The 1,153,433-nt window shown below is 36.4% G+C and overlaps 5 protein-coding genes, 2 non-coding genes and 1 pseudogene across 21 annotated transcripts; 6 read left to right on the forward strand and 2 right to left on the reverse strand.

Annotated features, from left to right (window-relative positions):
* The first annotated feature begins 13,541 nt into the window (after positions 1-13,541).
* Positions 13,542-70,906, forward strand: Sel1l (SEL1L adaptor subunit of SYVN1 ubiquitin ligase). Its single transcript, XM_046440722.2, has 21 exons — positions 13,542-13,715; positions 19,288-19,325; positions 20,495-20,726; positions 38,642-38,809; positions 40,244-40,349; positions 41,154-41,316; positions 43,853-43,906; positions 44,000-44,059; positions 45,794-45,875; positions 46,203-46,357; positions 48,143-48,199; positions 49,762-49,830; positions 51,575-51,652; positions 52,910-52,972; positions 56,616-56,703; positions 57,275-57,423; positions 58,140-58,305; positions 59,239-59,313; positions 60,054-60,226; positions 64,428-64,556; positions 66,629-70,906. The coding sequence occupies exons 1-21, from the start codon at positions 13,646-13,648 to the stop codon at positions 66,836-66,838; spliced, it is 2,385 nt and encodes a 794-aa protein (XP_046296678.1). The 5' UTR covers positions 13,542-13,645; the 3' UTR covers positions 66,839-70,906.
* Positions 70,907-92,019: 21,113 nt separating this feature from the next.
* On the forward strand, positions 92,020-222,991 carry Ston2 (stonin 2). Of its 8 annotated transcripts, none has more exons than XM_058577860.1 (9): positions 92,020-92,375; positions 121,897-122,160; positions 124,527-124,802; positions 125,985-126,140; positions 141,499-141,696; positions 166,397-166,558; positions 206,980-208,857; positions 214,017-214,219; positions 215,860-222,991. In XM_058577860.1, the coding sequence occupies exons 2-9, from the start codon at positions 122,073-122,075 to the stop codon at positions 215,941-215,943; spliced, it is 3,045 nt and encodes a 1,014-aa protein (XP_058433843.1). In that variant the 5' UTR covers positions 92,020-92,375; positions 121,897-122,072; the 3' UTR covers positions 215,944-222,991. The 8 variants fall into 8 exon arrangements, with proteins under 8 accessions (XP_058433843.1, XP_058433842.1, XP_058433844.1 ...); XM_058577859.1 differs by having other exon boundaries at positions 92,021-92,180; XM_046440724.2 differs by having other exon boundaries at positions 92,022-92,180; positions 207,022-208,857.
* A 46,144-nt stretch (positions 222,992-269,135) lies between these two features.
* On the forward strand, positions 269,136-307,010 carry Gtf2a1 (general transcription factor IIA subunit 1). 2 transcript variants are annotated; one of them, XM_058577690.1, is made up of 9 exons: positions 269,136-269,271; positions 273,642-273,743; positions 283,927-284,131; positions 285,750-285,814; positions 289,783-289,858; positions 291,310-291,443; positions 291,845-292,165; positions 298,580-298,669; positions 302,887-307,010. In XM_058577690.1, the coding sequence occupies exons 2-9, from the start codon at positions 273,729-273,731 to the stop codon at positions 302,992-302,994; spliced, it is 1,014 nt and encodes a 337-aa protein (XP_058433673.1). In that variant the 5' UTR covers positions 269,136-269,271; positions 273,642-273,728; the 3' UTR covers positions 302,995-307,010. The 2 variants fall into 2 exon arrangements, with proteins under 2 accessions (XP_058433673.1, XP_046296686.1); XM_046440730.2 differs by lacking the exon at positions 269,136-269,271 and adding an exon at positions 269,515-269,931.
* Positions 285,046-285,191, forward strand: LOC124090493 (small nucleolar RNA SNORA79). The gene has a single exon (XR_006851104.1). It is a non-coding gene; the product is annotated as a small nucleolar RNA SNORA79 (small nucleolar RNA).
* A 33,543-nt stretch (positions 307,011-340,553) lies between the features above and the next one.
* Positions 340,554-485,704, reverse strand: Tshr (thyroid stimulating hormone receptor). 4 transcript variants are annotated; one of them, XM_046440731.2, is made up of 10 exons: positions 485,298-485,701; positions 410,824-410,895; positions 406,360-406,434; positions 393,572-393,646; positions 391,134-391,208; positions 389,605-389,682; positions 386,419-386,487; positions 365,584-365,661; positions 345,369-345,557; positions 340,554-343,736 (listed from the first exon to the last, which is right to left on the reverse strand). In XM_046440731.2, the coding sequence occupies exons 1-10, from the start codon at positions 485,465-485,467 to the stop codon at positions 342,332-342,334; spliced, it is 2,286 nt and encodes a 761-aa protein (XP_046296687.1). In that variant the 5' UTR covers positions 485,468-485,701; the 3' UTR covers positions 340,554-342,331. The 4 variants fall into 4 exon arrangements, with proteins under 4 accessions (XP_046296687.1, XP_058433749.1, XP_058433750.1 ...); XM_058577766.1 differs by lacking the exon at positions 410,824-410,895 and having other exon boundaries at positions 485,298-485,704; XM_046440732.2 differs by lacking the exons at positions 340,554-343,736; positions 345,369-345,557 and adding an exon at positions 350,168-352,210.
* Positions 485,705-494,317: 8,613 nt separating this feature from the next.
* Positions 494,318-905,168, forward strand: Cep128 (centrosomal protein 128). Of its 4 annotated transcripts, none has more exons than XM_046440733.2 (27): positions 494,318-494,474; positions 496,320-496,474; positions 515,559-515,705; positions 525,713-525,868; positions 527,752-527,838; positions 541,301-541,427; positions 542,458-542,573; positions 545,317-545,408; positions 548,100-548,172; positions 562,107-562,223; positions 588,425-588,511; positions 590,557-590,631; positions 592,479-592,611; positions 597,805-597,956; positions 621,793-622,143; positions 632,312-632,962; positions 639,872-640,036; positions 665,793-665,969; positions 669,674-669,733; positions 682,232-682,424; positions 826,239-826,288; positions 838,331-838,420; positions 844,341-844,364; positions 877,771-877,848; positions 880,465-880,578; positions 895,019-895,127; positions 904,067-905,168. In XM_046440733.2, the coding sequence occupies exons 4-27, from the start codon at positions 525,728-525,730 to the stop codon at positions 904,192-904,194; spliced, it is 3,390 nt and encodes a 1,129-aa protein (XP_046296689.1). In that variant the 5' UTR covers positions 494,318-494,474; positions 496,320-496,474; positions 515,559-515,705; positions 525,713-525,727; the 3' UTR covers positions 904,195-905,168. The 4 variants fall into 4 exon arrangements, with proteins under 4 accessions (XP_046296689.1, XP_046296690.1, XP_046296691.1 ...); XM_046440734.2 differs by having other exon boundaries at positions 515,559-515,686; XM_046440735.2 differs by lacking the exon at positions 838,331-838,420.
* Positions 860,639-860,764, reverse strand: LOC124090494 (U6atac minor spliceosomal RNA). The gene has a single exon (XR_006851105.1). It is a non-coding gene; the product is annotated as a U6atac minor spliceosomal RNA (small nuclear RNA).
* A 156,917-nt stretch (positions 905,169-1,062,085) lies between the features above and the next one.
* Positions 1,062,086-1,063,050, forward strand: LOC124090471 (small ribosomal subunit protein uS2B-like; annotated as a pseudogene).
* The last annotated feature ends 90,383 nt before the right edge of the window (positions 1,063,051-1,153,433 follow it).

Here is a 1,153,433-nt window from a genome sequence, read left to right on the forward strand (position 1 = left end):
ATGTATGACTGACCCAAACATGATCAACTCATAGAGAAAACACCTACAGGATGTACAATGACAATCACATTCAATTGTCTGGGATATGTGCCAATTTTCAGTTATGTAAGACTATAAATTTGAACATTTTTTGTGAAGGTGTTTTTGTTTTGGCAGGAAGATAGAATATGATTTAACAGTTTGTTTACTTAGTTTATAAATTTTAATTAATCAGAACCACGGTATGTAGAACTCCAATTTTACTCATGCCCTGGGCTCTGCCAGGTGTGTAAGCCAGATGTGTTCCTTGGTTGGGGGAGCACAGGTACTCAGCATCACTAAGGAAAGCTTCCTTTCCTAATACAGTACTTTGTATATAGTTTTATGGTTTCGTACAAGTATATGTTCTTCTCTTTGTAAACAATATCTTTCAGAGAACATTTATTCCTGAAATAGTACAGATGTTTCTTTCAAATGTGACTTCTACCACCACTAATAAACTGATAACAAAATTACTAGAAGATTCAACAGCTGAAGACAGAGGAGTCTGAGAGATTCAAAAGTGGTGGACAAAGTTGTCTATAGTGACTTTCTTCCCAAAAGTACAGTTCAGAAAGGGGGAACAAAAGAGGACATAGACAGATGTTCCTCGGGCAGGTGATCAAAGGTCAATTCCAACAGAGATGCATCATGTTGATGGTGAGTCTCCTTGATATGATGGATACACATATGACACATGGTTTCTGTGGTCTTTCTCACAAAACCTGTAATCCCAGTCCAATGAGAAAATTATCAGATCAATCCCAACTGAGGGACATTGTACAAAACATCCTACCAGTATCCCTCAAAACTGTCCATGTCTTCACAAACAAGGAACGCCTGAGAGTAACCGAGAGGATCCTAAGAAGACAAAATTATCTATCTGTGCTATCCTGGATGGGATCCTGGAACAGAAAAAGGACATTAGGCAAAAATTAGGGAAGGCCAAATAGAGTAAGGACTTTGGTTAGTAATAATTTGTCAATATTAGTTCATTCATTGTGACAAATGTACCATCCTAACTCTAAGATGTTACCAATAGGGGAAACAGTGTGGAGTTTATGGGAACTCTGTACTATGTTTGTAGCTTTTCTGTAAATATCTAACTATTATGAGATTTTAAAAGTTATATATTTTTTAATTTCAACAAAGCATGCACAAAGGACAAAATGGCCTCAAATGCAGCCTCTTAGCAGAAAAAGGGAATGGAATTTCCTAAAAAGACTCACTACAGGATGGGCAGAGGCTGGATTTGTGACCAAAGATCATTCTAGATCTCAAGACTGTAATGGGGGAGGCCTGGTCTGGATACAGAAGAGCAATGATTCTGGAACAGTCCTACATCAGCCATCTTGACAGCATGGACATGCTTTGTAGAAAATGGCCATGTGTCTGTCACCAAGACCCAAATCCTCAGAGCCCCAGGCCAATTTCCCTCCTTGCCTCTCCTTGAAGTGGATGTTGGGAAAGCACTTCCCCCTCCCACCCTGAGCCGGGGCAATATCCAGTGATGGCCACAAGGGGACATAAGAGGCCATCAAGAGCTTCAGGCAGCAATGGTCAGACCTGCTCCCCTGGAAGGTAACAGGCAACTGAAACCAAACCACAGGTCTGACCTTCAAGTCTTTCTAAGCTGACTCCACCATGACTGAGGATGTGCCAAGCACGCGTTTCCCCAGTCACAGTAGTGCACAAAACACATTACAATTGATTTTCACTTCTGAACTTGGTGCCAGTATCCTCACTAATGGCAGACAACTTATTCTGGTCTGATAAAAGTCACGTTTTCCTTGGTCTAATAAAATAAATGGTTTTTGTTGTTTTGGTTTTGTCACCTCCACTTTAAAATGGAATCAGTGCAAGATCTATTCACACACACACACGCGCGCGCACACACGCACACACACACACACACATACCCTCCCCATCTTAAGGTCCATCTTGCATGGAGAAAGTCTGAGTTATACATGGTTTGGCGGGGGAGGGGGGGCAGAAGCAGTTCTGTGTCCACTGAAGCGCTCTTCTGGTATAATCCATTGTCTATTCTCTTAACATTGGCAATTCCCGTGACCTTCCTGTGCTGATCTGGTTCACAGCCCCATGCTGTGACCTGAAGATTCTGCAAGACCTCAGCCATGTACTTTTATTATAAATGATTTGGATGGCCCACCCTCCCAGTTCCCAGAAACCAGATTGCTGGCTTTCGTGCCCCATGTCCTCTCTCCCCAGCTATATAAAAATATTCAGATCCCTTCACACCCCAAACCACACTCTAGACACTCTTATATCTATATTTCCCATGTCCGCATTTTCACAGTTTCTCTGTGCCTTGTGGTATAAGGAGGAACTGTGGGACTAAGGTTTCAAAAATCCCAGGCAGAAAGCAAGACACTATGTGGGAGGAATTCTCCTTCTGTGCAGACCATTCCTCATGACTGTTAGAAGCACACAGGCAAACACACCCACAGAGACATATGGCAGATCTGTGTGGGGAAGAACAGTGGGGTTGTGAAGAATGCTTTTCCTCTTCTTTTCACTGCATTTCATCAATTTTTCTCTTGCATCTTCAGGCTCTTTTAATCTATCTAAGCTAGCCTGGCTGGGCTGCCATACATGAAGTCATGTAGATGGGGTTCCAACCTGATAGAAGGCTGGTGGCCTTATAAAGAAGATAAGAGAGAGGAGGGATCTTTCTCCCCACTCCTACACACTGAGGAAAGGCCATGTAGCCCACAGCAAGAAGGCAACATCAGTCTTCAGGCCAAGAAGAGGGCTCTCACCAGAACCTAATCAAGCAGACACCTTGATCTTAGACTTCCAACTCCATAACTGTAAGACAATAAATTTCCATGTTTAAGTCATACAATCCATGGTGTTTTGTTACTTCATCCTTTGCCTAATGACATGGGTACTGTGCCTTTTTTTTTCTTTATAATGGATTCTTATAGAATTAAAGATGAATTTAAGTAGCCCATTGGCGGGGTTGTTGACACCTCTTCCTAATAAAGAGATTTGCTTTATGATAGCATTTATTCTGCAGTTCAAGCACTTGCCTCATTACAACCTAAGTACAGTTTTGAGGGAAAAAACGTATAGCAAAATATTTAAGACCAAATACATACTAATTAAAATAACACAAATAACATTCTGGAAAAGGGAAAGAGTCCAACAACAACAAAAACTTCTTAAGAAATGTTTTTAGAAGACTTTAGAGTTGGGTTTTGTAAAGGAAGATTATCAGAAAATGAGTCATCCAGCTAAAGGAAATATATAGGATGGTCCAGGATAGTACAAATAGGTTAAGCTCACATCTGAAGCAGCATAGATGTATTCAAGGAAAAGGGAAAATATGATTAGATATACAGAGGAAGAGAGGGAGAAAAGACACTGGATATTCAAGCAGGGGAATTTGAATTCTTTGCACAAATTATAGGAAAAACCTTGTAACTTCTTGGACAAGAGAGTTTGAGGAAATGCATCTGATGACTCTGTCAGCAAGTTTATGTAACATGAAGTAATGAGGGCTATCATTGGGATGGATATCATGGAAATAGAAAAACAGAAGAATTTTCAAAAAACATCAAAGGACAAGAATTGCCAAGACTTCGAGATGGATTTAATTGTTGCTAAATAGTAGTTGTCAGTTCTTAGGCTTGACAAATGGGACATTCTGACAAGGGAAATGGTGCAGACCTGATCAACTCACATGGAGGAACTTGGCCCTCTTACTGAGAGCACCTGTCCCACGTGTTCCATAACTGGACACCCAAATATTGTGGAGAATCCATAAATTGAAATTGCTTTGAGAATACCTTTAGTTAGGCTACTTGAGGATAGAATACTCAGATTAACTTATTCCTAAGTTGCTAACTGCCAAAAATGTTTAAAATGCTCACTGTTTCTTGACAATTGGCAGGGGTTTTTCCTCTCCCAGCCTCCTCTCTTGTGAATCCTGTTTTGCCTTTGGAGATACATATACATATATGCACTTCAAAGATATATATATGAGATATATATATGCACTTTATAACCTTTGCACATATACTCATGTACAAAATATATAAATGTCTCTAAATTATTCTGATACAGAATGGATTCATCTTTCAACTTCCTATCCAAAGTCAGGCTGTTGGGCTGAAATTCTGCCACCCACAGTCTGAGCTGTAGAATAGGCAGAGGTGCTGAATGTTTGACCATGCCTTGGTTTCTCTAACTGACAAATAGGAATAACTATGATAGTCTTCTAGAGTTTGCTAACACAAGGTTCACCTGACATAAAATATGTGAAGTGCCTACCACAGTGCTAGGCACATGGTGAGTGCACAATAAACCTTAGAGATTATGGACTAGAAATAATACCACCCAGAATAGTAGCAGAAATGGAAGAGACAAAAATGGGCAGCAACGCGTCAAAAATGAACAGGAAGCCGGGCGCAATGACACATGCCTGTAATCCCAGCAACTCAGAAGGCTGAGACAGGAGGATCACAAATTCAAGGCCAACCTCAGCAATTTAGCAAGATTCTAAGCAATTTGGTGAGATTTTTTGTCTCAAAATTTAAAAAAAACAAGAAGGGCTGAGGCTGAAGGTCAATGGTAAAGCACCTCTGGGTTCAATCACCAGTATAAAAACAATACAAAACCAAAGAACAGGAACATATTTCTATGATTCTTATGAGTCAAACTATTTCAAAGCAAAAAGTTATTTTTAGAAAATTAATAGAAACTCCTTGAAAAAAATTCTCCTTATGATCTCCCAGGGCATGCCCCTGGTGACTATTCTCCAAGTAGGCTCCATCTTGTACAGTTTCCACCACCCACAACAGTCTATTCAACTATGAACCCTTCCATGCATTGATCATTTGATGATATAAAAGCCCTTGTAATCCAATCACTTCCCAGAAGCCCCACTCCTAAACATTGCTGCACTGAGGACAAGCCTTTAACCAATAAGCCTTTGAGGGACATTTCAGAACTAAACTATAAAAAAAAATAGCACACACACACACACACACACACACACACCACACTCACACATACACTTCCCAGCTCTGTCTGCTAAGAGATTTTAGAAGCAATAACACCCCAGTAGTAAGGAGTCTCCTAGAATGTAAATATCATTTTTCAGTGAAAGGGAGCAGGATTCCTTGGAGAAATGGCTGATTCCAGGGCTAAGCCAAGGAAGGTATAAAAAAATGTAAATAATATAAAACAGTAAGGATGAGCTCAAAAAATGATGGGGTCATGTCACAAAGATATAGATGTCGCTTTGAAGGAGCATCCACTAACCAATTCTGAGATAATCTTACAATAATTATAATCAAAGATTATAACCTATTGAGTAAACAATCTGACTACACCAATATAAATTAATTGATTAGATGAATAAGTAAGAAAACTCTGCCTCCACTAGAAAGTCAACAATAAACACTAGAAGAAATGATGAAATTAGAAATTCACCATTTGGCAACTATTACAAAAATAATTCCATCAGGCAAGAATCCTGAATGTATACATGATAAAATTTGGAGGAGAATTAAGAATCATGTAATATCTACTTAGTCTTACTGTATGCCCTACAAAATACATATTAATTTCAAAAGGTAAATTAATGTCATCACTGAAGTGATTTGCATTTACAGTAATATTATTTCCTTTATTTGATCAAGATCATCTTTGCCAGGGACTCACCAATAGCATTTGCCTGCTCATCTGGGGCACTGGGGAAAATTCAGCATCACTTCACACTCAGTGCAACACCTAAATCTGATCATGACACAAACTGAAATTAGAACACATTCTACAAAATAACTGGCTTTTTTTCATTTTAAAAACTCAGTGTCAAAAGATTCAGGAAAACACAAACACACAAACTACAGGAAATGATCCAGATAAAGGGATATTAACCACAAACTGGATACACCTCCATCTCTTGGATGTACTGTTGTTAGAAAGGAAATAATTAAAGAAAATTGGTGCAATCTGAATAAATTCTGTGGTTGGTATTGAATCAGTTATTAAATGCCTGACTGATAATAGTGCTGTGGTTATATAAGAGAAATTTCTTTCAGGAAATACACACTAACATACTTAGGAGAAAAATAGCAGTGTATCTGCAACTTAACTCTCAATTCTTATGCTGCTTGTTCTAATTACATATAAATGTGTGTTTACATAAACATAGTTTTCATGTGTATTTGAAACATATATTTACACATTTTAGTATAAGTATAATATGCATATTTCTTTTTGCCAATGCAGCCCTTTGATCTAAAATTACTATCAGCCATCACCAAAGTGATTTGCATTTACAGTAATAGTATTTCCCTTATTTGAAGATCTTTCTCTTAAAATGGCCATTTTGCACTTATCCATCTCAACTCCTAACCAATAGGTGAACTTCTCTGAATCAGACTTTCTTCTTTTGGTGCTGGTGATGAAACTCAGGACCTTACATGTGCTAGTTTTGTTAGTCAGCTTTTTGTGGCTGCAACAGAGAATTGTCAGGAACAATTTAGAAGAGAAAAGAGTTATTTTAGGCTCACAGTTTCAGAGGTTCAGTCCATGGTCTGTTGACTGCATTGCCCTGGACCTGAGATGAGGCAGCACATCATGATAAGAGGGTGGGGTGCAGAGGAAAGCTGCTTAGCTATTGGCAGTTGGGAAGTGCAGAAGGAGAGCAAGAGCATGCAGAGCAAGGGACAAGATTTAATTCCCAAGGGCACCCTTCCTCCCCATGACCTAGTTTATTCAGCCCTGCGTCAACTGCTTACAGTTATCACTCAATAGTCTATTCAATTTTTTTTTTTTGGTACTTAGGATTGAACCCAGGGGTGCTTAACCCCTAAGCCACATCCCCAGCCCTTTATAATATTTTATTTAGAGACAGGGTCTCACTGAGTTGCTAAGGCCTCACAAAGTTGCTGAGGCTGGCTTTGAACTCACAATCCTCCTGCCTCAGCCTTCCCGAGCCGCTGGGATAATAGGAGTGCGCCTCCACATCCAGCCCATTCAAATTATTAATCCATCAAATGAATTAATCCACTGAAGAGGTTACAGCTCTAATAATCCCATCATTTCAACTCTGAACATTCTGGCATTGCCTAATATGAGTTTTTCAGGGAACATCTTATATCTAAACCATATCACTAGACAGGTGCTCTACTGCTGAACTGCATTTGGAGGTGATTGTCATTACCTCTTTCTCCTCCTTTTCCTCCTCCTCCTTTTTCTTCTTCTAACAGGGACAGGGTCTCCTAAATTTCTCAGGCTGCTCTCAAATTTGAAATCCTCCAGTAGCTGGGATAACAGGCATGCATAGCCATGCCCGGCTGAATTAAACTTGTGATACAATTGTTCGATTGTTTTTAATTGGTTCCTTTAGCATTATATACAAACAAATACTAGTTTGTGTAATAAATTTTATCATTCCTCTGTAAGAGAGAGAAGATCTCTAGACCTCTATCCAAGCCTCAAGTCCAGATAATCAGTCTCAATGCCATCAAAAGTAGCATTCCACTAATCTGTAACGACAAATCCTACCATTACATACAACTATAATGCACCAATAAAAAAGAGAAAAAAAGTAGCATTCTGTTTGCCCCTTAATATTGGCCGAATATCCCAAAACATCTGGTCCCAATCACTTCTCTGATCTCGTACTGTGCTTCTCCCTCCCTCCCCTTCTTCTGTAACCATAGAGTTCCTAGTTGTCCTTAGCACAGAGCAGACAAGCTCTCGCCTTTACACAACCTTCTCTCTATTCCTGGAAAGCTCTTCACTGGGTATCTTCACAGCTCATTCCCTCATAATCTTTCAGTCTTTACTCAACCCCAGCTTTATGGGGGAAGCCTGCCCTGGTCTTCCCCATTTTGAATTTAAATGGACTCCTCCCTCAGCCTCCTTCTTCCCCTTCCCGCTTTATTTTTCCCCCATAGCACTTATCACTTTCTAATATATTACAGTTTACTTGCTTATTTTATTCTTATTCTCTCCCTATTTAGAATATAAACTCCAGGTTTTGTCTATTTTATTTACAGCAGTGTTTCATATAATACATACTAAGAAAGAAAAACAAAGCTGATCCTGACATTCAGCAGTGGACCTGGCACTGACCACCAGGTTCTGTGATTCTCCAATTAGACATAAGCGATCTCATGGAATCTCAAGCTCAGGCAGAATGTGATGAGACACATAATTTTATCTAAGCATATACAAAGACAAGTTCGCTGTGCCACCCACAGAATACCAAGTACTTCCTCTTTTAAGCCAGAATGAATGACTGCTACTTGTTTACCAAATATAGTTCTATCCTCATTCTAATCTCCCCTCTCTTAATATTTGTTGATTTATTCTACCAAGTCAAAGGAAACATAGGCACTTCTAAAAGCATCCGATCCAGAGCAAATCTAACTTCCCTGGACCCTCCACAAATCACCAAACAAAAGTCCAAATTCTATAATAGCTTCTTCAAAATATCATCTTTATAGGAGACAGATAGACATGAGCAGGGGTAACATGAGGTTCTATAAACTTGGACGACTGTACTGACCACCACATGCTTTCACTTTTAAAAAGCAATTTACCTGGGTCTGGGGTTGTGGCTCAGCGGTAGAGTGCTTGTCTAGCACTTGTGAGGCCCTGGGTTCAATCCTCAGCACCACATAAAATTAAATAAATAAAGAGATGTGTCCAACTACAACTAAAAAATAAATAAATGAAAAGCAATTTACCTGCAGCCCTGCCTGGCTTAAGTCTACAGGGTATGTTGCATTCCTCTGCAAATTATATGCTATTGCAGGCACAAAATAATATCAAGAGGAATGCAAGCTACCCTGAAGAGGGGAACTTCTGTGATCCTTACACAAACTAGATCCCACAACTTAGGGAGATAAGGATAATTCCCCCTAAACATAAAACTTGTAAGAACAGTCCAAGCAGAACTGATCAACATGGGCCAAAATGACCTAGAGTTTTCACTGCAGTGGGGACTTGAAAGTCTGATGACATCATGCTGTCAGTCAAAAATCAAGAAGTGGACCTGGGTGAGACTCTCTTGAAACTTCTCTGGGACCCCCCCCCCCCAATAAAATAGAAGGGCAGGAGAAACACACCATTTTTTTTTTCCTAAGAGGATCCATGTTCTCCCTTAGGAGTTTCCCTCCTTTCCCCTTTCCTATTCTTCTAAAAAGACTCATGCCTGTTACTCTGAATGACACGTCTGAATCATTCTGAACTGATTGCAAGAATTGGAGTTTGAAGCAGGGTAGGTGGAGTCTTTGCACTACCTCAGTTTCTTGGCAGACTCCCGCCCTATAACACTCTGAGATATCCCATGGTGTGTGTTCCTCCACAGTGCAATGAGTAACAGAGTTACTGTTACTGTGCTCAACTGCAGATGTGTTCCTGGTGGTCTTTGGCCAGAGGACATTGAAGGTGCTCAAAAAATACTGTGGAAGGAAGGGGGAAAAGGGAAGACAAAATTCTTTCACTAATTAAACACACTATCACCTACTGAAGGGTTAAGTATTCTGAATTTAATGGGAGCTCCAAGCTGTTTATCTCTACCCTATAAAATTCACCCAATTAGGGCAGGGGTTGTAGCTCAGTGGTAGAGCATGTGCCTCACATGTGTGAGACACTGGGTTCGATTCTCAGCACTGCGTAGAAATAAATGAATAAAATAAAGGTTCATCAACAACTAAAAAAAATGTTTAACATAAATAAATAAAGTTCATCCAATTAAAGTTCTCATTGAAATTTAGTTTTAATCCAGTCTCTGTTCAGAAGTAGAAGTTAACAATTCTATAAAAATTGTACCAAAAGAACCCTGTCCAGTTATTCAGGGTATTAAAGTATACTGGATTTTTCTCTATCTAACTCAATACTGCTTAGTAATAATAGATCCCACAAAGGAAATGTCACTTTGATAAACCATCTTTCTCTTTCTATCAGCTTCAAAGCTTAGATTTAATGAAAATAATCCTCTGTAATCTGTTATCTACACTTTGAACTTTAGGACCTTTAATTGTAATCATGGAATGCGACATGAACATCCAAAGGTTATTTATTTTGATTACTTATTATCTACACTATACACTATCCTGAAGTTATAATGGATACAATGAGGTGTAAAGCCATTGTTTATTTACTTCAAGAGCTCTGAAAGCAAAAGAAGACTCGTCTTTGCATCTCACCATATAATTTCAGGATTTGTACTTCATTTGTGCATAAAAAAAGAAACACAAGAAAAATTGCTTTAATTCACCTCACCCCTATCAAAAAAAAAGAAAACAGTCTTCTCTAAGCCCTAAGGGAAATATCCTGCTTCTCTCTCCTTAATTCTGCCCTGGCAGATACCTTTGATACAAATGCTGGCAGCCTATACACATAACCAATCAGATAAATCCCGAAGAATGGCCCAGGAGAGTTAGTGATAATCACTCCATTTTCAGGAGGTGAGACAAAATTAAAAAGAAGCTGCGTTTTAACTATGCAGACTATTCTCAGGAAGGGTCTCTGAAAATTGTCTTGTCATCCTGGAGTGATAAGCAAGAAGGGTTTGTGTCCTCAACACTTTCAGGGGGTTCTCAACATTTGCTGATTGCCTAGTTCATCCCAATGAAATGAGAATCATATCAATATTATCTACACCAAACAGGACCTATTACCTCTTTCCATTAGAGCCTATGCTATGTTGTAATGAAAAGTAAATAGTTTTCTGCAATTTGGAAATCTATGACAATGACCCAGAACACTTTTATAGGGACAGGCAGAATAGAGCACAGCTGAGCAAATATAAAAGAAGTCTATGAATTAATAAACAATAACATTAACATTTTGTACCAGTAGAGTGAGTACATAATCTTAAAGGGGAATGTTGGCAGAGACCTTGGGGGTGTATGCTCAGCCTGGATAAGGCTGTGGAGAATTTGCAAACTTTTTTTTAAAATTAAACAGCATGCAGCGTAGCCGACTGACCAAATAAATCCGACTTTCCCACACCATCACTTGAACCTGCTTTGGAGATTCGGAATTTCCCCTGGAAGTCAAGGTCTTATGGAGCATTTGCAGAATGTATTAGTTATTCTGCTGGTTAATGGCAAAAGCTCTAGTAGTTCTAAACCCTTTCAAATTAAAGGAATAAAACTAATTTCCATCCTTATAAGCAGTTAATAAGAAATATTATCTATAGAGCACTCCACGGTGTAGTAAGTGCATTTTTCCTGAATCTCTCTTTTGAAATTCACAACAGACAGGGAAGTTGTATCTATCAATCAACCATAATAATCTAGTGCTAGTATGTGGCAAGTTCAGTGTTCTATTACTATATATAGGATCATGTGATTGTCACTGACCTCAGCAAGTTTACAATACAGGTAAGAGGGAGGGTTGTAAATGTTTGATAGATACTTGGAGAAGTGAAGATGAAGGAGGTATCAGGACCAGTTGGAGAAATCTCAACCAAGAAAAAATATAATTAAAACTGGGAAGGGGCTGGGGATGTGGCTTAAGCGGTAGCGCGCTCGCCTGGCATGCGTGCGGCCCGGGTTTGATCCTCAGCACCACATACAAAGATGTTGTGTCCGCCAAAAACTAATAAATAAATATTTAAAAAAAAAAAAACTGGGAAGGATACTAGGGCTGCAGCAAAGAAGTAAGGGCAGATGAGAGGTGGGTAGGGAAGCCCATAGCAAGGCAAGATTATGTTAATGTGGAAAATTATAAAGCAGTTTTTAAAAAGTTAAAGAACCCAGCACAGGGCCTTAACAATAAGAATTCCTAAAGACAAAAATTACAAAGAAGCTGGGCCTTAACTATGCAGAGAACCTTCCCCAATCTTATGATCAGATAGTTAACACTTCTTTTGTGGATGGCAGAAGTTTCTTCCCCAGTACTTCACCAAAAGAGGACTGTCAGCACATTCTCCTAATCTGTGAATTGACAAATTTCTAATGTTCTTTAGTCTATGAAAAAAGAGGCCATTGAAAAATTTTAAATAGGCATATGAAAGTAGTGTTTAAGGAAAATTAGTATGGTTCTAGTATGTGACTTAGAGTGATGGGAGAATGATCTGAAAATATAACTACTAGACCTTGGGTGCATCATCCAGGTAAGGGAAATGTGACCCATTCAGGAAGTTTCCAGTAAGAAGGAGAAAAAAAATGTAAATTGATACAAAAGTAAATTTTAAAATAAGAGGGATACGATTATATGAAAAATGGGAAGAAAATTATTTTACTCTATGATTTAAAAACAGACAAAGGATGAGAAAACATGTTAGTGACATAAATGGAGGTAAGAGCCAAGGAGGTTAAGTAGAAAAAAGAACTTTTTGTCAGATAATATCTTTCATCTCCTCTAAGGTGAAGAACAGCAGTTAGTTTTTTAGACTGTTACTGGGGAAAGAAGGAAAAAAAAAAATGATTTCCTCTCAAAGAAGAAAGATGCCCAGATTGGCAAATGCCTTGATTGCAGATAGGTACTAAGGAAATCAGAATGACGCAATTTGATGAAAGAAGGGGTGGGGGCATGAAGCTACCGCCCTGCTACAGAAGGAACATTCCTGAATCCCTAAGTGTTATATTAAGTATTTCTGTTTACACAACGCTGTGGCTATTACCTCCATCTCCACACTCACAAATATAGCCTCTTTTCTGGTCAAGGAAGAAGAAAACACTGCAATTCACAGATCAGAGATATGAGGACACGTGTTTGAAAGGGTTTTACAAAAGCTTTTGGCACGTTTTCCAGATGATTATTATCTAGTGGCCCTAGTAAAAATTGATAGTAGCATTGATATAATATGTACTGCATATGATTTCCTTTTGTCAGGAAGAGGATAAACAGTAGTTAGTTGCACCCTGATTTTCATATACCACGGTACTCTTTTATGTAAATATTTTAAAAAGTAAATTTATTAAAAATCTAAAATTAAAAAAAAAAAAAACTAAAGCTTTAAAAAAAAAAAAGTTGCATTGTTCTCAATGCTCCCGTCACTATGTTCAATTCGAATTTTCTGAATAAAATAGAGATGGTTAACAGATAACATGTCTTAACCTCATGTGTTCCTTGATATTTACTTTGGCCCCAAAGCAAAACATAAAAGTGGATTCACAGCCTTGTGTTAATATCTAGCTCAAGCGTTCTTAAATTCTCCTAACTTCCACAGCCACCTGCACTAGAGCTTGCCCCAGGATGGACTACGCTTCCCAAGAGCACACGCCCGTCAATCACACGAAGTGTATTGTGGTAATTGCAGTACTGGGAAAATTTTTCTCCCAGCCTTTGACTCACTCTCTGATTTAAGAGCTACCAATTAGCTGGGGCCATGTCGGTGAGGCCGTGGTCCAACCAGGAAAGCTGGTGTGGGAGCTTCGGACAATGATTGGCCAATAGATGACCTCGGGGCGGGAGCAATGAGGAAGGCGGGGCGAACACAGCGATTGGGCGAGAAATCCGCGACCGCGATCAGGGATTGGCTGCGCTCAGGGTCAGGGAAGCCTGGGAAGGGGCGGAGAAAGAAAGCTAGAGCAGGAAGAACAGTGGCGAGGCGGCGGCCGCTGAGTCCGTGGTGGCAGAGGTGAAGGCGACAGCTGCAGGGGGTGGCAGCGGTCGCGAGAACAGGATGCAGGTCCGGGTCGGGCTGACGCTACTGCTCTGTGCGGTGCTACTGGGCTCGGCCTTGGCGTCCTCGGGTCAGTATATTTCCCCGCGGCCTGAAGGCCGGAGCCGCCGCCCCCCGGCCTCGGTCGGTGATCAGGGCCGTGGGGGCTCAGGGACCGGGACTCCGCTGTCTCTAATCACACTCGTACAGGGCTGTCACTCGCTCTAACCTTGGGCTTCGGTTAGCCTGGGTATTGTGGGTGTTTAGGGAGCCGGAGGAGGGGAGAAAAGGAAGGGGCGGTTACACTGCCCACACCTCTTTCTCAACGTAACAAACTTTACGTGGCTTCTCACGGATAAGGAATTGACTCTATGGGAATGAATCCCCACAGCTGGCTTAGACCCCCAACATGACCCGGCTGGGGGTTCCTCGAGCCTGGAACCCTCCGTTTAGGTTTTGTAATTGACACACCTGGAGCTGTCACTTTGGGCAGAGCAGGGTCCAACAGCACTGGGTAGGGGTTGACAGTGATTTGGTGCGTTTGCCTAACACCTGAGGTGGTCCTTAGTCTATATCTTTTTTAAAACAGAGACTTAACGATGTAACTGTAGCCACTCTCCAACCCACTTTTTGAAACCTTCCTGAGAAAGTGGTGACCTCTGTCACAGTGTCTCCGAGTTGCCCCATGTTTGTTGACAGCGATTTTTATCACTTTGGGGGAAGACTTGAGCCTCATAAACTGAACAACAAATAGTTGCACCCTTTTATATAGATACAGAAATTCATGGACTTTTGAATTTATTTTCAATTATCTAATTTATGCTCTGGTTTTGAAAATTGTTTCCTTTTTGATGTTTTGGTTTGCTTACATCAGAAAACTTCTCTTGTGGGAATGTTGATTTTAAAAAACATAATATTCTAAGTGTTGACAAACAATTAGTATAGGAAAGCTGGAATTTTAATCAGTGTCAGTGAACGAGATAGCTGTTCTGTGGCTTTAAATTTTTTTGAAACAAGACAGAATATAAATGTCAACTCCCATTAATTCAAAGAAAATTTCCCAGCTGGTTATTCAAATCCCCAAATTATCTGCCCTAGTTGTAAATCAATGCCATAACATCATCCTGCTTCTAAAATAAGAGACCTAAACCAAAATTCTATCTGTGATGTGATTTGAGATACCATTTTAAAAGTAAGAACCATATGCACACTACTTCACTGCCAGCATACTTTGAGGTCGATTCTACTCCAGTTGTAGTAATGGCCTGTGTTCATACCAAGTCTTTTAAGACTATATAGTACATAATTCTTGAAGCACCTCTAGCAGTTGTTTGATCAAAAAAAGTAAGAAATTAAGCCGTTGAGTTTAATGGGTAAAGTAACTGATGGACCACTTTCAACAGAATTTCTCTTAGGTTTTGTTAAGAATTTGGTTTTAGTTCTGGAATAGGTCAAGGATTTGTACAGAAATATGGTCTGTAAGTGATTCTTCACACTAAAGTTTGAGAACTGCACTAATTAAAAACATACATCTCTCTGAATTCAGTTTGCAGAGTTTAAAGAAAATTAAAGCATTCAAATTTCCCTATGTTTTCTTTTGACTTTGTTTCATATGCACAGAGCTCCATGTCAGTGGAGATGATATTTGAAGATCAACAGTTGGGTCTCTGAGAATGTTATAATAAAACACTGTTGACACTGAAGTGTTAACTTTATGTGTATTGGTGTAAGTAAAGGTTCAGGAAATGTCTATGTTTGGGCTGGGGATGTAGCTCAATTGGTAGAGTGTTTGCCTCACATGCACAAAGCCCTGGGTTCAATTCACAGCACTGCAAAAAAAGAAATGTCTGTTTTGATTTCCATCGTTGTGAAAGCTGTGCCAAAACATTTCCCTGGTAAAGGCAAAATCTTAGCTGAGACTAAAATAATATAGATAACCATGTAAAAGTTAATAAAGACCAGTTGGCCCTTCCTATCAACAAATTCCAGCAGATTTAGCCAACTAAAGATGGAAAATATTTGGGGGAAAGTGTTTGTATTGAGCATGTACAAGCTTTTTTTCCTTGTCATTGTCTTCTAAACAATGTAACAACTACTTACCTAGCATTTCCATTCTACTAGGTATTATAAGTAAGAAAGGGTGTAAGTTATATACAAATACTACGTACTTTTATATAAGGGACTTTTAGCATCCTCAGCTTTTGTTGTCCCGGGGTTTGTGGGTGGAGAATCCTGGAATGAGTCCTCCATATAAAACAAGAGACAACTGGGTTGTACTAATTAGTGTAAGTATCATAAAACATGTGATATAAAGTTTTATAAATTAAGTGCTTAGATTTTTCAATTGACTTTTTCATTCATTAAAGTGCTTGTTTTATACAGAATTTCAGCGTAGTTGTAAGAGTTTAGAATTAAAGCTTTGCTCCTGTATTAAAACCAGTTTTGGGGTAGTAACTTTAACGTAAATGTGAATTGTTACCCAGGAAGAGTTGCATTTATAACCAGGTAAAATATAGTTAGCCAACAAAGAAGATCTTGATCCTATTAATAAAGACGTAGAAATATGATACTTACATTAGAAATGCTTCCTTTCCCTGTGAATAAATAACGAGGATTTAAAAGTTTTTTCTCAAGATATAAGTGAAAAGGTATAATGTTTCTCATTTAGAAATACATGCTTTCTTGGGGCTAGAGGTATAGTTCAGTGGCAGAGGATGTGCTTAGCATGCAGGAGCCCTGGGTTCAGTCCCTAGCGTGGCACGCACATACACACACACCAAAAAAAAAAAAAAAAAACTTTATTTTTTGCGGAAAGATGCAAACACTATTTACTTTATTTATGATGTACAGTGTTACAGAGTCTTTTAAATTAGATCCACTGCCAGGTATTTCAGATAATAGTTATATTAATACCATAAATTCAGAGAGTAAATTTTAAGAAGGATATTGAATTTCATGGCTTTCATTTCTTAGAACATTGCAAATGAACAGGACAGATGGTGTCATCCATTCCCTTTTGACAGATTGAGAAAATGGAGGCTGAGCAAACTTTTGACACTCAACCATGTCTGTCCAAATTAACTAAGTGATGAAGCCAGTGTCATACTTAGCTTTTAAGAGGCCTCAGCTTTGGGGGAATTCAGAATCAAGAATATCCCAGATGGGGGCTGGAGATGTGGCTCAAGTGGTAGCACGCTCGCCTGGCATGCGTGCGGCCCAGGTTCGATCCTCAGCACCACGTACAAAAAATAAAGATGTTGTGTTCGCCAATAAATAAATAAAAATATTTAAAAAAAAAAAAAAAGAATATCCCAGAATGTGTACAGATCCTAAGCAAAGTGACAGAGCAGAAGACAAGGGTATCTGGTCTCTTTTCACTAAACTTTGTATAATTGCTTTTCCTTAAAAAGTATCCTGATACTTTGTGGCTTTGTTAGCTGGTATAATGAATATTGATCTTTTTTAAAGGAAAATGTACAGTTAATGAAATAGTGTGAACAATTGTATTTTGGATATGATACTGGTAAATGAGAAATCCACAGCTCTTTATTGAATCCTTTCACATTTTGTTACTTGATGTCTGTATTCTGATTAAAAAAAAAATGTACTATTTACTTTTTGTTTATAGATTACTCCAGTGTTTTTCATCTTTAGCTGCTTGTTACATATGGGAGTGCTTAGGGCATAAACAGCTCTTTAAAAAATATATTATGTGAATGTAAATATCAGTTTAAAAGAGAAAATAGCTTATGCTTTTAGATGGCTACCTGAAGTAGGCTTTCCTAGTTTAGTAACTGAGAAAGTTCTTTTATTTATCAGCAATCTTAGTGTGTATTCCTAGTTTGTAAAGAGAGAGGAAAAGAGAAGCATGATGCAATTCACATGAAATAACCCTGATGTCACGGTCATGTCTCTTAGAGTTCAGAAACACATTTTGCTCTTGTAATGCCTAAAAGTTTGTAGTTCTACAAATGTGTATGTCCTTAAATTTACTTATAGGTGTCTACATTACTTACCTATTGGCTACCTTTTTGACCTGTTGTGACAAGGTACTAGATTCAGTAATTAGTAGAGTTCCGTCTAATCCAGGTTTCAGTCTTTGGGATGTATCATACACATTTGCACACCTAATGACTTCTCTTGATACATTAACTACGTAATACATCTATGCTTAACTACATCTACACATACAACTCTGATATAATTAATAATAGAGATGAATTTTTCATTTATCTAAAGATTTGCTGAGAATGGAACTTGAGCCATCTGTTAGAACTTGGCTTAAGGTTATGTTTGGAAAGAAGTTAGCAGGAAGGATGATTGTTAATTGACATCACTACCTAAATGTTAAGTGCACTGTGGGACCAACATGCCATACCTTTCTCCCACCTGCCAAAATCCAAACATATGAGGAAAGTAAAGTAAGTGAATATGAATACTAGCTATAATTTAAATGTCTTTGGATTTGAGACATTTTCATAGTCAGAAGTAGACTGGTTTTCTCAGATATTCAAAACAAATGAGTAATTGTAAAATAGAGTTGTAAATTTTTGCATGAGTTGATTATATTTCTTTAAGTTAGCTTTAATGACAATACAGTTCAAAACATGTTTTTGTTATAGTTGTAACTTACAAATAATCTTTAAAATAGAACTATTTGAAGTAAAGATAACAACTAAATTTTCCAGTAAAAATCAAATGGTCTTAGAGAATCTATTGGTTAATTCCTCCTATCTTATGGAGCAGAAAATACTGAATCTTACTTCTACATAAAATCAGATAATCTTAAGAACAAGAAGGAAAACCTAGAGATCATCTGACAGTTTTGTGTTTTTGTTTTTTTTTAACTGCCAGTGAATGCAAAGATCAAATATTTGCTTCTGGATATTGAGTTATTTCATGTGTTTATATAAGACCAGGAAAAAGAATAACAAGCAGCCAGAATAACAATAGAGCTGGGAAACACAGAAAGAATAAAAGGAAAATTATGTAATCTGACATAACCAAAGCAGTGTGGATGAATTTGGAAGAAAGGTGTAATTGGTGTCTGGATTCATTATTTATTTAGTATAAGCTGTCAAGTTTCTTAATAAATAGCTCTCATGTGGGTGAGTATACAAATAATACGATACTACTTTTTATATCTATCTGGTTATCTCTTCAGTGAAGTAAAACAAATTTTAACATATTTGGCAACTGTACTGATGATGATGATGATGAGGACGACGACGACTACGATTTGCCATTCTTGGCAGTATTAGCAAACAGTTAAATGCTGATTAGCACTAAAATAAGCCAATGTAACTCCAGATCCTGAGCAGAGAACAGAATAAGTAGAAGACTAGAATATGAAATTGGATATTTATTTTTATGAACTGAATAACTCATTCTCAGTAACAGACTATTTACAGAAATTGGATGGAAGGTAAAGTATCTGTGGTTTGTTCATTTTGACTGGATACAGTTGGTTTTCCTACCTAGAGAAAGAAAGAAGTTACCCCCTCAACCTGTTTTTTTCTTTTCACTCAATATTTTGAGACCAGATGCTGAATACAACCAATTTTAAAATAATTGTTTATTTGTTTTATCAAATATTTTATTTTAATAATATTTGTAATTTCCCAACAGAAAAGATGACCAATTGTATTAAAATTTCTTTACAGATGAAGAAGGCAGCCAGGAAGAATCTTTGGATTCCAAGGTGTGTACTAAAATTTGCACAGGCCACTATTTGCTGCCCAATTTAGAAGCATGGAATTTTGTACTTTACTGAGGATATGAAATCTGTGTCTTTTGAGTAAAAAGAAAAGAAAAAGATAGGCAACATCAATATTAGTTATAACTCTTCTAGGGTAAAAAAAAAAAAAATCACTGACCTACAAGAGAGTATAGTTGATACTTTCATTAAGAATTTAGCTATGGGGCTGGGGTTGTGGCTCAGCAGAGAGCTTGTCTTAGCACACGCAAGGGCCTTGGTTCGATCCTCAGCACCATATAAAAATAAATAAAATAAAGGTATTGTGTCCAACTACAACTAAAAAATAAATATTAAAAAAAAAAAGAATGTTGTCTAGCCAGGTGTGGTGGTGCACACCTGTAATCCCAGAGGCTCAGGGGGGCTGAGACAGGAGGATTATGAGTTCAAAGCCAGCCTCAGGAGTGGCAAGGCACTAAGCAACTCAGTGAGATCCTGTCTGTAAATAAAATACAAAATAGGGCTGGGGATGTGGCTCAGTGGCTGAATGCCCCAGTTCAATTTCCAGTACCAAAAAAAGAATGTTGGCTATTAACTTTAATTTCTACTTGAACATTTGGTGTGTATATCTGAGAAGCTTAAGGGGGTAATATTTTTGTTGCCTGATTAGAAATTGGTTTTAGTCCGTGTGTGTGTGGGGGGGGGGGGGGGTTCTTTGAGTTTTGAGGACTGAACTTCTGCCATTTGTTTCCATTTACATAACTTTTCAAAGAAAAATGAGTTTATGCTCTTATTGATTGTTTAAATGAGTAAGACTGATTCTTACATATCCAAGGAGGACACTGTATGAGCTCTAATCTCTAGAAGAAATGTAGATAAAAACAGGAAATTTTAATACAATGTTATCATAGAGTAAGTATAATATATGATGAGAACATGTAGAGGGATAACCTAAGCCGGACTTTTGGAATTAAGAAAAGCTTCCTGGGAAAAGTAGCATCTGAGTTGAAATTCAAAAAAAAGAATGAGTCAAGCAAGTGATGAAGGCATGTCATGAACACCAGCCAGAGCCTATAGGGATGAACTGAAGGAGACATAGCTGGGTTTGCAAAAGTGAAGGAAGGCTAGAGGGAGTCTTGGTTCTGTTGATAACTAAAAATATTTTATATTCTCAGAATTCTTTGCCATCAGATGAGTCAGTAAAGGACCATACCACCACGGGCAGAGTAGTTGCTGGTCAGATATTTCTTGATTCAGAAGAATCAGAATTGGAATCCCATATTCAAGAAGAGGAAGACAGCCTCAAGAACCAGGAGGGGGAAAGTGTCACAGAAGAAATCAGCTTTCTAGAATCTCCAAATCCAGAAAACAAGGACCATGAAGAGCCAAAGAAAGTACGGAAACCAGGTAGTCGGGATGTTTTTATTGCTTTTGCTTGATTTCGGAAAGAGATAACTGAAGTTTTAAAATTAGTGAGTGTAGAAAAATGCTGAAGAAGTCTGATTTTGTTAATTATTAACCGCATATGAAAGTATAGTTTTATGGCATTTTCTAGATTTTAATATATTAGTTATTCACTTAACAGATTTGACCTATGTTACGTGAACTGAATTCAATAGAGGAAATTCCATATGATTTATATTTATATTCTAAAATTTCTTTTTGTATACCAAAAATAATAATTTAAAATTATCGGGGTGGAACACAAAATAGAATAGAGAACTGTCTATCATGCTACATCAGCTTTTTTCAGAATTGTTAGAATAACTAGGTAATTTGTATTAGATATTTATAACTCTCCAGTTGAAGCTTTTATAAACATGTAAACTATAATCTGCTTTTTTCTCCTTTTTGACACTTCCTTTAAATTTAAAATTTTCTTTGTGTGAGCTAAATGCCTGTTCTTCTAAAAAAAATTTTCTGCTTTGCCTTATCCTTCCAGCCTTCTGTCATTTAGTTTATTATTTCAGAAATCACCACCATAGCCATTTATTATTTCATTGTTAACCACTCTCGGGAACTGATCTAGATTTGAACTTTTAAAAATTTAAATTCATTTTTTATCTAGAAATGTACCTACTCATGAATAGAAAAACCATCTTTAAAAAAATTTAAAATATTTTAATTCCATCAACTAGAAATAACAGCTATTAACATTTTGAAGCATACACTTATGGGTTGTTTTTTATAGTTATATGAATACTTCTTCAGAAAACTAAATTTGGGGCTTGGGTCGTAGTTCAGTGGTAGAGCGTTCACCTAGCAAATGGGAAACCATGGGTTCAAACCTCAGCACCACATAAAAATAAATAAAATGAAAGATATTGTGTCCATCTACAACTAAAAAAAGAAAACTAAATTTGGCTAAAATGTATATACTATTTTATGGCCTTCAATTTGTACTTAACTGCTTGCCATGAACATTTTCCCATGTTATTAGCCATTTACAATTGGATGGTTAATAGCTATAAAAAAATATATAAATTTACCATAGCTTAGAAATAGGTTGTGTACTGTGAGATCATTTTAAATTTATCTTTGTGCATATCATATTCTTAGAATCTTTTTTTTTTTTTTTTGTACTGAGGATTGAACCCAGGGTTGCCCCACCATTGAACTATATCACCAGTCCTTTTATTTTGAGACAGGGTCTCACTAAATTGCCCAGGCTGGCCTTAAACTTGGAATTTTCCTGCCTCAGCCTCCTGAATAGCTGGGATTTAGGTGTGTGCTACCACACTAGGCTTTCTTAGAATTCTTAAAAATAAATTTTGCTGGGTTAAATGTAAATCAAGAAAATATATATGATACATAATTATTAAATTACTTTTCAAAAAAAGAATCCTGTTCACTTCCTTTGAGACTAACATTTTTCCTCATACCTCAACCAAATATGAATTACTATTTTAAACTTTTGCCAAGTATTAGTTTAATTCATTTCTTTTTATTTTTTATTAGGAAGATTTTTAAATACGCACAGAAGTGGAGGGTATAATGACACCCTCATACCTATTTGTCGCCCAGCTTCAGCGTCTGTCAACATTCTGCTGCTCTAGTTTCATCTTTTCACCCCATATACCCCTGCATTTTTTTTCTTTTCTAGAGAATTTTAAAGCAGATTCCACATGTTCTTTTACTGTTGTATGTATCTCTAAAAGTAAGATTTTTTTTCTAACAAAACCATAAAATTAGTTTTTATCCTTTATCACCTAATACCCAGACTGTTCAATTTTCCCACTTGTTTCAGATGTTTTCTTATAATTGATTTGTTTGAATCAGTATCCAGTCTAAGAGCTTAAGTTTCTCATAATCTGTAACAGTCTCCTGCCCTTCTTTTTAAGTGTCATTTTATTTGTTAAAAAAATAGTGTCTTTTATGCTATATAATTTCCCATATTATGGATCTAGCATGTTGTATCCTTGTATTGTTATTTTAGTTTATTCTACTATTTGCTATATATTCTAAAAACTGCAAGTTAGCTCTAGAGGCTTGGATGTGTTTGGTTCTGCTTTTTATTACAGGTATACTGCATTACATTGGGAGGCATATAATAGTATCTAATTATTCCACTTTTAGTGATATTAAGTTTCATCAGTGAGATCAGTTGGCATTAGCTTGATCTAGCCATACCACATTTTCTCTTTGACCTTTTGCCTAGAAGGCCACTGTTTGTGTTTGTTTTCTGGATCCTGTCTTTCATTTTGGGTTACAAAGCAGTGATACTCTCTACCATTCCTTCTGGATTTGTTACTTGGGATTCTTTTATAGAGAACTTTCCCTTTTCAGATAATTGGGGCCAGCAGGATAAATTGTTGATTGTTGATTATTTTTCCCTTGAAATGTTTTCAAGTAATAATTTGATTCCCTCCAACAGAGACCAAAGATGTGTGGGTTTTTTTTTTTTTCTTTTTGTTTCATTTTTATATTGTTTGTTGCTTTGCTTTGTTTTTGAGCATTGTCGGGGACATAGGGGAAAACAGATAATAAAAAACAAAGTGTGTTTTTCTATACTCATTAAACACTTCTCATACCAGATATGTGGGAATATTTCTGCACATATCAAGCAGGCATTTGACAGCAAACTTCCCATTGGACACCATCTGGGTGTCCTCTCGTTTAACTCAGTCTGCCTGGAGCTAGCATCAGATCCCACAGATTGAGAGCTGAGTCCATAAGAGTATTTCCCTCCTCCCACTTCACATGCCAGTTGCAAGCCTTAAGTTGTTATGCCTGAGCTGATTAGCAGTCTTAAACTGGAATTCCCATGATCTCCTCTTTGGGTTCAGGTAATTTACTAGAGCAGCTGAAAGAATGCAGAAAAACACATTTACCCATTTATCATAAAGGATCTTATAAAGGATATGGATGAAGAGCACAAATAGACATGATGCAAAAAGTGAGTTATAAAAGAAAACACAGCTTTCCTACCCTCTCTAGGTGTGCTCTCCACTAGGAACTTACGTGTGTTCAACAATCCAGAAGCTTTCAGAACTCAGTCTTTTGAGGTTTTTGTGGAAGATTCATTATGTAAGCATGGGTGATAACTCATTTTCCACTCATTTATGTATAGCTCAATCTTCAGCCCCTCTGAAGGGTGGGACTTAAAATTCTAACCCTCTAATCACATGGTTCCCCTGGCAATAAGCTCTCATAACTGTCCAGGAGCCCCCAAGCCTCTGTATGCTATCTCTTTAGCATACAGAAGATACTTTATCAATCCAGAGATTCTGAGGGTTTTAGGAACTGTGTGAGGAAACTGAGAGGATTGCCAAACATACATTTCAAAATATCACGAGGATCATTACAAATTCATAGATTTTTATGTATTTATGTTTCACCATATTATAGTCATTCTTTTTGTTGCTCAAATCATCCCATGTTTGGCCTTTGGGAATCCTTTTAAATTTATTCCTTTGTTCTTTTGACTTTCATAACTTTTTTCACAACTTTTTAACTTTCTTAACTTTTTTATATTCCACAGTTTAGGCCTCAAAAGATGTGTATGACCACTAAGTTTTGGTAGATACTGTTAGGAAATATTCACACTAATACTTCCAATTCAAATTAAACATTATTGGTGAGATGATGCAAAGGGTTGGGTTGACAAATTGAACTGAGAATAGTAAGAGCTCTTATCTTTGAATATTTTCAAAAAAGATAATTGTCACAAGACAGTCAAAGCAAAGAAAAGTTCATGACTGCCAGAGCTGTGCCCATGTGCTTTCTTGCCTTGATTTAGGATGAGCTGTGGCCCAGGTTTTAACATATAAGACCTCTAAGTGATGCATGTGGAATATCATTTCTACAAAAGGGCTATTTTAATCATGAGACATCTGTAGTATGTTCTTGATAATTGTGTAATTTTTTACATTTTCTGGGTAGTCATGCCTGTAGTATACCTCCCAGGTTTATGCATAATAAGCAATCTAGATAGACCAAATCTATCCTGCTAAAGCATTCAGTAAGTAAGCATTGTTCCTGTAGTACTTTTAATGTGCTTGCCAGAATGTCTCTCATTAGCATGTTTCTAAGGTAATTTGATCAAGTCATCTCTATTTCTTGAGCCAGTAAGAGGACAGAACAGATTGCAGAACTACCACTAGCTTTTCTGTCATTCCAGACCTCTATTTGTTTCCTTTTATGTTAGTGTTAGTTTTTGTTGATGCTGGAATTCTTAGTACCTGATGACATTAATGTTATATTGCTTTGTCCTAATCTATATGTATGTATAGTTTCAAAATAACAGCAACAACCTTACCACTGACCATGGGGCCACTGAAAGCAGTCTGATATTTCTTTATATTTTTTTGTCCTTAGTACATGTTTTAGTAGGGATTTATAAGTGTTTTAAAATCACTTGAGTAATTCTCTGTTATACCAACAACTTGACAAATGTTTAGATGTGTTTTCATTTGTTTTAGTCTTCATTAATGACAGATTCATTTTTAATTTCTTCTTAGTATATGAAAAGGCTTATATTCTTTTTTAAAAAAAAATTTTTTTTTAGTTGTAGTTGAACACAATACCTTTATTTATTTATTTTTATGTGGTGCTGAGGATTGAACCCAGTGTCTTGCACATGCTAGGCGAGTGCTCTACCACTGAGCCACAACCCCAGCCCAAGGCTTTTATTCTTATACATATATAATAGATTATTTATGCATGGCTTTGTGTGTATGCAATTCAGAATGCTTTAGAATTGGGTTATATGACAATTACTTCTAAACTTGCTGTTTTTGTCAGCCCCTCATTTATGTTGCTGCCATTATTAAGCTTCCTGAAACCCAAGTTTGACCCTTTACAATCAGTCATAACCTCTCCATCTGCCTTATGAGATGAAGTGCAACTCCTTAGCATGATTCACAGAGTCTTCAAAGTCTGACATATCAGCTGCCTTCTCTAACCTCATCTGCAGCTCTTTCCCCAAGCATCCTTTCTCAACGGGACTAAACCCCTCACTGTTCCTTACCTACACCCTTCAGTTTATGCCTTGGGCCTTTGTTCAGGTTCTCTCCCCTGTGCTTAAAATGCCTTCCTCATTCCTTAAACAAATCCATCTACCAAATTTCTGCTCATCCTTAAAGATAAAACTTATATTTCTCCTTTCTAAAATAGTTCCTGAACTACCAAGGGATGATTGAAGAGTTTCTGGATATGAGAGCTTCCTGTCTGGCCACCCTGCTTTCACTCTTTCAGATCCCTGACTGCAGCTGCACTGATCCTTCTTTCTGCTCAAAAACCTCCCGTGGCTTCCTGTCATACGCAGAATCCAAACTTACCTTTACTACCTTTACATGATAAGACCCTTCCTCTGTCCAGCTTTACTTGCATGACTCCAGCCACACTTGCCTTTTTACTGTTTCTTGAACATCTTACTCTTATTTTCAACTGTATTAGAGATCCCTAAGACCATAGCCCCAGACTCAGTAATTCACAATAAAGACTCAAAGCACTCAGTGTGTAGTTGTAGTCACAGCTGTGATTTGATACAGGAAAAGAAACAAAATCAGCCAAGGAAAAGGTGCATAGGGTGAAGTCTGGGGAAAACTGGATGCAAGCTTTCAAGAGCCCTCTCCCAGTAGAATTACACAGGATGTGCTTAATTTCCCCAGCAAAAGTTGCAGTAACACATGTTAGATATTTTCTATCAGGGAAGCTCATTGGAGATCCAGTACCTGGAGTTTTTCTTGAGGACAAGTTAAATTGGCACCCTCTACCTGGCATATGCCAAAAATTTCGGACTCTCAGAAGGAAAGCAGGTGTTCAGCATAAGCCTTACTGTTTGTACAGTTTGGGTGAGCCACTCTTATCAATTAGAATGGTGGGAACTCAACAGAATTCTAATTTCACAGATTAGAAAGGCAACCCTTATAAGCAGGCCTTTTCAAGGATAGAAGTTTAGACCTGGTACTTTAACTCTTCTCTGCCTGGTCTGCCCCTTGGTCATTGACCAAGGTGTCTTTACAGCAAACTTATTCTCAGTAAGTCCCAGGCAGTAGTGAGGCCAACCTTCTGTATTGATTTCAGTTATGCCCTTTAGTCCTCTACTTAATTGGCTAAGTCCTATACTTAGCCAGTTGAAACAAATCCTATTAATTGTAATATGTCTATCTTAGAAAGCCAGATGGCTTCCTCCTCAAGTTTCTGTATTAATCCTTCTTTAACCTGTCCCAGAGCATCAGTTCAGGCACAGCATGACTGGTAGCCAGTGAGGTGAGGCTGACCTGAAAGCCTTCTAAGACTGAGGCAGTGTTACGAGTTCAGTCCCACAGGGTACCTGTGTTAACCCTGGAAACAATGAGTTTACAATTGTTGGGCATCTCAAGCAAGACATACATTAGGCTACAATGTGGCTTCCCACCATGGGCAGCTTATCCTAGGCTTCCTACTCCAGCCCAAATAATTAGTCCAGTCCCTGGTTTCACAGGGACTGCCAGTAGATTCCACTTGTTTTGCTGTGACCTAATTTATCTAACTCATGAGTCTCAACCACAGCTGCATATTTTCTGCATGAAAAGTGCAAGGGCTGGGCCACCTTCTATTTTTCATAGTCAGCCCTGTCAGGTATAATCATAGATTCCACAGTGTGAATTCAGTCACTTTCCCAACAGCTTGGAAAGACACAAAGAGTTTTCCTTTAGGAAGCAGTAGAAACTTCCGGAATAGTTTGAAAAACAAAAATCACTAATGCTATCTTACCTCCTTCTTGCTTCCCCAGATCAGGGGTTTCAGTTTGTATTCCTCAGTTGTTACTAAATCAGTGTTTCTATTAAGAGATCATAATTTACATTTTTTCAGTCTTCCCCTAATCTCATCCATAACTTTTGTCAGAGAAGCAGGTGTACTAGAGGGACAAAAACATCTTCAGAGAAAAGCATTTTTATACAATGTCGCCAGAAAGTTGATGTTCAGAAATTTTTCAAAGCAAAATTTTGAATTTTCAAAACATTCAGAATGGGTTTACATCATATCCTCACACCCCTTTCATCCTTATCATTTATCCAAGGAGCAGCCTAGAAAAGAACAGTTCCTTTCAAAGGACAACCATACTTATAAATCAGATTTCATGGAAGTGTGTGGAGCAGGAAGGAGTGAGGGAAGCCGTGTTGGGTGTTAGTCCATTTTTGTAACTTCAGCTAATAAGGAAAGCAAATACAAGAGTCAGCAACAGTGAGACATGCTTTGAGAGAGAGTCAGATTGACCTCTTCAGAGTAGATGATTTCTGTGATGGACATTCTCCCAACTTGGAACTTTTGGCAGTAATCACATGTTCAGAATGCCATCAGTCTCCGTATCAGAAATACCTAGCCAATCTGCAGCTGAATTTCAACTGTTCCCTTCAGAGAACAAGCTTTTTCTGTGGGCATTTTTATATGACTCAGACAGTCCCGCCAAGCAAAAAGAGAAGTGTCCTAAATGAACAGGGTTGCAGATTCTGAGTTCTGTTCATTGAGCCTATGCTTGCATTCAGCTCATCCTGAGGCTGATAGCTTACACCAGGCAGTTTAGGTCAGGTTTTAGATCTGGAAATTAAGGTCAATAAATTCAGGATTCAAAAAAAGCCAACTTTTCTTCAGTCGTAACAGAGGTGAAATGCTCCAGAGCCAGGAAGTTCAGTTGATAAGCAAGGCTTTTCTGGGCTCCTTTGTCTAGTCAATCTTTTTTTTTTTTAATATTTATTTTTTAGTTGGACACAATATCTTTATTTATTTATTTTTATGTGGTGCTGAGGATCAAACCCAGGGCCTCGCACATGCTAGGCGAATGCTCTACCACTGAGCCACACCCAGCCCCTGTCTAGTCAGTCTTAAAGAGTCCAAATTGTCCCACTCAAAAATATACTCATCAGGCTGGAAAATCATCAGCCTTTAAACATCATATCTCAACTCTCACCAGAATTCATCAGGAAATTAAAACCAGTTTTTGAAAACTCCAAAAGTATATCTTCATTTATAGAGCATCTCTTCTTCTTGTTATCTCCAGACACTTCAATAAGGAAAAATCCAAATTCCATAGCAGAATGATCAGCTACAGAGACTATTCTGTTTCTAGTACTCAGAGCTGAATAACACAGCCACTGATGGCAGAAAGCAAGGAATTATTGTCCCACTGACACATTTCTTTTTTGTCACTTCCCTTGAGGATTCCTCTAGTATTTATGAAATCATAAATGTTTAACATTTTAATTTTTATCTTATATCCAGATATATAAACCACTAAAAATATCCATTTTTTCCCTTCTTATACAGTTTACTCAACCTCTCAGTAGTCAGTTCAGCATTTGCTACCTTAACCTTATAGCTGCCAGAGACAGGCTGCAGTGCAGTGGAGGGAGGGAGGCTACAACAGCAGCAGCAGCAGCTAGGCTGGAAAAAGCTGCTGGAGTGTTTCCTCCTCCCACTTTCCCCAACCCCACCCCTGTTTAACTAAAATTTTGCTTGTACCCTGCACTTGATGTTGCTCCCCCTACTAAAAGAGAAGAATGCAAATTTTTACATTTAGGCCTACCCTGGGGAAATTTAGGGTCCTTTTTCCTCCATTGGAGGGAAGATAAAAACCAAAGACATCACACATCACCTGGGCTACTCTGCTTTTCCCCTCAGTTTAACTGTGGGGCCGTGGGGCCGTGGGGCCAACAGCAGCCAAAGCAAACCAACCTTTCTGAAGTTGGTTCTATCATTTTCAGATCCCACACGTACTTTTACCTCTGATGACAGCCAGCCATTCAGCTACGACCTCGTATCATAGTTGACTCTAGCCACCCGGACACTGGAGAATCATTATATGCCATCCTTTATCCTTCCTCTTTCAAAACATACTTTCACCATATTTCAGTGAGTCTGGGTCATGATCAAATCCCACTTCTGTTGGCAGCTGTGCCCTTGGGTACCCAAGACCATCCCAAGGTTTGATAATTTGCTAGAAGGAAATAGGATTTGATTATTATTGTTTTTTGTTGTTGTTATTCCATGTTATTTTTTATTTTTTTATTTGTTCTTTATAGATATACAAGATAGAAGAGTGTATTTTAACATATTACACATACATGTAATATAACTTCCCATTCTTGTGGTTGTACATGATGTGGAGTTAAACTGGTCATGTATTCACATAGGAAAGTTATGTCCAATTCGTTCTACTGTCTTTTGATTATGATTTATTATAGTAAAAGTATGCAAAGAAAAATCAGCATAGGAAAAAGATACATGAGGCAAAAACAGGTATTGAACATAAACTGCACATTTATACAAGCAATTTAGGCACAGTAAGTAACTTTCATAAGTTAGAATGGTAGGAACTCTCCCAAATGCTTAAATTCCCAGACACCATCCAAGGGCCTACCATATAAGCAGGCCTTTCAAAGGATAATAGACCTCTGTGTCAACTATTTTCATAACAATTAACATTTGTTGAAAATGAACGAATAGCCATCAAGAAAGGATTGATTACATTGTGGTATTCCCTGTTATAGAGTACTTGTAGCCATTTTAAAAAGAACATGGTTGGTTACAAATAAAGTTCATTAAACAGAGGCAGAAATCAAGGTTTATTTGGCTTGCAAAAACAAAGCTCCCTAAGTAGGCAATAGGTAGATGGTTAGGGGCTTTTGCCATCAGAAGGTCCAGCTCTTTCTTTCTCCCCTGTTCAGCTCCTTAGTAGATTGACTTCATCCCCATGTTTATTCCACATGGTCAGTCCTAATAGTAGCTTCACCTATAGGTCCTAGATCCTTAGGAATGCCTGAATTAGAAAAGCAAAAGCCCTGCAGAACCACTAGTAGAACTCTGCCATATCTGTCCTTTCGTCTCTGGAAGAATGTCAGTAATACAGTAAGTAAAAACATAATGTTGTAAAACAATTCCCTGCTATATTTGGACCTGGAATGTCCCACAAAAAGCAATGCAACAATATTCAGAGGTGAAAAGATTGGATTGTAAGGGCTCTGGCTTCATCAGTGAATTAATCCATTTGATGGATTAATCATTTGAATGGACTTACTGGGAAATGAAGAAAATGATAGGGAGGCGGGAGCAAGAAGTAGGTCACTCGGGTTTTGGCCTTAAGGACTGCATCAGTCTATAGTGTTCCCTGCCCCCACTTCGTAGCTGCCATGAACTGATACAGCTTTCCTCTCCCATGCTCTTTCGTCATGATGTTTCTTCAGTGAAGTTGGCACCATTAACTGGGACCTTTGACACTATAAGCCAAAATAAGTCTTACCTCCTCCAAGTTGTTCATGTCAGGTATTTTGGTCACAGCAGCAAAAAGCTGATAAACACATTCACTTAGTATGATCCTTTATTATTAGAGTTCTTTAGAGAAACAGAACCACAGGCAGTCTGCTAACAAATCTCTTATTCAGGAGAGGTTGGTCTTTGTTCTAATTAGTACTTATTGATTAGATAAGGTTGACACACATTACAGAGGTAATCTACTTTACTCAGAGTCCACCAATTTAAATATTTTCTCATTGAGCACAGGGTGCACACCTGTAATCCAGGGTCTTGGGGGCTGAGGCAGGACAAGTGCAAGTATGAAGACAACTTCAGCAGTTGAGCAAAGCCCTAAGCAACTTAGCAAGACTTTGTCTAAAAAAAAAAAAAAAGGCTGGGGATATAGTTCTATGGCAAAGTACCCCTGGATTAAATCCTTAGTACCACAAAGTATTAAAATGAAATAAATGTTAATCACACCCAAGTGTCACCTTCCAGAAACATTGAGAATAATATTTGACCAAATATCTGGGCATCATGATTTGATTCATTAAGACACAAAATAAAACATCACAGATCCTTTATATGAAAAAAGGCCCTTTTTTTGTGTGTTTACGCATGAAAACAGTCCAAAATTTCTTTTCTGTTAACTATCCTTACCTGTGGAGAAAAAGAATTTGAAATGGTAGATAAAGATGACTGATTTTTCTTTAATTTGTGCTATTTCTGCTATCCTTTAATAAAGGCTTCTACTCTCCACTCTACACTTTAATTTGGTACACATTTCTGTTTGGATTATCTCCTAAAATAAAAACATTATCCTTATAGTTTTAAAAACTAAAAAAAGAATAATTAAATAGAATAACCAGCATCATGAAATATTTCAGTGGCACAAAGGGAATTGAGTTTAAACTTAACTAAATCAGGTTCCAAAGGAAGCAAGTTGATTGAGTAACAGAATGGCATTGTTACCGCTGTTTACCGGGTGACAAGAAACAATAATGCTGGGAAAGGCAGCGGAGCACAACAGACACTAGTATGGCAATATGTAAATCAGTGGATGTGTAACTGATGTGATTCTGCAATCTGTGTATGGGGTGAAGGTGGGAGTTCATAACCCACTTGACTCAAAGTGTGGAATATGATATGTCAAGAAATTTGTAATGTTTTGAACAACCAACAATAAAAAATTAAAAAAAAAAAAAGAAAGAAACAATAATGCTGAAGTATAACACCAGAGAAGCACGCCAAGGCAAGTGTAGAGTGGAAAGTGGAAGCTTTATTAAAGGACAGCAGAAAAGACTTCCCTGGAGGAAGAAGGGGACCCAAAAGGCGGTAAATCCATGGAAGGGGGAGGTCTTCTCTTTTTTATAGCTAAGGTCTTCTTTTAGTCCTCCCACATTCCTGTCCTGTTTCCCTCAATCCTGCAGTGATTGAGGGAAGGCCAAAAGGTGGGAGATAGGTGGACTGGAGGAGTAATCTGTGCAGGAAGGGTCTGGGGTGATTTGATTAGTGTGTCTCTGTTTGCTGGGAGCTGCTACTTTCAGTTCCTTAGGATGGGTTTGGGCCTTGGGGACATTAACATTTCAATTTCCCCAATTGCTGTTCTGGTTTCCTGAACTCCATTCAATAATGGTCTCCATTTTCTTTATCTTACTGGATATTAGACCTGATTTACCTAACTACACTAACTACCTATCTTTAAATCTGGCTTCAGCATGTCTACCTTTTGCTTAGTAGGGATGGCAGGGAAAGAATGACCTTTCACCTAATAAGCAAAAAAAAAAAAGAAGAGAAGGGAAGCATAGGCTGGGCCTGCAGTGGGTCCAGGCTTTAATAGAAAAGACTTTGACTATTGTTTCTTTTGTTTGCTTTTATAAGAAATTATTTGTGCAAGAAAACTCTTTTAGAAAATCATTCTTAGGGAAAACCAAGGCATGCTCACTCCCACCAGGGCCTCTGAAGTTTAAATTCCCTGTCAAGCCATTGTGTAGAGAAACTCATTGTTCTTTTTTTTTTTTTTTTTTTTTTAATTGTTGGTTGTTCAAAACATTACAAATTTCTTGATATATCATCTTTCACACTTTGCTTCAAGTGGGTTATGAACTCCCATTTTTAGCCCATATACAGATTGCAGAATCACATCAATTACACATCCATTGATTTACATATTGCCATACTAGTGACTGTCATGTTCTGCTACCTTTCCTATCCTCTACTATCCCCCCTCCCCTCCCCTCCCCACTCCTCTTCTCTCTCTACCCCCTCTACTGATAAATAGCATTTTTCCGAACAAGTTTTACTCTACTGGCTTTGGGCTATGTTGTCACCTGATTGTTATGAAGTTTGTCACTTTGTACTGGGTATCGGGCCAGTACTTGTTTCTGTCTCCACTTTTAAATAATCAGTTTCTTTTCATACAGAGTTGAGGTTTTTATGAACTCTGATGTTTTGTTCATACTCCACATCATAGTTCATTTTTCTACTGAAAAATACATTTTCATCTATAAAGCAATGACTCCCTTAATGTAGCGTGTTTGTTTACAAATATAGTTTTTCAACTGTGTTTAGCAGTTCACAACTTTACAGGCAAAGTAATCTGCCTGTAACATTGGTATTTCCCCCTAAGTATTACTAGGACAGATTCCCAGGCAACAGTAATACTGCTTCATTTGGCCTAGACCATTTGCTTTATTTTCATTCATTCATTCATTTATTTTTAAATTTTTTACATTGACAGATAATATTGTATGCTTTGTTATGTATAACAATGTTTTGAAGTAGCCATAACATTGTGGAATGGTTAAATCTAGCTAATTTTTAACCAGGGCTTTGCCTCACATTGTCATTTTTATGGTAAGAGCACACATCCCTCAAACATTTTTCAAAATAATAATATATCATTGATCATAGTCTTCTTGATGTACTTTGTACATCATATGCAATAGATTTCTTGAAATTTATCCTCCTATCTAACTATAATTATATATCTTTTGACCTTCCCCCCACCACCCCAATCACAACCACCCTGGCCTCTTGCAGCCACCATTCATTCTCCTCTCTACTTAAGAGATCAGCATTTTAGATTCCACATGAGTGAGATCATGCTGCCCCATTTACTTTAAATCAAGTATGACAACTGTGATTTCCTTTAAATCATCTACACAGGTGTTTTGTTTCAGTACTCTGGGGATGTGTGTGTGTGTGTGTATGAGATGATCAGTTTGTTGATGAAGCTTTTATCTTGATGTTTTAATAAAATTGGTAAACACTTTTACAATTGTCTTGAGATTTGTAACTTTTAACACAAACTGTTTTTCAGTTATATTTGACTACAAATACATTTGAATTAGATGCTACTGACTACTATGTTTTTTAAAAATTATATATAATTTAAATATATACATATGTGTGTATGTATATACACACACACACACACACACGTATATATATATATATTAGTTGTGGGTGGACACAATACCTTTATTTTTATGTGGTGCTGAGGATTGAACCTCATGTATGCTAGGTAAGCGCTCTACTACTGAGCCACAACCACAGCCCCACTACTGTGTTTTAATGAACGAGATTGCCTCAAACAAGCAGCATGAATAATTCATTTTCTTCTATTTAACAGAACACTGATCTAAACTTATAGATACAATATCAATCTTTAATAACACTGTGAATGTTCTCAAAGTGGGAACTTTGCAAAGTAAATTTCTTGTGTTTATTCATATAGATCAAATTAACTTTTAGGGTTTTGCTTTGTTTTGATTTTACAATAAAAAATGAGGACAGGGTATGTTTATATTCCCCAGACATTTAATTCAATATATGTAACAGCAGTCTAGCCACATTTATATTTTTCTCTCAAAACTATTTCCTTCAGCATTCAAACATGGTATATTTTACATTAAAATAAAAAAACCTATACCCTTCCAGGTACCACCCTATTTCTCTACTCCCTTGATAGCATAATTTCTTGAGAGAGTGATCTGTAATCACTGATTTCACTTCCTGTATTCCTATTCTCTAACCCAGTTCTAAGAGGTGTTAGTCCCCTCCCAGACCACTAAATCATCCCTTCACCAGTCACGTTGTAATTGGTGGATTCCTAGTCATTTCTTGGTCCTTATCTTAGTAATGCCTCACCACTATTTGTTGCCATCTCTGAAGATGTTTTCTTTACTTAGCTGCTGATTCCTTTATCATGAGACTCGGGATTCAGCCTTCTGTCCTTTTACCTGTCTACACTACTCTCTAGTTATCTTTAATTCCCTCAGTGTTGATAATACCCACATTTCTATTTAGGGCTGTGCCAAAGTTGATGTCACCAATCTCCTCTATCAGTAGACCTTTGAGGTTTTTTTTTTTTTTTTTTTTTTTTAAGGTTGATTTTTTAAACTGAATTGATGACTCATTTAACAGTGGAGTTTTATGAATGCTTCTATGTTGTGGAATTTCTTTTCTTTTTATTTATTCTTTCTAGCCGCATGTGACAGTAGAGTATATTTTGACATACTACATATACATAGAATAAGAATAACTTGTTTCAATTAGAATCCCATTATTGTTGTATAAGATGTGGGGTTACATTGGTTGTGAATTCGTATATAAGGATAGGAAAAATTCTGTCTTTTCTGTTCTCATCCTCCCACCCTTCCCTTTATTTCCTTTTCTCTGGTTCAATGAACTTCTAATTTTCTATTCAGTCTTATATTTTTAAAATTACAATACTGTACAGATCTCTCTTACATATAATCTCTTTGAATACTTGTGGGAGCTTTCTGTAAGTAAGGATCCTAAAAGTAGGAAAACTGCATCTAAAGATGTGAATCTTTTAAATCCTAAAAAGTATGACTAACTGTCCCTTCTAGAGAGGTTGTGCTAATTTATGTACCTGCCAGCAGTGTGAAAAAACATATATATTCAGCTGGACAGCTGAGTGTTTCCAGTTTTGTTTTGTTTTTGTTTTTTGTTGTTATTGTTTTACTTTTTTAAGCTTGCTTGCTTTCTTTCTTTTGGTACCGGGGATTGAACCCTGGAGAACTTAACCACTGAAGCACATCCCTAACCCTTTTTTTTTTTTTTTTCAGTGATGAGACAGGGTGTCACTAAGTTGTTCAGGGCCTTACTAAGTTGTTGAGGCTGGCTTTGAACTTGCAATATCCTGTCTCAGTCTCCCAATTTCTGAGATTACAGGTGTGCACCACCATTCCTGTGCACAGGAATACCATCTTGAATAATTTTAATTGAATTTGCAAGAGCAGATTTCTACTAGTTTAAATATAAAGCAATACAATAATTTCTTATGTGCCACAAATTAAGGATCTTACTTTTTTTAAATATTTGATTTGTTTCTTATTATTGATTTTATTATTTTTAAAATACATGACAAAAGTGGAATGCATTATAATCCTTATTACAGATATAGAGCACAATTTTTTGTATCTCTGTATATAAAGTATGTTCACTTCAATTTATGCCATTATACATGTACTTTTTTTGTATTACAATTCTTAATACACATATATACCACAATTTTTCATATCTCTGTTTGTATATAAGGTATGTTGACACCCAATTCAAGTTTTCATACGTGTACTTTGTATAATGATGACCATCACATTCCACCATCCTTGCTAATCCCCTTCCCCCAGAATCTTACTCTTAATGTTAAATAGATTGTGATACTGTCATTATCATAGACCCAAAATATGATTTCTTATCTAGAAAATCTGAAGTTTTACACAAAACTACAGAACTTACTTAATGACATATTTTCCCCTTTCATTTTAAGTGTCAGATTTGGTTGCTAGCCATCACTATTTTAAATTGCATAGATAACCAACTTCGTCATACCAAAAGAGTGAATACCTTGTTTCTAAAACTGATAATTATTCTTGTACAGGTTTTTAAAAGAATAGCTTTGAAATCATTGCAGACTCTCTCCATGGAAAAAAATTAATAGTGAAATTAACACTATTGTGAGGAATTTTTACTTGAGATAAGTGATTTGAAATTAGGACATCCCAGTCAGTAACTTCAAAATTTTTAAGACAAGTTTAAAAAATTTTAAGCTGCATGTAGTAGCACATGCCTGTAATCCCAGCTACTTATGAGGCTGAAGCAGTAAGATCACACATTTAAGGTCAGCCTGGGCAACTTAGCAAGACCCTGTTTCAAAATAAAATTTTAAAAGGGCTTGTGATATTGTTCATTAGTAGGGTACCCCATAACCCTGGGTTCAATCCCCAGTACCACAAAAAAAAAAAAGTAGTAACAGTTTCCATATTGTAATTTTGCTTGGAGAATTAGGTTAGAGACTCAACATTGTCTTTCTAGTAATTTGCATTATTTTAACAACTTTCAGTTTTGATTATATTGAAGCAGGTGCATCCTGGAGGTTCTTCCTGCTTCAGCTAGTGATGAATCAGCAGTAGGCTAAAACCTATTGTTGCCAAAATCTTTTTGTCTAATTTTTGCTGTACAGTTTTATCACATGAAATAATTATTTCATACAAAAGTATAAGCTTGGTGAACTAGAATTTCTATAATAAGCTATTTGTTTTTTAAGACAAAATTTTCTATTATAGAAAAAAATAAATGTTCTTTTAAACCATCATATACTATTTGATTTGAAATTCAGTTTACAAGCTGCAGTTCTACAGATTCTGTCTTTCCAAAGCAGATTTGGATCTAGTAGCAATGCATAGGAATGCCCTTTTGAGAAATCTGTATTCAGAATGACTTCTCACAGATTGTTGCTAAAGGATAATTTGCCTATTCATTCCATTAGAGATAATTTCTTTAAAACATGGACAGATCAAAAGTGAAGAAGTAATTTGGCTCTGGTCAGTTATTACTAGGATGATGAATGACATCTGCATGGTGGTAAACCATTTGAAATTCATTTTATGTTTCATAACTTACTGAAAATATTTTTTAAATTACTATGTTAGGACATGCTCTTTTTTACACTAGAAAGGAAAGAGGGATGCTTTCCAACCTTTCAGAGCGAGAGTGCCAAGAATAACAATAGCAGCTGTGAGCTCTTGAATTCTTATTACCTTAAATGAGAGGCATCATGTAAAAAATTTAGTGGGAGCTAGATTATGGTTTAAAAAAAAAAAAAAACTATGAACATATGGTAAGTGCTCTACCAAAATGTTGTGGGATCACAGACGAGTATGTGAGTGATTAACTTGCATTCAGGAGCATTTTCCTTGTATACTTTTATATTATTAAAGAAATTTACAAGATACTCAGAAAAAAAAGGAGTTCTACTGAGCAGTGGAATTTTTTTCAGTTGTATTTTGCCTAATTTTTGCTCACTTGTTGGGCAAGAGTTTTATGGCACACTTTTCTAAGGTTTTATCTCAAAAGTTTAATATAGATCTAAATGTGAGTTGTCAGCTAATCATGCTCATTGTGTTGACTCAACCTCAGGTCCTAATCAAAATCAGCACTGGCCTGTTATGTTCCCCTTTACCATTCATATATCATGTATCTTCACCTTCAAATTCTAAGAACAGAAAGCAACAGTATTGAATCCATGAATACCAAAGTTGTAGTTCATGTTTTGATTTTATTTCTTTTCTTTCCAGCCTTGACTGCCATTGAAGGCACAGCACATGGGGAGCCTTGCCATTTCCCTTTTCTTTTCCTGGATAAAGAATATGAAGAATGTACATCAGATGGAAGGGAAGATGGCAGACTATGGTGTGCAACAACCTATGACTACAAGACAGATGAAAAGTGGGGCTTTTGTGAAAGTAAGTATTGCTCAACAGAAGGCATATGAACATTGCTTTATGTTTAGGGCAACATCTTGAAGGCCTGTCTGTAGCCATTCTTTTCCACCTTGGTCAGAAATGGCCAGCTGACCTGTTACAGCCTTAATGAATGGACTTCAGAACTAGAAGCATGTGCTGCCTTTATTTTCAGACTACCACTCAGAAAGCTTATTACAGTCATGTCTTATGAAAAGGTTTTTAGTTTGTGTGCACAGGTAGTTCCATAAATACTTCAGGTAGGTTGCTGCATTAATAAACACAAAACATTTTTGGCAATAAAGGAAATAGACTGTTATGATGACAATTAATAGTGATTAGAAGAAAACTAATGCCTTTTAAATATTTTGAGTGGAGTATTCTCTGCCAAGATAACATTTGACAAATACAGTATATTAATCATACTAAGTATAAATAAATGTTATTATAAAGGGGCCAACCTCTACAGGCAAGCTATGTTTTCAGAGGAAGTTTCTAACAGAAAATCTTGAGCAGAACCACTTTTAATACCAAGTAACATTTTTAGCATAATGATTCTGATATAATATTTGTGTATTCCTAGGAAACAACATCAAATATAGTGAATCTTTGGGTATAGACCAGTATGACTGGGAACTCCAGTTTAATACATTAGATTTTTCTATAGTACAAGAATTAATTTCTATTTGTTTAAATATCTTAATGAAGTATATGTCTTGATGATCTCTATTTTACAGTAGCAAAATAATTTTTGAAAATTGTAATTAAACAATTCTGTGATTTTCAGTGTTTTAGTAGAGAATATGAAAAAATTAAGGAACTTGAACATTAAATTTGGATCTGTATTTAATAAAAATCTAATTTTTCTTATGTAATTAAATACTTGTCTTTATAAAATATAGATTTCAGATAAGGCCTAAGGCCTATTATCCTTTGACTACAACAGCTTTTTTTTTTTTTTCAGTTGTAGATGGACACAAGACATAAGACCTTTATTTATTTTTATGTGGTACTAAGGATCCAACCAAATGCCTCATACATGCAGGGCAAGCACTCTGCCACTGAGCCATAATCCCAGCCCACAACAACAGCTTTTTTTTGACAAGTATTGCTATCTAGTATCTTTTTGTTTTTATTTTAGCTGGCCTTGGAATATAATCTGAAATCTTCGTTGAGTTATATATAAAATGTCAGCATTAATAACAGAATGTACACTTGAGAAGCAGCTTAGTAATGCTTTCTCTAAAAGAAAGTGATTTTTCAATGGATTTTGTAGTTTTTAAGTCATGTCAGTAAAGTCCACTCACACTTAAAACTAGTAAAAGATCATTTGTTGTGTTTGTATGACCTTCCCAAAGAAATAATAAATTCCTATATTTGATAAATAATTGGTATAGCATTAAAATCTATTTAAATGCATGTGACATTTTATTTTAGCTGAAGAAGAGGCTGCTAAGAGACGGCAAATGCAGGAAGCAGAAACGATGTATCTGACTGGAATGAAAATCCTGAACGGAAGCCATAAAAAAAGCCAAAAACGAGAGTAGGTAGCACTGTCAAGTCCATTTTTCTCCAGGAAAGCTGTAATTGAGAAAAGTAGCCAAGTGCTTTTTTATAAAAACTGTATTGCCAGAGACTGAGATTTCTTAAGTTCCCAGAAAATGACATGATTCATACACATTCATATTATGACTTTTATCAAAAAGATTTAAGTATTGATCAAAGGAATGAACAATGAGAAAAGTGGAAATAACTGACTAAGGTTGAAAATAGTTTCTAAGAACCAAGAGTGCATATAATATTCAGGGTTCAACATGACTTAAAAAACTAACAAAAGGAATTGTCATCAGGTATTTTGTTTGTTTTTTGGTTTTGCTTTGGAATTTTCAAATGCAGTTAAATAATTTGCATTTTGAAAGAATATAAAAGAAGTAATTACATGCTAACATTTTTGCTTTTCAGTTTTGCTGATTGTTGTAGCCTGTGCAGAGTCAAAAAGAAAATTGCAATAGCTATTATTGTATTGTTTATTGAACATTATCACATTACAATTCTTATTGCAAACTTTCGTAATAGATGTTTTAATAGATGTTTCTATAATTATTGTTAGTGTAATTAGACTATTCGAAGATACTCGGGTAATAAGGAGAACTGGTACCTTGTCAAAATATCCAGAAAGTTTTCTACATATATAAATAACATGATTTATTCGAAATAATATCAGGAAATTTTGTATCATAAAATGATGACATTATTTATACTTCCTTTTAATAGATTTTGTAAAAAAAACTTTTAATAGCAGTTCCAAAACACTGCTAATTTGTTTTTTACTTGCTTATATTTAAAGAGCATATAGGTATCTTCAAAAGGCAGCAAGTATGAACCATACCAAGGCCTTGGAGAGAGTGTCATATGCTCTTTTGTTTGGTGATCATATAACACAGAATATCCAGGCAGCTAGAGAAATGTTTGAAAAGCTGACTGAGGAAGGCTCTCCCAAAGGACAAACTGTGAGTGCACTTTCAATGAAGAATCTCTCTGCACACAGCACTTGTTAATTTTAACAATAATTTACCCTCTATACCCTGATGTATTTTAACAAGACTGAAAGATAACTTTAAATACAAGTTTTTTGGCAGATTATTTCACCTCTCTTATGTATTACTTTTCCTTAGAGTGAGAACACTTATGATCAGTAAAGGTGTTTTTGAGGTTACATCTTGCCACAATGACATTTGTAGTTTTTCCAAATTAGGTCTCAGAGAATGAAACATATAGGTTATTCTTTTCATCTGAAACTACTTACCCTTGCATTTTCACCAAAGTTACAAAACTAAGAAAGTAAACATTACTTATGTACCACCGAGACCTGAGCATACTGTGTTAGGAGTAGGGACAGTTTTATGCAGAATGTCCTACATCTGCATCTTAATAGTGTTCTTTTATTTCTGCATCCCCTATATTTCCTATAAATTGGGTATTATAGCTAAAGGCTGATTAATTCAAGTAAAATGTTTTTGGCTAAACTACATTGTAGAGGATGTTCTATATTCAGATTACATTACATCAGTTGATAATATAATATGTGTTAATGTTATCAATTAAAACATTAGTAATGCTAAGATTAACATCTGGGTTTAGAAGACCATCACAGTATTTAAACGTCTTTTTAACTCAGATTTATGCAACTGTGGGATTTGTCTAAAGATAAACCAAAATGTCTAATCACAGAATAAGTCTTATTTCAGACTATTTAAACAATAACAGGAAACGTAATCATTATTTTCTATATATCTTAATACCTAATGCATCTGTAGCTCTTTCTAATTCTCAGTTTGAGTTTAAAAAAGGTTATATTTTGATTTTTCCCCTTTGTTTCAAAGCTTTTTTCCCTTTATTAAACTAGTTTTTATAATATCATACATATATTACATATATTCTGTCTTTAGAGACATTCTGTTCTCAAGAATGGTTTTACTTATAAAGCAACATTTTACTCTAATAATTGAACCCTACAATGACATAACAGTTTATACATTGCAAAGCATTCTTTCCATGATAAATTCTAGGTGATGCAACTTGCAAAGCTCCAAAATCATAGTGGCTTGACACTATCAAGAGTTGTTTCTTGCTCACACCATGTTTGATAGAACTCCTACTTGCATCACTCTCTTCCAAATGATGACTCCTGGTCATAGGCTATTTCCATCCTGTAGTTTCACCATCAGGATCATGGGTTTCCAAGCCATCATGAAGGAGAAAGAGATGGGAGAATCTCTGGAATGCTTTTAAGGGCCAGTCCTAAAAATAGTTTCCATTCCTTCCTGCCATGTCCCAGGTCCTACCTAACTATACAAGAGTCTGGGAAATATAGAGAAGCTTATGGATTTTGATGAGCAGTAGCATTCCCTGCCGCACTTGCATTATAACTTTCATATCATGAAGGATGATCCATAGAAGGCAAAGAGTAGAACTTTACCAATGCATTGTGTTTGGTGGTTTTTCTTAGAAAACGGTAATATACTCTACCATTGCAGAGTGACCTTTCTCCATTGACCCTTTGCTGTCTTTTTATTCCTAGGATAGTTTTATCTTGGTAATCCCTTGTCCATGTTCATAGAATATCTCACTCCATAGAGAGAGATGTATGTTGATGTAACAACATGAACATTGTTTTGTCTTCATGATGGCTCTTCATGAAGATGAAGGAGAATCATATTTAACTGTGTTTGGCTTTGGTTTTCTAGTTAATATTTTATTAGATTGTCTTTAATATTCAGACTAAATTCTGACTTGTTTAAAGTTACATTGAATTGTGTCATTTAAAATCCTGAATACAAGCTGGACACAATGGTGCATGCCTGTAATCCCAGCATCTTGGGAGGCTGAGGCAGGAATGTTGTGAGTTCAAAGCCAGCTTCAGCAATAGCAAGGCACTAAGCAACTCAGTGAGACCCTGTCTCCAAGAAAAATACAAAATAGGGCTGGGGATGTGGCTAAGTGCCCCTGAGTTGAGTTCAATCTCCGGGGCACTCAGGAATGTCGCAAATTTAAAGCCAGCCTCAGCAATAGCAGGGCACTAAGCAACTCAGTGAGACCCTGTCTCCAAGTAAAATACAAAATAGGGCTGGGGATGTGGCTCAGGGGCACTCATCCTGTAGTTTCACCATTAGGATCATGGGTTTCCGAGCCATCCTGAAGGGGAAAGAGATGAGAAAAATCTCTGGAATGCTTTTAAGGGCCAGTCCTAAAAACATCCCCAGCCCTATTTTGTATTTTACTTGGAGACAGGGTCTCACTGAGTTGTTTACTGCCTTGCTATTGCTGAGGCTGGCTTTGAACTCGCAATATTCCTGCCTCATTTTTAACCAAAAAAAAATCCTGAATACGTATCTGAGGCTCTTTAATTTCATTTTTATGAATACTTGCATTCAGTTTGTTTAGCATTTAAAGACTCTTGCATCTTTTCATAGTGCATAGAATTGTGTCTGTCTTGGATAAGTTTTCACCAAAAAAAGAATTCTTATTTTCACCATTTTATTTCAGGCTCTTGGCTTTCTCTATGCCTCTGGACTTGGTGTTAATTCAAGTCAGGCAAAGGTAACACTATTTAAACTTTATTGTATATTATAATTTGAAGTGAATAAACATATGCCTATGTTCAGCCAAGTGTTATGTTTTGTTCTTTCATAGGCTCTTGTATATTATACATTCGGTGCTCTTGGCGGCAATCTAATAGCCCACATGGTTTTGGTAAGTAATGACTTCAGTAGAAGGCTAGTAGTGGTTTACAGTGGCCACAACTTTTCCATCCTTCAAGACTGAGATTTACTTACAACCGTATATTCTGTTAAACATCCTTCACTTTCTTGTTAATGAAGATAACAAATTTAATCTCCATATGGATGAAAATTTGTTTGAGTTGGAATTGTCAGAATAATTTTTAGATTGGTTTATTGTAGATTTTACATTTAATTTGACCAAGGATTTACTGTACAAAGAACAGTGTCCAATAAAAGACTTAAGAGTATCTCATTGTGTTACCAGAAAGCATTGGTCACTTAAATGACTTAGTGGTAAATATATAATCTTTACACCAAATTCTTTTTCTGCTAGGTGCTTAATCTGCCTTCAACTATAAACTGACTTTAAGTCATATGACTTCATTTTTTTTTTCTTTTTGTAGTTGTAGATGGACAGAATGCCTTTATTTTATTTGTATATGGTGCTAAGGATTGAACCCACTGCCTTAGGCAAGCGCTCTGACGCTGAGCTACACAGCCTCATCCCTCATATGACTTCTTACGCATGTTACTATGTTTCAAATGAATATCAGGTAACTCTTGCAGGAATGTAAAGGATTGAATTAGTGGAAATGAGATTGAAAGTAGGGAAAGGATCTAGAGACTTGGTCATTTATGGGATATGAGACTTAACAAAAAAGGAAAATGTAGTTTCCTAGCGAACTGGATAGATCCTAGATCATTTTACCTGTGTATTCAAAACTATTTTAACTGTTTATTGGGATTCCAAATATGAATAATGTATAGTGCTTACCCTGAACAAGCTTTTAATCTAAAAAGGGAGACATAAGGAGGCCATTACAGTACTCTACACTGAATGTGAGAGAACACTGGTATTGAAAGGGAACAGGATTTACAGAAATATTTCTGAGGAAAGAATCAAAGTGTTTTTGATTTTATGGATTTTTTTTTTTTTTTTTGGGTAACATTTGTATTAAATGAATGGAAGAAGCAAAAGGCCACCCATGCAGTGATGCAATAAGTACAGAGGGATAACAACCAGAGAAAAAGTGGTATTTGCAAGGGAATGTAAGCACATAAGCTGTGCAGGAAAATGGGAATCATATAAAAAGGCTCTAAGTATGTCTAGGAGCTTCTAGTTCTATTATAGACCTAAACTGCTAAAGGAAATAAAGTGGAAAACAAAGGTGTTGCTCTAACTTTCTGAAACATTTCTAATTTCTATCATTTTTTTTTCATTTGTGTAGTCTATAGTAACATTTATTTCTCTAACAGTAGTTGAAAAGTTCCTTTCTGGTGAATTTTCAAGAAACATGAAACTAAATTTTCTGTATAGCAAATATATGTTAAATATTATAGAAACATTTAAAACATTAACTATATACATGTTATTATACAGTAATGCCCTAAGGATAATATTAAATAAGATTAAATTAGTTCTAAGAAATTTTCTCTTATGATTTAAGTGCACACATAAAGTTCATGGCATTTATTTTGATTGCTGTAGGGACTTTATTGCATAGTTCCTAACTATAGTGTGCTTGTTGGAGTTGCTAAATAAAGGACCTTAGAACTTAAAACTGAGGATTAAATAAGATGGTAACGTACTTTGATCAAAAGACAGCAGAATTACACTCTGATTGTGCTTAGCTTTGTTTGTTCCAAGAAAAATGTCACTGAATCATTTGAAACTTCTGTCCTCTCACTTAAAGGTGTCTTTCAGGGTTACAGGTACTGGGCTGGCATTGGAGTCCTCCAGAGTTGTGAATCTGCACTGACCCATTATCGTCTTGTTGCAAATCATGGTAGCTATTTTTTTCCTTTCACCTTCCAGGAAAAAAAAATAAAATACATTTAAATACATTTATTTTTATTGTAGTATTTGAAATTTCATGAATGGCTGTCTTAAGTAAATTCATTCTTAAACCTAGTTGATTGAGAAATATTTCTTAAGAATGTTGCTTTGGCTTCCACTTTTTAAATATTTTGTGAGGGAAATAGGTCTGATTTATTAATCGATGACTATTTTGTAATGTGTAGACCGCTATAGAAACAGTTTCTTTAAAATCATGTTTGGCAACTGGAATCCTTCTGACTTTCCTTTCTGTTCTTACTTTGTCCTCCTATTTCAGTTGCTAGTGATATCTCACTAACAGGAGGCTCTGTGGTACAGAGAATACGGCTACCTGATGAAGTAGAAAACCCAGGAATGAACAGTGGAATGTTAGAAGAAGATTTGATTCAGTATTACCAGTTCCTAGCTGAAAAAGGTGATGTACAAGCACAGGTATGTGTTTATACATCTCATGGAATATCTGATTAATATTTTAATATGGGGAGGAGGGGCAAGCATTTACTTCTATAAGTAGCATTCTCATCACTCCGAGCAGTTACTTGCTACATATTTGAGTCACATAAGGAACATTAAAAGAAATACTAAGGGTCCCACACTATGAAAAGATTTCATTTGGGTTTATCTAGGATGGGGCCTAGGCATTGATAGGTTCCTAAAAGCTGGCCATATGACTTGCCCCATGCCCCACAGTGGGAAATCACTGCTTGAATGGAGCAGCATTGACCCTGATGATGAGACATTTATTGGAATCAATAAGAACAAACACTGTCAGTTTCCCTAAACAAGAAGTCTCCAGAAGCTCTATAGACCTATTTACTATTTGTTTATGCTTCATGGGGGTTTTATTTATTTATTTATTTGTCAGTGAACCTTTAATTTATTTATTTATATGTGGTGCTGAGAATTGAACCCAGTGCCTCACACATGCCAGGCAAGTGCTCTATCACTGAGCCACAACCAAGCCCTCATGGTTTATTTTGTTGATAGTAAAATAAAAAGAACTTCAACATCTATCTTTTATCTATTACAGTTGTAGTTATTTCTGATTTAGAACATATAGAAATAAGTAGTAGATGCTTATTAAGAATAATTAGTTAAGGCTAATGGAAGGAAGTCTTAAGTTGCTTAAGTTGTTAAAAAAAGAAAAAAAAAAAAACTATAGTGAAAAGTAGATCCAAATCTTAGTTCATGGAAATGTTATAAAATTATCTTGTCTGATTAAGCATCTTTCTTTAAAAATGATATATTTTAGCTTAAATTTTCTGTTATATTTACTTTATTTTCCATGTTTCCTTATGTCTGTTTTCTTTCCCTCTTGGTTTGAGTGTTGTTTGCTGTTGTATCTCTTCCCCTCCACTAGCATGGTAGTTGGACATCCTTTGGGCACTCTTCCAGTGGGTACCCAGAGATTGTAACTTGCATCCTGATAAGCACTTTTAACCATTGCTAGTACACCACCAAATCCTTATAGCACTCTGTGTTTATATTATATATATTTTTAAATTCACAAGGTATTGTTTTATACAGTTCATATCAATTTAAATGTATTCGTACATTTGCCTTTTCATTGTATTTTATTTATTATTGTATCTCTGCACTTCACAGATATTTGCTCTACTTAGCTGGAAATCATCCTTTATTGCCTTTATAGCATGTTCACTGGGGATAAAATTAAGTTTTAATCTGTCTGCAAATACCTTTATTTCACTCGCACTTCAGAAGGATACTTTGTAATTTAAAGAGTAACTTTTAGCTCTTAAGAAAATTTAGGTTGATAATTAATATTTAAATAGCAAATTAGATAATGATGTGAATTATTGGATAATTATATTTTTTATTAATTTTAGAGTAATATCAGGATTTAAGACTAAATGTGTAGTTTTTTGTTTTGTTTTCTTTTGGTTTTTTTGTACTAGGGATTGAACCCAGGGATGCTCTACCACTGAGCTACACCCTCAGTTCATATATTTATTTATTTATTTGTTTATTTTGAGGCAGGGTCTCAATAAATTGCCTTAAACTTGAAAATCATCCTGCCTCAGCCTCCCATTAGCTGGGATTACAGGTGTGCGCTGCTATGCCCAGCTTAAATGTCTAGTTTTTTGAGTTAGGAACAGAAGCTTTTTAATCACCAAATAGTTTCTGGTTGGTCTGATGTTGATAAATTATATGCTAGTTGCTACCACCTGCTTTTGCCTTGTTTTCACTGATTTTCAGGTTGGTCTGGGACAACTGCATCTGCATGGAGGGCGTGGAGTAGAACAAAATCATCAGGTAACTACCCTGTTCCTGTGGCTTTACACCTCACCTTGTAGCAAGAAATCATGCTCCAGAAGTATTTTTTGCTAGTCAGTGCCAATATCAAGCTTGTGTCATTTAAATACGTATCATAAATAAGCTTTCAGGATCTACCTAATCCCTGAGGAAGCAAAAGAATAAAAATGTAAATATGCCTCAGTAGCTATGGGAGTGGAGATAAGATTGCTTGTAGAGAATGTAAAATAAGAACGGAGTAAAAAATGAGCCCTGAAAAATTTAAATGTTTAAAAGGTCAACTGATAGGGGCTGGAGCTGGAGCTCAATGGCAGAGTACTTGCCTAGCACATCTGAGGCACTAGGTTCAATTCTTAGCATCACAAAAAAATAAATAAATGAAGTAAAATCATTCTGTCCATCTACAATTACAAAAAAAAATTTAAGTCAGCTGATAGAATAAAAATCAACAAAGAAGACTTAGATGGCACAGGTAGAGAGTTAGGAAGAAAACCAGGAGAGTGGCATCTTGTAAGCCAAGCTAAAAGAGTATTTCAAAACAGGAAGGAGAATGTGTGGACTATGTCAAATGCTACAAAAAGGTGGAATAAGATGAGGGGAAATTTTTATTGGTAATAATATGAAGATCATTGGTGGCTTGATAGGCTTTCTTTCTGAAGTACTATGGATGAAAGGCAATTAAAACTGATTGTAGAATGGATTAGAGTGCCTATAGACAGTTAATTTGAGAAGCTTGGCTATGAAGCAAAATGGCTACCAGGAGAAAAATTGGAGACCTGAAAGATGCATCTTATGTGTTTGGGGTTGATTTGAAGGGGAAAGGATCAGAAAGAGGGTTAGAGTAAATCAGCAAGAGAGAGAAGGAATAATCAGTGCTACAAGGTCCTTGACAAAGATGGACAGTATAGTTGACAGTGGTGATGAGGGATTTGTACGGATGCCAGTATGTTTAGTTATAATTTTAGGTAGAATCCGGAATTTTTCTCTAAATGGTACAAAAAGAAATTATATTTCTTTAAAGAACTATGAAAATACACTCCATACCTTGTAAAGACCTCTTAGTTTCCCTTTATTCCAGGTTACCAGTAGTGAGGTAGATAAATAAGTGAGCTTCAGTCAGGTGTTTTTAGGTAGGCTGTTTACAAACATTACCAGTAAATAACACAAGTCTTCTTGGGTCTGAAGTTTAAGGAACATAAGAAATTTCTTGTAGCTATAACTATTAAAGATAAATAGTACCCTTTTTTTTTTTAATTTTTTATTGTTGGTTGTTCAAAACATTACAAATTTCTTGACATATCATATTCCACACTTTGATTCAAGTGGGTTATGAACTCCCACCTTCACCCAAGATAAATAGTACCTTGATGTAGCTATCAGGTGAAATAAAACTTCTGGATGCACAGATTTTCATTTTGATATATTGAAAACTAGATGTTCTTGCTCTTAAAGCCACTGTGATATAACAAATTTTGTTTGTTTTACTGTTCCTGAAATAATATGCTTTGGCTAAAATAGATTCTATTAAAAACTAATTATTTTCATAAATTCTTATCTCACAGAGAGCATTTGACTACTTCAATTTAGCAGCTAATGCTGGCAATTCACATGCTATGGCCTTCTTGGGAAAGGTACTGTACATTCTGTGAATGTGTTATGTAACAGTAAGAGGTATTTGCATAGTAAACACATACTATATTCAGGAGCTACTATTTACCAAAAATAAATTGGAAATAAATTCTCCAATATAAATAAATAAACTGTCCAGTGCTGAGGGTATTGTATCTTAAGATATGTGCTATTCTGAGGCCTTTTCTTAGGCAGCTTAAACATCCTGTATCATTTGTTCATCAGTATGTTAATTCCATGTTGAAATTAGCTATCATTATCAGAGCACCTACTTTATGTTTCTTATGTGCAACAATAGGGAATTTATCCTTTATCCATACATTTTTGCTAAGACCATCACAGTTTCCTGTTGGCCTTCATGCTGAATAGAGACAGAGTTTGTTGGAATTTATCTGCAGGCCTTTTGATTATCTTAAGTATGACAGTCATGACCCACCTGTCAATTGAATTCTTTTTTTTCAGCAAGGCAACATTTTTATCTAAAGACGTAATAATTGATTCCATGTCATGAGCTGTCTCAAAACTTTTATTATTTTGAAAATTAACACACTATAAACTAATGGGTATTTTCAGTGGAACCAAATCTAAAGTAAGGAAGTTCAGATAGACTATATCACAAAGACTTTTACAGATAGGAAGATCTCAGCAGCCACATGATCACAACTAGTTAATTGAGGCCTGGAAAGTTTACATTTAAATATTCCAACATTGTAGCATAGAAATTGGTATTTCTCCAACTGTTTTTGTTAGGCATTTAAGAACTTGTCACTCTCTAGCCCTTTTGGCTCTTGCTCTGAATTACTAATTAACCCTTTCTCAAAAAAGGAAAAAAAAAATCCTTTATTTGTTATTTTCTTAATGTTTACATGGATAAAAAACATCCTTGGCCATTCTGTTTTCCTTTCTCTTGGCTTTTTATTCTGTTCCATATATGATTTTTAATGGTTAGTGTGTTAAAACTTTTTAAATAACCTTCTAGTTATTTCTTGAATGCTGAACAAAGACCCATCATTTAGTTTATCCACGGGAAAGCAATGGGTGAGGAAAGGGAGGAGTAGACACTATTGACAATCTCCTTGTCCTTGTTCAGTCACTCATCTTATCCCAAAGGTTCAGCTTCCCTGAGTAGAATGAGAAGGAAGATTCACCTAAACGTTAAAGATTTCTTATCTTGAGATGGATCTTTGAGCAGATGTTATATATTCATGTTCATAGATAAATCATAAATTTGATATGACACCAAATATACAAAAATATTAAAATGTTAGCACGTAAGAGTTTGCATTTAATTCTGATATCTTATAGGGGATTCTAAACTTTGTGAAGAGATTTTATGTGACCTAATAGAAACCAAAGTGAGATAAGAGAAAATTATAATTGAGAGAGGGTGTTTTAGTCAGCTTTTTCACCACTGTGACTAAAAGACCCACCAGAACAATTGTAGAGAAGGAAAGGTTTCAAAGCAGAGAGAGAGAGAGTCTTCATTCTCCAGATACAAAATATATGCCCCATAGCCAAGCCCCCAATGAACCACTTCCTCCAGCCACACCCCATCTGCCTCCAGTTACCATTCAAGTTAATCCCATTAGGGATTAGTTCACAGATTAGGTTAAGGCTATAACCCGATAATTTCTTCTCCAAACCTTCTTGCATTGTCTCACATGTGAGATTTTGGGGAGACACTTTACATACAAACCATAACAGAGGGTTATAGCTCTAAATAAAAACTGGGGTATGTTTTTCCAGATGTATTCAGAAGGAAGTGATATTGTACCTCAGAGTAATGAGACAGCTCTTCACTACTTTAAGAAAGCTGCTGACATGGTAAGATTTAATGATTTTTGTTTTAAAATGTGTGCTATATTGTTAATGTTTAATAAATAAGTTTATTATATTGAAGGATTAATCATAAATATTCATGCCATAAGTTGATTAAAAGTGCCTATGTCAGTATAATTCATGTGAATGTATTAACTAGACAAAGCCTTCCCAATAAGAAGTAATTTTTAATATTTTAAATTTAACTAGATTGTTAAATATTAATTCTATTTAAATTTCTTTGAGAAGTTTTCCTGATCAGGGAAATCTTGATTTTTCACAGTGGAATTGGGAATTATATAATCTACCTTATTTGTACTGCAACTTGAAGTTTAAAAACTTACATAATTGGATTCATTTGATAATCATAATACATAGATTAAGCTTTCTTTAACCCAAGGAAAATTGCACATGAATACCTGAGACCCTGGGTGCCTCTGGCATGCATATTTCCTTCTCTGTCAACTGCATGTCACTCTACTAGATGTCAATTGAGTGCTTCCCAGAGGAGCACTGTGACTCCTTTTTTAAGATGTCTTTTATTGCTGTAGGTTCTGGGTGGATTCCAGATTATTGTCCTTTGAGTCTCAAAATCATGATTAAGTTAGTTCCATGACATTCTACTGAATTTTGTCACCTGATAGTATTATTGTTATGATATGATATTCTTTCTTTTTGTGGTGCTGGGGATTGAATTCAGGGCCTTGTGTATACTAGGCAAGTGCTCTACCACTCAGCTACATCCCCAGTATTATATGACTGTTAACTCTACCCTATGACATCATCCTTCTTTATGGGATAAAAGGTTAGTGATGAAAAACTACCACAAACATGTGACCTTTTAGCTGGATGCAGTGGCACATGCCTATAATCCCAGTGGCTCATGAGGCTGAGATAGGAGGTTTGCGAGTTCAAAGCCAGCCTCAGCAGTGGTGAGGCACTAAGCAACACAGACCATGTCTCCAAATAAAATACAAAATAGTGCTGGAGATGTGACTCAGTGGTCGAGTGTCCCTGAGTTCAATCCCCAGTACCCAAAAAAAAAGTGACCTTTTAATTCTAAATGATTTTTTCCTTTGTAAGCAAATTATTAATAGTCCCCAAATATCTAAAAGTCTGATGAGAGGGAGAAAGATTGTTTCGAAATGAAAACTGTTAAGACATGTTTTGAATGCGCTTGAAAATAATTTATTTTGTAGTTATTTATTCTTGCCTATTTTTAGTGAATTCTTTTTGCTTTTGTCTGATTTCTCTTCTTTGCAGGGCAACCCAGTTGGACAGAGTGGTCTTGGAATGGCCTATCTCTATGGGAGAGGTGTTCAAGTTGTAAGTGTTCTATCTGGCATTCTGATTTTAATAAGCAGTCAGCTGATAAAGGAAGTATTTCTTAACTAGCCCAGTCAGCCCATGTGAGACTGTTCCATGGTAACCAGATATCAGCCTCCTTTTCTTTTTGTTGCTGAATTTGGCTCACACCTCAGCTTGACTATCTTCTGAGCATGGCTTCATCTCTGACACTGTCTTGAGGGGCGAAGTGTTTCATTCTTCATCTCTGCTCTCTACCCTACTCACTTTTCCCATTTCTGCAGGACTTAGGCCTCCCCCTTATCATTTTCTTTACTTAAATCTAAGAAAATGCTTAAGTCTCTTGTTTTGGAGAGGGAAAACTCCTCATTCTGCCTTTTGCTCCTTCTACCTACCACCTCTCCTCTGCAAATAATGAATTTTACTAAACTACTATCATTCACTCTTCAGTCTTTTTGATTTATTTCTGGTTTTTAATTTGAATTAGTTTCTCTATTGATTGACTATTCTTTTAGTGTAGTTCCTTCCTTTGCTGGTTTTCACTTTTATTTTTCATTTCTTCTTCATGAAATATCTTTATTGAGTATGTTTTGTAATGCAGACTTTCTAGTTGTGATTTCTTTTAACTTTTGTTCATCATAAAAGGTTTTTATTTCATCATCAATTCTGAAGTTTAATTTTGCTGGGTATAGTATTCTAGACTGGCATCCATTTTCTTTTAGAGCTTAGTATATATTATTCCAAGACCTCCTATCTTTGAGGGTCTGGGTTGAGAGATCAGCTGAGATCTGAATTGGTTTACTTCTAAACATTATGTGTTGTTTTTCTCTGGCAGCCTTTAAAATTCTATCCTTATTCAGTGTGTTAGGCATTTTCATAATAATGTGCCTTGGTGTGAGTCTGTTGTGATTTTGTATATTTGTGGTCCTAAGCCTCCTGTATTTGATTTTCTATTTCCTTCTTTAGGTTTGGGAAATTTTCTGATATTATTTCATTGAAGAGATTGTGCATTCCTTTCATTTACACCTCTGAGTCTTTATCCCAATAAATGTTAAATTTGGTCTTTTTAGTTTATCCTGTATTTCTTATAAGTTCTGTTCATGGTCTCTTAACATCTTTTCTCCATGATCAAATTTGTTTTCAACATTGTATATTTTGTCTTCATTGCCTGAAACTCTGTCTGTTGGTGAGATATCCAACTGAATTTTTTTTTTTTTTTTTTTTTTTTTTTTTTTTTGGTACTGGGAATTGAACTCGGGCACTCTACCACTGAGCCACATTCCCAGCCCTATTTTGTATTTTATTTAGAGCCAGGGTCTCACTGAGTTACTTAGTGCCTTGCTGCTTTGAACTCAAAATCCTCCTATCTCAGCCTCCTGAGCCACTGGGATTACAGGCATGTGCCACCGCACCCTGCTCAATTGAATCATTACATTACATTTATTGATTTCTCCCTTTTGAGGATTCTACTTGATTTTTTTGTTTTTCTTTTTTTTTTTTTTTTCAGAATCTCTCTTTACTGAAGTGATCTTTGACTTCCTATGTTTTCCCTCTGATTTCACTCTTTATACTGTATTTTACTTCACAAATCAGTTTAATTATGTACATTCTAAACTCATGCTCTGTCTTTTCTTCCACTGTGGTGTCTATGAATTCTATTATTGGAATATCTTGGTTTGTTTGAGGCAGTTTGTTCCCTTGCTTTTTCATGTTGTTCATGTGTCTACCCATCTAACAGTGTGGATCTGAGGCAGTCAGGTTTCTACCCTGTGGACTTACAGTGTACCTGAAGTTTTCCAGTACCTCAATGTTTAGGGGGAGACAAGTAATAACAACAACCAATGCAAACAATATACAACATTAAACCAAATAATTCCTAATATGACATCTACAATGTTAATTATCACAATAAATAGAAATGATATGATCAGTTTTATTACCTACAATAAAAACAGCAAGTTTGCAAAATGGTTTACAGTTTCAAATGGTGGACAAGAGAACAGAAGTGATATAGGATGTGATGATTATTAGGGAGGAAGAGAGAAGATAAAAGTGAAAAATAAAGGACAAGTGAAAGAGAACAATAGAGATTGGCTGTTAGTAGAAGAAAAGAGAGAATCAAGGGAAATAGGTAAGAAAATATATAAAGTAAAAATATTTTTAAAAATAAAAGAATACAACACTTAAATACACTAATCAAACATCCTAGTTCTCAAAGAACTAATCCATGGAAAACAACTGGCTTCACAAATGCTAGAAATGAGAAGAAAATCCAAATATGTATAAATGTCCATGTACCATAAATGTCACAAACAGATGAAAGAAAAAAGAAAAAAAATCTTGATGAAAAGTTAAGAATTCTTTCCACTGGAATTGAAAAGATTCTCACCTTTTCTTCTCAGCAGTTTTAGGTGGGGTCATCTGGACCGCCATGCTCCACCCTCTGGATTGCTGGAGTGAGAGGGGTAATCCCATAAGTAAAATTCCTGGAGGCAGGTTTTAGGTTTACATGGGCTTAAGGCTCTTTGCAGAGTGCCAGTTGGTCTGGAGATTTTTAAATCAACACACCTCCAACGCCCAGTACGTGCTGCTCCACACTGAAGACTGTACCCCAAGGAATCTCCCCTGGTTCCACTCATGTGGTGTGAGTGTGCGAACCCCACATTTTCAAACAGTCTATCCTGCCAAATAGATGAGTCTCTCCCAGCCTGTCCTACAAGCAGCAGAATGGAGGGGTAGGGGTAGAGGTGCGTGGGTTTCCACAGTCTGTTGTCCCCTGTGTAAACCTCTTTCCACATTTGATGTTCTCCTGTTCACTGAAGCACCCTTTATGATGTGCAGTGTGTTTACTGGGCCTGTATTTTGAGCCAAACTCAGGTTTGCCAGGTATTGGCTTACTTAGCTGCTGGCCCCCATGCCTCAGCTGCAAAATGTTTCCTTCCTTTATCCTCCACACACTGTCTGGAGAGATGGCGTCTTCTTTACCACCCAAGGATATTGTGCAACATACCTGTGGAGCGGTGTCCTTGATCTTTAAATGCTCCGTACCCAGACATGCCTCAGACCTCCCAAAAATGTAGGTTTCTTTAATTCTCTTATCCCTCCACTTTGCTCACAGTGGGACCACTCTGGCTGGTGTTTTTGGCCCAACCATGGCAGCAGCTCTGCTTCTGGAGATTTCTGTCTTATTTTATTATATCCAACATCTGCTTTGAACATCCAGTTTTCCAGTAAAGTACCTCCACCCCCTGCTTTTTTTTTTTTTTTTTTTTTGTTCACCCATCTTGCAGAGAAGCTGCCCATCTGCTTTATTGGTTTCACGTCACAGAGGAGCCAGGAAAGCAACCTCCTGTATCAAGAGTGATTATTTCTTACTTCCTGGTCTGGCATTCTTCTAGTATTCATGCTTTCTGAGAGCAAATATACAAATGTTTCACAAAAACTCTATTTGTTTCTCTTTACAGTCCTAAATCTTAATCCCTCTGTGACTTGAAGTATCTATTTATTATTTAAAAAAAAAAAATTAGAAGGTCTTCCTTTTAATGACTCTTCAAAGTTAGTTTTTTTTTTTTTATTTGCTCATTCCTTACAATAAATGAATCACCTATATTCTGAGTGTATCAGCCTTTTGAGCTTTTTTATAATTTGACATCTTTTTCTGCAGAATTATGATCTGGCACTGAAGTATTTCCAGAAAGCTGCTGAACAAGGCTGGGTGGATGGGCAACTGCAACTTGGTTCTATGTACTATAGTAAGTCGTAACATTGAAATTTATCATGAATACACCAAGATCTAAACTAACCTATTTTTCACTAGATGGCAGTATGATATGGAAATGGGAACTACACAATTCTGGCTAATTAATGTTCTCCCAATTTAATTATTTGTGCATTTTATTTTTCATTGTAAAATTATTTTAATCAATATTAATCTATATTAACCAGGTTCACATATTTATATTTAGAAAATATAAATATTTATAAATATAATAATAAGGTATATTAATAATATAATAAATATTTATATTTAGCAAATATGTGATTCTGGTTAATATAGATTAATATATATTAACATATGACCCTTTTTTTGGTACTGGGGGTTGAACCCAGGGGTGCTTATTAACCACTGAGCCACGTCCCCAGCCCCTTCCCCTTCTTGCTGAGTTGCTTAGTTTTCACTAAGTTGCTAAGGCTGTCTTTGAACCCATGATCTTCCTGAACATAGGACTTTCATTAGAGTTTATTCTTAATAGGGAAGGCTTCTCTGACACTTTAACTAAATCTTATTTAAGGGTCTTTCATGTGATTTTTTTTCTCTTACAGATGGCATTGGAGTCAAGAGGGATTATAAACAGGCCTTGAAATACTTTAATTTAGCTTCTCAAGGAGGCCACATCCTGGCTTTCTATAACCTAGCACAGATGCATGCCAGCGGCACAGGTGTAATGCGATCATGTCACACTGCAGTGGAGGTAAGGGATTTTCTAACAATTTGTATGGAGGAAATTATTGGCCCAATAGGAAGGCCTACCATTTTAGTTCTTGTTTCCCTTGCATGATTTTTTTTCTACAGTACAAAAAGACTCAGCCTATTAGCATTGATATACTGAGGGAAGACCCTGGGGATCCATGTGTAACTATTGTATCTATTTAGTTTGTCTGTTCTCATTAACATCAGTGTTTGTAAGAGCAGATGTTAGTGTGTGGTATCTCTCACCTCAAATATTATCTGATAGCATCAGAAAAAAGGAGTATTGTTGAATAAATACTCCAAAGGGGAATGCTAATATCTCTTAATTGGAAATTTTCCTCTTCAGCGCTCTGAAATGCTATGAAACTTCAGAGTGACATTGATAAATGCTTAGCAAAGTTTCTAAATCTTTCTGTGCTTTAGTGTCTTCACTTGTAAAAGAGGGCTTCTAAAAGGACTTACCTCATAGGATGGCCCTTCATCAACCTCTTAGGAGGAATAAGTATGTTAATATCCATAGTATATGTAAATCATTAGAACATCACCTGTTCAGAGTAATGGTATATAATGTTCTTATTGTTATAAGCCTGTTTTTCTCTTAAGGGTAGATGAAAGTGAGGTACTAGAGATTCAAAGAGCAAATTTAACAATCAGTTGTAGTCAGGGTACATCAGTTATTTTTTGGCATGTTATTTTTCTTCTTTCCTCTTCTCCTAGTTGTTTAAGAATGTATGTGAACGAGGCCGTTGGTCTGAGAGGCTTATGATTGCCTATAACAGCTATAAAGATGGTGACTACAATGCTGCAGTGGTCCAGTACCTCCTGCTGGCTGAACAAGGCTATGAAGTGGCACAAAGCAATGCAGCCTTCATTCTTGATCAGAGTAAGGTTAATTTTACTCCTGCCTCAGGCCTAACTGCATTCAATATCTTCTTAAAATAAAGCAAGTAATAAAACACTGGATTTTCCCAACATTAGATCCCCAGAACTGGCTCAGTAATTAATCTCATTACCTGTATTATAAAATAGAACATGTTTCAGGAAGTTTTGACATCCTGAATTCACTGGCTTATTTGAACTCAGTGTGTGTATTCCAATACTTATTTAATCTAGTACGTATTGTTGTGGGGAGGTTGCTCAGAAAACACACCAATTCCCAGTTTTGTTCAAATTGAAGAGTCTTAGCCAGCCGGCCGCCAACTGACCCCCACAGGACCTAATACTGTCTGTGTAAGGAACAGCCCTGAGCCTGAGCATTTTAGGATGTTTAAAGGCAAAAACCACATCCAGGTTTATGTAGGTGCAAGCAAGCAGGTACAGAAGCTGAATTATGCAGTTAGCGAGACAATGCAATGGGTACATTGATATTTCCCATGAGACTTTCCAGGTTGGCATAACAGCAAGCAAGCAAAAGGGAAGTGGGTCAAAATGACCCTAGTTCAGTACAAGTTAGAGAATGGTTACTAAAGTCTAGACAATCACAATCTCTGACAATCAATCTCTGGTACATTGCCCAAGAAAAATGGAAACCAAAGAGAACAATTTTACATTGTATAAGAATTGCTACTTTGTGTTGCCAAGTATGTTATGCTAGGTAACTCTCAATGGGTACAGAGGCGGGGCTTTCCCATTGGAGAAGCATTTCTTACATGATATGGACTCTCAGGATAAAATGGAGTCTGTTTGGTCATTGCCTATATAGCCTGGCTCATAACACTTATCATGCTCTGTGTATTCACCCTAGTTGCAAATGAAGCATGAACGTCTAGTGCCTTTCCTTAAATGCCTGATTCGTATTTCACTTCTTGTTCTGTAGGAGAGGCAACCATTGTTGGTGAGAATGAAACTTATCCCAGAGCTTTACTACACTGGAACAGGGCTGCCTCTCAAGGTAAGTGATAAATTCTAGGGCATATGTTTCACCCAGTGACTTCTCTATTGATTTTCATCTCCCATGAACATTAAATCAGGTCATTCATCACCTTAAAATTAAGCAGAGATACTAACTATGGCTTCACTTATTTGCATCATGATCAGTATTTATTCTCAATAGTAGTTCTAGTGCCAGGATTTGTAAATGGAATTGTAAAGTCTCTGTATTGGACATTTCCATCCTGTGGTTCACTTTTTGGTTTCTAATTTTAGGCTAGTTTATTGTATAAAATGAGATTTGAATAAAATTCATAATAGAATATCATCCTGAAACTCATAGAGACTCTAACTTTTCCCCACTCTTTTTCTTTTGAATATTTGTTTCTCACACATAAATCTGCTCAAAATTATCTGCCTATTTCTTCTCCAGGCCTAAACAATGGTCATGCTAAGCCATTTTTAGAATTTAAATGACAGGATAAAATAGGGCATGAAGATTTAAGAGGAGTATTAGTGAAATAGAATACTAGCCAACTTGTTTCACCTCTCCCTATTACAAAACATTGTACAGAAAAGCTGCACTTCTAGCTTAAATTTTTACTGACTTGATAGCTTGACTAAGGGCTTTGTTCCACAGTTTGTATACTACAAATTAAAATTCTTTGTCTTATATAAGCATGTTAATGAAGGAGAAATAAATTGATCTGTCTTAAAGATACTTTTATTTATTGGCAGTTTTACATTTAACTTTTGTTTAAGGATATACCGTGGCTAGAATTAAGCTTGGAGACTACCATTTCTATGGATTTGGCACGGATGTAGATTACGAGACTGCATTTATTCATTATCGTCTAGCTTCTGAGCAGCAACACAGTGCACAAGCTATGTTTAATCTGGGATATATGCATGAGAAAGGACTAGGCATTAAACAGGTGAGTGGCTTCAAAACATGTTTGAGTAATATAATTATGATAAGGGGAAACACCTGTATTTGTTGGACACTAGGCTTTCTGTGAAATTCCATCAGATTTTAGGCTAATAAGTTATGAGACCGATTTCTAATATTTCAGAAGACTGCCTTTGACACTCTCATCTTCCAGCATACACATATTAAGACCTATACTGTTATATTTAGAATATTAAATAAAAGGTGGATTCATGACACACAAATCAGTGCTGCCTGGGTTATCACTCCTTGTTCAAAAAACTCTGTCTTTAATCAAATTCTGTTGTTTCTAAATTATTTTGAAATGAATTAAAATTTTTCTTACTGGTAAAATTACTGCTGCTTCTTACACCTTTCTAGTGAAAGCTAACACTCTCTAGAACTATGGTATTAGCATTTTTGTCTATATCCTCTCAAAAGGACTTTGAAAAACTATACTTCTTATATGTTTTTTAAGTTTGCTTTTAAATGTTTCTTAAGTTTCAAAAGGGTATAAATTACAGCCATTTTAAATATTAAAATAAATACTCTTGAAATAAAATAAATTCTTGACTATCCAGTAGACTCTAAATTTCAGAATAGATACCCAGTGATCCCAGTGTTGATTTTTTTTAAAAAATATACAAGCAAGTTCTTTAATTACAAATTATATTTTTCTTATCTCCCTAAATGTATATTTTTAGTCCTTGCTTTCATATATAGAATTACATACTAATGTTATGTTTTTAGTGATTTGGTCTTTAACTGGTTACCTTGTCGTCATACATATCTGAAATAGTATATAAATTTATTTTTAATTTTATTTTGTATGATCTGGGTTAAGAAAATTTGTAAGATGTTACTAGTCACAGTTGACTAGTTAATAATCTGTTATTAATCAAATCAATAAAATAATTATAAAATTTTACTCTTTTGAGTGTTTTTTAAATCAGTTTACATATAATTGAGACTAGCACTAATTCTTTTTATTTTTCTAAATGATAATATTTTAAAGTTATCTTAATATTTACCTTGTTTACATAAATAAGTCTATAGGAATGGGAACCGTTTTATTACAACAGAGTCACTTAATTCTTTAAACTGCTTTCAAGTGGTATACCAAAAATCAGAGTGATCTCTGATTAAAAATTATTTTTTTGCTCTATCCATGACAACTTTGATTAGAAACCCCCTTCATTAATGTTGAAAGGAAAGAATTAGAAACCAGAGACTGGCAAAAAAGAATGTGTTTCCTGATCCCTGGAGCCATTCATTTTCTTGGTTTTTTAAAAGAGTACTGAAAAAGCTTTGCCAAGATTTATAAAATGATTTTATTATACCCTTACTCTGTCACATAGGGGTATTTTGTTGACCTAATGTCTTTAAGGATTGAGGGAAAGTTGTTAATTTCATTTTGCTAAGTTATCTTAATATTACAATTTAATTACTATTAAACATTTAAATGTAGTATTATCAGAACACTGGAGTGCAGACTCAGTGCTTTGTTTCCAGAAGATCTGTTCCATGCAACACATCAGAGAAGCCTCTCTGCCTTGTTAGCAGTCAACCTAGTCATACCTGGTTTTTATCAGAAAAACAGACTTAATTTTTTTAATTCAAATAAAGTTTGCTATGTGTTTAATGACTAATATAAAGATCACATATAAATCATGCTTTTGTGGGATATATTTAGCAATAATCTGTTTTTATAATAGATTATAAAACAGGAAAATTATCATACTCTTCTCAGTTAAATTTCTAATATGATATATAGCTAATATTATAAATTCATATGAATAAAGAATATATATTCTTGTTTGAGGCTGTAGCTCAGTGGTAGAGTGCTTGCCTGGCACCTGTGAGGCACTGAGTTGATCTATAACACCACATAAAAATAAATAAACAAATAAATAAAATAAATGTGAAAAAAAAAAAAAGGAATATATATCCCTTCAGTGAGAGTGAGGGAAGGGAACTTAGGTTCAGATTTTGATAATAACTAGCCTATACAAAACTCATAATAATTCCATTACTTTTTGTAACATCAAAATTATGTTTTCCTATTTTTTATCTTTTTTTAAAATGAAAGAAATATCCATATTGCTAAGTGTTAATCAGTCCAGCAAGTAGTATAGCTAGGAAAATGTTAAGTATTAAATAATGAATTAGCTACAGCTAGAAAAAAATAAAGTTTAAATTATTCTACTGAATCATCCTCAGAGTCTATGTTATTACATAAAGTTTGATCTGTTATCTTGAAAAATACAAGCAGTCTAAAAAAATTTTTCACGTTTTGTTTGGGTTTTGGAGATCCACCCCAGGGCCTCATGCAAGCTAAGCATGAGCTTTGCCTCAGAATTAGACCCCCACCCCTGAGTTCATTTTTTTTTTGTTGTTTTTGGGGGGATACCAGGGATTGAATTCAAGGGTACTCGATCACTGAGCCACATCCTAACCCTATTTTTGTATTTTATTTAGAAACAGGGTCTCACTGAGTTGCTTAGTGCCTCACTTTTACTAAGGCTGGCTTTGAACTTACGATCCTCCTGCCTCAGCCCTCTGAGCCACTAGGATTACAAGCGTGCACCACCGCGCCTGGCTAGTTACTATATATTTTTTTTAAATCAGAGGCACTAACCATAGTGTTACTATTATTTGAAGGTAGTGTTCTTTTTAACTAATGACACACCCCAGGACAAGAATAAGAACAGCTAAAGGTAAATGCTTATATTTAAATATATGAGAGGGGAATTATTTTTCATATATAGCCTTTCTTTCCTCCATCTCATGAAATTCTTTCCTAAGAGTTTGGTAGTTTTTGACAATAGTCAGGGTATGGAAAAGGTTAGATTTTTTTGAAGTGCAAAATATCACAACTCCCACTATCCCCTTTTCCTATATATCTAAATTCTCAACACTGCATCCTGGGTCAAAATTAATATTGATATGTTTTACCCTTCACAGAAATATGTCTAAAACAAGATGCCCTGCAATGGGTTCATAATTAGTCCATGTAGGAGCCTTCTCTAAAACCAGTATTTCAGGATTTCTCTTTATGTGGTGACCCTGAAGTTTTTATGCCACTGGGCAGAGCACATGAGAAAGAGGTGAGGTAGGAGAAGGGTGTGCCTTTCTTTGCAAAGTGGAGAGAGGTTGCCATACACACAGGCCAATTCCCAAGCATGTACTTGATCAGAGACAGCCCATATGTCAGTTCAGGAACTTAAAAAATAGAGGTCTTGGGGCTGGGGTTGTGGCTTAGCAGTAGAGCACTCTCCTAGCATGTGCAGGGCCCAGGGTTCGATCCTCAGCACCACATAAAAATAAATAAAATAAAGATATTGTGTCCAACTACAACTAAAAAAAAATAAATATTAAAAAAAAAAAAAACAGAGGTCTTTAACAGTGGGCATATATGGGGAGAGGAGGATGTTCTTCCCAACCTGGGTTCCCTACTATCTTCACATTGTTAACTCCATGCCTTCTCCAATAAAACAAGCCAATCAGGTGTGGCTTAAAAAAAAAAAATAGAGGGGCTAGGGATGTGGCGTGCTCGCCTGGCATGCACGGGGCGCTGGGTTCAATCCTCAGTACCACATAAAAATAAAGATGTGTCCACCGAAAACTAAAAAATAAATATTAAAAATAATTCTCTCTCTCTCTCTCTTAAAAAAAAAAAAAAAAAGAATGTCATTTATACCTTCTTTTAAAAAAAAAAAAAATAGAGAGACCTTTAACATTGCCCACACAAGTACCTCTTGGAAAATCTTGAGTGTGAACTGGAGATTTGAAATGAAACCAGAGTTGCTTACACCAAGTGAAGTTTTAAGTAGGAAAAAACATCTTGAAATCTAGAGGGTGTCCTTGGAATTCTCCAGGTTAACATATTTTGTTATTATATGTTATATAATATATGTTAACATATTATACACAGATACATGGCTATAGCCAGCATATCTTCATAGCAAATAGGATGTTACTTTGGTGGAAAATAAGCAAAGTTTTCTAAATTTTAATTAAGTTTTTCAATATGGTGCAGTTAGATAATTAAATTTTACCCAGTAAAGCTGGGTTTTGGGGTTTTTTTCCCCCTTTAGATAAGGGAAATTTGTTGAAGTAAAACAAATTTTCCTAATGTATAAACTAAATATAAACAGTTTCACTTATTTTAACAAGAAATAAGTTTGGGTTTGTTACCTGTATTATAGGATATTCACCTTGCAAAACGCTTTTATGACATGGCAGCCGAAGCCAGCCCTGATGCCCAAGTACCAGTCTTCTTAGCACTCTGCAAATTGGGCGTTGTCTATTTCTTGCAGTACATACGGGAAACAAATGTAAGTGGTTCGTGTCTCTTAATTAAAATATAAATGATATCACTTTCTTGGTCCTGGAGGTTTGTTAAAAAGTTGGGAGGCATAGGGAGGAGTATTCTATGTTGGATCTCATTTCCAGCTCTGCCTAGGTAAAAGTACCACGGGACCTCATCAGATGAGGATCAGATGTACACATGAGGCAGTAACAGTTTTCATGTAGCATTTCACAGGGGTTCCTAATGTTAAAACATTTTTCTTTGATATAGGTGTTTTCCAGTTTAGGGAAAAGAGACTTAATGGCAGTTTGAAACAGTAATTAAACTAAATTCAGTAAACATTAAATGAGATGACTTCCTGGAAAGGACTTGAACCATTTCCTTTAAAAAAATAAAGTGCCGGGTGGAGAAGAACCTAAGAATCTGTACAACCTCTTGTATCTCAGATTCTTCCAAAAGTGAAACATATGTTAAAAATGCCACCAAAATTTTTTCTCCCTAAAAATAGCTTGAATTATTTAAACAGGCTAGCAGTAGAACCTAAACAGAAGATGGGTTGCCTATTCTCTTCAAAGCTACCTACTTTAATTAATGATATTTGCATGTAGGTGCTTTTGGGTTCTGTCAGTTTTAAATTTTGCTCATAGTACCAATAGTTCCTAATAGCAAATTACAGAATTTAACTCTGAAACCCAAGATGTTGAGACTCCTTGTTTAAAACAAAGGCCATTTAACTTTAGTTCATTGAGTACCCTAAAAGAATGATGTTTCAACCTTCTGTTAATGTCTTTCAAAATAGTTTGATATAGCATTTTGGCCTCAGATTTAAGATCAGCTCTCTCCCCCCTCCCCCCCTCCCCCCCCCTTACGTAGATAGAAATGCAGTCCATGCTGCTCTAGCAGCAATAAAGAGAAATGGATTTCTCCCTTTTGCCACGCTGCTGAGGTCCTCCACACATAGGGCTCCAGAGCACTTGACATGTTAGATTCTATTCTCCAGGTCATTTAAATATGTGTAATATCAGTTGCTATAATTGCTTTGATGAACCAGAGTATGTCATATACTCTGCCAATTGAAATGATCTTTTTCCTTTAGTTGAAAAGCCCACTAATTCTCTCAGGACTAATTCAGACTCTTGTCTCCCACAGTTCTCATCCCCAAGTATGGTCTAGGATTTAATATTGCAGTATGCCCTAATCAGTATATTATATGTGCTGCTTTTAATATAGAAATACAAAGACAAGAAAATATCTCATAATGCTACCACCCAGATATCCCAACTTAAAAAAAAAAAAAAAAAAAAAAACGAGTAATCAGTGTTAAGGGACAAAGTCAAATAGGACAGAAAAGCACACAATCTTTATTTCAGGCCCCTCTTCAGTTGTTTCTTATAATTTTTTTCCAGAAAAATTTAGCACCTATACCTACAAATATGCATTATGGAGATCTTATAAATGTAATATTGTTAAAATAAAGAATAGATCCCATATTTAGTAGTTTGGGGGTTAGTAGTAGTCAGAAAATATCAGGAATAATTTCTCAAACATGACAACTAAATCTCATAGACTAAGAACAAAACTGTTAGTTCAAATTCATGGGTTAATATAGTATGAATTTTAGTTAAAGCCTAACCAGAAAGCATTATCCATTCAGCTATTAGGTATTGAATTCTTGTAGTCTTCAGATACATGAAAGGTAGTGGAAACAACTCAGCTGTCACTGGAACAACTCTTCAGCCGGAGTGCCAGCATCACAGAGAGGTTACAGACAACCAAGATGCTCATGTTTCCCCCTGTTCCTTTATTGTGCCACTGTTTCTTTCAACGTTTCCTGTGGAAGATAGTTGGAAATTGGTACATTAAATTACCAATAGAAAAAAATCCTCTTAGACATTGTACATAGCCAGCTCTTATAATATCCTAATTCCTGAGACATATTATTGTGAGCATCCATTGAAGGCTTTAAAACCTTTCTTTTTAAACACATTGAAAAAGCAGTTAATTTAATTCAGTATATATCTCTAATTTGTGGTGTAATTTTCATAGTTCCTTGCCTGACGTTGGAGTGATAATGATTTTTTCATTATTTTCATTAAGATTCGTGACATGTTCACCCAACTCGATATGGACCAGCTCTTGGGACCCGAGTGGGATCTTTACCTCATGACCATCATTGCATTGCTATTGGGAACAGTTATAGCTTACAGGCAGAGGCAGCACCAAGACATGCCTGTGCCCAGGGCTCCAGGGCCACGACCAGCTGCACCCCAGCAGGAGGGGCCACAAGAGCAGCAGCAACCACAGTAACAGCCGCCACATCCAGCCTTGACCAGTGAAAACTAAGGAACTTGTTTGCTGAGAACACTTACATTTGATATAGAACTTGGGATCAGTGGCCACTTCCTGGAAGAGGCACAAGGAAGCATTGAATTCCTAAAGCTGCTTAGAATCCGATGCCTTTATTTTCAGGGATAAGTAACTTAACTAAGTTGAATGTTTGTTTCAGTGCCATATGGAATAACAACTCAGTGGCTTTTCACTTTTATTTTCTTTTTTTCTGAAACATATGAGACACTCAGTAATTTCTGCTGCATTCAGCTGTTTATGTCTAATCCTTTAGGTCATTCTTTCAATGTGCATAAGTTCTTATATCAAACATCTTTGTCTTGTGCATTGACACTAAAAACTGATCAGTGTAAAAAGGAAAACTCATATATTTAAAAGTCTGAAAGTAAACTTACCTTTTAAGTAAGTTAAAAAAAAAAAGAAAAAAATGTCTTCAAAGTATTTTGGAACTACAATAACTGAGAAATTTTTACCACACCACATGCAAGTATACATATGCCTCATATTTTTTATTTTAAAAGGGAAGGTTGGGAAGTTTCGTATAGGTGATTGTCATAATTCATACCATGCTGTTGTCCTTCAAAAACTGAAAGGCTTTGTTAAAGAGTTCTATGTGAACATCAACTCTTTGTAATAGAATATATGTAAAACTCTGTGAACTGACTTATTGCACTAACGTGAATTTTCCCCACCTACTCAGTGTAATTTGCTTGCTTGTTTTGAGTGTACAGAGCCTTGACCCAGAAGCCAGAGGTTGGAGTAGCTGGGAGAAATTGGAAAGCAACATTAAAGAAATTTGGATCAGTACCAAGATCATAGACATACTTTCCCCAAAGTTGAAGTATTTGTTCCCAGGTTTTATTTTAAAATACTTTACATTTTTTACCGCTCAAAGAAGATATCAATATCTTGAATTCTTCAAATATGAAATAGCATTGTCAGGATATGGCATACAGTAACTGCCCTACACTCAGAGAACTGAAGATGGATTAAGCACAGTGACTGACAAAGCCAAGGCCTGTATGGACTACTGTGTATGTTCAGGTGGCTTTTATTTCTTACAGTTTTATGTTACGGTAAAAAGTTAACCATTTGCTTAGCTGTCATATTTACCACCCTCTTACTGTTAATGTTAGGAAATTCAAGGCTACTACACTTCATGGTTACCTAGTTAAATAGATGGGGAAAAACAAAAATAACAAAAAAGAAAATTGAGAACTTCGTGTAATCTCTCATGAAAGAATTAAACCAAATTTGAATTTTGTTTTATGGGTAAATGGTGGCATTTGCCATCCGTTATCTATTCTGAGCCTACATTAGTAAGTGAACAGTCCACTGATGTCAATCTTTATATATTAACCTTTGGACTGTTTTCCTATAATCCCCCATCTGCCAGAAAACTTGAAGAGTTTGTTTCTTGTTGAGTTATAATGCTTTGGTTTTTGAAGTTGGGATTGTATTTAGAATTAGATTTGATTAGTCTATAATGAACATGAAGGATTTAAATGTGAAGTTGTATACTTTTTTGTGTGCTTAGAATATTAAGGGAAACCTGGTAAGCAAGCTTTCCTCCCAGATATTTGCTTCCAAATTTGAAGAGGTGGTCACAGAGAGGACCATACATATAAAAGCATATCTGTAAGAGGTACAGAATGTTGCTCTCAAAAGTGTAATGTTGCTTTGGGCTGCTCTTATAAATATAGGGACCCACTTAGTCTCTTGCCCTTAGAAATTCGAGTGCAGATGGTACACTTTGTCAAGGTCTTCATTGCTCCCTCTGCCCCCACCCTTCAGAATAAGTGTAATCTATGTAGCAGCCACACACACTTCTTTAGGAGGCACTGTTTTAATTTAGAAGCTGAAGAAGCTGGGCATGAAGGTACATGCCTGTAGTCCCAGCTACTCTGAAGGCTGAAGCAACAGCCTGGGCAACATAGTAAGACCCCCGCTCAAAAGAAAAGAGTTGTTGAAAAACCCTGTAAGATAACTTACCAACTTCCAGTTTTTTCTTACGCTATCCGTCTAATTTTTTCTTGGATTGCATTTTTTTAAATCTGTCTTTACTTCCCTCCATTAGTACTTGGAGAAAACATTTCTTAAACAGCATGCGCTTGGGCTGGATGGGAAAGTGAAGTCTTATTCTTCATGTAATAATAGACTTCCTGTTAGTTTACTCCTTGCTGTGTCCTTTTTTATTATTAATACTGCAAATATCCTTTCCTTAGTTTGCTTCTTTCTCTTGTTTTACCCTGGGCCACTTGGTTTCAGAAATTTGAATGGTAAAATAACTCAGTTCTTATGGCTTCTTTTAAAGACTGTCTCAAAATACTTTGCTTCCTTTTTCTTTTTGTTCATGGGACATGGTACCTAAGCAAATAGGGGTTGGGTTTGGTTTTCTCCTAAAAATAATGCACAATACTTATGTAATCAAATGGCATCCATTTGAATAAAGTGACAATAACTAAAGCTAGTTAATGTCAGTGACATTAAACTAACTCCAGGATTCAGGAGTTTTAATGTTAGAATTTAGACTTACCAGATAGAGTGTGGCTTCATTTCTCCACGGTAGCCCACCTCTCCTGATACCTTTTGTAGTCTGTCTTTCAGCCTTCGAAGGTGATGACATTAGCGCTCTATTTAGCGTCGCTTCTCTTGTGCATATGCTTTGTTCGTTAGCCAATGGTTTCAAAGTCCATTCTATTTTATTTTGCAAAGGTGGCACTGGTGGTGGGGGGGGGGGTCCAAATTTTTCCTTTTTGTGTTTGAAGTTTTTTCTGTTTTCTGGGTGAGGCTTACTTTAGTTTTCATTAATAGTCAATGGCACAGAAAAAGTAAATCAGAATTCATTATTTAGTATTTAAATCAGATTAACTTTATGAATCATTAATCTTGATGTTCTTGAGGATTTGTTACCCTTTTGCATATAAGGTTAATTTCTGGGACTTTTACCACTAAACTGTTTTGTCTCTGTACCATTGGGAAGCTTTAGAAACTTCCACCAGTAATCTGGTGATGATCTGATAGTTGATTTATTTAAGGAGCCTCCAGGAAACCTGATTATTTTATATATAGAATTTCATTCATTTTTGCCTCTTTTCTCTGCTCTTCATGTTTGTTCTTCAAACCATCGTTTTGGAAGTATGCATGCTGGCCTGTAGATGAAAACCACAATTCTTCATGTGTATAGCATGTGTACTAATGTCTAACTACATCTGCAAAAACTTCCTCTACAGAGGTTTGGACTAACATTTCATATACACATTTCAAAGACAAGATGCTTCAGGTAAATCACCCATTTACCTACCAAGAAGACCAGGGCTATTTTTGCTCCAGTGACAGCTGGTATTTGTTTTGAAAGTGAACTAGTATATATTACACAATATTTGGAACAGAAGTATGCAAAAAATAATCAGAGCAAAAGAAAACTTCTATTTTTATGCAAACTTTTTCATTAGTCATTGCTCAAATATGAGTGAAAATATGCAATTAGTGAATGCCATATTTTCTGAGGCACTACCTGGTTTTTAAATGTGTAGTATTCATTGAAAAGAAGCTAAATTTATCCATCCACTTGGTCTTTTAAGAAAATTTAAAATGACCCCAAATAACAATATTTGTATCTTAAGATGACTGTTTGCACAAGTAAAAAGTCTGATTTTGTACACAAGAAGGATCCCTTGGTTATGTGCAGTGAGCCATCTCACATGTACTGTTTTTACGAATTTGGATTGACATACAAGATAACACTATTTCTCTTTCATTTAAAAAAAAAAAATGTTGATAGGATCCAAGTAACCACTATAAATATTTAGAAGAGGAAGTTTAAAAAGACCATGCTGGCATTGTGAAGGAATACCATGGTAGACTTTTTTGTGTGTGTGAATTTATTTTGTATTTAATGAAATGCAGTATAAAAACTGGTGACGTGTAATATAATTGTGTAAACAGAAACCCTGTTAATAGAGAGATGTACAGATTCGTTTTATACTGTATCTTGAAACTTGTGAAATAAAGATTCCACCTCTGGTTTTCCTGTATCCTGTAGTGTACCGCCACAAAGCACCTTTCCAGCCACTCCTCTTTTAACCTGAATGATCCAACTTTTTAAGGAAAGTTTTTAGAAATTTAGAAACTTCTGTAAAACATTTGGCGGGGGGGGGGGGTGCATTTTTAATCCGTTTTTCATTTTCAGCTCCTAAGAAGATCTGAGTAAAAAGGAAATGGAAAATAAAGCAATATTAAACTGGGAGTGAGCTTTGTACACAAAATCCAAGTCAGGGACTGGAATGTAACTCAGTAATAGAGTGTTTGCCCAGCATCCTGCATGAGGACCTGGCCTCAAATCCCAGCAGTACAAAAAAAAAAAGGAGGAAGGGATTAGGAATGGATTACAATTTTGGCCCTCACCTTCATAGCAGCCAACTCAAGTGGCCAAGGCAAATTGTGGCAAGTTGGATCTCAAATTTTCACTTCAAGGAGCACAGCCAGCCTGCCCCAGATGACCTGGGATAAAATGGAAGTGATGGGGATGCTGGACATGAGAGGTATACCGACAATTTGGCCGTTCAGCCTGCAGTTGGGTGTGATGCCTACTTACCACTTAGCTCTTTTCTGAAGAGTTGTTAAAAATGCAGTGCTCAATCTTCGTTGAAAGAAACTTGATGAGAAACAGTCTCTTTAACTTCCTTTGTACTACTCATGTAGATTACCTATACCAGCTTTGAGATTAGCTTATACTAAATTACAACATATACTTAAATGATGTAAAAGTAAAATTTTAGAAGGTAATTTCTGTAGTAGAAACTATGAAAAGCAGAAGAAGGAGTTTTTTTAGTTTCTGGATATTTTCCATGAATAAGCAAATGAAAATAAAATGAAGTTTACTCTCCAGTTTAAAAGTGTCGCAGTGTCAGGAATCTTTCACACTTATAGTGACTTCTGTCACTGCCTAAAAGCCATCAGATTGAACAAGTTTATAATTGGATACTGAAAATTCTAAGCCTGATTTTCCTTAGAGGCCAAATTCTTCTTTGAATTAACTTCTTTTAAACCTCAGCTAGTGTTAATTCTTAATTGTATACTCAATTGCATTTCTAAAAGCCCTACATGTTTTCTCTCATGTAAATTGAGTAGCTCGTCCTACTTTAGCTGACTTTCAGAACATTCATGTAAATATTTGTTGTTGCCCAATCCAGTCTCATTTTATCTTCTTGCTACGGCTAGAACTTTGTTGAAGTTAGCCTCTTTAGATTGGAAATGATTTTTCATGTGCCTTGTAAATCTCTCTAAGTAAGGGTTCTGACTTTGAAAATGAAGATTTCACTGAGTTTTACATGATTCAAGATTTAAATGTGAACAGAAACCTCCTTTCTTGGAAACCAGATTTATTTCAGGACGTGAAAAGCACAGCTGTGAGTTTCAGAGTTTATCCATACGTGTTTCCCCACTCTTCCCCCGAGGCCTTGCCCTTAGTATGCTTTTCTTTTAGGAACTTTTTTAAACAATTTATTGTTTATTCTAATTTGTTATATATGACAGCATAATCCATTACAATTCATTAGTATGCTTTTCTAAGGAAATTTTGATTAATCGAACTTTTTTTTTCCCCTAAATGAAATCTTAAATAAATAGGCTAGTCCTGATTATGTGTGTGCATGTACCCATGATGGTGAAGAGTGGAGGGAACTTTCTAGTTTTGTTCCCTTTATGCACTAGTGTAAAATTTACTTGAATTTTTCCAACCTACACATATATGTTCTTTTAACATCTTAAGTCATACATGGAAATTTATTGAAGGACCTAGAGAGGTAAGAACAGTACAGTATTTCCCTGTAGTACTTTGTTTTTCTTCCAGTGCTAGGGATTGAATCCATGGCCTTGCAGATGCTAGGTAGTCACTCCACTGTTGAGCTAAACCCTCAGCTAGCTTAGTAACCCCATTTTGATTGAAGTATGTGCTGTAAGTGGAATTGTCCCACCAGAACCGTTAAGAGCAGCCTTTATTTTTTCAAGAGCAGAGAAAAGGGTCATTAAAGACTTAAGTTTGTATAATTGGTATCTGTATTTGATCGCTCATTTCAGACTTAAAAGAAATTAAAGTCTCATAACAAAATTGATATTTTTTATGTACTCAGGTTAGCTAAAGCACAGAAGAATCAACTAGGTCTCACCAAACACAATATAAGAAGTTCTGAACAGGACATTGTCTTAGAGCAGTGAAATAGAGGAAATGCCTAGAACAGACTTGAAATCCTAACTTTAATGGCAGAAAAAGTAATTGCAACTCCTTTGCCTATTACCATTATTAGGGGTTTTTTAGTGTCACCATGCCAGGACAAGAGTCATGATAAATGGGTCAGATGTGTAAGACACAACCTCCACAGGCTACAGTGGAGTCCTGCATTTCCAGCTGCTGCTCCTCTGATGTTTGATCTTAAGAGATTGGTGATCACTCCTAACCCCATTTTGAACGGCCCACAAAAGTAAAGAAGGGAATCATAAGGGGAAAAAACGCCCTGGACTGAGTGATGTGGGTAGCTTAGGCAAACTGTTCACTTCACATGGTTCTCAGAGGCAGCATGAGACTGGGCACACAGGGTGGTCATTAAGGCACAGAAGGTCTTACGTGCTAGAAGTAATTGAATTGACTTTTTTCACTAACACCAGACTTACAGGCCTTTATGGTGGAAATAACATATTTGCTGTCCTAAAATCATTAACTCCAGACAATTTACAGGCCAAGTTGCCCTTCATGTGAAAAAGGTTGATCTTTAATTTATTACCTAAGGTTTTTTTCTTGCTCTTTATCAGCCTTTATTATACTCCAGACACTATGTTCGAGGCACTGAAATGTAAAGTGAATTTAAAGATGAGCATGGATGAAAGAATAAATTGAAAGAGGCTCTTATCCTCTGGGTCATCTTCACCACTGACTAAACACAACATCTAATGGGCACTAAGTGCTTTACATGCATTATTGAATTGAAAGCTACTCCTTGATGTCAGCACAGTTCATGTCATTCCCACTTAACAAATGAAGAAGCAAGTTCAGAGAGGCTAAGCAACTTGCACAAGATCACACAGCTAAGTGTTAGTCATAAAACTGAAATTTAAATAAAAGACTATCTTGGCTATAAATCCCACATTATTAACCTACGATGCTCTTCTATTGTCCTTAATACAGTGTGGTAAGGTTTCTAATGGAGGTGCAAACAATGCCATGGGGAAAGAGCAATAGTGAAACGTAAATGGGGCACATTTTGTGTCAACTTGTCCATGCTGGCAGGCTGTTCTACTTTTACCATGCACTTCTAAAGCAGTGTTTGCAGGTATTCTGCGCAGCTTTGCAATTTTAAAGGTAAAAATCCATCTGAAGCAAGTGAGATGCACCCTGACTAGCATGGGGTGGGGAGCCATGTGACCTGAACCTAAACCTGTTTTTCCAAAACATCTCCCACACTGAGGTGCCTGGGATGGGATGGGATAGCCAGAACAGCTGCAGACTGGCTGGCTGCTTTTTGTGCAGCTGTCTCAAGGCCAGTGAGATTGCCTCCAAACTAGCATCCCAAAAGTCCAGGTGGAGAACCCAGCCTCGGAAATCCCAAATATCATTTCCACTGCATCAGTCTGTCACTCAGACCAGCTCAGATTCAAAGGATGCCCTATGGGAGAGCAACAGACTCCATCTCCCTGTGGACGATCAGCCAAAGAGGACAAGGAGGAAGAATCTGGGAGATGAGGCTGCCACCATCACCAGTCCATTTTCCTCTGTGGCATCAGCAGCCTTGGTAGTTCATGACTTGGTCATGGAGATGTCAGTGTTCGACTTGCTTCGAGATAACTTCTCTGTATGTAACCCGTGCTATGAATTGTGGGCAGGCAAGAGTGCCACTGTGAATCGGACTTCAGCCCCGCCCTTGAGGACTTCCTAAACAGCGGCTTGGAGGAGCTTTTCAAGACCAAGGCTTTTTCCCTGATTTCAACATTTAGGAGTTTCTGATGTCACTTACCAACCCAGTTTCTCTACAGATTTAGAACTAGACCTCCCACATCCATTTTCCTGAAATAGCTGAGCTAGTGAAAAATAATTAATGGAGCTAATGGAGGGTGTGGTTTATGCAGTGTTGACCATACCTGTTTCGATTCTTCCAACTGCTCCTGCCCTAAGGCGTACCATGCCTCTTTTCCCCATATCTGCCCTCTGGCCTGGTTCACTCTCCTCCCCCAGGTCTCTGTTCAGACTTGCCTGTGCCTACAGTAAATCAGATCCATCTGTTATTCACCCTTCTGTTTTTTCTTTATAACCCTTCTTATCATTATTTACAATATTTGTTTAATCTTGGTCTCCCTGTTGGTAAATCCCAAGAGGACAGGCACCACCAATCTGTCCTATTCAGCAGTGTGTGTCCAGAGTTTGGCAGAACGCCCAGCACACAAATTAATTTGATTAATGTTTGAATTAGCAGATGGACTTTCCAGTAGAAATCACATTATGAAAGATGGTGAAGACTTCAGAGTCGGCTCTTGCGAAATCCTGCTAAATACAAATGTACTTCAAGTGTTTAGATAGTATTGTGTGACTTGGCCATTTAATGTAGGATCTTTCCACTCCCTGCCTGGTTCTCTGTACTGCAAGCAAGCAGGAGAAATCCTTTCTCAGAAAACAGCTCAAAGGAAGGAGAGGAAACCCAATGCATCTGGCAGGTGCTTTCACCCCTTCTGGGAGAAGGAGGAGCCTTGTTCCAGAAATAGGGGCAGAAGGGCACTACATTGAATTTGGCCATTGAAGTGCCAAAGACCTTTGCAAACTGAAAAGCGAGAAAAACACTGAGTACTTAAACCACCGTTGAAAAGAAACCAAGACAACCTCTGCCCTCTTAGCTACATGTGGCAATCTCCCTCAATACTGCCTAAATGCTTATTGCCCCCAAACATTTGTACCAGGAAGAAGGCCCTGGGGGGCTGCTGCATTAGTACTGGGTGTGCACACACTTACACAGGACATGAGCCTTCCTTCGCCCAGGAAGTGGATGCTGTCATGAGATCAAACCAAGAAAAAACTCAGGAGGAATAAGTTGGAGGATTTGCTTAGGTTTTCTAAAGTCTTACCCAGTAATGATATTCTGGCTAAAATACCATAAAAAAAAAAACCTGAAAATTAACAAGTGTTCAACATATTTTCATTACTGAAAGTGTCTCACTCCTATCTTAGGATTTTGTGATTGGAGAACTCTTTTCATTCTATTTTGTTCCCTCAACTGGTTTTGTTTATATAAGGCGAAGGGCAGAGTACAGAACTGAATCCACAACCCACGCAGTCTCCTCTTACTCTGTTTAGCATTATTTCAAACAAGGGTAAACAATAAATTGCCCTGGGTTCTAGTATAGATGCTCTACACTCGTGTGTGTGTGTGTGTGTGTGTGTGTGTGTGTGTGTGTTGACTTTCAGCCTCTTGGCTCACAGGGCTACTCAATTTAAATGTAAATGTGGCTCCTCTGAAAAGTGTGGCTGTAGTTTCCAGAATATCCGCAAGAGGGCACCAAAGGGCTACTGCTGAGAAAGGAGCTAGAAAAACTTTTCCAGAACTTTTTTTAGAAAGACTTTTTTCTGGGGATAGATGAAATCTGAGGGTCACGTGCTCCTAGCTTCCCACAACAAAACTAGACACATCATCTGGATCTCTATTTAACATCATTAATGCTTCCTCATTGCATCTCATGAGGTAGCCGAGGACCAATGCTGGCTGTCAGCAACCTGACAAGTCATTTTGTCAGCCCAATTGTGTGCAAGGACATGAGAAACAGATCCACAGGCTTCATAGCTGCTCCCACAGGAAGCTTCCCAGACCCCCTCGAGGTTCTCCCACATTCCAGTGTTGCTCCTTCCACACTCATGAGAGGGAGAGTTCAATGTGGAAAATGTCACCAAAAGAGTCTCCAGCTGAAAGTAACTCAGAGGTGGGTTCCTAGGGGCAGGAGGAGTGTCTCTTATGGGAAGTGACCCCATTCTCCCAGGAAGAATCTCTGAAGTGCTTGTGCTGTTGTAGTTCACTAGTGAGGTAACAATTTTCCCTGTATTAGAAGTCACGCATTTCTCTTTCTGCATGTTGTTAATCAGGTTTGCTCATTTTTCCTATTAGATTATTGCTCCTTGTTGATTTCTATGAACTTTTATACCTTCAGGAAATTGACCTCTTGCTTGAAATTAACTGCCAGTTTTTTTCCAATTTGCTTTTGGGGGAGGTAGGAGATATTGGGATTAAATTCGGGGGTGCTTAACCACTGAGCCACATCCCCAGCCCTTTTTTTGTATTTTAGAGACACGGTCTTACTGAGTTGCTTAGTGCCTTGCTAAGTTGCTGAGGCTGGCTTTGAACTCAAAGTCCTCCTGCCTCAGCCCCCCGAGCCGCTGGGATTACACATGCACCACTGTACCTGGCTGACATTTGCTTTTTCACTTTGATCATGCTGAGTTTTGTCTTGCATACTTTTTTGGTTTTGTTTTTGTTATATGATCATATGTCTCAATCTTTTCCTTTATGGCCTCTGGGACTTTTGTCTTTTTAAATGTATGTTTCCAAAAAAGGAAAAGATGGAAAATAGGAAGAAAAAAAGATAGAAAATAGGAATGTGGACTGGGGCTGGACATGGTGCCCTGGGAAGGCTAGTAAGAGACATTCGGAACTAATAATCTTTATTTATTTAAATGCATTTAGAAAACAGGGAGAAAGAGGACACAGGGCTCTCCTTCCTTAGGATGCCACTGACTCCTGAAGCAAGCTCCTTGGATAGGTGAGGAATCCTCTCTCCACCTTCCAGTCACATGCTGTTCCCTGAGAGGGCTCTTGTACATGCAGCTTTGTTCATCTGGTTGCATTTCAAAGATCATTTGGGCACTTTGCCGCCCAGGGATGGAGAGCTATTAAGACTAGAGCCTCACACAAAGTCTAGCACTGAGCCCTCATCTGACAGTCCCTGCCTCTCCTGCTCTGAGTCTGTCTTCTCTCTGACCTACTCTCTTCCTGATGAACAATAGAAACAGAAACTATCTTCAGTCAGACGCAGGAAGCTAGTTGAACCCCATGAAAGTTGGCAAGGTTTGGCAATGGTTTTGAAGGAAGAAAACAAGCTTAATGGATTGCTAAAGGAAACGGCTGGGTGTGGTGAGGGAAAGAGCTTCCTCGACTCCTCCTAAGAGCAGAGGACACGCCGAGCCATATGTGACCCCCACATATCTTCTGTAGATAAAATGTTTGGCATTAACCAGCCCTCAACTGGAGAAGGACACACAATGATTTTTAAATGACTCTGCTTTCATCGTTACCCCTTCATTCCTCTTTTTCTCAAAAGATATTAATTGTAATTACATATGAGAGAGGTGCAGAGTTATTCTAAAGTGTTATTGGTGTCAAATGAGTTCATAAGGGGTGATTAAGAAATAGACTTACTAAATGACAACACATGTGAGAATGTTTTTAAACTATTAAGAGAACACAATTCAAATGCTTCTGAGTAAGTTAAGAAAGAGGCAAGATGATCCTTGGAGCCATTCCTTGGAGGCTAAGCACAACTATTCATTCCATGTCCCACTTCGTACACAGAGCAGATTCTCAGAGCGGTTCTGAGTTCCCAAGCTTCTAGGAAGATGGCCTTTCCTGGCCCAGACCCCAGCAGTCTCAAGACTAGAAAATTCCAGGAGCTCTCCAACAGTCATTACAATTTCTGCTTGTTACAAGCCTCGCAGTTTTGCTTCCACATCCATGTGCACAGTTCTGGGGGACATGTCATACCAGTTCTAACCTATTCATAGCTCGGAATCCACCCCTGGGACACTGAGGACTGGACTAACGGAATGTTCTGTTCCTCTCTTTTCCTTTGTTCACATCCTAAAGGAACATTCTGTATGCTTTTCCCCTAATTCCAACTCCCTCCCCAGGAAATTTTAATACCACAGATATATCTGCTCATGCACTTTATGCATATCTGTGCATTATAAATAAAAAGATTTCTTTGCCCCCACCAAGAACTCGTTTTCACCCTTGGGGGAACAATATGGCCTCTGTTGAGCATGGTGCTGCTGCTGCAGTACCTTTTTTTTTTTTTTTTGGTACCAGAGATTGAATCCAAAGGCACTTAACCATTGGACCATATCCCCAACGCTTTTTTGTATTTTATTTAGAGACAAGGTCTCACCGAGTTGCTAAGTGCCTCACTAAGTTGCTCAGACTGACTTTGTACTCACGATCCTCCTGCCTCAGCCTTGAGAGCCTCTGGGATTACAGGCATGCACCACTGTGCCCAGCATCTACAGCCCTCTTGTAATAGCAAAAGATTAGAAATTATTTAAATGTCAATCAAAGGGACCAGTTTCATAAAGCATGCTACACACCCAAGGAATACAATGATGTGTAGACTCAAAAAGGAAGAACTCCTCCTATGCACTGAGATGATGAGATCAAAATATGCAAGAAAAAAGAACAATGTTTACAAAATGGTGTCCTTTTATAAACGGGCAAAGAAGAATGGTTACACTCATTTGCATGTGCCTAAATTATCACAGAAAAGACACATGTGGAATGAGTGACCTTGGTATGCTTACAGGAAAGAAAACTGGATAACAACAGGGCAGAGACAGAAGATAAAATTCTGACTGAGTCCTCTGAGCCATGGGTTTGTGTTAAAAGTTCAACATCTATATTTAAAGATAGCATTGATGCCTTTGGGTGTGTCTTATTAAAATGTTAGCCTTGCAAAATTAGTAGTGTTCCCCCTTGATATGGCCAATCAAAGGATTCTTTTGTTGGTTGGATTTAAGAATCTGGTAGTACATGTCTTTTGGCCTCTGTTATCCATTTCTACAATCTTGGAGTAGGGTCTTTGCACCTTGGGGAAATTTCCCTAACTCTCCATTTGTAATTTCTCTGCTCAAACACAAGAGTTAATTCCTACAGAGCCACATGTTTATTTTCCACACTATAGATTATATAATTTTCCACCCCTGCCACAGTAACTTTATCTTTGGGTAAGGAGTCATTGCCTGATTTGATGAACATTCTGAGGCCAAAATTTCCTCCAGATATTCCTGCCATTGATAACTCGTTTTTTAGACATGCAGAATCATAAGCCACTAAGGAGCTCTTTTTAAAAGAATATTTATTTATGTATGTATCTTTAGTCTTACGTGGATACATTAGTTCGTTTTTATGTGGTGCCAAGGATCGAGCCCAGTGCCTCATGCATGCTAGGCGAGCACTCTACCACTGAGCCACACCCCAGCCCCACTAAGGAGCTCTTTACACAGGGAATTTCTGTCATTAATGTTGTCACCCAGTTGGATGGTACTGTGCATTCTGCTGAAGGTTCAGGGAGGCTCCTATCTGAACTTAGTCATCAGTTTACCATGGGTGAGTATTGGCCAAGTGCGGACAATGGACTCGTGAACTGGGGTCTGGTACTATCACTGGCAACAAAACAAGGCTTAGTCTCAAGGCAATGGTCAGGACTTTTTGGTAATGATTAAATTGTAAATACTAATGGGCAAAAAAGGAAAGTCATTGATATTTTCTTCATAAGATGAAGATTCACTGTGGGTATGCTGTGCTGCAGCGATTGTTAATAGCTGAGTGGCTGAAATGCAGGAGGCAGGGTTTCTAGTTTTCTGGCTTGAACAAGTGCCAGTTTAAGCCTATTTCACTTCCTCAACAGGGTCTTTATCTAATAGCTTTTGCCAAAATCCTTAGAGATGATCAAATTGTAGTATAAAGGGTTTTATTTTAAGGGGGATTGGGGATTGAACCTAGTACAATAGTCTACCACTAAACTATACCCCCAACCCTTTATTTAAATTTTTATTTTATTTTGAGGCAAGGTCTCACTATGTTGCCCAGGCTGGCCTTGAACTTGCCATCCTCCTGTCTCTGCTTCCTGTGTAGCTGGGGCTATAGGCCTATGCCACTGTGCCCGACAGTTTAAGATATTTAAAAGACAATTTTTGTCAAATTATAGGGATGTGTCACTTAAAGTTGGAATATGTTCCAAAAAATGCATCATTAGGTGACTTTGTCATCATGCAAACATCATAGAGTACACTTTCACAAACCTGATAGCATCAGTCAATCACTCAACGTGGTCTCAGATGCCATCAAGAGACAATGAAAAACACAAGATTTACAAGGCTGAAGTTGGAATAATATGGCATATTGTTTTACAGTACATTTTTTCATAAGTAAAAGGAATACACACTTTAAAATAATGCTCAATAGTATAGTAAATGCATAAACCAGTAACAGCCCTTGCATTTTCATTAGCAAGTGCGATGTATACTGTACTTAACTCTGTGTGCTGTAGACTACCTGACGGGTAGCATAGTGAATTTGTTCATGCCTGCATCACCACAGACACATGAAGAATGTGTTTGGTACACTGTTAGAGGGCTACAGCATCACCAGGCAATAGAAATTTTCTGCTCCATAATATCTTCCAGGCCACAGTGATATACTCGGTTCACTGTTGGCCAAAATGTTACACAGTGCATGATGACTGTAGTTGATGGTCATTCCACTCTCTGTAAAAAAAGAAATCAGTTATACACTTGGCAATTGAAGTCTTCCATTCCTTTGGTGCTTATGAAAATGTGTTTAAAATTCCAAATTGGATCAGCATTCAGTAAAAAGGTAAAATGCTATCTTTTCAATTTATTCTGGATATGAGGAAAACAGTTTTTGTTTCTTTGTTTTGTTTTTTTCTCACGAGGATGGGGAGTTGGTGTTGGAATCACACAAAGAATTGTGGTTCAAGCAGACAGCTCCAGTGATCTAGCCAACCAACATCCCTAGCTCAGCTAATAGAGAGGAAGCTGCACGTCCTGTCACTATTTAAAATTCAAATCTTAGGCTCACTCTAAGCCAGGGCAGGGCAGGGAACTTGATTGACAGCCTCACTAAAACTGTGGGCATTGCAGGAGGAAAAGAGAATTAAGGAGCTGAAGCCCAAAGAAAGAGAAAGGGGATTCAAAGCAGTCAAAATTCATAGGTTCAGGCTGGGGATATAGCTCAATTGGTAGAGTGCTTGCCTTGCATGCACAAGGCCCTGGGTTCAATACACACACACACACACACACACACACACACACACACACACACTTCCATTACGAACACCATATCTATTTTGTGCTCTATCTTATACCCTTTTATTCCATCAGGGATACTCATTCAAGAACCCAGAAAGTCCAGAGCTATAAATGAGGGAGATCAAGTCTTTTCCTAGAGGAGCTGACTATCTAGCTGAAGACCAGATACACTAACAAACACACCAGCCTATAAACTTAAGAGACTGAGATCTAACCAAGTACAATCGAAAACACTTAGCAAAAAAAAAGGGGGGGGGGGCATAAGTGAATCCAAACCATGGGTCTCTTCTTGATTTCTCTGTCTGAGATAGAAGAATGTGTTGCATTTATTCTCAACTTTTCCAGTAGAGGATACTTTTTAAATTTCAGGAACCTCCATGTTACAGTTGTTACATTTTAATATGTTCGGTTAATGAACAAGGAAGGACCACAAAAGCATTTGCCATCCCCTCGCAATAACCTTAAAGTCCACCAGGGAGCGTCAGTGCAATATTTTTACCCTCTTGTCTAACTACCAGTTTGTGTATGGGACTGCTCATAATTCACCTAACTTGTTGATAGTTCTCCCTCAACCACTAGTGATGGAGGGATAGACTTTGAATAGCCATACTGGTGATATCTATGGGCTCAAAGATAAGTACCGACTTTGGAATCTGAAGATCTGGTTCCAGTTCTGCTTCTGTGTTTGGTGGCTGAGTGATGATAGTCGCTGATTTCAAGTTGTGATAATGGGCACAGTAATAACCATGCCCTGCCATTCTTTTGCTGCAACTCCCAAGCCTCTATGAGTGTCCATAAAGAAGCCATTTCACCTTCCCTGAGTCTTTGTCCAGAATTCCCCTCTCTGTACCCTCCCTACCTCCCAACTCATTCCTCCAGTGCCCCAGCTCTGCAGGCAGAGATCAGAGCCCCAATCTGGAACAATGGGAGGGACTCAGGGCATAATTCAAGGTGGGTAAAAAAGTTTCTTAGTGAGCAGTTAACAATAAGGATAAGTGCTCGGGCTGGGGATGTGGCTCAAGTGGTAGCACGCTCTTCTGGCATGCGTGCGGCCCGGGTTCGATCCTCAGTACCACATACAAACAAAGCTGTTGTGTCCGCCGAAAACTAAAAAAAAATAAATATTAAAAAAAAAAATTAAAAAAAAAAAAAAAGGATAAGTGCTCCTTTGGGAAGCAGACCACAGATGTCCCACAATTGTTTGTTTCTTGTTCCCTATAGATATCCTCCAAGTAAAATAAAAGGTCCAGATCTTCACTGTCTGCTATAAGAGTCACCCAGTCTATGTGGCTACTGAACACTTAAAATGTCACCAGTTCAAGTTGAGCATGCTGCAAGTGTAAAATTCATACCAGTTTTCAAGATTTAACATGAAAAACAGGTGTAGAATATTGTCTTCGTGTGTTCCGGCTGCTATAACAAAGTACCATCAACTGGGTGGCTTATAAACAATCGAAATTGATTTGTCTCAGTTCTGTAGGCTGGGAAGGACAAAATTGAAGCCCCAGCAGATTCTGAGCCTGGTGAAGGCCCACTTTTTGGTTCAGAGGTGGTGGCTTATCTCTGCATCCTCCTGTGATAAAAGGGATGAGAGAGATATGTCTCAGGCCTCTGTTACAATAGCACTAATCCTATTCATGAGGGCTCCGATCTCATGACCTAATCCCTGCCCCCTTCCAAAACCAATTGTGACCTTGGTGATTAAGTTTCAACATATGACTTTGGAGCCAGTGTCATGCCTGTAATCCCAGCAACTCAGGAGGCAGAAGCAAAAAGATCAAACATTTGAATCAGCCTCAACAATTTAGCAAGGTCCCATCTCAAAATTGAAGAAATTTTTAAAAGGAGGAGCTGGAGCTGGAGCTCAGTGCTACAGCACCCCTGGGTTCAATCTCCAGTATGGCAAAATACAAAAACAAAAACTTATGACTTTGTCAGGGTACAAATATTCAGACAATAGTAAATTATTTTTGGTATGCATGGTACTGGGATCTTAATTCACGGATGCCCAACCACTCTGCTATGCTTCTTTTTGACAAGGTCTCACTGAGTTGCTAAGGCTAGCCCTGAATTTGTAATCCTCCTGCTCAGTCTCCCATGTTGCTGGAATTATAGGCTTTGGCCACTGGATGCCAGGCAATATTTTTTATTAATAATTTTTATTTGATTATGTTGAAATAATATTTTTATATCAGATTAAGTAAAATATATTATTAAAATTAATATGGCTGCTGAACATTTCAAATGATGTATGTGGCTCATATTTTTATTGGATATTACAGGTCTTTACTATATAGGTTTTAAGTTTCTGTCTTGGAGCCAAGGCTGTAGCTCAGTGGTAGAGCATGCGCTTAGCATGTTCAAGTCCCCTGGGATCAATTCCCAGCACTACCACCACACACACAAAAAAGTTTGCATCTCTCTCTCCCTCTCTCTCTTTTCCTCTCTTATGAGAGATGAACAACCATTGAAAAGGCAAGGAATTTTCCCTAAGGATCACCTAAGATATTTATAAAAAGTGAAAAGATTTCTAATAACCCCTGCCCCCACTCCCACCCCCACATACACCTTGAGAAATTCTCATTCAGCAGATCTGAGGTGAGACTTGTCAATGTCTAAGTTTGCAAAATGCCCCTAAGATTCTGGTTTTCAGAGAAGTTTAAGAGATACTAAATAATTGAAAAAATATGTAACTACATGGAAATGATATCCAAGATAGCAACTGAAATAATATTCCGTGATAAGACATGATGACATAGGTATGTATGTATGTGTAGAAACACACATATGCATATTTGTGTAGAAAAAGTTCTGGAAGGATGCTAGCTCAGCTGCTCTTGCCTCTGGGAAGTCTAAGGGGAAGAAAAGGTGCACTTTCCATTTTTACTTGCATACTTAAGGGTTTGCTTACACATATTTGAGGGAGGATTTGTGATTTCGTCAGTTCTCAAGGGTTTGGGGGAGGGTGAGCAGGGCTGTCATTTTCACTCACAGCCAAGGCCACCAGCCCAGACGCAATACCTTAGTACAGGGCTGGAACCATGGTCCCTCTCAGGAGCCCCAGCCAGCATGCAGCCCCTCCCTCTACAGTCCCTGATGCAGGGGGAGCCCCGACTTGGGAAGAAAGCTTTCCAGATCATGGCTTGGCCAGCCACATAGCCAGAACTATGAGGTCACCCAGCACAGCTGCAAACTATTTCAAGGAAACAGGTGGTGTCTCTGACCTCTTTCAGACTGGGAGTTTGCTGGGAGAGGCCTCTTTCAATGGTGTCCTGTAAGGCCAGCCACAGAGGCCTCTGGGGCTGGGAAAGGGAAGCTCAGGGTAACAGGGTATCCTCAGGGGATGGTAGATAGTACTTGCTCCAAAACCCAAGTCTCAACCCTGGCTGCACATTCATTCACTGGGAAAGCCTTGGAAATGCTGGGCTGGAACTGTAACACCAGACGAATAGGATCACTTCTGAGCCCAGGCCCAGGCATCAACATTTTTGACAGCTCCCAAGAGATTCAAAAGTGCAGTCATAGTTAAGCCCTCCCATCTAACCTCTGCAACCTAAGTCTGGGGACCCTCAGCCTTACCTGGAAGCTTGTTGGAAATGCAAAATCTCAGGCTCCACCCTAGCCCTAGAGAATCAGGATCTGTGTTCCAACAAGATCCCCCGATTTTCCTGCGCTTTGGGAATTGAAAACACTGCTACTTTAGCCACTGGGGGTGGGGATGAACACACTGGCTCTGTGCTGGGGGCTTGCAGACCGGGTAAAATGCTAGCTAGATCCTTCACTTCTCTGAGATGCATTTGCCTTATTGATATAATGAAGATAATAAAACTTTCCTCTTAAATTATGGTTTGATGATGCCCCTGGAGCACTTAATCCTTAGCACTCAGTGAATGTGAGCTCCTATTTTGAGAGGATCATTACTGTGTGTAATCCTGAAACACAACCTGTTCAGTTGGCCAGCCTGGTATGAGCCTGTACTGGCCATGTTTCTCATCTGGGTCGCCCCCTACCCCATCTTGCCAGCTTCAAATGTCTTTTCTCTCCAGGGGCTTATACATGGGGATCAGAAAGTCCATGGCTGGATCCACACTGTCTCCAATTCAAAAGCTGTTTTTCCTGTTGAAATCATGTGATTACTCCATCATTAGGAAAAGAAAAACAATAAAAGGGTGTAGGTTCTCGTAATTGCTGTGGAAGCTGCAAATGTGGAGTGTTTCTGTGCCAGCTGGAGAGAAGGGCTTGTGGTTGGGATGTGCCAAGTCCCTGCCTCCCAGGCTTCTTGGTTGCAGTTCAATTCTGGATTGAGAGTCAGAGAAGCTGTGTAGGCGGCCTCGTGACAATTTGGGGATGGTCCACTGATAACGATGAGCAGCGGACAAGAGCTTTCTCCAACAATAGTACTTTTATAAAAAGCTCTTTTTTTATTTACTTAGCAAACATTAAGCATTTTCCAATCCTAAGCATTCCACTACTATCTTGATTCATCATCAAAGTAACCCTTCTGAGGCTAGAATGAGCTCATTTTGTAGGCAAGAAACAGGCTCAGAGATGTTTGAGTCCAGGGTTAAATAGCTGTGGAGTGACAGAATCGGGATTCATGCAGAGTCCACAGCCCATTCTGGACCATTCTATTGTATTGGACTGTTCTCAACCCAGGAATACCTGGCTTTAGAGGACCTTCCTAGTTAAATATTGAATTGTTTGTGCAATGTTGTGCTTTTTCCTCTTAGTGTTGAGAGGGGGACTATCTAAGTTACTCTCTGTTCCTTTGTCGCCTGAGAGAGAGGATATTAATCCACTACGAACTACTGTTTTGTATTTTATACACTATAATAGGTTAAAATCATCTCCCTTACTTCCTTCCACCTTTCCATTCAATAATCATTTACTGAGGACGCCAGAAATGGATGAGTAAAAAGGAGAGATGTATCTTGTTGTGAGGGACAGGAGTGTGTCAGAATGAATCCTGGCTGCAGGGGAGTGGAAAAATACTTTGTGGTTTTATAGAGCATAAAGGAATTTCAGGCAAAGGCACAAAGCTGGCTTTTATCTCCCTGCTCTTTTTTATTTGTTTATTTTCAATCACTAAAATACAGACTCCTCGAAATAAAATTTAATTGGGATTTTTCAGAATGGACTTGGTTTTAATATCATTACTATGGTTTTTGTTGTTATGGTGGTGCTGGGAATTGAATCCAGAGCCTTGCACATGCTGGCAAGTGCTATACATTTAACTACACCTGCAGGCCCCAAACTTGATTTTGAATTTCAAATGAGTTCAAAATAATGATTTTATAGCATCTAATAATTCTCATCACCACACACCAAGCACTGTCCTAAACACTTAATCAACTCACTCAGTGCTATTTTTGTGTCTCCTTACCATGTTTTAAGTTGCCCAGTGAATGTCTTCATTCCTTCTATCCACAGCACCCAGGACTGTTGTGGCACTAAGTAAGAGCTCAAGCAGAATTTACGTAACAAATGAATCCTGCCATGGGAATACCATGTTATGGAGAATACCTAGAAAATCATTGCATTCTATATTATATTAGTTTCAAGTTCAACAAAAGTTCACAGAAGGGAAATACCAACATGAGCCAAAGATGTATTGGAAGACTTAAGGATGTTACAAGTCTTGAGTTGGAAATAAGAAATCTAAATATGGATTCTTCAACACTACTTCAGCATCTTAGCAGAGAGATTTCCCACTTGGAAGAATAATGGGTGGTGGATGTTGGAGGGAAGGAATTAGGTCCTTGTAAGGGATTTCTTCTGTCCCATCTACCTCCTAACCTCAATACCAACCTTTTTGATTTGGGCTGACATTGTCTATAATCTTAGCATGTTCCACAAAGTGACTATGCCATAAATATTTGTGGAGTGACAGAACTTTGTCATAAAGACAAAACTAAACCCTGAATTATAGACTGACATTCATTAAGAATTCATAGAAAGGAGAAGGATGGGTGTGGTAACCTCTTACTGAAGGATTTCTAGTAGATACAGAGTTCGGCTGGGCTGTGGGACATAAAAACAGGTTCTCCCTCTCCCATGCCCCCTAATGTTTTTCCAAATTGCCAGTTAAAGTGGCCCTAGTCCTCTAGAACAGCTAACACTACAGTGCCATTATTGATGGCTATTCAAATTTTGATACAACTTTAAATTCCTTTTTTTTTCAAGTTTTGCAACTAACCATATTTCAATGTCCAATAGCCACACGTGTCTAGTAGCTGCCATATTGAATACCTCAGATGAAGAATATTTCCATCACCATAGACTGTTCAGTTGAACAACACAGATATAGGGAGTAAATCTACTCTGAACTGCTGAAGGTGCAAGTATGAGAGTGAAAGAGACATATTTAACTGCTTTTCACAGACTAAGCAAAATTCCTCCACCTTCTATACTTTTAGCTATCATACCTAAGTACTTAATTAGCACTTTCCCAGTAACAGTTCCTACACTCTCAGGTTGTAGGATGTGTACATTTTGTTTTTTCCAATCCAGTGGTTTTTAGTACATTCACAAATTTATGTAACTATAACCATTATCTCTACTTACAGAACATTTTCATCACCTCAAAAGGAAACCTTGTTTCCATTAAGCAGTTACTCTCCATTAAGCAGTTACTTTGCCTTTTCCTATCCCTAGCAAATCACTAACTGGCTTTCTGTCTTTATGGATTTACCTATTCTAGACATTTCAGATAAAAGGAATTATATACACATCGTGTCCTTTTGTTTCTGGCTTCTTTTACTTAGCGTAATGCTTTTAAGATTCATCTACGTGGTAGCATGTATCAATCAGAACTTAATTAGTTTTTATGACCGGCATGGTTTGGATGTGAGGTGTCCCCCAAAAGCTCATGTGTGAGGCAATGCAAGAAGGTTCAGAGGAGAAAGGATTGGGTTAAGAGTCTTAACCCAATCAATGATTTAATCCCCCGATGGGAATTAACTGAGTGGTAATTTAAGTGGTAGGGTGTGGCTGGAGGAGGTGGGAATGGAGGCGTGGCTCTGGTGTTTTGTATCTGGAAAGTACAATCTCTCTGTGTTTCTTGATCACCAATGATGTGAGCTGCTTCTCTCTGCCACACTCTCTGCTAGGATGTTCAGCCTCATCTCAGGCCCGGAGAAATGGAGCCAGCCTTTGATGGATTAAGACCTCTGAAACCGTGAGCCCTCAAATAAACTCTTTCTCCTCCACAGTTGTGCTGATCAGGTCCTTTAGTCACAGCAGTGAAAAAGCTGACTAAAACAATGACTGAGTAATATTCCACTATATCAGTCCATGGCTTTTTTTTCTTTGCATTTTTCAGCTATTATGAGTAATTATGTAATAAATATTCATGTACAAGTTTTTGAGTGGGCATATGTTTCCACTTCTCTTGGATATATACCTAGGAGTCAGAATTTCTGGGTTACATGATAACTCTAAGTTTAACTTTTTGAGGAACTGCCAAACAGTTTTGTGAATCAGCTATAGCACCTCATCTTGTGTACATATAAGAAAGATCTCATTTTTCTCTTTTCCTGAATGTGTTTTATATACAGGAACAACCTACTCATAGTATTCATAGTTGGATTGAATAGATGATCACCTACATCAAATGTCCATCTACTCTGGAACAGGTGGACGTCCTGTTGAAGACCAGGATAGGGGTGTAGGCCTAGTCTCCTTAATACCTGTCAGGTCACCTTATTAGTCTGCCAAGAATTTTAGTCTGTAATTCATGTTTACTGAGTACCTGCTGTGTTCCACTTACTAGCCAAGGTGTTGGGGATTCATTGCTAAGTGATACACAGTTCTGTAGTTGAAAAGATGGTCATATAAGAGCAGATCTCTAGAATGCTGTTGCTCAGTGCCTGGGATAGTTAGTGAAGGCCTGAGTTAGGGGTTATCAAAAGAAGAAATGTGATGCAGGAGGCAGAACTAAGAATTTTTTTTAGATAAGGCAGTGGATAGACCTAAATACATGCACCCACACGAACATTCCAGAGGTTTGTCTTGGGAATCCAGATTGTTCTTTCACTCATCATCCTTGGACTGAGCTTAGTGCAATGCAACTGAATTGAGCAGTGAGCCACATCGTTATGGGGCAGTCTCATTCTCTGGCTGAAACAAGCTGTCTGTTCTCCTTTGGAATGATGGCATGATCAATTCAAATGGAACTTCTGCTTTAGCAAAAGCCACAGCAATGAGTCCAGGAGCAATGGCATACACCTGTAATCCCAGCTACTTGGGAGGCTGAGGAAGGAGGATCCACAAGTCCAGGGCAGCCTGGACAACTTAGTAAGACCCTATCTCTAGTAAAAAATAAAAAAGGGCTGGGGATACAAATGTAGAGTGACCCTGGATTCAATCCCCAGTACCATAAAGAAAGAAAAAAAGAAAACCTCACAACTATGAAAAGTTAGCAACTAGAATTATGTATTCCTGGTTTGATGTCTTCTTGTGCTTCTGACACTGGAAGAGGGATGCATGTGGAAGGATTGTCCTCATATGGCCTCCACCTTGTTATTCTCTGGTGTTCCAACAAGGTGAGGCTCAACCCATTGCCTAGTTGGTTAATCTTTTCAATACAAATGAATCAATTGTTTGTTCATTGATATAAACTAGAGAAAATGGAACTCGAGGGTCTTGGGCTGCTCACAGTACATGACTTTTAAGCTCATCCTAAGGTAGAAGACAAGACTTTCAGACTAGGGCAAGCTGGTTTTCACTTGAGTCTTTAAGTGCTTGTCTACCAATCCAAAATTTCCACTGCAAGTTCTATTAGCATAGAATAGAACTAGGAAGAAATACCTGCAGAAAAATTATTTCTTATGCTATGTTATTTACTTCTACTTATTGCCTATAGGTGTTCAGAGGGGATGCCTTTCAGAGTGGCAGAACAAAGGCCTGGTGACATAGCAGTTGGATTTATTTTTTAGAAGGATTCAGTTCAAGTGGGTGAAAATCTTGGGAGGGCTAAAGAATTACAGGGGCAGAGACTGGAAGATGGGAACAATGATCATCCCTCACACTCCCTTTCTGGTCCAGTTGTGCCTCTCCAAACAGTATGGAGTGACTGTTGTCTTTCAGATGAAAATCTCTCTATGCTCATACCTAGAGTCACTTGAATACATGCCTCACAGTACATAAGGACGTCCTTAGAAAGCTGTTTCCTGTATTTCTTTATATATATATATATATATATATATTTTATATATATATATATATATATATATATATACACATACATACATACACACACACCTACATATATTATAATAATATACACTTGGAACGGTTCCTACCAAATAGTATGTACCACGAAAATGTTATAGGTAATTATGATAAATCAGCTTCATTTCTCTAGCTATTAAATTCCTTGTAAATGAAAATCTCACCATCTTGCTCTTTTACTTCTCCCCACAGGACCTATCAGTGTTCTTAATAATTTGTCGACATGGTTAGGACCTTGGACAAGTCGCTTCCCTTTTCCGAGCTCCAGTAGGAATACATAGAGATTGTGTGTAGATTTTAATCCAAGTCCACAAACACTATTTGGCGCCCACTGTTTACAAGCTACTGCCCTGAAACCTACGCCCTATGCACGGTAAAAATTATCAAAAATGAACATGAAGTCAAAGCCTCACGTGGGAATGAGGCCAGGGGACCAATAATACTGGAACCTTGGAAGTCCCCAATCCCCCAGCCTCCCGGGGGTGTGGGTGGTCCTCCAAGGCAATACCATTTGCCCTCCACTTCCATTTTATTCCAAACGACACTTTTCGGTATTTAGCCGCCCTGTTCGGCCCAAAGGGGATAAGAACCGATTTTCAGCGTCCGGACCCGGGCCCCGAGGCGCGGTAGGAAGGTGAGGCGGCAGCGCAGGAGGCTCGCGGAGCAGATCCCAGCGGTGCCGGGTGGGTCCCACCGCCCAGCTCCCGAACTGCCCAATCACGGCGCAGCTTGGGCGCGCGCCCCAACCAATCAGGAGCGGCGGGAGCGGCGCCGGGAGCCGGCGGGCGCCCAGCACGCCCGAGAGTCGGGAGCCGGCGGCTGCGCTGCGGCGAGGAGCAACTGTGGCGAGAGCCTTGCGGCCGGCTGGGTCCCTGGACCCCACTAGCTGGCTCTGCGGCGGCCGCCTGTCAGTCGACGTTCGAGACCCTGCGGACGGCGTCTCAGGTAACTGCCCCTCCCCGCGGCGGGGGCACCGGCGCTCTGGAGAAAGGGGCCCCCGCAGGTGGAGCGGGCAGGGGGCGGCCGGCCGCGAGGTCCTAGCGCCGCAGTGCTGCTCTGCACATCCCGAGTGCCTTCCGAGCCACCGCCAGGCGAGATACTTCCCCGAGGCGCGGGCGTCCGGGAGTGAGAGGGGCTTAGGTGAGTGGGCCTAAGGTGGGCGGGGGCGGGCGTAGGGGCAAGACCCCTGTGACCTCCGCAGCTACACAGCACTTGTTGCCAAGGTGCCTTCCCTGGAGACCCAGGTCGTCCAGGACAGCTTCACTGGCCAGAGTGGGGAGGCGGCAACAGGTGTCCCTGGGCCCGGTGCCTCTTCCCCCAAACCCCCCACCCCAGGCCTGGAATCCCAGCCTTGGCGTTCCGCCTCACCTTCGGGGTGTCGGGAGACAGGACCCCAGCCTGGCCCCTCAGGCACGCTGCCCGCTGGACAGCGCCTAGAGGCCTCCTGGACCCGGGGCTTTGGATGGAGTTTCCTGCGCGGGTTGCCAAGCAATTTGCCGGACACCGCCTCTGGCTGAGATGAAGAGAGTTGGAGATGAGACGTACGTGTGTGTGTGTGTGTGTGTGTGTGTGTGTGTGTGTACGCGCGCTCTGGTTCAACCCCTACTGAAAGGAGCTGCCTGAGGGCTATGAGTGAATCATTAACTATAGTGTTATGCAGCTGCTGGCCCCTGCCCACCTCTCTCTCTTCCTCCCTCTCCTTTTCACTCTTTCCCTCTCCCCTTTATGTCCTGTGTCTCTCGCTCCTAATTGATAAAGTGGCGATACCGATTAAACTTGCTTTGAGGATTATAGGAGCCAATGTCTGAAAAACAGAGCAGAGAGCCAGCACTTAGCATTTACTGAGTGCTTTATTGTATGAAGTGGATGGACGTTTAAAAAGTAAATCAGATGTGTCCAAACTGGCCCAACAACCATTTGGATCTCTGAATAGCTTTCTATACTTGAAAGGGAAAAAAAATTGTTATTATTAGTGTTACTGATGATATCATTTAAAGGTAATATATCCTTTGGAGGAGGATATTAAAAAAAAAAAAAAAACCCTCCTCCATTGTGATGTTGAGACAAATGGCCTCCAACTAGAAACCAAAGCTTTGTAACCCTTGAAAAAATTAGTATGAATATTATATGAAAAAAGAAATCCCTGTAGTTTGTTAAATGCTCATATTTCATTAGTATGGCTGATTAGGGGTGGGATATTTTTAGGTTTTTGTACTTCCTGATGTTCCCATGAACAAATAAGTAGAGTTAAAAAGAGTGAAAGAAAAACAAAAGAAAAGCACCACACAACAAAATGCCAGCATCTCCTAGAAACTTGAAATTGCAGTTGTTACTCTCAGGCATTTAATCCTGCATCTGACCTGGGGGGGGGGGGGGTCTAGTCCAGTCTTTTGCCATGGTTTCATTTTCCTTTCCTTGTTTAATCTGAAGATTAAACATTTGACCCCCTTCATTTTTTAAAAAGCCTAAAATATCAATATGTAGCAGACTTCCTTGGAGTTCTACCCTGTGACAAACCCATAAGGACCATCCTAAAGGTTCTTTAGGGTGGTGGCATTTGCGTCTGCCTGCCTTTTCACACTTTCCTAACCATGCAGCCTGGGACCTGGTTGTAGACAAAATGCTCCATTTCTTGTACAGTGTCATTTCTATGTGTCTTAGAATATATACATCAACTTAGAGAAAGAGAGGCCAGGAGATCAGAAACTCACTTCTAGAGAGATGCAAACTTATAAGTCTCAAATTAATGTAACAGGTTTTTTGTGTTTTTTTTTTTTTCAATTGTTTACTAAGGAGACTTTTACTCTGTTCTGAAAACTCACTGCTGGGGATGGAGAGAGGTATATGGCATAGGACAAGACTGCTAAGTTCAGAGCCAGACCCCACTTGTGAAAATTCAGGCTCTGACTGAGACTGGGAAACTTGAACAAAATGCTTCATTTCTTTGAGCCAAAATCTCCTTGCTCTGTCGAGTGAAGACTCACATTTATTCTTATTTTAGTGGATCCTAAGTATAGTGTTAATAGATGGGAAGCCTAGTTCTGGGGACATAGTTACTGATCTGTAGTATCTAAAGGAGGTCTTAAAAGTGAGAGTAATCAGTTACACCTAGGCAAGATAAAGTCCTGATTGAGAGGTACTGAGTGTCAAATGATGAGCAAGTCTTTTGTGAAACTAGGGCTGCAGTGGGATTGGAAAGGATAGAGTAGAAGAGAGAAGACATCCAGAAAGAGGAATGACCAAAATATCCATGGTCAGCTTAGGCTAAAGAACAAATAACCCCCAAGATCCGCATGTCCACAGTAGGTCAATTGTAGTTCTGTCCTCATCTATTTTTATTTAGGGACCCACTGAGCTTATAAAACAGCCTCTCTCTGGGACAATGCTAATCTCATTGTGGCAAAGTAAAAGAGAGAAAGTGACAGAACAAAACTATGACACTTCAAGTCTGCTCAGAAGTGGCAGCTGTCCCTTCAGCTCTCATGCTGTTGGCCAAGGTCAATCACATGGTCAAGCCCAATGTCAGAGGTATGAGGAAGTGTAAGCTTCCTGCAGATAGCAAAAATGTGACAGAGTATGTGGGAAGGTACAGAAGGAAACAAGGTCAGGGAAGTGGCCCAGCGGCAGATAATGAAGGACTTTGGGTTGTGTGCCAGGGCTTGGGCCTTTCTATGGGCAGGGAGCAGTGACTGAAGGGTTTTAAATTGGGATTTGATAGGGTCAGGTTTTCCCACTGAGCATACATCTCTAGTGGCAATATGGAGAGAAGATTGATATAGGTGAAATGAAAGGGAAGGGATGGTGAAAGTCTGAATGAATATAGTGGCCTTGAATCTCTCACTGTCTTTCTTTATGTTACAGGAAATTCTATTACTAGAAAATTTCCATTTTCACTTGAGTGGCTTATCTTCTTTATAAGTCCTCTCCTAAAAGGTACATGCTCTCAACCTTAAGTTATCTTGAAAATCATTTAAAGCAGCAGTTCTCAGATTTTAGTGTGCATCAGAATCAGGGAAAGTTTGAGAAAAAAAGATTGCTGATCCTGTCGTCTCATCACAGAGTTTCTTCACTGATCAGTTTGGGTGGAGCCTGAGAATTAGCATTTCTGACCAGTGCTTAGGTGATACTGATGCTGCTGGTCCAATGACCACACTTTGAAAACCACTGAAGGTAGAAAATAAGATGTGGTTGAGAGAAAGACCTAAATGGAAGGGTCCCAATGGAAGGAGGAAAAAGGCTGGAAGATTCTAGCATTCTCCCTGTAGCAATTTTGCTCAATGTTGGCTCTGTCCATTAGCAGTGGGGTCTGTAAAAGTGACTGAGTCTCTAGATTTATATTAAATTGCAAATGCAATTCTTCTAGTGAGGAAACAAATGGCAGCAATAACAAAAAAGCTCATATTCAGAGAAGTAAGCAGTATCCAAGTGCTGCTTTGTCCCCTCCCTCTGTAATTCTGCCCAACCTCTCCATCCTGTCATTGAGCACTCACCCTTTAGTCTGGCTCCAGACCTCTCACTCAAGCCTGTCCACATATCTCAATCCCAGTCCCTCATGCTTCTTGTCATCCCAGTCATAATTTCTTCTGGAACTGAGTTGCCCATTGGGTGGACACTTGGCTGACTTTTAATACAGTCCAACCAAGAAATTGCTTGTGTCACTTGAGGTAACCTTTATGAATAAACATCTGTCCTGTGTGGTCATGCAAATTGTAGTCCATCCCCTCCACTCCCTAGACAAATAACTCCCTGTGAACCCAAGATCAACCCATCCCAAATCATTTGGCTTATTCTAATAGGTGGAGCAAGCACAACAATTCTAACTGACTCATCACTCCTACAATGAAAGAGCATTTAAAAAATGGTTGTTAAGGAAGAAATAAGGGGTGTATATGATGCAGGAAATAAAATACAACAAGGGTTTCTTTTTTTTGTTGTTGTTATATTTTTTCTCAATGACGAAAGTTTGAATTCTACCTAGGGCCCAGATAGAAGTAGTGTGTCCATCCAAAAGACAGCATGTGGAGGCATTGAATACTTCCAGGGTCAACACTTAAGTGCTTGCTTGAGGGTTAGAATATTTGTTTCAAGGTGAGATGAGTACAAAATGGTCCATTGGAGTGTAGATAGAAAAACTAGACTCTATGCATATTCATTTTGTCTAAAATAATAAATATCATGGTAGGTTCAAAATGTAAAATGAAATGAGATTTGAGAAGACCCTTGTTCTAATTGAGATTTGACAGGTAAATCACACCTTGAAAGTGTTTTTTTGAAACAGGAGATTTTTCTGTCTCAGGAGGGTTCTGGGTATCTCCAGAGGTGGATGAGAAAGTTTAGAATCAGACTTCTGTCCTGGAGACCTAAGGCCAACTGTTTGCCTCTCCAGGTAATTCTGAAAAGCCATTATCTCTCCTCTTTCAGGCTTGGCCTCTGTAAGCTCTATAAAGAATTGTAGCAGGTTTTTAGAATACTTGGCTTAAAGTTTCAAAATATGCAACAAATAGAACCCTAGACCTAAAAAGAGTGAGAGCAATAAAAGAAACTAGACAAGCTGGGTACAATGGTGCATGCCTATAATCCCAATGATTCAGGAGGCCAAGACAGGAGGATTGCCAGTTTGAGGCCAGCCTCAGCAAATTAGAGAGGCCTTCTGTAACTTAGCAACATCCTGTCTCAAAAAAGAAAATTTAAGGGGCTGAGTCTGTGGCTCAGGGGTAGAACACTTGCCTGGCGTGCATGAGGCACTGGGTTTGATCCTTAGCACCACATAAAAATTAAGTTGTCCACCTACAACTAAAAAATACATATTTAAAAAAAATAAAATTTAAAAGAGGATTAGGGATGTAGCTCAGTGGTAAAGTACTCTTGGGTTAAATCCCTAGTACCCCTCCCCAGAGAGAGAGAGAGAGAGAGAGAGAGAGAGAGAGAGAAACTAGCCAGAAGGGCAGGAGGGTTGCAAGTTTGAGGCCAGCCTTAGCAACTTAAGGAGTCCCTAAGCAACTTTAGTAAGACCCTGTCTGCGAATATAAAATAAAACAACAAAAATGGCTGGTGATGTAGCTCAGTGGTAGAGCACCCCTGGGTTCAATCCCCAGTTTAAAAAAGAAAAAAGAAAAAGAAATTGTCACTGTCTCTAATTCAAAAGAAAGTATCACTGTCCCCCCATATATCACTGTATAACATTTATTCAGCAGTTTAGTATGTAAGAAATGTAAAAATAAGATCACTAGATAAATACTATCCTCTCTTTATGCTGTCTCTAGCAATAGCTCTTTGCTACTGGCCTGGTAAAACCTTTGGAAGGTAGTTCATGTGAATGGGCATTGACCATCTTCCGAGTGTGGGACCCTGAGGAACAAGTTCTGAGGAACTCAGAAGTGTAATGCTCAGTCTTCTGACATAGCCTCTGATCTGAGAGTGAAACAACATAATATTTGTGCAAAACCATTAATAGTTAAACAACAACAGTAGGCAAGTAATCAAAGAGAGTACCAAGTGCTATAAATTCAGACAGGGAATCATTTGGAGGTTGTGCTGGGCTGGGAAGGTCCATAAAGGTTGTACTGGGCTGAATGCAGAAATAGGATTTATAGCTAGGTGGAAGCACTAGTTTTGTAGGGAATAGATCTAAGTGAACTGAGGTTCTTTATTGGGGGGCAATCCTGTTTCAGGTTCACTGCAAGATAGTGTATCTGGAGTAAAAGAATCAATTAGGATAGGAGAAGGGAAGTTTGAGCTAATTACTTCTTAAAGTCTTCCCCCACTTGATTACCACTTGACCATGGAATCTGAATGTTCTTGCATATAACAGTTTGTATAACCTCCTAACACATTAAGATTATTCATTAGTAGATGAGTGATATTGGACTCTGATTTCCTCTTAACATGTTCATTTTATTAATAGGAAAGCACTTTGAAGATAAGGATGTCAAACCTGTTTATAAATAAAACTTAATCCTACCATAAACTGTGTCATACTGGCAGATGATCAGTCTCTCTACATTTCCAAAGTAACCCAGAAAGGTCAAGTGACTTGTTTAAAGTCATGCAGGAATCCTCTGGCGTTTCCATGTTAACTGATGCCATCTCCCTTGACATTTGGGTAGTGTCTAGTTTAAGTTGTTTTACAGATCTCCATAAAAAGGGTGAGAAGAACTTAGGACCCTGACATCTAGTTGGGATCTTTCCAGGTAGCATTATATTCCATGGAAAAACTATAACCCCAAAAGTTCTCATTAATTTTAAATTGAAAGATCATTACACTTTCTCTTTCAGGCTCAATTCTGGTGCTCACTAAAACAAGGTATGGTTTTAGTGCTGTGGGTCTGTGTACACACACCACCTGAATGAAATGACATTAAGTATTTTTCAGACCAAATGCCAACCAGTATAGCAGGCAGGCCTGTCAGTTACTTTGAATTTTGAAATGAGACACCAGTTTGATAGACCCCCTTTACCAGTTTGATTGAATCCTCTGTTGGCTGCCTTTTGAAGTTAGCTAATTGATTTTTAAAAATTAGATGCTTTAAATAAAAGTAGATTTTGTTTTACTGTTTGCTGTAGAAACTGAGTATATTTGTCTTTTTTTCTGACTTAAGCTTTTTTTTTTTTTTTTTTTTTTTGAGGTGGAGGGTACTGGGGTTTGAATTTAGAGATACTCAATTACTGAGTTGCTTAGCACCTCGCCGCCATTGCTGAAGCTGGCTTTGAACTCAAGATCCTCCTGCTGTAGCCTCCCTCCAGAGTCACTGGGATTATAGGCATCGTCACCGCTCCTGGCTCTGACTTAAGCTTTTAAAAGAGAAGAATCATAATATTGTGATTAAGTGGATAAGGCTGTGGTGATCCATAGACAGTGAATTTATTAGCATATATATTGCTTAAATGTTAAATTTCATTCTTTGTTTTGCATTTCCCTCCACTTCTAACTTTGAGTACTTGAAGAGTGTGGGAAATAGTTATCAAAATCACTATCAGTTGCTTCATTCATTGAGTATTACTAAGTGGTTAGGTCCTCTGCCACATCATCTCATGTTTTTTGCACCTCAGTTCACTAAGGTCAGATGAGACTATATCTGAGATTAAGTAATCTATCAGAGATGCTGTGCTTTGAATCCACCTCTGTTAATCTCTTAGGTTTGATCTCGGTCACTATAGTATTTGGAAACAAAAGGAGAAGTGCTCTAAAGAGGTAATGGTGGGGCTTGGGTTGTGGCTTAGTGGTAGAGTACTCGCCTAGCATGTGTGAGGCACAGGGTTTGATCCTCAGCACCACATAAAAAATAAATAAATATGGGGCTGGGTTTGTGGCTCAGTGGCAGAGTCCTTGCCTTGCACATGTGAGGCACTGAGTTTGATCCTCAGCACCACATAAAATGAATAAACAAAATAAAGATATTGTGTCCATGTGTAGCTAAAAAAATATTTAAAATAAATAAATAAAATAAAGGTATTGTGTCCATCTACAACTAAAAGAAAAAAAATAATTAATATTCCCAGTGGCTCTGGAGGCCAGGGCAGGAGGATTGAGAGTTCAAAGCCAGCCTCAGCAACACCATGATGCTAAGCAACTCTGTGAGATCCTTCTCTAAATAAAATACAAAAATAGGGCTGGGGATGTGGCTCAGTGGTTGAGTGCCCCTGAGTTCAATCCCCAGTATCAAAAAAAAGAAAGTTAATGGGGGCTACCTGTCCACTCTGTCTACACCCTTGGAGATTCCGTTGGAGGGAAACTGCCCTTATTTTGGGGCTGTTGGTTCAGGCAATCAGTAGGTTAGTAGAAGCACACTTCTTTCTCTTGTTTCCTCTTCCTTTATCATTTTTGTCATAGAGCAACCTTTTAAAAGAGAGATGAGAGAGCAGTGATCTATTTGAGTAAATGCCTTATGACTCTCAGTCACTCACCAACCTAACTAGCTTTGGGTGTGGTGCTGTCTACAACAGCCATGCTCTGTATTTGCTGACTTCTCCAGCTGTGCCATCCATCGGAATCAGGGATCCTGGAGTTCACATACTCTGCTGCTGGTTAATCCCTGAGCAGTCCTTGGGGATACAGTTCTGAAGAGTCAGAATTATTTGCTGTCATGTATCATATATGCTCTGTCTGGATCACAGCACAATGCTCATGGGAGCAGGGATTTTTTTTTTAATACTTTGTAGTTGTAGATGGACAGAATGACTTTATTTTATTTGCTTATGTGGTGCTAAGGATTGAACCCAGTACCTCACACATGCTAGGCAAGTGCTCTGCCACTGAGCTACAGCCCCAGCCCAGGAGCAGGGATTTTGGTCCCCTGTAATTTGGTTATCTTTTACCTATGAAAAAAGACCAGGCACTTTATAGGGATGGGTCCTAGCTATAAAAAAAAAAGTAGATAAAAGTGTAGGTTCATTTATGCATATATATCTCTACTTACAGGGGAAAAAATAGGGAAAAAATGTGTGTCTCATGGGTAGAGCATGGTGAAGTGGTTAAGAGAATAGACTTGGGAATCAGCTGTCCAAGTTTGGATGATGAAGTCTTGGGTAAGTTATTTAACCTCCCTCTCAGTTTTTTCTCTCTATAAAAGAAATAATAGAACCTGTTTCATAGACTTATTATAAAGACTACAGGAGTTATTTAACTAAATGAGTTGTAAAGGACTTTGACATAAGCATCTGGCAGCTAGGGAGTGTTACATAAGTGTATATCAAATAATACATGAAAATAAAGTGATAAGTGAATATCACAGTGTGTAGGTCAGACAACACCATAATAGATGCAGCCATATGAGTGCCTTTATAGGGGTACTCATGATGAATCATGTGCAAGTGAAATCCATGTGTACCAAGGCAATTAGCCGTTTTAAAGAATCACATCAGACATATGATTGTAAATTGCCTTTTTGTAAAATAAACCTGGGAGAAACCCTGCAAGAAGGGAGAGAGAAGGCAAGAGTGGTTTATTTGATGTTTTGGGCCAGGATTACTGGAAAGATAGAGCTGTCATCATCTTGGATAGGGAAGGCTTTTGCTGCAGTCATTTTGGGAGAGATAGTAGTTGGTCAATATTGGATATGTTAAGTTTGACAGGCTTCTTAGACATTTGCATGAAGATAGGCATCAGGCAGAGTCAGGTAAGAATTCAAGGCAAGAATTCATCTTTGGGGTGGACTTAGGCTTACAGACGGGACCTATAGCTGTGAAGGAATGAAAATAGTTGATTGAGGAGTGGCATTTGAGCTCCAGTGGAAAAGTCAAGCTGGCTTTAGTTCTCTAGTTGCCCTTTCTTTCACTTTGCCAGGATAAAATGCAATGTGGCCCTTTGGGATGTTGGCATTTTCTTAGTATAGTTATCTTTTGAACCCTATAATGCTGTGGTTAAATACATGGACTTTAAAGTTAATATAATAAGAATAGCTACCATTTGATGTCTTATTAGCTTTGTGCCTTTGGGCAGGTTACTTAGCCTTCAAGACTCAGTTTCCTTACCAGATGGGAACTGGTATTAAAAAACTTAGTGCATAGGTCTGAGGGCTCCCTAAGTGCTGCATTAAAGTGATGAATCTGATCTTCCTTTATTCATTATAAAATTCTCACTGTTCATGCCAACATGTTGGAATTAAGGAACAGTGACAACTTACACATTTTTAAAGCCCTTTGAATTTTCCCGGAGATGAAAACCATATTTTAATTTAACTCATACTGCTAAAAATAAAAAGGGGAGGTCAGGGAGATACTGCAATAAGTTCTGCACACAAGTCAGGCACTTAGGTTTCCTTCATATTTGAAACACTACATCCAAAGATCAAGTGTGGCCCATTTTTGTGGCAGTTGCTACATGAATCACAGCTACAGGAGCATTCAGAGATCTGAAAGCCAAAACATGGGTAGGAAAGGGATATCCCTGGTAATGACAGTGTTTTAATATTATATCCATTAACTTCATGCCTGCTCTCTGCCATCATGAGCCATGTAAGAAATTACTTTCTTCTAATTAATACACTAGCTGATTTTCCCTACAATTTTAAATTCAAGTTTTGTGGTTGATTGGAAAATGCATTTAAACCACTTTGTTTCAGAATAATATTATTTGGATTCTATTTTTTTAGAAAGTTTCCTTTTCTAATATGTAAATAAGAATTCAGGGATAGGGAGAATCACATTCTGAAGTCTTGTCTCTTTATTCCCTAATTATTGTGTCTGCTGTGTTTGCACTTATAGTTGATATACTTTGAATTTGTGGCTTTTCTGTTTTGCAAGAGTTACTGTCAGTGAGATGGCCACCAAAAGAAAAACTACTATTAGTGGTGGCAGGACCAAATTACATGTAATGGTGTGGTTTGTTTCTAAATCCTAACAGAGTTTCAGAGAGACTTTTTCCAGATGGGCATGGGTGATGTGAGGACTGAAAGAAGAAAACATTAGAAACATCAAAGTAGGAAAAAAAACTTAATAGGAAAAACCTTCTAGTGATTAAGTTTTTCTTTCTGGTCTTTCAGGTTGAGGAAGTAAAAGAATAGGCATCAATGATGGGAAATTTCCATCAACTTGGAAAGAACAATAGAATAAATAATTCTTTGCCACTAAGGTACAAGCTTAGGGAGTCACAAGGTCATTGGATCCTGCCCCATTTGTCTGTGGTGACAGCCTCTCCTGCCCCCACCAGGAACACCTTATCTTAAACAATGGAAGTGTCCCTGGGAAGTTGAAGTTCACACAAACGGAATTTTTACAAATTATATCATTTTAGAAGTATACCAGTGGTTGTGCTTTTCTATGTTTCCCAGATTTTTTTTAGTGAAATTGTATTCTTTTTACAAGAAAACTGTATAGAAATTAGAAAAATGAATAAGAAAAAGGAAAAAAAAAAACTATGAGTGTGGGGATGGGTGAGTCGTCACCATTTAAAGGTGCCCATTTGCTCACATTTCATAATGTGAGAGCTCTTTTGTCCCAATTGAGACATTTCTTAACATATCTACTCTCTAATTTACAATTTATTTTAAAAAGGATGGAATATTAATAGTGCATTTCATATATCAAAACCCAGGCCCTGCTCTTCTGGAGCCAGCCCTCAGTCAACAGATATTTATTCAGCTCTCACGTTGTGCCAAGCCCACCCAGTGTGTCCCAGTTCATCGCGCGTCTGTCCTTGGCAGTTGGAGACACTCACGTGCCCCTGCCTTCAGTCAGCAGACAAGAACTTGGGATGTGTCTTGTTTGTGAGAGGGCTGGTTCACGAGGATAACGTTGCAGTGAGCCCAGCCCATGCACAGCTGCAGCCCAGAAGGCCAACTGCTGCAGCCTGAGCTTTAGTGTTTTGGATGGGTTGTTTTGGTTCTATGACTGTGTGTCTGGTTTGTTGGGGGAAGAGGGAGGGGAAGGATTCTCAGAAAAGGAAAGGCGATATCCTCCACATTAATGAAAACGGAAATAAGGAATTATCAGTTCAGGGTCAGTAGAAGCCACAGTGCCTGGCTTCCTTCTATTCTCCTCTCGAATGCCTTTGGTTTTGAAAAGTCTGAAAGTGACTTGAGCTAGATAAATTGTTCTGGGGTGGGAGCTTTTAACAGGGAGTCCACAGATCCCTAGGGGGTTTTTGTATGGACTTTGAGAAGCACCTTAAATTGCAAATGATGTTACATGTATATCACTTTTCCAAATACAAGAGTCTGTGGCTGGGATGGGGTTGTGGCTCAGTGGTACATCACTCCCTCTCATGTGTGAGGCACTGGGTTCAATCCTCAGCACCACATAAGATAAATAAATAAAATGAAGATATTTGTCCATCTACAACTAAAAAAATACTTTAAAAAGGAGTCTGTGGCTTAAATTAAAACTCAAAGAGATGCAGCGAGCTATAATTAAAAAAAAAAAAAAAGGAAGGAAGGAGGGTAGAAAGGAAGGAAAGGAGGAAAACAATCAGTTCCAGGGAGAGGCCTTCAAGTTTACATTATTTATCTTAGTCTTGGTCCTAACTAGATCACTGTTCCTCGTGAGGGTCACATGCATGTAGTAGAAGTAGCAGTGCAGGTGTGTGAAGCACCTTGGCACACCCATAGAAACCTGTCCTATAGAAAGGTAAAGGAGGTGCACTTTTTCAAATGCTGGAAAGGCGGAGACACAGAAATCTCCAACCCCTGTGATCCTCATGCCTCCTGCTTACCCCTTTCTTAATTCAGTATTGTTCTTGTGCTCCCTTAATTCAGTATTACCTAAAGCTCAACCAGTTGGAGTGAACACAGATATCTCTTTTACCTGGTCTTCCTCTGAGTTGTAAGAGAACCATGTTTTTTCACCACAATGTTGAAGTTGAATTTGACCCAGGCCTCAAAAAAGATGATAAGAGAATTCCCAAGGAGTTGCTTATCCTGTGCCTGATACACAAATATTAACCTTCCCTAAGGTTCCAACCTTGATTTTTATTTTACTCATATTATTCTCTGAGTGACTTAATTGAAACTCCCTTTTTTCCTGTGACCTCCTACATTGAATTAGCAATGCTCATCTTTCTTCTGAGCTCTAGACCTGCCTATTTAACAGGACCCATAGACACCTCAATGACTGTTGTATAGGCCCATCAAACGCTCTGGATTTAACACTGAACTCATCCCATCACTACCACTCTTGAATTGTTCTTCCTTCTAAGTCCTTGTCATGATGAGTAGTACAAAATTGATCCAGTTTTCCAAGGGTCTTATTCATTCACCTACCATGTACTTACTTCTTCAATCTAAATGAGCCCCAAAGAGACTTTATCCTCATATCTTATTGATCTTACATCCTAAATAGTTGTAAAAACATTGCTCTATCCCTCATCTTGCAGTGCCTGATCACTATAATTACAAGCTCATTTTCCCACCTTCTAATCCATCTTCCTCATTGCTTCCAGAATGATCTCTAAATGTAAAGCAAATCATGTTTAGTTGATCTCTATTGCCAGTTCAGTTGTTTGCCTCTGTGATGAAACAACCTTCTTAGCCCAGCCTACAAGGCTCTGCTTGACCTGTCTCCTTCTGGTCTTTTCTGCCTCTTGCCTGATAGCTCTTCTTCTGGCTCATTGCTTCATCACACTGAATTACTTGTGGTTCAGAAAAATGACGAGCTTTCATTTGTCTCTTAGGCTCAGTGTGAGTCTATTAAATTTTAATGCAGCTGTTTTGAGTGGGGGCCTTATAAGAAACTATTACACTTCAGATTTCTAAGACATGTACAAAACAGATACCTTAGGCCATCTCTGTATCATCTATTCCTAACATTAAGGCTGAATCTTAGGGCTTCTATGAACTCCAGCCTCCTTTCTGAGCCTCAGCTTCCCTTCATACCATGTCTTACTCTTATCTACAGATAAGAGTAAGACATGGTATCTCATCCCTGATACATACTTCAGGGGTTGAAGTCAGTAGATGATGTTTTAATATGGGATTAGGCAGAAGGTCTGGAGATGGACCTAAGGATCGGGAATATCTGTTATATACGTTTGCATAGGAAACAGTGATTTTGCCTGTTATCATGACTGTTTAAATATGGCTAAGTAAAATGACACCTTTTTTAAGAAAAATATTTATTTAGTTGTAGATGAACATACGATATCTTTATTTATTTTTATGTGGTGCTGAGGATCGAACCCAGTGCCTCACACTTTCGAGGCAAGCACTTTACCACTGAGCTACAGCCCCAGCCCCCAAATCACACCTTTTAATTGATCATATTGTATTGTTATGTTTGTTCTTATGGATACCATACTGCCAGTTTGAAATGCTGGGTCTTAGACTCCTCTGTCCCTAGAATTTCACTAGATAATATCTATAGCAGGAGATATTAAACAAATGCTTATTCAATGAATGAAGAAATGAATGGGTGATGTTCTATCACAGTCAGAATTCTAATAACCTGTAGAAACTCTGTGAGCACAAATAATGGCAAGTCCAGCAAGACCTATTAGGTCATCTCTTCTATTTTCTGTGCATGTGAGATTGAATGCCTTTATGGATTTCTATTCATATATAAGCCCTCCTATATTGGCTGCCCCTTAGGCACCCTTTTTCAACCCTCTTAGCCCCACCAACTCTGCATTGACATGGTGACCAACTTTGCTGGTCTAAACCATTCAGCCACCTGAGACTACTGCTAAGGGACCTCCTACCATTTCTGGGTTCAGATGAAGCAACACACTGAAAGGTATGGAATCTGTCCTCCCTATCTAATCCAGCAGGAGCCAGAAGATGTACCCCAACATTGGGGAAGTTGGGTCACTATTTGGTGAACTCTGACCAAAGGGGAACAAAAACAGATGGGAGCTGCCAAATACATTTCCTCTCCTAGCACCAATGGAAGGTTTTGAGATGCAGAAGTCCCAATAGCCTTTCTTAGATGACCAGGCAACAAGCTATGTTTTATGTGAAGCCATGGCCAGCTAGTCCCACTCCATCTTGTATTTGCTTTCCGTACTTTGTTACTCTTTTCCCCTCACTCTGGCTTCCCTGGAATTGCTGTAAGGTACTGGCATTAGAAGCATGGCCTTAAGCTGTTTTCTAAGGAATCTGGCCTAAGACATATTCATCCCACCCCCATTTTCCTGGAAAAACAGGCTAGTGAAGGTAGAAGAAGAGGAAGGGACACCATTAATTAGGAAGTCTCTAGTGCTTGAATCCAGCGGGACTTAGATGGGAGTCAGATTTTACTCATTCGACTCCTGTCATTCCTTATTTTTGCAGCAGTGAGTGGCATTGGCCACCCTCATTTAGGTGAATTGGGCAGGTGGGTCCATTAGTATTAAAAGATCTTTAGGAACCTGTGAACTGCTCCCTTTGCAGATTGGCTACCTATTCCATGATTTCCTATTTTAAAATGTCTAATTTTAAATAAGTCAAATTTATTTAATTTTAAATGGGAGCGATCCAATGGAATATCATACAGCCACAAAAATGAGATCTATGATATTATCCTATAAATCTTAGCTCTTCTGCTTAGTCTTTGTGTGAGTTTGAGAAAATTGGCCCATCTAAACCTCAGTTACCTCACATGTAAGTTGAACATTAATTAGCATTTTATCTCATGGAGCTGTTATGAAATGCATGAGTGTTTTATCTCATTGAGCTGTTGTGAAGATTAGATAATGCATGTAAAGCCTTCAGCACTCAAAAGATATTAGTTTTAGTTATTAGTATCCTCTTTTTAAAGTACAGTTTGTGAATGATATGTTAATCCCTGTTTGTATAGAAAATAGATTTAGGGTGATTATTTTGTAGTCCTTAGAGGTTTTATATTGGGATATCAAAAAATATTTTCTTGGCCTGGAAACTTTTTCTAGGTAATGAAATTCATAGGCCCACTTTTAATCTTGCCAAAACAGGTGGGAAAGCATAATTTTAAAAAAGTTTCCATGGAAACAGTGTTTGCCTTTTAAGTATTTTAAGTCTATTTTCGATCTTCTGAATATTTTCAAGACCTTTGCAAGCAAGTTTATGTCAACCTAATAAATTTATAGAAACTAAAGCAGAAAGTTTTACAGTTTTGCTATGGATGCATTCAGAGAAGTATGACCTAGAAGATTTGAGGAATAGCCTCTTGCCCCTGGCCTCAGGCGAGTTTCAGTTATCTGAAAGTAGAAAAGTGCTTCCTCTGTAGAATCATGTAATGAGGTCAATGGGATGTATACTGGTAGTTTTTTTTTTTTTTTTTTTTAACTTTCTTTTACAAAGTTGTATTGAGTCATTAAACTTTAAACTATAATCGTGGTTTATTATTAACTCCTTGCAATCAAGCTTCCAGGTCAGCTGTTCAACTTTATTCCAGCCATGCTTGTTGCTCTTCTCTGCGTCACCAGCACTGAGCATTGCAAACATGACTAGGAAGGGCATGTTCCATCCCTCATGGAGCCAACACTCCTGTGACTCTAGAGTCACTAATGACCCTCTGAGCCCCTTTATGTCTCTCAGCAGTATATACTAGAGAAACCTACCTTCTGAAAACCTCTCTCTGCCTCCATGACTTTGGAAGCCTCTGGTTTTTCTATTTCTCTCACTGTCTGGCTGTCACTTGAGGCTCCCTTTTTTTCCAAGTCCCCTTCCATGTATAGGCATGCTCCCAGAATGAGTCAGCTTCTTTGTCTATCTTTTTACTTCCCACAATGATAACTTATTTATTCCCTTGGTTTCAAATACCATCTTTCATGGATGACTTTAAAAATCTTAACTTTTTACCCCTAATTTTTCTGTGGGTGCCAAATCTACACTTTTTCTAACTGCTTTTTTGTTTCACAAACCTTGAATCTCAATGTGTCCCAGATAAAACTCATTTCCCTCTTCACTTCCATTTAATTGTCTTTATGGGGCCACTCCTAATTTCTTTAGAATATGTACCGGGACATTCTCTGCCCTCAATTCAGCTGCTAATGGCACTATGTTCTTCTAATCACTCAAGCTTAATTGCAATTTCATATCATTGTTGTTCCTTTTGTTCTGTTGAACATAGAATAACCCAAGGATTCCTATAGATATAAGCATTTTGTGTATTTTCATCTTGTGCCCAAAGTTTTCTCTGCACATTCATCATTTTCCTGCTTTTTCCAACATGTGGATGTGATGTGCAGGGCTGCTGGCTTATACATCTCCAGTTTAGGTAAGGGAGTGCAGTTCACATTGGATCTGTCTGAATGGCGCCACCTGGAGTTGTACAATGAAGGATGGAGCGTTGGTGAGGGCATCTGTGATGCTGGATGCCTGAGTGGCAGGGAAAGCATGCAGGGGAGGTGGATCTACCCAGGAGGAAAGTTTCATATCTACAGAAGCAGGAAGGATGGAGGGATCATTTTTCTCTCTGTCATCTACCTGGAGGAATAAAGCTCTGTGTTTTTCTAGACAAATCCATGTTGAGATAACTTCACTGGAGAATAAGTCACCACACTTGGGATTTGTGGCCTGGAGCTATTTTCCTCTAACCCTTGTTATTCTAAAATGAAGGTCTGTGATCTTGCAGCTGTATGATAAATAAAGATAATTTCACACTCTCATGTCACAAATGGACTTCTTTGGACATGATTTCCATATACCCAAAGAAGTTGGTGATGCCTCTGGTCACACTGCTGTCCATTGTTGACTGAAATGGGTGGTTTGGGCATACTAGCAATGGGACACTTTGAGCACAACAGCAATGCCTGCTGTTCAGGGCCTGGGAAAAGCCATGTAGGCAGGCTGTCCCTTCAGCTGCATAGGCTGTATTGTACCTACCCAATGGCACTGCTTACAGAGATGTCCCTGTGAATGGGGCCTCAATATCGCCCACTGTGGTAGGACTGCCTCCCACACCTTCTCTCCCAGCTCATTTCCAGGCCGACAGTGCCTTGCGTCGGGCTGGCCTAGCTGTGTCCTGTCTCATTACTGTCTCTCACAACTACTTCCTTTTTCACCCAAATTTCTAAGGTCTCCCCTTTCCTTCCACTTTCACTTCCTGAATGCCATTACCACAGGAATGAAATCATCAAGTTCTTACTCTTTCTTTACCAAGCTAACTCCTATTCATCCTTTTCTAGTAGAAATTGCAATGGTAATGTCTACTATCAATTTAGCACTTGTTATTCACTATACCAAAGCTTTACATTGTAGCATCTTTTTTCATCCTACAGGAATCTCTGAGGTAGATACTAATATATAAAACTCAGGCTTAGAGAACTAAAGAATTATCACCAAGAATATTTTCTCCTATATTTACTGAGTTCTTCGGCAGCACTTTTATTTATTTATTCTCAACTCTGGGTTTCAAGGCATCTCGTGGAGAAAAGATCCCTTTCAAATGCTTCTGTTTCCATGGAACAGATATAGAGTGGTCTGGGACCTCATCTGGATATCCCCCTTCTTAAGGTCAACTGAGTGATACCCATGGTTACAGTTAACAGCCAGAGGACTTAGCCTGCATGCATGAAGAGCTTGTGCTCTGAATCAATGTGCTATGTGTCCTCCTAAGATCCAGTTTGATGCAGAGTCTTCCATGAGGCCCCCATGAGCTCCCCACACCTCAGACCTGAGACCTTTGGTCATCCTCTGAAATAAACTGCCTCTCAGAGGTGGAGAGAGCCCGATGTTCATTGCTTTTTCTGAGATTTGCAGCATATTATAAAAACTGAAGTTTCAAGACAAGATTAGAAAAATATTATGATCTGTTTTGGTATGTTTTCACTTAACCAAATTGAACCTTTAATGTATATTCACACATACAAAACCCACAATATAATGTAATTTTGTTAGACACAAGGTAACTACAAGAATTACAAAAGATAAACATTGAACTCTATGCAGAGTGGTCTGGTATTATGACATGAGTTAAGGTTGTAGGAGTCATATCTTCTTTCAGTCCTTCCAGTGTGATATTTGAAATCCTTCATGGTGTAAAGCTGTTGGCTAATCAGCCTTCCTGGAGTCTATATTTATTTCTGGATCCCTAACATCTAGTATAGGGTTAGAGCTTGGTACATTGGAGGCTCCTAATCTGTATTAGATGAATGAACGAGTTCAGGAATTGTCTGTGAATAGCCTTAGAAGTCAGGAAGATTTGGGTTGGAATCCCAGAACTATCATTTACTACTTTATGAACTTGAAAGTTCACAGCAAGTTTTTTAACATCTCTGACCTCAGCTTGTCATCTCTAAAATGGTGATATTATTAACAATAGTACCTACCTCCTAAAGTTGGTGAGAGGAACAAAAGAGATAACATATACCATTTTATGAGATTGCAAAAGTGAGCCTGCATATGAATAGTGCTTGGATCCAGGGTAGGGAATGGTGGGAGACAGGTCATGGGCATCATTGTCAACAAGATTTCCCTTCCTTGTGCCTCTGCCCACCTGATAGCCACAAAGAAGGAGGGCTCCAAAGCACTTGACTTTGTTTTTAGGGACAAAGCCCCTTTCTACATTCTGCCACTTGGTAGACAACAATGTGCAGTCCTTTCTTTTTAATAATATGCTGCATTCTGCTAAGCATTCTTACCCACATTATGTCATTTAATAATTACCAGAATTTAAAAATTGCCTGTAGTTTTAGGAAACTCCTGCTCTTGTTGTAACATGCCTGGCACCTGCCCATCTCCCAGTGGCACAGTTATTGCCAAGGGTATTTTCTCCTATTCACTGAGTTCTTTGGCAGCACTTGTATTTTTTTCAACTTTGGGATTAAAGACATCGCATGGAGAAAAGCCCCATTTCAGATACTTTTCTTTCCAAGTGGCCAGATACAGAGTGGTCTGGGACTTCACCTGGATAATCCCCCTTCTTAAGTCAACTGAGTGCTAACCTTAATTGCATCTGTAGAGTCCTTTTTGTCATACATATTCATAGGAGTAATACCAAGATGTGAAGATCATGGATCATCTTAGAATCTGCTTGCCATGATTTATCTCTCCCATTTTTTTTCCATTAGAGTTGTATCTAATTGCAGTAGCTTAAACAAACAACCAAAAATATATGTATGTATGTATGTATGTATGTATGTGTACACACACACACACACACACACACACTTTGCTAAGTTTCTTGTAAAGCTACACAGTTATGTGCAGGAAATATGGCTACCAATTACCAATAGAACCCTGTAGACTCATAGGAAACTGACAGTCTAATAATATTAGAATATCCACAGTGATAAACTCATGGCTCTAAAATATAGATGAGAAGAAATCCACATCAACTCGTTATCTTCATACAGATGAAATCTAGTATCCTTATTTCAAAAATATGAAACTGAGGTAAGCTAAGAGGAATTTGCCAAGATGGAGTAAGCCAGTACTTTGTTAAGAGTTCAAGAGACTAAAAGTGTTCTGCACATTTTAAAAGTCTGACCTCCTATCAGGGTCATTCACTGATGTGACAGTACACTGTTCAGGTGCCTGGGGATGTCATTCAAGGTCACTTCCTCAGGAATGCATCAAAGATCAGAGGCTATGCGTAACCTGTTTTTCAAGTGAAGTGTGACTTTTAACTGGGCCTTGGAATATGGGGCACTGGAATTGTTGGATAGCACAGCCATAAAGGTTGGTTATTTGAAGAAAAATTACACAATAGTGTATTTTGTAACTATAACATTGGGATGCACATGCACTTATTTATGTAGGTGTTATGTATATATGAATTTAGAAATAGAAAAGACACCTGTGGGTAGGGGACTATGATATATATGATTGAAAAAATAAGTGGGGATTTATTTCATAGACTCACGTGTAGTTACTCCCTACAGTTGATGTGTGCCATTTGTTCCATTTGGAGTTCTTCCTCAGATGTCTGTAATTTGAAGCTGAGATATTCATTTTTTCCTTCAATTTCTGTTGAAAATTGGAAGGAGAGCAGTCAATCTCCTTTTTTCCCCTCAAGAATGAAAGATTTAAATGAAAGAATGAAAGGAAAAAAAAGGTTGAAATATGAAAAGTAAACAACCAGTGTCAGCAAACTCTATTATATTTCTTTTAAGAGCATTAAGGTACCTGTCAATGAAAATATGTGTGTGTGTGTGTGTGTGTGTGTGTGTGTGTGTTTGTTCTCCAAGGAACTTTGTTTAGGTTTTATTAATGAAAAAATTCTATCATAAAGGAATATCCTTAATCTGATTCAGGTCTTTCTCATAGGGTCATGGGGCCTTCTAGCCTTCTGTTTATTCTAAGAACTTATGAAGGAGCAGTATGGTTACTTTAGCTTCCTGATTAAACTTTTATGGTTTTTGTAACCCACTATGACAGAGATCTCCAAGTATAAAACCATGCCTAATATCACTTTGTATTGTACTACTCATAATTTTGGTACACAGTAGATGCTCAATGAGTTAATAGAATATCTAGCTTTAGAAGAAAAGTCTAAAAATACACAGAATCCATGTGGTCTTATTCCTTCCTTCCTGGTTTACCTTTGGACCTTTAGATGTTTGTTCTTGACAAGGAAAAAATTGAGGCCTGACTTAGGGGTTTAGAATTGGTACTAATATGCAGTTTAAAATGTTTCTTAAATTGGGTAGTGTTTGCCAGTAGCCTCAAGTCCAACAAGTCAATACCAAGATTTTCAAAGAAGCTATCTAGTTAATTACATATGTAAAAATAGGGAAAGGGGAAGATGGCCAGAGATTTATATGACTTCTTTTGGATCACTAGCCAAGCAAGCATATTTTGTATTTCATAGTGTAGCTAACTTAATAAAGTGAAACATTGTCCCAACTCTGGAGGGACAGAGTTAATCCACATGGCTATATGAAACTCTCCTATTATTCTTGTGATTTATAAAAGTTTTGGAAAATGTTAGTTAATTTCTAGTACATTAATATAAAATTACCTTTACTTAGTTTATCAGGACTAGTCACTTTAAAAAATTGAACAGAAGTCAGGAATTATTGTTTTTTACGGGGGACTTCCAATTTTGGCTCTAACTGGCAACAAACTGGCCCTTGTGCAGTAAATAACCACAAAATGTCCGCATGTATGAGGCAGCTATTTTCAGGCATTCGTCAACAGGCGGTACAAGATTTACATCCTAAGGGAAGGAAAACTTATGAAGTGAGCCCCACCAACCATTACCTTGGCTCTCTTCCAGGGGAGAGTTTTCTGACTATGGTGTAATTAGCTGGAGTCTAAACTGAGTATAGCAGTCCTGTTGAGCTAAGGAAATAGAGATTCAGGTCTGGGGCCATTGAAGCAGCTGGAATCTGCAGAATAGTGTCTTTCTCTGGTGTTGCTCTAACAAAAGGCCTGATGCTAGGTAATGTATAAAGAAGAGTTTTTTTGGCTTACGATCTGGTGGCTGGAGGTTCTAAAAAGCATGGCACTGGTGTCCCGGCAAGGGTCCATGGCTGTGTTAAAACATGGCAGAGAAGAGAAAAGGAAACCATTGTGACCAGAGGGGATAATGACATATGGAAACCTTAATTTATAACAACCTGCTCATATGAGATGTATTAATCCATTCATGAGGGTGGAGCCTGGGACCTTATTACCTTCCACTAGGTTCCACCCCCTAAAGCTACCACCACCTCAGCACTGCCACTCTGGGGACCAGGCTTCTAGCACATGGGTAACAAAATGTTTCTAATCATATCGGGGTACTAAACAGAAGAGAGTTGCATGGGGAAGGAGAGAGGGAAGCAGAAGTGTGTCTGGGTATACTGGGAGAATCCTTGGCAGTGCTGGAGTGTGTACATCTATAGACAAAAACCATATAAAGCTTACTAAAGGAGGCGGCTCCAATACTGAGAAGATGACAGAGTACATAAAGTCAAAGTAGAAAGACCTTGTTAACACTTTATTAACATCCTGAGCATCCAGCCAAGATACAGAAAGTCTGTGTCTTAGGGAGAGGACCATGCTCTCAAGCAGGGCTTATAAATTTTTTTAATATAAAAAATCCAGTAGTAATAATAATAATAAATATCATTATTAATTATTCAGTAATTATTCTAGGCTCTGTGAGCCATACAATATTTGTCAAAAATACTCAGCCATGGAAAGTAAAAACATCCACAGATAATATTTAAGTTAATGTGTGTGACAGTGTGCCAATATAACTTTATTTACAAAAAAGGTAGAGGGCCAGACCTAGGCTGTGGCTGCAGTTTGTCAACCACTGCTCTGGAGTAAGACTTGTATTCAATCCACGTAACAAAGCCTAGAATCAAATCCTGCAGAGGATCTGATTGAGTTTGGAGGTTGAATCTTCTAGCAATTAGAGGGGCCTAGGAAACAAATTCATCCAACAAAGTGAAAGACCAAGCCTGTACAAGCTCAAGGTAAAAGCCAGTAGTCAGATTACATGCTAAAACAAAAATAGACAGTTTGCAGAGAAAAAAAAAATCAAATCCAGAATGTCATCAGTGTATCATTAAAAATTATTAGGTATACAAAGAAATAGGAAAATATTACCTGTAGTTAAGAAAGAAAATGTTCAATAGAAACTGATCCTAAATGGCTTAGTTGTTAGATTTAGAAAAGCCTTTAGAGCAACTATTTTAAATATGTTAAAAGAACTAAAGGAAAATATTGTCACAGAGAGTGAATTTCCAGGGCATCTCAGCAGAGAAGTAGAAACTGTAAAAGAATTAAATGAAAATTCTGGAATGGAAAAGTTGAGTAAGATGAAAAATTCACAGGTTGAACTTATGGGACAAAGGAAATGACAGAAGAGTCAGTGAATATGAGACCAAATCAATATAAGTGATGGAGATTTTCTGAGTGTCTGCTGTACTTCAATGAAAAGTTTAAAAATATTACCGAAGAAATGGGAAAAGGGAAAGAAACTCTTGTTTGAAGTAGTGACCCTTTTTGTCAAATGTAATGAAAAAAAATTGACATGATCCAAGAAATTGCACAGATTTATGATTTGTAAGAAAGCCACATCTAGATACACCATAGTCTATTGCTAAAAACTAAAGAGAAAATTTTGAGCACAATTAGAGAAAAAAAGATACATTGTATGCATGGAGAATTACAACCAGCTCCTCATTGAAAATATTCAGACTGAAAGATAAATCACTGAGGGAAAAATTCTGTCTAGTGAGACATAGCTTCAAAAATAGCTATGAAATAAAGAATGGATTGCTTTAGAGCAATGCTTTCCAACAAAATATAGTATAAGCCACAAACGTTTTATTTCAAAATTTTTAGTCATTTTACTTTTAAATGAAATTTTAACAGTGTATTTTATATAACTCAATACATCCAATATATCATTTTGACATGTAATCAACACAAAAATTATTAGACATTCTACACATTTTTATATTTCTTGGAATCTGATGTGCATTTTACCTTTTAAGAACAACTTAGTTTGGACTAGCCACATTCCAATAGTCCCTGTATTTAGTGGCTACTAAATTGGAATTGAATAGCATAATTTTAGATTTAAAAAAAGGGAAGTAAACATGTTGCCCTATATCCAGATTCTCTCCCAAACTATTTTATACCTAGTGTTGAAATAAATATTCCCAGGGGCCAGGGTTGTGTCTCAGTTGTAGAGTGCTTGCCTAACATGTGTGAGGTACTGGATTCAATCCCAGGCACCATGTGAAAATAAATAAAATAAAGGTATTTTTTTAAAAAATAAATAAATCTTCCTAAAATATTTTCTATTTCAGAAGACTCAGAGATGCCTTCTTGGTAAACAAGTTAATTAATTAATTAATTCAACCATTGATACTCAACAAGTATTTACTAAATTCCATTCCCTCTGTTTTAGGAGTTGGAGACAGCAAGAAAAAGGTACAGTCTCTTTCCTCACGGGCTAGTTAACATGTTAATCACATTAGCAGTTTTGTTTTAGTTTGGTATGTGAGTATAGGTTAAGATACTATCAGTATATAGAACAAGTGAGGAATTAGTGCAAGTTGAGGGCATTCTATATCACAGTTCTTGGTTCCAAACAACAGAAATCACCTTGGCTAATATAAGAAGGAAAGGAATCTATTGAAGGAATTGGAGAGCTCATTGGATTAGTGGACGACTGTGAAACTTGACTTGAAAAATAGGTACCAAAGAATCTTTCCAACAGTGGACAGAGTCAGAGTCACACCTCCAGGTCTGATTAGGATGTTGCACTTGGTACCATCATCACTGAATTGGATCGTGACTGCCTCTGGGCTTGCACCAAATGTCCATTGCCTGCACACTTGCTCTTGAATGAATGCAAGGCCTTTGCACCATTTAGTATTTCTTCAAGAGTCTAATAGCCGTTGAAATGAATAATTTGTCATGAGGGATGGAAGAGAGCATTTTTTTCCTCTTAAAAAAAGGAAGGCTTTTTTTTTTTTTTTTTTAATTTTGAGTGGCCAAAAAAATAGCTAACATGTCCACCATAAAGTCTTCACAGCAAAAGAATCTGTCTTCTCTTTCATTTAATTCAGTGATTTCCACTTGGTGTCAAAGCTTGTTGAACTAAACCCAAGACAACAAGTGAGCTAAGACTTGAAGGTGATTAGGAGCTCATGAAATAAAACTGGAGAGAACACTTAATAGCATATTTAATTGATAAATATATGAACACATGGTTGAATATATGAATACATAATGTATATGAAATAAAAGTCTTTGGAGAAAAATAATTGTTTATCAAAAATGCAGGGTTTACATGGGGAGGTAATGGCAGGAGATTAGAGATGTAGATAGGGAAGAATCACAGAGTGCCTGCATCAAAGGGCAGTATTTATTAGCCCCTAACGTGTCCCAGGTGCTCTGTTCAATGCTAAGGGTATATCCACAGACAAAGCTGGTGTGCCTCTCCTATCAGGAGCCTTTGTTTATTTCTCATATCACTTTATCCTGTGAGGAACCATCAAGGAGTTTTTAAGTAGACCATGGCATGCCCATTTTCAAGTTTTAAGAAGACCACTCAAGTGTAATAGGTGGATAACAGGATAGTGGGATGATACTGGGGGTAGGGAGACAGGTAAGAGACTGGTAACTGGATGAGAGACCAAGAGGGCTGTACCCAGGCATCAGCAGTGGTAATGGAAAGGGTAGTTTCTAGAACAAACTCACTTTGAGATCTAGAGCTGTCACTGTTCTAAGCTCTCTTTGTCCCACAAGCCTGATACCACTTTAACTTTTCAGATAAACAGAACATAACTCAGTTGGGTAGCCATGCCCTTCCTGTGCCCTTATTCTAAATGACGTTGCCCCTCTGCTTTCACTCAGAGCCCTCCTTTCCAGTTTAAGGTGCAGCTCAAGACCATCTACTGCTGAAGCCCTGAGGAGCCTCTGAATGCCCTTCCTCTCTACTGTTGCACTTTGATGGATAACCCATCTGAATAGGTCAGAAAGCAGGGGTTATTATTTTATGTCACTGTCACATTTCCCTGCAGTTGACTATAAGCTACCTAAAGGTGTATTGCTCTTCCTAGCACCCTTAGAATTTAGAGCAAGTCCAGAACAGAGTTCCCAGTACCTCTTCCTGATAATATCAGTCCCTGATTTTGTGGAACACACCAGAGGGACATTCCCAGCTGATAACATTCATCTCCAGGCTCTTACCCAGCAATGTTAATGTCCCCTACTCATTTTTCTTGAGTCAGTCTTTCTACTTCTAAACCTTGAGCCATCTCCTCATTTCCCATTGAATCTGTACCTCTGTTCCCATCATACTGACCCAGAAACAATCCTTACTGAGGTATGATGGTTAACTTTGACTCATGCTGATCCTCTTTCCCAAAGACATCCTTGCTCATCCTTTCTGGTGGTCTAAAACTAAGGACATCCTTCAAATCCAAGAAACCTGCTCAGCCTCTTACAATTCCAGTCCTCAAAGATTCCCTATGGCTAAACTGTCATAGAACTTGCAGTGTGTCCCTCAGTAGGCAGTTATTCCAAGACTTGGGTTTGCCATTGTGTTTCTTCACCTCCCAACTGGCTTGTGAGCTACTCAAGGGTCACCATTCTCCAAGGGCATCTGGTGCACGTCCATATATACAGGGGTCATGAATGTATTTTATAGGGTTGACATAACACAAATCTACTTTGATGACTTCAATCTTATCAGAAAATTTTATTGTCTATCCCCCAATTTTCAGTGGTAAGCAGTGCTGAGAAAGAAGTATCTCTTTGGAGTGGTAAGCTTAAAACTTCAGTGAAATTTCTAGTGTCTTTTCGATGGCATTGCTGCTGATTCTGAGTCACTATTCATTTGTGGTGACTCTAAGCCTCACATTATGATTCACATTCTAAAAATGGGGTGAGGTTTTTACTGAGAAACTAATCCTAGTCTGAATATAGCCTCACAATTATTGGGTTTCTCTGTGGATTTTGAGCTGCAAGCATAGCCCTTCTCAAGGTTTAATGTCTTAGGGTTTATTATACATTCCATGGTAAATGCCCAGAATCCACTTCATGGGATTATGCGCGGGATCCTGTAATAAAAGTCCTTCTTTCGACTACATATTATTTATAACTGCCCCATGTCTGACCTGTGACAACAAGTTAAGTAAGGGTAGATAGATCTTTGGGGCTCTTTTTCATTCATACCTTCTGTGATGTTCCCCAACCAGAATGTGTCTATAGCAATAAAGAAGAAGTTTCAGAATTGGCCTTCTGGGCCCTATAACTAAGCACTTGACTCCACTTGACATCTAGGGGAACTGCTTTTACAGTAACTGCACAGGGAAACCATTAAATGTGTAAGTGACAGAAATGAGGTGGTTTCCTTACACCTGCATTCTAGTCCTAAGACTTCCACTAAGGAGTTGTGCAGCCTTGGGTGATACGTTTAACAACAGCAGTGATAGTTATGGCTAACATTTACAAAGGGTTTGGAATAGGGCCTGGTGCAGAGTCTGCCCTCTGTAAGGACACATGCTGTTATTATCATTGTCATTGTTACAGAGGGCTTATTATACCCAGTAGCAAGTACTTGATATACATGATCTCACTTAATATTTAGAATTATGAAGTGAGTTTTATTATTCTTACTGTATAGGGGTGAACTGAAGCTTAAAGAGGTTGATTTATGAATTCAAGACTATGCAGGTCTCAAATCCAGACAGGCTCTCTTCCTATCCCATGTTCTCACAATCTCTGTGGTTATACCTAATTTCCTTGAACCTCAGTTTTTTCATCAGTAAAGCTTAGGAGCTGCACTATTGATCTTTAAGACCCCCAGATTTTAAAATTCCTAGGTATTTTCCCAGTACCTTTACCTTTTGCTTCTTTCTCCCTATCCCCTCCCCCACCTCACTCATCCATGGATTTTGCTATGTTCATCATCACGGGATCAGCAGGATGTTTTCCCCACTGAGTTATGACGCTGCATGTGTCAGCACATGGGCTTGTTTTGTGGCTTTCTTTTAGAGAGGGTGGGTGGGAGATGTGGTTTACATGCTGCTGCTGTTGTGGGGAGAGGAATCTGACTCTTCATATTTGCTGTCTTGTCTTGGCCTATATCCATAACCACATTGAGTGACACTAATGTTTTACAGGGCTCAAAAAAAAAACCTTTATAGGCAGAAGCTCATGGGTATCAGCTCTTTTGAGTGTGGGCTCTGCATTGCTCTCTGGTAAGATCTGGTTTAGGAGATGTGCACTCCCAAGGTAGTTTGAATATGTCCCGTCCTGTGACTGTTAAGGATCTCACAAAAGGAGTTGGACTGGAGATTTCTGGGTGTTCCATCCTCTGTATACCTTGGGTATTCTGGCGGATTTCCACATAAGGAGTTTCCCAGGCTATTCATTGTTACTGGTGTTTGTATTTTAGTGGGTGATAGTCTCTATACATTCTGTAGTACTTTTTTTTGTGGCTTATAACCCAAAGGTTCAAGTGTTTTGGCATCCAAAGACCAACCTGCATTAAAGGGTTATGCCCATCCCCTCATAGCTTGATGCTTATTGTGACTCCTACTTGATCATTCTTTATGTAGTATTTTATTATGGAGAAAAAGAGTTACTTAATCATTCTCCTGAGGTTCATGAATTCTTCCACTTAGAAGAAGCATCTTAGGAATCTTAGGACATCAAATAAGGGTTTGAGAACACTAAAAATGTTGAATAAATAACTTAATTTCTCTGACCAGATTTCTTCTTCTGTAAAAGAATTATAGTACCACCTGTCCTACTCAGCTGAAATGGCTATTAAATCAAATTAAGGATGGCCTGAAAATGTGTTTCTGAAAGTTATAAATTTTATAGAAAATTAATTGTTTTAGGATGTGTAAAACAAAACTGTGTTAATCATAAAAGGCAAAAGCTATTAAATGTTTCTATTTTGATTTTGCCCAGTGTAGGTTACTTGTTGAAGATAGTAATGTAAGATTTCCTCAGCTTGTTATTGTATGCCAGTGGGAAGGTTATGAGTTAAGTCTTTCTAGAAACTATCTGAATATTGTGAGTGTTCAGTTAGTAAGAACTGATTTTGCTCAATATAGTAGCTCTTTTGTGGAAGCACATTAATTTTGCATTAATTCCTATTTTATTAATTCATCATTAGATCAAGAGCTAGGTTCAAGTTGTTAAAAGACATTAACAGCATAAACAAAATTATAAGCCAATTAACTGTGCTTCTGTATACGTAGAACATAATTGCAGTGTAAATAAAGACTTGGCATTTATATGCTAATTCAAATTGGCCTAGCTTGAAACTGTGTTTCTTTAACTCATATTTTTCGCTAAAGCAAATATTCCCTATCCTCTTACTCTAAATGAATGAGATAATTCCATTTCTATTTTTCTTGATTGCTAAACCATACTTGGAGGTACCATCTGGAGATTGTTGGGTTTCTGCCAAAGATTTAAATCAGGCTTGCAAAAAGTTACCTGCCTAAGGCAAGAAACTGCACTGATTTAATAGAAAAGAACATGCTTTTATTTTACCATCTGGTAAAATAAAGTGAAAACACTTTAAAAAGTTTTAATATTTGCTTTACCATGATAGCACTATATTATAGATAATATTTCTGAAATATAAGGATTGCGGAAATTAGGGACCCTAGTTACCAAAATTTGATCAGTCAGATGATCAGAAGTCTGATATGACGGTTTATCAAGAGATCTTGATGCTAATGGCAGATTTTTCATCATAATAAAGGCAAGACAGGAGTAGAGAAAAATATGGCAAGTTATAAACTATCTCAGAATTTCTCATGGGCAGGGCTGAAAGTCCTAGGCCTGTGCGGATTTGGTAAAATGTGATGATTATCCTTTATAATTTGCTTTTTGTTTGTTTGTTTGTTTTACAGATATCTGCTTAGCAGATTAATCAAAGGCAAGAAAGGCTAATCTATGTTCTGAGTACTTCCCCCAGCAAGACCCCTGTTACAGACTGTAGGCCAAGTTGACCGTGCTGCCATATACCCCTCCACCCAGATATTATTCTAGGGTCCACCAGTGTGAAGATGACCAGTGCCTTCCTAGCATGACGACCTTGGACCACGTAATTGCTACGCATCAGTCAGAGTGGGTCTCCTTCAATGAAGAGCCACTTTTTTCTGTCCCTTCTGAGGGTAAGGAGTGCTTTCATTTCCTAATGTGACAAGATTGGTGAAGAACCATGCCTGCTTGTTATGTCTTCTATTTGGTCATTCTTTGAAAAGGATCTTAACAACGAAGAAAGTCTACTTTAGTCACCTTCCCAAGATGTGTGAATTTTTAAACTTAACATACATAAAGTGCTTAGAGTAGTGCCTGGCACATAGAAAGTCTAGAGATGCATCTTAGTAACCTTAGGGCCCTAGAAAAGAGCCTGGAAATACCAAAGGTATTGGTTCTTAAGGAACATAAACTTTATCTTTACAAAGTACTTCACTATCAGCCTTTTTGGCGCTTACTCCCACCAGCAGTTTGGGTTTTCTGAATTTTTAAAGTGAAGCTGTTAAAAGTGACTGGCTCTAGAGCCATATTGCTTGAGTTCAAATCCTGGCTTCATCATAGATAAGTGGTATGCCCTTAGGAAATTTATTTTTTTAACCTCTCTGTTCAGTTTCATTATCTGATTAAGAGGGTAATCGTGATATCTACTTGGGAAGGTTGAATGAGAATCAAACAAATTAACATACATAAAGTGCTTAGAGTAGTGCCTGGCACATAGAAAGAACTCAGCATGGCCATCTCTGGTCACGATAAAGGTGATTATAGTGTCTTTTAGGGAACTAATGCTCAGGGATGAAGGCCAAGGCAGGATCCAGGGAATATTAATAGAGCCATGCCAGTTGGTCCTGTACCACAGCTGCCATTGCCAGCTGAAATCACCGCATCATCCGACCTTCATTTATAACACCTGGAAAAATGAGTCTACAGTGCCACCCAAGGTGATATCCACATGGCTACTGAGTCCTTGAAATATGGCGAATCTGAATTGAAGTGTTCTGAAGGTAAAAAGTACATAGAGCTTGCATTTTGAACACCTAATTTTAAAAAAAGTGAAACATCTCATCAACAGTTTTTATATTGATTACATGGTGAAATTATATATTTACAATATACTGGGTTGAAAAGCATATTATTAAAAATGGTTTCTTGGGCCAGGCATGGTGGCATATGCCTATAATTCCAGTGGCTTGGGAGGCTGAGGCAGGAGGATTAATAGTTCAAAGCCAGCCTCAGCAACAGTAAGGTGCTAAGCAACTCATTGAGACCCTATTTTTAAATAAAATACAAAATAGGGGGTGGGAATGTGGCTCAGTGGTTGAGTGCCTCTGAATTCAATTCCTGGTACCCCACCACCTCAAAAAAAAAAAAAAAAAAGTTTCTTGGTCTAGGGATTTAGCTTAGTGGTAAAGATGTGCTTTGCATGAAAAAGACATTGGGTTCAATGGCTCATTTTTATTACTATGGCTCACCTCTTATTACTATTAGGTAGTTCTACTCTAAAGACTTTGGTTATATGCAGGTTGCCAATTTATTTGGCTAATGATATGAAAAAGGATTTTCATGTTAATTCTATGCTTTTTAAAAATTTTCATGTAAGTAGCTGGGTATGTGGTGCATACCTGTAATTCTAGTGACCCAAGATGCTGAGGCAATAAGATCGCAGGTTTGAGGCCAGAGTCAGCAAGTTAAAAGGCCCTAAGCAACTTAGTAAGACCCTGTCTTAAAATTTAAAAGTTTCAAAAAGGTCTGGGGATGTAGCTCTGTGGTAAAACACACCTGGGATCAATCTCCATTACAAAAAAAAAAAAAAAAATTCGTGTAGTAAAATTGGTGGGTTTTGGCATAAATCTGATGAATTTTCGCACATATGTAAATATATCCACCATCATATGCAGTATATGGTTCTTTTATTTTCAAAACAAAACAAAAATGCAAACATTCCAAGTGTATTACACATTCCAGGACCAATGAAGTGATACAAAGCTACAGGAAGAGCCTTTGTATCATATTCACATAGTCATTAGTGCAGAGTTTGCACCTGTTGCATGAAGATATGCATAGCTTGGACTACACAGTTTGAAATTTGTATTTAAATATTTTTGGTCTGAAGAAAAGTACTACTGTTCAGACACAGTCTCCAGAAGCTTCTGTTGCCTTTCATTTGTTCCATTTGACTTAGTTATATTTCTTATTTGACTTCTCTAAGTATTTTAATTTGTAATCCTCAAGCCCTGGAGTACATACTGAGATAAAAATAGTGAATAAGACTCCGCTTCTTAACCTGTATAGAAACTGACTGGGGACATGCTAATATAGTTTTTACAATTATTGGAGAAACAGTTATTTAGCATAGGGATGGATCAGAATGGCTGTTTCATCTTCCTACCCACTATAATGGTAAGTCCTATGGTCATCCTTTGCCCATCCTTAGTGTTTGCCTCTGTAAGACAGTTCTGATGACTGTACTTCCTCATCTGGCAGTATCTGGTATCTCTTTCAGGGGGCACTGAAGAACACCTCCCAGTACTGTCATCTTCTTCAGACCAGTCTGAGACTTCCTCTGGGGAGAACCATGTGGTGGATGGAGCCTCCCAGGACCTTTCCCACTCAGAGCAGGATGATTCCTCTGAAAAGATGGGTCTCATCTCTGAAGTGGCCTCTCCTCCCGAGAGCCCCGAGCAGCCCTCACTTGACCTGGCCTCAGCCATCAGCAACTGGGTTCAATTTGAAGATGACACACCCTGGGCCAGCACCTCACCATCTCCTAAAGAAACAGGTGGGGCAGGCAGGAAGAAAAGGTCTGCCTTGGTATGTGCTCAGTAGGATGCTTTTCTGTGGGAAGTATTTAGGGCTGCCAGGATTCTATTTTATTTGCTCCAGCATAGGAGAAAGCAGACAGAGATCTCATCTGGTTTAATTATATAGTGTTTTTTCCCCAATATTTTCCCAGTTTTAATGGACATAATGTCTTTATTTTATTTATTTATTTTCATGTGATGCTGAGGATCAAACCTAGTGCCCCACATGTGCAAGGCAGGGGCTCTACCACTGAGCTACAGCCCCATACACACAAAAGAATTTACATGTTCTGGGCATTTTCAGCCTTTTACCCTTGTCCTTGGCTGTTGACTTGTCTTTAGAAGAATACATGTATTTTTAAAACTATTAGGAATTGGAATTATTTACGTATCTAAATTGTTATTTCCTTATGCATACAAATGAATGTCTCTCAAAGAGTAGATCACTAACCATGTCTTGTAGAGTCCCCAGTGAGACTAGTTGAACATGGAGATTCTCATTTCTCAGACTACTGAATGGATTCCAAATTTTCAGGAGTGAAGATGGTTGTAACTGGTAAAGCACTGATTTTGTGGCATTTAAATGGCTAGAAGCTGTGCTGAGAAACTCAGAGAAGCCAGTTGTTAGTTCCCTTTCTGGCAGCCTGGCTATTTATTGTTGTGTCATGTACTGAAACATCAAAGGTGATTGGATAACTTTTGAGTCTATATTAGTTTCTACTTGCTGCTATAATAATGTATCACAAACATAGTAACTTAAACAACATGAGACTATATGATTTTACAATTCTGTGTCCTGGGTGTCCTGGGGTGTTCCTTTCTGAAGCTCTAAGGGCAAGACTGCATTCCTTTCTGAAGCTCTAAGGGCAAGTCTATAACTTGGCCCTTTACAGCTTCCAAAGGCTGCCTACATTTTTTGACATGTGACCACCCTCTTTGTCTCCAAATCCAGGCATGTAGCATCTCTCTGTCTTACAAAATGACATCTTTTTTAAAAAATATTTTTTAGTTGTTGATGTACCTTTATTTTTTACTTATTTATATGTGGTGCCGAGGATCGAACCTAGTGCCTCACATATGCTAGGCAAGCACTCTGCCACTGAGCCACAACCCCAGCTCACAAAATGACATCTTTTTTGCCTCTCTCTTCCATTCTGAAGGACCCTCTGAAAAGATGGGTCTCATCTCTGAAGTGGCCTCTCCTCCCGAGAGCCCCGAGCAGCCCTCACTTGACCTGGCCTCAGCCATCAGCAACTGGGTTCAATTTGAAGACGACACACCCTGGGCCAGCACCTCACCATCTCCTAAAGAAACAGGTGGGGCAGGCAGGAAGAAAAGTTCTATCTTGGTATTCTTTGTCCCACAAGAATAATTTCCTCATTTTTCTGTTTGTAAGGCAATGTTTTCTGGTTTAACTTTATACAAATTATTCGTTTTTCAAATATATTTTCAACACCAATAAAATGATTTTTAAGAAGATATAAAACATGGTTCAACCATATAATAAACATTTCAATTTTTACATAATAATTTGCACCTTTATGTATACTTTTCATATGTAAGTATGAGCTTTTCAGTGAATTATTGAGCTTCTCAAAGGAGCATGGATGATGTGACAGGTCCAACCGGCTTCCACTCTGGCTGGGGATGGTGGAAAAGACCCTTTTTGAATACCTAACATTGCTAAGGCACTGATCTAAGCATTTATACATGCAGTGGAAAGTTATTGAACTCTGGTACTATGGTTCGAATGTTTTGTCTCTCTAAATTTGTTGAAATCAAATCCCCAATATGTTGATATTAAAAGGAGGGAAGACTTTGGGAGGTGACTAGGTCACGAGGATGGAATCCTTGTGATTGGGAGTAGTGCCTTTATAAAAGATACTTGAAGGAGCTGTCCCCACATTTGACAACATAGTGTTTGTCCTTTGTGCTATGTGAGGGCACAGCTAAAATTAAGGAATGGGTCCTCACCAGACCCTGAATCTGTTAGTGCCTTGATCTCAGACTTAACAGTTTCTAGAATGGTGAGCAGTAAATTTCTATTGTTCATAAATTTCCCAGTCTAAGGCATTTTGTTATGGCAGCAGAAACAGACTAAGAAAATAGTAATGAATAAGTACAGAAGTATATATTTTTTAATTTTTAACAGGATACTTTTTTTCAGTACTGGAGATTAAACCTGAGAGCTTTGCATAAGCTAGGCAAGTGCCCTACCACTGAGCAACATCCCAGATCTTTTATTTTGTTACTGTTATTTTGAGACAGAGCCTCACTGAGTTGCCCAGGCTGAACTTAAACTCACAGTCCTTCTGCCTTGGCTTCCCAAGTAGCTAGGATTGCAGGCATGTGCCACCATGCCCAGCTAATAAGATATATTTATTGAATACTTACTCTCTTAGGCACCATGATAAATACTTTAACTCTGTCATCTCATATACTCTTTATAGTAATCATATGAAAAATAGAGCAAAAAATAGGTAATTCATTGTATGAATTACCCCTATACAGTTTTCCAGTACCTTAGCAATGGTCAATCAGATGGCTTTCAATGTTTTTTGTGGGGGAGATGGGGTGCTAGAAATGGAATCCAGGGACACATACATGCTATGCAAGTGCTCTACCACTGAGCCACACCCCCAGTCCCAGCTTTTATGAATTATATTCATAATATGAATTATATACATATTTGTATGAGGAGACTGAAATAGGTAGTGGTTTGGGAATGTGCTCAACGTTGTGCGCTAGGAAGCAGCAGAAGAGAGCTCCATTAACTGACCCCAGAATCTTGGAGCAGCATAGGGTGTGCTGTGTAATTTGTGCCTTTCTCTTCCTTTTGTTGCTGCTCTAGAGCCTTCTGCTCCTTTCTTACAGGGGAGGTGAGGCCAGGCATAGGAGGCGAAAGGTAGGTGGGATTGTGTTTCTCCACTTGCCCTAAAATAGCCATACCTTTAGGTCACTGATTATATTCATAGCATTCAGATTTTTTACATCTTTTTCATATCTTACCTTTAGCCTCATCAAAGATTTTGTGGTTGCTCAAAACTGTTTATATATCAGATGGATCAGTTTGCTTCTCTTCCCCATTTGTTATTGTAAAACTAATTTTGGGGTAAGTCTTAATTATGTTGCCCCCGTCTAAGGATTCTATCCTATTTACAATGGTTTTAATGTATTGGTAAAACTTTATTCTTTAAGGCTACAGTTGCCTATTGACCCCAGGGACTTGCCAAGGGGTCTGTATGGTCAAAATTATTTTCATAGTAATTCTAAGATGTTATTTGCCCTTTTTACTGCATTGGCATTTGCATTGATGGTACAGAAGTAATGATGAGTTAAATTTCTGGCCTTTATGTACTCATAATAAAGAAAACCCTTCAATTTCACTTAACAGTATACTTGATGAAGCAGTACAAAGTATTAATTTTATTGAATCTTGATTCTTCAGTATATCTTTTTTAATATCCTTTGTAATATATTGGGAAATAAACAAAACACTTTTGCTCCATAACAAAATGTAGTGGTTATTTGAAGGGTGCTTATCTTGTAAAAATTGGAGTATAAATTGTTTTTTAAAAATTTAATCATTTAAAAATGAGAATTATTTAAAATTATTTTTAAAAATTAAAACAATGCAAAAATATACTCAATGAAAACAATATCCATATTTTAAAGACAAGATCCAGTTAATACTTGCATGACTCTGATACACTAATCCTGGTTCATTCCAGTAAAACTTTATTTATAAAAATAGGTGATTAACCATTTGACTATAGTTTTCTGCTTTGATTTTTTTGAAATTATTACATTAGAGTATCAGTTTATAACTGAGTTTTTTGCATCCCCTTAAATTTTGTACCCAAGGCAAGTGTATCACTTGTTTTACCCTAATCCCAGCCCTGAAGTGTTCTAAAGATATGAGATTTATTAGTATTGCTAGAAAAAAAAAATCAAGAAATGACAACTTTCAAATGCATGAAAGCATAATTTTGGCTTGAAAATTGCTCAGACATTAATATCCCATCTTTTTCATGTATGAAAAGTTCACTCAACCTTGCCTTAGGAGGAGCCTGTAGGATGATTTGCCAGCAGATTTGATTCTTGATGAGTAGGCAAACAGCATGAATAAGCTTGGTGTAGGACTAGCCCTGCAAGCAGACACACACACACACACACACACACACACACACACTTTTTCTTACACACGCAGTGCTTCTAACCTGTAAGTCTAAGAACCACAGAGGATTCTGCAACAGAAGAGTAGTTTTTTAAAAAAAAAAAAAAAAAGAGGAAATAAATTAAGAGTCAAATCCTAAATCTCCTGCTAGTATCCAGTTTGACTCATTAGTGAACCTACTAAATAAAAGGCTGCAAAATACATTCCTTTTACTCAAACTCCCTAAGTTTCCTCCCTTAGGGTATGTTTAACAATAAGGAAGAGTGGTTGGTAGAACTGAAACCAAGTGATAAGCAGAAGAAGCTAGGCCTTTAGGCCACTCAGCATGGATAATGTGACATTGCTCAAGTTAGACAATTGTTCTATTCTGAAGGTTGTTAGGCAACTCAGACTTTAATTTGAATCTGAAACATCGGGATACATGTGCTGTGTCAATAATACCACATATATAACTATAGTCATTACACAGAAATAACCCTGATGTGCAGCAAATATCCTCTTGCTGATAGACATCTTGAGACTTCTTGCACACACTGCTATATGCCCTGTTCATTGGCTGTGTTTAATTTTGAGATATGATAGGCTGAATAACAGTACCAAAAGACATTAGGTCCTAGTTCCTGGAACCTAAAAATCTTATTTGGAAAAAGGGTCTTTGCAGATGTGATTAAGGATTCTGAGATGGGGAGATGATCCTGGGTTATCTGTGGGGTTGCTAAATACAAATATGTGCATTTTTATAAAAGAGTGCCAGAGGGAGCTTTTGCCCACACAGAGAAGACAATGTGAAGGTAGAACTTAAAGATTTGAAGATGTTGGTCTTAAAGATTAGAGTGATAAAGCCATAGTCAAGGAATACCAGGAGCTATCAGAAACTGGAAGAGGCAAGGAACAAATTTTCCCCTGAGCCTCTGGAGGGAATATGGATCTGCTGACATTTTGATTTTGGCAAAGGGGTTCTGATTTCAGACTTCTGGCCTTCAGAACCATGAGAAAATAAATTAGTTGTTGTAAGTTATCAAGGAAACTAATGCACTGTTTCTAAATTTTTTGTTGTTGTTGCTTTGGTGTGTGTGTGTGTGTGTGTGTGTGTGTGTTGGGGTTTGAACTCAGGAGTGCTTTACCATCCTCTGTCCTTTTTATTTCTTTATTTTGAGATAGGGTCTCACCAAGTTGCTGAGGCTGCAATCTTCCTGCCTTGGCATCCTGAATTGCTGGGATTACAGGCACAGGAACCCAACCTCTAGATTATTATTCTTTTTTTTTTTCCAATTCTAAATTCTTAAAGTGGAACCATTTGCACAAGGCTGAAAATAAGTCAGTGTGGGCCAGAGGGCATCTCTAATAGCACGGCCATTTGTTAAGTTCTATGCTTGCCACTATGCTTTATCTCCAAGCCTTACAACCCTTTATAATTTATTCATTGAATCACTGCATATTAAGTCCTTATTCTCTGCAGTTTTGCTTGGTGTGGGTATTCAAAGACATATTTACTGCTCAGAATATAACAAACATTGAGCTTCTTCCTGGGTCCTCTGGTAGGAAACAACCTGTGCCCTCATGATTTCCTCCATCTGCTTCTAGTTGATAGTCAACTGCATGTCTTTTCATGCATGTCTTTCTACCACAGCATGTCTTTTTGTTGTTAATGTTTTTCATTTCATGGTAGCTGAGAATTTGGAACTAGCACTGAAAAAGCAAAGGAAGAGGTAGGTGTTGAAAGAATTACTTGCCTGAGAGTTTCATTTTTATAGCCAGATCCATCTATTGTCTTTTCTTGTGAAAAATTAAATCAGAACTCAAAGTACTTTTCCTTGTTAGTTATCATTTACTTTTGGAGCTTCCTCAAAGCTCCTACTCAGATTTTCCCTAAACTAGTGGTGCCTACTTAGAAAATTCACAGAAAGGTGCCCAATTTACATAAGATGCGTGGCCATCTCGTGCTGTTTAGTCTAATCTGACAACAACAAAAAATGATTTGTGCATCAATTTCTGACTTACCTACTACCCCTATCAAATACTGTTCTTTATTCATTAATTTCCATAGGTTAGGTCCTGGATCTTTTTGGTGCCACAGTTGCATTTTTTGTGTATCAAGCAAACTTTTTTAGTATGGATAACTCAGAAGTGAAATGGAATTGGGACAAGAAAAATGTTAGACATGCTGTGTTTAAACATGAAAGTGATTTGAAATCTTCATTGTAAGTGTGGGCTATATAGGTTTGTCTCCATGCATGTAGGAGATGAAATTCAGCCAGAGAAAGTAATTCTTGGCCTCAGCTACCTTCCTAATCACACCAGTATCGCCACAGCAAGCTGATTCCTATAATAGATAATTGCAATTTTCAGTTTCTTCCATTCCCTTGTCTTATTTGCTTCTGTTAAGTAACCAGACTTTCAAATCAAATACTCTGGAGTCAGAAGAAAAGAAAGGGTTGTTTTTCCTGGTTCCGCGACATGCAGTATGCCTGTGGATTTCTACTTCTATGAGAAGGTTGAGATCTTGTCCTGAGGGAAATGTGAGAGGGAGGAAGAGAAGTGGGACTGATAGTACTGTTCTATCCTTGATTTGTGGAAGGAAAAGTTTAGCTAGCTATTTCATACCTGAATATCCTGATTTGCAAAGAGAGTTGGGTAACACAGGATATTACATACAAAGGAGTGGCCATGTGGAGAAATCATATCTGGGATACTTCTTTCCTTCCCTCACTTTTTTTCACTCTTTGAAGTTTGACAAATAAAGAGCAAAGAAAAAAAAAAAACCAACTAAACAAACAAACACAAAAGAATATATCTTTTAAGCTGTTCTACCTAAGAATAAAGCCAAGGGAGCATTGGATTTCAGCCTGGAATGGGAATGTACTATTTGTCCTAATTAAAATGCAAGGAGGCTGTAGGCACAGTGGAATCAGGGACAAAGAGACTGTCATTAGTGGCACAGCTTTTAGTTTTATGGCATTTAAATGGCCAGAAGTTGCACTGAGGAGTTTAGAGAAGCCAGGGAATTGTTAGTCCCCACCTTGGTGACCTGGCTACTTATTTTATTGTGCACTGACACATAATAAGGTTGATTGGATAACTAGGAGCAACCATTAGTGGGGAAAACAACTCCAGAAATACTTAAATCCATCAAAGGAACAACTTTCTTTTGGACTTTAACTAGGGCAGGATTTGGAGTGAATAAGTGCCATCGTGATTGGTCTAGGGAAAAGGAGGTACACGATGATATTTAGAAATATATGATTAAAATAAAGTGAGAGCAACAAAAATCTTTTTTATAACCACTATTATGGGAAGGAAAGCTGCATCAATTCTTTGGACTTGAGGATAGTGGGAATAAGGGGGCAAATAAAATTATGCTCTTTAAATTTGTTGTGAATATTGTTTACTCTAAATCCCTTAAATATGGCAGAGGACAAATATAGGGTACATCTCTTTGACTTAATAAGGCGATTTTGAGTTGGGCCATGTTCTCTTCAGAGGATTTTTATTTAGACTTTAAATATAAAATACTTAAACTTTCACACTTAAATTAGCCACCAGAACATTGTTCACATTTCAGTTTGAAAATGCCATACTATGCAGGGTAATACAGTGAAAAATATAAAAAAATTTGACTGAAAATTCCTTTGCTACACCCTGGGCTAGATGCAGAGATATTCTGCTAGATAATGTGTAGAATCAAAGAGTAAAACAAACAAGCAAACTCTGGCAAATCTGTTCAAATTCAGTTGAATCTTCTTACTGTTGTCTAAAGAAATATTTTTGAAAAAGTAACCTAAATTAACTTTTTTTTCCCCCCCACATTGGGTCCTTTAGAAATAGTGATCCTGACTTTTCCTAGAGGAAAACAAGTTTTATTAATTTATAGAAGGCCTCCTCTACCTCTAAAATGTCACCGTGCATCAGGAAGAATGTTGTGGTCGGCTTACCTGTAACCTAAAATGGTTATAAAGATTCTTGCTAGGCAAAGATTTAGGATATGCTTACAAATGCCTGCAGACAACTTGAAAGAGCAAAGTTCATCCTCGAAATCAAGAAGAAAAAAAAAAGGGCACTAAATTAAGGTTTCCTGTTCACTCATCTTGTTATGCACTGATCTTCTTCCACAGACATGGCAATTTTTCGGCAAGGCCAAGGCTGAATTGGACCCATTATGCAGATACTGCAGGATGTGCATAATTACAAATATAAAAAACCTTTCATTTCCAGAGTACTTGTCCCATAGCCCAAGCAAAACACTAGTATTCCCTTGTGCTTCAAACTTCTTCCTTAAAAGCTTGGGCTAAGGCTTTCCCATTGTGTCTGGGGAAGCTAATTATCTGGGCAAGAGAAAGAACCACTTGTTTGGAGGAGGATCAGAAATGACATCAGCCATGTGAGAGGAAGGCAAGGGTGACAACTGAGAGATTTCATCCCAAAGATTAGCCCACTGGTTCATTTCTATTATGTTGTTCATTCTGGCTACTGGGGGTGGGTGGTGGGTGGGGGGTGTCTTAAGATCCCAACCTTTGAGTGAATATGTAGACCAGGCCTTTTACATTTTGCATGCATATGTATTTCCCTCCTCAACAGAGGCAGTCTTATTTCTTTTAATACCTTGAATTGTTCTGTGCTTCTAAATGACATTTCTAAAGGATATACCCAGGAATAAATTTCAGCAGAGCCTTTCCTCTCTGCTGGTCTCCACTCTGCTCTTACCACTCTGCCTCTCTTATTGTTCCGGACAAGTTCATTGCTGCTCTTGCTGTTTTTTCTGCCCTGAGGATTCTTCCTTCACATTTTCATTCAGAATTTTGTGCAAGTGTTGCTTCCTCAAGGAGATCCAGAACATTCTATGCCCATTTGTCAGCTTTTTCATGCTTTAAATTTCTTTACAGCCTGTTCCTCTAACTGAATTTGGTCTTATATTAACTATTTTGCATACTCATTAGGAGGAACTTATTGAGGGAGGAACTTCATTTCTCTGATTTACTGTCTCTGTTAGAATATGGTGTGTGGAACATAGTATGTGCTTACTTAATATGTGTTGACTCAGTGAATGAAAAGATGAAAGGTGTATATAAAATCTATTGTAGTATACCTAAGTGACCCTCATTGGTAGTATAAATGACCATTAGGCAGACCTTGAGTTCCTCTGTGAAATCATTTTTTTTTAAGAGAATAGACAAGGAAACCAGGCCAGCCTCTTACTCGTCATGCCCTTTCTTATTAACTATTATTATCAGTTTATAATTTCCCATTGTTAAAGACTCAATACCTATATACAAATAAACACCCACATGCTATGCATATTGTTTTAGTTAGCTTTTTCATTGCTGTGACCCAAAGACCTGAAAAGACCAACATAAGAGGAGGAAAAGTTTATTTGAGGCCCACATTTTCAGAGGTCTTAGTGCATAGATGGCTGATTTCATTGTCCTGGGCTTATCACTTCATGGCGAAAGTGTGTGGAGGAGGAAAGTGGCTGGGGAAATGGCTATCTGAAAGCAGAGATGGCTATGCTTACCAGGGACAAAATATGTATAGCCCAAAGGCATGCTCCCCAGTGACCCACCTCCTCCAGCCACACTCTGCCTGCCTATGTCACCACCCAATTAATCCATTGAAGTGGAATTAATGTACTGATTAATTTATAGCTCTCATAACCCAATCATTTCACCTTTAAACTTTCTTGCATTGTCTCATATATGAGCATTGTGGAGACACCTCATACCTAAACCATAGCACATACATGTACCACATACATATACGTTAACATATATATTTAAACATATATAGCATATGCATATAACATACACACAGACATACATATCCAAATATTCACATAACATACATTTTTACCTGGGAGACTACATTTTTAAAAAGCACACTTAAAACGGTCTGCTATATTTTTGTTTTATTTAAAGGCACTATAATGCCGTGAGAGAGGGGAAGTGCTCTCAAAGTAAAATTTTCCAGTTTTCTAAGAGGAACCTTAAAATTTTAACTTCAGTATTTTCCTCTTCCAGGAAATGTTCCAGCTCACCCAGGGAGGCTTTGTGGCCTATCTTAATATGCAATGTGGAACATAAAACACAATAAACTACCCAAGCATGCATCAATTAACTAGGGCATTCATGCAAAAAATATTTAGGTGCTGGGAATACAATTATGGAAAAGCTGGACACAATTCCTGCTCTCCGTGTGTTGAGGTTACCTAAACAGTTGGGCAATCTGTTACTGATGAAGCCTTCTGGGAGTGAACAAGAGCTCCTCTGAACCAGTACTGGAGACAGCTGCTTCATATTGCCAACTATGAAATAGCAGGAGAGCCACAAATGAAGAATGGAATTAGATCTGTTTTGTATTCACTGATCGGGACCTTCATAGCACTGAAAAAAAAAAAAAGAAATCATCTAGTCTAGTGATTAGACAGCAAAATAAAAATAAAGGACATGACATCAAAACATATGTAAGTATTTAGCATTTTAATCTACCCAGGATCCCAAAGGAGAAAAAGAGAAAAATATTGTATTAGCTGACAATTTATAACCTTACTTATTTTACCAGTGTTGCACTGTGTGATAGTGCCTGTTCAAGTCACTGTGAGTACAGCTGAATTTTCTTGCCTCATGAAGCACACATTCTGCTGGGGGAGCCATGCCAGAAACACCATAAAGGTAGATGTAGAGTAAGTGTGGTAGGTAATGTGATGAGTGGAAAGGAGGGAAAAGTGAGGCAGAGGAACAGAATGTGGTGAGGAGGTTGTGATTTTTTTTTTTTTAATAAGGCAGGGATTTACTTCTCAAGAAGAAAATATGAGTGAAAAAACTGAGGGAAGAGAAGTGAGTGAACCTAGCAGAATTTAAGGAGGCACCTTTTTTTAAAAAAAAAAAATATATTTATTTATTTTTAAGTTTTCGGCAGGCACAACATCTTTGTTTGTATGTGGTGCTGAGGATCGAACCCGGGCCGCACGCATGCCAGGCAAGCGCGCTACCGCTTGAGCCACATCCCCAGCCCAAGGAGGCACCTTTTATACAGGTCCCTTTTAAGCAGGAACAGCAGGTGAAAAGCACCGAAGGTGGTTTTGTTTGTGATCTGTGACTGAAGCAGAGTGAATGGTGGGGTGGGGGAGGTGAGGCCTGAAGGTTAAGCAGCCTGAAGCGCCTGGGTCCTTGGAGGGCAGGTGGGGGCTTTGAGTTTTATTATGGCTAAAGTGGGAGCCATTGGAAGGTTTTCAACAAGGCATTCATGATCCAACTTCAGTTTGTTTGTTTGTCTTTGCAATAATGGGAATTAAACCCAGGGACCTCTGAGCTATAAAAAAAATTTTTTTTTAAATTGATAAGGCTGTACTCAAACTTGAAATCATCCTGAGTAGCTGGGATTATGGGCCTGAACCACTATGCCCAGCCCAACTTCAGTTGAACTTTATTAAGGCTGTGTTCCTTGCTGTAGTATAGTAGCTGAAAATGGCATGGTTAAGAATTGACTGAGAGGAAGATAGATGTGTAACCACGAAGGTCGAGGTAGGAAGCCAGTGCGTTGATCCAGGCTAGGGAAGATGGTTGCTTGGTTCAGGGTGGTAGCTTGGAGATAGCTGGACATGATTTGTAATCCAAATAAAATTTTTGAAAGTAGAAGTAACAGAACTTGTGGGTCAAATATGAAAAGAATTGAAGATGACATAATGGTTTCATTCTGATCGCTGAAAGGATAAAAGGACTGGTTTGGCAGGAATAATAGTAACTTAGTTTTGAATATGTGAAGTTAGAGATCTAAATGGAGATTTCAAATACATGAAGACATACGGCCAATCTGGAAATGATAACTACCACCATTTCACCCATTTTGAACAATTCTTTTGTCCCAAGCACTTTTACCAAGGGCTTTGTTAGTATTAACTTAATCTCCTAATGAAGTTTGTGCTCTTAGTCCCATTTTACAGGTGAGAAAATAGAGAAGCAGATTAATTAAGTAATTTGACCCCAGCTTCAGGTCGGAGTCCATCCTGTGAGCCTGGCAATCTCGATTTAGGGCCCTTTAAGTTTCATAGGAAAGGAGAAGAGGCAGATTTTGATCTTCCTTTCGCTTTATTCTTTGTTGGTTGGATGCAATTATAAAGCATAGTGATGGCAGCAACCCACTGCTGTCTGGCTCAGGCATCAAAGGTCTGGCCCCTGGGAGAAGAGCCAGATCCAGGCTCAATAAAGATACTTTTTCTCTCATTTCAACTAAGCTTATGGCCTAAGGACATTACTAAGAACCTAAAGAAAATAACTCATCCAAGATTTTGAAGCTATCAAGAAAGCGTATTAGACCAAAGGAGGACAGTTTATGAGCTATAGGAACTTTGCCTGTCCCCATCACATTATTCCTAGTTTCTCTTTGAAGAAGAACAAGTATGAAGAGCCAATGTGAAAATATGAATAATTAGAATAACTTCCTTTTTTGACTAATCAGTCTTTTTTTGATATGTGGTTTTAATGAGTTTCAGTCACTATTAAATATATACAAAAATATTTAAAATGTATATTAAATTATAAAGAACAACACCTAGTTTTTAGGATATTGTCATCACACAGAAGTCCCCCTGGATTGCATTCCTGTCTTCATCATACCCTTTTCCCTCTCCCCTGTATCACCACCTTCCTGAGCTTCATGATAACAACTACATTGCTTTTTTTTTTTTTTTTTTTGACAGCTTACTACCTACATGTGCATCAAGAATGATATAACTTAATTTAGGCTGGTGTTGAACTTTGAATAAATGGAATAATGCTGTAGTTATTATTTTGTGATTTGCTCCTTTAACACATTATTTGTGATCTTTGCCCATGTCATTACCTGGTGTTGTAATTCCTTTAGTTTTTATTGCTCTGTATCCTGCTACATTAATAAATTAATCATACACCTTGATTAATTTATCCATGTTGTTCTTTTATTGATGGACATTTGGGTTGATTCCACTTACTGACAGTTAAGAATATGCTTTAATGAAAATTTTTGTTTTGTTTCATTTTTCCCTGAGTGTTTTAACCTATATCCAATTGAGCATGTGCAAGTGTTTTTTCATATGAAAAAGTAGGAGGGGAATTGCTGCATCGTGGGATGTATTCATCATCAAGTTCATCAGATAATACCAAATCATTTTCAAAAGCAGTTCCTGTTCTCCTACTGACTATATCTGTGGTTCCATTTCCCTGCCTAGGTTTGGGACTGTGATGCTTCTTTTGTCAGAAGGAGGAAGAAAGGAAGGAGAAAGAATACATTTTCATGGATTTCTTTTCAGTTACTATGCTTGAGATACCTTGGGATTTCACATTTGACAAGTAAAATCTTTTACAAGTTCTGGGAAATTCTCAGCCAGCATTTTTTCAATTTTTGCCCCTCTCCTATTTTCTTTCTTTTAGGAGCTCAGATTAGATATCAATGAGAGAAGGTCAGTCTTCCCTCCATGTTTTTATTCCTCTCTCATATTTTCATTATTTTTTTTTATTATTCTTTCTTTTTCTCTCTCATATTTTCATCCTTGGTCTTTGTTGTCCATTCAGTTTTGTGATTATGGTAGCATAGTTTTTCTTCTCCGGAGATTCATTTTTTGAATTCTCCATGTTCCTTTTTCATATTCTTAATTTCTTATTTCCTGAAACTTCTTAAACATAGTTATATTTTCTGCTTAATAATTCTAGTGTCTGAATTATTTTCGAGTCTGATTCTGATTCTATCTATGCCCTGCTTCCAATACCTGGCTTGTCCCTTTTCATGGCAACTTTATTTCTTATGTATTTAGTGATTTATTATTTATATTTACTAGGTGCACATTACTTAGGGACATTCTGCCTGAGAAGCCTGGTTTAAAGATATCTTCCTCCAGAAAGGACTAATATATGCTTTTCTTGAGAAACTAAGGCCACTATTAACTGGAAATATTTCAGCTAAAGTCTCAGACTGGAGGATTTTCAGGCCACAAAAGCAGTTCTAAATGCAAAATCTTTGTGGGACAGGTGATAATATTTTTTTCTCTCTACCCTGGACCCAAACCTAAGGCAGATCATTTTTTTTTTTTTTTGCTATCTCCAGCAGGAGAGTACAAGTTATTCCTAATTTATTCATTCAGTCTATTGGGAATTCTCATTTATGCATCACATCATCTGTTAGATTTCTATCTTGTATTGGCCCTGGGTTTTTTCTCCTTCACCTTCTTCACATGAGACTTAAAATACTCAGATCTGGGGCTGGGGTTGTGACTTAGTGGTAGAGTGCTTGCCTGGCACATGTGAAGCACTGGGTTCAATTCTCAGCACCACATTAAAAAAATAAAGTATTGTGTCCATCTATAATTAAAAAATATTTTAAAAATACTCAGACTCAAGGGTCTCTGGTTTATTCACAATCTTCAGAGTGCATGTGAAAATCAGGTTGTATGCTCTGCTTATGTTTCTGTTTCCACCTTTCACTTAGCCTTTGTTAATTCTTTGCTCTCTTGCTAGCCCTGTGATATGTTTTAAATAATATTATTGCATTTTGCCTAATATTTAAATTTTTCCCTTGGGTATAGGTCATAGGTTTTGGGGGGTTTGTTTGTTTGGTTGGTTTTGGTTTTTTGGTACTGGGGGTTTTTTGGTACTAATTGTTGTTTTGGTTTTCTGGCTAGGAGAAGTGACTGCATCTCTTGGAAAGTTTCTTAACCTCTGAATTTTTTTTCCCTCTGTATGAAATAAGACTATTTCCTTCTTTTCAGAATTGATAGATGAAGCTACCAGGAGCACTGTACCACTAAGTTACACTTCCAGTCCTTTTTTATTTTTATCTTGAGACAGAGTCTTGCTAAATTGCAGAGTTTGGCCTCAATCTTATAATCTTCCTGCCTCAGCCTCCAGAGTTTGCTGTGATTAAGACATCTACCACTACCTAGTAATATAGACTATTATGGAATGATTTATAGTGCTTCTACAAACATGACCAACAAATATTGAGTGCCTGGTATTATTCTAGAAATGGGAGTATAGAAGTAAATAAACATCCCAGTTTCCTAAGGAGCTTGAGTTCAAGTATGGAAGGCATGTTGGTCAGTAATGACTCTAAGGGAAATAAAGCAGAGAAAGGGACCTTGCATCTTTGGAGACAACAGCTCAAGAATTTGAAAAGGAGGTGACGTTTTTTAAAGAAGATGTGAGCTATGAATCCTCCAGAGAAAAGATATGAATGTTTTATAAATGCCTAAGAAAATAATGAATGCAAATTCTTCCTTATGTTATACTATGTCAGAAATATTGCTGTTTGTTCTTCTTTTTTTTCTGGTAAATCATTATTTTTTCTTTGTGTTTCTTAATCTAATTGTTGTTTTGGTTTTCTGGCTAGGAGAAGTGACTGCATCTCTTGGAGAGTTTCTTAACCTCTGAATTTTTTTTTCCATCTGTATGAAATAAGACTATTTCCTGCTTCTCAGAATTGAGAGATGAAGCTACCTAAAATTTGTGAAAGGTCTGACCTTTGAATGGCTACTCAGTAAATGGTAGTTTCCTTCATTTTTGTTCCTTTCTGGTTCACATTCTTTTCAGCACTCTATGGTAAATTTGTAGTGATTATTCTTAAGCAGCACCATGGAGAAAGCATGTGGTAGGTAGTTAACTGAGGACAATTAAGAGAATTAGAAAGTTTGATATAAAGAGAAAGAAAACACACAAAACAGTTTTTGAAGTGGTTTTGAAAGGCTGACTTGGTATTCTGGGATAAGGAGATAAAGCCTAGTTCTATGCATTTTTCCCTTAAAGATATTTTTTGCTGTATCACAGCAGGCCCAGTAAATCTCCATTTTAATATTTAACAGTCTGCAGAGTCTTCAGTTATTGTCAAACTCAAACCAAGCATAGGCATATCACATACATGTACAAATATGGTTTCATATCTATTCTTTTTTAAAATTAATTTTTGTTTTTTAGTTGTTGATAGATCTTTATTTTATTTATTTATACACGGTGCTGAGATTCAAACCCAGTGCCTCACACATGCCAGGCAAGTGAACTACCACTGAGCCCCAGCCCCAGCCCCAGCCCCTCATATCTACTCTTATCCATTAACCCAAACTTGCTCTAATTTTCCAATGTCAATTGGTGAGTTTTTTTGAGATTATTGGTGTGCCACTAAAAATAAAGGAAATGTAAGGAAATGGTGAAACTATAAGACTTGTGTATATTGGGCTTAGATGAAGCTGAAATCTAAATTTAGAAATAAAATTAGATCCTAGAGTAACTCATACTCCTATGAGATTTTCTTTCATTCAAGTATCCGGAGACCTGAGTTTTAGTGCTGATTTTGATAGTGTCTCTTCATGGAGTCAAAGTCAGTTTTCCCTATCTGTATCATGAGAAATTCTTCCTGTATTTCTTACCTTGTATGGCTATTGAGATTTCAAAGGATCTAAGTGACATCAAAGCAAGACAAGCACTAATGATAAACAAAGGACAGCTATTCATATTGTATCCTCTTGGCTTTTGGTCTGTTTTCAGCCCTCCCAGTGACCATGCCCTGCTGGACATGTCCTTCTTTTGACTCCTTGAGGAGATGCCCTCTGACCTCCGAGAGCAGCTGGACAACCCACTCTGAAGACACTAGCAGTCCTAGCATTGGCCCTTCGCACACAGACCTGCAACTTGTCAATGCTGAGGAGCAGACAAGTGGCAGAGCTTCTGGGGCTGACTCAACTGGTAAGCTAGAGTTCCAATCACTTTGCAAATCATTTAACATTCCCAGGTCCTCTTTAAGGGCCTCTTTAATCTCTACAACCAGCCTTGTTTGCAGAATGAGTTCAGGGGTAGTCATCTAGTCAAAAAGCTAGCATCCAGAGTGGTTTGAAATTACACTAGGAAAATGTATAAACAGATTGACTGATTGGTTGGCTGATTATTCATTTTGGGAAACCATTTGACAGCATATCTTAATGTGTTATTTTCTTTCGGCTTGGTATAAGCACCATTTCTGTGGATTTATTTTCTCCTTGGATTACTAAAGTGTGTGATATGCACAGGGCTGAATCTTTCATCCTACCACCCACGCGTCTTGCTTCTTCAGCAGCAGGGAGGTGAATTTAAGTGAAGAGAAATGTTAAGCAGAATGAAGATCAGGACTCAGCCACTGTATTTAAGGATACACATCATTTTGCAGTTAAATGCTTATTCTGTTGTCTTATAATCGGGCTCTATGTTGGTCTGTGATGTCCCATGGGCTCATTTATTAAACTTTCCAGTAGGCATAAGATAAAATGCTGATTGTATTTGCATGTAGAATATGGACCTGCCAACAAGCATTGCATTATGGGTGAGACTTGGAATGGTATTGGAAAGATGTGTGTTCTTTGTTCTTGGTTATTTGCCCCAAAGGATTGTTTTCCTCTGAAAGTGATAAAGAGTTACTGCTAGTTTCTGTGTTGAAGAAGTTATACTTATGTCAACAAAATTTGTTTTTCCTTTTCAAAAATATTGTTTAGGAGTAGTTCTTCAGATCATTTTTTTAAATTTGCATAGCATTTGCCCTCATGCTGTGTACTCTTGGGTTCTAAAAATATTAAAAATGATCCTTCTTGTAGACTAAAGGGTTCAGACAGGATTTTTTTTTGGTATTTGATAAAATTACAGAGTATCCTAGTTCATCACAGGCTGTCTTCACAAACACAGTTCTTCACAGCATTTTGTCTTCATGGATACTTCTTCAATTCTTGTAAATCTGAAACATGATTTATAAGGATTATAAGCCCACAACCTCCTTTCTACTGTGGGGACCAGCTACTGGACTGGAAGGCCCTGGTACTGACTAAGACTGTTAGGAAGATGGGCTTAAGCATACATCTTTATTCTTGTTGCTCTTGTTACCCTCAGCCTCCTTTCCAAGGCTTCCTGGGGAGGAAGTATACATATTGGTTTAGAGTGTCTGATTCCAGAGTCAGACTCGGGTTTAAGTCCTGGTTCTGCAATCTACCAGCTGTGTGGCCTGGGGCAACTTCCTTACTCACCCCCCTACCCCTCACCCGCCGTCGTACTAGGCTGCATCCCTAGGTACAACCCCAGCCCAAGATCCTTACTATTTTTATGACTCAGTTTCCTCCTCTGAAAAATGGAGATAATAATAGTATGTACCTTACTGGAGTTGTTCTCAGCTCCAGTAAGACAATTTAATGCCTGACACAGAATTATAATGATGTCACTTCTTCCCTTTTCTGCTGCAGGGTTCTTATTGCTTTGGAAAAATGCAAAATGGACCCCTCACTGAGGAAAAAGTGAGAACATCTAAGTTCAGACTCCTTTTTTCATTGGCCTCTATACTTTCTCATTAGATGAAGTTTGCTTTAACTCTTGGAGGTTTAAGTGATAAAAATCAATGTCCTAGCCTCAATCTGATGACCATCTCCTTTTCCTCCTCCTTCTCATCATCATCAAACCCAGGATATGGGTTCATTTAACCACTGAGCTATAACCCAAACCTTGAACTGGACATTATTAATCTGTCTCCAAAGTTTTAAATTATTTTTAGCAACTCCCTTTTCTAAAGTCATCTTAAGTGTAACAGTTCACATCAAGAAAACCTCTTGCCTGGTCCCTGTTATTTTGGTCAGGGTCCTGGCAGGAAGCATATGGTGCCCTCAAAAGGGTTATTTGGAGAGGATTTAATGAAGAGAATGCTTACAGAGGAAGAAGAGTTGGAATCAACAAAGAGCCAACCTGGCCTCTCCCTGGCTACACAGTGTGTAAGGATAATGGCTAGGCAGATGCTTTGTGCATCATCTCTGTGTAGAAAGGCATTATGATGCCCCAGGTGAGCCTGTTTCCCTTGGCCTCTGTTGGTTGGTAGTGGGCTTCAGTGAACTGAGGTGCACCTTCTTCTCTGTCATCTGTGCAAGAGTTCTGCTGGGATTTGGCAGCTCTATAGGACATTCTGATGCCCAGCATGGTTGTGGAGGGAAAGACTCTGTGATCAGCCTACACTTTGTTCTCATTTTCTCACCAAGGGTATAATTAGAGGAGGAAGGTAAACAAATCCCCTCACTTTGGTTAGAGTGTGGTATGGAGCTGAAGAGTGGTGTGGATGTTTGCTCTGGGGTTCTGCTCCACAGGACAAACAAATGGCAGGAAAATAGGAATGGGTAAGATTCCCCAAAACACTCTCTTCTCTCTCACCCATCTCTGCAGTTCCCCTTGGCCTAGATGAGATAGGTACAACCCTGTCATCTTCATAAGTCACAGTAGCTATGTAATGCCACTGGGTTTACATGGGTTTATAAACAGTAAGAGGATCAAGGAAGTAAAAACAACCTCTGTCTTTGAAGTCCATTCGAACCAGGGAAGAAAAAAAACATATAAATATTTGCAATAGCACAAACTGCTGTTGAGTGCTAGGCTTTGGTTTGAGTTTTCTTTTACATATAAGAAAAGTGTAGATTTAAGTGTGGGATTAGATTGTGCAGATATATGCAAACTGAGGAGTGTCAAGACTGAATGAAGCACATAGCAGATGTTTTAATGATTGTTGAATGGATCCTTGAATGAACAGTAAGAGATTGCAGGTAGAAAGAGTCATCTGAATCCCAGACTTTTGTATCTCATTCAAATTTAAGAGTCTAGTATTCTCCAAAGTATATCCCATGAAGAGGCCCAAGAAAAACCAGGATGTTGGGGGGGGCCTATGTGTTAGGTCTTGCTGTGCTCCCTATGTTGGAGATAACATACTAATGTTATTAGTATTATTAGGGATTTTGAAAAAGTCCTGAAATGATTTTCATGAATTATGTATATAATTTACTTATGTATGTGTGTGTCTATATAGTTATATATTGTATATACTTGTGTGTATGTGTGTGTGTATTTAGTTTACTACTTGGTCAGATCTCAAAGTACAGAAACTCAAACACATAAATTGGTAAATTATACTTGGAATTATATGCCTTTGCTAAAGTGTTGGAAAACCAGAAAACTCGGGGGAAAAAAAATTTAAAGAGCATACCTGGGCTACTTAGCTTTATAAAGTTAGCTCCCACTTTGACCCATGCTCTGCTGAACCTCTCGGCCTCTTAATTTTTTTTTTTTAATTGTAGATCCCACAAACCTAAGACTACATTTTGCCAAACTTACTTTGTATGTAAAACCTCATGGACTTTAAAACAAATTTAGACCAGATGTTCTTGTTTCATTTTCATAGCTGATTGTGGAATTCTGCCAGAGCAGTAGGTTATCCCTAGAGATTTCAGACTCATGTTTTCCTCAGATATAAGCATTTATATCAGGTAGGGAGGTGTGGACTAAAACCCCTAGGTTTTGTGATAATGACTTGTTAGCTGCTCAGGAAATTTCTCTTTTCATTATTTGTTCACCCACCCTGAGGCAGGGCTGCCTGTATCTTTACAGCATGATCCTCTGTTGCCTGCTTTGTTCTAATCCTGGCAGAGCTTGAACTAGAATCAGCGGCCCAGATTCACAGGTAAATAGTGCTTATCATATTCATGATGGAATTACAGGGAACTTCTGTTGGCACATCTGCATTTTCTGATTTTTTTTTTAACTCTGAACATACTTTTCTTGGAAGAAAAGACAAATCAATAGTTTTTTAAAAAATTCTTCCCTCTAGCTGCAAATTTCTGAAATACTCATATTCTTTTTGAACAATATGGGAGAGCAGCATAATACATTTTTTAAAACAAAGTAGTAGATCTTTCATGAACAAATACAAATTTTGGCCTCATTTCTTTTCCTGTATATTCTTGTGTCCATTAGTTGTGCATTTTGGATTTTAATCAGGAATAAAAAACAAAAACATTCTAATGGTTGCTTTCTTTGAAAGTTTCTCCATAGAGGTTTGGAAGTTCCTCAGAATACAAATGTTTACTGAGTTCCTACCATATAATAGTCACTGAAAATGAGAAGAAAAGTAAGTTATGTGGTATTTTCCTATGAAGAACTGATTGCCAGTAAACAGATTATTTGCCATTAAAAGGATTTCTATATATAATTTTTTAAATTATGTCTAATAATACTATATCTATGTGCCAGGAACGTACTAAACACTTTATACATATATTATCTCAACCTTCACAATCTTGAAAAATTACTTTTCATTTTATGGATGCAGAAACAACAGCAAAGTCATAGCTAGAAAAAGGTAGAGTTGGGATTCAGTCAAAGTCTCCCTCAGCTCACCCTGCCCTGTGCCTGGTGTGCTGTGGACAGCTGGTATCTTCAGATACAGGGAGTTGTGGGAAGGAATCATTGCAGAGCCTTTCACAGGCCTGGTGCTGCTTCCTTGGCACTTCCCAGGAGCTACATGCAAACTTCCCTTTGTCCTTCCCTGAACCATGAAGGAACCATGTCCATTTTATATCCCCAGCACACTGCCTAGCAGAGTGAAATGACACAGTAGATCTTTGTGGGATAAATCAATTGTTCTGATATAGGGCTAGAGAGCCTTCATTCCCAAACCTGTCCTCCAAGTACGTAAACTTAAGTGTGTTTGCTCATTGAAAAGTAATTTTATGACTAGAAGAATGAAAAGAGAACAAGTAGGGATTAGTATGTTTTCAAGTATTAGACTTTTATCCAGGAATTCCCATTCATTTTGTTTTTCCTGATCTCAGTTGGACTTTAAGTTTTGTTTTGTTTTGCCTTAAAGATCAGTGTATGTGGATATGTATGGTGTGCAGTTGAAGGACTGCTGCCTAAGTTTGGATAACTCACACTCTTCCTCTCCTATACATTCTTTGACCAGAGTAGCTACATTTTACTTCCCTGTTTATTTACCTCAGAGAATGCAAAGAAAATGAGTTAGGGAAAGTTTACCATGATATTAAAATTGTTTCTTCGTATTGGGACCACATGTGTGGAGGAAAATCAAGAAAGAGCTTCAGAGTTTCAGATGCTGTCTTCCAAATGCATGGTCTAAGATACATATTTTGGACTCCCTTAATAAAATCCTTTGGTCCCTAACCAGGGGTTTTGTAAGTCACTTTTAGAATTGCTCATGCACTAATCTTGAAGAGGAGGTGACAACTGTAATACCTGTTTGATTACTACTGTGGTGTTCTTCTTGTTGCTGCAATCCTCCTTTATGGATGAAGACAACCGTTTTTCAAAGTCACACTAGTTAAGAAACAAAATAAAGATGGACACCCAGGCTCGTCGATATTGTGCAGCTCTGCCCCTCCTGCGTCTGGGCTCCCTGGAAGGACCTCTTCTCTGACCCAATTCTACAGGGCCACCTTTCAGATGCTGTGTCTTTCAGTTACAAGCAGGTGATCAAAACTAGGTATTTGGAACCACCTAGAATCCAGAGGGGCCATGAACTTGAATGATTGAGATGGTCATTGTTTCTAACGCTAAGAAAGTTAGTATATTGAGCAATTCCTTCAGTTATGGATATGGGCAATACACCATAGTAGAATTATCAGTGCCCTCCACTTAGTCACCAACAAAGATCACAGATATATCCATAATATATTTTAGTAGTGACAAATATCTCAAACTATCACTCATCTTTTATCATTGCTACTTTAAAATTATAGTAGTTATTGGCAATATTAATGGTTGTATAAGGGTAGTATTAGCACACTAGTACTAATGTGTTAATAAAGAAGTGCAGGTATTATTATATAAAAAATTCATGAAATTGTTTTTTAATGTTGGGAAAGTATTTTAGTATAAACAGTTTCTTTTTAAGTCCTATGTCCTCATTTATGCACTTAATACACTGTCTTGAGAAGGAGGCTGTGGGGCTTATTAGACTGACAAAGAGTCTGTAGCACAAAAATAGTTAAGAACTCCTGCTTTGATGACCCTCTGATACTCTCACAGTGAAGCACAGACTGTGATTTTACACTAATCGATTCACTCGTGATACAGATGAGGATCTACTTGGACCAACCACTGGTCTAGGACTGTGTAATGATGAACAAGATAGACATGACACTGGCCTTCAAACATCTTGCAGTCTCATGGGGGCTCTGAATGTATCTGAGGGTAGGTAAAGACAACTGGAGAATACTGACAGGTTCTTTGATAGGACGAGTTGAGTGAGTTGTATGATGTGCAGTTGGAGGATTGCTGCCCTAGTTTGGATAACTTACACTCTCCCCCTTGTATACATTCTTTGACCACAGAGTAGCTACATTAGGGTGGAATGTAGCTTTGCAGTGCATCTGGAAATGCAGACAAGTGCTCTACGCAAGGTTATAAATGTCAACAACAAACTAGCCCTTCTTAGTGGCAGCACTAGAATTTTGGTTGTTTTCTATGAATTTGTTGTTTGACTTTTCCTTAGTCGTACTTGGAATGCTATGTGTAGTATTTTTCCATGACTGCCATAGCAAAGTACTACGGCTTGGTGGCTTAAACAACAGAAAGGCATCTTCTCACAATTCTGTGCCTGGAAATCCAAGATCAGAGTGTTGGAAAGTTTGGTTTCTTCCAAGGCCTGGCTTCTTGGCTTGCAGCTGGCCATTCTTCCTGTGGTCTTCATATGGTCTTCCCTGTATGTCTGTGGCCTTATGTCCTCTCTGTAAAAAGGCAGTTATACTGGATTATGGGGGCACCATACTGACTTGATTTTAACACCTTTAAGTACTTTATCACCAGACATAGTTACATTTTGAGGTCTATTTACTTGGAGGGGTTAGTTAGGTTTCAACAGTTGAATTTGGGGGGATATAGTTCAATCCATAACACTATGTAAACAAAACTTAGAAGTCTCCTTCCATCCCTGCCAAAGATGGCCAGATTGGCACTGTAAGCCCATTCTGTATAGTATTTCTGCAGCATCAGAAGCAATACCCCTTGCCATAGAAATGGAATTTTGGATCTGATACTCCATTTATAGCCACTTCCCACAAATGCAGTAAGGAGAAAAAAGTTGTTGTTGACCAATGAATTCTTCAACCAGCCTTTTCACCCACTTATCTACAAAATGATTTGATGTTTCACCAAGGAGCTAGTTTATCCTGCTGGACTCTTTGGCTTACATGCCAATTCAAAACTAAATATGTTAGTTCACAAAAGAAAAAATTCTAAGAAGCCATATAAAATGATTAATCCCAATAATTAGGCAAGCAGATTAAACAGTAATGTCTATTGTCTTGGTAAAGTTGAATGATTGAAAATATTTAGTGTTGGTCCTGGAGAGATGTGAATTCACATGCAAGGATAATGGAAAAACATTTCTAGAGGGCATTCTAGAAATCTGTGTAAGTTTAAATGTCATATTGTAACTATTAGTTTATCCCAAGGAAATAATTAGACACGTGCTTATGTGTGCAGTGTAGCACTGTTGATATTAACAAAAGCAAAGAAAGCCCAGCTGTCAAACCAAATAGCAAAAAAATTATAATGCATTCTTATCATGGAATGCTATGTAGTCATGGAAGATATCCCAATTATATTGTTCATTGACAAGGAGGATTGTTGAATAGAATGTGTAATCGTTTTGCTATATTGGCTTTTGTATAGTTTTGCTGTTTTAGCATGTGTATGTGTGGGTGTCTCTAAAATATATAGAAAAAAGTTTGATAGGCTCAAAATTGCTAATAATGGTTATCTTGAGGATGTAATATAGAACTGTTATTCCTTAGTGCATTTATTTCTAAAGGATATGAATTATTTATAACCATAGATTAAAAATCAGAAAAAATAATAATCAGAAATTATTTAGAAATGAAATTAAATATGTTACTGAAGGTTATTTTACAATATCTTTTGTGATAAATGTGTTGGTGTATTTGGAGGCTGATCTATTTAATGGGAGGGTGGAGGCTGGCCTTTTTGCTCTTGGAATATTTCTCTTTTCTGTGTAAAAGAGCCATGTGCTTATGTTTAACTTTTCATTGGGACAATGCTAGTTCTTATTCTTTTCAGAAGCTGATATAACATAATGTAAAGCCATCATCTTCACAGTTTGACAAACCAGGGTTTAAAACCAGTTCTAAGCTGGGCACAATGATGTATGCCTATAATTCTAGCAACTCTGGAGGCTGAGGTAGGAGGATCACAAGTTCATGGCCAGCCAAGGCAACTTGGCTCAGTAACTTAGCAAGACCCTGGTCTCAGAAGTGCTAAAAATGTGGCTCAGTGATAAAGCACCTCTGGCTTCTTCTACCTCTTGTACCAAGTCATTTAACTTCAGTGACCTTTAGTTTCCTCAACTGTAGAATGAAAATAATAATAATAATAATATAATATAATATAATATAATAATAATAATAAGTATATAGATGTTTTTTAAGAATTTAGTAAGATCAGACTCATGAAATTCCTGGAACATAACAAGTAGTAGCTTTTATGAGGATAGCATTATAATGTGCTTTTCAGAATTCTTCATATTTTGAAGCCAGGACTTAGTGGAAAGAAATTTTTTGAAAGTTGCAGGAAAACAGCTAAATCTATCTAGAAAGTTTTCTTTTATGCCCTTGCCTAGTTTTTTTTATAAACCATCTTTACCAAAGGGTGGTTTCTTTTATTCTTTCAGTTCTCATGACTCAGGGTGGGTTCACCCAACATGCTTTGTGAAATAGCTGGTATCTCTGTCATTTTGCAGCAGAACTGGATCCAGAAGCTTTTCTGAGAAGAGTTGGAAGGAAGGGGAGGGCAGAGGAAGGAGGGCTAGGTGGAGAAGGGAGCACCCTAGGACTGCTTGCTTGTGTGGTCTTTCCTCCCCTCCTCAGGACTGATTTGTTTGCACAAATTTTGCCTCCAGCAACACATCAGTTTGAGCTGGAATGATCCCTAGAGACTTACCACCTTTTCTTTTGCCTCATTATTTTCCTCTTCCCACAGGATGTTGGAATTGAGGGGCATTTTCCACCTTGGAGAATTTCATTCCAGTTCCCTCACCTTTCATTGAGTGTTTGCCATGTGCAAGGCACTATGGCATTTTAATGCATTTCTAAAGCAATCAATTGCAATTTTTATTTTCAGCTCTTGGACTCTGTCCTTCTTAAAACCTCAGTCCTGGTTATTAAGCAATGAAGATTATATACTGGTAAAAATATTCTCAATCCCTCCCTGTGACATAGACCCCCCCTCTTAAAATAGAATGATATTCTTGCTCCATTGACATCAGGCTTTGCCATGTGACTTGCTTTGCAGTCACTGAAATGAAAGTGGAAGTGTCCCTCCCAGCACAAATATCCATGTGCTCCCTCTTTTATGTCAGAGCCATCCATTACTGCCCCACATATCTGCCACCCTCAGACCCCGGCTGGGACTCTTCTCTGGTGTCTTTCTGTTTTCACATGTCCTCATGCCCAATTTCTAGTACCCAGACCAGGAACCACTTTTCCTTGCACTATGATGTTTCTGGGTGAACTCCAAGGATTCTAAAGAATTCAGAATTCTATTCAGCCTCTGGGTTGTCAAGAATACATGTTGACCAAAGAGGATAGGACATTCTTCATTTAACAGTTTTTAGCTTAGTGTATAGCTTTACATACTTACACACATGTTCTGTGAACCTGCATCTGGACTCTTTTCAAAAGCTTCCTCAATTTGAGTGGTGGGTAGGAAGCAGGAATGCAGAAGTCAGGGCCTGACCACTCCTCATTGCCAGAAAGACTGGAAAATGTGGTATAGCTCTGTACCCTGAAAGAAAATGCAAATATTCATGAGAAATCTGTGTTACAGAAGTTATTCAAACTTGTAGTGCTTAATTCCCTGATTAGAGTCTCTTATTTAAGATCTATAGAAGTACTGTGTTTTTACACAGGTTTGAAACAATTTGATGAGTTTTGACACATGAGCTCATCTTTATATTCAAGATAATGAGCATAAACACACACACACACACACACACACACACACACACTCTCACACGAGTTGCTTTGTCTATTTGTGATCCTTTCCTCTTGTCGGTAATCCCTCCCCAAGTACCCACTGTCTGCTTTCTGTCACTACAAATTAGTTTACATTTTCAAGAATTTTATATAAATGGAATCATAAAGTAGGTTCTCTAATTTAATCTTTTTTTACTCAACACAATTATTGAGCATCTCATTGATGTTATTTTATCAATAATCCATTCCTTTCTATTGATGAGTAGAATTCCATCATATTGTTATGGCACAGTGTTTTATCTTATTTAAAGACAAAAACAAAAATGAAAGTAACTTTTCAATGTTTAAGTAATAGGTAAATCATTTCTTCTTGATACTTTGCTGTATAATCTGAAAAAGCTAAAAATAAAAATGTTCAAACTGTATTGGACAGGCCAGAAAGAACAGCCCAGAATATCTCCCACTTAACCCTATCGCCAAAAAAAAAAAAAAAAAAAATGGACTAGACTGAGCAGGAGCTGTGCTTTTCTTGGCTTTGAACTTTAAATTGGATAGACTATTAATCACGTACTGGCCACTTAATATAGACCAAGCTTTCTGTCCTGGGGGCTAGAGAATACAGGACAAACAAGGTGGTTCATTTGTGGTTGAGAGGTCTTCATTGCCTTTTGCTGGTCCCTGGCCCCTGAAGCTGCAATTTTCACTGTATGACAGGCTAATCCCAGCACAGCACATCTCTGGCCATATCCCTGCTATGTTGGTAAGCCTACAATGACTTCCTCTGCCTAAACTCTGATCTTCTTACTCTGACATTCATGTCTCACTCTGAGGTTTGACTTTTCCTAGCCTCAATTTCTCATCTGTAAAATGGAGTATTTAGGGATGACTATTTCTTAAGTGAGATAATATAAAATACCTAGGATAATGCCTGGTAGATATTCAGAAATTAGGGTTTTCTTTCCTTCTGCCCTTTTTCAACCACTTCCCACTGTCAAATGTGTTCTCCATTCAAACCAAACTCTTTTGTTTCCCATGCCCACATCCTCCCTTTGGACCTTGGTGTACAGTATTCCTTGCTGTGGGTCCAGATGTTGTCCCTCAGACAGGGTTCAGCTCAAAAACTATCACTCCAGGGAGCTGGCCTTGATTTCTTATCATGGCCCCATAAGGAATAGGAAAGACCAAGCAGCTTCTTATATTCTTGTTCTCAGTACATAATGCTTCACCTCTGGCCACCAGAATGCGTGGCTATTTATTCTCTACTTCTTTACTCGCCTTTGTTTTTTCTCCATTGCATTTAACCTCCTTGACATTGTTTATTTCTGATTGTCTGTCTTGGCCATGTGAACTCAATGTGCACGGAGACTTTCTGCTTCCATTGGCCTATCTCTAGTGCCTGACACATATAAGATGCTCAGTAATCATTTGGAAAATTAGTGAATATTCACTATCACATCATACTGTAATCTATGTGATATTCCTAGAGGAGAAAAACAGTATCAGTGTCTGATTTATTGTTCAGTTGCCTCAAACACATTGTTCATAATAATATACAGAAAATACTTGACTGGAAGACAGGTCAACCATGAAGAACAAATTTCCCATGGTTTATATAACTCAACTTTAGTTCCTAGTCACTTTAGATACTTTTGCAAACATTGTCTCTTCACAATTTAATATTCCAGTTATAACCTTGCAACTAGGACAGGAACTTTGGAAGGTTTTTACTATTTCTCCCACAGCCACCTTCTTTCCTGCCCTGCTATAGTCCCTACCCTTTTCTCAACCCATCTTCTCCCTCATTTTGTTGCTGGTCACTCATTTGCAGTAAAACCCCTTTGCTTTGGCTTGCATTCATTCACTCACTCCAGTCTGAACCACCTTGTATCTTTTAAACCCTGTTGACAATAGGCTTCACTCTCCCACTCAACAGCAGTCTGCCCTTGGGAAGTTACGCATCCCCTCCAAGCCTGTTTCTTCATCTGGAATGTGATGGTCAGTGATTCCACTCTGCCTAACTACATCACAGGTTTTATTGAGAAATTAAATGAGGTATGAAATGTCAAGGAAACTTATCAACCACGACCATTAACAGTTGCAGGTATTATTTGAAATTACCCTTTCTCTACTATTCTATAGTATGCTAAGCTTTGAGTCTCATTTTCACCTAGAATGTCTTTCTCAGTAATCTGTTTTTTTGGCGTCTGACTCAGCCTAGACCTGAAGGGCTTTTTCTCTTTCAGCACTTGTACCAATGGCCTTAGAATTTGATTCCTTGACCTACGGCCATACTCCTTTGTTCAGTTTTTAATCCTAACTACCAGACACTCATAACCTCTGGGCTGCTGGGCTCTACTCAAAAAACAAAAGATCTTAAATTAGTCCTATTGCCTGTTCAAGAACTTTGCTCCTTTCTTGAGAAGGTCTTAATTAAAGCTTATACTAAGACTTCTTCCCCTAACTTTTCTTTCTCTTCCCCCTCCCCCGCCCACTTCTTCCTTTTTTTCTCCCAAAGGCTTAGGCAGAGGGGTATTATTTAGGGAGAATGTAGGCAATCTCAAGAGTGAGAAGCAGTCCTGTCTTGGGCTGGGGAGTCCAATATTTAAAGAAAGGCTGCATCAGGGGCAGGACTGGAGCTAGAGTAGAACTGCATAATTCTTTGCCAGTTTTAGTTTTCCCTGTGCTTGCGTATTTCCCTCATTTTTCAAGGGCATGGGCCAAGGACATGTTGCTCAAGATTTACAACTGTGCTTTCTTCCATCTTAATGGCTTGTGGGCATTTCCTTTAAGATTCAGTATTTCTCGCTCTTTATTCTAAATCCCCATCTTATTCCCCGCCCCCCACCTGAGACTTTGATCCCTTAATCTTAAGGGTTGGTGAGGGGTGAAGATCCATCTTCTATGGCTGCTTCAGACTGGCAAGAGGCCATGACTTTGCCTAGTTAGGAATCAAAAGTCTTGTCCTTCTTTAAAAAGATACTGGTCTCAGTTGCAGGGATGGGTTGAAATGCTTATGTTGCCATCCTCTTAACATGCAATTGTTTTAAACAAAGTTGATGCCTCTGATGCACCATGGTGGGCTCCAAGAGATATCACATGAGAAGAGCTGTCTCCTGAGACGTTCCAAGAGTTCCCAGAGGAGAGCGGGGGCTCAGTTCTGGACCAGTGGAGTTCTTAGCATATGTGCTGAGAATTTCAGCACAAGCTGACAAAGGCATAGACAGGTTTATTTAGGAAGATAGGTACACATTCAGTGGAGAATGCAGGCTGTCTCTAGAGTGAGAAGCCCCCTACCTTTTCTTCTTTCTTGTTCTTTCTCTCTTCTTTTTCCTTTTCCCATGACTACACAGAGTGTCTTGAAGAATTTCTTGGTCAGTGTTTATACAGAGAATGGGTCACCATTTTTAATGTTGACCTTTGTAACTAGAACTGCCAGCAAGTCTTCAATTGAGAATAGCCAGCTCCCTGTGATGGACACCTGGCTACTGTAGAACATTTCTTGCCCACCCACCTTGCCATCTCCCGGGCTTCCTTCTGCCTTGTTTTTGCCTTAAGGCTGTCAGGGGTTCCTTGTTTATCTTAATTATAGAGGTAACTACAAGCAAAGTATTCAAGCCCCTATAAAAGGACACATTCCTTTTTTTCCCCCAGGTGCCCAGAATGGATGTTTTTGAGACAATTGGCTAAGAACTGGAAATAGAGAAAGAGGACAATGTGAAGCGCTTGCTTGGCCTCCAGAATATTGGGAGGAGGTTGTTGTCACTGTTTTAGAGATTTTAGAAGCTTAGCCAAGATATATTTTCTCTCTCTCTCTCTCTCTCTCTCTCTCTCTCTCTCTTTTTCAAACTGGGGATTGAACCCAGAGATACTTTAGCACTGAGCTACATTCCCATCCCTTTTTTATTTTAAGACAGTGTCTTGCTTAATTGCTGAGGCTAGCCTCCAACTTGTTATCCTCCTACCTCAGCCTCCTGAGTTGCTGGGATAACAGGCATGCACCATCACATCTGGAAGGATTATCATCTCTTAATGATTCAAGACTGGATGGCAAACTTTTAGTACATTATCTACTTCCTCTGTTTCGAAAACTTCATAGTGTATGGTGGGACTTAAATTGTGTCCTAATATTAAGTAAAGAAGAGGAAAAACCAGTTAAGAAAGACAAAATGAACAGTCTTTCAATCAGTCTAATATTTTACTTCTCCTTTATGGAGCTTCTTAGAGTCAGTACTTCAAGCAGAGAGGAAGAGGGTATTGGATTTGGCCAATTAATAAGGCCCTGCTAGTGAACAGGGACTAGAGAAGGCTGGTTGGAATCCCACTTGGCTTTTTAGTATGACAGTCACATCTGGCCTCATTGCCATGCTAAACCTTGACACCCATTTGAATTGGGGTTTGCTTAAGAATCATGTGAGCTGTGTGGTAATCATGTGTGGTATCTCTCTCACTCATGAGCTTCTTGGTTTTAGAAGAAAAACTTTGTAAAGACATTTATATCCCTCTGCTTCCAAGAAGGAAAGGGAAGCAGTTTTAGAACAGGTGTACAAACCTAAATCTTTACACAGAAATCTGAATATCACCTGTCATAACAGGTGATCCCTCCTCTGATTTTTGAATGGCTAAGGTGAAAAAATGTAGCTATAGAATGTGTTTAAAGCTAGAAAACCATGTTGATGCCAACCAAGTAGCTCATTACAATAGGGAAGGAACTCAGCATCATCAGGGCTACGATAGGTTTATGTCCCAGGTGAAGCTTGATGTTACATGATGTTACCATTCTCATCTCCTAACTTGACCACTACCTGCTTGAGTTGAACACTGGTTTCCCTCCCTACTAGATATCTGACTAAACTTAGCATAAAACTCTTAACTATTTTGAGCTTTAGTTTCTTCATCTACAAAATCATAACAGTAGGAATAATGATTTCTTGGGATTGTTGTAAAGATATAATAAAAATGTATTTAGAGCTTTTAGAATCATTATTGATATAATAAATGTATTTAATGGATATCAGTTCTTCCAATGAATTAACAATTATTGTAGTTATTATTATCATCCTTCTCTTGGATTCATAAAAAACAAATTCAGTCTTTTTTCCATATGATAATTATGTCTTCCCTCTTAGAAAACAGCTAAACATCCTCAGTCCCACAGTCTATTTATGAACTTCATTTTACAAAGAAAACAGGTTGTAGAAGATGATGAAATGTTCAAGAAACTTAGGGAGGTTTAATATAATCCAGGTGATTTAGAGAACTCAACAGTAAAATATTTTTAATATTGAAGTAATGATGAATACTCCCCAGAATCCCAATCTCCCAAAGAGAGTTTTTTAAGAGTATCAGTCTAACAAGAAAATGGTTAGTTTTTCTTTGCTGTATTCAAAAATATTACTTGTTTATGACTTACTTGAGGTAATTATATCTTTTAATATCATTTGTATGATAGAATCTTGGACATTTTAGAGTATGAATGTGACTTTTTTTTCAGAATTCTTCCAAACCTGCAAAGCATACTGGATACACTCATCATTATTAGGTGAATGTGCCTTTCACCCAGGCCAGGGAGAAGGACCTGACCTAATCAGGGAGCCATGACTTCCACAGACATTTCCATCCCTCCTCAGCGATGACATTGAGGACTTCCCTGAGCCTGGGAAAAACCCAGTTGTCTACTCTAGAAGGTTATAACCCAGTAAATATGTTTATGACCCATTTTATTGCCGTCTTCTGGCATTAAAGGAGGATCCACTCTCTTTAGAAATCAGTCCCTCTCAGTCAGCTGTGGAATTTGTTTCCTGGGAAGATGACAGGCCAGATCTTCATTAAACTGTAAAGGAATGGGGGAGGGGTGCACGTGCCCTTCCCACAGTGGCTGGCAGCAGTTAGGCCAGGATGTGTGGGCTCCTTGGAGCCTTTTGTTTGGTTTCTATGGCTCTAACCTCAATTAGCTGCTTTGCTTGGAGAGAAGAAAAAATGAAGCTTTTAACCACAGTTCAGCAGTTTCAGTGTAGTTCTCTTTTTTTCCCCCCTCTGTCCTTGATGGGATTTAAACATAGAAATCATCTTTGTGGAGTGATTTGAAGGTCTCTGGTTGAATTTCTTTGTTTATATTGGTGGACAGTAGATAAAGGTATGGGAAAATTGACAATTTTGCTTGATGCTTTCTGTGGCTTTCTCCTCTCCCTCTCAATAGTGTCAGGCTATGGTAATACAGAGAGGCCATGCTGGAGTCACCTTGACATGGGACCCAGTCTTGGTTATGTCTTTTCTAGGCAGTCTGCCAGCCAGTCAAGTACTATCTTGTAGGGCCCGAATGGAATAAATGAAAGAGCAAAGTCAAAGAACTTAGCACATAATACTCACATCCACATTTCCAAAGACTAATGGGACTGAAATCTCCTTGTTGCTAGCAGCAAGTACCCAAAACATCTGTGGCAGTTATGAAGCAAGTAGAATAAATTCTAGAAGCCACTGAGAAAGGCTGATTTTTAATCTCTGTGTATGAAAAGATTTAGTTGCTTTAGCCATGAGGTGTTGTCACATGCCAGTGCATACACACACACACCTGTGTTCTACGTGCTTTTGACTCACAGCTGGATTTCTTAGATCTGCCTGCATGCTTTGCCCTGTCTTGATAGCACCCTTGGAGAGGAACCAATAGGAAACGACTAAGCAGATTGCAAATGTTAAGAAGTCTTACCAGCCTCTTCCACTTCCTTCCTTGCCCTAACATAATCATTAGGCTGCTTGTTATGTCTAGTTTTCCAGAAGGGTGGAGAGAATTCTATTGCACAGTCCTATATGTAGAGCCAGCTAATCCTGGAGCATTGGTGGACTTTGGAGTAGGTATTAACAGATGGGTGAAAGGAGGTAATTCCTGTTCTGGGAGAGCTAAGCTGGGAAAATAAAACTAGCCATACTTTTAGCCACTAATTAAGTGCTGACTAAATCATGTGCTACTGACCCAGTGTTACAGTTCCTTGTTGGTGAGAGTATATTTGAATGTGGACTCTGACCCCCTCACTACCCAATGCTCTGTCTCACTGAATGATTGAGCAATGTTATAAAAAATATGTATTTTTAATGAATACATGGGCAGCTTTTCACACTTAAAAAATTATGTTTTAATTTTAAAACATTTCATTATAATTATAAAACCTTATTATAGCATTCAAAGACACTTTAAGAGGAAAAAGAGCAAGAGAAACCCAGTATCTCTAATCCCACAGTCCTAATATACATCATTTGTTAAAGACTGAAGCTCATTCCTAGTCTCTTCAGTGTTCAGCTCAGTGCCTGGCACACAAAAGGTATTCAGTGAATGTGAATGTCCACCACTACTACTTACTCTTGCACATATCCAGACAGTGGCTTTGTCAAAGGCGCCAATCCAGCACCACTCACATGCTAAATTCTTGACTGCATTATTGTGTTGAATGCTTCTCACAGTGCTGAGGGGGAGGTGATGTGCTGAAGCTCAGTGTAGTCAGTAAGTAACTAGGGGAGCACTTAGGAGCATCTCGCTTCACAGTCTGTAGATGTTTCCATTAGACCACAGAACCTTTCTGAGATACAATGAGGGCAGAGCAGAAGATGCCCAGGATAGAATGCTCCCCCCGCCAGGCCTGACAGTGTTAATGCTCCCCTTTCCTCACTTGAAAGAAGATGAAAGCTGCTTAACTCCACAGAAAGCCTTCTCATCCGCAAGGTGTCAGTGCCAACAAGTTCTGAGGCTTTTGCCCACCTGCTTTTCAGGTAGAACAGGCTTTCCTGTTGGTACTTGTACAGCTTTGAAGTTGATCGTGGGCCCAGGTGAGTAAGACAGATTAAAGCTGATTCAGGTCTCCCTGTCTAGGATTTCCCCCACCCCTTCTCTCTTTCCCACTTAACAGTTCAAACCACAGGTAGACTGATTGAGCCATACTTTTGGTCTAAGTTCACTGGATGTTTCCATTTCCTAGAGCTTTTTTAACAACGTACCACAAACTGCGTGACTTGAAACAACAGAAATTTATTCTCTCATAGTCCTAAAGACTCAATATCCAAAATCAACATTCAGTAAGATATCAGGTGGTTGTTGGCAATCCTTGGCACTCCTTGACTTATGGTGACATAACTCCATTCTCTGCTCCATCTTCACATGACCATCTTTCCTCAATGTCTTTATGTCTCTTATTGTAAAGGAAACCAGTGATTAGACTTAGGGCCCACTCTAATCCTGTATGACCTTAACTTGATTATATCAGTAAAGACCCTGTTTCCAAATAAAGTCACATTAACAGGTTCTGGGAGTTAGGACTTCAACCTGTCTTTTGGGGGACTCATTTCAATCTACTATACTAGGTGTGCTAGTCAGCTTTCAGTCACTATCATGAAATATCTGAGATAGTCAACTTATAAAGAGAAAAGGTTTATTTTGGCTCAGTTTTAGAATTTCCACTTCATGATAGTTGACCCTGTTGCTTTGAGCCTGTATAAGGTAGTACATGATGGTGGGAATGTGTGTCAGTGCAGAACAATTTTTCTCAGGGCCAGGAAGCAAAAAAGAAAAAAGAAGTGGGGCCCAGGGTCCCAAGATCTCAAGGGCATGCCTCAATGATTTAAAGACCTCCTATTAGATCCTACCACTGTACTACCTCCCAGTGGTGCCATTCTGGAGACCAAATCTTCAACACATGAACTTTTAGGTGTCATTTATCTAAGCAATGGCACACTAGGTGATTCCTTTATGCAACTCAGGCTAAGTCAGAGGTCATAGCAAATACTAATACATTTTTCTTTTAGAGAACATTGATGTCCTCTCAATCTCTAATGATACAGTTGAGTTGATCTTGCTCCGCCCTCTTGCCCTGGCCCCATGGGTTACCAACACTACGTATTTGCAAATTAGCCAGCTGCAGTAATTGAACCTGGGAGCAGATAATGTGCTTTTCTCTACATCCAATTAAATATAAATTCATTAATAGTGATGATGTTCAATTTTATATGCCCAGCATCTTGAAATATTAAAACCATCAATAGACCAGGCATGATGGCACACGCCTGTAATCTCAATGGGAGGGGAGGCTGAGGCAGGAGGATCACAAGTTCAAAGCCAGCCTCAGCAACAGCAAGGTGCTAAGCAACTCAGTGAGACCCTGTCTCTAAATAAAATACAAAATAGGGCTGGGGATGTGGCTCAGAGGTTGAGTACCCCTGAATTCAATCCCCAGTACCAAAACAAAACAAAAGAAACAAAAAAACCATCATTGGCTTGAAACAAGGTAAAACCAATGATCCCTTTACTTATTTGATAACATTTATTGAGCAACTGCTTTTGTGAAAATTCAATACCTTGGACTAGTAACTTCAGTTTATTGAGCATCTATTTTTTTTTTTGAGCCTGAAACATGCTCTTTACATATTTTTTTCTTGAATTTTCACAAAAGTTAAAAGGTAGGCATTATTACCCCCATTTTATGGATAAGAAAACTGAGAGTAAGATTAAAAGCCTTGACCAAAGTCATAGAGCTCACAAGTAGTAAAATCAGTGAACTTGAATGATGTGGCATGGACTAGTCCTTCTCCACCATTTGAAGGTTTCTATTATCTAATATCCATGTGAATTATATTTATACCAAAATGATGTATGTAGATAGAGCGAACAGTATAATAGATATTAATGATGTATGTAGATAGAGGGAACAACTTGTCATAGCCAAAATCAGAATTGGAAAATATCTTTCATTTTTAAATAGTAATAGTATCCCAGTTTACAAATGAGGAAGTAATGGAAGAAAATCACTGTTTTCCAACTCCTGTGAAGCACTACTGAACACTGATTCTCAGTGGTTGTTAAGCACACAAAACCCAGAGCTAATTAAGTATCGCTTGCTCCTGATGGCAGTATACAAGACTATCAACTAACTAGGCAATCCAAAAGTCAAATCTGAATTTGATAAATTCTCTAGAACTAATTATGAAGTGACAGGAAATATAGGGAACAAAGGAACATGTTAATCATGCCATCAGCAAAATGTGAATTTGGGGATAATCTATATGGCAAAGCAGCAGGTTCCTTAGCAAATAAATTGCAAGGGAAAAATAAAGATGGAAGAAGAAATCTCAGATTTAAAAAGACAATACCTGTCAACTAATTGCAGAATCTACTTGAAGTGCAAATAAATCTTGGAGACATTTAGAGGAATTTAATGCACATGGATATTCGATAATATAAAGTAGTTATAGTTCATTTTTAGATGTAATAATATTTTGATTCTGTTCAAAATTAGGATACATGTCTTTTAGAGAAACATGCAGAAATATTTGTGGATGAAATAAGAATAATACTGAGAAGTTGCTTCAAAATAATCCAAAATGAGTATGGATACAGGTAAAATAAGCTTTGAATAAATTAATAATCATTGATACTGGTGATATGTGAGGGTTTGCTGCACATTTTTCTCGACTTTTATGTACATTTGAAATTTTCCATAGCCAAAAGTTAAAAAAAAAAAAAGTTTTGTATGTATTCTAAAAGGAAGTAGTTCAGAAGTTCTGATAATATGAGAGGAATGGAGGAAAATGTCAGTGTTCACAGGAAAACAAACTGGTCCCATTTCCCAGTTGAATTGTGCTCACTAGCTAGTTAGTGTTCTGATAGACCTACTCTGGGAACATCAGCCAAGTAGAACATATGCTGTGGAGTCAAGAACAACAGAAGCAACTTGGTTCCTCTCTGGAAGCAACTATCATTTCCACTGTCATCATCAGAGCACCAGAAGCAGTGATGGTTAGGACCCAACATTTGAGCAGTATTCTGCAGTGTGCAAGATGTCTTACATGTCTTTCAGCTCACCTTCAATCAGAGCCTTATGAGTCAGATAATATTTTGCTCACCTGAGACCAGGAATCTGGAACTCCTCCATGTAACTTGACCAGAGCATAAGTAGCAGAACTGGAGTTCCAATGTTATCTTCATCTTCATTATATGTTTGCTGTTTTTTCCTCACTGCTGACTATAGAGCAGCCAAAACAAGCATTTATGTCTTTTAAATGTTGCCTATTTTAGCACAGGCTATACTATTTATTTCCACATGTAGATTTCTTTCAGGATAGACATTTAACCATCACATGTAATTGATAAGAAACAACTCATACCTTGTTAGTGGTGACCCCATTGAACATGAAGATTATTCAGATTTAGAGGAACAAATACCTAACTAGTCAACAAGTTTCTACACATTATTCTAGGCACTGTGCTGAAAGTATAATCTAATATTGTGTTGGGAGTCAAAGTGGGAGAAGAGAAGATATTAGTTTCTCTCTCTCTTTTTTTCAACTCTTAGAGCAAAATACATGGTGTCTTCTCACTTGTAATCATCTTAACCCATTTAGTCCCAAGATTTTAATTCTAAGAATATTTTAATAAAATTGACAGTGCATAGGGTAGAAATCATAGTCTAGAACTTATAGATATTATGTTAATATTATACTATACTATAGTTATATTCTTATGTGTGTGTATACATATATATGACATACTAAATATAAATATATATATATGTATGTATGTGTGTGTGTGTGTGTGTGTGTATATATATATATATATATATATATATATTATACTAAAGTTTTATAGGTGTTCCATATCTGAGATTATAGGACAAAATGGGTTAAAGCACTATAAGTTACCCTTCTTCCTCTGTGCTCCATGTTTGCCCTTCTGTAATTTACTACACTTGCAAGGCTTTCTTTACTTAGGAAGGTAGGTAGGGAGAAAAGAAAAAGAGAGAGAAAGAGGGAGAAATAGAATCCGGTAGAGGATCAGGTCAGTGCAATGTGCTGCAAAGCAAACTGAGGTCCTGAGTGCTCTCCCAAACCACTGGAGATGCTTACCTATCTATATTAGGGGGATGAAGTCTGGTAGGCTTATTTTGAAGTCCTCTGGTTTTTATAGGAAAATTCATTGAAAAAATAAGAAGGTATTGATTCATGTTATCCATGGACAGTTTTTCTGAGAAATGAATCAGTCAAATCATTTCTTTTAATGACCTTTTAAAATTCTGTGGAGACAGGCAGGAAAGCTATATCTAGTTAAATATGTATTTCTTGTTCTAACTTGTACATTAAAAATACTTCAAATTTGTGATATAATATGTTCTATGTATATGATAGGATGTGTGTTAGAATCCCTTATGTAATAAGGTGTCAAATGTATGCACATTTTAGAATTATTTCATTACTGACTTAGAGAAGACCCACATAATCTTAGATATTGTAATCTTGGATATTATTTCTTTCATCAGTAAAAAGGAAGGGTTGTACAAGCTTCTCCAAATCTCTGTTGTGAAATATCATTTTACTATTTCATATGATTATGAGAATTATTGTATCTGTTTTTAAAAGATTTTATTGATCCTGGCTACAATTTATAGGAATCCAAAGTGAGGTCTTAGAACAGAACCCCAATTACAACATTGTTTCTCAGGGAAAATGGGATCCACTGTATAGTGCTGCTTGGAGGACCACACTGTGGCAAAGATCAGGGTTGCTAGTGCTATGCTTACTTCATAAAAACAGCAACCTTTGGTGTGTACTGGATACATGCTTTTAAAAAATTCCCTCACTCTGTAAAATGGGGAAGAACAGCACCAGCTTCATTGAGTTGTTGAGGATCAGTAAGGTGTAATAGGTCAATACATAGAAAACATTACAAAAAGTCTCTGGCACAGAGTGCTCAGTAAGTGTTGGCTGAGATTGTGGCATTATTAACACCATTGCTACTGAGCTTCCCGATGACCCGTGAGGAGGCCATAGTGTCCTCTGCCTTCTGTATGTGAGCATTAAGTGCGGACATTCCACAACTAGAGCTGGAATGAGAGCCATGCATTTCCACCCTGAGTCATGAAACTTACAGTGACCCAAATAGGGGAACCTTTTATAAAGCAGTAACTCCATTATTTTAGGACTACCTTTTATTTTTCTTGGCTCTAACTTGCCAAAAGCAATTCTATATGCTGATATGGAAAATCTCAAATATGTCATTAAGTTTTCAAAAGTGCCAAATAGCATATCATGGGTATACTTTAATCCTGGGTATGTTATTTTAAAAAGGTTATTCACATATGCTTTATATGCATAAAAATGTCTGAATCAGATACAGAAGAAATCACTAACAGTGGGTTCCTCTGGGGAATGGGGACTGGTTCTTAGGGAAAATGGAGAGATTTTTACTTTTTATTTTATGCTCTTATATACTATTTGAATTTTTTATAAATAATTTTTATAAATTTAACTTTTTTTTTAAAGGGAAGAAAAATTTAATAACCCATCTCTATAACTCTATAATATACTATTATCCAAACTCTCAAAAGATGCCTTCCTGTCAAGCAAAAAAAAAAAGAAGAAGAAGAAGAAGAAAATAAACTTTGGAAAAAGATACATAGCATACTAAGTCCCAAGATTGGAGGATCAAAATATATTTTAGTTCATTAAAGGTTATGTTATGAATGGCTACAGAAGAGAATCTAGGTTTTTTTTTTTTTTTTTTTTACTTTTATTACACTTACTACTATCCCATGAAATTCTGTCATATGGCATTAACAGTTTTGGAAAAGCTATAGAAATTTCAGGAAAGGTGACCAGGCCTTAGGTCAACTGCAAGTGGAGGAAAGGTGCTGGTTTGTTTAGAAATGGTGGGAAATATTCCTGGTTCTTGAATTCAGGCAAACCTGGGTCCGAATCCCAGGTCTTCCATTCCCTGGGTCTCATAAGCCCAGTTGCCCGACTTCTGGGTGTCATTGTGCTCACAGGTGAAGAATAATACCTCCCTCATAAAGGCATTTTAGGATTAAATGAGGTAAGTGTCTGGTCTGTACAGGACACTAGTATTTGCTGCCTGCTCTTCATCCTCAGCTTCATCTACCTCATGTTACTGCTGCTGCCTGTGTTCATGAATACACATGCTTACCCAAGCAGGAAAATTACTAAAGCACCCCTCCATTTATGGAAGCCTTCGTTTCAGGTTTTATCTATGGCCAGGCTGTCAGGTAGCAAGTTCTAGCTTTTCCCATGTCCATTTCTGACATCTCCATTTACAGATTCCTTTTTCAAGAATGTGTCTTTGGTCCAAGGCAAAGTTCACAGACTCTGGGAGATTGTTGAGAATCCTATTTCTCTAAAGTTGAGTCTAAAAAAGTTAGACTCTAGAAATGCTTTCTGAAATGTCATCCAGGTTTGCTCCCTCCAGGCTTTTCCAGGCCTCCACCCCAGGGTAACCAATCACTCTCCTGTGAATGTCAGTGTTAATTCTCTAACACAGCAAAAACAGTTTTCAGGTTTAAATTTAAAGAGGTGTATGATAAAACATTACCTTTTCAAAGTAACTTTTGCATTATACAGTTGAAAATAATCACCCAAGTGTTACCTGCTTCCCTTCAGTGCCCCGGGCAGAGAGAGCTTAAAGTTCAGGAAGTAATAACAAAAGGAATCAGAAGCAGATCTCAGGCACAGCCTCTGAAGACTCTCCCTGTCTGCGCCTGGCCTCTCCCTCCTCCTGGGTGTGTCTGCCCGGGAAGGCCAGTGAGTAACCTGCACATTTTTTTTTCATCTTGGCCCTTCCCACCCAGACGAGAACACTGAGTGGCAGCCAGGCAGGCAGACGGCGGGGAGCCCTGTTCAAGCATGCAAGGAGCACACCTCCACCCGTACCCACGTCTTGGACCCCTGGCCACCACCCCACGCCAGGAGGAGCCCCGGAGAGGAATCTCCAGGGTCCTCTGCTCCCAATGGTAAGGGCTTCCAGCTGCAGGACTGCTTCATTCACTTTATTTGCTTTATTGTTGGCTTTTCTTTTTTATCCTGTTTGGACAGGAGAGTTTCTGCAAGGATTGAAGGTGTTTGATTTGGTTGGTTAGTTCTTGGTGGTCCCAAAACAAAGAAATGTCTTTTTCCAGTGAGGTTATTAGAACTTGTAACCTGATAGCCTGCCTTGGAACAAAACTTAACAGATAATTACCTTTGATTGGTATAACTTACCCTTTTGGTCCTACAGGGGAGAAAAGCTACTTCGCTTACCAATTAGGTTTTGAGGTAGAAAAAGTGCTAAGGATTGTGGGCATTTTAATACATGGGCAACTCTAATTGAAATGTAGCTTAATTCTTACCAGAGCTTTAAAATAAACCAACATGACATTTTGTTCAAAACAAAACAAGCTAACAAAACCTGTTCAAAGATTTCAATGTAGAATAAGAGATGTCAGAGTTGGAGTTTGAAAAGTGTTAAAAGATTAGTTGTTCTAATGAAATGCAAGTGAACTTGGAAGTATTGATTAAGATACCCCAGGCAGAGGCCTGTGGTGCTCAGGGGAGAGAAATGTCTGATGTTCAATGTGGGATCATGTGGTATTTGAGAGAGAAAACAGAGATCTTTGTGTAGTGTGTTGAGAATTCCTTGAAGGGAAGGCAAATGGAGGAGGTTTTCTGTGCAGGGCTGATGCCAAGGTCTTCTACCCGATTGCTGTGGATGAGAGGGTAACTCAGAGTAATCAAGTGCTGCATTGTTAACAGACCCCTGTGTTTTTAGTGTTTATTCTAAAGACAAGCCACAGATTGCAACTGGCATGTGAAGGAATAAACTGCTGCCTCTGGTTCCCGACCTAGTCAAAAAATTAATACCTGGGAAGAACTCAAGAAAAATGTTGTAGGCAAGATAAGGCTATGTGTAAAGTTAATTTCATTCAAATATTGTAGATAATTTGAGACAGCCCTCTTAACAGCCATGAAGAATTACCTCCCAATTATGAATGTAAAGATACTGCGTTAAGAGGGTTTATAGTATCAGAGAGTGAAATAGGAAACTGCAGTAGGAATTTCCCAAACCAGAGGCACTGCTGTGACACATGTGGATGTTTGGCCTGTGCCCAGGTGTCTCTGCAAATGCAATGCAGGTTCATTCTTGGCACCTCCGGGCAAGCAACTTAGGTATTCTCTTTAAGGAGTAACCTGTACCTAACATATCTAGGTTTTTGGAGCAGCAGTGAACAACAGCTAAAAAATAATGTTCTAAGAAGGCATACCTGAACTTTATGGCATGTAAGAAGAGCACAAAGTTATCTGTGTGTGAATGTTGGAGGGCATAGAGGCCCAGACAGGGTGAAAAATCTCTCTTCTAAGTTTATGAAGACCACAGTATGTGTTTTGCTGTGAGAATCACTGTGATTATCACTGCTCCTGTGGTACTAACACCAAGTTTGCTTCCTTATTGCTTTCGATTCCCCTTGCCTAATTAAAAGCAGAGATTTATTAGCAACCAGTTGGCTAGTGTGTTAGAAGATGATCTGAGTATGCCACTCATTTTGAGACCACGTAAGCAAGAAGTGAAGGTAGGAACCATTATGATGATTTTTCTGAAGAGTCATGTTTTAAAGTTGTGACTTTCCAGTTATAATTGAAAAGCAAATATACACACTACTAAGCCTCCCATAGAGTTAACAGCACTGATAGCTATTCTGGTTCTCAGGTATTTGCATATTGCATACAACATACTATAGTATAAAAATGTCACCATTACTACCAAACCTGCTTCTCTCCCATATCCAATGTTCAGGAACACAATAGAGTTTAGAAGAGTGTGGGCAATGAATCTTCCCACTAAGGCCTATTCCACATGTTTTCAGAATTTTTTGGCTTTCTTCATAAACCAAATTGATATTGCAATGCCTGCTTGAATCTGGCTTTTCTGAGGCATCTTTACGATTAATTTAGCATCTTTATGATGAATTTTTAGGCATCTTTATGATGAATTTTTTTTTACTTCATTGTGTTTTGTATCTACTCTTATTGCTTAGTCTACCAACCAGACTGTAAACTGGACATACAGGAACCAGAGTATGCACTCAGGACAGCTTTGTCTTTGAGTAGGGTATACTTTCTCCTTCCCTCTTAAAAAATTTCCTCCAAAGAGCCTCAGGCACTACTAGCCTTTGGCCAACTCTACCATCCTGTGTCTCTGGTTTCTGGAGCTATTTTCTCTTCTACCCCCTGCATAAGTAGGTGTGTCAAGACTTTGGCTCTAACCAAAAGGTCAAGGTTTATTCTAAAATAAAGCAACACCTTTGTTATAGAGATGCTGTAAACTACTGCTACATCTCAGTCAGGCTATATATACCTTGGGGCCTAGATTAGGAAAAATAGTTGTGGATCCTGGTTGTTTCCTAAATGGTAATGGTCAGGGAAAGTAGAGAAGAGAAAGGAGAAAGAATGAAGAGTGCTTAGTCAGCAGCCTCAGGTGGGGGGGGGGGGGAATTATAATTAGCGTCAAACTGTAGTCTCCATTAAGCTCCGGTTTCCTGCTTCTCTGTTTGCTGGTCTTATGTGTTATCTTTTCCCTGTAATATTTCTTCTTGTGCTTTGGTGTTCCTCATGTTAATGCCATGCACTTCTTCGGAGGATGTAGCCCTGATGATCATTCTCACAGTCACTTAGGATGTGACTACAGGCACATCCTAAGTCACAGAGATTTGTCCTGAACAGATTCTCAAAAGATTGGCATGTCATCTACATCTTCAAGTACCCCAAAGATGATGCTGAGAATATATAGATTGCTTTCGCTTTAGTTTGAGAAAGAGATCTTGAGGATTTGGTAAGAGTGAAATCAAAGAGCTAGAATGAAGAATGTCAGATGAAGTTTTAATATGAGGACTTTATGTCTTTATGAGATGAAAGTGAAAACTTTGGCCCTCACTTAGAAATCTCATTTGGCTAGAGATTATATATTTCTCTTATTATACTGTATAATATAGATTGATTTGCAAAAATTATCCCAATTATTCTCTTCTTTTAATCTGTTCCCTTGCAACATGACTTTCTGGCTCCTTTTATCAAGTGGTAAAGTCTGTTTCCCCAGCCACTGAATCTTGGCTTGGCTTTATTCCTTGTTTTGACCAGGAGAATGTGCAGAAATAATGTTAGTCCCCAGTCTCAGTTTTAAGGCAGCCTCTCATACTTCTGCTTGTTCTCCTGGAATCCAAGTCAGTCATCATGTAGAAACTCCTGGGCACTCTTGCTGTGACCCAGAGACCCTGTCACACAATTGACAGTGATTCTATATTAGACGTGGAAATGAGGCAATCCTAAACCAGCCAGCTGTCCTCAGACACTTGAATGGGTCCAGCAGAGATCAGAAAAACCCATCCAGATCTAAAGACTCATGAGCAATAATACTTACTGTTTTAAGCTGCTGAGTTTGGAGTAGTTTGTTAAGCTAATCATGACTGATACATTTGGTGATCTGGATCCTGGTACCTTGTGTTCACTGTTGGGTCTATTAATGTCAAACACTTAGTTTAACACAGCAGAAAAGATTCAATCAGTGGATGAAGAGGTTCTATTAGATGAGGGGAAGTCCTCAATTCTTATGATTGTCAGCATTATTTTGAGGTGTTTTTAATAACAGAGGCCTAGGCCTTGTGCTAGAATATTCGGTCAGATATCTGTAGATGGAGTCAAGGAATTTGTAATTTACAAAGGTCTGGTGATTGGCCAGAATTAAAAACTAATAATGCAGTGGTTTGTCAATTCTTTGGATTACTAAAAGATGCAATGATCCAGTTCACCCAGTATTTAAGCAAATAACACTCAGTTGATTTAGGGGTTCTTACTGACCTATATACTTTCAGCCATAGAAATAAACTTTATTATTCCTCTGTATAAAAGCACATTAGTCCTGATAATGGTTGGAAACATCATAGGTGAAGGAAGACCTATGGCTAGAATTATGTATCATTTACCATTGTATCCCCTGGAGCTTAGAACATGGCATGGACTCATGAATAAATTTTGGATATTGGGAAGGTAATGGGACTCTGTTTTGAGGACTTCACAGTCTAATAAGAAAACTATTAGAGATTTATTACTTATTATGTATTAAGAAAACAAAGCAAACGGTGTTTTAACCCCAAAACTACATTTATTGCCTGTAGTTGTATCTGTGTGTGTATCTAATGTTGCTATGATAATACTGCATTACAAACAACTAGAAAATATCAGTGGCATCAACAATGTTCATTTCTTAACCCTTGTGTCTGCAGGTTGAAGGGGAAAATTGGCTTGTTCTTATCTGGCTCAGATGGGGGTGGCTTCTTCTGTTTCCCTTGTCCTAGCCCCAGCACCAGCTGCTAGCTTGTCATGTTCTGGTGATGGAAGGGGTAAGAGCACAAGCCACCCATGCAAGCTCATTACAAGCTTTTGATTATGTCATAAATCCATTAACATCATATTGGTCAAAGCAAGTCACATAGCCAAGCCCAATGTCAAAGGGCAGGGAAACATTAATATTTTTAGCAAGATGAATGACAAAATCTTGTTGTGTCAAAGGAAATGGATCCAGAAGGGGTGAATAAATAGGACTACGAAAGTGTTCTCCCCTTTTCTGGGGGGAGGGGTCTAGGAAGGAGTTGTACCTTTTCCTTCTTTGGAAGGATCATGGAGTCATAGTTGGATCCTAGAAGAACCAAGAGGCAGAAAAGAATCCATCTTGAAGGTAACTCAAGTTTGATGTTTTCAGATGCCATTGGAATTCCTGTAGAATGCCTCTTTTCCATTCCACCCCATCTTCCAAAATGTAAAGGTCCTTGGCTTTGGCTATTCCCTATCCAGTTCCAGGAGGGCTATTACTTGGGTGGAGTTATTACTTCAGATCAAATGACATCCCTTTGCTATGGTCTCCTCTTTTTCAAATGAAAGGTAACCAGTTTCCATCCATTCTGAACCTCGGACCCTTACGCAAACCCAAAATTGCAACAGTTGAAAGAGGTTTGGGTGAACATCCTCTCCTAAAGGCCCATCTTGCCTTGTTTGCAGGTGGCCTGAGCTTTTTTCTCTTGAGATGGGAAAACAGCAACCTAACATATGATTGATATTTTCAAAAATTCTACAGTGTAGAAGTAATGTTTTATGGTATCATAGATTAAGAATAATAATGGAGCACTTTATTTCAGGCCACGGATTTATAGACTTTGCTATTGATCATTCTGTGCCTTTGGATCTCCATGGTGTTCTCTGAGGAAAGTAAGGTATGAAGGATTATGTAATCTTTCTGAGAACATATCTGTGGCCAGCTGAGATTAGCAACCTGTCTTCCTGCTTTTTCAGCTTTTGCTTGAAATTTGATTGATCTGTCTTGTTTCACAGAAAGCTTAGGAGGATGTCCTTATCTTCTGAGTTTATCCTCCTAGGAAACCCACCTTCCAGTATTTGTTTGTGGAAACAAGGAAGTTTAGCAAGGAGCTATTCCACAACAGAGATTTCTACACCACAGTTTTAAGTAAGCAGGATTATAGGTCATTTCTAAATTGTATTTCCTGAAATTTCTTCATTACTGCCTTGACGACAGATCTGAATTAGGCAGGGGACTATTTAAAAAGTCCTCCCAACCTTAAAAGAGCGTACTACAGGGATACTCTACATTGATGTTCATAGCAGCACAATTCACAATTGCTAGACTGTGGAACCAACCCAGATGCCCTTCAAAAGATGAATGGATAAAAAAAATGTGGCATTTATACACCATGGAGTATTACGCAGCACTAAAAAATGACAAAATCATAGAATTTGCAGGGAAATGGATGGCACTAGAGCAGATTATGCTTAGTGAAGCTAGCCAATCCCTAAAAAACAAATACCAAATGTCTTCTTTGATATAATGAGAGCAACTAAGAACAGAGCAGGGAGGAAGAGCAGGAAGAAAAGATTAACATTAAACAGATACATGAGGTGGGATGGAAAGGGAGAGAAAAGGGAAATTGCATGGTAATGGAGGGAGACCCTCATTGTTATACAAAATTACATATAAGAGGTTGTGAGGGGAATGGGAAAATAAACAAGGAGAGAAATGAATTACAGTGGATGGGGTAGTGAGAGAAGATGGGAGGGGAGGGAGGGGGGATGGTAGAGGATAGGAAAGGTAGCAGAATACAACAGTTACTAATAGGGCATTATGTAAAAATGTGGATGTGTAACCGATGTGATTCTGCAATCTGTATTTGGGGTAAAATTGGGAGTTCATAACCAACTTGAATCTAATGTATGAAATATGATATGTCAAGAGCTTTATAATGTTTTGAACTACCAATAAAAAAAATAAATTAAAAAAAAAATTAAAAAAAAAAAAAAGTCCTCCCAAGTCCTTGTGACTGTGTTGCTTTTGTGTATTATCTGAGCCATTACCTGCATTTCTGTTGCCTGGTGACTATAAATGAGGGATGCAAGCTCACATTCAGCAATTTGTGCAATGGTTCTCTGACAGAATGTTATTTCTATTTTATGTAAAAAATACTAATTTAATTTAAACAACTCATTTAAACTAATGCCTTATGCTATTCATGATAGGATCAAAGCAGGCATTTCTTGTAGTATTTTTTTTGTCAAATTAATACATGCAAACAATCAAGTAATTGCAGTGGCTCAGAATATATAGGGTCTGCTACAATTAATGGATAAACTGATTACCTTGAATGTTTCCTTGCTGGTGACTTCTTTGCTGGGTACCTCATATCTCCTATATACACTGATGCTGCATAATATATTGTTATTTAAGCAATAATTTAATATCCTACTCATCCTTGTTTACCAATGAAAATCTGGAAGCCAGCATAAATAAATAGACACTGAATGAACCGAAGAATGAGTGAATGCTAAGAGGACTACATCCATCTTCCAAGAAAAATGTGGGTTCTTCCCAGGTATTTCTGCCAGAGAAAGGGCAGTGAAGGGTTAAAGTTCTTTACAGGAGCAGGAGGGATTTGGCAGAGCTGCTTGAATCACATTCTTTCTGCTACTATAGCAACAGGTTGAGAATTCTGCCAGCATAGTCGCCTGCCTACACAGAAATGCCCAAGTGCAGGCTACTTCATTGTCTGGGGGACAACTGTTTTTTCTATGATGTTTCAATGAAGCAGTTTCTTTGCGGAAACAAAGAGGTTAATACAAAGCTGGGGCTAAGAATCATGGAAAGGCAGAGAGGGATCTTGTTTTGATTAGAGTGACATTTGCAATCTTTTGTCCTTGGAGAGGTGTGAGGTGGGGGAAGGAATTGAGGTTTAATCTGTAGTCAACAGAATGTTCTCCCTTTTTAAGGAGGCATCTCTTCTGAGAGATGGCCCCTGGCCACATTTGGAAAACTTTCTCTTCCTATTATTGCTAACAAATACAGTGTTTTAGTCAAAGTTCTTGTATTATTGTTCTTGTGCTCTTCTAAGTTTGGAGATACAAGATTGGACCAGAATGTAGTCTTTTCCTCAGCATTTATCGGACTTTCTAACCAGTGCTATGCCTGGGTTGTTTACTGAGAAGAAAAGTTAACCAAGGATGAGAAATGTTTTGTTTGTTTGTTTTCCTTTTTTTTTCCTCTTTTACTTTGTGAAACAGTATAGTAAAATGAAGAAAGGAAATGGGAAAGTTACTTAAACAGCATTAAGTTTCCAGTAGACTTCACAAAGCCCTGGAAAGCTGTGCTGCTTGCCTCTCCCTAACTTGTAGCCATACTTAAAAATGCTCAGACTATTATTCATTGTTGCTGTTGCTTAGCTCTGTGAGAGACAAGGAAGGTGTAGGTGTGGTCATAATTAGAGTTTAAGGCTAATTGTAATTCTTGTGGGAACTAGTAGATGAAATCAATAGACTTTATTACTTTGGATTAATTGATCATATTACCACTACCATTATCAATTCTACAACTCATTTTTATTTTGCATGCAGATGGAGAAATCTGTCTGGTTCATCTTTGTTCCTGGTTTACAAATACATTCTGGACCAAAAAAGAAAAAGAAAAAAATTGAACATATTAAATCTTTCTTCAGAAGCTGCCCTGGGTTTTATTATTAAAAGTTTAAGTCTAAAAATCTTTTATTCTCAGCCCACTGCATACCATTTATATAGATATGGGATAAGCCCTTCATTAGAGTCTGATCATTAAAACCTTGTAGTCTCAGGTATCTACTGAAGCTGCCATTCTTGTGCCTTGTAGTCTAAAGAGTGTTGGACTAAGAGCCGGAAGCCTTGGAGTCTAGTCTAGCCAGGAGTGGGCTTGGGCTGCTCATCTGGGGATTTTAACTCTGTTGTATATAAAATGAAAGACTCAAAGGAGATTTCCAGGATTTTCCCCAGATCTCTCCCCACATAAAAAAGGGCACTCCTGTTTGTGGTTTTACTGAAATCTTACAAGTTGCAAAGCTCTGCAAAGCTGTGCTGCTTGCCTCTCCCTAACTTGTAGCCACACTTAGATCTCTGCTTCAACATTGCTTAGGGCAGCCTCCCCTGACTCCCAGGCTATGCCAGGACTCCAGGTCTCTGTTCCTCATATGCTTGTTCTTTCTTTCACCACACATACTACAGTTTGAAATAATCTATTTCATGTTTTTAATTCCATTTTCTGTCTCACCATGAGACTGAGGACTCAGTCAAGCATTCATCTGTTTTGTTCTCCATTGTGTCTGTAGGCAGTGTTGGTTGGATAACTGAAGGTGCAGTGAAAGGCTTTATGGGGGTCCAGTGATTGTATCACAACCTCTGCCCACAGGATCTTTTTTCTTTTTTCCTTTTCTGTTTCTTTTTGGTACTGGGGATTGAACTCAGGGGACAGACAGACACGAATGGTGGAAACACAAGGTTAAAGAGAACGATTCCATAAAATGGGTCTACTGTACTGACCCCAACATGCTTTCTTTGCCAAAGGGCAACTTACCTGCAGCCCTGCCTGGTGGAAGTGGACAGGATATGTCACATTCCTCAGCAAACAACCTGTCATTTGAAAGGAAATGCAGGCAGGAAATACCTGTGATAAGAGGAACCCAAGTTACTTTGAAGGGAGAGACATTTGTGATATTTTTCACAGACCAGATTCTGGAAGATAAGGAAAATACCTCTCAACCATAAAACCTGTAAAAATGATTAAGTTTACAATTAGAACCAGTCAGCATGGGCCAAGGTGACCTAGAGTTGTCATGGCAATGGGGACTCAAAAGTCTGATGTCACCCTGCCATCAATCAAAAGTCAAGAAGTGGATGTGGGCAGGACTCTCTGGAAACTTCTCTGGAACCTCCCAAACTAGAGTGCAGGAGAGGCATATTGTACCTTTCCTCTCTGAGAGGACCCACTCTCTCCCCCAAGAGTGTCCCCTTTCCCTTTTCCTATCCTGTCTATAAACTCATCCCTATTACTTTGAGTGACATGTCTAAAACTTTCTGACTTGGTCACAAGAATCAGGGTTTAAAGGGCAAATCTTTGCATTGCCTATTTCTCGAAAGGCCCCAGCTCTGTAACACCTAGTCCCTTTGTAAAATTTTTGAGATAGAGTCTCACTAAGTTGCAGAGGCTTGCCTCAAACTTTCTATCCTTCTGCCTCAGCCTCCTTAGTTGCTGGGATTGCAGTCATGTGCCACCATGCCCAGCCCACAAGGATCTTAAGATTTTGTCTGCTTTTCTTTTCTTCCTTTAATTCCACGCTTCAGACCTAAAATATTGTATAGTATAGAGAATTCAAAGAAAAAACTCTGGGTTCTTATCTACTGATCTAATCATTAGATAAAGTTTCATTTTCCTTGATTGGACTTATAAGTCTATTAAGACAGAATCTGTGAAAGGAGGACAGGCCTTGAGATTATATAGAATGTACAGAATATAGGTTTTATAGAATAGAAGTGGCAGAAACAAAAGAAAGAGGAAGAAAAGGCTGAAAACCAAGGGGCTCTGCCTTTTTAATTAATTTGCCTGGAAGGTTTTACAAGCAAGGACAGAATTCTTAGCATCAATGTTGAGTAATGGTATAAAGCATTTGCTACGAAAAGATGATTACATAAACAAGAAAATCTAACTGAACTGAACTTCAGAAATCATTTTGCTTTGGAAAAAAAGGTTATTTTTTATTTTGAAAAGAATTGTCAGGTTCCTATAAACCAGTACAGTGTCATCAATATAGGAAAATGCATCTTGAAATTGGAGCTAGCCCTTACATCCATACACTTATACAGTGAGTAGCAATTTTTATTCTAAGCAGCAAGCCTAAGTCTAGATCCCAGGAGGGAAGAGTGAGAATTCCTTAGGTTGGAGGTGTAATGGATATTCATCAGCCAGGAACAGGAGGTTTTGGGGGAAGTTGATTGAATTAAAAGATCGAACTTCTTTTGGCCTCACTTAGTTTGCAATTTGTAGAGGAAATGGCTTAGGGGAGTTTTACTAAGTGAATTAAGTTTCCCATACAAAGCATAAAATATGTAGCTTCAGGAAACCAAAGCAGCTTCCATTTATCTTGAGAGTCTGATGTCAGGTGAGATATCTAAGTTCAACTTTAATGGCAGGGGGCAATTTTCTCTACACAATTGTTTCTGGTTCCTTTTCTTATTAACACCCACAGACACAGAGGGTGATTATAGCTGCCTTTAGGCTTCATAAACTGGGACTAAGCTCATTAAACCCCAGCCAGATTCTTTCCTTCCCAGAGCCATTTCAGCAAGGAGAGAACGAATAAAACAATCACATAATCTCTTTTCTTTCTGGAGAGGGAGTAATTTTAGCCAAGAATGCAAGGTGTACCTTGTGAAGTGTATACCTACACAGCACAAATGCCACACATACATATGCATGCATGTCTGTCCTGCTTGTTCACTTACTTAGGCAGAGATGGTATGGGTTGCCATATTGGCCCAAGACCAGGAAAGAATTGTGTTGGGTTGACCAGTAGCCAAACCATAAGACAAATATGTCTCCCTGAGCAATGTGGCTGTTCTTTCATTTACAGAAACACAAAACAAAAATAACATGGGAGTGTAGGGCTTTCCTACCTGATGTCCCCTGGCTAGTTCAAGGGGTCTGCTCTATATAAAGCACTCCCTGAATTTTCTGGGAATCTGCTTCCTTCTGGACCTGTTTGGAAAATAAACAAACAAACAAATAAACAGCTTTAATGAAATTCTTTGCAAAGAAAATCCCATTTTTTTTCCAGTGGCAAAGCCTCTTTTAAATCTCAGCTCTGCCACTTCCTAACTGTACAACTAAACGGGTATGTTATTTAACCTCTCTGTGCCTCATGGTCTTCATCTCTATATGGAGTTCATATTAATATTTCCACCAGAGGATTATTTTTGAAGCAAATAAGGTCATCTAAGAGTTTTTTGTTTGTTTTTCCACAATGCCTGGCACACACTATGAATTTTAAAATTAGTTTTGTTTTTAATAGATACCCATTGGAGATAGTGCACCTTTTCTGTTTCACCCTTTTCAAATTAGAAACACCCCCTTCCACTTGGTACTGTTGTGGAAGTGGGTTCCATTGGGGCATGGAGATGAGGAAAAAGGGGCAAGCACAGCAGAGGTGGTTGGGCAGGAACAAGGGTGATGGATACCTGTGCCCCACATTCTTCTCCTCCTTCCTTCTGTAGCTCTTTCCAGTATGTCACTCTGTTATTAGGTGGTACTATTATGGTTCTGGGAAGAGGCTAATCCCTATAGCTCAGTGTTGCACACATATTTGGAGTCAAACTGGTAAGAAAATTATTTTTATTCAAAGCCAGCTTTGAAGGAAGATTTCTTTCAAAAATTCCATCTTCAGAAAACTCTAGGGCAAAGAAAGCTTTTAAAAGAGAAGAAGAGTCAAAAGTCAGGAATGTACCTATGCAGATTTAATTCTTTTTTGCTAGGCAGGCTGGGGCCTGGGTAGTCTCCATTCTCAGCTTCCTTAGCATCCATCAGACTGGTAAGGTGAGGGGCAGCCCTTTACTCTCAGCTTGAGGAAGCTGTCCTCAATGTCAGGGGGCCTAATATTCACTCTGTTTCAATACTGCTTCTTTACCTGTTGATGCTACATACAATTATAGGTGCCATACAAAAAGGAATATAAATTCAGTTCCACCTTCTAGGAGTGAATCTAAGTTCCAGGCTTACTTTCACCTGCTCTTCAAGTCCTTTATGTGTATTGGTTGTTCAGCTAAAATCCCAAACCAAAGCTATCATTGACACACATTGAGCACTCAGGAGAGATCAGTGGTAACCACTGTCTTCAGTATGAAAGACAAAGAGATAGTCATAGAAACATTTGGCACATTGAAAAAAATACATTTAAAAAAGTCAGGAGTTTGAGCATCAAAAGTTAGCAGATCGAGTGTCAAATTTCCTGAGCCTTCCATCCTCTAAGAACTTTCAAGCTTGCAAGGAAGGGATGTGAATCATTGGACCTGGAAAGAGGGTACAAGGAAGAAGAAACAAGAGCTTTCTTGTCCATCTCTGCTGAGAAAGAACCATCACTACAGTACAGCTAAGTAGATGGCCAGGGCCCTGAGCTTCTGTAGTCTTAGTTTCCTAACTCATAAAGTAAGGACAATGTTGGAGTAGTAAGTGAGATAATGTATATAAAGCACATGGCATTAGGGCCTGGCATTTAGTAGGTGCCCATAAATATTAGTCACAGTTAGATCATGAATAATTCCTGGATATGCAGCTATTGGGAAGCCAATAAGAGTTCTCAGTTCTTTGTAGCTTAACCCTTACTTCTGCCCATTGCTCACATATTGACTGCAGCAAATGGAGAGGAGCTGCCACTTATGTAGCCCATGTGTCTGCCAGTTAGTTAGTCTTGACTGTTTATAGGTGGAAATTAAATGACCATCATGAGGGTTCACAGGCACTTTCTTGCCATAGATGGTGCAAGAGAAAAGTAGGCCTCAGAAGGTACATGTGAGATGGTGATGACTGCAGAATGCTGATGGTGGTGGTGGTGGTGGTGGTGTGTGTGTGTGTGTGTGTGTGTGTGTGTGTGTGTTTGTTTAACATGAATTCATATTTTATTTTTTAATTCATTTGCATCTTATCAAAAGTGGTATAATATTCTTTCTGGCCAAACTAGAGTGGCATACATGGTTGTCTTTCACAATAAAAAGGAGAAGAATGGATATGAATTTTAGAAATATGGATATGAATTTGTCCTATCTTTAAAATAGGATCATCTAACCCAGCCCTCTCACTTTAAAATGTAGAAAGTGAGACCTGTAGGTATTAAATGAATTCTTTAGATAGCAGAATAACAGGTCTTCCAGCCCTCATACAGGTTCCTGCATACATGGTCTCTTGGCCTGTTGTTCTTTCAAAGTCACCAGGACATAAAACAATTTTAGAGCCATTGTTTTGAAATTTAATGGTAGACATCTGTGTGGAGAATTCTCAAATAAGATACACCACCTTTGGCCCAGTCGCTTCCTGTCTTTATCCCATTATCCCTGACTCTCCATGGGAAATGCATGCCTTTAAAAAAGGCAGTGATGAAACAAGGAACAGTTCCTGTTTTTCCCACTGAAGAGTGGCTTCCCTGCAACTCTGTGCTCTTAGATACATATCATGATCAAAACAGAATAAGATTCTTGAACTCTATCATGGTCTGGGGACTTACCTTGTAAGAGTATTTCATAGTGGAACCTCATCCTCTCTAGCTCTGCAATTCCAAGGAAGTATCAGATCTACAGAGCACAACACCTGGATAATTAAATATTTAAAAATTCTCTTAATTAAGTAAAATTTTAAAGAATATATAAATAAACAAGAAGGTATAGAAAAAGTATTTGGAGAAAATGTGCACTCAAAATATAATAGCTGGGCTTGGGTTGTGGCTCAGTGGCAGAGTGCTTGCTTAGCACATTTAAGGCATTGTGTTCGATCCTCAGCACCACATAAAAATAAATGAATAAAACAAAGGTATTGTGTCCATCTACAACTACAAGTATTTTAAAAAAATATATAGTAGCCAATGATCAAATCAAGAGTTAGAAAATTCTAGAATTATCCAGAGAAGTCTAAATTTTTCTCTCAATTATAGATTATCTTTTTAACAGCTTAGATTCAATATTTCACATCTCCTTTGTTTAAAATTACTAATAATGATGATTATAGCTGTTTTCTTTTAAGCAACCATTATAAGCCAGTATAATAAATGCTTTTCGTGAGATCTCATTTAATTTGCATGGTAAGGTGAGGTACAGATATGATTTCCCTCATTCTATTGATAAAGGCATTTGTTATGAAGGAGACCCACCAGTGTAGAGGATTCTAGAGAAGACATAATACTTAGTAAAAAAAAAAAAAAAATAGAGTTTATTTAAAAGGGATCGAAGGGAAAGGGGATACTTTTGAGAGAGAATGGGTCCTCTCAGAAGGAGAAGGATGATGTGCCCTTCCTGCCCTCCAGTTTTGTTTTTTTTTAACCTTTATTTTGTTTGTTTATTTTTATGTGGTGCTGAGGATCTAACCCAGTGTCAAACATGCGAGGTAAGCACTTTACCGCTGAGCCACAACCCCAGCCTGCCCTCCAATTTTATTGGGGGTCCCGGGCAAGTTTCCAGAGAGTCTTGCCCAAGGATAATTGATTTTTGACTGACAACAGGATGACTTCAGAAGTTATATGTCCACTGTACATGGTAAAGATCCAAGGCAACTCTGGGTCACTTTGGTCCGTGCTGACCAGTTCTAATTGGCTAGTGGGAATTATCTTTATCTTACTGAATTTTAGAATCTGGTTTGTGTACGAATCACAGAACCCTTCCCCTTGCCCCCTCCCCTAGGATAATTTGTGTTTTTAATCTCAACATTTTGGGCCTGCATTTCCCTGTGGATAATAGGTTCTTTGCTGAGGAATGCAACATATCCTATTGACTTAACCCAGGCAGGGTTGCAGGTAAATTCCTTTTAAAAGAAAAAGTGGGGGACAGAGCTATGGGCTCAGCTAATTATCCTCTTAACCTTATGTTCCTACTGCTCACATCCACATGTTCCCTGTCAAACTGAGGCTCAGGGTCAAAATACCTGATCTGGGGTGGAGGGGAATTTGAAAACCTATTTCTGTCCCTACAGAAGTAAGACAGAGCAAGTTTTAGGGGAAGATTGTTAATCTAGTTGCTAAACCATAGGAGGGGCTCCTGTCAGAAGCCCATCCTGTTCTACCTGGCTAGCATTACCCAGCAGCAAGCACTTCTGAATGTGGAAGACACAGCCTGTTAAAGCCCACTAGGACAGAAAGGCATCTGTCCCCAATCCTTCCAGCAATCCCTCAGAGTATATGTCTATGGATAAAACCACATCCTTTGGGTGAATCTGGTTGTCCATTGAGAATTTGTTTCCTCCATCAGTTCTCATTTTTTCTTGCACAAAAAGCCATACTCTCTTTACTACCCTCCCACACCCACCTTTGAGTGGCCAGGGACAGGTACAAGAGTTGCCACATAAGTGGCTAGGCCTTGTCAGACACCGAGAGGTACACCTGTGAGTAAATGCCCCACCATAGCACAAGGGCTCACAGTCCTTTTAAAAATTATTTCTAGGACTGGGCTCAATTGCATAAATCCAGAGAGTGTAAATCTTAACAGTGACTAATGACAGTACTTAAAATTTGTAAATTTCTGCTTGGGAAGTCCTTTCAGAAGCAATTTATATTCAAAGTCAAAAGTAATTCTTTCTTATCTTTGTATCATAATACTAGAAGCTAAAGATATAATAGCTTTAAATTCATTATCCCATTTATCGACCATACTCATTAGGAAATTAAATGTCAGCCAGGCTGTTTCGTTCAAAGATTACATACCATCAGGAGTCAGTAGGACCCAGATTTCTCTAACTCTGAAGCCCATGCTCTTACATGCTACATTATACAGTACCCCCCTCACACACACACCTTTTTTTTTTTGGTGCCAGAACCATTGAATCCAGAGGTACTGTACCATTCAGTCACAGCCCTTTTTATTTTTTATTTTGAGACAGGATCTCACTAAGTTGTGGAGACTAAACTTGAACTTGAGCTCCTCCTGCCTCAGCCTCCTGGGTCACTAGGATTGTGTGCACCAGCTTGTACTGTCCCTTTTTAGAAAAAAGAAAATAAATTTATACTCTGGGTTTTGATTGTTTTTTTTTTTTTCACCAGTCAACTTCAAGGAGTGAAGATTTGCCACCAGTTAGGTTATGCTGAAGGTTAACATTGCCCCTTCTGAAAGCACCTCCAAAAGATGCAGTAAATACCTGATGTGATAATTGCATCAGTATGCATAGCTCACTAGCTTAGCCTCATTTGGAAGTATATCTGCTTATTGTTTTTCACTCTCTCTTGTTGCCCTATGCTCCTATTTTGAAACATGGAAGGTCTAAGAGAGTCATCACCGAGATGACACCCCCAACACCCAGTTATAGCAGTCAGGGTTTCTGTATGTGCCTCCTTTATCCTTGCCAGGATAAATTTGACATTTAGAATGTGCATTCTTTAATATTCCACCCAAATTATTGTTTCTCTTTCATTGAAATAATCGGTGATTTTTATTAGAGCAACAAGCTAAAATTTAGCTAGTAATTATCATGTTTAGGCATAACTGCAGTGCTCCCTTTGGTGCTAATTGGTTAAAGGGTTAATGTTCTATTGTATTTTTTTATGTCTGCTATATTGGAAGATGCCTAGTTTTAGTTAGATTTCCCCTTCATTTCCCTAAGAGTCAAGGTAGAGCCATCTTTGGAGATGACTTGTTTAAAGTCATGCTGTGATCATGAACTGACTCATCAGGATTTAGTTCCTTGAAAGTGAAATTTCTTGTTTAGATTGTGTGACTGATCACACAGGCTATCAGGGCTTGATGCCCTAGGTAAAAATAGAGAACATCAAAATGAAAAGAGTGAATTACGGAATCAGTAGGATTCTTTGGTTAAAACAACAAAAATAAACTTTGCCTAATTAGAAAATTTAAAAGGAGAGTTTGTTGGAAAGATTTGGTGGGTCGTGCTCACAAGAATCAAAGGGAATGCTGAAAAATCAAGCTGAAGAGCCAGAATCAGAATAGGCGGGAGCCAGGCCCTCTGGCAAGGACTTGCAGATGGTTTCTTCTGGGTGCCACATCTTGATGAATGAGCAACATGCATTGTCAGTTTGTTTCACTTTCCAAAGGGTCATTTTTAAGGGATAGAACTTTTCAGTGATTGGGCTTAGCGTTTGGCTTAGGAGAGCAGGAACCTTGGTGGACCACCCCACCAGTCAGTATCTCTAAGGAGATGCCTCTTAAATAAGACCCTGAAAACACTAACCATAAAGGAAAAAAACAAATGATGAATTAGATCAGATTAAATTTAAAATGCCTGTTAAGCAAAGCCATCAATAAGAAAGTTAAAGGCAAGCCACAGCATAGGAGGAGATATTTACAGTAGATACTCCTAACAAATACTCATTTCCAGAATATATAAAGAATTTCTATGAATCAAGGAGAACACAGCAGACACAGGACAAAAGTCATGAAAAGGCTCATCACAAAAACCTCTTCACAAAAATCTCTTCACAAAGGAGGCTATAAACATATGAAAAGTGCACAACTTCATTAGGCATTAGTGAAAGTCAATTAAATGCACCATATGACACACTACAGACCCATCATCAGCTAAAATCTAAATGACAGGTAAAGATGTAGAGCCACCAGAATGCTGTGGTTCACTGAGTAGCAGTGTAAATTAATACTATTAATTTGCAAATGATGGCAGCTCAGTTCTGCTCCTGGGTACCCCAAATAAATGTGTGCACACATGTACCAAAAGGCACATACAGGAATGTTCACAGAGATGCTAGCTATAATCACCAAGTCCAGAAACTACCAAATGACCTAAGTAATACAAGGGATAAATTACTTCACATTCCCACAATTGAATACAATACAGAGATGTAAATTAGCTCACTGCATGCAACATCAAAAATGAATCTCACAAATATCAAGAGAACAGACTATTTTATTTCATTTATAAAAGTTAAAAATAAGTGAACTAACAGGTGGTCTTAGGAGTCTGGACAATGATTACCCTGAGGGGAGGGACTTCATGAGTAGAATTGGACAAATGTGGTCTTCTACAGTGCTGACTGTGTCCTGTCTTTTGATCTGTTGAATTTCCTAGTGTCTTCACATTGTCAAAATTCATTGAACTTTAAACACAAGATTTATGTTCTTTTCCATATGCTTTATACTTTAATAAGAAGTTTACAGAAAGGGAAATAATGAGACAAAGGCTAAAATAACATTGGTTGGGTGTGAATCCTGACTCCATCCCTCCTTGTATGTGTGACACTGGGTAAGTTACTGAGCTGCTTTGTGCCTGTTTTTTCATCTGTTAAAGGGAGATAATGGGAATACTATCTCATAGGATCACTGGAAGAATTAAATGAGAAAATACATGTAAAGTGCTTAAAACAGTGTCTGGTATAAAGTAAGTAGAAAATATCTCTTAGGTAGAGTATTATTATATTGTGTCATAACTGTTCCATGTGAGAACTGCTTGGGGAATTAAGGAAATGCATGTTGAACATCCCTAATCTGAATATCTGAAAACTGAAATGCTCCAGAATCCAAAATTTTTTGAGCTGTCATGCACTCCTGCAATCCAAACTATTCAGGAGGCTAGGAGCAGAGGATTGCAAGGTTGAAGCCAGCCTCAGCAACTTAGTGAGACCCTGTCTTAAAATAAAAGGTAAAACGGACTGGAGATGCAGTTCATGGGTAAAGTACCCTGTGTTCAATCCCCAGTATGAGGGGGAAGAAAAAAAGAATTTTTTGAGTACTGACATGACACCACAAGTAGAAATTTTCACAAATGACCTCATGTCCCAATTATTAAACATGCTGTATAAAATAATCTCTGGTTATATGTATAAGATATATGAATTTTGTGTTTAGACTTTGATCATGTCCCCAAGATTCCTTGTTATGTATATGCAGATATTCTAAAGTCTGAAAAAATACACAATATGAAACATTTCTGGGCCCAAGCATTTTAGATAAGGAATGTTCACCCTATATAAAACCCAGGCCTTAAGATTATAAGTAGAAAAAGAAATGTAAAAAGAACAAACAGTTGACTCTATAAGAGAATATCAGTAAATTCCAAATGAGTAATACAGATAAGAAAAACAAAAGAATTAAACAGAAGAAGCAATTACCATAGGTTAGAGTGTTCTGGGCCAAGCTCACAGAGTTGTTAGAAGTCAAAATAGTGGTTCTTGGTGGGAGGAGTGGCTGGAAGGAAGTGCTTATCTGGGCTGGCTGTGTGAATGTGCTCAGTTGTAAACGTTCATGGCACCATCCTCTTGGAACATGTACACCTTCCTCTGAGTGTATTCTCCTTCCAGTAGATGAAGAGAGTGCTGGTCTATAACCTGGTTGATTTTTAACAGCAGACAAGTTACTTAAGCTCTCTGAATTTTATTTTCCTTACCTACAGGCTGTAAAACCTTCCATAGGGTTGTATCTAGGATTAATAAATTAATGTATGTTGAACACCTTGTTCAGAATGGGATGATGAAATATTTTATGCACCTGATCAGCAAACTGGGTTAGAGGGCAACAAGCAGAACCAGACTTTTCCTGTTAAGATTTGGAACTTCTATTTGGGGTTCATTGCTTTGTTTGAGGAATGACCTTTTGTGTTGTTATTGTGAATGGACTTGTCACAGTGTGTCATGTGGTGGTGCAGTGACTCAACCAATGGGGCAAAGGACATTTCTGCTTCTCCAAGCCATGGCTTGACACTTGTCCCCACACCACCACTGTTGATTTCCTTTTCCTGTGTTTGCTAACAGTCACACCTGCAAGTGAGCACAACACCTGGCTTGGGTATGTACTAAATAAATATTTACTGAGTGCCAGGTGCTCCCAAAGGACATATAATGAGGACTAAAAACAGGGTAAAAAGTGAAGTAATCCAAACATTGAAGAATTTGCCTTCAAATAGCTTACAGTCTAGTAACAGGGTACACATGTTTCTTCTGAAAGCTACTTCCTTTCCTTTTCTTTTGCCTTATCCTCCACTGAGTATACATTACCTCATATTCTTATTCTAATTCATACTAATTCTGTGTGTTTCTGTATCCCTGTGACATACACTCACACTCACTGAACTGCATTCCATATAAACAGGTTAAAAACCATTTAACATGGTGTCTAGCCAACAAAAGCAATCAATTTATGTATATTTTCTCCTTACTCCCTATTTTCCTGCAAAACTACTGAAGACAGTGCATTATGTTAATTATAATTACAGAAACAACCATTGATTAGGTTCTGTTCTATCCAGTGTACTCTGCCAGGCACTTGTCTGCGTTATCTGTAACTGTCACAACATCTGCCCTCCTACAGGGCATAGTTATCCCCATTTTATAGGTGAGGGACCTGAGGCTTAGAGAGTTTAATTCATTTTGCTAACAGACTATTCACCCACAGACTGTGGTACAGTGCAAGCCATCCCCCTCTCCATGTACCATGATCCTCATAGAGCTGTTCAGAGTATTTGCTCTGATTAAACAATGTAATAATACCCTTCTGTGTCAGTTTGTCAGCCAAACAAAACCTTGTAGATGGCAGAAGTTGACACAGTGGTCACTCTCTTATTTTAATGATTCTAGTTTGACTGTAAATGTCAGGAGTCTATCAACCTTACAAACAAATTCTGAGCTCTTATTTTAGAAATGCCTTCTTCATATTCAGCAGCACTAACCTGGCACACCATCAGAAGGGATACTGAACCTATGTCATTATCTATATTAAAATCTTGGATGCAGATAAGCCTCCAGTTTCTGCAGGAAGAGCCAATGTATATTGAAAAAGTTCTGCCATTTCGGTCCTACCTTACTGGACTGTCTCTCTCAGATTAATTTAATGGTTATTACTAGTCTCTGTTCTAGAAACTTACAGACAGGTATCTGATGCAGATTAAGGTGAGCATTGCTTCGAGCTAGGCACAGAGCAGTCAGCTGATAAGGTGCATGCTTCTGGATGGTTATTCACAAGAAGGCATAGGCTAATGTGGCTACTGCTCTCACTGGTCTTAGCGTTGCATTCTGGCCTCTAACTTTCTCATGAACTACTCAGATTGAGACAACTAGTTCCTTCTTCCACAGGGTTGTGGTATGTGTTGGGGCTTAAGTCACATTCAAGTGAGGAGGGAGATCAAAAGTTAGCAAATCACCTTGAGTTTAAAATGTAGTATCATGGCTTTCAGCCTCAGAAACTTAATATTTTTGTTTTGAGAGGCTAAACTTTCTGAAAATTGACAGAAATTTGCATTAAGAGATACTTGCTGTCAATCTAACTAGTACCAGTTTTTTGTTCAAAAATAAAAAATAATAATAAATTGACTTTCTTCTGCATGGTTTTAGATCTTTATAGGCATTTTTCCCCCCCAGTTTTCACAAGAAGCTTTCAAGTCATTGGATAATTATTTGCATTTCACAGATGTGGACACTGAGCTGGCATTTCAACCAGGTGTAAACCTTGAGCACTTTCCACAGTACCCAGTGCCTTCAGGCATTCTGTCTACCAAAATGAACTGTCAGCTCCTTTGCCAGTTTGGCTTCAGCTATCTGAGGCAAAATTATCAGTCGTTTCCTTTTTTGAGTTCACATGGCAGTTTTTATATACCTTGTAAGAGCACTTCATGTTGTGCTCTAATTGATTTGACTCTATTGATTATTTATTAGCCTGCATCCTCTGCTACACTCTGAATTTCTTAAAGGCAGTGTCAGTGTCACGTTCCTTGTTTACATATGGTATGTCAGTACTTGGCTGTGTTGCATAGTGGAAGGACTGGGTTAAATATTGTGTCTATTTTTGGGAATTACATTCTTGGCACAAGACACACTGCCTGGTAGCAAATAGTACATGTTCAACAAATATTGAATGATTATAATCTTAGATATTATTTTTCCTCTGTGAATATTTTTATTATTAAAACTGAAAACAGTATCTACTTTAAGTGTTGATGTGAGATTAATGAATCAAACCACAATAAATGATGTTGTAATAGAAACTTTTGTGATTCAGATAGTGGTTTTGAGATTCATCAGGTTGTTGCATGTATAAATAGTTCATTTATTTTTATTGCTATGGTAATATTCTATGATAAGAATCTGTTCTAATCTGCTTGCCCATTCTCCTACTAATATATATTTGGAGCATGTCCAGTTTTTTACTATTATGAATGAAGCTACTATGAACATTCTTGAGCAAGTCTCTTTGGGACATATTTTTTGTGCACAAACGTAAGAGTAGAATGGCTGGGTTGAAAGGTAGATGAATGTTTATATTTATTAGAGGCTGCCTAATCATCTTTTAAAGTGAACTTACCATTCTGTACATTTACTAACAATGTATGAGAATTCTACTTGCTCCATGTCTTTGTTTACATTTGATATTATGCTTCCTAATTTTAGCCATTTTAGGAAGTGCATAGGATCTCTTTATACCTTTATTTGTATTTACCTGTTGAGCTCTTTTTTTTTTTTTTTTAATATGCTCTCTGGCCTTTCAGATAGCTTCTTTTTGTCCTTTAGTTGATTTGTGGAAGATTTTTTTTTTAATGCATTCTGGATGCAAGTCTTTTTCATTGGCTTGCCTTTTAACTTTTTAAATATTGTCTTGATAATTTGATGAAGGGAAATTTATACTTTTTTTTCTTTTATGGTTGGTACTTATTGTGTCCTAAGAAATTTTGCCTCCCCTAAAGGTCATTAATATAATTTTCTGTCCTCCTCCTGCAGAAGCTTTCTGATTTTAGCTTTTTAATAAATCTCTGAGTCCTAAGAATAATTTTCACATATACAGAGAAAAAATGGTTAAGGTCTCTATTTTTCTATATGGATATCCAGCTGCTCCAGCACTTCATTGAAAAGAATTTTTCCTTCCTCATTGATTTCATGACACCTTTGTCAAAACTCAAGTGCTGTATATATATGATCTATTTCTAGACTCTTCATTCTTTTCCATAACTTGTTTTTCCTATGATACTATTTAATTACTACAACTATATAGTAAATCTAGAAATTTGGTAAAGTAGGTCCACCAACATTTTTCATCTTCAAGAATGTCTTGCCAGGTGCAGTGGCACACCCCTGTAATCCCACAGGCTCCAGAGGCTAAGGCAGTAGGAATGCAGGTTCAAAGCCAGTGCTGGCAACTCAGCAAGGTCCTAAGGAACTTAGCAAAAAAGACCATATCTTAAAATAAAAATATAAAAGTCAGGGGAAGTGGTTCAATGGTAAAGTGCCCCTGGGTTCAATCCCTGTACCAAAAAAAGGCCATTGTTAATATTTTGATACCAAATTGTGCAATTGTATGAATTCTATACATTGGTTTCAGAAACTTTTTCATCTTAACAATATTGAGTTTTCAAATCCATGAACATGAAAGCTCTTCATTTACTTAGACCCTTCTGTAATTTTTCTTGGTAATGTTTTATAGTTTTCAGTGTAAAAGTCTTATACATCTTTTATTAACTTTACTTTTATATGTTTGACATTTTGTTCTGTTACAAATCATATTTTTAATGTTTATTTTCATGTGTTAATATTTTAGTATAAAGTTAAGTTTCAAATAGTGACTCTGTATCTTGAAACCTTAATATATTTACTTATTAGTTTTATAATTTTATTGATATTTTTGGACTTGCTGAGCACACAGGTCTCCTGTGAACAAAGTTTTACCTCTTTCTTTTGCTTTTTATTCCTTTTCCTTGCCTTGTTGCAATGTCTAAGGACTCTCATACAACACTGAATACAAATGGTGAAGAACACATTCAATATTTAATCATGTTAGCTGGGGTTTATGTACATAAAACTGAGGAAATTCTCTTTCATTCTTAATATCTGAGAATTTTTATCATTAATAGGCATTAAATTTTATCAGATAACTTTTTCTCCATTTTAGGGGATGATCTTACAATATATTGATGTGCAACACATTCGTTCTGTGTAATTTCCATAACGTGTTTCTATAACATTCCCAGGGGTGCAAAGGAATTGCCTTAAAGGCCAGAAGTTCAGGCATGTATTTTATTTTTTTATTTTTGAGTTGTAGTTGGACACAACACCTTTATTTCACTTATTTATTTTTATGTGGTGCTGAGGATTGAACCCAGGATCTCGCTCATGCTGGGCGCTCTACCGCTGAGCCACAACCCCAGCCCCCTCAGGCATGTATTTTAAAGAGACTACCATCATCTAGTACCATAAGCAGTTTGGTGTCACCTGAGCCCTGTGGGAGCCCTACAGGGAATTCGTGAATACTTTTATCTGTTGTTATTTTCAGCTTCTCCTTTATCAGCTTTGTTTGTAGCCCAGATGTTTTTCATTTTGGTGGTAAAAGTACGTTTTATTTCTTTCCTGTGTCCACATTTTCTAAGTGTTCTTCAGTGTCATGGATTAATTGTATTGGTTTAAAGTTTAAAAACATTACATATTAATATACCTCAGATCCATTTCTAGCAAATCTTTCTAAAATTATTTTCGAGTCACCTGATTCTTTCATCATTGAATGCTAGAAGGTGCTCTGTCCCAATTAGATCTTCCTCGGTGAAACTCTTAGTGCAGGTATGCTCAACAGACTTTTCTGTGGCTTCTCTTCTCTAGGAACTACTGTCCAGAGTAGTAAAATAAACAACAGAACATGCCTGTGTATAGTGTGATCAAGGTATAGATAAGGGACCTCAACCCTGCTTGAGAGTTTAGTGTGGGTCCAGGGTGACTTTGCTCAGAGGAAACTCTTCATAAGCTTGGCATTCAATTCTGGGGTTTTGTCTACCAGATGCAGTTGAGGCTTCAGAGACCTGATGTTGGAAGAACCCTCCCCTAGTCTGTACTGTGGATGGCACATGGAATAGGGACCACAGATAGGCTATTATTTCCATCTGCTTTGCTTTATTTTGGTGGAAGAGGAAGTTGTTATCTGGAGCACCACAAATCCTTGATAGTTATTTCCTCTTTCCATAAGAGAAGTGTCACTTGCCAGCTATCTGTTAAAGTAGGCTCCATCACTGGAGTTACAGAACCCTCCAAGCAGCTATTCTAAGTCACTGTCTTGTCAAAATAACCACTATTTCCCATTTTCCCCATCCCACCCCGATTACAGAATCCTGGATAGAGGGGATATTTTCTGTTCTTTCTCAATATTTCAGGTGCATAGCAATGCATGTCAGTTATCTGCATTGCTTTATATTGATTGTTACATTTAGAAGCTTATCCTAAGCAAAAAAATGAAGTAAAACAAAACAAACAAACAAAAAAAGCCCTTCAAATGAATGAACAAGGGCCTGCTTATTTTTCATTGTAATAACAAAAGTAGCTTTGGTTGTAGAGCATGCATTATTTTACAAATGGCATTCATGTGTCCCCTTTGGTTTTCATAACCATTTTGTGGTATAGGAAAAATTATTATTCTCTTTAAAATGTGGAAACTGAGACTGAGTAATAGAGAAATTTGTTCACGCTCAGCCAGTTTGAATGACATTGAGCTGCAGACCCAATGCTGCCGTATACCAGAGTGCTCAAGACTGAGGTGTTGCAAACAGACATATTATACTCAGATGCTAGGTCTCCACTTACTAGCTTTGTGACTTTGATCAATCACCTACCCCCTATGCCTTAGTGTCCCCATTGTTAAAATAGGGGTAATGATAGGACCTACCTCATTCAGGTGTTTTAGGATCAAGTGAGATTTTTTCGGCACAACTCCAGACAGAGCACCTGGCACACAGCAGTGGCATGGCTGAATCTTGTGAGTAGGGTTGTCTTGGAGGTTTGGTGGCTTATCACTATTCCACCTAACTCTCCTACCCTGAGGTCTGTACTTCAGAAGGCTCTAGAGTGCTCCAGGCATGCTCTAGAAGGTACCAGAGGCTCTAAAGATTAGAGAATCTAATCCCAAATTAAATTCTTTGAAGAAAAACTCACAGCACAAAAACCTCTTTCCCTGGTCAGTTTCCCCCTCCTTCTGAAATCATGTATGTTTATCTCTTATACACCCCTTGATATTCTTAATTTAATTTTTAGTTTCTATTTATTTCTGTGTGTGTATGTGTGTGTGTGTCTCTCTGTGTGTATGGTGTTGGGAATTGAACCCAGGGTCTTGCACATATTAGGCAAACACACTACCACTGACTAAATCCCCAGCCTGACACTCTAAATTTTAATCAGAAATCTTCACAAGATTTTTGATAGGGTAGTTCCATTCTTTCTTTCTAAATATTTTAGGAACTGTTTCTTCTTTGTTTGATAGCAGACCTCATCAAATTCATGCTAACTAGTGTCTGCTCTTGAAGAAAGTATAGAAATTCCCATGTTAGAGCTGGGGTTTAGCTCAGTAATACAGCACATGCTTAGCATGCACAAGACCCCGGGTGCAAGCCCCAGTACCAAAAAAAAGAAAAAGAAATTCCCATGCCAAATAGTGTATGTTCTTGTAAAAGCATACCTCTGTATTTTGTGTTATGCATTCTAACTAAGGTTCTTACTTATTTGCACATTTATGTCCATGCTTGAATTCTCACATGCAGAGAACAGGAGGTGACATAACCACATCCACCAATCTGCTGTGTGTCTGGCTGCAAAGAAGGTTTCACCTGATCCCCTGGAAAGGCCCTCAACATAGGCTACAAAAGCTACTATTTTTGAAGAGTAGAAGGAATCATGTTTATCAACATTTCATGATGTATTACAGCTGGGCAAGAAGCTTTAGATTTGAAAATAGCAGCCCTGATCCCATTGCCTCATCTCTGTCTACTGAAGTCTCTGACTTTAAATGTCAACAAGAATCAAATTTACTTTATGAATCAAATCATCATCATCAGTGATCCAGTATCACACTTTATTACTTCCCACATATCCTGAATGTTCCCATGAAGATGGCCAAACACTGCATCTGCATACTAGGATTAATGTTTCAATACTGTTCCCTCCAAATTTTTTCAGCAAATATAATGCACAAACCAACAGCTTGATTAGAAACTACCAACAGCTGCTTGTACTTGCTTTCTTCATACTTCTTGCTTTTAATGCTATTCCATGAAAATTCTCAATCTAGGATATTAAGCAAAAATTTAGCTCTAAAACTCCTGATACAATAATCCCTATAAATATGTGTTTATGAATATGTACATGCCAAGTAGACAGCTTGAAGGAAATATAATATGGTGACCTGGATCATCACAGGATTTAGATGGCTTTAACTATCTATATGCCCTTCTGTACCTTTACAATTTCTTCCTTACAAATCAAGAAATTTAACTTTGTGATATTTTAGAATTTGATGGCTAGAACCATGTATAAAACCAATATGCTTTGAAATGGATTCACATATGAGTACATGAGATTCAATGTAATGAATCCCTTAGTTATTCCCACCTAAAGCAACAGACACTTAACCCTGTGGTCCTAGGGACAAATGGCATCTTAGTTTATTAGTAACAAAATACCTTAGACTGCTTAAGTTATAAATAACAGAAATTTATTTCTCACAGTTTTGGAGTCTGAGAAATCCAAATCAAGATACCTGCAGGTTCAGTGTCTGGTGAGGACCTGCTCTTCACTTCTAAGATGGAACCTTAGAAGTTTTGGTCCTTACATGGTAAAAAGGACAAAAGGGCAAAAGGGCCTACCTAGTTCCCCAAAGCCCTTTTATGAGGGCAATTCCTCACAACTTCATTGCCTCCAAAAGGGGCCCACATCTATATAATGTTATATTGGGTTTTAGATTCTAACCTACAAATTTATATATATTCAATATAAATATGTATTTATATATATTCAAATATATTCAAATCATTAGGAGATAGGCAGCAGGTAAATCATGTGGCTTCTGAAAGTTCAGGATGTATATAGACATAGACATAGATATAGATAGTGCCTTTCCTACTTTCCCTATTCTCTAGTTAGTTGATTTTATTCCCTTCCTCCGAAACACTTATGGTGTCCTGGAGACTATTGTAAAGACCATGACCTCTTTAATCTGATATATAACTAAACCTCGCATCACAGATCCACAGTTGGTATAGACAACTTTCAGTGTAATATGTCTACAAATAAATCTTTATGCTAAGAGTACCTTCATATATCACTAAGATGTGTCCACTTAGTTCTAAACCACTCAAACTCATTTGGAACATAAAACTACTTCAGTATCTCAATAATAATTATAGACCTAACTATACGTTGATTGAGCACTGTTGAATGTTGAGATACATGTTCATGTGTTCTTTTATATTTCTTCCAAATAATTCTGTGGACTAGAGCAGAAATGATGATTATTCCATTTGATAGTGACAAAATTGGTACAAGGCTTTCAGTAGATCTGAGACTAGACACAAAACCTTCTGTTCCATGGTTAATAATGCCAAGTATCTCTCTCCAAAGTCTTCTCCCACGGGCACATGGATTCTAGAGAATTATTATATTCTATAATAATATCAAATACTATATAATGTTTGCTAAATACACATCATATACATGAACTCAGTTCTTATACCAACTTCAGAGAGAAATACTTTCATTATTTCCATTTTACAGTTGAGGAAACTGATGCCTGGTGCTTTTAAGTAACTTACTCAAGGTCACAGAGCTAATGGGTAGAGTAGGCTAGATATGAATAAGAGTGGACTCTGTTCTTCCTGACTGCCTGGCCACACAGTCAGGTCCATCTGCTTCCCACATGTTTATACCATGACCCAGACCAGAGGTGGCAGTTTTCTCAGTAAGAGTCCTATAACTCCTTCCCTCTAAACTTAAGAGTTTGAAATATTGCTTTTGTATTACTTAAGCAGTAATAACACTGTTCTATCTCCTTGTGGAAAGAATGAGAGAGAATAGAGAGGAGCAATAAAACTAATATTTTTTTTTCTCAATGGTCATATACAGGATCTTTTCATCTATCTCTTGCCTGGTTGCTAAGGAGCTTGCAAGAAACAAAAGTCAATTAACTTTAAGCAAAAGGAATTCATTCTAAGGACATAGTAGTTTGCAGAATCAAAAGAAAAGCTAAATACTCAGGCTTTGGGAAGTTGGTGTATCTGCTTTTACTGTGTTACAAACCACCCCAGAATTTAGTGGCTTGAGCAGACAATCATTAGTTTAGCTTCTGATTCTGTAAATCAGCAATCTGGATAGGACTTGAGCATCCCCAAACTGCACTGGGCTCAGCTGATCTCCTCAGGGACTTATTTATGGGTTTGCATTCAAGTTGCCTACTCAGCTACCATGTCTTGATTTTCTTCCATGTGATCACTCATCCCCTGGAAGACCACTCACATGATAATTTCAGGGTTCCAAGTGCATTTAAAAAAAGCAAACCCCAGTGCACAAGCACTTTTCAAATTTTTGCTTGCAATATATGAATTTCATCTTATCTAAAGCAAATCATATGACCAAAATCAGAGTCAGTGTGGGAGGGGGACTGCCCGAAAGCACAGAGATAGAAGAATCTGTAGCCATTTTTACTATCTCCAATACATGGCAGGAACCTAGGCAGCTTTAGCTCAAAGTAATATGAACTAATATGGAGCCTCTTTAGGGTTCCTCCATCTGAGTAACTTAGTTCCCACATTTCTCTTTCTTTGAATGAATCTATTCAAGATTTCCAAAGAGAATCTGACTTATTTTGAGTCTTATGCATCATGGATGGGACACCATGGTTGACAATTCATGAAGACTTGATTGAGAAGGAAGAGTTCCCCAAAGGATAGTTAATGAAGCTGTAATCCAAAGTGGTGGGGAGGGATGCAGATCAAGTAATACAGTATTCCTTCCTTCCATTTCATTCTCTGTATTGTCTTTGTCCTTCCCCTCTGAACCATGTGGGTTGACCTTTTCTCATAAGTATTTATTGAAAGCAAAAGTAACAATCTCAGTCTGGTACTTGAACAATAAACAATTTTAATCATTTACTTAAGAGATACTTTCTGTTATAGGCATAGGCATTCTCCCACCTTTCTTTTTTTTTTTTTGGTGGGGGGGAGTACCACTGAGCCACATTCCCAGCCCTTTAAAAAAAATTTTTTTTTTTTTTTCATCTTGAAACAGGGTCTTGCTAAGTTACTTAGGCCTTAAGTTACTTAGGTTACTATGTTGCTGAGTCTGGCTTTGAACTTGGGATTCTCCTGCCTCAGCCTCCTGAGCCAATAGCATTACAGGCAGGTGCTACTGCACCCAGCCTCTCTTCTTATATTGCTGTGTATTCACTGGACACTGTGTGTATACCCCCAAAAAGGATGTGAAAAACTGGTGTTCTGATGTGAAGTCACATAATCCTTATCCCCAACAGCAACCACAATAGCTATTTGTTTAGGTCAGTTTCATAATTCTGGCTAATTAGAAGGTTGGTTTTAAAACTTTTTAGAAAACAAGTAAGAATAGTGATGAAGTCCACTTTAATTAGATTCCAGCAATAGGAAAAGCCTGAATAGGCTGTTAGCATTGAGGGGTTTTGGTAGTGGTTGGGGGGGGGGGGTATTTGATTCAATTACCTAATAATAGAAGAGTGAAGGAAATAAGAGATCTTTCTTATTGCAAATATACCATTCTTATTATCAATTTATTTTTAAATTACAAGTATAATAGGCACTTTAGTTATTGTTATATAACATATTTAAAAGATGGGTTAGAAAATGAACAAATGATTTTTTAAAAAGTGAGCAAAAGTAGAAGTTTCAAAATATTTTCTTCCCATATTCCAGTGGATCGTCCCACTGTCTAGACTACTAATTTATCTACCTATCTATTTGTTTATTTTTGTGTCAGGGATTGAACCCAGTGTTGCTTAACCACTGAGCCACATACCCAGCCCTTTTTATTTTTTGAGATAGGGTCTTGTTAAGTTGATTTGGGCCTCGCTAAGTTGCGGAGACTGGCTTTGAACTTACAATCCTTCTGCCTCGGCCTCCAGAGCCACTGGGATTACAGGCAGCACCACCATACCCAGCCCTATTAAAATATCTTTTATCTACCCTTCTTACAAAGGCAACTCTAGTACCAAAGGGAAAATAGAAAGTTGGGTGTTTAGTCCTATCCAAAGTGTATCAGTGATTTAACAATTCCTTTATGGAATGGATTTTCATACTTCTTGTTATATTCACAGTGACGTTTCGAACGCATATGTCTATGTGCCTAAAGTTTGTCTCCCTCAAGCTTTTAAGGGTTCCTCTCTGCAATAATTATGGAAAGTCTTGGACTCACTGAATCATAACGTGAGGCAAATATATCATTTTCTTTCTTCATCCCCATTTCCCTTCTATTTTTCCTTCTTTCTTTCCTTCTTCCATGATCATATTGATAATAATATAACTTAAAGGCATTCTCCTTTCCCACTTCCTTCTGTTTTGCTTTCTTAAGAATTCTGAAATGTGTGTGTGTGTGTCTTGTTTTGTTTTGTTTTTGTTTTCGTTTTTAGTACTGGGGCTTGAACTCAGGGTTACTCAACTACTGAGCCACATCCCCAGCCCTATTTTGTATTTTATTTAGAGACAAGGTCTCACTGAGTTGCTTATGCTTAGCGTCTCGTTTTTTGCTGAGGCTGATCCCTCTGCCTCAGCCTCCCAAACTTCCGGGAACACAGGCATATACCACTGCTCCTGGCTCTTACTATAATAAGTAATATTTATTGAGCACTCTTAAACAATGTCCATTAATGACCCCATTGAACTTTAGAATAACCCTTGAAGTGAATAATGTTAGTTCCCTACAGAGTTGAGAAATACTGAAGTTTAGGGAGGGTTAAATAATGTGCCCAAGAGCCCACAGTTTTCATGTGGCAGGTCTGGGCCTTTCTGACTCCAGAGCCCAAGCTTTGCCCTCTACTATCTGTAGTGGCCCAAACAGGCAGTGGAGGCCATCCTGGGTTCAGGAGTCAATTGAATGTTAGCACAAGCTATGTTTAAGCTAGTCTTTCTCTTGTGAGCCTTGTGTCCATTCAGGAGACACTTCTGTATGTATGGTGAACAGTGCATGTTATAGCAAGTAAGGAAAATTGAAAGACTAACATCTGGAAACAGCTTTTTACTGTGTTTGCCCATGGATTACCTTATGAGGTCTTCAGAAAAATATGAGAGGTTCAGGAGTGCACCTAGATCTCTGCTGCTTGGAGAAATCTATTCTACTATGAATTAGTTGTTTTTCTGTTTTTCTAAGCTATTATCTTAAATTGATGTTTATAGTTTTATGAACTGCATGTATCACTAGTCTGTAGAAATGTTTCCTTTGATCTTGGTAACTAAAAGAGAGTTGAACAAATTCTAAAATGAAATCAAATGACCAAATTCAAATTCAATTGAAAAGAAGTGGATTATTGCATACTCAAGCTAGTTGGTTATTTTGTTGTTATTGTTATTGCTGGAAAATCTACATAAAGAGAAATGAACTTTGATAATATAGGTGAAAGAATTTTTAGAGGTCCTTTCAGCTTACAGAAATTTGCCCCTAATCTTCCTATTGATAATCCCAATCAGACTTCTTGAATTTCTTCAAGAAACTATTTTATGGCTGAGAAAATAAATGGAAGACAGTCAAATTTGGTAGAGATTTAGTCAGAACATCTATTCCTATCCTCATCCCCAACACACACGAGCACAGCATTTGTAATAATATGTGAGAAGTCCTGACCATTCTCTGCCCTTACCACCAGCCCCCTGATCAAATTTAAAGAATTAGCTTTGAAGCAGGAATTGGTGTCCAAATGATCAGACTTTGAATCTGATCTGCAGTAGAATGGCATGACTATATAACTGCTCTAGAACTGTGAAGGGAAAGATACCTCTGTGTGTGCTTAAAGTTAGCAGGGTGAGACTTCGAAGCAGGTAGGACTGGTGACTCCCAATTCCCACTCAAAGAATAAGTAGGGGGGCCAGGGCTGTGGCTTAGCGGTAGAGTGCTCGCCTTGCACATGCGAGACCCTGGGTTTGATCCTCAGAACCACATAAAAATAAATAAGTGAAATAAAGGTATTGTGTCCAACTACAACTAAAAAATAAATATTTTTTTTTAAAAAAAGAAGTAGAGGTGGGCCCATTCCCAGAGGCAGCTGGTCCATGGCTCACACTATAAAAAGTAAGACTTCCAAGTTTCTATATAAAGAGAATGATGAGTACCAGCTCTGCAGGGGCAGACACTGATTGATAGGACACTAGTGCTGGTTCAGTGTAAACCTGTCTATTAAAGAGAGCAGTGAGGGATCTAACAGAGACATTGGTGAGACAAACCTCTTGGTTAATTTCATTTGGCCAGCTTAACATCCTCTCTAAACCATAGCTTGGTTTTCTGTTACTCACCAGCATATCAAGGATGATAATCAAGCTCCCAGATGTTCCTTTGTAAGTCCGGTCTTTTTCTCTGTACCCTAACTACTGTAGTTAAGTGAGGTAAATATAGTGTGGTGTGTCTTTACTTTCCTTAACACTTCCAGGATCTGGGAATCATCTTACAATTGCCTGAAACCTAATTTTACATTCTGGCCCAAGAGGGATGAGGCTCTTAGAAGTTGATATCCCTGACCAAATGAAACATCATAGTTCAATCCCTATTTACCCTACTTTAGGGTGTAGTTCTTTGCTGAAGTCCAGGAACTTGACTGTTCACTTAGCCTTCAGGGGTCCAGAGGTTCCTTGGAGCTTATAAGTGTCCTGGGTCATTTCTGGGGTGTATCCCAACATGGTGATTGGGGGGGGGGGGATGAGGATGTGGAAACACATATGAGTGAGACTTCTGTGGCAGTTGTGCTGGCAGTGAATGTCACCTGTCCTGGTTGCAGTGAGAGCCTGGGAACTATAGTTCTACTATGCTTCTGGGGACTTGCCCTTGCTCCACCAGGAAGTACTTTTCCTGGGTCCCAGCCCTAGGACCTTCTGGTCTTGAGAACTGTGCTTAAATCAGTCAGGGTAGAGACCTCTTTTTTCCCTTGCTCCTACTATATGTTCTCCCTTACAGTGGCTGCTGGATACTACTACTCTTTCTTAAAAAAACTCCTGAATCAAAAAGGGCTTTTCTACTTCTTTTCATACCATGGAAGAGTTTGATTGTCCTTCACTCCTTTAAGGATCCAAAAGCTCTTTGAGGCTTATGAATTTCCTGGGTTGTTGCTGGGGTATATGCCCAAATGGTTATCATACCTTCTGGCTCTCTTTTTTATCATAGCGAAGCATACTTTATACAAGTGAGAGGCTCCCTTGATAAGGTCCAGATGATTAACTCCCTCTCTTACCCATACACAGTTACACAGTAGGGGGTGATGTCTCTTAACCTTTTGCCCAAAATTTCTCTATATAAATAGATGTTAATCCTGTTTAATTAATGTCTTTTCCCCATTGAACAAAGCTTCTTAGAAGTTGCATATCAAGATAACTCTTACCAATCTCAAAGGTAATAGGAAAAATTAAACAGATTTTAGCTTAATGAATAATAAGCTTTAAGGAGATAACTGAGTTAATGAAAATTAAAAGCAGGGCTTGATTTATAATCTCACCTTGGGCAGTTTTCTTAAAAATCACTAAACATTAGTCTTCTCAGAAAAATGAAAGGTCGAGTTTTACTGTTTCTAAAATCTTTTTAAGTCCTAAAATTCTATGTTCCTCTTTTCGCTTTACAGATTACTCCATTAAATATTTAATGTGTGCTGTGTATCTGGGGCTGATTTACAGTTTTAAGTATATTCTCCTATATAACAGCGACTGCTATTTCATGTTGAGAAACCTGTACTAATCTAAGAACATTTGTTTATACCACTTCCAATAGATTTCAGCGACCATCTCTAAGTAAGTTTTCTGCATTTTTTGTTGCATTAATAAATTAGATTAACAAGTGGGGGAAAAGAAAATGTCAAAATTTTGCTGTGTTCAAACTACAAAGACTACTAGCCTTTCTCACCCCATGGCCACCATAGTTCTTACTTGTCCTTCATTTTGGGTGCCTTTGATTACCATTGTAATTTACTTCATTTTCTTATGATCTTTTGGGAACTTAAGATAGATTGTAGTCTAACATTAAAAGAAGCAACCATTTCTCTTTAGTTTGCATCAGTGAAGACACTAGAAATCTCTTAGGTACTGGAAAATTTCCCTGTGATGGGGAATGAAAACCTAGTCTTTATACATGGCTTTGTTTGGCAGCAGCCCAACTCTTACTAAAAGCAATTTGGAGGTAACAAGTGGAAGGAATAGTAATTAAATAATGCTGGATTTTTGGTTTTGGTTTTATTTTAATAAGTCAATAAAATGGAATTATGGATAATAATTAACTTTGTATTTAAGATAATTAGCCTTGATTATAAATGTGCCAGTCTTTTATTCTCCCTCATTGTTTATCATACTGGCTGCTCTAATTGTAATCATCTTAGGAAATATTTCACTGCTGCTTTCTTAAAACAGACAATAGCTAAACTGTTTATTTCCTTTCTTTAAGGTTAATTAGTAATAAAGGTACATTTTTAACTTTATTATTTCTTTATTTTGTGAGCAACAGAGCAGTGTTTTATTTTTTTATTTTTTATTTTTTTAAAGAGAGAGGAGAGGGGGAGAGAGAGAGAGAGAGAGAGAGAGAGAGGGAATTTATTTATTTATTTTTAGTTTTTCGGCGGACACAACATCTTTGTTTGTATGTGGTGCTGAGGATCGAACCCGGGCCTCACGCATGCCAGACGAGCGCGCTACCGCTTGAGCCACATCCCGAGCCCCCAGAGCAGTGTTTTAAATGCTTAAGATTTAAATGTTTAAAATTGTTTTTTAAAAGAAAGGATACTGATTTAAAATTTAAAAAAATTTTGTTGGTACATTATGACTATACATCGTAGTGTGGGATTCATTATGCCATATTTATACATGCACATAACATAAAATGATCAATATCATTCTCTAGTACCTTCCTTTTCCCTCCCTAAACACCTCCCCTGATACACTTGTGCTTACTCTGAGACATTTGTTTTCAACACAAAGCATTATGAAACATTATAGTCCAGTGCTTTCTAACACATATATGCTTTGTGTAATGAAATGTATTATTCTAGTAGTAGTAGTAGTAGTAAGAGCAGCTCACATCCACTGAAATTTTATTATTGGCCTTTCAGGTAGGATTTTATATTTTCCTAAATTAGAAAAATATGAAATGGTAAAATCAGATGGTAAAACTGAGAGAAATTAAAAACGTATCCAAAGTCATATATTAAGTAAACCTTTTTTTTTTTTTTCCTGTTTGTACTAGGGATAGAGCCCACGGGCACTTTACCATTAAGCTATATCCCTAGCTCTTTTTTAAAAATTTTTGAGGCGAGATCTCCCTAAGTTGCAGTGGCTGACCTTGAACTTGGAATCCTTCTGCCTCCACCTCCCAAAATGCTGGAATTATAGCCATGTGCTACCATGCCCAGCTATGCAGCTAGTAAACTACTAATACATAACTGAAATCAAGGCAATTCAGCTTCTAGGTTCTTGTTATTATTTACTCAAAGTAAATACTTGACTGAACAGTATAGCATGGTCAGCTTCCATGTGAATAAACATACATCAAGAGCATTATCTCACCAGGCACAGTAGGACATGCCTATAATCCCAGCTCCTGGGGAGGCTGAGGCAGGAGGATTGAAAATTTGAGGTCTGCCTCAGTAATTTAGTAATAAACCCTGCCTCAAAAAACAAATTAAAAGGGCTGGGGATGTAGCTTATTGGTGGAGTTCACCTGGGTTTAATCCACAGAACCACAAACAAACAAACAGAAAAACAGAGAGGGTGGGGGGAGCATTGTCTCTCAATGGCAACACAGAATCCCTAAGGGTATAACAATTTATAAAACAGTCTTTATTTTAGATATATAATACCATGCCTGGCTCAAATTCTCAATTTCAGAAATTTGACCTGCAACCTCAAACTTTAGGTTGTTCACAGTTTTTTAGTGATCCAAATGTTACTTTGATAAATATCATCTATATATAATGTTGCATCTTTTTTATTTTCTTAAATTCCTATAAGACTCTTGAGTCACTGTTTTTGAAAACTTTAGACAAATTTTGGAATTGCCTTTCAGGAGAATGCAAATTTCTTCAACTGTCTAAATCTCTGATACTAGGACAATTGTATTTCATTGTTTCATAAGGTTAAATTCTTTTTCCTCCTCTTAGTTATTAGACAGTTATATTTCTTTATGTAAACTATCTGTTTATTTTCCTTATCCTACTTATTTGTGAAGGTATATTCATTTTTATTAAGAACACACACTCATTATATATTATGGTCATGAATTTTTTATCACACATAATGCAAATATTTACCAACAGGAGTTTTACATACAGATAAATTATCTATTTATGTGTAAAAGTCCAAAGAATATTCTCTAATAAAAAGGGACTCAAGAAATATAATTCAGTCTTTGTAAAAGCAATCAAATCTGTCTCTCAGTCAAGTGAAAAATGGAGCAAAATTAAGTCACAGTAGAGAAATCAGTGTCTTAATAAGGGATGATTTTTGAAAGTAACTCTTGGCAGTCTTTGGTTGCACCTCCAGAAATGCTTTATTTTATGTGAACCAAAAACCATTCCTGCTTTTCATCTGTATAAGTATGTAATGTTATTGAGAATTTTTTTCTTTATATGTGATGTTGTTAAAAAACAAATTCTTTCTTTTTTTTTCTTTTCTTTTCTCTTTCTCTCTTTCCTTTTTGGGGTTACTGAGGATTGAACCCAATCAATCATCTACCACTGAGCTCCATCCCCAGTCCTTTATTTTTTATTTTGAGACAGGGTTTTACTAAGTTGCTGAGGCTGGCCTTGAACTTGGGATCCTATTGCCTTAGCTTCCCTAGTTCCTTGGATTTTAAACATGCAACACCATGCCTGGCTCAAATTCTCAATTTCAGAAATTTGACCTATGTTTCACTCCTAACTAAAAGATAGGTTTTTAAAACCATTGTAATTATGGAACATGAAACGGCCAAAGGAGAGAGACTTTCCAATGTTTTTCAGTGGCCATCAAAGAGAAAATAAAATTTCTAGAAATTAATTTAATTCAAAAAAGTCCTTTATAATTTAAAGACATTTCATTTAAGTTATGAGTCTAATGCATCAAAAAAGTCTAGAACTTGATGTGATTTTAAATAACTTGATTTGAAAAGGAATTTATTGTAAGAAAATTATATTTAAGTAGAGACAAAGACCTTTTTCCCCTTCTTTTTTTTGGCTCAGAAGGAGATGAGAAATGCTATTTCAGGGACAAGATTACCAGCACAGGGGAACCCTTTGGCAGGAGGATAAATGGCTTTGGCAGAAGGCTGCCCTCCCAAAGAAAAAGACTTCAGCTTATTCTAAACCAGGGTGTGGTGATGCATTCCAGGCACAAGGGATACCCCTGCTAGTGGGGTGGGCCAGGCAGGTGCTGCTTGGAAATACAAGCAGAATTTCAACATTCTCTCTCCTTTGTGGTGGAAACACAAACTTCTGGAAGTTTGCAGAGCTGCCTCATTAGAAACGAGTTTTGAGATCCACCCCTTGCCCAGATCTCTAGGGAGGATGAGTTACTGTTCCTAGGAAGTAATTGTGTTAGTAAAATATTACTAAGGCTTACAATGTTTTCCTTAGCCTCCAATAAAAATAAGTTATTATTAATAATAATAATTAATAAACACATTAAATGTAAATACTATAAACCGAGGTTATTTTTTGATACTTTCCCTTCATTTGCCAAAAAATAAACCATTTGTATGTACATCCACAAAACTGAATTTGAAGGAGATTCTCATCTTTAATTTTAAAATGCTTTCAAATCCTTTTGTAGTGCTGCATGTACAGAAAATACCATGCACTCATTGTATTTCTGGAGTAGGTGTGGTTTATGTATGTATTCAGCCTACCTTTTCTAATTAAGGAAGTTGCTATCTGTTTGAATACAGTTCTGGCAGGACGGTGACAAGCCAGCCATCCCATCCGTGTGTAATTACATGTGCAATTATGTGTGGTGTTGCTGATTTGGAGTGCTTGGATGTGATATGCATAAAGTCGTAGCAAGGCCATCAGAAATCCGAATCTTTGTGTATCCTTTTCCCTTTGATTCTGAATGAATAGCAATAGAAATAGTGGGTGGGGTGGTGGCAGAGATCCCTATACACATTCCTCCAGATACAGAAAATGAAAGAGCTACTCCAAAGCAAAGTTTCTTTTTACAGTCAACAAACCTTTACTGAGTATTTGCTATATGCCAGATGTTCATCAAAATCAGCTCCTTCTTGCTAAAGGTTTTGTTGTTCTCCTCCCTTCCCACAATCTCTGCAGACACAGTCCTTATTATGTTAAGGTCTGGATCATTCCCTCATTAAGACTCCCTGTCCTGTGTACCCCCTTCCTTGAGGGACTTGCAGGTGGAGCTTTATTGGTAATAACCTGCTTATCATCCAATAAATAAGCCCCAAGATGGACATTTTAGAGAAACAAAGAAGAGATTATATTATGAATATTTCTTATTTATTATAACCTGTGAAAATTTTAATGACTAGGTATTTATTATTCTATGTGTGCCTCAATTTCTTAATGTTCATCCCACTTGTTGGATGTTTAAAATCTTTCCTTTTATTTCTTCCTAATAATGATAAAATGGACATCTCTGTTCTTCAAACTTGATTCCCAACCTGATTTATTTCTTAAGGGTAGAATTACTAAGTCATAGCTTATGAACATTTCTAAGATCCTTAATTATCTCACCAGACCACTTTTCAGTGTGTTTGTTGCAACTTAGTCTCATTGAATGTGTATTTAGTGTTCCTCTCATGCCACCCTAACCCTCATTGAAAAATGAAAACTTTGAAAATCTTCACTGATTTTTTTTGTTTAATTTTTGTTTTTCTTATTACTAGTGAGACAATATTTTTCATGTGCTTATTAGACATTTTTAGCTTCTCTTTCATGAGTTCTCTGTTTATGTCATTTGCCCATATTTCTGTTGGAGTTTGTGTTTTTCTTATTCAGTTGTATGAACTTACTACATACATATTAATGATGTTAATAATTTTGTCTTTTTTATCATATTTGGGCTAGAATTCTTCCAAGTATATTATTTGTAGTCATATTATCACTGACAGAATTGAACTTTTTAAAAAATGAGGTCAGTTTATATTGTTTTGTACAGAAGGTAGTTTTCAATGCTTAAAAATTAAGAATATACACCTTAGAGATAAGTGTAGAAAACATCTGTTTCAGAGCTTGGTCCTACCACTTAATGCTTCTGATATTACCATTACATTCTTAACTTCATGTAAGGTGGTGTGCTCATTACAAAATTATGAGACCAAGCATTTGAGACAGGTATCGAGCTGTTTTTGAACTGACTAGATTCAAGATAAAATTCTAGCATTCCCTCATTCACCTACTTCAATTTTCTCTAACTCCACAGGACCTGAATGGCAGCCCTCATATGGTCTCTTTTTCCTTTTAGACAATTCTTCCTCACTTCAGGAAGATGAGGAGGTAGAGATGGAGGCCATCACTTGGCAAACCAGCAGTCCAGCTATGAACGGGCACCCTACCCCTCCAGTGACCTCTGCTCGTTTCCCCAGCTGGGTCACTTTTGATGATAATGAAATTAGCCTCCCTTCTCTACCAGTCACCTCTCCTCTGAAGCCAGATATACCATCTATTACATCTGTGGTCCCAGATGCACCTTTTAACTCAACTGGGTCAGTTAAGAGGGATCGTCCCAAGAGCACTTTGATGAACTTTTCCAAACTTCAGAAGTTAGACATTTCCTCCTTAAACCGTCCACCTTTCATACCTGAGGCACCACCTTGGAGGGCAACCAATCCTTTCTTGAATGAGACTTTACAGGATATACAGCCCTCTCCTATCAACCCTTTCAGTGCTTTCTTTGAGGAACAGGAGAGGCGTTCCCAAAACAGTTCCATTTCCAGTACCACAGGCAAAAGCCAAAGAGATTCACTCATCGTCATCTACCAGGATGCCATCAGTTTTGATGATTCAAGCAAAAGTCAGTCACACTCTGATGCTGTTGAAAAACTTAAACAGCTCCACATCGATGATCCTGATCATTTTGGCAGCACAACACTACCTGATGATGACCCAGTAGCCTGGATTGAGCTAGATGCTCACCCGCCTGGGCCAGCTTTGTCCCAGCCCAGGGATGGGTGGCCAATGATGCTGAGGATCCCGGAGAAGAAAAACATCATGTCCTCCAGGCACTGGGGACCAATCTACATCAAACTAACGGACAGTGGTTACCTGCAGCTCTACTATGAGCAGGGCCTAGAGAAACCATTTCGTGAGTTCAAGTTGGAGATGTACCATGAGGTGTCCGAACCCCGGCTTCAAAACTATGATGAGAATGGTAGGATCCACAGCCTACGGATTGACCGAGTCAGCTACAAGGAGAAGAAGAAATACCAACCCAAACCTGCTGTGGCCCACACAGCAGAGAGGGAACAAGTGATTAAGCTGGGTACCACCAGTTATGATGATTTCCTGAGCTTCATCCGTGCAGTTCAGGACTGTCTCATGGATCTGCCGGTGTTATCAATGGACCTGAGCACAGTTGGTCTGAACTACCTCGAAGAGGAGATCACAGTGGATGTCAAAGACGAATTCTCTGGCATTGTGAGCAAAGGAGACAACCAGATTCTCCAGCACCACGTCTTAACACGAATCCACATTTTGAGTTTTCTCTCTGGGCTCGCGGAGTGCCGCTTGGGCCTTAATGACATCCTTGTGAAAGGAAATGAAATCGTTTCCCGGCAGGATATAATGCCCACCACAACCACAAAGTGGATTAAGCTCCATGAATGCCGTTTTCATGGGTGTGTGGATGAGGATGTGTTCAGTAGCTCTCGGGTTATTCTCTTCAACCCTTTGGATGCGTGCCGGTTTGAGCTCATGCGGTTCAGGACAGTGTTTGCGGAGAAGTCCTTGCCTTTCATGCTCAGGACCGCAGCCAGTATCAACGGGGCAGAGGTGGAGGTGCAAAGCTGGCTGAGGATGTCATCCGGTTTCTCCTCTAACCGTGACCCTCTCACCCAGGTTCCCTGCGAGAATGTAATGGTGCGTTACCCAGTGCCCAGTGAGTGGGTGAAAAACTTCCGCAGGGAAAGTGTCCTTGGGGAAAAGTCTCTGAAAGCCAAAGTGAATCGGGGGGCAAGTTTTGGCTCAACTAGTGTCTCTGGTTCTGAGCCTGTCATGAGAGTAACACTGGGAACTGCCAAGTATGAGCATGCCTTCAACGCCATCGTGTGGAGGATAAACCGGCTGCCTGACAAAAACTCAGGTAGGTCAGGGTTTCTCTTCTGTGGAAACGCCCATATGCTCCCTGAAAGCTGGGATCACCTTCCATATCTTCATCCTGTATCAAGTGCTTGCTTTTGTTGTGTGGTGGGAATGGTAATGAATGGGGAGGGGCACCAGAATAATTGAAATATTTGTGCAAAATAACAAGCATGGTGACCTAGTTCACTCCATCTTTTCAGCTCCTTGTTATCATAAATCTTCCATAAAAATATGTATTACTCTGCTCAGCTAAGCCGATAAGCAGCTTTCCAAGGAAGCTTCTGAATGTTTATTCTTTTGGGACTCATTAAAGTATTAACTGTGGTGTTAGAAGCAGTCCATTTCCAGATCCTACCTTGGAAGGCTTCTGGGTTCTGAAGAGGCATCTTTCTAGCTGTGCCCTGGATGTAGGTGAAAGGGCCAGTTTGTAGCCAATCATAATTACACATGAAAAGTTAAATTTCTGAGCTTCACTCTGTGAAGCCTGTCAGTCAAAATATCTCAAACTCAAAGTTTGGCTCTGGGACTTTGGGATGGGCAAGAAGGGAAGTGGGCTTCCAATCAGACTGAAGATCCAGCCAGAGCATGAAGGTCCATATGAGCCCAAATTTCATCAGGCATGAAGTAAAGCAAGGAATGTTTTATTTAAACAAACAGAAAGCATACCAACCCTAGCTGGCCTGCTCCCAGCTGTGGGGGATGCTCTTGTGCTTGATTGAGCCCAGAAGGCAATTACTTTCCTTGTTGGTCCAGAGAGATTTAGTGACATGACAAAACAAGGCAGCAATCAAACCAGCTCTAATAGCTTTCTTTCTTAGAGTAGGCCTGGGTGACCCCAGTGGCAGGAACAAGCTCATGATCCCATGAGCCTTCAAACCATTCTCTTCTTGTTTGTAATAAATTGTGCCCATCTGTTAACAAAAGTGGATTTGCTAGTGGAGCAAAAAGAATAAGCTTTGGGGAAACTCCTGATTGATATGTGTAGCTATGCTTTCATCCATTTTCACAATTAACTCCTAACTGTGTATTCAGAGTGTTCCTCTCCTGGTCAGCAGGTGGAGTGGCTATGTTACCATATCCTAGGTGCAATATGACATGATAGCAAGAAGCAGTACTGTCGGGAAACTCCTCAGGCAGCCCAGAGAGCTGGTGCACACCAGGCACTGTGTGTCAGACACTGGGTGTAGCAGTGCAATCTGATGAGACAATAGGGCTTCTGTTGTTTGAGGCTGGGTTTGCTACCCTCTATTCCTAAATTGACAGAATTTCTAAAACAAAGTCTTCCTCTCTTTGCTTGCTTCTTCACTTCTCTTGAAGTCAACACCGTGTTCTCCTGGTGAACACTCTGCAATTTCTATGTCAGCCATAGACTCGCAACTTTCCAGGGAAGTAAAAACACTGAATCCCCCCAGACACAAAAGCCCTGGGGAAGAGAGCACAGTGGAATTACTGCACTTCCAAGCTGGAAGGGACCATGGGGAACTCAGCCAAACCTCTTCATTCTACAGATGAGAAATTAAGGCCCTGGAGGTGATGTGACTCATCTAAAGTCTCACAACCACATCCAGGGCTCTTTTGTCAATACCACAGTTCCCACTTACATGGCAATAGATGAAGCCAAACAGACACAAACTTGAAATAATTTCTGTTATAAGAACAGAGATTCGCAGTTTTCTCAATGCATACAAGCATATCTCAAAGTGATTTAAAACATTTAAAAGTACTGTATAAGGGTTTTGATTATAAGCAACAAACACTGACCTTAAGAGAAGGAGAGGGAGGGAGGAATGAAAGAAATAAGGAAGGAAGGAAGAAAAGAAAGAGAGACAGGCTGGATGAATATGAATAGTTCAGAGAACTGAAGAAAAGTTTGAACAGACAGACATCAGAAAAGGCAGCTCTGGAATAGCCCTCATAACTAGTGGATTTCTCCTCAGGGTGCAGCCACTGGGACAAATGGTCACCACCATTTTCTGTCTCATTGCCAAGTGGATCCAGGCGAGGCGTGTCCAGGGCATTTTGACTCATCTAAGCATCAAGCTGATATTCAGCAGCAGGGAAGATTATTTCTCAAAAGAAGAGAAAAAAAAAAAAAGATTGCTACCAGAAAAAGGTGGAAATGGACACAGGACAGGGACAAAGCAATATAGGTCTTCAGCAAACATTTTTCTTAATGCTTCCCAGTGGAAAATATTCAGTAGCTCAAAGCCAAGTAAATGCAGCAAGTATGTTACTAGTTTACTAGAACCTTATTTGTGGGAGATTTTTAACATACAGGACAGCATAAGGATATTTAAAGATGTTCCTTACCTAAACCCCTGACACCATGCTTTTTCTATCGTGGCTATATTATAATATTTTTAGTAGTGACCCCCAATAGAGACTTCTTGTACTACTTCTGGCCCATGGTATGTTTCTGAACCCATTCAGGAAATTAATAGTACTCTCTTCTGGAAACAAGCTATATACGATCTATGCCCTGATTAGACTGCAATTTCCTACCATAACTGGAAATCACTGTGCCCAGCCCTTGCCCTCTCATCCTATGCTCCATCCATGAAACAAGAAAACTGATGATGATCTATTAGTAATAGCCCCATTTTCCTGAATTCTTCTATCTAGGTGTTAGTCTTAGCAAATCACCTTTTAAGTTTTTTTTTGTTTGTTTGTTTTTTTAATGACTTCCACCTCCATTTACAGGAGCCCAGCAGAAGTCAAAAGGCCCAGCCGGCTGAGAGGCCTGAACCCCTCCACACACACTCCTACCTACCTTGGCCCTGCTTCTGCATCCCACAGTTGGTGTGGCAGGCAGACTACAGGTAGCATGGGCCAGCAAGTGTGCAGCCACCGTGGGCTTGTTCTCTTCTTAGCCCCCAGGAAACCATGTAGCTGCTTTTGAATTCCATACTGCTTCCAACCAGCAGGGCCCAGCCAAGTGCACAAACCCAGCTAAATGTTCCAAGGATTCCTCCCACCAAAATCTCAACAGTTTTTTCTTAATCTTAGGAGATGCTGGAAATAAGTCCTGCTTACTCCACAGGTCTCACAAGAGGAAATAAAGCATTCTATCCTACATAGGTAACTTTGCTGGAATTCTAGTTCTCTTTAGATCAGGTAAAGATAAAACAATTCCAATAAGAATAAAGCCTTTTGGGGGAAAAAAAAAAAAAAAAACCCTGAAGTTTAATGTTACATTTTCTCATTTTCATCAAGGAAAATAACATAATGTGTAGGCTTTTTTTTAGCTCATTACTGTGAATTAAACTATACCAGTTTTCAAATTACACTTAAGTGTCCACCAGCCTCACACATCTAATAATGGAGGCGAGGAATCTAGGAAAAGGTGTTGCTTTCAGAGTTTGCTGTGAAAGGAGGGAGTCACTTTTGTAAAAGAAATGAGTTTTCAGTATTCCAACAACATGCAAATAAAGGTAAATTAGATAAAAACAGTTAATCAAGTTCTTAGAAAGAGATTCTTTCTATGTATGTTGTATTTTCTAATTCTATAGCAGCATATTGAGAAGAATTTAGGGCATAATTTGGAGTCAGAGTCAGATCTGAGTTTGATTCTCAGCTCTACTGCTTAATGCGGTGTGACCTCAGGCAATGAATTTAACCTTCTCAGAGAAACCCAATTTTTCTCATCTGTAAAATAGGGCTGTTAATACCTAGCTCATTCAGAATGAAATTAAGATAAATCTTTTTTAAATGTTCAGCACAGTATCAAGTCTGTAACAAATGTCAGTGAATGATAGCTATATAATTACATCTGTGGTACACAATTAAGAAGATATATGTAGATTCACTTTCAAATAATGTAATTTCTACAATTACATGTATCTTATTTAAATTCCTTTCCTAAAAACCAGTGCAAATTTTTCAGTTAATTTCCCAAAGTCTTACTCTTTACAAGTTACCATTGAATTAGGTTACATTTATGAAACAGCAAAACAATACTTCACTCTGTAATGTTTTCCTTGGAGAGTAGGTGTGTACCTTCTTAATTTCTGAGTTTGAAAGTCCTATCCCGCCCAGTAAAAAAGGGGGGGGAGGGAATTGTTTACTCAGGGACAATGGATAACTAAGGAGATGTTTCAGTTACACCATTAAGTCAACTAGAAAGCTCAGGCATTTTCTAGCCATGACCTTGGACAGCTCACTTTGTTTCTTGGTCTGAAAGTGAGGATGATATTATGACTTCAAGGGTTTTGTTGTGAAGATTCAGTGAGAATACCTGTGGAAAGCACTTAGCCTCCTGCAGGCACAGGGCATTCAACAATCATTTCCTGCTATGCTTGAAGAATGGCAGAAAGCTTGAAGGGTTAAAGTCATAGAACTAAGCTCTAATTCCCCCCCCCCAAGTCTAATAATAATTCTCAAACAAAAATCAAATCCTTAATTTGCCATCCAAGTATAATTACATATAGACTTATAGAATTGGAGCAGCAAGGGGCTGTGCCTGGCATACACCAGCCCACCCTTTTGTTATCCCTTCCATCTCTCCCCACTTTACAGTTCAGGAATTGAGACCTGGGGAGAACAAAAGACTTGGGTGTGGACTCTATGCCACTTGCATTGCAGCTGTAAGCCAATGCATGGTATTCTGATGTGGATCAGTTATTCTGAGGTGTGTACCACACTTTCCCTAATACATGTGTGCTGTCTATAAGGCTTTTGTCACATATGTCATTCACCCACAGAAATATGCTAAAAGCCTTTTTGAAAATATGAAATGGTATTAAGAATAGTCAACTCATCCTTCAAAGGAAAGCAATGATTTTGCTCCAGGTGGCTGTCATTGATGTTTTACTATGTGCTAAGTGCTGATCCCTTTTATTCTATTCTTTCAATCTACAGCCCCTTTTAGTTTGTACTGCATCCACATATCACCCTGATCTATGCAGGCAGAATGGTCTGTTTCTCAGGCTATGGGTTTTATTGATAGGATACTGGGCAGTGGTCATTAGACAATGTTTTATCAAATAGTCTAAGGCATACAGAGCCTGCAGCAGCAAATCCTCCAATTAACACTGAACCATCTGTAAGACTGCCAGGTGCCCAGCCTACTGGTCTCCTTTGTTACTGAGGTAGCTCTTTGACCTTTTTAAAATTTTTTAAATTCATCCCCAAAGAACCTGACCTGGATTCTTTCTTTCATAGCTTCTGGTCACCCACACTGTTTCTTTTGCCACCTTGAACTTGGTTCTGACCGGGAAGTGCCTTCCAGATTTGCCAGTCATGTGGATGTTGAGTTCAACATGCCCACAACTTCTGCCTCCAAAGCCGCTGTGAGATCCATCTCCGTGGAAGATAAGACTGATGTCAGGAAGTGGGTCAATTATTCAGCACATTACAGCTACAAGGTAGCCTTGGGAGGGGTCTGCCTGATGTTTGCAAGCCCATCTCTTAACACTACTACCCTCCCCCTCCTTAATCCTTTTAGCAATGCTTACTGTTGTGCAGAGTATGCTCTTAGCATTCTAGAGGAAGTACACATACATAGCTGTGGATGAGTCTGCTCTGATTTTAATGAATGATCTCTTGTGAGCAAGACAAAGGTTGGAAAAAAATAAAGGGGCTGTTTACAGAGGAGAATGCAATGTCTCTGTCCTTGTGAATAACAGCAGTAGAAAGAACAGAGGGCCTGGTGTGGTAGTGCACACTTGTAATCCCAGTGGCTTGGGAAGCTGAGACAGGTTCAAAACCAGCCTCAGCAACTTAGCAAGACCCTGTCTCAAAATAAAAAATAAAAAGGGCTGGGAATGTCCTCAGTGGTTAAGTGCCTCTGGGTTCAATCTCTGGTACCAAGAAAAGAAGAAGAAGAAAAAAGAACAGTGGGTGTAAATTTATTATTATATCATTTGTAATATAGTTTGTTGCAGAATAGTGAATGTGGAAGCAGAAGGGAGTTATCAGGAACTTGTCTGACCCTAAACACATTTCATCAGCATGAGCTGATGAAGTGGATCAAAACAAATTTAAGACACATATGACCTGGGCACTGGGCTGTTACAATACAGCAAATTTCTACAATGGTATTAGGATCCAGGCTATGGAAGGAGTAATAAAAGTTGTTGTTTTAAACAAGGATTTTGCAAAGTAGTTTAATAATTTCCTATTCACAATGATACCCTTACATTTATATGGTGATTTATGATTCCTCTGTTTCCTTAGTTGTGTGGTCTAAAACATTTAACTACCCAAAAGAACAAATACTCCATCTTGTGGCCAGGAAAAAAATAGCATTTTCCTCAAGCATGACCCTGTGCTGTCTTGAATCATTACCCTCCAAATGGAGCGGTATACTGAGAGAAGCAACCTTAATTATGAAATTCCTGAGCTTGAGGGATTCCCTGCCTGACTTATCAAAGGCTTCATTTGAAGTGTGTTATTTTCAAGTGGAGATTTATTTATTGAACCCTTTGAAAAGACAGCATATTTTGCAGAAGATATGGTAGAACTATAAACACTTCACTACTTCTAGTTTGGAGGCTTTTAAAGTGGTAAAATATTTGGAAAGGTTTAAAGAATCAGTTACAAAGGAATTTATTTATTTGATAAACATTCATCAATTGCCTCCTGTTTTTCTATATTATTAGATAAAATGGTGAACAAGATCTTGGCCCTGTCCTGTGGAGCCAGACTAGTGTATGAAATACAGTAGAAATATTCATAGGGGAAGTACAAAAGTCTGCTTAATGAGTCCAGAACACAGACAATCTTTGAGTAACTATGCATGACAAACAATAAGAATTTTTCAGGTAATCCATGAGGAAGAGGGAATTTCAGATCATGTGAAGAACATATGCAAAGCGAAAGTCATGATGATACACTAGGGCCAGTAGCTCCAACATGGATAACCTGACATTAGTACAATTACAAGGAATCCTAAAAGACACTACCAAGATTCTTTTTAGTTTTTGTGCCCTTCCTTCTTTCCTTCCTTCCCTCCTTTCTTGTTATTGTTTTGTTTTGATGTTTTCTCCAATTTTTATTTTGGCAGGTGGAAATTGAACAAAAAAAGAGTTTGAAGCCAGACTTTGAAGGAGATGAAGTAGACAATCCCAAGGAGTGTGGGATACAGTGACAAAGCCTTCAGTGAGGAACCTGATCCAAGAGTCATGACAGGGTGTCTTCCTGAATAGCTGAGGTTTAAGTCAATACCTGCTGTGGCCACTCCATGCTGGGAACAGTCCATCCGATCTTCTCATTTACAGTCACCTGTATTTTAGCAGGAACCCTGAGGTGGCTGCTGTGGAGAGAGGCTTGTTGAGTCTGACCATACCTGAAGCACATGGTTCACCTGACTTTTGGAGCTTACTGTGTAATTGAGCCTCCTTGTCTTTTTTCTGCTTATATCAGAGCACTGGCTTATGGTTTTTTGTGACTGTTAGAGTCTGTAAAAGAACCTCCAACATCAGTGTTGGCATGATTTCTTTCTGATGTTCATCTGCCACTCATGAATTTCTGAAAAAAGTAAAAAAGCAGTCTTAAGAATTCATATCTGTCACCAGGCACAGTGACACATACCTATAATCACAGTGACTCAGGAGGCTGAGAAAGGAGGATCACAAGTTCGAGGCCAGCATCATCCATTTAGTGAGGCCCTCAGCAACTTAGTGATACCCATCTTAAAAAATAGAAAGTGCTAAGGATATGGCTCAGTAGTGAAGTACCCCCTGGATCAATCCCTAGTATCAATTTTTTTTTTTTTTTTTTTTTAGTATCTGTCACTTCACTCCTCTAGAAAAGGTTCAGAAAATGTTCACAACAAATTTCTTATTTGGGTCTACTAGACCTTTCATAGAAATCTCCATTCTTTAAATGTTAACACTATGCAACAGAAATTTTTCAGATTTCCTCCTGGTTCTAGATTGTTTAGATTGAAACACTTTTTCCATTTCTCTTGAGATTTCAGTCAAAGGATTTGCTGTCCTAAATTACAATAGATAATAGGAAAAGGCCTATTAGGATATATTTTTATTCTGTGATTGGACCTACATTCTGCAAATGGATTGGACTAGATTTACATTCTGTTGAAGGGAAAGCAAAATTGAACTTATTTCCTTTCTCCTCATTCTGACGAAAAGGGACATTAAATTTAAGATTATATACATATCAGGAGACACTTTCAATCTCATTAAATTCCCAAATTCACACTGAAAAATACAGGCCACTTCTGATTCTTGAAGCAACATACACACACACGCACGCACACACGCGTGCACACTCTATACCTCAGGCAGTTGTCAGGGGCATTTGGGAGTTCTTTTTATACCTTCGTAGCCAATATACTGTTACATGGCTCTTCAGCTCACTTAATAGGAGATTTAAGCTGAAAAGATAATTTTAAAGATTGAATGAGCTTTCCCACAAAATTCAGAGTTTGATAATCACAGTATTATAATAGATCAAAAATGCAGAAAACTGTAGGGTAAGGGTGGGGAAAAGCCATATTTATCAATGTTGTGAACATTAAATCCTGATTCTAAGAGTCAGGACATTCTGCCTTCTTTTCCTGCTTACCTCTGTTTCTTATTTGTACCTTGGTGTTTTCTCTCATGAAGAATGGAGTGAGGGGACAGAAAGTACACTTTTATCAGCTTTGTACATAATAGAGAAATAAATAATATCTCCAGTTTTGGAATGACCAATTTCAGGACTAATTTATTCAATGAATATTCATTGAATTCTAACTATGTACTGATAATAGGTTATAAAAATTGTTACAATATTTTAAAGTATCTAAGCACAGGAGTGAATCTATAAAAGAATGAGTTGGATAGGCATTAATGAGAAACCCTTTTTTCTGAGTTTTTAAAATGCAACCCTTTAAGTATAGAGTAGAATACCATGTGAATGTGTGTGTTTATGTGTGTGTTCATAAACAAGGTCATTAGGAAGACATTTCTGTAGCTATTCATGTAAAAATATTTTCTTAGGGAAATGATAGTTCAGTTTTGAATTGGGAGAATACTGTAGCGATTCACAAAACTAATGCATTCAACCTATGTCAAATGAAGTTTAGAAAGTTCTGCAAGATGTATTGGTCAGTACACATCTGGATGGAGGGCTGGGTTCAATTATAGATACTGTATTTTAAGAGAGGCATTAATAACTTGATTGTCCACAAGCAGGTGATCAGGGTTGTGCAGAGTCTGATTATATAAGAAATAGGGGACTAGCTACCCTGAGGAACAGAAGATATAGCTGGGAAGGGAGTACAGGGAAGGAGGGAATATTATAATAGCTGCCTCAAAATTTCTGTTGATCTATAAAAAGAGGAAATAGATTTGTTTTGTGTAGCTTCAGAGGGCAAAAATAAGAATAAAGAGGAACTTTACAGATAAAAGATGTCTGCTTTAATATAAGAAAGAATTTTCTAAGAAAAGTTGTTCTAAAGAGGAATAAACTCAAGTGTAAAATTTCCTGTTGCTGCCTATGCCCAAAGGTTATAATAACCACCTATCCTGGGTGCTATGAAAGGGACTCTCACATTTAGATTTGGGTTCGATGATTACCAAGATCCCTTCTAAATAGTCTCAATAGGAATAAGTCTCTAATTCCAGTGATCTTTTCCTTCTTACATGTTTACATGTTCTTTAGAATATAGCAGAGCCCCCAAAGGGCTTTGTCAAGGGATTTCAAAGCATATCCTTTCCCTGGTTGTACTAAAGGAACTTAAGATTCCTAAGGAGTCTGCTTGGGTTGGAGAGTTGGCAAGATGAATAAGAGCGTCCTCACCCGTTCCTTACCAAGCTGAGCACTGTGTCCAGATCCCTGCCTCCCTGCTAGCAGAGCATGCAGATTGCTTGATGGATCTCAGCCCTATCCCCTTGGCTAATTCTCATGCCTTCTTGCTTTCACCTGGACTGTGATTTCTAACCAAAAGTTGGGAAATCCCTTCCATGCTTTCTTCATTCAAGCCAGCCATTTATTACTAATTTTTAAAAACATAACTACCTTGATTTCATCAAATTTTTTTGGCCTCTGATTAAAATCAGAGGGAACTGATTATGGGTAACATTTCAGGGGTTGGGAGATTCAATACAATATATTTTTAGTGTTTTACTAATAACTTCCATAAACACGGCTGGGCAAATTACCTTTTTGATGTGCAAATTGTTTGTCACTGTGGACCTGGTTGGTTTTTTGTTTGTTTGTTTGTTTTGTGTGTGTAGGGAGTTACCAAAAAAATCCTGGTCTATTATCAAAAATGTGAAAATATTAAAAGTGAATTTATTTTACCAATACATAGTGTTACAATAGAACATAAATTAGATGTCACATGACATCAATAGCTGTACTCGCTTTCTAGGGCTTGCTTTTCAACTACACAGTAAAAGAGGGCACAAAATGTATTCATTATGATATGTCAAAGTGGGGAGACCATTCAACCCCCTTTGGTTGCTCTTATAGACATAGTAGTTATTCCTTATCAAAAGTTTGCACTTTGTTCATATTAAATATCACCTGGACAGTTGTATTGTGCTTTTTTACTTTCTGTTTGGTTCTTCTTTTATTCTCTACCTTCCTGAATTATTATTAGGGCTCCTAATCCTTGAGAACATTTTTTAATTTAAAATATTTCTTGTTTGAAATGAGACTAATTTTTATTCAAATCCTGTGGTTAGGAGCGAAAGTTTATTTCCCTAGAAACCCAAGTTCCTGAGAAATGTGATGTTGAAGACAAGGAGCACATCTTATTCTTTTTGTTTCCAATAACTAGCACAAAGCTTGGAATTTAATAAGGTTCAGCCACCTTAAATCTTTATTGATAGGGCAAACATATTCATGAAATAAAAGGAAGTTATTTGATATTTAATAAATGTTTGTCAAAAGAAAACTTCCCCTGAAACTCTAAGGCTACCATCAAATACTCATATTAAAGCAAACAAGCAGCTTTTATTTTCTGGAGGATTTAAATAATTTTTCTTGCCAGGCGCGGTGGTGCATGCCTGTAATCTCAGTGGCTTGGGAGGCTGAGGCAGGAGGATCATGAGTTCAAAGCTGGCCTCAGTAAAAAAAGTGAGGTGCTAAGCAACTCAGTAAGACCCTGTCTCTGATAAAATACAAAATAGGGCTGGAGATGTGGCTCAGTGAGTGCCGTGACTGCCCGAGTTCAATCCCCAGTCCAAAAAAATAATTATTATTTTTCTTTTATTCTTGCCTTGAAAGTCAACTAATAAGAACTGTTGGCACATTTCGTGTGCTACCGAATTTGAACTTAAATGTACCGTATTCATACTGAGAAACATTTTTATGCCTCAAAGTGCAAAGGCAAGATGTGCTGCCTATAGCCAGATTGATTCAGTTTTGGTGCTGCACGTCAGCTCTATGGGCCCAGACCTTGCCCATTAGAATGGCCAAAGCAGAAGAAAGCATTTGATGGGAGTGCACAGCCAGTCTCAGTGTGCCAGGTCTTTGTTCTCCCCAACATTAACCACAACTGGGGTTACTGTCACCACAGTGATAAAGGTCTGAAAAGGCTGAAACTTGCCAGATGAAATCATGATAAAAGTAATAATTTGATTGATGGAAAAGTGGAAAATATGCTATTTTTTTTTCTTAAAGCCTTGGGAATTACTAAACTGGTGTGAGTAGGAAGCACTACCACCCAGCCTACATAAATACATTCTCCCTGTTGGAATTGGTAATTTTTATCAAGAATTATTATAAGTTATTTTCAGCATATCCAGAGTTTAGATTATGTGAATAATGCAATCTAACAGGTATTTTTAACAAAACCAACAAAAATAAAAATTTTAAAAATTATCTGGTAAACAAAGTGTCTCAATACTACACTACCAAATCCCCTCCAAACCATGACAATTCTGTATGTAAAATCAAGACATTCTCACCAAGTTTATAAGGATGTTTTCTAAACATTAGCAATGCCTAAATGCCCTACAAATCACCAGTTCTTAATTATGTTTTTTGTAAATGAGACTGACTTTGAGTATTATGATTCATATTTATATACTTTGAGAATTAAAAGTGAAGGAGATATGTAAGGCAACCATAAATGTAGAGAACAAATGTATCTATTAGTAACATTTTCCCATGTGTTAACTGCAGCAAAAATGTGGAATTTTTACATTTCTTTTACATTTCTTAGCAAATCTGCTTGGGAAAATCTAGTCCTATGTTTTGAGAATTGAAAAAGAAAAATGTATCACTCCACTTAAAATTCCAGCCTATAAAGGCAGAAACCTTTCATAATAATATGTTTGGCAGTACCTAGACAAAGGCAAGTAACAACTGGATATAATAAAAAGTTATAAAAGAACAGGCTAAAGAAAATAGTATTTCAATATGAAAAAGTATAAAAAGACATGGAGAATATAGCTTTGGACAATAACCCTCAAAATACTTAACCAGAGGCCTTCTCTTAAAGCTAAAAGTAAGCTGTAGGAAAAAAGATTGCAAGGCAGGGATAAATAACAGAATCATTCAGATCAAGAGGTTATTTGTCCAGTGTCTACTCTGGTCAGGGTGCTGTGTTAGCAGCCAAACACAAGGACACTGAGGATTATTTATATAAAGTTGTTAGTAGGTATGTGCCATGATGGCTTTATTAAGGGAAAAATTGGCATTTGTATGAATCTCTAGAACATTGTCATGGAGACAATCACTATGTTAATTGACTTGTTATTTTGTCAGTTGGACTTCACTTTCCAATAAGGGAGAGGACTGGACTGATTGTTCAGATTCTTTCCAGCTCTAGTTTTATGAGTTACCTTACAAAATATCCTTTAGTGCCAATTTTTGTGTGATAGTTCCATGCCAATAATACTTCATATATTCTTACAAACCAAGAATTTGAATTTTGAGGACTGAGAAAACCAACTGCTTCATCTTTCTTTATTTTCATGTCTCTACCCTTCACCATCAGCCGGGAAGATGGAAACACAGGAAACCCTGCAATTAATCTTTTAGTTGCTTTTAAAACACCAAAGAGGGTGGTGAAGACTAGTGGGAATGCTGCTCTGGAAGCTCCATGGGGTACTACCCCTAAAGCAGTGGTGTGAGTGTGAAGAGAAGCAGACAGTTCTCCAAAATGGACATTAGGATCCCGGTATGACTTCAAGCAGATGTAGCTCTAATCCTCCAAGGTACTGAGGATGTCGGGATAATCCTTGACTTATAGCTTACATGACCTTTATACAAAAACTGCAGGACTTGAGGGAGGAAGGTGTACTCAGTCAACAGTCTGGGACTATTTGTAAGTTACAGTAAAACCAGAGAGAGAGGGATAGTTCCCTGACACACACCTCCTTTCTCTCAGTAACATAAAAATGTACTTTAAAATTTTTAAAAACATGTACAAGCTACAAAATATAGCTTTTCTCATGTGGTATTTGTGGCTTGACTATGATTTTAGTTTCTTTTCTAGTTGTACTTAATGTCAGATGTAATGGATGAATTCCAACTGCACTGAGCAAGGAATTCCAGCATCCTCTTCCTGTTCACTCCTTTGTTCTGCCTCAGTTCTAGTCGTGGACCCTGTCCAGCAACATGGGGACCTAAGCCTTAAACACCGTTACTTGCCTCCATGTGCTGTAGGATGGCCAACTTAGAGGTATTCCCCTGGTTCCAGGAAAGCAGATTTGCATTCATCTCTCAATAGGAGCCTGTTGGGCTTAAGGGTTTTAAAGAATGGGGTGAGAGAAGGGAATAACGAGAACTCCTCTGGCCCTCAGCCAGTGTGCATTTAATCTTCGTGTCCACTTGCCAAAAGAATCTGAAAACTTTGCCACCTTCAAGAGATAAGTCAGAATCGATGTTTTAGCCAGAGGTAACAGAGGAGTGTTGCTCTTTGCCCTCCTTTTTTGTAATGTCCATAGTGAATTTCAATGTGCCAGGGTGGATGAACCCAGGATCCAGTGAATAATTCAGCCCCTTCAACCTTATACTTTCCTTCTTCATCCATCCTCAATCAGTGTGACTTCTTGCATTGTTGTGGTTAATTTTATGTAAAACCAGTTTACTTTAAAAAACGTGCCTATGTAATAAAGTCTACACACTGGCCATCTCTGTAGAGGTGAGGTTTTATTTTAGTTCTGCTTATTACAATCTGTAATGCCTTTTTTTGAGCTTTGAAAATGAACTGTTAATAAAAGTTTTTAAACAAAGTGTCTCACTGTGCAATGTTTAATGAGGATTGGCATAAGGAAGAGTAAATGTTTATTAATAAGGCCCATCACCTAATTCAGATGGTTAGTAGTTATCAGCCAATAAGTTAGCAAGGGGCCCATTAATTATTCTCATCCAATTTTTCATGTATATAATTTACGATATATTTATCGAATTCCTATTTTGTGCCCAATACTGTGAGAAAACAAATGAAAATTATATAACCCTTAAGAAGTACATACATAATAAGAAATGTAAAGGGGCACATAAATAATAAATTCACATTATGTTCCTGGAATATTGTCAGTGCTCAAAAAGTAATTTTCAGTTGAGATGAATTCTAATTACAAATGTCAACATAAACTCAAAAGGAAGACAACTGGTATAGACTAGAATATTTAAAATTTTCACAGGAAGGATAGCTTTTAGGTGAGACCTGAAGTGAAGTAGACGTTTGGCTCAGTGGCAAGAGGAAGGGAACCTAGGGGTGGCAAGAGGCAGGAACAAAAATGGTATGTTGGGTTAGCAGATCAGCTTGATCTGAGTGATGGTTAGGCTGAGCCATAGTAGTAGAGCCTGCCTCCAGCCCCAGATTGGACTCAATATAGTAAAAGCTATGAAGCCATTTTGGAGTCCCGCCAATTGAAGCATCATTCTAGAAAGACAAGTTTTTCAACAACAACCAGTAAACAACATGCTAGGTATTTTGGACTATGGGAAATATTAAAAGCAAGGAAAAAAAAGGGTTTTTTTTTTTGTTTGTTGTTTGGGAGTGAAAGCAAAAAATAAACTGAGCTTTGTGTTTAATTCACATTGACAAAGGACATTTTATTGCAAAGTGAAAGCACCTACTAGAGGAGAACTCACACCAGTTCAGTGGCCCTCTGCTGTCTACAGATCTCTGTCCTGAACAAAACACAGAACTGTATAGCCTAATCAGTATAAAATTGGAGCTAGAAACTGATATCAGGTGCACGGAAGGGTAAACAGTCAAAGATCATAACTTTTGCTTAAGTTGGGAATCTGTCAAAAATATTCTACTTATTCTACTGTCCCCTGAACAAGTTTGGAGAACTCCTTATCTAGGTTCCACACCATCATAAGAATTAGCTTTGTGGGGCTGCCCTTTCCTTTAACATTCTGATAGAATACTCAAGTAACAAGCCAAACATGCTCACCAGATTTGGGTAGAAAGAACTGAGAATGAGAGGAAGTGAAGATGACATGTAATTGTCTTTAGGGTCATCTGCCATTCTTGTTGCAAACTCCTCCCAGTTCCTTCATCACCTCGGTCTAACACCTCTCTGTTTCAACTTTCTCTCTTTCCAAGACACAATATTAGCTAAAACTCTTGTAATGCTTGTACTCTGGTGTAACCACTGGTACAGGATTTTATGTGTATTATTTAACAAAAGTATCCCCCTCTCTCCATTCCTCAAGGCACTAATAATTCCAGGCGGGTGGATATAACAGATGTTTACCAAATATTAGCCATTGATGATTATCTATAGTATAAAAATAGCAAAGAACTTACAACTGAATATCAGACATTCCTGCTCCATTGGCCAAGCCCACAGAGGGAATTCCTTATTAAACATCTTTCTCCTTTGCCCCTAACATGCATAGATAGGCTAACTCCTCAAGTCCCCAAACTACTGTCTGAGGAAAACTGGAAACTCTTCTTAAAAGTCCTTCTTTAATGGGAATTAAGTTCTAATCTTCAAAATCATGTAAATAGCCTAAAATAAAGTAGAACTAAGGATCAGTCTTTTTTGATGATAGTTGCTCTATGACCCTCAATGAATTTTTCGATTTCTTCCATGAGGATTCTAAAAGAGTCATCACCAACCAAGATCCTAAGCCATCTGAACAGTGTGTTCCAGTCATGGTTAGTGTGAGGAAGTCATTAAAATGAGTCGTATAATTCTTCCCTCAGTTTTACCAACATGAATCAAGTGTTTCAGACTTGACAGCATTTTCATCTCCTTCAGAGTGTGATGGCAGACCAAATAAATTGAAGTGGAAGTAAAATGAGTCTCCACTCTACCTCACCTTATTATGCAAAGCAGTTTTAGCTCCTTTCCATCTCATCCTGTCATAGACTGACCCAATTGAAGTATCTTCCCCCCCCCCAAAAAAAAAGTCTATATTAGATCTCCACAAAAGAACTAACAACAAAAAAATAATTTTTTCCCTTTAGAGGTCTCAAAAGCTACAGATAAAATTTTCATAAAAACTAAGGTAAAAAATACCTGTACTACTTTTCTCCCATAACAGAGTCCAGGTCAACATATAGGAACAGGGTAGAATCTATTCACTATTCATCTGGAGCAAACCACAATGGTCAGGGAATTCAGCCCCCATCCCCTTCTCCTCCCTTCTTCTCTCCCCTCTTTTTTCTCTCTTCTGTCTTTTATTTCTCACTAACCAAGAATAAAGTCCTGGACTGGGGATGTGGCTCAAGCGGTAGTGCGCTTGCCTGGCATGCGTGCGGCCCGGGTTCTATCCTAAGCACCACATACAAACAAAGATGTTGTGTCCGCCAAAAACTAAAAAATCAATATTAAAATTCTCTCTCTCTCGCTCTCGCTCTTGCTCTCGCTCTCTCTCTCTAAAAAAAAAAAAAAAAGAATAAAGTCCTGCTTAATCTAATGATAGTACCAGGAAAAAGGAACATATCTTAGAGATCTGAAATAGTCTTCAGTTATTTCTGTCCACATTGACCTCTTTTCGTCCAAACTCCTATTTTGTATCGTGTCTACTGTTAGGTCCCTAGACAATAGTAACTCCATTTTGGTTCTGGGACTCAGACCCAAAACTTATAAAGTGCCAAGAAAAAGAAACTTAAGATACTCTGTTCCCAACCCCCCCACCCCACCCAAGGTCTCTACGTAGAAAAATTTGTTGTTACCCAGCCACCTACACCCAAGGTCAATTCTAGCCTGCTCCACCCAAGGTCATTTCCAGCTTGCTCTTGTTCCTTGTTAAAAAGGAAAAAAAAAAACAAAAAAACAAAACTCTATAAGTGACTCTGCCTGCTTTGTCTTGCAGAGGGGCAGCCTGGCAGACACTCTCTGTCAATAAACCTTGATCTCAGAAATGGATATTTGTGCCAGCTACCCTAACATCAACATCCACTGACTCCCCCCCCCCCCCCCCCCCCCCCCCCCCCGCTGGGGATTGAACTCAGGCTTGCTAGGTAAGTGCTCTATCACTGTACCACTGAGCTACATCCCCCACCATTATATGCTGCCTTTTAATGTTTTGTATTTATTAGTTTGCCATACTCATTAAAAAGCAACAGTCAAGAGAATTGGCTTTCTTAGTATATGACAAAACTCACCAAAAATAATAATGACTCAGCAGAAACAAATCAACATGCAATTGAAAATGACCAAAATTTACTCTGAATTCAAATATTACTTTTTTGTAATATCCCTTGAAATCAATCCCTCTTCTATCAAGGAAATTCTGCAGTCTGTGACGTCTTCTTTCTACTATTGCTTTTCTCTCTTTGCAACTCTGAAGTTATTGTCATCAGTAATGCTGCAAGCATGTTTAATTCTCCTGATGCCAGGCAGTAAAAAATCTAACCCCTTTAACTCATTTAATACACTTTGATAAAGATACTGAGAAAAACTGAAATTTTTTTCCTCTCCTGTTCTGTCAGCATAATACTCCTGACACCAACTCTAGAAACAGGAAAAAGTCAAAAGCAAAGTATTTTTATCTACTGTCTATTTTTATATAGTCATTCAACATTTTGGACAGGAGATGTGTGAGAGTTTTTTCCCATGTGTTATGCAATTCTGCAGAATCCTCTAATCCAACTCAATTTTGATACTATCTGGAGATAACACCAGATCCCACTGAACCTGGTTGAGTTGATCCTATAAATAAATAGTCTACTAGAAACCCAGTGTTTAAATTTTTTTGATTTTTTTGGGGGGAGGGGGCTGCTAAAATACCAAATACAAACAAATACAAAACGGTAACCCAGTATTTTTTGATTTTAAAATTATGAACTTAGGGCTGGGAATGTAGTTCAATAGTAGAGCATGTGGCTAGAACATGCAAAGCCCCAGTACTGAAAAAAAAAAAAAAAAAAAAAAAATATATATATATATATATATATATATATGAATTTAAGGAGTTCCCAAGGTATCAGTCTGTGCTCAGTTTGGGAAAAGCTAACATGAAAATATAGATGATTTATCAAGAAAAACATTAAAAATAATAAAAATCTGTATAACTAAGGAAAAATAAGAGCAAACCCAGGACATTTCACAAAGGTAAACATTCACTTCTAATGAATGAGATTACATTTTTCTATTAGGTCTTTGAGCCCTTTTCTTAAAATTTCCAGTGATAAGATTCCTATGTGCAGCTGGACTACACTTCATTTGGGGAATGTTCTCTGTGGCAAGTCAGCACAGTCAAATGGAGCATGGAGTGTGGAAGGCAAGGTTTTTCCCACCTCCCAAACCCAACCTCTTTATGCCCTGAAACGTTCTTTTTATAAACTGGTGCTTCAATAATGGCAACACCAATTCATTTTCCCAGCAATGTGCTGCCCCTACACAATTCTCTAGTCTTCAGGATACCAAATCAATATATGAAAACCAGTAACTTTCCCAAACACCAATAATAAATCTGCTGAGAAAAAAAAATCAGGAAATCAATCCTATTCATAATAGCCTCAAAAATTAAACAAAATACCTAGAAATAAATGTAACTAGGAGGTGAAAGACTTCTACAATGAAAATTATGGAACACTGAAGAAAGAAATTGAGGAAGTTACTAGAAGATGGCAATACCTCCTATGTTCATGGATAGGCAGAATTAATTGTTAAACTGGCCATATCACCAAAAGCAATCTGCAGATTCAAAACACTCACCATCGAAATACCAATAACATTCTTCACAGAACTGAGAAAAAAAAAGTCCTGAAATTCATTTGAAAGAATAATAACAATAAAAAAAACCAGAACAGCCAAAGCAATTCTAAGCACAAAAAGCAATGCTAGAGGCATAATAATACCTGCCTTCAAATTATACTAGAACTATAGTAACAAAAACTGCATTGTATGCATTATATATAAAAACAGAAACATAGAAGAGAATATAAGATACAGAGACAAATCTATACATCTATAGTCAGCTGATCCTTGGCAAAGGCACAAAAAAGTATTGGAGAAAAGACAGGCTTTTAAACACATGGTTCTGGGAAAACTGGTTATCCATAGGTAGAAGACCAAGACTAGATTCTTGTATTTCACCCTGCACAAAATCAACTCAAAATAGATCAAAGGCCTAGGATTTAGACCAGAAACTATGCAACTCCTACAAGAACACGTAGGGTTGTTATGCCAACATATAGGCATGAGCAATGACTTCCTCAGTAGTATCACTAAAGCTCAGGAAATAATACCAAGAATTGTAGATGGAATGGCATTGAATTTAAAAAGCTTGTGCACAGCAAGGGAAACAATTAAGAATGTGAAGAGAAAACCCACAGAATAGGAGAAAAATTTGGTAGCTACTTTTTTGATGGAGGATTAATATTCAGAATATGTAAACAACTAAAAACCACCACCCAAAATAACCACATCAATAATTAGGCAGATTAACTAAACAGATAAATGGCTAACAAATACATGAAAAAAAAATGTTCCATATCCTTATTATTCAGAGAAATGCAAATCTCACTTTCATCTCACTCTAGTTACAATGGCAACCATTAAAAATACAAACAATAATAAATGCTGGAGAGGATGTAGAGAAAAGGAAAACTTCTACATTGTTGGTGGGATTGCAGATTAGTTCAACCACTATAGAAATCAGTATGGAGGTTCCTCAAAAGACAAGGAATGGAACCATTGTATGACCCAGATATACCACTCCTCGGCCATTATCCTAAAGATTTAAAGTCACCATACTATAGCGATACATTCATACCCATGTTTACAACAGCACAGTTTACAATAGCCAAATAATGGAATCAGCCTAGATGTCTATCAATGGATGAATGAATAAAGGAAATGTGAAAATGTGATGTATTATACATGATAAAGTTTTATTCATCCATAAAGAAGAATGAAATTATGCAATTTGCAGGAAAATGGATGAAATTTGAGAGTTTTATATTAAGCAAAATAAAAAAAAATTTAGAAAGTCAAGGATCATGTTTTATCGCATATGTGGAAGTTAGAAAGGAAAAAGGGCAAAAATCAGGACGGATATCACGAAAACAGAAGAGGAATCAGTAAAATAGAGAAAAGGGATTGAGGGAGGGAGAAGAGGAGGGAAAGAATAAATGTTGGGGAATGCTGTTGACCAAATTATACTGCCATGTCATAGTGCATGTACAAATATGTAACAATAGATCCCACTCTTGCTAAGAGTGGTGGCACACGCCTATAATCCCAGAAGTTTGGGAGGCTGAGGCAAGAGGATGTTGAATTCAAAGCCACCTCAGCAATTTAGTGAGGCCCTAAGTAACTCAGTGAGGCCATGTCTCGAAATAAAATACAAAAAAAGGGCTGGGTATGTGAGTCAGTGGTTAAGTGCCCCTGGATTCACTCCTCAGTACCAAAAAAGAAAAAAAAAATCCCACCTTTATGTATAGTTATAATACACTAATAAAATTATGAAATTCTCTAGGTCTTGACAGTAAAAGTTTCAAGTACTTGTTTCTGATTAGAAGGACTTTTCATGTCCCCTGAGAGATGTGGCAATACTACCTCCAAAAGTTGGCCCTAGCAACAATAAGCATCATCATCATAGTATTTTGTTGACTTCATTCTACCCAGTCTCTCCTCTTAATATTTTGTTTCTACTGATTTAAACATAAGACATACATACATATTTTCCATGATCAATTTCACATATTTAACATTGAACCTATACATTCCTTGGTTAGCCCAGAGTGCCTCCCTCTACATTACCCAACAACAACAGCTTCGGTGGCTAGCTGTCTGCTATGTGTTTTCTCTACATTACTTTGCTTAATCCTGAAAGGAAAGTGACCACAACACTCAGAGCGACCAAGAGATCTTTATTGCAGCAGTGCAAAAAGAGAGAGAGAGAGAGAGGAAAGAAAGAGAGAGCAAAAGCAAAAGCAAGAGAAGAAAGAGAGATCAAGAGCAAGAGCAAGAGAGAGGGGCCTGGCAGGAGGGAGTTTTTATAGCCAAAATCTGATGGGGTCTCTGGGTCTGCAAGCTGCCTTGTTAGTGTACAGTGATTGGATGATACAGTAGTGTCATCTTCTGCCTTCAGGCAGATGGGGCAGGGGCTAGATGTGGGTTTCCATTGCACCAGACGGGTGGAGGTCGAGTGTTCAGCCTTGAGTGGGGTTGAGTGTTCAGACTTGATGCAAGCAGGTGATAAAGGACCAGTAAAGGGATTTGAGTGCACGAGTTACCCTGCAGCTAACATTCATTCAGCCTGCCCTGCACCTAACAGTCCTCCCTTTTTTGTTTTTCTAAGTGACATGTGGGTGGTGAAAAATTGGCTACTTCCAGGGGGCTGGTGTGGGGCCTACCTGGGAGAGTGGGAGAATGTTCAGGGGACAGTCTTGGGAATACCAGGGTGGCTAGAGATAACATCCAGGGGCTATAGACAGTTATCTCATAAGGGACAAAGTCCATAAAGGTTCCTTGAAGCCATAGGTTGTCAAGGGCATCAAACCATTCCTGAGCGAAGGTATCAGTCATTGGTCCTGTTGGAGGGACTCTAGGACATACCGGAGGTGGCGTGGTTGAATCCAGTTAATGTGAAGGGTGACTGAGAGTGGCTGGTGTCATCCTGGTGCCATATCGCTTGGATGTAGAAGCACCATCTGTGGGTTGGGATAGAAGCTCTTTAAGGCAGGAGACGTGGTACCAGGGAGAGTGGCTCAAAAGCTTGGCTGCTGTTAGGCTAGTAAGTATGACTGTATGGGGTCCTGTCCAGTGAGGTTCCAATGATTGAGGATGCAGTTCCCAAAGTAAGACTGCATCACGCAGTTGAAGAGGGTCCGATTCAGTTGCTGGTTGTGCTGGGATTGAGGGAATGAATGGCACAGGAAGGCACTGGTCTGTGTGTTCCTTAGGAGTTTGCGTAGAAGTGTGAGATAGGACAGGTAGGACACAATGGGAGGAGGAGTGATTGGAAAGCTTTGTTTGGTTAAGCAAGGGCACCCACAGAGTTGCTCAAAGGGGCTAAGGCCTGAGGAAGCTCTAGGGGCTGCCTGAATTCAGGTGAGGGCCAACAGCAGGAGATTGGGCCAGGACAGCCTGAGTTCAATAACAAGTTTAGTGAGATGATCCTCAAGAATGCCGTTAGGCCTCTCAACCTTACCCGAGGATTGGGGTTGGTAGGGGATGTGAAACCTCCAGGTGACGTTGAGGCCTTTGGAGACTAGTTGAACAGCCTGAGAAGTGAAGGCTAGACCATTGTCTGACTGGATGGAGGGGGAAGTCCGAACCTTGGAATGATCTGCTCGATGAGGATGGAGGCAATGGTGTCAGCAGTTTCCCTGGATGTAGGGAAGGCATCTATCCAACCTGGAAAAGTATCAACCAAAGTAAGTAGGTAGTGAAGAGTTTTGTACCTAGGCACATGAGTGAAGTCTATCTGCCAGTCTTCGCCTGGCTGGTGGCTCCTCATCTGATGCATGAGGAGTTTAGGTTTGATGCTTCCTTGTGGGGATACTGTAGAGCAGACAGAACAAGCGAAGTGAACTGCTGGAGAGTAGTTCTCATTCTAGGAAGTAAAAGAGGAGTTGTAAAAACTGGAAAAGGGGTTAGGGAGGGTTTTAGGTGGGGGCAGAGTCTCTGGAGCTGGAGGAGTTGGTCATGAGTCGTAGGTCTCCATCTTGGGTATCAGGGGCTGGTAGTCTTAAAGAAGTGGTTGATTGACTGACTGGTTGGTGAATCTGTGTATCTGATCTTTCAGGAACTTCTGTAGGCAATTTAACATACATGGTCCTATTAGGAGAAACATAAAGAGGACTAATAGAGTTCCTGCAAAGGGGAGGAGCCAAGGCCATACTTAACTGAACATTCCCTATGGAGACTGTTGGCCTAGTTGCTGTCTCCTCTTTTCTAGCTGTTCTTGTCCTTCATTACTTCCAGTAATGACTGTATTTTGGTTTAACTGTTTTTGTTAGGTGTTTAAGATCAAGCTGGTCAAAATTGACTTTGTTTCTATCTACTGTTAAGGGTCAGCTGTTCCCATAGGGGTCACTCGTGGGGGAACTTGAGAGCAGCTTCTTAATTCTGCTAGTGCCATTTGTGCTAGGATGGGTCCAGGTCTTTCTTGACCATGTGGCTTCCCTAGGAAGCATCAAGGATGTCTCCTTTCTCCAATGACCTTCCTATTCATAGCAAGTGCACTGATTGGCTTTTCATTCTCCAGTGGTCTCATTCATCTCCCTGATTGGGAGGTTATGTGGCCCAGAGTTGCAAAACTCTTTAGAGAAGTTCCCTGTTCCCTAGATTCAGACTGACTCAGAGGGCCAGAGCCAAATATTGGCTTTCTTGGCCCTTTTAATTTATTTTTAATTTTAAGTCTTGATCTTAAACATTTAGCAAGTCAGTTTCACCAGTCTTAAAATAAGGGTACTGGGCTTTAGCTGAAGTCTGGCCTACTTTATAGTCATTCTGACATGTAGTAAGATGGGAGGCAGAGCCTTATCTCAGGTGAGGCAGGGCTCTTTATAAATCTTTGGCAAAGTGTTCTAGTATTGAAGTTAAATATCATTTTATAAAATTAACATATATTGTTGCTTGAGGTCACATGAATATTAGCTAACACAATATGACATTACATTTAAATTGTACCCCAGTGTATAGAACTTTACATTAATCTTATTGATAATAGGCCCAGTTATAGAACATTAAATGATATAAATAAATCTCCATTGTTATTTTTATAAGCCTAAAATTACCATGCAAACTTTTGGAGAACATCAGCTTGATATAATTCTCTTTTAAAGCTTCTACCTTAAAGACTTATATACCTGGAAAATATGAACACATTTAATATATAAAGAAGAGTAACAGTACCACAATTACATTGCTGTTTTTATATTAATCAAGTTTAGCTCTTAAAGAAATAAAATATTACAATATTGCAAAATAACAGTTGTTGTTTAACCACAGTTGTATAATCCTTAATTCCTTCAAGATTACTTGCTCAAAAAACTTACATATATAACCAACTTACACAGACCTTCTTTATCACTTACTTAAACCCTCTTATTTACTTAATCATTTAGACTTTCTTATCCAGAAACACCTTTTTTTCCCTTCTATTAAATCCATACCTAGAACCTTCTCTTTCCCATCTGTTAACTCCTTCTTTTTTCACACGTTGAAACATCCTTGTAAATGTCTGAATTTAGGCAAATTATTCCACTTTAATAAGAGATATTGTGTTATTTCGAGTACACAATTAATCACATCTGTTTACCATTTCATGAAAACATATACGGTGTTTAAGTATATAGAATTATACTGTTGTAGGGATGAACAAGGCAAGGCACCTAAGATTGCACTGAAGATAGGGAAACAGTTTTATTTGGTTGCAGCCAGCTTCAGAGGGCACAGCTTCTGCTGTAATCAATTAATCCCCTGAACCCTGAGTTCAGGTAATTTCAGAATTTTATATCCAACATGTAAGGGGAGGGGCTCAGAAGTTCACAGTCTGCAGAAGTTCACAAAAAGCAGTTTTTTCCCCCTGTTCTGGGCAAGTTAACCCTTCAAGGACACCTGAGAATGGGAGAGCTTTATCTTCCCTTTCTTTCCTCCCTCTGCCAGCTGTTACCATGGAGCCCAGTTGGTAACTTCCCTTATCTTAGAAATGTAGACAACACTGTGAAACCCAGCTCAAGGCCTTATTTACTTATTTCTACAAACTACTATACTGGATGAATGTTTGTGAAAAACTAGTAAGGGGGTGTCTAGCTTTTGGAATGCTGATTTTTCCCAGCCAGTGGCCAAGTAAAACAGGGCAATATGAAAAGAGGAAATTTATCTACATTCGACTTTTTTGTAGAGACTCTTTTTGCTGACAGTCCTAAAATCAACCATGGTAAAGATTCTGGAGAAAGTCAGTTAAGACTTTTCTGTGGGCCGGGTAGGAAGGGGGAAGACGAAAGGTGGGGCTGAGAGCAGCTCGAGTGGATCTGAGAATGAGGAAGGAGATGAAAAAGAATAATGGGAAAGAGGTTTGGGATTTTCCCTAGCAAGGAAAACCTGAGCAATAGAACAGGCAGAGCAGAGGAGAGGAAGGGAGCGAATATCCCCAAAAGCCTATAAGGGACTTTAAATTCTTAGTAACCTGTTTTCAGGTTACTTTAAAGGCCACTTTCACCAGAACCTGGATAGGGGTCTGGGGGCTCCCCTCAGCTAGTTTGAGCTTTGGGTTAGCTGGTAAGAGGCCTGGTAGGACCAGGTGTGGGCACTGACAGGAGGAGAGAGGAGTGAGTGGGGGAAGGGATAACTTCAGTACCTGTTAACTCAGCAAGGGGGCAACGGTTTGAGGAAGGGCAGTAGTTTGGGTTTTTGACCTAGTAGTTGGAGGGAAGAAAGCAGGTTGTTGAGGCGGGGGTGACGGTTGAAGGGCTGGGGCAGAAGGTTGAGGGTGAGGACCTATTTGAGCCCGAGGATAGGGTGGAGGTTCATCAGCAGGGTCAAAAGTAGTGGATGAGCTTGTAGGAGGGGAAGATTGGGGATCAGTGGTTGGAGGGGGGGTTGGTTTGCAATCTAGAAGAATTTGTAGAGGTTTGCAAGAGGTACAGAGAGCAGGATTGGATTAGAGCAAGAAGAAAGCTTGGATATAGGGGTTCTTTACCCATTTTTTTCAAATGCTCACAGTAATTGTAAAGATCCCTTAGAATGGAGGGATCCAGAGACCCAAAAGGGGGCCATTTGCTTTGATGGTCTAGGGATAAGTGGGCCAATCCTGGGTGCTATATTTGATCAATTTGGGGGGTTTGATGTCTGGTGTCAAGGAGAGGGTTTTGAGCTTATCTAAGAGGCACTGTAAGGGAGAGTCGAACGGCAGAGAGGATGCATTACCCATGTCACAAAAGTAGTATAAGGGAGAGAGAAGGGGATGCAAACATAGTATAAGGGAGGGGGAAGAAACTGATTTATTGGCAAAAGGGGCGTCCCCACTAGAGCCAAAAATCAGGAGAGCCTAGTGGCAAGTTCGAGCTGCAGAGATTGGTCGTCACCGAATCCTGACAGGCTCCCGTCCTGGACAGGGCTGTAGCCATGGGAGTCCTTGGCCAAGGCTTTTCGGGACCCCTCCTGGAGAGGCCGGAGACTCCCAGGGCCAGAAAGAGGAGAGAGAGAGGAAGGGGAAGAGAGAGAGAAAGGGGAGGGTAAGCATATATCTAGCGGCTGAGTCTTAAAGGTGCGAGGACAAGGACTTTATGAGAGCCACCGAAACCATGAAGGTCTGGGTGGGGTGTGATGTTCAGTTCTCTCTTATGTGTTCCCGGAGGTTACACAGTCCTTTGATAGTGACTTACAAAGCCTATGCTGGGGAAGGGGAAGGGAAATAATTTTGAATCTAAGAGTCAAATCTGCCCAAGGAAGGAGTCCCTGAGGGCTACTGTGCCCTTAAAGGCTGTGGTGGGGTGTTTTCCTCCCCGCAGGAGGGTGAAGAGGTTTGCCCCACAATCAATGGTCAAATCCTCAGGACACCACCATTGGGTTTAGGACTCCAGGGAGGGGAAACTCACCAATCGAAGGCTGGTGGTGGATGTAGTTCTGACAGTCGAGAAAATGGGTTCAGGTCATCTGGTGAGTGGCACTTCTGAAGGAAGAGGGACCCAAAGGTGGGTTTTAACCCCCTTCCGGGTTTCGGCACCAATGAAAGGAAAGTGACCACAACATTTGGAGTGACCAAGAGATCTTTATTGCAGCAGTGCAAAAGAAGAAAGAGAGAGAGAGAGAGAAGAAAGAGAGAGCAAAAGCAAGGGAAGAAAGAGAGAGCAAGAGCAAGAGAGAGGGGCCTGGCAGGAGGGAGGTTTTATAACCAAAATCTGATGGGGTCTCTGGGTCTGCAAGCTGCCTTGTTGGTGTACAGTGATTGGATCATACAGTAGTGTCATCTTATGCCTTCAGGCAGACAGGGCAGAGGCTAGATGTGGGTTTCTGTTGCACCAAACTGGTGGGGGTCGAGTGTTCAGCCTTGAGTGGGGTTCAGTGTTCAGATTTGATGCAAACAGGTGATAAAGGACCAGACAGGGGGGGTTTGAGTGCATGAGTTACCCTGCAGCTAACATTCGTTCAGCCTGCCCTGCAGACAACAAATCCTAACAACGACCTTATGAAGTAGAAACTATTACTGCCCTCCTTTTACAGTTTAAAACCCTGAAGCACAGAGAGGTCAGTTAATTTTCCCAGGAGTAATAAAACTAATAGGTGGTAGAACCTGTCTGACTCCAGTTCAAGCTCTTATCTATTAATCTGGCCACCTACAGGAAGCTGTAGGTGGGTTAGCTGCATTCCCAGTGACAGCAATAATAGCGAGTATCTTTAGAGTACTCTGTGGGCTCAAGAATAATCAATATAATAGTCATTTAGGAAATGTTTTAAGTCCCCACTCGGCATTCTGTGAGGTTCAAGGGACAAAGGTGAATGAGATATGGTCTGAACACTACAGAAATACCCAGTTCAGAGGACACTTTTTTTTAACTTATTTTTTTAGTTATAGATTCACACAATATCTTTATTTTTTTATGTGGTGCTGAGGATCAAACCCAGTGCCTCAAGCTTGCTAGGCGAGTACTCTCTGAGCCACAACCCCAGTCCCCAGAGGGCAGTTTTTATACTGAATATACCAACAGGGCCAAGTGTGGCATGTTTTATCCCTTTGTTTGAATTACAAAAGGGTATCCCACTTTCTGGAGTGATAGTCCCATACCAAATATTATAGAATACTACAGTAGCTGGATCTTACCTCCATCTTCTCAGAAGAGTTCCTTCTATGCTGTGTGAAAACTAAACAATAGTATGTAGCATCCCCAGTTCTATAGTTCATGCCCAAATTACAGCTTGTAGAAAAAAATACACACACACACACATGCATACACACACATGCACACACACACACACACACACATATATATAATTTTTTGAAGTTTTGGTTTTTATTTTTTTTGCAGTGCTGGGAATTAAACCCAGGGTCTTGCTCATGCTAAGTAACTACTTTACCACTAAGCCAGACCCCAGCCCTGGAAACCTATTTGTTAAAATTTAAGTCTGAGAGTATCAGAATCCTAGAATTTACAAAACCACAAATTCGTTTGTAAGAAAATACAGGAGTAGTAGCTGAATATTTTAATATTTCATATTAATCATGAAGCTAGGGGAAAGTGATATGTATATCATAAATAGGGACTTGTGGAAATGTTACTAAGATTGGCTTTGGGAGGCTGTTCCATGCTTACACATTCCAGCCAGGAACACTTCACATGTGCTCCTAAAGCTGCATTTGTCGTGAGCGTACAGACCATGTTCGTCAATCCCTAATACCATCCTCAACGACAAAGACACTAAACATTTAGGGCACTCCCTCGGTTATAAAATAGTCTTAATGATTAAGTAAGTGCATTAACGTGTCATCACTCTTACCCTCAAAATGAAGTACACTCAGGAAGACAATGTATAATGCAAGTCACATATGATATGTGCCAAGTATATGGTGCTGAAATATGGATTTTAGAAATTAAGGGAGGGAAACAGGTGACTTGCTACATTCGGGAGAAAGAGAGAAAGGGAGTGTGTTTTGAGCCAGTTCTTGAAGGGCACTCCAAAGAGAAAGCAGGCAGTGGGAAGGGCAGCTAGTATGTTCCAAACAAGAGGAACAATGTGATGTAAGTAAGGGAGGCAACACTCAGGGCAAATAGTGGATTTAAAGATTATCAATAATAGTAACTGGACACAGTGGCATGTGCCTGTCATTCAGCTCTCGGGAGACTGAGGCAGGAGGATTCAGGAATTTGAGACCAGCCTGGGCATCAGGGTAAGACCCCATCTCAGAAAAAGGAAGGAAGGAAAGGTGGAGGAGGGAAAGGGAGAAGAGGGAGAGAAAATCAGTGTATCTGTCTGATGAGAACAGTAGACATAATGACAATGGTTGACTATGGTAAGCTCTATTTTCCCAAAATGAATACAAGAAATAGTGATATTTTCAGTCCCACATGCTCTTCCAGAACCTTCTAGGTCACATCAAATGTCCATGTCTCTTTCCCACCTCTTAATCTGGGTCGTTTACATAAGACCAACCAGGAGAGTACAGAGGAAGTGATATTTGTGACTTCCAAGTCTAGGTCATTTAAGGATACTGTTTCTGCCCAGCTCTCTCTTAGGACTTTTCGCCTTCCAATCCCTGACACCATCATCAACAACAAAAACAATAAACATTTAGGGCACTTTGAACCCAGTCACCATGTTTGAGGGAGCCTTGGCCACATAGGCCACATGTAGGTGTTCCAGTTCACAGCCCCAGCTAAGGTGTCAGCTGACAATAGAACCAACCAAGACACAGAAGTACATTAACCTTCAAGTGATTCCAGCCCTCAAGACTTTGCTCTTCCAGCTAAGGCAAAGTCTTAGGATGTCATGGATAGCCGTCCCTGCTATTCCCTATCCAAATTCCCACCCTACATAATATCTGAACATAAGAACCAGTTGTTTCAGGACAAAAATTTTGGGAGCAATTGGTTACACAGACAAAGTAACTGGGCAGTAACATTAATTGAATAATTAACACATACTAATATGTTTGATTCTTTATATCTTATATCAGTCATGTCTATGCAACAAACCACTCCAAACTTCAGTAGCTTTAAAAATAGTGTTGTGGGTTTTTTTTTTTGTTTGTTTGTTTGTTTGTTTTTGTATTATAGTTCACGTATTTGTGAGTATTACTGAGGTTGCTGGCCAAGGCTAGTCTCACTTGTATGTTTCAGTGTTGGCTAGGAGATCTGCTCAAGGATGGATTTGGCTAGGGTGTGTTAGCTTAGATCTGCTCTGGGTTTCTCATCCACCTTTTAGAGAAAACAGGCTTGACAGGATGTCATTTTTCATACAGAAGCAGAAGCACAAGAATGACAATGGAAAAATAGAACTCTTCTTGAGGCCCAGACTTAAAAATGGCACAACACCACTTATGCCACATTTCACAGGACAAACCAAGTCATCTGGCTAAACCCAGATTAAAGAGGTAAGAAAACATATTCCACCTATCTAGTATTCTACAAAGTCATAGACAAAGAGCACGCACATAGGAAGGGGTAAAGAACTGGCCATTAATTCAATCTATCACATATTTAGTCTTCATAAGCATCAAATAAGTATCATTATTATTCCCATTTTTCTTATAAATAATTCATCCAAGAGCACAGCACCCTCTCCCACCTCTTCCCTAGTTCCCAGAACATTTCCTATGTCTCAGAGACTTGTGATCTGTTTTCAATACTCTTTTTCTATAAGATTCTCTAAGCTTGCCTTTCACTCTTTGCCTTGACTGAATCCAGTTGTCCCCCAAGAATCCTGCTTGCCGTGCAGTCCCCTCAAGGGGATGCCCTTTTTTTATTATATGATATCTTTCTGGATTTCAAAGAGAAGAGATAAGATTGGTATCCTCCCCATTTCCTGTTATAGCTACATAAATTTTTCTCCTTCCTTCAAATTGTAGATCCAGGTTTACATTACCAGACACTTCAGCACCAAATATTGTCATCCCATTGACCTCCAAGTCTTCCCTCATTTGATGAAGATTTTAGCAGCTGGCTCTCTATTTTCCCTTCATCCCCACCCTGTCAGCCTTTCTGATGTGTAATCAAACTAATAATGAGTGTGGAGAGGTGGTGATGTGGATCAAGGTGTTTGATTGACTCCTGGTTGTGGTGGGCTTGTGTGGGAACCCCCTGTGCAAGGTGGCCCAGTTGCTAGGGTGATGCCAGCCTGAGAAAACTGTGCAAAGGCTGAGTTAAGACACTAGGTCCCATGGATAGAGGATTCTGAGGATAGCAAGATAACCATAATGCCTCGTCGGCACTGTGACCTTCAAGCCTGCCTGCTTTGCAGAAATTTTCCCACAAATAACCTTCTGATTATAAAACCTATCTAATAAACATGTGGATCTAGCTCTGAGTCACTGTTCTCAACCAGAGATCAGTTTCCCACTTGATCCCACTCTTCTCTCTTAATGTTTGTGTGTCTTTCTTAATTGCTCATCACCCCTCAATGGTATCTGAATTCACAGTGGTGCAGGTTGTGGCAAATGAGGATACTTAGTTCCTTGGCCTCCTCAACTCTGATGATTTTTTCTTTCTCTCACTTCAGCTGCCCATTCCTGTGGTCATACCTTGTTCCAAGAACCCCACTTTCTGACCACCACCCCTTTCAAGTGGCCTCCTTTGTCTAACACCTCCATTTTTTATTATTTCATAACAACTTCAGATTCAATTAGTCTATTCTTTTCTTCATTATCACCCATGGGAAGTTAAAAGAAAGTCCCATTTATCCCCTGAGGTTCAACAGTCTATTATCATAGTACCTTCTTTAGGTCAGGGAAGGATGACCCGGGAGCTGCTCACATCACATCTCACAACACATTGGATCAAACTAAATCACAGATGCAAAGAGGTTCAAAAAGTCTTTTTATTAGTTAAGGTCAGTGCTGTGGTCTGAACATATCCCCTGAAATTCATACATTTGGAAACTTAATCCCCAATGCAACAGTGTTAGGAAATGGCAAGTTCTGGGAGGTCTTTATGTCATGAGGGTTCTGGTCTCATGAACAGATGACCCTGATAAAGGGGCTTACAGGAAGCAGTTCATCTTTTCTGTCCCTTCTACTATGTGAGGGCACAGCCTTGCTCCCTGCTGGAGAATGTGGTAAAAAGGTGCCAACCTGGAAGTAAAGACCAGGCTCTCACCAGGTACTGAACCTTCTGGTGCATTGATCTTGGACTATCAGCCTCCACAACTAGAAGAAATAAGATTCTATTCTTGATAAATCATCCAGACTCAGGTATTTTGTTATAGCAGCACAAATGGACTAAGAAAACCAGCTAAAATCTGGGACAGTCTATTATTAAAGAAAAAGGAAATATGAATGTTCTGGAGGATGTTTAACCACATTGGTTAAGCTGAAAATACCACATATTCTATTTCTCCCCACAAATAGCTGATTGAGACCAAAGAAAAGCAGGTGACTATGATAATGCATGCCTTAAATATAAAATGAATAATTTCTTGTAATGTCTATTTTGTACCTTCTCTTTTCTCAAAACTCCAACAACCTCTTACCATTCCTTATACTAAACTCTCAGATATTAATTGTCCTTTGTGCTTTTCATTTAAAAAAAAATGAAAACAATCATAGGAACTTTCTTCTCCTGACACTGCAAAATCTGCCAACCTAGCTACTTATTCCCAGCATGAAGTCTAACTTTCTTTGTACTCTTCTCTCCTTTTACAGTACACAGAAGCCCCCTATTCCTAGCAAAGGCAAACATCTTGTCCTGGGCTTGGGACTTTCTTTGAGTCTTTCTCAAAGAAAAATACAAAAATAAGCAATGTATCCTGTACCACGTGTTTTGCTTTTCTGTTGGATCATTCCCATCAGCTTGGAAATAGTCTGTAATAAATCCTACCTTCACAAAAGCACTTGAGAAGAGGGCAGAGTAGGAAGCACCTGGAATCTGTCGCCTCACGTTGACAACAACTGCACTGGCAGTATCTGTATCATGTAACTACTTTGGAACTCTGGGGCCTATTGAAGGCTTGAGATTTCAGGGAAAGGCTTAGAGGGTAAATTGTAGTTGATTTTGGTCATTTTCAGCTCCTAGTGCAGTAACTTTTCCACCCCCACCCACTCCCTGGGCCCTTTGGCAGGCAGCCATGCACTATTCCAGGAGCAGCTTTTGTGCAGCTCATAGGAGTAAGGGTATGGGAAAAAGGACACTGTCCTCTAAATATCAGGGATATGTGCTCCCATCACTGACTGCTGTCTCTGCAAGTGTTCAAACAGGCAATGGCCATATTGTTGCAATTTCACCCTCCTGTGAGCTCTTCCCCCTCAGCTGAAGTAACTTCCAGAGGATTAAAAGAACCTGTGCCTTCCTTGGCTGCCTTCATTTCTCTTTTTCCCCTTTTGGGAGCTAGACGTTAAAGACTAAGGCATTCAAAATCAATCGCATATATAGAGGAAATTAGAAAGTCATTATGCATGCCCAGGGAAAGGCGCACGCTCAGAAAAGACCTGGAAAGACCTTAATATCTCAGATAGCAAACCCTAGGAAGAGGGAGACTCTGATTTCTAGAGTAAACATATTAATAGATTCAAATGTCCAGTTTTCAACAAAAGAAATCACAGGGCATACAAAGAAACAGGAGAGTATGACCAATACAAAGGAAAACAGTTAACAGAGACAGTCCCTGAAGCCAGGTGCAGTGGCTCATGCCTGTAATCCCAGTGACTGAGGTCCTGAGGCAGGAGAATTGCAAAGACCAGCCTCAACAATTTATCGAGACCCTGTCTCAAATAAAATAAAATAAAATAAAAAGGAATGGAGATTTAGCTCAATGGTAAAATGACCGTGGGTTCAATCTCCAGTACAAAAAAAGAAAAAAAGAAAGACAATAAAGAAAAAAATAGAGGAAAGTGTGGATAAAGTCAAGAAAATAATGTACAACCAAAATGGAAATATTAATAAACAGAAAATCTAAAAAGAAACCAACAAGATATTCTGGAGCCTAAAAGTACAACAGAGGGCTGGGGCTGTAGCTTACTGGTAAAGCGTTTACCTAGCACATGTGAGGCACCGGGTTCAATCCTCAGCATCAAATAAAAATAAATAAATAAAATAAAGGTATTGTATTCATCTACAACTAAAAAAATATTTTTAAAAAACACAACAGAAATGAAAAACCTACTAGAGGGATTTGAAGGCAGATTTGGGCATGCAGAAGAGTAGGTGAACTTAAAAATAGGACAATAAAAATTATGAAGTATAAGGAACAGAAAGAAAAAGGACTGAATAAAATTGAACAGAGCCTATGGGATCTAGAAGATTCCATCAAGCAGACCAACGTATACACTGTAGGAGCTTCAGAATCAGTAGAAATCAATAAAGGAGCAGAGAGAATATTTGAAGAAACAATGGCTGAGAGATACGAATATAAACATCCAACAAACTCCCAGTAGGATCAACTGAAAGAGATCCATGCCAAGACATTACAATCAAAATGTCAAGAGTCAAAGAGAGAATCTGAAAGCAACAAGAGAGAAAAGCAATTCATCCCATTATAAGAGGTAATAAGATTATCAGCAGACTTCTCAACTTTTGAAGCCAAAAGGCAGTGGGGCTGGTACATTTAATTGCTAAGGGAAGTGGTCTTGAGTGCCTGGTAGGGTTCTATCAAGAAGCCTATGTTTGACAAAACTGACTTCCAGAAGTGAGGAAGAAATTAAGACATTCCTAACGTCCCTAAGTGCTGGGAGCCATTAGCCAAGTAAGTATGACAATTTCCTTGCCAGCGTACCCCATGTTGCAGTGACATTGAATGTACTTAACCTTGCTCAAGGACCAAGGCAGATTAGGGTGTTCCCGGTTTTAAGATAATCTTGTTTAGGGCGTTCCCAGTTTAGGTTCCAGGTTTAAGGTTTAAGATTATTCCTGCTGGGAATAGGGCGTATCCTGCTGCCTGAGTTCCCCTTGAGTTCTCACGGGATTCAGACAGTATATTTTGGAGATAGAAGCCCAGAGAAGGTGGATTTAGAAGAGAACGTGGATTTGGGCAGAGAAGGTGGATTTCCCCAGAACGTGATTGTAGACGGCTGGTGTGAGTTCGGGAATAAAGAGTTGCTGTTTGAATCTACAAGCTGTGTGGTGGCTCGTGATTGTGTGCCCAGCCAGACTGCGGCATTTGTGCCCAGCCAGACTGCGGCATTTGGCGTCCCGTGCGGGGAACTTCTGAAGCTTGGAGGTAAGTGAAATTGCTCGCCCCTGAGGGAAGGCGAGAGAATGGGTGATCAATTCAAAAAACAATGTGTTCCTGTTTTGATTTATTTTGTTTTTATTTCAAGTTGCCTGTTCGTAGAACTTTCTCAGGCAAACTGGGGAAAATGGTTGACTCAAGGTTTGAAGTTGTTCGCCTCAGAGGAAGAGAAATTGTTAGAGAAAGGAGGCACCCCAGTAAGACCAAGAACAGTTAAGGCATATGTTGATAAAATACAAAAATGTAGCAAATGGCTTTTTAAAGACGAGTTATTAAGTATATCAATGGGACCATCATGGTATCCTATAGAAGGATTTTTCTTCAAGAAAAAGATGGTTAGTTCTGTTTACTACACTTGTCTAAGATCTTGGTTTTTACAGACATCTGATTAATTTACAAAGGTAAAGTGTTAAATCAACCACTAAATATAAGATCAAGTACTCTTTACTTATTAAGTTCCATAAGGTAATATATTTAAACATTATGTGTGTTTTCATAAATTGGTGAATGGAAAAAAGGTTTAATATTGCTTTGGTCTATGTCTTTGCTGAAACAAGGTTACTAAGTGTTAAGATTCTATCATGTGTAATTTATATACAAAGAGTATAAGAATTTTCAGTTGGGTTTCAATTGTAGTATTATAGTATCAAAAAACATGAAAGTCTTTCATCTTATTAAAGTGGAGTAATTTGTCTAAATCAGAAATTTTATAAGAGTTGTTTCAAAATATGAATTTGTAAAAAGGGTTAACGGTTAAAAAAGAGAGAAAAAGATTCAAGATGTGGAAATATATTTTAATATAAAAGGTTAAAGGAAAAAGAAATGTTTCTAGATGAGATAATCTCTGTGTGGTAAAGTAAAAAGGTGTAAAATGCCATTTAAAAAGATTTTGAGGAAACTAGACTTACTTTAAAAGCTTGAGAAAGGAAGAAAGAAAAAAAGGTATTTGTACATGGCAGATTGAGACAAAGCTTCTCAATGGAGTTAAAAAAAAAAAAAGCCTTTGGTTGAAGGGCAGCCATATAAACTAACATTAAAGCGATTTAAACAAAATCTAAGCCTCGTTTAAAAGAGTGAAGTTGTAGGTGGTGAAAAAGTACATTTAAAAGTACAGTATAGATGATAATTAAAAGGTTAAATTGAAGGTGGTCGAGATACCTTCATGGCGGAAAAAAGATTGCTTTATTGTATCATTCGAAGCCTAGTTAATCTTAAAGGCATTACTTTAAAAAAATGGGAAGATAATAGGATAAAAGATATTTAGATAAAGAAGATTAAAAATTTAAAGTGAAAAACTTTAAAGACAGAAGTATAGAAAGTTAAAAAGAAAAAAGATAAAGAAGATGTAGAAAGATAAAAAAAATGTAGGAAGACAAGAATTTTAAACCCACAAAATAAAAAAAAAAAAACTAGGAGGAAAATAAGCAACTAAGGGTAAAAATACAAACCTTAGGAAAAAAAAAAACTAGAAGATAGAAATAAGATAGAAAATGGTTGAAAATGTCAAGTAAGGTATTACACAGATAGAAAATGCAAAAAGCTAAGACAACTATTAGATATAGACATACTTATTAAAGCAAAAAGAGGGAATTGGAAAGGGGTATATATCCCCCATAGATAAACTTAAAATAACCCTTTTTACTCTAAACTTTTTAAATTTGGATTCATCAGGACTTAGTGCTGCGGAAAGACATATGTATCCAAAAAATGTACATAAGCCTAAGGTACTTTGGAAAGGTATTCTAACAGGACAATGGAAAGGTCCTGACCCAGTGATTGTCTGGAGTCGGGGTTTTGTTTGTGTGTTTCCACAGGGAGAACAGCAGCCGATTTGGATTCCAGAGAGGTTAACTAAAACAGTTTCTACAGATCGAAAAGAAGATGATTTGACTCAAATCCATAACAGCTGATATCCAGAACTCCAGCTTGGCACTCAACAAGTAATGCTCAATCAAAGAGTCAACTTACTTTGGGAGGAAACGGATTTTGGGAGGAAATGGACATATTGATAGATTCCTCTGCTTTGAACTGCTTGCAGAACTTGCCTGGACTATGTAACTATCGTTTGGTGCAGCGAATTGTGGTAATGCTGGCATATCTTTGCTGATGGTGTCACCAGTGATGCAATTTTTCCCAAGGAACCGTCAATTGGCTTGGTGTCGTGGCATTTCTGTATCCTCCTCCCTTCTGCTAGTGATGGTCTAAAATTTGGGGGCCAATGGCTTATGCTGGACCGGTAGTCAGTGACGGGTATGATCCAATTGCTGTGGTATCAACCTAAGACAGGAGGCTGATGCCTAAAGGTCAGTTTTCCGATGACGGGTAAGAACCATATGTTGAATTGGACAACCTACCAGGCACGGTCCATAAGCCACATTAACCTCACTCCCCCACTGGCACCAAGGCCAAATTTGGGGGCCAACAGAGGTGAGGCAAAGAACCTCACCCCCCCACTGGTGCATAGACCTATCCACAAGTATGGCTGTATGCTGGACCGGTAGTCAGTGACGGGTATGATTCAATTGCAGTGGTATCAACCTAAGACAGGAGGCTGACGCCTAAAGGTCAGTTTTTCCCATGACGGGTAAGAACCATATGTTGAATTGGACAACCTACCAGGCACGGTCCTTAAGCCACATTGCTTGTTGTTTAATTAATCAGAAGGGGGGAGATGCTGGGAGCCATTAGCCAAGTAAGTATGACAATTTCCTTGCCAGCGTACCCCATGTTGCAGTGACATTGAATGTACTTAACCTTGCTCAAGGACCAAGGCAGATTAGGGTGTTCCCGGTTTTAAGATAATCTTGTTTAGGGCGTTCCCAGTTTAGGTTCCAGGTTTAAGGTTTAAGATTATTCCTGCTGGGAATAGGGCGTATCCTGCTGCCTGAGTTCCCCTTGAGTTCTCACGGGATTCAGACAGTATATTTTGGAGATAGAAGCCCAGAGAAGGTGGATTTAGAAGAGAACGTGGATTTGGGCAGAGAACGTGGATTTCCCCAGAACGTGATTGTAGACGGCTGGTGTGAGTTCGGGAATAAAGAGTTGCTGTTTGAATCTACAAGCTGTGTGGTGGCTCGTGATTGTGTGCCCAGCCAGACTGCGGCATTTGTGCCCAGCCAGACTGCGGCACCTAAGTTTTGTTTACCGAGCTTTTGTTATCAGTATATATTCCCTGCAAGAGAAGGATATAAGTAGTAAATCAAAGACATATGAAGAAGGCCAGGCATGGTGGTACATGCTTGTAATCCCAGTAGTTCGGGAGGCTGAGGCAGGAGGATCACACATTCAAAGCCAGCCTCAGCAACTTAGTGAGGCCCTAAGCAATTTAGCAAGACCCTATCTCAAAAAAAAAAAAAAAAATGATCTCCATAAGTAAGTACATGGTAAACACAAAAGCTAGTTTTGAGGACATTATGTTAAATGGAATAAACCAAGCAAAGAAAGACAAATACCACGTGATCTCACTTATATGTGGAATCTAAAACAGTTGAACTCATAAAAGCAGAGATTGGAATGATATTTACCCAGGGCTTGGGAGTGGGATGGTTTTTTGGTGGTGTTGCTGCAAAACAATCATAATGTGTAAGTTAATTAGTCAACAATATATATTTCAAAATAGAATATTTATATAAATATGTGCAATTTGATTTGTCAATTAAAATAAGTAAATAAAAATTTAAAGCTAATATTATTATAACAACCTTTTGTACCTTTACATTCTGTTTTCTCTATGATTTGAGAGATTAATATATTAAAAAGAATTATTAGGTCCTAACTAATGCAACAGGCAAGGAAAGGAAATAAAAGGTATACAGATTGGTAAGGAAGAAATAAAATTGTCTTTGTAGGTTACATGATTATCTATGTAGAAAATTTGATAGAATTGATTTAAAAAACTTCAGAAATTAATCTGAAATTATAGTACTGTTGTAGAATACCAGGTTAATATACAAGAGTCAATCACTTTCATATATACCATAAACAATAGAATTTGAAATTAAAAACACAATACCATGCACATTAACACCCAAACATGAAATACTTAGGTATAAATTTAACAAAATATGTATAAGATCTATACATGTAAGCTACAGAACTTTAATGAAAGCAATCAAATAACTAAATAAACTGAGAGAGATTCCATGTTCATGGATAGGAAGACTCAATGTTTTTAAGATAGCAGATGTCTTCCTAACCTGATCTATAGATTAAGTGCATTCCAAATCAAAATCCTACCAAGGTACTTTGTGAATATAAACAAATTGATTCTAAAGTTTATATGGAGAGGCAAACATCAAAACAAACAAACCGAAAACCAAAATAGTCAACAAAATATTGAAATAGAAGAACAAAGTTGATAAACTAACATTATCCAACTTCAAGATCTACTAAAAATCTACAGTAATGAAGGCAATATGGTATTGGAAGAAGAATAGGCAAACAGAACAATAAAATAAGATGGATAGTCCAGAAGTAGACCGACATAATATAGTCAGCTGATCTTTAAGAAAGGGTAGAGAGGAAAGCAATAAAATGAAGCAAAGATAGTCTTTTCAAGAAATGGTGGTGAAACAATGACATACACATTTTTAAAAGGGAGGGAAAGAAAGGGGGGATCATGAACTGAAATCAAATTTCATGCATACATGACTTTGTCAGTATAAACCCAACTACTGTTTGTAACTTATATAAAGCTCTAAGAAAAAAAGAAAGCTTGCTCTAAGAAAGAAAGGAACTAGATACAGGTTTTACACTTCACACCCTTAATAAGAATTAATTCAAAATGAATCACAGGCCTAAATGTAAAATTCAGCACCATAAAACTCAAAGATAATGTCAGAGAAAATCAACATGACCTTGGGTTTGATGACTTTTTAGTTGCAATAACAATGGCACAATTCATAAAAGAAAGAATGAATAACCAAGATTTATTTAAAATAAAAACTATTCTCTATGAAAGACACTATTTAGAAAATGAAAGACAAATTGGAAGAAAACATTTATAGAAGACATATCAGATAAAGCTTGATATCTAATATATGCAAACAATTCTTAAAACTCCACAATAAGAATACAGACAACTGGTTTTAAAATTGAGCCAAACACCTAAAGAAACACCACCATAGAAGATATGCAGGTGGCAAATAATCATATGAAAGACATGCTCCACACCATCTTCGTTCAGGGAAATGCATATTAAAACAACAATGAAGTACCACTATAACCCTGTAAGAATGGCCAAAATCCAGAACATTGACAATAGTAGTAACGATGAGGATGAGGAACAACAGAAACTCTAATTCACTGCTGATGGGAATGCAGGATGGACAGCTGCTTCGTAAGATAGTTTGGCAATTTTTTTAACAAAATTAAATACATTCTTACCATACAATCATCAATCAATCAAATTCTGATATTTGTCCAAAGGAGTTGAAAATATGTCCACACAAAAACCTGTAAATGGATGTCTATTGTAGCTTTATTCCTTATTGTCAAAACTTGGAAGCAACTAAGAATTCCTCTAATAGGTGAATGGATAAGTAAATTGTACTATATCTAAACAGTGGAATATTATTCAGCAGTACAAAGAAATGAGCTATCAAGTCATGTAATGGCATGGAGGAAACAAATTCATTTTACTAAGTTAAAAAAGCCAATCTTAAAAGGCTTCATACTATGTGATTCCAACTATATGACATTCTGGAAAAGGCAAAACTGTGGGGACATTTATAACATCAGTGGTCACCAAGTAGTAGAGAAAAAGAGGAACAAATTGATAGAGCACAAAGGATTTTTAGGGTACTAAAACTACTCTAATGATACTATAAGTGTGGATACATGTCATTATATATTTGTCCAAAACCATAGAATATACAACGTCACAAGTCACCCTTAACATAATCTATGGACTGTGGTGATAATGACATGCCAATGTGAATTCATTGATTGTAGCAAATGTACCTCTCTGGTCGGGGATGTAGATGCATGCATGAAGGCCAGGTATACTTGGGAAATATCTATAATTTCTGCTTAATTTTGCTGTGAACCTAAAATTACTCTAAAAATAAAGTCTATTTTTAAGCCAGGCATGATGGCATACAACTGTAATACTAGCTATTAGGGAGGCTAAGGCAGGAGGATTCCAAGTTTGAAGCCAGCCTCAGTAACTTAGCGAGACCCTGCCTCAAATTAATAATAAAAAAAGGGCTGGAGTTGTAACTCAGTGGTAGAGTGACCATGGATTTAATCTCCAGTACTGGGATGGGGGTGGGGGAGAAAAGAAAAGAAGAGAAAACTTAACTCATTCTATAAGACCAATATTACCCTGAGATCAAAGCCAAACAAGACACAGAAAGACTAAGAACCAATATTTCTTATGAACAAAATATTAACACACTGAATTCTACAGCATAGTAAAAGGATAACCAAGTGGGATTTATTCTTGGAATGTAGGGATGGTGCAATATGAAAATCAACCAGTATAATACACCATTGTTAACAATTGAAAGAGGGGTGTGATCATTTAATTTAACGCAGAACAAGCATTCAAAATAATACCCTTTCATAATTAAAAAAAAAAAAAACCTCAACAAGTTGCTATAGTGCTATAGTTTGCATATGGTTTGAATGTGTCCCCAAAAGTTTATGAGTTAGAAGCTTGACCTTCAGTGTGGCAGAGTGGAGAGATGTCGGAATCTTGAAGAAGTGGAGCTTAGGACAAGGTAACTAGGTCATTAGGAGTGCTGCCCTTGGAAGAGATCACTGCAGTTCTCCTGGACCTCAGCTGGTCCCTGCAAGAGAGGGTTGTTACAAAAGAACAAATCTGTCTCATGAATCTTTCTGGTTTCCTGTCACATCAAGTGATCTCTTCCAAATGTGCTATTGTCATTATGATCCCACTTTCCCTGAGGCCCTCAACAGAACTGAGCAGAAGTTGATGTCACACCTTTAGAACCATGAACTAAATAACCTCTTTTCATTATAAATTTTCCAGCCAGTTGTAGTTTATTATAGCAACAGAAAAGAACTAATATATTATGTCAACATAATAAAAGCCAGATATATTTTTAAAAATACACAGTGAACTTCAACGGTGAAGACTGAAAGTTTTTCCTCTAAGATGAGGAACAAATCAGGGATGCCCACTTTCACCATTTCTATTCAACATACTACTGGAAATCCTACTTAGAACAGAAAGGAAGAAGAAATAAAATGCATCCAAATTGAAAAAGTAGTAAAATGATCTCTGTTGTCTATGCAGATGATATGAACTGATATGTAGAAAACCCTAATGATTCTACACACAAAAAAAAAATTTCAGAAGTGATAAACCAATTCAGCAAAGTAGATATCAAGTCAACACACACACAAATCAGCTGAATTTTGTATATTAGCATTGAACAATCAGAAAAGGAAATTAGGGAGGTAATTCCACTTATAATAGCCTCAAAAAGAAATAAGATACTAAGGAATTCACCCATGAAGTGAAAGACTTGGTATAATAAAAACTATCAAACTTAGATAAAAGAAATTAAAGAAGACATAAATAAATGGGAAACATTCTTTGTTCGTGAATTTGAAGACTTATTATTGTTAAGATATAAATACTATCCAAAAGTATCTATAAATTTCATGCAACCCCCTGTCAAAATCCCAATGATTTTTTGATTCATACTGAAATTCACAGATAATCCTTTATCTCAAATAGCTAAAGCAATCTTGAAAAGTAAGAACAAAGCTGAAGAACTCACACTTCCTGATTTCAAACTTACTATGATATAATAATGAAAATAATGCAGTACTGGAACAATGTATAATTTCACATACTCACAATGCACACAAACTCCAAAATCTCTACATCTTCACCAACAATTATCTTCTGGGTTATTTATTTTGTTTTGTTTTTATACCTAATTGACATGAAGTGGTTTCTTGAAAAGGAAGAACAAATAGAGAGACCACTACAATAGAGAGACCAGAAATATATCCTTGAAAATACGGTCAAGTGATTTTTGACAAGAGTGCCAAGACTATTCAATGGGGAAAAGACAGTCTTTATAAAAAATGGTGCTGGAAATGTAAAAGAAAGAAGTTGAACTCTTATCTTATACCATATGCAAAAGGCAACTCAAAAGAAATAAAAAACCTAAATTTAAGAATTGAAACTATAAAATCCTTAGAAGAAAACAAAACAGAACTTTGCAAAATTGGATTTAATAATGGTTTCTTGGATATGGCTCAAAGATACAGGCAACAAAAGAAAAACTGACAAATTGAACTTCATGAAAATATTTTTTAAAACGTTTACTCCAAAAACATATAATTGGCTAGGGATATAGGTTTTTTGTAGAGTGCATTCTTGCATGCTTAGGGATACCCTGTCTTCAAACTCCAGTACCAAAAAAAAAAAAAAAAAAAGGAAACACTATCAAGAAAATAAAAAGGCAACCCATAGAATGGGAGAAAACATATCTGATAAGGGTTTAATATTCCCAATAAAACTCAAAAACAAAAAAACCAACCCAATTAAAAAAATGGGCAAAAGACTTCACTACACACTTTTCCAAAGATATACAAGTGGTCAACAAACACGTGAAATGTTGGCAACAGGTCCACCCTGGCCCCTGGAGCCCTACCTCCACTAGTTTGTTCTGCATGCCAGTGTGGCCAGCTCACAAGGCCATGGCGAACTTGCGGTTTTTCTGTTCCTGCTTGTCCGTCTGAGACATATGTATCCCACGGGAATGCCTTGACCTTTTCTGGTCTGATGGACTTATTGTTAAGGGAGGTTTCGGTACCTGACAATAATAGATGTTGAAACTAAATTTCTCCCCCCTCCCTCCTGCTTTTGGGTAGTTTTCCACTTCTGCTGCTTGGGGTATAAAAAAAGGTGTGTTAGCAATAAAGATTATTGACTCCTGGATGAAGAACCTTGGTGTCCTGTGTGTCTTTTAACCTCGCCGTCCCTCGCCGGACTCGGCTCCCTTGGCCGGACGCGGCAGTGAAAAGATGGTCAACATCTGTAATCATTAGAAAAATGCAAACTGAAAACATAAATGAGAAACCACTTCATGCCAATTAGGTATAAAAACAAAACAAAATAAATAACCCAGAAAATAATTGTTGGTAAAGATGTAGAGATTTTGGAGTTTGTGTGCACTGTTTGTGAGTATGTGAAATTATACAGTTGCTGTGTAAAAAGTATGATAGTTCCTCAAAATTTAAAAAATATAATTATCATATAATATATATATATATATAAATAAATAATACTATATATAATATAGTAGTTCTGCTTCTGGATATAGATCCCAAATAAGTGATAGAAGGGTCAAGACTCAAACATATCTGCATAGCTGTATTCATAGCTAAAACGTGGAAGCAAATCAAATGTCCATTGACAGATGAGTGGATAAGAAAAATGTGGTTAATACATACAATTGAATATTATTGAACTTTAAAAAGGAAGACAATTCTTTTCTTTCTTTCTTTCTTTTTTATTTTTTATTTTTTGGTATCAGGGATCTAACCCAGAGGGTTTTAACCATTGAGACACATCTTCAGCCCTTTTAATTTTTTCAGACAGGCTCTCATACTACATTGCTTAGGGACTCACTAAGTTGCTGAGGCTAACTTTGGACTCGAGATCCTCCTACCTCAATCTCCTGAGCCTCTGGGATTATGGGTAATCCATGACTGGATAAGGAAGGTAAATTCTAATATACGCTGCAATATGGATAAATCAAGTGAAATAAGCCAGTTCCAAAAAGACAAATACTGTAAGATTCTTCTCATATGAGGTAATTAGTCAAAATCATGAAGAAGTGAAATGGTGGTTGCTAGCTGAGAGGAGTGGGGAGTTATTGTTTAATAGGTATAGGTTTTCAGTTTTGCAAGATGAAAAGCATTCTAGAGGCAGATGGTGGTTATGGTTGCACAACATGAATGTATTTAATAGCCTTGAACTATACATTGAAAAATGGTGGTGATGATAAATTTTATGTTATATACTACAATAAAAATAGAGAGGAATTTGATACCATAACTCCTCAAGTGCAAACTATTTGGGGGGGTTTTCCTTCACAACAAAGCTTCTCCAGAAGGTTGTCTATAATTGATTTCACCATTTTGTTTCTTATTTTCTTCTGAAATCACTCCAGTTTATCTCCCATCTCGATTACCACACAACAGTGTCTTTTGTCATAGTCTTCCAACTTGACAAATCTATGATCTTTTCTATCATTATCTTATGTGTTTCTCAGAAGCATTTGATACATTAACCTTTCTCTTCTTCCTCAAACACTCTCTTTCCTTGGTGTTGGTGCCTGTGCCTCTCCCCACATCCTCATTATTCTATTTTATATGCTACATCATTACTCCTTCCCAGTCCTCTTCCTCTTCTTGCTCTTTCTCTTTTGTCCATTCTTTAAATGTCAGAATGTGTGCACTTACTCCTCAAACATTCCTCACGAGATCTCATACATTCCTCAAGCTGTAAATATCTGCATATACTAAATGATTCCCAAATCTCTACTTTCAAGTTACCTTGCTGAGCTGGAAACTCATTTAACTATTTATTTGATGTCTCTATTCAAATGTTCAATACGTAATCTAACCAAAACAGAACTTTTCTCACTCTAGGTGTCCCTTACTCAATTTTTCCCTTAGTAAAGGGCACTTACACTCTTCCTTCTATGTAAGGGAGATAGGTGGGATATCTTTGCTCATTTTTCTAAAACTCCACATTTTATTCAAAGCAAGCTTTATTGGATCTCTTTTCAAAACACATGAAGAATTCCTCTATCTCCAATCTTCCCTCCTGCTTTTCTACAATTGTTGAACATGTTATAGAACATTTCACTTATTTGTTTATTGTCAATCTCACCAGCCTCATGAGCTTCACAAGTGAAGGGAATTTGGTCTGATTTATTCTGTGCTATCCCCTTATGGCCTAGAATATGACATGATGCTCAACATGCATTTGTTAAATGAACGAAAGAGTTTAGTAAGAACCAGACATGCAAAAATACATTCATAATGAGTCAGGCACGGTGGCACATATCTGTCATTCCCAGCTACTTGTGAAGGAGGAGGATTGAAAGTTCTAGGCCAGCCTGAGCAATTTAGTGAGATCCTATCTCAAAAAAAAAAAAAAAAAAAAGGTCTAGGGATATAGCTCAGTAGTAGAGAGCCCCTGGGTTCAATCTCTAGTATTAGAAAAAAATTACACACACATGTATATTCAGAATGTATTTAAAAATGGGAATTATAACATTTAGAAAAGAGATTATTTCCAGGTCTTTTTGAAGTTGGGACAGGTTTAGTCTGTCTCTTTTTATGAAAGAAAAACAAAAACAAATTCAAGAATAAAGAGCACTCTGAAAATGTTTGCCTTAATTTTCCTCTTAAATATGTATATTTAAACACAGTAGAGAAGTAATTATGCCAAATATTTATTACTTTCTAAAAGATTAAAAAATTATATAGAAATACTGATTCAACAACTGATGGAAGCAATGAAAAGATTTCAAGAGCTGTATTTGTCCAGAGAAGAAGGATGAAGATAAGTAAAGTAAGATATATGTGTGGTATGAAGAAAGATATAAACATATTCAAAAAGATGAAGAACTCTTTTTTTCTAGAAGAGTGAGAAAGGAGAGGTCTCAACTATATAAGACAAGCTACTTAGAACCTTTATGAAGTCAAAGTGATGATGGTGACAACTGATTAGGGGAGTACCCTATTAATTAATATTTAACAGATAGAAACTAAAGACCTGTCAACTCCATTTCTAGGAATCTATCCTACAAAGATAATAGCAAAAGTACATTAAGATACATTCACAGGGATACTGTTGCAGCAATATTTATAATGGCAAAAAAGGAAACAGCCTTGTTTTGCAACTACAGGGAAATAAATTATTACATATCATTATGAAATTCCATGCAGTCATTAAAAATAGCTTAGACAGTCTAAAATTTAATGTCTAGAAAAAAATCCCTAATATACTGTATCTATGAAAAAAGCAAGTTTATATGAAATTTAAATTTTTTACCAAAAACAAAATACACTTGTATTCATCTACATGTTTATCTAGAGATGTCTTGTTAGCATAGGAAAAACACAGGTGAGATTGAGGGATGACACTTGATAACAGGAATACAGGAGTTTCATCTTTTACATAATTTTTGTTTTTTGGTTCTTCATAATTAAACTTTTCTTGTTTTGTTGGTTTTCCTTCCCTGCATAAATATTTTTAAAATGCCATAATAGATTGAGCATAAAATTAAGTGAGATAAGCATGGAGACTAAGAAAAGATTCTGAGAATGGATTGGATTTGATCACTATTGTCCAATCATATCTATAAAAAGTCAGACAATTGGATTGTTAAACCAACATTAGAAGGTTGAAAATTCAATATAGTCATTAAAAAGAGGGCATGTTTGGTACTCTGTAATTATTGTATTAAGAAGAAAAAATAAACAAAAGCAAAGAAAAGATAAAGGAAGAGGAAAGGAGAAAGAAAAGAGGAAGGAGAGTTAGAAGAGATTTGGATTTGACTACATTGTTACACATGCAAAAGGTTCTGAGTTTGGTCCTCAGCCCTGGAGTGGGTGGGGTGGGTGTAGTGTGATGAAAAGACCTCCCCCTCAAAGAAATCCCCAGAGAAACCAGTTATTCAAATGACTTAACAAAAGCTTTTTGGTATTAAAAAAATTATATTTAATTGGGGTAAAGTTTCAGAAGTCTTGATTTTGTGTACTTAATTTAGGGAACAACATAATCTGATTCAAAACCTTCACATTCTCCTGAACTGATAGTTCCTTATTTCTAAGACAGGGGGAAAACCTTGAAATTGTACCTCTAAAATTTCCCAAGTAAATAGTAATATGACCTTGAGGAAGTCATTGCTTAATCAGAGTCTCCTATCCATAATGCAGGGATAATATTACTTATCTCTTGTGCTGTTTGGCTGTTACCAGCTCTATAGGAGATATCATGTGATTAAAGCTTTGAAAAAAACAATTCTCCATTTTCATGTTTAAACATCCCCTTCTAATCTCACAAAAAAAACCATTTTATGAGCCACCATTTGACCCAGCTATTCCCCTTCTCGGTCTATTCCCTAAAGACCTAAAAAGAGCATGCTACAGGGACACTGCTACATCGATGTTCATAGCAGCACAATTCACAATAGCTAGACTGTGGAACCAACCTAGATGCCCTTCAATGGATGAATGGATAAAAAAAATGTGGCATTTATACACAATGGAGTATTACTCTGCATTAAAAAATGACAAAATCATAGAATTTACAGGGAAATGGATGGCATTAGAGCAGATTATGCTAAGTGAAGCTAGCCAATCCCTAAAAAACAAATGCCAAATGTCTTCTTTGATATAAGGAGAGTAACTAAGAACAGAGTAGGGTCGAAGAGCATGAGAAGAAGATTAACATTAAACAGGGATGAGAGGTGGGAGGGAAAGGGAGAGAGAAGGGAAAATGCATGGAAATGGAAGGAGACTCTCAGAGTTATACAAAAGTACATACAAGAGGAAGTGAGGGGAAGGGGAAAAATAATATAAGGGGGACAAACGAATGTCAGTAGAGGGAGCAGAGAGAGAAGAGGGGAGGGGAGGGGAGGGGAGGGGAGGGGGGATAGTAGAGGATAGGAAAGGCAGCAGAATACAACAGACACTAGTATGGCAATATGTAAATCAATGGATGTGTAACTAATGTGATTCTGCAATCTGTATATGGGGTAAAAATGGGAGCTCATAACCCACTTGAATCAAATTGTGAAATATGATCTATCAAGAACTATGTAATGTTTTGAACAGCCAACAATAAAAAATTTAAAAAAAAAATGGGAGCTCATAACCCACTTGAATCAAATTGTGAAATATGATATATCAAGAACTATGTAATGTTTTGAACAGCCAACAATAAAAAATTAAAAAAAAACCATTTTATTTTGAAATAATTTGAGTTACAGATGGTTGCAAAAATTAAACATATAGGTTATGCATTACCATTTAGTCAGATTCCTATAATAATGTCAACTAACTCTAAAAGTATGATCAAAACCAGGAAGTTAACATTGATACAATACAATTAACTAAATACAAACATTATTTAAAGTGTTTCTCCTACAAATATCCTTTTTCTGTTTCAGCATCCAATCTGAGATTTCATACTGCATTTTGTTGACATTCTTTCCTTGTCTTTCATGGTCTTCATACTTTTGATGAGTACTGATGAGGAAAACATCCATTGTTTCTGCCTATTGGTAAACACTTGTAGAATCATCTTCCTATATCAACCCAGTCTCAGTCCTGAAGAAGGTACTTGAACTGCACCCTTTGATTTTTTCATTGTTAACTATTTATGCAGATTTCTTACTTTCATTCTGATCTGTAATCTTTAATCTCCACTACCTCTACTTTTAACCATTCCTTCCTCAGGTAATTCTGGAGAATAATTACCTGTATTTTCAGTTTCAATACAGGTTGAACTTCCCTAACCTGAAAATCCAAAAGCTGAAATGTTCTAAAATTCAAAACTTTTGATGTGCCAAAATGACACCACAGTAGAAAATTCATATGACCACACATGAAAGGTCAGTCAAAACATGCACACTAGAAACATTGCATAAAATTACCATCAGGATATGTGTATGTCTATGAAACAAATGAATTTCATGTTTAGACTTAGGTCCCATTCCCAAGATGTCTTATTATGTATATGTGAATATTCTAAAACTAAAAAAATTATCTAAAACACTCTGGTTCCACGCATTTCAGATAACAGATAATCAACCCATAATTATTCTATAAGACACAGTTTTTAGGTTAACTACAATTTAATCTCCCTGCCATGATACATTTTATTAAAAAGTTGCATTGTAGAACGAACTCTTTAGCATATAAAAAGTCGCAGGCCAGGTGGTACACCCTTGTATTCCCAGCTACTCTGGAGGCTGAGTCTGGGTAATGTAGTGAGACCTCCATCTGAAAAAAAAAAAAAAAAGGCAGCTGTATCATGCTGAAAGTCTATGAATAAGAAGATAGCAGGAAAATCAAAGCTCATTTAGCCACTACAACATTATTTGTGTGTGTGTGTGTGTGTGTGTATGGTTTTATAACATCTGTACAAGTACCCTAATTTTCACCATTTTAACTTTCCTAAATCACAGTTGTGAAATGTGTGATTCAAGATAAAACATGGGATTAGCTGAGATCCAAGAACCAGAGAGGAAATCCATATAATTAAATACAATGTTTTACACTGACTGCATTTATCAGAATATCAGGCTTTCTTAGAAATTCCCATCAAGTATTTTGACTGGAAGATAAATTGTGAAGATATAGATCCACTATTAATTATAAAATATTGCTTACTTGGGCTTACGTTTAAACTTTTAATGGAAAAATTTAAAAATAAAATGTATAGAATAGTATAATGAATCCCAATGTACCCTGTGCTCCCCTTCAACAAGGACTGACTCATGGGTACACTTGTTTCATTCATATCCCAGCAATAAATAGTCTTGCTTGTGTTTTAGAGCAAACCCAGAGCTCATATCATTTCATCCTTAAAAATTTCAGTAGCATTCTTGAGAGATAAGGACTTTTACAAGTAAAACCATAACCATACTTAAAAATTTATCAATAACTCTTCAATCTCATCAAATATCCAGCAAGTGTTTGAATTTTCCATTTTCTAATAATTGCTTTTTTTTTTTAACAGATGATTCAAGTTAGGGTTCTAAGAAGTTCCATACATTTTATGACTTCTCTGTTTACACTTTAAATTAACCAAAAGAACAAGAAGCAATTGATTCTGGGTGCTATGACTCACACCTGTAATACCAGCTTCTCAGGAGGATGACACAGGAGGATCATGAGTTCAAAGCCATCCCAGCAAAGGTGAGGCGCTAAGCAACTCAGTGAAACCCTGTCTCTAAATAAAATACAAAACAGGGGATATGGCTGGGGATATGGTTCAGTGGTTGAGTGCCCCTGAGTTCAGTCCAAGTTCAATCCCCGGTACCAAAAAAAAAAAAAAAAGAAGCAATTGATTATTTTTTCAAATGTCTTTTAATCTATAGATTACTACTCCTTCCCTCTGCATTTATTTGTTAAAAATCATATCATTTGTTCTATAACTTTCCAAGGCCTGAACTTTGCTTATTGCATTCCTGATATGTACTTTAACATGTCCCTGTATCTTTTGCATGTTTTATGAACTTTTAATGGGATGTAGAAGATTGATCAGATACAGAGTTTTTATTTGGGGAGTGTAGTATTGTCAGGGCAAAATTATCTCATATATGGTAGTGTGTTTTTCATTAGGAAGAACATAACATCTAGTTGTTTCTCCATCTCTTAATTTTATTAGGGTTTGCAAAATGGTGAAATACTGTTACTCCTTATTTACTTCTTAGCAACAATGGATCTTTAAAAATAGAGAAACTTCTTTTCACCTACTGTATTAGTTTCTGGAGGGTGTTGTAATAAAATTACTATAAACATAGTTCATAAATTAACAGAAGTTTATTCTGTCATAGTTCTAGAAGCCAGAAGTCCAAAATAAAAGTGTTGCAGGGTCTCACATCCTCTAGAGGAGAATCTATTCTTTGGCTCTTCCAACTTCTGGTGGTTGTTGGCATTCTTGGTGGCTACCAATATGCTTTGTGACTGCATCCCTCCAATTTAGACCATTATATCATATTTCCTACTCCTTCTATTATCTTTGTTCTTTCTTTTAAAAGGACATTTGTCATTGATTTAGGGCCCACCTAGGTAATCTGACAATCCAAGATGATATCATCACAAAATCTTTTAAGTAAATTATACCAGTGGAGATTCTTTTCCTAAACAAGCAACATTTATAGGTTCCAGAGATTAGGACATGGCCATATCTTTTTTGGAACAACCATTCAACCCACTATTCCTACTATTTGATACTTAGTGGTCCAGTTCATTTAGGAAAGGCTGGATAAGGCTTCTTTTTACTTACCAATCTTTAAATAATGAGTCATTTCCCTAGCATCCTTCAATGGGAATTTCATATTTCATTCTTTTAGAAGCACTATAAGTAATGAATTTAAATATTTGATGTAATTCAGCTTACTACAAGTACTATCCTATTAATTCTCAAAGGCTAACTGAAATTTCTTCATGTTGGTTCCTGAAATTTTTGAGATGATAATATTAGTCTTCTAGATTCCTTCCAAGTTGAATTGTGTCCCTGAAAAAGATATGCTTAAAAATGTAGCTCCAAGTACCTCAGAAAGTAACCTTATTTGGGAATATACAAAGGCAATCAAATTAAAATAAATTTGTCCCTAAGCCAATATGACTGATATAAAAAGGGAAATTTGGGTATAAAGACAGATGTACAGAGAGAAAACGATGTGAAGACGTAGGAGAATGTCACATGAAAATGGAGGTAGAAATAGAACTGATGTACTTATAAACCAAGTATATTAGTCAGTTCTCTAGAGGAACAAAATCAACAGGACATATATTTTTATGATTATAAAAGCAGATTTATTAGATTGGCTTACATGATCAGAAGCAGGATAGTTCCACAATGGCCATCTGCATGCTGGAGAGCTGGAAAAATCATTAATTGCTCAGTCTATGACGATGGAGCCTCAGAACAAAAGTGACCAATGATGCAGTACCAGCCTGAGACTGAAGGCCTAGAAACTGCCCCAAAGAATCACTATTCAGAGTCTATGCTGGAAGAGTGAAGAAGCTGGACCTCAATGTCCTTGGGAAATGGCAGCAACAATAGATAGCACTACTCAAAAAGAATGGAGCTTGCATCCAAAGCAGCTTCCTCATTCTTCTGCATTTTTTTATTTATGTCCCTAGTCTATTGGACAGTGCCATCCATATAAGAACTGATATTAAGTTAATCAATATTGGCAATAAATATGGTGTTACAGAATAAAGGAATAAGAGAGGCAAGATGCCCAAACATATTCTTTTTTTTTTTTTTTTAGAGAGAGAGAGAGAGAGAGAGAGAGAGAGAATTTTTTTTTAATATTTATTTTTTAGATTTTGGTGGACACACCATCTTTATTTTATTTTTTTTATGTGGTGCCGAGGATCCAACCCAGCGCCCCATGCATGCCAGAAGAGCATGCTATCACTTGAGCTACATCCCCAGCCCACAAAATATTCTTAACAAAACAATATACACATGACAATTAACAGACCTTATTTTTAATCATGTGACCATAACTGATACTTTTAACTACTTTCTCTTACCCATTTGGTATTCCGTCTATCTTCAGTGAGCACATCAGTGGGTCCTGATTTTTACATGGAGGAATTATCCACATCTTCATTCTTAAAGGGTCTTAGACATTTATCATTTACCATGGATTGGATTGTTCTATTTCCTCTTGACCTTAATAACAGGAATATGGTAATGCTAAGAGATGCCCCAAGGGATCTCCTGTATTCCAGACACTCTTCCTTACCTCCACTGTGGAGTAATAGTTCTATTTATCCTTGGTAATCTGGATCAATCACCCTTATCAACATGTAACTGCCTTCTTAACTTGTTGACCAGAGGCATGAGGAGCCCAAAGTAGCCAAAAGGAAATCTTAACTTTTAGTTTAATGGAATCATTGCTGTGCCTCCTGGCAGGAGCTTCCCAGCTCTGGAACTAAGATTTCTAGACCAGCAGAGCATAAGGTTGTAGGGACAGGAAGCAAAATTTTTTCTAGCTGTTCACTAGGGGTAACAGTGTAGTACCATTCCTGTTTCTACCCCTTGATTCCTGGAGCAGTGAATCCTAGCTATAAGAGAAGTAGTACTACATAGTAATTGCTTAAAGATTATCCCACTACAGATCTATAGCCAAATTATGGTGCTTTAAAGTCACTTGGAGAAGTTCCTTTCTTTCTCTTTTTTTCTTGAAGTTGTTGATGGACATATGCCTTAATTTTATTTATTTTTATGTGGTGCCGAGGATCAAACCCAGTGCCTCATACATGCTATGCAAGCACTGTGACACTGAGCTACAGTCCCAACCCCAAGAAGTTCCTTTCTGTGTTATGTAATATTTAGCTAGATTGAGTTGCTTTGCTTTATTTTTGGTTTGGGGAGCTTCTTTTCAAAAGTTAATTTTTTTATAACTAAGTAAAATATTTATATGTTTCCAGAGTCACTTCTAAAAAATTAAGTAGATTTCAATAAGTCTAGTTTCTTTTCCTGTCTTTTCCACACTATTTTCTCCTTGTTTTTGTAGGTAACCTTTGTTTGTTTAAACTATGGTTTCTTTTTAAAATCTAAGCAAGCTTAATATGCACATTTATATATTTATTCTTTTCTTAAATGATGATATACAAGGAACACTTTTTTCTACCTTGCTTTTTTTTTAACGTAACATTATACCCCAAAGACCATTCCACAGTATTCCAGAGAGAGATCCTCACTTTTGTTGCAGTTGTCTAGTACTCTCTTGTGTACATGTACCATAGTTTTCATTCAGCCTATTTCCTTATGTGGACATGTGGGACATGGACATATAATCTCTTTATGTGAAATATTTTTTTTTCTTTTTTTGATGTTATAAGAAGTATCACAATGGAGTCCTAGGAATGGCATTACTGAATTAATGGATAAATTCATATATAATTTTTGTTAGATACAGTAGGGAACATGTGTAACTAACTAGCTTGATAAATTCCAACAATAAGCCAGCTTTCAGTTCAAGGAGTCATAGCTCATGGCAGCATATAATTATTATATTTACATGCAAAAATTATGCTGCATACTCATGACCTAAGGTATAAAAATTTGCCCAATTACTGCATAAATTAGTCACTAACTACTGGCATCACCAAATGGAAGTGTTCCTATAAAGTGAGTTAAAAAGACCTTTCCTCTGCTTTGCTGATATTGGTGTACTTGTTATACATGTATCATTACTAATAAAAACATCCACTGAGTACTTGTCAAAGCACTTTCAAGTATTTTTGATCTTCTCAACAATCATAGGTTGATGATTATAATTCCATTTTACTGAACAGAGAAGATTAGTTACAGCAGACAACAATACAATAAATTAGTGGCAGTCAAGTCCTATTCTACCAAAACTCCATGCTAAATTATGTTTCTAAGCCACCAAGCTGCTTATATATATTGGGATATATGAGAACTGCAAGTTGGTTGTTGTTTTTAGATATTAAGTAGCAGTTTTGAATTATAAGAGAGGAAGAGAATACTAAAATTTTTTTTTTTGGTTTTATTTTTATTTTTTTTAATTTTTTATTGTTGGCTGTTCAAAACATTACATAGTTCTTGATATATCATATTTCACAATTTGATTCAAGTGGGTTATGAGCTCCCATTTTTACCCCATATACAGATTGCAGAATCACATCAGTTACACATCCATTGATTTACATATTGCCATACTAGTGTCTGTTGTATTCTGCTGCCTTTCCTATCCTCTACTATCCCCCCTCCCCTCCCCTCCCCTCCCCTCCCCTCCCCTCTTCTCTCTCTGCCCCCTCTACTGACATTCGTTTGTCCCCCTTATATTATTTTTCCCCTTCCCCTCACTTCCTCTTGTATGTACTTTTGTATAACTCTGAGGGTCTCCTTCCATTTCCATGCATTTTCCCTTCTCTCTCCCTTTCCCTCCCACCTCTCATCCCTGTTTAATGTTAATCTTCTTCTCATGCTCTTCGACCCTACTCTGTTCTTAGTTACTCTCCTTATATCAAAGAAGACATTTGGCATTTGTTTTTTAGGGATTGGCTAGCTTCACTTAGCATAATCTGCTCTAATGCCACAGGGTCTCGCTAAATTGCTTGGCCTTGCTGAGTTGCTGAGGCTGGGTTTGAATTTGAGATCCTCCTGCCTCAGCCTCCTGAGTTCAGATTACAAGTGCACAAACCATGCCTGGCTCCAGTATCAATCTCTTCTAATGATAGTGGCCACAGTGACAAAATTGCCTTGCATGTAGGCCCAACCTCTTCAAAGCTCCACATTGCCACGCTAAGAACAAAGTTTCCTTCCTATACATGAAACCTTGGGGGCCAAACTATAAGCAAATCATAGCACGTGTACAGAAGTAATTTGTGGAGGCCACAATTTCTTCTTTCATATACCATACCAAAAATTACTGCATGTGAAAATTTTCCTTTTCCTTTTTTTTTTCAGCAAAAACCTAAAAACAAAAACAAAAAAACTGCAACCAAACAGATACAATTTAAATACATTAAAATTAAATTGTTTTGGTAAGACTGAAAAACAGCAGCGTATTTTTAATAACCTAAATGAATCCTATTGAGCTGGGTGTGGTGTCACGTGCCTGTAATCCCATCCACTCAGAAGGCTGAGGGAGGAGGATCACAAGTTCAAAATCAGCCTCAGCAACTTATGGAGGCCCAAAGCATCATAGTGAGATCATCTCAAAAAAATAAAAAGGGCTGGGGATGTGGCTGTGGTTAAGTGCCTCTGGCTCAATCCCTGGTATCCACCCCCGCCGACCCCCCAAAACTGAAAAGAATGCTGCAATTGTGCACTATATTTTATAATAGGAACTTTTATTATGATTAGTAGTAGGTGAAAAGGAAAGCTTTTTCACTCTTATATTCTCCTAAAGTACAGTTGCTGAGTATGTAAGAGCTGTGTGATGCCTAAATATATTAGATTATTGTTTTATTATTTAAGAAAATGGAGGTAAAGGAATGTTACAAGGTTTTAGTTTAAGCCTCTTTCCATGATCAGCCGTTTTTGATTTTTTTCTTGGTATTATTGCTAAAATATTCATTTGAACAGTAAAATATTTAAATGCCTGGACACCAAGGTTTGGTATCATTTTGTTTAGCATACATCACAATTTATATATTGATTGTTTTCTTGTCTTTTGTAGCTATCCAGTGTCTAGAGAGTATATTAACATATAAAAGAGAGGAGTTAACTTTTTATCTTCCCAAATAAAACATTTTGAAGATAGGAAAAAAGATTCATCACAAAGAAAAAAGCATTATAATATATCTGTCTATACATGGCTGCTACAAAATATGAGTTTGCATTTTGGAAATTTAGTATGCTTTATATAAATAACTATTAAAATTATGTTACTCAAGCTTTTGGGAACAAAGAATTAGAAGTTCAGATAAAAACTATTTAAATATGACACTAAATCTAGTCCTTAAAAAAAAAAAAGAACTTTGTTTTTTGTGTGTGTGGTGCTGAAGATCCAACGTGGTGCCTCACACATGCTAGGCAAGCGCTCTACCACTGAACCACAACCCCAGCCCTAAATCTAGTCTTATATGGGAAAATTTTCCTACTTACAAATTTTCAATTTTGTAAAACAAAGGACTGTAGCTTCCATAGATTTAGGCCCACAATTTTGATACCTGAGTAGAAAATATCACTTTCTGAAACTAAATTGGCACATATGTATTGTTGTTGAGAGCCACAGTTTAGTCGGAATGACACCTGGCATTTTGCTAGAGGGAATGGTTGAAAGGTGACCCTGCTCTGGGATTAGGGCGGTCTGGGATTAGGGCGGATCCTGGGGGGGGGAAATAGGGGGGCTCCAGGATTAGGGTAGATCCTGCTGGGATTAGGGCGGATCCTGCTGCCTCTGGGGCCCACTACTTTGGAGTTCCCATTGAGTTCTCCTGGAGTTCCGGGAGAATTGGTGCGCGGGAGCCCGGTGGAGGGAGTGTGTTCCCGGGAAGTGTGTGTAGAGGGCCAGTGAGAGTTCCGGAATAAAGAGTTGCTGTTTGAACCTACAAGGCTTTGTGGCGGCTGGGTTATTTTGTGCCCAGACAGACTGCGGCATATTGTGACTGAAGGTATATTGCAGCTAAAGGAAGAATTGGAAAACCAATAAATTGGAATGAAATTCATGATGATTACCCGGAGTCAGGTTCATGGGCTGGAAAAAGAAAGAAATTTGGGTAAATTTTTATCAAGTGCTTAGGCATTGTTACAATCTAAAAAGTGTAAAAAGACACAGACTCAGAGTATACAGGAAGTCTGAAAGTCTTAAAGAGGTCTTTTATCCACACTCCATTATTCATAAATCAGACCCAATAGAACATACATCTCATCAATTTCGGTATAGATTTTTTTTTTAATTTTTGATATTTATTTTTTATTTTTTGGCAGACACAACATCTTTGTTTGTATGTGGTGCTGAGGATCGAACCCGGGCCGCACGCATGCCAGGCGAGTGCGCTACCTCTTGAGCCACATCCCCAGCCCCGGTATAGAAGATTTTTGAAGAAAAAAATTTCACAGATTTACTTCCAGGTCCTGTTTGTATTGTTCTTAAATTTAATTGATGGCAAAAACACCTGACTGCTTAGTTAAGAATACCAAATGGGAAGGAAGAAAAAATAGGTGGAAGGTGAGGAACTCCATGTGTGAACACTTGGTAATATGTACATAAAGAGGAAACCAAAAGTCCTCTTAAAATAATATGTAGTAAGTGTAAGGTCCTTGCTTAGCATCTGGATGGCCATATTAAGTGACAGCTGCCATTTTAAGAAAAATTCTGCTTTCCCCACCCAAGAGCATTTCTGAGAAAGTCTTACCACTCCTTCATAGCAACCCAACCCTTCACACACACACAGCCCCCAATCCCTGAGCCTGCCCCCATAGAAGTCCCAAACCCCAAGCCGGTTTTGCCACTCTCTGTCTATGGAGAGATGGCCTTTATTTGTCAGCTCTGACAAATAAACTCTTGTGTGTATGGATCTCTGCCTGGTCTCCCTCTTTTATTTTTTGTTCACTTGTCTCAGGTTCCTCACTTTCCTTTCATTAAGACTTGCCAGGAATGCTACTGTTTATTTTTCAGGCTAGTATAATTTTTTAGGCTATCATCTGAATATTATAATTTCTGATACAATTATAACTTCATATACTATGAACACTGATTTCCTGTGAACTTTTTTTTCTTTAAGTGCTACAGACCAGGCAGCTCTGCAGAGAACTGCGGTGCAAATGTTAAGTTGGTGTTAAAAGAAGTCTTGAAGTTAATAGACATTCTCTTCATCCATTCACAACCTTATTTACTATTTTCCATTTTCTGAGTATCAGTACTATTCCCTTGAGTTCCTGGTAGGCTACATCTTTTCCTCTCTGGTAGGATGTCTTTGATAGTCCTCAAATCTTAATTCACTGGCACAAAACTTTGTTTTGCTTTGTCTTTTTTTAAAGTTTTTTTTTTAGTTGTAGATGGATACAATACCTTTATTTTATTCATTTATTTTTATGTGGTGCTGAGGATGAACCCAGGGCCTCACATGTGCTAGGCAAGGCTCTACCACACTGAGCTACAACTCCAGCCTCTTTGCTTTGTCTTTTGAGTATAAACTCCCTCAGGCTTCCTGATTGCATTTCTTGTCTCTCAAAATTCCTAGAATGGAAAAATCAGGTATTGTGAATTCTGCCTTCTAAACAGAACATTCTCTGTTCTGCAGCGAAATGGTGATACAAAGGAAGGATTCACTTGAGTGCCGGAGGTCAAACGCCTATGGAATTGCACCCTAAGATATGGACAAACTGCCTACTCCTAGCAGCAAGAGACCATGTGAGTTGGCAGGTCGAGGATATGTATTTTAGATGTGGTTGGCCATTATACGCTCGCCATGAGGAGTCACAGTACTTTAGAAATAGGATTAAAAAACCAACAAGGAAAGTTGTACTGTCATCATCCAGTTTTGTTTTATGGCATTTCCACTACAGTAAGAAGTCATTTAAAGTACCTGGGATAGTAGAGTCCGACCCTTTGCGGCACTTAAGCCCAGAGATTCCTAGCGGGACTCTGTAGAGACAACAGATGGCTCCTGGGGTTTCTAATTCTAGAATGTGGGAACAGCCGGCCCAAGTCGGCTTTCATCCCCTTTTAAAACACATACAGAATTCCGCGTGCTAAAGGCCCAGCCTCTGGTAGAGGCGCGCACAAAAGGATGCTCGAAATCCCAGCTCAGGAATCCAGAGATGACTCCGCATTTAAAATTCAGTTCCGAGTACGAGCGCACCAGGGGGCGGAAGCCGCGCCACGTGACCGGCCCTCCTTCGTGGCCATTATTCGCCACTGCCGCTGCCACATTTCCTAGCTCCTAAAGCGAGGGACAACCCTGAAACATCTGAGGAGGCGGCCCAATTAGCTCTGAACTCGGGCCTCGTCCAGCAATGCTTTCAAAATCCCTCGTAGGCAAAGGGCCGTCAGAAACTTCCGCCTGGGTGCCAAACACGTGACCGCGTGAGTGTAGGGAAGGCGGAGGGGCGGCCTTCACTACTCCAGTCCCGGGCCTCCGCCCGCCCAATACCCTTCACGGCGCGCGACGACGCTGCTCACGGCGGCCTCCGCCCTGGCGCGCCTGCGCACGCGGCTCTCGCGGTGTCTCGCGCTCGGCCCCGCCCACCTCTGCCCCCGCCCTTTCCGCCCCTCCCTCCCCCTCCGCCCTGTCTCTCGGCGGCGGCGGCGGCGGCGGCGGCTCGCGCAGCTTGTTGGCTCGCTATATAAAGGGGAGAAGCAGGCGGACCGGACGGCTGGAGCTGCAGCCGGTGGCGGCAGCGGCGGCGCGGGGAGCGGCGACCGGTGTTGGTTTCCCTCCTTGGCGCGGGGTGGGGAGCGGGCAACGCCCCCCGGACCCCTGAAGGGTCGTGGCTTTTTTAAAGGCGATTCTCGAGGTTTTTAGCCCGGGAGGAGTACTCCCCTCCTCCTAATCTCACCGCTACCCTTACTCCTTCAGGATCGATTTTGTTTTAAATTTTTGCCCCAGTCTTGCGGTGGCTTGGGTCACTCTCCAGGTTTTCGTTTGTTTCTTTTTTTTTGGTTTTGTTTTCTTTTCTCGAGGTTGCCCCCCTCTTGTTTGTGTTGTGTGTGGAAATGGCGAACTCGGCAAATACAAACACCGTGGTAAGGACGTGGTTCGGTGGCCGGCGGGGGCTTCGTTCCGGCGGCAGCAACGGCCGGACCGGGCGGGGGCGGGGACGGAGGCGACTCCCGGCCTCGACTCTCCGCCGCCCGCGAGGCCGCCGCCGCCGCCGCTTCCCGCCTCGGGCGGACCGGGCTGGGGCGGCGGGTGCGGGGGGGCGCCGAGGGCTCGCGGCGGCGGGAGGGCGGGGGCGCCAGCGGGCCTGGGGCCTCCGCGGGCGGACCGGGCCGCGCAGGCGGTTGGGCCCGGGCGGGCGCGCGGCCCCGACCCCGGCCCCCGTCGCCGGGAGGGCGGGCGGTAGCGAGTCGCCGCGTCCCCGGCGGGGGCCCGGCTGTCCGCTGGCTCGACGAGGCTCCCCGAGCGGCCGCGCATCCAAAGCCGAGCCTAGGGAATTGGGCGAGCCCCCGAGACCCACTTTAATGCAGTGGGAGATTGACGGTTACTTTCAGGGTTACTTTGGGTTTCTCTGGCGGTGGTGCTTTGGGAACCATCTCTGGGGCCATTTTATGCTCTTTTTAAAAAAAAAAAAAGGACGAAGGTTGAAAAGCACTTATCTCAGTTCCTTCCGCACGGGTAAAATGGCGAAGGGGAAGCAAAAGCCCCATCGTATCTTCGACTAGCAAAAGCACCGCAACAAACAAAAAAGCCTACAGTGATCAAAGTGTCTCCGGCTTTCGCCTTGGAATTTGCCTACTTCTTCCCGCTTGTCCCTTTTTGGTTACTTGCGATCACGTAGGTTTGCAAAAAGCAGTCACATAAATAACCTTTTCAGTCACCAACGCAATGTGATCACTAGTCCACCCAACTCTTAATTATTTTATTATGACAATAAAACACGTTTTTGCCCGATCCCAAATGCCGCAGACATGCCCGCGGCCGCGCGACACAGTACCGTTGGCGACTCGGGTTGATCCATCATGGCTGCGGCCGCTTACCCTGCTTTTCAGTCCCTGAGCCTTGTGGTCCTCCTCCCTTTGGCTGCCCTGTTTATATAGAGCCATTGCCGCTCTCTAATATAGACTCTGCCAGGATGGGAAGGTGCTTTTCAGGCCTACGTCACCGCCTCTCCATTTAAACACCAGATCCGGCTTTAAATAGTGAGAGCTGCTGAGAGCGGGGCTGGGAGGTGCGTGCTCCGGAGGCGAGAGGCGGGCGCGTGCAGAGCTCTATTTATTTCTAGGTCCTTTTCTAACGCTGTAATTTTGCATCCTGCTGGGGCCGCTTAAAAGCCCCAAGTTTTTGTTTTGTTGCAACACCTAAGGTTTGCTTTCATTGTTAAGAGAAATACGCCCAACTGCCGGCTCATTTTTTAGATTTTTTAAAAATTAAAAATCACATGACATTTTTCTTAGATTGGAAGGTGTCTTATTGTGGGAATTTTTTCAAACGCTTTTCTATATTAAATGCTAGCTGTAATGGACTGCAAGGGTTTGAGTTTACTGTTCACCAAGTATTCAGGAAATATGTTACAACTATATCTTATAATATTTTCTCATGTTTTCCTATAATTATCCTAGAAACGAAGCTTTTCAAAGAAATAGGCAAGTGGCTAAAGCCCATATAGGATTTAATGTCCACAGTACGCTGATGGGTAAGGGGAAATGCAATAAGAGACGGCAAACTGCATTTTAAAAAATTAAAATTCTAAGTAGGCCGTGTTTTTATTGCATTGGATATTAACCTGGTACCCAGTATAGAAATTAATTTACTTTCCACCACTGCATAAAAGAATTAACGCTTTTGAAAGGAAACCTCTAATTAATCACTTGATAATGTCACTGGTTTTAAAGTTTGCAATATTTGCTTTTTTAAAAAATCTGGACAAACCTAAATTATCTTCTGTATAATAAAAACTTTGGCCCAAGTTCAGAAATTTAAGTAATAAATTAGATATTGCTTATTTCAAACAGTGCCTGTATATCCACATGCTTTTAAGAAAAAATCAATATTTTGACAACTTTTCACATTGTAAACAACTGCTAAATTATTCTTTATGCATATACTCTGTGACAGACTACACGTTTCTCTTGTGCAACCATAGTGCTTCTAAATTGGTTAAGTGCCCCGGTTGTGGTTCATTAAGACACAAAAGCAAAATCTTAAAGCATGAATGAATCATTAAATACGAAGTACCAGAAAAAAGCAGATTTGTATTTATAAATGTCTGAAATACTAAGCAGAAATGCTTTAGGATAACTGACTTCAGATCAAAATGTCTGTAGTTTCCTGGAAAAATAATTGATTTATCCTACCTATTTAAAATTACGTTGCCTGTCTGATGTCCAGAGAAGTCATTGGTAGAAAGCACTCTATAGTTGCACATTTGTAATTCAGTAGTTAAATTATCATGGATAAGATAATCCGTAGCCAGATATACTTTATATAGAAGAATGTTTAAAAGTAAGGAGGGACTAGAGAGATTCTCTTTTTGCAGATTAGTAATTGAGGCAGAGTTGGCATAATAAAAAAAGTAGATTAGTGAGTGAAACAGTAAGGATATTTGAATTGTCCTGGTTGTAAAGAAAAGGAATTAATAGGTTTTAATGGTTGAGATACATTGTACAGGACAAACCAGTATTTTTGGTTAGGAAGGATATATTTTCTTAGAAGGTTCCCTGTGGTAACAGTATTGCTGGTAGAGATGCTGATAAAGCATTTGATTTCTTTTTGAAGTTTGTGTATGAGAGCAAACCCTTGGTTTTATTGATAGCCAGTAGCTTTAACCTTAAGCAAGGTATCAAACACAAATAATGACAAAGGATTAAATGAAAAAAATATTGTTAACATTAACATTTTGATAATGTGTAAGAGTTATAAAGAGACATAATCTAGTTTATCATTTGGAATGCAGACTTCCTTTTTTTTTTTTTTAACTCCCCCATAGGATGAGGTTTAGGCTGATTGTTCTAACTCCCTCCTTTTGGTTTTTAGAAACCTTGTAAAGTGCTCTCACATTTGTTTTCATTTTAGTCATTCTTCTGTTAAGTCTTCTGGAAACTAACTCCTCCACCCAACTCCCCCCCTCCAAATAATACCAGCAATAATAATAGTAATAATCACATTGAACATGCAGGGATGTTCATGATTTTATTCTGTAGTGTCACCTAGGCAGGAGAAGGAAGAGAGAAATCATGAGAAAAGAATCAGTGTATCTGTTCCTCTGGTACCTTGAGATCTGTAATTGTGGTTATATGAATAGTTTAATGGTATAGCTTGACATTACAAATTGGGTCACAAAAAATAGAAGTGAGGCGATTTTTAAACTTGAATGTTCATTATTACCAGATGAGTGGACATGAGGTTCTCCAAAGTCTCAAGACTTAGTGGCAAGGTTATATGGTATAACAGGGTATAAAACACGGAATGGAATAAAAGGAACCAGATATAAGCAGCCATAAAGCCATTTTAAAATATCATGTTAAGTATTTTTTTCTACAAAATAGGAAATTATAACTGAAGATGTATGGATCTTGTATGTGTAAGGGCCTTCTGTTTATGAATTGTATTACATGTCTTAATACTTAATGTGCAGTCATCAAGTACAGTACAAATGGTGTTTATTAGGATGGCCATAACATATTCTAAAATAAGTTTTAGATAGTTGACAAGATGACTTTTTAATTTTTTTGAATCTGAATCTTTTAACCTGTTGAAAACAATCTTTTTCAAGAGTCTTATTTTTCCTTTAAAGCCTAAATTATATAGATCTGTGATTGAAGATGTTATTAATGATGTGAGAGACATCTTTTTGGATGATGGAGTGGATGAACAAGTCCTGATGGAACTAAAAACTGTGAGTTTGTCTCTTTTTTTAATATTTATACTTTCCCCCACTAAGGACATGTTCTTCAACCACAAATGAATATGTTTCCATAGGATGAACATTTGACTCTGATTAAGGATGCAGTATAGTTTAGTGAATGGGTGGTGGTTTTAAATCCCAACTCTACCATCCAGTCTTCCTCTGAACTCAGGCAAGCTACTTTTATTTCAGTTTCCGTACACGAAGATAGGAATTGGTAGTATTTAACCTTAAACAGTTTTGAGGATTAGATGTACTAGCTACATAAAATACTTATCACAATGCCTACCCAATAGCACTAGCTATTGTTATCGAGTGGCTAACATTCTACATTTTATAGTCCAATTACTTGAAATGCCTGCAACTTTTTAAAATAATTTTTGGTCTTAATATACTTGGTTGTAAAATTGAATTTGTAGGATTGAAGTATTTAATTGAAAGAACTTTAGGTTCTTTGGTCAGATTTTTTTATGTGGTCCAAATGTTATATTTAAGATACGTTTTATGTTCAGAGCTGGTTTTCTGTTTATTGGATTTAAACAGAAATATATATTTTTTTTATGATGATTGGTGAAATTGTGGAATATTTTTGCCCTCTTGATTAGAATAGGGTTCTCAAATTATATAATGTGTGGATTTCTGAGTTTTCTTCACAGGTGAACTAAACACCTAAGTCTGAAAAATCATAGACTTTCTTTCATTCTTTTCAAGTAAAATTGGTGTTTTATGAGAAAAGTGACTAGCTAACTCATAGCTAAAATGCACCTATGCTTTTCCTTGACAGTTGTTCATATGCAGCAGAAATGATTTATACATACTTCCAAGTCTGATGAAATTTATTCATGTATTGTGCTGATGTTAGAAAATTTGATTGCCTGATGTTCTGTAATGAAATGTGTTAACATTTGAAAGATCTGTATAATTCATTCAACTTTTATTTTCCAGAAGTTCATTGATATACAGTTTCAGATTCTAAATTGCTGAACTTTTAAGAAAACTTTGATCAAAATACCTTTTCTATCCCACCTATTTAACTGTAGGCCATATTTTCTTCTTTAACCAAAACAAAGCAAATGTAGGTAGAGGCAGATTTGAGAATACAGCTATTTTTCTTTAAGTCATTTCTCACCCTCAGTTTTTATGTGGAAAATGTGATTATTTTCAGAAAGAATATTACGTATGTTTACATGTGGTGAATGTATTTTATTTCTTTTTTAAAATTATTTATTAATTTATTTTTATGTGGTGCTGAGGCTCAAACTGAGTGCCTCACATATGTTGGGCAAGCACTCTGCCTCTGAACTACAGTGCCATCCCATGATGATTTAATTTCTAAATAAATTAATAAGTAAAACACAAACAAAAGGTCTTTGAGGTTCTTGTTAATTTTTGAAAGAGATACTGAGTCCAGAGATCAAAAAGTGTTAATATTGCTGGTTTATAAATTGAATATTGAGCTCTTAAAGCTAAGTCTAAAAATATAATCACAGTAAGCAAATAGGAAGATTTGTTTTGCTCTTATTTATTCATTCATCTGAGGTATAGAGGCTGAAAGTTAGCAACTCATTAAGTAAAACAAATATCGTTACTGTAGTGTTGAAATATGTCTTAGTGTGTTTCAGTGTCTGAGCAACTTCTCTATATTCAGTAAGAATCTGCCCATGTGAGGAAGGGGGGAAAAAGCTTGAATAGAAATGAGGAAATATTTACCCTGAGAAAAATACAAGATTTATGAATAGTGAAGAGTAAGCATCCAAAAATGCAAACGTAAGAATGCCAACTATGATATGAGTTGGAAGAACAGTATAAACTATTCAAAGAGCATAAAATATCTCAGGGATATGAATAATGAGAGAACAAGCTTATTTTGATTTCTTAGTATAGCTGGCATGTTTTTTTTTACAATTAATGTTATAGTCATATAATGGTTGTCATCGTAGTTCTGCCACCTTATGTGGAAGTTATAACATTTATAGTTGTAGAAAATCAGTCCTAATGACTAATTTATCCTAGGTCAAGAGTGTAGTGGTCAGTCCAGGTTGTTATCAATTCTTGGTTTGTACATTGAAAATCTGGAGAATTGATCATTTTCTTACATTCCTGATAGAAGCAAGAAATTAAAAAGAAAAGTTCTCTTTAAAATCAAATATCTTGTCAGGGGTGGTGGTGCATGCCTGTAATCCCAGTGGCTCCAGAGGCTGAGGCAGGAGGATCACAAGTTCAAAGACAGCCTCAGCAAAAGCAAGGTGCTAAACAACTCAGTGAGACCCTGTCTCTAAATAAAATTCAAAATAGTTGGTTGGTAGTGTGGCTCAGTGGATGAGTGCCCCTGAGTTCAGTCCCTGGTACCAAAAAAAAAATCACATCTTTACTCTCACTTCTATTATATTTGGCTTTTTAAGTATGGGTGGATATTCTATAGGTCATGTGGTGATATTTAGTTTACTGGGTAATTTTAAATGACAAAAGTTTGGACTTATTTAGACTTTGAATCCTCAGCTTCAACCACAGTGCTTAGCATATGCAGTTGGCATTCAGCTGAGTTGATTAAAAACAAATGGGGCTCCAGAAAATAACTGAACAAAGTAGTTTGATATTTTTATTTTTAAATGGGGTATATTCTAATATGCTCAGTTGTATAGGAGTTAAAAATAAAACTCTTAGCCTAAACTGGAGCTGGGGTTGTGGCTCAGTGGTAGAGCACTCACCTAGCATGTGTGAGGCTCCAAGTTTGATCCTCAGCACCACATAAAAATAAAAGTATTGTGTCCAACTATAAAAAAATAAAATAAAAACTCTTAGTCTAAACTAAGTTTGTTATTTTAATTCTCTGCGCTAAATTTCTTTAGGATTTGCTGAGTGTGTGCTAGATTTAACAGCCAGCCAGCACTGTCCAATACAACTTTCTACAATGATGGGAAATATATATATATATATATATGTATATATATACACATATATGTATATATACACACACACACACACACACATATATATATATATATAAAAATATGTTTTATATATTTATTTATTTATTTTAGTTGTAGGTGGACACAATATCTTTATTTTATTTTTATGTGATCCTGGGGATCTAACCCAATGCCTCACACATGCTAGGCAAGTGCTCTACCCCTGAGCCACATCCCCAGCATAAGATTCTATATTTATGTTCTATATAGTGTCACTAGCTGCAGGTGACTATCATGGACTTAAAATATAATTAAAGGAACTGAAGAATAGAATTTTTATTTATTTTGGATAATTTAAATTTAGATCACTGCATGTGGCCAGTGACTACCATATCGGATTGTGCAGGTTTAGATGTTCTTGTTAGTAAAACTAACATTAATTTTATATTTTATGACTCATAAAGACATTGTAATTTAGTTCTAGTCCCTTCTGTCCTTTTTGTTTTTTTGGCCATTTCACAAATTCTTATCAGAAGCTGCATAAAGCTACAAAGGAAATCATGGTGAATTACATTATGATTTAGTATGTGTAATGAGAATCCATGTAATTTAAGGGTCCCATAGTTAATGCAGAAAAAGTGATACACACAAAAAAGTTTAGCCCAATTCTTAAGGTTATTTGTTGAACCACTATGGGCCTACTTTTTTTAATGTGTGAATTATTAGAAATAGAGAAGGTATTGAAAATAGTTCTGTTGGTAAATTCATATTTGAATGGAAAATGTGTTTTGGATTTGTAAGTGACTAGATGGTAATGACAGTTTAGAATTCTCTTCAAAGTGAATGATAAAATTATCTCGATTTCCGAACTGTCAGAGACCTACCCAAATCCAAACAGTAAGTATCATGTGAACACATGGCCTGTTTTTAATGAAACAACAGGAAGAGTTTCTTCAGTTGGAAAGAAGTTTGCCTGTTTCTAGTTCAGGTTTCTCAACCTTGGCACTGTTGACATTTTGGACTGTTTGTTACGGGGCTGTCCTTTTCATTGTAGGATGTTAGCAGCATAATTGTCTTCTGTCCACTAGATGCCAGTAGCACCTTTCAGTTGTGACCAAAAATGTCACCAGACATTGCCAAATCTCTCTAGGGGAGTGGGGGCAAAATCACCTCCAGGTGAGAAACACTTCTCCGAATGTATTCTAGTTATATGTAGATACTTGATTTACTCTGGGTATATAGAATTTTGGACCATAAATTGAATAATAATCTATTTCTACTTCATTTGCTCTTCGGGAAAGCTGTGTGTCTCTGACATTTCTTGGTAGGAAAAATTAGTCTTTAGTAGCTAGATAAAAATGTGAAAAATAGGAGAATTCTTCAGAATTTCTAGCCTAGCATACTGTGAGGAAGCAGTAAGTAGGTTCATCTTATTTTATAAGATAAGAAAGCAGACTCGGACTGTGATTTGATAAGAACTTAAAAGTGATAGAGATGTGAAACTTTTTATCTCCTGTGATGTGTATAGTAGAATGAAGGTACCAAGGCTGTGATTTAACAGTTTATAGTTTAACAGTTGATATCCTGTTAACAAACAGGATGTTTTGCTAAATAAAATTATGTAAGAACATGGTTTGGTGATGGGTGGTCAGAGTTGCTTTTATGAGTCATTTATTACTTGCTTTGAGTGCAGCAATGTAGCTAAGAGGTTAGGAGTTTGGATTAGAGCTGGAATTAGAGTGAGACAGACAAGGTACCTAGGTTGTAAAAATTTTTAAAGAGATGGGGTTCAGATCTGACTATGATACTAGAGTCAGGCTGACTGGATTATATACTAGTTCTGTCTACTATTAGTTGGTGCTCTTGGGCAAATTACCTAACTTCTTGTTTTTCAGTTTTTTCTTCTGTAAAAAGGAGATGATAATGTCTATTTTATAGGATTTTGTAAAAAACCATTCTGTACATGTCAGACTAATAAGTCTGTGTAATACAGAATTCAGTAAATCTTAGTTACTAAAATGTCTAGTCAACATTTATACAAATGTATATCTCAAATCATTTTAGGAACAGAAAATGAATTTTCTGCATGTCAATTTTTAGAGACCTGGGCAAGGATTGCTGAAGTGTAGGGCTCCCAGAAATAATAGCTATTTGTTGAGGGAAATGGAGTACTGTAAAAATGCAAGATGGAGGCAGTTTTTCCTATATTGTTAGTAAAAATAAATAGATAAATAACTCAGTATTCCTGGTTGTCTTCAATAGTATGATTACTAATGTCAAAACAGTGTCAACGCTGGGTGCAGTGGTGCACACCTGTAATTCAAGTGGCTCGGGAGGCTGAGGCAGGAGGATAACAAGTCAAAGCCAGCCTCAGCAACAGCAAGGCACTAAGCAACTCAGTGAGACCCTGTCTCTAAATAAAATACAAAATAGGGCTGGTGATGTGGCTCAGTGCTAGAGTGCCCTTGGGTTCAATCCCCTGTACAAAAAAAAGGAGAGAGAGAGAAAACAGTGTTAACATTGTTTAACAGTTGATATCCTGTTAACAAATAGGATGTTTTGCTAAATAAAATTATATAAAAATGAAATTGAAGAGAAACTAAACATTCAATCCATTCAAACTTCACATTATTTGATGTTTAGGCTTAATACTTGTATTTACATGGCATTGTTTTTATTTTTTTCATATCAAAGCAGTATTTTGGTACTTGATAAGTACTGATTCTCAATGAATTATACCAACCAATCCCTATAAAGCTTTTGGAAATTTGTAGGACCATGTTTGTGTGTCATTAGACTATTAGACACCTGGCATTTATTAGGCAAGAGCCAGGACTATGTTGCATTTCCTTCACATTTCCTGTGGACTGTCCTTTATAATAAAGAATTGCTCTGCCGAAAATGTCAGAAGCCTCCTAGAAAACAGTAGTTTGTTTCTCTGTTTTTTCTTTGAAAAAAAAAAAATACTAAATGACTGCTAAATACATTGTCAAAATGTCAGATCATGAGGATAAGGCAGTCTGTAGTTGATATCAATATGACTTAATAGAGAAGGTAGACTTAGTGTGATTACAAAAATAGAGACATCTCTAATATATATAGTGAGTGATTGCCTTTTTTTTTTGAAGCTATATGACTTTGCCATTTGTCTTGTTTTGGGAATTTTGAGGGAAGACAGCTGAATACGAAGAATACTGTATTCTTCTGGAAACTGCAGGTGTTTTGCTACTGTTAGAAAATAAAGTTCAAGATACAGTAGCATTTGGCTTATGGTAACGCATGTCATGCTAAGGAACTTGATCTGTAGAGTGTGAGGATTATTTGGGGTGCTAGTTAAAATGCAAGTTTTGAGGATTATATGGAACTCAGGAATCAGTACAGTAGAGACCCCTTACCCAGAGTTTCATTTTTCAGGGTTTCTTTTCTTTTTTTTTTTCCTGTTACCGGAGATAGAACTCAGGAGCACTCAGCCACTGAGCAACATCCCCAGCCCTTTTGAGACAGGGTCTCACTGATTTGCTTAGTTGCTGAGACTGGGTTTGAACTCACGATCCTCCTGCCTCAGCCTCACGAGCCGCTGAGATTATTATGGGTATGCACCACTGCATCCATCTCAGGGTTGCATACATGTGGTCAGCATTAAATGGGAAATTCTAGAAGTAAATAGTAACTTTTAAGTTGCTTGTTTTGAGTAGCATGATAAAGTCTTTCTCCGGCCATTTTCATATTGCCCAGGACATGAGTCATCTCTTTGTCCAGTGTACCCATACGCTGTTCACTCGTTAATTACTTAGGGAATGGCTCAGTTGTATCAGATCAACTTTTACAGTATTTGTGTTTGGATAACCCTTATATGGTACCTGTTGTGTCAATGCCAGTGTTATTCATCTCACTTCATCTCAGCAGGTAGGCATCATATCATCTCACATCATTGTAAGAATCAAGGTGAATACAGTACAATTAAGATTTTTAAAAATCTCTTATTACGTGTAATTCATAACTTAGAATTTATCATAGGTTTGTACATATAGGAGAAAACCCCATTATATAAGGCTTAGTATGCTTTCAGGCATCCACTGTAAGTCTAGGAACATATCCCCTAAGTATAAGAGGGGATTACTGTATTCCAGGTTATAGAATATGTACCTACAGGTTACAGTTTGTCATAGGCACCATTTTTAAGTAGAAGATATATTTATAAAGTTTAGAACATTCACGATGGTGACTGTGTAGAGCAATGTTTTCTCAAACTTTTTGTCTAGGACTCTCCTTTAAAAGTAATAGTATTTAACATTTTGATTAAATATAGTTTTAAATTTTTTGATCCAATATTACATAAATGTGTGTATAACAAATCTGCAAAACGTTTTACTCTGCATTTTCTTTTCAGTTTTGGTTTTATTACAAAAACAATTCTAAATTGGTGTGTGTGTGTGTGTGTGTGTGTGTATGCGTGTGCACACGTGCGCCACTAATGGGTTGTGATCCTTATTTTAAACAAGCAACAGAATAACTGGGACAGTTTGTTAAAGTAGCTTGTTGGCTTCACCTCTAGGGGTTGCTGGTGCAGTAGGTACAGGATGGGACTTAAGAATTAGCGTTTTAACAAGTTCCTGGTGATACTAATGCTGTTCGTCCAGGACCACATTTTGAGAACCTATATAGTAGAGGCTAGATTGAAAAGACAAGTTTCCACTGGAATATAAGCTCTCTGAAGACAAGAATTTTGTTGGATTTGTCTACTCTGTTTTTTCAATGCCTGAAAGAATGCATGACTCGATTCAAGAAGTTCAGTGAACTCTGTTATTACATCAGTACCCTTTTCAGTAGTTCTGAGGGGAGGAACCAGGGCCATAATAGTGTGGATAGATTGAAGCATTGCTTCAGAAGGAAAATTGACAATATTGTTGGAGTCTTATGGTGGAATCTAATTCCTTAGGTTGTTGACTTGTTAACCTTGGTGAATTGTGATACCCACCACTTAGCTGCACATAATATGTAATGAATATTTGTCATCATCACTGAAGCTTTATTGTATGGTCTAGATTGCAGTAGCTAGACCCAGAGGTGCTTTATCACTTGAGCTTATCTCTAGCTCTATTTATTTTTTATTTTGAGACAATAGTCACTATGTCTCCCTAGCCTCCTGAGTTCCTTTGGTTATAGACCGGGGCCACCATACCCTGCTAACTCTAGAAAAATTGAAGTGATTAAGGTATAACTCAGTGGTGTGGAGTCCCATGTTTAGTATGCATGAGGATCTAGGTTCAATCTTTGGCATCCAAAAAAATTGTTTTTAAGAAAATTAGTTTTTATAAGATAATTTCTAAAATCATTAATAGTACTTTTTTAAAAAAACTTGATTTTTTGCCTCAATAATCTAGATTTTGTTTTGTTTTGGAAGAGGAAAGGAGATAGGTTTGGGTGACAGAGTTTGAAACATTGTAATGTGTTTTATTAGATGTATAAGCACCTATTTTGACAGTGTGTTTGTCATTGCTAGGAACCCACTTTACAGAGATGAACCCGACACAGTTTGGACTTTCAGAAAGCACTGCTTTGTTACCCCAGGAAAAACTGGTTTTAGTTTGGGATTTGCATAGGCCTAGATTTAAGAGCTGGAAGTGAGAAGAAATTAATGCAGTTTTTCTTATTTTTAGATGAGGAAAGTGCCTGAGAGAGAAATGATTCGGTCATATTAATAGCCAAACCAGGATTAAATGTTTCTGGATTTCTGGTATAATGCTCTATTACTCAATTAATACCATCACTAAAAAAATAGTAACAACAACTAATATGTATTGGTCACTGACTTTAGACTCTGTTGGTGTTTTTTGTTGTTGTTGTAGTTGTTTTGTTTTTGAACATATTGCTTAATCCTTAAAACAACCATGAATAGATATTGTTTCATCTTTGTAAGAATCAATTTCAGGTAAGACTAATTACTGGGGTTACTGGGGGAAGGTTGCATTGAGAAATTTCAGTAAGATGTGCTAGAATTGTTATTAGCATGTAGACAAAGATCTAGAATGTCTGGAGTGGGAAAGGGTCAGGAGATTATGGAAAACTTCTGTATGGCAGGGATTTGGAGAAACTGCTAGAAAGTTCAGATGAGTTAGGGAATATTCCAAGAGCAGATCCTAAATGAGAAAAACAGTTTCTGTAGATCCTTGGGTGCAAAATGACTGAATTCTTTCATTTGTGTTTTTAAGAAACAGGATTGAGGCTTTAAATTTAACACTGAATGTGGTAAAAAAGAAAATATGTTAGGCAGAAGGTTGAAAAAGTTGCAAATATTTTATTTTTCTCCCTTTTTTGGTCCATTTCACTGACCCTCCCCCCATCACATGAATACTAATGTTTGTGACTAGAAGTATTTCAGATTTTGGAATATATGCATATACATAATGAAGTTCATTTGTGTTTCATATGTACCTTATGCACATAGCCTCAAGTTAATTTTGTACAATACTTTTAATAATTTTGTGCGTGAAACAAAGTTTATAGTGTGGAATTTTCCACTGTGGGATCATATCAGTACTCAAAAAATTTCAGATTTTAGAGCATTTAAGATTTTTAATGTTTGGATTAGGGACTCTCATTTTACTAAGAGAAGATGTTAAGCAGAAAATAATCTTTGACATAATGGGAGGAATAGGGAAATTTCAGGTAATATGGAGGATTCCAAAAACCTCCAAGACCATCAGGCATTACTGTTACCTTATGTAGAATTGGATAGATGAGAAATTGCGGTTTTCTAACCAGGGGATTGCCTCTGTGTTTCTTATTTGCCTGATTAAGAAGAGTTGAATTTATCTATTTATGTTCTGTATCTATTTTTGGAGAATCAGGAAGTTTTGTATTAAGGAAAGAGTATATAGAAATAGATTAGTAAAGGTTTGGATACTGCAAAAGATAATCTTCACTTACTAAAAAAATTGTTTATATGAAACTCTTTGCTAAATAATATCTGCCAATTACTGTAAAAAGATTGAAGATAAAAAGAGAAATCAAGAAAAATCTCTTCAGTACTCAAAGTGGTAGAAACAAGGTTTAATTCTTTTTTTTTTTAAGGTTTAATTCTTTTAAGATTTGTTTTCATTATTCTTTATACTTGGTTAAGAAAGGTGGGTTTCATTTTTTGTGGTTGTATCAGTTTCTAAAATGGAAGAGATTTATAAACAGATAATAATAGTATATTTTGTCCATATATCCAGAGTTATTTATATGACCTTCATTTAGAAATCTTATGTTCTTTGCCTTAGTTATGGGAGAATAAACTAATGCAGTCTAGGGCAGTAGATGGATTTCATTCAGAAGAGCAACAGCTTTTATTGCAAGTTCAACAGCAGCATCAACCCCAGCAGCAGCAACACCACCACCACCACCACCATCAGCAAACTCAACCTCAGCAGACAGTACCTCAGCAAGCACAGACCCAGCAGGTTCTTATTCCTGCATCACAGCAAGGTGAGACTGAATTTGTTTTCCTACTCTACAGCTTAGCAGTGATTTAAAAGAAAATAACTCTAGGTTTCTTGGATCTTCTTTTTTAAGAGTCATCTGGTAGATTAAAAAAAAAATGAAAATAAGACTATATTGCTTTTTTTTTTTTAATTGCTTTGTTTTTCTTCCCCTATTTTGATTGGGTTTGTGTTTATACATGTTCGTATAAAATGTATATAGTAATGATAATCCCATATTTGAAAGCCTAAAATCATGTTCAGGTAAGTTTATTATTTTCTTTTGAGAAACTCAGACAGTGGTGTATTTCCTAGAAGTTTATTTACTAACAGGTTAATTATTTTATGTGGTAAAATATTTATCTGTATTTTGTATGGAACCTGTTCCTTTAAAAACATGCTTTGAGTTTAGCTTTTATCCATATATCTTAAACATAGGAGGGATTGTATAACTTGGGAAATCTGAAAATTCAGTCTCATAGTCATTTATGTTTATAACAGTTTACTTTATATTACTTGGTTTAAAACAAAGAAACAATTATTTATAGACTAAGTTCGTAGTGCTTTGCAATATGCAAGTCATAGTACTGTTTTAGTAATGCCTTATGGGGCTTTTGTGAAATAGTTCTTAGCTCCATTTCACAGTTGAGGAAAATCCGGGCCCTGGGAAGTCTAAGAAGCATGATCCATTACATACAGAAAAAATTTTTTTTTCTCAATGATATCATCTGTTTAGTTGTAAAATTTCCTAAGTATTCTAATTCAATTTCTTGTTATTGGAGAGGAGAATAAAAGTAAATTAAGTAACCATTTAGCTACCTCTTTGTTTCATCTGAGAGACTATATGTAAGACGTGACATTGATAATAGTAGATAGGTCTGTTGGGTTATTTTACGTAATTTTTATCCTTTTCGTTTTATTTGATGACTGTTCCTCCTATTGCTTATAGGCTTGGCACTAGGATTTTATGTCATCATAAATTAATTTGATTTTCTTCACTCAGAGAATATTAGGATAATGGGGTTTATTATCTGTCTATTCTCTGAAATTTGCGGAATCTAACACTTAGGTAACGTTGCCATTATTTCTGACTTGTACTTTTTAAACAGTTGATGAAAGTGCCTTGATTATGGTAACTGTCAAGGTGGGAGAAAAGCAACTGTAGATTTAAAAAACAAACAAAACCCTAATATTAACTTTTTGACCTTATTTTTAATGAGTTAGTAAGTCACTATAACACTGGCATATTACATTATGTCAGTTAAACAGTTAGTGTAGAGTTAATAAAGCAAGATTAAATTAAGTTTTAAAATTCCCAGCTTATTTAGGAATGCACAGAAATATATATGTTTAGGTGTTAGGTATTTTTTGTATTTCTAAATTCTTTTGCATTTTTATGTGCTTCATTTAAGTAATTTTTATTAATATTTTCCATATAGAGTGGGTATATCACAGCTTTTGTTTTTCATAGAAATTTAAAACCTTCTGAGATAAATGGTTGAAAGTATTTGAATACAAAAAATGTGGAAAAATTCATAGACATTTAAAATTATAGACATTTCTTGTGATTATGAAATAGCCTGATGGTACCTTGTTTGCATGTGTTCTTGATTTTTTTTTTGTAGCCACAGCACCACAAGTTATTGTTCCCGATTCAAAGCTTATACAGCATATGAATGCATCAAACATGGTAAGATTCAGAACATTTAGATTTGCTTTTCTTATTTTAATCCAAATTGTGATTATTCCTAGGCATATTGTAAGTTAACAACTTATAGATTGAGCAAAACAGTTTTGATTTTTAAAAGATTGCTGGGTTTGTGTTTATACATGTTTGTATAAAATGTATATAGTAATGATAAATTTGAAGTTTAGATTGGTACTAAGACTCATAAAATTAGGCCTGGGGATGTAGCTCAGAGGTGAAGTGCCTGCCTAGCGCGCTCAGCACCCTGGACTCAAATCTCCAGTAACACCCCCCCACACATACAAACACAAACACTCTCAATACACAAAGAGATGCACAAAATTAGGAATTTTCTGTTTTAAAACATCAAAAGAATGATGCTTTGTGGGCATTATTTCATCACCTATTTTTGAACAACAGTTCTAGGAATTGACCAAATCTATTATACCACATATCATTCTGTTTCAGAAGATCTGTTAATCACAAGAGATCAGGAATGCTAAGAATTGTAAACTTTTAAAAAATTAAAACAATGTGTTTGGATAATTCAAGGTAATGTTTTTAAAATAACAAATTTAAAAATATTTGCTCCTATTTAACCATAATATGGTTTATGTTATGTTCTGTAAATTGTTATCTTAAAATGCATTTGAAACAGTTGAGTTATATTAGAATTTTGATAGTTCTATCAAATGTGGTATAATATACAACTGTAAAATTGAAAGGATTCCTTCAGATCCTTTTACCTATATTCTTTACTCTTTTTTTTTTAACATTAAAACACAGTCTGATTATTTGTTCAGTACTTTCTTGTAAATTGCCTTTGTTTATTTTGTTTAAAATAATCAGACTGTTAATATCCTAGAAGTGTCTCAGCTTTGACATTTCATTATTAAATTCAGCCAAAACTTCAAAAGTAAAAATCCTTGTTTGTAATCTTCTCTCAGTCTATGTAAGTAATGCTAGAAATGAGATCTCTATTTTTTTGAAAAAAAAAAAGTAATGTTTATATGAGTTTTTTGTTTTGGTTTGGTGTTATTTTGGTACCTAGGATTGAACCAAGGAGTTACATCCCCAGTCCTTTTTATTTTTTATTTTGAGCAGGATCTTGCTAAGTGGCTGAGGCTTGCCTCAGAGTTTTGATTCTCCTTCCTCAGCCTCCTGAGTTGCCGGGATTACAGGTGTGTGCTACCATGCCCTCAAAAAGCAATGTTTTAAAAAAATCACTTCCACTTTGTGAGTGGTAAGTTGTGAACCACAAAGCTCTTTTGTGGTTTATAAGTCAAATAGACAGCAGGACTTACCAGACAAATAAGGTGCTGCTCCTGCACCTTACCAGCTTCACAGATTTATACACTGGAGTGACTGCAGATTTCTGAGATAGTAGAAATTGTATTTTTGAATTCACAAATATCAAGGATCTGTTTTATGGGCTGGGAGTGGTGGCACTTGCTTTTAATCTTAGCAATTTGAGTGGTTCAGGGAGGAGGATTGCAAGGTCGAGGCCAGCCTCTGCAACTTAGCCAGATCGTAAGTGTGAGAGACCCTGTTGCAAAATAAAAAGTTAAAAGGGCCGGATATATAGCTGAGTGGTAAAATTCCCTTGGGTTCAATTCCCAGTACTCAAACAACAACAACAAAATTAAGATTTAAAAAAAAAAAAAAGGATCTATGTTTATACTTCAGTTCAAGTTAATAGAATCTTTTTTTTTTGCATGTAAATCTTAAAATTTCTTGCCTCAGAAGTATTATCTCATTTTAACAGTTTTATTATTTCCTAGGGAATTACTTATGTAAATTATAACAAAATTTTGGCAGAATCACCTGGAGTAGTGCTTCTAATTTTGAAGAGTTTTAAATGTTGTGGGAGAGAATTTCAAATTTAATAGTGTTTTAAGAGATGAATCAAATTAGTAGTTGATTTCTTATGTGTACTGCTTAGGTCTCTGACGTTGGAGAATATGTATTTAAACAGATTATAGTTTAGAAACTTAAATCAGTAAAATAGGTTAGCATTTATATTTTACTTTGTTTTTAGTTAGTGCATTATGCATGTTATGAAAGATAATCTATAAAGGCTCTTCACCAGTAAAAGTGTTCTGGGATTTTGTTTTGCATTATTATTCCCAATTCATATATATTCAGTAAGTAAAAATACTTCTGATTTTTCTCATGGCTTTGTGTACTTTAGAAATGAACATACTAAAATTATGTAATTTCATAAAAATAATAGGTAATATTATGTAATAACTTAACAGGTAGAAGGCTATTTCAGGGAACTTAGAGCAAACCAGTTTTCCAGGTTTTTGATACAAAATGATTGGTCTAATGCTGCATTTGTGTTAGGGCTGTTTCATAAAATACATGAAAAAATTTTCAGGTCATTAAATAAAAGGTGATTATGTATGGTGCATCACTCAGCAAATACCTATTGATTAACTTGAATGTGTAGAAAGTGTATCAGGTGGTTATTGTGTTATATATGTTGTAAAGAATGGTTTATTGCTGTAGCAAGATCTGTTATCTTAGAAGATATGAATTAAGGCACTTAATATTCCTAAATATCAGTAGCAAGTGGTTGCTTACTATGTTTCTTAAATTTAACTTACCTTTATTTGCCTATAATTTATTTTAAGTTGAGTGGTTAAGTATCTAACTTATTAAAGAAGAACTGGTGAGCTCTAGCTGTCATCTAAAGAAATTCAGGGAATTTACACTGAAGAAGTAGAAGTTAATTAGGCCTATCCAATGGCAACACAAACCCCATTTTCTTTAGAAGTTATACCTTAAAATCCCAAACTAGATAGATGTATTATTAACTGAGCTTAGTATAGTTTTCTAAGTTTGTTAACTCCTCTGGTATTAATTTCTCCAAAGCTTGCTTGCTTGGCTTGTTTATTATATTTATATCCCTAAGCTTATTCAAATATAGGTGTTTGTAAAAATGTGTAGGTTAAATTAAGTATATGAAAGTTTCATACCTTAAGATTGAAAGGGGATGGAAAAATAAAATACCTAAATATAATTACAGTGAGATACATGAATAAAATGTATAAAACATATAGAGAATGGTGTAATTCTTTTGCAAGAAAGCTAGAGGAGAAACAATTTCTGGAAGCAATAAATTATTTTTTTAATTTAAAAAATGTCAGAATAGGGCTGGGGCTGGGGCTCAGCGGTAGCATACTTGCCTGGCATGTGGAGGCACTGGGTTCAAGTCTCAGCACCACATATAAATACATAAAGGTCTATAAACAAATTTTAAAAAATTTAAATTTTTTTAAAAAGTCAATATAATCTCATCCATATTTTTATAACTTGAATGTTACATAGTAACTCTATTTTAAATAATGGAAATTAAAGTTGATGACTTAAGATTTTGAGGATTTTCTTGGTATTAATCTGTACACAAGGGAAGTAATGCTATACTTTAAGAGAAGTCTTCAGATACAGTCTTCTGTGGGTACTTGTTGATGATAGTACACATTTTAAAAATTAAGAAACAAAGACACTTATACTTTCCCCCAACTGTATTAATTAAAAACAAGGAATTGGGTGTAAGGAAGCAAAGACTAGGAAAGGAAGTGATCATGGAATGGTTATTTCATATATTTTATTTATGTATTTATTGCATTGTTAATGTGGGTTTCCCAAAAATGTATAGATTGAATATATAAAGGATCTGTACCTTAAATCTTAAAGATTGACAAGGTAGGAAAAAAAATACCTGGGAGATAAACAATTACACTGTTCTATTTAACTGCTTAAAATAATTAAGTAGGTTATGTAAGCTAAGGTCTTTTTTATTTGCATCATTTTATCAAATGGTGTTTGGTCTTATTGTTAAAATTTCTATTTAGTATGTACCAAACAAAATTTCGTATACTACTAAAACATGCTAGTGATAAGCTGAAATGCTTTTATATATAATGTAGTTTTGATATTTTCCTTTTGTTTTTATGTTTTTTCAGAGTGCTGCTGCTACAGCTGCTACCTTGGCACTCCCTGCAGGTGTGACTCCTGTTCAACAGATATTAACAAATTCAGGTAATTAGGAATAACAGAACCATTGTTAAATATAATTCAGAAAATTGCACCATCTAACCCTTGTGTTTTGTCTTCATCGAAAGACAGTACTAATATTTCTTTTATCATTTGGTTTAGGTTGTTAAAATAATTTTGAGGGCTGTAACATACAACTGTAATCATTGTTGAGGATGCAATAGAGAAGATGAAAATTGCTCTTGAGCTTTTGATCGTGAATGAGAACCAACCCTATTATTGAAGAAGTATGGTTATATAGAAATGCTCGTTTACTGTATTACTAAGCGTATTTATCTTGTTAAAGGAGATAAACTTGACTCATTTGAATTAATTTGTGTTTTCAAAGTAAATCCTATGGTGCCTTAAGAGCAAATTCATTGCATGCTATTAGGCATAGTCTCTCCTATTGATTGGCTAAAGACCAATGTTTAGCATACGATTTTTGGTGATATTAGTGTTTGAAAACTTATCACATAGATTTATTTTTTAGTTGTCGATGGACCTATATTTTATTTTTTTATATGTGGTGCTGAGAATCGAAGCCAGTGCCTCACACATGCTAGGCACTTGTTCTACCACTGAGCTACAACTCAGCCCTATCCACATAGATTTTAAGTATTATGTCCCTAATCTTCATTTTATTGCCTTTTGGGAGGAGTGGTGGAGACTGGGGAAGTTGATTTACCATTGTGCCAAATCCCCAGTCCTTTTTAATTTTTGAGAGAGGGTCTTGCTAAGTTGCTGAGGGCCTCACTGAACTGCTGAGGCTGTCCTCAAACTTAGGATCCTCCTGCTCAACCACCAGGAATTCAGGTGTGCACCACTATGCCTGTCTGACCCAAACTTATTTTATTTGTATTTGTTGTTTTTGTTACTTTGTTAATTTTCTAAATTTGTGAAGAACAAATTAGAGGCTTGTCTTATTACATATTTTATTAACATGTTTGTTATTTCATTCAAGATCCTGGGTCATCTAAAGCAACCTATTAGGAGTGTTTAGTTCTCTCTCTCTGTATATATAAGCCAGTCACATAATTAGTGATGACTGGTTCAGCAAACTTTTGTTTTTGTTTCTTCAAAGCTTTAAAAATGAATAGCCCATAAAATGTCTTATTTTCTTATTGCTTTCTTGACTGTTAGCATATGAACAAAGATAATTTAAGCTTAGTTCAAATCTTATATTCTGTTTTTAAAATCTTACTGAAAAACAGCTGAATGAGGATAATAAATTTGGAAAATGTATCATTTTAAGCAATGTGTCTGAACATGGGGGGAAGTTAGGGAAGGTATTAATTATAGTTTACTGCGTATAGATATTAGACCTTAAAAAAACTGTTAAGATTTCTGACTTGATAATTCCTGGGTTTTTCAGTGGTTTGACATTTCTTTATTTTTTTATTTGAGACGGTCACTGCTAAAGTGGTAACTTAGAATACATGCTTTTTTTGCTTTAGGCCAGCTTCTTCAGGTGGTCAGAGCAGCCAATGGTGCCCAATATATCTTTCAGCCTCAGCAGTCAGTGGTTCTACAACAGCAGGTTATTCCACAAATGCAGCCTGGTGGAGTACAAGCTCCTGTTATACAACAGGTAAAAGAATTTTAGTTAAGATTCCTATGGGATTCCTTTTTCAACTTCTGTATGGATTCCTTGAGTGGGTCCCTTCCCTTTGCCCATGGTTTTATATATACAAATACTTAGACTCAAGCAAATAAATGAATAACTTGGATAGCTCTTGTTGGTCAGTGTCTGGTATATAGACAATTAATGCTCACTAAATGAAGCATTTACCTTTAGCGGATATTTTTCTTTCAGAAATTTAAATGGCAAAATAGAAATTTAGTGGTTCAGTACTAGTTAAACATTGCTTTTGTACTTAGGTAGTAGTGTTAACTGTATATGAGATATGGACTATTTCTAGTGATTCTAATATTTGAACCAATTTCTTCCCTGTAACTAGTTCCTAATAATGTGGTTTTCTTTTGCTGTAGGTTCTTGCCCCTCTTCCTGGAGCGATTTCACCACAGACTGGTGTTATCATCCAGCCTCAGCAAATATTATTTACAGGAAATAAGACTCAAGTTATACCTACAACAGTGGCAGCGCCCACACCAGCACAAGCACAGATAACTGCAGCTGGCCAGCAGCAACCACAGGCCCAGCCTGCTCAACAGCAAGCTCCATTGGTATTACAAGTTGATGGAACTGGGGATACATCATCTGAAGAAGATGAAGACGAAGAAGAAGACTATGATGATGATGAAGAGGAGGATAAAGAGAAAGATGGAGCTGAAGATGGGCAGGTAGAAGAAGTAAGTCTCTAGTAAAAGACTTGGAAAGAGAGTTCAATCCAATGATTTCATTTTACAAAGGCCAGGTGTTTTTTCTGATATGTGGATACTGATTCATAATGGGGGGCGGGGACAAAGGAAGAATGGAGGAACTTTGGATTGGGCAGAGGGAAGGGGGTATGGAGGTGGGAAGGATGGTAGAATGAAACAGACGTTATTACTCTATGTACATGTATGATTGCATAAATGGTGTGACTATGCATTGTGTACAACCAGAGAAATGAAAAGTTGTGCTCATTTGTGTGTAATGAGTTAGAATGCATTCTGCTGTCATAATAATTAGAACAAATAATTTAAAAAATAATAATTTTGTTTTATTTGGTGCCAAACTGACAAATTAGATCCTATTTTTCCAGAGGTTGTTAGGTGCTGTAAACAAAAGACTTTAAAGATATAGTTAGATTCCTTTTCTTCTTCTTTTTTTTTTTTAAGGGAGAGAGATAATTTTTTTAATATTTATTTTTTAGTTTTCGGTGGACACAACATCTTTATTTTATTTTTATGTGGTACTGAGGATTGAACCCAGTGCCCCGTGCAAGCCAGGCGAGCGTGCTACCGCTTGAGCCACATCCCCCGCCCTAGATTCTTCTTTAATGTAGTGTTTAGATTGTTGTGGCTATATTTATCTTCATATAAAACATAATTATTTGCTATAACTGATAATAAATTTATATATCCCAAATAAAATTGTATTAACAAGGATAGTGAAGACAGTGCTGCCAATAATTCTAATTCCTGGGCTTATGCATTCATAATATGGCTTAAACATATGTCATTGGTAGAACAGATAGAAAGTAGTTGATCTTTTGCTTAAGTAATTGAAAAGGAATGGCAACATTTGGCCGAGAAGGGAAACTCAAGAAAAACCAAATGTCAGATTGATTCAAAGCAATTTTTTTTGGTTTTGGACCATGTTAGATACCAGTTTCTTAATAACCTTATCACCCTTTTAATGTCTTTTCTTCTAGAAACCTATTAATATGTTTGCTTTCTCTATTGTTCCGGGGTAGTTATTTGTGTCCAAATAACTACTTTGTGTCCAAAGATGCAATCTTTTTTATCTTTGCAAAAAGTTCTTCTAAATTAGCTAACTATTTTTTACAGTTTATTATTAAATATTGAATAAAAATGAATAAGAAATATTTAAAAATATAAATATCTTGATGTCCATCTAGTTAAAAAATTTTTTTCCATTCTGTGTGTTTTCTGGGGATACATATATGTGTTTCTTTTAAGTATTATACATAGCATAAATTTGGTGGATCCCGAGTCATGCACATCTTCAGCTTTACAATACAATCCCAAGTTGTACTAATCACATTCCTGCCATTCAGTACATAATTGTGTAGGTGACAGCACATCTTCATCAATTCTTATTATTGTCAGGCTCTTTAATTTTTGCCAGTCTGCTAGGTAGAAATATGTATCTTGTTTTGATTTTAGTTTTTATTTTCTTGATTACTTGGCTTCAGCCTCTTTCCATGTATGTATTTTTTTAATTTGTATTTTATCATGTGGAAGTGCTTGTTCAAGTTTTCTGCCCATTTTGTTTTGTTTATACTGGGGATTGAACTCAAGGGCACTCAACCACTGAGCCACATCCCCAACCCTATTTTTGTATTTTATTTAGAGACAGGGTCTCACTGAGTTGCTTAGTGCCTCCTTTTGCCTAGGGCTTTAAATATACAATTCTACCTCAGCTTCCTGAGCTGCTGGGATTACAGGTGTGTGCCACTGTGCCTGGCTCTGCGCATTTTTTATTCCCTATAATTTTGGGGTTTTTTTGTATTGCTGGGGATCAAACCCAGGACCCCTTGCATTCTAGTCAAGCACTGTACCACTGAACTATACCCCTAGCTCTTCTTTATAATTTTGATGTCCCTTAATTGATATGTTCTTAGGTTTTCTTCTATTTGCTGATAGTATGGAAATACATAGAGCTTTTAATATTCATCATTGATGTACCCACCTACCTTATGTTTTTGTTAATTCTAATAATGCCTGTGTAGGTTTTTTGTATTTTCTTAAGGATGATCACATTATTTGTCAAAATGGCAGTTTTTCTTGCCTTATTGGCTAAGCCTTCCAGAACAATATTGATGAGAAATGGTGACAGTTCTTTTTTTTTTAATATTTATTTTTTAGTTGTAGTTGGACACAATTCGTTTATTTATTTATTTATATGTGGTGCTAAGGATCGAACCCAGGGCCTCGCATGAAGTAGGCGAACACTCTACTGCTGAGCCACAACCCCAGCCCACTCTTGTCATGTTCTTAAATTTAAAAATAATCTTTCTTATGATTCACTAGTAAGTATATTTTGTTTTGTTTTTTGGATACCCTGTATCAGATTAAGGATCTTCCTTTCTAAATTAAGAACTTTGCTTATCTTTGTTTTTTAAGACTATGAATGTTGTATTTTGTTAAATGTTTTCAGAAGCTGTTAATCATATAACTTCTCTCCCTTAGTCTTTCGTTATTAATGATTTTCATTAATTGGTTTGTTTGCAAACCATTATTGGATTCCTGGGATAGCAAAACTTGATCATTAAATATTACCCTTTTTATTTGAATTGTTGAATTGACTTTGTTCAGGACTTCTGCATGTGTATTCATGATAACTGTGATTCTCCATTCTCATATTCTTCTCACCAGGTCTTCAGGTTAGTGGTTGGTAGTCTCATTAAATAAATCTTGAAAGTTTTTTTAATATTCAACTTTGAATATTTTTTTTCTTTAAGACTGTATCTAATTCTTCTGTGAATATTTCTTAAAACATGCTGCTAAAGATGTGTGGACCTATTATCTTCTTTGGTTTTTCTTTTTTTTTTTTTTTAATTTTTTTAAAAAATTTTTTTGTAGTGGTAGGTGGACAGAATGCCTTTATTTTATTTATTTATTTTTATGTGGTGGTGAGGCTTGAACCCAACGCCTCACATGTGCTAGGCAAGAGCTCTTCCACTGAGCTACAGCCCCAGCCCAGTCTCCTTAGTTTTGATCAAGTATTCTGTTTCTTTTTAGACAATCTTGATAAATTCTATTTTTTTAGGATTTTCTATATATTTATATGAATTTCCAAATTGACAAGAATAAAATTAACCGTATTATCTTTGTAATACCAGAATCATTTGTAGTCATTTTTTTCTTACTGCTAATATATTTATTCCTTCTCTCTCTTTTTTCTTATTCAATCTTGTCAGAGTGTGTGGATTTCATTAGTGTTTTCAAAGAATTTGGCTTTTAGCTTTATTTTTTCTAAATTTTTTTTCCTACTTCATAAGTTTCTATTCTGATTTAACTTTTGTAGAGAACATGGTCTGTGTGATTTATGAATCCTTAGATATGTTGGGACTTGTTTGTGGTCAGTTTTTAAGTATGCCATGTATTTGAAAAGAGTATGTATATTTGTTGCAGTTATTTGCAACTGTGTTTTCTGTATGTCTATTAGATTTAGATTGTCACTAGGTTTGTTCAGATATTCTGTATCCTCATTAGTATTTATTGTATGTTTGATCCATCATTGATTTACTGAATGAAATATGTTCTGCTCTTCTACTATGATAAGGGATTTATTTCTCCCTTGTTGTTCTGTCACTTATTATATTTTGAGCCTAAAAATAGGTACATATAAGCTTAAAATTATATTTTCCCAGTGAATTGAATAATTACATAGCATCCTTATCACTAGTGATTTTTATTTATTTTATGCTAAAGTCTGTGTGATATTAATAGTCAAACCAGCTTCAGATTTGATTAGAATTTACCTTATACAACTTTTTTGTTCTTTCTCTTTCAAACTTTTTGGGTCTGTACACTTTTTAGTTGTCTTTTATTAGTGGAATATTGATATTTATGCTATTAGATTACATGAACAAAGTGCTGTTTGGTAAAGGGACAAATAGTCTTTACAATAAATGAAGCTGGGACAGCTGACTACAAACAGTTTGCCCCCTGCCTCATATCTTATACAGAAATTAACTCAAAATGGACCACAGACCTAAATCTAAGGGCTAAAATTATTTTTTATATTGATTTTATTTTTTAAATACATGACAGCGGAATGCATCACTATTCTTATTACACATATGAACAGAATTTTTCATATCTCTGTTTGTATATAAAGTATGTTCATACCTATTCATTTCTTCATACATTTACTTTGGTTAATGGTGTCCATCACATTCCACCAGCATTGCTAACCCCCTGCCCCTTCCCTTCCCCTCCCACCCCTCTAAGGGCTAAAATTATAAAACTGTCAGTAAAAAACATAGGGATAAATCTTCATAACCTTAGATTTGGTAATAATGGCTTCTTAGACATGACACTAAAAGTAAAAGTGATTAAAGACAAAATTTTGGATTTTTGGAGATTAAAATCTTGCATAGCAAAGGACAATATCAAGAAGGAAAAAAGGCAGTTTGCCAAAAGGAAGAAAATATTTGCAAAATCATATAACTGATAAGCGTCTAATATTCAATATACAAAGAACTCTTAGTTCAACAACAAAAGACAACCCAATTAAAAAATGGCAAAGTTGTTTAAACAGACATTTCTCCATTATGATATATAAATAGCCCATGAGCACATGTAAAAGATGCTCAACATCATTAGTCATTAGATAAATGCAAATCACATTTTTGCACATACAGGATGGTTATAATCTAAAAGGAAAGTAAATAAATGTCAATGAAGATGTGCAGAAATTGGAAGCTTTCTGTGTTGCTGGTAGGAATATAAGATCATGTAGTTTCCATGGAAAATAGTTTGGTGATTCCTCAGAAAGTTAAGCATAGAATTAACCATATGTCATAGCAGTTTGACTCTAAAGTATATGCGGAAGAGTATTAAAGGGCATTCAAACAAAAACTTTTACATGAATGTTCATAGGAGCACTATCCATGATATCCCAAACAGCATAAACAACTCAAATGTCTTTCACCAGTGAATGGTCGAATAAAATGTGTATTCAGAAAGTTGAATAGAATTTATCCAGAAAAAGAAATACAATACTGAGACCACGTGGATGTACCTTGAAAAAATACCAAGTAAAAGAAGCCAGACACAAAAGGCCACATATTATATAATTCCATTTATTTATATATATTTGTATGTGTGCGTGTGTGTGCATGTATATATACACACACGCACACATACACTATATAATTTCATTGAAATGTCCAGAATAGGCAAATGTATAAAGTCAGAAAGCAGATTGGTTATTGCCAGAGGACAGAAGGGAATAGAGTACAACTCTGACTACTTAATGGGTAAGGGTGATGAGGTGTTGTGGAAGTATGTAGTTGTGATGGCTAATTTTATGAATGCTGTTAGTTCACCTGAATGGTGCTGTTCGTGCACTTTGAATGGTTAAAATAATTTATTATGTGAAATTTACCTAAATTTTTTTTTCATTTTATATTGATGATGCCTATTTTAAATTAGAAATACATCCAAATATAGCTTTGTATGAGTAGGTCTGACAACCTGTTGATTATTTTGTCTATTTCTCCATTTATTAGAAATTTGCACCATATCTTTCATCTCTGACACAGTTGAGGTGAAATATAATGTAGTTGGTCATTTTAAGTTCTAGTTATGTTTTATTTTGGTCCTTTATTCTCTTTGGTACTGAGGTTTCCCAACCCATCTTGAAAAAAAAAAACAAAACCCAAAAGAATCTTTATTATACTTCATGCCTCCACCATAACCATTATAATGGTAGACAGTGCTGGTTTGTATTCAGTGTCCTGGTTCTTAATGTAAAGTTCCAACTCAGACTGATAGCCTATTAAATTATTCTCCTTTCCTCCTCCAATTTCAACAATTTTCACTTTGCTGGTATGTAGTACCGTTATCTCATTAAACCCGCATATTTTCTTAGGTTCATTTCTAGGCATTTAAAAAAGTTATTATGGAGGGCTAGGGTTGTGGCTCAGCTGTAGAGTGTTCACCTCGAATGTGCAAGGCCCTGTGGTTTGGATCCTCAGCACCACGTAAAAATAATTAAATAAATAAAATAAGGGTATCGTCCAAATACAACTAAAAAAATAAATATTTTTTTTAAAAGTTATGGAGAATTGCCTTCTCATGCTGTTCTTTTAAGAATAAAGGAAATAAAGTTGAATGTCTCTTCAGATTTGTAAGTAGTGTAGTTTAACTGTTTTAATTGTATTTAATTTCTTGCTAAATTTTCAGTAGTGTTGAGAGGCTCTTAAATAACATTGGATTAACAATACTACGTTCATGGTGTATATAAATACGTATTTGGCATTTGATTCTTGAAACATCGAAGTCATATTTCTTTTCATTGAATATCAGAGGGGCCTTTTATAGTAATACATGGGATGTATTTATAAATTCTCTTTTTATTTATAGGAACCCCTCAATAGTGAAGATGATGTGAGTGATGAGGAAGGACAGGAACTCTTTGACACAGAAAATGTTGTTGTATGCCAATACGATAAGGTAAAGATTCATCTTCATAACACTGACATTTTTAATTGCTTTTCAAGACCATCTTTTCTGCCTCATGGGAATGTTGGGACTGCTGATTAGTACCTCTCTCATTCTTTTTTTAAAATATTTTTTTAGTTATACATGAACAGAATATCTTTATTTTGTTTATTTATTTTTATGTGGTGCTGAGGATCAAACCCAGTGCCTCACATGTGAGAGGCAAGCTCTCTGCCACTGAACCACAACCCCAGCCCCCCTTTTTTGTTCTTTATAAGCAAGAATAAGAGAACAAATTTTTTAGCTTTGAAAAAATAATGAAAGGGAGGAGAGGCATGATCTTTTTTCTATTAAGACCATTTTTTTCTTTAGCAACATTGACTAACTTAATGTGATAATCTAGTTTTTCATTAGCATTGAGTACCTCAAAACTAAAAGGAGTTAATTGAATCTCTAACTTTTTTTTTTTTTTTTCCTTTAAGATGACTCAGGGGCTGGGGTTGTGGCTCAGTGATAGAGCGCTCACCTAGCACATACGAGGTGCTGGATTTGATCCTTAGTACACATAAAAATAAATAAATAAAATAAAGATATTGTCCAAATATAACTAAAAAATATTTTTAAAAGAAGATGACTCAGATAATAAACAGGATAGCATAATTAGATAAGTTTTGCTGAAAATCTTTTTAAAAATTTTATTTAGGCTTGCTATGCCTTGGTAATATTAAGGAATTTTTAAACCAAGTTCTGTGAGAATTAGCTATTGACTCTTTGTGTTCTTAATTCTTAAATTGGGTGCTCTTTCAAAGTACTTTTTTATAGTTACTGGTAGTGTTAAGATTTTTAATAATCAAGACATTTAAATTGGAATAAAATTTGTTTTTTCTTCCATTATTGAATTTAAAATGCATCCACATATTACATGGGATTTATAATTTTGTTTTATAGAGGTCTTTACCAAATGCTGAAAACTCTTAACAGAAGCAATTGAATTTTTGTTTGCAACTATTGATTTATTGAGTACCTTAAAGTCCCAGATGTTTTTTTGGGCACTGGAGCTATAGTCGTGAACTTGCAAAACTTGTGCCCTGATGAAGTTTGCTTTATGTATGAAGGAAATTTTATTGAAATTTAGCTATGCTTATTGCCAACAGGTCTATAGGAAGAATGCCAAGATATTAGGTCTTTTTTCCTAATAAAAAGATAAAGTCAGTCCAGTGATGTTTATAGAATAAAGTCACTGAGGTTATTGAGAGTTTCATAGCATATGCTTTTGTACATTATGTTTTCTAGGTGAGTGTTCTTAATATCCTATACCATGAATACAATAACATTTAATTTTCCACTTAAGCACATGTAAGCAGTATGAGATTAAATAGCAGATACCAATAAGCTTTATTGTCAGGAAGTCTCAAGGGAACTGCTTGCAACCAAATTACCCAAAATAATTTCATGATAATAAGATGTAATATTTATTAGGCAAAAGAGAGAGAACCTTTACCTTAGCCTGCTTTCAGAAGAATATACTGCAAACTATTTTTCAATTATAAGAGAATGGTTGTGTTCTTTGATCAGTACACATATTTTCAGTGTTAAAATTGGTTTGTTTTGCTTCCAGATACATTAATGTTTTAAACTAAGAAATTGAAAGTGGCTTTAAATAATGTGGCAAATGATTAACAGTTAACATTTTCAGAGGTCTGATTTTAAGAATTGTATTGAAGGAGTGGGGATTTGATGTTTTAACCAATAGTAAATGGTAGGTGTATTTTGTGATTGGTTAAAATGACATTGAATTTTATTTGCGCCTACTTGAATTTTAGGAGTTTTAATTTGGATGCCTAAATTTTAAAATTTCAGCAATGAGTTACTTGTACAAGATATCATAGAAGGAATAAGGTTTATATTGCCAGTCAAATTGGACTGTTAGTATAAAATGCTGATAATGTGACAGAGTTCTCAAGTGTGACTAGATAGGACTGTTTTAGCATTTGGTGAAAATGCCACAGGGTAGAGGCTTCAGTCTTGCTTATACATAATTTTACTTTATTTTACCTTTACTTTAGGAAATTTAAGTGACTTTTCTCTTGGCATTTGGGATATTTCTTTATGAAGCACTAAGACCAATAAATGAATTGCTTTTTAAACTTTGTACTTTTGTTCAAAAAATATTTACTATTTATTAACTAATGTGATTTCAGTTCTGAGTGTATGGACTACTATTTGACCTATGAAACTTTTCTACATTATTGTTTTACTAGTTGCTATTCAGCAAAATGCTGTGTGTCCTTGATCTGTGAAATTTTTATTTTCTGGCTTTTCACCACTTGTATATAATCTCTTAGGTTGCAATCTCTCAGTTCATGCTGGAAATAAATTTGTAAACCCATTTTACAGATAATTAGTGTACTTATAGAGAATCGGATGGGGAGACAGGTCTTTTCATTCAACAAATTCTTATTGAGTGCATATGGTATGGTATCACAGGGTACTATTCCTAGGAGCTTGAGATACACTAATGAACAAAAATTCTTTGTCATTGGGAAACTTGCTATAGTAGAGGTAGACAGATGCTAAAACATAATAAATAAATTAATGTAGTGCATTAGAAGCTGATATTTGCTACAGAAAAATTCAGAGAAGGGATGGGGGGGCAAGTTTCAGTTTTAAATACAGTAGTCATAGTAAGTAGACCCTTGGAGAAGATGACATTTGAGTAAAAGAGTTGAAGGGAATTACCCTGTCATTGTTTGTGGCAGAGCCTACTTGAGTGTCAGGAGCAGCAGGGGGATGCCAGTGTGGGGAGACTCAGGTGGGGAAGCCATAAAAATAGAGAAGACAGATTGTATGGGTTATAGGCTCTTCTTCTAAGTATACGAAGAAGATATTAGAAGGTTTCAAAGGGTATAATCTGATTTAATTTTAAAAGAATTACTCTGCCTTCTTTTTGAGGATAGAGTATAGGGAGGAAAGAAGGGTTAAACTAAGGAGACTATTTAGGGAGATACTATAATAATCCAAGTAAAAGATAATGGTGACTGAAACTATGCTGGTAGTATTAAAGTTGGTGGGGATTAGTGGATCTTGAATGATGATGATTTGAAAAGTCAACAGGATTTCCTATAATAAAGTGACTCAAATTGATGAGTAACTGGAAAAAAAGGATGATAAAGCCATCAACTCAGCTGCATGTAGAGCAGGTTTAGGAGGTAAGAAAGAGAGTTCAGCTTTGGATATGTTAAATCTCATGTCTATCAGACATTCAGGTCATCCGCTATAATATGTTAGATTTAATGTTTATATTGTTTAGATTAGAGCTATAAGCAACCATTTTAATGCAAGAGTCTCTGATCTGTTTGCTCTTTTAACTTTATTGTGTTGTTTTGTTTTTGTACTGGAGATTGCACCCAGGGGTGCTTTACTATTGAATATCTGTAGACCTTTTTATTTTTTATTTGAAGACAGTGTCTTACTAATTTGCTAAGGCTGGCCCAAACTTGGAATCCTTTGGCCTCAGTTTCCCGTGTTGCTGGGATTATAGGAGTGTGCCACTGTGCCCATCTGTTATGCTGTTTTAGTAAGAAGAGGTGATTCTAGAGGAGGAGCATGAGTGATTTTCAATCCTATAAAAGCTTGTTTTTAAAAAGTCTCAAAAAGCAGAACTAGGAAGCTAATTTCAATAAGGGATAAAATACAAAAACCTTTGGAGAGATCTGTCCCAGAAAATAATGATTTAATTTGGAAATATTTGCTCCCTACTTCTGATAACATATAAGCAGACACTGAATAACCATTTCCCAAGAATATGCCATAGAGAGTATTTGCACCGGGAGGTTAGTCCATGAAGTTTAGGCTTGGGATCTCAGAAAATATCTGTCCCTGGTAAGCACTTCTGCATTATTATTATTCCATATTAAATCTTAAGAACACTAAGAAGTTTCGTTTTTATAAAAGAAGTTGAAACTATAATTGTATGTTTAAAAATAATTATTAACTAGTGAACACGGTAGTATGAACTATAAGATAATATATTACAGATAAATTAGTATTTCTAAAACCACCTACTGTGTTGTGGGTTGTGTTTTTTGTGGGGAGGGGTCAAATTAAACAAGAAACCAAATTACAATAGAACATTTGGGGTTTTTTTTTTTTTTGTGAATAGGCTTTTTCTTTATTTTTCTATTTTTTGATTGTATCTCTTACATTCATTTAATTTTGTTTTTGTTTAGATACACAGAAGTAAAAACAAATGGAAATTTCATCTCAAGGATGGTATTATGAATCTTAATGGAAGAGATTATATATTTTCCAAAGCCATTGGAGATGCTGAATGGTGAAGAGTTGCTTCTTTCTTTTATAAATAAAAGAAACTTTAAAAAAATTTAAAGTGAACAGTTTGAAACTTGGGACAAACACCAACCAAAACTTCATTTCTGCATGTCAGAAAAGTGCAGTAGAAGCAAAGCTACTGGAACAAAGATAGACCTTGACAACATAGACACTACTTCTAACTGGCAAGCCATGGCACCTGGGGTTGTTGGGGTGGGGGGGTTGGGGTTTTGTGTAGGAAAACCATAATTGTCAATTTTAAATACAGGAACTTGCCACCGGTAATTAGCATGTAAAGCTTTGTCTCTATTCCTTCCTCCAACTTGGGCTCAATCAGAAGATTCTTGTTGGAATGAACTGAAGAAACTTCCCTTTTGATAGATTGAACTGAAACTGCTTATTGTATGTGGTTATATTTGGTAAAAATTGCGTGTGAGCTTTTTACAAAAGGGTAAGAATTATGGTGTTGAATTTTAATTCATTTGTATAAGAAAACAATTTAAAATTCTCATAATAGGTCTTAAATATTTTTACTTGTATTTTCCCTTGGTAATATATAACTCTTCCTTCCCTGCTTTATGAAACATCTAAGATATAAGGAAGTAATCAGTAATCACAGTTTGGAGACAAAATTGACCCAGGAATGGATATTTATTTTAATTAGGTTTTCATACTTATTAAATGAAATTTAAAGACTTGGGTCTTATCTGAATTGTGTGGAATAAAAATGACAACTTCAATTTCCTTACAGAAAAACTGTAACCCTTTAAAAAGAAATTCCAAATTGGCTCCTCAGGAACACATTTTTATTTCACAAAGGTACCATCTAGCTAAAATTGTATATACATGGATATATGAAGATTTTTCTTGTTTGGCTGAAGTGTGTGCTTATATATGCATTTAGTCTTTAAGGTAAACATTCAGATAACATTCTGTATATTGATTGAAGCATAAAGGGCAGGTGGTGAGGACCTGGATTTTTATTAAACATTTTAGTAATTATAAAAGTTTCTTGTGTTTACTAGTAAAGAATTTAAAAACCTATTATTTTATTTGAACAAATTTTTTAAAAGTAACTTTGTAATTTGAGGGGAAGTTTTGGGGGGTTGAGGGAGGTGGGCAACTAATAAGTACATATTTACCTCTCTTGCATTGGGTGGCCTAGAAGGGCCATTGATAATATAGACTTGGGCTCCAGTTTGCACATTGGAAAGAAAACATAGAAATTTGACTTGTATATTAAAAATAATAGAACTTTAATATGTATTTAAGAATGCATAGCTCTGTATTTCTCTAAGGGGCTCTAAAGAACAATATGGCACTGCCATCTGTGTGAATCAGCTGCCTGGGAGACCTGTAGGAACATTCACCTTCACTTTTGTGTTCTAATAATTAATTCAACTTTTCATGGTTTTTCTTAACAAAATTCACATGTTTAATAAGTTACTGGTATATTGATTTTTTTTTTGTCTTCCATTGTTGTCTTCCCTTCATTTGCCTTTATGTGTTTCCAGAACTAACAGATAAAACACTTTAAAGTACTTTACAAAGGAGAAAACTGTGAGCTATTATAGTGTTTATTTTTTTTTTTAAAAAAACATATCTTTACATTTCTCAAAAGGTTAATCAACTTTTTTTTTTGCCTACTTCTCACCCCACTTCCAACTTGGTCTCTTTTAACTTTTGTTCTGAATTTTGGTATAAATGGTGATGTCTGGCATTCTAGTAGTTAGGTTTTATTTAGATGCCATAACTGGTAATAGAGATTTTATTTTGACTATTAATTTAGCTTTTTTTGAGGGGAAATTTGTTTACCCCACTACTCTCAAAGCACACACAGGTTTTTTATTTTATTTTTAATTATAAGTAAGACTAGAAGGGAGGGAGTAAAATCACAGAAGTCCTGTTCAGTGTCCTTTTCAGTATAGTTATTAGGAGGCTTATGTTTACTCAATGAAGAAGTCAATGACCTGAACTACCTATAAAAGTTTAGCAGTGCTGCAGTGTTGCTTAAGTAAAACTCTTTGACTTATCTAGTAGTTCTTATACTACTGAAACTTTGATTACTGTATGATGTTCAGCTCATGTCTTGGGCCCTCTTTGTAGACAAATATTCATCGTAGCATTGTATACTGGCCTATTTTTATAATTATATTTGCAAACATGAACAACCACTGCTTTCAGAATGACTCACTGGAGTTATTTTGAAGCAGGAAATAACCAGTCGTATTTGCACCTGTATATTGCATATGAATTATGATATACTTGGCAAATGCTTTTCTTCTACCTGTGAAAATTCTGAAAGCTGGTCCAAACAACACTGATACCAAATTGTGCTCTTATGTATTATTGCATCGTGTTTCTTTTTAATCAAATAGCTTGCTTTATTTTTTATTATAGTGGCTTTTGCTATATGAATGTCACTTGCTTTGAATTTTTAATCATGCTTTTAACATATTTAACAAATCATTTCATTAGGTTCCATTAAAATGTCATTCCTTTGAAAAGGCAAGGGATTCCCACTTTCAGAGTTTTTAAATGAAAGCATCTGTATCCAAAGGGGAAAAATCATTCAGACTTCGTAATAACCATTGCTTATTCAGAAGAGAATTTGTTTAGATTTGCACAGATGGTGATGATGGCACCTTTTACTCAAAAAACAAAAGTGCTATGGAAAATTTACAGAAAATTACTGAAGTGTGGAAGTATATGCCTTTTGGCATACAAGTCTTGTTGGATGGTCATTTGTATGATCTGGTCACTTGAATGCCTGATAGCACATTTAATTTCTGTAGAGCGCTGCATGTGGCTAAAACAACTCTTCAATGTGCAATTCGATTCTAGATTAAAATGTTATATGAGGGGGATCTTTATATTAAGCTTTTATATTTTTTGAGATGTTCACATTTATGTTAATTAAATGTCATCATAATTTGCACTGTTGGCTTTTTAAAAATCAAAGCCACTGATGTTGTATGATTACAATAAGATTTGAGCATTGTGTCTAGTGATTAAAATATGTTCTTGACCAGCAAAATAGATTCTGGTTTTAGAAAATATCATAAAAATATAATAGCTTTTGTATAAAGGTTGTCTTTTGCTATAGTGAAAGTCAAGGATTTTTTTCCTGGCTCTTATGAAGGGATTAAAAAGAATGGTCTCCCTCTAAGAGTAATTTTTTATTATCATAGCAATAATTTCACTATTATTAGAGGGAAAATATTCCTTGTATAGGAAAACAGGCATAATTCCTTCTTGGGAGTTCCCTTTATAACTTTAGTATTTTCTTTCACTTGAGAAAATTCCTATATTTTCAGATTATTTCATTTTGAGCTTTTTTGAGCTTTTGTGCAATGTAATATTTTATTGATATGTCTTTGTATATTTTCATTTCATAATGTCTGTCTCCCACCTACCTGTCTGAATCAGCTATAGCAAATTTTGAATTTCTGGTTAAAAAGTAGTTGTTTTATATGTTTCCTCATGGGTTTGTTAATTTTGCATTTTAATCATCTATTATGCTAAATTACTCTTGAGGTTTATACACTTCCCTTTTGAATCCTGCCTTAGTCTATCATTATTTTTCTGTGATTTAAGAAGAACAGATCAAACTATTTTTGTTTATTTTGAGGAACAAACTTTTTTCCTTCTCTTTTAGAGAATTATATTGTGTTACTAACTACTCTCTCCTTTAGTCAGATTTCCTTAAATCAGTCCAGTATACACAGGGCTACAACTTGGGGGGGAGGAACTAATCTTTTTGCTGTTCTGAGCTACTATTGTCAACTGCTGTTGTACATACTGTTATGTGTAAGGGCGTAAATATATTTATTATGTTTGTAAAATTCATTCTGTACAATTGCAGATCAAGGTTGCTCTTCTGTGATAAATGGGATATTATGTTTTAAAGACCCATCTTGGAATACAATTAGAGAACTTAGTATTTTCATGTACTAAGACCTATTTTAAGTTTAATATTTTACCTTTGCAAAACTTTAATTAAAGATGTTATTTAAAAAAGTAATGTTCCTTGCTTTGCTTACTAGCCTATGACATTATTACATAAATTATTGAATAAGATTAATACAGTTTAGAAAGGAAAGTGCTTTACCTTGTTAATGAAGATAAGGGTGTCATTAAATTCTGCACCTTTAAGATAAGTTGGTTTGGATGTCAGTCTGAATTATTAAACTATTACCAATTCTTGATAATGGCTTTTTAAAAGTTGTATTTTCCAGGCACACAGGAATTTAGGTTGGGCTCACTTCACACCAACGAAGTGTAATTTTAATATAATTAACATTGTATTAAATGAGTATTTTCTACTCCAAAGCATAGATTACCTAGGATAAAATTATTTAAAGTCACTATTCTCTTATTTCTTTGTCTAACTAAATCTTTTTCTCTTAGTTCAGAGTTTGTAAATATTGCTTATTAGGAAAATTGGATTATTGAGGTTTGTATTACATATTGAATATATTTTGTGTTATTTTAGATGGTATTAAATAATTAGCAGGTATTTTCATTTTATAGCTAATTCAAATGAATCATTAAGAAAGAGCTTGCCTTTTTGTAATTTTTTTATCCTGTTACAGACTACTTTATCTAGGAAACGAGCAAATTTTAACTACTAAAATCATAATAAAGATTTTATTTATTGCCAGCAAGTCTTGTATTTTGCGGTTTAATTCAAGCATCCTACATTGATAATCTGAATCTTTTTGGTTTCAGTTTCTCTATGTGAAATGACAATATGATTTTAAGGATTAAAATATACATATAAAGATCTTATAATGGTGCTTGATACAAGAGCATTTGTCGACTATTTCCTTAGTTTTGTAATTTGAATAATTTTAAATATTTGACTTAAGAGCTAAAACTTTCTTAAATGGTCAGAATAGCAACAGATAATCTGTGATCTGATTAAGTGATTTGATGGAGCAGTGCGTCTGGCCACAGCAAACAGTGTTGGAAGAAAAGTGAGTGATGGGTGCAGAAGAGGAATAATGTAACAATGGGAACCTTTATACTTTTTTTTAATTAAAAGTATTTTTAACCAATTTAAAAAAAACTGGATTGTGTGGCTCAGTGACAGAGCGCTTGCCTTGAACATGTGAAGAAGCACTGGCTTCGATCCTCGGCACTACATAAAAATGAAAAAGATACTGTGTCGAATAACTAAAAAAATAAAATTATTTTTAACCTGAAGATATGTCCTGAATTATGTCTAAAATAGATTGAATTTTCCTAAAGGTGTAACTAAGGTAGAACTATATTTTAAAAATTAATTTTCCCTGCATCAGTAGGTCTGCCCAGTTCACTTCGTTGAGAATTGTCAGGCATGGAACTTCTACACCAAGGATTCCATGGGTAGAGTAGCAGTGCTAAATAGGATACATAGGGGCAGGAAAACCAAGGAAGTCCAATTGGGTTTTAAGAGACAGAACTATTTACTTTCAACAGATTGCACGAAGGATATTTGGTTTCTTTTGACATAATAGCAAAATACCCTTCCTATTTTGCTTTATGCCAAGCAGCGTAGAGAACACTCAGTACCCCAAGGAGTCAACTATCTCTGCATCCACAATGGGATCAAAATCTCAAATGGTCAGTATGATGCTTACACTCAGGACTTTGAATCTTGAGAGGCTGAAACAAAGTTGCAGAACCTGTCACAGGTCGTCCTATGTAATCTCTGGTGGTATGATAGTGACTGAACAAGGGTGGCAGTGGCAGCCTTAATAAGCAGATTTTGCTAGGCAAGACTATGAATGGGTTTACTCCTCTTTACTGGACTCCTGCCTCAGCCTAGTTTATCAGCCTTTTGATGTGCAAATAACCCAATTGATTCCTTTTCTTTCTAAAATAACCAGTCTGGTTCTGTTGTTTGCATCCAAGAAACTTGATATATCTCTGTTTATTTGGCAATGAGCCACCATTAATATTGAGCTAGTATGAAAATTTTATTAGTCACACAAAGCAGTGTCGCTTAACAGCAAGGTTAAACATCCATAGTATGTAAACATTTCCACATTTGTTGGTAAATTGGGACAAATAAATCTGGAAGTGATAAGGCATGTTTTAAGAATGATCATCTCCCTTGCTGAGAGCTTTCCAAGTCCCCTTTTCCCCTTGGATATTCATTATCCCATTTAAAATCTTTACCAGATAAATAAAACAGTACTATTTAAAATGTCCATAACACAATTATGATGGAAAATTATCCTTGAACATAACTTTGTTATATCTAAGTCTATTATGTGTTGTTGCATCATTTATTCACAAATATTTGAGTATTTGCTATGTGCACTGTGATGAGATAACAGATTCAAATCTAGTATAGTCTTATTTTTATTTTTGTAGTTGTAGATGGACAGAATGCATTTATTTGTTATGTGATGCTAAGGATCGAACCTAGTGCCTCACATGTGGAAGGCAAGCACTCTGCCACTGAGCCACAACCTCAGCCCCCCCAGTATAGTCTTGATGGAGTACCCAATTAGGAGGATTGGCAGAGTCAATTCAAGATCCCTCATCCCTAGCATGGATGGTGTCTATTGACCAAGAAAAGAGTCTTGCCTAGATAAGGCTAATAAAGGCCCATTTGTAGAAGATGAAGGAACACAGGTTTCAGTCATTGATGTCTCCCTGAACTTGACCTAGTACAGGTTTGAGAGCCATCAGTCTCTCTTCAAAATATCCTTTCCTTCCTTGGTGTGAACATATATTGGGCCTCCATGCCTTGTCCCCAAGTGGCATGTAGTCTATATAAGGAGTCTGTGCCTGTGTGATGTGTACTTAATGTCATTTTCACGTTCTTATAAGTCCCCTATAGAATTCCACCATCCACAACCAAGGGGCTGTTGTGTGAGTTCTGTTCTCAAACAGGGAGGGCATTAAAAATGAAAGAAGTTTACCAAAAGATTTTTTAAATTAAGTTTTTTTAAATTAAGATAATTTATTTTAATTAAGTATGTATGACAGCAGAATGCATTTTGATTCATTTGTACACATAGCCACACAACTTTTCATTTCTCTTTATTTCTCATGTTTTAGGGATCTTGTTAAGGAAACCGGGGCCTAATCCCACGTGATGAAGATTTGGGCCTATTTTTTCCTACATTAGGTGCAAGGTCTCTGGACTAATTCTTAGGTCCTTGATCCACTTTGAGTTGAGTTTTGTGCATGGTGAGAGATAGAGGTTTAATTTCATTTTGCTGCATATGGGTTTCCAGTTCTCCCAGCACCATTTGTTGAAGAGGCTATCTTTTCTCCAGTGTATGTTTTTTGCATCTTTGTCTAATATGAGATGTGTTCTGCGTCTTTGTCTAATATGAGATAACTATCTATGTGGGTTTGTCTCTGTGTCTTCTGTACCATTGGTCTACATGTCTATTTTGGTGCCGATACCATGCCATTTTTGTTACTGTAGCTTTGTAGTATAGTTTAAGGTCTGGTATTGTGGTGCCTCGTGCTTCACTCTTCTTGCTAAGAATTGCTTTGGCTATTCTGGGTATCTTATTTTTCCAAATGAATTTCATGATTGCCTTTTCTGTTTCTATAAGGAATGATACTGGGATTTTAATTGGAATCATATTGAATCTGTATAGCGTTTTGGGTAATGTGGCTATTTTGATAATATTAATTTTGTCTATCCAAGAACATGGGCAATCTTTCCATCTTCTAAGGTCTTTCTTTCTTTAGTTTTCTGTTCTGTAGTTTTCATTGGAGAGACCTTTCACCTCTTTTGTTAAGTTGATTCCCAAGTATTTTATTTTCTGAGGCTATTGTGAATGGGGTACTTTTCCTAATTTCTCTTTCAGAGGATTCATCACTTATATATAGAAATGCATTTGATTTATGGTTATTGATTTTATATCCTGCTACTTTGCTGAATTCGTTAATTCATTCTAGAAGTTTTCTGGTGGAGTTTTTTGGATCCTCTAAGTATACAATCATGATATCAGCAAATAATGACAGTTTGAGTTCTTCTTTTCCTATTTGTATCCCTTTAATTTCTTTCATCTGTCTAATTGCTCTGGCTAGAGTTTCAGGGACTATGTTGAATAGAAGTGGCGAAAGGGGGTATTCCAGTCTTGTCCAGTTTTTAGAGGGAGTGCTTCCAATTTTTCTCCATTTAGAATGATGTTAGCCTTGGGTTTAGCATAGATAGCTTTTACAATGTTGAGGTATATTCTTACTATCCCTAGTTTTCTAGTGTTTTGAACAGAAAGGGTGCTGTATTTTGTCAAATGCTTTCTCTGCATCAAACGATATAATCATATGATTCTAATCTTTAAGTCAATTGAGGTAATGAATTATATACATTGATTTTTATATGTTGAACCAACCTTGCATCCCTGGAATGAACCACTTGATCATGGTGCACAGTTTTTTTAAAATGTTTTTGTATAAGATTTACCAGAATTTTATTGAGAATTTTTGCATCAATGTTCACCTGGGATATTGGTCTGAAATTTTTTCCTTGATGTGTTTCTCTGCCTGGTTTTGATATCAGCATGATATGAGCTTTGTAGAATGAGTTTGGAAGGGTTCCTTCCTTTCCTATTTCATGGAATAAATTGAGAAGTGTTGGTATTAATTCTTTGTAGGTCTTGTAGAACTCAGCTGTGAATCCATCTGGTCCTGGGCTTTTCTTGGTTGGTAGGCTTTTGATGGCATCTTCTATTTCCTTGCTTGAAATTGACCAAAAGATTTTATAGACACAGCTTTCAGTGGACCAGAAAGACATGTTTTGAAAAACTGTTTTTGCCAAGGAAAAGTTACATGGGCTAGGAATAAATATTTCTTCAGTGCCAAATATTTTGCCAGCTCTTTAAATTCTCACAATAGCCCTGAGGATCATCATTTTTCATCTTCATTTTATAGATGAGTTGACTAACACTTTATGGAAGCCACATCATTTGCCTAAGATCACATTGCAAGAAGTGTGGGCAGGTGGGCAGAGTGAGGTCAAGATGCTTCATCTCTGGCATAGTTTAGATGAAATAGGTTTATCCACCACCTCAGTTTTCAGGAGCAAATGGTTTCCATATGAGTTAAACCTGTTGATAAGCGATCATGGTCTGCCAGCAGCCTGGTCTTGGTTTCTGATCAGTGGAGGTACTTTGAGAACCCTTTTGCACTTTTCACTGCATTCCCAACTCTGAAAAGACAGGGAGATAAACACCACTGGGGTCACAGTCACTCTGGAGAGTTGTTCTGCTGACTTGGGAATCAACAAAGTGGTTAGTTATGGGTTTTCCTCTCCTTAATACTTAAATGAGTTAAAGGAAAAGAGTATGCTTACAAGAGAAAAAAAGAAAATATTTTTATTTGCCCAAAGGAGAGTTGTCTGCACTCAGCTCACATTAGTTCTCTTAAGTGTTTTTCTCCAAGAGAGCTTCCTAATGTAATCAAAGTGATCCTGGTTTCTGAATCTTTCTTATAGGGTGCAGCAGGGATATAGGAAACCCAGAGGCAAATGTTTTATAGTTATTATGATCTGTTTAATGTCCCCTAAATTCATGTTGAAATCCCAGCTCCCAAAGTATTAATATTAGAAAGTGGGCCATTTGGGAGGTGATTTGATCATGAAACCTCTTTACAAAGATTAGATTGGTGCCCTTATAAAAGAGACCACAGACAGCTAGCTAGCCCAATCATGTGAAGATGGAGCAAAGAACTTGTTCTTACCAGACACTGAGAAATAAATGTTTACTCTTGATAAGTCCCTCAGATTTTTCTTTTCTAGCAGCCCGAACTAAGTTATTTAAAAATAACTAAGACAGTTATTTTTTAAAAACCCATTTTAATTTTTTAACTTAAATATATGAACATGGTAGATCAGGTTGCCTGGACTGGTTCCAGGTAAAGCTGTCGAATGCTGTCCTCCCTGTCATATTTTGTAGCAGTAGTGATTTTAGAAGAGGACCAGTTTGTCCTGGATATAGGCTATAAGGAGATGAAGTGTTGGAAGAGAATGTAAACACAATAATAATGTTGATTAAATTTGGTGTGCTTTTTATTATTACCAAGTGGCAGCAATCCTAAGCTATTGTCCATGATAAAACACTTCTCCCCAACAAGAAAAAAAATTTATCTAACAAGTGTTGAGGGTATTTTACAATAATTTTTCTTTTTTAAAAATATTTCTTTTTTAGTTGGACACAATACCTTTATTCATTTTTTTTAAAGATAGAGTGAGAGAGGGAGAGAGAGAGAGAGAATTTTTAATATTTATTTTTTAGTTTTCGGCAGACACAACATCTTTGTTTGTATGTGGTGCTGAGGATCGAACCCGGGCCGCACGCATGCCAGGCGAGCGTGCTACGGCTTGAGCCACATCCCCAGCCCCACCTTTATTCATTTTTATGTGTTGCTGAGGATCGAACCTAGGGCCTTGCACGTGCGAGTTGAGCACTCTACCAGCCCCAATTTTTTCTTTTTTAAGATAGTACATACATATAAATTTATCATCTTAACCATTAGTATATGTACAATTCAGTAGTGCTTAATAGATTAATGTTGAGTTTTAATAATATATTTGTAAGCTTCATCTGAATTACACTTTTAAAAGTATTTTACATAAATGAAGGAAACCTATCACAAAAAGATAAATAGTACTACTTAAATGAAGTAGCTATAGCACTGAATTCTTAGAACTAGAAAATAGATTGGTGGTTATGAGGGGTGAGGAAAAGGAGGAAATGGAGAAATGTTTGCTGGATGCAGATTTTCAGTTTTGCAAAATGAAAAAGTTCTGGAGATCAGTTGCACAACCATGTGAATATACTTAGCACTGTGGAACTGTACACTTAATATCAGTTAAGATGATAAATTTTATGTTATGTTTTTACCACAATAAAAAAAGACAAGCAAGCACATCTTTTTAAAAAAACATTGTATTCAGTGTGGATTTAATTTGGACAACTCCCTGTTATACTCAGTCAGACCCCAACATGAGGGGCATAGCTGCATGTATTTGTTTCTAGAGTAAATTCCTGTGGGATTCCACTTACTTGGGGCTCAGGTCATACTTTGAACATACAGTGTATATTTCTGTATTTTAAACAGTAGATTAGAAAGGAAGAGTTGGAGTCAGGCATGGTGGCACACGCCTCTAATCCCAGCAGTTTGGGAGGCTGAGGCAGGAAGATCACAAGTTCAAAGCCATCCACAGCAAGGCACTGTACAACTCAGTGAGACCCTGTCTCCATTAAAATATGAAGTAGGGTTGGGGATGTGGCTTGGTGGTCAGAGTGCTTCTGAGTTCAAACCCTGCTACCACTCCCACCCACTAAAAAAGGCACAACCACCATAAGGTTGTAAGGAAAGAGAATTGAGTAAGATTTACATTCTTCTATGTGACCACTAGGAGTTTTTATTTGTGTTTCTATAAGAAACAAGTGAAACCATGCAAACTGTAAAGTGTAATTATTTTTGTGTGGTAAATGTGAATTTTAATCCTTGCACAGAATACATTCATCTAATTATGATTATTTCTGAAAATAATTATGTCTCATAAGGGAACAGGGAACATTAAAAAATGAAATCCTTTGGATGTCAAATATGCTAGAAACTAGCGTTGGGATCAGATACTACAGTGACTTGAAAATAGACTATTAAATACAGAAATAGGGGCATGATGGGAACAGTGTGGATTTCAGAATCAGGACTGAATTTGAATTCATCTTCACCCTTTCCTCAGCAGACTGTGGGCAGGGCTTTTGATTTAATGGGAACAGCAACACCTCCCTTGTGAGGATGTTTTGCTGTGAAAAGGGGAGAGAAAGAATGAGAAGCAGCAAACATGGATGTAAGCACAGTAGGCATGAAATAGGCTCTATATTAATTTGCTTTCCATTCAAACTTGATAGCTTAAAACAACAAAAATTTATTCTCCCCCAGTCCTGGAAAGTAGTTCAAAGTCAAGGCGTCAGCAGGGCCATGTTCCCTCCAGAGGCTATAGGGAGAAAAATCCTTGCCTCTTCCAGTGGCCCAGAAGCTCCTGGGCTGCCTCTTCCTAACTCCAGTCTCTTCCTTGTCTTCACATGGCCATTTCTTCTATGTATCTACCTCTCACCTCCTATTAAGATGCATGTCAGCCCAGCGTGGTGGCGCATGCCTGTAATCCCAGCAGCTAGGGAGGCTGGAGCAGGAGAATTGTGAGTTCAAAGCCAGCCTTGGCAAAGGAAGGTGCTAGGCAATTCAGCAAGATGCTGTCTCTGAATTAATATACACAATAGGGCTGAGGGTATGGCTCAGTGGTTGAGTACCCCTGAGTTCAATCCCTGGTACCAAATTAAAAAAATAAAAAGATGCTTGTCATTGAATTTTGGGCTCACCTGGGCAATCCAGAATAATCTCACTTGAGATCCTTCATTTAATTACATCTACAAAGACCCTTTTTCCAAATAAGGTCACACTTACCAGTTCTAGGACAAAAACATATCTTTTAGGGGGCATTTAATCTGGCATAGCTAATCATTAGTAGTATTAATATTACATACTGTACATATATTGGGTTCTGTGCAAAGCATATCCAGCAAGCAGTGCATACCTTCCCTCCCTAGTAACATGCCAGAGGCTATTTTTGTTTGTTTGTTTTTTGTCTTGTCTTTTTATTACTTGGTCCAGAGAACTGGAAAAAAAATGAGAAGATCCTCCATTTTAGTATTTCTTGCCCCTAGATCTTGGCAACAAAAAATGAAGTTCATTAAAAATAATGGCTTCACTATGTGTGGGTAAGATCTTTTGTTTCTGACGAAACCTTGATTTAAGGGAATAGCTAGGGAGAAGCTGAGAACTTGGTGGAGGAAGAATCCTTTCTCAAAGTAGGAGGTTTAAAGAAAAGGAGCAGATCCCAACAGATTATGGAGCATATTCAAGAACAGAGAGAATCAAATTGAGAAGCCAGGTCACAGAATAGAGCAGTGTTCTGTTCAATACACAGAGTAGAGGGCCTTGCCTCAATAGTCTCATTTTTGCAGTGTTATGCTGCCTTTTGTCTTGGGTTTTCTGATGAGTTTTAAAGTACCCAGGGTGAATTACCTAGTCTCTGGTCTGGGCAGGAAAGGCTTTGCAACCACCAAGGCACAGTGAACCCCACTGATGTCATTGCTTTTTCTCTTTTCATAGAGAAGTGTAATAATAAATCAGACACAGCTCTGGGTTCAGACATAAGATTTCGGTTTACCTCTCATTTGGACTCTGGTCTTTGGGAAAGAGGAGCAGAGTTGGAGGAAAAGGAAGGACCCTAGCTATCACCAGTACTATTAGTGACCAAACCTAGAGCAAAGGATCTTTTGCAAAGCATTCTGGGGTGGGAGAGAAAAATCACTCTATTGAATGAAGTAAACCTTGCTGCTTACTGAATGGTGAGAGGAAGGGGATGTGGGTGGGAATTTTCAAGCAGCATTCAGATGATCTCAAATGCAGGAATGGACTTAACAGCAGCCCTCTCTCAAGTTCAATTTTCAAACAGCACTCCAGGGTGGAGAGCCAAATGCCTTAACTGTTGCTTGGTGTTACAATGCTTTATTCTTTCATTTGGAAAAGGAGCAGATGTTTGGAAGTGATCTGTGTTAAGCATCGACTCAGTCTAGACTTTCAGTTACATGGTACAGAAATCCAGCTCAACTTGGCTCTAGCAAAAATAGAAATGCAGTGACCTACAGAGATGGGATGCTAGGCTTCAAGCAAAATGGAAGCAGGTGCCCAATGGATGTTATGAAGATACTCTCTATAACTCTAGCTCTTAGTGTGGCTTCATTTAAATTTATCTCATTCTTGTCTACCCTTGACAACCTCTTTCTATCTTAAAAGAAGATGGTGAGGGCTGGGGTTGTAGATCAGTGGTAGAGCACTTGCCCAGCATGTGAGAGGCACTGGGTTCGAGTCTCAGCACCACATATAAATAAAATAAAGGTCCATTGACAACTAAAAATAATTAAAAAAAAGAAGGTGGTGAACAGTAATGGTTATATATATATATATATATATATATATATATATATATATATATCCTTAAAGCTTGTGAACCATGAACACTTCCTGTCTTAAGGTGTCTAATTTTGAAATATTTGGAGAAGGGCACCAACTGGTCTGGCTTGGACCCTGTGCCCAATCCTTTGTATTAATTATTGTATCCAAAAGAGTGTAGGTTCATATTGACCCACATACCCAAACTATACCCAAATGTGGTAGAAGACGCATGATTATTGATAACTCAACAAGGACCTTGTGATGGAGGGAGATTGAATTCAAAAGCAAAAATAGGGGCAGGGGCTAGGGCTGTAGTTCAGTGGCAGAGTGCTTGCCTAGCACATGTGAGGCACTGGGTTCAATCCTCAGCACCACATACAAATTAACAAATAAGATAAAGGCATGCTGTCCATACATGACTACAAAAAAATGTTTTTTAAAAAAGTAGAGGCAGTTTTATCCATTCATCCATTCACTCATTCACTAATTCAGTGTATATGATTTACTGAGTGTCTACAGTATGCTAGGCATCATTATGGGCGCCAGGGATACAGTGGGGTGCATAGTAGACTAAGCTCCTGCTCTCATGAAGTGTACATGTATATCCTCATTCAGAAAGACGGATGATCAGTAAGAAAAAAATTTAAGTTAAATTAATTGATTGATTGATTAATGAGCAAGGCAATATTGGAAAATGATAAGTGCAATTGAGATCAAAGATGGATGATGTAATACATAGTGACCAGGAGAGTGGATAAGGAAAACGTGGTTAGGGAAGTCTTTTCTGGGGAAGGAATACTTGAGAAAGTATGAGGAAGAGTCAGATTTTGCTAAATTCTTGGTAAGTATGTTCTAGGGTAAATTGTAGCTACGAAGTCCTTTGGGTAAAAAAGATGCTTTTCTAATTTGTTCATTGTTGTTCTTCAAGTGTCCAAAACATTACCTGACACCAAGCTGTGAAATCAGTACAAATTTCTCTTTCTTATATTTAAAAAGATATTACAGTATCCTAAGGACTTTAAAAATTGTACTTATTTTGATTTGTTTTTAACATTTAAAATTGCATTCATAGTTGACAAATAATAATTTTATATATTTATGAGATACAATGTCTTGTGATATACTGGACTGGTTAAGTCAGGCTTAATTCATCATTTCACATACCCATTTTTTTGTTGTTGTTGTGAAAACATCTTCTCTCTAACAATTTTGAAATATACAATGCATTATTCTTTACTAAAGTTACCATTCTGTGCAATAGCCTCTAAACCTTGGTTTTCCTCTCTAATGGAATCTTTGTACTCTCTGATCAACACCTCCCCGTTGCCACCTCTTTCCCTCCCCCAGCCTCTGGAAGCCATTATGTTACTCTTTAGTTATGAGTTTGGATATTTAGATTCCATACATATGTGAGAAGGTGCAGCATTTGTCTTTGTGCATCTGGCTTATTTCACTTAAACATAATATCCTCCAGTTTCATCTATAGTCTTGAAAATCATTCTTTTCAAATTGAGTAGGATTCTATTGTGTATGTGTACCACATTTTCTTTATCTGTTCATCCAATGATGTGCACACAGATTGCTTCCCTACTCTTATCTGTTGTGAACAATGCTGCACAGCACTCAGGCTGCAGATATCTCTTCAGCACCCTGGTTTCCATTCCTTATTACTGGATCATAAAATGGCAATTCTATTTTTAGTTTTCTGAGCTACCACCATACTGTTTTTCATAATTGCTTTATTAATTTATAATCCTACCAACAATGCACAGGGGTTCCCTTTTCTCCACACCCTTGCCAACACTTACCTTTCATCTCATTTGATAATAGCTATTTTTAAATTTTTTTTAGCTGTTGATGTAAATTTTTATTTTTTAATTTACATGTGGTGCTGAGGATCGAACCCAGTGCCTCATACATGCTAGGCAAGTGCTCTGCCACTGAGCCACAACCCCAGCTCATTGATAATAGCTATTTTAACAGGTCTAAAATAATATCTCATTGTGGTTTTAATGTGCATTTCCCTGGAGATCAGTGATGAAGAGCATTTTTTTCCCATATTATTGGTACATTATACTTGTACATAATGATGGGATTGATTGTCACATACTCATCATACATACACATAACATAGCAATATAATTACCAATATCATTCCCCAGTATTTCCTCTTTCCCTTGCCCTCTCCCTTCTCCTGAACCTTCACTCTACTGATCTCCCTTTGATTTGATGAAGAACATTTTTAAATGTATCTGTTGGCCATTTGTTTGTCTTCTGTTGAGAAATGTTACTTAGGTTCTTTGCCCATTTTCTTATTGTGTTGTTTTCCTGTTATTAGGTTGTGTGGTTTATTCATATGTATTTTTTTTTTAATTTTAATATTTATTTATTTATTTATTTTTAGTTTTCGGCGGACACAACATCTTTGTTTGTATGTGGTGCTGAGGATCGAACCCGGGCCGCACGCATGCCAGGCAAGCGCGCTACCGCTTGAGCCACATCCCCAGCCCTGTATTTTTAATATTATCCCCTTATCAGATATATGGTTTGCAAAAATTTCCTCCCAGTCTGTGGGCCGTCTCCCTATTGTGTCTTGTGCCATGCAGAAGCTTTTTAGTTTGAGATGAACCATTTGTTTATTTATTTATTTTGTTTTTGTTGTTTGTGCTTTTGGGGTCATATCAAAGAAGAAGTAGGAAAAGATTAGAAAGCAAGACCTATAGATCTTGGTGACAAAGACATTGGATTATCTTCTCAAAGCAGTGGGAATCTAATGGAGAGGTTAAATCAGAAGATACATGACTTATTTATTTTTTAAATCACTATTTCCTAAAGGAGGAGGGTAGCAATAGTAGCAGTCAAAACCTAAAGCAGCCACAGTGCCACTACACTCAGTTTAGGCCTAGCAGTTGGCATATTCTCATGTGTTATCCTCAATTCTACTAAAGAATCGGTAGTTATCTCCTACAAGAAGGAAGGAACAAATTGCTACTTTAAACAACAAACAAACCCCCCCCAAAAAAAAGAAAGAAAGAAAGAAAAAATGATGGCCCTTGGTTCTTCAAGGGAGGAAGCAGGAGGAAGCGTCACGATTCATATTGATAGTGGAAATAATGCATTTTTATACTGGTCTCTTCTCTTTAAAGACATTGATGAGCAAGAGAGCCATCACCAGGAATGTGATCTTATAATAACTGATATTATAACTTCTGTGTTGGGGTTTGAAGGGGAGAAATAGGGGGAAATGACCTTATTTTTAAAGCATCTTAATGACTTCTGCTTGTTAAAACATCTTCCAGAGTTCTGCAGAAGGTTCAGAATCAGGGCTCCACATTTTTCAGTATGAAAAATGACAAAGAGAGGAAAGGAGAGAAGTGAAGAGGGCGGGTGCTGAGACACATGGTGGGAGTGGAGGTCCCCGAGGAAGAAAAACAGCCAGGGGGAAGTTTCCATGATCAAGGATGATTGAGGGATTCTTGAGAACAAAAATGTGTAAAGTTACATTTAAAGCATAGAGGGGTTTGAGTCTGTGATGGCGGTCCCCTCACCCGGCGGCCCCTCCGCCACATCATCACAAGTCCTCTTCAATCATCAACCTTAAGCATGGATGGATGCATGGTTTGAAAATCTCAACGTTAGGCTAGTGAGGATGAAGGGAAGGTGGACTTGCAAGAGGCAAGATGGCAGTGGGGTCGAGGAAATCTGAGCAGGTCACCAGCAGAAGCATGAGTTATCTCCAGGATTGTTTGGGATGGACTCCTGCATGCTATCTTCCCCTCTGTATTTGGATGGAGGCTTAAGCCATTTAAATTTAAATATTTAAAAAATCTTCATCTACAAGGTAGGAGAACTAGGGTATAATCATGTGGCTGGCTGACATTGGCTGACACGTGGGTTGTCCCCCATGTTACAAATGAGGAACCCGAGGTCCGTTAAGGTTGAATGAGCTGTACACACAGAGGAAATGAAGGGTCCCGGTTTGGAATCCTCATGTGGTTAGTGGTCCTTAGTGGAAGAGCCTTTTCCGAACACAAAGACTACTCTCCATCCCTAATCCACATCCTGCATCTACTGCTGTGAACTTTTGTCACCAGGAACTTGAATTGAGAAAATGCAGGGAATCATGGGCTCACTTCAGAGCCCTTCCCCCTCCCTGCAGTCTTGCAGTTGTGGGAGGGATGGTTTAGGAGATTATTGTAGGTTTTATGACCAATATTTAAATTTCATCAGTCTAAATGGAAGATGGTTAAATTTTATTAGCATTGTTTTTTCCAATAATCTTGTTTTATTCTTTCCTATACATAATAAACAATAACAACCAGTTCCATTAGAAAGAAACCTCTAGTTTGAATCATTTTTTAAGACTTTCATACAAAATGTTGCATGAAGACATTGCATTATATTTTCTTTCATAAGATACATTGATTCTGGTGAATCTAGGGAGGTTTTTTTTTTTTAAAGCATAAAGTCAGGGGATTTGGGGGAAGAAGTAGGAGTTTCTAAGGTCACTCTGGGTAGCCCATCCACTTTTGTCTGCTTTGCTCATGTTCTGCAGAGGATAAGAGCTTTCAGCTTAGCCAGTGATGTGGTGTGAAATGAGTTCACGGTCTCCCTGCATTTTCCCAGAAGTTGTCTGTGAGCTTTTAGAAAATTAAAGTGTGCTCTCAAATGGCATCTGGGTAGAAAGAACCTGTGGTGTTGCAAAATTAGCCCTTTCCTGTGATAGTTTTGAATGAAAAGTGTATTCAAAGTCAATTGCAAAGTTTCAATTCTGGCAACATCGAAGCAGACTGTGCCAGGGTGAGTTGTCCTCCCCCATTCTGCATTCCCTGCCTCAGCCATCCTCCCGGGCTTTTTCCTGTGTGGAGAAAGAAATATATATATGGGAGGGGGTTGAGTATAAAAGAAAGGAAAAGAAATCCATTATTCCTTAGGCATAGTTTTTAAAATGTCAAAAACTCTGTGACTCAGTTTTCTTATTTGTAATAATAATGCCTACGTTGTAAGACTGTTATAAGGATTAAAGGAGTGAACACAAGCAAGATATTTAGAACACTGCAGAATGTACAGTATGTACTGTAAGCATCAATCATCACTGTCATTTTCCTGTACTGATATGTGTGGAGTTTTCTAATCCCTCTAGATTGAAGAAGGATTCTAGACAGGGTGACTGAGTCACAGTGATTTTTTTTTTTTTTTAATATGCCCGAGTGTCTGTACTAATACAAAGTCAAGTGAAGACTGAAATCCAAGTGGTCTTCAGAACTGTGTTTTTAACCTCTACTCTGGACTGCTCTTCAAGAAAGCATGCTTCTGCATAGGACTCTAGAGAGAATGAAAAAGCCCTTGACCCCACGAGAATTCAAAGTTCCAAGTCTAGGTACACAATTAAGATTTACATTAAGCATAGACTATGTTTTTTTCCCATGCTTTTAATTGGTATACAATAGTTGTACAGAATGGTGGGATTTGTTGTTACACATTTGTTCATAAGCATAGGCTCGTGAAGCTTTAAAAAAGTAATTTAAAAATTGACTCCAGACATACAGAGATTATATAGCAGAAGCAAAGCAAAATTTCTGTATACAATGCTGCCACTCCCCGGGAAGACGGAACTCTAATGGAGAAAGGTAATCCTGGATAAAAAGCTGCTCACAGACTAACCTCCTAGATACATGCAGAATGAGTTCACTATGGGGAACATAAGGAGATACCACAGAACAGAGAGGAGGCTTAACACCTAAAACTGAAGACAATGGAACCATCTCAGAAAGACTCTAAGTATGTTTAAAATAAACAAATAAACGAGTCCTACAATCACAAGGAAATAACAGAATGCCATTGGGGGGAAAAACAGGTATATCTGAAAATAATGTCCATGGAATTAGAAGGTCTTGGGTTGGTAAATTTTATGCATCAACCTGACTGAGCAGAAGGATGCACATGTAGCTGGTAAAACATTATTGCTGGGCCCATCTGTGTGCTGCTTCTGGAGGAGATCAGCACTTGACTCTGTGGGCTGAGTAAAGATCTGCCCTCTTCCATGTGGCAGGCATCATCCACTTCACTGAGGACCCCACAGAACAAAAAGGCAGACAAAGCGGAGATTCTCTCTTGTTAATCTGGGATATCCAGTCTCTGCTACCCTGGTACATCAGAGTTCCTGGTTCTCAAGTCTTAGTCTCACACTGAATTATACCATCAACTTTCCCAGGTGTCCAGTATATGGGAGGCATATTGTGGGATTTTCAGCTTCCATAATTGGGTGAGCCAATTCTTATAATAAACCTCCTCTTACATATCTATGTATAAATCCCATAGGTTCTGTTTCTCTGGAGAACCCTAATACAAACCTGAAAATCTGTGTCTTTAAAATTAACAACAACAACAACAACAAAAGTAATAAGTTAAGTGGTAGAAAATTCATAACTAAAAAGAGAATTTGTGAGCCAGGTACAGTGGCGCATTCCTGTAATCCTAGCAACTTGGGAGGCTAAGGCATGAGGATCACAAATTTGAGGTCAGCCTGGGCAACTTAGCAAGGCCATCTCAAAATAAAATTTTAAAAGGGCAGGGGATATAACTCAGTGGTAGAGTGCCCCAGTACCAAGGAAAGAAAGAAATTAAAAATAAAAAGAGAGAGAAAGAGAAGAAAGGGGAGGAGGGAAATATTAGTGAACTCAGAGTAGTTTTAAGGAAATTACATAAAACACAGCCCACAGAAGTAAAGATATTAAAATCAGGAAAGGTTGTCAGGCATGGGAATTGTAATGAGGAAGACTAACAAAATTTATTAGGAGTTCCCATAGGAGAGGATGGAAGAAAGACAATATTTGAAGAAACATTGACCAATTTTTCTTTTTCTTTCCTTCTATCTCCTCCTCCTCCTCTTTTTTTCCCTGTACTGGAGATTGAACCCAGGAGTGCTTTACCACTGAGCTATATCCCCAGGCTTTTTTTAAAAAAAATATTTTGAGACAGGGTGTCACTAAGTTGCTGAGGCTGGCCTCAAACTTGGATCCTCCTGCCTCAGACTCCTAGAAACAATGTAATGCAACAATTACAGATTCAAGAAGACAGCAAGTCCTGAACAAGATAAATGAGAATGGTATCGGATGTTTTTTATGTCCCAGACATTAGCCACATATGAATCTTTAAATAACCTAATGGACTATGTTAGATCCCCTTTTTTACAGATAGGAAAACTGAGTCACAGAAAGATTGTGGATCTTGCCCAGTCATACTGCAGGTGGGTGGTGGTGCCAAGCCCGGGCAGAGTCTGACAATTTACCCACTAAAGCATATTCCTCATCAAAAACAAGAACAATTCCCTAGGACATACACTTAGAATACCAAGGGGAAGTAACTCAACCGAGAAACCTGTAGCCTAAAATATTATTTCAGTAAAGATGAAACAGAGATTTTTTTTTATATTAAAAACTGAAAGCATTTACTACTTATAAGGTCCAGGACAAAAGAACTAAAAACCAAATATTTTTAGGGAAAAGATTGTAGAAAGTAGAAGCAGGATGAAAAAAATGAGAAAAAGGAATTGGTAGGCGTGGATGACTCTAAATAATGATTACAAGAAAAATAGTGTGGGAAATTTTAAAAGACAGTGAAACAAATATAATCTACAGTAAAAATTCCATTATGTTGTGCATTATAGATAATGGGGGCTCTTTAAATAAAAGAGGACTTTTTTTTAGCTTTTATTTCAATTTGGCCATCTCCTCACTGGTGATGGCTCAGTAAACCTTTCTTTTGTGTAAATATGTAACAAATATTAAAAAATAAAAAACATAGTGTCAAAATGGTGTATTTTTTGTTGATGTCACTATCATTACCTGCTACCTTAAGTTGATTGTACTTGGAAAATCCATTTTTTGATACTGGACTGGTGGGGAAGACTGTGGTCCTTCCTCTTATGCATTTTGACTCATATACATTCTGGATATATATTGATCCTTGATTTAGTCCAGGTAATTCGTAGGACTTTATAATTCTTATAACATTAATACTAGTACCAATGAAGTCAAACTTATTCTTTTTGAGAAAGTGTTTTATATTATTTTTTCTTTAATATATAGAGATTTCCCATGTAATTTGAAACAACTAGAATTAATAAACTTTGTTGCAGGTAATATTTTGTGTCAACTTGATTGGGCTAAAGGATGGGGAATTCACAGCCATCGCTTTGTAACTCAGAGGTATTTGTTGACAATAATGTATACACTATGATGAAAAATATTACTTTTTCGTGAAATGGCCAGTATGAGATTATGATTAAAGAAGGAATCCAACACTATTTAAAATTTTTTTCTCCCAACTGCTTGTTATCTGCATTTGATGCCAATTTTATTTTAGAATATTTAATTTTAAATTTAACATAAGTTAACATGATTGTCTAAAAGACTGTTTATGACTGTATCATTCTGCCTTATTTGTCTGCTGTCAATTTATTTTGACATGGGAGGATGTGCCTAAATTTAGTAACATCGACAAAGAGTTTAAATATGTTCTAACTATGGAAAAAATAAAAACGTGCAAGAATGTGAATTAGTCCTGGCAAGTGAACCCTAGCAATATTCATGTAGCTTCAAGTCTTGAGCAGGTTCACTTAACAACCATTGGCTGCCTCTGCAGGTCACAGTACCATCAGGATATGTGGAGGGCTCCACGGGACACAGGTGCCTCCTATCTAGTGGATTTACCTTTTCCTGCAACTGGAGACCCTCTCTCCCTTTGCCTGGCATCCTTCACATAAGTCTAGCAGATATGGAAGACAGAAAGCCTGAGAGCATTGTATGGGAGGGCTTAAGGACCTGGAAGTGACATTCCTTATCCCTGTTTTCATTCCACTAGCCAGATCTCGATCATTGGGGAGCAAGTTGGGGAATGTATTCGCAGGCATGTGCCCAGGATGTTGGGGCACACGCCTGCATATACATGTAAAACCCTTTCTGTAACTTTTCTGATGGTGACTTTGTTTTGCAAGTTTGAAAAAAGTAACCAGGGTGATTTAATCATGCAGCGGTCACATTTATAATTTACTATTGATGGTTTTTCCAAGTTAATTGCATCCGGTTACTTCCTAAGAGCCATCAGCATGAGCCCTATGACCCAAACACTATTTCATTTATTTACGTGTTTGAACAACTGTTATATTTTTACATGCAGCTGACTCTTCAGCTTATGTGATGAGGAGAGTCTAATATTGCATTATTTTTACTGAAGTCATTTGCCAGCATTCTGTTTTATAAATTTAATTCACCTACAAATATGTATCATTTTCAATTCCATATTGTAGAACACAAAATTCTTCAACAGAAGCTTAGTAATTGACAAACACTTTATGTTCCGCGTGGCCCACGGAGTACATTTTGAGACTGGGCAGCACTAAATTTTCTCACTCAGGAACTTTGAACTCTGACTTTGTGAAATGTCCTAGAAGAGGAAATCTACCCAGCAAAGCGGAAGTAGAGCAACTCTTCAAGTCACAGGTGGGGAAAGCAGAGCCAGAAGCGGCTTTGGACTTTCAGTTTGAGTAAGATCCAGTCTACAGAGGAGGTTTGCCTCCAAGGGGCTGAATCATGACTCTGGCTTCATCCAGGGAACACAGTCTGATTCTTGTGGAAAATTTAGGAGAGACCGTCCTATAAAATCTAACTCAATGTGGAAAGTGTAAGTGATTTGGCTGCAAAAGTCATTTCTATTTGTGTCACAGTTAAATGAATTCCTGCCACTTGACTGTTTACAAGATGATTTGGCTGGTTTGCAAGATTGCTTTGCCTGGTGAATTCAAAAGCCCCATCTTTTTGGAGAAAGCTAGCTTGTTCAAACCTATGTTGGAACCACCTGAGTAGCTAGTGTATGTGTGGACTGGTAGGATTGAGAGTTCTCCTCTCCTTATCCAATGGAGCAAGCTGTTTTGGAGAGTTTAAAACAAGAAGGTGCTGAAGGATCTCATATAATGAGAAAAATCTCTTTAATTGAATGTTGTCTGGTACCTTTGGGTCCACACTAATGTGGATGTACCTAACTCATGACCTGTAGTACAGACCAACACAAAAAGGCAAAGAAGCATAACTTCCCACCCACGTATCACCTAGCAGTGGCTGAACATTTTCTTGTCTGTGAACCAGCCACAGAGCAATCAGTCCTTATTTCTATCCACAGGCTGGCTGAGAGAAAGCCACCCAAGGGTGGGGCACAAGACAGTGTCAGTAACACCTGGACACTTCTGATACAAGTGCCTTCCTTGTGCTTCACCTGCGCAGCCTGTAGTGGGAGAATCTTCCAGGTGAAAATTCGTGTGTGGCTTCTGTCACCTGTGACCATCTGTCTTGAGAGGTGCCTAAATCTCTGGCAAGTGGAAAGGAGAGAAAGACATATTTTCAAGCAGCTCTAAGAAGGCTGTGCCTCCCCTCTTAGCTCAGAACTACTTCACTCTTTCCTTCTCTTGGCTCCGCTGGTTGACAATGGCCCTTCAGCTTGGCAAGTTCTTGACCTCATTCACTGACCTGGCAGACTCGCTGAGTAAGTGTCTGTAATAAGCACCTAGTGACGTGGATGCTTTCCATGAAGGTTTACTCTCTCCTTTATAGAAAGGCCCCTGGTATCTGGCAAAGAACAAAGGAGCTTTGGTTTGGGGTCATGTTGCCCTCCTCCCACATTTGGAAAGCGGTTTATCTCCTGCCACAGTTTGACTTTGAAGCTGAGGCTGGGGGATCCTCTCCATTGCAGAGTGTAGCTTCCAGCGACTGAACTGACCCGAGAGACAGGTGGGAGCTAAGGTGTATGTTCAACACGTGAGGAGTCTAAATGCCCTTCAATCCCAGTGGGGGAAGCTTGTTTTTGTTTGTTTGTTTGTTTTGTGGTGTTGGGGATTGAATCCAGGTCTTTGCACATGCTAGGCAAGCCCTCTACCACTGAGCTACATCCCCAGCCCTAAGCATTTATTTGACGTGGGAAATCCTCTAGTGCTACTTTACACAAAGTGAAATTTATTTGTAAATTATTTATAAATTTATTTATTTGTAAATTATAAACTCCTTTGTTCTTTGCCAGATATCAATGACCTTTCTATAAAGGAGAAAGTCAACCTTCATGAAAAACATCCATGTCACTAGGTGCTTATTACAGACCTTTACAAATAAATTTGTTTTCTATTTCCTAATAAAATCAAGTCCAATTCAAGTTGGCTCAGAAGCAAGACCCTCCCCAAAGAGTGGGATACTAAGGATTAAAACTTTAACTTCTACCCTTCCTTTCCTGGCCTGAAGGCAGAGGATTTATTTTTGTTAAGGGAGTTAGCACTATTTATTGTGGCTGGTGGATTGTGCTGTGGGATTAATGGCATTATCCTTGCTACTTGTTAGCCAAGTTATAGAACAGACTCTTCAAGAGAGAAAATCGTAGAACAGGCCAAACTTCCATAAGATCTCCGGTATCACTAAGACAGATCATAAGGCTCCGTGACAGAATTGGAGGGTGAAAATGTATCTTCATAGTTTATAATGCAACTATGTTTTGTTTTGTTTTGTTTTAACAGAGAGATGAGCTATGTAGGGAAGAGCCAGCTAATCTGACTGGTCAATCTCCCAGGTATAGAGTCACAAGGATAGAATGAATGGCAGGACAGTTATAAAGGTGCCCAGCCAGGGAAGGAGGCTGCCTTCCTGTGAGCCCCAGGCTGAGTTAAACATGAGTGAGTGGCATTTTGTAAGGCTTATTATTGAGTGATGGTACTTTCTCTTTAGCCTATAATCCTATGAGTTCTTAATAGAACTTTATTTAAATAAAGTTTATTTGCATAAACTCAGTCTTGGTTGGTTACTGTGATACCTTGGTTCTAGGCAATGTTTATCCAGAGCAAGGTCCACATTTTTCTAATTTGTATGAAGACTGAGTAGGGTTTATCTGTGGCTCTGGCTGTGCTTTAGAGACTCAACAGAGGAACAAAGCCAGATCTTAGGGCCAGATTGTGATTGGGTGAATAAGTCTGTTAAAGGAGTAGGGCAGGCCCTGCCTGAAGACAACAAATTCATGAGATGCCTTAAGAAGAAGAAGAAGAAGGGGCTCTTTCTTGTGCAGATGGAGTTGGAGGTCTAAGGCTTCACTCCTTATGCTCTAAGTCTCAAAGTGTATTGAAAATTTGCCTCAATTTTGAACCACTTAACACTTAAGGAAGCTGGCCAGGATGTGGAGCAACCAGAGCCTTCATGTTGGTCACCTATGGCCAAGAACAGCCTTGTCCATTTACCTAGTGCTTATGCAAAGCAATGATGTGGACAAGTTTGGGGAGCACTGCTATAAGGACCCAAAGGCCTGAAGGAATAGGTTGCCTTCCTTGTATTCACTTAACTGGTTTCCAGAACTGCTACCCATTAATATCTTAAAGCAATGAAGCGGGAACATGTGTGCTAAGGAACCGTGAGTTACAACCAGCTTCTAAGCCAGAAGTAATGGAGGGTCCTGCGATGAATGGCCACGGGATCTGCAAAGAATCATCTGCTCTGGAATGTTGGGTAGGATATGACCTATTTAACACAGAGATGACATTTAAAACTGACACAATGCTCGGAGTCTTCCTAGTGATCATCTTGTGTGCCTATGACATACTCTGAGCTACCGATGACACCATTATGTTGATTCCCTCCTTGAAATGTCTCCCTGGCCAGCCTCCTTATTTGTGTTCCCCTTCATCATATTTCTCCTTTTCCTTGAGAGTGAGTACATCCATAGATGTACTTGTATAGTGTACAACCCACACAACTCTATGCTGAGAGCCTCGATGTTCTTCATGGTCACCAAGTCAAACTTTATGGTCCATCATGCAAGGCCCTCTAAGATCTGGCTTCCATCTACCCGAATCATGAAGATGCTGACAGGAAACAAATCGCCCACTCAAGGGATTTAACTGGGGAGAACTACAGACTATTTAAGAGTGATGGATGGGGTTGAGGGAACCAATCAGGGTAATGAAATACCCCAATTACAACCACTCTTAGGACTGAATGGATAGGGAAACCCCAGGGTGGAACTGGACCCTGGAGAGAACTTGGAGTTATAGAAGACAAGAGCTGTATCCATGGAACCATCATGAACAGCCAAGAAGCAGAGAGTGAACTGGGATTAAAATCCAAACTGTCTCTCCCCTTGTATTCTGATCCCAAGTCAGTGTCCCTGTGGCTAAACCCACCAAATTCAGAGGAGCATGGGCAATGGTGTCCACTGTGGTCCACTGTGGTCAGTTTCTACCTTTCTGCAGGGTAGAAAAGTTGTAGGTTGTATCCCAGTTTTGTGCTATTAAAAGGGAAGCTGAGACTCAATTTCTGTGAGTTACAAAGGTTTTCAATTTATGACCACAAGTGCTGCCTTACTGTGAGATTGATGACTCAATAAATGGGCTCTTTACAGAGAAAACTGTGTAGTGACATCTTTTCTCATGGTCTTTAAGGATTTATATAAGGCCTGAGCTAATTGTTGACCACACAGAATTCCTAACTATGTCATAAAATAGATAATTGCCAAATAGTTATGCTATACTAGACATAGGCTGTTCTATTTGGGAGGATGAATTTTAAGGGCTCAGCATCAATTAAACATGACATAAGCATGGACAATAATATATCAGAAATTCAAGTCAAAGCCTATAAATATTTAGTGAGCACCTATGATGTGCCAGGGATTGTTTTAGGCTCTTGGATACACTAGTGAATAAAACCAACATCCACCCTGTGGAGCTGATATTCTATTTAATTTAAGGTGATACATAGATAAGCCTCACAGTATATTATGAAGTGATAAATATAGTAGAAAAAATTAAAATTAGGGGAAAATGAGGGAACTAGGACTACAGCATGGAACAAGTTACAATTTTAAGTTAGAATTGTGAGGACAGGCCTCACTGAACAGGCACCATTTGGGGGAAGGCTTGACAGAGGAAAGGGACTTACCCATTCAGCAGTTGGGGGAAAATCCTTCCAGACAGTGATTGATTGGGGTCATGGTTCTAGTGGAGGATTTTGTTGATGTGATCAAGGAAGGACAGAAAGGCAGAGCAGCTAGAATACAGACAGCAAGGAGGAGATCTGTAGGCCTTGTTTAAGGACTTTGGCTTTTTGCTCTGAGAGAACTGGAGAGCCACTTAGAGACTTTGTGCAGAAGAATGGCCTGGTTGAACTTAAGTGTTAAGAGAACTACTCTAGGCGATCTGTTGAGAATGTACCAGAGGTTGGTAAATTGTTCTGCAAAGAGCCGGAGAGTACACATGATGGGCTCTGTGGGCTTTTACAGTTTCTTTTGCCACTATTCAGTTCTGCCGTTGTTGCACAAGAACCGCCGTGTGCCAGGGAAATGAACAAGAGTGGCTGTGCTTCACTGAAGCATTGTATATGAACGTTGAAATTTGAAGTTCAGATAATTCGTATGCCTCAAAATATTCTTCCTTTTTTGATTTCTTTCTCCATCATTTCAAAATATAAAGCTGTTCTTAGTTATATAAACAAAAAAAGACTATGGATCCAATTTGGCCACGGGGGTGAGGGAATGGTTTGTCAACCCTCCAATAGATTGTGGGGGTAGAAAAGCCAGAACAATGGAGGCCATTTAATAATCCAAGGAAGGAGATGATGGTAATTTACACTGGGATGACGGTACGAGATGTGAAAGCTGCCAAATAAATTTAGAAGGCAAACCATTAAGATTTGGTGGTGTGGATGTAGGATTTGAGAGAGTCAAGGAAAGACTTGGAGACCTTGCTCTGGGCCGTGAATAACTCTTAAGGATTTATTGTTGTTAACTGAGATGAGCAAGACTCATGGGCCATGCAGAAATCATCAAGGGGTGAACAGAGATTGAGAAAAGACAAACAGATATACATAGAGAGAAATCTAGGACCAGGTGGGACATCATCCCCTGATGGAGGATGAATGACCTAGAGCTAGTTCAGGATGTTTATTTTGTAGGTTTTCTCATCAAAAGGATTTTCTGTGAGAAAGTTTCTTCTTTCTCATGCAGGATGAAGGTCAAAGGCTAGCAGCCAATTGTAATTATCAACTTGAGAGTTCTTTAATTCTCTACCCTTGACAGCTGTGTCTGAATTCAGGGTCAAGACTGATAAGTCCTGTGCCTAGCACAAAACCTCCTTTAAGCAGGGTGTCACCATAGCAATTGGATACTCTTGACCTGTACCTTTGCACAGGAAGTTCCCAATGCAGGTGTGTAGCTCCGGGTGTAAGACAGCCAGTGACCGTGATTCAAACCACCACTCCTGACACTGATGAGAAGTGGGTTTGGGTGTAGAAGATCAAGAGTTTGGTTTTGGACAAGTCGACTTTTAGGTGTTTGTAGATATCAATGTGGAGATGCTGGGAAGGCAGGTGGACATCCAAGTATGAAGTTCAGAGAGAGAGATGTGGCCTGGAGATGTGTTTGGAAGAACCACTGAAGATGGACAGCATTCAAAGCCATGGGATTGCATGAGATCACTTAAGGAGTATTGACAGAAAAGACCAAAAGAACCAAGGACAGAACTCTAGGGCATTATAAGATGTTGATGCAAAGAGAAGAAAGCAGCAAAAGCCATTGAAAAGGAGCATTCAAGGATGTTACTGGAGAGCCAGAATATTGTGACCTGAAAGCCAAGGGAAGAAAGGGTACAAATAATTAGGGAGGGGGCTTTTTTTTTTTTTTTATGCTGGTGATTGAATCCAGGGCCTCATGCATGCTAGGCTGTATGACTGTATTGACTGAGGTACATCCCCAGTCTAAGGGAGGGGACAATTGTATCCAGAACTGCTGATGAATTCCAGTAGCAAGAGACAGAAAGCTAACCTGTGGATTTAGCAACTTGGATGCAAAGATCAGTTTCCTTGGAGCTGTGGGATTGAAAGTCTAATTAGAGTGGGCTTTATAGATATGGGAGAGAAGCATCAGTGATTAAAGGCAACTCTTTGTATTCTGGTTTTGCAACAAAAGAGCCAAAGAAATGATGAAGAAATAAAATCAAGAAGAGATTTTTTTTTCAACATGGAAAAAACAACCACTTATTTGTATATAGATTGGAGATACCAAAAGAAAGGAAGAATCACATTGGTTATACAGCCACGTTTATACAAACTGCCATACTAGTGTCTGTTGTATTCTGCTGATCCTGCAATTTGTACACGTGGAAAAATAGGAATTCATACCCCATTTGAATCAAATGTATGATATGTCAAGATCATTGTAATGTTTTGAGCAACTAATTAAAAAAAGGAAGAATGCAAAGTATGGTAATTTTATTATTTTATAATAATTTAAAAATAAAAAATCTATACTCCTTTTACTAGAAAATGGGCATCTGTAAGAATTATACAAGGTATGAAGTTGTGGCTCAGCAGTAGAGCACTTGCCTAGCACATGTGAGGTGCTGGGTTCAGTCCTCAGCACCACATAAAAATAAATAAAGTTATCGTATCCAACTACAACTAAAAAAATTATACAAGATATACAATAACACAAATAACATAAAATACTTCAGTTGGAATAACTGTAAAATTTTTTAAATAATGAATCCTATTATGTATAAATATAATGCACAAATTAAATTTTTTAAAATTTTTTAATATTAGACAATTTTGTTTGCCATCTTAGAATTTAGAAGTGATTTTTCTGGAGATAAATTGTATGATACAATTCTGTTGAAGAGACTGAGCTCATGCCTTGATTTTCCTTTCTATTAAGGGAAATAGAAGAAGCATTCAATACCATTTTACCTACCCTAAAACTATTATTACCATTAGGTTTATGTACTTTTAACTTTATTATCAGCAAGGTCAATAATGATTCTTTCCTTGAAAAATATTTCTATAGGTAAGTCAAATACTCATTCCACCCCTTTTGGGCTCCTTGTCTTATAGTTTATTCAGATAAAATACAATCAAGAGGAAATACAGAAAATTGGTGGTTGTTAGGTCATTCCATTTCCAAGTTTCAATTTAGCATTTTGTTGACAGCTCTTAGAGGACTTTGTAATTGAAAAACCTACATCTTAGATAGAGGAAAGGGTTTATGGGGAGGGAGGAAGGAAGGGAAAGAGGAAGCATTGGGTATTGAACTGGAGCAAATTATATGCATTGATGAATATGTCAAAATGAACCCCTATTATATATAACTATAATGTCCTAATAAAAAATATTTTAAAAACCCTTACATCTTACAAACAGTAATCAGGTTCTTAGCAGATTTCTCAGAAGAAATTTCAAATATCTCTGTGGAATTAAAACCAACATCAATCTAATCATTTTCCAGCTTGCTGGTGTCTCCCTGTGCTCAGACTTTGGATGAATGAGCAAACTGACCTTGTTTTTTTCATTATCATTTAAAACCAGATTCCTATTAGTATATAAGACTACTTTGTAAACAATAAAGCTGAGACTTGCCTCAGGCATGTTTCAGATTTATTCCATAAAACCTTGAAGGAAATAAGTGAAATTTGATATTTCTGGACATTTCTTCCAACCATTGGTTTTGATGTAGTCTTGTTAACTTACCAAAAGGTTGAAGGACCTTTCTCTAAAAATGGTGAACAATGGTAGGCAATTGCTCTAAGAGTGAGCTGTGTAAGCACTCGAAGACTAGTCCCTGTATTCCTTTTTATCTAACTGGGACAAGTGAATAAGGAGTACCAGCCACAGTGCTCTCTCATGATGTATAACTGTCATCTCTAAACCTGCACCCTTCAACCTGTCACATCACTTCTCTCTCCACCTCTCACTGTTCCCATGGCCTGTGGATGATGATGATGATGATGATGATGATGATTCTTAAATTCAATATTCTTGAATATTAATGTATTCTTCATAGGTTCCCCACACAGCACCAACCATCATCGTCCTCATTCTTGTTTTTGGTAGTGGCATAAGGGACTTCTATGTCGAAAGGGGACTTGGACAGGGACAGAGTGGAATAGGTTGAAGAGAGGGTATTGGCGCTTGGATAGGATGGAAGGGTTGCTGTAGTTTGAGCATCTTCCAGATGTAACACAGGATGTGGCTGCAGGGTGAGTGGGTTTGGAGAGAAATTTTTGCCTACCCTATAGTTGGTTGAGAAAACAGTTAAAGACACAGAAAAAAAATACTTTAACTTTCTCCAAGTATTGTTCCCACTAGTGGCTGACTGTGCTAATTAAAATGAAACCAAGTAGCAACTTGAATGGCTGGCAAGACCTCTGAGAGCCAAAAGTGCTCACTTTTTCCCTTTCACCAGAGTTGGCCCACAGATGGTGAAAACAGGTATGATGTCAGCCATCTCCTCTTTCATCTGGACCAGGGTGTTGATGGGCCAGGATATCTCATTTCTCCAACATTTGTGGAAGCTATTAATACTTCCCCTGTTCTCTTTCTGTCAGAGTGCTTAAGGAGCTCTGAGAAATCAGAAAAATATCTGAGAGTAAATAGAGTAAAATGGTTCTATTGTTTATTTATAACAAACCCTGTTTCTGCAGACCTGTAAGTCATTTGTCATTATATAGTTTGACAGTTTCTAAGTTAATCATTCCAGAGGCCTTTTGCACATGATGCAGGTGTCTCTTTGAATGATGACTTCATTTCCTTGGGATATATATTTCCAGTGTTGGAATTGCTAGATCACAGGGTGGTTTTATTTTTAGTTTTTTGAAGACCCTCCATGCTGTTTTCCATAGTGATTGATTTGCCTTCCCATTAACAGTATATAAGGGTTCCCTTTCTTCACATCTTTGTTGGATTTTGTTTTTCTGTAATTTGCGGGGAGATTGCTAACAGCATTTTAGCTGGGGTGAGGTGGTGTCTCCTTGTGGCTTTTACTTGCATTTCCCTGATGATTATTAGTTATTTTGAGCATTTTTCATGTACTTGAGCTATTTCTACAGAGTACTGTACTCTAATCCCCCCAAAATGTGGTACAAGGATCCATGCTGCGGTTTTTTAAGACTGTGAGGCACAGGACTGAGATACAAACTTTATATCTTGAGCTCTCAAAAAATAGCAATTACTCATTACTTTCCTAAGCCCTCTTCATCTAAAATACTTCGCTAAATGAACAGAATTCCCAAATTTCCAGGATAGATTTCAATATTATCCTAAATTATTGGGGTGATTGATTTGAAGTTGTTTATACAGAGTCTTGGTTTCCCTAATCTGCTCAGACTTTAATTTTTTTACTTATTAAATTAATATAACATGTAATTAGTTGCTTATTTTTTTATGCTACTTAGAGCAATGCGTTTATGGGAAAATAATTTTGGATCTAATGTGATTATGCTTTCCACTGGAACAAATATATAGAAGTTTTACTTTCTTAGTGGTTAGCTTATCAGATTTTGCAATTAGGTAGGCACTTCAAAATCATTGGCTTAGATTTATCATACCCTGTAAAATCTAAATTTCATAATGACTAGCTAATTACACCCATCATTTTTATTGTGATATTTGCCTCTTGTTAAAACTCTAAATATGTAACTCAGATATCTAAAAAAAATTAGCCATTATGCAATGTTCTTTAACTGTCACACTTCTGTTATCTTAAAGTATGATTCTAATGGCTTAAGAAAGTATGTATATGAAAATAAAAATCATCATTATAGAAGAGTAACAATTGAAAAACTTCCACTGGGCAACTTGGAAATTTATTTTCTCATGGTTCTGAAGGTTGGAAATCCAAGATATTTGTCCTGTTAAGGTTGGTTATTGAGGTCTGCCTTCCTGACTTGTAGACAGCGATCTCTTTGCTGTGTGTATGAGGGTGGAAGAGAGCTTACTAGCATTTCTTTTTTTGCGGATACTAGTCTTATCAGATTAGGGTCCCACTCTTATGACCTTATCGAATCTTAGTTATCTCCCTGAAAGCCCTGTGTTCAAATACAGTCACATGGGGTCAGCACTTCAACATATGAACTCGAAGGGACACAATACAACTTCAAGCAATTTTTAGCAGTGCCTAGTCCTTAGTCCTGCTCTTCAGAAAAAAATCACTAAATCATTCTTTGATTTTAGCCATTGTGCTTCTATTATATGCTTATATACCTACTTTTTGAACTATGGATATATAGACTCTAAATCTTTTGGCTGCATAGGATGAAGATTGGGAAGTTAGTGGACTGAACATCTCTTCTCTTGGCCTTACATTTTTTTTTCCAGTTATTACTGTTAGTTTTTCAACTGATTGACTTTGCAATCTTAGAAAACAAGGTTCTATTTTTTTTTTATCTTATGAACTATGGGCAGCCTCTCTTCTCTCCCCATCGAGTAAGAGAGGAGTTTATCTTCTTCACCACATCCTATGTTTCTCCTGCCCCTGCTCTCTTGTATCAATACTTGATCATTATTTCCACTTCTCAAGGGTTGTGATATTCATGTTCTACTGGTCAGTATAAGTGAGTCTCACACAATTTTATTTCCATATTATGCCATATAAACATTATTAATTATAGTATAATGCAATTATATAGTTTACTATGGTGTATTAGGATTTATTGAGAAAGAAATTACATTCCATCTGAAATACAACTTCCAATAATTTTTTTTTTCACAAAAGAGCATGTGGAGAATATTCAAAAAATGACTCATGTGGATAGAAAATAAGCATGTGTCAAAGATTTTATTCAATGTATGACTTAATGAAAAAAAAAAAGCAGGAAAAATTGAAAACTGGTCCAAAAAGCACGGAAGAAGCTACGTATATAAAAACAATTCGACAGTGCTAGAATAAGACACTGGCTTACATACATAAGTGGTTAATGTCCAGTGGGGTCATAAACAATGCAGGGGTTATTTAAATCTCTCAGATAAAGCCAGATACAGGTGCTTCATGCCTGTAATCCTTGCTACTTGGGAAGTTGAGGCAGGAGCATCATAAGTTTGAAGTCAGCCTTGGTAACTAAGAAAAACCCTGCCTCAAAATAAAAATTTTAAAGGGCTGGGGATATAGCTCAGTGGTAGAGCATCCCTGGGTTCAAAGCATTTTGTACTGCAAAAAAATAAAAATAAAATAAAATAAAATAAAAAGCCTCTACTGAGTCAGCTTAAGAAGTTAAACCCAGTATGCAATTAAAAAAAACCATCCAGCTATATTTTTATTTAATTCAAAGTTTTAAATCACGGGTCTTACATAATTAAATGAAGTACTTGCATATTTATTATATAAACATGTCATTATTTTGCCTTTACATTTGGATTAAAGTTGGGTGGATTTAAGAGTCTAGATTTAAACTAGTTTTTCTGAAGTCACTGAAGGTGCTGCTCCCTTGTCCCTGGTGTGCATTGTTGATAATGAGAAGTGAATTGGCAGTCTGTTAGTCCTACGCTATAGCTGACTTTTCTCTCAAGAATTTAGGCTCACCCCTCACTTCTGAGACTCCAACATGTTATAAGTCCTGTTCTAAAAATGACTCTTTCCATTAATCCTCTTTAGCACTAAATGGACACTATCAATCATTATCTGTTGAAGAAAATTTCCTCTTCTACTTCCTTGATTATAATGTCTTCCATGTTGTCTCTTGATGTCCAACTGGACAGATGTTGGACTTGGAGACCAGCCCTCAATATACTTCAACTTTTAACTCTTCTCTCACATCTTTATTCATCAACATTCTAGGAAATATCCTCTACTTTAACCTCCATTCCTTCTGTTAAATTCTTGCTTTGTCAAATTTGACAAAACTTCTAACTCTAGAGCACTACCTTAAAAAAAAACAGTAGGTTGCTATTGTTGTAGGGCCTATTATTTTCTCAAATTTCTCTAATGCTATTAATTGGAATTTTAAACCTGGTATTTTGTTTCTGAATTATTTATTTTCTCTGGACAAATGTTCTTTTTGTTCATTTTTTATTTTTTGTGTGCTATTATTAATGTGCAATTCATTTTCTTCAAGTTGTCACATTCTTGGTGGCTCATTTACATTTCTGAATAAAGGATAAGAATGGTCAATGTTGGCAGATGGTATGGATTTTCCTCCCATGACACCTCTCCCTACCTGGACAGAGGGACACTGGTGGTGACATCTCTCTCTTTTTTTTTTTCCTCGTGGTACTGGGAATCAAACCCAGGGCTTCTCACGTACCAGGCAAGTGCTCTACCAATGAGCTACACAGTGACGCCTCTGTGTCAAGGATGAGGCTTCAATGTGTGTTGCAAAGACAGGAAGTGGGTGATTGGACTGGATTCTTTGTCTACACTGGTCATTTGCCTTCTTTAAAGATCCTGATTTGACGTGGGGCACATACTGGATGGAAGAGATGCCAAGTGCCAGACTTTCAATTAATGACCCAAGTTACCCACTCATTCCTGTGACCTTCAGGCTTGGGGTCTCTGGGACTTTACAGGGAAGAAGGCATCCTTTCACAGCTGCAGCCTGATTCTGTGAGTGTGGTGGAGGCTGCGGACTCCTCCCTTCTGAGTTACCCATCCACTCCAAGCCTTACTTGCCACTTTCAGAAAGCCACCCGAGTCTTTGGTTTGCTGGTGGTTCCAAGCGTCCAGTTTGCTAGGCATATTCAGCTTGACCTCATTGTCTATTTTCTCACGGTCATTTCCGTGGAATTTGAAGGAGGAAGATTGGTGGGTGTAGGGCCTCATGCTGAACTGGAACTTTCATAGCATTTTAGAACAGAATTCACTGCTACCGGCAAGGGTGTCTTGTCTCCTTATGTATTCAGAATGAATAAGAATCACTCCACTCTATTATAATATGGTTCCCTCCAAAGACTTCAAGTAGGTAGGGGTATTTGGTCTTAAACTATTACTGCTTTTAAAGTGCTTGTGATTTTGATTTTCTTCTTTTTATCTTCATTTTTCCTTTATTGCCACTCTCATGGTGCTCCCTGTAATATAGGTTCCTCTTCTAACCACCTACTTCTATTACACACAGTAGCTTATCCACAAAACAAGTCAATAAATTTGAGAATGTTTTGAGCAACAAGTGTAAGCTTTAGGGCATCAATTTTTGGGGGGCAGGTATCGGGGATTGAACCCAGGGGCATTCAACCACTGAGCTACATCCCCAGCCCTATTTTATATTTTATTTAGAGTCAGGGTCTCACTGAGTTGCTTAGCGCCTCACCCTTGCTGAGGTTGTTTTTGAACTGGTGACCCTCCTGTTTTCAGTAGGGCATGAATTTTTAACCTCACTGATTTGGATCTGTCTTCAAATAATTGAAAGATCCCAGCTAACGTGAACTCTAGAAAGGACTTACAGACTTATTACTTTCATTAGAATATTGCTTCAATTCCTAGTACTAATGCTAATCTTTTGCTTGATATATTTGTTTTACTATTTTTCTCTTAGCCATCATCATTATGGAAGAATCATAGTTCACTAAAAGTTAAGTTTTTTTTTTTTTCACATTGAGACCACTTACAGTCAAGATCCAATGTTACACTTAAGTTGTTGATAGTCAACTATTTGTTTACTAATAAGGATTCATTAGCAAATGAGCCAATTGTCCTTCCCTCTCTTTAGTTTTAACACACATAATGTTAACCCCCAAAGAAACGCAAAATGGAAAGAACAATGCTGTAGGACTCCGAACGATCATTTTATAGAAAGAACATTTATTTTATGTTGTGGATGCGAATTTTAGTAACAATCTCGTTGAAGTCTATTTCGTAGGACTCTGTCTCCAAAGCACAAACTAGTTCAGCTACTCAAGATAAAACACATTATTTATGAAGACATGATATTTCAAAATGCCACAGGAGAGAAACATGCCAAGAGGTAACACACTTGTTTAATTTCATTAGTTACATATGAACTGCTAGGAAAGCCACGATTTTAGGTGTTTTATAAGATTTGCTAAGATGTGCAAGTGTAGTGATGGTTATGGTTGTGAACATATTCTAGGTGAATGTCCCAGGAAAGGACCATCTCTGAAGGCCCATTAACCTCACACCACAAATCTAGAATGACAAAAGGTTTATGCTGGGGTTCATCAGGACTGAGAAGCAAACACCATCTCTGCTTGGGGACTCTTTTCTAGCAAGAAATTAGAGGGGTTCCATGACTGATAACCTGGCGAGAGAATCCAAGATGAAGCTCCTAGTGATTTTAAGTAAGGAAGCACTGTCAGGGAATAAAGGTTTATATCCAGTGGTCAGAGGGATTGGAAAGAGCAGGCGTATCAGAAGAGAAGACACCTCTCTCTTGACAGCTTAAGTGTGGTATTGTGGGCTGGAAATTGTTAATATACCAATCCCTGAAGACAAGTTAAGTGCTTAGCAGTGGTTTGGCAAAGTAAAGTAGTAACTAAGTAATTGAGACTTGCAGGACTTTTATTCTGTTATATCAATACCCATCTGGTTTTGGTCTGATGATTATAGCAATATAGATCTAGTAATGAGATAAATGATTTGGATCCAACTCAATATAGTCATTCAATGGAAATTTCGGTTCAGAAATTTTTGGAAGCAGACATATTCCTGAGTCATATGTCTGGTTTCAAAAAGGAGACAACAACCCTACAAGATAGGAAAAATAGATTATACTTACCTAGTGGTCTTCTTTCTCTTTGTCATGGAAATCTGTCTCGAGGGAAAGAGACAGACACAAAATTTTAAATGGAAAAGGCCATAGAATCCTTCATTTCCATGGACTTCTGAGGCCTAGTTAATTGGAGTTCAGTTTGTTTTATCAGTCAAATATTTTCTATGTTTCACATCTTTGATGCTATGAGAATAGCCAATAAGATTAATTCTAGTTTTCTAGATCACATGAACTGAAATCTTACCAGTTTCTCCAGGCAACACATAATATCAGGTAGATGCTAGTGAAGAAATGATTAATACTTTCAGAGTCTGGGGGGGGGGGAACTCAAAGCTAATCTTTTTCCCTTTTTCCTATTTTATAACAGCTATTGAATGGCATCTAGCTGTTTTTATCTTTTCAGCTTTAAGGAATTAAAACTCTTTGGTTGTATAAGGGAATGTGAAGCTGAATGAGTCAATATGGGGCTGTTTTTATCCTGTGGTCACCATTTGCTGAATCTTTAGTATGAAATGCTGTATAAAGGCAAGAAGAACAATGGTTCAGTTTATACTTGTTGAACATGTCACACAAGGTCATCTCTGAATTTAGCATGAAGCACGTCTTCCAGAGAACCCAGATTGTTTTCACATCACCTGGGATTCCGATGGTGCTGGTGGCTTCTCTTCCTTCTTGGAGGCGGTGATTAGTTTAATGCTAGTCACTCTCCAGAGATGAACTATGACCTCATGAACCATCACCTGCACAAAGGTCAGGTCAGCTGTGTGTTTGTGTGTCATGAGATTGGAGTGCATGTTCAAGACACCAGCCTGTTATAAGTCCCCCTACCATTTGTGAGTGGTTATGGGATCAACTTACAAGACTGTTTGCTTATACTCCTCTGAGATTTGGCCCTGTTTATTTGGAGTTAGGTGGGAATTTTCCAGCAGTTCATAGGCATCCTGCATGTTGGGGAGACTCTGTCCCATGTCCCTGGTAACCTTATGGATCTGAACACCAGTGCTGTTCTTTGGACAAACTCTCTGGTCCTGGTATGCCTGAGCCTGGCGTTTACAGATGCCAAACTTGCTGAGCAGGATGAACACATCTCTCTGGAAAGCCTTGGTGAAAATGGCATAGAGGAATGGGTTGGCACAGGAGTTCAGTGGATAGAAGAGAACCAGCAAGATTTTGGAGTTGGTGACAGTGATGAGAGGCTTGTTCATAAGTGCCGACAGGGCATAGAAGGAGATTGGCGCCATGCACATGAAGTCGGTGAAGATCAACACAGCCATCCTTTTGGCAATTTTGGTGTCTTTGTCTCCAGGGTTGTACTGGGGATTTCGAACCGTGATGTAGATCTTCACGTAGCAGGAGCACACGATGACGAAGGCCACGATATTGAGCAACAGAACAAGAACAATGTACGCCAGAGCAAGAGGGGTCTCAGTGTCCATGGGCAGGCAGATGCTGACCTTGGCATAGCTACTTATTCCCACCAGAGGGAGCAGGGCAAGCAGGAAGCAGCAAACCCAGCCGCCAACCATGATGACATAGGCATGCCTGAGGCGGATCTTCCGGTCCAGGCGCATGGCAAAGGTGATGGCATACCAGCGCTCCAGGGTAATGACCGTCAGTGTGTACACGGACAACTCGCTGGCAAAGACAGTGAAGAAACCAGCTGTGTTGCACCCAGCACCTGTCTGCCAGTCGATGGCATGGTTGTAGTACTCAGAGTGCGTGTAGAGGTCCACAGAGGCAATGAGAAGCAGGTATATCCCCATGCAGAAATCTGCAAAGGCCAAGTTGCACATCAGAAAGCGTGGGACGGTCAGCTTGTAGTGGCTGGTGAGGATAATGAACAGGACAAAGATATTGCCCAGAAGAGCCAGCAGACTAACAAACCACACCACGATTCTCAGGAACTTGTAGCCCATTATGTCTTCACAGGGGTTGAACTCGTCTGACTTGGGGGTACACACCATGTCTTCATTGTCCCCGCACACAGTGTAGTCATAATGGCTGTCAAAGGCTTGTAAAGTCTCTTCTTGGGCATTTTTGAGCTCCTGGCCAAAACCAATGATCTCATCCTCTTGCTCTTCAAAGAAGACATAATAATGGGAGTTGCTGTGGATATCCTGGAACTTGGAGTTTGGCTTGTATTCAACATTGCTATCACCCGAATCTTCTTCATATTCCTGGTAGATGGGACCATTCACAGATTTTCTGTGACGCAGACTCCGGATACTGCTCTCATTACACATCAAGGACTCAAGGATTCTGCAAGGCAGCAGAAAAATGAGTTGCAGAAAAAATATTTGCTTAATATCAGGAGACCCACAACACCCAAGATGTCAGTGCTTATGATAATGTACATGATTCTACAAGATTTTACATGATCTGGCCAGGATTGTCTCTCCTACACCATTTCCTTTACTCCCTACCTTTCCTACTGTGATCCAGTGACATTGCTCTTATTTCTCCTCTATAACCAATTCAAGCACAGCAATAATAAAAAAGCATGATATTTATCTAGTCTATGTAGGTCAGAACCTGGCTCTACAGTTCCAGCTGTTTTCCCTGGAGCAGGTCTAAGAACCTTGGCTTATTCACTTGGATTGTGGGTTAATGAGATATTTCACATAGTTTATTAAAGGAGTAGATCAGTATTTTTTAAAGCTCTTACAACAGCACCTGCAATATTGGGAGTGCATATATATGTTGGATATTGTTATTTGTTGTTATTATTATTCCCATCGAGAGCTCTAGAATTCCATATCCTGTTTGCCTGAAGACTGGTGGCTGCCTTGACTCATTATTCAATATTGAACTCAAATGTCCTTTTCTCAGAGGAGTCTTCCCTGATCTCCTTACAACAAAAGGAATTTACCTTGCTTCAGCTGCTGATCAGGTTTTGATTCACCTAATGAGATCTGGTTAAAATGTCCAGTGGGGGCTGGGGCTGTAGCTCAGTGGTACACATGTGAGGCACTGGGTACGATCCTCAGCACCATATAAAAATAAATAAATAAAAATATTGTGTTCATCTACAACCAAAAAAAAAAAAAAAGTCCAATGGGCTAGCACTTCTATCCAGTTGGGAGGTTAAGGAGAAGCCTGGATCCTTTCCATCCCTCCCTGGTCCTTTCCTACTTAGTGCCACATGGAGTCAGTATAGTCTGCTGCTTCCATCCTCTTGCCCCACTTCTAGTTTTCTGCAGCCATTACACCTGTTGCACAGTCGTTTAACTTGCCACTTTGCTTCTGCCCCCAAAACTAGATCCCAATTCTTTTCTGAGTACAAATATGAGTGTAGAAAGTCAACTTGCAGACACTTACAGAGAAGCTGAGGGGGACTGAATAAGAGATTAATGAAGGTGGACTTAGGAGAACAGGTACAAGACATAAAGCATTTTAAGACAAGCTGGGATAACACAGCTAGAAACTGGCAGGGCTGGGATACAAGCTGAGCTGATTCTAAAATGATATACATGCAACCAGCAAGTTATGACAGGTGCAAGGTCCTGACGGATCAGGTAGTCCAATTGCATGTGTTGTTGGCAAGTGTGTCCTTGTGGTTGTGGTGTTGTTTATGTGTTGCATCTGGAGGCCAGAAGTCATGTCTTGTAACCTCTTACAAGGTGCTACATGACCTGGTCACACCTGTCCCTACTAGGCCATCTTTTACTAAACCTCACCTCGGCTATTACTATTCAGAGACACTGACCTTCTTTCTTGTCCGCAACCACTCGGCATCTTCAGGGTTATTGTGCTCCTAGGTTTCCTGTTCATACAGATGCTTCCAATTCTTTTCCACCTGCTTTTCAAACCACAGAGATTCTTCCCCAAACCCAGAAATTAACGCAGCCTCTACCATGGCCCCTCATCACTTTCTGGGTCCCTACCACTTACCCTCTGATTTTCTTCTGATTCTTAAAAGCACAGCAGTGGCTGGGATAAGAAAGGTCAGCCCGTGTGAGGTGAAGGAAGCTCAAGGAAAGTGGAAGTTTCTTAAGAGTCCAAGTGTTTCTTGCTATCAGTTCCTTCAGGTGCTCCAGGCCTTTGGACGGCAGGGCAGTAACACTGGTGTAAGACACGTCCCTGGAACACAGAGAACAGAACAACACAGAGAGGCAGTGAGCAGCCAAGGTCTTCTATATTTGGCCAGAAGATCAAACAGACCCCAGATCAACAAGGAGCTCCTTTTAGCTACTGACTATGTAACTGACTTCTTTACATAGACTCCCTGGTCCAAGGAGGGGTATTAGGCTTCTATATCAATATGTCATAGCAATTCCCATTTTTATTGCTGGAAATTTTGGAATCCACCAGCACAAATACTATTTCTGCAGACATTTTATTCTATCCCTCAGAATATGTGAGAGCTCTTGGAATCAGAGATGGGTATCAAGTTTACTCAGCAAAATGATACCAGGCAACTATTAAATGGCCTCAAGAGGCAAGAGAAATAAAATTGAACAGGCTTAACGGGACCTAAATTGTTATGAGTCTCTGTGAGAGTTTTGGACTGATCTAGGTCAACAACAGTATGGTGAAAATGATTATAATAATGTGGAACTTGAAAGTCCTAGCCAGTTACATTATGAATTCATGACTAAGACCAATGCCCCCCCGCCCCCCACCCAGTTTCTTTAGAAGACTGTAATGTATACGTATAAAGACAATGAGAAATGAGATTAAAAATCACTTTCACAAACTATGGGAGGGAGAAGTGGTGGAGGCTGGAAATTGTGTAATAATGTTAATTACTAAAGTAGATGGCTTTTAACTGACAATCTCTGTTCTCTCAATCCAGAGAGTCCACATTATATGTCTTGCTCTATCATTTTTTACTAGGACTAGATAATAGATTGAATAAAACCATGAATATTTAACCTAGCATCCCTCTTATTTTATATTTTATAAATGAAAATATTTGCTAAGCATTCCTTATGGAAAGCCTTTACATTTTTAAATGTAACATAATTAGTAGTTTCTGATTAGCAAATGAATTCTAATATTTTCAGCTTCTTTCTGCACATGATTATAATAGGGCTTAGGTGGGATTTAAATTTTCAAGGTCCAAGGTTTCCAGAACTTTCTACTATTTTGTTGTTGTTGTTGTTTATTTGTATGAACACAAAGCTCACAAATTAACCCCATTATCCTTGCAGAATCGTGACTCTTGTGGGGCAAGGTTACACATTTGCTATCTTGGTTTGTATTTGACATAAAATTCTATCATTTAGTATTTTCCAAACTTGCCTGGTGGTAAGCATGACTTGTGGTGTTTATTACTATGTGATCTCTAGGTGATTTCTAACATTAGGCAAATAAATTTGGGATTTACAGTTAGTGAGAGAGCTCTTGGAGGGGTTTTGGAGCTGGTCTCTAGTACAGCTGTGGAGTAAGTCAAGCTGGATTTCATTCTGCTGCCTCATCTACTCTTTAAGCAATGTTGACTTCAAGGTATGGCCATCTTTTTGCCTCCAGTTTTCTGGAAGCTACATTTATATATCTCTTTGTCCCATGGTGCTTTCAGGTCAATGAGAAAAGAAAACATATCTTAGCTCATTCTTCCTGTCTTGCTATTTGCTAGATAAACTGCTTACATGTTATCTGAAAGAATTTATCCTTCCAAGGAGTGTTTGCATTTTAGTAGATATTCCTGGAGAAAACTTTCAGTTACTGCATTGCAAAATATTCCAAAATTGTAAAGTTGTAAAGTTTCAGTTACTGCATTGCAAAACACTCCAAAACGAAGTGGCATGAAACCATAACATTTTTATTATAAGAATAACTTTTGTGGCAGGGTGTGGTGTTTCACACCTGTAATTCCAGCATCTCAGGAGGCTGAGAGAGGAAAATCACAAGTTCAAAGCCAGCCTCAGCAAAGGTGAGGTGCTGAGCAACTCAGCAAGACCCAATCTCTAAATAAAATACAAAGTATGGCTGGGCATGTGGCTCAGTGGTTTAGTACCCCTGAATTCAATCCCTGGTACTCCACTGCCCTCCCCCCCAACACCAAAAGAATAGCTTTTGTGGATCAGGAATGTGAATAGGGCATGGTGGGGATGCGGTGTCTCTGCTCAGCTGGGAAGACCTGAAGTCTGAGGTGACTGTGGGAAATAGAAAATCTGGTGGTTTATTTTCAGAATATAGTCTTCAGCCTTAATTGGATCCAATTGTGTAGCTATTTTAATTATAGCCTTTCTCTTTGCCTGCCCCAATTTTAAAGTTAGCCAATCACATAGACTGTAACCCTGAGCTCCTCCAATCAGGATGAAGGGCAGTGCCCCATTAGGGATATAAGCAGCCAGGGACTACCTGGGACAGGCACACTTGCTAACCTGGCTCCCAGCCTTGTTCTGTAGCTCGCCCTTCTGGCAGAAGTAAAGTTTACCTTACTGTATGGTTTGGATGTATGATGTCTCCCAAAAGCTCACATGTGAGACAATGCAAGAAGGTTCTGAGAAAAAAAATGACTGAGTTAGGAGAGCCTGAATTAATCACCTGGTGGGATTAACAGAGTGGTAACTGAAGGCAGGTGGGGTGTAGTTGGAGGAGGTGGGCATTGGAGGCGTGGGTTTGGGGTATATATTTGTTTCTGGTGCGCGGAGTCTCTGTCTCTGCTTTCAAATCACCATGATGTCAGCTGCTTTCCTCTGCCACACTCTCTAGCTGTGATGTTCAGCCTCACCTCCGGTCCTGAGAAATGGTGCCTGTCTTCTATGGATAGAGACCTCTGAAACAGTGAGCTCTCAAATAAAACTTTTCTCCTCTATAATTGTGCTGGTTGGGTCACAGCAAGCAAAAAGGCTGACTAAAACACATGCCCACCCACTTTTAAGCATGTGTTTGATTTCTGGCGGCACCTCAGTATTTCTAACAGTGACCTGATGGCTGGAGGCTGGAGTGACCTACAGGCTCCTTCCTTGGCATGTCCGAGGAGCAGACTCAAAGGCAGAGCTCATAGCTGCTCCATATGGCTTGGGCTTCTCAGGTATAGCAGATTCTAAAAGAACTAGTGAATTCAAGGGCAGGGGATATAGAACCCACCTCTTAATGGAAGGCATGTCGAAGAATTTGGTGCCTTATTGTGATCTAACTTGTGGAAATATCACTGAGGCAGATATTTGTGGGAGAAACTGGTAGGTTACCATTTTGAAAATCAGCATTTAGGGTCCAAGCACTACCCTGGACCCCAGCATCAGAATCATCTGCGTTACAGACTCAGCCACATCCCCAAACAAATGAATTAAATAATCTCTTATGGTGGAGCTCAGGAGTCTGTATTAGGTAAGATGCTCCATAGAGTTCATTTAGAAGCACCTCTCATTTCTTAAAACATTTTTTTTTAATGAAGAAGGCAGATATGAAAATTTAGACAAAGAAACAAGGCATGTTGGTTCCAAATGAAGCAAGAATTTAAAGACAAGCCATCAGTGGAGGCCTGCCCTGGGAGATTGGAATGTTAATGCCTCCAGAGACCTGATACTCCATCCCCCCCCCCCCAAAAAAAAAAAAAAAGAATAGCTTTTTGGATCAGGAATATGAACAGGGCATGGTGGGGATGCGGTGTCTCTGCTCTGTGATGTGTGAGGCTCAGCTTGGAAGACCTGGAGACTACCTGGATATACTATATTCATCAAGATTACCCCTACCCCCACCCCTCTCTCATTCTCTCTCATTTCTGATCACCATGTGAGCTGCTTCCCTCTGTCACACTCTTCCTCCATGATATTCAGCTTCACTAGAGGAATGGATCCAGCTGCTTATGGACTGACACCTCTAAAACTGTGAGCCCTTAAATAAACTTCTCCTCTTCTACAGTTGTTTTGATCAGGTCCTTTAGTCACAGCAGCAAAAAAGCTGACTAAAACACATCCACTCTTTTTTAAAAATTTTTTTTAATATTTATTTTTCAGTTTTCAGTGGACACAACATCTTTTATTTTTATGTGGTGCTGAGGATTGAACCAGTGCCCTGCGCATGCCAGGTGAGCGCATTACTGCTTGAGCCATATCCCCAGCCTCACTCTTTATACTATATTTCTCAAGGTCCTGCAGGTCTGGCCCTTGACTAGCTCTCCAACCTCATCTCAGGGACCTGCTGTAACTCTGAGTATCCATTAAGCCTATTGCTGCTAAAGTGATCCTGTTTACTTCCTGATGCAGGTTGCTCTCCTTGTACTACTTTACATTTACAGGGTCAAGCAAGCAACTACTATCCTTTTATTTTCTTGTTGAAAATTTATCTTCTCTTACACTTTTAAAAAGACATTCTGGGTAATATCAGAAAGGAAAGCAGAAGCCCCTTTATATTACCCAGTAGATGTAGCATTTCCTCTCCACTCAAAATATCCCCAATAGAATGAATCTTCCCTCTAAACCTATTGATATATTTTATTTTCTATCTTCTATCCACCACATCTCAGGGCTTGAAGCTTCAGTGTCCTCATGGAGTCTTTCTTGACCTTTTCTTAGATTCATGCTGTAAAAATCTATAGTAAAATGCAATTGTGCTCTCCCCACCCATCAGATGCCAGCTTAGCTGGTTCTCATTGCTACGGTTTTAGTTTGAGTCTGAATTACTTTTCACCCAAACCTTGCAAAAATTCCAAGATGGTGCCAGAAATATCTTTTATTAATCCCACCTTCAAACTTAGTACAGATGTTCTTTCTAAAACATGATCTCATTGTTTTGCTCACCAGCTTGAAACCCCCTGCTTGCTCCAATGTCTACAGAATGAAATTTGAGCTTCTTAGACTACTTCTCCTTTCCCCACTAGGGGTACCTTCCTGAATTCCTGTGTCATCTTCTTGATCTCCCACGTTTCTTTTTCTTTTTTTAAAATTTGCTTCTCTTTTTTTCCTCCCCTCATTTCAATGGAGCACATTTTTCAAATAACTTTTTAGAAAGGTCACACTAAAGAGGTATTTTCTATTTTCTTTTCAGTCTTTCTCTTGCATTCAATTAATGTTTTACCTGGCTGTAAAATTTGGGATTGCAATAATTTATTTAAAAATATCATTTTCTTCAGAATTTAAAAGACTTTACCCTGTTGAATTCTAGTAACCAGTGTTGATTTTGGTAAGTACAATGCCATTTATGTTCTTTGGTCATTGACTTGTTTTGACTCGGGAAGTTGTTGTTGGCAGTGGTAGGGATTGAACTCTTTTGCATTCTGAGCCTGCACTCTAGAACCCCAGCTCTCTGGAAGTTTTTTATGGTATGAAATTTCATTAAGATGTGCCTTGATGTGAATCTTTTTCTATTTATTGCACTGGGCACAGGGAGTTGAGGGGCCCCTTCAGTCTGGAGACCTGACTGAAGGTCTAGAAATGTTTTCAGCTCTAGAAAGTGTTCTTATATTGTTCCCGGGATAACTTACTACTCTTGTTTTCTCTGCTTCTCTGAAATTCCTACTAAGTAGAAAAGGAGCCTTCTGAGTCACTTAGATATATCTCCTTCTTTGGTTTGTCATTTTCTCCTGTTACTTTTATGAAGTCTTCTGGTAGAATTCCCTCATTGTATTTTCCATCTCTTGTACTGAATTTTTAATTTTTGCTTCGCAAGAACTGGGACTCTGCCAGTTCTGTTCACTGCAGTACTTTTGACAAATAGGCTGGTATTTAATCAACAGAAAGCTCTGAATATGGATTTGTCAGATGCACGAGTACATTTTTTAAAGAATGCTTTCTTGGTTTTTGTTCCTTTGGTGATGGGATATTTGAGGATGCCCACCACACATTTGGGGTATGGGTTTTACTACACTTGATCATAACCCAAAGACCAAGAAGCAACGATGCATGAGTTTTACATTTAGATTATCTATTTGAACTTTCTTTTTTAAAAAATATTTATTTTTCAGTTTTAGGTGGACACAATATCTTTATTTTATTTTTATGTGGTGCCAGGAATCAAACCCAGTGCCTCATGCATGCCAGGCAAGCGCGCTACCACTTGAGCCACATCCCCAGCACATTCAGATTATCTAGATCTGAATTCCAGCTTCTGCACTTATAACCAGTCATTCAGCATTTGTGTGCCTCAGTTTCCTTATCTTGGGCTTGTTGAATAGTAGCTGAGAGTGTGTTCTCATAAATTATTGTAATCATTAGTGTTGTTATAGTCATAGAGCTGAAATATTTTCTTAGATTTATCGCAGGTCACTAATTATTGCTTTGTTAATAATTCTATTCTGATTTCTGCAATGTCTGATTTCTATAGGCTCATTTCCACCCATTTGTTTAACCTGTGTTTCAATCTTTTACATTAGAAGCATTCTGTGGTGATCGTTGGTTACACATTCATACTTAAGAGCAAGTTTTTCCACTGGCAGATTTTGATTAACGCAATTATATAGGAAGCTGAAAATTATGTTGTTGGGCTTTAAAATCCCAGATAGTGGACACCTTTTTTGTCTTAGAATTTTCCAGAAAAGAGATTTGAGACCTCTAGCTCAAAGGGGAGCTATTTGGACGTAGGCATTTTGACTTTCCATGAATTCTTCTGATTTTATGTTTCATTCTTGCCATTGCCAACACATCACCTCTAAATCGCCCCTCAAAGGTTCTGTGTAGAGCAAGGCAGCTGACTGTCTGCTCCCTGGGCTCCTCTAAGCTTTCCCTTCCGCCTTTTTTTCTTTCAGGATTCCATAGTTCTCCAGACCATCAATATATCTTATGTGTCCTCTTGCCCTCGTGGATTTAAGTGTATTAAAAATTCCTTCCTCATCTTTTCAGGAGGATCTGAAGAGGAAGAAGAAATACAAGTGTAGGTTGAATGTATCATCTTTAACTTTTTTTTTTTTTTTTTTAGTTGGATGGACTTTTATTTATATGCAGTGCTGAGGTTCAAACCCAGTGCCTCCTACATGCTAGGCAAGTGCTCTACCACTGAACCACAAACCCAGCCCCTCATCTTTAACTTTTAATCACCACTCTATTTCCCATGTAGAACAATGCAGCAGCTTGGACCAAATAATTGTTGAGGGCTGAGCCACATGAGACAGTGACCTGGCTCTGGAGTTGTGGAGAAAGACCCTTACTCTAGAGTGAGTCACTCTGAAGAAATCCCCAAACTCAACAAGTCAGGGACCATTTTAAGTTATTTGAACCTGTGTCTTCTATTTACCCCAATTTTTATTTGGTCACTTTGAATTCAGGATTTTCCATTAGCATGACTTCTCTTCTAAAAGCATACCTTGAACATACAGTTAAAAAGTTGTTTATTTCAGAGTGAGAAGTGTATGGAGAGTTGCTATCAGCAGCTGGAAGATCTGAATCCATTTGTGATTGGAGTCACAGGGATGGAAACCTACTAGCCAGAGGGCTTCCTCTTATTGACTCTGGCACTTTCCTTGAAGAGCTCTTCAAGTGATGGGCACTGAATTCCATGAGAATTTGTCTCTAGCAAGTGTTTACTCACAAATCAGGATGCAGCTAAGCTGAGGCTGGCAGAAAATTTGAAGTCTAATTGTATGGGTCATGGGAACCATCTCAAGTGTTTAATGAAAGTGACAAGACCTGAATTTGGAAGGAGGATTATTTTTTTTTTTTTTTTTTTTTTTTTAATTTTTTATTGTGGGTTGTTCAAAACATTACAAATTTCTTGACATATCATATTCCACACTTTGATTCTAGTGGGTTATGAACTCCCACCTTCACCCCATACACAGATTGCAGATTCACATCAGTTACACATCCATTGATTTACAAATTGCCATACTAGTGTCTGTTGTGCTCCGCTGCCTTTCCCATCATCCACCCTTCCCCCTCCCCACCTCTCCCCTCCCCTCCCCTCCTCTCTCTCTACCCCCTCCACTGTATAACCTTGAGGGTCTCCTGGAAGGAGGATTATACACAGAGTTACACACAGGGCAGGAGTATCACCAAAATTTAACAATGCCAGGGGAAAAAAGAGCCAACTGGTAATTGATATTGCAGGAAGAATGAATTTCTTCTCTGAAACAATTATGTACTCTAGCACTGTTCAAACATTGGAATAATTTCCATTTTTTTGTGAGATATTTTATTTAAAATCAAGTTTTGAGAAAGTCAATTGCAAACTAAATAAGCACTAATTGGCTTGCCAAATTTCCGATATCAATTGCTGATGTAGAAGCTGTGTGTAGACACATTTGTAAATTGGTAGATGAAATGCAACGAAGAGCAAATAGATGAATTAAGTGCATATAGACAATTTAATAAATTTGTTGACACTAAATTAAAATAAAGCCTTAAAAGCTATTACGTTAAAGACAGCGAGCTTGCCTCAATGTGTTTAAATGCATGTCATGTTTTAAAATTCTTTCATTCAACAATGCTTTGATTGCTCTCTGTCTATAGGCACTTCTAGATGCTAGGACCATAGTGGTCGAACTAAATGGGCAGATATTCTTGCTTTACTCTTGCACACCTTCTAGTGGGCAGAGAGGACATATAGTATATTAGATGATGATAGGTGCTGTGGGAAAAATGAAGAAAAAAGGAAGAGGCTGGAAGTGAGTCACAGAGATCGGGGGAAGATGTCACGGAGGGCCTAATTGATAATATTATTGAGCAAATGTCTACAGGAGATGAGGGAGAGAGCCATATCAATCTCCAGGAAAAGAGCATGCCAGACAAGGACCCATCAGTATAAAGATCCCGAGGTAGCTTTGGCAGAAATTATCAGGGGTTCAGTTTTGGAGCTCCAGGCTGATTTGTCCCTCCCTCTGAGGGAAGTCCAATTCCTACCAAATAGCCTGGAGATACAGAAGAACAGTCCCAGCTGAGTGGCTGGGACCAAGGTATCCAGGACTGAGGGTGGAGGAGCATAGGACAGAAGTCATGAGGTTGCAGAGAGCTCTGTAACTGCTCGTGGTATTTCCATATCAACCCAGTTACTGTCCTTATCATCAGATCAGATTTCCCCCAATATAGTATCAACATCTTTCAAACACTCTTTTTTGACCTAAGTTCACCTCTGAATTCACTCTGTTTTCTTGTAGGCTTACCTTATTCTTTCTCACTCCACCCCTCACCTGAATCCTATCTCAGTTACCACTTTTTTAATGGGGCCTTTGCTGATGGCCCTAAGCAAGAATGGTATCTTGATTCTCTAATTATGTCTTATGGCTCTTCTTACATCAAACCTGTGTTATAGTTACTTACGTAAATTTCTCCTGAATTTGATTGTAACCTGTTTAAAGGCAGAGACTCTGTCTTATCCTTATAATTTTCATGGAGTTGACTAGGCATTCCGTAAGATGCTTGTGGTGAACTGAGTATGTGAACCCCTTGCCCTGATTTGTTTTAGATTAGCAGGTTCTCCTCAGTTAATGCAATAGAACAAAGAAAGAGAGGTCAAACTTGGGAGGGCAGTGAGCTGGTGGTTAGAACCAAAATGTATTTCATTTAGCCCAAATTTTTATGCAGGATCACAACTCAATGATAAGAATACAACCAAAAAATGGGCAAAAGATTTGAACAGACACTTGTCAAACGAAATTATACAAATGGATAAGAACATGGAAGTGTGCTCAACCTCATTTATAGTTAGGGAAACACAAATTAAAACCACAATGAGATACCACTGTAAACCCACTAGAATGGCTAGAATAAAAAAAGATAAAACAGGTTGGCCAGTATTTAGCTCTCATACCTTGCTGATGGGAATAGAAAATGGAACAACTATTTTGGAAAACAGTTCATCCGTATTTTCTATAAAGATAAACATACATCTGTCCTATGGCTTGGCAACCTTATTCTTAGATTTTTTTTTTAATATTTATTTTTTAGTTTTCGGCGGACACAACATCTTTGTTTGTATGTGGTGCTGAGGATCGAACCCAGGCCGTACGCATGCCAGGCGAGCGCGCTATCACTTGAGCCACATCCCCAGCCCCTATTCTTAGATTTTTATACTGGAAAAATTACAAGAGGGCGGGGTATGAGGGAAGTTTCTAGGTGGTGAAAATGTTCTAAATCATAATCAAGGTAGAACAATTAAACTGTACATTTAAAAACTGTTATTTATATAAATTATACCTCAAGAAAAAAATTTTCTCTGGGGATTGGGGTTGTAGCTCAGTGGTAGAGTGCTTGCCTCACATGCGTGAGGCACTGGGTTCGATCCTCAGCATCACATAAAAATAAATAAATAAAATAAAAATATTGTGTCCATCTCTACAACTAAAAAAAAAATTTGCCCTGGATACATCTAGAAAATATGTATTTCCTTAGAGTTCAGGCACACTAGACAGAAACTTGCCACAAATTTTCAGCTGTCTAATCATATAATCTTGGGATGATCAAAAAGAATATAAAAACAAACAAAAACAACAAAAAAGACTTATTTTCTCTAAACCAAGAAAGTTGGCAGTACTATGACCCCTGGACTTTCAAGTGATTAATTTGATCAGCTAAAAAAGCAACAAGTTTATTTTTGTAATGGAAACTCAAGGATACGTTCACAAAGATTCCTTCTTCTTAAGAGGGACTTATCATTGGGACTATTTTATTATAGTAATTTCCATGAGTATGCTACAGGCTATTTAAGTGAGTTACATAATTTAAAATTTAGATAACACTGGCTATTATGGAAAGCCCTGCATTTCAGTGTTCTTTCCTTCAGCATTATGAACACCAAGAGCTTCTTTTTCAAAATAACATGAAAGAAAACGAGGTAATCCAAAATAGAAAGCATAAAAATGGAAAATGAGATGGCATATCTTGATTTTAAAAAATCAATAAGTAAAAAATGTTACTTTACTCCCAAGCTAAGTTCAAAAGCTTTTCTTTCTTTTTAAATATATATATATTTTAGTTGTTGATGGACTTTTATTTCTTATTTATTTATATGTGGTGCTGAGAATCAAACCCAGTGCCTTACACCTGCTAGGCAAGCACTCTGCCACTGAGCCACAACCCTACCCCACTTTTTTTTTCTTAATAGCAAAGATTAAGAATAGATTTCACTCTAGATATTTAACTTAAAAAAAGTTTTTTATAGTTGTAAATAGATGGCATGCATTTTTTTTTTTTATAGTGCTCAGGATCAAACCCAGTGCCTCATACATGCTAGGCAAGTGCTCTGTCATTGAGCTATAGCCCCAGCCTTAACTTGTTTTTAATTAGATTCTTTTTTGAGAAGTGACCTGGAAAAAAGATGATAAACTAAGAGGGCAAGTTTTGTTGATTTTGTTGACTATTAGAAATGACTGTGTTCTTTTACAGAAACCTTCAATAAGGCAAAAATACACATGGCGCCCAATTTTCTTTTCATTAGACGGAGTTTCAGATTTTCCATTTTTTGGCTTTCATACCAAACAACAACCAAACATGGCTATTTGAAATTCAGTTACAAAGCATCAAATATTTATTGGCTACTTGCTATCTATTCTTTTGAGGTGCAGGACTACAAAACCGTAAGAAATAGTCCATTTCCTCTGGATCTTAAAATCTAGTCATGTGAAATTTGTGGGAAATAAAGTAATGAAGATTTTCACAAGAGTTCAAGATAAGAATTAGAGAGTGGTCACGGGACATGCATGATTAGTTAACAAATGTATTTTAAGATAACAAATATGCTTGGAATTTGAGAAATGAGACTGGATTCCACTCGTTTCTTTATTTGTTTCTACTGACTTCTCAATTCCTGACATCTCCATGGACTTCTCATCCTACATTCTGTGGCTTTCTTTTTAAATTTAATTTAAATTTTTATTAATATAATATGTGGACCTTCTCTGAAAAAAGTAAATTACCCTAGAAACTTGACAACACAAATTGCAGTGAACTCTTGTCCAGTCTCTGCTGGTCTGGTTTCTGATACCTCAGAAGCAATCACTTTCAACTTTTGGTGTTTCCTTCCATAATTGCAAACCTCTCTTTTTATATATTTAGTTGTAGTTGGACACAATACCTTTATTTTATTTATTTATTTTTATGTGGTGCTGAGGATTGAACCTAGTGCCTTGCACGTGCTAGGTGAGCGCGCTCCACTGAGCCACAACCCCAGCTCACAAACCTCTCTTGAGGTAGTAGTTTTAGATTTTACTCACTGACTCCTTGCTATGGAAGATTAAGATGTAACTCTCATGCATCACTCTTCGCCTGAGGGGACCCAGTCACTGACTTAAACAACTCCATTTTTGTCCCTCTCTGACTCTGTTTGCCTTTTTAACCTTTTTTTTTTTTTTCTTTGAGCCACTTTCTTCTGCATTTACCTTAGATGCCAGGAACCACAGGTCTGGTTGATACCAGCATCTTTATGACAAAGGACTGAAACCACCTCCAAGCAACCTTGAGCCTCAAAGAACAGACCACTTCATGGTGAAATTGCCCCCCCCCCCAAGCAGGAGCAATTACCTAGAGACAAAGGTGAGGTTGTCCCCTTAAGCAGAAGCGATCATTTCTAGATGGGAACTGAATCACCCCTCAAGTGATGGTGACCTTGCAGACAATGGTCAAGCAGACCAGGCCTGAGCAGGAGACTTTCACTACCAGTGATACAAACCCCCCAGCCATGCAAGCCCCCCAGCTTTTGTCTTTGTTTCCCTTTCCTTTGTTTCAGTTCCTCAAAGACAGATCTTTGGCCATTGTACTCTTAGATCTGTCCTTCCCAATGTGGCCATGCCAATTAAATCTCCTTTCCTGCCCTATACCCCCGCTTGTCCCTTTGGTATCCTGGGACAAGTAGCTGAGCCTAGTCTGTTGGGATCACCAGAGCCAGGGTCTTCAACCTTGACTCCAGTAACACAACTACATACATTTCCCTTCTGGATACCCCTCTACTCTCTGAAATAGTTTTAGGACTTACTGGATCCAGCCCACATTCACTATTTTGGTTATTACAACTCTGCATATTGTGATTTCATTATCTTTCTAGTCTAATGGGGTGTCTGCCTCTTTGCCTCTTTTTATATTTATATGCCTTGGTTGGAATGGATCTTTTGCTAGGATTTTCATATGTTCCAAAGTTCTGTAAAACACCCCAAAACCATTTTTTCCCAGAGTCGGTCCTGTCAGAGAATCTGACCATCCCTTTTGCTTTCCAAATGAACTTCCTTCCGGAGCCTTCAGCTCTGATGTGGACACCCAGGACCACCCTTTATGCTCATCCTGGAATTCCATTTGCTTCTTTCCTGTGTTGATCACTGTTTTGAATTTGTAAGGGTAGAAGAAATTGAAGTTAAAGTGTAAAAGACAGGGCATTGTAAAGTTTCTAAGCTGCAAAGCCTGAGTTAAAATGTAAAGGACCCAAAACCTGAAATTCCTGTAGCTGTTAGGACAATAACCTAGGACCCTGTGCAGCCTGGCACGTAGGCATTCAGGGCCCAAACCAATCAGTTTGAATGTATCCCCCCACTTAGGAGTGACCTATCATTCCCGCCCAACCTGTTCCCGCCAATGAATGTACTAATCATGTCTAAGAATTGTTGATTTTCCCACGGTGTATGATGATTTGTTAAAGGAGACTGTGATGTGTGTAAAGTCCCCGCCCTCCCCAAAAAGTGTACTTAAGCACTGCTCAACCCCCGCCCGGGGCTCTGGGCTGCTCTCCCTTCTTGAGTGAGCACGGAGCCCCAGCGCGCTGGATTGGATCCTCAATAAACCCCTTTTGCTGTTGCATGAGCCGGTCTCTTCCTCCGACGTTCGCCGGACCCTTACAAATTCTCCGTTTTCTTCTTCCCTGGTATAAGCTCCAAAAAATGGTGAACAGAATACTAAGTTTCTGAGCTTTGCAGGAAGCTTACAGGAAGCTTGGGGGTTATTGGCTGACACGTGATACCATGGTAATTTGGGGAGACTACCAATGTTCATTCTCATGTTTTATTTCTTTCTTATCTTTGGGAATGTCAGCTTCCTCCAAATTCTAACTCCTCCCTAGAGTGCATTCATTTTATGAAATGAGTACAGGGGGGCTTCTTGGTCTTAAATGTTATAATATTCCAGGAATGATGGCGCATGTCTGTCATCCCAGCAGCTCTGGAGGCTGAGGCAGGAGGATCACAAGTTCAAAGCCAGCCTCAGCAATTTAGTGAGACTCTAAGCAACTCAGCCAGACCATGTCTCAAAAAAAAAAAAAAAAAAAGTGAGGGCTGGGGGTGTGACTCAGTGGTTGAGTGTCCCTGGTACCCTCCCCAAAATGTTATAATGTAGTTTCACAGACCCTGTTTTCACAACAGTTCTTCACTTCTGTCCCAAATTCTATGCCTTTTATCCTTAAATCTTCATGATCGTATTTTAATGGAAAAAACTTTAGTCTCTTCCTGTGTGTGTATTGGGGGTGGGGACTAGTTACTTAATAGTTCAGGATGAGAGGGGATATCTGGGGGAACAGGTGAAGTTTTTAAAGACTTCCAACTTCGACATCACCAATACCCTTACTTAAGATTTAATTGATGAAATCTTCCTTAGATCATGTCATTTGAATTAGCTTTTTTTTTTTTTTAATGGGTTTAACCCATGTAAGTACTAAGCAAGCCACTCTCTCTACATCTTTGAAGACATTTGTCACTTATTTACATGGTCACCTATCTTTCTTTGTCACTGAGAAGGTATGGCCTCCCCCCCACTCAAATTACTCCCATTTTAATATTGTTTTAGAAAAAAAATCAGGGAAAATCACTTTGATAGGGAGGGTTATCATGAGTCTTAATTCTATCTGTTCTTTGAGATTTCCTCCACATCTATTTCTCCCATCACCACCTACGTTCTAAAGAGTCTCAGATACATGTTTATCCCTGACCTCTGTTGTGCTTTTCACATTCACGTATGTCACTGCCTGCTTGGAGGTGACATAGGTACCTGCAGTTGTTCTTCCCCATCTCAGGAAAGGGTGATCCCATTTTCCAATAGTTCAGGCAAAAACACTTGCAGTTGTTTCGATTTTTCTCTTTTGCTCAACCCCACATTCAACACCAGCATATCCTGTTAGCTTTTCCTTATAAATAGTCAGAATCTGATCATTTCTCATCACATCCACTGATACTGCCTTAGGGCAAGCTGCTATCATCTCTTACGTGCATTACTTGGGGTATTAAGTGGTCTCTGTTTCCATACTTGGCCCCCTATAGTCTATTTCCAACATAACAGCTAGAGTTCCAGTTAAGACATGAGTCAGTTCTATGCTCAAAAAACACAAAAGGCTCCTGCTCTAAGAACAAAATCAAGACCTCATAATGGCCTCTAGGGCTACAAATTGTTCTCATACCTCATTACCTTTTTTTTTTTTTTTACCAATTGTCTTTTTTCCCATTTAGTTCAGTCTGCTTGAGCTGTAATGACCTCCTAGTTCTTCCTCAAATATGCCAGAATATTCTCACCTGGAAGTCTTTGCACTGGTCTAGAATGTTCTTGCTTCTGTTAGCCACATGGCTTACCCCTTCCTTTCTTTCAACTATTTTCCTAATTGTCACCTTCTCAAGGTGGCTTTCCCTAACCGCTCTTTAAAATAGTGACCCTTCATACCTGTAACCAAGCAATTTGGAGGCTGAAGCAGGAGGATCGTAAGTTTGAGGTCAGCCTCAGCAACTTAGACCCTGTCTCAAAATAAAAATAAAAGAGGCATGGGGATGTAATTCAGTGATAGAATGCCCCCTGAGTTAGTACCGAAATAAAGTAATAGAATAGAATAAAATATTGCCCCCCTCAAGCATCTTAAGCTTAGAAGGTCTCAGTAGGTATTTATCGTACATTTTCAAAAGTTAATTAGGGAGAATTTAACCAAACAAAGCAGAAATTTCAGGCAGGTGAGATGATTAATAAAATTTAAGATCTGAGACTTAAGAGAGTGTTTATAGTCTCATGATATTTGACAGCAGATGGTTTAACCAAAGGAGAACATACAGAGAAGAAAGAACTGGGACCCAGAACTGAACACTATTTGGAGTAATGCTGAACTGAGCTAGTGAGAGGTTAAGAGAGAGCAGAATCATGATGTGTCAAAGCTCAAGAGGAAGTGAATGTACTCGTAATATAGCTTCACATTCATGGAGGATACCCTTAGTCCCTTTAGATTGTCTGCTTAAACTTCATTACTTCTAGTTATCCTGTTTTGACAGATGAGAGAACTGAGGCTTAGTTCTTACAGTCAGGAAATGATGGTGCCAAGAGTTGATTACTGGTATAATTTTTTACCAAGTTCACTTTCTTCAACCTGCAATGCCATCAGGAAGCAAGAAAAGCACTTTCAAGCATTTGGATGTCTGCTCTTAACTTGGTTGTAGGAAATATTGCCATAAATAAAAAAGACAACTTTTAAGAAGCACAAACAAATGGGTAGATGAATTGACCACTTCCAAAAACGTAGAAATGAACACATTTACCTAAGCACTATAAGCTAAAATACCTTTAACATGTGACTGCTATTTAAATGCTGTAGTGATTATAGAAATATGATTGGACTGTTTATTGTCAATTTTATTATTTTCACAAACATTTATTATGCTTGCACTGTGTCTCAGGCATTAAAATATGAGCTAGAGCTATAAAAATAAAGCATAAATGCTGCTCTCTAGGATACCCTGGAGAGATGCAAAAAGGGGCACAGTTGGATAATTATCTGGTACATGAGAGTCACAAAGGGTGTGCGGTGGTGTACAGAGGAAGAAGAGGTCATTTTTTCCTGAGGAGAAGGGGAGAACTCTACTTGAATATCAAAATGTCAGGAGCTTATTAGATAGTTAAGGTTGGAGGCTTTTCCAGACCGTGAGAAGAGGAAGAGTTTATCACAGCTTGCATAGTAGGTTTGAATATTAGCAGGGCTAAGAGTTTCAATATGGATGACTCCTTGGTCAGAGATACGAAGTGGCATGAGACAAAGATCATAGCAGGGCCTCCTGTGCCACACCAATGCCTTATTCTGAAGGGAGGCCAGTGTTGGGTTTTAAGATCCTGCTGGCATTTGAGCCCGCAGATGTTTGAGGCAGATGAATTTGAGAGGGACCAAGACTAAATGCAGTGGGGAGATTTGGAGACTTTTGTCATCTATGCTACTGTCTTACAAAGTATGGTGGCCAGCAGCCAACAGCTTCTTACCAGTCCTTGACAAGGGAAGAAGAAGCTTGTGCTGGATTATAAGCCCACTGCTTCCCTGAGAAACTGTCTAGTTTGGCTGACTACACTCTCATGGCAAGACCTTCTCCATGGAGGAAGCTGGGCTCTGTTGCAGATTCTGGGGCAGCCATTGACCTTGTGGTGGACCCATACCTTGGGTGGCTCTGGTTTATACCACTGATCTTCAAATGCTTTCAATCTCACATGTTTGTAAGTAAAACTTAGTTGAGTATGCAATTCTAATATATGAATAATTACGAGCTCTATACATGTGTCACTGCAATACTGTATTACGCATATTATAAAACACACCAAGTACACATTTTAAAAAGCAATGCTAAAGATAAAATAAGCAACATTTAATTTTTTCATTATGGTAAAACAATGTTATCAACTATGCTTAACTAGTCTTGAAAACAATTTTAAAACACTTTCTGATATGACTGTTTGAAGTCTGCTTCTGATGCCTTTTATTTTGGTTTTGGTGTAAACAGTTGTCTTAGTTGAAAAAGTTACCACACAGACAGGTGCATTCAAGTGGAATTGAAAAACCAGCCTCTACCTCAGAGCAAAGCCTGTCCAAGGAAGGGGGCATGACCCTTGTCCTTGGAAAGACACACAGAGCACTCCTAGGCACATTCCCACCCTGCTAAGTTGTTTATCTACAAATAACAGGAGAGACCTGCTGCGCCAGGTGTCTCTGACTCAGTCAGGCTAGGTGGGGACCCATAGCAACCCCCTAGCAGCCACCAATCAGCATGAGACAGGGAAATACTGGGATGCCAGATGACCCTCCCAGTAGTTTATGGTGGTTGATAACATTTTGGGAAACCATGCAGTTCAGCACGAACACCCCTCTTGGCTTAAACCAATCAGTTCAAACGAATCCCCCTCTTGTACTAACCAATCACCCCTATCCAACTTGTTCCTGCCAGTGAATGTGCTAATCAAGTTTTAGAGTTGTTTTATTATTTTCCTGCGGTGTGTGATGATTTGCTAAGAGATGCTATGATGTATATGGGGTCCCTGCCTTCCCCAAAGAGTGTATAAAACTGCTGCAAACCCTGGGCTCAGGGGCTCTCAGCATCACCATTTGCTATGTGCACACGGAGGACCAAGCTAGCTTGCAATAAACACCTATTTGCTGCTTACATCGATCTTGGTCTCTGGTGGTCTTTTGGGGGTCCCGAATTCAAGCATAACAGAATAAAGTAACTTTGGGTAATCATAAATTAAGAGTCTCATTTTTCATTCCCATTCAGCAAATACGTTTTTAAGGAAAGCCGTACCCTCTGATGATTTGCAAACTGATCTGTGTGTGTGTCATGTTCATGTTTTATACACATGGACTTTAAAACCACTGCAACTCTGTAAACCCATCACCATAACAAATTACCACAGATGGAGTTGCTTAAACAACGGAAATCTGTTTTCTTACAGTTCTGGAGGCTGGAAGCCTGAGATCAAGGTGTCAGTGGGGTTTGATTTCTCCTGAGGTGGCTCTCCTTGGCTTGCAGACGGATGGTTGTCATCCCGACATGATTTTTCCCTATGCATTTCTGGTGTCTCTGTTTTCCCTGATTTCCTCTTGTAAATATACCAGCCAGACTGGATTAGGGTTCTATCCAACATCCTCATCTTAATTTAATTATCTTTCTAAAGACCGTGTCTCCAAATACAGTCACATTCTAAGGTAATGGAGGGTAAGGCTTTGGCATTTGAATTACACATATTCAATCATTTGAATTACATAAATTACACAAGCCCATATAAATTTATAATTGAAGATTATAAAAACAGTTAAGATTCTGTTTCTGATTAAGAAAAACAGATTTTTTTATGGTATTCATCATTGTCATCAGGAAAGCCACAAAACATGAAAATGTTTCTAAACACCTGTTTCTAAAGGCTCTCTCTAAAATACTGGATTCTTTAGAAAGCAACAACTTTCCTCATTCACTGGAGAAATCACCTTTATCTTGAAGATGCAGATAAAGATGTGTTCCAGATTTTACAAAGTACTGATAGAAACTTGTTTTATACTCTGTGCAAAAAAGAAAGAAAGAAAGAAAGAAAGAAAAACACACAATGCATTTAAGTCTGTTGTTGTTTATGAAGCACTTTGCTATGACTTCCCACTTGGAATCACAGTTATTAAGAGAACAGAGCCACAAACCCACTTAACTGGGTGCGTTTAACCTGAAAGGAAATGAGATTGTAAAAGGGGAAAAAGGGAAGAGGCCAAGTCCTCAGGGCTGGAGATTATGCTCTCTTCTCTGGGGAGCATCCATTCTCTACCTGACACCAGAGGGTCATCAATCATCTGTACAAAACATTCATAAAACCTTATTTGTTCTTAGTTTTTTAAAGCACAGTAAAATGTTCCTTCATGTCCCCAACAGGTTGTCTTCTGCCTCTCTAGAATGCTGTGTTCCACTCTGGTGAGGATTAGGCTAGATGCTCAATGAAAGATTCTAAACTAAGGCAAAACCAAGGGAATGGAGAGTATGGTAAGGATAAAGAGGCTCAAGGGACACAATTGACAGAACTTGGTCACTGATTGCATGGGGGCTGCCAGTCTGAAGAAATGCACAATAGGTACATTATACAGCTATTTTAGAAAATGTTTATATCCCATTTTCCCTAATGATTGAAGTTCTTTCAGATATGAATCAAACTATCATTTATTTGCTCCTTTGTGCCAGCCTCGTGCAATGCCCACCCATGTATATTTTCTCTGCAGACACTATAGTGCCCTCTACCTATCTGTAGACCTCATACCTCACAACTCTGCAAACAGGAGCTGCTCCACAAACAGAACCTCTATGAAGAGCCACACCAAGGTGGCTGGCTGACCAGACATCAGAAGGGCATGCAGGGCTTGGGACCTTCTGAATCTCAAAGAACAGGACTTTCTTCCAAGAAATAGCCTGCGCAGCCAGGCAGAAAAATGTTAGCAGAAGCCTTATAAGAACATTCTCTACCCTTGAACATCAGCTTCTCCTCCTCAGTCTCCATCTATTCCAAAACAGTAAAGGAAGGAAACACTACAACATTCTTTTGTGCGTCTTACTCACAAGAGGGTTGGTCCACTGTATACTCCTCCAAATGCATCTTTGTCAATAACTGTCAGGTATTTATTCTTGTTTAGATAACTAGAGAATGAGAAGAAAAGAGAACAAATTAGGTGAGTTCAAGCAATAGTGCAAATACCCAAACAAAATGAGACTATGGGCTCCCTAATTATAAACTATTTTTACTTTACCTTCTTTTACCACAAGTACTCAAAGTATTCTATGTTTCAATTGTGCAAGGTTTATAGACATTAATTATGGCAGAAGTTTTGGAAAATGAGCTTATTTAGGATCTAGTTCGCATATCTAAATTTCATTAAAGTTGCTTCAATTTTCTATTTTCCTGTGCAGTGGCAATTGTGTTTTCAATCCTCTTCAGTAACAACTGATTTAAACTTTGTTTCTCAGTATTGATCAATATTCCAATTTTTTTGGAAGACAGGACTTGAAAACAAAAATAATTGAAATGGGAGCAGACCTCAATGGATCAGCAAGGATTTCTTTATTAAGCAGTGGAATGGCACATTTTCAGGGAAGAAAAGGGCACTGGTTACAATAAGGTCTGATTTTTATAGGGTTTAGTGAGAGTTAACCATAGAGAATGTTTAGTGTGACTTAATCACTGGAGACTTAATCATAGTAGAATGTGTCGGTTGGGTACTCAGGAAAATAGTTGTAGAATGGGAAATTATGAAACTCCAGAGCCCATTGTTTACTTTCTCCCCACCCCCACCCCCAGGTGACATTGTCCTCCCCTCTCCCTAGGGGTTGTTATTCCCCTTTTATTCTGGTGATTGTTGTTTCACCTTTTTCCTGGGCGGGGTGGGGGGGTTGTTATTTTCCATATCCATTAGGACTTCAACTAGGGAGGGAATGGAAGTGGTGAGGGTGGTAAGTGGTGACAGGAAAGGTCAGAGATCCAAATCTTTTCTTTGAGCAAGGTTTTGAGATTTAGCAAATGAAAACACAGGATGCCAGTATAATTTTAATTTCAAATAAACAATGATTTTTTAGTAGAAGTATTCCCCATGCAATTTTTGAAACATTTTTACATTTTACAAGTTATCTGTTATTTCTTTGAAGTTCAGATTTAATTGAATGGCCTGTGTTTCACCTGAGAACACAATTTGGGGAGGGGGACAGGGATTGTTTGGGCAGATAAAATCATAGCATATACCTTCCATGGAAGGGATTTGATGGGCACATTGATCTTTCCATTTTGAAAACATACTGGATATTCGAGGCTGTAATTTTTAAAGCAATTTAAGTCACAAAGTGGTTTTGAAACATAAAATTTCCTCCAAATGGATAAAAGCTTCCAGGGATTTTGAAATTGACCCCCACCATAGCTTTTTTTAGAGAACAAAATCATCTAAAAAGAAATAAAGTACATATATGTCCTTCTTATGAATGATCCCTATTTACACATTTAAAACAACTCTTAGGGCTAGGGCCATGGGTCAGTGGTGGAGCACTTGCCCATCAAGTGCAAGCCCCTGGGTTTGATTCCCAGCTGTACCACCACCACCACAAAAGACTCCAGCATAACCAACTGCTGAGTGGGGGGAGCCTGACACAAAATGAATATAGCACAGAACCTTAGTGAGTCTGCTATGATTCAGATAATGCTTCCATTTATTGTACTGATGGGGTTTGCTCTCAGGATGGAAAATTCTCAAGGATGAAAGTCCATAGTAACGTTGAAAAACCAGCCTCTACCTCAGAGCAAAGCCTGTTCAAGGAAGGGGGCATGACCCTTGTCCTTGGAAAGATCCACAGAGCACTCCTAGGCACATACCCACCCTGCTGAGTTGTTTATCTATAAATAACAGGAGAGATCTGTGGAGCCAGGTGTCCTGACTCAGTCAGGTTAGGTGAGAACCCATAGCAACCCCCTAGCAACCACCAATCAGCATGAGACAGGGAAAATACCTGGGATGCCAGATGACCCCCCAGTAGTTTATGGTGGTTGATAACATGTTGGGAAACCATGTAGTTCAGCACGTACATCTCTCGTGGCTTACACCAATCAGTTCAAATGAATCTCCCTCTTGTAGTAACCAATCACCCCTACCCAACTTGTTCCCGCCAGTGAATGTACTAATCATGTTTTAGAGTTGTTTTATGATTTTCCTGCCGTGTGTGATGATTTGCTAAGAGATTCTATGATGTATGTGAAGTCCCTGACTTCCCCAAAGAGTGTATAAAACTGCTGCAAACCCTGGGCTCGGGGCCTCTCAGCGTCACCTGTTGCTGTGTGCACACTCGGAGGACCGAGCTAGCTCTCAATAAACACCTATTTGCTGCTTACATCGATCTTGGTCTCTGGTGGTCTTTTGGGGGTCCCAAATTCGAGCATAACAACCTCAGAAGAGGTCTTTCTCCACAGACTTCACAGAGAAAGTTCCCTCTGATTAATTGAATCCAGGTGGGTCTTCCTTGTAGCAGTGGGGATAAGAGTTTTATCTACCAACACATCTGAAGAAATCTTCCCCTTCTGGGAAGGAAGAGGGATTAACCAAATAACAGGTAAATACTGGGACTTCATACAGATCTTACAAATTGTATACGTTTTTGAGTCTTTCAATTTTTTCCTTTTTCCTTCTTCTTCTTCTTCTCCTCCTCCTCCTCCTCCTCCTCCTCCTCCTCCTCCTCCTCCTTCTTCTTCTTCTTCTTTTGGCGGGGGGCATCATACATGATAGGCAAATGCTCTACCACTAGCTGCATCCCCAGCCATCATTTTTTTTTCTTAAATGGAGTCAAGAACGACTTAACCTAAAGCAGCCATCCCCAGTTTGCCTCCATACATCTTCATTTCCTTTATAGCATTATCAAAATCTTTAATTACCTGCTTTATTCATCTGTTTGTTTATTGTCTGTCTTCCCAACCAGAATGAAAGTTCTATGACTTAGTCATTGATGACTACCTAGTGCCAAATTCATTGCCTCCTTAACTATTTGCTGGAAGAAAATTATGAATGAGTGAATAAATATATCAATACATCTTTCCTCCAAGATAGTGAGGTGAGCGATGTCAAATTCTGAGGGTGACGTGATTACTTTAAAGAAAAAACAACAGAGAACGATAGAATAGATGATTTAGCATGTGATGTGGTCAAATTGGCCAATATCGACCTTCTGGATGGCAGTAATTATGAGGCAGCTGGTTTACAAAGGGTTTGATCCAGACGTGGCCTCTTCAGGTAATGGCTAGACACCTAACTTCTAGGATGGTGTTAGTTAGCTTTCCATGTTTATAACAAAATACCTGAGAAAAGTCAACTTAAGAAAAGAAAAACTTATTTTGGCTGACAGTTTTGGAGGTTTCATGTCCATGGTCATTTGGCCCTATTGCTTTTAGGTCTGTGGAAAGGCAGTACATGATGGCAGGAGCACATGGTGGAGGAAGATATTCACTTCATAATGGCTGACAAACCAGAGAGGAAGAAGGGGTTGGGTCCCAATATCCCTTTCAAGGGCACATCCCTAATGACTTAACTTCTTCCCACTCGGTTTCACCTCTTAAGGGTTCCACCAACCACCAATAGCACCAAACTGAGGACCAAGCATTTAACACATGGGCATTTGGAGGACATTCCAGACCCAAACTCTAGCACAGTGCATTCATTGTTAAATCTGACAGGAGAGAGATAATTAGTCTCATACATGTTCAAAGACCTAAGATGCCAAAGCAGCCAATTGGTGCTTTTCCAATACTGTCATGTAAGGCTTCATTCATGGTCCCCATTTGATCATATCTTGATTCCTTCAACCCACTACATTAACGACAATCCTTTGGTTAGTGATAACTGGAGTGGGCAAGCGCCATCTTGGAGAAAACACCAACTGGAGAGAAAATCTTGAACCGTGTGATTTTGTAAAATGACAACTAAACTCGGCACAATAGCCACACTGGCTTGCAACTATTTTTTTGTATTCTTTGGACCATGTAGCTCTCAGATCACATTTTGTTCCCAGACTGTTGAAAATCAAGTAAGAGCCAGTGAGCTCATTTCAGTTTTTCCTCTTCATCTCTGACTGTTGCAAGTGAAAATCGGCTCTCATCATCAGAAATTGTTGTAAAACTAAATTATTGCTTGTCCAAATCTGCAGTGTTTTCATCTGATACTTAATACCTCCCTGAGGATAATGAGACTGGTTGATAAGCACTGCAGTTTACCAGAAAGACTGCAGAAACTGGGAAAGCCAGTCAGAGTTAGGAAGAGAGGAGCAAGATGCAGGGTGGGTGCAGCCAACTTAAATGGAGGTGAACTGATCTCACAAGAGGCTGTGTTCTCTAAACCCAATGTGGCTGTTTGGGTACTCAACCTCTTTGAGATAATTAGGTGCTTAAAAATGAAACCATCACTCCACTTTTGGAACTGTGAGGACTGCTTTATTTCGCTTTTAACCTCAGGTTCAAATTTCCTCACCCTCCCTTCCATCTGAAGCTATGGGAGTAGGGTGAGGAAATACAGATGGAGAAAGTATAATATCCAGAAAGGGAGTGCTTCCATCAGCCCCATTTATCACATGACATTTTGGGGGAATGTCAGTCTAGTTAAAAGGATTCGTTAGTCATAACTTATCCTTATTCCATGTTGGCAAGCCCATCACAAATCTTAGTAGATGGAAACCTACTCTAGACAATGATTATTTGATAGGGGATGATAATTTAAACCATCCCTTGCAAGGAGAAGAGGAACATCAATGAACTTAAAAGAGTGTGGGAAGACTTGTAAGAAATGAAATATTTCTTGAAAGTCAGGGTTTCTAAATCTAAGTACTGAGAAAGGCTTATGTGCAAAGAACTGATACTTCTTTTAAAAGTAGGATAGAGGATCAGGGATGTAACTCAGTGGTAGAGTGTTTGCCTAGCATACACAAGGCCCAGTACTGCAGATAAATAAGAGATGCTACCAGAGTTGTGTGTGTTCAATTGTTCTCCATTGTTTGGAGAGACAGGGGTTTACATCTTTTTGCAGACTTGTTGAAAATGATGAAGTTCCTCATAAAAGGGATGTCAGATTTTCCATACAGGGATTTAGGAAGACCTGCCCTGGTTTATGATTGTGTATTTCATAATACTTAGGGAAGAACACTATAGTTGGGAAAAAGGAATTGGTCAGTAATGAATAGGGGGAAAATATTCAATTCACAAACTCACTGTTACATGTGCAATATACATATGTGAGTATGGTCTCCATTGGATTCACCCTTGGCACACAGCAGCTATTCAATAGAGAGTTGCTGGAAGAATAAATGAAAGTTCATTTGCTGGCCAAGACAAAGACAGAAGCATCCTCTATGTGCTTCTATCTTCTTTCACCAAGAAAGTGATCCATGTGAGGAAAAGAGTATGACCCTGGGCCAACCAAGGATATTTGGTTGCAAATTCTTGAGCTTTGCTGTCTGAGAAGTTTTAGGATATACTTCAGCTCCAAGAAGGAATTTTCACCTGTATCTCTGCACTCCCTTCAGAAGAAACTTGTGCTGGCACCTCTTGTGTTGTGAGACTCTCATGGGAACACTTCTGTGGGGAACTGTTTCTTTCCCATGACTCCAGTTATTCAGAAAATTACAGGGTTCCCCTGCCTGGCTCTCACATTAGTCTAGAGAGAGAAGCTAGGCTGCTCTATGGAAATGCTTTTGGTTGCAGAAGTTCAGGACACCTGTTTATAAACAGTAACAGGTGAGAAAGCACTCAAGATTTCAACAGGCAGAGGGAGAAGCCAGCCTTGGAGCACATCCTACAAGCTGTTCAAACACTTAAACCATGAGAAATAATAGCCTGCTTAATCCTATAATCTTCTCTATCATCATCTTTTCCCAGTGCTCCAAGCTGTGGTGTTTAACTTCTAACCAGCTGATGTGTGATGCTAATCAGTACCTTAATTGTGTTGACTTCTCGGTTCGTCATGATTAGTGTCTCACTAGGTTCTTGGCACATCCAGATGGTATTTTTTTTCTCCTGCCTTAATGTTTACTGATAGTAGCTAGTCACCAGAGTTTGAAAACAAAAAAATATAATACAGAGAACCAGGCAATGTTTGAGAAGCAACACATCCCCACAGAGATTGTGGAGAGAGAGAAGACGAAAAAGAGGTTCCAAAGAATGGACAACGTGACTTGATCTGCGACTGAGTGCAGTTCAACTTCTGCTGAGAAAGGATGCTTGTATTTATTATTCATTTCACATCTGAGTGATGACAACCTTCTTGGCTCCATGTAAAAATCACAGGATGACGTGCTTTTACACATCTGCCATGATTTTTACAAACTTCTGACTAATTACTCAACTGCTGCTGAAGCACCAGTGCTTGTGTTCAGTGTGGCATCTGCCCAATTTGGCTGTGGCAGTATTGTTATTCAGTTACTCTCAAACATGGGTGTAAATGAGGTCAAACCTGCTAGTTTCAGCACACTGGCGTGAGGTAGATAATGGGAAATGATTGCTCTTTTGGATGACACATTATTTAAATTAGAACCTACTGATATCTGAACATACTTTGGGAGAAATGACCAAACTGCTAACATTCTTTGTGAAATCCTTGAATCCTATAAGGGTAATTATAAAAGATTGAGTTGTTTACCTAGTTTGAAAATGCAAGACACATTGAGACCAGAAGCAACACACAGTCAATACTGTTTCATGATTATTATGGACATATAACATTGATTTCCTTTACCTATGACTCAACCTCGTCTTCCTTCTGCAGAAGGGCTCCTTAAAATGACCACCAGCTTTGTTATAAATTGATCTACATGATACTCTTATTGAGGTGCTTAAAGCTAGGAAAGAACCAGTTTTCATCAACCAGGAATCAGACACTTAGGGTAGAATGATGAGTGGCTGGAACATGGTTTTATCATAGGAGCAGAGTTTCCAGTTGGATCCACAATACTGGTTGGAAAAAGACATCTTTGTTTTCTATTATGATTGGATCTGAACTCTTAACCCTGGAATATTTTCATCCAGATACTTCTTATCTTTATCCCAGGCTTTGCCCTTTCGCCCTTACCAGGAATTGAGAGAAATAGATGCACATTTGGCCACAAGTGGCCATCTTCACTGAATGCCTTCATTTTAGAGCCAAGGACTGCAAACTAGGACCCTCCAGTCACATCTTGATTTTCACCAGTTTTTATAAGGAAAGTTTTATTGAAATACAGCCACTTTCATTTGTTTATATATTGTCTACTGCTGCCTTTATATATTCACAGCAGAACTGAATAGGTGCAACTGAGACCCGATGTTCTACAAAGCCCAAAGTGTTTGCTATCTGGGCCCTTTCCAGAGAAAACGTTTGCTGATCCCCAGTCTGGATTTTTTAAAAATCAAGAAAATGATCCTTAACTAAGAAATATTTTCTGCATTTGTTAGAATCCTCCAAATAACTTTAATATTTATTTATTTATTTATTTTAATTTTTTATTGTTGGTTGTTCAAAACATTACAAATTTCTTGACATATCATATTCCACACTTTGATTCAAGTGGGTTATGAACTCCCACCTTCACCCCATACACAGATTGCAGAATCACATCAGTTACACATCCATTGATTTACAAATTGCCATACTAGTGTCTGTTGTGCTCCGCTGCCTTTCCCATCCTCCCCCCTCCCTCCTCCCCACCTCTCCCCTCCCCTCCCCTCCTCTCTCTCTACCCCCTCCACTGTATAACCATGAGGGTCTCTTTCCATTTCCATGCAATTTCCCTTCTCTCTCCCTTTCCCTCCCACCTCTCATCCCTGTTAAATGTTAATCTTCTTCTCCTGCTCTTCGTCCCTACTCTGATCTTAGTTACTCTCCTTATATCAAAGAAGACATTTGGCATTTGTTTTTTAGGGATTGGCTAGCTTCACTTAGCATAATCTGCTCTAATGCCATCCATTTCCCTGCAAATTCTATGATTTTGTCATTTTTTAATGCAGAGTAATACTCCATTGTGTATAAATGCCACATTTTTTTATCCATTCGTCTATTGAAGGGCATCTAGGTTGGTTCCACAGTCTTGCTATTGTGAATTGTGCTGCTATGAACATCGATGTAGCAGTGTCCCTGTAGCATGCTCTTTTTAGGTCTTTAGGGAATAGACCAAGAAGGGGAATAGCTGGGTCAAATGGTGGCTCCATTCCCAGCTTTCCAAGAAATCTCCATACTGCTTTCCAAATTGGCTGCACCAATCTGCAGTCCCACCAGCAATGTACAAGTGTACCCTTTTCCCCACATCCTCGCCAGCACTTGTTGTTGTTTGACTTCCTAATGGCTGCCAATCTTACTGGAGTGAGATGGTATCTTAGGGTGGTTTTGATTTGCATTTCTCTGACAGCTAGAGATGGTGAGCATTTTTTCATGTACTTGTTGATTGACTGTATGTCCTCCTCTGAGAAGTGTCTGTTCAGGTCCCTGGCCCATTGGTTGATTGGGTTGTTTGTTCTCTTATTGTCTAATTTTTTTGAGTTCTTTGTATACTCTGGATATTAGGGCTCTATCTGAAGTGTGAGGAGTAAAGATTTGTTCCCAGGATGTAGGCTCCCTATTTACCTCTCTTATTGTTTCTTTTGCTGAGAAAAAACTTTTTAGTTTGAGTAAGTCCCATTTGTTGATTCTAGTTATTAACTTTTGTGCTATGGGTGTCCTATTGAGGAATTTGGAGCCCGACCCCACCGAATGTAGATCGTAGCCAACTTTTTCTTCTATCAGACGGCGCGTCTCTGATTTGATATCAAGCTCCTTGATCCATTTTGAATTCACTTTTGTGCATGGCGAGAGAAAGGGATTCAGTTTCATTTTGTTGCATATGGATTTCCAGTTTTCCCAGCACCATTTGTTGAAGATGCTATCCTTCCTCCATTGCATGCTTTTAGCCCCTTTATCAAATATAAGATAGTTGTAGTTTTGTGGATTGGTTTCTGTGTCCTCTATTCTGTACCATTGGTCCACCCGCCTGTTTTGGTACCAGTACCATGCTGTTTTTGTTACTATTGCTCTGTAGTATAGTTTGAAGTCTGGTATCTCTACACCGCCTGATTCACACTTCCTGCTCAGCATTGTTTTTGCTATTCTGGGTCTTTTATTTTTCCATATGAATTTCATGATTGCTTTCTCTATTTCTACAAGAAATGCCGTTGGGATTTTGATTGGCATTGCATTAAACCTATAGAGAACTTTTGGTAATATCGCCATTTTGATGATGTTAGTTCTGCCTATCCATGAACAGGGTATATTTTTCCATCTTCTAAGATCTTCTTCTATTTCTCTCTTTAGGGTTCTGTAGTTTTCATTGTATAAGTCTTTCACCTCTTTTGTTAGGTTGATTCCCAAGTATTTTATTGTTTTTGAAGATATTGTGAATGGAGTGGTTGTCCTCATTTCCATTTCAGAGGATTTGTCACTGATATACAGGAATGCCTTTGATTTATGCGTGTTGATTTTATATCCTGCCACTTTGCTGAATTCATTTATTAGCTCTAATAGTTTCTTGGTAGAGCCTTTTGAGTCTGCTAGGTATAGAATCATATCATCTACAAATAGTGATAATTTAAGTTCTTCTTTTCCTATTTTTATGCCTTTAATTTCTTTCGTCTGTCTAATTGCTCTGGCCAGTGTTCTGAGAACTATGTTGAACAGAAGTGGAGAGAGAGGGCATCCCTGTCTTGTTCCAGACTTTAGAGGGAATGCCTTCAGTTTTTCTCCATTCAGAATGATGCTAGCCTGAGGCTTAGCATAGATTGCTTTTACAATATTGAGGTATGTTCCTGTTATCCCTAGTTTTTCTAGAGTTTTGAACATAAAGGGATGCTGTACTTTGTCGAATGCTTTTTCCGCATCTATCGAGATGATCATATGGTTCTTATTTTTAAGTCTATTGATGTGGTGAATAACATTTATTGATTTCCGTATATTGAACCAGCCTTGCATCCCAGGGATGAATCCTACTTGATCATGGTGCACAATTTTTTTGATATGTTTTTGTATCCGATTCGCCAGAATTTTATTGAGGATTTTTGCATCTAGGTTCATTAGAGATATTGGTCTGTAGTTTTCTTTCTTTGAAGTGTCTTTGTCTGGTTTAGGTATCAGGGTGATGTTGGCCTCATAGAATAAATTTGGAAGTTCTCCCTCTTTTTCTATTTCCTGAAGTAGCTTGAAAAGTATTGGTATTAGTTCTTCTTTAAAGGTTTTGTAAAATTCTGCTGTATACCCATCCGGTCCTGGGCTTTTCTTAGTTGGTAGTCTTTTGATGGTTTCTTCTATTTCCTCAATTGATATTGGTCTGTTTAGGTTGTCTATATCCTCCAGACTCAATCTGGGCAGATCATATGACTTAAGAAATTTATCTATGCCTTCACTATCTTCTAATTTATTGGAGTATAAGGATTCAAAATAGTTTTTGATTATCTTCTGTATTTCTGAAGTGTCTGTTGTGATATTGCCTTTTTCATCCCGTATGCTAGTAATTTGAGTTCTCTCTCTTCTTCTCTTTGCTAGCATCGCTAAGGGTCTGTCAATTTTGTTTATTTTTTCAAAGAACCAACTTTTAGTTTTGTCAATTTTTTCAATTGTTTCTTTTGTTTCGATTTCATTAATTTCAGCTCTGATTTTCATTATTTCTTGCCTTCTACTTCTTTTGCTGTTGTTTTGCTCTTCTTTTTCAAGGATTTTGAGATGAAGTATGAGATCATTTATTTGTTGGTTTTTTCTTTTTTTAAGGAATGAACTCCAAGCAATGAATTTTCCTCTTAGAACTGCTTTTAATGTGTCCCATAGATTCCGATATGTTGTGTCTGTGTTTTCATTTATCTCTAAGAATTTTTTAATTTCCTCCTTGATGTCTTCTATAACCCATTGATCATTCAGTAACCTATTGTTCATTCTCCAAGTGATGTATGCTTTTTCCTTCCTTCTTTTATCGTTGATTTTCAGTTTCATTCCATTATGATCAGATAAGATGCATGGTATTATCTCTACTCCTTTATATTGTCTAAGAGTTGCCCTGTGACATAATATATGATCTATTTTTGAGAAGGATCCATGTGCTGCTGAGAAAAAAGTATAACTGCTTGATGTTGGGTGGTATACTCTATATATGTCAATTAAGTCTAGGTTCTTAATTGTGTTATTGAGTTCTATAGTTTCCTTATTCAACTTTTGTTTGGAAGATCTGTCCAGTGGCGAGAGAGGTGTGTTGAAGTCTCCCATGATTATGGTATGGGGGTCTATTAGACTCTTGAACTTGAGAAGAGTTTGTTTGACGAACATAGCTGCACCATTGTTTGGGGCATAAATATTTATGATTGTTATGTCTTGTTGGTGTATGGTTCCCTTAAGCAGTATGTAGTGTCCCTCTTTATCCCTTTTGATTAACTTTGGCTTGAAATCTATTTTATTTGATATGAGTATGGACACTCCTGCTTGTTTCCGAAGTCCATATGAGTGATATGATTTTTCCCAACCTTTCACCTTCAGCCTATGTATGTCTTTTCCTATCAAATGTGTCTCCTGTAGGCAGCATATTGTTGGGTCTTGTTTTGTGATCCATTCTACTAGCCTGTGTCTCTTAATTGGTGAGTTTAAGCCATTAACATTTAGGGTTATTATTGAGATATGGGTTGTTCTTCCAGCCATATTTGTTTATTTCTGTTACTAAACATGGTTTGTTTTCCTCTTTGATTATTTTCCCCCCCTTTACTGTCCTACCTCCCACTGTTGGTTTTCATTGTTATTTTCCATTTCCTCTTCCTGTAATGTTTTGCCGAGGATGTTTTGAAGAGATGGTTTTCTAGCTGCAAATTATTTTAACTTTTGTTTATCGTGGAAGGTTTGAATTTCATCTTCCATCCTGAAGCTTAATTTCGCTGGATACACAATTCTTGGTTGGAACCCATTTTCTTTCAGTGTTTGAAATATGTTATTCCAGGATCTTCTAGCTTTCAGAGTCTGTGTTGAAAGTTCAGCTGTTATCCTGATTGGCTTACCCCTAAATGTAATCTGCTTCCTTTCTCTTGTAGCTTTTAAAATTCTCTCCTTATTCTGTATGTTGGGCATCTTCATTATAATGTGTCTAGGTGTGGATCTCTTATGATTTTGCACATTCGGCGTCCTGTAGGCTTCTAGGATTTGGGATTCTGTCTCATTCTTCAAGTCTGGGAAGTTTTCTCATATTATTTCATTGAATAGACTGCTCATTCCTTTGGTTTGGAGCTCTGTACCTTCCTATATCCCAATGACTCTTAAGTTTGGTCTCTTAATGTTATCCCATATTTCTTGGATGTTCTGCTCATGGTTTCTTAACAGTCTTGCTGAGCTATCTATGTTCTTTTCCAGTTGAAATACTTTGTCTTCATTGTCTGATGTTCTATCTTCTAAGTGTTCTACTCTGCTGGTAGTATTCTCCATTGAGTTTTTAAGTTGGTTTATTGCTTCCTGCATTTCTAGGATTTCTGTTTGTTTGTTTTTTATAACCTCTATCTCCCTGTATAGTTGATCCTTTGCTTCCTGGATTTGTTTGCGTAATTCATTGTTGAAGTGATCTTTCATTGTCTGATTTTGCTGTCTAATGTCTTCCTTGATACTCCAGATCATCTGAAGCATGTATATCCTGAATTCTTTATCTGACATTCCATCTGCTGCAGCTGTTACCTCTTCTAAAGTTGCGTTGACCTGCATTGTTTGTGGTCCTTTCTTTCCTTGTCTTTTCATACTGCTTGCGTATCTTTCCTGCAGGCGCGGGCGGCGGCTCTGCTCTCTCCTTATTCCAATTGGGGTGTCGTGGCTACCATGCTGGCAGGTCACTGGGCCTGTTCTGGGCACTGGCGGCGGCTCTGTTCTGCCCCTACTCCAATTGGGGTGACGAGTGTACCACGCCGGCAGGCCACCGGGCCTGATCCGCCGGTCGGTTGCAGGTTTGCCTACCCTGCAGGCGCGGGCGGCGGCTCTACTCTACCCCTACTCCAAATGGGGTGATGTGTCTGTCGTACCGGCAGGCCACTGGGACTGTCCCGCTGGTCGGTCACAGATCTGCCCACCTTTCGGGCACGGGTGGAGGCTCTGCTCTGCCCCTACTCCAATTGGGGTGTCGTGACTACCCCGCCTGCAGGTCGCTGGGCCTGTTCCTGGCACGGGCAGCGACTCTGCTCTGCCCCTACTCCAATTAGGGTGGTGTGTGTACATCGCCGGCAGGCTCCTGGGCCTGATCCGCCGGTCTGTCGCAGGTCTGCCTACCTTGGAGGTGCGGGCGGCGGATCTGCCCTGCCTCTCCTACCACGCCTGCGGACCCCTGGGCCTGATCTGCAGGTTGGTCACAGGTCTGCTCACCCTGCGGGCATGGGTGGCGGTTCCGCTCCGCCCCCACTCCAATTGGGGTCACGTGGCCACCACACCGGCAGGGCCTGATCCAGGCGTGGGAGAAGGATCTGCTCTGCCCCTACTCCAGTTGGGGTGATGTGTGTACCACACTGGCAGGCCACTGGGCCTGACCCGCCAGACTGTGACAGGTCTGTTTACCTTGCAAGCGCGGGCGGCGGCTCTGCCCTGCCTCTCCTACCACGCCCATGTACCACTGGGTCGCGGGTCTGCCCACCTTGCGTTTGTGGGTGGCGGCTCTGCTCCGCCCCCTCTCCAATTGGGGTCACACGGTCACCACGCTGGCGAGCCGCTGGGCCTGCTCCGGGCGCTGGCGGCGGCCTGGCTCCTCCCCTCTGGCTCGACGGCAAATTGAGGAGACTCGGGTGACTGAGCCTCACCCCCCCTACCAGGAGACCAACTGTTTCTGTCGCCGCTGGTATTGATGAAGTTCTCTTCTCCGCCGCTTTCTGATGACATCGATCTCTGCCATGTTGGTATCCTATGCGAATGGCAGCATTTCGTTCCCCTTGCCGGGCAACCAAAGCAACGGGTGAGTCCTGACTGGCCCTCAGCAGGACCCGGACCGAGAAGCAGTTTCCGTGGGCTCCTAACCCTGGGCCAGGGCAGTTCCGGGAGCCGGAACTTGGCCACTCGGTGCTCGGTGTAAGCTCCGATTAGAGTACGCTCCAAGAAGCAGTCCCCGCGGGCTCAGTTCCGGGAGCCGGAATTCGGCCACTTAGTGCTTGCTGTATGCTCTGATAGGAGCAGGGTCCAAGAAGCAGACTCTGCAGGCTCCCCAGCCCTGGGGCAGGGCGGTTCCGGGAGCCGGAACTCGGCCGCCCCGCGCTTGGTGTTCACTCTGATAAGATCAGGTTCTAAGAAGCCCCTAGCACTGAACCCTAGCAATCTGTCTGCAAGCCGCAGGCGAATGGCAGCCTGAAATTACCTGTTCTATGGCTGAATGAGGTGCGGTCAGTCGAAATCAGGGATGGTGACGTCATCTTTCCAACATGGTGGCTGCTGGCCTCCTCTGTGGTCTGACCGGTGTGGAGAACCGAGATGGACCGCTTCCTTCCCCCGTCTCAAACCCAGAATTCAGCCCTGAGTACGGTGCTTGCACGGCTGGCAGAAACTGCAGCGCTGTATCCCTGCGTCGCTATCTCCTCGTTTCCCAGCGCGCGCTGCAGACTCTAGCCGCGGGGCGATTTGCTGAATAAGCAGTGTTACCCTCCGTGCGACAAACCTCTCGCGTTTGAGTCCCCGTAGCCGATCCTCGTGCGATGGAAATCCTTCCTCCAGGTTCCGGAGCACCCCACTATTGCTGGAAATTCCTAACAAGATATCCTTTAGCCGTCCTGACTTGTCATACTCCCACACAGTGAAGCAGCACACGGGGGCAATGCACTCCCCTCGCCGCCATCTTCCTCTCTCCCAAATAACTTTAATATTTAACATACGATTGTCAAGGAAGTATATTGAAAATGGTACACTGATTTCTTTTCCGTGTTTGGGGGAAAGTTGCAGTAAATAAAATGGGAGTTAAGAGCCATTGCCAAACCATCGGCCAGCTCCCTCACAAAGCCTACAAGGGGACTGAAGAGCAAGCTGGTGGAAAGACAGACTCTGTACACTCACCTTGTAGGGTTAGTTTCAGACAGAGCACCATCAAATAATCCAAAATTTTCCTAGTTAGAATCTCTGTAGGCTGCCTCTTGAACATATCTTGTTAAATTTGAGTTGGTCACCAATGGCCAATGATGTGGTCAGTCTTACTTATGTTACGAATTCTCCACAAACCTCCATAAAGACAGGGGTTGGATGTACTTTTGGATAGCTGGACATGTGCAGATTCCTGGAGAGTGGTGTGCCCTGAGAGGACAAGGAAGCTCTGCACCACTTCTCACATGCTCTGCCCTGTAGATCTCCTCCATCTGGATGGTCCTTTCCCTGTCCTTTAAGTAAAGGGTTTCCCAGCATTATATGATTATATTTGCAGCAGCAAATTAATTGAACAGGAGAGACAGAGAAACCCCAATTGATAGCCACTTGGGCAGAAATGCAGGTCACAACCTAGGGCTTGTGATTATCATCTGAAGTAGGAATATGTAGGACTGAGCTCATAGCCTATGGGATCTGACTCTGTCTTCAGAAGTGAATCCTGAAGATGGTGTCAGAATGAACTAGCAGAGCATCCAGTTGGTGTCTGCTGTAGAATTTGGTACTTAGTGGAGAGAAATCCCTTCATGTACTGGTGCCCAGAAGTGAAGCATTATGTACTAAGATCGTGTCTAGGAAAAACACTTTTTTCCCTTTCTCTTAGAAGAAATATTCCCCAAAAGTGTTGATTGGAACACCACACCAAAGAGATGTTCCGGGAGCCAAGAACTCCGCACCCTCTCTTGGATACTGCATTCAGACCCTTCTATTAAAAACCATCTGTATACTTTGTTCAACTTTATAAGATCATGAGTTGCCTTTTTAAAAGTAACTCTCATTAGCCTAAATATAGAAACAAAGTTCAAAGAAAAAAAAATTGGCAAATGTTCCCAGGCCCTACAATCTCTTCTTTTATTATAAAGGCTAGAGAGAAGATGGGATAGAAATTCTTGTTCCCTTATTAGTTTCCCCATCTTTTCAATAGACAATGTCTCTAAAAAATGTTTGATATTTTATAGCTGACTCTATGACCAAACCATAAAACGGAGTATCCTAATTCTAGAAGACTCCTTTAGAAAATCTCTTGAAATCTTTGCAGAGTTCTCTAAACATGACCAGGGTGCCAATCATGAATAGGAGTCAATGTTTTGAAACAAAATGGTTAATATACATGAACTAACCTCAACCTCAAGTCTTTAAATCTAACAACATTCACTATCCCAGCCTTTTGATCGAGTCGTCCCTACAGAGACTTCTTTTGGAAGCTCATTGAGTGGATGGTCTTCCTGCATCGGTATAGTCAGGTCTTCACTGACCAATGACACCATTGCTTGGTGTGATTGTCATCTGAGACTTCTCCTGATTGTGCTCCAAGTTTTGAGTTGAGTCCTTTCTCTTACTTGGTCTCATTCTTTCTAGAATGATCATTCTAGGTGCAAGATATTTTAATTCTGTATTAATGCTTTTGCTTGGCTGAGCTAAGAAGCCTAAATCTTCTTCAGGGGTAAGAACAAGTAGCAGTGGCCAGAGAAGTTGGGTGTCCAGTTGCTTTGGTCATGGCTGGTAAATCAACAGTGATGAATTCTGGCAGAGGCCAGGGAAAATAGTCATGAACTGGGTTACCTAGGTCCCAGCTTTGGTTCAGCCACTAGATTAACAAAATATCAAAAGCTATTTTTTTTTTTAAAAAAAGTCATGTGTCCTTTTTTGGGCTTTATTCCCTTCATGTGTAAAATGTGAAAACTGGACAAGAGGATTGATAGCATTCCACAACAGTGATTCTTGACTTTGGCTCCACATTGGGGAGCTTTTAAAATCCCCATTGGTCTGGCTACGTCCAGAATGTCTGGTGACAAAACCTAGGCATCAGTGCTTTCGAAACTCCTCAGATTGTTCCAATTTGTACCCACTGCTCTGTAGACCTTAAAGCCTGAATTTTATACCCATATCTTTGTTCTTAAAAAAGTAACTGATAATGAGAGCTGGGTGTGGCGATACATGCCTGTAATCCCAGCAGCTCAGGAGGCTAAGGCAGGAGGATGGTGAATTCAAAGCCAGCCTCAGCAACAGCCAGGCGCCGAGCAACTCAGTGAGACCCTGCCTCTAAATAAAATACAAAATAGGGCTGGGGATGTGGCCAGTGGTTAAGTGTTCCTGAGTTCAATCTCCAGTACAAAAAATAATAGTAACTGAGAATGTAGGAGGAATATACTTTCCAATTACTAAACATGACAGGATAAAGAAGTAAATAATTTGGAGATTACATCCTTATCTTGGGCATTAAAATCCTTTGCATGTAAAAGTGTGAGAAATCAACCACCCTCTATTCAAGGTTTTGGATCCTTTGCATCCAGCACTCTGGAAAAGCAGTGACCTCAGAAGCTACAGTCCCGCCTCTGATCTCCCTGGTGGAAAGTGTCATCAGTATCACTACCCATGTCCTTCATAATGTGGGTTTTCTGTTGTCTCAATGCTAAGCTCTCTATTTTCTCATTTATTTGTTTATTTTTAATTGGTGCTTTATAGATTTGCATAAAGGTGGAATTCACTGTGGTATATTTATATGTGCACATAACGTAATTTTGTCAAATTCATTCCATATTTCCTCCTCTTTCCATCCCTCCTCCCTCTCCCTCCTCTTCAATCTTCTTCTTTCTTTTTCTTTTTTTTTTAGTTGTGGATGGACACAATATATTTATTTATTTATTTATATGTGGTGCTGATTGAGCCCAGTGCCTCACACGCGCCAGGCAAGTCTCTACCACTGAGTTACAACACAACCCCAGCCCTCAATCATCATCTTCTCCACTGATTTTCCCTCTATCCTTATGATACGTTGTGTTCCATTTACTTTGCTCTAGCTTCCACATATGAGAGAAAACATTCAACCCTGGATTTTCTGAGACTGGCTTATTTCACTTAGCCAGATATTCTCCAGTTCTATCCATTTACCAGCAAACATCATAATTTCTTTTTCCCCCCCAACTTTTTAAAAATTTTGTTCTTTTTAGATATACATGTATTTTGACATATTATACATATATGGGGTATAACTTATTCTAATTAGGATCCCATTCTTGTGATTATACATGATGTGGCATTTCACTGACCATGCATTCATATATGAACATAGAAAAGGAATGTCTAACTCATTCTACTGCCTTTACTATTCCCCCTCCCCTCCCCGCTTCATTCCCCTTTGTCCAATCTAATGAAATTCTATTCTTCCTTCCCCCTACTTATTGTGTGTTAGTATTGCATATCAGAGAGAACATTTGGCCTTTGGTTTTTTGGGATTGGCTTATTTCACTTAGCATGATAGTCTCCAGTTTCATCCATTTACCAGCAAATGCCATAATTTCATTCTTTGTTTTGGCTGAGTAATATTCCATTGTGTGTGTGTGTGTATGTGTATGTGTGTGTGTGTGTGTATATATATATATATATATATATATATATATATATATATATATACACATATCACAATTTCTTAATCCAGTAATCTATTGGTGGGAAACTGGACTGGTCCCATATCTTGACTATTGTGAATTGCAGTGCTATAAACATTGATGTAGCTGTATCAGTATAGTTTACTGATTTTAGTTATTTTGGATAAATACAAAGGAGTGCGATAGCTGGGTCTCTTGATGCCCCATGCATCTAGAATAGTATGTCAGTCTTTTGAAATTTTTAAACCCTTAGTATCTACAAATTATTTTAATAATTAAGAGGTCCCAATACTCCATAAAAAATTTGGATCAGGAAAGCCATTTCCCTAAGGTTCACGGCTTTCAAGGAATAACTGAATCAAAAAGGACAATATTTGGTGAGTTTTGTATAATACTAAAATCAAATGCTAATAATTAGAAAACCATAGGGTAAGTTTAGAGAAAATCATTCCTTTCTCTTTGCCAAGCAAGAAGGCCAATGTTTTTGGATAACAAGCATTGGGTTATTATTGAGATGCATGTTTGGCATTGGGTACATTTCTCCCTATTGTACTTGGGTCCATCCTATTGCTGCCCTTGAGTGGATCCCACAGAGTGCTCTGTCTTCTGGAGGAAGGAAGCACTTTGCTCTTATCTTTGTATTGCCAGTGAACAGCACAGTGCCTGGAACATCACAAGTGTTCAATAAATATGTTGAGAAGTAAATGTAGGATTACATGAGATTAGTACAATGAAGTTAAAATGGAAAGAGGGTCTCTCCAAATCTGTAAATAAATTTGATATGCAAGTATTCATATTACTCTACAAGTCTTTTTAAAACATCCCCTATAATTATGTATTTTGAAAACAACTGAACTCAGTGAGACCCTAGTGACAACCTAATGTCAACCCTAATGACAACCCCCTGCCAGACATGAAGAGAATTACCTCTAACTCCTCCTCGGATAAAGACTAATAGGAAACCCAAAAGCCTGGCAGAATGAGACTCCCCTTCAAACAGAACTCAGAGAGCCTTGCCTAAGTTTAATGACTTCAGAATGTTTTACCATTTATCTTGTAAAACTGGAATCATTCTAGAACATACCACCTAACCACCAAAACACCAACCAAATCACTTAATCCATACATTTTGTCATCCTCCTCCTCCCTCTCCCTCTCCCCTTCCTTCTCCCCTCCTCCCCTCTCCTCCCCCCCTCCTCATTTTGTGGTACTGGGAACTGAAACCAGGAGTTTGGTACCTCTGAGCTACATCCCCAGCCCTTTAAATTTTTTTATTATTATTATTTTTAAACTTGAGAGAGGGCCTCACTAAGTTACCAAGGCTGGCCTCAAACTTAGGATCCTCCTGTCTCAGCATCCCCAGGAACTGAGATTACAGGTGTGTGCTACCACACCCAGCTATAAGTATATTCTTTTCCATCCAGGGTTACCATGCATGGTTGTGCAGTTTATTTACCTCACCTTGATACTCAAAGTATGGTCTGTGGCAGCCTCAGCATCACCTGGGAGTTTGTTAAAAATACAGAATCCCACAGTCTTCTGCAGAACTACTAAATTGGAAATTTGTATTTTAACAAGATCCCAGAAAGTTTGTATGCCTAGTAAGATTTGAAAGACACTGTACTACACAACAGATTTAGAATCAAAATTCTTTCAAATTGGGCAACGATCATTTCTGGAATATAAAACAACTATGTATAAATTGTTTAAAGGGGAAATGACAAAGGTGAGTAACAAAACACTATAAAAAATGCGCAGGTAAGTTTGGAAATAAAACCCAGAACATCTGGAACTGAAAAAAAATATATGTGATTGATATAGAAGTAAGAAGTGTTACAAAATAAATCCAATACAAGTTCTGTTGCTTGTGGTTTCAGCTATTTCGGGCCTTATTTAAAACTTGTTAGAAAAGGAAATGTTGGATATGTGTTTTCAGTTATTTCTGAGTGAATCAAACAGAAAGTGACATCTTTCTCTAAAACATGTCAAATAGGACTAAGTGAGAAATTTCATTTTTTGAACAACTTTGGGTTCACTAAAGGCACCTTTTCTTTCATGAGCCTAGGAGATGAATATTACCTGCATGTACGTGTACACACACACATACACACACACACACCCCTGCAGAGTAACAAGGTGACATCATGTTCCTCCATTTTATTGAGGATAAATCTCTTGGGATTTAGAATTCTAGCCAATATTAAGTGTCTATTCAACTGGCTCTTCTCAGATTCCCTAACATTATTTCCAAGTATTGGTCACACTAACTTGGGGTTGAGGGATGTTCCAATAGGACCTATCCCTCAGCAAACTGTGACCTACTGGCTAGTCCATCTAAGGGTGGAGGTGGGGGAGGGTTTTCATGGCTACCCTTGACTTACACAGCATCCAGCTTCGTCCCATTGAAAGCGTGTTCTTGGATTGAAGTAAAGCCATTGTTGTACAGTTTTCTACAATAAATATAGAGAGGAAAAATTAATAACTTATGGGAAGTTTGATGGACCTTTTCTGAATGTTTGGGCTTCATTTCTTCTGTGCCAGAAATGTGCATAAAGAGTTACAGTCTCACATATGCACCTCACAGAGAAACTTCACATTATGTCTTCCTTAGGACACAAGATAATATTTTCCAGTGTGAATATTGATTCTCGGACTCTGCTGCTAGTAAATAAGCTTTTTCTTAGAAGCAGATTCAGGTCAAAGAACAAAGGCTTGCAAAAGGATTTTTGTTTTAAATGTCCACATACACACAGGAAACAGAGTTTCAGGTAATCGTTAACCCAGTGTCAATAATGGAGGCCTAACTGCAGTTTCTTAAGATAAACACTTTGAAAGACATTCATCTAAACACATGGATTCTCTCTCTCTCTCTTTTTTTTTCCATTCAAGATGTTATTTCCCATTTGTATTTTATCTATTTACCCTCAGAGCTCACCACAGATTAAACACTTAATGGTTGTGGGCTGAATTAAATTGAACTTCATAGACAACTATAAGAAAGTATAAAGACCAACCCATTCTATGGAAATTTTAATGTTTTCACTCGTTGCCATGTTTCTACAATGGATTAATTAATACATTGATTTACAGGGGACCTGTATGCAATGTTACCACCTCCATGTCCCAGTGAAGTTACTAAGACATGGAAGTGACTTGCCAAAAACAGTAGTTTAGAACTGTCAGGAATCCTGACCTCAAATACAATTCTTTCCACCCACCCTTTCTGCAGGAGAAGGAGCCCCAGTCTTGGGAACTCTGGGATGTGTGGGCGTTACTGGTGGTTGTTGGCTTGAAGAGAAGAGAGCCATGACTACAATCAGGCACAGCTGGTGGCAACTCTTAGGGACACCCCTAGGGGAACTTGGAAAATGATGGTACTCTGCCCCATGTAAACTCTGGTAATGCATTAAGAAGTCCATAGGAGACTTCACATGTGGAACTAGATCTGGCTCTGTCACTTAAGAGCCGGGTGATCCTGAGAATTTCTCAACTTGTCTCATCCTCAGTTTCTATGTCTCTAAAAATAAGATGATAATTCCCGAACAAAAGGTTGCTAAGATGATCAAATCATTCTATACCTAACACAATGAGGGACACTTTTGAGATGATCACATTAAAAGGAACACCCTAAGATTTGTATTTATCTTATATAATTGTGGGGAACTGAGAAACAATCTCATGGTTTTGTTGTTTATTTTGTTTTAAATAATTACACAGTGAGTTTAATTCCAGTTACTGGGCAAAGACTATAACATATACCTCAGGGACACGTTACGGAGACTGAGAAAGTACTAATGAATAACTTTATTTTTTTCTGAACTAGAATTCTTTTACAAAATTGTGAAAATTATGCATTTTACTTCACCAAACTTCATTGAACATTCTGGACATTAAAAATATTCTTCGTTTATATTATATTACAGAGATTAAATAAAACTTCATGAACAAGTAGACATTTTTGAAAAAGGAAAAGAGGAAGGAAGGAAGGAAGGAAGGAAGGAAGGAAGGAAGCAGGGAAGGAAGGAAGAAAGGATTGTAAATTTTGCCGTACTCTGTCCTATCAGGAATACAGGCACAGACTGTACTGTTAGATGTGCCTCTTTTCATTTTTACAGTTCTTTGAGAATGGGCTTCAAAGGAGAAAGGACTTTTGCATCAATGCAGAAATGATCATACAAAAAGGTAATGGACAACCCCTGCCATTCCCACCTCTGTATTCAGGAAATATTCAGTTCCCTGCTCAGATGTTTATAAAATGGGCCTCATGCAGGGTGGGGACAGTGAGCAGCTTTCATTTGAGAGGGCTGCTTGGGATATGAGGTCCTTAGGAAATAGTTGTCTAAAAGGGAGAGTAACAACATTCTGTAAAGAAGTTGAGAATGATAGAGTTTTAACTCGCGATGTGATGGGCCCTAAATCATACAATGGAAACCCTCACAAAGAAGGAAAGCTGTGTTGAGGTTTGGGGCTGAGCAGGACAAGAGCCCAGGTCTTTTCTGTTCTGTCAAAAGAAATCATAACTGAAGAGGAATCTTGTCTTTTCAAAAGTCTTCTTCCCTGGAGTGTGAGGAGAAGGATTAGCTGAAAGGCTCCGTTGTGCACAGGTTTCCAACAGTGGAGATAGTTCATAGATCCCAAATTGATCAATTTGAATGGTTTGGAAAAAAGCCCCTTAGAAAGTTGTGAGGAGGCTTGGATAAGTTTTTATGGGGAGCATTTGAATCTGATTTGTATTTGACAGAGCACTAGAGACCGTAGCATGAGCAGAAACAGGGAGATTGGGTGACAATTTGGGCAAAAACTCCACACCAGGCCTGAACATGGGCAGTGGCATTGAAAATAGAAGGGATCTGCAGAGGTGGTCTCAGCTCTACTTTCTGGCTAATACAAAGAGAATTAACTTATCTTTTATACCTCTATTAGATCTTCTCCTTTTAGAGCCATTCTGTGACTATCCCAGATTAAGCATCTGCTTTTGAACAGCTACAGAGCAGAATCCATTCAAGCTCTGGTCAAAGAATGATGTATAGCATCACCTACGGGAGCTTAATAAGTTTGCCACTACTGAGTAAGAGTGTGACTGCAGAGCTTATCACCACTCTCATACTCAGTGACCTAGGGAAAGTCACTTAAATTTTCTCTACAGCAAATTCAAATCTGTCAAATAGGGATACTTGAATACAGAACACGATGCCACTGCAGGCTTAATCTAGTCCACTATCTCTTTCTGGAAATAAAATTTTAGTGGAACACAGGCAGAGTTGAGGCCATGTAATCTGTAAAGCCTAATTGATCCTTCCCAGAAAAAAGAAAGAAAGAAAAAAAACCAAACAAAGAAAACCAACCACTGCTATAAGGAAATACTCTTGTTTTATTTTCTAAACCTGTTTGGAAATAATAATCTACAGTGTACCATGGCACAAGGCAATATGCTTATTTAATTACATGAAACTCTTTGTAGAATATAAACATTACAGGGTATTATGGCTCTGGGTGGTCTATAAAATTATGACAGTGGCCCAGAACAATATTCAATTGTTGGCAAGAGTGAAACTGGCAATACTCACAGTGTTAAGGTTTCATTGCACAGTCCCTGAAATGCATTTACAGGGATTGAAGTCATATAAGGGTTGTCCATAATTTCACTGAAAGAGAGGGACAAGAACACTTGAAAAAAAAAATGCTTTCTTCCTGGAAATGGACTTTTGTTATACATATGCAGATTAAATAAGCTCACAGCTTAGTCTTATTTACTGTTTTTTTTTTTTTTTTAAACATTTTAGATGTTGATGGGTCTTTATTTTATTTATTTATATGTGGTGCTGAGAATCGAACACAGTGCCTCATACATGCTAGGCAAGTGCTCTAGCACTAAGCCACAACCCAAACGCCTACTGTTAAGTTTTATTGACCCTTTTCAACCACTGGTGGCTCAGAGATCAGGTGGTTAAGAGCTGTCTGAGAAGGACATGAATTCAGAACCCTGGGTGTGTAGTGAGCAAGCAAGCTTTGGTAAGAGCTGAGGTCCCCAATTTACTTATCTCAAAGGAAGCAAATGGATTTCACAAACCTCTCCTGAACTTGCAGCATTTGTCCAGAGCCACTAGAATTTTCCATGGGAGAAAGGAATCCATGGATTTTGTTTCATGACTATTGCTAAAATGTCCTCTTATTTGAAAAGCTCTGCCAGGCAGATATTCTGGAAAAACTTTCTACACTTGTCTAGTTTCTAGAAGATAGCTGAGCTTTTCTGCAGCAAAGAAGTATGGCCAATTTTTTTTTCTAGAAAACCCCAAGAGTTTGGATCTTATCACTCCACATCTTGCTGATTCTGTAGTCAAACTCAACTTGTGTAATTCCCTCTGCATGTGTCTTTTTACTTCTATACAATTAGGTAAGATGATATGTTACAGGTTTTGGAAAAGAACACAAGTAGTCTGAGCGTCATTTCTGACTGCTCCATGGGAGCAAGTCAGGCAAAAATCACTTATGTTTTTTCTTCCTCTGTTTCTTCATTTGTCAAATAGAAAAATCATAACTTCATTTTATGCCGTATCAGGTGGTTGAGCGAAGCAAATGTAATGCATGGGAAAGTGTTTGAAAACCTGTTTAAAACACTATGAAAAATAAAGTATCATTGTGATCATTAATTTTTCCTTCTATTCAATCATTCCCATTGGCAAACATTCTATAATATTTCTCTCACGTCTCAAATAAAATCTCTTCAACCAATATGGTTCAACTAGTGGGACATCTATGTTCCCTTTAATAATAAAAGTTCTCAAGAGTTTGTGATCATCACTCTAATTCAACCCCTCACATCCTCTCTTGTACGTTGGCCCAGAAGAAGCTCCCACTGACTTTCCTGCTCCCGTCACTTCACAAGAACTATTCATGTCAGAGTCACTGCTGACCCACATCACTGAACCCCATGGCCGTTTTTCAATCCTTCCATGCTGCTTCTACCAGTGTAGTCACAATTGATCCCCGTTTCCTCCTTGACACAATTACTTCACTTGGGTTTGAACCCCCCCATGGCTGCACCCTAGTTCTTGACAATGATAAAAATATGACACATCATGTTGTATATACTTACAGTATAAAGAATACATCGGTGGAATGAACTTTGGTCAGGTCAGGGAATATTCTAAGTCCGGTGTTGAAAATGCCACTAAATTACATGAAAGAAGAAAAAGATTTTAGGTTTCAAAAAAATTAACACAGAAGTAGAATAATGTCAGTTTGTAGCCAAATCTTAACTCTTCTGCTTACTATCTGAGTGATTATTGGTAAGTTCTAGCCACGAGATGATATTTGCTCAAGACACAGTAATCTAATCAGTGTCAATATATCTATTCTGCTTAGAATACTCCAGGCATTGTTTGGACCCAGTGGGATTCCTAGAAATAGAAATTTAGGTTTCTTTCCTCTGTGTGTGTGTGTGTGTGGAGAGAGAGAGAGAGAGAGAGAGAGAGAGAGAGAGAGAGAGAGAGAGAGAGAGAGAGAGAGCTCCTTATTTTGATTGGAAGATATTATGTGTATGTATATTATGGGGGATAAGAGTAAGATAGAAGAGGAACACAGGATTACCCAACACCAAGTCAGTCTTCCTCTTTCAAATTCGATGTTTTATTGCATTATTATTTTGCTAAGAATGATTTTCCTGGGCTGCGGTTGTAGCTCAGTGGTAGAGCCTTTGCCTTGTATGTGTGAGGTCCTGGGTTCGATCCTCAGCACCACATAAAAATTAATAAATAAAAATAAAGATTGTATCCATCTACAACTAAAAAATATATTTAAAAAAGAATGATTTTCCTACAGCAATAACCTGGGAGTACATTTGCACTAGAACTGTTTTTAAAATGTCCAGAAAATAAAGGAAATTTTCGAAGACAATGTCTTCCCCTTCCAAAGTTTGTGTCACCTAGGAAAAAATGTCAGGATTAAAAGACGTGCTTAAAACAACATGAGCACGAAAGCTCTCAGGTTCCTGATGCCACCCAGACTTAGTTGGTTTAAGGTTTATTGCAGTTACTAGAATGTAATTAGTGGAAGTAGAAATGTTTTTTGTGAGATTTGGGGCATGTGGTGAGTCCCAGAGTCCTAGACACTACCCAGTAGATCTTTATAGAAGGTCTGGTAGAAAACCAAACAACTAGTTTCACTGATGCACCTTTTTTTTGTTTTAATATTTATTTATTTTTAAAGCTTTAGGTGGACACAATATCTTTATTTTATGTGGTGCTGAGGATCGAACTCAGTGCCTCATGCATGCTAGGTGAGCACTCTACCACTGAGCCACAACCCCAGCCCTCACTGATGCACCTTGAAAAGGAAATTCAGACTCAACTCCTTCTCTAGTGGAAGGCATAGAATTTGAAGAGGTGGCAGGAACCAGAGAACTCAAAATGAGCAAATGGAAGATTCCAAAGAAGAAAAATGATATCCCATGAGGTGATGAGGTGTATTTGAAGTACAGTAAACCAACTAGCTCAATTGCAATGGGGGTTCATGTAAAAGAATGGGGTGGGGAATGGCCAAAGAGTCAGATGGAGGCCACAAAGCAGAGGGCTGGAAATGCCAGATTAAAGAAACTTCTGACTTTTCTCCAAAACCCTGAACAAGTCCTCCTTTAAAAGGAGGACTCTGTGCCTTTATCATGCTGCTACATCATCTACTCTTCCTTCTTTTCCTGGATAACTTCTATTCATCCTTAAAGATTTCTCTCATAAAATATCTGTGGGTGTACACTTTAATTTCAAAAGCCTGGATGGAAATGAACTGAAATGGTAATAGTGTGTATATCTGGGCTTAGGGTTTAGTCCCTTTTAGAGATTTTTCTAATTTTTATAATGCATATAAGCAGGAAAGAAGCTTCTTCTAGCCAGTTTCTAGAGGGCCTAAGCTCATGAATACAAATCCACTGAATGCATTTTTTTTTTATTGAGCACCTACTCTGTGCTAGGCAATAAGGATACAACTGAGAACAAAAATGTTGTGGTCTCTGCCCTCATGGAGCTTACAGTCAGCTCAGAATGGATTGTCAAAGCAAAGCAGTAAGTGGTTGTTCCTTTCCATTTCATTTTTGTCCCCTAACCTCAAGAGACTAAATTTTATCCTCTGTGACTTTGTGTGTGTGTTCTATGTAGCAGCCAGTTTAATATTGTTTCAATATCCTTTTGTAAACAAAATTGACCATTTTTCTCTCAGGAATTTGTTTTGCCCTGTGATACTATATGTAAAGGTTACATATATGTAACAGCATTCACTCCCTCACATCTCTTGGATCAGGTCTCTGGTCCCAGAACTATGCACTGATTCTTCCAGTGGGTTTTAAACATGTGAATCATTTCACCTGAGACCTTGCCTAATGAGAAGGGGTGGGAAGAAAGTCACAAGAAACAATTCAACCCAAACCATACATTATGAAAATGACCTCATAGTATAAAATCCTAGGGAGATTACCGGAAGACAATAGCATTAAAATTCTAAAAAAAAAAAAAAAAAAGTGAAAAGAAGGGAGTTAGGACTTACAGGAACTTGAGGAGGGGGAGCTCTCTCAGGGCATCAGGGTCTATGAAAGTTAAGCTTCTGGTGTTTCGAATTTCTCTGTAAAAGTTACAAGGAAAACAGTCACCGTATACATTTACTTCTGCTTTTACCAAAGAGAAAACAACATAAATCAGCTTTAACAAATGTCCATAAGAAGAATATGCATCTATTTGGTGGTTCAAGGACTATTGATCTCAGAAATTAGTCCCATCACCATCACTCTACTCCAGGCTCTCACAGGGACACAAAGGCTGTTTAGTCCTTTTGCTTCATGGGCTTGATCTCCATCTGTTTGCACTTATGGACTACCTTTCTCTCAATTGTAGTATCTGAGGGTGTAAGTGGTTAACTTGAATTGTCAACTTCATTGGATTAAGAGATGCTGATGATTAAGAGGCTTCTGGGTGTGTAAGTGAGGGTGTGTCTAGGAATGATTGACATGTATGATAGCAAACCAAAGCAGAGACCCTCCCTAAGCAGGGGCAGCACCATCCAATAGGATGGTGGCTTGGATGAAATAAAAGTTGCAAGAACAAGGAAGCAGCAGCAAATACAAGCTTGATTCTTCTTGAATGGGTTCTTGATTGCTGCTGTGATCGGCTGAGGATATCTGACTCTCTCTTCTTCACTCTTCCAAAGTGGACTCTGCCAGTGATTCCCAGAAGCCTTCAGTTTCCGACTACTGTAGCACCTTTAATCCTTCTTGTTCTGAGGCTTCAACCTCTTGGATTCCGCAGCTACTGTTTCCTCCAGCTCTCCAGCCTGCCGATGGCCATTGTGGACTATCCAGCTTCTGGTCACGTAAGCCAGCCTGATAAGTCCCCTTTTTATAATCATACTTCCTGTTGATTCTGTTCCTCTAGAGAACTCTGACTACTACAGAGGGATTTTTTTTACAAAATATATATTTAGATAGAAAAGAAAAACCTCTCCAATGGTTTGGTGAGAAGCTGAGGACAAACATCTATCTGATTAACAGTAGCCAGAATCCTGGCCAAGGTGATGAACACTAAAGGGAGAGGCCGCGTGAATTTCACGATGGATGGAGCCCTGTAACAAGGGCAGTCAGGTTCTGTGGACTGGTATGTCAGACGTAAGGTACGCAGTGAGCCTAAGCAGTTCACTTGGGTTTATTTTGTGATGTGAGTATTTTAAGACTCTCCAGGATGTATGTTGTGCTGTTTTATGTGTCTGTAATTTACATGCTTAGATTTATACATATGTGTATATACATACATATGTGCTGATCAAGAACACAGCATCAATGAAATAAGCAACTCACTAACCAATAAGTTAGAAATGGGTTGTCACTAGTAAAATTAAACATATTCAACATATGTGGACTGGTTAAAAGAGCTTAAAGATACTTTCTATGCTTATAGGAAAATACATAAAAATTCAGTAAAACCTGTAGCCTTTCTCCTTTTGGGTTGGCTCTTGGGGCTTGATTCTTTTTTTAAAAAAATGTATTAGTGCATTATAGTTATACATAATAGTGGGGTTCATTCTGATATATTCATGATATGTCCACAAATGCATGTAACATTTTCTCCACTTCAATCCTGGGGCTTGGTTCCTAAAGAGACCTATATCTAGTCATTGAGGGTACCAATCAGAAAACATAGAATCTGACCTGTGCCATTTTAAAAGCAGTTTTATTGAAGAAAAACTTTTCCATAACATTCATGCACTGTAGGTACACAGTTTAATAATTTTTAATTAATTTACAGAATTGTGTAACCATCACCACAATCCAGTAAAACATTTCTTTCAATGACAAAACTAACCATTTGCATTCCCTCCCTCATGCCTAGAAACCACTAGCTGTTTTCTCTCTCTCTCAATTTGCTTTATCTGGACATTTCCTATATATAGAATCATCTCATAGGTAGTCTTTTCTGTTTTCCTTTTTTCATTTAGATGATGTCTATGAGGTTCATCCACGTTGTAACAAATACCTGAAGTATCCCCCTTTTACTGAGTCAAATGGGTCAAATGGATCTGAGCTAGAAACTTGGCTTTGTCACTTCTGACTGCATGAATTTGGACAAGGTTCTTGCCTTCTTTTAGCCTGTTTCCTCTATAAAACAGGGTTGATAAGCAGGGCACTGTGGTGCATGCCTATAATCCCAGTGACTCGAGAATCTAAGGCAGGAGGATCACAAGTTCAAGGCCAACCTCACCAATTTAGCAACCCACTCTCTCAAAATAAAAAGTGAAAAGAACTGAGGATGTAACTCAGCGGTAAAGAGCCCCTGAGTTCAATTTCCAGTATCCCCCTCCCTCAAAAATTTTTAAAGTAAAGGATAATAACATAATAGCAACACCTCCTTCTTCAAAGAGCTCTTATGAGGATTAAATAATATCTGTATAAGGTTGGCTACGTAGTTTTCCTACAGGTTAAGTCTTCTGTAAATAATGGTCTTCTCATTATTTTCACAAGTATAATAAAAGCTAGAACACACAAGTCTTGTCATAAAAGTGCTGTAATGTTCTAGCAAAAAAAAAAATTAAATACCCTGCTAGGTTAGGTATTTCAACTAAGGACATTGGATATGAAACTGACCTTGGGAAAGAAGATGAAATTAACTCTGAGAAAAGAAAACATCTACTCCCCCTCCTCCCTATACACATAGCTTACTGTCTATAGTAATATAACCTTACTGGCTCATTTTCTTAATTATCATAACTTTACTGTTCAATATAGGAACTTCTTAAAAGAAAGACTCATCAGTGTTTCAACCAAAAGAATCAACCATTTGCTTCCCAAGACTCTGGGAACCCCCTACTTCAAAATCCTCACCTTGCTGTGTCCCGACTAGTCCTAAATTATTAAATCACCATTTCCCTAACCAAGACTCTGCATGGAAAGACTCTCCTTAAGCCAATCTTTAAATTTTGAACTAATTTTAAAACTGAAAGTCCTCTGTCCTGGACAAACTGGAACCATTGGCCACCCTACTCCAAAATCTCATAATGATCCTGCCTTGCCCTCCAGAGACTATCAGTCTCTGCAGATGTAATTCTCTCTTTTTTTTCAAGGTGAGCCATAAACTTTTTACCAGAACTTTCCATTTGGGGAGGAGGCTTCCAGCTGCTGTTAGAGACAAACAGATGTAAAATAGGAGAGATTGGAAATTGAGTGTGTTTTACAGTCTGGAAAATTGCTTGATGAGAGATCATTTTGAGCAGGTGGACTTGAGTGGCCTAAAAGTATGTCCACAATGGAAGGAAATGCGCCCACAGGAGTCAGATTCTAAGGCAGTGAATGAAAAGGAATCAAAACGTTGCTGTTCTAACTGTTGATTCAATGACCCTGGGAAGTTACATGGGACCTGAAAGAGAAGAAGGGAGTGGGAGAGGTCTCGAGGAGAGGGTAGAGACACAAAAGAGATGGATTTCTGGGGGAGGGGAGGACAGTATAAGAGGAAAGAAAGAATAATGAACAAGATACCCAAGCAGGGAAAAGAAATTGCTTTTTGAAGGAAGCAGCCACCAGCTCAACACTTGCTCACAAGTGGCTTAAAAATCTCTCCAGGAGCACAGAAGCATAGAGTGGACATAGATTGCCAGGAGTTCAGCTAAATGGAGAAAGATAACAAATGCAGGCAGTAATATCCTTTCAAAGACAGAAAGAAAGAAGGGCTCAAGGCAAGTTAAAAAGAAAAAAAGAAAAACAACTCCAGCTAGAGAAGGGTGAAAGAGCAGTCCAAATTTGAATGTGTTCCTAGCATACCTGACAGCATGAATTTGTGCCTTGCAATTTCAAGTTAAGCAATTATGGCCCAAGGACGGAGGAGGCTAGCTATATATATATTCAGCAGAGCAAGGTGAATTCGATCGAGAGCTGAAAATATAGAGCACACTGCTAATAATGGTCGATTCTGGTACATGGGTTTGGAGGCAAAAAATATGCAATTTTTATTTGTTATTTTGTTCAAAAGAAAAAAAAATTAGAAGGGCATGCAAAAAACAAAAAACCCCCAAATTCCAAAATCTAAATACAGCAAGTAGTATATATTCCATATTAAAATTATCTTTGGACTATGACATGCCAGACAGACTGGTTAAGTGTGCTTTTCTATGGAGTTGGGTTATTTATCTATGCTGGAGAAATATTTGAGGATTTTTAGATTTATTGATTTGAAAAGCTCAGGCTCAGATGATGATGATTACAGGGTTAGAAGAGACTGAGTGTGCTCCTCATCACCCAGGCTGTTGCACCAATGAGACAATGAAAGAACAGCTTTCTGTGAAGCAAGTAAAGATCATCCCTGGGCTGGGGTCGTAGCTTAGTGTAGAGCACTTGCCTACCGCGAATGAGGCACTGGGTTCGATTGTCAGTACCACATATAAATAACTCAGTAAATAAAGTAAAGGTCCATTGACAACTAAATAAATAAAAAATCACCCCTATCTTTCAGAGAAACAGAAGAGTCATGCTTAGAGAGATTAAGTACCTGATCTGTCACACAGAGACAACACTGGGCCTTATCCTCAGGCTTCTAACTTCAAAGACAGTTTTTGTTGTTGTTGTTGTTATTTGTTTTGATTTTTGTTTTTGAGTTAATTACAAGGATATCATTTGCCAGAGTAAAAAGTATTTAAATGACATATTGCTGTTTAATTCCACTTCACTGGATTTCAAACAAAATGGACACTGAGGTGAAAAGTGTAACATCAACGTCCAGGAGGCAGTATGATCACAAATTAACAGATCAATAACTTAGCATGTACTAGGTTTAATCATATGTCTAGGTTCTGGCTTTTTTTTTTTTCTTGTTCTGAGACATACTTGCTTATTCTCAGTAAGAGCCATGAACAGAGAAATTGGCTCTGATTGTCCGAGACAGTCAGTGTTGTCCCAGGCACTTGTTCTCCAAACCTAAACCCCAAACAATATGGGGAAACAGCAGAGGGAGAAAAGGTAGTTCTAAGGTGGGAAAAGGGGGAACAAAAGGAGAGGCAATGAAGGCTTAAACTCATCTACTATTAAGGAACTCTCCAGCTCCTGACTTCCTTATTTCCTTTCCCCTCCCTTCGGACCTCAACTGTTTTTTGTGGGGGAGGGAGTACCGAGGATTATACTCGGGGGTACTCGACCGCTGAGCCACGTCCCCAGCCCTATTCTGTATTTCTATTTTAGAGACAGGGTCTCACTGAGTTGCTTAGCATCTCACTTTTGCTGAGGCTGGCTTTGAACTATCTTCCTGCCTCAGCCTCCCAAGCCACTGGGATTACAGGCATGCACCACCATGCCCAGCTGACCTCGGTTATTTAATAGATCATGGTACTTGATTATGACCTTTGACGTTAGAGATATTTGTCTACACTCCAAACATCACCAGTTCATGAGTTAAAAAAAACATACCAGGGGCTAGGGATGTGGCTCAAGCATTAGCACGCTGGTCTGGCATGCACGGGCCGCTGGGTTGGATCCTCAGCACCACATAAAAATAAAATAAAGATGTTGTGTCCACCGAAAACTAAAAATAAATATTAAAAAATTCTCTCTCTTTCTCTCTCTCTAAAAAAACAAAAACAAAAACAAAAAACAAAAAAAAACATACCAAACTGGGAAACAAGTGGAGGGCCATAGGAAGCCACTATGACATTTCACCTGCTGCGAAGGAGTGATACCTTTACTCACCCATCATTAGAGTCCTGGCCAACAAAGCTAGAAGAAAGGATTTTGAACACTTCATCACAAAGAAATGATAAACATCTGAGGAGCTAGATATGGTTACTCTGATCTGACTATTAGACAGTGTATACATGTATCAGGACATCACGAGGTATCCCATAAATATACACAATTTTTAGGTTTCTATTGGAAAAACAAATTTAAAAAATTTAAATGACATTATGATAAAAGCATTTCTTATGTTAGTGAAATATCTAGGGTAACAGATTCTTTGTGGCTGCGTGATATTTTATATTTAACATTTCTTCAAGCCAGTCATTTGAGTAGTTTATGAATTTTCATTATTATAAATTGACTCTAAGACAAATGACTTTTATATTAAATCTTTAATGGAGATTGCTAGAAGGCTAGGCTCAGACAAGCCATTTCCCATCTCTACATAATCTCATGGCCTACCTTCACAGCCTCTTCATCAGGGTAATTGGACTCCTTATATGGTAATTCAGGGCTCCAAGAATCTAAAGTAAAAGGCATAGGTTCTCTTAAGGATTAGGGTTAGAACTGTCATGGTGAGATGGTCAAACCAGACCCAGTTAGTTGTAAAATGAAATTACAAGACTGTGATAATGAAAAATCCAATGCCTGGGGAAAGGGTTAGTTCCCCTACTCTTCTGTCAGCCTTTCTTATGGAAACCTAATTAACCTTGGGTCCCTACCTTTTGGATTGTCAATAATTGTCTGTAGAAGTCTGACTACCTCCTTTTGAAATGTAATCACTCCTATGAGAGGCTTTCAAGGCTACAGATTTAACAGATTCCTGTGAAAAGAGCCCTCTCTCCTTATGTGTTTCTGTAAACATCATTTATGTTAGAGACCCCACACAAGGAGGCCCTCAGTCATGTAAATTAGGAATTTTTTTGAAAGGAAAAAAATGATAGGTCTAAGATTATGCCAAAAAAAACCAATGAATGTTGTAAGAAATTGTGGATTAGGGCTCAGAATTTGGAGTTTGTTCTCCTCTGGGCCTGCTGACGTATAAGGTTTGAAGCTCTCCTTCTCTTTAAGTGCCGCTTTCTGCTTCTTGACTGGCTTGTTTCCCGCAACAGTGGCACCACTTCAAACGTATTCTATTGAAATGTTGGGCAAAATTTTTCAAATTTGAATAAAACCAGAAATCTGTAGATACTGGAATTATGTGATGGGAGAGAAGACGGGACTCTTTAGGAATCTGGGATTTTCATTGAGATGACTGCAGGTATCTTTTTTTTGGCTCAGCAAATTCTGAAGGAGTAGTAAACTTCAGGACAATCAAGATTTCAGTTTGGGCTATTTAAAATGAGAGATAATGACTCCCAGCACCAATAAATAAATAGATGAAATGTGAGATATATGGGGGACATCTGAGAGAAGATGGTCTAGCATACCAGTAGGCATCTAGTCCAATGCTAAGACAAACCTGAACTAGATACACAAACTTGTGAATTATCAGACAAGGTTACATAAGGGGAGAATACCGAGTAAGAAGACATGGGATTGGATACTAGGGAACTCCAACAATTAGAAGTGAAAAAGGCAGCGGGGATCCTCCAGCAAAGGATAATGCAAAGGACCGACAACCAGGAGTACAGCCAGGATTGTGGTATCACAGAGGAGGCAGGTGTTTTTTGCTTTTGTTTTGTTTTCCTTTTTGTTGTTTGTTTCTGTTTTTGAGTGCTTGCATTAAACTTAGGGTCTTGTGCATGTTAGGCAAGAACACTACCACTGAGCCATACCCTCAGACCTGGAGGAAGTTTTGATAAGAACAGAATAATCCACTCTTCTGAATCTTCCATATAGCCCTGTAAGGTTCAATGGCCACAGGCTTAACAAGTGTTAAAGTACTGAGTGGGTAGCTTTATATTTTTTAATGCTAGCTCTAGGTCATGAACAGAAACAATTTTAGTGCTTATGTTCCAACACTCCATATCACAAAACAAAATCAAAACATGAATTGGGAAACCATCTTAAAGAACCTGAAGGAAGAGGGCCGAACAGGCATTGGCAGGGATGGTTAGTAGTGGGAACACTACAGATTCCTGTGTTTTTTCTAGTTCAACCTCCTATTCACCAAATCACATAACCAAAACAAGTCTGAGAGGCAGCTGAGGAAGGAAATACACATACAAAACGAAAAACATCTTGTTCTTTTGCTGCTGATGTTCCCGTTGAAGCTCTTCAATAAATGTAGGCAAGATGCACTGGCATTTGAAATATGTATTCCTAGTTTAGTATCCAACCTTGGAGAAAATTCAACATGGTTTAAAAGTTCTCTTTTCTAAATAAACCAGAGGGGTTTAATTCTGCACTTCTGGATCCCAGGAAAGTTTGGTTGATGGTACTATGTGGCCTATAGATAAAACAAATGATTTCATATTGATATTTGACTTCCTCCCTTAACTCCACAAAATCATTCTCAATTCCTGGTGGGAAAATGAGTGATGTTTGAGCTCTCTTTTTCTCCTGCAAGTAGCATAATCCCTTTTTTTTGTTTAGTCACTGATTAACAAATGATTAAAAATAAATGCATTAAACATTTGGGTGTCATGCTTCCAAAAAATAATCTTCACTTATCTTTTATGCTGAGCAAATCCATTTGCAGATGATAATCTCTCTCTCTCTCTCTTTCTCTCTCCCTCCCACACACACACACATTATGAAAATGTGAAGAATGCAAGATTAATTATTCTTTTATTTTCTAAGATATTAGACTCTCAATACCTCAAATAAATATCTTTTTGGATACTTGTTTGTAGACTTATCCTCTTTTAAAAAATTATAAATTTTTTAGTTGTACTTGGACACAATATTTATTTATTTTGGTGTGGTACTGAGGATCGAACTCATGGTCTTACATGTGCTATGCGAGCATTCTACCACTGAGCCACAACCCCAGCCCCAACTTATCCTCTTTTTAGTTATTATTTTTAAATTCTCTTTTCTCTAGGAAGGGAAAAATTCTGGGGGAAATTAATATTTATAAGAAAACTTATAACTGACCACTTTATGAGGAAACAAATGAAAGCAAAAGAGTTGCTTTTAAAGTCAACAATTTATAGAGGGATCTATTACAAATTAGTTGCTTTTACTTTTTGGTGAGAGAGACAGAAAACAGTTTGATAAATGAATTATATTTGGAGTTGTCTTTGTTTTTTAAAGTTTGTCAATGGCTGTCCCCAATGTGCAGAATTTTCTGTTTTCTTGGGCCTCAGTATTCTTCTATTTTCTTTGGTTTTGATTTTCTTTCTTACATGAATTTCTTGTGAAAAATACACAAATGATTTGCTTTCAGTCTTTTCTTTTAGTCTGTGTCCTTTTAGGTCTATACCTTTTTCTTTGAACCTGACTTTAACTGCATGCCACAGGTTTTGGTATGGTATTTTTATTTTCATTTAGTTAAAAAATTTCCTATGCCTATTATGATTTCTTTCATGGTTATTCAACATCAGAGTTATTTAGAAGTCAGGTTATTTACTGGTCAAATAACATATTTGATTTTAGTTTTCTGTAAGCAATTGATAATTGCTTTGCCGTCCAACATATGGTTGATTTCAGCAGTTATTCCACATGTCTTTGAAAAAGAGGATGTACTTGGCAATTTTGAGGTGTATTTTTTATAAGTCAAGGTCAAGTTTGTAAATTATGTTATTTAACTCTTCTTATTTCTTATTAGTATAATTATTTACTTTTTTGTTAATCTTGTTCTATCAATTATTGATAAGCTATATTAAAATCAGCTTCCACTGTGATTGTGGACTGTTTCTCTCTATAGTTCTGCCAATTTCTGCTTATCTGGTTTGAAGCTATGCTCTTATAAATATTAGATTTAGAATCATTATATTATTTTGGTGTAGTAATTCTTTCTATCACTATGAAGAACCCATTTTTATATATGATAAGGCTTCATACTGTGTTATATTTATATAAATTTTCTCTTAGCTAGTTTGCATATCATATATTTTATCCTCTCAATTTCAACCTTCCTATATTATATGTAAAATATGTCTCTTGTAAGCACCATATTGTTGGATTTTTAAAAATATATTTGGTGGGCTTTAAGTCATTGCTATTATTATCCTACTAAAGCCTAAAGTAACTCTTCAAGTGGATTTGTAAGCCCTTTTGATATGACCCTTTTCTTAGCAGTTTCCTTGTTGGTCTGCTATGACAAAATGTTCCAGTCTTGATTTATGCAATTAGAAAACACTTGCATATACTAGTAGAACCATCTCATAATTAATTTGCCTTGTACCCATCATATAACAATGGTTTCAGAATAAGATTACCATAATATAATAAAAATTCAACTTTGGCATATAAAAAAAAGTTGCCAATCTGGTGATCTCTGTATCTTATAGAATATTTTGTCCTTTTACATTTAATTCAGTGATTATTTGGGGTTAAATCTAATATTTATTTCAGCAGTTCTTTATGTCTTTAATTTGTTGCCATTTATCTACATATTTTCTTTTTCTATTGCTTTTCATTTCTTTCTGCACAGAACCTGCTACCATTTGGGATCATTTTTTCTCTAATTCATTTAATAATTCCTTTAATACAAGCTTAATGGCAACCAATTCTCTCAACTTTTGTTAAGTATTATTCTTTTCAGTTTTTTTAAAAAATATTTATTTTTTAATTCTCGGCGGACACAACATCTTTCTTTGTATGTGGTGCTGAGGATCGAACCCGGGCCGCAGGCATGCCAGGCGAGCGCGCTACCGCTTGAGCCACATCCCCAGCCCCTCTTTTCAGTTTTAAAGAACATTTTTGATGTGTTGTTAGGTATTTGCTGTTGTTATTTTGCTGTTTGCAGATATCTTTCTGTTGTTTTGTGAGTTCCATCATTTTTGTTGAATAGCCTTCTGATTTGCTGTTATTGTCTTCAAAAGTATTGTATAATAATTTTCTCTTGCTTTTTAATGATTTTCTTTTTGTCTTTACATTTTAGCAATTTTACTGTGATGTCTAATGAGATTTTCTTTGTATTCATCTAGTTGGGATTTGCCATCCTTCTAACATCTGAAACTTGATATCTCATAAGAGAATTGAAAAATTCCTTTCAAATACTGCTTTTCTCATTCCTTCTTTTTTCCTTTCTTGGAATTCAACCATAGATATGCTTAACCTTTTATATAACATATAGTTCTTAATATCTTTTCCCCTCCATGCTTCAGGCTGGGTATATTCTTTTGAACTCTTTCAGGAAACTAATTCTCTTTTGAGTTGTCTGATCTGTTGTTAAACTCCTGTTTTTAGATCTTTATTTCAATTACTGACATTTTAAGTTTGGGAGTTTTAAAAAATATATATATTTGTAGATGGACATAATAACTATTTATTATGTGGGGTGCTGAGGATCGAACCCAGTGCCTCACAAGTGCCAGGCAAGTACTCTACCCTGGGTGACAACCCTAGCCCAAGTTTGGGAGTTTCTAACTGATCATTTTTTAGAGTTTCAAGTTCTAGTCTATTATCTCTCTTATCACTTAAATTTTTGAACTCATTAAGTAATGGTTATTTAAAAATCTATGTCTATTAACTCCAATATCTGTATTTCCTATGGATTACTTTCTGTTTTCTTCTCTCTTTTTAAAAAATTTTATTTCCCATAAATTCTTGGCTTTTTTTTTCTCTATGTGCCCAGTTATTTTTTACTGATTCAAATCTGGGCTTTCATCTTTGTGAGGGTTTTTATCTATTTCTAGTTACCCCATAATCTAAGAAGTTTTACACAAACCTTATTTAAGCATTACATCATTTTCATCACATATTATGAAATATGTGATAAAAAACCCCATACTTCTTATTAGGGATCCTAATACTTCTTATTATCTTATTAAAATTATGTTTTTCATACATAAGTAATGGATATAATGATCTCTACTTCATGGGTTAAATGAGGGTTGTACAAATAATGCATATGAGATATCTAATATACTGACTAGAAGATATCAAGCATTTATAAATTGATAATTTTGTGTGTATTGTTATGGATTGGATGAGTATCCTCTAAATGTTTATGTATTGAGGGCTTGATTCCCAGGATGGCACTATTGGGAGGTGAGGTAGAGACTAGTGGAAGGTCCTAGGTCATTAGAGGCTTGTTCTCAAAGGGGACTGTGGGACCCAGGCCATTCATGGCTCTTGAGGTAAGCAATTTGCTCTGACCTTATTTCCAACATCATATGCAACTTCACCAGTGTCCAAAGTAATACCCTCTCCCTCTCCTCTCACTGATCTTGGAGGATTGGAACTTACAAAACTATAAACCAAACTAAACCCTTTCTCTTTATAAATTGCTTCAGGTATTTTGTTATAGTAACAGAAAGGTAACTAATACACTCACTTTAAAAAGTTAGTATTTCATAATATGTGATGAAAATAATGTAATGCTTAAAGTAATAAGGTGATTGTTTATGTAAAACTTCTTATATTATAAAGTACTAGAGAAATTTTAAAAATGGTTTTGAAGTATATTGATTTTGAAGTATATTAATGTGCTAGGCACTGTTGTAAATGCTTACCTGCATTATATCATTCTATATTTACAATAATCAAATGCAGATGGAACATTTAATATCCTTATTGTACAAATAAGGCTGAGAAAGAATCCATGGCTTGACCATGCTTAGTGGGCAGGCAGAGAAGCCAGCATTCAAATCCAATTCTTACCAACTCCAGAGATACAGTTATCAACTCCCCTCCCATCTAATCTCACTAAACAACCCTTCTCTTTCCCAATAAAGGAAAAAAGATGTCCATTTTGCAGACTCTTACACAGGGTCTGGAACCAAGTGTGGACTCAGTATGTATTTATTGACTTATTGACATACACAACATACCAGTAAAATCTGCTGACATAGTAGGAAGAGAATGAATGAAAGTCCAGAATCCAACTATGTAAGTGAAAAGTAATTAGGATGGATTAATACAAACTGAGAGAGAGAGAGAACAAGTTATGAATTTAATCATAAACAGAGGTTTGACTATGATCTAGAAAGCAGCTCTCAGGGCCATCTGGAGCCCCAAAATTATCTCCAAAGGTGTCAGTTGCCCAGGTCTATGTTGCACTTTTGCTTGTACTTACATGTGAGTCATTTTGCTCAAATTGTAGAAGGAATGTGATTCCAGCCGCTGCAGAGTTCCATCTATAGATAAGTAGCTGAACATCACAAAAATATAAGACAAAGTAGGAAGTTAGCTGGGCTGTGAACTCTAAACGTACCGTTTTTGACATAACTTCTTTGTTAGGGGCTTCCCACATCATGCAACATACACAACCCACATGTGTTCTACCAAATTATGCTAAAATTAATAACTCCTTACTTCCAGGTCCCATGATACCTAAGCTTTCCCAGAACATTAAGTCCAATTCATCTCACATCTCATCCAACTATTACTTCCTTTGGAAGCTTACTCCCGCCTTCCTGACCAGGTTAAATTCCCCATGCATGGCCTCATCGTACCATAAAATATCTCCCTTCACTAATTATCACAGTTTAACTTTCTTATTGTTTGGTTGATATTTGATTTATGTTATCTTATTAGACTATATTCTCTGAAATGAAGAATTGTGTCTGGTTTTGATCATTGAATCTTAAATGCATCTCTTAGTTCTTGACATGTAGTAGATTCTCAATAAGTATGTTAAGTCAATGAATGAATGAGTTACTCTAAGTAGAAAAAAAAAGAGAATAAGAATCTTTGTGTGTGTGTGTGTGTGTGTGTGTGCATGCCAGGGATTGAACTCAGGAGCCCTTAACCACTGAGCCATATCCCCAGCCCTTTTTTGTATTTTATTTAGAGACAGGGTCTCATAGAGTTGCTTAGCACCTCACTTTTGCTGAGGCTGGCTTTGAACTCACAATCCTCCTGCCTCAGCCTTCTGAGCCACTGGAATCACAGGTGTGCACCACCGCCCTCGGCAGAATAAGAATCATTTTTATTAAAGCACTTAATAGCATGAGATTAGAAGTATAGTATCCAAGAGGATGAAAAGAAAAACATAATGCTTAGTGGAACATTCCATAGGGTGTTGACTATACATTCTCTCAAGACCTCTATTCCTGATTTTGAATGAGGTAGAAAATTCAAGATTTGTCTTGAACTTTATAAGCAGAAGATGACTCAAATAAAAGTTTTAAGTACTGAAAGAAAAGAAAAGAGAAACTCCTAAATAGGACTTGACAGGAATATGTAAGGAATTATGTTTCAAATAGTGTTCTCAAATTCCATCTTATAATGAGAATGACCAATACAGACAAATTCAATGACCATTTTCTATGGAGAGGCTTTTCTCTGACATTTGAGAAAATTAATGATTAACAGATGGTGTCCAGTCGTAACCATGGCAGAGATTCTCAACCCATACACACACTTGAACTACCTGCAGGGCTTTTAAAACACACAGATGTTCAAGACCTGGCCCAGGATAATTAAATCAGTTTATGAGGAATGGATCAAGCACTTTTATTTTTCAAAAGCATCTGGATGGTTATAATGTGCAGGCAAAGTTGAGAATCACTGGCCTATAATTGGAGTTGAATCTTTCAGTAAAATATTTTCACTGACACAATGTTATAAGAGGAATGCTCACATTGTGGCATGCTGAGCTTTTTATCCTGGTTATTGTGAGGATTCTAATGGCCCTGTGCTTTTTGTTTTGAATGACCTATTCTCCAAACAATTATTCTTTGGTTGATCAGGTCTCCCAACCCTTTGTCCTTTGTGGATAGCAGCATTATATAAATTATTTTGATCCAAATATTGTTTATTAAACAGAGGAAACAATGGAATCTTTTAAGCATATTGATTTATTGTTTAGGGACTGCAGGGATTTATCATGCATGAATGTGAGCCATCTAAAAGAGCAAGATTCAACTTGAAGACTGACAAGTTGCTTCCCTAAGTTTTCATCCAATGCATTACACCATATCTTCTACTGAATTTCTTAGTTAAGAAGTGCAAAACCTTTCTCAATATTTTAGAGGGTTAATCCTTCAGTTCATATCATCCAACTGAAGTTTTAGTTTCTCCAACCTACACCTCCTTAAAGGCAGTTATAACTTGGTTGTGAAGAAAACACACAGGAGGTACTTTTCAGTGGGGCAAAAGTAATGATTCCCTGCTCCTATTATTATTATTCCATTTTTCTAACTAGAACAAAATCAGATCCACCTCTTCTTCAAATTTCTTAGCATATAAATCTTACACGATGACTATAATAACTATGTTATTGATTGTCCAAATTAGAAAAAAAATTTGCACCATTAATATTTATGCCAGAATAATGGGTGGGTAACCTCCCTCTCTGCCCTGAGCTATACCGTATCTTTATCATTGATGCATGTGTATTTCCTATCATTCAACAAAAATCTATGGAACATATGCTATATTTAGACATTGACAAACAAACTTATTCTGTAGCCTCAAGGAAATCATAGTAGTTACAAATGAAAGCAAGTAAATGGGATTAACATGCAAGGTGCTTGGTGCTCCGAAGTGGTATAGGGAACACAATCCAGTGGCCACTCTATTCAAGGCCCCGCTGGAAGAAGCCTCAGTGAGGCCTTTGAATCTTCCTGGATGTTCTCTTCATCTCAGTCTTCCTTTTATTGCCCATTTTTTTTTGCTTCAAACTATATCTTCAAATTTATAACTCTGCCGGCTCCATCTTAGGTGAACTTTTAATAATTTTTAGAAAAGATGGAAACCCCATCCGACACTATAACTCTAGTGTTAACAGTGCAGAAGGAAATCATCTTCCTGTAGAAAGTCAGTCCTTCTCTTTGGATCCCATTCCCTCCTCAAGGACCATATGCTCTTAAAATTGTTCTCCTTCATCTTCTCCCTCTGTTATACCTTTCACTGGTCTCAGTTACCTCTGCCTGTTCATGACTTTCAAGTCTCAATCTGTGCTCACATCTCTGCTCTGAAGGCTCCCTATGTCTACAACTTCTGAAGCTCCCTAATCTACTTTTTATTCCCCCCACATACATTATTATTTTCTAACTAAGTACATAATTTACTTGTGTTTTTGGTTTCATTGTCTGGGTCCTCCTAGTTGAACATCAGCTTCATGGGAGCATAGATCTTTCTTCACTTGTTCTCTGCTGTCTCCCTAGTTCTTAGAATAGCGATTGGCACAAAGGGGTGGTCAAACAAGTACTTGTTGAATGACTAAAACTTTTGTAGATGATGTCTATGTCATGAAGTCATCAGAATATCTTTGCACTGACAAAAAGAAGGGAGATGAGAGAGGACCACCAAGGAAATCAAAACAGGCAAGGATTTGAACAAGGAAAGGCTGTTTAACAACATGAAAGCTTGCAGAGATGCTCAGTGAGAATGGTCTCTCAACCTCAGCACTGTTGACTTTTGACCCAGGTAGATTTTACTGTGCATGCTGTCCTGTGCAAGGCACAATGCTTAACAGTGTCCTTCCCCTCGACCCATTAGCTGCCATAGCTGCACTTTTTCAGTTTTGACAAGCAAAATGTCGAATGTCAAAATTGCCTCTGGGTGAAAACCACTGCCATGACACAATAATTAATAAACGTTCATACAATGAATAGATTTAGCCAGAAACTGTAACTGTGCAGGTTGCTCCTGGTGGTGTTATTTGGTGTGCCTGAATTACCTAGATTGCCTGTCAGAACCAATGAAGTGAAATGAAGACCTGACTCGTTTCATACACAGGTATGCTATCTATCAACCCAATCCAGAACTGTGTGTGTGTGTGTGTGTGTGTGTGTGTGTGTGTGTGATATGCTGGGGATTGAATCCAGGGCCTTGTACATGCAAGGCAAGCACTCTACCAACTGAGCTATATCCCTAGCCCCTAGAACTTCTTTTTGTCCTCACTCTGAGTGTACAGCAATTCAGTTTTCAATGTTTAAAAGAATTTTTTAATTCTATTCTTTTTGTTTTAAGTGAGAGAAGTCTGAAAACAATGGCCAAATTCTTGACCATATACAAACGTTTGTATTAGTGGTGAAAAGTGAATCAATTGGCTAGATGAGATTAGAGATAGATGCATAAATATGTTTATGGGAGAGATTCCCAGCCAAAGTTTGGGTACATCACAAAATATGTTAAAACATATCAAGAATGATCAACTTCTTGTTGGGGACAGTAGCACATACGTGTAGTATCACTGACTCAGGAGATTGAGGCAGGAAAATCACTTGTTCAAGGTCAGTCTCAGAAATTTAGCAAAACCCTGTCTCAAATAATAAAAAGAGCTTGGGATGTGACTCAGTGGTATAGTATCCTGGGTTCAATCCCCATGACCACAAAACAAACAAACAAAAACAAATAAGAAAATTCTCAAGATCAAATCAATTTAAATTTGCTTTAGGTTTAAAAATTTATCTAGGAATTAAGATGTAGGGATGTAGCAAAATCAAACCGACATCGTGTTTTCAGATATATTAAAAATAAAGATACCATTGAGTCATGCAAGTGTAACAAGTATTTTCCTTGACAGAACATATTTAGACAATCACATGTCACAATTTCCAACTTTTCTTTATATTAAAAAATGACTTACATCCTGGAAATATTGGGCAGATTTGAAAATGCAAGACTGGGAATGGTTTTCAGACGAGTCTCTGTGAGCTTCCTATGAAAACAACAGTTATGAATTAGAATTGTTACTATTGGTCCTCTATAATAATGCTCTTAATTGTAAAAAACAAAACAAAACAAAACCAAAAAACCCTCATGATTAGAAGTACAACAGTTCTTACAACACATATTTCATCTTACATAATCAACAAAATAGTATTCAATTAAAAACATACATTTTTTTTCCCCAGTAGTACAAGAGTTGAGAGAGATTCGGATACAGAAAATAAATGTTCAAATTTCATCAATGGATCAATAATAAACTATTATCCTCTGATACCACATTCTACTGGTTAATTGAAGGCCAGCATAATATATTCATCAGTATATTGGAACTACTGAGTTTCATATCATGTATTTGTCTATAGAAATGACTTGGCATGCCATCAGTATACATATTATGTACATATTTAAAGGAATTAAACGTGTTTATTTTATCTTAAAGTTTAAAAATAGTGATATGGTTATGATGGTTTTGCCCAAGCAAAGGTGTCTAGCCATTACCTTGATCTTACTGTCTACTTGCTACCATTGAGAAGTAACAAGGAGCTAATTCTTCCTCAGAGTCTTAAGACATTTTTGTTGGATATGCAACTTAAAGGTGTGGCTTTCCCTCCAGTTTGCTTTGTTAAAAATATCCTTCAGAAGGCTGAAGCTGTTTTCTTTATAAGAAACCATCTTCATGCAATCCAGGGTGCCTCTCCACCTAGATGTTCCATTTGTTAAATTTCCCCTTTCTCTAGAGTTGACTTGAATAGAATGCATATGGACAAAGGTGTGCCTCGTGTCCTAACTCACTTGGCAAAAAAGACAATGCCTCACACACTACACATTTTTCTCCATGGATCTCTCTTTGCCATTTAAATACTGGTATTCACACACCATTTATTTAGTACTTGTTGATAGCTAGGTATTATGTCTTTTTCCCTTCTGACTGCAGGATTATTTCTCAATAATTTATTTCCTTGATCTATGTTTTCTTTGGACTACTCACTTCTGCAGTGCCTAAAATGTATCTGTAACTTGCCTACAAAATATCAGGAGGCTGAATTAGTTTTTAAAAGGACTATTAATATATGTGCATGGGAGGGTGATATGAACAGTAGAAAGGCAAATTTTCAGCTCTTTGCGACGCCAAGTGTTTCACCATGAAACCCAATGTTGCCTTATCATGATTTCCGAAATGCATGTCCCTAAGTTACCTGTCCTCCCTCGAAGGTCTCTCACCTACATTCCCTTAATTGGTTTGATTAAGGGCTTATTGATACCGATACAGGATTCTTAAATTAAAAAGATATGGGAAGAACAAGTAATTCTACTAAAATCTCTGTGTAAAATTGGGGCATGCCAAAGGAAAACAAAGGATAAGGTATGCACCTGTTAGGTATCACCCCCAAAGACTGTGTTTCTTAAACTGAAAGATAGTCATTTAAAGCTGTCCTAAGGCAAAATGGTTTAAGATTGCGCACAGTGCTTGTGGGTAATGGGGGGCCTAAACTGTACCATTCACTGACTGAAAATTGAGGGGTATAGCCTGTGTTCACAAGTAAATAATATACATGGAATTAAATTGGAAATTAAAACAAAATTGCAGTGTTTTCCAAGAGGTCTGACATGGAACAAAAATAGTATATAAATGCAACTTAACAGACTTTGAGTTAAAGTTTCAAACAATGTTTATTTTCTTTCCCAACGTATGAGTTTCTGAAATATATGAATCCTGTTTCTTGAAGTCTCTTTCCTTTACACCCCAAACATACACACTTTAAGTTAGAACAAAATATTCTTTCCAGCCAGATTTCTCACCATAAAAAGCACATAAACCATGAAGAATTATGTATCTAAGAGCAGTTGTCTTAGTAATAATGTTATATACACAATAAATCTTCAAAAATAAAGGAAGAGATGTCAGCCATTTTAGCCTAAAATGAAAGTAAATTATCTGACTGTTGGATGAACTTAATATTGTGATCATTATAGCATTGCCTGGGATGGAAGACTGATTTCAATAATGTTAAATGAATTATTGCAATAACACAGAATCATATAAATTCAAACTCAATTACGATTTAAAAAATTTAAACATTTCGTCTTGGTGTATCCATAGTAACACTACATAATCTAGAAAAATATCCATAGTTAAGTTTTCAATTTTTTTTTTTTTTTACTTTTGGTATCAATTGTTTCCCCTCTTTTCATCACAGATTACCTTAAGCTTTCCTTTCCTTTCTTTCCTGGATTTTAAAATGATTTTTCTGATTTTCCTTATGAAAGCATTTAGAAAGCACTTTCTTCCAAGCCATCTATTGCTCTTCAAATAAAGAACAAGAATGATCGGTGAGGATTGGCATCTAGTGAATTAACTAATGAAGACAGCATCTTTAGGGAGCTTTTGTTCTATTTCTTTTTTCTCAATAGTTTTACTGCAAGATGAGAGATGAGGAGAATAAATTATTGTAAAAAGTGGATGCCTCTCTAGCCCCAGCTGACTCCGGATACATGAGCAATAACCCATCAGGAGGTTTTGTAGCTCTTCTGTTATGCAGCAGTCTTATAGCTAGAGCTAATTGAAGCATGTTTATCATCAATATGCTTTTCTTTGTCCCTTCTTGTAGGGAAAAGCAGCTGGATGTTCTTTCCATTGTCCACATTTTCTTTATTCAAAGAGTCTTAAGATGTTATGATTCCCCTTAGGTAGGAAGTCAGCCAAGAGCAGGTAGGGAGGGAAGGACATCAGATAGAGTGGTCATTGAGTCACAGGACTGGAGATAACAAAAACCTTTATCAAAGCATCCAACCATCAGGGACAATGGGAGCTGGTATGTCAAACCTCCCCAGTAGAATTAATTATAATCCCTTAAGGAAACAAGAACAAGGCACAGCTATTTTTTGTGCCCAGGTCGTCCCTCCCTACTCTCCTATTGTGAACAGGTCATTACCAAAAACCATGTCACAGTCACCCCTTGTGATTGAGTCATCTTGACCCTGGCAAAGAAAATTTGCTGAGGGCTATACAAAGGGCAATAAACCATTTAAAGAGATTAAAAAAGAAAACCCACTAAGGGAAGCACAAAGGCACTCAAAACCCAAACTCTTTAAGAGCTACATTTGTTCTGTCAGGAGACAGTCCTCTCCGTGCCTATACTGTTTGTTTATCTCACTTTTTGTATAAATCTCTGCTGGTCTCTACAACATTCACTGCTTTAAAAGCAGATGAGTGGCTGGGGCTATAGCTCAGTGGCAGAGCGCTTGCCCAGCACATGTGAAGCACTGGGTTTGATTCTCAGCAGAAACACATAAAAATAAATAAATGAAGTATTTTTTTTAAAAAAAGCAGAAATAGGAAGTAAAACAAACAAAAAAATGAGTATGATTATTTGGCTGAATATTTTATGTTAATCTCAAAATACATTTTGAATAGTAGTGGAAAGGAGAAGGACGTAAATATTCTTCTGACAAAAATATTAGAAAAAGTTTCAAGATGTTTTACTATGGGTCAAAGAATTAGCATCAAAATAGTATTTATTTTATATTAGAGTATGCTAGATACTCTACATATGAGATTCTGCTTTTTATTTATCTTTGGTGATTCAATATAAAAATATGATGATTAGTTTTTCTAAAATATAATTTAAAAACCTCAAAAAACTTATCTCCTTATATTAATGATTAAGGCATTACATATAACTGATTAGGAAAGAGTTCATAGATATAGTTTGATATCGTAGGTGAACTCCATATGTTTTGTGATCAGAGTAGTTTTAAGATAGAGATATTTATTATAAATGAGAATAAACAATAAACATAAGCTGACAATATAATTTAAAATTTTCTTGATTACCTTAACCAAGAATTATCATTAACAATGTGACTTAGAGTCAAATGTTTCCTTTGGACCTTATTTATGTGAAAATAAAAGAAAAATTATAATGAAAACCACATTTTAAGAGATTTTCAAAATGGAGTCACAAGGCCATCAAGGGTGAAGCACTTAAGCACTGGTTCAGCTGCTGCCTGGACTTTGAATGGTAATATCTCATTTTTCATCTCCAATTTTGTTGATTTAGGTCTTCTCTTTCTTTTGGTTACTTTTGTTAAGGGTTTATCAATCTTTTTTGTCTTTTCAAAGAACCAACTCTATTGTATGGATCTTTTGTATTTTTTTAAAATTTTCAATTTCATCTCTGATCTTAATTGTTTCCTATATTCTACTAATTGTGGAATTAGTTTGGTCTTCCTTTCCTACATAAATGCCAAGATATTTGGTCAAACATTTTTTTTCTGGATGTGTCTGTGAAGGTGTTTCTTACTGAGTTTAACATTTGAATTGGTGATTGGTTGTACAGCTTGGTGACTGTAGTGATAAAACTGTTTCTCATATGTCAAAATTGTGAAAAAGAGTGGATTTTAAATATCCTCACGATGAAGAAATGATAGGTATATGAGCTGATTTTAGATGTTAATTAGCAAGCCTTGATCATTGCAAAATATATACCAGTACCAAAACACCACATTGAATCCCTTAAATATACACAACCATTTGTTGTGTAGATTCAACTCGGCATGACTGTAGCCATCTTGAGTCGTGGATCGCCATGATTGCCCTTGCATAACCCTATATGTTTTTTCCTGCATAATTTCCCAGCAATCATAAACAGACAAAACTAGTGGGTGGTATGTGTTGCATCACAACTGGAACCCAGCTCCAGGGATGTACCTGAATTATCTTAAGATAAACCAGGTATGTTCCAGTCAGGACAAAGTCACATTCATCTTAATCCACAAATACACTTCTCTTCTCTTTCTGACTCAAATTGTGATCTTTTTGCTACCCAGGACCATACTGTGTCAGAAAGTTTCCCAATAAATTGTATTCTACAGTCTTACATCTGTCCTTTCTTTTTTTGTTCTTACAGTACTTGGGACTAGTCTTCATACACTATGACTGGGTTGTTCTGGAACACTGGATTGCTCATAAACATTCATTTAAATTTTTTTTTAAAAATAGAACATTTTTAAGGGGAAAAATAAACATTGTACTTAGTATTACATCTTTCATAACTATATTGTTATCACTGTGTTCCTAGAGGAAGAGTACAAAATCTATGAGAGGGTGTTCTCTGAGGAATTGACCTCAGGTGAGAGGTGAAGGCTTCTGTTTGTGGCAGGGTCTGATGGATATTAAAATATCAGCGAAGGAAGCAGGGTGATGATGAGACTCAGGACTCTGAATTTCAATTACAGAAAAGGGTAGTAATATTCTCCATCTCCACAATCAGATATTAAGAGGAGAAGGCAAAGTGGATATGAAAGAAAAGTATATACTACAAAGCACTGAATGTCAGCAGGTCATTAGTTCTATCTAAGATGATGTCCATAAACAAGCTGGTGTTCCACTTTCTTCTACATAAAAGCCCCTTAATGAACACTGTCCAGTGTTCTGAAAGTAGCTCTCTTTACAAATGGCCATGTGGGCTTTGGCACAGGGTAACATTTTCCCCTGGTTCTCACATGCCTTTTGGTGGTTCAGAAGTTCACCATTTCTCATTAAAATTTTAAAGTATTGCCAGCGAATTGTATCCGGGAAGAAAAAAAAAAAAACAATTCTTGGCTTAGGGAACTTTCAAACCCATTAGGTAAAAGAGTTAGATGTTCAAGAGAGTATGTACATGTTTATCATGGATACATTCTACTCAGAAATATGAAATACCATAGGCAAGCATTTTAGGAGGACTGTGTGTGTGTGTGTGTGTGTGTGTGTACACATGTGTATGTGAATATTTGTGTTGTTGGTTGTTGCTATTGTTGTTTGAGAGAAGAAAAATAATTGCATTTGAAAAGTGACAACCATGAAGCAAGTTCTTCCCATTCTGAATTTGCATTTCAAGTGTTACCACTTCTCAGTGGATTCATTTTTCTTTCTTTGCTTGTGTTTCAGCTGTTACACAGTGAATTCAAATCATGTTCATCCTACCACCATTTCTGCTGCTCTTTATTTACTCATGTAAAACCAAATTTCCATTTTCTTTCTGCTGAAGTTCTTTCTTTCTTTCTTTCTTTCTTTCTTTCTTTCTTTCTTCTCTCTCTATTTTCCTCTTTCATCTGTTCTTTCTCTCTCTCTCTCCCCATTTTTTTTTTATACAGGTTGGCTAGCAATGACCTTGCTTGATTTTTGCTTATATGAAAGTCTCTACCCTTTAATATGGAAAGATACTCCTACTGGGTATATAACATTCTTGGTAGGCAGTTTTATTTTCATTCTTTACTTTAAAGATGCCATTCTGTAGCATTTTAGTCAGTAGTTTCTAGTAATATGTCCATTTTGGTTCTTCATTTTTTGTGTGTGTGGTGCTGGGGATTGAACCCAAGATATTTTCTTCATCAACAAGTGACAGCAGTATGATTATAATATGCCTTAGTATAGTTTTCTTTACATTTACTCTTTGGGGGGTTTATTGAGAGCTTTATAGATTTGTAGGTTTAGAGTTATCAGTTATCAAACTTGGACAAGTTTCGGTCACTGTTGCTCTAAAATATTTTCCTATCATTTTCTCTCTCATCTTCTCTGTAGCTCCAATCACGTGTAAGTCAAAGTAGTTGACATTGTCACATAGGTCACTGAGGCACTCTAGTTTTTTTCTACCTTTTTTCTCTCTATGCTTATGTTTTGTTAGTTTCTATTCCTATGGTTTCAACTTCTGCTTTTTTTCTTTCTGTAGTGTTCAGTGCTCTTAATCCCATCTAGTTAATTTTTCATTTTATATATTTTTACCCTTAGAAGTATCATTTGGGTCTTCTTTCTAGATTCCATTTCTTTCATGTTGGTCATGCTTTCTTTTACTTTCTTAAGGTTGCTTTTAAGACTTACAGATGTTCTAATGCCATTGCTTATCAATTCCACCATCTCTGCCATTTGGGATCTATCGCTATTAATGGCACTTCTTCTTTGTTATGGTTCATATTTTCCGGACCACTTCTTTTTTATTCCTATTGCTTAGAAAAATAGCATTATGTGAAAACTTCCATTGAAGTGAGGGAAAGATATACTAAGACCTACTGTGGCAGTAAAAAAATCAACACACATTTCCCTTGCTTTAAATTTGGGCTGGTCTTGGTTATTTGTTTGATCAAAGGATGTGGCAGAAGTGATGCCCTGGGATTCGGAGGTTAGCTTAGAAGAATCCTTGAAGATTCTGCTTGAGTGCCTTGTAGTTCAATGCTGGGAGCCCTGAATGGCCATGTAAGAAGTACAACAGCTGAGACTGCCATGCCTGCAGAATTCGTGTAGGAGCTATAATTAAAGTCCCACCTAGGTCTAGCACTGGGACAACCCCTGCCAAGGCAGCAGACCTGTGAATGAAACTACTGTGGACTCTCCAGTCAAACTCATTTGTCATATAAATACCATTGAGTGAACTCGGGATACTATAAAAATGATTTAGCTATGCTTTACCCTAATCCCTAACACACCACATCAGTATATGTAATAAAATGGTGGTTGTTTTAAACCTCAACATTCTGGAGTAAATTATCATGAAGTAATAGATAACAAAAAGACCCACTCTGTATCTGATACTATTTAGGTAGATATTTTGTATTCATGAAATTACCCTTTAGATTTCTGCCTTCCCTAAAATTCAGAAAATGGTTTGGATTTATGTTTTCACTGAAGCATCAGTGATAAAGAAAAAAACAAATCACACCATTCAATAGGATAGCCATAGTCTGTTTGGCAACTGAGCCCTTAAATGCAGCCATGGTTGTGTGTTGCTTAATGACAGTGATACATTCTAAGAAATGCATCATTAGGCAATTTCATTATTATGCCAACATCACGGAGTGCACTTATGAAAACCTAGATGGTATGGGCCAATCTCTCAATGTGGCCTCTTGGTGCAATCAAGAGATTCAATGAGCATGAAATGTACGAGGCTGCTGTGGGTGTAACATGGCATCCTGTTCTACATAAATTTATTAAAAAGTAGAAATAGTGATAGAAGTAGAGTAAATACATAAACCAGTAGCATTGTTCATTTTACTTATTTATTATATATTTATTTTTTATTTTTTTAAAAATATTTATTTTTTAGTTGTAGTTGGACACAATACGTTTATTTTATTTATTTATTTTTGTGTGATGCTGAGGATCAAACCCAGGGCCTCGCATGTACTAGGCAAGCACTCTGCTGCTCAGCCGCAACCCCAGCCCCATTGTGTATTTATTTTTAACTGGAGAAAAGACAAGATTTATTCCATGTGTATGCAGAAGTTTCATAGTAAGGAGTAACTCACTGAATAGGCAGAGATAAAGGTTTATATAAAAGCTTCACACGGTGAGTGGGGCATCAGTGGGAAGGTATAGAAAGTTATATTGGACTTTGGGTTTTTTTTGTTGTTGTTGTTTTCAGTACTGAGGATAGAACCCAGTGCCTTTATTTATGTAAGCTGCTTAGAGCCTCCCTAAGTTGCAGAGGCTGGCCTTGAACTTGTAATCATCCTGTCTTAGTTTCCCAATTCACTGGGATTATAGTCATGCACCCCCATGCCTGGATATATATTTGGCTTCTTTTATGCTAATGTGAATGGACAGTCTATCTCTTTTGTAGGTGGAAATTTCCCCTATATAAGGGTGGTGTTATGGCAACCTAATTCACTAATTCACACTTTCCTGGAGCTAATGAGGGATTATATAATATATATATATATATATATATATATATATATATATATATATGTGTGTGTGTGTGTGTGTGTGTGTGTGTGTGTGTGTGTGTATTTACATATACACATACATACACACATATACACACACACACATATATATAATCTCCTGGTGCTAATATATGTTTCCTGGTGCTAATTAATGGGGGGAGATATATATATCTTAAGAGATTTATCAAGACACACTGTGGTGTAAAAAGATTGCCACACATTATATATCTTAAATATACATATATCTCCTAAGAGATATATAATATATATATGGATATGTAGCTCCCCCATATATAGATATTTTATATATTTATATAATTCCCCCCAAGAAAATAAGCTCTATCAGACAGATGTCAATGGCTGCTGTATTTGGGGGACATTTCACTAAAGTTTAGGTTTCTTTCTACAGTTGGTGTCTGTTGAGATATGTTTTCAGTTTAAAATAATCATATCACTTTGGTGGTCTGCTCATTCATCCAGTTCCAATGCCTTTGTCCTATACAGGTGGGCTCCTAAATACATGACTCATTCACACATAGAATGGTGTCTCTGGGAAGCCATCTTCACATTAAGCATGGTAAAGGGTCCTGTCCAAGGACATCACTCCTCCAAATGTCTCTGTATTGTCCTGTATCATCAGCTTTTCCTTTTCAACTGCAGCATCCTTCAGGTAAGAATGGACAATAACACAAATACAATAAATACAGAAGGCTTTCTCATCTTCATACCTGTAGGAAGTGCTGCCTTCTCCCACAAGCCCAGGGTCTAGCCTTCTGTGAGATAAAATGAACAAAGATATTTGTCCCAGATTTGGATGATCACAACCCCAGCCCCACACTGGATTTTAAGATAATTTACGGTTTTCTTATTAAGTAATAAGAAAACCGTAAATTATTGTATTAATATTTTATTTTGATTATGTGTTAAAATTATAATTTTATAGTTAAATAAAATATAATAAATTTCACCTGTTTATTTTGTTCAATGTGACAACTAGAAAAACTTAATCACATATGTGGCTGTTCCTGGACAGTGCTGGAATAAAGACTATGCTTAATCTTTACATTCTATGTCTTTTTTATTATTATTATGAAAAAAAAATTAGGAAGTTGTTTGAACATGAGATACATATATAGAAATGGAAGAGAATGAAGCAATTGCAAATTGTGTGTGTGTGTGTGTGTGTGTGTACTGGAGAGTGAAAACAGAGGCATTTTACCACTGAGCGACATCCCTAGACCTTCTTATTTTCTGTTTTAAGGCAGGTTCTTACTAAGTTTCTTGGGACCTCTCTAAGTTGCTGAGGCTAATCTTGAATTTGTGATCCTCCTGCCTCAGCCTCCTGAGTCACTGGGATTGCAGTTGTGCACCACCACGCCTGGCTCCAATTGCAAATTTATAAAAATAATGTCTACTTTTAGTGTTTTAGTGTTTTATTGCAGAAAAGTATAAGTAAATAAGAAACAAGGTGGTAGAAATTGCCCTTAAAAATATAGTTAGTTCTTCATATTAAAGCTAATAGTTTTCCTAAAAACTAAATCAGAAATTCCTACACAACACACTGGATATTTTTATCATGAGTCAAATTATGATTCAATTAAAAATCAGTTTTTCAGTAAACTTCCTCATCAAAATGTTAATGAAAAAACATTTCATTAATAAAGCCTATGCCTATGGTGTCTCTTGTGGTTGTTTCTTCTGAGGTGTGACTGCAGGATCACAAACTGGATAGGGATTCAAGGCCTAAAGTGAGGTGCTGTGCAGAAGGAATCCACACTCTGCATGTCACTTTCCATCTCCCCTGTGACAGAGTGACAGAGTGACCAGGTTTGTAAGATCAAGGCTTATGTAGAGAATACCTGGATCCTCAACTCTGTGGAAGGAAACCCTGGAGATTTCCTCATTGTTTTATTCATGGAGGCAACTGGTCAGAGCTTCCTGGTTCCCAGTATACTTTAGCTTTCATGAACAGGTCTCAAGATTTATAATGCTACAATTTTATATGAAAAAGGCATTGTAGCTGACACAAGGTGCCATTTCACACAGGAACTGAACTCCACAGAGTTTGGCTTTCTGAAACCAATCCCCCACAAATACTGAGGAATGACTGTATTTTAAAATGTGAAGTTTACTTTTCTGTGAGTTGTACCTCATTAATTCTGATATACCCCCCTCCCAAAATTAGGTGATATAAGTGAGTCTTCAACAAATATTAATTTGCTGGAATTGGAATAATCTGGCATTTATTACCTGCTCGCTACTAGCCCAATGTATCCAAGTTCTTGCAAGCAACAGAAGTGAGTTTGAATTTAACAGAAAGGAACCTTACTGAAAGGACATTTGATAGCTTAGAAAATTTATAGAAAGGGCACAGAGGCTGGGGCTATAGCTCAGTTGGTAGACTGCTTGCCTTGCATGCACAAGTTCACCTAAGTTCCATCCTCAGTGCCCCCCCCCCCAAAAAAAGGGCACAGAAGCAGACTTGGAAAATAGACAAGAGAGGAGAGGGAGCACATAGGACCCAGAATAATGCTGCAGGGAGAGTCCAGAGAGGACCTTGATGCCTCTACTTCTGAATTATAGGTGCTGCCACTTGTCCCACTGTGACCCAGGGCACTAAAAACTAGGTACCAACGCCATATTGCTGCCTCTTCTGTCCCTGTACACTTCATACGGGGGCTGATACAGTCTACTGCCTCCAGAATATAGTCTCTTCGGTCCCTGATTCTTTACTGTCACAGCTTTATAGTCAAAGTTCAGGGTGGCAGTGTCTGATTGGCCACACCCAGGTCATACACTTTATCCAAACTGCAGGGGAGGCCAGGAAAGGGTATATCTGGTGTTTTCTCTTTCTGTAGTGTCTCCCACTAAGACTCACAAAATATAGGAGCAATTCACATGTTGGTCAGGAAATAAAGTCTATTATATCTATATATCCATGAAAACTTGAACAGAGTTTTAACATCTAATTTCTGTTGCTCTTATCTTGCTAGCGAATGGGTTAGCAATCTGTAATTTTTCTATGATTGTATGTTGCCATGCATGAGTATGTCACAGTCTAGCTTCATATGTGATCTCTCATCATTCGGCTGATTTTCATTTAAAAAATAGTTTGAGTCTGCAAAAATGACCAATAATGCAAGCTTTGAATATGTCAAATAATCAATAAATGTTACTAAATTAATCCATAAAAAAGAAGGAAAAGGCAGCAAAACATGGCATGCACCCCTGAAAAACCTTCACTCTTAAAACGGGAAAAAGTCATGACCCCAAAGGCACATTTATTTATTTGCTCCATGTACTATAATGAGGACACACTTCCTACTGATAATGGTTTTTGATTAAAACAAACAAGATAACAATAAAACCATATTTCCTCTTGACAATCTTCTTCAATCAAAAATAATTAAAATGGAATCCCATGATTTCCATTTTTGAATACAACAGTCTAAAAGAATCAGATGTTCAGACCCATCTCTATCTGGAAGGCCATTCTCAGTCCATTCAGGGTCATTAAAACCTTCCTTAGTATAGCTCCTTTCTCAGTGACGCCGTTGGATTTAGAAAATCTGGTTTCACAAAATGATAAACCATTGATAAAGCAATAATTAATGTTATATTTCCCTTTATGATTTTTAAATGGGGCTTATTTTGTCTTTATTGAGAGAGAAAAAAATTATTAATATCAAAAAATTTTATATCATAATTCAAGTAGAATTTACTTTCAATAAAACCCAAAGCAGAAATTTCAGAATTTTAAAAAAGAAAACAGATTTTGATATGATAAACTTGAGTTCAATCCTTGAGGTAAAATGATGGACTTAACCAAAAACTTTTTTCCTTGAAAATAAATGAAGGATCAGTTTTCTGTGGTCTTTTTAGGCAAGAAACAAGGAAAAAGTAATGAACATGGTCTCCTGTGTTTAGGCATCAGAACTTGAAGCTGGCAGCTGGAAAGTCCCTGTGAAAGTGAAAAGTGCCCCTCAAGGGCTCTTCAAGGTTCATGTTAGAATGTCAGTGGCCTTATTTTTTACCAAGATTGTATGAGTCACTCTCCAGTGCCCTCTGTGTGCTGCAATAAATATACTCCAATAATTGTAAGTACTAAGTTTCCAGATCCTATCAACACCATTCCCTAAGCATCAAGGGGCAGCTCCTTAGGAAAAAACAGTCTTCGTATGGGACTCATAATGAACCCAATGTTGAACACAGCTGCCCTGTACTCTCTTCGAAGTGCAGCATTAAGTAATTACACAGTATAAAGTTATTTGGAGGCAGTTCTAGTGAATTATTTTTATAGGGCCAACGCTTGGAAATTCCAGACAATGTTGGACAGTCTCAACAAACTATGCAACAGACAACAGGCAAGGATTTGGAGTCCCTGAGTATATTTGTATTTTAAAAAAACCAAGCTCTTTCACCCTTCTCTTTAGAAAAATGTCAAATGTTTTGATCAACCCCAAAGTCACCAGGTTGCCCAGTTTAAAAACAACTTTCCAGTCTAAGAATGGCCCACTCTTTATCATTTGGTACTGAAAATTTTTTTTTGTTTTTATAAAGTAAGCTTAATATTTTGGGGTTTTCTTCATCAATACATTTAAAATCCTTCCCAGTGGCTTGGGAGGCTGAGGCAGGAGAATTGCAAGTCCAAAGCCAGCCTCAGCAACTTAGCAAGCCCTAATCAACTCAGGTAGACCCCGTCTCAAGACAAAAAATAACAAAGGTCTGGGTATGTGCTTCAGTGATTAAGTGTTCCTGGGTTCAATCCTCGGTACCAAGAAAAAAGAAAGGAAAAAGAAAAAAGCAATATATTTTAAAATATATTAATCAAATCACATATTAATGATCATGATGGAAATAAAAATAATAATAGCTAATGTTCATCGAATACTTTTATGTTCCATGCCAGGTTCTACACTAATACTGTGATGTGTATTGTTCTCATTTGAAATTCACAGTTATACTATGAAGTAGGTACCATAATGACCTTTATGTTATGAAATTGAAAATTGCAGAGGTTAAGAGATTTGTCCAAGGATCTTGCTCAAGAAATATAAAACCACACACAAAAGTCTGAACCACTTTGTTATATGCCTCTTCAAAAATATTTCATATTAAGCAATATTCATGACACATTCATGGCTACTGTCAGAAGGCTATAAATAGATTACGGAAAGTGTGAATACAGAACTGTAGCAATACAAATCAGAATAGTTTTCTATTTCTGTCTCTCCTCTTCCCTTTCTACCTTCACTATTATGCCATATGATCTGCCATTCAGTAGAAATGCTAATGTATGTAATCCTCAAAAGTAAGTCACAGAGTTTTATAACATTGAGTTTAAAAAAAAACATGAAGGAGGGAAATGGATATTCATATTAAACAAACAAACAACAAAACTTCCCAAGGACTCTCGTAGCGAAAATAAGGAATGCCATCTCAAAGAAATAAAAATAAATTTTAACTGGGAAAAGTGAGTGGGTTAAATCTTCAAAAATCGGGTCTTTTTTTTGTTGTTGTTATTATGGTTTTTAATTTATTTAAAAGTTATAGGATGATTCATGTTATCTATTTCTTCTTGTGTGAGTTTAGGTAAATTTTATTTTCAGGAATTTGTCCATTTTGTATACATTTTAAAATTTATGGAAAATAAAGTTTTTAATATCTTTTATTATAGTCAAAAAGGCTATAGTCCCTGTGTTAATGTGTTAATGTACCTCATTTTTGATTCTTTTTTGGTGGAATAGTCATACCAGTGGATTTTCAACTTTATTGATCTTTTCAAATATTAAAAAAAAAACTTTGGGATTTCAAAAAACTCTATGGAAATTTTTTAAATTGTCTGATAATTTATTATCTGAGTCTCCTGGGCATCTATTCTGTTTCTCTTGATTTTTAAAAAATATCATCTTCTCATTTTTCTGGTTACTTTCTGTCATACACAAAATATTTTATATGAAAAATGTTGAAATCATTAGAAGCCTATGATTATCTTCCCCAGAGAGAATTTAAATTTGCTTTTGTCTTTGCAAACACAGGTTTGTTTTCTGCATTTAACTGATAAAGGAAATCTGACTGAGCCTTGTGATATCCAGGTAGGCCCAAGCCTACCTTCAACTCTTACCTTTATTTTCATGAAATGTTAATTTGAAATGGATTTTTCAGACTGGCAACCAAAGGATTCCTAATGTAAATTCTCTAATCTATAGTGTTGCAGTTGACATCACCATATTAAATGGTAAGGACTTGTGCAAAATTGCATAAGATAAAGGAAACTGACAGCAAATGTGATAATTAATTTGTTTATATGAGTGTCCTTTAGTCTCTCCTTTTCCTCTTCAGGAAGTGATTACTTTTTGTGGTTTCTAGTCTATTGCTTTATGTTAAGTCATGGTCACAGTTTACACACACACACACACCTCTATCTCTGTCACTTCCACCACCACCTCCGTGGCACATATACATCTCTTTTGTTCCCTTACTTCCCCAAAATCAACTCTAGTAGCTATGTGAGGTGTTTTTCTTCATTTTTTGTTTTTGTTTTGTTTTTATGGTGCTGGTAATGAAATCTGGGGCCTTGAACATTCAAGTACTCTGCCACTGAGCTACATCCCTAACCTATATCTATGGTTCTTGTCTATCTTTCCCACATACTTGTTTCAAGTAATAGAAACTCTCTTCCTTATGAATCCATTCACTCCTCTCACCTCCCACTACCCTCTGCAAAGGCATGTTCTTCTCATTGGGATCATTAGCAGTGAGGACAAAGAAAGCCTAGAGGTACAAGAGTCCATCTTTGCCACCATATTGGAAAGGCTGTCTGAGGATAAAACCTATGCAGAAGTTGAAGATGTTAGGGGTAGGGGTAGGGTAGGTAAAATGAGAATGTCTAGGTCATACAACTTTTTTTCAGCTTCAAAATGAGGGATTGTCCCACAGAAAGATCAATAGCCACTACATACTGAAATTTTACTGTGTGCTAGGCATTTGGCTAAGTATTTTCCATGCATTAATTTTATTTATCCTTCATGACAACTCTATGAGATGTATGCTTTCATCCTTCCATATGTGAGAAAACAGAACCACAAGAGGAATGCTGTGTAAGCTAGTAAGGAGGAGTTTTGTCCACCCTTTCAAGTGTGGCTTCTATCAGTATTTGACTTAATGTTGAGATCTCAAAAGAATTTGTTAAATAAAAAGATAAACCAAGACGTCTTTGATCTCAAAATCCAGGCCCTTAATCACTGTTGGTAAATTCAAACATTTAAGGACTTGACCACCTACTTAAACTTACTGAATGCATGTCTAGTGTTTCCAGGTCTAATAGTCAATATTTCTAGGAAATTTAAAGAGCTTAAAAATAGAGATAATTAGGTATGTTCATCCAATTCAATATTTATCATACAATGAAATAAAAGTATTTATATGCCCATCTGTCTGTCTATTCTGAGTTGGTCTTGAGTTGTTTTTATGACATGACTATTAGAAATTTCCTTTAATTTTTAATCAAAAATCTCAAGGCACTGTTAGAGCAAGTCACATGGAACACATATGAAAACAGATGCTATTTGACCACTTTTGATACCCAAAATGGAAATTCCATATATTTCAACTGGTTATTGGCAAGGCACATGTGTATACTGTATGTGTATGCATATCTTTCGAATAAGGAAAGTTGTTTTGACCCTAGAATTTCAAAACCTATATAGTTAAAATGATCAGTTAAGTGCATTCAGCTGAATTACTATACATGCTTCCTCTGAAACACAATGACTACTTATTTTAAATTATATTCACACTCTTAAGTCATTTTAGCTGACACAAAGTTGACAAGAAGAAAAATAGCTCTGTTAGGCAAACAGTTTCATTTCAGAGTTACTTCATAAATGGCTTTAACAGGAAACATTCCCCTGAATACTAAGATTTTCACTGTATTGCTAGATATTTTAGGCATACTCTTAGCAAAATTCTAGGTTTGGTTTAGGGTTTTGAATTATAGACGACTTTGCTTCTGTGACTCAGTATAACTCATTTGGTTCATACATGGACTGAGCTCAATTACATCACAACATGTTCTAAACCCATGGTATTTTTTTTTATCTGTGCAACACAGCCCTAAACTAGTTTTCCAATTTCTCCAGTTTTATTCATCCCAATAAATATCTCTCTGAGTTGTTCAAGCCAGAAACTTGGAAGGTATCTCTGGTACAATAATAATGCCTTTGAATGCATAAAATAAAATACACAGGAAGTATATAAAGGAAACAAAATATGCTAGAACACAGTTACCAGAATATTAAAACAAACTAATGATTAGAAGCATGACTCTGATTTAAAGAAAAACATTTTTAAAAAGCCAATTCTGTAGACACCTTCAGAGTTTGGTTTTATAATAAAAATTGTTTAAATAATTAGACCTTTACATTCCTGAAAAATGAAATAAATATGTAATATTTTACCTTATTTTCCTCAATTAAAATGTTCAGAAGATCAAAGTGGTAAAGATAATGTAAAATATAACATTTTAATACTGATGTACACTGTTATACTTAATGTTTGGGGGAGTAACTGCCTCTGATATCAATGCAAGAAAACACATTTTGTTGCTAATGTAACCACTTTTTGTAATGACAGCGAATAAAGGGTTGCTTGTAATTTTAGAAAAGAGGTATGAGAATTTCTTTGTTAACATATTAAGAAACAATATCTAGGGAGTGATGCAGTAGACCGTATTTTGAGAATCTACAACAATAATGAAATAGAAAAATATCTGCAATTCCTATTGGCAACAAAGTCACAAATACTCAAAACACAATTGTGCTTTGCTGCCTACATTCAAAATTAAAGGAAGTGCTACATTTCAGTTAGACACCTGTAGAAATAAAGATGTAAATTCTTTTCCCCACCCAAAGTTCATAGACCTGTTATGAAACCCTAAACAACCATTTAAAGGGATCACTTTGGATGTATCAAAGGAAAAAGCATAAGGCAGGTGCCTTTGAGTACCAGGAGGGCAAAAAGAAAGGAGATCGTCAAACAAGGGACACGTTTAAAGTCTTTGGTCCCTAAAGTAAAATCTTGAGCTCACCATCCATTAGTGCTTTGGAGAAAAAGATGTTCCAATAGAGGCTCCATCCTTAGCTCTGGGGTTCCCAGCTTCAGTAAGCCACCTCTGTGGACATTTGTCACTGCCTAGACAGCAGGTATTTTAGAGATATAGACTAGAGATTAGAGGACTCTGTTCCAGAGTATTCAGCTCTGGGAAGGTGGTGGCCTCCTTTACATATTCTCAAGATGTGAAGCAGGAGAGAGTCTCAGAGCAATTTATTTTAAAGATAAAAAAGGATCTCTTAAATGCCTAGGGCTTTTTTTTCTGTATCTTTTTAATGTTTCACACTCTCTATATACATACTTGACTCTTCCATTTTTATTAATTTCTAAACCCAACCAATCAGCCATCTTGTTGACTATTCTGCATATGCTGAAGTTTCTCCATCACTGTGGTCCAGGCTACTGTGTCCCTCTGCCAAACCAGTGTGCATGCCACCTTGCTCTCACTCTCACCACCCTCCAAAACATGCTTCACCCTCAAACTAGAAGGCACTGGCTACCCACCCCACCAAACCACAAACACCTTAGGATAAAGTTCCGAGTACTAACCTGCCCTCAAAAGCGCCCACTGACCAAGATGGCGTACTTCTTCCAGCCCCAGCCTGCTGGACTTCTCCTGTGACTCTCCAGACCCCAGCTGTTCATCTGCATTTACCATACTTCCCCACACAGCCCAGGCTTTTGCATACACCATTGCATAAGGAACTAGCATCTATCCTCTTCTTCCCCCAGAAGTGAGTGGCACCCCCAGGGGTATACAGGGCTCTCTCCACATAGCTCTTTACTGCAGCTCTGTCCCCTGCCTTTTTTCTTTCCTATCCTCTGAGTTATTTGATATTTTGTGTGACCTTTTGGCTTAGATTACATCTATTGCTATGTGTTCCAATTACAATTAGTACTTCCTTTTCTTGTGCTCAACACTTAACAATGTGTTCTAGAGTTCCCTCTAGAACCATAATCTCCATAAGAATAAACATCATGTTGTTGTTAGGATTGTCTTCTAGCACCAGTACAACATTGGCACATGGTAGCCACACAATGAGATATTCTTTCATTTGACAATATTTATTCAATATCTCTGTGTGCCTGCCTAAGTGTAATACACACACACACACACTCACATATGCAATGAATTAATGTTTGTTATTGATTTTTGGAATTAGTGATTGCCTTGCATTAAACCATCCACATTTTCTTTCCTGTTCAATCTTGTTTATATCTTGGCACAATTGGAGGCCCCTTCTTTATGCATGTGTCATATCATTGATTTTCTGAAAGGGACCACTCTCATGTGATATGACTTGTGAGGATGTATGTCCACTTTTGGGTTCAGAAAATGTCCTTTTTTATTATTTGTTTAAGGATATTCATATACATTTAATTTCTCTGTCCCTCTAATGACATCTAGTTTTTCTGTCATAAAATATGTCTCATTATGTCTCTGGAGTCCTGGTCTTCATCTTCATAAATATAATTCGCTACTAACTTGATTTGCAAAAGAAATCTAATCTAGATCTTGCTCAATCTCTGAGTTGGTTGGATTCCAAAACTAAATGTTTTCTAAAATTTCGAGTGCATTTTCCCATGGGGTGGTCAAATTCTCAGGACAGTTCCCCAAAGTCTATTTTATCTATTAATGCAGGGAAAGGAGAACAAGCTTGAGTTTTGAGTTGAGACCATGGCCAATATACAAGGAAGTACATTTTTTCCCCCAAGACCTGAGACCAGGTCTCAGACCATTTATTTCTAGGTAAAAATTTGAAAGCAATATTTCTCGTTCTCGCTCCTTCTTCATCCCCAAGCACCTTTTCACATCTCCGTGTGAACTTCCCACCAACTTCTTGATGCTCAGTGACCTTAGCTCTCACCCATTCAGTCTGTGCCTACACTCAGAATAAATTTAGCCCTAAAAAAAAAAGTCCTTGTTTAAAAATTTCCCATTGAGCTGGGGTTGTGGCTCAGCGGTAGAGCACTCGCCTTGCACGTACGAGACCCTGGATTCGATCCTCAGCACCACATAAAAGTAGATAAGTGAAATAAAGGTATTGTGTCCAACTACAATTTTTTAAAAAAATTTCCCTTGTCATTCCTTCCTCATTCTACTCTCCGATCTATGGAAAACCAAAGCTGGAAATTATTCACACTATTAGATCACTAACTAAAGTTTTCAGTTACACCAAATGAAATCCTAAGCAAAGTTAAGTGAAACTATTTATTGAGATTAAAAAATATATTTTGGAACAGCAAGACATTAAGTCATTAATTTAAAGAACATTTGTTGAATAGCTTTCATAAACTAAGCTCTGTGATAGATACAGAAGATAAATGACAGTAGGGTTCAAGTATTGCTCAGTGGTAGAACACTTGGTTGACATGTACAGGCCCTGGATTTAAACCCTAGGACCACAAAATAAAGTAAATGACCCTGATAAATGTATGAGCTAATGCAAAGATAAGTAAGCATATATTAAGTACTACTATATGATAAGTGCTACTTTAAATAATTGTACAATATGAAATTTTGGGTGCTTGTGAGTATCCTGAAGGAAGTGACACTAACTGAAATGTAAATGGCTGTTATGGTTTAGATGTGAGGTGTCCCTCAAAAGTTCACGTGTGAGACAATGCAGGAAGGTTCAGAGGAGAAATGATTGGATTGTAAGAGTCTTAACCCAATCAGTGATTAATCCCTTCATAGGGATTAACTGAGTGGTGATTCAGCTGGTAGGGTGTGGCTGGAGGAGGTGGGAATTGGGGGTTTGGGGGTGTGGCTATGGGGTATATATTTTCATCTGGCCAGTGGAGTGTCTCTCTGCTTTCTGATCACCATGTGAGCTGCATCCCTCTGCCACCTTTTCCTCCAGGATTTTCAGCCTCACTTTGAGCCCCGATGAATGGGAGCTGGCCTTCTATGGACTAAGACCTCTGAACAGGTGAGCTCTCAAATAAACTTTTCCTTCCCTAAAATTGTTCTGATCAGATCCTTTAGTCACAGCAGCAAAAAACCTGACTAAAACGATGGCAAAGGACATTCTAGGCACGCAGAACTGTAAGAGCAAGAGCTTTGGGCCAGGGGAAATTCTGGTCCATTTGGGGTAAGGCAGTCAGCTCAGCATGGCCAGACTGTAGGTTTCAAAAGTGGAATGGAAAGCCTTGAAACTGGCCCTGGGACAAGTCTGTCCCAATAAGTGACACACTGTCTGCTTACTTGGCATTTCACAAGTTCTTCCTTCCTTTACTTCTAAGCCAAAGATTCTTCAAAAATTCTACATTTGAAATTTTCCCAAAGTCTCTGAAGGAAATTGCTGAGGAATCTTTTGTTTAAATATTTTTAAACAAAAAATATTTTTTTTGTTTAAATATTTATTTTTTTAGTTGTAGGTAGACACAATTACCTTTATTTTATTTTTATGGGGTGCTGAGGATTGAACCCAGTGCCTCATTCTTCCTCTGAGCCACAACCTCAGCCCCTTGCAGAGGAATCTTGACCTGAGGATGGAGGAGGCCTGGGCAGTAGCCATTTTGCAAATTCCTTGCCTTTTCCTACTTATTCTTGATTTATTCTTAGGTGCAGAGGTCCAAACACGAGAGCACCTAAAAATGGTCTAGGCTATTGGTTTGAAATGTATCTTCTCTGGCCTCTCTAGACACGTTCAACTCTCTGGTTTAGAGTATCATCTAGAAACTTAGATTTTTTTTCCCCCCTTGTACTGGGCATTGATTCCACTGAGTTACATCCCCATCCCTTTTTTTTTTTTTTTTTTCCCATCCCTTTTTATTTTTTTTTATTTTGAGAGAGTTTTGCTAAGATGCCCAGGCTGACTTTGAACTGGTGATCCTCCTGACTCAATCTCCTGAGTTGCTGGGATGACAGGCATGGCCACGGCACTGGGCAGGGGACCTAAGATTTTTAACAGACCTACCAGGAAGTTGCATGCAAAGTGTCCTGGGGCCATACTCTGAGAAATAACATTCTGGGGTGCCAAAGCAGGGTTGACTTCCGCTTAAATTGTAAAGTGGGTCAGGATTTTTCTTTGTGTTCTCCTTCCTGCCCTCGAGCTTCCGTTGGATTACTTGGAGCTTTACTGGAGTCTCTTTGGCCATTGTCCTATTGGCCAGAAACTTCCCCCACCATCCAAATTTACCATCCTCTAAAACTCACAGAATGTTAGCAGACATTAGAATTGGCTGAAATTTTTAAGATGGATAAAAGGGAGACTTGCCCCAAATTCCATCCCTTCTTATCTTACCTCTGTAACCCTAGGTGCCCTTCACACTTCATTGACTACTGAAGCCTATGTGCTGTTTATTTCTGTAATCCTTTGCTGTTCCCATCTCCTCAGTTATTTAAGTTTGAAAAGGTAATGTCTGCATGCTGGATTTCTAACATGTATATAATATTGTAACTATGTTTGCATAAAACAAACCAGAACTTCCCTTCAATAAAGTCAATAAATGGTCCTGGGAAAACTGGATACACACTTACAAAAGAATGAAACTGGAAGCTTGTTTATACCAAATACAAAATCCAACTCAAAATGGTTAAAAACCTATACATAAGACCTGAAACTGTTACAGTCCTAGAAGAAAATATAAGAGAGAAGATCCTTTACACTGGTATTAGCAATGATTTTTGGATCTGACCCCAAAACTACAGGAAACAAGCTTGTATAAAACAAGGGAAAAGACTAACAAAATGAAAAGGTACCTATGAAGTGGAAGATTTTCTAACCATGTGTCCCATAAGGAGATAATATAAAAAATATATAAATAACTCAAACAACTCAATATCAAGAAGATAAATACCCTATTGAAAAATGGACCAAGGACAAGAATAGACATTTTTCAAAAGAAGAAGTACAGATGGTCAACATGTATTTGAAAAAATGCTCAACATCACTGATCATCAGGGAAATGCAAACCAAAACCAGGAGATATCACTTCACCCTTGTCAGGATGGACATTAGCAAAAAGAGAAGAGATAACAAGTGTTGATAAAGTGGAGAAAAGAGAACATTTATACACTGTTGGTGGGAATATAAATTGGCATAGCTATTCTGGAAAATAGTGCAGCGCTTCCTCAAAATAAGTAAAAATAGAACCACCATATGACCTGTCAACCCCTCCTGTAGGTGTGTACCCAAAGGAAATGAAATCAGCACCTTGTAGAGACAGCCACACACCCATGTTCATTGCAATTTTACTCATGATAGGCATGATATGGAAGCAGTCTAAATATCCATCAGCAGATGAATGGAGAAAGGGATTGTGCTATACATACACAAGGGAATTATATGCAGTTTTTTATAAGAATGAAACTGTCATTTGTGACATGGATGAGCTGGGATAGAATTTTGTTGAGTGAAATAAGAGACAGGAAAAAAATACTGCATGATTTCACTTGTATGTGGAATCTAAGAAAGAAAATTGAAGCAGGGATTGGGAGGGTAGTTACTAGGGGTGGGGGAGTTTTGGGGAGATTTAAATCAAAGGATATAAATTTTCAGCTAGATGGGAGGAATAAATTGAAGAGATCTATTGTACAACATAATGACTACAATTAATAACAAATTATACATTTGGAAATAGTTAAAAGAGAGTAGTTTTTAAGTGTTCTTATCACAAAAACTGTTAAGTACGTAATTCGTATGCTAATTAACTCAATTTAGGCATTTACATTGTACCTATACTTTAAACATAAAGCTGTACACCATAAATAGATAAAATTTTTGTCACTTAAAAATAAAACTGAATTTTAAATTGTTTTGAGGAGGTGTTATTCACATGCTGGATTTTAAGCACATATTTAGCATTATAACTATGTTTGGATAAAACAAACACAAATTTTTGCCAGTCTTAATAACTATTCACTAGAAATTTAATATGAAGTTTTGACAATAATTCATTTTCTTCCCTCCTTTTGTTCTTCCTTACTGCAAAACAAAATTCTCTACCATTTTCCCCTTCAACTAGCCAACTTCTTTCCCAGCCTTAGGGTTTTCAGAGCTATTTTTCAAGGAAGCTTTCTAGATACAATGCAGAACTTCATGGCAAGAAAACTCAGTGTTTATTTGAAGTTTCCCAGACAAAAGGATTTAGGTTGCTTTCAAAGTCCAATTTCTATGATTCAAAAAAATTACACATGACTTTGAGTTTATATCAAAACTCTGATTGTTATCCTAATTCTCAGACCCAGACCATTTCTGTATTCCTATCACATAAACAGATTCTAAGAATTCTATCCACAACACTCAAATCACCAGTCCAGGGAACTGAAATGAAAATGAGGATCAGGTGAAGGTTTATTTTTCAGGATGATTCAATCCAAAACAAAGTTAAACTTAAGGCATAAATTATGTTCTTCTGGACATTCTTCAGTTTCTAACTATCATTACAGTTAGTCAAAACTATCCGAGTGAGAAACTGAGTCTTTGGAAAGAATTTGAAAATGACTTTTTGCAACTTTGTTCCACTAAAACACCGTGACTAATCGCTGCAGGAACTATGACTCATGCCTCTTCTTTGGTGTGGGAATTCTAGGACAAAGTCAACCTCAGTTTGGTTCTACCATGCTCCCATCCAATGATTTTGTGGTTATCGGGGTGTTCAAAAAATCTAGTAGCATTGACTGTATGGTGCCCTTGTTCAATCAGACCTTTAGGCTTTTACAGACAAGTGGGCGTGGGGATGCCAGAAATGAGATGGAGAGCAGAAAGAGAATGTGGAGAAGGAGGCTGTGTTTTTCAGGTGTTGTACCTAGATTTTCACATACATTAGCTCATTTACCCTCCTTTATTCCAATCTCCCAACACAAATACCCTGAAATTTTGTATTCTGCCACCCTATAGATTATTTTGCATCCCTTGCTGATTTCAGCCACGCTTTGGTCAGACACTGAAGCTCAGCCCAATTGGTTTCCCCTGGGGAGACGAGTGCTCCATTAAAAGCAGATCTCTAGGGCTCCAAGGAAACCATCCCTGATGTTATTTTTCACTTCTCTCCGAGACTACAGGCAAATGAAAAACAACTCCTTCTCATAACAGAGCCAAGGGACCCTTGATATAGAACAGATCTCAAATTGAGTTTTGGATTAAAATAACTGAATCAGCAAGATATTTTAGAAGTGTTTATTTCCTTGCTCAAATGACAGCAGAATTTTTAGAATGAGTAGATCTAAATTAAGGATTAGTAAATTTGTGTTTTCACATATCAGTCTAAGAGTGGAAATCATCTTGTTAGATTAACTCATCAAAATTCTTTCATCAAGGATTAGGGTTATACACGATTTCTAATCAACCAAGTAAATATAGATGATACCACTCAGCAAAAGTAAATATGTCTCCCTGGGCACATGTGTGGTCTGGGATGAAGAGGAGCATTAGATTTCTATTGCCATGAAAGCTCCCAGAGGACAGAGTGAGTGTGTTTTTTAATGTAGTAACAATGTTCATCATAATGGCACTGATCTAGTAAATTTTATATGAACATGTATTTATTGGGGAAAAAGCACCTATATGTCCCCACAATCATGTAGACCTGTTCAGATTATTCAGCAAGGACTTCATGGGAAAAAAAAAATCTTAATTCACGTTTTCCAGAGAACTTTTTAATGTCTTGAAACACAGAAGTAAACTTCTTCCCAGAAATTACTACATGTGACCAAAAATTGTGATTGCTATCCTTTTAGACCATAAATATTGTGTAATGATTTTTTAAAATTTGATAAACAACTATGAAATCTGGTTCCTTGGGGAAAAAAACTAATAAAATAGACAAACATCTAGCAAAATTGATCACTAAAAAAGGAAAACACAAAATACATAATGACATTAGGAAAGAAGAAGAAGTTAAAACTATTGTACAGATTTTTAAAATAACAGTATTACAAATAGCTTTTTTTCATAAGTTTTAAAAATTAAGAAGTTGAGGAGAGAACTTCATCAATACCAGCGGCGACAGAAACAGTTGGTCTCCTGGTAGGGGGGTGAGGCACAGACACCTGAGTCTCCTCAATTTGTCGTCGAGCCAGAAGGGAGGAGCCGGGCCGCCGCCAGCGCTGGGAGCAGGCCCAGCGTCTCGCCAGCGTGGTGACCGCATGACTCCAATTGGAGAGGGGGCGGAGCGGAGCCACCACCCCCACCCGCAAGGTGGGCAGACCCGCGACCCAGTGGTACATGGGCGTGGTAGGAGGGGCAGGGCAGAGCCGCCGCCCGCGCTTGCAAGGTAAACAGACCTGTCACAGACTGGCGGGTCAGGCCCAATGGCCTGCCAGTGTGGTACACACGTCACCCCAACTGGAGTAGGGGCAGAGCAGATCCTTCTCCCACGCCCGGATCAGGCCCTGCCGGTGTGGTGGCCACGTGACCCCAATTGGAGTGGGGGCGGAGCGGAACCGCCACCCGTGCCCGCAGGGTGAGCAGACCTGTGACCAACCTGCAGATCAGGCCCAGGGGTCCGCAGGCGTGGTAGGAGGGGCAGGGCAGATCCGCCACCCGCGCCTCCAAGGTAGGCAGACCTGCGACAGACTGGCGGATCAGGCCCAAGAGCCTGCCGGCGTGGTACACACACCACCCTAATTGGAGTAGGGGCAGACCAGAGTCGCCGCCCGTGCCAGGAACAGGCCCAGCGACCTGCAGGCGGGGTAGTCACGACACCCCAATTGGAGTAGGGGCAGAGCAGAGCCGCCACCCGTGCCCGAAAGGTGGGCAGATCTGTGACCGACCAGCGGGACAGGCCCAGTGGCCTGCCTGTATGACAGACACGTCACCCCATTTGGAGTAGGGGCAGAGTAGAGCCGCCGCCCGCGCCTGCAGGGTAGGCAAACCTGCAACCGACCGGCGGATCAGGCCAGGTGGCCTGCCGGCGTGGTACACTCGTCACCCCAATTGGAGTAGGGGCAGAACAGAGCCACCGCCAGCGCCCAGAACAGGCCCAGTGACCTGCCGGCATGGTAGCCATGACAACCCAATTGGAATAAGGAGAGAGCAGAGCCGCCGCCCGCGCCTGCAGGAAAGATACGCAAGCAGTATGAAAAGACAAGGAAAGAAAGGACCACAAGCAATGCAGGTCAACGCAACTTTAGAAGAGGTAACAGCTGCAGCAGATGGAATGTCAGATAAAGAATTCAGGATATACATGCTTCAGATGATCTGGAGTATCAAGGAAGACATTAGACAGCAAAATCAGACAATGAAAGATCACTTCGACAACGAATTACGCAAACAAATCCAGGAAGCAAAGGATCAACTATACAGGGAGATAGAGGTTATAAAAAACAAACAGAAATCCTAGAAATGCAGGAAGCAATAAACCAACTTAAAAACTCAATGGAGAATACTACCAGCAGAGTAGAACACCTAGAAGATAGAACATCAGACAATGAAGACAAAGTATTTCAACTGGAAAAGAACATAGACAGCTCAGCAAGACTGTTAAGAAACCATGAGCAGAACATCCAAGAAATATGGGATAACATTAAGAGACCAAACTTAAGAGTCATTGGGATACAGGAAGGTACAGAGCTCCAAACCAAAGGAATGAGCAGTCTATTCAATGAAATAATACGAGAAAACTTCCCAGACTTGAAGAATGAGACAGAATCCCAAATCCTAGAAGCCTACAGGACGCCGAATGTGCAAAATCATAAGAGATCCACACCTAGACACATTATAATGAAGATGCCCAACATACAGAATAAGGAGAGAATTTTAAAAGCTACAAGAGAAAGGAAGCAGATTACATTTAGGGGTAAGCCAATCAGGATAACAGCTGATCTTTCAACACAGACTCTGAAAGCTAGAAGATCCTGGAATAACATATTTCAAACACTGAAAGAAAATGGGTTCCAACCAAGAATTGTGTATCCAGCGAAATTAAGCTTCAGGATGGAAGATGAAATTCAAACCTTCCACGATAAACAAAAGTTTAAAGAATTTGCAGCTAGAAAACCATCTCTTCAAAACATCCTCGGCAAAACATTACAGGAAGAGGAAATGGAAAATAACAATGAAAACCAACAGTGGGAGGTAGGACAGTAAAGGGGGGGGAAATAATCAAAGAGGAAAACAAACCATGTTTAGTAACAGAAATAAACAAATATGGCTGGAAGAACAACCCATATCTCAATAATAACCCTAAATGTTAATGGCTTAAACTCACCAATTAAGAGACACAGGCTAGTAGAATGGATCACAAAACAAGACCCAACAATATGCTGCCTACAGGAGACACATTTGATAGGAAAAGACATACATAGGCTGAAGGTGAAAGGTTGGGAAAAATCATATCACTCATATGGACTTCGGAAACAAGCAGGAGTGTCCATACTCATATCAAATAAAATAGATTTCAAGCCAAAGTTAATCAAAAGGGATAAAGAGGGACACTACATACTGCTTAAGGGAACCATACACCAACAAGACATAACAATCATAAATATTTATGCCCCAAACAATGGTGCAGCTATGTTCATCAAACAAACTCTTCTCAAGTTCAAGAGTCTAATAGACCACCATACCATAATCATGGGAGACTTCAACACACCTCTCTCGCCACTGGACAGATCTTCCAAACAAACGTTGAATAAGGAAACTATAGAACTCAATAACACAATTAATAACCTAGACTTAATTGACATATATAGAGTATACCACCCAACATCAAGCAGTTATACTTTTTTCTCAGCAGCACATGGATCCTTCTCAAAAATAGATCATATATTATGTCACAGGGCAACTCTTAGACAATATAAAGGAGTAGAGATAATACCATGCATCTTATCTGATCATAATGGATTGAAACTGAAAATCAACGATAAAAGAAGGAAGGAAAAAGCATACATCACTTGGAGAATGAACAATAGGTTACTGAATGATCAATGGGTTATAGAAGACATCAAGGAGGAAATTAAAAAATTCTTAGAGATAAATGAAAACACAGACACAACATATCGGAATCTATGGGACACATTGAAAGCAGTTCTAAGAGGAAAATTCATTGCTTGGAGTTCATTCCTTAAAAAAAGAAAAAACCAACAAATAAATGATCTCATACTTCATCTCAAAATCCTTGAAAAAGAAGAGCAAAACAACAGCAAAAGAAGTAGAAGGCAAGAAATAATGAAAATCAGAGCTGAAATTAATGAAATCGAAACAAAAGAAACAATTGAAAAAATTGACAAAACTAAAAGTTGGTTCTTTGAAAAAATAAACAAAATCGACAGACCCTTAGCGATGCTAGCGAAGAGAAGAAGAGAGAGAACTCAAATTACTAGCATACGGGATGAAAAAGGCAATATCACAACAGACACTTCAGAAATACAGAAGATAATCAAAAACTATTTTGAATACTTATACTCCAATAAATTAGAAGATAGTGAAGGCATAGATAAATTTCTTAAGTCATATGATCTGCCCAGATTGAGTCAGGAGGATATAGACAACCTAAACAGACCAATATCAATTGAGGAAATAGAAGAAACCATCAAAAGACTACCAACTAAGAAAAGCCCAGGACCGGATGGGTATACAGCAGAGTTTTACAAAACCTTTAAAGAAGAACTAATACCAATACTTTTCAAGCTACTTCAGGAAATAGAAAAAGAGGGAGAACTTCCAAATTCATTCTATGAGGCCAACATCACCCTGATACCTAAACCAGACAAAGACACTTCAAAGAAAGAAAACTACAGACCAATATCTCTAATGAACCTAGATGCAAAAATCCTCAATAAAATTCTGGCCACTCGGATACAAAAACATATCAAAAAAATTGTGCACCATGATCAAGTAGGATTCATCCCTGGGATGCAAGGCTGGTTCAATATACGGAAATCAATAAATGTTATTCACCACATCAATAGACTTAAAAATAAGAACCATATGATCATCTCGATAGATGTGGAAAAAGCATTCGACAAAGTACAGCATCCCTTTATGTTCAAAACTCTAGAAAAACTAGGGATAACAGGAACATACCTCAATATTGTAAAAGCAATCTATGCTAAGCCTCAGGCTAGCATCATTCTGAATGGAGAAAAACTGAAGGCATTCCCTCTAAAATCTGGAACAAGACAGGGATGCCCTCTCTCTCCACTTCTGTTCAACATAGTTCTTGAAACACTGGCCAGAGCAATTAGACAGACGAAAGAAATTAAAGGCATAAAAATAGGAAAAGAAGAACTTAAATTATCACTATTTGCAGATGATATGATTCTATACCTAGCAGACCCAAAAGGGTCTACAAAGAAACTATTAGAGCTAATAAATGAATTCAGCAAAGTGGCAGGATATAAAATCAACACGCATAAATCAAAGGCATTCCTGTATATCAGCGACAAATCCTCTGAAATGGAAATGAGGACAACCACTCCATTCACAATATCTTCAAAAAAAATAAAATACTTGGGAATCAACCTAACAAAAGAGGTGAAAGACTTATACAATGAAAACTACAGAACCCTAAAGAGAGAAATAGAAGAAGATCTTAGAAGATGGAAAAATATACCCTGTTCATGGATAGGCAGAACTAACATCATCAAAATGGCGATATTACCAAAAGTTCTCTATAGGTTTAATGCAATGCCAATCAAAATCCCAACGGCATTTCTTGTAGAAATAGAGAAAGCAGTCATGAAATTCATATGGAAAAATAAAAGACCCAGAATAGCAAAAACAATGCTAAGCAGGAAGTGTGAATCAGGTGGTATAGGGATAGCAGACTTCAAACTATACTACAGAGCAATAGTAACAAAAACAGCATGGTACTGGTACCAAAACAGGCGGGTGGACCAATGGTACAGAATAGAGGACACAGAAACCAATCCACAAAACTACAACTATCTTATATTTGATAAAGGGGCTAAAAGCATGCAATGGAGGAAGGATAGCATCTTCAACAAATGGTGCTGGGAAAACTGGAAATCCATATGCAACAAAATGAAACTGAATCCCTTTCTCTCGCCATGCACAAAAGTGAATTCAAAATGGATCAAGGAGCTTGATATCAAATCAGAGACACGCCGTCTGATAGAAGAAAAAGTTGGCTACGATCTACATTCGGTGGGGTCGGGCTCCAAATTCCTCAATAGGACACCCATAGCACAAAAGTTAATAACTAGAATCAACAAATGGGACTTACTCAAACTAAAAAGTTTTTTCTCATCAAAAGAAACAATAAGAGAGGTAAATAGGGAGCCTACACCCTGGGAACAAATCTTTACTCTTCGCACTTTAGATAGAGCCCTAATATCCAGAGTATACAAAGAACTCAAAAAATTAGACAATAAGAGAACAAACAACCCAATCAACAAATGGGCCAAGGACCTGAACAGACACTTCTCAGAGGAGGACATACAGTCAATCAACAAGTACATGAAAAAATGCTCACCATCTCTAGCTGTCAGAGAAATGCAAATCAAAACCACCCTAAGATACCATCTCACTCCAGTAAGATTGGCAGCCATTATGAAGTCAAACAACAACAAGTGCTGGCGAGGATGTGGGGAAAAGGGTACACTTGTACATTGCTGGTGGGACTGCAGATTGGTGCAGCCAATTTGGAAAGCAGTATGGAGATTTCTTGGAAAGCTGGGAATGGAGCCACCATTTGACCCAGCTATTCCCCTTCTTGGTCTATTCCCTAAAGACCTAAAAAGAGCATGCTACAGGGACACTGCTACATCGATGTTCATAGCAGCACAATTCACAATAACAAGACTGTGGAACCAACCTAGATGCCCTTCAATAGACGAATGGATTAAAAAAAATGTGGCATTTATACACAATGGAGTATTACTCTGCATTAAAAAATGACAAAATCATAGAATTTGCAGGGAAATGGATGGCATTAGAGCAGATTATGCTAAGTGAAGCTAGCCAATCCCTAAAAAACAAATGCCAAATGTCTTCTTTGATATAAGGAGAGTAACTAAGATCAGAGTAGGGACGAAGAGCAGGAGAAGAAGATTAACATTTAACACGGATGAGAGGTGGGAGGGAAAGGGGGAGAGAAGGGAAATTGCATGGAAATGGAAGGAGACCCTCAGGGTTATACAGTGGAGGGGGTAGAGAGAGAGGAGGGGAGGGGAGGGGAGAGGTGGGGAGGGGGGAGGGTGGAGGATGTGAAAGGCAGCGGAGCACAACAGACACTAGTATGGCAATATGTAAATCAATGGATGTGTAACTGATGTGATTCTGCAATCTGTGTATGGGGTGAAGGTGGGAGTTCATAACCCACTTGAATCAAAGTGTGGAATATGATATGTCAAGAAATTTGTAATGTTTTGAACAACCAACAATAAAAAATTAAAAAAAATAAAATAAAAAATAAATAAAAGGATTATCACCAATAAAAAAAATTAAGAAGTTGATAACTATCTGAAAAATAAATGACTGAAATAAAAATAGAAAAAACTTGCACGAATAGTGATTAAATAAATTCTCTCTCTCTGCCCCACCACCATCCCTGTCACACTATTTAACAATTTTTTATTAAATGATTTATTCTAGTTTGTTATATACGATAGCATAATGCAATTCATTTCATAATATATATATATATATATATATATATATATATATATATATATATATATATATATATAAAGCACAATTTTTCAAGTCACTGATTGTACACAAAATATTTTCACACCATTTGTGTCTTCATGCATGTAATTGGGTTAATGATGTCTAACTCATCCCACCATCATTTCTAACCCTTTGCCCTCTCCTTTCCCTTCCCTCCCCTCTGCCCTATCTAGAGTTCATCTATTCCTCCCATGCTCCCCACCACACCCATCGCCATTATGAGTCAGCATCTTCATATCAAAGGAAACATTCAGCCTTTGGTTTTTGGGGATTGACTTACTTCACTTAGCATTATATTCTCCAACTCCATCCATTTACCTGAAATGCCATGATTTTATTCGCTTTTGATGCTGAGTAATGTTCCATTGTGTATATATACCAAAGTTGTTCTAGTCATTCATCTACTGAAGGGCATCTGGGTTGGTTCCACAATTTAGCTATTGTGAATTGTGCAGCTATAAACATTGATGTGGCTGTGTCCCTGTAGTATGCTGTTTTTAAGTCCTTTGGGTATAAACCATGGAGTGGGATAGCTGGGTCAAATTGTGGTAACTATTTCACAATTTACCCAAGCTGCAAAACTGATTTCTCTTATACAAATGATTCGTGAAATGCTTATGCCTAGAGGCTACTTCCCTTACCTTCAGTCTTTCAGGTAAAAATCAAAGCAAAATGACTTTACTTGTAAAAGAAAGTGCTCACAAAAACATCTGAGGAACTCTACCTGTGCAGTGAGCATTCAAACTTTCATATATATTTATTCCCCCTGCTTATAGGCATGGTGTGGCCCTCCGCTGTATCTTGGCCTGCCTCTACCCAGGAGTGCACTGTTCAAACCTCTCTGTTGAGTCCCCCAAGTTCTTTCTTTGGGAACAGTAAACAGTATGCTGGGGTGTTTATAGCCCTGGGATTGAACAACAAACTATTCCAGAAAAAAGTAAAGAAGAGAAGGAAGGAAGGAAAGAAAGAAAGGAAGAAAGAAAGAAGAGGACCAATTCATTGTGTGATATGTGAACCATCTTGAAATCAAAACTAGACCTGGATAGTCCAGGAAAGGAAAAGCCCAAACCACTCATGCTTACTTCCTAGCTCTAGCTAATAGAATGATCTCATCTGGGCCCTTCAATCATGGGGGCAATAAGACAAAACAGTCCAGCAGTTTTTCTGTACCTGTGGTAGTCTGAACTGGCAGACCCCCTGCTGAGGTCCCAGGAGGCATCATCCAAGCCTGATCGGAGACCCTGACAACATCTTAAGGAAACAGATTAAATTTATTGGGGTGAGTTTCTGTTACCTCCGACCCTAAATTTTGCCTGCTACACCTACAATGGGCGTCTACCAAAAAATATAGCAAATATCATACATAGTTCATAGGGAAATTTCAGGCACATTGTCTTTAGGGTCAAGAAGTCTGAATATTACTATCCAACATTGTATTAGAATTCCTAATCCATGCACCAGATGAGGAAAATTAGAAATTAATATCAGAAATGGAAAAACACAATTGTTAATGTTATATCTTTTTATGTAAGGAAAACAGAGAGTTCAGCAAAATTGCTGCATGCAGGATTAGCATACAGACATCAATAGATTTCCTATGGACCAACAGAAATCATTGCCTTTAAAAAGGCTCGTAAAAAATAAAAACTATTAGAGGATTAAAAGTAAATGGAATCTATGCAAGATTATACTGAGAAAAATATTAGATTTGATTGAAAGACATTAAAAAATATATGTCTATACCAAAATTTAAGTTTCCTATATAATAAAAGATTGCATCAAAAAGTTAAATGACAGGAGTATGACCTCCTGACCAATACATATTTTTAAAATTAAATTGAAAGGCAGGGGCTGGGGTTGTGACTCAGCGGTAGAGCCCTCACCTAGAATGTGAGAGGTCCTGGGTTTGATACTCGGCACCACATAAAAATAAATAAATAAAGGTATTGTGTGCAACTAAAAAATAAATATAAAGAATATTTTTTAAAAAAATGAAAGGCAGGTGATGAACTAGGCAAGGCTTTTAACTAATTGTATACCAAAGCCTTAGTACCTAGGATATATAAACAACTCCTATGAAGCAATAAAAGATGTACAAGAGAAGAAAGTAAAATGAACAACAAATATAAAATATGCTCAATATTAGTAGTCAGAAAAATGAAAGCAACAAGAAGATTCATTAGGTTGGTAGATATTTAAGGCATAAGGATGTGGTAAGCATATTTGGAAATAGCAATTTTCTCATAACCTGTTCTTGGGAGGGAAGTGTTCTTCAAAGATGAATTTAGCAAATTAAAGTTCACTATATCACACAACCCAACAAATTCTCTTGTGGATATATAACCCCCAATAACTAGCACATGTTGATATACAAAAATGTATGCAAGGATATTCACAGTGGCAGTCCTAGTAAGAGTCAACTTTGGGGAACAACTTAAAGTTCATCAACAAGAAAATGGATAAATATTTAAATCCATGATTTATTTCCATGATGAACTACTGTATACTCATAAAAAGAAAGTGGAATACCTGCATCAATATTAGTTTCTCTTGAACTCATATATGGAGTTAAGAAAATAAGCTATAGGATAAAACACAGAAAATGGTCTCATTTACACAAAATATTAAATACAAAATACAACGCTATGGTATTTATGGTTGCAAAACAGGAAGATGCACATTGATTGCAGCAAGCTGATAACTTCTGCAGAAAGTAGTGAATGGAAATGGAACAAAAACACACAATGATTTTTGAAAACACAATTATTGCCTGGCAAGGTAACCCAGGCCTGTAATCTAAGCTACTTGGGAGGCTGAGGCAGGAGGATCACAAGTTCAAGGCCAGCCTCAGCAACTTGGCAAAACCCTGTCTCAAAATATAAAAAGGGCAGGAATGTAGCTCAGTGGTAGGGCTTTTTTGGGTTCAATTCCCAATAGTGGAAAAAGTAAATAAGTAAAAAATCCCCAAACTGTTCATTTTCTTGGAGGTGGGTATACAGAATATTATTTATAGTTTAGTATATGTATCTTTATTCACTTAAAATGTTTGATGATGAAAAACCTATAATTAATATGTAGAGTGTATCCAGTGTATGAACAAATGCATCCTATAAATTAAATGATGCTGTTGAAAATATTTTTCCAGCCTGGAAACTCTAAGAGTTTTCATCATTTTTTTTAAAAAAACATTCTTACACAGAAGACAAAATCATTTGTTCCCTTTCTCATAAATTATGAGGACATAAAAGCATGATTATGTTTGTATTGTTTAAAAAATCTGAGACCATGGAAGCCGTTAATTATAAAGAATTGCTCTCTGAATACTGTAGTATTGGCTTTTTAAAATGTGGGTATTTCATCCATGTAATCATATTTAATGAGGGCTTAAATTTGATTTTAATTATTTTATAGGCAAGAAAATTATATCCTGTTTGAGGATTGTTTATCAGTGAAATACAATTCCATGTTATATGGGTACATTGCTCTATGGGCTTTTATAGTTATTTAAAAAGGTAGTTCTCTTAAAGAATGAATTAGTGACCTGATTATTTAAAGAAAAAAATGTATTTTATTCCCATAGTAACTGGAGCTTTCAAGAATTTCTTAATGAAAATGTATGTTTAAAACTAATGCAGGAAAGAGGTTAGATACGAAAGAACTAACGATTCTTCATATTTTACTAATAATTCGCCTATGATAAAAAGATTAAAGACCTAAGTTCCCATTTAACATTTGTTTGTTTTGCCTTATTTTCCGCACTCATGTTGGTGGAATTCCGATACAAGTGTTTTACCCTGGAATAAGAAATGTAAATTATATAGTTTGTATTCCAGGTGAAATGTCTAGTAAATGTCCTCTCTCAGTTTTGGAAAATGCCTAAGCGTCTTGGGTTTGTCAGATGTGACTAATGAGCAATCAAGGTGGTTACTGAGTACTGATTCATAATCAACGGTGTCATCAGAGTGAAGAACAGAGGCACACCTCTTCCTCCTCAAGCTTTCAGAACCGGTACTGAATGCAAGGATCAAGTGTCCTAAGGCTGATCAATGGGATAAGTGCCAACATGCAAGAAGACGGACTGGTATGCTGCTAAATTCATAGTGTTGTTTTATAGTCCCTTTGGAGTGATTGCTAGGGAGCTTGAAACTACAGGTTTGAATCTAAGTGATTCCATTTCGTCTGTTCTGTGAATACAGACTTCATTTTTAATCAGGACAGTACTTTTCAGTGATTACAATGAAATAACTAGAGATAATTTAGAAAGCAACTAACCCAGACCTACTGTTTTATAGATAATAAATGTGAGACCCGGTAACTACCCGCTCCTTAATTGTGGGCTACACATAATGACTTTCCACAGTATGGAAACTGGGGTTAAGAGGAACTTCATGGGAGAAAGTGTGGAAACTTGAAAGAGCAAAGTTAACATCAGCAAGGATGAGGTGTGTAAACTCGACATGATGTGGCAAAGTGGCATTTCACCCCTTTGTTCTTCCTCTCTAAAACCTACAACCCAGTCATATCATGAGGAAAAACATCAGACAATTAATGGGCATTTTATAAAAAACTGACCAGTACTCCTCAGGACTGTCAGAGTCATTGAAAACAAGAAAACTCCAAGATGTTAGAGTTAAGATGAACTTTAGGAGATATGGTGAATGTTAGTCTACTTGAGCTGCCATAATAAAATACCATAGACGAGCTGATATAAGCAGTAGACATTATTTCTGATAGTTTTGGATGCTCCAATCTAATAAGTGGATTAATCCATCACATGGATTAATGGATTCATCCATTAAGCTTCTAGCTGAATGGATTCCTGGGAGGTAGGGCCTAGTTGGAAGAAGATGTCACTGGGGATGTTCCCTGGAAGAGTTCAGCTTCTCCTCAGCCCCTCTCTCCCCCTCCCCCCAGTGTGTGTGTGTGTGTGTGTGTGTGTGTGCGTGCGCGCGCCTGCTCCCTTGTTGCTGCCATGAACTGAGAAGCTTTCCATCACCAACCCTTCCTTCATTATATTTCTGCTTTAGAGCCAAGCAACCATGATCTAAATCCTCTAAAATCTTGAGCAAAAGTAAGTCTTACCTCCTCTAAGTTGTCTAGTGCTGGGGGTTGAACCCAGGGTCTCTCATGTGCTAGACAAATATTCTATCACTCAGCTACACCTCAGACCCTGAGTCTATACTCTTAACTTCTACACATTGCTGGAAAGAGGAAAAGAGGAATCAAGGACCATGATCCTATTCCTGTAAACTTTTGAGGCCAAATATTTCAGAATTCAGAGATTTTAAAATTATAGAAAGGTAATATACAGATGTTTATTACACACAGTGAAGAACTGGGGCTATGTCATGAAACAACCACACTAATCATTGAAATTTTTGTCTAAAAAAAACACAACTATAGAAAACCTCATGTCATTTTGGGCCAAGTTGATATGCAATGTGAGTTACCCCCAAAATGTCCATGTTCAGAGCTGATAATATTTTAGACTTGAGGTTAAGGAACTGTATTTTCACAATAGCCAAGCATCTCAGAAACAAAAGGAGGGTGGATGATGTGTTGGCCTTGGGATGGGTTGGGTACACCTGTTCATTTGTGCAGAAAGCAGCTGCAAAAATAAGTTTTAAAAAGGCTAGGCTCCAGCTCTGCACTCTCATCTCCCACAAGAGGCTCTGTTCTTTTGCTTATTAAAAATAGGACTCCAGCAAGGTGCAGTGGCACATGCCTGTAATCCCAGCAACACAGAAGGCTGAGGCAGGAGACTGCAAGTTCAAGGCCAGCCTTGGCAACTTAGCAGGACCCTGTCCCAAAATGAAAAGATGCATCTTGGGATGTAGCTCAGTAGTAAAGCATCCCTGGGTTAAATAGCATCCCTGGGTTAAATACTAAGAACCCCCCCCCCCAACAAATAGGACTCCACACTTTCTTCACCTTTCCCTGGGATCTAGAACCAGGGTGTTCTTACATTTTCTCTGAAAAGTTAGTGCATTTTACTTGACCAGAATCAATTACAAATGAGATAGAGAATGAGGTACTGATATGGGGGAGAGGGGGTGCAGGTAGAGAGATTCTTCATAGCCCCCATTTCTCTTTTGTGACTAGTAGGATTCACTTTTTAATTGATTATTCAATTTAGCTACCCAACAGTGGGAAAGATGCTTATAAACTCTTAAAGCCTTGGCAGTGTTTACAGGACACTTGAAGCAAAACCAGAAGACTGTGCTGTGACCCTCAGTAACAGGGGGTGTGAGGAGAGAGATATTGAACATGAAGAGACTCTGAATTGGGCCTATATGGAAGGAAGGACTGAGAGTCTGTGTCACCCGTGAAGACTGAGATGTACACCTGAACTGCTTTTGTCCAGAAGATCTGCAGCATCTGTCACTGTACCTTACCTTCCCAGCCACCAGAGGCTCAGGTCACAGGGAGCTCAGGTTTCTTTGTTCAGCAGACATGTTCAGCAGGGAGTTCCCAACTCAGTCACATAGAAGAAGGGAAGCAAGCAAATGCTCTTGGTTTTCCCCATGATGACCCTGGTCACACAACCCTAAACACATTTTTAAACAGAATGCTGGATGCTAGAATCTTCCCAGTGCTGTGTGTGGCGCATATTAAGCAAACACCTGAGACAATATTTTGTTTTGCACCTGATATCTGTTATAGTATTACAATGTCAAGCATTTTAGGAGTTAATATGTCTTTGGTCGTCTGACCTGAAAATCTAATGCTTATGTAAAAATATATTCCAAACAACTGACTTCTGGAACCCAACCCTATAAATTGAAGATTGCTTGTTTTTATATTTCGTTGGCAAAAGTTACTAAAATAATGGTATAATAGAAATTTAAAAATAATATGTTCTTGTGACTCAACTGCATGGTAGCATCTTTAAATTTGGGGCTTAATTTTGCATCAATATTCTTTTATTGGGTAACTTCTAGACCCAGAGAGGATGAGTTGTCAAGTTACCCCGTTTGGTAATGCTTTTGGGGAAATTAGATGGTATGTTGATCAAATCTGATGATATTACAAAGTTGAGAGAAATAACAAATATGTTAGGTAACAGACACAGATATTTTGATGCATTTCTACCTCCCCAACCTCCTTCATCCAAACTGGTAGCAGTTTAGTGAATCATGTTACATAAAGAAGGGAAAAGCCAGGTGTGGTGGCACATGCCTGTAATCCTAATGACTCAGGAGACTCATGCAGGAGGATGGCAAGTTCAAGGCCATCCTGGACAACTTAGTGAGACCTTGTCTCAAAGTAAAATTTTAAAAAGAAGTGGGGATTAACCTGAGAGGTAGAGTACCACTGGGTTCAGTTACCAGTACTGGTGTGTATGGGGGAGAAAAATGGAAGAAAATAATGTAATGTCTAACCTACAAGACAAAAGACTCATTAGTGGTAGGGAGAACAAGATTCCTTTTGATTTGGTTGGTGTGGCCTCTAGTATACACATATAAGACAAATGGTGGCAGATCTTCTTCTCTAGTATAGGAAATGATAATGAAATTGATCAAAAAGGAGATAGTATGTATTCAAAGGATAATTATCATGAAGGAGGTATAAGAGATTCTTATGTTGGGGAAGAGGTTAGAGTATTTGGTATCTAAGTCTCCCTTCCAATACTCAAACTCTGTAAGCCCAGGAAAATTGTAACTACTCCCTCTTTTTTTTTCCCAAGCAATATGATATCCTCCAAAGTGGAAGCCAATGAGAAAATTCAAATTGACGCTAAGACCCCAGCTGATTATACAATTGTGCAACCAAATTTTAAGTGTTTTTGATGGAGTCAGCCAACCTGCCCATTTCCTTAGTCATGGAGATAGACTTTTGGAAACCAAAATCTGTAGTAGGCAAAAATCAGGCCAAGCCATGTGGCTTTCCAACAGGGTATGGTTACAAGAAAGGCAAAAATTATTATAGTCCAGAAGAGAAAAAGCCAGCAGAATTCATTATCCTTATAAAACACATCCTCTGATTTTCCCTTCTACTCTTATCTGCATGCACTGTTCCTTAGGGTATCTCGTAGTCAGTGAGATCAGGATTATGTGCGGTTATCTATCATTTCCTTCATATTGGCTTTGAAGAGGCAGAGAGCTAATAGTAGCCATTCTAGTTTCTTTTTTACATAAGAGTTACCATGTAAGAAATTCAAGTTTTTTATCATCGTAAAATCGTTTGGAGTTCTCCAGTATACAGTGGTAGCTTCTGCTTGATCATTGTAAGTAGTAATTCTGAGGCACTGCAGTGTGCTTACAGATAAATCAATAATGGAAATCTGGTTTTCACTTTTATAAAACCCACCAAACTTGTAACTATTTCATCAACGTTGGCTATCTCAGATGCAAATTCCATGAACGTAAGAACAACTTGCCTGTTTTGTTCAGCATTTCATTTTTAGCACCTGGAACCATGTTAGCACTCAAGCAATATTTAGTTGAATGAATAAGTCAGGCAAGTAAAAAATTTTTTAATGTTCCCTCCAATACTTATTGTGTCTCCCACATCACCACACCTGCACAGAAACACTTGTTGAGGGGAATTCCTTAAACAGAAGCAGTTTCCTTTTGCTTTGCAAACTGAAGAAAGAAAGCAGTACTTTCTTGTGCGTTTGTTCTGGGTCAGTGCAGAGTCTAGCTCCTCTTTTTAGATTATTTCATGAATCCATATTTTTAACTGTATCAAATAGGCACTGGGACAGTTCATAGGGAGGTACAGATGGTCACTGAACTAATGATGTTTTGACTTATGATTGCTTGACTATGATGGCGTGGAAGCAATATGCATTTAGCAGACACTGTACTTCCATTTTTGAATTTTCATCTTTTCCTGGGTTAGTGATATGCCATAGGATCCTCTGTTATGCTGGGCAGAAGCAGCAAGTTGCAACTTCTAGTCAGCCGTGTAAACACAACCAGCAACATCCAAAAATCCATGGTGAGCTGCATTGGTAAGCTATGCTATTTTGTAGGTATTAAATGCATTTTAAACTTATGATATTTTCCACTTATGATGGATTAGTTGGGTGTAACCCCATTGTGAGTTGAGGAACATCAACAATGACAACTCCTCTGGCTGTTGAGCTGTTGTTTCAAAGTAAAATGAACTACTTCCAGGTCTCCTACAGGGAAGAATGAGCTGTGGATGGCTTCCCAGCGAATGGATACCACTTCTTGGGAAAGTTGAGACAAACAGACTCATCAGAAAATTTAAGTAAATACAGACAATATCCTGCCTATTAAATATCTCCTGATGCCTTTTCAGGCAACATTCTATTCTGAGAGTAAGGACAAAGGCAGCAGGAAAGCTCTTGCTACCTAGAGATTGGGAGTTGGGAAGATGGGTAGTTAAACAGCAACCTGCTCTCTCTTGCAATTTTTGCCAGAAGCCAGACATAACCTAGTTCCTAACCCAGGATGATCTTTACAATAGAATCTCATTGGTTTGTATATTATTCACTTATCCCATAAACATCTCCATATATTATTATTGTGAGGTGGCCATCACCCCTCTGGGGTAGATTTGTGCTCGGAAGGTATAAGCTGCCTGAGAAATAGAAAGTCTGAAATAATTAGAGAGAAATAAGAGCCAGAGCCAGAAATTAGATTTAAAGGGTTCACCTGATAGGTCATCCAGTACTGAAAGGAGCTGGAACTGAAAAATGGCTCCAGTTCTTTATTTAAGGGAGAGCACAGCAAAGGTAGAGATAAGGTTCAGCGGGAGGAATCTTGCTTCTTGGTGTGGCAGGGGTCTTGTGGTAAACAGGTTGATTGGCATCTTGGCAAGTCACACTCATCTCTGAGAGGCTTTGTGGCTGTGTGGCTCCAGTGGGTCACCCCATTTCCGGTGCTGTGCTGAACTTGTTGATGGAGCTGAACTTGTTATAGGAAGCCACATGTATTGGGCAGTCTCAAACCAGCAGGGTTGCTGCTGGGAGTTCCTGATACCAGGCTTTTCTGCCCAATGGCTTCCACATTGATTTGGTTCATGCACAGTTCACGGATGACTCCTGGCATATTATGCCATTTGATCTTTGTAAATAACACTGTGAGGAAGTTACACTAACACAGGTATTATTATCATTTAGATCTTTTCCATTTATTTTGCACACATAAAACTTGCAGGGTTTAAATGACCATCTTAGTGTTAAGTATTAGAGGGTTAGAAGAGCTTCTTCACCTGTAGGTGGCAAAACATCCTGATATAGCAATCAAAAGACAAAAGACTGTTCAATCCCTGCTCCATGTTTTAGAAACTCCTTTTTAGTTTGTGAGCTTTAGTTTTGTTAACAATTTTTTTAAAAAATGGAAACTGAAAAGGTAAAGAGGGATTGGGAGAGGTGGACATTTACTATTTGTGTTCAGGATTATTCTAAGGCGGGGGTTATAAAGGTTAAAGTGTTTTATAAGGTATATTGTAACTATGAGATGGTGTTATTTGTCTTATTCCCAGCACAAGTGACGACATGTGACTTTGAAACCAGGGAGACATCTTCAAGTTTCCTTTCTATCTGTGTGATCTTGATTGAGTTATTCCACATCTCTAGGCCTCTGTTTCCTCATTTATAAATTGGAAACAATAAAACCTGCCTTTTAGGACTGATGTGAGGATTAAATCAGATTAAGCACAGGAAATAGAAGTCACTAAATGGATGGTAATAGTGGTGGCAGTGGTGGTAGTCATAATGATGATGATGATGATGATGATGATGTTGATTGTACATCTCCTTTACAATTGAAGAAACTGAGATTCAGTAGTTCAATGATTTGAGACACCATAAACCAGATGCTAAGTCTTGCACTTTCTTTAGGAGAAACACAATTGATGAGAAGCTTTTTTCATATTGTCTATGTCTCATCATTTCCACCCACCTCAGTCCACAGGCTCTATTTTTTTAGGAATTGGAAAAACAGGAACCCTTTGGAGGCCCAAAGAGAAATTAGTACAAAAGAAATTTTCCCTCTACTGCTAGAGAAATCCCGAGATGTCTTAGGCAAGAGACTGGATTCCTAGTGGTGACATTGACAAAACCCCAGGATTTCCCAATTATTGGAATAATGCTTCTTCCTACCCAGGACCAGATGTGTATTTGTGGGGGTTTTCTGGCCCACTCGTGCAACTGGAAGTACGCTGAGATGAAATTAGTTTATCCCTGGGTGCTCCCTCTGCTGATTAGCTGAAAGATTAAGAGGACAGCAAAGTTCAGAAAGTTTTGCAATAAACAAATCATATTCACTTATTGGGTCACAGAGGAAAAATTTTAATAATGAAGAAAAATCATGGACTGCATAGGTTAAAAAGTTGTAATAAATCCTCTCAGAGTAAGAGGAAAGATATTGGTGAAACAAAGAGTACCTACATTCCAAAATAAGGCTGCTAGGTCTGTGTTGGGATTTTGAGTTGGTTATTTATTTATTTAGTGCTGGGATTGAGCTCAGGGGCAATCTACCATTGAGCTATATCTTTAGCTCTTTACCTCTTTTTAAATTTCGAGACAAATTCTTGCTAAGTTGCTTAGAGTCTCACTAAAATTAACCAGGCTGGCCTTGAACTGGTAAACCTCCTGCCTTTTCTTTCCAAGTTTCTGGTTTTACAGATGTGCACCAGCATGCCTGGTAGGACTTTGAATTTGATTGGAAGTTTGGCTGTAAGGAGTAAGAGTCATTGATTCAGTTTCTGCTGGTACGTTCATTGAAATTTATCATTTCAACAGAGAGTACCATGAAATTTCACTTTAGTAAAAGGTAATATAGTTATAAGTGAACAATAATAGTTGTTTTAGATATGAGATAAAAATTGTATCAAAATCATGCATAGTCAACAAAAAAACTGACTTTTAAAAGTTTGTTTGTTTCTTTCTTTCTTTCAGTCCTAAGAATTGAACCCAGGGGCATTCCGCCACATTTAATTTTTTTAAATTATTTTTATTTTGAGATAGGGTCTCATTCAGTTGCCCAGGCTGACCTCAAATTTCTGATTTTCCTGCCTCAGTCTCTTGAGTAGCTGGGATTATAGGTGTATGTCATCATCACCAACTAAATTGTTGGATTTTATTTTGTTTTGTTCTTCACAAAGACTAGCAAAAAACATAAAAATTCCAGACTGGTACCAGGCAGGGTGATGCATACCTGTAATCTCAACAATGCCAGGGAAGGCTGAGGCAGGAGGATAGCAAGTTTGAGGGCAGCCTGGGCAACTTAGACCCTGGTTTGTTTGTTTGGTTACTAGGGATTGAACCCAGGGGCGCTTAACCACTGAGCCACATCCCCAGCCCTTTTTTTTCATTTTGAGACAGGGTCTCACGAAGTTGCTCAGGGCCTCTTGAAATTGTTGAGGCTGACCTTGAACTTCCAGTCCTCTTGCCTCAACCTCTTGAGTCACCGGGATTATAGGCATGCACCTCCACACCTGGCTAAGCCCTGTCTTAAAACAAAAAATAAAATGGGTTGGGTATGTAGCTCAATGGCAAAGCACCCGTGGGTTCAATGCCCAGTATGGAAGGAAGGAAGGGAGGGAGAGAGGGAGGGAGGGAGGGAGGGTAAGAAAAAGAAGGAAAAGAAAAGGAAAGAAAAAGAAAATCCAGGCTGGGGATATTGCTCAGAGGCAGAGCACTTACCTAGCATACTGCTTAAGGTCCTGGGTAGCATCCTCAATAATGCAAACACACACACATACTCACATTTACTGATGATGCAAAAAATATATAAAATTCCGTAAAATTTTACAAAAATACATAAAATTTGAGAAAATCACTTAACTTTCTTTAAAAATCAACCAACCAACCAAGCAACAAAAAACCTACTTTGCTGAGATGGCTATTGAATCATTTCCCACATGGGAAAAGGGAAATGGGAAAATTAATATTGGTCTATAAGGAAGAAAAATTAAGATTGATATGTAAATCATTCAGATCAAGAAGGGTACAAAATATCCAGGGATGTCCAGGTATTGGGACAGAATTATATTAAGTTCTTTAATTGTGGAACAGTTATTGGCAAAGTGAACTGGATGTGAGGACCTTTTGGCACACCGATGCCAAAGAAAAAAATTCATATTATTTCTTTTTTCTTTATCTCACATCTTTTTCCTTTACATCACTTGTTATGTTTTATTAACATGTGTAATATGTGCTGATTAATAAAGTAATGTAGAATATAATTTATAAATAAACATATTTTAGGAGTACATATTCAAAAACTTCACTGACAGGAGCACAGAACTAATTAAATCTAAAGATCACTAATGTAGGAGACTGGATTAGTTCAAACTTTACTGGGCAAAGCAAGCATACTCTCATAGTTAATATGGTTATTTCCCCCTGGCATTAACCTGTGAGAAACAGTGAACATGGATTGTGTACCCAGAGTTATGCCAGGCGCAGATAGGACTATAGACCTGTCTAAGCCACAGAGATTTGAGGCCAACCTCTCCACCTTCTGGAGGAATCCATTCCATTGATGAACAGCTCTTATCTTTAGAACATTTCACCTTGTATTGAACCCAAATCTCACACGTGCCAATGCAAATTTGGAGTACAATTTTTACTGGTCTAAGTGTTGCCTACAGGAGCAAAAATGAATATCCTTTAAGTACCTGAAGCTAGCTCAAATCTATCTTTTATTTGCCTCTTCCCCAGAACTCCACTTGGGCTCTTTCAACTCTTTTTCATGTAACTTGGAGTACTGTCTATCCACTTGGATGATAGTCATCTGAATTTACTCTAGCTCATTAGTTTCCTTTATTTTTATTTTTATTTTGGGGGGTACAGGGTATTGAACTCAGAGGCACTCAACCACTGAGCCACATCCCTAGCCCTATTTTGTATTTTATTTAGAGTCATTGTCTCACTGATTTGGTTAGTGACTTGCTTTCGCTGAGGCTGGATTTGAACTCTGAGCCACTGGGATTATAGGTGTGCGCCACCACGCCCAGCCCCTTGTCAATTCCTTTTAAAATGTGATTTGACTTGAGCTGAATGCAGTGACACCACCATTTCCCTTGATTCCCATGATTTCTCATGATGCCCTGCCATGCCTAAGAAAATAAATATGAATATTTTTAGAAACTTTTCTATCTCATGGCTCTTATAGTTAACTACAATTCCCAGATTCTTTGCCATGAACTTTGATCTAGGAATTTAACATCCTATAACTATGTAGTGTATGATATATAGCTAAATGTAACGTTTATATTTATTTCAGTTAAATATTTTCTAGCACCTTTTGATTACAGCCCACCTTGCTGAGATGGCTATTGAATCATTCAGAAAATATTTATTAAGCATCCACTAAATGTGTTTTGGATTGTGGGATCATTATGAAAAATTAAGTTACAATCTGATTTCTTGAGTACTTCACATACCAAATGAGAAGCTAGACATAAACTTTTCCATAGTTCAGCATGTAAAAATCAATAACAGAGGTAAGTGTGAGTGATATGAAAATACAAAGAAGTGGGCTTAGGTTGTGGCTCACTGGTAGAGCACACATAAACAAAATAAAGGTATTGTGTCCATCTATAACTAATATATATATATTATTAAAAAAGAAAAAATACAAAGAAGGAAGAGATTTAAATAATTACTAACATTTGAATATTGATTTAGAATTGTAATTATTTCGCATATCTTATTTAATTTTCAAAGCAATTCTGATGGATAAATAGTTTCCAATTCATAAAAGAAGTAAAAACTTACAGCAATTAAGTGATCCAGCACATAAGTTCCTTTATCCCTGTTTTAGAAAACCAGAACAAAGTGATTCTATTTTTGTAATATTATACTTGTTTTCCAAGATGCCCCAGAAATTCCACGTAGCTCCCTCAGAGACTTGTGACTGGATTTCTTCAGAATAGAGGGATGTATCCCTCTAGGTTTCTGGGTGTGAATTTGTTTAAAGCAAAATCTTCACTACCCTGTCAGCTGGATTGGTCTGCAGTACTTTCAAAGTATGAAGTTCATGAAAAGAACTTCCCTAGGCCTCCTATTTGTCATCTCTTCTTATCTGTAGCTTTCCAGGGTCTTCTGGAAGTCAGCTTACCCTGCAATTGGTCTTCCTCCACTCTTAAGTAGGCTTTATAATGTCTTCTCTGTGTTGAATTTTATCTATAATTCCCAGATTTTTTTGTTCCCTCTCCTCTCTAACATCTGACAATAAAATCTGGAAAGAGTGGTAATGTTAATAATAAAATGAAGAATAATCCCTTGGACCTGTCACTATTAATTGCTTTCAATTTTTGGCCTTTCTGTATGAAATTTGTTTCTCTATTTCCTCTTTCTAAACAAACCTGGTTATTGAATATCTGGCCCGGAATTTCTACTTTAGAAAAATATTCAGATGCTTTTGAAATGTGTCCAAGTCCTCAAGTCTTTTTTGTAAGGAAAAAAAAAGGAATTTTCCCCTGACTTTAGTGTTTGTATCATGTATACTAGTAAACGACTTTTATTAAGGATCTGAATTACATAACAGAGACAGATCACAAGTAAACAGAATAGACTTCTTTGCATTATATTGTAACTAATGAGAAGATGAGTTTATAGGTCCATCAATGTAGAATCATAACACGATGTTATGGTTTAGATATGAAGTGTCTCCCAGAAGCTCCTGTGTTAATACAGGAATGTTCAGAAGTAAAATTATTAGATTATGAGAACTGTAACCTAGTTAGTCTGTCCCAGTTAGCAACAACAGGCAGATGGGGGTGTGACTGAAGGAGTTGGGGGCTTGCTCTGGAAGTATGCATCTCCCCCACCACCGAACCCTGCCCACTTCCTCTCAGCCATTATGTTCTGCCTTACCTTTGGTCCACAGCAATGAAATCAGCCTACTATTGACTAAACCTCTGAAACTGTGAGCCAAAATACATTTTCCCAGTCTGTTAATTGTTCTTGTCAGGTATTTTGATCATAGTGATGCAAAGCTGACTAATACATACAATATTAGAAAACACTAAAATTTGAGGGTCTTTGAAAGTCATATACAGATTTGCAAATTATTCTTGAGGGAAAAAGCCAGTCTACATTTTAATTTTACTCATGAATGTCCCGTTTGCTTGTATAAAACATTTAAAAATCATCCCCATTTTGTATTTCCCACTTCAATCCCACCCTCCTTCAACAATGATGACGGTAACAAATTTAGGTAACAGGTTTAAGCAAGAGGCTTAGATTCCAGGATGTTTTCTCCTATTGGAGAGTGTATCATCTTCTACTCTGGATTTAAATGAGAAACTTCCCCACAGAGCTTTACATCTGGGTTTCCAAGGAACTTTTTTTTTTAAATAAAATTTTAAAAGTTATATACGACAGCAGAATGCATTACAATTCTTATTACACATATAGAGCACATTTTTTCATATCTCTGGTTGTATTCAAAGTATATTTACACCAATTTGAGTCTTCATACATATACTCTGGATAATATCCAAGAAGCTATTAAAGGGCCAGATGGCAGAACTGCAAGTACAGGGGTGTAACTGTGATCAGTGGGAAACAGGAAGTAAGGAACAGGAATATCCAGTTCCTTCTTGCGAACTGACCCAAGGCATTCTTTTCTCATGTAGGCTGTCCACAGATTGCTCACAAAGCCAGTGCAGGGATTGCCACATCACCTACTGGGACTCTCATGGTTCACCAGGAAGCAGCAGCTAGCACATGACTTCCCAGCTCCTGTCTCACTGCTCTTGCGCTTCACTCTCCCATCTTTGCCTTGCATGGTTTTCCAGGTACATACGATTGGCTAAAAATATCTATTAACCAGCACATCAAATATTCATTTCCATCTAGAATAATTTTGTGAATCTACTATAAAAAAGGAATTATAGGGGAAGAAAAGCTCAATAAAATTCAATCCCTGTTTTGTTGTTGTTGTTGTTTGTTGTTGTGTTGTTTTTACTAATGGTCCAGAAGAAATGCTGCATAGGCAGCATTATTCTGGAAAAGGATTCAGGAGAATTGGGTTCTATGTCTGACTGGCATTTAATCTTGAGCAAGGCATTGAGTCTCTCTGGACCTCAGTTCTCTTGGCTGTAAGATACAGAATTGTCTTAACTAACTTCTACAGGAGCACTGAGGAACTGGAATGAAAGGATGATACTAGAACCTGAGGGGTAAGCTACATGAAGCCATGAGAACATGGCAATGTAAAATAATCAAAGTACTGGTCCGTAAACTACCAGGAGGGGGCAATAGAGAGCTTCCAGAGCTGAGTGACCTGTTGGAGGAATCCTAGATGAACTTGGCTATCAATTAAAAGTATGAGATATAAGTTAAATGTTTTATTTTTCAACTTTTTAAAAAAAAGATACGGGATACAGCATAAGACCAGAAACAATATTAATAATTTCTTTTTTAAAAAATATTTTTTCAGTTGTAGATGGACCTTTATTTTATTTATTTTTATGTGGTGCTGAGGATTGAACGTAGGGCCTCGCACATGCTAGGCAAGCGCTCTACCACTGAGCCACAATCCCAGACCCTAATAATTTCTTATAATTAACATAATTATAATTGACTAATTATAATTTCTTATAATTAATATAAAAAAAAATTGAACCAGGATTAAAGTACCCTTATAGAAGTGAACTAGCCAAGGATCAGGGGTCATCAGGAGGAGATCTAATCAGCTTTGGGTCATAACTGCAGACACTAGGTAAGAGTAGATTACTACTTCTGGGTGGCCAGTATTATTTTGGAAATGGTATCTGGGAACCATCAGGATTGATCTGCCTGGCTTTAAGAGAACTAATAGATGTAGAAATGGTAAGCTGAGAAATGCTAGACAGATGAGATGGAATACTATCTTTAGAAGATAACAGTCAGACTAGGAGAAATGTTATTTTTTGTTTGTTTCTAAAAATAGAGGACACTTGAGCAAATTTATATGCAGAGAAGAAAAAACTCAAGAACAAGAAAAGGCTGATAGTGCATGAAAATGTTGAATATAACAGGATGATAATTGAATTTTCATAAAGACACCACAAAATGTCAAGTATGTTCTGAATAAATTGTGCTCAACAATTACAGATGGTCCTGAATTATAGTGGTTCCATTTGTCATTTTTTTGACTTTACAATGGTACATAATCAATGCATTTTCAGTAGATAACCATATTTTGAAATTTGATCTTTTTCTGGGCCAGTGATATGTGGTATAATCTCTCACAATGCCGGGCAGCGGAAGCAACCCGAAGCTCCTAGTCAGCCATGCAGTCATGACAGTAATCAACCAACACTCTACAGTATATTGTGTTGCCAGTGTTTTTTTTTTTTCCTTTTGGACACAAGTATTCAATAAATTACAAATATTTAACACTATAATGCAAAAATGAGTTTTACCTTAAACACTTTTGCCCACCTGTAGGCTAATATAAGTAACTGGGCATGATGATGGTTGGTAGATTAGGCACATCAAAGGCATTTGTAACTTATGATTTTTCAACTTCCAATGGATTCTTGGGACATAATCCCATTATCAGTCAAGGAGCATCTCTATATTCTTGTTCTTAAAATGTACTGGACTTTGTGCAAGATACTGTGAAATCATTAAGTGATTTACCATATCAGAGTTTATAGTCTAGAGGATGATACAGACAAGTAAGCATGAAATTAAAATAGCATGGTAGAACAAGGAAATGTATAGTGCTGGATTAGTTCTATGTAATGTAGATTTGAAAAAAAGGAAAATCTTCCTGAAGAAACTGATGTCTAATTTATATTGAAAACTTGAGTACAGAACCTTTTTTTTTTTTTTTAACCCACTGTTATGGTTTGGATACGAAACATCCTCCAAAGGCTCCTGCTTTGAAGGTTTGGTTCCTATTGCAGCAATGTTCACAAGTGGGGCTTTTGGGGAATGATTGGATCATGATGGCTCTGATTTCATCAATGGAGTAATCTATTTATGAATTAATAACTTAATGGACAATTGGAAGCTGGTGAAAACCGTAGGAGTAGGGCCTAGTTTGAAGAAGTTGGCCACTGGGAATATGCCCTGAAAGGGCTTAGTTTGTGTCTCTCTAACTCTGTCTCTCTGTCTCTGAGTCTCCATTTTTCTCTCTCTCTCTCTCTCTTCTCCCCCTCCCTCTCTCCATATATCCATATATACTTCCTTCCTAACTCCCATGAGGTAAGGAACTTTCCTCTGCAATACCCTTTAAGTCATGATTTTCTGTTTAATCTGCAGGCCCACAGCAATGGGGCCAAGAGACTATGGCCCTTTGAAACCATGAGCCAAAATAAATCTTCTCTCCTTTAATTTGTTTTTCTCATGCATTTTGCCACAGCAATGGAAAACTGACTAACATACCAACTGTCCTCAATACCCAACATAACTCCTCAGACAATAAATCTCTGTAGAACAAATTATCAAGGAGCTGAAAGATGAAGACTTTTTATAAGTCTAGGTAATCAAAAAAAAATCTTCCCACTATGATCACTTATAAGTGCTCAGTAAACCTAATAATTCTTTAAAATAAATGGCTGACCTCTCTAGTAAGATGAGAACTTCCTCAGGTGTCAAAAGAGAACCAAGAACAGGCTGGGCAGCCTTGTGAGTGCTGTAGGAGTGGGAAGGTCCTCGGGGAGGGGAAAGGAGTTACAAGTCACAGTCACCCAAGGGCTTGGCTCTTGATGCTGACACTCTGGCAGAAGAAGAGACATGTGTAAAGGGCAGAGATGGAATTAAGGTATTGCCATAAAATCAGAAATGTCAGATGGCCGCACACATAATGGAAAGTGTGAGTCAAAAAAGATATGCCCACTGAACAAAGTCTGTGCAACCCTTCTATATTTTCTGTATTTTTTTTTTTTAATTTTCTTGAGAATCTGGACTCATGGACCTGCCCACAGATTTGGTGTTTGGGTTAGCATTTAAACTAACTGTGTGGTTGAGGCACCTCCCAAGCTGAAATAGTAACAAAATGTGGCCTGGAGTGGCACAATCCCTGATGTTGCTGGTGGAAAGTTACACCAGTCCAGTTACCAGTCCAGGTTACACAAGATTCTCAATGGCTTAGCCCTTCTTCCTATGAGTTTGTTAGTCAACCTTATAAAATAAGAAGGTAACAGTTCATCCCAGAAGAGCCATTTGACCTGACAATTAGCAAATCGAGATGCTAAAAAATTATATGAAATGATTTCACAGTGACTATAAAAAGATTGCTTAAAGCAATTCAAGACACAAAATGCATAGTCAAAACCATAAAGAAAAAAAAACAGAAGAATATGAGAAAGAATGAACAACTGAAATATGACACTGATGAAAACACATGCAATTATACTGGGTGGATTAAACTGAAGTCTGCTGGAGACTGTGAGCTGGAAGATAAAACTAAGAAAATTAGATAAGATGCAGCACAGAGAGAGACACTCCACATTGAAAAACATAAAGGAGGCGTTAAAAGGCAAGAATTAAAGGTGTATGATCCAACATACCTCTAATAGGACTTATGGAAGAAAAGAAGAGAGAGAATGAAGAGAGATGATATTAAAGGGAAAATGGCAGAGAACATCTCATTCAAAATAGGGCAATGAGTTCAAAGGAGGATAAAAATAATTCATCAGTGTCTGCACACATTATATTGAAAGCGTTGAACATTGAGAATGAAGAGAACTTAAAAGCAAATAGAAGCCAAAGACAAAAGGATTACTATTAAAAGAATGACCATCAGACGGGTGGCAGATTTCTTAACAGCAATAATAGAAGGCAAAAAAAAAATGATAAAACTGTATTTTGACCTTTGGGATCAGAGGAAAAGTTAGGAGAGTGATAGAGCTTCAGCTGTTGTCTATGACATTTCATTTATTTAAAAAAATGAGAGAACTAGTCAAAGAAAGCAAAAATGTTAACTTCTGGTTAATCTTGATGGTAGTGAATAGCTATCTGTATTGCTATTTTGTGTGCCTTTAGATGCATTATAACTTTTAAAAGTAAAGTATGAGTAAGATACAGGAGGAGTGGAGATAAAGAATGTCTCAGTAAAAAGGAATGAGTTGTGCAAACACATAGGAGCAACAGAGTGGGTGGCACATTCTGGAATTTAAAGTAGTTCTAAGTGGCTGAAGGAATAGAAGTGACTAAAGTAGAAAAGTAAGATCCTGCTGGAAAGAGTTTAACGCACGAGAAGAGTTTGAAATTTCTCCTGAAAGCACCGGAAGCCCATACTGTGTTTACGCAGGCAATTGAGACTCTGATTTCAGACTAATCGTTCTGGCTGCTATGTTTAGCAAGGACAAAAGAAACCCCAAATATAATGGTTCAAGCGGGAGAGAAAAAGATGGTAGTGTGAACTTGAATGGCAGCAAAATGAAGACAGAGTCAAGAGAGATTTAGCTGGTAATGACTGATAATGGATTTTCTATTAGGGACAAGTAAGAAGAAAGTATCGAGGATAATTCTATGCTTCCTATTTTGAGTATTTGGGTAAACAGTGGATCCATTCAATGAGAAGAATATACAGAAAGATAGTTTTGGCTGAGAAGATGAGGTACTTTTGGAAATGCTAAATATTAGAAGTCTATAGAATATCTTAACTGGGCAGTTGGATGATATAGGTTTAGTTCTCAGAGACCTGGCTTAGAGATCTGAAATTGGAATTTGTTATGGTTGGATCTGAAATGGCCCCCAAAGGCCATGTTCTAAAGTCTTGACTGCAAGCTTATGCCAAGGAACTGTTTTCTGTTCAGCTGTTAGATGGTGGTGGAGTCTTTTGGGAGTAGAACCTGGTAGGAAGAAGTAAGGGCATTGGGGGTGTGTTCCTGAAGGAGATGATGAGACCCTGCCCGCCCCCCACCCTCCGCTTTCTGCTTCCCAGGCACCATGAGGTGAGCAGTTTTGCTCACCACACACATCTCATCATGTGGTGCTGTCTTACCCTAGGCCCAAAGTGGTGGGGCCAAAAAACCATGAACTAAAACCTCTGAAACCATGAGCCAAAACAAATCTCTCCTTATAAACTAATTATCTCAGGTTATTCTGTCACAGTAACTGAAAGCTGCCTAACACAGAATTCATTAGAATTCTATTAGATGTATGAAAGGGAGTACATGAGATTGTCAGGCAATTGTGGCATAGGACAAGGAGCGAAGGAACACCATCATTTCAGAGATAGGGAGAGAAAGAGAAGCCTTCATAGAAATTCAAGGTTGTATATTTTAGTCCATTTTGCAATGCTATAAAAGAATACTTGCTGTTGGGAAAATGTATAAAGAAGAGGTTCATTGGATGATCCTAATGGCAGGGCACCAGTATCCTGGTGAGGGCCCTCTGGCTGCATCACAACCTGGTGGAGAAATAGAAAGAGAACCTGTCTCATGCAGAGGGTAGAGAGAGGTCACATGGTGAGACAGAAAGCAAAAGACTGGGAAGGAGCCAGGTGTGTGCTGGGAGCCATTAGCCAAGTAGGTATGACAATTTCCTTGCCAGCGTACCCCATGTTGCAGTGACATTGAATGTAGGTGACCTTGGTCAAGGACCAAGGCGGATTAGGGCGTTCCCGGTTTAGGTTCCAGGTTTAAGGTTTAAGATTATTCCTGCTGGGAATAGGGCGTATCCTGCTGCCTGAGTTCCCCTTCAGTTCTCACGGGATTCAGACAGTATATTTTGGAGATAGAAGCCCAGTGGATTTGGATTTGGGCAGAGAACGTGGATTTGGGCAGAGAACGTGGATTTCCCCAGAACGTGATTGTAGACGGCTGGTGTGAGTTCGGGAATAAAGAGTTGCTGTTTGAATCTACAAGCTGTGTGGTGGCTCGTAATTGTGTGCCCAGCCAGACTGCGGCATTTGTGCCCAGCCAGACTGTGGCAGGTGTGTGCTTTTTATGACAACCTTCTCTCACGGGAACTAATTCACTCCTACCAGATCTGATCCACTCCCATGAGAAAGCATTAAACCATTCCTAATCCCCCACCCACTCCATGGCCTAATTACCATCCACTAGACCCCATCTCCCAAACGTTCCATCACCTCAGCACCACACACTGGGAACAAGGCTTCCAGCATGTGAAGCTTTAGGGGCAAGCCATATCTAAACTGTGACAAGGTATTTATGGAAGAGATGAAAAAGAAGAATGGGTATAGCAGCCATGAAATGTGCTGCTCGGATATTCCTCCAAGGAACTGTTTTCTGTTCAGCTGTTAGGAGGCAGCGAGCTGCCAGCCTCCATCTTCAGCATAGCCAGGTTTTGTCTTGGTGTTTTAACCAACCCTCCTCTTCCCAGGAAGCCTACAACCAACAACTGAGTATGGCAGGCATACTGGAGCCTGGCCTTTAGGCCCAATGAGGAGTTTCTCTAACAGGTGATCCTTGTTCCAGAGGTCCTCCTTGGGTTAGCCACCAAGACTTTGTCAGAGATGCAGCACAGTCCAGGGCTCTCTCTGACAAATCCTGCTTCCTTGCCCTTTGTCTTTCACAGATGTTACCCTTGAGTGAACCATTGACACTCCCAACTCGGTATCAGTATCTGCTTCCTAGAAAAACCCAACTGGTACAGTTGGTACTAGAAGTGTTCTGAGAAAGCAGAGGTAAAATGGGGTTTGGGAACCAGTTACTATTTCCAGTTCAGTAATGGAAATCCCATAGCAATGGGACTCCCACTCTAGGTGGTATGTGGGGCACAGATAGCCCTCAGAACAAAGTGGCAACCCATGTTCTAAAACTTTCACCAATGCTGACTTGGAAGAATGTTCCATAGAGGGAACTATCCTGTCCTGTGTGACGGCTCACGGTTTAGAAAAAAGCATGTGTGGAAGTGGGATATGGAGGCATGAGAAGAGGAAGGAGAGCCATATATACAGGGGTGAGGGAATTAGCTGGATTTTGTTATGTTGGACTGAAGTTATCAGAAATAGATAATGCTAGAACAAAGCTGAGGGTAATTAGCCTTTATTGAGTCCAGTGGATATCAGAAAAAGCTGAAGACTAAACTTGGGACTTCTGGTTAAGAGTTATGCCTTTGTGTAGATCTCAGCAGAAAAATGGATAAATAAACGGATTGATTCATTAAGTGGAATACTGTAGAAGGATTTCTCTGCCTGTGTGTCGGTTGACATGGAAGGCCTCCAGCTGCAGTAGGGCCTGGGCAGGACTCTGCAGCACCAGGCTGTGGTACAAGCAGCCCCACCACTTGGGCCATATGAGTTGGCAGACCCGACTATATTTGCGGTATGATGTGGAGTTTATGGCAGGCATTCATAGGAAAATCAAAATGCAGTATTTTGGAGTTCTGGAGTAGGGCCACACCATCTGCAGTGCAGAAAAATAGTGCTTGGTGTGCTACTGAGCACTGGTTGAGACTGAACTTGTGACTAAGTAGACCAAGTGGCTAGGCATCCTAAACGGAACATCCTGAGCTGATCTCCATTTGACATACCACATCCTGAGCTGATCTCTATATGACATACCAAGTTAAAATGTCAGGCAGACACAGCAGCGGTTGTCAGAAAGTGACACATCAGAGATCAAGCCTCAGCAGGACTGCAAAGCACAGGTAAGTCTCAAAAGCTGGCAATCTAGATCCCCAAGATATCCACTCAGATGACAGCAGTCCTTCACTGTTGGCTTATGCTTCTGCCTACGTGAGGGTCCCCAAAGAGCAACTGAAGGAAAGGAAAGAGTCAGAGCTTGGTGAATGGTTCAGTAGCTTTGGTATGTGGATGTTGAGTTAGTCAATGGGCCTGCGTTGCACAGAGAAGTGGTCTTGAAAGACAGGGGCAAAGAAAAATCTTCCCAATGAGTGGATTACAGGGAAAAGTGACCCAAGATAATTATATATATATATATATATATATATATATATATATATATATATATGCATCTGTGAGCTAATGGATTAGCCTGTTTGTCAGAATCCTGGCAAGAAAAAACTAGAAGATTTCATAGAAGAAAGTCTTGTCAGATTCATGAGTATATATTTAGGAGAATGAGCAAGAAATGTGATCTTTGCATCACATATTAGTGACCACCAGAAAGCAGTCACTATAGGAAAAAAAAATTGAACAACTAATACAAAATAACTTGGCCAGTTGACATTTGCCAGGCTTTCTCACTGGCAGAATTAGCACAGTTGGCTGGCAGAGATGGAGGCTACACATAGGTCTGGAGCATGGTCTCCCACTCACAAAGGCTGATCAGGCTGTTGTCACTATTGAAAGCCCAGTCAGTTAGCAAAAAAAGATCAGTAGGGGGCATTTTCCTGGAGGGGATCACATGGCCATTTGGCAGCAAGCTGATTATAGTGAGCCTCTTCTTTCTAGAAGGACCAGTGACTATTATCATGGTTGTAGACACTTATTCCAGATAACTATTTGCCTTTATTGCTTCTTACTGCCTCAGGCAGTATTATATGGGGGAGATTTCCTTTCCTTCCTCCCTCTCTCCCTCCCTTCCTCCCTCTCTCCCTCCCTCCCTCCCTTCCTTCCTTCCTTCCTTCCTTCCTTCCTTCCTTCCTTCCTTCCTTCCTTCCTTCCTATTGAACCCAGGGCTCGTAACCACTGTGCCACATCTGAAATGTTTTTTATTTTTTATTTTGTGACAGGGTCTCACTAATTTGCTTATGGCCTTGATAAATTGCTGAGGCTGGCTTTGATTTCATGATCCTCCTGTTTCAGCCTCCCAATTTGCTGGGATTACAGGCATGTGCCACCACTCTGGGCCTTATCTAGGGAAATATCAAAGTGTCTGACCCATAGGCACAGAATATCCTACAAGATAGCAGATGACCCTGCAACTCACTTATCAAGAAGGAGGTAAAAGAGTGCTCTTATGATCATGGATTTTCTGGACATGTCAAGATCCACCCAAATCATGGTCAATCCAGAAGTGGTTAGCTTCAGAGTACAATGGGATAGGCTGCGGAAGGTTCAACAGAAGTGCTAACTTACAGGCAATACTCTACCATGATGGGGTACCATCATGAAAGCTACTCATTGAATCACAAACCTCTAAGTGGATTTTGTGTCCCATTAGAGTTTGGGAACCAAAGTGCTGAAGTAGGAGTGGCCCGGCTTGCCATTATATCCAGTGACCCATTGGAGGGCTCTTTGCTTCCTATTTTTACAATTCTAGGCTCTGCAGGTACCAATAAATTATGACTGTTATCTGGGCATTTGGGACTTCTTATACAAAGAGTAGCAGACTAAAGAAGGAATCAATTAGTTGTTAGGAAAAACTGATGCTATTCAGTGGGAGTAGGTAACCCTGCTGTCATATAATGAAGGCAGAGAAGAATATGTGTAGAACACAGATGATCCACTTGGGCATATCATGATATGTGAATGGACAAGTGTGATAACCCTAACCTATGAAGAATAGACCCCAGACCCTTCAGGAATGAGAGGTTTGACCATATCATCAGATAGGTTATCAAAACCAGCAGAAATGAAAGCTAAGGAGAATTTAGAAAGAATAGTGGGAAAGAGATGATAACTACCAATTATAGTATTGCCAGTGCAGCAAAGGAGTTAGAGTTCATTCCCCATCTTCCCTCTTCTGTTTCCCCCGAGGGAAGACAGACCTACTGAAATCTTAGACAGTGTGTCCCAAATATATATGGAGAAGTGGATGTACACAGTGCTAGGAGTGGGTTATTTCAGTAAACAAAGGTGAGCACTCCATTCAGCAATGCACTTACTGTTGAGCTGCAAGGAGTGGGTTTGGCATGCCTAACCAGCTCAGAATTGTCCTCAATGAGTAGCAGTAGCCCTGCCTCCTGGGCCCATTAGAAGACCCACACTGAGGCATAGGCAGTAGCAGTCAAGGAGTATGATGTGGAGGAGACCATGAGAAGCCATTAGACAAAAGACAAAAAGCATCTGACTCAGGAAAGGATCTAAAAATGTTTCTGGACATTTTGCAACAACAGCTGCCAGTGACTTTGGTCAATTGAGTAATGAGGGTAAAAGCCAGATTGCACTAAGCCAAAGGGTGAATGGGAAGTCAAAACATCAAGAAAGCAAGTTGAGGATATTTTGCTATGAAGGGAGGGAAGGAGGAAGGGAAGTAGAAGTGGTAAGTGAACCCTGATATGGAAATTATGGAGGAAAAATATTTTGTTTAGGGGAAAGACATTTGAATTGTTTAGACAGCAGTGGAAAGGATCTGAGGAAGGAGAGGAAGAAAGTCAAAGTAGGATAAGATCAAAAGAACCTGAATGCACCAGAGGGACCTCTCCTGCATTGTTATAAGAATGAAAGAAGAGAGGATAAGTATATGGGACTCTAAGTTAAATATTTACCTTTTATTGTTTCATCTTTATAGTATAATTCCCTCAAATACTTCCTTAAATCAGTGTTTCCCCCCCCCATATTTGATAAGTTATAGTCTCCCATATTCTTACTCTGCTAAATGAAAAAGGTTGACCCTGAATAACAAAGAGATACTTATGCACTTGAAGAACTTCCTTGGTCTTCCCAGAAGTCCTCTACCATAGAACAGAGCCATCTTATAAGGTTTCCAAGTAAGAGATAGAATAGGTAAGACACAGGATGATTAAGTGCCTTGCTAAAATGCTCATGACTTATTGAAGGTCTCCTGATATGATTTCCATTTCTACCTACCACTCTTTAGTGCTTTGCTATAGTCATAGAATAGTTGCCCTATGAGGTGGACAACTTTAGTCCTCTGCTCTTCTCCATGATTTTTAGCTGACATAGCTTTTATGCAAGATAGTTCCCTCCCTATTTTGCTGCTGTTGATAATGAATATACTGCATATAATATAAAGAGAAATCAGAGACTCTCCAGGCCACCCTGTATTTTCAGACATGATATACATAAGTTTCTATAAAGTGCCAAGTTTCTTATGAGTAAAAGGAATCCTTCTTAAGTTCATCAGACCTCTGTTATCACCCAGCACTGAAGCAGACAGAGATTGATGGATTCTTTCATGCTATGTAGAGCACATTTCAGAGCTTCTGGTTTTGTTGTTTTCATTTCCAGGGATTGAGGATGGTTGTGAAATGGCAATTTGGTTATGCTACATAAGAAGGCCCTCCAAGCATTAAATATGGGCAACTGGAGATTTGGAAATACTAACAGAGTTTTTAGTCAAACTATGAAACAGGACAGATAAATTCTTCTTACAGATTTATGGGCCCCATTGGGATAGGATCACACACACACACACACACACACACACACACACCACACATCAGAATCTTGTTTACTTTATCCTCCTAAGAGCAATTCCAGGAGACGAATATCTCTGAAAGAGGAAAAGAACTCTTAAGATATCTTTACCATGTTCCTTTTGCAAAATGGACAAGTGTTTTTTCTCCTTATTAAAGCTGCACAACTGATGCCATAGGGCTTCTGAATGGTCTCTGCCTAGAGATATAAATTGATATAAAAGAGATCTCACACAATCTCAGACTTACTACTGCAATGGTGACAACTGCTAACCTGTATCCAAGAAATATACTTCTATACCAGTTTTCTGTGTACCTACTCCCTGTACTAAGTTCCTCATAACCACATGATGATATGGATATAGCAGATCTCATAGATCTTGCTAGTTTGTTTATCCTGTGAGTTGAGCAAGCAGAGTCTTCCACACAGGGAGTCTGTGGGAGATGAGAATTTGACCACATCTCTTCTGCCTCTAAGATCAAAGCAGGTGAGGGAGGAATACCTGAGAGAAAAGCACTGATAAACAAGGGGAAGAATAATCTATTTCTCTCATGTAAACCTTTTTTTAATTCTTAGCAAATTTTATTTCTTAGAATATTGGCTAACTTTTTAATGGAGATACAATATAAGGTAAAGAAGCCAATATTATTATGAAAAACAGCCATGGAAATGGTATACTATGTGAGTTGTTCCCAGCTTCCCTGTAACAAAGAAAAGCCCTTTGCTTGACTATTGACTCATAAGAGTTACAAATGATGGTGCATGCACTGCTACTGGGTTATCTCTTTCTAGATGTGTTGCCTAAGATCGCCATGAAACATAGAGGGATAAATGCATGGTGTTTCTTAGCCAAATGGCCCCAAATACTCTCCTTTACAAGATAGGCATTCAAAACTTTTTGACATACGCAAGCAGTTTTGTACTCCAAGCCTCTGAAAATAAGCATGGATGTTTTCTGTGCCCCAATTTTCATTTCCAAGATGCAAGGCATTGAGACAGAGAGGGGCTGCTCTCCACACCAGTATGTTAATAGTGAAACTGCATGAAAAGTCGTGGGAGCATTAGCCTGGCCCTGTTCACATGTTTTTCCATCAGGCCACTTGTCTGATTGCTCCCACTCTGTCTCTACAATGTTATGACACTTGAAAATGTTATGCTCAGTGGAAGAAGCAAGACCCAAGGGGCACCTATTGTTTGATTCTGTTTATATAAAATGTCTTCAATAGGTAAAAGAACATAGAGACAGAAAGTAGATTAGTGGTTGCCAGGGGCAAAGCAGGGAATGGGGAATACTTATTTAATCAGTACAGGGTCTCCTTTTGAGATGATGAAAATATCAAACATTTTTCAATAGTTTCTTTTTGAAACTAGATGGAGGTGAAGGTTCTACAATATTGTGAATGTACAAAATCCCACTCTGTAATTACACTTAAAAGTGACCAGACCAGGGGTCTGTATAATTATTATACACCAATAAAAATTTTTAAAAAGTGATCAACTTTGTGTCATGTGAATTTTACAACTGAGAAAGGAGGAAGGGAGAGAGAAAGAAAGAGGAAAAGAGAAGAGGAGACACCATATTTAGGAAGATAGCTATGACATAACATAGAAGGACTAGGATTTAGAGTCAGGAGTTTGAGTTTGAATTCTGATTCTTTCACTTATTAGTGATAAGTAACATAAGAGAAAGGAAGCTGATATTTTTGGGTTTCAGTTCACCTTATAAATTAGAGTCAGGCATGTACCTTCCAGAGCCACTTTGAGGACTTAATGAGATATTATGAAAACACATAGTATGACTCTAGAGTTGACACAATATAATTAACTGAACAAAAGAAAACAACATAATAGTGATAGGTTTTTTTAAAAATATTTTTTTAGTTATAGATGGACACAATGTCTTTATTTATTTATTTTTATGTGGTGCTGAGGATAGAACCCAGTGCCTCTACCACTGAGCCCCAGCCTCAGCCCTAGTGATAGGTTTTTAAATGCAGTACAAAAAAGAAATGTAATTCAAGTCATAACTAAAATTGTTAAAATGTAACAAAAGCAACTTGGATCAATCATTCATAAAAGATAAATATCATGACAACTTTCATATTATACCTTTGCAATGATTGTGTCTTAAAAGGAGCTCTGTAGCCGACTGGATTTGCATTGTCCTCTCACACAGGAAAGAAGTAAGGACAACATCATTCTTACAAAAACAGAGGCCCTACATTTTAGTGTGGGAACCAGATATGTAGGAAACTTGGGCAAATGAGAAATCATGTAAAGGCTGAACTACTTTGAACACCTCTGTACCTCACTGTAGATCCTCTCAGCCCGACCTATCTCCTAGCCTAGCCACCACACGGTGGTGTGAGTTCCAGCTGGCTTCACAAGCTACAACTTGATAGCACTATACCTCAGCCAAGCACCATATGCCTCTCACCTGTCACATTGGAGCTTTCTGTTAGTTCTCAGGAATTATTTTATCATCCATGCACAAGGAATCTGAAAGGTTGATAGAATTGACATCCTGACCTATAGGGACAGGAACTGGGGGATATGGTTTTCCTTTCCTCCCTCCTAGAACCAGGATCTTGAGATACTTATCTGAATTCTCAGGTGGTCTTATGGGATACAGCAACCATTTGTTCCTAGTAGCTACAAACTCTCCCTCCTGCCCTGCTTCATTTGTCCATCCTATAGTTCTGCTCCCTAGAATCAAATTTCCCATGGAGGATTTCTGAGCAGGCTCTCCTTTCAGAAGAATCCAAGCTAAGACATTACCAACTCTTGTCTTTTCCTCAGACTCCACAGTCTTAGGAAATGCAGATGGATTCATCTTCAAAATAAATCCAGGATTCAAACATTTCTCATCACCTCTCCTGCTAGTAAGCTGGCTCAGGCCCTCATGTCTCTTACTTGATTAGCAAACAGTAGCCAGGGGGATCCTTAGTAAAATGTAAGTCAGATCTTTGCATATCTGCAAGAGGGACTCAAAATCCTTAAGAGCTTTTTATTCAGGAAAGTGTGTGTGTATGTACACACACACACTACTATGTATATATTAGATCATTATATATAGTGATATATGTATGTATCCGTAGATAGATAGATAGATAGATCTGTCCCTTTTAACTACTCTGACCTTATTTCCTACTACGTTTTCTACTCTAGCCACATTTCTTTTCTTCTTGCTTCTTAACACACTATGCCTGTTTCTTCCATGTCTCTTTTGCCTCAGTACTTTTGTATTTATGCACAATTTTCTTCCACCAGATATCAGTTATTTGTTTGTTTGTTTATTTATTTATTTTGCCATCTGTTGATCTTTGTGTTCTACTTTTTTTTAAAAAAATGCTGGCTATTTTCCCCTACTATAATATAAAGTCAATGAAGTAATTTAGCATGTGTCTCCAATGCCTAGAATAGTACTACCGTATGAAATATTTATTGAAAAAATTAAGTAGAAAGGAAGAAAAACTACAATGAAATACTATCGATCTAGAGGTAGAATTTCTGGTTATGTTGAATCTTTGGACCATGTTCATGGGCCCAGAAATAATTGAAAAGGACTTTAAGATGAAAATACTGCAGTCATCAAGCCTGCTGAAGATCTTGTCACAGGAAGGCCCTAGGTCTACCTGTCCTCAGATCCTACATGAGTCTTTCCCCAAAGTTAGACTTCTAACTTCTCAGCTCCCAAAAAGATTAAAATAACAAAATATGATGTGATAGCACCTGAAAAGAGGCAATTTCATTTCCCTCTCTGGAGTTGAGTAATTATAACACTTGGGCAAGGGTAAAATCAAGCCAACATCTGCAAAATAAAAGCCAAACCCTCAATGTATAATGAAAATAGAGAGATCATGTTTCCTGAGAGAAAAGCTTGGACGCAAGGGAGCTCTTTCCAGGTGCATAAATGATGTGGCAAGTTTATTTTAAGATGATGATGAAATATTTGAATTTCTGGCATTTTCTGAATGGCAAAATGTTTTCAATAGAACTACGCCAGAAAATCCAGGGCACATATGGATGTCATCACATGTAAGGGAACAATATACCGGATGTCTAAAAAATTACAAATGCCTGCTTTGTAACTTAAAAAAATAAAACCAAAACAACAAAACATTTTGCATTGAATGTTGTCCTAAATGTTCTTACTAATTCATACAGAACTGAAGTGAAATAAGTAGAATCTGACATCTAAATGGGACGCTTTAAAATCTAATCTATAATTTTGAACAAATTGGGACCATTTTGCCCATGCTTAAATTTTTTTCCACTATTTTTTAATAGCAGTAATGAAAGGCAAAGAGTAATTAAGTACATTGATTAGTTTGATTAAAAAATAGAAACTCTGTGAAGGGACTTAATGTCAGATATGACACATAAGACATTTGTAAAGTATGTTTTTAAAGTATTGACTTGAAGAATGGCCACATTTAGTGAACTTTTGTGTATAAAGAATCCTCAAAGGACAGGCTATGTGTGAGGCATAAATAAAATAGTCATCATAATAATATATTTATAAGAAAAGCCATCATATTCAAAGGCAAGGCAGTTTTTGTTTGTTTTTTAAAAGTGTTTTGTGTTCTTTATAATAAAATAGATTGAGCCATAGTGAATACCAAACACACACTTATGGTTACATAAAAATGCCAAATTATTCCAAAGCAGAATTTCTTTAATTATTAGGGGGCCCAAGATACTTTTGGAAATCTAAGAAGCGTAAGTCCAGGTTTTCAATAATGACAGATTCCCAGAAGCACAACCATGGACTTCTAGAAGCCTCTGAACCTTTCGCTAATAAACTTTAATCTGAAGGCTAACCAACTTAACTGTACAACCAGAAAACATTATAATAATCAAAGATATTAATTCAAGGTAACAATTTCTCAGATCTGGACAGAACAAAATAACTCTTTTGGTAAGTTTACCAGTATGTTCTGATGGGATTAATTCATGAGCAATATATTTTGAGCATTGTTAATTAGTTTTCTATGCTTGCTGCTTTATCAGAGGTCATCTAAGAAAATAGACTCAGACTCCAACTTTGCCAGGGTTTGTTCATACAGATGAAAATATCCAGGCATTGTGGATCCGGGTCTCTGAGATAATGACTAAATGGGCATAGCTTCAGTGGAGTTGGTCTGATCCTTGAGGTTGGACTCTTATGGGCATATAATACTGCACCCCAAATTACTTCAAAAGCCCTACCATGCCTGCTCTTCTGGGCATTCAAGTCGAGTTTCTGGGATATTCAAATGAGTTATTACATTACCATGAAAGTACAAGGAAATACTCCAAGAAGACATGTATAAGCTATCTAATATCTATGTGATGAATAAGAATTAAAAATGACCATAATGTTTTGGAAATTAAATTTAAATAATAAAACTAGAAATTCTGAATGAATTTTTTTTGCTTACTTCAGGAGATCCCTGATACACTGAAAATTTCTTTCCTATTACTTAGGAATACTACATTTGAAAAGTTTAGAAGTCCTGGCGAAGTTAATATTTTGTGGAGGTGACTGTTCAAAATAGTGTCTATAACATGGCTTTAGCAGTCTCAACATAGGGCCAGACAAGTGGAGAGAGATGTGTAACCCCATCAGCTGTTACTTCAGTATCTGAAGAACTGGTGGCCCAGATAACCAGGAAAAAAATGAAATATAGGCAGAATTCCATCCACTAGAACATAGCACTAAAACACAAAGGCTTTGAAAAAGAATCATAAAAGGCCAGGAAAGACCCAATAAAATGACATTAAAGAGCTTCCAGAACCATTCATTCATTCCAGCGTTCATTCACTCCTCTGTTAAGCAAATATTTATTGACTGCCTATCATACCAAGCTCTTTCTGGGCACTTGGGATGCAGCTGAGTGAAACAAATGCACACCAAAACAAAATAAAAAGCTTGTTTTTTGCTTAAAGGGAAAAAACATAAGTAAGAAAGCATAAAAATAAACAAATTGTGATGTATATTAGAAAGTGATGATATTCCTGATCTACAAATATGTTGTTTTTGTGGATTCTCCTTTAAACAGATAGTAATATCTTCCCTGTTTCCTCATTATAATGGGTCAAATAGAGTCCCACCCCCCACCCTGCCATATTCACATCTAGCTGGAACCGTAGAATGTGACTGCATTTGGAAATAGTGTTTTGTAGATGTAATTAATTAAGTTGAGGCCATACTGGATTGGGGTGGGCTCTAAAGCTAGTGATTGAAGTAATACAGCACAAGCCATGGAGCAGCAAATATTGCTGGCGGCCCTGGGAAGCTAGGAAGAGTCATGGAGGATTCTTCCCTTGAGCTTTCAGAGGAAGCTTGGCCCTACTGACACTTTGATTCCTGACTTTCAGCTTCCAGAACTACAACAGAGTCAAATTTCTACTGTTTAAGGGCACCTGGTTTGTGGTGCTGTGTTATGACAGCCTTAGGAAACTAATATATACTCAGCAATGAGTCAATTAAAATAGTTAACATGTGTTCAACTTGTGGCAGAATGAAAGTTATATTTTTTTTTAAATTTTTTATTGTGGGTTGTTCAAAACATTACAAATTTCTTGACATATCATATTCCACACTTTGATTCAAGTGGGTTATGAACTCCCACCTTCACCCCATACACAGATTGCAGAATCACATCAGTTACACATCCATTGATTTACAAATTGCCATACTAGTGTCTGTTGTGCTCCGCTGCCTTTCCCATCCTCCACCCTCCTGAAAGTTATAATTTTACCTTGCTCTGAAAACTATCATTTAACAGTAGTAATTCATTTGCATCTCCTAGCAATCTGATAAGGCAAGTAATATTATTATTCTTATGTTATGAACGAAGATTCCAAGGCCCAGATAATTTAGATAATTTAGCATACCAAGGACAGAAAGCAAGGCATTCGACCCAAATGGTCTCACTCCAGAGAAGGTACTTTCTCCTCTCCTGTCCCTAAAAATAGTATTGGGGTATCTAAAAATGTGGGATTCTTGGCACTTGTAAGGTCTAATTTAGTAGATTCTCTAGAATTTTCTAAGTATTGGGAAACTTTTGTCAAACATTCAAGTACAAAACAAACTTTTTATTCATTTAAATTATTTGATTCAATAATATATTAAATAACTCATGAAAGTATTATTAAATAATACCCCTTAAAGTAATGGTTGTAATTAATTAGACTTACAAATACAACAATATACAATGGTCCCTCTTTATCCACATTTTTACTTTCTATGGTTACAGGTACCTGGAATCAACTGTGGTTCAAAGACATTCCTATTTATCTTAATTCTTTTGAGACAGAGGCCATATCCACACACCTTTTATTACAGTACATTGTTACTATTGTTCCGTTTTATTATTATTTATTGTTGCTAATCTCTTAATTTACCTTATTCATAAATTAACTTTATATCAAGAATGTATGCATAGGAAAAACATATAACAGTGTACATAGACTGTCAGGCATCCCCTAGGAGTCTTGGTATACTACTATATTTGGAAAACTCAAGAAAAACCCAGGTTTTGCATTCATTACTTAAATTAAATATTAGTTTATAAAGACATTTACACACCCCCTCCCTGTGCTGTGTTATAAAGGGAATAGTAACCAATTTTATTGCTCATTGGTTCTTGAAACCCCTCTTTTCCACTCTATGCCCTTGCCCCTGCAATTCTTCATACTCAACTCCTACCATTTCTTCAGGCTTAAAGCCTTCCCTGAACTTTAGTTTACGTAAGTTAGTTCCCCACCCCTGCCAAGAACACTCAGCACACTTGCACAACCGTAATTACATGTTTATGTGGCTATCTGACTAATCGTTAGCTTCTACACTATACTAGAAGATCCTAGAGGAGAGTGTTGGTAGTGTCCTTCATCCAATCCAGCACTCAACACAGTGTCTTGGATACACCCAAAGCAGAATGAAGGAAGTGATAAGTGATGTTGAGGGCATATGGCCCCTCTTTGGTGGGAATTCCACATTGCATGCCTCTCCCAGACCTCCTCCCTCTAGCAGCTAGGACAAGGCAGGTACCTTTGCCCACCAATAAGATCCTCCATATAGGATAACACTCTCTGACTCAAATAGGCAGGGACAGGCTTGGTGTGGTAGTGTATACCTCCCAGAGAGGTGAAGACAGGGTATGGCATGTTCAAGGCCAGTCTCAGCAAATTAACAAGACCCTGTCTCAAAATACAATAAAAGAGCTGAGTGTGTAACTCAGTAGTAGAGAGCCTCTGGATTTAATCCCCAGTACTGAAAACAAGCAAAGAGAGTCAGGGACAGTTGAGAAAATATTGGTGGCAATATAGAGCCAACAGTTATAGGACTTCAGATGTTCAGTGGCTGTGGTTAAAAAACTGTCCTAACCAGATCATTAGCTGTGGCTCTAACTCCTTGCAGGCTATGGACCCTGGCCTATTTTGAAAGCCTGGTTCTAAAAGAATGGGAAAGAAGAGTTTCAGGAGCTATAAGAAATTCTGAAAAGGACCTGAAAGCTGAAGGAATTGATTTATTCACTTGGGATAAAGATGTCAACAGACAATAAAATCATATAACATGTAAATTATATCATTCTTTTAAATATTTCTTTCCTTCTTAACTGGGCAGAATGGGTTATCTGTTACTTACTATAGAAAAATCTTAACTGAAATATATGCTATATATACATTAAAATGTAATATGTAAACAATATATGCATATATATTTGGTACTGGCGATTAAACCCAGGGGTGCTTAACCACTGAGCCACATCCCTATCTCTTTTTACTATCTTATTTAAAAACAGTGTCTCCTTAAGTTGTTTTAGGGCCTTGTTAAGTTGCTGAGGCTGGATCTGAACTTGCAATCCTCTTGCCTCAGACTCCCAAGCTGCTGGGATTATAGGTGTGTACCACTGTGCCTGGGGTTACACATATTTTTTTTTAATTTTATTTTTATATAGAGTTATGCATCACTTAATGGTGGTGATATATCATAGAATATGCTTATAAAAACCTGGATGGTGGTTTGTATAGCCCATTCCACAGCTAGGCTATACTACATATACATTATTGCATACGTGGTTTGTCATTAACTGATGCCATTACATGGTGCAAGATCGATTCTATCTTTCTTTCTTTCTATTTTATTGGGCTGTGTTGTCTGGGCATAGAAAACCTCTTTTTTAGGTTAGAAACCAATTGTTATTCATGTTGTGACCACTGACTGTTACTAAAACCATTTTGAAATATGGGGAACAGGGATGATTTGAAGATATACGAGATTAGCTTACATAGAGTGAAATAATATTGAATCACACAGTGAAAAAGTGATTCCTTTTCCTATTGTCTTTCAGTCCTTCTGATACTATCAAGGACACAGAGCAGGGTTGGATCTGTTTAATGCTTCTCAACACTTCGTACTCTTTCTCTTTGCAAAGAGAAGGGAGCCTTGTATTCACAGCATTCACAGACAATAACCTATGCCTAGAATTTCATTACATTTTTGTTTTTGTTATACTCAGTTTTCTGTTTACCTCTCACTTAAATAAGTCATGATAATTTTGCATTTATAGCAGCAATGTATGCTTTCCTAAATAAATTTCTTTCAGTTAAAAAAGTGGTCTACTTAAAATATACTGAGGAAATAGTAGCACAGATGGTACACAGGGCAAAAATCCCAAAGATGATGAATGATTATCTAGTTTAGAAAACACTGGGATAGTGTGCAGATGCAGCATGCAAACGACTAAAAATAACCTGAAAATCACAATACAGACAGCCACTCCTTCAGAAACATTTCTGAAGAGAAGCACGTGTGTGGTAGAAAAACCATTTACTGCATTGAATCCTAAGACCCTAAACAGTGGTGGGGATTGGAGGAAGGAGTGATGGCAATTACTGCCACGATGAAACTGCAAGTGGGTAGGTTAAAGGGACAAGGCAAGGCAAGTTGGCACTTTCTGGAGGGACAATCCACACAAATCTAGAATGACTATCAATGTCTCATTCAGAGAAGGATGGTCCTCTTATACATAGAGGTAAAAAAAAAAAAAAGTCAACTTTCTGAATACGAGAGATTGATGGATCAGTCTTGCCAAGCTTCATTTTCAGGTCATTATAATCTATAATTATATTCTATTATATTCATTATAATCTATAATTATATTCCAAAATTTTCAGTACTGGGACTCAAATTCGGAGCCTCTATTACTGACCTACATTATACCCCAGCCCCCAAATTTAAATTTATAATTTTATTCATTTGCTTCATTTAAATTACCTTAAATCACTAATTCCCAATTGAGAGTCAATTTTTTTCAGACTTTCTGCATATCAGAGATTGTTGAATGTTCCACTGGGGAGTGGGAGAACTAGCTCTCCCTCTCCTCACCCCCTCACCCCCTGGCACCCCGGCCCTGTTAAAGTCACTGTCGCATGACCACTGGAGGACACAGGTGAGGAAAAGACTCAGAACTACCTCTTCAGTAAGAGACACAAACAGTGTAACTGTCTCCCAGACATCATGGGCCATGGGTATGGGTAGCACAGAAAGTTGAGGCCTGTGTAGTACCTTTCAACACCATGAAATATGGGTGGAAGTTTAAGGCTTAGGAAAAATTATTCTCAGCACCATGGTAATTTGTAAAATGGCTAAGCAGTGATTCTGTAGCATCTGGATAAAGGATACAGAAATAAGGCAAGTAACTGCAAGAGCACAAGTCCTTCCATTTAAATCAGTGCAGGATCTTCAAAAACTTCAAAAAGAGGTACATCTGAACAATAACATAGCTCTGGTCAGAAAACATCCCTCAGCAACGGATCTTTTAATTTAAGTAGTTTCAGAAAAGGGATTGCTACCTTGAACAAGTTATTTATTAATGGCAAAGATATGGTTTGGTGCCTCAGGGAATGCCTTCCATAACTTAAAAGGTGAGTTTTCTTTCCCTCCCTTCCTTCCTCCCTCTCTTCAACCCTCTCTCTCATTTCCTCTCCCTTCTTTCCTTTCCCCCAACCTCCTAATTTCTGAGTTCTTGCATACTTCTCTGGCCAACGTCCCTCAAGGTTATATGTGTTTTATTGGACATCACTGGTTTTCAAACTTTTATCTCTAAAACCTCATGACCATCCTGGGGGAAAGCTGGCAGGGCAAGACCCACGTACATCTGATGGCAGCCTTTGAAGTTCAACATGATATTTCAAATCCTGTCTCCACCGTTTACAAGCTGAGTGACACTGTGTGTGTGTGTGTGTGTGTGTGTGTGTGTGCCTCAATGACCCCATTTTATAAACGAGGATAATAAAATCACCAACTTACTTGGATTTTGTGAGGACTCAATGGGTAAATTGATGCAAAGTGCTGAGAACAGGGCCCCACATAAATAAGCACAGCACAATCATTAGCTTTACCTATTCGACTTCTCCCATAGTCTTTCCTTTGACGGAAGAGTTCTACTGCCCCCAAAAGATTAAAAAAATCACTTTGCTGCTGTCACAGATGGTTGTAGTTGTTGTTTAAATGAGAACACCATAGCATCTAACCCACATTTTTCATCAGTTTTCTCTTCCCCGTCTCAGAAAGTTTTCATTGTTCAGAACACAGTACCTTGTCCCCGTTATTCTCAAGGTCACATGCTCCTTGCTGTCTTTATCCAATCACGCTTTGTGATTCAGTGGTTTCCCTCAGAGTATACTCAATAGCATCATGACATCAGAAAGCACCTAATTGAACCTTTTATTTTACTCTGAACAAAAGTTGAGATCTTCCAAATAAAGGATCTCACCCTGTTTCTTGAGGAAAGAATGAAGAGAGGAGGGTTTCTCGACTCCTATCCCACGGCTTGTTCTCTGACAGTCCTTCTCTCAACACGTGGTGCAGTTTCACTCAAGATGATTCTGAGTTCCTTTGCATTCTCAGAGCCACATCTCTCTCCAAGGACTCTTGAAATTCTGCCACTGATAACTTTGTGCTCTGGTCTTCCCACCACCCAGTGGACAACCTGTGGCCACCATATTCATTTATTCACTCATTCATGTGAGCTTTATTTGAGCTTCTAAACAGTTTCAGTTCCTCTGCTGGGTTTGAGGAATTCAGAATGACAGGGTCACTGTGTTAGAGGACTTCATTTCTACACTGGTAGGTATGCGAATAAAGATGAGTCACAGGAGCCAAGCACAGTGGCACACACCTGTAATCCCAGCAACTCTGGAGGCTGAGGCAGGATGATTGCAAGTTCAAAGCCAGCCTCAGCAACTCTTAGTGAGGCCCTAAGCAACTTAGTGAGATCCTGTCTCAAAATAAAAAATAAAAAAAGCTGGGGTTGTGGCTCAGTGATCAAGTGCCCCTGGGTTTAGTCCCCAAAAGATAAAGTCATAGGAAAACACACAGTATATAAGGGCTAGGGTCATATTCATGCACAGAACATTGAGAAGGAGGGTTGTTCACCCAGCCTAGGCATCATGGTCAGGAGAAGCTTCTTAAAGGAACTGACTCCAAAACTAGATAGACACAAGCCAGACAAAGAAAGGGGGAAGGCACTTCAGGTGGGGGATAGAATGTGGGAGGGGGAGCAAGGGCACTGGTGTAAGCAGAGAACTTTGGGGGGGATATGTTAGAAGTTGTGCTCAGTAGGAGTGGGAAATCCGATAAATTAGAAGAAGAGAGGTTTGACATACTGGGCCAGATCTTACAGTGTGAACAGAATAATTTTATTCTAGAAGCTGTACAGAACCAATGTAGAAGTTTCATCAAGAAGATGAGAATTTATTCTGTAATGGCATCATGGAGAATGAAGAAGTGCTTAGAGGTTATTGCACTAATTAATCCAAGTGATATAAGAAAGTAGGATCTCTTCAAGCACAGAAATATGTACCTAGGCTACGACATTCACGATCAACTGTTGAGTGTTCCTATGAGCTGAATTCTTGAGAACTGTACAACTGTTTTCCAGCCATCTACTTTTTTTTTTTTTTAAGTAGTCTGTATTTCTTACTTTAACTAGGTAACCTTTCAGGTTGTTTGATCATTCTTTCTTTCTGTTCTTTTTTTTTTTTTTTATCAATTAAAAAGCCCTTTTACCTCAGTGTTGACTTCAGTTATCCTTTCAATAATCATTAATTTAAATTTCTGTTAAGAAACATTGTGTGTGTACCTGAGTGTGTGTGCATGTGTGTGTATGAGTGATTTTAGTTGCCACCAAATTTCTAACTTAATCTTCAGATTAAAAAAAAAAACATGGTTCATGAAATTTCATTGCTTTACACTTCTACCATGTCTATCAAAAAGAGGAGTTCTAGATGTACTCCTTGGTGGGCAGTTCACCATTAAGGAATTATATATATTGGGTGAAGGGTACATTTTTTAAATGGGTTCCTGATTAATTTTTTGACAACTATTTTGATAAATCAGCAGAACTAAGACAATTTCTTATCTAGAAAAACTAAAAAGAGAATTTTTTTTTGCAATTTTTGTAACCCAAGATAAAATTTACAAAGTTTGTTCTTGAATTGCTTTTAATCTTAGTAATATTGGAAGTGAAACCAAGATTCAGTCAGGGATAGGAGTAGGTGAAGTGCATAAAGGTAGCATTTTAGAAAGAACGCCTCAATGAGTCATTTCGTACCAGAGTTTTGTTACCTTTTCTTTTGTTAAAACACGAGGGTGTCAGGAATGATAACTTTCCAAGTGTGATTTGATGACATTTTTACTTAGGGACAGATACATGCGAGCGCGCGCACACACACACACACACACACACACACACAATATACCAATCTACTTTGGCCAGTTTTCAAGCTGTTTCGTGCACTTCCAAGTGTCCACCTTTCCAGGTGTCTTTGGCCTCTGCATCCTACCCTTTCCTCTCCCGTGTACTCACAGAGTCTGCGTACTGGGCGGTAGGCTGGGGATGCGGTGAATATCCTTGCAGGTGACTTTGAAGTCGTCCTCCTGGTGGCACTCGCAGGGTGGAGATGGACACCCCCTGCCCCCCAGACTCCTGGGCAGGGAGAGCAGCAATACCAGCTGCAGCAGGGACTCCAGCCTCATTTTTCCACCGGTCCCCAAGGCTATGTCTTCATCCTGAGCTGTCGTCTTATTCTCAGTCCTTTGCGCCTCCGATTCCCCTAGGCAGAGGGAGATCAGGGAGCCGGAGGGGTGGGAGGAGGGAGGACTCCAAGAGGCTGTGACCTCACCACCGCAGGGGAGGCTGGAGAGGGAGGAGAGGCTCTCAAGTGCTCAGCTTCCCTAGGCAACTCTCTACCCAAACAAGCCTACTTGTTTCACTTTTTTTTTTTTTTTTTTGGCTTGAGCCACGCAGCCCGCTCCGTCTGTTCCCAGGCACCGGTGCGGGCTGTTCCTTCTGTTTTCTAACCCACCCCAACGCGTTCCTTCTTATTATTTCTCTCCAAAGCCTCCTTTAGAAACCATTCTCCCTACTTTTTCTGTAAAATGCAAAACACCACCTTTCTCCGTGCCCAGGACCCACCCGCACGCACTTTAGCCCGGGAAAGCCAGCTTGGATTGGACGGTGCTGCTGAACTTCAACTTCGCTGCTGAAAGTCTGGGGCTGGCACACCGCCCAGGCCAGCCCCGGGTGCAGCCCAAGCGGGCGCGCGACCGCCCTGGCGGACCTTTGATCTTCGAGGCCGCCCGACTCCAGCGCCCACCCCGATCGCTCCGCGCCAGTGGCCCTCTCCCACAGGAGTCGCCGCCAGCATCCTCCAGGAGGCGACCATCTCTTCCCCGCAACCTCGCTACTCCTCCAGGCGAGTCAGGAACCGGGCTCTGGGGCCATCTGCTGGGGAGAACCGGGAAAGACAGAAACCCTTCCTGGTACCCCAAATGGATCGCACTCCAGCCTCGGGATACATATTTGAGGCTGGCTGGAAATCTGGAAATTCTTGTCTTCCTAGAAATGTTATTAATTCATACCCCACCCCCCGCCAAGGGGGCAAAAGGAATACGTATGTGGTACACCATTATCTATCTACTCATCGTTCTTCACACATTAGCCAAAAAAGACTTATTAGGAATATTAACCAGATTGTGCCAATTTCCTTCTTAAAAGTCTTCAATTGCTTAGCTAATTTCTGTTGGTGCAAAAGGAATATCAACTCCTTACATACTGCATGATTCCTTTTATAAGAAATTGCTTTTACTTCTGTTGTATAGATCATTTACGTCTGATATCATTACTAATATTAGGCTTGAAGTACATAATCTTGCTGTTCATTTTATATTTTCCTACTTTAATTTCATTCCCCCCCCTTTTTTTTTACAAAAAGCATCGTTTTGGATTAATCCAGAAATTTTTATGATTCCATTGTGTCTTCTTAGCTGACTTAGCCATTACTTTGCTATTGCTTTAGGGGTTTTGTATGCATATTTGAGTATTCCTAGTCTGTGCTGTTATCATACCATTTTTGCATCATTTTAAAAGTCTTTACGACCCAACTGGGGCCAAACATCTATACTCCCAGTGGCTTTGGAAGCTGAGATGGAAAGATCCTGTGTTCAAAGCCAGCCTCTTCAACAGCAAGGCACTAAGCAACTCAGGAACACCCTGTCTCTTGAAAATAAATAAATAAATAAATAAATAAATAAATAAATAAATAAATAAATGGTGGAGGGGGTGACTGGGGATGTGGCTCAGTGGTTGAATGCCCCTGAGTTCAAGCCCTGGTACCCTCTTCCCCCAAGAAAAAAGGATGTTAGAAAGTATGCTTCCATTTATTCTTTCCTCCCTGAACTTTTAAGTCTTATTTTACTTTATGTATACATAGGCTATAAACCCCACAATACAATGTTGCTATCTTTGTTAAGATCAATGATCTTTTAAAGAGATTCAAATAATAACAGAGTTACTCTTTCTGATCTTCTCATTCCCCAGAGGTAATCCATATTTTCCGTTGTGTCTTTCCTTTGGCTTGACAGACTTTCATTAACATTTCCTGTAGGGCATATCTGCTGGTTATGAATTATTTCAGCTTTTGTGTATCTGCAAAAGTGTTGATTTGCCTTCTTTTTAAAAGGATATCATTGCTAGGTATAGAATTATAGGTTGACAAATTTTTCCTTTCAATACTTTAAAAATATGGTTCTATTTTCTTGTTGCTTGCATTGCTTCCAAGGGGGGAAAAATCTTCTATTATAGCTCCCATTGTTCCTTTATAAAATGCTTTAATCTGGACTGCTCTTAAGACTTTATCACGAGTTAAAATCAATTTGCATTTTTTTTTGCTTCTTTGCATGTCTGATAATCTATGTTTGGAAGATAGACACTGTAAATGTTATCCCTTTTTGCACCCCATTATTTCTTTTGCGGTCATTTAAATATTCTTGAGCTTTGTTATAAGACATGGTTAAATTCCTTTTGAGCAGTTTGATATTTTTGATCTTGTTTTTAAGGTTTCTTAAGTAGGAACAGAGTAGCATTCAATCTAATTCTTCTGAAGAAGAATTCTTCCATTTCTGAAGGAAGACCTTTCCAGATACTCTATCCAATGCTTCACGAATCATGAATTTCAATCTGGCTGATGGGTATTGTCACTTTTCTTGGTTCTGGATGACAGGCACTTTCCCCTCTGATCTCCTCAGACACTTATTTCTCCAGCTTCTGTTTTTTTTTCACATCTATAATGATTAATATTCTGTTGTATATTCCATGGGAGATCTTGTGGGGTTCTCTGGAGTTTTCCATCTTGGTGGCTCTCTCCCTTCTGTAGTGCTGTATTCATTTTTTTCAACCCTTCATCTTCATCTCCTTAATTTAGAGCATCGCTGGGCTCTGCCTGGGCTCCTTCTCCTTGCACCCTGGCTTGGATACTTTCTCAAGCCAGTAAATTATAACAGTCATAAGTTTTCCTCATTTGTTTCCTCTCTCAATGGGATCACTATCCTTTTTCTGTATCCACTTGAAAACCATTATTTCATATATTTTGCCTTTTTTTAGTAAAAGCAGATTTTTTATTATGACGTCTATCCATACTTGGCACTGCTATGAATGGCTTACATTTGTTTTTTTGTTTGTTTGTTAATCTGATGGGAATGTAAATCTGGTCTCTGTTTTTCCATCTTTGCTAGAAATAGAAGTGATGTGCTAAAATCTGTACCATTTTAAACCAAGATTTAGACAGCATAAATTGGCTTAGAAGATAATAATGTAAGTAAAATATCCTATGATGAACAGTTTCAATTCAGTAAATTGGAACAAGCTTTCAGGATAACATGTTCTTATAGCCTGTTCAACAAATGGCTATGATAACCATAAAGGCAATTTTCTTACCTGAACATAACTTTTAAACCAGAGCAAATAAACATGAGTTGAGATGATGAATCAACTTAAATGAAGAGCAAAGTGTTTGCACTCAGATACATTAAACACACAAAATATCCTTCTAAATGTAACAAATAAATGAGAAGGGCTATGGAATGCTAGGTTTTCCATTTTTGTAGGAAAGCCATTAACATGGTCCATATATTGGAAAGTGTTGTGCATTTGAATGACAATGTTATAAAACTGATGCTCATGAATGTGATAACTGCTTGTAAATAGTAAGTGTATGACTGAAAAGAATATTATGGGATCAACCATGGTTCTACAGAATGAATAGCTAAAGATGACAACTGAATAGTGGTCAATACCATAGATGCAACATCTTATGTTTTATTTTGACTCTTAGTTTTCAGTTAGCTTTAAAACTTATAAGAGTCAACAACTACTTATGATCCTTTTCTGCTGGTGTTAAGAGAGTAAGATTTCACCACTGCTTCATTCATTCCCACCAAATCAAAATTTTGGGTATTTCCTTTTTAGTTTACCTACAGTGTTTTATGTGGCGTCTTCTTTATTATATTGTCCTGTGATAGTACAAGGGGGCTTTGCCATCTGTGGTGGCAGGATGAAACCAAGCAAAGTCTAATGTTACGGGTGATCATCACTTAGGCTGGGACGTCCAGGAAACATGGAGGTTGCTTTTGAAGACACATCATCCCCTGATGCTATTGGGTGGGATAGCAAGGTACAAGCTATGAATATTGCTTGCTTGGACATGGACTTCTCTAGACATAGGCTATTCCCCTATACTTTTGTGTTTATGTCCAAAACTCCCAGCTCCCCCTGCCATTTCAGGACCTTCTTGTTCTCTGTGTCATATCACATTTCTAATCATAGAACTTTGGTTTTGGAGGATTGAGTTTGTTCATGATACTTTCTTTGATGGCGTATGCCTTGACTCTTTAGTGAGAGCAGAGCTGGCTTCATGGGTTTGTGACTTGAGCAATCTCACAGGACCCTGTAAATATTTGAGGAAAAATAAATACTTGAAGAAAAACTTGATATTTATTTTCCTGTCACATGGAAATAATCTGTCTGCCGTTGCCATTTCACAGTGGTATGAGTTTGCAAGGTATTGGCCAATCACAACTTCTGACTCTACTGCCTCTATCAACCACCGAAACAGTTTTTCTTTTCTTTTCTTTCCTTCCTTCCTTCCTTCCTTCCTTCCTTCCTTCCTTCCTTTCTTATGAGGGACTGAACCCAGGGGCACTTAAACACTGAGCCACACCCCTAGCCTGTGTGTGTGTGTGTGTGTGTGTGTGTTTTAAGACACAGGGTTTTGCTGAGTTGCTTTGGGCCTTGCTAAATTGCTGAGGCTGGCTTTGACCTTTCTATCCTCCTGCCTCAGCCTCCCGAGCCAATGGGATTACAGGCATGCACCACTGTGCCTTGTAGCAGTTTCTTACATGACATCTGTGTTCCCTTCTCCATATTTACCCATTCAAAACGAGTTGAGTTATAATGCTTTCAGACTAGCTCCATTCCAGAAACTCTGTATTTTTATTTCATTTTTGCAGTGCTGGAGATTGAACCCAGAACATTGCACCAGATAGCCAAGCACTATACCACTGAACAACAACCCCAGTTCCCTAGAACATTTTACTGATTCACCCTTCCAGGTGTTTAATGTTTGGTGTGGCTCAAAGGTATTTCTGATGAGAATGCTCAAGAAACTAGATGTGGAATTATTACCTTGGATCTTGGACTGGATGGCTTCACCAGTGTAATCTTAGCCAAGGGTCTTTGGGTTTTAATCAACAAAACTAACTTAAGTTTTGAAAGGGAAATAATCACAAGCTGTAAGGTGTATTCTTTCTTCTAAACATCTAGAACAGAATCAAGTCCCCATGTTCATGGAACTGACACAGTGGGGTATCATAGTTTATAGGTCCAAGAACACTCACTGTGAGCACTGGGCTGCATGCTTCACATACTTTATTTTGTCCCCCAATCAATTCTGCTCATATCATTCTTTTTTTAAAAAAATATTTTTCTTAGTGGCAGATGGACACAATATCTTTATTTTATTTATTTTTATGTGGTGCTGAGGATCAAACCTCATGCCTCATATGTGCTAGCAAAGTGTTCTATCACTGAGCCACAGCCCATGAGATATCATTCTTATTCACATTTGGCAAAAGGAGAAATGAAGGCACAGATTAAGTCGATTGACCGAGGTCACATAGCTAATAGGTATTACAGTTAAGATTTGAATCTAAGTGGTCTGGGCCTAAAATCATGAGCATTTAACTCCCCCAATTTCCTCTAGGCAATCATGGAACACAAGTATTTAAAGAAGCACAGTTTATGCTTTATGCTTTACTCCCTCCCACCCTCCACCCCCACCAATGCCCCACAGATTAGCTTTTCCTGCTGCTTCTTGAACATAGATGAAGATGGCCACATCTCTGTGACAGGCTCAGCTCTTATCTGTGCATCAAGACTATTCAGGCAATAAATTGGAAACTTGATCCAATTTTAAATTCTCAAAGCATAAAGAGCCTGATAGGCTCAAATTATTTCAGGTGTGTAACTCCTTGTCTTATCAGCCATAGTCACAGAGTTTTTTATACTATGAAAAGGGTTTTGAGTGCCCCATGCTGTAGTAGAATCATTTCCAGTTAAAGGGGCAATGTGGGTATATAAAAAATATCTGCCACATCTACATCTACAGCTGTAGATGATCACAAGCTGTAAGGTGTATTCTTTCTTCTAAACATCTAGAACAGAATGTGTAGTTGGAAGGTGATTCATGACACTAATCTTGAATAGATACCATTTGGGCAAAGTTATGTGGACTGTATTTTGTCCCCATAAAATTTATTTGTTGAAACCCTAATATGTCTGAATTTAAAGATAGGCCCTTTAAGAAGGTAATTAAGGATAAATAAACTTACAAAAGAGGGGCTCTAATTCAATATAACTGGTGTTCTTGTAAGACAAGAAAGATAACAGGCCCGTCCATGCTCAAACAAAGAAACTGCCATTTGAGGATACAGAGAAGACTGATGTCTGCAAGTCAAGAGGAGAGGCCTCAGGAGAACTCTTACCTGCTGACACTTTGATCTTGGATTTGTAGATCATAAATATGGTTTCTTTTTTATTTTAAATTTGTTGTTTAAGCCACACTTCTGTGGTATTTTGTTATGGCAGCCCTAGAAAACTAACACTTCATATAATAATCTCTCTGTGCTCCTGTTTACCTGGTTTGGAAAGGAAGAGTACTGCAAATGGTAATTGCTGTGGGTTTTACAACTCTAAATTCAGGTGACAGCTTGAGTGTGTTGTTGGGGATGGATAAACATATGTCTACCTTATCAATTAAAAATAATTAATATGCTTTGGGGGCTATAAGACAATTTTGGGTAAAATCTATTTTGTTAAGAAGGAGAGAGATTCTCTTATCTGGCTTCTCTGGGTTTTTATTTTCTAGATGTCACATTTGTCAATTGAGAATACACCAAATGACAAATAGCTGCTATGAATTTAATAATGCATTTAATGTCCCTTTGTCATGATGAACTCAAATCTGATTTTTTACCCTTTGGTGCCTGTTGTGTCCAGTGACTTTTGCTTTTTTTTTTTTTTGTTGTTGTTGTTGGGAGGCAGGTAACTGGGGATTGAAATGAGGGGCACTTAACCACTGAGCCACATCACCAGCGCTACTTTGTATTTTATTAGATACAGGCTCTCACTGAGTTGCTTAGGACCTCACTAAATTGCTGAGGCTGGCTTTGAACTCTTGATCCTTCTGCTTCAGCCTCCTGAGCTGATGGGATTACAGGCATGTGTCACTGTACCTGGCTGAGTTTTGCTTTATTCAGCTAATACCATTTTCAAATATGGTCTTCAGAATTGAATCCAATATTCTGAACATGGTTGGACCAGTGAAGAGAGGATATTGACAATCAATTATCATTAATGCAGCTCAAGTTTACATTAACTTTTTGATAGTCATTTTTTTGGGGAGTCCATCAGAATTTCCAGAAAATTTTCTATAGAAACAGAGGCAGTGTTTTATTTCCTACCTTTGTAATTCGTATATTAGTATACTGTTTCCCTTACTTGGCTCAGCAACTCAAAAAGAGAAAGGGCTATGTTGTTTATCTCCTCATTATCCCTGTATCTTCAATGCTTAACACATCTAGATACTAGAAAGACCCAACATACACTTGCCAAATTAAATGAATGAATGTAATTGTTTTGAAAAATTAACATGTTAAGAAAACTTATGCCTCTGAAAGCATATGGGGCAATTTTATAGACGTTCTGAGTTATCTGAATTAATTTCTGTGACAGGTGGAGTGTATTCTAGAGTAAAAATTCTGAGCAAGCATGGTGAAGATAGATGCAAATACATAGAGGTAGGTCTTTAGAAGAATTTTATGTTCAAACTTGGTATGGAATATGAAATACTTTATATTTTAGCATTGCAAGAAAAAATATCTGGACAATTTTATTGTATCCAATTTGAGTAGTAATTATTTAAGATTCTGGGTGTGGTGGGGGTTGGGAAAGGGAGATGGAGAAGTGAGGAAAGGAGGAGAAGCCACAAGATCCCTTTGTTTGAAGGGCTAATGGAGGAGACCAATTGAGAAATGGATCTATTTATACTATGAAAAGGGTTTTGAGTGCCCTATGCTGTAGTAGAATCATTTCCAGTTAAAGGGGCAAAGTGGGTATATAAAAAATATCTGCCACATCTACATCTACAACTGTTACAATTGTTACAATAGGGAACAGGCATCATGCAAGGTGATCTTGCTCTTCTTTAGGTAACTAAGAAAAATTTAACAGATAAAGTAAAATTTATCCTCTTATCCCTCTAGGAGGGGACAGGTCAGTGCCCTTTTTGGCAGAGTAGAAGGAAAAGTCCATCCATGTGACTAATTTGATTTTGACTTCTTCTTTGCTTTCCAAAGCTGTTGTTTGTTTGTTTTGTTGTTGCTGTTGTTGTTGAGGTTGCCCCCTCTCCCATGACTGGAACTGACTTCCCCGAGTGTAAAGCATTTCTTTCATGATTTAGAATGAGAGAGGACATGACACCCAGATCTGAAGGTCACAGCAGTAGTGAACTGTCAGCCTCACACTCTCGGTTTGCTATGATCTTAGGTGAGTCACCTTTTTCTAGGCTTAACGGGTTTGACTAGATAATCTCTGTTCCCTCCAAGAATTTTTGAGCCTTTTTAACAAGACACGGGGCCTTGGTATTAAGGGGATTTTTACATTTCACTGCTGGAAACTATCCTTCCCTGTTCTTCAAGAAGTAAAATTACAGTAAGAGCCAAAACAGCCGCCTACACGAGCTTCTGGCCCTTTAAAAGAAAAAAAAAAATTAGAACAGGGCAAGAGGGCGCGGCCGAAGGACTCAAGAGCCTACTAAGCCCGCTTCTTCCGGAGAGTCTCCGAAGACTTGTCGCTTAGCATCCTGGGACTTGCAGTTCCTTTGGGGTCGCTCTCCCTTGGTATCTCCCTGCTCCTGAGAAGGGATGGACTACAACTCCCAAAGGGCCAAGCGACAGCCCCGCGTCCTGTACTCTCGCTGCGGCTGGGCGGCTAGTTCAAGTTGCCATAGCTGCGAGTCTGGGGAGAGCAGAGTCAGTTGCGCCGCAGCGTTTGGTCAGTTACACCTTCTGGTTCACTGGTAGCCGCGGGAGCCGGGTGGGTCCTCGGCGATGATCCGGCATTAAGGACCTGGAATCATCTCTGTCTCAGGTACCTGCCCCACTGCCCCCTTGTCCTTTCTCTTCCACTTCCCTATCTTATCCTAGACCTTTTAGGGCCCACTTCCCCTCGTTTCAGGGGTGGGGTAACCAGGGCTGTGCAGAGATCTGGGGTGGCGCCTTGGGTGTGTGAAGTGTGTGGCGAGATCTGGGGAGATGGCTGTCCTCACCCCTCCTTCGGCATGGGCGTCCACAGTCAGATACTGACCAAGTTACCCAGTGACTCTGGACGATGTTGTCCCCCTTTCGGGAGCAGCTTGCCCTGTCACTGGTTTCTGACGCTTTAGCTGCACAGGACATTCTAGGAGATTGGACTCCATCTGTAGGTTTTCCAGAGGATCATCTGGCATTTGCTGGCCTGTCCTAGGATATAACCTGATGTTTTTTTTTGGGGGGGGTACGTTTTCTGTAGTCACAGAAAGTTTGCTACACTCAGGAACACTGTATAGGAACACCTATTTTTTTTTTTTCCGTGACAACGTAGGAGTTGCCCCAATCTCAGCCGTTAGCAGTCTCTTATTTGGATTGTTTCTTAGGGATATCGGACCTTGAGTACCAACTGCATCCTTTATTGGTTTGATGAACCTAGTGTCTCACGCAGACGTCCTGTAAAACCAGACAATTACAATGTTGCAAGTGCTCAGTATTTATTAATTATTGTTATTGATTATGTAGAACAGTGTCTAATAGAACTAAAATGGGAACTACACTGATAATTAAAAATTTTGTAATACCCACATTAAAAAAGTACAAAGAAACTGGTGAAATTCTTTTTAATAATTTACTTGGCAATGTATCCAACATAGTAAATATAAAACCTACTGAGATATTTTACATTTTTTTAAGTACTAAGTCTCAAAATCTTGTATTTTTTTTTTTGTGTGTGTGTGTTAGCTGGGCTTGAACCTAGGGCCTTATGAATGTGAGACCAGCACTCTACCAACTGAGCTAAATCCTTAGCCCTATGGAGTGTGTCTTACATTTATAGCACATGTCAATTTGAACTGGCCAGATTTGTAGAGCTCAGTAACCATATGTGGCTAGTTACTGCTGTATTGGACAGCAGGAGGAGAAGATTAAAACTTTGACAGTTTTACACTGGCCCAGAGAAATTTTGTTGTGCTTATTATTATTATTGCACCTGTTATCCTCTTGTGTCCTTCTGCCTTCGTATAATGGGCAATTTTGAAGTATCTTTCAACAGTTTTTTTTTAAATTAACTTTTAAAAGGACTGTTTTTTACATGGATAGCTACAGTTCTCTCTGATGATAATCTGTGGATTCTTAAGAGACTATTTCCAAAACAGTAACAAAGAATTGAAAATATTTCTGTCTAACTCTTTTTTTTTCAGCCAAAGACATTTCACTTTTATTTACTTTTACTTACTTTTGTGCAATCGTATGTGTGAAAAGAACTGGGCTATGTATAAAATATTCTTTTAAAGAGGCTTAGACTGGCTTGGGAATATAATTGGGCCATCAATTCAGAAATAACGTATTAATTCTTTAACCTGATTGATTTTACCAACAATAGAGATGCTCAAGGACTTTTGACTACACTTGGACTACAATTCACACTGCAGCATGGTCAAGTAAGCTCAAGGGTGACTAGGCACAGGCAGAAGCCATCTGTAAGGAGTATGCTGGCAGAGCACTTGCATATGAAGGATTCCAGTAAAGTCACTTGGGCATTTGGATGACCCTAGGAGCATTTTTTTCTGTTCTATGATATGCTATAATCCACACATAAGGAAGTTGGCCTACTTTTCACATTTTTTTAAAATTAAAAATTTTAAAGTTGTAGGTATGTGTTATCCCTTGTTTTCTTTATCTGTAGGTGGCTTGGGGAAAATACAAGGGCACCCAAAGATCATCTACTGACTAAACCTTTTGCCCTGAACTTCATGAAGAAATGATAGGAGGCAGACATATGTGCCTTAGAAGAGCACTGAGCTCAGAGGAGAGCAACAAGAAGTTTTGGGGGTGTGGTTTGTAAGTATGCATTCTCCCTTAGTTTCATTTCTGAGATAACAAGTTATTGCAGATTGAGTGAGGAAAAAAAAAAAAACAATGCCAACAAGTAGACTTTTGGGGGGACAAGAAGCTCCTTTCTAATATGTGGTATATAAATAAAATAAGATAGTTTTCATGCAGAGTTACAAAAATTTAAGTGAGCAAAATATATGATGATATCTTTACAACTCTTACAAAGCAACAGTATTGCAACTATTTCTATTAGACAAATATTTGAATGACTTATTTTATCCAAGGCACTGTGTTATGCATCTTTTTTCAGGCATATTTCTTTTATTATAGTTATCTTTATTTTGCAAAAGTGGTAGTTGAAGCTCAGGTTATTTGGTTTGCTTGGGATTCTGGAGCCAAAAGAGTGGTCTTTATTTCCAAATCTTTTGACTCGAAATACCAGTTCTGCCCACTTCACAGGTGCTCCATTGTTCTTTGTAATTGCCCTCTAATAGGATTTGATTTGTACTCAGCATTTTTGGGTTATGTGTACCATTTATAGCAGAGTTTATTGTTAAAATTTGTCACTCAGCCTGGCAGAGTGGCGCATGCTTGTCATCCCAGTAGCTTGGGAGGCTGAAATGGAAAAATCTCCAGTTCAAAAGCAACTCAGTGAGACCTTGTCTCTTAAAAAAAATACAAAATAGGGCTGGGGATGTGGCTCAGTGGTTGAGTGCCCCTGAGTTCAATCCCCAGTACTCCACCAACCCCACCTTGCCCAGCCAAAAAAAAAAAAAAAAGTCTCTTTAAATGTTCAAAGCCTTCTATTATTTTTCTTAGTTTTTTCAAAATATAATGGCTCTTACATTATTATTGAAGAGACAGGTATAATTTATGGTTTACATAAAATGAGCATATTCAACATGAATTGTCATTGACAATCAAGGGTATGATGTTAAAATTAAATTTTGCAATAGATTTAAAATTATAGACATTGTTAGTATTTTTGTGTTGCATTTTGATAAGAGGCACTTAAGCATACAGAAGAGACACAAAGATCGCTGGTGTTCAAGATTCTTAGGATTAAAGAATTTTAGAGCTGGAGGGGCCTAACTGGATAATGTAGTCCAGAAATTCTCAACTGTGTAGTCTTGACACATTTTGAAACAATCTAAAAATACCTTAGAGTGGATTCACTATTATCTCTGTAATAATTTCACTTGGTTGATTCTGATATGAAATGATTTTAATATAGTCATATCATTTCATAGCATTTTTTTCTTGTAACAATGTATTATTACATATCCACACATAAAATTCTACCTTTTCTCTTGTAATGGCTACATAGCAGTCTGATGTATCCCTTATCAGCTAATTTGTATTTTTTCTTATAAGTATAAATAATTTTGCAGTGAAATTCTTATACATATCTACACTTAAGATGTATAAATATATTTCCTTTTGTTTTCCTAGGATGACATTTATAGAAGTAGAATTTGAAAGTCAAAACCTATGCATATTACTTACTTTTATTTATATTTCGAAGTTCTCCAGAAGAGCAGTTCTAATTTTTATAGCTAATACTCATACAAGTATGCCCTTATGAACCCCTGCTTAAAAAAAAGAATGTAATTACATTATTTTAATTTGCAATTCTTTAGTGAAACTAAGTATGTTTATATATTTGTTAGTGCTATTTGTATCCTGTGAATTGCCTGTTTATGTATCCTTTGTGCCTTTTACTACCAGACTATTCTTCTTGTACTTTTAAAAAGCTGATTAATCTTTTGGTTCTCATTTGTGAATATTTTTCTGAAATTTTCCTTTAGTTTTAAAATCTTGTTTCTGGTGTTTTATTATCAGTAATTATGGATGATTTTTTTATTATCAGTAATTATGGATGATTTTAAGAGGCTTATCAGGCCATTTTCAGATGTATATACCTCTGATAAAGGCCTGATAAATTCATATAACTTTAACATAGATCTTATACAATGCTGATACTTGAAGTGTTTGGGAAATGGAAATATTTGTGGTTACATGAATCCACTTAGCTAATGAACATTTAAAAATCTTCTCTCTACTTAGGGTTTGTCAGGAACCAAGTGCTGGTGAATGAATATGCCCAGGAGTGAATGGATGAGTGAATTAATGATAAGCCTGATGCTGAATACCCTTAATTAATTGTGCATACCCCACTTGATAGAGAACTAGGACTTTGGGTTATTTTCCCCTCTTTCAGTGGGAAGCAGTTTGGAGATGTTGTTGCCCATTTTTCTATAGAAATGGAGTGTAGAAATTGACAGTGGGGAAATGTAAAAGTGGTCCACTTTACGCTTTGAATATCCCTTGCTGCTGTTCCATTGTAATTTATTTTTAAAACGAATGTGTTTCTTTCTCTTTCTCCTTGTGCCTCCCTGATCTCTCCTCTTCCCTAATCTCAGGGGAAACAGGACTACCTTTCTTCCCCATTTTAGGCAGACTTTGGGGATGTTTTGGGGGATGTTACCTGTAGATCTTAAAAAATGACTGTCTTCCAAATTAACAAGTGAATTACAACTCCAACAAAGAGCACTTGGAGTGTAGCCTTTAAATCTCATCTTTAAAAGCTCCTTGTTCCTGCCAAGGGATAGAATCACAGCAGTGGGACAGGAGTCCTCTGTGTTTCCCCTTCACTAGCAAAGCAATAAAACTTCTTTTTCCTTTTTCTTAAAAAAAAAAAAAAAAAAAAAAAAAAGCTAGCATAGACCCTGGCTTGTAGTTAGAATCCTTCTCACTGAATTTACACTTAAATTTATTTTATTATCCAGTCTGATTAATCTGGAAACAAATTTCAAACTGTTAGGCTTTATAAACAGCAAGTACTAATTAAAATAATAAAGAAATTCTTTTGGCAAATGGCCTAGATTAATTATCTTAAGTCTTCAAACAATAGGGACTGAGTTGTAAAATAGCATAAACATGAATACTTAACAATGTCTATTATAGGATAAATGAGGTATATAATTCAAATTCATTTTAACACATACTAAAACTTATTAGTAATTGAATCAAACCTAAGGTTTACTTGAGTAATTGTTAATCATTTTAATTTACAATAGTCATTTTTTAGCTTCTTGCATTCCTCAATTATTTTTTTTAATATTTTATTTTTTAGTTATATTTGGACACAATACCTTTATTTTGTTTATTTATTTTTATGTGGTGTTGAGGATTGAACCCAGGGCCTTGCACATGCTAGGCAAGCGTTCTACCTCTGAGCCACAACCCCAGCCCCTCCTCACTTATTCTTTATCTGTACTATAAAACTCTAAATTCAAATTACCTAGGCTCATCACCATCTGGATCCATTCTCTGTGTTGTTTCCATGTACCAGTTGCCGCTCACAGACAAACCTATTTTAGCCATTTTATAGTCTTCACTCTCCCACCATCAAGCTCTTTTTTCTTTCTGCCATTCATAAAATTGTCTATTCATTCTTTAAAATAATAATCACAGGGACTGGGGCTGTAACTCATGATGTATTTGCCTAGCATGCGTGAGGACCTGGTTTCAGTTCCTACCACCACAGGAAAAAAAAATAGAAAAAAGAAAAAAAATAGTTATAATAATTCACTTTTTCTACAGTATTTCCCTTTACTCAGAAAAACATAGCTCAGGCTAAACCACGCAAAGGCTAGATTGTGTTAGAGTAAAACATCTTTTTCTTAGACAGGCTTATACCTATAGGTAGTCCAAGATCTTTCTTCTAAAGAGACTTCTGGTAAGATCAACATAGCATGGTCCATGTCCTAAAGAGTCAGTAGCAGATACAAAATAAGAAACACAGAAAGACAACCAGAGAGGATCCCTGAAATCATGGCTGACAGATGGAAACCTTTAAAACAGATAGACCCACACATACAAATTTCTTCCACTTACTTTACCTCTGACCGACCAACTCCAACTGCAAGATTGTATAATAATTCAGAAAGCTATTCAAAAGCTAGATCATTACAGTAAAACATTATCTTAGACAGGCTTATACCTATAGGTGGCTCTATCTTCAACTTACTTTGCCTCTGACAGACCAACTACAATTGCAAGATTGTATAAAAAAGAAACAGACAACCAGAGAGGAGCCCCACAACCACGGATGACAGATGTAAACCTTTAAAATAAACCAGTCAAGATCTTTCCCAAAAGACTACCTATAGTATCAGTGCAGTATTGGCCATGTCTTAAAAGAAGGCAGTAACAGATATAAACAAAAACACAGGCAGACAACCAGAGGAAATTCCCAAACCCAAGGTCAACAAACAGATGAGAACCTAGAACAGACCAGAAGGAAGTAAATATCCCTAGGTTCTGGAGTCCTGCTTAACCATGACTCTTATACCAGTGGCACCACAGATGTCCCCACAAAGAAGGACCAGGTGTGTGGACTCAAGGGTCTTGCATACACACCAAGGGATTTACGGGATGTCCAAGGGTGTTGCAACTTTACTGAGTTCAGTTTCCTTTTTCTCAAAGTGGATCACCATGGAGCAATCTGTACCATTCAGGGAGAGAAGGCAGGAGTTCCCCAAAGCAAAAGGAGTTTGGCAGCTGCCAGAACTCCTCAGTTATTCCCTCAGTTCCCTTTGCTCACCAGAATAGCTCCTCTGGTTCGACCCGAGACAAACTCACCTGTTTTCTTACTCTCTTGAAGTTGGCTCTCAACAATTTAGTTGGCCAGCTACTTTGCATCCTCAGCTTAGAAGTGAGGTTGCCTGGAGAATCAAGCCTGCCCAAGAAAGCTGGAGCAGGGGCTGCTTTCAGGTCCCATCTGGGTGTGGTGCTAAATTTGTCACTGAAATCTTGGTCCTTGTCCCTGAAGCCAATCCAGTAAAGACAAAAGGTTTTGAGAAAAAGGAAAAAGAAGTTTTATTGCTTTGGTAGCAAAGGAGAAACACAGGTGACTCCTGTCCCAGAGGCTGTAATTCTTGCTGTTGTTTTGCTGTAACAGAATATCTGGGACTGCGTGATTTATAAAGGAAAGAATTTTATTTGGGTTACAATCCCAGTGTCTAGATAGTCCATGCAGCACCATGCTATTATCTGAGAAGAACCCCACTGGCTGCCTGGGCAATGAGAGGGGGAGGGGAGGTCACATGGCAAGAGAAGTAGCAAGGGAGGCAGCAGAGAAAGCGAAACTCCTTTTAACAACCCATTTTTTAAATATATATATATATATATATATATTCTGACACAATATCTTTGTTTTATTTATTCATTTATTTATTTTATGCGGTGCTGAGGATCGAACCCAGTTCCTTATGAATGCATGCATGCGAGGCAAGCGCTCAAATACTGAGCTATAACCCCAGCTCCCAACCCATTGTTTTGGTGACCAATTAAATCCTGGAAAACCTAACCCAGTTCCCAGCATCCAGCTGTTAATCCTTTCAGAGGGTGATGTCTCCGTGACAGAACCACCTTCCTTCTAATCAGTCCCCACCTCTTGAAGGTTCCTCCACCTTTCAAGATCCCTATACTGCGACCAAGCATACGGCACATAAATCTTTGGAGGATAAACCATAGGAAACTATGAACAAATAGTCTGATGAAATTTAGAGTCTAGTAGGTAGACAGACAGGTAAACAGCCAATTAGCAACCTGTGGGATGTGATGAGGTCCTGCCACAGTGGGAATGCAGCAGAGGGCACTTGGGGCAGTGAAGGAAGTCACTCAAGGGAAAGTTTCCTCTGAACTGAGACTGGAAGGAAAAGTTGGAGTTAGTCAAGGGAAAAGAAGGGACAAGAATGTTCTAGATGGTAAGTGTAGGGTAGGCCTGAAAGTGTGATGAGTGTGATGTATTTGGGAAAATGAAAACAAAACATCCATGACACCAATAATTATATTTCCTGTAGTATTTAATTAGTGTCTTGCTGTGTTACGGAACTGTGAGAAAGATCACTTCTGGCTGGAGAGAAGAAACTTCACTGAGATTGTATTATTATTATTATTAATTAAATTTTTTTTATACTGGGGATTAAACCCATGGGTGCTCTACCACTGAGCCATACCCCAGCCCCCCCCCCCCCTTTTTTAAATTTAGTTTTGTACATGGTGCTGAGGATTGAACTCAGTGCCTTACACATGCTGGGCAAGTGCTCTGCCACTGAGCCACAACCCCAGCCCCTGAGACTGTATTATTTAAGCTTAGCCTGGAAGGATGAGAATTTATGTAGGTGGGAATATTAACAGGAGAAGGCATTCCAATACTAATGAGGGTTGGGAACATAGGGGAATAGCTGGTGTAATAGCAGAATGTAGGCCTTTATAGTCCATGATTTTTTTTTTTTTTTTTCCTTAAGAGAAAGGTGAGTAACTGGGGTCTTGAATTCTTGATTCCTAGATCCAATGGGCAGTGGTGAGTCAGTGAAGGTTGGAAAGGATAGGGAAACAGAGTTAGAAAGCTATTTTGATGGCTAGGTACAAGTGAAGAAAAGTCCTGAATTGTAAGTAGTGCCCAGGGCAATGACAAGGGATAACTGGTTAGGACACTCCACCTTCCAGAAAGATTTAAAGATTTGCACACTTGGCAGCTGTGTAACCTTGAGTGCCTTAGTTTCTCTAAGCCTTTTTTCTCAGGAATATATTGTGATGGACATGGTACCTATTTGTAGAGTCATTGTCATATAGCAATTTTTGATGTTAAAGCCTTAGCTATTATCTTTGAAGGTTTTTAGAATTGGCATTCTTAATTGGGGTCCACTCCATGTACCTCAGAAATTCAGTTTTGTAATATAATTGATTTTAAATGATACCAATTCCTTTTTGGTCTTTTCTAATTCTTTTCTAATCCTATGTATCTTAATTTATGCATTTAATACATTTGGGAAGGATTCAAATGCAGTGATGGATAAGTCCCTTTTAATTTAGAAATTTTTATTATATTTTGGAAAGAAAATATATATCATTCTATTTATCTACTTTTAAAATTCAGATAACTTTTCAGTAAATATATTAATAAGTACAATAAAATGTATTCTGGGTCTTTATTATAGAAAAGTTAAGGGAAAGGTGTAAAGGTATAAAGTAAAAAAATGGTGGGCAAGAAAGAAAGAAAATATAGGGATTGGGAAAGAATGGTGGGAAAAGAAAGCTGTGTACATATACCATCCCAAAAGATAATATTTATTTATTTTAAAATAAGGCTTTAGGATATGACTTCTAAAAATATAGGAACATTTTCCTGTCTAAAAGAGGTTGTAATCATTCTTAACAAGAAAAAAGATTATTTTAAAGCCATCCTAAAATAGCTGTAGAAAGTTGGATTTATAGTAGATTTACATATTTAACACTTTACCATCTTATTTTAATTTTTAAATCTCTATTTCCAAGTAAATAAGAATTTAAAGAATACTCTGACTTTAAATGCATTTCTGGAGAGGATGAGAAGCATGGATCATGAGAAATAAGGAGCAAAGGGCAAAGGAAACTTTTCAGTGATGTATTTGGAACTTGAACAATGCTTTTTACATGTGTGAATACAATGGGAAAAAGCATGTACTTAGAAATACAAGATTTGGGTTCTAGTTCTGCTATTATAATTTTTTGCAAAGCGATTGTGGGCAAGTACTTAAACATTCATTTTATTTTAGTAGCAAAAGTAAAGTTGTAATTATATCAACTTTATAGGATTGAAATAAAAACATGAGAAAATGCTAACGTAAAGACTTTCTAAGCTCTAAAGCCATATGCAAATTTAAGGTATAAATGACAATAAGAAATATTTCCCTTTGTTAAAATTGTCTTTGTTTTTTGGTTCACTAGGAAAGTCAAGAATAGTTTCTTTTTAACAAGTATGCTTTATGAAATGCTTAAGAAACAACTTGTTTTTCATGAAAAACTGAAGTTGTTAGGGGAAACAAATACTCCAATTGCTACTTAAAATTGCTTTGAATTTTTTTTTCTCAGAAACTTCTAGCCTGTCATGTATTATATCAACTGCTTATGCCTATTTTTTGCATCCTAACTTGGATTTGCCTTTTTTCTTTCCATCGTTATAAGAAGACTATCACATACATCTGCAGTCTGAAACCATCTCTTCTGAAGGATTAGTAGGGTCCAGAGGAAACTTCAGCAAATCAATTATCTTCTGAACCAAAGCAAATGACTTATTAGTAAAAACTATAGATAATATATATGTATGTATACACATATACACATATACCTATATACATATGCTTATGATATATATCTCTCTATAACTGTATATATCAGCATTTCTGTATAACCGATAAAACATTGATGCATACAACAATAAATGTTTAATGCTTGGACAATGGGTCAGTTAGGCTCTCTGTTTATTGTAGTCAGACTCGTTCACTTGTCTGGGGTGAGCTGGCTGGTCTGCTGAGCTAAGCTGGAAGACACTGGGGCATGTCCTCATACTCAGGAAGAGTTTTAGAGCAAGATGAAAAGAAAAGACTTGCAAGAGAACATGTGCCACTGCATACTCCCATTTCAAGCCTCTACTTGTATCACAACCACTAAAATCCTATTGACCAAGCAGAGCCCAGAATTGGGGGTCCTTGGCAGGTAACTACTTATGGTGAGAGGGCAGTGTATATAAGAATTTCGGCCACATTATGTAATGTATTACACTGCTGTCCCTCTTTTCCCACTTAGTTTCTGGTAAACACAGTAATGGGAAGACTTTCTAAGTAGTTTGCTTAAAATCAAATCCTTTTGCTCAGTAACAATATTTCATCCTCATTTTATAGTTTATAGGTATGGTGTTATGGTTTTGATATTGAGATCTTGCCCCCAGAGCTTTTGTGTTTATGCAGAAATGTTCAGAGATGAAATGATTGGATTGTAAAATCTGCAACCTAATGAGTCTATCCTACTTTGAATGGACTGAGTGGTAACTGTAGGCAGATGGGTTGTGGAGAAGGTAGATCAATGGAGGCTGGTGTACCCTTCTAGGTACATCTTCCCTGTCTACCACAACTCCCTTTCCTGATCACCTCCTTGCTGCCAGGAGGGGAGCAGCTTCCCTCCTCCATGCCCTTCCCCCATGATGTTCTGCTTCATCTTGGGACCACAGCAGTGGATTTGGTTGACTGTGGACTGAGACCTGTGATATCATGAGCCAAAATAAACTTTTCCTCCTTTAAGTTTTTCTTGTTGGGTATTTTGGTCACAGTGATACAAAACTTGGTTAAAACAGAAATTGCCACTGAGAGTAGGGTCATTGCTGTGACTAACCTGACCCAGGTAGTTCAGAAGCCTTTGGAAATGGTTTGTGGGAAGAATTTGAAAAAGTTTGAAATTGCAGGGTAGAGAAGCCTTAGAATTTTGAAAACAAAGCTTAACGGGGGATTCTGGTGGAGACTCAGAAGACTAGATGCCAATAGGAATGACTGTGCTCGTGAGGTTTCAGAGGGAAATGAGGGCTCCATTTGGAATTGGACTAGAGGTCACTCCTGTTATATTCTAGTAAAGAACTTGTCTCCATTTTGCCCATGTTCTGATTCTGTGTGAGCCTGAATTTAAAAGTGATGGACCAGTTACACTGGTGGAGGAATTTCAAGGCAGCATAGCATTTAATTAGTGGGGTGGATATTGCTGGCAGCTTTTAGCTAAGTTTATTGTGAGAATCTGGAGGAGAAAACAGAGCTAAAGATTTTAAAAACTTGCAGTTTGGCCAGAAAAGAGTATAAGGTTGGGGCCAAGGAAGGTTGTGCATCTTGCAGAGATTGCAGCTTCTAAAGAGATGCAGAGACAATAAGAAAGATGGCTTGAGGGCATCTCAGGAATTTGTAAGACTACATCCATTGCAGGCTCAAGGATATAGAAGGCAATATTCCTATGAGAAGAAATCATGGGCCACCCTGCTTACATAGGGATCCTAGGAAGTTGTTTCACCAAACTGAGCCACTGGGACACTTAAAGGGGGCTGTAGCCCTGATCCCAGGAAGCTCAGCTGCTTTGAGAACTGGCAAAGTATAGCAGGCAAAGTGTAGTAGGGTTGGAGTCCCTTTGGGCTGCCCTTTGGGGTGATATGCATGAAACTGAAGTGAAGCCAGAAGTGAAATGGAGATGCCAGGAATTAAGAGATGCCATTTCATAGACTGTTTGCAGAGAAAAGCTACTGGATGTGGAGGCAGCCAGAAAGAAGAGGCCATGTACACTGCCCTGGTAAGGCCAAAGGGGCGGGACTGCCTAAGACCTTTGGAGAGCATATCTTGCCGACATGTGTCCTGGATGCTGTACTCAGAGTTATGGGAGTTGTTTGCCTAGCTGGATTTCGGTTTTCCTTTGGCCCCATTACTTCTTTCTGTGGCCCTATTTCTCCCTTTTGGAATAGGAGTGCCACTATATATTGGATATATGTAACTCCCTTTTGAGTTTTATAAGGGCTTACAGCCAAAGAGTTTGCCTTGAGTCAAATGAGACTTTGGATGTGGACTTTTGGGCAGAGCTGAAACTGTTAAGGCTGTGGGAGATAAATGTTATGGTTTGGATATGAGATGTCTCTCCAAAGCTCTTTTGTTTCTGCAATATTCAGAGGTCAATTGATTGTAAGAGCTATAACCTAACATTCATCCTAGTTTGAATAGATTGTAACTGTGGGCAGGTGGGGTGTGTCTGGAGAAGTGGGTCACTGAGAGCATGTCCTGGAGGGGTGCATCTTCCCTGTGTCCACATCCTCCCTGCCCCTGTTTTCTTGCTTCCATTAGGGTAGCAGTTTCCCTCTGCCATGACCTTTTCCATAATGTTCTGCCTCACCTTGGGCCTACAGCAATGGAGGCTGCCATCTATGGACTGAGACCTCTGATACCATTAGGCAAAATAAACTTTTCCTCCTCTAAGTTGTTCTTGTCAATTATTTTGGTCACAGTGATGCAAAACCTGACTAAAACACCATGACTAATGTGGAAGCTCTGTCAGAGCATCAGTCTTTGTAGTCTGTTTTCCCTTATTTGTCTTCTGTTCCGTAGAGGAGAGTGTATCTTTCTCATATTTAATCCTGATTAATTCTTCCTAATTGAACTGCTGATTCTCACCTGGACAGTAATTCTTCCAAATTTCCTTTCCTGCTTTTTTTGAAAATTAGGATTGCAAAATCAGCTACTAAGATAGAGGGACCAATTCAGTAACACATTGTGTGAAGCAGGCCTGGTTGGGATTGGGGTAAATGGGAAGATGCCTGCCTAACTGTAGGGAAGACATTGTTTACATTCTTTGCCATGGGAATATTTATTCCCAGCATTGCCAGACCTTTGGATTTTTCAAGAGAAGCTGAAATTAGAATTATTTGTTTTCAAATTAAAGTTTTAAAATAGTGTTGTTGTTAAACACACATTGGTAGGTTGAGTTTGTCTAGGTCCTCCAATTTTTATTGTCTGATTTAAGCCAAATGGCCAGAAACTCAGAGTAAACTCTTTTTGTTCATGCTGATCTCTTGTTCAGTCTGTGGCGATTTGGACTATTAGAGGTTGTGTGAACTCTCTGAAAACTTAACTCTTGTCTGCTATTTTGGAAATATTGTATTATTTTAAAAATTCTATTTACAAATGCAAGAGTATATATAATTTCAGTGCTCAGCCAAGTAATAAATTCATCTCAGAATTTTGGTAGCAATCATTTTGTGGAAGTTTTCTTTCTTCTTTTTTTTTTTTTTTAAAATCTTGACCTGTTTTCTTTTTATTTAATTTTTTCAACTGCCTCATTTATTTCAGAAGGGTTATGGTTATATGAGTCTAAAATATTTGTGTAATTCTGTTGGGGGGGGTATTAAGTAACCTAATTTTCTTTTGAAATTTCCTGGTTTTTAACAGATACCTACGTAGTCATCTGAGCAGCTACATTTGCATGTCTGCATAATCAGTCATTTTGTATGCTGCATGGACTTTCCTAGAAAACATGTCTTTGTACTTCTTGCTGCGTGGACATTTATCCATGTGATTCTTCCCTTATACTTAGTGGTGCTGGACCAGGGTGGACCTCTCAGTATTGAGGAACAAAAATATAGCTTGTGAGTTGAGCCTACCAGGTTTCTCTCATGGAATAGTGGGGTGTGTGTATGTGTGCACGTGCATGTATGCATATGTGAAAGAAAGCATTCTATTTCTTCCAAGTTAACTTTCCGAAATTTAATTCCTTACATATAAAATGGATTGCAGCAGTATTTACTTTGTAGGGCTGATGTTAGGATTAAATTAGCTAATGTGTAAAGTGCTTAGAACAGGGCTTGGCCCACAATGAAGGCCATATAAGTGTTGGTTATCAACATTATTGTTTACTTCAGCTTCTGCCATGATGATCACTATTAAAATCCATTCATTTTCTTTTTTCTTCTGTTTCTTTCACTTATACTAGCTCTAGTATGTTCTGGGATTTTTGGGAACTCAGAATGTTGATTTCAACAATAAATATTGTTCTTACCAGATTATTATTATTTTTTTAGAGAAGAGTTCCTTTTCTCATTATTTGACATCCCCGACCCCACCTTTTCTTGACCGACATTCATATGAAATAGCATAGTAATTAAAAGGTTGGACTTTGGAGATAAGACTCTTTGGATTTGAATTCTGACTCTGCCAGTTACTAAGTTATTTTACTTCTATATGTTTTAGTTTTCTATAAAATGAGGATGATAATAATATTATAAGGATTAAGTGAGAGTACATAGAAGGTAGATAGTACAGAGATTAGTTCATAGAAGACTACAAATATATAGCAATTATTTTAATAAAGTTGAACATTATCACACCTTTCTATAAGTGCAAGCAGGTAGTATTGTATCATTTGTATTCTTGCAATTTTACAAAACAGCAAGTTTTTTTTTAAAGAGAGAGAGAGAGCGAGAGAGAGAGAGAGAGAGAGAGAGAGAGAATTTTTTAATATTTATTTTTTAGTTCTTGGCGGACACAACGTCTTTGTATGTGGTGCTGAGGATCGAACCCTGGCCGCACGCATGCCAGCAAAACAGCAAGTTAAAATGAAAAAATTTGACTTGATTTATGTCATATATTTCAAGTTGCGAGGTGTCCTATTTATTTAAAAGGCATCTATAAGTTATGGTTTGAATTTAGTCTCTTCTAGCTGTGTAGCCACTGGGACTCTCTCTTTTTTTTTCATTTTCAAAAAAGATGATACTTTATTCATTTGAGACAAGAATATTGAGTATGTCAGATGGTATTCTGAAGCAGGGAATAGAGAGGTAAATAAGATATCATTTCTGCCCTCAGAGAGGTTACAAATCCTGCCTTGCAAGGTTGATAAGAGGATAAGCTAACCTTTACTGAGACACTTTTCTATTTGCAAAGTTCCTGTCCCACCTAGGTGCTCAGTGAGTGGTGGCTCTATATTTGCACCTCATATTCTGATTTCCTACGATGTGTTCCTATTGTAAAATCAAGGTACGTGTTTGCTTTATCAGTTTTTAAAAAATCTTTCATATTGATTTTTACTTTTCAAATCTGCTTATTAAACTTTCATCTTCAAGTTCTTCAGCAAGAACATCATTATTTTCTCCTTGACCCTTATAATTGGCTATGCCACAGTTTGCTGGATCTTCTGGTACTGCACTTTAAATAGTTTTAGAGTAAAGGCCATTATTTGTGTAACATGTTAAGGCAGGAGGCTTGAAAGCTGGGAACTAACTCCAGAGGGTGGGGGAAATATATCACAGTGCTTGCAAAAAAGTCCTCAGATGGTGTTGTACATACAAGACCCCCCAAAATAAGTGCTTGCTTACATGGACCCTATTAGTGGTAGTTCTTGTCTAAAGTCGGCTGTCTTTTTTCTTGTATCTTGGACCTGTTTTGTATTAGAATCCCCAATATTTTCTCATCAGAGGCTTATATCCCATGAGTAAATATCCCTTTCTGGCTACTCATTTATTTCTTTCTGTCTTTATATATGCAGACTTCTTCAAAGAGTGATTTATACTTATTGCTGCTGCTCCTTACCTCCTGTTTACTGTACAACCGGGCACCTTCCTCACTTACACTGCTTTACTCAGACTGCTTTTGATATGGTCACTAACAGTTCCAAAGGATGCTTTCTAGTCCTGTTCCTATGTGACCTGTTATATTAGTGTATCAGAGTTTAGTTTCTCTCTAAACAGGGGAGACAGACACCGCACAGAAATGTGAACAGGATAAGTTTAACATAAAGTAGGGGTTGGTAAGCTATTTCCCATGGACCAAATTCAGACCACTATAGGCCAAACCAAATGACCTCATTCATTTCCATATCGCCATGCTTTTATTCTACAGTTGCAGAGACTAATAGATGTGACAGAGACTATATGTAATGGGATTGTCTCTAAAGGAATAGAGAGAACTCAGAATTCCCAAGATTGAAGGAAAGTATTCAAAGCAGGTATCAACTTGGAGGGAGGCCCTCCTGGAGACTGGGATTCAGAACCATTGGATGGTGGCAAGACTGGGTATCTTAGACCAGCGCTGGACAAGTACTGAATACTGTTCTAGGACAAGGCAAATATGGCTGAAGGGCAGGGAGCTGCAACCAGGACTGATATCAGGAAACATCTCTGGGGTGTATGTAGGCTGAAGTTGGGAGATTGACTGCAAAGGTACCTGTTGCCATTCACTGGGAATCTGAGTAGGGAGGTGGCGCTATTAAAACTTGATGGAGATTGACTGTCCTTCAGCAGGATGCTGAAATGGAAATGCAGCAAATGGAAAACTTTGGAACCAAGATAAGAAACCCGTTCCTCCTGTCTTGTCCTTGTAGTATCCTCTATGGCAAAACTTACTGTTACACCAACTAAAAAGGAGAAGTGTTTAAAGTTTCTGTTTACAAGGAACAGAATGGAGAGTACGTTTGGAGTTGAGAGACAGTAAATTAGCTGGCAAAATTTTTACGAGTTCTTTTCTCACTTTCTTCAAACCCTCCTTTCCACAACTTTTGTTATACCATTTCACCTGATTTCCTACTTAGTTTTCATGGTTGAGTCTCGCTTGCTAGGCTCCTTCTTTCTGCCTTTTGTATGTTGGGGCTCTTCAGGGATTTTCCCTTGCTGTTCTTTTTACTATGTATTTTTTTTTCTTCTGGTCTCATCCATTCTCATTCTGTCATCTCCCAGCATTTCCTTAATACCACATATCCAGGTGCATGTTAGACATCTTTACTTGAATTCCTTCCATGATATACAAATTGACTCTTCCTTCCTACCTGAAACTTGGAAAAGTTCTGTTTATGTTTCCCTACAATAATTTTCTCTTACTTACTCATTTTAGTAGTCCATAATCCATCCAGCTACCAGGATCAGACATCTGTATTTCATCTTTTATTCTTTGTCTCATATTTAGTTCATCTCTGCCACTCTTTGTCTCTACTGCCGTTGGCTTATATGTGCACTTAATGGGTTGCGATGGTGTCTAAACTCAGCTCTGTAGGATGTCCTTTTTACCATGTCACTTCCTGCTCAAGATTGTTTTCTCCCCCTTTATATTAGTAGCTTTCAAATGTTTTTCTTTTCTTTTCACAAGAGAATTCTTTTAAAAGCGTACCCATACATAGCAAGCCATGGTACAAAAATCACATGAAGGTAGCAAAGCTCATGGGAAAGGTAAAAGAGCTGTACATATTTGGGCCATCTCTAGTTTCTCTAAGACAGTCTTTAACTGGACTCTATTACTTGATCTTAACCATCTATCAAACTTGTACTCATCTTTCAAGATGGGTGGAAGGATCCTGACCTGACTCCTCTAGAATTTGTCTTATTTCTTAGCTCACCATATGAAATAACTCTCATACTTTTTATTCCTCCCATTAAAATGTGACTTACTTGTTTACTTTGATCTGTAATTTCTAATGTAGTAATAGTTTATAACAGGCTGATGGACTGGACAGTTGATTTTAATCTTACTTGAATTTTATTTTTATATGGAAAGGGTTTGAGGCAGAGCTCTCAAATCCTTTGGCTATTGAATCATTGTGAAAAACATTCTAAAATTTGAATTTATTTTATGATTAGTCTTAAAATATACTTCCCATTTCCCTTCTAAATATCATCATCATTACCTTGAACATCTTCTTTGAGGACAGTTGCCATAGATAGGGACTGCTGAGGCACAATGGAGGCTATAGAAGCAATCACCTACTTAACATGCACTAGTCAGTCTTTGTGAAATATCATCCCTGATGTTGGGTGCTTATCTTTTATGGAACAGCTTGCAAATCCTAATTGTTTTAAACTGACTCTGAGGAAAAGAGATTTGAGAATCAATAAATTATAGCTCTCATACATACAAATGTGCATCATTATAGTGAAGACAATCTGATGGCTCTTTTAGGTCAAATAACAAAAGAGGTGGACTTGAGTTTATAAAGGCTTTCTTCCAATCCTCTTATTACAAGGTTTTACTCTCTCTGGTCACTGTGTTTAGGTTTGCATGTGGGCATTTGTCTTAGATCCTCAGTAGGAGTGAATTGATGGGGGTTTGCTACTATGGGGGTGGCTGTATGTCTTCTTTATAAGCTTCATTAAGGCAGAAACAATAATATTTATATCTTTAAATATTGATGTGTTGGGAGCAACTAAATAACTGTTCTAAGAATTCAACCATCTGCTCTCCAGATCCTGAGCTTTCTCTAAGATTTTAGAGACTTTTACCCAAGGTCACACATCTTAGTCCTCTTTAGTCTCTGGAAAGGTCTAAAAAACAGGTAGCACAAATGTTGTTTTCTTGTCAGTGACAAGGTTTGTTTTATCAATTACTGCCTTCTTTAATTAAAGGACAGACTTTTTTCACCTAAAACCAGAATTTGGAAAATTCACTTTAGTTAAATTTTTCTTCAAGAGCACAATCATTCTTCATATTTATTAATTCATTCATTTCTATCATAAGGAATGTTTAAAGTTCAAATTGAGTGAGAAATTCATTCTCACTCAATTTGGACTTTTTCTTTTAAACTTTTAAAAATAATGATTAAAAATTTCCTTGAGTATATACAGATGCTTTTATACTTAATCACTCTTTGGGCTTCAAATTACAATATTGATTATATGTCACTCATGAAACATTTTTGGTTTTCAAAGTAAAATTTGATTGCATAAGCAATATTAGTTTGTATTAATATATTTTCACATAGTCCTTCAATTTTTAAGTTCTTTTTGGCCTTTAGAATTTTTCTTTGAGTCAGCTTGTTAATCTAGTAACTGTCTTTTAGCATAAGTACAAAGAGAGAATAGTACACAACTTGAAGAAAAGTTAGCTTATAAATTAGCTTATAAACTCATGATAAATGGTTTCTGTAGCTAGTCAGTGCCCTTTAGTATGAACTGTGGAGACTGGCATTGTGATCCCATTTTGTCAAATTAGTTAGTGAGAACTAGAGACATGGCCCTACCACAATAGATGTCAGAAGACTAGAATATAAGGGCAAGAAGTTACCAGGGAGGAAAATGAAATATGTTCCAAGGAAAAGGGAGTTCTGAATATTGAACTTTAATTTTAACTGATTATTTGGGTTGCCGGTTTGTTAATCTGCTGTTAGCCTATTAACCTACAATCTTTTTTTAAAAAAATTTAAAGATGTTGATGGATCTTTATTCATTTATGTATATGTGGTGCTGAGAATCACACTTGCTTCACACATGCTAGGCAAGCACTCTACCACTGAGCCACAACCCCATCCCTTTAACCTGTGATCTTTGAAGGTGATCTTTATACTTGTTTTTCTTTCTTTTAAATAACATATTTTCCCTCCTGATTATACAATAATAATACAAGTTCATGAAAGACAGGAATGTTTAAAACAATAGAAATTCATGAAGGACAGGAATGTTTAAAACAATAGAAATTAGCTGTACACACTGGATGGTTAATATACTTTTGGTATATTTTCCTCTCCTTTGTTCCTGCCCTTTCCTGTGCCTCTAAATTTATATAAGGGTAATTAATATGCATCCAGATAACATAGTGTTTGTTATAAAACTGAAATTCATACTTTTATTCCTTGTTTTGCCATTAAATATTCTCTAGAAACAGGATAAGGTATTTTAAGATCATTATACTCTTAAAATATATGGATGCTCTGTATTTTTAATCATTCTCTTGTATTTTGAAATTTTAAGTTATTTTTATTGTCCCTTTAGTACAACTTTGGGTAAATATCATTATATATAAATTTTTGTATGTATTCCAGATGATTTTTTTATGAGAAGTTTTTAGAAGTATTATTACTAGATCAATGGTAATTATCTTGATAGGTAGTTGCTTGCTGATATTCAGGCATTATATCAATTGAGATAATCTTAGACAAGAGTGCTCTTTCCCTGTAACCTCACTGTCCATAGATATTATTATTTAAAAGAAAATAATAGGTTAGAAAGTGATGCCATTGTTTAATTTACATTTCTTATTAGGTCAAGGTTTTTTCATAGTTACACTTGTTTTCTGATGTGACCACTCTCAGTATGCTTTTGTTGATGAAAATTGAATGAGTCTAATACATTAGGTACGGTTTTACTGGTAGTAAGTTTTATGAGGTCAGCTGTCTTTATTGTCTTTATATTAGACTGTACCATATTTTAATTTGTAGTATAAATAATACATTGTTAATGATGAATGAAGAGTGTATAAACATTACTGCTTTGTGCTTTTCTTTTTGAGTTAGTTATATTAAGGGGTTCCCAGGAATTATTTTCATGGTCTTCCTTGGTTTTGATCATTTGGTGTGAACCTCTTGTCAACCTCAGTGGCTACTCTACTCTCATTTATTTTTCTCTGTCTCCATCTACACAATGTACAACAGCTATCGACAGTCATGTTGTTGGCTGATGATGGATTGGCATCTTTTGGTAGGGATATAATTGACACTGTTGCTTTCTGCGTTGTGGCGCTGAGGGTAGGTGTCCACTTGAGTTAGCTATAGGAGTGCATTTGACCTTTTGCATTGTTAGTAATAGTTGAAGAAAATACCAAATTTTTATCAATCATGAAAATAATCTGTTTTTATTATTATATATTCTTTAATTTTCCTTAGTTTAACATTCATGAAACTTACATCATTTAAAATCCTTACGTGGTTGCTTAAAAAAAAGCCATGTAAATTTCTTAGATGTATCTCACTTTAATTCTTGATATCTCTGCAGGAGTTCCATCAGATGCAGGAGTCTGAACATCTTTTATGGCTCAAAGTGATTGAAATTAATAGCGGAAGACTTTGCATGTGTTTGCCAGTAAAACTTATGCTGAAAAGTGTGATTCTATCTTGTTAAAAGTATGTAATCCAAGTTGGGGTAAGTGAGAGAACTTTTTTCCCTGTGTTATGTGACATTTAGAGACAATAAATATCGTCTCAAAAATTTTTTATAAATAAAAAAATTATTTAATGCTTTTAAATAAATCATCTGTTTTAGAGTTAATTTTAGGTGCTCCATATCTTTACTTGTTAGATAGTCATCTATTGATTATAATATGTGTTCCATCATAAAAACTTTGAGGTGTCTATGCCTGTGGTAAAAATATAAAATGTGGCATGAGGGATGTACATGAAATCATATTAGTGGTTTTCCCTGGGGAGGTGGGATGAGAATAATAGTGAGTAGAAGTGTACTAAGGCTTTATTTATAATGTTGTAAACATTTTCTTTTACAAAATTAGAAGCATGCATGTCAGAATGATATTTATCATTAATGTTAATTAATTATAGGTAGTAATGTATATATTTTCTTATTATATTAGTATTGTACTTTTTTGACATTTTTCCATATTAAAAAGAACCATAACAATTTCACTTTTAACTATTTTTAGTCAAGTTAAAACTAAAAATTGTCTACTCATTGGAAGAGTCTGATAGACCATTTATATTCAGTGAAGTTTTCTTCAGAGAAATGATTATTATTCAAATTTTGGTGCTCTTAGAAAAATCAAGTGTCCCCAAGGATGTTTATTTTGTTGCTTGTTTTTAACCAACAACCATTATAGTAAACACATTGTTTTTATTAAGTATCACCTTTCTGTTCTGCTTGATGATTTCTTCAGTTTAGTTTTCCAAATTACAACTTTTTTAAAATAAAAATTATTGTGCTGTAAATTTTATTATTTCGATTGATCCCAGGCATAATTATTCTCTTATGTATGAGATAGAATCAGGAAATGTAAACCCCTTGCTCTAAGGCCAGTGGTTTGATTTGTTTTTAGTACTCTTTATTAAATATAGCATAGATATACCACTTAGTTTTTTTTTCTTGGTGTCTAGTTAAGATTTCATATTGGTACTTGATATTTCCTTACTTATCTTGATATGAAATAAGAGGGAACTGAGGGGACTACAGACACTTATAAACTGTGGCCTGTTATTTTCTTCATCAAGTTTAGTTAACCATTAGGATTGTTCACTCTTGGTACATAACAGATAGCAGAATATAGTGGGATGAACACGTTATTGAAGATAGAGAAGGCTGGCTGAGTCTTGGGTCTGCTACATATTACTGTATGGAGTTGGACATGTTACTCAATATCTCTTGGCCTCAGCATCCTGTATAAGTTAGGGCTAATAGTGTTCACTTTATAAAGTTGTTATGAGAATTAAAAAGTGGTTTTCTATATAGGCATCCACATATTACCTGCATCCACATAGCAGGGGCTCAGAAATGTTGGTTCTTTCTCCTTTCACTAATGGAAAATGTTGGAAAGGACTTAGAATAAAAGATTATGTAGCAGAGATCCATAAGATATACTCAGAAGTTATTTTCTACATTTTAAAGACAAACTTTATATTTAAGATTAAACTTTACATTTAAGATTTCTTTTTCTATTAAATTTTAGTATAAGCTGGGAAAAGGAAAGCCAAGCTTCAGCCTTAGATTTTTTTTTTTTTTTTAATGGGAGAGAGCAACATTGTGAGCACCATGCCTTTATATTTATACATAGGAGGGAAACAAGAACCAGAGGAAATAGTTGTAGAAGAAAGTTGAAAGTTGAAAGGCCTTGGGCAGAGGAGAAACATGAGTTTTTTTTTTTTTTTTGAGAGAGAGAGAGAGAATTTTTTAATATTTATTTTTTAGTTTTCAGTGGACACACATCTTTATTTTATTTTTATGTGGTGCTGAGGATCCAACCCAGTGCCCTGCACATGCCAGGCGAGCGCGTTACCACTTGAGCCACATCCCCAGCCCAAAGCATGAGTTTTTGATTGCAAAAACTAATGTCTTAACTATACAAAGAAGTTGTATTCCATTGATTCTGATTAGATTTTGAAAAACCTAAACTCATAGCAAGAGTTCTTGCTTGTTTTTTTTAATATAATTTTATTTAATATCTTTAAAATCATATTGCTTTCATTAAATATTCTAGAATCTATACATATGTAGCATATTTTCCCTATCTTCTCTTTAGGTATATGTCATGTACTTCCAAGATACATTCAGAATAAAGATCTAAAAAGTCCAGAATATTCTGTCATTAAAGAAAAGTTTTATCATACTGTACTTAATAAGCCACAAAAAAATGACCATATAGATATTAGGAAGATTGTAACAATTAATGTTAAAATAAAAATTGAGTTAACTTTCCACTAAGCAGAAAATGAAATTATTGGAATGTTCAATAAAATTTCACTTTTGATCAATTGAGTTTTCTCCACTGCTTCTTTGTTTTAAATGTATTTATTTTCTCCAACTTCTATTATAAGGTTTTCTGAGATTTGAGATTTTCTTGAATGAAATAATTTTCTTATGCATTAAGTAGATAATAGAAGTAAAGAGAAAAGACATGTTTAAAGAATTTTTCTATTGATGAAATTTTTCTGTGACTGTTTCACTTTCTCTTTTGGTGGAGATGTTGAAGATGCTATCTTCTTTTTTTTTTTTTTAATTTTTTATTGTTGGCTGTTCAAAACATTACATAGTTCTTGATATATCATATTTCACAATTTGATTCAAGTGGGTTATGAGCTCCCATTTTTACCCCATATACAGATTGCAGAATCACATCAGTTACACTTCCATTGATTTACATATTGCCATACTAGTGTCTGTTGTATTCTGCTGCCTTTCCTATCCTCTACTATCCCCCCTCCCCTCCCCTCCCCTCCCCTCCCCTCCCCTCTTCTCTCTCTGCCCCCTCTACTGACATTCGTTTGTCCCCCTTATATTATTTTTCCCCTTCCCCTCACTTCCTCTTGTATGTACTTTTGTATAACTCTGAGGGTCTCCTTCCATTTCCATGCATTTTCCCTTCTCTCTCCCTTTCCCTCCCACCTCTCATCCCTGTTTAATGTTAATCTTCTTCTCATGCTCTTCGACCCTACTCTGTTCTTAGTTACTCTCCTTATATCAAAGAAGACATTTGGCATTTGTTTTTTAGGGATTGGCTAGCTTCACTTAGCATAATCTGCTCTAATGCCATCCATTTCCCTGTAAATTCTATGATTTTGTCATTTTTTAATGCAGAGTAATACTCCATTGTGTATAAATGCCACATTTTTTTTATCCATTCATCCATTGAAGGGCATCTAGGTTGGTTCCACAGTCTAGCTATTGTGAATTGTGCTGCTATGAACATCGATGTAGCAGTGTCCCTGTAGCATGCTCTTTTTAGGTCTTTAGGGAATAGACCGAGAAGGGGAATAGCTGGGTCAAATGGTGGCTCCATTCCCAGCTTTCCAAGAAATCTCCATACTGCTTTCCAAATTGGCTGCACCAATTTGCAGTCCCACCAGCAATGTACAAGTGTACCCTTTTCCCCACATCCTCGCCAGCACTTGTTGTTGTTTGACTTCATAATGGCTGCCAATCTAACTGGAGTGAGATGGTATCTTAGGGTGGTTTTGATTTGCATTTCTCTGACTGCTAGAGATGGTGAGCATTTTTTCATGTACTTGTTGATTGATTGTATGTCCTCCTCTGAGAAGTGTCTGTTCAGGTCCTTGGCCCATTTGTTGATTGGGTTGTTTGTTCTCTTATTGTCTAATTTTTTGAGTTCTTTGTATACTCTGGATTTTAGGGCTCTATCTGAAGTGTGAGGAGTAAAGATTTGTTCCCAGGATGTAGGCTCTCTATTTACCTCTCTTATTGTATCTTTTGCTGAGAAAAAACTTTTTAGTTTGAGTAAGTCCCATTTGTTGATTCTAGTTATTAACTTTTGTGCTATGGGTGTCCTATTGAGGAATTTGGAGCCCGACCCCACCGACTGTAGATCGTAGCCAACTTTTTCTTCTATCAGACGGCGCGTCTCTGATTTGATATCAAGCTCCTTGATCCATTTTGAATTAACTTTTGTGCATGGCGAGAGAAAGGGATTCAGTTTCATTTTGTTGCATATGGATTTCCAGTTTTCCCAGCACCATTTGTTGAAGATGCTATCCTTCCTCCATTGCATGCTTTTAGCCCCTTTATCAAATATAAGGTAGTTGTAGTTTTGTGGATTGGTTTCTGTGTCCTCTATTCTGTACCATTGGTCCACCCGCCTGTTTTGGTACCAGTACCATGCTGTTTTTGTTACTATTGCTCTGTAGTATAGTTTGAAGTCTGGTATCGCTATACCGCCTGATTCACACTTCCTGCTTAGCATTGTTTTTGCTATTCTGGGTCTTTTATTTTTCCATATGAATTTCATGATTGCTTTCTCTATTTCTACAAGAAATGCCGTTGGGATTTTGATTGGCATTGCATTAAACCTATAGAGAACTTTTGGTAATATCGCCATTTTGATGATGTTAGTTCTGCCTATCCATGAACAGGGTATATTTTTCCATCTTCTAAGATCTTCTTCTATTTCTCTCTTTAGGGTTCTGTAGTTTTCATTGTATAAGTCTTTCACCTCTTTTGTTAGGTTGATTCCCAAGTATTTTATTTTTTTTGAAGATATTGTGAATGGAGTGGTTGTCCTCATTTCCTTTTCACAGGATTTGTCGCTGATATACAGGAATGCCTTTGATTTATGCGTGTTGATTTTATATCCTGCCACTTTGCTGAATTCATTTATTAGCTCTAATAGTTTCTTTGTAGACCCTTTTGGGTCTGCTAGGTATAGAATCATGTCATCTGCAAATAGTGATAATTTAAGTTCTTCTTTTCCTATTTTGATGCCTTTAATTTCTTTCGTCTAATTGCTCTGGCCAGTGTTTCGAGAACTATGTTGAACAGAAGTGGTGAGAGAGGGCATCCCTGTCTTGTTCCAGATTTTAGAGGGAATGCCTTCAATTTTTCTCCATTCAGAATGATGCTAGCCTGAGGCTTAGCATAGATTGCTTTTACAATATTGAGGTATGTTCCTGTTATCCCTAGTTTTTCTAGAGTTTTGAACATAAAGGGATGCTGTACTTTGTCGAATGCTTTTTCCGCATCTATCGAGATGATCATATGGTTCTTATTTTTAAGTCTATTGATGTGGTGAATAACATTTATTGATTTCCGTATATTGAACCAGCCTTGCATCCCAGGGATGAATCCTACTTGATCATGGTGCACAATTTTTTTGATATGTTTTTGTATCCGAGTGGCCAGAATTTTATTGAGGATTTTTGCATCTAGGTTCATTAGAGATATTGGTCTGTAGTTTTCTTTCTTTGAAGTGTCTTTGTCTGGTTTAGGTATCAGGGTGATGTTGGCCTCGTAGAATGAATTTGGAAGTTCTCCCTCTTTTTCTATTTCCCGAAGTAGCTTGAAAAGTATTGGTATTAGTTCCTCTTTAAAGGTTTTGTAAAACTCTGCTGTATACCCATCCGGTCCTGGGCTTTTCTTAGTTGGTAGTCTTTTGATGGTTTCTTCTATTTCCTCAATTGATATTGGTCTGTTTAGGTTGTCTATATCCTCCTGACTCAATCTGGGCAGATCATATGACTTAAGAAATTTATCGATGCCTTCACTATCTTCTAATTTATTGGAGTATAAGGACTCAAAATAGTTTTTGATTATCTTCTGTATTTCTGAAGTGTCTGTTGTGATATTGCCTCTTTCATCCCGTATGTTAGTAATTTGAGTTCTCTCTCTTCTTCTCTTCACTAGCATGGCTAAGGGTCTGTCGATTTTGTTTATTTTTTCAAAGAACCAACTTTTAGTTTTATCAATTTTTTCAATTGTTTCTTTTGTTTCGATTTCATTAATTTCAGCTCTGATTTTCATTATTTCTTGCCTTCTACTTCTTTTGCTGTTGTTTTGCTCTTCTTTTTCTAGGATTTTGAGATGAAGTATGAGATCATTTATTTGTTGGTTTTTTCTTTTTTTAAGGAATGAACTCCAAGCAATGAATTTTCCTCTTAGAACTGCTTTCAATGTGTCCCATAGATTCCGATATGTTGTGTCTGTATTTTCATTAATCTCTAAGAATTTTTTAATTTCTTCCTTGATGTCTTCTATAACCCATTGATCATTCAGTAACCTATTGTTCATTCTCCAAGTGATGTATTCTTTTTCCTTCCTTCTTTTATCGTTGATTTTCAGTTCCATTCCATTATGATCAGATAGGATGCATGGTATTATCTCTACTCCTTTATATTGTCTAAGAGTTTCCCTGTGACATAATATATGATCTATTTTTGAGAAGGATCCATGTGCTGCTGAGAAAAAAGTGTAACTGCTTGATGTTGGGTGGTATATTCTATATATGTCAATTAAGTCTAGGTTATTAATTGTGTTATTGAGTTCTATAGTTTCCTTATTCAACTTTTGTTTGGAAGGTCTGTCCAGTGGTGATAGAGGTGTGTTGAAGTCTCCCATGATTATTGTATGGTGGTCTATTAGACTCTTGAACTTGAGAAGAGTTTGTTTGATGAACATAGCTGCACCATTGTTTGGGGCATATATATTTATGATTGTTATGTCTTGTTGGTGTATGGTTCCCTTGAGCAGTAAGTAGTGTCCCTCTTTATCCCTTTTGATTAACTTTGGCTTGAAATCTATTTTATTTGATATGAGTATGGATACTCCTGCTTGTTTCCGAAGTCCGTATGAGTGATATGATTTTTCCCAACCTTTCACCTTCAGCCTATGTATGTCTTTTCCTATCAAATGCCTCTCCTGTAGGCAGCATATTGTTGGGTCTTGTTTTGTGATCCATTCTACTAGCCTGTGTCTCTTGATTGGTGAGTTTAAGCCATTAACATTTAGGGTTATTATTGAGATATGGGTTGTTCTTCCAGCCATATTTGTTTATTTCTGTTACTAAACATGGTTTGTTTTCCTCTTTGATTATTTTTCCCCCTTTAGTGTCCTACCTCCCACTGTTGGTTTTCATTGTTATTTTCCATTTCCTCTTCCTGTAATGTTTTGGCGAGGATGTTTTGAAGAGATGGTTTTCTAGCTGCAAATTCTTTAAACTTTTGTTTATCGTGGAAGGTTTGAATTTCATCTTCCATCCTGAAGCTTAATTTCGCTGGAAACGCAATTCTTGGTTGGAACCCATTTTCTTTCAGTGTTTGAAATATGTTATTCCAGGATCTTCTAGCTTTCAGAGTCTGTGTTGAAAGATCAGCTGTTATCCTGATTGGCTTACCCCTAAATGTGATCTGCTTCCTTTCTCTTGTAGCTTTTAAAATTCTCTCCTTATTCTGTATGTTGGGCATCTTCATTATTATGTGTCTAGGTGTGGGTCTCTTATGATTTTGCACATTCGGCGTCCTGTAGGCTTCTAGGATTTGGGGTTCTGTCTCATTCTTCAAGTCTGGGAAGTTTTCTCGTATTATTTCATTGAATAGATTGCTCATTCCTTTGGTTTGAAACTCTGTCCCTTCCTGTATCCCAATGACTCTTAAATTTGGTCTCTTGATGTTATCCCATATTTCTTGGATGTTCTGCTCATGGTTTCTTAACAGTCTTGCTGAGCTGTCTATGTTCTTTTCAAGTTGAAATACTTTATCTTCATTGTTTGATGTTCTGTCTTCTAAGTGTTCTACTCTGCTGGTAGTATTCTCAATTGAGTTTTTAAGTTGGCTTATTGCTTCCTGCATTTCTAGGATTTCTGTTTGTTTGTTTTTTATAACCTCTATTTCCCTGTATAGTTGATCTTTTGCTTCTTGGATTTGTTTATGTAATTCATTGTTGAAGTGATCTTTCATTGTCTGATTTTGCTGTCTGATGTCTTCCTTGAGACTCCAGATCATCTGAAGCATGTATATCCTGAATTCTTTATCTGACATTCCATCTGCTGCAGCTATTACCTCTTCTAACGTTGAGTTGACCTGCAATGCTTGTGGTCCTTTCTTTCCTTGTCTCTTCATACTGTTCGCGTTCCTTTCTACTTGGTGAAACTGTTGTGCTATTGAATTTTCCCCCTATATATTTATATTGGTCTTGTATGGTTGCAAAGTCTCCCTCACAGGCGCGGGCGGCGGCTCTGCCCCTCCTCCAATTGGGGCAATGTGACTACCACGCCGGCAGGCCGCTGGGCCTGCTCTGCCGGTCGGTAGCAGGTCCGCCGACCTTGCAGGCGCGGGCGGCGGCTCTGTCCCTCTGCGGGCCGCTAGGCTTGTTGTGTCGGTGGTCGCAGTTCTGTCTACTTTGCAGGCGCAGGCAGCGGCACTGCCCCTCTGCAGGCCTCTGGGGCTGTACTGCCAGTGGGTCGCAGGTCCGCCTACCTTGCAGGTGCGGGGGGGGGGCAGCTCTACCCTTCCTCAGGCCACTGGGCCTGTTCTGTCTCTCGGTTGCAGGTCTGGCCTGTTCTGATGGTGGTCACAGTTCCTTCCGTCTACCTTGCAGGCGCGGGGGGGAGGGGGTGGCTCTGCCTCTCAGCAGGCCGCTGCTCCTCTTCTGCCGGTGGGTCGCAGGCCCGCCTACCTTGCAGGAGTGATTGGAAGCTCTGTCCCGCCGCTGGCCACTGGGCCTTTTCTGTCGGTGGTCACAGTTCCACCTACCTGGCAGGCGCGGGGGGTGGGGGGCGGCTGTGCCCCTCATCAGGCCGCTGGGCCTGTTCTGTGGGTGGTCACAGTTCCCTGTACCTTGTCGGTGCAGGGGGAGGGGGCGGCTCTGCCTCTCAGCAGGCCGCTGCTCCTCTGCCGGTGGGTCGCAGGCCCGCCTACCTTGCAGGAGTGATTGGAAGCTCTGTCCCACCGCGGGCCACTGGGCCTTTTCTGTCGGTGGTCACCGTTCCACCTACCTGGCAGGCGCGGGGGGTGGGGGGCGGCTCTGCCCCTCAGCAGGCCGCTGGGCCTGCTCTGTGCGTGGTCACAGTTCTCTCTACCTTGCCGGTGCAGGGGGAGGGGGCGGCTCTGCCCCTCAGCAGGCCGCTGGGCCTGCTCTGTGCGTGGTCACAGATCCCTCTACTTTGCCGGCGCAGGGGGAGAGGGCGGCTCAGCCTCTCAGCAGGCCGCTGCTCCTCTTCTGCCGGAGGGTCGCAGGCCCGCCTACCTTGCAGGAGTGATTGGAAGCTCTGTCCCGCCGTGGGCCACTCGGCCTTTTCTGTCGGTGGTCACCGTTCCACCTACCTGGCAGGCGCGGGGGTGGGGGGCGGCTCTGCCCCTCAGCAGGCCTCTGGGCCTGCTCTGTGCGTGGTCACAGTTCCCTGTACCTTGTCGGTGCAGGGGGAGGGGGCGGCTCTGCCTCTCAGCAGGCCGCTGCTCCTCTTCTGCCGGTGGGTCGCAGGCCCGCCTACCTTGCAGGAGTGATTGGAAGCTCTGTCCCACCGCGGGCCACTGGGCCTTTTCTGTTGGTGGTCACCGTTCCACCTACCTGGCAGGCGCGGGGGGTGGGGGGTGGCTCTGCCCCTCAGCAGGCCTCTGGGCCTGCTCTGTGCGTGGTCACAGTTCCCTCTACTTGCCTGTGCAGGGGGAGGGGGCGGCTCTGCCGCTATCTTCTTATGTATTCATTATTATAAAATTTGTATCTCTTTTACGTCATTTATGCTATATTTCAAATTAAGGTGTACAATTTTTGTTGTACACTGAATGGGATTCTTTTATTGTAGGACAGGCTATGCATCTTGTAGTATTTTTATGTTTAAAGAGACATGTTCACATAGTAAGCTATAAACAGAAGTCTAATATTAAGACAATTGCAGGTCCTAGTTTCAGAGAATAGCTCTGTATTTCATAAAATTTGGAATCACTGCACATATCTAAGGAATTATTATTCAGAGTGGTAAACATTACTAAAATCCCATTCAGTCATTGTTCTCTTAAAGCACCGTAAATAGGAGGGACAATTATGTGGGGAAGTGACTTGTATTTTCAAACTATTTGTGTAGAAATTATAATATGTCAGAGGGCTAATGTAATAAAGACCTAAAAATATTAAAAAGTGAATCATTACATTAATCTCATATTTTCCTGTGTTTTACTGTTTGACCTTGACTTGGATTTGTTTTTTAGCATTTGTGTACATCAATGGCAGAATCATCCAGTGATTCCGAATGCTTCCGCTTTCATGACCGATTGAGTCAATGGGCTACCAGATCAACTCATAGGGAAACTCGAAGTAATCCTACAGTCACCGAGAAGGTCAACACTATAACAAGTACTTTACAGGTTAGTTTAATAGTGGTTGTATTTCATAGATTTTAAATAGTTTGAGCTGAGAAATAGTTTTAGTGTATTGATTTTCTTACTACTGTAACAAATTACCACAAAGCTGAAGACTTAAAAAAAACTAAACTTGTTTTCTTAACAGTTCTGTAGGTCAGAAGTCTGAAAAAATTTGTTCCCTTGTCTTTTCCAGCCGCCCACACTTCTTGTTTGTGGCTCCCTTTATCTTCAAAGCCAACAAGGATATTAAGGTTAAGCCCTTCTGACCACCTGTCCTGCCTCTCTTTTTTTTTTTTTTTGTTTAGTCTTTGGGGATAAACCCAAGGTTTTGAGCATGATATACAGGTGCTCTACCACTGAGTTATATCCCCTGCACCCACTTTTCCTTTTAAGGATGCTTGTGACTTCTTTTTTGTCCAATTAATAATGCTCTATATCTCAAGGTCTTTAGTCACATCTGTAAAATCTTTTTTGCCAAGTATGGTAAGGATCATATTCATAGGTTCTGGGGTATAGGACTTAGAAATTGATGAGTTCCATTATTATACATGATAGGTTGTTAAGAACGTTCTGAAATGAAGCAATATTTCTATATAAAATATTGTGGGAGTGAAACCAGAAGAAATTATCATAGTAGATTTTTTTTTTTTTTTTGGGTACCAGAGATTGAACCCAGGGGTGCTTAACTACTGAGCCACATCCCCAGCCCTCTTTATTTTTTATTTTGAGACAGAGTCTTGCTAAGTTGTTTAGGGCTTGCTAAATTGTTGAGGCCGGTTTCATAATTGTGATTCTCCTGCCTCAGCCTCCTGAGCCACTGGGATTACAGGCATGTGCTACCATGCCCAGCCTTGTAGTTGATCTTCTTGTGCACATGTGCCTTTAGAGAGGTTTTGCTGAAGTCGGCTTTATGGATGAGTAGTGCACATAGAGATACCATTTTGATCTAGAGGCTTACTTAAGACAGTGTTTGAAAGTTTGACTTAGGCAGTGAGTTTTCTTTCCATATAAAGAACTTGGGAAAAAGGTGAGGGAAGGGTAGCACAGTCATGCTAGAAAAAAGAAAACTCAGAAATAGATTTTTTTTTTTTTTTTCCTATTCATGAATCTCTTACTTTTGCCTTAGCCTGGATAAGCATGGATTTTGACTTTGTTTTGGGTTAGTATGTGATTTCTCTGGAAAAGCTACAATTTGATTTAAAATAAGAAGGCCTATTCTTTTTAAACTTATTTAAACTGACACAATAATGGAAGTTTAGGGCATGAATCCTTGTACTTTCCCATCACAAAGACACATTAGGTAAGAAGGTATTTTTGAAAGAGATGCCTCCACTAATGTTGTAGGGAAAATCTAACATATTTAGATGGAAACTGTTTTTCTTATGATTAGAACTAAATTTATTGTTAATAGCTAAAGGTGAAAGAATACTTATTTTTTCTTTTCTCCTAATCAAGTTCTGAGGTGAAGTAATAATTTTAAAGAACATTAATCCTAATGATTTGCATCTCTTATACACAGTCTATTAGATTTGGTTTTTCACAATTATTTTTCTATGAAAAGGAGGTGAATTAGAGGTACACAAATTTGATAATTAGGGTTCTTTTCAATTTGTGGTTTGTTGTCAACTTATGGACTCTTGGATAAGGCTTTAAATTATATGCTTTAGATTTTACACACATGAATTGAAGATGGGTTTGAGTTTTTTTTCCTCCATGGTGTAAATTAAGGTTTATTTGATATTTATGAAGTATATTGATAGCTGACTTAATTGTGAAATAAATTATACCCTTTACAAACTATTGGCTTAGGTGTTTAACATACTACTCAGATCAATTAGGAAAAACAGTGTTTGGAACAATTAATAGGGTCTGTTTTCTTTATCAAGGACACCAGTCGGAATCTTCGACAAGTGGACCAGATGCTTGGGCAATATCGAGAATTTAGTAATGGACAGGCGGGTGCTATCGAACAGGTGAGAACGTTCACATATGTTTTCATTATTGCTTACCTAGCTTTTTGGGAGTAGTTTTTGGAGATTGGGGATGTAAGCTTAAGGAGATAACCAATGTGAATAGCTCTAATTTTTAAGCTGCTTTGCTATTTTATAGTTTAAATTTAGGTTATCTTATCGGATTGCCAGATAGCTTGTATAGATTAGATTCTATTGAATTTGAAAGCTTTATGTCAGAGGTGGGAGAATTTAGGACATGAGTAAACAGAATGTTCTAAACTTGGGTCACAAATATTATTCATGGAAAGATACAAATTTTAAGGGTGGCTAATTTTAAGGTAACACATGTTCATTGTTTAAAAAAATAAAAGTTTCTTCTAGTCTCACTCCAAAAAGGTAACAATTTTGGTAGTTTCTTGTATATCTTTCAGAGCATTTTCTATGCATGTTACAAGCATGCATATGATGGCTTTAGACAATAGAACAGTATAAAATATAATGCTATGCAGCTTTTTCATTAAGTTATGCTGTCACTATTCCTATAATTTTATGTAGTTCTACCTCCTTCATTTTCACAGTTATGTAATATTCCAAAGTATGGATGTATCCAGTAAACAATGTAGCAGGAACCATTATTTCACACATGTTTTTGTGTAATCCTGTAGGATACCTGGAGATAGAATTGATAGGTTAAAGAGTATGTACATTTGAAAGTTTGCTGGATATTTCCAAAGTGCCCTTTCAAAGATGCACCAGTTTGTACTCACTTTACATGGGGTTGTAAGAAGGACAAATGATCCAGAATTTTGGAATTGGGTGAATAAATATTTAATATTAATTAACATTCATTCTTCTAATTATGTTTTTTCTTCTTTTGGAATTTGTTCCCTCATCTTCTGTATACTCTTGCAAAACTAATTAAATGTATTCCTTCATGTTTCTAATGAGTATGTACTGTAATAAGATTAATATATTATAATGATTATTTTTTATGTATCTTTGCTGTACTGAATTGTTATAACTGTCAAGTTATAATTGACTTGTTATCCTCTTCAAAAGTATAGTCATACTCATTTGCTTGTAATTAGAAACTAATTGCCCGTACAAAAGGAAACATATTTCTCTGGTAAAGGTTTCTACTACTTTCATTTAGAAAATAAACTTAGGCTTGCCTATCATGCCTAAGTCCCTGGCTTCAATACCCACTACTATGAAAGCACAAAAACAAAAAGGAAAATAAACTTGGGCATTTTTTGCTCTTAGAGAATTCTTATGCTTTAAGATGTAGTTGAAGCTGTATAATTTATATATTTAGGTAGCTCATGAATTGATTTAAGTTAATTAATAATCTCTGCCTTTTTATTTATTTGTGAAAAATTGAAAACATTTATTGTTAACTAGTAACAGAACAATCCTACTTTGTCAAGTTGAATGTTAGTTTTACTCATAATAGAAAATTTCTTTTGAATTGTGCAATTGGGAAATAAAATTATGTATTAGAGAAATTTCTGTACAGACAAGCATTTAAAGCACAAAATGTGTTCTCCTGTGGCTTTAAGTCTCTGGTGGGGCTAGAGTTGACTAATGCTGAACTTTCTGGGGAGTGGTTTTATTCATGGGAAGTAATCTCAGCAGGTATTTATTTCCATCTGAGTTGTAAGTACATTGACTGCAAAGCTACTCATAGAAAAAAATAAGACTCAGGAGAGCCAGAGTCTTTGTTTTTGCTTCAGGCTGTTTCTTAGTCTAGTCTTGTTTTTCCTCAGTTTCTTCAAATTCTTGTTCTGTTAAAACAGTTGATTGTCAATGATTTTTCCTCCAGCATATCCAAGTACTATGCTTTATATTATATTCATTCAGTGTAGCAATGATTTTTATCTTGCTACTCAGAAGTTACTTTCAGGGAAGGGGAAACACCTGCCATAACCTATGGGGAGACATAACTGAGAAAGAATATTTCTTACAAGTGATTCTGATGGGCCTTTCACTGAAAATTGCTTTCACAATGTTATAATATTTATTGTTATGAAATATATCATGCCTAAAAATGGTTACATGTAATGTGCCAACTATCATGTGATTTATGTGAGTCTTAATAGTCTTCAAGTCTTTCAAATACCTACTGTAATTGACCGTCTTTCTTCTTTCTTTCTCAATGTGTGTTCTGCAATCAAACAAATCCTCTTGCTGTGGAACATGCTTTTTTTAAAAAAAAAAAAATCCTGTGATAGGTTAAACTTAGCTAATACTCAGTCATTAAAAACAAAAACAAAAACAAAACAACAACAAAAAAACTCACCATGCTAAATGTTCATTGCCTCCTTGGAATTAGTATTTCTCTTATAAAATATAAAAATATGTCCTAAAAAATGAAATCAACTCTCTTGCTCTGGGGAAGATAGGAACTTTTATTAACTTAGATTTTGTAAATGATTTTATTGCTAAACCTCAGGAAAGAGAGAGAGTGATATATATTTGCTTAAATATTAATTTTCTTAGGGTTTAACTTTGTGAGCATAATTTATCAAAGTATGAGGGAAAGAGTTTAGAAATATAAATATTTTGTGCAATGTTTTTCTCCTGAGATTATTTCCCATCAAGGTCACTGTAAAAATTATTCCTTTTGGTCTTGTAAAGTCTAATTGCCGTGATCATGTTAGGTCAATTTTTGGACTACTTTTCCTTAAAATATTTGTGTCTTCACTATTGTTTCCTTGAATCTTTAAAACCACCAACCATAAGTTTAATTCATTACTTACAATATGTGAAGGCTCTTCTCTGAGGGGTTGAACAGTGCTAGAATACCTAACTTTTCATAGTCTCTTTGGGAATTTCTCCCAAATAGTGAAAGTAAGTGTCTTTTGAGAACAATGTACTAGTCTCTCAATAGTGTATCCCTTACACTCTATGTATGTTAGCTATTAGTTCTGTTAGCAAGGCTATAAGAGATCTTATTAATATTCTCATTTTCAAGATAAGAAAACTGGATCACTGAATAGTCACTAACTTGCCCGTGGTCTCTTAAGTGTAGCAAAGGTAGGAGTTTGTTTCAGAACCCAGCATCAGTATTCATTTACTTCATCAGTCATAGTTACTCAAATCTTCATGATTCATATTTATAAAAGTTGGGGCTTTAGATTTAAAGTTTGAAGGGTTGTATCATTGTACATTGAGAAACTAGATATTGGAAATTACATCATTATAAAGCAGAAGGCCTTTGTCTCACAGATCATTATTATTATAGCTGGTACAATGTCTAGAATGAAAGTTAGATGGAAGAAGTATAGATAAAGAATTGGGAATAAGTCAGGTGGTGAGGTAAGATTGGTACTGAGGTGTTGCTACAGGTGGCGTGTCTAGTTGCAATTTTAAGCAATTCGGTGGAGTCTGTGAGTTATCTATACCAGCACTGACTTTACCCCCTTCTTCCTAGGAAACAAGTATTGATTTTTCACTAACCTTTCTTGTAGCTGTTCTAGTCAACAAATCATAGTTAGTTGGATAGTGTGACTTTGGGTCTTTTGGCATCAAGAACGTTTTGAATTTGTTGGAGGTTTGAGAACATTTGGACCAAAGAAGATACGTGAAGGTTTTATTTTAAAACTTACTATGAAGATTTGGAATGAATTATGCTTCTTAGTGTTAGACTACTGCTAGAACTATGCAATTGATTTGCTTAGTGCTTGGAATACTTCTAGTACTGCATGTTCCTGTTCTTGAGAGAGCAGGGTAAATCCTTGTGGTAATGCTATAAAAATGGAATGCGCTGAAGAAAGAATATTCAACATAAAAAGTTAATATCTTGTGCAGTAGAAATTTGTGCTGAAGTTGATGAGGTTAAAGTAGTTAATTCTGGGTGTAAAAGAAAAATACAGTTCTCTTGATTTAAAGCAGCAAATTAAGTTCATTTTTAAGGTACAGATTGACTAAAAAAAATATCAAATTAGAGTTTAGGGACTTTTAATAGGTGATTTTTTTCCTAATTAAGTACTCTGATTAAAATTTCACTTTGGAGTAGGAGAATGTCACCATCTGGTATGCGAACTTTGTAAGAATATTGAATATTAAGTAATAAAGTCCAGATTTTTCCTCTTATTTAATGGGCTTCATTTGTCAGATGCACTTATTGACATAGATACTAGCCATTTATCCTACTGCAAAGTTATCTGCTGCTGCTTTAGGTGAGCTTCACTAATTCACTAATTGTCTAAAGATAATAACTGTTCATAATTTTTCAATAACTTTAATATTAACTAATAAGAGTATGGCTAAGAAATTTTAACCAAAGAAATTCTTTTAAAAACCATCCTTTTGTAAACATATTTCAGATTTTTAGAATTAGGTTCTTAAGTTCACTTGTTTAAAATTTCATTCCCAAGTCTCTCATGAATCTACTGGACAAGAGAGTAATTTTTCCAAAATTTTGCCTTGAGGCTAGTGGAGGGGACGGGACAAAAACAAACATGTAGTCTTTGGAGTCAGAATTTAAATTGAATCCTGATCTTTCCTCTAGAAACTTACCTCAGTGATTCTGGGCAAGTTACTAATAAACCTTTCTGAGACTGAGTTTCTTCATTCAAAAAGTGAATATAACCATATATACTTCATTATAACTAACATTTACATAAGAGCTCATACTGTTTTGGCTACTTGCTAAGCATTTATCTTCGAATTTCTTTAATTTGTCTGATGATCTCTACTATCAGGCATTTGCTAGTTTTTAACTTGAGATCCCTGGTACTTTATACTTACTTAATACATGTTATTTTCCTTTCCTTGAACTCACTGGGCATGACTTCAGTTTATGTGTGTATCCCTATAGCTGTGACTAACACATGTTGCAACATGTAAAAGGTGATTATTTGACTTCAAACTATATGCTAAATTAGCATACCCAATAATGCTTCCCGCATTTATGTTTGTGAGTACAGTATGTTATTTATCCTCCTAAAGTACAATATATTGGTACTATGGGCTCCTTCCACTTTCCATGAGTGATCACTTATTGACATTTAAATATTTTATGTAAATTAATAAAAATTTCTTTAAAAATTATATTTAGAGTAAGTGACATGTAGGGCTTTGAATATACAGGATTTCATTGTAAAATAAAGTACTTAAAATAGTGTATCATTTGAAAGGGAGTTTGTAAGTTTGAGGAAAGATGTTATCAGTCTATATTTCTTACAACAATTGGAACTCTAGTGATCTTTTGGTAAATAAAATATAAGATAGCAGCAGTCTTTAATAAATGTATTTTAGCATGGTGGGACCAGAAGATAGGCAAACAATACATTGCACTTATTTGGTTTTATAAAAATTTTTACTTATCTCCTTTTTAAAAAAAAAAAAAAAAAAACTTTACCAGTAAAAGGTAACTATTATAAAGAATGAAAATAGTGTTGGTAAAATTAACTAGTTACTACAACCAATATATTTTGTAGTCTGTTACCTGGTCGATCTTGATGTTCTGAAGAAATAGGCAGTGAGGGAAAGCCAAGTATAAAATATTTAATAATAAAAGTATCTAGTGATAACATTATTATTCTTGACAAATTCTTAAGATGACCTCTCCTCCCCTCCAATTTTGCCTTGGATTTTGCCATTTACCCCTAACAATTAAAAATGTTATACTTACATTTCTTTATGTCAACATTTTAGATCTAAACTTAAAATATAAATTGCCTCATGGTCACCAGTGCTATGTACATTGTGAATGTTTGCAGAATACTGCCTCTGTATTGACAGATGAATATAAAACTGAACAGACAAACTATTTAGGTTTTCCAGTTCATGCTTGACTATGCAGTTAAGTGAATGCAGTTATTTATACATGACCAAATTTTCATGCCCTTCTGTATAGTCTTTAAGTTGTATTAAGTTGTATTTTCTTACTATGAAAATAAAGGATAATATGTGGTAACAATTTTTGAAGAAACTAAGTAGAATCATTGAATGGTTCAAGCCTACTTTTTAAATTGTAGCATTTAGTTTTTACCAAAGTTGTTCTGTTTTTGAATTTATCTTTTTCATCTGTGTAGGAGCTAATTTGATGTTTATTTGGTAGTTAGTATACGGTATAATAGATGCTTTTTAGCATATTGCTGCTATGGTCTCTTTGTGAAAGTAGTTAATTATGGGCATTTTTAAAGAGTTTCCTAATGACTGTTCATTTTTTTCTCTTTCTTTCTTTCTTTACTTCCTTCCTTCCTTCCTCCTCTCCCTCCCCCTCCTCCTCCCCCTCCCCCTCCCCCTCCCTCTCCCTCTCCCTCCCTCCCTTCCTTCCTTCCTTTCACCCAGGGGTGCACTACAACTGAGCTACATTCCCAGCTGCTTAATTTTTTTTTTTATTTTGATACAAGTTCTTTTTTTTTTTTTTTTTAAGCTACTGAGTCTGGCCTTGAGCTTGAGATCCTCCTGTTTCAGCCTCCCAAGTTGCTGGGGTCACAGGCATGTGCCATCATGTGTGGCCTGATGACATTTTAATGTTGATTTTTTTTTTTCATTCTCCCCAGATAAGCCTAATTAGTCAAGGATGGTTTTGTTGAGAATGTAAATATGTGAGATACACTATTATTAATGAAATAGTTATGATATTGATGAAGGAAGTTTATTTATGTGGTTCTTTGCCATTTCCCATCTTGCCTTATTGAATCTAAATTTTACTGATTTTTTTTTATGCAATCTTGATATTTTTTCTAGGTACTTGTCAAATAGCTTGCTATTATATTCTCTGGAAAGAAAAAAAATTAATTTAAAAAACTAGATAGTTGTTAAATATACTAAAGTAAAGTTGGGGGATAAACAAAAACAAGAGTTTCAGTCCCAGGTAAAACAGAATTAGTATACTCTTCCATTTCGGGGTACTGACTACAAACCTCTATTGAATGCTCAGAGCAACTACTTGAGGATTCTGGGAAGTACATACAGGCAGTCCTTGTTTGTATGGTTTTAATGTATATGAATGTCATTATTTATAGTTAAATAACACCAGTCTTCAAACAACACAATTCAAATTTCAGTTACCATGGTATATTAATTGTAAGCAACTACTTACAGATTTAGATGCTTTCTCTTTAGTCCAAAACTACTGTGTAAATATCAGATCACTTCTTTTGCAGTCTGTTGAGGATTGGTCGCTAACAACCAAATGTATGGTTTGTTACCTCCTTATCTTCCAATGATAAACCCAATTTTACAAAAATAGTCAAAATAGAAAATTGGCAGCAAAGATGAACGTGCAGCAGAGAAATGAGAAATAATAATGATGGAAAGTGAAATGTGAATCATATTATGGAGGAATTCTATGTGGAGTTCTGAAGAAAAGGCTGATAGTGGGAATATTAATTGCCTTGTTCAAGAATCCGTAGATACGCAGCGAGAGGAATTTAGTGAAATAATTTTTTTTGTAACTACAGATTTTTCTAAATGTCTTCTCCAGATAAAAGCATTCCATTTCTCCATTTTTTAATTTAAAATTTATTTATTTATTCTAATTTGTTATACATAACAACAGAATACATTTCAATCATAGTACACATATAGAGCACAATTTTTCATGTCTCTGATTGTTCACAAAGTAGTCACACCATTTGTGTTTTCATTCATGTACTTAGGGTAATGATGTCCATCTCATTCCACTGTTTTTCCTACCCCCATTCCCCCTCCCTTCCCCTCCCTCCCCTATGACCTATCTAAAGTTCCTCCATTCCTCCCATGCTTTCTCCCCCACTCCCCAGTTATGGACCAACGTCCACATATCAGAGAAAACATTTGGCCTTTTGGTTTTGAGGGTTGGCTTACTTCACTTAGCATAATATCCATACATTGTCTTATTTCACTCTCAAAATAAAGTATGTGAAAAAGTGATCATCTGGATGGAGTGTGAAAGATGTGGATAGAAAAAGCAGAAGTGGTTTAGCTGAGGAACACACTGCCAAGCTTTCCCTTTGGACCTTCTGAGTTATGATGTTTTTAATGCTCTCATCTCTTATTTGGAGTCCCCATTCTTGCCCAGAAGACCTCCTGTCATAGATTTAGTTTATAATGTAGTCAATCCTTCGAGTTTTATATGCCATCCCTCACAATTCATTAGGATTGGCTTATCTTTTTTTTTTTTTTGGTATTGAGGATTGAACCCAGGGTTGCTCTACCACTGAGCTTCACACCCAGCCTTTTTTTTTTTAAATATTTTTTTTTGTAGTTGTGGGTGAACAAAATAATTTTATTTGTGTATTTTTATGTGGTGCTAAAGATGGAACCCAGTGCCTTACACATGCTAGGCAAGTGCTCTGTCACTGAGCTACAGCTTCAGTCCTAAAAATTTGAGACACGGACTTCATAAGTTGACCAGACTGGCCTTGAATTTGCAGTTGTCCTGCCTCACCCTCCTGAGTAGCTGGATTCAGGTGTATACCATTGTGTCTGGCTTACATTTTGTTTTAAATTGGTTTTTATTTTTTTTTTTCCAAATAAGAGACATCATATGTTATGCTAAGTGAAGCTAGCCAATCCCTAAAAAACAAATGCCAAATGTCTTCTTTGATATAAGGAGAGTAACTAAGAACAGAGTAGGGATGAAGAGCATGAGAAGAAGATTAACATTAAACAGGGATGAGAGGTGGGAGGGAAAGGGAGAGAGAAGGGAAATTGCATGGAAATGGAAGGAGACCCTCAGAGTTATACAAAAGTACATACAAGAGGAAGTGAGGGGAAAGGGAAAAATAATACAAGGGGGACAAATGAATGTCAGTAGAGGGGGCAGAGAGAGAAGAGGGGAGGGGAGGGGAGGGGAGGGGGGATAGTAGAGGATAGGAAAGGCAGCAGAACACAACAGACACTAGTATGGCAATATTTAAATCAATGGATGTGTAACTGATGTGATTCTGCAATCTGTATATGGGGTAAAAATGGGAGCTCATAACCCACTTGAATCAAAGTGTGAAATATGATATATCAAGAACTATGTAATGTTTTGAACAGCCAACAATAAAAAATTAAAAAAAAAAGAGACATCATATGGGTTTCAGTGATTTCAATGAGAATTTAAAAAATAGATATTTTTAGTTATAATTTAAAAGGCTTTTAAAAATATTTTATTTATTTACTAATTTTTAACATAATGATAGATTCCCTAGTATCTTCTAGTGATGACCAATGAATCCCCACCCCAATATAATTATCAACTTACAATGGTATACATATTTTAAATGTTTTAATTCATTGCAGTTGATATGATACTCAAATTGCCTCATTTTTGGATAGAAGGGGCTACTCAACTTCTAAATGTTTTTAATATGTCTTGATGATTTGGATGAGCTGCCTTATTAACAAGTATTCCATTCAACTTCAGTGTCCAGGTTTTACTTGTATTCATATACTGGTATGTAGTAGTAACATTTCATTTGTTTTAGTATAATATCAAAAAGAACAGAGGTAAAAGAATAGATCTGTAAATGATGTTTTTATGTCAAGATGAAGTGGCAACATACCATAGCATATTGCATGATTCCTGTTTTGCAGTATTTCACACAGAGAAAAAGTGGGGGACAAAGGAACCATCACTTGTTAGGTAGAGAGGTAGTCATATAAGACTCAAAAGACTTTGTACTATTAAAGCCAGTACCAGAATTGGGTTGAGAATTGATTTTAGTTTCAACAAAATAGCATTATTTATCATAGAAAATTAGTGTTAAATTGAGTTTTATTAGTATTACTGTTTTCATTTAATTTTAAGTTTGGTTTGACTTTGCACCTAGTTAAGAGTTATAACCCTAAAGACTTTAAAACATTTCTTATGTCTTTATATCTTATCCCTTTATTTCTTTGCTTTGTGTTTTAGTAGTTATCAGATTGGTTTCTTATGTCATAATTAGATTTTGTACAGTGTTTTTACTACTTCAAGTGTGGATTTTAATTCTATTATATTTTTAGTTTTATGTTTTAGGTGTGGGACCTATTTTTGCCTTGAGACTTGTAGGAGTACCGTAAAATAGTCTTTATTTCACTCCTCTAACTTTTACATTTCATTTTTTTGGGCTTTATATCAGACTGAACATCTCCAATGGCTTAGTATACATCTTTTCATAGCTTTAAAATTAGTTTGTCAATTAGTTTTCCTAATTTTTTATCTTGTTTCTGAAAAATTAATTTTCCAAGACTAGAACTAGATTTTGGTATAATGTTTCATTTCTTTTGTTCTATAATATTTTTCTGTACATTCTGTAGTGTTTTTTTTTTTAATAGCAGGGCATGTGTGTGTAAATAAATTTATTTTACTCATCAACTTTTAGTTATAGTTTAGGTTTATTAGCAAATAAGCCCACATAAAAAGGATGTTGGCAAGTTCTACTCTTGGCATTGGTAGATAAGATTGTATTGGATTAATTTTCTTGGTAAGAACAACCGGAAAGAATTAAAAAAAATAAAAAGGTAAAAAGAAAATATTGTGAATCCATCAGAGACCTGCCAAAGAAATGAGCAATTTGGCAGTCAGGATCTGATAAGAAAAGGAATTCCAGAAGAATAAATCCTGTGTTTGGGACTCTTCTCCTTTTAAGGTGATGGATAATTCTAGAAGAGGTGGCTTAGAAGCAGAGAGCCTAGGCTTTGTAGTTCTGATGGATTCATGATATTATTTTATTCTTACTCCCCACCTATTTTTGTACTCAGCAGGAAAATTGCCCCAAAATAATCTTATCAACCAATGCCGCTGTTAATCTACTCAAGAGGTCAAGAGACCTGAACTAGTGTTTAGGAGCCCTCTTGCTTTCACCTGAGATCCCAAAGGCTGATTACCTAGGGGAAATTCAAATTGGAAATAAGAGAAGTAATAAACTAAAAATAGACCAGCTTTCATGGGGACAGAAGCCCATTTTGAATGAACTCAGTTTCTGGTCTGGATTAAGGTGATTTGGCATTAGGAGTGACTCTAGTCTGACTTCTTTGCTTCAGAATCAAGCAAAATCAAATCCCTTTTAAAAGATGTCATTCTTCAAAGATTTAAATTATCTTTACAGTTTTATATGTGTTTTCTACCCATGACAAAATGTGACTGAAAACCATAGGAAATAAAAAATAGAAAAGTAATGCGACTATAAAGTAACTATGATTTTTTTTATTTGTTGTTCAAAACATTACAATGCTCTTGACATATCATATTTCAAACATTTGATTCAAGTGGGTTATGAACTCCCATTTTTACCACGTATACAGATTGCAGATTCACATTGGTTACACATCCACATTTATACATACTGCCATACTAGTGGTAACTGTGATTAATATGTTCAAGAAATTAAAAGACAAGATAGAGAATTTTGTCAAAGAATTGAAAGCTAAATGAAAATTCCTAAAACAAAAAATGAGTAAATAATCTACCAACCTTCAATGGATGGATTAAATAGCAGCTTTTATACAGCTGGAAAGAGAGTTAACAAATTGAAAGGTAGGGCAGCATAAGATATCTGAAAAGAAGAATGGAAGAACGAATGGATGAAAACTGCAGAAGACAGTAGAAGACATGAGTTTTGATAAAAGTGTTTCACTTAAAATATAATGAGATTCCCGGGAGAGGAGAGAATGTGGCAAAACAATGTATGAAGACACAGCAGCTGAGAATGTACAGCATGTGAAAGATTTCAAGCTATGGATTCTGTGATCTCTGTGGGCCCAAAATGGGATAAATACAAATGAAAGTGACATATCATAGTAAAACCACTGACAGAGTTAAGGGGAAAATCTTAAAAACAGCCCAACACGAAAGTCAGTTTACTTTGAAAAAGAAACAATAGTAAGAAAGGACAGGTTATTTTGCTTCCAGAAGTATACTGAAATAAGGCTCACTTTGAAAGATGTGAATGATAAAGATAAGCACAGAAAAAGTTAAGAGACCTCAGTTTATACTCTTGTTCTGTCACTAATTTGAGTGATATAAAGTCACTTTACATTTCTAGCCCTTATGTTATGAATTGGATTTAAAATTTTCAGCTTTAACTTTGTTTTATTTTATTCTGAACATTTTTTCATAGATACTGATGTACTACTTGTGTTTACTTATGGAAGCTCTCTGGTCTACTTATATGTTGTCTTACTTATGTGTGCATTACTTGCAAAGTAGACCTGTTTCTCCCACTTGATTCTTCTCATCTGTGTGTTTCAATGGATTGGTAGGTGGGTCCTATGGCTGAGGAACATTAAGGCAGGATGGTTTTGTATGCATCACAACTTAGAGAAGCAGAGGACAGAGGAATGTGAAACATAGCCTTTCATTTTAAATTTTTTTCCTCAGCAATGAGACGGATTAGAGAGAGATTCCTGAAATTCTAACTCCACCTCTTTTAATCTAGATTGTCTTAATCTTGATTTTCCAGAAAAGTTCAATCCAAACAGCTAAAATGAAAAGGATTTACTTCATTTGTGACTCATTCAGTTTCATCTGTCCTCTCCCTTCATCTGTCCTCTCCCTTCAACTAAGGCTACATTTTTTTCCTGCATATTTCCCTAAGTTGGCCAACTTATTCTCTTCATAAATGGTATTGTACCTTTTAACCCTGGCCAAATTTAGGAACTCTTGTCTTCTTAATCATTTGTTTTGTTATGGCATTCTGTTTAAGGAGTTATAGATGACTTGTTTTGTGGATCCATGGATCAATTTGAAGTTTTTATTATTTTTTAATCGATCCTTGGATAAGATTGTGACCTCAAATTTTCCAGCAATTCTGGGTTTGTGGATTTTTTCTCAACTTTACACTTCATTTCCATTTCTTTGGGTGTTAGTCAGATCTTCTTTTTGGATCTGTAGTTTTCTACAACTCGGATCGTTATTCTCAATGTTTAGCATGCTTTTATTTACTGTAGTTCTTTAGGTCTAAAAAGGTGTTTTCTTGTGTCCACTGCTGGCTGATTCCCTAATGATCTGAAGAGAATATTTGGTGGTCTCTAGTGTATGCTAATAGTCCTGTGTCTCCCCCATAGTGTGCTGGAATTTGCAGAATTTGAATGCATAGAACTAGTACTCTGATATAGTTGGGCAATGTACATTGTTTCAATAGCAGTATCATTATGACAACTGTTGAGTTTCTGCTTTGTTATAAATCTAGATTCTGAAAGGATGTTTAGAAGGAAGAAAGGCTTCTTCTTGTTCAGATGTGCTGGCCTTTTATGTTTTTCTTATGGGTGTACAGCAATTAGACACTTCAATCTGGTTAGTAAGCCCTGATAGTACACATCTCAGCCACATTCTGGCAATAGAAAGATGGAATAGGTGGTGACAGATACTATTTAAAACCAGTTGTCTGCATTGGTTCTGAAAATATTATGTTCACAGTTTTTATATTTCCTAGTATAACTTAGTTCAAATTTTCTCTGGTACTGATTTTCTTTGTGAAACTAGATATTTCAGAAATGGCTTTTAAAATCTGTAGTTGTTTGTATTTGGAAGATGTTTAAAAAGACTAATTCTTCATTATATTCTTTAATTTAGTTAAAAGAAAACTTGGAACAGTCAGTAGGCCAGCTACGAAGTCAACGTTTGTTGAGAAACTCAGGAGGGAGAAGTGTTTCTGTTACAAGTCTGAGTGCAAGTGACCTTGATGGTGGTACTGTGACAGGTAAACTTGTAAAATGTTCTGAAGACCTTTTTTTACATAAAAAATATTTCTGAAGTACATGTTGAAGACATTTAGTCTTTGGAGAAATATAGTACATACACAGTGTCATGCTGATTAGGTATTAGAACATGTAGTCCTCAAGAATTTTATACTGCCTATTAGGAATTTATTAAAGGATCTTTGTTATTCTATTAGTTTTGTTTTTCTCAGGTTGTAGACTACCTGGAGCTTTACCTGACAAAACTTGTATTTAATTATCTACCACCAAAGAACCAAAACAAAGACACAAATAAGATTTACTATGTGGCATGCTCTCTGGGTTAATAATATTGTCCTAGCATAATAATTTTTTAAACATCTGACTGGGAACCTATAATATGATACCTGTTGAGAGCAGGTAAATTTTAGCCTTGATGTGCAACCAGATGATAATTCCCAGGTTAAAAGTTATAAAACACTTAGTTTCCTTGTAAGTAATCTTAGTTCTGCTTTCCCATAGCACCGAGATTCATATTGTAGTGAAGGGAGGTAGTTAGATGGATTGAACATCAGTGCCTTGCATTGCTTATATTGCTGATGATCACCAGAGTAATGATTAAAATGATTAAAAATATGATTATTTTTATCTACTTGGTTTTCATTGATTTTTATGCACTATTCAGATGTTAGATTAATTTATTATTTTTAAAATGCTGTTTTATTAGAATTAAATTATACTTTTGGGATTCATAAAAGCTTTCTATTTAGAAACTATTTTTATGTAAGAAAATACTAATGTTGCTTCTTTGGGAAGTATAAACAACATGGAACTTTTGGCATGTTCTGTTATCGGGTTGGTTCTCTTGTTCATTTTGTCTGCTTTAAGAGATAGATTAGTGGAACTTTATGGGTACAGCATGGCACTTGGAAGTAGCATGGGTTAAGGTCATGTGTATATATCTGCATCTGATTTACATGTCTGATGTAAAATTTTATATTGTTTCTTCTCACTCAGTGTTTTAATACCCTTCCTTTTCTTTGATTTGCAAAGAGAGCCACCGCTTTCCACCTACCTCGCCTCTCAAGGACTATGATTCACAGGGTAATAAGCGAATTAGGCCCAGACCTGGTGTCCGGTTTGTTCGGGATACTGATGACATGGTTCAGGTACTTTGTGCCATTGTGCAATTTGTGTGTGGCATTTCCCTACATTTTTATATAAGTGACTAACATTTGAACTTTATGGCTGAATTTTAAGAATTTGCTTATCAGCAACTTTGTATTTTTTTCTTTTAAACTATATAAATCGCTTTATTTTCAGTGCACAAATCATATCACACATTTATTTTGAATTTTGTTATGGAAGATTATATTTTATAGATGATTTAAAAGTGAGTTTAGTTGGACATGTTTTGTTTCCTTTCCTCTACAGGTGACTCACTCTTTTGAAAGCCCTATTAAGTCAGTTACTTTCTGTTTTGCTAAGTTTGAACAAATATGAGCAAGTTAGTCCTTGTGTGATTGACCTATTAATTTTTGTTTTTTTTACCATTGGTGTTTTTCTTATTGTTAAATCATTAATGAGGCTATTTTCTATTAAGTAAGACATTTCGTACTTGATATATTCATTGAAATATTAGTTTTATGAATATATTTCTTTTGTTGCTTCTCTAAAGTTCTCCGCAGAGCTGTAATTATTTCTTTTGTTGTCTTGTGTATAGAAAATGGCTAGGAAAAGTTTCTGGTTTTGACATCTTTGTATTGGTGGTTTTAGGATTAGGTGCTTGATGTTTGTCTTAGGATACTCATCTGTACCTGTTGTTGGCTACAGTGTAAGATAAAGGTAAAATATAACCAGATGAATTAGAAAGCACCTTTTAGAAAATATTTCCTTGAGCATATTCTTTTTCTTTTTTTTAATTAGTACTGAGAATTGAACAAAGGGATGCTGAACCACTGAGCCACATCCCCAGCCCTTTTTATATTTTATTTAGAGACAGGGTTTTGCTGAGATGATTGGTGCCTTGCTGAGTGGCTGAAGCTGGCTTTGAATTTGCTCTCCTCCTGCCTCAGCCTTCAAGCCACTGGTTTTACAGGCATGTGCCACTGAGCTGGGTGCATATTCTTTTTTGATAGGTGCAGTTTGCTTGCATGTACTATATAATCAAATTCAGAGCACAGAACAACATCTTAACATTACTCATTTACTGTATTACTTCTCTCATTTGTGACAGTGATAAGTAAAAAGTCTTTTCATCGAGTTTATAATCTGTATGGGGAAGTTAGATGTTAATTGAACAAGTATATTAATAGACCCTTAAATATGACATGAGATACATGCTGTAATGGAAAGGACAGAGGGTATTGGGAGTGTGTAGTAGATGGATCTGCCTTAATCGACGAAGGCTTTCTGAAGCAAGGTTGGTTGAGCCAAGATCTGATAATAGATGGAATCATTCTAGGTAGTTCCATTCTAAGTGAGTTTTCTTAAGAAAGATCCTTAACTCCACTTAACTATGTATGTTCTTAATGCCTCAGTAAAGTTTGTAGTTTGTTTACACATCTGTTTCCCATGTTAGATTCAAGCCACTCATTTCCCATCTGGTAGGTGGCATTGGTTTATTGCTTAATGTCCATTTATTTAAATGAATTGATTTGTTGTTTCTGTAAGTCTGTATAGCTTAAAAATCATTTATTATAAATTATAGCATACACATACATATATATCTGTAGATAGCGTATTTACTTGTAGATAAAGGTACAACGATGAGACTGTATACCAGTAAGAAACAAGCCTCAAGCCTCTGTTATGCTCCTTTTTTTCCTCTGAGTACTATCATATGTTTTCCTTTTTTGAAGAAAACCATTTTTACTACATCTTATTAGTGTTGCTTACCTTTAAGCCATGTATAAATTGAATATTACTGTATGCTTCTTTTTTTAATATTTATTTTTTAGTTGTAGTTGGATACAATACCTTTATTTTATTTATTTTTATGTGGTGCTGAGGATCGAACCCAGGGCCTCGCATGTGCTAGGCAGCGCTCTACCACTGAGCCACAACCCCAGCCCCCTGTATGCTTCTTTTATAATTTTTTTCATTTGATATTATATTCTTGATGTTCAGCCTTACTAATTTGTGGTTAGCTTTGATTATTTCATTTTCACTGATGCAGGATACTCCACTGGAGTACTTTAGTTTATCTCTATTCTACTCTTTTTTTTGGGTACCAGGGATTGAATAACTCAGGGACACTCAACCACTGAGCCACATCTCCAGCATCTTTTATATTTTACTTAGACACAGGGTCTCACTAAGTTGCTTAGGGCCTCGCAAAGTTGTTGAGGCTGGCTTTGAACTTGCAATTCTCCTATCTCAGCCTCCTGAGCTTCTGGGATTACTAGCATGTGCCACCATGCCTGGCTGTATTCTACTCTTAATGGAGTTTTTGTCTATGTTTAGTGTTTTTATTTTGAATAATGCTCTATACTTCTTGCATATGGGCAAGAATTTATTTGCTTCAGGGTTTGGCAAACTAGGGTACATGGGCTGATAAAATGAGGCTTTATTGTAATATAGCCATGCTCATTTGTTTATGGCTAGTTTTATATTATAGTAGCAGAGTTGAATAATTGTGACAGAGACAGAGTTTGCTGACCTCTTCTCTAGGGTTTACATAAGTAGTGAATTGGTATACGATAAAGGATGTGATGGGTAATGACTTATATAGCTTTTTAAATGCTTTTCTTTGAAAAAATCTTGTATTTAGAATAGGCATCTATTCTGTATTAATAACATTTAGGGTTTGGTCATTATTGTAAAGAACAAAGTTTTAATCTTACTTTTTGTGAATCTTCATGGAAGAATTTGACAGTATCCTAAATGGGTTCCATATTTTGCCTTTGCTAGATTCATGCTTTTCATCAATCCCTCCGAGACCTCAGCAGTGAACAAGTTCGCCTTGGGGAGGATTTCAACAGGGAGCTTACCAGAAGAAGCCGGTAAAAGAATGTGGTTTTCATGGGAGGCATGAATTACTAGGAGAACAAATTAATTTCTGTAATTGACATGTTTACATAGATTTAAGAAACGGTGCTGTTTTTATCTGAGTATTTTATAATTTATTAATAGACTAGTTCAAAGCCCTTGGAATCTAGAATATATCATGACTCAGACAAGTTAATTTCATATTTCTGAAAACACTTTAACTTAATTCAGTGGAATGCTGACATTATGAAAAGATTACATTGTGAGATATTAGCAAAGAGGTTGATTTGGAAATGCATTGATACCAGAGAGACAGAAAGACACACACACACACACACACACACGCACGCATGCATGCACGCACACTCACGCACACACTAAAGCATGCACATACACATACACAGGTCAGAACTGATTGGCTGGCTGACTCTGCATTGCAGGAGAAAAAGCATCATGTGTAAACTTGTCAATGGATATGTGCCATTGTGAAATCTAATATCTCAGGTTTTAGTCAAAAATCTTTGGAAGCCAGTGGTTAACATCAGCCTAGCCTTTGCTTTTTTGTCAATTCTGTAGAGTTCCCTAGAACTGTTACTTAATGTAAAACTTTCTTACTGCCTTTTCATTTTCCTTGTGGTACTGGGGATTGAGTACAGGGTACATTGAACAACATGTCAGTCCCCAGTCTTTTTTTTGAGCTAGGGTCTCATTAAATTGGCAAGGCTAGTTTCAAACCGTGGATCCTCCTGTCTCAGCCTTGAAAGTAGTTGAGATTATAGGAGTGTGCTAACACACCTGAAATATTTTTTTCTTTGTAATAACAGTGGCAGGTGGTTTTATTTTAGAGGCCATATTTTCCTAAGAAACAAAACTTTATTAAGAGTCATAGTCTGTGTACCCCAAAGGTTAGGGAGTGACAAAGCTGAACTGAAATCTGTTTATCATGTGCACTTGCTAATTCATATCCCATGCCAGTTCTGTATTACTGCAACATAGACTCCAAAATATAACTGTAAATTTATCAAGTATAGTCTGCATTACTTCCCTGCTTTTAGATGAGGAAGCCAGAAAATTTAGTAATAAAAACTAGATTCTGCTATTGCTAGTATTATTAGCCAATATTATTGAGCAATTATTTCAGGATAGGCAGATTTAAATTTAATTCTTGCAATAACTCTAGGAGGTAGCCATTTATTATTTTCTCCATTTTATGAATGAGAAAATAAAAGCACAGAGAAATGAAATAACTGTTGGCTTAAGATGGAACATGAGGTAAAAATAAACACATTTTCAGAGATTTGTAACTTAGAAAAATTTCCCCAGCCCTGCCACTAACAAAACCAAGTCAAAAATAACAACTTAGGAAATTTGCTTTTTTTACCGTAACTTCTTTAAGATCTGAGGAAATTATCTAATGTCATATAAATAAAACAAGATTTTAACTAAGATAGAGGAAGATATATATATATATATATATATAAATAAAAAAAATAAGAAAAATTAAAACTAGCCTAGGAATTAAGTGGAAGCAACCTGAGAATAGCAGTCAGTGAGCAGGCCCACAAAGCATTCACTTCAAATTAGAGTGGGAAAGTAATTGTCCTTTGAGAACAATGTATTCTAGAAGAATGAAGTAGATTTTTTTTCATAGAAGGATGATTCAATAAGAAATGGGAGGACAATATCAATGGATGATAAATAATGCCAAAAGATAATGAGAAACTCTAGGGAAAAAAAAAACATAGTACAAGAAAGTTATGATCCAAGTGTGAAGCTGACCAAAATGTGAGCATGATAGAATATGAGCAAAAAATCATCAATTTGGAATAATTTATAAATTATGTAAAATCACACAGGTATCCAGTAGCACTAAAGAATAGTAATTAATTTATTCTGTTTGAGAGGAGTGGGAGAGGTGTATACAGACTATGACTCTTATTCTGTGTTTGAAGTGAGCTAAATACTTCAAAACAAAGAGTCAAAGTGAAAATGTTTGGAGTTGAAAGTGATGAAGGTAACAAGCATTAAGAACGGAAGAGGTTTTGCATGGTTCCTAGTAGGGAGTGAGTCTAGGTATGGAAGTGGTCTTTCCATCTGTTTTGTTTATAATCATTTGACAATGTAATTTGATTGTAAACTGCTAGAGACAGGATTTGAGATTAAGAGCTTTGTCATTCTCTTCTTCCTCTTTCCTCCCTTCCTTTTCTCTTAATTACAAATAAGAGCTATTACAGCAAATTTGTTTGTTTGTTTTTTAAAAAAAATTGCTTTTATTTTCTGTCTATGGATTTTTTTCCTTTTTTTTTTTTTTTGTGATGCTGGGAATTGAACTTAGGGCCTTGTGCATGCAAGGCAAGCACTCTTCCAACTGAGCTACATCTCCAGCCCCATATTTGTTTATTGAAAGTGATTATTCTAGTGTACAAGTAGTTCTCAAAGCCAGGTACCCAGGTGCACAATATCGGCCTTACTTAGGAATTTGCCCACATTCTTGGGCCCCAGCCAGATTTACTGGTTCAGAAATTTTAGGAGTGGAGTCCAATAGTCTGTGTTTTAACAAGCACTCTGGCGTTTTATACACTTACTAATGTTTGAGAACCACTACAGTAGAATATTATGTAATAACTATAATTGTATTGTAAATTTCCCTAATTCTGTATATTTTCTCAGATATCCAACTTAAATTTTTTTCATTTTTTGCTTAGGTCTGATGCCGAAACAAAAAGGGTTTTGGAACAATTGACTGAAAAACTTAATGAAACCCAGAAGCAAGAAGTGGTGAGGACTCTATTTATAAAAAAATTTATTTCACATGTAGATGAAAAGAGGTGGCCAGGCTGGTCGTAATCATAATAAGGCTTAGCAGAGCTTAAACTTTAGTGTGTTATATGCCATTTTATCTAAAACTATGCTTTTGTGCCTTTTATAAAATGGTCATGAATTTTAAGAATTTAAGGCTAATGTATCTTAGAGTAGTATTTTAGAGAATTAATTTTTAATTTTTTAATATTTAGTTTTATGAATATTTGAAAGAGATTTTAAATGTTATTGGACCAGTGATTTTTTTTCATAGCTTTTATTAAGTGATATTTCTGTAACAGGCTCTGGAGCATTCTCCATTAATTATTTTCAAATGAGTAAATGTATTATACTTGCTATGAAGACCTCTTTGCTGTTTTTGTTTGAAAATGCCTTAATTCCCAAGTGTTATTGCAAACAGAGATTGTTGACATTATTTATTGATTTATTTGTATCCAGTCATTATTATTGGTAGAATTAAAGTAAAAATAAAATATGTATAGTGTTCACTTTTTCCATGTCATTGATTTTTTTTTTCTTGAGAAGAGTATCAATAGAAATTGCCACTAAACTGTTAACAAATTTGTCAACTTCAGGAGCAATGTGTATCATTCATTTTCTTTTTTTTTTTTTTTTTTAATTTTTTATTGTTGGTTGTTCAAAACATTACAAATTTCTTGATATATCATATTTCACACTTTGATTCAAGTGGGTTATGAACTCCCATTTTTACCCCATATACAGATTGCAGAATTACATCAGTTACACATCTATTTGTATCATTCATTTTCCAGAATGCTTTTTGTTATCTCAAAGTAAGGAAAATTAGAATTTTTTTCTCTTTACTTTTTTTTTTTATTAAAATTGTAATTTTTCTAGTCAAAGCAGATTATTTTTCTCCTGTTAATTGTGTTTACAGTTTGTTACATATATTGGTTGAGTTCATTTTAGAGTCTGGTCTGAATGTTATGGCTTCATGTGCTAAGAGATATGCTCTATTTTCAAAGAGATAATTCAGTTACTGCTCTTGCTGTGAAATTTGCCCATTTCAAAAATATGAAACAATGCTCATCTACATAAGATCACCTTTCTTCTGTATTTTTTTTAATATTTATTTTTTTAGTTGTAGTTGGACACAATACCTTTAAGGATCGAACCCAGGGCCCTGTGCATGCTAGGCGAGCGCTCTACCGCTGAGCCACTATCCCAGCCCCCTTCTGTATTTTTGGTATTAATTTCTCTGTGAATAGTTGCAGGGAGATGAAGATATAGTGCCTATCTTCTGTTGAAATAGACATGATCTTTGTACTTAGTGTGTGAGCATGTGGCACCTGGTGTGTGATTGTGGCACACCTCTTTTTTTTTTTTCCCCCAGATATGTCAAGAGCACCTTTAGTTTAAATTGTAACCATTTAAAATATCTAAAACATCACATACTTAAAAAGGTCATCTCTGACATCAACATATTGGTGATTTTCTTAGTTCATTGTAGTGGTTCACAAAGTAAGAAAAATCTATGGCATTGTTTAATTAACATACCACCTAAATAGAAGCTAAATGTACACATTTAAGAATATAGTTATGAAGTCCTCTTTATCTTACTAAATGACAGTGTGGCTCTTTTCACAAATTCTAGTGTGGAACCTGTCACATGATGGCAAAACTGCTAAAGCTTTGTCATCTTTTTAGTTTTTAAAAATTGGAGGCACGTGTACATTGGAAAGTACAGACAACTGTATAGCTCAATGAATTATAACAAGGTGAATACTCACATGTAACCACCCCATTTAGAAATAGAATATTAGCTAGGAAGCCTCCTCATTGCTCTCTTCAATCACTAACTCTTCCTTTTATAGGTAGCCTCTATTTGAACTTTTAACCCTGTAAATTTTGGGGGGTTTTGGTAAATGGAATCTTATTGTCCATTTGTGTGTGTGTGTGTGTGTCTGACTTTTTAAAAAATATTTATTATGATGGTGCTGTTTATGGCTGCTGTTTTGGTTTCTTCAGGTTCTTACAATTTATTTTTTGGCTTGTTAGTATTTTTTTGCATGCATATATTGCAATACATTTTACAATCTATGGTAAATATTTAAATTACTTTGAATTATGGTCATAATACTGTTTTGACTAATCTTATTCAGTATTTTATTGCACTTTACATCCATTTCTGTTGGAGTGCATGGAAGGTGTGTTCAAATTCAGTAGTAGATGGTATCTAGATAGATTTAAAGTGCTTGCACTAATTTATACTCCCACTACCAGCATAAGAAAATTCATGTTACGCTTCATCCTTTCTTTTTTCTTTTTTGTATTTTATTTAGAGATAGGGTCTCACGGAATTGCTTAGTGCCTTGCTGTTGTGTATTGTGTATATTTAAGATATATATATATATATATATATATATATATATATATATATACACATACACACACACAGACACATACATACATGTATATGATATATGTAAATAGATATATGTATCTTTAAGATATATAACATTATATTATTGGATGTTTGTTGGCTTTGCACTTGGGATCCCCCTGCTTCAGCCTCCTGAGCTGCTGGGATTATAGATAGGCGTGCACCACCGCACCTGACACTCTTCAACCTTTCTACACATGCCATTACCAGTCGTTCAGTAGCCATTATGACAGGTGTTGATGTTATCATACTTATTTTGGTTTACCTTTGTATTTTCATGATTACTAATGATAATGAACATCTTGTCATGTTTTTGGTTATTGCATATTTTCTGTTTTGAAATGCCAGTTCGCATATTTTGTTCACTTTTTTTATTGAGCTGCTTGTTTTTTGTGGGAGGTTCTTATATGTTTTTACAACAGCACTTGGTCAGTTATGTGTATTACGATGTTGTCTTCCACTCTTCAAGTTATTTTCTTTCATTTAAAAAACTTTCTTAATGTGGACTTCTAATGTAGTTCAATTTTCAATCTTTTCTTTTTGTGATTAGACCTCTTCTGACCTGTTGTTTCTTAAGATAATTGACATAATCTCTCATGTAATCTTCTAGAAGCTTATTGTCTTAACATTTCACATTTAGAGCTAATGTTTATTTGGAATTGACAGTGTGAGGTAGGGGGAATAGATTTTATATGACTCTCCAGTTGACACAGTTTCATTTATGGAAAGGGCTACACTTGCCCCATTACTTTACAGTCCTGTCTTTGTCATAAATCAAATGTTCATGTATGCAAGAATCTGTTTCTGGAGTCTTTGACACCTGGTTTATTTCTGTATCCCAGTGCCAATATCTCATTGTCTTGGTTACTATTGCTTTCTGGCAAGTTGTGATATAGGTATATAAATTGTTTCTAAAGGTTACTTTGGAGAGAACTGAAATCTTTACAATATTGAGTTTTATAATTCATGAACACAGCATATCTTTCAAATGTTTTTGAGCTGTCTTTTTTTAAACAGCTTTACTGACATATTATGGATGTATGACAAATGGTCCATTGTTAAAGTATATAATTTGATAAGTTTTGACATAAGTATGTACCTGTGAAACCATCACCATAATCAAAATGATGACATTTATCACTCCTAAAATTTCTGCCTCTTTCTGTTCATCCCTGCCCTTCTCCTACCCCAAACAACTCAAATTTCATGTAATCATTTATTTATTAAAATTGTTATTGTGTAGATTTAAGATATATAACATGATATTATTAGATATATGTAGCCAGTAGAATATTTCTAGAGTAAAATAAATTGATAATGTCCATAATATCTCATAGTGGCCTTTTTTGTTTTGTTTTTTTTTGTGGCAGAAATTGGTGAGTTTCATATACAAAACAATTTTATTACCTATAACCCTCATGTACATTAGACCTCTAAGTTTGCTCATCCTACATATTTACTATTTTGGATTCTCCGACCTATATCTTTCTATTATGTGCACCATCCTCCCAACCACTGCTTTGTCCTCTGTCTCTGTATATTTGAAACATTTCCCCTTAGGTTCCACATGTAAGTGAGACCATACAATATTTTTCTTTCTGTATATGGCTTATTTTACTTAGTATAATGTCCTGAACTCTCATCCATGTTGTGACAAATGGCAAAATCTTGTTCTTTTTAAGGGCTGAATAGTATTCCATTGCATGTATGCCGCAATTTCTTTATCCACTTGTCTATCCATGGACCTTTAGGCTGTTACCATATTTTGGTTATTCTGAGTTTGTTTCAATATACATGTCCCAAATGTAGATATATTTACAAAATGGGGGTTTTCATTTTCTTAGAGGTGTATACCCAGAAGAGTTATATGGTACTTGTATGGTAGTTGCATTTTTAATTTCTTTAAAACCTCTATACTGTTTTCCAGAATGGCTGTGCCAAACTTCAGTAGTGTAAAAGAGTTCCCTTTCCTCTGTACCCTCAACAACTTTAGTTTTCTTTGGTCTTTTTGATAATATCCATCCTAATGGGTGTAACATGTATCTCAGTTCTTTTGATTTTCATTGCCCTAATGATTGAGTTCAACAATTTTCATATATTTGATTGTCATTTTAATGTCATCTTTGGAGAACAGTCTATTCAGGTTTTTTGTTGATTTTTCAATTAGATTATTTGTTTTCCACCATTCAGTTCAATGAGTTTCTTATATATTTTGACTGTTTATCCCTTATCAGATATATGGTTTGCAGATACTGTCTGTATGTTGCCATTTCATTTTGCTGACTGTTTCTCCTTTTGGTTTGATATAGTCCAATTTATTTTTGCTTTTGTAGCCTGAGCTTTTGATGTGATTAACCAGGAACCTTTTCCTTCAGAGGTTTTTAACTCTAGTTTTTTACCCCTAACAGCTCACAAATTTTTAAAAAAATTTCTGGAGCATCTGTGTCTTAGCTGCTTTTTCTGAAATGGTTTGATGTTTCAGGAGGGACGTGTGGTCCTAAAAGATGAATTGACCTCTCTGGGTTTCTTTCTTTTGCATTTTTGTCTCTTATGTTCTTATTTTTAGCTCTCCAGTGCCTTAAAATATGTTTACTTAAAATATTCTTTCAGGCTGGGGTTGTGGCTCAGTGGTAGAGCTCTTGCCTTAGCATGTGTGAGGCACTGGGTTTAATTCTCAGCACCACATATAAATAAATAAAGTAAACGTCCATTGGCAATTTAAAAAATATTAAAAAATATTCTTTCTAGTTATTTTTAGTAGAAAAGATCAATTAAATTATCCAGTAAGTCATTTTTGGAAGTGAAACTCCTTAAATCTTTTTTTTTTTTTTTAAATATATAAATCAGATCCCATTACTTTATTTGCTATTATAATGCACAAATTTTACTAAGTTTTTCAGCTGTTTCATGAGGTTTCTTTTACTTTCTATGTAAGTAAACAACTTGTGAACATGCTTATAAAAGTCTTTGATCCAAACTCATATATCTTCCATATTGCTGAGGTCCTTGGAGACTTTAGTGAGCTATGGTCATGTCTGGTTGAAATATAATTTTTTTTAATGTTAAGATTTGAATTTGGGATTTGATAATAATGTTAATTTATAGAGCACATATTACTTTTTATTTTTGTTTTTATTTTGCCTTTCACCCCATGACGAGAAACACAAATGAACAAAGTTATTTCATTTGAATTTCTTTCACATAGCAAATAAAACTAGTCAATATAATCTTACATGTATTTGAGAGTCTTACTGTGAGTATAATGTCTAGCAACTGAGGAAAATGTAGATTTTGTGACTTATTCCAATTGAAGTCAGCATTTGCATTTTATAACTCTGACATATTGTATTGTATTTGTGAATTCATGATAGCATGCTGTCAGAGAAGATGCAGTTTTCTTATTTGAGTGTTAAATTTCTCAGGGGCTACAACTATTTTCTCCCTTCCAGATTTAAGTTTAAAATTAACAAAGTGATGCACATTCAATTCACTGTGGAAACCTTTTAAATATTGTACAAAAAATAAAGTGGAAATAAATTACTTCCTTTATCAATTTCACTTTCTACTGGTATTGACGTTTTTTTTTCTTTTTAAAATTTTTTTAAGCTTTAGCTCAATTCTTGGCCTTTTTTTTTTTTTTTTTTTTCTTTCTTTCTTTTTTTTGTTTGCCAGGAAATAAAATCAGTGGCACTTAATCACGGAGCCACATTCCCAGCCCTTGTTAGTTTTTTTTTTTCCTTGAGACAGGGTCTTGCTTAGAGCCTTGCTAAATTGCTGAGGCTGGCTTTGAACTTGTGATCCTTTTGCCTCAGTCTCCCTAATTGCTGGGATTCCAGGCGTGCACTTCCAGACCCAGCTATGCACTGTTAATCACAGTTATTATATATTATTCTGAGGCTACAATTGTCATGCATTATTTTGATAACTAAGATATATCTTGAAAGTGTATGTGAAAGGTTTTTCTTCAAGAGGCAAGAAAAGAAAAGAAAAAGAAAAAGTATTAGTTGCTGTCACACTTGCCAAAATCTGATTTGTTAATATTTATGAATCATAGTTTTCTTTCCACTTGCTTATTTCAAACTGCCCATTTGAAGGGAGTAGTTATTAGTTTTAGTTGATATTATTATAAATATTTTCTGTTAAAACTTAATTGTGATAATAGCTAAACAATATTGCCTAAACCTCATAACATGGGGGAGATTTTAATTAATTTGTTGTCTAGATTTTACCCAGTTGAGTGAGAGATGAATGCATTTGAAGTTTGATGATTTATGTAGAACAAAGTCAATTTAATTTTAGTGTTAATAGAGTCACTGTTAAAAAAGTAAACATAGATCTAGTTGTTTCTGAATGGGTTGATCATTAATAAAATTCTGTAAATGCTGCATTTAGGATAATATGAATATTGCATAGATTACAACAGAAAGATATGTAACAAATATTTATTTAAGTGGCTTTTACACTGTCAAGTATTGTTAAAAATTGGAAGCGTCAACATATTAACAAGTTAGAATGTAGCTGGGCCCATTGGTGCATGTCTGTAATCCCAGCAGCTGGGGAGGCTGAGGCAGGAGGATTACGAGTTCAAAGCCAGCCTCAGCCAAAGTGAGGGCACTAAGCAACTCAGTGAGACCCTGCCTCTAAATAAAATACAAAATAGGACTGGGGATGAGGATCAGTGGTTGAGTATCCCTGAGTTTAATTGCTGGTACCAAAAAAAAAAAAAAAAAAGTTAGAATACAATCTCATGAACAGAATACTTTTGCTTTTGTTTCACTTCTTTTTGTTAAATACTGACTTTAAAAATCTGTGCCAATTTTTATTTTTGTTATTTTGCTGTTTTTATAACTAAATATGAAAATGTAGGATTTTTTGATGACTAAGTAGTATATTTAATTGATACATGTCTCTGGATAAAAATCTTTTAATATATGACATCATTAGCATTTTTTCCTTTAGTCTCAGAAATAAGAAAGTGAAAAAGTATTAAATGCTTTCTTTAAAATAAGAGTTATTGGGAATTATTTCATTACTCAAATGTTACAAATGACTATAGGATCAGAATCCTCACCCTTCTACTTAAGACTGTTTACTTGCTCCTACTTTGGTCTTGTTTCAAGAAATTGCGTGACATTCCATTCATTGGCTGAAGCTGATCATCTAAGATTCACCCTAGATCCTTTTCATTATACCATTCTTCCCATACATTACAAAATACTTTTTAATTTCTGAAATCTTGTCTAATTCCGTCTACCTCTGATACTTCTCTGGAAGCCCCCATCACTTCTCAGTGGGTTCACTGTGGTGGCCTCCACTTAAGTTGATCTCTCTGCTCCCTTCTTGCCCCTGTGCTCTTCACAGTGGCAAAGTTATTTAAAAAAATATTCATCATATTGAATTATACCCTAATTTTTAAAAACCTTTTCTGGGTTTCTTTTGTTCCAAATTCCTTGCAGTGCCTATGTTTTCTGACTTTCTTGATATACCTTGAATTTATCTTATTTCTACATGAGAGTCTTTGCAGTGTCTTTTCTTTTCCCAAAGTTTTGCATGGTTGACTTCCTCTGGTCATTTAGGTCCTCAGTGAAAACTCACCACTTAAGAAAGTTCCTCTCTCCTCCCCTTTTAGTTACATAATTTGTAGCATTTAGCATACTAAACATAGTGTTCTGGATATTGCCTTTTTGCACTGATATATTTTTGAGGTTTGAGATTGCTTCATATAATGATCTAATGTGCTTTCTGTTTTCTTTTAGTATTAAAAGTAATCCATTGAGTGAAAAATATCTCATAACTTTCTTAACTTGTTATGGGTGGATATTTAGGTGGTTCCAATCTTTTCCATGTATATATAAGACTGCATAAACGATTTTATACATGTACCATTTTGCACATAAAAAGGTAAATTGGTGACGCAAATTTCTAAAAATGGCTTATAGAATTAGAGTTTGCATTTACAATATGTTAGATATGGCTCATTTTTATAATTAGAACATCTTTTACTTAGGTATAATTGACAAATAGAGAGGGCCATATTTATTTTTATATCATGATGTTTTGTTATATGTATATAAGATTACCACAATCAACCTAATTAACATATCTATAACCTCATATTATTTCTTTTTGTGAAACTATTTAAGATATACTCTCTTAGCAATTTTCAGGAGTGTAATACATCATTATTAACTCTGGTCACCATCCTGTGCAAATATATGGCCAGACCTTATTCATTTTGGCTAACCAAAATATTTTTGTCCTGAAATCTTTATTCCCTACTGCAATCCCCAACCCCCAGCAAACATCACTTTATTTTTTCTGTCTATGGATTTTTGGATTCCACAGGTAAGTGAGATCATACAGTATCTATTTCTGAGTTTGCCTTCTTTCACTTAACATAATTGTCTTCCAGGTTCCTCCATTTTATTGCAAATTACAAGAATTCCTCCTTTCTAAGGCTGAATAATTTTCCATTATCTGTGCTTAACAGTTTTTTTAATCCATCCATCTATCAGTGCCTATTTAAATTGATTCTTTATTTTGGCTATTGTAAATAATGCTACATTGAACATGGGGGTGCTTTACTTCCTTTGAAAAAGTATCTGTAGGTTGGATTGCTGGATAACATAGTAATTCTAATTTTAATATTTTGAAGAAATTTTATCTGTTTTTCATAATGGTTATACTAACTTAAAATTATACCAATAGTGTATGACAGTTCCACATCCTCCAAGTTCTAACACTTGTTATAATTGTCTTTTTGATAGTGCCATTCTAACAGATTGAAGATAATATGTCATTGTAGATTTACTTTGCATTTAAGTTGCATTTCCATGATAATTAGTTGAGCATTTTAATTTTTCTCTTGCTATTAAGTTGTTTCTGTTCCTTATGTATTTTTTATATTAACCCTTTATCAGTTGTGTAGTTTCCAAGTATTTTCTCCTTTTGCATAGGTTGTCTCTTTGCTTTGTTGATTATTTGCTTTGATGTACAGGTGTTTTTCATTTTATGCACTATAGTTTGTCTGTCTTTACTTTTGTTGCCAGTGCTTTTAAGGTCATATCCAGACCAGTGTCAAGAAGTTCTTTTCCTGTTTTGTCCTAAGAGTTTTATGGTTTCATGGCTTGGGTTTAGACTTTAATCCATTTGAGTAGATTTTTTTTTTTAAATGTGAGATAAAGGTCTCTTCTCATTATTTTGCCTGTGGATGTCCATTTTTGCCAACACCATTTATTGAAGAGTCTGTCCTTTATCCTTTGTGCATTTTCAGTACCTTTGTTGAAGATCAATTGATTATAAATGAATGGATTTATTTCTGGGTTCTCTCTTCTGTTCAGTTAGGATAGGTTATCTGTTTTTTTTTTAATTTTTAAAAATTCAGATTAGTAATACATGACAGTAGAATGCATTTTGACATATCATACATAAATGGAATATAACTTCTCATTCTTCTGGCTGTACATGATATAGAAATACTCCAGTCGTATAGTCATATGCACATAGGGTAATGATGTCTGATTCATTCTACTGTCTTTTCCACCCTGTCCCCCCCTCTCCTTCCTTCACTCCTCTCTGTCTAGTCCAAATTTCCTCTATTCTTCCCTAGCCTTTTCCCGCATTATCTATTTTTATATTCTAGTACCATGATGTTTTGAATCCTATAGCTTTATAGTATATTTTGAAGTAAATGTGATTCCACCAGCTTTGTTCTTTTTACCAAGATTGCTTTGTGTATTTGAGGTCTTTTTTGGTTTTGTATGAATTTTAGAATTATTTTATAACTGTGGAACATGCTACTGGAATTTTCATAGAGACTGCATTAAATTTGTAGATCACTTTGGATAGTATGGGTAGATTAATGGTTTAATTTGTGTAATCTGTGAGCATGAGATAACTTTATGTTTATATATGATTTCAAGTTTTTTTCCTTTAACGTCTTATTGTCTTAAGTATATAGATCTTTTGCCCTCTAGGTTAAATTTAATCCTACATATTTTATTTTGATGCTACACTAGATGGGGTTATTTTCTTGATTCCTTTTTGAGAGAAGTTATTTATAGAAATATTACTGATTTTTGTGTCGAATTTTGATTCTTGTGGCATTATCAAATTTGTTTATTAATTCAAACATTTTTTTTGGTGGAGACATTAGGGTTTTTTTATACATAAAATTATGACATCTGCAAATAGGGATAGTTAAGCTTCTTTTCTGATATGAATATCTTTTATTTCTTTTCTTGTCTAATTGATCTGGCTAGGACTTCTAGAACTATATCAAATGTAAGTGTCGAGAGTGGGCATCCTAATCTTACAGGGAAAACCTTCTGTTTTTCACCATTGAATAAAATCTTATCAGTAGGTTTACCAAATAAGACCTCTATTGCTTTGAAATTTGTTCAAAATTTTTGTAATTTGTTCAAGATTTTTATCATGAAAGCATGTCAGATTATATGAGATGCTTTTTCTGCATCTATCAAGATGATGATATGATTTTTATTCTTCATTTTGTTAGTTTGATATATCACATTTATTGATTTTCATCTTCAGTTTTTTGGAAGAGCTTGAGAAGAATTGGAATTCATTCTTTTTTAAATGTTTGGTAGAATTCACAAGTGAAGGCTTCAGATTCTGGGCTTTTCTTTGTTGGAAAAATTTTTATAGCTGAATCAATGTCCTTTTCACTATTGGTCTGTTCTATTTCTTCATGATGCATTCTTTTTTTAAAAAAATATTTTTAGTTGTAGATGAACACAATACCTTTATTTAATTTATTTTCTCTTTTATGTGGTGATGAGGTTTGAACTCAGTGCCTCACATGTTGTATTTTCTGGGAATTTATCCATTTCTCCAAGGTTAGCCAATTTGTTGGTATTCATAGTAGTCTTTTATGATCTGTTGTATTTCTGTGGTATCACTTATAATGTCTCCTCTTTTATTTCTAATTTTATTTATATAAATATTCATTTTTTAAAAAAATTTAGTCTGCTAATATTTTGTCAATTTGGTTTATCTTTAAAAAACCAACTTCCAGTTTAATTGATCCTTTCTATGTTTTTCTTGTCTCTATTTCATTTATTTCTTCTCTGATCTTTATTATTTCCCTCTTTCTGCTGACATGAATTTATTTGTTCTTTTTCTAGTTGTTCAGCAGTTCCTCATGACCTGTTAGGGGCTTTTTTTTTTTTTTTAATCTTGGCTTCTCATAATATGGCAGTATGCTTTATCAGAACAAGCAAGCTAGAAGAGGACCAGTGAGAGAGAAAAAGCAAGTTGGAAGCCAGTTTTTTGTAATCTAATCATCAAGTGTCATTCAAACATTTTTGTGCTATTTTCAGAATTAGAAGCAAGTTCCTTGGGCCAGCTGCACTCAGGAGAGGGAATTACGCAAGTTCATGAATATCCGGAAGTAGAGGTCTTTGGGACCCATGCCAGAAACTGTTTAACACAATTAAAAATAGAATGATGATAAAATAATTTCACTTCTGTGATCATTGCAGCATTATTAACAGTATCCAAAATCAGGAAACATGGAAACAACCTGGTTTACTGATGAACAGATAAAGAAATAGCAACACGCCCGTGCGCGCGCGCCCATACACACACACACACACACACACACACATATACACATACACACATTGTTTAGCTTTGAAGAAGGAAATCCTGTCTGTTGAAACAAACCTATTAGTAACAAACGTGGATGAACCTGGAGGACATTATTTTATTGTATGATCTCACTTATATGTGAAATCTAAAATTTCTCCTTCATAGAACAGAGAGTAGAATGGTAGTTGCACTGGTGGAGTAGGGGGAAATGGGGAGATGAAAGTCATAAGGTATGAAGTTTCAGCTTTTCAGGATGAATAAGTTCTAGAGGTTTAATGTGCAGCATAGTGACTATAGTAAATAAGACTGTTTTGTAAGCCTGAAATTTGCTAGGAGTAGATCTTAAGTATTCTCGCCACAGCACACACACAAATGGTAACTAAGAGAAATGATGGGTATGTTTATTAGCTTGACTGTGGTAATTATTTCATAATATGTATGTACTTAAAAACATTTTATTATGTTTTATTTGAATTGTTACTAAAGAAACAAAAAGAATTCTCCATGTAGAGTAACCGTGTATAGCATGTGCTTGCTGTGGTGAAATTTCTAATGTTTGCATGATTTTGTATTTTCATTTTAGTATGTGGTTACCTGAATGACTTTAATTTTGATGATAAACACTGCCTTTTTAGAGATAGAAGCCATTCACCTCATGGAATTTATTTATATTTAATTTCTTTTATTAGAGCATTATAGTTATACATACTAGTTAGGTTCGTGTTGACACAATCATACATGCATGGAATTTGGTATGTTCCATTTCAGTCTGTTGTGCCACCTTTCCTTCCTTCCACTGTTTTCCCCTTCTACTTTACTGACAAATGAATGTCTTATTGCTAAAGAGTGTATTTACAGTTTTTAGTAAGGTGCTAATTTTTTGATATACTTTTCCTCAGCATTTATTGATCAATTAAACTTAACTTTACCTATATTTAAAAAAACAAGTTGATATAATTTACCATAAACGTAATTTGCTTTAGATGTGCAATTTAGTGATTTTTTTAAATTTAATTTTCTGAACTGTGCAACCATGATATAATCCAGTGTCAAAAATTTCTATTGTCCCATTAAAGTTTTTCATGACTTTGTCAAACACAGACTTGGTGGCAAAAGTTTTTTTTTCTTTAATTTTTAAATAATTGGGCCATATTTATTGCTGCTTTTAAATGAATACAGAATGTCTGTTATTCACTGTATCCTCCTGCACAAACATGCATTGGCAAAATAGTGTAAATTTCATTTAGGGGCTATATAAGAATACATGTGAAATGTGGTTGAATTTGAACAACTTTTATTGAGGAAAAGCTTGTAAGAGAAAAATTCTTTCATGTTTATTTTAGAGTTCCAATTAAACACTTTTTAATTTGACTTTGGCTTTTTATCTTTTGAGCAAATCACAGTTGAAAACATTGACAAGCTGATGAAAAGTCCTTTTAATTATTTGGTGCACATAAACATTAATACCTTCCTAAGCAGGTCATGCACATGGATTAAAAAAAGTGAAAAAGAACTGAATGGACAGAACAGTTCCATCATTAATTGGTTACTAAATGCAATTGTTGGCAGAATTGATATTTTCCCTTAAATCACCAGAGGGCACTCTTTTCTAGTGTATTATTCTTAACTGAGCAATTGAATTATTGTAGTTTGTTACTGGGATCCAAGTGTGGATTAATTGAAGAATAATGACTGATTTTGGGGGTATCTTTCAGTTATTTATTTATTTATTTATTTACAATATGATCATTAGAAAGGATTCTACATATAAGTTAAAATTAAAAAATGCTTTTGTAGTAGGTATCTGACATAAAATATCTCCTCAATTTGGTGTCTTACCAGTACTATAATGTCACTGTTTCTCCTTATTTTTATTGAGGTTTCCGATCGGGTGGAACGACGGCTTCAAGAAATACAAAGAGAGATGCGCACCGAAAGAGAGCTGGTGGAAAGACGTCAAGATCAGTTGGGAATCATGTCCTTGCAGTTACAGGAGGTTTGTGAGAAGTGCTTTCTTGGAATGTAAATCTTGAATTTAGGTAGTTATTTAGATAATGTTAAAATGGATTTAATTCTTTAGTTGCTGAAAATGACAGTATAATCATATTTCTATGAGAAAAAGTATAGCATATTGGTTATAAATAGTTTAGTGTGTAGAATCAGCCCTAACTTGTTTCATATTTGCTATCTGTGTGACCTCAGGCATTTTTTTTTTTAAACTTCTGTAGATCTTAGTTTCCTTTGTGGAAAATGGAAATAATAACTATATGCCTGATCAGTTTGGTGCAAGGATAATTGAGTTAATGCAAGTCAAGCACTTAACCTCGTGGCATGTGCTTAAGGAATGTTGACTGAGAGTGGAATTACTATTTAACACATGCCATGGACTAGACAAAGGGGCCATCAAACTATGGTCCAGGGGCCAAATCTGGCTTCCTACTGTCTGTTTTTATAAATGAAGTTTTATTGGAGTACAGCCACTTTTATTCACTTATATCTATGAGTGCTTTTGTGACACAGTGCCAGAGTAGTTGTGATAGAGAATGGATAGCCCACAGGGCCTACAGAATTGATGATATGTCCTTGTATGGAAGGACCTAACTCTGAATTTGTTTATCTTCAAACCAATTTGAAATGGAGAATGTTATTCTTTAGCTGTTTTTGTTTTGAAATTTCAGGTTTATGATAAAGTTAAAAATTAGAACAAGGAATTTCTGTGTAATCTTTACTTGAATTCCCTTGGTATTCATAGTTACCAGATTTATCATTTTTCTTTATCTATATATGTATATAATATTTTTCTAAAACATTTTTGAGAAAGTCATAGATAATTAAGTATTTTTACATTTAAGTAATTTGTTACGTTTTCTTCTCTAATTATGGTACAATGATAAAAATCAAAGTTAACATCAGTATAATACTGTGTTTTAATCTATAGGTCTCATGCAAATTTTGCTAGTATTGTTCTTTTTCCATCCAGGATGAAAATTCAGGTTCACACAAACTTATTTATTCTCTTTAATCTTCTTTAATCTAGGATAGATTTTCAGTTTTTATTCGTGCTGACTTTGCAGGGTCTTAGCTATTTTGGAGGATATCTTTCATTTTGGGCTTATTGATATTTCTTCAAGACTACATTCAGGATATGGACTTTTGGCAGGAAATCCAGATAACTGGTGTCCTTTTCAGAGTATCACGTAAGAAGCCATGTGAGGTTGATGGGTTCCATAACCGTTGAAAACTGAACCCTTGGTTACGGTGTTGCCTGCAGGTTTCTTCACTGGAAGGTTACTATTATTATTATTTTTTTTTATGAAGAGACTATCTGAGACTTGATAGTATTGATCCTTTTCCTGAAACTATTATTTCTGTGAATGGTGGCAAGTGGTGATTTTGAAAAGTCCATAATTCCATCTACATTTATGGAATCCTACTATAAGGAAGAACTTCCTATGTATCTGTTTATATTAGTGTAGTCTCATGGGTTCTTATTTTATTACATTAGTTATATTTCATTACTGTTATTTTAGAAAATTAATTTGTTGAAATTTCCTTTAAATGTTTCTTAGGTTTATACATAAAGTATAATATAAAAGCCATAAACAAAAAGAAAGCCAAAAGGTTAAAAGCAAATGGAAAAATTTTCTTTTATGTAATTTTTTTCCTTAAAGTTCTAAAAATACACTTATATGTGCTTGCAGATCATTAACCTTTATAAATTGACAATTTTTTTAAACATTAGGAGAAACTGCCAATGCAAAATTCAAAATAAAACTGCAACCCTTAAATTATAATGTAAGCTGAAACAAAAACCTGGATTTGATTTCTAAAATTCCATTTTTCTCCATTTCACAAAAGGGGACATACACTTGTTACTTGGTAATTACTTACAAGAGGATACTTTGTTGAATAATTAGATACAGCATGTGGGTAGCCCCCCACACCCCTTTTTTTAAACCTTGATTTTTATACATTTGTTCTCAAAGCAAATTGCATTTGGTAAGCATAAGAATAGTACTGAAGAGACAATTGTTCTTTTTTTGCAAGAGAAAATTAGAGAAATTTTCCATACTTATTTTCCTCTCTTTGCAGAATGCACAAAATTACAAAGAAAGAGGGAGAGGAAGATTGCTTCCCACCCCTATTCTTAAGAAACCAAAGCCTCAGTATTTGCATTGTAATTGTCAATTTGACTAAAAGCTTGAGCTGTGATTTGGAATTCCATCTCTGACAATACAATAGAGGATCACTGTTGATAAGAACTGTTAAATTTCATATTTTGTCACTTTAATATAAGCAGTGACCTATACATTTTTAAAAGGTAGTTTTGGATTATAAACAGTGCAGTAGAAGCTGGAAAAGATTAATTTAGGCATTTTCCTGCTCCCAAGCTAAATGGTTTAGAATATTTTGGAAAGGTCATGCTTAAGGAGAGAAAATGCTTTGCTTTCTTTTTTATATTAAAAAATACTTATGGAAATTCTTATATGATAATAGTCATTGATGTATTTTGTTTCTTCATGTGGTGGAAAATTGAATCTACAGTTGAGTATATTGGACTGGATTTTTAGTCACTATGTTCTTTAGCCTCCTCAAAATGTATATATCAATGTTAGTGAAAATTGTGATACTTAATAATTGTTAGAATATGGGAGAATTCATTAAAAATCCCATGATGAGAGATTTCTAGGTATAATGTCATATTGTAGGAAAGCAGTCTCTTGTTTGGGCTACAGCCTGCTGCCTTTCAGTGATCAAATGAAGTCCTTAGATTCTGTTTGCTTTATTTCTTACCACTCGGTACAAAACCTAGTGTTAATCATTGGAAACTGGTTGGGAGGTAAAGCAGGGGGCTGTTTTCCTTTTCTTGTTTGGAGTTTTTATGGAATTGTTCACTCTCTGTTTCTTTTGTCCTGGTTGGAAAAAGAATGTCATCTGCACTGTGCAGTCTGCTGCCTCCTTTGAGCTGCTAGAAGATTCTATCCTTATTCTGTATGTTAGTCATTCTCATTATGATGTGCCTTGGTCTGGAAGCCAGTGAAGGTCCTTATTAAGTTAAGAAAATCTGGGGCTGGGGATGTGGCTCAGCGGTAGCACGCTCACCTGGCATGTGCGCGGCCCCGGTTCGATCCTCAGCACCACATACAAACAAAGATGTTGTGTCCGCCGAGAACTAAAAAATAAATATTAAAAAAAAAAAAGTTAAGAAAATCTGGCATTCATGTGACTTTAACAGTATGAATGCAGCTCATGGCCATGAGAGAAAAAAAATCAAATTACATATACAAGGAAACCAATTTTGGTTCTCAGCTGATTTCTCAACCCAAACCCTCAAAGCTAGGAGGTTCTGGGGAGTAATATATTAAAAGCTCTGAAAGAAAATGGATGCCAACCAAAAATTTTATATCCAGCAAAATTAAGCTTCAAATTTGAAGATGAAATAAAAACCTTCCATGACAAAAGTTAAAAGAATTTATAACTAGAAAGCCTGCACTCTAGAACATTCTCAACAAAACATTCCATGAGAATAAAATGAAAAAAAAGGTGAAAACCAGAAAAGGGAGGAACTACACTAAAGGCATAATCAATCAAAGGAGAAACTAAGTCAAATTAAAAACCAGAAATAAACCAAAATAACCAGGAATACACATCACAGTTCAATAATAACCTTGAATGTTAACAGCGTAAACTCATCAATCAAAAGACATAGACTGGCAGATTGAATTAAAAAACAAGACCCTTGGGGCTGTGGATGTCACTTAGTGGTAGTGCACTTGCCTGGCATGCGTGAAGCACTGGGTCTGATTCTCAGCACTGCCTATAAATAAATAAATTAGGTCTGGGGTTGTGGCTCAATGGTAGAGCGCTGGTCTAGCACGTGCGAGGCTCTGGGTTCGATCCTCAGCACCACATAAAAATAAAGAAAAATAAAGGTATTGTGTTCAACTACTCCTAAAAAATAAATATTAAAAAAATTTTAAAAAATAAATAAAGGTCTATCAACAACTAAGAAAAATTTATTTAAAAAAAAAAAAAACAAGACACAAAAATATGCTGTCTTGAAGAGACTCACTTCATAGGCAAAGACATCCAGAGACTGAAGTTGAAAGGATGGGAAAAAACATGTTACTCACATAGATCGGGTAAACAAGCAGGGTTTCCATCCTCAGATAAGGTGGACTTCAAGGCAAAGTTAACCAGAATGGACAAAGAAGGACATTTCATGCTGCTTAAGGGAATTATATATCGGCAAGTCATAATAATTATAAATATTTATGCCCCAAGCAATGGAGCAAGCATCTATGTGCATCAAACAAACCCTTTTTCAATTTCAAGAATCAAATAGATGACAACACAATAATACTGGGTGACTTTTAACACACCCCTCTCACTACTGGATAGATCTTTCAAACAGAAACTATAGAACTAAATAATACAGTCAATAATTTAGACTTAATAGACATATATAGATTATTTCATCCATCAACAAGTGAATACACTTTCTTCTTGGCAGCACACGGATCCTTCTCTAAAATAGACCATATCTTATACCACAAAGCATCTCTTAGTAAATACAAAAATGGAGATAATACCCTGTATTCTATCAGATCATAATGGAATGAAATTAGGAATTTTATTAGTTAGTTTCATTAATTAGAAATCAATGATCAAATAAAAAATACAAGCTACTCTTTCACCTGTAATAATATACTATTGAATGATGAATTGATAGCAGAAGAAATCATGGGTAAAATACAAAAAATACTTAGAGGTAAGTGAGAATTCCGATACAACATATCAAAATCTCTGGGACACTATGAAGGCAGTACTAAGAGGAAAGTTCATTGCATTGAGCTCATTCATTAAAAAATAAAGTCAACGAATAAATGACCTAACATTATATCTCAAAGTCCTAGAGAAAGAGGAGTAAGTCAACATCAAAAACAGTAGAAAAAAGGAAATAAATAAAATCAGTACTGAATCATATTTTGAATTATTACCATGTTTTGATATCTCAGTAGAAGCTTGCCCCCCTTCTCTCTCTCTGTCTCTCTTTTTAAGGAAAGATGAGCATTTTATGGAGATTATACAATAATATTTTTATCTATTTTTAAATTTTCAGTTATCGTTCTAGTACTTTTCACTTTTCCCAAATTTAAATGTTGTTAAACTTAAAACCACCAGACTTTCCTTGTTGAACAATAATATAAGCCATAAAGTGTTTGTTCAACTATAGTATACATTTTGGTATTATAAGCTCCTTTTGATCAGATTCTTTATAGTAACGTAACTTAGCAAAGTGAGGGTAGGCATAGGGCATAGTAGCATTGGGAAAGAGAGATTCAGACTGTTGAGCACAAGCCAAAAAAATGTTTTTGTAGGTTCAAAATTCTAGATAAACTTTTTCTTTAGGCTAGGCATCTTGAGAATTTCTGTTCAGTGTTTATTTGGTTTTACTAGTTTCAAGTTAATTGAATGTTATTTTTCCATCTTCAGTTGAATTGCTGAAAATAAAAAACATGAGGTAAATGCTGGGAGTAAATTTATATGTTTTTCAGAGTATTTCATAGCATATTAAATTATTAGTTTCTCATTGTATCTGTGAAGAATATTCTGCTTGCATATGACTTAGGGTAATTTAGGTGCCCTAAAATTTGAAGGTACATGGTGGAGAAATCTGTGGGGCAGGCAAGGATATGGAACCTTGGTGGAAGCTGGTAGAAATTAAGGAATTATTAAAATGTTCAAGGTTGGAGCTCTGATCAGTAGCATTCAGTCTGTTTTCTAGTGGGAAACTAGAATATGGGAGACTTATCAATAAAATAAGGCTATATGAAGAAAAGAAAAGTTAAAATAATTTTATATTGTATTTTTTTGGATTTTTTTTGTCATGTGTACCTATTTTTAAAAAATCTAATGAAGAAGTAGCTATTCATCCTTGCCCAGAAATGTTACTGTGTCTGCAGAGATACAGGGTAATATGGACATGAGAAAGGTGTTATGGTTTGGATGTGAGGTGTCCCCCAAAAGCTCATGTATGAGACAGCACAAGCAGGTTCAGAGGAGAAATGATTGGGTTATGAGAGCCTTAACCCAATCAGTGAATGAACTCCCCCCATGGGATTAACTGAGTGATAACTTATGGCAGGTGGAGTATGGATAGAGGAGGCATGTCATGGGGAGTGTGCCTTTGGGGTATATGTTTTGTTTCTGGCAAGTGTAGTCTCTTTCTCTGCTTCCTGGTGTGATGCCCTGAGCTGTTTCCCTGTACCACACTCTCGATGTACCACCTCCGTGATGTTCTGCCTCACTTTGAGTCCCTATGATTGGAGCTGCTGTCTATGGACTGAAAATTCTGAAACTGTAACCCCCAAGTAAACTTTTCCTCCTCTTTAATTGTTCTTTTCATGTGCTTTAGTCAAAGAAGAGAAAAAGCTGACTTAAACAAAAAGTGTTGGGTACTGTTCATTGATGTATTTAGTTTGACCTCATTGAGGGAGGAACTTCCACAGAGCCAAGGATATTTTTCTAATGTATTAATAGCTTTATCATCTCCCCTGAGACTTGTGGAAAAGGAGAACCTATTGAGGAAAATACTCTAACCTCCTGTATTAACCCCATTCCTGGACTTCTTTTTGAGACTCCCTTATTTTAGATGGAAGCTTTTCTAAGACTGATGGGTTCTAAACCATACTGTGATTTATCTTTCCACTGCTGAATCACAAAGCTTTTGCTGGCCATTCACTTTACCCCTTTCCTCTTGTTTCCATAGCCTAATGTCATTTTTTTAAAATAGTTATCTCCTACATTTCTGCATATGTTTATTTTATATGTAATCTTTCCCTTTCCCCATGATGTTATTAGATATCTTATATGAACGCTCATCAAATCATTTTCACATTGATCAGTCCAGTAGCCTTCCTAAGCTATGAATATGCAAATAGTTTAAAAATAAAACACAAGCTTAGGATGCTTCTGATCCTTGGGAAGTGGGTTCTAGACTTCAGTCCTTTGTCAGGACTTGGTAATCCCCATGAGGTGCAGTTGGCAAAGAAGAACACAGACAAACTGTGTGAGACAAAGTCCTCACCCAGACTACTGAGGGACCGAAAGCACTGAGTATCACAATAGGAAAACAGTGGCCGCACATGCAGTACTTACTATTTTGTATCGAAAATTTGTAGCAATGGAAAATTCTAAAACTTCTTCTCTATTCTTCAAGGTGTGAATTTATTTGTATAGTATAAATCTGATACTTAACATTTAGCCACTTTTTTTTTTGTTAAAGAAACCCTAATACCATTGACTATCTCCTTTTGCAAAGATGGCTTCCTTACCCCATGACCAGTTTCTGTTGATATATACAATGAGGATTTTGACTCAGTTTAATGATGTTACCACTTGTTGATGTGTTTTGTGATGTGTTTTGTACCTCACACGTACTAGGCAAGTGCTCCATCACTGAGCCACAACTCCAGCCCCCGTCTTAATGCTTATTTTGAGCACTTGAACATAGACCTTGCTAAAGATTTGTCAAATACATAAAGTACTCACCATATTAATTCATTATTTGGATAGTTTAGTTTTTTTCTTCACATAGTTCTTTCAGCATTTTAGTTTAATATTTGGTATAAAGTTATTTCCTTGTATAATTTAAATATACAAAAGTATAAGTGTGATCTTATGAAATCACATTCTCTTATAATAATACAGCTTTATTCATTCATTCATTTGTTTATTTACATGGGTCATTTCTCTCCCACCCCCACTTTCTTCTCTTATTACCAGACAAATTGCTTCATGCCTTAAAAAAAAAAAAAAAAAAGGAATCAGTGTTAAAGCTTGGAATGTATTCCTTTATATCTTTCTTTGTGCTTTCAATTATTGTTGACAAGCATATAGACTGTAAAACTTCACTTTATATGGATTCTTTTGGCATGCTATTATTTTAATAAAATGGGATTACATTCTATAGCATTTCTGCATCTTGCTTTTTCCTTTCCCTAGTACTTTCCCAACTAGATGATACACCCACTTAATCTTTTATTACCATGGATAGGTTTTTTCTAACATTTGTCATCTGATTATATTTCCAGAAGTTTCTAACATGTCATGTTTCTTTCAGCAGTGATTGAGGGTGACCCTTTTCTCACATTTCTACTAGCAGTACTGGTTATTTTTTAAAAATTTTGCTAGGCAGACAGGTATAAAATGTTAATTCATTTTTACATTTGTTTTCATCTATTTCTGTTAGTGAACTTGAGCAGCTTTTCCTATATTTGTTGACAACATGTGCATTTGTGCTTGTATAGGTTTCCCGTTAGTAACTTTTTTTTTTTAAAGATGGACACACTATCTTTATTTATTGTATTTATTTTTATGTGGCGCTAAGGATCAAATCCAGTGCCTCACATGTGCAAGGCAAGCACTGTACCGCTGAGTTATAACCCCAGACCCGCCTGTTTGTAACTTTTGTTTCACTTAAAAATATTGGGTTATTTGAATTTCTCCCCAGGATTCTTTTTTTTAATGGAGAGAGGAAAAAAATCTAATTTTTTTTATGGCAATCAGTTGCTTCAGTATCATTTTTGAATAATTGTTTTTTCCAGCTCTGATTTAAATGCCACTTGTATTATATATCTAGTTTCCTATTATATCTGTCTGATTTCTACATACCTCACTATTGATCTGGTTTTCTGTCCTTGTACTGATATCATTCTGTCTTAATTATTATAGCTTTTATTATCTTTTGGTAAATGATAAAACTTCTTTTCATGCTCCATGAAAAATCCTACTGGCATTTTGATTGTAATTGTATTAAATATGTGGATTAATTTGAACACAGAAGGTCTTTTGTGTTTTATGATAATGTTTTATAATTTTCTATAGAAAGGTCTTATATACCTTTTAGTAGAATTATTACGAAGTGCTTTATGATTTTCTTCCTACCAGAAGCTGGATGCTTTCTTTGGTCGCATCTCTGATTGACTATAGTATACAGCAATGCAGCTGGTTTTATATTTTTCTTATATCCAACAATCTTGCTTAGTGTTCTTGTTAGTTCTCCTAATTTATTAGCATTTTTATGTATGTTGTTTCAATAATCATTTGCAACTTAAGACAATTTATACTCTTTATTATTTTCTTTTGTTTTTTAAAATTTAGTCTTATCACATGGTTAAAACCTAAAGTACAATGTTGAATAGAAACATAGCAAGAATTCTTGACTTATTTTTATATTTATGTATTTCTGAAGTGTTAACCTCCTTTTATGATATTTACCCTTGGTTTTGTGGCAAAGGAGCTTTCTGTTGCTTACTTTCTTTTAAAATTATGATTAATTGTGAAATTTATCAAATACTTTTGCTGCCTTAGTTTTCTTTTGGTATTTAAATTTGATTGACCTGATTGACTATGTTTTTTAGATGTGAGCTTTCCTTGCATTCCTGAGAAGTTTATGTGGTTATAATATAGTGATTTTTTTTACATTGTTGAATTAATTTGCTAGTATTTTCTCTAATAATTTTATATTTATGTTTGTGATTGAGATCAATGTGTAATTTTCTTTGCACTGCCTTTTTTTGGTTTTAGAAGTAAGGTCACATTAATCTTTTAAATTGAGCTGGATAGATTCTTTTTTTGTTTCCTTGTTCATTAAGAGAAAGATTGTCTCTTTAATGTTGCTTTTAAAACTCTCGTTTTATTTTTTTGATACCAAAAGTCTTCAATGATTGTAATGTGTAATGTTTATTAGTTTATATAGTCTTTTTTATTAACTTGGTAATTAACTCATGATTTTTAAGTTACCTATTTTTGTCTGTTTTAAAATGTATTTTATAAAGCAATCCTCGTCCTTTAGTATTATTTAGTTATTACTTTTTCCTTTTCATTTATCTTGTTGGAAATATGATTCATTTTATTAATTTACTTTTTGACCAACTTTATTTATTTAGTCATCAGTGTCTGCTGACATTACTAACTTTATTACTTTCCTTCTATTTTTTTCTTTAGAGTTATTTTTTGCTTTTTAGATGCATATTAGAAACTCAACTATTGGGGTTTGGGCTGTGCCTCAGCGGTAGCGCATTTGCCTGGCATGTGTTAGGCACTGGGTTTGATTCTCAGCACTGCATATAAATAAATAAAGGGCTATCACCAACTAGGAAAAAAAAAAAAAACGCTGACACAGAGCAGGGGGTATAGCTCAGTGATAGAACAGTTAAAAAAAATTTTTTTTTTCTTTTTTTAAAATTAATATTGTAAATTTATCACTAAATTACTGCAGGTCTTGAACTATTATAGTTTTTTCCCCAAGTTTTTCTTTTATAATTTCTATTATGATTTCCCTTATCAAGACTTATTTAGGAGTACATTTTTGAATTTTAAAGTTTGTTTATGTTTATTTTTAGACTTTAATTAAAATTATTCATTTTGATCTAGTTAAATGGCTTTTTCTTTTATAAAGAAACGAATAGATGTTCTGTTTTTTTTTGGGTGCAGAATTTCTGGTGTTAATATATGACACACACATACTTAAATATAAATTTTGCATGGTCAAGTTTGTAAATTGTGTTGTTCTTATGCGTTCTTTTTAAATTTCATTTTAATTTTTATTTGTTCTTTTTAAATTTTTATGTGTTCTTTTATAATATTTCAGTTGGAAGCCTCCCATTATAATGATTGTCAGTTTCTCTCTGTGATTTTCAGTGTTGCTTTATGTATTTAGAACCTATGTTTTCTTATAATTTAATTTACATCTTTAATTAAAAAAAAAAACTTGTCTGGTGAGCCTCTTGGTATTACCATTTTTTAAGGTTACTGTTCTCATGTTATGTGATTTTTTTTTCTCTATATTTTTATCCTTTCTCTATAGTTTTAGTTTTGTCTTATAAACACTTATTAACTGGATTGAAAAAGCAGAAAGCTTAATTAGCTAATTTATGTCTTCATTGGCTGGATTGCCATTTTATATGAATTATGATTATTGATACATTTGAAAATATCTTCTCTGTTTATTTTACCCCTACTGTTTTCTGTTGGATTGAAGTATTTTGAATATTTATTTATGTACTTCATTGGCTTTGAAGTTGTAGATTTTATATCCATTCATTTGGTGGCTATTTGAAAATTTAAACATGTTATTATAAATTATTATAAGAAACCTGTGTTCTGACCATAGAGGTTTCTTCTCAGTGTCTTATTGGGGCTCTTTTCTTCTTACTCAACATAACTTATTCCTCTCATCTTTCAGATCTTTTTTTTTTTTTTTTTTTTTTTTTTTGTTAATGACACAGAAAATTTAATTGAAGTTTACATCATGGCAATTGCTGTTAACATTTTATAGTTTTGATAGAGAACTCAGTGGCAGATTGTCACAAGCTATTAGACTAGGAAAGCTTTTCCAAAAATAGTGAAATAGTTAACATTTTCAAAAGAACAGGGAATATCCTTTCTAAACAGGAAGAATTGGCTTAAATTCAAAGTGATTATATAACTGACTTCTGTTAAGGAACTTTCTTAAGTAGGAAAGTGATATTTTCCCCTGTGACCCTTCTTAAATTTTTAAAAAATATTTATTAGTACATTGTATTTATATATATCAGTAGGGTTCATTTGACATACTCAAAAATGCATATAACATAGTTTGTTCCATTTCAATCCCTAGTATGTCCTCTTTCCCTCCCTTCCTCCCTCTCCCGATCCTTTCCTTACTTTTTGTACCTGTTATATTTCTATCTTGTTGGAAACTGCTGGTCTGCAGCTTTCCTTGAACATTTTATGTGCAGAATATTTTTGACTATAAAAAGGTTCAATCATTTTTATAGAGGATTATCTAATTCCTTAATTATGAATCAGATATATAAGGACATTTGAGAGATTCTGGTTGCCTGATGGGAGGAGGGGGAGAGGGAAGGGGGGAGGGGGAGGGGGAGAGGGAAGGGGGAGGGGGAGAGGAAAGGGGGAGGAGAGAGGGAGGGGGAGGGGGAGGGGGAGAGGGAAGGGGGAGGGGGAAGGGAGAGAGGGAATAGGGAAAGACAAGACAGGGAGAGGGAGGGGAAGAAGGAGTGGGAGAGGGAGAGAAATATAGAGTAAAAGGCAGATATATACATTGTACTTAAAGACAGAAATATAAATATACAGGTATAGAAGAAGATAAGTACATATACTTAAAGACAATGAAACAGAGGCAAGAAGACAGAATTTGACAAACTGAGATGCATTAATCATCTTTCAGATCTTATTGTCACCTCTTCAGAAAGAAATTTCTTGCCCCTTTCCTCTTTCTAAACCCCCCCCACAATCACATATTACTTTTATATAGTGCTTAACACAAATTATAATTTGCTTTTTTTATGTTATTATATGCTTTCCTCACTAGAATGTGGATTTCACTGGCAGGGACTTTGTCCGTAATGTTCACCTGTTTCTGAGACATGGGGTACTGTGTTAATCTCACAGTATACTAGTACTCAATAAATAGTTACTAAAAGCATGAATGTTGTTTTCAAATGTAAATGTCTGTTTAGCTGCATATAAAATTCTTGATAAAAAATTGTTTTCAAACAAAGGTTTATATACATTGTATTTTGCTCCCATTCTCGCAGAGAAGAAAGTGGTGTTAAACAATTTGGACTTCTTTGAAGTTCAATATAGAGTAGTTTAGATGATGTAATTAAAAATCCCACAAACATTCTGTAAGAATTTAATCTCAAATAAAATTTGATCATAGTAGTTTGCTGGTTTCCAAATTATATTAAAAACTTCATAAATACAGTTGGATTTGTGATATTTTAGTATATAAAAAAGTTAGGGAAAAAAGACATTTAGAATGCATCTACCCAGATAAATGAATTCTAAAAGTAAGATCTCTTTAAAATAATATTTCTGAAATACTATTTCCAGAGAAATGTGAATTCATCTCTGTCAATGTGAGTAAACTGACATTTCATACTATTTGTTCAGGTGTCAACAGCAAATGGTGTGAATAGTTTTTGTTTTGAGGTACTGCAAATAATGGACAGAAAAGACTTTTTAAGAAACTTTACAGATACAATATTTTCCTTTATGCTTTTTTCTGAGTGTTCGTAAAGACAAGATCTCTTAATTTATGTTTTTCACATAATTCATATTCAGAGTTTCAAATTAATAAAAGTCATAGGATACATACTTACTAGGAAAGTACTACATGCTTTTAACCACTAGGCGTCAGTATTGAATCATCAATTGTGACCTAATAGGAATTTATTAAAGTTGCCCAACTTACTTGAAAACTGATTCTATAAATTTTATAGAATCTGATTTTTTTATAGAAACTGATTCATAAAAAACTGATTTTATAAATACATACTGTTAGGTCTTAGGGCTTCTTGAAAGTGTACTTCGCATAAACGTTGCAACTGAAGTAAATCTAACCATTTAACTATTTGCTATTTTAAAATTTGAATTTGAAACTTTATTGCTTTCTGCTTTTGAAAAAAAATAACAAGTTGTTTATTACATGTTAAACACCTGCTGTATTCTAACATTAAAATTCTCATTTCTGTGTATTTTGGCTATAGAGTCTTTTAAAAAAATACCTTTATTTTTATTTGTTTATTTTTATATGGTGCTGAAGATTGAACCCAGTGCCTCACACATGCTAGGCAAGTGCTCTAACACTCAGCTACAGCCCCAGCCCTGGTTGTAGAATTCTTTCATGCTTTGTATTCAATGTTTCCTCTCCCTTCCTCCTCATCTTCTCCATGGAATAAACTTTTTTATATAATTTGACAAGGTAGTTTATTTCACTGGAATCATATATCCCTTCTTTCCACTTTTTATGTTTTTGAAATGGAATGAAGTATCCCAAAGACACTCTAAATTTTTGTCTTGTATAGACCCAAATCTCTTTATCCTAGTGATCATTTTCTTGTCCTTAATTATCAATGAATTTTGTACTCTGTTATTCACACATACCAATCATTGTCATTTTCCATATGTGTTCATTTTTCCTTTGGCTAATCTTGTGTATGTGTGTTTCCCTTTAGTTGATAGAAGGGTCTGTTTTATAGCTCTTTTGACTCATTGAATATCTTATATTTATATTAAGTATTCTGAATCCTTTTTTTTCAATAGTGAAACTGTTTATGCTCAAGAAATGAGGTATTGCTTAGGTTATTTTCAGAATGTCTTTGTTCATAATATGGTTAAGTTTTAGAATAATATTGAGAGTTACTATTGATGGATCTTATATGGTAGTGAGAAAAATGGTTATAGAGTGTCATGTTTATTATCTAAGAGGGAGATCTGAAGCTTTGCTAGCCAGGATCAGTCTTGGATGGGAATCAAGTCCTTGTGATTTAAAAATCACAGGCCAGATCAGACTTGGGTCTCTGAAGTTGGTTTCCTGTTTTTTTTTTCCCTTTCTAACCTATAAACTTGTTCAGAAGGTGCTAAATCTTACCTTTTTGTGTGGTTCATCCAGATAAGTACCTCATGTATTCTTAAAAAGGTGAATAGTCATCATATAACAAATAATTTTACCTTTTACTTTTATGTTTTTAAATCTTTACATGTTTCCTTTATGTCTTTGTCTTCTCTTTTTATGTCCTTCTCATCTAGTCATCTGTCATTAATTTTTTTTTTTTTGTGTGTGATGCTGGGGATTGAACCCAGGGCCTTGTGCATGCACTCTACCAACTGAGCTATATCCCCCACCCTGTCGTCAAATTTTATGAGCTCTATTTTAAAAGTATTTTCTGAATTGGTGTTTATGTGTTTCTGTTACTCTTGCTCTTGGCTCTTCTCACTACTGTCCTCTCCTTCCTGGACTAATATGGTAGCTGCCTTATTTCCCTTATTACTACTTTACAGTCTTTCTCCCATAGATTCAGGTAATGGCACATCTTTTTAAAAAATCCTTCAGTGGTTTCTTTATCAAATTTAAAATCAGATTTAAAATCTGATAAAGGGCCCTCTGATCTGGTTTCTGAATTCCTCTCACTGGAATTTCCTGTTGTTCCCTTATGACATTCCAAACTCTACTTTGGAAAGGCCTTATCAATTATCCTAGAAGAAATACTCCTTCTTAATTCTTGAGCCTGTTACACTGCTTTCCTTTTCCCTCATAACAGTTTTCATTACCTGTGTCTGTCTGTCCCCCTGGCTAGAATGCAGGCTTTATGGAAGTAGGCATTCCATCTCTTTTGCTCACTGCTGAGTCTCCAGTATCTAGGCCAGTGTCAGATATGAACTCATTCGCCATGAGTGTTTCTTGAATGAATGAATGTTGCATGTCATGGTCAGAATAGTACTTAGTAAAATATCCATTTGGCCAATACTGTCATGTACCTACTATGTGTCAGATACTTTGTTGTGAGCAAGCAGGGATTTGAATATTTGAAACACTGTCTTGACTTTTCTGGACTCCCAGTTTATTTGAGAAAATGGAGATGTTAACAAGTCATTGTAATTCAGTAAGGACAATAGTCCTTGCATGCTCATGTAGATGGAAAATAGTTACTTCTTCCAGGACCTTTGGAGAAAGTTTGGGTGGAAGAGGCTGTGCTTTTGCTAAGACTGTGTATTTTCAAATAATTATAGGAAATTCTTTTATGAGTGTGATTCTGCCTCATTGCTTACTCCTACATGTCAAGCACTCTTACCAATCAATAGCTGAAATGCTTGTTTAAATTCTGACTTATTGTAGTTTCGATTCACACCATTGCTCTTTGTCTTATCATTTTATGCCATGCTAATTGTTTTCTTCTCTCCTTTATGTTTGTTATCTTGGATTATTATTTTATTTTATTTTTTTTTGGCAAGAATACAGTAAGCACTATTCTCTGCAAGGTTGAGAAGGAACCATTAATGTCAGCATGCTGATAGGAAGGAAATGGATGGGAAAGAATGATTGGTTATTATGGGATTTATTTTTCAAAGGTGTTTGGATGCTATTTGGCACAGCTTGCAATGCACAGGTCCAAGAGATATCATAGTTCTTAGTGTTCTTTTTTTTTTTTCCCCTTGATTTTCCTCTTTCCTCTCATACCCTCATTTAATGTGTAGTCTATTTTCTTGGACTTTGATTGTTTCAGATGACACCAAAACACTTCTAATACTCTTTCAGTGAAATTCCCCCACTTAAACTTCTAGAAAAAACGTTACAAGAGAATTTGGAGAGGGCTAGAAATATAGCTCAATGGTAGAGTAATTTGCCTAATGTGCCCTGGGCATCATCCCCAGCACACCCACCCCCCCACCCCCCTCTGCCCACACACTAAATAAATAAAATAAATAAATACTACTAAAATAAAGCAAATAAAGACAATTTGGAGGGTGTTTGTTTTAATTTGGTACTTGATTCTTGAATTCTATTCAGGGCAAACTTCTTGTCTGGTTCATAGGTATTGTAGCCAGAACTCTCCACAAGCCATATTGTCTTTCTAGTATTGGGAAATATGGCTGGATTAAAGATTCCATTTTGAGAATATATTTCAGGAGTTTGATATTTAATAATGATAAAACTAAAGTTGAAAATGTAGAAATACTTTCTACATTATAGATGAATTAGCATAACAACTGTTAGCCTTTGGATTCCTTTGAAGGGTGCAGTTTTATGAGATGATGTGTAAGTTGTCCTGAAATTCCTGTAGTCTATATAATTAACACTTACGTCTTCTTAGGCTTTTTTTTTTCCCAAACATTATTTTTTTAGACGTTGATGGGCCTTTATTTTGTTCATTTATTTATATGCGGTGCTTAGAATTGAATCCAGTGCCTCACACATTCTAGGCAAGTGCTCTACCACTAAGGCACAGCCCCTTCTTAGGCTTTTTATTTTATTAAGAAAATATTACTTAAGGCTATTAGTTGTGCTTGCAGTGCACTTCCTACCTCTTTTACCTCCTCATTGGATTCTTTTTCTCCCAAATTCTTAGGTGCTTATACTTTGTTTTAATTGTTCAAGTATTTTTGAAAAAGTTATATATCAGGACGTTTTCCTGGGTTAATCAATGTGCTTGTAGTTTCCTTGTTCCTACCCTGTTTGGAATTAGTCTACATAAGATTTTTTTTTTTGTCTCCTACCCCACCTTTTTTCAAGATCACTATTCTGGTTACGTACTCTGTCTAAGTTCTTGAGGAACTGTTATTTATTTTCTCTATTATGGCCAATTCTTTCTTTACTATACCTATTCTTTAAGCATATGTGTAGGTGTTCTTATAAAGTACCTCAAATTCTTTTTGGAATTGAGGAGGTTTACATTAATAATAAATACTGTTATTGCTACTCTTAGATGTGTTTAGCCTGACATGCATTTTGTGTTCATACCGCGTATTACTAGATCTCATAGTATTGTTTGATCACATGTATTTTGCTGGGTGTATGCATTTGTTCTTGCCAATATTGTCATTGTAAATTATAACAAATAAGTCTAGCAAGAATCTGTGTGTGTCCCTTTGTGCAGCACCATATGTAAGTAGACATTTAATGCTGTTAATGCTATGAAGATGATGAAAAATGTCTGTACTCTTGTTGACTGAACAGCTGCCTGACAATAGACTGAGATTTTCTGTGTGTAGGACTTGTTTAATTTCTATGTTATGCTTTTCTTGAAGAATGGAATGTTTTTATCTACATTTTCAGTGAATTTATGCTAGACCATCTGTTTTATAAAGTCCTTTCCCATCATTATCAATTAATATTTATTGGGCAACTACTGAGTTCATGGTAATATTGTGCAAACAAAGATCACTCTGCTACAGATAGATTTATTCGTTGACTTAGTACTGTTTTATTTTTATTAGAAAATTGTTCTTAAAAAACCCCAAACTCAAAGGCATAAAATAACAACTTCTAACTCTGAACAATGAAAGATGTTGTGTATTTACAAGGCTTTCTGTTCTAAGACATATAAAACTTGAGAAATTCTAAATTAAATTTGCATAATTATCTATGATCTTCTGTTTGTCAACAGTTCTAACTCAGTGGTCCCATATTTAGAAAGTCAAATGAAGTATCATATTGCCCTGGATTTCTAATAAAACTACAAGCTCTTTTTTGAGAGGAAACTCCTGGATAAAAACAGACCCTCCACTGAAAAGCACTTGCTTTTTGATTTTGAAGGAAATCCTGGAAAGTGCACTTGTTGGGCTCACATTTAACTTTACTTGCAAGATTTTAATAAGTAAAATATGGCATAAAAATAAAATCCGTTCCAGTAAAAGCAATGGTATTTTAGGGAATAATACTTATTGCTGTTATTGTTTTTGAATTAAAGGAGTTAAATGACTTATGTCTTTTAGCATACCAACTTTTTGTGCAGTAATTAAGGTTTTGTTTTTCAGATAGGCAAATTTAATAACATTTGAAGAATGAAACCCTGATACTGGTTAACAGGGGTTTTATTTTTGAGTTATTTTTATAGTCATGGTAGTGGATTTTGCTGATTCATCCATGATCTCTGGCCTAGTTAGTCTTCCATGTGGCCTTTGGCTAAGGTTTAGGGTAAAGATTGTGGCCATGGAACAGAGCAAAGGAAATTGGCTCTCACAGTGATTGAACCCATGACCTTGTTTGGCTTCATTGGCTCCAGGTGCCCTAAACAGTCATGTACTCCATAAAAATACCCACAGTGGAACTGAGAAGTTTGTTCATTCCTTGGGGAAAATAGGTCAGTAGTGAGTGCCCATCAATTCTACTACAGTAATTTCTGTAAGAGCACTTGTATTACTGAAGTAGTATAGTAAACACCTTATCATATAAGAAGAGGAAAAAGCAAAAAGATATCTAGGCCATTCTTAAAGAAAAACTTTTGAGTTTTATGTTTGAAAACCTTGGATATCTTGATAGAACATTATTAAGAATTATAATTACTCTCAGCAAAAACATATTTAACTTTGATAAATCCTATGTAAATGTATGATACCATATATTACTGTATCCTTTTGAAAAACACAACCTTTGCATTTTGTGACTTTACTGGGTATGTTCTTGCCACTCACTTCTGCAAAAGACACGTAGTTCAACTGGCAACAAGTTTTTAAAATTTCTCCTTTACTTTCATGTTCCCCAAATGGGTATAGTGTCATTATACTATCTATTTTGGATTGATATTGACTTTCATCATGCAGTTCTATTTTTGCTTACCAAAGTGAGTTTTTTGTTTAAGTTGCACCTTTTGGTATAGATTTTTTCCCCCACTTTTGTCACTGCTGAAAAATAAGTTTTTTGAACAGTTTTAGTAAACCCTCCTAGCATCTCTAACTTGATTAAGGAAAAACAGAATTCGGAAAGTCACCGAATTTGACAGAAATCTTTTAATTTAAATGAATAACTTTATTCTAAACAACAAAGTCTTTTTGTATTATGCACATGTATTTTTTTCAAAATATGAATTGTTATGTTTGATGGGTTTTGAGCTTGGTTTAACTTCCACAGAGAATTTTGGAGCTGAACATCAGATTTCTACCTTTTAAAAAATCTGTAATTAAAGTTTCCTTCATAGTGTTTTATATATACTGTGTACTTAAATTTTTGTTTGATTTGAAATAGAACAAATGTCCTTAAAGGTATTTAAAAATTTTAGTTTTCAAAAATATTGCAACTTATAATTTCACTTTGTAACTTCTGGGTTCTAATTTGGGTCAGGATCTTATTATGTTCTATGAAGTTAAAATATTTGCTGACTTTTGTACTCACATGAAGACTTTACATAAAAAGATAGTAAGAACAGATACTTTTTCGTTGTCAGTGACATGACTTCTTAATTCTTTATTGTTGCTGGAAAATATAATCTGCCTGACAGTTTGTATGTACCTTCAAGTACATTGATACTGACTTGCTGTTTAATATGCACACAGCCTCCTGTCTCCATGGACTTGTGAGTTTACCAGTGAGTCATCTACATATTCTTGCTCTTGTGACCAAAGGCATCCAGTTGTAACATTGCTAAGTGATCAGGATGAGTTGGGATAATTTACTTCCCTAATTTTTCTCTGGGAATTTCAGTGGCCTGTGGGAATTAACATGTGATCTTTATTTCATTCCAGTGCCATCATTATAACCAAGTTTTTTTTTTTTTTTAGTTGTCAGTGTACCTTTATTTTATTATATGTGGTGCTCAGAATTGAACCCACACATGCTAGGCAAGTGCTCTGCCATTGAGCCACAACCCCAGCCCTCTATAACAAAGTTTGCTGGTCCATTTGAAGTAAACAAAGGGCCTGTAATTCTCTATTTGTTCTACATCTTTCAGTGTGTTATCTGCTAGAGCCTCTTGATAAACAGGTTTATTGTGGAAGTCTGGAAGTTTTTATGGTTAGATGAGACATCTACACACATTTTCCTTTCTTCTGTTCTTTTATTTTCTGAAAGGAAAGGCTGCAGTTTTTGATTATATATAACTGTGAGAGTTCAGAATCATCTACTTCTAAAGAACTGCTGTAGTACAATACTCAGTACGTTAGTCTTTTTAATGGAAATAGGCACACTTAAGGAAAAAAGAAAAATTGTTGTTATTAAAGACTTAAATATGCCTTAGGGACCCTCTATTAAGGCTCAGTGTTGTTTCTGTGATCTTTAAAATGTAAAAGACAATCTGAATACTAGAGCAGGGCACATGATAGCTTTATAGTTAAACTGCTTTTAAGAAAAAAACAAGTTTTAAAGGGCAAAATAACATAGTAATAGAAATTCATTGGCATGTGATGGGTTTTTCTTCTTTAATAACTACCTTTACTGGGTCGTTTTTAATATAATTCTAAGTTACTTGATTTAAATAAAATGGAAAAGAAATCCAGTGTTCTTACACCTTAAAAGTAGTAAATGAGTTTTTTATTAACGTTTAAAGAAATGGTTTGTAATTTTGACTCAGTTAATGTAAAAAATTTTCTTGTTGAGTATTTTCTGTTTTCAGAAGTTTAAAATACATCAGTGTATATTTAATAGATCTTATGAGGTAGATGTTTCTGTCTTTCATTTTGAACTAGATAATATAGAAAAATTGGTTCAGTATTCTGGACTAGAATATTGCATTGTGTTTACTTGTTGACTGATGCCTGGTTATAGAAAGCAGAGATAGTGTTTAAAATTAATGGTATTTCTTTTGTTTTCTTTTTTTGTGGTTGGTGATGGGAATTGAACCCCAGGCTTGTGCATGCGAGGGAAGCACTCTATCAACTGAGCTATATCTCCAGTCCCAGCATTTCTTGATAATACAGTAGAAGTTCAGTAATTCCTTTGGGATTGCTCCTTAGTACTACACTTGTTCCTCTTAGTGAAAACAACAGAATTTAAGTTCTTATTGACTAAATTTTCGAAGACTTACAAATGCTTAGAGTAAAAGGAAAAATAAAAAAGAGTGTTAAATAAAGTTTCAGGCAGTTAGTAGGGCTTCAACAGAAACATGTTCTGGAAAAGAGTTATTATAAGTAGCTGATCAGATGGTGACAGGTAGCAAGTGAGGAAGAATGGGATAATACAGGATTATTTTAGGATATTCCTGTGTATCCAAGAGAATTAGAGGTCCTTTTATTGAGCCAGTTCAAATATGGACTTTTTTAATTAAAAAAAACAAAAAACAGACAGTTGACTTTCAGAAGAATGATGCTGATATAGGGTATAAGTCTTTTATATTTAGATATAAAATATAATTTGATTAAGGTTCAGCTTATTGATTTTTTTAAATTCCTTAAACGCTAACTAAAATGATTATGAGAAATGGAGATTGGAATAAATATCTATTAGTGTGAAGATAAAGGTAATTACTTCCCAACTTGCCCTTTAAGGAGAATGGATCCTGCTATAAGTGATGAATCTTTTCTTTACAGGGTAGAGGAATCAGGGAGTTGGTATTTATGGGTTTAGATGTTCAAAATTGATAGCTTGTGACCTGTGGTGAAGGGCTAGAAGCTGCAGAGAAACCCAGTAGTGAGATGGCCAAGAATCCTTTATGAGTGTGGAATAGCTGAGCTGAATTAAGAAAACAGATATGTTTGATGGAGGTTTGATGAGTGTACTCCATCTCCTTATATAGTCTTATTTGTAATTTCTAGACCATTCATTAATGATTTTGGTATGAGCATATTATTTTGGGGGGGGTGGTGTATAAACAGGTTCAACAATTTGTTTACTGGTAGGCACTGGCCTGTGAGTGAACTTACTAGAAACCTGGCATTAGACTAAACTGTAAGGTCTGATGGGGTAAATTTTTCTAGACTAAAAAAGGACAAAGTAGCTTCTACTATGAACTGTGTGGGTCTGGCCCTGAGCTACAATTTATGGGTGAAACTTTTTATATTTTATGCTAATCTCAACGTATCTTCCAATATAATTGCTGTGGTGGTTTTAACCTATTTTAATACCTTCTTTTATACTTTTTCTCTGAGAGGTAGAGATTAATTCTCTAAACTTTGACAGTGTGAACTGGACTTAATGACTCTACAAACAAATACAATATGAAAAGTTTGTATTTGACACCACCTTACCTTAATCAAGGGCTCAGGTTATCATTACTAGTCACTGACCCTGCAATGTAGTGCAATAGAAAGGGGATTTTAATACTATAGTATTCTGCCCCTGCCCACCAAAAGTATTTATGTGCTCTGTCCAATCATGACAAGACATCAAACAAAACCAAATTGGAAGACATTTTTTAAAAAATTGTTCTTTTTAGATATACATGACAGTAGAGTGTATTTTGAAATACTGTACATACATGGAGTATAACTTATTCTAATTAGGGTCCTATTCTTGTACATGATGTCAAGTTGCCCTGGTTGTATATTCATATATAAGGATAGAAAAGTTATGTTCAGTTCATTCTACTATCTTTCCTATTCCCATTCCTCCTCCTTTCCCTTTCACTCCCCTTTGTTCAATCCAGTGGATTTTAATTCTTCCCCTCCCCATCCTCCCTTATTGTGGGTTCACATCTATATATCAGAACATTCAGCCTTTGATTTTTTTGGAACTGTCTTATTTCATTTAGCATGATAGTCTCCAGTTCCATCCATTTAATGGAAAATGCCATAATTTCATTCTTCTTTATGGATGAGTAATATTCCATTGTGTGTGTGTGTGTGTGTGTGTGTGTATTATATATCACGTTTTCTTTATCTATTCATCTGTTGAAGGGCACCTAGATTTGTTTATAGGTTGGCTATTGTGAATTGAGCTGCTATAAAAATTGATGTGACTGTATCACTGTAGTATGCTGATTTTAAGTCCTTTGGGTATAAACTAAGGAGTGGGATAACTGGGACAAATGGTGATTCCATTCCATGTTTTCTAAAGAATCTCTATACTACTTTCTAAAGTGGTCGCACCACAAATTGGGGGACATTCTACCACATACCTGACCAATATTCTTTTAAAATGTTGAGATTATAAAAAAGACAAGGGAAAACTAAGACATTTTCACAGATAGGGAAGCAAGCTAACAAAAGGCGATGTAGTATCATTGGTAGATATTGGAAGAAAAAAGGATATGACATTTGAATAAAATTTATAGCTTAATGGTTTTGTAACAATATTAATGTTTGGGTTTTGGTGAAAGTACAATGGTTATGTCAGATGTTAATTTTAGGGACAGCTTGGTGAAGGGTAGGTGGGAACTCTGAACAATCTTTGCAACTCTTATGTTAATAGTACATTATTTTAAAACACATTCAGTAGACTTTTTTTTCCCCTAAAGACTAAAGTGTTAACTTCTTAAAATGAGAAAAAGTTATTACCTATTTAATGTAAACACAAAAATAAATATTTTTAAAAATATTTTTTTTAGCTGTAGATGGACACAATACTTTTATTTTATTTGTTTATTTTTATGTGGTGCGGGGGATTGAACCCAGTGCCTCACGCATGCTAGGCAAGCGCTCTACCACTGAGTCACAACCCCATCCCAATAAATATTTTTTTTTAATCATCACTACACTGTTTGTTTTTTTCCAATGTTAAATGTTACAGTTGTTAAATTTAATTTTTGGAGATCCTGGGAAGGGACAGAAAGGGATTAATTCTAGTTAGTAAGCTAGAAAACCTTCATTGGGAAATTTTTGGAGTTTAAATTCTTAGGTAAATTAAACTCTGAGTTGCAGCATGAAGTTAGGTCAAGTTTTAAAAGCTCAGCATGTGGCTCTTCCTACTTCACTAACACTAATAAGAAGAGGGACATTAAAAAATGCTCAGAATCACATAAGAGGGACCACTTCATTTTAGCAACTACTGGTTGAAGGTTATAGATTTTGAACTCATTTTTTGGAAGGGAAGAACTCTTTTTGGGACCATCCCTTCTTATTTGGAGTTGTCTATTCCTTCCTTTCATGTGTGGCCTCAACATGACCTCACCTGATCTTGCCAAGCCTTTACTGTGTACTTATTTGGAGTGGTTTCTGCTGCAGAGCTCAAATCCAGACTGACTAGAGTTTGATGAAGCTACATACCTGAAGAAATCTTCTTCCTAGTCACCCCTTTATAGAAAAGCCCATGTTGGTTTTAGTCCAGTGGAAAAGTATTGAAAAGCAAGATAACTGATTATGTTTAACATTAAAAAATGGGGCAGGTTGGAAGGATTATGGCGTGAAATAAGACAGTTGAAATTTTTTAGAATGAATTGATTAAAAAAAGTCAACAACAACTTCTTTATATCACTTTTTTACATTTCTCTCTCTCTCTCATATACACACACATTGGGTCACTTGGTGTAGAAAAGATCAAAGAATCACAGAAAATAAAGATGCCAGTAGTAAGTTTTAAATTTCTAGCATTTTGTTCAGGAAATAAAATCTATAAACATATTCCACCAGCCAACACTGAACACATTATGCATATAGAATTAAGTATTATTTTGAATTCCATTTAGTGTACGATAAAGACAAAATACCAAACATTAAAATGAGTTGATAATGACCTGCAAGGCATTATGAGTTTTAGCTTTATCAGTGCAATAATTCAGTTATGATAGTTCTTGACTTTTATTTCTCATTTGTTATGTGCCAGATATTGACCTATGTGCCTTAGAAGTATCAAATTACTTGGTCTACACCACTGCCTTATAATATGCATTGAAGAAAATGCCTGGGCATATGAAACACTGTAAAAATGTTATAAGGTTATATTCATCAAAATTATTTTCTATTTCAATGATGCTTCTCTGCCTTTTTACTCAATAGCTGTTTTAGTAGTGAAAGTAGGAGCTGTGGTAAAGGGTGCTCATCTCATGAGTAGGGGACTATATTTGTTGTACATATGCATATATTAGTAGCCCCTAATTAATAGTAAATAGATTTAGAAATGATATGTGTTAAATATGTAAATTAATGAAATTGATAATGATTGGAATTCAGGTATTAAAGCAGATTTCAATATGTCTTGCTATTTGCCTAAAATTTGTTTTTCTATTGAATTTGTTGAAAAAGACTTTAGGCAGTTTGGCTTTTCTCACTGTGTGTGGCCTTTACATATGCACCTTGCTAAGTCCAGTTGCTTAATTTTTGAAAAAAAAAAATTAAATAAATGGAATACCATTTAGATGTAATGAAATACTATGCCAAAGTATAATTTTTTCCATAAGTTTAATTTTGTTTTAAAATAAAAACAAACTGGGACAAATAATTTTGTGGTTAACTTTTGAAGTTTGTATTTTCTTAATGTTCTTTTTTCCCCATTTTATTAAAGAGGGGTAACTATAGAAAAGAATGATTTCTCTATGTGAAGTATAGTTTGAAAAACCATTTATGTATTATGATAAAATGTCACATAGGTAATGATATTGTAGGAAACATGTTTCTATAATATTGGCAGTATTTTTTCAGAATTTTGAAAAACTACTGAGCTCATTTTTGGTGTTAGGTCTAAAAATCTGAGCAGATCACATATTTAAATACTGTTATTTCAGAAGGCAGTACACTTTGCTTCTAAGATAACTGTTATGCTGTCTAGACTCTCTAAATGTATAACACAATTCCCAAAGGTGTCAGGGAATGGATAAAACTAGGTGGAAAATGATTAGAAAGATCAGGCAGTTGTTTATATTTGATCTCCATTAAAGCGTCCTTAGGGTTTCAGTGAATGAGCAAGTTGTAATTCATTTATAGGTTTTGTGTGATTCATAACAATATCCTTCTCAGCCTTTTCTTAATAAATCCTAGTAAGGATTTTCAGTTTTATACATTTTCTCAAATAATACATTTTTTTTCCAACCACTTTCATTCTAGGCATTGAAGAAACAAGAAGCTAAAACAGATGAGAATGAGGGAGAAATGAAAAATAAGCTAAAACAAACTGAAACGGAGAAGAGTCAAGTAAGATTTTGAAAATCATCTCAAATAATAATGTGGTTTGGAATTTGTGATATTTGTTGAGTGGCTATAGAAGAGTGTCTCTGAGATAATTTATTAGGACACGGTGGGGGCTCAATGCTTTCATGTGAAGTTGCTTGGTTTGATGACTGTGATACTCTTTATTTCTTGCTTTTGAAAACGTACACAGGCCATTTGCTACCTTGTCATCTGTGTCTACTCTTGTTTTTGAGAAGTGAATTAAACTTTACCTTTCCTCCCTGGGGAACATTTAAAGGACCTGACTTTGTTGTTAGGAAGGATCTATTGTTTAAATGCTGGCTATTTTATGTATATTCATTTTCACTATAGCAGATAGGTATGGTTAGCAGATTACTTCTTAAAATATTTTCTATTCTCATTAGATATTAAGGACCTTTGACATAAATTTGTTGTTTTACAATAAAGTTCCTGTGCACCTTTCATCCATTTTTCCTCACTGGTAATGTTTTGTATAATTCACATTCGATAGCAAAACCAGGAAATTGGCATTGATTTAATCCATAGAGCTTATGCAGATTTATGTCTGTGAACTGCAGGTCAGGTCTGGAGTCTACACTTTGGGGGTTGGGACTGCTGATATTACATACGGTTTCTGACCAATATGGGTCCAGCTTGATTTCAAAGGCATTTTGACTGAAGTATGATTTCTTTCTCCTTCTTTTTTTTTCACAGAAATGAGAGAACAGATTGGACAGTATTTTGTGTGGATTTTGATACCACATGCACTTTACATTTTTTAATATGGTATTCACTTTATGGGCCACATGCATAATTTGTTAAAAATATTTAGGCTTGATTAAAAATTCATTTTGAAATGAAAGATTTAGAGTAATAGGATGTTTCAAAACAAAGCTCCCACTCACCTTTTACCCAGTTTCCCTCAGTGATAATGTTTTGTGTAATTACCACTTGGTTGCAAAACCAGGAAGTTGTTGGTATAATCCAGAGTTTATGCAGATTTTGCCAGCTTTATGTGCTTGCATTTGTGTGTTGTGTGTTTTTCTACCTATTCTTACCTTCTGTGTAGACTGTTGTCAACCACTGTCACAATCAACATACAGGACTGTTCTGTCACTTCGAGGTTCTCTCAAGCTCCTTGATAAGCACACCTATCATGTCCAGTTTTTAAAGGACTGCTAATATAGATAGCAGTTTGTTCAAATGAAATAATTATTTAGGAAAACTATTAAAAATCTTAATTGCTAAAAAAACATCCTAATAAAATTTGATTTTAAAAAATAACCTTATTGTTAAAAAAATAAATGAGTATCGCATATATAAGCTCTAAATTTTTATGATAAAATGTCACAAGGTAATGATAATGTAAGAAACATGTTTCTATAAATTGGCAGTGTTTGAAAAACTATTGAGCTCATTTTTGATGTTAGTATATATTTTCAAATTGAAATTAAAGCATATTCAGACTTTGTAGGGTATTTAGTCAACTAAGTGGCCACATTTTCCATAGATGTTTATCTAATGGTAATATTGTTAATGAGATTTTAAAAGCTTTTTACTAAACGTAGAAATTTAAAAAAATTAGGAATATCTTATGAATATTAGGAGAATAAGAAATTACATTTGATGAAATGTACTTTGAATTATTAGGTCCCTGCAGTTTTTATTCTAATTTAGTTCTTTTGACACTACATCTTCTAATTTAAAGGAAAATTGCTTTACAATTGAGATTAAAATGATTTAGAACTAGAAGGGATCTCAAGAAGAGACTGTCTAATATAAAATTCTTATTTTAGTGATGAATCAAGGCCCAAGGAGAAGAGACTCAAACAGATCACAGTTGAGATGGAAATGACTACATTTCAGACCTCTAGGTGGCCTGTGTAGCATACTTTATGTTATTATTTTAATGGAAGTATTGATACATGTTTATGTTGAGATATTTATTCTTTCTTATTAGCTGCAAATATCTCCTGAAAACTTTTCTGCTGTTTTCCTTTTAAATTGTGCCCCATTGGACATATTTTTATTCCTTGTTGAATCTCTAGCTTGAACAGGAATTGCAGCTGTCTCGCAGGTTATTGAATCAGTCAGAAGGCAACAGAGAAACACTTTTACATCAGGTAAGCCTGTGCAAACTATGGCAATCTTTTATATTGAGCCTCCTCTTTTAAGTGTCTTTGTGAAATGAAAAAAAGAACAAAACTAGGTCTAGAAAATTTTCCTCCCTAAGGACTGTATGTTAGCACATATAAGCAAAAGATGAAGATTCAGAAAAAGCTTATACAAAACACTAGCCCAGGTTCCCACTGTGAAAATGTGTCTTGCCAATTGCCGCTCCAACTTAGGACTTATCTCTCTTAGCACGAGCAGTGTAAGAGTAAGACTGGATGTGTAAGATAAAATTTTCCTGGGAGCTTAATTTTATTCAAGGAGGCATTGGAGAATAAAGGAGGAAGTTGAAATACATAAAACAGACATTTACATGATCAGGTTGCTTTGAATACATCATTGTTTTTTATTCATGTTTTCAAGGTGCTACCTGACCTCTTTTAAGCAAAGATAAGGCTTACATTTTAAGCATAATATTTTGCAGTCCATTAGCCTATAATGGGAGTTTAGTGCTTCTGATATTTAAAGTTCAATAACTTTAAAATAGCCATCTTACATACATTGGATAAGGGTGTATGGGTTTCTCACTGCCTCTCTGCTTGTATTTAACACAAACTGCAATTGTTCCTTCTTCTGTTTTGAGGTGTGCATTACATAACTTACCTACACAAAATGCTCTGTAGGCAAAGATGTCAGGCATCATAGATGTTCAAAAGCAGTTTTATGTTTTGACAATTGGTGCTGAAAATACACCTTGGCACCTGTTTTACAAAGCCTTTACAAATGTTCATTGACTTTGTTTTGGAGTTAGTGGTCACATGGAATTAATGTTAGCGGAATTCAGAGAATTTCTTTTATGGAAGCTTGTATTTGTATTCAATTTATCCTAAACATTTTTTTGAACTCTGATTTGTAATCTCTCATTTCAGTTTTTGAAGCTAGAGATTTCTTTGTTCAGGTTGTCACTGTGAGTTTAGCTGAAACTATTTGACACCACTAACTTGTTTATGGTTATTGGAGGTGTGCCTGTTAATTGGAAGGCAATTTGCTAGTCTTTCTCTAGCAATGTAAGAATGAATAAAACAGTTCCTGATTTTAGTTCATTCAACTGCATCTATTACTTATTTTGATGTCAAATATGCTAATCAGATCATCATTTCATTTGAGTTTTATTTATTTTTTTTTTTGTATAGGTGCTTAACCACTGAACCACATTCCCACCCCCTTTTTAAAATTTTATTTAGAGAACAGGGTCTCCCTGAGTTGCTTAAGGACTCTCTAAGTTACTGAGGCTGGTTTTGAACTTATGATTCTCCTGCCTCAGACTCCCAAGCCGCTGCCGGTGTCACTTGTGTTTATAACCAAGGCTCTTGGTTCAATTCCCAGCAAATCCCCACTCCCTCTACCCTCCAATGTGAAGGCACTGTGCTCAACACACACACAGTGTGGTCAGATTCTTTGTCACAGTGGACACAGAGAAGTAAAATACATTCTTGGGGCTGGGGCTGGGGCTCAGTGGTAGTGCACATGCTTGGTATATGTGAGGCACTGGGTTTGATTCTCAGCAGCATGTATTAAAAAAAAAATAAAGATCTATCAGCAACTAAAAAATATTAAAAAAAAATACATTCTTTGTGGAAGGAATGGAAAGATGATAAAATAGAGCCGAAGACTATTCTGCTGTGTTTGCTGTAGCAAGGAGATTAACTTGGTTTCAACTGTGTTGGGCCCATCAGAAGTGATTATTATTATTTATTTTTTTTTGCCCAGGGAAATAATTTATAATAATTTTCAAGTTCAAATTTTTCCTGGTATTTAGAAACAAATAAAAGTTTTATTTTTGACTTAATGAATTTAGGTAGAAGAACTGCGTATACAACTTACAAAAGCAGAAGGTGATCGGAAGGGTTTACAACATCAAGTATCTCAGATTTCCAAGCAACAATCAATGTATCAGGATGAACAAGGAGATGACTGGAGGTTTAGGAGAGGTATAATTCTGATTTGTCAATGTGTTAGTTAGTTTCCTATTCTTCAAATTGTATTCCTCATGTTGTGCTTATGTCATCTTGTCTGTTTCTTGATCTACTAAAATGTTTTTCAGCACGTTTCTCTTATGTAGCAACCAATTTTAATGCCTTCTGTGCTTGATTTGTAAACCTAGTTTGATTTTCATACTTGTTTATTTCATGGCTCTTTCTCTTAGAGCCTTCAAAAGCAGTAATGGAGGTTTTTCAGTTTTTCTATCCCACACGTAAGGATGTGTGTGTGTGTGTGTGTGTGTACACTTAAATTATAAATAAACTTGTATGTTTCACTTTCCCTTCTCCTAATTTTTAGAATATGATCAATTAAAATTATGATTCTATATTATTTAAAAAATATTTTTAGTTGTAGATGCACACAACACCTTCACTCTTTCTATCTATCTATCCATCTATCTATCTATCTGTCTATCTATTTATCTATCTATTTATTTATGGTGCTGAGGATTAGTCCCAACGCCTTACACATGCTAGGCAAGTGCTCCACCACTGAGCTACAACCCCAGCCCCTTATTTTTTTATTTAGATATTGGTGACAAAATTTTAGAATTTGTCATGAGCCATATCACCAAGTTTTTCTTTTGTATTTGAATACTTTCTCAGTGGAGATCTTAATTCAGATTGTGGACTTTAATGATTTTTGGATGTATTTTCTCTGACAATTCAGGTTTAATAAAAATGATGGCATTCAGATTAAAAAAAATAGTTCTTAACAGAGAAGTTCAGGTTGCTCAGCTTGTAAATTATTCCAGTAATGAGCCTTCCCATTCAAATACAGAAATTATGGTACAATCCTTTTGTTTTGGTTTTGTGGTGCTAGAGACCCATTCCAGGAGCCTTGGTTTTGGCAAACATGTGTTCCACCACTGAACTATGCCCCCAAACCCTGGAGAAATTCTTATAAACATTCAATATAAAATTGAATTTAGGGAAGGTAAATATGTCCTTAGGCTTCCCAAATATATCTCAGGACATTGCCTAAACTCAAATTACACATTGCTAGAAAAATCTTCAATGGTTAACAAATTTTGACAAAGCTATGTTAATATATTTGTATACCACTAGTCACTTGTTTCTTATGATATTATAAATATCATTTGACATCAAATATTTAAAGTTAAATTCTTAGCTATTAGATTATTACTCAAATTTTTCATAAATATACACATAGGAACTAGGGACTCATTTTGGGGAAAAGAGTGTGGCAAATTTGATATGTTCTGACACCACATAAAATCTAGTTGTTTTTAGTTTACATCTTTTTTTTTTTTTGTACTCGAGATAGAATCCAAGTGTGCTTTACCTTTCAGCTACATCACCAGCCCTTTTTAAAAAATTTTATTTTGAGACAATGTCTCACTAACTTATTTACGGCTATCCTCAAATTTGTATTCCTCCTGCCTCAGCCTCCCAATTCTCTGGGAAAATTGGGAGGCTCATGGTTGGCTTGGTGTGCATCTTGGAGGAATATAAAAATGTAACTTGGGGGTTGGGGTTATAGTTCAGCAGTAGAGAGCTTGCCTTGCACAAGTGAGGCTACGGGTTTGATCCTTAGCACTACATAAAAATAAATAAAATAAATATAATTGTGTCCATCTTAAAAGAAATATTAAAAAAAATGTAACTTGGGCTAGGGATATAGCTTGGTTGGTAGAGTGCTTGTCTTGCATGCATGAGGCCCTGGGTTCAATCCCCAGCACCACACACACACAAAAACAAACAAACAAAAAAAAAACACCCCAAAAAACAAATAAACCAAAAAAACTTATCAAGATTTGAAAAAAATCTGTGAGTTCTCTTATCAATGATAAAGGGGAATTCTAGAGTTTTTTAACTTTATTGTATACTTTCATTGTTTAAAGACCATTCTATGGAAGAAATCATACTGTCACATTGTGGCTTCTGTTTGTTCCTTTGTTTGCTGTAAAATTGGCTCTGCCTTTGCTTCTGAAATCGATTTTGCTTGGTTTCTAGTGGTCTCAATCAAGTTCAATAAATGTTTCCGTTATATTATTTTTTCTGTTTATTTTCTCCAAAGAGCAAAGAAGGCAGGAACAAGACAACATGTAAGAGAGGGAAACACAATTGTGTTTGTGAGAGAATCAAAGTGTGAAAAAGCTGATGGGATAGTTCATGTAACAAAGCCACTTTCATGATAATGAACCTGCTCCTACAATAATGGCATTAACCCATCCATGAGATTGAAGCCATCATGACCTAATCACCTCTTAAAGGTCCTACATCTTAATACTATTAGGATGGCAAATCAAAATGAGTTTGTTTTGGAGAGGGCATCCAAATGTTACACAGACCCAAATCTTTTCTTCCCCAAAACTTGAGATTTTAGCTGCTATCCTACTCTAGCTCAGGTTGGTTTTCTCCAGAATGCAAAGATGAGACAGTCCTCTGAATGTGAAAGGAAAATTTTTGCAATAGTACTTATATTTCATTCTCTATGTTTTAAATTTTTAATTTTGCCAAATCTTTCATTAATATGTATATGTATGTATTTATTCATACTTTTTAACATCTTTATGTGTATATATTATGAAGCATATATAATATGACCCCACACCAATTATGTACCTTTCATAAGGTGTACATATGGATCTTTGCATATGTATGTATACTTGTGCCTACACATTTTTATATAATATTTATTAGTGTACATCCATTTTAATGTTATGTATCAATATATACATGAGACATATGCATGTACATATGTAAAGTGTATTAATAAAATGAGTGAATACATAAAATCAGCAATTGCATTTACAGGTAAACAAGTGTATCTATACAATTTTAGGTTGGAGACCTAGTAAGAGTAGGTGCAGTAGGGATCATGGCCAAATTCAGACTGCTACCTGCTTTTGTAAATAAACTTTATTGGAACAGAGGTACTCCCATTCATTTACACACTATCTTGGCTACTTTTGCAATACAATGACAGAATTGTGGAGTTGTTACATAGAGCTTATGGTTAAAATAGTTACTATCTTATCCTTTTCAGGAGACTTTTATCAACTTTAGAATAATGTTTGATAATCCTACCTTTAGGATAAATTCTAAGTTTCTAAGCAATGCATAATCTCCCATCTGCCTCTTCCTTTTCCTACTCTCATATGTGGTAACCATATCAAACTATTAAGTGAATATTAAATCTACTTTTGAATCCATGCACTTTATGCTGTTCCCTTTTCCTAAAATAACACCCCAACTCCATTTCTATTGCTTGGTGGAATTTTGTATTGTTCTCCTTTGCACTGTCTTGTCAGTAATTCTCACGGGTTTGTTCTCATGCTATTGAAAAGCCTGCCTGTCTTCCATTCCTTCATGTATATAGTTTTGAACTTCTGAAGCTGGGATGTATTTTATGAATGATGTACAAATTTGATTGGTAACGTTTTCTCCCTTTATTCCTTTATTTTCCAGAAGAAAATACTAGGAAAATGGTAGTTTTGAATTGATAGTATATATTCCAATAGCTGGCATTTTAGAGTACAGTGATAATTTATGTCCTATTCTTGGAATGCAAGCTCATTGAGGATGAGCTTGTTATGTACTCATTTTTGTGTTAGAAGAAGAACAATATATTATAGGAACCTGTGTATCATAGACAAGTATTTCATGTTGAATTAAATGCTAAGTTAGTTTGCAGTGTTTGATGTTATAATTTCAGGTCATAGTCCCTAGAACTAGTAAGAATTAGTAAATGGATAGTCCTACACTGGCAGGGATTTAGCAGTATCATCTGCTGTTTATGTTGCAGGAAAGGCATTTTGTTGTATAAGCTTCATTAACTTCAGTTTGATATAGTAGCTTGGCTGAAAATTCTTTTAGTATTTTTGTTTAAAAATTTGAAGATAATGTGGAGATTTGGAGAAAATTAAAGAAAAAAATGTTTAGGGTTTTCTGAAAAAATCATGCTATACATCAGATAACACTTTAAATTTAGTACTAAAGTAAAATATTGGTTGATGTAGCAATGTTTATATCTTTTTTTAAATCTCTGTTCACTTTTTTTATTTATATATGACAGTGGAATGCATAGAGCACAATTTTTCATAACTCTGGTTGTATACAAAGTATGTTCACACCAATTCATGTCTTCATACATGTACTTTGCATAATGATGTCCATCACATTCCACCATCATTTCTATCCTCATGCCCCCTCCCTTCCCCTCCAACCCTGCTGTCCTATCCAGAGTTCGTCTTTTCCTCCCATGCTCCCCATCCATTGCCATTATGAGTCAGCATCCTCATATCAAAGAAAACATTTGGCCTTTGGTTTTTGGGGATTGGCTTACTTCACTTAGCATTATTCTCCAACTTCATCCATTTACCTGCAAATGTCATGATTTTATTCTTCTTTAATGCAGAGTAATATTCCATTGTGTGTATATATACTGAAGTCTCCCTATCCATTCATCTACCTAAGGGCATCTAGCTATTTATTTAGCTATTGCGAATTGTGCTGCTATAAACATTGATGTGGCTGTGTCCCTATAGTATGCTGTTTTTAAGTCCTTTTGGTATAGACGGAGGAGAGGGATAGCTGGGTGAAATGGTGATTTTATTCCCAATTTTCCAAGAAATCTCCATACTGCTTTCAGAGCCTACATCTTGGGAGCAAATCTTTACCTCTCACACATAAGATAAACCACTAAAACTCTAGGGTATATAAAGAACTCAAAAAACAGAGCACTAAGAAAACAAATAACCCAATCAGTAAATGGGCCAAGGACCTGAACAGACACTTCTCAGAAGATTATATACAATCAGTCAACAAATATATGAAAAAATGTTTATCATCACTAGTAATTAGAGAAATACACATCAAAACCACTCTAAGATATCATCTCACTCCAGTCAGAGTGGCAGCTATTATGAAGACAAACAACAATAAATTTTGGTGAGGATGTAGGGAAAAAGGTACACTCATATGCTGCTGGTGGGACTGCAATGTTTATATCTTTGAAACCTTTTGAAACTTGAAACAATAGATTGATGAAGGCTGAAAGGTCTGTTGAGTAAGTGTTTTAATAGTAACACACCAGGGTTTAGTAACATTGAAAGTACATTCTTCTGTGAATATAGAACAACCACTGAAATTTATGTTTTTTTTTTTTTTCTTAAGGGGTAGAGCCAGAAAAACATGATTTGGAGAAGCAGATGTCAGATTTGAGAATGCAGCTGAACTTCAATGCAGTGGCATCTGAGTTAGAGGAAGTGAAGAGATGCATGGAGCGAAAAGAGAAGGAGAAAGCAAGTTTGGCAGCACAAATAGAGGTGACTTTGCAAATTTTAAGTTGAAAAATTTTGAAAGATTTTAGTATAATTGCTTAACAAAATTTTCATATAAAGACATTATTTTGTGAAGTCTTGTTTGGGGATAGATAATGTAAAATTATGCTGCTGATGAATTAACTTGTGTATAGAAATTCCTATCGATTCATTTTCTTTCATTTGATACTCCAAAATTAGGAGCTGGAATTTTTTTTCCTTCATTATTTCCTGGTGAAATTTTTACTATTAAACTTCAAAATATTTTGTTTTATTAACAGTCAACCCCTTTCTACAGAAGGAAGGGACTTTTTTCTTCTGAGACAACAGAGAATTATTATTTATTTTAGCGCTGAAATTGGCAGAAGACATAGCAAAAAAGAATTACTGATATTCTTTTTTGGAGCCATAAAGATGTTCAAATCTCTAGTTGTTCTGCATGAGATGAAGTTTTGTTGCCTCCATGTATTACAGTAATATATATAGTAGTAATCGTGTATGATGCGGGAGCCATGAATTAACTGTAGCTAGGCAGCTATGTTTTTTCCCTTTTATCTAGCATAGATGAGGTAGTTATCAGAATATATTAAAAATCAAAGGAAAGGACTTTATGTAGGAAATGGATTAATTCCAATTATAAGTACATAAATTAGATCAATGTGGATGACACATTTGGAAACAAATATATATCAGTCCTCCTCTATATTTGTTTTTATTAGTGCAATTATATTCTATATGTAATAGTTGATTCATGTGAAGTACTTTCAAAATTATAATGAAAGGTAGAAAACTAGTGTTGAAAGTATTTAACTTTATATAACCCAAAGGAAATATTTAATGTTACTCTAGTCTGTTTCTCTTTCATCTTGTCAGCATATCCATAGAAAAATGTCTTTTATATTTGGTTCAAGATTCAGATTGTAAAGATAATGAAATATTGACATACTCTTTACACAGCCCTCCACATGTTTGATAAATAATTATCAGAAATAGTTTAGAGCAGTGGTAACTGTATGAAGTTTGCTTCATAAGTATTATTGTGGCCACTAAGCCTGCTGATGAAACTACTAAAGTATGATTATTTTGCTGAAGTAAAGTATTTTTTAAAAAACGATGCTAATAAATATCAAAGGCAGAAGAGTTCCTTTGGTAACTGTTGTTAAACCCATGTTGGTCCTTCCTTTTTATTCCCTTTTTTCTCATGGTTTCTTCTCATGGTATAAATTGGAATAAAAGAACTGAAATGCATGGATATTAAAAATTATTTAGCCAGGCACCGTGGCGCATACCTGAAAACCTAGTGGCATGGGAGGCTGAGGCAGAAAGATTGTGAGTTCAAAGCCAGCCTCAGCAACTTAGCAAGAACCTAAGCAACTTATTGAGAAGCTGTCTTAAAATAAAAATGTAAAAAGGGCTGGCTCAGTGGTTAAGTGCCCCTGGTTCAATCCCCAGTACCAAAGGGGGGGGGGGAATATACACACACACACACACACACACACACACACACACATATATATATATATACATATATATATATTTTGAGTGAGATCATTAGTAGGCATATATTATATATATATTTTAGTAGGCATATATATTTGCCTACTAATGATCTCATTCAAGAATCCTAAATTTCCTTTGTTCTTTTTTTTTTTTTTATTTTTACTTATTTTATTGAAAATAAGAATGAGTCAGATGTTAATGTCATTTAAAATTTCAAATTAATAGAATTAAGACATAACAAAATTTCTGCCTTCTTACTGAAGACAAAGAAATATTAAAAAATATACATAAAATTAATAAATACATAGTAATGTCTGAAAACAACATGTAAAAGTTAAGATATGTTCAAAGGAAATAAAAATTACTAAAAAGCTCAGGGAAAAAATTTTTATAGAAAATAAACATACCAACAAAATATATTTGAAAACAAAATTACGTAAAAGTTTTCAACATTAACAAAGGGACAAATTAAATACCATTAAAATGTCAATAGAAAAATAATAAAAATATTCAAATTATCTTATTTTTTAAAAAGAACATTTTAAAAAGGAACAAATAATAAGGTAATTTTATTGGAAATTTTGAGGAAAAAAAGAACTCTTTAAATAAAATATTAGATCAGACCTGTTCTAATAGAAGGAATTAAATCCAAAATATACCCTCTTAAAAAACTGTTTACCAAACTGAACACTGAATTGGGAATTATTTTTATCTTTTAAAAATATTTTTTGTTTGTAAATAGATCTTTTTTATTTTATTTATTTATTCTTTTTTTTTTTTTTTTTTTTTATGCCAAGGCAAGCACTCTACCAACTGAGCTATACATCCAGCCCTTGATACCCAGTATCCTTCGATGCACACAATTTTTTTTTTTTTTTTTTTCTGGGTCTCTGGTGGTCTTTTTTTTTTTTAAATTTTTTTTTATTGGTTGTTCAAAACATTATAAAGCTCTTGACATATCATATTTCATACATTAGATTCAAGTTGGTTATGAACTCCCAATTTTACCCCAAATACAGATTGCAGAATCACATCGGTTACACATCCACATTTTTACATAATGCCCTATTAGTAACTGTTGTATTCTACTACCTTTCCTATCCTCTACCATCCCCCCTCCCTCCCCTCCCATCTTCTCTCTCTACCCCATCCACTGTAATTCATATCTCTCCTTGTTTATTTTCCCATTCCCCTCACAACCTCTTATATGTAATTTTGTATAACAATGAGGGTCTCCCTCCATTACCATGCAATTTCCCTTTTCTCTCCCTTTCCATCCCACCTCCTGTATCTGTTTAATGTTAATCTTTTCTTCCTGCTCTTCCTCCCTGCTCTGTTCTTAGTTGCTCTCATTATATCAAAGAAGACATCTGACAGTCCTTTGTTCTTAATAGTCATTTTCACACAGATTTGGGAAAGAGTTCGTGTTCTCTTGCATTAGTTTGGATTGGATTATAGGGTTTGGATTTGAAAAGCAGTTTATAAGAGGTTTTTACTTATATATCCAATGTTATTGGCTGTGACATGTCAGGTATTGTCCTAGGCACTGGCACCATAGTAGTGAATGAAAACTTAGCTGATTTCCTTTCTTGATGTTGACATTTTAAAATTGATGCTGAAAGTTCTTTGAGTTTGCCTTGCTTCTAAGGTCAAATTCCTTTTGGGAAATGAAAGAAATTTTTTTTCCCCCCCCAGTTGCCATTGGAAAAATGATAGCACAAAAAGACAGTGTTCACTCCTGGAGGAAATATCCAGTTTTACTGTTTAGATTTTATTACTCTTAAGAGTAACATAATTAAATAAATTTATATTAGTTGTTTTAGATTTGGTGATACTTATGATTATACCTTGTTTATTTTCTATGCTTCATAAAAGCCCTTTGAGTATTTTATTCTCAACATGATGTCTGGTGCCAACTTTCTGAAAGATATAGGTCAGAGGTCACTCAGTTGTAACCTCCAACAGTTGAGAATATCTTCAAATTTAATTGAATGCCATTTAGGTTCTGTGTGTGTGTGTGTGTGTGTGTGTGTGTGTGTTTGGTACTGGGGATCAGACCCAGGGCCATGTGCATTCTAAGCAAGTGTTTTATGACTGAACTACACCCCTAGCCCGCTGTTATTAAAAAAATGTGTAGGGGGCTATTGTTATATATTGGTTTAGATATTGTATAAAATATAAAAATTAGTTTTCTTTAGTTGCTTTTTAGAAACTAAATATATTTGGGAAAGATACACAAAAAGTGTTTGTCAGGCCCAAGAATATTTGTATAATAACTGCTCTTATGATTTGTTCAATCGTAAATGTCTTCCTTTATTTGGATGTTCTGACAACTCTTCTATAATCTTGTCCAATAATTTATTTTCTCTTAATCTTTCCTACTCATTTCCATCTTCTTTGCTTTGTTCAGTCATTCACTGTTTCTGTAATACCTGATTTTTTTGTGGAAATTCTGACCTTTTCCCCCACTGGAGCCTTCTGGGATCATAGCAACTGTAAGTGGTGACCCCCTCCTTCTACAGATTCTTTTGTCCACATTGTCAATATTTTCATGGCATCATTCTCTCATTTTTAAAAGTAATTTGGGTATGTTTCTTTAGAATTTCAATCTAGGTTAAAATAGTGAAGGAGGTATGGGAGAAAACCAGTTGCCTTATCACCAAGGCAGAATACCTTTGATGTTTTTCCTTTGGTGGAGATATCATGTTTCATGGTTCTGCCTAATCTATGAGTTTTCTGTGCCATGGGGTTTATAAGACCCAGGTGACTGGCTCACATCAAGAGAGCAGTATGCATGAGTGCCAGTCCATGGATTTACCCTGCGGGAGCCCCATATAGGTTTTTAAAAACACCAATTTTCCAATTTTTTAAATGTGGGTTTTGGAATTTGAAACCAAAAAAATTGTAGGTGAACATAGAATCTAACAATAATTTTATTGAAGTGCTGTTTGATCATGGTTGTAGTAAGGCTTCCCACCTGCTCTTTACCTCCCTTTAATAGACTCCTTATAACCAGGGATCCTATTTACTTCTGCTAGATTTTCTGTCTGTATTCCTCTTTTCTTTCTTAAAATCTATACTTCCTTTCTAAACACTCTGATATTTAACCTTACATTTACTATTTGGTTTCTTTAGGTTTGTTGTCTTTTTTTTCTTTTTTAATATGTTACTGTATACGGATTTTGTTCTAGGTCATTTCAGTTTGTATCATGTTATAATTCAAACTTGTGACATTCTGGAAGCCACTTATCAATTAAAGGGTTCACTCCCTTTTTAGCTCATGAATGGGTATGAGTTAAGAATGAAGTGTAATGTCTATGTCACTCTGGGTTTCAACACAATGTCTTAACCCATATTATGTGCCCAAGTACTGTTTGTTAACTGAGATATTATAGACACATTTAAGAGTTATTTTTTCAAAGCTAACATTTGTTATTCAGTCATTTCTTAAAAACACATTTATTTCTGGAGGAGTTGTCAATCTTTAAGGTGACCTGTAGTCAGTCTCACTAATTGCTTTAGATTTTCTTGATCCAGAATATATATTTTAAGACTTTGTTTTATACTGAGGAAAAACAATGGGAATAGCTCTTAGAAAATCCAAATGGAAGGAAACTACATTTGTGTTTGCATAATTTACCTTTCAAATTGTATCTAAGACCTTAAATCTGTGTATGTGTAGAAAATACTAAGTGCATTTTTTTCCTTCTTCTAAACTCAAGTTGAACCTCATTAACCTTGATAGGCTATTTGTATTCAAAAGAATTCCAAGTATCCTTGATCAATGATTCCCCCTGATTTAATCTCTGCCTCCATCTTCTATCAACTTAACTCTTGAAAAAAATTTGACTTTTAAATTTAACTAAGAACTTCAAAGAAAGAAAAAAAAACCAAGATGCTGAACATAATTTAGATTAAATGTTGAAAGTGATAATTGAGTGACAACTGACATGATTATTTATGAGCAGAAACCTGGAACTGTAATGCTAGAAATTAATTTTAAAAAGAGAGGATAGTAGAAAAAAGAAATGATAATCAATGCCTTTTCTTTACACAGTACAGATAAAAAGAAGGCTGTTTCTTCTCTTATACTTTTAACATCTTCATTTCTGGAAGAGTTGTCAATCTTTAAGGTGATCTGAAGTCAGTCTCACTAATTGCTTTAGTTTTTGTTGATCCAGGGTATATATTTTAAGCCTTTGTTATATACTGAGGAAAACAATGGGAATAGCTCTTAGAAAATACAAATGGTATAAAATTTTTTGATTCTTGCATTACCTCCATAAGTCTGACCTGTGTGTGTGTGTGTGTGTGTGTGTGTGTAATTATGCCTGCTCAAATGCTGCTTTTAGTGGCAAGATTCTTTGAGACTTAAGGTTTTGGAGACCTTGGTTACTCTTGTTGTAATTTCCTGTTCTACTTCATTTTAAAACCTTAATAATTTCTTCTTTATCCAAGTGCATGTTGTAAAATAAGGTACCTCAATATTAACAACTTTTAATATTCAGGATAGATTATAAAGAAAACAGATATTGGCAGCAAGACTTTGTCCACAGAGGCTAAATTTATTGACCATAGTGGAGATGAAGTCTTTGTTATTAACCAAAAAGTTAGACTGACATTAGAGAGAATTTTACTTATGCTAAGTCTGTAAGTGTTCTATATTTTTAAGTTTTTAAAAACGATGACTTTTGGCAGAGATGGCCTAGAAGTTGAAACCACCCAATTAATAAAACTTATACACTCCCAGAAAGATACAGTTTAATTCCCACATCCTTCATCTAAATGAAAAAAATTGGAGTTTTAGTAGTAGTCTCAAAGATAGTTTTTCTATATTCTGTAAGTCTATTAGTTGTGTGAATATTTCCATGAGGTAAGAGAGTAGAAGTGAACTGAATATATTATTTTTTTTAATGAACCTAGAGATTTTTTTTACATTAAACCACAAACATACAATTTTTTGTCTTTGCAATAGCACTTAAGAAATTATGTGGTAACTAGTATGAATTAATTGATCTTAATTATATATTGTTTTTTTTAAGGTATCATTAACCTTTTTAAAAATTTATCATTTGTGACCAATAAAGACAAATTAGAAATAAAAATTTCTTTATTTTCTGAAATAATGATAATTCCTTATTTTTTTACATATAAATTAGTTGTGCCTATGATTCTTATCTTTTACGTATTTGTGAGATATTTGTGCTTGTGAAAGAGCAACAGAAACAAATTAGGTTCCTCAAAAAAATATGAAATGTTGATAACTTTATATTGGCTAGAGATTGATTTAATGTTTAAAGATAAGATATAGCTTTAGAAATACTTATTGAAGGACTGGCTATGGAAATTGGGTGATATGCAACAAATGAGATAATGTTCTAGCAGTACCTATGTAATTGATTCATTTCTTGACTACTACAAATACCATTAAAAGGTGGTTAGTAGATTTTTATAATATGCAAATTTTAACTGTTCATACATTATTCCTGTAGTCTTTATAGTTACCTTATCTTTAGAGTGATTTTAATTTGATAGTATATCATTTTAAGTATCAAATTAAATTGTTTTTTGGATGTTTGTTTTCAGGCAGCTTTCTACAAGGGTATAAAAAGAAATGAGATTGTACTCAGACTTAAACAATAACAATAGTCAGTAAACTCATTATGTTCTTCAAAATGTTCAAATAGTACAAGTTGTCTCCTTAAAAAATAAAGCTAAATTATTCAAATGCACCAAGAAAACATTTTTTTTTTTGATGACACACAGCTCACACAAAGGTCAGTGTTAGAAGGATTCTTTCCAAATGCATTAAATTTATCGATTTTCCAGTACTTCACTTGGTGAAGAATGTGCTTGTATCATATAGACCATATCTTATTTTTGGAGAACCTATAATGAGAAGATGTTAGATTAGGCAAAGTTTTGTCAATCTGGGTTAGAGACCAGCATAGTTTCTGCATTTAATTTTAGGCTAACTTTGTGCAGAATAAATCTTGTTCTGAGAAAAATTAGAAAATATGGATAAATTCAATAATTTTTAATTGAGGATAAGACATTTAAAAAAAATGTTTAAAGGCATTTTAGATCTATCGAGGCAGCAAGGACAGGATGGTTCAAATGTTTTGTTGAAAAAACAAGTGCAGAGTGTTGTTTCTGGCTTTTGGCAGTTCTTTTCCTGTGAAATATGTTCTGATTCATAAAGTGTAGAGAGCTTATGACTTTCTTATAGAGTCACAGAAGAGGAAGAAACCTAGTAAACATTGTAAAGTTTTAAGCTGGGCTACCCAGAGGACTAAACTGAAGGACTCTGTGTGAACTGAAAATACATTTAGCACAGAGACTAGCTTTGTAGCATAGCTTTGAACCTGCTTTGATACTATCTGTCCCTGTTCTAATTGCTCATCAAAACATAAGTAAATCTTTCGGGGGAGGAAGATATCATCATCCAGAACCTTGTATTATTTCCACAGTTTGTCATACAGTGCCTAGAATTCAATCAAGACTTAGCAAGCACCTCAGGAAACAAAACCATACTACCAAAGAACACAAGGAAAATCAGGAAATAGAATAGGCATATAGACTCCTCAGATATTAGCATTATTATTTTAAAAGAATTAGCATCTCAATTTTAAAATAATGGTTATTAATATATCAAGAAATTAGATCATATGGTATTTAATTCTAACAGAAAACAAGAAATTATGAAAAGAGTTAGGTAGAAATCCTACAACCAGAATATATAATGATTTAAATTAAGAATTTAATAGGTAGGTAGGGTTAAACAAGAGTAGACATATTTCTTTTTATGTTACTCTAAATAATTTTATAAGACCTCTATCCGTGTGTATGCTTGAGTTATATATGGTTTGGTTTCATGTTTTATGTTCTGTTTTTTTTTTTTCTATCACGTAATTGGTGGTGAGGAAAACAATTTATTTACTCATTCAATAAATTTTAATTAAGGGCCTATTGTGCCTTTGCTCTAGTTATCTTTATCTTTAGAGTGGGTTACAGAACTCAACACAATTCTTGCTCTTAATGAAATACTAATCATTGAACTCACATTTAGTGTGGAAGTATTGATTGCTAAGAAAACCAGGATGCTTTGGCATGGTGGAAAATATATAGAGTGAATATGTTCTCTTGCTGCTTTCAATATTTTCTTGTTGTCTTTTAACATTTTGACTATGACATGCTTGGATGTGGATATCTTTTTATTTATCTAGCTTGTTCATTGAACCTCTTGAATATATAGACTAATGGTTTACTTCAAATTTGCAAATTATTTTAAGCTGTTACTTTTTCTAATATTTTTCTGCTCTTCTCTCTCCTTGGATGTTGTTATCCCATACTTCTCTGAGGCTATGTTAATTTTTATTTATTCTTTTTTTCTTTCTCTTTAGACGGCATAATCTCCATTGAACCTTCTTCAAGTTTGTGGATTCTTCTATTAAAAATAGTATTTTTTTTCCCCTGCTATGTCTTATTTGATGAGACATCATCATCATTACTTTTATTTTTCAAAACTGTGTTTCTTTAGTTCTTTGAACATAATTGTAGTAACTACTTTGAATACTTGGATGTTAAGTTCAACATCTGTGCCTCCTCAAAGACTATCTTTGTTGTCCTTTTCTTTTATATGTCACACTTTATTATTTCTTTGAATGTCTTGTACTTTTTGTTGAAATTTTGCATTTTAGGTAATCTTTTAATACTGATTAATTCACTCTCCACCTTTCAAATTATTTATTTATTTAGTGAATTCGATACAGTAGTTCATTTAAATGTGTTTCCTCTGCAGTATGCAACCTGTGATGTCATTTCTCCCAGTCTCTGTGCCTAGTTAGGATGATAAGGCTGTAGCTGGAATCTTTTTGACTTGCCAGTTCCCTGAAGTACCCATTCAGCTTATGGCTGTTCTGACTGTGATATCTCACCCAACTTTTGACCTTCATTAATTGTTACCTCATTCCTTTTTTTTTCTTTTCATAATACCTGGGGCATATATTGCTATACAGTCTTACTTTTATTTGTGCCTCTATGCAATTGTAGGTTTTTTCCGATCTATGAGGGCATTCTCAGCATCCAAGAAAGCTCTTTCCCTTGATTTTGCTGATTGGACATCTAGCTGATATGACATTTCACTTATTGTTACTAGTATTATGAAATTATTAGCCTCATAAATGCTTACCCTCAAGATCTCAATTGTTTTTGACAGTGTCTGTAGTTGTATTTTTTTTTTAATATTCTCTGTCAACTACAGTCAGTTCCTTAGGCAGAAATATTTTTCTTTTTTGAAGCATGGGGATTAAACCCATGCCCTTGCACATATAAGACAAGTGCTCTACCACTGAGCTATATCTTGAGACCTGAGCTATTGATCTCTCTGTTCTTGTAGTCTCCCTCTCAGCAGAACGGTTGTACTTTGTACTGGTGCTACTGGTTGGAATTGCAGCCTGTTTCTCTCCAGGGTGATGGCCTTGTTCTGCAAGTGGGTGGGGTGCTGGGTAGGGATGGTAGCCCCTGATCATCTCCACTTGTCCCTTCTGTTGTAGAACATTCTCACTGTATGAGTGACTTAAGGCAAGGACTTTTTTGTCTGTGATTCTTTGCTGCCATGTCTTCTGCCTTACAAATGGGGGTCTGGTTGGGGAAAGGAAATTCCAGTCCTTTTGTAGTGTCTACCTGGAATAGAGCCTCGCATCACAGATCTGGGACTGTGCCCCTTTTGGGGGTGGATTTGTATCCCCTACAGAGGAGCTGAGGTGAAATCTATGTCTTCTTGGTTATATATGCCTAGAATGAAATAAGTGGAGCTGTAAAGGGGAAGGATGGGAAATAGGTTGTTGTGGCTCACATGCCATAGACTCTCATTATTCTCACCAAGATTTAATAGAATTTCTTTAATAAATATTTCTCTGTTTATTCTGTGCCCTTAGGACAATTTTCAGATAATTAAATGGTTATTTTATTATGCAGAGAAGTGAAAAATCTCAAATGCAGCTATACTTTGAAAAACAAAACAAAATTACATAAGAGATAAAATGGAACATGGAAGAATTAGGTATCTTCAAAATGCTCAAAGAAAAATAATTGCGAACCTAGATCCATACCTCGAGAAAATATTTTTAAAAAGTCAAGGTGAAATAAAGATATTTCTAGACTACAAAACCTGATGAATTCATTTCAGTAGTACTGCATTAAAGAAAATATTAAAGGAATTTTTGTCAAAGAGTATGAAAATGAAGCAGGGAAGTTCAATATATGGGGTATAAATTTAGGAAACATTGATATCTGAATATTGATATTCATTTCTAATGATAATGTTTTGCTCTATTTAAATTATGTATAGAATTAAAATTAGATCAATAATACTGCATCATTTAGGAAGGTGTATTTTGAGTTAGTGTGTTTTAGATTCCTTGGTTTTAAGGTATAGGAAGTTGTAAAAGTTTCCATGTTAATAAGTCAGGGATGCACATAATAGTCCCACAAAGAAGTATAATGGATATATAACTATCAAGCGCATACAAGAGAGAAAATCAAACAAGTTTTAATATTTAATTATAAATGAAAACAAAAAATTCACATTAGGATAAGCAAAGATTTCTTAGCTAGGACAAAAAAAGTGAATCGTAAATCAAAATAGTTATAAATTACAGTTCAACAAAGTTAAAAATTTCTGCTCTTTGCAAGGTATCATTGGTAAAATGGAAAACAACAAAACACAATGACAAACTGTAGGAGAAAATATTCATAGTATATCTGAAATATTCATGGTATATAGTCACATATATATCTTTGTGTGTGTGTGTGTATGTGTGTGTGTGTGTGTGTTTACATTATTCCAGGATTGTTTGGCCCAATTTTAGTAAGTTAATATAGTAGAAGAATTGTATTATCTCAACAAGTACCGAGAAAGCTTTGTGGCAAGTCAGTATCCATTAATTAGGGAAGCATACAGTAAAAAGAATGAGAAGTAAATTTCCTGATACTGAAGAGTACTACTACTAAAAGCTTATATTAACACCATACTTAACAGTGCAATGTTGACTGTGAGAAAAGAATTCCCTTCTTATTCATCAGCATACTAAGGCTTTTAGTCCATTGCAATAATGAAAGGAAAGAAAAGGTATCTGGGAAAGTAATAAATAAGGAATTTATTCTTAATTGACATTTAAAAATTACAACATAGTTTGCTCATAAGTTATTAGCAGAACCAAGTGAGGTATACATTTCAGCTAAGATACCAATTAAAACAAACTGTTCAGTCTTGTTTACCTAATAAACTGTTAGAACTCGATTTAAAAAAATAAAAACAACGAGTCATGTTCAGTTATATTGTTCCCCACCAGTATGTTGTCTTTTGTTGGAAACAAAGTTTACGTACTGGCAAATGGAATTGATTTTTAACAAAAATGTTTTAAAAATCAAAAAGAATATTCACAGTCAACATTAGGAACAAGAATGTAACTCTACTTACAGATATAATGGATATGCAAATTATCAAATTTGTGTTTTATCAAATGAAAGGATATCAGACTCATAAATTAACTGTATATCTTTATTTCAAGCTCTAGATTATTAGTGTGAAATAGCAGTTTCAGCAATGATGTACAAACCCAATTTTGTCTAGTGATGTACTTTAGCTGTATGCACCTTTGAACTCTGAAGTGAAATCAAATCATTGTGTTTAAATTTTTAATTTTACTCAGTTCAAACATAGGTAGTACTTAACAGTTGGCAGTGTTTTGGGATGATACGAAATTAGGAGTCATGTCTAGACTTCTCACTGGTATAGAAAGCACACCGATTTTACTTTGTTTGAATATTGGGCGAACTTTTGATTGCTTGAATATTGGGTGAATGCGGTATGGGGACAATGTTGATTAACTTTATTTAGGATTTCCAAGAGCCATTCTTTTTATAGGTTCTACTGGAGTCAAAACAGTAATTGCTAATTTTGTTTGAAATGATATGTATTTTAAAAACACAAAGAAGAGCTCTTTTATCTCATTTAGCCTTCCCCAGTTTCTGTTTCCTCCCCATTTCAAAAATAGAAATTTCTTGATTTCTTCCAAATATACAATGTTATTATATCATGTAAGATAATGTGTTTGATCTTTTTCAGATAAGCCATGGTGCTCTATAATGATTTAATGCAGTAATATTACAGGTTAGGTTACATTTAGTTTGTCCTTCTTAATATTTTTCATCAAAGTAGGAGTAATATAATATTTTTAGATGGACTATGTAATTTATCATGGTCATCTCTATTACTGAATCAGTATTGCTAAGACTCAGGTACTTGTCTTTCATTGATTCTTGCTTTGGCCTCTGGCATTTCATGGCAAATGTATAATCAGTTTGTTCCACTTCAATCATAAATAGTCTAAAATACAAATCTGCTTAAAGCAGAATAGTTTTATTCTCTGAATACTCATTTTCTTTTCCAAAAGCATTTTAGTTACAGAGTTAAAATTATCAATCTAATAGAGTGTGTGAAAAATTAAGAAAATACAAATGTACTTTCAGATACATGTGTCAGGGTCAGATTTCCCCCATGTGTTGCTGGGGCCTAGATGTTAATTATGCACTCTCCTTGTGTTTCAAGGTTAAATAATCTGAACAAATATGTATTTAAAGGTGTCCATATTGTGAACATTATGGCTAATGAAACAGAAGTTAATATTTTACTTTTTTACAAAGAGATGAATGCATTTAATTAATTGAACATTATTTTTCTGTACTTTCTTTAAGCTTAATATCATGTTTTATTAAAAAGTACATGTAGTTATATGAAACAGATATGTTCTCATAGGATTCATGGAGAAAAAATTATTTTTCATTAGTAGGACTTAGGGACCTGATATTTGGGGTTAATGCCCTTTGTGTGTTTCTGCTTCATTTGGTAAAAAGAAAATGATAACAAGTATATGTGCTTGAAATTAATATGATTGAAAATAAAAAGTTACATTTTTAAAAGAAAAATATTTGTGATATGGTTACTACAATGGCCCATAATTTTATTTATTTATTTATTTATCCTGTGATTTTTTGTTTGCTCCCTAAATCATTTAAAAGACAATTAATTTTAAAAGATCGTTAATATTTGTTTTGCTTGAATTTTTTTTAAATGACCCATAGATTTTAAGTATATATTCTATTTTCAGTCAATTTGTATTTGAATAGAAAGTTTTATATACTATGGGTTCAGTGAGTGATGACCTAATTTAGCTTCATGTAGATACATTTCATGTCTGCTAGACTCTCTTTGATTGATTTGAGCTCTTTTATTCAAAGAGACTTGCCTTAGTTCTTTTGACTCTAGCAAATTGATTAGTTGTCCTCTCAGTATCAGTTCATGAAACACCTAAATTATGCTGAAATGAATGAGTTCATCAAGACATGGAAGAATATGTCAAGCTGATTTCCCAACAGAGGTGAATGGAGCATGTCTTAATTGAGAATCTGAGAATTTCAGGTGAAATCCTATTAAATCTGTTAATTCTTTTGTTTATTCAATAAAAGAAAAGCTTTTAATATCAAACTAATAACGTTTAGTGGGAAGAACTGCTCTAGGTATTCTATGCGGTAAGTGTTTCTAATGTTATTGGCAGACCTGGCAATGCCCAGCTTCTATGAGGGATTGGGAAGCTGCTGTTGCAAGGTCCTCTTGATGTCACAGAGCAGGAGATTCACTACAAAGCAGAATAATGTCTCTAGGAATTGCTGGCCCAGAGCCAGATACCAAAATTAGCAAGAATTTTGGTTGAATTAATAGTAATTCTAATACCATATTTATAAATGCATGTGCATACAATAGTAGCCATCTGTAGTTTCTTTGCAGTAATGTTTTTATAGCTTTCTGTCCATTTTAGTTTAGATAAAACTAAATTACCTGTAAATGCAATTAACTGGTTACATGGAAACTCTTTAAATTTCCTCCACCATGGAAGAGTTTTGATTTGAATAAATACAAAAATACGAATAAAATTTTAATATTTTTTACCTATTCACAAGTAGCCATCTATGTACTTTCTAAGGTATTTTCATCCCATTGTGGATAGATCATCCCTATGCTCTTTAGCTTTACTGTTTCTGCTTTTGCCTTTGTAAAGAACCAGTTTTTATATGTCTCTCCTTGAAATATCATTTTTGTTTTAATCTATCATTTTGGTGTATTTGAACTGTTGGTACTTTTTATTGGATAGGGTATCTAGAAGCTGTATTTTGAAATAGCTTATTCTATTTTGTTTGATGTATTTGTCTGAGGAATCTTGTCATTAATAATTGTGTTCTCACAAGCATTTGCAACCAAAATATTTATTCTTAAAATGAATGTCACAAAAATATAAAGCCTTTTAGTCAACTCTAATCATTATATTTAACAATTATATTTTATGTTCAATAAAATGAATATAATTTAATATCTACATAGTTTTGTTATACATTTTTATTTTGTATGTTAAAAGTGTACATGTATATGTGTAAATATAAAACCATAGCTATTGTATAAAGTGTTTGATGTATCCATAATTGATAGACTAACTATCATAAACATTAAAATAATAATTTATAGTTAATTTCTTCCCCTGGAATTTATAAGGGACTTACTTGAATCTTATGAATAACTGGGAAAATTGAACAAATTTAACACATGGCTTTTTCTCTTCACAACCTTTCATTAGTAAATAACAACTTTATAAAGGATTGTATTTCTATTTGACTTCCCTCTAACATTAGGATCCTTTTTTTTTTCATAAACATTGTAGAGTCAAATTATTTTGAATCCTTAATATAGGCTTTATTTGTGAACACTTGGGAGAAGTGTCTTATTGGTCAGAATTACTTGTTAATGTTTTCCCTCTTCCTCATTCTCCTCTGAAGCCCTTTCCTCCACCAATACCATTTCCCCCAATACCAAGAAAAACCTTGGCCTAGTGATGCTGGGAAACTTTCACTTCTGGGAGTGACTGGGATAACTACTAATTTTTTCTCCTTATCTCCCACCCCCCTCTCTTTATCTTAAATACTTTCATTAGCAACTGTTAAATTATCTTCTTTTGTTCCCTTAGCCACCACCTACTGTTAGCTCAGGACTCTTCTGTTGAAGAAAGCCTCATTGTTATAAAACACCAGGTTAATCAGGTGAAGGCCTTGAAGAGAAAAATGTCTGTGTAGACTAAGCAGTATAAATTGGAAAGAAAGGCAAGAATTGAAATGGAGAAGAAAGAATTGCACATATGAATCATATTTATTAAAAATAACTGTTATGTATCTGTCTTCCCTATTCTGCTGTATGGTTCTCTAGAGCAGCGAAATGTAGAACCATCCCATCGTATTCCTCTTTATACCTCAGCAGCTTGGATATTGCTGAGTGAAGTAAATGTTTATTGGATTGAATGGAAGCATACTGTATTTTCCTCAGAAAAACTGACAAGTGTGTGTGGGTTTTTTCCTCTTAAGTCTCAAATGCCAATGTTTATTTTTATATAAGCCAGCTCCGTTGAATTTGATTGCTGATATTGAATTCAGACAAGAAATGAATTGGCTCTAAAAGTCCATAGCTGCTTTAAAATGATGATCTTCAATTATTTTTAATGTTGCCATAATATTTTAATATCCTAGTGTTAGCATAATGCCTTTGGTGATTAATCATCCTCAGGTACACATATCTGATCATGTTGAAAAACCTTTGAAAGCTTAAAGTGGATTTCAGCATCTCCTCAACTCAATTTTTGACCTTGATTTCCAATCTCTTTTTAGCCCTATTGAACTCTTACTCCTCATAAACAGTCACTAGTAGCCCACCCTGTGACTCTTGCCCATGATTTTTTTGTTCTTGAATGCTCATTTTCTTTCCATCAGTGACCAAATTTTTTCTCTTTACATTTTACTTTACCTCTTCTCCCCTTATTTGATCTTTTTTTCCTTTGTGAGGTCTTACCAAATAGTTTCTTCTGAATTTACTAGCTTAACTCCTGCTTGTACTAGCTAATAAATATTGATGTCCCTTCCCTCCTGTGCAATCATTGTTTCTCATGCAGTTCTTTCCTCAGTGCCTAACCTGTTGAAACAAAGCCCTTGTCCAGGAGTGGCAGAGGAGTAGCCTGGATGGGCTGGAGCACCTCCACTGAGCACAGGAATGCCCAGAACCTGCCATGTAGGTGGGGGCCTGAAGGGTGGAGAGCCAGGGTGTACTGACCTGTCAATCTACCCTGGCCTGAAAATGGAAGAAAAGGAGACCCAAATGTAGATTGCAGGACTAATCAATACCATTAATACTTTCTAAGACCTGATACTTTTCAAGACCCGGTTAGCATAAATTTGCACCAGTAGGGTTGATACTTTTCTAAAACCTGGTTTACATAAATTTGAACCAATAGTGTTGACCCAAGAGCTGTAGAAACTCCTAAACTAGCTCTCCAAGATGGCAATCTACTACTATTGGGTCCCTTCTTGCCCTGTGAGAATTCTGTCTCTGTTCTCAGTTGAATAAATTTGACTTTTTTCACTCTTTCCTTCCATTTCTTGTGAATTTCAGTCTTTGGCGTGGAAAGAAGAAATTGGCGGTGAAACTGCTGGGGTCTGGTGTGATATTGAGGGAGTAGTCCTCTATTGAGAGATGTAACTTGCCCCTTAATCTTAGTGGAGCAAAATATAGCATGCCAGCTGCAGGCTGCAACCCTTGGAAGTGACAGTGGCAGCATCTACTAACATTAAAATGGGCTTTCTCTCCTGCAGTGGCCTGCAACTTTCACACACTCCACCTGCCAGCAGAAGAAAAGAATCTAGTTTAATCTCAAACTCTGGTTTCCTTATCATCTTGAACACAGAAAGTAATAAATAGTCTATGCTTGGTTTTATTTAAATCTATGTCAACCCTATCCTCTGATTTTTCTTTCTTAGTTTCAAAAAAGTCCCAGAAACATCAGTACATTAAAGATTCTGTAATTTCCTATTCAAGATTTCCTCCTGTCACTGGAAAGAAAATGACCAGTTATATAGTTATTAAACAGTTTGGCTCATATTTAAATATACAGCAAAGTGAAATTTATATAAGTTTGACTGTTAGGGCTCTGTGGGTAATCTTTTTTCTTCCAAAAATTTCCTATTTAATCTTGGATTGATCCCTCTGTTCCTCAATTTCCTTATCTCTAAAATGTGAACATTGATTATCTCTCTTATTCTAACATTTCCTGTAGTCAAATATACACTATCTTCATAAAATGTACCAAGTACTTTTTTGGATGCTTTATCTAAATGATCTCATGTAGATTACCATTTCTCTGATATTGAGTCAATTTTATAAATGAAATTGTTTTGGCTCTTGGATGGTAATCAATTCTTGTAAGGTCAGAGGATGGCCATGCTGGTATTTGAACTCAAGTCTGTGTGACTTGTGCTTTTCCATGATTTGCCTCTACCTTCTAGAAGCATTACTTTTGAGTCACTGAAGTCTCTTCTCATTTACCCTTATAGGTTTCCACACAAAGTTATGTACTGTAGGTACAAATGAATATTTATATATTACTTAGTTAACTCTGGTTTATTTGGGCAAGATTTTCAACTTTGGTTCCATGTTTTAAAATGGTCAGTCTTTGTGTAAGTTGAATATCCAGTTTTTCCAATTCTGTAATTTCAAGTTTGTAGATATCCTACTGTAATCAATGTATGTATAATTATTATCTTAGCTGTATGATCAGTTAAAATTAGATTTTATGGTGGACCCTTTCTACACCATTTTTTAAAGGGAATATCGGTTCATTTTCTATGTTCATTTTAATGCTGTATTTATATGATTCTGCTATGTAGTTTTCTTACTACTTTTAGAAGTTAGAAAAGGAGCCAATGGCAATCAAAACCAAGCAATTTTAGAGGGAGAAAGTTCGAAATACATTGTTTCTCAGGTATTATTTGCTATTGTTTTTAATTAAGAATTTTTTTAGGCCTTTTAATTTTCATTTTATTTCATCACTTTAGTACTGGGTAGGAAAGAATTATGGAGTAGTGCAAGACTACTCTCCTTAGATAGGCCTGAATGCAAGATAGACTTTTCTGGCATTTGAGAACTTGAATGATAAACATTTCTGTACAGTGATATGAACTTTCCCTAAATGATAATAAAGGTAGCTCACTGTGCTTAAACTGTACAAATAATGTAGTTATATTGCTTACCTGCTTTCCATCTGGGAACCTGAAATTTTGGCATGTTTTAGGCAGAGGGTGCCTAATTGACAAGCCCCTAATTAAACCTTGGGTATTGAGCTGCCAGTGATCTGCCCTGATATACAACATGTTGTCAGAATTCATTGCTGAAAGAATTGAGCAGGTCCTGTGTAATTCCATTTGGAGAGGACTCTTGGAAATTTGCCCCTGGGTTTTACTGGACTTCACCCCATGTTCCTTTTGCCTGTGCTTTTTTGCTTTGTTTTCTTTTCACATTAATAAATTTTAGCACAAGTCCAATAATATGTTAAGACCCATGAATCTTTCTATCATCAAACCTGAGATTCTCAACACAACTACACATCAATGTTTTTCCCCATTTGAAGAAAGAGAAATATTTTAGATTTATTGGGAGATTTTATAAATCTTTTGACAGTGTATGGGAAGGAGTTCTTGTCTCTGTTTTTTGATTTTTTTTTCCTTTTCTTGCTTTGACAGTGCTTATATAGTGAGAAGTAAATATTGGACTTGGTAGTAAATATTAATGTAATTCTTTGATGGAGAAAAAAATGTTTATTACAATTAGACTTTTCTTGTTGGTTATTTGATTAAAGAAAATGCCAAAACAATGGCTGAATAGGATTTTTAGCAAAAGAATATAGGAGGAATTCTATAATAGATTTTACCTGGAGCATAATACAGACTGACAAGATTTTTTTTCCTGTTGAAATTCAAACTTGCTTTCCATTAAGAGGGGATAACCATATTTGTTTACAATATGATCTATACCTTCTTCTATACATTTACACTTACAGGTGAATCATTGTATATTGATGTTGATGTGAAAAAGGCTGCTTTTTTTTTTTTTTTTTACCTTTATTTGTTTATTTAGGTCTTTTATGTGGTACTGCATGCTAGACAAGCACTCTACCACTGAGCCATAACCCCAGCCTAAAAAGTCTGCAGTTTTTACGTAGAAGAATAAAAGTGTTTATATGCTTAATATTTGGGCTTGTATGTATTAATCCTGAGCCTATTAATGTTGCTCTTTAATGATAGAAAAATAAATAATATTGAACTTATTTTGCCTTAAGGTTCAAAGGAATTGCTAAAGGAATCCAAAGAATTTTGTAACTGAGTCCATTATAAATTTGAGACAATCTAACTGTAATCTTATCTGTTTATCATTTTTAGACATCTTCTCTTATTCATTTCTTTCTGTGAGTGTGGTTATTCTCACTATTTAAATACATAATTTCATCCCATTTCTACCTTTCCCTCATGAGAGAGAAACTTTCCCAACATTTTGGTAGGACTGTCCTTTTGTTTGGAGTTGGACATCAGAGAAGCTCACTTTCAACATGCTAAATTTAAGATGCTTGTGGGACTTCTATAAGTAGAAAGTCATTAAACAATCAGATACTTAAAAGTCTGGAGTTAAGCGTTCTGACCTCGGAATTAAGGATATTAATATACCAATGATATTATGTAGAAGGAATGATGGTTAATATTGGAACAGGCAGAGTTAACCTTATTTGAAAGCTAAATGGTAGGAAAAAACCTAGAAACCTAGAAAAAACCTAAAAACCTAAAAAAACTAGAAAAGGAGATAATGAAAGGATGAGAAGAAAATGGAGAACTTCTGAGAAGTGATGATATAAGTCAAGATGGAAGAGAGACTGGAGTGCTCAAGCTGAAATTAAGTGTCACATGCTTTAAGGAAACTAGGCAAGGAAAGAATTTTAGAGTCCATTGTCTTTATCTGTACACGATCTTTAGGAATCTTAATGAGAGCTGTTTTATTGGATGGTAGGTGGAAAACAGATGCAGAAAACGCAATGATTTGGAAATATGATTTTATGAGCATCAAGTGTGGACTACTCTTTCCAGGATCTTGGCTTAAAATGATGAAGAGTATAGAGGGCTGGTTAGAAGATAATATAAAAATGAATTAAATTATTTTATTTTTAAAATTTCTGTTATTTTTCTAGATGAACATAACATTACTGTTGTTTTTTAAGATGGACAGTGTAGAGTAGAATAATGCAGTAGAAGAAGAGAGATTCAGTGGGCTGGGGTTGTGGCTCAGTGGTAGAGCACTTGCCTCTCATGCATGAGACCCTGGGTTCGATCCTCAGCACCACATAAAAATAAATAAATAAAAATAAAGATTAAAAAAAAAGAGAGAGATTCAGGACATGGGAAAGAAAATGTGATTGAGTTAGTGAGGTTTTTGATGGATATGGAAGGAAAGAGCAAAGACAGGTTAATTTGCCTAAGGAGGAAGAGCTCTTTCCCTCAGATGTTGGAGAGGAGGACAGAGGAGCTGTTGATAAGTCTCAGAATGGTACAGTTAGAGCATTTTTGGTGTCTCCTGCATTAACTGCCCCCAATTTTACCTCAAAAAGAGGAGTTATGTTTCATACTGAAAGTGAGGGAAAGAATGGTGGGAAAATGAGGTGAGACATTTTGGAATGACAGTTGTGTGAAATGGATATAAGGTCATGCAGAGGAATTTCACATCCTCATCAATGTTCATTCTCACATTAAAATATGTGTTAATCATGGGCTCTGATGAAGCGGCTCTCCTTGTGGGGTCACATGAGCTGAATCTTTGGTATGATTTTCCTTAAAAGTAACCCGAGGTAGGAATTATGAAGTCTTGTCAATTCACTCAGAGTTAGTGGTTTTGTTGTTCAAATGTGATGAAAGAACAGTTTAGCAAAGGAGTTTGAGATTTGAGCAAAAGAGTGGCTAAAAAGTGAAAGAATAGGGAGTTTGGATTAGAGAACCCAGAGTTTAAGGAATTTCGAGGGTGTGGCCATCTCCTTGGGGTAGTGACAGGGAGAGAGTGAAAAAAACTGTTTAGATCCATAGATAAAGTCAGATTGGAAGCTGAGGGAAAGACCTTTTGTTTTACAGGCAGCAGTTCTGATAAAACATAATCCACAGGACCATGGGGATGGGTAGCTGAAGAGGCATAGAGTTAGAGTCATCTGAGAAGTTGGAAGTTGAAAACATGGACTTGGGAGTCTAACTGTCGAGGTCCTAAGCTGCCTGCCCTTGTTTTAGTTATATGATACTGGGCAAGTTCTTAACTGCACCAAGCATCGGTTGCTTACTAAAATGGGGATGATAGTGATGTGCCTTACTTTAGTTTTGTGCTGAGATTGAATGAGATAATTTAGATAAAGTATTTGTTCAATCTCTCTCACAACTCAGTGCTCAGAAAATTTCAGTAGTACTTGTATTATTATTGCTAGTTCCTATTTGTCATTTAGATCTCAGCTTGTACATCACTTTCTAAGAGAGACCCTTTCCCATCACCCTATGGAATACAGACCTCTTCAGATAACTATCATATGTTAGTAACTAGTACTATTTACTGTTGTAATTTAGCTGTTGGTGTAAGTACCTCCCCCGTTTATTGTTAGCTTCTTTGATATTAAAACCACTTCTAATCTATTTTTCTATAAATCATGTGTCTGAGCCAGTGATCGGGGCTAATGGAATTGAAACCTAAAGATTCTGCTGTTGGACCAAAAGAACTTTGTAAATGTTTCAAGTCTGTTTATTTGCCAGATCCTTGGTACAATTTAGATGAAATTTACTGTTTATTCAACCCATAGCATCGTCTTAGCCTATTAGTCTGATATTGGGTATAATGATCCTCCTTCCAAGTACTTGTTTAAAAAAAATAATAGTTCCACCTATCTTTTGATATGGAATCACTTCATTGCCACTTGTTAATTAAGTTGATTTCTAGAATATTGGTAAAACTTTTAGAAAAAGGGCAAAAGGTAAACCACAATTACTAGGATTTTCTGATCTCATTTTAGAATTTTCCACACAAACAAGTGCATGCTTCTCAGTTTACTGTTTTGTTTGGGTGGACAAAGGAGTGACTCATCTCTTCCAGTCTGTGTTTAGCAAACTGAGCAAATGCAAACTTGTTGATCAGAAATGAGCCTTGTTTTCGAGGCATTATTATGTCTAACATTTTGCCATAATGTCAAACCATGACTTTAATCATAGGGAATTTATATTTAACTTTATTTGAGCCACTGATCATGGGTAATATTCTGCAGTTGAGCCAGAATAATTTTGTAAATTTCCTAGTTTGTTCATTTTTAGTGCCTTAGTACAGTGTAGGTGATACTTATTATACTACAGCTTCGTGTTAGCCTTTGGATTCCATTTTTATTTGAATACATGACCTTTTTAGGTTAGTTTTGTTGTTCTAGGTATTTGGAAACGCATTGTAAATATTTGACTTTGAATTTGTCATTTTCTTATAATGCTTTAGAACAGTGGTTTAATGTTAATGATCATAACATTCTTTTACTTCTATAAAAGCAATAGCCTCTCATTTTTTGAACTTAAAATAAACATTTACTTATTTACTTATTCTCACATTAAAATGTTTTACTTATGATGATTTAATATAATTTCTAAATATATTAATGACCACCCTTGTTTTAAGAAAGCTAGATTTTAATATTTGTTTCTTGATTAGAGAAATATCTCAAATAAATTTAAATTGTTTAAAAATCTATACTGTAGTTCATGTTAGCCTGGGGTAAGTATTTCAACTTATGTCAGTTTAACTAGAAATAATCTATCTATAAACACTTTATTGGGAATCTTTCAAATGAATTTTTAACTCTAGTGGCATCTATATAGATACTTCTGTCATCAATGCTCATTTTATCGTTACTGAGTTTTACTTTATTATAGTAAAATTTTATGTGCTGCCAGAAAGTGAAATGTTACATGATTGCTTCTAATAACCTTCTAATAATCTGACAGCATTTTAAATCACTGACATTTTCTTCATTTGAACAATATACTAGGTTTTTACTGAAATAACACATTGTTTTTCTCTACAGTGCCTTCTATTTTATTGAGAATTGAAAAAAAATATATATATATATTTTACCTTTTTGGAAAATAGTCTACAAAAGAGATAATATTTTGATAAAAATTATTTCCAGCTAATGGGATTATAAAATACAGAGATAAGGACTCATATTTTCTAAATTGATTGCTAACAAAATTCAATACTAATGATTTCCATTTCAGTGACATTAGAGATTGTCATTGCATTTTGTGTTACACATCGAGTTTTGACAAGAATTTACTTTTAATATTTCATATGCTTTATTCCTAGAATTTAACACATGAGTTGGAGAACAGGGAAAAACAACAACTACAGATGTTGGATCAACTCAAGGAAATCCAGAACCACTTTGAAGTATGTGAGGCTGACCGTAAACAGGCCAACTTCCAGATCTCAGAGCTGACTCAACATGCAGAGGAAGCCACCAAGCAGGCAGAGCAGTACCTCAGTGACTTCCAGCAATCAGAGGCCCTGAGAGAGGAGGCAGAGAAGAGGAAAGAATACCTCAAATTGAAAGCTCAAGAATCCATTAGGCAATGGAAGCTTAAGCATAAGAAATTAGAGCGGGCATTGGAAAAACAATCTGAAACTCTTGATCAGCTGACAGACAAGAATAATCAGGTATAAAAGCCAATTCTTTAGGAGTGATTTCTGCTGTAACTAACCAGTTGTTCATCCATCTTTTGAGCTGACACTTGAGTGCTGTGTTGTGCATACACTGTTATCAATATATCCTTGAGAGAAGAGTTTTTATGTTTTGTGTGTTTCAAAGCCAAAAGTTCTTCAGTTTATTTTCTTAAAATCCTCTTTAATAGTTAAACATTCAGGGCTTTACCCATTAACATAGATCCACCCTCTACCTCTGTTTAGCTTTAATTTCCCTAATACGAATTATTCTTTAGTATTCTAATATTCAAATGGAAGAAAATCTTCAAATATTCCTTAACTTTTCATATGACTTTTCCCTCAGTCCATGTGTTTTAAAATCTCATTTATTTGAATATTTTAGCTTGGGATTTGACTAGAAAGAGGCATTTTAAATATGCAGTAGTTACTATGGGGCTACTTCTTGGCAGCGGCTATTATAGGCTTAGTTAAATCAGTGACATTGACAGTCTCAGTAGTGTTATCACATCACAAGTCTCTTCAACATTCTGTGTTTATATCCTTTTCTTAGTAACAAAAAAGCATTTTACTTATCTGTGCCTGCATTTCACATCATCTTTTCTCTTGTATAATCAGTTGCTTTGAATGGATTTGATATTACTATGTTGATTCTCAACTAAATCTTTGGGTTGAATTAAATTCAGATGCTTATAAGATAATAAGCAGGAAAGTCATGATTTATTTTTGTACATGTTTAGTCTTGGTTTATCATTTTTCATTTGTCACTTGTCAAGAACTCAGAACATTCCAGAAAAATAATTATTTGGATAAGTTGACTTTTTTTAATAAGAAAGACTATTGGACAATTTTATTTATAAAATCAATTGACAGCACTTAAGAGTGACAGATGCTTATTTCAGAAGAGGCTTCCTGGGAAAGATGCTTTATCTTTTACATGGGAGTTTCTCAGTCATATAGAAGATGGAGGGAGTCATCACTCTGCATTCACTGTGGAGAGCTTTTCATTTTAACCCATCTGACACAAACCGAGTGACTGGTTGCCCTGAGATAAAGCAGATCTTAAGCTCAGACTCGAATCCAAACTAGTTTGATCCCAGGAAATTGCTCAACTTTGATTTTTCAGTTGTTATACTGGTCTTGCAACTGGTTCAGTAAGTTCCATTATAAGGGAAGTAGCTAGCTAGATGAGTGATTGAGGAGATTTGATTGAGAATCATCTGGGGATTTTACATAATTAGAGGAAATTGAGAAGGACCCATGTCATCAGACAGTGTCCCAATTCATGGGAAGGTGCTGAGAGTTTTCTAGATTGGGTTTTTAGAATATTAAAAATGTTAAACAATCCTGATATAATTAGTTTTCTTACTTAGCATTGCTAATAATAAGCAAAGAAGTAGTTTTAAAGTGATTGCCATAGTTAGGATAGTATCACAATTATCACAGCAGGCATTGTAATTTGTCCTTTAAAAGCCTTAAAAATTAATGCAGCATGTTGCAGTTAGAGCAATGGTTAATTAAAGAAGAAAGGGTAAGAAATGCTTCACTGTGGATTCAGGTGTCCAGTAAATCTATGATGTAGTAATATGTGTTAAATAATTTTTGAAAAAAAGTATTTTTAAAAAATATCTAATTGACTATTACTTCTCTGGAATATTTAATATTTTTTAACGGTCCTGGGAGTTGAACCCAGGACTTCATGTGTGGAGGCAAGTTCTACCACTGAGCTACACTCTGATTCTTTTTATTTCTACTTTTGAGACAGGGTCTCACTGTTATCCAGGTTGGTCTTGAATGCTATTCTCCTGCATCAGCAACTTGAATAGCTTGGATCAACAAGTGTGTGCTAACATACCCAGCTAGAAATATTTAATTCTTAATAAACTCACAACATTACCATAGATGTAATAGGATTCACTATCCACTATTTTTTTGTCCAATTACTTTCAAAAGATGACTCCATGGTGTATTTAGAAGTGTATATTAAAATAAAAATGATACTAGTTTATAACATAACATCTGTGATTTAAAGAATAAATTAGTTACAAGTAGCCTTGTTGACCCACTTTATATGGTCAAATAATACAATCTTTATATTTGCGAAATGATTCTGTGCCTATATCCATTTCTCATTTTGTAGCATAATTTATTTTCTACTTTTTTCAAGCTTTCTCACTTAAAAATAATATTAAAAAGCCAAATGCTTTTATTTTCTTTAAATTCTTCTGAGATTTTTTACTCTCCTTGCTTTATACATTTCTGGAAACTTGTTAAGATATTACAGATCTACTTGATTATTGGAAGATATGTAATATCAAATGAATAGCATGTCATTTTATAATAAACCAAAAAGATCAAGTTTATTCTTTCTTTGAAGGATAGTGATAGGGATATTTTTACATCATGGAATCACAATGTACTTAGGAAGATGCAGATGAGCATATATTGTATAGATATAGACCCAAAATTGTATAGATATAGATAATCTAATTGTTTTCAATTTTGATATTCTCCTTTTTTAAAAAAAGTGCTGTTTGAAATACTTGGTTTTTATACATGCATTGAAAATGATAAATGAAAAAATTTGCACTTTAACTCTGACCCTAGTGTGTGCTTTTCTGAATATCTCTAAGTTCTTTTATATTCTTTTTTTTGAACACAGGTATGAATGATTTCCTAGGTTTTCTCCCTTTATGTTTTTTTTCTTTTTTCCTGCTACATCTGCAAAATTAATTGGTTTGACTAGGTATTGAACTTTTTGCTTGATAGTATTAGACTTCAGGAATCTTAAATTAGCATTTTTTTGTATTTCTCTCCTGCTGAGAAAAAAAGTTATATCTAATATAGGCTGTTGTGTAAAATCTGAATTTTTAAAATAGTTTACTAGGAATCAATGCTGAAGTATAGTTCTTTTTTAGTTTGTATGCCATCCTGTCATATGCAATTCAAGAAAGGCCAGAGTGCTGATTTTCTGTATTTTTTTTCATGTGCAGAAAAAAATAATAAAAAAAAAAAACTTCCTATTTACCTTTTAGTAAAGTTAAGACATCTTTCTGTATTTTGTGGTCTGGCCTTCCAGGAGTTGGCCCTTCATCCAATAATTGCTATGGTTTTGTTACCGCTGTTGAGGGGTGAGGAGTCCTTGCTTCCCCAATGTTGAAGAATAACACCAAAGAAGCACGCCGAGGCAAGGTCAGAGTAGAAATTAGAAGTTTATTAAAGGACAGCAGAAAAGACTTCTCCCGGAGGAAGAAGGGGACCCAAGAGGTGGAATCCATGGAAGTGTGGTTGTTTCCCCTTTTTATAGTTTTGGTGATGGAATGTAGGTTGGAAGGCCCGAGGGGTGGGACACAGGTGGGCCAAAGAAGTAATCTGGTCAGGAAGGACTTCTGAGTCAGCAACTTTTTGCTGGGGGCTGTTCATTAACATTTCTTTGAGGTGGACTTTGGCCTAAGGCCTTTTTGGGACTTCATTAACATTCCATGAGTTGTCCTGTGTTTTCCCTGAGTCATTCTCAGCATGGTCTCCATTTTAGATTTCACTCTATATTAGACCCGATTTATCTAACTACACTGACTACCTAACTTTAAATCTGGCTTCAGTTTTAGACAGTATCATTCTTCTGGCTTCACACAAACATTTTCAGGCCTTCTGTCTGTAATCTTTCTTTTTGCCCCTCTTTGGAAGTTGGATTTGTTTGTTTTAATAAGCTTTTTTTTTTTTTTTTTTGCCACTGTGCACAATTTCCCCACCAGCACAATTGTAAAGGTGGAGAAGTTTATTTGGAGGCTCACAGTTTCAGAGGTCTCAGACCATTGACAACAGGCTTCCTTCCTTGGGGCTTGAGGTGAGGCTGAACTTCTTGGCAGAAGAGTGCAGCAGAGGGAACAGCAGCTCACATGATGATCAGAAAGCAGAGATCTCCACTTGCCAGATACAAATATATACCCCAAAGCTATGCCTCCAAAACCCCACCTCCTCCAGCCACCCCTCCCCCTCCTTGCCTTTAGTCACTACTCAATTAATCCCTTCAAGTGATTACTTCCCTGCTTGGGTTAAGGTTCTTATAACCCAGTCCTTTCTCTAACCCGTCTTGGATTGTCTCACACATGAGCTATTTTGGGGACTCCTCACATCGAAACCATAACAATCTGATTAGAACATCCTTTTCCCACATTCCTTACTGGTATTTTTCTTCCCTGTTACATCTCCAAAATTTTCAAGAAGTTTAACACCTGGCTTCCTCTCAGCTTGTTTCAGTACATGTAATTCTTGCTGTCATCCTTAGTGATTCAAAGTTCAACTCAGCAGTTCATTGAACTCTGTATCCTTATTCTTTACTACTGAATTTCCCATTTTACAGTGACCTTCAATTCACTCTACTTTTGCAACCAATTTCTGCACTTTAGACTTGTATTCATCTGTAATTGTTCTATGTTCAAACCTTCAATTCCAAAATCTCAGTCTCTGACCTTTCAGTTCTTTTATTTCTCTTTTCTTTTTTAATCATTAATACCTGGTTTTGGTCTTTCCACATTCTTCTAGTTGGCCAGCCAGTTCCTGCATTCAGTTCTTCTGTCAAATTTGGCTTAATTAGAAGCTGCTTTTTCTCACTAGCATCTTCAATTTCTTCCTTCTACCTCATACATTTTACTTATCTTCAATCTGAAATCAACCAATTCTCTAGTTTTCCATTGCTTCTCCTAGAGAGTACCAACAAAATTTGTCTTGAAATAGCACTTGGCTGGGGATGTAGCTCAGTGGTAGAATGCTTACCTAGAATAGTGTATGTGAAAGCCTTGGGTGCCATCCCTGGCACTGGAATCATTACCTTCTTCATTTCCCATTACATTTCATTCAGTAATTAATATAAGTCAATCAGTGGGCACACATTTCTGACCTGATCATTGAGGAATGGGGCCTAAAGTCTGTTTGGGAATTCATGGTAAGCATTTATTTAAAAGCCTATAAAATTTACACAAGAAGAGGGGGTTCCTTCTTTCTCTATACTGTGTCCTTTAGATCTGGAATGGCTGAAGCTATCCTGCTGCCATCCTGAGGATGAAGCCTCAGATGAGAAGGGTATTATTGAGAGAGCTACAGAGGGGGTAGAGCTAGGACTTTGACCTACTGCATCCAGTCCTTTTTGGAGTAATACATTTCATTGTGGCTTAAGCCAGTTTGAATTGGAGTCTCCTTTTATTTTCACCAAAAGAAATTCAAGCAGCATTTAAATTTTAAAATTTGAATTTCAGAAATGAGGAACCATCTATAAAAGAGTCTGAATTGTAGCATTGACTAAGTGTAAATTTAGGGTGGTGGGAGGCTGTTATTGTTTTAAAGGGCAAGTGGATAAACCTTGCTACACTGTTGGGAATAGTTCAGTGAGCCATTAGAATCATACTTTTTGGGACATTGATGATGTGAATCAGAATCTGGCATTAAGTGACTGGTGGGAAAACTTTAGGATGTTGAAGGATGTTATGTTCATGTTTTCAGCCTTCAGAAAGGTCTTGCAAGAAAAAGACAAATTTAGGTTGAAGCTTGTCTGTCTAAAAACAGCAAGATTGTTTTGGGTTGAGTAATCTAAAGTGTGCATTCTATAATTCAAGTTGACCTAACTGCTGATTCAGAGCCTTTGAGGGTTGGGAAAGCCAAGTGATCTACCTAACCTTAGTCCAAGTGTAAGAGGTGGAGATAGGAAATTTAGCAGGGAAAGACAAAAAAAAAAAAAAAAACAAGACTTTTCCTAGGGCTCTTTCAAATACTTAATCAAGCATTCCTGGCAGCCAAAGAGCACTCAAGTCCATTGTTTTGAACTGCCTCAAGATTAAGGGGCTTTTCAACTAAGGGTCCTGGAAGTGTCCAGGGTACTGAGGTGGTGGTAGAGATGTTGACATTTTCATACTCAGCATCTGAACAATATCTTGGGCTGTGGCCTTTAGCCTAGTAATTAACATCAAGTCAAAGGATTTTCACACTTTACCTGTAGTAGCTGTCCAGCCTAAGGCTGTCATCTTTGTCATGAATTGATATGATACTTGAACACTGGGAAGAGGGTAAAACCTAGAGAAGTGTAGAGTAGCAGAGTCTGAGTTTCAAAGAACCTTTTCAGAATCGTCCTATTTCAGGGCTTCCTACAATGTGAGAAAATTATACTTTCTGTGTAAACTAGCTTTAGGAGACCATAATATTTTGTAATCAAATATGTTTTACCTAATAGAACTTCATCATGAAAATATAATTTTAATCTTTAGAACTTCCTGGAAGTTTCTTTACTCATGATTAGTGGGTTATATTCTGTTCCAAATGCTAATCACTATATTTAAGCCACCTCCTCTCACTTTTAGGCCCCTCTCCTGTTATTCTTTTTATTTTTTTTTAAGATAATAGTATTATTTTATTAGTGTTATGTTTATTTTTTATTTTTTAATTTTTTAAATATATGACAGCAGAATGTATTATAATTCTTATTAAACATAGAGCACAATTTTTCATATCTCTGGTTGTATACGGAGTATATTCACACAAATTCATGTCTTCATACATGTACTTTGGATAATAGTGATCATCATATTCCACCATCATTTCTAATCCCATGTCCCCTTCCTTCCCCTCCAACCCCTCTGCCCCATCTAGAGTTCATCTATTCCTCCCATGCTTCCTCTCCTTATCCCACTATGAATTAGCCTCCTTATATCAGAGAAAACATGAGTTTTTTTGGGGGGGATTGGCTAACTTCACTTAGCATTATCTTCTCTAACTCCAACCATTTACCTGAAAATGCCACGATTGTATTCTCTTTCATTGGTGAGTAATATTCCATTGTGTATATATGTCACATTTTTTTATCCATTCATCTATTGAAGGGCATCTAGGTTGGTTCCACAGTTTAGTTATTGTGAATTGTGCTGCTATAAACATTGATGTGGTTGTGTCCCTGTAGTATGCTGTTTTTAAGTCCTTTGGGTATAGACCCAATTTTCCAAGAAATCTCCCTACTGCTTTCCATTTTGGCTACACCAATTTGCAGCCGCACCAGCAGTATATGAGTGTACCTTTTCCCTCACATCCTCGCCAACACTTATTGTTGTTTGTATGCATAATAGCTGCCATTCTGACTGGAGTGAGATGAAATCTTAGAGTAGTTTTGATTTGCATTTCTCTAATTTCTAGCGATGGTGGACATTTTTTCATATATTTGTTGATTGTATATCATCTTCTGAGAAGTGTCTGTTCAGGTCCTTGGCCCATTTATTGATTTTTTTTTGTTTGTTTGTTTTTTTGGTGTTTAACTTTTTGAATTCTTTATATACCATAGAGATTAGTGCTGTATCTGTGTGAGGGGTAAAGATTTGCTCCCAAGATGAAGCCTCTCTATTCACCTCATAGATTGTTTGTTGCTGAAAAGAACTTTTTTAGTTTGAGTCCATTTGATTTATTGATTCTTAATTTTAATTCCTGCACCTAAGAAGTCTTTTTCCTGTTATTCTTAAAGCCACTTTTCATTTTCTTCGATGGGGTAAATAGAATGACCTTCCTGCCCCCAAAGATGTCTCAGTGTAATTCCTGGGATCTATGAATATGATGCTAATCTCATGATTATATATGGTACCGTTCAGTTGAAGATAAGGACATTACTTAGATGGCCCTAAACTAATCACACGAACCTTGTCTTTGGTTTTTTTTGTTTTTTTTTTTTAATATACTATAATAGATTGTCACAGAATAGGTAACTTATAAATAGTATAGGTTTATTTGACTTATGGTTCTGAAGGCTGGCAAATCTAAGAACATGGCACAGGCATGTGGTGAAAACCTTTGTTCAGTGTCCTAACAAGGTGGAAGGGTAAGCAAACATGAGACAGAAATTCTGTATTGAAATTCTGTATATTAGAAATTCAGTATTGAGATACCTATCCCACTCCTGTGATAGTAATATTGATCACTTGTGACACCATAACCCTGATTAATCACCTCTAAAAGACACTAACTCTTAAGACGACAATTAAAACTTTTATGCGTTTTAGAGGAAATAGTAAAATCATAGCATTTCTTCACAGGCTACCCCAAACCCATGTGCTTCTCACATGTAAGATAGATTAATTCCATTCCAAAAGACTTTCATCTCTTAATTTGTTATGGTGTCAACTAAAAAGTTCAAAGTACAGAGTCTTATGTAAATCAGATATGGGTGAGACTCAAGACACAATTCATCCTTAGACAAATTTCTTCCAGCTATGAGCCTATGAAATGAAAACAAATTGTCTATTTGAAATACAACGCTATTACAGGCATGGATAGAAAGTCCTATTCCAAAAGGGAGAAATAGGTAAGAGAACAAGGGTAATGGTCCCAAGTAAGTCCAAAATCCAACAGAGAAAAGCTAAGTTTTAAAGCTGGAGAATAATTATTCACTCTGTGTGCTGCCTCCTAGACACTTTGGGAGGTTTGGAACCCTGAAACCTCTGGCAGCCTTGCCTCTGTGGCTTTGCATGCTGGTCGCTCATCTTCTGAGAGTCTCAAGGGTATTCCTGTCTCATGGCTTCCCTGCCTCAATGTTTTGCAGCTTAGATATTTCTTTTGCCAAGTATCCTAGTTCATCACTTCTCATTTCTGCCTTGCATAAGGCCCTAGGGCATAAAACAGAGTAATCTAGGCTTTTTCTATCCTGCTTCTCCAATTTTTTTAGCCTTTATTCATTAGCCAGTTTCAAAACTACTTCCAAAATTTTCATGTATGTATTACGGTAGCAGACTTACCTTTTGGTCTCAATTTTTCTGTCTTTGTCTATTTTTTGCTGTTGTAACAGAGTATCATGGACCGGGTAACTTATATACAACAGAAGTTTATTTAGCTCAGAGTTCTGGAGACTGGGAAGTCCAAGGAGCATGGCATTGGCATCTGGGGAGTGCCTTTGTGCTACATCATAGCACAAAGTAACTATTGTTTCTATGAGGGAGGATAAATGACCTTTTTTTTTTTTTTTTTTTCAAGTCCATAGACTATTAATAGCTAGACTTGAGTATTAAGTTCAGTTTTTTTCTGCTCAAAACTCAACTACTTAATCACTTTTTTATTCCTTATATTAGTTTGGTGTTCTTTCTTTCTCCCTGTTTAAACTGAATATAGACTTAAGGAAACTACTTTTTTGAATGATTGACTCATTATGTTTTATGATTAATTGTTTCATACCGAAGTGTATTATAGAAGTGCCTTTCATATATTTGCATTGTAATTTTTTATTTTATAATGACTATTAATTTTATTTTCTGGTTCAAGACATAGTGATTCACATGTCAAAACATCACCTTGCCCTCCGTAAATACGTGCAATATTTGTCAGCCAAAAATAAAACTTAAAAAAAGGAAAAGGTTTGGTGAGCATCAGTAAGCAAGGACAGACTTGGAGAGATGGTCTTTGGAGCCAGTATTGTAGAGACCACAGTCTTGGCTTCATTGGCTACCTCCTTTTTCATTTGCGATGATTGGGTAGTGAGAATCAGAGACCATGATGATTAATTCTTAGCCTCTATTCCTTCATGTAATCCCTAACTGGTGAAGCTGGCAGGGGATAATAAACAACTAAGTTAGCAACCTTTCTCTTGAGAATCTTCCCTACATATTGGAATCATAAATTAATCTCATTTCATCCTTTTGTGGCTTTAAGACGCCCAGTTGTATATTGGTGTATTTCTTGTCAATATTGACACTGATTTATTAGTTGGGGCTTATTACATCATAAACTTTCTTAAATTTTATTTGTATATACTTCCCTATATTCTATCTCTGTGTCAAATATATCTCTTTTTAAAGGTGTGTCATTTTTGTGCACTTTATTGTTATGTTAGGTAATATTATTTTCATCTCTAATAAATCATAATAGGAGTTTGTTCTTTCCCCATTCCTTTGCTCAATTTATCTTACACTTAAGTATTTGTGATCATGGATTAATATATTTTGATAATGAAAATCTGAAATAACATGTTTCAGTATGAGACTGTTTCAGGATAATTATATAGCCTCCCCTTTTCTAGCCTAAAAATAATTTTCATTAAAAATGACTTTTTAAAATGAATTTTTCTTATCCTTATAAACTTTTTAACCTGACAGTCTATGGTGAATTTTATAGTAACTTGTTTTGTTTTACATTCTTAACCCATCAGATTCTAAAAGAAAAGGATGAATTGAAAAGTCAGCTTTATGCAGCATTGCAACAGGTAGAGAATCTTAGAAAGGAGTTGAATGAGGTCTTAACCAAGCGTGCCCTTCAAGAGGAAGAGCTTTGCTCTAAGGAGAAGAAACTAAATGATGTTAAGTCTCATCAAGCTGAGCTTGAGATGGAAGTCAAGAATTCCCTGGACAGCATTCATAGACTAGAAGGTGAACTGAAAAAGCAGAATAAGAGTCATAGTCAGATAAAAATTGAGAAGGCTCACCTGGAAGAAGAAATTGCAGAGCTAAAGAAGAGCCAGGCCCAGGACAAAGTTAGACTTCTTGAGATGCAGGAGTCCATCAAGAATTTGAGTGCCATTCGAGCAGATCTGGCTAATAAATTGGCTGAGGAAGAAAAAGCCAAAAAAGCAGTGCTTAAGGATCTTGCTGACCTCACAGCCCAATCAAAATCCAGGGATGATGAAACAGCTACCATCATTACACAGTTAAAGCTAGAACGAGACGTTCACCAAAGGGAGCTGGCAGATCTCACATCATCACTGCAGAGTGTGAAAACGAAACATGAGCAAAACATCCAGGAGCTGATGAAGCACTTTAAGAAGGAAAAGAGTGAAGCAGAGAATCATATTAGGACATTAAAGGTACCTGTGCTGAATTATCTTGGTAATACTGAAGGAATTTATTTTAGTGACTCATGAAGTTAATAAAGCGTAAACTTTTAGAGATCATTCTGTATTCCCAAGCACTGAAGGGAAGATAAAACCAACAGTAAAGAGGTTTATTCATGCCTGTTTGGCCAGGTTGAAATGACCTATAGCAGCCAACCGGGAGTACTTATTTTAGGGTATTGAAACCCTTCTAAAAGAACAGTTAGCTATTTTGGGATTTCAGGAAAGGTAGAGGTGGCAGTAAGTGGTAGACCTGAAACGTGCCCTCATTCAACATTTATGACCTCCTAAAATATAAAAGGCAAAGACTTGTCAAGGCCATAGATGCTGTAACCACAGTTCTTATTAGTATGGTAACTAACGTGGATCAGCTTATGGGCTATGTAAAACAAAGACTTTTAAGATTTACCCTTTCTGTTCCAAATCAAAGTTGCCGAGATAAATGCCTAATTGAGACTTTGCATTTATTTAGAGGACTGTTTCTAAGGTGCTATGGCATTTGTTATCACTGTGAAGGGCAATCATTTGATATCATGATTGTCAGGAATGTGATAAATCTATCCAAGTTCCCTAATCTGTTTTTTTTCTCTTGAGTACTTATTATTATATTAATACAGATTACATACTACATATTTATTTTTGTTATTCTCCCTTTATTAGAATGAAAACTCCATGAGGACTGGGATTTGAGTCTGTTGTATTTATAGCTATAACTCCAATGCCTCAAATAGTTCTGGAAACTTGTAAATACTGATAAATAGATAAATGAATAGATAAATATTTAGAGGTTAGTTATATTTTTTAAAAAATTTTTTGACAACTACTACTTTAAAAATATTTAAACTGCAAGATGAAATTATATTGAAATAGCTGACATTTGTAGAATGCTATATCTATTTAATGGATTCTTTCCCTGTCCTGTGTAGCCTTATGGCAATAGTGGATTTAGGGTCATTGGGTTAGGTAGGTGAAAACAGAGACTGGAAGAGTAGGGAGGAGACCCTTATTATAGTTCACTGGTTCTAAGAAGCATCAATTTTAAGAAGCATCATTGTCGTAATCTACTAAGAAAAGTACTGCCTTCTGCCTATGAAGCTAAGACATGCTATCAACTATAAAATAATCCAAACCAGAGATAGTTAAAATGTGAAAAATGTTTTAATATTGATTAAATATAGTATGGTATTGCCGCAGTCTGGCTGGGCACAAAATCACGAGCCACTCAAGCAGGAACAAACTTTATTTTTTTTTTTTTAAATTTTTTATTGTTGGCTGTTCAAAACATTACATAGTTCTTGATATATCATATTTCACAATTTGATTCAAGTGGGTTATGAGCTCCCATTTTTACCCCATATACAGATTGCAGAATCACATCAGTTACACATCCATTGATTTACATATTGCCATACTAGTGTCTGTTGTATTCTGCTGCCTTTCCTATCCTCTACTATCCCCCCTCCCCTCCCTTCCCCTCCCCTCCCCTCCCCTCCCCTCCCCTCTTCTCTCTCTGCTCCCTCTACTGACATTCGTTTGTCCCCCTTATATTATTTTTCCCCTTCCCCTCACTTCCTCTTGTATGTACTTTTGTATAACTCTGAGGGTCTCCTTCCATTTCCATGCATTTTCCCTTCTCTCTCCCTTTCCCTCCCACCTCTCATCCCTGTTTAATGTTAATCTTCTTCTCATGCTCTTCGACCCTACTCTGTTCTGCCGCCAATGTCTGGTATGCGCCCAGGAAGATTTTTTCCACCCACGCGGCCTCCTCTCTGACCGCAGAGAGCGCTCCTCCCCTGGAACTCCCTCCTACTGTACTTCCCCAACCAACAGGAACTCTCCAGGAGTCCAGTAGCCTGCCTAGGTGAACAGCAGGAGTCCAATATCCATATGAATGCAAATCTTAACATAATCATATCATCTCAATGGCTAGCTGGCGTCACCTTTCGACCAAAAATGCCATGCATCATATACTTGGCTCTTAGCATGGTATGATATTTATCCTTCAGAGTTGATGAATGTATAAACAAAAGTAGAATATGGGATATGAAAAGGAACTGATCTAAAAGAAAATAAACTATATTATATGTTAATTGGTTGACTGGGACAATAATTAACTACTAGCAAACATTTTTGCAACAAACTATATCAGAGACTGCTATTATTCATGTAATACTGACATTATCCCGATACATTGTGTGGTATTATTTTCTCCCTGAGGAGGAAATTGTGATATGAGAGTTTTAAGTAACTTGTCTAAAGACTTACTGCTGGAGTTTGGTACAGATAGGACTTAAACCTATGTGGTTAAATGCCTGAGTTCTTAATTATTTTTATTCCTGGAAAGGTTTAGATTCAAGGATGACTAATTAATGACTCTGGTGACTAGGTAGGTAATGATGCTGTTTGCCAACATAGAAAATACAGAAAGAACAGATTTGGAGAGAAGGGTGGCAAATCTAGTTTTTAGCATATTGAGTTAGATGGGAGGGACTTTAAGATTAACCATAAACATCCTGGTACAGCAGTTTAGTAAATAATGAATGAGTCAGGAGTTGAGGGAGAAATTGAGATTAGAGTGAAATATTTTGGAACCAGTAATGTGTTGTGGCAGTTGAAATTATGGCATTTGGATATTAAATGTAAGAGACAAACTAAAAGAAGTAAAAATGTTGTCATTCCATTTGGCAGAGATTGACAGAAAAAGTCCATGGTAGATGTGAGGGAACTGGCTAAAACATAGAGTGAACAGCACTCAATATATTGAACCAGGCATCTTTTTATCTGAAGGAAAAGATGAAGGAAACCAGGAAGATTGGGACACTTAAAAGAGGTGGTCTTGGGAGTTGAAGAGACTGAAATTCTCTTTCTTGTCTCTGAAGTAGAATAGGGCAGTGATGGGAGGAATTTATGAGCAGTGAAGACAAAAACTGCTGTGAAGACAGATCAACTGCTTGAGACTAGGCTGGGGTGTGAAAGTACTGCTACATGGTTGAAACTTAAGGAAAAGTATCCTTGGCAAAGGAATAAGGGATGCAAATCTATGATGATAGGTTATTTATTCAGTTAGAAATTCTTATACTGGAGTGCCCATTTTCAGAGTAGTAGTTGCTTATAGACTTACTGTTATTTAGGTTGTATAATAACCTACATGTTACTAACCAGGAGGTAGTATTTATCAAATTAGAGCAAGTTCAGGATTATTTCTATAAGAACATAATTCTCACATTCAGATATGCTTTCTTGAGTGGGAGATGAAGTATTGGTGGTACAGCCAGACACCTGACAGGATCTGAATATGTCATGTGTCATAGTGGAAAAAGGATATGGGCTGTTTAATTCAGACTACCTAGACATACCTCCAAGTTGCTTCTCTACTTTCACCTAGTTCCTCTTTTCACTCCCAACTTCTCCCTTGCAGCCCTCAGATACCTCCTAATTGTATTTTCTCAAATATGTATTTAAATGTATCACTTCTTACTCAAAAACCATGTTGACTATTTACTGTCTCTGGAACAAAGTCTCTACCTTAGCCCAGCCTTCCTTCCTGTAGCCCCACCTTACTTGTGCACATTAATGGCATTTTTATATTCCCCAATCTCTGCATAAAATATATATAACAGTTCCCCATACATTCATTTCATTGCTTTTTCTTTATTTGGTTTGGCCTTTCCACTGATCTGCAGGGGAAAAAATTTTGCCTAAACCTTTAAGGCCCAATTAGTTTTATACTTCTTTTATAGATGCACTAAAGTTGGAATAAATCTCAGCAGAGGCTGGGATAAATTGCTCAGTTCTCTTTATTTCATAGCTCTTCGTTGGTTTCTCCAGTGTAGCACATGGAGGCTGCCTTATATTTTGGTTTGCTGGTGTTCAGGTCTTTTTACCCACGTTCCTGTCTTATAGCGTCTAGCACATATATAGCAAGATACTCAGTGGATGTTGGGTTTAAATATTTGAAAAACTGAAAATCAGAGGATTTGTTCCCAATGTGTTCTGGGATCTACCTAGTTTGAATTTCCCCATGTAACATGGAGAAAACTGATTTTCTTGTCCTTTAGGAAATGCTTTGAATTCACTTACAATACAACAACTAAAGCGTTTTAAGAAATTTCTTCAGTGTTAAGAACTTATAATTTACATGTTTTCTGATCCTCTAGAACCTGTAAACATTTTTTGTTGTTTTAATTTGAAAGACTGAGGTCTGAATGGGGTGTTGTACTGTTCCCTAACGTAGGACCAGAGATTGTGAGGGCCCAGTAGTATCAAAAAAGTTACCCTAAGGAATAGTCTCCACCTTATGCTTTTTTTTTTTTTTTTAATATAATACTACACTTTTACTTATCTATGATAAGTAAAAAAATGTTGACAGCAAAGATATTCACAGATTTAGTATACTAAATTATGAACAGTAGAATTTTAGACAAGTAGTTCTATAAATGTTACATTTTTGTGTCCTTCAGCATCACATAATTTATTATTTTATCAGTATAATAAGCTCTGATACATTATCCATATTTTTCTCTGTACAAATTAGTTGTACTTTCCCCCTTCATGTAGAATCTCCTTTCTCATGCCTATTTTTATATTTAAATTTAAAGTGTTTTACTGACATGTTCTAATTGTTATGAACATTTTCAGGATATTGGACTATCATTTTATTGTAATTTCAACAAAGTTATTTTATACAGCTTTTTATTGGAACCAAAAGATGCAGGATTGAAGTTCTATACTTTTATCACTAGGCCATATGTTCTTAATCAAGTTACTTCACCTTTTTTTTTTATCTTACCAACAAATCAGGAATATTAAAATTCTTGCATATCACTGGATTGTTGTGAACACATCATTGTGTTGTAAATCCTAAAATTAAAAGTAATAAAAAATACAATAAGTTTTTAGTTTAATTAGGAATTGATGTGCTAATAAGTATGGAGAAGCATGTACTTCAGGGGGCAAAAATCACTGGTTGGTAAAATTTGCCCAGCTCAGAGGTATAAATATCCCCATCTAGGTTGATTTCAAAGGAGACATCTCTGAACATGGGATAAGTTAGTGGAGAAGGAACACATTTGTCTTCTGAGAATCTGAGCTGGCTGTAGCACATCACCAACCTTTGGGGGAAACCTTGTTTACCTATGCTTTTTATAGGACATAAGAAAAAAATAAAAGCATTCTACTGAAACTTCAAATTGTAATTGAACAATTTTCCTGATGAGAGACTTTATTTTGTAAATTTATTTTTGGGCTGTGATTATAGGCTTGCTCAAAAAAAATCAATTCCCTAGTTAATTCAAAGTGGCATCAGGTCTTAGGTGAATTTTGTGGAGTAAATAAAATATAGATTCTGTCTAAAACTCACAAAACTTCTTCCTTTTAGGAAGTTGTTTCAATTATTATGTTCCTATACACCTAATTGAACACACATAATAAACTTATACAAGCAAAAGAAGCAGGTACATTTTAGGCATTAACACACATATTTTAAACATATTATATGTAGTTGCTTATAGATTTTTAGTAACTGTATGTATGGCCAGTTAGCATTGAAAGTTGCACCCAGATGGCTTTTAAAAAACTTATGATATTGTTCCTTTTGAGTGGCAGAGTGATGGAGTAGTTGAAACACAAACATTAGAAAGAATTCCTGGTTCAAATCCTGGCTCTACATTTCCTCACTATTTACCTTGGGTAACTTACTAACTTTTTTCTGCTTCAGCCTCAAAACAGGAGTCAACAAGGCAATAATTTTGTCTCCCTGATTAGTTTTTGTGAGGGTGACATAAAGACAAACTGTACACAAAATGCCTTAGAGAAGTTTCTGACACCTGCTGTTTGCATTGTTATCTTAAGATTCTTTAGGTTTATATACTGGACCACTCTTGAATTCCATGTACAGAATAGATTATTCCTAATGTCTTTTTTTTTTTTTTTTTTGAGAGAGAATTTTTTTTTTAATATTTATTTTTTAGTTTTGGATGGACACAACATCTTTTTATTTTTATGTGGTGCTGAGGATTGAACCCAGCCCCCCGAGCATGCCAGGCGAGCGTGTTACTGCTTGAGCCACACCCCAGTCCCGATTATTCCTAATGTTTATCTTTTAAAACAATTTTGATTATATCCAAATACAGATTGATATTTTAATAATATCAATTTTTGCTACTTCAGACTGATTAGTTTCCTCAGCTGTAAAAGAAGCTTAGCATTCCTGCTCTAACTCCAGGATTTTATTATTTTACTTTTTTTCAAACAATTTGGTCATAGCCAGTGGACTTCCCTTTCTTCTTCTTTTTGTCTTAGGCAGACATTTTACTACCCTATTGGTGCTGAAATAAAGTCTTGCAATATTAACTTTTAGTTTCTTGGCTATTATGATCTTTGTAGGCACCCAAGATTTGTATGAATAATTGTATTGTATAGGGAGGATACAGTTATCTCCTAAAATCCTTGAGTTAGAAAGAACAGGAATGCTAAGCTTCTTTTACAGCTGAGAAAACTAGTATAGTATTTCCCTTCTGGGGAATAGTTCTCTAATAACTCCTATCCCTCAGCATTGGAGTCACTTCCTTTGATTGCCATGTCCCCCAGCCCCCACTGTTATCATTTATTGTTGTCAATGGATGATTGCCTCTGTCTCTTTCTCTGTTCATATCTGTTTTCTTTAGTACTTACTACAGTACTTGTCATTTGGTAAATACTTGCTGTCCGTCAATGGGTCATTGAATAAATGCAAAGAACATTTTGTATATGTTTATTTTAATTTCTTTGTATGAGTACTTTGAGAGAGCTAAAGTTTTATTTTCCCACTGAAAATTGTGTTATTTATTTGAAACAATTTTGTCACAGCCAGTGGACTTTCTTTTTTCCTTTTTTTTGTCTTAGGCAGAAAACTTAGAAGATAAGAACATGGCTAAAGTCCATCGTTGTCAGCTAGAGAAGTTGAAATCACAGTGTGAGAAACTTACAGAGGAATTAACCCAGAATGAAAATGAGAACAAAAAACTAAAGCTAAAATACCAGTGTTTGAAGGACCAACTAGAAGAAAAGGTAAAAATATAAATAAATTCTAATGCAAAAGACATATTAATTTCATAATTTGTGTATACTATATTAAAAATGTAATTGTAGTTTTTCATAAGAAAGTTGTATTAGTGCCAGAAAAAAAAATGACAAGTTTATTTGAATACTGGGAGTTTTATTCTTTCAACCAGTCACCTTCTAATACATTTGATTTAAAAATAATCACGTATCTTAAAATAGCAGTTTAGATATAAGATAAGAAAGGGTTGATGAATTGTGCTCTATATGTTTAATATGAATTGTAGTGCATTCTGCTGTCATATGTAAATATATTAAAAAAAAAAAACTAGCAAAAAATAGTTAGGTCTGGTGAATTGCCGCAGTCTGGCTGGGCATAATCAGGAGCCACTTGTCAAAAGAAACTAACTTTATTTTTAGAACCACACACGCCAAACAAAACAGCCTCTCAGGAAAAACCGTCAGAGCCCCAACTGCCACCACCGGCTTTCCACAAGCCTCTCTCTCCAACAACCCAAACCTCTCTCTCCAACAAGCCTCTCTCCACCTCCCGCAATCCTCCTGCTCTTGAGGCCGATTGGCTGAGTCACATGGGCGGAGCCAAAAAAGTCCCCCAATGAGCAGCTCCGTGGTCTGAAAGGGCAGGGAAACAGCCCAATGAGCATCACCCCAGAGGAGCCAATCAGCTAGATGTTGCTGGGGCCGCTGTGAGCCAATCATCAGCCAGCAGCTGGAAGTTTGCTGGCAGCTGGAAGTTTGCTGGGGCCCCTTCGGCTGTGGCTCTCAACAGTGAATTATTGAGGACTTTCTACATGACAGGTGCTTTAACAAAATTCTGTAGACAGTTGTCTTGAAAATAACAGATATTTGTATCTCATGGTTTGGGAGGCTGGGAAGTCCAAGATCAAGGCACTGGTAGATTCAATTGAAGGTGCATGTCTGATTTCTAGTTGGTGCCTTCATACTGTGTTCTTATATTGCAGAAGTAGCAAGGGAGCTTTCTCGGTTCTCTTTTATAAGGGCATTAATCCTCATGAGGGTTAATGAAAGAAACAGAAAGCAGTTTTAAATATTTTGTCTTCTGTGTTGATTTCTTGTCAGAAGATGACCTCAAAAAGTAGTGACTTCTACTTTTAATTCTAAAAATTCTGAGTATTCTACCCAACATGGTAGTACTTGAAATAAATTTACATATCATTAACCACCTTCATGACCTAATTACCCCTCAAAAGCCCCACCTCCAAATACCATCACATTGGAGACATGGTTTCAACATATGGATTTGGGGGGAGACACAAAACATTCAATCTGTAGGTATTAGGATTCTTTGATCCATGAGAAAACTAAGGTTCAAAATAAAGTATCTGTGGTTAAATGCTTTTTATGAGCTAATTCTCATAGTAATTTTTAAAATTGATAATATTCTGATTCTTATAGTTGTGGAGAGGGAAAGTTAAGGAGATTGTAACCTTTGGTATATCCCCACATGTCGTTCTTCTCAGTAGATATGTAAATTTATTTCAAGTAACTACCATTTATGGCATGTTGGGTAGAATACTCAGGAGTTTTAGAAGTCACTACTTTTGAGGTTGACTTCTGACAAGAAATGAACAAAGAAGAGAAGACAAAATATTTAAATTTGCTTTCTGTTTCTTTCATCAACTTCCAAAAAGAATTTTCAGTGGAGTGTGACAGAAGTCAAATGTTAAAAAGATTGTTAAAGTACAGATAATGGAAAAGGTGGTATAGACATGAGCTGAATGAATACTGTACTAGCTGAGGGTTGCATAAATCCACAAAGAAAGAACTGCCACTGGGTGGGCCATCATAAAAGTGTTCATTAACTTTTAGGAAGAAACTTTCTTAATCCTTTGCTTTCCTTCCTTCTTTTTTACTTTGTGATGTTTACCTAGTGTATATATTTGTGCATATATTTGTATGTGTATATTAATCCCAGTGAATGTTAAAACCAAGAATAAGTTAGATTGGAATTCATGGTTTAATGGGGCTCCTAAATTTCAACCTATAAGGTGGACAATAGCTGAAATTTAGTTCTTATTTCATGTTTTTTGCTTTGATTGAATGCCGCAACACATAACTAAATTAATCAGGGTCATTCCAGGTGAATTGGGTTGGCACAAAATAATCACACAGAGACAGAGAAAATACCTTTTTTGGGGGGTTCTGCTACAGTTCCTAGGCCTCAGCTCCTCTAAGGGAAGCAAGAGAGGCAGAGTAAAGACAGAGAGCACATCTGAAACCATCCTATTTATTGAGGAGGGGCTGTTCCATAGAACATTCCATCCAAAAAAGGTAAGGGGTAGTATTACAGAGGAACAAGAAGGCAGCCCACTCCCATTGGGTAATGCCTACTCCTCTGCTGAGTGGAGATGGGGATCCACCTGCTTCTGCACACAGCTGGAACCAATCTCTGCATTTCCATCGCTCAAAGCTAGGCCTCGCTCAATTCTTTTATGGCAGTTTCAGACAATTGAATCTAATGTTCATACATATTTAATGTATCTGTGACCAGCGCATAGTTGCTGTGGAGATGATGGTAATTTTTCCAACTTTCTATAATTAAAATATTAACCAGAATATTGTGTTTAAACATTTTATATTTCCTTATCTACATTTAAGAATGTGTTGAAATATTTGATTTGCTGAAAATGTAAAGTTTACCTTGCTCTGCTTAAATGTTTCTTCAGTGATTATGTTTGAGATGTTTCATATATATATATATATATATATATATGTATATATGCATTATCACACATCTAGATAAATGCAGCATTCACTTAAGCATCCATTATGAGACAGGCATATATCCTGAGAATGGAATATAGATAAGAAAACTGGTCTGTAGTTAATCCTTTTAGTTGTTAAAACTAAAATGAATATCTCTTTTTTGAAATGTTTAGGACCAGAATTGTTTAAGATTTTGGAGTTTTTTAGCTTTTGGAATATTTATGTATATATAATGAGATATTTTAGAAATAGGACCAAGTCTAAACACATATCCCAAAGATAATTTTATACAATATTTTTAGTATGCCAGTGTTTTGATGATGATCTGTCATATGAGGTCAGATATGGAATTTTTCACATGTGATATCCTGTCATCACTAAAAAAATATCTTAATTTGGAGCATTTTGGATTTTAGAATTTTGGATTAGAGATGTTCAACCTGTGCTCAAGTCCTGAGAATGCATACTAACATAGAGGAAAAATGACCACTGTATACTAAAATGGTATGTAATCTTAAAGACACAAACACACAAAAACAAATATATATCACACACACACACATATACATAAGGTGTTTCTCTGTCCTGTAGGGGATTGGTTCCAGTGTCTCCCAAGAATAGCCAAATCTGCAGTTGCTCAAGTCCCTTATAAAAAGGTCATATAATATTTGTATTTAATTTATATATATCTTCCTGTATATTATGTCATCTCTACATTACTGAAATACAATGTAAATGCTATGTAAGTAGTTGTTACATGGTATTAGTTAGGGAGTAATGACCAGGGTAAAGTCTGTAAATTTTTGGTACACATTTTTTTTTTTTTTCAATATATGGTCAGTTGAATCCTGGATTTGGAGGATATGGGGCGGACTGTACACCTTATTTTTTCTTCAATATTTATTTTGGTTTTAAATGATCATGCTTTTGATTGATTTAACTGTGTTTGCCCATATCTTAGTATGGATAGGTGTGAATCAAATTTTAATGGATTGTGTCATCTATAGACAGAGCCTTTTTCTTTGAGAGGTAGCATAGCATTAGTTATTATGGCAAAATGGTGAATTTGCATCCTTTTCTAGTGTGGCTTTAGTTAAGTTGCCTAAACATGAATGCCTCAGTTTTTATCAACCTTTAACATTATAATAATTCCTTTATTTTAAGATTAAATGTGAAAATGTAAGCAAAGTACTTGGCCCATTATCTGGTATCTAATATATCAGTTATTGGTAGCTGCTATTATTGTGTTTTCAAGTATTTAGCGATTAATGATTCAACCCAGCAATCAACTGCCTGTGATCTACACAATAATGTGAAAATAATCATAATGGCAATAATATGCCTGTGGTCTACCTAATTATAAAACCATAGAACTGTGCAGATGAGAGGTTTAGAACCAGACTGTATTGAATCATTTGAGACAGATGTTCCACAAAGGAAGGACCCATGTGAAAATAACTGGCAGTTCTATCAACAAGTGATTTTTGAAGGCATGTGGTAAAGAAACCAAATAGGTGGGCAGTTTTATAGTTATGCTTGCTAATGGAGGAGAGAAATCACATCCTTGTATTTTTTTCCATCTCTAAGATAAGGCATAGAACCTGAGACATAGCAAATAATTTATAGTTAAATTAAAGAGAAACAGGTAAATGTGTATACACACAAACATATACAAATACAATCACATGTGCATGTGCATGGATAAGGGGCCAGACTAGGGAAAATAAAATAAGGCAAATTAAGTTTTCAGTGAAGGAAAGCCCAATGAACTAATAGACCAAAGATCTCTGTTTAAGCAATGTAGTAAACTTGAAAAATGGGTCAAAGGGGATTAACAATGTGGCTCTATTGTAATCAAAAGGAAACTTTGTTTTCCTCATAAAATGATATTCTTGCTTGTCCATTTTCAATATAAATACATGAGTTACTAGACATGCACAATGTTTCTAAAAAAATCATGTTATTTTAACTGTATGCTTTGTTTTAGGCTGTTTCTAGTCTTATTATGACTTTGATAAACTTAGAAATGTTAAAACTACATCAAAGTTCATATAAAGTGTTAGCACCAGTGCCAGCATCAATCAGTGGTACAAGATTGCCATTAGTATATTTGGACAGAATAACTAACTTTGGCATATTTTCCTCGTATATTCAATGGTAATCTGTGGTAATACAATACATTTTTTTCCTAACATTTGATTTTGCTTTGTCAAATGTTATTTTCCAATTTTACATGACAAAGAGAACAAATATTTTGCAGAACTTTTATATATGCATTTAAGACTTTATTAAGAGCTTCTCACCAGGGAAGAATCGCTCCTGAAATGTTAGACAAATGAAACTATAGTATCATTAAAATTAATTATTTCCTTTGTTTAAATTTTGTAGGAAAATATTTTCTCTTTTGTTCCAGAAAGATCCTATTGATATTAATCTTTTGATTCTTCTGACATTTACCTAGAAACTCATAATACTGTTTATTTTATTAGAAACATATATTTTTTGATTTTAGTGGAATATATATCAACAACAGTTAGATAATTAAATCATTTTTGCTTAGTAAGACAGCATTAGTTTACATAGTGAAAGTTTCATAATAATGCCTGATCTACACAGATCTGTGTCTGATCTAAGTTTGGAGAAATTTTATATTCAATTAGGTATTTAATAATGATATTGGCTATTGTTGAAATCACAAGTAATTTGCAGACATATTAAAAGAAGGAAATTTTAATTTTGAACATTTGCATAGTACGTTAGAGCTGGTGCCTAAAATTAAGAAAAGAGTGTATTATAGAAGATTCAGTTTATATTCTATGTATTCTTTTGGTCTTTTGTTCTTAGGATTGTGACCATATTCTCAAAAACATTTTAAATATTTTGTTCAGGTATATTTATAAACAATGAGAAAAAATTTGAAAAGAAAATGACAAAAACATTCTTATTGTTTTCCTAAGTCCAACACAAACATAATGAAAATATTTGTTTTCCAGTGTTAGTGAAATAATGATTTTACTAGTTGCATTCATTTTTAACTATATAAGAAAATGAGAAATTCTAGGTATAAAGAATATGTTATTACATAATCTTACCAGAAATATGCGAAAGTGCTTCTTGCCAATAGTTATTGAAACTTGGAGGAAGCCAGTGGTTCCTGCCACACTCATTTTACTTTTCTCCTGTAATTCGCCCATTATCACATCCATATGTGGAACTTTTCTCTGTCGTAGGAGATGCTTTCATATGGATACTATACCTTTTAGTTAGCCTGGACAGTGTTGGAAGAATCTTTAGTACTTTCAGTTTTTTTCTGCTCCACAAGAATCTGTATGCTAAATTTGTGCAACCAATATGGAAAGCAGTATGGAGATTCCTTGGAAAAGTTGGAATGGAACCACCATTTTACCCAGATATCCCACACCTCGGTTTATACCCCAAGGACTTAAAAAACAGCATACAATGGTGACATAGCCACATCAATGTTTATAGCAGCACAATTTACAATAGCTAAATTGTGGAACCAACCTAGATGCCCTTCAATAGATGAATGGATAAAGAAAGTGTGCTATATATATGCAATGGACTAATAAAATCATGGCATTTGCAGGTAAATGGATGGAGTTGGAGAATATTATGCTAAGTAAGCCAATCCCCAAAAACCAAATGTCAAATGTTTTCTCTCATATGAAGATGCTGATCTATAATGGGGATGGGGATGGGAAGAACGTGGGAAGTTTAGATAGGGCAAAGGGGAGGGAGGGGAAGGGAGAGGATATCGGGTAGGAAAGATGGTGTAATGAGTTAGACATCATTACCCTAAGTACATGTATGAAGACACGAAAAATACTTTGTGTACAACCAGAGACATGAAAAATTGTGCTCTATATGTGAACTATGAATTGAAAGGCATTATGCTTATATATAAAAATTAGAATAAATAAATTATTCTAGTTTATAAATAAGTTCAAAAAAAGAATAAATGGGATGGATTCAAAAGTAAAAAGATTCTCAGCAAAAGAGAGAGCCTACATTTTGGGAGCAGATGTTTTTCCACATGGACGTCAAATATAGAGCATTCATCTCCAGGAAATATAAAGAACTCAAAAAACTTAACACCAAAAAAAAAAAAATGCAATCAATAAATGAGCTAAGGAGCTGAATAGACACTTCTCAGAAGAAAATATACAGTTGATCAACAAATATATGAAAAAAATGTTCAACATCTCTAGTAATTAGAGAAATGCAAATCAAAACTAAGCTCTAAGATTTTATCTCACACCAGTCAGAATGGCAGTTATCAAGATTATTCAACAACAAAAAGTATTGGCAAGGATGTGGGGGACTGTACATTGGTGGGACTGCACATTGGTGCAACCAATCTGGAAAACAGTGTTAAAATTCCTTGGAAAACTTGGAGTGGAACCACCATTTGACCCAGCTATCCTACTCCTTAGTCTATACCCAAAGAACTTAAAATTAGCAGAATACTATAATAATGCAGCCATATCAATGTTTATAGCAGCTCAATTCACAATAGCTAAACTGTGGAATCAATCTAGATGCCCTTTAATAGATGAATGGTTAAAGAAACTGTGGTATATGTACACAATGGAATATTACTCAGCATTAAAAGAATAAAATTATGGTATATGCAGGTAAATGGATGGAGTTAGAGAATGTCATGCTAAACAAAGTAAGCCAATCCTAAACAACCAAAGGCTGAATGTTTTCTCTGATTAGTGGCTGCTGATCCATGAAAGGGGTGGCATGGGAAAAATTGAGGAACTTTGGGCAAAGGGGAGGGAAAGGAGGGGTAAGGAGATGGGGACAGGAAAGATGGTGGAATGAGATGGACATCATTACCCTAGGTACATGTATGACTGCATATATAATGTGATGCTGTGATGCTACATCATGTACAACCAGAGAAGTGAAAATTTTTGCTGCAGTTGTGTACAATGAATCAAAAATGCATTCTGCTGTCATACATACCTAATAAGAATAAATAAATAAATAAATAAATTTTAAAAAAGAATCTGTATGTTAGCTTTTGTTTAACAAGATTATGTCAGAGTTCATATGGTGGCCCTGCACTATTGAAACAAAGATGATATTGCCGTCAGCATTTTTCATCAGTGTGATTATAAAGTATAATATCACCTTGAACATTATCAATTTCCACTATCTTATTTTAAAGATGACATTTTGGCCCAAAGAGTTGTTCCAGAACTATAGCTTTCCTTTCATAGAACTGGAAGTGGAACTCAGGGTTACCAATTCTGTTCTTTCCCATTGTATCAGACTTGGTAGGAATCATATCCACCAGTATAAAGACTTTGTAAATTACTTGAGATGCTCTACTCTCTAACTTAATACTTGCTTATTTCAGTAACTATACTTAGTTGTCTTTAGAGGACCTTATTTTTTTTATTAGAGCATAATTTTTATACAAGTATTGAAGTTCATTTTGACAAAGTCATATATGCAAGGAATTTAATTAATTTTAATCCCCACTGTCCCCTCCCCACTTCTTTTTTTTTTCTTTCCCTATTCTCTATCCTCTTCTCAACTTCTTTTCATCTAAATTTATATAAAGGTAAAGTTTCCTTTATATATGATATAATGTGATTTTGTTATCACATTATATAACAATATAATGTAATAACAAAATCACATTTTGTTATAAAAATCTTGTTCTCCTCTTCTTTATTGATCTTCCCTGTATCTTTTGATATCCTCTTCTCTCCCCAACCACTTTCTTTCCCTTATTTTGTTCTAGCCTCTACATATGAGAGAAAACATTTCACTCTTGATTTTTTGAGTCTTTTTATTTTACTTAGTACAATTTTCTCCATTTCCATCTATTTATTGGCAAATGCCATTATTTCATTCTTCTTTATGGCTGTGTAAAACTCCATTCTTGTGTATATATACCACATTTTCTTGATCCATTCATCTATTAACATGGCATCTGGGTTGATTCCATAATTTGGATGTTGTGAATTGTTCTGCTATAAATATAAATGTGACTGTATTAGTTTAGTATGCTAATTTTAGTTCTTTTGGATAAATAGATATTTAGGAGTGGGATGGCTGGATCAAATGGTGATTTCATTCCTAATGTTTTCAGGAATCCCCACACTGCTTTCCAGAGTTGTTGTACTAATTTGCAGTCCTATCAACAATGTAAGAGGGTACCTTTTCCCCCACATTGTAGCTTCAAACTTATGATTCTCTTGCCTCGGCCTCCCAAGTAGCTGGGATTATAAGTGTGTGCCATGTCACCCAGCTGTATATTGCTTTTGTAGTGAGGCATTTTGACTATATTAATTCTGCTTATTTAAGAACATGTGAAATCTTTTCATCTTTTGAGGGAGGACTTTTTTTTTAATTCATCTTTTAAGAAGGTAAGAAGATCTTTGATGAAGCAGTTTAGAGATAATTAAAGAGCACAAATTGTGAGACATTTTTTGTTAGCAGTACTTAGGAACTTAAGTGTTGAATAGATAGCATTGATCGAGATGTAGTTTAGTTCTTACCACGAAATGCTGTTAAATCACTGGTAAAATGAGAACTGGGAACTTATATTAAAGGTAGGGCTATGTTGGATAAAAACACTGGAAGTAATTTTTTTATACAAAATGTGGAACGCTGAATCATGGTAATCATAATTCACGAGTTTAATAATGATGCCCATGTTTTCAGATGATGGATACTGCTATTGAGAGTATATAGTGATTAGCCCAAAACTGAGTAGAAACATGGTAGAAACTGGATATAGGAGTACAATTTTCATGTATTTTCCCCTTTTATGACACATGTATCTTATTTTGAACTCTTAGCATTGAATTTAAATTTAGAATTATTATATTCAATAAATTACCATATAGTATTACTTTTCAGTCTGACATTTTTGGAATGGGAATCAACAATGATTTTTTCAGAAATATCTAATTAAAATCTGAAATTTCCACATACAACATATCTGTGAGGGGAAAAATGAATGAGTATAATAGAATTCTGTTTTGGCAATATATAAAGGTTGGATGTTAAATCCTCTCATCACAGTAAAAGAATACAATGTTATCTGTCAATGAAAAAAAGTTGTATTTTGATTTTAATTTTACCATCTGTTTGATATTGCTCTTTTTTGAAGACATGGGAAAAATATATATGATTGTCAAATGTTAGTTTTGTATTCACTACTTTGTAATATCACATTTCCACATTTTGACTAAGAGCTATTTGATGGTAGCAGGGAGAATTATTTGATTTTATTTTTTTCTAGAAGAATGAAAAAATAAAAGGAAATGAGCTGTTCAGTTCTAGCATTTTATTTTGATGCTTACATTTTAGGAGACTGCTTTTTCTTTGGTGTTTTAAGTATTTTTAAGTATTTGGTGTTTTAAGCTTTTTAATAATTTTAAATTCTGAGTACAATAAAGCTGTAGCCCCCATATGTTAAATTTGAAAATAAATTTAAATAAGAAACTCAAAGTAAAAGTAGAATGTATATGTAATTATATTACAGAGTCCTGTAGTTAAAATAGCATTAAAAATAACAAAATGGTCAAAGGTAAAATGATAAGTTTTGTATTTGTCATTGTTAAAGTGTTTTTAAGTGAATAACTTGTAGTCCTTAAGTCCAGAGTGGTCCTTGACTTTTACAAGGGATTGGTTGAAACAACAGAGTGCTTTCTATGTATGAAATACCATGTCAGATGTTAAGGAAAAAACTGAGGATGCAAAAGGGAAATGAATGTACAATGTGAATTCAGATGTGGCATTTATGCATGCAGCTGTGGCAGAATTAGGAGCATGAATAAAGTTGTATACAAGAAGTACATGTAGTATTTACTTTCTGAATTAGAACACAGAAATTAGAAAATGGTGGAGCCATTTTCAGAAGTTTTTATTGGTAATGAATTCTGTATTAACCATTTACAATTGAAGGGGTTGATTTTAAATTTTAAATGAATTCCAGGAGGAAAGTTAAAGTTTGTCAGTCATATTGGCACTTGACTTGGGTTTGATTGAGAGGCCTGCCATTTATTTCTTCACTCACTGGATGGTTGTTAATGTCAAAGTCCTGGGGAGGAGAGTGAACATATTGAGCACTTTTCATTAAAAGCCTGTTCTATTTAATTTTATTCATTTCTTTAGTTGGATATGATTCCTATAGTGTAGGTATTAGGCTAAGTAATGCAACTAGTATCAGTTGTGGTCAGGAAAATCAAGCAGAGTAGGCCATATAATTACTATATTGCATCTGTTTTAGTGCTTTGCTTGAAGTTAAGCAGTCCTGGCTGGCTTTGGTTAATACTAAAGGGGAACACAAAATGAATGTCCAGGTTTGTTTTCATTGAGTTTTTTTTTTTTCAATTGCCATTTAAAGTGCTTATTGACCTAATTCATTTTTCCATGTAATGTAGATCAAGAAATATTCTATAGATTTTTGACAAAAAAAAAACATAGGATGTGTTTATACTCATGGTATACATGAACTATATTATTTAGAGATTCACTTTTAAACTTTAAATATTGTTTCATAAGAACAATGCATGCATAAGTATACTATAAGGGGGGAAAAGCAGAGAAAGAAATCCCAATGGTTTTTAAAGACACTGTAAACTTATAAACATTTCTCTTGAGAGGAATGATAATTTTTATCTTTTGAAAATTCAACAATGCTTGTCCCAAATGCATAATTTGAAACCCTAGTTGTTTGTTTCTTTGTCCACATTTTGTTTCAGAATTAGAAATATATCAAAAGTGACTAATTTTAAGTAACTGATGTTTTTTGTTTCTAGGCATTTGACTTACAAGCAATATGTCATAATATAAAATGATCGTAATAATGAACGCACAAAATACCCTTTAGAAGGTATTTTTGTTTCCAACTTTGAATATTAATTTCTAGCATTGTATCCAATACATATCCTAACACCTTTTGATTATGCTACTAATCATCTTTGTAATACTCAATACTCTCCTTGAAAAGGATACTAAAAAGCCTGAGGGAAGAATAATTTCCTTGAATGGGGTCAAAAGTTTAAATTTGAATTTCTATTTTTTTCTTGTGTTTTATGAATTATTATTGTAAGCCTGCAAAAGACCAGGTTATGGATTGGAAAACTCTCGAACCCGGGTTTTAAAATACCAAATCATATGACCAGTTTTTATGTGCCATTCCTTTTTCTGTTAGCTGTATTATTTTGCTCATTCTCTCTCTCTCTCTCTCTTTCTTTCTTTCTCCTCACAGATCAGCTTTATCATTGAACTACACCCCTTAGTCTTTTTATTTTATTTCTTTTAGTTTGACATAGGGTCTTGCTAAGTTGCTGACCCTCCTGCCTCAGCCTTCTGAGTTACTGAGAGTATAGGTGTGCCCCATGATGCCTGGCCTGTCAGTCTTACTCTTATACACTATTAATCATAACTTATTCCTGTCTTTTGAAAGAAACAGTGTGAAGTTTTCATGTCTAACATAGGAAAAGGAACAGAGTATATCTAACATGTAAAATAGCAACATTTTACTTTGGAAACCATTAATCTTCTAGTAGAATTATGATGTTCTTTTGCTTGTTAGATATTTATAAAGAGCTAGCTCTTTTTTATATATGGACCCACACTTAATGCACTGGCAGATCTACTTGGCTCTATCTTTAAAATTGTGATATCTTCTTTCCTCAATGATTACAGCAGCTTGCTACTGACAAGATGACCATACTCAATGAGGTTATTAATTAATTAGTGGCAAAAAGCAAAGTAAAGCTTGCAGAAACAAAAGAAGTTATGTAAGTTCAGAGATTCTGTCCCCCACTCCCCCAAAGTATAGTTGAATTCTATTATTCTTGTTACATAGATTAAGCTTGTGACTGCATGGAATGAACATTAAAGGGTATTTATGTTCCAGAAAGTTTTTTGAGTGACTTGTATGTGAGATGTTATTAGATGCTACAATATTGAAATGAAGAAGTGTTAAGATTGCTGCTCTGATCTCATAGTCTGGTAAGAAGGCAGACATTGCATAAACTTATATGAAATATCATGGAAGCACAGAGAAGGGTCACTTAGTATTGTTGTCTACGAGCTCAAGATATTTGCTGTGATGATATCTGTGTTAGTGATGAAGAGGTACATGTTATTGGACTTTTATAATGAGTGAACAATTCATTCAATAATGACCTTTCCTTGTCCTTTGTATTTCTTTTTTTTTTTTTAATTTTTTATTGTGGGTTGTTCAAAACATTACAGATTTCTTGACATATCATATTCCACACTTTGATTCAAGTGGGTTATGAACTCCCACCTTCACCCCATACACAGATTGCAGAATCACATCAGTTACACATCCATTGATTTACAAATTGCCATACTAGTGTCTGTTGTGCTCCGCTGCCTTTCCCATCCTCCACCCTCCCCCCTCCCCACCTCTCCCCTCCCCTCCCCTCCTCTCTCTCTACCCCCTCCACTGTATAACCCTGAGGGTCTCCTTCCATTACCATGCAATTTCCCTTCTCTCTCCCTTTCCCTCCCACCTCTCATCCCTGTTAAATGTTAATCTTCTTCTCCTGCTCTTCGTCCCTACTCTGATCTTAGTTACTCTCCTTATATCAAAGAAGACATTTGGCATTTGTTTTTTAGGGATTGGCTAGCTTCACTTAGCATAATCTGCTCTAATGCCATCCATTTCCCTGTAAATTCTATGATTTTGTCATTTTTTAATGCAGAGTAATACTCCATTGTGTATAAATGCCACATTTTTTTTATCCATTCGTCTATTGAAGGGCATCTAGGTTGGTTCCACAGTCTTGCTATTGTGAACTGTGCTGCTATGAACATCGATGTAGCAGTGTCCCTGTAGCATGCTCTTTTTAGGTCTTTAGGGAATAGACCAAGAAGGGGAATAGCTGGGTCAAATGGTGGCTCCATTCCCAGCTTTCCAAGAAATCTCCATACTGCTTTCCAAATTGGCTGCACCAATCTGCAGTCCCACCAGCAATGTACAAGTGTACCCTTTTCCCCACATCCTCGCCAGCACTTGTTGTTGTTTGACTTCCTAATGGCTGCCAATCTTACTGGAGTGAGATGGTATCTTAGGGTGGTTTTGATTTGCATTTCTCTGACAGCTAGAGATGGTGAGCATTTTTTCATGTACTTGTTGATTGACTGTATGTCCTCCTCTGAGAAGTGTCTGTTCAGGTCCTTGGCCCATTGGTTGATTGGGTTGTTTGTTCTCTTATTGTCTAATTTTTTGAGTTCTTTGTATACTCTGGATATTAGGGCTCTATCTGAAGTGTGAGGAGTAAAGATTTGTTCCCAGGGTGTAGGCTCCCTATTTACCTCTCTTATTGTTTCTTTTGCTGAGAAAAAACTTTTTAGTTTGAGTAAGTCCCATTTGTTGATTCTAGTTATTAACTTTTGTGCTATGGGTGTCCTATTGAGGAATTTGGAGCCCGACCCCACCGACTGTAGATTGTAGCCAACATTTTCTTCTATCAGACGGCGCGTCTCTGATTTGATATCAAGCTCCTTGATCCATTTTGAATTCACTTTTGTGCATGGCGAGAGAAAGGGATTCAGTTTCATTTTGTTGCATATGGATTTCCAGTTTTCCCAGCACCATTTGTTGAAGATGCTATCCTTCCTTCATTGCATGCTTTTAGCCCCTTTATCAAATATAAGATAGTTGTAGTTTTGTGGATTGGTTTCTGTGTCCTCTATTCTGTACCATTGGTCCACCCGCCTGTTTTGGTACCAGTACCATGCTGTTTTTGTTACTATTGCTCTGTAGTATAGTTTGAAGTCTGGTATCACTATACCGCCTGATTCACACTTCCTGCTTAGCATTGTTTTTGCTCTTCTGGGTCTTTTATTTTTCCATATGAATTTCATGATTGCTTTCTCTATTTCTACAAGAAATGCCGTTGGGATTTTGATTGGCATTGCATTAAACCTATAGAGAACTTTTGGTAATATCGCCATTTTGATGATGTTAGTTCTGCCTATCCATGAACAGGGTATATTTTTCCATCTTCTAAGATCTTCTTCTATTTCTCTCTTTAGGGTTCTGTAGTTTTCATTGTATAAGTCTTTCACCTCTTTTGTTAGGTTGATTCCCAAGTATTTTATTTTTTTTGAAGATATTTTGAATGGAGTGGTTGTCCTCATTTCCATTTCAGAGGATTTGTCGCTGATATACAGGAATGCCTTTGATTTATGCGTGTTGATTTTATATCCTGCCAGTTTGCTGAATTCATTTATTAGCTCTAATAGTTTCTTTGTAGAGCCTTTTGGGTCTGCTAGGTATAGAATCATGTCATCTGCAAATAGTGATAATTTAAGTTCTTCTTTTCCTATTTTTATGCCTTTAATTTCTTTTGTCTGTCTAATTGCTCTGGCCAGTGTTTCGAGAACTATGTTGAAGAGAAGTGGAGAGAGAGGGCATCCCTGTCTTGTTCCAGATTTTAGAGGGAATGCCTTCAGTTTTTCTCCATTCAGAATGATGCTAGCCTGAGGCTTAGCATAGATTGCTTTTACAATATTGAGGTATGTTCCTGTTATCCCTAGTTTTTCTAGAGTTTTGAACATAAAGGGATGCTGTACTTTGTCGAATGCTTTTTCCGCATCTATCGAGATGATCATATGGTTCTTATTTTTAAGTCTATTGATGTGGTGAATAACATTTATTGATTTCCGTATATTGAACCAGCCTTGCATCCCAGGGATGAATCCTACTTGATCATGGTGTACAATTTTTTTGATATGTTTTTGTATCCGATTCGCCAGAATTTTATTGAGGATTTTTGCATCTAGGTTCATTAGAGATATTGGTCTGTAGTTTTCTTTCTTTGAAGTGTCTTTGTCTGGTTTAGGTATCAGGGTGATGTTGGCCTCATAGAATGAATTTGGAAGTTCTCCCTCCTTTTCTATTTCCTGAAGTAGCTTGAAAAGTATCGGTATTAGTTCTTCTTTAAAGGTTTTGTAAAATTCTGCTGTATACCCATCCGGACCTGGGCTTTTCTTAGTTGGTAGTCTTTTTATGGTTTCTTCTATTTCCTCAATTGATATTGGTCTGTTTAGGTTTTCTATATCCTCCTGACTCAATCTGGGCAGATCATATGACTTAAGAAATTTATCTATGCCTTCACTATCTTCTAATTTATTGGAGTATAAGGATTCAAAATAGTTTTTGATTATCTTCTGTATTTCTGAAGTGTCTGTTGTGATATTGCCTTTTTCATCCCGTATGCTAGTAATTTGAGTTCTCTCTCTTCTTCTCTTCGCTAGCATGGCTAAGGGTCTGTCGATTTTGTTTATTTTTTCAAAGAACCAACTTTTAGTTTTGTCAATTTTTTCAATTGTTTCTTTTGTTTCGATTTCATTAATTTCAGCTCTGATTTTAATTATTTCTTGCCTTCTACTTCTTTTGCTGTTGTTTTGCTCTTCTTTTTCAAGGATTTTGAGATGAAGTATGAGATCCTTTATTTGTTGGTTTTTTTCTTTTTTTAAGGAATGAACTCCAAGCAATGAATTTTCCTCTTAGAACTGCTTTCAATGTGTCCCATAGATTCCGATATGTTGTGTCTGTGTTTTCATTTATCTCTAAGAATTTTTTAATTTCCTTCTTGATGTCTTCTATAACCCATTGATCATTCAGTAACCTATTGTTCATTCTCCAAGTGATGTATGCTTTTTCCTTCCTTCTTTTATCTTTGATTTTTAGTTTCATTCCATTATGATCAGATAAGATGCATGGTATTATCTCTACTCCTTTATATTGTCTAAGAGTTGACCTGTGACATAATATATGATCTATTTTTGAGAAGGATCCATGTGCTGCTGAGAAAAAAGTGTAACTGCTTGATGTTGGGTGGTATACTCTATATATGTCAATTAGGTCTAGGTTATTAATAGTGTTATTGAGTTCTATAGTTTCCTTATTCAACTTTTGTTTGTAAGATCTGTCCAGTGGCGAGAGAGGTGTGTTGAAGTGTCCCATGATTATGGTGTGGTGGTCTATTAGACTCTTGAACTTGAGAAGAGTTTGTTTGACGAACATAGCTGCACCATTGTTTGGGGCATAAATATTTATGATTGTTATGTCTTGTTGGTGTATGGTTCCCTTAAGCAGTATGTAGTGTCCCTCTTTATGTCTTTTGATTAACTTTGGCTTGAAATCTATTTTATTTGATATGAGTATGGACACGCCTGCTTGTTTCCAAAGTCCATATGAGTGATATGATTTTTCCCAACCTTTCACCTTCAGCCTATGTATGTCTTTTCCTATCAAATGCGTCTCCTGTAGGCAGCATATTGTTGGGTCTTGTTTTGTGATCCATTCTACTAGCCTGTGTCTCTTAATTGGTGAGTTTAAGCCATTAACATTTAGGGTTATTATTGAGATATGGGTTGTTCTTCCAGCCATATTTGTTTATTTCTGTTACTAAACATGGTTTGTTTTCCTCTTTGATTATTCCCCCCCCCCTTTACTGTCCTACCTCCCACTGTTGGTTTTCATTGTTATTTTCCATTTCCTCTTCCTGTAATGCTTTGGCGAGGATGTTTTGAAGAGATGGTTTTCTAGCTGCGAATTCTTTAAACTTTTGTTTATCGTGGAAGGTTTTAATTTCATCCTCCATCCTGAAGCTTAATTTCGCTGGATACACAATTCTTGGTTGGAACCCATTTTCTTTCAGTGTTTGAAATATGTTATTCCAGGATCTTCTAGCTTTCAGAGTCTGTGTTGAAAGATCAGCTGTTATCCTGATTGGCTTACCCCTAAATGTAATCTGCTTCCTTTCTCTTGTAGCTTTTAAAATTCTCTCCTTATTGTGTATGTTGGGCATCTTCATTATAATGTGTCTAGGTGTGGATCTCTTATGATTTTGCACATTCGGCGTCCTGTAGGCTTCTAGGATTTGGGATTCTGTCTCATTCTTCAAGTCTGGGAAGTTTTCTCGTATTATTTCATTGAATAGACTGCTCATTCCTTTGGTTTGGAGCTCTGTACCTTCCTGTATCCCAATGACTCTTAAGTTTGGTCTCTTAATGTTATCCCATATTTCTTGGATGTTCTGCTCATGGTTTCTTAACAGTCTCACTGAGCTGTCTATGTTCTTTTCAAGTTGAAATACTTTGTCTTCATTGTCTGATGTTCTATCTTCTAAGTGTTCTACTCTGATGGTAGTTTTCTCCATTGAGTTTTTAAGTTGGTTTATTGCTTCCTGCATTTCTAGGATTTCTGATTGCTTGTTTTTTATAACCTCTATCTCCCTGTATAGTTGATCCTTTGCTTCCTGGATTTGTTTGCGTAATTCATTGTCGAAGTGATCTTTCATTGTCTGATTTTGCTGTTTAATGTCTTCCTTGATACTCCAGATCATCTGAAGCATGTATATCCTGAATTCTTTATCTGACATTCCATCTGCTGCAGCTGTTACCTCTTCTAAAGTTGCGTTGACCTGCATTGCTTGTGGTCCTTTCTTTCCTTGTCTTTTCATACTGCTTGCGTATCTTTCCTGCAGGTGCGGGCGGCGGCTCTGCTCTCTCCTTATTCCAATTGGGGTGTCGTGGCTACCACGCCAGCAGGTCACTGGGCCTATTCTGGGAGCTGGCGGCGGCTCTTTTCTGCCCCTACTCCAATTGGGATGATGAGTGTACCACGCCGGCAGGCCACCGGGCCTGATCCGCCGGTCGGTTGCAGGTTTGCCTACCCTGCAGGCGCGGGCGGCAGCTCTACTCTGCCCCTACTCCAAATGGGGTGACGTGTCTCATCCCCCTACCAGGAGACCAACTGCTTATGTCACCGCTGGTATTGATGAAGTTCTCTCCTCCGCCGCTTTCTGCTGACATCAGATCTCTGCCATGTTGGTATCCTATGCGAATGGCAGCATTTCATTCCCCTTGCCGGGCAACCAAAGCAACGGGTGAGTCCTGACCGGCCCTCAGCAGGACCCGGACCGAGACGCAGTTTCCGCGGGCTCCTAGCCCCGGTCTAGGGAAGTTCCGGGAGCCGGAACTCGCCGCTCCGTGCTTGGTGTAAGCTCCTATAAGTGTAAGCTCCAAGAAGCAGTCCCCGCGGGCTCAGTTCCGGGAGCCGGAATTCGGCTGCTTAGTGCTTGGTGTATGCTCTGATAGTAGCAGGGTCCAAGAAGCAGCCTCCGCAGGCTCCGCAGCCCTGGGCCAGGGCGGTTCCGGGACGGTTCCGGTAGCCGGAACTCGGCCACCCCGCGCTCGGTGTTCTCTCCGATAAGATCAGATTCTAAGAAGCACCCAGGCGCTGAACCCTAGCAATCTGTCTGCAAGCCGCAGGCGAATTGCAGCCTGAAATTACCTGTTCTATGGCTGAATGAGCTGCGGTCAGTTGAAAACAGGGAAGGTGACATCAGTTTACCAACATGGTGGCTGCTGGCCTCCTCTGTGGTCTGACCGGTGTGGAGAACCGAGATGGACCGCTTCCTTCCCTCGTCTCGAACCCAGAATTCAGCCCTGAGTACGGTGCTTGCGCGGCCGGCAGAAACTGCAGCGCTGTAACCCTGCGTCTCTATCCCAGCGCGCGCTGCAGACTCTAGCCGCGGGGCGATTTGCTGAATAAGCAGTGTTACCCTCCGTGCGACAAACCTCTCGTGTTTGAGTCCCCATAGCCGATCCTCGTGCGATGGAAATCCTTCTTCCAGGTTCCGGAGCACCCCACTATTGCTGGAAATTCCTAACAAGATATCCTTTAGCCGTCCTGACTTGTCATACTCCCACACAGTGAAGCAGCACACGGGGGCAATGCACTCCCCTCGCCGCCATCTTCCTCTCTGTATTTCTTGATACTGTTGGTTTCTCAGGGAACAATTCTCAGGTTGATTCGTGGAGATGTTTTTGAAACCCAAACTCTTGAGTTTAGAATTATTATTGTTTTTGTTGATGTTTTCAAATCAATCAGAGTTGCAAGACAATTGTAGTTGCAGTAGGGTAAATTTCCAGACTAAATTCTTTCCAAAATACCTACAATAGCAGTAGTAGCTTCCTTCTCTTTGAGTGTGTTAGAGTTTCTGTGCTGGCTGGTATTTTGTATTGTATCTTAACTTTCTTGTAGCTGAGCCAACTGTTGGTGTAAATAATGTGAGCCTTCTTTAGAGGTCAGATAAATGGCTTCCAGACAGATTCAATTTTTGTTCAGGATAGTTTTATAATTTGACTTGTAATGCTTGTGAGTGTTCTCGATTTAAGCTCAGGTATAACAGTTAGGCTGGGCTATGGATATATTCTTCCTCAAAATGTTTAGGTTATATGTGCAGGTTTTATTTCCAATAACTTTGAGTTAAATTTCATTAATTTTACTTTTTGCCTTTAATGTTATTTGACTGCCCTCTTTTCCTACCTCTTATTGTATTTCTTCTCCATCTCCTGTTGATGTATTGAAGAGAGTCTTTGGGTGAAATAGCAACATATTTGCTTACTGAAGTTACTTTTTAGTAAAATAAAAGCATTATTTTTGTAAACTAATGTTTTATTTAGGTATGAGTGTTTTATTTAATACAGTGTTTCTGTTAAGGTATGTGAAAAACTGTTTTTTTTTTTTTTTTAACTTCATGTAATAAGTATACTGGAAATAAAGTGGCATTTCTGGAACTCTTAAGACATTAAGGAATCTCATAAGCTTTTACTAAGGAGATGTTATTTTGGACACACTCTAGTTTATGGAAGTTGTTACATTTCCTTTAAGATTATGTATCCTTTTAATCTTGGAGTCTTTAGGAAGTGTTTTGAGTTTTAAAGAGTGTTAAACCATAAATCTATAATAAGAGTAATGTTTCTTAAATTTTGAATTACTGGTCATTTGATCAAGTCAGTCTGTAGTGTGTGTGTGTGTGTGTGTGTGTGTGTGTGTGTGTTTATTATGAAATTGTAAGCAGTCTTATTTTTTATATCCTTTAGACAAAAATGCTGACAATATAATCCTTTACTGTCCTAAAATGGAAGCTTCATAAAACCTTAGCTGTCCTGAGAATAGAAGTATATCTTGCTTAGTTGTGTGGATAGTATGCTTCTTAACTGATTGGCCCAGAACAAACTTTACTGGTACATAGGTAAATCTCCAGTATAGATGGATACCTCCTAGAAGTTTGGAATATTGTTCATGTCCAGTGTGCTTTTTGGCAGTATATTCTGAGGAGGCCAATATGTCATATATTTTCATATATAATGGGGGCTTATTCAGAATTTGTTTTGAGTTTTTCTTTCTACTTTAAGATTTCACCAGTCTCGTGACCTGCTAATAAAGATAACCTTTCTGAGTTTTTCACATTATCTTTCTAAATTCAAATTTTAAGGACTCAGCCTTTCTTGCATTTTAATAGAGAACTCTAGTCAAGGAGTCAGAGAGCTTAGGTTATGGTTGTGTAGGCTCTTTGATTTTAGTCAAGTAAGGCTTTGATTTCCTTATGTACAAAATAAGGGTTGGGTTGTTTTCCAAGGTTTTTCTCAAACTCAGCCATTATCAAGGATATCTTCTTCTTGGATCTCCTAGATTATTAAAGTAAGATGTATGTATTTTCCTTTCTACTCTCAAAGAAACTCCATGTATTCCATATCTCAGGTACCTGTGTGAATTCATCCTGAAACACTGAAGTTGGACTATGTCTTCCACATTTCTCAACATCCTCTAAACTATTGTATTTCGTCTTTGATTCTCTAAAAATATGTTTATCTTGCCATAGGGTCATGAGATATTGCCCTTCGTGAATTCAACAGAAGACCAGAGAATACCTTAATGATGTCCAAATATTATCATCTGCTTTTATTAAGAAAGTGCTCACAAATCTGACAGTGTGATTGGATTAATTTAACAATTTCTTGCCACACCATTACCCCAGAATTCGCTGTGCTTGCTTTGTTGGTATAGTTGTTTTTGAAACATGGATAGAAAGAACTATTTCAATGGGTGCCATAAATAGGGTTCAGATAGATATTCCCAAGCCAGAAGAATGGGATGGAACAAAAGTGATATAATTTCTTTTTTTTATTTTTAATTTTTTTAAAATACACAACAGCCATGGACTGCATTAGAATCCTTATTACACATATAGAGGACAATTTTTCATATCTCTGTATATAAAGTATGTTCACGCCAACTTATGCAAAGTGACATAATTTCATGGAGACATTCATTGGCTCTCTTGGGGCAAGAGATATTTGTTAACTGGTTTACTCTGTCTTTAGTATGCTTTCCATAAATATTTGTGGAAGGAATAAATTAAATCCCACTATAGTTGGTCTATTGGTCTTTTTTTCATTACTGTAAGAAAATACCTGTGCTATTTAGCTCATAGTTTTTGAGGCTAAATATCCAATATTGGCCATTTCCTTGGCTGCATTACATCATGGCAGATTGCATCATGATGTAAATGTGTGGGAGTGAGCAATCATATGGCAAGACAGGAAGCTAGATCTTGGGGAGGGGCTATATTTGATCTTCTGTTACAACCATCTTATGAGAATTAACCAGAGTCACATGACAACAATATTAATTTCTTCTGTTCACAATGCCCCAGTGACCTCCCACCACTTGATTTGCCTCTCAAAGTTCCTACCATCTCTCACATTACCACACTGGGGGCCAAGCCTCTAACTCTTGAACCCTTGATGGACAAACCACTTCCAAACCATAGTGCTGCTTAAATAGAATGAAGAATTTATTTAAATCTTAAATTTAGGGTCTCAGAGCACATGCAAGGAATGGGGACCAATATAGTGTAGTGGCAGAAACCTAGTCAAATAAAATAATGTGGAAAGAACTAGGATTTTTTTTTGTTGTTGTTTATTTTATTTTTGTGGTGCTAGAGATTGAATCCTGGGGACTCACTCCTGCTGGGCAAGCATTCTACTACTGAGCTCTATCTTCAGCCCAGAACAGAAATTTTTACCTGGAAGGTTAGAAGGTTTAGTGGGGTGAATAATTCATGTGTTTACTTTAATTCTTAAGTATAGCATTTATATTCACGGGGAACTTCTACAGCTTTGTCAGGTACTCTTTTTATGTGAAACTTGAGGTCTTCAAGTACCGTTTGGATTGCACCTATAAGAAATGCCAAAGAAGGAGTTTCTGAAGGAACAGGTACTTGAACCTGATCTCTGTGTTTCATGTGAGTCCATGATTCTCTGAGTTTTACTTCAAAAGGATCATAGCATGCTAACTGTTTCACAAAGAATAGTGAAGTGAGCAATGTCATTGTCTGTCTTTGCCAAAGAGGTAAAACTTTTAGAGCTGAGAATATTAAAAAAATTTAAGATTATCAAAAGATGGAAATAATTTTATATTTTTATTAATAAGAGACAAGTAATGGAGATCACAGAAAAGTTATAGTGGGTAAAAGAGATGGCTGTGAGTAAAGTGAGGAAAAAGTCCTTTAGAATATCATTGTGAATTGTTTGGATTTATATTATGGACAGTCTTCTAATATATCAGTAACCTCTGATAGAGCATTTTCTTCATTAACATCACACCAGTGATGCCATAACAGCCATCCTGGGCCTATTTATGTGTAGGGGAAACTTCTTAGCACACCTCAGAGCCTTGGAGAGAATAGATATGCATAGCAATTAGTAAAATCATCTTTATAGTCTTAAATATTTAAATCATTTGTTCAGCAAAGTGAGGGATTTTAAATATTATTACAAACATGTTTTATCTTCTGAAATTAGCATTTATTGAGGGAGAGATGCATGATTATATTTAGAATTGATGTTTTTAATGCTATGATATAAATATCATGCTGTTGGGTGATTTGCTTTGGAAGAGCAGAAAGGAAAGGAGACTGGGTCTTGAAGAATTAACTTTGAAGCACAGAAAATACAGTTGGTGGGTACCTAGGAATAATAGGAAGATTAACATCCTCATCTATAGACTTGGTCAAAGCTTGCTTTCTAATGGAGATATTAAAAATTTGTCAAACATTATTCAAAGTCAGGATGTTAATTTTTCAAAATGGGGAGCGTAAGAGTTGGTGAAAATAAGAGTGTAAGAGTTGGTAAAAATAAGAGCGTAAGAGTTGGTAAAAATAGTGATAGATCTAAAGAAATGATGTATCAATCTGGAGTGAAAGTTTGTACAGACATTGAATGTGGACCGAGGAGAAGGTTTGGGAGATACACTTCAGCAATCTTCATCCCAACACTGCCCAGAAGAATGGAACATTCCTGTGATTGTGGTCTGAACATTCCTGAGGTGTAGATGACATGCTAGATTGCCATTAGCGTGGTGCCATTTACGTATTATTTTATAAAACAGATTCCCTCTTTGTTCTGATTTCCACTTCATTAAGCAACATTGACTATAATGTGCCTTCCATTTTGTTCATTCCACAGGGAGGTTAATCACTGACTGTGCTGACACGAGCATTCTGATCCACATGGCAGTTAGGGTTCTCATCATAAACTAAGGTGGATAATTGAATGGTGTTTTAGTTTGTACATTAGTCTCTTGTGAGCTTAATGTCTCTCTGATGCTTAAAGATGACTCTATTCAGAATACCTAAAAGAAAATAAATTCTAGTTCTTAAGTTTACAAAGCTGAGATTTATACCTGGATGATGGATTATAAAGATAAATACTGTCTTTTGCCTACCAGCTGATTTTGAAGTAGTATAGCTTCAAGTAGACTTGTACAAGTCAGTTGTGGTCAGAGGAGACATATATAGGCATAATTGAAAAACTGTTGGTAGTCAAAGTTTGAGACAGTGCAAAGAAGGAAGATGAGGCAGATAAACAATAGTAATATTAATGATAAGTGAGATATGTAAGGGCAGAAGGCAGGTTGTCCAAGGGTCTTTCCCTTTGAGTAGAGGAAGTTTGGTTCATATTTTAATGTCAATCTAAGTGAAAGGACAAAGCATTTGCATTTCTTATGGTAAAACCTCATTCATTTTTTCATGATTACTTTTCTTTGAGTTGAATCTCATTGTTCTTTCAGATTCAAGCTGGGTTTGTTGCCCATTAATCTTGGTCTTTTTATATTTAATAGGATAGTTATCATTACATAACAGCATTATGTAATGATTGAGGACATAATAACCATCCATCATGATTTTGGTGTGTCTATATATATGTGTGTGTGTGTGTGTGTGTGTGTGTATATATCCCCCTATTATTTTGTGATAAGCCTATCTGTGGATTTCTCTAGCACAGGTTGACTATCCTTATCCAAAATGCTTGGGGGCCAAAAGTGTTTCATATTTTGGAATATTTTCACAGACTTTACTGTTTGAACTTCTCTAATCCAAAATCCAAAATGCTCCAAAGTTTGAATGTTTCTGAGTGCAGTATTAATGCTCCAAAAGTTTTGTGGTTTTAGATTTTGTTGTTACGGATTAAGGATGCTCACCTTGAATGAAATTGCATAATTATAGTGATTGAGAATGGATTTGCCTACAGTAGGCCCCAAAATTTAATTTCTTAAAGGAATCCTTAGAAAACCCTTTTGATTAAGTATGTTTACTTTCTTAGAATATATTCCTATCTTGCTTTTATCACATTTTCATGACTCAGTGACATTTAGGTGGTATAACTGCATTTGGCTTTTTAAGAACTAGGTGAAATAAAAGTAATAGCACTTGTTTTTTTTTTTTTTTCCCCTCTCAAATGAAGAAACTAATAGTGTTATATTCGGCTCTTTACTAATGTTTAGGGCAAACTCAGTTTGTGGCTTTAGCTTTTACTCTCTGATCCATTAATAGAAATGTGCTATTGAATGGTAAAGGATTTTTTTTTCACCATTTTTCATTATATAATTATTATAATATTGTTTGTCAAATATCTGCTCACCCGTTTTTAATCTGCCTCACTTCTGAATTCTATAACTTTATTTTAGTTAAGAAGTAGGTGGAGTGTTTTATTTTAGTTAAGTAGAAGGACTGATAGAGTCAGATCTATTTTCTAATCCAATTCTGCAATTTGAATGTATAGATAGTACAAGTATTTTTTCCTCTACTTAATCAAACTTCTATTTCATGTCTTTTTACAGGAAAAACATATAAGCAATGAAGAAGAGCACTTAAGGAGGATGGAAGAAGCCCGACTACATCTCAAGGATCAACTTCTTTGTCTGGAGACTGAACAGGAATCCATTCTTGGTGTGATAGGAAAGGAAATTGATGCAGCTTGTAAAACTTTTTCCAGGGACTCGATGGAGAAATTGAAGGTATTTATGAGTTCTCATTGTGACTTAAATTTTCAGTTAGTTTCCTAATATCTAATTATAATTGGATTGTAATATATGGTTACATAGTAGTCACATTTTTGTTCTGGAAAGTTTTAAGAAAGCAAAATAGCTTCTTGCATTTTTAAAGAATAAATTATACCTACAATTTACAATATAATTATACCTATAGAATAAACTATACCTATTGCTATTACACTGTCATAGTGACAAAAAGTGTGGTGTTATTCATTGAATTACCTATGTCTTACTGTTTTATGAGAGAGACATCAGTTCTGACTCAGGAGAATATCCTTGGAGTTTAGAAATCTGAGTTTCAAATTTTTCATTATCATAGTGTTATGGTTTAGATATGAAGTGTCCCCAAAAAATTCGTGTGTGAAACAATGCAAGAAGGTTCAGGGGAGAGTGATTGGGTTGTGAGAGCCTTAACCCAGTTAGTGAGTTAATCCCCTGATAGGGATTAACTGAGTGGTAACTGAAGTGGTAGGGTGTGGTTGGATGTGGGAATTGGGGGTGTGGCTTTGGGGTATATACATTTTGTATCTGGAGAGTAGAGTTTCTCTCTGCTTTCTGATTTTGATGTAAGCCGCTTCCCTCTGCCACACTCTTCTGCCATGTTGTTCAGCCTCACCTTGAGACCCAAGGAATGGAGCCAGCCTTCTGACTGAGACCTCCAAATCCACAAGTCTTTAAATAAACTTGTCCTCTACAGTTGTTCTGGTTGGGTTCTTTTAGTCACAGCAGCCAAAAAGCTGACTAAAACACATAGGCTGATTTGTTGTTAGTGTATTATTTGCTACCATCCATTGAGTTCTGTATTATAGGTTCAATGGAAAGTATGGTATATACAGTATTTCTCTTAACCCCTAAAACTACCCTATCCCTTAGGTAGTCGAATCCAATCCACTGTAAAGGAGAGAAAACTGAACCTGGAGGGGTTAAATAACTTGCCCTGTCCATCCATCTAATCAAATGCTAATCTAGGACTTCTAACATTAGAGGACTAACTCTGGATCCTAAAAACATACCCACTATGCTATCTGTATTTGGTTTACTTTTTCTATGTTTAAGAGGAGTATTGCAGCTCACTTTGTAGTTGTAGTGAAAAAAAATAAATATTCAAGTGATTATGGATGTTTTGAATTCCTTGAAGGGGAGCACTTATGTCAAATTTAGTTCTGGTCTAAGACTTAGCATTTGCTCTCACCTCTAGGAAATCACCAAGGGGTTTTGTTAGAGTTAAAATTGGTTATTTGGTAGTTCATAGTTCTGTGGGAGAAAGGCAGAAGAATCATGTGGAAATTTTCACAAAAGGAATAATTTCAATTCTTTGTCATTTTCTTGATTTTTAAAAAATATTGCTAATGAAATTCAGCTACTTATGTACCAGATGACTACAGAAAAATGAGCTTGAAAAATGTTCTGGAGAATGTTGATATTTCTAATTTTTATAGGTGTGTATATAAAGTCACCATATTATTTATTCTATTTAATAGATGCATATAACATTTGAAAACTTTAGGACATATGATTAAATCACTAATATTATAAAACATTTAGAAAACTATCTGAATTAAAGATATCTCATTCTCATAGGTCAATCTTTGATAATTCCAGAGCTCAACTAAGTAGATTTAGGTATACTTCATGTCTTTATTTATGTCTCTTCCCATAACACTTGATCTGAATATTAATTCTGTTGTAGAGCATGAAGAGGATGGGTTTTGGATTAAGATAGATGTAGGTTCCAATCGACAGTAGTACCTTACAAATTTCTAATGTATGACTTTGAATCTGTTATGTAATCTCTCTATACTCTCTAAGAATTTATATCTCCAATTGTAAGTTGGCTCATTATGAAGTTAATGTAAGATGACATATAAAGTTATATACCATAATATGAAATATTTTGCATTTAGTAAATACTAAGGTGACAATATTAGTATTAATGTCAGCTATTGTTATATAGTATCTTTTTTGGTAATATATTCACATATGCACATGTCTATTCTTTATCATTTTGTAGTGAAAGGTGTGTTGTAGTGCTCTTGCCATGACAGACCTTGATGTTTGTTTATGAATGATGACATCTTGATAACAATGGGGTATTGAATGTGTTCTGTGTGCTGGACACTGTGCTAACTCTTATTTTGCTTGGTCTTAACCTTGGCCTTATCTGATAGTTTGTCTGCTTTACATATATTCCCAGCATAGGAAAATTAAGCCACCACTTGCAAGTGGTCGATGCTGTTCTTTTAAACATGAAATGATATGTAAATCTGTGAAGCATGTCACAGAATATAAATGTTACTAATATTCTTTATATCAGATTATTGTTTATTTCAATTTTGAGCACTTTAGGTTAATGAAGATTTAATTGAGATATATGACATAATTGAGTGAAAAAGTATATTATAATCATACTTTTAGAGAAAAATCTATTTCTAATACTCTTTCTTATTATAATCCATCACAAGTAGATGTTTACAAATATTCATCAGTAGACTAGATAGTTAAAGGGAAAGAAAACACTGAGAAGTAGGGTGATTGGCAAGAATTGTACAGAAAAGGCAGAGAGGGCCTAAGAGTAGGGCGAGATTTAGATAGAAAGATGTATAAGAGAGAGGCTGGTTATAAAAATACAGCACTTTTGCACATGACATGAGGTAGTCACTTTATGTGTATGTGTTTTTCCTGTGTCAAAATGAATTAATGTGTGATATTGTGATACAGGAAATTAATGTGCACACACACTAGGTGGTATGAAAGTATGCAAGAATAAGCATAGACATCTCTTTACATAGAGATTAGGATATATTCAAACAAAATATCTAGGAAGAGATAATATCATATGTAGTGCAGGGTTCAAAGAAAGGAGGAATCTGAAAAAAATTGTGTTTGCAACTATTGTTATTGACAACCTTTGAGTATTGCTTTATTGACAACCTTTGAGTATTGTTATTGACAACCTTTGAGTATTGCTTTACTTTATTAGTAAGACAAAACCAAATTGCAAGGGATTTTATAAATGAGTTGATATGAAGAAAAACAGGGAAACTATTAATTAATGAATTATAGAGTTTTGCTATAATCATGAAATATGTGAACATATTACCGAAAAAGATACTATATAATAATAGCTGACATTAATACTAATATTGTCACCTTAGTATTTACTAAGTGCAATAAAGCAATATTTGTATGAGGTCATGTCAATGAGTTTTGAGGTTTTGTCAGCTTTTTCAAAGGACGGATGAGACAAAATGGCCATCAGAGTGATGAAGAAGGATAAATGCGACAAAGAATTGAATTTCCATGTAATTACATATAAACCTCTTCAAAATGCATTTTGTGGAACAAGACTGAGGAAAAAGATACAAACAAAAGTGAAATAAATTGGCTTTCATCAAGGCTGCTGTCCATGAAAGATTACATGGAATCAGCTTTCAGAGATCCTGACAGTGATAGCACTTGATAGTTGATTTTTTCATGTTTCTATATTTAATCTAAATGCATTTAATAAATGGTCATTTGGAATTGCTTGAGTTATTTTTACTAACTTTTGTTTTTTTAAATCCTTAACTTTAGTGACTATGCTTTTGGATATTATGGTGAAGAATTTCATTTATACAAGTTCATGTCTGAGAAAATCCATTTCTAATACTCTTTCCTCTTTTTTGTAGGTTTTATCCTCTGGTCCTGATATTCTCTATGACCCACATCGCTGGTTAGCAGAAAGCAAGGTAATTATTCATGCTTATCCTAAGTTTATCATAATATTTATGAACTGTAAGGCATCCTATTTGGCTTATTCATATATTTTGTCATATACTGACAGTTTGTCATGATTCATTCTAGGAAAGATGTCAGTGCAATACATTAAGAAAATTTTATGTTTCTTATTTTAACATTTAGAAATTAGCCAAAATATAATTTGGTTATTTGGGGTAAGCACAAACAGTCTGGCAGCTCAATATGGCTCAAGCAAATCTTCTCACCTTGCCGAGTAATTCACAAAATGGAGAGGTGTGAACTTGATATTCTGAAGATGACTTCCCTTCCTCATGAGTCTTTGGCATTATGATTTGAGTTTAATGGAAGGTAAGCAAAAACAAATCGGACAATTTTCAAATTTTATAGAAAAGGTTCTACTACATTGTGGGATAAGTATCAGCTACCTTAATATATCAGATCAACTTGCAAGTTCATTTATTAGGATTTATGGGATATTAAGACCATTTAGTTTTTAGTACCTACTTGAAGTACCAACTCTTATGCACTTGCACTCCTTTTTAGTCTAGTTTCCCTTAGTTTTAAGATACTAATATCAAAAAATATTTCATTTAAATTCTATAAGAAAACCACCTATACCACAAACTTCAACAATAAACTCCAATTTAGGATTTTATTACAAGAAAGAACCTTTAAGTTTTGTCTATTATCCTTATTTTAAAAATAAGTGAGGTCTCAGAGAAGGAAAGTGACTTGTGCATTGCCATGTAAAGAAAGAAAAACCAAATTACCTGACATATCTGAGTCACAATTAGTGTGTTAACCACTATACATACTGTTATCTAAAGTCTTTCTTCATTCACAAGATTCATTAATTGTATAATACTTTGTGTCACACTGTGGATATAAGGACTAGCAAGCCATGCACTTTGCTCTCATATAGTATAATAGGGAAAACTCAGATGTAAACACATTTTAAAATATTTTAGTGTGCTGTCTTGTTATAGACATGTCACCATTGAAAAAGGAACTTAGGACAAGGAAATATCTCTGACATTTGTACTGAGATGGCCGTGGAATATGATATTGTAAGCATATCCTTAGAAGCTGTATTGGAAAAGAGCAATGTTTTAAAATTGGTCCAACCAAATATATGTAGAAGTTTTGCAGTTGGCTAGTTATGGTAGAACAGTGGCAAGAAGATAAAGAGTATTTGAGTAATCACAGATAATGAACTGAGGTTGTTGAGTAAGGAATAGGTGGGAGGCCATGCAAAGATAGAAGTCACCTTTGAAGGCCAGCTCTGCACTAGACAAGTCTCTTCAAACAGAAGAAAGAAACAAAGAACATTTTTGATAAGAAAATAACAGTCTTATAATTGAATACTAGAATTTATCTTACCTCATAAATTTTTCTTTACAAACACTAATGCTCTGCTTCCCTAACCATTTTTGATAGAAATAAATGCAAATTTGTATTTTTGTCACCTGCATAGCAAATTTAGAATATACATGTTTTGCTATCTCAGTATTTTTTGGCCAGAAACTTCTGTTGTGCATTAATATAACATTTCTCTTCTTTTTCCCAACTCTGCAATTCTGACAACAAGAGCAATGTACTTGGAATTTTCTTTCAAGTTAAAATCTTTATCATTTCTGAACAGAAAGCTTTCACTGCTGTGGTTCAGGTAAATTATGAGAGCCAGAGATGACTCTTAATCATAGCTCTTTAATTTGGGAGCTAGCAAGCAGTTTTCCCTTATCATTTAATGGGATTGAACTTCTGATCAGACCAGTTTTAATACTGCATGAGACAACTGTTCTTTCTACACTGTAAAAGGCTGTGATAAAAAATACCATCCTGACCAACTGACTAAGGAGGAATTGAATCTATTTACTAGAAAGATGGCTTAGGTTATTGATGGGCTACAATACTGTAATTCCCATGAACTATGACTGGACAGCTCTATAAGTATTGAAGATAAGATCTCAAAATCAGAGGACAAAAACTATATGGAAAGTAGAATTGCTATTCAGCTAGTCCATGCTGACATCTTGCAGTATTGGAAGGACCTCTGAGAGGGCATTTGGTAATTGTTTTCATAAATCAACTAAATGAATTTCTTCTGTTAGTGTTAATTCTAGAAGAACTGGAGTATTGGGTGGGGATTTTATCACTGTTGCTTGGTTGGCAGCGGTGACATCACATAAACGTGAAGTCTACCTGAGAGTTGGACCAGGTTCAGAGATAAAATAACCAATGAAAGGTCAGGATAAGACATTACAGGAAGGAAGAAGGTAGAGATGGTTGTTAAAAAATGCCAGGAAAGAGTTCCTGTAGATTAGGGATGTATTTTTGTCATAAATTCTAACAAGGCATGTAGAGGTCAAATTTTATTTAGATTAACTAATAACGAATAGCTACAATGTCTTAGAGACTACGTGACAAGAGATGGGCATTAAAAGGAGTAAGACATGGTCCTGCTTCCTGGGAACCAACTTTATTTAGGAAAGGCAGACACATATGCAGACAATTTTACTAGATTTTAAGAACTGTGGTACAATTATGCTGATGCTACCGCAGAGGCTGATAATGCTGATGAATCTTGAAATATGGTACAGAGAAAATTATTTTAGGAATGGCGTGGAAGAATAGCATGATAAATGCAAAGAAACCCAAAGTGCTTTGGCAAGAGTAGAATAACAAAGGGTGAGACAGAGAAGAAGGGGAAGAGGCCACAGGCAGAGAGAGGGATTATGTTTGTAGAAAAGTGTATTGTCTGTCATTTTTAGGAGCTTGGATTTAGATCTGCATGTTGTGAAGAATCACAAAGGAGCTTTGAACAAGTGAGTGACATGCTCATGTTTATATTTTTGAAGGATTACCCTGATAGTAATGTGAAAGACAGATTAGAGGTGGTAAGATTTGAGGCAGGTAGACAAGTTAAGAGGCTTTCCCCATAGACTGGGTGAGATAGGGTGACACTCTTTATTAAGGATTTTTTTAAGAGATTTAAAAACAAGCAAAGATGGGAGTAAAATTTTGGTGATAACTTGCCAGTGATGATTAATGTTATGTCAGAGGGTGCTGGATTTTCAAGCCAAACTAGAACACTCTAGGCAAGGTTGGTATTCAAATAAATGGGGACGCACAGTCCTAGGGAGGCAAACTAACAAAGGTATTGAATGAGATTCTGAGGCAAGAATTGGTATCCAGAAAGTTCAGTTTGCACTGGAAAGTCAAAAGAGAAGCAAGGACACAGGCGCAGATCAGAATTTAGATTCAAATTGTAGAAATAAACGGGAAATAGCTTAAAGACACTCACTGTGAGACAATAGGGACAGCTTCCCAAATCTAGAGCTAACAGGCACTCTCTCAGGATGGAACCACATGGTAGCTAACAAGAATCACAGTTTATCCCACATCTTAAATTACCATTTAGTGATATTGAATAAAGAAAAGCTGATGTCTTCTGCACAGGTAGGATCCTCAGTGCTCTAATTTTCACATTTAATTCTAGGACACCAATATTAATTACTTCCTTAAGATGCAAACAGGTGAATTTAATATACTTCTTTGGCTATAGAAAGCTATATTCTTCCTTCTTGGTCTTTATCCCATTGTTTTGAGTCCTCATTTACTCTTTTTTCCTTAGTCTGTAAGTTTTACCAGGAAAGTTATCTGTCTTTCCTATTCCTTATATTTTTAGCACATAACTGCAATGCCAGGCTAATGGCTCTATAAATGTTTTTTTTTTTTAAAGTATCTGTCTCTGTCTATCTATTCATTTTTTCCATTCAAGTTGCTTCCTCAGATTAAATATTGTAGCTTAATATTATAAATAAAAAATTTGACTTCAACAAATGTTCTGCTTCTGGAGATTGCTTTTATTTGATCAGAGTTGTAAACATGAAGATTATGTGGACAAGAAACACACAACTTGTTTGGGGAGTTTTCTATATTATCCTCTGCTATTTTCCCTAGGGTTCACACTTTGTAGTATAACATGTTCAGGGCATCGATAATCATTTTCATTTCCTTCCCATAAAACTATGACAGCTTTTGAGATCATATTGTTTGACCTCAGTTTGTAGATAGGAAAACTGAGGCTTGGGCAGTGTTGAGTTTTACTTAAGGACATAAAACTAATTAGTTACTGAGAATGGTTTTGAGCTTGAGTTTCTGAACTCTTTGCCATTGCTTCTCTCCCCTGGATGTGTAAATTAGACTTGAATATAAACTTTACATTTGTTAATATTGTCATTTTATAACATGGACATTTTTAAACAGTCATTGTGTGAGAAATATTAGACCCAGTGTGTTTAATTGTGTTGAGGGATCTGAATAATCATTTTTGTAGTCATACAGAAAAGAAAATATTGTACTTGGTATCTTGATTCATTTGTTGAAAATATACTTTAGAGATGTATACATGGAATATGTTCAATTTGAGCAAGTTTTATATTTTAAATATGTAATATTTAAATGGAGCTATTTTTGCTATTTTCCTTATTCATAACTAATTAAAATGTAGGGAGAGTATTTACTTAGGTTATAATTATATTTTTAGGTTGGCATGAATTTGATGGGTTAGTTTTGTTTTGGTGACCTAGAACATTCTTAATAATTGCCATTCTCACTTTCTCTGGTTCTTATGTAAGCATTTTTTTCCCCCAAAATTATTTTTAGAGTTTTGATGAAGGATGCATAGTTGTTAACACAGCAAAATTATGGGTCCTAATATTTTTGCTAACTCTCTAAGTTGTAATCTTTTTATATGAGTTTTCTGTTTTCCTTGGTTTTTAGTTCTCTGTCATTCTATAGTGACTGTATTATTATGCTGAATTTTAGTAGAGAATTCTCACAGATTAAAAAATCATTGTGATAGTTTTACTGGATACTTACAAACATTCCCACTTGGTTGTAAGCTGTCAACAATGAAGGTTAAAAAAAAAGTGCTTTATTTTGAAATTCTCTATTTTGGTTTATTTAGCAGTGCTTGTTGATATAGTTAAATAAATGAGCCTATTATGTAATCTGTAAAATGCTCCTGTGAGCCGTTAATAGAATGGTTTTTGCTCTTTGATTAATAGCCTTGTCAGCTAATTATTATTTGGAATTGTTAAAGTTATTCCTGTACTGTGTTCCAAGCTGCTTCTCCAAGATTCTTATTGAAGATATTTATCTAATAAACACCGATTCTCATAATTGATTATTGGTTGATTAAATTTCTGTAAATTGATATTTTGTTTTGGATTAATATATTCTACATATATATTCAATTTGTAACAAGGATCTAACTATAACCTATTTTTATTCTGTTTGATAATGAAGTAATGACTTCATAGGTATAAATTAAAGGCCATATTTTATTAGCCTGCCTAGGTTGTGATAACAAAACACTCCAGGCTGGATGGCTTTAACAACAGACATTTATTTTCTCACAAATCTGGAGGCTGAAAATCCCAGATCAAGGTGCAGGTTTGGCTTTTGGTGAGCTGTCTTCCTGGCTTGTAAAGGGCCAGCTTTTCTCTATGATGTCACTTGGCTTTTGTTTTGTGTGCTCTTTAAGAGAAAGAATTATGGTATATTTTCCTCTTCCTATAAAGACATCAGAACTGTCAGATTAGGGCCTGACCCTGATCTGACCTTTATGACCTCCATAAAGATCCTATTTCTATATACAGTCACACTTTGGGTTTTCAGTGAAACCCAAATTTTCCATATGAATTTTTAGAGGATACACCTATCAAACCCGTTTAATGCTTTGTTTCAGGGGTAGTTTTTCATTGTTGTTGCTTATTGTTTTATTTTGTTTTTAGGGAAACCAAATTGATTATTGTTAGAAAGAAAGAAAGAAGTTGTTTTTCTCTTACCAACTCTTAGCAATAGTAACCACCGGAGGTAGTTAATAAAGGTTAGAGATTGGGATGAAGCAGGTGGGATAGTGCCGAGGAATGGAAAATGTGGACTTGTTTTTTGCATTTGCAATTAAATCCCTGAGCAAAAACAGATTAAGGCAAAGGATTGAAGCATGCGATCCCCAGGGATTCATTTTGTTTTTACTACATCAATTATAAGAAATTGAATTGGTAGTGAGTGAACATTTAAAATAGCAGGCAATTACATAATTATGATATTAAATTTGTTTTTATTTTGAGGTATCAAATGATCTGATAAAACTATGGTTTCATTCTTATGTGATAGAAAATGGAGCTGAGAAGAATCTTGTACCTGATCATATTAGTAAAGTGTATCTGCAGTATAATTCGGCATGGTCCCCTACATTTTTTTTTTTGATTCCCAGTGTTAAAGGGGGAAATGTTTCTTTCATTTGTTGTGTTTTATAGAGCAGATTTCATAGAAATGGATATGATACTTGCATACACATGTACTTCAGAAAGATAAAATAGTTTAAAAATAGTCGGAATGAGTGGCATATGTCTAGAAAAACAGTACTTTCTCCTTTCTTGGTTTTGTGCTTCTCACCTGGCACTTGGAACTATTTACTTTTACCATAGCTGATGCAAACCAATCCAATTAAATACTAAATTATTACCTAAACATGACTTGTTTTCAGAGCAGGTAGTCTTCCTATTGATAGGAGGTTGAAAAAACTGACTTCTGTTTTACCTTTCTTACAAGGTCTCTTGTAGGCTGTGGCAAACATACCCTTTATCAGTTTGTATTCTATTTGATACTTTTTAAAAAAGTGCATTCTTTTGGGCTTATGACTTTTAAATGCCTTTATCCTATGTAAATATATTCAGTTTACCAAAGTTATTTTATTCTCTGTTAAATGGTAATAATTACCACCATCTTGCTAATAAATCAATTTAATATTCTGACACGTAATCATTCTTTATAACATTAAGTAATACCTGATCTCAGACCAGTGCTTCTAGAACTAATGTATAGTGTATTTCCATTGCCAGTGATTTAGTCTTTTTGAAAAATGTACCTTATTCTCCAGGCATTTCAATTTTGAAATGTGAATATGAGGGTTATAGATTTGCCTTTTGTCCAGCTTCCCGAATTTCTGAAGCACAATGGTTAATATCTTGATCCTTGAAACTACTTGTTGAAGTAATTTAAAAGTCTCAAAATTGGTTGAACAGAATCAGAATCTGTAGCTTTCAAAATGCCACCTGAAAGCCATTGTTTAGGACTGTGCCTGAAGGATGTAGAGATACTGGGGTCTGCATATGTGCATTCTTTTAGCCTTTCTTTGTAGCTGTATTTTTGTAGTTCAAATTAATAGTGATCATATTCTAAATGTGTTACATTTGAATATTTATTCAGCTTTGTTAAGATACTTATTCTAAAAAAGTAATTGGACTTTTTATTTCCAAAACATCACTTTCTGTTTTTGTTCCTCAAACAGAAGGTGCTCTATCTCTTTATGAGAACTTAACAGCATCTCAGTTTTCATTGGATTTGCAAGTATGGGATCACGGCTATGTGCTGAAATGTGTACTAGCTGTGGTGCATCCATCTATACATGCCAGTCCCCTTGGAGTTTCATCTGATAATGTTACAACATTCCTGAAGAAAGTATTGAAGATTTAAATTCTTTGCAAGTATAAATATGTGTATGTATTTATGGTGCGAAATTCAGCAAAAAGTCTTGGCTGTCAATATGTCTTTTCCAGGTACTAGATATAATATTTCTTTTCCCCCTGCATTGTATTAATAATATGATACTCACTGGGGCTCTTTGGATTATTTTCTTGATGAGATGGCAAGATTTTGTGAGGTGAACAAAAGTCATGGTCTGTAGATTCAGATTGTGGTTTAATGGTAGAAGAAGGTAGGAAGAGTGTAAGTTTCCTCTTATTTTTTTCTAGTTAATATCAATAAATAAGTGTCAATAACATTCAGAATCATTTTCCAAAGGATCTATATCTAAAATTACTAGTTAAATTGTACAGAATATATATATATATATATATATATATATATATATATATATAATATAGATACAAATTATTCTCTACAATTTAACTAGTAATTTTATATATATATATATATATATATATATATATATATATATATATATTCATTGAATTCATTCACATCTCAAAGGTTTTTGACAGTATAGAAGTAAGCAGAATAAATTCTGAATGTTTACATTATCTCTCTTTCTACTCCTCTCTCTTTAGAAATAATCACTATCAACAGTATGATGTTCATATTTTAGTCCTTTTTTGGTTAGATAGAGGGAGCTGCAGTTAATTTTGATAAGACATGTGTTTTTTATTGTAATATATACTTGGTTCTTTCTTTCTGACACTATTTGATATTGAGTATATCCATTTTGTTGTAGTATTTTTTTTTTTTTGGACTTTCTGTTCCATCACCCCAGATTTGAGTTTTCTTTTTACCTTTGCAGCCATTTTTCTGTTACTTTCAGGCTTCTGTTCATATTTTCTAAAGTCTCAAGTATTTCTATAGTCACTCTCATTGGTTTCTCTTATTTATTCTGCTGATTCTCCCTGAATGGCTTGAGGATTCTTTAGTCTGTATTTTTTCTTCAGGTCTTTTATGCTTCAGACCCATATATTCATCTAATTATCTGTGCTTCTGTGTTTCATAGGCTCATCAACATTTTCGAAGCTAACATTAACTTCTTTCATTCTTAAATATTTGTTTCTTCTAGGTTTCCTGTTTTACAACTTTATAAGCTAGAAATTTGGCCATCAACATTGATTTTCTTCTACCTTTTCCATAACTTGTGGGCATCTGTCAAATCTCAGATACATAGTTAGGATTTGGATCTACAGTGTACCCCAAAGGCTCAGATTTTAAAGGCTTGATCCATAGTACACAATTTTCAGATGTGGCACATGATTGAATCATGAGGACTTTGACCTCACCAATGGATTTATCCACAAGTGATACATATTTGATAGCATTATTGGGAAGTGGCTGACATGTAGACTGTGGGGCCTAGGTGGAGGAGGCAGGTCACTGAGGGCATGCCATATATATATATATCTTGTTTCTGGCTTTTTCTCCCATTCCTCCAGTCCCTGTGTCTGTTGTCTGTGTGTCTGTCTGTCTCTTTTTTCTCTCTTTCTGCTTCCTAGCTGCCATGAACTGAGCAACTTTCTTCTGCCACACCCTTCTGCCTTGATCTTCTGCCTTGTCTTAGGCCCAAAGCAATGGCCCTGGCCAACCAAGGACTGAAACCTATGAAACCATGAGCCAAAACAAATCTTTTTGCCTTTGATGTTTCTCATATATGTATTTTTTATTTTTTTGGTCACAGGGATGGATAGCTTACTAACTCACATACTTTGGTTCATTCCTTACACTTTTCATTGGCTTGAAGTATTATAGAATTATAGTAATTTCTTGATTTCCAGCCTCCCACATTTTCTCTGCTCTGTGTAGAGTATACTTTAAGGAGCATGCTTTCTGAACTACAGTCTCATTTGCCAAAGGAGGATGATGATATTTCACCACACATTCAACTCAACTCCTTTTTCCTCATGTTTCAGAAAAAGGTACAGTAGAAAATCCCTGCTTTTATCAGGCAGGGAATTGCCCATGTTTTCTGTCTTATGGAAACTTAACTTCTTCCTATTTCCATGAGTATTTCAAAGGGAATATTGAGAAACAAAACAGGCTTTATTAAATGTCTTAATCTTAATTGGATTTCACAGCCCAATTGAAGTTTGTGACTTCTGTATTTATCGAGTGACATTTGAATGAGACAGAGGTCGACAAATTGCATAGCAGGTACTAATATCCAGATCTCTGTTATTCAGGGAATTTTCATTTCAGCTTCATTTCCCTAACCTCTTTATCTTTTTACTCTTCCTGTTATGGTGTTTAAGTAACAGCTAAACTGAGGTAAATTCAAATATCCTAAATTCTCTCATTCTTTTCTAGTATCATTCAATGGTTTTTAGTGTAATAACAGTTATATAGCCATCAGCACAATGAATTTTAGGAAACTTTTATCACCCCAAAAGAAAATCACTATCCCTTTGGTTGCCAATTTGTGCTCAACTACATTTCCAGTCCTAGCCAACTACGGGTCTTCCTACTCTATAAATTTGTCTATTCTGGAATTTTACATTAGTGATATTTTATGATTTGCAGTCTTTTGTGGTTGACTTCTTTCATTTAGTAGAATATTCTCAAGGCTCATTCATGTGATGGCATATATCAGTACCCTTTCTTTTGTTGCCAAATAATATTCCATTATTTGCATATATCTAATTTTATTTATCCATTTATCATTTGGTGAATATTGGGTTGTTTCCATTTTTTTACACTGTTGTGTCTGTGTTGCTATGAATATACTTGTATGAGTTTCTGCAGGACATACATTTTCATATACCTAGGAGTAGAATTGCTAGGTTGTATGGTAACTCTTTGTTTAGCCTTTTGTGGAACTTTCAGATTGTTTTCCAAAGGGTCTTTATACCCGTACATTCCTGCCAGCAGTATGAGTTCCAGTTTCTATTCATCCACACTAATAGTTGTCTTTGATATTAATATTTACCTTGCAATATATGAAGTGGAATTTCATGGTGGTTTTCATTTTCATTTCCCAATGGCTAACCATGTTGAGCTTCTTTTTATGTCCATATTGTCTACTTGTATACCTTCTTTGGAGAAATGTCTATTAAGATTTTGTGCCTGTTTTAAAAATTCTATACTGACTTTTTACATATTCTAGATATAAGTCCCTTAACAGATATGTGCCTTGAAAATATTTTCTCTCATTTAGTAAGGTGTCTTTTCTTTTAGTCGATGTAAATCTTTGAAGCACAAGATTTTTTATTTTGATGATGTTCAATTTATCAACTTTTTTCTTTTGATGCTTTTGATTTCATTTCTAAGAAACAGTTGTCAAACCAAGCTTACAAAGACCTATGCCTGTTTTCTTTTGAAAGCTTTGTAGTTTCAGCTCCTTTATTCAGGTATCTTGGATTAATTCTTCTCAACATTGTTTTGTATCACTGTTTTTTGCTTTATTTTCTTGTGGTGCTAGGGATTGAACCAAGGGCTTTGTGCTAGCTAGGCAGATGCTTTACCACTGAACTATATTCCCAGCCCATGACAGTGCAATGTTTTAAAATTTTTCTTTGTATAGGTTTTGCTCTTTTCAAAAGTTTATTGGCTTTTAATTCTCCTCCCGCCCCCTACATACTGGGCATTGAACCCAGGGGCACTTAGCTGCATCCCCAGTCCTTTTAATATTTTAAAATTTCTAGACAGGTTTTCACAAAGTTGCTGAGACTGGCCTTGAACTTGCAATCCTCCTGCCTGAACTTCTTGAACCGCTGTGATTACAAGCTTGCACCACCATGCCTAGCTGGTGTTTTATTCCTTTGGTGTTATTATAAATATGCTTCTGTTTTTGAATTTTATGTTTTGACCTCTCAATGCAAATCTATAGAAATATTGTTTTTAAAATAATGAATTTATATACTGCAACATGCCTGAACTCTTTTATTCTAATAGGTTTTTAAAATAAAGTAATTTGAGTTTTATATATGGGCATCCTGTCTGAAAATAGAGATTTACTTATTCCCCCTCCCTTTCCCTCCCCTCCCTTTTCCTTCCCTCCCCTATCCCCTACCTTTGGGGAAGAGTTATTTAGGGAAGCAATCATATAACTTAGCCTGATGTTGCTTCTCATAGTCTGCTTCACTCAGTATATATCTCTTTGTGGTGACACTCAGTATATACATCTTACTGTGATGAGGACCATTTAGATTGTTTAAAATGAAATGGAAAATGAAGGGTAGCCTTACTCAGGAAAGGTCCTGAGACATGACTGTCTCCTGTATAGAGGTATTTTCCCCACATTCACACTTTAGATATTAAATATATTTGAAGATAGAGTCCATGGGAAACATTTGTCTTAACTTTCCTGGCCTATTTTTTGGGGGGAATGGGGTACTGGGGATTGAAATCAGGGCACTGGATCACTAAGCCACATCCCCAGGCCTATTGTGTATTTTATTTAGAGACAGGGTCTTATTGCTTACCACCTCACTTTTTGCTGAGGTTGGCTTTGAACTTGAGATCCTCCTGTCTCAGCCTCCAGAGCTGCTGGAATTACAGGTGTGCAACACTGTGCCTGGCTCTGGCCTCTTAATTGAAGGAACATGTTGATTTTTTTTCCCCCTGAAGCCTATAGTTAATCTCTTTTACCTGAATTCATTGAATGTATGGAGATAGGCATTTTAGATATAATAAGTAGGAATTTTGTCTTTAAAAAAATCTATGAAATAAAGTGGTTCTATTCTGGGATTTTTTTTTTTTAATCTTAGATTTTCTGAAAAGTTTCTAATCAACTTTTAACTACTACCAACATTCATGCAAAATAAAACATGGTTATATACAAATTTTGCTTAAATTTTGTTTTTTTGTCTCTGTTTAGATTATCAGATGTTACTTTATTTTTCCCTTGTATTTTGAAATGCACTGTTCTGGAGTTTTGTTTTGTTTTCTGAAATATTAGATGTAAATGTTATTTTTTTTAGACTAAACTTCAGTGGCTCTGTGAGGAGCTGAGAGAGAAAGAATCCAGAGAGAAAAATCTGCGACAACAGTTGATTCTCTGTAGACAACAACTCCGAGATCTGACTGAAAACAAGGAATCTGAGCTCCAGTGTCTCTTCGAACAGATAGAAAGGCAGGAGCAACTTCTGGAAGAAATAAATCTGGAGAAGAGAGGTGTGTCAACTGCTTTTACTCTTACTTTTTCTTTGTATTCATGGAATCCTACAATTGGGAAAATGATACTTGTACAACCCCTAGCTTGGACTGTTTCCAAACCCATCACCTTTTCTTATCTCTTGTCTTCTAACCTTTCTTCATTTCTGAGACTAAAAGAGGAAACTCTGTTGAGCCCTGAGAATTTTCCTGCAGCCACCAGTGTCCTTCCTCTGTGCATTGCATTTGTATCTATTCGATGCTTTCAGGTATTAATTTGGGAAGACATTCTTCTACCCAGATAAAGTGAGGACATTTGCATTTGTTTCCATTAATTCATTAAACAAATATTTATTTTGTTCTTATATTGTATTAAGGCATCCTAGTGGCTGAGAATACATTAGTGAATGAAGGGGACAAAAACTTACTCTAAGCTAAGTAGCTTACTGTAGGAAATAAATATAATAAATAGGTAAACATATAACATATTAGAAGATTGTAATCAAATTTGTGAGAATATAAGTGTAAGAAGGAGAATTTGGGAGAATAGTGGCAGGATTTGATATGTAGGCAATATCTAATTTTAAAAGTTGGCCCAGAGACTTGGATCATTACTTTTTTACTTTTATAGTAGGGATCCATCATGATGAGAAGAAAAAATATCAGTTATATGTAGAAATCCTGAGTATATCTTGTTTTGTTGAACCTAAACCATTGTTTATTGTGAACTCTGAAGAAGCTTTTTTTTCTGTTTGTGTGATACTGAGGACTAATACAAATGTGCTCTAACACTGAGCTATACCTTCCAGCCCTTTTTTATTTTTATTTTTATTTTGAGTCAGGGTTTTACTAAGTTTTCAGGGCTGGCCTTGAACTTGCAATTCTTCTGCCTTAGCATAGTTACTGTGTGTAAGAGGCTTAATATAGTATCTCAATAAGAAAATCCAAACTTTAACATATGATAATCCTTTTGAAATAAATGTTTCACTTTTCCTTTTAAAAATTAGGGTCACTGTCTTGCATGTGCCACTTAGAAATTGCTTTTTATTATACTGCAGTGATTAGTTTTTGATTTCAGGACCACCACATACAGTGTTAGAATTTTGAGGAGTTAAAGAGCCTTTTAAACATAAAAGTAATCACGTACGCACGCACGCACGCACGCACACACGTCAATGTGTACCGAATTAAAAACTGAAAGAATTTTAAAAATGTTTTTGTTTGAAGTAATAACTACAGAGTCATTCTGCATTAATATAAAAATTAATAAAATTAGTTTTCAGGATGATAACTAGAAGAGTCACCTTGTTTAGCACTTTTGCAAATCTCTTTAGTTGGTGGCATAAATGAAAACAAGTTAGATTCTCATTTTTCCTCTGTGTTATATCTGTTTTTATATTAACATATTCTGTGACCTCTGGAAAAACTATTCTTTACATTTTTTTATATTATGAGAAATTGAGTGTTAAAAGGAAAATCGTCTTACTAGTGTTGTTGAGGGATGTTGTACAGATTCTAGTCTACATTTTGAGAACTGTTGCTCTAGGCAGTTGAATGATAGAAACAAATTGTGCCAGTAGTAAATGCTCCTTTTTATTTTTTTTTTTAAATTACAGTACATTAACATCTAATTATCAAAATTATAGATAAAAGCTATGTGGTCACACATAATGGGTTACTCCGTATTTAACAGTAGATTAGAACTCAGTTTTATTTTCAGTAGGTATTATTAATATTATCATCCTGCAAATAATTTCTTTGCATAAGGATAACTACAATGTATATTATAAATACATGAAATTGTCGGTGGGGAGAAATACAGAAGTACCAATTGTGTACTTAGATAATCAATGTCAAATTGTGAATGTTTTAGAAGGTAGATCTATAAAGTTTATTATATCAGTATGATTGCTTTTATTTCTACTTTTTGATTTAATGATAGTTTTTTCATTGCTTTGTATTCTTAGAACATTTTAATTCATTACACATCTTAGAATTAATTTTTCAGGTTTTAAAAAGATCTACTGGTGTTTTGATATGATTATGTTGAATATATAAATTAATTGGAGGAGAAAGATATCTTAATATTGGATCTTCTAATCCATGAATATGGAATATCTATTTATTTAGGTGGTCTTTAACTTTTTTATTGTTTTAAACAATACAGGCTTGAAAATTTTTTTTAGATTCATTTATATATTTTTTTGTGATTTCAGATGATACAAAAAGGGTATTTAAAATTCTCAAATTCCAGATTTTATTTCTAGTATTTTGAAATATAATTTTTAATATTAATACTATAGTTTGGAACTTTGCTTTCTTCTTTTGTTTGTTCTCTAGTGTTTTTTGTTGTTGGTGTTATTTTTGATGATTCTGTAGTACCTTGTGTTTTCCTAGTACATAGACACATCACCTGCAAATAAAAACAGTTTTATTTTATTTTTCTCCCTGCCTCAATCAACTAATTGAGATTGCCTGTTATTAGTAAACAAATCGTTCATTCTTGGGATTAATTCAATTTTATCACATATATTTTGTCTTATATATGTCTAGGTTTGGTTTATTAGTTTATGAATAATCTTTTTATCTATGTTCATGAGGAATATTTATCGTTTCATTCCTTCTAATATCGTTATCTGATTTAAATATCAGTGTAATGATATGGCCTTATAAAATAAATTTTGATTTGTGTTTTTTATTTTTGAAGAGCATGCCAGAAAGATTGTATTGTTCTTTTAAAATTAATAAAACCATTTAGGCCTATAGTTTTTGTTTTAGGAAAGCTTTTTATAGATTTAGGGCTATTCAGAAATTCTGTTTCTTCTTGATCATTTTATTAATATGTGCCTTTCAAGAGACTTGTTGATTTCATCTAAATTGTTGACTTTATTGGCATAAATTTTTACAATGTCCCTTTTTAATCCTTTTATTTTTTGTTAGATCTGTTTGATGATTCTTACTATATTCCTGATATTGATATTTCCCCCTTTTCTACTTTATCAGACTTGTTAAGGGTTTAATTGATTTTTTATAATATTTTCAACAAAATAACTGAGTTTTTTCTATTGTTTATTTTTTAACATTTTATTGCCTTTTATTTATTTATTTATTTATTTTTGGTACTGGGGATTGAACTCAGGGGCACTTAACCACTGAGCCACAGCCGAGACCTTTTCATTTATTTCTTCTTTTTTTAATTGATTTTTTCAAATAAATGACAGTGGAATTCATTACAATTCATATTATACATATAGAGCAGAATTTTTTATATCTCTTGTTGTATATGACATGTATTCACACCAATTCATGTCTTCATAGATGTACTTTGGAGAATGAGGTCCATCACATTCCACCATCATTGCTAACCCCCTGCCCTCTCCATTCCCCTCCTACCACTCTGCCTTATCTAGAATTCATTTATTCCTCCCATGCTCCCCCTCCCTACCCCACTATGAATTAGTCTCCTTATATCAGAGAAAACATTCAGCATTTGGTTTTTTGGGATTGGCTAACTTCACTTAGCATTTTCTTCTTTAACCCCATCAATTTACCTGCAGATGCCATGATTTTATTCTCTTCTATTGCTGAGTAATATTCCATTGTGTATATATATACCAAAGTCTCCCTATCCATTCATCTACTGAAGGGCATCTAGGTTGGTTCTACAGTTTAGCTATTGTGAATAGTGCTACTATAAATATTGATGTGGCTGTGTCCCTGTAATATGCTGTTTTTAAGTCCTTTGCAGCCCCAGACCTTTTTTGTATTTTATTTATAGACATAGTCTCACTGATGGGCTAAGCACCTAGTTAAATTGCTGAGGTTGGCTTTGAACTTGTGATCCTCCTGCCTCAGCCTCCAGAACAGCTGGGATTAAAGGCATGCACCACTGTCTCCAGCCTTGATTTCTGCTTTTCATTTTATTCTCTTTTTTATATATCATTTGTTTCTTCCTCTTGCTTCTTAAGTTATATGTTGGTTTTACCAGTACTTTAGGTGTAATCCACGAATTTTGCTATGTTATATTTTCATTATCATTTAGTTTACATTAGAAAATGTTTCCTGGTAATTTGTTCTTTGACCTGGGTTTCTTTATTTGTTTGATTTTTGAAATATACAGCTTGATTTCCAGATACTATATATATGTAGATGATTTTGTAGATTTTTAGAATTATTGACTTAATACCTGTGTAGTCCTAGAATGTACTCTCCATTGATAGAATAATTGAAATTTATTGAGAGTTATTTGTACAATTTTTATTTTGGTCTTTTTAGTGAATTTTCTGTGTGCCCTTGAAAAATGTTATATTCTTCATTTATTGTGAAATGTTCTCTAAATATCACATGCATGATTTTTTTCACAGTCATCTGTATTCCTGGTGATTTCCATATCCCTTTGACTTTTTTGTTTCCATCAACACCCGAGAGAATATTGTTTAAAAGATATGTATTACTGTGAATTTCCTTTTTGTTTTTGTTGTTGTTGCTTTATGTGAAACTATTATTAGATTCTATCTTCATACTGATCTGTGTGGATGTGTCCATGTAGGAGGCTATTATTATAATCTCTGTAAAAGAGGTGTTGAGGAAGGACATTTGTAGTAGAATTGGAAATCAGAGAACAAATATAAAAGATATTGTATAGAATTTAGCATAAGATTAGACAGTGGAGGTAAGGGAAAGAGAGGATTTAAGTCTTGAAGGTGTCATTGGCTTTGACATTGAGAGAAATGGGAAAGTCAGAAAGTGTGGGTTGATTGGATCTGAGAGATAGAGGGATCAAATTTTATATCGGTGTCTTCTAATCATAAATGAAAAAGAAGTTTGGTTAGGGCCAAAGTTTTGTAACAGGTGATATATTAATCTCTTGTCTTATGTGTAAGTGGCTGACTGATGAATTCAGAAATAATGAGGATTTTAATATGCTACTAAGGAAATCCTGTTCTAGGAGACAATTATGAACATGTTATATGAGAGATATAGTATTAGAAATATAAGCAACATATTCTTGGTAAAAAGAATATTACTGATTACTTCTTTTGAGGTCTATTCAGGAATGTTTTTACTAAGATATGTCATTTGAAAATGAAGTAGTATTTCCATAGGAAAAGGAAGACAAAAAGAGATTCTCTGCAGAATTTATCTGCATAATGATTTTCCTGCTTACTTAACATATTTGTTCAGTACAACACACATAGAAGAGATAAAGGACAACAGAACTGATGACTGAGTTTAGCTATTTCTGAAGTATCCGGAGTTCTTTGTTGTAGAAATTTGTATTTAATTCTTTTCATCATCTTAGAAACTTAAGTATTAGTAGGTAGAACAAGGTTAACTTACTTATAAGTGAAAAAAGACAGAGAAACTTCCTGTGTACTAGAATTAATGCCATTCTCAGAACTGATACTTTAGTGTTATTTAGTGTGTCTTAAGTGACAGGGCCCAGGGATGAGGAGTTTCTCTCAATGAGTGCTACCAGATTTGTAGATCTGAGTTGTCTCAGCCTTCCTGGGTTATCGTGGACCTGTAGATTTGGGCTGGTACATTTGAAAAGGTGTGGAAATATATTAAGGGGTTAATGTCACCAGTAGTCATAGAAGTTTAAAAATTATTGACTGAGAAATTCTTTATTGTTATGAGTCACAACAAAGATAAGCATTAAAGAAAAGTAAACTGCAGCTCAGAGGATTTAGGTGTGATAGAATTCTCTGAAACTATGAAGTTTTCTGGAAACTAAAACTTGGAAGATGACAGAATTTATTTTCTCAAAGGTTAAGTCATCGATACAGTAAAATCACATTCATATTTTTTCCCTATGAAATGCTAATAATTATTGACAAATATAGAAGACAGTTTTCTTAACTTATTTTTCTTTAAACAGATATTATGAATTCTTAAGGGACTGGTCTTGTTTTTTTAGGCACTCTGCATTTGGCTATGACTCTTCAGTATACATAATTTTTCTTCCTGAAGTAATTCTAATTGACATGGCCTCTGAAATTCCTTTACCTTAATGATGAAATTTGACTTCATTTACCTTTGTTAGATTATGTTGGGTCTTCACCAACTTTCTACTTTCCTGATTCTATAAGACCAATGTGTACAAGACAGTAATTTCCAGCAGCATGCATGGTAGCAAGCCTTCCTGAATCTGTCCCTTGCTGTCATATATCTTTTATTGGGAATGTACATGTAAAGATGAAATTAGCCATTGTCAGGGCTTTTCTGTTAGGGAATTACCTTTTCCCAATAGCTTTAAAGGGAAAACTACTAATAGGATGTGGAAGAAGGGAAATAATATTCTAACAACTTTAGAAAGTAATACCTTTGCAGCAAAAGGACTGCTTCCTCAATTTGGTTTTGGTTAGCACCTGTGTTCTAGCCTGTAAGTAGGCAGTAGAGGAAATATGCATCATCTCCCTACATTTTTCCTTTTTTCAATTTATTGTAGTTTTACCTTAGCAATGGTGGTTATGGTTTTGGCAAGCATCTAGAGGGTTTCCTTTGCCCTGAAACATCTTATTTCTTGCCTCAATGAATTTTCAACAGATTTGCACTTAAGAAATGTGTTTAGTAATATTTATCCACTGGAATGATTCTAAGAAGGTAGTGATTTTTAAATATTTCAGTGTTATATCTCTGGTGTATAGAAAGAACCTGGTACGCAGTTGGTATGTCAAATATTTGTTGAATAAGCAAATGAATGAGTAAACAAATGAAATAACATCAATAGAGGAGGCACAGTAGTAAGATTTAGTGAAAGAAAAAACAACATATTTTAAAAATGAAGCATAACTGCTTCTCCAAATTTACGATTAGAAAGATATAGATGATATTTGGCTACTGACCCAAATTTTGTTTCTTCCCTTCTTGAAATTTATTGGGCTACTTTGGTTAAACTCTTCAAAAACAAAAGACAAATTAGCAAATATTTGGCAGAAGTTGATGTAGCTTTATTGGAGTGGTTTACATTTTATTTATAGTACTCTGGGATTTGGTAACATTATTTGCGTTTCTTCTTATTCTCAGTTAGGTATTATATTTTACAGAAGCATTATTCAAATGATTTATATTTTTTCATTTCATAACAATATTCTCTAAGAGCCCCCTGATTTATTTAGTGACACTATAATATTGTTAGTATAATTCTAACCAGTTTTGTATCACGATTTGAGTAACCTCTAGAATAATATGAAAAAAAATTCACAATACCTAGAAACCAGATAAACAAGGAATATTAAAATGATGTAGTTGTCTAAAATAGTTCCCTAGAGTAAGATGAATATAACTTTTAAAAGACTATATTTTCTATATGTATGATTGTAGAAAAATTGAAGCATGATCATAAACGTTGAGTAGAAGGAGCCATGAAAAGAAACATTGTACAGGTCGAAGAAAGTTTAATCGGTTTAGCAGGATCTCAGAAGATAGGAGTGAATGGGAGCAAACGTGAAGATAGAGAAGTGAATCTTGGAAAAACTGAGGGCAAAAGAGTTATGGATTTCTTTTTCTAAGGCCCTTTTAGCACTGTGAATACACTACTGTGTTTTTGCAGACTAACCTATCACAGTGATTTGTGTAGTGATTTCCTTGTTTTGCTTATTAGGTTCTCAGCATCTGTGATGGGGCCTAACTGATCCCTGCTTTCTATTACCCCCAAAGCAGGATGAGCATACAAGTAGCCTTGAACTAGGCAGAGGAGGAAAGGTACATAATATCCCTATGCCTGTGTATGCCCAAAGAAAGATGAGCATTTGAAGAAAAGGATTGAAGATGAAATAGCCACCGGATTTCTATGCAAGGCTTTTGAGGGACCTGTGTAAGTAGAGGTCTTTGGGGTTTAATCCAAGTATGTAGAATACTTGGCTACCTTTAAATACTTGGCTGCCCTTCTAAAATATACTTAAGGTGGATATCCAAGGCATGATGGAGCCTGCTTATTGATGAATCTGGTATGTTATACACTCATTTTTCTGGCCTTATACATGGCTTAGAGGATGAGTTACTTTAATGTATAATTGAGGTATGACTCAGTTTTTCCCCCCAGTATTTTAAAATTGCTCTGTGGTCAAGGTTTTGATTCATAAACAGCACTCTTATTTCCAAAAGTTCACATTTACCTGGTTTATGTCATATATCAAAGGTGATCTCAACTTTTTAAAGCTTTTTATTTATTTGGTTTTTGTGTTCACAGTGCTCTGAGAAAATTTTTTCCACTTATTTCTCTGTGCCACTTGGTGGTTGATGGCTGAGCAGAGGATGATTTCTTAGAATTCATTTGTGGGACAAAAAAATATTAGGGATTTGTAGGCATCTTTCTTAATATGTAGGGGAGAAATGAGGTCTTATCATTTTTTTGGTATATGATTTATTGGTTTGTCTAGCTACACACTCATTCATTTATTACTTATTCCTAAATTTGTCAGTTTTTAGATTTGTCTTATTGAAAGAATAATGTATAACCATGATGTTTATAGAAGTACTAAGCATTGTTGTTTACTCCAAAAGTAAGGAGAAAAAATTTTTTAAAAATCTCATATTGGAATGAAATATTTCAACATGCAGAAGTATTTAAAGAATGATTTGTAGATATGTTGGTTGTTTAGATTCTATGTAATTGAAAATTTAACCTTATTTTTAAATTGTCACCAGCTTGTGAAATTTAGTGAGGTCCTTCATTAGAAATAATGAAAGATTATTTTAATTGATAATTTAAGAACATGATGTTTAAAAACATCAATTAATTATTGAATTCTTGAGTATTTGAAGTTTAATTATTCCTTTTTTGGGACTTGGGGCTTAATTTGAGATACAGAATGCTTCAGATACCAGATGTGGTTGCTGAAAATAAACATGTGCATGTCATGAAATTTAAAATGGAAATATTGTAAAATAGAGGAGGGTAACATTGTGTCTAAAACTTGTATTGCTTGATAGCTATGAAACTTCAAGGGAACTTTTCTTAATTGATTATTTTGAAAGTTTTCCAAAGAACATTAAAAACGTGTTTTTATTTATGATATGAAAGAAAGGTTGCCTTCTTCCATTTTCTTGTCCATTACAATTAGCAGCTTTATAAAGTTTTCCTTGGTTGTTTCTCACTTATCCAGTCTTTTCTTTTTATTTAGACTTTTTGTATTAATTTGGATTCTTCAGAAACAGATCCAAAGGGATAAGGGTGTGTTTGTATGTATATGTACGTGTGTGTTGGTGAAATGAACTCACATAGTAATAAAGGCAGGTCTCGAGTTTGTACTTGGCAATCTGAAGATCCAAGAGTTCCAGTTAAAGTCGAAAGACCTGAGGACCAGGATGGGTGATGTAAGATCTAGTTTGAATATGAGTTGTAGGGTGGAAGATTCATGTGCTTGCTCAGAGACAAGTCAGGCAGAGTGCAAATGGTTGCTTACTCAGCTTTTGTCTACTCAGCCCTTTAATGACTAAATGATATCCACCTATGTTGGGGGTGGCAATCTGCTTTACTCAGTGTGCTGATTCAAATACTAATCTCACTTAGAAACACCCTTGCAGACACACTCAAAATAATGGTTCTAGTTGCCATATAAATTAACCAGTGTACTACATCTGTCTCACTTTGTTTCTTATACCTGCAAGTATTGCAGAAGCTTATTTGCAAGATCGCCTAATCTCTGGTTCCTGCCTTCTTTGGGCTGGTCTATATTCACATGCTTGCTGTAGCCTAAGACAGATGACTTTCCTAGGCAGGCACACTCCAGTGGGTGTTTTCAAGGGCACACTGTTCCCTGTACTCCATCTTTCTCTTTCTCCATCAATTTCTCTGCTCTTTAATAAAGCATTTGGAAAGGGTGGCATCTTACAGAAATTACCTTGAATATGCTCAAATTACCACAAAGAAGTAAATCATTCACAAACTTTGGTTTTGTATTTCTTATAATAAATTACTTGCAACACACCCACAATTGACCTCCTCATAGCATTTTTTTTTTTTTTTTGGAGAAAGCGCACATACACACACACACACACACACTTGCTGATATAATCAGTTCTGCGAGATGCATCTTCATTAAACACAAGTTTGATTTCTTGACTCAGCTCCCACACCTTAAGACATTTTTCCACTGCTAAAAAATTAAGTTTAAACTGTTTTTACATTGGATTTTAATTTCTTTTCTTACAGATTCTTCTTTGCTTTTTGATTTGTATTAACAGGAAGTAGAGATATTTAATGGATGTTTGGTAGAGTGTGCAGGTAACTAGACAGATAAATAGGTAGTATAGATTTAACCGCTTACCTTTCTCCCATTCATTATTTTTAGTAAAAGTTTCATTTTCTTATCATAATCTCTACAGTAGATACTTTGATCTGTCAATAAAAAAGAAAACAAACATAATTATTGATTCATTCTTATTTTTGCTTCTTTAAGACATAGGAACAAATATGAGCTATTGGCCCCAAATTCCAATTATCCTATCAAACCATTCTAATAATGTCCTTTATTAGCTTTGCAGTTTTCACTATATCTTTGAAAGTAGGGTACTTGGCACTATCTTCTTCCTGTTTATTTTTCCAGAGTAAAGTCCTTCATGTTCTCTCTAATAATTTTGTATTTAGAGAGATTTTGTTATATCTATGTTAATTTTCTTATTTTTTATAAATTGAAATTGTGAACTCTTCTTTAATTCAGGAAGTGTTACTGCTTTTCACCCATTCTGTGACTCTGGGTATTTAATGTATACCCTCCAAAGAGGTATATATTTCTTTAATATTTGAATCTTTGTTTATGCTGAGGTTAAAACCTTTTCCAGGACAATACAATGAAGATAAAGTGGCTGCTATATTTTTTGAGATCCTCCCTTAACATAGCATTTTGTACCATATTTCACTAAATATGTTATTCATTATGGTGTTTGTTAAGGGAGGAAAGGAGACCCAAACACAATTTCACTGAAATATCTGTTTTCAAGAAATCATTGAAAAAATATTATTTTTAATGAGTTGGGGTGGTTGTATTGAGTATTGAACCCAAGGTTTCATGCATGCTAGGTTAAGTGCTCTACCACAGAGCTACACCCCAGCCCATTTTTTGTTTTATTTTGAAACAGGATCTCATTAAGTTAACCCTTCACTTTGTGATCCTCAGCTTCATAGATATCTGGGAGTACAGATGTACACCATTTTGCCTATCAAGAAAATATTCTCCATTTAAAATTTATTCTTAAAAAAATAAGCTATATAGCAGGAATAAAAGGTTTCTTTCTTCAAAACAATAAAAATAAAGTATTCTGTCTTGGAACTGGAGGCAGAAACTGCTGTACCTAGTGAAAAGACAGGAGGAGATGATGTATGGTTTGTGTCCCCAGGGATGCCTTTAAATCACATGGCTCAACACTGGCCTGTGGATCTGTTGACTCAGAGTGGGTGCCGGGATGCATCAACAATAACAACAAAAACCTGTTAAAAGAGGAAAAATGTAATTAGGTTACATGCCAGTTAGAAGAGCAACTCTGGCCTTGTATTTATGGTCTGTAATTTTTATATCTACATACAGGTTTGCACTACTTTTCTATGTAAGTATAAAAATTGTCCTTTTTTCTTAATCTAGACAGAAATATTGTAACCAACTATTAAAAGAGAATAAAACAATTTTAGTAAATATATTAGAAATGCATTCATAAATATAAATAAGAGTTTGGAATATTTCCCTGGTTTGCAGGTGTGAATGTACCACTATTACCATTTGCATAGTTCCTACAGAAATGTCCCATTTTTCCTCTTTTTGAAATCTGTGGAGCAAACATTTAAATATGTTTCCTGGCAAATGGTTGCTTTTGGAGTTGCTCTTTGTTCCTCTTTGTAGCTGCTTCTGATGTCTGGAGTGAACTGGGACAGAAACCTGTGCTTCTCCTGAGGCTTCTGACTACAAATCTCTTGGGTTTAACTATTGATTTTTTCTTTCTTTCTTTCTTTTCTTTTTCTTTTTTTTTTTGCTGTACTTTAAATTGGCCTTTATTCCATCTTAAACTAATATGCCCTGCTGCTTCTTTATGATTTCCCCCTAGTCCAGGTTGAATTTTAACCTCACTTTTGTGTAGACCTTGGTATAAGGTCGGTATTACAAAAGGCATAGATGTTGTTGGCCCTGGGTGCATGTCTCCGTGTCAACCAATCTGAACTCCTTCACAGTGGCATTGTAATGGTCTTTCAGTCTCTATGCTCCGTGACTGTGTTCTGGTGACTAAGCATCTGATTACTTTTCCACAGCTCTAGTTCCATCCAATTTCTTATTTATTTTTTATTTGTAATTTTTATGCAATCTTTCTTCAGGTCAGTTTTTCTCCATAAGCACATTTTAATGACCCCTCTCCTTTAAAATGTTTAGTTTTCAAATATTTTGTTTACCTTCCAGCAACTTAGTCCCAAAGACAAAAGAAGAAAAGTTATTTAGTCATAGTCATTAAATCTGTTCATTTTCTTTTTTTAACTATTTTTTCTTGAAATACCCATTTATTCATATTAATACCTAGGCAGAAGTTTTCAATGAGATCTTTGAATATCTAGCAGATTTGCCTGTGTGGTTTACATTTTTTCTCCTGAAATTCAGTTCTTGCTGATGAAAGAAATTGTCTTACTGAGGCAAGCTGTAGGCAAGCCAAATATGACTTATTTTCAATGACTACCTATTAGTGTCTTTTGAGCACCTGATGTTCCATTGAATTCCATATGTGAAAGAGATGTACTCTTTGCTTTTAGGGAATTTGAACTTCTTTAATTCAGATAGAAAAAATATTTTCATGAGAATTTACTTGTAAAGCTTAAAATGGGTTATATATAGATAGGGGTTGTATGCTTTGTGAAAGGCTAGGGTTGTTGATGGAAAAGCTCTAGTTGGCTCCAAAGAGTTGTTTATAATGTAGATTTGGTGCTTCCAAAGCTGTAAATTCCCTAAGGGAATATGAGCCATAGGTTATAGGCACTCATAGAGATAAGCTTTTCTTGGTACTTTCTGTTAATTGGAACTTTTCCTACTAATGAAATGGTAGAAACTCCTATTGCCTTAGACCAGACGTGTGGCTGTCATGGTTTAGGAAGGACAAAGGATGGAAGAAAATACCTCTTTTGGAGAGATTTGTGGATTAGAAATGAAAAGCTGAGATGTATGCTGGTTGTAGGGGTTCTTCTTTTTTTTTTATGGATAGTATCTCATACAGTGCCTCCCACCCCAATTCCAGATGAAGGAATAGAATAAGTGAACGGGTAAGCAATTACTTGAGAAGAGTTATTTTGGGGAGATAAAGGATTTTCCAGATCCCATTTGCACCATTTGAAATTTTTAAAAAGAATTTCAATATTTGATTATTCCATGTGAGATAATGAACTGGATTTAATACCATTTAACATTTCTAGTTATTTTTTAATGCTGCATATTTTCTACAAAATATTTTCTTCTCATATTTTAATTTTGTGAATTACGGAGTTCTATGATCAATGGAAACTTTTCTCTTGTACCAAATTCCAGCATAAGAAGTAAGAAAATTTTCCTGACCACATATTCAGTTTTCATCAATTGTGGTTCATTCCTGTTGGGAATAACTTGAAACACAGAGGATGTATATTATTGAATAGATAATATGATAAAGGAGGGGTAAATTTTCTGCAATAAAACATCTGGAGAAGATAAGAATGAGATAGAATAAACCTAAACTAAAAATTGAATTCCCGTGTCCTATAAAGACAAAACCCAACAGAACACATTTGATGTGTAAATAGAGGCAGGTGGAGGTGGAATTTTTTGAGAACTGGCACTTTGGCTTTTCTTGTTCTTCTCTGGAACTGACATTTTAGGTGGTCAATAAGGAATTGTTGAGTGAAATGATGAGTAAATGAACAAAGGTACAAATAAAGGATGAATTGCAGGGGGTGCTCTCCAGGAAAACCACCTACTACAACAACAATAAAATATGGAACCTCTCATTGCATTTTTTTTGTTAACAGTAAAGTCAATTTATTAAACATTTTAATTAAAATTTCAGAAGTATCTCATTGTTCTTTGAGCACTTGATGGTAACTGAAAATCTTTAGTGAATACCCATGTTCGTAAACTGTCATTTGATTTTTTTGAGTATGTGTCTTTATTTTAGCATAAATACATTAAAAAATAAAACAGACAGTAATTTTAACAATTTTAAGTTAATTTCAGATATTTTACTATTTCTATAGTCTTAAATTATGCAAATAAAAGTTGATCTCTGTTTCTGTTTCTTTTGGGAATCTGTCATCAGTAGTTATAGTTGATGATAAAGCAATTATTTTAGTTAGAATTATTCTGAACTGGGCTTTAGTATAATGTGTGTATTTATGAATTATTATATTAATAAGTTTTAAACTTCTTGAGGGCCTCGATAATTTTATTCAAAGTCTTAAATGTCTTTTATTACCACAAATGCTGGGTGGATAAATTAATGGATAGATGAATTATTCTTCATATTTGCACATGTAACTGTAGATTGTGTGTCTAGTCATAACGAATGAACAAATGTGTTAGGAGTAGCATCTGTCTTGAATTATGAACACACTGTCACTGATACTAAGAAGAGGAGATATAACCAAGTATTTGAAATCAATAGCACCTCACAGAACCAGTTCCAGTACCCCTTCTCATAAAACTTGTCTGACTTGTTGAGATATTCCGTTAGTAAGTGAAGATCACTGTTCCTCCGTTTTAAGTGTTCTGTTTTTACAAGCTAATTTCAACCCCTCTGGGTTCTGTATTATGATGATGGATGATTGTGTTCCCCTCTGTGTAAGTTACTCTTTGGTAAAACTTCCCAGAACACTATGTAAGATTTCAGCAATAGCTTCCAGTTAGCTCTTCATCTGTTCTCAAGTGACCTGGCAGTCTTGCCCTTTTCTGTGAAGTGGGCTTTGTATGGTCTCCCATTGCCTCAGCCAATTAAGACCTTAAAATTAGGCTTTGAGGAACCCTGCCTATGCTTCCAGGAACATAATAGCGCCACTTTTCATTGAAGGAGATGAGAAGTATTTAAGTTTGGCCAATGAACAAAGCAGGGATAAAAACAAGTGCTAAAATCATAATTAGCCCTGAATATTTTAATGCAAAAAGGGTATCAGTTTTTGGACACTATTTCACCATTATGCCAGATTTCCCTCCATAATTTATGGTTCAAAGTTTTTTTCCCCCTTCTTATAGAGGCAATTAAGTTACGTAGTAAGACATTTTGAAAAGGGTACTACACCCTTATTTTTCAGGCAAATAGCTTTGCCATGCTAGATTTAAGCATGGATTAAAACATTTCTGTTGCCTTAAGCCTGAATAACATTCTAGAATTTCTTCAAAGGATCTTTCTTTGATTTGGGCAGGAGAGATGTGCAGGTTTGACAGTGAGTGTATCACATTTTTGTGGATTTCATACATGCATTAGAGTTGTTCTGTAGTGAATGCCCTACTTTCTATTTATAGTAGTTTGACTTCTTTAGGCTTTCTTCTCTAAGGATTGTTATTTTGTATTGAGTAGTGACTATCTTTTGCTCACCCTAAAATTCTAGATTGGCAACATCTTTTGTAAAGGTTAAAAGAAAAAAGTATGACCTCTCACTTTCGAATGATAGAAGGTTCTTTTCTTCTTCCCTCTCTTTGCTGTTTTTCAGTTTGTGAATCAGATAAGAATGGCAAGATTAGTAATCTGTTTCAGTAACAAAAGTACTTATAAGGAAATTCTGTGTATGTGTGTGTGTGATAGACAAGTTTTTTTTACCACTGAGCTACATATACCCCCAACCCATTGGAAAAAAATTAAGTTAGTTATTTGTTTATATATGAACATTCTGTTCTGTAACTATTAAGCACTTTAACTTACTCTTACATTGAGAATGGCAAAATATATTATTAGTGACACTAAATACTATGTATATATGAATAAATATATGTAATATCTGTAATTATGGATTTTTTAGTATTAAGAACAGATGTTTGTATATGATTTAATGTTTATTGCATTCTTAGAATGGGGTGTCAGAATATTTAACAAGTCTCTGTTATTATCACAGTGTTTGGGAGTCAACATCAGAAAATAATTACTAAATCTATTTTGGTCTACTGTAGCAATCCTACATTCAGTGCACTGTCTATGCCCTGAAATACGAAAAATGCCCCACTACTAGGTGCCTTTCTCTTACACCAAAAACGTTTAATTGTACCTGTGTTCTTGTTTATGCATTTCATAAAACTATAGATGACACAGGAGCACTGACCTTGTCTTAAATATATTGGCATTCTCTGACCTATAACAGTGTATGACCTAGAAGCATTCAGTTTAAAACATATTTATTCATCACATGAAAGTTAAATATTTAATTACTTAAACTGAACATTTCCCTTAATTATTAAGCAATATGTTGAAATAATTTAACCAGAATTACCAAATTTTGATCATCATTTCTTTATCCACCCACTTATTCCTTAATTCATCTACTTATTCACCATTGATTTAATTAAAAATGTGCACCATTATAGAACAGTGCTGTCCAAAAGAAATATAGTATGAGATACAAATATGAGCTACATATGTACTTTTAAATTCCCTATAGCCACATTAGTGTCAAAAGAAAGTGTGAAATTAATTTTAGTAACAAATTCATGTAATTTATTATATCCTAAATATTATCACTTCAGTGAATAATCACTATGAAAATTATTAAGATATTTTAAATTCCTTTAACTTTTAAACCTTCAAAATCCAGTATGTATGTTACCCTCAGAGCATATCTCAGTTTCAGTAAGCCATATTTTATATACTCAATATCCATATGTGACACTTGGATAACTTACTGGACAGCATAATCCTAGAGGAACTTCTGTATTGGCTGTTGTTTCATCTATCATTCTTTTCATTAGAGAATTGTCTATAATAGGAGTGCCAGGATTGTGGAGAACTCTTTGTGAGAAAGAAGATGAATAAACTGAAGCTCATAAATTTTAATATTAATTCTATTTATGAAAAAAATCTATGAAATTATTGAGGTATCTTATAAATTATAGACCCCATATCAAATATGAAATTAAAGATATGTAAAAATTCTTGGAATTTCCAATTTCCTATACATCTTTTTTTGAAATGGTAGATAAATAGTACAATTATTTATGAACCTGAGTGATAGATAAATGTAACTTGAGCAAATTGAAAGGAATAACATTTCAAGGACATTTATTGTCTCTTTGTTATATACACTATAATAGATAGTTTGCGTGGTTATTACATTCAGAATTTGTTCTTTAGAGTGCACTGGTCTTTGGTTTAACACTATAAAGGTTGTTCAATATTTTGATCAGATGGAGGTTATTTTCTATGCAGCCTATGTTGTCAATGCTGTTTAACTATTTAGTTGTCATTGTTTTAGACTAAATTGTTTGGCTTTACTTTTTTATTTTTCAAAATTCATGGATTTGGAAGGGATTTTATTAGCTACTCAGGAAACAAATGAGAAGGATTACTAATTTCTTAGTACTGGTACCATATGCCAAATATTACATTAGATACTATACAGATAATCTTCCATTTGAGGCTGCTGTTTTTTTTCTTGACTTATTAATAAGGAAATTGAAACTCATACTGGTTAAGTAACAAGCCATTTGATCCATGGATAATAAAGAAGATAATCCTTTGTAGAATGTGGCTTGGCCAGTAGTGCAGGGCCAAGAAGTGAATCCTTCTTCTTATTAATCTGTGGCTCACTCCTTGTACTTGCCATGCAGTGGTTTAATAAACTTTTTGGAAAATAAATTATCACATCTATCTACTCTGCCTCAACCCTTCACTGAAAAGAAAATCTAAGGGGTCTTTACCATGGTTTGCAATACTCTTCCCTAGCAATTCTGCTCATCTTATGGCTTCATACATTTTCTGTCTCAACTCCAGCATATAAGTTCTAGACACATTTTATTCCAGCCTTATTTTTAATTAAAATTTCTCGATTCTTTATTTCTTCTGCTATTGTTGCAAAAGTGTAATAAATTCTAACTGGGGTGACTTTCCAGTTCATGTTCCCTGTTCCCCTAACCCACAAGGATAGCTATCTATCTATGCCCAACCTGGCCTGGTGCCTCAATCCCCTTCACCAAAGGGATTGTTTCAAGTGATGTGATCTAGTCTGGGCCATTCTAAATCCCACTTTGCTTGAAAAGTTCAAACTCAGAAGAGAGGAACTTTTCTTTTATGCTTTGGTTACAGCATAGGAAAGTTATAAACCTTTTCTGTCAGAGACCTTGTTCTGTATCAAGATAAGAAAACTTTCTGAAAAGAAATAAACCAACATTCAGGAGCAAACAAAGTTGTGCAAATAATGGGCTTACAGGTGTCAAACCCTTGTTCCTATTTAACCCTTGTTTGTGCCCCTATATTTTTGATCAGATATTGCAATTTTATTTCTTCCTTTTTTGGCTTCAATTGGTTAAGCTTGGTTCTCCTTCCCTTAAAAGCAGAATGCTGTAGATAATGCTCTCAGTCATATCCATAAACAGACAGCAGGGCTGTCAGGATACAGCTTTGTTTTCCTGTGCTAAGTTAAAAAATATGACTAGCGCACCTGCAAGATCATCTGAAGCTAAGTTTGTTAAGTATGGAAATGGTGGTTCCACTTTTTCTGCTACTATGAAATGTGTGTTCAGAATTATTCCTTCAATTTTTGAAAACCATTAGAGGTGAAATATTCATATATATATATATATATATATATATATATATATATATTATGCATATAAATAAATGGTTGTATTTTTATTACTAAAATTATTACATTTTTGTGTCATGTAACTTTTGGGTTCATTATTGAAGTTAGTTTTTTAAATGTTTTTTGAATCAGCATTTTCTTTTAGCAATATTTAGAAGCAGATGTTGTATAGCTTTACTGTTGTTGAAAACACAAAAGTTTCTTTGGTCAGCAATTTTTTAGTAGTATTTCAAAGCAAATATTATGCAATCATACTTTTGTTAAAAGGAAAATAATATAAGCTTTAACCTATGTGAATCATTCCTATGTGAGAGTTAATGAATTGACCTTAAGAATTTGTATCAACTTCCATTCATTACCAATTACTAATATAGTCCTAATAAAGAAGTACATGAGCTGGGGGAATCGGTGGTATGACCTTTCTGGAGTAATAAAAATATTCCAAAATTGATTGTGCTAGTGGTCGTAGGACTCTGTGAAAATACCAAAATTATTAACTACTGAATTATATAAAACTTAGTGATAACATTCCAGTCTGATTTATACCTTCAATCACATGGAAAAGTAATGGGTTTTCCATTTTGACTTAATTTTTATTAAGTTACATGAAGATGAAGATTGAGTTGATGATGATGGAAGCTGAGAAGATGTGTATACAGTGACATATTAACTTAAATCAGTGCTCCATTTGACCTAGTATTCTGATTCTGTTGTCAACATCAAGTAGATGTTTACATAGAAGCATACTTCTTGAGGTTTTTTGGTCATTTTTTGATACTTAATATGTATTCTAAAGACCTCTAATACCTTTTTGTAAATTAAGCATTTTGTCTTAAAAAATTCTATTTGCTTTTAGATTTTCAAACTATATAAACCCTCTTTGGGATGGTGCCCTACTACATAGGACACCATACTGCCCCTTCTGATGCTTTTTTCTTCCTAGGTCACAACTTAAGTATCCCTCCCCAAACATTGTTGTCCTAGGTACCAACTGCAACTGAGTTGAACTGATCCATGAAGTTAAATTGATTTGTTAATCACTATAGGGAATGAGTTTTAAATGCCATAACTTTCTATCTGAACTGAAGATAATGGCACTTCCTTTTTTGTTTTAAGAGCTCTTTTCCTGTGTTTTCATATGTTTCTTAATATAAAATATTGACTTCCAGTTCTGCTAGTGACTATGCAGGCACATGTTTCATTCGAAGTAAGTGATTTAAATTCTGCCCTTAAGAGCTTACAAATTTTGTGAGCCATTATGATCTACCAGATTTAACTATCATGTTGTTCTCAGTTAATCTTGTCATTGCTTCAGGTATTTTTCTTTGCTCTTATAACTCAATGATGAAATTACAAACAATTCAATTTAAAACGTGTAAAGGTCTGAATAGACAATTTTGCAAAGTAAATATAATATGTCTAATGAGTACATAAAAAGGAGCACACTAGCTAATCATCAGGGAAATGCAAATCAAAACCACAAAAACCATTTCATATGTACTTGGACAATTATAAAAAAGATAATAAGAACTGTTGGAGAATATATAGTGAAATTGGAACCCTCAAACAGTGTTGGCAGGAATATAAAATGCTGTAGCTACTTTGCAAAAATAGTAACAGTGAAACATACAGTTACCACTATAACCCAGCAATTCTATTCCTAGATATATGCCCAAGAGAAGTGAAGACATATGTTCATACTAAAATGTGTGTGTAGCTGGGTGCAGTGGGGCATTCCTGTTATTCCAGCTACTCAGGAGGCTGATGCAGGAGGATTGCAAGTTTAAGACTAGCTTTAATAATTTGGCTACAACCTATCTCAAAAGAATAAAAAATGACTGGGAATGTAGTTTAGTGGTGGGACATCCCTGGGTTTAATTACTCATTTTGTTATAATGAATCAAAATAAAAACAAAACCATTTGTATACATGTTCATATTAGGCAGATGTTCACAATAAGCCCCAAAGAGCAACAACCCTAATGGCCATCAACTAAAGAATGAATTAATGAGTGATATGCTCATATAATGGGAAATTATTTAGCAATAAGAAATGTAGTTGTAATAAATATACAATGTGATGAATCTTGAAAATATTATGCTAGGTGAAAGAAGTCAATCACAGAGGACCACATTATTGGTGATTATAATTTTATGAAATGTCATGAATAGACAAATTTTTACATAGTGATGGTTATACACTCTCTATCATCAATTTAAAAAAGTACTTTTGCTAATAGATAAAATAAGCATCTGTATGCAAATGTTCAGCATGTGGTGGGTAGGGATTGGTGGTCAGGGCTTCTTTTGAAATAAGAAAAATGTTCTAAAATTGATTGTGGTCATGGTTGTACAACTCTAAATATGCTAAAAGCCACTGGGCTGTGTACTTCAAATGGATGAATTGTATGATATGTGATTTTTTTTTTTTTTTGGACCAGTGATTGAACTCAGGGGCACTCAACCACTGAGCCATATTCCCAGCCCTATTTTGTATTTTTTATTTAGAGACAGGGTCTCACTGAGTTGGTTAGTGCCTTGCTTTTGCTAGGCTGGCTTTGAACTTGCTATCCTCCTGCCAAACCCCACTGGAATGATAGATATGTGCCACCACACCTGGCCTAATGTATGAATTTTATCTTAATTAACACAAAAATGATGCGTGAATTTTATCTTAATTAAGCTGTTAAAATGGGGGCCTGTTTTAATTCCTGTTTTCTTCTTTCTGCATATTCTCTTCATTACATAATTTGACATGCTCTACTTTAAAAGTATATTCAAAATCTGTCCCATTCTATAATCTTGGCTTAAAATCATCTTTTTCTTGACATTATTGCAGTAGCCACCTAGATGATCTCCATGTCTCCATACACCCTTGTTCTCATGCAGTTGTTTATTTCATATCCAGTCTGAGTGACTTTATAAAATTGATTGTGATATATGATATATAGTCATAGCCTCTTTTCTGAGGGTTTGTTTACTGTAGTTTCAGTTGCCTATAGTTGAGTACCATCTATAGGACTTTTAAATGGAACATTTCAGAAATAAACCATTTTCATGATTTAAATAACTGATTACACTATATTGTTGTAATTGTTTTATTTTATTATTAGTGTTAATCTTTTTCTGTACCTCATTTATAAATTAAGCTTTATCATAGGTATGTTTGAAACAGTAGACCCAAGTATAGAGCTTTGTACTATCTGCTATTTCAGGCATGCAAGGAAAGTTCTGGAGTGTATCTTCTATGGATAAGGGGAGGGTGCTGTAATTAATGTTTATGATAAAGATTGAGGTTAACACTTATTTCACAGTATACTGTGCCAAGCACTGTTCTGAGTACTAAAATATTAATTTATTTAATCCTCACTACTCTAGGAGGAATGACGCTATTATCAGTACTTAAGAACAGAGAGGTTAAGTAATTTTCTCAAGGTCGCATGTTTCCATTTGTAAATGGTTACTATGTAGGGTAGATCCAGGCACCCTTGATGACAGCAGTCTCTAAGAACTTAACTCTGGCTCCTTTGACCTTCTTTTTTTCTAACTCCCACTCAACCAGGCTCATTTTCTTCAGTTGATCTTTTTGTCATTGTCCCTTCTGTTTAGAAAGCTTTTCCCCTGAGTTTTCCTCTTTTTTCAATCATCCTTGGCCCTACCTAGTGTCACCTCCTCACAGAAGCCTTATTCAGTAACACCTAGCTTGCTATCACATCTTTTTTTTTTTGTACTGGGGATTAAACTCAAGGCCACTCAACACCAAGCCACATCCCCAGCCCTTTTTATATTTTTATTTAGAGACAGGGTATCCCTAAATTGCTCAGGCTGGCTTTGAATTCTGGGTCCTCCTACTTCAGCCTCCAGAACCGCTGGGATTATAGGCATGTGCCACCATAGCTGGCCTTGCTATCACATCTTCATCTATTTTCATTACATATATCAGTGTTTGAAACTTTCTCATTTAAAAATTTTTATTGTACATGCTTTCGCCCATGGCCTGATTGGAGAGTGCCCGGCAAATAGTAGGAGCTCAAGAAATTACATTTTACCATAGGAATGGTTTGTGGGAGGTCATGATTTTAAATGTTTTCAATTCAAGGTTGTGGTCAATTTTCAGAGGATTAAGTACATTTAGAAGACTTTTTATGATCTGACTGAAGATTCATTTTAAGCACATTTTTATGTTTTTCAGATTTTATTGTTTGTTTTTTAAAATAAAAACATCCTATGTAATCGATACCTTTCTAAGTATCATGTTAACATCAACTTCAATTAATTTAAAATGAGAATTGATCTTTTGATAAGATATTTGAGTGATTGGAAAATATTGTTATTTTTCAGGGTTTAAGTCTTGACTGTGGTTAGTTGGATGTGGTTTGACTATTTATTCTCAGCTTTTCCCTGGTGGAGAGTATAAAGCTTGAAGAGGGTAGTTCTTGGCTATTGGATTCATGGATGCTTTGAAATGATGGTAACTATAGTTAACATGGGAAATATAGGGGATGTTTAAGGTTTGTCTATTGGACAGCTTGACTTTTTTTCTAGATCATTTATTGTTTGATACAAATGGATTCTAAGCATTAAGAAACCCTGCTGTAGCTGTAATTTCTTCTTTCTTTTAGTTGAACAAACAATCATGTTTGTGCTCATGTATACATTCATCTGTGAATACCTTGGTGCTCCGTTTACATAGAGGCATCTTCTACTACTTTTTATTACTTTTCCCATCTCAACAATAGTGCTTATATTCCAATGAGAGAAATAGCCTTGTGTGTGTGTGTATGTATTACTCCTTGAATTAGTGATTCTACCTTTATGGACTAATGAGGAAAATTTTAAATTCCAATTGTATTATACACATCCAAAAGAACACAAAGGCAGAAGCATATTATACTATTATATGTATATATATATATATATATATATATATATACATATTATATGTATATATATATACATATATATATACATATATACATATAGGTATCTGATATTTACATTTTGATAATTTTCTCACCTCTTCTATATTGAAAAAGAATAAATATTGAATATATTCTTGCAACTAGCTTTATTTTTTCAGAATATTAAAATTGGATTCCATGTGCATAAATAATATTCAGAAAATTGGATTCTCAAACTTTTACTACTCAGCAGAGCGAAAGAGATAAACACTAGATGCTGGAAAATAAAATAGGAAATTGCAGCATTGAATGGCTAGGCTCCAGTTGCTTTTACATAGTTTCTAATAACTGAGATTTTCTATGCAGCTGCAGCTGACTCTTGATTTTTATTTGCAAATATGTTGGTTGTAGGATGATAAATACAATTTACATAAAATTAAAAATAAAATCAAGATTGTTGTTTTTAGCCTCTTTTATCCAATACTTGTAAGTGATGTTAAACAGAAGTTATTCTATTTAAAAACATTTTATGTTTTAAATACATACACAATAAACCTCCATGCACAAAATGAGAGATTCAAAACTAATAAGACTGTGTCACTGCCCTAGAATATAGTCTAGCAGTGTAGATACTCACTTTAATGTCCATTCGTATGTATTATTATAGATATTCATAAAATGCTATATATATTGATACCAGAGGCTCTTAATATGACTGTATGTGTCAATGAACTGAGAGAGAATCTTTCAGTTGAATTCTGAAGGATAAATAGGAGTTTTCTAGATGAAGAAATAGGTCTAAGAATCAGCCTACATAGAGTCATAGAGATCTGAAAAGGCAATGTTAGCCCAGGAAATAGGAAGAAATTCAGGGAGGCAAAAGTGGACAATGGATTCCTGAGGAACTGAAGTTAATTTCATCAGATGAGGAGTGGGAAAAGAATAATGAGGAAAAATGTATCTGGACCGAGTCTGGATCATGACCACCAAGTTGGCTATTTTCATTTCAGGATACGAAAAGTGGAATAGCCAATGTTTCTGACTAAGATAGTTTGACAGGCAGAACTTTAAGAAGTCTTTTAGTAGAGCAACTATGAAGGTCCCCATGATTACTGTGATGTAGAGCTGCCTCTCAGTGAAGCATATGAAGAGCCTGTCTTGGGCCTTGTTTTTAAGAGCATCCTCCCATATAGGATAAGGATTTCATGAAGCCATGGATGCTTGCCTGTCAACTCATAGCCACATGCACTCCCTTTTCTAAATCATGCTCTGAGTACTCAGGACCCCAGAGTTTCCTCAGAGCCTGTGTGAAGGAAGAGTTCAAGCCACTTCCCTAGGTCTTCCTCTCAAAGAGTGAGCACCTCTAGGTCTAAGAGCTATTTGAGGGAACAATAGGAGTTGACTGTGTGCAGTGATTCCCACATTCAGTGCCAGAGCTGGATGGAATTGGAGTGAAAGAGAAGGTGGAGTCTCCATTTCTATCCCTGAAAATGTTAGACTCAGCCTCCTGGGATATAATGGAGTGATTTGGCAATGCAGAAGTTGAAATGATAAAGAAGCTCCAATAAAGAATTGTTTAGAAAATGTGTATGCTTCTTTTTCTTGGGATTATACATCTTAAACTCTACTGTGAGGAAGGAAGATCTAATATTGGTGTTTACATTTTTAAGCTTTTCTGACATATTAATTAAAAATTCATATTAAAAATTTATTTCTCAGGAGGATTGTTGAATTACGCTATTGGGTACTAATTCTCTAGGATGGCTTTATATAATCATTGAAATTAGATTAGAAGGAACAAATAAAGTTTACTTACTATAGAATATTATAATCAAAGTGAATTGACATGTAAATAGTTAAATAAACAAGTGTCACAAGGCATTTGTGTGACACACACACATACATACACAGCATAGTCTCATTTGTCAGTCTTCAGACCACACTCTAAGGGGACATTCCTTTTTCTTCATTAGGAAGGAAAAGGGCAAGTAATAAATAACTAATTTAGAGTAGTTACAGGAAAGGTCTCCAAAGTAGATTATTCATTTTATATTGCCTCAGTTTGCCATTTAACCCAATCTATAGAAATAATATGAAACATTTCTTTAGAGCAGAAAATAAACAAAATTGGTTTGCTTCTCATGCCAAAAGAGCTATTTTATTTTTAGCTGCCATGTTTTATTTCTCTAAACTGATGGATATTCATTATATTTGGTGAGTTATCAAGATTTACTTTAATGCTCCAGAGTATGCAAGTTAATGATTTCAGCCTATATTTTTTTGTGTTACTTTAAAAGAAACTATTGGATGATTTAGACATCAGATGGTTTATTTCCAAAATCATATTATGGTATTGAAATTGTTCTGGGTAAATGTTTTGTTGGAGTTTGCACATTGTCAGTTCTTGTTATTCTAAATAGCTTTTGATTTTCTTTTATTCTGTTCAAGAAAATATCCAATTAAAGTAATAGAAAGCATATGCTATAAAATTACTGACTAGTTGTAGACCATTTGGACAGGTTGATATATGAATTCAACCACAATGGGTTAACTTAAAGTTTTTTTTTATTAAGAATAATATTAAATTATAAGTGACTTACTTTATTTTATATTTTGTGATATAGTATTTATTTAAATAAAATAAATGTATTTCTTAGTATTTATAATACTCTGAAACAACTCATAGAAAAGTTAGATTTTAACAATTTGCTGTTTTTTTCCCCACTGTATATTTTTATTATTGTTTTGATAGGTGGTTTAGAGATTGGAACAAATCCTATTGACATGAAAATAGGTGGGGATAAATATATTTTGTTTCTTTTCTGAGTGTTTAATCAGAATTTCTTAGCTTCTCTTCCCTATTCACTATGATAAACTCATTCCAAACTGCAGTTGTGGAGTCTCCCATGAAAAAACAAAGTCAATTAAATCTATTGTCTAGTAAAACAATTTATCAAGGCAGATATGAACACCACAAAAACTGTTCATCTTCTGGATAAAAACTTTGGTAATGGGAATGATGATTTCACCAACTGAAGGCATGATTTCATCCTTCTAACACGGTCTATAACTGGCCTTAGCAAGTAGCTGTCTTTTGCAAATAGGTATAGAATATCAGTTTCTGACTAGACAGGCTCAGTGCTCCAAAATAAATTGTTAATTATTGCCCTGATGGCTATTTCAAAAATTTTGTTTTAACAGTAGCATTCCTTTTTTGATATTATCTTGTTCTTAATTTTTCTCTTAGTGTTTGTATTTGCTATATTGCTCTGCAGTACAAGATAGTAACCAGATAGTGTACTCATTTACAATTTCATTTGTAAATTATCAATACTGTTGATAATAAGAAACTGAGCCATTCAGAAAAACAATCCAGGTAATGAAATGGAAATCCCCATTCACTTACTGATTGAAATAATAATACCTAGGTGTACCTAGTCTTACTAAGAATTGTCAAAAGCCACAAGAAAAAAGTATAAAACAGACATTTTCATACATTGCTTGTGGGAATACAAAATGTTACAGCTTCTTTGAAGGTGATTTTGAATCTAGTTAATTTTCTTAAACATTTCCTTTTTGAATCCTCAATTCTCCCTTTAGGAATCTATGTCAAAGAGTCAAGGGAAACAATATAAAAATCCCAATAAATATGACTGCTTATTACAACAATATTTTAAACTGTGAAATACTAGAAATAACACAGATGTATATCATTAGGGGACTTGACAAAAGAATGATACATCCAGAATATGAAGTGATGTGGTACAAAGTAAAGGAATGCAAGTATCTCTATAAACAAAGGTGATTAACTTCTAGGGTATACTATAAGAAAAAGGCATTTATGCATGTGCTGTCATTTACCTATTAAATGAGATGGTAGCATAATAAATAGCTACTTGTTGAATTTGTTTTTAGCTAGATTTATTTTTAGCTAATAAACACTTAAAATTCTACATATAAATGAGGTACTATGTGATGTTTTAGAACATTTATAAATTATTTTAGCCAAAATGGAGGGATTGTGGTTTTGTTGGTTTGACTTAATCCATGTGATATATTATGTCCTGTTGAAACATAAGGTTAAACAGAATAAATTTCAAACCTGTGTACCAAACTAATGGCATAACCACCTGAAAGGAACTTGTCTAATATCTTTTTTAAAAACATAGTACTTGGATGACTATATATTTTTAGCGGATTATGATTTAATGACAGAAAGTATCGCAAAAACTTTAATTACTTTAAATAAATTCTATTTGGCTTTGATATACTGGTGATAGTTTGAGACTCTTATGTGTATCTTAAGAAATATACCCAATGATTAATAATACAGGTATTAGTGATTTGGGGATTGGCTTATTTCAGTTAGCATGATATTCTCCAACTCCATCCATTTACTGGCAAATTTCATGATTCCATTCTTCTTTAAAGCTGAGTAATATCCTATTGAATATATATATCACATTTTCTTCATCCATTCATTTATTAAAGGACACCTACATTGTTTCCATATTTTAGATATTGTGAATTAAGCTGGTAAAACTGAGATTTATAGTATGACTTACAAATAGATTGCAAATTTAAGTAAAAATCTAATAACACTGAATTTGAGTTGGATCTATATGACCTTAGTTTGTCTTTTATGTTTTAAAACAAAGATTTGGTGGTATTAAGTGCAACAGTTTTAGAACAGAGATCAGTCCATTAACAATGAGCATCCATACTACCCAGATTGTGGAATTTACGTAACATTTGCCATTAGAAGAAACCAGAACTACTGATAAAATTGGCTGATTTCAATCATGGGAAAAATATTGTTATTTGACAAATGAAGAATGCATTGGGAGATGGTGGTGCACACCTGTAATCCCAGTGGCTCAGGAGGCTGAAGCAGGAGGCTCACAAGTTCAAAGCCACCCTCAGCAACTTTAGCAAGGCCTCAAGCAACTCAGACAGACACTGTTTCTAAGTAAAATATTAAAAAGTGCTGCGGATGTGGCTCATTGGTTAAGCACCTTATTCAATCTCCTGTACCAAAAAAAAAAAAAAAAAAAGAAAGAAAGAAAAAACAATCAAGAATACTATAATACAACTAGTCTTATTTTTCTCTGAGAACTCTAGCAGGGGCCAGTGGGAAGGCCAGCAGGTAAACCAACCTGACCAAAACAACACTAGAAAATCTCCAAAAATTAGACTTCTATTTGAATCAAAGCTTAATAAAGTAGGCCTTTATACACATGTGAAATTTCAACAGGGTGCCTACCTCCAAAAACAAAATGTTTAAATAGAAGCCAGAGTCTCTTTTTTTTTAAATTAAATTATTTATTTATTCTAATTTGTTATACATGATGGCAGAATAAAATTCATTTCATATTACACATATACAGCACAATTTTTTAAGTCACTGGTTGTATACAAAGTATTTTCACACCATTCGCATCTTCATATATGTACTTAGATTTATTTATTTTTATTTTTATTTTTTTAGTTTTTGTTAGTGGAGGTTTATTTTTTTATTTTTTTTATTAGTTGTTCAAAACATTATAAAGCTCTTGACATATCATATTTCATACATTTGATTCAAGCGGATTATGAACTCCCATTTTTACCCCATATACATATTGCAGAATCAAATCGGTTACACATCCACTTTTTTACATACTGCCATACTTGTGTATGTTGTATTCTGCTGCCTTTCCTATCCTCCACTATCCCCCCTCCTTTCCCCTCCCATCTTCTCTCTCTACCCCATCTACTGTAATTCATTTCTCTCTCGTTTTTTTTTTTTCCCCTTTCCCCTCACTTCCTCTTATATGTAATTTTGTATAACAATAAGGGTCTCCTTCCATTCCATGCAATTTCCCTTCTCTCTCCCTTTCCCTCCCACCTCTCGTCTCTGGTTAATGATGATCTTCTTCTCCTGCTCTTCCTCCCTGCTCTGTTCTTAGTTGCCCACATTATATCAAAGAAGACATTTCGCATTTGTTTTTTAGGGATTGGCTAGCTTCATTTAGCATAATCTGCTCTAATGCCATCCATTTCCCTGCAAATGCCATGATTTTGTCATTTTTTACTGCAGAGTAATACTCCATTGTGTATAAATGCCACATTTTTTTATCCATTCGTCTATTGAAGGGCATCTAGGTTGGTTCCACAGTCTTGCTATTGTGAATTGTGCTGCTATGAACATCGATGTAGCAGTGTCCCTGTAGCATGCTCTTTTTAGGTCTTTAGGGAATAGACCAAGAAGGGGAATAGCTGGGTCAAATGGTGGCTCCATTCCCAGCTTTCCAAGAAATCTCCATACTGCTTTCCAAATTGGCTGCACCAATCTGCAGTCCCACCAGCAATGTACAAGTGTACCCTTTTCCCCACATCCTTGCCAGCACTTGTTGTTGTTTGACTTCATAATGGATGCCAATCTTACTGGAGTGAGATGGTATCTTAGGGTGGTTTTGATTTGCATTTCTCTGACTGCTAGAGATGGTGAGCATTTTTTCATGTACTTGTTGATTGACTGTATGTCCTCCTCTGAGAAGTGTCTGTTCAGGTCCTTGGCCCATTTGTTGACTGGGTTGTTTGTTCTCTTATTGTCTAATTTTTTGAATTCTTTGTATACTCTGGATATTAGGGCTCTATCTGAAGTGTGAGGAGTAAAGATTTGTTCCCAGGATGTAGGCTCTCTATTTACCTCTCTTATTGTTTCTTTTGCTGAGAAAAAACTTTTTAGTTTGAGTAAGTCCCATTTGTTGATTCTAGTTATTAACTTTTGTGCTATGGGTGTCCTATTGAGGAATTTGGAGCCCGACCCCACCGTATGTAGATCGTAACCAACTTTTTCTTCTATCAGACGGCGTGTCTCTGATTTGATCTCAAGCTCCTTGATCCATTTTGAATTAACTTTTGTGCATGACGATAGAAAGGGATTCAGTTTCATTTTGTTGCATATGGATTTCCAGTTTTCCCAGCACCATTTGTTGAAGATGCTATCCTTCCTCCATTGCATGCTTTTAGCCCCTTTATCAAATATAAGATAATTGTAGTTTTGTGGATTGGTCTCTGTGTCCTCTATTCTGTACCGTTGGTCCACCCGCCTGTTTTGGTACCAGTACCATGCTGTTGTTGTTACTATTGCTCTGTAGTATAGTTTGAAGTCTGGTATTGCTATACCGCCTGATTCACCCTTCCTGCTTAGCATTGTTTTTGCTATTCTGGGTCTTTTATTTTTCCATATGAATTTCATGATTGCTTTCTCTATTTCTACAAGAAATGCCGTTGGGATTTTGATTGGCATTGCATTAAACCTATAGAGAACCTTTGGTAATATCGCCATTTTGATGATGTTAGTTCTGCCTATCCATGAACAGGGTATATTTTTCCATCTTCTAAGATCTTCTTCTATTTCTCTCTTTAGGGTTCTGTAGTTTTCATTGTATAAGTCTTTCACCTCTTTTGTTAGGTTGATTCCCAGGTATTTTATTTTTTTTGAAGATATTGTGAATGGAGTGGTTGTCCTCATTTCCATTTCAGACGGTTTGTCGCTGATATACAGGGATGCCTTTGATTTATGCGTGTTGATTTTATATCCTGCCACTTTGCTGAATTCATTTATTAGCTCTAATAGTTTCTTTGTAGACCCTTTTGGGTCTTCTAGGTATAGAATCATGTCATCTGCAAATAGTGATAATTTAAGTTCTTCTTTTCCTATTTTTATGCCTTTAATTTCTTTTGTCTGTCTAATTGCTCTGGCCAGTGTTTCGAGAACTATGTTGAACAGAAGTGGAGAGAGAGGGCATCCCTGTCTTGTTCCAGATTTTAGAGGGAATACCTTCAATTTTTCTCCATTCAGAATGATGCTAGCCTGAGGCTTAGCATAGATTGCTTTTACAATATTGAGGTATGTTCCTGTTATCCCTAGTTTTTCTAGAGTTTTGAACATAAAGGGATGCTGTACTTTGTCGAATGCTTTTTCCGCATCTATCGAGATGATCATATGGTTCTTATTTTTAAGTCTATTGATGTGGTGAATAACATTTATTGATTTCCATATATTGAACCAGCCTTGCATCCCAGGGATGAATCCTACTTGATCATGGTGCACAATTTTTTTGATATGTTTTTGTATCCGATTCGCCAGAATTTTATTGAGGATTTTTGCATCTAGGTTCATTAGAGATATTGGTCTGTAGTTTTCTTTCTTTGAAGTGTCTTTGTCTGGTTTAGGTATCAGGGTGATGTTGGCCTCATAGAATGAATTTGGAAGTTCTCCCTCTTTTTCTATTTCCTGAAGTAGCTTGAAAAGTATTGGTATTAGTTCCTCTTTAAAGGTTTTGTAAAACTCTGCTGTATACCCATCCGGTCCTGGGCTTTTCTTAGTTGGTAGTCTTTTGATGGTTTCTTCTATTTCCTCAATTGATATTGGTCTGTTTAGGTTGTCTATATCCTCCTGACTCAATCTGGGCAGATCATATGACTTAAGAAATTTATCGATGCCTTCACTATCTTCTAATTTATTGGAGTATAAGGATTCAAAATAATTTTTGATTATCTTCTGTATTTCTGAAGTGTCTGTTGTGATATTGCCTTTTTCATCCCGTATGCTAGTAATTTGAGTTCTCTCTCTTCTTCTCTTCGCTAGCATGGCTAAGGGTCTGTCAATTTTGTTTATTTTTTCAAAGAACCAACTTTTAGTTTTGTCAATTTTTCAATTGTTTCTTTTGTTTCGATTTCATTAATTTCAGCTCTGATTTTCATCATTTCTTGCCTTCTACTTCTTTTGCTATTGTTTTGCTCTTCTTTTTCTAGGATTTTGAGATGAAGTATGAGATCATTTATATGTTGGTTTTTTCTTTTTTTAAGGAATGAACTCCAACAATGAATTTTCCTCTTAAAACTGCTTTCAATGTGTCCCATAGATTCCGATATGTTGTGTCTGTGTTTTCATTTGTCTCTAAGAATTTTTTAATTTCCTCCTTGATGTCTTCTAACCCATTGATCATTCAGTAACCTATTGTTCATTCTCCAAGTGATGTATGCTTTTTCCTTCCTTCTTTTATTGTTGATTTTCAGTTTCCTTCCATTATGGTCAGATAAGATGCATGGTATTATCTCTACTCCTTTATATTGTCTAAGAGTTGCCCTGTGACATAATATATGATCTATTTTTGAGAAGGATCCATGTGCTGCTGAGAAAAAAGTGTAACTGCTTGATGTTGGGTGGTATATTCTATATATGTCAATTAAGTCTAGGTTATTAATTGTGTTATTGAGTTCTATAGTTTCCTTATTCAACTTTTGTTTGGAAGGTCTGTCCAGTGGTGAGACAGGTGTGTTGAAGTCTCCCATGATTATTGTATGGTGGTCTATTAGACTCTTGAACTTGAGAAGAGTTTGTTTGATGAACATAGCTGCAGCATTGTTTGGGGCATATATGTTTATGATTGTTATGTCTTGTTGGTGTATGGTTCCCTTAAGCAGTATGTAGTGTCCCTCTTTATCCTTTTTGATTAACTTTGGCTTGAAATCTATTTTATTTGATATGAGTATGGACACTCCTGCTTGTTTCCGAAGTCCATATGAGTGATATGATTTTTCCCAACCTTTCACCTTCAGCCTATGTATGTCTTTTCCTATCAAATGCGTCTCCTGTAGGCAGCATATTGTTGGGTCTTGTTTTGTGATCCATTCTACTAGCCTGTGTCTCTTAATTGGTGAGTTTAAGCCATTAACATTTAGGGTTATTATTGAGATATGGGTTGTTCTTCCAGCCATATTTGTTTATTTCTGTTACTAAACATGGTTTGTTTTCCTCTTTGATTATTCCCCCCCCCTTTACTGTCCTACCTCCCACTGTTGGTTTTCATTGTTATTTTCCATTTCCTCTTCCTGTAATGCTTTGGTGAGGATGTTTTGAAGAGATGGTTTTCTAGCTGCGAATTCTTTAAACTTTTGTTTATCGTGGAAGGTTTTAATTTCATCCTCCATCCTGAAGCTTAATTTCGCTGGATACACAATTCTTGGTTGGAACCCATTTTCTTTCAGTGTTTGAAATATGTTATTCCAGGATCTTCTAGCTTTCAGAGTCTGTGTTGAAAGATCAGCTGTTATCCTGATTGGCTTACCCCTAAATGTAATCTGCTTCCTTTCTCTTGTAGCTTTTAAAATTCTCTCCTTATTCTGTATGTTGGGCATCTTCATTATAATGTGTCTAGGTGTGGGTCTCTTATGATTTTGCACATTCGGCGTCCTGTAGGCTTCTAGGATTTGGGATTCTGTCTCAGAGCGGCGGCTCTGCTCTGCCCCTCCTCCAATTGGTGTGAGGTGTCTACCACGCCCGCGGACTCCTGGGCCTGTTCTGCTGGTCGGTCGCAGGTCTGCCTACCTTGCAGGCTCGGGCGGCGGCTCTGCTCTGCCCTAACTCCAATTGGGTTACGTGTATACCACGCCGGCGGGTCTCTGGGCTTATTCTGGGCTCGGGAGGCGGCTCTGCTCTGCCCTTACTCCAATTGGGGTGTCGTGACTACCACGCCAGCAGGTCACTGGGCCTGTTCCTGGCGCGGGCGGCAGCTCTGCTATGCCCCTACTCCAATTGGGGTGACGAGTGTACTACGCCGGCAGGCCACGGGGCCTGATCTGCCGGTCAGTTGCAGGTCTGCCTACCCTGCAGGAGCGGACGGCAGCTCTGCTCTGCCCCCCCTCCAATTGGTGTGACTTGTCTACCCCACCCGCGGACCGCTGGGCCTGTCCTGGGCGCGGGCGAAGGCTCTGTTCTGCTCCTACTCCAATTGGGGTGACGTGCCTACCACCCCGGCCGGCCGCTGGGCCTGTTCCACTGGTCTGTCGCAGGTCTGCCTACCTTGCGGGCACGGGCGGCGGCTCTGCTCTGCCCCTACTCCAAATGGGGTGATGTGTCTGTCGCACCGGCAGGCCACTGGGCCTGTCCCGCTGATCGGTCGCAGGTCTGCTCACCTTTCGGGCATGGTTGGTGGCTCTGCTCTGCCCCTACTCCAATTGTGGTGTTGTGACTACCACGCCGGCAGGTCGGGGGCCTGTTCCTGGCACAGGCGGCGACTCTGCTCTGCCCCTACTCCAATTGGGGTGATGTGTGTACCACGCCGGCAGGCTTCTGGGCCTGATCCGCCGGTCTATCGCAGGTCTGCCTACCTTGCAGGCGCAGGCGGCGGCTCTGCCCTGCCCCTCCTACAATGCCCGTGTACCACTGGGTCTCAGGTCTGCCCACCCTGCGGGCACGGGTGGCGGTTCCGCTCCGCCTCCACTCCAATTGGGGTCACGTGACCACCACACAGGAGGGGCCTGATCCGGGCGTGGGCGAAGGCTCTGCTCTGCCCCTACTCCAGTTGGGGTGACGTGTGTACCACGCTGGCAGGCCGCTGGGCCTGACCCGCCAGTCTGTCGCAGGTCTGCTTACCTTGCAGGCACGGGCGGCGGCTCTGCCCTGCCCCTCCTACCACGCCCGTGTACCACTGGGTTGCAGGTCTGCCCACCTTTCAGGCGCGGGTGGCGGCTCCGCTCCTCCCCCTCTCCAAATGGGGTCACGCGACCACCACGCCGGCAAGCCGCTGGGCCTGTTCTGGGCGCAGGTGGCGGCCCGGCTCCTCCCCTCTGGCTCAACGACAAAGTGAGAGAGACTCGGGTGTCTGTGACTCACCCTCCCTACCAGGAGACCAACTGTTTCTGTCGCTGCTGGTATTGATGAAGTTCTCTCCTCCGCTGCTTTCTGATGACATCAGATCTCTGCCATGTTGGTATCCTATGCGAATGGCAGCATTTCGTTCCCTTTGCCGAGTAACGAAAGCAACGGGTGAGTCCTGACCGGCCCTCACAGGCCCCGTCTCAGTCCTGTTGCCACTGCCCACGAAGGCTCGGTTGGTATTTACCTCCACAGTACTCAGCAGGACCCGGACCGAGAAGCAGTTTCCGCGGGCTCCTTAGCCCTGGGCCAGAGCAGTTCTGGGAGCCGGAACTCAGCCGCTCCGTGCTCGGTGTATGCTCTGATAAGAGCAGGCTCCAAGAAGCAAATTCCACGGGCTCCTTAGCCCTGTGCCAGAGCAGTTCCAGGAGCCGGAACTCAGATGCTCCGTGCTCGGTGTATTCTCTGATAAGCGCAGGCTCCAAGAAGCAGTTTCCGCGGGCTCCTTAGCCCTGGGCCAAAGCAGTTCCGGGAGAAGAATTTTTGATTAATGAAAACGTAGATTAAATGGTGGCATATACTAAATGAAGTTAGAATATCAATAACTGTGGAAATAGAGTTGTTGTTTTTATTATTATTATTATTATTATTATTATTACTGCTGTTTCTCTTTAAAAATTCCTGCTTTTTTAAAATTCCTGTTTCTCTATATTGTTCCCTAGTAAATGACTCAAAAGTTTGCAAAAAAAAAATTGTGGACATAATTTAAAGTGTTGAAATGCTTCAAGAAGTGAAATTCATATATTCACTTGCCTTTGCCCATATGAGACTAAAATAAATTTTGTCCTATTTGAGACTGAAAATAAACTCCCATCACCAACAACTTTAAACAGTGGCATAAGACATTAAATAATTGTTTCTTTGTGCAATTTAAACCCTGTCTTTGAAAAATGACATCTTAATGGCAGTGTTCAGTAGTTCATGGATGGTGATGGGAGATGATCATTTTTATTTGCATAGAGATGGGAGAATTTGGAGGTGAGGCTTGGGGACCCTTAGGACAACTTGTCAGCATGACTGTCAGGTGATGAGGTTCTTCACCATGGATTCCATTTGGTTCGGAAGATGACATTTATCCATTAGGCAATGTACTGAACTTATACTGTGTGTCTGACAAGTGAAAGTGATCTCTTATTTTGCTTTCATTATTATGTTTTTTTTTAATTTCAAGTTCACAAATGAAGCACTAGCATTATTTCTCTTCTTCTCATTCTCTTCTCAAAGACTTCATACCCAACATTTAGAACTTTTTAAATGGCAACTATTGTCTTTGTTGAAGTGTAATTTAGGCATTGATTTTAAGATATTTAGTTTTATTACCACTTAAATAATCAAGAATGAGAGTTTATTGTTTTAATAAAAAGTTCATTTCTACAAAAGAGAACATGAAGAATTATAGCATTCTTAAATGTCATCGATGCTTTAATATATTTACTTTTTTAATAATGGCGTTTGGGTAACATAAAGATATATCACTACTAATTGAGAACTCAACTTTATTATATATTTCTTATATCTACCAAAACAGATATGCATTAAAAAAAAAAAAACTAGGCTGCATCCAAATGATTCTCTTTATATTTGAGATGTGCTGGATAAATAGTGATTAATTAGTTTGTATGTTCTGTCATTTTTCATAGACTTTTGAGTCCCATAATAAGGACTGATATTTATCTCTGGTCTATGCTATAGGGTAAGTTAACCTCTTTGAGCTTTTGGATTCTAACATCTCTAAAATTAACATGGTGCTGACTTCATAAGGTGATCACATTCAATATTGATTTAAATAATTTCATATACTTTTCATACCACTTGGCACATGGTAGGTATCTTCCCTATTTGAGAACATACAATATATTTCTTGATATTATTTAAGTGTTATACCTTAACACTTAAGTATTTGAATATTTAGATCAGTGTTTCTTAAGTGTGAATCTCTGTAACCTTAACTAAGAGCGTACAAAATGTTCAAAATTAGAAGTTCATTTAAAATATGGTGTTCCACAAAACAATATACAACCTGAAATAAATTATTTTTAAAATAGAAAAAAAGTATTTTATTAAACATATTCTGAAATGTTTAATAATCACAATTTCAAAGTCGGAGAATCATTGTCCTTGACTGTGGACTGTTGAATATTTTATATGTTTGTAGCCAAACTTAAAACTTTCAAAGAAAAATTCCTAATTATTTAGATCTCAATTTCTAGTGAGCTAGTTTGCATAAGTATTTACATATGTATTCGCACATACGCAGACATATACACATTCATGTTCAAAGGGTAATGATAGTTCCTACAATATTGAAGTGTTTGATTTTCAACTTTTATCAAACCTTTGTTCAGTAAGTCTTATAATATTCACTAAACTTCTGGTTAAATAAAATTAAAGCAAAGATAAAGAAAATCTGATTTAACATGTCATCACACTTTAAGATATGCAGATGGAACACATGTTATGGTTGAACTTTCTGTATATTTCTATTTTAAATTGTTTGCCTGTTTTCTATTCAATTTCCAAGTTAGCCCGAGTTATTAAAAACAAAATGCACATACAGACAATAAAGAAATTGGCTATGTGTTCTTTTTTTTTTGTGAAGCAAGTTAGTTTAATAAGATTTCTGAAATGTGTATTTAATAATAATAAGTTTAGAGAGTGAAAAGTAGGCAACGTAAGATTTCATTAAAGATCTCTCAAATATTTCAAAAGATGCATTTGAACTATTCAATTGAATGACTGTTGGATGCATTTTGGGATTATGGCATGAAAATAGAAAATCCATTACCTACTCTTTTATTACCTCTAAGTTCTTTTTTATTGTGTAAGGAGTACAATCATTACACTTCTGACTGGTCAATAAAATATGCTTTATAGTAAAGCAAAAATAAATGAAGGAAACATTTTACCTCAGAGAGGTCAGATTGATATACCAAGTTTCTTATGTCTAATGTTTAGAAGCTTTTTTACTAGTTGTATTTCAAGTTCTAGCATTTTACCCTTTGGTATAATTTAAACTACTAATAACAGGAAGTAAGATTTAGGATGAATCCAGATGTGCACAGCTCAAGGATGAGGTTACACATGAAGACCGGTCTTTGCTCCAAGCATTACCTCCTATTTGCTGGAAACTTGTTTCTTCAATTATCCTCTCTCTTATGTGTGTCTTCATACTCATCTTCTGTAACACTTCTGGTTCCTTCAGTCTGTCAATATGTTCAAGTCTGCCCTATCCAAACAAATAGCCAGCACAATTAACCAATCCATTCTATGTTTTATACCCCATCTAGGGTACTGATTTTTTCCTTTTTTAAAGTAAATTTAAAGTAAATTTTAAAGTAAATTTCTCTGAAAAACAATCTGCTTGGTTTTTTTAACTGCTACTAGTCTTTTTTTTAACCTACTGAAATCTGATTTCTTATTGTATTTTTTTATGAACCACTCAATCAACCAGTAATGATTGATTGTCTAATTCTCAAATACAAGGGAGATTTTTACCCCGTTATTATTGTATCTCTCTAACACTTGATACTGATGGCTGTTCTCTTTTCATGGAACTCTCTTGATATCACTTTTCTTTGCTTACTAATTTTACTGCTAAATATCTTTTATGCTCCTTTGTCAGATTGTTTTACTCTGTTGGTTCCTTAAGGTTTGGGGTTTCCAAATATTGATTCTAGGCTCTCTTTTCTTACCTCATTTGCTTACTGGAAACTTATTTCACTCTCATGGTTTAAATACCATCCATATTCTCATAACATCTAGCTGAGCACTCTTCTTCAGGATTCAAATTTGGCTATTTACTCTCTTTAAAATGTATGTTTGTTTGGATGTTGTTTTAGTAAGCTTTTTTGTTGCTATGATTAAAAGAACCAACCAGAAGAACTGTAGTAGAGGAAAGATTTATTTGAGGACTCATGGTTTCAGAGGTCTCACTCCATAGACAGCCAAGTCTATTCCTCTGGGCTCAAGGTGAGGCAGGACACCATGGTGGAAGAGTGTGGCAGAGGGGAGCAGCTCATATGACGATCAGGAAGCTCAGAGAGAGAGATTTCTCTTGCCAGATATATACCCCAAAGGCAGCCCCCAATCCCCCACCTTTTCCAGTCACACCCTACCAGCCTTCATTTACCACTCAGTTAATCTCACAGGTAACTGATTCACTGACTGGGTTAAGACTCTCATAACCCAATCATTTCTCCTTTAAACCTTGCTTTGTCTCAAAAATGAGCTTTTGGAGGGAAACTCTCATCCAAACCATAACAGATGTCCTACAAGGAGCTCAAATGTATTGTGTTTGAGTCTTAAGCTGTTATTTCCTTGAAGTATTACTTGTGTTTTTTTGTTTGTTTGTTTGTTTGTTTACTCAATCAGCCTAGAAGATCTAAAAGCATCTAGGTCCTTCTAGTCTCTTTGTGATAGCCTTTCTATTCCAATAACTAAGAAATCACTAAGTGGTACTGATTTATCTTTTTTTTTATAGCTTGAAAATCTTGAAGTTTCATAAATCCTATGCAACTTTCTCTTTTCTTTCTGTTACTACTAAACTATGCCAGAGTTTCCATATTACATGACACCTCCCCTGTTTCCAGTCTTTCCATTGTCCAGCATCTATAATGTCACAGTGTTTGAGCCATATTGAAATCTTATGCAAAAGGGTTACCTATATGGATGTTAAGGTCTTTTCTGGACCCTTCAAAATCTTCTAGTACTGATTTTCCCAGCATCTTGCCTTCCAGCATTAACAAACTACTTGACATCATTTAAATACATTCTATAATTTCATACCTTGACCGTTTGGAAATGTTTTTTCATTGCTTAAAATTCTGCCTTCAGTGGATGGTGAACTAATTATCTCTGAAATCCCAACATATGTATCACCTATTCTCTGAAATATTGCCTGACTCCCAACCTCTCTCTCAATTAGTGGAAAATTTCTGATCCAGTGTTTCATAGACGATCATATTTTTAAACATCCTCCTCTTTCATTCCATAGTTTTCCACTGTAGCAACCTGCCACTCATAGGCAGAAACAGAATTCCTGCAACACATTCTCTTCTCCCTTTGGGTTCCAGGGTTTGCCACCAGAAACCTCTCCTGCTTTCCTGTTGTTTTCTTCCTATTCATAAACTGTTAATGACATGATTAGCTTAGTAGGTTAAGCAACAATCTTTATTTATGGTACATGTATAGATCATGCAAGAGGAATCTCCTTATTTAATAAAACAATAAAGTTTGAAGTAATTTTTTGGAAGAATAAAGCACTTGTGAGAAAGAGAAATCCCTGTCGTATCCCTCCTCTTCATTATTTTAAACATTTCTTTTGAAGCACTAACATCTAAGATAAATGGAAAATGATTTCTTACTTCATTGTAGTATTTCTAAATTTTGATGTAAGTATAGTTATTTATTTTATGAATACTCCATTTGGGGATAAAAAAGAATTATTTTAAAGCTACAATTAATATAACATTGCTTTTTAAAAAGATATTAAGCCAGTAATGCTCATTCCTATTGATGATGCCTTAGAATTGAAATGGTACTGTCTTGTATATATCTGACTGTAACATTTGCTCTTTCCTTTTTAATATGCTTTCATAACTACATTATAGTTATACATAATATCGGGGTTCATTTTGACATAATATACATGCGTGGAATTTAATTTGCTACATTTAAGTCCCCAGTGTTTCTTCTTTTCCTCCCCTCCACCCTTTTCATATTCCCCTTCCTCTTCTCTCTGTTCATCTATTTATTATTGTTTTGGTGCTTCATAGATATACATAAAAGGGAATTTGCTAGGGTGTATTTGTACATGTAATTTTGTGAAATTCATTCTCAGTTCTTCCCTTTTCCATTCCGTCCATACTCCACCTCAGTCTCCTTCCTTTGCTGCACTGATCTTCTGTCCATTTTAGTGAGATCCACCCTGCTACCCTATCACAACTTCTTTTCCATTACTTTGCTCTGATTTCTAACATATGGGAGAAAGCATTTGACCCTTGACTTTCTGAGTATGGCTTATTTCACTTAGCCTATTGTTCTCCTATTCCATGTCATAATTTCATCCTTCTTTATGGCTCAGTAACATTCCATTATGTGTGTATATACCACATTCTCTTAATCCATTCTTCTGTTGTTTGCTACCTGGCTGGTTCCCTAACTTGGTCATTGTGAATTGTGCTGTTATAAACATTGATGTGCCTGTATCACTATAGTATGGTAATTTTAGCAGTATTTCTCTTTTAAGTTTTTTTAGATGTGTATTTGTTTTGGCAAGGCAAACACACTATTTCAACCAAATCATTAGTTCATTTATACATTGTGATATAGTTTAGTGACAACATGATTTTTGAGTGAGTAGTTATGTTATAAATTTCAAATTGACTTCATTGCTTCACTTAAGTATATTACAAAATATCAGTGTTAGTCAGCTTTCTTTTGGTGTGACCAAAACTCCTGACATGAACAACTTAATGGAAGAAAGACTTATTTTGGTCCAGTTTCAGAGATTGTAGTTTATGGCTGACTGATTCCATTGTTTTTGGCCTGAGGTGAGATAGACATCATGGCAGAGGAAAGTTATTCACTTCATGTGGCATTAGGGAAGAAAAGAGATGGAGAAAAACTGAGTAGTGCTATGGACAAGGTATAGTCACTAACGACACTTACCCAAAGGACCCACTCCCTTCTACTGGATTCCACCTCCTGTAGCATCTTCTACCTTCCAGTAGTCTGTTCAAATTATGTATCCTTCAATGAATTAATACAATGGAGAAGTCAGAGCCCTCATGAAAACAATCACTTCCCAAGAATTCCACCACTGATCATCATTGCTTTGAGAAGCAAGCATTCAGCACATGAGCCATTGGGGGGCATTCTATATCTAGCCCATAAAGGTATAGAACTGACTCTTTGTGATATTTTAATTTTAGATTTTAAAACTTAATATTGGACACTTTCCTGTTCTCTCTTAAGAAATGTCGACTCCAATTTTTGTCTCAAAAAGCATCTTCAAAATATTTGGTGACTTATTTTTTTAAGCTGAAAGAATAATGCCGATTTGTTTATTTTTTCATTAAGATTTTTAGAATTTTTTTGGTACATAATAATTATAAAGAAGAGTTTATTTCATTGTAGTATATTTGTACATGCATATAACATAATTTGATCATTTTAATTCCACGGTATTTGTCTTTTTGTCCCATCTGATCTCCCTCTGATCCCCTTCTTCTGTTCTTACCTGTATTTTCATTAGATAATTTTTTCCCCTTTTGCCTCTGTAGCTTTCACATCTGAGAGAGATCATATGACCTTTGCCTTTTTTTTTTTTTTGAGGCTGCTTTATTTTACTTACATGATGCTCTCCGTTTCTACCCATTTCCTGCAAATGACATAAATTCTTTATTCTTTACACATTGATCTGTTGCTGATGCCTGAGCTGGTTCCATAACCTATGTATTCCGAGTTGTGCTGCTGTGAATATGTATATGCATGCATTTCTATGGTGTGCTGACTTTAATTTGTTTGGATTAATACCAAGAAGTAGTCTATCTAAGTCATATGATAGTTTTATTCCTAGTCTTTTGAGAATCCTCCATACTGATTTCCACAGTGGCTGTAATAATTTACATTTCCACCACCAGTGAGAGTACTCTTTTTCATACATCCTTGCCAGCATTTATTGTTATTTTTTATTTTTGATGATTGCCATTCTAACTGGAGTGAGATGAAATTTCAGTGTAGTTTTGATTTGCATTTCCCTGATGGCTAATGATATTGAACAGTTTTCATATAATCTTTGGATGCCAGCTTATTCATAATGATCAGAAATACACTTCATTTACTCAGGAGACTGAAACAGAGGAATCACAACTTTGAGGCCAGGGTTGTTACCTTATTGAAATTTTATCTCAAAATAAAAAATAAAAAGGATCAAGGATGGAGCTTAGTGGTAGAACCACTGGGTTCAATACTAGCACAGGGAGGAGAGTTACATATAGGAAAAACTAAATTTCAATTAAAATTTGAAAGAATATTTTATGTCTCATTCAGGAATAAAGTCATTTTTGTGTGTGTACAAATCTCAAATATCAGTACTGTTGCTTCTGCAATAGAACATAGCTGCTATCATTTACTGTCCTTTCCAAAATTCATGTTGAAATTTAAATGTCACTGTGTTGGTATAGAGAGGTAGGACCTTTAAGAGATGATTAGGTCAAGAATACTCTGCCCTCATTAATAGATTAATGCCATTATTATATGAGTGTGTTTGTAATAAAAGTTGAAATCCCTTTCCCCTGTGTACTTTCTCACCATGTGATTCCTTCTGCCATATTTTGATACAGCAAGAAGGCCATAATCAGATATATAGCCTCTTGGTCTTGGACTTTGTAGGCCCCAGAACCCTTAACCAAATAAATTTATATTGATATAGTTTATCTGGTATTTTGTTATAGCAGCAGCAAACAGTGTAAAAATAAATGGCTCCATAGCTTAGCTAATGTGAACTGTGCTGCTTTAAACATTGATGTGGCTGCATCACTGTAGTATGGTGATTTTAAATCCTTTGGATATGTACAGAGGAGTGGGATAACTGGGTTCAAGTGGTGATTCCATTTCTAGTTTTTAAGAATCCCCATGCTAGTTTCGAGAGCGGTTGCAACAATTTGCAGTCCCACCAGCAATGTATGAGTGTACTCTTTTCCTCACATCCTCATCAAATTTATTGTTACTTATATTCTTGATAATTGTTATTCTGACTGGAGTGAGATAGAATCTCTGTAGTTTTAATTTGCATTTTTCTAATTGCTAGATATTTTAAATATTTTTTCATATATTTGTTGACTTCATATTTTTTTCTTTTTAGAAGTGTCTGTTTAGTGCCTTTGCACATTTATCAATTAGGTTACTTGTTTTTTCTTTTGGTGTTGAGTGTTTTGAGTTTTTTTGTATATCCCAGAAATTAATGCCCTATCCGAGGAGCAGGTAGCAAAGATTTTCTCCCATTCTGTAGGCTTTCTCCTCATGCTTTTGATTATTTCCTTTGCTTGAAGAAGCTTTTTAGTTTGATGCCATCCCATCTATTTATTCTTAATTTTACTTCTTGTAATTTAGGAGTCTTGTTAAGGAAATCATTTCCTGAGCTGACATGTTTGAGTGTTCGGCTTACACTTTCTTTTAGTAGGTGCAGTGTTCATGGTCTAATTCCAAAGTCTTTTATTGACTTTGAGTTGAGTTTTGTGCAAGGTGAGAGACAGGGGTTAAAGTTCACTTTATTACTTATGGATTTCCAGTTTTCCCAGCGCCATCTGTTGAAGACGCTAGTTTTTCTCCAATGTATGTTTTCATCTCCTTTAGCTAGTATGAGATAACTGTATTTATATGGGTTTGTCTCTGTGTCTTCTATTCTATTCCATTGGTCTTCGTGCCTGTTTTGGTGCTAGTACCATGCTGTTTTTGTTACTATAACTCTTTAGTATAATTTAAGGTGTTGTGATACCTCCTGCTTTACTTTTGTTACTAAGGATTGCTTTAACTTATCTGGGCCCCTTATTTTTCCAAGTAAATTTCATGACTGCTTTTTGTATTCCAATGAAGAATATCATTGGAATTTTTATGGGAATTGCATTGAATATGTATAGCACTTTTGGTGGTATGGCCATTTTGATGACAAAAATTCTGCCTAAGAACATAGAAGGCCTTTTTATCTTGTGAGGTCTTCTTCAATTTCTTTCTTTAGTATTCTTTTTCATTGTAGAGCTCTGTTACTTCTTTTGTTAGATGGATTCTCAAGTTTTTGGGGGCTGTTGTGAATTGGTTAGTTTTCCTAATTTCTCTTTCAGTTTATTCATCATTGGAGTATAGGAATACAATTGACTAATAGATGTAAATTTTGTATCCTGGTACTTTATCAAATTCATTTTTGAGTTCTGGAAGTTTTCTGAAGTAGTGTTTTGGTTCTTTGACATACAGGATCATATCATCAGTAAACAGAGATTCTTTAAGCCCTTCTTTTCCTATTCATATCACTTTAATTTCTTTTGCCTAATTGCTCTGGCTAGAGTTTCAAGGAGTATGTTGAATAGAAAGTGGGCATCTCTTTCTTGTTACTGATTTTACAGAGAATGTTTTAAGTTTTTCTCCATTTAGACTGATGTTGGCCTTGGATTTGTCATTTAAGCTTTTACAATGTTGAAGTATGTTCATTCTATCTCTAGTTTTTTTAGTATTTTAAACGTTAATAGATGCTATATTTTGTCAAGTGTTTTTTATGCTTCTATTGAGATAATTATGAGATTCTTTAAGTCAATTGATGGGTTGAATTACATTTATTGATTTCCATTTTCAAACCACCTTTTCATCCGTGCGTGAACCCCACTTGATCATGGTGCACTGTCTTTTTAATATGGTTTTGTATGCGATTTGCCAGTATTTTAGTAAGAATTTTTGTATCTATGTTCATTCAGGGTATTAGTCTGAAGTTCTCTTTCCTTTATGTGTTCTCTCTCTCTCTCTCTCTCTCTTTTTTTTTTTTTTGGTATCAGGGTGATACTAGCTTCATAGGATGTGTTTGGAAGGGTTCCCTCCTTCTCTATTTCATGGAATAATTTAAGGAGGATTGGCGTTTGTTCTTCTCTGAAGGTCTAGTAGAATTCCTGATCCTGGGCATTTCTTTGTTGCTAGGTTTTTAATGGCATTTTCAATTTCATAGATTGAAATTGATCTATTTAAATTTTCTATATCCTTCTTACTCAATTTCAGTAAATCATATGTCTCTAGGAACTTGTCGATGTCTTCAAGGTTTTCTAGCTTAGTGGAGTATAAATTTTCAAAATAGTTTGTGATAATGCTGTGTATTAGAGTAGTGTCTGTGGTGAACTTCCTTTTTTTATTGTGGATTTTAATAGCTTGAGTTTTTTCCCTGTTTCTTTTTGTTTGTTTGGCTAATGCTTTATCAATGTGGTTTATTCTTTCAAAGAACCAGCCTTTTGTTTCCTTTATTTTTTAAATTGTTTTTTAATCTCAATTTCATTGGCTTTGTCTCTGATTTTAATTATTTCCTGTCTTGTTTTGATTGTGGTGTTGATTTGTTCTTCCTTTTCTAGGGCCTTGAGATGTGAAGTTAGATTGTTTATTTCGTATCTTTCTGTTCTTTTAATGTATGAGCTCATTGCTCTGAACTTTTCTTCTTAGTACCACCTTCATCATTTCCCAGAGATTTTGATATGTTGTATCACTATTCTCATTTACCTCTATGTGTACTTTTTTTTCACCCCAGATTTCTTCTGCTGTCCCTTCAGTAGTGAATTATTTAGTTTGCTGGTGTTAGGGTAATTTTTATTTTTTTATCTTATCACTGATTTCTAATTTCATTGCATTATGATCTGTCAAATATAAAGTATTATCTCTGTTTTTTCATATTTGCTAAGAGTTGCTTCTTTGCCAAAAATGTGGTCTATTTTAGAAAATGTCCCATGTTCTGCTGAGAAGAAAGAGTATTCTGTCATTGATGGATGGAGTATTCTATGTGTGTCAAGTCTAAATTATTTGTTGTATTTTTTAGTTCCGTAGCTTCTTTATTTAGTGTTTGTTTGAAAGACCTAACTAGTGATGAATGAGATGCATTTAAAATCATCCAGTGTTGCGGTCTATTTGATTCTTAAAATTGAGATGGGTTTGTTTTTTATGCATCAGTATTCCATTGTTTGGGGCATAAATATTTACAAGTGTTATATTTTGTTGATGTATAATTCCTTAAGTATTATGAAATTGCCTTCTTTGTCTCTTTTGATTAACTTTGGCTTGAAGTCCACTTTATCTGATGTGAGAATAGTAACCCTTGCTTGTTTACAAGATCCATGTATATGATATGGTTTTTCCCATCCTTTCACTTTCACTTTGTGGATATCTTTGCTTATGAAGTGAGCCTCTTGGAGACAGCATATTATTGGGTCTTGTTTTTTTAATCCAGTAGGCCAGCCTATGACAAAAGGCATAGGCTGAAGAAGTTTCTTGATAAATGTTTTAGAATAAGTCCATTTGCTTAGAAATACTCTGTCGGATTCCTTCATCTTGTAATTCTTTTTTTTTTCTTTTTAAGTGATCTAAATTCTGCCCTTAAATGTATTTGATATAAAATTTGTAGGATAGAAAGGAAGTATATAGATGAAATTATGCAAAGTAACACATTTTAAAGAATTCTAATAAATTTACCATTGTTTTCTGATTCAGTTATTCAAAAGCAAGCAAGGACTCCTCTCACTATTTCCTGCAAAGGTAGAGAGTCAGATTGGTAATTAATTCTCTGATTATTTCCATTTCCTTTGAGGAATGTTTCCATTACTCAAATGACCCCCTGTATGCTTTTATCAGCTAACAGGAATGAGAATGTGGAGGCTTTCATGAGCTTCTTATGTGGTACCATAATCTGATATCACAACTGGAAAGCAAACATGACAATATTTTTTAGTGAGCTAACGTTAGTTACATAGGATTAAATATTACAAAAGACTTCTTGCCAAAGGTAATATAATTTGTGAAGTAAAGAATAGAGATTCTTTTTTATTGTTGTTTATTACATGAATATAGAGTAGGCTAGTGAATAACTGAATTTATGCTTTATACTTACTGGTTAGGTTGTTTCTAGGGTGAAGAGAAGGTAGCAGGGATAAATCCTTAAAATCAGAATGGAATGTGGACCAGAGTAATAAGAATAAGGATTAGAAGAAATTAAGGCTTTATGAATTTTCTATCATCAGGAAACATTTTTGTTGTTGTTTTAAGTAAAAGTAATATAGTGTTTAATACTACTTGTTACCTAATAGAGTTTAGAAAAGCATGTACTTTGCTAAAGACTAAATATTAACTGATGGTATTAAATTTAAACACTAGCAAGAATGTATTTTCTAAAAGAGCTGAGACAGATGTAGACATGGATAATCACTGTTAAAAGTCAAGCCAGAAATAGGTAAATTGAATATAAGAAAGACAGGATGTAATAAATGTTTAAAAGCTTTCCATGGAGGGATAAAAATAACATTATTAATTCTAGAATTTATATGTTATATCTAGTCCCTGGAAAATCGAATATGTGTTTTACTTTTTTTTTTAAAGAATAAGATGTATTATTGGGTAACATTAGGCATTTAGTGGTCAGATATTTAGTTTCAACCATAAGTAAAATCTTATTTCTGAGCAGAGTTCATTATTACCTTTACAACTTCTAGCTTTTTATCTCAGATTTATAGTTCTCCCCCTCCCCCTTTAAGGAATGGAGTGCCTTAAATATTTTGGATTAGGTAATATAAAAATATTTTGATATTTTTGATAGATGAGCTTTTATACAAGGTAGTATTTGAGTTTATTTTCTTGCACAGCAGGATTACAGATGATCCCCAATGATTGCAGTCAAGAAAAAAGTGATAGAAAATCTGGAGTAAACATGCACTTCCATTTCATTTTAATTGAAATGGGGCTTTCAGGTCACCTGTGGGAATCCATGCTTAACTGATGGGCAGTTCCTCATGACTTCCACTGCTGTGTAATTTCCCCTTGAGCACATATATCTTGTAGAGAGCAACTGTCCATGTTGAAAATAGAGGGCAGGTAGCTGTTGACAAGCTTTTTCATAAGCCAAGAAAATCTGAAAAATATAGATTAGTTTATCTTAGCTTTCTATGTTTGAGACTCTATAATTCTAAAACCTACAAATGGTGTCTTAAATATATTTTGGAGTATTGAAACTTTTTTTTCCCCTAATAGTTCTAAATTATTTGTTGTTTGAATGCCAATCAAATGCTTCAAATATTATGAAGGTTTCGTGACTTTAACATGTTGTAAGGTAAATAATATTGTTGTTTTTGTTATATATCTAAATCTTTCACTTTGTCTTTTTATCAAACTCAAACACCCTAGAGTAAATTACACATTCCACCAACTCTAGGTCATTATCTGAATTGGAATGTTTTCCTAAAGGAAAATTTAAATTTAAAAATTTAAAAATATGGAAAGGGTTTTTCTACTTCTCTATGAGTAAAGCAAGTTCTCTGAATTGATTTTTTTTTAACCTAAGTAACATCATTTTTTCTTCACCCTTTACTGTTTTTTTCTTTTTTTCAGTTACATCCAAACTATATTTGGATTAAAATTACCTCGGTGTTTAAATTGTTTTTATTTATTTTTTCTTTTTTCTTGTACAAGGGTTTGAATTCAGGGGAACTCCACTAATGAACCACATTCCCGTCCTTTTTTTGTATTTTATTTATAGACAGGGTCTCACTGAGTTGTTTAGTGCCTCCCCTTTGCTGAGTCTGGCTTTGAAATTGTGATTCTCCTGTCTAAGCTTCCAGAGCTGCTGGGATTACAGGTGTGCCCCACTGTGCTTGGCCTTCTATTTCCTTTGAAGGTTCATTTATCTGTAGATAAGGAACAGAATAAGGAAAAAACTAAGCAGATGGAAACACACGCATACATACACACTCTACCTTAAGAAAAGTCCATTATATTTAATATAACAATAGAGCTACATCATGTATTTAAAAGCTTTCCTGGGTAGGCAGTGCCTTTCTAACTTGTCTCTGAAGTTCTCAAATGTAAGACCATTATAATTTTGATAAAAAGGTCAGAAAATGAGCACAAGAAAAGAGCATTTTAGATTTATTTTATTCATAACTGTAATGTAAATATGTAATATTGTGTAACAAGATAATGTATAATGGTCAGTTGGCTTTCTCTCCAAACTACAAAGATTGTTGAATGGTAGAACATCCATGTCATTTACTATATTAATAGATTTAATGATAAAATCCTACAATCTAATCAGTACATGTAGAAGGAAAATTTTTTAATTAATTTCATTTCAATACAAATTAGTCTTAGATTTTTAAAAGATTCCCCCTACTTAGCAAAAAAATAAAAATAAAGTACTTTGGAGTGTTTTTACCAAAAGATGTGTAAGATATACATATATTATAAAACTTTTTTAAATGTTTTAAGTACTTTAAATAATAAATAAATGTTGAGTAGGAATCCTTAATATCATAAAAAATGTTCATTTCTTTTCAAATTAGTCTTCAGATTCAGTGATTCTAATTTCTAGGGGACTTACCCATGCTTTTCATAGAATTTGACAAGCTGATTTTAAAATATTTAGGGATGTATAAATGAACAGCTGTAGCCTTGAGAAATTCTGAAACCAATATGAGGTCTTATATCAATAAATATAAGGTTTATATTGAAATCAAGAATAGTATAGTATTGGTTCAGAGATAAACTCTTCAATAGCAATCCCAGCCACAAAGAAATGTATATTAAAAATGGTCATACATATGGACAAAGTATATAAGGCTACCTTATTTATCAACAGTTAAGAATATCTTAAAAATAAATATGCTTATTTCTTATTATCCATGAGTATTGGTCCCAGGACTACCCTGCCCCAACCTCCCTGTCAGAGATATCCATACGCTCAATCCCTTATATAAAATGACATAGTACAATTTGTGCATATAGCATGCACATCCTCTTGTATACTGTAAATCATCATCTCTAAATAGCATTTATACCCATAATACTTCATATAACATAAATGCTATGTAAATAGTTTTATACTATTTTGTCTAGTGAATATTGACAAGGGAAAAACTATTTGTACATGTTCAGTACATATGCAATTTTTATTCAATGTCTGGTTAGTTGAATTTGTAGTTGTGGAACTTGTAGATACTATGGGCTGGCTGTACTTCTACTCATCCAAAAATATTTTTTAAATGAGGCAAGGTACATATTAAAGAATAAATGTTGTTTTGAGAGTACGTGCATTAATCAGATAATTTTCTTGTCACCCTAATGTTCAATAGCTCACCAGAACTTCTTATTCTTATCTTTTACTATAACTAAATACCCACTGATCAGTCATTTAACCCTCTCAGACTTTGGTAATCACCATTCTGTTCTCAACTTCTATGGGAGCAATTTGTTTATATTCCATGTATGAGCAAGATCTAGTACGTGTCTGTGCCTGACTTATTTCATGTAACAATCTTCAGTTCCATCCATGTTATTGCAAGTGGCAGGATTTACTTTTTATGACTGAATAATGTTCCATTTTACCTCTACACTACAGTTTCTTTATCCATATATTAGTTGATGGATACTTTGGATGTTTCCATTCATGGCAGTTGTGAGCAGTGCTTCATGAACACGAGAGTGCAGATGATGATTTACAGTATACAAGAGGATGAATCATCAGAGTTTTGTGAATTGTTTAGGTAGTCAAAATTTGTAGAACTTCCCTTGAATAAAATATATTATCTTATAAAGTTTAATATTCACCTACAGTAACTGTAAAGCTCTTAACTCTTATGCATTACCCAAGAGAACCTCTTTCTAATTTGTGACTCATGATATGTGCAACAATGTTTGCAGAATTATTTATTATAGCAAAATAGAAAAGTATTCAAATGTCTATCAAAACAGTATGAATAGAACGGCATTGTATGATAATCTCTACTTTTGTATATGTTTGGAATTTTTAACAAATGAAAAAGAATGAATAAATGATTTAAATTTGAAAGTTTAAATATGGGAGAAGGAAAGGCTAAAAATGATTGGTAGTGATTGTTAGATGAAAGCAAAATGCTATAGTTAATAGTTTATTAATTTAGAGCAAAGGGATTTCCATTTGATCCTTACTATATAGGTCTACACATGAAATAGGATGTAAGTAATATTCTGTGGAGAGTAGTATCCATACAGGGTAACAGAAAATTATAGTAGTATATTGCAATTATGCAATGGAGCAAGATGTTTGGGACACTTTATGGAGGAAAATATGAAACATGGTCTCTGGAGTTTAAACCATTTGTGATTGTTTTATCTTATTTGTGTGTATGTGTGTGTGAGAGAGAGAGAGAGAGGGAAAGGGAGAGGGAGGGGGAGAGAGAGAGAGAGGGAGAGAGAGAGAGAGAGAGAGAGAGAGGTAGTTCGTGGCAATATATGTGGTGGAAATAAAGCAAGATATGCTGAAATATTTCTTTTTTTTCTCGTGCATACATACCTGTTATAATATATCATGTACACATTTTTCAAAGCATAGTTCTTCTTCACCTAAAACCACATAGTGGTTTTCTAAAACCTCAACAAAGCATTTTTCCTTATAAGGAGAAGAAAATTGATTCCTTAAACTTTTTTCTTACCTGTTTTAATATATGTCTCACATTTGATTTTGAATATTTTCAGAAGCTTGCAATACATTTTGTGGAAATCACAGAATATATTACAAACTTTGGGCATTGTCTCTTTAGGATGATTTTTAGTGAGCAGACATGGAAAATCTTTACTGTGACCTGATTTCTAAAATCTGTATAATAAGAATGAAAAAGGCAATGAATAATTAATCATTATTATATTAAAATTCTTCATTGACTTTTTTCTACACACCAGTCTTTTCAGTTGTACTTTGATGGAGATATTGTTATCCCATTAAGTTCAGAGATCACATGATTGATTTGTCAAATTCTGCATGAAAATCCAACTATTCTGATCCCAGTTGTCAGTGCCCCAAATATGTGCATTTTTCTGGGTGAAAAAAAAATAAAATGAGTACTCAAGGAACTCTAAAAAATTTTCTCTCCAGAGAAAGAAAAGCAATTAGACTTTACTGTTCATTTTTATTTATTTAATTTTATTTTCTATATAGATTCACAATTTGCCAATCAGAAACTTCATTTCTTATAATTGACCAGTGATTCAAAATACTTTATTTACTGTTTTTGAAATGAAGACTTCAAAATTCTTGAATTTGTTACTTATTTTCTGAGATTTTTTTAAGAAGCTTATCTTTTCTAACATTCTCATGCTTAAAAAATAGAAACAGATAAAGAAAGGAAGATGAAGGCATAGATATCTCCTTCAGGAAACCAAAGTTAGGCCAGGATTATAGGTGGCAAGAACTTTACGTTTCAAGCATGATATTCCTTTCTTTAATACATTTTAAAATGTTTATCAGCTTTTTTTTGAAACAATAGTTTTAGTAAGGCAAGGAATGTTAATTTCTTTCTTTTAATGAATGTTATTGTTTCCTTTAATTGTACAAAGAAATATGACAAAGGGCTCTTTATGATCCCAGAAGAGTTATTTTAAATTGACTCATAATTATGTAAATCTTCTACTAGAATTGTTAGTTTTTAAATTTTTTGCTAAGACTATAAACTCTCTGTTACTGTTAATTATTGTTCTAAAATAGATTTCAGGGGAAGAACTCAAGTTTGAGAAGTGCTGTTATATATGTCTTGTTGTACATTTATGTTTACTTCTCATTTCTAAGTATTCTAACCATCACTCACCTTTTTGTAACCTTAAAACTCAGCAATCAAAGTTTTAACACTTGAGTTTGAAAATGAATTATTTTCAGGAAGAAGAAATTAAATTTCCTTAAGTATTTTTCATTATATTCATTTAATTTCATAATCTTCAAGGTAGTGATTACGTTGAAATATATTACATTTCCATCATTGCTTAGTTTTGTATTAATAAAATATTTCTCCCAATACTGTATAACTTTTGAATTAGAAAATCAGCATTATTGAATTATAAAGCATAGGGTATTGTTGTGAAATGAACCTAACCAATTCGTTTAGAGGTAAAAGAAAATTTAGAAGAAATTGAACAATAAACAATACTACAGATGTGTCTTTAGTGGACATGAATGGGCACTGTCTATCACTTGACAATGAAAAACAGGGGACCTAGGAAACTGTTAAAAGCATAGGAAATTAAAGATATATTTAGTTCAATATTGTTATAGATTCTCCTCCTCCAAGTACACGTACATTATAACTGAATATTTTACCTTAAAGAACTTGACTGTGGGATTTATTTGTTGGTCATCTTTCCAGCTGCCTTTTTTAGAAACCAAATTTCAACATGTAATTGCATATACCAAGTATCATCATAGCAATTCAGTTGTATTGTTTGTTTTAAGAGAATTTTATCGTTCACTTTCAGTACATAGTTTCTTTTGTTAATAAATATTTCACAGTTTGTTAATGGTAATGTAAAGTTAACTTCAGAGAGGAGCAAGAGAGGACTTCTATGCTTCTTGTGAAGATTATTCTTAAAAGTTTCTTCCTTGTTTGAGTTTATTTGTAACAAATCTATAGTTGCTTATATTACATCTGTTAAGTAGCTTATAGGTCCTATTGAGATTTCCAGAGAAATAAACTTAAAATATGTAATTTATAATAGGAGGGTACTAGGCCTCAAGGTCAGAATCTGTATGTGTCATCTCTTTGCTCTAAATCTGTGCTTTTGCTTTTACCAAATTGGAATTGTGAAAGGTGCTTTTAAACTTCAAAAGCCTGTCAGTTTTGATATGTGACGATAATTTTGAAGATATAAAATTGTCCCCACCTGTCCTCTCTTCTCTTTTCCCAAAAAAGTCAAGAAGGAGAAAACAGATTACTATATATAGACAATACAATAAGGAGATCAGTGATTTGTGAACAGTAAACCATAAAGCAACATCCCCTGTAATCAATCAGTCCTTCTCCATGGCTCATTAAAATAAAGCATCCAATTTACCAAGCTGGCAAAGGGTGGTGAATTTCAGTTTGAATTGTTCACATATCCAACCCTTTTTTTGGTCTTTCATTAGTAGATTGCCTGCTTAGTTTTGTTTATTCCCCAATGCTTGTCTTGGGCAGAGAAAGGACTTTTACTTTTTATTACTTACAAACAGTAGAAAAGTCTATGGGTCCTATTTTAATCATAGAGGCAGTAGTTGTGTCCTTGTGCAAGGTTAAAGAATGACTAAATTGATGTTAGGTTTGCTATTCTTTGCTAGATGTCTGTCTTGTGATACTTTCTTTAAAGATGAACCATGAGTTAGTCTGTCAGAATACTCAGCATTTGTTGAGAATTTTTGGAAACCATTAATACCTTAACTACCATTCAAGGAGATTTAACTATAGAGAAATGAGTGGTATTTTTCATTTGCTCCATTTAATTAAAAAAGAATCAGTTTAATAGACCACCATTTATAGATATTTGCTTTTATTTCCCTTTCGTAGATATTCAGCCTTCTAACTTTAATATGTTGTATTGATAACTTATCATTTGGAATAATGCCAGAAGTCATTGTTTATGACAGATCTCTGCGATTTGTGGGTCTGTGTTTGATCTGATTATGTTCAGTGCCCTAGGCACATGATGGTAGTCGTTCTCTGATGACTTGTTGGCTTAAGTAAGGATTCTTTGGTTTAATAGAAATTAAAAGAAGGAAAAAGCAACTAAATTCTTTTATTACAGCTTAAGGTAAATATTATTGAATCAAAGTTCCATAGAGATTAAAATGTATAGAATCTCTTTCACTTAGATAAGATTTTTTTTTTTGTACCAGGGATTGAACCTAGGGGTGCTTACCCACTGAGTAACATACCCAGCACCACCCCCCTTTTAAAAATATTTTATTTAGAGACAGGGTCTCACTGAGTTGCTCAGGGGCTTGCTAAGCTGGCTTTGAACTCTCAATCCTCCTGCCTCAGCATCCCATGTCTCCGGATTACAGGTGTTCCACCTTGCCTAGCTTGATAAGAATTTTTTAATAATTAAGGTTTATATTATTTTTAAATGGTGGTAGATCTTTAGACTAAAATTAATAGCCTTCTGTGCAAAAAAAAGGATATAATGAACAAAATAAAAGGAAATATGTGGAATAGAAGAAAATGTTTGTGAACTGTATATCTGATAAGGGATTAATATTCAAAATATTAAGCCATGTGCTGTGGTGCACCCCTGTCATCCCAGTGTTTCTGAAGGCTGAAGCAGCAGGATCACAAGTTTGAGGTTATTCTTAGTAATTTAGTGAAACTCCCAGCAGTTTAGTGAGAAAGACCCTGTCTCAAAGAAAAAAAGAAAGAAAAGAAAATATAAAGGACTAGGGTATAGTTAGAATTAAAGCACCCCTGCATTCAATCCCCAGTCCCATCAATAACAAAACAAAACGTGAAAAGAACTTATATCACTTAATTGCTAAACAATCTGTTTTCAAAATGGGAAAAGGACAGCAATGGAAATTTATCCAGAGAAGTTCTGGAAATGCCTAGCACATATATGAAAAAGTGCCTAACATCAGGAAAATGTAAATTGAAAACACAGTGAGAAATCACATCACACACATTAGGATTATTATTATCAAAAAGCCAAGAAATAACAAATGTTGATAATGTAACAAAAAGGGAATCCTTGTATACTGTTGTGGGGAATATAACTGGTACAGCCATTATGGAAAATAGTATGAGGGCCCTCCTCAAAAAATTAAAATCTTGATCTATTATATATATGCTCTATCAGTCCCAATTCCAGGTATATATCCAAAGTAAATAAAATCAGTATGTTGAAGAGGGAGCAGCACTCATGTTCATTTCAGCATTATTTACAATAGTCAAGATATGGAAACAACTTAAATGTCCATTTGCATGTAACCACTTCAAGAAATTAGGTACCTATTGTGGGTCTAAATTAAAAAAAAAAAAGATTCTCCAAAGAACAAAGATGTTTTTGAGGAATAACAATATACTATAAAGTGAATACTTTTCCCATAGTTAAGCATAGGTATATTTGAAGAGGTCAAGGTAAGGGAACATTTTTAATGACAAAAGTTGAGAATTATACCAGGTATTTTGAAATAGTAATTCTTGGCCTCAGTGATAAATAACAAGAATGGAATTAATTTGAGTTTGAACATTAAGTGTTTGGGAAGATGTGCTTGTAGAGGTACTTCTTGTGGTGTTTGTGGTGGCCTCTATGCAAGTCTGATGTTTTGGCAGGGTTTTGTTTGTTTGTTTGTTTGTTTTGTGCTCATTTGGACAGTTACTATCAGGCATTCTTTCATAATATCTTAGGTTTATTTATTTATTATTGTTATAATAAAAGGTTGAAATAAATCTCTTTGATTCAAGCAACTTTCATATCATATACAATGGAAGATTATTCATTCAGCCTTTAAAAAAAGAGAAAATACTGCTGTTTGTCACAACACAGACAAACTTGAAGGATATTATGCTAAGTGAAATAAACCAGGTGCATAAACACAAAAATTTCATGATATCACTTATAAATGGCCTACAAAAAGTCAAGTTTAGAGAATAAGAGTAGAATGATGGTTTGCCAAGGCTGAAGATTTTGGGGAAATGGAGAGCTGCTGGTCAAGGGGTACCAAGCTTCTGTTACAAAATGTATATGTTCTGAAGATCTAATGTACAGCATGGGGTGTATAGTTATTAATATGATATTGTATCCTGAAACTTACTTAGAATAGGTAGGTCTTAAGTGTTCTCAACACACACATGCAGTAAGTGTGAGATGATGGATATGTTAATTAGTTTGATAGCAAAATTCATTGCCCAAGGTATACTTAAGCTAGAATACCAGGTTATATGCCCTACATATATTAAAATTTTAAATTATCAGTAATTATTCAGTAAAGCTATTGGGAGTAATAAGGTAATGAGTATCCTTATTTTTTCCAGTATTTGATTGTTCTTTGTACTAAATAATCTATGAATACTAATAAAGTTTTTAATTTATAAAATTGTATTACAGTGAATTGGAACATAATCCATACTTGATTTAAGTTAAGTTGATTTCCTCAATTTTTCACAAAATAAATCTTGGATAAACATGAAAAATTTCTGTAAGTATAATCATATCCAAGATGTTTGTCAAGCCAGAGTTGTGATTTTTTTAGGAAAAGACAGGTTTGAAATAAGCCTATGTACCTTCTGCATTTTCTTCATATTTATGTAACACTGTATTAATTCTATGCATATTTTTGACTGTTCACACTGTTTCTGATATAACATGTTTTAAATTCCCTAATAAGATTGTGAATAGCTATATTAAAATTTTTATGTTCATATTTTGAGTCTTTGTTGCTAAGTACATAGAACATAGAAGTTCATTATTTGTGGCTTGTATTTAAAAATATGTAGTTTCTTACTCTTTTTATGTATGCTAATGTTAAAATTTCATTTTCTTTGATATTAATAATGCCACATGACTTTTTTGTGGTTTATAATTTTGTGCTATATTTTTCTCATCAATTTCATATTGTCATTAGATGGGATTTTTATACATAGCAGACGGGTTTTTTTATTGGTTTGTAAATCATGGGTCTTTAGTAAGTAAATGTATTTCATTTGTATTTATTGGGTCTAACAATATATTTGGACTTATTTCTGCCATCACTCTTGGGTAGTTTTTGTTAGTCGTCACTTTTTTCCTTTCTTTTTTTGACTTGAATTGAACTGATATTTCCCCAATCCCATCTTTGATGTTTTTAATGGTATACAATTTATTCTTCTTTTATATTTGAAAGAAAATCATAAACAATGAGATTTTTAAATTTTTAATCTACATTTATTTCTTATATCCTACACCATGCCTTGTTTTTCTCTTTGTTCTGAAATAGTTTATTAATCCTTTTCATTTTTTTCAGCAAGGGTTTGTGATTAGTAAAGTCTCTTAGTATATGTATGGTATGATTTAGATAGGAGATGTCCTCTAAAAATTCATGTGTGAGACAATGCAAAGTGAAATGATCAGTTAATGAAAAACCTTAACCTAATCAGTGCATTGATCTGCCGGAGAGGGATTAACAGGATAGTAACTGTAGGCAGTAGGGTGTTCCTCTAGAAGGTTGGTCATTGTGGGCATGACTTTGAGGTTTATATATTGTCTGTGGAGAGGAGAGCTTTCCTTCTGCTTCTTGGTGGCCATATCTTGAGCTGCTTTTCTCTCCTGTACCCTTCTACCATGTTGTTCTTTACTTTGGGCCCAGAGTGGTGGAGTCACCCACCTATGGATTGAGACCGCTGAAACTATGACCCCCAAATAAACTTTTCCTCTGAAATTATTCATATCAGGTCTTTTGCTTGCAGCAGTGGAAACGAGGTGTATATCTAGAAATGTCTTTATTTTATCCTCTTGTTACAACTTTTCACTACCAACACATATTTTCTGCCCATATCACATATTGACTTTAGTCAGCTGCATGTGTCTGCTTGTTGTGGGAATCAGACTAGAGCAGTTCTGGTTTGGAACACATCTTTTTGTAGCAAAGATGAAAGACCTAGACCCAGATCCAAACTGTTGTGGAAAGCTCTTTTCAGAAGGGGTACATGTCATTTCTCTTCTTACTTTATTGGCCACAGTGAGTCATATGTCTTTTAATCAGTGGATGGGCAGCAGTGTCATTCTTCGGTAAAAAGGCACAGTCTATAGTATGAGTCCATGATACAGTCTCAGTTGAAGACTGGGTTCTAGCTTTATTTGTCTTTTAGTTCTTTTAAAACCATTATCTCTTAGGAGTCACTCTTACTAAAGAGAACTCTGCTGTCTAGTTGTCGTTTCCACTTCTTTTCTATATATTATCTCTGTATCTATTACTACAAGAATGTCATTTTTTGGTAATATTTTGTGATTTTTTGATAACCTCATGTGTTCGATAAGCTTTGATAAGCTTATATGTTTATTTCCTTTTTAATCCATCCTATGTTTCAGGAAAGCTTGGGATTTGAAAAACGCATATCTGTCTTTAGTTCTTAAGATTCCCCGCTGTTATTTCATCCTACATTGCATATAATGTTCCCTTTATTCTCTTCTTCTGGAACTCCTAATAATCAATTATTGGAACCTCTCCATCTGTCCTTCATGTGACATAACTCCTCTTTCATGTTGTTTTTAAGTCTCTTCATCTATCTGTGCCACATTCTAAATGAATTCCCAGTGCTTGTCATTTTCTGCTTTTCTAATTTGCTTTGCCTAATCCAAACTTTATCACGTATATTTAATTTTATTTGTATAAGTATTTTTTCATTTCCAATATTTCCCTTTATATATTAAATTCTAGTTTTATTTTTCCCCATGTGTTTCATAGTTCATTATTTCTAAATAGATTTTGTTACCTTTTCTTCCTTCCTTCAGAGAGACAGTATGATCTAGTTAAATTATATACTCTGGAGGCCGGCCTGCCTGGGTTTGCTACAGCTGTGTTACTATAAACTTATTTGACTTGATTTTGCCTTGATTTCCTTATAAACAGAATCAGAATAGTATAAATATCTGCCTCATAAATTATTGTGTGGATTTTGCAAGGAATATATATGTACTTCATGTAAAATGCTTAAAACAATGATTAACATACAGCAGGTTTTCAGTTATTAGGTAAGTAGTCTGTAAGTTTCAATCAGTTGTGACACCATAATCATTACCATTGCTATCATCATCATAAATATGTTATTTCTTTGAGTATGATAGTGTTATTTTAAACACTTTGCCTTCGTCCCCTATGATATTGATTTAATCTGAATGTAATTCATTTCTGTTTATTGATTTTGTTTTTCAACTTTTTGGTCTTAATTTTTGTCAAGTGTTTTAGAATTCAGTTGAAAACTCATTTTGATTACTTACATTTTGCTGTTTTCTTCCTCTGTTCCTTTAGATTTCCCACTAACAGTAGTATAGTTTCCCTATCCCACATTCCCAAATTATATTTTATACTTTATTCTGGGTTTCTTTTCTTTGGGAATTTAGTGGATGGATTTGTATTCAAATGTTGAGCTCCTCAGCCATTGTTTCCATTTTTGAGATGTGTTGATATCCTTAAGAGGCAGTCAGCCTCATTGTCCCAGTCAGGGTTAGGCTGCAGTTTTCATCAGCCTCCTTTCTAGTGTAAGTAGCTGCCCCAGCACTGTGTCCTCAGGCAATAAGCAGAGACCCTGGACCTACTTTCCTAATTTGAATGTGCACTTTAGGTTCCCCTTTCCTGTAGAGCTATGCTCCCCTCTCTCCCTGCTTCATGGTCTGGAATCAAGCGGGATGTCCTACAGCTGGTTGGTGACGTTTCATGTTCTGAGAGATGTTTGCCTTATTTTGGGTTCTGGTAATGCTTTCTGGTTTCCTGTTTTGATGTATTACTTACCGTTGGTGTGTTTTGGGAGCAAAGAAAGATTCTCAATAGCTGAATGTACCCTTCTACTCTGGAAGTTTTTTATTGCCTACTATTCTTTGTATTATTTTTCTTTTATCTTTTGTGAGATTAATTTTGTTCTTAATCAGTAATTGCTTCCTATCCCTCTTATTCTGCCCTAGTTTTCTCTTGGGACTTAGGGTTTATTGTATTTATATGTTTATTTGAGTATTTTGTTTTTGTTTTGTTTCTTTGTCTCTCTATTCCCCATTTGAACTTATGCTTGGTAAGGATAGTAATATATGTGTTGTGATGTCTTTGTCTTGAATTGTTTCATTATTGTTAGTCTTCTGGTTTTTTGTTTGTTTCATACTGGAGATAAAATCTAGAGGCACTGAACCACTGAGCCACATCCCCAGCCCTTTTTATTTTTTATTTTGAGACAGGGTCTTGCTAAGTTGCTTAGGGCATTCCTAGGTTACTGAAGCTGGCTTTGAACTCTCAATCCTCCTGCTTCAGCCTCCTAAGTAGACTTCTGTTTAAGGTATGTTTGAGACTCTTTTGGACTTCTCAGGGAGTAGTGGTTCTGATTGGTGAGGGATAGGCCAGGTGACCAAAAAACAGTGAGTGTTCTGATTTCCTGAGAATCAAGTCTTTTCTCATTTCTTGGGGGAATTTCAGATTTTGATACTCTGTCCTGAAGTCTCCCTCTGAGATAGGAGTTGAAGAATATAATGCTAAGGTGAAGTAGGCCAATCCCCAAAACCAAACGCTAAATGTTTTCTTTGATATGAGGATGCTGAAACATAATGGCAGTGGGGGTGGGGAGCATGAGAGGAATGGAGGAATTTTAGATTGGGCAAAGGGGAGGGAGGGAAAAGGAGGGTGCACGGGGGTAGGACAGGCAGTAGAATGAGTTAGATATCATTACCCTAAGAACATGTGTGAAGACAGGAATGGTGTGAAAATACTTTGTGACTTGAAAATTTGTGCTCTATATGCATAATACGAAATGAATTGCATTCTTTCATCATATATAACAAATAAGAATAAATAAATAATTTAATTAAAAAATAAAAGAACTCCAGTTCAGAGAGGGCAACTTCAGGCTTTACTTGGGCTCATCCAGAGACTGGAATCAGGCACTTCCTTAACCTGTATTTCTTCCTCCAGTTTCAGCAGAACTTGGACATTTAATCTAGCCATACTATTGTTTTATTTAAAAGGATTACTTGGAGTTTATCCTAGAGGCAGATATTACCCCTGTGCTGTTCATTATAAGCAAACTTGATTCAATCAACATAATAGAGTTGTAAAATTAACTACCCTGATGGTTGTCCTCTCCTGATTTTTTAATAATTGTTTTACTCTGCTGTTGAAAAGGCCTGAAATTGCTCATCCCTCAAAGGTAATTTTCTCTTGTCATTTTTTTGGATAGTGTTTGCTGCTTCTTCTTTCTCCATTTTTAAAATTGCACATGCTTCATTGCGGTACATTTTCCTGTGCTGGTTTAGGTATGTCTTTTTTTATTAATTTTTTAAACTTATATATGACAGTGTAATGCATATTACACATATACAGCACAATTTTTCATATCTCTGGTTGTATATAAAGTATAGTCACACCAATTTGTGTCTTCCTACATGTACTTTGAATGCCTTATTTTTTAAAAGAATTTTATTTTATAATTGTAATTTTATGTGTCTGGACTCATTTTGTGGGTTTAGCAGAGAAAGCTGTATTTTCCTAATCAGCCATTTTGATTCAATTTTCACACATAATTTTTTTTTTTAATTTAAGAAAAGGTTATTTCTCTTATGTGCTTGTTTCTCTTAATTTCTCCTTGAGAGAGATTAGGGAATAAAGCACAATTATTTAGACAGTGAATCTGGCTTTTTTTTTTTTTTTTTTTAAGTACCAGCAATTGAACACAGGATCATTTAACTACTGAGCCACATTCCCCAGTCGGTTTTATTTTTTATTTTGAGACAGAATCTTGCTAAATTGCTTAGGGCCTCAACCTCTTGAGCCACTGGGATTATAGGCATGTGCTAATACACCCAGCCCGGCCCTTTGGAAGAAAAGAATTTCTTATATTCTATCATTTTCTTTATGCATAATCTACAAAATTTACCCTTTTATTTATATGCAGTTTGAAACTTTTACTTTTGCTGTTCATGACATAGGTTAAAAATTGTCTGTATGATATAAAGAGTTTGATTATGCCCCTATCATAAGCTACAGCTTCCCACAGTACAGGGGTGAAAGCTGAAGCCAAGAGAACAATTAATTCTAGAGCCCCCTCTTTTCTCTTTCAATTTCTGGATTATGGCTTTTCTTCCAAGTTAATTAACTTCCATGTCTTCTGGCCATCACCAATTAATTGAATCTTCTTTTTCTTTAGCCTTAGGGAGTCTAGTATTGGTAGTTTAGACTGTTGGAGCTATCAGAAAATATTTGCTTATTTGTGTTAAAATACAGTCAGATTTAAGTCTTGTATCACACACCCACCTGATTTTTAGCTATGAAAAGCAGTACATAATGTGAAGTGCATTCTGTGTGACACTTAGAGCAAGGACTAAAGTTCTTTTAAGACTTGAAATCTAAGTAATTCTTATAATGAGCATTCTTTTTCAGAAATTCAAAATTTCTTTTTTTCTACATGGAATTTTTCATAAATAAAACTAGAAGAATTCAGCTCAAGTTTTTGTAAGGAGCAGTAGGAAATCAGGCATGGTGGTGCTTACCTGTAATCCCAGCGACCCTGTAGGTTGAGACAGGAAGATCATGCATTTGAAGACAGCCTTAGTAACTAGCGAAATCCTCACCAACTTATTACTCTCAAAATAAAAAGGACTGGGGATTTAGCTGAGTAGTAAAGCACCCCTGGGTTAGATCTTCAGTGTTACATAACAACAACTCTCCCCTCGCCCAAAAAAAAAAAAAAAAAAAAAAACCCAGGAAATTCTACTGAAGCAGCATATGATTCTAAAATGATCTAAAATATTTGATTTGGTTTTTTGTGGGGGTGCTTTTAGAGCAAATCCACATTAAGATTGTAGATTCTTATTGATTTTTCTCCTTTTAAGCCTTTATTACTCAATACTGTTTGCTTGTTGGCTTCTATTTATTAAACTAAAACTACTTTAAGCCTTGGAGAATTAATTTTACATTGCATTAATGAGATACACTACAGACACACTGCAATCAGATCACCATCACATATGCTTATGGGGGAAATTGAGAATGCAGAATCATGTATTTCCAGAATCAGTTCCAGCATCCTGGGAGAGGGAAGTTCACCATAGGAAAGAGTTCTTAGCATCAGATCAGCTGGTAAGACATATAATTGGGATTTTCAGCAGGTCCTTACCCCTATTGTTTCCTTCCTTCCTTCCTGTCCTGACATTACCTTCCTTCTTTCCTTCCTGACCTGACATTAGAAGTTATGAACTTGTCCCTGAAGTCAATTAGAGCCAGATTTGAATGGCATCTCTTCCACTTGATGACTAAGGTAATTAATTAATTCTCCCATATCCTCAGTTTCCTTACCTGAAGATAAATAATTACTGAAGATAAATAATAATACCCACCTGCTAGAGTTGTTGTAAGCACTTGTTTAGCACAGGGTCTGACCTGGTTAATAAGTAATGCAGTGTTGTTATTTTCATTGCCCTCATTTCGTCTCTTTGCTTTGTAACCTCTTTAGCCTCAGCATCTGCTTGCTGGTTATATTCCTCTGATAGCTCTTTCTCAGCTTGCTCACTGTTTCATTACTTACTTTGGTGAATTCCCTGATGCTGTTATTAACTTAGAATCTATTAGTTCTGTTATTTTCACGCTGTGTAAAGGGTCAATTTTGACTTGAACTTTGGTCTTTCCCTGTTGGTGCCTGCTGCCAGAATGTCTTGGAGCCCTTTCCTTACCATCTTTTTAGGGCATCTAGACTAGAGGATCTCTCTTTCTAGTTGATAGGTAGTACTTAGATCATGGTGCATGTTTGATCTTAGCCCATATTCTAAGGTGAATAGCAGTGAGAAGTGGGCATTTGGGAGTTTAGTGTAGGGGGTCCCCAGTTAAACTCAGCTTTGCAGCTGCCTCTAAATAGTTTTTAATTTTTTTGGTTTTAATTAGTTATACATGACAGTAGAATAGATTTGCGCACTTTGATATATCATACATAGATGGGATATAATTTCTCATTTTTCTGAGTGTCATGTTGCAGAATCATATTGTTCATGTAGTCACATATATACATACAGTAATAATGTCTGTTTCATTCTACTATCTTATTAATACTTCAGTTAATATAGGTCAACTTGATGGGGATGAGAATGCTGCATTTTGAAACAAGAATAAGATTAGAGGTCAGCTATTTGAGCTGTTGGTAAATATAAGTGAGTTTTGTAATTTCTTAACTCTCTGCCTGTAGTCCTGAGTCTCACTCCCTCCATTGTTTGGGGGCTAAAGGAAATGTTTCAAACCACATGGAGTTCCTGTGAGAATCAGAGCAATAAAGCTTGGAAAACAGAAAAACAACTATGGCAGTGCCTGGCATGGGGGAAGGGCCCCATACTGGCACTACTAAAATTTTAATTCTACTTAATCATCACTTGCTCTTTAAGTCGTGGTGCTATTGCTGCTTTGTTTCTGCTGTTGCTGTTATGACTGCTGTTGTCGTTATTGTTGGAAAGTGACGGAGAAGAACCAGATTATCAGAAATAGGACATTTTATGTCCTATCTTGTGAGCACTGTAAAGCAAAGTGTCTTACAACCTGTGTATATTCACTGACTACAGTAAAACTTATTTTCGAGATAGATTGTATTATTTTAGAACTATTGTTGCTGCCTCCTTGAGACATATTATTGCCTGGTCCCATTGACATAGTTTGACTCCATCCTACTGAAATTTACTGAATGCTAGTTTTTACCCACAAAATGTAAGTGGAAATGTGTGTCATTAATTACATCTGAATGGAAACTTTTAAAAACAGATTGTAGCCCAGAGTTTTTCTTACCTGCTCCTCTGTCATGAGACTCATCCTATCCTAGAGAGAGGAAGCCCGCTCAGTCTGAGGCTTGTAGTGAAGATTGCATGGAGCATATAAAAAGTAATCTTCAGTCACCCATATATTGAGGCAGTTTGTTGTTGCCACAAAACCTAATATCATGATTTAATTCCTGTGTTTTGTATTTCATGCATTCCAGACTGTCATGGTCAAGGATGGTGAAGAGAAAACTAAAATATGGGACTGTACTGCTCGTACAGAGGCAACCAGCCACCTGTGGCGATTAAAGAGAATAAAACTTTAGTGCCTCAGTTGTTTTTGTCATGTTTCAGGTGCTCAGTAGTCATGTGTAGCTAGAGCTTCTGTGAATAGCATAGATCAAGAATATTGTTATAGGAAGTTTATTGGATGGTGGGAGTATAAATATTATTGTGGTCCCAAGACCTACACGAGATTATTTTTTAGCTTAGGACATGTCTAAAATTTTGCTTTTCCTTTCTTTTTTCTTTCTTTCTTTTTTTTTTTTAAAAAAAACCACCTCATATTATTCCATCATTTGTCATTTGATACTTGTGTATAGAAAAATAATGGGTACGTTCCAGGTTATACTATACAGTTACATATTCTACCCTTTCCCCCCATTTTTCTTTTTTCTGCAGTGTTGCAGACCCTCTGTTTAAATTATAAACTGTCAAGTGGGAGCCTGGATCCGTGGCTGTATAGAATATCATGCTAAGTGAAATAAAAGCCAATCTCAAAAAAAAAAAAAGATTAGCCTTGATAGTTCACTTAGACTCTTGCAAGGACTAAAGGTCACAATCAGTAATAATTCTTCAAAGATAATTGATATTTTAAAACTTTAAAGTTATCCATCAATTAACAAGGAATAAGATGGTTTTTCTCAAAACTGAAATGTTATTTATTAGTAATATATTTAATTTTAGCCTTTAAAATTTAATATTTGAAAGTATGTTTCAAATTTTTTAAACAGAAATATTCACAGATTTACCACTGTGGCATAGGTAAGTCAACTATTTAACTAACTTTCCTAAATAATTCAATATCCCACTTTACAGTGCTCACCCAAGTGAGGTATACACTCATTTTCTATGTATTAGTTATTGAATGTTTCAGTTAATGTCCTCTGATATTAGGATTATTTGAAACGCTTTGTTTTTTATGTATTCAGCTGAGATCAAGTTGCTCATACTAAAATTGGGTAGTCCTGCCATATCTGAAAAGAACATTTGTCTAAGCAGCCAGAAAGCTTCTCTGTCTGTGCTGATGGAACATTTGATAGAAACTGAATGATATTGTTTCAGCTCAATGTATTCTGTATAATTAAGCAATTGATGTTCTTTGGTCCATTAAGCAATTTTATCCACCCGCCCAACACTACTTTGCATTCATATTTTGTTGATTATTCTGATCATTTTTTAAATCTCATTAATTGAAGTTGAGAGGCAGCATTAGTGAAAAACTTGAATTATAAAGCATAAAACATTCTTGAGAAAAAACACTTAAATATTGTTTAATACATATAGTTATTTGAAGTCCAACTACCCTGTAAAAACCTGTTTTAAAGAAAAGATGAAAATTATTATTTTACAGTGTCTTTCTAAAGGGCAGTACCAAACTATATTTGCATTGTACTTATATTCTATCTAGGTCACGTGTGTTAGGGTGTGGATATAGCCCATATTTCAGCTCATGTGTGAAATAATTAGATCACATGAGCTGTAATCTGATCCGTGGGTTAGTCTACTTGAATGGATTAACAGGGTGGGTATTGTAGAAGATAGGGTGTAGCTGGAGGAAGTAGGTCACTGAGGGTGTGCCTTTGGTTTTTATATTTTTTTCCCCAGGTACCTTGCTCTCTATTTCTTGACTGTCATGAACTGAGGAGCTTTGCTCCATCATGCTTTCCTCCATGATGTTTTGCCTCACTTTGGGCCTAGAGCTATAGAGTTGGCCAATCAAGGACTAAACCTCTGAAACCATGAGCCAAAATAAGTTGTTCTTGTCTGGTCTTTTGGTCACAACAAAGAAAAGCTAGTTAACACAATGAATGTCTTGCAACACTTGGATCTCTCATTTATTAAACACTCTCCTTGAAAATAATTTGCACTAATTAAGTTGTTCTTTTAAGAGGTAGACTTCAGTTTAGGCCTTGTTATAATCAGAACCACATCTTCAGTTTAAAAAAATTGATGGCCTCAAATTAAGTAGAATAACTTCTTGCTTCCCCTGTAGTTGCTGAGGTCCTTCTGTATCTTTGAGGTGTATGAATGATGGCTCAAAGATTTAGGGGTGATCCAGCAGTGATAGTAATAGCACAATAAGTCAGTGGACTCTCTTCAGTTTGAATAGGAGGAAATAATGCCATAGTACTGTTGAAAATGGAACAGAAGAGGAAGAAAGATTGATGATGTTGCTTTTTCTGGTAAGGGAGCACTTTTCATTTAATATTCTACTTTTTTAATATGCTACAAAACTTCCTGGTTTCATTTGGTAACCCCATATTCCTAATCCATTGAGTTACTACCAAATTTCATGCAAAGGAACTTTTTGTTCAGTGATTACATCTCCATTGAACCTAACTTGGTTTTTAGCACTGTCCTGGTTTTCCTTTGGCACATGTATCAAAGTGTCTATTGAAAGACATGACTAAATCAGTAGGTAAAAAGATGAATTTTATTGATTGATTGATTTTAGCAAAGCAGAAGCAGCTAAAGCTTTTGAATAGATTTTTTGTGGTAAAATTGATAATTTAGATAAATGCCTCTATGTTTCATGGTATATGTATAAGGAGAAAGTGGTAGGAGACATGATAGCTGTAAGAAATGGCTAAGTTGACTCAGTTGTACTCATCCTATTGGTTTATTATAGAACAATTCTGATCCCCCATTTCTCCTAATGCATAAAATGTGATGCTGCTGTTGATAATCATAATAATTGTTATTATTATAAATTCCTTAAAACTATTGTGAAGATTTACTATACTTAGCATAGTCTCTGAAGATTTTTAAAAAGTTTAATCTGCTATTGATGCAGTCTAGTCTACATGACAGTAATCTAGCAATTATTTTAAATTGCTGTTTATCATGTTTATCATTTATTTATATCTGTGCTTAATGTTGTTTTGACTATTTTTTCTTTTAAATTAGGTTTATTAAGAGATACATAAAAATGTAAATATTATACTTTTTAATCGTGTATCATATGAGGTTTTGATACAGATATACATTGTGTGATGTTTAAGTCAGGTTAAACAGGACCATTTCCTGAAATGGTTATCATTTTCTTTCAAAAGGAGTTTTTATTAAAACCCTTTCTTCTACTTTTTTGAAGTATATGGTACATAATTGTTACCTGTAGTTACCCTACTGTGCAATGATAGCAAAACAGAATGTTTTTACTCCTAGTTAACTGTATCCATCAATAACCCTTTCCCCATCCATTCTCCCTACTATTCTTTCCAGCCTCTGGTAACCACTGTTCTACTCTTTGTTTTTTTAATCTAAATTTTTTTTTAATTTGGTTTAATTAGTTACATACACAGATGGAACATAATTTCTCATTTTTCTGAGTGTACATGTTGCAAAATCATATTGGTCATGTGTATATATATATATACACACACACACACACATACAGTAATAATGTCTGTTTCATTCTTCTAAATTTCCTATCCCCACATTCCCTCCCCCCATCCTTTCTCTCTACCTAATCTAAGGTAATGCTATTCTTCCCTAGTGCCCCCTGCCTTACTGTGAATTAGCATCCACACATTAGAGAAAACATTGGGCCTTTGGTTTTGTGGGATTGGCTTATTTCACTTAGCATGATATTCTCCAATTCCAGTCATTTACTGGCAACTGCCATAATTTTACTGTTATTTAAAACTGAGTAATATTCCATTGAGTATGTAAGCCACATTTTCTTTATCCATTCATCTATTGAGGACAACATTCTACTCTTAATGTCTATGCCATCAATTTGTTTTTTTCATAGCTGTGAGATGATGCAATGCTTTTCTTTTTGTGCTTCATTTATTTCATGTGCTATAATGATTTCTAGTTCTATCCATGTTGCTACAGATGAATTTTGTTCTTTTTGTGGCTGAGTAATACTCCATTATGCATATGTGCACATTTTCTTTATTCATTCATCAAGTGATGAACACTTAGGTTGTTTCCATTTCTAGGCTATGGTGAATAGTGCTTCAATAAACTTTGGGGTGTAGATGTATCTTTGTTATGCTCATTTGATTTTTTTTTTATACTCACTGTTGGTATTGCTGGATCATGTGGTAGTTCTATTTTTATTTTTTTTTTTGAGAATATCCAATCTATTTTCCATGATGGCTATATTTACTAACATTCCCATCAACATGTACAAAGCTGTATGTATGTATATGTGTGTGTGTCTGGGTGTATACATACTGCAATACATATCAAAAGATTTTTCACTGTAGTCACAAGATCTGATAAAATTTATTTTATATTCTCTATGATTGGCAAGTGAGTGTCATATAGAAAATGATATATACTTAATAAAGATTAACAGTTATTATATAGGTATCAGTTCTTGCATGTATATATCTGTTGTCATTGATACAATTGGCAGAGAACATTTTAACATGAGTTGACATGCCAATTCTGACAATATATACAAATTGAAGACTTTAAATTTTACAATGACAAGACATAGGTGAAGTATCTGAAATACTGTGTGAGACCCATCCAGTTACTGCAGCCTTTTTATATCTCAAAATCAGATTCTGTTCTGTCTTGAAGAGACTCAGAGTAGATGGGTCAAGAAGGAAAGAGGGGAAAAATAAAATTTTAAGGGGATGTGATGTTATAATCTTGATAATCTGTGCTATTTTTAGTGTGCATAAAAGGTTTACCCATCCATTTATAAGCATTTGCCACATACCTCAAATCTGTGATCTCTGGTAAAACAATCATCAATACTAACCTTTTGGTTCTGGGGACAGTGCAGTAAAAGGCCCTAGTTTCTGGGAAAGTTTAAGGCTATGCTTCAGTAAAAGACCTCTCAAACCCCCTGATGAGGGGTATGGGTAGTCAGATTGCATCATAATAATTTATAAATCATAAGTACTGCTGATTTGTCATGTAATTACACATCTGACTTGGAAAATGTGTGCCATTGTAATTTAGTATACCTTTTTGGGAGTTTTTAAAAAGCAAATGCTTCTAATGAAATACTACCCAATTCATTAGTTTCCAGTGTAATAGATTGGTACTGGCCTATTCTATTGGTTACAGAGTAAATGTCATTGATATTTTTCAATAGTAATACCCTAATTCAGTTCAACAAGTGCTTCTCATTTTTCTTGGTATGATAATTTCAAATTTTTGAAGTTAAAGAGTTTTTAATCTAGTACACTCAAAAATTGCAGATTCTAGTAGGGTCAGTTAAAGGAAAGAAAACCATACATGATGGCAGTTATGCCACAATAGTCTGCTCGAATCCCAATGCACACGTCCTTTTCAGTTTAGCAAATATTTTTGGTGCATTTTTGTCAAATCCTGTGCTTTCACTCCAAAGGGAAAGGTAATGAGAATAAATTCTAATGCATATTAAGATAAGTTATTTTGATGCAGAGAGGGTTATTTTAAAGTCTGTGTATTTTTCCTGATACTTTATTGCTGTTGAGGAAAATTTTTACAAAATCTTGCCACTTTTCTCCTTAGCATGTCTTTTCCAGCTGAACGTAACTAAGGCCTATTTGTACTTTATGATTTTTCTTTAATTAGGAAAGGTTAGTTTCAGTTCAAATATCTGAAAAAAGAAAAAAGAAAGTTCTGTCCTTGGTTTTCAATGACTTTGTCCTTTGAAGTCATTTTAATACTTGTCACAATACTCTTTTCCATTGTCTCTCTAAACATGTCTCTAAATTCCTTTCCTCTGATATTCCCAGGTCATGTTCATTATACTTTCTGTTCCTGTGGGTCATTTAACAGACACAAAGTTTTGTTTTGCAGCCTGATTGCTTGTATCCCCTATCAGCAGTCTTATTATGTAACTTAAACCATTACCCTGGGAGCTGAATCCTCATCTAATATGATTAAAAAGTTTTACAGACAATATGATTTTGCTCATGGTGTTTCAGATAAAGATAGTTCTTGAGGTGCCACATGAGCTGGATTCTGCCAGTTCCTCGTGCCTGATTGAAGTTCTTGTGCTCACAAGAGTATCTCAGATTGGAAGGTATCTGAGGAAGTACCAGAGGGGGGACCTCAACTCCAGACAATGGGGTTCTTAACACCACAGAAAAAAATATCAAGACGTGTTGGTTGGAGGCAAAAGAAAATGATTATTCAGGAAAGCAAGGAATGCATATTCAAGGGAGAGAATGCAGGCTATCTTCATAGTAAGATTCACTTTAGGAGTTAAGGGCTTTTCTTTTAAAGGAAACCTGTGGAGTGATGAGAAGGGTCATGGGAATGACATCAGTCTGGTTATCACGAGATGGTATGATGGTCTGTTCTCAGGAGCCTTAGTTTGATTTTGTCTACATTATCTGATCAATAGATAATGTTTGGAATGCATCCTTTGTTAAAGCTTTCTTAAAATATCTTTGCTTTACCTATTCTAAATATATCAGGGCAATTTTTGCGAGTGAATTTCCAATAAGATTTGAAGTGAAGATTTGCAATTTCTCAGAAATTTAGAAGTGATAAGCCTGGGAGAGAGAACTGGCTATTGGAGAAAAGATGTGAGGAACTTTAACACAAGTATTTCAGATCACTTCTGAAAGTATAGTCTCCTCTTCCTTCCTTGTCCCTTTCTACCTATATTTTATTTCTTATACTCTCCATTTCAGATGCCACAGTTTTATGTACCTGTTATAAGCTTCTAAGGACGGACTGACATCCTTAAGATATAATAGATACTTCATGTCTGTAGAGATGTTTAAATAATTGCATTAATTATTACTTTGAGAATTGAAAATGCAGCAGTGATTATCCTAATTTTTGTAGTATTAAAGCTGAAATATAGGAATAGTTAATTTAAAAATAAATAAATATGTAAGCTGCCTGAGCCAAAGTGACATACTGTGAGCTTCTTCAAAGGCGGAAGCTGGCAACTTTTCTAGAAATCAGATCATGTCCCTGGGCCAAGAATTGGCTTTGATATATTTATTCTTTGGGGAGTGTGGATGAACAGCTGCCTTTTGAATGTAGCCAAGGGAAATTTGCTGACAAGCATAAATATGAATAGGGCAATAAAGCTTGCAAACAACAACAAAAGAATGTTGATGCAGAACCTAAGAAGACTCAAAACCAATTTCCCCTTTCTATCATTTTCCATATTCTTTACCATAATTCTTCTATAGCTGCCATGCCCATAAGCAATGTCAGATCAGAAATGACAAATTACCTTTTTAAAATTTGTACTAGGTGAATTAAAAACCAATTAACTTTTAATTTTTTTCCATGTTCTTGGAAGATCTAAATTATCAATCTAAAGTACTCTGCTTTGGTGATAGCTTTTAAAAACAGCAACAGGAGCAGACTGTTCAATGGAATTTTCAACTCAGACTTGGTTAACTCTAAACTGCTTGTCTACAAAATGAGTTTTTAAAGGTATATTTTGTTGTCCTACTTGACATTAATACATATTGACTCATTGTCTTTGGTTAGAAAAGATTTCTTGTTCTTGCTTATAAGGGACCCTGGGCTACCTTACTGAAAAGGGTTTAAAGCTTCCATTGTCTTCTCCCTTCCTTCTATAAGCTTTTTTTTTTTTTCTGGTGTTTGTGTGCTAATATTAATAGGAATTTTAATTGCACACTTAGTTGAGCTACTTCTTTATGTCATTTCTCTGAGAGACCTTAATCTCCATTTTCAGTGGCTACCAAATATAAAACCAAAAGGGTTTTAAGAAAAATGAGATGCAACTATTCAAAAAAGGAAATTCATTTCAATTTATTCTTAGAAAATGAATGGACTTCCATCTGAGGTTCCAGTCCAACCTGACTTGAGTGTTCTATTAGTATATCTGGTTCAGTTTTCTTTACCCCACTTTAGGGTTAGGTCAGGACAGCTCAGAATAGGAAAGATCTGTATGAATGAGCTTAGTTGGACCTAGGGCCAGTAAAAAGAAATGGGATCCTCGATATTAGGTGATGACCAGAGGAGGGGAATTTCATAACACATTATAAATATTAATTATGGTCTCTTTCTTAGTTTTGAAATGTTAAATTTGGATTTGGTTTTCTTTTAATTTTGTTTTAAGAGTGCTTATTCACAAATTTCCCATTAGATTTAGGTAGAATAGAGCTAAATTTAATATTCACCAGAGGCAACTTAGAACTTTCTACGTTTAATTTCTGAATAATTCCATGGTTAAGAAAGGAAAGAACTTTTGAAGCTGGAGGAAAGTGAAAGGAATCCCATGTTTTCAATTCTGTTTGTATTCACCCTGGGCTTTAATTGTACTATCCTGGTGGCATGCCCTTGCTTTCAATGAAATCTTCCCCAAGTGCAGCCTGTAACTCAAGCCACAGGAAGAAGTTAAAGGCAGGGGGCTGTTGGCCTGAATGAGTTTTCTTTTATAAACTTGGGTTTATCAAGAAATACTTGAGGATTCTTTACTTTCTATTGATTTTTTTCCCCATAAAATCTCAACAGAGAACCTTATTATAGAAAATGAACTTTAAGATTTGTCAAAGATGTACCATTTCTCCTCAGGTTTTCAAGAGGCTCCAGTTTTTACCTAACTCTGTAGCCAAATGTATGAGTCTTGGAGTGGAGAAATGACACTATGCAACACAGAAGGAGGATATCTAGGTCTTAGTAGGACACACTCAGTGTAACACAAAGAGAATGAAACTGGCTTAAACAAAAATATAGACTTCTTGTGGCTCACACAACTCCAAAGCTCATTGTAGGTCTTTTGCCAGGAATCTGCCTTCATTTCTTTTCCATTTTTCACCTCTGTTTCTGAAATAGATCATTCCCAAGTGGTGAAGATATCCACCAACTTGACCCATCTATGAATCAGCCAAACAACCCTGGTGGGAAGGTACCTCTTTCCTACAAATTATAATAAATGTTGCCCAGAGACTGCTCCTTAGCCCAGCTTCAATTAGCTGTCTTCCTAGGAGCTGATCTCTCTGGCCTGTAGGTGGTGATTCTCTGAATGGCCAGACCTGGGATATGTATTCATCAAAATTCCAAAAGAGGATACCAGGTAGACAAAGAGGTCAGCGAGGAAGATAATAGAATTATAAAGGAATCCATATACTCACAGAGAAGGGGATATGGGGAGTGGCCAGGCTCAAAGTAGGAATAACAGCCAGATTTTGAACAACCTTTCATGTGACTAAGGATCTTGCACCTTCTTGTAAAGCTATAATTGAAGAATATGCAAGGAGTACAAAATCTGCAGATTTGTATTTTAGTATGATCACTCTAGTGGTAACCTGAAGAATATAGGGAGGGAAAGAAGGAGATAGATAGATAGATAGATATGAATAGATAGTTATAGAAATATAGAAGTTGTTACATTTAATGCTTGACTTTGGAAGTATAATTTTTTATATATCCAGCCCACTGACTAGCTTTGGTAAACAGATCTAGATAGGAAATATGCAACAACAAGACCTTAAATAGGAGCCCAAACAGTAACAATAGGTTAAAAAATTGAATGTGAACAATGTAAACAAAGAATCTGCAGGAATTGCCAACTAACTTAAGAAGGTATGAGAAAAAGGGACATTTAGATTGTGTCAGTAAGATTTGTGACATTCAGAGAAAATAAATGGTCTTGGAGTAAATTGAATAAGTATTTTTGCCAACTGCATTCTCAGAACAATTAGAATAGCAGCAAATCTGTGAAATTAAAGTTCGAAAGACTAGTTGCTGCCTTTAGAGACTAGTTTGCAATTTGTGGAGATTTAGATCATGGTATTTAAATGGAATAGATTGCAGCAAAAAAGCAGAGAAAAGAGTCAAGACTAGGACATTGAAAAGTATGCAACTTGTGGGGGTTAAGGAAGTGTGAGGGGAAAGAAACTACAAACGAGGGGAAAAGATTGATCTGGGAGAAGGATGGAACCAGGAGAAAGAGTGTGAAAATGAAAGAGAAGGTACTTACATAAAATGCCTCATGAAAAATAAAGATGGAGGTTAAAAGGAAGGACATGATCTTTTGCAATTTATGTCACTGTTAATATTTGAGAGACCATTTCAAGCCACATTAAAAAGTTAATTAGATAAAGAAAATAGAAATACAGGTGCACTTTCAGGAATTTTTCTGCTGGAAGGATATCTTCAAAGCTCTGTTTTGCATTTCTCCCAGTGCATCTTGTAATTTCAGCAGCCATGATGATATCCACATCTCTTAGCATAGCCCAGAGTATTAAAAAATCCAGCATATTACCTACCACCAAATTATTTTTCTAGACTTTTTTTTTTCTTTAAATCATGTCTCTTCTTTCCCAGAAATCCTCAGTGATTCCCTTCCCATTACTGAATTGACAAAGGCAAAGCTGTGAAGCCTGGATCCAAGACACCCAAACAGAGCCAACCTAATGCTTTCAACATTAGCCTCTCACCAGTCCTCTGGTTGAACACTGTGTTCTTCTGTATGTTGTCATTATTTTAGCCCAATTAAACTTCATGCTTGTTATGGTTTAGGTATAAGATGTCCCCCAAATGCTCCTGTGTTAATGCAAGAATATTTCGAGATGAAATGATTGGATTGTGAGAACTGTAACCTAATCAGGGCATCCTAGTTTGAATGGACTGAATGGGTGGTTAACTGTAGGCAGGTGAGGTATGGATGGAGGAGGTAGGTCACTGGAGGCATGCCTTAGAAGGGCTCATCTTCCCTGGGGCCACTTTCCTCTTCTTTTTCTCTGCCTTCTGACTGCCATGAGCTGAACATCCTTGCTTCTTGGGCCCTTCTCACTTCAGGCAAACGTATGAATTGGTCTTTATGGATTGAGATCTCTAAAACTGTGAACCCCAAAAAACCCTTCCCTCCTCTTAAGTTGTTCTTGTCAGGAATTTTGGTCATAGTAACTGAAACAATGCTGTTACCAGATCATGTCCTGTGCTTTCCAGTTCAGGTAGTCTAGAATATATGAATTGCTCTACTTTTGTCAACTTTCATTTATTCATTTTTCTCATTCTTTCACTCATTCACTCAGCAAATATTTATATATTTACTGCACAGTGCTCAAGAAATAAATGAATTGGGGCTGGGGTTGTGGCTCAGCAGTAGAGCACTTGCCTAGCATGTGTGAGGCCCTGGGTTCAATCCTCAGCACCACATAAAAATAAGTAAATAAACTAAAGGTGTTGTGTCCAACTTCATCTAGAAAATAAATATTTAAAAAAAGCAATAAATGAATTGGTTGTATACCGAAAATGCATAAAGAAGACATGGTCACGGACAAGATGAGACTTTATATTAGTATTTGTCTTCTTCCTTCATTACTATATCTCACTCCCTATTTTGGCTTTATCCTATGGAGAAAACATCTTTATATCATGTTTAATATGGCAGGAAATATTATCTTTTCCAGGAATATTATTTTATATGTCTTCCCTTTAGTCTCAAAGAAAGCTGTTCACTATAATCCCTAATTTTACTTCATATATTTATACATTTTAAATAAACACAAATATGAAATATACAAATAAGCATGTAAATATGTTGAGAGTTATGGCTATTCCCACCTACCCTCTTGTATAGGATTTCTAAAACAATTTATACCATTCCAGTATCTCACATCAGGCATATTTTGAGTCTGACTATTCTTTTGGGGGGCGTGGTGGGGTGTGATAGTGGGGATTGAACTCAATAGCACTCAACTAATGAGCCATACACCCCCAGCCCTATTTTGTATTTTTTTTAGAGACAGAGTCTCACTGAGTTGGTTAGCGCCTTGCTTTTGCTGAGGCTGTCTTTGAACTCTTGATCCTCCTGCCTCAGCCTTCCGAGCTACTGGAATGATAGGTGTGCACCACCAGGCCCCACTTGAGTCTGACTATTCTTGCAAAACTTATTTCAAAACTACCTTTTGCTCAAATCTCTCACTAATATTTCTGTTCAATCCTTTCTTCTTCCTCTAAATTCTTACTACAACTCGAATCTCTTTTGATATCAATCATGTTTCCTTAATATAATGTAAGTTTCTTTTTTCCTAAAATAGAACTTTCTTGAAGGTGAAACTCATTTCTTAATGATAGACTGCGTGAGGACCTGTTGAACATATGAGCCTCAGTGGTGAAACTTAATATTGGATTCATTCCCTGGTGTTCAGCTTTAAAGTTCACAATGGCTATCACTCATGTTTTTCATAATGATATGTAGATGCCCATGGCTGTTTGTAGAATCCCTAGCCTTTCCCTGGGTTCCTTTTTCCTTTCAAATATTTAGCTCACCTTGAATAGTAATTCAAATAGTATCTGATTTTTACCCATATTTTGGGTCAAAATCTTCTTTAGTATCCTGGTAAAAACACCATCAAATTTTCCTTCCTAGTAACAATGGGATAAATTCTTTACTTGCCAGGGGACTGTGTTGACTTTATATCCTTGGTTCAGAAAACTAAATTCTTTTTGTCGTATATCATCTACCTAGCTAGTTTCTAACCTCCCATATTCCCCTTTCTATTTAAAAGGCCTGACCTTCAACTAAAAGAAATGAAAACTCCATCTCCCCAGCCCTTCAACCCTCTAGGGATCTTGGGCTTTAGAGTCACTAGAAATACATTCCATTTATCCTGACTATATACTTTTTATGACTACATAAGTTAGAAATAACAAATACTAGCCGATGGATTTGATAAACCATCAGGTCACATATTTTATATTTTCTAGTGGAAACTAGCACAATTTCTGATTTGTCATGTCATGCCCATGTAGCATACAGCAGGGATTCACCAATCACACATCTCTTCCTCTGGAGGTCAAGAACTAAGTTCTTCAATGCTGCTATTCTCTTCCTTATTATTCCATAAAGCAGTGGCTTTTACCTTCTTTTGACCATGATTCTCTTTGAGAAGTGCAGTATATGTCACCATCAAGTACATATGTGTCACAGTGGACAAACAGATATGCAGTGCCACATATTTATGACGGAAACAATAATTTTCATGAAATAATGCTTCACTTATGCCAGGATGTGATTTTTTAATGCAGTTTTCTTGTTGTTCTGTGTAATGAAGAAACTTACTGAGCACACTAAATTTATGTAATGATCCATTAATGGGTCATCCCATAATTTGTAAAACTTTTCAGATAGAATTTAGAAAGTTGCTTTTCAATTAGCAGGACCAGATTCACTGTCTATTCCATTGGTTCCCAAAAGTTAATATATGTAAATATTTGAGTTCTTTTTAAAAAGAAGACCTTTCAGTCCTTATCCCCAAGAAATTCTGATTGTATTATTCCATTTGGGGTCCCACAATTAGTTACAAGTCCCACAAGTAATTCTAGGGTAAATGACCTGGAGAATAAGCCTGGGAAGCACTGGGTCTTTGTATGGTTGCAGAGATCAAGATCTGCTAGTTCTCCTTCTTCCCCAAGTCTTATCACATTCTCCTATTATTTGTTTATTTCACCAGGCAATTTCCCTGGTTATATTGTCATCTTCTGGGTTTTATGTTTTAGTTAATTTAATTATTTCATGCTCTCCAGATATGGTATTTTGTCATACACAGGAAATTAGAGAGATAGTTTTTAACATCTGCTGGAGAGATTAGTTTCAGGTAGAATAAGTGACACTGTGGGCGACAAATGCAGCAGTTGCCACCTCTTGTGAACTAAGAAGTTCACGCAGTCACAGAAAGACAAGGGAAGGAAATTGAGGACAACAGTTTGAAGCCCAGTCATTTGTGTTTGCCTTTGGAGCCCATCTACTTCTGCGACTTACCCCATTTTTTCTTGTGACCCCTGTACACATTCAGGAAAAAGCTGCAGGATCTTTCCTGTTTGCCAGGCCTCTTTTCCTAAAATTTCATATAAACCTTAAGCTTTCCTACTGCTAATTGTTGATGCTGATGGACCTTTGGTCACTCTTTTACACTTACTTACATCAGTTAGATTTGCACCAACTCCATTTGTCCAAAATCCTTTCAAATTCTTTCTTAGACATTTTAAGCCTTGATACTGTGTGTACTTTGCCATAATCCTGCTTATGTTTTACTTGTACTTTAATATTATTCTCTATTTGCTCAATTTAGGTGTTTGTTTTCTCCCAAGAAAATTTTATGACAAGTAGTATGTTACCAATTTTTTTCTTTTTTATTCCATTAATATTTAACATAATTTCATATTTAAATGAATGTTTCATAAATGTTATTTTGCATGAATAGGTCACCTTCTATCACTCTGATGTCATTCCCTGATTTAAAAATTTACAAATGTGTTGACTTTTTTCCTATAGAACTTCTTGATTAAGTGAAATTATTACCAATTTTATTAGCATACTTTTATTTTTATATGCCTATTTTGCATTTTTTTTTTTTTTTAGGGAAAGGTTGCATTAAAAGAGTATTGCCATGAACCATATAGTGACCTAATAGAAATGGGAAGAGCAACACTAACTCCAAAGTGTCAGAATATAGTTAGCATTCAAAAAATTTGTTTTCACATGAACCAAATGATGTGCCATATAATAATACAAAGCCTCTTGGCATCAGCAGCTGTGACCGCTTTAGAATAAGCCAATTCAGTTCTTGCATGCTGAATTGACTTTGTTGGTGAAGAACCAGTTTCTGGCATAACGCTATTTGTAGGTACTTTTGCTTTCTCTAAGAAACTGCAGATAATCAGATGTAAACATTAACACCTCGTGAGTACAATTTAACTTCCGTTTAGCTATACCTTTACTCAGCATGAATGTAGATAAGGATAGCGGCAATCATTGGAGTTTAATGAACATTTTTAAAAATAAGTACCAAGATCTTCCCTCTACTTGTGAGTTTTGAAATCGCTTTGTTTATTTTCAGGGAAACCATTTAATTTAATTGTATGATTTGTCTGTACTCAGTTTATTCTCAAATCTCAGCCCCATGTTGTTCTTTGTTATTGTCAGAACCTGATGAGTTGTTTTGAAAAGAACTGTTTTCCCCCTCCTGTAAGATGATGTTAATTCACAAGAGCACTGCAGTGTTTTCCATAATAAATTTGTGAACTAAAAAAAAAGAAGAAAGTACAGTATAGCAAAGGAGAAATGGTAATATTCATTTAGTGTATATATTATTGTTGGGAACTAAAAATTATAATTTAGGCTTTAATTTGTAATTATAGATTAATTGAAGTTTCTTATGAAGTTTCTTCCATGATTCCATCAAAATATCTATAAAGTTAATTGAGATGAAAGCTGATAATAATAGTGTACTAAAAATTGGGACCAACAGGTTAAACTGATTCCGGAATCTAAATTCCATCAGTTAGTTGGAACTGAATTGAGGGAAATTGAGTCTGGATTCATTTCCTTCATGAGAAGTTACAAAAGATACAGATACTTTTCCATTTATCCCACCCTCTCCTGACTCAGAGACCTAAGTTCTAAAATATCTGTTAAACCAGCTAGATTTTTGAGTTAGCCACATTTGTATCTATTTAGATGTAATTGGCTTCTAGAAAAATAATTCATCAGGATATAAGAGGTGATAAGGTACATATTTTTGACCTTTTATTTTCGATTGTGAAGTCTGGAAGAATCCTGGATTTACTGAAGTTGGAAATAGGGAAATTTTCACATACTCTGCATGTTTAGAGAATCTGAGAACCAAGCAATGGGATTAGGAGTTGTATCTCCCTCAGAAGAACTGATTTTTTAATGACTGAAAAATGTGAATTATCTGAAACAGGTAATACAATTAGTCCTTTATCACAAGGCCTCTCAGCCTTAGCACTTTTGATATTTTGTTCTTTGTGATTCTTTGAGGAGGCAGCACTAAGCATCATAGGCATTTATGCATCCCCCTGGTCTCTATTAATTAGATGCTAATAGTACTCTTCCCCAAGGCATGATAGTCAGAAATGTCTGCAGACACTGTCAAATATTCCCTGTTGGACACCAGTGTGATAGATCTCAAAAGGGGACTGATTTAGTCTTGATAGCTATTGGCTTATTTAAGGATCAGTAGATGAGAAAAAAAAATCAATATAGAGTCTTTTTTTTTTTTTGTAGTTCAAGGAAAAGAAAATATTACCTGAAGACTTACAGGAAAACAAAACATCTTTGACAATGAAGTGCTTCAGAGAAACAAAATTTAGATGATTTGATATGCTATATTCAACAGAATGCAAGGCCCAAAGGAGCAGGTTTGGAGAATAGGATCAGAAAGTCTTGCAGAGAAAATAAACTGAGAAAACAAGACAGAAAACTTGAGTAAAAAGATACAGAAGGAGGCAAGCAGATTGCAAGCAAATTTTGACAGAGCTCTTTTTAAAGTTGATGGTATGTTGTATTGGTAACTTATAGTGACATTAGCATTCTTAAACATTCTGTATACTGTTTCTAGAATGAGGTTTGCACATAAACACCACCCTACCCCCCACATACACATACTGCTTAAATGAAGGTGCTCTTAGGCCCAGCATTCCACTTTAAAGAAATTGCACTCAGGAAAAGAAAGTGGGAATGATTTATATACATGGGTATTAGTCTCAGTTTTATAATAAGTGAAGTCCACATAATTGGTCAAATAATGAGTGTATTGAATAAATCATGATACATCTGAATTGTTCTGGACATAGTAGGTACCCAGTAATATTTGTGGAATACATTCATGGAATATTATTTATCCATTTGCAATTATGACATTGAGGAATATTTAATAATAAGCATTGATTTCACATTTATAAAGTTACATTGTACTTGTAGTATGGCAACATTTGTGTGTGTTCCCTCTGTTCATCAATTTGTTCTGATTTCAATCTGAGGTGTCCCCCCAAAACTTATGTGTGACATATGCAAGAATGTTCAGAGGTGAAACGATTAGGTTATGAGAGCCTTAACATAATCAGTGGATTAAACCGCCCATGTGGATTAACTGGATGACAGTTACAGGTAGATAAGCTGTAGCTGGAGGAAGTAGTCAATGGGGGTGTGCCTTTTAGGTTATATTCTGTCCCTAGTGAGCAGAGTCCTTTCTCTGTTTCCTGGTTGCCATGTCCTGAGCATTTTTTCCTCTGCCCTGACTGTCCACCACGATGTTCTGCCTCAGTTTGAACCCAGAGCTATGGAGTCAACCAATTATGGACTGAATTTCTGAATCCATGAGCCAAAGTAAACTTTTCTTCCTCTTCCTTGTTCTTATCAGGTCTTTTAGTCACAGTGACAAAAGACGCTGTCTAAAACATCCATCCAAGGCTGGGGCTGTAGCTCAGTGGCATATCTCTTGCCTAGCATGAATGAGGCACTGGGTCCGATCCTCAGCACCACATAAAAACATAAAACAAATAAAATAAAAGGCATTCTGTCCATCTACAACTACAAAAACCAAACAAACACACACAAAAAAACACTCATCCACCCACACAGGGAAAAGACCTGTAATACTAATTACTAGAGATTATGTTGTAGATTCGGAAAATCTGTGTGTTTTTACCAATCAAAAACATCACCTGACTTCAGTGGTCACTGTGCTTTTCTAATCTCATATCTTTGTTTATGTCTGTTTTTTGCTGGACTTTTTCTTAAGTCCTTTCATCAATTTTTTCTTTTATGAAAAATGGACTACAACAAAATTAAGAGGAAAATAGAGTACCCATATGCCCCTGCTTCTGCACACTCACAGCCTTTTCACTGTCAGTCTCTGCCACCACAGTGGTACATTTGTTATCCATGAAACTTAAATAGCGAATCATGTCAATGTCTGTAGTTTACATTAGGATTCACTTTTGGGTGTTGTACCTTTTGTGAGTTTTGACAAGTGTGTAATGGCATGTATTCACCACTGTATTATACTATGGGATAATTTCACTGCCCTAAAACTCCAGTGCACTCTGCCTATTCATCTTTCCCTCCTCTCCAGCCCCTGGCAGCCACCAATTTTTTTATAGTCTTCATAATTTTGCCTTTTTCAGAAGGTCATGTAGTTAAAAATCATTAAGTGTGTAGCTTTCACAGATTGGTTTCTTTGACTTAGTAACAGACATTTAAGTTTTCTCCATGTGTTTCATGGCTTGGTAGCTCATTTCTGTTTTAAAAGCATTGAATAGTATTCCATCATCTAAATGTTTCACATTTTATCCACTTACCTACGAAAGGATATCTTGGTTACTTGGCAGTTATGACAGAGCTCCTCTATGTGCAAATTTTTATGTTGATGTAAGTTTTCACTTTACCTGGGTGAATATCAAAAAGTGAAATTGCTGAATTGTATGGTAAGAATATTTATTTTTATAAGAATGGCTAAGCTGTCTTCAAAGTAGATGTATTATTTTACATTTCCACCAGCAGAGAAACATGGTTTCTGTTGCTCCACATACTCATCAGCATGTGCTATTGTCAGTATCCTTTGTTTATTTTAATTCCTTTCTGTTATAAATGTCCAATTCAGATGCTACACCCTGTGTAATATTTTCTTAATCTGTCGAGTATTAACACCTCTCCCAATCATGCTATTATCATATTCACTTTTGCCACTCATTTAGACTTGATGCATGCTGCTCAGTTCTTCTTTCATTTCTCCTATTAAAACTTTTAAACTCTTTGATGGCATTAATTATGTTTTTATACAAGGTACAGTACTTTATATTTTATATTTCCATAAATATAAACATTGGATAGAAGAATTGTGATGATGTTTTCAGATTAAAATTGTTTTAGAAGCAAAACCATTTAGAAATGTACCCAGAGTATAGCTCTGGGTAATTCCTCATACAACGCATAAAATAGTATTACATTTACATTTAGCTAGTTTCCTGGAATTGTAACTTGTTAGAATAAAAAGGAATCTAACTATCCTTTTCATTTGTTGGTAAGGAATCAGGGATGTGTTTTAATAATCTGGGTCAGGACACATAAATGAAGTTTTTATATGTTTCACTTATCACCATTTGTGGTCTTTCCCCAAAACTGCTATTGTTTTTCCATTTTTATTGAGTGAAATAAATGTGTATAATCTTATGGAAATACTGAGTACCTAATACCTTAACGGAAGGGGTTTTTACATTAATATTATATTATTGCATTGAATTGAATATTAACAGAATAATATTAATAATAGTCATTACTAATCATTTCTTTGATATTTGAACCTTACCATCTCATTATTTTGTACCAATGTGCTTTCTGACAAAAATCAATGGTATCTTATTTTTGAAACAGTCAAAATAAGAAATTTCAGAAAAATACAGAGGGAAAAAAACCACTAGATTATTTCTTTAGATAGTTTGACACCTCTGTTTCACTAGTTCTTATTTTTACTTGCTTTTCAAATTCTACCAATTTCAGCAAAACCTGTTTTTCCTGTCACTACAAATAGTTTAGGGTGTCCCAAGTCTTTGTCTCCAATATGCATTATGTCCCTGCCTAATTAATAACATGTGTTGTATTAATGTTCTAGGCCTGCAATAACAGGTACCAAAACTGAGTGATTTAAAACAACAGAAATTCATTCTCTCACAATTCTGGAAACTTGAATCAGCAGCCAAGGTATTGGCAGGGTTACCATCCTTCAGAAGGTAGCAGGAAAGAATCCTTTGCTCTCTCTGTTTTGGGCAGTGGCTGGCAATCTTTATCATTCCTTGGCTTGCACCAAGAGCGTCTCTGCCCCCATTTTTGTTTGGCCTTCTCTTTTGTGGGTTTGTCTCCTCATTCAAATCTCTTTCTTCTTTTTCATATAAAGATGTTCTGTTGCTGGATTTAGAACCCATCTAAAGCTAGGATGATTTCATCTTGAGTTCCTTAATCTAACTTCCATCTTCTAAGATTGCATTCTGAGGTTTCAGGTGGACATGAGCTGCAAGGTGCCAAAACTGTCACACCTTGTGTAGCGAGACACTGTTACTCTCTGCTGAGATTGTTTATTTCTGCCACCTGCTCCTACTCCTACCAGGCTTGGCGGCCTGTGTTGGATACCAGGGCTGCTTTAGTGTATATTGCCATGGATTCCATATATCACCGCCATTTCCAAGCTGTTGCTGAAGCTGAGTTGTACTCCACATTTGCTCAGGCCCCCCAGCTGTCCTGTCTGACTCTGCTGGATCTTGCCAGCAGCCTCTATTCCTGATGGGGCACTGCTGCCATCTCCCATTGGACCCTGAACTTCCCTGTGGAACCATTGCTGATGCACTAGAAGCTTTTGGAACCATATAGCATTCCTTTGAGTTTATCTAATTAAAGTGGATTCTAAAACAGTGCCTTTTGCTTTATGATTTTAAAAGCACACCTCATGATTTTAAAAGAATTTAATGATCTTTTTTTTTTTTTTTTTTTAAATTTTTTATTGTTGGCTGTTCAAAACATTACATAGTTCTTGATATATCATATTTCACAATTTGATTCAAGTGGGTTATGAGCTCCCATTTTTACCCCATATACAGATTGCAGAATCACATCAGTTACACATCCATTGATTTACATATTGCCATACTAGTGTCTGTTGTATTCTGCTGCCTTTCCTATCCTCTACTATCCCCCCTCCCCTCCCCTCCCCTCCCCTCCCCTCCCCTCTTCTCTCTCTGCTCCCTCTACTGACATTCGTTTGTCCCCCTTATATTATTTTTCCCCTTCCCCTCACTTCCTCTTGTATGTACTTTTGTATAACTCTGAGGGTCTCCTTCCATTTCCATGCATTTTCCCTTCTCTCTCCCTTTCCCTCCCACCTCTCATCCCTGTTTAATGTTAATCTTCTTCTCCTGCTCTTCGACCTTACTCTGTTCTTAGTTACTCTCCTTATATCAAAGAAGACATTTGGCATTTGTTTTTTAGGGATTGGCTAGCTTCACTTAGCATAATCTGCTCTAATGCCATCCATTTCCCTGTAAATTCTATGATTTTGTCATTTTTTAATGCAGAGTAATACTCCATTGTGTATAAATGCCACATTTTTTTTATCCATTCATCCATTGAAGGGCATCTAGGTTGGTTCCACAGTCTAGCTATTGTGAATTGTGCTGCTATGAACATCGATGTAGCAGTGTCCCTGTAGCATGCTCTTTTTAGGTCTTTAGGGAATAGACCGAGAAGGGGAATAGCTGGGTCAAATGGTGGCTCCATTCCCAGCTTTCCAAGAAATCTCCATACTGCTTTCCAAATTGGCTGCACCAATTTGCAGTCCCACCAGCAATGTACAAGTGTACCCTTTTCCCCACATCCTCGCCAGCACTTGTTGTTGTTTGACTTCATAATGGCTGCCAATCTAACTGGAGTGAGATGGTATCTTAGGGTGGTTTTGATTTGCATTTCTCTGACTGCTAGAGATGGTGAGCATTTTTTCATGTACTTGTTGATTGATTGTATGTCCTCCTCTGAGAAGTGTCTGTTCAGGTCCTTGGCCCATTTGTTGATTGGGTTGTTTGTTCTCTTATTGTTTAATTTTTTGAGTTCTTTGTATACTCTGGATATTAGGGCTCTATCTGAAGTGTGAGGAGTAAAGATTTGTTCCCAGGATGTAGGCTCTCTATTTACCTCTCTTATTGTATCTTTTGCTGAGAAAAAACTTTTTAGTTTGAGTAAGTCCCATTTGTTGATTCTAGTTATTAACTTTTGTGCTATGGGTGTCCTATTGAGGAATTTGGAGCCCGACCCCACAGTATGTAGATCGTAGCCAACTTTTTCTTCTATCAGACGGCGTGTCTCTGATTTGATATCAAGCTCCTTGATCCATTTTGAATTCACTTTTGTGCATGGCGAGAGAAAGGGATTCAGTTTCATTTTGTTGCATATGGATTTCCAGTTTTCCCAGCACCATTTGTTGAAGATGCTATCCTTCCTCCATTGCATGCTTTTAGCCCCTTTATCAAATATAAGGTAGTTGTAGTTTTGTGGATTGGTTTCTGTGTCCTCTATTCTGTACCATTGGTCCACCCGCCTGTTTTGGTACCAGTACCATGCTGTTTTTGTTACTATTGCTCTGTAGTATAGTTTGAAGTCTGGTATCGCTATACCGCCTGATTCACCCTTCCTGCTTAGCATTGTTTTTGCTATTCTGGGTCTTTTGTTTTTCCATATGAATTTCATGATTGCTTTCTCTATTTCTACAAGAAATGCCGTTGGGATTTTGATTGGCATTGCATTAAACCTGTAGAGAACTTTTGGTAATATCGCCATTTTGATGATGTTAGTTCTGCCTATCCATGAACAGGGTATATTTTTCCATCTTCTAAGATCTTCTTCTATTTCTCTCTTTAGGGTTCTGTAGTTTTCATTGTATAAGTCTTTCACCTCTTTTGTTAGGTTGATTCCCAAGTATTTTATTTTTTTTGAAGATATTGTGAATGGAGTGGTTGTCCTCATTTCCATTTCAGAGGATTTGTCGCTGATATACAGGAATGCCTTTGATTTATGCGTGTTGATTTTATATCCTGCCACTTTGCTGAATTCATTTATTAGCTCTAATAGTTTCTTTGTAGACCCTTTTGGGTCTGCTAGGTATAGAATCATGTCATCTGCAAATAGTGATAATTTAAGTTCTTCTTTTCCTATTTTGATGCCTTTAATTTCTTTCGTCTGTCTAATTGCTCTGGCCAGTGTTTCGAGAACTATGTTGAAGAGAAGTGGAGAGAGAGGGCATCCCTGTCTTGTTCCAGATTTTAGAGGGAATGCCTTCAATTTTTCTCCATTCAGAATGATGCTAGCCTGAGGCTTAGCATACATTGCTTTTACAATATTGAGGTATGTTCCTGTTATCCCTAGTTTTTCTAGAGTTTTGAACATAAAGGGATGCTGTACTTTGTCAAATGCTTTTTCCGCATCTATCGAGATGATCATATGATTCTTATTTTTAAGTCTATTGATGTGGTGAATAACATTTATTGATTTCCGTATATTGAACCAGCCTTGCATCCCAGGGATGAATCCTACTTGATCATGGTGCACAATTTTTTTGATAAGTTTTTGTATCCGAGTGGCCAGAATTTTATTGAGGATTTTTGCATCTAGGTTCATTAGAGATATTGGTCTGTAGTTTTCTTTCTTTGAAGTGTCTTTGTCTGGTTTAGGTATCAGGGTGATGTTGGCCTCGTAGAATGAATTTGGAAGTTCTCCCTCTTTTTCTATTTCCCGAAGTAGCTTGAAAAGTATTGGTATTAGTTCCTCTTTAAAGGTTTTGTAAAACTCTGCTGTATACCCATCCGGTCCTGGGCTTTTCTTAGTTGGTAGTCTTTTGATGGTTTCTTCTATTTCCTCAATTGATATTGGTCTGTTTAGGTTGTCTATATCCTCCTGACTCAATCTGGGCAGATCATATGACTTAAGAAATTTATCTATGCCTTCACTATCTTCTAATTTATTGGAGTATAAGGATTCAAAATAATTTTTGATTATCTTCTGTATTTCTGAAGTGTCTGTTGTGATATTGCCTCTTTCATCCCGTATGTTAGTAATTTGAGTTCTCTCTCTTCTTCTCTTCGCTAGCATGGCTAAGGGTCTGTCGATTTTGTTTATTTTTTCAAAGAACCAACTTTTAGTTTTGTCAATTTTTTCAATTGTTGCTTTTGTTTCGATTTCATTAATTTCAGCTCTGATTTTAATTATTTCTTGCCTTCTACTTCTTTTGCTGTTGTTTTGCTCTTCTTTTTCAAGGATTTTGAGATGAAGTATGAGATCATTTATTTGTTGGTTTTTTCTTTTTTTAAGGAATGAACTCCAAGCAATGAATTTTCCTCTTAGAACTGCTTTCAATGTGTCCCATAGATTCCGATATGTTGTGTCTGTGTTTTCATTAATCTCTAAGAATTTTTTAATTTCTTCCTTGATGTCTTCTATAACCCATTGATCATTCAGTAACCTATTGTTCATTCTCCAAGTGATGTATTCTTTTCCCTTCCTTCTTTTATTGTTGATTTTCAGTTCCATTCCATTATGATCAGATAGGATGCATGGTATTATCTCTACTCCTTTATATTGTCTAAGAGTTTCCCTGTGACATAATATATGATCTATTTTTGAGAAGGATCCATGTGCTGCTGAGAAAAAAGTGTAACTGCTTGATGTTGGGTGGTATACTCTATATATGTCAATTAAGTCTAGGTTATTAATTGTGTTATTGAGTTCTATAGTTTCCTTATTCAACTTTTGTTTGGAAGATCTGTCCAGTGGTGATAGAGGTGTGTTGAAGTCTCCCATGATTATTGTATGGTGGTCTATTAGACTCTTGAACTTGAGAAGAGTTTGTTTGATGAACATAGCTGCACCATTGTTTGGGGCATATATATTTATGATTGTTATGTCTTGTTGGTGTATGGTTCCCTTGAGCAGTATGTAGTATCCCTCTTTATCCCTTTTGATTAACTTTGGCTTGAAATCTATTTTATTTGATATGAGTATGGATACTCCTGCTTGTTTCCGAAGTCCATATGAGTGATATGATTTTTCCCAACCTTTCACCTTCAGCCTATGTATGTCTTTTCCTATCAAATGCGTCTCCTGTAGGCAGCATATTGTTGGGTCTTGTTTTGTGACCCATTCTACTAGCCTGTGTCTCTTGATTGGTGAGTTTAAGCCATTAACATTTAGGGTTATTATTGAGATATGGGTTGTTCTTCCAGCCGTATTTGTTTATTTATGTTACTAAACATGGTTTGTTTTCCTCTTTGATTATTTTCCCCCCTTTAGTGTCCTACCTCCCACTGTTGGTTTTCATTGTTATTTTCCATTTCCTCTTCCTGTAATGTTTTGCCAAGGATGTTTTGAAGAGATGGTTTTCTAGCTGCAAATTCTTTTAACTTTTGTTTATCGTGGAAGGTTTTAATTTCATCTTCCATCCTGAAGCTTAATTTCGCTGGAAACACAATTCTTGGTTGGAACCCATTTTCTTTCAGTGTTTGAAATATGTTATTCCAGGATCTTCTAGCTTTCAGAGTCTGTGTTGAAAGATCAGCTGTTATCCTGATTGGCTTACCCCTAAATGTGATCTGCTTCCTTTCTCTTGTAGCTTTTAAAATTCTCTCCTTATTCTGTATGTTGGGCATCTTCATTATAATGTGTCTAGGTGTGGGTCTCTTATGATTTTGCACATTCGGCGTCCTGTAGGCTTCTAGGATTTGGGGTTCTGTCTCATTCTTCAAGTCTGGGAAGTTTTCTCGTATTATTTCATTGAATAGATTGCTCAATCCTTTGGTTTGAAACTCTGTCCCTTCCTGTATCCCAATGACTCTTAAATTTGGTCTCTTGATGTTATCCCATATTTCTTGGATGTTCTGCTCATGGTTTCTTAACAGTCTTGCTGAGCTGTCTATGTTCTTTTCAAGTTGAAATACTTTATCTTCATTGTCTGATGTTCTGTCTTCTAAGTGTTCTACTCTGCTGGTAGTATTCTCAATTGAGTTTTTAAGTTGGCTTATTGCTTCCTGCATTTCTAGGATTTCTGTTTGTTTGTTTTTTATAAACTCTATTTCCCTGTGTAGTTGATCTTTTGCTTCCTGGATTTGTTTATGTAATTCATTGTTGAAGTGATCTTTCATTGTCTGATTTTGCTGTCTGATGTCTTCCTTGAGACTCCAGATCATCTGAAGCATGTATATCCTGAATTCTTTATCTGACATTCCATCTGCTGCAGCTATTACCTCTTCTAACGTTGAGTTGACCTGCATTGCTTGTGGTCCTTTCTTTCCTTGTCTCTTCATACTGTTCGCGTTCCTTTCTACTTAGTGAAACTGTTGTGCTATTGAATTTTCCCCCTATATATTTATATTGGTCTTGTATAGTTGCAAAGTCTCCCTCGCAGGCGCAGGCGGCGGCTCTGTCCCTCTGCGGGCCGCTAGGCTTGTTCTGTGGGTGGTCACAGTTCTGTCTACTTTGCAGGTGCAGGCAGCGGCACTGCCCCTCTTCAGGCCTCTGGGGCTGTACTGCCAGTGGGTCGCAGGTCCGCCTACCTTGCAGGTGCGGGGGGGGGGCGGCTCTACCCTTCCTCAGGCCACTGGGCCTGTTCTGTCTCTCGGTTGCAGGTCTGGCCTGTTCTGATGGTGGTCACAGTTCCCCCTACCTGGCAGGCGCGGGGGGTGGGGGGCGGCTCTGCCCCCCAGCAGGCCCCTGGGCCTGCTCTGTGCGTGGTCACAGTTCCCTCTACCTTGCCGGTGCAGGGGGAGGGGGCGGCTCTGCCTCTCAGCAGGCCGCTGCTCCTCTTCTGCCAGTGGGTCGCAGGCCCGCCTACCTTGCAGGAGTGATTGGAAGCTCTGTCCTGCCGTGGGCCACTCGGCCTTTTCTGTCGGTGGTCACAGTTCCACCTACCCGGCAGGCGCGGGGGGTGGGGGGTGGCTCTGCCCCTCAGCAGGCCGCTGGGCCTGCTCTGTGCGTGGTCACAGTTCCCTCTACCTTGCCGGTGCAGGGGGAGGGGGCGGCTCTGCCTCTCAGCAGGCCGCTGCTCCTCTTCTGCCGGTGGGTCGCAGGCCCGCCTACCTTGCAGGAGTGATTGGAAGCTCTGTCCCGCCGTGGGCCACTGGGCCTTTTCTGTCGGTGGTCACCTGGCAGGGGCGGGGGGTGGTGGGTGGCTCTGCCCCTCAGCAGGCCGCTGGGCCTGCTCTGTGCGTGGTCACAGTTCCTTCTACCTTGCAGGTGCAGGGGGAGGGGGCGGCTCTGCCTCTCAGCAGGCCGCTGCTCCTCTTCTGCAGGTGGGTCGCAGGCCCGCCTACCTTGCAGGAGTGATTGGAAGCTCTGTCCTGCCGCGGGCCACTCGGCCTTTTCTGTTGGTGGTCACAGTTCCACCTACCTGGCAGGCGCGGGGGGTGGGGGGTGGCTCTGCCCCTCAGCAGGCCGCTGGGCCTGCTCTGTGCGTGGTCACAGTTCCCTCTACCTTGCCGGTGCAGGGGGAGGGGGCGGCTCTGCCTCTCAGCAGGCCGCTGCTCCTCTTCTGCAGGTGGGTCGCAGGCCCGCCTACCTTGCAGGAGTGATTGGAAGCTCTGTCCCACCGCGGGCCACTGGGCCTTTTCTGTCGGTGGTCACCTGGCAGGGGCGGGGGATGGGGGGTGGCTCTGCCCCTCAGCAGGCCGCTGGGCCTGCTCTGTGCGTGGTCACAGTTCCCTCTACTTTGCCGGCGCAGGGGGAGGGGGCGACTCTGCCTCTCAGCAGGTCGCTGCTCCTCCTCTGCCGGTGGGTCGCAGGCCCGCCTACCTTGCAGGAGTGATTGGAAGCTCTCAGAATTTAATGATCTTAAGGAAACATTTCTTTCATGTTTATTTCAAGTTTTTGTCTTTTCCATTCTTCTTAAGTCACTGATATCTCCTTGTGTCTGCACTGGTAATAAATCCTAGTTACATATCCCATGTTTTAAGAATGACTCATTCCATAATGCTGAAGCTTTATTACTAGACAAAACTTGACTCCCTCTCTTCCTAAATGAAGTCTTTCAATGAGTCTCTTCTTTTAAGCAGACTGTTTCTCTTCAGTCTTTTCTTTACCTGTTGCTTAAATATCCCTGGGCTGATAGAATCTCAGCTGTTTGTCATTAAGTTCTAAGTAGGAGCAGCCCTTTATATTTCCCCATTCGAACTGCATACTACTAATTTGAATTGAGTTGTATTGCTGAGCTGTTCTGACATACTGTTTTAATTATTTACAGTGGCGTTTTCTTTCAGTATTGGGATAAATATGATGAGCAGGGAGGAAAAAAAAAATCGTGTTCTGACCTTATAGTGTATTCCCGCTGGGTCCCAGAAAGTAATCCTTCCACAATATTAAATACTTTGAAACACAGGTTTAAATTCAACAAGCATTCATTTTGTTCATTCTTTATACCAGATACTGTATCAGACTCAAGGAAAAAACGCTCTATACCCTTGACAGAGCACATAATCAAAAGTTGGGAGGATTAATGACAACAGCGTCAATCAATTTTGACTGAACCATAAGGTACTGGGGAAATTGGTACTTGATAAAAGGGAGAAGACAGATGGAGAAGAAGCAAAATAAGCACTCATGGCCCATGCTAAGGAATAAAACATTAGTCTGTGGACATCAGAGAGTCACAGCATTTTTTATGTTTAGAGGGGTCCTATAATGATTTTGTTAGAAGAAGAGATATGAATGGATAGTTGCAAGAGAGAAAAATGAGAATTTAATCTAAAATGAGAGCAGTTATGCTGTAGAGGGTAAATACCAAAGACAGATGTGGATATTCTTAAAGATGAGATGTGGTCAAGGATGTAGGGAGAAGAGAGTTCCACAATGACGTCCAGGGTTCTGGATAGAGTACAGTTAAAAAAAAAAAAAAGACTAAAACTAAACTTGAATTCAGACTTATGTTTTTGATCCTTAAGATATCTAGGTCAATTTTTCTAATAAGCTATTGGAATTCTGAATTTAAGCTCAGAAAGATAATGATTTATTTTGGGAGGACCGAATTAGGAGTTGTTGCATATGCCTACTCGTCCAAGTCATGTTCATATTTAGCATTGTCCAGAGGCTTAGTCTAGAGTGAGAAAAGAAGAAATGGTAGTAGGATGTGAGCATCATCATTTAAGAGGATGGTAAAAATAAAGCCCAGCCAGCGAAACATACAGAGAATTGAGGATTCAGAGTGTGTTATGGTTTGGATGTGAGGTACCCCCACAAAAGCTCATCTGTGAGACAATGCAAGAAGGGAGAAATAACTGGGTTGGGAGAGTCTTAACCCAATCACGGATTAATCTCCTGACATGGATTAACAGTGGTAGCTGAAGTGGTTGGTTATGGCTGGAGGAGGCAGGAATTGGGTCATGGCTTTGGAGTATATATTTGTTTCTGGCAAGTGGAGACCTCTCTGCTCTCTGATCCTCGTGTGAGCTGCTTTCTTCTGCCACACTCTTCTGTCATGATGTTCAGCCTCATCTCAAGCCCTGACTAATGGAGCCTGATGTCTATGGATTGTGACCTCTGAATCTTTGAGCCCCCAGATAAACTGTTCCTCCTCTAAAGTTGCTCTGGTTGGGTCCTTTAGTCACAGCAGTGAAAAATTGACTAAAGCAGAGAGAGGAAAGGGAATGTTGCTGAGGAAAAAAATATAGAACGAAAAATTGAGGAAATGGTCTGTAGTATCCTGTATAACAGATTGGCAAATTGAAGTAGGTCATTTAGAATACCTGTTGTGCTCAACAGTTGGCAGAGACTTGGTAGTGGTTCTAAAGAGAGATGGGAAGTCATTTACAGTAACTTGAGAAAGTAATAGAAAATGAGATAGTGAAAATAATGCAAATGTACTATTCACCGTATGTGAATATAGTAGTCTTAACAGTTACTAATAGGTCATGAATTTTGTTATATATAATATTGATGGATTTTAAAAATTTATCCTTTATCTCTGGTTTGGCTCCACCTATCATTAACAACATGTTTTATATAGTAGAAAAGAAAGATGGATGTGCATCCCGCACACCTGATTAGACTTATTTGCACTGTGCTCCAGCCAGTTGCACTAAATAATCATAGAAATGTCTATCACATTTGAAAAAGAAAAAAAATCCACTATTGAAATATTTCTTCAAAGCAAAATAACAAGGCTGTTTACATGTTCTGAAGGGTGGTAGTTCAAAACAATGCTTTGTTATTTTGTTTCTTATAAATTTCATGCAGTGAGTGCTTGCTTTGGTCTCAGTCCATGGAAAAGTCACTTTCTATAAGAAAGAATTTGATTATGTGTTATTTGCTATTGTCTTTGGAGAGACTGAGGTAAACTTAATTGTTCATTCTTGACAGCATTTAATCATTGCTAGTCAATTCTTATTACCTTTTTTTTTTTTTTTTTTGGTCAAAACAAACTGCTGCTTCATTTAAGATTACAGTTCTACTCAAAGGAGTGGAGAAGTTAGCATTCTCTCTTGAATTTCTCCCTTTTACCCCACAAGATAAAGACTAGTCTTTATGGAAAGAAGGGTTATATGTTTCTAAGACATACAAACTAAAAATATGATTCCCACTAATGTTGATTTTAGACAGATTGTATTAGAACAAAAAGTTTTGGGTGGTCAACAGATTTCAATTTATGAGCTATGAATTTCAATAAAACATATATCTAAGAGGGGCATAGAATACTCTATTGTCTTTTAATTAGAAGATAGACAATGAATTTTCTTGTGGCATATTCCTGAGGAGAATTCAGTTGTCTTAAACTTGCACTTCATTCTTCTCCCACAGTCTTCATTTGGATTGTATGTAAATACCCTTCTTGCTCTCTCTGGAGCATATTGGTGTTTCTTGCTTCAGTAATTCTCTTCTGGTAACTCACCCCATATGTTTGTTAGCCTTTGCATAGAATTGTTTAGTCTGAACGTAGCTTCTGAACCATATCTTTAGTGTATCTGCCAGAATGAAGATTGTTTGAATTATTTTTTGAACAGTAACTTCATAAGCAAACATTTTAACTTACTGAAGGCAAAGTGAGTTCTATTCTCATTTGTGAAAATATGAGAACATAATTTTAATGTAGATTTAGTTCTTTAGTAAATACATTTTCTAACTTAGTTTACTCTGTCATTAATTTGTTATCGTTTAATATTTTGCCTGGAACATAACCAGTCATTCATTACAGAGTTAAGGAACTGCATTCCAGTTTTTTGTTTGGGGTTCTTTCTTTTAAAACCTCAACTCTCAGAGCTTCCTTGTAATAGAATGAAGAGAAAAGAAAGACTGTATTCTGTTTTTATTTAACCTCTAAGTGGTGTTGCAATGAGCTACTGAGTCTAAAACATAATAAAGCTTCTACTGGAATTGAAATTCTGGGCATTGGTTGAGTTCAGAGACAGTATTTCAAATGTTAGGAGCTACCATTTTTTTTAAATGTATTTTATTAGTTGTTGGTGGACCTTTATTTATTTTTATGTGGTGCTGAGAATCAAACCTGGTGCCTCACACATGCTAGGTAAGCGCTCTACCACTGAGCTTCAGCCCCAGCCCAGGAGCTACCATTTTTAATCTCCTTTGTTCACACTACTTAGTCTCAGAAAGCTAATAAAAAGATGAACATTATGCAATTCCAGAAATTCAGTCATTGACTCAATAAATATGTATTGAATTTTGACTAATCACTATCCTCTCTCTTACCATCTCATTGTAGAAGAGATGGAAGACACAATATACACACAAAAAATATCACATAGTATAAAAATCGTTATGGAGGAACATAATATAATGAAAGGAAATTGAGGGACAGGGAGCAGGTGTTACTTCTAAATTGGGTGGTCAGTGAAGGCCTCTCTAATAGGTGACAATGGAGCAAACATCCGAGGGAAGAGAATGGTAATCATGGACATCTGGGAGAACATCCCAGGCCCTTTGTGCCCATAAATCTGACTTTTAGCACAGTCTGAGGGACACTAGGGAAAATAAATAAATAAACATGAACTTGCTTCTATGGGATAATTGGAAAAATATACTAGTGTATTTACAAATTCCAGGTTGCAAAATTCTAGAGAATTCATTGTCTCTACATACAGAGGGGAAAGATTCATATGACCTGAAATATTCAGAGACTCTCTTTTGAAAGAAATGACACTTGAAGGAACCAAAGATTTAGCTACTTACTTAGTGAGCATTTACTGAAATATGAAGAGAATGAAGAATGTCTCTCTAAGTAGGAAGAGAATATGATCAAAGTTCAAAGGAGAGTATATTAGTTCCTGTGATTTCTATAACAAACTACCAAAAATGCATTGGCAGAAATTTATTCATACCTTTGGAGGCCAGAAGTCTGAAATCAGTTTTATTGAACCAAAATCAAGGTATGAATAGGGCCTGACATATCAGAGCAACTGAATACAACTCTGTTGTTGTAGAACCAAGACTAAAATTTAAGAACTGTTCCTTACCCCTTCCAACTCCAAATGGCTGCTGGCATTCCTTAAACTTGTGGCCATACTCCTCCAGTCTCTGCCTCTGATGTTCCATTGTCTTTTCTCTTCTGTGTGAGTCTCATCTCTCTCATCCTTTCCATTACATCAACTTTTATGGTGACAAGATCCAGAGGGATAACCCAGGATAATCACCCATTTCATTATCTTTAACTTAATCATGTCTGCAGATATGTTATACGGAGTACCATTCACAGGATCCAGGGTGAAGACCTAATATTTTTAGGGTATTCCATTTCGCTCACTATAAAAAGATAAATGTATTAAACAATACAGACACTGATCTAATAAAGGTACAAGATTTCCTCTGAGGAATAATTTCTTCACATGTTTAGAAAATATTGATTATCTTCATTCCTTTAGAAGATATTTATCGAGTGTTTGCAGTGGACACAGTGGTAAGCAAAAGAGCAAACCTAACCTTTGGCTACAAAGAATTTATAAATGAGGTGAAAGTTGAGAAAATGAGAGGGCTTGAATTCTCCTTATAAAGCATCACCAATGACCTTGCTTCAGTCCTCAGCTCTCCTTCTCTGGCTCTTCTCTTTCCTTCTTCTACTTTTAAGGACCCTTCTGATTCCATTGAGTCAACCTGAGTAATTCAGGATAATCTCTTTATTAGGGTAATCTAAGGTAGGCTGACTCAAAGCTTTAACTCCATTTAATTTAATTTTCCCTTCATGTAAAATGACATATCATGGTATTAGGCTTTAGTTGTGAACGTCTTTGGGGAGAGATAATTTTGCCTTCCCGGTAAGATAGACTCTGTTAAGGGTTTTATTTTTATTCTGTCAGTCTTGATTGCAGGCTACAAATACATGGTCAGATTTGTGTTTTGAAAGGATAAATCAGGCTGCTGTGTGGAAAAGTTGTGGGTGAAAAATGGAGAAGTGTGGGAGCCCCTTAATAACCAACTTCAACCCCAGGGAAAATATTGTCTAACACATAATATATATTCATTCAATAGATAGATTGATTAATTTATTAAAACATACTAATATTTATTATTGTGCACTATTGTATTCTCTGAGTGTGATCAAAAATCTTCTGTTTTTGCGATATTTTAAATTTTGGTCTCTTTCTATGTAATAATAGGCACAGTAAGAGAGTCCTATTTGTCTTCTGATATGACAATGAAGAGGCTTAGTATTGTTTTGTTATTTTATTTTTCCCTAGCAAAGTTGGAATTCTGGGAAAGGGGGCAGCACAGAGGTAGTGATGGTGTCAAGTCTTCCACTAATGTACTCTACATTAGATTCAGAGTGTCAGGTCTACTCTAGGTCAAAATCAAAGGGAAATTCAATTAGCAAGTGGCTCATCTATAATTGAAAATTGGCTCCAAGGAGAACATTGTAATGAATTTTCATTGACAGATTGAAGTGATCAGAGATGAATGAGATAAAGCTAGATAAGGCCACTGAAGAGTAGGCAATAAGTAGCTAGAAAGAGCCAGATAAAAGGACTCATCAGAGGGAACTAACATCTATGAAGAGAGAAAATAGTTTTAACGGTACTAAATGATGCATTTGGAAGCCTTGTAGCTTGGAAGCAGGGTCATTTATTAATGGCTTGCCACAGGTATTAAGGCAAGTGCAGACTGCTAAAGCAGGCAGTGGGAAGTCACTGTGGTTCTAATCTAAGAGGAGATGTGTTAGCATTTATGGTGGGGAAATTATCACGTCTGTGTTGGGAACATACTAGAGTAAAGAGAAAATACAGGTAAGGAAACTGTTAGTGGGCTTTTACTATAATCGAAGCATCAGGAAGTGGACCAGTATGGTCGCTGTAGAGATGGTAAAAGACAGTAATAACAACTTCATAGGAGAAAATAGAGAAGGGGGGGCGGAATTAAGAGTATGAGGTTGGCTAGATTTTGAGAAGAAATGATTGTTATTATAAAAGGAAATAACAACTTTAGTTTTATTTTCTCATTTTTGCAATCCGGGAAAATATCTACCAGCTGAAAACTCACCAGTTGTGAAACATAAAACATTGAAAAGTTACACAATTAAAATATTAGATTTTCTTATTTCCTATTTGTGTTCATAGGATATCTATGTTGACATGATAGCCCCTTCCAAAAATGTTTAAATAGTCATGTATATCCTTGAAGAAAATTTTCATTGCTTTAAAGCTTCCCATCTAGAAATACCCTTCAGAAATCTGGCATCAAAATCCAAAAGTGTCCCCAAGAGGAAAATAATTAAGATTCTCATCACTGAAAATGTAGTCAATGTAAAATTTCTCAATATATGTTTTCTCCATAAAGCAACCTAAGAAGTAATCTGAAACATTAATGAATCATGACTTGCTTAAACTTAAATCTTGTAGTGGTTCCCATTTCTAAAAGACCACAATCTGAACTCAGTAACAGGCTATGTGGGACTCCAAGTGATCCAGATTTTTAGTCTCATCTCTTTTCCCTTCATAGACAGCTTAATTGCTGTTGGAATTTATTGATATTTCAAATATTAGGGATGACCTATGTGGCTCAGATTCTTAGACATTTATGCCCAGGAAAGATTCCTTGAGCTAAGAAAGCTCTGTAAGTAAGTGGTTCTTCACCTTGTTTTCCTTCATCATTGTCCAGAGCCTGGTATTGAGACTTAGGGACTCAAATTTGTGGGGGTGGGGGTGGTATGGCAAGAATGAATTCCTTTCATAGGAATAGACTTGTTTTAACCAGGGATATATATGTATGTATGTATGTATGAATTAATTAATTTGAACCAGACAATGAGCTAGGCAAAAAAGATACAGCGTTGAAGGAGGAAGACCTTATTCCCAACTTAAAATCTGTAGTCCAGCTGGGATGGGATGGCTATATATAGTTGGAACTTTTTTGCCAACCTAGGTTTCGGACTATGGGTGTAACAGTCAGAATAACTTATGTTTGAGATTTCTTTGGAAGAATGGAAGAAGTTTTTAGTGTGGCATTAGTGTATAGAAGGCTGGATATGACAGAAAAGGCTGTAAAAGCAAGCAAAATCTAGTAGCAAAATCAAGTGAGCTTGTGAGCCATTGGAGGAGCATTGCCTTAATTGTAAGACCACTGTGACAACTTTAATGTTTTAAGCAGGAGAGTAATATGTTTAATTTGTACATCAATGATGATATGAAATTTTACAATGAAACTTTTATAGTGAGAAGTATTGCTATTGACACAGCAAACCTCTTGTGCCAATGAGTATCATTCCTCTGGAGGAAAGTTATAAAAGATTCTTAGTCAGGATTATGTTATTCCCTTTTAGATTAGCAGATATTTTTTTTAGTTTTGATTTTAAAGATATTATAACAAATGTGAGAACTGAAGCAAGAGAACTTTCACTCATTCTTGGGGTAATTATAAACAGATAGAAGAGCACTGGAAAATAACTTGGCATCATTTTTATAAAGTTGAATGTATACTTGCCACATGAATTAGCAGTTCCCCTTGAGCATACAATCAAACTCTTGCACACTTGAACTAGGAGATAATGTGAACACATGTTCACCATCTGTAATTGCAAAAAAAATTTAAAAAAAATATTCAGAAAAGCCTGTATGCCTCCTACCCCATCTTCAAAGGAATAGAAAAACTGTGGTATATTCAAGAATACTAAGAAATATATTAAAATGAGTGTGTAATATGTATGTACATATGGCTCACCAAAATAGAGCCTTACTAATGTTAAATTATTATTAAATGTGACTACCAAGTCACAGAACAATATAGTACACAATAGTACAGTATAATGTAATATAATTTTATTCATTTAATATTAAATAAAAATTGCAACTACTATTTAGGGACAATGTAAATATATAGGAAACTATAAATGTTGCATAATGATCATAGTATCTATTGCTGTCATTGTTTTGTTTTGTGTTCATTATTATGCATCTTTCTTTCTATTGCTTCTCAGCTGTATAATTTTATATATTACAGAAGAAGCCATTGTTTAATCAGAAGATATAAGAAGTTAGGTAAAGGATTGCTGAGTAGGGGCTGGGGATATAGCTCAGTTGGTAGAATGCTTGCCTTGTATGCATAAGACCCTGGGTTCAATCCCTAGCACTTACCCCTCACGCCCCCCCCCCCCAAAAAAAAAAAAAAAACCTGATGAATAACATTAGCTAAGAAAATTAACTTGGACTTTATAGCCAGAAAAACCTTGATTCAAATTTCACCTATTTTTCAGTAATTATGCAGTTGTTCAAGGCATTTTGGTTATATATCACTGAGCAAATAGGCAGAAAGCCCTGTCCTTATGCAGGTCATACTGTAGTTATAGGAAATAGTTGTATGGATTCTACTTTATGAGGCAAACTCCCTGGGACACAGGACCTGTATTCTGTCTGTCTTAACATATCTGACAAATAGTGGGTGTGTTTATGGGATTGAATTGGTGGGAATATTTATGGACTTGAATTAAATCGCATGAATAAATGAGCATTGCACTTTGTACATTTTTGGAGCAATACAAGATAGAAATGCTGCAAGCTTTGTCAATTACACTGACAACTTCAAATCCAAGATTAGCCTTCTAGAGCTTCACTGAATCATATATAGAAACTGATAGCAGAGGTGTTATCTTGGACTATGAATGGAGTCAGTATTGTTGATAGTATCCAAAACTCTTTGCAGTCTTTAATTTTTAAACTTTATTTACTACCTTTCTAAGTTATTTAGACCAATCATTTAAATTTTAATAGCAAATGTCCTGACTTTAACTTCTCTGACAACTTAGCATTCTCTTCCTTCCCTCATCCTAAAAGCTGTTACTATTCATTTTGAAATTTTTTTCATTCATTAATAGTTTTCTTATTAAGATGACAGTGCAGTTTTATATTGTGTGTGTGTTATAGAAGCATAATGTGTATATTTTTGTGCTCAAGAATCCCCAGTGTTTGTCACAGGCTTAAAGTGGTGATCACTATCTTCTATTTTAGATCATTAGATACTTTAGAAAATGGAATTATTATAAATAATAAGAATGACCACATTTCCTCATACATAATTCTGTATGTTTTCAATTACATTCCTTTAAGAAGAACTATTGGCTAAAAAAAGCGGTGTATTTTTAAGTTTCTTGGTATAAAGGTAAAATATTACCCTCCCAAAGGCTGAAATTGCTATTTTTCTTTTTCATTTGCCCCAAAATGAAACATATTAGCCCAAATAAAACAGGCAATTTTGGACAATGTTTATAATAATATTATTACCTTCTGTTTACATTATATCAGATTAAGCAGTGATTGCCTTTTTCTGATTCTAAATTACTACAAAGTTGATGCTTTTTCTTTCTGTATGTAGGCTGGATAAGGAATTTTCATTTTATTGTACAGTCCTTACACAATAGAGACTTGTACAGATACTGCCATGAATTTACAAATTACAAATTTACAAATTATGTAAAATTTCATAGCATTATTTGTTTATTGGCTCAGAGAGCTAAAGTTTTTTTCTATATAATTCAGAAAGAATGTGCATATTACTGTAATAAGTCAAATTCTACTGTAACTTGTGGTTTTGTTCATATGGCTAATTTCTTACAAAGGCAGATTTGAGGGCATTTCTTTAGTGCTTAAAGAATCTTTCATAGTATAAACCATTTTACTGGCAATCCAAAAAGTACTTTCCTAATAGATTTATTTTACATCTAAGTGTAAACTCCAAAGTCTATAGAAATTTTAAGTATCAAATATTATATCATATCACCATACTATTTAATATTGGTAAAAGGTATTCAATTCTAGTTACTTAAAGAATTCTCATTTCTCTAAAATCACAAATTATATAGTATGCAATGAATTGTCATGAATTTATGTTTTCAAATTTTCACTCATTATTTAGGATGATGTAATAAAATATGTCCACCTTAGTTTATAAAAATATATAAATATTTACTAGTAATAGTTCATTTTTACTAGCTTTTAAACCACTGATGCAACTGGTGGCATTGCTCACTATTAGAGCAAAGCTGAATAAAGCAGAAAGGATTTTTTTTTAATGAATAGACAAAAATTTCTTGAAAATGTGATCTTTGTTGGGTTTCAGAGTAAAAAGAAATATTTAATATCCTAAATTTTAATGCTAGCTGACATGTTTTTGGGAATTTACAAGTTAGTTTAATTAATCATGGGTCAATGAATAGCAAAATCATATGGTTAAAACATGTTTAAGTCTACTTAAATAGATTTGCCTATAAGAAAATAACACAAAAATGTTTTGTTACCAGTGTACCTGATTCTTATGTTGCTTCTAGAAATAGAATATCCCAGAAATATGTGACTCCAAAGTTACAGAAACTCAGATTGAGTAAACCAACCTTAAGCTTGTTAAAAATCAAGAAACAAAAACCACAGAAAACTTATGTACAAATCCTAGACCTACCTACACTGTACCTCATGTCAGTATACATTTAAAATATTTCTTCTTGTAGAAAAGAATTTTAAATCAGATCCTTTATTAATAAATTGCCTATTTCTAAAATGTTGTTTTTCTGTTTCTTAATATAGGTCTCTCTGCCTTTAAAAATGTTTTATTAGTGCATTAAGGATTACCTTTGTTTTTTGAATTTGAGAATTTTTTTTCAGAGAAACCTGTTTGTCATTCCACCCATGAAATGTAAAAATATATAAAAAAGCACATTAAAAAATCTGTCTGTTTTTCTACAAAGAAGAAAGAAATGTAGCTTACCAAGTATCCACTGTATTAGACATTTAACACACTGTGAATTTAATCTTTATAGTCCTGCAAGACACATACATTATATGTATTTTACAGGTAAAGACACCATCCTGAAAAGATTTAATCAGATATCACACAATTTGCTGAAACAGAATTAGAATTCAGACTTTAAAATTCTTTTGATTGTTTTTAAACAGTAAAATGTCAGTCATTTGGAAAGAAAGTAGTGAATTCTAGAAACTGTTGTATTATTCTGGAATCTCGGCTGGAGTGACATTAAACCTGGTTAAAAACCTGATGTAAGCAAATAAAGCAGGAACAGGGGCAGTATTTATTGACTTAGGAACTTAAGCAAATATATTCCTTCTGTGACAAAAGTAAAATTATTTGTGGTATCCAAAAATCTTTCCCCCTCCATTAATTAACTCTTTTATGTTTAAAGCTTCCCTTTAGGTGAACTTCATTCTTAGATGTACTCATATTCTACCATCTTAGTGAGCAAATGCTTATTACCTAATAGCTCCAATTAATGTTCTGAGCCTGATGCTTAACAGGTTTCCTTTACCTGATCACGTGTGCTACCTGTAAACTGCTCCTTGTTGCCTAAATGCAATGGTTGTCTCATTGTCTAGATAGTGGCGTTGGTTATCCCTACTAGAACACTGAGGTGAGAGTGAGAGAAGGGTGATTACCAGAGGAAACTCTGGGCACATTCTTTAGGGAAATAAAGGAAGATGGATGCTGGTCATCTGTAATATATGTCCATTATAGTTATATTTTCTGTTGGGAATTGAATTTGTTAAAGCCATACCAGTTCATAAATTGGTTTAAATATGAAGAACATTATTTTTCTCTTTTACTGCATGTAACTTTTTTATTTTTATTTGTTCTACTTATTTGTACATATCAGCAGAATGCATTTCAATTTATCGTACACAAATGGATCACACCATTTCAATTCTCTGGTTGTACACAGTGTAGAGACACACCATTCCTGCAATTATATATGTTCCTAGGGTAATGATGTCCATCTCATTCCACCATCTTTCCTACCCACCTAACCCTTCCCCTTCTTCTTTTGCCCAATCCAAAGTTTCTCCATTCTTCCCATGCTCCCACCCCCATCATAGATCAGCATCCACTAATCAGAGAAAACATTTGGCCTTTGATTTTTTGGCATTGGCTTACTTCGCTTAGCATAATATTCTCCAACTCCATTCATTTACCTGCAAATGCCATAATTTTAATCTCTTTTAATGCCGAGTAATATTCTATTGTGTATATATACTGCATTTTCTTTATCCGTTCATCTTTTGATGGGCATCTAGGTTGATTCCACAGTTTAGCTATTGTGAATTCAGCTGCTATAAACATTGGTGTGGCTATGTCACTATAGTATGCTGATTTTTTTTTTAAATCCTCAGCTACTCTTTTAAAAAATATTTTTCAGGTGTAGATGGACACAACACAATGCCTTTATTTTTATGTGGTGCTGAGGATGGAACCCGGGCCCCTCCCATACTAGGCGAGTGCTCTACCACTGAGCCATATCCCAGCCCATAGTATGCTTATTTTAAGTCCTTTGGGAATAGACCGAGGAGTGGGATAACTGGGTCAAATGGTGGTTCCATTCCAAGTTTTCTGAGTAAATGCTTTTCATAATTTGAATAGGCTATGCCATATTTAAGATTTAGCAATTGCTGTACCAGGGCTCTGCCCAGGAAAAAGATTCAGGATTGTGCACGTGGAAGAAGATGGAAGATGTAGGTGGGACAGTAGACATGCTTTATTCAAAGGTGATCACAGCCTCTAGGTTCAGCTTTAGCCTTAACCCTCAGCCTGTTCCACTCCCCCCTCTCCGTTTCACCACCATTTTGTCCTTATTTTGCCCCCGTTTTCTCCCCATTATCCCCTGAGTCTTTCCATAGGCCCTTTTTATTTGCAGGACAAACAAAGAAGACACACTGACGACAGATTACATAATGGGGTGCATGTTCGCAAGTTAATGTGTATGACCTTGAGTATATACACTGAATCAGAGGGTTTCTGGCCTTGACTAACCATAACATAGCCGATTCCTAGCCCTGGCTACAGACTAAAGACATTACACAACCTGCTAGAAATCTCTGCTAGAGAGCCTAACTACAGTCATTTGGGGCCTGCCCTAATAGCAGTCAAGCTAAACAAAATATGCATTGTGTTAAAAATACAAAGATACCAATAAACAGATAGGTGTAATTCTTCCAAGTTTGGAAAAGAAAAGTCTATATTGCCAACATTCACTATTTAGGATGACAGATGCTTTCATCTAGATTTCTAAATAAAATCTCAAGCACATGTCTGAAATCATGTACTTACTATTCAAAAGGAAGATTCCCTTTAGGGATTGGTTTGATTTGTCAAACCACCATCTGTAACAGTGTAAAGCTCTCTACATTTTCTACCCTTGCAGTCTAAAGCTTTTTCACTTGCACTCTTACTCCTGAGAACTAAACTGCCTTCAATAGAGCTATGCTGAGGAGAGTTTGAACTGGTTGAAACTCACATAACCTATGCGAGGTAAATGTATTACGTGGCTTGCAAAACTCTTAAGGGAAATCGAATGCAATCTCTGGAATGAGACTTTCATTTTATAGCCTGATGGGGTTGTAGCTTTAGTTCTATTATGTGTAACACCAAAAATCTGAGTGAGCAAACACTATTTTTTACTTTATTAGAGCTTTTTTTTTTAAAAAAATGGCCTTTCTAATTATATCCTGAGCATTTTTGTTTCTCCCATTTTAATTTTTTACTAGATAATTTCTAACTATTTCTATTAATGTAATCTAAATGCATATATAATTTATTGCAGTTATATCAGTATTCATTATAAATTTACCTGTGAAATGTTATTGAAACAATTGTAGTGGTCCTTACAGTGTCCTGCCAACATTGTGATGAGCTTCTGTACATTGGTGATTGTTTGGGGTTGTTGATGCTCACTTCCTGAGTATGAAAATCATACTTGAGAGTCTTTCAATAAGATCCTTATAATTTCTCATTTCACTTATATTCTTAAGCAGAGTATGCTGAATGTTCGTTTAATAACTTGGGACCATCTTTCTTAATTACACTCTATCAAAATAATTGTCCTCAGAATTGGTGAGAATAGAACACTATTTGTTCTTTTGTTATTGATTCTAGACTACCAGGCTCTATCCAAATTTTTTCTCTTCCCTTCCTTATTCTGAGATGGTGCTTCTTATAGAAAACAGGTTGTTGTTACTAGTTCCTCAGAATCTTGATGTACTAGAGTGTGAAATGTTTATTTAAATATACTTCAGTCTAGCCAATGCCTGGTCAGATTTATCTGGAATATAAAAGTCATTAAGTTTTCAGAAAAACACTGAGGGTTTTATTGTAAATAAATGATTCAACTGTTTAGATACTTAGATGTTGGGGCATCTCTTTTGCCTATAAGAGATGTTTATAACATTTCCTCCTTTCCTCAAATCCCTCATGCCTGTATGGATGTTGGGGAAAGGTACAATAAACTATCTTTGGTTAAAGGACATTGCTTTTTTTTTCCTGATTGTCCTGACCACTAGGTATGTGACATTAAGAGAAAACACATTCTATTCTGATAATTTTTAAAATTATTTTTGTAGGTGGGTATTTTCAATATTAATATTGGAGACATGAAACTTAATTGAAAGTTTGCAGTAATTGTTCAACAGATACATATATAAAATTTGTGTTAGGAAAGAAAATTGGTGAGCCTTATATACTTAGCTTCTAGTTGTTTTGTAATGTTTGTGTATTTTTGTAGTATTTTGTGATTTTTTTGAGTAATATAGATTCACTTGAAGTTGTGAATGAGAGAACTAACACCTTAAAAATCACTTCTCAAATAAAATGATGTTTTTTTAAATGTGTGTCATCGTAATTGGAATATAAAACTTTTAGACATTTTAAAACATGATATTGCTTTCAAGAACTGAAGATTCAGGGAAATAGTAATAGACCTATTAGATAAACAGTTCCAAACTACTAGGTCACTGGTTTTTGAACCACTGAAACTGAAAATTTGATGATAGTTGGGCCAATTCTATAGAAAAATGTACATACACACAAATATTTGTTTATAACTTTAAAGAATTCAAGATCCACCCCCCCCCCCCAAAAAAAAAGACTAACACTGATTCTGAGTATAGGTGTGCAGATTTCAGATTCAGAATTCTTGCCTTAGATACATCATCCTGTGTAGATTATTATACAATGCAACTCAAGTGCCTTTATATCTTCAAAATGTGGGTTGTTTTCAGCCTGTAGGTATATGGAATTTCGTAGATGGTACTAGTCTCATATGAAGCTATTCAAAAAGAGAAGTGCAAATAAAATAGAATATACCCTTTAAATGTATAGATCGTTGCTCATGCTTTTGACTGTTGTCCATACTTCTTATTCTGCTGTAAAATTTAATCCTATATATTTCACAGATAATTTTGAAGATAAGATTCAGGTGGCTTCGGAGATCACTAAACTCGTATTTCAGGGGTCCACAGACTGTAGCCGCAGGCTGATTCTGGCTTTTTAATCCTTTTTGTTTGGCTTTGTAAGATTAGTTATATAAAAACTTTAAATTTATTTTTAATAATAAATAAAAATAAGTATGGTATTTTGTGGCATGGATTAAAACTATTAAAAAGTTCAAATTTCAGTGTCCATAAATGAAATATTATAGGAATACAGCTTTACTTGTTTGTTTATATATTGTCTAAGGCTACTTTCCCACTATAATGATGGAGTTGAATATTTGAAAAGGAACATATGGCATGCAACACCTAAAATATTTATTGTCTAGTCATTTATTGAAAAAGTTTGTTGACCTCTTCTTTGCTGTATCATTAAATTCACCAGATGTTTGTGTGAGTGCCTCCTCTGTCATGTGTTGTTTCGGTTCCTATTTTCCTGCTTCATGGTATTAGCAAATATGTTTTGGTTTTATCCTAGAAAATTTGAATATAATTTCTAATATTATATATTTCTGACCAGAGCTGATAAAGCCTAAAACAGACATTGCTTTAAACTTTAACTGAATGAGATTGGAAGGAAATAGGAAAGCTTGGAGGTTCAATTTAATGAAAAATAAAACTCTTGAAGATGCCATCTTTGTCTAAATGTAAAAATAAAAGAAAAAAAACACTCTAATGCATGTATTTTTTTTATCTGCATAAATAATGCCATTTTAGCTCCCTAAAATCATCTGCATGCTCCTGCTTTTCTTGTATTCCACTGTACCTGTCTGCTTCAATTTTAAACTTCGGCAAGCAATTCCATTTCTCTGACTTCTGCCCTTCCGCCATAGTCTAATAAGAAATGAGCAGATGGAAAGGGGAAAGGTCACAGCATACACATACCTGCCCATTAATGAACCCAAAGCCAATAGGGCTAATTTTAGCTTTCATGGGGATATCATAACAGTCACTAACAGGAATTGTTTTGGAATTAGTAAACAACATACTGTAAGGTATGAGTCATTGAAAAAAATAAACATGATTTTCATGTGATATTTAGTGGAAAAAGAAACAAACTCCTTATAAACAGCACAAGATTTGAATTATCAGTGAAAAATGCTGAAGTTAGATATCCTTTGAAGCCAAAGCAAAAAGTATATCACAGCAGATTTGAAGCTTGACATTTGAGAAATAAGAAAGCTAATGAATTCCAAAAACTAATTTAGACTTCAGCCCTCGTCCCTTTTGTCTAACTTTCTTTTTTGTATGTTTTAACCTGATTAGTGTGTTAGTATAGCCCTTTAAATAACTTTACAAGGTTCATTTGATCTATAGAATTTGGTTTAAATCACATCTTATAGGCTTTTCATTTCAATTGTCTTCATTTCGAGTGGTACCAAACTTCCACTTCTGCCCACTGATCATTCGAGTAAGAATTTATTATGTCGGTATAAATAGTTTTCATCTTAAGATTTTATACAATCAGAATCTCCAACAAACCAAATTTAAAGGAATTCAAGAGAAAAGAGATTATGTATTGGACATCTTGTAACTTGGTTTTCATTGGGCCTGCTGCTTGCTTAATTCACACCACCCTTTGCTGCTTTTGGAAGATAAATTAATGATAAGTGGTTTAATTTCCCAAAAAGCTGTTTAAGTTACATTGCCTTAGCTAAACTTATTTGACTTCTTAACTTAAAAATTCATCATAAAGTATTTCTAACATAGTAATTTACTGAAATCAAAATTATTAAAATTCACATATGCACACTCCAGATTTAGCAGAGAGTAACATTTTGCCTTATTTTCACAATATGGCTATAACATATATGTGGTTAGAATCCTAACCACCTCCCTTTCCCCTCCCTCAGTCTTTATAGATGACCACTATCCTAACATTGACATGTATCATTCTTAATGTGTCTACTTTTACTGTTTGTGTATGTGTCCATAACTTGCTTGGATTTTTTTTTCCTTTTTTTTTTAAACTGTTTTCATCTCTATATGCTTGGAAGCGTTACCTCCTATTTCTGTTACTTTAGTAGGTACTCTTTAAAATTGCATATACCTGACTTTTTGTAGTGACTCAGTGCTACCTTTAAGTATTAAAGACCTTAGGATCAGTTTCCCTCTTGTTGAAAACCATCATTTAGTAGTTCTTTTAATGAATAATGAGGGCTTTTTTTCCCCTTTAGTTGGAAATGTCTTCATTTTTAAGTGGTTATTTATGTGGGTATAAAATTCTAGGCTGATAGTTATGTTCTCTCAACATATGAAAGACATTATCTCTCTGTTGTTTCTGCTATTATCTTCTTTCAGCCAAATTATAATTTCTTTACAGATTGTCTTGTCTTTGTCATCCCCCTTGAGATCTTTTTGTCCATGACATTCTGCAATTTTAGCATTTCATGAATTTGGAATAGCCTTATTTTATTCTGCTTGGTTGTCTCTATGATTCTTTGTTCCAGGGATTCCAATTCTACAAGATTTTCAGCCATCATATCTTCTAAAATTGCTTTGCTCTATTGTCTCTTTAGTCAACTACCAAAAATCCTATTAGCCACATGTTGAAATTTCTTAACATGTATTCACTGCTCTTTAGTATCTATTACCTTTTTGTCCTCTGTCCTGCAGTCTGTGTAGTTTCTTCCTTTGTACTATTTTTTCCTAAACCCGTTTCTAATGTAAAGCCTATATATTGAAGATTTTGTTAGCAATGACTTTTTTCACTTCAAAAATTCATGTTTCCTCTATTCATGTGTATATGTATCTTTAAATGATTTAAAGCTTTTAATAGGCTTTTCATTTCAATTGTCTTCATTTTGAGTGATACCAAACTTCCTGTATATTTTTCTAGACTCTCATTATCATTTCCTTGTATATCTTTTAATTATTGGCTGTGACTTATCCAAGTGGAAATTTCACATAATCTGGATTTTGAAAGTTTCCCTACAGGACAATATTGTGTTCACTTTTCCATAGCTACAGACAAATCATCAACCTAGGACAATTTTTCATTGTTAATTCTTTAATCATGGCACTCATATGCCATGCAGGCAGTAGACAGTACTGTGTACTCTAACCAGTACCAATGGTACTACTCTAAACCAGTACACAGTATAAGAAGCCTGGTCAACGACAAACTTCCATCTCCTTGGATCAGGAAAGATAATTTTTAGTGCCCCTTTCAATGAGGTACAGACTTTACTATTCTAATGTCTGGTTTGTGGATCAGCAGCATCAGCATTGGGAGTCCATCAGTGATGCAGATTTCCAGACCTGCTGGATTAGAACTTGAATTTAGCAAACTGGGTTTTAATAAGCCTTCCCAATGATTCTTATGAATCTTAGTATTTGGGAAATATGACTTTAAAGAGAGTTTCAGCTTCACAGAGGAACGTCTGCTCCAAATTTCGGGATGGGTCCTAGCCTTATTTCCTGTTATTTAATGGATATTAAAATCCCAGACTCAACTAATTTGTTCTTGTTGTATATTGATAATATCTTGAATGATGAATGCACATTGTGAATTGTTCCAAATTTGAAAATAAGATGTTGAATATGCTGTGTACTTCTCTATTTTATTTTATGGTAAATTCTTTGTTGTAATATCTAACTTAATTGTCTGGTCATCACAGATTATTTAAATCTTCATAAAAATAATACAGCAAAAAGCAAAGCAAAGTTATTAACATAATGTATTATATTGAATAAAAAAATAAATAGGAATATTTAATACTTAGGATTCTTGGACGGTACAGATAGGCATTCTTACAATGAAATCTCAAACATAAGTTATTCTGCCTGTTACACCCATAGTCCCAAACCTAGGTTGGCAAAAAAGTTCCAACTATGTATAGCCATCCCATCCCAGCTGGACTATAGATTTTAAGTTGGGAATAAGGTCTTCCTCCTTCAACACTGTATCTTTTTTGGCTAGCTCATTGTCTGGTTCAAATTCATACATACATACATATCCCTGGTTAAAACAAGTCTATTCCTATGAAAGGAATTCATTCTTGCCATACCACCCCCACCCCCACCCCCACAAATGTGAGTCCCTAAGTCTCAATACCAGGCTCTGGACAATGGTGAAGGAATACAAGGTGAAGAACCACTTACTTACAGAGCTTTCTTAGCTCAAGGAGTCTTTTCCTGGGCATAAATGTCTGTTGGGGCTAGGGCTCAGTGGTAGGGCACCTCACCTGCCTTGCACATGTGAGGCACTGGGTTCCATTCTCAGCACCACATAAAGGTAAATAAATAAAGATATTGTGTCCATCTGCAACTCAAAAAATGTTTTTAAAAATGCTTTTCATGTCCAAGGATGTAAACCAAATACTTATGCATTATCTAATTAAATACTTAGGAACAGTCCATCCATATTTTATAGATGAGAAAACTAAAGCTCAGAGGTTATTTCTGCAATCTCATGGCTATTAGTTGAAGGCGATCTCAACCTATGCAGCCTGCTACAGAGCTAATGCTTTAACTGAATCTACTATACATTTCCTTTTATGGAAGAAAACATTCTGAACAAACATGCCTCATTTGGAATGGTGGAGCTATGGATGTTTTTCTGTGTAATGCTCACAACACAGGTTAAGCGCTTGACCCTGTTGACTCAAAGTATAATTTGAACCCAGATCTGCTTAATTTCCAAGCATCTTGTGTGGTAACTGGATGGATTACTTAGCCCCAAGTTTTTTCTTGTGTGATTATTATATAGTTTATTGCTTGTAAAATTGCCAGCCCAAATATTGGAAGTTTTATTTGTTTGTTTATTTAGGGAACAGAGTAATTTCCACTGGGTCAATATAATAGAATCTTTCCTCCGTAGTGAGCTCTATGACTGGCTGGCCAGTAGCTCCATTCATTATGTCATCTCTTCTCCCCGTGTTCAGTTGTTTTTCCTTTATTTTTTAAAGTACATGGTTTCCAAATGTCCTTGTGACTCTCATAGATGAATTCAGCCATAATAATTTAGTTTTTAATACTACAGACAGGTCTTAATAATTCATTCTAAGTTTGTTACTTTTATCTCAGTGAGGCTACATGTGGTAGTTTGAGATTTCTAGTGATTTGAATAGCTGATATTGGGAGAACCGAAGTAAATCTGGACACCTTATATAACCTTCCTTCTATTTCCTTCTGTTTGCTTTTGAAAAATCCTATGAGCATCTTTCACTATGACTGAAATGGCAAACACTTGATTTTAAAAGTCCCATATATCACAGGAGAACATCATTTGAACTTACGTAATTTAGCATAACAGAGAAAAGCTCAAGTTCAGAACTGGATGTTTAGATTTGCTAATTCCCACTTGTGTAGGGGAAAAAAAAATCCCTTCAGCCTGTCTCTTCTCCTGTAAATAATAGTGTCAACATGATTGGATGAAGATTAAATGAGAAAATGCATCAACACCTTTAGCATAGTGACTGGAGCACTAATCACTCATAATTTTTAGCTATTTTGTTGTCATTGTCACTATGATAATTACTATTAAGCATCTTTACTTCTCACAAAACTATCAGGAAAGTAAAAATGTAATACTGAAATTGAATGCAAATTTTTCAGTTTTGTTAAATAATTATTTGAATCTGTTAGGGATGCAGTTCTCAAGTCAGCAAGAATGAAATTGAATGGGCCACAGGAGACCTTTAGCCCTTTATAAGGGATACATATGTAGTTAGGCCAATTGGTTTGCAGTGCAGCTGTGGCTCTATGGAGCCTTCTGTGCTTAAGCTCCTGCTGGTTGGTCCTCCAGGCTGCAGGTTGTTCTTTCATAAATTGCGACAATCTATCTCTCAGTCCTGTACGTCAGTGGGCCTGGCTGCTGTTGTCACTTATTAGCAGTTCATTCTTGGCATTGTGCTCTCCTTGTCCCTATAGTGTTTCCCCTGCCTGCCTGGCTTACTGTCTCCCACTTCTCCTCCCCATGGGGCATAGGAGTATAGCTTTTCCATGTTCATCAATCCTTCTGACATGTTCACTGCTAAGCAGCTGAGTTGTTCAGCTGCTGGTAGATTGCCTATCTCCAAGGTTTACTCTAAAAAAGATTCTGTGATGGTCTCATGTAACTAAACTGAAAAGATCATATGGTGACAAAAGTAATATGTGGTATACTCTGATCTTTCCCTGAGTTTAACACCAAGCTCTTTATATTTTTTGTTTCTTGGCAAGATTCTTATTTAATGTTTTATTTGCTGAATTGCATATTTTAGTTCTAGGCTGTTAGTATGACTACAGATTTTCCCCATTATAAGTAATATCTGATTCTGATATCTAAAATCTGATTTTTACCTTATAGCACTGGGCTTATTTCTTATAATGATTAATATACTCAAATTGAGTAATATTAATGCTTGAGTAATCAATTGATTATGTTAAGAGAAATCTGATTAAAGCCATTTGTTACTACGTATCACATAATAAGAGCTTAGTTATTAGTTACTAAGGGTACAAAATCAAATATGATTTGGGGGTATAGTTATACAGGTGTCTACTTGATAATTCACTGAGCTATGCATTTGTACCCTTAGTTAAAAAAAAAAAGTGTGTGTGTGTGTGTGTCTGACCTCAAGTTTATAGTCTAGTAGGAAATTAGACATGTAAATTAATGGTTTCAAAGTAAGATGCAGAAGATTTCAAAGTGGGTTGAACAGATTTGTGTGGAATTGCAGAGAAGAATCATTGTAAAGTAGGGATTTAAGGTTAGGTAGAAGCTTCCAGTCCAAAAAAGACTCTCAGAAGGGAAGAAGCAGCATAATGATAACAGGGTTCCATGAAGCTGTCTACCTAGATGGCACAGACTTCTCTATGGCTAGCAGTAGGGTATGGGAGCGGAAAGCAGGAAAGTTATATTCTGTAACCAGATCTATACAGACTTTGGATGTTAATCTGCAGAGGTTAAGGAACAAACCCAGTAAGTAGTACTATTTAAGGTTTTACTATGGTGTTTTAATCCGCTTTTTTATTGCTGTGACTAAAATACCCAACAAGAACAATGTAGAGTCAGAGAAGTTTATTTGGGGCTTGTGGTTTCAGAGCTCTGTCTGTAGATAGCTGACTCCATTGCTCTGCACCCATGATGAGGCAGTCATCACAGCTGAAGGGCCCAGCAGAGGAAAGTTGCTCAGCTCATGGCAGGATCAAGAAGGAGAGAGAGAGAGAGAGAGAGAGAGAGAGAGAGAGAGAGAGAGAGACAGAGAGAGAGAAGGGGACAAGAGGCCACAGGGAAGATGCACCCTTCCAGGACACCCCTCAGCAACCCATCTCCTCCAGTCAAATCCCACTTGCCTATAGTTATCACTTAGTCATTCTAGCTAGGATGGAGTTATTAGGTTACAGTTTTCATAATGCAGTCATTTCATCTCTGAATATTCCTGCATTAACAGGAGCTTTTGGGTGGCACCTCACATCTGAATCATAGCACATGGGAAGGGGAATTCTCAAAGGATAGTGCAAAGGAGGATAGGACGAACCTCTAAAGAGAAGTGTCCCATAAGGAAAATTAAAAGTGAGCCTCTGGTACTGGAACATGGTCAGCAGTGTTAAGTGCTGCAGAGATTCCAGCCAAGATGGAAATAGAAAAATATCCATTGGCTTCAGCAATATGGAGTTACATAATGTTGATGATAATATAACTCTATTAAACAGAATGAACTATATCATATCCAAGTCATTTTGTCATGCAGAAGTCATTGCCCTCAATTTTTTTTTCTCATTTTATTTATATCTTGGATATCTTGCTTATTCTTACATCTCTCTCTTTGTGACTTTTTTCTTCTGTATTCATTAAAAATCTAATCATCTTAAATATGAAAGAGATATCTTTATGGTGGAAAATAATAATGAATAAAATGTTTTCTATAATCACCTATTATTAAATGAGATTGTCTTTTTATATAAATCATTAAGTGGCTTTCTGAGCACTTTCTTATTATGATGATAAGTAGGGATATTTGTATTTGCTATATCTCAATTCAGTCAGCCCATAATCATGAAGAATTCTTGTTTCCTGAAAGGCTTTCTTGCTATCTTCTTCCCAGTGTTCCACTTAGTCCTGCCTGTCAGTAGCTTGCTATCTTAATTAAGAATGACCCTTAATTAAAATATAACGAAGCTAGGAACAGTTGATATTTAGAAATAGTAGCACACATAACAGAGATATATTGTCTCTTATTCAGGGTCTTATGAATAATCCAGAAAAAAAGTTTTAAAAGATGGCTTCTATTTTTCAGAATAGTTTTGAGTACACTGCAGTCATTGTACATAGTTTTTGTTACATATAGTTTTGAGATCACAGCCATTATTACCTGGCAAGTACTTTTATTTTTAAGCCTTTAAGAACAATGTTATTGGTTACTATCATTTTTAAGGATTTCAAAAACTGCTTTCAAAACATGATTGACTCTATTTGAGCTTTTCTGAAGGATTGAGCTGAACTCAGCATGTTTAGCTATAACCCAGAATGTGTTAGTTTAATTTTCATTAATGTTGTTAAGATATTTACATTTTATTGTATCCATTTCTCCTCTTCAGATTAGTTTTGATTTGTAGGGGTTTGATGCATCAGTTACTTTTATTTACCAAGATATAGTATCATTAAGTAATTAGTGGTATTAAGTAAAACCTAGAAATACAGTATAGATATAATATAGTATTACTGAGTGATATAGTATTAAATAATATAGTATTAAATGTGCTTTCAGGGTATGATTATCCATTGGTATATTTGTTGTTGTTGATGTTTTTTCACAATGCTGAAGATTGAACCCAGGACCTTGTGCACGCTAGGCCAGTGCACTACCACTCATTTACATCTGTGGCCTGTCTTTTGGTGGTTTTGAATTGAAAATCAAATATTCAGTTGAAATTCATGACACTTTCAAGTTAATGCTCACTTGGAATTTCATAGCACTTTCAAATGAATAAAGCTTTAATGTACTGATCTAGTAAGGCCTAATGTGGTATTCACCAGGACTCCATACATAAGAAGTACACTGATCAAATTAATATGATCCTTTTATTCCTCCATGGTATTCTAATCTCCGAATTTAAAATTCTTTTCATTCTTTTATTGTATGTGTGTTTATATATTTTTTTCTTTTACCCTTTCACCCCTTTTACCGAATCATTTTGAGATATCTGATATGATTTTAACATAATTTCATCAGAGACAATAAAAGAATTCAGATCTATCAAGAACCTTTGACAAAAAATGCTTATCATTGAAAGGCAAATTATGCTTTTATGGCTTGTACTACATAAAACATCTAGATCATAGCCATTATTATGCTGTACTATGATAGCATTACTATGTTATTAGCAGGTACTTTTATATCTAAGCTTTTAAGAACAGTATTTACTGGTTGCTCTTTTATTTACAGCATTTAATATTTCTTTATAACTTAATTTTGAGGAATACTTGAAATGAGCTGTAATTTTATTAAGTTGTTATGTTAAAAGAACCATAATCTCAGATACTATGACACTTTTCTTTAAATTGAATTATCCGTATATTTCGTTCTGGTATTTTTAGCTAGATTTCACTGCTGATTACTTTCCATAATCCATAATGCATGAATAATTCTCTTATTTGAAACTAAAATTTACCATAGATCAGAACAATTACTTTATTACCTTTTGTTGTTTCTTGATGCTAGTATCTACTTTGCTTTTTCCCCCTCAATATATCATATCTATGTAAGTTTCTTACTATTTCCTTTTTAGTTCTTGAGTGTTTAATGGAACTGAATTAAATAATAAGTGAAAATGATAATAAGAAAACTGTCTTAGGATTCTTGGAATATAATAGGTTCTCAATAAATACTTTGTTTTACCATTCATTTCATTGTTCAAAATTGTTGAAAAGTCTTACTTTCAACCCTATTTTCTTGCACGTAGTTGCATACCCTATTTTCTTATGCATGCTTCCAGGAATCACTTATGCATATATAAGTAAATAAGAATTCATATTCTTTTTCTATTGATTTTTACCCAGCTGGTGGCATACAACATACTGTTCAACAACTTGTTTTTACTTACCTTTTCTTGGAAATTTTCCTGTTTTAGTGTATAATGAACTTGCTCATTCTTCTTAACAACTGTGTAGAAACTTCATTGTTTGAATATACCATAATTTATTTAACAAGTTTTCCAACTGATATGAATTTAAGATTCTCTCAGTTTTTGCTGTTACACTGCAGGGACTAACAACATGCAAAAATATTTTCACAAGTAAAAGTATGGTTGTGGAATAAATCCAAGAAAATAGAATTGATAAGTCAAAGGGTATATAGGTTGATAATTTTGTTTGGGTTTGCATCATTTTCTTCCATTTTGTTATACTGATTTATGGTCTCATTTGGAATGAGTGAAAATATGTTTCTCCATACATGCAACAATATTGCGTTTATACTTTTTTACTTAATTGGTAAACCAAATGTTTTATCCTTATATTATCTATAAATTCTGAAGATTTGGGATTGATGGGAGCACCCCATAAACAGTCTCCATAGGAAACTAGCCTTCTTTCACCCAGTGTGTGATGTGTTGCTACATGATCTCACCTGTCCTAAGTTATTAAAACATAAAGCATTGTTAAATCAGTGACTGGGCAAGCAGATTCTAAAAACAGTAGCATTCCCAGGTAAGTGCTCAAATACATACAGAGTTTGGTTTCCTATAAAGTTCTACTTCAAATAAGTAGGAGAAAGATTGGTAGGACTCTGACTGGTTTTAAGCCAACTAGCCATTTTTCTGGGGTTATGGGGAATAAGGTACGGTGATCCATGTTGCATTGTTATCAACAGAAAAAATTCCAATTGAAATTTGTCATTTTTTTAAAAAAAGTACATAACATGTTTCCATTTTTTTTTAAAAAAATGAGAGGATGTACATGTACACATAGTATCTGCATTTACATGTACACAGAACTGGAAATAAAATTTAGAAAGTGATAATAGAGACTTACTTTTGAGTATAATGGAAATGAGACATCTGTATTTGAGTGTTGATAAATAAAGCTTACTTTCTGTTGTACACTTTTCTCTCCTATCTGTTTAAATTTTTTTAATGTTCTTTACATGTTTATAAATTTAAAAAAAAAACCACAGCAGGGGGAAGGGGAGAGAAAAGAAAAAAAAAGAAAAGAAACCAATACTTGTGTTCTCTTTTGGTTCAGAAAATATGAGTCCAGGTGTTTCCATCTTATTGCATTTTTTCCAAAGGGACTGATTTCTCTAAAAGATGGAGTGTTTTGCTATTTTTGCCTGCTATTTACATTGAGGTTAACTATGTTGGTTTGAGTGTACTGGTAATGACACCAATGACATGGGTTTTATTTCCATGTGGTTCAGTTAACTTTGGTTTTCCACTGCCACAGACTGTTCCCATAATTATGTCTAAAATGTGTTCTTGGCCCACGGGAGACCTGATGAAGCAAAGTGCAAATCCATCACCATGTGGGAAAATGGACACCCAAATGCTCACCCAGCTGATGGGGAAGAAGGATCATCATAATGGAATCTCTAAATTCACACCTTAATAATACAAAATTTCTCTTTTTTTATGCTATAAAGTTCAAGATATATGAGTTAATGTGTTGGTTTTAATAGGTTCAAAGTAAGTTATAGTTAGAGGTTCAGTTTATAGGCAAATCTTAAAATATTAACCAAAGTTACTTTTGAAAAAAAAATGAGTCATGCTTAGCCCTTCCCAATTACATAATATTTACTTATCCAAATGCTTTACTGAGTTTAAAATATCTCAGTCTCATATTTAAAATTACATATGACAAATATTTGATTATGTAATTTATTGAAAATGAAAGCTGTACTGTAGAAATTTAAAACTCTAGTCTTTGCAGTATCATAGTATGTCTTCAATAATTACAAATCATGGTTCAGAAATCTCTCAGATCTTGAGAGTATAATTTAATTTTTAATGTAAATGTATGATATACATTCATGTATGCAGTATTCATTAAGTATTTACTGGTTGCCAGGCATTATGTTGAATAAGTACAAAAGAATCCTTGAAATTCCCAAGAGCTCTCAAAAATGGGAAGAGGGGACTCATGTAATAATGAAATATTAATAATTTTTAAAATAGTGTGAAAGTGCTGTGTTAAAGCAGGACACAGAATACTGATTGCGGGAACAATACTAAGGATCTCTAATCCACGTGTGAAAGCTTTGCTGGAGTCCAGGAAACCAGAAAAGAGTTTTTCCAATTCATGCTGTTATAACAAAATATCTTAGACTGGGTAATTTGTAAACAATATAAATTTATCACTTTAGTTATAGAGACTAGGATAAAGTCCCTCTCAGGTTCTCTTTCTGGTGAGTGCCTGATGTCTGTGTCTAAAGTGGTGTATTGAATGCTGCTTCCTCTGGGAGTAGTGGAGGCTGTCACTGTGTCCCCACATGGCAGAAGAGACAGGAAGGCAAAAATGACTAAGCTACTTCCCTCCAACCATTTCATAATATTGCTAATCTAATTCATGGGTGTTTCACCTTGAGTACTCACCTCTGAAAGTTTACTTGTTAATACTATCACATTGGGGTTTAAATTTAATGTCTGAATTTTGAAAGGACACTTGACTTCAGAATGTAGCAACAGGATAAACAAGGCAGGTAGGTTTCTCCAGGGAGAAGAAACAAGTCTGGGATGAAGCTGTTCAAGGAATATAATACCTTTAAGAACTATAAGTAGTTAAGTGTTTCTATAATTCAGAATATGGAAAGGGTTGGTGAAAGGTGAGACTGGAAAATTAAACTGAGTCCAATTCATAACGGGCTGTTTGATCCTGTTAGGAATATGAAAGCATTGAGAAATGTCTAAGGTATTTTTAGAAAAGTAAGGTTGATGTTGGAGGAGAATGCAGGAATGAAATGAGATGTAGTTTGTGTCACATAGAGTTCAATTTTATGTTAATGGGAAGAACAGAATTAGAGTTATATAATCCACATGTATTTTTTATTCTAACTAGTTATACAATACAATAGAGTGTATTTTGACACATCATATATAATTGGAACATTACTTCTCATTCTTCTGGTTGTACATGATATGGAATCACACCAGTTATGTAATCACATATACACATAGAGTAATTATGTCCGATTCATTCTACTATCCTTCGTACCCCACACCCTTTCTAAATTCATGATATGATGGGGTTTATGTTCTAGTGGAAGGCAAAAGACAGCACAATTAAACATCTAGATAATGTTCCCTGAGTCAGAAAGCACTGTGAAGAAAATCAAATTTGGGTAAATTGGAAGGGACAGATGTATGTAATGTTTTAGATCATGGAAATTCTATCTGACATCATGACATTTGAGTAGAGACCTCAGTGATGTGAAACGTCATATGGAAAGTATGTTTTAGGCAGAATCAGGCTTGGCAGAGTGACCTGAGGTGGTACTGGTGGGAGGTTTCTGGAAGCAAGAAAACCTGTAGGAGGAAGGTTGGAATGGGTGAGTGCAGAGAGGGTACCACTACAGGGAAGGTGGGTATACGAGGGTGGGGCATGAAGGAGAGATCTACCCTACAAGAAGGGAGGAAAGCTATTAGGTCATCTGTAAAAAGTAATAGTGTTGGTACTCACCTTATTAAAAAGTTTCTTTATGCTTTAGGAATGCCTTTTCTTCCTGACTAATCAGGAAAAGCTAAGCTTATGGGAGAGTATTACCTTCTCAACCAAACTTGCCTGCACCTGCAAAATGGATCTAGGTGCTCTTAATTCCCAAAAGCTTTTTTGAAACTATGCCTAAGACAGTTAAGTTATAAAATGGTTCCTTGGAAGATTAACAGTATTTTGGTCCATATAGACTTTGGTGAAACAACTTGCCAGACTTTGTATTCATTATAACACACCTGAAGTAGACAATTGAGCTTGGTGCATAGGGACTGACACTTTTCTCTTGAAAGATTAGAGGTAATCTTATAAACCACATCAAAAAGAGGTATTTCTCGTGAAGTTCATTCTGTTTTATTTTGAATTCATCTTATTGATTTTGTATTCATTTTTGTTTTTCACTCTTCTTTCTCCTTCCTTCAGTTTTGTAATTTTGGTTATCTTATAACTGGTCATATTTATTACATCACTTCAGTCATTGATAGAAGGGAAGAGTACATATGCTGTTTTAGATTTTTTTAGATCAGAAAAGCTATTTTCTTTTTTTTAAGAGAGAGAGAGAGAGAGAGAGAGAGAGAGAGAGAGAGAGAGAAAGAGAAAGTTATTTTCTATAGGGTGGTATTTGAGCAGATTTGCATATCTTACCTACATGTGATATAGTGTGGTATGCAGAAGCTTCTACAGTTATTTATATGTGAAAATGCTGGGAAAAAAGAGGTCATTTTGGAGAATAGAGGCTTTGCAGTCCATTATAAACTTGTAGAACTGCCTCAACCTTAGGGATTAGCCTGCAAGTACAGTACATTCTGTTTCCCAAACAAAGATAACATTTTCTACTTGAGGGAATCTAAACAATGAGCATTTTCCTTGCCTCTCCCTGTTTTATAACCCTGAACTCCCTCTAGCCTGTCACTTATGATTATATGTGCTATTCCAAGTTAATGCAAATAAGAGAAGCTGCTGACGGAAGGGGGAATTTTAAAGAGACTTACAGAAGCATTGCGGCAACATGAAATTGGTTCAGTCGGGAGCTGGTGGAGTTCACAGAGCTGGCTGCTTTTCACTGTTATCTACAAGTCATCACCACCATCTAATTTGGGTTCTACATTTCTGTGCTTTCTGGGTCTCCTCTTCCATCAAAATGCTATAGATCCAGGAGCAAAACAACAATTAAAAAAAAAAAAAACATAAAACTCTGTGGCTGTTTAATAATCAACCCTAGTAGGAAAGGAAAAATTAATTAAAATCTATGAAAATGGAATGAGTAACCTTTAAAGGAAGGTTACCTTTAAATGTGTGTGATATGTTAATATGACAATTTGTTAATGGCCTAGGCAGGTGTAATCAGTATTAAAATTTACTTGAGACTCTTTTTGTGTTTATAAAAGTTGCTAATTAAAGAAAGCAATGACCTGTGAGATTATCCATGAAAACCGTTTGCCATCTGAACATAACACCAAAGAAAACACCCATTAAATGTTTTTCTTTTTATCCTGTAATCTTATATTGGAGACTGTTTTCATTTACTTTTATTTTCCTATTTCCAGTGGAGTATTTTTTAATCTCTTCTATTCAAATGAGAACACACTTTAAATTCTCATTATTAGTATTCTCATTATTAGTAAAGGATTAAAACCACTGAAATCTCAAACCTTCCTCTCTATGAACTGGGTTCGGTGTACTTAATTGCCCTTTGGCAGTTTGTCTGAAGTCTTGTTTAGGGTGGCTATCCTTGGAAGATATTTTGTTATTGCCCTGACACTGACATGAAAAGACAAGATTTTCATGACAAGACACAGATGTGACAAATGAAAATATTCATATTATGTGATCCCTGTGCAAAGAAATCTACTTTGTGCTTGTTTTCTACTTCCAGATGAAAGTGATTTAATTTGTTTATTGGAATTTAAAAGGATCCAGATAAGGAGCTATAAAAGAATTGCTATAATTGTGAGGATTTGAGAAACAAAAAGGGGAAGATTTGTAATTATCTAGGTGTATTTACCCTCAGTGTAAAACAAAACAGGTAGATATTAGAGGTGAATGAGAATGATTTGTCATGTGTTCTTATCTATAAACAGCCCTAACAATGAGAATAATTACTTAAACTAAGGAAAGAATTTTGTGTGTGTGTGTGTACATTTCCAAGAAGTTTTGAGGGATTGACTGTCCACATTAATTCTCAATAGTTATTGTAATAATTATGTAAAGTCATCCACATTAATTCTTAATAATTATTATTCCTGAAAATTGAGCCACTCAATATTACGTTTAGATACCATGCAGCAGCCTACCAGAGTGCAGTGCTTTAAGTTTCAGTATTAGAGGAATCGTTGCAATAATCTAGTAAATAATATATTTTATTAATATGGTCATTGTGGCCAAAAAAGATTAAGTTTTCTTTTTTATAAATCTACTTAATTAATAGCAGAGGAAGAACTAGAACCCAGGCCTTCTGTCTTCCATTCTTTGAATGGGCTTGGTAGAAACTTGTCTGTGAACTTGAGCATTAATGATTAGTCTGAATAACCACCATGTATTTTGTTGTTGTTGTCCATGTTCTGAAGTTGTCCCAGTTTCAGATCTGGTTCAATCATTCTGACTTTTGCTAGAAGATAACTGCTTTTGAAATAGCAAGTTGCAATCATTTCAGGACAATTAGAAGGAAGAAAATATAGAAATAGTAATATAAAATCAATAAAGTAAATCACATTTTAACTTCAAAATAATTATTTTGAAATGCTATTTTGTGTCACCTGGTTTTCCCTTCCAATGTTCTTATCTCAGGGTACAGATGTCAAGTCTGATATCCAAGGTAGCAAGCTGGTGACCTCCCAGCTTTCCAGTTATTATGGTAAAGATGTAAAGACTGGCATTCATTTAAGCAGGAATAAATATTTCCCCTTCATTCTCTTCTCCATTAACTCTGTAAACATTTCTAAGAAATCTTATTTTTATTATTTTTAAAAATTCAAGGAGTTGGGGCTGGGGCTAGGACTCATTGGTAGAGCGCTTGCCTACTATGTGTGAAGCACTGGGTTCAATCCTTAGCACTACACAAAATAAATAAAGGTGTTATGTTCATGTCTAACTAAAATATATTTTTTTAAAAAAAAATTCAAGGAGTCAAGGATATAACTCATTGACAGAGTGCTTGCTTAGCATGTTCAAGGCCCTGTGTTCAATCCCTAGTTTAAAACAACAACAAAATACTAAGCAAATACTTCTGAAGTATATACTACTCTGAATTAAAGTTCCTAAACATGGTACTTACTAAATAGTTTGGAAAAGAGTTTGAATCTAATGACAAATCCAAATGCATAGCAATGAGATATAATAGAACAAATAATAAAAGTGTGAACAAAGCAATCTGGAGACACAAAAGAGCAATATTTCCAGGAATTTGAGAAGGGTTTGGGTTGTATAATGTTTGGGGTCTTAAATGTCCTCTCAAGGCCCTTGTGTTAAAGGCTGGATTGCCAAACTGTGGCACTGTTAGGAAGTGGTGGAACCTTCAGGAGGTGAGCACATGGAGGGAAACTAGGTCTTTGAGGGTGTGCCCTTAAAGGGAATATTCGAATCCCAGCCCCATCTTCTCACTCTTTCCTTCCCATTGGCCATGAGATGAGCAGCTTTTCATCATGGACTCCCTACTACAGTATACTGCCTCATCATAGGCCTGAAAAAAAATGCAGCCTATGTAGATTGAAATTTCTGAAACCATAAGCCAAAATAAACCTTTTCTCTTTTTAAGTGGATTTTCTGAAGTATTTTGTTACAGTGATAGAAAGCTGACTAACAGAATGATTTGTGAATACTAGTTAATGATATTTGTTTTGAGCTAGGATTTGAACAATAGTTACATATTTTTTCCTGGGTAACAAAGGCCAGGAAGGACATTATACAAGGACATATCACAGTGATGGCAGAAGATAATATTTTTGGAAATAAAATTTTGGAGACAGATCCTTTATAAACCATGTACTAAGAATACTGGACTTTATCTTAGCACAGGGATACTACCCATATTTGATTAATCTGTACTACCCTCATATCCATATGAAGAAAACAAAGCTGAATTCAAGAACTTTTTTCCATGAAATTTAGGCTATTCCTAAGAACACTTGACTTGGAATTCAAGATTATGAGTAGTTCACAGCCCCACAATGTCTTAAAATAAGAGTATCATGAAGTTCTGTTTCAAATTCGGAACTAGGTAGTTGTGGTAAAAGAGTGGAGTGCCATGAGACCAGGGATGAGGACATAGGCAGTATAGTATTATAATAATTAGGGTGTGATAATTATAAGTAGAATGGATATATAGGCTGAGAAAACATCATGGCTTTTCTGAAAGTGTTAATAAATAACTTTTTGTTTTTACTCATAGCAACCATTTGGAATTTAACAAAAACTGTATTGTTTCACAGCATTCCACAATATTGATCATCACATATTCAAATAATCAAGAAGGACTTAATTCCTAGTTAAGATATGAGGTGGGAGGGGCAAAATTATTGTAGATATCAGTTTGAGAACAGAATACAATGTCTGAGAGAATATTGATGGTCTTTATAAAATGATAAAGGAGTCTACTGGATATTTTTCTCTCCAGCCAAGCAGGCTCTCTAATCTTTGACACACATTTTTTATGCATAATTGTCATTATAATATCTTCACGCTGGGTGACAAAACAATAATTCCTACTAATTGAGAAACCTGTGTACACTATCTCACAATAATAATCCTATAATGTTATTTTTGCCCCCATTTTAGAGGGTAGGAAAGAGGAGTAGATGGATGAGTGTGTATCAAAGTGGCTTTGACACCAACTCGTGTTTGTATTCCATTCATAAAAGGGATAATAGTTCCCATGTTTCTAAAAAAAAATTATGATTCACCTAAAATAAAATTCAACTTTTCAAAATGTGCATTTTCATACGTCTGTAAGGTCACACAACCATTCTTGCTATTTAATTCGAGAATGTTTTTATCAACCCCATAGCTATTAGCGTTCACTTCTATTCCCTCTGTCCTCTATTTGGATTTGCCTTTTCTGACCATTTCATATAATGAAATGATACAATATTTTACCACATTTTGTCTACTCCTTCATCATTTGATGTACAGTTGAGTTGTTTCCATCTTTCAGCTCTTGTAGCAATGCTGCTGGTCAAAAAGGCCACTCTCTCATTTTCTGAGCCATGCTCCAGAGCCAGGACACATGAAAGATCTCACTTAGAAATGGCACAATTGCTTCCTCTCATTTAGTGTAAAAACCCTTTGGAAAATGAACTTCCTAGACCTCCTTAATAAACTATATACCATAGGTTTTGGTATGTTGTGTTTTTGTTTTCTGAGTGTTTCCAAAATTTTCTTCTTATTGATTTTTAAAATTATTCTATTATGATTAGAGAGCTATTTTGCATGACTTTAGTCCTTTTAAAAGTATTTAGACATGTTTTGTAGCTTATATTGTGGTCTGTTCTAAACAATGCCACTGGGCATGTTATCTTGTGGACAGCCATTGTACATGTGATCCATCATTGCTGAAACATTATGAAGTAAATCACTGAAATTATATGTTCAATCAGTGCTTGCCTATCATCACAGACCTATTTTATGCAGTTTATTTTAAATCTGGTAGGAGAAAAAAGGAGTTAATAACAAAAACACATTTACACTGATTTTTCATATTTATCTGTGTAGTACCTTTATGGGTACATTTTATCTTGTGTGTGAATTTGAGTTTCTGTCTTCTGTCATTTCAGCCTGAAAGAATTTAGAAATGTCTTAAGCTTCTCTCTGCTTTTTGAAAGACAAGTTTGCAGATATAGAATTTTCATTGACATTTTTTGTAAATCTTTCTGTGTGCCATCTCACTGTCTTCTTGTGTCCATGGTTTCTGATGAGAAATTGACTATTTCATTGAGCATAGCTTCTGTGGAATAAATCACTTCTCTCTTAACTGCTTTGAAGATTTTTTCTTTTTATTTGGCTCCTGCAAATTCTACATGATATATGTAGGTGTGTATCTTGAAAAATTTATTCTATTTATGTTTGTTGTGCTTTTTGGTTTGGGAAATTAACGTTTTAACCAAATTGGGGAAATTTTCAGCCATTCTTCAAATATTTTTCTTTCCCATTCTCTTTCTTCTCTCCTTACGACATTCCCATTATGTTCATATTGGTGTGGTTTAAGATATCTTACTGTTCTCAAAGCCTCTGTTTTCTTCAATCTGTTTTCTTTCTGTTCCACTGACTCAGTAACCTCTGTTGATCTCTCTTTTCGAGTTTATTGCTTTTTCTTCAGCCTGTTCACATCTGCTGTTGAGCCCCTCTAGTGAACTATTTCATTTTATTGTACTTTTCAATCTAGTATTTCTATTTGATTCTTTTTTTATATCTCTTTATTGAAATTTTTATTTTGTAAGACATCATTCTCATTGTTTCAGGTCTTTAAAAGTGGTTTCCTTTAGTTTTCTTTGAATATATTTAAAATAAATTATTTAAACTATTTAGTAGTTCCAACATCTGGACTTACACAATACGTCCAAATTCATTCCCTCCTTCCCTCCTTCCCTCCTTCCCTTCCTTCCTCCATGCCTGCCTGCCTGCCTGCCTGCCTGCCTGCCTTTCCTTTGGCACTAGAGTTTCAAACTATATACTTTGCTTTAGGAATATCAGTGACTGCAGGAGTCAAGAAGAAATATTATAGCTGTCTAGACTAGGTTAGTTGAAAAGAACTAAGAAAGAAAGGCAGATTACTCAGAGTATTTACTATTATTTTGCCTAAAAGCCTTCTGAATTTTAAAATTAAACTTTTTCTGAAGACAATTTTAGATTCATATGAAACTATAAAAAATAAAAACAGGGATATCCCATAATACATAATGATCCCTTTAGCCACTTTCCCCAATAGAAATAACTTACAAAACTATTTTATCATATTACAACCAAATAACTTACAAAACTATTTTATCATATTACAACCAAATAACTTACAAAACTATTTTATCATATTACAACCAGCGTGCTGATATTGATCATGATATAGAACATTTCCATGAACTCAAAGACTCTCATGGTGCCTTGTATATAGCTTCTTTCCCAGCCTCACTCCACCCTTAACCCCTGACACCACTAATCTGTTCTCCCTTTCTATAATTTAAATTTTCAACTCTGTTCCATTGATCTATATGTATATCCCTTCACCAAACCCATACAATCTAGATTACTATAGCTATATAAAAAGAAAATAGATTGATTTCTCCCAGTTTATTATTAAAAAAAAAAGTCTTAACTATTCTAGTTCTTTTTTTCATATAAATTTTAGGATAATCTTAGCTTTAGCTACAAAAAATATTGCTGTAATTTTGATAGAAATTATATGGAACTTGTATATATAATTTGGAGAGAATTGACATATGTTATGTGAGTCTTCCAATTCATGAATCCAGTTTCTCACCATTTGATTTGGTCTTTGATTTCTTTCATCAGTGTGTTCAGTTTTCAGCAAATACGTGTTTTACATGTTTTGTCAAATTTAAGTTTATTTTTTGAGTAACTTGTAATTTTTAATTCTAGTGTCTACATGTTCTTTCCTATTATATAGAATAAATCAGGTTTTTTGTTTATCTCATATACCATGACCTTGCTAAACTCACTTACTTGTTTGAGGTTTAGGGTTATTGTTTTGCTTTTTAGAACTTTTAGAATTTTATATAAAGGCAACCATGCCATTTGCAAATAGGATACTTTTATTTCTTTAATTCCAATCCATATGCCTTTAATTTCCTTTTCTTTATTGTATGGATAGACTGTCTAGTGCCTTAATGAATCTGAGAATGGACATTCTTGTGTTATTTCTGATCTTAAGAGAAAACATTCAGTCCTTCATCATTTAGTATGTTAGTTGTAGTTATTTTTGTTGTTTTTTCCTCTTTGTTTTGTACATCTCTTTATCAAGTTGAGGAAATTCCTTTCTTTTTTTTGAGTGTTTTTATTTTATTATGAATGTATGATGGATTTTGTCAAATATTAATGCATTGATATAATCGTGATACAATCTTTAGCCTATTGAGATGATGCATTACATTGATTGATTTTTTTAAATACTGAACCAGCCTTGCATCCCTAGAACAACATGGTTATGATATATAGTTCTTTTTATAAAGTGTTAAACTATTTGATAATATTTTGCTAAAAATTTTTGCTTCTGTATTCAGGAGAGAGAGAGAGAGAGGGTACTGCGCTTTTCTTTTTCTTGGGTATGGAGGTAGGGAACTGCTATTTTTGGTATCAAAGTAATATAATATAAGTAAAATTAAGAGAAGTATTTCTTTTTCTCCCATTTTCTGGAAGAGATTATGTGCTACTTGCTGCTCATTTTTTAAACATTTGGTATAATTTGTCAACTTAGACCATCTGAGCTGGATATTTCTTTTCTGGGAGGTTTTTTTTTTTTGGTGGGGGCGGGTAGGGGGTATCATGTATGGAACTCAGGGGCACTGGATCATTGAGCCACATCCCCAGGCCTTTTTGTATTTTGTTTAGAGACAGGATCTCTCTGGCTTTTGAACTTCCTTCCTCAGCCTCCCTAGCCATTGGGATTACAGGCATGCAAGGATTTTTCTGGGAGTTTTTACATTGCAAATTAAATGTTCTTAATAGTTACAGGGCTATTCACATTTTTTAATTGTCTCACTTATGGTGCTGTGTATTTGTCAAAGTAGTTCATTTTATCTAAATTGTCAAATTTGTATAAATTGAGCATCCCTAATCTAAAGATCTGAAATAAAAAATGCTCTGGAATCCAAAACTTTTTGAATGCCTATGTTACACTCTAAAGGATTCAGATTTTAGAACATTTCAGATTTTTAGATTAGGGTTTCTCAATCAGTAAAATCTGTGCAAAAATTAAAACAAACAAACAAGAATAACAACAAAAACCTAGCATCTGAAATGTAAAACACTTCTGATCCCAAGCATTTAGAAGAGATATTCAGTCTGTTTTTGTAGAGTTGTCTGTAGCTTTCACTCAATCAGGTCTGTATGATCTGTCATTATACTCTCTGTTCCATTCCTTATTTTGATAAATTGTCTCATTTCTTCTCCACTCGCTAAAGATTTGTCAATTTACTGAGCTATGTAAGGAACAAGCTTGTTGTTTCATTTGTTATTTTCCTGTTTAAGTTTTGTTGATTTCTGTTCTCACCTTTATTATTTCTCCTTTCTTGGGTTGATTTTACTCATATCTAAAGTTCTTGTGATATAAACATAGAATATTCATTTGAGACTTTCTTTTCTAATGGATGCATTTAGTTTTATGAATTTTTCCCTGTTGCCTTTGTTCAACACATTTTAATATGTTTTTATTCAGTTTATCTTTAAAATCTCACTTAAGACTCATGGATTATTTAGAAGTGTGTCATTTAGTTTCCAAGTATTTACATACTTTTTCTGTTATAGTTATGATTTTATATATCCTTGATTTATTATTCTATATTCCCTAGATAGTTTTTCTGTAGAGTTGTCCTGTCAGTTGTTGAGAAGGGAATGTTGAAGTCTCAACTCTAATTCTAAATTGGTCAGTTTCTCCCTTCTGTTATATCAAGCTTTTTTCTTCACATATTTTTCAGCTTTGATTTTTCTTATTGACATTTAGGGTGCTATATTTTCTTGGTAGATTAATCTTTTCATTATTATATACTGCCTCTTTCTGTTTGTAGTCATTTTCTTTGCTATTAAATAAATTTATCTGATATTAATATTGTTATTCTTGCTTTTCTTTAATGCTTACATGAGATCTCTTGTTTTCCTTTTTTTCTCCTTTCATTATAAAATGTGTATATCTTATTCAAAGCAAGTTTCATATAGACAGCATACTGTTGAGTTCTCTGCATTCATCCAATTTGCCAGTTTCTTAAATTGGCATATTTAGATAATTTTCATATAATCTATTCATGAATTGTTAGAGTTTTAAGTTTGTCACTTTTGTTTTCTGTTTTTTTTTTTTTTTTTTTTCTGCCGTCCTATGGTTTATTTGAATATTTTTTTAGACCTGAATTTTAATTTATTGAATTTGGGGTATGTGTCTTTCTAAAGGTTTTAGTTGTTGCTCTAGGCATTACCTTGTGTTTGAGAGTGTGTGTGTGTCTGTGTGTGTGTGTATAAAACTTATCATAATCTAGTGATATTTTCATTTTACCAGTTTGAAATATAGAAAGCTTTTTTTTTACCTTTCTTTATTATTGTTGTCTTAACTATTTCCTATAGATACATCTAGATTCACATCAGATATTACTATAATTTTAGCTTCACTCATCCAACATAATATGAAAAACTCAACATGCTTAAAACATCCCTAACTCAAAAATCCAAAGTGTTCCAGAATCTAAAATATTTTGAACACAACATGGCACACAGATAATTTCAGATGGGATCATTTTAGATTGTAGCTTTTTAGATTAGAGATGTACAACTAGTAAAATCTAGGCAGATAATCCAAAATCTGAAAAACTCTGAAAGCCAAAGAACTTCTGGTCCAAGAATTTCTAACAAGGAATGTTTAATCTGTAACGAGAATTCTACTATTGTTACCATATTTTTTGCTTGCCCTCTTTCTTCATTTATCATCTCCTCATATTTCTTTACTGTTTCTTTTCTACTTACAGAACTTTCTTCATTCTTTTAGAGTTGGTCTCCTGGCAGCATATTATCCTCAATTTTCTTAAAGGATATTTTACTGGATATAGGATTCTGTTTTCAACTTTTTTTTTCTTTTATCCTTAAAGTAATATGACCTTTCCTTATGGACTTTGTGTTTTCTATTGAGAATTACACTATTATTGTTTTCCTACTATAGTTAAGGTATTGTTTCTCTCTTGCTGCTTTCAAATTTTGTTCTTTTGCCAGCCACAAGTTCAGTCTTCAGTACTGGGTTTAATCTCAAGTACTGCAAAAATAAGAATTAAAATTTTTTTTTCAAAAGAAAACAGGTTTTGTCTTTGGTTCTCAGATTGTTGACTATGAAATATCTCAAAGTGAATTTCCTTCATTTTATTCTTTTTGGGATATACCAAAATCTGGGATATTCCAAAATTCACAGTTTCTTCACCCAAGATGAGGAAAATTTTGTTAAAATTCAGAAATTTTTAGCTATGGCAACACATGATTCCCATTCCAGGATGAAACCTGTTTCTGTGCACATTCTTTTCCTTGCTTAAGAACTATGTAGACTTTATGTTGCAGCTGGTCATTCTTGTGTCAGCTACTTACCTGGTGTTGTTATTGACTTGCTCTTTGTATGTAGAGAAGATTTCTGAATTCTCATTTCACATTGTGTAAAGGGGAATTAAAAAAAAGGTAAGTTGCATGGATTTGTAAACTTAATCTAAAAAAAATAATAAATTCAGTTATAAGGTCAGCAAATTTGTGGGCACCTGTAGTCTGGTAAATATTATGTAGCATATCATATGCAGTTATTAATCACTTTCTTGAAAATAGCTTCACTAGTTAAAAAAGAAAAAAATACACACATGGGGCATATTTTGGGCCAGGCACTGGAGCAGGTATTGAGGATATAGTCGTGAACAGAGCCACAATTCCTAGCCTTGGAGTACTGCACATCAAGCCATTTCTTAAATGTTAACCTCAGCACATAGTTTTTACAGGGATGACTAAACTTTATAGCTTTGTCTATATAATTATACTCCAGAGTAGGTGTAGCAGTAGGGATAATTTGAAGGAATTTACCAAGAACTTTTTAAGGAACTAAAATAGGTGTGCATGACTCTTTCTATAAGAGAACTAACAATCTTGGAGTCACAAATTCTGACAGGATGTTACCTGAAATTTTACCATTAAGGGCCTAGTTTTCATGGATCCTACTTTTTATGAAAGGTTTTGTCACAAGGCTTTCATTGAATTATGTATATCCTCTGTGGAATGCCATACACTATGTGGAATACATTTTGATTATAACCTCTGTGATTGTGGTAGGTAGCATGTGCCCTTAGATTTGTTTTTAGTAGAATATCACTTAAACTTCTAAGGTATATTTTATACCTTAGGTATATATATATATATGTTTCCCATTGCTGCTATAATAAATTATCACAAATTTAGTGGCTTAAAACAACTCAGATTTGTTCTCTGGGAGGCAAAAGTACACGTGGGTCTCAGAAGATTATAAACCAAGGTGTCAGCAGCACTTAATTCCTGTCTAGAGGCTTTGGGGCAGAATCTGGCTTTTCACCTTTTCCAATTTCTGGAAACTGTCATCATTCCTTGCCTGGTGTCTCTTTCCTCCATTTGCAGACCTGCAGGGGCCATCATGGGTCTTCCTCAAAATGCCTTTTGATTGCACTGGTCCTGTGGGATAATATAGGATAGTTTCAATGTTTTAAAGTCATCTAGTTAGCAACACTAACTTCCGCTTGCTTCTTTACCTATTGTAGTTTTCATAGGATGTTTATATGTTTCAAGGCTTGTGTTTGAGACAAAGAGGTTGTCAGTGATTTGCTCACCCAGAAGTAAATGTCAATAATGTTTCTCAAGTTCATAAAAATTTCCATCCTGGTTTTGAAAGTCCAATGGGTGAAAAGATATTTTATGTTAAGATCTTTATATGAACTCTTTAAAGAAAGGATTTTATAAATATAAACAATGCTGAGCTGTGATACCTGATCTCTAAAATGCCCCAGACTGGGGATAGGAATGAAGACAGTTGAATGCAATATTCCTGATCTTGGATTTAATTTAGTAATATAAGGTTTTGGATCAATCATATTTTAAAACTGAATATTTAAACTTAAAAATTTTTAAAAATTTTCCTGTATCTCCTTTACTATCAATTGTTTTGTTTTTATGTATAAATCATAAATACACTATAAGCATCTCTAATCATTAAGTGACCTAAGAGAATGTGCCAATATATCAATGCTAGGAAAAATTGAGAAGAAAATCCTGGTACTTATGAAGGTCTTGAAGGAGTTGCCTCTACTTCAGGCCAGGTATTATTTACAATATAGTATAGCAAGTATAAAACACATAGTTACATGCTCTTTATGTGTGAATTGCCAAAGGAGATATACCTGGTATTTGACATTGAGCTAGACTCTGTAACCAGATGCACTGAACATCATATCATAATTCCATTTCTGAGGTTTGTTTTACCCTTAGGTCATAAGAATTGAAGAAGTTTGAAAAACTTTCATCTAAAAATACAAGTTCAGTATTGATCTAGAGCAGACCCAGATTTGGTTTAGCAAAATTATTTGTACCTTCTGTAACCAAGAGATAATCAAAGAACAAGTCAGATACACAGGACTTCTATAAGCCCAAATATGTATACACAGTTGTGCTCTATAAGTCTACAGTCAAAACCAGGGTCCAGGATAAATCATCTTCTAACCTAAGGGCTTTACATACAAGCCAAACTTTGCACTGGGAGAGTACAATTCAGAGATGACAGTGCATATAGGAAGAAACAGAATTTTATGCCTGGATCTGGGCACATAAAACTTACTCTTAAAGTAGTATTTACAGTAGACCATAAACTTCTCTTGCCTATTTTGCTGTTTGTCACATATAGTCTTTTTCACCAAGACAGCTCACTCACCAAGTTATGACAGTGCCTTGTAATGAACACATTCTTACTTTCTCTGTTTCCTTTGTTAATAGAAGTAACAAAAGATTAATAGTCAACTGGGTCAGAACTTTCATTCTATAGCTTGATATTTCTTAATAACTAGAGCTAGGAATGAGGTAGAAGGGTGTAGATTTTTGTGCTGTTTTTTATACTGTAGCTATGGGCAAGGGGTTTTAAATCTCTACGATGGAAATTTTCACCCAAAGTGAATTAACATCAAATAAAAATACAAGTACCTGTATTTGGGTGTTTTACCACATAACCCGAGACAGACAGTGGACTATAAACCTTTCATTTGTTGGACTAGTACAGCTCCATCTGTAGACCAGTATGTTGTTTCAGCGTCTGAGACAAACCACAAGGGGTAGCCATACTTTCTGAATGTTGTTCTTCATTTTAACCTGTGTGTTTTCTGTGGTGAGGCCTCATGAGAAAACTCTTAACTCATTGTGGTATATCCAGATCTGTACCAGTGGGTGGCAGTAGATGTGGCAGAGTTTTAAGGAATGCAGCTCCCTATTATAGATGGAGTCTAAAGGCAGTGTACCAGGAGGTCTTTTTTTATTTGTCTTAAATTGCATCTCATTATTTTTCACACATTTTCCTGATTTTATAAGACATAATTAAGGGTGACTTTAAAAATAATAATAAGAGCTAACATATATGTAAATCTTACTATGAAGCTGACACTATTTTAAGTATTGTTCATGTACAATATCCTGTAGTAGCCACGGTGAATTGGTTCCCACAGACTCCAAAATCTGAGGATGCTCAAGTCCCTTATATAAAGTAGTATAGTATTTCCATATTACCTACTCACGTGCTTCAAATCATTCCTAGATGACTTAGTGCCCAATACAGTGTTAAAGCTATATAAATAGTTGTCATGCTGTGTTGTTGAGGAGCAATAACAAGTGGAAAGGTCTGAAGTGTTCAGTACAGACAGAATTTTTTTTAAAAGAATATTTTCATTCCGTGATTAGTTGAATCCATGGAAATGGGATCCACAATGCAATGGGCTGATTGTATTAATTTAAGGCCAAACATATTTGATTGTATTTGAGATATTTGAGCTAATGTAGGGACTCATTATCCTTTTATTCTGTTTCCCTTCACTAGTGTAATGATACAGGAAAGCCATTTACTGGACAGTGTTATGTTAAGCTGAGAAACTTTTCAACTGTTACTCATTGAAAGAGATTTTTCATTATTGCTTTATTATGTGAGTTATTCTGCATGCACTGTGATGAACATCCCTTGCTAATGCAGCTGCCTTCTCAAGTGTCTGGGTCTTGCTTTCCATCAGAGTCACTTCTTTTGATGCTATCTCTGAGTTGAAGAATTTTAATGTGGACAGTTAGTAACTGTAGGCCTTCTCACAGGCCTGCCAGTGTCACATAAGTAGTTTAAGGAAGTTTTCTTTCAGCTTGGGGAAGAATTAGAAAATGTGTTAGTATTTATGGTAAAACTTTGAATAATAGGGCAAAGGGGAGGGAAGGGAAGGGAGGGGGCAAGGAGACAGGAATGATGGTGGAATGAGTTAGACATCATTACCCCAAGTACGTGTCTGAAGACACAAATGGTGTGAAAATACTTTGTGTACAATCAGTGACTTGAAAAATTGTGCTCTATATGTGTAATCTGAAATGAATTGCATTCTACCATTGCGTATAACAAATTAGAATAAATAACTAATTTAATAAAAAAATGTATTAGTATTTATGGTAAATCTTTGAATACTATGTCATTTTAATACAAATATTGAAAGGCAAAGGGGGGCAGTCATGGTTTTGCAAAAGAAAGTACTGGATTCTAGTTTAGAGCAAAAGTCCTATGCTCAGATTCATGCATGTCTGTTAACTAGCTGTGTGACATTAACAAAGGCATTAGATCTCTTAAAATTTAATCCTCATCCATAATATGTGAAGAGGTTGAATTAGATCAGTGGGGGTTTGTTGTTGTTTTGGTGCTGGGGATTGAATCCAGGGGTGCTTAACCACTGAGCCACTCGTGGCCCTCTTGCCTCAGCCTCCTAAGTCACTGGAATTACAGGCATGTGCCACCATGCTCAGTTAGATCAGTGTTTTTTTGTAATCAATATAATTTGGAGCTTTCTAGTCTACTGTGATACCAAAGGTTTGGGATACAGGGAATCTTGGCAAGCAGGCCTCAGATTCTCCACTTCTGCTCCAACTCCAACAGCTCCCTTTCAGCTTTTTAAGTTATTTTATTTATAATATTACTGGATGATTTGTGTTTCACTTACAAAATGGAATGCTACTTTAAAAAAATTAAAAACCTGAATTACATTGCTTCAGTGTTCCCTTCTATCCCTAAAATGTCAATGATCCCAATAACTGGGTAGCCCAGGAAGAAAAAGAAAAACTGACCATTGTCTTGGTCATGTAGCCAATGTCTTGAGCAACTGGGGTATAACTGTGGGAGGCTCGTCCATTGTTTATGGCCTCTTATGGATTTTAGTGTGCTATTTTATTTGTTTGATTTCATTATACCATGACTGCTCTCCACAAAGAGGAATGCACAATTTAGAGAAATAAATATTGAGCTCTTTCGAGAATTTACATTATATGTTATTTTTAGTAAATGTCAGGACACAGCATAACATTGAACAGGAGCACTGAATTACTGGGTAAGGTACAAGAGCCAGAAGCTAAATGCTTTTCTCTAAACCACAATCATTAATTCAACATGTTCTGCTGCCAGTGGTACTCTGTCCAGTGCTGTGATCCTAAATTTTGCTGTATCTCAGGCCCCACTTTCTATAACTTTCTGCCCATTATCGGCCATCCTGATTGTACTATGGATAAGATACTTTACAGTAAATGTTAAAGGAAAAAATAGCATTTCTAAACTTGATCTTCAGCATTCCTCTGAAGGGTCAAATTACTAGATGGATGTGTTATTTAGATATACCCAGAGTTGATTCACCTTTTAAATACAAATAAATAAACAAAAGGGTATAAAATTGTCTTAGCCAAAAATATGGTCAGGATATATTACCCTAAGTGTGCCACAGAAATGCAGAATGGAGCAAAACAAAACAACTAGAGTCTCAATTCTCATCTATGATGTTCTGCTTTGTAATATAGGACCCCCCCTATATGTCATAATCACTATCAGCTCATTTAAAATATTGGAGCCAATCCAAAATACTCGGGGCTACTTCCCTTTTCACCAAAAATCTTTCATTGACTAATGTTGATGGAAGCATATTTAGCCACAACAATTTGCATGGCAGTTGAATTGCTGTTTGTCTTAAAGAGCAAACCAAAAACTAATGAAGGAAAACAGGAACATGCCAGTGGTGAGCCAGGGAGCAGAGCAGTCCTTCAGCATTTTCCATGCTGATCTTTTTCTTTGTTCTTACAAACATGAGAACAAAAGATTACTCATTATAACAAGGGGCACTGATCATGCTCAGTTGTCACAGCATTATTTCCTTTCAGCTATCCAAAGGTCTCACCTGCTGTCCCTTGGCTTGCATCTCTTTGCCATGGGCTAGTTCTTCTCAGTTATGCCCGTGGCCATATTTCATCAGTACAGGTTAATAGCGGTATTCATCATCCCAAATGGATGTAGTTGAACAGTGCACCTACAAGTGAGCAGTTGATGTAGGTGAAGGCAAGCTGGGATCTAAGTTAAGTATCAAGGTAGGGAGGCAGTAGTTAGGGAGACACAAGAAACCCTAGTTGTTGCCACTGGAGAACTCCCAAAGCAAGTCAGAGACGTGTGTGTGTGTGTGTGTGTGTGTGTGTGTGTGTGTGTGTGTGTTTTAAATAAGTAACAGTAGGAACAAGGGTATAATTAAATAGAGTGATACAAGTGAGAGCATGATGTATTAGACTAAAGCTCTTGATGTGGTTTTAGTACTAACTAGATAATCTCAGGCAAATCATTCACTTATTTATTATAGAATGAAATGTTTCAGAGTGGAACTGAAAGATTTTTCCAAGCACTAAATTTTCCAGGTTTCTGAACAATGATAAAAAGTTTTAACACCATCACATACCCAGAAACTTTAGAAGAAAACTTAAATCTAATTTAAGAAAAAAAATGAAATAAAGAAAAAAAGGAAGGAAGAAGAAGAAAAGAAATTGACTAGAAGTCCAGTTTTGAGTTTTGTAGTCAGAGATGGATATAGTCCTCAACCAGCTCTTTCTTTGTTTCTCTCTATTTTCTTCTTTGCCACCTTTATTGTTGAACAAATTCCTCCAACTTACTAAAATATACAGCTTTGGAAGTACCAGGCTAATAGAGGTTCCTTCTTGCCAGCCAGGATCACGAGCTCTACTTTTATGGCATGTCAGATTAGTTAGGCACCTAACTGAAGTGTCGCAGGAATTACATGAAGAAGAGGAACAGGAAGTCCTCAAAGAGAAAGGTATACTGAACTTTCTTATATCTGTATTTTATCAGATGACTGAGTTCGGTTTGACTGTGTAAGAGATCCATTACCTAGCATTTATCCCGTACACTTTTTCTATGATGTCTGGTGTTTTCTCTACCAACTTGTCTCTGGAGGTACAAGATTCATTTTCTGATCATTCATTTATGATCCCCTACTATATATCACTCCAGTTCCACTGCACCATTAAACAATGCAATTTGTTACAAAGAGCCCACCTCTGAGAATCTCCTAATTTCCCAAAGTGGTATATAGCAAAATGACTGCATCCTCATAACAACAAAGTAGTGATCATATAAATCACAAATATCGGAGAAAGTTGGGCTGAAGACACAATTTACTAAAGCCAATTGGAATAATCATCTGTTGTTTTGGTCAGTGTCTTGTTCATCCTTTCTTCTTCTATTAATAATACCCTAATTTTGCATGTAGAGACCATCCTTTCTACTCTTAGTCCAATCCTTTTGGAATTGTTAATGAAAGTATTCTCTACTTTACCCTACCTAAGTAATAGGCAAGAGATCTAAGCTACTCTCATTAGTTTTTCCTGGAATCTCATTTTGACTGGAGGGACATGAATATTGGAGATATTTAGAATAAAATGACCATGTGCTTATAATACCTGCATCCCCACCCATCCTGACTTGCTCTAGTTGTTACTCTCTTCAGAATGTGAATCCACTTTTCTCATGTATTTGTTAGTTACTCCTATAATTTTTTAATAAATCCTAAATGTTTGTTGTTAATTAGCAGCTGGTTGCTGTCACTTAGCAAGTTCTTGAAACAGACCATTCCCAAATTTTATTAAGCTCATGATTCTGCCAGTTGAAAGTGACTCTGAACTCGGCTAGGGAGTTTGTCTGGCCTCAACTGGGCTTCCATCTGAGTCATCTGTGGTCACCTTCAGGTCACTTGGGCAATTCTGCTGGGACATGAGCTGGATACCACCTGGGGCCACCTTCAGGGTGGTGTTCAGTGGGGAGAGTCCTGGGTCAGACTTTTCTTGTCAACTAGCAGGTTGCCCTGGGCTTCCTCAAATGGTAACAACGTGGTTTCTCTTGGAAAAGTGAAAATGTGCAAGGCCTCTCGAAGCCTCAACACAATTGGCACAGAGTTGCTTCTGCTGTATTCTGTTCAACAAATCAAGTCAGGAGGCCAGCCCAGATGCAAGAAGTAGAGAAGCAGACGTCCATGACACCCTGATGGAAGCAGCTGCAGCATCTCAGTGCAAATAAGTCGCAAGAAGAGGAATGAGTGAGGACTCTTATTCAGTGTCCTGCACTCCAGATTTGCTTTGACATCTGAAAGCTAAAGAACCTAATATGCCAACTAATTCCCCAAAATGCCCCTTAAACATTGTCATCCTTCTGTCATTGTTGACATAACTGGAATGTGGGAATTTGGGGGAGCCTGTCAGTTCTTCTATGGGATACAGAATAAAAATTACTTCTCTTCCTTAACTGAGGCACATTGTGTGTTGTTGGGATTGCTTGCCTCTCCTCTGTAGCCTTCTTAGCCATGCAATCTCAAAAGGCCATCACCATCAATTATACCATCTGCCAGGTCCTGAAGTTTCAGTGTATTGCCTATCCACTTATGACATACATCCAAGTGACTTTGCCACCCACTGTATTACCACTTCCTTCTGCGTCTCGTGTAGCACTTGCTAAAAACATTTTCATTTGCCTTTCTGGAATATATATTGAACTTCCATACGTTATATTTTTCTTTTATGCTATGCTGCCTCTTGGTAAACTATATCAATCACAGAGTAAGGCAAATGCTAATACTAATGTGCACTGCTGTAGGTATCTCTTGCTAGTTTTTATCCAAGGTCTGACTCAACCCAGCCCTCTTTAGATTTGTGAGATCTAATAAGATCATAGCACAGGGTGGTATAGCTGCAGGCAGAAAATTCTGCTTGCCAAATGTATTTTCCTTTAGAGCAGTTCATAAATTAATGTAGGGCACTGAGACACCATGGCTGTATGTGTGCATTAATACAGGTCTCTCTTCAGTTGACTACCTTCTTTTCCAGCCACTAATTTCTCTGAGGTGGTGCCAAACTCTTGGTCAGATATAGCTTCAATGCATCCCACCCTCTTGGTGTGAAATGATAATTAATATAATTTTACAGTTGAGGTGCTCTACTTCCATTAATAACACCCCATTATTCCAGGTAGTTTTAATTTGCTTATAAAAATTGACTCAGGGTAGAACTTGGCTTAAAAACTTATTTTAAGAGCAAATGGTTTGTTTCTACTAAATGAAAAAAAAAAGACTTTTTTAAAAGGAAATTTTAAGTTACTTTTGAGTAGTGTAGGCATTGGATCAAATTCCTAAAATATTGGTGTGAATTTTTGATTTGTAATTGATTTGATATCATCCTGTAGTATCTCATAAAGTTGGGACCTCCCAAGTCTTCTCAGCTAGCTTAGGTTTGGCAGAGTCTAGAGCTCTGCAGCATCTCATCAGTTGGCATCAGAGGACATTTCTGTATATTGCTTCTCACACCTCAATATCAAATTCTCTTCCCAGCAGATTATGCAAGCTATCAACTGAATTACATTCAATAATAAGAAGCAACCCAGTTTGACATTGCATTTTCATGGGTATTTTACTTTCTTATTGTAGATCTGCTAGAAGAGACCCAAAGAAAAGATGAAGAAATGGAATCTCTGCAGGTAAAGAAAATTCTCAAACAGGGCAAGTATCCTTGGGATAAAAACATTTATTTTTTGCTCTGTTATCCTTCATAGTTGCATTCAGACTGCTATAGGAAATGGGTGACAAATACAATATCAAAAAGCTAAAGTTCCCTTTAAGAGTCTTTGAGAGAAAACTTGTAAGCTAAAGCAGAAAGCCAGCTCAGCCTCTAGGCTACTCTGCAAAGGAAACTATTTCTGGGTATGGTATAGTGAGAATTTCAGCATTAGGAAATGAATGTAACATCCTTTCAGTAATTTCTCCAAAAATAAGGCTGATGAAGGAGAATGAATTCATGGAATTGACATTTTCAAGTGTAAGTCAAAAGTATCCTGACTCTATTTATATTGACTATCAGTGACCAACCAGAAATGTTAACACATATATGAAGCTTAATATTTACCTTATATAGCCTCTCAATTTACCATGAATTTTTGCACTTTCTTTTTTTTTTAAGGAAATTTTAAGTTACTTTTGAGTTGTATAAGCATTGGACCAAATTCCTAAAATATTGGTGTGATTTTTTTGAAAATTGTGTTTGAAAGTTTCTGCTAGAATCTTAATTGATATTTCTGTGATACAAGCTATTGAGTTAAGTTAGCATCCGACAGAAGTTCTCTCTTCCCATTACATTGGGCTAACTTACAAATGGGTAACTCAGCTGTCTGTCTTTATTAGAGGAAACACAATAAGTTATATACACATGACAGAACCAATTCACTTAATGTCACGTTGGAGATTAAGAACAGTAAATACTTTGGACGTTTAGAGTTCTTCATGGGCCTGGAGCTATAAGGCCAGACTGGGGAGAGTGATATAATGAGCAGGCTCAAGTGCATTGGGGTGAAGATGTTTGCTTCTGTGGAAAAAAGAATGGGCCAAGTAAAGCTCAAAGAGCATGGGAAATATTTTGTGATTGCAGATTCTTCCGTTTGATGGTTTATCCATCTGAAAATGCTAAGGTATTGTAGTTCTGTGTGTACAATAAAAGTGGCATGTATTAGTTACAGATTTGTACAGATTAAAGTCCTTTAATATCTTGAACTATATTCAGATATAAAAAATAAGAACACTAGTTGGTCCACTGTGTGGCTAACAAACAAACATACAAACAATAACAACAACAAAAACAGCAAGTGTATGTTCACATTGCCAGTCTCTGTGGTATTAATATCAGCAATGCTTGTTATAAAAAGCAAAGCTCTGTGTTCAGTAAACATTTTAGTCTAGTGAGACAATAATAAGGTTTTTTGGCATTTGGCTATATATTGTTGACTGCCATTGGACTCACAGTACCACATATAAACATTTACTGAGTACATAGCTAGCCTTTTGAAATAATTTTGAGTTTATTTCTTTGGGAATATAATTGTTGGAATCAGTAATCCCATTAAATATAATAACCTATGTTGCTTCTCAAATGTTTATTAACTGTTGGCAGCATTTTCTACCAAAATGTTCACCCAGTGCAATAGAATGCACCAGCCAACTAACTTTGGACATTTATAGATGTCAAATGTGCAATATGGTCTCCTACAGCAGAAGAGTTAAATGTTGGCCCTGTTTAGTGATGACTAATATCTGATACTAATGTGCCATTAAGAATACAGGGAGCTGACACCTCTCAGAGCAATGAGTTCAGAGGCACATCACAGAAAGGCTTTAATGTAAAAGGCTAGAGGAAAATCCACTGAAAATCCCTGCATTTCTTTATTCAAATGAAAAATATCATAGGTGATAGTTTGGAGAAGGCTATTAAAGTATGTCCTAAAATAATACAATAGTACTTTGGGAGGGAAGGACAAAATAATTTCCCCAAAAATGTTAACAGTAAGGATTGGAGGTCGACAGCTTTTGAGTTTTGAGTTCTGGCTCAGCTTCTGCTTCACTGGGTAACCTTGGGTAACTCAATTAACTTTGCTGTGCTTTATGTTCTCATCTGTAATATAAATCATAAAACTGCCTTCCAGAAGTATTTAGTGTAGATCAGATTATCCCAGAAGGAGAGCTAAATATTTAATTCCAATTTACAATGTTAGCAAATCTTCATGTTATCCAAATTGGAGTCAATTTTATTTACTCATTATCATCTTATAATTATGTATAACAGATATTCTACATTTAATGTTATTCTCCTTAAGGGTCGGGGGTGTTTTCTATAAATAAAAGGTTCTCTTTGTACTCAGAGTGGATATTGATTGAACACTAATATCATTCATGGAACTAGGTGCTAGCACTCCAAAGCCAAGCTCTCTATACTGGATTGTTTCTGGCCCTTTATACCAGAATTAGCAGAGAAGAGTCTTAAATGAGGGTTTATAATAAAACATTTGAAAAATGATATTAAGAGGGAATGTCTAAGTTACCAGAGGAATAATCCTTTTGGTTGGGCAGTTAAGTGTAATAGAAGGTAGATGGGTTGAGCCATGATGGGTGGCGATCCACAGAAGCCAGTGTTTAAACAATAACTAAGAGTTATCTAGGAAAGTTTGGGGTGAAGGTAAGAAAAATTTGAGGCACTGGGAAGGATCTGGGAAGCACTCTGATAAGAGAGCACACCTACATGTTTAAGGAGCTGAAAGAAGTTCAATCTGGTGAAATGTGGCATCTGAATGAGGAGAGACTTGTAAGGTAATGTAAGGTGAGCAGAAGTCTGAAGGACATTATAAAGGAGCTTGGACTTTAGTATATACAAAGTCTGTGAAGGGTTTGAAACATGAGAACAATATGATCAAATTTGCATTCTGAATAGGTAAATGACTATAAAGTTGAAAATAATTGGAGAAAGTTAAGAATGAAACCAGGGAGACCAACTCAGCAGATACTTGTGAGAATCTCAGCAAGACACTACGGTACCCTGGACTGGGTGGCAGCAGGCAGTGTGAAGAAGAGTGGTGGGTTCTTAATATATTTTAGGACAGAAGAAGCAATGGAACTTTTGAGAATGATTGTAGGAAATAAAAAGGAAGAAATTAAAATGAGTCTCAGGTTTCTTAACTGAACAATTTCTTGGATGGTGTGCTGGTCAATGAGAGGGTAAGCTGATTGATTTTGGTATTTTGAAATTCTCTTGGGGTTCATCTGAGTCAGACACTCAAGGGGTTTAGAGAACATGCAGAATATGATGTCCTCAAACCTGATGTCCATAGCATATGAATGATACTACCAGTCATAGGAGCAATGAAAACTCTCAGAGGAAGTGTGTAGGCCAAGAAAAAGGGAAAGCCTGGAACACAACTCTAGAAAATAGCACTTCACATAACAGACCAAGGACAAGAACCCACCCAGGAGCCAAAGACATAAAGAAAATAACAAGAGAACACAGATCATAAAGCTTAGAAAAAGAGTATTGCAAGGGGAAAATATTTAGTAAACTGATATTTTTACATCTTTGGAGACAGTTTGCTATGGATTTTGGTTTCAAACCAAAACTTTACCATTCAATAAATATATTTCCTGTCATACCTGTGAAGCAACCCTCATGTCTTTCCTTTTCTAAAATGTCCACTGTGTAGCGCGATGGCTGCCGTGGGTTACTCAATAAATATCTGTGAATTGAACAAGTGAATGCCACCCTGCTGGTCTCCTCTTTAGTTATACTTATCCCTGAGTCTCCTTAAGGTTGATCAATTGAAAAACAGTACCCATCCCCCATGTCCTAGAGTTCATTTTTTTTAATTTAAAACGTTTTGAGGGACAAGACCCAGGTAATGTCATTTATGTGTGTATGTGTATATATACACACTCACACACACACTCTTTCTCTGTTTTGCTCTCTTTCCTTTCTCCCTCCTGCTGTGCTCTGCTTTCTCCCTCTTTAAGTGTAGCATTGAAACAAAGATCAATGAGTCATTTGGCATGAGTGATAAAAGCTGTGAAAAAGGACAAGATGGCGGGGGAGGGAGCAGGCACAAGGAAGAGAATATGTTCAATCTTGCCAGGAGTCAGGAATAGTGGAGGCAAATATATTTGACAGTGATTGTTACAATACAGCTTGTAATTACCAGAATTCTTCATTGGAGCTTAACTGTTGTCTGGCTCATTTTTTGTGACATTCATTTGCAGTTACATTTCGTGTTGCTCTTCTTAAAAACAAAGTATTGTCTTTGACTATAAATGTGTAGTGCAGTATCAGAGTTCTATTTGCATATGGATTTGAGGTACACTGAAACAAACAAATCCCTTCTTTAATCCTCTTGAGATCAGTGGAAACATTTAAAATAGACACAAAAGGTAATCCATTTTTCCTCAATTTATTGAAATGTATTCAGTGACTTGACACCTTGCTTGTTATGGCTGGTAGCAGTAGATGTTAGTGCTGGTTTTTGTTTTCTTTCTTTAAAATATAAATCTATGTGGTTCACTTTCAGTAACTTGTTTTTTTCCTCATGTTGCTTTGTGAACCACCAAATACAAAGCATACTTAAAAAATTAGTATCCTACTTCATTGAGGAAAGTTCCAAAGGGTTAACTGTGGAAGTGACCAAACAGAATATCTTGAAAACTCCCACATCCCTTTTCTTTGCTAATTTATGGCTGCCTCTTTTCATTTTATTTGAAATGAGCTAAAATTAGATTTTATAACGTGGATTTCCCTCTCTTATTAGGTTATTTTAGGTTATTTTGAGGCAGCTTCTATATCTATAAATTGGGAACAATAGTAACACTGACTTCTTAGGATTATCAAGAGAATTATGATAAGAAGCATGGAACCCTTGGTGCCTGGCAGGTCCTAAGTATATTTTGTTTACAACCACTGTGCAATAAATACTATTTATTTACATTTTCTGTGTTCCAGACACCATGCTGCATGTCAGGGTCAGAAGTAAAGAAGCCAGACCCAGTCCTGGCCTGCAGGAAGCACCTCCCTGCCTTCTTCCCTTCCTCCCTCTGCTCCACTGCTCCCTCTCTTTTCCTACCCACTCCATGGGCAACCATGAATCTTCAATTTCTATTTATGGCAGACTATGCTGAAGGAAATATTATGTCTTTGTATAGCTACATAATATAACAAGGAACTGAAAAACACACAGTGTGGCAATAACAAGACTGACTATTTCTAATGACAAAGGATGTGTCCAGAAATACTTTTGACAACATTTAGGTTATAGGTCCTCCAACTAAAGTGATTCCTTTCTCTCCCTAAGACAATGAGACTGATTATGAATATTAGAAATTTTGTTAGAAATGAGTTGAATCATTTGATTAACTTTTTAAATGGGGTTATGCTATTTTAAAAAGGAAAATATTTTCCTTCTGAAACATCCCAGAAGCTGTGCCCCAAAGGATATTAAATGGCATTCGTGACATGCTGTTTTTCAGACAACCCGTAATTACATTTAGTTTCTCTATTAGTTAGCCTTTTAAGACTGTCCTAAAAGTTTGGCTATTAGTATTTATTTTAGAACTACTTTAGTGTTGCAGGGGAGGTGTTAGATTTTGATGTCGTTACCTCAGTAGTACTTAAGCGAAGCACTTAAGATGAATGGAAAGGAGAAGATAATCTTATCTAGCCATTACTTTATTTCAGTTACTTATCAAGTTGCCTATGGCAGCACAGTGTTTTAAAGAAAAAAAAATAGAAATGAAATTCCTTGAGGCTTTTTTTTGAGAGCAAACCTAGTAAATATTAATCTAAGGGTATTGTAATAGAGAATGCCAATGTAGAGGTGACAGATACATCCTTGTAGACAAACTGGGCAAGAAAAACCATAAGAGAGTAGGATTGACATGCGCAAGTAAATTGGCCTGGCAGATGCTGACAAGATAGTACATTAACATCTTATTGTACCCAGTAGATGGCTCTTCCTCTTCTAAAGAAAACTGGCCTAGTGACAGGCCAAGTGGATAATTTCCTTGGTTTTGCTGTCAGTCATTTCCACCAGACAGTAGAATGCTAGTAACCTGTACTTTCAAGCCACACTGTAGATTGGGAATAGACATTGAGGGTGGAAATGCAGGTGTGGGGCAGCTCAGAGCCCCTTCTGAATTACTTTAGAAGAGGAAGTAAGGGTGAAAGGGAATGTCCTTTTCTCAAACTGTATCTCCAGAAGAACTAGAGGAATTTATTTCCCCAGAAATCCTCATTTCCTTGGGAGATACTAAAGCATACTTTTACAGGTGTCAGTTTGAATAAATTGATAAATTTGGATTAACTTTAAAATTTTATTAAACTAGAAAGCAATGCAATATCTTGCTTATCCCTAGGATAACTCAATTATAGTGGAACTTCTATAATTCTAGAAACCAATATAATGCATACCTACTTATGTTTCCCAAGATGCATTCCTTAGAATTTAGGCAAATAGATATATATCTATTTGTTTTAAGGTATGATTTTTAAAAATATTCCAAGCAATGACATAAGCAAAACTAAATATGGATGATTATGGAGGATGGAGGTGTGAGCAGCCCTTTGTTACTTTCAGGGCAAGGTGACTTAATGGCTCATTAAAATCTCTGTTTTCTCAAAAGGTGAAGAGGCTTATCCAACCTTAGATTTGGTATGAGATCTCAACAGAGATAAAGCATTAGCAGTCTGTCTTGGGGTCAAGCAGGGTCTCAGCCAATTAGATTTGCACAGTTCAATTTTCTACATCAAGAGGCCTCAGGAGAAGAGGGAACCAAGTTCAGTAAAATGGATTCCACTTGAAATTTTAGTGATCATTAAATTTTATCACCTTGTTTTACCTGAAATTTGTAACTTAATTTTAATTCCAAATTTATGACAGAATAAAACTTGAAGATAAAATACCCTGAAAGAAGTATTCTTATATTTGAATATAGGGAAGTTGATTGACTAGACTGTTTTCTTTTGAGAATTAAAGAAATATAAAAACTTGCCTGGCTCTGTTTACCCAAGGGGGATGAAAAGCACAAATCATCAGGACTCAGCAGTCTCCTTGAATCAAGCTTCTAAAAAAGCTCTTAAAATACAGGCACCATTTGGAAACATTTTTAAAATGCCAAAGACAAAGCCTTTAAAAGCCCAAATTTTACTCTATGCAGAAAGTTTACTGAAAAATTTAGAATTGAAAATGTGTTGGAATTGGATGTGTTTTAGAGATTTTATAAATTGTTCTCTCAAGGAGGAGATTATTTTATGCATCTTCATGCACCATCTCCTTGACATCACGGAAGTCAGCCTTTGGACAAATGTCCCTTGATGCCATTGTCCGAAGTCCCAGCTCTAGGCTCCGTGATATAAATAGCTGTTTATGTTTTCTTGTGAAAACCAAAAAGCCATCTTGGTACATTGTGATGTTTCATGGTGTTGAGCTTGTCTAGGGGTTTCTGCAAGTACCCAATAGTTAACAGTTATCTTACAATTTGGGGGCAAATTCATTTGAGTTGTGGACTTTAAGTGAACACTTTGAGACCATTCTCCATAATATATTACTGCTTGTGCTTCTGATACAGTGTCCCTAGATAAACCTTAAGTTTTGTGCAAATAACCATGTTAATCCGTTTTCTCGAGCATCTCCTGATAACAGTGACAATTGTGAAATGCAATATTCTTCTATGTAATGACTGAACTGTGGAGCAAATTTGGAAACAAACACTCAGCAATAATACTTTTCTGGTGGAAACAAATTTCCACTGACTTAAAAAACAAATTTCTGAGTTTCTAAGTATTAATGGAAATAAATTATATTTCTTACTTCTTGGACTTCCCCCACCTCTCAACTTCTGGGTGATTTTCCAGAATATAAAGAAATGCTGCAGAGAATTTCCTCAGTCTGGAGTCTTAAAAACTTGCCAATATTATGTTTAAATCTACTAACAAATATTTATTAAGCACTTGTTACCTCCTGTCAAGATTGTGGGAAATCAACCCCAAAGGGTGATGATCTGTGCATCCAAAGAAAAGGAAAAAAAATCACCTGTGAACTGCTAGTGATTGATATTAATCACCACAGAGCAATTCTTTCACAGTGCTAAGGCTTTTTTGGCCTGACAGTGGTGGGGCTAGGACTTGTATTCCAAGTTTTCCACACCACTGTACTAATATAACTCAAGAGCTATGATGATCAGAATTTCTGCACCATTCCCTGGCCCATGATTTGTTTAGGTTCTTAGCTTTTTCTTTCAATTTTTTTTTTTATCTGAATGAATCATTGTCAGATATATTAAGAATTTAGTGTGGTAAAACAGTGACAATCTACCCCTTCGAAATAAAAGACTTAAGAAACTATGCAATTTATAGAGTACATTAAATGAGTCAGGAGATAACGGGGAGTTAATATTAGTGAAGCTTCTTTCTGCCTTTAACTTTAAAACTATCTATAAACCATTAGACTCCAAGTTTACATATATGACAACTAGGACCGTGTCAGATATATACTTGGCTACTAGCATGTGAAGAAGGTTTTAATTTCTTGTGCAAGTCTATGAACAATCCAGTAACCTCAAACACTGCTAGGAAGGAGAAGGGATCATTTTTCTTTTTCTATTCTGCACCTTTTCTTTTTGCTTATTCATCATGTTTTAAACAAACAGACTGAAGAAAGTTGTTATTAAAGCCCTCCTCAGGCTTCTTCAATTTCAGTTTTAAACCAAGTTCAAAATATTCTGGCAAAAATTAAAGGCAACATTAGAAGGTTTTCATAAATTTTAAATTGTGTAAAAAGTGATAAAACTAAAATGAGTTGAAGAAATGACTTAAAAAGCATTTCCGTTTATATCTTAGTCTCTTTATCATAATTGGTCATTAATTTGGTTTTTTAAAAATGAACACTAAAGGGCCCTTTTTTCTAGAGTTCCTTGTAATACGTACTATTCTAGATTTTATTTGTTAGAATTTTAGTGTTTACTTTTATGTGTGAATTTTTATTAGCATGCTGGTAAATAACATGTAATATCTGCTAATATTTCTGCATTTGTTCATATAAAGTGAAATAGAAAATGTTACTTACAAGAGACCATGCATTTGTGGTATTCTGATTTTGGTTGAAGTTCCTGCAAATGAGTTGGAAGAAAGAGACCATATATAGGCTTATTGGCCAATATAAATCCCTGTAGTCCATATCCAAAAGAATTGGAGGGCTAGCACAATGCAGTTGTCATCTAGCTGCACAATATGATAGCTAATTAAATATAGATTTTTGCTTTTCTTTATCTTTCTTCTGCTGTTTCCCAGTGGTATTGACTACATGTGACTCAGCTGGCCTGAGGTAAAGAAGAGTCACAACACCCTTATGAAAGGAATGTTCCTAGTAGCCTAGTCCAGGGACCCTGCCTGAATCCCAGACTGCAGGATCCACCTTCCACCTGCATAAGAGATAGACAAAAAGTAAAAATAGGAAAAAGGAACTTTATGCAGGTTGATCAAATTGGGGAGAAGCAAGTAGATTGCTTCTCTGCTGTCCCACACAAGCAGTTATAATTTATAGAAACTAAAGTTAGGTGATATACATATGTAGGTTTAGTTGGCCTGAAAGGGGGGCAAAATGGGACAAAAGATAGGAAATGTAGATATGTAGCTTTTGTTGGCCTCTGCTACAGGAGCCTGGGCAGGGGGCATCAGCCATCTACCTCCCAGCTTCTTTGGTGCCATCAAGGTGAAAGGTTGAAGCTCTTTAGCTTTATTTTTCAGCGGGGTGAGGTTTTTTCCCAATTCAGAGGAGAGGACTCCAAATTAAGTCTGTTTCCGGCATGTGGCAAAAATATAATCCCCTTTGGCTGTCTCTCCTTGTGGAGATGTCCTGCATTTTCCATATCTCTGGTGATATATATGTGTGTGTTACACACACACATGCACACACATATATAATCCATTTTTATGTAGTGAAATAAATATAAAAGGATATACAAACAACTTTTTATTAAAACATTAATTTTTATTGTGTTTTGTATACCTGTTATCTGTTTTAAACGAGGTTCTAGAATGCTATTCTTGCATATATAATTTTAAGAAAGCAGTCCTAGAACAGTTTTCTAGTGCATCACTGAACCTGAACCATGCAACAACACAAAATAACCTTGATGGTAATAAAAAAGCATTTATTGTCTGTTTGCCCATAAAACTGCACTGTCAGCATATGGTATTTACATTAGCTCCATTTTTTTTTTTTTTTTTTTTTTAGAGCTATTAAAGGGATCTGGAACTGGATTACAGTCCAGACTGCCCATTTATTTAATCATGATGTCAACGTCAGCATTAATGTTTTTGAGTCTGTTTCTCTGACTTTAGATGAATGAAATGAATAATATCCTTCTATTGGGATTTTTGTGATTATTAAAAATAGGAATGTTTAAAATAACCAATAAAATTTTTGACTCTTAATCTTTAAATAAATAGTGTTGATATTATGATGTTTTCATCAATAACCACAATGCATACACTAGTGTTCCTTCTGTCCTTTAAATCCCTGAGTTGGGTCTTTTGCATTGCTACTCCTCTCTCTGTGATATTTTTCCCTAGCTCTTTCAATGACTTGCTCATTTCTGTCCTTGAGATTTCAATTCTAATGTTGCTCTTCATGGGGACTTAAACCTTAAACTCAATCTGTTGAGAGTAAACCTCCACCCTTACCCACAGTCATTCCCTCTGTATCTGCTTTATATATTTCTTTGTCAACTCCTTTGAAATGTAAGCTCCATAAAAACAATAAGATCTTTATCTTCCTCGTGAACCCAATGTGTTGCTCAGTGCCTCCTTCAATAAATGTGAATGAACAGATGAATTAAGTGCATAAGTGATTGGAAGGAAGGGAGGGATAGAGAAAGAAAGGAAGCAAAGAAGGAAGTAGGGAAAGACATCAGAAGAAAAGGAATAAGATTGATAAAGGGAATAAAGGACAAAAAGAGAACAACTTAGATGGTCTGCAGAATGGTTATTTTCTGGGCATGTGTTTTTATGCACATGCAACTTGAGGTTTGTTTTAAAGTTGGGTGAAATTTGTGTGTTCCTGATCCCTTTTTTGGTCCTGGTTAGTTGTGTTTCATTTCATCCTCTCTTTCCAGAAACCTACAGCATTTTCCACAGTGTGACCTCTCTGAGGAAGGAGAAAAGGAATTCTTATAGGATACCAACACCTTGGAATAGGAGCTAACATACTGCCTATAAAGGGCAGATGCTACACTAGTTCAGTTTTACTTTCCTATGTTCTCTTTCAGCAACTTACCTCTGTATTAGAGCATGAAAACAGCCACAGACAATACTTAAGCAAATGTCCAGGCTGTGTTCCAATAAAGCTTTACTTATGGACACTGAAATTTGGATTTCATACAATTTTCACATCATGAAATACTATTCTTACCTTGATTTTTTTTTTCAACCAAATGAAAATATAAATATCGTTTTAGCTCATGGTCCTATAAAAACAGGTGGCTGGCTGGATTTGGCTCACTTTGCTGACTCCTAAACTAGTTTAATGGTAATCTATTTTTAAAACGTTTGCCTTTTAAAAGAGGAACTGGCATGAGAGAGTCCAAGAATAAATTTCTGAGTTCTTCTACAAAGAATAAATTTCTTTTGGTAGAATTTAGAATAATTTGGCAGGTGGAAGGAAAGTATAATTCTAAGTAATCAGACCCTCTTGAACTCCTACACTGACACTGCACCCAGTGTTCCATTGTCTGCAGGTAGAGTTGTGAGGGTCAAGTAGTTTTCATTAATGGCTTTAACTGGCCAGGTACAACTCTTAACAAGCTGCCATCTCATTTAAGCCTTCATTGCCTAGACTGGAATTTAGGATTAGTTCTTCCAGCAAGACAATTTAGGACACTTTGAACTAAATCACTACTCTTTATTTATAATCCTAAAGAATAAGATGTTCTAAATTTCAAATAATGATTTCTCTAAGATTGTGATTTTTAAGTTGGGTAAGGAATTATATGGAGAACCATTTTAAAATTACTACATCATTTTCTCTAAATGCGAAATTTAAAATTTAGTTTGAAATGGTTTTAGTTTTATTAGTGTTATTTTTATAGTTATTACTATTTTGAGTGCTTCCAGTTACTTTAGGATGATAAAGCTTTCCAACTCTTTCATAACTCACATCTCTCTTAAACAGCCGAAGCTACTGTTTAAACTTCTACCTTGGGAAGACGGTAGTCAGACCACAGTGAAAAATCAAAGTGAAGCTCAATTTGAAGAAAAAGCAGTTAAGTATTTCATAGGTAGAAATATTTAGGATATTTGGAACTGAATAGTCAAAACGTATCGACTTTATTTTAGGACTTACAGGATAAGCCAGACTTCAGGTGTGTATCCTCAAAGCACATCTAAACAGAGAGATATGGAGTTGTTTTTCCCTCAGTATTCTTAGATGGGGGGAAAAAAGGGCTCAATTGATGATCTGAGGAGGACAGGTAATCTGAAGTTAATTTTCAATCCTTTAACTGCCTTTCCATTCTCACCTGGGCATGTACTAGGAAGTGGAAATGAATGATATAGTTTTAATGTAAGTCAAACTGAATGTAGAAGCAAAAAGCAACCTAACTGGGATCAACCAAGTACACTACATTAAAACTTGCTGCTTAGGACTTGATTATCCTTATCAGTAGCTCTTTTGGTGTAGAACACTGTAGGTAACTGTACATCAAATAACACAGGGAGAATATGGGAGTGAAAAATATTTATTAAATGTCTCTGCCTGTAAGTTAAGATGTGGATTGTTGGAAATGCTCAAAGGTAAGCAATAATTTCCCAAGGTGGCCTGTTTACTTGTACCATTTAATGACTCAATGACCAGTTTTGTAATTCAGCATTCAGGGAACAGGAACTTGGGCCAAAAGAGTATTTGGTGATATTCTTCACCAGGAAGCTCAGGAGGTATGTCCTTTAGAGGAACAAGGAAGATGTTAGCTTGAGGGAATCTGATTAGACCAGCTTTGTTTGGTGACAGGAAGATACACACCCCTTTGTATACCTTAAAATGAAAACATGCTCTATAGTTTGTCACAAGTTCTGCATGACAGAAGCCTGCTCATAAATTACGCCATAATCACCATTGCAATATGATTTGCATTGGAACTCAGAACATATTTCACTGATATATGACTATCCTCACAACTGGAGACATATACTTTATTTTTTACAATGTAAATCCTTGGGAAAAAAAAAAAAAAACAATTGGTTTCTAGTTGCTGGCGTTCTTCCCCTACTACTCAACTCTGTTTCCACATGTCTTTTGGGGAATAGTCAATCTCAGAAATTACATTGGCTGTCATTTGCATTGCCCCTAACCACCATCAGAGTCTTTATTTTATCTGCAAATAAGTTTTAGTTGTTCTCCAGTCCAGATGTCACTCGCTGAACAAATGCCTTTGTTACCTGCTACAAACACTTTCACTGTGGAATTGGGCAGTCACAGGAGAAAAGTAATTCTGGGTCATTTGCCCTTCATTTTGTTGGGAGTCACATTCTGCAGGCACACACCTACATACCATGTCATGTTGTGCTATAGAAGGAGGAATCTTGAAATGATTCTTCATTTCAAAAGAAAAAAAAATTCTTTGCTTTGTTTACAAAGACTTCAAGCAAAACCCTTTCCTTTCAGGCTGTATTTTCCACTGAAATCTGACAGGACCAACCAACAGAACATATTTCCATACCTTTTTCCTTATCTTGAACTTTCACCCCACAAACCCATGCATGTATCCCACTTCTGAATTTCCCTTAAAAGTAGATACAAAATGGTACTCTCCTTTAGTTAAGAACATTGTCCTGAGCGTTTCCTGAACAGTGTCAAACTGCGGTATGATGGTCAGCAGTGGTCTCATAATAAACCTAACACAAACCAAAATGCCAACCCAAGAACATAGCAGAAAAACTGCCCTCACTTCTCCTTTTGGCAATACCTGAGAGAATATATTGGAATATAGGAGTACCTGAGAGAATGTATTGGAAACGTGGATAAGACACTTTGTTTCTGTTTTTGGTTCTCAAGGATTAGCCACACCCAGAATGAAAAGCAGGTAATAAGGAGTATTATTGGATGCTCTGTATAGGTAAAGACATGACATATCCCTTCAAACTGGCTAAATCAAAATGTTGGGAGTTTAATTGATGACTTTTTAGACTAAATCTTGACGACTTGTTCCCTCCTTCAATATTTCTGTTTCATTTTGGACACTGAACTAGATTATTTGAAAAAAGCATATAAGCAGCTAGTAAACTGAGTTAGCAAAAATTGACTACAGCTCTTTCTATGGCTAAATTGAACATTGGATGGTTGGAAAATCAGTATAAGCTGTTCTAAAACCTTCCTTCTTAAAGCTTTCCTAAGCCTAGAGTAACTTTTTTGACTTTTAATTGGGAGTGTGTAATTTGTTGTAGAGATCATTGATGCATTTGGCATAATCTCAATCAACTTAGGCTCAATTTTAAAGCTTTTTTGATATTGCTACATTGAGATTGCTATTTTTTTCTTTTAAATTTATTTTAAATCACTATATGGAATGCTTATTCTTTTGGTGATGGTCAATAAAAGCCTTATCCTGTCCTTTCTTTTTACTATCTTGGAGTTTGGGAAATTATTTCTCCTTAGTTTTAATTATTAAAAAAATGCAAAATGCTAAATGTAATGGATTGCTATGGGGAAATGCCTAGAAGGAAAAATGTACCTACTGTTTGCATTGCATTCTACATATTTTATGTAGGAAGCCGCAGGTAAAGGTGTGAATATTGACTCAGCAGAGTTGAAGATGACAGGAAGAGCACCATGTGGTGGTCTTTGGATGGAGCTGAATACATTTTTTCCTCCACAAGACAGGCTTTATGCTTTCAGGACAGTATGGGAGGAAATCCTCATTGTGGGTTTTGTTCTTAAAAATTTTTTAAGTCCATCACAACCCTTCATTCCCAGAGAAGTTTCCAAACTTGTTGAATACTCTTAGAGCTCCTAACTTGGAAAAGATAGAGATTCTTGTTATAGTTTTATACCACTGTTGTGCTTTTTCATATGCTAATAATATATTGAAAGCATTCCTGGGAATTGCTGTGTTATTGTGATAAAGTTAAGCCACTAGACCTATTCAACTCTACTTACCAGAGACAGAAGAATTCTGATTGTTCAGACTTATAAGCTTCTAATTCATCTCTTAGATGTGATGGCTGAATCAGTATGCCTAATTGATTGGTTTAGCTAAATCAGTTAAACTTTTAATGACCATGTATTCAGTTATCAATGATCCCTTTCATGCTCATTTCTTAACTTTACCTACTCATATTAGCTCATCTCCAGTGATGCCAATGAATTGCCGTGGTTCATGCCTAAGTTCTAAAGCACATCCTGTTGTGACCAAGTAGCAAATGAACATTTATAGTTCAAGGCATGTTACTAACCTAATCATAAAAATTTAAAAATACTTTTTAATAGTACAAATGCTATTATCTTTTCCCAAAATATAATTCTCCCTACTTGACCTGTCAAGCCCAGAATAAATTAAAATATGATGCCTAGCAGCATTATTTTCATGAGAACGTATAATATTCACCTATTGATAAGAATAGCTATTAGCACTCTACATTTAGCTCAGTGATTATGCAGTACCTACTTGTACAATCGTTTAGAGTCAACATCATTCATTGTCTTTGTAGATCTCTCTCAAACTTTAGCTTTCTTAAAATTAAAGAACAGTGTAGATGCATTATAACTAATCTTATTTGCCAAAAAAAGATGTCAGCTAAACTATTTACTTTTTTTTAAACGATTTCTTAAAATTTTAAATCACACTATAAGTTTAAAAAGATTAGGCATAGTTTCTTTTTACTTTAGCCTATAGTTAAGACTTTAAAACTCTACAATTTAGACAAAAGCTCACTAATTGTCAGCAATGGCTGATAGCTTATTAGCTGTTGCTGATTAACAAATTGAATTATTGAAATTTAGGTTAATGAACTGAATTTTCTGTGTTCCCAATTTCCTCATTTTGTTTAACATTTTAATTTTTTTATTGACCACTATCTCAGGACCACTTTGGAAGAAAACAGATAATAAATAAACAGGCAAAAGTATATTGCATCCAAAATGTACTGTTTATTGACTTTTATATTTTAATAAAATGGTGTTGTTTTGACCATTTGGATCCAGGGTCTTTATAAGTACATATTTCTTTTAAAGTCATATAACAAATACTTAAGTGAAATGAAAACAGTTGATATAAATTATAATGATACCTGTTTATCTTTGGCAAATACTAAGATGAGAATTATACTGTTTAATTCAGTTCTCTTTTGACATGATGTGAAGTCACCTATTTCATATGAGATCTATGTGTGCTTTTAAAATGTGCTAATCCTAAATAGCATCAACCCACAAACCCATAGTATGGAGAAAACTTAAGACCCAAAAAGGGCCAGTAAATATTTTGACTCCAAGATGGTTCATATTCTGCCCAAAGGCTGTTTCCATCTCTATAAAAATATCTAATGAGGTTCTATTCATTCTGCAAAGGTTAATAAAGCATTGCAGAATGGTTTTGTCCCAGATGTGCTGTGAATAAGAAGCCTGAAAGCTGATCAAAGTCCACTAGAGGCATCATATTTATTATAAAGCAGTCGATGTGAATGGTACACAAGTTACTAGTGAAGTAGTAGTTATTTTATGAAAGTTATGAGGCAAGGATGGAATCTTCCCAAGTATGCCAACAAAATGCAATTGAACAGATACTATTGCATAAAAGAAGTCTGCTTTGGGCTGATTTTGCATAATGTAAGCATTTAACATATGCTCATACAGCCAGTTGTTTACCAGATAGAAATGTTCCATTCAGTTTTGCAGTTGGTTGCGGAAGGCCTGAGGCGGGAGCCCTCCATACTTGGTGAGGCTGAGAGAAGGCAGGTGTAGGACTAGTTCATTGTGCTCCTAAGCCTTGAATCCATGTGGGTCTCTGCAAGTTCTCAAGAGGCCTGAGCTGTTATTCTCTGTACCATATTCTCCCTTTTACTTCTTAGGATTAATGATAAATTAATTTGATTCAACAACAAATCCACATTCCACAGATTTCTTCAAATTGCTCATCACTTATGTCAGACAAAAAAGAAAGACAAATGGGCTAAGCATGGCAGCAGTCGTTTGTAATCCCTGTGGCACTGGAGACTGAGGCAGGAGGATCCTGAGTTCAGAGGCAGCCTCATCAACTTAGTGAGGCCTTAAGCAACTCATCAGACCTGACTCTAAATAAAAACTTTAAAAGGGCTGGATGTGGCTCCAAGGTTAAGTGCTCCTGGGTTCAACCTCCAGTCCCCCCAAAAAGAAAAAGAAAGACCTATGGCCTTGATCCTCCTAGAAAAGATGACTTCCATGTTCTTGAATTTTCAAACTGCTTTTTCTCAAATTCAGAATTTTTTAAATTTGATAAACATTTCCTGTTTATCATTTGCAGCTCTGGAAAGACTTGATTATACAACAATTTTAGCTTTCTTAGTGTGGTCAGTGGCCCCTTTAAAAACCAGTATTTTCATAAACCTTCTAAGATGCTGTAGATAATAAAAGATTCAGGATTGGCCAAATGTGAATATCTTCCTCATTTATTTTTCTCCTTTGTTTTCAATAATGATTTACTTATTAAATTTAATTGATGAAGTTATTCTTTTAGTTTTTCCTTTCTGTGAAATTATTTTTCCCTACCTAATGGGAGTCGGTATATATGCAACTTCCTTTTTCTATATTCCTGCTATTACATAGTTGTGATTCATATATTCAAACATACTAATATATACCTATCTTTGTGTAGGTAATCTTAACAATGCAAAAGTGTTAAGAGCTATTCCTTTCAGTAACTGCAGATAGATTTATGATATTAACTATTTAAGATTATGATATTTACTATTAAATTAAATTATATTTACTATTAAATTAAACCCTGTAGCCCTCACATGAGATGAAATGAGAAAAGGCATGGTGATTCTTCCGTGACTGTTTTATCTATTCCTTCTAAGTTGGAGAGTTCTTTTTTTACATTTTTAAAATAAATTATTGCTAATGGAGGGTAAATAGAAAACCTTCAAACTAAGTCAACTTGTAATGATTTTTAATAGCTTTGGGTTTATAATTATATGTTATGCTTTATTTGCAGGAGCGTGTTAATACATTAGAAACGGTAAGTTGGGGCATTTTCTTTCTTCTTGTATCAGAATTACTGCTGTCCCCCAATGTGGATTTCAAAGAAAACCAAAGGAAGCAGTTCCTGAAAACATTTCTAAAACTACATCTAAGATTCAAAGGGAAAATGAACTAAACTGTATCTAAAAGGTATGTAAAAATAGATGTTTTTAAATAGAAACAAAAATGTGGGCACATTTAAGTGCTCACTGCTCACTCAGGACTGATATGCCAAGAAGTACTAATTTATGGAAAATGTAATAGGTTTAAATGTAATCAATATCTTGTGTGTTTGCTTTTGTATTTCACAATCACTAGAAAGATTGGTTGATGGGAAACAGATCAGGATGCTATTTATACTTTGAAGTTCAGGTTTTAAATTTTTTTTTCATTATTTTCACCTGATCAGCCTTTTTCTGAATAATCTTGTATATAAGAATCTAGTATTGGAAATTATTTTTTTAGTGCATAGGTGTAAAGACTGAATGCTTGCACTATTTATTGGAAAATTATTATTGTCACCATCATCGTTATTATTGTTTTGGTAATGGGGATTGAATTCAGGGGCACTAGAACACTGAGCCACATCCCCAGCCCTATTTTGTACTTTATTTAGAGACAAGGTCTCACTGAGTTGTTTGGCGCCTCACTGTTGCTGAGACTGTCTTTGAACTCTCAATCCTCCTGTCTCAGCCTCCCAAGCCACTGGGATTATAGGCATGCACCACTGTGCCTGGCTTAGAAAATTATTTTTAACTTAAACAATTATCAGTGAAGTAATAAAGTATGGAATTTCTATTCAATATACCATAGTTGTTATAATAGATGAAATGTGGTATTAAGTGAAAACTAATTCAAAATACAGAATCATATGTACTTTAATAATAACAACCTACAGGCATATTTTAAAATAAGAACTAAAGAGAGTAAACTAAGTTCATAATAGTGATTTGTTAGAAAGAATTATAGGTTGTGATATGATTGCTTTCTGGTTTTCATGTTTTATAATGTATGACAATTTTACTTTCTGTAAACATTTTTACAATAATAACCATGTGAATTAGAAGAACAGTAAAAATAAATGATGGATCTACCTTGTGAAATATTATATAGCTGTGAAAAGTAATGTTTTCCAAAATGTAAAGATAACCATGCTGTTATGTGGGAGAAAGCCTGGAGGACATGTAAAAAAGCGTGATGCAAGTACTGAATATGCATATTTGTGCATTAAAACTCTTTTAAGAAAGTACATAAAATATTGATTGTCTTGGGAGTAGTAGTAGAGGTTTTTTACATATTTTTAATGAGTAAAAAATGTTTAAAGTAAAAAATTCTTTATACAAGAAGGCTAATAAATATTTATTTTGTAAATCTGAGGAATGAAAAGATGCTAATAGGGAACATTTTAGTAAAAAGTGTAAGCAAGTGAGTTTGATTGATACTTTCTAGACTAGTAAGTAAATAACTTCTCCCTTAGATTTATCTGGGCCATTTGGAAAGTACACTCACCTTCTCAGTTTAAGTACGATGACTTTGTAGGTGAATAAAATGGCTGGTGTTTCTTCACATATATTTTACTTACTCTTAGGATGGCTTGCCAACAGAATTTAGCTTGTGACTTAAATGTTCTTTTGGAAAACCATGAAAAAAAATAAAAAATTTTGAGTTTGAGGACCTGAATTCAGGGTACAAAAAATCCTTTTGTACACATTCAGCAAATTATATTTTTCTTGATTCCTACATCTGTAAAAATGGCTTAAAATTATTTTATCATGTGAGAATTAAAAGAGAAAATATATGTGAAAATATTTAGGACCAAAGAAATGTTAGGTTACTATTATTATGTCATTGGTCACTGCTTGTTATTTAATCATTTAAATTATACCAGTGTGATATCTGAAACTAAAAATTATATCAACAACAAAAAGCATATAATTTTTATTTATATTTGTCAGTCTTTTTTACTTATCTAATCTCTTCACTAACAAAATATTATGCATAGAATCTTAAATGCCTTATTCTAAGAGTTCCCTTAGGAGCAAAGGTAAAAATTAAAAGTCATCATGAGAAAAATAAAATTGATTAAATGAACTAGGTTTTTTACAGTAGTCGTTTTCTCAAGATAGTTTTAATTTGAAATAATTATCCTAAGTAAAACCATAAAATTGGAATGCTCAGTAATAATGTTAATGCTCAAATATTATGAAGTCCTTTGGCTTCATATGGCATTATGAGAAGCAGAATTTAATTCACTTGGTAGGCAATTCAAATGGTAAAGATATTTTATAGTTTATAAAATCAACTATGCTGAAAGTGATCTCAAGACCATTTATTATTCTCTTACAACTCAGTGCATAAACCACAGTGAAGAATTGGCAGTCCACATTTGGTTTGTATTAAGGCCACATACCATGTTTCATCTAGAGTCTACATGATGGTGATACAAGTCAGTCAAAGCTTGAAATTTCTTCATTCCCCTAGGAGTGTTTACAATAGATTGATTGTAAAGGTTCTGATAGTTATAATAACTGCAAATAGGATGTTCTTTTCATCATAATGAGAAACTCAATCTGACTTGCCACCAGTTATCTCTTTGCAAAGATCACAGTTGTGTCCATTTTTCTCCTTCAGTAGCAGCTAAACTATTTGGATTAGAAATTACTTTATATTTGCAAATAAATCCTCAAGCTCTGTCAAAAAAAACCTGAGATAAGTGGACATTCAATAAACATTTGTAGAATGAAGAAATATTGAACTCAGCATACTTAACAACATGGTGTAAATAGCATCAGTCCCATCAGAGTGGGGAAAAAAATTCCCCAGAAGTACATCAATTTATTCTTTATCGTCTGTCTTTTTGGTTAGTACTATACACTATTTGGAGTTTCACAGGAACTCTAATCACTTTTACAAGAGTCTAACATGAACTTTTCTAGGAAGGAACTACCTGCAGCCAATATATAGCAGGTAGATCCACCAAGTAAAGCTAATTACCTGGAGGAAAATCCTGATTGAGAGTCTCAACTCATGGACAGTGGATGGGACTGGGCAGTGGATATTTACTGGGCAGTATATAAAATAATGTGTTGACACTAGGAGGAGAAAAAATAGACTTGTGATCTGTGCCTTCGTGGAATTTTCACTCAGAAACACGAGAGAAGTCACTTACTTAAAAATAAGTTAGTCATATGAGGTAGAAATGCTCTATATAAAGCTAATGAATGAAACAGATAATACATGTTGTAGGAGCTATTGTTAAAAAAAATAGAAAGGAAATTGAGGCATTGTGATCCAAGTTCATAATGAAATTCATAGATTCGTTAGTGTGGGGATATGATGAGTTTAGGTTTATCCCTGAAATACAAAGAAACAGATTGGTGTCAGGTAGAAAGAACCAGAGAGGGAATGTCTGCAAAGTTGGGAATGTATGCAAAGTTTAAAGGCAGTATGAACCAAAGGGCTTGTTAGAATAATATTTTTAAAACAGGTGAAATAATTATTCTTGTATAATTATAAAATGAACTAATAAATATATATATATTTAAGTTACTGAGAAATATAATGAGCAGACTTTTACAACTGACTTTAAGGGACATTCAAAAGACTACACTTATATAGACACTGAAGTGCTGAACTGAATGTAAATAGAGATAAGGTTTTTTTTCTTTGATGGTGGAAAAAGGGAAATCAATTGAAAATCACCAGACAAGATTTATTGTCTATGAACAAAAATCATTTGCATTTCCATCAGTTATCTACATGTCAGAGTTATAAATAACTGAAAGCCAGGTACAGAGATCTCATAGAATCAGAAAACCCAGAAGGATGTACTACCCAAAAATGAATTTTCTATTGAAGATATCTGGTAAGTTTCTGTGTTATTTCAAAGCCTTTCCAATTTCCCCCTCTATGGATTCATAGGACAGTTTGTGAGAGCAATAAGTGGTATTCTGGAGTTTTGAAATACAAACCAAGGAGTTCGTTTTATGGAAAGGAAATAGATTCCTCTGGAGGACTGGTTTCTTTTGGTCAGAACTGGCTCCTGAAACACTGCTGGGAAGGATTCTGGCTACCTTTTGGAAAGAGAGCTGTGGTCACTTTACATTCCCTGTCATCTGCATTGCAACATTAGGGGGTGAAATGTGGTAGCACAGCCACTGAGCAAGTAGAGAGCCATTGATGATTTTAGTTTGGGGGCTGTGGTATGACAAATGTGCTGTAAAGAGACATAAATGTAATAACAGTATACAGGACAAAGCGGAGGGGTGCAAGACTCCAAGTGCGCATCGGGAAAGAGCGGCTTGGAGGAAATCCTACTTTAGACATGTGCTTGGAAAATTAGGGATAGAGGCACTCTGGTGCCAGAAAGAAAGGGCCCAGGAGATGTCACTATTTAGTGGAAGGAACTTGTAAATGGGAGGTCCAGAGAGAAAAGGAAACGGACACTCTAGTATGAAGTGAAAGTGAATGCAAGCAATTGAAGTTGAAGTTATAAATACAGTTTTTCTTATCTCCTCTCAAATCTCCCATTAAGATGGGAATTTATTTTCTATTTTTTTTGTGTGTTAAGTTAGGCATGATAGTAACCCCAAAATAGAGAAACTCAAAAATAATAGGGGGTAAGTAAGATATAAATGATTTCTCTCATGATCAACCCAAACATAAATGATCCATGGCAAGTATCACATACGATGTCACTATCATGTCAGAGAACCAGGCTGTTTTTGTTCTCAATATTTGTTTCCTCCTCATGAGTCAATGCCTGCCACCTCTGTCGTTTATATTTGCAATATTAACTAAAGAAAAGAAAGAAACAGAGCACATGCAATTTCCCCTTAGTGGAAGCCAGATGTTACATATGGATTTCTGTTCTTATCCCTGGGCCATGATTTTGTGACATACTCATATCCAGCTCTAAGATTCAAAAAGATAACCAAATGAGGCGCTGGGATTGTGGCTCAGCGGTAGAGCGCTCGCCTTGCATGTGCAGGACCCTAGGTTTGATCCTCAGCACCACCTAGGGATAGTTGGGTGAAATAAATATATAGTGTCCAACTACCAAAAAAATAATAATAATAACCAAATGAAACCTCAGCATTTGGAAGTTTCAAAGTGTACATCTAAACAACCCGCAAGTCAAGAAATTAATAAATTATACTGGAAATTATAAAATATGTAGAACAAAATGATAAAAATGTATGTGTGTGTATCTCAATACTTACATTAGAAGAGAGGGGATAAAAATGTAAGAGGATAATAAACCTAAAGAAAGGAAAAAATAGAGAAAAGACTAGAAATTAATGTAATAGGTAACAAACATGCCAGAGAGCCAACAAAGCAAACCTGATTGATCATCAAACTTGATTCAGTCAGCCAACTGTCAAAAAAAGATCATTATCCATTAGAAATGAAAAAGAAGATATAACTCATACTAGAGAGTTTAACCACATAGGAGAGTATTGTGAGTAATTTTCCAAATTGGAAAATTAGGAGAAATAACCAAATTCTTACAAAGCTATCAGTTTTCCAGGACTAAGAAGCAGCATGAATTGTGCCATGAGTAAATTTTTAAAAAATAATGTTTAATCAACAATTTTTAATCATTCAGAATTTTCTTCAAAAAGAGCCACCAACCCTAAATAATTTTATGAATTAGTTTTACCAAGTTTTTGAGGAGCAGGTAATTTCAGAGCTAAAAAAATTGTTCAGAGACTAAAAAAAAAGAAGCTTGCCCAACTCACATTATGAGTTGGCATGAACTTCATTGCAAAACATAGACATGGAAGGTATAAATAAAGGAAATTATTCTCAGTCATTAACATGTATGCAAGAATATTATACACAAAATATTAGAAAGACAGACTGTATTAGCAAATTATTTTTATTTAGCATTATTATGTGTGTTTGTGTGTGTGTGTGTGTGTGTGTATAAATAATTCATCATGAACAAATTGAGTTTATTCCCAGAATTCATGTTGGTTTAATATTAGAAAATTAGTGAATGTAATTCAACATACTGACAGATTAAGGAGATGTAAAATTTGATAATGTCATCTCAACAGGTGAATAGTGTTATTTATCATTATCATCAACAATGTTTCAGCAAACTAAATATAAAAGGAAACTTCAAAAATCTGATAAAAGAAACAAACTATGGCAAAACTATAACCTTAGCATTGAAATTTTGAAAGATCCCCTTTAAGACCAAGAACAAACAAAGGTTACACCATTGCACAACCTATTATACGTTGTGCAGGTGATCCTAGCTGGGGCAGCAAAATTATCATTATTTTAAAATGCTATTTTTATTTATGCTAAAAGCCCCCAATAAATGGATAGTTAAGTTATGAAAATACAGACTTTAGCAAGTTTCTTTGATAGAAACCGATATGTGAAAAGCAATTTTACTTCTAAGTCCAACAATGATCACTGAGAAAATGTAATCAAAGGTATACTAATACAAATGTAACAAAAAATACAAAGTACATAGGGAAATAATCTACCCCCCACCATACAAATCCTTCATAGAGAAAATGCTCTGGAATGCTAGAATAGCCAAGAAATTTCTGAAGAACAAGGTAGGGGGAGTTGTGGAGTTTTTAGGTTGCTTTTTTTTTTCTCTTCTTTTCTTTTTTGTAATATATGTCAAAACTTATCAAATGAAATTCTTTGGAAATATAATAGTGTAGAACCAGCACAAGTCTATTTAGAGGTCAATGTATCTAAATAGAGAATTCAGAAACAGAAATACATCTGTATGGAAACTAAACATCTGACATAACTGATGTCACACATCAGGGAACTAAGGATACACTTTTCGGTAGACGGTGTAATAAATCAACTTGAATCCCTGACTCACATGAGATGCAAAATTGCATGGACAGCTAAATAGGAATGGCAATACTATAAAATGTTTAGAACAAAAAATAGTTGAAAATTTTCATAATAGTGTAACTTAGGAGGATTTAGAGGAACAAAAAACAAAGTCAAAAAGATTGAAAATATATATCATATACATGAAATGACTGATATAACTACATTAAAATTAAGAACTTATGTAAATTAAGCCAAATGCAGCATAAAAAAGAGGGAGAGAAAAGCCACACTTAGAATTCATTTACAAATGCTACAGCAGAGATATTAGACTTCCAATATGTATCCAAATCCTGTTTTGTAGAAAGCAATCAGAAAAAGCTAAATAACCTCAATTTTAAAAGAAAACAAAAAGGTAAAGCACATAAACATTTCAGCTGCAGAAGAAATGTAAGAAGATATTCATCTTTGTTAGGCATCAGGGAAATGCTGATTAAAACCACAAAGAAGTGTCCTTTTCAGTATGCTTTATGTATTCCTATATATGTAATATATTCCACCAGAAACCAAATTAAATGAAATTCAAACATGTCAACAGAATTTTTTAAAAAATATTACTACAAAATAGGGCTGTCCCCAGCCATAATGTTCAAAGACAGCAAATAAAGTAAGCATGATCTTTGAATGGGGGTAGCATGCCCTGAAAGTATGTGGAGATCTTCCCAGGACTATTGAGGCACAAGTCGTTTAAAGAGAAGTATTTTTTTCCATATTTTTAATTGGTGCATTATAGTTATTCATAGATGTAAGATGAGTTGCTGCGTATTTGTTACATGTTCGCAATGTAAAAATATAATTTGGCCAATATCATTTCCCAGTATTTCTCTTTTCCCTGCCTGCTCCTCCCTCCCCTGGTCCCTTTCTATGAGATATATTTCCTTGACTGAAAATTGGTTTTTATGTCCTCAGCTTTTATGTGCACTCTCCTCTACAGTGGCTCTGCTTGAAGAGGCCATCTTACCTATCATTGGCCCCTTCTCGCTTTTTTTTTTTTTTTAAAGAAGGGCTGCTTCTCACTGACCCAGAGCTCTCAGAAGGCAAATTCTCCCAGGCATTTCGGGTGCTAAACAGAGGGTAATTTAAGATTTTGGTGTCTGTTATCCTCCTTTAATCAAGACACTGAGGTAAGACTTTTCTTAGTCACACAGATATCTTTGTTAAAAAACAAGATTTGTGTTTGATGTATGAAGTATTGGGATGGAGTGTGCTGAGTTATAAATGAATTGATACTATAGAATAAGTGACTCAAGTTTTATTTAACAATCTCACCTTGTCCTCCACCCTCCTGTAACCAAAGAACGAATGCCTCCAGAAATCAGCCAAGAGAGTTTGACTAAAAAATAATTGAAGACCGCAGTGTTATTTCATCTGGGGGACATCTAGCTTGTCACCCTGCTTTATCTATTTATCTGTCTTAAAAATTCAGAAATGTAACAGTTGTCACAAGGACACATATTTCTTTGAAATAAAAATAAAAACAGACTTTCTTCTGCCAGAAAATAATGGTTGATGGGTTTGACAATGAGAACTGGCTTTGCCAATCTCTGGTTTAAGGTTCTGGTGGAAACCAAATACTACTTAGATTCAAAAAAAAAATGCTTCAAAATATTGTATTTATTGAATCGTATTAAAGTTAACAAGATTTTTGTTTTTCTCAATATTTTCTGCATGTGTTGAGTTAAACAAATTGCCTTAATGAAAGAAGAATTATGGTCATTTCATAAGTCCTGGTAGGTAAATCCTTTTTGGTATTACTTCCAAGAACAGAAAGCAAATATTTTTTCATAACTACACTATAGCCCTTTAGTAAGTAAAGTGGTTTTTAAATCTTTGTTTTCAATAAAGTCAAAAGAGGATTTAACCAAGTTGATAGATCATTAAGATTGATTTTTGATGACAGATCACTATGTAATGTCAGCCATAAAAGTAGGAAGACGTTCAAGATATTGAGTAATATTATTACAAGAAACTGCTTTCATTTTCATGTACTTTTTCATGTGAACAGTGTTTCTTAGTGATTAAATCTATGGGAACAGAAAATAAGTGTGGAAATGAAAAAGAGAAAAGAACATGATAGATTATCTCTTTTACCATCAATGGAAATCATACATGAAATTGTGTAGTTACAACGAGTTAGCACTTAATCAGCTTCTTATATATGTAAAGCAATCTAATCTCTTATTTTCAAAGTTTACTCATGGAACTAACATAATTTATAGGATAATTTCTAACCTAAGGCTATATGCAGAAAATATACACATCACCTATATTGTTTAGAAATATTGCAATCCACTGGAAATATGTTTTCTTTTTCAACTGTAGTCAGCATATCTCTAAATGAGACATTTGACTAACATTAGTAGTAATAGATTTGTCTATACACACTCATAGATCTTCACTCTTGTATCCAGGATTACATTAGTTTGCTTTTGTTTGTGAAAATTGCAAAGCAACACTCTGCACACTTATTGTCATCCATATTTTTTTAGATAATTGCTGTTGGGGTTTTGTCTTAATTTTCTTGCACTGTGGATCTGGCACTAATTGTGCTTCATCCATTGCGTGTGCAAACAGCTCTGCACTGAAGTTGTTGAGGAAGAGCCATCGTTCTTTGCTAACTCACTGAATTGTATTCTTGGACACTTAGAAATGTATGGACCCAAATGAGTTAATGTTCTTACCAAAGTGCCCCTGTTTTGCCCAGGAAACACTGACTCGAGTATGTAAATCTGGCCAAATAACTGTTAATTATTTGCAATGCTTCTCCTAAGTATTTGTAAGAACCTTGAAGCTAAGTAAAACTTGCCTTTATCTCCTTACAAAGCCTGAACTTGCTGTTTCAAAACCAAAGATCAGGCTAGATTCATTTTTGGTTTTGCCAAGGCTATGAGCTTCTCATTGAAGTTGCCTGAAAGGTTCAATCCAATTGGCTTTGCACCAAATAAAACTCAGTGTGCTCTGTACAGTTTTGACCCAGAATCAGGTGAATCTCAGCAGTTTTGGCCGAGCCACATTGTAAAATTTTGGATTTGTTCGGACTTGACACTTCCTGGGAATCCATTCAAACTGAAACCGGAAAAAGGTTTTGCACAAACCCTGTCCTAGCCCGTTCTGCCAAGTTTCCCACTGCTCTAATGTTGGTCTACCTTCTGTATATTCGCATCGAGGGCAAACGGAAATATCCTCATGAATCTCTCATGAGGGATCTTGAGTGAAACAATCTAGACATTCTCCTTTCTTCATCTTTGACCAAAATAGAGAGCCTGTACTCTGTGAGTCAGTATTAAAATATGTATCTTTTCCAATAATGGGGTCATCTTCAAAGGGTTAAGCCTCTAAAGCATGACTGCTTATGGTCAAATGAAGAAAATCCTGCTAAAAGGAGTGGGCTGTTTAATGCAGATTTGCAACCTTGTGGCAAGAGGTGATGGCCAGCTTAAAATTGTAAGACTTCATTCAGCCTGCAAAAACTGTTTCTTATAGCCCTGGCAAGTGTCTCATGAAAGTGGTGACATGGGGAATGTATCATTGAGAAATTACATAACGAAGGCAACTTCTCCAGCAGAAGAATTTAGTAGTATTGGATAACTCAGTGTTTCGAGCTCAGACTGGCAGCCTCATATTTGATGTTGATAAGTAGTCGTATTGCCTGTCTAACTGCCTTGCTTGATAATGTATTTTCAATAACATAGTATGTTATCCAGCCAGAAAGTTCTTGCTTTATATTGTAGAGATAATATGAATGTAAAACACAATGGAAGTTACTTTCTGAAATATAATATATGTAAGAAATTCCTTCAACTCTTTTAAAGAGCATATCTAGGTGAACTCTCAGAGTAATAGTGTATTGGGATGTTTTAGTATACTAACTTAACTATGAAACAAAATACTGGTAGTGCACATTTAATATGTGGTCAGTGGCAAAAGTATATGTTATGTGTATTATTGAAGATTATTGAAGTACTCTTTAAATGAAAAACTGATTTGAGGAATTTTCATTTTGTGCATCTATTTTAACAATATATTTCAGCTGATAAATAATATTTCCCTACTTTCAAATGATGGAGAGTGATATGGTTGAAAATAGTGTCTGATTAACCTTAAAAAAAATCTAGATTTTGATCATATCTCTATTATAGTCAGGTACATGACGTTAGGCAAGTTATTCATGCATGCTCCACTTTGTATTTCTTATTTTTTAATGATTGAACTGAATGAGGCAATATTGTAAAATGTCCTCTCCCTCATACACTCCAGTTTAATCTAGGAGGAACTGAAGGTGTAATCTTTTTTTTTTTATTTTTTATTGTGGGTTGTTCAAAAATTACAAATTTCTTGACATATCATATTCCACACTTTGATTCAAGTGGGTTATGAACTCCCACCTTCACCCCATACACAGATTGCAGAATCACATCAGTTACACATCCATTGATTTACATATTGCCATACTAGTGTCTGTTGTGCTCCGCTGCCTTTCCCATCCTCCACCCTCCCCCCTCCCCACCTCTCCCCTCCCCTCCCCTCCTCTCTCTCTACCCCCTCCACTGTATAACCCTGAGGGTCTCCTTCCATTACCATGCAATTTCCCTTCTCTCTCCCTTTCCCTCCCACCTCTCATCCCTGTTAAATGTTAATCTTCTTCTCCTGCTCTTCGTCCCTACTCTGATCTTAGTTACTCTCCTTATATCAAAGAAGACATTTGGCATTTGTTTTTTAGGGATTGGCTAGCTTCACTTAGCATAATCTGCTCTAATGCCATCCATTTCCCTGTAAATTCTATGATTTTGTCATTTTTTAATGCAGAGTAATACTCCATTGTGTATAAATGCCACATTTTTTTTATCCATTCGTCTATTGAAGGGCATCTAGGTTGGTTCCACAATCTTGCTATTGTGAACTGTGCTGCTATGAACATCGATGTAGCAGTGTCCCTGTAGCATGCTCTTTTTAGGTCTTTAGGGAATAGACCAAGAAGGGGAATAGCTGGGTCAAATGGTGGCTCCATTCCCAGCTTTCCAAGAAATCTCCATACTGCTTTCCAAATTGGCTGCACCAATCTGCAGTCCCACCAGCAATGTACAAGTGTACCCTTTTCCCCACATCCTCGCCAGCACTTGTTGTTGTTTGACTTCCTAATGGCTGCCAATCTTACTGGAGTGAGATGGTATCTTAGGGTGGTTTTGATTTGCATTTCTCTGACTGCTAGAGATGTTGAGCATTTTTTCATGTACTTGTTGATTGACTGTATGTCCTCCTCTGAGAAGTGTCTGTTCAGGTCCTTGGCCCATTTGTTGATTGGGTTGTTTGTTCTCTTATTGTCTAATTTTTGGAGTTCTTTGTATACTCTGGATATTAGGGCTCTATCTGAAGTGTGAGGAGTAAAGATTTGTTCCCAGGGTGTAGGCTCCCTATTTACCTCTCTTATTGTTTCTTTTGCTGAGAAAAAAACTTTTAGTTTGAGTAAGTCCCATTTGTTGATTCTAGTTATTAACTTTTGTGCTATGGGTGTCCTATTGAGGAATTTGGAGCCCGACCCCACCGAATGTAGATCGTAGCCAACTTTTTCTTCTATCAGACGGCGTGTCTCTGATTTGACATCAAGCTCCTTGATCCATTTTGAATTCACTTTTGTGCATGGCGAGAGAAAGGGATTCAGTTTCATTTTGTTGCATATGGATTTCCAGTTTTCCCAGCACCATTTGTTGAAGATGCTATCCTTCCTCCATTGCATGCTTTTAGCCCCTTTATCAAATATAAGGTAGTTGTAGTTTTGTGGATTGGTTTCTGTGTCCTCTATTCTGTACCATTGGTCCACCCGCCTGTTTTGGTACCAGTACCATGCTGTTTTTGTTACTATTGCTCTGTAGTATAGTTTGAAGTCTGGTATCGCTATACCGCCTGATTCACACTTCCTGCTTAGCATTGTTTTTGCTCTTCTGGGTCTTTTATTTTTCCATATGAATTTCATGATTGCTTTCTCTATTTCTACAAGAAATGCCGTTGGGATTTTGATTGGCATTGCATTAAACCTATAGAGAACTTTTGGTAATATCGCCATTTTGATGATGTTAGTTCTGCCTATCCATGAACAGGGTATATTTTTCCATCTTCTAAGATCTTCTTCTATTTCTCTCTTTAGGGTTCTGTAGCTTTCATTGTATAAGTCTTTCACCTCTTTTGTTAGGTTGATTCCCAAGTATTTTATTTTTTTTGAAGATATTTTGAATGGAGTGGTTGTCCTCATTTCCATTTCAAAGGATTTGTCTCTGATATACAGGAATGCCTTTGATTTATGCGTGTTGATTTTATATCCTGCCACTTTGCTGAATTCATTTATTAGCTCTAATAGTTTCTTTGTAGAGCCTTTTGGGTCTGCTATGTATAGAATCATATCATCTGCAAATAGTGATAATTTAAGTTCTTCTTTTCCTATTTTTATGCCTTTAATTTCTTTTGTCTGTCTAATTGCTCTGGCCAGTGTTTCGAGAACTATGTTGAACAGAAGTGGAGAGAGAGGGCATCCCTGTCTTGTTCCAGATTTTAGAGGGAATGCCTTCAGTTTTTCTCCATTCAGAATGATGCTAGCCTGAGGCTTAGCATAGATTGCTTTTACAGTATTGAGGTATGTTCCTGTTATCCCTAGTTTTTCTAGAGTTTTGAACATAAAGGGATGCTGTACTTTGTCGAATGCTTTTTCCGCATCTATCGAGATGATCATATGGTTCTTATTTTTAAGTCTATTGATGTGGTGAATAACATTTATTGATTTCCGTACATTGAACCAGCCTTGCATCCCAGGGATGAATCCTACTTGATCATGGTGTACAATTTTTTTGATATGTTTTTGTATCCGATTCGCCAGAATTTTGTTGAGGATTTTTGCATCTAGGTTCATTAGAGATATTGGTCTGTAGTTTTCTTTCTTTGAAGTGTCTTTGTCTGGTTTAGGTATCAGGGTGATGTTGGCCTCATAGAATGAATTTGGAAGTTCTCCCTCCTTTTCTATTTCCTGAAGTAGCTTGAAAAGTATTGGTATTAGTTCTTCTTTAAAGGTTTTGTAAAATTCTGCTGTATACCCATCCGGTCCTGGGCTTTTCTTAGTTGGTAGTCTTTTGATGGTTTCTTCTATTTCCTCAATTGATATTGGTCTGTTTAGGTTGTCTATATCCTCCTGACTCAATCTGGGCAGATCATATGACTTAAGAAATTTATGTATGCCTTCAGTATCTTCTAATTTATTGGAGTATAAGGATTCAAAATAGTTTTTGATTATCTTCTGTATTTCTGAAGTGTCTGTTGTGATATTGCCTTTTTCATCCCGTATGCTAGTAATTTGAGTTCTCTCTCTTCTTCTCTTCACTAGCATCGCTAAGGGTCTGTCGATTTTGTTTATTTTTTCAAAGAACCAACTTTTAGTTTTGTCAATTTTTTCAATTGTTTCTTTTGTTTCGATTTCATTAATTTCAGCTCTGATTTTCATTATTTCTTGCCTTCTACTTCTTTTGCTGTTGTTTTGCTCTTCTTTTTCAAGGATTTTGAGATGAAGTATGAGATCATTTATTTGTTGGGTTTTTCTTTTTTTAAGGAATGAACTCCAAGCAATGAATTTTCCTCTTAGAACTGCTTTCAATGTGTCCCATAGATTCCGATATGTTGTGTCTGTGTTTTCATTTATCTCTAAGAATTTTTTAATTTCCTCCTTCTATAACCCATTGATCATTCAGTAACCTATTGTTCATTCTCCAAGTGATGTATGCTTTTTCCTTCCTTCTTTTATCGTTGATTTTCAGTTTCATTCCATTATGATCAGATAAGATGCATGGTATTATCTCTACTCCTTTATATTGTCTAAGAGTTGCCCTGTGACATAATATATGATCTATTTTTGAGAAGGATCCATGTGCTGCTGAGAAAAAAGTGTAACTGCTTGATGTTGGGTGGTATATTCTATATATGTCAATTAGGTCTAGGTTATTAATTGTGTTATTGAGTTCTATAGTTTCCTTATTCAACTTTTGTTTGGAAGATCTGTCCAGTGGCGAGAGAGGTGTGTTGAAGTCTCCCATGATTATGGTATGGTGGTCTATTAGACTCTTGATCTTGAGAAGAGTTTGTTTGATGAACATAGCTGCACCATTGTTTGGGGCATAAATATTTATGATTGTTATGTCTTGTTGGTGTATGGTTCCCTTAAGCAGTATGTAGTGTCCCTCTTTATCCCTTTTGATTAACTTTGGCTTGAAATCTATTTTATTTGATATGAGTATGGACACTCCTGCTTGTTTCCGAAGTCCATATGAGTGATATGATTTTTCCCAACCTTTCACCTTCAGCCTATGTATGTCTTTTCCTATCAAATGCGTCTCCTGTAGGCAGCATATTGTTGGGTCTTGTTTTGTGATCCATTCTACTAGCCTGTGTCTCTTAATTGGTGAGTTTAAGCCATTAACATTTAGGGTTATTATTGAGATATGGGTTGTTCTTCCAGCCATATTTGTTTATTTCTGTTACTAAACATGGTTTGTTTTCCTCTTTGATTATTTCCCCCCCTTTAGTGTCCTACCTCCCACTGTTGGTTTTCATTGTTGTTTTCCATTTCCTCTTCCTGTAATGTTTTGCCGAGGATGTTTTGAAGAGATGGTTTTCTAGCTGCAAATTCTTTTAACTTTTGTTTATCATGGAAGGTTTGAATTTCATCTTCCATCCTGAAGCTTAATTTCGCTGGATACACAATTCTTGGTTGGAACCCATTTTCTTTCAGTGTTTGAAATATGTTATTCCAGGATCTTCTAGCTTTCAGAGTCTGTGTTGAAAGATCAGCTGTTATCCTGATTGGCTTACCCCTAAATGTAATCTGCTTCCTTTCTCTTGTAGCTTTTAAAATTCTCTCCTTATTCTGTATGTTGGGCATCTTCATTATAATGTGTCTAGGTGTGGATCTCTTATGATTTTGCACATTCGGCATCCTGTAGGCTTCTAGGATTTGGGATTCTGTCTCATTCTTCAAGTCTGGGAAGTTTTCTCGTATTATTTCATTGAATAGACTGCTCATTCCTTTGGTTTGGAGCTCTGTACCTTCCTGTATCCCAATGACTCTTAAGTTTGGTCTCTTAATGTTATCCCATATTTCTTGGATGTTCTGCTCATGGTTTCTTAACAGTCTTGCTGAGCTGTCTATGTTCTTTTCCAGTTGAAATACTTTGTCTTCATTGTCTGATGTTCTATCTTCTAAGTGTTCTACTCTGCTGGTAGTATTCTCCATTGAGTTTTTAAGTTGGTTTATTGCTTCCTGCATTTCTAGGATTTCTGTTTGTTTGTTTTTTATAACTTCTATCTCCCTGTATAGTTGATCCTTTGCTTCCTGGATTTGTTTGCGTAATTCATTGTCGAAGTGATCAAAAACGATGGTTAGATGCCACGAAGTAGGTAGCAATGCCTTAACCGTATGCGTGTTGTCAGGCCCGAGGGCCTCTTCCATCCTTGTCAAGGGGAGTGCTAACCTTCTCTCCTTTCATACAACACTGAAGGTGTAATCTTCACAAAAATTCCACCCAGCTTGTCGTCACTATCAAGCAATGTACCCTGATTTAATCATATAATATTGTGTAACAGATGCTCGCTGAGCCTCTGTCATATCTCAACACTGCCCTACAGTGTACAGCTGACTAGATCCCTGGGGCCATGGATTGCACATTTTAGTTAATGTTAGAACTGGACAGAGTCTTCAAGATCCTTGCCAAAACCTCTCACCCTATACATGAGAAGTCTGGAGCCCAAAAAAACTTATGAATTTGTAAGTGTGTCATAACTACAGCTTGAATTCAAGTGTCTTGGTCAGTGACACAGTATTCTTTCCATCCCACACCCTCTGCTTTTGACTAGTGAGGGTAAATAAAGACATGAGTAAGGAGCACTTCACAAGTATCTAGTAAACGATACAAAGTGAAGAGGAAGAAAATTAGCCACTGGATCCCATATTTACCTTGAGCAAGGTAGAAAATTGTCTCAGAATTAGAGAACTGACATTCTGGGACCATATGTAGAATATGCTGTAAACTTGTATTGTTAAATGGGGCTTCATAAAGCAACTTTGATCTAGTTTTCTTCCTTTTGAATGATGAAGAAAAAAATTGGCATGCCCCTTGGTTGCACTACTAGTTCTGTCTTGAGCTTGCTTAGTTGTATTAAATACCACAGTTGATCTTTTTTATTTTAAGTATCTGCATAATGGCTCTAATGCCACTTACATAAGTGTTTATAAAGTTTGTTTAGGGCTTTTAATAAACTTTGATCTCAGATGAAAGGCTGGAGAGAGTATAAATTGTCACTGTTAGCACTATTAATATAAATACCCAGATGGTTTCATGTTAATTATTTAACATTAGTGAATGATTTCAACCTATCATTGCCCCCAACTGCATTATATTTGAACATCAAACAGTAAAAGGCCAAATCATCAAAATAGCCATTCCCTCATTAATCTCTTTAGGTTCTCCTCTCAGTTATTTCGCATAGTTGGTCTAACGTAAGTGCTTTTCTGCAGAGTCTTTTCAGTGTTTTCCTCAACCAGCGTCTCACCTCTGCCTGTATCCCCTGCAAAGGCTAATGGAACACCTCAATATTGTGTCTGTTTCATGGTCATTAGACATCAAGCCTGTGGTCTGAAGTGGGTTCAACAGAGGTAGACTCACTGACCTAGAACACTTAGATTCTCTGATGAACTCCTGTATGTTTTCTCTTCAGAGAACTTCCTATTTTCATCCTTATCCCTAACAATTTCCAACTCAGGTCTTGTTTCGCTCTGTAATACCTCAAAGCTCCTTATTTAAGTTTTTTTCCTTGAAGAAGAGTGTGTTTGTTCCAAAAGTGTAGGATAACTGTGAGAGGGTAAGGCAAAGGCCAGGTAATTTCCAGCTGTCTTAGGAAAGGATTAGAATTTGGTGGATGGCAATTCCTGGTTGGGAATTCTGGCTATTTCAATGGGCAGGCACCTCATTAACCTCTCTGAATCTCATTTCAATTATCTGTGAAACAGACCAAATATTTGTCCTTTCTGTCTCCCAGGCTGGAAAGATCAGAGATAATGGATGGGAAAGCCCTTGCCTAACTTTCAGTATCCCTCCCATATGTGTCTATGACTTTCACCAACCACAAGAGCAGTACAGACCAGGAAGTTTGGCTTTTTAATTAGGACATTTCTACTCCTAGTTTTGCCACATTGGTTAGTTGTCTTGGCGGTCTGAAATTTACGTCCAGGATTCAGTGGTTTCAGATTTAGGCTCTGAGAATTTAGATTTAGAGTTCTATAATAATCTCAAGAATTTTAGTTCTGCATATCCCCAGTCTCAGGTTGGTACCAGTATTTTTTAAAGCACCTGCAATGCCTGTAATACATAGCCATGGTCACCGATTCAGACAACCTTCTGGTTGTCCTTTAAGAATGCTCAGTAGAGTTAATCCATGGAGCTGTCTCTACTCTGCATTGGTATTGGACTCGGTCTTCATTCCCACTGACTAAATTTCATATCCTCTCTACTGATACCATCACATCTTCTCTCCTCATCATTTTTCCTCTTAGGCTATCAAACAATAATTGTAAAATTCCTTCTCAAACATCACTTTCCTTAATTTTTCAAGTCCTTGAGAGCTTAACTTTAGCCTCTTATTAAAATTTAAATTTGTCAGACCTAATTTCAAGGGCCATTTTGCCCAGTCATGAATTCACTGAAGGAGCATTTCTCTGATTTTAACAAATAAGCCAATTTCCAAAAGCAGTCTCTTTGGAAACTGTATGAACTGTTGAAAAACAAAACAGGAAAGTAAATAAATGAGTCAGTATAATGAGCAAATTGTCTATTCAGTTGATTTGTTTCCGCATGTTGACTGAGATTACATAAACTGCTTCCCTCATCCTTCTTTTCTCATTTCTCCTCTTAACTGTTCTTGTGCAGATTCCCGGTTGCATCACACACATTTTCTTATTTACATCTCCTTTCAACCTGTGACTCCATGTGAAAAACTGAATGTGCGTTCTGGTTCCTCATTTGGGTCTTTGCCCTGCAAAGTAGCATGGGACCCAGGCTTCATGAAGTCCTTTCAAACTTTGTATGAGACCCCACAACAGTGATTGAGGTTTACAAGGAAAAGAAGCTTGTGATTACAAGAATGAAGAAGATTCTGGGAGTGATGATAAAGGTTGAGAGTTTTTAAGGGTATTTTAGTCCTCTGTATGTCACCAAGGCCATTTGGACCTAATCTTTTTTTTTTTTTTTTTTAATTTTCTTCTCATAAGTATTGATTTCTTTTCAAGATCTTCCTAAAGCAAATTTCTTTGTTTTTAAAAGAGAGGAGAACTCATTCTGTCTTACAGATATGTGTTAGATTTTGGTCATTTTATTTTCTTGAAAATTTTTTCTATTTCATTTCTTTGAAATTATTATATCATTATTTATCATTTGTTCCTAACTATATTAGAAAAGAATCACATGGATTGTTGATAGAGTGAAATAAATCATTACTACTACATAATATTTCCATTTTATTATCATGTTGCCCAAAGTATGTCAAAAACTATGAAGGACATGAATGAGACTTTGCTCTACTTGCAAGCCAGCAACTTAGTCTGTCACATTTTCATGGCTGCTGGCAAAAGGTAGAAGACAAGGGCACAGCGGCCAGCATGAACTTAACCTTCCCACTGGTTGCCTTCCACTCCAAGTCCTCAAGAATCATAGGAGGTGGCTCAGCTAGGTGATGCACACACAGTAAAATTCTATGAAGTTTATGAAACCCCCATTCTTTTATGGGGGTTTGTATGTGTTTTCATTCTCACTTTGTATGGGGGCTCCAAGTAATTGTGTAACCAACTTTTGTCTCAGGGAAAGACACTATCTCCATCTTCCAAGGCTATTTGCTCTACAGATATTCTTTAAAAGCCAGCCTTGGACAAAAGCTATCAAGACATGCAGCAGTGTCATGAAGAAGTACTTCCCAACAAAATATTATATTGTCACTTTTTGTAATATGCTTAAATTCTTGTTTAAAATTTTATTCTTATTTTCCTATCCCTTTATTTGCCTCTAACTTATTCATCGAATGACTAAAATGTAAAAAGAAAAAAAGAACATTCATTGGACCTGAATAGTAAACGATGATGGTAATTTTTAAAAAAATATTTTATTGGTCATTGATGGGCATTTATTTATTTATATGTGGTGCTCACACATGCTAGGTAAGCACTCCACCACTGAGCCACAACCTCAGCCTGTAGGCTAATTTTCCTAACATACTAAGAATTAAACAACATTATGATCCAGTTCCTGGGAACAAACTGCCACTCTGTATTCCCATGCTTTGTTTGTTTGTTGTTGTTACAAATGAATCTTCAGTGGTTTCCATAATGTGCCAATTGTAACTAACTTCTTCAAGTGATACTACAGTAAATATGATCCAGTTTTGCTTATCAACAGACGGCTTAGTTACATCTCCAAACACTTCCTTTAAAGCACTGAGTTTTCTTTAAGTTTTAGTAGAGTAAGAACACATACAAAGCAGTGCTCTGCATGATTGAGCGGTGCAGCTCAGGTACCCACCTATATCTACACCTTCTTAGAAACAACATAGAACAGTATGTTGCACCTTTGGTGTCCAGCTGCATTCTGGGACCAAGGAAACAAGATAAGTACTCTGAATTTGGTCTAATTAGCACTTTTCAAGACAAGGTAGGGAGCTTGAGTCCTCAAAGAAAAAATGGAAGACCGTTCTCATTTAATTTGATTTTAGTGTTTGTTGCAACTTCTTTCATTTATGGTGAATTCCAGAATTCCTCACATACCCACATTCATTGGGAAGCATAATTCTCAAATCAAACATAAATTATCTGATCTTTTACATCAGCTGTTTTTTTTTTTTAATGTTGTTGCAATGTATACAGTTACTAGATGACTGAGAAGCAGTTGTAGCACCAAATTCAATAAATATTATTGAGTAAACCAAAGGTTACGTTAAGTTTAGATGAGATCATGGGTATATAACCCAATGATGGGTTTGATTTCCAGTTCCACATGGAAGGGAAAGATACTAGAGAGATGATTTCTTTCCCACACTTGTGTGAGGATACAGCAAGAAGATGGCTGTCTATAAGCCAGGAAGTGGGCCCTTACCAGACATGGAATCTGCTGGAACTTAGACTTCCCAGTTTCTTACTGTGAGAAATAAATATTTATTTTTTGTCACTCAATCTATAAAATCTTTGTTATAGCAATGTTTTTGTTAAAGAACTCTTCTGCTTGAGAGTTCTCAAGTTAATTAAAAAAACAAATAATGAGAAATAATATACCATATGCACATGTGTTTATTTATCTATTCATGTCTATTTCCCTAAAAAATTCATTTTCATTCAAGAACCCAAACAATATCCTTAAACTAAATCTGGTCAGCTTTAGCAGAATGACATCTGGTATACTGGCGGTATAGATTTGATATGCATATAGTAGGTGCTTAGTAAGTGCTTGTTGAGTAAAGGAACGATGATGTCCTATCCAGTGTCTGTGTAATGAGTTTCTGTGAAATCCTCTGTAGTTTCCAGAGCATTGCATATTTTCTAGAGTTTTCATTGCATACTTTAAATGTTTAGAGTCATATGGTTTTGGCTACTTCTAGTTTTAATGCATCTAGTAAAGGCTGCAGAACTTGTTCATTTTAGTTGAATATGTTAAAATGCAGTGCGGGTGAGGGGGCCTAAGTTCAATATTTCAAATTGTTTTGGCAAGACAAGCTCCTTTGCATGCCAACCACCAGGCCACAAAGCTTCATTGTTGTCCAGCTGAATGAATGCATGGCTTTCATTTGAAGGGAGGAAAATACTTTCTAGAAATTGAAGTTCCAGGAAAACAATTGATTGCAGCAAATGTCAGATGAATTTGCCCACCAAATAACACTGGCAGCTGTATTATGCCCACGAATCCAATAGCAAGCCACCTTCTTGCTGTTTTCATAATCCATCTTTCTTAGTGAATGGTTGAAAATTCAATACCTGGCTCTCCAGAACCCTGTCTGTTCAGCCTTTGGGACCTAGCTTAACAGAGCATCTCAAACATACTAATAGTTCATTTTCATATTAGCCATTTAGATCAGAAACCTGCCAAATTGTATCACTTCAATAACAAATTATTGGTACTTTGAGCCAAGAATGGTCTGGTAGTAAGGATTCCTTAAATGATAGTTCAGTTGAATTTCTGATCATTTAAAAATATATCTGATAGGCTATGCTTCTGTCTACCTTGACAGCAATGACAGGAGAATGCTTTGTACAAAATCCAAAAAACTGTTACGTAAATATTGTTATATATATATATTATATTGTCACTTTATGTAATATGCTTAAATTCTTGTTAAAAATTTTATTCTTCCTATCCCTTTGTCTCTGACTTATTCATTGAATGACTAAAATGTGAAAAAAATAGAAGTATTCTAAAAAGGATTAATTATGAAAGCAAACTTTAAAAAAATATAGGCAGAGTTGATCTCAGTTATTTTCTTAATTAAGTCTCAAAGTCACAATGATAAAAATAAAATACCTTGCCTGATTTCTATTTAGATCTGATCTGCCTGTCACCAGAAACTCATCCATATAGGGGGATTAACTGTTCACATGCTCTTTCAACATCCAAGTCCAGTGTGTGGAGTAATGGAAAATGATTAATTTGTTTTGTCATTCTCTTTGAGAACACAGAACACCTCTTAAAAAGAAAATAACCCTTTATTTTGAAAACAGAGATTAATTACCCTCACCTCACCAAAGTTCTTTTAAGTAAATTAGCCTGGACCTTACCTCAGCCAGAACAATTATCTTTCCTTATCAGTGTTCTGCATCAGAACCCTCTGCTCCATGTTAAATATGGACAAGACAAATGTGATTCCTACTTTTGCATGTGTTGGGGCCCTGGGGACAAGGACTTTTCAGTTTTCAGGAAAATGATGAGTATTTCTCAGTATCTGGCCTGTGCTGGGTGTCCCCACCATTGTCCAGAATGACTAACCTGTACTCCTCCACAGGAAGCAGGTTGTAATTCAAATCATGCACTTCCTGCACCACCTCATTAGGTCCACCAAAGACCTTCTCATGTTCCTTCTTCAGCTCAATCTAGGTTGTTTAATTCAACTATATTGTCCCTTCATTTTTCTTCCAGCTCTTTTATTTTTATTCTTTTAGATTTTAAATCTATTTAGAAATATTTTCTGTCTCAAAGTTTTAGAATTCTATATTTAAAAAAATAATTTAGCTATGTTTTTTCACCAATACCTAAGTTCTAAATGTATCTTTATTTATCTTCGTGATGAGATAGCTGAAATTTATCATGTGCAATATGCCCAGCACTAAAAATATAGAGGAATGTATAGACCTGCCTTTAAGGAATTTGTAGTCTATTGGAGACAAGTAAACACACAGTTATGAAATTATTTCGCACAGGATGGGGGATATACCTGTGCACAGGAACCATTGAAATGGACACCTAATTCAGTTTGGGGGAAAAGTTCACAGAATAATAACTAGTATTATTGTTGTAATAATAACTAGTGTTTATTGCCTGCTTGCTACTGCCAAGATTTGCTCTAAGTATTTTGTATGTGTTAATGTATTTGATCCTTACAACATCTCTACACAACTGGTATTACTATCATATCTATTTATAAATGAGGAAACAGCCCGGGTGCAGAGGGATCATTGGGAACATCCCTAAGGACACATAGCCAGTAAGTGACTAAGCCAGTATTTAAACTCAGGCTGACCAGCTCAGGAACCCATGCTTTTAAATGCCATGTTAGAGGAGGTAGCAGCCAAGCCAAATCTTGCAGAAAGAGAATCAGAAGCTAATTTAAGCTGTGTATAGAGAACATTCCAGACCATGGACCTTGCGTTCAAAGTCATGACAAAACCTTTCAGGAGAGAAGCAAAAGTATGGAATAATATTTATGGCAATAGAACCAGAAGCTAATTGGCAGTATTTAGATAAGGGGGAAATTGTGAAGTCAGTTTTTTGTTGTTGTTGCTAAGTCAGTTAAAAAGTGGAAAAAATGAAAAGCAAGTCCTTTGCCTAGTTTTGGAAGCATCTTTTCTAAAAATATAAAATGACAAATATTTGGAGTTGGTAATTTGATGGGGCAAACACCCAAGAAGACAAAAATGTCTTTTTTCCTGTTTTTCTTACATAGTTATTAGTTTTACCTTCTGCCATAGAAGAGAAGATTTTTCCACCCCACAGGTGTTCTTGGGTAAATAACTCCAAGAATCCCAGAGTCAGATTTCTCCTTATTTTCCTTCTTCTTTATAATACTTGTTTTTTACATTTTTTACAACATTTTAAGCTTAAAAAATCTGACCTCTGCGTAATATAGGAAGAAGTTAAAGCTACGGTGGATTAAGGTTAGAGTCAAAAAGTTATTAGAAATGTTCAGATCCTAATTTCCCATTTTCCAGATTTGGAAACTGAGATTGAGGCATTAAATAATTTGCCCAAGTTCATACAACTATTTATGTCAAAACTGAGATGTAACTTTGTATCTCCTTGTTTCTAATCACTGTTCCTTTTTACTTTTATCTTGCTGTCTGCCCTTAAACAGAAGACTACCATAAGTAAATACCAGAGTATCATGTGGACATTTAGGACATTTCAGAAGCTTGTAGTCAGAAAGCATGTTCTTGGGTTGTAAGAATATTTGGAGTGAATCAGTAGTATTTGGTATGGTGCCCTTGGCCTTCTCGAGATTTAGTTTGTTATCCCAGTCCATGTTTCATAGAGCTGTACCCCTGTGGCCTCTTGAGAAGAGGCTCAGAATTTCCGCTGTTTAATAATTCCCCAGCCTGAGAATGAGATGTCCGTCTTGTCTCTCCTCAGTATTCCTGAAGTTCATAAATTCAAAAGCAAAGGTTGAGGTGTAGCTCAGCAGTAGAACATTTTCCTCGGATGTCCAAGGCCCTGTGCTCAATCCCTAGAAAGGAAGGACAGAAGGAAACATGTAATAGTTACACAATAAAATAAAAATAAAATTCCAAACTCTAGAAATTCTTCTCATGACTTGAGGTAAAGGATTAGCAGTCTGTACTTAAAATACTATCTAGACGGTTCCTTTTAAGATACAAGGGGGACAAATGAATGTCAGTAGAGGGGGCAGAGAGAGAAGAGGGGAGGGGAGGGGAGGGGAGGGGGGATAGTAGAGGATAGGAAAGGCAGAAGAACACAACAGACACTAGTATGGCAATATGTAATTCAATGGATGTGTAACTGATGTGATTCTGCAATCTGTATATGGGGTAAAAATGGGAGCTCATAACCCACTTGAATCAAAGAGTGAAATATGATATATCAAGAACTATGTAATGTTTTGAACAACCAACAATAAAAAATTAAAAATAAATAAATAAATAAAAAGATTCACTTACGTTTAAAAAAAAAAAAAGAGTAAATGAGAAACTCTATTTGAAATCCTTAGAAGACCTTCCAGCTAACTCAGATTAAATACAAAAACTTGCTGGTGGCCTCAAAGGTTTTCTAAGATGTTGCTCCAGGCCCTTGTGCCTCACCGTGTAGTGCCCTCACTGAGCTCCATCATGCCAGCCACACCAGGTTCTTGGCCTTTATTCCTGCAGTGTTCCGTGTCTGGCTCTCTCCTCAGGGCCTTTGCCTTTAGTTTTGTTGTTGCTCTTCTTGTTCGTCCCAAATACATTCCCCCAGGGATTCTCACAGCTCAGTTCTGTACTTCATTCTGCTTGAAACCATCTCATCAAAGAGTCTGTCAGGAGCCACCATTGTATCTAGAATAACCATCCTAGCACTCACCCACCACTTTCCCTTGCTTTTTAAATTCTTCAGAGCATTATGTTAACCTCTTGTGAATTTTTTTATTCCCCAATAAAATATAAGCTCCATGAGGAGATTTTTGTCTTTTTTATTCACCTTCAGAACAATGTCTGATCTATAGTAGGTATTCAGTAGTAAATATCTGCAAATGGAATAAATATAACAACCTTTACTTCATTGAATAATATTTTATCTTTTTATTCATTTAAGAAGCATTTATTGACTACCTCTTCTGTAACAGACACAGGGCGAAGTGCTGGGAAAATAGTCCCTACCTTCCTTATGCTTCTAACCCAGCATTGAGACAAACATTAATCAAATGTTGCACAAATGTACTAGTCCCCTGACAAGTGATACTAAAGTAAGCTTCATGAAGCAATGGAGAACTCCTTCAATAGAATCAATGAAGGCATGGGAGCAATTGAATGATAACAAAAGTTAACCAGTCCCCTCAGGAGCTATGCTTTTTTTTAATACGTAAAGTTTACATTAAAAAAAATGATGGCCAGCATTAGTGATATGCAAACCACCCAAAATATGAGCTGAACTGAAGGGTGAACACAGACTAATATATGCTAACATATGTAATATGTTATATATAATATAGCATTATGAGTAGCACTGATGTGGCAGATATATAGGGTGATGTCTAAATTTCCTTCAGGTTTCCTGTATGCTTGAAAACGCTCATATTGTTGGGGGGAATGTTAAGCAGTTAAGGAAACTGGAGGGGACATTCTCCACTGAGGGCACAGTATATACAGAAGAAATTTATATGCCATTACACTTCTTTTATGCTTTAGATGATGTCTATAGAATGGTAAATGCATTTCTAAATATTGGATATAGTTTTAATGAAGTTCATCTTGTTTCTGTTTTGTATTCTCTTGACTAGTTTTTATTAGCTGTAATTTTAGATAGTCACTGAGCTCTTCTTTTCTATTTGAAAGTTACCTAGAGTAGACCTCAGAGATTCAGCAGTTTTTTAAATACCTGCTATTTGGAAAGTGTTTGACAATTCTCCAGCATTTTCAAATTCACTCTCTTACTTAATAATCAGTTACCTTGTGGAAGTAGTCCATCACTATTTATTCCCATTTTGCAAATAAAATATTGAAGCTTAGAAGGACAAGGCAAAGTGATAGTCCCCTAACCACAAAATGCAAGTAAGTAACATTACTGGAACTTGAATATCCACAGATTGGGGTTGCTGATTTCCAGTCACCTCACCAATATTCCTCATCAGACAACTGGAAAGTCATGTCTCAGCCCAGTGCATCCAGAAGCGTAGTTTCTTTATCTGCCGCCTAACCAGAATCTCTAACCTCAGTCTTGTTCAAGAAGCCCTTTGGACTGTTTACCCATCATGAACACACAAAATTGTATTTATTTTGTTCTGATTTTTTGCAAATGATCGCTTATTTTTTTCTCCTGTGAGTACATTTTAGTTCCAATTTTAAAAAAATAAAATGATTTCCATTAAACAAATTATAGACTTCAAGACCCTTGTAAAACATTTGTGAGCACCTAGTATTTTGCTCAGCACACAGAGAACAGTAACCTAGTTTCCCTTTATTCTTGTGTGAGCAAAACAAAACTTCCAAATCAGTCATTTGCAGAGATTACTATATCTTTTTAAGATAATAATAAGATATCAGAATGAGCATAATTTGTAATTTGATTATGTCTAGAAATAAGAAAATTATCTTGAATGGCAGATTCCATGTTTTAAATGTCTCTCTTTAAAAAAAAAATGTTGTTGTGAATGAAAGTTGAAACGTACCTCAAAAGCCTGCTGAACCCATCTTTCCCAAGGAAGATATGCTACTCGTCTCAAGTTTTAAAAAGGAGAGCTATCACTTTGGGCTAGGATATCGTTATATGAAAATAAATATAATTTGTTGTTGGCAAAAAATTCTTCTAGATTTTTAATCCAAGGATAGACACTGGTGTCATGTTGCCAGGTTAACTGGAATTTTTACCTGATAAGCCTGATGTACCCTTTCACCCCAAGACACACTTCTGTATGGATAACTGATATTTAAACCTCTCTTATAGCATGCAGTCTATACATAGGGACCTCTTATGGTAGTTCAAGAAACCCACACAACTTTCTTCACTGGGACTCTAGAAAGACGTGTGAACAACATGGGACTTTGTGAACCAATTCTCTGATACTCTTTGGTTTGGTTCCAGTGAGTGTCTTATAACAGATTGGATGAAAACAGGGCCCTTTAAAGCCAATACAGTGGTACTGGATCAAGTCACCACAAGTGAAAGTCATACAGTCTGTCCTCTTTATGATATCAGCCTTCCTTTCCTTGAAATGTGTTTTTTCAGATCCTTTCACCACCTTTCAGCCATTTGTCAGGGAGGTTTTGCAGTAAATAGAATTGCATTTTTTTAACCCAAGTAAACTGTCATACCCTTGTTTGTTTTAACATGTGCATTGTGCAAAAAATACATACTTATTTTTAAAATAAAAATATAGATGACATCTCCTTTATTTATCATCTAAACCTCAAAACACATATGATTTCAATAGCACTATAAGAAACTGGTATTTGTGATCTATGAATCTGAAAATAAACAGATGTATATTTTTGCAAAGAGAAGTATGTATTCTAAAACATGCTTCTGGTTCAATCTGTTCCTTAAATTTTCTCTGTAAGAGACAAGAATCAAAGCAATGCATTCTCCTCTTAAGTTCCTTACATTGCCATACTATATTATTCAATTTCCTTCTAGCTGAAACAAAGGAACATGTAAGGGAGAATGTTTTGTTGTAGACCAGTACAGACTGCTTAACTCCATAGGAGTTTGAAGTGCATTGAAATTTGAAATAGTAAAATCGGCAGCTTATTTGCTCTTGTCAAGAAGCGTATGAACACATCTATAGATGCAAAAGCCACAGAGTCTAACAGACATAATTTCTACATTTCACTGTTGCTTCCACCACTTGATCTTGCCTTTAGTATAGAAAAAATAAACGGCAAACTTTTGCTTCTGGGTTTTCAGTAAAGAGGTCAAAATGCTTGGGTTTATTAGAACATGTTAACTCTGCTTTTGTCTTTATTAGCCAGGGTGGAGGAACTTTTTACAGGCTGTGCTAGTGCTATATTTTATGAAAACAAAAAAAGGAGATGTTAGTATCATAAAGCTCTTCTTACACTTAGCTTCCTGTGATCATCAGAAAGACTACCCAGACCTCATTTATGTATGTGTGTATGTTTGGATACAGGGTCCTGAGCACACATTCTTAAGCACTGGTGAGATCAAATTCTTAATAGTTTCATCTTAAAACGCCCCCTACAGAAATCAGCCCATCAATGGATTATCTTCAAAGTCTTACTGCTGACAGTTGATAGTAAAAAAGGGACAGGAATTTATTTTATTAAGTCTTCAGTGTTGGGGATGGGGTTGTAGCTCAGTAGTAGCGTGCTTGCCTAGCATATGTGATGCACTGGGTTTGATTCTCAGCACCACATACAAAAAAACAAAGGTCCATCTCAACTAAAAAATATTTTTTAAAAAGTCTTTGGTATTACTGCTTCCAGTTTCTATCTACTCCTTTTTAGTTTGATTTGTCATGGTTTGTCTAATTATATAATAAGACCTTGCCACTTCTCCATTCAGACAGCTTGAATTTGCATCTCAGTTTTACCACAATGTGACTGAAGAGTTATTTACCCCAGGTTCTCAATCACCTCATCTGTATAATAGTGATGATAGTAATATATACCTCACATAATGGTGTGAGGATTAAGAAATAGATTAAAAATATAATTCCATTTCGAATTACATTTTTGTGGTTTGGTTGTTGTTGTTGAGATATATATATATATATATATATATATATATATATATATATATATATATATATATATATATATATATATATATACTGCTAAACAGGATTAGGGTTAATGGATCCTTAGCTTTGCCAGTGTTTCCATGCCATGGAAGTTGCTCTTCAAGCTTCTGAGATAAACCAGAAACACACAAAGCAATGGTTCTTTATGAAACAGAGTCTTCACTGTGAATTTTTCTTTGTTTTCATATTTGGTATGACATTGAGTACCTTCTAATGTTTTCAGAGCAGAAACATGTTTTAGACCATTTCGGTTGGCATTTAATTTATTCTAGAAAAATGAATTAAGATAATTAAATTCAGAGGAGGGAAGTTCTGGGGAGTGATGTTGGCCAAATTATATTGTCACATATGTTCATGTACAAATATATAACAACAAATTCCATCATTATGTAACAATTATAATACATCAATAAAAAATGTGGAAAAAATTAAATAGAAATTAAGCACTCTGTCATTTGTTGTTGCCATTACTGAAATATACTTGAAAAATTTTTCCCTTAAGTGTAACAGAAGGGACTTGTCTATGCTCTTTAAAGTATTAGGCAGAAAAAATTAACCAAATTAAAAAATTTTAAAAATTTTTCTACAAGAGATGTTTTCCCTAGGAAATAATATGATATTCATGGAGTCTTTGAAATCCAACAGGTTCCTTATTTTAGAATGTGTACCTATGGATCTTGTTCCTATAGCAGTGTTAGTTTTGGGAAAAAGTGAACTTGAAGTGACATGTAATGTGATGAGATTCTAATCACAGAACTCCAGCCAATATCACATTAAGCAACCACAACAAAAAAGAGTGGAAGTATGCATATTCTTAAGTATTTATGCCAAAGTGGTGATTTTATGTTTCTGTGTACAGAGAGAGAGTAAAAGTACTCCCCAAATTCACTTACTCATCAAATGTATTGTGAGAGCTGAGATGCCCCAGACCTGGACTCATTATCTTCATCACTTCATGTCTTATTGTTATAGATGCCTTAGAAATCTCAGCCAGTGTGTGTGTGAAATTCATTTAGAATAAATGCAGTTCACTTTATTTATTTGTATAATTTGTACATCTTTTACATATGCATTTTTTTCTCCCTCCCCCAGTAAGTCAAAAGTTCCTGAAGAATAGGAAATGTGTCATCATTCAATGATACCTAAAATACACATTTGTTGTCAGTTGATTGACTAGACTAGAATGAAGTCTGGGGACCAGATAGTATTTTTGATATTGAGGAAGATATTTAGAACATATAAATGGAATATAAAATAAACCACAACTGAAATAAATGATGAGAAAGTATAAAGATCAATTAACGGAGACATTAGGGGAGTATAGGAAAGGGGAGTATGAAAATCACTTAAGAAAGAAGGAACCAAGGAGTTTCAAGGTTCACTCACAGAAAGGTAGCCATTTGAATATACATCCAAAAATATAATAAAATGGGAAGACAGAATGTGAACATGTGCAAGCCAAAATGATTTGATGTAGTCACTTTAATGGAAAATTTTGAGCAATACATTTGCATAACATGCTGGGTTTTATAGTGGGGAAAGAGTCATTTGCTTATCTTGAAAAGAAAATAAGTTTAGTACTTTACCCAGATTCAGAGGATCACTTCTGAATGAGAAAAATTATGAGATGAAAAAAGGAAATAAAGTTTTAATACTACAAGTCTATTAGAGTATGTGCTTATGAAGACGATTTTAGTCAATGCACAAAGTTTTGCTTTAAAATCATCAGGGCGTTGCTTTGTACTTAATTGTTCAAGGGCCAATATAATTCTTTCAAATATTTTGTTATTTAAATAAGCATAGCATATATGGTAGCTAAAACTACCTGCTCTCCTAAATCTGCGTGTTGTGGACTATATTAAGAAATGTCATTTTGATGAATCTTTCCTACACATGAACAAATTAAATGAAGTCATTTAAAATGCATAGTAGTTTAAGTGAGTACATGCAGCAGAAAGACTAGCGATGATATAAATGTTAAGCAGGAGGAACAAAATACTAAATCCTCTAAATAGACCTTGAAAAAGAAGACTTTTTGAACTTCAAGAAACAGCACCTACAATTTTCTATTCAAAATTGCAAAGGGTATTTGTGGTCTTTTTAAAATTTGTAAGTGACAAAGTAGCTATACCTCCAAGTTACAGAACACTGAGAGTGGTAAAGTATCTCAGAACTGAAAAGGTAGAACCCAAGTACCTGTAAAGAAGATGATAATGGAAAGCAAACATCATTCTGCAGAATTCCAGAAAGGCTTTTGAATTGAAGTAACTGGTACAATTTCTGCAGAAAGAGGAGGTGGAAATTGGCACATTGAAAGTTTCTATGACAAAGACCTTTAACTTCCTATCTCCATCCCTGCCTGTACCAAAACCCTGTGGGATGTAGGTGGTATATGCTCAGAAGAAATTGAGTCTCTGGATTGGAGATGGCAGACAAAGAATAGCATCTCTCTGGAGGGAGATAGGGGATTTCAGATAGGAAGGTTAAACAAAAAAATCTGAACTCCCCTTGAGAAAAACAATCTTATATACTCATAAATTAGATCCCATCCACCTAATAAAAGTTTACCACCAAATTAGCCTACACTTTGTTTAATACTAGTCTAGATGAAATGAAATTATTTATGATAATGTTGTACTATGTTTTGGTAAGTAAAAAAACTCTGAAATCATCCTATAGCTTAACAAACTAGAAGTTGTCTCATTACCATGAAATCCAGTATGGCATGCAGCTTTCCTCTGTGTCATTTGGAGCATGCAGAATCTTGATGTCCTCATGGCAGAAGGTGGGATGACAGATGGAGCCCACAGATTCTTAGTTGCCTCAGTCCAGAAGTGATACACTTCATCTAGAACCATTCACCAGGGAGATGAGAACATGAAACTTTGGGTGGCTGCTGACTTCTCTACAACTCTGCAGAGTTATGCCCTTGATTTTGCAGGACACTCACTTTCTTCTCATTGATCAGACATGGGCCTTACTGTTAATTTCATTGAAAAATTACAATTTGTTTTAAATTCAAAATCTAACACTTGATGCCTAATATGTTCTGAACAGGAGTAAGAATACAGAGATACATACATGTTATACCATCTTAGGTCTCAAGGTTATTCCACCACTTACCCTCTTATTTCACATTGGCTTTGAAATTATTTCCAAATCATTCCCTCTTAATGCTTATATTGGTGGACATAACAGGACCAGCTAATCAAAGATTGTATAATAAGTTCCTGATTTATAATCAGCAGGATCTTGTGTCCCTGTTGAAAATATTCAATTTCAGATATTTCTCCTGTCTTTTTGAGAACTGCTTCCCAATTCCTTTTTAACCAAAATAATTGTTGAGAACTCTTCTTCTTCATAATGATAATACTTGAGGATCTCTAATATGCTTTATAGATAAGTAAGTGCAAATTCATCTATTTCTTAGTATTACCTTGTGGTTTATTTCTGATGCTCACTGAAGCAGGTTTGTAAATTAATAAGAATATGAAATGCTCTATAGAAAGTTTAATAGCCTATCAGTTGAAAGCAATTATCCAGAAAGAGTTTTTATATCTGAGTCAGATTTGCAAATGCATCTCATATACTTTTTGAAAGGAAATGATTCTTTTGATTTAAAAAGATATATTTATCTTGGAAATACAATATTATTAGATCTGTTTTTATTTGACCCTCTAAATCTGTAGTTTGGTCTGCTCATACCAGTGGTACATCTCATTTTTAATGTATAGATTATGAGAGTATTAATCAATTTTTTATAATGTTTGGTTTCTTTATGTTTTTGCTTTCAGAGTACCCGAGTGGCTTTGGACCATCTGGAGTCTGTGCCCGAGAAACTGAGCCTTCTAGAAGGTTTCAAAGACTTCAGAGTGAGAAAGAGTTGGCTTGTCTTTTTCAGTATATTTATCTGAGTGAGAGCACTTGACATCTTCCTGATGTGCAAAGAAAATTGTAGAAGGGGAGAAGGACCAAAAAATGTTGGGGACTTCTAACAATCTATCTTATCATTTTACTGGCATTTATAATATCTAGACTGAAAAAAATGAAATTATGTGTTAACAGAACATAGGAAAATAGAGACTTTATCCTCCTACTGGAAGTTCACTTGTCCCCCAAAAAGCTAAACAAGAATTTAGAAAAACCTGATAATTAAAGAGAGTTACACATTACATTGACAATTGGGAACTTTTTAATTTATGAATTATCTTCTTTTTTACAGATTATAGGGCACTATTTGTCCAGAGATATAATAGTTCACAGGTTATCCCTGTGATAAATGAATTTAAATTCACATAGAGTTTTAGATTCCATATCCCATGCTATTTACTAATAGAACTACTAGTATTTCACATCAAGCCAATTAGTGACACGTGAGGGTTTATACACTGTGATTTTTGTTAAGTTCCTCACAGAGGAGAAATGCAAAGCAAGTTTCACTGTAACCTAGTTATATCAGAAGAGGACCTATCTGGAGAAGATCTTCCCGTATCCTCTTAAGGATGCACATGTAATGTACATTTTTGGTGATTTGTAATTTATTTGACAGGGTTGATATGATTTATAGAACATCAATAAATGGCCACAGCTAACAATGTGGAGGATTTCCCTTGGGAGACCACACAGCATCTAATTTCACATTTGCCTTAAAAAATAACTTTTTAAGTATAGCTTATATTTAGTTCTGTTTAAACCTAACGTATTACTTGAGAATACAGTGGGTAGGAAGAACATCCAGATCATGCCATATTGATTTACTGGAAGAAGTGATATGATGTGGTTCTCAAAATCTATACCATCTTAAAATTACCTTACAATAGCTTTTGTGTGTGTGTGTGTGTGTGAATTCAGTAACTAAATATTTTTGAGATCAATCCTAGCTTGACTGGACACATCCTAAAATCTAGACTATTACAAATAGGATAAAACTGTTTATAGTATATTTTATTGAGGTTTTTGATTCATTCTTGAAATATGCTTATATATTATCAATATTATTAAAGTTTTGATTCTTTCTTAAGATATGCTTGTATATTCACTGTCAAAGAATCCTGAAATCACTATTTAAGACCATGTTATTTCTTTTTATCCTTATTCAGTCCATAGCAGGGAATATGTTATACCCATATCTTTTCTCCCTTTTTTTCTGTGCTAGCAGAAGTCATCTAAGAGAACAAAGGATCGGGCAAGAGAGAGTATTGGAAACAGGTGGTACTTTTCACTGAGAAACAGATGCCTGACATATACCAATAAAAACATACAGAATTTAACCTCCAGTAACAGTTCACTGGTTCCCCAGTGATCTTCATTGAACTGAATGTTCCTAAGTACAATTCAAAAGTTGTGTTCATCACTGTTACTGAAAGGTTTATTTTTATTAATTTTTATGCTAAGGGCTAGTAATTATCTACACATCTAGCTTATGTATACACAAACTCATAAAATGCCTTTATAGTAAAATTTCTAGGGAGAATATTTTTCAAAGTTCAGAATTGTACTTTCTGATACATTGAAAGTGAAGTCTCTACCTTTAAAAGGGAAAGGAGTATTATGCACACATATGGCCAGTGTGCATAATATAATAGCACAGACTATTTGGCAAACAACGGCTCAATATGACACATTTTCTTCTAATCTTCAGAGACAAGCTGTATGGGCATTATTTCCTTATTACACAGATGGGGAAACTGAAGCTTGCAATATATAAACTAGTCAGAAGTGAGATCTAATTCTGTTTTTTGCCTTGCTGCCTCTTAATCTAAAACCCCTTCTGTCTGTCCTCTAAAGCCATCTATATGGGTAAATTAAGTCCATTTACTAAATCAGTTTCATGAGAACAACTTGACATCACCTTAAGTTAAAAATACATAAAGCCTTTAGATTATTAGAGATTGATTATATTTTTCAAATCCCTGAAACTTTCTAAAACTCAATGTGCTGTGAACGAGAGTACAAAGACCGAAGTTATTGTCCTAGTTCATTTCCCTGTTACTTGAATTTTGATGCTTATGAAGACTGAGATATCTTTAAATTTAAAAAATCTATGTAATATAATATTTAAAAGATAATGTTGTTTATGGAGAAGTGAAATAAAAGGGCTTCAATTTTAAAGGCAATATCTTTTAAACAAGGAGAATATTTTGATACCATGTATAATTTTGAAGTATAATATATAACATCCAAAAGTGGTGTGGTAATTCTATCTTTGGGCAGCTAATTGTCACTAACCTTTTTTCCTTTCATCCAATGAATACCAGTCATTTCTAACAGACATACTAACTAGTTTCTAAAAGAATGTAAATAAACAGTCCACACTATCCATTTTCTTTCTTTTTTTTTTTTTCTTGGTGGTCTCTTTTTCCTTTATGTGCTCTCAAAATGCCTGTGATTGTTTCTTATCTACATATTGATATTTTCTTATTCTAATTTCAAACACTGATTTTTCTTTCACTGACCAATTTAGATCTTTTATTTTTTTTTCTTTTCAGAATTCCCACAGTTTATGTGAGAGAACTGATGGGAGATACCCTAAATTCAGAATTCACAGAGATCCTTTTCAGCGGCGACAAGAAGATACCAAGTACAGAATGAAAACCCTCAAAGTAATGTTCTTTATGTATATTCTCAGTCTTTAAGCACTATTCCTGTTCAAGTTTACGTCCTCTTAAACAGTCCTCATAGTGTTTGTGGAAGGACGCTTTTGAAAGAAAAGATTTTCTTTGATACGTGGAATAGATTTTCAATTCAATGGGATTAGAGAAGAAAAAAAAATTCAAAAATTGTGCCTACAACATTTTGACTGGGAACTAAGCTTTTAGTCTATGACATTGTTACTCAGTAAGTTATTTTTATGGGAATTGATGCTGCTGAAGAAATCATGAGACAGGAAACCCCTAGTCACTTGGTTGGTCAACGTCTTACTATGGTTGACCTCTGTGTGTAAGTCCAGCTTCTTTCAGCCCTCAAGTCCCCCATAGATCAACTAATATACAGTCTTTTGTAAGCAATAATCTTCACATTTCCACTCATTCTTCTCCCAGGTGCATCAACTTAATGCTAATACTTCTGCTTATGATTTGTAAACATGGAATCAACACATAGCAGACTGAGAGGATTTGCCATATTGGCAAAAACCTATCATTCCCTAGGCCTGCCTAATACCCATCTGGGACAGATGGATAAACCCATTTGGCCTTGAAAACTTCTTAGCCTAGAGCCAAGTTTCTCAACTTCAGCATTATGACATTTTGGGTCAGATAAGTCTTTGTTGTAGATACTGTCATATGCATCATATGATATTTAGCAACATCCCTAGAGTCTCCTCACTAGATGCCAGTAACATTCCCTATCCCAAGTTGTGACATCCCATAATACATCCAGACATTGCCGAATGTCCCATGGAAGGCAAAATTTCCCTGTATCAAGAATACTGACTTAGAGAGAATCAATGTATATTCTAATGTGCACTCCAAGCCAATTACCAAACCCCCCCATCAAAAAAATACTAAAAGCTCTATGGCTTTCTTTATATTGTTACAAGTTTTAATAGTTATGAATATTCAGTATGCTGTATATATTCACTTACTATAGCCAAATACAATTATTTCTAAGAAACTTACTCCCTCCTCTGAATATAATTGGATAGAATGTTCAGTGCTCATTTCCATAAATTCTCTTTAGCATGCTTAAAATGAGCACTATGCTTCCTCCATCCTAAACAAAATTAACACAATTATGCCACATTATTGATATTTCTACTATGAAGAGGACTTTGTTATGACTTTCTTATAATTTTCTTATGACTTTGTTCCTTTTTATCTTTGGTTTCATAGATTAGTATTATTAGTATTATTAACTAGAGCAGTGACCTTGTTCTCTCTTATGGCAATTTTTTAAGTTCCCTAGATCATCTTCCATCATTCCCAGCAGGTTCCATATGCTCAAGCATTTCTCCTTAAACAGGAATACAACATTTAGGCAACAAGAAGTAAGGATAATTACTAATTATTAAGCATATATTAGAACAAATTACATGAAATCACCTCTTGTAGGTGTTTCATAGCTTGTGTTCATTATTATATTTAATCCTCCCAGCAACCCTATCAGGTTGGGGACATTATTTTTTCTCTCTTTGCTGTTGAAGAAATCAAGGCTGCAGAGTAATTAAATGGTCAAATCAGTATTAAGACCTAACTCTACCTGGTTTCTGTAATCTACATCTTTGAATACTATGCTAATATAATACAAATTTAGATCACAAAGTTTTCTAGACGTGACCAAGTGTAAGACCAAATTTTAATATGTAAAAGTTTTCTCCAAAAATAATAAAAACCCATGAGTTCATCAGAGGTCTGAATGCAAATAGAACATTTAAAATATTATTTTCCTATACACTAGGTTTGGTGTCAGGTGAATCAGTGTTATCTAGTGGCACCTAAAATTGCTATAAATCAATGCAATTTCCATAATAGCATATGGCAAAGCTATGAATGTTTAACATGTTCAGCAAATAATCTCATTGTAGTTCTGTTTAAAATTACATTTGCAGCTAAAGATAAAATCAGGCCTGGTTTGTAAGAGAGGTCAACACTTGGCAAAATGAGAAGCAAGTTTGAAAATTTGCAAAAGGTGATACAAGTTTTTGATGGTGTTATGCTACATTAATACTACTTATACATTTTAAAACGTATTTCTATCTCAGTGACGAGTACATAGACTATCACTAAACATAGCAGACGCTGCCCTGAAATAGTGTGGTAATCCAACACAAAACTCTCGGGAATATCACATATTTTGTAGTCTCTGCAGAGGAAACGTAAGAACCCATTTGTTCCAGTTGTAGACATTCTAGCAGATAAATCTTGCATTATTGTTCTAGACCAGAAGTTAGCAAACTGCTCAGGGGGTTAAATTTTGTCTACCAACTACTTTTGTAAATAAGGTCTATTAAAATACAACCCACCCACTTATTCACATGTTTTCTATGACTGCTTTTACACTACTTAATTGTAGAATTAAGTAGTTGCAACAGAAACTATGGCCCACAAAGCCTGAAGTATTTATCTGACCATCTGTAAAGAAATTTACCAATACTTGGTCTAGAGAAAGGAAATTGGCAATCTTCTTTTATATATTATATGAAATATTTTCTTTTCCTTATTTACCAAATACTGTCCAAGCCCTTTGGAAAAGCATAAAAGTATCCATCCATTCAATATGTATTTGTTGAGTACCATCTATATGCCTGAAACATTCATGGCATAAAATGCTCAAATCAGTGAGCCCTTTTGGAGTTCCTGTTCCAATCAGAGGATATTCATGTTTGTTGTTATTTTCTGAATATTTATTGGGTTTCTACTAATACACAATGCACTGTGCTAGGGACTCAAGAGAATGGCATAAGAAAAATCACTGCCAACCCTTAGCAGTTTTAAAACCTTCACACAAACAATAGAAGTACAAAGGAGAAAAGGATAAATGTAATAAAGGTGACCCCAATAAACCTCTTTCATGGTTCAGAGAAAAGAAAGATGCTCACAAGGCTTTTGAAAAGAGATTTATAATGACAAAGTGCAGAGAAGTGTTTTATTCACATCTGAATTTGCAAAAGGTCCTTTGTTAGCATTTCAGTTGTAGAAGTCTGCCCATATTGCTGTTGACAGACAAATAATTGTTGGAATAGCAGAACTGTGTTGGCAGCTGGCTTCTTTCATGTTGTTGCTGTTTTTTAAAAAGCACTGAAACATCCAGCATGACCACACAACCATTGGAGAGGACTGGCAAGTGGGCAAGTCAAGTTCTCTTTCAACCCAAGGCTGGAGCTGATCTCATTCACCAAGAATGAGATCACCAGAACACAAATGATCAGATTTCTAGAAACCTGTTGAGATTTTGAGCAGTGCACAAGAAACACAATTATAAGGGCATATTATAAAAATACAATAATATTATGTTGTATTAAGATGGCCAAGCTAATTGAACAAACCCTGATCTAAAAACTTAGATTTAGAATTCAGTTCAAAGCTGAATCTAACGCATTTTCACTGCCTCTCTGTAGACTACAGAAGCATTCATGGCCTCTTTTCCATCCAGCCTAATTGAGTTTCTGTAGGACATACAAGCTCCCTTGCCGTCCCAGCTGTTTCAAATAGAACAAAATGTCCCAAAGTCAGCCAGTAACACAGCATTGCTAATATGAATTCACAGAGGAGCATGAGTTTGTCCAAGAAATCTCTATTTGTTACCTTTACCAGTACTAAATATATGGTTTTAATTAGCATTGGAATTTTTTAGTAAAATCACAGAAAGCAATTTTTTTCCTATTTTCCTTCCTCCTATAAGGAAAATCATGGTTTTTAACTTCTAGTTGAAGAGTTAGTATGCAGCTGCTTTAAAAAAATTTTTTTAATTTGTTTTAATTATACATGACAGTAGAATCCATTTATGTACTTTGATATATTATACATAGATGGGATACTATTTCTCATTTTTCTGAGTGTACATGTTGCAGAATAATATTGGTCATGCAGTCACATATATACATACAGTAATAATGTCTGTTTCATTCTACTATCTCTTCTGTCCCCACATTCCCTCCATTTCCCTCCCATCACTCCCTCTACCTAATCTAAGGTAACACTATTCTTCCCTAGTGCCCCCCACCTTATTGTGAAATAGTATCCACATATTAGAGAAAACACTCGGCCTTTGGTTTTGTGGGATTGTCTTATTTCTTTTAGCATAATATTCTCCAACTCCAACTATTTACTGGCAAATGCCATAATTTTAGTCGTCTTTTTAGCTGAGTAATCTTCCATTGAGTATATATACCACATTTTCTTTTTCCATTCATCTATTGAGGGACACCTAGGTTGATTCCATAGTCTAGCTCTTGTGAATTGAGCTGCTATAAATATTGATGTGGCTGTGTCACTATAGTATGCTGATTTCAAATCCTTTGAGTATAAACCAAGGAATGGGATAGCTGGGTCAAATAGTGATTCTATTCCCAGTTTTCCAAGGAATCTCCATAGTGCTTTCCATATTGCCTGCACCAATTTGCAGTCCCATCAGCAATGCATGAGTGTACATTTTCGCCAACATTTATTGTTGCCTATATTCTTGATGATTGCCATTCTGACAGGAGATAAAAATCTTAGAGTACTTTAGATTTGCATTTCTCTAATTCCCAGAGATGTTGAACACTTTTTCATATATTTATTGATTTATTGTATTTCTTCTGTAAAGTATCTGTTCAGTTCCTTAGCCCATTTATTGATTGGGTTATTTATTGTTTTCTTATCAGCAAATTTGGTGTTAAGTTTTTTGAGTTCTTTATCTATCCTAGAAATTAATGCCTTATCGGAGGTGTGTGTGGTGAAGATTTTCTCCCAATCTGTAGGCTCTCTCCTCCCTTTATTGTTTCCTTTGCTGAAAAAAAGCTTTTTAATTTGAATCCATTCCATTTATTAATTCTTAATTTTACTTCTTGTGTTTTAGGAGTCTTGTTAAGGAAGTCAGATCCTAGGCCAACAGGGTGAAGATTTTGGCTTATTTTTTCTTCTATTAGGTGCAGCGTCTCTATTCTAGTGCCTAAGACTTTGATTCACTTTGAGTTGATTTTTGTGCAGGGTGAGAGATAGAGGTTTAATTTCATTTTGCTACATATGGATTTCCAGTTTTGCCAGCACCATTTGTTAAATAGGCTACCTTTTCTCCAGTGAATGTTTTTTGGAATTTTTGCAACTGCTTTTTAACAAAGCAGATGCTGCACAGGGTAAGATGAAGTGGGTCAGGATGTCTGGATAATGGCTTTCAGCAGCATTTATGAAGACAGAGATTGCAAAGTCCTTTGTTGTATTTGTTTGAGGTAAGCACATGTGCGATATAAGTAAATGTTTGTCCCTGGAAGTCATTTCTCCCTCATTAAATCTCTCTATGATATATTTATGCCTTGCTTATAGCAATTAATGGCTTTTAGCACTTTCTCTCTCAAGTCAGCTATTTCTAACTTAAATCTTCTACGACAGTGGCTTTGAAAACACACTACACATAACTCCTAGTGAAACTCAAGATTGTAGGTGATGCATAAACATTTTTTATTTTAATGACTATAAAAATATATCAGTAGTGTATTATTCATGTAATTTTACAGATATTTCTTGGAAACAATAGTGGCAATCTTGGGGGAATTTGATGGAGCATTAACCTTATAATACCCCAATTATCTTATTTATAGCCTCTGTTCTCCATGCTCTGATAAGAAATTATATGTGAACTAGTATGCAAATGTATCTCTGTGCTTCCCTCAATCCCAACCAATTTGTCATATTCTTTAGGCCTCTCTTATACAGAGATTAAAAGGTAAATTTGTGTGAGCTTATTAAAGAAAATATAGCTAGAATACCAAAGTTTAGGAAATGCTGTTTTCCTGGACAGTGTGGCATCTTTGATTCCAGAATACACAGAGAATCATACATGTTAAGTTGGTGATTTTTTAAAATAATATTTTTCTAGCTTCATGCTTTCTGGTATTCTAACAAAAATAAAAAATAGTTGTTTATTTTTCCAGCACACCCAAAACTTTGTAAGCAATCAAATCATGAAATCTGAACGGATTTTTGTTCTTTTGAAGTGAACAAGACTAACCTGCTGCCATAATGTTTAGTTGATTTCATCTTGTTCTTTACAAATCACCCAAAATATTGCCAACTGAACGGGGATTTTTTTTTTCTTTTAATAAAAACTAAAAATAGTAATGGATTAGACTGATTATTAGGATCAGCATGGAACTTAGTTAAGCATATTAAGTTTTAAACCTAATGAGCTCCATTTTACCAACCCTTTTTCTCTTAACAAGTCACTAAATAAATTGCTCAACAGGGACATTAGAAAAGCAAAGATTGTGAAGAAATTCAGAGAGGCCATTTTTAATATTGAATGCAAAATTCTAGGTACTAAAAGTCTAAAACTATAAGGAATATTAGTTAAATGTATTAGTTTTTAATAGGCATGTAATTAATAATATATACACTCAAACAATCATCATTTCCTTTAAAATGCTCACTTTAAGAAAAAAATGTTTTTTTTTCAAATGTTTTTTTTTCAAATGTTTCAAATGAGGCCAGCATTTCTAAAACATCTTATGTTTCTGTCTTTAATTCAGTGGCACGATCTATTGAGTGCTTTTGTTGGCAACAAATTTTTATCTACTGTTAGTAGATTTGGTTTTTGAAAATAAAGTCACATTAAGTCAAATCTGAAGTAGACAGAAAATACATGAAAATGGAATAAAGAGTTTTTTATTAGTGGTTTTCTAGAAATATGAAATTTTATACCATATAATACCAATTAGTAAGGATAAGTGTATTAGTATTATTAGAAAAACTACTGAGCTTCAGATGACCTGATCTAGCACAATATTCTCATGAATGTTATTCTGGTGGATGAGTATTGCTTTGGGTTTATAGTATTATTGAATCAGTTGGATTTCTTATGGTAAAGATGGTTAGCATGGTTTTAAGTGCTGCCTGTGCAGTGTGTCTATCCAGACTGAATAGGTTGATAAAATGTAAAATGTTAGAGGACTTAAAGGAGATCTGATCCAGCCCCCTTAATTTCTTACATGAAGAAACAGGATGTGACAGTGTCTCCCATGTCCCAAATTCCACAATTGCAAATTGGAATTTCTATACTTTGATAAAGAGATGATCATATACATTATTGAATGATGAATGGATAGCAGAAGAAATCAGAAATGAAATAAAAAAATATGTAGAGGTAAGTGAGAACAGTGATACAACATATCAAAGTCTCTGGGACACTTTGAAGGCAATGCTAAGAGGAAAGTTCATTGCACTGAGCTCATTTATTAAAAGAATAGAAAGCCAACAAATAAATGACCTAAAAGACCTAGAAAAAAACAAATCAACACCAAAAGCAGTAGAAACAGGAAATAATTGAATCAGAGCTGAAATCCATGAAATTTAAACAAAATAAACAATTCAAAATAATTGACAAAATATAGAGTTGGTTCTTTGAAAAAAATACATAAAATTGATAAACCCTTAGCCCCGATAATGAAGAGACAGAGAGAAAAAACTCAAATTACTAAAAAAAATCATTATAAAAAGAGGAAATATCATAACAGACACTACTGAAATACAGAAGATAATCAGAAACTATTTTGAAAATTTATAGTCCAATAAAATAAAAAGTCTTGAAGACATCAACAAATTTCTAGAGACATATAAACTACCTAAACTGAATCAGGAGGACATATTTGAATAGATCAGTTTCAAGCAATGAAATAGAAGACACCATCAAAAGCGTACCAACCATGAAAAGCCCAGAACCAGACAGATTCTCAGCCGAGTTCTACCAGACCTTCAGAGAAGAATTAACACCAATACTCCTTAAATTATTCATGAAATAGAAAAGGAGGGAACCATTCTGAACTCATTCTGTGAAGCAGCTAGTATATCACCCTGATACCAAAACCAGACAAAGACACATCAAGGAAAGAAAACTTCAGACCAATGTCTGTTCATAGATGCAAAAATTCTCAATAAAATTCTGGCAAATTGCATACAAACATGTTAAAAAGATAAGGCACCACCATCAAATGGGGATCATCCCGGGGATGCAAGTTTGGTTCAACATACAGAAATCAATGAATGTAATTCACCACATCAAGACTTAAAGACAAGAATCACATGATTATCTCAGTAGAAGCAGAAAAAGCAGTTGACAAAATGCAGCATCCTTCATGTTCAAAACAGTAGAAAAACATCATATCTTAATTTTGTAAAAGTTATATAGGCTAACCCAAGGCCAACATCATTCTAAGTGGAAAAAAATTGAAAGCATTTCAAGAACTGGAACAAGACAAGGATGCCCTCTTTCACCACTTTTATTTAACATCATCATTGGAACTCCAGCCAGAGCAATTAGATAGGAAAAAGAAATTAAAGCGATAAGAATAGGAACAGAAGAACTCAAACTATCACTATTTGTTGATGGCATGATTCTATATTTAGAAAACCAAAAAAAGTCCAGCAGAAAACTCCTAGAACTAATAAATGAATTCAGCAAAGTAGCAGGATATAAAATGAACACCCATAAATTAAATATGTCCCTATACATCAATGATGAATCCACTGAAAGCGAAGTTAGGGAAACTACCCCATTCACAACAGCCTCAAATAAATAAATAAAATACTTGGGAATCAATCTAACCAAAGAGGCAAAAGACCTCTACAATGAAAACTGTAGAACACTAAGGAAAAAAAAAAATTGAAGAAGATCTTAGAAGACGGAAAGATCTCCCATGCTCTTGGATAGGCAGAATTAACATTGTCAAAATGGCCACACTCCTGTAGCGCAAGAAGTAATATCAAGAATCAGAAAATGTGATGAAATCAAACTAAAAAACTTCTTCACAGGAAAGGAAACAACCAAGAATGTGAAGAGAGAGCCTACAGAATGGGAGAAAATCTTTATCACATGTACCTCAGATGTTTATAGCAGCTCAATTCACAATAGCTAAACTATGGAACCAACCTAGGTGCCCTTCAACAGATGAATGGATAAAGAAAATGTGGTGTATACATGCACAATAGAATATTATTCATCCTTAAAGATGAATGAAATTATGGCATTTGCTGGTAAATAGATGGAGCTGGAGAATATCATGCTAAGTGAAATAAGCCAATCCCAAAGACCCAGTGCCCTAATGTTTTCTCTGATATGCAGATGCTAATTCACAGTAAGGCTTATGGAGGCGGGAGGCATCTAGGGAAGAATAGACATAATTTGAACTAGACAGAGGGGGGAAGGGAGAGGTATGGATACGAAGGGTAGTAGAATGAATCTGACATTATTACCCTATGTGCATATATGATTTATATCATGTTCAACCAGAAGAATGAGAAATTATACTCCATTTATTTCTGATATAGGCATTCTATTGTCATGTATAACTAATTAGAACAAATAAAAAGAAAAACATAACAAAAAAGAAATGATCATATGTGATGGAAAGATGGGAAGATGAAGGTAATCAAAGCCTCACCCTCATGGAGATTAAAATCTAACTTAGTGAGCATGCAGAATGAGTTACTAAGGGCAGATTTTAAGGCAACCATCTGCAAGGTTGAACTTTCAAGTAGGAATAAAGTTTGCTGAGAAAGAGGTTAAACTTGCTTGAGCATTGATGGAATATTGGGACTTCATAGTGAGCATAAATGGAGAGATGGTACATTGTTTGATGAGAGACAAATTCAAGAAAATATTTCTGCCACTGATTCAGAAATGCCTATGTGTTTTTTCTTTCTCTCCAGGGAAAGATTGGATAAATTAAAATTCATCAATTAAATGTATCATTTATCTTATAAACTTTGAACATATAGTATTCCTGAGAGAAAAATATTTGGTGGGCATCCATAAATATTAATCATTAGATATCAGTTTAGCAAAGAAATATAGTCAGGTTGGAACAGATTTTAAGAAATTACAATGTGGGTTATGAAAGAGAAGTGGAAGAAGCCCAGTGAAAATATTAGAAAATGCAAGTTTCTTCATCCAATGGAAGTTTTTCAGAGAATCCTGGCTAACTAGCTTGTTGAGACTTAAGATAGCAATAAAAATAGGTCCTTGTACTAAGGATATAAGAATTGGTAAAAGCAAAAGCTGAGTTTATTGAAATTGCAAAGACTCTTTCTTTTTAATGAATATTTCTTTTTTGTATTTAAGAATTTGATTCAACAACAGGCAAGAGTTAAAAAGGATATAATCACCTTCTAAAATTTACTTCTATAGAAATTCCACAGATTAAATAGCAATATAGGATTGGAGGAGATGAAAGTATTTTTTTCATATTCTAGAATACTGATTATGCAAAGAGATTATGAAATATATTTCTTTCAATGTTAATTTCTCTGGTTCTATTTCAAGGTAATATGGGGGATTCTGACAGTTCTTCGAAGATATAAAATGTTAGTACTGTAAGTTATATTAAAATTGAACCTCCTCATTTTCTATGTGTGAAAAAAAAATAAATGTGAGTAATTGGATGATAAATAAATCAAACATTGTAAAAGAAAGGATAACAGCTTTAAGTGTATATTCACCTATTAACAAAGTATCAAAATATTTGAAGCAAAAATGGGTAGAGCCGAAAAGAAAAATAGACTAATCTGTAATTGTATTTGTAAATTTTGATATTCTTCTTTTAATCATTAACAAAATCATAAGAATAAAAATCAGTCCTGATATAGAAGTCTTAAACAACCAACAACACCTAATATTTTATTTCAAACAATAACACCTAACTAATATTTATAGAGTAGTATCTCCACACACAATCGCTAATTGCACATATTTTTCAAGTACATATTGAACATTCTCCAAGACAGGATATATTCTGAGTGATAAAAATTCAATAAATTTAAGAAGATTGAAATGATATGTTGTTTTCCTACACGGGAATGAAACCAGAAATTGAAAGATATCTAAGGTATTCCCAAATATTTAGAAATTAAAGAGCTTATTTTTAAATTATCCAAGGATAGGTGAAGAAAGAAAAGCAAAGGAAATATAAATATTTAACTATATAAAAATAAAAACACAACTTATGAAAATCTATGGGGAACAACTAAAAAGTGATCAGAGGAAAACTGGTAGCATCACATATGTATACTACAAAAGAAGAACGATCTGAAGTCACCAATCTAAACTTCCATCATAAAAAATTAGAAAACAAAGAGCAAATAACACACAAAGTATGTAACAATAAGGAAGGAATAAAAACAGAAATCAATGAAATAAAAAGCAAATAAATAAAAAAATAAATTAAACCAAAGCTGGTTTCCTTGAGAAAAATTTATAAAATTAAAAAAACACAAAAAACAACTAAATAGACTGAATAGAAAGAATACACAAATGGCTGAGTTTAGGAATGAAAAAGGTACATTAATAGAAATCCTTATGACCTTAAAAGTATAAACAGGTAATATTATGATTCACTTTATGACAATTTAAACAAAATGAAATGAATATGAATAAACAGCCTTAAAATGTATTATTCAGAAATCCTAGTTCTAGTAATCTATATTAAATATATAAAATTTGAACATAGCTTTTTTTACCAAGATGTTTACCAAATGGTTACTTACAGTAGGAAAAAAAAGCTGGAATCAACCTTAAGTTTATGACAGTAAATTTATAAAATATACTATGATGTAACTGTGATGATGACAATTGAAAATTTCCCATATAGTGTTATTTGCAAAAAGTAGGAGGGGCTGGGAATAGCATGTAAGGCACATGTGTTAAGTGAGAGAAAGAGACAAAGAGCAGGAAACAAAATACTCAACAAATGGTTTATAAAATGGTTTATAAATAGATATTTATAAACCAAAACTGGAAAATTATACTCTTAAATTGGGTTAATAAGCTAATTTGATGGATTATTTTTTTTCTTCTAAATGTTTTATTGTATTTTCCAAATTGGCTAAGGAATGAAATATGTCAGTGCCTTATTTTAGCCTTGTATTCCCAGAAGCTGGTTTTATCATTAAATATATATTATTTTTGTAAAATGGAAAAGATATAACCTGTGTTTTGATGCCAGTTGATTTTGTTTTAAATTTTAGAATCAAGCCATTGAGGAAAAATGAATATTATTTAATTATCTTCATTATTCCTCCAGTAGACACATTTGAGGTCATCATACAGGAGCTTCTCCATGAAAATGCCCAATCTGTAGTCTACCCTTTCTCATCTTTCCAGTTCCAGTGTCAGTGGGCAAAATGTGTATTTGCTTTATCTTGCTTTCTCTTGTCTTTCTTTTCTCTTATCATGCCATAGTCATCAAAGCATCTTTTAGTGGGAAACCATATCATTACACTTTTTGTGTGTGTGTGCTTACAGACTAAACCATGATTTAGTGGCGTTCTCTAGCATTAGTGGAGACCATCACCTTCCTTTCCATTTATGCATTTTCCAACTCCAGCTAGGCGTTTAGTATCCACATCTGAACTACCACAATTACTAGCTTGTCTGACTCTAATTTCCCCTGGTTGTTGGAGTATTTAAAGGTGGTTATTGGAGTATACTTGAGACACAATTTCTTTCCCAGAAATCCAACAGTGAGCAGCACCTATTTCTAATGAAATCCCCATAATGTGTTAGCACTAAAAAAAAAAAATCACGTGGTTGAAAACCTCAGGATCTGCATCTTATGTAGAACTAAATTCCTTAATACATAAAGGCTAAAAGGCTAAGATCTTCAACCATCTGAGGATTATATACATGCCTTTTTTGCTCAAAATAAATTGCCCTTTTACAAATATGTACAAACTTCTTTTTGCCTTTCTTGGTGACAAAAAATTAAGAAGTTGGTAGCTGGTGCAGAGAATGACACCTAATTCATCAAGCTACCTGAGGCCTTACTAGGTGGGGACCATGTTTTGAGGAATCTTTTAGAGCCACCTTTTGCTATGTAATCATTAGCAAAATTCTTGATCTCTTCCACTCTCCAGACTCACAGTTATCCCCAGTTACAGCCTTTTAATTGGTATTCCCACCTCAACACTTGCCCACTCCAATATGTTCCACACATAGGTCAAAGTAATCTTTGAAAATGTAACTCAAAGCTATTATTCTACTTTTTAAAACTCTTGATTGCCTTCTGATTGTATTTAAGAAAAAAAGTCCCAAATCTTAAACATGGCCTTTACCCACGTCTGGACCTACTATGACCACCTTCCTCTGCAGAGGCTCAGTATTCCTAATCCATGAGGTCTTCCATGTGTTCTTCAAACACACCAACTCTTTTTCACTTCAGTACTCACATGATCTGTGACATCATTCCCTGCTTCCCTACTTCCCTTTTAGTTTTCCCATCCCTACCCATAAGCTTCCCCTTAGGTGACTCACTGACTTCATACCCAGCATTGAAATACTGCCTTCAGTATCAATTTCCAGAAGGATCTCTTTGGATCTCAAGTCTAAATTGGCATATTCCTATTATTTCTTGCTCTTATAGCAATTATCACAATTTTTAATAATATATTTTGTGTAGTTTGTTATACCTTTCTCCCCTGCCAGCCTTAAGGTTTCCTGATCATATACCCCAATGTCTTGTTTGTTCTTTGTTCAGTACATAATATGTATCCAATAAATTATTATTAAATGAATGAATAAAAGAAAGAAAAAAGAATAATAAATAATTAGAAAAAAAATTCATGAGAAAACTGCTATTATTTTACTCTTTATTAATGTATATTAAATACCCACTTTAATCTGCTTAATTAGTAAACTTATTTAAAGTTGTAATCATCTTTTTCAGCTAAGATTTGGGTAGAAGGACACATTCGTACAACACATGAAAAGAGAGACCTTTTGTGTGGTCATTTTTGTTTGTCTTAAACTTTTGCTGAATGTGTAAGAAGATTAATCATAATGGAAGGCAGGCCAGCTAAATGTATTTAAAAATATCAAATTATTTTTATTGACTAAGTGTTTCCACCTAAGAATTTGTCATAAGGAATAGACCTAAATATGGGAAAGGTTATATATTTAAAGATATTTCTCACAGTGTTATTTATAGGAGTAAGACACTGGAAACCACCTAAATGCCAAGTAAAATAATGGCTGAGCAAAACTTGTTACATCCACCAGATAGCATATGAGTAATCACTGAGCTGAAGGTTAGGATAATATAATGACTCCCAAAATGTTTATAGAGTAAATGTAAATAACACAATTTTATAACCGTGTTTATAAATCCTATTCATAGAGGTAAAAAAAAAAAAAAGACTGGAAAGAAATATGTCATGCTGCCATAGCAATGAGTGATTTCTTTTTTTAGTATATTTTCTTTAATATATATTTTATTTTTTTCAAAGATTATAATTGTATTAAACTATTCACATGTAATATAGTTTGCATATTGAGATTCTGTCTCAGTTTCAGTACATTTGAGCCTTGGTCCTTACATTTTGTAATAACTGAACCAAAATGTCCTGCTTTCTTTCTTAGGATGACAGAAGCTTTGTCGAAGATTCCCATGCTCATGGATTAGTTCACTCATCTTCTTGGCAGGATTACAATCGCTTCCTGTCTAGTCCACGATTTTCACACTTGAGCCGTAAGTAATAAAGTCCTGTACCAGTTCTTAAATTGGATTTAAGAAAATGCAACTCATGAGAAAATTAAACTTCAGGACTAGTACATGATCATAATATTCATGTGCTAAGTTTGAGAAAATTTTATCATGAATCATACAAATAATCACCCCAAGTACCTTTATAATATTCCCCAATTTGCTTTAAAAATATATATATAGAGAGAGAATATATATAAAAATATATATAGAATATATATATAAATATATATATTTATATAATCTGTTTTTTAGATCTTACACTTCTCAGAAAAGTCAAATCACCCCAGGTAAAATGTTAATTAAGCAAAATTTTTTGGTTGGATATTGTTAATAACTATAAATTGAGTAAAAGAACTTATTTTTATATAAGTTCAAATTTTATAAATTTGAATTTTATAAAATTCAAATCATCAAAAGGAAGATTTTTTGCATATAACTCATCAGAAATATGTGATCTTGTACAAAGAGTTAGACTATGTATGAAAGCCATTACCCACTAGAATTCACTCTGTGAATACTCAGTGAATGCCAATAAACTGTCCTCAGCAGCCTAATCAAGGTATGAGTCCCATGGTTCAGAATACTGTCTTCCACCTTCAATGCCTCCTCTCCTTCTCTTTCTATGCCTGTTCTTCAGCTTTCAGCTTATGTGAAATGTCCTTAAAGAAGGCATTAGAGTTTAGTTTTGAAAGTGATTTCTATTATAAGACCACCATGTGTTACAATTTTCCTTTAAAATATTCCTCAGAATAATAATTATAAAGCCCCTTGATGTTTGAGTGACTTTTGTTTACTGTTTGTTTCCTCCACCAAAGAGTGAACTCATTGAAGATAGGAGAGTACCTATTTTGTTCACCACTGTTTAGCACTCTAAATTGTACTTGGCACACAGTTTTTACCAATTAATATTCAGTAACATTAGATGAACATGCGTTTAAGTCCACTATTATCTAAACTATTGGAATTTCAATATTATTTAATGGATTCTTATTTACATAATAATGTACTTGTTTAGTTTACCATGGGTCTGAAATGTTGTGCATTGAATTTGATAATTCTGTCATTTAAAATAGCTGGATAGTTACAAAATAATGTACCAAAATAAGTCACAAGAAATAGGTCAAATCCAAAGGTGATAACTCTCATTTTTGCTGATTAATATTCATGGATTCATTAAATAAATATTTATCAGTTTCTGGTAAATGGTTTTGTCATCATTATATCATGATTATTTTATTCCAAAAGCTAAGCATTTTTCTTTCCTGTTCTAATCATTTTACCAAGTGATTTCATATCCACATAAACTCACTGCTATTCTAATCTGGCAGAACTTTTCAATATGGATTGTATCTCCAGTTAGAAATGGCACCTCAGAATCTGATAGGCAAGAATTTGTGTCTCTCATGTTAAGCCATGGAAAACTTCCCAGATCTATTTAATATAATGAAACATGGAAGAGGAGAGTAAGAAGTAATGACAGTTGAACATCAGAAAATTTCATCAATTATGACATTTGAGAGCTTGTAGATAAAAACAGCACCATGACAGAACATGGAGGTCATTTTTCTCCTGATGTTTCATTTTGGTATTGTGACTTTGATAAGGCCCTAAAAAGGCACCTAGATGGAAGTGGTTAGAAGACATTAAGTAGAAAGCATCAAGATTTGTGGAATTTTAGGCAAAGAAAGAAAATATATTCAACTGTCTAAACATTTTATGGCCAGCTTTGGTAATTTTTCAAATTAAGATATATTTCTCACAGGTATCCATAAGTCTCTATATAAATCTACTGGCTCATTTATTGATTGGGTTATTTGGTTTTTTGGTGTTAAGGTTTTTGAGTGCTTTATATATCCTAGAGATTCGTGCTCTATCTGATGTGCTTATAGTAAAGATTTGCTCCCATTCTGTAGGCTCTCTATTCACCTCACTGACAGTTTCTTTTGCTGAGAAGAAGCTTTTTAGTTTGAATCCATCCCATTTTTTGATTCTTGGTTTTAATTCTTGTGCTATAGGAGTCTTACTAAGGAAGTGGGGCCTAATTCGACATGATAGAGATCTGGGCCTACTTTTTCTTCCATTAGGCACAAGGTATCTGGTTTAATTCCTAAGTCCTTGATCCACTTTGAGTTGAGTTTTGTGCATGGTGAGAAATTAGAGTTTTAATTTCATTTTGTTACATGTGGATTTACAGTTTTCCTAGCACCATTTCTTGAAGAGGCTATCTTTTCTCCAACATATGTTTTTGGTGCCTTTGTCTAATATGTAATTATGTGGGTTTTTCTCTGTGTCCTCTATTCTGAACCATTAGTCTATAGGTCTATTTTGGTGCCAATATCATGCTGCTTTTGTTACTGTTGCTCTGTAGTATAGTTTAAGGTCTGGAATATTAATGTCACAAACTTCACTCTTCTTGGTAAGGATTGCTTTGGCTATTCTGGGTCTCTTATTTTTCCAGATGAATTTCATGATTGCTTTTTCTATTTTTATGAGGAATGTCATTGGAATTTTGATTGGAATTGCATTTAATCCATATGGTGTTTTTGGTAGTACGGTCATTTTGGCAATATTAATTCTGCCTATCCAAGAACAAGGTAGATCTTTCCTTCTTCTAAGGATTTTTTAAATTTCTTTCTTTAACATTCTGTAGTGTTCATCGTAGAGGTCTTTCACCTCTTTCGTTGATTCCCAAGTATTTTATTTTATTTTTTTAAGGATATTGTAAATGGGGTGGTTTTCCTAGTTTCTCTTTCTGAGGATTTTTCACTGATGTACAGAAATGCCTTTGATTTATGGGTATTGATTTTATATCCTGCTACTTTGCTGAATTCATTTATTAGTTTTAGAAGATTTCTTATGGAGTCTTTTGGGTCTTCTAGGTATAGAATCATATCGTCAGCAAATAATGATAATTTGAGTTCTTCTTTTCCTATCTATATCCCTTTAATTTCTTTCATCTGTCTAATTGCTCTGGCTAGAGTTTCAAGGACTATAGGAACTGAACAGACACTTCTCAGAAGAGGATATACAATCAATCAACAGATATTTGAAAAAATGTTCAACATCTCTATCAATTAGAGAAATGGAAATCAAACTACTCTTAAGATTTAATCTCACTTCAGTTAGAATGACAGCTAAGATTTAATCTCACTCCAGTCAGAATGACAGCTATCAAGAATATAAACAACCATAAGTGTTGGCGAGGATGTGGGAAAAAAATGCATACTGATACATTGCTGGTGGTACTGCAAATTGGTGCAGCCAATCTGGAAAGCAGTATCAGATTCCTTGGAAAACTTGGAATAGAACCACCATTTGACCCAGTAATCCCACTCCTCGGTTTATACCCAAACAACTTAAAAACAGCATAATACAGGGACACAGCCACATCAATGTTTATAGCAGCACAATTCACAATAGCTAAATTGTGGAACCAACCTAGATGCCCTTCAGTACATGAATGGATAGGGAAACTTTGGTATATATACACAATGAAATATTACTCAGCATTTAAGGAGAATAAAATCATGGCATTTGCAGGTAAATGGATGGAGTTGGAGAATACAATGCTAAGTGAAGCAAGCCAATCCCAAAAAACCAAAGGCCAAATGTTACCTTGATATGAGGATGTAGACTCATAATGACAATGAATGGGGAGCATGAGAGGAATGGAGGAACTTTGATAGGACAAAAAGGGCAGGGGGGGAGGGGAGGGGGCATGAGGGTAGGAAAGATGGTGGAATGAGTTCGACATCATAAATCTAAGTACATGTATGAAGACACAAATGGTGTGAAAATACTTTGTGTACAACCAGAGACTTGAAAAATAGTGCTCTATATGTGTAATGTGAAATGAATTGCATTCTGCTGTCATATATAACAAATTAGAACAAATAAATAATTTAATAAAAACAAAATCTCAAAAAGAAATAAAACTAAGAAAAGGGAAAACTATCATGGAGAACATAATTTGAATGAGAAAATATTTATTGCACTGTAAATTTTGACTGAAAAAATTAAAAAGTTAAGACTCATTTAATGAATCATTTAATTATGTTATTGACTAATTCTGTCTTCTGTCTCACTCTTCTTTTGTTGACAAGTTTGTTTTAGGATTTATCTTCTAAGCCTCTTACCATACTTTAAAAAATACTCTTCAAAATTGAGTCACAGCCACCTTATTATTAATTATTATTAACTAATTAAATTAATTTATTTCTAGAAATCAGATTCATTCTTATTTACTTTTCTGATGAACCTTGAATTTTTTGTTTTTAATAATGTAACTGTTGGGAAATTAGGATCACCTTGAATATTTCTATTTTTGTAACACAAACAAATTTAGCTTAATCATAGAAATTGTCCTATAACTTTTCTTTAATCTTCTGTAAACCTCCTACATTAAAAAGAAATGTCAAGGGCTATGGTTGGTTGTAGCTCAGTAGTAGAGCACTTGTCTAGTACATGTGAGTCACTGGGTTCAATCCTCAGCATCACATAAAAGTAAATAAACAAAAGTATTATGTCTATAACTAAAAAGTAAAAACAATAAGAAAGAAATGCAAAACCAACAAAGAGAAAAATGGAATCTATAGCTAAAGATAATACAAAGGAGGTACCCTTGAAGAGATCAGAGAAAATATTAGATCCATTAAAAATAAAAGCAATTATATTATGAAAAAGGAACATATAGGAAAGAGGTCTCAGAATTTTAAAATGATTGCCATGAAGACCAAATAACAAAACAACAACAAAAAAAGAAAAACTTGGAAATGTGGAAAATAAAAATCAAGAAAACCACAAAGAAAGTTAAAGGAAAAAAAAACATAGGACAGTAGAAAATTTTTTAAAAAGCCATTTCAAGAGGGACAGTCCATGATCAATGGAAGTCCAGTATGAGAGAACAAAGGAAACAGCAGAAGGCTAGGAGTGGCCAGGGTAAAGGGCTCCTCCAACAAGTAGCTGCTGCACAAATGTCATCCTGAGGTTGACGCCTATGCTTCTTGCATCCCATGCCTTTCTCTTTCTTGTTTCACCCCTTTCTTTTGTGGGAGCACATCAAAGAAGGGGAGGTGAATGTTTTCAGTCTTCATATTTCTGAAAATAGATTTCTTCTCTTTATACTCGGTTAATACTAGCTGGCTATGAAATTCTAGTTGAAAATTATTTTCCTTCTGAGGACTTTGAACAGTTATCTTCCAAAATTCAGTGATGGTGTTGAAAAACCACATGTATTTGACTCCCATTCTTTCCAAATGATCTTCTCTAGCCCTCCTGTAGCCTCTCACTCCCTTCCCACTCCTGGGAACTTGTAGGAACTGTTCTCTTCAACCTTAATGAGTTTGCGATGCTGTGCCTCTGTGTGGTCTTGTTTTATTCCTTCTTCTAGATACTTGTTGGCGGGGCCCTTTAATCTGGACACTCATGTTCTTAAATTCTCCCATATTAAGGGGAAAAAGGAGAGATTATATTGAGAAAATCTTTAGGAAATAAACAAATTGTCTGGTATAGTTGAGCACTTAGAAAAAAGATAAACTACAAAAAGACACAAAGATCTAATTGAGATATTAGAAACAAGATAGTCACAGAAAAGAGGAAATAAAAAATAAAATTAAAACATGAGTCAGTTAATAAGTATAGGGAGAAAATGAATAAGAAACATTGTCACAGAATGCCTTAGTCTTGTGTGAGCTGTATTTATTTACATATTCATAAAAATATAAACACTCAGTATTGACATAACTAAAAGTTTAGATGTAGCTATATTGGGAGGATGGGAATGAAGAGAAGTAGGTGGGTGTGGATAATGTCTAAAAATGATAAGTCAGAAAATAGCAATAAAGACTTATTTTTACAAAAATGAAGCAAATGCAGAAAATAAATCTAAAAGAGTTGGCTGAGGTTGACTCTGAGGAGAGAGACTGTAAGATTAGCAGGGGTTGGGAGAGACTTCTGTTTTCTGTGTAACCCTTTGGTACTGTTAGATGTGTATATATACACTTTGGCTAAAAACAAGTCTTATAAAGATAAATGATACTAAGAAAACCTGGGTTTTATGCCTGAACAGCAAATGGAATAAGAAGTCTGGCTTTGGACCAGCCATTTGGACCTATGCAGACCTCTGGCAAGTAGGCACTGACAGTCCTTAGGCAGATGTTCTTGGTGCATAGAACAGGCACCTCCTTCCTTAGGTTAGAACTGTGCTGTACCAGGCCCTTTTGTCTATGCTCTGGACTCAGAGGCATTCATTCTGCTGACATAGGTGCCCTGTCAAACTGTGACCAAACTAAAGCATAGAATCACTGACCATGGAAAAAACAAAGGAAATGGGAAAATACTGCATAATTTGTGGTCTCTGAAATGATCCAGCATTAATGAAAGTTTGTTTTAAGAAGTAATTTATGTCAGCTTTGTGTAGTTCAGGTCAATTCATGAAAAGGTAGATTCCTTCTGCCAGGAAGAAGGAAAGAAATGTATAAATTGTAAGTTTATGTTACCATTGGAAATAAGAACACAGAAATCCATTATTTAAAGCCATGATCACTACCAAATTTATCCTGGCTGGCTAGAAGTTATGGCCATGAGTCAGGACACACTTTTAGAAGACTTGAATTCCATTACCTTTCGCCTGTAGACAGTGGGGGCTTAGTGAGAGAGGCTCATAATGTCAGCTTTTGAAACTGTCATTTTTATTTTTTATAAGTAGTGACTGACCACTAGTCTCCATGTATAGCTCCTTTTAAACTAAGGGAACACAACTCCAGGACAGGGCCTTTACTCTCAGGGATGGAACCAGTCTAAACTTGAACAAGATCTCTGTAGCAATCTGATGACCTCTAGAAATCTCCAGTCCTTTGAGACTAAGAAGTTTAATCTCTTTGGAATTAGTGTCTCCAAACCAAATTTTAAAATACATGTAAATTGCAAATTTTCTGTAAGTCTAAAAATATTTTTAAAACTAATATTTATTAAAATAAATAAGTAAACCCAAAAAGAAAGATCTGTGATTTTTCATAAGGCAAAAATGTTATCTAAGAGTTACTGATGTTACAAGTGGATCATACATTTTATTTTAACTTGATATTTTTTGAAAAGCAAATCAGTGAAAGTTGCTTTAAACAAAAATTTTACTTCCTTACCTCAGTTTATATTGCCATAAAAAGAAAAGTTAGCATTCTCAATTTGTGTTTTGAGGCGCCATTAATGGGAGTTTAAGTTTCTGGTCAAAAAACAATTTATCCACAGCAAGAAAAAAAAAATTATCCACTGCATAGGTCCAATGGCTATTTTCATTTCATTTTATAGTTCAAGGTCTACCTGGCTAACCATGAGTATATAATTCTTAAGTAATTTGCTCTCAAATTGACATTTATGTGGTAAATGCCAATGATTTATGGCAATAAAAATGGAGGTACTGCCATGTATGTATATGTCAAAATAGTTCTACTGTCATGTATATCTAAAAAGATCAAATTTTTTAAAAGATGGAGGTACTGATAAGGTAAGGAAATCTATGTTTCAGATAGTTTTCACTGACAAGTTAAGTGCCAGATATTTTTAAATAATTGAATTACGATTATTGTGATTTGACAGGGTACTTTCTCTAGGTTCCCTCTAGAAGCAACTAAAAAATTAGCCATAGACTCCTCTTAAAAATCCCTTAAGTATATTCACTTGATCAACCAATATATATTGAGCCTTGTACACAAGGCTCTGTGTTTGCTTCTGGAGGAGATAATAATGAACAAGACAGACAAGGTCACCTCATCTCATGGCGAAACAGGTAGTCAACTAATAAGCAAATAATTTAAAATGGTGGTCGTGCTGTAAAGGTAAAATGATGGAAGGTCCCTGGAACAGGACCACTACTTTTGATGGATGATCAGGGGGTGCCTCTCTGAGGAAGCTGCATTTGAGCTAAAACCTGAATGTCAAGAAGAACGAGCTAAGTTGATATTGGGTGGGAAAAGTCATTCTGATACGAGGAGTGGAAAGTTCAAAGACCCAGAGAGGAAAGGAATATGGTCTGCTAGAGAGATGGAGCAACCAGAGAGACTGAGAGGATGCAGCCCTAGTGAGATGTTTGAGTTTTTCAAGTTCACTGGAAGGTAAGAGGCAAGGGTGAAGAGGTTATGCAGGAGAATGGCATGACCTTGTTTACTTTTGGAAAAGAAAATTCTGATTGGGGTATGGAGAAAGGAGAGTAAAGAAGCAGGATTAAAAGAGGGAGAGAGAAAAACGGTGGCCTATGCTGAGATAATAATAATGGAGATGGGATAAAGCAGGACTTAGGTGAATTTGAGAGGTAGTACAAAATATCAGAATTTACTCTTAAATTGGATAGATAGATTAAGCAGAATAAAGGAAGAGAGGAACCAGCCTTTGAGAATTGGGTGGATGGGTGTATAGTTTTCTAAAGTGCAGGAAAGTAAGGGATGAACAGGCATTGAAAATAGAAATCAGGAGGAAAGATTTCAAATCAAAGCATTCAGAACTCAAAAGAGCAGTAAGAGGTAGCAGAAAAACAGTAAACCTAGATTCCAGATCTCCTAAGACAGAGCAGATAACAAAGAGGATTCTATGAAATAGGAAGCCCTTACAATTTTTCTCTTGAATTCAGTGTGTGTGTGTGTGTGTGTGTGTGTGTGTGTAAAGTCATTGTATTCTAACAGAGCACACATCTCCCACTCTCAGATACTCACAAATGAAAAACTGAAGTTTTTAAATCATGCAGATATGTGTTTTTGAAACATAATAACTGATTGTGTTAAAGGTCTATTATAGAATACAAAGTTTAATTACAGAAAACTAGATTGAATATCATGATTAATTAAGTACCTTCTAAAATCAAACTTTTAGAAAATCAGCCCTGGTTTTATATTCACACTGGTTTGTTTTTCTCTTTCCTTTAACCTTGCCAGCATTGACCAGAAGGACCGTCGCTCCAGATTCAGCTTCAGTGAAGGAAGATGCCGCAAGTTTACCAATGAATGGAACAAGTTCACAGTCCAAGAAGGAGGACTATGAGAATAAAAAAGGCAAAATGTAATTAGTAACTCCTTGGAGTGGTTTACAAATAATCGCAGATCTATCCTTCTGTCATTTGGCCCAGGTCGTCTAACAGACAGACCTGTGGCTTTGGCTCTTTGGTATTACCAGATATGGACTAAAATGATAACACAGATAGTCTTTGTGAATGATATCACTTTAATCAATTCAAATAATAGTAAATATTCCCAATGTGCAGCTAACTTACTGGCAACTTACACCAGCAGAAAAAGTGATATTTTTCTCTTCACATTTTCCTTTTTAACATGCTGTCAGTCACAATTTCCTCACCAAAATTTGGATTTATAATTGATACCTTTCAAAAATAACTGGCTACAAAAGAGGAAAATACATTTATTTTGAGGCAACAGTTGCCAGCACTTTAGATTCAGGGAGCATTTATATACAATTGATTTTTTTCTTAATGCTTTCTCCCTAATAAATTATCATGTGTTATAACATGTCATGGAGATAAGCATATATAATATTGGACAGTCCACTTTATAAAAGCTCAGGATTGTTATATCCATCATCTTAAAAGTCTACTACTACATATAATAGCAATGTAGAGTTTATAAATGATATCTGAATTCTAGAGCACTATAAAGAGTTCATAGCACAATTTATTTATTTGTCTTTTGTGGCCAAATATTCCACTGTGATCACTCCAGTCATATCCTGGACCATCTTTTGTTTTTACTATGATCAGAATCTCAACACCAAATTTCTGTGCCCATGAGGTTCATTCTGCAAGAGTTTTCATATAATTTGGTACTGTCTTATCTGCTTTTCACGTCCGCTTTTCTCAACATTGATGTGTTTACAAGAACTTATCCCCTTTACAAACTGATCTACCAGGAGAAAGATTTATATTTAAATGCTAAATACTGATAAATATCTAGGAACTGAATCCTAGTGGCTCATGGTGGAAAGATTCTGTACAGAGACAAGGACAATAAAGCAATTCCTTTGTAATGTGTGTTACATTTTTTTGTTTGTTAAAATATATTTGCTTACTAGACGTCTCACATTTCATAAAGCTTCTATTTCCACTCAGCATGTTTTCCTAACTTTCCATAACTGAGGGTGCAGAAATTAGCACTCCCTATCCCTGAACAGAAATGCAATTCTTATTATAGAAATGAAGATGTTGTATATCCAAAAATTAAATAACACAAACTTCATAGTCTCTGAGACTACAACATAAATTTATCATTTAATTGTTCTAAAACCCTCTTATTGAGTTCCTAATACATGTTAGTCATGCTAGAAGAAATACCAAAGCAGGTGTATGCATTCAGAAGCATGCTTGATATTATGAATTACATGTGTTTAGGCCAGCTGAAAAAAAAAATCAGACAACATGAAACAAGTTTGATTTTGTTTTATCTAACCTCAGAACTTAACAGGGTTGTTAATGTACATTTTGAGGTTTTTAACTCCAGTAGTTCTTTGAAAATCAGGTCACAGTCCTAGTATTCTATGTAACCTGTATCAGTCTAGGGTAATCTTTAGGGTATTGAGAAATTATCACAATTTCTCAACTGATGTTTTATGACTCCATAATAGTCTATTTCTTGGGCCTAAACGACTCATAGTGAAGAAAATAGGGAATAAAATTAACAAATTTTGTATGAATTTCAAGGATAAAGGTTAAACAGCTTTTCCCTCTATGTATTAGTAGGGGGACTTCATGCCACCCATTTGGTTAAAAGCAGCGAAAGGAATTGATCTGAACCATAATAGCGCACCTGTGGTCACTGAAGGGGAAAAACAAAGGCCCAGTTAGTTAGACCTGAAGTTTAAGGGAACTCAGATTATTTACGTGGAAAATCCTTGAAAACATATTAGCTGGTGATTTTATAACAGAATAGAGAAGATTCTTGTCTTTAAAACCCTTTTAAATCTGAAAAGCAAATAAAGCCATTATATCATGTTATTGAATGCCCCTGTGCTGCAGCTGGATGAATGAAGGTGTCTGATTTACAATGTGGATCACACAAGAACTTCAAAGGCAAAGTCAACTTTTTGTGAGCAACGATTTTGTCAAAATTCCTTGGCCCTGTTTACATGGAATTAAATCCAAGAACCTGTCTCCTCTGAGGATTTTTCCTATCTCTTGCAGTTACCGTAAGCTTGAGTTGGAAATCAAAAGGAATGCTAAGGAAACACTAAGAGCTCGATTTGTACATTTCAAAGCCAGCAACTGTTTTTCCTTTACTCACCCTTTGGCAGCATAGCCTCAATTACGTGTGATATCGGCCCCATTTGAGTTGTAGCTGGTCAGCCATATTGCTTGTAGCACTGGGGCATTGGAAGGGATAAACCTTATTCTGCAATGATCCTGGTCCAAGACTTAATTTGAAGATTGACCTTTTTGGTTTAATAATTTTGATTCTTCTGGCCGTCTTTCTCCCTAAACACACTAAACTTCCACTGAAGTTGCTGAAGGCCACAGAGGGGAAGAAACACAGCTGGGAGAAATCTGGCTTGATGTTTTTCCCATTGGCTAAGGTCATTATTATTTCCTTGACTAGTGTCTGACTTGAAGGTTGAAAACCAGTTGGTTATATAACATTTTATGCACTCAGTTTCCCAGAACCACCAACAAGGAGATAAAAATCTGTAGCTTGATAAAATGGTGTGCATGTAGCATTTAGATTTAAAGGTTACATGTATAAAAAGCATGTCTATTTACCTAAGAGAACAATTAAGTCTGTTTTTCTTTCATTTTTCTCATCACAACTATGGTAAATGCATTTTTTATTTTGAATCTTGGATTCAGTGGTATGCAGAATATATTTAGAGTCACAGTGATTGTTGTAGTTCCTTTATTTAATCTATATTGAATTTTTTAGATGAAAAATAACAGTATTTTAAATGGGACCAAATTCTCATATATAGCAACATGGCATGTTTATTTAGCAAGCTCTTTTTTTTTTAAGAAGGAATAAATATCTCAAATTGTTTTGCTCAGGATTTATGCTTATTATAAACACAGCTTCATGTCACACGGTAGCCAAGAATGTGAATGATCATTGAGTAAGTTATTCCTTTTCAAAGATTCTTATGCCCCCTCCCCAAACTGTTCCAGTATTTTCTCTCAATTTTAAACAAACAAAAAGGAAAATTCGGGATTTTCATGGCCTTCAAATGAGGAAGCAGTTCTCACGAAAGCATCTGGTTTTCTTGGATCCAAACTTAACCATTAACCTTAAGCTGGAAAGCAACTTGGAGAGTTTGTATATAAAGGCATTTCATGCACCAAAGTATGATATAAAAATAGTTACATCTTTCAACTTAAATTCTCAAATGTTTAGCAATAGGAACCTATCAACTTATCTCTATTTGAGAAAAGAAATCTAAAACATGAAAGCTTTCATTTAGTTTCATATCTGTACAAAATATAGCACATGTAATTTAAGGCTAGGAAAAATACTTAGACAATGAGAAGCAAAACTTTGGATTCCAAGTCCCAAATACATTTCAAAGAAGTTGCCCTTGCTCTTGATTAGTAGATTAGTAACAAAGTAAACCAATCTGCTCAGCTCTGGTGAAACCAGCCCAACCCTCACATCCTCACCTAATCTGCCCCATCTTCCCTTCTGTTCTGTCTACATGTGTCCACGTCCTACCTAAATCCAATTCTGACACAAGTCACTCTTAGTACTCTACCAAAGCAGCCTCTACCATTGCCCTCTGAAGTCTAGTAACTGTCCACTCCACACTGAAGGGACAGAATATCTGAGGCTAATAGCATCTGCATTTCCTTAAAGAAATTACCGATTTTTATGTCCCATATCTTTGGCTACTCTTGTGTTTGAAACCCTAGGAATACATCTGTGGCAAGATATCTTTCCTTCCTTAGCACAGCTTGAATCTGACTTCCTTGCAAAGTCCTTTGAAAATTATGAACACAAATTTTCCTATCTTTCTCTGTAGTAATATACTGGGTTTCTAAACATGGCAACATGTTCTCTTTGGGGAAGATAGTGAAAGCCATATACAGTCTGATGATTCCATATTTCATCATGTACAATCTATGTATCTGAAGTGGGAACATGAAGAACATGGATGCTACTATAGTCAAAATAGAGCCATGAAACATTTATCACGTATACACCCAAAAGGAACTTACTGGGTTTTAAAAGATTGAAGTTGCACAATTGCCATTTCCTAGAATGGATGTTCTGTTTTCCTCAAACTGGCAGATGCTAGACGTCTGCTGTCTGCTGTCTGTCATCTTTCCCTATATCTCCATGTCATCACACCTCTCATTTTTTATTTTTTCAGTAAAGCATTTTGACTGGCATTATTTAAATAAAAACAAAAATTACAGTTTATCCTTAGAGCTCCATGCCATCTTAGCTGTGCATTTCACTGATAATAAACTATCAGAATACTGGCATAAAGCAGTTTTGATTTTTTTCAGTGGATTCTCAACTATCAACAGTTCAAATGTTACAATTTAAAAATAAGAAAATATTCTGCAGGAAAGTAGGATAATATTATGTGTCCCTTAGTCACTAATTAATGGTCTCCTTTAAGTCCTGATGAATATTTTTAAATTATACTTGCTTAAAAGGTGGGCTCTAATTTTTATAGTATTAGGTTTTCCATTAAATTATAGCCTCCTTTTGTTTTTTCTTACAAATTTTTCACTTGAGTCAGGTGTACTTGTGAGTCATTTGAAGCCACATAGAGTCAAATGGCTTTTAAAAGCCCCAGCCACTTAGCCAGCAATGTGAAAACTTATAACTTCAAGACAGTGTGGCTCTCTTTGTCCTTGGAATACTGTATTTCTGCTGGAAACATTTCCTCCCGCCCAGTATCTCTCAGTTTCCTTCCCTAGTAGCCAGTCTTCTATTCCAAGAATTTTGGAAGCAGCTTTACATCTTTTAGGGCTGTGAACTACAGTCATGCTCCTTTGTCCTGTCATGACTTCAAGACAAGAGGACAATGGCAACCATAAAGAGTTAGTGAGGTTGAAATGTGAAACACTAATGTTATTTTTCTCAAGATGTGGGATGCTCTGTTAACCAGGTGTGAAAGCTTCTCAGTAAAACAAGATCATTATTCATCATTGTATGATGATAATACACAGCTTTTTTTTGGTGGGGGGGTACCAGGGATTGAACCCAGAGATGCTTAACCAGTGAGCCACATCCCAGCCCTTTTATTTATTAATTTAAACAAGGTGTTGCTAAGTTGCTTAGGACCTCACTAAGTTGCTAAGGCTGGCTTTTGAACTTGTGTTCCTCCTTCCTCAGCCTCCTGAGTCACTATGATTACAGGGGAGCGTCAATGCTCCCAGCAATTTTTAATATGGTATTTATATATACTTCATATACCAGTCAATGTATTTATGTTACCTTCTTTACCTTATATCCAAAGGAACAGTTCCCAAAACGTGTGAACAGTTGCACATAGGATTTTAAATCTACATTTTTAAAATCATTCTCTCTACAAGCTTTTTTTTTTTCTCCCTTGCAGCCAGCTATTATCAGATCATCCTGCATAACTCATTCAGTATTATCCCTAGGGTAGTGGTAATGCTAGTTTAGATTTTGTTTGTCTATTGTTGCTGAGCACTTAGCTGGATAAGGGAATGAAAAATGGCAGAACTTCTGTAAAATGATATGAACACAGGAAGCTGGGTCGCCTTCAACAATACACATTTTAAACTGTTTACTGGAAAGAAAAGAAAATTGCAGTAGCATTCCATTCTTTATCTGAGGCAGGGGTCCTGGAAAGGTAGCATGGTGAAAAGCCCTGTTGAACTTGATGTGCACTATAAAGCCATATTTCTGATAAAAGTTGCACTGATCCTTAACATTCTTTCTAGAGTTCTTGCCATGAGTTTGGATCTGGATGTAAAGTGGCCTCCTTTCAAATAATTTTTCTTCTGGGTGCCCTGTGCTTGTCTGTCATTTGGATTTTTATTTTATTTATGCTATCATTAATCCCACTCTGAGTGAAGATACAAGGCTTGATTTATGACTTAGCATTTTAAAAACTTCCCATGATAATGAACTTCAAGTAGTCCTGGTAGCAAACCTTCCAACACGGTGGCTTTGGGAAGGTGGGTGTTAAAAGAAATTTGGAGAAATCTAGGGATTTTTGCCCTTTTTTTTTCCCTGGGCTAAGTAAAATAGATGCATCAGTTCTAACGAGGCACTTCCTGCCCAGTCACTGGCAGAGTAGCCTCCTCCCAACAGCTGCAGGCTTGAGAGACCTCATGCTGCTGGCCAAGGTTCATTCTGTGCTTTTACTGAGACCACAGCCAATAAAGCCAGTGTGTACCGTGGAAAGAGTTTCCCATTTTTTCCATTGGAGAAGTCTTTTGTGAGGTTGGTTTGACTGTTCCAGATGAACAGTGGTGTTCATTGCTCATTTTTAAATTTTAACTGCATGTAAACCTACTGATTAGATTCCACTGAGGGCAGATCATAGTTTTGTGAGGAAGATATGTATCCTTTTGTGTGCTATCCCTTAAAACATTGGTTCTCAAAATGTGGTCTCAAACCCAGCAGCAGTGGAAGCACCTGGGAACCTGTTAGAGCTACATATTCCCTGGCCATCCCCAGACCCTCTCACTCCATCCTTTATCTGAGGCAGGATCCTGAATGTAGCACTGTGGCAAGTCCTGTTGAACTTGCTGTGCACTGTGAAGTCATATTTCTGGTGAAAGTTGATTCTAGCTCTGGGATTTGGAGCCAGAAATCTGTGGGGTAACAGATCCTCCAGGTGATTCTGATGCCTGCTTAAGTTCAGGAACTGGGCATTAACCTTTTACTTCCATTTGACTGTTGACTTCTCTGAGTTTATTAAATACCCCAAAACAGAGCAGATCAAAATGGCTTCTTTTCCAGGTGGTGTACAAGAGTACCATTTAAAAATTTTTTTCTCAATATTGCATTTTCCCCCAGGCAGTCAAATGCAGTTGGCAGTCCTGAGATTTACTCCAGTGAGGGACTTAAAGCAGCTTCTTTGGAAGCTGATTTACAGAGATCACTTCTCTACCTGCTGCTCCTGACAGATTTTTATTAATCAAGACTCTGTCCATTCATTAGGATTATCATTGGGGCAACCTATTAAATCAGGACCTGTGGTATAGCTCTTCCTTCTAGTTTGAAGGGCAGAAGCAGTATCTGATTAAGAATGTATCTATTAGGGCTAAGTTGTAATCCTGTTTTCTCTCACTCCCAGGGAGCAACCTGATTGGGTATATTTGTTCCGTATTATCATTCATTGTACATGCGTTTCATTTTTCCCTCTCTATACCAGTGGCTCACAGTCATCTAGTAACATTCAGAGTTAACATTCCAATACTTTGTCATGTTAAGAAACATTTTGGTTTGATGGCTTCTAGACAGTTATGTCTCATACAACTATTTCTCACTGTCTCTACTGTCAGGAATTTATTATATCTTTTCCTCTCTTTGTCCCTACAAGATTGATAAGCAATAGCCTTATATAATTTGTCCTAGGTTTTGTCTTACATGTTGTACTACCTTTTAAATATTACTGATAACCTGAAATATTGGTTTGAAGTTAGGTTGCTTCCTTCTGCCCTTATTGCTTAGAAATGGGCTAAATGAAATCTATACAGAACTCCCCAATTCTAAAATAACAAAATCTTTACAAGAACTTTTCTCAGTTTCTGGCAATTGGTTTAAATACTTCACTGTGTATACATAAGAGAAAAAAAATTCTGGACGAATGCTTATTTATTGAGTAACTACAATGTGATAAGTCCCATTCAGAATCTCTGCTAAGGACCTTCTACCCTTCTAGCCAATTGCAACAATAAAAGTACTAAAATGTACAAGTCTTGCATAAACAACAAAACCAAATAAATTAAGCAAAGAGTATAACCCCTCAAAGTACATTTAACTTCTCAAAGACATTTGTCTCCAATTATTTTATGGTTTGGAATTTGTACCAAGTGGTTATGTAGAGCATTTCTTCTTAAAACAGCCTACATGAACATACAAATGCATTTTATTACACTTGCAACTATCTGCTCTGGAAAATCTTTCCATTTTTGAATAGGGAGTTATGCCAACATTTGCATACATACATTTGTGAATTTCCTTAGCATTAAAGGCCTTCTACCCAACAAACCTTTATTTCCACTAATTCAATTCACTATTTCAACTCATTTTAATTCATCTAATGAAAAACCTAATGTGTGCTAAATCTTGTTTAATTGACTAAAACAATCTTTGATGTATATTGCCAGTCTTAACCTAAATTTTTAAAAATTTAAACATTTCTTCATTTGATGCATTGATTCAGTTGATTAGCTGAACATATATATTTGAATATGCATATACTTTGTAATTCTTTGATACCAATTATAATAGTCATACAGTAAGTTTGAATAATTTGAAATTGATACTAGACTTGAATATGCTAAACTTTCATTACCCCTGAACATTTCACTGTTTATTGCTCTTCTCAGAAAAAGAAATGAAATTTAACTTTTTTAAAAAATAAGCATCTAAAAATTGTATGTTTTTAGGTAACAGCAAATAATACAGTAAGAAAGCCAAGACTTTACTTTGTCCTTGATCCATTTTTGAGGGAAAACACAAAAGGAGAAGGATAGTTCAGATATGGCGATACAACACCAAGATGATCCTTCTGGTTTTAGTGTTTTTGCTTTTGGGTTTTGGGGAAAACCTGCATTTTGAGCGGGAAAATCTACATTTTCCAAAAACAAAGATGTGTGTGTGTGTAAGAATTTATTATTTGTTGGGTACTAGATGAGGATTAGATTAAAATTCTCCAAACCATAATTGAAGATGGGCCGAGCTTCTCTTAGACAGATCTCATGTGAGAACTATCTAGTTCTGGAGTCACTGGGATCCAGATGTCCAACTGAACAGCTGCCATCTGTCTGCTGTTACCTCAAGATCACTGCTTTGAGTTGTGGGTCATGTGCTATGCTTTTCTTATACTGACGCCCACGATTGAGGTCAGATGTTCTCTACTCTTAATTTTGCCCCCTGGGACTCTTTATGTTGCTCAGCAGGATATACAATCACAGACATGGTACCACAGAGCAGCTGTAAGAGAACTTTCCCATGCATGTTCATGCTAGTATGTCCAAGCTAAGTGTTCATAACCTTAACTATTTAGTATTTATTGCTCTTTTCAGTGATTACAAGTGAAGTGAAAACAGAATAGGCATCAAAATGGACAATAAGTTAAAACTTCTGGGGTCAGTAGCCCGATGTATTAAAAGCCTGGTGTATAAGGTGTATGCATGCACAGACAATACACTTTTGAGACCTACAAGATTTTCTAATGTGGTAACTAATGCTTATAAAAGTGGTATCAAAGAAATCCATTTTCTCTCTGGTACTGAGATCCACATCATACTTTTACACAAATGTCTGGTTGACTTAACAAAAAGCAACATTGTCTTTTACCAAAATAATAATTACTCACCTTTTGCTGATAGCAATATGAGAGCTAATTTTCGTTTTCCAGAACTCAGATGAAGAGCAATCCAAGTAGGTCTTAGGAAAGTCAGACTGAAGTAACTCATCACCATTTAATATTTCCAACGCATTTTATAACTATTAGGCAGAGGTCTAGCATATAGAAAAAGGTATTATAATAAGAAACTTGATTCAGTGTTTGTTATTTTGTTGTTATCATAGATTACACTTCTTAACTTTTTTAGTCAGTATTGTATCCAGAATCAGAATCTGACAGCTACATAGAGATTTTCCAAATGCACCCAGAAAACAGTTTATTTGGTACATTACATATAGATGTTATAAATATGATTACTGTATTTCTAAATTACAAAATGCTTCATTCAATAGTAAGTTCTTTGAAGACAAGCATTACATGTTGCCTAGTACAGTGGTTGGCATATTGAGAGTGTTCAAAACACATTTTCTAACTAACTACACCTATACTCTTAACCATCTTTCCCTAAGACAGTGAGCAAAGGGTGTTTATTAACTGGTCCTGAGAGCCAAATCTGGAAAGTCTTTCAGCATACAACAGAACCAGTGGCCTGATTGTATCCATTTAAATTCAAATCACACTGTTGTTCTTGGAACTTCTGCTTGAGGGTTTATTTAAATCTTGCCATCAGTGCCATGAATGGAATGAAAACCACACCAATCATAATATCCCTAGATCACCAATATTATTAGCTAATTTACTAAGCATGAAATGTGCTGATTTCCCCATAATGGAGATCAGTAAAGCATTTGTGTTCTCATCACATGCACTGTTTCCTTTGTGTTTGTGCAAGTGTACAATAGAAGGTCTAAGTGTGCATTGGCCATCGTATTTATGGACTTTTGTACAGATTCCTGGCATTACCACATCTTCACTAGAACTGCCCACTGGATAGTTAACATAGAACAAAGTCCTTGAGTCTATACTTTTGGTCCCTTAAATTCCACATTGGTTTTGTAGTATGGATTTTTTAGGGAGAGTGGAGAGATTCATTACGATGAACTAACATTGCTCCAATATTGTTGACTATTTAATGTCATCTTCAGGAAGTTGTGTTTCATCCCTTATATGATATGGCAAGTAAGTCTTTGCTGCACCTTGTAGACTGGCTAGCATCCAGCTAATCTGTATCTGATTGAGGTTTGATTGCCTATTTGTTCTACCAATGTTCCTTTATTCCAAAGCATTTGGCTGGGGAAACATAGCTCATTATGCCAGTTTCTTATCATTTAGCAATTTATTTGTTTACTTGAGCCAAGTGTCCACTATAAAAATCACTTAGAATTATGTACTTTCCTCTTTGTCTTTACCTTTAGTGCTTCCAATCTTTACACATTTTATTGTATTCCACAACATCTCTACCAAGTGATGTCTGGCACATTTTGAAGTCCAGGCCATGAAGTTTGAGCTTCCCAAGGTTTGGCTTATTTCAGCTGTTTTGTTGTGTTTGTGAGGAGCCAGTTGCTGAGGAGTGGGCAACGTGCTTTTCACCTATCTTTGTAACTCACATTAACAAAGCTATGTAGGCCCTGGTGGTATGGTTATATATGAGACTATTTTTGTTGTTGTTGTTGTCAGCCTGATAAAAGATGACACTGTTGATTTTAAGAAATGCTGTCTTTGGACTTCACATTAGTGATGATTTCATAACTAAGAAAGTGCATACTCTACTGCATGGAGCTGACAAGATAATCATTGGAATAATAGTCATTTACTTCTTCTACCTCCATAGAAGGACATCACTTGTGGCTGACAAGCCCCAGTGACTGTTCTCCTGATATCATTTAATATACTTAACATAGGAAAGGGGACCACCCATCTATCAGGGACACCAAAAGCCCAACACTGTAATGAGTAAAATGTGTAAGGAAAGTCACATTCCGCTTTATGATTGTTTGGGTGCTAGTTACTATTTTGTGAATAAATGCAATCCAACAGGAAAAAAGTTTAAGATCTTTTTATCACCTTAAAAAAATGGGATAGAGAACAGCACCTTTCCTTTTAAAGGCTGTTCTCCCACTAAGACTATATTAACTCTTTTATTTTCATTTGATAAGATACAACAATAACAGAATTTTTATTAGGTTTTAAAGAAAGAAGCTCCTAGATATACACTCTACCAGCCTCTGCCACGACAGAATATGCATATTTATTTTGTCCTTAATAAGAATTACCCTGCTATGACTTAGATATGAGGTGTCCCATAAAGCTCATGTGTGAGACAATGCAAGGAAGCTGAGATGTGAAAGGATTCGGTTATGAGAGCTTTAATCTAAACAGTGCATTAATCCTCTGATATGAATTAATACTGCAAGCAGGTAGAGTGTGGCTAGTGTAGGTGGGTCATTTGGACATATATTTTTGTACCTGGATTTTTTTTCTCTCTCTCTGCTTCCTGGTGGCCATGTCCTGAGCTACTTTCCTCTACCACACTTCTGCCATGATGTTCTGCTATCTTTGGTCCACAGCAATGCGGTTGGCAATCTAACGACTGAGACCTCTGAAACCATGAAGCTCAAACTTTTTCTCCTCTAAAATTGTTCTTGTCAAGCTGGGCATGGTGACACACACACATAATCCCAGCAGCTCCGGAGACTGAGGCAGGAGAATCACGAGTTCAAAGCCAGCCTCAGCAACTGTGAGGTGCTAAGCAACTCAGTGAGACCCTATCTCTAAATAAAATACAAAATAGTGTTGGGATGTGGCTCAGTGGTTGAGAGCCCCTGAGTTCAATCCCTGGTACCATAAATAAATGAATGAGTGAATGAATGAATGAAGAATGAATGAATGAATGAATGAATAAAATAGTTTTCATCAGGTCTTTTGATCACAACAATGAAAAAACTGACTTAAACTATCCTCATACTCTTTCTAAGCTAAAGTGGGAATTAGGGTCTTTGAAACAAACTCGAGTCTCCAGTCATCTAGGTGGGTGATTCAAAACCATGTATCGCAGTAACTTGCAGGCTATAAGAGGACTAGTGTTGGGTTCTGAGAGTCTTGGTTGGTTCTGCCACTGTTTGCTTATATGCCACAGTGAGCTTGTCACTTCCCCTTTCATGTCTCTCAACTGTTAACTGAGAAAGTTGAAGTAAATAGCCTCTGGGGCACGTCCCATCAATGATAGTTGGTGAGTCTACTGTTGAAGTATCCAACAACAGCACTCTTCACTAGATTAAAAATATGGGGTTTGAATCAGTACTTCAAAGCCAATGCCAAGAGAAACTAAATCATCTTTGAATTATAAACCTTGTTTTTCAATGGTCTATTCAATAATGACCTTTTTGTAAAATCATTTTGTGTGCATAATCTACCTTCCTCCAGCTTCTTACATATTATATTTTGCATCAAAATAGTGTAGGATGAGACTCCAACCTCCATCATTAACATAATAGCTGTGTGATTTGGGGTAATTTACTTAACACTTCTAAGCCTCATTTTTTCTTACTTCTGTAATGGACCTAATTGTATGTACCTTCAAAGAGTTTTAGCAGATTTATATATAATGGCGCATGAAAAGGGCCAAGCCTAGAACCTGCACATGGTGGTTCTTCATAAATGTGGTTTGTTTGTTTGTTACCATCTAAGCCTGATCCACTTTATCCGTAAACCAAGATTCTATCTGTATTTACTAAATAATGATTGATCACAGAAATTATAGGACAATCAATAACAAAGCTAATGAGACTCTGGAATTAGTATATTTATTCCTTTAGGTTGCATTAATTCATCATATATTTACTGAGTGCCAGTTCACCTCTGTATTGCTACAAATGTGTCTTCAAATCTTTATATGTGTCTCAGAAGATGTAGGGACTGTTTTACTTAGCTTTGCATCACTGTGACCAAAATGCCTGACAAGAACAACTTAGAGAAGGAAACATTTGTTTGGGACTCACAGTTTCAGAGGTCTCAGTCCATAGATAACTGAGTCTATTGCTCTGGGCCCAAGGTGAGGCAGAACATCAAGACCCAAGGACACAGTGGAAGAAAGCTATTCCAATCTTGGCAGCTCAGGGAGCCACAGGGTAGATGCACCCTTCTAGGGCACATTCCCAGTGACCCAACTCCTCCAAACATAACCCACCTGCCTCGAGTTACCACCCAGGTAGTCCATTTAAACTAGGATGGACTGATTAGGTTACAATTCTCATAAGAATCATTTCACCTCTGCGTATTCCTGCATTAACACAGGAGCTATCCAAACTATAACAGGTACTTTATTCCTATCATATCTTGTGTACTATGTGCCAACACTATTCTGAAGAGCTTTGAATAGCTTACCTCATTTAATACAACAACCCTATGAACTTGGCTTTACTGTCATTTCATTTTAGAATATATCTCACATGAGGAGATTGGGACATGTGGAGATTGAGAAACTTAGCCAAGATTGCATAGTACTTAGTATGGAGCCCAAATGTGAATGCAGATTATGGCATCAGAGTCCTGGTATGTTGCCACTCAACTACTCATGCAAAGGATCATTTGAAAGTCTTTTTACAGAATTATGGGCACTAAGGGGTTTCTTTTTCTTCAGGAGGTGACTTAAATAGTATTCCTGTCTCTATATTTCAGCTTGCCAAGTGACTTTTTTTTAAATATTTTTTTTTACTTCTTAGTTATAATTGGACACAATACCTTTATTTTACTTATTTTATGTGGTACTGAGGATCGAACCCAGGACCTTGCACATGCTAGGTGCATGCTCTACCACTGAGCCACCACCCCAGCTTGCCAAGTGACTTTTTTTTTTCAGTGTAAGTTTTCTGTCCTAACAAATTCAAAATATACTCTGCCTAAAGAAGCCTCTGCTAGTAAAAGTGGCTTTCAATTCAAGCAGAAGACTCAGTATCCTATTAAAATGTGTGAGTGGAAGTTAGGGGTGGGTTTCACGAATGAATATGGAATTTTTCCACCAAATTCTTTCTTCCAGGCTTAATAATCTCTGGGGATATTAATATTGATACTAGGAAATAGGCTCTAGGTGAAGAAAAGTTATTTTCCCCTTCCAAGGTAGAGTTCTTTCAGGATGTAAGGGGAAGTTAAAGAGTTTCAGAAAGTACTAGTAGAATAGTACGCATCTTATTATTAACAAACAAGAAAACAGGCTAAGCTTATAGTATTCACTTTGTAGAGTGGGAAAAAGGAACGTGGTAATAATAGCCTTGTCCTTGACCTTCCCTGCTTAGAATCTTTGCTGCTCTCCATGGCATGTGAACCTTTTAATCCTTGTCATCAAAATAGCAATCTGTGGCACCTGTAATGGACATGACTGCACCATGTTTAGATACATTGATAACACACTGGGATGCATTGGATTTTATAATTTTCATCACCTCATCACTATGAATTTATCCTTTTTTAGTTCCCTTGAATAACTTCTGGAGCACTCTAAGATAAAGACAGATAAAATGAAAGCATTTCTAAGCAACTTCACTAAATGGATAGCTAAATGTCCAGTTTCAAAAGCAGTTGCTTATAGAAAGCCAAATAAGCATTAGTACAGGCCACATAATGGAAATGTAATATTTCCAAGTTGGGAAAGGCAATAAATTACAAAATACTACAGTATTTGAGTGTGTGTGAATAACAGAAGCGGTTATTTCACTAAGGTTTATAATATTTAATTATATTTAAGTTCTAGTTTTCTATTTTGGAAGTGTATTAATTAGTTCAACTGTTTATTTCCTTTTTGTATTTGGGATTCTTAATTTATGATGTGATGTATATTCATTGTTTTTACATTATAGGAGTCCAACCATGTGCCTCTGGATTTTTTGTAGCTAAAATTAAAAAAAAAAAAAAACATTTAAGCATGAAATCATAGGATGCTCACAAATACTTCTATATCCTTGGCTAGATTCTTCAGCCAAGTGTGTACACAAGTATTAGCACTGGGCCTTTATGTATCTGTTCACTTGCTGTGTTATTGTTCACTAAGCTGAATTTCAGTTTCTCAGGATATAAATGAGGAATATGAAAAATATAAACAGGTCTGAGAATACAATCTTCTCTTTGGGCAGTTTTAAGCCAATAACCTATAATCAATTAAAAACAAACTTATTTTTATACTTTTATACTGACTTGACAAATATTGGGAAATAAATAACAGAAAATAGGTACCTTGAGGTATATTTATAGGACATATCTATAACTCTTCTGGTAATAAAGTAAATCTTCAGATGCTTTGAATATTTGGGACTCGAGGGTTTGTGGTTAATTGCATTTTGGGGTTTAAATTAGGAAGATGAGAAATACATTTTGGCCTCAATTCTTCTAGTGGAAAATCTTCCTAAAATGTATGAGTAGATTTTCTCGACTAGCAAGACAATGAATTTTATCAATCTATTTTTTTATGAGTAAGACCTGGCATGCCTCAGGGACATAATTCTCAATATCAATCATCATTGTAGAATATGATAAATAAGGAGAAGATGAAGGATATGAGACCATCTGCATTATTGGCCTCAGAATAGTGGGGAGTCAGTCAATCACCACAAGGACTCTATTACAGACCAGCCCCGTGCAGTTTACTAAAGGCGATATAAAAATATCATAATTCTTTGTTGTAGAGAGATGTCTTGTGCATTTTAAGATATTTAACAGCATCCTTGGCCTCTTTTTGGAGGAGCCGAAATAGCAGACATATTTTCTGTGAGTATAATAGGAATGCAGAAAATGGAAACAGTAGAGGTCAAGGGAGATTCGTAGAGGAAGCAGGTTATGAGCAGGTTATGATCTTGAAGGATGTTGGGGGTTGACAGCCAACCTTCACAGCTTGATGACTAAGAGGGTTTTTATCATAAGGAAGTCGCTGGTAACCTTGATGAGAAAAATTTCAGTAAGCTACATTAAAACCATGGGGTGAATCATGATGCTTCAAAGACAAATCCATCTTATGACCTGGGCACAGACTTTATGTCCACCACGTAGATAAAAGTGGGATTTAAGAACTGGATGCAATTTCCCCAATATGGAAAATTCCCAGTTTAAAAACTGTTACTTATAAAAAGTGAAAAAAATGCGTTAAAATAGGCCACGTAACTGAAACATAAGTGCCATCCGGTGAGTCTTTCTCCTCCACATTTTCCTGCTTCCTCTTTCTTCCACCTCCTCTTTTTTAATCTCACGCTTGCCTTCTGTTTCTTCATTGTTTCTTCTCTCTTACTCCTTCCTTCCCTACCTTCCTTTTTCCTTTAACAGATTAGGGTGGTGTAGGACTTAAGGGAAAATCCACAGTCATGATCTCCATATCAGTTTTTCTGTATCTCCTAAAACAAATGACCACAAACTGGACAGCATAAAATAACACAAATGTATTCTCTCACAGTTCTGGAAGCCACAGTTCTGGAACATAAATGAAGATGTCAGCTCTAAAGGAAAATTGAGTCCTTGCCTTGCCTCTTCCAATTCTGGCGCTCGCCAGCATTGTTTGTTTGTGGACACATCACTCTAGTCTCTGTCTCTGTGGTCAAGGCTTTCTCCTCTGTCAGGTTTCCTTCTGTGTCCCTATAGACACTTGTGATGTCATGGAGGGTCCACCCAGATGATCTCTGCAATATCAATATCCTTAGCTTAATCATATTTACAAAGATCCTCTTTCAAAATAAGGTAAAATTTACACTTTCCAAGGATTAGGACGTGATGTCTTTGCAGACATAATTATTCAGCCCACTACACTGAGAATGTTAAGACAATGGCAAACAATATTGAGCCTCTCTGTGGATCTCACTTGAAAGTATGCAAAGGGTCAAGCCTCTTAACACAACTTCTGTCTGCCTGAAGAGTGTTCTGTGTTTGAGCAATACCTCTCTACCAAGGACTGAAAAGAAAAGGGGCTTCACTGTCACCTAATTGTTCCCCAAGCACCAGTTAAGTCCCAGCTAATAAAGGTCAGGACCACAAAGTGTTCCTTATTTCTTAGGGAGAGCTTCCTGTTTTTCTCCTCAAACTTGCAAGATGTTTGTGAGTGGGGCTTAGTAGATTCTGGTTCAAGAAGCCAACATATCATTTTCAACTCAAGCTGGAGAAGATATGGAGAAGCCCAAAGACAAGATGGATAAGGCATCCTCCCATTTAGAGATCTTGCTGCCTGAAACATCAGACTGCAAGGAAAGAAGAGATTTTGAACCCTTTGACCCACCCCCCTTTTTTGGTACCAGGGATTGAACCCAGGGGCGCTTAATTACTGAGCCACATCCCAACCCTTTTTTAATTTTTTCAGACAAGGTCTTGCTAAGTTACATAGAGCCTCATTAAGTTGCTGAGGCTGGTCTCAAACTTGGTGATCCTCCTGCTGGGATGACAGGTATGTGCCACCATGTGTGGCTGAACCCCTTGCCTTTAACTTGCTTTCATTCTACCATCCAAAAAGTATAAAAATATAAAGTGACATGAAAATGCATGTCCACATTATTTCCTCCCCAGGCTCCATTATAAGCAAACCATCTCTTTCGCAGGGTCTTATGGGAGAAGGAATCCAGATGAATTTGCTGGCATTCATTTTTATAGGGCCTATGGTCTCAAAAGCCCTTACTACATTCTTGCTTATCTACTCCCAGAATTATTATTATTTTTTAAATATATATATATATATATATATTTAGTTGTTGATTTTAGAAGTGAGAGTTTTAATTGGAAATAGAGATGACTTTATTTTGTAGTTGTAGTGGACACCATGCATTTATCTTATTTTTTGATTTCTATGTGATGCTAAGGATCAAACCCATAGAGCTACAGCCCAAATCCCAAGATTTTTTTAAAAGAGCATTTTAAAATAACTCTAAAATAATCTAAATTGCTATAATCCCACATATTCAATAACTTGTTTGGCTTTTTTCAGAATTAGCTTATTTGGTATTAAAAGAAGTACCATTTCTGTTGGTATATTTGGTTTGCCACCAAGTGACATCTTATGCCCCATGGAGAAAACTTCTCGATATCTTTGTTGTCTAATGGTGATTTTTTTCTCCGTCACCATTTTTCAACCTCGGCACCATCACCATATTGAATTCTTTGTTGTAAGAGTTGTGTTGTGTTTTAGAGTATTTTGTGCATCCCTGGTCTCTATCATCTCCATGCCACAAGTATCCTGCTGCTAAGTTGTAACAAAATTGACTCCAGACATTGCCAAATGTCCCTGGGGGCATAGTCTCCAATCCAGAAATACTATCCTAGATGTATTATTTGCTCATTTAATAACTGTATTATTTGCTCATTTAATTTGTGGAGCTATTCTTATACTACATGCCAGTCTTTATACCAAGCATTTTATTATGTTAACGAATTTAAATCTTACAGAATCTCATAGGATAAGTCCCATTATTAAGCCAAGGAAGTTGAGACACAGTAGTATTGAGCAAACAGGCCAAATTACACAACTTGTAAAGCGAAGAGCCAGGATTTGTACAGCAGTTGGGATTTAGAATTGATAATTCTACCCACATAGTACAGCTGTCCAGTGCTCATTTAAGAATATGTTGTTACAGACTTGAAAAGCATCTTCCTTTACAGCTTTTAAATCAACCATAACAATGGATGAAAGGAAAGAGCCACTTACTGAATTCATGCTATGAACAGAGCATTCATCTTGAGACTTTCCTGTAAGTCATTTCACTTAATCCTCATAGTAGCCCTGTGGAGTAGATACTGCTATATTCTTTTTTATAAAGCTAAGTATTTATACACCAGTGTAATAGGAGGCAGAATCAGCCTTTGGCCCAGTGCTTCTGCCTTCCAAGGCCATGTTCTATTTTCCTGGGGTTTTAGAAAGATCAGAGAAGGAATTTTAGGCTCTTCATATATTTCTTCTGGTTCAAACTTTTTTTTTTTAATGAGAATACCAAATCTCTTGGAACTGATCCTTGGTAATTGTGAGGTCCTCACTTTCCACAAACACTTTCTGACAGTATCTAGTGAGGTGAGCAGGCACAGCAAGCAGGTTGCTCTGCGTCCTGGCTCTGCTACTTCTCTGGTCTCTGACCCCGTGTAGGTCACATAACAACTGGGAAGGCTTCCTTCCTTGTGACCAAGAGATAACAATGCCCACCTGCAGGGTAAAGGTTAAAAGTAATGTATGCGAATACTGCTGTTATTCGGTGTGATATCACCAAAGTCATAAGCTTTGTATTTTGCCACTTCTGTTCCCTTCCTTTCAAAGCACAGGCAAAATTTTCATCCCAGTCCCACCCCCAACACACACCCTCATCAAGGGTATCTGAAAACTTGACATTTAAAAATTCATTAAGTTTTGTTCTTGAGTATAAGGATATCTTTGGGGTAGACAAAATACTAAAAATCTTCTTTGCAAAACACACTTCGGAAGACTAGTTTGGGCACCTGGAAAGGGGAGGTCAAGATAAGGAGACAATGACGTTACTTTCATTTTAGCTCAAGTGAAAAAGGTTTATTGAAAAATAATAGCCTGATATGTATCCACAGAGATCAAAAAAGAATACCAAGAGCTTGTTTGTAAGTGATATTTTTCTTTTATCAAAGCCTGAATTACGAGTCACCTGGATGGGACTTGACTTAAAACTTACGTTTTTAACTATAGATTATATAAATACATATCTAAAGGTATAACTAGGATGCAATGTGGGAAGAAAATCAGTACAAGTAATACTGCAGAGTATCATTCTCTAGGCCAATATTGTGAGCTTCAAAACTCAAATATGCAGGGTAGGCAATATTAATAAAGTTCTTGGTGTTTCTGAATTGACAAAATATCCATCCAATTCATACAAAATGCATCATGTGTACTCAATGGATTGAGACGTTACAATGTGATCAGTTACTTAAGGGAGATGTCATTTTTTTAAAACAAGTTGATGAAGAGGAAGGTGCTTGTATCTTGCTGCCTGGCTGAGAATGTGGGTCACAGTCAACAGACATTCCGAAGGTAATGTGATAATACTGCATATCTACTCAAGGGCAACCAGTGGAAATGTTCTGAATCAAAAATAACTTCTACATTTGAGATTTCTGAGAGGACATTCAGTACATCTTCATCCAGAGAAACTGGGAAGGAGAAAAGAGTTTGTTTCAAGATTTCAAGAGTTTTTTGTTGAAAATGTTAAATCTCACTACTAACTGTCACGAAAATAAAGACTTTAAGGGAAACCAATATGCATCTGATAGATAAAATCAGTTAAATTAGGGGCTGGGATTATGGCTCAGTGGTAGAGTGCTTGCCTTGCACATGCAAGGCCCTGGGTTTGATCCTCAGCACCACATAAAAATAAATAAATAAAATAAAGTTATAAAAAAGTCAGTTAAATTAAAAATGATTTAAAAAATATATTCTCACATTTGCTGTATGTAGACCAAGACTGTAAAGCTCAATTATGTGTAAGTAATAATGCTATCATATTCTGTTGATCAGAAATTCAAAAAATGATATCTTGGCTACCTGGCATTTCAGCAAATAACTTTGCCATAATGTATGTATAGCTGAATAATTTCTAACCTTCTCTTTTGCTTTTGTGTTCCCTCAGTAATGGGTATAATGAAATTTCAAACCAAGAAAGAAACTTGGAACTCTCTTGCCTATTGTGACAGAATTTGACCTCTACACTCATTCGTGCAGTCAAGAAATGAAGATGAAATGACAAACCGAATAACGATAGTTATTTCTCCTTGGCAATCATATAGGTTCATGCTTTAATATGGTGTGGAAAACCAGGAATAAAATAATTTTTCTTTTTTTTTTCAGAAAAACAGCTCATACCTTGAACTATGTCAGAAAAAAAAAAACTTTATACTAAACAAAAAAAAAAATAAGGGAGAAAAAGTCAGCTTAAGAAAGAAAAATATTGCTTATCTGGGTAGAAAGGTACAAAGAGAAATGGCCAGGCTAGGATTTATAGTTTTTTGGTGGTGCTTGATTTGGAGAACAAGTTGAGGAGGGTCAAATATGGAACTTGATTTTTTTTTTCTTCTAGTAGTGATACAGTCATGTAGACTACCTCTCTAAATTAGAACCATGTTATGAATCTGCAGGTAAAGAAAATAGATAGCTTCCCTTTTTCTTTAACAAGAACCAAGACAAGCAGCTTAAGGGAGAAATTAGTCTCTGGGAAACGTACTTAAGACTGTCCCTTTGGGTCACTACAAATAGACATCCATGCCCAGGATGTGCGTAGGAGCTTGGGGAAGTTGTGGACATTTAACTGAGAACTGCTGAGTGGAGAAGTCTTCAAAGGCAAGAGGCAATGAGAGAGCCAGAAGCCAATCAGAGTGAAGGGAGGGAGAGGGGCATATCAAGACTAGGGGTTTTGGGTCTCTGTCTTTCTCTCCACTGTCTCAGTTCAAGCGGACTTCTGCCTACTGGGCAGGTATTCACAACTCCAAGAGGACAAGAGGGGTCAGGTGAGTGGGGATCAACTAGATAGTGATTGTTTGCATACAGTTTGTCTCTTTGCAGCTGCTCTGTGAGACAAATTCTAATCACAAGGACTAGTGTTCCCAATGTATTCTAGTTGTTTATGCTGCACCTGCTTAAGGAGCCTGCCATTGACATGTGAGCTCACAAATGCACACTTAAGAAACGCTGGGAATGTGTGGCTGTCAATTCAGGTCCACTGCTGTCTTATTCTGTCTGCATAGGGAGAGGCTGGTACTCTTGGCAATTAAGCGTCCATTTGTAAAACAGGGCAGCACTCTATACAGCCTTTTGGGTGTAGACACTGTGATCCTACATGAGATACTGCTTTTGGAGGTTTATCTTAGAAGAAGGATGCATTAAGGAAGCAAGCTTTAAATACATTCTCTTTGGAACTATTTTTTTTATGAAAATCATAAAATAGAATATTAGTTTACGAATGAAGAAATTCCAACTTCTGAAATAACTTTGTCTCAATTGTGAGCATTTTCTAATGCCTGGAGATGCACTGTCTCCTGGAGTAGTGCTTTGTTGGAATGATGAAACCAAACACAGCATTAGAGCAATATTGGAAATGCTTTTTAACAATCTGCTCTTACTTTTGGTTCCTAAGCCATTTGTGCAGAGACTTCTAATTTATTTCACATTATCATTTTAAAGAGACATGGAATGGGAAGGCAGACCTCTTAAATGCCATTCTTTGCTAGTCCAAATGTTTTTCTAGTGATTACTCTGCAAATTATAGTTTAACTATATAATAAAACTATATAATGAAAAAGTAGATGGCTATCAATACTTTTGTCCAATAAAATATAATCTGATGTATTCAGTGTTCGAGTGGAGAAGCTTACTTTTGGCTGTTTTGGAATAATGACCAAGGGAATTGATAGATGATTTCAAAATAGAATTGTGTTGTCTGAGCCAATTAATCAAAGGTGTATGTATTACTCTCCACCACAATGAAATTGACTTCTAGTTATATGTATATAGAAAATAATTTGGCTCACTTTAGGTTGTTTGGAACCTTAAGGAAAGATAAGCTGTTCTCCTGATTGTCATCTTGTTCCTTACTATCCTGATTAATGATGATCACTGAGAAAAAAAAAGTTCCTAAGAATGCTGCTTGGAAGAGTCCCATTGACTTTAGGGGGCAATCATAAGGGAACTTGTATTCCACTATGGGAACTTGATGCCTCCCAGATGTTCCTGAAGACTCTGATGGGGCTGGCCCATAAACTTTATCACTCAGGGAACAGGAGACAGAGGAATGGGATGTGGGCAAAACCAGGTGGATAAATGTAGGTCATTGTCAAGATTCTAGCTTTTATTTGGAAAAATAAAAGCTAGGGAGTTCACAGGTGGTCAATATACTATTAGTAACCTGTTTTTATATTACTATAAAAGTCTTATTTTCTGCTTTGCTTCCAGCTGTCAGTGATGAACAGAAGGATTCACTAAAAAAGCACTTACTTCTTAAATGTCATCTGCTTAGAGCTTTTCATTACACCTTTGTGTTGCATGCTAATCTATAACTGTTACCTCAAGTCATTGTAGAGGAAACTAGAGCATAAATCCTAAATATTGAAAGTTTTTTATTTAGGTAATGTTTTTCTGCACACCCCCCCCCCACACACAAATATATATGTGCATAAATGTGTTCATATATATATATATATATATATATATATATGTGTGTGTGTGTGTGTGTGTGTGTGTATCATCATACATAGGTATATACATATATAGATTGCTTTATAGTATTAACAATGTTAGCTTTTACATACACATATATGCATTATTGTCTTTATATAAAGCCTTTTATTTCCCCTCCCCCCCCGCCCAATTCCCCTAGATTGTCTTATTCTGAACTTCATAATCACTCAACACAAAGGTTGTATGACCTATCCAAATTCACACATAGTCAGTAGCAAAGCCAGGACCAGTAATGAAGTTTCCTGATTCCTAGCCAAGAGTTCTTTCCACTACAACAGCTGTCAGTTGTTATTGGGAAGGCCAGGAGAAGAAACTGATTTGGCTTCTCTGAAGTTGAGAATGATAGAGCGACTGAAATATCATCAGTGCTGTTGTTTCCAGGTCAACTGATCCAGGGCACTCCTACCTGTGGCTGAAATAGGTTTTATAAGTGACCATTTATGATAACTTGACATGTATTGTCTTTATTATGCTATTCTGCAGTATCATCTGGTGCTCTAGTTGTTTTAAATCATTTTATTGACTATTTTCAACTTCTAAAGGGTCTCATGGCTACATTAGTGATAGAAGTTCTAATGCAATATACTTTATCACTGCAGATATTCAGAACTAGAATCTCGAATCATATTTTCCCCAATTGCTAACAGTGGCAAAACAATATAATAAAATTCTATTTTCAATATTTCTCATTAGTAAAAAAAAAAAAAAAAACCTTTAGATGGAAACGAATGACTGTGGTAACAAAATTGACATTATTTTAAAGTTAAAACTTGGAAAGCCATTTCTTTTCCTAGACATTCTCTTTTGAGACCTTCATTTCTTTATTAAATTCATGGGTCAATAACAGAGATAAGGCAATTTTAAAGGTCTTTAGATTATTCACCCACATTTCACTTGGAAAGTAGTATAAGAAGTGAAAAATTACTATTTCATTACGGCGACAATGTAAACATAATCAACCCAACTGAGTGGACAATTAAGAATTATCTACTCAAAAATCAAACTACCATTACCAAATAAGGAACAAAAGAAAGGTGCTTGATGATAACCTCAATATGATGAGTACCTGGTAAGTCCAGGCTGACACATCAGACTGTGTCATTTGAAAATGTTTGTCCTGTAGGTTCTGGAGACAAATTCCACAATTGAAAGGGTTTTTTTAATTGAAAAATAAGGCAGACCCCCTGCATTCTGTGGGATACAGGGTAGGAGGTTAGCAGAGAAGCCCCCAAACATAAACTGTCTTCTCACATAAACAGAAGTGTATTTCTCTCTCACATTAGCCTGGCAGGTCCAGGTGTCAAAGTGACTCTACTCCTCTAGGTCTTTGAAGGACACAGGTTGCATTCTTAACCACTGCTCTGGCATTCCCTGAATGTCATGCTCATTAGCATTGCTGAGGCCAGTTCTCACTGTGTCTGTCACAGCCCATGAAAAAGGAATAGAAGAAAGTCCAAGGCAGGTGTCTTTATGGAGAGGACTCAGAAATGGCAAATGTCAATTCCTCTTCTTTTCCACTGACCAGAACATTATCTTAGCAACATACTTAGCTTCAAGGAATGCTGGGGAACATAGCCTTGCTGGGAGGCCAGGTTCCTAAAAATGGGATGGAGAGTGAAACCAGGTGGGCTCAATTACTAACAGAAAGAGGAGACAGTGTTACGGTTTCATGTGTTGACCCCCAAAAGCTCAAGTGGGAAACAATGCAAGAAGGTTTGGAGGAGAAATGATTGGGTCCTAACTTTAAACTAATCAGTGAATTAATTCCTGATGGGGTTGAGCGGTAACTGGAGGCAGGTGTGGTGTGGCTGGAGGAGATGGGGCATTGAGGGCGTGGCTTTGGGGTATATATTTGTATTTGACAAGTGGAGTCTGTCTCTCTGCTTTCTAATCATCAAGTGATCTGCTTCCCTCCACACACTCTTCCACCATGATGTCCTGCCTCACATTTACCCAGAGGAATGGAGCCTGTTGTCAATGGATTGAAACCTCTGAAACTGTGAGCCTTCAAATGAACCTTTCCTCTTCCATAGTTGTGCTGGTCGGGTCTTTTAGTGGCAGCATCTGCCTAAAACAGAAGGGATACAGGATACAGGAGCAGCTAGCAGTATTTACGACGGCAGTGAAATACAAAGCGAATTGCATTTATTCAATCAGGAATAGTATTTATAGAAAAATCATTAAAGCTAAACAATTAGACAAACAATAAATTAATGCTGGCAGAACTTGAGTTCTTTAAAAATTGTAGCTCTCAAGTTTTCTATGTACTGTTTTCAGGTGTCTCTTTGGGATAAAAGACACACAGGACACCTACATAGCATGAAGATTTAGTTGTGTACTTTTTTTTTCTCTCATGAGAAGATTTGAAACTAACATGTAGTTTTTGTGCAATATAAATAAATTAGAGATGAATGTCATTTTTAACACTGAAAAATGAACTTTTCTAAGTTGACTTTCTAAAAATGCAAGCTTACCATTTGACATTTCAATTTAAAAGAGCTATACCATCATCTTGTGTGTGTATGTGTGTGTGTGTGTGTGTAATATTTACTAAAGTGGGTTATATATATATTTTTTGCCTCATTAAACTGGATATACTGAGTTCAGTTGAATTTATTTACTCTTTTCATTCAATGAATGTTGATTTGGTGCCTACTATTTGCCAGTGTGCATCAGACTTTGCCTGTGGGCTTCAGGTTTAATCATCTCAGCCAACCCAATGAAGCAGGTCAAATTTTCCCTACTTCACTTAATGAAGAAACCAAGTGTCAAGGAGTTTAAATGATAACGTCTTCAGGGTTATATAACCAACTCTAGATTTGAGCCTCAGTCTCTAGTATTCATTCTGTTTTTCTGTTTGCTTCTTTCAACAAGTACTTATCAGGCAACTTTGTTAGGTCAGGCTGCAGCTACAAGACATATTACTGTATGTCTTACTCTTTTTTTTTTTTTTCTGATACCAGGGATTAAACTCAGGGGCACTTAACCACTATGTCACATCCCCAGCCCTATTTTGTATATTATTTAGAGACAGGGTCGGACTGAGTTGCTTAGGGCTTCGTTAAGTTGCTGAGGCTGGCTTTGAACTCACAATTCTTCTGCCTCAGTCTCCTGAGCCCCTGGGATTACAGGCGTGAACCACAATACCTGGCTGTATGTCTTACTCTTGTTTAACCTCAGAACAATTCCATAAAGTAGATATTATTTCTCCATTGTACTGCTGGTGCAAACTTCTGAAGGATTCACAGGATAATTGTGGGCAATGGGTGAAACAGGACTAAAGTCCAGAGCAGAGCTCTTTCCCTTAGAAACCGGCCTTTCATCTCATTGCTCCCACCTTGAAACACTGCACACTTGCTTCCTCTCCCTTGCCTCTCTACATTTCCATCAGTTCTACCAGAGAAACACCTTCCCAATCCACTTTCCATCCAAAGTGAGCCTATATCATTTTGGATATTGGACCCTTACAATGGTTTCCTACTGGGCTTCTTGTTAATTGAACTATCTTTCTTTATTCTAATATTTACACCATCAAGAGATGGTCACCGCCACTATGTAAAACATCCTATTTCAATTCTTCCATGATGAAAACTTCCCATTTGTTTTCTGATCTCCATGGAATAATACCTCAGTTCATTAGTTGGACATACAAGACTCTTCTCAGTTCAGCTGCAGAATCATCTCTCCTCATATAACTCCCACCCAACCCAACCCACATTCTATCCATGCCCAATGCTTTCCTAATCTCTAAACCCATCACCTTTTTTACACCTGTGTACTATTGTACATGATATCTTTATGCCTAAGGTAGCTGTTCCCATTTTTTTCTGCCTGGAAAATTTCTACATGTATTTAAAGTTTCAATTGTAATTACAAAATTATAAAGTGGCTTCCCCAAATGAAATTGGTCTCTCGTGTATCTTAGTCAAGTGCAGTAAATGCTAATATAGTTACATGATTCACTATGGTCTTTGACTACCACAACCATCTGGGCCTTGCACAATCAGCACATATCTCACAAAGATTTTATTGGAGCAATGGACCAAAGACTTAGTTGCTAGAGATAGTGCAAAAGCAGTTGTGTTTTAATTGTTATTTAGCAACAAAAGAAATCACTGACTGAACACTCTTGACAAATCCCTACGCTTGGTACTATATGGGGATCAAAAAATAAATCTTCCCCTTATCTTCTTATCTTAGCTTACAATTTAATTAAGTCGTTAGACTACTTTGGAAATTTGACCCATCATGTCCCTTCTTAATATTTTTTTAGTTTGTCCTTATTAGAATTTAAACTCACTGAGTATGCATTTTTCATTGTTTCTTTCATTCTTATTACTTTTTTCTGGTACATCTTTTTTTAAAGAGAGAATAACATTTTTCAAAAACACATAGAGTAATATGTTTAAAGTACAAAATGAGTGATATAGCCTCTGTAGATATTATTAGAGACTGAGAAGAAATGTACATTCACTGAAAGAGGATTTGAATCAACCTAAGCAACAGGAAAAATTTAAGGAAATTAAGAAATTGATAGTCTTGTCAAGAATATAGAAAAAATATGAGAAAAATGTATCATAGAAATTAGCTAAATGTAACATAAATTCTGCATAATAAACCAACCCCAATCTCAGTGTCTTAAAACAGCAAATAATCATTTTCATGCTTGTAGATCTGTTGATTTAGATTGGCTTAATCATGTGTGTCTATTTCAGGCTGCAGGTCACCTGAGTTGAGGTTGACTCCAGGTTGTGGTTGGATTCAGGTCTTTTCTATATATCTCCATCTTGTGGTTGGTGTGTTGGGGAGGGGCTAAGTGTTGGCGTGGGAGGGACATAAATAATTGTAACCAGGAGAACAGGTATGGCATATTGGTTATTTATTGTTCACAATTATTCATTGCCTCCTTTTGTTAGAATTGTATATTCAAACTCTTGGTCATATAATTTTGCAAAAAGTTTCCATTAGACAAAATTGAGTATATTTCTTAGTCTCATTGATGTTGGGATTAGCTATCTGGTTTGTTTGGACAGTGGGATGTTAGGTAGAATCACAGTGTGCAAGTTTTAGGAAAAGATCCAGGAGGCAATGTATTGTGGCAACAAGAAGGCTTTCACCTGATATAAATCCCTCAAACTTGGACCCTCAAGCCTCCAGAATTGTACAAAAAATTTATTTTCTTTATGAATTACCCAGCCTGTGGCATTCTGTTATAGCAACATAAAAGAGACTAAGATAGCTACCTATGTTTTCAAATTCATATATCTCCTTTGACCAAAAAGTACACTTCTGGAAATTTACCCTCAGAAATTCACTATGGTCCTTGACTACCACAACCATCTGGGCCTTGCACAATCAGCGCATATCTCACAAAGATTTTATTGGAAACAATGGACCAAAGACTTAGTTGCTAGAGATAGTGCAAAAGCAGTTGTGTTTTAGTTGTTATTTAGCAACAAAAGATGTTACTTACAAAGTTATTGTTTGAAGAGCAAAAGATTGAAAATAGCCTAAATGTCTATTGGTTGAGGATGGGTAAATAAATATGGCATATCCATAAAATAAAATAATATTACATATAAATATCAAATAATCCTTTATATAATGGTGAAGAAAATGTTAAGAAAAAAACAAGGTGCATAAAATATGTAGGATATATTCTGTTTTGTGTAAGTAAGGAGGAAATGTTTGTATCTGCAGAATAAAATTCTGAAGGCACATATAAAAAATGAATAAGTGTGGTTACCTGGGGATGGAGAGGAGTAAGACAGATGGGAAAAAATTTCCAATGCATATTATTTTAACATATATTCCAAACTGTGCGAATATATTAAAACATAAAAACAAACTGATTACCATTAGGTATACATTTTATTTATTGTAAGACATAGGTTCTATGTTTAATGTTAAGTATTTGCATTTGGTCCTCTGTATCCACAGGTTCTGTATCTGTAGATTCAACCAACCACAGATCATGTACTATGTAGTTAGGGTTGTGATGGTGGTATCTGTACTGAACATACAGACTTAATATTTTCTTGTCACATTCCCTGAACAACATAGCACAGCAACTATTTATGTAGCATTTGCATTGTATCAGATATTTATAAGTAATCTTGAGATGATTTGAAGTATACTGGAGTTTATAGCAGCTCAATTCACAATAGGTAAACCATGGAACCAACCTAAGTGTCCTTCAATAGATAATGGGTAAAGAAAATGTGTTATATATATTCAATGGAATATTACTCTGCTTTAAAGAATGAAATTATGGCATTTGCCAATAAATCAATGGAGTTGGGGAATATCATACTAAGTGGAATAAAACAATCCCAAAAAACCAAAGGCTAATTTTTTTAATATGCAGATGCTAATTCACAATAAGGTGGGGGGCACCAGAGAAGAATAGCATTACCTTAGATTAGGTAGAGGGAAGTGAAGGGACCAGAGGGGAGGGGATGTGGGGATAGGAAAGATAGTAGAATGAAACAGACATTATTACTGTATGTATATATGTGACTGCATGACCAATGTGATTCTGCAACATGTACACTCAGAAAAATGAGGAATTATATCCCATCTATGTATGATATATAAAGTGCATAAATGCATTCTACAATCATGTATAACTAATTAAAACAAATAAAAAATTAACAAAAATAAAGTGTGCTAGAGGATGTGTATTGATAATTTGCAAATACTGCACCATTTGATATAAAGGGACTTAAGCATCCACAGACTTTGATACTCTTGGGCATCTTGGAACCAATATCCTGCCGAGACTGAGGATCAATTAGACTCATCTTTTAATGAGCTGATATTTGGAAAAAGCACTAGACTTAAACATCAGGTGTTTTGAATCCATGTCCCATGATTATTCATTGGTTTGGTCTCAAATCAGTCTCTTCTGTCTGGAATTCACTTTTCTCTTTAGTAAAACTGGCTGAGCTTCATGGTTTCTCTTCTGGTTCTGAGTCACTTTTCTCTCCTTTAGCATATGATTGGAGACTACAACACAGTCTTCACATTGCCCTTCAAATAACCTCATTTGGAAGACTGTTTCTTTAGTTTTAAGGAAATGAAGCTGATGCCATTCAGCATAGGCACGGAGTACTTCACCGAGACAAAGAAGAGCTGGAAAACCCAAGATGGAATTTTTATTTCCTTCGAGGGCACCTCTATTGGATAACCCCTTTCAACTGCCTTTTGACTGTGTATTTCAGATCAAGATTCAAAATCTCAGGATGGGAAAATAAACCAATATGAAGCTAAAAGAGCAGGGTTTTTGTCACTATAGCTCCTCCAGGACCTCATGTCATGACGATGAATTATTGTCTGGTGAATGGATGCCGAGCAAACAAAACAAGGTCTGTCCAGGAGAGCATCCTTCTCAACAGTGCTGCCCTTCAGTCCTGTAGCTGAGTGGAGCACATGGGCCCCATCTCAGACCTACATGTACAATTCAAGGTCAATGCCACAGTATATGTGAAAACAGCTAAAATTAGGATAGTTTGTGTTATTGCTATAAGAAGAAATGGTGCTTCAAGATACCATTTTTGTAACCTCATGTTGAAGGAAGATTATTTTAGGGATTAGGATATATCTAACTAAAACTAACCATAAAATTTAAAGGCACTCAAAATAATGACTATGATATTCATCATTTTATATTAATTTCAATAATATGTTATTGAAATTCATCATGGGTCACTTCTGCAAAGGACTAAAATGCAACACGGAAGTTTTTATCTTGAAGTTGTCCATTTTTTTACAGCAGGTGAGTTTTTTTCACTGGGGCTTGCACTCTTTGCTCCTTCATGTTCTTCCTTGGAGTGGGTACTGTACCAATTCTTACTGGAGGTCCCGGTAGAATGGTTTTCTAAATTGGAAGCAATCTTTTTGATCAATCTACATGATCAAGGTCCCTCTGAGAAGATAAGTTTGAACTGAGAATCGAATAAATTGAGAACAGTGAGGAGGGCATTCCAGGCAGAGGGAACAAAAAGAATGGAGGCATTAAAGTGAGAAATAGTTGTTTGAGGAACAGAGAGAGAAGGCCATTGTGGCAGTCACATAGCAAGAGAGGGTAAGACTGGGAAGAGGTAATGCTGGAGTAGCAGGAAGGGGTCAGATCATACAGGACGCTGTAAACTTTGGTAATGATTTCAGATTTTATTCTAAGGGTCATCAGAGGGCCCCAAATGGGTTTTAGTCAAGAAACCAAATGAATTGAAAATATTCTCATTTTTGTGTAGACTACCAGGGCAAGAAAGGAAGCAAGGGGATCTGTTGGAGGCTACTCTTTTTTACTGGAGGCCCCTGTAGACAAAATAGAGTGCTTTTATTTTTGTTTGCTTCCTTGTTCTTACTAAATCCAATAACATAAAAAACAACCCAAACCAAATTTCATAATGGTATTTATTATTTCACACATCTGAAGTCCAGTAGTAGAATATAGTCCAGAATTTGTGTTTTCAGCAATTTAGTGATGTCACCAAGAAGTGCCCTCTGCCATCTGTTGGTTTTACTTCATCCTCATCCTGGTAGCATAATAACTGTTGCAGCTGTAACATTTATGTCCTCTAAGGACTAGTACAGAGGTAGGAGAGAAATCGTCCTGTTATATGGCAATTTTTAGCAAGCATACTATGATTTATGTTTGCCCCATCCTTTCCTAACCAGAATTAGTTACTCCTGAACCTGTCACTGACAGGTTATCTCATTATTTCCTTGAGATAATCCTTTGGAAATGGAATGAATAATGGAAATGATGGAGAGTAAGCCCCTGACTACTGGAATCCAGAGAGAAATAAATATCCAATGCCTCACCTATTGTGTGCTACACAGCAGGACCTCAAACCTAAACCCAAACCATCCGACTAAAACATTTTGGGAGGACAGTTCAGAAATAATTTTCTGTTTCCAAGTAGGGCCATCCTGCCCATAACATAAAGTGAAGATATTCAGCTAATGTTTCAAGCTTGCTTTAAAGAGAGTGGATATTATATGTAAGACTGTCTCTTACATGAAAGGCAATATTCTGGGAAGTTTACACATGAGTACTGTTTTATAGCTCACAATCATCCTACGAAGTAGGTGGCTTTTATAAATCCATTTTGCAGAACAAAAATGCAAGGCCTAATTGACTTGATGAAGACCACACGGCAATTTTTGGCATTCTCCAATGGCCATGTACATTCTTCTATAATTTTAAGAAGAAAATAAAAATGTATTTATGGCCATAGTTGGATTGTATACCTGAGCCTTTTTTTAGCATTCTGAATAGATAGCTTCTCTGGATCTTGATACCCAGATCTCATTTTTAGCTTCCAAGGGCTCACAGGCAATATGAAAAGCAATAATCTTCAAGTTGAACAAATAAAGATCCGAAGTGATAAATTACCTCGAAGCAGACTCCAAAGGCAGAGCTCTTCTATTTGACAACTCACATGCAATAAAGACAGTGCCTAATTATTTTAAAAATACTTTGGTGGGAGGAGAGTGTTGTTTTGTGGATATTGAGGTATTCATGTTTTTTGAGAGGGGTATTATAAAAGACAAAATCAACAAAATTGTAGGCTCTTTCACTTTGAGGCAAGTTATTTATTCCATTCAGTGTGGAGTTTTGTCTTTGTGTTTTTAACCTCTGCCTCGGTGTGTACTCTGCACTGCTATTGACCAAGCCATAGCTGCTGAGATGTGAAATTAGGTGATTTAAAGATTCACTTCTGATTCCCAAGATATGCTTCAGGGCATCCTGTGGTGTGCTTTAGGGCATAAAATGACCTCAAGCTGGGGCTAAAGGGTAAAAAAAATCTCCACAGTAACAATAAATATTGCACAGTAGCTAGGTGGTCAGACAGTAATGTTCTCAAAAATTTTCTAACTATACTTTCCATAAAATCTAGTGATACAGCAAGAAACTTAACTATGTCAATTGTTGGCTTATTATACGATGGAAGCCAAGTTGTTCAAGATGGTGTAGTTTAAAGATTAAATTCACTTTTTTTTTTCCTCCCTCAGCTAATGATCAATGTGTGGAGCTAAACATAAACATAAAATCTTTGGGAGAGTTTGATCACATCCGGATTTTAATTTGTCCATGGTAATGAGGGGAAAAGGAGATGGTTATCCCTTGATTTGTCCACTTTTAAAGAATAGAGTATTGGTGTCGAACACAAGATAATCTCACCAGGGCTTTCACAGATCTGTAATTTGCATAATCAGGAGTGAGGGGGTAGTCTTAGAATATAGTCTTCCAAATAACTTTTATATGTGTTACCAGAAAACAACGGAACATTGACTCAACACTTCCTGAGTGCGTTCCTTTCTGTCCTCTGGCAGAGCTGCTATAAGCAAAACAATCAGAAAGTAGCAGAGGAAAGTAGGCAGAAAGAGAAACAAGGAATCTGGGTTAATTTCCAAACTGAATAATCAGCTTCCTACTAAAAAAAGAGAATTGGCAAGGCTGTATGGAAGGTTCCATGATTCCTCTGTTCTCATTGTGGCAGCAGTATGTAAGCTGGCCAGAGGGACCCGCCAATACTATGGATAAACATAATCATTTCTCAAAGGCTTCCATTTAACTCACTATAATTTAAGATTACACAGCCCTACTTGCCCTGCATACATCTTCTTCTGTGTTGAGTCTACAAGTTTGCTTGAGAACCTAACAATCCTTGCTCTGAATGGTTTGTTAGCATGGAACGTTTTTATAGTTGGTGACACACTTGGGAATTTGCAAACTTGGCCTGGGAAAAAAAAATCTGTCTTCCCTCCCTTAACCTTGGAAAAACTTTGGCCTGAAGTCCAGTGCCCCATATTCCCTGATTCTTTGCTCTGCTTTCTTTTTATGATTTTTAAGAAAAGAAGATAAATCCTGCTCATTTGTGTTGCTCCAGGTTGATACCGAGCGAAGCTCTCTGCAAAGACATCATGGGGTTCTGTTCCGAAGTAACGAACAATTGGTTTCTGGATTTTTTTTTTCCCTACTTTGTACTTTCCTGGTTAAATTTATGTTAAATGACCATACATGACTTTTAAAATTAATAAAGAGGAACAAAGAAAGAAAAAAAAATAAGTTGCACTTTTTCATAGATAACAGAAAATTGTTCCAGGATGGGGTGGGGGAAGGCTGTTTTAGAAGCAAAATATTCTTCAGGGTTCAAGTCATCTCCGTTACCACTGGGTCAGTTATTGTTGGTTTAAAGGATTCTGTTATAGCATGGTCAGGGTCACACAGTGACATTGTGATTTTTTTCCTCCTTGGTCTCTCCATCTGGGAACAGATGTAATCCCTGTCACCCATCCAGGAGAATGAGATGTTCCAATGAGTAAAGAGATGTAAAAGTACTCCTAGAGCTTAGGATAAAAGGCCCTACGAGTAGAGAATAGTGTTATAATTTGCAAGTCAGTACATGTTCAATAATTATTTGATTTATAGCCCACTAAGTTTTAAAACATCAAAAAGAGAAAGAGAAGAAAAACAAATAATTGCAACGTGCATCCACAGACCTTGATATATCATAATTGCATGGTAAGCCTTATAGTCTGAGAAAAAACAGTATTTGCCTTTCTAATATAGATATGGAGCCACTTCTGATGTTGAGATCTCAAACCTGGGGCAAGAGAGGTATATGTAGGTTATTGAAATATAGAAATCTAAATTTTATATAATATCTTCAAGTATTTTATGTATAATATCATGTATATTATTTCTATAAAATTTTAATTCAATCCACAGGTCTAGGAATTATGGTGTATTAGCCTGTGCAAGTTGATTCACAAATATAATTTACTCTTACTCTTCACAACCATTGGCGTTATTATCACTTCTTTTTTTACAAATAAAGAAATGGAGGCTGATGGAAGTTAAATAAATTACCTAAGTTTATTATACTAGTCTGGAGTCAAATTTAAAGATTCATTCTACACTGCTTCTTTATATACTTATTTTTTATTAGTTCTTTTTAGTTATACATGACAGTAGAATCCATTTTGATATAATTATACAAGCATGGAATTATCTCTTGCTCTAATTAGGACCCCGTTTTTGTGGTTGTACACAATGGTGGGTTAACTGTGGTATTTTCATATATGTACATAGGAAAATTATGTCAGATTCATTCTATTGTCTTTTCCTATCCTTCCTCCCTTCCCTTCATTCCTCTTTGTCTAATCTGCTGAATTTCTATTCTTTGCCCCCCAATACACACCTTTTGATGGATTAGCTTTCATGCATCGGCAAAAATATTTAAACTTTGGCTTTTGGTGACGGACTTATTTCATTTAGCATGATAGTCTCTAGAAACATCCATTCACTGGCAAATGACATAAAATCATTTTTCTTAATGGCTGAGTAATATTTCATTGTGTAACATTTCAAGCAATTAGAAAAATGCAAATTAAAAACTACACCGAGATTTCATCTCACTTTAGTCAGAAAGGTAATGATCAAGAATACAAGTAACAATAAATGTTGGCAAAATGTTGAATGTGGGAAAAAAATGTGTACCCATACATTTCTGATGAGACTGCAAATTAGTGCAAACACTTTGGAAAGCAGAATGGAAATTTCTTTAGAAACTAGGAATTGGAACACCATTTGACCTTGCTATCCCACACCTCAGTATATATCAAAAGGATTTAAAATCAGCATACCACAGTGATGCCGCCACATTAATGTTTGTAGCAGCTCAATTCAGAAGAGCTAAACTATAGAGCCAACCTAGGTGCCCTTTATATACTTTTATATAAATTACTTTTAAAAATCACTGATATTTTGAAGCCCCTTTCAACTTCATAATTCTAGTTGTTTTTTTTTTAAATGGATTGTTTCAAACTACACAAGATTTTATCTCACACCAGTCAGAATGACAGTCATCATGAATGCAAACAACAATAAATGCTGGAGAGCATGTGGAGAAAAAAAGAACACTTTTATACTATTGGTGGGGTTGTAAACTAGGGCAAACTCATGGAAATCAGTATAGGGTTCCTCAGAAGACTAGGCATGGAACCACCATATGACCCAGCTAACCACTCCTTAGTTTTTATCCTAAAAAATTGCAGTCAGCATACTCTAACAATACATGCATACCCATGTTTGTACCAGCACAATTCACAATAGTCTTAAAAATAGCCTTTACAAACCATGGAACCAGCCTAGGTGTCCATCAAAAGATGAATGGATAAAGATAATGTGATATACATATACAATTCAGTCATAAAGAAAAATAAAATCATGTCATTTGCAGGAAAATGGATGGAACTTGATACTATTTTGTTAAGCAAAATAAGCCAAATTCAGAAGGTTAAGGGTTGTATGTTTTCTGTCATATGGAGAAGCTAGAGAGGAAAAAGGAAAAGAAAGTTAGGGGATGATCATATGAAAAGTAAAGGGAGATCATAGAATAGAGGAAAGGAACCAGCAGGTGGAAGGGAGGGAGAGGGGGGAGAGCTAGGGAATGATACTGACCAGATTATATTGTTATACTGTGTGCATGTACAAATACCTAACAACAAACCCCATTATGTATAGCTATAATGCACCAATAAAAATGTGGAAAAAAAACCAGACTGTTCATCATTATATCATAAGAATAGCAGGAGTAGCAAATATTGGCTTCTATGAAATGGCTATTTGTTTTTAAGAATTTAACCTTTATTTATTTGTTGTTGTTTATTTATATTTATGTAGTGCTGAGGATCGAACCCAGGGCCTCACCTGTCCTAGGCAAGCGCTCTACCCCTGAGCCACAACCCCAGCCCTATGAAAGGCTATTTTTAAGAGTTTATTTATGTTCTCTTTTATGCACTTTTTCTACTAGCATACAATTGATCCAAATTATGTTAGAGAATGCAGTCTTTTGGATGGTGCCATTTTTTCCCCAAGGTGCATTTCTCTTTTTGTTACAACACAGTCATTGTGGTAGGAATGAGATTGTTTGGGATGGTGGGAACCAGAGTAATTTTCTCACATGCAAAGGTAATAGTATGTTTATGCACCATTTGAGAAGTGATAAATAGTAAGAATTATTATTAATACTAAATAAACCGTTAAAATGTCATAAAAGAAAAAGATGCTAAAGAAAACATGTGTGATTTTCAGTTTCTTATTTTGATTGGAGCCCTGAGAAGTGAAGTCTAATCTGAGATCTGTGGGTTATGATGGAATCATCCAGGCACAGATTGAGGAAGGGGACCACCTAGCACAGAACCAACACAACAAGGCTCTGGATGCAACAAACAAGAGGAAGAATGGTTCAAGTGGAAATTGGTAATGTGGCATACTGTATGGGACACTGAAACTTATGCTGAGTAATAGGATAGCAGAATGAAACAGACTATTAATACCTATGCACATATATGACTGTATAACCAATGTGGTTCTACAACATGTATAATCAGAAAAACGAGAAATTATGCCCCATCTGTGTATGATATATCAAAGTGCATAAATGCATTCTATTGTCATGTATAACTAATTAAAACAAATTTAAAAATTATTTTAAAAAATTATGCTGATCATAATAGGAAGCATAGTGAAGGTTTAATTAGAGGAGTGACATGATATGACTTGTATTTTAATAAGGTCACTCTGGTTGCATCTAGAGAAATCGACTAGAGGAAAAGAAAAAATATGAAAGCATTCATCTGATCCCACTGAGTCCTGATGGAGGTTTATAAAATAATGACAGTAAAGATGGAGTAAAGTTGATGTTTATGAGAGGCATCTAGAAGACAGAAGCAGTGCTGTCAGTTTCTGGGGTCAGTTTTTATCCTCCTCTTTCCCTGCCCTCTGAGTTTGGGATAAATTAAAGTATATCCACGAATGATCACATTATTTGAGGGGAAGTTAAATGTGCAGCCAGTTCTTTCCTGTTGCCTCTGTCCAAGTCTAGAATGTGAAAGGATATATCTTTGCATCATGGAAAGAGACATGAACTTCAGGATTTTCTCTGGAAGGGAATTCTGGGCTCTAAGCCAGTTGTGCATCCCCCAAGAGGTGGAAAAGCAGAATGCATCCACTCTTTAAAAAATATATTTGATGACCTATAATTTATATATTCCAGTAGGCATAATGGACTCTCAAATCTCAAAGATATCCACAATATAACCCTGGCATCTGTGAATGTGCTATTTCATGCTAAAAGGAACTCTGCATATGGGATCAAGGTTATGAGTTTTGAAATGGAGATAGTATCTTGGATAACCCAGGTGTGCCCAGTCTCATCACATGAGTTCTTAAAAAAGAGGAAAACCTTCTTTGGCTGGGTTAAGAAAGAAATAGCACTATGGATGAAAGGTCAGAGAGATATGTGGCTCTACTGGGTTTGAAGATGGATAACAATGTACCACACAATTCACCTGTTTAAAGTGAGAACTTCAGTGCTGTGAACTTATATGCTATGATTATGTTCCTATAGATTTACCTGTTCTGCCCATTTTATATAAATGGAGTCCTATAACGTGTGGTCTTTTGTAACTAACTTCTTTCATATAACCTAATGCTTTTGCCAGTCATGTTGAACCATGTGTTAGTATTTCATTGCTTTATATTGATGAATAAAATTCCTTTGTATAGATGTACCACATTTTGCTTATTCACTCATCAGTTGATGGACATTTGAGTTGTTTCTACTTTTGGACTATTATGCTTAATGTTGCTCTGAGCATTCATGCACAAGTTTTTGTGTGAACTAAGCTTTCATTTGTCTTGGACATGTACCTAGAGATGGAATTTCTGGATCATATTGGAATGCTATGTTTAACATTTTGAGGAGTTGCCAAATTGTTTTCCAAAGTGGGTATAATATTTTATAATTCCACCAGCAGTTATAAAGAGATCTAGTTTCTCTATAACCGCATGAACACTTTATTGCCTTTCTCTCTCTCTCTCTCTCTCTCTCTCTCTCTCTCTCTCTCTCTCTCTCTGTGTGTGTGTCCCTTGTACTAGGTGTAAAGTGGTATCTCATTGTGATGTTGCTTTGCATTTCCCTGATGAGACTGTTAACTATGTTTTCACATGCCTATTGGTTTTCTTTGTACTTTATCTGGAGAACTATTCAGATCCTTAGCCCATGTGTAAATTGGGTTATTTATTTATTTAGTATTGAATTGTAAGGGGACCTTTTTATATGTTCTAGATAAATGTTCTTTATCATGTATTTGATTTGCAAATATATGCTGCCATTCTGTGGGTTGTTGTTTCATTTTTTGATGGTCACCTTTTGAAGCACAGATGTTTTTAATTTTGATAAAGTCTAATTCATCAAAATTTTCTTTCATTCTTACATTTTGGAAGTAATAGCTAGTAAATTATTGCCTAAACAAAAGTCACAGAAGTTTATTCCTATGACTTCTTTTAAGAGTGTTATACTTTTAAAAACCATATTTTAGGCTACATATTACATATTTGAAACTTTTTACATTTAGGTCTCTGATACACTTTGAATTGTTTTTATGTAATGTGAGGTAGGGATTCAACCTTATTCTTTTTCATGTGTATATCTAGTTGTCCCAGAACTAATTGTCAGAAGAACTACTCTTTCCTCCCCAAATTGAATTGTCTTGGCACCTGTGTTGAAAACCAATTGACCATAAATGTGAGAATTTCTTTCTGAATTCTTAGTTCTATTCAATTTATCTATCCATCTCTCCTTGTGCCAGTACCACACTGTCTTGATTACTGTAGCTCTTTATTAAATTTTGAAATTAGGAAGAGTGACTCTTCCAACTTTCAATTTAAAACTGTGAACGCTAGTTCCTCTTTCTCAAGATTATTACCTCACTTGCATTTCCGTATAAATTTTAGTGTCAGCTTGTCATTTTCTGCAGAGGTGCCAGCTTGGATTTCACAGGGCGTGCCATGAATCTGGAGATTAATCTTAGTAATATTAAACCTTCTGATCTGTGAAAATGAGATATCTTTCTCTCTATTTAGATCTTTTTTAGGTTTTTCTCAACAATGTTTTATAGTTGAGAATATAAGCATTTTGTTCTTTTTTGGGGGGTTAAGGTCCTTTCTATATGTTTTGGAAGGCACTCACTGTTAGAGGATGACCAGCAAAAAGAGGCAAAACAGAATGATCTGGCTCTTTCCAAACTTCTCATTAAGGTAATTCGTTCTTTCTCCCTTGAGGAGAAAAAAGAGAAGGGTAAGGAGAGGAGGAATTCAATGAGACTGGAAGTGTTCTTCTTACATAATTCTCTCTGAGGAGCAGAAGTTCCTTTTACACAACATGACTGAAGGGAAATGCAGATTCTTTCTACTAGAAAGAATGTGGAAGTTGACTGGATACAGCAGTTAAAGGAGGAGGAATGTCAAAAATAGTTCTCCAGTTTCTTGTGTGAGCAACTGGATATGTAGTAGTGGTTTTTGATGGAATATATTTAGAAGATCCATTTTGGTGGTGTTATAGAATGAGATTGTTTGGATAAGTCAGATTTAAGGAGCCTTTGAAAAATATGGGTCAAGGTGAATATATAGTTAAAGATATGTAGTTATGGATCTCAAAGAAGTCTAGCAGCAAAGTCAATTTGGATTGGTTGGGAGATTTCTAGTAAATAAAGTTGTGTAGAACAGTTGGGGTCATCTAGGAAGAGTTTATGATTTGACCAGAGAACAGAGCCCAGAGCTAAGTTGTGCATAGAGCAGGATGAGTCAAGGAACTTGAGAAGAGGTGGACATGTCTGTGGTAGGAGAAAACCAGGAACTTAGCTTCCCGAAACCAAGAACAGAGAACATTTCAGATAGGAAGGAGTGTGTTAATACCATAGAGAAGACAGGTCAGCAGAGCAAAGCCAACTAAATGTGGTAACCTAGAAGTCATTGGTGACTTGGCAAGAGTTGTTTCAGGGGGTTTGTAATGGAGTGGAGACAACATTCTGAAGAACCAAGGAAGCAGAGCGAGAAGGAAAAACATAGAAAAAGTGATGGTGAATTTTAAAATGTTGAGAGGCAGCTGACTGAGGAAATAAAGAGTTAAAGAATGTTTTTAAAAATATGAACTTACTTGAGAATGTTTAAATATTGATGGCAAGGAGACCACAGAGAGAACAAAGTTGAACAGGAAATCATAAGATGGGGCCATCCATTGGGTTAGGATAGGAGGAACACATGACTACGACAGGGTCTACAGCAGAGGTGAGGTGTGATCTTTTTGAAAGACCACCCAATCCATGTTGAGGAAGGTTGTTGGGAGGGTATTATTAGGAAGCCTTGGTTTTCTCTGTGAACTAGAAGGTCAGTTCACTGACTGAAGAAGTAAGAGTCGGGGGAGACTATAGACAGTGTTGAGATAGTCCTTATGATGAAATGAAACATGATTAAACAAAACAGACATCACAGGATTGATGGATGCTATGGCAGGTCTGTGTTTATGTGTATCAGAGAGCTATTACTGAAGGAGGGACAGGCGAGTGATATGATGAATCCTAAATGCAGATGACCAGGGCAATAAAGAGATAGTGGGTCTAGACTAAGGTCCCTCCCAGCTCTTTCTTATATCCAAGAGGAGGCTACAATCAATAAAACCATCTTCCATATAATAGGTATTTGAGAAGGACTCGATGGCTATGTATGAGTGCCAACAGCCAAATTCTTGTCTTTATTTTCCCACAGGGCTAGACAGTGTTTCCAGTTCTGTTCTGCTACCCAGAGCCAAGGATGACTTTATAGAACAAGTATTCCTACCTCGGTTTCCTCTCCCAGCTGCCCAGTGCTAACAGCTTGGAGTATTTTCTTACAGTCATATGATTGGTAGCAACAATTCAGAATAAGACTCCAGACAGTAATTTGCGCCATCAAATTAGAAAAGGTCATTGCACTAATCCTGAACTGGAATGGAAGTGGAGAGACAGATGCAACTGGCAAGGCTAATTTTGTCATGTGGCGTGCAAGTGCATGTGACAAGCTAGTGGTCCCAACCTTATCTGAGATAAGAGCCTATAACCTTTGGATAGGATCAGATGTTGAGGAGAGAAGCCCTGACACTGTGAATTACATGGGTTGCCTGTGTACTCAAGAGCAAGCTTTCGTGCTTTCCCTAGCCATAAAGAATTCCAGAATGCCATAGGCAGCCTTTCTCTGTTCTCTCCTTTTCATCTCTGCCTGGTGAGACTTTTTGTGTGTGTGCCTTGACAAGCTCACAGTTACGCTGTGAAGCAGGTTGCAGCGGGAACATTTATCACTTATTATGTGCTGAGGAAAATAAAAGAAATGAGAGTTGAACAAACTAAGCAAAGTAAAGCAGGGATTGTTGATCAAGGAGATCAAGGAGTCAAGTTGCTAACTCTCAGATAATGCCCATATGGTAAGCACATTTGTTACTGGATTAAAATACTAGGTGTGTTTCTCTATGGATTTGTTGTAAAGAAAATGAGTGGTTATTTTAATATGTTGTCAGGAAATAAGCTTAGTAATAGAGCATAAATGAACACTTTGGGTGGAAAATCAGAATGCATTTCAGCATTAATCCCCCATGCTTCCTAAATATTCAGTATTTAGAAATGATGCAGGCTTATCTTTGATTATTAGGTTTGGAAACATTTTACCTTTCAGTAATTGACTCAGAGTAAATGGTTGAAAGTATTGTTGCTTTGTCATGATGATGATGATGATAATAATAATAATTATTATAGCTACTATTTGTTTTTTACTCTGTGCCAGGCACTCTGCTAAGCCCCTTGCATGCATTGTATCATGTAAGCCACACAACAACCTTGTGAGCTGGTACCTTTGTTTTATTTTAGGGATATCTTTTTAATCAGCAAGGAAACCTGGCACTACAAAGCAGCAGGGTCAAAATTCACACCACAGTCTATTTGTCTCTAGAGTCAATTTGCACCTAGGCTCTTTTCTGTTCTGCCATTTAAATAATTCTGATTTGACTGTTTCCAAGTATGTTTCCTCTGTATGAAATCAGAATAAATAAGAGCATCATTGTCATCAGGATTTAAGGATTAAATGAGAAATCACATATAAAAACTCTGATATTAATGTTAAGTATGTAGAAAACACTCCAGTAAATTATTTGCTATCATTTTTACAACCCTGGAGTGAATTATATGTTTTACTTCTTGTGTCATCTTTCCAGATCTTTGGTCAACTTGCCTTTGAACTGATTTTCTTACAGAAGCTTGAACAAGGGCTGACCTACCCATCAATTCTTAATTGTGATCAAAAGCTCATATCAGCTAACTGGTACACAGGGGTATGGTTTATGTCAAGGGTATAAAGGAAAGCCCACGCAGCCTCTGGGAAACTATATTCAAAGCTTCAGTTTTGCAGTTATATGCTCTGTTTAGCTAAATAAAGTCTGCAAAAGGGAAAGAGTATGCAGCCGCAAGTTCTTCAAAAACAATTCAGTTCATTCAAACCCTGTCTTTCTAAGGAGGGACAGTAAAATCACAACCACCATAAAAAAATGCATGAAGGTCTGTTGGTGTGTAGGTTTCCAGGTCATCTCCCTGGTCTTTGCTTTTCCTATTTTCACCAGGTTGCCATTTTAAACCTCACTTGGGATTACTACCAGCAACCAAAGGAAAGAACTAGAGATACCTGTGATGTGTATTGAGTTTTAAAATAATTATATGCACTAAAAGAAGCCAGACAAAAGAGGACATTCTGCATAATTGAATTTATATTAAATTCTAGAAAAATAAAAATCAATGTAAGTTGACACAAAGTAGATTAATGGTTGCCTAGAAACAGGATGGGGGAAGCATTCCAAAGAAGCATAAGGGGCTTTTGGAAGGAAAGGGTTCCACAAGTGGACATGTGTCAGACCTTAGCAAATTGTACACTTGAAATACATACAGCTATTGCACTTTATACTTTAATAAAGCTGTTTTTAAAAATCTCCAAGAGCACTTTAGAAGATTTTCTTGTATAATTATAACTCATCATTTTCCTGAATATCTTTTATTATTTTTCTTTAGGAGTGTTTTGGTTATTGTAATCCCCTATCCTGGGGAAATTTGGATAAATCATAAGCCAGCATGCAATTAATCCACTTCCCACTGATGATTGGTAGCTCAATATTCAGATGAGCCCAAGAAATGGCCAAATTAATCCTCAAAGACAGTTTGGTGGTCACCTGCATAAGTCTACTCCTTATCACTCAGGATCCACTCAAAACAACAATTATGAAGAGAATCATTTAACTTAGGAATTATTAATAATATCTAAAGTTATTATTTATATAAAAAGCAAAAGCAAAAAAGAGGTATCCTGGAGGTAGGAGTTGTAGGAAGCAGATGCCGCTCTTAGGCATGGGGGAAGAATTTGGGTATTTTAAAACCTAGAAGCTGGAAGGAGAGGTCTGTGATACTGAAGCTCAGAACAACCCTGCTGAGGTGCCTCTGTTAACAGGTAGGTATGGATGATAAGGTTGGTTCTGCCAGGATCGGAAAAACTAAAAAGGGATTCCATTTCTATTCCGGAAAGGAACTGCTGTTAAAAAATGAAAAAGACTTGCTAGGGGATGCTCACAGGAATAGGAATGGGTAGGAAGTGAATGATCTGCAATACTCTGGGACTCAGGCTTGTGTCAAATAAATCGGTGAGAGGATGATGTCAAAAATAGCACTTTTATTGTATATTGGCACATGTGGGGGTAAAAAAGATGTGATTTTTAAAAAATAATCTTACAAAATATGGTATAGCTTTTCAAGAGCTGTAATGGTAAAAAGTTGCTAAATGAATAGCTGTTATAGGACGTAAGTGTGCACTTGGGCACTGGGGTGGCTCCTGGAAAGGAGGGCATGAATTTCCCCATATTTTCAGGCCACATTGTCATTTATGTAGAAATCTTAAGAATAATTCTAAAACGTTGCTGACTGATAAGAATGTATCAAAGGCTATGGTCACAACACAAAAAAATGCAGGATATGGTCACAACACATAAATAGATTATGTTCTTTATGTGAGTGATAAGCAATTAGTAATTTAGATGTTAAAGATGTGGTTTATAATAGCATAAAAATACATTATGTAGGGATGAATTTATGATTTATGTGCAAGACCTATATACTCAAAACTGTCACACTCTAGTAAAAAGTACTGGAGAATATCTAAATGAAGGGAGATAACACTGCCTTATGAAGATCATCATCACCAGAGGAATGTAAAATTCAAATACAACCAGAAACTAGAAAGAGTATACCTGCCAAAATAGAAAATAATGACAATAATGATTGTTGGTGAAGGCGCGGAATTACCAATACTCATACACTCCCAGTGAGAATGTAAATGGGATGGTCCCTTTGGCAAACAGTTTGGCTCTTTCTTATAAAGTTAAATATACCTCCACCATATGATCCAGCAATGCCACTCCTGTGTGTCCAAAGAAATGAAAAAAATATGTTCACACATCAGAGAGCATAAGAACATTCATAGAAACTTCATCCATTATAACCTCAAACTGAAAACAAACAAAATGTCCTCAAAAACATGACACTAAATAAAAGAAACCAAAGAAGCAGAAGACTATCACTGATTCCACTTATGGGAATTTCTAGAAAAGGGAAACTGATAGTTGTAGAAAACAGATATAAGGTTTTAGGATCAGAAATTTGGAGAAATGGGTTAATTGCAAAAGGAGAGATAAAACTTTTAGATATGGTAGAAATATTCTGTATCATGCATGTGTGTTATTTATATAACTGTGTACTTTTATCTAAATTTGTCAAATTGCTCATCTAAAACTGAGTGTTATAGTATAAAAATTATATCTCAAAACATTTATTAAAAAATCCCCAAATTATCTTTCATAAAAGAGAGTAATTTATACTTACTTCCACTAGGCATGTAGCCTAATGCCTCTGGTCTCTTTTTGAGGAGGCAAAGTGAGAGGACAAAATGAAAGAGAATAAAACTCAAGATTTTCCTTAGCTCAAGGAAACAGAATCATAAGATGTAGTTTCTTTCTTTTTTCTTTTTCTTTCTTTCTTTTTTTAAACTGAGGATTTAACCCAGGGGAAATTTGCTACTGAGCCACATCTCCAGCTTTTTTTTTTTTTTTAAATTTTTTTGAAACATGGTCTCACTAAGTTACTTAGGATATTGCAAAATTGTGGAAGCTGGCCTTGAACCTGCCATCCTCCTGTCTTGGCCTCCTGAGCTATTGGGATTCCAGTCGTCTGCCACTGCTCCTGGCAAGACGTAGTTTCTTGTGCTCATTCACTGAGGGAGCAAGACTATCTCACAGCATTGTTTTTTTTTTTTTTCTAACATGTCTCAGATACTTTATTAAAACTAATCATTTTAGGTCTTGTTTTCACTGATAGTTTGTAACTGGGGTGTCTAGGTTAATAGTATATATTAGTGAATATTCTGTGTGTGTGTCATTGAGGGAAGATTATTCTCTAAAAAAGAAAAAAAATGCTTTGCGTTCTATTGCTTTAATATGCACATGTCAGAAATGATAAATGTACACCTTGTTTTATTTTGTTATCATTATGAATTTTGGTGAAGGCTTTAAATTTAGAATATGATCTTTGAGAGGAATGCCTACTTATTATAAAAGATAACTGGCATGCACTTAACTCTATGTATTATGCTGGAATTTTAAATATATCACTCTGATTGACTGGAATTGAATCCTAGTCTTATTATCTAGGGAATAGGTATTATTCACCCCTCCACCCCACTCCTTTTTTTCTTTTGGATGAGAAACTGAGACTAAGAATATCAGTGTCTTGTTCAGACTCACTGGGATATGAACGAAATCTGTGTATCTGGCTCCTTTTTTACTTTAGCAACACTGTCTCCAAAGCTGAGGACAGATGGGGAGAACTGAGTAATGATGTACTGCTCCGAGGGACAGTAAAAATCTGTGAACTTCGGAACACCGATCTGTTCCTCAGATTTAGAAAACCTAGGATGTCTGAGACTTGACTTCAGAAGAGTTCCCTTGAGTTCAGGAGAAGCCAGTGTTCATGCAGTGCAAATAAATCCAGTTCTCTGAGGATAGGATTGATATGATGTATACATGTTTGCACATGTGTGTGGGTATGTGTATGTATGTACCCACAGACCATGTTAGACTCATCAGGCTCTATAACATGTCATAATTTGGGTGGCTTAAACAACATGAAGTTGTTTCTTGCAGTTATAGTGGTTGGGAAATCCAAGATCAAGGTGCCAGCAGATTCTGTTCTTGATGATAGGTCCTTTTTCTGGCTCGTAAACAGTTACATTTCCTCTGAATTCTCAGAAAGGAGAAAGAGAGCTCTGGTTTCTCTCCATCCTCATACAAGGATATGAAGGTCCATCATGGAGTTTCATTCTCATGACCTCAACTAAACTTAAATAACTTCCAAAGGCTTCACTTACAAATATCATCACATTGGAGGACAGAACTTCAACATAATTTTTTAATGCACCCATTCAGACCATAACACACACTCACACATGCATGCATACACACAAAATGGACAGGTGAGTTTTGAAAACCACTGCATTAGAACATGTACTCTCCAGTTTTAGTGTATTTCAGAATCATCTGGAGAATTTAGGGTTTTTAATAAACAATTTCAGACTCTTGGGCTCCAGAATTTGAATTTCTGACAAGCCCCAGGTGATGCTTATGCTGCTGGCTCAGAGACCTCACTTTGAGACCTACTGTTGACATCTGATGTATACATCCTAGGCAAGACTTCAGTATGTAGAAGGAGAGATTATATGGGTCTGGCTTCAAGGAGACAGACAGTCTTAACACAAAGACCTAAGAATCAAGAGAATATTTGTAGTTACTGGGCACTCAACATATTTCTAAATTAAAAATGAAAAAAATAATTGGACAAATGAGAACAACAAATAGCTTAAAAATTTCATCAGTAGAAGAGGAGGATGGGAGTCTCAGGAGGACCCTATAAGAAGCAATAGAAAATGCAGCCTTAGGAAGAAGATGACACACAAGAAACCTTAGGTAGAACCAATAATGTCTACTATTTTTGTAAAACTATGAAAATAGATCCGTGCTGCCTGGGTGATGTCTGCATTTCCCAGACCACAGAGGCATTCAAGAGCATAAAGGAGGAATTCTTATCATTAAAGTCACAGGTGACATTCCAGTGCAAGGTGAAGGAAACATCACACTTGAATCCCATGTTGCCTTTGATAAATTTCCTTTGAAAACTGGGGCCCAGATGGAAGACGTTCCAGTGTCAGTTGAAGCTGTCATGCCAGTTCTGTAAAAACAAACAAACAAAACAAAACAAAACAAAAAACAAAGCTAGCTAATTTTAGTTTTTTTTTAAAGCTATGCATTCAGTTATTATGGACAGCTACAGTGATCTATGAATTAAATGAATAAGTTAGAATAAAGGAAAAAGGAAGGAAGAAGTATAATCGTTTTGGGACCAAGAGTTCCTGTTCCCCTGCCAGATTAGATGAAATAAAAACAACAAGGGGTTATCATAAGGGGTTCATGATCTATTTTACAAATTAACGTACAAACGTAATATTGCTTCATTTCATTTATTATGTCAAATTAAATTTGAAGCCAACTTTTAACACCAAAAGTAGCGGTAAATTTCCTCTGCGTTATTATCGAGACTCCTCTATTTTAAGTATCATGTAAGGAAACTGCAGCTGAGTAGACTTTTCTGAGATGTAAGCATCATTTTGGTTACTGCAAAGAAGCCCATGATCCTTTAAAGTACAAAGGAACTGTTGCTTTTTCCCAGGGCTTAAGAATCTCAGCCAAAGATAGATCTAACATTTACTTCATTGAAGTCCTGGAAGGAGAGGAAAAAAAGTATACCTGAAAAAGTCCCCAGGAAATAAATGACCGAAAATTTCCCAATTTTGACAAGAGACATAAACTTACAGATTTAAAAATTTGGGAAAAATCTCAAACAAGAAAAAAAAAAAACCCTAAAGAAATTCTTGTATTCCAAGGTACATCATTATTAAACTTCTGAAAACCAAAATGTAAAGAACAAATGTTGAAAACAGTATAAAAGCAATGACACCTTACCTATAGGGAAAATAATTTGAATGACAGTGAATTTCTCATTAGAAACCAGGAAGGGCAGAAGACACTGGTATGATATTTTCCAAATGCTAAAGGAAAAGAACTGTCAACTCTAAATCATATATCCTGAGAAAACCGACTTCAAGATTGAAGGAAGAAATCAAGGACTTTTCAGATGAAGGAAAACTAAGAATTTGTTGCCTATTGAACTACCCTAAGGTAATGAATTTAAAAAAATTCTTAAAACAGAAAGAAAATGACAGAAGAGTTTGGATCATTAGGAAGAAGAAAGAACATGGAAAGAAAATCTATAGATAGATAAGGTAGGCTTTACTTTGTTTCTTAGAGTTTTAAAAATTGTTTTTGATGGTTGAAACAAAAATCATAGTGATGCCTGGCATAACTCTAAGTATACATAGAGAAAATATTATGGCAATTATAAGCAGGGGAGGAAAAAAGAGATAATAAGCAAGATCAGGTCTTTGAACTTCAGTTAAACTGATAAAATGACCACACCAAGCAGACTACTAAACACACACACACACACACACACACACACACCCCACTAAGAAAGCTAAATGAGAAGGTAAGCTAGAAAAAATGCTACAGATAAATTAAAATTGTTTTCTAAAAGCTGTTAAAAACAATGGAAGACAAGAAAAAGAAAACAAAGGAAAAACAGAACAACAGAAAACAAAAAATAGGATGATAGATATACAATTTATCTACTTTATGTTGCTGCTCTTTTGCTTCTGGTGACATAATTATTAAGTAATTGCCTAATCCAAGGTCATGAAGATTTATACCTGTGTTTTCTCTAAGAATTTCATATTTCAGGCTATTAAATTCAGGTCTTTGTTTCATTCTTTTTGAATATTTTTTTAGTTGTAGTTGGACACTATACCTTTATTTTATTTATTTATTTTTATGTGGTGCTGAAGATAGAACCCAGAACCTCACACACACTAGGCAAGCGCTCTACTGCTGAGCCACAACCCCAGCCCCAGGTCTTTGTTTCCTTTTAAGTTAATTTTTATATATGGTGTGAGGTAGGGGTCTGACCCTTAGCACACATGTATAAAATCATTGCCACAAATATAAAGACTTATTTTAGGACTTTCAATTCTATTCCACCTGCTGATAGGATTATCCCAATCCAGTATTGCATTGAATTGATTCCTGAAGCTTTGTAAATTTTTAAATTGGGGAATATAGAACCTTTAATTTTGTCTCTTTTTCATGAGTGTTTCATCTATTCTGCATTCCTTGCCTTTCAATTTGAATTATAGGATTAATTTGTCCATTTCTACAAATAAATCAGCTATTATTTTGATAGGTATTGAATTAAATTTGTAGATCAATTTGGAGAATATTGTCATTGTAACAAAATTAAATATTATGAGCCATAAATTTATTTTCTTTTAATGCTGATTAATATTCCATTGTGTATATATATATCACAGTTTCTTTATCCATTCATCCATTGAAGGACATCTAAGTTGGGTCCACAGTTTAGCTATTGGGAATTGAGCTGTTATAAACATTGATGTGACTGTGTCACTATAGTATGCTGATTTTAAGTCCTTTGGATATAGACCAAGGAATGGGATAGCTGGGTCAAATGGTGAGTCCATTCTAAATTTTCTAAGGAATCTCAATACTGCTCTCCAGAGTGATTGCACCAATTTGCTGTGCCACCAGCAATGCATAAGTGTACATTTTCCTACACATCCTCACCAACATTTATTGTTGCTTATATTCTTGATAATTGCCATTCTGACTGGAGTGAGATGAAATCTTAGAGTTGTTTTGATTTGCATTGCTCTAATTGCTAGAGATGTTGAATGTTTTTTCATATATTTGTTGATCAATTGTATTTCTTCTTCTGAGAAGTGTCTGTTCAGTTCCTTAGTCCATTTATTAATTGGGTTATTTGTTTTTTTGGTGTTAAGTTTTTTGAGTTCTTTATATATCCTGCAAATTAGTGCTCTATTTGATGTGTGTATAGTAAAGATGTTCTCCCACTCTGTGGGATCTCTCGTCATGTTATTGATCATTTCCTTTGCTGAGAAGAAACTTTTTAGTTTGAATCCATCCTATTTATTGATTTATGATTTTTATTTCTTACACTTTAGGAGTCTGGTTAAGGAAGTCAGGACCTAATATGAATGATGAAGATTTGGGCCTATTTTTTTTTTATTAGGCACGGTGACCCTGGTCTAATTCCTAGGTCCTTGATCCACTTTGAATTGAGTTTTGTGCCTGGTGAGAGACAGTGATTTAATTTCATTTTTCTGCATATGGACTTCCAGTTTTCCCAGCACCATTTGTTGAATAGGCTAACTTTTCTTCAATGTAGGTTTTCAGATAAATGGGTGGAGTTGTAGAATATCATGCTAAGTGCAGTAATCCAATCCCCAAAAATCAAAGGCCGAATATTCCCTCTGTTAAGTGGATGCTGATCCATAATGGGGGGAGGGGGCATGGGAAGAATGGAATAATTTTGTATTGGGCAAAGGGGTGGGGAGAGTGGAGGGGGCATGGGGATAAGTAAGATGGTGGAATAAAATGAACATCACTACCTAGGTACCCTGCATGATGGCACAATTGGTGCAACTCTGCATTGTGTACAACCAGAGAAATAAAAAATTGTGCTCCATTTGTGCAATGAAATGTAATGCATTCTGCTGTCATATATAGCTAATTAGAAAAAAATTTAAAAATTAAAAAAATAAAACTTTCTGAGCTATGAACATGAAAAGCTTTTCTAATGATTTAAAGTTTTTAATTTCAATAATGCTTTTTGGTTTTTAGAGTATAAGTTTTATATTTCCTTTTAAAAATTCATAAGTATTTTATCTTCTTTGATGCTATTTTAAATGGAATTATTTTATTAAATTCATTTTTGATTTGTAACTTGCTATTGTATAGAAATAGTATTAATATTTATATTTTGATGTTGTATCTTGTAACCTTGCTGAATTTGTTGTTAGTCCTAGTTGTTTCTTAGTGGATTCCTAGAGGAATTCTGTATGTGCATGAATATGTCATCTGCAAATAGAGATACTTTAACAAAATCTTCTTTTCCAATTTGGATGCCACTTATTTAATTTTCTTGCCCAAGTGCTCTGGCTAAGACTTCCAATATTGAATAGAAGAGGCAAGAGCAGACATCCCTGTCATATTTCTAATATTCTCCATTAAATATGATGTTAATTATAGATTTTATGTAGGTGGCCTTTTGTATATATTTTTAATACCCAGGAGAATCATACTAATTTTACTAATTTTTGGACTAATTCCCTGCCCAATAAACCACAAACACTTCTCCATGATATTAAGTAATATTTTCCACATAACTGCATGCCATTCTATTACATGTGACCATCTTTTAAAATTCTTTTTTGTTAAGTTTGGTAAATTTAAAAAAATATTCTATAAATCCATGTAGTTATATACATGATCATGTAGGTTCCTATCCTAAAAGTAGCTTATCTGGGTCAAAAGCCTATCAGTATGATTTTTCTAATTTAATTTTTATTCTCTTTACTCTCCCAGTGGAATCATCAGCTTCTTGAGGGCAGAAGCTAATTTTTTTTGGCGGGGGCGCATCTTGCATAGGACCCAGCACAGCCCATCCACCTGAAGATGCTTAGAGAAAATATCTAAATGATTATATATCTCTTTGCAACAAATTATTTATTCTTAAAATTCTCCATTGAATCTAGGATATTTCAATTGTGTTTTTAAATGCTTTTGTGATATAAATAACTATATATACATAAGGATGCCATGTGATAACAAGACTATCTTTTTTATGTTCTGTTTATTCAATTTTATTTTATACTCATTACTCCCATGGAGACTGATTGTCAAAGATATTCCTGGTTTTTTTCCCCTTTGTATCTGAGGAAGAGGAAGGAGTATGAGGAACTTTGGCCTTTGCAGATATTGTTTAAATATTTTAGGGTTTGGTGAATAAATACACTTAGTAAAACTTTTAGCTTCCTAGACTGAAGGAATACCTTCAGCTTGTCTAAACAATCATCACAGGCAGTGATAATAAAATTTTGCAACTAGATACAACAAAAAAGTTAAGAAGTTAGGTGTGTCTAGACACTTTGCAGAGGCAGGAGACATAAGGACGAAGCTGGTTCCAGAAGGGTTAGAGAGGAACATGCGAAATAATATGAAAGGGGCCAAAAGAAAATTCATAAAAATCTGTGTTGGGTGAGACAGGAAAAGATAATGCTTGTTAACTGTAGATAGTCTAAGCTTTTGTGCTATTAGAGTTTGCTATGAGTTAAATTGCTATTTAAGGATACTAAATAACAAATGACATTTTGTTAAAAAAAACAATAGAGATAAATGGTCCTCACACTGTACTGTGGTGGATTTAATATATATATATATATATATATATATATATATATATATATATATATATATATATCCTTAGTTGTAGATAGTAGATAGACATTATACCTTTATTTATTTTTTTAATGTGGTGCTGAGGATCAAATCCAGTGCCTTGTACATACTAAGCAAGCTCTCCATCACGGAGCCACAGCCCTAACTCCTAGACTGTACTTGATTTTAGAATTACTTTCCAAGGAACTCTGTAAGAGCAATTTCTAAATGTGACATTTCAAAGTCAGAAACTTCATGTGTTATAGGGATAATACCTTTAATGAAATTTCACTCACTTTTTAGCAAAATCTATGCCTTTTAAAAATTCCGGAGTTTCTTGTCAAGGCATCTACACTGGTACCCTAAGTTCCTTAGTAAGGAATGGAAACATGTAAAAGATGAGCTCCTTTGCTAATATTTATTGAATTTCAAAATGTCAGTACTGTGCTGGACTTGGGAAGTTCTTGGGCTTGAAAATATTAGATTCCAATTAGTGAGATACAAATGTGAAAAAACAAATTTATAGAGATATAGTATAAATATCTACTGTGCAGCCTTATATAGCCAAACTGCTTAAGAACAAGATCAAACACAAAAAATGAATACTGATGTAATATGTGGAGTTATTTTAAATGAGCAGTATCTAGAGAAGTCAGGTAAAGTAAGAATGTATTTTGCTGTGCAAAGAGCCAAATGCTTGTTCTGGATGAGATGGGCCCTTAAGATGGGCCCATAGCCCAATTGTGCTGAGGCACAGTGATAGGTTCCTGAGGAATAATTAAAAAGAAAAAAAACCCCATAAAAACAAAAAAACATCCAGAGATGGTGAGAGATATAAGGTTTATTGAAAAATGCTTATGGGGAGGATCCAGTGGCAACGGGCTAGACAGGTGCTTTTCCAGAAAGTCCAGTGGTGACAGGCTGGACAGGTGCACCTCTATTTCACATGATTCCTCTCACCAGAAAATAGCCCCTTCATCCCTCTTGACATTTTGTCCAGTGGCAGCCAACTGGACGAGTACTTCCCTCCCTCCAGGGCTCTGTTCCACACCAGTCACCACATGGAGGAGAGTTTTATAGCTTTGGTTACTAAGTTACAGAGACAGTGATATCATTAGTTTAGCTTGCTTTGACACATTGTGTGACCAGCACCCCCAGGAACTTGGCACGCAAGCAAGAAAGCATCTTTCTACAGATAACATTAACTTTTCTTAAATACAAGAGAGAAATCCATTGTCCTCCAAGATAATACTTATCTGGACCTTCTGGCCCAGATTTGTTCTCCCTGTTCCCTTAACTTGGCTAAGTTCTTGGGAAAGGAGAAGGGTTTCTCAGAGATATGGTGTTTTACTGTCCTCCTTTTCTCCAGGCATGACATGAAGAGAAAGCGTGATGTCAGATATGGTTTCAGATATCCCCTCTTTCTCCCATCAAATCCAAAAGTAGGAAGCACATTCGTTTACTTATTTTGGAGGAAAGAGAAGAAGATTTTAGAAGATGACAGGTCTGTACGTATACTATGTGGGCAAACTGTTTTGTTTTTTAATGATGTGATCAATCAGGTGCAGCTACAAGAGGAGACAGGAGAGTCTTAGGGGAACAAATTTTATTATATTCATAGTCCTTAAGACATGAAGGATGGCATGCCATGGGGGACCATCTGGGGAAGATGCCAGAAGGTAGAGGCAGAATGCAGGAGCAAGTGAATCCCTTAGGCCATGGCCTTCACTGAGTTTTCCCAGGGAAAGACAAGGCAAGGCAGGCAGAGTGAACAGTTTAGGATTGGCAGGTTTTAATATTCAGGGGGCTCTAAACTATCAGGGTGATTCCTGGCATGATCAAGGTAGACAAATATTGCTTTCCAGGGGTGGATCCACTAAATATAAAAGATGTAGCTTTGGATGACCAGCAGAGACATGTTGCCAGCTGAGCCCTTTATTATCTCTAAGGATTGGCTAGGTCAGGGAGAAGCACTCTGTCCATAGTAGGAAAGTTTTTCTTTTATATATATATATTTAAATTTGAGGCATCAAAACATTATGATGTACATAAAACTAAAAGTATGTACAATATAGGAACACAGTGAAAAAAAAAAACCCCACAAAGGACAGAGAGCTATAGATCTGCAGGAGCAATATGACACTCAATGGAATTCTTCTCCTCCAGGGGCAGGGTGCTGTCTTTGTTTGGACCTGGGCAGTTTGTACACAAGGCTGGGTAGGATTGATGGACTAGAAAGGGATCTGTGATTCTGAAAAAGATGCTGTTCAAGTAATCAGCTACTGGTGTGTAGCTTTCACTGTCACCTCAATTCCAATATTCTCTTTATTCTCGTGGTCAGCATGTTATGGGGAGTTTTGTCCACCTGTGCCTGGGCCATTATGCTAGAGTCCTGTGGGGCATCTCTTAGAAGGGCTGCACTCCTCTTGCCAAACTATTCTTTCTAATAATGATCAGTCTTTCTAGAACCTCATTCTCAGCATGTCTGGGTCCATTTATCTCAGGTTCCTGCTTAAAGTTCACACATTACTAACAATCTTGAAAACTCTTTCATTAACAGCTATGAGCCTTTTTTTTTTTTTTAATGCACAATTCTTTTAGCACATTTTTTGGCCTTGGCCTAGGCTAAGTCCAAAAGTTTCTCTTTGCTTCTGTGCTATTGCTCAGCTGTTTTTTTGGCCTTACTTTTCTTGGTTTAGATTCTACTGATCCCTCAAGGTCCAGTCTAAACTCTATTTCTGGTTTTAAATCTTGGGCTTCTCAGTTTAGCTCATGAATGTTCCTTTGTTTTCTTTTCTCTTTGCCAGTGGAGAAGAGGAAAAAGTAATTTTCTCTCTACTTTTCTCAATTCTTAGTTGGGATGGACCCTGAAACAAAAGATAAATTTAACCAGAGAAAAACAAACAGAAATTTATCAGTAATGTATATACCTCATGGATACACCTGAGATACTTAGGGAAAATGAGTAAATATCAATGAGGAGTTGGGATTTAAATGCCAATCATCTTTAACTGAGATGAAGAAGGATCCTGGGGAGCTTGGAGTTGGGTGGTGAACTTAGGAAAAGTGAGGTAACCAGGATAAAATTTGTAGGCAAACTTTAGCCTTCTCTGTTGATATGGACTTTTTGGGATTTAGAGTCATCCTTCTCTTCCTGGTACAGAATGGGAAACATCTTTACAAAAGGAGATTTCCTTTAAAAATGTCAGTTTTCTTTAGAAAAAGGGTCCCTTCTGTTCTGTTGTGAGAGCTTCTCTTGTGTCTTCAATTTTTTCAAATAATCATCTTAAAATAATCCTATTCCAAAAGGCACATTTGGAGTCATATATTCTGGTCTTCTGCAGTCATATTTTAACATGGCATAATCTTGTCCCCTACACTAGGGTACTGAGAAATTAATTACCTTGTTTAATGTTCTTTTGGCTTCAATAGGTTCATGTTTTCATTTTGCTCTTCTAACTATATCATAAACATTTTGACAATGGAAGACATTTTGAGAATCCTACAGTGTCCCATGCAGTGCTGGACACTGAGCAGTTAACACACAGTACATTCTGGTTGGCTGAGGGAGCCATATTGAATAAGATAAAATGTCATAAGGAGGCAAAGTATAGGGAAATGATCAAGAGTAGGATGGATGGCGATATAATTTTGAAACTTTTTTTTGTTTCATCTTTCTCCAAAGACTTTGAATGGTAGGGATGGAAAAGAAAGAATCCAAATATTATATGTCCACTGTGTTGTTTGGTGCAAACACCCTAGGGAAACTGGAACCTGGAATACTGGATGGACCCTCCAACTGTGGCATGCTAACCTGGAGCATGCTGTATTTTCTTTTATTCCTCAGAATCCCTGTAATTATTAATAGTGGAGATGATCCAAGGGCAAAGGATGTGTGGTCCTTTTGACCAAGAACCAGGTTCCATAAATAAAAGAGCTTACTAATTATCATTTCTTCCATCTCCAGTTCATTTCTGCCACCCACAGCAATGAAGTACCCCATTAAAAAAGCATTGCCATTTTATTCAAAATGCTAAATGAATTTAGCATTCCTTTTAATTTCCCAGGAGATTTTGAAGAGATTATGAAACTATCTGGATATGCCCAGAAATAGTACTAATAATACCAGGAGAAACTGTCTCAGTCTTGGTGGCCCTTTCTTTGTCAAAAGTGATCTGAATAAGTTCAATGCCCTTTACTGATTAGTCATAGTTCTTTGTCTTCTTTTCCATCTGGAAAGAAGGGAGACAATGTAGCAGTTCATTTTATCTGCAGGGAATGCATTCTAAGACCCCCAATTGATGCCTGAAATCTCAGCTAGTACTGTTTTTCCCTACATTGCCTATGATAAAGTTTAATTTATAGATTAGGCACAATAAGAGACTAACAACAGTAAAAAATAAAATAGGATGTCTATAATAATGTTCTGTAATAAATTTATGTGAATGTCATCTCTCAACTGCCACAGGGTGGGTAGCATATACTATGTGGATATGCTGGATAAAAAAGTGATTCACATCCAGGGCCAGACAAAAGGGTAGCATAAGAGTTTGTCATGTAACTCAGAATGTCAATTGAAAACTGATGAATTGTTTATTTCTAGAGTTTTCCCTTAATATTTTTTGAATCAGGGTTGAATCTAAGTAATTGAAACCATAGAAAGCAAAACTAATGATAGAAGACATTCCTATAATTTTTTTCAAGATCCTTTTAGGGCATAAGCAAACAATAAACTGTACTGAAGTATACAGTTTCTGTAGATTACTTAGTGGGTTTATCACTAATCAGAGTACATGAAAAAGTGAAGCTGATTCATTCTTAACTTATTTATACTTGGTGAAGCTTACCAATCACTTGTGTGCCAGTTATAAAGCTACCTTTTCTCAGTCCCAAGCCCACCCTTCCCAGCTCCTCTTTGTGATGCTGGAGCTGTGACTTGGTCAACAGCCTTTCCTCATGGCCAGCTGGCTCCCTGGTAGCCTATGCCAATAGGGGGTGCTAGATGGAGGGAGCCATGTTGAAGAGGGAGACGGGAACTTCCTCTCCCTGTTTCCTGCTTGTTTTTATGTGCACCTTAGGAGCAGCACTACCATTTCATAACAACCACTGGATTCATTTTACAGTTTTCCACAATTTTCAAGAACTGAGTTATCACATTACCTTCAGAAGCATCAACACCAGCTGGCATCCCCTCCTCAGAAGTCTGTGGTTCAGCGCCACAGGGTCTTTTCTCTAGATTTCTAGCTTTTAAAACAGTCCCACCTCCTCCCTGTGTTTTCCCAGGCCCAGAAGCGAGGCCATCTCCTGTAATTGCTCCCTCCCGATGCCTCGCTGCCATGACAGGCAAACTCATGTCTGATATCTGTGGCTGCTTTTGTTCTATAACCAAAGAGTTTGGTACTTGAGGTCATGTGATTGTAAAGCCAATGATGTTTACCATCAGTACCTTCACACAAAAGGGTTGACTCAAGACTGACTCAGTGTTCTATTCCTGAATTTTTAGGTAGCAAATTTATATTGAACTAATTTTTAAAAATATTAAATTCCTTGTGTTCAAAAAAGTAATGTGCTTTTTTTTTTTTTTTGTCTTCTGCTTAGACACTAATACAGAAATTGGTTCCACAAGTGGTCTTAGATAACAGACATTCCAAAATAAGATTTGGGCATTGGTTTGTCATGTTCTTGGGTTTGAACACAATGCCGCAATTTAATACTAGTATTTCATGGCATGCAGTAACATCTCCTTTAATCAAATTGCTGACTATGAGAGTGATGAAGTCTCTACTAAAGCAAGTACTTAAGAAACTGCTGACCTTGACAGTAATGGCAGTGAGGAGGAGGACTACAAGGAGTTGGGTGTGGGATGAATTTTCTGATTAAACTCCAGGTCTTTGGAAAGGACAAACTCTGAGACTCCGAGTTCCCATGGATGCCCTAAAAGAATATTTTAGTTTTTGTAGCTACAGGGCTACCATTGCTTAAAATCAAAACCAAAACTAAACTATGCTTAATTTTTAAATACACAGTTACAACAAATGCTAAACTCATACTTTTCCAAATCTCTCATGTATAGGTGCACCCCTATTAGTCTTATGAGATTTATAAACCTCTTCTGTAACTGTTGCTTTTAGATGCATAAATTATAGAGAAATAAAAAAATAAAAGAAACTATTTGTATTGAAATATAATAAAATGTTAAAAATGGACATGTTATTTAAATTAATGGCTACAGAACAAGATGTAAGAGTAGGTCTTATAAATGCCATAATGATGAACACTTTCTTGAGATGCTTACATCAACTGCAATTTAACATGAAATAGCTAAAATTTCTATTTTGACAAAGTCATGAGAAATAGTGATATTACTATAATTTTGTTAATATATTTTTTTTTAGTTTGTTGGATCTTTATTTTATTTATTTATTTACCATGTGGTGCTGAGAATTGAACCCAGTGCCTCACACATGCTTGGCAGGCTCTCTACCAGTGAACCACGACCCCAGCCTTCCTGTAGTTTTTTTTTTTTTTAAAACTATGCTTTTATTATTGAAGGGAATGTTAACTTTTATTTAGAGGTTAATAAAAGTAAAATGTAATTGTTTTTTATTCTTAGAGTATACTAATCTTCAGAATTACATCCATGTACCCCCACTGAAGAAGGCCTATTTTAGCAGTCTAAGTATCCTTGAGAAGTTAGCTGACTCAGTCAAAATTAGAGAAGAGCAAATGTTTTAGGTTCTCAGAGTTTAGTTTTCTTTTATTTATTTATTTTTCTTTTATGTTATTGTATTTTTAATGCCTTTATTTTATTTATTTATTTTTATGTGGTGCTGAGGATCGAACCCAGTGCCCCAAACATGCTAGGCAAGTGCTCTACCACTGAGCCACAACAACAGCCCCTTAGTTTTCTGTCAACTCTTTCTACTCACAACTTATCTTCATATGTTCTGCACTTCTCACAACAGGAATCTCTTCCTCCATGAGACTGGGTGAGGTATGTCATCTAGGTGCATCTATATAGTTCTCAGGACTTGCTATCAAAACATGTTACTATTCTGTTACTTTATAGTACTGTACTTTCCCTGTCCAAGCACTATAATACAGCTTATTTGCCTTAATGTGTTTCCCTGCTAGATTATAAACTCTCTGATCTTAGAGACCATGACTTTCTTGTTCTTATTGCATCTCTAGCACCGGGCCTGACACCTTCTAGAGGCTCAATCTATTTTTGTGAATTAACAAGTAAATGAATGGATGAATTCCAAGTTGGAAATTATTTTTTCTCTTATTCATAGCCAAAGATCTTGGCTAAATATTTTACCAATATGTTGCCAGGAGTGGAGATAGAAGAGAGAATCTGAAAGCAATTCACATACACCATACTGATGATGGTACAGTTGACATTTCACCTGTTGGGTAGATACCTTTGGTTGCCTACCCAGGATTTCTTCCTCTTTTTTCCTTGCAAATAATATTACTGTTTGTTTTACAGTATCAGTATGACATGGATATATATCATAGGAGATTGGGTTCCCTCTTAGCTGCGGCACTGGGGATGAGTCATGTGAAGCTAACCTAGTCATCACAGATGTTTTTGAGAGTTTAGTTCAGGCACAGGCATGGGATATAATTATGGACAATGCAATGTGACAGCGAGTCAGCTGAGGGGCTTTCATGAAAGGATAAAAGGATGTACATGGGAGCAACATTCCTTGAGGAGGTGACACCGGAGCTGATGTAGCCACAGTGTGATAATGAGGAGGACAACTGGCATGTTGAGGATGGTGGTGAGGAAAAATGGAAAGAAAGTGGGTCATTGTTGATGTTGTTGAGATGCTGCATTAATCAACTGCTGTACTTGTTATACAACAACAAATGTGTTTGTTGTTTAAGTCATTTTTTTGGAGGTCTTTTTTTTTTTTTTTTTTTGCTGCTTGCATCCCAAAGTCATAATTGCCTTACTTTCCTAAGTGAAGGATGGCTTCACTAACGCTCCCACACAGATGTGACAGGGAATCCATACTCCACGATGCTGGGAGTAACAGAAGTCTGCCATAAGATGCAGGAATCCTCAAAAATTCTAGCAGACAAATTTAGACAGTGGATATAGTGCCAGGCATTTAGGAAACTCATCAAATGAGCACACTGAGGTCTGTTGATAGCATCTCTAGGTGAACTTAACCCCAAACACCCTTTTCCACCCCAAGTACGCTATGGTGAGCCATTCTTCTGTGGTGTATTATGTGTTACCCATGTTATGAAACTGGCTTTGACATTTGGATGTCTACCACTTGGTGAGTGGTTAATTATAAAATGCTATTGGTTCAACAGATTATGCTTCTGGAATAAATCCTGGACTTCTGGGATCTTTTTAGTGGCTGGTTTATTTGTATTTCCAAGGCCATTTTTCCAATAAGCCAACACAATCAAATTACATGAAGCTTTGAAGACATTCTACCTTACAGTTTGACATTTTAATTATGACTTTAAAGAGATAATAATCACTGCCCACAACTTCCCTAATGTTACCTAGAAATGGGCCAGTTAATTAGGATCCCAGAAAAACCACCCCATACATTTCTTTTTAATTGTTTTTCCAAACTTCCATCACCACATCTCTTGGCTTCAACTCAGACCAAATCAAACAAACAGTGGGGAAGGGTTCAATCTCTCCGACCTTCAGAAAAATCTAAGCGTGCAAATAAGGAAGTCAATTTGTGTCTGTCATCTAAATGTATGTTTCACCAGCATAAGACCTTTCTCTTTCATTTCAAGATTGTTTTTCCAAGGAAAGCCATGCCAGCTAATTTCATTAGATCCTTCTTAATGAAAGCCCAGGATGCTCCTCACCTGATCCCTTTGACTTTTGAATCTATGCTTCATTTTTTTCTTCATCTCTTCTAGGGTAGTATAATTAATGGGTGGTCCCACTAAGGAATTTGTAAATGCTCTCTGACTGCATTAGACTCCTCCTAAGTGGATTTTTACAAGGTGGAAGGAAAAAAAAATGAGTCTGTCTATTATTAAGAAACAAAAGGACTGAGGGTGTGATAACACAAATGAGCTCTGTACTTCTGGGAGGATTACGTGTAAGAGGACGCTCCCTGCCTCACAGCCCTCACTCCTCCCGATCCCTGGGGTCAATATACAAGAATGGAAATCTGGTAAATGTCTGAGTTGTTTGTCTATTGCTCTGATGTGTTTTGACACATTCAGGAGGGAGAAGTGGTTGCTGTTTCCCAGACGGGTTTATAGAGTGTTACAATATGCCACTCTGTCTTGTTGCCAGGCAAGTACCTTTAGATTCACTTTTGAACCCAATGACATGTGACTCCATCTCCAGTTGGATGATTAGTTGTGACATGTGTCTTAGTTGTTCCTGAGATGCAACAGTTATAAAGTCCCCTGAAATAAAATAGGCTGTTGGGGTCAATTTGAAAGATATCCTCCACTTGTACCTTTGATGGTGACGTCATTTCTGATATCCTGCTAAATGTATGCCCTTCACTCTTGCTCATTGTCAGAGGCAGGTAGACCACGAAGCCACTGGAAAGCTTTGAGACCTTTTAAAAACTCTTTCCAAGTCTGTGGGAAGAGCTCTTTCCATGCATCCTCAGGATTATATGTCTTTGTAAAATTTGAAAACATGAGATAACCTAACAACATTCGGTTACCACTGTTATGTTTTCCTAACCAATTTTGTACTCATGATTATGTATTCTTGTCTTAAAAAATATTTTTAGTTGTAGATGGACACAATATCTTTGTTTATTTATTTATGTATATGTGGTGCTGAGGATCAAACCCAGTACCCCACATGCATTAGGCAAGTGCTCTACCACTGCGCCACAACCCCAGTCCACAATTATGTATTCTTTTTTTCAAAGAGGAAATCCCAAATTGTATAACCTTTAGGACTGACAATCACATATCTGTCTCTACTCCTTATGAAAGTACTGTATTTATGGTTGTACCTTCTAGATTAGAAAAATGTGACATGTCTAGCTAGTCACAAGGTAGCTTTTCAAGGAAGTCGTCAATGCAATGGAGAGTCCCTGAAGTAGGCAAAGTTTGTTTGGTGTGCTCTTATTTTCCTGAATTTTTGTTTACTTGAGAGTACATTTCTCCATTCTTGAGAGTTTAAATGAGTTAAGATATGTGCAGCACTTAACACATGTACATAGTAAGTCCTCAATTAATGATTTATATGACTATTATTGTATTTATTTTCTTTAAATTTTGCACTCTTGTATATCACTATCAGTTCAATTATTATAACTCCTGAGAACTGCTCCATTCCTCAGATGTATCATTTGATATTTTTCTGCTATTGAAAATATTTCTCTCATGATTTTCAAATGTCTTGAAGAGTAACCTAATAAAAATTTTCACAATGGTTCACGGAAAGGTAATGATGGCTTCTAAGAGTGCCCCAAGGTAAGAAAGTAGAAGAGCCTTGGATCTAAATGCTGGCTCCATGGCTTACTAGCTGGGCGACAACTCTACCATTACTTTCTTTATCTGAGAAAAAAGCAAAGAATACCTTCTTTAAAGAGACATTTTGAAGAATATGGAGGTCAAGCACTTATCACAGTATCTAGAAAAGACTAGACAGTGATTGGTCATGGTTATTGCAATCAGGCCACCAGATGATGGAGTATATGCACTCAAGGAAGACATCTTTACTGAGGAGACTCAGATGGTTTTCTGTTAGTTGGGTGGAGATTCAGGGATGGTGATTTGTCTAATGATTCTTAAATATGGTATGGTTAGCATGTCTCCTAAGATGTTGGATGGAGAACAATGAAAAGATGAACCTGGCCTACTTAGAAATCCAGATCTGTTAACTCATAGCCTCACTTTTTAGGATTTCATAGTGCTTGGGTTAAAGTTTATTCTGAATGTAGCCAATGACCTTTGAGGCCTACTAGAATTTAATAAGGATATTTTCATAAATAAAATCTGAGGGGCTGGGGTTATGGCTCAGCGGTAGCGCCTCACAGTGCAAGGCCCTGGGTTCCATCCTCAGCACCACATAAAAATAAATAAATAAATAAATAAAATTATTGTGTACAACTACAAAAAATAAATATTTTAAAAAATCTGAATTTATTTGTTTAATCAATTCAACTTTGTACTGCATTTATGTACAAATTTCAATTATGAAAATGTTTAGTAATGGTTAAGGATTAGTAGCAGAGTACTCATAGGCAAATATGGTTAAGAATTAATGAGAAAGACACTTATAGGTTAAACGTCATTTGAATTTCATTCCAATTGTGTTTATAATTAGATACTTGGATTGTTGATTTCTACTTTACCTTGAAAATTTAAGAAAATTAGCTATAACATTCCTTTTATTTGATTGAACAAACTGTTATTATTGTTTATTTTAGTTTTTTACATAAAATAGGTTGTCTCCTGATTTCTTTGTTTGATGGGTCTCAAACTGATAAAGCATTTTTTTTTAAAATTGGAGAAATCTATAATTTCTGAAAGGGCATTGGACTAAGTTGGGCATGTCTACACAGACACACAAATTGTCAATTGACAAAGTGGATGACTTGTTACCTAAAAGTACATGTAGCCCTTTTGAAAATCAATTTGTACCAGATATAGAATATGTAGAATTGTACACTGTGATCTTTTTCTTAAGGGCAGTGTCTAGAAGAAAACCTGAAACATAGCAGATATTCAATATAAATTTGTGAAATGTCATTTACAGACTTAATGGTATGGAGGGGAAAATGAGGTTCCCATGAAAACATCCCTGTATGTTCTACCTTCAGGTAAATCAGTAACTCATAAGCACAATTTATGAGATGACATTGAGAAAAAATGAGCGCTATGTCATTGACAAGATTTCCTTTCTTCTGAGATTATTTGTGTTCATTCATAGTTATCAATTTCCTTCACACTAACTCCCAGGGGCTGTCCAGAAGATTTTATCATAAAGGAGACTAACTATATTGTGTATTGCCTGAAAAAAAAAAGAAATCATTGTTGAGAGGTTTGGGAATGTCAGGGCTTTCGAAGGCTTCCATTGTAATGAGGGTTGACATATATCATCTATATGATGAAAATTTAGAAGAAGGCAAAGAATGGAAAGTTCTATACAATTGACAAAACCGAAAGCACAACCACCCATGTGGCTCTAATGCCTATCAACCTCCATTTAAATTGAAAGGGAAAGCAAGGGAGCAAGACAAAAGGGCACCAGGTGGCTGAGCTGGAGACACACTCCTCTAGAAGTTGAGCTTGACTGTGTCTGTGTGTGGCATAGTCCTGGTTCACGGACACCTGAGTTTTCCTTTGTTCCAGATATTTGGCTGCCTTAACTGCATGCAGAGCTACTTACGTGAATCCAGGTCTAGGAAGCAACAAACAAGAAGGCTGACTGTCTACCACCTCCTATAACTGGTTGGCTTTTTAAGTCCCTTAGCATTAGCCTAACTTTTGAATTTCTTCCAGCTGCCCTCTGGGCTGATGCTCCCTAGAAGGGTTCTTCCCCTTAGTAACAGTTTTGAGATCTGGAACAGCCTGAACTGGTTCCCTTTGCTTTAACAAAGTTAAAGTTCCCTTAACTTTGAAGGGCAGAGCAATGTTCAGCACCAAAGCTTGGATTGATGCTCTGTAGAAGTAGAATGGGATCCCAGATTCAACTGCATTTTCTTAAAAAAAAAAAAATGAAAAATTTAGTCTATTCTTGGTGGTAAGTGAAAGATGGTAGGGAAAGTTAATTTTAGGTGTGTCAAAAGCATTATTCGTGTTGTGCCAGCATGAGACTAGTACTAAAGGAGAGCTATGGCTACAGGTGGAAAATATTAAATTACTATTTTTGTAGTTTTATTCCTGGTGCCTTCAAAAGTTTTGGCAGTGATATGACTATAGACTGCTGCCCTTGCTTAAAGAAAGAAAGAAAGAAAGAAAAGGGTAGAAAAGAGAAAGAAAGAAAATAATAACAATGAATTCTCAGGAGAAAATTGAATTTGAATCTGAACTTATAGAGTTGGGCTTGGCTGGATAAATGTTAATTTTTCAGTGACATAATTTTTATGAGCTGGAACTCAATTGTTTAATGGCTCTGAAACTAACACCTCTGGTTGTCCCTTTAAAGGATCTTTTGCAATCTCTATTTGTAGGAGTAAGATGAGGTTCATAATGATATTTGCAAACAATTAGGCCTATCAAAAAGAGAAAATTTGTTAGGATATTTCCAGTCTTTTAAAAATTTAATCTGGTACCATCTCCCATTATAAGGAAACAGTGAATAAACAAAATGTTTCTCAAACTGGCTAGTGTAACAACTCAGAGAGTTAGGACTTTTTGCCAAAACATCCATTTACTTTCTTAGCTTGGGGAACTGAACTAGCAGATGGATGTCACTTTATAGGCACAGAGTGCCTTTTGGGTCTAAGCTAAATGAAAGAGTTTAAAACAGATAAAAACCTTCCATTTGCTTCTTGTTAATATCCCAGAGTTAAGAGTTGTTTGCAACATTTCAGGAGGTGAGGAAGGTAGAAAAATTTTTTCTGACATTTCACTTTAGCTTGGAAAAACCACACTAATTTTATGATTTTATTATAGTACATTTTTCCTTTCCTGAATTTTGAATTCCCAACATTCCCTTTGACCCCTGACCTCTCTTAGAAGTTTCCCTAGATTTATGCAATAATTAGGAAGACTACACCATCTTAAGTTATTGTGTATTTCTTATCTGTATTTCATATGCTGGTACAGACTTAGCCAGTCTATGATCAGGGGAAGATTATATTTTTCCAACCTCAAAGAATGTGTTTTATTAATTTCTTTTCAAATTCTCTTTACTCAGTAAACTATTCAGAAGGAAAATGCTGAAATTCAGGTGCAGGGAGTCATACCAAATACTTGCCAGACCACGAAAACTTCAGCTGCCGGGACTTAAGGCTGATTTCAGTCACTTAAGAATTTGGGGATGAAAACACCATTTGTAATGAACTTGTGGAAAATCTGCAATGTCACAGGGATAAGGATCATGTCCATCATCCCCTCAGTTGAAGAACCACTTAAGAGTCAGTCCATCTTAATGACATTTTTTTTAATCTCTTTAACATTGTTGTTTGGACTATTTAGACTCTCTAATTATTTACAGACTTTAGGATCAGTCTGCAAATGTCCCCCAAGACACCAACATTCTCTTTTGATAATCCTGCACAGGAGAAGATGGTTTGCTCTGTTTGCTTTTCTCTCCCATATGCTTAAATTTTCATACCCTATCTCAGTTGTCCTTTTGAAACATGAATGTGCACCAGATTTCCCGAAAAGTTTGGTTAAATTATGGATTGCTAAATTCTCCCAATAGGATTTATGATTCATTAGGTCTGGGGTGAAGTCTGAGAATCTGATTCTCAAACTAGTTCCCACCTATGGTTGCTATGGATGGTTTTAAGACCACTGATCCCTATCCCCAGAATATTCTACTTTTCTTTTATCCACAGATAATTCATTTCTGAAGTTCTATTTTTCCCCTTTTACAACCATTTTTTCCAATTCACTTGGTCATTATAGTGATGCATCTACTTACCTAAGTGTGGCGTGACATCTCCAACTATGATGACCAAATTTTGAATCATGCAAACTGAAACAGTAAAGGCCAAATCGATGATTGTCATCCACTATGGTACTGGAATATAAGCTGATGGGTGTCCCATGATAGAGATTTTCACCCTAACAATATCATTTGCTCATTAATCCAACCTCTAGCTATCAGTAAAGGTTTCTCGTGAGGACTTATTTCAGAAAACAGAAGTTTTTGGGTTTCTATGTGGTTCTGTATTTATTGCTTTCAAAGTATTATGGCTAGGTTGTATTTATGGCTAGATTGTTTAGGAAATCTCAAAGTACATCATCCAAGTTGGCCATCACCATGGACAAGAAGCATCAATACAACCCATGCTAAGTGTAAAAATAAATGCCAAAAAGCAGTTCATCTTTGTCGAATTCCACCAAAGGCAAGCGGCACATGAGCTACAGACCTGTTCATTGTGGCCTGGGGTCACACTGGCACTTTGAAAATCCTGGCCCTGTTCCCTCCTGTGGGAAAAGCTTGTGTGTGATTAGAGAGACAATTATAATGTGACTTGACATCATGACTGTGAGAGGCCGACTCTTCTGCCTGCTCAGGATTAATTCCATGTATTTTTCTTGCCCTCTTCGGCAGGATTCCTCAGCTCCTTTGGTGACCAGATACGTCATTTGGCAGCAAGCTAAAGTGCTCACAATTGCATGGACCAAAGAACATGCAGAACCATGACATTTCAGTGTAAGAGGGCAGAGCGGCAAACAAAGGTAGGCTTTTATTTGGAGCAAGATCCTTTTAATTGCACAAAATCTCTTGCCTGACCACATACTATTCACCCTGACCATGCTCACCATGGGCTTTGGTCATCATTCCCTTATTCTTGAATCCTGCATTGGAGAACTTTATGTCAGCAGCTTCTTTTGAGTTTCCCTTTTCTTTTAACTCTCTTCATGATCCATTTGCCTCTTTGCTTCTCTTTTTCCCCCCTTTCATTTCTTATTTTTTTTTCTAAGATGATTAGTTTTGGCAGGTGGTTTGAGTCTTTGAGTATAATAATCAGTGCTTTCTTTTGACAGGAGAAAACTCATGGTAATGCACTTTTACCCATAGTCCCAGAGTAAGCCCAGCCCTGCCTGTTCACGGTTCTAAGGGGAAAATAGTTGCTTACAGAATGCTGGGAAATTTCTCCATTGCACCTGTCATGGTTGATAGCTGCATGTGTTTGAATGACTGTTTGAAAATCATGTCTTCCACACTGAACATAGGCCACTATGAAGCCAGTGGCTACTGTTTTTTCCCACAATTGGATCCCCAGTGGCTATCAGAGTGCCAGGTGTACAGCATATGAACAGTAATCCTTGCAGGGAAGGAAAGAATATACATATTGAGAGTACCAGTGAAGTCATGAGAAATCCTGATCTGTTCTTAACTAAACCTTAGTAATGATATACTGCCTTAGAAAAGATTGGACAGAAAAACCCAAGTTTCATTATTGAGGATTATTTATTTTTATTTTTATTTTTTTTTTAGTTTGAGACATTCAGTTCGTGGTATATGTTGGGTGGAGATAAATAATGTAACACCCAATAAGGAGAAAGATTAGCTATAGTAAATTACACACACATTCTTCTATTTTAGTTACTGGCTACTGGAATATATAGATTTCTAGAACTTTCCATTGTTTCTCAAAACTTTAGAACTATGGCCTGTATTGATTTGCTAGGGCTTCTGAAACAAAATACCACAAACTGGGTCACTTAAATAGCACACATTTTTTTTCTTGTCTCATTGTTCTAATGGTCAGAAGTCCAAGATCAAGGTGTGAGCAGGGTTGGTTCCTTCAGAGGTCTGCCAGGGAGACTCTCTTCCATGCCTCTCTCCTGGTTTCTGATGGTTCCTCACAATCTCTGGCCTTCACTGGCTTGTGGAAGCATCACCCACATCTCAGTTTTCATGTTCACATGGTGTTTTACCTGTGTGTCTGCAACTTCTCATAAGAACACTGGTCATGTTTGATTGGGATCCGTTTATTCAGTATGACCTCATTTGAACTAATTATATCTGCCAATAACCCCGTCCAAGAAAGGCCACTTTCTTAGGCACTGGGGGGTGGCACTTCAATATGTAAATATTAGGCAGGCAGCATCGAATCGGTAACATGGTCCAGTAATATATAGCCCTTGAACGACGATGTGTCTGCTCTGGCAAAATGTGTGCACCTCACTGTACCTGCCACTTTCTTTTAGTGGCCAGCTTTCATCCTTTCTCTATTGGACGCAGCAGGGTCAAGATAGTTTGGACTTGGCAATTAACTACGATTTCCCTAGTTGAACCTGTTTTAGAGAGTTGGCCAGCTGGTGTAGTGCCAGCTGGCGTCCCTTTCTGTGCCATCCCTGGTGGCAGGTAGAGGCATGATGTAGAGGGCACTGCCCAAGACAGTGTGAAAAGACTTCTGATGTCCACAGAAGGTATAAGAAGTATTCTTTTCTGCTGGCACCTGTGAAGAGGTCCCTCCTGTTGCTCCCGACTGTGAAGAAGGCAAGAGAAGCTTGTAAGTAGTTTCTTGAACTCTGACATCAGTTGATGAACAACATCGATCTGTTCGAATGAAGAGCTCCTATGCAGAGGAAGAGCCGAGCCGGGATGATGAAATATACTGGAACTTTGTGCCACAAATATTTTATTTCACCATAGTAAAGGAGGAAGGCAATGTTTAACTTCTGGCTAAATGTTTATGAGAAAGACCAATATTTAATCTTGTCTCTGGCTTGTTATCAAGAGAACATGTTACATCACTTGCTTGTGGCTTCCAGGTGCTTAAAAAAGTAACTGGCTGAGAGACAAGGTCTCCTGAATTGTAAAATTCAGAGCAAGTCAGCTGTCCCAGGGCATGTGGCCTCTGCTCTGGGTTCCCTCCATCAGCAGGAGGTCATGGTCCCTCTTTGGAGATCAATGAGAGGCAGTTGGTAGGGACAGTGTGGCAAGGTGGGGTGGGGACTAGGGCAAACACTTTGTTCCATGATGAGTTCATAGCAGAGAAAGAAATTGAATGTGATCTTCTGTCACATGGCTCAGGGTACCAATTTTTCTTTTAATGAGAATTTTCTTTTGATAAAGTAAGTGTGGGAAAAGGGTCAGGGACAAAATGAAATAGGAAACAAAAAATGCAAGTGGTGCAGATAAGTGACAAGCCTGAGAATGGCTGACAAAATTTGGTCCTATTTCTGGTTTTAATTATTTATGGGATCCCAAGCAAGTTCCTTCGATACCTCGAGCCTTATTTTTCCTCTCAGGTGGAAATGAGGGAAATGGAAAACTCAGTTCTAAGGGATTTTTGGGATAAGATTTCCACAATATGATTACTTCAAGCCAATGTAGAGTCTGGGTTATCTATGTATGGAGATATATCTACAAATTCTTAAATTTTTTTCCTTATCAATTTCCATCTAATTAGTTCTTGTCCTTTTGTATTTAATACTTCCAATTTTCCTTTACTTCCATGGTGTTAGAGTGTCATTGCCATAAGATAGACATTAAGACTATTTGATGCAAAAATCAAATCATCAAAGTTTAAACAATGGTCTTGTCATTTTTCTGAAGCTAAATATCTCCAAAGATAAAACTCAATGGCATAAAAGAAAATTGAACTTTTTCCCCCCAAATAACAATAGCAACAAAATCAGTATGTTTTCAAGTGTACTTTAAATTCTGCTTTCAGTTCTTTAGTCTATAATTTTGAAGATGATAAGAAATAAATAAACATACAAAGAGAGAGAAGGTTCCCCAGAAGATGGCATCAAGCTATGGATTCAGACTCCTAGGGTCACATCTGGAGGTTGAAATAGACTGCACATCCATATGTTGAAATCCTAACCCAAACGGTCATGGTGCTGGGAAACTGGACCTTCAGGAGGTTATTAAAGTCTGAGGGCAGAGCCCTTATGAATGGGGTTAGTGCCATTATAAGAAAGACCCCAGGGACCTAGTTCATGCCTTGTACCATGTGAGTGCCCAGCAAGAAGGCACCGTCTGTGAATCAGAACACAGACTCTTGATAGTCACTGAATCTTGATCTTCAACTTCTCAGTCTCCAGATCTGTGAGAAATAAACTTATTGTTTGTAAGCCTCTCAGTCTATGGCATTTTGTTATAGCAGCACAGGTAGACTAAGTCACAACTTTCTGCCATGCTGTAAATTGATTCTATTGAGATGGTGGGAGGCCATGTTGGACAGAAGACAGGCTTTATAAGCCGATTGTTGTTCTCAAACACTCATTCCATCACTCACGACTATGTGACTTAGATAAATTACTTAAATTTCCCAAGTTTCAGTTTCCTTACCTATAACCTGGTGGTGGGTCTTGGCATATATTTCAGTTTTCTTCTGTGTGTGAGGATTAAAGAAGATAATTCATGTAAAATATGAGAGTGTCACATAGTAAATGCTCAGTAAAAAATAGGTAATTATTATTGTTATGACGTCCTCCCTTTTGGAAAAACTGACTCCATTACAAAAATGGATTTAGAATCTAATGACCTTCCACTGTTGTGTAGCACTTCTTAATTTGTGAGTGATCATGAAGTTCCAAATATGCCCGACACTCACATCACCCTACAGATTTAGATCTGAAGAGAAAGAAAACATTCGCGATGTGATGCATGGGTGTGGCGGTACTGCTGTCCTAGGAGCACCCAGTTCATTACAAGTCTGAACAACATGATTCCCGCTGCAGGCAGAAAACACTAAGCAAGGAAGTGTCTGTTTTGTAAGAAGACAATTCAGACTTGTTTTTCAGGGCATCCCATAACCTGAAACACCTCAGCTGCCGCAAGAATAGCAGCAGGGAGAATAGAATCATTGAACATGGCACCCAAATACTGTGAGAAAATAACAAGGAAAAAGAAAAAGTGGCTTGCAACTACAGGGTGAGTAAATAGGAACCTCTTAGGAAACGGACCCAGGAGCCGTGTGAAAGCAAATGTAAGTGAATATAAGGACATGCCCCTAGGTCTATGGAAATAATAGAAGTGACTTCAGAAGTCTGTTTCACTTGAATAGATGTTTGGCCCTCCGTGATACCTCCTGTGGCAAGACACTCCCTGTCTTAGGCTTCCCACCTACTCTCTCTAGGAATTAACTGGGTATAGCTTTGCAGAGGCAATGGTGTAGAGAAAAATGAAGTCTTTCTTTATTCTAACTCTGGTTTGGATCTTGGCTTCCTTGTTTGACATTCCTGAACATTGGTGGTAACTTCAGGACAATGGGTAATGAGACATCATGATAGTCCTGACTTCATAGGGTTGTTCTAGGAGTTAAATGAAGTAATATTTATAACTCCAAGCCTGGATCAGAGCTAATGCTCATTGAACTAATTAGGTGTTTGACTGGGTTTACTCTGTTTATTGAGCAGGACTGCCTGAATGCTAATCCTGGCTCCAACACTCTAATCTTGAGCAATTGACTTTATTTCTTTACCCTTCTACCATCTACTTGGAAAAATGGGGATGCTTGTAGTAGCTATCTCATGAAGGTGTTGAGAGAATTCGATGAGTCGATACAGGTAAAGCTCAGAGGAGCTCCCAGCACATAAAAGAAGCCCATTCAGTGTTAGTCATTGTTGATGAAGGGGTTCTTTTGACCCGTCGCTACTTCTTTTCTCTTTCTTCTTGTTTAAAGAGCACTTTTCACAAGCCGAACTCCTGTGCCCTTCCTGGTTCTTTCTCTTTTCTCCAGAACCATCTTAGAAGAGGAATCTAACTGAAGCCAGGATAGCAAGGCTTCATCTCCCAGGAGCCGCCTGGGCCCCCCTTGCACGTGTGCCTCCCAGGAGTAAAGAGGGGACGAGGTGAAATCCCTCTCCAGACCCAGAGAAGCAAACCACAGAAGAAGCCCCAGGGAAACGTAGGTCAGTGGTTTCAGTGGTGTGGAGAGAACACGAAGTACTCTGAGAACTGGCAGCTTGGGATGACAGAAGAGACAACGTCGCTTGTTTGGAAGCCAGGCAAGGTGGCAGACAATGCGATTGGCTCTGATATGGAGAGGATGCTGGGCCAGGTGCTGCTCTTTTGTAAGCATGAAATCCACTTAGGTATTATCTGGTACAGAACTTCTGAATCCAAAGCTTGTTCTTTGCAAATTTTTGGCAAAATTGGTGTTCACCATTCACACCCATCCTATTCTATATTTATTTTGAGTGCACAGGACTAATGAGATAATCATCCCCTAGGGCTTAACTGGTTGAAATCTGTAAATCTCCTAAAAGTGTAATTATCTATTCATAATCCTTCTTTCCAATATTGCGTAAATCTCATTAGTACATATTTTTATATTATTCATGTTATGGAAAATATTGCTTTTTTGCCATTGAAAGAACTGTTGGCAGGGAGAGAACCAGTGTTTTGTTTGAACTATTTGGTTTAATCTCTGGGATCAAATTAAGGAATCTACCCATGAGTGAGAGAGATTCCCTTCTCAGCAGGTTCTACTCAGGCATCTTCTCGTACAGCAGGGGCCCTCTCCAAAGACCTGCCGCCACTGGTGTGAGGTTGGAACACTACAAAGTGAGACTTTTCCAGTCTTGACTCTTGTCTAGGAACGGTTCCTAGAAAGATATGGATGGAGGCACCATCGTAGGAAGGGGAAACCCACAGTGCAGAGTTCTGACACAGCTCTAGAGACAGCCTCTCACCAGCCCTGTGCCTCATGGAGCTGTTTGTAGGGTGCAAAAACCAGATAAGATTTCTCTTTTGGGTGGGGATGGTAACTGGGGTTTGAACTCAGGGGTACTCAACCACTGAGCCACATCTCCAGCCCTATTTTGTATTTTATTTAGAAACAGGGTCTCACTGAGTTGCTTAAGGCTTTGCTAAGTTGTTGCAGCTGGTTTTGAACTTGCAATCCTCCTGCCTCAGCCTCCTGAGCCACTGGGGTTACAGGTGTGCACCACTATGCTTGGCCTGGATAAGATTTCTATGTTTGAACAATGAGAGTTGTCAGTGAATGGAGATTGTAGAATATCTTTTTAGATTTTACTTGATTGATGTGTGTGTGTGTGTGTGTGTGTGTGAAAGGAGAATCCATGGGACTTTCATGACATTCCCATTTTATTCATTCAGTTGTTTGATCTATGACATGTGGTGCAACATGATTTGGTCATTTTCTTTGGAGTTTCCAAATTAATTCCTTTGTGGGGTGTGATTTACTTCCAAGTAAAAGGGCCTGAAACAGTGGCCTCTAGATACTATGCAACTTGGGGCAGAGTGAGGTTTACCTATTCTGTGTGTGTGTGGCGGGGTGGGGGGGGCGGTGTGTGCGTGCATGTGTCTATATAGAACTCTATATTATTTCCCACATCTCTTCAATTTCAGGTAGTGAAATCCTCAGAAGCAAAGATCAGGATTTTCCCTCTGTCACTACCACTCACCAGTGTGTTACTGTGAGTGGACTGTTTCTTTGGGTCTCAGAAAAGAAGGCTATAGACTATACATCCTCCGAGTCGCACCTTATCTAGCTGAGTCTTCCACAGACCATGACTTCAGATTCTCCAGGACTCCCGGGGCAATCACTTGTTTGGCAAAACAGTCAAGAAGTGGAGAAACAAGGTGATAGGGAGGGGACTATTCTAATGGGGTAAAGTAGTCACGTGGGGTATGGAGGTGGGCTTTGTCCTTTGCTGTCTAAATGTCATCACCACCATCAAGAGAGAAGACAAAGACCAGAGAAACTGACTTGGTCTCTCTCCTCCCTCACTCATCTTGGTTCCTCCAGGAAAGAGGGCAAGAAATGTCTCTCATTCCCTGTGTAGTTCACCCTTAGAAGGCACCACACTAAGGATTGTTCATGTTGAAGAACAAAATACATTCCTGTGTTTTTCATTCATTATATCTTCATATATTACATATGTAGATATAAATGAGTTCCCCAATCTTTAAAACTGTGTATGTTCCCCAAAACTTAGAATACTGAAAGGTACATAACTGGGTGATAACCTAAAATTTCACTTTTTATTTGAACAACTAAGTTTATAGACATAACCTTTTTAGACCCTGCCTTTAATTAGTCACACATTGGTAGAATATAACAAATCTCAGATGACCTTAAAAAAAGTATTTTTTTCCCTCTAATGCTTTATCTTTCTGTGTCTAATTGAGATTTAGACTTTCTACCTTAATGTAGTGTAATGACTAGATGAAGTGTACTGCTCTTCCTAGGATGTAGGCAGGCAGCTTCTTTATTTTCCATTTCTCTAATCGTTCTCTATTCTTTTCTAACCCATTGTCTCCCCATGCAGTCCTCTAGGGTAAAGGACCTTTTTAAAAGCTGTAGGACTGCTGTTTGTCTTAAGCATTGGACCAAATGTACTCAGAAAGATTTCTGTGACCTTGTCTCTCCGTCAGTAGAAGCAGTTTCTCTCAATTCAGTCCTCCCATCAGATGCTGCAGGCGCTTTCTGCTAGCTTCTTACCCGGAGACTTTTTGAGTATGGCTCTCATCAGATCCTGTATCCTCCACCAACTCTAGAGGGATCCCAGCCAAACTCCTCAAATGGTTCTCTTGAAATGTCTTTCACTTGGCAGGAAGTAAAGGAGGGAGTAACCCCCAACTTCTCCATTAGTGGAGTAGCGAGAAGTGGAGAGGAAAATGCATAGAATTTGAACTTATCCCTCCAAAGAAGTTCTTCCTCTCTATTCTTCTTGAACCTCAAGTCTTTTACCCTCTTGAAGAGGTTGTTGGGCTAAGATTGCAAAATCAGTTTCCGCCCTTCTCCTTTGTAAGTGCTGTACAGCAGGCCTGACACCTTGATAGAGACATGTACTTTATTATCTGCTCTGCACTTCTGCAATCTCCTTAAGGATGGAGCCTTTTGTTATGCATATTTTGCTCCTTATAATTCCTAACACAATGCCTCATATAGTAGGTGCTCAATATAAGTGTGATAAATGAATAAGTGAACGAGGGTAAGCCTCCTTACCACCTGCCTGCCCACATGAAGGAGAATGGCTAGTTCCTATTAAACTGTGTGCACTTTCAAGTTACCCTCCTGCATTCTGCTTCTCATGTAAGTACTGTTATTAAACTTGTAAATACTTAACAGAAGGCTGTTTTTTTTGGCAGTGAAAGAACTCCTTTTGTCTTCTGTCCCGTGAATATCCTAACCACTTTGTCACTTTGATCTAGGGGGCATTTCATCCTCAGAAATGCAAAGGAGTTGGCCACAGCACAAAATGTGGTCTATTTCCTCTTGCCGTAAAAATCCATTGCTCTTGAGCCTTTGCCCGCCCCCTTTCATGGTAATGTGTAAGCCACTAAATTGCAGTTACTGGCTGTGGCCATGGCCATCAAAAAAATCGTGAATGCCATGTAGATGGGAGGCTTGCTCCACTAAAAAAAAGTCCACAATGGCTTTACTGTAACTGGGTTAACTAGAACTTGGCAAACAGCTAGCCAAGGAGGGCGATACCAAGTCCCCTCCCCCCTTCCAGGATGCTGGCCTGATCTTCTTGTATTTGTGCAACTGGCCCATCCAGAGACCCAGTAAAGCTGGGGAGGGCCCCGGTGAGGGCAGCTCTCTCTGGGTCAGGTTGTCCTGTTGCAGCTCCCTTTTTACACAACTTCTCTTCCTGCAGTGTGAAGTAGGTTAGAGGATAGCTTGTTTTCTTTTGCTATTTGAAATACAGCATTTGGGGTCATGCTCTGAATAATTTGTGCTTGTTAGAAATGACTGTCGTCCTCTTGAAGCAATAACAAAGAACTACATTTAAATTAAATTCAGCCAAGCAAGAGCCTCTCCACAAAATCAATAGAGCCAGGCATTTTTTGAAAGAGAGATTTTGATTTAAAAAAAAAAAAATCCGTAATACTTCAGTGTATAAATCAGCCAAGGTATATCTCAGAATGGAAAAGGAACTGGGCCATTTTTCATAATGCTTTGAAAAGTATTTGTTAATATTTGGGATGGGAGCAAAAAGATAAGATAAAATATTAGATGCAATCATCTTCAATATCCCTTGTTTTTAATATTTGGAAAGCTTTATTCTTCCTCAGTTTCCTAGTGTAAAATTCCAAGTAATGATGTTTTTGAAATATAGCTTCGTTTACTTTTTAAATCTATATGTCCTCAAGCGAACAAAGCCATGTCAAACACAAGTTTTCAAAGTTAATTTGCACAAATGTACTTCCACGTACATACACTATGGTCTTCTTATCCAATGCGGCATTTAACAGTTGCAACCGGTAATAAGGTGCTTCAAGTGCCAAGTAGAGCACTTAATTCAATAAAAAGTTATATATCTGCTTTAAAATATTTTTATAGTGAGAATTAAATCCAACACCAGTACTCAAAGATTCCAATCTTTAATGCATGAAAGGAGTCACACTTTCTAGTTTTTTTAGACCAAAACCCTCCATTCTTTTCCCATTCTAGATGTGTAAATAATCCTCAGCTGCCGAACTTTTGTCTTTTAAAGTCAAATAAGGAAAGTTTCATCAGTTTTTTAAATAATTTGCCTTGTGGTTGCTCTGCTTCAATTAAGGACTAATCCTATCTAATAAACCTAATGAACGGATTAATTATTAATACACACTGAAAAATTAAACTCCTCATATTCATTCACCTTGTCTATACGATAGAAATTATCATCGTGGCAGATATATGTACTTCACTATAGTTTCTGTTTTCAAAATAGGTAGGAGGTTTGTAAGTTTAACGAGTATGATTACAAAGTCTACCTGGTTTCACTTCACCTAGAGTGGGGGGTGTTTCCTTTGTGCTCGCTATTCTTCTTGAGGATTCTTTGGAGGTTTCTTTATGAATGATTTTACAAAAGCCAATACACACCCCTTAGCTATTCACTTTGTGACCATAAGGACATGTGTCTCATTTCCTATCAGTATTTCCCTCTTTGCCCCTCATGCTCTCCCTGAACCATACTTTTCCAGCTAGTTTGACCTTGAGGATTGTTGCTGTAAGTCAAGGGCCTTTTCTCTAGAAGTGTGTACATTACTTCTTCAGGCTCTGAAGCTTGACAGGATATGATACATGCTGTTAATTGTTTCATCTCAGCTCAAACATCAAATTGTTCCTGAACTATTTCTCTCTGCTAAGCCTAATCACTCTATAACTTCACCTCTGGGGCTCCCTTCTGACCTTATAAAGTGTCTATTTTGAATACTTCCCAAACCTTAGTATTGTTAGACTCGGCCAGCTTAAATTTCTGAACCATATCTAACCAAAATAGAGCCTTTCTGAACCCATCCCCAGAAATTCTGATTGGCTCAGTCAGCACTTGGGAACCACTTCACAAGTGGGTTTCTTAAGTGGTCACAGTTTGATAAACTCTGGTTCAGGTCATGGACTCGTTTCTGTCTGCCTTTCTGTGGCAATGCTACGTTTGTTCCCTCCGACTGGGTCAAGGGACACTCATTGCTGCTTCAGCAAAACTATGAAAGAGCAGGGGAGAGTGGATATGGGAGGGGAATTGAAAGACAAATGCTCATATTTTCTGACAAACATTTGGATCTTGGAGAACTTTCCCATTGTACCATCTCTTAGAGGTGACTAAGTCGTTTCTTTTTATTAAAACAACAATGAGTGATGAGATGAGGCTGATTAGCTCAATCTAGAGTCACAGTTAAACCTGACCCATCCCCCATTGTTTTAATATTCTATCCAGAATGACATTAGGATGATAAGGGAGGATGTGATCTAAGGACCTCTGTGTGTGCCATTTGCTGCCAAAATAACTCAACCCTGACCTCAAAGAACCCATCTCTGGTTCATGAGGCCACTGCTCCTGAATTATTACTCTTATATTTGTTCTTACGTCCCTAAACTTAGGAATCATTTCTCTTTTGAACAAAGTAAAATTTATTGACTATACTACCATATTTTGCATGCTTTGATGTCTAAATTTAACCCAATGAAATGATTAAAATATAATCATTCCTCTTATGTCACAATAGTAGAATGTTCTAACAACCATTTGTGTATATAGTGCTAAATTTATAGGGCAGATTGTTAAGAACTTTAAAAAAGGCCAATGAATCAGTGACGCCATGTCCTGGGGAATCTTGAATTTAAAATGGTGACCCCATCTGGAATTCTGTCTGTGCCTATAGTTATGGGCTGCCTTCAAGAGGGAAGTTATGAGCTCAGGAAACAATCATACAACCATACTGGGAGGGCTAGGTAGCAGGAGAATGTACTTCATTCATATGTCAAAAACCCTTGACTTCTCCATTTGGGTTGACAGATGGAAGGGGTTGAGGGTTGGTATTTTGGAACTATTTAAACATATAGGAAAGATGTTCAGCCAAGCAGGGGAGCTTGGTATTTGTAGAACATGAAGGCAATTCAACTGCCAGTCACTGTCAAAATGGTCAGCAAGGCAAAATCTTGCCAATAGCAATGGGGAGCCAGTAGAATAACGGGGAGGTAGTTAGCATGACTCCAGCCCTTGGAAGGGTTAGAACAATGGGAAAAAAAGGATCTCATATTTAAAACGTTGCCTGGAAGATATGAGAATGTGATTGTATCACAAAAAGTCAAGCTAGTTATAAGGGTACAAGATGTGAATTTGGTGAAAGAAAAGGTCATGGATAAAATATTGGATATAAAGTCACAGAAGGACTAACTGGAAGGCTAAATTAGTGTTGAGTTTATGAGCCACTGAAGTAAAATTCTTTATAGTCCCCTAAAGATAGATTAGTCCTCATCTCTGGACTTAAAAATCTTCCATGACTTCCCATGGCAAACTCAGTAACATGGTGGCTAATGCCCTCTGTGATCTGGCCCTAACAGTTTGACCTCAGCCCATTTCTCTTTTATCAGCTACAATGATTTATTTTTATTTTTTCTCTTCCTCAAACATGCTGAGAGCACTTGAGAACCAAGCCCTTTGCATTTTCAAGTCCCTCTAACTTCCTCAGGTCTTTAATTGACTTTATCCTTCTTGACATTCAAATATTGGCTCAAACGACTTTGTCAAAGTAGGCTTTGGCCACCCATTCTAAAGATGTACTTCTTTCCCAGTTATTTTCCACCTTATCATCTTTATATTTCCCATATATCACATACACTTCTCACACACTTAATAGATGTTTACCTTTGTCTTATTTGTTTATTGTCTATTTTGTTCTTTTGAACGTAAATTCCTTGAGTATAGGTGACGTTTTTGTTGTTACTGAATGCTATCTCCCTGTGGTACCAACAATGCATAGCACTTGGTAGGTATCCAATAAAATTTCTTGAGTGATTGATTGAAAGTCTTCCAAACTTTAGGTGAGAAGAACTAGTGAGAAGTTATGTGTGGGGTTAGAAAAAAGGGAGAAGGTTGAAGAAATCAGCTTGTGTTAGGTTTTCATTGCCGCAACCAAAATTCTTGACAAGAACATCTTAAAGGAAGAATAGTTTTGGGAGTTCAGTCCATGATCAGCCAACCTTGCTCAGGCAGAACATCCTGGCAGGAGGGTATGGAATAAAAGGGGTGCTCTGTTCATGGTATCCAGGAAGCAGAGACAAAGAGGGGAAGGGCTTTCAGGGAAGATGACCCTTCCATGGCATAACCACAGTGACCCACTTCTTCCAGCTACAATTCCACCTTTCTAGTTGGTCCATTCAAAACTAGGATGAACTGATTATATTACAGCTCTCATGATCCAATCATTTTATCTCATATCACTGCCACATTGTCTCCTGAGCTTTGTGGGGGGACACCTCATATTTAAGCCATAACATGGCTCATTTACATTTTTAGCAATTCAGAATTATTAGCTATAAAATACATGTGGTACTGCTGATCCATTTTGCAGGATTACACGGAATAACCATTAATTTTAAAATAAGTTCTTTGTGCAGAGCGGGGTGGCACACATTTGAAATGTCAGCTACAAAGGAGGCTGAGATTAGAGTATTGCAAATTTGAGGCCAGCCTGGACAACTTAGCGAGACCCTTTCCCAAAATAATATTGAAAAAAATGCTGAAGTGTATGTATGTATAGCTCAGTGATCAATCTTTGCCCAGCATGTGTGAGGTCCTGAGTTCCAAAAAAATGTACTTCATAAATTAAAAATTCATGAGTTGAGATTTGATAGTCCAAAAAAGTGATATTGGAGGAGATGATATTAAAGTTCAAAGCACCACCCAGAAAATGTATAACTGATACTCAAAAAGAAATTTAGGATTAGTTCAAGGGTGTGCTGTGTTATGGTTTGGATCGGAAGTGTCTCCCATAGGCTTATGTGTTGAAAGCTTAGTCTCCAGTGCAGCAATATTCTAAGGTGGGGCTTTTGGGAAGTGATTGGATCATGATGGTTCTAACCTCATCATTAGATTAATCCACTGATTTACTTCTCGATGGTATTACTGGGAGATAGCAGAAACTGTAAGAGGTGAGATGCCTCATTGGAGGAAGTGGGTATGCCCTGAAAAATATATATAATATTTATAATTTATATTTTGTCCCTGGCTCCTTCCTTGTTTTATCTCTGCTTCCTGGTCACCAAGAGGGGAGAAGCTCTGCTCTACCACACCCTTTTGGCCACTCACCACAGGCCCACAGCAATGGAGCCAGCCAACCACAAACTGAAACCCTGAAACCTATAAAACTGGTCCAAGAATAAATCTTTCTTCTTTAAGTTGATTTTCTCAGGTATTTCTTCACAGCAATGAAAAGTTGACTAACATATGCTGGTTTAATGTTCATTTCACTCTTGAGCACAAAATGATATATAACAGAAAATATCCACCTACACTTTTATAGAATTTATACATTACCCCTTTGGCTTTCTTGGAGGGAAAAAAGGGCCAAAATTTTTGATTCAGTGGAGACCACTGTTGCTATTTGTCTAGGGATCATTAGAAGGTAAAAAGAAAAGAAGAAAAAAAAAATCAAAATTTTAATATTCCTTAGGTTGGTGATTGTAATTTTGTTTCCCACTCCCAAAAGGTTTCTAAAATGATCACCGTAGAGGTTTTCAACACAGTTTAGGTACTTTGGATTTCATAAATGAAGGATTGCTATTGCCAGATTTTATCTTTTGTATATTACTAGAACTTTTAAAATTAATTTTTAATTAAATTAAAATGTGCTACAATGTGTCTGAGCTCCAGTATTATTTCGATTTTAAAAAAGCAAGAAAGGATATGATAGTTTCCCTTCTCTCTTTCCCCTCACAGTTATTTTGATTTCCTCTATAGTCATGAATGCTTCATGAAAATTTTACTATATTATGAATGCACCCAGAGTATTACATAAAGCCTTACAGCCAATGCTGGCTGGTTTGTTCAAAGAAAAGTTGGCATCAGCATGATTCCACCTGAGAACATCTAGTTCCTTTCATTCTTGCTGTTCTTTGTGCTCATCAAGGGTGATTCATACACCTAAGCCTATGTGGATTTAATTCCTCATAATCTGATTGATGCCTTCCCAAACATCAGGCTAGGGATCAGTGCTGATCTATTACCATGAGGAAGATATAAGGGTAAGGAAATGAATTTTGTCTGATGATAATTTTCCCCCAAAATTGAGAAATCTCATTTACGAGAAGATGGCATGACTACTATTATTTTATGCCAACCATCCTTTTTATTTCTGTCTCCACAATTTTTTATTGGTGCATTATAGTTGCATATAATGATGGGATTTGTTTTTACATATTTGCACATGTAAACATAACTGGGCCAGTATCACTCTCCAACAGCACACCCCGCCTCCTTCTCCTTTTCCCACACTCTCGTACCTTCCTTCTACTGATCTCCCTTGGATTTTCATGAGATCTCCCTTCCTGACCTTTCTTTTCCTTCCTAGCTTCCATATATGAGAGAAAATACATTAACTCTTGACCTTCTGAATTTGTTTTATTTCACTGAACATAAAGATCTCTAGTTACACCCATTTTCCTGCAAATGACATAATTTCATTTTTCTTTACGGCCGAATAAAACTCCATTGTGTATGTATAGCACATTTTCTTTATCTATTCTGTACCTCTGGTCTATGTGTCTGCTTTTATTGAAGAACCATGCAGTTTTTGTTATTATAGCTCTTCAGTATAATTTGAAGTCAGGGGTTGTGGTACCTCCAGCATTGATGTAAATCATTCTTTTATAAAGTAATGACAATAGACAACTTTAAAAATATATTTTTACTTGGAAACCCAAGATATTGACAAGCCTGGGCATCATATATTAAAATTGTTTAGAACAAATTAAAAACAGAGTGTAATGAACCAATATGTACTTTGCAATTAGCCACTATGTCCAATCCTATTTTTTCTGACTATGTCACTACCCATCCTTCCTCACCTGATTTTTTTCTTTTTAGCAATTAATTTTATCTTTTTATCCATAAATATTTTAGAATTTAACTCTAGAAAAAAAAAGAAATTATTTTCCTTAAATTTATTTTGAAATTTTAGTGGTTGTAAAATCTCAAGTAGAATTGAAACAAACTCCCACATTACTGGGGAGAAAATGAAATTCAAGGACAAAGAAACACTTTAACCACTTGTAAATTTTTATTCTAAGTCCAATTTTAATTCTAAGTCTATTGATTATTTATGATATCACATAAAGATAAATAAAAATATGTTACAGTGGACCCCTCCCTCAGGGAATATACAAAAATTAACTCAAAACAGATCAAAGATTCAAATGTAAGAGCTAGAACTATAAAAGCCTTAGACAAAAACAGATTTAAACATTCACTATTTTACATTAGGCAGTAATTTCTTAGATACGAGGCCAAAAGACCAAACAATCAAAGGAGAAATAGATAAAATGGACTTTATCAAAATTAAAAGCATTTGTGCATCAAAGTATATGATGGAGAAAGTGAAAAGATAATCCCAGAATGAGAGTGAATATTTGCAAATCGCATATCTGATAAAGGTCTTTTCCAGCATATATAAAGAACTATCAAGATTCAATGATAAAAAGAAAACTCAGAACAGAGGGATCGTCATGGCAGAGTACAAGCTGTCTGCATGTTTCAGCTTCTCTGTAGTTTGCAATAAAAACACTGGAGAACAGCTATGCAAGAAGATGGATGACTGAGGGAATACATTGAAGTTCAATATTAGACTGACCAAGACTCAAGAGACTCTGAGATTTTGTTTACTGGATCAGATAGTGAGAAAGAATTCATCAGATCTAACGTGCGTCTGTGCTGCCAAGTTAGGATGGGCAGGAGGGGAGACACAAAGGGAGAGAAAGAGAAACATGCTTGAAAGGATTGCTTTGAAAAAAGTGGTAGAAGAGAAAGTCAGACAGAATTTAGCTGATCCAGAAGTTGCATAGCAGGCTGGTGTGTGCTCAGCTTTTCTCAACCTGTGAGTGGCAGGAAGCCATATTGAGAAGGTCATGTCTCAACTTGCACTTAGAGAAAGATGAATTTCTACATCTTCATCTTCTCTGGAGAGAGCAAATATTATAATGGGGAAATGTCTTTGAAGCAAGGCATCTAATAATATATACAGTAAGATCATTATAAGCCAAAGGCTGCAGTGATCTGCAGCTGACTGGCTACAGGAGGGAGTCAAGCAGGGATATGCTCCACTGTTTCCATGCACAGTGCTTCTTCACTTGGAGGAATCTGACTGCCAGGGTAAGGGCAGTCCATCATTGTCTACTCTGCTCTAACTGGAAGCTCTCTGTTGCCTGGGCCTACTGTGGACCTTTCAGGGCCACCTAAGCCATATGAGAGAAGGATGGGGTGAAGACTGTGTTAATAGCCCCTGGCACAAGATGCTTCTCTCCTGAGAACACAAAACCATCTCCCACACCAGGGAGAGACCATGGACACACCAGAGACATCTCCTTTGTGCCTCCAAGAACATATTGGTGCCTTGGCTCCTCTTGAGCTACCAAAGCCACATTGGTGTATACCAAACTGGACAGGTGAGGAATGCATAGAGAGGCTCTTGAGCCTTGAATTCTATAATATTTTAAAACAAGATGCTGATCTAGACATGGGAAAACAAAAAATATACAGTACCCACTGCGAGGCAGAGCCAGTTAATTTGATTGCCACCTTTATATCCAGAGATGTTCATAGGCCACCCAAGGCTTGACCATTTCCTACACCCTCACACCTGGTGGATTCTGAAGGTTACAGGAAGAAGTCTCTCTATCTTAAAAACTTCAACAAGGAATAATTTGTGTATTTTTTAATGTGAGTTTTTAATTTCTCCGGCATTGTTTTGTATTGGTTTGATTTCCTTCATTATTTGTTATTGCATACTTTTTAGATTTTTAATTCATTAATTGGATTTCTTCTTTCTCATTTTATACTTTCTGTTTTGTTTTTTTATCTTGTCATGTTTTCCTTTTTATCTCCCCTTTTCCTTTTTATTTTTATGTTCTATATAGTTTAATATTAATTTCACATGCTTTATTGCCTTTCAGCCTGTTCTGCATTATTATTATTCTACTTTTTTCTTATTGGAGTTGAGAAGAATTTTAATTAATATTTATTATATGTTGGTTTATGGTTTGCTATCAAGCTCTACTCTCAAAGTGGTGCTGGGGATTTAACATAGGACTTTGAACATGTTAAATGGGTACTATGATGATGCTGTGATATACTTGCAACCTAGTGCAGCACGCTAAAAAACCCTCACTACAATAACGGAGGAAATATCCATCTCATCAGGTGCACAAATCTTAATATAGAAGCACAGAAACATGAGGAATCAAGGTAACAATCAGCTCCATATGTTCATTACGTCCCAGTAACGGAATCCATATATATCAAAGTGGAGGAAATGCCAGACATAGAATTCAAAAAAGTTGAATGTTCAAATGATCAATGAATCTAAAGGAGAACTAAGAAATGAGCTGAGGAAGACAATAAGGATAATAAAGAGCATTTCAATAAAGAGATAGAGATTCTGACAAAGAGACAGAAATAAATACTGGAAATGAAAATTCAGTAGCTCAAATGGAAAATTCAGTGGACTCTCATCAACAGACTAAATAAAGCAGAAGAAAGAATATCAGGGCTCATAGGCAAGCTTGATGTACTAGAATATTCAGATAGTAATCAAGAAAATAAATAAGAAACTACAAATAATATACAAGAGCTCTGGAATGACATTAAAAGACCAAATTTAAGACTCATAGGTCTTGAGAAAGGAGTAGAAATAGAGACTAATGGAATAGAAAATAATTCAGTGAAATAATAGTAGAAAATGTCCTTAATTTTGAGAATGAGATGGATATGCAGGTCTTGCATTTAGAATTCCACATATGCAGGACCAGAAAAGAACTTCTCCTTGACATTTATTTACATGCCAAATATTCAAAACAAGGAATTTAAAAAGCCATCAAAGAGAGGAATAAAGTCACTCATAAAGGCAAATCCAACAGAAAAACAAAAAAATTCTCAGCAGAAACTCTAAAGGCCAGGAAGGCATGGAATGATATATTTCAACTCCTAAAAGAAAATCACTGTCAATCTAGATTACTATATCCAGCAAAGCTATCCTTCAGAATCTAAGATGATGTAAAAACCTTCCAAGGTAAATATAAACTAAAGGAATTCATGAACATAAAGTGAGCACTGCAGAAGATTCTTAACTGAATCCCATACACAGAAGGAGGAGCTAGAAATAATTAAGAAAACATGGAAAAGAACTCATTTGAAGAGTAGATAAGCAAATGAGAATTAGGAACAAATTAAATATTAAAACCTAATGACAAGAAGCAAAACATACCTTTTCATAATAACATGGAATGAAAATGGTCTTAATTCTCTAGTTAAAAGACATAGACTGACATATTGGATTAATAAACAAAGTTCAACTTAATGTTGTCTCTAAGAAACACATCCTATAGGCAAAGATATTCAGACTAAATGAGAAAGGATGGAAAATTATTTTCCATGTAATTGGAACCTGAAAACAAGCAGGAGTTGCCATTCTAATATCAGGAAAAGAAGATTTCAAGCCAAAATTACTCCAGACACAAAGATGGTCATTACATATTGGTCCACTCTTCTATATAATTAATAAGTACCAATTAAAATAAAAGACAATGCAATTAAAAAAAAGGCAAAATATTTGAATAGGCAGCATTTCTAAGAAGATGTAGAAATTGCCAAGAACACATAAGCCATTAGGAAAATTCAAATCGAAATGAGATAGTACTTTATATTCACTAAAATTGTTATAGTCTAGATAGATAATAAGTACTAGCAAGAATATGGAAAAAATGGAACTCAATATATTGCTGATTATAATGCCAATGGTACAGCCACTTTAAAAAACAGTTTGTTGGTCTGGGGATGTGGCTTAAGCGGTAACTTGCTCGCCTGGCATACGCCGGGCGCTGGGTTCAATCCTCTGCACCACATAAAAATAAAATAAAAGATGTTGTGTCCACTGAAAACTAAAAAAAAATATTAAAAAACTCTCTCTCTCTCTCTTTGAAAAAAAACCAGTTTGTTAATTTCTCAAGAGATCAAATATAATTACCATACATCACAGTAATTCTACTCATAAGAATATACCTATAGACACTTATATCCTTGAGAAAGGAAAACATATGTTCACACAAAACTTGTATAAGACTATTTATACTAGCAGCATTGTTTATCATTGTTAAAGAGTGGAAATAGCTCAAATGTGCAGCAACTGATGAGTGGATTGTGCAGAATGTGTTATATCAATACAAGATTACTAAGCCATAAAAGGAATAAAGTACTGACTCATACTACATCATGGAAGAATATTGAAAACATTTTGTTAAGTGAAATAGGTTGAACCCAAAAAGCCCCAAATTGTATAATATTATTTTTATGAAATGTCCAGGGCATGCAAATCCATAGATATAGCAAGTAGATTAGTAGTTGTGGAGGCTATGGGTTTAGGGGTTCTCTTTAGGGTGATAATGATGTGCTGGAATGCTGGAATCCGAGGATGGTAATGGTTGTACAACTTTGTGAATATACCCAAAACAAAAAACCCAAACTTTTAAATTTTATGGCCTATAAGTTATGTTTCAGTATAATATATAGAAGTAAGCTCACTTTTTTCCTTAAAAGTTATCACTATCTTCATTTGAGTTATTATTTCCCCTTTGCTAGTTTTTACCACTTTTTTAAAAACTTATTTTTATTTGTTTATTTTTATGTGGTGCTGAGGATCGAACCCAGGGCCTCATGTGTGTGAAGCAAGCACTCTACCACTAAGCTACCACCCCAGTCCTTTACCACTCTTTTTTTTTTAAAGGGAGATTCTGTAGTGGTAAACTAAAGTCTTAGGCACACAAAATATTAAAATCATGAATTATTTTTGCTTTTTAATTATCAAAAGTCATCCTTTTTTGTTTAGAATAATTTTAGACGTATAGAAAACTTACAAAAATAGTATAGAGAAATTCTCTATGTTCTTCACTCAATTTCCTTTAACGTTGGCATCTCTCTTAACCCTGGGACTAAAACTAAGAAGTTAGCATTAGTATGTAGTTATTAGATAAACCCCAGACTTCATTCAGATTTTTACCAGTTTGTCACTCATGACCTTTTTCTGTTTCAAGATCTAACCCAGAATCCACTTAGCATTTAATTGGTGCATCCCCTTAGTCTTCTCTGATCTGTGATAGTTTTCTTATTTTTTTTTCATGATCTTGAGAATTTTCAAGAGAAGTGTGCAGAGATTTTAAAGAATGTACCTTGATTTTTTTTTTTGCATTTTCCTCATGCTTATGTTGGGATTATGAGTTTTGGGTGTATATCAGAAAGGTCCACTTCTTATCAGGGGGTACAATAGGTATCAAGATGACTTATCAGTGGTTATGTTAACCTTGACCGTTGCTTTACTCCACAGAGTTCACTGTTTATTTTCCTTCATATTCTATTCTATGTAAATGAGTCACTAAATCCAACTTGCATTCAAAGCCAGATGGGTGCAGATTAAGCTTTCCCTTCTGTAGACTGATTATCTGCAACATTATTTGGAGTGTTTTTTTTCCTGCATAAAAGATTTGTCTCTTCTGCTTTGTGTATTTACTCAACCTTTTATTTATTTCAGTATTTATTTTATACCTTGTGTTATAACCCAGCTCAGTATTATTTCATTGTTTTAGAATTGCCACAGCTTTGGCCATTGTAGCTTTTTCCAGTTGGTTCCTTTGTTAATTATTTTATGGGATCTACCTATCTATCTATGTATCTATGCATGATGTATGTATCTATCATCTATGGTGTCTATTTTTTAAATACATTTATTTCACTTATTTATTTTTATGTGGTGCTGAGGATCGAACCCAGGTCTTGCAAGTGCAAGGCGATCGCTCTACCGCTGAGCCACAACCCCAGCCCTCTATTTTTTTTTTTTAGAACTTCCTTGTTTCTGGCACTACAAAATGCTCTAGGCTTTTCTTGAATATCTTCTATCCCATATTAGAATCAGCCCCAGCTTCCTTTTTGGAAAATGGCATTAGAAACCAAGATCTGTGTGCTGAATGTAAAACCAGTCATGTTTGTACAATGTAAATATTTCAGGTTGAAGGAAAGTATGGGATCAGCTGTCTAATGAAAGAAAAAGAGAGAAGAAAGAACTAAGGAGATTGGTTGAACTGTCACTCAGGATTGAATGTTGGAGCTGGAGGTAAACGTGGCTCCTGCAGGTTACCAATGTAAAACGCTGTGTGCTGAGTGTGCACGGCAGCTCAACACTGGCATTTTAAACCGATGAAGAGTCACTGAGGAAAATTTACACCAAACTGGCTTCAAAATTGAATCTGATGTGCAATTTAAGTAGAAAAATTCAAACCTCTTTCATTTGGATCCTCAAAACAAAATGTTTGATATTGCTATCTTTGTGCTGGGTTTTTTCCCTTTTCATGAAGTAAACTCACATAGGCACTTAAAATAAATGAAGGTAATATTGGTAACAATAAGTAGAGAGTGTTATTGTTTGGGATTCTGAAGCTTCTGTGTATGTTTAATCATTATGACTTATTCTTTTATTTTGTCCCAGGCAGAGAGAGACTGGATACCAGGCACATGAGTAGCTATGGTGGAGAGATTGGAAGGGAGAGTGTGGAATTCACGGTAAAGCAGGCAGAAAAGTGCTGCAACTCCCTTCTCTCTAAACCTAACTGCAGAGGCTGCTTCTGAGGGAGATTGTAAAGGGAAATCTGTTTAATAGGAGAGCGATGAGGTGGACAGTCTTGCTATACTTATATTAACATATGTGCACCTCACAAAATACATTTGGAAAATGCTGGCAGGCACTTTTTTTTTTTTAATAAAAACTGGAGAGAACGGATTTTTTAGCAGCTGAAGATTTTGAATTGTACTATAGATTCGCTAGAAGTTACAAAAGCCCTTCCTGAGTCAGCTAAATAGTAAAATGAAGTTTCCCAAAGTTGCTTTAGCACTGTGGGTAGCATAATAACTTAAGAACTGTTGATTCAATCTGTTTAGAGGTTAGGACACATGTTTTGATTCTACCTTCTTATTTGCCCAGGGTACCTGAGGGCTTGCTGTAATTAATAATACATTGTTGTACTTGTAGAATCCCTTTTATCTCAGAAACCTATGATCCTGGAGGGAAAAGATGACACAGTTTGCCCCAAACAAAAGTGAATGAGATCTTCCATTTGATCTATAAATCGTTATTTTTTGGCTTGCCTCTCTGAGGAGGCAGCCTGTCTATGTCACAGGAGGCTCCGGCTGGGCTTATCCCACCTCTGCTATTTACATGCTGCATGATCATCCGTGTTATCATACTTGCTATGGGCTAAGTTGTATGTTTCTACCCCTCTCCCCAAAGAACTTCATATGTTGAAGTCCTGAACCCCAGGACCTTGAATGTAACTGTATTTTGAGTTTGGTCTCAAAAGAGGTAATTAAATTGAAAGGATGTCACTAGGATAGGCCTTTATCCAATCTGACGGATGTCCTTCTAAGGAAAGGAAATGTGGACTCAGGCTCATACAGTGGGAAAACAGATGTAAGAGACACAGGCAGAACATGCCCATTACAAATGGATTCAACTCACCAGGAACAGAACTTTCCTTCACTGGGCTTTGAACGAACCAAGCCTGCTGCCACCCAGTCTGTTGTACTTTATGATGGCAGCCGTAGTGAACCAATAAAGTACTAAATGGAAAAATCATGGGAATCTTTTGAGAAAAAAGAGAAAATTAATAATTTTTGAAAGTCATGGTATAAGGAAATTTCTTCTATCTTCCTAATCATCACAACTGCTGATGAGATGGGCATTAACCTCACTATATTGATGAAGAGACTTGGAGACATTGGGTAATTTGTGTCAAACCTAAGAGCTGGTAGTGGAATTGATTTAAATCTGTGACTCATCCCTTACTAGTTTTTGTCCTTTTTATTTTGTATCACTGAAAAAAAAAGGACAACAGGTGACCCATTGATCAACGCTTGAAGTGCTTCTACAATGACTTGAATAAAGATACATTTGTGTGCTTAGGAGTAAACTTTAATCTGAAGATAGTTCAAACCTCTTGTCCAGGATGACAACTATCTTAATAATCCGTGAGTCACTCTGGTCTCTCACTAGATGGTGCTAGAGCCTGTTTTTGTCATGGGGCAGTATGGTACTAGCATTTCAACCCATTACTGCTTGGGGATCTTTGGCTATAACCTAATCTGTTTTGAAATTTCTTTCCTATTGTTCATGTTTTACTACTTATAGTTGAGAAGAGAGTTATTCAAAGCACCAGAGTGAGGGAGTCATCTACCATGTTGATATTGCAGGAAATACACATGATTATGGAGTAAAACCTTATCCAAGTGAGCAGTTTATCCATGCAGAGGTCTTCAACATACTGATTCATGACTGAATGAATAAAGAACAAAGGACTTCAAATTCTCCTACCTTTAGTTCTTCTAGTGATTGATTCACCCTGGGGAGAGGCAAGAGCTGCTCTCTGCCCTAGTTTTCCCATTTATAAACTAGAAATAAAATGTGGGACACTTTACTTCAAAAGGAACTCAGAAGATGAATGAGGTAGTGTCTCTTAAAATACTCTGTGGTTCTTGAAGAAATAGAGCTTTATCCTTTTTGTAAATAGCGCAGGAGTGATGAGGTCCACAATTTGACTTTGACCCATTGATGCTTTCTTGAATCTTTTAACCCCATTTGGTCACAGATTGTCCTCAAGTACTTTTACTGCTGTTTTCCTTAGTAAGATAAAAGGGCATCCACATGATGGAAACTACCATTTGGGGGATGAATTAATGGGTGTGTTTCAGTTTTGCAATGGAGAAATTTGTCCTGCCCTCCAGAAGTCATTTCATCTTTATTTTCCTCCAGGCTCCAGTGCTTTGCCATGGGTAACATTTGTGGCAAGGTTTCTGGATAGTCTATTCATAGTCAACAAGGAAGTTTTCCACCGTACTTTGTTTTCAACCTATTTTCCAGATGTGTTTAGAAAGGCACATTGGGTGGTTCTTTGGGAATAAAACACCATGGATATTTCAGGCTAAATCAGAATTTGGAATTTTGAAATATTCTGTGGATTGAATTATATCCTCCAAGATTATATTCTTCCAAATTCTTACGTTCCGATGCATCTATATTTAGAGATAGAGACTGGGCCTACAAGGAGGTAATGAAGTTAAATGAGGTCATGAGGGTGAGGCCCTGATTTGACAGGATTAGTGTCCTTCTAAGAAGCATGCATAAGCTTGACCTCCACTTCCTGTTCTCTCTCTCTCTCTCTCTCTCTCTCTCTCTCTCTCTCTCTCTCTCCCTCTCTCCCTCTCTCCCTCCCTCCTCCCCTCTCTTCCTCTCTCTCTCTCTCTCTCTCTCTCTTCCCCTCTCCCTCTCTCCCACCCTCCTACTCCTACATTGTGAGTCCATGCCAAGGTGACTCCTATCTATCAATTCAGGAAGAGAGGCCTCACCAGACATCAACCATTCTGGCACCCTGATCTAGGACTTCTGTCATCCAGAGAATACAAATGTTTGTTGTTTGAAATACCCAGTTCAAGGCATTTTATTATCACAACTGAGCAGACAAGTACAAAATACCTCATAGTGCAAAGAAAGGATTGATATGCTTTTGCTATAAAGGATCATATAATAAGTATCTTGAGATTCTCCAGATATAAACTTTCTGTTGCAGCTATTCAGCCTCTACCATTCTGGTATAAAAGTTGTTATGGACCATATATTAAAAAAATGATCTGGGTTCCAAATAAAACTTTCCTTATAAAAAAACAGATAATGGGCCATATCTGGTCACAAGCTATAGTTTGCTGACTCTTGGTCTAAGAAAATATTTAAATGTTTTACTCAAAAACAGATTCCATTCTTATTAAACAAACAAAAAATGAAAATCAACTGTTTTTTTTTCCCCAGTTTTCAAAGTTCCACTGTTTGATTCTTGTTCCACATTATTCTCACTACTTTTAGTGACCCATCAAATGTCTAATGTAGTGAGTTTTAGGCCAAAGGCACATAGACTAATGCTTATTTTTATGGCTAACCCACATAAATTCTGAATCTCTTAATTTTTAATCTCTTCTAATTGAAAGAAATAATCTCTTTGACGTTATATTTTTTTTTTCTTGCCCAAGACATTCAAACCGATCACATTAAAAAATATGTCAGTGTCCTGTCTTCATTGTGTATGGTTAAGTTTGTCCCCTTCCTTTGTGTCTGTGTCTTTCTTTGTGCCAATTCTGACAGTCACCTTTCTTCCCCTTTCTTTCCAGTGTTGCCAAGCACTTAGCTAGGTCTCTCCTTTTCCTCTCATGGGGTATAATTATTTGAAAATGTCGCCTCCTTGGCCTCCATGACTCCACAAAGTTTGCCAAAGTTTGCTACTTGATCCTTTAGTCACAACCACAACCATCAGTTATAGGATGCTTATTATGTCCCAGGAACTAGGCCAACCGTTTCCAAATATAATCTCATTTAATTATTATAACATTCCTATCAGATAGGTATTATTATGTCCATTTTGGAGATGAGGACCCTGGAATACAGACCAGTTAAGGCAATGGACCATAACTGAATCATTGGCAAGTAAATAGCAAAACATGGTTTGGAAATTGAGAGTCTGAATGCAGGACCTGTGTTTTCATTCATTTTCCCCTCTTGAATCTTTGGAATATGTATAATTTAAAAGTGTTCTTTTTCTTTTCTTAAGCCGTCATATTACAAAAAACATAAAATAGATAAAACTCTCATCCCTCAGACAAACAAACAAAAAAACTTGGGAGCACTGGAGATTGGATATATTATGTATCATCTTCATGAAGAAAATTTGGATATTTTTCTGATTAAGAAAAATTAGATCCTCAGATTTTTATGTCTAGGAATGTAGCATCCTAATGTGTTGTTCTCTTTTGAGTTAAAAATGGGTTTGCCAAATCCATATCAGTATGCTTTTTTCTGTATTTATCATAGACGAAATCTGTCAACTCCTAGAAAGTAGAGATGATTTACCTTTCTCTATAAGAGAGCTCACCACTGTTTGGGAAAATGGTAAGACCCTGGACTTTTGTGTTAGGCAGAACTCATCTTTGCCTTTTAGGTGCTTCACCCTTGTGACTTTTAATGTCTTTACCTATTAAATAGGTTAATAATATATTCCTATCTGAGTTTAGAACTAGTGTTTGTAAAGTACATAACCTTGGACTTTGTACATAATAGGTTCTATTTTTTTTTTATTTTTATTTATTTATTTATTTATTTTTATTTTTTTAATTTTTTTTATTGGTTGTTCAAAACATTATAAAGCTCTTGACATATATATTTCATACATTAGATTCAAGTTGGTTATGAACTCCCAATTTTACCCCAAATACAGATTGCAGAATCACATCGGTTACACATCCACATTTTTACATAATGCCCTATTAGTAACTGTTGTATTCTGCTACCTTTCCTATCCTCTACCATCCCCCCTCCCTCCCCTCCCATCTTCTCTCTCTACCCCATCCACTGTAATTCATATCTCTCCTTGTTTATTTTCCCATTCCCCTCACAACCTCTTATATGTGATTTTGTATAACAATGAGGGTCTCCCTCCATTACCATGCAATTTCCCTTTTCTCTCCCTTTCCATCCCACCTCATGTATCTGTTTAATGTTAATCTTTTCTTCCTGCTCTTCCTCCCTGCTCTGTTCTTAGTTGCTCTCATTATATCAAAGAAGACATTTGGTATTTGTTTTTTAGGGATTGGCTAGCTTCACTAAGCATAATCTGCTCTAGTGCCATCCATTTCCCTGCAAATTCCATGATTTTGTCATTTTTTAGTGCTGTGTAATACTCCATGGTGTATAAATGCCACATTTTTTTTATCCATTCATCTATTGAAGGGCATCTGGGTTGGTTCCACAGTCTAGCAATTGTGAATTGTGCTGCTATGAACATCGATGTAGCAGTATCCCTGTAGTACGCTCTTTTAAGGTCTTCAGGGAAAAGTCCAAGAAGGGCAATAGCTGGGTCAAATGGTGGTTCCATTCCCAGCTTTCCCAGGAATCTCCATACTGCTTTCCAGATTGGCCGCACCAGTTTGCAGTCCCACCAGCAATGTACAAGAGTACCCTTTTCCCCACATCCTCTCCAGCACTTGTTGTTGTTTGACTTCATAATGGCTGCCAATCTTACTGGAGTGAGATGGTATCTTAGGGTGGTTTTGATTTGCATTTCTCTGACTGCTAGAGATGGTGAGCATTTTTTCATGTACTTGTTGATTGATTGTATGTCCTCCTCTGAGAAGTGTCTGTTCAGGTCTTTGGCCCATTTGTTGATTGGGTTATTTGTTTTCTTATTGTTTAATTTTTTGAGTTCTTTGTATACTCTGGATATTAGGGCTCTATCTGAAGTGTGAGGAGTAAAACTTTGTTCCCATGATGTAGGCTCCCTATTTACCTCTTTTATTGTTTCTCTTGCTGAGAGAAAACTTTTCAGTTTAAGTAAGTCCCATTTGTTGATTTTTGTTATCAACTTTTGTGCTATGGGTGTCCTATTAAGGAATTTGGAGCCTGACCCTACAATATGTAGATCGGAGCCAACTTTTTCTTCTTTCAGACGCAGAGTCTCTGATTTGATATCTAGCTCCTTGATCCACTTTGAGTTAACTTTTGTGCATGGCGAGAGGAGGGGATTCAGTTTCATTTTGTTGCATATGGATTTCCAGTTTTCCCAGCACCATTTGTTGAAGATGCTATCCTCCCTCCATTGCATGCTTTTAGCTCCTTTATCAAATATAAGATAGTTGTAGCTTTGTGGATTAGTCTCTGTGTCCTCTATTCTGTACCATTGGTCCACCCTCCTGTTTTGGTACCAGTACCATGCTGTTTTTGTTACTATTGCTCTGTAATATAGTTTTAAGTCTGGTATCGCTATACCGCCTGATTCACACTTCCTGCTTAGAATTGCTTTTGCTATTCTGGGTCTTTTATTTTTCCATATGAATTTCATGATTGCTTTATCCATTTCTACAAGAAATGCCATTGGGATTTTGATTGGCATTGCATTAAACCTATAGAGAACTTTTGGTAATATCGCCATTTTGATGATGTTAGTTCTGCCTATCCATGAACAGGGTATATTTTTCCATCTTCTAAGATCTTCTTCTACTTCTCTTTTTAGGGTTTTGTAGTTTTCATTATATAAATCTTTCACCTCTTTTGTTAGGTTGATTCCCAAGTATTTTATTTTTTTTGAGGATATTGTGAATGGAGTGTTTTTCCTCATTTCCGTTTCAGAAGTTTTGTCGCTGATATACAGAAATGCCTTTGATTTATGCGTGTTGATTTTATATCCTGCCACTTTGCTGAATTCATTTATTAGTTCTAGTAGTTTTTTTGTAGACCCTTTTGGGTCTTCTAGGTATAGAATCATGTCATCTGCAAATAGTGATAATTTAAGTTCTTCCTTTCCTATTTTTATGCCTTTAATTTCTTTCGTCTGTCTAATTGCTCTGGCCAGTGTTTCGAGAACTATATTGAATAGAAGTGGTGATAGAGGGCATCCCTGTCTTGTTCCAGATTTTAGAGGGAATGCCTTCAATTTTTCTCCATTCAGAATGATGCTAGCCTGAGGCTTAGCATAGATAGCTTTTACAATGTCGAGGTAAGTTCCTGTTATCCCTAGTTTTTCTAATGTTTTGAACATAAAGGGATGCTGTACTTTGTCGAATGCTTTTTCTGCATCTATCGAGATGATCATATGGTTCTTATTTTTAAGTCTACTGATGTGGTGAATAACATTTATTGATTTCCGTATATTGAACCATCCTTGCATCCCAGGGATGAATCCTACTTGATCATGGTGCACAATTTTTTTGATGTGCCTTTGTATCCGATTCGCCAGAATTTTATTGAGGATTTTTGCATCTAGGTTCATCAGAGATATTGGTCTGTAGTTTTCTTTCTTTGAGGTGTCTTTGTCTGGTTTCGGAATCAGGGTGATATTGGCCTCATAGAATGAATTTGGCAGAGCTCCTTCTTTTTCTATTTCCTGAAATAACTTGAAAAGTATTGGTATTAATTCTTCCTTAAAGGTTTTGTAAAACTCCGCTGTATACCCATCCGGTCCTGGGCTTTTCTTGGTTGGAAGTCTTTTGATTGCTTCTTCTATTTCATCTATTGTTATTGGTCTGTTTAAGTTGTGAGTATCCTCCTGACTCAGTCTGGGCAAATCATATGACTTAAGGAATTTATCGATGTCTTCACTATCTTCTATTTTATTGGAATATAGGTTTTCAAAATAATTTCTAATTGTCTTCTGTATTTCTGTAGTGTCTGTTGTGATATTGCCTTTTTCATCCCGTATGTTGGTGATTTGAGTTCTCTCTCTTCTTCTCTTCGTTAGCATGGCTAAGGGTCTGTCGATCTTATTTATTTTTTCAAAGAACCAACTTTTAGTTTTGTTAATTTTTTCAATAGTTTCTTTTGTTTCAATTTCGTTGATTTCCGCTCTGATTTTAATTATTTCTTGCCTTCTGCTACATTTGCTGTTGTTTTGCTCTTCCTTTTCTAGGGCTTTGAGATGAAGTGTGAGCTCATTTATTTGTTGGTTTTTCCTTTTTTTGAGGAATGACCTCCAAGCGATGAATTTCCCTCTTAAAACTGCTTTCATTGTGTCCCATAGATTCTGATATGTTGTGTCTGTATTTTCATTTATCTCTAAGAATTTTTTGATTTCTTCCTTTATATCTTCTGTAACCCATTGATCATTCAGTAACATATTGTTCATTTTCCATGTGATGTAGGATTTTTCCTTCCGTCTTTTATCATTGATTTCCAGTTTCATTCCATTATGATCAGATAAAATGCATGGTATTATCTCCACCCCTGTATATTTACTGAGGGTTGCCCTATGGCATAATATATGGTCTATTTTTGAGGAGGATCCATGTGCTGCTGAGAAAAAAGTATATCCACTTGATGATGGTTGATATATTCTATATATGTCAGTTAAGTCTAGGTTGTTGATTGTGATATTGAGTTCTATAGTTTCTTTATTCAGCTTTTGTTTGGAGGATCTGTCCAATTGTGAGAGAGGTGTGTTGAAGTCACCCATAATTATTGTGTTGTGGTCTATTTGATTCTTGAACTTGAGGAGAATTTGTTTTATGAACGTCGCAGCACCATTATTTGGTGCATAAATATTGATAATTGTTATGTCTTGTTGGTGAATGGTTCCTTTTAACAGTATATAATGTCCTTCCTTATCCCTTTTGATTAATTTAGTCTTGAAGTCAATTTTATTCGATATGAGGATGGCCACCCCTGCTTGCTTACGAGGACCGTGTGCATGGTATATTTTTTCCCAACCTTTCACCTTCAGCCTGTGTATGTCTTTTCCAATCAGATGTGTCTCCTGGAGGCAGCATATTGTTGGATTTGTTTTTTTAATCCATGTCACCAGCCTATGTCGCTTTATTGGAGAGTTTAAGCCATTAATGTTTAGAGTTACTATTGACATATGGTTTGTACTTCCAGCCATGTTTGATTATTTATCTTCTTCTTCTTTTTTTTTAATTTAGTTTGTTTCTCCATGGTTAGCTTTCCCCCCACCCTCTGTCTTTATAGAGGCACTTCCCACTGATGGTTTTGGTTATTGTTTTTCATTTCTTCCTTGTGTAGTGTTTTGCTCAAGATGCTTTGCAATGCTGGTTTTCTGGCTGCAAATTCTTTTAGCTTTTGTTTATCATGAAAGATTTTTATTTCGTTATCGTACCTGAAGCTTAATTTTGCTGGATACAGAATTCTTGGTTGGCATCCATTGTCTTTCAGTGTTTGAAATACGTTGTTCCAGGATCTTCTCGCTTTCAGCGTCTGTGATGAAAAATCCGTTGTTAACCTTATTGGTTTACCCCTGAATGTAATCTGCCTCCTTTCTCTTGTAGCTTTTAGTATTTTCTCTTTGTTCTGTATATTGGATATCTTCATAACAATGTGTCTTGGCGTCGGTCTACTGTGATTTTGTGTGCTCGGTGTCCTGTATGCATCTACAATTTGTATATCCGTTTCCTTTTTTATTTCTGGAAAGTTTTCTGTAATTATTTCTTTCAGCAGGTGACTCATTCCCTTGGTTTGAATCTCTGTACCTTCTTCTATCCCGATGACTCGTAGGTTTGGTTTCTTTATGTTATCCCATATCTCTTGGATGTTTTTCTCGTGGTTTTTAACCAGCCTTTCTGAGTTGGCTAGGCTCTTTTCAAGATGATATATTTTGTCTTCATTATCTGATGTTCTGGCTTCTACTTGCTCCACTCTGTTAGTGATACTCTCAATTGAGTTTTTAATTTGGTTTATCGTTTCCTTCATTTCTAGAATTATTGTTTGGTTTTTTTTTATAATCTCAATCTCCTGATAAAGATGCTTAACTTCTTCTTTTATCTGTTTATGTAATTCATTTTCAAAGTGTTCTTTCACTGTTTGGATTTGCTGTCTCATATCTTCTTTAAGGTTCCATTCCATCTGTCTAAGGTATTCCTTGAGTTCTTTATATGACCATTTTTCTGCTGACTCTAGGTCCTCCTGAATATTTAGGCTGTCCTTCATTGTTTGTACTCCTTTTCTTCCTTGCTTTTTTATGCTGCTCATGTTACTTCTTGTTCTGTTTGACTGCTGAGTTACTGTTTACTCTTATAGATTTATTTGATGCTTGAGAGGAAAGATATTAGAAGGGAAGGGAAGAAGTCACTAAAGAGAATGCGAGTAGGCAGGTAGAATTCAAGGAAGGGGGAATAAGAAAATTGAAAAGAAATGAAAAGACAAAAGAAACAAGAATAACAAAGATTAGATAATAAAGAAAGAAAGAAAAGACGAAAAAAAATTTTTAACAAAAATAATAGTGATAATAAAAAATGAAAATTAAAATTAAAAAAAATAATAATAATAAAATTAAAAAATTTAAAAAAAATAGAAACATTGAAAAAAAATTAAAGAACAACAAATAAAAATTGAAAATGAAAGAAAAAGAAGAAGAAAAAAAAGAAAAAGAAAAGAAAAAAAATGATAATAATAATAATAATAATAAATGCAGTCCTAGAGTTCTATTAACTTCTCTTCCAGTAGGTGGAGCTGTGCCCACTGGGCCAAGCTTCTCCTCTCAATAGGTGGGAACCATTCACTGTGCAGCAGCTCTTTCTCCTAGAGTGGGTGGGTCTCCAATCCTGAGTGTCGAGGGCCTTGTCTTGTGTTTCCTCAAGCCAGGCCGTGCTCACCTGTGGCGCTCACCACAATACTGGCTACACGCCAGGTCTGCTGCTCCTGGGAGCCCTGTTTTCATGAACACCTGGGCTCACTCTCCCTGTTTGCCTCCCTCAGACCCTAAGTTTGTAGAGCTTGGGGCTGAGATCCCCCAGCGAATTTGCTTGCCCTCCTGTAGCCACGCCCCCGGTAGCTGGTGCAAGAGACCTCAGTTGTCAGCACTGGTGGGAGCGGTAGCCGGGAGTTCCGCGCCGCGAGTCCCGCGCCACTCCTGATTCCCTGGGTCTGGTTATTGCGTTCACAGGAGAGCTGGGAGTGGCCCTTAAGTTTTCCCTGCTGTGTGGAGAGAGATGACTAGGGGATTACACACCTGTCGCGCTGGTTTCAATGCAGTTATCTCCTCCGCCCGTGACGCCATTTCTCTGCCATGGTGATATCCCATGCAAATGGTGACCGTTTGTTCCCTTTGCCGGGTGACCAATGCAACGGGTGGGTACTGACTGTCTCTCCCAATCCCCGTTTCAGTCCTGTGGCCACTGCCTATGAAGGCTCGGTTGGCTTTTACCTCTGTAAGTTCCTAAGGGCCGGCCAATTATTTTAGCGGGATCGTTAGTGCTGAGTCACACGAAGCAGGCGAACCGGAGCTTAATTGCCTCCGATTCGGGCTCTGTGTGTGTGTTCTGAGGGGCCCAGCCTGTACACCCCAGATCCACGTCAGCTCAGCATTGCCTAGTGATCCTGAGCAAACAGCATTTAGACAGTTTACGGCTCCCTATGCCCGCGCAGTTGAAGATGTCAGAGACTTGATCTCTCTGCGCCTGCCACCATGTTACATCTCATCAATGATATTCATGTTGCCCTTACAGCTTCCTGGCATAAGCAAGTTCTTGGGATTATACAAACTGCTGCTTCTGTTTCCAGTCCAGATTTCTAGAAATGAAACCCTGCCGCCGTCGCCTCCGTCTCTGGGCCGCGCTGACGAGCGCCGCGCTTGTCTGCGACCGTAGCAGAGCCGCCCTGGCCTCCGCAGCTCTTCAGCCCGGTGCCCGGCCCCAGGGGCCCAAGCAGCTGCTGCCGCGGCTCTCCGTCCCCCTCCTCCGGAGCACGGGTCCCCTGGCAGGGGGGTGCAGAACGACCCCAGAGCAGGCTCTGCCCGAAGGTGCAGCGGCGAACAGGCCACCGAGACGCTCGAGGCTGCAGTCCAGCCTTCAGAGGACAGGGCTCGGCACGCAGCCCAGCTCCAACCTCTAGGTGTGGCTGCCGAACAGTGTATACAGAGCCATCAAGACAGCAAGCAGAAAGCAAATGGCGGCTCCCGAGGAGTGGATTTTCGGCACAGAAACCACAGCCCCGCCAGCAATCCCAATCCACAAACTCTCCCTGTATAAAAAATATTCAAAAAAAAAAAAAAAAAAAAGGCGGGCGCACTGAGCTTTCTTTGCCTCGGGTACTTACAATCCACTGCTGATTACACATTCAGCTTCTCCGCCCAGAGCGAAGCGAAAGAGGAAGCAGATGGGAGCAAAGCGCCCGCGGCTCTGAGCAGCCAAGCGTCTCTTTTTCGATTTCTTTGTTCTTCCTGCTCCTTGGCAAAGTGGTCCACTACAGATTAAAGGTGAAAGGAGCTCCATAATATGTTCTAAATAAAAGTTACAGCTGGTGATGGCATTGATCAGATGGTAACTATCTTTAGAATGGGTATAAACCAATCAATTGAAAGTAGGTTATTATTGCATTTTTTGGAGATCTGCCTTAGAACCATATCTTTATATTTTTGAGAGTGACTGTTCTTAGGTCTTTAGGAGAAATGTTGTATTCTCATTTAGTATAAAACATGACATTCTGGAAGTCCTTGATATAACAGTGAGCTCTTTAAAAGTTTGCTGTTAGAGAGAAGTAAGACACATGGCTTAGATTTGCCTCTGAAATACACAATTTAACTTTTAAATGAAGGGGGAAAATGCTTGGGGCGAAATGTGTTTTTTATATTTTTAAAGACTAAACACCATGTACTTCTCTCATTCTTTCCCATATGTGCTTGATATATACTTGGGTTTATAGATCAGGCCAGGATTGCATAAATTAACTGAGTCCTTATGTTATTTTATTTATTATAAACCATCATGTTGGGTCAGCAACTCTGAGTGCCAGAAATTGCTGACTTCAGGCCGTCCCCTGAGACAAGAGGAGGAAAATTCAAACCCAGATTTTCCAGCCTAATCTACCCACCCTTATGTACCAACCAACCCACAGGGATTAAACATGATCATCTTTCTTACCTGCTTCCTGGATTATCTGTGGGAAAATAAAAATTGCAGTTGCCTATCTTCTTTCCCATTGCTATTTACCTACCAGAGAGTTTGCTCATGACAGAATGCTAGGAGATTTTGATACTTACTTGAATCACATGTGATTAAGAAAGCATGTCTTACAGAAAAAAAAAAGTCACCCTAGAACCCATTACCAAACACATATATGTGATTCAGGGTTTATATTTGAGGACTACGATACCAGCAGAGCATATGAACACTTCTTGATCGGAGCCTCAGATAGGAGTGACTGGTAACAGGGTTCTGAGATAACCATAAAGAGTAGCGATGAGCCGGGTGCAGTGGCACATGCCTGTAATCCCAGTGGCTCAGGAGGCTGAGGCCAGCCTTAGCAAAAGCGAGGTGCTAAGCAACTCAGTAAGACCCTATCTCTAAATAAAATATACAATAGGGCTGGTGAGGTGGGTCAGTGGTCAAGTGTCCCTGAGTTCAATCCCCAATACAAAAAAAATAAATAAGTAAAAATAAGAGTAGCAATGAGTCAAAGGAAAAAGCCAACCAGCCCATCTGACCCTTGGGAAAGGGGTGTCAGATTTAGCAAATAAAAACACAGGATGCTCATTCAGTTCAATGCAAATATCAATTAAACACAAGTAACTCTTAAGCATAAGTATGCTCCAAGCATTGAATGGGACATATTTACACTACACAAAACTACTGTTTATTGGAAATTAATATTTAATTGGGTATCCTGCATTTTATTCACAACGCACCTTGGAGCATGGCACAAGCAGATATCAAGGCAGAGGCAGGGGTTGAAGGTAGACAAGCAGAAATGAGCACAACAAACTGGGATTAGAGGGTTTTGGAAATTAAGAGAAAACTGTTTCAGTATAGGGAGGCTGTTAGAGCTTCTTGTGAGAAACCCTCCTGTCTAAAGTGGACAGAGGTTGGACTGCACCACTAGTTCTTAAACTTATTGGTCAAATATCTGACATTCATTGATAGACTTCCTTTCTTAACTGCATTTACCATCTTTCCCCCTTTACTTCTTTCTCATTGGTTCCCAAACTTCCTTTAGACTCTCGAGTTACCTAAATAACTACAGAGATGTCTTTAACTTCATATTCCTTCCCCCTTTTCTCCCACTGTTGATGTATCTCTTTCTCTCACGGTCAAACATCTTGAAAGAATAGTTTTTACCTCTTTGTTCTCTCCCCTTTTCAGTTCACTGCGGTTTGGTTCAGATGACTAATAACCTCTTGACTACTTGACTACTAAATCAAATAGATGCTTTTCAGGATTTTCTGTTCATGACCTCTCTGGAGCACTTGGCAGGGCTGACATCCTTCCCCCATCTGGTCACTGTACACTCATTTCCTTTGACTCCTAAGATAGCCCACTGATCTTTGCAGACTCCTCTTCCTCTACATGTTCTTTATATGAACATTTAGGAGATTTTTATCTACTTTTATTCTCAGTCTGAAAATCGTCCTTGTCATGGTCTACATTGTCCTGGCTTCCAATGACATCCCCAGTTAGATCTTTCTTCTGAACTTCAGGATACTTCCATAGATACCTGTGGCTACTGTCCCACAGCCACAGTGCATTCAATTTGGCCTACACACCATTGATCCTATACCAGCAGGACTGGGAATGTCATGTATTCATACTGACAACCAAGAAGTGAATAAACAAGATTTATTATTTGAACTGAGACTCCAGTATCTTTGCCCTTGTATTCCCCAGATGATAAATATTCTCTGAATGCAGAAAGACCTACTCTTATAATTGTAATGGTTTGGTTTTGAAGGGACTGTCCTGTTATAGCTTAAAGTTATCTAGTAGCCTTTTTGTTCTGACTACGTGACTTCACAAAAAGTATTCTCATTATTTGTCCCAGAGACATATCCCTATTGGTAATATTCTATATGCTTTTTTTAAAAGTCATTATAAAAAATTGTAATATACTTCTCTATTTTGTCATATACGAAATGACTGCTGTAGTTACCGTGATATCAATGCTTAGCATGATAACAAAATAAGAAACATTTCTCAAAGGCCTCAATGAAGGGCTACACTGGTGTTCTTATACACATTGCCTGACCACCTCAATTTACCAAGCGTTATGCCTCTCACAGATCATTCTGAACACATTTTTGTAAAGAAAACCACATTTTCCCAGTGATTTACATAGTAATTTCAGGGATGTGTGCCCTCATTAAAACTGTTGGCACTAAGGCAAATTAAAATCATTTTTTTAATATGAAAATATGTCCTGCAAGGACATAATTATTATAAAAAAATTGTCTACAAAGTATCAAAAAAAGTGAAATACCTTGCTGAATCTTCTTTAATTTCATAAAGTTTCAAGATAATAATTTATACTATAAAAATACAACAAAATAATATCCATTTTCTTTTTTATAATTTTGTTGACCTTATTTTGGGAAAGAAAGTAGTTCTCTGAGTTGGGGTGAAGATGATTGAGAGATTGTCTTAGTTTGGGCTGCTGTAAAAAAATTACCCATAGACTGGGTGATTTACATAACAGAAATTTATTACTCATAGTTCTGAGGCTGGGTGTCTGAGCTCAGTGTTCTTAGGTGCCATCTGGGAAGGGATATTCTTCCTGGCTTGCAGGAGGCTGCCATCTTGCTGTGTCTGCACCAGGTAGAAGACAGCAGTTGCTATTGCACTAACTACTTAATGAGGAGTTATTCTCATGAACTCATCTAAACTTAATTATCCTCTAAAGACTCCACCTCCTACCACCATCACATTGTGGAATATGACTTCAATCTATGAGTTTTCCGGGGGGACACAGCATTCAGTTCATAACAAATAGCCTACCTAACATAAAATTACTCCCATATCTATAAGTTGATAGCCAAAGTTTTCTGTTTTGAGATTAAAAAATTAGAGAGCCAAGAACTTCTTAGAATGAATATTTTTAAAACTGAGACTCGAGTCTTAATAGGGGAGTTTTGTTCTGTATGTCTCAAGAACTCTATGGCATCAAATAAGTCAATACCAGAGAAATTTTTATTGTGTTCTTTAAACTATTGTATATGGGAAAAAACAGTACCACGACCCTTGGTAAGGGCTACCTTTCCTAGCATTTTGATTTGACCTTGTGCCATTTCTTTGTATACAAGTTCCTGGACCCAAAATAAAATTGAGGAAAAGTCAGGTAATGAATTAAGCACACTGAAATGAATAGGGTCAGGCTTTCCATTTTTTAAAAAATCTGACTGGAGTTGCTCTTTTCTGTGTTTTTTTTTTTTCCCCCTATGATTCCAGTAGAGTTTAAAATTGTGATATTTAAGAAAAGGAACTAATTTTTTTAGGTGGGGTGGGGAGAGAAGATTACTCTTTTTTAACTTTTCTTTTTTTTATTTGTTTAAATTAGTTACACATGACAGTACAATGATCTTCATATATCATACATTTAAATCAGATGGGATATAATTTCTCATTTTTCTGATGTACAGGTTATAGAATCACATTGGTCATGCAGTCACATATATACCCACAGCAATAATAATGTCTATTTTATTCTGCTGTCCTTCCATTCCCCCCTACCCCTCCCCTCCCCTCCCGTCACTTCTCGGAGAGGAGAGAAGATTACTCATAACTTTTAGTAGAAAACATATATTCACACAAAGACAAGTTGTATCAGCCTCATGAAAGTTTATATCAACGTTAATGTGATAGCCTAAAACTGGAAATAACCCAAATGATTGTAAACTGATGACTGGATAAATATATAATTGACTACTGTTCAGCAATAAAAAAAAAAAAAAGAAGTGAACCACTGATACATACTACAATGGAATTGAACCTCAAAGGCATTTTGCTTCATGAAACAACCCTAATGCATAATTGCATATCTCATATATATATAAAACATCCAGAAAAGAAAAATTTATGGAGACAGAAAGCAAATTAGTGGTTGCTGGGGACCAGGGTAGGACTAAGTATTAATTACAAACATGAGTCACAAGAGGATTTTGGGGCACAATGGAAAGTCTTCAAACAGTATTGTGATAAGTACACAATTACATAGATTTTCTGAAAATCATTGAATTGTACACTTGCAATGGATAAATTCATGTTATATAAATTATATCTTGGGCTGGGGATGTAGCTCAATGATAGAACACTTGACCTGGGTTCAGACCCCATGACTTCAAAAACAAACAAATAATTTCTCAACAAAACTGTTAAAAAGAGACCTTCTAATAATTCGTTCTTCTTTGATGAAAAGCTAATGAAAACCCATATCGGAAGGAATTATCTTTGTTCTGGCCCAGCCTAGGTTTCACTTTATTTAGATTATGCTAATCTTAACAATATATTCCCACAAATCCTCAGGAGTCCATTCTAAAGCATCATTGATCAACTGGACACCTATTTTCCTTGGAAAAGTAGAGATGGGGGAGATGAGGCTACTCAGACCACAGAATTATCTGTGACTTGCAGACACAGACTGCTTACCAGAACAACAGGAACTATAAACACATTCATTGGGAGGCACTGGATGAGGATCTCTGTCTTTTCTGGCACTGTACTTAGTAAAAACTGAAGTGTGGCCTTGGCAAATCAGTATAATGGCTGCACTTCATCCCATTATGAGCCACAGGGGTACAGTTCCTGACATATCAAAATTCTTGAATAATATCCATCAGCACTTTGCTCTTGCTGTGCTACAGATTGAGAATGGTCATGTCCGAGGAATACTCTGCTCATCCCTAAGTCAGACTCTTAGGAGAAAATGCAGAGTGTGTTGAAAAACAGAAAATAAACAGTAATGGAGCAAGAACAGGCTGTGTTAGTGCTGTTAGTCACAGTAAATGCATCTGATTTTTTCTCCTTAATCTATAACCCTGCCATCATTCTTTTGTGCAGATAGCAAATGGTGTTTATAAACTCATTTATCCAAATGAGTTAATCTTTCACAAGACTTTCCATGTACTAATTCAGTTCATAGAATCAAATGCCCACATTTAGTTCACAAAAAGAACATAAAATCAAAATACTGTTCTTGCCATTTTACCTGTCACCTCAAATATGGGAAATAATGTCTAATTTTTACAACTGACATGAAAGCCATACTGATTGGGTTATCATGAAGGGTTTTTTTGGAAGCACCGAGTTATTCCTTGATTTGAGATCTAATACAAATAGGAGTCCTGTCACAGAGGAAATCCCATTGACATACTGCCTCAGGGGATACAAGTTCTCACTTTGTAAAAAGCTAGATCTCTTACATTGATGCTTCATTTGTGTACAGTTCTTAGGAGATGTGATCAGACTGGTACGTCTAAATCTGTAAAAGCCCAAGCCATTCTGTCACGTAAGCCTTTAGACAAACAGAATTACAACATTAGGACCTATACAAGAATGTACGTGAAAAATGAAGATGCTAACTTTAAGGAAATTGAATTGTTCTTTTTCATCTAAGTCATGAGATAAGCTCATTTTTAAAGCTAAATCATTAAATATGGTGAGTCCTAAGATAAAATAGTCCACACTTTTTGGAGAGAGTTGAATGTTAGTTGGAAAAGTTAAGGGAGGAGGTAGAACGACAGGTATATCTTGAATTGGGTGAAACCTGAGCAGATAGAGAAGGTGGTAGGAGGTACCCCAGAAGGTGCTGAACAGAGAAGGGAAAATATTAAAGTATGTTTTGAGAAACAGTGAAGTGAGTGGTCTGACTGTAGCAGAAAATATGTTTTGGAGAGCTGTTGCAGGAAGTTGGAAAGTACCTTACCCTTTGTGGATTGTTTTGAATGCTAGAATGACTGGTTTAGATTTTATTTCATAGTGATGAATAACTTGTTTTTGAAATGAGATGAGACATTATGTAGACAATATTCTAAAATTAACGTGCCGACTGTATGTGCAATGGATTGGAAGGGAAAGACCCTGAATGCTGGGAGAGCAGTTAGAAAAATAAAAGAAAAAAGACATGACATAGGTGTGGAGAAGATACTGAAAAGATACTCTCGTCTCTTTCCTTCTAATATTCAAGTTAACTCCATGGTTTCATTATTGGAGGAATAGGAGAGTGATTGTAGTGTTGACAAAGATATTAATAAAGAGTGTTAGTGGAAATGAGAAATGATGAATCTTAAACAATGCATGTTGGATGCAATGTTTCAAGCAGATGTCTAAAGAGATCACTGGTGGCACTTCTGAAACTTCCTGTCTGGACAGATCTGTGCTCTTTGGGTCCTCTGTGCCTGTGTGGGATGTGTATATGTGCCCAGTATATATTAGGTGAATGGCTTCAAAGAAATATGTAATAACAGAGACTTGGTTAAAGGTCAAGAACATATCTAGAAATCCTCTTTACAGAGATTACTGTTTAAATTATGAGAAATGATTAGTTTTCTGGGAGTGTCAAAAATAAAGCAGAAAATGACTAAAACTCCAGTTTTGGAAAGATCTTCAAATGAGGAAGTGTAACAAGACCAGAAACCCACAAAAGACATGGTGTAGATCAGAAAGATAGTGGCAATGATGCTAAACTTTCTACAATTTTAAAGTGAAGGATAAAAACATCATTTCTAGTAGTATTTTTAAAAGGGAAAAGATTTCTTTAATCTTGTAGGTCATCATTTTTAGAAATTTGATTATGTGAGGATGGATTGTGTTTGGGTGTTATAGACTTTTTCTATGTTAGATTATGTGAAAAACAAAGAAAAAAAGAGTGTGTTTATTTAGAAATCTGTTATGCAGATGTTATTTTTGAATTTTTTTATTTCTTAGCACTGAGGATTGAATCCAGAACCATGCACATGTTGAATAAGCACTCTGCCACTGAGATTTTTTTATTTTGAGTCAAGGGGTCTCACTAAGTTGCTGAGGCTGGACTTGAACTTGCGATCTTCCTACCTAAGCCTTCCAAGTCGCTGGGATTACAGGCATGTACTACAGCACCCTGCTATACAGATATTCTTACTTGCTGAGAGTGAAGAAATTTGGGGTCATGTGTTTATGTTGATGAATGTTAAAAATGAGGAAAGTCTCCTTTTCTTTAAGGTGATATTTTCCTCTGCTATGAGTTTATAAAAATTAATTTTGGACACTGAGTAAAATACATCTTAAAATGTGTATTCAGAGCTAGTTGTGTAGTTCAGTGCTAGGAAATATTTCTTGTGAGTTTCCAAAAGGGATTTTTTTTTTGCCATAGAATTAAGAACATACTATCCATATTTTTCTTACAGTAGAATAGATGAAACTCTGTTATTTTCCTGTTTAAAATCATTTTCAAGACATTGTCCTTGAAATATTCACCAAGTTGAGACAATAATTAGAGTGTTTGGCATTAATATACTGTGGCCATATCTGAGTTTTGGCTATAAATACTTAAAAATCTATTATAATGAGAAATGAGGTTGGAAATTTTTTCTTGAAATTTCAAATTCAGTATGCTCAATGCTTAAAGTATATCTGTCAAACAGCCAAGATCCACTGACAGTTATAATTTTTTCAAGTTTGACACAGTTAGTCTTTTCTCTGGTATTCCAAAAATAGGCCACTTGGTCCTTCAGCTCATAAACTTAACCAAAGCACATTTCTTTCTGAGAATCAAAGCACCTTAACAGGGAGCTCAAACATTTCTTGATCCACATATGTATCTTCACAAACCAAAGAAACATACTGATGTTTCATTCACAGTTTTTTTTTCATAATTGACTCCCTTGGTAAAGATGCTGAGATCTGCTGTTAAAGAACTTGGCAGCATTTGGCAAATCATTGCTTGATGATAAATAGCACAGGAATGTACTTTTGCCAGTAATCCAGATTCCCAACTCACTATTTCTAGGGTAGCAAAGGTATCTCCTATAGTACTCTTTCTCTCCATTCTGCTTCTTCATTTAGAATGAGTTGACAGAGCCACAAAGATATTTTACCCATGTAGTTGTCATCAAAGCTTTAGAAAAGAGCATTTTTTATTCCAGAGAATATTTAGCTAAGTATTCAGCTGAAACTAATGGTTGAGTATACTCCCACTTGGAAAATCATCACAAGTCATATCAAGGAAAATAAACATGAATGATTGATCTTTTGCCAAACTTGAATATGGTCTCCTCTACTGGGTTGTCTGAAGATTGACTACAGAAATTACTCACACAAAAAAGTCATAGTGCTTTTTTAACAAAAAGTGTGGAAACATTCAGAATGCAAGGTTTAATGAATGCCCTCACCTCCCCCCAAAAAGCATGGGTTTTACTTTTTACAGTTAAAAGGGCTATTTCACATAAAATTATCATGACTCTTGAGGATTCTTAGTTATAGATTTTGGTGTGGGATGAGAATGGTATTTTTAAAAAGGATTTAAAATTTTTAATATTTTTTGTATTTTATTACTAAAGTGTGATTCAAAAGTTCATGTCATTACCAGTACTTTTAGACTTTGCCCACTGACCACCTTTTTATGATGCCTGTGACCCTTCACTTTATTTCAGTTTTTTTCTCATTTTAGAGTTTTGTTTCTGCCATCAATGACAGCTACCCTGTTTTTTGCCCCCAAAACAAAAACACTCTATTCTTAAGAAAACATAAAAGCAGGAGGTACTGATTAGAGCCTGACATTACTTTCACAGAGCTCTGGAATCTAAGCTGTTTGAAGGAAGGGGTCTTCTTATTCATTGATCTAGCTCAGGAGTCAAAAGAATCATTGAGCCAAACATTCAGTAAATATCTATTGAATGAACTTGTTAAATAAAGATTTGCTTGATGTCATCAGTGACATCAGTGGTGGACAATGAGTGGTGGGGCTGGCTATTTCAGATTTGTATACACTCCAGTAAGCAATTTTCAAGATAATTTTCCATCTACAACTACCCACTTAGACTCAGTTAAAGGTCCCTGGGACCAGATCCAAATTGCCTTACTTTGTAATTTGTGTTCTAGCTTGGTCGGCTTCCTTAGTCAGAATAAACTGTAGCTCATGGGAAAAGAAATGGAAGATGCACCAGGAACAGTTTTCGTAAGAGCCACGGCCTCCTTTTTGATACAACAGTTTATTCAAATTTTGTTGATTTCTTTAAAGCATAAAATACGTATTATGTTTTAAAAACCTGTAAGTTTATCAATTGACATGCATTCTACACACATTACATTGAACATAATTAAAATACAAATTGTTGTATATTGAGTTAAATGTAGGGCTTATTATGAATGTGCTTTCATGATTTTTTTTACATAACCCCACAACCCATAACCTGGAAATATTTGTTTTTATATTATTATTATTATTATTATTATTATTATTATTATTAATCACACTGGGGATGGAACCAAGGGCCTCATACATATTAGGCAAACTATTCTACCATTGAGTCACATCCTGAGCCCCAGTTTTATATATTTAATCTTATGAATGCTACTTTTATTTTTTAACTTTCCAGGTTTGCAATTCTTTGTTATTGATTCTTTGGAGAGTATATTTTTTGACTTATCTACAAAATTCAAATCTGAACACTTAAGGGGACATCTTGCCCCATGCCTGTCTGCCCTAGAATACTGTTGTGTGTTAGCAAAAGGAAAAGAGACTCTGGACTTGCTGGTTACCAGCATGCCAAATGCAATTGAGGTCAAGCAGAATGACGGGTAAAGTGAAGTCTTTGTGATTTGGCAAGAAGGTGATTATGTGACGTCCACAAAAAGAACAGCTTTTATAGCTAAATGAGGATGGAAACCAGCTTGGAAAGCAGTGATAAGATACATTTAAAAATCATCAGACAGTAAAACACATAGAGGTCCAACAATACCAATTGCTTCAGGGCTCCAGGGAAACCTCATCCTCTAATGGTGGGAGAACACGTGAAACAACTACTTTGGAGGGACAATTGGGTCTCTCTACGATAACTAGTGAAATGGGCAAGCACATAGCCTAAGGTTCAGATATCCCATTTCTGGCTAAGTAGCATAAAGAAATCTTTACCTGTGCCCACAAAGAAACATGTACAAAAATACCCACTTAACATTATGTTTGTAATGAAAAATTAGTAGCAATGTGAATTTCCACTTATTAGGGAAAGATAAATAATTTGTGTTTTATTCATATGACCACTTGTGTTAGCAGTTAAAATGAAAGAATTGAAACTATATGCATCAGTATGGAGACATATAAATTTATATTTAAAGAGCATTTTTCATAATGGATCATATAGTGTATTATTATATTCTTCTAAAAACATGTACATCCTAAAAAAACAAACATGCATTTGATAAAAGTGCAAGACCTACATTTCTGTAGTAAAAGTTTAAAAATATGGAATAGGAAGGTTTTAGAATACTTGTTGATGGTGGGAAGGGTTGGTGGAGATTTTGGATAAGACCAAGGAAAGCTACAAAAATCCCTTTAACTAAACTTAAAATGTTTTCTTACTTTTAAAAATCTGGATTGAGAAAGATAAAATAATAACATTTGTTCAATTAGATTATGAGTGGCTTTTTAAATTCTTTTTTTTAATTTTAAAAAAGATGCCTTATTTTTTTATTTGTTATTTTTAGTTATACATGACAGTAGAATGTATCTTGAAATATTATATGATTCTATTTTTTTAATGTTTAAAATAGTTTACTAACACATAAAGATGAAAGTTCAGAATGCTGTAATTTTGGGAAATGTAACTGTATTTGCAGTTGAAGGGTGCTAAGGAATAGGCCCTTGAGGGATTGAAAATAAAGCATCACCTTCTTACATTGAGGCCTCATGGGATCCCAGGCCCAATGAGGGTGCAACTCAGAGTTTGGTAGTGCCATGATTTCTTATATCTTTGTGCATCTAATGTTACCATCTATCTCATACCCTTGCCATAATTTGTTCTTATGTTTCTGGTGCTAAGCATAGGGCCTGGTAGCCAAGCTGTTTTTGTAGGAAGGAAGGAAGGAACGAGGGGTTGGGGTTGATAAAAGGAAGGAAGGAAACAAGGCTAGAGAGGCAATATATGATAGTAAAGATGAATTATAGGAGAGAATAAATAAGTCAGAGATAAAGACAAGGTGAAGGTACTTGCTCTCTCTAGCTAAGAAGGCACATGTCACTGTGGAGAATGGAAGGACTTGGAGAATGGTTTGAAGCATTGAAATTATGTTCTCTTAGAACTGGAGCCTAACCTAGATCCCTGAAGTGTAAATTCAATAATGTTGTAAGGGAAGAATGACAATTTGGGAAAATTAATTGCTAAGCCCACTGAATCGTGAGAGATAACTTGGGAGTGGTATGTTAATGGAAAAGCAGACATAAAGAGAATTTTGTAAAGCTTTGGCAGATAAGTTCTAGAGTTGGCAAATTCTTGCTGGATATAATTAGTTGATAAGATTGAACAGGGTTAGACAACTCTATAGTAATTGTCTTCTTTTGCAATAATATGAAGAATATGCCGCCATACATATCGAATAACTTACACAAAGTGTCTGCTCCCACAATAGTGAATACTGCCTTGAATGGATGTATCCCACTGTTTGGATAATAATAATAGCCATATTAACTCTCACCAGAGCCATTTCCGGGGCCTACAATTAGAGTCAACCTTAACTCAATTCTTTGGATTTATTCACTTAATATTATACCTGGTATCAGAGGACTAAGGGCAATGAAGGTGTTGACTATAGGTCATATGTAATTGTATTAAGGCCCATGACTGGATACTAAGTAATTATGAGGTAATTTCTCAGCCAAATAATAAACCCAAATAATCCTAAAATAATTTTTGTCTGATGGAGAACAAATCTTGGAATAATATGACAGTACATGATTTTTCAGTATATTGTAGTTGATGAGTAGTCAAATTTTGGGGAGCTTTCAGATGTTCTGCACTATATTTTCATCATGAATTGGAGGCTCTAAAAGCACTGAATAAATAAAATTATAGTATACTGGAAAGCATAAACTTCAATTAATATTTGATGAAATTCAAAAATGTGGGTTACACCCACTGCATACAACTTTAGTTCACTTCATTATGCTTATCTCAGGTATTAGATATATTCAGGAAACATAATATAGTCAAATCATGGTGGGCATCCATGACTCTCTTGGTAATTCCAGCCTACTATCTGTTTTTATGTAGATGTGAACTAAGGATGTTTTTTTTTTACATTTTTAAGTGGTTGAAAGAGATCTAAAAGAGAATAATATTTTATGGCACAATAAAATTATAAGAAATTCAAACTTTTGTTCATAAGAAAAGTTTCATTGTAACAGCCATGCTAGCTCATTTATGTATTGTCCATGGCTGTTTTCACACTGTAGCCAGAGTTGAGCAGTAGTGACAAAGACCGGTGGCCCAGAAAGCCTAAAATATTTACTCTGTGGCCCTTTACAGAAAAAAATTTTGCCGACCCCCAGTCTAAATGTGTTATTTTGTAATTATGTAGTACTTTTCCTCCTGGAGATTGGCATAAACAACCCTTTGGGCCACTTTACAGTCTTGGGGTTTGGCTGGTCATCAACCATCACATTAATGGTCCTCCCCAAGGCCACAAAACAGAGAATGGACAATTATACAACAGTCATCTATGTAGGAAATAATGGCAATAATCGTGTCGAATTTCCTGAACACAGTAAGAGGAGCTACTAAAAGCACACTTTGATTAGATGTCTTTGGTCTCTGGCTGAAGAACAGATTTTATTTAACCAATGTGTTGAAAATGCTTTACAAATAATATTGCTGGTCATAGAGAAAAAAACAGAGTTGGTATTTCTTTAGAACCCAGAACAGAAATTGCTAAATGAATATCTGCTTTCTTTTTTTATTATTTGGATGCTGGCTTGGATAGTTGAACTTAATACTGTGTATTCAATGTTTCTTAATGTTTAATACATCCATTTTAAAAAGTTCTTCCATAAAACAAGCCATATAAGTCTGTCCATAGGGTTTATTCAGTTTTTTCATACTTGGTATTTAATTGCCAAGGCACTTTGGCTCTGTCATGATTGCTTTTTACTGTAAATTTGACACTGAGTTGGTCTGTGTGTTTTTGTTTCAATGTGTTTTGCTGTTGGTCTCTGTCACCAGACATTGAACATGAGATGAAATGTCCCCACATACCTTAAAATAGCCATAGACCTACCAAGGACACAAGTGGGAAAGGTCTTCTTGGGATTTGACCATGTCAGCGTAATTTCTCTGCTTTGCTGAGGGAGAGTCCAGAAGTGATGTTTTCCTAATAAAACTTATTTTCAATTACTAAATTTTATTGGAAATGTCTAACATTGCTATTGGCTAACCTTTCTCTTTCAAACAAATGTGATTTTGTGTTTTCATAATTATTAGATTCAGAAATACCTTCATGAGGTGAATACTTAAACAAAAAAGAATTTTTTTTTAATGTCACAGCCACGGAGCTTTATGCTTTATGCTACACTCTGACTTCTAATAGATGATTGCTAAATAATCCAGTTAATTTTTTTTTAAAAAGACATTTGGCTTTGGCAAAAATTCAATTTCTTTTCTTTTTGCATATTGTACTCTTTTTCCATGGTATGATATTAAATAATACAAATATAAGAGTCTGCTAATATCTTCAAGAAAGCAACGGGATGGTTATGGAATGAAAGAATACAGAAGGGGAAAGTTGATTAGTATAAAGTATCATATAATCAGTCCATAGAAGTCTCTTTGGAAACAGACAAATGAACAAATGAAACAAAAACAAGATGTTATTTAAATTCAAAATCAATTGTCTTAGGGAAATCCCCAAGTACATCCAAATTCATTTAGCAAATATCTATTATATATTCATGACCTGCCAGGTGCAGTATTAGACCTAGAGGTACAACATCGGATGAGAGACCCAGAACCCATACTCTTGAGCTTACAGTTGAGTACATAAAATTTGAAATGAATACACATTGGTAGATATTTATTTATTTATTGGTACTGGGTATTGAACTCAGGGGCACTTTATTACTGAGTTATATCCCCAGTGCACTCCATCCTGTTTGAGACAGGGTCTCACTAAGTTGTTTAGGGCTTGCCAACTTGCAGAGGCTGGCCTTGAACTTGTGAATCTCTTGCCTCAGCATCCTGAGTTGCTGGGATTGTAGGCATGCACCACTGCACGTGGCCCCATTGGTAGATATTTTTAATTACAAATCATCTTAAGTGCTATAAAGAAAAAAGTTCTTCTATTCTTATTTCCTGTCTTAGTCAGTATGGACTGCCATTAACCAGACATCATGGATGGGGTGGCTTACACATCACAAATTAATTTTTTTTTAAGTTTTGGAGACTGAAAATCCCAGATCATGGTGTCACCAAGAGACATTCTGATGAAATCTCTCTTCCTGGCTTGCAGAGGGCCACCTTCTCTGTGTGTCTTCCTCACAGGCTTTTCCTCAATGCACGTGTTGAAATAGATAGAGATAGACAGCACTCTTGTTTGATATCTCTTCCTCTTTTTATAAGGATATCCCCTGTAGGATCAGGGCCTCACCCTTATAGCTTAATTTATTGGTTATCCCACCTCACAGGTTCTAGTTTCAAATATAGTCACATCGTGGGTTTGGCTTCAGTATATAAACTCTGGGAACACAAATGTTTAGTCCATAATCCTTCCCTTCAGACTGTTCCATCAAGAAGCAACTGGGCTGACCCTTTTATAATGCAAAGCAGATCATTTCACCCTGCACACCAAAGCTTCCAAGAGCTTCCCAGTTCACTCAGGGTGAAGGCCCAAGGACCCATTAGGATGTCCAGAACTCCATTCTTTCTAACCCTATCCTTGTTCAGTTTCATCTCTGGCTTAATTTGTAAGATACAAATTTGTCAGCTAATTCCTGTCAAGACCACCTACCCATAAGAAGGGCAGCAGTCTAGGGATCTTCTTCTTGATCACCCATCCCTTGTTGGGTACAACATGAGGATAGTTGAGGCTTAATCACAAATGCAGAGCTAAGTGATATTTATTTCACTAAAAGTTCTGTTCTGAGCATATTTGGTAAACTTATAGGATTCAATGGTGAGGATTAGTTTTAAATTGGCAGTCTCCCATCATAGATGTGTTCTATTTATGCTGCATGTCTATCTGGAATATGATTATCTGACTACATTTGTGGAAGCTAGAGGGGAAAATGAAAGGTCATCATGAATGTAGAAGAGAGACCATTAAGGCAGAGTAAGGGAATGGGGAGAAGTGAGGGCAAAGGTACACATTGGGAAGTGAACTTGATCAAATTATATTATATGCATGTCCAAATACGCCATAATGAAACCTGATATTCTGTATAATTCATATGCATTAATAAAAATTGAACTGATCAAATAACTTTTCTATCTGTAGCCAGGGATGCTCTCGCTTTCAAGGGCCATATCTCATCTGAATTAAGGATGGAAACGAGGATGAATTAATCAGCAGAGACAACGCTAGAGATGAAAGGTGGAATACAAAATAAAAATATTGTAAGGACTATGAAAGATCTTTTCAACCGTGAATCTTAAAAGCATTTACAACTTCTCTGTGACTGGTCATGCCTGTTCTAGCTAGAGAGAGAGGTGGTAAAGACTCTGGGTATAACAAAGTAGAGTTGTCCAAAGTCCTTGGCCTGTTTTCCCAATTTTAATAAATATGTAATCCAATCCACTTATTCTAGGACAGAACTAACATTTTATTTGGATGCAATACAGTGTACAATTGTAGCTGTTTTTCTAATTTCAGCAAGACAGAAGTCATTCAATCTTGCCATCGCACGGGGTCAGAAAATGGATAAGAGATGATATTGCTGAAACTTAACATCTAGAAATAATCAATCCAAGGTCAACAAATCAAAGTTGGAAACAACATTAGCTAGGGAATGCACAGATATAAAAATGTGTATGATTAAAATTCCTGGAGGCTATAACTTGATGTGTGAAAGCATTGAAAAGACCTACAGGTACACAGGTGCACAGGCCTGGGCCAAGAACAGAAACTGAAAGGAGGCTTCTCTATTCTCCATGTTGCTTACTGCCTTTGATAATTGCTGCCCTTCCTTTTGATAACTGCTATGCTCAATTTAATTTTTAAAGGAGTCTGTCAGGAGAGAGGCTTTCTTTGCTCAAAGTTTGCAAGTTTAGCTAGGAAACCTTAAGGAGTTCTGGCTATACCCCTGGGTTGCCCAGTTGTTATCTGCAGGCCTGACCTACTGGCAGAAAATTTGGAAAATAGATTGAAGAGGCCCCAAAAGCATTCCACTAGAAATAGGGATTGTAATTGAGACTTCATGACAGGCCACATTTCCTTTGGGGACAGTCTGCTTGAGAATGTGATCATTTTTTGCCTCACATCCTTAGTTTGGTATGTTCGCCTTTGGCATATTTGTGAGTTAAGAAGAATTTGACTAAAGGACATGGAACTTCTGCCAGCATATCTCATACTGTGTCCATAGGTTTTCTCCACAAGTATAGCCAAATTTCTACCAATGCATAAAATATATTTATGTATAATGTAATACATAAACACTGTTATGATGATGCCTGTTAACAGGCAGGTGGGGGTGGTATGTCTGTGGGGCATATAGCATTGTGGTTAAGAACTCCAGAACCGATCTGTTCTGGATTCAAATGTCTGATCTAGCTCTTATTATCTCTGCAAAGTTAGCTGAGTTTTTCACCTCCATGTGGTTCAGTTTCCTCATCTGTAAAATGATGGTGATAATGGGAATTTCCTCCTAGGAGGCGCTTATGTCATGAAGTTGAAGATTAAATAAATTGATTCATGTAAAAGTGCTTAGAAATGGGCTGAGTATACAATCAGCTCTCAATAATGGTTAGTATTTATGATGTGGCACATATACCCTGATCATATAAGGTCAAAGGCTCCATGTAACATAATGCCAACATGATCAAAAAAGCACAGGTTTGCTTGAACACATGCTTACTTGGCTCTGTTAAGAAAGTGCTTTCAGGGCTGGGGCTGTGGCTCAGTAGCAAAACACTTGTCTAGCATGTGTGAGGCACTGGGTTCGATCCTTAGCACCACATAAAAATAAAAACAAATAAAGGCATTCTGTCTATCTACAACTACACAAAAAAAAAAAGTGCATACATAGTTCTCTTTCATCAGTGACAGAGGCTAGAAGGTGACCAGTACATGATGTTGACATTGTGAAACCCTGTAATTCTATGACAGTGATTTGCTTTCCAAATTATTGCTACTTGAGTGCTGTTTTGAGGCTTCAGTTCTATTCAAGCATCCCATGAAATGTGGTAAGTTTTTCAAAATGTGGTGAGAACGTAGAAAGATTGAAGTTTTTTGCTTTGTGTCTTCTTTAGACAGTACCCACCTCTACTCTTTAAAATATCCCCATATGATGAAATACCTATACACTCTGCCTGATTCTAATTTTTAATTAGTTGATCAAGCCATTTATTCAAGTTTTTTAATGCTTGATAATAGTAACAATAATGATGATAGTATTTAGTAAGTACATACTCTCTTCCAAGCACTGCAAAAAATACCTAAAAGCATAACTCACTTGGCCCTCAGAATATTTGCAGGAACGAACTTTGATGCCCATTTTAGGATTAAGCATCAGACGAGGTGCAATGTTGTTTTCAAAGTTACATAGTTTTTAAGTGGCAGAATTTGAGCTCAAGCCCAGGACTTAAACCATAGTCTTCCATGGTATCAGGCTCTGTACCAGGGGCTGGTAATACATAGATGAGACAAAGGCCCCAATTTAAAGGAGATCAGTTAAGGTCAGGGACTAGCTGTATCTATAAAGAAATGGCAGAACACTGGGGTAAGTGTGGGATAACCAATGTGTAGATTGGTAAGGTCACTGCAAACATAGCGACTAACTCCATCTATTTGTCTAGAGCCTTGAACTAAATCTTTCCTTCCTCTTCTTTCCTTTCTCCTATGAACATTTACCTGTTGCTGGGCATGGTGGTGACACCTGTAATCCCAGCAGCTTGGGAAGCTGAGGCAGGAGGATCACAAGTTCAAAGCCCCAGCAACTTAGTGAGGCATTAAGCAACTTAGACCCTGTGTCAAACAAACAAACAAAAGGCTGGGATGTGACTTAGTGGTTAAGCATTTCTGGATTCAATTTCCAGTACCAAAAAAGAAAAAAAAATATGTTTTGGGTTCCATTTGGTTAAGGCTCTGATTTAAAGTAGGGAGTTGATAAAGAATTGGGGTTAGCATTGCAGCTGCTAGAGTCTCATATTCTAGATAATTCACAGAGTGCTTCTATGATTATTATTTTCATCTGAAAAGACTTGATTAAGTAGCCATCTCAGGCATATCAGAAGAGCTGTGAGGTGTATGGTGAGACAGTCTTGGAACATTTGTTTCATTAAGCTACGTTGACTGTTCTGTGAAGCAACAGTCTGTAGAGCCCCTGTATTTGTGCAAAGGAAGAGATTTCCTCAACTCCATCTTTCAACCCTAGCAAAACCCCCTTCCTCTTCACCACCAGAGTTCATCTTTGAAGGAAGAGAGGACAAAAAGCTTCAATATTTCATAACAGTGCTCCATTTGCTTTTGGAGTCAAATGTGGCAATGTGACTAGGAAATTTTTTTTAGAAAAAAAGTTCTTGGTATTTCTTTTTTCTTTGCAGATAAAATGAATTCAGAAAAGGATGACCTCCCCCCGCCATTCTTAAAAAAAATGTTTACCTACCCTTCTGTTTTCCAATCCAAACTGGTATGATAACATTCACGAGGTCAACATTTGAAAATGGTTTTTGAAAAAGAAAACCACCCACACTCAGAAAACTATTTTCCTTCCTAGTAAATGTAATTTTAAATTTCAAAGGCAGGATTTAGGTCAGTGGTTTGGGTCATTTTTTATTTTACCCAAACTGGGCCTCCCTTCCTTTATTGTGCAATCCAGAGGAATCAGAAAGATGTCAGGTAATAAAAATCCAGCAAGGGAAAAAAAAAAAGAAAAAAGAAAAAAGAAAAAGTTGGAACACACTCTGCCCAAAGTTGCATGCCCTTAAGTTCTGCTGACTTCAGCAGGATTCGTACATTAGGAACGAAGGGCAGAATCTGGTCCACTGATTTTATTATCATTGAAGAAGAGGAGATTTTTCTGACTGTAAAATGGAAAAATATAATTTATGATTCAGACCGAGGCTGACAGGCTGCACAGGAGATGGAAACTTCCTTGCTTGTGGCTTTAAATGCAATGATAGGCAAGTGAAGGGAGACCAGGAGCACCCACACATGACTGAGAGGCACTCAGGTCCCAAATGACCTTTCAGCTGCTGGAGCATCCAAGGTGTACAGATGTGTTCTCTGACAGCATCTGTAAGGGAAGTTTCTTATGTCATGGAAGCAAGATGAGGCGTGGCAGGCTGACTGGACAAGTGACCTTTTCCATCTGTCAATCTCTGTGAGCTTCATAAATCATTTCAGTACAAGGCAAGAGCCAAGAAGACTACTTTTCACCTCATACATTAAGCTCTAGCTTGTTGGTGCTGACACTTAACCTGGACTAATCACCTGTGATGGACAATGAAAATATGGAGGGGATGTGAAAATGACGTTCCTCAGAAAACCCTTTGCCATTCTCCTTCTTTATTAAGCCCAAACTGCTGCACCCATATTCAAATTTATATGCTTCTCACTGCCTACATTTATTTGACCTTTGGATTTCATATGAATATGCTGCTTTCCTGTACTAAATGCTCCAGGGCTGTGGTCTTTTGGCTGAAGGAAGAGTATATCTCAGAAATGATTAAAGTAATCCCCAGCAACTGATATGTGTGTTTTCTGTGTATGTGATACTATTAACATATAGACTCTCTAACAAGTTGTACTTTAATGAATATGTTACCCTTAATCATGCCAACTTTCTTTTGGGGAGCTCATATGTTTATTGGGCAAACATAACCCAGTGTTTGGTACATAGTAGATGTTTAATTAGTGTTTGTTGAATAGATGAATGTATGCTCAACAGAGTATTTCCAACTTTTTTTTTCCTTGTTGGATTTTTTTACCTGACATCTTTCTGATTCTTCTGGATTGCACATAGAAGAGACCATATTTAAGCTGGATTTTGAAGGAATTAAAGGAACAGCTTAGTAGGGAGAGAACAAAGACCACAAGTAGGAAGGTACAGCTCCTATGCAGCATGAACCCAATGCCTGCCCGATAGTAGGAAGGAAACTAACATATGCTGAATGAATCAATCAATAGTAGTGTTAGGCACTGAAGAGAAAAAAATGTGGACAAGCATAGACCCTGCACGGAGCTTAAAATCTAACAAGGGAGTTATATTATAGAATGTATAATAGCTGTATATAACATATTGATAAATTCATTCATTCACCAAGTATTTACTAAGTACCTGTTATCTACTGTATGAGTCAGGGTTCTCTAGAGAAAGCAAATATTTCTCTCTCTTTCTTTCTCTACACACACACACACACACACACACACACACATAGATATGTGTGTATATAAATATATACACGCATACATGTAAGCAAAAATGTAACAGGTAAAATTTGCTATTGGGTTACTGCAAACATATAAATTATTTTCAATTGGAGTCTTCTTGGAATAAACCTCAATTAAATTCAATTAAGTATCAGTAGATAGTTAATAAAAGTTTTCTGAGTAAGTGAATGGCATCTCATCAGAGATGATGCTGCCTTGGGGCAGGATTTTGAAAGATCAGTGGAATTCAACAAATGAAAATAGGGGAAAGAGGAAGAGGGAAACTACAAGGTATTTTCCTGTCATGGACACTAGTTAAGAATGAATGAGTCATGAAGGGTTTGGAGCCCTGGGGAGGAGCAGCGTAATGAAGACACCCTTTGAAAGGAAGGTTGAAGCCAGACCATGAAAGCCTTTGCTTCTAGGCCACAGAACTTGAGTATCATTTCATAGCCATTCTTAAACCATCAAATTTTTAAAGGAGGGAAAAGTGAAGTCATGTTAACGATTTAGGAAAGTATTCACCAAAGGGCATTCTATTCAACACTTATTCTTAGGATATTGGTAGGTATTATGTGGAAAAGCCAACGTGAAGCTACATGAAGCAAAGTCAAACAAGTTTTTTTTTTTTTTAACTTCAGTAATATAAATAGCCTGTAATTTGCCAATGTGCATTGTAAAGCTTAAAGAGATGAATATAATATGCTGTTTCCCAAATATTTTTGACCACAGAATTTTCTTGATTGTACATCTATATGGACTATTGCACACAGTTCATTGGAAATCTTGTTTTAAGAAGATAATATTTGTTAAGAGAGGTGCATTGGACTGAAAAGTCATCAAAAGGAAGTAGACAGGAAAGCTGATAGAATAGCACTGCAGGAGATCAGGGCCTTGACAGGGACTCTAGTAGAATTGGGAACAGAGACTTTTCAGACTTAGTGTCACATGGTTTGTCAATGGAATTGACAGTGTTAGGGAGTAGTTAGGACATACGAAAAGAGCAGAAGAGCTGAATGCCTTGCAGAGCTGGAAGATAGGATGTCCTCTGGGACAGAAACCCAGGAATAGATTTAAGTTTAGGGAGGAAAAGGATGAATTTGAGACTCTTATGTTGTTTAATTTTTAACTAAGAATATTCTAGATTTTTCCATTACTGATGCAGTTCAATTTTATTATGGTCAGAAATCATATTTTGTGTAATATTAATTCTTCTAAATTTATTAATATTTATTTTAAGGTCCAGAATATAGTTTGTCATAATGATGGTTCCATGTGACTAGAAAATAATGTCCTCTATGGTTAAAAGGAAAATGCCACAAATGTTGATTTGATCAGTTGATTGACAGTGTTGTTCAGGTCTTTGCTTTTCTTCCTACTTGCTCCATCAGTTATCTAGAAGACAGCAGAAATACCAAATACAATTGTGTATTGACCTTTTTCTTGATGTTTTTCAGTTACTTTTTTATTTAAAACTCTACTGCTAAGTATAATCCCATTTATCAGTGTTATGTACTATCAAATCTCTCCGCATATGCCTTGATCCTCCTTGTGTTGAAGTATATATTTTATGATGTTCTTATAGCCATTCTAACTCTTTGATTAGTATCTGCATATATATCTTTTCCAAGCTTTTTATTATTTATTTTCTTGTATTTTTCTGGGCAAAGTAGACTCAGAACATAATTGGATCTTTCTTTTAAAAAAATCGAATACAATGATCATTGCCTTTTAATTAGGATATTTGTACCATTTTATTTAATGTAATTGTTGACATACTTGTATTTATATCTCCCATAAAAAACTAGCTATCTTCCATTTGTTCCACATATCTTTAGCTTTTTTTCTTCTTCTGCCTCATTTTGATTCAATTTCATCTCTACTATGAACTTACTAATTATACATCATTAGAATTTTTCTAAGATTGCTCTACCATTCAAAATATAAACCATATAAATATAAACTTTACCTTATAACATTTACACTGAAATAATATTTTAGTATTTCATTTATAGTTTAAGAATCTTTCAATAACATACATTTATTTTTTCTCTCCCATAATTTGTGATATTATTTTCATGTTTTATTTCTACATGTTTTAAATTCTGCAACATAATTTTTGCTTTAAATGGTTAATAATTTTTAAAGAAACTAAAAGTAAGAAAATGCATCTTTAATATGTAACACCTTTTAAAATAACCACATTTGTTGCTCTTATGTGTATGTGTGTGTATAAATCTATATTTCCAACTGTATCATACTCCTTATGATGAAAATTTTTCCTCTAAAAATGAGGAGTGCTCATCTTCTGACAATTATTTCAGCTATTGTTTGCATTTAAAATACTTTATTTTCCATTCATTATTGAAACAAAGCTTTTCTGAGAATAGAATTATGGGTTCACATTTTTTTAATGTGCTTTAAAGGTATAACTCTATGGCCATTGAGCTTGTATACTTTCTAACAAATGTCTATAGTAATTCTTTGTCCCTTTGTATGTGCATTCCTTTGCTTTGTGGCTACCTGTAAGATTTTCTTTTCATTTAATATTTTCATTAGTTTGAGCATGATGTGCTTTGGTATGTCTATTCATAATTGTTATCCCATATGGAATTCTTTGAGCTTATTGTATCTGTTATTTTCTATCTATCATTACTTTTGGAAAATTGTTAGCCTCTTTATTTTTTTTTTTTATTTTTAATTTTTTATTGTGGGTTGTTCAAAACATTACAAATTTCTTGACATATCATATTCCACACTTTGATTCAAGTGGGTTATGAACTCCCACCTTCACCCCATACACAGATTGCAGAATCACATCAGTTACACATCCATTGATTTACATATTGCCATACTAGTGTCTGTTGTGCTCCGCTGCCTTTCCCATCCTCCCCCTCCCCCCTCCCCACCTCTCCCCTCCCCTCCCCTCCTCTCTCTCTACCCCCTCCACTGTATAACCCTGAGGGTCTCCTTCCATTACCATGCAATTTCCCTTCTCTCTCCCTTTCCCTCCCACCTCTCATCCGTGTTAAATGTTAATCTTCTTCTCCTGCTCTTCGTCCCTACTCTGATCTTAGTTACTCTCCTTATATCAAAGAAGACATTTGGCATTTGTTTTTTAGGGATTGGCTAGCTTCACTTAGCATAATCTGCTCTAATGCCATCCATTTCCCTGTAAATTCTATGATTTTGTCATTTTTTAATGCAGAGTAATACTCCATTGTGTATAAATGCCACATTTTTTTTACCCATTCGTCTATTGAAGGGCATCTAGGTTGGTTCCACAGTCTTGCTATTGTGAACTGTGCTGCTATGAACATCGATGTAGCAGTGTCCCTGTAGCATGCTCTTTTTAGGTCTTTAGGGAATAGACCAAGAAGGGGAATAGCTGGGTCAAATGGTGGCTTCATTCCCAGCTTTCCAAGAAATCTCCATACTGCTTTCCAAATTGGCTGCACCAATTTGCAGTCCCACCAGCAATGAACAAGTGTACCTTTTTCCCCACATCCTCACCAGCACTTGTTGTTGTTTGACTTCATAATGGCTGCCAATCTTACTGGAGTGAGATGGTATCTTAGGGTGGTTTTGATTTGCATTTCTCTGACAGCTAGAGATGGTGAGCATTTTTTCATGTACTTGTTGATTGACTGTATGTCCTCCTCTGAGAAGTGTCTGTTCAGGTCCTTGGCCCATTTGTTGATTGGGTTGTTTGTTCTCTTATTGTCTAATTTTTTGAGTTCTTTGTATACTCTGGATATTAGGGCTCTATCTGAAGTGTGAGGAGTAAAGATTTGTTCCCAGGATGTAGGCTCCCTATTTACCTCTCTTATTGTTTCTTTTGCTGAGAAAAAAATTTTTAGCTTGAGTAAGTCCCATTTGTTGATTGTAGTTATTAACTTTTGTGCTATGGGTGTCCTATTGAGGAATTTGGAGCCCGACCCCACCGACTGTAGATCGTACCCAACTTTTTCTTCTATCAGACGGCGCGTCTCTGATTTGATATCAAGCTCCTTGATCCATTTTGAATTCACTTTTGTGCATGGCGAGAGAAAGGGATTCAGTTTCATTTTGTTGCATATGGATTTCCAGTTTTCCCAGCACCATTTGTTGAAGATGCTATCCTTCCTCCATTGCATGCTTTTAGCCCCTTTATCAAATATAAGATAGTTGTAGTTTTGTGGATTGGTTTCTGTGTCCTCTATTCTGTACCATTGGTCCACCTGCCTGTTTTGGTACCAGTACCATGCTGTTTTTGTTACTATTGCTCTGTAGTATAGTTTGAAGTCTGGTATCGCTATACCGCCTGATTCACACTTCCTGCTTAGCATTGTTTTTGCTATTCTGGGTCTTTTATTTTTCCATATGAATTTCATGATTGCTTACTCTATTTCTACAAGAAATGCCGTTGGGATTTTGATTGGCATTGCATTAAACCTATAGAGAACTTTTGGTAATATCGCCATTTTGATGATGTTAGTTCTGCCTATCCATGAACAGGGTATATTTTTCCATCTTCTAAGATCTTCTTCTATTTCTCTCTTTAGGGTTCTGTAGTTTTCATTGTATAAGTCTTTCACCTCTTTTGTTAGGTTGATTCCCAAGTATTTTATTTTTTTTTGAAGATATTTTGAATGGAGTGGTTGTCCTCACTTCCATTTCAGAGGATTTGTCGCTGATATACAGGAATGCCTTTGATTTATGCGTGTTGATTTTATATCCTGCCACTTTGCTGAATTCATTTATTAGCTCTAATAGTTTCTTTGTAGAGCCTTTTGGGTCTGCTAGGTATAGAATCATATCATCTGCAAATAGTGATAATTTAAGTTCTTCTTTTCCTATTTTGATGCCTTTAATTTCTTTCGTCTGTCTAATTGCTCTGGCCAGTGTTTCGAGAACTATGTTGAACAGAAGTGGAGAGAGAGGGCATCCCTGTCTTGTTCCAGATTTTAGAGGGAATGCCTTCAGTTTTTCTCCATTCAGAATGATGCTAGCCTGAGGCTTAGCATAGATTGCTTTTACAATATTGAGGTATGTTCCTGTTATCCCTAGTTTTTCTAGAGTTTTGAACATAAAGGGATGCTGTACTTTGTCGAATGCTTTTTCCGCATCTATCGAGATGATCATATGGTTCTTATTTTTAAGTCTATTGATGTGGTGAATAACATTTATTGATTTCCGTATATTGAACCAGCCTTGCATCCCAGGGATGAATCCTACTTGATCATGGTGTACAATTTTTTTGATATGTTTTTGTATCCGATTCGCCAGAATTTTATTGAGGATTTTTGCATCTAGGTTCGTTAGAGATATTGGTCTGTAGTTTTCTTTCTTTGAAGTGTCTTTGTCTGGTTTAGGTATCAGGGTGATGTTGGCCTCATAGAATGAATTTGGAAGTTCTCCCTCCTTTTCTATTTCCTGAAGTAGCTTGAAAAGTATTGGTATTAGTTCTTCTTTAAAGGTTTTGTAAAATTCTGCTGTATACCCATCTGGTCCTGGGCTTTTCTTAGTTGGTAGTCTTTTTATGGTTTCTTCTATTTCCTCAATTGATATTGGTATGTTTAGGTTTTCTATATCCTCCTGACTCAATCTGGGCAGATCATATGACTTAAGAAATTTATCTATGCCTTCACTATCTTCTAATTTATTGGAGTATAAGGATTCAAAATACTTTTTGATTATCTTCTGTATTTCTGAAGTGTCTGTTGTGATATTGCCTTTTTCATCCCGTATGCTAGTAATTTGAGTTCTCTCTCTTCTTCTCTTCGCTAGCATCGCTAAGGGTCTGTCGATTTTGTTTATTTTTTCAAAGAACCAACTTTTAGTTTTGTCAATTTTTTCAATTGTTTCTTTTGTTTCAATTTCATTAATTTCAGCTCTGATTTTCATTATTTCTTGCCTTCTACTTCTTTTGCTGTTGTTTTGCTCTTCTTTTTCAAGGATTTTGAGATGAAGTATGAGATCATTTATTTGTTGGTTTTTTCTTTTTTTAAGGAATGAACTCCAAGCAATGAATTTTCCTCTTAGAACTGCTTTCAATGTGTCCCATAGATTCCGATATGTTGTGTCTGTGTTTTCATTTATCTCTAAGAATTTTTTAATTTCCTCCTTGATGTCTTCTATAACCCATTGATCATTCAGTAACCTACTGTTCATTCTCCAAGTGATATATGCTTTTTCCTTCCTTCTTTTATCATTGATTTTCAGTTTCATTCCATTATGATCAGATAAGATGCATGGTATTATCTCTACTCCTTTATATTGTCTAAGAGTTGCCCTGTGACATAATATATGATCTATTTTTGAGAAGGATCCATGTGCTGCTGAGAAAAAAGTGTAACTGCTTGATGTTGGGTGGTATATTCTATATATGTAAATTAGGTCTAGGTTATTAATAGTGTTATTGAGTTCTATAGTTTCCTTATTCAACTTTTGTTTGGAAGATCTGTCCAGTGGCGAGAGAGGTGTGTTGAAGTCTCCCATGATAATGGTATGGTGGTCTATTAGACTCTTGAACTTGAGAAGAGTTTGTTTGACGAACATAGCTGCACCATTGTTTGGGGCATAAATATTTATGATTGTTATGTCTTGTTGGTGTATGGTTCCCTTAAGCAGTATGTAGTGTCCCTCTTTATCCCTTTTGATTAACTTTGGCTTGAAATCTATTTTATTTGATATGAGTATGGACACTCCTGCTTGTTTCCGAAGTCCATATGAGTGATATGATTTTTCCCAACCTTTCACCTTCAGCCTATGTATGTCTTTTCCTATCAAGTGCGTCTCCTGTAGGCAGCATATTGTTGGGTCTTGTTTTGTGATCCATTCTACTAGCCTGTGTCTCTTCATTGGTGAGTTTAAGCCATTAACATTTAGGGTTATTATTGAGATATGGGTTGTTCTTCCAGCCATATTTGTTTATTTCTGTTACTAAACATGGTTTGTTTTCCTCTTTGATTATTTTCCCCCCCTTTACTGTCCTACCTCCCACTGTTGGTTTTCATTGTTATTTTCCATTTCCTCTTCCTGTAATGTTTTGGCAAGGATGTTTTGAAGAGATGGTTTTCTAGCTGCGAATTCTTTAAACTTTTGTTTATCGTGGAAGGTTTGAATTTCATCTTCCATCCTGAAGCTTAATTTCGCTGGATACACAATTCTTGGTTGGAACCCATTTTCTTTCAGTGTTTGAAATATGTTATTCCAGGATCTTCTAGCTTTCAGAGTCTGTGTTGAAAGATCAGCTGTTATCCTGATTGGCTTACCCCTAAATGTAATCTGCTTCCTTTCTCTTGTAGCTTTTAAAATTCTCTCCTTATTCTGTATGTTGGGCATCTTCATTATAATGTGTCTAGGTGTGGATCTCTTATGATTTTGCACATTCGGCGTCCTGTAGGCTTCTAGGATTTGGGATTTTGTCTCATTCTTCAAGTCTGGGAAGTTTTCTTGTATTATTTCATTGAATAGACTGCTCATTCCTTTGGTTTGGAGCTCTGTACCTTCCTGTATCCCAATGACTCTTAAGTTTGGTCTCTTAATGTTATCCCATATTTCTTGGAATTTCTGCTCATGGTTTCTTAACAGTCTTGCTGAGCTGTCTATGTTCTTTTCCAGTTGAAATACTTTGTCTTCATTGTCTGACGTTCTATCTTCTAAGCGTTCTACTCTGCTGGTAGTATTCTCCATTGAGTTTTTAAGTTGGTTTATTGCTTCCTGCATTTCTAGGATTTCTGTTTGTTTGTTTTTTATAACCTCTATCTCCCTGTATAGTTGATCCTTTGCTTCCTGGATTTGTTTGCGTAATTCATTGTCGAAGTGATCTTTCATTGTCTGATTTTGCTGTCTAATGTCTTCCTTGATACTCCAGATCATCTGAAGCATGTATATCCTGAATTCTTTATCTGACATTCCATCTGCTGCAGCTGTTACCTCTTCTCAAGTTGCGTTGACCTGCATTGCTTGTGGTCCTTTCTTTCCTTGTCTTTTCATACTGCTTGCGTATCTTTCCTGCAGGTGCGGGCGGCGGCTCTGCTCTCTCCTTATTCCAATTGGGGTGTCGTGGCTACCACGCCGGCAGGTCACTGGGCCTGTTCTGGGCGCTGGCGGCGGCTCTGTTCTGCCGCTACTCCAATTGGGGTGACAAGTGTACCACGCCGGCAGGCCACCGGGCCTGATCCGCCGGTCGGTTGCAGGTTTGCCTACCCTGCAGGCGTGGGCGGCGGCTCTACTCTGCCCCTACTCCAAATGGGGTGACATGTCTGTCGTACCGGCAGGCCACTGGGCCTGTCCCGCTGGTTGGTCGCAGATCTGCCCACCTTTCGGGCACTGGTGGAGGCTCTGCTCTGCCCCTACTCCAATTGGGGTGTCGTGACTACCCCGCTGTCGTGACTACACTGGGCCTGTTCCTGGCACGGGCGGCGACTCTGCTCTGCCCCTACTCCAATTAGGGTGGTGTGTGTACCACATCGGCAGGCTCCTGGGCCTCATCCGCCGGTCTGTTGCAGGTCTGCCTACCTTGGAGGCGTGGGCGGTGGATCTGCCCTGCCCCTCCTACCACGCCTGCGGACCCCTGGGCCTGATCTGCAGGTTGGTCACAGGTCTGCTCACCCTGCGGGCACGGGTGGCGTTTACGCTCCGCCCCCACTCCAATTGGGGTCACGTGACCACCACACCGGCAGGGCCTGATCTGGGCGTGGGAGAAGGATCTGCTCTGCCCCTACTCCAGTTGGGGTGACGTGTGTACCACACTGGCAGGCCACTGGGCCTGACCCGCCAGGCTGTCACAGGTCTGTTTACCTTGCAAGCGCGAACGGCGGCTCTGCCCTGCCCCTCCTACCACGCCCATGTACCACTGGGTCGCGGGTCTGCCCACCTTGCGGGTGCGGGTGGTGGCTCCGCTCCGCCCCTCTCCAACTGGGGTCACACGGTCACCACGCTGGCGAGCCGCTGGGCCTGCTCCGGGCGCTGGCGGCGGCCCGTCTCCTCCCCTCTGGCTCGACGACAAATTGAGGAGACTCGGGTGTCTGTGCCTCACCCCCCCCTACCAGGAGACCAACTGTTTATGTTGCCGCTGGTATTGATGAAGTTCTCTCCTCCGCCGCTTTCTGATGACATCAGATCTCTGCCATGTTGGTATCCTATGCGAATGGCAGCATTTCGTTCCCCTTGCCGGGCAACCAAAGCAACGGGTGAGTCCTGACCGGCCCTCAGCAGGACCCGGACCGAGAAGCAGTTTCCGCGGGCTCCTAGCCCCGGGCCAGGGCAGTTCCGGGAGCCGGAACTCGGCTGCTCCGTGCTCGGTGTAAGGTCCTATAAGTGTAGGCTCCAAGAAGCAGTCCCCACGGGCTCAGTTCTGGGAGCCAGAATTTGGCCGCTTAGTGCTTGGTTTATGCTCTGATAGGAGCAGGGTCCAAGAAGCAGCCTCCGCAGGCTCCGCAGCCCTGGGCCAGGGCGGTTCCGGGACGGTTCCGGGAGCCGGAACTCGGCCGCCCCGCGCTCGGTGTTCGCTCTGATAAGATCAGGTTCTAAGAAGCACCCAGGCACTGAACCCTAGCAATCTGTCTGCAAGCCGCAGGCGAATTGCAGCCTGAAATTACCTGTTCTATGGCTGAATGAGCTGCGGTCAGTCGAAAACAGGTATGGTGACGTCAGCTTTCCAACATGGTGGCTGCTGGCCTCCTCTGTGGTCTGACCGGTGTGGAGAACCGAGATGGACCGCTTCCTTCCCCCGTCTCGAACCCAGAATTCAGCCCTGAGTACGGTGCTTGCACGGCTGTATCCCTGCATCGCTATCTCCTCGTTTCCCAGCGCGTGCTGCAGACTCTAGCTGCGGGGCGATTTGCTGAATAAGCAGTGTTACCCTCCGTGCGACAAACCTCTCACGTTTGAGTCCCCATAGCCGATCCTCGTGCGATGGAAATCCTTCCTCCAGGTTCCGGAGCACCCCACTATTGCTGGAAATTCCTAACAAGATATCCTTTAGCCGTCCTGACTTGTCATACTCCCACACAGTGAAGCAGCACACGGGGGCAATGCCCTCCCCTCGCCACCATCTTCCCCGAGATCACTGCTGTTAGCCTCTTTAAAGAATTTTTTTTAATGCTCTGTCTTCTCTCTCTCCTCCTGTTTTGACTTTCGTAATACTTGTCTTATACCTTTGCTATTGCTTACTAACTTTCAAGTGCTCTATTTTGATTCCCCCATTTTTTTGTCTATATGTTGTAGTTTTTGTGAAAACAATGTTTTTTTTTCTTTGTTTTATATGAAGACATGGTCTGATTCTGATTGTTCCACTTATTCTAATTCTACATTACCACTTGACAAAAAGAAAATCCTTAGAAGAAGAGAAATTCCTTATCACAATTGAAAACCAGGGCTCATAAATCTCAATTTTATTTTATTTACAGAAGAGAGACTGATTAAGCTAATAAATATTAGGGAAATTCCTGAACAGAATTTTCATTGCTTTTGGTGACTCACAGGATAGTTTGCCCTTCTATGAGAATGGCATGGCTTGGATTAGTTGAGCTATGGGATAATCAGGATGTACAGGGAGTGGAGCCTGAATCTCAGTGCCAGTGAAATCTCCGAGAAGCATCCCTTGAATTACTTCTATGATGCTCATAGCTGTGCTTGATTTTAATAACTTACTTAACGAAGCAGGGAGGGGGCATCTGAAGTCTGTGCCTTCCAGGGACAGTCACTTCAGTTGAAGAAGCAAGATCACATCCTTTAACAGCCATCAATCATAACAAACATGGAAAATAAATTTGAAAAATATGGGCAAAATTCATTCTTATGAATATTTTCAGCTGCATTTGAAAAATTCTCAAAAAAGCTATGGAAAAATTTAAATGATCATTTTAAGAGAAAGTATAAGAAATACGAAAAAATAGTCCAAGGAAGTTTAATCTATGATATCACAAAAAAAGAGTACACATACATAATAATAAAATATAAAGAGAAGAAAAAATCACTACTAGATAAACACTACTAGAGTCTTATAGCTTGCAAATACTTATCAAATCAAATCCAGACAAACTTTTTAAAAATATGCTGTACCTAGACTGAAGACATACTTTAATATTTAGGAAAAGAAAAGTACTTGTTAACATCAGGCAGAAGAAACAAGTTATGTATTGATTATTTTTCTTTGACAATATTTTCATGTTCTTTAAATATGAATATGTAGGAAACTCACTAATTCGTGTATATTTATTTTCATAGATGATCTTTTTTCTTTCTCTTGCTAGTTTAAATGGCTCTTACATTGATTCTCTTTAATTTTCTAGATAATTTCTAGATAATTTTCTAGATAATTATCTTTAGTTTCCTAGATATATTTATCTAATATTTACAACTCATTGAGATTTTTTAAATTATTTTTTCAAAATCTTTAGATTTTGAAGAATAAAACATGACTTAGGAACCTGCTACCCAGTCAACCTATTGTTTACAGGTATAGCAACAAAAAAAAATTTTTGGAAATGTCAGGCTTAAATTATAAAGGCAAGATTTTTTTAAGTTTCCAAAGAAAAGATAAATCTATACTCTGGAGTAGAATTTAGGAATAATATAAATATCTCCCCAGTTTGCTTTATTAGTAGAATAACCTAATAAGAATACTTCCAAATATAGCAAGTGTTTATACATACACAGGCAAAACTGAGAATCCATCTCATTTTTAAGTATAAATGTGAAAATTCTAACTTTAAATTAGAATTAATTCACATTTTAAAATTAAATTTTAAATTATTAACTTGTAGTAATTGAAACTATATTAAAAGAATGAATCAATAAACAAATGCCTTTATATTAAAGCTACAAAAATAGTTTAACATTAAGAAATATGTTAATATTTAAATTCAAGAAGAAAAATATATTATTTTCACAGTAGATATTAAAAAAAACTTAATAAGATGCAGTACTTCATCTTGTCCTTAAAAATGAAAGTGTTTGTAATGCATGATAGGAAAAAATATTCTTAACACATTAAAATTATCAGTCTGAAATCAATAGAAATAAATTCAATGGTGAAAGACTGGGATAATGTCATTTAAGTTTGGAATAAAGCAACACCATCAGTTATTATTAATTATTTAATATTGGCCTTAGTATTGTAACAGATGTAATAACATAAAAAATCTCAATGAGTTATAAATAATAGAATAAGTATATCTAGAAAACTAAAGAAAAATATCTAGAAAATTATCTAGAAATTATCTAGAAAATTAAAGAGAATCAATGTAAGAGCCATTTGAACTAACAAGAGAAAGAAAAAAAGATCATCTGTGAAAACAAATATATACAAATTAGTGGGTTTCCTGCATATTCCTATTTAAAGAACATGAAAAAATAATAGGAAACATTTTCTTTACTAATAATAATAAAATTTGAAAATATGTAGGCATCAGGTAACCAAAAAAATGTAGTTATACAGAAAGTTGTTTGTCATATTTACTTGAAATTAGCAAAATGCAGACTTTTATATACAGTATGACTTCAAATATTAATTCATTTAGAAAAAACAATGGAGAAAAAATTTTGAAAGTTGTTACCTTTGTATTAGAAACTGTGGAGTGATTTATTGTTTGCATGTTTTTTTTTTTAGCATGAGTAAGAATTTCAAAAATTTTGAATAAATTAAAAAGGACTTTTTCAAAAAGGGATAATATTCTTAGTTTTATTTATATGAAGACTTTGGCAGTTAAGTGAGTGTTGGCGAGATGTAGTGTGCAGCCATTTCAGGAGATTTCATCTGGAGTATTTGTTTAAAATTCTGACTCCTAGATCTCATGACACACCCATGGAGTTGTACTGTCTCAACAAAAGCCCAGGAACTTATATTTTAACCCAACATTTTAGATGATTCTAAATCATGCACTAACATTTGAGAACAAGTAGGTGAAAGGCCTTTCTCAGCTTGTGTACAAAGAGAAAATGAAAAAGTCGTAGGATATCTGTGATTTTATTCTAGTTTGTCAGGAATGGCTTTAGCTGTAAAATTTTAAGTTGCCAGCAGGGTTGTCTTAGTCCATTTTCTGTTCCTGTAACAGAATACCTGAGTCTGAGTAATTTATAAATAAAAGAGGCTTATTTTGGCTCATGGTCCTGGAAGTCCAAGAACATGGTGCCAGCATCTTGCTGGCTTCTGGTGAGGGCTTCATGCTTCTTTAACTCATGGTGGAAAGCAGATGGAGAGCAGGGGCGTGTGGAAGAGAGGGAGGGACCCAGGGGGTGGGATGCTGTATAACAATTTGCTCTTAGAAGAACTAATCTATTCTCATGAGAACTAATCTGCTCTCATGAGAAAGAGGTGGGAGGATGGGAGGTGGGGCCTCTCTTAAAAGCTCCCACCATGCTACACTGGCAACCAAATTTCAACATGAGTTTTGGCAGGAGCAATTCTATCCACACTCCAGTAAAGGTCAGGTCATTTTCAACAGTTGGTAAGTCACTTCCCATCAGGGGCTCATGGGCTGGAGACAAGTTCTCATTGTTCTGTAAATTCGCACTTTTCACTAGGAATTCTCTAAATCCCTTCTCTGCAATGGTAGCACTGCCTGGGCTGTTCCCCATTGCATCTGCATGACCCAGCACGATGTCCAGAACATTATGCCTACACAGTCAATATTTATTTAAGGGAAGAATACCTGATATGGATCTTCCAGGTGTGTATGAACCCATATTGCTCTAAGGAAATCACCTGGGAGTCAGGTCCTGCCATTTATCTCTCCTCCCACACCATCCCTCCTTTTCCCTTTAACCTGTTGGTGAACCTAAGATTTCACAGAAATCAGAAGTTGCTACTTGTTAGGAAATTCTAGGGCCTTCTTATCTCAGAGGAATTGTTGAAGCTTGAAGCTTATACTTCAGTGGTTTTGGTTTCAGCACCTAAGAATACTCCTTGAACTTATTTCCTGTGCAAGAGAAGATGAATGATCTCCTCATGCCCCAAGAGTGTATATGGAGCTCTAAAACGAGAAGAAGGTACATTTTGTTGGTAGGAATAAATGCTAAAAATACACCTGTTGTAGAGGTGATGAAATGATATACCTTGTGAATTGAGTTGTCCATTAACTGGAAAATAACCTGCGTTCATTTCTTGTTGATGGCTGTAAAAAATCACCACAAATTGAATGGTTTAAAACAACACCAATTTATTATCTCATCTCCCTGCAGGTCAGACCTTTGACACAAATGTTACTGTATTGGTATTCAGGTGTTGGCAGGGCTACATTCCTTTTTGAAGGCTCAAAGGGAAGATTGTTTTCCTTTTTTAATAAAGAAAATTGGCTCATGTTAGTTTTACATCACAGATGACAGTAGAATTAATTTTGATATAATTATACAATCATGGAATATATCTTATTCTAATGAGACCCCATTATTGCGGATGTACATGATGGTGGGATTCACTGTGCTTTATTCATATATGTACATAGGAAAATTACGTCAGATTCATTCTACTGTCTTCCCATTCCTTATCCACCTTCCCTTTCCTTCATTCCCCTTTGTCTAATCTACTGAATTTCTATCCTTCCTCCTTTTACTGTGGGGTATCTTCCACATATCAGTGAAAACATTTCACCATTGGCTTTGGGGGACTGGCTTATTTCACTTAGCATGATAGTCTCCAGATCCATTTAAATGACATAAGGTCATTCTTCTTTATGGCTGAGAAATACTTCACCATGTATATATACATTTTCTATTTTTATTCTTTTTAGTTATACATGACAGTAGAGTATATTTTGACATATTTGTACAAACATGAAGTTTGTCTTGTTCTAATTAGGATCCTAGTTTTGTAGATTCACCTGACATGGAGATTCACTATGGTATAGTCAACTGTATGCATAGGGAAGTCATGTTAGATTCATTCCACTGTCTTCCTCCCTTCCCTAAATTCCCCTTTGTCTAATCCACTGAACTCTGTTCCCCGCTTGTTGGTTTAGCATCCACATAGCAGAGAGAACATTTAACCTTTATACCACATTTTCTTTATCATTTCATCTGTTCAAGGGTACCTTGGCTTTTTCCATTCCCAGGGAGCACCCCACATCCTTTAGCTCCTGTTCCTTTCCTCGGTCTTTAAAGCCAACAATATTGCTCCTCCCAGACCTCTCTCCTGTGGCCAGATCTTCTTCTACAACTGCTCTCGGTTAGTAAAGTTTCTCCTATTTTAAATGCCAGGTGATTAGATTGGGCCTACCTGAATAATCCAGAATCCTCTTGCCTCCTTAATCACATACGCAAAGTCCCCTTTGCCTTATAAGGGAACATATTCACAGGTTTCAGTGTTGATGTGGAAATTTGGGAGTTGATGATTCCACCTACCATAGTCCCTGTAGGACACCTACCTTTTAGAAATATTTGGGGATGTGGGTGAGTACAGAAATGCTGCTTCTTTTTCCATAACAGAGTTTCTTTGTCCTGCAACTAAATCAGACAAATGTTCATACTGCAAATGCCAGAGGTTACAAAGAATTTACTGCTCAGAGTGGAAAAGGACTGAAGGTTTTATTTATAAACATGATGCTTCGTTTGGCCTAAAAATGTTGAACGGAGATTCTGTTCTTCCCATGAGGATTTGACAGAGAAATAACTGTTTTAATGTAAACCAGTGTGTTCCTTCCTTCAGTTACCAGATCTGCTACCTCATTCTCTAGTAGGATTATGGCGTTTTAGTTGATCTTATTTGGAGTTTATGGACATTTGGACAGTGGGGGATTTGAATCCTGAGATTTTGGAGTCAGACATTTTCTATAGTGGGAAATAAATCACATCTGACTGCAGTTGTCTGAAAAAAAGGCAAGAAAAGAACTCTGACTGCAATATTATTGATGTATATTAATGATGATCCTAAAACCAAATATATTGGATTGCTAGAATTTGGTTAAGACAAAGGAAGGGGTTCTGTTGGTATAATGACACACTCTGTCAGTTATTTGCAGAGGAGCATTAATAATCTGAGAAGAGTATGACCTATATTTGTGTAAGTATGTAAATAATAAAGTCCTTTTGCCAGAAGTTAAAACTGTTCATAGCCTGTGGAGAATTTCATAGTAACTATTTTTATCCTGTCATTTCTCTGTATCTTATGTAAACATCACTTGAAGAGGATTATCTGCAAGCAGGAATTAGTTAGCATTAAAAATAAGATGTACTCATCAAGCTTTCAGCAGAGATAGAATTTTCCAAATTGACATACTGTCAGTGGCCTTCATGACCACAAAGCTATCTTGGTATAGAAAGGGGACAAAATGCCTGAGTGGTCCTAGCATTTTTCCTTTCTATACAAATCTCTCTTGGTGAGTGGAATGAATTCCCTTGTGTACTACAAGGGCGTGTATGAGTGTGTTAGGTATCTGTCCATCTGCCAATGAGCAGCCAATTTCGCTATAAATCACTGAGAGCATTCCTTTATATTCCTGAACACTTGAACAGTGAAGGAAGCTGAGGATGTGCTTATTCACCTGTGATACTAGTCAGAATAGAAGCAGCCTTGAACCTGTGGAATATACAAAACCAGGAATCCAAGGGTCTCAGATATTTTGCTGCCCGCTGAAGTCCTGTGGTTCTGAGTCTGTGTTTCCTTAGTTTGGGGGTGCAAGGCCATGCGGTGTAGTCCTTGAACAAGGCCTCAGATCAAAAGGGCTCATTTCAAATCCTGGCACTGCAACTTTCCAGTTGTATGATTTGGGGGAAAGTCACAGCATCTCTAAAGACCTCCAGTTCCTCCTCTACAAATTGGGGGTAAAGATAGTATTCATTTCATGGGACTGCTGAGGGAATTACATTATTTGACATATGTAGACTGCTTAAAACAATACCTGTCACATTAAGCACTACAGGGATTAGCATGTTACTAACCTTGTCAGAGGTCATTTTGCAAGTGTAATATTTTTATAGAGCTATGTAAATGATTCTTCAGTGAGCTGAATTCTCTCTAGAAATGCTTGAAGAAGAGCTACGTACTTGAAAGCAGGTATTGGAAATGACTTGAATAGTGAATAAGCAACTCACTCTCAGCACACTTGTATCTCCCCTTCTTTCAGAGGGATGGGTCTCACCTGCATTTCTTTAGCATTTGACCAGTGAACTATGTAACCTTAGGCAAATGCCCTTCCCCACCCATTACACAGGGGAGATGCATGATGTACTAGATGCAAACACCAGTAAAACTCAAAAGGAATATTTAAGGCATTGTTTTAAAAATCAAAATGAAAGCAAAAATATATAACAAAAGATAACAACAAAACAAACAAGAAGATCAGCCTTAGTGATGTTTTTCTTTGGTGTCAACCTCTAATATGTTGAATTACTATTCTGTGCATTTGCACTTAGTAATTTATTAATACCACCTATATAAACATGCAAAGTATTTAGAAATATGTGGATAACATCAAGGGTTAATATTAATATGACTGTGCTTGGCACTATGATAAGTGCTTTAAACAAAATAACTCAAATAATACAAATACCACCATTTACTTACCATTAAGTTGAAGTCAAATGGCTTGTGACTAGTGACTGACATTCAGACCTAGATGGTCTGACTATGGACAAACCATTCTCTCAACTATTCCACCTAAGTCTTTCAGGTGGTTCGGGGATTACACAACCTAATACTCACAAGTACTTGCTGAAAATGCAGATTTCTAGGTATCTTCTAGATCCACTGAGCCAGTCACTCATAGTGAGGCTTGGAAACCTGCTTTTAACTCATGCTTCCCATCACTGTATTCTCCTTCCCTCTCCACAGTTGGATCCTCCCTGAACTTCACTCTGTTTTAAGACTTTGTTCCTCTCCTCAGTCTTTATGACTGCATGGGTAGGTTTCTACTTGTATGTCCTAACCTCTGGAGAGAAGATCTATTAATATAATGCCTCATGGTTATCTTTGCTCCAAAGGGAAACCAATGTGAACAGCACACCTCAAGGTGATTTTATTTTATAATCATGTAATTCTTATATTATTTATTATGGAAGTACTGATTTGGGGTAAATCAAATGTTTCTTTATTTCTCAAGGATAGTAGTATGGACATTTATAATTAATATAATAAACAAAGCAAATAGATTTACATCTGTCATCTTTTGATTTGTTTTCTGCAGGAAACTGTAGAAAAGCTTATATCTTTTCTATTTTTATCTCTTTTCCTGCTTTTATTATATTAATTAAGTGTTTTATGATTGCATTAGAGCTCCATTCCTTATTTTAGATGTATTTTTTTAAAAGTGACTTTCTATGGCTTCAATGTATATCTTCACCATAGTTTTCTTCAAATAATAGAATAGCACTACACCTACATTTAAGTACCTTAATATATTTCCATGACATTGTCCTTCATGTTACTGTTATCATACATTTTATTTCTAAATAGGTTATGAAGCCCATATGACATTATTAGTTATTTTATTCTCAGTAGTTAATTATATTTCAATGAGATTTTTAAAATGGAAAATAAGTTTTTTGATACTCCCATATTTATAGTCTAGTGCTCTTCATGTTTTTGTGTAGACTCAGATTTCCATATGAAACATTTTGCTTCTGTTTGAAGAACTTCTGTTGATAAAATCTTTCAGCTCTTTTTTGTATGGAAAAAGTCTAATTCATTTTCTTTCTTTCTTTCTTTCTTTTTGGTAAGGGACTGGGGGTTGAACTCAGAGGCACTCAAATACTGAGCCACATCCACAGCCCTATTTTGTACTTTATTTAGAGTCCGGGTCTCACTAAGATGCTTAGCACCTTGCTATTGCTGAGGCTGGCTTTGAACTCCAGTCCTCCTACCTCAGCCTCCCAAGCTGCTGGGATTATAGGCATGTGCCACTGTGCCTGGCTCATTTTCATTTTTGATATACATTATTTTTCTGAACATAGAATTATTGGTTGACAGTGTTTTTATTTCAGTGAGTGTAAGATGTCATTTCATTGTCTCCTCATTGCATTGTTTCTCACAGAAAGTGTGCTGTCATTTCTATTGTTAGTTTTCTATATGTAATATTTTTATCATTAGATGTTTTTAAGATTTTCTATTTATTATTGATTTTCAGCAATTTGATTATAGTGTGACTTAGATTGATTTTCCTCATGTTTATTTTGTTTGGAATGTGTTGATATATAAACACGCAAAGTATTTAGAAATATGTGGATAACATCAAAGGGATTTTTTTTGGCCAATATTTTATTCAAATATTTATTCTCTTCTTTCTAGTATGTTAGACAGCTCAATATTTTTTTATATGTCACTTAAGCTTTATTCATGTTACTTTTTCTTTTTCTCTTTTATTTAGGATATTTTCAATTCCTATGTCTTCAAATTCACTAATGTTTTCTTCTATAGTGTCTAATTAATTGTATCATCCAGTTCCTTTTCATGTCACATATTGTTTGATTGGAGTATGTTTTATTTTTTTAATGTCCCATTTATGTCTTCATCATCCTCATGGATTTTTTCCCCTATCTTCCTGAACATGTTGAACATATTTATTGTGACTGTTTCAATGTCCTTATTTACCACTTATTTTTTCATTTCTGGGTCTGTTTCTATTGCTTGATATTTCCCCCCTTAGTAATAGGTCATAGTTTACTACTTCTTTGTTTTCCTATTAGTTTTTGATTGGATACCTACATTGTGAATTTTATGTGCTTGAGCACTAAATTTTGTTTTATCCTTTAAATAGCATTTGGCTTTTTGTGATGGATTGCAGTTCAACTATTTGGAATCAGTCTGGTTCTTTGAGGGATGCTTTTTAAGTCTTTGTAAGAGCAGATTCAAATAAAGGCAGCCTTTAACCTAAGACTAACTCCACTTCTAAGTCAATAATGTACTGAGGATTCAATCTAATTCTCCATGTCTTAGAATGTCTTTCCTCACTGTGTGTTTAGAATAAACTATCCTCAAGCCTCAAACTCAAGGACAACCCGTCTGCAGATCTCTGGAGGTATTTTCCTACACAATTCCCTCCTCTTATTTGTTCTGTCCCCACTAATTCTAGCTGCTTTAGCCTCATGAACCCCAAACTCTGTCTCCTCAATTTAGATAGACCTCTGGTTCCCTTTTATTTCATTGTGGCCTGGAAGCTCTCCAGACAGTAAGTCAGGCCATCACTAGATTCACCTTGTTTCACTTTTCTCTGGGATCACTTTGCCCATAATACCAATAGTTACATATTTGAATGCTATTGCTTGACAGATTTTTTTTTTTAGTTTTCTAGTTGTTTAAGGTAGAAAGATAAATCTGGTCTGAATTAAAAGTTCCCCTAAGAATAGTATTATTTAAACATTAAGGTCATTATATGTATTATTCAATCTTTACCACACTCCTTCTATTCTTACAAATTAGCAAAACTGAGACTTGGCCACAGAAATGAAATAATGCTGAAGAATTGCCTGTCATACAAGTTAAGAGGATGTGGAGGGACCAGCATCCTCAGCATCCTGGATTCAGATATTGGCTTCTTCACTAACAGCTTCGAGACCTCTGGGTATTTTCGTTTCAACATCTAGAATATTATTATTATTTAATTCATAGAGTTGTTACATAGACCACATGGTTTAATACTTGTCAGGTGCTCAGAATAATGTCCAGCAAGTAGCAAATTCTCAGTAAATGCCAGTACTATTATTTCCAGATTCATGCGCCTGTGGTGGAGCAGGGTCTAAAATGGGGTCTCTAGCTCTAAATTCATGTTCTTTCTGCTGTTTTATGCTGCTTCTGAAGAGCAAGGCTCATTGCATGGTGTTATGAAGACTTTGGTTTTCTAATCAGCATTGAATGCATTAAGTCAAAGTATTCAAATGATAGAAATATTTCTGATGTAAACTCACCCCTCCCCTCAGTGATACTAGTAATGTAGGGACAGTGACTTAGGTAGGGGGATATAAAAACCAATGTTGAAGGATCTCAGACATCTTTGCTGCCTCTGGGATGCCAATGCTTTGGTAACTCTGGCAAGCAAGTAAGTATAAATACCTTGGACATATTTTTTTTTTCCTTTTGCCATTTGAAGCCATTCTTTTGCCTTATACCCACATTATTGTCCAGTTGAAGTCAAATTTAATTCACAGCCCATGCGAATGTTTTGGATGGCTTCCTTATCTGAATCATGATGCCCACGGGAGGCACACTGCTTGATGCAATTTCCTTTCACGTTCAGAAATCCATTGAGAACTATTTCAGCGAATGATTAATCTCTTTCAGGAGGTCATATTTCAATTTAGATGTCTTGAGAACATAGTGAAAAAGACATTGGCTCTTTTCTCTTTATGATAAAAAAAATGAGAGGAAGAAAGGAGAAGAGACAGAACATTGCATCTTAAACTTGCTTGTTCAGAGGATCTGCTGAACCCAGTGTTGAAACACTATAAAAGCCCCCAGTATTAAAGAAGGTAGGCAATTAGAGAATTAGAGTTGCCCCTTCTTCTTCATCAGCCTGTCTATATGGCTAAGCTCTTAAAATGACTCTCTGTTGTTTTCTTACCAACATGACCTTCTTTTCTCATAATTGGAGTTGAAGTGACTTTCCAATCAAAAGGATGATTCTTTTAAGGCCAATCTGTTTTTCTTATAATCAAAGGTCACTTTAGGCCTTTAAGGGTTTAGTGGGTTTAATTTCTTCATTTCTTTTGTGTCTCTGTCATTTCCCTTTATGATTACATCGGAATGGAATTTCTTCACGTTAATTATAAGTCACCAATGTTCTTCACAACTTGCTCCCCCAGCGATGAGGAACAGCTGGTTCTTCCATGAGGTAGGGAGGCCCTGTGATGGCCATTCTCTCTTATGCCGAGAAGCCCTGTTAAGAATGTACCATGTTTAAATGTGAGTTCCTTTGTTTGTTTATCTACAATTGCATGCCTGACCTTAGCTAAGTGAAACCTGATGAAAGAGAACAAAACTCACATCACCATCCACTCTTTTTTGTTTTCTTGGCCCACTAAGTACATTTCCCCAAGTTCCTGGCATTTCATTTGAAAATTAATCTGGAGCAAGTTTTCTGTTGCATATCAAAAAACAAATGCATCATAAGCTCTTTTGGGTTTTGCAAACACAGCTTTTCAAAATGGTCAACATTGTGATATAAGAACAAAAGTTGTGTGTTTTTTTATAACCATCTTCCTTCTGGAATGGTGAAAGTGGTTGGTATTTAAAGCAATTCTGCATGGAAAATGCATTCCAGAAGCTTTGGTAGACAATGAGGGTCTTCTGTTGGGATTTGGTACATTATTAACCACTTAGCCTTGATTCACTAAGAAAGCCTCGTTGGATTGTTTTAATTCCCTGGTGACCAAACCCAAGTGAAGTAACTCTCCAGATACCAATCAACGATTGTGCAGATGGAGGAAGCCAAGCAGATTGAAGCAAAATGTCAAATTACATAATGTTACACTCATCACTCCTGAGAATATCACATGTATCACTTGCTGTGGTCACCGCCCCACTCTCAGGGGTGGGCTTCTCCAAACATTGGCAGCAGGGTCATTAAATCATAAATATTATATAGACTCATGAAAGATTGGTTAAAATCTGGACCACATTCTAGAAAAAGAGTTTATTGTGTTTCCATGGCCCCTAATAGGGCACAATTTGGTTTTATCAATTAACTATATCCACAGAGGAAGTTTGAATAAATAAATGCAAAAAAATGGAAGATCTTATAAATGAAGGTCTCAACCTGTTTTAGACAGTTGCTGTATTTGTCCAAATGGAGAATTGTGTGTGTGTTTCCTTAGTGATATTTTATGTCCAACTTTATGTAGTATCTAGCAGCAGTTGTCAACCTTGTTGGGAACATCAGAATAACCCATGAACTATTATAAAAATATAGGTATCTGAGCCCTACCCAAGGCCTACTGAAGATAAATTTGTGGAGACGAGGCTGGTGATTTAGCTTTTAAAAGACCCACAGTGATTCTGATAAGAATCTGGTAATGAGAATCAGGGCACTCCAGGAAAATCTCACTTTTTAGTTTGGGCAGCTTCACCTTTCTGTTCATACCTTATATAATTACCAGGATAGTTCAATTGAGAGTCTAAATTTTAAACATTCAGAACTATCCACTAGATTTTAAGGTAGAATTTAAATTTATGTCCATCTAACTTCAAAATTCTCTTGCTGTACCTTTCATCGTCTCTGTTCACTTCTTCTTACCCTTCCCACACTTTTCCATTCAGCTCAGTTCCCTATAATTTTTTCCTTGTTCTCTTTACCTTTCCATGTAGTCACATGTCTCCCTCTTTCTGGAAAATGAGAGAAAATGGTGCACATGTCTCACTAGAGTTCTTGGTAATGATGATTGCTCCAGTCTTCTTGTAAATATTTCCAGTTGGAGAAGTTCTCACAGTCTCTGAGTTGACAAATCTTGGTTTGGTATCCTTTGACTAATGGAAATATTTATATTTTTTTGAAATGTTTCATTTTAAAGAATGTCCTGGGATCTGTTCAAGAGAATATAAAAACCTGCTGTCCCTGTTTCCACTTCCAGACCCAGAGATGACCTTGGTACATTGAAGCATCTGCTTTTAATTTTACATCTTTTCTATCTTAAAGGCCATCTTTCTGAACTAGGGTTTTAAAGTAGCTCAACAAACAGCAAATGTGAGATGAAGGTAATGAGGACAGTGGCTTGGGTTACAAAGTGGCAGAAATTACAGAAGTATCTCCCTGGGATATTGAGGATCTGCATAATCTGGGCTTTGTAGAATTATCTACATTTTAAGGCCTTCTATCCAGACTTGCTGTGGACTTCAGTGCAACTGGCTTCTCATCCTTCTGTGTATCTCAAATACTGCCAAAGAAACATCCCTGTACTTTCTTCTCTGATTCACTTTTCTCTAGATGGGATATGGGAGAAAGGGGATAATGGCTAAATAAAAGAATAATTTAAAAACTGATATGGTCTAGATAAAAGGTTTGACCCCTTTTGTGGAACTAAGGTGGGCATATACTTGGAAAGAGAGACCCAGCATAGTATTTTATATTATTGGTGAGAAATTTTAGAGGGGACTAGTTCTGGACCCAGAGATGACAGAGGTGACCAATTCCCCTTGATCAATGTGACAGCTTAAGATATTGACAAAGCTGGTAAGAATTAAATACTTCCGTGTAACAAAACATTTTGCACATAACTGATGCTCAACAAATATTTGCTAAGTGAGTAAGAGATGAAAGAAAGCAATAAAGAGATGCTAGAGTTGACAACTAGAAGTTCAGTGTACTGTGGTAGAGTCAGAAATGGCCATTTCTCCCTCCAAGATCACATGTGATTCTAAGTAAGTGACATTCTAAATAAGTAGTATCCCTGAGACTCTGTTGCTTCTTCTGTAAGGTTGAGATTTATAATATCTATCTCACAGGTGATTGTGAGGATTCGTTGAAATGCTACATGTGAAAGTTCTTTGTAAATTACAGATTGTAAATAAGCAGTCAAGGAAAGAGCAGAAACCCCACATTGCAGATATGTGACTTAATGAAAGGTTTGGTAGAGAGTCACCAAAGAGAAATGAATAAGGGTGAAATTCTGTGTACTGTATATTTTCGGAACTGTAAGCTATTGCTGTTGTTGAAGACAAAAACTCTGGCTTAAGATAAGATCATTATTTCAGGGCAAGGATCATGTTTAATCAACACTTGTATTTTCAGTTCTAGCAGGACCTGTCCTGGAGTGGATGTTCAGTGCATGTTTGAGAGGACAGATGGGTGGATGGACAGAGAAGTATTTGTGCTGAACAGCTCTAGAATCATTTATAGATCCAGAAATGGAAAGGCAGTTTTGATGTTCTACTTAGCATAGTGCAATACAGTTTTAAAAGAAAATAAAAATCACAACCTTTTGTGATTGGTCCAGCATTTGATCTTGTTTTCTAGAAAGACAGAGGATGGCCTGCAATGTATTTGAGAGAATCAGGCTCATTCTGTGTGACCAGAAGCCGCATTTGCTGAATTACTACTAAAGTCAGCCAATGAGACAGAGCCAACTGTTAAATGATTGTTGAATCAGAAAAGAGGTATAAAGGCTGTGCCATCAGCCTGTGTTCTCATGTGCTACAAAGTGGGCACTCTGATGCCTGCTGGCAGTGGGGACTCATATCTTATTAGGCATTGGCTTAGAGGGGGGAATTGATCTTTGTTGGAGTGGTACGACTAAGGGAAATTATGAATGAGACATTAAGTTCCAAGACTTACTTGAATCCATCAGAATTTCAAAATCACCAATTTGGCATATCTGATGATTTGTGTGTTCATTGTGGTAGGTTTTAATATGTGTGCCCTTGACATTTTGCCCATTAACATTAGTCACAGAGAATAATTGTGTGTGCTTGTAGATAGGCATAGAAACTATTGGTGATTTCAACCCAGGAGCTCTTTGGTTGCACAAACTTGTTTTGGTAGTTTGAACTTCCCACTAAGGAGTTTTGTGGCTTCATGTCTATCTAACAAGACAGACACGAAGCCACAAAAACATTCCTGCAATTGTTTCCATGGGGAACCTTTCTTGCAATCTATGAATGCATCAAGTTTAAGTCTACTCAAGAGAAATAGAAGGAGCAGGTATTGAAGATGGGAAACACTAAGAGGATGCATTTTTCCCTGTTAAATCCAGACACAGTAATTTTGATGTGCCTGCAGTCATCCTCCACTGCCCATAAAGCCAGGCCTCTGTCTCCTTTACACATTAGGTGTTATAATGAAGATTTTATGATTGTCGACCGGCTGTTCAGTCACCAGGATGCGTCCCTCATGGACGTGGGGCCATGTCATAGATTGGGGTGGCCATTTCAGAGTAAGTGCCATGGAACACATATCTGAGCAGGTGGCGGTGGAGGAGAGACTTGAATGCAACGAGGGAGTCAGTTATGTGATGTTATGGGAGGTGCCACAAGGAGCCATGGAGTAGTAGCTACAGAAATATGGGATCCAGCATAGGGTCTCAGAGAAGCAGAAAGGAAGTCAAGTCCGTGTGCTGTCAGTGGAAGGGAAGACAAATGAGACTGGAGAGCCAGGCAGCTGGAGAACCAGGGACCCCTGTGTGGATCATGGTTAGAACTTAGCCTTCTGAGTGTGCTTAGAAGCCCTCCATGAGTTTTAAACAGTAGAGGAATGTAATCTGATCTGTATTTTAAATTCATCCTTCTGCTAACACACAGAGACTAAATTCTTGTTGGCAGTCACTACGTGAAAACAAGGAGACCAATTATCCCCTCTCATGAACTGTATAGCTCACAGGGAACATGAGCCCCTGGAAGGTGGAGAATGCATCTCTCTATATTATTGTTCCCAGTGATTTGCCTTTTCCTGATACTTCATAGGTACCTGGTAGAGACTGAATGCAGTCTGAAAGGGTGGGTGAGGGAAATATCTACCGTAGGCTGGAGCAGAAGGACCTTAGCCTCTTGCGACTTAGGATGCTTCTCACAAATGAATCTGTCCCCATGAAGTGTGAATTGGGTTCTTTCTCTTTTCCAGAGTTCCTAAATGATTCCTTGGAATCATGGGAAGATAATAATCCTGATGGCCCCGGAGCACTAGCTGGGGTATGTTGAAGGTGCTGTGCAGGTGTCAAATGAAGGGGGGTGAGGAGATTAAGTTACATATAATTTGAGGATGGAGACCAAGACTAGAAGGGGGAGCTGGTCAATTTGTTGTCACTTTACAGATTGGAACCATGAAGTATTAAAACTTTATTCCTCCTCGCCAGTATAAGTTGTATTTGACAAGGTCAGGGAGTGTTGGATAAGAAGCAGGTCTTTGCTCTTTAATGGCCCCCCTCTAAACTTGTCGTGACCTGTGTCAATAGAATCACCTATTCCTACCTCAATAAAAGAAACAAATCTGTACAAGCCTTCTCATAATTTTGTTTTGTGGGTGTCAGGCGAGTCTATGAGCTCCTTCCCTTATTATAAACACCATCTCTGGAGGAGACGAATGTTCTTAACTTTTACAGTCACGATGCAGTCATGCTTTGAGATCATCTGAGAAGTGCTGTAGAAGCACAAAGCATTATTACTATCATTATGACAGTAATGACTATGATTATAGTGCAGTTGGGGGGGGTGGCGCTGAGGGGAATGGCAGTTAAGGGCCAGGAATCTTTACCCCCCATAATCTGAGTTAGCTTTGCAGTATCCAAAACTTGTGTGTGTGTGTGTGTGTGTGTGTATGTGCATGAATGTGCAAGAGTGAGGCAGATGTGGGTGTTGAGATATTATTGTTGGAAGACAGATACCTCAAATGCATTTTAGTGGAACTGTGTTCAGAAAACATCCCATTCCCTACTTAAAGCCAAGAGCATAGCTTTGCTATGTTTCAGCAATACTATGTTGGCATGCAATATGATTTACCTGATTATCACTTCAGATGTGAGGGTTATCTCAAAAGCTCTGGGTGCAGTAGGAGGTTGTGATATAAGCTGTCTTGGATAAGACTTCAACTGCTCTGGGTAACAAGAAGAGAGTGTGACAGTTTAAAGTTAGGCACCTTTGCCATTTGCTCTGCTTTCTCTACTGCTTCTTTGTTCACCATTTTGGGGAATCTGTAATTCTGTAAATCCAATACTTAATAATTCAACAAGCATTTATATAGTATCTATTGAGTGCCATGTCTGGGGTTAGATTGTAGGTAAATGGAATGAATGTGATTTGTTCTTTGCCTTAAAGGTTTTATAGGTTGGTGAGGAAGTTGGACAAAAACATCAGGGGATTTGAGGTGTTAATTGTTTTTTGTCCAAATTCCATAAACAAATTTGCACCTTGAAAGTTCTCCTTTGGAGTCAGTGTGTGGGATGGATTTAAGTGGGTTGGAACTGGAAGCATGGAGAACCTGAAGCTATTGCAGAAGTATGGGTGAGAGATAAGGGCTGTCAGGTCCCTTGAAAAAGTTCTCATCCGTGAAACTCAAATACTTGGCATTATTTATCATGAGAAGAACAAGAGGGAAGAACTGGTTTCTAAGGTCTGGATAATTTATATAGTATGATTTTCAGTTCCTTGATGATGTGATCCGGCTCTGAGCAGAAGAGAACTGTGTTCGTTTGCATGGGTGGAAAATGCCAGCACATTGCTCTGAGTTTGAGGAAATTTATGAAGTTGAGGAATAAGCTTAGAAATATATGTAAAAGTTCTTCTAGGGAACTAGAGTTGCATGTAGCATTTTGGATGTGGTCACAAATGTGTGTACAATGACCAAAAGAGTGTGACAATGACCAAAATTAGTACTTCTTTTTCTATCGGAGTGAATAGCAAAGGGGAATTTTGGAGAACTTTTTTTGGGATTTGAGGAATATTCTAGCAGAGAGGAGAGAGAAGGAGGACTAGTGGAGCTGGGGACAAAGTTTAATCTGCCTTGACTGGGGTAGATACATTTTGGGAGGAGATTCCTGGTGGATCATTTCAGGCATAGGGTTTTCAACAAGTTTTTGACTCATAGTGTTGTACAAGACGTACTCTGTAAATTCTTCCCTATCATGGACAATTGGTAAAGATGTTTAAGATTATACAGTAAAAACAAAAAGCTCATTGTTTTGAATTTATCATTTCAAAGGGCCAACTTTTGCCTATGCATCACTGGGAAGACTACCGTTAACATGACTTAATGATGCTACTTTATAAGGGTCACATTTTTCCTGCTTGAAGATCCAACAACTTTTGGGAACTTCTGGAACTTTGCTTGTATCCAAGTATTTGCTGTTAATTAAAACAGACACATAACTGAAATGGGCCCCATTTCACACCAGACGAAGGTTATGTAGTCTGTGGACCAGCTGTTTTTTCATTCCCTCTGCAAATGCAGAAAGGGGGAATGGCTTTAGATGGAACCAGAAAAGATGAAGCCAGCAAGCCTCTTTCTTAGTAGAAAGGAATATAACAAAGAACAGAAAACTAGTATCAAGGCATCAACAAAAATATCTTGATGGTCGTGGTGAAACCCTGAAGGAACCCACCTCAGTATCACCAAACTCTTCCTGAATTTTCATAACTTATGAGTCCTGTTCCTTTCTGATATGGAGAAGGGACTGGGTAAATTATTTAGGTCCTATATAAACCCATTTATACATGTTATATTTAATTATAAATTATCTTTGTAGCATTTGCAAAAGTATGGGCATTGTGGATTCCAAAGATGGTTTTTTGATTGCCCCAATGTTCTCCAACTACCTTGTCAGAAAATGTCTTTTCCAGGTGAAGAAATAATGCATTACACACAGAGACATAGTCCAGAATGTAAAATCACACCCTTCTAAATCTAACAGATGATTTTATTCTTTTGACATTGGGAGATGTAGAAAATGCCCCCATAAAGACAAATAAGTGTAACTTGATATTTATTAGTAACATTTTATGATAAACACCATGCTAAGTGTTCTCATATGCATGATCTCATTATATCACATTTTATTGAGTGAAGAAACAAGATGTGAGATTAGTGATTTTATTTCTTTCAGAGACAACCCAACTAAAATGTGGCAGAACTAAGCTGGAAGCTTTGCACTCTGATGTTCAAGATTTCTACATATTTGCAGTTGGTCTTCTGATCTCACTGACAGGCTACTGGTAAGTCCTCGCTGTTAGACAAACAGACTGAATCCTGGGCAACATCCACCCACCAGGCACCTCGACCTGGTCTTCATTTTCCAACCTACCCATGAAAAGTTCCAGTCCTTACCTTTAATTCCTTAACTGTTACCTGTATCTGTAACAGTGTTGAGACATGAACTTCCAAGATTCCCTTTCACTTTCAGAAATTTGGGTTTCATAGATCTTAATACATACATTGCTATAGAGAATCTGTCAGGTCTAAATCTGAAATATATCTCAATTCTGTCAAATTTCTTCCATTACCACATTCTCCACGGTGGCCCAAGCAGTTACCTTACAAGAATAAGAGTCAGGACTCTAATGGTATTCTCATGCTGTTTTTGTTTGGAGTGTGGCCTGTGGACTAGTAGCATCTGTATCACCAAAGAACTTGTTAGACATGCAGAATCTTACTTTAAACCTAGAAAATCCTAATCTGCATTTTAGCAAAGTCACCAAGATGTCTCTGTGTAGTGTATGTTAGAGAATTGCTGCTTTAACAGAACAGCCTACCATGCTCTACCTTTTCCATTGTATTCTCTCCTTTGAATCCAGTGTGATTTTTTTCCCCCCTTGTGCTGAGAATTGAACCCAGGACCTCAGATATGCTAGGGAAGCACTCTACCACTGAGCCATATTCTCAGCCCCAGAATGATGTTTTTAAAGTGTTTATATAATTGTACCATCTTCACTTTAAACCCTTTCATGTCTTACCATCTCATTTAAATGAAAGCTTGAACCACTGACAATTACACTGACAATTAACTGAAAAAGTCCTCCAAGATCTGATTCTTGCCTACTTCCAGGCATACTGACTTTCCTTCAGTTCCTAAAACATATCAAACTTGGTTCTACCTATAAGACGTGTCCCCATTATTTCCTCTATCCAGAACACTCTTCTGTTCTTGGCATGATTTTAGTTTTTTAATCCTTTAGGCTTAGTTTAAATGTCACATACTGGTGAAAAATTGATCTGACCTCTCTACAGTAGGTACCTCCTGTTTTTCTGGGTCACAGCCATGCTGCTTTCCTTCAGGTTATTTATCTCAGTTTGTCTATTTGTTTCTGTTCCAATTGTCCATTCCCCCTCTGGATTCTGTAGACGTAAGTCCCATGGCTATTTCTACAGCATTTCACACCAATGAGTGGATTAGAGAAGACAATCTATAAATACCTGTTGGACAAGTAGAGTAGGCATACTATAGTTATGGTTCCGAGTTTTCAACTTTTTTCAGGACTATATAATTCAAGACAAGTTGTTAGTGCTTATAATTCTTGCAGTTATTACTAGTTCTTGGTGGTTTTACCTAAAATATTTACAATTAGCTATCCAGATTTCAGAGGACTTTCTTATACCTGCTTTCAGCATCACCAGTAGAGTGAATTTTCATTCCCAAGCTATTTGCAAATGTGAGTTAGTTCTCATTTGCCTACTGCAACCAACAAATATTATCTTACAGCAAATGTCCAGTCACCTCCTTAATGGAAACCAGAAAAGCTTGTCTACAAGTATAATTGATTTGGTCCAGAGTTGATGAGGGAATATATTGGACAGATATTATTATTTTTTGTCTCTCTATGGATGTGTTTTCTGAGAGAGTGCAGGAAAGGATTCAAGGGTAATGAGTTCAAGGTCTGGTGTCTTGAAACATTAGGTTACAGCTAATGGCTAACCCAGGGTCAGATAAAGAGAACTCCCTTGTGATATCATTGCACAATTGCATAAAGCAGATGTGTAATAGGGGCTTGTATCTGTCCATGAAACATCTGGCATTACTCATGAGAAGCAGGTGCCTTTGTTGGACAAGCAGGCCATATAGCCATTCCAGGATGACACATTTCTGTTGTTTCTGGGTTGCAATTGAATTTTCTTTGGCTCCAGTCAACCCAAGCACGTAAATGATCTAGATGATAATGCAGAGGAAGATTGCCTAAGAAAGAAGATAAACATGTAGCTGCATATTCTGACATAATGAGGTTCTAGGTTTTGGAAAAATTAGTAAGCCACCCTGTAACTGACAGTCTGTAAGAGTCCAGATGTAATATGTATATATTTGTTGTGAAAGGTTGAGTCACAATTGCCATGGATGAGATTTTCTTCAGAATTGGGTATTTGCCTGCTAATCAGACAAAGCCTATGTTAGATCTTAGCCAACCATGGGTCAGGGTATCATAACAGTTTACTAAATTGTACCCATCACATAAACCTTTGTGTTTCCCAAAATAAAATTTGTGAAAGTACTGGAAGAAAGTTTACAAATGTATTAACCTTCAGCCAGGTTACAGCATGTTAAAGTCACCAAGAGAACGTGGTGAACTCACCTGCCTTCCCCTTGCTTTACCGTATCCTGGCTTGAGTCATTGCTGTAGTTTCATGGTGAAAAGCATATGATGGTTTGGGTCTGGGCACACTTGAATGGTGAACTCTTTGAGTCCCACACAGGACTTGCCTGGAACTTGTTAATTTCTGAAGTTTTAATAAGGGCAGTGTTTCTCAAGGTGTGGTATGCGACAATCTGCTTCAAGATGACCTGGTATGCTTGTGAAAAACATATTCTTGGAGGCTGTCCCTGCAAATCCACTGAATTAGGTTTCTGTGTAAAGCTTAAAAGTCTACATTTTCAGCAAATATTCCAGATATGCTATGAATTTTAAAGTTTGAAAACTATCTAGGTTCTGTTGAAGTTAAGTGGGGTAATTTTTCACTACTTTCTAATAGATTTTAAATAGAATTTGGGGTTAAAATGATCAACTTTAAAAATAATGAGCTGGTCATGGTGGCATATACCTGTAATCCCAGAAACTTGGGAGGCAATGCAGAAGGATCTCAAGTTTGAGGCCAACCAGAGACTTAGTGAGAGCATAAGCACACTAATGAGACCCTGTCTCAAAATTAAAAATAAATAAATAAAAATTTAATAAATGTATATTAATAAAAACTTAATATTATATCTGTGGATGTAACTCAGTGTTAAAGTACTCTGGGTTCTATCCCCAGTACCAAAACAACAACAGCAAAATACAAACAAAAAATAATAATTTTAATCTTACAAACCATTTTTGGCTTATCAACAATGATATTAATGAAAACTGCCACACAGCTAACCTTTAGGAATATCATTGCCTGAGCCCTACTCAAAAGTGACTCTATAGGACAAAGATTGATTTTCAGGCATGGGTCAGCTGGTGTGTGTGTCTGTGTACCTGCATGAACTTGTGTAGGAGAAAAGGTCATTGATCAGGGGTCTGTTGTGTATGATCACTCCTTCTTATCCCACATCAAATGGTTATGGGATGTTGGGGCTAAGAGGGACATTTTTTTTTTTTTTACTTTGTTAAGTGATTTTAAGAAACATTCTTAGTCCTTTCCGCTTTGCCCAGGGAGGGGCCCATATGGTGTTGCTCTTAATTCCCCTCGTAACTTTAAAGGGAAATTGTCACAATGTCAAGAGCCCTTGATGTCCTGCAAATGAAGGAGGATTATGTCCTCAAATTCCTTGCAGCAGGAACCCACTTATGTGGCCCAACTCTTGATTTCCAGATGGAATTTTATATATATATATATATATATATATATATATATATATATATATATATATATATATACACACATATACATATATAAAGGAAAAGCGATGGCAGATCATAAATCTGAAGAGGACTTGGGAGAAGCTTCTGCGGTCAGTTTGTGCCATTATTGCCGTTGAAAACCCTGCTGATGTCAGTGTCATATCCTCCAGGAATACTGGCCAGCGGGCTGTGCTGAAGTTCGTTGCTGCCATCGGAGCCACTCCTATTGCTGGCTGCTTTACTCCTGGAACCTTTGCTAACCAGATCCAGGCAGCCTTCTGGGAGCCACGCCTTTGGGTGGTTACTGATCCCAGGGCTAACCACCATCCTCTTACAGAAGCATTTTATGTCAACCTACCTACCTTTGCTCTGTGTAACACAGACTCAGTCCTCTGAGCTATGTGGACACTGCCTTTCCGTGCAACAACAAGGGAGCTCATTCTGTGGGTCTGATGTGGTGGATGCTGGCCCGAGAAGTTCTGCGTGTGCATGGCACCATTTCCCATGAACACCCATGGGACGTCATGCCTGATCTCTGCTTCTACAGAGATCCTGAAGAGATTGAAAAAGAAGCACAGGCTGCTGCTGAAAAAGCTGTGACCAGGGACGAATTTCAGGGTGGATGGACTGCTCTTGCTCCTGAGTTCACTGCTACTCAACCTGAGGTTGGAGACTGATTATGGAATGCTGAGGCTAAGAGGGACTTGGTGTGCAGGTGTCCTCTGTGCCTAGCCAGTGGTTCCCTACTAGAGGGCTTAGCCAGCCACTGAAGACTGGTCTGTAGCTCCCTCTGCTCAGGCCACTGAATGGGTAGGAACAACTACCGAGTGGTCTTGAGCTGTTCTGCAGACAGTTATTAATAATCAAAATGGAAATAAGGTTACAGAATATAAACACCAGTTTCTAAAAAAAACAAAAGGAAATAGTCTTAGTATTTTTCTTTTACAAAAAATATGAGTACCAATTATACTAAGCTCTTCTCATGTCCTTCTCTCTCTTGCTTTAATCTGTGGAACAAAGATATAAAACCTTCATTTAAAAAACATTCGTGGAGTCATGGTGTTATGGTGTTCAGTGTCTTTATTGTTAGAAGTCATTGCTTAGAAACTGTGTTGAACTATAATATTCAAACTCAATGTCACCTGGTAACCAGTACCAAGATCAAGAAACAGCTCCTCATTGGTGGCCCAGATGTCCCTCTAATTCCAGTTACTAAATCTTTCCAAGAATAAAATTTTCCTGATAGCTAGAAGTCATCTCTATTTCTAATAAATATCACTTGAGCTATATTTCATGTAAATATGAGGGTTTTTTTCAGATATTGGAAACTTTAAAACCTTAAAGGTTTTCTTCATCACCAACATTCCTGACTAAAAGTTGGCTTTTTCAAAAAGGAAAATCCATTCCTCTTCGATTTTTCTTTCACTGAGTGCAATCCTGTAGGTTCCACTTGATTTGTTTTCTTTCTAACCTGGAATGTGCAAACTAAAATTTTTGGGTATGATTAGGTATGTAGTCAATCTCAATTATGGAGCATAGGCCATTATTTGAACTCTATTTGTTTAAAACAAGTGTTTGAAAATTTTTTTTCTGTTTTATCCAATGAGAAAAAAAGGAAAACCTTAGTCAACAAATATACTGATTGGATATTATGCAGTAGTTTACTGGTGCTAGAGATAATAGAGCAGGAATTCATATTGCTATATTAGGGTTCACAAATAAAAGTAAACATGGAACTGTTAGGGACTTCACATACTTTCCATTTTAGTCAGTCCTTTGACTGGCATTCTCAGCAAAGGAAAAGTCTATTATCTGCAGGATTAAAAAGAAAGTTATCATGGCAACATGAAAAGAATACCATAGGTGGGGTCTGCAACCCTGATGCCTAACCAAAACCAATTTACATGACCTCACTAGGAGTTTGTTTCCAAATCAATAGAGTGAGAACATTAATATATTCTTTTCAGAGCTGTGGTGAGGAATGTTATGTTTCTTAGCATCTATGAAACTGCCTGGCACATAGTACGTGTTCAGTCAATGCGGATTTTCCATGCAGAATCTCTTTCAGCATGGCAGGATTGCAATAAACATGGGGAACTTATTCCCGTAAATAATAAGACAGCATTTACTATATCTATTTTCCATACATTTCATTTTTATGTATTCATTCCAAATGAGCAGATGCTAATTGAATAGAAATTTGGAAATAGAGATGCCAAAAGAATTCCCTTGTCTATACATCCTCAGAGACACCCATGATGAATACTGGTTTTCATAGTCATCCAACTTACAACCTATTTCTTTAGTATCCTTCAGAATGCCCTGCACACAGTATGCACTTAACACGGAAACTGACCTTTCTTTAAGAAGATATAAGAGTAGTGTACATCCTTTATGAATTTTAGTTATTGACTTAGAATGGAATCCAGAAGACTCTCCATCCTGTATAATAATAATTATTACATAATAATTCTTTGTTATTATTACTTATGATAATAATAACAATTATTATTATTTTTAGGCTTCAAGGACAGATAATTTTCCTCTCAACTCTCAGCTCAAATATTTCTACAGCCAGGGATTACATTATTTCTTTTCATAACAGAGTAAATCTAAAATCAGATGCTAATGGACTAAATTGTTTTACAACTATTTTTATTAGACTTCCATTGCATTTTAAAATTGAAATTGGGTTCTTCTTTTCTTTTCTCTTGTTTGGAAACTGAATCAAGGATTGCAGAAGCCAGACTGTAGCTCCTGCTTATTTGCTTGCTCACTCATTTCCTCACTCATTGGGAAAAGGAGTATAACTTTATCATTCCTGTAAAATCAGGAGAAATAGTGTCTGCTCTGCTTTTCATTTACCTGGTGATTGCAAATATCAGCTAGGATTTACACAAAAAAAGTGGTCATGTTTTTTAAGCTCAAAAGTGCTTATAAGCTTTTTGTATTGATATGAGAGTAACAGAAAAATTCACATGCATAACATTAACATAAATATTTATGTTGGCCTATAATTGAGAGTAATGGACAGAACTGACTCTATGCTGGGTGCAGAGATTCACACCTGTAATCTCAGTGGCTTGGGAGCCTTAGGCAGGAGGATCGCTAGTTCAAAGCCAGCCTCAGCAACTTTAGTGAGATCCTAAAGCAACTCAATGAGATCATGTCTCTAAACAAAATCTAAAAAAGGTCTGGGGATGTGGCTCACTGGTTACTACTGGATTCAATCCCTGGAACCAAAACCAAAACCAAAAACAAAAAAATCCTGACTTCATTTTTTTTTTTTTTTTGCTACAGGTACTTGACCCCTGAGCTACATCCCCAGCCCTATTTTGTATTTTATTTAGAAACAGGGTCTCACTGAGTTGCTTAGCACTTTGCTTTTGCTGAGGCTAGCTTTGAAGTCGTGATCCTCCTGTCTCAGCCTCTGAGCTGCTGGGATTGCAGGTGTGTGCCATTGTGCCCGGCTCTGACTTTATTCTTTGATTATATTATTTCACAAAGCATTTTGTATTCTAATCCTTAATCATTCTGAATGAGTATATGAAGACTGGGAGGTACACGTAAAAGGACAAAATCCCCCTCTGTCTAGAAGTTTTGTGGACTTTCATGATCACTTCATTATTAAATTCCAGTCTAGAAATTCATAAAACTAGGGCAGAAAAAACAGGATGATACATTTTCTAGACTTCAGGAATAGAGAGCCATTCGTATTACAATTTTGCCTAAGTTTCTGTACTGAAATACATGATGATATTAACTGTTATCCAAGGCATTAAATGGACTAGTTAGTTAGCATTTAGAAAAAATAGAATCATACATCCCTTAGACATATGGTTAGAATATCATGTCTCTGTGAAGAAAGAGCCTGTGTTTTGAAGTCACGTGAACCTGGTTTTTAACTAGTTGCTCTACATTTTCATTCATGTGACTTTAGACATAAGTTATTATCTTCTCTGAAACTCAGCTCTGTGGAATGCCATATCTATCGTCCTCGGAAGTGCTTGGCCCTTTGTAGGCATCTGTATTGGTTCTCCTTTCCTTCTCATCACAACCCTGAACGTTTACTTATGTAAGTAGATTTGGATATTCAGTCATTTATCAGAGCATAAAAATCTTATTACATTTCTTATACCAACATATAGTGTGAAAAAAATCTGTGTCTTTATATATATGGATTGCAAGCTTAAGAATTTTATTTTCAAAAAGATGTTTTTTAAGGGGCTGGGGATATAGCTCAGTTGGTAGAGGGCTTGCCTTGCATGCACAAGGCCTTGGGTTCAATCCCAGCACTGCAAAAAAAAAATTATTAGAAATGTATTTACTTTGAATAATGCACAGACATATATTGCAATTGAATTAATGACTTAAATACCACAAAATGAACAGAAGGATGATATTTTAATCATCTTAGATTAGAAGCAAACTTTCTTCATATGACAGCAACCCAGAGATCATAGAAAAGTTTGTCACATTTCTTTATACTGAAATTTAAGAACTTTATTTGGTTAATAAAAATTAATAAAACAAAGGGTAAACTCTGTGAGTCTATTCATAATTCAGAAGTGAAGACATATATTCTTAATATGTAAGGAACACTTACAAATCAATAAGAAAAGATAAAACAACAGCAAACAAAGGTCCTGAAAAGGCCAGTGTTAGGTAGCCCACTCTTTTCACCTGAAAGATTTACTTTGGTAGTCTTGAGTCCAAGGCTTGAAGAAAGAGTATTAATCCTTTTTTTTTTTTCTGCAAATGGGAAGATAGTGGTCCTACCTTCTAATGTGGTCTTATTTTTCAGTGTGATCCAGGGATATTTAATTCTGAATGTATAATTGCATTATTTTGATTGTTCATGCTTATTTTTGAAAAAGCATTATTTAAAATTTTTTGGTCTTTATATTTCTAAACATTTGTGTTATTTTTCCTCCTTCGTTGGTGCATTAGGGAACGTGCACTTAAACCTTTCTTGATGACTCAATTTATCATTAAGAACTAATTATTGTGCTTTGTTATAACCAGTACAATGAGATTAGAAAGTGCCATTTACCCTATGCTAGTTAGGTTCAGTTTGCTATGCATTTTGAATGTTTAGGGAGGCATTAATGCTAGCAATAAAAGACAACCATATAAATTGAAGTTACCCTTAAGAATCCCCTTGAAAGCCTCTGATGTGGAGACCAATGGACAATTTGCCAATCATTTCAGTACAACCAGCTTGTCTTTAGCATTTAAAAGCATTGGTCTTCCTCAGATTGAGCCCCAGATAAAGTAGTTGGCTAGAAATGTGGTTCTAAGAAAAAAAATATGTGTTAAAACTTTAGCATTCTTGCTTTGTGTTTATACTTTACATAGATGTGCTGATTGCGTTCTTATATCTACCCTAAGTATGAAATCTAACTATTTTGTACTCACTTTACAGGTGAAAAAAAAGAAGATTCTGAAAGATTAAATCCCTTGCCAACAAATATATGGGAGTGCTTGTGGTTTTGATTCAGATCAATCTTATGCTATACCAATTGTTCTTAGAACTGAATGCAAAATGAGAGTAAAAAGATTCTAAGTGAGGACCCAAAACAGTTTTCACAGAATTAATCTGGGGAGGTAGCACAGTGGTAGAGTACTTGCTTCACATGTGCAACACTCTGGGTTCCATCCTCTGCAAACAAAACCAAACCAAACACAAACTTTCACAGGATAAAAAGTAGATTTTTGGCTATCAGCTTTAGGAGTGATGTGTACTAGCTATTCAGGTGCTTGACTGTCTTCTGCCTCTCATTGGTGTCCTACCTGGGTGAGGTATTACTCTGCATATTTGTAGAGATAAGTCAAGTATGAGGTACCATGGTTCATAAAGATATGCTTTTGATCATGCATGCAGCTTGCCTTGCTCTGCTGTGTAGATCACACTGTGATTAAGCAAGGAATTAAAACAATCTCATCTTCTGGATATTTCACAGTTCACACCTCTGTGTATGGTATCATCGTCTTCATGAATCTTTCATTGTGCCCTAGAGTTGGGTATATCAGGGATGGACGTTTTCCTGGGAGGATATCTATAATCAGCTGATGAACTGAACACAATTGTCTATGCATAACGTAACTCCCACCAGGTACACCCCACAGAGATCCCCATGTAAGGGAAAACAAACTCACTGCAGCATGTTTGCCATTTATTCATGAGTGCACATGAAAAGTGCTTGGCTTTGATACTCTGGAATCCAAAATGGTGATGTGAATAGCAAGCATTAAAGGTGAGACTTTGAGAAGAAGGGAACTTATATAAGTATCTCTTGTTAGTTTCTTGTAATGATTGTGATCAAATTGCTTCATGTTGCTCTGTTCTTTCAAAGAAGAGATTAGCCAGAAAATTATTTTCTAAACCTCACCTCATGCAATTAACTCAAACACTTGCCTGAATGTTGAAGATTTCCAGATAGCTGAACTTTCCCTGCTCTCTTTCATTGCTCTCAGTGAGAGGTCCTTGAATTATCCTTAAGGTGAATCTCTTTGCCTATGACCCCAATACCCACCCACATACAAATCAAAATAAAATAAAATTATATTTTTAAAGTGACATGAAATCCCATAATAAATGTTCCTAGTTTAGAGATGAAAATTGTGCGTTTCAAATGATGAAATTAGATTCTTAATTTTCTGATTATGAATGTCTGAATCAATTCACTATACCTGAGATTTTTAAACATTATTTTGATGAACCAACTATTGTTCTCATGTTAGTCTCTGCATTGAATAATTCAGCCTTGTAAGCCAGTTTCTTTCAATTCTTTGAGATGCACAGTCACATATACATATCCACATAGGTAGCCATATGCATACGAGGTGTGTGTGTGTGTGTGTGTGTGTGTGTGTGTGTGTGTTTATAGTCGTGGTATTGTTCTGAGTGCATAAAGTATGTTGAAGGGAGATGATAAATGCTTAGGTATGGCATCTACCATTGTCAGCAGACTTTGGGGTAGGTTTCTCCATATCTACGAGTCTCCGTTCCTCATAAACAGTATTTCCTTCTCAGGATTGCTATGAAGATGAGAGAATATCAGGCAGGTGGAGAAGTTATTGAGCACTGCATAAAATTCCATGAATTAAAGTTTGATATGGCATACTTTCTTTGTCACATTAAACCAGTGAGTTGTGAGATGAAGGTCAGTACTGAATAATGGTAGCTATCTGTCCTCAGTAGTTCAGCAGTACCATCCTGACTACTTTATGAGCACACTGTCTGTTTCCCACCAAGAGACACAATCACCTTGCCAAAAATCCTGTTTTCATGACAAAGGAAAAGCCAAGAGGCAGTTGTGGAAGATAACATTCACTTCATAGACTTACTTGAGAGGTTTGAATGTGATTAGTTGTAAAATACTCACATTTCTTTGGAAGAAAAATCCATCCTGGGTTTTAGTCAAATCAGACCTGAGGTTCAGGATTTGAAGTGAGGGTCAGAGTCAGACTGAGGTAGAAGTAGCCAGTGTTACAGTGGAGAAAGTCATGGTGTATATAGGGAGTGGTGCTGGTCCATACAATATTCAAGAACAATGATTTTGGAGAGTCAAGCTTATTTTAAAAGTTCCATAATTTCTCACGGCCTCCTAGTGCAGGTGGGTGATGTAAATTAGAAGACTTTTATTTTTCTGAATCTGACGACGTTTGGGGTATAGTTTGGAGGAGGTCCTATTGCAGATCTGAAATTTTTGGCAATCTAAAGGGGAGGAATATTTGAAGGTTCTGGGAAAGTTGGGGAGAGAAAAGAATCAGGAGGTTTGTAAGTAAGTGAAAATAAGGAAAAAACTGGTAATGATTTAGAATAGGAAAGAAATATTTAATGGGAACCTTTAAAGTTTTTTGGTGGGGTATGCAATTAAAATCTTTTCCTCTATCTTTTCTACAAAATATTTAGTAAAATTTGAACTTCTCAAGTTTAGGTTTTTATATCTTTCCAAATTCATATGTTGAAACTTAACTCCAAATGTGATGGTAGAAAGAGGTGGGGATTTGAGGAGGTGTTTAGTCATAAGGACAGAAACTTCATGAGTAGGATAAATGTCCTCATAAAAGACACCAAGAGAGCTTCCATGAGGACTTGGGAAGTGGAAAGTGGCCTTTTACCAGTGAATCTATCAGTGCCTCTATCTGGAAAGAACCAGAACTGTGAGAAATAAATTCTGGTTATTTAAGATGCCAAGTCTACAGAGTTTTGTTATAGCAGCACAACCAAACTAAGACAGGTAGATTCTTTGGAAGAACTATGGGACACAAAAGTACTTTCGTACAGAAGTGGCACAAAACTGGTACATTTGAGAATATCTAGGTTTTCCTCTACTTTTGCCTGCCTCTAAAACTCTGACTTATCCATTGTTCTCAGAGGCCTCTATTACTTTTTTAATATATAGATCTGAAGGCACCTTCAAGTCAGGCTCTGATTCCCAATGGTACCTTAAATTGTTCTGGAACATGTATGATACCTTGTAGTGAGGCTCAAGGGGTAAGGAGATTAGCCCAGTGAGATGATGACAGTGAGAACAACTGTGATTGCTATGGCTACATAGAAAAAAAGTAGTAAAGAGAAAAGATTCAGGTGATTTTTTAAGTTACATCTACTAGAATCAAGAATCCTTGTTTATAATGTGACCTCATTCAACTTTCATGACTTTAAGGTAGGTGCATTCATCCCTAAATCCATTGCTCATAGGACTATGAAAGTGGTCAGATGGCAACAGATTAAGATTACAGGAGAAATAATCACTGACTACTAAAGCTAAGGATCATTATTGTCTTGATTTTAATGCAAAATATACTTCTTAGATAGAATAATTAATTCTATAATATACCAAAAGAAAGCTGCACACTGATAAATGTTTATTTATTCTCTTGCATAAGAAAGTAATTTGAAATAGTCAATAAAATTTTCAGGTGTTCTATTTTTAAATGGTGAATAGTTTGAAAAGTTGTCATGATTTGGATATTCATAGTAGCAGTTATTATTGACTGTCTCATATATGAAATTTGATTTTGAAAAATCACCATTATTAGACTACTGAGAGGATAAAAATTTGTTAGTTTCTTTAGGCAAAACCTTTCACATAACTGTGAATCAAACATTTCCCAAACAAACTATATACATCACAAAATAGCAGTAGGGATATGCTAGATTTACAAGTATAATTTTAGCTTGAATTTTCATTATTCAATTTGCACATCAACATTATAGTTCAAATATGAATGTGTCAGAGAGCTCCTGCACAATTTATTGGACAAAGAGCACAAAATAATTTATTCTCACCAGTCAGTTTCAACTTTCCCGTATATCTGAAGCTAGGAAATACCAACCAATTTGAAAAGAAAATAGTCACAATCTCTTTGCCAGTATTTTCTGTTCTTAGAACTAAGGACTACGGGTAACATTTTGCATTTGGCTGCTGCTAGGCAAAATTTTTAAAAATTACCTTCTATAAATCTTGCTTACACAACGAACATGGTATTGCCTGAAAAATATAATAAATAATAATTGCTGTTTTCATACAAATACCTTCACTGGAGAAAATGACCATTCTGCTATTTAAATATTTATAGAGTAACTAAGAGGGTTACAGGAAAGTTACTTTCAAGCTTCTCAATTCATGATACATGTTTTGCTGTGGGAATATCTTTAAAGTTATTGTTCATACCAACACGGATAATCAAAGGCTAAACATAACTACAGATCCCTTGAGCAACCAATACACAATCATTTAGTAAATAAAAGATAAATTAGAGGATTTACACCATAGACAATTTCTTTCTAAATAGAATTTAAAAATTATTTTAATAGGCTCTAAATGATAATTAATAAAAACCCATTACTGAAAGTGGTTGGCCTGATCTGGTACTTTAATAAGTATATTTATTCATCTTCAAAGTCAAGGGAAAATGCTTTTGAAACTAGGTTAAAGGGAGAAGTAGTATTTCTTAGATTATTGTATGATATATTATTGTATGATTACATTACTTGATTTCCTTCTTGTAGAGCAAGACTACAACAAAGTTAGCTCTTGACTTGTTCACAATTCAAAGGAACAGAAAAGACTATTTTATTCTACAGAGTTCAAATTTACATGATTCCTTTACAGTTGCTTTCATCAATTTTTAACATATTTTAAAATCATTATAAATACTAAATAGTATCTTGCCATGACATTTTAAAAATTAATTTTGTAACTCTAGATGGTTATGAGTAAACTCTTGTAGTCATGTGGGTTAACTTTACTATGTTAATATACAACTATTTCAAGAGTTGTTAAGCCGTAATTAGTTGATATAAAATTATATTTTGTAGATGTTAAATTGAATGTATGTGAATTTTAGTTTTACAGTTTCACATTTTGGAGCCAATATAATTTTTATATCTTTAATACTTTTGAAGGACCTAGCTATCATGTCCACAGATAAAAACATTTCAAAAAATGTTTTTATTAATGCCTTGTAGTTGTCTGTAATATGTATAAATACATTTTTAAGATCCTTGATTACTTCCTTTTATCCCTACTGTGTTTCACAATTAGTTGTTATTGATCTATGTTACTGCTATCAACTAACTGCTTATAAAGTACAATAGTATCTTTAACTTTTCATCAAATTTGATATATAGCCATTTTGAATAATTAATCATAATCATCATCGTTTATAGCTAATAAAAAGTATTAGAGTTAACCAATTACAGATTCAACACAATCCATGTCAAAACTCCAGCTGGCTTTACTTTGATAAATTGACAAACTGATCCTAAACCTCACATGGAAACACAAGGGGACCAGACTAGCCAAGACAATGTTAAAAAGGAAATATGAACATGGGAGACCTGTGCTTCCCGCTAAAAAGTCATAGTGATCAAGTCAGTTTGTTATCTTACAAAAGGATAAAATTATAGATGAGAGGAATAGAACAAAGAGTCTTAAAGTAAACCCTAACAATTTTGTTCAATTAATTTTTTGACCAACAGGCCAAATTGATTCAATGGGGAAAAGAATAATCTTTTCAATAAATAGTTCTGGTACCATTAGATATCCATATGAAAAAAAGATAGATTTGAACTCCTACCTAATATTACACTCAAAAATGAAATGAAAGTGGATTGCACATCTATATCTAAGATCTAAAACTAACATAGGAGTGAATCTGTGATCATGGGTTAGGCAATGATTTATTAGGAATGACATTGATAGCATAGGAGATTGGCAAATGCAACTTCATCATAATTAAAAGGCTTTATGCTTTAAAGAACACCATGAAGAAAGTAGAAAAGATAACCCACAGCCTGTAATCCTAACGATTTGGGATTCTGTTGAAGGAGGATCACAAGTTTAATACTAGCCTTAGCAATTTAGTGAGGACTTCTCTCTCTCTCTCTCAGAAAATAATCAATAATAACCAATAAAATTATAAAAAGGGCTGGGGATATAGCTCAGTGGTAGAGTACTCCTGGGTTTGATCTTTAGTGCTAGAGGTGGGGGGAGATAACCCACAGAGTGGGAGAAAATATTTACTCATTATATATCTGATAACGAACTTGAATCTAGAACATATGAAGAACTCTTACAACTCAACAGTAAGACAAGATATCGAACTAAGAATTTGGCAAAAGATCCTAGTAGGCACTTCTTCAAAGAAACATAGAAATGGTGACTAAGCACAAGAAAAGCTGCTTATCATCATTAGTCATTAGGGAAATGCAAATCAAAACCATGGTTAAATAGCACTTCAGCCAAATGAATGGCTGTAATCAAAAAGACAAAAGCAATTTTTAGTGAAGATGTGAGAAACTGAAAATCTTATATATTGCTCCTGGGATTATGAAAGTTGCAGCCACTTTACAAAACAGTTTAATAGCTTCTCAATAGATTAAGTATAGAGTTATCATGTGATTTGCATCACATGATAACTACCCATGATATGTAAAACTTATGTTCATGTAAAAACTAATACATACATTTTTATAACAATATTATTTGTAATAGCCAAAAAGTGGAAACATCCCAAGTGCTTATCAACTGATGATGAAAAATAAAATGGGATGTAGCCACTTAGAGGAATATTATTCCACAATGAAAAAAATGAAGTATTGTTATATGCCATAACATAGATGACCAGATGCAATGGCACATGCCTGTAATCCCAGCAGCTTGGGAAGCTGAGGTAGGAAGACCACAAGTTCAAAGCCAGCCTCAGCAAAAGTGAGGAGCTAAGCAACTTGGTGAGACCCTATCTCTAAGTAAAATACAAAATAGGGCCAGGGATGTGACTCAGTGGTCAAGAGCCCCTGAGTTCAATCCCCAAGCACTTAAAAAAAATGAAAACTGTAGGTGAACCTCATGATAAGGAAAAACCGGTCATGAAAGATGATATATAGCATAATTCCATTTATATGAAATGTTCAGAATAAGATGATCTATAAAGATAGAAAATAGGTTAGTGGTTGCCTAGAGATGGGAGGAGGTATAAATAAAGGGATAGGGAGCGACTGCTAAAGGATATGGTATTTCTTTACCGAGTGATAAAAATGTTCTAAAATTAGATAATGGTGATGATTGCACAATTGTGTAAATATATTAAAATACTAAAATCTATTCAATTCTGTCTTTAACAGGTGAGCTATATGCAATGTAAATTATGCATCAATAAAGCTGTTAAAAATGAAGTTTCCTCTGAAATATAGTCAACTAAGTGGTATATGAATATTTCTCATGATAGTTATTGATAATTATTTTAAGCACCTGTGTTCCATATTTTCTCTAGAAATAGTTTAAATTTATCTAATTTCATGATTGTCACATTTATATCTGTTTTCCTCTACTTTTTCCTATCTTTATTCTCTGTAAATATAAATCAGCATATACAATTAAAATTCTATGGTAGGTTATGATTTAAAAATGTAAGTAATATTGTTTAATATTTTAAAATCTAAGTAATATTGCTATGACTTCCCATATTTTAATAACATAACAGTTTAGGTTATTTTAGTTCAACGTTCACCTAAGCCAATAAAACCACTTTCATCTTTATGCTGGTTATTGGCATGTGTCCTTGACAGTTATGTATCATAACTGATACTGAATACCTTCAGATGAATTGTTTCTTTCTAGGTCTTGATACTTCTTGCTAAATTCTAAGAAAATTCTAATTTTTTAAGGAGGTAGAATGAAGAACATTAGATTTATTTTACACTGGGAAAGAAAACTCAATGAGAATATTCTTGTATTTGAAGGATAGCGGACAGTGAGTCTTCATCTACACTGAGAAATGTTCTTAATGACCAGTATGATGAGCTTTTTTAAATGACTAAGATAGTCCTAAAAACAATGCTTTCCAAGCTGAAGTAGCTTGCCAAATGCCAGTCTGGCATTCCCCTGACCTCTTGATCATAAGAAAGATGCCATACATTAGAATCACTGTGGCTAGACACAGAGGGTTTCCCTTAATGAACCAATTAGGCAATTTTGTATCCACATATTAGTTTATTCTTTCCTAGTTACACAGGGATCAGTTGCTTCTTTTTTTCCATAAATCTCACCGCCCCCCATTTCTCCTCCTCCTCCCTCTCTCTCTCTCTCTAACTCTTTCTCATTGGGAAAATTCAGTATGGTATAAATATTTAACTTTGTTTTGATGTGTTTCATATCAGTCATTTCATGACTGAGAACAACTTTCAGTGAAATAAATCAGTTGAATTGACAGCCTAGGCTAACTTTGGACAAAATTAGAAGATGATAGAATTGTTCTTTATGATTCTCTTTCTTTTTGTATTCAATTATAAATCCTAATCTCTTCCAATAGGAAGCATGATGAAATAGAAAAGCACCTTTTTTTTTCTAAAAATGAACCCCAGTTCCTGACATGCAGGTTGCTCATCTGGTCTCTTTTACTTAACCTGCCTAGGATTCTGTTTCCTCTCAAGAGCAAGATTATCAGTCCTACTGATAAATCACACAATGGACTAGAATTAAAAGAATATTTCCTTTATTTTAAGGTCTACCCTATGAAGGAAAGCAGTAAATTTAAACCACCCTGAAATATTTGTGTTTTAATAATTTATTCTTTTTCAAAAATAATTTGGTTTAATAGAAGTTCATTGGATTAGACAAAGGGGAATGAAGGGAAGGGAGGGAGTATGGGAATAGAAAAGACAGTGGAATTGACCCAATATAACTTTCCTATAGTTCACAAATGAATACACGAGCAGTATATCTTCATGTTATGTACAACCACAAGAATGGGAAGTTATTTTCCGTGTAGGTATAATATGTCAAAATACACCCTACTGACATGTATATCTAAATTTTTTTTTGGTTAAAAGAAATCTGTGTAACAGAATGTGGTGGCACATGCCTGTAATCCCAGGGACTTGGGAGGCTAAGGCAGGAAAATAGCAATTTCAAAGCCAGCCTTAGGTAGGCCCTAAGCAACCCAGTGAGACCCTGTCTCAAAATAAAAAATAAGAAGGGCTGGTGATGTGGCTCAGTGGTTAAGTGCCTCTGGGTATTTAATAGCCCCCTCCCCCCCAAAAAAAAAATAGTCTGTGTAGAATTTTAAACAAGTTAGAGATGAGAAAGGGAGACATTGGAGTGGGGTACAAGTAACATCCCAATTTCCTCTACATAGTTTTATGAAGGTGATCATGTATATCATTCACATGTGATTTTGGTCAGTTTGCTTATGGTATTAGATAGTTTATTAGCTATTGACCAATAATGTTTGACCTGTTGGCTTTGACATGGTGGCAGTTTCCATGACATTTAAAGTAATGACATATAATGAGATATTATTCAATCTAAAAAGGATTAATATTGTGACATATATGTCATACCATGAATAAACTTTGAAGTCATTCTTCTGAGAAAAGTCATATACAAGACAGAAATTGGCATGATTCTGCTTATATGAGGTAACTAGAGTAATTAAATTAATAGAGTACAATGGTGGGTACAGGGGAGCTGGGTAAGAAGGGTGGAAGGGGAGTAATTGTTTAATGGGCATACAGTTTCATTTGTCAGGATGAAAAAGTTATGGAGATGTGTCATGGTGGTGGTTGCATAATCTTGTGAAAATACTTAATGCTACCAAATTGTACATTAAAAATGGATAAAGTGATAAATTTTATATTATATACAATTACCACAATAAAAGAAGCTGAACAGCTAGATGCAAAATACATGTATAACCACTGAAAAGTGCAGTGTTCAAGAGCATAATGAGAAGAGCTACAGATTGTCAGAGAATATTTGTAAAAGACATATTTGATAGAAGATTGTTATGCAAACTATAAAAAGAATTATTAAAATTCAACCATAAGAAAAGGAACAATTCAATTTAAAAATGGGCTAAAGACATTTACAGATACCTTGTAATGGTTTATATGTGAGGTGTTCCCCAAAAGCTAACGTGTGAAACAGTATAAGAAGGTTCAGAGGAGAAATGATTGGGTTGTAAGAGTCTTAACCCAATCAGTGATTTAATCCCATGGTAAGGACTAACTGGTAACTGAGTGGTAGGGTGTGGCTGGAGGAGGTGGGAATTGGGGCATGGCTTTGGGTATATATTTGTATCTAGGGAGTGGACTCTCTCTCTCTGCTTCCTGAATACCATGAAGTCACTCTCCTCTGCCACACTTTTCTGCTATGTTGTCCTGTCTCACTAGAGCCGTGAAGAATGGGAAGAATGGAGCCAGCTGTCTATGGATTGAGACCTCTGAAACTGTGAGCTCTCAAACACTTCCTTCTCTACAGTTATTCCGGTAGTGTCATTTAGTCACAGAGGCAAAAATCTGACTAAAACACACCTAATCAAAGAAGATGTATAGATTGCAAAGAAGCCATCATATAATCATCAAGGAAATGAAACTAAATAATGAGCTATGACTACACACCTATTAGAGTGTCCAAAATCTAGAACCCAGACCAACCAAATGGTGCTCAGGATTTGGAGCAACAGGAACTCTCATTCATTTCTGGTGGGAATGCAAAACCATTACAGCCACTTTGGAAAACAGTTTGGCAAGTTCTTATAAAACTAAACACACTCGTATCATATGATTCAGCAATCATGCTCTTTAATATTTACCCCCCCAAAAGCTGAAAATTTTATGCCAACACAAAAACCTACACATGAATGTTTGTAGTTTTTATTCACAACTGCCAAAACATAAAAGCAACCAAGATGCTCTTCAGTAGATAATTGGATAAACTGTATGAAGCCAATGCAATATTATTCAGTTGTTCAAGTTATTCATACCAAGCCATGAAAAGTCATGAAGGTAACTTCAATGTATATAACAAAGTGAAAGAAGACAATCTTAAAAAGTTACATTACTGTATAATTCCAACTATATGATGCTCTGGAAAAAGCCCAACTATTGATACAGTAAGAGTTGCCAGTGTTTTGGGGATGAAAGGGTGACTAGGCAGAGCACAGATTTCTAGGATAGTGGAATTGTTTTGTGTGATGTTATAATGGTGAATACATATCATTATACATGTTCAGATCCATAGAATATGCAAAATCAAGAGTGAGCCCTAACATAATGGACTTCATGTGACAATGATGTATTAATATATGTTCATCATTGTAACAAATGTGCTACTCTTGAGGGGGATGTCCATAATGCGGGAGGCTATTCACATGGGGGTTTAGGGGGTATATGGGAGATTTCTCTTTCTGCCATTCAATGCTGTAAATCTAGAAGTACTCTAAAAATAAGGTCTATTAAAATGCACAGATCATAATTATAAGGCTTGATGAATTTTCAAGAACTGAACTCACCTTTGTAATCAACATGTCAAGAAATAGAATATTACCTGTGTACCATAAATGGCCCCTGTTACTCTTTCTAAATATTGTCTACTTTCCATGGGAATCACTATTCTGACTCCTAACATAGATTAGATCTCCTTGGTTTAAAAAATATTTTTATTGGCTATAGATATATTAATAGGGATGTACTCTTGTATCTGACTTACCTCACTCCACCATTTTGTTTATAAGAATCATCCATTTTACTGCATGTTGCTATAGATTGTTCATTCTCATTGTTGTATAATATTTCAGTGTGTGAATATTCTGCAATTTGTTTATCCACTCAATGATTAATGGGCATTTGGGGAATGTTCAGTTTGGGGTAATTGTGAAGTGTGCTTTTTAGTACATGATATTTTGGGTGAACATCTGGATGCATTTCTGTGGAGTTTATACCTGGACATAGACTTGCCAAGCCATAGGGTTGTAAATAATCAGCTTTAGTCAAGCAGTTTCCAGAGTGGTTTTACCAGGTCACACACGACCAGCAGCACATATGAGTTTAGTCTGTTCCACATCCTCACTGGCCTCACCAATCTGTTATTGTTCTGTCTTTTCATTTTAGTCATTCTTTAGGTGTGTAGCTGTCTAGTCCATTCAGGATGGTATAACAAAGTACCTTGGGACTGGGTAATTTGTAAACAACAGAATTTATTGCTCACAGTTCTGGAGGCTGGGTGTCTAAGACAGAGGTGCCAGCAGCTTCAGTGACTGGTGAGGGTCTGTTCCTCATGGTTGGTGACTTCTTGCTGTGCTCTACTTGGCAAAATGGAAATGCAGCTCTCTGGGACCTCTTGTATGAGTCATTAATTTCATTCATAAAATCCACCCTCATGACCTACTGACCTCCCAAAGGCCCCCCCATTCCTAACACAATCACTTTGGTGATTAGATTTCAATATATGAATTTGGGAAGGGGTATGTAGACCATAGCCTTAGCCATAACAATTCGTGCCATTTTTTAAATGACTTCTCATTCTCTATCACAAATATTCACAGATATTCAGATATTCTTTTGGTTAGGTCAATGTTTACGTTTTTAAAAAATTCTCTTTATTTCTTTGCCTTACATTTAAATTCTTCTTTCCTATCATTTATTCAGAAGCAAAATGGTGGATTTCTGATCTTGGTTTGGTTTTTGTTTCACTGGCTAGTGGTAGCATCAAGATTTCAGTGTCTTGCTCTGAATAAATTAACAGTTGCCTCTGCAGAGTTAAAGATTTACCTTAATACTTTCGAAATATTTTGACAACCGTTTTACTGATGTAAGTAATTTGGATAGTCTGTTTTTTTTTTGTAGATGAAGAAACTCAAAATAGTTTGGGATCTCAAATGGGTGAAATTATTGATGAAGACTAGTAAACGCTATTTATTTATCTAGTAATATCCAGTACATGTGGAATAATTGGTCCCTGCCAAATAGGAGCTAAATAGGAATGACACCAGATCTTACTAATTCATATTAAGAGGTAGAATGTTTTAAATTTGAATTCTATAAAAAATTTAGTTTTATATCTTTCAAGTATATATTACATAATATTTAGGTGAGGAGTTTGTTTTAGTCAGGTTTTGCATTGCTGCGGCCAAAAGACCTGCTGAGAACAATGTAGAGGAGGAAAAGTTTATTTTTGTCTCACAGTTTCAGAGGTTCAGTCTAGGATTGTCTAACTCCATAATTTTGGCAGAATATGATGGCAGAAGAGTGTGGCAGACAACATGGCAGCCAGGAAGCAGAGAGAGGGCTCCAATCACCAGGGACAAAATATAAACCCTAAAAAGGCATGCACCACCCCCCAAGTGACCTGCTTCCTCCGGGCACACCCTACCTACCTACAGTTACCACCCAGTTAATTAATAACTGTGGATTAATCCACTGATTAGGTTACACCTCTCATAATCTTTTCACCTCTGAAAATTCTTGCAATGGGTCATGCAGGAGCTTTTGGGAATACCTTATATCTAAGCCATACCAGTGTTTGTCAGGGAGCTTACAGGAGTTTGCTCCAGTAAATGGATAAGAATAGTTCATACCACATTTAATTACTTGCAGATGGATAAAAATGAGGTGATCAGAAAATCTTCTTATTCTAGTCAGTTGAACATAAACTTTACAGTACCCCATAAATTAGCAATTTGCTTAATATGCCACTTTTCCTTTGCTTTCTCTGATCTATCACAAATTTGAAATGGACACATTATGAATTAACTAATAAAATGTTTTTATAATACATTTATCTTCAAATATTCACAATATTAAAATTGAAAGTATCCAAATAATTATTTGCATATCAATTTCTTATATAGGCTGATAAGATGTATATAAGTTTTTACAAATCAGTTATCATTATTATGCATTGTAGTAACTGCCAAGCAGCATTATATTATTAAAAATGTATTTCTAGGTAATCAGCCCTGTTACAAAATCCATTAACAGTTCTGTCAGTCTTGTATCTGCTGTCATCTGTCACTCAAAGGGCAAGGAGTTTAAATGTTGAAGATGCATTTTCATGTTCACACTGACATTCAACCCCAGGGCCATTCCACTCTAGGAAGGCTGAATCTCTGATTCTAAAATAAGAACCATCACGGGTCTTTCTAATAAGCTATTCTTGAGGGGTGTATAAGAATGCCATTTAGATAATATATTAGATGGATTCACTATCCTTTAAAGTAGGAATGATAATTCCTTCATACAATTTCTCTTCCACTCCTTTCCCATTACTCATTCGCAAATTCAGTTTGTAAGATACCTGCTAATACCAAATTCTGCATCTGGTCCTTGTTTGCCTAATGACAGATGTTTGTTAATTAGATGAATGAATAATCAATTGACCTGTGGTCAATTTATAAGACAGGCTTGTAATTAGTAATATATTTTTATAAATACCATAAAATGAGAGTCTAAAACCATGTACTAAAATTAAAGTATGTAAATTAAAGTATATAAGCATTTTTCTGGCCTTAGTTCCTACTATGACTTCTCTTCATGATTGTCTCATATTTTCAGTGGAATAGAAACAAAATGAATTCACTCCGGTCTGCTACCACTTGTGTTCAGTTACTCTGGATCAATACCATTTTTTTCCTTGGTTAGGATTGTCTAGGGAAACAATGAGAGAAGAAATGTGTTAAGATCCTGAAGAATACTGAGTTATGTACATTATTTTATATTTAGTTTCTCTAGGGAAAAATCATGAAGCAGAAAATGATAATATTGAGAACAGCTCAGTCAAATTGTCTGTAATTGATAGTGTGAAAAACTTGATTTTATTTATTTTTTTTTCTTAGTAAGTAATAATATTTGAAATCATGGATGTCTTTTGCTGTGATCCATCTTTGCATCCTACAAAGTCATTTATATGCTGATGAATTTAATACCTTTTGCCCTCATTTTTAGATCAACATCATTGGGTTACTTGGATGTTAGCAAGAAAAATTAAACTTCTGAAATGCTTCATTCAGGAATAGAAATTGAGTATTTTATTACATTTCTCTCTAATGGATGAAAAACTAGAAAGGGTACATTTTTATCTATGAGAATCTTGCCTTTTATGTCTGAAATGTGTTTTACTATTGCTTGAAAGCTGTAATAAGCTATAATAAAGCTTTTTATCTCTCCCTGTGTTCATAAATACTTGTGTGTATGTATCTGTAACAAGATAAACACCCACAAGGCTTGCATATGCATGTCTTTCTATTAATTTCTTTTTACTTCTGCGACTGGGATTTACAATCAAATACTTAAAGGAAGAACTGTGCAGTATAATGGAAAGATTATTTGTTCTTGACCTTGTCTCTAGCCTTATCTATACTTCTACTTTTACTAGTAAAATTGTATTGCTTGAAGGAAGTTGCCTGATGTCTCTGAACCTCATTTTTCTTATTTCTATCAATGATTCAGTTGGAATATAAAATCTCTAAGATTAAATTTAAAGTTCTTCGATGAAAGATGAAAACTGACTTGCTATAGGGATGTTGCAAAGAAATATCTATTCCAGGCCTAGGCTAGATGTTGAACACATTGAATGCATATTTGTTAAATGAAGTAATCCTAATCCTGTATGATGGCTAATTTTATGTGTCAACTTGACTGGGCCTTGGGGTGCCCAGAAAATCATCAAACATTTTTTTTTGGTTGTGTCTATGAGGCTATTTGTGAATGAAATCAGCATTTCAATTGACATTGAATAGATATCAATTTTGTAATGTCAATTATCCAGTTAATTAAAAACTCATATGGAATAAAAAAGCTGAGTAAGAGGGAATGCCTCCTGCCTGACTTCTTGAGCTAGAACATTGGTCATTTTTAATCTTTGGACTTAGGCTGAAACATTAGCCCTTTTTGGACTGAAGCCTGCTAGCTTTTAGATACTTATATCCTTGGTTCTTCTAATTTTCAGGCCTTTGTATTTAGACTAGAACTATGCATTGACTCTCCTGTGTCTCCACTTGCTAAATGCATATCTTGGGTGTGTTCTCAACCTTCATAATCTTTTGTGTATGTACCTTCCTCTATTTATCTTTTACTGCTTCTGTTTCTTTGCAAATGCTAATATAGCCTGTGTACCTCCATAATTTCTTCTTCTCCATCTATATCCAATTAGTCATTAAGCTTTTTGAATTTAGCTACCAAAATATTTGTCCTCTTTTCAAACTGAATTTTACTGAATTAAAGCTTTTTTAAAAAAATTTGTAAAACAGTACACAAAGTGTCTTGGGCCAAAATTTTCTAAACTATATTTCATTATAAATAAGTAGCATTTTGTCCTAAGGAGTTGTTTGTTTTGTGTTGGTTTAGTTTGGTTTTGGTCATGGCATAGAATCTAATGAAGTTAAGATATAAGATTATACCACAGATTATTTAATTTCAGTATTCATCAGCTTTTAGTTGCCATGACTTAAATATCTGACAAGAACAACTTAGAGGAGTAAAAGTTTATTCTGGCTAATGACTTCAGAGTTCTCAGTCCATGGTTGGCTGAATCCATTGATCTGGGCCCAAGTTGCACTAGTAATTCAGGAGAGAAAGAGAAGAAAGGCACTCCAGATGGAAAGAACATAATGAATAAGATCATGGTGGCATAGAAAGGGATTAAGTTAGAGTCTAAATATGGGTAATGTCTCTCTTCTTCCTGGAAGTGAGTCTGGTGTCCAGCCATTTATATTTATGATGACTTTGGTTGCAAGTAACAAAACATTTAATTAAAAGTAACTTAAACAGAAAATGTTGTATGACCAAATGAGAAGTCTGAAGATGGGGAATTTCCAGATTCATTAACTATTTTGAGGATGTATTCATCAACTCAGGGCTTGCCCTTTCCATCCTTCCTCCCTTAGCTTGGTGACTTCTCTGGTCTCTCCTCTTTGTTTTCACGGACAGGCTTGGGCAGATCCAGTATCTGGCACTCAACAGAAGCCAAGTGAGGATGGGAGTTTGCTCTTTTGCATTTCTTTTTGTAAAGCCAGGAAATATTTTTCAGAAGCCACCTTTCAAATCTTACTTGTTATATGTCTCAATGGTTGCAACTATTCAGTGGTCCACTCCTGAATTATCTGTGAAAAACAGATATAAAATTACCATGATTAATTTAGAACAACAGTCAGTCTAAGGAATTTTTCACCTTAAAAGAACATTTATTTTTTAGAAAAAGAATTAAAAAAGGATTATTTCAACAAAAAACAATATTAGAACCAAGCCACTGATAGTGTCTGTCATCCGCAGATGCAAGATTTGTGTTTTGCACTCAAGATTAAATGTTTGGGGTAAGCAAACATCCTAATGAATATTATCTTGACTTAAATAACTTATATAAATTTTTATCTTCGAATAACTTCTGGTACTAAAGTCTGGTTGATAACTAAATCCAACAACAAAAAAAGCCAGCCATTCATGTATGGATTCTGTGAATTTTAATGTGGACCATCTGTATGTCTTGATAACACAGAACCACAATATTGGGTTCAGGGATATAGTGTGGTCTCTACCCTCACCTTCAGACTCCTTGGTGGTTTGGCTAGTGTATGATGGTATGATCTGGTTTGTATTTCAATCTGAATATGGACTTGATTGAGAAAATGATGTTATCTGCTGCTATTTTCCAACAATGGCACAGAATAAATCTCTTCTCCTTTTAAAAATTGATTTACTGTGGCAAACTTCATAAATATTAGCAACTTATTAATTTCCTTTAAAAAAAAAAACTCTTCATTTTATATAAACCTAAAGGACAAAGAACTCAGTATCCTCCCTTGAAATACACTCCTGTTTGTGGTGTTACAAAGGTCAATTTTAACATTTGGTAGCCTTCCTGAATGGGATGCTCATTTCCAAGGGTAACTTTGTAATGAATATTAACATCCACACATATTCTCACACCCTTAGGATTTAAAAAAATGTTAAAGGCTAATTTATCCACAGTGAGGGAAAAACGAAGTTTCTGGGAGCAGAGAGTAGAAATCCAACTATTTTCATCTCTCCGTTTTGTTCTGATATTCACATAGTATGGTGTTTTGACTCATTAGGTTAATCCCTTCTGTTTATGACGTTATTTCAGTACCCACACATTTCTAGTTCTCAAGACTTTTGTTCAGTTGTTTGAGTCAATTATTGTAGCAATTCATCTGTGTATCAGGAAAATCTCTACTCCTTTTTCCTTTGGTGTCTTTCATTAAAAGCACCCCCAACCCCCAACCCCACAACTGCCTGATAGAATTTAAATCACAAAATGGAGCATAAAGCAAGAGATCAGGATGTATGGACTTTGTGGAAGAAGACATATCATCGGAGAAGATCTGAAAAAGATATGAAAACAATAAGGACAAGAGACTTAAAACGACTGTTTTAGTGGGTGGATCCTTTGACGGGAAGACCTTGGTAACCATGGAGATACCTGGAGAATGAGGACAAGGTTTTAGTCAACACAGGTGGTATTTGCTGGGAGAGCCTCCGTTCCCCGGTTTGAATTCATAATTTTCATTTTGAAAACTCAGGACAAAAAAATTTTTTTTCTCTTAAATATTTACATCAGGATCTGTGGTCCATCTCAACATTTCCTGCTAAAAGAAAACATGCAAAAGAAGAGTGGGCACCAATAGTTTTTGAATTCTTTTCAACACTTTACCAGCATTTTCCTGTTATATTTTTTAAAATACTATGGATGGATGATTCTCTTGGAGTGAATACCTACCAAGAATAAAGCAAGGCACTGTGCATGTTTTAGTCATCGTCTCATGTGGTCTTCCCCGAAATTCTGAAAATATATGAGCCTAAATAAAAATGAAGGGACTTAACCTTACAGAGCTTGAGGAATTCAATCACAGTTTTCAAATGGTGGGACTAGAACTTGATCCCACACCTCTCACACTCATAACCAGCTTATCCTGGTTATTCTTTACCATCTTTTTTTTCAAGGCTAGATGAAGTTTAGAAAAGTAAAGAAGGTTTAGAGAGTGTTAGAATGAATGTATTGAACCTGTGCATAAAAACATCAGTTGAAAATACTAATAAGAAGAGCTATGCTTCCTTCTTTTAAGTAGTATAACTTATTGTTCTTGCTCTCTTCTTGTTGGTTCTAGCCTGAAGTAGAAATTATTATATAACTTTAGCTTAAATATTTACATTTTGTTTTTAATCAGTGTGGGCTTATTGTACTCTGTTACTGTAGGGTAAATTAAAACCATTTTTTTTTCTTTTTTTCTTCTTTGGGTCCCAGAGATTGAACTCAGGGCACTTGACCACTGAGATACATCCCCAGCCCTATTCTGTATTTTATTTAGAGACAGGGTCTCACTGTGTTGCTTAGTGACTTGCTGTTGCTGAAGCTGGTTTTGAACTCACAATCCTTCTGTCTCAGCCTCCTAAGTACTCGAATTACAGGTGTGTGCCATTGCGCTTGGCTGATACAACCTTAAGGAGCACATATTAACACTATGTTTTACCTGTCTTCAAATGTTTATATTCTCTTTTATTCTTTCCAGTTATGGGATTGAATTGAGGGGCACTTACCACTAAGCCACATCCCTACCGCTTTTTTATTATATTTTGTTTAGAGATAAGGCTTCACTGAGTTGCTTAGGGCCTTGCATAATTGCTGAGGCTGGCTTTGAACTTCTTGTGATCCTTCTGCCTCAGCCTCCCAAGCCGCTGGTGGGGTGAGTGCCATTGTGCCTGGCAAAATGTTTATATTCTTTAGCCTAATAATTCATCTTCTATATGTTTAGTCTAAAGAAACAATCATATATTTCTCAAATTGTGTCAAAGATGTTTATTACATCATTATTTGCATCATTATTATAACTGCAAACATTTTTAAATGGCCAATGAGCAGTTATTGATTGAATAATCTATAGTATGGTGAGATTTTGTGTGGCTATAACAGATCATATTTTAGAAGAATAATCATTTGCACAAATGTTTAAGCTATTCAGTAAAAATTTAGTTTACATAACAGCATGCACAGTATAATTCTGATTTTATTTAGGCTCATACAAATATATTTGTGAAAAATACAATATGACTACATGTTAACTATGATTATGCAGATAGAAATGTAACGGGAAAAAAAGAAATATAATGGGAGATTTTAATTTCTTCTTGAATTTTATTCCAGAATTTACACAATAAACACATGTTGCTTTGTGGTCTAAATGAGTAATAAAAATTAAGATTTCGATTGACGAATTAAAAAAATGCTTTCCAACTTAAAGTCAACAAATGAATCACACAAAGAATTGAATCCTTGAGCAGTTTTCGGCTCATCTTTTCCATCCTATTTTTAGTTTGGCCCAGACATTGCAAAATGCATGTCCTTGTGATTTTTAGCTCGATTCTTTTGTCCACAACTTGTATCAGATTTCTAAATAAACCACTTAAGAAAACACATCCATCCCTTAAAAATGTTTGAAGGAAGCTGCCTTGCATAAGGACGACAGAGGGTATTAGCCAAGCATTTGAATCTCTAAGAAAACCTAAATTTTAATTGAAAAAACAATATGAATCCCAAGAAAGCTGCAACTCTGTCTTCCATGTCCAGAATCAAAAAGGGAAATTGAAGTTGGGAAGTTGAAGGTGGGATTTCCACAGTGTTCATCTGAGTGTCATTCCTTGACTTCATGTCACTTAGTCTGTCATTTCTCTTTGCCTCAACTCACATAGAAATGAGGGGAAGGAAGGGGAATTTCCTCTCCCTTTTTCCTGAGCACCTTTCCCTCCCAATTGTTCTTTTAATCCATTTTTAACTGTAACATATGATCACTGTGTGTTTATATTTAGCTCCTCAATATGCTTTGCCCAACAAATAGTCCTATCAAGATGCAAGGTGGCTATCATATCCGGCCACTGCTGTATTATCAGAGTTGATACCTTGGGCTTATGTCTTACATCCAACTACCAGATTCTGGATGGAAACAGAGCCTGCTTTCCCGGGCTTTCTGACCTTTTACATTGGGACAGAAGCATAAAAGTGGTCATAAAGCCTTTGGCATGCACGGCATTACATATTTCAGTAGGGATGTGAAAGAACATGTCTCTTTGGTTTGTTTTCTTCATCTAACAAGACCAGTCTATTTATAAACAATGGTAGCAGATGCATTTTCCCCTAAGGAATATACCAAATTATAAATGCATTTAGACTGTTAATACCAGAAATTCCTTATGCAATGGGTAGTCTGTACTAGCTACTGTATCAAGTGCTTCATGTATATTATCTCACTCAATCCTTACACAACCCTGTAAGCTGAGAACTGTGATTATCACCATCCTCACTTTACAGATGAATAGATAGGCTCAGAGTGCCCAGCCCAGAGTTATACAGCTAGCAAGGGCATAGCCAGATTTGGAATATAGACATTCAGTTTCCACCACCTTGTGATTGCTTTGGGGTAGCTAGTAAGTTACACAATTGAGAAAACTGACTTCAATAGTAGCACCATACCAAACATTAATGGAGGGTGATGGAAAGTGGAAGGCAGACAAGTTTAATGTCACTACAAGCTGATGTAAAAGGCATGCAATACTTGAAAGATAGCCCACTCTTCCCAGGGTTCCATATGACAAAATAGTTTACATCCTTTAGGAAATGGTCGGCCAAGTCTTTGTGAGCAGAGAACCTTAGAAACTGGTCACCCAACTAAATGAGGACTGGTCATGTCTTTGAGATTATGCCAATAGGTCTGGATCCAGACTACAATCTTTCTGCAAGTGTTAAGCATCAGACTTGGGGTTTAATCTTTTGTTCTACTATTTATGAAGTGTATGACTTTATTTATTTGGCTTTTCGAATTTGTTTTTAGTGTTAATCTTGTGGAACTGTGCTGCTTAAACTCCTTCCATCTCTTCTGTTTGGTGAGTCAAATCAAAGCTCTTGAACACGGCTTATAAACACATGGAAAATCTTGCTCCTGCCTCCTTTTCCAGCTGCTCACAGCCCCTTTTCCTGTTTGCTTGGTCCTCTTTGCCCACATTGGCTTTTCACAAGTTCCTTATGCTTCACACAGTTTCTCTGTGCCTTTCACATTTGTTTCTTCTCCTTCAACCTGGCTATTCATCCTTGAGGTCTCAGTGTAAGTGCCTCTATCTGACGAAAGGTCTCCAACCCTGAATTAGTTTCCCATTCTTCTGAATCACCACCCTTATTCAAACTCACCATTATAGATTTAGACATATTATATTTTTAGTATTTGTCTCTCCTGTTATTGTGAGCTTTCTGTAAGTGCAAACTCCGGGCTCTGTTTGGTTCACCATTGTTTAGCACCTAGCATAGTGGCTCTCAGATAATATGCATTTGATAAATATTATTAAGTAAATGAATGAGCTTCATTATTGTCGTCTCTAAAAGGGACTCTCTAAGATTGTTATGAGATTTAATTTGATTTATTCACAGAAATTCACATATACACTGCCTATCCTCGTTCTAGTACATGAGTAGACCCTGAATGAATAGTAGTATTCTCCCCTTTTAACTTTGATGTTAGTGATGCCAGTTTGGGTTGATTTTAGTTTCTCAAACATCATGAGTAATGATGATAAATGATGGCTGGCAAAGATGCTTGTGTAGGGAAGTGGGAATTCAGGGAAGAATGGATAGACAACATGGATATAGGCAGAAAAGCACAAAAGTGAATGTAAAATTGAAGGAAAGGGGTTATTTTGATGGCTGAAACTCGGGAGCTATGTAACAGAGTTATGATATAAAAGTCTAGAAAAAACACATTTGAATCAGCTTTGGGGGTCTTGTTAAGGATTTCAGAAGAGTCTGATTCAGTGGCAGATTTTAGAGTCGTTTCCAAATTTGCTTCAGAGGGTATGGAAGTTTAGTGGGACACTTTTACTGTAGCAAGAAGGAAAATAGGGAATATGACTTCCATTATCAGGAAGGTTATATAATTGTAGGTTATATAATCAGTAGGTTTATATAATTGGCCGTCATGCTTTTCCTTTGTTGATTTTTCCCCCCCTCAGCACTTAAGTGCTGATAGTTTCCAGACTCTGGCTTAGTGTTATCTTCCTTTATTCTATTCATTCTCCCTAAGTGTCCTGTTTTCCTAATATAATCATAAGATTAAACTAACTCTTTTATACTTGTATCAATTTCTCTTCCATTTAGAGCATCAGCTTCAGGTCAACCTAGCCAACACTTGTTAAAATTCCCTGAGTTATCTCAACCTTAATGTGTCTAAAATTGAACCCACTGTGTCCCAAACCAATGTATGCCTCATATCTGTAAGACTTGGCACCAGCATCATCTGTTGAGAAACTCAAGTCAGAATCCTGGGAGTCATATTGAGGGCTGTTCCTGGGCTCCCCATCCCTGTCCTATGGAATCAGCACAACATTCTATGGATTTTTTTCTTTAATCCCCATTCTTCTCCCTCCTCTTTCCCATCCTCATTAATGGTGCATCATTTCAAGACCACACTCCCACCTAGCCACATTCCAACAAGTCTCATCTTTGGTTGATATTCTTTTCTTTCATTTTTTTTTCTGCTTTCAATAATTGTTTCCAAAAATGCAAATCTGTTTTATCTCTTTGCTAAAATTTCAGCTTCCTCTTTTCCCTGAAATGAATTCTAAAAAGCTTACACTCTTTATTACAATCTCCAAGACGGATCTCTTCCCAGGAGAGGTTATTTCAGACCTCTCTTCTAGTGTCACTTTCCCCTTGGCACATGCCTCTGTTCTCAGCCCATACTTTTGTCCACATCTATACCTCTTTTAGACCCTATTTAAAATTTCCTTTCACACTTCAGCCACGTAGTCATCTTTGTATACCTAGTGCCCCAGGACAGTGCCAAATATTGAGCAGGTTCTTAATTAGTGTTTGTTGGAATAAATGAAATGAAAATTGAAAAGCAGAGTTGAAAATGGTTTTTACATGGGGAGTGAGTGGAAAAATTGAGCCAGGAAAAGGTGTAAGAACAGTGATCGAAAACAAAGAACAAAATAAGAAACGGTAGGTATTGAAATTAGAGAAAACAAGAATATCCATTGACAGTAAACAAGAAGGACAAGAGTGCAGAGCTTTTGTGTTTACCTAAATGGTTTCTAGAGAAGGAAGAAATCGAATGTGTCCAATATTGCAGAAGGCTTCAAAAAAGGAGGAGTGAGAAAATATATTTTAATTGGATAATTAAAAAGTCATGGGTGGCTTTTGGTTGAAGAGTTTTCAAAATTAGTGGGTGGGAGATAGAAGCCATATGATCAAGACTGAGAAATGTGTGGTGAAGAGGTTGAGGCAAGAGGTACCCCAGAGAGGAGAGCAAAAGGATGCAGTTCACTTGGGAAGGTAGGAAGAGAGAAATAGTGTTCTCTTTCCCTTTTATTTTTTAAAAAAATTTGTTCTAATTAGTTTTACATGACAGTAGAATGCATTTTGACATATTGTACACAAATGGAGCACAACTTCTCATTCCTCTGGCTGTGCGTGGTGCAGAGTCACACTAGTAGTGTAATCACACATGTATATAGGCTAATAAAGTCTATTGGTGTCCTCTTTTATTTTCAAACGATGCATATATGAAAATTACTTCCTCTGCTTACTTGGGTAAAGTTAAAGAATGTGATGTAGTTACATTTTATACATTCCACTTTACACCAAGTACTTCTGACTCTTAGGGAAATATCAGGGTAACTGTAGTATGGTGGAAACTGGGTTTGGTCTGGGAAAACTGATATACGTACATACCCACCTCAGAGAGAAAGAGAGAGAAAAAAGAAAAGAGACACCTTTGTATGTAAGTCATTTACAACTTTTGTAAAATTTTCAATGTTTCCAGGCATTTTGCAGATTGCAAAAGTCATACATATAGATGATAATTATCATAGTCATTTGAGAAAGAAAATAAAATCATGTGTAATTCCTCCTTCCATCAATAACTGTTAGCCATATCTAAATATACTTATTGCACAACTTAATTTTGATCATCATAACTCAGTCTTAAGATTGGATGGAAATATAATGGGTTCATTTATGGCAGAGGTAAGCTGTTTGGAACTTTTGGTAACTTTTTTTTTCCAATGGAAGCCCCCCACTGTATTTTTACTCTTAATAATTATACTGCTCGAATATAGTCTAACAACTCTGAAGAATTTATGACAAAGGTTTGTGACTAGTAAACTAAGAGTAGAGTTTCTGGGTTTAGTGGGGGGGGGAAGGGAGAGAGAGACAGAGAGAGAGAGAGAGAGAGAGAGAGAGAAAGAGAAAGAGAGAAAGAATGATGACTGACCAATATGATTTGTTTGGTAGCAATTGTACAGAATGAGTAAAATTTTGAGTTTTCTCTTCCACTGAAATAAATCTAACATCTCAAGATATTTTTGTTGCAGTTTTCATTCCTAGCTACCTTCCATGAGGCCATAGCTCCTTTGGACTGGGCAATGATTTTTAAAGCCCTGTAGTTGGCCAGGGATTTTAAGTAGGAACACCCTAAAGACCCAAGGACAACCTGTTCTTAGGGTATTCTCAGTTGGCACAGGAAGCTAAGCCTCTGCAACAAAAGCTCTTGCCATTTCTTGCCATATTTCTAGTTCAATTTTAGGGGGGCTCAGGATTTGGTCCTTTATTTAGATATCTGGAGAAATTTGAATCTGACCCTAGAGAGTTTCACCAGGTTAGTAGAAGAGAGAAAGCAGCCGTACTGCACTGTACCTTACGGAGACTGTAACTTCAAATCACCACTTTTTAGTGCTGGTTTGAAACCTGCCATGTCACCCACAAGGGGGAAAAAAACTATGTGACTTCTAACACCCGCTGCACTGTGATATGGCTCTCTTTTTGTCTTTACAACATTCTCTACATGTCATGCCAGAAAAATAATAATTCTGTGAACCTTTTTACCCCCGATAAATGCTCACACAATGAATTTAATTAAAATCCCCTTTATCTATTATGTTGAAAACAAGGAATTAACAATATCCATTAAAATGACTATTACATTCACATCAAATGGATTTTTACACCTGACTGAAATGATAGGAAGGAAGCCATAATCATGTGCAGCCCAATATGGTATATGAATTTTAAACCTTGAGAAACCCTAAATTATTTTAATCTCCAAAGGTAATTATCATAAATGTCAGTCAAAACTTCTCAAGGCCTATTTTTGTTGAACAGAAAGAAACAAAGGAGACTGTGAAAGCTTGCTTTAAGTTTTACAACCTCTGCATTAACTCCTCCTTTACTGGTGGGCTGTCAAGTTCATTTTTAAGTATGTCATAGGGCCTGAAAGATAGTTTTAAGAAAAGATAACCAGGAAAGCCTGGTTAGTGGATTGCATCTTCTCTTAAATTTGAATTGCTTGGCTGATAATGCCAATAACTTTTTAGTTATAGCTTTAGAATGTACTTTTTGATACAGCTTTATAAATAACTATAGAAAAATCACTGTATGCTAATATTCAGTTTTCTATAATGAGTCAAGTTGTTCCTCCTCTGGGCACCTTCAACAGGTAGCATTCCAAAGCCACATTTCAGGTTGAGACAAGAAGTAAACAAAGGTTGTGATCTCACTTATGAAATCAAAGAGTGTATTTATCAAAACCAAACGCTATTGTACAGGTAAAATTTGTCTGAGAAAAGCGGGAAAAAAAATCTATTACTTCTTGAGAAGAGACCACCAAGTTTTGATTGAGGCACTATATTCAAAGATGATGTCAACAAGAGAGACACAATTTATTTTGGTTCTTCTTCAACAATATATTTACCCCCAAATTATGCATTCTAAAGCTCTTTTGGGGCTGTTACATTATCTAGGATTGGGGTGCGTTCACATCTTCTAGAGGACAGTTTTTGCACGTTCCTTCTCCCTTGTGACACCAATCATCACACAGCTCAAATTCCAAATTTCCATTAGAAACAAAGCAAGTCATTTAGAAACATCAGCCCAACTATGCATAGCTTGTAAAGTTGTCTGAAAATTGTGTGTTAACCTGTTAGAAGTCTAGACTTGACCTTACACACCAGACAAGCAGCCTTGTTAAAATCCTTCTCACATCGCAGCAACCCAGGGCTCAATCTTTATTCTTCTCTTGCTATTTTATTGCCTTATCTACTACTTGTCCCTTCTCTATTGTTGGAGAGGTCTGAAAGCCTGTCTCATCGAACCTGCTGCTACTCCATTATGTTTTTGAATAAATGCTATTATGTTGTCCTAATAACCACAGCTGTGTAAGCATCTATCAGTCTCTTTTATTGTGGCATAATTTCTATATATGAAAGTAATTTTCCCTCAGTGTCTGCTGATGATTCCCATTATTTGTACTGAAACATTGCTCAACTCTTAACCCTTTGGCTCTCATTTGCCCTCTCTTTCCCTCCTTTTCTCCCACTGGAGCAATTTTAGCCTTTATTCTGAAATATTATTTAAAATGAATGACATTCAAGCAGACTTAGCCTTTCAGTGACCAGAAAGGCAGTATAAAGAGACTGACTTACCAATCTTGAAAAAAAAAAAGTCTCATTTGATGCCTCCTGAGATATCGCTATCATCTAAATATGGTGGTTGCCATGCTGATGATACCATTACCCTCAAGGGGTTGACTGAAATCGCAAGATTGGAAGCTGTCTTTGGACTGTGTTGCAGACATTGGTGTTTCCAGTGATGCTCCTCAGATGGAAATTTATCCACACCAATGGTGTTTGGAGCAGAGGCTGATTCGGACCCTAGACATGGCTGTGAATAATGAATGCCATTGTCATCCCAGTTGGTGATCTTACCAGTGTTTCCTTGATGCCATACATTCCTGGAGAAGATTCTGGGTGAGACTCAGAAGCACAAGAGGCAGAATGGGGATGAATATCTGTTCTATTTCTTCTAGTTGGTAAAATTTCTGTATTCATAAATGAGGAAACTGGGGTTCGAAGAGGTTAAGAGATATTACTCAGTCAGAAGTGATAGAGTCAAGATTTAAACTCTAAACGTCTTTTCATTGTATCTCTGGAGTCCAGCTTGGGGCAGCCCAACCTCTCTGAGTGGACATCCAGCCAGTTTTTGTGATGGCAGAGGTGTTGGAGTAATCCCTCTCGGGCACTCCAACATTCAGACTCAGATAGGGTCATGCCTTTGTGAAATGAATGCTGATAAGCTGTAGTTGTACACCAGTGAGCTGGAAGAGGCGTCCAGAGGTGACTCATTTGGAGCAATTGAGTGCCATAGCATTTGCAAATAGTGCTTACAGCCCCAGATTAAACCAAGGGCTTCGTGCCTGTTGTGTCATTAGCGATATCTGTTTGTGATGTGTGTTCATGCCTCTGTGTGTGTATGTATGTGTGTGATTAATGTTGTGGTTAGTCATGGGTTTAGCCTGATCCTAATTTTGTAATAAACTTAAAACATCATCAGAGTAAATGCCAAATTATGTTGGCTCTGTCTTCAAAGTTCTGAAATCTGACTACTTCTCACCACCTATACTGTTACCTTTTAAAGCTACCACCGTCTCTTGCTGAGATCACTGTGAAAACCCCTGGATGATTTTCCACATTCACCTACTTTCTGTTAATACCTAGGCAGCCAGAGTGCTCCATTTAGATCACAAATTAGACCATATTGTGTCCCCCATCAAAGCTCTCAACCGGACCCCACGCTTGCATTATTCATTCCACACATCATCCCTAACAGCCTACAAGCGTGTGCATGCTCAGAACTCTGCCCACCTTCAGATCCATCCCCTATCTCTCTGCCCTCACTCTGATGTCATCTCACAGGCTCCTTGATGTTCTCCACACACAGGAAATGGGCTCACATGTCAAAATCTTTGACCTTGCTCTTCCCCTGCCTAACAGCTCTTCCTTCCCTGGCTGCCGCAGTCTGGCTGGGCACAATCAGGAGCCACTTGTCAAAAGAAGCTAACTTTATTTTTAGAACCACACACGCCAAACAAAACAGCTCCTCAGGAAAAACCCTCAGAGCCCCAACTGGCACCACTGGCTTCCCACAAGCCTCTCCCTCAACCACAAGCCTCACCACCTCCCACAATCCTCCTGCTCTTGAGGCCGATTGGCTGGGTCGCATGGGCGGAGCCAAAAAAGTCCCCCAATGAACAGCTTCTTGGTCTGAAAGGGCAGGGAAACAGCCGAATGAGCATCACCGCAGAGGAGCCAATCAGCTAGATGTTGCTGGGGCCTCTGTGAGCCAATCATCAGCTGGCAGTCTGAAAGTTTGCTGGGGCCCCTTGGGCTGTGGCTCTCAACACCTGGCTAGCCCTCTCAAGTCCTTCAGTTCAGAAAGGTTTTTCCTGTTCCCTATCCCAAACAACCCCACTCCACACATTTTCCTTTTATCGTTTCTTCATTGAACTTAATACTATTTGACATCCTATTATAGAATTAATGTTTGTTTCTTTTTGTTTACTTTATTATATGTCTTACCTTGTATCAGATAAACTCTTCCCTCTGAGAACATCTTTAATTTTTTTTTTTTTAAATAACTATCTTGCCTTCTGGGTCTAAAGTACCAGATACATAGTAGGTTCTCAATAAATATCTTAACGGCGTAATGAATTAATGCAATTTATGAAAGACTTTAAGCGAATGCTTCTCATGAATGAGTTAGAAAGCATGTTGTTGTCAGAGCTCCATTATATACTAACCAAATATTTAATAAGCTAATAAGATGCAAATAAGGTAGTCTGTATTTGAGGAGCTCTTGCCAGAGGGGAAGAAATAGAGGTAAGCATGATGACAGAAAGAGGTAAAAGTGATGGGAAAAGTGAGAAGTTGCCTGATCTGGTCAAAGGAGAGGAAATTAAAGTGGGAGAAAGACACTTAAGCTTTCTAGAACTTTCTAGAAGTAACAGTTTAGCTGAGTGCTACACTTACCTAAAAAAGAGAGCACAGACCAGGATAATGTAAGTAGGGGGAGCTACACATGAAAATGCCCAGAGAGAAAAAAGAGATGAAAAAATTACACTTGGCCCCATTTGTGCCCTACTGTTCTTAAATGAAGAAAGGTGATATTTTCAATGAACACAGACAGGTGGCAGGTTTCTTGGAGAAACAAAATATTTTCCCCCTGAAATCTTTTATGCACTTAATATTTACTAAAATATTTGGAAATTCTTTGTGACACTTTATGAAGTTTAGAGGGAAAAAACAGCCAGTATAGGCTCTTCTCATTTTATTATTGGAAGATAGCTTGAGTTACTTTCTTTACTCTGGATGTACCATGCATGTGGAGATTTTAAATAAAGAAAAATGTCAGAGGCAAGGTGGTTCTGATTTCAGATCTGAGAACAGGAGCAAGCATCTACTCATACGAAAGTTGACATGGGACCTTCAAAATGAAAGTTCTGTACTAATAGGAGAGTCTCCACTCCAGAGCCTTCCATGTATCCCATGAAGACTCCTTGAAGCAAGGACTGAGTCGCTCTTCTGGGGATTTGAACTTGTGATTTTAGAATACCTATGAGCGAGCATCATCTACAGGTGATTTTTCTATACTACGGTGAAAGGCAAAGGGCTCAACAAATAAATCAATAATCTATAGACCAATGCTGGCTCATGGGGGCAGGTTGTTAGAATTACAATTACATATTTTCAGAGTTGAAGTGCTGTACAGGCCTAAAACATCAATATTGACCCTTACAAGAAGATCACATTATGTAGCACAATCTCAGACATTTTTATTATATCCAGTTGTAAAAACAAAACAAAAAAACTACACAACGAAACTCACTTAAAAAAAAATTCACTGGATGAGCAGTTTTTTTTTTTTTTAAACTTCTGGAGAGAAATTTCTTAGAGCCTCCCCAGCTGCTTATTCCCTCAGAGTTCATCGTGACCAAATTCACAGAACTGTTTTCTGACATTACTGATAATTGTACAAGCAGATTATCTTGTAATGCTTTGATTTTAATGACTGTGAATTAAATAGAGTTGAGCCTTGTCAATACTTAAAATGGAGCTCTACGAGGAATTTTAAAAGTCTATAGCAATAAATTTGATTAATTTAATACAAGGGTGCTCAAGAAAAACCTTGAGTGCAAAGGTGGTCTGGGAGAGACCTCATGGTTGACCGGTAGATGACTTACGCAACCATTATCCCTGATATCAATTTTTAAACTGTGACAGTAATGAATTATGGTAATTTTTAATTTAAAAGCTTCATAAAAAGGATACTTAATGTTTAAGAAACCCAGAACCCAAAACAAAGCTCAATAATCATTTCAGTGTGAGTGGTTCTTTTCTTTATAAATTGAAACAATAACAACCAGCCAACAAACAAAACAGCCCATACATCTGAATCTGTTCTTAGTTCTGTATTTTCATCTGCCTACTAGAAATACCAAATACCATCTGCTTGGGGTGAACACTCATTATTTTCTGTCTTTCTCTATGCCACCTATTGTTTTTTTTCTTTTTTTAATTAATTAATTCTAATTAGGCATATATGAATGACAGCAGAATGCATTTTGATTCATTGTACACAATTGAGGCCAACTTTTCATTTCTCTGGTTGTACATGATGTAGTGTTGCACTATATGTGCAGTCATACATGTACCTAGAGTAATGATGTCCATCTCATTCCACCATCTTTCCTACCCCCATGCCTTCCCCCAATCCCGCCCTCCCTACCCTTTGCCCAATCACAGTTCCTCCATCTTTCCCATGCCTGCCCCCATCCAACTCCTGTTTCTTAACTCTGGTTTTTACCCTAAAAATAATGAAGCTGTCAGAGTGCTACATACACAACAAAAGTAGTGTCTTTAATGCCACCATTTCTTTCTTTGCCAAAATTCACCTATTTTTTTAATCCATTGTTTCCACATCTTTTAATCTTCCTTTTCCTCTATATTCCCAGGGCTTTGATTCACACTCTTATTATATTATAGCAAATATGGAGGTCAAGAACCTTCCTAAGGAGTCTCACATCATCCTTTTTCCTAAAATCCTATTTTGCCATGACACTCTTGTCATGAAATTCAAACTCTGTGCCTGGATTTATTGTCTGTATTATTCCCCCACGACTCTCCTGCTGCTCTGCCTACTAGAAATACCAAATATATAATCCTGGTTCACACATATAATCCTGGTTCTCTTCTGTACAACATCATACTCATTCTATTAGAATACTTATCATCAAAAATAAACTGGAATTCAGGAAATCTGTGTCTAGGTTTATAAATTATCTACCTGAACTTTGGCCTCTTATTCAATTTCCCTGGGCTGAAGTCAAGTCAAATACTAACCAAAAGAAACCTGCTTATAGCAATATCTCACAGAGTAAATTTGAAGGCAAAAAAAAAAAAATGAATGACTTATAATGTTGAGAATCACTTGAAATAATGAAAGACTCAGAATCAAGATGGCAGAGTATAGGTAGGATACAGATCTCAGCCCTTTTGCAGTAGGGAACCATAAATAGACCGTCAGAGACTTGGAAAGACTCAGAAGTTCTGGTTATAAAAAACAGAAAATAATTTGTTATCCCAGAACCTATACCTGCAGCATGAGGGCAGGTCTGGGGTAAGGGGTAACAAAGGGATTAAAAAAAAAAAGAGAGAGGTAAAGCTGACAAGCTTACTTTAGAAACCACAGCAGAAGAGGAAAGTCAAACTGAGATACACTCAGGCAGGAACTTCAAAGCCACTTGGTCTATGAAAAGTGGTTTGCTTTTCTCAATTTGTTGTTGGAGAAGTGTGGCAGGAAACTATTTTATTAAGACCATGCCTAAAGTTGCAGCTCTGGGAAGGATTAAATACCTATGGCTTCATTTCACATAGAGATACTAATATATATTATAGGGATTGGCTTTGAACTGAGCCATTGAGTAACTTGTGTAGTGAGGTCACTGCAAGCCTGAAGCTGCCAAGCTCCCTCACTTCACTGCTGTCAATGGGAACAGAGCAGAGCCCAGGACACTGTTGGGGTGTGGCACCTAGGGAGTGTTACATCTCTCACCAGCTGTGCCTCTGTAGTGCATCAAAAACTACATGGGTGAAGCACACAGTCACCACAACCTGACACAGTTTAATATCCCCAGGCAGGGGTCTATCAAGCACTTGGATTCATCATGGAACATTCAGGTCATCTCAGCCTCACCAAAGCAGGGCAGGGCAGGGCAGGATCTGTTTCGACAGCTCCAGGTTTGTGTGGTGTTTCTATAGCCCGGCACACAAGGCAGTAGTCCTAGCCAGGGAGAGAACTGGCTGCTGAGCCACAGACAATCAGGGGTCATTTCCTATGACCCTCCAGAGAGTTATTGGTTCCCAGACATACCAAGGAATTGTGGGATTACACAGAGATGGGTGGGATGAGGTCTGTGTGAACGGGTGCCAGGGCCCGAGTTCTGCAGTTTTTGAAGCAGAAAAACTGAGTTACATGAGGAGAAGAACTAGATATACAGCTCCCTCTCTCAGTGTGGAAATGACTGGAGGAGTCACTATTTCATGCCCAGAAAAACTTAGTACCAGCATCAACACATCTTCTAAAACCTGATGGCAACCCAAATCTGGGAGGCCCATTAAGAAACCTCTCCATCTCCAACACCTCAGCAAGGAATAATTTTAGACTCTTTAATGTTATTTTTTATTTCTCTGGCATTATCTTGTGTGTTGATTTGATGAATTTCCCCCATCATTTGATATTGTGTAATTTCATCCAATAGTATATATTTTACAAAATATTTTAGTGTGTTGCTGTATTTCTATTTTTCTTCTTTCTCAACTTTATACTCTGTTTGCTTTCTTCCTCTGCTTCTATCTCTCCTATCACTTTTTTTGCTTTTATTCTTTTTATTTGCATGTCCTATGTAGTTTGATAGTAATTTTGCATTTTTTTAGTACCTAATATTTCCACCTATTTTAGAATTTTACTCCCTTCCCTCCCCCCTCCCTTGGACTAGTGGCATTTTTAGAGAACATTTTCAATAAGTTTTTATAGTTTACTAGTATATAGATTTCTCTCAAGTGGTCACAGTTGCCAGTGATTACAATTGCCTCTCCAAACAGTGGAAGGGATTAATCATAGCATATGATCACATTGAGTGGATGCTTTGACACTGAAGTGTAACCCCAGCCTGAAGGGCATGTAGAGAGAAAGCAGCTCTCTAAAAAATCCTTACATAACCGTGGAAGAGATGTCCATTCTAAAAGGTGTGCAAATCTCAACACAGAAATACAGAAAACGTACAGAGAAAATGTAATAAAATGCTTCCAAATGTTCATATCATAACACTCCAATAACAGCCCATAGGCATCACAGGCAGGAAATGCCAGACAAAGAAACTAAAAAGGTGACTGTTCCAATGATCAACGAATTAAGAGAGGATCTAAGGAATGAACCAAGGGACATAATAAAGGATATGAAAGAACATTTTAATAAAGAGAGACATTCTGAAAAAAAAACCAAACAGAAGTCTTAGAAACAGAAAACTCAATTAAATAAAAAACTCGGAGGAATGTCTCAGCAGACTATATCAAACAGAAGGAAGACTATCAGCGCTTGAAGACAAGGTGGAAGAATTAGAATACTCAGGCAGTAATAAAGAAAACAGAAACGACTATGAACAGAACATCCAAAACTCTCATATAAAAACTAAAAGGCCAAACTTAGGACACATAGGTCTTGCAGGAAAGAAGATACAGACTAATGGCACAGAAAACAGATCCAGTGAAACAGTAGCAGAGAATATCCCTAGACTTGGGAATTATATGAATATGGAAGTATGGTAAGCATTTAAGACTCCTAATAGACAGGATCAGAAAAGAAACTCTGTGACCCATTATAGTTACTATTGCAAAAAACTTTAGAACAAAGAATTTTTAAAGCTGCAAGAGAGGAATGCCAAGCCACTTTTAAAGGCAAAACCATCACAATAATAGCAGATTTCTTAGGTAAAACTCTAAAAGCTAGGAGGGTATGGGATAATTTATTTAAAGTTCTGAAAGAAAATAATTGTAAACCTACATTATTATAGCAAAACTATCCTTCAGAATCTAAGTAGAATATAAAAAAAAACATTTAAGATAAGTATAAACTAAAGAAATTCATGACTAATAAGCCAGCATTGTGGAAGACAAAAGAATCCTATTCATATTCTTTCATATCCTTTATTATGTCCCTTATTTCATCCCATTGTGGAAGACAGAAGAACAAGATAAAAAAAATCCAATAGTGCATGGAAAAGAATAAATCATAGGAGAAAAATAAATGAACAAATGAGAATTAGGAACAATTCAAATATTGTATATACATTAAATGACAGGAAGTAATGCATACCTCACTCTAGTAACATGGAAAATAAATGGTCTTAATTCTCCAATTAAAAGACATAGACTGGATGAGTGGATTAAAAACAGAACTCAACTTTATGTTGTCTCTAAGAAATGCATCTCAAGGAAAAGACATTCACAGACTGAAAAGGATGGAAAGTGATATTCCATTCAAATGGAATTCAAAAGTAAGCTGGAATAGCTAATCTCCTATCTGACAGAGCAAACTTCAAGTCAAAATTAGAAGACATAAAGTAGTAATTACATATTGTTAAAGAGAAGAGTCCAATAAGATGATTACAAATGTGCTCTGAAAGTCATTGCACACCATTTCATTAAAAAAAACCTACTACTCAACATAAAGACAATGATAGGGCATAATTCAATAATAGTGAAGGATTTCAATACACCACTCTTGCTGATAGATCATCCAAACAATCAACAAAGACCCATCAGATTTGAATTATACTATTGATAAAATGAACTAAACAGACATCTACAGAGTATTTCATTCAATACTCAATTGAATACAATTGAATACCATCTACTGCTCATGAACCTTCTCAAAAATTGATCATATATTATGCCATAAGACAAGTCTCAGCAAATAAAAAATATCAAAATAATCCTTTTCAATTTTTCAGATCACAATGAAATGGAATTAGAAATTAGGAACAAGAAAAACTACAGAAACTATATAAATACATAAAGATTGAAAGATACATTTTTGGCTGATGACGAGGTCATTGAAAAATTCAGGGAGGGTATTTAAAAATTCTTAAAATTAAACAAAAATAGTAAAACAACCTACCAGAATCCATAGGAAGTAAAAAAGCTGTTCTAAGAGGGAAGTTTTTAGGTATAAGTTTTTAAAAAAAAACAGAGTGATCTCAAATAAACAACCTAATGATATATCTCAGAGTTTTAGAGAAACAAAAACAAATTAATTCTAAAAGTGGTAGAAGGAAAGAAATAGTAAAGGACAGAGCTAAAATTAATGATATAGAAACCAAAAGTACAATACAAAGATTAATGAAACACAGTCAGTTCTTCAAAAAGATAAACAAGATTGATTAGCACTTCACAAAACTGACCAAAGAGGAAAGAGAGAACTCAAATTAATAAATGTGGAGATGAAAATGAAAATATCATAATGGACACAAGTGAAATCCAGAAGATCACTTGGGACTATTTTGAAAACTTGTATTCCAATAAATTGGAAAATCTTGAAGAATTGGATGAATTTGTAGTCACACATGATCTACCACAATTGAACCATGAGAATATAGGAACCCTTTACAGACTGATAGCAAGCAATGAGATTGAAACAGCAATCAAAAGCCTTCCAACAAAGAAAAGCTTAGGAGCAGATAGATTCACAGTTGAATTCTACCATTTGCTTTTCAAATTGTTCCATGAAATCAAAAGGAACACTTCCATATCTATTCTACAAAAGCATTATCACCCTGTTATCAAAAGCAGATAAGGACATTTCAAGGAAAGAAAACAAGTTTTCTTTTCTTTTGTTTTTTAAATTGTTCTAATTAGTTATACATGACAGTAGAATGCATTTTGACACATTGTTCATAAATGGAGCACAACTTCTGCTTCTTCTGGCTGAACATGGTGCATAGTCACACCAGTAGTGTAATCATATGTGTATATAGGGTAATAATGTCCATCTCATTCCACTGTCCTTCCCATCCCCACCTCCAACCCCACTCCCTTCTGAACAAACAAGGTTCTTTTACCTTCCACCACCCCATTATGGATTAGTATCTCTTATCAGAGAAAACATTTGGCCTTTGGTTTTTTTGGGTTTGGCTTATTTCACTTAGCATGATATTCTCCAGCTCCATCCATGTACCTGCAAATGCCATAATTTCATTCTTCTTTAGGGCTGAGTAATATTCTATTGTGTATATGTACCACATTTTCTTTATCCATTCATCTGTTGATGGGTATCTAGGTTGTTTCCATAGTTTAGGTATTATGAATTGAGCTTATATAAACATTGATGTGGCTGCATCACTCTAGTATGCTGATTTTAAGTCCTTTGGGTATAAACTGAGGAATGGGATAGTGGAGTCAAATGGTGGTTCCATTCTGAGTTTTCTGAGGAATTTCCATACTGCTTTCCTTAGTAAAACCAATATTCTTGATGAACAAAGATGCAAAAATCCTTAATGAAACATTAGCAAATCAAATTCAACAACTTATTAAGAAGATCATACACCATAATCAAGGTGATTTCATTCCAGGGATGCAAGGATGGTTTGATATAGAAAAATCGTCTAACATAATGCATATACCTCATAAAGAGGACCAAAAATCACATGATCATCTCCATGGACAAAGAAAAAGTCTTTGAAGAATTGTCATAATTTTATGAAAAAAAAACAACTCTGAAAACTAGGGATAGAAGTACTTACCTCAACATGATAAAGGCTAAAATGAAATGTCAAATTGAAACTTAACATCATACCGAATGGTGGAAAACTGAAAAAATAATAATGAGACAAGTATCATAGCATTCAACGTGAAAACCTAAAACAGTAAAATAATCTTTAAACAGTGGAAAGAACAAAATAAGAACAGAAATGAATAGCATACAAAATGAGGAGCAATAGCAAAAATCAATAAAACCAGAGGTTGTTTCTTTGAAAATGTTAATAAGTTAGACATCTGACAAGACTGATTAAAAAAAATGAAAGAATAATGATGGAAATTAGAAACAAGCATTAGAAATAAAAAGGGTGACAGGAGATATGCAAATAAGAAGGCATTTAAAACACCAAAATGTTTTAAAACCTGGGTGGACTAAATAACATTAGAAAAATACAACTTCTGAAACCAACGTAAGAACCAATGCTGTGTATGACTAGGTAGTCATTGAAAAGTTTGAATTAGAGTTCCAAAATCCTTCCACAAAAAATGCAATGAACTCAAATGGCTTTTATGAGCAATTCTATTAAATTTTCAAGAAAAAGATAATTCTTAACTTATACATGCTCTTCAAGAGAACAAAAAGATCACCCTACAGCTTATCTAATGAGACTATTTCCATGATACTGAGTACCAGCCAAGACTATAAAAATTACTAGGCAAAAAAAAGCTAAGCAATTCCACTATTAAATATGGATACAAATTATTAGCAAATGAAATCAAGTGGTACATGAAAATGGTAATCATGAGCAAGATGAGTTTATTTCAGTGACAGTCTAATACTGATTAAATAAATTATTGCATTAACAGATTAAGAAGACATGTCAAATTAATAAGTAAGTAATCAAATGTCAAAAAGAATTTGATGGCAAAGAATACCCATTTAAAATTAAAATCTCTAACAAATGGGAATAAAAGAAACTTTCCTTTATTAAATGTAGGATCCATAAAAATCCTATAGAAAGAATCCTATTTAAATGAGAAATGTTGAAAGTAATTCCTATTATATCAGGATAAAGTCAAGGATTCTCTACATAGAAAATTCTAAAGATTTTGTATAAATTTTTTTTCACAATTAATATGAATTTATCAGCACTGCCAAATAAAAAGTTAGTATACTACACTTTATTATCCATATAATAACATAATGATATACTAAGGTCTGTGAGAATTATAATGGATAGTATATATAAAACACTTATCACATGGCACTCAAATAGAATTGATGTTGATATTGCAAATATCAATTGCATCTTTGTACATCAATCAGAAGAAGAAAATGTAATTAGAAAATATAGTCTTAGCTTGAGTTCTATCAGAAGCAGAGGCTCAAAGGAGGGCTGTTGTACAGTTAGACAATTTGAGGATGTGATCTTAAGTAGCAGTTGTGAGGGGTGAAGAAATAAGTGGGAAAGAAAAGAAAACCAAGAGAAGTCTGTGTTATTAATCTGGCCAGAAGACCTCCTAAGGGTCTTAGCATTTACCATATGCTCCTTCCCTCAGAGCACCAAGATGGGCCTGCAAGAGCTAACTCCCTTGCACCTCTAGGCTGCACACAGAAGCAGATGAGTTTCCATAGTGTAGCCTACTGTTGTGTTGGAGAGGCTCAGGGGCAGGTGCTGGCTGATAGGACACATGAACAAAGGCACCATGCTGTAAATTGCATGTAAGGATGTTGGACACATTTGTTCAGGAAGGATCACAGCAGCAGAAGCTATGAAAGGATGCACAATAGGAATTCGATATAAGTGCCTCGTTAAAAACAACAAAAACAAAAGATATGAAAGCGAATAAATCTAACAAAGGGTATTTAACATTTCTGTGATTAAAAAAATAAATGAAGGCTATTGTAAAACAGTAAAATCGACCAAACAAAAACACATAAATAACGTTTTTGGATGGGAAGACTCAGTGGTATAAAGTTGTCAGTTTTCCCCTAAGTCAATAGGTTGTAAAGACTCCTCTTCAAAATCCCTATAAAATATTTCTTGTATTGCCTTGTTTTGTTTTTATGGAACTTGGTAAGCTGGTTGTAAAATGGATATAGCTACTGCAAATATCCAAGAAACTACAATTGATCCCACTCTCCTAGAGGGAAAAATGTGTGTGTGTACATCTTGCTCAGCCACATGTCCAATTAAAAAAATCTGAAACAAATAAAATATGATGTATATACCCTGATAGATTGACTGGCAGAACAGAAAGGACACATAAACTCATGCACATATGAAAAAAATTTATTCAATGTGCTCCTTTATGTCAGTGATTATTGTTTGAAAAAGATAAGATGAAATGAATTTACCTTACATCATAAAAAACCATCATATTGAGGTGGAATAAAGAAAATATCAAAGCTAAAACTAGAGAAAACTTTAGGAGACCATAAACAATAACATTATTAAGAAAAGGAATTCATGGGGCTGGGGTTGGGGCTCAGTGGTAGATGTTCTTACCTGGCACACGTGAGGCACTGGGTTCGATTCTTGGCACCACATAAAGGTAAGATAAAGGTATTGTGTCCACCTACAACTAAAGAGTATATATTTTAAAAAAGAAAAGGAATTCTCTAAAAGGTTATATCAAGATAAACCATAAAGGAAAAGAGTGATCCATGCTACTAAATTAACATTGAAAGATGTTAATTTAACATTAAAGCTTCCGTAAAAAGAACGCAAAAAAGACCAGATAATCCCGAGGAAGATCATTATAAAACACAACCTCAAAACAACTAGTATCTGGATACTAATATGAAAAAGTAGATAAATGGGAAAATAAGGTCTTTCAAAGAAATGAAGCATTAACAGTTAAAGAAACATATAAATCTGCTCAACTATGTATGTAATTTATAGTCAGAGAATAACAGGTTAAATTCACAATAGTTACATTTCACAATACCATGCAGGAAGCTTCAAAAGTCTGAAAATATTGGTGAAGGACAATAATGGGAAGCAATGGAAACTCTCATCCAAAGCTGATGGGGAGGTAAATTGACACAGACATTTTAGAACTGTTTGATGTTACCTAGTGAAATTGAACTTGTTTTATAACACCAGGTAACTCTTTTTCTGTGCATCAGGAAACATATCCAAGTACTTTATGTGACTGGAAATATAATTCAATGTGCATCATTGAATTGATACATTGTGATATATCTGTAGAAATAGAATATTATACAGTAGTAAAAATAAATGAGGGCTGGGGGCTTGCCTTGCATGCTGTGTTCGATCCCCAGCACTACACACACACACACACACACACACACACACACACAAATAATAATAAATGAACAATCTCCCATTCATCATCAGTATGGATGAATCATGAAAATTCATGTTTTGAGGGAAAAAGAAAACATGAAACAATACTATATATAGCATGAATAACTCATATAAAATTTAATATCATACAAAATGTTATTTAGAAAAATGTACATGGGCATAAAAGTATATGAATTCATGCTCTTCTTATCTTAAAGGAACTTCTAAAATCCCATTTTATTTCTTAACTTTGATACTTATTAATATTGTTTAAATGGTTGAAACACATTTAAAGTATCACCTTAAAAAATTTTAACTTAGCAATAAAAAAAGTATCAGTGACGGGTAGTTCCCACATTATAAACCTTTTTAACTTTGCACAGGTCTACCTTATTTCTTTACAGTAAGTATTCAGCACTTATTCTTTATTTGGACTATAAAGTTTCGTAGTCCAAATAAAGAATAAGTGCTGAATCCCTTTTGCACATGATGACCTTTTCAGTACTCAAAGATAGTTGACTTGTCTCCCTTTAGATTTTGTTTTTCCCCTAAGAATCAACTATCCTTAAATCATGATTTCTAGACACCTCACCATTCTGACTGCCTTTTCCTGTACATGGAGCCAGAAGTGAGCATAATATTCCACTTTGTTCTGGCCAGTGAAATGTCTGATAGGACTATTAACTTGCTTGTTTAGAACACTGAATTTATTGATAGAGCCTAAAATTGACCTGTTTTTGTTGCCTTGTACACCACATTAATTTGTTTTGGGCTTCATATCACTTCTAACCTTTAAGTCTTCTTGTGTGTGTGTGTGTGTGTGTGTGTGTGTGTGTGTTGGGGATTGAACCTAGGTCCTTGTGCACGCAGGGCAAGCACTCTAACCAACTGAGCTATATTCCCAGCCCCAAACCTTTAAGTCTTATTCACATACAGGTCTATTTAATAATTATTTTCTCATCTTATCCTGTGTTTTTCTGAACTATATTTGAGACTTTATTCCAAATGTTGTATCTTGGGAGTCTATTACACTGTTGAGATATTTTTGAGCTCTGATTCTGATGATTGATGTATTAACTTTTCTTCCTAGATTTGTATCTTTAGTAAGTTGGCAATTATTTGATTAATCAAACATTTATTTCAAAATCATGCATAAGGTTAATGTGTATTTATTTCAATAGTTAATGCAAAATTTTAAATGGAGAGGTTCAACAAGGAAGACTTCTCTCTAATCTACTCAGAATGAAAGAATTTCATTTTCATTTTGTCTACTGGCATTTGAACTTGGTAACTGTTCTGGGCATTGCAGAAAGAAGCACAATCACTACCCACTTATCTGCACAAACCGAAGTTTTAACATAATGTGAATATGAATAGTTAAAAGAATTACCACAAAAGTAAGCATCAATGTATCTGTCACCCATTTTGAAAGATAGGTTGCTGTAAACACTCAGATGATCCTCCCTGCCCTCTCCACGACCACCTTCTCTTCCATCTCTGAAACATTTCTATCCTGATTTAGGAGATTCTGGTTTTATTTTGCTTGCTTTTAAAAAATGTATTTAACTGTAATAATATAATATATGTCCTTTTGTATCTAGCAAATTCTACATTATGTTTGTGAGATGTGTCTACATTATAATAAGATGTGCTTATTATATAGGACAGTAGTTTATTTCTATTAATGATAAGATTATATTGAGTGAATATCCTGAAATTCATTTACCCATTCTAATACTGATTAGCATTGGATTTTTTCCCCATGTTGGGGCTAATATGAATAGCACTGTTCTGAACATTCTTTTGTATGCGTGTGCATATTCCTCTTTCAGATATACCTAAATAGGGAATTGGTTAATAGACATGTGTGTTTTCACTTTAGCATGTACTATAATGTCTGACCAACATTGGGTGCTAACAGTCTTTTTATTCTAGCCATTCCAACTGGTATTGATATCTTTCAGTGCTTTTAATTTACATTATCCTGATATGTCACAATGCTAAGTATTGTTTCACCTGGAGCTCTTCTTTTATGTAGTGTCTAAATCTTTGCAAATATCTTCACACTCAAAATATCTTTTAATATTTAAAAATTTTAAATCACAGAGTCTGTCCCCCTCAGTGTTAGTGCTCAATGTATCCTGGTTAAGAATTTTTGCGTAACTCAAAGTATTAAAGATATTCTTCTATCATTTCTTATGGGAGCTTCATTATTTTATCTTCCATGTTTAGATTTACAATATACATATAATTGATTTTTGTGTACAACATGAATGTTTTCTTTTACAAAATGTCTAGATTACAGTTCTACCTTTGCCATGAATCATATATACACACATGCACACACATACACACATACCATCTTTTATGTTCTGATGTCTAGGTATCTATTCTGTTGATAAGACCATGTTCTCCTAATTACTGGAGTTTTAAAATAACTCTTGATATAGGTTAGGCCTTTAATTTTTTTTTTTCAAGATTGTCTTGGAAAATTTCTGCCCTTTGAATTTTTATTGCATGTTAGAATTAACTTGTTTGTGTCAACAAAAATAAAAACAAAACACAAACCACAAACACCTCCTGAATTTTAATTTTAAAGGCTTTGAATAGAAGGATCAATTTAAGAAGAATTTATATCTCAATTATTTTTTATTATGTGACTAATACATTGTATTGCTCTGATTATTTAGCTCAGGGGTCATCAAACTATAGCCCCTGGGCTGAATACAATCCTCTGCCTGTTTTTGAAAACAAAGTTTTACTGAAAGATAGTCAAATCTATTTGTTTACATATTGCCTATTTCTGTGTAGGCATTATAATGCGGAGTTGGGTAGTTGTGATGGAGACCAACCATCCTGCCAAGGCTAAAATATTTATTATCTGATACTTACAGAAAAACTTAGCCAGTCCATGGCTTGGATACTCCTTATTTCTTTCTATAATGTTTTATATTCTGTTCAGAGATACTTTACATATTTTTTAGTCTGATTCTTAGAAATATGGTGTGTTATTGCAGATATCATTTAGAATTTTATTTTTAATTTCTTGTTTAAAAAATACTATTGATTTTTGCATATTGATCTTATTTCTAATCTGCAGGTTCTTTTTTATTTTCTGGGTACAAAATCATATCAATTTGTGTGTGTGTGTGTGTGTGTGTGTGGTGCTGGGGATTGAACCCAGGGACTTGTGCATGCAAGACAAGCACTCAACCAAATGAGCTATATCTCCAGCCCAATAATATCAATTTTTATTTCTTCCTATTACTTCTTATACATTTGTATTAAATTAATAGTAATGGGAATCCATTTTTGTTACTGATAGCAGAGATTGAACTTTAAACATGTCATTATTATATAGGGTATTTTTGGATAACTTTTATCATATTAGTCTGCAATGAGCTTTGATTTAAAAGTAGATTTTGAATTTTATAAAATGTTATCACTGAATATATTGAGAAACATAATTTTGCTTCTTTATTTAAATAATTTGGGATGTTAAGTTTTCAAATGTTAAACCCAACCTTACTGAAATAAGCCCAATTGATTTTGATGTATTATTATTTGATGTCTTATGATGTATTATTATTTAATACATCAAAATCAATATTAATATTCTTTAACACATTGCTGGTATTTATTTCAAAATAATTAGATTTTGTTACCATTTATAATCAAGAGACAAAATGTACTAGAATTTGTTATCTCATAAAGTTAGTTATCAAAGTGATGAGACTCCAAAATAAGTGAGTTGGAAAATGTATTTTTTTTCTATTATCTGCAAAAGTTTGTATAAGTTGAAGTTACTGCTACCTCAGGTATGTGCTGTAATTTATCTACATAGTCATAAAGTTTTCTGAAAGGAATATGGTTTTTCATGTTTTTTACTGATGCATTAAAGTTGTACATAATGGTGGGATTTGTTGTTACATAGTTGGTTGTACAGGAATACAATATAACAATATAATTTGGTCAATATCATTCCCCAGTATTTTTCCTTTCTCTCTCCTCCTCCCTCCCCTTGATCCCTTTGATTTTCATGAGATCCCTGAAAGGAAAATTTTTAGTAGAAGTTTCAATTAGTTTATAGTTACAGAAGCTTTTATTTTCCTAAACAATATACAAAGTAGTGGCAGAACATTGCTTCTTCTATAACAACTAAAAACCTGGAATGAAATAAAAATTTATATACATAATGTATATTTATATATAATACATAATACTTATGAACAAGCATATATAAAAATGTCTATTTATGAATAAAATATAAATATATATAATTCATACACATACATCCATGCACCCCTTAGACACACACACACACACACACAAGAAATTTATGAATTTGTAAAGGTCTAGAGCAGTTAATTTCTAGAGACTGAAGAGATGAACAGAGACTGGCTGCCATCGTCCTCTTTGAGGGCTAACTATCGGATGAATTTTGAGCTTCTTAAAGACACGCAGACACACATGCTTAAGGAAAGAGAAATCAAAATAGCTTTTAGCAGAGATAGCATAACCACTTGGAATCTATACAGCCAAACCTAGAGCTAGCAGAAGAATGTGTCGGAGGGAATCAGCTCACATGCTGATCAGTAAAGACTCTCATAACCCAGTCATTTCTCCTCAGAACCTTCTTGCATTGTCTCACACATGAGCTTTTGTGGGTCACCTCACATCCAAACCATAGCACCAAACATAAAGAGAAAAAAATGAATAAGTAAAAAAAAGTTTGGCAATTGAAAGACACTGGTAAACAGTTCAACATATCAACATCAATTATCTATCTATCATCATCTCTCTAGAGAGACTCACAGAAAGAAAGGAGAAAGAGACTTAAACAATTATTGTTAGTCTATAAAGATCTAGAAAGATCCCAAGCACCTCACGTCTAAACTATAACATAATGCACTAATAAATCTGGTTTTGAGGCCTGACCCAGATCCACCCACATTGACTTGCATGGGACCCAGGCCCACAGTAGGCTTGGGTCCATCCTGCCACTGGCAGACACCCACTGGAGCTCAGGCTCCAGCAAAGGATCATCTCTTCCAACCAGCAGACTACTGCGGGAGCTTAGGCCTGGCCTAGATCCACCCACACAGAACTACTCAGGGAGCCAGGCCCAGGGTAGGTCCGAGTTTGCCACCCCCTCCACAACCTATGAGTCCAAGCTTAACCTGCTTCCATCTTGGAACACTGAAGACATTGCCATAGCCTTCCTCTCACAGTTGCCCCTACCTTTTTGAAAATAGACAGGGCTTAGAAGCACCTGCATCTCAGAACAGGCATCCCAAAGACAGTATAAGGCCCACCCTTTCAGCCCCATCTTGGGGCACCTCGGCTATCGCCACCACCACCTTTAGTTGCAGTAGCATACATTGAGGGACACCAGCAGGGTCTGGCAGCCCAACATCAAGGTGAGGTACAGACAATCTGCACAGGTACTACAAGAATATAGGGTAGAAACTGTAATATCTCAGATCCACCTGCAAGAAAGGAAGACACATAGACAAAATGAAAAAACAAGGGAGGAAAGTGCCCCAATAAACCAGGATACCACAATAAGAGAACCCATGGGCAGTGAAGTTGATGAAATGTCAGAGAAGGAGTTCAGAAAGTTCATAACTAAAATGATCTGTGAATTAACGAATGACATAAATGAGCAAAAAGTGGGCAACAATTGACCACTCCAACAAAGAGATAAGAGAGCAAATACAAGTAGAAAAATATTACTTCAATAAAGAGATAGAGACTCTGGAAAAAAAACAGTCAGAAATTCTTGAATTTAAGGAAATAGTAAACCAAATAAAAATCTCAATAGAAAGCATTGCCATCAGACTTTATTACTTGGAAGGAAAAAACAGATAATGAAGACAAGGTATACAATCTGGAAAATAAAAGTTGACCACACAGTGAAGATGGTAAGATACCATGAACAGAACATCCAAGAATTATGAGATAGCATCAAAAGACCAAATCTAAGAGTTATTGGGATAGAGGAAGGTACAGGGTTTCAAACCAAACGAATGCACAATCTCTTCAATGAGATAATATCAGAAAATTTTCCAAGCATGAAGAATGAATTGCAAAACCAAACACAAGATGCTTACAGGACACCAAATGTACAAAATTAGAACAGATCTACACCAACAGATCTACACATTATAATGAAAATACCTAGCATACAGAATAAGGATACAATCTAAAAGCTGCAAGAGAGAGGAATCAGATCACATATAGGGGGACATCAATTCATATCAGCAGAATATTCAACCCAAACCCTCAAAGCCAGGAGATTATGGAACAACATATACCAACCTCTGAACAACATATACCAAGAATCTTATATCCGGAAAAATTAAGCTTTAGATTTGATGATGAAATAAAAACCTTCTGTGATAAACAAAAGTTAAAAATAATTTACATCTAGAAAGCCTGCACTACAGAATATTCTCAGCAAAATATTCCACAAAGAGGAAATGAAAAACAATGATGAAAATCAGCAGAGGGAGATATTACACTAAGGGAAAATCTAATCAGAGGAGAAACCAAGTAAAGTTAAATACCCAAAATAAACAAAAATGGTTGGGAATACAAATCATGTCTCAATAATAACCCTGAATTTTAATGGCCTAACCTCACCAATCAAAAGACTTAGACTAGCAGATTGGATCAAATAATTAAAAAAAGACCCAACAATATTCTGCCTCTAAGAGACTCATCTCATAGGAAAAGACATCCATAGACTGAATGTGAAAGTTGGGAAAAAATCATACCACTCACCTGGACTGTGGAAGCAAGCAAGGGTTTCCATCCTCATATCAAAAAAAGTAGACTTCAAGCTAAACTCAATCAAAAGGGATAAAAAAGGACACTACATACTGCTCAAAGGAAACATACACCAACAAGACTTAACAATTATAAATATATATGGCCCAAACAATGGAGCATCTACGTTCATCACACAAACTCTTCTCAAGTTCAAGAGTCAAACAGACCACAACACAATAATTTGGGGTGACTTTAACACACCTCTTTCATCACTGGATAAATCTCCAAACAAAAGGTGAACATAGAAATTATAGAACTAAATAATACAATCAATAACTTAGACTTAGCTTTCATACATACAACATTTCATCCTTCAATGAGTGAATACACTTTCTTCTCAGCAGCACATGAATCCTTCTCTAAAACAGACCATATATTATGCCACAAATAGAGATACTACCCTGCATTCTTTCAGATCATAATGGAATGAAATTATAAATCAATGATAAAATTAGAAATAAAAGCTATACCAACACCTGGAGACTAAGTGATATGCTACTGAATGAAAAATGGGTTGCAAAAGACATCAAGGAGGAGATTAAAAAATTTTTTAGATGTGAATGAGAATACTGATACAACATATCAAAATCTCTGGGACACTATAAAGGTAGTTCTAAGAGGAAAGTTCATTGCATGGAGTTCATTCCTTCAAAGAAGAAAAAGTCAACAAATAATTGACCTAACACTACATCTCAAAGACCTAGATAAAGAAGAATAAATCAACACCAAAAGCAGTAGAAGACAGGAAATAATTAAAATCATAGGTGAAATCAATGAAATCAAAAGAAATAATTGAAAAAATTGACACAACAGAAAGTTGGTTCTTCGAAAAAATAAATAAAATTGACAGACCCTTAGCCATGCTAACAAAGAGAAGGAAAGAGAAAACTCAAAATTACTAACATACATGATGAAAAAGGAAATATCACAACAGACAATACAGAAATACAGAATGTAATTAGAAATTACTTTGAAAACTTGTACTCCAATAAAATAGAAAATATCAAAGGCATTGACAAATTTCTAGAGTCATATGATTTGCCCAATTTGAATCAGGATGATATACACAATTTAAACAGATCAATTTCAAGTGATGAAATAGAAGACACCATCAGAAGCCTACCAACCAAGAAAAGCCTAAGACTAGATGGATACACAGCTGAGTTCTACAAGACCTTTAAAGAAGAACTAATACCAATACTCTTCAAATTATTTCAGGATATAGAAAAAGAGGAAGCACTTTCAAACTCATTCTATGAGGCCAATATCACCCTGAAACAAAAACCAGGCAAAGACATATCAAAAAAAGAAAACTTCAGACATTGGTCTGAACATAGATTGGTCTGAACATAGATCTCTACTGAACATAGATGCAAAAATTCTCAATAAAATTCAGGCAAATCAAATACAAAATCATATCAAAAAAGATAGTACACCACAATCAAGTGTGGTTCATTCCAGGGATTCAAGGTTGGTTCAATGTATGGAAATCAATAAATGTAATTCATCACATCAATAGACTTAAAGATAAGAACCATATGATCATCACAATATATGCAGAAAAAGCATTTGACAAAATACAGCACCCTTCATGTTCAAAACACTAGAAAAACTCGAGATAACAGGAACATCTCTCAACATCATAAAAGGTATCTATGCTAAGCCCCAGGCCAACATCATTCTAAGTGGAGAAAAATTGAAGGCATTCCCTCCAAAAACTGGAACAAGACAGGGATGCCTTCTTTCACCACTTCTATTTAACATAGTTTTTGAAACACTGGCCAGAGCAGTTAGACAGATGAAATAAATTAAAGGGATATGGATAGGAAAAGAAGTACTGAAATTAGCACTATTTGCTGACAATATGGTTCTATACCTAGAAAACCCAAAAAATTCCACCAGAAAACTTCTAGAACTTGTAATTGAATTCAGAAAAGTTTCAGGATACAAAATCAACACCAATGAATCAAAGGCATTTCTGTATATCAGTGACAAATCCTCTGAAAGGGAAATGAGGAAAACTACCCCATCTACAGTAGCATCAAAATAAATAAATAAATAAAATACTTGGGAATCAACTTAATGAAATAGGCAAAAGACCTCTACAATGGAAACTACAGAAAACTAAAGAAAGAATTAAAGAAGACCTTAGAAGATGGAAATACCTACTTTTCTCTTGGATAGGCAGACTTAATATTGTCAAAATGACCATACTACCAAAATCACTATGCAGATTTCATGCAATTCCAATCAAAATCCCAATGACATTCCTCATAGAAATAGAAAAAGCAATCATGAAATTCATCTGGAAAAATAATAAGAGACCCAGAATAGCTAAAGCAATCCTTAGCAAGAAGAGTGAAGCGGGTAGCATCACTATACCAGACCTTAAATTATACTACAGAGCAACAGTAACAAAAACAGCATGATATTGGCACCAAAACAGACTTGTAGACCAATGGTACATAATAGAGAACACAGAAACTAACCCACATAATTACAGTTATCTTATATTTGACAAAGGCGCCAAAAATGTACATTGGAGAAAAGATAGCCTCTTCAACAAATGGTGCTGGGAAAATTTGAAATCCATATGCAATAAAATAAAATTAAACCCCTATCTCTCAACTCTCAAAACTCAACTCAGAGTGGATCATTGACCTAAGGAATTAAACCAGAGACACTGCATCTATTAGAAGAAAAAGTAGGTCCACATGTCAGATTAGGCCCCAACTTCTTTAATAAGATTCCCATAGCGTAAGAATTAATATCAAGAATCAATAAATGGGATTCAAACTAATAAAGCTTCTTATCAGCAAAAGAAACAATCAGTGAGGTAAACAGAGAGCCTACTAATTTAGAAAAAATTCTTACCACATGCACATCAGATAGAACACTAATCTCTTGAATATATAAAGAACTCAAAAATCTTAACACCAAAAAATCCCAAATAACCCACTCAATAAAAGGGTCAAATGACTGAACAGACACTTCCCAGAAGATATACAATCAATCAACAAGTATTTGAAAGAATGTTCAACATCTCTAGCAGTTAGAGAAATGCAAATCAAAACTACTGAAAGATTTCATCTCACTCCAGTCAGAATGGCAGCTATCAAGAATACAAACAACAATAGTGTTGGCGAGAATGTGGGGGAAAAGGCACACTCATACATTGTGGTGGGACTGCAAATTGGTGCAGGCAATATGGAAAGCAGTATGTAGAATCCCTGGAAAACTGAGAATGGAACCACCATTTGACCCAGCTATCCCACTCCTCAGTCTATACCCAAAGGACTTAAACAGTATACTACAGAGACACAGCCACATCAATGTTTATAGCAGCACAATTCACAATAGCTAAACTGTGGAACCAACCTAGATGCCCTTCAGTAGGTGAATGGATAAAGAAAATGTGGTATATATACACAATGGAATATTATTCAGCATTAAAAGAGAATAAAATGGCATTTGCAGGTAAATGGTTGGAGCTGGAGAATATAATGCTAAGTGAAATTAGCCAATCCCCAAAACCCAAATGCCAAAAGATTTCTCCGATTTAAGGATGCTGATTCGTAATATGCTGTGGCTGGGTGGAGGATGGGGGGTGGGGGGGTGGAGGAATGGGAGGATTAAATGAACTCAAGATAGGGCAAAAGGAAAAGGGGAGGGAGGGAGGGGAAGGAAGGAGGTATAGGGATAGGGAAGGTGGTGGATTGCAATGGTCATCATTACCCTAAGTACATGTATAAAGACACAAAGGATGTATCTCTATTTTGTGTACAACCAAAGATATGAAAAACTGTGCATGTAATATAAATTGTAATGCATTCTGTTGTCATATATAACAAATTAAAATTTTTTTAAAAATCTGGTTTCTATTACTCTGTCTTAAACAAGAGTCAAAAGTTATTTTTTTTCTTTTGAAATATGCTGCTGGAGTTTATATAAATTATGATATTTTCATGAGCTTTGGAATATTCTTATATCTTTATTTCTATTTCTCTTCTGATTCTAGAGTCCACAAGATATGTTAGGCTTTTTTCATGTATCACGTAATTCTCTCTCTCTCTCTTTTCTTTTTTGCTTATTTGTCTATTTTTAATGCTTTTGAAAATGTGTGCTTTATTCTGAACATTATCCTTCAGCCCATTTGCCTTCCACTTCATGAATTATCTCTGACTTCTCTGGAATATTTAAAACAAAAACTAAACTGAAACACAACCAAAAAACAAAAACAAAACAAAAATACACATGACAAAAAAATCCACAAAGAATTTTTGAGATTTGTTCTACTTAGTTATACATGACAGCAGAATGCATTTCAATTCATTGTATACAAATACAGCACAACATTTCAATTCTCTGGTAATACACTAGGTAAAGTTGTACCATTCGTGCAAACACATATGTAGCTATGGTAATGATGTCCATCTCATTCCACCATCTTTCCTGCCCCATGCTGGCTTTCCTCCCCGACCTCCCTGTGGACAATCCAAAGTTCCTCCATTCTTTCCTCTCCCCTGCCCCCCACCATTATGGATCAGCTTCCACTAATAAATCAGAGAAAACATTTGGCCTTTGGTTTTTTGGGATTGGCTTACTTCACTTAGCATGACATTCTATAACTTCATCCATTTACCTGCAAATGCCATAATTTTGTTCTCTTTTAATGTGTGTATGTCACAGGTTCTTTATCCATTTATCTATCCATGGGCATCTAGGTTGTTCCACAGTTGAGATATTGTGAATTGAGCTTCTATAAACATTGATGTGACTATGTTACTATAGTGTGCTAATCTTTAGTCCTTTGGGTATAAACTGAGGAGTGGGATAGCTGAGTCAAATGGTGCACAAAGGATTTTTTTAACCTATTCTTATGTACTACTACTCAGTACAGAATATTTCTCCAACCTCTGATCAACAAAATGTGTAAGAATTTCTCTCCACTAGCAACCAATTCATTAATTATACCAGATTGTCCAGAAGACACCAGTTGAGTGTCTTCTAGTTTAATTCAATTCTGACACTATGCTGTATCCCATGGGTTGAATGCCTCGCTGCAGGAGACCTTCCCCGACTTTTTGTTGTTAAAAATGGTAGAAGGTGACCTGGAACCTCTAAGTCATCTCGGTAGGACAATACTTGCTCTTATCACCCAGGAAATTCCAAGGTATTTAAGAGTTTTGTGTCAGGAACTGAGGTCAAAGGTTAAATGTCAGAAGAAAAGGTTGTGCTACCACCCTTGACTACAGGCATTAGGAATACTCTCAGGAACTGGGGCATAAATTAACACAGAGCAAAAGATTCTACTACAACTCTATAACTCAGGAAATTATAAGGATTTGAGGTCTTTTAAGGGTTTTAGTGCTAGAGTCTAGGGGAAGAGACCAATGTGTTTATTTCTGTAAAATAATATTTTACAGTTTTAACTTATTCTTAAATTTATCCATTGAATTCTTAACTTCATCATTGTATTCTTGCTTTGTGGAATTTGGGTTTGATTCACTTCTTTTACAATTTCCAGAAGGCTTTGGGGGAAGGCAAATATTTCTAATCTTGAAGTTTTATTTCTTGTATATATTCAGCTTAGTTTTTAATAAACTCATTTTTCTAGTTACTTGAGTCAATATTTATTTTTGATAATTCCATTTTCTGGATATCTGATTGTTCTGTTTCTATTGACTTATCTCCCTCTCTCTCCCCCGCCCTCTCTTTCTCTCTCCATTCTTCTTCCTCTCCATCTCCCTCAGAATTTTTGTTTCTTTTTTCTTCAACTTTTGATTGAATATGAGTCACAGTGTATAAGCAATAACTATGGAAATAATTTGTCAACTAAGATAATGCTATTTTTCTTCAGCAAAGCTTTACATTTGCTTCTGGAAAGTAGCTAGGGACATAAACTATATAGGCTAACCTTAATCTAATTTCAGGATTTGAAATTGTTGGAATTTTATGTTCATTTCCTTTGAGGGTTGGTATATTTCTGACTTTTTTCTTGCTTCTACAGTTTAGCTTTTTCTGATCCTCATATAAAGCACTGGGGTCTTAGATTTCAAATTTTTATGCCTTTATCCTCAAAGTTTTTTAAAAGCTCTACTTAGGCTTTTAGCCTTTCAGCTGCCCATCTAGAATCTATCAACAATCTTACAATCAAAGTGGCCCCGGATCTGTCTCTCTGGGTCCTTTTGTCCTAAATCTTTACCCTGTGATTTCTTGCTGCCTTCTTATTGCTCATAGCTTCAAGTAATCTTTTAAAAATTAATGTCTAACTTTTCTACTTGTTTTCAAGAGGAGGATTTGCCTTAATTACCTATTTTTCACCAATATTCACTGAACATAATTTGTAAATAATTGCTGTTTAAGTAAGTTTAAGTTTGCATATAATAGAGAACTCATATTAGTGACTTAAAAAAAGAGAGGTTTACATTTCTTTCATATTAAAGAAATCCAGAAAGAAATCATTCTGTGCATGTTTGGTTTAATCTGGCCACTAAAGACCCAAGGTGTTTTCATATCTCTGTTCTACAAAGCTTATTACATGGTATCTATCTTCAGGAGTGTCACAGGGACTGTGACAATTAATAGAAGCATAAATGGAAGATTGAGAAAATAAAAACCTACCAGTTTTCTGTTCTTTAAATATTCTCAGAACTTCTACTCAAAAGAATTTTACTTTTATCTCCTTGACAATACAGTCTCATGATCACCTACCTATAAAGGAGTTTGGGAAACATAGTATTTTATATGGGAAGTACCAGCAAGTAGAATTTGGGTTATGTTGTTAAGAGGGGGATGGTAGAATGAATGTTGGGCAAGTATCTTGTAATCTTTGATATAACTTTACAATATCCCTCTGTATGAGAGAATATAATTTATGAATTATTAAAATTTGTGTATTTTCTCTCCTTTATCATAATTATAAAGCATAGACGACTTATTTGATTATATAAGATTTTGCATACCTACATATTATTATGTTCTACCTAAAATATCTTTATATTTTAAACATAGTTTTAGGACATTGAGTATCCTTCAAAAAATCTGAGTGTAAAATATTTCTTTATATATAAACTATAATTTGCCTAATTATATTCTTCATGGTTCAACACGTAGTTTGCCTCTACTACTTTGCCATTAGAAATATGTTACTATAAATAGCATTTCCTCTTTAAAAAATTTTTTTAGTATCTTCTGGTAGAGTTTTTTGAGTCTGTAAATATAGAAGCATGTCATCAACAACAGAGATAATTTGACTTCTTATTTGTATGTCTTTAATATTTTATCTTGCCTGACTGTTCTGTCTAGAGGTTCAAAAACTATATTGAATAGAAATGTTAAGTGTGCACATCCTTGTCTTGTGCCTGATTTTAAAAGAAATATTTTTAACGTTTTTTGCCCATTCACTAAGATGTTATATATGATGGCAGAATGCAATTCATTTCATATGACACATATGGCTTTGGGTTTGTCATGCATATATATGTAGCCTTTAAAATGTTGAGGTAAGTTTCTTCTATCCCTAGTTTTTACAGTGCTTTTAACATAAATGGGTGTTGAATTTTGTCAAATTCTTCTAGAGCAGATGATAAATTCAGCAAAGTGACAGGATACAAAATTAACATACATAAATCAATCACTTTTCTTTCTTTTTTTTTTCATGTTCTTTTCTTTTTTTTTATTTTTAATTTTTTATTGTGGGTTGTTCAAAACATTACAAATTTCTTGACATATCATATTCCACACTTTGATTCAAGTGGGTTATGAACTCCCACCTTCACCCCATACACAGATTGCAGAATCACATCAGTTACACATCCATTGATTTACATATTGCCATACTAGTGTCTGTTGTGCTCCGCTGCCTTTCCCATCCTCCACCCTCCCCCCTCCCCACCTCTCCCCTCCCCTCCCCTCCTCTCTCTCTACCCCCTCCACTGTATAACCCTGAGGGTCTCCTTCCATTACCATGCAATTTCCCTTCTCTCTCCCTTTCCCTCCCACCTCTCATCCATGTTAAATGTTAATCTTCTTCTCCTGCTCTTCGTCCCTACTCTGATCTTAGTTACTCTCCTTATATCAAAGAAGACATTTGGCATTTGTTTTTTAGGGATTGGCTAGCTTCACTTAGCATAATCTGCTCTAATGCCATCCAATTCCCTGTAAATTCTATGATTTTGTCATTTTTTAATGCAGAGTAATACTCCATTGTGTATAAATGCCACATTTTTTTTACCCATTCGTCTATTGAAGGGCATCTAGGTTGGTTCCACAGTCTTGCTATTGTGAACTGTGCTGCTATGAACATCGATGTAGCAGTGTCCCTGTAGCATGCTCTTTTTAGGTCTTTAGGGAATAGACCAAGAAGGGGAATAGCTGGGTCAAATGGTGGCTCCATTCCCAGCTTTCCAAGAAATCTCCATACTGCTTTCCAAATTGGCTGCACCAATTTGCAGTCCCACCAGCAATGAACAAGTGTACCCTTTTCCCCACATCCTCGCCAGCACTTGTTGTTGTTTGACTTCATAATGGCTGCCAATCTTACTGGAGTGAGATGGTATCTTAGGGTGGTTTTGATTTGCATTTCTCTGACAGCTAGAGATGGTGAGCATTTTTTCATGTACTTGTTGATTGACTGTATGTCCTCCTCTGAGAAGTGTCTGTTCAGGTCCTTGGCCCATTTGTTGATTGGGTTGTTTGTTCTCTTATTGTCTAATTTTTTGAGTTCTTTGTATACTCTGGATATTAGGGCTCTATCTGAAGTGTGAGGAGTAAAGATTTGTTCCCAGGGTGTAGGCTCCCTATTTACCTCTCTTATTGTTTCTTTTGCTGAGAAAAAACTTTTTAGTTTGAGTAAGTCCCATTTGTTGATTCTAGTTATTAACTTTTGTGCTATGGGTGTCCTATTGAGGAATTTGGAGCCCGACCCCACAGTATGTAGATCGTAGCCAACTTTTTCTTCTATCAGACGTCGTGTCTCTGATTTGATATCAAGCTCCTTGATCCATTTTGAATTCACTTTTGTGCCTGGCGAGAGAAAGGGATTCAGTTTCATTTTGTTGCATATGGATTTCCAGTTTTCCCAGCACCATTTGTTGAAGATGCTATCCTTCCTCCATTGCATGCTTTTAGCCCCTTTATCAAATATAAGGTAGTTGTAGTTTTGTGGATTGGTTTCTGTGTCCTCTATTCTGTACCATTGGTCCACCCACCTGTTTTGGTACCAGTACCATGCTGTTTTTGTTACTATTGCTCTGTAGTATAGTTTGAAGTCTGGTATCGCTATACCGCCTGATTCACACTTCCTGCTTAGCATTGTTTTTGCTATTCTGGGTCTTTTATTTTTCCATATGAATTTCATGATTGCTTTCTCTATTTCTACAAGAAATGCCGTTGGGATTTTGATTGGCATTGCATTAAACCTATAGAGAACTTTTGGTAATATCGCCATTTTGATGATGTTAGTTCTGCCTATCCATGAACAGGGTATATATTCCATCTTCTAAGATCTTCTTCTATTTCTCTCTTTAGGGTTCTGTAGTTTTCATTGTATAAGTCTTTCACCTCTTTTGTTAGGTTGATTCCCAAGTATTTTATTTTTTTTGAAGATATTTTGAATGGAGTGGTTGTCCTCACTTCCATTTCAGAGGATTTGTCGCTGATATACAGGAATGCCTTTGATTTATGCGTGTTGATTTTATATCCTGCCACTTTGCTGAATTCATTTATTAGCTCTAATAGTTTCTTTGTAGAGCCTTTTGGGTCTGCTAGGTATAGAATCATATCATCTGCAAATAGTGATAATTTAAGTTCTTCTTTTCCTATTTTGATGCCTTTAATTTCTTTCGTCTGTCTAATTGCTCTGGCCAGTGTTTAGAGAACTATGTTGAAGAGAAGTGGAGAGAGAGGGCATCCCTGTCTTGTTCCAGATTTTAGAGGGAATGCCTTCAGTTTTTCTCCATTCAGAATGATGCTAGCCTGAGGCTTAGCATAGATTGCTTTTACAATAATGAGGTATGTTCCTGTTATCCCTAGTTTTTCTAGAGTTTTGAACATAAAGGGATGCTGTACTTTGTCGAATGCTTTTTCCGCATCTATCGAGATGATCATATGGTTCTTATTTTTAAGTCTATTGATGTGGTGAATAACATTTATTGATTTCCGTATATTGAACCAGCCTTGCATCCCAGGGATGAATCCTACTTGATCATGGTGTACAATTTTTTTGATATGTTTTTGTATCCGATTCGCCAGAATTTTATTGAGGATTTTTGCATCTAGGTTCATTAGAGATATTGGTCTGTAGTTTTCTTTCTTTGAAATGTCTTTGTCTGGTTTAGGTATCAGGGTGATGTTGGCCTCATAGAATGAATTTGGAAGTTCTCCCTCCTTTTCTATTTCCTGAAGTAGCTTGAAAAGTATTGGTATTAGTTCTTCTTTAAAGGTTTTGTAAAATTCTGCTGTATACCCATCCGGTCCTGGGCTTTTCTTAGTTGGTAGTCCTTTTATGGTTTCTTCTATTTCCTCAATTGATATTGGTCTGTTTAGGTTTTCTATATCCTCCTGACTCAATCTGGGCAGATCATATGACTTAAGAAATTTATCTATGCCTTCACTATCTTCTAATTTATTGGAGTATAAGGATTCAAAATAGTTTTTGATTATCTTCTGTATTTCTGAAGTGTCTGTTGTGATATTGCCTTTTTCATCCCGTATGCTAGTAATTTGAGTTCTCTCTCTTCTTCTCTTCACTAGCATCGCTAAGGGTCTGTCGATTTTGTTTATTTTTTCAAAGAACCAACTTTTAGTTTTGTCAATTTTTTCAATTGTTTCTTTTGTTTCAATTTCATTAATTTCAGCTCTGATTTTCATTATTTCTTGCCTTCTACTTCTTTTGCTGTTGTTTTGCTCTTCTTTTTCAAGGATTTTGAGATGAAGTATGAGATCATTTATTTGTTGGTTTTTTCTTTTTTTAAGGAATGAACTCCAAGCAATGAATTTTCCTCTTAGAACTGCTTTCAATGTGTCCCATAGATTCCGATATGTTGTGTCTGTGTTTTCATTTATCTCTAAGAATTTTTTAATTTCCTCCTTGATGTCTTCTATAACCCATTGATCATTCAGTAACCTATTGTTCATTCTCCAAGTTATGTATGCTTTTTCCTTCCTTCTTTTATCGTTGATTTTCAGTTTCATTCCATTATGATCAGATAAGATGCATGGTATTATCTCTACTCCTTTATATTGTCTAAGAGTTGCCCTGTGACATAATATATGATCTATTTTTGAGAAGGATCCATGTGCTGCTGAGAAAAAAGTGTAACTGCTTGATGTTGGGTGGTATACTCTATATATGTCAATTAGGTCTAGGTTATTAATAGTGTTATTGAGTTCTATAGTTTCCTTATTCAACTTTTGTTTGGAAGATCTGTCCAGTGGCGAGAGAGGTGTGTTGAAGTCTCCCATGATAATGGTATGGTGGTCTATTAGACTCTTGAACTTGAGAAGAGTTTGTTTGACGAACATAGCTGCACCATTGTTTGGGGCATAAATATTTATGATTGTTATGTCTTGTTGGTGTATGGTTCCCTTAAGCAGTATGTAGTGTCCCTCTTTATCCCTTTTGATTAACTTTGGCTTGAAATCTATTTTATTTGATATGAGTATGGACACTCCTGCTTGTTTCCGAAGTCCATATGAGTGATATGATTTTTCCCAACCTTTCACCTTCAGCCTATGTATGTCTTTTCCTATCAAATGCGTCTCCTGTAGGCAGCATATTGTTGGGTCTTGTTTTGTGATCCATTCTACTAGCCTGTGTCTCTTCATTGGTGAGTTTAAGCCATTAACATTTAGGGTTATTATTGAGATATGGGTTGTTCTTCCAGCCATATTTGTTTATTTCTGTTACTAAACATGGTTTGTTTTCCTCTTTGATTATTTTCCCCCCTTTACTGTCCTACCTCCCACTGTTGGTTTTCATTGTTATTTTCCATTTCCTCTTCCTGTAATGCTTTGGCGAGGATGTTTTGAAGAGATGGTTTTCTAGCTGCGAATTCTTTAAACTTTTGTTTATCGTGGAAGGTTTTAATTTCATCTTCCATCCTGAAGCTTAATTTCGCTGGATACACAATTCTTGGTTGGAACCCATTTTCTTTCAGTGTTTGAAATATGTTATTCCAGGATCTTCTAGCTTTCAGAGTCTGTGTTGAAAGATCAGCTGTTATCCTGATTGGCTTACCCCTAAATGTAATCTGCTTCCTTTCTCTTGTAGCTTTTAATATTCTCTCCTTATTCTGTATGTTGGGCATCTTCATTATAATGTGTCTAGGTGTGGATCTCTTATGATTTTGCACATTCGGCGTCCTGTAGGCTTCTAGAATTTGGGATTCTGTCTCATTCTTCAAGTCTGGGAAGTTTTCTTGTATTATTTCATTGAATAGACTGCTCATTCCTTTGGTTTGGAGCTCTGTACCTTCCTGTATCCCAATGACTCTTAAGTTTGGTCTCTTAATGTTATCCCATATTTCTTGGATGTTCTGCTCATGGTTTCTTAACAGTCTTGCTGAGCTGTCTATGTTCTTTTCGAGTTGAAATACTTTGTCTTCATTGTCTGATGTTCTATCTTCTAAGTGTTCTACTCTGCTGGTAGTATTCTCCATTGAGTTTTTAAGTTGGTTTATTGCTTCCTGCATTTCTAGGATTTCTGTTTGTTTGTTTTTTATAACCTCTATCTCCCTGTATAGTTGATCCTTTGCTTCCTGGATTTGTTTGTGTAATTCATTGTCGAAGTGATCTTTCATTGTCTGATTTTGCTGTTTAATGTCTTCCTTGATACTCCAGATCATCTGAAGCATGTATATCCTGAATTCTTTATCTGACATTCCATCTGCTGCAGCTGTTACCTCTTCTAAAGTTGCATTGACCTGCATTGCTTGTGGTCCTTTCTTTCCTTGTCTTTTCATACTGCTTGCGTATCTTTCCTGCAGGCGTGGGCGGCGGCTCTGCTCTCTCCTTATTCCAATTGGGGTGTCGTGGCTACCACGCCGGCAGGTCACTGGGCCTGTTCTGGGCGCTGGCGGCGGCTCTGTTCTGCCCCTACTCCAATTGGGGTGAAGAGTGTACCACGCCGGCAGGCCACCGGGCCTGATCCACCGGTCGGTTGCAGGTTTGCCTACCCTGCAGGCGCGGGCGGTGGCTGTACTCTGCCCCTACTCCAAATGGGGTGACGTGTCTGTCGTACCGGCAGGCCACTGGGCCTCTCCTGCTGGTCGGTCGCAGATCTGCCCACCTTTCGGGCACGGGTGGAGGCTCTGTTCTGCCCCTACTCCAATTGGGGTGTCCTGACTACCCCGCCTGCAGGACGCTGGGCCTGTTCCTGGCACGGGTGGCGACTCTGCTCTGCCCCTACTCCAATTAGGGTGGTGTGTGTACCACGCCGGCAGGCTCCTGGGCCTGATCCCCCGGTCTGTTGCAGGTCTGCCTACCTTGGAGGCGCGGGCGGTGGATCTGCCCTGCCCCTCCTACCACACCTGCGGACCCCTGGGCCTGATCTGCAGATTGGTCACAGGTCTGCTCACCCTGCGGGCACGGGTGGCGGTTCCGCTCCGCCCCCACTCCAATGGGGTCACGTGACCACCACACCGGCAGGGCCTGATCCGGGCGTGGGAGAAGGATCTGCTCTGCCCCTACTCAAGTTGGGGTGATGTGTGTACCACACTGGCAGGCCACTGGGCCTGACCCGCCAGGCTGTCACAGGTCTGTTTACCTTGGAAGCGCAAACGGCGGCTCTGCCCTGCCCCTCCTACCACGCCCATGTACCACTGGGTCGAGGGTCTGCCCACCTTGCGGGTGCTGGTGGCGGCTCCGCTCCGCCCCCTCTCCAACTGGGGTCACGCGGTCACCACGCTGGCGAGCCGCTGGGCCTGCTCCGGGCGCTGGTGGCGGCCCGTCTCCTCCCCTCTGGCTCGACGACAAATTGAGGAGACTCGGGTGTCTGTGCCTCACCCCCCCTACCAGGAGACCAACTGTTTATGTTGCCGCTGGTATTGATGAAGTTCTCTCCTCCGCCGCTTTCTGATGACATCAGATCTCTGCCATGTTGGTATCCTATGCGAATGGCAGCATTTCGTTCCCCTTGCCGGGCAACCAAAGCAACGGGTGAGTCCTGACCGGCCCTCAGCAGGACCCGGACCGAGAAGCAGTTTCTGTGGGCTCCTAGCCCCGGGCCAGGGAAGTTCTGGGAGCCGGAACTCGGCCGCTCCGTGCTCGGTGTAAGCTCCTATAAGTGTAGGCTCCAAGAAGCAGTCCCCACCGGCTCAGTTCCGGGAGCCGGAATTCGGCCGCTTAGTGCTTGGTGTATGCTCTGATAGGAGCAGGGTCCAAGAAGCAGCCTCCGCAGGCTCCGCAGCCCTGGGCCAGGGCGGTTCCGGGACGGTTCCGGGAGCCGGAACTCGGCCGCCCCGCGCTCGGTGTTCGCTCCGATAAGATCAGGTTCTAAGAAGCACCCAGGCACTGAACCCTAGCAATCTGTCTGCAAGCCGCAGGCGAATTGCAGCCTGAAATTACCTGTTCTATGGCTGAATGAGCTGCGGTCAGTCGAAAACAGGTATGGTGACGTCAGCTTTCCAACATGGTGGCTGCTGGCCTCCTCTGTGGTCTGACCGGTGTGGAGAACCGAGATGGACCGCTTCCTTCCCCCGTCTCGAACCCAGAATTCAGCCCTGAGTAAGGTGCTTGCACGGCTGGCAGAAACTGCAGCGCTGTATCCCTGCGTCGCTATCTCCTCGTTTCCCAGCGCGCGCTGCAGACTCTAGCCGCGGGGCGATTTGCTGAATAAGCAGTGTTACCCTCTGTGCGACAAACCTCTCACATTTGAGTCCCCGTAGCCGATCCTCGTGCGATGGAAATCCTTCCTCCAGGTTCCGGAGCACCCCACTATTGCTAGAAATTCCTAACAAGATATCCTTTAGCCGTCCTGACTTGTCATACTCCCACACAGTGAAGCAGCACACGGGGGCAATGCACTCCCCTCGCCGCCATCTTCCTTCGACCTTAATCAGTCACTTTTCTATAATCTAATGATGAATGTTTTGAGAAAGAAATCAGGAAAACTATCCCATTTACAATGATATCTCCCACAAGATAAAAAAATAAAACCTTGAAAATAAAACTAGCCAAGGAGGTGAAAGATCCCTATAATGAAAATTATGGAAGACTGAAGAAAAAATTTTAAAAAAACCTTAGAAGATAGGGAGACCTACCATGTTCTTGAATAGGCAGAATTAGTATTGTCAAAATGCCATACTACCAAAAATGTTACACAGATTTAATACAATCCCCATCAAAATACCAATGACATCCTTCATAGAACTAGAAAAACAGTCCTAAACTTCATTTGGAAGAATAAGAGGTCCAGAACAACCAGAACATTCTGATCAAGAAGAATGAGGCAGGAGGCATCTCCATACCTGATCTCAAATTATACTACAGAGCTGAAATAACAAAACAACATGGTATTGACACCAAAACAGATGTGAAGACAAACAGAATAGAAGACACAGAGAGAAATCCACATAAATACACTTGACAAAGATACCAAAAATACATAGGATAAAAGATAGCCTTTTAACAAATGGTGTTGAAAAAATGGGATATCCATATGAAGAAGAGTGAAACTAGATCCCCATCTTTCACCTTGCAAAAAAGTCAACTTAAAATGGACAAAGACCTAGGAATTAGAACAGAAATTTTGCAACTTCTAGAAGAAAACCGGCTCATCAGTCCAATACATTGGCTCAGGCACTGACTTTCTTTTCTTTCTTTTTAAAATTATTTATTTATTCTAGTTTGTTATACATAATGGCAGAATGCAATTCATTTCATATGACACATATAGAGCACAATTTTTCAAGTCACTGATTGTACACAAAGTATTTTCACATAATTTGTGTCTTCATACATGTACTTAGGGTAATGATGTTTAACTCACTCCACCATCATTCCTATCCCCTTTCCCCCTCCCTTTCTCTCCCTCTCCTTTTCGCTATCTAAAGATCCTCCATTCCTCCCATGCTCCCCTCCATCACCATTATGAATCAACATCCTCATATCAAAGAAAATATTCAGCCTTTGGTTTTTTGGAATTGGCTTGCTTCACTTAGCGTTATATTCTCCAACTCTATCTATTTACTTGCAAATGCCATGAATGTTCCATTGTGTACCAAAGTTGCCCTATTCATTCATCTACTAAAGGGCATCTGGGTTAGTTCCACAGTTTAGCTATTGTGAATTGTGCTGCTATAAACATTGATGTGGCTGTGTCCTTATAGTATACTGTTTTTAAGTCCTTTGGGTATAGACCGAGGAGTGGGATAGCTGGGTCAAATGGTGGTTTTCATTCCAAGTTTTCCAAGGAATCTCCATACTGCTTTCCATATTGCCTGCACCAATTTGCAGTCCCACCAGCAATATATGAGTGTGCTTTTTCCCCCATATCCTCACCAACACTTATTGTTGTTTGTGTTCTTGATAGCTGCCATTCTGACTGGTATGAGATAAAATCTTAGAGTAGTTTTGATTTTCATTTCTCTAATTGCTAGAGATGTTGAACATTTTTTCATATATTTATTGATTGATTGTGTATCTTCTTCTGAGAAGTGTCTGTTCAGTTCCTTGGCCCATTTATTGATTGGGTAAAAAAAAAAACCAAATAGTCTCCTAAAATTGTTTTTGTGTGTGTGTGTGTGTGTGTGTGCTGACTTTCTTAACAACTTTCCTAAAGCATTAGAGACAAAACCAAGAATCATTAGTGGGACAGCATCTGATTTTAAAACTCTTGCATAGCAAAGGAAACAACACTGTGAGGAGAGATCCTACAGAATGGGAGATCTTTGCCAGTTGCTCCTATGACAAGGGATCAATATCCAGAATATAGAAATAACTCAAAAAAATTAATATATATCTCAATAAATAAATGGGCAAAACTAAACAGACATTTCTCAAAAGAAGAAATACAAATGGCTAACAAATGTATGAAAAAAATTTCAACATCCCTAGCAATTAGTTAAATGCAAATAAAAACTACAGTAAGATTTTATGTCAGTCCAGTCAAAATGTCAATTATTAGGAATACAAATAATAATAAATACTGGAGGGGATACGGGGAAAAGGTACATTCATATATTGTTGGTGGGACTGCAAATTAGCATAACCACTTTGGAAAGCACTATGGCAATTCCTCAAAAAACTAGGAAAGGAACAATCATTTGACCCAGATATCCCACTCCTTGGTACTTATTCAAAAGATCTAAATCAGCATACTGTAAGGATACTGCCACGTCAATAATTACAGCAGCACAATTCACAATAGCCAAGTTATGGAACCTACCCAGGTGGCTGTCAAAAGATGAATAGATAAAAAAAAATATATCATATATATATGTATATATATGTATCATATGTATGTATGTGTATACACAAACACACACATACATATTACACACACAATGGAGTTTTATTCAACCTTAAAAAAGAATAAAATTATGGTATTTACTAGTAAATGGATGGAACTGAAGAACATCACACTAAGTGAAATAAGCCAGACCCAGAAAATCAATTGTTGAATATTTTCTCTCAAATGCAGAAGCTGGAGGAAAATGAGGGGGGAAAAAGAAAGAGAGTGGGATTCCTTGAAAATAGAAGGGAGATCAGTGGAGCAGAGGAAGAGGATTGAGGGGAGAAAGGAAGGACAGGACAAGAGAGGAATGGTGGGATGGATATGACTGAACTATGCTATGCACATATATGAATATACCTCAGTAAATTTCACCTTTATGTATAATGCACTAATTTAAAAACCTATAAATAAATATAAGGAAGATCAGTGGAGTAAAGGAAGGGGGAAGGGAGAAGGGAAGGAGAGGGGACTGAAGTGGAGTAAATTCTATTCCATACTTGTATGATCATGTCACAATATACACCAATATTATGTATAACTAATTAAAAAACTATCTCTTAGGGTAGTTTTGAAAGTACAAGTATTTGTTCATGTATATTAACATTTTCAGCTGGGGTTGTAGCTCAGTGGTAGAGTGCTTGCTAAATAAGTAAAGTAAAGGTCCATTGACAACTGAAAAAAAAAAAAAAAAAACCTCAAACGATTTAGACCTGGATATATTTGGGGTTCATTATTAAACCACCACAATATTTTTTACCTATTGAAAATCTCATTAACAATGAGGAACTCTCATGAACTTATCATCACCAGTACTAATTTTTGTTTTTAAAACAAAAAATTGTTATAGTTTTAAAAGCAAAAAGTAGTGTATCTTAAATTTACACTCATTTTATTTCTAAATATATGTTCCTATACTCATTTTGGTTATATTTTTCTTTGATGAACAATCTATTTATGTCACTTGCCTGTTTTTCTACAGGATAGGTAGATTTTTTTCCCTCTATTTAAATAAAAACTCTGGTCTAGCACAGTAGCACGTATCTATAATCCCAGTAACTCAGGATGCTGAGGCAGGAGGATCACAAGTTCAAAGCCAGTATCAGCAACTCAGTGAGACCCTAAGTAACTCATCAAGACTCTGTCTCTAAATAAAATAATAATAATAATGAGCTGAGAATGTGAGTCTGTGGTTAAGCATCCCTAGGTTCAATCCCCAATTCCAAAATAATAATAATAATAATAATAATAATAATAATAATAATAATAGTAATAGATAAGTATATACTTTGGATATATAAGTTATACTTACCCTTTTTTGCAATATATATTGTTGGACATTTTTCCCAGTTTGCTTTTTGCCTTTTGATTTGGTTGATAATAGTATGTAGAATTGCGCTTAATTATAATTCATTTAAATCTGTACATTGTCCTTTGATGTTTCTTTTATCATATCCTGTATTTTTTCTTCTTTCCAAAGAGATCACTTAAGTATTCACCCATTTATTCCTGTAGCTTTTTCCTACTTTTAAAGCAGGAACCTAATTTCTTTTTTCCCCACATTAATTTGAGTTCACACATAACCTGGAGATGAGGACCCCTCAGAGGCAAAAGTCCAGGTTGTTTATCATCTCTATCACTGAGTATAGTGTTTGGGTCAACAGGCATGTAACTCCTGCATTTAAATGAATGTATATAGAATTAAGTTTTCTTTGTGTAGTTATTTTTCCAGTGACTCTGCATCCTTTGTGTTATGGTTTGGATATGAGGTACCCTCCAAATCTCCTGTTAATGCAGGCATTTTCAGAGGCAAAATGATTATATTATGGGAGCTGTAACTGAATCAGTGGTATCTGTGGGCAATATGGCATGGGTAGAGGAGGTGGGTAACTAGTGGCATGCATCTTCCTTTGGGTGCATCTTTCCGGTAGCCCCTTCCCCATGTCTCTCTCTCTCTACTTCCTGACCCAGCCATAAGTTAAGCAGCCTTCCTCCACTGGGCCCTTCCCTTGTGATGCACTGCCTCACCTGGAGCGCAGAGCAATGGAGTCGGCCATGTATGGACTGAGACCTCTGAAACCATAAGCCCCAGATAAACTTTTCCTCCTCTAAGTTGTCCTTGTTGGGTGTTTCAGCAACATGAAATTGACTAAAACACTCTGTTATTGCCCGTTCCTATTCCTGAGATCCTGTGTTGATTGTGTGCTTAAATCTTCATGGTTTCTTCCTTTTATAATTAATATAGTCATCTGTTGTTAAAATTTTTCTTGGTAAAAGCTGCATGAATAACTTTCTTGCCAGGTACTTAGTGGTACAAGGAGTTGTGAGATACGTTGGGACCAATAAGTGCAGGATGAGAGGTGTTGGACAGGGATGTAGCCTTTACTGGTCTCCCCATGGAAGATTCACAGTGATGCTTAATGAAACAAAGTTTCAGGCCCTTCGCTTGCAATATGCCCATGTAGTCATGTTTTTGCAATTTATAAAAGGAAGTTATCTTAACCACAGTCAACTAAAAAGAATGTTTCTTTATATCTTGACCTTTGATCATTCATAATTTTGTGTATTTGAGAGCTGCAGATATTTTGATAGAAATACTTTTAGTTTGGGTTTTAAGACTGAATTTATATCTTGTAATCACTGTGTGTAGATAACATTGTTAACTATCCCAAAATGGGGAAACTTCTTGGAATTCTATCTTCTTTGAAAAATCACCTGGTATTGTGACAGCAAGGTATAAGACCAGAAGACTAAAAGATGTGTTTGTGGAGGAAAAATAATGTTGGAAATGTTTAAAGTCAGACACTCATCACTGAAACGTCTAGACTTACAGCTCTTATACGAAAGAAAATTTGACATCCACACTAAAATTGTACCTTGCCTTTAATGTCTTATAATGATGAAAGAAAATTTTTTAAACAATAAGAATAGGAACTAACTTTATTCCTATTTTCAGATTTGCACAAAATATTATCATCTTTGTTCTCTTTTATAGAAAATTATTTGGTAATATTATTGTATTATGAAGAAGCAATCAAAGAATATTCAGTCACAAAATGTAAAAATATAGCAGGTAATTAGCTAAAACACGTTATACTATTCTTCTGGATTTTGTGGTTGGTATCCTTTGGCATTTTAAAATTTACAATTTGTCATGATTTCTTCTCCCATTCTGAAAATCTACATGCTTCTGTTCTTAAATTTTGTACTTACCTATGTATCTTTTTAGAAAAATTTTTTTTAGCTGTTGACAGACCTTTATTTTTTATTTATTTATATGCGGTGCTGAGAATTGAACCCAGTGCCTCACACATGCCAGGCATGTGTGCTACTGCTGAGCCACAGCTTCAGCCCTACTATGTATCTTTTTTAAGAAGATCTCCCAAATTATATCCACTTCAGGTCTCAAAAAACCTAGACTTGCCCTTGTGTTCTCCAGTATTCCACTTTCTTCACAAAGAAGAACTTGTGGCCAATCTTCCCATTTGCAAATCATATCTTTGAATCTGCAGAGTCAACAAAACTCAAATGACCTGAGCCTTCTATTTTCCATAGAGCTCTCCTCCCTCACTTTTTGGGTGGGGTGGAAGGAGGAGGGGGGATACCAGCCTTTTAGCTGGTGAAGCTGTGTGCTTGATCCTTGCAATGACAAAAGATTTCCAACCTCTCAGGCTAGGACAGTCTCATCCATCAAGCTGTGCTTGAACTGTTAGCACTGTCAGCTCCCTCTTTACAAATGACAATTCAAGGGTAGCTTCCTTTGCTCACTGAAAATCCCCCAGTCAAAAGAGCAAAACACTTCATCAGAAGGAGGGGCAGGAAGGCATATCTCTAGCAGCAAGAATTGGCCTCATCTACTTTCAGCCTCTTGAATTTATTTTTGCAAGATTGTGACAAAGGTCCTAAACAGAAGCTGTAGACTTGCTGGTACAGGAGTTTGGGTGGAACTTGTGTCATTGGCCTTGGAAGGGAGTAGTTGCCATGCCAGGAATGGGAAGGTTACAACTTTGCCTGTAAGCTGATGTCTGATAATAAATAATAACAGTAAACACATGCCCATATTTGTTCGTACATGTGTTATCTTTGCAGGATGGGTAGAAATGAACTGCTGGCTGGATGTCTCAGAAATAAAAGCTAGCCATTAAGCTTTGTCCACACTTGGTAAGAAGGGAAATAAGCTATCTTTGGGGTTCATAAGGACTATTTAGATCAGAAAACAGTTCCATAATTTTTCGACCCTAAATATATGTGATGGACATTTAGTGAGCATCATGTAACCCCTGGTATGATTTAAATTTTTCAAATATCTATATGATTTGAAAAGAAATTGCAATGTACTTAGAAACTTGGGATTCCAGCCACTCAGAGGGTATCATTTTTATAAACATTCACAAAAATTTATCGTACTGACTGATTTATTTTTAATTGTGCACTTGTGCTTTCGCTACTATTTTGAAAACAAGGGGTTGCAAATCTGCTTCCCAAGTCTGTTTCTCATAAAGTTGATGCTATCTTATGGCAGCTGAGAGCCCCATGACAATATCCCTTAGCTTTATCTGTTGTGAAAAGAAAGAATCCTTTTGGATATGGACATGGGGAAAGTGTCCCAGTTGACCTTTTTCTAAGTCCTTTTTGCCTCACTTTCACTCTTAAATTATACAGGAAATTAAAAATGTACCTGTTGGCCACTTAAATTAATGAAACTGCTTGTGTCTAATGCAGGACCATCGCCTCTGTGTGCTCTAGATACATATATGAATGGGACTTCTGGGGATACACACCTGCCCTGCGTATCAGCATAAGCTGTGAAAATAAGGATTGGCTTTACAATCCTCATGCCCAGAAACCAAAGGTGACACTGTTGATGAAATGTGGAACATGGACAAGCTGTCCTTTGGCCTAGAGATCAGCTACAAAATTGGAGGATTAAAAATAAACTCTCAATTCCTCTTTTTAAAGAAATCTACCAGTATTGAAGGGGGTCTCCTTGTCAGCTTGTCTTATGAATTTATTATTTTCTTTAAAGCAATACCATTGTATAGGAGACCTTTGTTCCATGGTTTTAAAAAATAATCTTACCTTACAACAGCCAATTAATTGTACTAATTAACATCAATACTTCTTCTAAAGCAGCGTTTTCAGCTCTAGGTAATTTTATGCTCCCAGGAATATTTGACAATATTGGAGATTATTTTTGATTGTGATATCCGGGTGTGGGGTGGGGTGGTACTACTGACATCTAGTGAACAGGACCAGGGATATTGCTAGACATTTTACATTGTATGGGACAGCCTCCTACAACAAAGAATTACCCAACCCAAAGTGTCAGTAGTGCTTAGTTGGGAGAAACCCCTGCCTAAATGGTGCACACAAAGTAGAAAGGGTGAAGTCTTTTTGATTATGACGCGTTGAGAAGTTTTACTGGCAACTGCAAATGCAGCCTTTGGTCATGAGCTCCCAGGTCTCTTGTGTCATTGTTAATCATGTCTACATCAGCTGGCTTCAGTAAAACAGCTTCTCATTGCTGAACCCTATTTTTATTTTGGTAGAGAGAGCAATGGGTGGGTGGATAGCCTTAGTGCTGTTGGCTATCCTACATGGGTAATGTAGTTGTTATTTCATAAGAATTTGTCAGAAAAATCTAACAGAGCTTCAGGCAAGAAAATATGTGTATAATAATATATATTATATATAATGATGTATGTTATATATATTATTTATATTATGATTGTAGCTACATCTAATTGTGCAGTTCATTTTAACATATTTGTAAATTCACATGACATAGTCTCTTCATTTCAATCTCTAACACTATCACCTTCTCTCCCTTCTCTGATCCCTTTCCCCTACTCTATTGGTCTTCCTTCTATTTATTTAATTATTAATTGGTACATTACCATTCTGTATAAAAGTGGAATGCATTGTGATATATCCACACATGCACATGGTGAAATTTGGTCTACTTTATTCTCCAGTTCTCCCCCTTGGTCTCCTTTTCTCCCCAATATTGGACTCCTGCTTCTACTCTAGTGTTCTCTCTTCCATTTTCACAAGATCCCCTTTGTATTATCCTTTTGCTCTCCATCTTCCACATATCACTCTTATCCTCTGTGCCTGCATCTTCATATTGTACCCTGCTCCATCTGCTCATGTGAAATTTCCCTCCTGCCTCTATTTTATAATGGACTCTTGGGATGGCATTTAGGGCCCTCCTGGATCATGCAGGATGATTTTCCCATGTCAAGATCCTTAATGTAATCACATTTGCAACACTCCCCCCCCCCCAAATAAGAGAACATTTACAGGTTCTGGAATTAGGAGTTACTATATTTTATGGGGAGAGGTTGGAAATTTTTGCCCTATCACACACATAGAGAGATAAACTACTTGATTGCTTCATGCGCAATCCAGAATTAGGATTCTGTGACTTTTGAAAATTTGCTTCATCTTACCCTTAATCTTAGTTTTCTCATTTTAAAAATGAGCCTAATAATGTTGTTTAGGCCATCAGATTATTAAGAACACTAAATGACTTAATATTATTAAAATATTTAAATGAGTGGATGATCTATGATAAGAGTACTATGATAAGTGTCAGCAATTATTATGTATTTATGCTATTCATGTTGTATTATCTTTGTTACAAAAAAGGGAATTATGTGAGAAGATAATTAGATACTTGCATGGTGGCCCACAATATAATCTTTATTTCTTTACTGTTACTTTATTATGTTTTGACAAACTTAACTAAGGTATGACACAGAAGTGAAGTGGTGACTTTGTGTCTTAAGAATGCATTTAATCTGTTTTGTGGAGTTTATTTAGCTGATCCCTGAATTGAGTAGGCAAACTCAGAAACAAAGTTACAAAAGATCCTGTTAAGAATAATGGCTTTAGGGATAGCAGAGAAGAAATTGTACTATACTCTAAAAACATTTGATTTACCTTTTTAATTTCTTATGGATGTAAGTAAAATCTCATTTTTTAAAAATTGTAACAGAGGTCCTTTTCTATTGAATTGAGTGCCCTACCTAATATAACTGCAATTGAATCAGTCTCCCATTCTGGTCTCCTTTTTACCTCAAAAATGTTAAATTAACCATTTTCTCCCCATCATTAAAGTACATAAGCATATTAACATAGTATAAACACATTGTTGAGTACAATGTAGCATAAGCATAATCAATTGTTCTGTCAATAACAGAACAACATATTGCCTACAAAACCTTCTCAAGTTCAGGGTTTTACTAGGTGGTATGGGTATTAACCTTCTATAGGTTAACATATATGTTATGCTATGGTAATTTTGAAGAAGGTAGGATGGTGCCTATTGTACACAGTGATTGGCAGGGTATGTATGTAATTTCTTCCAGGGGCCACATTAGTCCAATGACACCCTCATTGACAGGCCAGATTAAAAATAATATTCATTCATTTTTCATTATTAATATGATACAATTTAATAAAATAAAATTTCAAATAGGAATATCAATGGAAACAATAATGCCATTTTTCTCTATGCATTTCATGAAGAAATGATTATACACAGCTCCAGTGCTATGGAAACCTGCAGACCTTTTGCTATGTGAAAGAGTATTAGGTTAAACCATAAGAAATTGCCATTTTTGTATGTAAATAAAAAGTTGAATATGGAGGCTTCCTGTGGTAAGAGGTAAATAGTACCCTTGTGAAAAAGGAGCTCAATTTTCCAAAGCTATTAAAGGAAAGTAGCTAGGTGAAACATTTCAGAATGTAAGATTTTTGCATTTTCCAGTTTCTTTTATTTCTCCAATAAATATCGAATGAGTCTTGGTTCACATTCTTTACTTTAATGTCAATGATTATGGGAACACACATTATTAAAAGAAAGGAAATGAACAGAAGAAATTCACAGTGGTGAAAGTCAGGTAAACAGAAAACAATAAAAAATGCAGATTGTTATAAACTTTGTAATCATTTCTGTTTGACAGTGTTTATCTCTTTAAGTGTTTATCTTCTTACCCATTTTTATTTCATTTTTATGTGTCTCATAAAGCTGGATATCACTCAATGTTTAGCTCTTTGGTGTCTGATCATAGAAAGCAGATTGCCCTGGCATTTTTATATACTGTTGGAAAAGAAAGTAATTTTCATCTATTGAGATTTATTATTTGAATATGTTTTTCAATATAGCAAAGCACACCTACAAAATTTAATGTACATGCATATTGCAAGTACACTATAGAAGTATAACATCAGGTAGAATTTTCTATCTTCTGTTGAAGAGATTGCAGAGAAGCAAGTAGATACACACACTTCTCCCCCCACCTCCACCTCTCTCTTACTGATCAGTGATACAGAGAAAGAATATTACATTTCCCAAAAACCCTCCAAAAAGTCCATTCATCACTTGTTGGGCTGGGGGTTGTTCAGGAATGGTAAGTAGTTGAGAAGATGCTGGATCTCTAATAGAAGAGATTATATTACATGTGGGGAAAGTTTGATGATTCAAGGAGGGGGAGAATGACTTCAGAGAATAAGGCACACCACAGACCTATTGTTATGGATTTCATTACCAAGTTAAGTTTTATATTCATGAGATATTTGATTTTATAGTCAATTCTATGATTTTCTTCTATCAATGAAGTTTCTCTATGAGAAATTTGACATTGAGAAACACATTAGCTTGGTATTGATAACTTACCGGAATTCTTATCATTTGCTTCTCTCTGAAGGGTCCTATGACCTAGTTGGTGATTCACATCACACCTTGTGGTACATGCCTGTTGGGGAGGATGCAAATGAGTAAACTGAGACCGTGTCATAATTTAAAAAGCAATCTCACTCTGAGTCAGCATGTGTACTGCATATCATTAAAATGAGTAGGAAAAAGGAAATGACTGTTGTTCAATCATTGATGAAAAATGTTGCAGCTTTATTATCTATGCATGTTTTAATATCACCTATTGCTGTAACATAAAGGTGCTCAAACAAAAGATTGTTTGCTAACTCAGAAGAGGTAAAGAGAAATTTCTATTTTTTTAATTTATTTCTTAGCAGCTTGACAGCAGATTGTCAAAGAGATAAAGGATTTATATAAGAAAATCAATCAATTAGCAAGATAATTTATATGGTGTTTCCTGGTTAAAAATTATGCATCTTTTTGGAATATTAAAAGCTTTATTGGAACCTCTTTTAAAATTATACAGGAAGTAGGAGGTGGTTAGGGGTAGTAGAGATGAGACCGATCATGACTTTACATTTGTTGAAGCTAAGTGGCTCCTTCATCCTTCTTTCTACTTTTACATATGTTAGAATTTTTCCATAATTAAATTTTTTAATCCCAGGATTTAATGATTTCCCAATAGAAATCTATACCCTATATATGGAAAAAAGAATGTTCATTACGCAAACATACCATAGGCTCTTTATTCCTTAAGTCTTTTTTTTTTTTTTTGGTACCGGGGATGGAACTCAGGGGAACTCCACCACTGAGCTACATCTCCAGCCCTATTTTGTATTTCATTTAGAGGCAGGGTCTCCCTGAGTTGCTTAGTGCCTCACTGTTGCTGAGGTTGGCTTCGAACTCGTGATCCTCCAGTCTCAGTCTCCCAAGCAGCTGGGATTACAGGCGTGCACCACCATGCCTGGCCCACATAAAATCTTAATTTCTACATTTTTTTTTTAAGATGGCCTCTTGCAATTTTCCAAGAGTGAAAATCTTCAATGTCTCTAATCCTGTTTCCCACACACCTAAGAGTGATTTGTTATAAGGGGACAAAGGTAATAACCATCTCACTTAATGAAACAAGAGAGATGCCCTGAGCTGTACAATGAGCTGAACTGGAAGATGGGAATTTGGATTAAAGTCATTCTGAGTTAGCAGGTGCATTCTCTTCTACCCCACAGAAGCATAAAGGTTTCGAAGGCTATGCTGATATCTAGTTGTTAATTTGGAATCTCAATGTGTTTTATGAGCATGCCTTGGTACCTGGCCAACTGCAAAATGAAAAGAACTGCTCAACATTGCATTGTGAAGAACTAGAACTTGATCCAGTCACTGCTGTTGTTCCTGCCAGTCATTAAAGTTCTCTTTAATTAGAAGTCAGCAGCATTGCAAAGAACCGTTTCCTGGTTTTCATGGCATATCCATAATGTGTAGGTCCTAAAAGTGATTAAACTTACATCTTCTAATTGTCCATCAATTGGAAAGTAAAGAATGAATATTCCCAGGTCTCTATTCCTTGCTGTTACTGATAGGATCTGTGAAAACAAAGTATTAAACAAACTGCTTTCATTTTGTCTGTAAAATTTATGTTTTTCACTGAAGGTTATCCATTCCTAAATAACTTATATTCTAAGGTCAAAACATACCATATAAGTTCTAACAGAGATTTATGATAAAATGTTACAAACATAGATGTATTAAGAAACCATTGTTTAAAGCTTTTGGTAGTATGGCCATCCTGAAAATATTAATTCTGCCTATCCAGGAACATGGGAGATATTTCCATTGTCTGAGGTATTCAATTTCTTTCTTTAGTGTTCTGTAGTTTTCATTGTAGAGGTCTTTTACCTCTTTTGTTAGATTGATTCCCAAGGGTTTTTTTTTTTTTTTTTTTTGAAGCTATTGTGAATGGAGTGGTTTTCCTAATTTCTCTTTTAGTGGATTCGTCACTGATGTATAGGAATGCATTTGATTTATAGATGTTGATTTTATATCCTGCTACTTGGCTGACTTCATTTATTAGTTCTAGAAGTTTTCTGGTGGAATTTTTTGGATCTTCTAGGTATAGGATCATGTCATCAACAAATAGTGATAGTTTGAGTTCTTCTTTACCTATTTGTATCACTTCAATTTCTTTCTTTTGTCTAATTACTCTGGCTAGAGTTTCAAGGATGATGTTGAATAGAAGTGGTGAAAGAGGATAGCCTTGTATTGTTCCAGGTTTTAGTGGGAATGCTTTCAATTTTTCTCCATATAGAATGATGCTGGCCTTGGGTTTAGCATATATAGCTTTTACAATGTTGAGATACGTTCCTACTACCCTTAGTTTTTCTAGTGTTTTGAACATGAAGGTATGCTGTTATTTTGTCAAATGCTTTTTCTGAATCTATTAAGATGATCATATGATTCTTGTTTTTAAGTCTATTAATATGATGAATTATGTTTGTTGATTTCCGTATGTTAAATCAACCCTGCATCCCTGGGATAAGTCCCACTTGATCATGGTGCACTATCTTTTTAATATGTTTTTGTACACGATTTTCCAGAATTTTATTGAAAAATTTTGCATCTATGTTCATTAGAGATATTGGTCTGAAGTTTTCTTTCCTTGATGTGTCTTTGTCTGGTTTTGGTATCAGGGTGATATTAGCTCCATAGAATGAGTTTGGAAGGGTTCCCTCCTTTTCTATTTCATGGAATACTTTGAGGAGTATTGGTGTTAATTCTTTGAAAGTCTTGTAGAACTTGGCTGAGAATCCATCTGATCCTGGGCTTTTCTTGGTTGGTGGGCTTTTGATGGAGTTTTCTATTTCATTACTTGAAATTGATCTGTTTAAATCCTGTATGACCTCCTCATTCAGTTTGGGTAGGTTATGTTTCTAGAAATTTGTTGGTGTCGTTGATATTTTCTATTTTATTAGAGTTTCTAATTATCTTTTGTATTTCAGATGTGTCCATGGTGATATTTCCTTATTCATCTTGTATTTTAGTAATTTGAGTTTTCTCTCTTTTTCTGTCTGTTAGCATGACCAGGAGTTTATCTATTTTTTTTTTATTTTTTCAAAGAGTCAACTTTTTGTTTTGTCAATTTTTTCAAATTGTTTCTTTTGTTTCGATTTCATTGATTTCAGCTCTGATTTTAACTATTTCCTGTCTTCTACTGCTTTTGGTGTTGATTTATTCTTCTTTTTCTAGGTCTTTGAGATTTAGTGTTAGGACATTTATTTGTTGACCTTTTCTTCTTTGAAGAAATGAACTCCATGCAATAAACTTTCCTCTCAGTACTGCCTTCATAGTGTCCAAGAGATTTTGATATATTGTATCAATGTTCTCATTTACCTCAAAGAATTTAGTTCATCTTGATTTATTCTACTATCCATTCATCATTCAATTGTGTATTATTTATTATCCATTTGTTACAGTATCTTCTATTTTTTACTTTATTGCTGATTTCTAATTTCATTCCATTGTGGTCTGTTAGAATGCAGGGTATTATTTCTGTTCTTTTGTATTTACTAAAAGTTGCTTTGTGGCATAAGGTGTGGTCTATTTTAGAGAAGGAGCCATGTTCTGCTGAGAAGAAGGTATATTTGCTCATTGATGGATGAAATATTCTATATTTGTCTGTTAAGTCTAAAGTATTGATTATATTTTTTAATTCTGTAGTTTTCTTAGTTTTTGTTTGCAATATCTATCCAGTAGTAAGAGAGGTGTGTTAAAGTCACCCAGTATTATTGTATTGTGGTCTATTTGACTCTTGAAATTGAGAAGGGTTTGTTTGATGTACATAGATGCTCCATTGTTTGGGGCATAAATATTTATAATTACTATGTCCTGCTTATATATACTTCCCTTGAGAAGTATGAAATGTCCTTCTTTGTCTCTTCTGATCAATTTTTGTTTGAAGTCCACTTTATCTGAAATGAGAATGGAAATCCCTGCTTGTCTACATAATCCATATGAGTGATAAGTTTTTTCCCATTCTTTCACCTTTAGCCTGTGGATGTCTTTGCCCATGAGGTGAGTCTCTTGAAGACAGCATATTATTGGGTCTTGCTTTTTAATCCAATCTGCTAGTCTATGTCTTTTGATTGATGACTTTAGGACAAAATGGCCATACTACCAAAAGCATTATACAGATTTAATTTAATGCAATTCCTATTAAAAATCCCAATGACACTTTTCATAGAAATAGAAAAAGCAATCATGAAATTTATTTGAAAAAATAAGAGACCCAGAATAGCCAAAGCAACCCTTAGCAAGAAAAGTGAAGAAGGAGGCTTCACAATAGCAGACTTTAAACTATATTACAGAGTAATAGTAACAAAAACAGCATGGTATTGGCACCAAAATAGACTTGTAGACCAATGGTACAGAATAGAGAACACAGAGACAAACCCACATAAATACAGTTATCTCATACTAGATGAGGGTGCCAAAAACATTCACTGGAGAAAAGATAGCCTCTTCAACAAATGGTGCTGGCAAAACTAGAAATCCATATGTAGCAAAATGAAATTAAACCTCTATCTCTCACCCTGTACAAAAATCAACTCAAAGTGGATCAAAGACTTAGGCACGAGAACAGAGATCCTACAGCTAAGAGAAGAAAAAATGGTCCAAATCTTCACCACGTCAGCCTAGGATCTGACTCCCTTAACAAGACTCCTAAAGCAAAAGAAGTAAAATCAAGAATCTGCCGCAGTCTGGCTGGGCACACAATCACGAGCCACCACACAGCTTGTAGATTCAAACAGCAACTCTTTATTCCCGAACTCACACCAGCCGTCTACAATCACGTTCTGGGGAAATCCACGTTCTCTGCCCAAATCCACGTTCTCTGCCCAAATCCACCTCCACTGGGCTTCTATCTCCAAAATATACTGTCTGAATCCCGTGAGAACTCAAGGGGAACTCAGGCAGCAGGATACGCCCTATTCCCAGCAGGAATAATCTTAAACCTTAAACCTGGAACCTAAACTGGGAACGCCCTAAACACGATTATCTTAAAACCGGGAACACCCTAATCTGCCTTGGTCCTTGAGCAAGGTCACGTACATTCAATGTCACTGCAACATGGGGTACGCTGGCAAGGAAATTGTCATACCTACTTGGCTAATGGCTCCCAGCATCTCCCCTCTTCTGATTAATTAAACAACAAGCAATGTGGCTTAAGGACCGTGCCTGGTAGGTTGTCCAATTCAACATATGGTTCTTACCCGTCATGGGAAAAACTGACCTTTAGGCGTCAGCCTCCTGTCTTAGGTTGATACCACTGCAATTGAATCATACCCGTCACTGACTACCGGTCCAGCATACAGCCATACTTGTGGATAGGTCTATGCACCAGTGGGGGGGTGAGGTTCTTTGCCTCACCTCTGTTGGCCCCCAAATTTGGCCTTGGTGCCAGTGGGGGAGTGAGGTTAATGTGGCTTATGGACCGTGCCTGGTAGGTTGTCCAATTCAACATATGGTTCTTACCCGTCATCGGAAAACTGACCTTTAGGCGTCAGCCTCCTGTCTTAGGTTGATACCACTGCAATTGGATCATACCCGTCACTGACTACCGGTCCAGCATAAGCCATTGGCCCCCAAATTTTAGACCATCACTAGCAGAAGGGAGGAGGATACAGAAATGCCATGACACCAAGCCAATTGACGGCTCCTTGGGAAAAATTGCATCACTGGTGACACCATCAGCAAAGATATGTCAGCACTACCACAATTAACATGGGGTGCGCTGGCAAGGAAATAAAAATTGCATCACTAGTGACACCATCAGCAAAGATATGCCAGCATTACCACAATTCGCTGCACCAAACGATAGTTACATAGTCCAGGCAAGTTCTGCAAGCAGTTCAAAGCAGAGGAATCTATCAATATGTCCATTTCCTCCCAAAATCCGTTTCCTCCCAAAGTAAGTTGACTCTTTGATTGAGCATTACTTGTTGAGTTCTTCACCGGCACTGGGATGGAGATAGGAATTCTGGCAATGATGCTAAAGAGACATTATCCTGAAAAGAATTATTAAATATAATGAAAAAGAAAGGTGAAAGTAAACAAACAGATCTGTTAACCTACTTTAAAAACAATCCTTAACAGCTGTTTACCTAATTTAAATTAAACCATTTAAATCACGTGAATAAAAAAAAATAATAATAATTCGGATCCATTTTTTCATGAGCGCTCCTCATATAAGAAATATGGACATACGCACATACAGACATACAACACAAAACACAAGAGTGCACACAAACGTACAACACATAAGAAAATAGTAAAGGCCTTGTAGCTTTACCTAGGTGAAATCTCCATTGCAATGTTTAAAAACTCCACAGTCAAAAAAATAAAACTGATCAGAAAAACATTAACCTAGGTTTGTATGAGCTCAAAAAATAAAAATAGAACCTTATGATGTGGAAAAATGCAATAATAAAATAGCTATTGAAAAAAGCATCCTGGTTAATCACTGTCGCAGATGTAAGAATGGCCAAGCTGGAGTTCTGGATATCAGCTGTTATGGATTTGAGTCAAATCATCTTCTTTTCGATCTGTAGAAATTGTTTTAGTTAATCTCTCTGGAATCCAAATCGGCTGCTGTTCTCCCTGTGGAAACACACAAACAAAACCCCGACTCCAGACAATCACTGGGTCAGGACCTTTCCATTGTCCTGTTAGAATATCTTTCCAAAGTACCTTAGGCTTATGTACATTTTTTGGATACATGTGTCTTTCTGCAGCACTAAGTCCTGATGAATCCAAATTTAAAAAGTTTAGAGTAAAAAGTGTTATTTTAAGTTAAGTATACCCCCTTCCAATTCCCTCTTTTTGCTTTAATAAGTATATGTCTGTATCTAATAGTTGTCTTAGCTTTTTGCATTTTCTATCTGTGTAATACCTTACTTGACATTTTCAACCATTTTCTATCTTGTTTCTATCTTCTAGTTTTTTTTCCTAAGGTTTGTATTTTTACCCTTAGTTGCTTATTTTCCTCCTAGTTTTTTTTTTTTTCCTATTTTGTGGGTTTAAAATTCTTGTCTTCCTACATTTTTTTTATCTTTCTACATCTTCTTTATCTTTTTTCTTTTTAACTTTCTATACTTCTGTCTTTAAAGTTTTTCACTTTAAATTTTTAATCTTCTTTATCTAAATATCTTTTATCCTATTATCTTCCCATTTTTTTAAAGTAATGCCTTTAAGATTAAGCTTCTTTCCTCCATCATGAAGGCATTTTAACCACCTTCAATTTAACCCTTTAAAGCCTTTTAATTATCATCTATACTGTACTTTTAAATGTACTTTTTCACCACCTACAGCTTCACTCTTTTAAACGAGGCTTAGATTTTGTTTAAATCACTTCAATGTTAGTTTACATGGCTGCCTTTCAACCAAAGGCTTTTTTTTTTTAACTCCATTGAGAAGCTTTGTCTCAATCTGCCATGTACAAATACCTTTTTCTTCTTTCTTCCTTTCTCAAGCTTTTAAACTAAGTCTAGTTTCCTCAAAATCTTTTTAAATGGCATTTTACAACTTTTTACTTTACCACACAGAGATTATCTCATCTAGAAACATTTCTTTTTCCTTTAACCTTTTATATTAATATATATTCCCACATCTTGAATCTTTTTATATCTCTTTTTTAACTGTTAACCCTTTTTATAAATTTACATTCTGAAACAACTCTTATAAAATTTCTGATTTAGACAAATTACTCCACTTTAATAAGATGAAAGACTTTCATGTTTTTTATGATACTATGATACTATAATTGAAACCCAACTGAAAATTTTTCTACTCTTTGTATATAAATTACACATGATAGAATCTTAACACTTAGTAACCTTGTTTTAGCAAAGACACAGACACAAAGCAATATTAAACATTTTTCCATTTACCAATTTATGAAAACACACATAATGTTTAAATATATTACCTTATGGAACTTAATAAGTAAAGAGTACTTGATTTTATATTTAGTGGTTGATATTTTAACACTTCAGCTTTGTAAATTAATCAGATGTCTGTAAAAACCAAGATCTTAGACAAATATAGTAAACAGAACTAGCCATCTCTTTCTTGTTGAAGAAAAATCCTTCTACAGGATACCATGATGGTCTCATTAATATACTTAATAACTCATCTTTAAAAAGCCATTGGCTACATTTTTGTATTGTATCAACATATGCCCTAATTGTTCTTGGTCTCACTGGGGTGCCTCCTTCCTCTAACAATTTCTCTCGCTCGGAGGCAAACAACTTCAAACCTTGAGTCAACCATTTTCCCCAGTTTGCCTGAGAAAGTTCTAGGAACAGGCAACTTGAAATAAAAACAAAATAAATCAAAACGAGAACACATTGTTTTTTGAATTGGTCACCCATTCTTTCTCTCTTCCTCAAGGGTGAGAAATTTCACTTACCTCTAAGCTTCAGAAGTTCCCCGTATGGGCCACCAAATGCCGCAGTCTGGCTGGGCACACAATCATGAGCCACCACACGGCTTGTAGATTCAAACAGCAACTCTTTATTCCCGAACTCACACCAGCCGTCTACAATCACGTTCTGGGGAAATCCACGTTCTCTGCCCAAATCCACGTTCTCTGCCCAAATCCACCTCCACTGGGCTTCTATCTCCAAAATATACTGTCTGAATCCCGTGAGAACTCAAGGGGAACTCAGGCAGCAGGATACGCCCTATTCCCAGCAGGAATAATCTTAAACCTTAAACCTGGAACCTAAACTGGGAACGCCCTAAACACGATTATCTTAAAACCGGGAACACCCTAATCTGCCTTGGTCCTTGAGCAAGGTCACGTACATTCAATGTCACTGCAACATGGGGTACGCTGGCAAGGAAATTGTCATACCTACTTGGCTAATGGCTCCCAGCAAGAATCAATAAACGGGATGGATTCAAATTAAAACACTTCTTCTCAGCAAAGGAAACAATTAATAATGTGAGGAGAGAACCTACAGATTGGGAAAAAATCTTTACCACATGCATCTCCAATAAAGCATTAATCTCTAGGATAGATAAAGAACTTAAAAAACTTAACACCAAAAAAAAAAAAAAAAAAAAAACCCAACAACAAATAACCCAATCAATAAATGGACTAAGAAACTGAACAGACACTTTACAGAGGAAGAAATACAATTGATCAACAAATATATGAAAAAGTTTTCAACATCTCTAGCAATTAGAGAAATGCAAATCAAAACTACTCTGAAGATTTCATCTCACTCCAGTCAGAATGGCAATCATTAAGAATACAGGTGACAATAAATGTTAGCGAGGATGTGGTGAAAAAGATACACTCGTACACTGCTGGTGGGACTGCAAATTGGTGCAACCACTATGGAAAGCAGTATGGAGATTCCTCAGAAAATTGAGAATGGAACCACCATTTGACCCAGTTATTCCACTCCTTGGTTTATACCCAAATCACTTAAAATCAGCATACTATTGTGATGCAGCCACATCAATGTTTATAGAAGCTCAATTCACAATAGCTAGACTATAGAACCAACCTAAGTGTCCCTCAATAGATGAACGAATAAAGAAAATTTTGTAGATATACTCAATGGAATATTACTCAGCTTTAAAGAAGAGTGAAATTATGGCATTTGCCAGTAAATGGTTGACTTGGAGAATATCATGCTAAGTGAAATAAGCCAATCCTACAAAACCAAAGGTCGAATGTTTTCTCTTATATATTTTCTCTAATTCACAATAAGGCAGGGGCACTAGGAAAGAATAGCGTTACCTTAGATTAGATTGAGGGAAGCGATGGGAGGATAGGGGAGGGGATGAGGGGATAGGAAAGATAGTAGAATGAAACAGACATTATTACTGTATGTATATATGTGACTGCATGACCAATATGATGCTGCAACATGTACACTCAGAAAAATGAGAAATTATATCCCATCTATGTATGATATATCAAAGTGTATAAGTGCATTCTACTGTCATGTATAATTAATTAAAACAAATTAAAATATTAAAAATAAATAAAGTAAAAAAAAGAAATGAATGACTAAACAAGTAAAATATGTACCTAGATCAAACTCTTTTCTTTCTACTTTTTTATTTTTATCTCTTTGAATAGCAGAATGTTTATTATGGTTTGGAATGATTAACCAATATGTCTTTATACTTAAACCAGAAAAACAAATTAACTCAATAAATGTTATTTGTTAAAAAAAAGGAAACCATTGTTTAAAATACCACATGAATGAATTTGATTCTGTATTTAATTGGGTGTATAATCTTCATTAACCCTTTCTTTACTCTTGCCTCACATAGCATTGGTCAGTTCTTTCTTTTTACCTAATTGTATCTTGTTATTCGATTATATCACCTTTAACACTGTGTTACCCTTCTTGAGTTCACATACCTGTCTCCCTCTACTGGACTCTTAAGAATTTTTTTTTAGGTAAGGGATCATTTTGAGCTAGCATCATGACTGACTCTTTTAGGTTTCAACAAAGTTTTGTTGTTAAGGGGATGGTTTAATAGGTGCCGTTTAGTGGCTAATTCATTGGGTGATTTTGAGCTGATTTTATAACATAAACAGATATGTTAACTTTTTTTTTCTGGTCCTGTTTTTCCCATATCCCAATTTCTTACATTATGGCTACATTTAAAAAGGGAAAATATTTGTCATACTGACTTGTACCTTCATGTCCTTTTATTGGACTAACCTTGACATTCTTTATATTTACTTAGCACCTGTTGTGCCTAAGGCAATCAAATGCTGTTTATGATTACCCTTGGCCTTCTATTCTTATTATATTTCCCTCTATTCTTATTATATCTATGTCCAGTCCCACCTTCCATCTTTCTCCTTTGCCTCTCCCTCCCCACACTTCCTACTAATTCCTCCTAGAAGAATCATTCTCTCATGCATGAATATAGTCTTTATAGCTCTTTTGAGTTCTATAGTTATTTGGGGGCAGGTGTTGGGGGATATACCCAGGGCCCCGAGCTTGCTCAGCTTGCACTTTCCCACTGAGCTACACGGGGGCCCTTAGATCCATAGTTCTAAGGTCCCATTTCTGTGTGGGAGGAATAAAGTAATCTCATTAAGAGGATGAAAGCAGTACCAAAAACATTGACAGGCATTAAATTTTGTTTAGACTTCAATTTGAATTTGACAAGTGCATTGTTTGTTAAAATGTCAGTGGTTTTCCTCCTTTATTTTTGAAACTTTTTTTTCTATTCCTTTCTGGTCCAGGAAATTTAGAAGAACAATCGTTTTCTCCTCAGGGCTATGTGGGCAGCTTTTATTTCTTTTCTCCCTAGAATAGTGGAAGACAGAGGGAATGTTACATGGTAGATAATTTAGAGTCAAGGAACCTGCCTATCAGGTTCTTCCAATCAGGTGCAGTTCTGAGTTGGTTTAGGCAAAGATTCAGGCCGACTATTGTTCTTTGGGTATAGTACCAATTCCTAATATTTATTTCCAATTACAGGCAATCCTTCCTGTTTTATACTATGTCCAAAATTTTCATCAAGTTATGAAAAGCAGGTTGATAATTCATATTGGAATCCTATCTGGCTTGTAGAAACTAGGTTTTGTTTTTTATTTTTTTACAAAGTTTTTTATTTCTTTTTCCTGAAGCAATTTATTGACTACAATAAGTCTGAATAAACTTATCACTCAAGATGGATTTTTATTTTGGTACTTTTCAAACAAAGCTCAGTTTTGTATAAATCTGACTATATTACCCATCAATGTGGAATAAACATGAGAAAACATTTTAGATCCATTTTACAGGCACTAAAATAAAACTAGAAGTTTGTTTCTGGTCATCTGGGCATGTCGGACCTCAGAAGTTGATTGTGTCCTATGATTGAAGTCCATCAGAACATGACATTTCTTGATAAGAAGTGAATGCCAAATTGCTGAGTAAGCTATTATTATTTACCACTTTCCAGGAAGCAACACAGATATTTACTCTGAACTGTTTGAGGTCT

The sequence above is a fragment of the Marmota monax genome, unplaced genomic scaffold (assembly GCF_021218885.2).
Source record: "Marmota monax isolate L192 unplaced genomic scaffold, Marmota_monax_Labrador192_F-V1.1 WCK01_AAM20220418_F8-fsc00017, whole genome shotgun sequence".
In the NCBI taxonomy this organism is placed as follows: domain Eukaryota; kingdom Metazoa; phylum Chordata; class Mammalia; order Rodentia; family Sciuridae; genus Marmota; species Marmota monax.

Coding starts and splice junctions, on each gene's coding strand:
- Sel1l (XM_046440722.2), top strand. CDS start 13,646: ATGCAGGTCCGGGTCGGGCTGACGCTACTGCTCTGTGCGGTGCTACTG. Junction 48,200..49,761: donor GAGTAGAACAAAATCATCAG/GTAACTACCCTG, acceptor CTTATCTCACAG/AGAGCATTTGACTACTTCAA. Junction 51,653..52,909: donor TTAAGAAAGCTGCTGACATG/GTAAGATTTAAT, acceptor TCTTCTTTGCAG/GGCAACCCAGTTGGACAGAG.
- Ston2 (XM_058577860.1), top strand. CDS start 122,073: ATGACGACCTTGGACCACGTAATTGCTACGCATCAGTCAGAGTGGGTC. Junction 126,141..141,498: donor ACCATCTCCTAAAGAAACAG/GTGGGGCAGGCA, acceptor GTCTGTTTTCAG/CCCTCCCAGTGACCATGCCC. Junction 166,559..206,979: donor AGGGTCCTCTGCTCCCAATG/GTAAGGGCTTCC, acceptor CTAACTCCACAG/GACCTGAATGGCAGCCCTCA.
- Cep128 (XM_046440733.2), top strand. CDS start 525,728: ATGGCAGAATCATCCAGTGATTCCGAATGCTTCCGCTTTCATGACCGA. Junction 632,963..639,871: donor ATCATATTAGGACATTAAAG/GTACCTGTGCTG, acceptor TTTTTGTCTTAG/GCAGAAAACTTAGAAGATAA. Junction 826,289..838,330: donor AAGAAATGGAATCTCTGCAG/GTAAAGAAAATT, acceptor TCTCTTAAACAG/CCGAAGCTACTGTTTAAACT.
- Tshr (XM_046440731.2), bottom strand. CDS start 485,467: ATGAGGCTGGAGTCCCTGCTGCAGCTGGTATTGCTGCTCTCCCTGCCC. Junction 410,896..485,297: donor CCGCCCAGTACGCAGACTCT/GTGAGTACACGG, acceptor TTGTTTTCATAG/GAAGCTCACAGAGACTCGTC. Junction 343,737..345,368: donor AATCAGAAGAAAATCAGAGG/GTAAGTGGTAGG, acceptor GCTGCCTTGCAG/AATCCTTGAGTCCTTGATGT.
- Gtf2a1 (XM_046440730.2), top strand. CDS start 269,902: ATGGCGAACTCGGCAAATACAAACACCGTG. Junction 269,932..273,641: donor CGGCAAATACAAACACCGTG/GTAAGGACGTGG, acceptor TTTCCTTTAAAG/CCTAAATTATATAGATCTGT. Junction 298,670..302,886: donor TTGTATGCCAATACGATAAG/GTAAAGATTCAT, acceptor GTTTTTGTTTAG/ATACACAGAAGTAAAAACAA.